Source organism: Suncus etruscus, chromosome 1 (assembly GCF_024139225.1).
Source record: "Suncus etruscus isolate mSunEtr1 chromosome 1, mSunEtr1.pri.cur, whole genome shotgun sequence".
NCBI classification, from domain to species: Eukaryota; Metazoa; Chordata; class Mammalia; order Eulipotyphla; family Soricidae; genus Suncus; species Suncus etruscus.
Window position 1 is genome coordinate 22,613,116 of NC_064848.1, and position 1,058,537 is coordinate 23,671,652.

At 44.7% G+C, this 1,058,537-nt stretch overlaps 11 protein-coding genes, 7 non-coding genes and 4 pseudogenes across 18 annotated transcripts; 13 read left to right on the top strand and 9 right to left on the bottom strand.

Annotated features, from left to right (window-relative positions):
• Positions 1 to 1,297: 1,297 nt before the first annotated feature.
• On the top strand, positions 1,298 to 55,561 carry ANKS6 (ankyrin repeat and sterile alpha motif domain containing 6). The gene is made up of 15 exons (XM_049784139.1): positions 1,298 to 1,626; positions 12,377 to 12,879; positions 15,842 to 15,886; positions 16,895 to 17,099; positions 17,804 to 17,910; positions 21,015 to 21,163; positions 23,073 to 23,271; positions 23,903 to 23,952; positions 30,655 to 30,858; positions 32,213 to 32,357; positions 33,855 to 34,030; positions 42,185 to 42,365; positions 45,447 to 45,514; positions 49,368 to 49,484; positions 55,364 to 55,561. The coding sequence occupies exons 1-15, from the start codon at positions 1,298 to 1,300 to the stop codon at positions 55,466 to 55,468; spliced, it is 2,583 nt and encodes an 860-aa protein (XP_049640096.1). The 3' UTR covers positions 55,469 to 55,561.
• Positions 55,562 to 73,365: 17,804 nt separating this feature from the next.
• On the top strand, positions 73,366 to 73,512 carry LOC126030457 (uncharacterized; annotated as a pseudogene).
• A 7,925-nt stretch (positions 73,513 to 81,437) lies between these two features.
• Positions 81,438 to 452,596, top strand: GABBR2 (gamma-aminobutyric acid type B receptor subunit 2). The gene is made up of 19 exons (XM_049784138.1): positions 81,438 to 81,803; positions 193,508 to 193,645; positions 226,263 to 226,433; positions 262,100 to 262,201; positions 274,636 to 274,701; positions 286,517 to 286,717; positions 304,685 to 304,921; positions 345,982 to 346,042; positions 352,622 to 352,702; positions 356,749 to 356,899; positions 358,934 to 359,066; positions 374,477 to 374,584; positions 379,532 to 379,654; positions 428,462 to 428,572; positions 432,168 to 432,392; positions 435,088 to 435,270; positions 438,310 to 438,439; positions 446,413 to 446,530; positions 449,935 to 452,596. Exons 1-19 carry the CDS (start codon positions 81,477 to 81,479, stop codon positions 450,098 to 450,100), a joined length of 2,832 nt encoding a protein of 943 aa, XP_049640095.1. The 5' UTR covers positions 81,438 to 81,476; the 3' UTR covers positions 450,101 to 452,596.
• Positions 89,446 to 124,561, top strand: LOC126012396 (60S ribosomal protein L32-like; annotated as a pseudogene).
• LOC126026036 (U6 spliceosomal RNA) lies at positions 129,916 to 130,022 on the top strand. The gene has a single exon (XR_007501559.1). It is a non-coding gene; the product is annotated as a U6 spliceosomal RNA (small nuclear RNA).
• A 13,133-nt stretch (positions 452,597 to 465,729) lies between the features above and the next one.
• On the top strand, positions 465,730 to 529,533 carry TBC1D2 (TBC1 domain family member 2). The gene is made up of 13 exons (XM_049784356.1): positions 465,730 to 466,239; positions 469,292 to 469,409; positions 479,464 to 479,611; positions 488,096 to 488,229; positions 489,842 to 490,038; positions 497,185 to 497,553; positions 508,323 to 508,433; positions 521,731 to 521,918; positions 523,065 to 523,541; positions 526,714 to 526,834; positions 527,559 to 527,744; positions 528,365 to 528,486; positions 529,015 to 529,533. Exons 1-13 carry the CDS (start codon positions 465,865 to 465,867, stop codon positions 529,220 to 529,222), a joined length of 2,754 nt encoding a protein of 917 aa, XP_049640313.1. The 5' UTR covers positions 465,730 to 465,864; the 3' UTR covers positions 529,223 to 529,533.
• A 3,495-nt stretch (positions 529,534 to 533,028) lies between these two features.
• On the top strand, positions 533,029 to 602,825 carry CORO2A (coronin 2A). The gene is made up of 14 exons (XM_049784369.1): positions 533,029 to 533,083; positions 533,785 to 533,852; positions 567,053 to 567,253; positions 588,989 to 589,105; positions 591,666 to 591,815; positions 593,605 to 593,784; positions 594,795 to 594,911; positions 596,067 to 596,171; positions 596,821 to 596,917; positions 598,930 to 599,042; positions 599,289 to 599,379; positions 600,251 to 600,528; positions 600,718 to 600,726; positions 602,355 to 602,825. The coding sequence occupies exons 3-14, from the start codon at positions 567,053 to 567,055 to the stop codon at positions 602,478 to 602,480; spliced, it is 1,584 nt and encodes a 527-aa protein (XP_049640326.1). The 5' UTR covers positions 533,029 to 533,083; positions 533,785 to 533,852; the 3' UTR covers positions 602,481 to 602,825.
• On the top strand, positions 575,855 to 575,988 carry LOC126031112 (small nucleolar RNA SNORA51). Its single transcript, XR_007503236.1, has one exon. It is a non-coding gene; the product is annotated as a small nucleolar RNA SNORA51 (small nucleolar RNA).
• A 7,913-nt stretch (positions 602,826 to 610,738) lies between the features above and the next one.
• LOC126028098 (U6 spliceosomal RNA) lies at positions 610,739 to 610,847 on the top strand. The gene has a single exon (XR_007502384.1). It is a non-coding gene; the product is annotated as a U6 spliceosomal RNA (small nuclear RNA).
• A 5,906-nt stretch (positions 610,848 to 616,753) lies between these two features.
• Positions 616,754 to 642,700, top strand: TRIM14 (tripartite motif containing 14). Its single transcript, XM_049784379.1, has 6 exons — positions 616,754 to 616,974; positions 621,067 to 621,165; positions 624,834 to 625,067; positions 626,368 to 626,530; positions 638,067 to 638,159; positions 642,124 to 642,700. Exons 1-6 carry the CDS (start codon positions 616,765 to 616,767, stop codon positions 642,657 to 642,659), a joined length of 1,335 nt encoding a protein of 444 aa, XP_049640336.1. The 5' UTR covers positions 616,754 to 616,764; the 3' UTR covers positions 642,660 to 642,700.
• On the bottom strand, positions 631,921 to 632,067 carry LOC126030908 (uncharacterized; annotated as a pseudogene).
• A 6,284-nt stretch (positions 642,701 to 648,984) lies between the features above and the next one.
• On the bottom strand, positions 648,985 to 679,325 carry NANS (N-acetylneuraminate synthase). The gene is made up of 6 exons (XM_049784165.1): positions 679,142 to 679,325; positions 670,032 to 670,247; positions 656,571 to 656,670; positions 653,691 to 653,845; positions 651,190 to 651,456; positions 648,985 to 649,422 (listed from the first exon to the last, which is right to left on the bottom strand). The coding sequence occupies exons 1-6, from the start codon at positions 679,271 to 679,273 to the stop codon at positions 649,213 to 649,215; spliced, it is 1,080 nt and encodes a 359-aa protein (XP_049640122.1). The 5' UTR covers positions 679,274 to 679,325; the 3' UTR covers positions 648,985 to 649,212.
• A 12,000-nt stretch (positions 679,326 to 691,325) lies between these two features.
• On the bottom strand, positions 691,326 to 725,565 carry ANP32B (acidic nuclear phosphoprotein 32 family member B). Its single transcript, XM_049764628.1, is given in 9 exon segments — positions 691,326 to 691,393; positions 693,543 to 693,624; positions 695,244 to 695,278; positions 698,501 to 698,690; positions 706,015 to 706,116; positions 706,118 to 706,138; positions 711,502 to 711,536; positions 711,539 to 711,650; positions 725,464 to 725,565. Coding segments are annotated over 9 exon segments (699 nt in total). The 5' UTR covers positions 725,518 to 725,565.
• Positions 713,372 to 713,504, bottom strand: LOC126030657 (small nucleolar RNA SNORA13). Its single transcript, XR_007503152.1, has one exon. It is a non-coding gene; the product is annotated as a small nucleolar RNA SNORA13 (small nucleolar RNA).
• Positions 725,566 to 774,406: 48,841 nt separating the features above from the next.
• On the top strand, positions 774,407 to 789,509 carry HEMGN (hemogen). Its single transcript, XM_049784157.1, has 4 exons — positions 774,407 to 774,551; positions 777,498 to 777,591; positions 783,099 to 784,069; positions 789,196 to 789,509. Exons 1-4 carry the CDS (start codon positions 774,473 to 774,475, stop codon positions 789,291 to 789,293), a joined length of 1,242 nt encoding a protein of 413 aa, XP_049640114.1. The 5' UTR covers positions 774,407 to 774,472; the 3' UTR covers positions 789,294 to 789,509.
• Positions 789,510 to 799,708: 10,199 nt separating this feature from the next.
• Positions 799,709 to 818,787, top strand: TRMO (tRNA methyltransferase O). Its single transcript, XM_049765275.1, is given in 11 exon segments — positions 799,709 to 799,787; positions 802,673 to 802,847; positions 805,183 to 805,340; positions 809,612 to 809,712; positions 809,715 to 809,830; positions 809,950 to 810,215; positions 814,163 to 814,182; positions 814,185 to 814,277; positions 814,280 to 814,447; positions 817,624 to 817,705; positions 818,738 to 818,787. Coding segments are annotated over 11 exon segments (1,308 nt in total).
• Positions 818,788 to 867,600: 48,813 nt separating this feature from the next.
• On the bottom strand, positions 867,601 to 868,788 carry FOXE1 (forkhead box E1). Its single transcript, XM_049765965.1, has one exon. It carries the CDS (start codon positions 868,786 to 868,788, stop codon positions 867,601 to 867,603), a length of 1,188 nt encoding a protein of 395 aa, XP_049621922.1.
• Positions 868,789 to 975,812: 107,024 nt separating this feature from the next.
• On the bottom strand, positions 975,813 to 975,922 carry LOC126027499 (U6 spliceosomal RNA). The gene has a single exon (XR_007502277.1). It is a non-coding gene; the product is annotated as a U6 spliceosomal RNA (small nuclear RNA).
• Positions 975,923 to 993,966: 18,044 nt separating this feature from the next.
• Positions 993,967 to 994,073, bottom strand: LOC125997016 (U6 spliceosomal RNA). The gene has a single exon (XR_007491620.1). It is a non-coding gene; the product is annotated as a U6 spliceosomal RNA (small nuclear RNA).
• A 27,454-nt stretch (positions 994,074 to 1,021,527) lies between these two features.
• On the bottom strand, positions 1,021,528 to 1,026,987 carry LOC125998249 (transmembrane protein 106C-like; annotated as a pseudogene).
• An 8,073-nt stretch (positions 1,026,988 to 1,035,060) lies between these two features.
• LOC126027664 (U6 spliceosomal RNA) lies at positions 1,035,061 to 1,035,167 on the bottom strand. Its single transcript, XR_007502301.1, has one exon. It is a non-coding gene; the product is annotated as a U6 spliceosomal RNA (small nuclear RNA).
• A 3,839-nt stretch (positions 1,035,168 to 1,039,006) lies between these two features.
• On the top strand, positions 1,039,007 to 1,057,651 carry XPA (XPA, DNA damage recognition and repair factor). Its single transcript, XM_049784168.1, has 6 exons — positions 1,039,007 to 1,039,190; positions 1,041,116 to 1,041,226; positions 1,043,690 to 1,043,795; positions 1,050,634 to 1,050,799; positions 1,052,359 to 1,052,476; positions 1,057,458 to 1,057,651. Exons 1-6 carry the CDS (start codon positions 1,039,019 to 1,039,021, stop codon positions 1,057,604 to 1,057,606), a joined length of 822 nt encoding a protein of 273 aa, XP_049640125.1. The 5' UTR covers positions 1,039,007 to 1,039,018; the 3' UTR covers positions 1,057,607 to 1,057,651.
• The last annotated feature ends 886 nt before the right edge of the window (positions 1,057,652 to 1,058,537 follow it).

Consider the following 1,058,537-nt stretch of genomic DNA (forward strand, 5'->3'; position numbering starts at 1 on the left):
ACATGGGTGGAGACTAGGCAGAGGTTTGGACTAGGAATCGCAAGACTTCGACCCCAGTTGGAACCAGCCTGAGGGATAGTTATGATGCGTGGCCTTAGGAAGAGGTAACTTCCATTAAGCCTCAGCTGCTTCCTCTGTAAATAAGGAGTGTTCATCTGGATTCTGGACTGTCTTGTGGACTAGCAGACAGGACAGTTTGTAACTCAGATTTGACTGATCCTGCCTAAAAAAACCTCTTGGAAGCCTTGTTATAACAATGGGACGATTCTCCACTCAGGTTTCTGCTTTAGTAGGTTTGGTGTGTATTTAGGGGCCGGAGCGGTGGTGCAAGCAGTAGAGTGTTTGCCCTGCTATGCGCTAACCTAGAACGGACCTGGGTTCGATCCCCCGGCGTCCCATATGGTCCCCCAAGTCAGGAGCAATTTCTCAGCTCATAGCCAGGAGTAACCCCTGAGCATCACAGGGTGTGGCCCCAAAACAAACAGAACCAAAAAAAATGTGTATTTGTAATTAAGACCCAGACTGTGCAGATTCAAGATGCTGCTGAAGGCATCCTTTGCAGCCTAGACACTTAGAGCAGATTTGGGGGGCCTACTAACTAAGGGTTCCCCAAGTGTGGCTCCAAACAAACAAAACCAAAAAAATGTGTATTTGTAACTAAGCCCCAGACTGTGCAGATTTCAAGATGCTGCTGGAGGCGCCTTTTGCAGCCCAGACACCTAGAACAGATTTGGGGGGGGGGGGGACCTGTGTGGAATGAACTGGGCAGCCATTCTTTTTTTTTTTTTTGTTTTGTTTTGTTTTTGTTTTTTGGGTCACACCCGGCAGTGCTCAGGGGTTATTCCTGGCTCCAGGCTCAGAAATTGCTCCTGACAGGCACGGGGGACCATATGGGGCACCGGGATTCGAACCAATGACCTCCTGCATGAAAGGCAAACGCCTTACCTCCATGCTATCTCTCCGGCCCCTGGGCAGCCATTCTTAACCTCAGCACAGGAAACTTCCAGGACTAAGTGGGGCAAGGGCACATCCCCAAAAGCCTGGGAAAGTCTCTGCGTAGCCGTGGCGGGGTTTCCCAAGCTCAGGTCCCCCGTGTTGGCTCTAGTCCCCGAACCGGCCAACTAGAGCAGTGGCGCGCGGCCCCGACTAGGCCGTGGCGCACGGCCGGACACCCTGCAAACGCTCGGGCCGGCGATAGGGGACGCCGGCGCGCGAGCTCCGGGGAGGTGGGGACGGGGACGGAGCCGGCCCGGCCGGCGGGCCCGACCCGGCTTGGGGCTGCGGCCCGGGCACCGCGATGGGCGAGGGCGGGCTGGCCCCGGCCTTGCAGCTGCTGCTGCGCGCCTGCGACCAGGGCGACACGGAGACGGCTCGGCGGCTGCTGGACCCGGGGGCGCCGGCCCCGGCGGAGCGCGGCGCGGAGCCCGAGACGGGTGCGGAGCCCGGCGGGGCCGAGGCGGCCGGGGCGCCGGTGCCCGTGGATAGCTCGGACGAGGCGGGCAACACGGGCCTGCAGTTCGCCGCGGCCGGGGGCCACGAGCCGCTGGTGCGCTTCTTGCTGCGCCGGGGCGCCTCGGTCAACAGCCGCAACCACTACGGCTGGAGCGCGCTCATGCAGGCGGCCAGGTGAGGGTCCAGGGTCCAGGGTCCAGGGCAGGGGCTTGGCTGCTGCATCCCGGGAGGTAAAGAGTCAAGGACTCCTTGCAAAGCGTTGGACTGGAACCTTTGGGGCCTCCTGGGAAGCGGGATCAAACTGCAGAAAAGGAGACTTTTAGAAACTTTCGAAACAGGGTTTAGCACCGTGGGATAGAAGAATCAGCCATGGGGACATCTCGGTGGGGTTGGTTGCCCTTGCCTCTTGCAACAAGGATTTTCCTAAGACCTTTGCACCCTAGCTGGCAGTTTGGAAAAGTCTTCTTAGGGAGCAGCCGACATGCTAGTAGTAGTGGACAGGCCAGTCACTGCCGCAGGCCTGTGAGGAAAGTGAGTTTGAGAGCTCTCTCTCTCTCTCTCTCTCTCTCTCTCTCTCTCTCTCTCTCTCTCTCTCTCTCTCTCTCTCTCTCTCTCTCTCTCTCTCTCTTCCCCCCCATTTGTCTCTCTTGCTCTCTCTCGCCCTCTAAGAAAGATCATTTGAATCAAATCGAGACATACACACACACACACACACACACACACACACACACACACACACACACACACGGAGTGTCAGTAATTGGAGGCGGGAAGTTTCTGATAAGAAAGATCATTTGAATCAAATACACACACACACACACACACACACGCGGCGGGAAGTTTCTGATTAGAAAGATCATTTGAATCAAATACACACACACACACACACACACACACACACACACACACACACACACGATGTCAGTAATAGGAGGTGGGAACCAGGTCCCTGAGAGAGGCCCCAGCAAAGTAACCCAAAACAGGATGGTGGTTCTTTCTAGATGCCAAGATAGACCTGGGAGAGGACTGGGAGGAGCAGCAGGAGGAGGAGGAGAGGCAAGCCGCAAGCCGCAGGGTCAGAACTAAAAAGTAAGGTGCTAGGGCAAAGATGGTTTTTCCTGCAGTGCTTGTGAGACTGGGTGGAAGGAGTGAGGAGTGACAGAAACCTGGCCCAGAGCAGAGGTGGGACAATCACTGCCGGTGAAACGGCAAAGATGAGATGGGGATGCATGTACTTAGATGTACGGGGGACTAGAATGAGCAGAGCCCTGATGTAAAGGAACTCTGGAATGTGGCCTCTCTCCCTTCTCTGCCCTCTGCTTAAGGTCCTCGCACCCCTCCACTTCAGGCAGTGATTCTCCAACGAGGGAATAAAAATCCACTTGTGATTTTTTGTTTGTTTGTTTTTGGGCCACACAGGGCTGTGCTCAGGGGTTACTCCTGGCTATCTGCTCAGAAATAGCTCCTGGCAGGTATGGGGGACCACATGGGACGCCAGGATTCGAACCAACTACCTTAGGTCCTGGATCGGCTGTTTGCAAGGCAACACCGCTGTGCTATCTCTCCGGCCCCCCACTTGTGATGTTGAAGGATGTTGTAAGATGTTCTTTATCCTGGTATCTTAGTTTTCTGTAGCGACCAAAGAAACTTAGCCCTGTGTCAGCAGTGATGCTGTCCCTTCACCCTTGCTTGTCTCCTGCCATCCATTATTCCAACTTTTTTCCCATTTAAAGAGTTCTGTAGTTACACAGGCCACCTGGAGAGTTTAGCATCCTGCTCCCATCTGAGTCAGCATACGTGGCAATCTTTTTTTTTTTTTTTTTTTTTTATACGTGACAATCTTAATTCTTTCTTTGCGGTAGATCCTGATCTTATGCTTCATTTCTGCCAAAGTTCTAGTTTCCAAGAACCTCTGGGAGAGAGGGTAAGTGAGAAGAACTGTGACTCTGGCAGTTTTTGTATGTTGCTGTTTTTCCCACTGCCTTGCTGAAGGAGGATGTCATCAGGCTTTGGGACTCTAGTGTCTGTTGGGTGGGAAATTATACCTCAGGATGGCTGTGATTTGTTATTTCTGGAGTTTGAGTGTGTAATGCAGTAATGCAGTGTTTTTTTGTTTGTTTATTTGTTTTTGTTTTTTTTTTCACCATAGAGTGAGCTAGTTGTTTGTTTTTTCTAAAACCTGGCTTCTTAAACTGTGGGATGTATAACAGGAGTGAGAACAAGTTGGCAACAATCAAAGGTTTCTGGACCTGCAATAACTAGAAATCAATTCAAAACCAGCCTCATGTTGAAGCAGAAGTGTTTCCGGCAGCATATGCCTGGATTGCATTACTCTGGCAAAAAGGGTTGGTGAATGGAAAAAGTTTAAGTGGTCCTCTTATAAACAGGCATTGAAACCCCATGTTCTTACACATAAACTCTTTGTTTGGGAGCCACACCTTATGGTACTCAGGGGTTACTCTTGGCTCTGAGCTCAGGAGTCACTTCAGGGGACCATATGGGATGCTGGGGATTGAACCCACAAGGCAAGAACCCTGTGCTATTGCTCTGGCCCCTACACATAAACTTTTAATTGTGACCTGATTTTTTTTATATCCCAGTTCCTTCCAGAGCAGTATACAGAAATTCTCATCTAATTAGCAAAACTTAATCTGCATTATTTTTAAATACACTGTCTTCAACGGATGTGTGATATTCTGGCATGCAGAAACTAGTGTGATATTCATAAATATTCCCCAGCCTGGAGCTGGAGTGATAATATAACAGGTAGGATGAATTACTTGCATGTAGCCAAACCAGGTTCAATTACTGGCATCCCATATGGTCCCATGAGCCTGCCAGGAGTGATTCCTGAGTACAGAGCCAGGATTAGCCTTGATCATCACTGATGTACCCCACCCCACCTCAAATTGTTCACCCTTTGGGCTTAAAGAAAAAAAAACAAAACAGGGAGCCGGAGCGATAGCACAGCAACAGGGCATTTGCCTTGCATGCACCCAACATGGGATAGACATCAGTTCGAATGCCAGCATTCCATATGGTCCCCCGAGCCTGCCAGGAGCAATTTCTGAGCACAGAGCCAGAAGTAACCCCTGAGTGCCTCCAGGTGTGGCCCCAAGACAAAAAAAAAACAAATGTGTATATATATACATATATGTATATGTATATATATGGGCCAGAGAAATAGTATAAAGGGTAAGGTGCTTGTAATGGATCTAGATTGGATCCCTTGTTCTTCATATGTTCTGCCGGGCCCAGTTCAGGAGTTTTCTGTGAGCACATACAGGTGTGATTCCCCCACCAAATATGTAGACCATATACCAGTGGTGTCCACTGACTCAGTGCTTGGGAGATCATGTGCTGCTGGGGACCAAACGTAGGGCTGCTGTATGTGATGCTTACAATTGTATTCTTTGAGACATCTCCCCAGTGTTGGGGATTTACAAGTCTACAAATCCATGTTGCCATCCCCAGCCTGTAGGAACTCTGTGTCTTGGTTTTTGGACTGTACCAACAATGGGGCATTCCTCCAAATTCTACCCAGCCCTTAGTAGGTCTGTCCTTTCTGCCTGATTATGAATTTGTAGACAAGGCCTCAGCCCTGGCATGTGCACTGTGCTTGGCCTCTGTCTGCCTGTGTGTTCATGTGTCTCTGCCAGGGTGCACGCCAGTGTACCTTTCCTCCATTTTCTGGGACTTTCCAGTGTGTCCAGGAGTTAACTATGAGATTGTACCTCTCCTGTGATGGCTCCTCTCATGGGAGCTTCTGTGGGGTCCCTGGTGAGTATTTGTTTGTCAGGGCTCTTCTGGAAGCAACTCTTCTTGCTGCTGTCCAGCTCTCACCTCAGGCCTTTGTAAATCCTGCACATTTAAGAAAGGGGACATTTAGGGCTGGAGAGATAGTACAAGGAGTAAGGCACTAGCCTTGCATGTTTGTCCCCCCTATATACTTGGTATATATTCCTGCCAAGGGTCACTCCTAAGTACAATGCCAGAGAATTCCATGAGCACTAAAGGGTGTAGCTCTCAAAGAAAAAAAAAATATGGGCCAGAGCTATAGTCAGGGGTCTCAAACTCAATTTACCTGGGGGCTGCAGGAGGCAAAGTTGGGGTGATCCTTGAGTGTAAAGTCAGCCTTGAACATTGGGGGTGTGTGACCCAAACAACTAAAACAAAACAAAACAAAACAAAAAAAAAAGATTCCTCTAGGGCAGGGCCACAAAATGTTGTACGAAGGGCTGCAAACGTCCTGCGGGTCGCGAGTTTGAGACCCCTGGTTTAGCAGGTAGGGTGCTTGCTTTGCATGCGACCAAGCTGGTTGGATCCTCAGCATCCCAAATTGTTCCTGAGCCCACTAGGAATGATTCCTTTTTTTGTTTTGTATTTGTTTTTGGTCCATACCTGTTGATATTCAGGGGTTACTCATGGCTAAGTGCTCAGAAATCGCTCCTGGCTTGGGGGGACCATATGGGACGCCAGGGAATCGAACCGCAGTCGGTCCTAGGCTAGCGCTTGCAAGACGCCTTACCTCTAGCACCACCGCTCCGGCCCCTGATTCCTTTTTTTTTTTTTTAAGGAATAATTCCTGAGTGTAGAGCGAGGAATAACTAACTAATGAGCATCACCAGATGTGGCCCAAAAGAAACAAATAAATGGGACCAGAGCAGTGGTGTAGTGCCCACATGTGCTAATCTAGAACAGACTGCTGTTGGATCCTCCAGCGTCCCATATGGTCCCTCAAGCCAGGAATGATTTCTGAGTGCATAGCCAGGAGTAACCCCTGAGCATCACTGGATGTGGCCCCCAAAAAAAGAGAAAAACAAAAAGAAACAAACAAAATATTGAATAGATAAGGATATTTGTCACATATTTGCTCTTTGACACTTTACAAAGAGACTTCGAGGTAAAGAATGTTCTCATGAGTGTACAGTCAGAGCAGGTTTGGGGACTGAATCCCTACTGTCATCACACAGGGGAAGCCCCTCTTCCTCTGCTTCTGGTGCCCCGTCTTTTCCCCCATCTGCTCTGCTGCATCTGGAAACCTGCCACACTCTCCCTCCTATCCATGTCTTTTGGCACTGGGAAGGCCTACAGCAGGGGTCTCAAACTCAATTTACCTGGGGGCCGCAGGAGGCAAAGTCGGGGTGAGGCAGGGCCACATAAGGGATTTCACTTACCAAATATTCACAATAAAAAATCGCATTAGTAAGAAAAAAATTGCAAAAAAACGCATTAAACATTTGCATACCCCGAACGGAACTGCTCAGGGTATGCGAATGTTTAATGCAATTTTTTTCTTACTAATGCGATTTTTATTGCGATTGTTCGGTAAGCGAATAATCGCGAATACTGAGATATTTGAAGGCTGGCCACGGGCCACAAAATGTTGTACTGAGGGCCGCAAACGGCCCGCGGGCCTAGAGTTTGAGACCCCTGGCCTACAGCATCCCACAGTAGAGCTGATGCTAACCTCAGTGGTACCCAAGCCTGGCATTCAGCATCCCTGAATACTTTTCGAGAGCAGTTTCCCAAATCTCTTCTCCAGGATGGTGATTCTGGAGCCCAGCTAGGGCCAGCAAAGACACCTAGAGATTTTCCACAGGGAAAGTTCAGGAGCGGCATGACCTCTGAGTTCCTGCCTGGCACAGAGAGTCCAGTGAGTCCTCTGGGGAAGTTGTGGCTGCTTAGCTTCCTCCTGTTGGTTTATTGATTTCTGTTTTGATAGCACAGGAGACTGAGGTGCAAGGTAAACTGCATTCATACCTCATTTAGTGATTGATTCCCCTTTCTCTACAGTCTGGCTTGTGTGGTTCAGGTTGTCTGTCATTTTCTAATGGAGAGGCTCTGGGTTTATCACGTTCTTCTTTACTCCTCTGCCTTTAGGGGTGTCAGCCATGCTCTCTTTTATTCCTTTGAAAATGTGGTTAGCGATAATGGTTCCCATAAAAAGATGAGAATTGAGTCTTGCCTTCTAGTTAAGCCAGACAGGACCTGGCCATATAGTTGCTGCTTTCTGCCTGACAGCCCCTGACTATGTGCATGTGGGCAGCAGTTTTGTTCCTATTGGGTCACATTCAGCTGCTCTGATTCTTGCCTGTTCTTGCTATGGGTTGAATTGTAATGAACTGTGGGTGGTTTGGTCTGTCTGTTTCTCAGATAAGGACAGCCAAACATGGCTGCAGGTGACAGGTCCCACTGCAGAGTATGCCCTGCCTGAGCCCACACAAGTCCCCATCTAGCAGTGCCCTCCTACAGCACAGGACCTATGGAAATACACATCGACCCAACTTCTGGGCTCCATGCCTGAGTGCTGGCCCTGTACTGCTTGTCTATTGCAGGCCTTTTAGTACCCACACAGGCTTTCTTTTTGTTTGTTTGTTTGGTTTTGGTTTTGGGTCACACCTGGCCATGCTCAGAATTACTCTTGGTTCTGTGCTCAGGAATCACCCCTGGCAGGCTTAGGAGACCATAATGGGATGCCAGGATTCGAACCACCATCTGTCCTGGATCGGCTGCATGCAAGGCAAATGCCCTACCTCTGTGCTATTTCTCCGGCCCCAAGCTTCCTTTATTCTTAAGAGAATTACCTTATTAATCACACTGTACTCTGTACTTTTTTTTTTTGGTTTGGGTTTTGTAGTATATGAAAAATAGGTTGTTTTGGGTTTTTTTTTGGATTTTTGGGCCACACCCAGTGATGCTCGGGGTTATTCCTGGCTAGGCACTTAGAAATCGCTCCTGCTGGGAGAACCATAAGTGACACTGGAGGATTGAACCGCTGTTCGTCCTAGACTAGCGTGGGCAAGGCAGACTCCTTACTGCTTACACCACCGCTCTAGCCCCTGTACTCTGTATTTTCTTTCTTTCTTTTTTTTTTTTTTTGGTTTTTGGGTCACAACTGGCAACACTCAGGGGTTACTCCTGGCTCTATGCTCAGAAATCGCTCCTGGCAGACTCGGGGGACGATATGGGATGCTGGGATTCGAATCACTGCCTTCTGCATAAAAGGCAAATGCCATACCTCCATGCTATCTCTCTGGCCCTGTACTCTGTATTTTCTTTCTTTTTTTTTTTTTGTGGTTTTTGGGTCACACCCGGCATTGCTCAGGGGTTACTCCTGGTTCCATGCTCAGAAATTGCTCCTGGCAGGCACAGGGGACCATATGGGACGCCGGGATTTGAACCGATGACCTCCTGCATGAAAGGCAAACGCCTTACCTCCATGCTATCTCTCCGGCCCCTGTACTCTGTATTTTCAATGAATGAACCTTCAGTTCACCTAAAGCCTTAGGAAGTTGGAGCTGCAGCAGTAGTACAGCGGGGAGGATATTTGCACTTGATCAACTCGGGCTCGATCTCCAGTATCCCATATGGTCCTAGAGTCCTACCAGGAATAATTTCTGAGTTTAAAGCCAGGAATAACCCCTCAGCATTGTCAGTGTGGCCTCCAAGTCTCAAATACCCAGAAAATAGCCTTAGGAAGCTGGTACTCTTGCAAGCCCCATTTGACCAGTTGAAGTGAGGTTCAGAGAAGTTAAGTAACTTGTCCCAGGACTCACAGCTAGTAAGTGGCAGAATTAGGTCCACACACTGTCTCCCCATCCTCCAGCAGATGGAACGGGGCAGCACATCCTTGCAGGTGGAACCTTTCCCCACCCACCCCCACCTGGAAGTTCCTTTTCAACTTTGCCAAGGGCCCATGGGGAAGGTTGGTGACCTTTTCTTTGAATCTAAGTTTACCCTTGGCCTCTTTTCCTTCACTTCCTCTTCTGCCCCATAGCATTGCTGCTTGGCTGGGCGTGTCTTCAAGCACAGGTGTGAACTACGGAATTAATTGGTGATCCTGGGAGCTGTATAGGAAGCTCCACCATCCCACTCCAGTAATTACCTATTAGAAACTCAGCCTCTTGGGGCCGGAGAGATAGCATGGAGGTAAGGCATTTGCCTTGCATGCAGAAGGACGGTGGTTCAAATCCCTGGATCCCATATGGTCCCCTGAGCTTATCAGGAGCGATTTCTGAGCATAGAGCTAGTAGTAACCCCTGAGCACTGCCAGGTGTGACCCTCTCCTCCCTTCAAAAAAAAAAAAAAAAAAAAAAGAAACTCAGCCTCTGCAGAGTCATTTCAGTCTCCCTCAACATTTTTGTTTGTTTTGGGATCACATGTGATGGTACATAGAGCTTTCTCCTGGCCCCACTCAGGAATCACTCCTGGTACTTCTTTTATTTTTTTAATTTATTTTATTTTATTTTATTTATTTATTTATTTATTTATTTATTTATTTATTTTGGCTTTTGGGCCACACCCAGCGGTGCTCAGGGGTTACTCCTGGCTGTCTGCTCAGAAATAGCTCCTGGCAGGGCACGGGGGACCATATGGGTCACCGGGATTTGAACCAACCACCTTTGGTCCTGGATCGGCTGCTTGCAAGGCAAACACCGCTGTGCTATCTCTCCGGGCCCACTCCTGGTACTTCTTTGAGGACCACATAGGATGCTGGGAATTGATGCTATATATATAAGGCAAATACCCTACTCACTATACTATTGTTTCATCCCTCAACACTTTTTTTCTTATACTTTCAGCCTCAATAAATGACCTCTTACACTTCCCACGAATCTGGAGGCAGTTTCTTTTTTCCCCCGTGGTGGATGTCTGTGACACAGGCTGTTCTGGGCCTTGGTTTAGGTTTCCTTACAACTGTGATGCTGACAGCATCGTGTTAGCATGGTGGGATACAGGACCATTATACCTGCTCTTCAGTTACTGCTGGATGTTCACTCCGCTTGACTGGGCTTTATGCTCCCTTTGATAGCTCATAGCCAGTGCTTCTCTAGGTCAGCCAGTGCTGTCCTGGCTCAAGAGGGGAAACGGTGACAAGCTCAGGCCTCATGGTGAGATGTGAGGATAGGGCTGTGGGTGTCAAGGGAGGGGACTGGAAGTGACTCCAAGGCCAGGTCCAAACTGTGAGGTGGGACAACAGGAAGGATGGGCTGAGTGCCGGAGGAGATGTGATGCGTCCTGTGGCAGAGTCGAGTGAAAAGGGCAGGGGTGCAGCAGCTAGCGAATATAGGTAAACTTGAGGGAACTGTGGGAAAGTGCAATATGTTAAAAGGGAGGGTGGGGAGAGAGGCTGTGGGCTAAGGAGAGTGTGACCTGACATTCATATTGAGGAGAGTGGGCAAGAGGAAGCCAGGGCCGTGATGGGGAGACAGGTCATCACCTTCTTGTGAGTTGTCATCAGCTTTACTCTCCAGTCCTGGAGACCAGTAAGGTCTGTCCCCTCCTGGGAGGGGAGGGCAGGTAGTATTCATAGCATCTCCTCCTACCACTAGTTCCCACTTCCCAGAACTTTTTGTGAGTTCAGCAGCTTGGAGTTGCGCCACAGCTTAGAGGACAGTCAGATTCAGAGACTCAGAAAGTCATCCTAGGGACCGGAGAGATAGCATGGAGGTAGCGCATTTGCCTTGCATGCAGAAGGAAGGTGGTTCGAATCCCAGAATCCCATATGGTCCTCTGAGCCTGCCAGGAGCGATTTCTTTCTTTTTTTTTTTGTTTTTGTTTGTTTGTTTGTTTGTTTTTTGTTTTTTTGTTTTTGGGCCACACCCGACGGTGCTCAGGGGTTACTCCTGGCTGTCTGCTCAGAAATAGCTCCTGGCAGGCACAGGGGACCATATGGGACACTGGGATTCGAACCAACCACCTTTGGTCCTGGATCGGCTGTTTGCAAGGCAAACACCGCTGTGCTATCTCTCTGGGCCCCAGGAGTGATTTCTGAGCGGAGAGCCAGGAGAAACCCCTAAGCACCAAAAACCAAAAAAAAAAAGAAAGTCATCCTGGTCCTGCAGCTAGCTGTCCTGCTGTGGTAGAGCCTGACACCACCCAGCCCCCTAGACATTCTTTTCTGAGTCCAGCTCCTTTCAGCTGGGACTCACTGCCCAGAGTGCCTGTACACAGGACCTGAGTGCCAGCTGTGTAAGAACACACAGCTCTTGCTGGAAAGAGGCATCTGTTCTCTCCAGATGTTAGAGAGCTGGGGAGCTGGCAAAAGTGGGTGCATGCTTTCTCCCCCAGTCTCAGCTTTCTCCCAGCTGGTCTGTTTTAGGTCAGGCCTCAGCCATCAGCTGAGGAGACATTCCTGCCAGCAGATGGCGACAAGCACTGGCTGTGTCTGGCAAAGGAAGAAGGGCTGTGTGTTTTCCAGAAAGACCTTGTGTATGTTTCTTTGGGGACAGGGAGGGTAGACATGAGTCACAGAGGAGTCCTGCCCATGAGGAAATTGGGAGACTAGGCAGTAAGACAGCTCAACCCGCTAAAGAGCAGGAAGGAGGGACTCAGACAGGGGAGAGTTGCAGGAGAGAGCGGGGTGCTGGGGTGGAGTTCTGGGCCTGGCTTTCCACCCTGAGATCTTTCTCTGAGCAGCATTTGCATGCTGAAAAGTGGTGCAGAACTTATAACTGACATTCCTGCAGCTAGCTACTTTTAAATGTTATATATTATGTGCCGAACTCTGTTTTAGTTGTTGTTTTGGTGTTGGTGATGGTAGTCCACACCTGATTCTGGTCAACACCTGGCTCAGTGTTCATGGAGGTCATTCCATGGTGCTGAGGGGACTGTGTGGTGCTGAGAATTAGACCCGTGGCTTCCACACACAGCATCCTTTGAACCATCTCCCCAGTACCCATGAAAGCTCACTTCAATCCTTAGCAGCCTCGGTAAAAACAGTCCACTCCCTATTTCTCTGGTGAGAAAATGGAAGAAGCAGTGAGACCTAAAGTCTCAAGGCCAAAGAGAGCCGTGGTGCTGGGCACAGGAGGAGAAATAGGGAAGAGAAAGTGCTCAGAACTATAATCAGCAAGCCAGATCTCACACACTGCTTCCTCGGCTGGCCCAAACGGTTGCTACTTCTCTGTCTCCCCTGTAGGTATGGACATGTGAGTGTGGCCCACCTGCTTTTAGATCATGGAGCTGATGTCAATGCCCAAAACCGGCTTGGGGCCAGCGTGCTCACTGTGGCCTCGCGTGGTGGTCACCTGGGCGTGGTGAAGCTGCTACTGGAAACTGGAGCCTCTGTGGATCACCACCACTTCTCCAGCGAGCAGCCAGGGGCAGGAGATGGCAGGGAGGAACTGCTGGGCATCACGGCCCTGATGGCCGCTACCCAGCACGGGCACGAGGCTGTGGTACGTTTGCTGACAGAGTGGTGTGCAGACCCCAACCGGGCAGCTCGGACGGTGGGCTGGAGTCCGCTGATGCTGGCGGCACTTACAGGGAGGCTGGGCGTGGCCCAGCAACTGGTGGAGAGGGGGGCCAACCCTGACCACCTGAGTGTGCTGGAGAAGACGGCTTTTGAGGTGGCCCTCGACCGGAAGCACAGGGACCTGGCAGACTACCTGGACCCCCTCACCACTGTCAGGCCCAAGACAGGTGAGACTAACCTCACCATCCCTCTGCCTCTGCCACATTTCACAAAGGTCCTTGCAGAAATCCATGGGCAGCCCATGCTTGAGGTCTGTGGATGTTTGGATCAGGCAGGAGTGTGACCACTTCAGAGAGAGGGGTGGTGGGATTGCTGGGAGAAGTCCAGAAACATGTATGTCCGAACCCCATCTCCTTGACCACCTGATTCTGATGCACGTGCTCTGGAATCCTTCTAGAATAGGAGTCTGCAAACATCTCTTTGAAGAACCAGATGGTTATTCTAGGCTCTGTGGGATATATAACTGTTCAGTTTCATCAGCTCCAGGTACCTACCTGACCCCCTCTGTCCACTACTTCTTTCTCCCATGCCCTCTGAACTCCCCACAATGGCCATTAGGGATGCCATCTTAGAAGGAACAGGTAGGAGGGTCTCATCTCCAGGAGTGGAGGACCCGCACACATGTGTTCCTTAGGCCACAATACGAGACTCAGTGAGCCCATCAGAATCAGATCCAGCCATCCCTGCAGGGCAGCAGGTTGGTCACTGGGAAAGAACTCCTGATACCCAAGAAGTTAGTTATCTGACACGACAGGTGGGGAAATCCTGAAGGGGACTTAGGAGTGACATTAGGAGGTAGAGGATAAGCTCTTAGCTGCTAAGGGAGGTTCATATGGATACCCTATGGCCGTGATGGCGAACCTATGGCATGCATGCCAGCTTTGGCACATGAAGGCTTTGCAGCTGGCACACAGGATGGTCCGTAATTAATACATTTAGAAAATTTATAAAGAGTTTTTAGATACTAAAATTTGTTATTAAAGTTTAATTGACATGCTGGTACTTTGAGGAAATTCTTTGTTTGTTTGTTTGTTGTTTTTTTTTGCGGCAGTTTGGGCACTCAGGCTCAAAAAGGTTAGCCATCACTGCCCTATGGTCTATAATTGAATCAGCTGGCCATAGGATTGTCAACATGGCAACTCAGCTTTTTGAGTGAAATGTCAGTAATTCTAACTTGGGGGGGGGGGGGTTTGCGGCACACCCAGTGGCGTTCAGAAGTTACTCCTGGCTCTTCGCTCAGAAATCGCTCCTGGCAGATGCGGGTGACCATATGGGATGTTGGGGATCGAACTCAAGTCCATCCTGGGTCAGCAGCATGTAAAGCAAATGCCTTGCCACTGTGCTATTGCTCTAATGCCAGCAATACTAACTTGTCCCTCCCTTTTTTTTTATTTATTTATTTTTTTTTGTTTCACACCTGGCGATGCTCAAGGGTTACTCCTGGCTGTCTGCTCAGAAATAGCTCCTGGCAGGCACGGGGGACCATATGGGACACCGGGATTCGAACCAACTACCTTTGGTCCTGGATCAGCTGCTTGCAAGGCAAACGCCACTGTGCTATCTCTCCGGGCCCTACTTGTCCCTCCCTTTAAGCATTGCCACAGCTCCAGTGCAACAAGGTTCTTGTGACTGTCATTTTGCTGCTGTTCCCCGCCCCACCAGGCATTGGCATAATGGACAACCAGAGTTTGGTGCTCGGTGACAGTCTTCATTTGTCAAAGAATCTTGGAAAGCCCCACCCATGACACATGAGACGCTTTCAGGAACTTAACATTTCAGCAACTGATATGCAAAGAGACTCTGCAGTTGGTGTAGTTGATGGTGCCCTTTTCTAGGGTGGACATTCCAAGCTGTCCTTCCAAAAGGCCAGGCCAGCTCTGTTCTGATCCCTTCATCCATCCCCACTTGGACCCAAGATTGACATCTCCCAACATTAAGCCTTAAGGAGATTGTCACTGGTAGCACTTTCTTCGAATCTGGTCCAGCCCACTGCAGACCAGTGTCTGTGTGCCTGTGGTCCCTATCAGCTGCCCCAGGTCCCTGGCCATACCAGAGAGCCAGCCCAGGGTGACAGAGCTGTGCTCATAGGCTGGTCACCAGAAAACCAAGTTAGGGGGATGCTGGCAATGGGAAGGGGAGATCAATGGAGTGGTGGCTGTAGGCCCTGCTTTGGAGAAAGATCTGGGATCTTACATGTGGCAAGTCACTACCCTGTAGGGCTCAGCAGGAAGACCTTGAGTTCATGTGCAACTCTGCAAACCAGAGGACCCCTTTGGGGTCATGCTCTGAGGGCTTCTCACTGGAAAGGGAACGAACAAGGGTGCAGGCCCTAGGAGGTTGCCTGTAGCAAGTCAGCCCCTGAAGAGGTTGACTGATGGAGGGATGGAGGATGAGGTCTTTCCCTTCCAGCTCGGAGCACGCGTCTGCCACCCTGTCTAGCCGACGGTTCTGAGGTGAAACGGTGGGTAAACAGCTCGCAGACAGTCAGCTCGTTGAAATATTTGCTTTATTCGGTGGACAAGATTGAAGTCCAAAGACTCAGCTTTAATTCCAGCCAAAAAGCCCTGGCCTTCCACAGACTCTTGTTTTTATCCACCAGAATCAGGTACCACCCAATGGTGGGATCAGATACCAACCAATGGTGGAAGCAGAATCAGGTACTACCCTAGGGTGGGGGCAGAATGCCAGGTCACACCCTAGGGTAGGGCACAATCATCAATCAGTTTAGGGTGAGTAACATAGTAATCCCCTAAAATATTTATATACACAACAGTTGCCCAGTCTCAGCTTTGTTCTCATCTCTTGATGGCTCTTTCAGTTATCAGGAGGAAAGAATCATTGCCATTCTCTAAAGTTTCTCCAGAGACTCAGCATCTCCCAACACTCATTTTTTCATTACTCTGAGACGGGACTTTGGAGCTTGGATGCCCAAATGCTATTTGATCTTTTGTGAGATTTTCTGACATTTAGCTGCAGTCTACCAGGGTGCACTCATCACCGAGGCCCTGATGAGATGGCTTTCTGAAAAATACATCTTTTAAAAGCTCGGCTGTGTGGTTGTGGATTTGTGACTTTCCAGTCCCATGGAACCTTGCCCCATTTAACTTATAAAAATCTTTATTTACCCAGATGAAGAGAAGCATCGACCCGATATTTTCCATGCATTGAAAATGGGTAAGTGAACACTTTAGAAAATCTCCTTAGATGCCTGAGCATGGGGCCACCTTCTTCCAGGCCCCCCCCCCATGGTCCTTTCCAAGGTCAGCCAGAGTCTTCTGAATAAGGCCTTCTGGTTTTCCCAGATTCATCCCCCCCCCCACCCCCAGAAAAGGGACTTTCTGACTGGAAGCTGGGGGTTATTTTTATTTTTATTTATTTTTAATTGTGTGTCTTTGGGGCTACACTGCTGTGCTTAGAGCTTACTCCTGGCTTTGCTGTCAGGGATCACTCCTGGTTGGGCTCAGGAGACCCTTTGTAGTGCCAAGAATAAAATTCAGGTCAGCTGCATGCAAGTCAAGTGCTATACTATGCTATACTACATTCTATACTATCTTTCTGGCCCAGTACTGGGCATTATAATGGTACTGAACACAGAAATATTCTCCCATTCCTCCTCTACTTCTGCAGTCACACGCTGTCCCGGCTCTGCTTGGCCTAAAATTTTTTTTTCTGACCTAGACCCTACCTCTCAGAATCCATCCTGGATCTTTTTGTTTTGCTTTGTTTTTGTTTGGGGGAACACACCTAGCAGTGCTCAGAGGTTAACTCCTGGTTATGCATTAAGGAATTACTCCTGTCAGTGCATGAGGGACCATGTGGGTCAGGGGGATCAAATGTGGGTTCGCTACCTGAAAGACAAATGCCCTATCTGTTATACTTTTCTAGTCCTCTTCCAGGATCTCTAATTAAAACTGAGATTTGGGCTTTCATCCTCCCTCCAACACTTTTCTCCTTGTTGTTCAGAACCAGCTGTAGTCACTGTCACTAACAGACTGAAAGTTTTGAAATGGGTGTGGGAGAGTGCTTGTCTCTGTAGCCCATCCCTCTGTGCCCCACCTCCCTAGATAGGAACTGATTCACAGCTGTTGGTGTGAGTGAGCCCCGAAAGCAGGTGGTGGCCTGGAGGACTGTCCGTGAGCTCAAGGCCAAAGGCCACCAGGATGGCTGTGTCTATGCTTGCAGGGAACTTCCAGATGGTCAAAGAGATCGCCGATGAAGACCCCAACCATGTGAACCTGGTCAATGGAGACGGGGCCACCCCACTGATGCTGGCAGCTGTCACTGGGCAGCTGCCACTGGTGCAGTTACTGGTGGAGCGACACGCTGATGTGGACAAGCAGGACAGCGTGCATGGCTGGACGGCCCTTATGCAGGCCACCTACCATGGGTAAGTGCAGCATCCCCTTCCTACCCACCCAATCCTAGGGATAGGCTGCAGTGAACAGCCTCTGAGGTCTGCATAGCCTGCATTGTCCATTGCATTGCCACACCTTGGGCACAGATTTCTAGGTTATGTCTTATCCCAGAACCTCAGCTGCATGCATGTGGCCAATAAGTATCACGCAGGCATCCTGCAGGCAGAGAAGTATGCTTCAAGGATCAGCATCCATGCCTGCCTGGTGCCTCTGCTCAGTGACACTCATTTGACTGGGTCCTGCTGACACATGCTAGCCTCCCTAGGAATCTTCAGGTCATCTTACCTGTGGATGGGCTCCTCCTGAGGAGGGTTGGCCATGTGGCAGGGATGGGGTTGGGATCATAGATTTAGGACACTCTCCTGGGCTCCACTGCAGGTGACCATGAACTTTTCGATCTTCTTCTCTCAGCAACCTCAGGCTTCCTTCTAGGCTGGGCCTTCAAGAGCTGCCAGGTTGCTTTGGGGGTAGAGGTGGGGGCTTGGCATGAGGCCTATGTGGGCTTTCTTTGCCTGTGTTAAGTACCCAGTTGTCAGAGTGCCCATGGGAAGGAGCATGTAGGGTCCGAGGTGACTGGAGATCTTCATTATAGAAAGCCTTCCTTCTTGCTGTCTGGGAGAAGAGCCGTGCTTGCTTTTGTTTTTAGCAGGTCTGATACTTTTTCCTTCCTCCCCAGGAATAAGGAAATAGTTAAGTATCTGCTGAACCAAGGGGCCGACGTGACTCTGCGTGCAAAGAACGGGTACACAGCTTTTGACCTGGTGATGCTGCTCAGTGATCCTGGTGGGTTGCTGCAGTGGAAGCTGCCGATTCACAGTGCCTCTCTAGGGTGGGGAAGCACAGTCCCCACACTTCCTCTCTAGAGGCCACTCTCAGGCTCCAGAGCTGACCATGTGGCCTTCCACCAGTTATTCTCCCTGGAACCAGTTATTCTCTGCTGGAACCAGCAGTACCCAAAGTCTGAGCTGGGTGTTAGCTGGCAGGTCCTGTGTCCACTCTCATTTGCTGCACAGAGTCCAGGAACAGAGTGGCTAAGTACACAGTGAGCCTGGCAGCAGAACCAAGTTTGGGTACTGCCCCCCCCCACTCAGTTCATTGTTTATGGGGTCCATGTGTACCGCACTGAGGGCAACCCATCATCAGCCCTACCTCCGCTGCCCCCAGCTGGCATCTGCTGATCCCCTCCAGCCCCTCCTATGCCAGGCCAGTTTTTGGGATAAGGCACAGAGTCTCTCATTTGTCATCTCCTATTGGGTGTAAGTCGGCTCTGAAAGGATTAGTTGAAACTCTTCTGATCTGTGGACTTATTGCTACAGCCAGGCCTCTGCCTCCAGACTCCCTTAGAAAATTAGCTCACTGCCTCTCCTAGTCCCTTCCTAACTACCAGCAGCATTTCTTCCCCAGCTCCCACCTCAGGCCCCATGTTTCCTAGGATGGCCCAGGGTTTTGGTTCATCTCAGAAAGTGTGAGTGTGTGGAGCTGTATATGGGACTGGAAGGTCACCCAGACCCCAAGATTCACTTCAAATATAGGGGATTGCTGCACTCTCTGCTCAGGTCTCACAGTTGGCATCTGTCTCTTTGCCACCCTGTGCCAGATCCCATACATGTGCCATGCTTAATAGCTTGGGCTGCCCTCTCCAGATCTGAGGGAGACAGGAGAGGCTAACTTAGGCCATCCCTGTTGTTATGCATGTAGAAACATTCCAGGACCGGCATCTACTCACAGAACACACTTTAACACACTAATAATATACAAACTCATACACATTTATTCATACACATGGGCACACATATGCATATACTCGCACATTAATATACTCACACACTCACCCCTATACATACATGCCCACATGTAGGGGCACACACACTCTTACACACTTAACACTCACATGCACTGTCATGTACTCATACGCAAATGTCCCACAGTCAGCAGTACACACACACACACACACACAAAGATATATGCATGTGCCCTCACACATGTACTCTACCGCTCTCACACACACAGTTTCACATCTGTCCCCATAGGCAAGCGTGCCCACACACTCCCCTGCCCACTCCTATCCTCCGTGTTGCCCACTCTCCATTTTTTTCTTTTTCTTTTTCTTTTTTTTTTGGTTTTTGGGCCATACCCGGCGGTGCTCAGGGGTTACTCCTGGCTGTCTGCTCAGAAATAGCTCCTGACAGGCACGGGGGACCATATGGGACACCGGGATTCGAACCAACCACCTTTGGTCCTGGATCGGCTGCTTGCAAGGCAAATGCAGCTGTGCTATCTCTCCGGGCCCTCCATTTCTTTTTCTTTCTTTCTTTCTTTCTTTCTTTCTTTCTTTCTTTCTTTCTTTCTTTCTTTCTTTCTTTCTTTCTTTCTTTCTTTCTTTCTTTCTTTCTTTCTTTCTTTCTTTCTTTCTTTCTTTCTTTCTTTCTTTCTTTCTTTCTTTCTTTCTTTCTTTCTTTCTTTCTTTCTTCCTTCCTTCCTTCCTTCCTTCCTTCCTTCCTTCCTTCCTTCCTTCCTTCCTTCCTTCCTTCCTTCCTTCCTTCCTTCCTTCCTTCCTTCCTTCCTTCCTTCCTTCCTTCCTTCCTTCCTTCCTTCCTTCCTTCCTTCCTTCCTTCCTTCCTTCCTTCCTTCCTTCCTTCCTTTCTTTTTTTTGGTTTTTGGGTCACACCCAGCAGCGCTCAGGGGTTACTCCTGGCTCTACGCTCAGAAATCGCTCCTGGCAGATTTGGGAGACCATCTGGGATGCCAGGATTTGAACCACCGTCCTTCTGCATGCAAGGCAAATGCTTTTACCTCTATGCTATCTCTCCGGCCCCAAACTATGTAATCTTATATCTGCTTTCATAGTCATGGTCTTGCTCACTCTTTTTTTTGGGCCACACCCATTTGACGCTCAGGGGTTACTCCTGGCTATATGCTCAGAAATTGCCCCTGGCTTGGGGGGACCATATGGGACGCCGGGGGATTGAACCGCTGTCCGTCCTATGGTAGCGCTTGCAAGGCAGACACCTTACCTCTAGCGCCACCTTCCCGGCCCCATCTCACTCTTAATCTCTGACACAATAATGCACACACACAGCTATTCTTGCTCACAGTCACTCTCGCAGACACTCATGTACACCTATAACGCTTGCTCAGTGGACACTCCCTGCCACACACATACTTTCCTCAGATAATTTGGTGTCAGAGCCAGTCTTCTAGTGTCCCTCTTCCACTCCCCTCTCCTGCCTGCTCCCAAGACTCCAACTGCCAGGGGTGGAATCCATTTGTTCTCAATGGGGGGGAGGTGTTAATGACATTTTTTAAAATGAAAAAAGAATGAATGAAAACGGTTTCAGTGACATTTCTGAAGAAACGTGCTAATTATTGAACACCTGCAGAGAGCAAAAAGAAACAATCATCAAGAGAAGGATTCTGTTTGCAGTTCATAGAGTTTTCTTCTCAATATTGGCGGTTGCCTTTCTCAGTCACCTGAATACTAATAACTAATATATCCTTGCTTTGCTGCCACATTTGCCATAGTTCAGGAGTTATCCCCAATCCCACAGACTATCTCTGCGGTGGGCATGAGGAGGGTCCCCCTTTGATGATGGTGCTGAGAGGCTGTGTGATTGACCCAGTTACCCAGCTTCTGGCCTCTGAGCCTTAGCTGCAAGGTCTGCACTACCCCCCACCCCAACCAACCTTCAGTTTGAGGGTTGGTGAAACAGGCTCTGTCCCCAGCCTCAGGGTTGCCTTTTGGAGATGAGGCAGAGACAAGTGTATTGATCCCCAGTAACAGACTTTGAGAGTGAGTTCTCAGGCTTGTAGGAGTGTTCTGGGATCCTTTCCTCACAGACAGCTAGCTGACTTGCTTGTAAGTCATTCCCTTCTTTGTATGCCCCTAGACACGGAGCTTGTTCGGCTGTTGGCATCTGTGTGCATGCAGGTGAATAAGGACAAAGGCCGGCCCAGCTGCCCACCACCACCACCCCACGCCAAGGCCCACCAGCTCTGGAACGCCCCCACATTGCCTGATGACAAGGGTGGCCTGAAGGTTGGCCTTTCCTGCATCCCGTGGCCACAGGGAGGGTGGCCGGGCATCTGCTGGTATAAGCTGATGGTGGAGTGGAGGATAAGGAAAGGGGGAGTAAGAGCGATCACATGAGGGGAACAGAGGAAGATAGGCAGTCCTGACCTGAAGCAGAGGCTGCTGTGCCAGAATGTGGGTGTGTGTTGGCAGGTCTCCTCTTTTTTCCTTCCAGGAGAAATGGATTTTGTACAGATTTTGTGGCCTCACACTGCAGATGTACCCATATTGTATGGACTCACACTGCAGATGTGGAACATCTGAACAGGCCTTGGAAATATAATTTCCTGGACCACTGCCTCAGCAGGGGATACATTTGCCTACTACACCTTTCTGGGTCTCCCTGGGTCCACAGTTTCCTATCTGCTTATTCCTGGAAGTCCCCAGACCAGACACCAGCTGCTTTTCTCTGTCTGTTTCTCCTTGAATTTCTCACCGTCCTTACCTGCTCTTCTTGCTAGAAGTCACACTTGTTTTCCCACATTATGGGTGCCCAGCCCTTTCCAGAGCTACAGCCATACCCCATGGGGCTCTTGTCTAGCTCTGGATTCTTCCTCAGTGCTCTGTGCAGGGTTCCCTTCATTATCCCCAATCTCAGGGCCAGTGTGATATAGCACAGTGGTGGGACATTTGTCTTGCACGCAGCCAACCTAGGCTAGACCAGGATTCGATCTCTGGCATCCCATATGGTCCCCTGAGCCTGCCAGGACAATTTCTGAGTGTAGAGCCAGGATTAGCCCCTGAGTGCCACTGGGTGTAGCCCAAAAACAAAACAAAACAAAACCAACATTATCCTCAGTCTTCCTATCCCCCGTCTCCCCCTGAGCTGTCATTGGAGATAGGACTCTCCAGTATTGCAGAGTGCCTGTTGTGTTCTCTAGGGGGGACACCATTTAATACCTCCTGCTGTCCCAGGGAGGAAGTCATAAAGTGATACATGTTAAGTTGTTTGGTGTGGTCTCTTCCCGTATGTCTCTGACTCAATGTTCATCTATCCCTGACTCTTTTTGACTTTTTGTCCCTGGCTGTTTGTCTATCTTTTTTGGGGGGGTTGGGGGAAGGCGGGGGGGGATTTGGCTCGGTAGAGCTCAGGGTTTACTCCTGGCTCTGTGCTCAGAAATCACACCTGGCAAGCGCCGCCAAGTATGACCCAGAAACAAAACAAAAACAAAACAAAAAAAAAAAAAAAAGAAAAAGAAAAAGAAAAAAAAGAAATTACTTCTGGCAGGCTTGGGGATCATATGGGATGTCGGGAATTGAACCACCATCTCCTGGGTTGGCTGCATGGAGGGAAATGCCCTACCACTGTGCTATTTCTCTGGCCCAATGTTTCTCTATCTCTGACTTGCTGTGTCTATTCTGTCTGTCCTTGATTCACTGCGTTTGTCTGTGTCTCTCTGTCCCTGACTCATTGTGTCTATCTGTCCCTGACCTCTTGTGTCTGTTTGTTCCTGACTCGTTGTGTCAGTCTTCCATCTATCTATCCCCAACTAGTATCTGTTCCTGACTCATTGTGTCTGTTTGTTCCTGACTAATTATGTCTATCCCTGATTAGTATCTGTCCCTGATTTGTGTCTATATGTCTGTCCCTGACTAGGGTCCATCTGTCTGTCTCTGATGAGTGTCTGTTCCAGTCTATTTAATTATGTCTGTCTGTCCTTTATATATACTGTCAGAGATAGTATCTATCCTGACTTCTTGTGTCCATCTGTCTGTTGCTGGCTTGTCTGTCTCTGACTCGATGTAGAGCTTAAGCAGTCAGGAAGCCTAACTGGATAAGGGCAATAGGGATACTCCACTGGGCTAGTAATGCCAGCCAAGGAGCAGTCACTTCCCCCAGGGCTCTGACCTGACTGGCACTATCCTCCCCACACAGTCCTGGTGGAGCCGGATGTCCAACCGCTTCCGAAAGCTCAAACTGATGCAGACACTACCCCGTGGGCTGTCCAACAACCAACCACTTCCCTTCTGTGATGACCCTGAGCCTGCCCTGGACTCCACCATGCGGGCACCTCCCCAGGACAAGACAAGCCACTCAGTGCTCCCTGATGTGGCCACCACTGCCAAAGATAAGGGTAAGAGGGTAGCTGTCTGCATGGTAGCAAGTCCATCATGGCCAAACCTGTGTCTTCTGCTAATTGCTGTATCCCCACCCCCAGAAGATTAGCAGGGAAATGGTCTTGGCATGGGGCAGGCACCAAGTGACTGACAGAGAAGAGACTTAGGCTGGCCCAGCACTGCTTCAGGGTGACTGCCAGGTGAGCTGCAGGCAACCCAGGCCAAGGGCTAGAAGATTGGCCATGGCATGCTTCCCTTTCAGCAAAGAGCTTCCTGGTGATCGGACTGGGTGGACTCATGCTCTGAAAGTGCTGGAAAGTGGGTGATTTAGTGGGAGATAGATGTCAGAGCCCCAAAGATGCAGAGATGGATGTCTTCCCAGGTGTAGGAGAGACTCCTATGTGGATGGCTCCATCCATTCTCCGGCTGCTGTCCCACATCTGGCCTGACCCATTTGGCACCACATTGGAGACAGACTCTAATCTGTCTAAAGCCAGTCACGTGCCAAAATCCCTCTGAAATACTTCCCCACTCTCTGGGTAACAAGTTCATATTTCATCACTCGGAACAGGTAGTTTTCCTGATGGATGAATTTCCTGATGATGAGCTAGAGGAGGCCATTTCAGGAAAGTTCTTTCTGTTTCTCAGGTCTTGGGATCATAAGGGGAGAAAAGGAAGACGTGTTACTGACCACCATGGTGAGTGGGGGTTTCTCAGGGTGCAGTTCTGAGTTGACTGATGTGTTTGGGGACTGTGGGCTTTTTATAGATGAAATAGAATGTGAGTGGGTGCCCAGTGGGGTCCATCTATCTCAGACTATGATGAAGGTCCAGCACTGGCTCAGAATGAGACAGGTCAACCCTGCACTATAGGATGAGGTGTACTGGGGCACAGTCAGCAGATGTCAAGCCTGGGCCACATTCCTAGGAGTGTGCTACTGAGGCTGGGGCAGAGAACTGTGGCAGGGAAGAATTGATGAACAACAATAAACTGATTTAGTTACAGGAAGCCTGGGGGAGGGAGTCAACTGTCCCTACCTGAGAGAGCCCCAATCTCTACAGCCTCATGGTGCATCAGCATCAGCCCAGCTCTAAATAACAGGGACCCCTGGATCACTGCGACTGAGGATGCAGCTGCATTTATGTTGCAAGTCCATGCAAGACTGACACTTGGTTCTGTGGAGCTGGGGGCCTAGCTTCCTTCTCGCAACAGGCCGCCCAGCTTAGCAGCTTCTTAAGGCCAAGATGGCTGCCACAGCTCTGTCCCTTCCTATCCACAATTCACTTCCCCTGAAAGATGAGGGCAGTCTGGGTACATGCCACCCTGTTAAGACATTTTCCTGGTGGTGTTCAGGACTTACTCCTGGTGACTCAGGGATCACTCCTGGTGGGCTTAGAGGATCATATGAGGTTTGAACCTAGGTCAGCCCAGCCATGTGCAAGGCAAGTACCCTACCCACTGTATTCCGGCCCTATCTTGGCTTCGTCTTTCATTATGTTCACTAGAATTCAGTCTCATGGCCACACTTTTAAGGGTCTGGAGAATGAAGATTCTGTTCCAGGGAGCCAGGTGTCCTCAATATTCAGGAGTGTGGAAAATAGGGGAGGCATTTAGCAGGCCATCTACAGATTATCCTTTGTAAGAATAGGTTTTTTGTTTTCGTTTTTGGTTTTGGTTTTGGTTTTTGGGCCACACCCAGTGACGCTCAGGGGTTACTCCTGGCTATGTGCTCAGAAATCACTCCTAGCTTGGGGGACCACATGGGATGCTGAGGGTTTGAACTACGGTCTGTCCTAGGTCAGCTGTGTGCAAGACAAATGCCCTACCGATTCTGCCACTCCTACGACCCCAGCACAGAATTTTTTTTAGCACAGAATTTTTTACTTTAGTCTCACACCTGCTTTTATAAATAAATATTTCTTTTTGTTTTTGTTTTGTTTTCTTTTTGTTTTGTTACTGGGGGCACACACCTGGCGGCACTTGGGTTACTCCTGGATCTACATTCAGAAATCGCTCCTGGCAGGCTTGGGGAACCATCTGGGATGTCAGAAATCAAACCCAGGTCATTCCCAGGTTGGCCGCATGCATGCAAGGCAAACACCCTACTGCTGTGTTATTTTTCTGGCCCTAAAATAAATATTTTTGTATTTTATTTTAGCCACCATAGTTTACAGTTCTGTGACTGACAGGGTTTCATGCATAACATGCACCAGCACCACACCCTCCACCAGGGTCCCCTTCCCTGCACCCTTTTCCCAGTGTCTTCTTCCTCCCCTCTCTCCTATCCCTTCTCATCCCTCCCCTGTGTTAAACTTCCTATTGGAGCCCAGTTCGAAGTGTCTGTTGCCTCTGAGCATTTGTTATTCCTCTACAATGATTCTTTAAACTCTATGTATGAGAGATAATTCTATGCCTGTCCCTCTCCTTCTGACTATACTCAGCATAATTCTCTCCAGATCCAGCCACATAAACACATTGCATGATTCATAATTTTGTTTAGTTTTGTTTGGAGGCCATGGAAGGCAATACTCCTGGCTCTTCATTCAGGAATCACCCCTGATGGTGCTCAGGAGATCATTTGGGATCCCAGGGATAGAACCCACTTGACCATATTGCAAGTCAAATGCCTTATCTACTGTATTATCTCTAAAGCCCACCCCCATTTTTTTTTTGTTTTGCTTTTTGGGCCACACCTGGTGACACTCTGGGGTTACTCTTGGCTATGCACTCAGAAATCATTCCTGGCTTGGGGAATCATATGGGATGCTAGGGGATCGAACCGTGGTCTGTCCTAGGTTAGACGCGTGCAAGTCAAATGCCCTACCTGCTGTACTATCTCTAAAGCCCATATTTTGTTTTGCCTTTTTTGTGTGTGGTTTTTGGGTCACACTCAACAGTGCTCAGGGGATACTCCTGGCTCCATGCTCAGAAATTGCTCCTGGCAGTCACTGGGGATCATATGGGATGCTGGGATTCAAACTGATGACTTTCTGCATGAAAGGCAAATGCCTTACCTCCATGCTATCTCTCCGGCCCCTAAAGCTCATATTTTAAAGTTTCTTACATTCTAGAATCCCCAGAAATGTCCTTATCAGAGCCATGCCTACAGCAGCAGCTCTTGCTGACCTGCAGACTGGTTGAGGGCCTGTCACTTCCCATCTCTGGACATCTTGCTCCTCAGAAGCTTCCTGGCTGGATTCTGGTTTCTGGGCTGATCGCTATATCTCAGGATGGTCAGGAGAGGGCGACATTGCAGAGGATAAATGAGCCGAGGCTAGCACAGATACCCACAGCCTCCCTCAGTACCCACAGACCAACTTGTGTCTTGCATAGATCTATCGGTGTATACCTGCCTGTTTCCTGACATGGATCCTCCCTCCTCTCCCAGGTAGCCACACCAGAGGTGTCACTCAGGGTATTTACATACCAACTAGGGGAGCTCTTACTGCCTAGAGTCTGATAGTCACGTTCAATAGCAGTGATTGCTCTCCTATGAGCATAGAAATGCTGTTTGTTCCTCAAGCACTGGGGGAGACAGTCTCGGTGTGAAGAACACAGAATCACTCCATCACCCACCTAGTTGTCACTGTAGCTCAGGTTTGGGGCCGTATATTTACTGAGCATTTCCCTGACTGTCTTTTAACACTGATGACAATGGCAGTCACTGTCACATCACAGATAATGAACACCCAAGGTAGCTGCTGCTGTGTGCCTGGAAGCTCAGTTCTTCTCCGTCCTCCTGCCAGCTGGTTGCAGACTCACAAAAGCCAATGCCCTTTTGTCCTTGTCCACATCTGACCTGCTACATTTTTTGCTGTGTGAACAGCAGAGGAGGGGCAGAGGGTGTGTGTGTGTGTGTGTGTGTGTGTGTGTGTGTGTGTGTGTGTGTGAAATACCTTCATGACACAGTCTCCCCCTCTTGTCTGATTTCCTTGTGATAACTATCTAGAAATTCCTGGGCTGGGAATGGAATGGTAGTGCAGTGGGTAGGGTAGCCAACCTAGGTTCAATCTCCAGTACCCTCTATGGTCCCTTGAGCCCCACCTGGAGTGATTGTTGAGCACAGAGCCAGGAGTAAGCCCTAAGCACAACCAGGTATGGTCCAAAAAAGTCCTAGGTACAAGGTGGTGAATGTCAATGCTTTCCAGAAAGTTCAGGCCAGTGGTTTACAGATGGCAGTCCACAGAGAGGTGTGAAAAAAGATTGAAAGTTACTGCTTTAGTCTCACACACACAAAGAGTATTGCCTGTCTGTTCTGTTCTCTTCCTGTCCTGCATCCCTGCTACACTCCCTATATTCTGGAGGTGTTGCTGAGGTCTGCAAGAGAAAGAACATCAGCAAAGTTCCTGGGAGCCAGAGTGGGGTAACAGGATACCCAGCTCCCCCCTCCAGGCTCCTGTGCCCTCTCCTCAGACCCTGTAGAGGTGCTCGTGCCCTCCTGCCTGCCATGGGCAGATGGTCAATGGCCGGCATCCTGCCCAGTGGCCCTTGCAACCCTCCTTGCTGAGCTGCACCCCACCCGGCTCCTGAGGCAGGTTTCGCTGTGGGATGCCCATCCCTGCAAAGCACCATCTGCCGCCCACTTCAGTGTCTTGCCTTAATTAAAGTTTGCCAGCACTGGGAATGCTTTTCCTCGGCGATCCTCCATCTTCACTGTGTGGGTTTTAGATTAACCTCAAACCCTATTTTCAGGGGTTGGGGCTAGAGCATAGTAGCATTTGCCTTATGACATGGGTTTGATCTCTGGCATCCTATAGTGTCCCCCAAACTCTACCAGGAGTGACTCCTAAACACAGAGCCAGGAGTAAGCCCTGCGTACCACCAATGTGGCCCAAACATAAAACTAAAAAGAAGCCTATTTTTAAAACTAAAAAGACAGTCAATTGAGTCAACAGTTGGGCTGAAGAGGGTGGGGAGGGTGCTTCCTACTTCACCTCATGCTGGCATGGGTCTCCCACTGAGCACTTCACCTGCTGCTATTCTCCTTCTCTCCCTAGGGTAAGGGGCCTTGTTTTTCTTCTGCTCTCTGCCAGCCTGCATTGGCCTGTGGGCCCAGCTGAAGGGCTTCTTTCTTAAGACAGACCCTCTCAACTCACCCAGCATCCCCAAGTTTTGTCTTGACTCTCAGTCTGCTCAGCCTAGTTTCCATCTTTTTTTCTTTTAATCTTTTTTTAAAAATATTTTTAGTTTTTTGGGTCATCCCATAAGTGCTCAGAGATAACTCCTAGTGGGATTCAGGGGCCATGTAAGGAGATTAAACCAGAGTTGGGCCCAGAGCGGTGGCGCAAGTGGTAGATCATTTGCCTTGCACGTGCTAACCTAGGATGGACCACGGTTCCCCCCAGCATCCCATATGGTTCCCCAAGCCAGGTGTTTTCTTTCTTTCTTTCTTTCTTTCTTTCTTTCTTTCTTTCTTTATTTCTTTCTTTCTTTCTTTCTTTCTTTCTTTCTTTCTTTCTTTCTTTCTTTCTTTCTTTCTTTCTTTCTTTCTTTCTTTCTTTCTTTCTTTCTTTCTTTCTCTCTCTCTTTCTTTCTTTCTTTTTTTTTTTTTTTGGTTTTTGGGCCACACCCGGCGTTGCTCAGGGGTTACTTCTGGCTATCTGCTCAGAAATAGCTCCTGGCAGGCGCGGGGGACCATATGGGACACCGGGATTCGAACCAACCACCTTTGGTCCTGGATTGGCTGCTTGCAAGGCAAACGCCGCTGTGCTATCTCTCCGGGCCCCTTTCTTTCTTTCTTTCTTTCTTTCTTTCTTTCTTTCTTTCTTTCTTTCTTTCTTTCTTTCTTTCTTTCTTTCTTTCTTTCTTTCTTTCTTTCTTTCTTTCTTTCTTTCTTTCTGTCTTTCTTTCTTTCTTTCTTTCTTTCTTTATTTCTTTCGTTCTTTCTTTCTTTCACTCGATCTCTCTCTCTCTCTCTTTCTTTCGTTCATTTTTTTTTTTTTTGGTTTTTGGGCCACACCCGTTTGACGCTCAGGGGTTACTCCTGGCTATGTGCTCAGAAATCGCCCCTGGCTTGGGTGGACCATATGGGACGCCGGGGATCGAACCGAGGTCCTTCCTTGGCTAGCGCTTGCAAGGCAGACACCTTACCTCCAGCGCCACCTACCCGGCCCCTTATAAAATTCTTTTTTTTTTTTTTATTTTTGGTCCACACCCGGTAACGCTCAGGGGTTACTCCTGGCTATGTGCTCAGAAGTTGCTCCTGGCTTGGGGGACCATATGGGACACCGGGGGATCGAACCTCGGTCCGTCCAAGGCTAGCGCAGGCAAGACAGGCACCTTACCTTTAGCGCCACCGCCCGGCCCCCTTCCTTTCTTTCTTTCTTTCTTTCTTTCTTTCTTTCTTTCTTTCTTTCTTTCTTTCTTTCTTTCTTTCTTTCTTTCTTTCTTTCTTTCTTTCTTTCTTTCTTTCTTTCTTTCTTTCTTCCTTCCTTCCTTCCTTCCTTCCTTCCTTCCTTCCTTCCTTCCTTCCTTCCTTCCTTCCTTCCTTCCTTCCTTCCTTCTTCCTTCCTTCCTTCCTTCCTTCCTTCCTTCCTTCCTTCCTTTCTTTCTTTCTTTCTTTCTTTCTTTCTTTCTTTCTTTCTTTCTTTCTTTCTTTCTTTCTTCCTTCCTTCCTTCCTTCCTTCCTTCCTTCCTTTCTTTCTTTCTTTCTTTCTTTCTTCCTTCCTTCCTTCCTTCCTTCCCTCCCTCCCTCCCTCCTTCCTTTCTTCCTTCCCTCCCTCACCTCCCCCTCCCTCCCTCCCTCCCTCCCCCTCCCTCCCTTCCTCCCCCCTCCCTTCCTCCCTCTCTCCTTCCTTCCTTCCTTCCTTCCTTCCTTCCTTCCTTCCTTCCTTCCTTCCTTCCTTCCTTCCTTCCTTCCTTCCTTTCTGTTTTTGTTTTTGGGTCACACCAGGCAGCACTCAGGGGTTACTCCTGGCTCTATGCTCAGAAATCACTCCTGACAGGCTCAGGGGACCATATGGGATGCCTGGATTCAAACCACCGACCTTCTGCATGAAAGGCAAACGCCTTACCTCCATGCTATCTCTCCGGCCCCACCAGGTGCAATTTCTGAGCGCATAACCAGGAGTAACCCCTGAGCGTCAACGGGTGTGGCCCAAAAGCCAAAAAAAAAAAAAATTAGAATGAGCCACCTGCAAAACAAGTGCCTTTACCCCTATGCTACCTCTTAGCCCCTGCCTGCTCCCCTCTTCACTCTAATATTGCTGCTTCAGTTCTATTACAGAGTAGCCTGGAGCTGACACAGTGGCCATGGGATCAGCTCAGGGGCCAGAGATGGGATGGGGACAGCACTTGTGTCTGGCTTGGACACAGGCAGAGACTGGGATTGTTTTCAGCAGTGCCAGACATTGCAGGAGTGTTCCTCCTGGTTGCTCTCACCTCTGCCCCATGTTTTCCAGCTTCGGAATGGAGCCCCCTTCACCCGACTTCCAAGTGACAAACTGAAGGCCGTCATCCCCCCTTTCTTACCTCCTTCCAGCTTTGAGCTGTGGAGCTCTAATGGGTCCCGAACTGGCCATAGTGGGAAGGTTGAGCCCACAAAGACGGTGCCACCACAGAGAGCCAGCAGAGGCCATCCTACAGGGGGAAGGGACACAGACACTGTAAGTAAGCCTCACAGCAGGTGGGTATCAATCTTTTCTCTCAATGAGGAGCTCAGGTTGGGCTAATCTAAGGTGAGGAAAGGAGTGTACCAAAAGGACATGTATTATGTAAAGGACATGAAGGACATTATGTGATTGCCATAGATGAGAGCCGAGAAGGTAGTACATAGGGCACATAGTACATAGGGCACATAGTACATTAGGGCACATGCCTTGCATATGGCTGATCCCAGTTTATATGGGGTACCACATGTCCCACCAAGCACCATGATGTGGGGTTCTGGAGGCCCCCATGATACTCTGGGGTGGCCCTGGTGATCCCTAGTTCTACAAGGTCCCAAGCGACACCACATTCTCAGGCCCTAGTGTGAGTCATCAGCCCATCAACTGACAATATCACGTCAAATAAGCGATTGGAGTGAACGGTATGAAAGTTGGTGTCCCAGTCCCCTGAACCTATTGTTCTGAGGAACACAGCTGCAACGCAGTCCCTCCTTCTCCCATGCACTGTGAACAGAGGGGAAGCCCTTGGCAGAATATCCAGTTTGGATTTGGGTTTGGTGAGGACATGTGGGACCAGACAGTTGGTGGGTTTGGTGGGGACAGTTGGAACCAGAAAGCAGGTGCTGGGCTCCCATCCTGACCCCCATGTAGGGTGACTCAGTCTGTGCTGGGAATGAGCACTAGGAGGCAGCTAGGTTCTGCTGGCATTTCCCTGTACTCACATGAATGAGTTCTCATGCCTACTGACTGCATGTGATATACCGTGTATATCACATGTATGTATGTATATATATGAAGGGTATGTATGTCGTGGTGGGTATCTGTCAGCATGTGCAAAGAGTGTGTGTAGTAGGTGTGGTGTGCATGTGGGTGTTTGTGTGCAGGTAGTATGTGTGGGGGGTTTGTGTGGGTGGTGTGTGATTGGGGGGGGTCTACAAGGTCTGTGCTCAATGTATGTGTGGGGTGTGTGTGGAGTCTGTGCCTATGCTGTGTATACGTGTGCAGGGTGTGTGGAGGCTCTTTGGGCTGTGTGCATGGTATGTATGCATACAGGATATATATATATGTGTGTCTGGGAATGGGTCTGCACTCGCTCTCAGGGGGTGCTTGTGACAGGCCATCTCCTGAGCTGGGGTGACCATGAAGTCTGTCCAGTCAAGGCTGGGCAGGATGGGTTTTGCCTCATTTGGAGGTGAATACTTGCTGGAACTCAGACCCCTTCGAGGCTCCTGAGGGTCTGAGCTGGGGTGAGCCAACTGTACTCCGTGCACACACCCACACTCTAACGTTGTGACTCTGATCTGAGGAGAAAACAAGGACCCCTCACCCTGATGTTCCCTTACTCTTGCAGACCCCCGTCAGGCCGGTAAAATTTCCGTCTCTCTCCAGAAGCCCCACCTCTCCCACCAACTCTGGAAACTTCAACCATTCACCTCATTCTTCCAGCGGCTCCAGTGGAGTGGGGGGCATCAGCAGGGAGCTGCATAACCGCTCAGGTGGGGACCTGGGGAGGCCCAGAGTCTGGAGACTACCCCCTGGCATCCCACTGCCCACTCCTGCTTTTCTCCTGTGTGGCTCTGGGATCTTTTCTTGTGCCCTCAAATCTAATATCACTTGCTTTCTGGGTAAAGCACAGGGAGTAAAGAGATGGAGATTTTTTTTTTTACTTTATTTAAACAGTGTAGTTACAAAGTTGCTCATATTACAGGTTTTTTTTTCTCACAGTAATAAAGTTGTTCATCTTGAGTTGCAATCATTATAGATACAACAACCTTCACCAGTGTGCATTTCCTTCCACCAATGTCCCCAGTTTCCTCTCACCCTCCTTTATTCCGTCTTTTCTCTCACCCAGTGGAGAGTTTTTATGAGAAATGCTGGAAGCTTTAAACCTTGAAAGTGGACCTCAGCCAGTTTTGTATTCCACCCCTTTCAATAGTAGAGGAGGAAGAGGTGCTCAGAGTGGCTATAAGGGCACTTGTCTTACACACAGCCAACTTAAGTTAGATCCCTGGCATCCAATATGGTCCCCTGAGCCCTACCAGGAATAACCCCAGAACACAAAGCCAGGTCTAAACCCTGAGCACTGCTGGGTGTATCCCAAAAACCATTTAAAAAATTGAATCCCCTTTTTGCCTCATACCTGGACTTTTGGGAATTTATTAAATGTTGACTCCTCGGGACTGGAGCGATTGCACAGCAATAGGGCTTTTGCCTTGCAAGTGGCTGACCCAGGACAGATCTCGGTTTGATTCCTGGTGTCCCATATGGTGCCCCAAGCCAGGAGTGATCTCTGAGTGCATAGCCAGGAGTAACCCCTGAGCGTCACCAGGTGTGGCCCAAAAAACAAAAACAAAAATGTTGACTCCCTACTGCTTCCCCTCATACTCCACTCATGTGGCCATGAAGCATATCTGCCTGGCCAGTGGGTCTAGCAGTGTTGGCCTTTAGAGACCCTTTTTGGCTGGTAGATGTAAGAATCTGGCCCCTGTGTCTGACTTTCAGTGTCAGCTCTGTGACCCACATTAATTCTGACTGCTCCCAGCACCTCAGTGCCCTCCCTGGCCTTCTTCTCCCTGCAGAAAAGAGTAGATTTCTAGTAGATGAGGAGAAGTAGAGCAGAAGCCAGGAAACGTGGCATGCTCAAAGCTGCCTGCACAGAATGAGGCCATTGTTGATGATTTAGTGGAGGTGTCAGGCTTTCCAACAGGTTTGGAAGGTTCAGAGTGAGCCCCAAAGGGACCAGAAAGATTTTCTTTAACTGCCAGCATAAGGCATTATGAGGGGGTCATGGGTGGTGGCTGCTGAGGCCCCTTAAGCTTTTGTGGCTCTGGGAACAAGATACCCAGCTTCCTTATCCCAAGCTGCATCTTTCTGCTCCTGTCCCACCTCCTGGAACACCTTCCGGGGTCAGGCTGAGCCCTCTCATGGTTGGTCCAGCCCCAAAGGTACATGGGGAGCCCACCAAATTGCCCTTCCTGGTTTTCTTCCCCCAGGTGGCAGCATTGACAGTGTCCTGTCACAGATCGCCGCTCAACGAAAGAAGGCTGCGGGGCTCTCAGAGCAGAAACCTGGCCACCGGTCAAGTCCAGTGGGCCCAGCTCCGGGCTCTGTTCCGCCTGAGCTCCCGGTCTCCCCTGCAGCAGGGAGCAGGCCCGGAGGCAAGGTACATGTTCTGCCCTCTCTCTCCTCCCTCTGCACACATACCTTTGACTATGGCCTGAGCTAGTGAGCATAAGTGGGCATGAGCAGTGTGGGCTGAGTCGAGACTCCCACAGCCAGTGCTGCCCCTGGGCTCTCCTAGGAATCCTAGGGAGGGGAATGGGCAGCTCCATGCACTGGGCCCCTGCATCTTTGTATTACTTTCTGCTTGCTCTGCATGACTCCTCCATGGGCATATGTTTGATTCCCACTCCACACAAGAGCAGAAAGGTGAAGAAGTAGACACACAAGCAGACTTCGGGAGGGGGTACCAAGATTCTTCTGGTGGGTGATGGTGTGCCTGACAGCACTGATAGTGCGCCCCTTCCCCCCCCCCCACACACACACGGGGACTGTCCATTATACCCTGGTGCTTGCCTTCTTGAGGTCCATACATGAAGGGGGGGGGCTCAGTACCACTCTCAAGAGCTCAGTGGGCTTGCGACCACCATCCCCTGGGTAGTTGGGGATGCCGCAGGGCTTTGTAGGGGACCTTCCTGAAAACCAGCAAGAAGAGATGAATGGACAGGGGGAGAGACATGGGCGTTACCCACGTATGGAGGGGAGCTGGAGGAAGGTTGTGGCTCAGGACTCAGCCTGAACCTCACCTGCCTTCCTAGGCACTGTCCCAGCCCCTGCAGAGCACTAGCTCCAGAGCCATCCCCAGGCTACTGCATCCAGGGGCTGTGATGGGAGAAGGGAAGCAGGAAGCTATGTGGATGGGTGTGGACCCCTCTACATGGGTGATGAAGGGCATGAACCCCCCATCCTTGTTCTCCCCCTTGCCCCCGAGGGTGAGTGGGACCCAGCATCTCCTCAAGGTGGCCCTCCAGATGATCCCCTGTGTGATCAGAGTCCATTGCCACCTCCAAGGGAGATCCCCCACCTTTCCAAATCCAGGTATAGCCTCCCTCAGAGAGAAAGCTAAAGAAAGCTAAAAAGCCTCATCCTGGCCTATGCGCAGAGGCTGTGCTGCAGGATGATGCTGAATGGCTGTGACTAAGTGTTTCTGGCCCAGCACCTGGGTTATACAACGTCTGTTACTCAAATTCCCTTAAGCCCTCGGACCTACATAACCGGGTTCCTTCTAGGCCACAGCTCTAGATAAAAGTATTTTTCTCCTATACATTAGCACATTTTCCACTGGGCTCAAATCACAGGTGTAATAGGACCCACGCAAGTAAGTTTCTTTTAACATCCTCTTCTAGAAAGGGCCTCCAGTGAGTGATACTTTTTTTTTTTTTTGCAGATTCAGATACTTATTGTATTTGATTAATTATTATTATTAATTTGCTTCTGTTGCAGGGTACTCAGAGCTACTCCTTGAAGTCAGTCTCTAGTCTGATGTTGATGCTTTTCCTCTTCTTAGTTGTCTAAAATTTTGCTTCAATTTTGATGAGCCCCTTAGCAGTGCTAGTATGTGGGCCAGAGTGATAGCACAGTGGTAGGGCATTTGTCTTGCACAAGGCATACCCAGGACGGACCTGGGTTTGATTCCCAGCATCCATATGGTCCCTTGAGCCTGCCAGGGGTGATTTCTGAGTGCAGAACCAGGAGTAATCCTTGAGCACCGCCGGCTGTGGCCCAAAAAACAAAACAAACAAACAAACAAAAAAAAAGTACTGGTATGAGTCGTCTCCTTGAGTGGGTGTTGAACATACTGTTGTGCCTTTAGGATGCATCTGGACCAATGTCTTCCAAGGGCAGGACTGTCAGAAGTCAGAATCTGGGCAACTGTCCCTTGTGCCATGCTCTTTTTTCTTAGCACAATTATGTGCTGGGGCCCTGTGGAGTTGTTTGAAACCTCAGGGTTCTGGGGTCCAAGCAGCATTCAGGAGGGAGATTCTCAGGGTAAAGACTGGGAAATTTGTTCTTCTCCTTTGTCTGCCAGCCCCCAAATCAGAGAACCAGGGACCAGGCTTCCTGTCAGAAGTTCCACTAGCAAGCTGGGGGCTCCATGAGAGTTCACAGAGACCCTAGGGAAGAATTAAAGAGGATTTGGTCTGAATCTGCAGCCCTGAATGTTGTGCTTTGCTACAGGCAGGTGTCTCTGTAAAGGAAGTATAAGCAGCAGCAGGGGGTCATAGGCAGTTGCAGGTGAGCATAGTCACAGGCAAGGGCAGGCATAGATGTTTGCAAATCAGCTGGAAGCCAGGTCAGGATGCACAAGATGAAGGGAGTCAGATCAAGTATGAAGTCTTCCCAGCTCTCTGAATGCCCATAGGCCCATCCATCGCCAGATCGGCTTCCTCTTCTCCACCCCCAAATTGCAGTGGATCAAAGCAGAAAGTGTGTGTTGTTTGGCTTAAGCATTGTGGCTGACAATTTGGCCTGGACAGAGACAGTTTCTTCAGGCCCAGGGGGATCAGGATACATCATTCCATTAGCCAGAGTGGCCAAGAAAACTGGACAATGTGTGTCCACCGCAATCTCAGTCACATTCTTATGTCAGCAACTGAAGGCAGGAGATGAAAACCATTCAAGTTGTTGAGGCAAGTCTGGGCTTCCACTGTGAAACCTTCCCCAGCTCCACAGCCCCCTTGGTGTGCAGATCCAGTAAGGAGTCAGGAATGACATCGGCCCCACATTCAGGCTCTTCTGCAGACACAGGGGTTCTAATATTTGGGAGCAAACCAAATAATTAAACAGTGACATTTCTTTCCCCAAGTCATGCTGCTCATGAGGTCTAAAGGACCATGGACTTTTCATTTGTCCCACTCAATCTGTTTTACAGGTATCTACCAATACTTTCGGGCTTAATCAGTGCTCTCTGGCTTAATTGAAAGCCTTATTATAGACTGTCTTTCTAGAAAAAGCAGGGGGAAGAATTCAGTAGTATAAATAGCTTATTGACAAAGTCTTTCAAAAAATGAGAGGGGCTTTTTTTCTATTTGAGGCTGTAGTTATCTCAGTGGAGTATGGAAGTCTTAGCACAGGGCATAGAGTGTATACAGGCCAACGAGCTATTATCTTTGTGTTTTTTTTCTATCCTACACATGGTATTCATTTTATAACCAAAAATCAGGATATCCAGAAAGACAAGAAACACCGTAATCACAAGAAACAGAGTAAAATCAGGTTCTGATTTTGGGTTCACATGGTTACTTGGATGATGTGACAAAGAATTTAAAAGAACTCGTTTCTCTAGTGAAAATAAGTCAGCATTGAAGACTCTAATGGGAAATTTGAACCTATAAGGGTTATATAAATAACTTTTTCAGTAGAGAGATTAAGGTAAGAATCTAAGGGACAAGCTAGAAGTAAACAAAGTAGCAGGGAGAAGAAACCCTCTCAGTCATTATGAAATGTTCCTTTCTACCCTGTGATAAGAAATAAGGATGCATTCTCATGGCACTGCAAGAAAAGAAAATGACAAACCATTAGCTCTTGTGAACATAAATATGAAAGCCCTCCACAAAGCAGCACTCAGTGATAAATGAAAGGGTAATGCATTCTAACCAAGTGGGTTCATCCCAGCAATGCTGGTGTGTGTGTGTGTGTGTGTGTGTGTGTGTGTTTCATCCCAGCAATGCTGGTGTGTGTGTGTGTGTGTGTGTGTGTGTGTGTGTGTGTGTGTGTGATATACTTGGCGGCGCTCAGGGGTTACTCTGACTCTGCACTCAGAAATCGCTACTGGCAGGCTCGGGGGACCGTATGGGATGCTGGGAATTGAACATGTGTTTGTCCCGGGTCAGCCACAAGTAAGGCAAATGCCCTACCACTGAGCTATTGCTTCAGCCCCAGCAATGCTGATCTTATCTATCAGTAGCAAAAATGATGCAATCCACCATATTAACAGATTAAAGAATGAAATGCAGAAAAAAAGGAAGTCAAACGCTTGTGATCAGAGCCTTCAGCTCACAGGGAACTGAAGAAAGGTTCCTGAAACTGATGGAAAATAGGCCGAACTTCTGTCTAGGGGGAGAGACAGAGCTCTGGGCCTGGAGGTCCAAGGCAAGGATGCTGCTGTCACATTGGTGCCTCTCAGCTTTGCACAGATACTGTAGCTGTGTAAGCTAAGAAAGAGAAATAAGAGGGACATAGAGGGGAAAGGAAGATTTGAAACTCTGTGCCCTTAAATAACATCCCTCTCCGCTTACAGAACTCCAGAAAATCTACACAAAAGCTCCTTGTACTCATTAGTTAATTCCCAGCAGGATATGTCAGTATACAAATGCCAATTTGAAATGATAACAGTTGCCATTTTTAAATCTAAAATAAAAAAAAAAAGACTTGTAATGGAAATGTCTTGTCTGAAAATAGGCTATTAAAGCAAGGTACTTTGATTTAGAAATAGAATATGAGCGGAATATGTAAACTAAAAGCAATGAAACATGAATAAAATCAAAGGAGCTCAAATTATTAGAAAGTTCAGTATTAAGATAACGATTTCCTAAGATATAATCTACAAATTCTGTGTCATCCCAGTCAAAATCCTAGAAGCTCACTCTTGAATTTATAGTAAGCTATGAAGGAAAAAAATATACCCCCAAAGAATTATGTAAAAGAATGAAATTAGAAAATTCAGACTACCTAGCTTCCAGATTGCCTGTAAAGCTTCAGTCATATTTTAGTGAAAGAACACACGTAGATCAATGGTATAGACTTGATAGGCCAAAAATAAACCCATACAGCAAAGGGCAACTGCCATTTTTAAACAATGGTGCAAAGACAGTTTCACAAAGAAAGGGTAGTCTTTTCAGCAAATAGTGCTGGAACAGTTGGTTGTCGCTATGTGAGAAAGTGAATCAGCATATATATCTCATGCTCAATTTTTTCCCTTGGGAGATGGATGAGCACTTGTGGAACCGTGTTACAGTGGATCCTTCTTTGCATACCTACACAGTTGATTTGTTTACTACGGTTGAACTAATTTGTATATTCCATGTGGTGAGCCCAGGTTGGTTTGTGCAATTGCAAATTTTTTATTATAACACCACGATTTAACAAGTTGTTCATAATGTAGTCTTGTGTTTAGGCATTAAATGTTCAAATACCAATCTCACCCTGAGAGTGGCCTTCCTTCTATCACTGTCCCCAGTTTCTCACTTACCATCTTAGTTTGCCCCCTTGCAAGCACAAACAAATTTACTTCATATTGTTGTAGTAATACTAAGGCAAATGGATTTTAAAATAGGGTCAACTCGAAATGCTTGTTGTATCTCTTAATGGTGTTAAAGTTGTTGTCTAAGGATTGACTGGGTTGTAAATTGTGCTAGATGAGCTTTCTGTGCTGCTGTTTAGACTCACTGAGCTTGGTGGTCTTCTGGGTAACTTTCCTATCAGATAGCTGTGCAATCCTATTTGGCTGATAGTACTACAAAATGTTGAGATGTCATGTGGTCCAGGGTCTATAGATCTGGAACAAATTTGGTGACTTGATATTTTAATAAGGTTAAGTTTAGAGCTATGCTGTTTTTGTTGTTGAGTGGAGGGTATAGTTGTGGGCTGCTATGGTTTCGTGCAAAAGGGGGAATCTGCCCCCACTCATTCTGAGAAGGCCCAGATCATATCATTCTGAGATATCAGCCCAGATCAGACTACTCAGAAGAATTGACAGTCATCATTTTCTTTTTAAGTTCAGTAGAGGCGCTGGGCCCTTTTTTGGTGAGTCCAAGTTTTAACTGTGAGAGACTGAAGGGGAAAGGATGGAATGAACCCTATGCGTGGCTATTGAATTGAAGTCAAGCTAGAGCATAAGTGATGCTTATAAGTACAAACATATATGGACACACACATATGCTCTCTGTGTGTGGAGATATCCTTCATACACGCCCTTGTTCTGTGCCCCAAGAAAATCTGAATGGGATATGCAATGAGAACATTGCACCCACGTAATGCATTTTTTTTTCTTTTTTCTTTTTGGGTCACATCCTCCTGTGCTCAGGGGTTATTCCTGGCTCTGCACTTGGGACCATATGGGATGCTGGGATTCAAACCACAGTCCATCCTGGATTGGCTGTGTGCAAGGCAAACGCCCTACCTCTGTGCTATCTCTCCAGCCCCTATTGTATTTTTTTAACTTTATTTATTTTATTGATTGGCTTTGGGACCACACCCAGTGGTGTTTAGGGGTCACTCCTGGCTCTGCATTCAGAAATTGCCCCAGGCAGGCTGGAGGACAATATGGGATGCCTGGAGTTGAACTAGGTCCTTCCTGGGTCAGCTGAATACAAGGCAAACACCATACCGCTGTGCTTCCCAGGTATTGATTTTTTTTTTTTTTTTGGTTTTGGGACCACACCCTGTGATGCTCAGGGGTTACTCCGGGCTCTTTGCTCAGAAATCACTCCTGACAGACACAGGGACCATATGGGATGCCAGGATTCGAACCACCATTGGTCCTGGGTCAGCACTTGCAAGGCAAACGCGCTACTGTTGTGCTATCTCTCCGGCCCCTGGTATTGATTTTTAAAACATAGTTTTCTAATAAAAAAAGGAGTGAGAGCTTGGAGAAGTGGTTTATTCCAGTACTGGACCAGCAATGATACAGGCTGAGCCTAGAGCATACCTTGGCATATGAAACAAAGGAAATGCTTTTCAAGAGGGCTTTCATTTTCAAAATGCTTTTCAAAAGAGATCCAACCCTCTGAGGAAGGAAGGGATGGAGGGAGGAAGTGCATGTGAAAAGGAACATAGGAGCCCATATGAAGGGTCTTAGTAACCAAGTTACAGCAATGTGAGCAACTCTATAAACTTATGATAATACAGTACAACAAGAAACAATGCATTATAAATATAGAATTAGATGAATGTATTAATACATATTATATATATTTTGTCAGAACTGGGATTGCATAACTATAGCACAAATAAAAATGAACAAGTGTTGGGTTATTTTACAAAGACTAAAATAAGTCCCTGTGAACCCATCCTACTATGAGTAACTCTCTGAATAAGACAGCAGGGGGGAAAGGAGTGACACTTCCTCCCAGGAGTGCCGCATTCAGTCAATGTGGTGGGAGTGGAGAGCCACACATTCCCCACTCTCACAGCAACCTCCATGTCCAGAGAGAATCCAACTAAGAGGGCAGTAACTGGCAAAAGTTTCAAGATAAACAAGATGCTTCACTTCCAGCATCTCCTCCTCCTCCGTCTACTTCTGTCTTAAGGGAAGAGTCGTGATTACACATTGAGGGGTTGTGAGCGCCCCCTCACCCCAACCATGGCACAAAGGGGGGGGGGGCAATAGTGAACACTGAGCTCATAACTCTCTAGGTGTGTGATGCCCAGAGAACAGCAAGACACCTCTGTCACTGCTGTTCCAGATAATCACATGCAGCCCTGATTTGGGGGACCGAAACTTTGAGACCCAGAGGGAGGGGCACTTTGTAGGACCCTTTAAGGGCATCTAGGTCATGAAATGCCAAGCAAGAGGGAGCATTTGGTATGTGTTCTTGCGTATGGGTCCTGGAGACAAAGGTGAAGTTGGCATCTATGGCATGGCCCAGAAACACCTTCCTTTTGAGAATCATTCCACAGCTGGGTACAGATGACCCTGTAGAGTCTTGTCAATGTGTCTCTTGTGCTAGTCTAAGATGATTTCAAAATAAAATGGCTTGAAGAAGGAACGAATGCGCTAGTTCACATGCATGTAGGAGGGTATTCTTTGGTCCAGAGATGGAGTGTAGTCTGTTTTGATGAGGCAAAAGGAACCCTTGCAGATAATAAGCTACACTCTCTTTTTGGGGCAAGGTAAACTGAGAGGAGCATAGGGTACAGGCTGCTAGGGGGTCCCTTGCTCTCCTGGGCAGCCCTCTTCCCCACCCACCCCTGCTTCCCTGGAACTGCACTCAGAATACCCATTTCTCTCTCTCTCTCTCTCTCTTGGTTTTTGGATTACACGTGGCACTGTTCTCAAGGATTACTCCTCATGGGCTTGGGGACCAATTGGGAATGCCAGGGATTGAACCCAGGTTGGCTGCATGCAAGGCAAGGCAAGCACCCTATCTGCTGGCCCCCAGAATGCACTTTCTGCTCAACCTATTTTCTGGTGGCTTGGGCCAGGCTGGGATCTCACTGAGTTCCACCCCACCCACATCTTTGGGGGTGAGGCTGGAATGTATGTTGGTGTCATCTCTGCACTCCAGCTGATGTGTCTCTGGTCTGGTCTGGCCAACAGAAGCTGGAGATGAATAAACAGCCTTCGTCTGGAGCTTCCACTGCCTCCAAGAGTACCTCTCCCACGCTTACCCCATCACCATCACCCAAGGGCCATGCAGCTGAGTCCTCTGTGTCTTCCTCCTCATCCCACCGGCAGTCCAGGAGCAGCGGGGGCTCCAGCAGCGGCACAATCACTGATGAGGGTGAGTCCCCTCCCCACCCCATTCTCCACTCCGTGACTCAAGTGGCCCTCAGCACTCTGGACTAGCCTTTTTGTTTGTTTGAGGGCCACACCCATCAATGCTCAAGGGTTACTCCTAGCTCTGCACTTAGAATTCACTCCTGGCAAGCACAGAGGACTATATGGGATGCCGGGATTTGAATCGCCATCCATCCTGGATTGGCCACGTATTAAGTCAAACATCCTACTGCTGTGCTATTTCTTCGGCCCCACTGGGTTTAGCTGTTAAAGCTTTAAACTGACAGCTTGGTTACCCCACTTCTATCCCCAAGTCTGCTTTGGGGCTCAATGAGCTAAGGCTATTATAGGCTCCTGCAAATCAGTTTAGAATATGGGAGAATTTTGTTCGCACTTGTACAGGGAGAATTACTTCCCTGACCTCAGGTGAATGTGTCTAAGATTGTTCAGATCTGCATGATGTTGGTTCTAATGGACTTTCACACCAGGCTAAGCTAGAGTGAACACAGGAAGTGGGTCTATGGGGTGTGTTTGGGGTATCTTGTCAGGCTTTAGGGGGTCTTTATTCATTGCTCTAGGGGTCTTCCTCTCCCGCTGGTAGGGGGGCCAGGCTTTCCCCTAAACTCCAGGAAGGCTCATTTTTTCTTATTAATAAATAACTTAGCAGTTAGTTTAGTGCTATTTCCTTAGCACATCTGGCAAAATCTCAGGGTGATGGTTACTAGTTTGCCTTGGCTCCAAGAAAAGGCATGTGACCTCCATTGCTGTCATGTTCTTGGAGGTTGAACTGGGCTTGCCTTCCTCTACATTTTGTTCATTGTTCTTGGGATGATTTGGAGGGCCATGTTGGGGAGCATGCATATGGCTGCAATGCACTGGAGATGACACACCTTTTGTGGTGGTGCCGGGAATTCCAGAAAGTGGTGCAGCAGCCAGCACAGCACTTGGAGGGGCGGGGGGGAGGGGAGTAGAGCCTCATTCCGGCATGACCAGTGCTTTTCCAGTACCCTGGCTATGTGGCAGGCATCAGTGTTAGGATCTACCCTGCTGAGTCTGTGGGTTGACTGAGAAAGAAGAGCACCTCGAAGGAAAGTTGGCATCCTATGGCCACAGGCAGAGTGGTGATTCTTCGGGGAACCAAGGTGATAAGTGTCTACCCCACTGGGAGAACTTGGAAAGCCACAGACATGAATTGCAAGCCCCGTCCACGGGGTGATAAGGACAGGAGACAGGAGACACCCCCACCCCATAAAAATAAGAAAATATCAAAGAACAGGTTGAAGTGATAGCACAGCAGGTAGGACATTTACCTTGCATATGGCCAGCCTGAGTTTGACCCTCGGCATCCCATATGGTTCCCCAAGCCTGCCAGGAGTGATTCCTGAGTACAAAGCCAGGAGTAACCCCTGAGCACCACTGGGTATGGCCCCCAAACCAAGACAAACAAATAAAAAAGCAAAACAAAATATAAAAGATAAAGACAAAAGGAGAACCCTCTCCCTTAAAGCTGCCCTTTGGTGGTTCCAGGGAGGTTGGGTGAGAAATGAGACTGAGAAAGGATAAATGGGGTGGGAGTGGAGGATGTTACCTGTCTCCCATGTCCAGGGTGTCTTCTGCTTATCCCTCTGACTGAGCTCTTCTCTGATCATCCCCACATTGCAGAGTCTTGGGACCAATCAGGTCAGGGATGGAGGTGCATTGAGGGGCATTCACTGTAGGAGACTTCAGTGACCGTGACACCAGCTGAGTTCAGGTCAGCTGTCCTTTTTGTACCTCCTCAGATACCCCGTTCATGCTCTTTTGTCTCTGTGAGAGAAGTGGCACAGCAGATGGGTGGTACAGCCCAACTCAGAGACCCCCAGCCTTGAGTCTCTGTGGTGGATCGGCTGTATGGCCACCCAGCCCGATGGGCCTCATTTTCTCCTCTGTGTCCCAGGAACTCTGTTAGGGTGCCTGATGACAAAGAGTATGTGCTGCTTGTTGCCCTCACCACTTTGTGGTCTCTGCCTCACAGTGTTCCTTCACGGTAGGGACCTTCCCTTTCCTGCATTTTTTTTGTTTGTTTTTTTGGGGGGTTTTTTTTTGGGTCACACCTGGCGGTACTCAGGGGTTACTCCTGGCTGTCTGCTCAGAAATAGCTCCTGGAAGGCACAGGGGACCATATGGGACAGTGGGATTCGAACCAACCACCTTAGGTCCTGGATCGGCTGCTTGCAAGGCAAACACCGCTGTGCTATCTCTCCGGGCCCTTTCCTGCATTTTCTCATTGTGTCAGAAATGCTAGCAGCTGGTGAAGGATTTAGAGGAAATCCAGCACCCCTTTCTTCCCCAGTCAGTGCATAACATTGACACTTGTCATCACTTGCCCTTTCATTAACCTCTGTGCTGTTTCCTGCGAAGAGAGGCCTTTCATTGAGAGCCTCTGTGAGACACTGTTCTGTATCCCTCAGTTCCTTCTCCATAGCTTTGATCAGTCTGGTAATGCCCATTTATCCCTACTGGGCGTGTCTTTCCCTCTATGAGTTCCGGGTAGGCCCACATTGACTCCCCCAACCCTCTCCTCTAGTTCTGCCTCCTCAGGAGACCCACGGTCTCTGAGCTCTGTAGTTCACTCCTAGGACTGATCTTAATCCCCCTCCCCCAAAATCTCTCTTCTCTGAGGAGCCAGAGAGGCCTTGCTGGCAGGAGCAGCTCCTCGGATGCAGCCACCAGTAGCTAGAATGAAGTTTGGAGTTGTTCTGGGACAGAAGGCAAACAGAGCTTCCAAAATGGGATGGCCATGGCTGTGGCAGCAGTGAGGGCAGCTGACTCAAATCTTCCCATCCTGACTCCACAGCCTGACTCAGTTCAGGGCCTGGAACAGGGGCCCATAGCTGCCTGTGGGCTGGGGGTGGGATACTCAGGACCAGCCTCCAGCCACCACCCCCATAAGCTTCACAGCTTTAACCCCATGATCCACGATCCCTGCTGAATTCTCAGAGAACTTTCATCTGAAATAAGACGCCCCATCTATGGGAATTGGATCACTTCACTCAGGCATTTTCTCAAGTTCTGAAACATGTTTGTATGTTTTCCTTATTCACAGATGAACTGACTAGAATCCTTAAGAAATTATCCCTTGAGAAGTACCAGCCCATTTTTGAGGAGCAGGAGGTAAGGACATCCTTCTTGACCTATGTTGATGCTAAATTCTGTCATTTGACAGATGAGGTCGTCAGAAACGGAGAGTTTTGTTCCATGTGCGAGCACTGAGCCTGTCATGACAGTTAGCAGAGGAGATGGAATGTTCTGGGCACATTTTATTCAGTTTATTACATGTTGGGGACTGACTTGTTTGAGGACATTTTGCTGTTCTCTCTGCCATAGCCCAGCTTTTCACCTAAAAGCAATATGCAGTCTTGCTGTAAATCTCTGAGCTAAGAGAAAAGAATGTAGCTGCAGGACTTAATTTAGCTATAAGCCCGGAGGAGAGAAAAAACTGCCTGGTCCAGTTATCAGAAACTAGGCCCCATTCCTTAAGACCACATTCCGGAGTAATTTAGGCTGTTATCAATAAGTATATGCTATATTGTCTGTTCAAGATCACTTAGGCAAGCACATATTGCACCATTTCCTGATAGTCAAGCAATTAGGAATGCAGCTAGAAGGACACTAGAAGTTTCCATTGAAACAGCACGTTCAGTATAGCTTAAAGGTCATCCAGCCCCTAGCCCACTGCCCACTTCCTTATGAGCCTTCGCGCCAAAAGTATGATTGACATCACCTTTGTACTGCCCCTTTTTCTCCTTCACTATTTAAGAAGGAACTGTAGCCAATAAAGACACCCTTGAACAGTGAGACGCTGCCTTGGGTCTTTATTATTAACCTCTCTCAGATTTTTTACAGTGTGGTTGTTCTTCTACTCAGCAAAATAGGAGTGCAGTCGTCTGAGAAGCCTTCCCAGCTAATTCCTGCTGGCCGGGTCCCCCCTGGGGGGTTTCTGGTCACTGCAATTACAGTGGATCTCAGGGACCTTATGGTTTGTTCTGTGAGAATGGAACTCTTTCATTTTGAGCCCAGATCTCACTCCTGCAAAGTTTGTATCTGTCCTAAAAGCACCCTGTGGAAAGGAATGACCAGGCAGGCTTTTGGGTAGTGAGGAGGTCACAAGCACATGGCATGCATATCTGATATTATCTCTCTCAACTAATCTGAGAGAGTTCCCATCCACTCAGCGGCACTTGCTGTCACATTGAATCTGTTTTCTGTTGTTTGGCAGTTCCACAAGACCAGGTGTATTTGTGTGTCATTGTATGTCTCCTGCCTGCCCAGGTCTGTCTCTTAGAGAATCAAGATCTTTGTCTGCACAGAAATTCCCGGGCAAGGTTCAGAGCAGGGTTTTCCATTGTAGTCAGAGGCAGAGACCACCTGACCCATCCTCAGCAGGCAACCTCTCTGCTGAGCTTGGCTCTCAAGGGGACAAAGAATGAATGCGATGAGACTTGAAACAATGAGTTGTCCTGTGGAGAACCAGGAAGCATTATGCTGGCCCAGAGGCCCTGTCACAGAAGGCCCAGCCCTGTTTCTATGTAGTGTCTCAAAGAAGCAGTTCTGCGGTATTTAAATAAAAATTAAAACAAAAGGGACCGGAGAGATAGCACAGCTCGTTTGTCTTGCAAGCAGCCGATCCAGGACCTAAAAGTGGTTGGTTCGAATCCCAGTGTCCCATATGGTCCCCCGTGCCTGCCAGGAGCTATTTCTGAGCAGAGAGCCAGGAGTAAACCCTGAGCACTGCCGGGTGTGGCCCCAAAACAAACAAAACAAAAAAACAAACAAAAAATTACAACAAAATAAGCAGTTCTATGGGACAGCCAGCAGAGTCCTGGTTCCAGGGACAAAGAGGGGAAGAGAAGGAAGGGACTGAATGGGGTGGTGGTGGTGGTGGTGGTGGTGAAAAGGTACTGAAATGAAGTCTGTCCTCCGAATCACTGACTATCACATAGTTTAGTGTATAATAAATGCATTGTATCCCACTAAACTCTAAAAGAAAATTGCCATTTTGGCTAAATAAAGCTCTTTTCTCAGCCATTAGTCCCTTGGGGGGAGGAAGTTTAATCATTGCTTTGGAATATTGTGAAGCCCAGTGGAGGCCTTGGCAACTATTATGCTTGTGATGACTGTCAGGAACATCCCTGAGCTAGTCTTGATGCTTTGGTTCAAGAAGCAGATGTTTGTACCAGGCTCTCTTCCTGGCCTTGCTTCTCAGCCCTCATCATCTTGGCCAACCTGCTGATGCCTGAAACTTTAGCCAGGTACTTACATGAGTCCTAGAAGACCATCCTACATGAGGGCACTGCCTGCTTTGGGTTTGTGTAACTGTGGACCTTGCCCTACACAGAGAATGGTATAGGGCAGGGGTCTCAAACTCAATTTACCTGGGGGCTGCAGGAGGCAAAGTCGGGTTGAATCTTGAGTGCAAAGTCAGTAGTAAGCCTTGAACATTGGGGGATGTGACCCAAACAACTAAAACAAAACAAAACAAAACAAAAAAAGATTCCTCTAGGGCAGGGCCACAAAATGTACGGAGGGCCGCAAACGGCCTGTGAGCTGGGAGTTTGAGACCCCTGGTATAGGGAATCCCTCTCAGGAAATGCTACTTCTTGCTTTGGAAGTGCCTCTGTTTCTCACAGCAATGACATGCTGTGGTTCTTCAACTTTTTCCTCCTTCCTTAAGCCAGCCTATTGGTGTATTCAGTGGCTAGAGGTGAACAGGGAACCGGAGCAGCTGGCACATCTCTCTGGGCCCAATGAGATGAGGCATTTTCAGTTTTGAGAGGAAGGCAGGAGGTGTGCCAGGTGAATTTGCTGTGGTCTTAACTCCCTCACAGCCAGACTCTGTGGGCTCTGGGGCACAGATAGCACCCAGGGGAGGGCCTGAAGCTCCTGGACAGAGGGAGTCTGTCAGGGTACTGTGATACTGAAATGATACCTTCTTTCCTTCGTTCGTTCCTTCTTGCTTCCTCCCTTCCTCCCTCCTTCCTCTTCCTCTTCCCTCTCTCCTTTCCTTTCTTCTTCAATTTCCACTTCCTCCTTTCTCCCTCCCTTGATTCCTTCCTTTCTCCATCCCTTCCTTACTTTCTCCCTCCCTCTCCCTCTTCTTTCCTTCCTTCCACCCTTATTATTTCCTTTTTCCTTTCTCTCTTCCTTCCTTTTTTCCTCTCCCTTCCTTCATACATTTTCTTTCTTCTTCCCTCTTTTCCTCCTTTCCTCTTTCCTCTCTTCCTCCTTCCATCCTTTTCTTTGTTCTTTCCTTTCTCCCCTTCTTCCTCTTTTTGTTCCTTCCTCCCTTTCTTCCTCTGCTTCCTTCCTTTCTTTTTCCCTCCCTCCATCATTCTCTCCTTCCCTTTCTATCTTCCCTCCTTCTGCCCCTTCCATCCCTTCTTTCTTCTCCCCCCATTTATCTCTCTAATACCTGCCTGTGTCCTAGGACTATATACTTCCAGAGATTGAACGCCATTCTCCTATAATACAATGCACACTCAGCCTATGAAACTTTCTCTTGGGTCCAGCTTGTTGATTTTCTCTGTCTCTCCACAGTCTGCCTCTCTCTTGTCCTGGGAGGGGGACACATGGTGAGTACCTTCCCAGGTCTTCATTTTCTGTGCTCTATCCCATAGTACTCTAGGTGCAACCACCCTGAACCACCCTTCTAAAGGACTCAGTTCCCTCCTTGGCTATTCTGACTGAGTCACTACTGCCTAGTTTTGCTTCATTTCTAGGCTATTTTCAAAGCACACATTTCAACCCAAAGAGGAGCACCTCAGGCTGGTGCTGGCAACTGCTCATTTATTGGCCAGGATTCCAGTTGAACTTCTGGGGTAAAGTCAAGAGTGGAAAGTGGTTCCATTGTAATAGACTCACCAGTGATGAGCACTGAAGTGACTCCTAATGCCTAACTAGGGCTCAGTAATATGGGGAAAGAGTAGTGTGGCTTTAACCACTAGATGTGGCTCTGCCCTACCGACAGGTGGACATGGAAGCCTTCCTCACCCTCACTGATGGTGACCTGAAGGAGCTCGGCATTATGACAGATGGATCCAGACAGCAGATTCTGGCCGCGATTTCGGAGCTGAATGCAGGCAAGGTATTATCTTGGAACTTTGCTCTCTCCCAGGTCTTGTGGCCCAGGTTCTGATGGATGGGACCCCCATGGGTGTGTCACCTGAGGACACACTTCTCAGCCTTTCAGTCACCACCCCCTGTTGTTGCTTCTTCTGCTCAGCTGCAGTTGTACATTGCTGCACTTCAGCTCCACCTACTGAAGCAGTTTCCCTGAGCCCCACTACCCCAGGGCTGTACTCCAAGTACTCCCTGAACCCCACTATATGGTGGGGTGATGGATGAACTGGGAAGCACAGGCAGTCCTCAGACACAGCTGTCCGTTAGTCTGTCTATAAGTTCCCAGCATTGACAGCCAGTATTGAGTTTCTGTTCCATGGGTTTTAGAAGGTTGGGGATATGCTACTGTATCATGCTGCAGACACATACATGCAGAAGTGCACAAGCCCCAGGAAGTTAGGAAGGGCCTCCCCACTCAACACATGCCTCCTCTTGTCCACTTAGCTGCCTTGGGTGGATCTGATTTCCATGTCGCCCTTCAGCCACCACATATAATCCTCATGGACACCTGCTCTCTCCTGCTGCATCCTTGGGCTCCTTACTCCAGGGATATAGCCCAGGGATTTTGCTCACAGAGCAGACATTGCTGTGGACATCTCTGTCTTCTTCTACTGCTTCCTGTGGCTTATGTCCCTGGGTCCAGGTATTGAACCCAGGTCGGCCATGTGGAAGGCAAACACCATACATGCTCTATCTCAGTGGTCCTCAAACTATGGCCCGCGGGCCACATATTGTATTTGTATCTGTTTTCTTTCTTCATTGCAAAATAAGATATATGCAGTGTGCATAAGAATTTGTTCATAAGTTTTGTTTTTACTATCGTCAGACCCTCCAATGGTCTGAGGGACAGTGAACTGGACCCCTGTTTAAAAAGTTTATCTCTTCAGTCCCCCATGCCTGAACTATTTCTATAAGAAGTACTAAAAAATCTTGACTGAATCATACAAACATTAGCAAAATGCCTGCCTTGCTGCTCTGCACAGGTCCTCTTGCTGCATAGCCCAGGGCTTGCTCTTCACCCTGTCTATGTGTTTGCTTTTTCCTAGTGCAGAAGTATGTGAGAATTTTAAGCAGAAATGATGACCCAGTTTCACTTGTAACTGGGCTTAAGCCATTGCTTCTTTCTAGTCACTTTTTCTTTTCCTTTGTGTAGTTATCAAAGAGGTATATAATCTATGCTAAATTATATATATATTCTATGCTAAAATATAAGCATCTAAACTAAATTTGCATAGTATCAATAAGGGACAAGAATTCTTTGAGGGATCACAGTCAAGTACTTAGAATCTTATAGTGCATTGGGAAGACTGATCTGTGGTGTTTTGTGCCAAAGGATTTTTTTTGTTTTTGTTTTTGTTTTGTTTTGTTTTGTTTTGTTTTTTGGTTTTTGGGCCACACCCGGTAACGCTCAGGGGTTACTCCTGGCTATGCGCTCAGAAGTCGCTCCTGGCTTGGGGGACCATATGGGACGCCGGGGGATCGAACCGCGGTCCGTCTCCTAGGCTAGCGCAGGTAAGGCAGGCACCTTACCTCCAGCGCCACCGCCCGGCCCCTTTGGTTTTTTTTTTTTGTTTTGTTTTTAAGCCATACCCCTCAGCACCCGGAAATTGCTCCTAGCAGGCTTGGGGGACCAAATGGGATGCCGATTCTGGGTCTACCCCAGGTCAGCCACGTGCAAAGCAAATGCCCTACCACTTTGTTATCACTCTGGCCTATGTGCCAAAGGTTTTTCTTTCTGTGGTTGCGATAAATTTGGATCTATAATTCTACAATCCCACTTTCTTTGCTTAACATTAAATATATGCTACTACCCACATCACTACAGTTATTGAATCATTAAGAACTTTTTTCATATAATAAATGTGCACACATGTACAAAATGACTTTCTTGGGGGGGGGTAAACTCCTACTTGTTGGATCTGTAAGGCTTTCTATAATTTTTTGCTACAGTGAGAAACTTTGCATGTAAGGCTTCCAGTTATGTCCTCTGAGTAGGTGTCTGAAATGGAAATAGAGTCAGAGTGTGTAAATCAAGGTAAATGGACCTGGGACCTGAAGCACTCTAGGAGCCAGAGATATCTGCTATCTGGGAGGGTATAAATACTAGATGTAGTACCCTGCCAGTATTGAATACTATTTTTAAATTTTATTAACTTAATAATGAAAAAAGGTATTGTTCATATTTACTTATTTTTGTTTTGGGGCCATACCTGGAAGTGCTCAGGTTACTTCTGGTTCTGGGCTCAGGAATCATTCCTTGTGGGACTCATGGACCATATGGGATGCCAAGGATCCAACATAAGCCAAGGATCTAACACTGTATACAGAGGAATTACCTTGTTTGCTGTACTATTCCTCCCTCCCAAGACTTTTTTGTATTCCCCCTATTTTTGGGGGGGCCATACCAGGTGGCACTCAGGGGTTACTCCTGAATCTGCACTCCTAGCACGCTCATGGATTCAGGGATTCTGGGTTGACTACATGCTAGACAGAGTCCTACTGCTTCGCTATTGCTTCAGCCCCAAAGGTCCTTTTGTTTGTTGTTCATTGTGTGTGTGTGTGTGTGTGTGTGTGTGTGTGTTTTATTTTGGGGTTTGGGCCACACCCATTGGTCATAGTTACTCCTGGTGTTGCGCTCAGAAATTACTCTTGGCAGCCTTGGGGGACCTTATGGGATGCCTAGGATCAAACCCATATTGCCTGCATGCAAAGCAAATGCCCTACCTGCTTTGCTATAGCTCTAGCTCCTTTGACTATTTAATAGTGCAACTTTTCCAGTGTTTCATGACTATTTATCTTTTACCTTTTAAAAATGATCAGATAAATTTTGTTTTGGTTTTGGGGGCCACACCTCATAGTGCTCAGGGCTTACTTCTGATGTTGAGCTCAAGGATCACTCCTGGTGGGTCTTGGGGGTCCCTATGTGGTGCTGGGGATCAAATTCAGGTCTACTACATGCAAGGTAATCACTTTACTCTCTGTAAAATCCCTTTGGCCCTCAATGTTTTATAAATTTTTTCTTGAGGCACCATGATTGACAATACTATTCATGATAGTGTTTCATATCTACACGATTCCAATACCACCTTCTCCCTGAAGTGCCCACTTCCCTCCACCAGTGTCCCATTTTCCTCTCCCATCCACCCCCACGTCTCCCACATAAGCTCAGTTGAGTAGACTCGCAGGCTCTGTTCCTTGGGTCATTTGTTATTACTTTACTGTGTTCCTTTATGTGCCACATGTGAGAGATGAAGGGCTTTTATGGTCTGTTTGATTTCTTTTTGTTTGTTAATCTGTTTGTTTTTGGGCCACATATGGCAGCAATCAGGTTACTCCTGGCTCTGCGCTCAAAATCACTCCTGGCAGGCTCAGGGGACCATAGGGGATGCCGAGGATGGATCCTCGGGGGTCCACATGCAAGGCAAATGCCCTACCCACTGTGCTATTGCTCCGGTCCTATTAGGTTTCCTTTTTGGGTTTTGGACTACATTTGTCTGTGTTCAGGCCTTATTCCCGATTATGAACTCAAGGATCACTCCTCGGGGGGCCAGAGAGATAGCATGGAGGTAGGGCATTTGCCCTGCATGCAGAAGGACTGTGGTTTGAATCTCAGCATCCCATATGATACCCTGAGCCTGCCAGAAGCGATTTATTTATTTTTATTTTTTTTTAGTTTTTGGGTCACACTCAGTGCTCAGGGGTTACTTCTGGTTCTGTGCTCAGAAGTTGCTGCCAAGCGCGATTTCTGAGCATAGAAGCATAGAACCAGTAGTAACCCCTGAGCGCTGCCTTGGTGTGACCCAAAAAAAAAAAAAAAAAAAAAGGATCACTCCTCATGGTTTGGGGTGGGGGGGTCATATGAAATGCTGGAGACCAAATCCAGATCAGCTGCATACAAAGCAAGCGTTTCTGTACTGCCTCTCTGGCCCTGAAATCAGGAGTTTTAAAGGGCAATTAACATGGTCCTCATCTGAGCACTGTGGATGTGGAAAAAGGTCATACGCTCATCCTCCAGGCCTACCTCCTGAGGACAGGTGGTATAGTGCTAGGACCCACCTGGCCTGGCCTGGCTCGAAGGCTGAGGAGTGTTCACTCATAACACTATTGTTGCCCACCACCACTCTCTACAGTTTGCACCGTGTCAGTCCCTCTATTTCCTTGCATGGAGCCTCGCAGAGCCCAGCTTATGGGATCATCCCCATTTCATAGACAATGAAAGTCAACAGAAGGTCATGCCCAGGGAGCACCAGGCAGGGACTCAGGTCCTCTGACCCCATTCCTGGGCAGCCTCTGAGTGTATGTGCAGGAGACCTGGTCATAAGCAGGCTCTGCTGGGGGCACCTAAGAAGGGGAGTGGGCTGTAGAGAATAAAAGAAAGGGCAAGTGTGAGTGGGAGACTCATTCAGAGGCTTTTTCTTTTCTTTCTTTCTTTTTTTTTTTTGGTTTTTGGGTCAAACCGGCAGTGCTCAGGGGTTCCTCCTGGCTCTATGCTCAGAAATTGCTCCCAGCAGGCTCGGGGGACCATATGGGATGCCTGGATTCGAACCACCATCCTTCTGCATGCAAGGCAAATGCCTTACCTCCATTCTATCTCTCCAGCCCCAGGCGTTTTCATTCTTGGCTGTAAATAATCTGCTGGAGGTTTTTGAAATCTGCCTCCCACAATGATCTGGCTTATAAAATGCATGTATAATCCACGCTGTCATCCTCTGAGAGCCTCTGTCCTCTCCACATGGTCTGAGGTCAGCAGTGAGTAGGTGAGGAGCAAGACTCAGGAAGAGCCAGCAAGTATCCAGCTCAGGTCCATCACCGGGAATGGAAGAGATCAGTTATGGGAGAGATTACATCCACCAGTACTGAGAGATCTCATCATGAATGGGAGAGCTCCCCTCCAGTTATGGAAGAGATCCCCACCAGTACTGGGAGACATCTCCACTGAAAGTGAAAGAGATCTCCACTGGTACTGGGAGAGAAGTATCCAGATCCAGGCTGCTGGATTATAGCTTAAGCTCTGACCTTCTGTCGGTACTGCTACTGCCTCTTATTTATTTATTTTTTTTATGTATATATGGAGGGTGAGTTCTGGGCCCCAAGAAATAGTCATGTCTTCCTCTTCCAAAGGGGCCTGTCTGGAGATAAAAAGGTGGGTATCTTTCAGGGATGGAGTAAGGAGTGAATTCTGTGAGAAGGATTCTGACATCTGTAGGGCAAGAGTGGGTGAAAGTAATTTATTCTCTGCCACTCTCTGTGGCAGCAGGAAGTTGAGGTCCCACTGGATACTCTGGAAGTTTGTGGGCAGGAAGGAGGCCCAAAGGGTGCCATGGGAAAGCACATCCTCTCACGTTCTATGACCAGGTTGAGATGGTCCTGCTGCCTGGATCTGCGCATCTTAGAGGATGCTACCCATCTCTCAACACCTCTCTATTCCTTCTGGCAGCCACTCTATTGGAAGGAGTACAAGGAGGTTGCTGTACTGTGGTACTACTGAGGGGGTCTGCTAGCCTGGTGTGTTTTGTTTGTTCGTTTGGGTTACACCCGGAGGCGCTCAGGGGTTACTACTGGCTCTATGCTCAGGCATCGCTCCTGGCAGGTTTGGGGGACCATATGGGAAGCCGGGATTAGAACCACTGTCCTTCTGCATACAAGGCAAACACTCTACCTCCATGCTATCTCTCCGGCCCCCTAGCCTGGTGTGTTTTTATTAAACTTAGAATTCTTTCAGCCAGCTACGTTATTTTTACCTGACACACTGGGATTTTCAGGTGTGAGTTGAGCATACATGATGCTGTGATGAAGGAACTAAATGCTGCAAGACTTACAAGATTCTCTCTGTTTGTTCTGCAGGGACGTGAGAGACAGATCTTGCAGGAAACCATCCACAACTTTTACTCCTCCTTTGAGAGCAGCGCCAGCAACACCAGAGCCCCTGGGAACAATCCCTGTAGCTGATCCTGTATCCTAGGGCCCCAGCGCCACCCTCAGAGGCCCTGCACAGTGGAAGCTCTGTGTCTGTCTGCGCCCTGGAACATGCCGTGCTCAGTCTATATTGCAGTGCCTTTGTCTTTCCTTGCTCTATCCCCCTTCCCTGTCTGGTGGTGCTGGTCATTGCACTACACCCAGCACAGCAGAGACTTGGTACCTAGTGCAGTATGGCTGCTTTTGCTGCAGGTGATGTCTGTAGATCCAAGGCGCCAGGTCCTTTTCCCTCAGAGCTCTGCCATTTCTGGAGTCCCCACTGGACCTTTGCTTCTGCCTGGCAGAAGGAGAAAGAGATGGTTGGAGAAGGTACAATCAGTTCCTAAATGCTTGCTTGGAGAACCTCTCAGGCATTGGCCACTGTAGTAGTCACAGCCCACCTGATGCAAAGGTAGCTGGGAAATGTAGTTTTTTTTTCAGATGGTGGATTTCTGGCCACAACTTTCAGCATCAAAGTGCCTGTGCTCTGGGTTCAGACTTAGAGATCAGGTCCAACTCTTGGTCTGGCCCACCACGTGGCTGGGGAGGGATTCCGTGGGGCTTTGAACTAGTTTCCAGAAAGTGGTTGGCCTGCAGTTCATACCATCAAAGCCATCACAGAATTACCTGTTTAGAAAGTGGGTCTTTCACCGATGCCTCTCCTTGGCTTGCAAGGCACTTTTTTTCCATAGGCTCATACACTTCCGTGATCTTCATGTGCTCCTGCACAGATAGTCTTTTGTTTGTTTGTTTGTTTGTTTGTTTGTTTGTTTTTGGGTCACACCCGGCGGTGCTCAGGGATTACTCCTGGCTGTCTGCTCAGAAATGGCTCCTGGCAGGCACGGGGGACCATATGGGACACCGGGATCGAACCAACCACCTTTGGTCCTGGATCGGCTGCTTGCAAGGCAAATGCCACTGTGCTATCTCTCCGGGCCCACACAGATAGTCTTTCCATGGGATAGAAGGGAAGATTTTTATCTCCACATCTCTGGTGTATATCTACAAGCCTTTGTATTTTGGCCTTTCCTTTATTTTTTGATTTTGGGGCTTAGTCTTAGCTCTGTGCTCAGGGATCACTTACAGTGGGACTCAGGGAACCACATATGATGCTGGGAATCAAACCTGGCCTAACAGTGTGCAAGGTAAATGCCCTACGTCTTATCCACTGTACTATATCTCCGGCCCTTCTTTAAGAAGACTATGTTATGCAGCACCTGCTACATGTTTTGAAAACACCAAGGACTCTCCCCACAGATACCTATGGGGGTGTCAATAGGCCTCATGCTGCTACCCTTGAGTTGTGTTCCATGATATTTTGCACCCACCTTTTTGTCTTTGCCCTGCATTTGCAGCTTCCTCTTGGGAACGTTTGAGTGAGTGAGCACTGTCTGGAGGAGCTGTGTTAAGCTCAGGTGGTCCTAAAACTCTACTCACATGTGGTTGGGCTATGATCATCCCCTTCCTGGTGTCTTCACCCAAGATGTGTCCCCAATCCAGTTCCCTTCCTTAGATCAGTGTAGGGACGACTGACCTTGCTGGCTAACTTTCACCAGTGTTTCCCAAAGGGCAATCCTTGGAACTCTGCAGGTGCATCTAGGTTTACATCAGGCATGAAGATGGGGTGCATGTGTGCTTGAGGTGCAGTGAGGGATCCTGCCAAGGTGCCCTGCTCAGTCACATCTGCAGCCACTCAGAAGCTCCAGCTCCCTAGTAGCTTGTGGTGTTGCCCACACGTTTAATTGGAGCATTTCTTCAGGGGACTCTTGCAAGACAGGGCTTCTGCAGACACCAAGAAAGCTGAGGTCCTCAGAAATCTCAACCCAGCAGCTCTGCAAAAACAGCCTGCTGGACACTGGGACCTCAGGGTCAGAAAACCAGAGAGAGAGAGATTGGACCCCGCTTAAAGTATCACCCATAGGGTCAGAAAACCAGAGAGAGAGAGAGATTGGACCCCGCTTAAAGTATCACCCATACCATGATCTCTTACAGGGGACATTGTGTGTCTGTCATTGCAATGTGTCCATGTATGCTCTTGGAGAGTCCTACTTCCTCACCCCTATGCTCACCACATACCCACATACATTCACAGACTCATAACATGTATTTATACACTCATTCATACCACTCACATACTTCACACACAGACTGATATTCATACACATATATTTGTATTCACAGATTCATATTCACATACAGACTTATTCACACACTAACACGCTCATTCATACACTTGTTCACACTTACACTCATACATTCACATTCACATATATACCATATGCACCAGGAGGAGTTCCGCTATCCTGTGCCAACCACACAACACAAATTCACACACAGCACTCAGACTTACATTCACAGACATTCTCTACACACATGCCAGTGTCTAGAGGAATTCTGTCTGCCTACAGCCAACTACACACTCACACACAGACTCTATCTCTCTTTCTCTCTGTCTTTCACTCACACACCCTCATATACCTGCAGGAGTTCTGTCCCCTGGAGCCAGCCACACTCACACACTAGAGGAGTCACTTCCTGCCACTGCAGGAAGTCACCTGTTCCCATGGGTTGGCACCTTCATGTGCTTTGTGTCTGGAGTCTTTGAAACACCGAGGCAGGATGCTAAGTCTGGGCTTGGCCCTGACTTGGGGCTGGGATAGAGGTAAAGGGTAGGGGGCTGAGTTTCTTGTCTTGAGTCTGCTTCCCTTATTTTATTTTATTTTATTTTATTTTATTTTATTTTTTTGGTTTTTGGGTCACACCTGGCGGCACTCAGGGGTTACTCCTGGCTCTATGCTCAGAAATTGCTCCTGGCAGGCTTGGGGGACCATATGGGATGCCGAGATTCAAACCGCTGTCCTTCTGCATGCAAGGCAAACACTCTACCTCCATGCTATCTCTCTGACCCCCATTTTGTTTTTTTGTTTTGTTTTGGTTTTGGTTTTTTGGGGCTACACCCGGTGACAATCAGGGGTTACTCCTGGCTATGCAACTCAGAAATCACTCCTGGCTTGGGGGACCATATGGGACACCGGGGGATCGAACCCAGGTTCGTCCTGGGTCAGCCATGTGCAAGGCAAACGCCCTACTGCTGCACTATCGCTCCAGCCCATTCTTCTTGTTTTGTTTTAAGGGAAAGTGTCTCCCTGAGAAGATGAGGGTCAGAAGGATGAGAGCAAGCCCCTCCTTTCATTTTATAAGGGGTCACACGTGCCCAACACTGTGTCTGCCCACCCATTTGCCATTGTGGCTAGAATGTATGACTGAGGGGCAGTAAGGGTAGGAGAATAAGCAGCTTCCAGTCCCAGGAGCAGCTTCTATGGTGCTGATGAACACAGAAGGAAATGATGGCTACTGGTGGATCCTGCCTGCCACTACTCCTGACTCAGTGTCTACAGAGCTGCTCAAAACATATGCTGTAGGCCAGCCTACAGCATCTTCAGCCTGGGTTGCCACCTCCTACCTACTGAGCCCTAAACCCTCCAGGAAGATGCTCTGTAACCCAGATGGGAAGGGTTTGTATGGTATTTCTCTGCCCCCTGTCTGTGTCTGCCCAAGCAAGATAATACTGGTTCTGACCATCGAGGAAGGAGGGAGTCCCAATGTCTCTGAAAAAATCCGTATCAAACTGTGGGACAAGCCAGGAGAGCATGTGAATAGGACCCTGTCTTAAACTTTCTCTAGCTTTCTATGGAAAAGCTAGAATGATTCCAGAGCTTAGAATCATAGAAGGGAAGTAAGTGCAAGAACTCACTAGGAGGTGATAGACAGATTAGAAAGCCCATACACTGCCCGCTGCTTCCTTCATGCAGATCTCACTCAACCTATCATTGACCAATGCGGGAGCCAGCACTCCTGGGATCTTGGAAAGCAGGGCTGAAAGCTAGGCATCTGTGTCAGGGAGATCTTGTTCCTCCCACTGATGGCTGGTTCAGAGCTCCACCTTCCCCTGACACCAAGCAGGGCCATGAGTCTGCTAAGAGGCAAGACTTTTTGTCTGCCACAGGTGACCTCTTTTATACCATACCATCAAACACTTCTTTATTCTTTGTTTGTTTGTTTGTTTTTTTGGGGGGTGTCACACCTGGTGGTGCTCAGGGATTATTCCTGGCTCTGCATTCAAAAATCGCTTCTGGCAGGTATAGGAGACCATATGGGATGCTGGGATTTGAACCACCTTCCATCCTGGATCAGCTGCTTAGAAGGCAAACACCCTACTGCTGTGCTTATCTCTCCGGCCCCACCATCAAACACTTTTTATTGTTATTTCCATACAAGAACTTGATTCTTGGAATGACTCGTGCTTGCCAAATGTGTATTAAAGTACAAAGAATCTGCCTCCTCACTTGGGCTTTGCTCCATGAAGACACTGGGTATGGCTCAGGTTTCGCTCTGCGCCTTGGAACTCAGACCCCTACACACCACTTGTTTCTCTGTTTAGCAAGATAATGTCTGTGGCCCAGTGGGTTCACTAGTTACGGAAAGGTCATTCATCTGAGCAGGGACCATAGTTTGGACTCATCTCTCAGAGTTCAGTCTGCTGCTCTGCAGCCGTTTCCCACAGCCCCCAGCTTTGTGAAAGCCCATTTGCCAGCAGGATACATTATTTTTTTTTTGTTTGGTTTTCGGTTTTTGGTTTTTGGTTTTTGGGTCACACCCAGCAGTGCTCAGGGGTTACTCCTGGATGTCTGCTCAGAAATAGCTCCTGGCAGGCATGGGGAACCATATGGGACACCGGGATTTGAACCAACCACCTTTGGTCCTGGATCGGCTGCTTGCAAGGCAAAGGCCGCTGTGCTATCTCTCCGGGCCCAGGATACATTATTTTGACTCAGGGCTTATTTGCAGTTCCTCTGAAGAGTGGAATGGGAGGTGCTTAGGAAATGCGATTTATGTTTCAAAGATGCTCCATTTCTTCTAAAAACTCTCAGTGATCAGAGACCTCCCTGTTACAATCTCTCCCCAGTAACAGCAACTTATATAGGGGTGCTCAGTCATATAGATAATTGTGCATTCTATTCATTCCTACAGCCCATAGAGTAGGGAATGGGCTGAGCAAATGTTGTAGAATCTGTAGACATAGAAAGCTATACCTGCAGAAGAACATTCTGTGAGCTAACCAGGGCCCCTACAGGCTGCAGACTGAAACCAGGTGTGCCCCATGATAAAGTTGCTTCTTACCTGGAGGTGCAGATGGGTACCCTATGTGTAAAACAACCCTCTCCAGCCACATGTTGGTTAGAATACAAGTGGGACAGAGTGCTCGCCAGGTCCCTCCAAACCCAATGAGCACTCATTTTAGCTTCTCAGCACACATCCAAGCAAGTTACGATGTCTTCAGAGGTTGCTGTCCATGTTACAGAGGAGGAAAGCAAGGTATGGCCAAGTTAAGGAACTTAACTGAAGATTACACACTGCCACCTGGACCAGAAATGCTGCTGCAACCTTGCACTTGTTTTTTGTTTGTTTGTTTGTTTTTTGGGCCACACTCGGCAATGCTCAGGGGTCACTCCTGGCTGTCTGCTCAGAAATAGCTCCTGGCAGGCACGGAGGACCATATGAGACACCGGGATTCAAACCAACCACCTTTGGTCCTGGATCGGCTGCTTGCAAGGCAAATGCCGCTGTGCTATCTCTCCAGGCCCCAAACTTCCACTTGTTTGCAGCTCAAACAGACAATGAAGATGCGGCTTGAGGTCTGGAACTCTGAACTTCAGTCCCATGAACAGCACTGAGATTAGGACAGGTCACCTTGTTTCTGAGCCTTGGTCTCCGCATCTGTAAAATGGGGCTATAAGCAGTGATGCCTGGCAAGGCAGAGGTGAGGAGCAAACACCCTCAATGCAGTCCTGTGCTGCTATGCGTGCAGGGCACGTGCTGCTCTCCGGGGAAGCCTGGCACAGTGATGGAGCAGAAAGGAACTTAGAGACGGGGGAAAGTTGCAGTAGGTGGGACTTTGGGGTTGTCATGGGAACAGAAGCTCTGCGTCTCGATCAAGGCAGGAAATACCATCTGGCTTCAGACACCAAAAAGCCTCAATTCACACTGGACCTATTTCTGTAAACAGCAGAATTACCATCCTCCTGTGGCAGCCTCATCAGCCAGGACAAACTGGAGATGCTCCTTCCCCTGATTTCCCTGGACAGTTAGAAACTCAGCACCTCAGAAACTCCCTGACTGTCAGCCATCCCTTCCGGGGAGATAGAAGTCACTCAGTGATCTGAACTTAAATAGGAAACAACACAGCAGGGAGACCTGGCCCCTCCCATGTTCTCACAGGTTTGCAAGCATGGAGGGAAGGCCAGTGGTGATGTCCAGTGGCAGGTTGTGATCTTGAACTCCAGCTGAAACTGATTATGGAAGAGGACTCCAAGGGCATCTTGTCTGCCATGAAAACTATGGATCATGGGGCCGGGCGGTGGCGCTGGAGGTAAGATGCCTGCCTTACCTGCGCTAGCCTAGGAGACGGACCGCGGTTCGATCCCCCAGCGTCCCATATGGTCCCCCAAGCCAGGAGCGACTTCTGAGCGCATAGCCAGGAGTAACCCCTGAGCGTTACCGGGTGTGGCCCAAAAACCAAAAAAAAAAAAAAACAAAAAAAAAACTATGGATCATAAAGGCCAAAGAGATAGTCCAGTGGATAGTGCACTTGCCTTACATGCAACCAAACCTGGCTGTTTCCATCCTCAACAGCACATAGGGTCCCCTAAATAGCACCAGGAGTGATCACTGAGCTATATTAGGTATGGCCAAAACAAAATTTCTTAAGTTTCAAACTATGGATCATAGAACTGATCTCTATGATTGGAGGTACCACACTTGGCCACATGGCAGGTGATGAAACAAAGGGGGCATGTACGCCCCTCTTCACTAATGTGTGATGCTTTCCAGCTCTTCCAGGCTGTCCATTTATTCCTCATCCTTTAATACTTGTTCCAGCACTGCAAAATTGCTTCCCCCAGAAAGCAGGAGGTTGGGGATTTTGCTGCATCCTCATGGGCTCCGTGAGACCAGCCGGGATCCTGCCTCTCTCGGGGACTCCTGGCAGGAAGCGTTGTTTATTTATTGTCTTCTTGGGAGACATCAAATCTCTGTACGCCATGAACCAGGTTGGTTCTCGCAGCCAGAGGGCTCTGCAGGGGATTTGTCAAAGCTCTAGCAACAGCCTGATTTTATGGCAGCTCCAAAAGCAGCAGGCATCTCGTGGGGGAGGGGTCTTTAGTCCCAGCAGCTGTTGGGAAGTCCTGCTGTGCAGCCTGGCTTGCCCTCTCTGAGCCCATTTTCTGATGGCAGGTGCAGGCCTCCTGGGGCTGTCCCTGAGGGTCCTTTGGTCTCTGACTCTCTGACTTGAGAACATTTTTGGAAGGAGGAAAGGAGAGTCACAGCTGCTTGGAATTCACCCCACCCCACTCCCTTAGCTGGCCTGGGTCAGAGTTGAAATACACCAGCCTTTGCCCAGGCTTCTTGCTGGCTGAGTCTTTAGAGGAAAGTCTGTTCTGTGCATTCTCTGGTGGAAGAATGTTTGACATGATTGTCCTGATCATGGTCCCCGCACCCTGGCCATACCCAAGGAGAGAGATGACACATGGCCCAGGCCAGTTGTGCCCCAGTGTCCCTCCCTGGGCCTTCAGACATTTGTGTTTAGCCTCAAACACCTCTTTCCTGTGCCAAAGCACTGGTCTATGGCTGCTTCATCTCCCAGGAGTATAGTGGGGCTAGAGAGGGTACTGGGGAGCTGAAAGGCTTTTGGCCCAGAGCTCACTTGTGAGGTGTAGGGGGTCCCTGGGTCTTCTAATGCCTGAACACAGAGACATGGGGATGTAGCTGGATCTGCTGGGTCTTTCTCCCTTCTCTTTTTTTCTCTCTCCTCTCTCATGCATCTCTGCCCCTCCCTTCCCCTAGTCTACTTGCTGGAGTCATAGGAACCACTTCATAACTATCTCCAGGAAGCCTCCAGCTTCAGCTGCTAGGTTTGTGGGTCTCTGGGGCTACTTAGGGTTGCAAGAGCACTAAAGCACCTCAACAGGGGAGGTAAGAACTGGGTAGTGACACCTGCCCTCAGCAGGATTATGCCTTCTTCATGTTTCTGAGAGGTTCATGCTTCCATGTGGAAGACCTTGAAGGTAACTATTAAAGCTTCACACTAAAGCCACCAAATCCCAGCCCCCAATTCAATCTTCATGAGCCTGACTCTGTCCTTCATCTACAAATGAACTAAGATTTCTTTTCAGGCCAGAGAATTAATGAGAAAAGTGAAGCACTTGCCTTGTATGCAGTTGACCTGGGTTTGATCCCAAGCACCTCATATGTACCCCCAAAACCCTCCAGGAGTGACTCCAAAATACAGAACTAGGAGTAAACCCTGAGCTTAGAGTGTGGCCCTAAAACAAGTCTCTTCTTAGGGTTGGAGAAATAGAACAGTGGGTAGGATACTTGCTTTGCATGCAGCCAACCTGGGTTTAGTCTCGATATCTGGGAGATCCCCAGAGCACTACCAGGAGTGATTCCTAAGAGAAGAGCCAGGAGGAACCTCTGAGCACCCCAGATGTGGCCCCCAAATAACAACAACAACAACAACAACAACAATTTAAAAAAAGGCAAGAGATCCATGTTGGTGGGAATCAGGAAGGGCAAAGTCACTGCAGCAATTCTCAGTTCCCAGGTCTTGGGGTCTTGTGCAAGATCACTGGTGGGTCCTCATAATCTATCTCCTTTTTAAACCTTCTAAGAAGTGGCATGCAACAACCTTACCCACAACTTCTTTTTATTTATTTATTTTTGGTTTTTTTGGGCCACACCCGACGATGCTCAGGGGTTACTCCTGGCTATCTGCTCAGAAATAGCTCCTGGCAGGCATGGGGGACCATATGGGATGCCGGGATTCGAACCAACCACTTTAGGTCCTGGATCTGCTGCTTGCAAGGCAAACACCGCTGTGCTATCTCTCCAGCCCCTCTTCTTCTTCTTCCTCTTCCTCTTCCTCTTCCTCTTCTTCTTCTTCTTCTTCTTCTTCTTCTTCTTCTTCTTCTTCTTCTTCTTCTTCTTCTTCTTTCTTTTCTTTTTTCTTTTTTCCTTTTTTTTTTTTTTGAAACCTGACTGCTAAGGATGGGAAGAGCAGAAATGCTGGTGTCCACTACTGATTTCCATCTTTTGTCTGCCATTTCCTGGGGTGGATGAAAAGCAGCTTTGCGACAGGGAAATCTTCCCTGTATGTTGTACCTTGCTATTTCTAACTGGGGTGTTGTTTGTGAAGACAATGTCTGGTATGTTCTCTGAGAATTTAGCACCCCAGAAAACAAAGCTTTTGCAAACTCTCAGTCAGGGGAAGAGAAAGCATTTCCCAGAGATGATAGTTTGAAATTGGGCCATGTAGGAACCTGCATTCCACTCCACTTTTGCTACCCCTATCCATTGCCTCTAGTTATAGGCTTATAGCTTTGCAATATACAGTGGAGAGAGGCTGTGACCTGCCTGAAGTGACAGAACCAGTCAATGGGGACAGACTTGTTTATCAATGTCCCCAAGTGCCCTAAGGCTGATCTTGATGATGGGTGGATAATAACAATAGACTTGGCTACATGAAAATAAAGAATTTCTCTTTAAACCACAACACTAGTAGAGACAAGACACTTGCAGCCTCAACATCTAACAGAATAGCAAGTTTCCAAAAAATAGTTGCAAGCCACAAGGCAGCCTCAGAGAGGCAGAGAGACTTAAGTGGCTGACAAGCCCCTGAAGAGATACTCAACCTTACCCGTAATTGAGAGAAACACAAACGACAACAGCGAGAGGCCTATTTCTACTCATCAATTAAAAACATTAGAAAGTTGGCCAATGCTAAGTGCTGGCAAGGCCATGGGCCATGCTAGACTGGCACCGCCATCTGGAGAGCAGTCTGGCAGACTTTCAAGTCACAGGAATGTGCTTGCCAAGGGGCCAGCCCAGGCATCTGTGTCCTGATATGCTTCTTGTCCTTTTCCTGCTCTCTCTGTATCCTGCAGACTCCCAGGCCTGAGCAGAGATACAGGAAAGGCCACTGAAGTAGGTGCCTTTCTTTCTTCTTTTGGACTCAGGTGATATCTCCAGGCAGCAACAGATCTGACATCTTTCAGGGGCCAGTTCTGACTGGACAGTCACTTCAGGTTCAGGCTTGACAGGTACCCTTGCATTTTCTCACCCCTGCAGGAAGGGATCATTGCTCTCTGTGGCCAATTTCTGATGGCCACACCATTTCCATCTAACTTCTGAGTGCCTCATTCCCTTTGTTCTGGTCCTTCTGTCTGTTAAGCTGACTCTTGAACAGACTCACATTCCAAGGACCTGAAGATCCCAATCCCATGATAATCCCTCACAGCAGTGTTTTTCAACTGCTGCATCATAAAATCATGCAGGCTCATAGAAATTCCCACTACCCTATTACCACATTACACAGGTAATGTGTGACGAGATACATATTTGTATTGTCAAGAATGGTTTCTATGTTCATTTTAGTGTTCTGTGAAATATCACTGCCAGGTTCACTGGTCCCCAGATATAAGGTTGAGAAATGATGCCTTAGGGTAAATCTGCAAATGCTGAAGGAGAGAAAAGGCACATTGATGGGGTTCTGTTTGTAAAAATGACGCCTATTGCCGAAGTCTGGGAGCATCGATTATGTATAATTTGTATCCAGCACATTGGAGGAGTGATAGTGTTGGAAGCTGAGCAGTGATGTACCTTAGGGATGAAGTAAACTTGGAAGAGGGGCACTGTGTGTAATGAATGGTAATTGTCTCCTGCTGAGGAGGGGCTTACACAGCTCCACAAGCAGGTTTTTAAAAAGTTTACATTATGCTAAGTGAAATGAGTCAGAGCGAGAGGGATAGACATAGAGAATAATCTCATTCATTTATGGGATATAAGGAAGATAAAAGATAGTATGGTAATAGCATTCAGAGACAATAGAGATGTGGGTCAGAAGTACCAGTTCATGATAGGAAGCTTGCCACAAATAGTTGAGCAGTGCAGTTAGGGAAGAGAAGGGACCACAGTGGCAAGGAAAATTGTAACTGATTACTCTGAACAACTATGGAGAAATAAAGGAAATAAAGTGACATGAAAGATACATGCCCCTTTATTAACAGTGGTGCAAAAAAAAAAAAAAAAACCAGTAGTGCAAACCATAGTGTCAAAAAGGAGGGAGTAAAAGGAAGAGTAGTAAAATGTCTGTCAGGAAGCAGGCACTGGGAGAGTATGAAGGAAACTGGGGACACTGGTGATGGGAAACGTGCACTGGTGAAGAGTGGTGCGCATTATGTTACTCAAACTCAGTCATGAAAAAATTTGTAAACATGGTGCTTAAAGTAGTTATTATCTTTAAAATAAATAAATAAATATCAGCTCATAAAGAAGCTGGAATTCAATAAAGAAGTAACGAACTCTTAAGAATGGGAAAGGAGAGCCCGGAGAGATAGCACAGTGGTGTTTGCCTTGCAAGCAGCCGATCCAGGACCAAAGGTGGTTGGTTCGAATCCCGGTGTCCCATATGGTCCCCCGTGCCTGCCAGGAGCTATTTCTGAGCAGACAGCCAGGAGTAACCCCTGAGCACTGCCGGGTGTGACCCAAAAACCAAAAAAAAAAAAGAATGGGAAAGGAAACATGTTAGACTGTATAAATGAATATTTATATGGTTAAATAAATATTTAGAGTAGTGGCTGTAGAGATAGCACAGGGGTTAAGGTCTATCTCTGGCACCTATGATCTTCTGAACATCACCAGGAGCAACCCCAAAGCACAGAGTCAGGAGTTGTTCCGAGTAGTGCTGGATATGGTCTAAGCCCTCCCCACCCAATAAAATAAAAACAAGTAATGTTCTTGCTTTGGTTATGGGGTTAGGGAAACCATAACTCGCAAATGGGTGAAACTTCTCCCAAAGTAATGCACGTTTTCATCATGAACTGGAAGACAAACAAATGCCTCAGAATAGATTCAGAGCATTAATTTTTCATTGATCATAATATCATTTCACTGACCATTAAAACTGTAGACTTTAGCCAAGAACTACTTTTTACAGAGAATAGAGAACTACATCAGGTGTGGCCTTTTTTTTCTCACATCCCCTCATTGGTGTTTGTTTGGCCAAACACTCTGGGAGGATGAGCCTGTGAGAGCATCTCAGGATACTGAGGTCAAGGGTCACAGGATTTCAGACCCAGGTCAGAATAACCAGTCCACCTTTCTCTGATTCTAAAGTATCAGGCACTATGGCTAGACACCTGGAAAATGCTCAATGCATTTTGTGCATAAAATAGCTCACGTTCCCCTTGAAGGGAGGTGGGCACATTGGTGATGGGAATGGTACTGAAATTATGTGCTTGCGAAACCATCATTATCAGTATATTGTAAGTCACAGAATCTCAATCAATTAAAAAAAAAAAAGAAAGAAAGCTCACATTCTGGCTGCAATGATGGCTGAGGTATCATGGGTATGTGCCTTGCATATTCAAGTCTGATCCCTAGCATTTCCTCCAAGCATTTCCACATATATATATAACGTTATAATTTCCATGGGAATGGCTTTGGTGGCTCAAAACCCCTTGTGGGGTGAGCAATGATGAATCATCAGGTCCAAGCTCTGAACCCCACTGGGCCTGAGTACTGGTGGATCATCAGGTCCCAGCTCTGAGTTATACCACCCAATGCCTACATATTGCTGAAAGTAGCCCTGGGCATTCCGTACTACCTGGGAGTTCTCCACCCTGTTTTATTATTTTTCTAATTATTTTATTTTATTTGTGGTTTGGGGCAACACTCAGCTGTGCTCAGGACTTAGTCCTGACTCTGTGCTTAGAGATCACTTCTGATAAGGTTAAAGGGACCATATGGGATGTCTGGGATCAACTATGCTTACCCTGTGCTATTTCTCTGTCCCCACCCAATTATTTTAGAAAGTTCATGACTATCGTTCTTTGTTATAAGATGTTATAAGATGAGGAAGCTGGGCTTCATGGTCCAGCATGTGGAGCAAGTTGGGAGCAATGGGTCCTCCCTCCCTTTTCCTCCTATGACTCCCTCTGCCCCTCATTTCTCATTCCCTTCTCCTCATCTCTTTGCCCCTCTTCCCCCCTAGATGTTGTGCTGTTATATGTAGGTTGCTGAGGAAAAGAAGGTTGAACTTGAGATTCCACAACAACTCCCTTCTGGGGATTTCCATAGGGACCTCACAGTTCTCACCCCCACCCCCATCTATGATCACCTCTAGAGAGAAATAAGAAACAGGGCTCCACTTTTAATCTAGATGCTTTGGAGAAGAGAAAAGATGGGAATTCACTTGAATGCAAATTAGAGCCCCAAGTTGTCACTTTTTACTGTCTTGGGCAAACCTTCCAACTTCTCTAAGATTCAATTTCCTCTTCTGTAAAAAGTGATGAGAAAGCCTTGTGGAATCACTAACTAATGAAATGAGATTATATGTTTGTGTATGCACACACATATATGTTTATTCATGGCATTACACACTATGTTACTTATTAAACTGGCTCTTAAGTAGCACTGCCTGAGGTTGAATGTCTGTGCCTTCCTCTGTAAAAGGTTTGTATCTTCCCCAGATTCTCTGAAGGGTTCCCCCCTCCAATTTTATTTCTTAGAAATACAAGTGTTTTATTTTGTTTCTATGATAAGATCTAACATTGAAAAATACCAGAGCCTAGATAAGAAGACAATTGAAGCAAGGAAAGTACTCAAAACACATTGAAGCCAAATGTCATGGTTTTTGGTTTCTTTTTTTTTTTTTAATAATCTTTTTGTTGTTGAAGTGTTTTTTTCTTTTAAATAAACTGAGTCATCCTATGGCCAGTCTTTGCAAAATGAAAATATAGAAGGGAGAGAAATAGAACCCAAAGCAATAACAAAACCAAGACCAAAGAGTTAGCAGAAACTTCTCTTCCCTTAATAAAAGGGTTTCATGTTCATGGTAAAATGATGGAAACAATAAAGGTGTGCAAGAAACAATAAAGGAAGCAAAGAAAATCTGCTCTGGCCCCTCCCCTCCCCTTTTTCTCTGGGCCCTCAGCCAGAGGTCACCACTCTTTGAAGCAGGAAACTTTTCATTTGCTGTTTTCACATCAGCAATCGAGTGTGGGTCCAGTCCTCTGCAGAAGAAGATGGAATTGAGAAAATTCCCAGAGGCATCTCATTTGCTAAAAGATAATGAAGATTATATAAAAGAATTAAGTGCTTTCCTAGATCCTGACAAAATAAAGATATCAATCAAACACACTCCCCAAAGGAAGTCCAGATGGCCATTCAATTGAATTCCATCACACTCACCGCCTGCTACACTCCCTGCCCTTGAAGCTCTGGAGTAACTGGCCCATGGACACCACACCTGATCTGCACAAGGAATTGATATCAGATCACCTGAGTCTATGACAAGCCCAGTATCACTACTCCTGTGCTCAGGATCCCTCATGAGCAAAGGGCCCGACTTCCTTCCCAGTCACCCTTCTTAGCATAGGCACATGTAGGTTGGTCCCTGGTCAGAGTCTTATGTCCCCTTGTGTAGGGGGACAGGGGTGACAAAGTATCAGACTACAGTAATATGAGCCTGGAGAGATTGTACAATGGATAAGACATTTGCCTTGCATGCAGCCAACACAAATCAATCCCCCTAATCCCTTAAGCACCACCTGGTGTGGCCCAACTCTTTTCCCCCAACTTCCCATCCCTGCCTTTCCAAAAGAAAACAACATTGTTAATCACATAAACAGAAAAGCCAAAGCTTCTGACAATGTTGGCCATATTGCCAAATTTCAAAAGCAAGTACAAAGCCATAAAAGGTGCCAGATTTTGAGGCCAGAGCAATAGCACAGCAGGTATAGTGTTTACCTTGCATGCAGCTGACCTGGGTTCAATCTCCCGCATCCTGTATGGTCCCCCAAGCTTGACACGAGCGATTCTGAGCAGAGTCAGGAGTAACCCCTGAGTGCTACTGTGTGTGGCCCAAAAACAAACAGACAAAAAAAGTGCCAGATTTTGCTCTATCACCTATGAAATGTGAGTGGCTAGCATGTTAATAAATAGGCCAAGAGTAACTAAAATATCACCAAGGTCAGAGGCCCAGCCTGTCTATATCCTTTGTTCTTTAATATAATATAGAGCCAGGTGGGGGCCAAGGAAGAGGGAATGACTGATTTTATTAGGAAAAAGCAAATGAAAAGACTCACTGGGGTTATTCAACGAGAGGCCTGGAAGGAGTCTGGCAGGTTAGAATGTACTGCTTCCGATCACAGTGTGCTCCTGAAAGTCAGGCCATAAATCAGCTGCTTGGAAAACAAATCATATTTACTCGACAGAAAAGATGTTATAATTGAAGCTTGCTTGCTGATAAAGGATAGGCATCAACTTAATCTTATTTAACATCACCCCCTTAGCTCCAGGGAACAGAATTCCTGGGGCCAATCCCATCCCTCTTCAACTGTTTCCTGCCCCCCCCCCCCCCCCCCGCATCCTGCCCCAAGTCCCCATCCCAACTCTAGAAAACATAATTCTCTTCCTCTTACAAGGAATTTCATGAAGAGCTGCATTACTCTTTTTTGTTTTTGTTTTTGTTTTTGTTTTTGTTTTGGGGTCATACCTGCTAGTGCTCAGGGGTTACTCCTGGCTTTTTGCTCAGAAATCACTCCTGGCAGGCTCTGGGGACCATATGGGATGCTGGGATTCAAACCACCATCCTTCTGCATGCAAGGCAAATGTCTTACCACTGTGCTATCTCTCCGGACTCATGCATTACTCTTCATATAATGAGAGAACTTATTTATATCATCTCTTCTCCCCATAGAGGAAGCATATGCAGAAAATGTCCAGGTAAGAATGCTTGATGCTTACTTTGTCATTCAACTACAATTAACTGCCAGTCTATGGTCTACAGAAATGTAGACTACTAACTAGACAATGCAGTGTATCAATTCAACTTTTTAGAATATGCTGAAGTTTAAAAAAAATACCGTGTGTTACTGAATCTAAAACACCATTATTTTTTTTTACATAGCCAAAAAAAATATTGCCAATTATAAGATGTCATCTATGGCAAGATGCATCCTGATTCCAAAGATGCATCGAAATGTGTGTCTTAGAATAGGTGAAATGTGGTAATTAACTTTAAAAGAAGTGATAAGTGATATCGCTCAGCAGGAGCCAGGCCTGACTAGGGGAGCTGAGAGAAGATAGCAATTATTTCTGCTGGAGTGACTGTAGGAGGCTTCACAGGGGAGGGGACATTTGACATTTGATGGATTTTTCCAGTGGGAGAAGAGTGGGAAAACATTTCAGGTTGAAGGAATGGCAGTGAGCAAAGGGATAGAAGCAAAACTGGGCAGGCATGTGATGGACAAATATATTTTCAGTAGTTAGAAGATAGAAGGAGTAGGAGGGAGAGCTGGTGACTGAAACAGTGAAGCCAGATGGCAGATAACCCATAATCCCAGTCTTGGGAGTTTGTACCCCATGGATAGCAGGAAGCCACAGAATGTTTTGATCTGGAGAGACATGATCAGAACCAAGCTTTGGAAAGTTTAGTCTGGCGGGTATATGAAGGCCAGGTTGGAGAAGGCTTAGAATAGACACAGTATATTGCAACTAGCCAGGTGGATGTGGGTGGGTTGCAAACCAAGGGATTACATGTGGACCCATGGAGGAAAGTGGGTTGTAAAAGGCTCAGACAGCCCAACAACTATGAGAGTAACTGTTCTAGAAGCACATACAATGACGATGACACTCTCAGAAAGCAACAAAGACAATAAGCACAAAAAATGACAATGATTTTGTTTCTACCAAGACCCTCCCCAACAGAAAAGGGCAGGATCCACTCTAGTTTGTAGTTGGGGTGATTTTGCTAGAGAGGGAAGAAACTACCAGAGCTCAGGAATACTGACACAGTGACATTATTGAGTCATGCAGTTAGTGTCTGAACTGTTCAAGATGCACATTCTAATTCAGTAGAATTTGTTACTTGTGTCCTTCAAAGTAGGGTGATGGAGAAATGGTGGAAGCCAAGGTCTACAATGGGCAAGTCTGCTGGAACACACAAGTACTCAATTTCCAAATATGCTAAGATTTGGAAACTTCTGTGAACCATTCTAGGGATCTCTCAGGTGCTCTAGCAACCATCCGAGTTCATGAGAAAGAGAGCATAGCCCCTTCTCACCTCTCTGCCTATAACCAAGACATGATTCAGCTCTTGATGGGGAATGACTAGCAGACAGAATTAATAAGGTGACAGCACTATCCACAGTAGTCAAAATCTGAAAACAACTATTGTTTCCAAGAATAGATGACTGTATAAAGCAGGGGTCCTCAAACTTTTTAAACAGGGGGCCAGTTCACTGTCCCTCAGACTATTGGAGGGTCTGACTATAGTAAAAACAAAACTTATGAACGAATTCTTATGCACACTGCATATATCTTATTTTGCAATGAAGAAACAAAACAGATACAAATACAATATGTGGCCCGAGGGCCATAGTTTGAGGATCACTGAAAGAGACTATGATACATAGATGTGATGGTATTTTATTCTGACATAAAAAGGGATAAAAGTATGCAATTTGTTGCTAAATGGATGGATATTGAGAGTATCATGCTGAATGAAGGGAGATAGAGGAAGAGAGACAGACACAAAATGACTGCACCCATATGCAAAATATAAAGAAACATAGTAGGGGAATAACTAATGACCGAAGACAATAAAAATGAAGATCAGGAAAACTGGCCCTTAGTAGGAAACTTGCGACTGTGGACGGGATGAGGGTATGATAGGTCAGGGTAGGGACCACCATGACAATAATAGAGGGTTAGTGGTCACTCTGGAAATGGACTGGATGCTGAAAGAAGGTAAGGTGATATGGGTGACATTCTTTCAGTAACTATATTAGAACTCAAAATTGCCTAAAAGGAAAAAAAAATGAATGGTGTAAAATGGCGACAGATAGCAAGCAGCTTCCTCAGTAATGTACACAGTCTGTGACTTATATGGGCTATACTAAGGGACCTTGGAGATGGGCCTTTGCCATGGATGTTCCTATCTGCTCTCATACTGGTCCCAATCTCAGACTCCAAATAGGTGCATGGGGTAGGGGGGGAACTTTGGAAAGCCACAGGGTACTGTGGCCAGAATTCACATCATGTTCCTCTGCACCAAACCACAGAACAAGGAACATGTGATTGAGGCTCTGCTCTGGGCAAGTTAAAGTTTCCATGTTGTCAGAAGGTCCATATCTCCAAGAAGTGGGACTTTACTAAGTTTTAATGCAGATAAGGGCTGGTACAACTTGTACCAGATAATTGTGGTGTCAAATATATCCTGAATATTGGGCCTCTGGAAAAATGGCAGACATTGCACTCCGGAGAGCCTTGGGGCTGATCCTGCTCTCACCTCAGACTCACCATCCCATCCCATCCCATCTGCCACAATAAATCTTGCTTCTCAACCAAAAAATGAGGGGAGTGCTTGTTATAAAAGTAGTTTTGAGGAAGGGTGGGAAATTGGTGATATTGGTGAAAGAAGATGGGCACTGGTGATGGTGTTTGAACAATGTATGCCTGAAACCTAATCATGAATAACTTCGTAATTCATGTGATTCAATTAAAATATTTAAAATAAAAGATCTAGTGTGATTAAGAGCATGATTAAGAGAGGCAGGGAACAATACCAAGATCTGGAAACAACCTGTGTTCAAGAACAGATGCCTAGATAAGTGGCAACAATCCACAATGGAATATTACTTGACTATACAAAAGAATGAAGTCATCCAGTGACATGGAGTAGAGTATGATTCTGAGTGAAGTGAAAAAGAAGGGATAATAGACACAAAATGGCCTCTCTCGGGCCCGGAGAGATAGCACAGTGGCATTTGCCTTGCAAGCAGCCGATCCAGGACCAAAGGTGGTTGGTTCGAATCCCAGTGTCCCATATGGTCCCCCGTGCCTGCCAGGAGCTATTTCTGAGCAGACAGCCAGGAGTAACCCCTGAGCACTGCCGGGTGTGGCCCAAAAACCAAAAAAAAAAAAAAAAAAAAAAAAAGGCCTCTCTCATATGTGTGATCATAAAAGCAGAGTAAGGAGAAAAATGTTTTTAAAAGTATAGTAAGAAAATAACAAGTGTCCAAAGGCAACAGAACCTGAGAACTGGTGTACAGAGTTGAGTTTACCAAGGGGAGGATAGTTAGGAGAGAAACCTGAGACAATGTTCTGGAGGAATGGACATTCAGGTGGGAATTGGTGTTGTATTGGAACATTGTACACTTGAAATCTTATCGTGGACCAGTATTATAGGTCACAGTAAAAAATATTTCTATAAAAAGTAGGACATAAGCAATGAGAAGCCCCTTGGAGAACATAGAGGAAAGACCTTCCAGGGCAGGGCAGAGAAGTGTGAATGGGGTTCTGAGAAAGCTCTGAAGGGTTTGGGGGAGTGGATTGAAAGGAAGGACTGGGTGGTGGGGATTGTTGCAGCAGAGCTTGAGGGATTTTAGAAGACTGAAATGATTGACTTACTTCGGCTTTTGGGGACTGAAGTGTTAACACATTCCCAAGCAGCATTTGAGGAGTATGTATGATCCAAATGAGATGTAATCTCAGAAAGGAGGAGTGCTTCTTGGGAGTATATAGAGTCTCACCACAGCATTTGGATTTGGGAAGTACCTATTTGGGAGGTGGGTGAAAGGCATGAAGGAGAACATGGGGTTCTTGCGATTCTAGAACGTGAAGTGGAGAAACTCCACTGTGAGATGGAGAAGGCTACACAACTGGGGGAGCATCAGTGGGTTTGGTCAAAGGATGAGGGCACAGAAGTTCTTGTATGTGCAGTCCCAGAGAAGTCGCTAGCACTCTCCTATTTAGCATTTGTCCAGGACTTCCAGAGGAGGGAAGCTTTGGGATCTTCTTCACAAAGGCACTCCAGAGAGAGCAGGCAGATGCGAGGGAAGACCCATCTTGGAGAGTTCATTTACAGCAGACAAGAACCCGGCAAAGTCCTGGAGAAATCAAACATTCCACTCTGTTCCCAGGCCTTCCAGATCAACCACTGCTAACCAGGACAGGGAGCTGCACCATCCACTCCACAGAAAACAACACTAAGACTTTTTGATGAGCACATCTTCCTGTGAGACCAAGGAGCAATGTGGCTGCTATCAACTGCAGGGACAGCAGGGACAGCAGTGTCAAGGCCTGAGCACAGGCATGTGGCCTGACAGGCTGCATGCACCTGTCTCCTGTGTGTTCGGGATCACCTTGGAAGAGACCCAAGGTTGGAATTCTGTGGGTGGCAGGAGAGTGTAGGAATCTAGGGATATTTCCTCTAAGAGAGGAAGAGCTCATTGAAAGTGGAGGAAGAGGAAGGAAACCTATGAGCTGCCTTTGGCAGAAGGGCCCCTAGGGATGGTGAGAGGGGTACAGATGCTCCAGGAGTAGATTCAGAGCAAATGTTATAGGACTGTTGACTTTGGTGGAGTTTAAGATGCAATGGACAGGGGCCAGAGAGATAGCATGGAGGTAAGGCATTTGCCTTTCATGCAGAAGGTCATTGGTTCGAATCCCGGCATCCCATAAGGTCCCCTGTGCCTGCCAGGAGCAATTTCTGAGCATGGAGCCAGGTGTAACCCTTGAACACTGCTGGGTGTGACCTAGAAACAAACAAACAAACAAAAAAGATGCAATGTACAAGGGGCCAGGGATGTGACTCAAGGGAAAAGTGCAGATCTCCTACACACGAGGTCTGGTTTGATAGGGGAGGGTAAAGCAGGGAAGGGAAGAGAAGAGAGGGAAGGGGAAAAGGAGAGGTGAGGGGAAGGAAGGCATGTAAGCGGTGTGAGGAAAGGCAAGCAAAAGGTGAGGGGAGGAGAGATGAGGGGAGGGGAAGTGGATGGCAGTGGAAGGAAAGAGGGGAGGGAAGGAAGAGAACAGAATGACAGGAGGGGGAAGGGAAGGAAGAGAAAAGGGGAGGATTGTTGATCTATTGTAGATGAGGAGATAGAGGACCAGTGTATTATATGTAAATGCCCACTAATCATATGCAATGACTAGTTATATGCGATAAGGCCACTAAAGCCACATTTGGACACAGGAACTCCCTATAGATTTGAAGTTTTAGTGGAGACTGGGCCAGAGAAGTCCCTGTCTAGAATTCCTTGGTTCCTGAAGGCCAACCCTTGTCCATCACCATGGCCTTGGTGAAATCTTTGAGGGAGGAAAGAGGCTTGTGATCTTTGCTTATCTTTTCCTTCCTTTATTACTCAGATCAAGCTAAACATCCCTGCAGCATTAAGCCGCAGGTTCTGCTCTCCAGGATTCAACTCTAGTCTTTACTTATTTGGCTTCTGTCTGTTACCGCCCCCCCCCCCCTTTTCTGCTTAGGCTACCAGTGGAGTAAGGGCATGTTCAAGGGCAGGTCTGGAGAAATGTTGGTCAGGCAGAGTGGATGTGGTATTGTGCTGCCCTGTCCAGCAGCAGGCACCTATTTAGTCCGTCTGGACCTCTGTCTCAAAGTTGCAAAGCCTTAGCTCTTTAAAGCTGTCTTCCAGGCTGCCGTGAGATTAAGATGATGCATGCCAAGGTGTCTGGCACAGAGTAGGTAGGTGTTTAATAAATGGTAGCTATTATTATTACTCGAACTGTGTCACCAGACCATATTTGATGCCTGAAACCCAATTTTATGGTTTTAAAAACATGCCATGTGAAAGAGGAAAAACAACTTAGATTCTTACAGCTAATCTTTTTTGAGTAATCACTCATAGCTTATCTATTTTTTTTTAAGAACTAAAAACAGTGTACTAAAAAAAATCCCTACAACCCCAACTGAGTTACTTGGTTGAAGGAAACATTTGAGTGTAAACATAAATAAGAAACACAGGGAATATGTTTGCCAGAATGGTCTAGAGATCTTTGGTTTATTATGAAATCAAATTTTTGGTGGGGGAGAGAGCCCCACAGCAGCACTAAAGGCCACTAGGGTCATACCTGGCAGTGGTGTTGGAGGTCAAACCTAGGCCGAGTACATGCCAGGCATGTCCCCTGGTCCTTTTCTTTCTTTTTTTTTTTTTTTTTTTTGGTTTTTGGTTTTTGGGCCACACCCAGCGATGCTCAGGGGTTACTCCTGGCTGTCTGCTCAGAAATAGCTCCTGGCAGGCACGGGGGACCATATGGGACACCGGGATTCGAAACAACCACCTTAGGTCCTGGATCGGCTTCTTGCAAGGCAAACATCGCTGTGCTATCTCTCCAGGCCACCCCCTGGTCCTTTTCACCATTTCCCTGGCACTATCATTTACTCAAGGAAAAAGTCAAAACTGCTTTTCTGTGGCTAAGTATTTCATCAGAATGAGGCATGACTGACAGTCAGGGTTTTGAAACTGGGCGTCATTACCAGGAGGACATAGGTCTGGGTGAGCAATTGGCAGAGGGGGTGTGGTGAGAGGCATCTGGGCCCCTGTGGAATGAGAGAGACAAAGTAGAAAGAAGTAAAGAGAGACTTCTATCTCTGGGTATAGGGAACCTGCTATAGGAATTAGGTGTCTTACTGATAGGCAGCCAGATAGGCCTAGGTAGACCCCAAATTCCTTGCAGGAGATTAGATATCCTCTTTCTCCAGCCCTGGTGGTCAGGGTTTGGCTTTTGGCTCCTCTGTGTTGGGGAAGAAGTGCATTTGGAGTCAGGCTATAGGGAAGATGAGGATTTGAGCCTGACCTATCCAGGCTGGCATACATCAGTTTCTAGGGATCCGCCTCTGAGAGAGCTGCTTTCTAAAGTCTCTTAAGGCAGGCAAGCTCATAAAAATCAGTGTTTACCACCGCCCGGGGACTCTGCAGCTGCCAATGCATTTTATCCCCATTAAAAATAAGAATAATGATGAACTTAGCCACTGCCTACCACCTCTCTGCCTGCACCTTGGTTCCAGCCACCGCACGTGACTGATGGTAATAACCTTCTTCCTAACCGATTGCTCTGCTTCCACCCTTTTTCCCTTCCAATGATTTTTCACTTGGCAGCCAGAGTGATCCTGCTGAAATAGATTAGATCATGTCACTGCTCCACTCAAAACTCTCAGCCCCCAAGAGCTTCCCATTCCCATTCCTATGTGCAAAGCCAAGTCCTCCCAATGGTTCTGGACACCTCTAGCCCTTGACCTTGGGTTGACTGCCTCTTCCCTTGCTCATCTTCCTCAGCATCTCTGACTCTATGGCTATTCCCTGGATGTGCCAGGCCTACATCTGACTCAAAGCCTCTGCTCTTGCTGTTCTTCCACCTGCAACAGTAATTACATATCTTGCTTACTTACCTCCTGAGGTCTCTGCTGAAACATCATCTTAGTCTGTCTTTTTGTGACCTTGCCTTTTTCAAGTCATGACCTCCACCTGTCCATTTTAGTGCCCTCTTGGACTCTATTTTTCTCCACGGCACTTTCCATATGCTGACACACTAATATAGGCTCCTCTGATTTCTATTTATTGTCTGTCTTTCTCCACTAGTATGTCAGTTTGACAAGAGAAGGGATTTTAGTCTGGTCAATTTATTCCTGTCTCTTCAGCTCCAAGGACATCAGTTAGCCCTTGTAAAGCATGAATTAAAGGAAAGGGATGATTCTTATAAAGCAAGCAGCTGGCTATGAGATTGAGGTGTTCACTACTAGGCAAGGACTCAAACGTAGGAAGCAAGTCATGACTTATCAAAACTAGAACACAAGGCCAGAGGGGGATCTGAGAGCCAGAAGGAAGCCCTAGGTCTCAGAAGTAGGTCATGAGGACAGCACTTGGCCTGTGGCCAAGCTGATACTGAGTCAGGCTGGTACTTCTCAGGTTAGGACTGGCCCCAGGTCTTCATTCTTGGGGGTCAGGTTCCTCCATAAGTGGAAACAGGGGTGGAAATTCAGGTCAATGGCCAGGGCCTTGAGCCACTTAGTAAATGCTTAACAAAATAACCCCAGCTTTCAAGAGATTCCAAAATGTTGGTGTCCGCGGAAACTCCATATTGGCACAGCTCACATGGAAAACACAAATGACTAAGGAAAAACAAGAGAAAGATGTGAACATGCTCATTCAGAATCCTGAGCTGAGAAGTGTGGAGGAATGACAAGCATCAGGATTTAGGTCTGGGACCTCTTAGGGGCCTTGAGTAAGAGATCCACTGAATCATACCAGTTTTCCAGGTTTAATTATTGTTTATTCTTTGGAGTCAATGCTCAGGTAAGTTCTGCCCATGCATAATGGAGAGAAGAAAATGCCAAGTGGAGCTTGGAACAGAATATTTGGGGAAACCTAGAAAGAGGCGTCAAGTCAAGGAGAAGTTGGCCAGCTGCTCTTGGCGCTGTCCAAGATGCTGGCCAGGCATCCAGGCCTCGTCAAGCTCTGAAAATTCTGACCTGCCCTTCTAACCTGATCCTCAGATGAGCTCCTCTGTGGACAACATATGACTTCTCACCCTCTGCAAATGTGGGAAGTGGACACAAGTCCAGAGCTATGGATGGAGAGTGAGTGGTGGCAAGAGGGTGGAGGATTCCCTATCTTGGCCCTGCAATGCTGCTCCAGAACTCATGCTGGCTCTGGGGTTCAGCCCTCCCTTGGACCACAGTGAGACCTCTCTCAACTTTTGCCTCTCCTGCTGAAAGGATGCTAAGAAGGATCAGAGTCCAGCTGGCTGTGAGGAGCCATGCTCAGGGAAGCTGAAACTTCCAGTTGTGCTATGCAGCAAGCAAGGTAGCTAGCTCATTTACCCCACAGGGTGGGATCAAACTCACTGATTCCTTACAGCATATGCTGTCTACTGTTCTCCCTCATGGAGCACTCCTTGGGATTTTATCTTTTCACCAACACAGTCCCGGGTCTTCAAGTACAGAGAGGAACCAGGGGGGTCCTGGCTTCTGGGTTAGCTCTCAGAACTGTTTTTTGCTGGACGGGGCACCAGAAGAGAAAGGCTCGTCGACCTCATTAATGTCTGGGAAATAGACTCAGAAGAGGAAGGGAATTTAGGGAGGACCCGTGGGGGCTTGGAGACCCGGGGATGTCAAATGCCCTGAGAGAAGAGGACCCTAGTGGAGGGAGAATCCATGAGCCACCCCACCCCCTAATATTTTTTCTGGAGCTGGCAAAGGGCGGCTGCTCAGGTTGGTGGCAGGGAAGCAAGGCCACGAGGGCTAGGACCCCTAGCACGATTTGGGAGCGATAAGGATCCCCCCTACTTGGCATCCAGCGGTGCGGGAATGAGTGCCAAGGCTAACGGGCATCTAGTACGCGCTCAAGGGCTCGACGGGACCTTCTCAGCTAGACCCCGGAGAGTCAGTGCCCGTCGGGAGTGCAGGTGCTCCAGGGAGACAGTCCCCGCTGCCCTGGCTCCGAGCACCCCACCCCAACCCCTGTCTCTGTTTCTTGCGATCGGGTCCCGGCGCGGCGGAGGGCAGGGGGCGCGGGTGCGGGTGCCGGTGCGGGGAAGGCTGTCCTCCTCCTCCTTCTCCTCCTCCCCGAAACCCCTGCAGCGCCGGCGCCTCCTCCCTCCCTCCTTCCCCGGGCGCGCACGGCCCGTCCCCATCCCCGTCCCCGTCCCCGTCCCCGGAGGCGGCCTCGCCCGCGCCTCCCGCGTTTCCTGCCGCCCGCATCCCCTCCCGCCTCCCCGGCCGGGCTCCAGGGGCTGCGGGCCGCGCGGCTCCCGGCGGGAGAGAGAGCGGCTCGGAGCGCGCACGGGGGCGGGCGGGCGGAGGCGGCCAGCCCCTCTCTCGCCTCCTGTCCTCTCCTCTCCTCTCCTGTCCTCTCCGCCTCGCTCGCGCGCTCGCTCCCCGCCCGCCTCCCGCTCCCACCCCTTCCCGGCGTGATTGATCCGTCACGGGCGCCGCCGCGGCCGTTCGGAGCCGAGCCGGAGCCGGGGCCGGGCCGGCGCCATTGCGCGCGCGCCGCGGCGGGGAGTGCAGGGCGCGGGGCGGCGGGCCGGGCCGGGCCAGGCCATGCGGGCCCAGTGAGCCGGCGCCCGCAGCCCGCGGCGCGGCATGGCTTCCCCGCAGAGCCCCGGGCAGCCCCGGCCGCGGCCGCCGCCGCCGCTGCCGCCCGCGCGCCTGCTGCTGCTCCCGCTGCTGTCGCTGCTGCTGCTGCCGCCGCGGGCGCCCGGGGCCTGGGGCTGGACGCGGGGAGCCCCCCGGCCGCCGCCCAGCAGCCCGCCGCTCTCCATCATGGGCCTCATGCCGCTCACCAAGGAGGTGGCCAAGGGCAGCATCGGGCGCGGCGTGCTGCCCGCCGTGGAGCTGGCCATCGAGCAGATCCGCAACGAGTCGCTCCTGCGCCCCTATTTCTTGGACCTGCGCCTCTACGACACCGAGGTGAGTGAGTGAGTGAGTGAGTGAGTGTCCGGCCGGCCGGCCGCGCCGTCGGGGCAGTGCAAGGGGGTCAAGGGGTCCCCAGGGGAGGCAGCCCTGAACCGGAGCCCTCCTTGGAATCATCCCTGGCTGACCCTTGTCGGAGTCCAGGAGGGTTGGGACTCAGATTCAAACCCCCGCTGCAGGGTCCCGCTGGGCACGGCTGGCACTGTTGGAATGAAAACTGATCGTCCCCATCTTCTGGGATTGCGTGTGTGTGTGTGTGTGTGTGTGTGTGTGTGTGTGTGTGTGTGTGTGTGTGTGTGTGTGCTTTGACACAGAAGACCACCAGGGTTTTGCTTTGGCCAGAAGGAGCATGGGTGGAGGGAAAAGACTGGACCCCTCAAAGGCCTGGAGAGATGGCCTCAGCCCAGCTCCCATGCAGGTGGGCTCCGGAGTGCAAGGTGGTTGGTTGGTGCTTGGGTTGTACATCAGGCCACCTGGGGCTGGCAGACGCCACGGGCCTCCTCCTGACCCCGAAGGGAAAGCCGAACCGCTTTTGGAGGTCCCTAGGGCTCGGGGAGGGACCCCAGGCGCTAGCGAGCGCAGCCTGGATGGATGCGCATGGTGTGCGCTCCAGCTGCTGGCAGCCCGTGTCAGGCGGGCAGTTTCGGGGCCACTGGCTCTGGAAGCGCTGCTTGCTCCCAGCCCGTGGCGGGAACCCGACAGTTCCGAGAGGCGACCCGCTCGCTTCTCTCCCGCAGTAGTTGCTCCAAGAGCGCCCTTCGGCACGTCTGGCGCAGGACCGGGAGGGTCTGGCCGTGTCGTCGCTTCGGCGGCTGCAGGCGCAGTTTCTGCGAGCGCAGACTTGGAGCGCAATAGCTCCTCCCGGCCTCCTTTGAACGCAGCCTGAACCCAAGAGTCCAGAACCTGCCCCCCTCCTGCAGCCTCAGCCAAGACTGGCTGGGTGAAAGGGGGGAGGCTGGGGTGCGCCAAATCGGGGCGCAAGGGAATGTTGGAGCAGCTATGCCCGGTGATGGAGGTCGGGCTTGTGAGTTTTCTGGACTGAAGGAGCCCCTCAAGCTCGGGCCGCATCGCCTGAGTCGCGGCCTGAAGGGGGCAGTGATTTCCTATGCTGTAGGCACAGTTGGCATCTCTAGCACCCCGCCAAACCCCGCCAAGGAGCTGGGCTTGACCCCGACTTCCAAGGGGGCTCTCTGCTTGAGCGCTTTTGCATGACTCCGGGTGCAATCCCTTAGCAGAAGAAGGCTGCGTCTCCCTCTTGGTCGTGTTGCCTGGGCTCCCAGTCTTTCTCGGTCTGTCTAACCCCTCCTTTTTTTTTTTTTGGTCCCCAGAGAAAGAGCTGAAATCTCGATTGCATCTTATTCCCCTCCTCCCCCTCCACTGCTGAACCAGCTAGCTCTGCGCTGTAAATAAAAGGTGAAGAAACGGTTGGCATAGGCTGCTGGAGGCAGACTTGCCTCTGCCCTGGGGAAGAGGCTAACTGGGTGGCTGCGCACAGCTCAGCCGGGTGTAGAATTTTTTCTGAACGACATCCCCTCTCCCTCTCATCTTGGCTGAGCATTGCAAGTTCTCTGGGGTTTTGTCCCGCCACCTAAGCAGAGAGGACAAGGCGATGATGTCTTTTCTGAGGGCACCTAGGATATCTCATTCCCTGGGAACAAAAATGTTTATAGGTAGGGTGGCTCTGCTTGCATCATCTCATTTCTAAGTTTTGTAGGTGAGATCGTTTTCATCAATGTATTCCCTTTAGAACGCATGAGGAGAGAGAGAAAGACAGAGGAGGGAGAGAAGAGCAGAAGAAGAAGGAGGGAGGGAGAGGGAGAGGGAGAGAGAGAGAAAGGGAGAGAGAGAGCAAGAGAGAGAGAGAGAAAGAGAGAGAGAGATTGTGGCAGCTAAGAATGGGCCTTGGTTTTCATTGGTGGGTGGGAACTGGGAACCAACAGTTTTGTTTTTTTTTTTTCCAAATGGGGTGTGATGACTTTTAGAGTGAGAGGCCCTCAGGCTGGGGGTGAGGGTGGTGGTGGAGGGATGTTAGAGACTCTTCCACCTGCTGAGGCCTCTCTCCTGGTGACTGCAGGCAGATCAGTTTGAAATGGACTTGGGAGGGGTGCAATAGGTGGACTTAATGGGTTCTGGGCCTAAACCGGTCTTCTCCTGGGGTGACCTTGAGCTGGTGGTTTAACTGCTCTCGGTTTTATTCTTGCACTTCTGAAAGCATAGGAACTATTCTAGGTGCTGCACAGAGAATGCCTTGAGCTGGCGCTCAGTGGCTTGGGCTCCATTCAGTGCTGGGAACGCTGGAGAAATACGCCTGACTTCTCTGCCTTTGTTTTTCCTGGCTTGGATTCAGAAGCTAGACAGAGCTTCTAGATGTGAGGAAATGGTCCCGAGGCCAAGAGGAAGATGATTGTTTCACAGGTTTGGAAATCTCACAAGGAACCAGTGAGCACCAGGGAGGAAATTTTTGGACTGACAAGCAAATAAACATCTTTGTTGCTTGCTGTCATGTGACAAGGTGTCATGTTCAGGACACTGCCCAGGTGCAACCAGATTTGATTTTTGTCAGCAGGCCCGTCCTTAGAGTCGATGCATTTTCTTGCCATGCCAATGGGAGGGAAATATTGGTATGGGTAATTGCAGCAAGAGGCACATGAGCCTGAGATGTTTGCGACTGTGTGAGAGGTTTTTATTCTGAGGGATTGGCTCTGTGGACTGGACATCTTTTCTGATCATTTTCTGGCCAGTCACTTGTGGCCTATGGACTTGAATATGAGACAGATCTGTGTTTGGAGTTAGATGCTCTGCTGGCATTTGCTTTCCGTCATTGGCCAAAGGTTATGGGCAGCCAAGAGGGATTTTTGTTCCCAAAGTCTTCAGGGAGATGACGATAAAGCAAGAAATGAGTTAATTTGAGCTTGGGTTTAGCTAGTTAAGTGAGAAAGGCTCGTGTTTGCATTTGGTGGACCCTGAGTATAATTAGAATCGCAGTACAGAACCAGGTTCTACTCAATGCCATGTGCTTGTAAGAATGAAATACCCCAGCATAATATCTACTAGTCAGGGCCTCTTTAAACAAGTGTTCATTTTGTTGGGGGTATTCCTGGCAGTGCTCAGGAATTACTCCTGATGGTGTCCACTCCGTATGTGGTGCTGGGGACTGAATCTAGCAAGTACATTGTTGGGTACTTCCAGGAAAATTTGGGGTATGAAAACATAAGCAAGGCAACTGAAGATATAAATAAAAGAAAGCCTCAGAAACCAATTAAAATCAGAGTACAATACTGAGAATCTAGGCCAAAATGTTTATTGCATTTTTTTTTGAGGGGCTTTAATTGGCAGGGCTCAGGGCTCACTCCTGTAGCAGCATGGAGGATCTTTGGGGCTGGGATTAAACCCAGGTTGGCTGAAATCAAGGTAAGTGCCTTGCCCATTGTCCTACCACTCTGGTCCCAAGTTATTGCAATTTTGAGTATTAAAATTTATCCCTGAGCTTCCTGGCAGTCAAGGTAAACATGATAGATTGGTAGGATAGATTGTGTACACATTTTACTAAAAGATACTAAGAAATGATGTTGTTTTTAAAAAAGAAAAAGCTTTCTTGGGGCTGGAGAGGGTATGAGGGTAAGGCACTGGCCTTGCAAGCTGTTAAATCTAGTTTGATCCCCAGTACCACATGTGGTCCCCTAAACACTGCCAGTACAGAGCCAGAAGTAATCTCTAAGCACCTCTAAGCAAAACAAAACAAACAGACAAAACTAACAGAGCCGGAGAGATAGCATGGAGGTAGGGCATTTGCTTTGTATGCAGAAGGATGTGGTTCAAATCCTGACATCCCATATGGTCCCCCGAGCCTGCCAGGAGCAATTTCTTTTTTTTTTTCTTCAAGAGCAATTTCTGAGCATAGAGCCAGGAGTAACCCCTGAGAGCCACAGGGTGTGACCCAAAACAAACAAACAAACAAACAAACAACAACAACAACAAACTAACAAACAAAACCCAAGAACAAGAAACTTTGCAGGATTGCAAAGATAAATCAGTGAGTTGAGCAATGCTTTGAAGAAGGGCTTTTGTTTGTTTGTTTGTTTATTTGTTTGTTTGTTTTGTTGTCATACCCAGCAGTGTTTAGGGGGTTCTCCTGGATCTGTGTTCAGGGATCATTCCTGGCGATGCTCGGGAAACCATATGAAATGGCAAGATCGAACTTGGGTGGGCCACATGCAAAGCATGTGCTATTATTATAGCCCCTTAAGAAGGCTGAGGGTATTTTGGGGGGGGGCACACCTAGTGGTGCTCAGGGATTACTCCTGACTATGCGCTCAGAAATTGCTCCTAGCTTGTAGGACCATATGGGACGCTGGGTATCAAACTGTGGTCCGTCTTGGGTCAGTGCGTGCGAGGCAAGTGCCCCACCACTGTGCTATCACTCCAGCCCCAAGAAGGTTGAGTTTTTTTTTTTTTTTTTTTTTTTTGGTTTTTGGGCCACACCCAGTAACGCTCAGGGGTTACTCCTGGCTATGTGCTCAGAAGTTGCTCCTGGCTTGGGGGACCATATGGGACACCGGGGGATCGAACCGCGGTCCGTCCAAGGCTAGCACAGGCAAGGCAGGCACCTTACCTTTAGCGCCACCGCCCGGCCCCCAGAAGGTTGAGTTTTAATCCTAAACACTATATGGTCCCCTAAGCACCACTGGAAGTGACCCCAAGCACAGAGTTAGGAGTAGGTCTTAAGCACTGCAGAAGCTAGTAACAGAGAACATGTATAGACTGTTTAAGGCCCTCATTTGATTCCAACTTTCATATACTCTCATGAATACTGTTAGATATTGCCTTGGTGGCCTCTGTAATCAATGGGTGTGATTCTAGTGGCCCCTGAACACTCAGAATGATACTAATGGTCTCGAAGAACCATCAGTCATAGCATTGCCTCTCCACTATGGTCTTATTTCTGATAGAAGTAACTACTATTAAAAAAGTTTTGCAAAATATTCTGAAATATTCTTTGTGTTATTTATTTTTTGTGTGTTTGGGTTTTTTGTTTTTGTTTTTGGGTCACATCCAAAGGCGCTCAGGAGTTATTCCTGGCTCTACACTCAGAAGTCACTCCTGGCAGACTCGTGGGACCACATGGGATGTCAGGATTTGAATCTGGGTCCATCCTGTGTTGGCTGCATGCAAGGCAAATGCCTTACTACTGTGCTGTCCCTCGGGCCCCCTTTTTGTTTGTTTTGAGGCCACACCTGGTAATAATCAGAGACTACTCCTGGTTTTGTACTTGGGATTTCTTCATGTAGTGGCAAGGATCAAACCTGTTTCTTCTGCATGCAAAGCTTACATTCAGTCTATTGAGCTATATTTCCAACTTATTATTATTATTGTTTATTTTTTGGTAGCTACATTATTACAATTAAATAATAACCAAGGATTGAATTAAAAAATAAGGTTAGCTTTTTTTGATTTAGTTAATGTTCATTTTAGAAACACAAACTTATAGATAAACATTAAGAAAAATAATAATTGCCCATAATCCACCTACACAAAGATAATTATGCCTAATAATTAGAATTATTTCCTTCCAGTTGCCAATGTTTACTATTTCAATCCTTGAGAACCTATTCTGTCTTGTGTTCTTTTACATTTTCTTCCATTCAGTTAAGATTATATGATGGCAATTCCCCCCATTCCCAACACTCAGTCATGCTCCATGTTTGTAAAGGTCATCTTTTGCCTTTTTTGGAGGGCACGCCCAGCTTATTTGCTCTGTGCTCAGCGATCAAGCCTGACAACTTTGGGGGACTATCTGAGTGCCAGGGATCAAACCCAGGTTAACTACAGGTAAACACCCTACCTGCTGTACCCCTGTAAAGATCATCTTTAGCATCTGCATGAATTTTAGTGGATTTGATCTTTTCTTTATTGTTGGATCTAGATGCTTCTCCACTTATTAATAGTCTAGGCCATTCTGTACTGAATTTAGGAAAAGCTCAAGGAACCCATGGAAGTCTACCCTAGTGCAGGTTTTCCAGCTTCAAGACCTCAGGAAAGCTGGTGATGGTTGAAGCATCCTTCCATAAATGTTATGCTGCATCTCTTTCCTCCAATTCACTGGGTATTTGAAAGGATCCAAATTGGATTGAGATCGAGTTTCCTAAAGAGAACTGAATATAACCTGGTGTGTATTTTCTGAGCACCTACTGTGGCTGCTGATGCAGCAGACGGGAGTAAAACAACCCTTGGGTTCCAGAAGGGGAGTCGGTGCCCAGGGTAACACCAGGAGCCCTGGATTTGTTGCTTTCAACAGAAGATAGCAAGTGCTCACAATGGAGAAACCCACTCCTGTAACTCTATAGAACACCACAGAATGGTGCACGTAAAACAGTGGGTGGTATGGTAAGAAAATTGTCTCTCAGTACAGTTTGTTTAGACATGAAAGCTAGAAAATGAGCTTTTAGGATGGGCCGTACTTTTTTGTGATTACAGCTCCACTGCCCAGCAAATATCTGGTCCTTAGAAGATCTGTTGCTTAGGACTCATTGAAAGGTACAGAAATCCAACCATAACCAGTTTATATGACTGAAATATCCTGGGCCGGAGCATATTCAGACACGGTTGAATCGAGGGATATTGAGGGTCCTTTGAAATGATTTCCCTTGCTTGCCTCTTGGCTCAGATTTCTTCCATGTTTGGCTTTGCTCTCTGTCAGTCTTTCCCAATGTGGGCACAGATGGCCCCGTCAGCTGCAGGTTTATATACATACTCTCAGTTTAGGAACTCCAGTAAGAAGAGTGTTTGGATGCTTCCCCCCGTCCCAAAATTGCAAAATGCGCAGTTCAACTCTTATTGTCTAGAATTAGGTCACAGTCACATGTCCACTTCTGAGTAAATCCCATGACATTGCTGTGAGGACTGGGCCAGTGGTCTTTCTTTTCATGGAGGGAGAAGAATTCTGTCCCACCAACCCCAGGAATAGTGAGTAAAGAAGAGGTGGTCTCCAGAGGATCCAGAGGCTCTGAGAAGGTTGTCATGCCTGGTGGGTCAGAACAAGAAAACCCATAGACAGTCATGATGGGAATGTTCAGTTCCAGGAAGAAACTGTGGGTGCCGAGCGATGGTAAGAGAAAAAGACCAGGTTTTCCGTCAGAGGAGCCTGCTGTGGTGCTAGCAAGATAAGAAACTCGTTTTGAATGTGGCTACCCTGGTTCAATCTCTGGCACCCCATATAGTCCCTTGTCACTATCAGACATCATCTGAGTGAAAAGCCAGGAATAAACCTTGAACTCATAAATGCCAGGTGTGACCCATAAATCCTCCCTCCACAAAAAATGAAGTGAGAGAGACAGAGAGAGAAAGAGAGAGAAGCCTGTTAGAGGAAGTCAAGAGGGGTGGGTCTGGGCTTGGCAGGATGTATAGAATATTCCTGCTGAGAAGTGGGTGACCCAGAGAATGAAGTTTTCACCCTAGGGCCTAGGAAGTGTTCGCAAGATCAGAGTGTGGAGGCAGCTAAGCACCAGGTTAAGTCCAGGGAGTCCTCTCATTCCCAGGTATCTCCCAGTGCATACAGAGTTGATCAAGGGAGTTGCTTTCATGCTGGGCCTGAAAGCCTTCTGGGAGCTTGCAAGAGACAGGTCTTTGCGCATGATGAGACATGTTCAGTGCTAGTAGGAGATTAGAGAGCCATGAGCCACAGGATTTAGGAGACAGGAAGCTTCCAGAAGTGCTGAAGGAAGAAAGGCTGATGCTAGAGCAGAGCAGTAAAGGCAGGGATGGGAGAGAGGTGGAGGAGGGTAGGTGGGACCTGGCAGGACATTGGGTAGCTAGGGATGAACCATGGATGCAAGCAGCCTTGTAACCAGGGTGTCACATGCTTTGGACAGGTGGTTTGGGAATTAAGAGAATCTCGGGTGCATGGGGCAGAGTGTTGGACCCCTCTCAGCACTATTGCTGAGATCCTCAGGAGGCCAGGATACCCTGTTTTGGGCCCCTGCTGAGCGCAACTTACCTGTTTGGTGGCCTCAGGTGAGATCCTCAACTTGGTTTTGGAGAAAGATGGAGAAACAGGTTGTTTTTATGGATTTTTATTTTATTTTTTTTTGGTCACACCCGGCAATGCTCAGGGGTTACTCCTAGCTCTATGCTCAGAAATTGCTCCTGGCAGGCTCAGAGAACCATATGGGATGCCGGGATTTGAACCATCAACCTTCTGCATGCAAGGCAAACACCTTACCTCCATGCTATCTCTCTGGCCCCATGTTTTTATGTGGATCTGGCCTCCCTTGCCTCTCCTGCAACAAGGGTTTGAGCTGTTGGATTTGCTATCTGCCTCGAGGGCACTCCCCTGAGGGAAGGGCCAGTCTGCTTGACCAGTATCTCCCTGGGTCCTGAATGTCTACTGGCATGAGTTGTAAGTGAATCCATTTAAATCTGATTTTAGGGCAGAGTGGCCTGACTGGCTCCTGCCCCCAGGTCTTGGCACCCAACCCCCAGTCCCTGCAGGACTATAGAGGTGACATCATAAACCAGGTTTAAGCTGACCGCCAAGTTGCCACTTTCCACCTCCTGTTCCCTCCAGTTCCAACCCTGCACTTTTCTACACAGAGGTCCATGTCATTTGCTATGCCTGCTCTCCACCCACTGGCTCCTTTCCTCGCCAGACACCAGCTGAAGCTGGTGGGTAGAATGAACAGAGTAGGGCTTGGAATTCTCAAGTCCTAGTGTGCTTAGTACTTGGAATTTGTCTAGGAGTGGTGGAGCTGTTGACACTATTAGAATTCTCCTGTCTTTGGGTCTTCTTTTCTTGTGGGCATAGAGTAACAGCTTGTTCACATGGAGTGCTGAGCTCCAGCAGGAAACAGGGAGACTGGGTTTGTACGTATAGTGCACATAAGCAAATGCATGGATGGGACTGACGCTTTTGTTGTTTGTTTGTTTTAGGCCACATCCAGAGGTGTTTAGTGGTCACTCCTAGTTCTGTACTCAGGGGTCATTCCTGGCAGTGCTCAGATCCATATGGGATGCTGGGAATTGAACCTAAGTCGGCCTCATGCCAGGAAAGTGCCCACTATCTCTCTGGCCCCTGGACTGATGCTTTTTATTATCAGGGAAAAACACCTGGTGCTGCATGAACAAGTAAGTCCTGACATTTCTGTGACTTCACCCAATAAAAATTATGCATTGCTCACACAAGCCCAGAGTGAGTCCAGGTATGGCTGGGTGACCCCTTTTTCCCATGTGTTCACTCAGGGATCCAAGCTGCTTCTGTTACAGCTTCCCATCCTGTGGTCGGTGAAAGCCACTGGTTGTTTAGCCCTCTTGGCTTGGAAGGGACCCACACTCTATGTATTTTGATTTCAGGGCCTGGGAAGAGTTTTTGGTTATTGCAGAGGAGGCTGAAACACCAAATGACTCTCAGGGAAACGGGTTGCAGTGGATCCTTCAGGAAGCTAATGCAAAGATATGTTTGCTAGGACAGGAGCCTTGGGGAGAGACACTTGAAACAGAAAGGAGAGAAGGTCGGGATCCCTCTGACCTTGAGCCTGCTTTTACATTGTGGAAGGAGAGGGGGAGTGTCAGCTTTCAGGAAGCTTGCCCATTTCAGACAATCTGGTGAGGTGTTTCCAAGCCAAGAGTGTCCATTAGGACAAAGAGCCAAACTGGAGATTCCCCTGTTCAGTAGCTGCAGGTTCCCTGGGGGAGAAGGACAGCGGAAGTGCTGCGGCAGAGCTGGAAGGAGGAAGAGCAGTTGGAGGCTGCTGGTGGGTTCTTCTCCCCTGGGAGAGTTGAACCATGCTTGCTGTGTGGCTGCCCCCCAATTTCCTGCTCCCTTGTCTCAGCACTCCAGGACCTTCTAGGCCCTGTTCTGGGCTCTGGGATTCAGTGATGGGTTGCCACTGATACCCCCTCCTCTGTGCACTCCCAACTTGCCCTTTGTAAACAGGTGGCCAAGCCAGAGATCCTGCTCCTGAAGGTAATCCTGGTGGAACTGGGGTGTGTTTGGGGAGTTACAGGGGGTTGGTGGTGGTGGAAGGTGGGCCTTTCTGTTCTTTCTGTTTGGTCCTTCCTCATGTTGTTTGGGAATCAAATGGGAATGGCTGATGAAGTGACACCGTGTTGGAACGATTTATTTTGGTTCTGGGCAGATGAGGACACTAAATGACAGAGTTGAGCCAAGTCCGTGCAACTTCACTTGCTCCTTTATTTCTCTCTTATTCCATGAGTGTTGAGGGCTGCAAGGAGGCTGCTGAGCAGCCCATCTCTGGACCCCTTCTTGGAAGGGCGTGATGGATAGGCTTAGTCTCAGAGAGGCTTTGCTTCTCATTAGGCGTCTTGGTAGAAGCCTCAGCTTCTTAGACAACCAGCTCTGTGAGGGTCAGGAACTGGGTGAGCCTGACTGTCCACGGTTGCTTTGCGCCCCTTGTCAGGGCAGGCACAGAGCAGGAAATATTTATGGAACAAATACTTCTAAAAGCCTGCCACCCTGATCTTCGGTTCTAAGAGGATTAATGGGTGAGGTTGTAACAAATTGAGGAAGTGCTCAGTGTGCCAAACCACGGAGTGAGCCGGCACTTCATCGACCCTGCTGTGCTTGTGTGGTGCAGAAGGGAAAGAGGATGGGTTGGTTGTTCTAGCCGGAGAGCTTGTGCAAAGAGGATGCCAGTCTTTGCTCCATCAACAGAAATGCAGAGCTTCCTTTGAGGAACAACAACCATAACTTACTTTCCATGGAGCCAGGGAGAAGTTTTGATGAGCACTGGCTTTGCAGACAGGAACCCCAGATTCTGTCCCCGGCACCACATGATTTTTCAATCCCTGTTAGGAGACCCCCTGAGCTTTGCTAAGTATGGCACCAAAACAAACCAGCAAAAACTCCTGAGAAGTCATGGCTTTAGAGAGAGGCTTGGGAGCAGTTCTTGAATTCACTTTCAGTGGATGATGGAAGAAACAGGCTTCCCCCACTTCCACTTCCCAGTAGTGTCTTAGTAGAGACTGGGCTAGGCTCTGCTTCAGGTGGAGGTGGCTGAAAGATGGCTAGGGTGTAACCCTGGAGCCAGGTGGTAGGTCTGGGCCAAAAGAGAGTTAATAACTTAGGAACCAGAGTAAAATTCAGGCTTGAATAAAGGGCATGAATATTGTGACTACTTTGAAGGGGAAATGGAGGAGAAGATGGAAGGAGGCATTCTTTGATTAGTTTTATTTCCCAGTCCTTTTTTGGGGGGGTTGGTGTATGTCTGCCATTACTCAGGACATTACAGTCAGGGTTTACTCCTGTTAGGGTTCAGGGACCATATTAACAGCTGAGGTTTGAATCTGGTTGGCTGCGTGATAGTGCACTGAACTATCTCTCCAGCTTTCCCCAAGCTTTTTTGAAGGATCTTCAGCACTGGAAGGGTGAACTGTCATTGTCATCTAGAAAATTAGTGGCAAGTCCAAAGTATTGATTAAATGCATTCATCGGTCTCTCTCAGTGTCTGTGTCCCTCAACAGCTTGCTGAAGTCACCGCACTTTCTTGCCATTTGGCAAGAGTGCCATTAGTCAACTCTGATCAGATAAAATCTAACCAACAAAGGGCTTTGTAGAGTAATGCGTTATTGCTGCTTTTGTGGCACGGGGTTGGAAGGGGACAGGGAGAAAATGATATTTTCACACTCTACTCAAGACCCACTTGACTTTGTTCAGAAGGAACCGATTTCAAAACAGCCACCCTTATCATAAGCACTATATTATCCAAATCACTTTGTTTCTAGAGCTGCCTGTTCACAGAAGCATTTCTGAGAATACCCAGATTTGGAAATTGCACTGACAGGCGGGTACCCAGAAGCTGTCTCTGGGGCAAATGAGCTGAGCTGACTCCTGTTTCTCCCAGCTGGGCACAGGCTCTGAGAGTAGGAGAACTCCCAACATCCCACCTAGTGTTCTGGAGTGGGAGCATCCAACCCACTCATCTGAGGGGTCTCCTCTATGCTTTGCTAGACCTAGGTAGGCTGAAAAGCCTTTGGAAAACTTCTGATCTTCATAGCTGATGAAGTGCAATTTGTGCAAGTGTTTATTTAGGTGAAGGAAATACAAAGGCAACATTGCTTCCTCCTTAACAGTGGCAGAAACCACAAACCCAAGAACCAGATCTCCCCTTTATTGCTGGATATGTTCAGCCCCATGATCCAATGCAGGTTGGGAGAGATAGGATAGTATAATGAGTAGTATCCTTATATCAGTGCTTTTCAATTATTTTCTCATGCCCCCCCAGGAAGAAGAAAACATTTTTCTCGCCCCCCCCCCCACTACTGTAAATAGTATCTTTATTTTTTTAATTATTATTATTTCTTTTTGTGGTTTTTGGATCACACCCGGCAGTGCTCAGGGGTTATTCCTGGCTCCAGGCTCAGAAATTGCTCCTGGCAGGCACAGGGGATCATATGGGATGCCGGGATTTGAACCGATGACCTCCTGCATGAAAGGCAAACACCTTACCTCCATGCTATCTCTCCGGCCCCAAATAGTATCTTTATTAAAAAAAACTTTAACCTGGGCCCTGAGAGATAGCACAGCGGTGTTTGCCTTGCAAGCAGCCGATCCAGGACCAAAGGTGGTTGGTTCGAATCCCGGTGTCCTGTATGGTGCCCCGTGCCTGCCAGGAGCTATTTCTGAGCAGACAGCCAGGAGTAACCCCTGAGCACTGCCGGGTGTGGTCCAAAAACCAAAACAACAACAACAACAAACAAACAAAACCCTTTAACCTACAAAACAAAAATATATAAAATAATTTGAGCTGATTTTTTAACCAGAGGTGATGTCTAGATTAATGGCTGTAATGAGCACGTTTTGCAATGCACAGCTTTTCGAAGTGGAGTTTGAAGCAGCACACAGCAACTCTCAGCTCCAGAGACATACAGAGACATAAACATGGGGCTTAGCTTGTTGTGACAGTGTTTGCCGAGGTCAAACGTGCGCCCCTTTACGGAGCCTTGCATGCCCCCCCCCGGGGGCGCGCCCCATTATTTGAAAAGCACGGCCTTACATGCAGTACACCTGGGTTTGATTCTCCATACCATACAAGGTTCCTTGAGCTCCACCAGAAGTGATCCCTGAGGATAGGCCCATGAGTAAGCTCTGAGCAAAGCTGAGTGTGGCCCCCTCCAAAACAAAAATTGCTTTGCTCACTTACTTGTTCCTCACAGAAGTCTGTAGAGGGTCATCTTGTTACTTTCCTGACAAGCCTTGGTGAGGTTAAGGGACTTAATATCAAGCCCAGCCTGGAGGCGAGTCGGTATTTTCATCAGGGTAGTTAACATTTTACTCTCTACCCTAGAATACCCTACGCACCTTCATGTCCTCCTCTACCCCCTTACCCGACCCCAAAAGCAGGTGGCAAGTTTCGTGGTCATTGGTCATTGATGCTTGCTTATTTTGTTTTGGTGGATTTCATCCCACTGCTTGCATTACTCTCAAACTCATTTCATGTCCACTTTGTCAGTGCCCTGCAGCCTGTAGCATGGACCACTCACTTAGCACTCAACTCAGGTGGCCTTCCTCCTTGTCAATCTGTGCGGCCAAACTCTTATTCTGGGTATGAGAACAGCACTTTACTTTCAGGTCCCACAGAGCTTGCCTGCTTGCCCTGCTTCTTTGCAGGTAGGCTCCCCTTTGCATCTGAGCTCAGCCCCATGGCTCCTTCATTTATTTACTTGGCTATGCTCCTACCCTTTCCTATCCAAGACCTTTGCACAAGGTGTCCTTACTGCCTACCAAGCTTTTTGTCACCTCATGGTGTCCCCATTGCCTAAAAAGCTGTTTGTTACCTCTGTTTATGTCAGTTTCAGTGTGCTTTTTATTTTTCCTCTTCCCCTTCATTCATTGTGCTTTTTAGTGTCAGCCTCACAGGAACCATGAACTCTGCCCCTTTTTGCACTTCTTCACAGTTGTAGTTGTTTGTTTGTTTGTTGGACTGTTTACTCAATCTTTATTTTCTCTGGTTCCTTTAGAAGATTGTGGGCTCTATAAGGGCAATAATTGGTCTGCATGGGTCCACCTTTATTTTCTGGCACTTGCCTGATGCTTTGTAACTCTCTTGGTGGCCTCTTTAGATTCAATGTTGAGGGATTTGTGAAGTGGAACTGGATGTCTGTCAGGCTTGCTCTATGTTTTCAATGCCTGTAAGGTTTGGCAGAGAGACAGTGGGGTCTCTGTGGCAAAGCCATCACAATCAGGCTGAGGCAACCAGTGAGTGTATACTGGCCCTGCCAACCCCAGAGTTCTCATCTGTAAATGGGAATGTGCTTTCACAGAGGAGTCTTTTAAAGGTTCACAGAGAACATCTGTGGAGAATAGCAAGCTCAGGGAACCAAGTAGTGTGGGGAGCCCCTCGATTTTAATGTTACCACTTTATTGGGAGGCTTGTGAGAACGTATGATACTGAGTGGTCAGATTAAAAACTAGTCTCAGCAGACAATTGTCTCAGGCCAGAGAAGAAGTGTGTGAGCATTGACTGGGTCTCTAAAAAGTGGTTGTGTTTAAGCTCAGGACAATTTCAGGAGATGAGAGGGGCACTGAGGACCCCAGGGTGACCACTTAAAGTCCAGAGTCATTCTGTGGTCCCTGTGGGCAATTCTTTGGCGCCTGTCTTGGCTGTGAGCTAGGCCAGCCACCAGGGCAGACACAGCCTCTGTTATGTGCCTACTGTGTCCCAGCCCCTAGAACACAGCCTACAGCTCCTGGGTGACAGCCACATGCGCTATTGAACATCTTGTGTTGCCATCTCCACGTGGGACCCCTCTGTAGGTGATGCTCCCAACCAGATGCTTTTCACAAGTGCTGCTCAGAAATATCAAAGGGGAACATTTGGGGTAAGATCACAACTAAACTCTAAGTGGAGCAGATGCTCTCAAACAGCTGAAGTGAGGGGTAGAACCCAGGCCCTCACCCATGCAAGGTAGGTGCTATGCTGTGGATGAAAGCAAAAGGCAAGCAGCATTCTGGCATCCTATGTGATGAGTTTTTGTCTCCCTTTATGTTCCAGAGACACACCTTGTAGCTTGTAGGCAGAGTGGAGAGAGCTTTGCAGTCGCATCTCTGATATTCATTAGTGAATATCTTCAGCTTCCTTGAACATCTTCAGCTTCATTCTGGCCTATAAAGTGAGAGTGATAAGGTTTGCTCATCTTGTCCATAGAGCTATGGAATGATGGAGCCTGGTGGGGCAGAGAAAAAAGGGAGAGAAGAGAAAGCTAAGGTAGAGACGGGGCTTTAGAAAGTTGTAAAGTGATTCAGAAAGAAGGTAATCTAGAAACAAAACTCAGAGAGTAATTAATTCTGGGTTGTTCTCACAGGGCATTGGCTGTTTCCAATAATGCCTCTATAAAGGAGAGGTTGTTCACGTGGGTGCTTTCATTCACCTCCTAAGAAAGGGCTTCTGGCGGCAGATTATAGCCTTGTGGTTTACAAAGAGGCAGAGGTTTTGTGACCAAGGAGTCCATTACAGAAGCAGCTAGACTGCAGAATTTTCTTTCCAGGCTCACATGTCTTCAGAGGCCAGCTTTATCTTTGGCACATGAGGCAAAGATCATTCACAGCCAAACTTCACAGTTGAATGAGGGTCTCAGGGCAAAAACTAGGGAAGATGGAAGTTATTATCTGTTGTGGGCAAGGCTTTCTAATTTAGGTCTGTACTAAGGCCTGGTCCTAAATCATGGGATGTTGCTAGGTTTGGGGGCCAGAGCAAAGCCTAGTATATTGGCTTGAATTTTGACACTTGCAACTGATACAGTTCTAGCATCCCAGTGTGCCACGTGCAGAGTTAATAATATTTTTTTTTCCAGAAAGAGCTTCGTTATAAAGTAAAAATTCCCAAGTTGTGAGATCACCCTGCATGCTATGTTTCTAATCGCTTAAGCCAGGAGTGGCGAACAAGTTTGACACAAAGAGCCAAAATTTTAAACTGTGAGAGTCAGAGAGCCACACCAGGCAGTGACCTGCCAAAACGACAAACACTCACACAAAAGCATATAATTTTAACAATAATATATTAAACACATATTGCATTTTGCCATTTTGAGTGAGGGTAAAAATCCTGTTCGCCACCCCTGTCTTAGGCGAATGGGTCTGAAGAAGCAGGTTAGCAGTGAAGAAATAATATATCAAGTCAGTCAGGAAAGTCAAGAAGTCAGTGGCTTTTTGGAGTGGCTTCTTCCTCATGGTGTTTCCCAATGCCAAGCCAAAACTAACTTCTTTTTTATTATACCAATACCCACCAAGAGGTGGAAGATTGAGAGTGAGACAAAAGTACCTGTCCAGTGGGTTTTCACATATCAAAGGAAGAGGTTTAAGGAAGGAGGAAATTGGGGGGACACTTTTGTTTTGGGTTGATAGCTGGGAGTGTACATTTTGTTTCACCTTTTCACAGATCTTAAAGTATTGAGTTGGAATTTTAGGATTATTGGAAATTCTTGGAAAATCTATATAGAAATGATGAGCTTGGCCTAGAAACACTGGGCAGATGGGGGGGGCAGTTCCCTCCTACTATAACCCCAGGAAAGTGCTAGCCAGTCTTCTGTGAGTTCTGGGCTTTACACCAGAACTCTGGACTGTGGGCCCTGGGAGTCTATGATGGTGGGCTGAGCTCATGGAAACTGAGGCTGAATCTGGATCTGCCTCAGAGAATAGACTTGGGGGAATCTTTCAGGTGCAGTCTAGAATCTGGGTTCCTGGGAATCTCCTGGGAACTGGGAGCTCAGGACCACTGCTGTCAGGGAGAAAGCCTGAACCATCTGCCCAGTGTTTATAGGAGAATTTGAGATGTGGCCTCTTTTGTCCCCAGTCCGATGTCCTGTGCTATGGAGCAGGCCTCTCAATTTGTCTCCTTCCTAACTTTCTGTAGATGATATTAGCTCAGCAATTAAAACACAAAATGTTACCATTTCTCTTACCTGTTTCATCTGGCTATAAATTGGGGAGAAAGAAATTCTTCCCTGACCTCTTCTTTGGATGGAGAGACAGAGGTTTGGAGCTCTGAGTCCAGGGGGGAAGCAGTGAGTAATGATGGATGCTATGCCCAGTGCCCTTGGCACCTCCTATAGCTGTGGTCTCTCCTCTCTAGTCACATCATAGGGCCTGGAGCTATGCAGGTTTGTCTGTGCCCACAGGGCTTGAGCAGGAAATGGAGAATCATCCATCATGGCTATTTCTGAAGCCTTTGTAGCAGCCCTGCCAAGAGAGGGCGGGATGGGTATCAATGCTAAAGTGTGTGTCTAGAGGCGATCTGCTCCCTAGATGATCAAGTGCTTCCTAATTCAGCCTCTTCAGCATCTCCAGACACAGCAGGTGCTCAAAGTGGCCGGAAGCTTGAACTGGTCTCTGTCCCGCAGACTGTAGTAGGTGGCCTTCCAGGGAGATGACCTTGTGCTGGGACACTGGACTCTACTTAGGAGCCAGCACACAGTTCCTGACTTACACCAGGTTATGGGGCCATAAATAGTGCTTGGGCATGGTAACTCCTGGTGGGCAACAGAACCAGTCAGTGGTTGCAGCAGAATGTTGGTAAAGTAGCTTTGACATGGAGCAGGATAGCATGCCCCCACCCTCCAGTTTTGAATTCAAGGCTGGTCATTTTCCTGACTGGGTCCTAGAGTTTCCCTCTATATAATGGGGTGGTTACAGTAGGACCCAGTTCTAAAAATGCACAGGCTCAATATGAAAATTAAATCAGTTCAGTCTTGCTTGGGGCCTGAGTGATAGCGCAGTGGTAGGGCATTTGCCTTGCACATGGCTGACCCAGGATGGACCTGGGTTCGATCCTTGGCATCTCATATGGTCCCCCAAGCCAGGAGCGATTTCCGAGCACATAGCCAGGAGTAACCTCTAAGCATCCACCAGGTGTGGCCCAAAACGCAAGCAAACAAAAACAATTTTGCTGAAGGTTTCACCCCTGCCTGATTCCTGGTATATATTCAGACCAAAAGACTGCTCAAGAAAGGCTGGCTACAAGGCTGTTTCGCACTGCTCACAGGGTAGGTCCTAGCAAAGGTAGAAAGGGCACAGAGGGGAGTCAGGGACCCAGGAAGGCAGCAGAGACTATGAGTGATCTTGGAGCTGGCAAGAAAGGATGGAAGGTGGAATGAATATGTGGGAGGAGGGAACTGGTGTGGAGGTGGGGTCCAAAAGTGTGCAGATGGGGAGTGATATAGGCATGTGACACAGACTTGGCTTGTGGGTAGGAGAGCTGGGCCCTCAGGGTGCACAGGCAACGGCCCTCATACAGCACCATTGTCCAGGGTTTTCCTCCATTATTTTCTTCCTCTTACAGCAGTCAGGCCAGCTGCCTCCTGTTGACTGAAGAGGAAACCTAGTATGGGAGCTCCACAAGGTTGTCTTTGGACCAGGTACAGCAAAGGGAAGTGTATTCAGCTTTGGATGCAGGGACTGACTTTAGGTGTAGTTGACCTGACATTAATTTTGTTTGTTTTGGAGCCACACCTGGCTGTGGTCAGGAATCACTCCTGGAGGGTTTGGGGCACCATATGGGGTGCCAGGGATTAAAGCTGGGTCAGCCACATGCAAGGCAAATGCCCTACCTGTTGTGCTATCTCGCTGGCTCTCCTGACTTAGAATTTAGTCTTGCTTTATTACCTGCTGGGACATGGCCCTAGGCAAATACCTAGACCACTGGGTCTTGTTTTTCCAATTTTCTTCATTTTGGGGTTGACACCTGGCTCTGTGCTCACTGGTGGCAGTGCTTAGTAGACTGAATCAGGGAATTGAATCTGGGTTTGCTCTATACAAAGCGAGTACCTTAACCCCTGTATTCTCTCTTCAAGCCCGTTTTTTCAACTACATACATGCAAAGTAAGTTTGCCTGCTTGGGCCCCCAGATGAGCATTCAGAAACCTCTCCACCGAAGTCCATGATGGGGGAGTGCCCGCCACAATTGTTTGAGTTTTTGAATGAACAGAGGGCTGGTCTCCTTTGAAGCACCTGATTGGATTCTGTGGGAGTCTGCTGGGAGACTAGTCTAATTTTAACAAGGGGAAATGACTCAGGGGCCTGAGAGGACCCAGGAGCCATCTCAGAGCTTCATCTAAGTTTGGTTTGTAGGTGGGAATTAATAGATACAATCAGCCTAATGCTTCCCTTAATGGTTTTCTTGATGAAGAAGCAGAGATGAGTAGGGATGAAGCTGGAAATGAAGTCACTGGCCTGACCATAGGGTCTATGGGCAGAAGGGTCATGGGGAACCAAGTCTGAGTATAAGTGGGTGGGGAAGGTGGTGGTTTGGGTGCATTTTTGGGCATGGGGTGAGCCACTAGCTGGTCTAGTATGTGGTGGACTATTTCTGTTTTGTGTGTGTGTGTGTGTGTGTGTGTGTGTGTGTGTGAGGCTGTCTGACAGGTGTCTTCTGTTTCCCCTATGGGTGTGAAGAACAGAGAAGCCCCTGGGACCACTTTTTGGGTGGATTGAGGGGACTCCTGAGAGATAGGGAGTTGTGGGTGCCCACCTGAGATGCAGAATGACTTTTCTACCAGACTCTAATTCTTTTTTTTGTTGTTTTGTTTTTTTTTTTTGTTTTTGGGCCACACTCGGTAACGCTCAGGGGTTACTCCTGGCTATGCGCTCAGAAGTTGCTCCTGGCTTGGGGGACCATATGGGATGCCGGGGGATCGAACTGTGGTCTGTCCAAGGCTAGCACAGGCAAGGCAGGCACCTTACCTCTTGCGCCACCGCCCGGCCCCCAGACTCTAATTCTTTCTCCTCTTGCCACTGACCTCATCCTCCAAGCAATGTGTGGACCAAGTCTGAACCACATCTTGATGGAGGAGTTTCAGAGAACAATGAAGCAGTTTTCTTTCATTCATTATAAAGAATTCCATGCATAAAGACAACACTAAATTAAAAAAAAGTCTACTCTGGAATGAGGCAGAAAGGTTCCCATCCTACACCTAACATCCTCAGGCATATAAACGGCCCAGATGCACAAATGAATCTTATCAAGTTGTCAAGGTACCAAATTACCCTAACTCTACAGCTCCTGAAATGCACATCTGCAAACTTGGCCACACACCACCTCCAAACTTCACAGTACTGACAACCCAGTAGGAACATAGAAAATTTGATGGGAAATTTGCATAGAAACCCGCTAAGCTCAATGAATGAAAACAATAATGCAAAAAAGCTCAACTAGTACCATTTGAGGTGTAACCATCATAATTTTTCTTTTATTGATCTATTTTTTGATATATTTACCATTTTGTTGTAACAAGCAACATGAAGTAAATTTGTGCTTGCAAAGGAGACAGATTTGGGGTATGGGAGTAAATTGGAGACAATGGACAAGGAAGGTCACACTAGTGATAGGATTCATAGAAATGCCCGAAACAACTGTATTATGAACAGTTTTTTAAATCATGGTGTTTAAATACATTTTTAATATGATTTTTATTTTGATCATTGTGGCTTACATATTGTTGACAATATTATTTTAGGTACATATTTACATAAAAGCAAGGGGGATTCCCATCACCAGATTGTCTTTACCTATACCTCCATTTTTGTCCTCCCTCCCATTTCCTCTTCCCTCACCCTCAGGGCGGCTAGAATATGTGGTCCCCTCTGTATCTGACCTACTACTTAGTAGTCTTGCACCTGTTTGGTCTTGATGTCTCCCTTATTTCCCCCTCTAACTGGAGGTAGGACTAGTTAGTTCAAGATGCATGGTTTTGTTTGAAAAAGAGAAAAGAAATAAGCTGGGGTAAGAGACTAATATGCCGAAAATGTGCGGAATCCTTCTAGGGGCTCTCATCAACGCTTTGAGAGATGAAGGAGATAAAGAAGGTGAAACACTCCCCCCGTACCAAAAGAAGTGTCAAATATCCAGTGAGGATTCCGGCTATATCGATTAGCACCACAAAAAAACAAGCAAACGAAAAAAAAAAAAAAAAAAAGAAAAACAGACAAACAAAAACAAAAACAAAAAAGAAACAAACAAAAACAAATCAAAACGAAAACCGCTATGGTGTAATACATTTAAAAAACTTTGCTCGATGCGTTGAGAGAGCACATGGTAATAATGACTTAGGAAGAGTCTCGGGTTGCAGGGCAGGGAAGTGGTATTGGATACCATCCTAGATCTTGAAGGGCTGGAGCCTCCCACCCATGTTTCTATGGGACTTGGGTTTCTTGTTCTGTATAATAGGCTGGTCTCTGCTCTGCCTTCCCTCATGGGTGGATGTGAACTTTATTTTGATGATGGATCTTGGGGCAGGTAATGGAGAGAAAGGTCTATAACTGTTCAATGTTTCGTGGGAGAGCCTTCCCATGAGACCACGGTCATGGCAGGAACCAGGAAAGCAATGATAGAAGATATTGCAGACCCAAGTGTGTATCACTTCCGCTTTGAGGAGACATTAGGAGGTACCCTTGTGGGGTACTGTGGTTTTGTGGAGAGGGATTGATCCATACCTAGTGGTTCTCAGACTTTGCACTTAAGGATCATATTTGGCCCAGCATCCTCATCTTTAAGTTGAAATTGAATTTTGGGGAGCAGAAAGAGGTTCATTGGAATTTTTCATCAGTGTAAGCTAGAAGATCTCAGACCCACCTGCACAGCGAGGGTCTCCTGAAAGACTTTCCAAAGTTGCTTGGATGGTCTGAAGCTGCCATGTAAAGACTGAGCTGTGTGGTGTGACTCATGCTGATCCACTAGTGTTAGGAGGAACCACTCCCCACCCCCACAAATGTCCCCTGCTATGGCCGCTTTCTCTGGACTTTTCATCTTCTGGCTTTGAGTGGCAGTATTAGAGAAATCTGGGATATAAGGGTTTGTCTTGGTGACCTGGAGCACTTAGGATCTTGTCTAAGTTACACCTTAGTGCAACCACTGATGACAGCTGGCACCAAGTCTTTAATCCTATAAGTCATCTGCAGATCACTCATCTGAAAGGAGAACATATGATCAGCTCTTTCAAGAGGCATCAGGTACATGACTTTCATGATGGCCCATTTTTTAGATCAGTATTAGTTATTGTTGTCAGTTCTTACAGTACCTGATTCATAAGCTAATCAGTATCATGGATGTGTGTATGTACTTTCAAGCATCCACTAGGGTCCTTGTAATATATCCCCAGGGTGTGTGTGTGTGTGTGTGTGTGTGTGTGTGTGTGTGTGTGTTGGGGGTGGGTGACATTACTGTTACCTTTCCAAGTCCCATAGGATGGAAGAATTCTTACTATTTTCTCATCCTTTCAGATGAGAACTCAAGCACCAGGAGAGTCAATGAACTGTTGAATGGACCAACCAGCCAGGGAGATTGATTCTAGGACTTTGTCCCTAACTATCACATTTCACTGTCTTTAGGTCTGGCTTTCTGGGGGACCATAACAATCCTGTGGCCTAGTAACTGGACTTCCTGCAGCGTGTCTTATATGACCATGTACAAATGAGAAAATGGGAACCCACAGCTATAGATTGAGCGTTGTACAACCCTTCTCTCAATTCCTAGGTTCAATACCATCCTCTGATGTGATAGCATTGGAAGGTAGGACCTTTGGGAGGTGATTAGGCTTTGTGTTCTGGGAAAGGGATGCCAAGGGGTTCCATCTCCTTTGGTCTGCCAGGTGAGAATATGGTGGAAATGGCCAGCTATGAGCTAGGAAGCTGATTATTATTTGGCACAGCTTCTGATAGAACCTTGATTTATTTTGGGACCAGGGAAAGGTAAGTTTGGGGCTACACCTGATAGCACTATTAGACATCATAGGTGATGTCAGTGAGGGGATCAGCCATTGTGATTGTAATTGCATTGTAAGTGTAATTACATTGAAGATGATGTTAGTTAGGGGATCAGACAGTAGAAGGAAACACCTCTGCTTACATGTGTTTGCTGCTCCAGGGCATCAAGTTGCTTTCTCAGAACCCCTAAGTGCTTGGCTCTGGGATTTAGAAAACCAGCTACTGAAGGATGGAACAAAGTTGATGAAGCTCTAGGTGAGGAGGTGTGAAGAGTATGAGACAGACATCACTTAGAAAGATCCCTGGTGGAAGAATGCCCCAGGTTCCACTCTTCAGGGCTCACCAACATCCCCTTTTTGAGCAGGGACTCTGGTTGGCTGCAGTTTCTAAAATGGCCTAGGGGCGCTGCTTCAATACACACGTGGGAAAGACTGAAAGATCCACTGCCCACTATCAAGTTCCTGTTGGTGCCCTTAGTTGAGATTCAGGGTCGCTTTTCTGCTCCGTTTCTCCCATCTGCAGATGTCTGTTTATTTCAAATTTTTAGTGTTCAGGAGTGACTCCTGGTGGTGCTAAGGCAACAGAGGTGGTGCCTGGAATCAAACCCCAGTGGTTCACAAGGAAGCAAATGCTTTGCCTTCACCTATACTATCTCTCTAGCCAGATACTTAGCAAATCTGCTGTACTTCAAGCACTGAAATGAATGGGAGCAGGGGATGAAGGGGAAGAGGGACAGTGCTAAGCATGGTCCAGGTCCTCATGGACCTTATGAACCAGAGTCTGTCTGCAACCTGGGTAGCTTTGGGAGAGTACCATCAAACCTGCCATCCTGGGAGAGGTGCATTTAGCCAGGGCAAACAGGCAAGGCCAAGTTCCACACCACAATTCCCTGGAGCTGGGCGGCAGCAGCTGGCCAGAAAGGAAGCATAGAATTTCCTCTTCAGGGAAAAGAATTCAGGCAGAGCCATGCCTGGCCCCGAAACGGAGTCAGGAGAACTTTGGTCTGGGGTAAGATTTTTCTAACACAGGCCTGGTGCTCTCTGTGGGTTCTTGACCAAGAGAAAACAAGGACCATGGGTACAATTGCCTGTGTACATGTACAAATGGTTAGAAACCAGAGCTGGGAAGATGCCTCACTGGACAATATGCAGGCTTTGCATGCAAGATCCCTGGGTCCCATCAACTGTGGTGGTTATCCATATGTCCGACAGACAGGGATCGATCTTCAGGTGTGAAATGGCTGAGAAATGCTGCAGCAGAGGATTGGAAAACCTATGTGGCTTTAATCTCTGGGTCTACGTATGTCATCTCTCCACAAAGCCCGCATTTTTGGGTGTAGGCCAGTGTGTTGAGGAATCCGTGGGTCCCTCTATGCTCCATGAGCAATTATGCTTTGGGGAGTTACTGGAGAGTAAGCCCAGGACAGACTGGCCAGCTGGGGTGGGAAAGGACCTTCAGGAGCCCCTGTATCTTTTGATAATCCATCCAAAGGATAAATGTCTGTATTTAGAGTGTTTGCATTTAAAAAGAAGAAATTACTGTAGTGTTTTTTTTTTATCTTCTTATGAAGTAATTTGTGTTTATTGTAGAACATTTGGAACAGGCGAATCAAAAGGAGAAGATTAAAATCACTCTAAACCCCACTATCTAACATAATCACTGTTGATATTGTGGTGTATTTTTTAAAAAAAAAAACTAAATTCTGATTATTTGCTGCTTGTTACCTGCTCTTTTATTTTTTTTCCTTTAACTCTCTATCATGTGGTACTTCCCAGGTTATTTCAGAATCACTATTTTTTATATAATATTTTTATTTAAACATCTTGATTACAAATATGATTGTGATTAAGTTTCAGTCATGTAAAGAACACCCCCCTTCACCAGTGCAACATTCCTACCACCAATGTCCCAAATCTCCCTCCATCCCACCCCACCCCCACCTGTACTCTAGACAGGCTTTCCAGTTCCCTCGTTCATTCACATGGTTATGGTAGTTCTCAGTGTAGTTATTTCTATAACTGCACTCACCACTCCTTGTGTTGAGCTTCATGTAGTGAGCTGGAAGTTCCAGCCCTCCTCTTTTTGTCTCTGAGGATTGTTGCAAAATTGACTTTTATTTTTCTTAAAACCTATAGATGAGTGAGACTATTCTGCGTCTATCTCTCTCCCTCTGACTTATTTCATTCAGCATGATAGATTCATGTACATTCATGTATAGGGAAATATCATGACTTCACCTCTCCTGATGGCTGCATAATATTCCATTGTGTATATGTACCACAGTTTCTTTAGCAGGAATCACTATTTTTGTTTATTTGTTATTATACCTGGAAGTGCTCAGGGATACTCCTTGATCAGTGCTCTAGGATTGCTCTCAGTGGTGCTCAGGTGATCATGCAGAGGATTACTCTCAGCTCTGCACTCAGGGATCACTTCAGGTAGTGCTTGGAGGACCACATGGGGTGCCAGGGAATGAACCTGAGTCATTTATATGTGAGGCAAGTACCCTATCCACTATACTATCTCTCTGGTTCCTTTATTCTCTAGTTTTATATGAATTCTTGATAATTGTGCTTGGATTTATTTGGATGAACTTCTGTAACTGATGTGGTTATTCCTACTATAGTTTTTTTAAGTCCTAAACATAGAATCTCGAGGCAAAGCTTGCATGCTTCTCCACTGTTGGTTCCATGTACCCCAGTCATCGCTGAGTCAAGGGCACAGAAAAGGTGGATTCAGGGGCTAGTAATTATTCCTTTTGTTTTCCTTTTTTTTTCCTTGGGTCTTTTTGGGTCTTTATGAGATGCTGGGATTTGAACCAATGACCATCTGCATGAAAGGCAAATGCCTTACCTTCATGCTATCTCTCCGGCCTTTCACTGCCATTTCTTTTTCTTTTTCTTTTTTTCTTTTTTTTTTTTTTTGGTTTTTGGGCCACACCCAGCGGTGCTCAGGGGTTACTCCTGGCTGTCTGCTCTGGCAGGCACGGGGGACCATATGGGACACCGGGATTCGAACCAACCACCTTTGGTCCTGGATCGGCTGCTTGCAAGGCAAATGCCGCTGTGCTATCTCTCCGGGCCCTCACTGCCATTTCTTAAGTGCTTAGTTGTAAGTAAATGAGAACCACACTTTCATATGCATCACCTTGCTTCTCTAACAGTTTTCAGAGCAGGGATAGGAACTCATAGAATTCCTCTTTCAAGATAAAAGTCTAAGATTTGGGCAGCATTGGTAATTTACCCAAGATCTCAGAGCTGGAACATAGGGTATTTGGGCAGCCTGCAGACAGCAGTGGGTGGAAGAAGCTGAGTTATTACTACACAGAAAACAAAGACAAAAGCTCTGCTATTTAGGAGCTGAGCAGCTTTTATTTTGCACTCCTTGTTCAGAGGTCGAATGCATTTCAATGTCTAATGAGCCCTCTGTGTTTGTAAGTTGACCTGTCATATTTGGGAGCCTGTTTTTTATGAGTCTGTATAGCTTTTTTTTTTACTAGTTTTTTCTTACTAATTAATTACTTTATATATATTAAAAGCCCTCCCCTGTACCCTTTGTGTGTGTGACACACACTTTTTTTCTCTTGCCTTTTATTACTGTGATGCTATTATTCAATATCAACAGTGTTTAAAATTCCACATGCCTGCTTTATATATTCATGGTTTCTGTTTGGGGTGCTTAGATCCTGAAAATACTCCGTGGTTTTATGAATAACCCATGTAGATTTTTTTTTTGTTACACTAGTGGTTCATTTTTTACACATTTAACTCTTTAGTACACTTGGAGTTTACTTTCATATATATGCCAAACCTCTAATGGCATATGATTTTCCAAATGAGTAACTCAATGTTTTAAATTTTTGGTGAATAACTTTTTTCTTTTCTTTGAAGTGACATCTTATGGCTAATTGGTCTCCTGCAGAGTCTTATGTTCTCTTGAGTGATGTCTGATACTTTCCAGGCCAGTGACCCACTTTTAAAGTCACCTCCACTTTATATGTACTGTGCATTATTTACAAAAATCTTTTGGGGTGATGGTGTTTACCCAGTGTTCAGGAGGCCTGAGCACTATTTGTGATATCCCTTGACCCAGCTATGTGAGTCTAATGGTTCGGTGCTTGAGCCAGGTGTGCTGAATGGGCCTAAAGGTGTTGGCAGTCTCCATAGCCCTCTGCCCAGTGGTGCTCAGCAGGCCATGAAATACAGGGGATCAAACTCAAAGTCTAGACCTTGGTGCTGTCTCAGGTCTGTGTGTTGCAGTTTAATATCTGATGAGGCTAGAGAGTGCAAGGAGTGAAGGTGAGTGGTCTTGGGCACTTGGGTGATGATGAGGTAAGGTAACTATACATCAAAATCTTAAAAACATGATTGTGAACATATGACCTAAAATATAATAATTAAAATTTTAAAAGATACAGTGGTAGAGGGCTGTGGGCTCTTAGGCACTTGGATGGTGATGCAGTAACTCTACCTCAGAACAAAAATATTTGTCAATCTTATAATCATGTTATTTAAGCTAGAACAGAAAATTCTGTTCAAAGTCCCTGCTTGAGCAAGGATTTTCTCTTTCTTTCCTTTACTTCTTTGGTTTGGGGGCTGTAGCTAGTGGTGCTGGAGGATTATTTCCAGTGGTGATCGAGGACTAAGCAGAGAACATGAGGAGGTAAAGAGGAATAAAACTTCTGTGCAAAACATGCATACTAGCCATTTCCCCTGCCTTCAGGAGGTTTTGACTATACTTAATCATTTGTCCTTCTATATTAGAAGTTTAGAATCATTTTGCCAAGTTTTAATAATAATAATAATAATAATAACAGTAGTAGTAGTAGTAGTAAAGTTGGTATTTTGCTTTGAACTTGGTGAACTTGAGTCTTATTTGGGGTGAACCTAGCGGTTCACCTGACTATGCTCAGAGATTCAGAGATCATTCCTGGTGGTGCTAGGGGGAACACATGAAGTGCTAAGACTCAAACTAGGGCTTGCTGCATGCAAGACAAAATATCCCAACCTTTGTATTATCTCTCCAGCCCCAGAGAATAAAATTTTTCAAGTATTCAGTTGTTATATTTTTCTTTCCTGTAACCTCTTTTATATTCCTCCCATATTTTTTTTAAAAAAGGAATTGTTAATTCATTCAGCAACTATTTCTTGAGCAGATTCTGATAGTGTATCTCTCTCTTTTTTTTAAATATAAATCTTACTCCTTTCGCTGTTAATTACTTTAGTGCTTTATATCTTTGTCATGACTGTGAGTGACATCCTTTTACTGTATTGTGGCTCCCTTTGTCACTATATTTTCAAACTAATTATTGCTGTCATGTAGGGAACTTGATGTGTGAATATTGCTTTTGCCACCACCCAACTGTACTCTCCCATTGGTCCTAACCCTATCCTGGAGTTCTGTAGGATTTCCAAGTAGATAATCATATTTGTAATAACAAATGTTCTGTCTCTTGCTCTCCTGTTTAGATTTAGTTATGTATATTTTGACCTTGCTTCATTATGCACCAGCCACATTGCCTCAGCTGTCCTTCACATGGCATTCTGTGTGCAGAGTAGAGGAGGTTGTATGATGACGGGCCATACTGCTGTGGTGAATGACAGATTTTCTGTGCTCTATATCATTACCTTGCATCTTTGAGCTCATTTTCTTTATTTCTAATCTTTTTTTTAGGGGGAGGGCCACACCCAGCGGCATTCAGTGGTTACTCCTGGCTCTGCTCTCAGAAATTGCTCCTTGCAGGCTTGAGGGACCATTTGGGATGATGGGATTCCAACTACTGTCCGTCCTGGGTCTACTGCGTGCAAGACAAACACCCTACCTCTGTGCTATCTCTCTGGCCCCTCAAGCTCCTTTTTCTTTTCTTTTTTTTTTTTTTAGGCCATACCCAGTGACACTCAGGGGTTACACCTGGCTTATGTGCTCAGAAATTGCTCCTCGATTTGAGGACCATATGGGATGCTGGGGGATTGAACCGTGTTCCGTCCTAGGTCAACCATGTGCAAGGCAAACACCCTACTCCTGCGCCACTGCTCTGGCCCCTCAAGCTCATATTTTATGAAGATTTTTTCTGGTTATTGTAAAGCAGAAATCAGGGTAGAATTTCCATTAGTGTTTTTCAGCACTTCCTGTATGAGTTTTAATTTGTGTCCGAGTTTGAGATGGTGAAGGGCTTCACACCTGCAGCTAGACTTGAGGGTAGGGACTGTCCTCAGGATCTTCTGGGAGTGGAGCTGGAGCGATAGATGATAGTACAGTCAGTAGGGTACTTGCTATGTGTGTGGCCAACCTGAGTTTGATCCCTGGCATCCAATATGGTACACTGAGCCCTACCAACAGTGATCCCTGAGCATAGTGCTAAAAGTTTGCCTTAAGTACTGCTGGGTATGGGCCCAAACAAACAATCTCTACAGTCTTCATCCCTACTGTATTGAGTCCTTGGGAGAAACAAGCTAAAGACATTTCCCCCAGTAGATTTCCCCCAGTAAATACTCAGGTCATCTACCTCTAACCTTTTTGTTTGTTTTTGGGTCACACCTGGCAGCGCTCAGGGGTTACTCCTGGCTGTACACTCAAAAAATCTCTCCTGGCAGGCTTGGGGGACCATATGGGATGCCGGGATTTGAACCAATGACCTTTTGCATGAAAGGCAAACGCCTTACCTCCATGCTATCTCTTCGGCCCCATCTACCTCTAACCTTAACCCTAATCATAATTTGTAGCCCCAATACTCACCATCACTTTGACCCCAACCCTAATCACAGCTTTAACCGCTAATTCTTACAGCGATTTTAAGTGTAACCCTAAGCATAAGCATACTTGGAACCATAAGCATAAACATATTTCTAACATGAGAATCCAGAGAGATAGCACAGGGATTAAGGCACATACCTTGCATGTGGTCAACCCTGGATAGATTTCTGGCATCACATGGTTCCCTGAGTACTGCTGAGATTGATTCTGGAGAACCTTTGAGCACTACCAAAGTGTTGTGGGTGATGGTAATGTCAGTATTCAAGGACTGAATAGTGCCGCATCCTTGAGTTTCTCATCTACAGACCCTCTCTTGGAACTGCTGGCCCAGTTTGGCTGAGAATCTAGGAGTCTTCAGTCTAATCCTAAACTTAACCCTTGCCCTACCCTTGGCCTAATCCTATCACTTGCCTTAAATTTAACATTCACCCTCAGCTTAACTTTTCCTTTTTAACCTCTATACATAGCTAAAGTTGTTTCCTATGTTTCCTATTCCTAACCATACTTCTAACTTTGAGTCTTAGTCCTAATCCTAAGTATTACAGTAGATGCAGGAGCCACTGGCATGTATTTAGTACTGATGTGGATTTTAGGAGCATTTTGGCTTTTGGGTCACACCCAGCAGCGCTCAGGGGTTCCTCCTGGCTCTTTGCTCAGAAATCACTCAGGGTAGGCTCCGGGGACCATATGGGATGCCGGGATTCGAACCATCATCCTTCTGCATGCTAGGCAAATGCCTTACCTCCATACTATCTCTCCGGTCCTGGATTTTAGGAGCATTTCAAAGAGGAAACCCTTCCTGGTTGGGGAAATTACTGGGCTTGTGCTTTGCAGGCAGGATGTCTGGGTCTGTCCCATTATAGTATAAGATAGTCCTCAAATTCAATCCTAAACCAGGAATAGCCCCTAAACGCCACGGGCATGACCTCCAAACAAACAAAAACCCAAAGTGAAAGTACTCTCAAACTTTGAAGGGGGGATGGCTCACTCACCTCCACACATAGGCTGATTAGGGACCCTAGATTCAAGGAGGATGCATTTCATTCAGTTTTCTAGAAGAGGTTAGTATCATGTTTGCCTCATCAAATTGAATTACAATGCCACCGACATTTAAATTGCGGGCCATAAAATACTTGTCAAGTACTAATTGCAGCCTTTGCAAGCACTGGTGTTACCAACCTTCTGATTCAGTCAGCAGCTGGGATGGCAATAGGCTGGCTTTCCAGAAGAAGAGCACCTCACAGCAAAGGTGCAATGGGGCCAGAGCCTAGGGATTCCATCTGCTTCTAAACCGAGCTGCAGTTAGGTTCCCGGTGAGGTGACCTGGAGACTGGTTGGATACCTCTGGGAAGGGACTCATTGGTTGTCTGGAAACGAATCAGCCCTGAACAGCTTGGTTGCATGCAGTACTATTTGGTAGAAAACTAGCTACAAAATGAATTGGCAAAAAAACAGAGTCCCCATGTCTAGGTTTTTTACTCATCAGTAATTGAAGTGCACCATTCATTTGCTTAACAGATACTAACCAGTAGAGAGGGCTGCTGAGTGAATGAGCCCTCAGGGAGTGTGCTTGCTGAGGAAGGAGACCTATGGCATGTGAATGCCTCCCCACAACTTGAATCTGCTGAGGGGTGGAAGAAAAACCAAACAGGCAAATGCAAGGAATGAAGGACAATGATGAGAGGCTGTAGGGTGCTCTGTGAAACTGGGGTACAGATGGAATACAGGGAGAAAGAGCATCTTGGGGGACCAAAGCACTTGTCTCATTGGAGCAGATCAATGGAGAAGTGCAGGTAGTGGTGGAGAGTGTATCCTATGGCGAGAGAACTGCTGTGACTTTTGAGCAGAGAGAAAAAGTGATTTGATCAGTGTTTTTGGACTATTTCCTCAATAAATAAATAAATGCTGTCTTTAAACATTTCGTTGGTTCCATTTCTCAGATTAGTGGCAGGCAGAGGACACATAAATGGTCAAGGACAAATAGGATGAAAAGATAGAAAATATGGCCAGTAGTTGCTGCCCAAGCCAAGAAAGTCTAAAAGCTTAGTGCAGTACTTGGAGGTCTGTCAGATGTTCCAGACTGTCCCTGCCAGTCTGTGAGAATAGGGGAGGACAGTGTGGAGGATCTTACCTGCTGACCTGTCACCTCACGCCTCTGGCCATCATGGGGCAGAGCAGGGTGAGACCTGCCATGACCTCCCTTTAGTCAGAAGTCTTAACCAAGAGGCTGACCACAGCCTCCACAGCAGCATGACAGGGTGAGGTCTGGCCAGTTGGGTTTTGAGTGATGCAGGTGTCCTCTTGGCCACTACCTTGAGAGGTGTCTTTATTGCTTTATCACCTGCAGAGCAAGAGATGGGGCCTGGATGCCTGCTAAGTGTGTCACCCTCTGGGATGCAGAGTTTTCATCTGTTGTCCTCTCCATTATCCCATAGTGGTCACCTTCCTAGAATGCCATATGCACCTCTGTGCCCTGGGACCATGCTATCATCATCCGAAGGCTTTTCTGTGTGTGTGCAGACACATCAGTCAGTCTCAGAGACTCTGGGCATGGGTTATAATTGGGGGGGGGGGGATGTTCCAGAGAGCCCCAAGTAAGCTGGGGCCTAGGTTTCATTGTCTGCTTCTTTCTGACCCTCTGCCATTACTCACAGCCACCTGCACATTTCTGGGTTCCATGATGCTCACTCCAGGCCTTTTTTGGTGGAACTAGACTTTTTTTTTTTGTTTTTGGGTCACACCCAGCAGTGCTCAGGGGTTACTCCTGGCTGTCTGCTCAGAAATAGCTCCTGGCAGGCATGGGGGACCATATGGGACACCGGGATTCGAACCAACCACCTTTGGTCCTGGATCGGCTGCCTGCAAGGCAAACGCCGCTGTGCTATCTCTCCAGGCCCGGAACTAGACTTTTTTGTGACATCACCGCTGGCACCCTTGGCTTCCACAAGGGGCTGGGAAGAGGGTGTTACAGGCAATGGCCCTGCTCACAGAGTCAAAGCCTTGGGGTCTCCAGATGGCATTGTTACTGCAGGCTCATCTCTCCTGTGAACCTGCTTCCTTCCCTGTGGGATGGATAGGCTAGTCTTGCTGAGGTCTAATTTGGAGAAGTGCCACCTGCCACCTGAGTGTGGCCCAGGACTGTCATCCATGTTGAAGGAATGCCCCAGAGGGAAGGACTGTCACCAGTGCTGCTCCTTTGTGACACCCTCAGGGTGTCCATGGCCCATGGGTGCCCTGCCTGGGAGCCCCACTTGGGGTAGGAGTGATCTGTCCTGCATCTTTGTCTTCTTCCCCTCAGCATCACCTCTTTTGGTCTCTACTGGACTTTCCTTGTAAGACATTTTGTATCTTCCTTGGCGTGAGAGGAGCCCTCTGAGCCTGGGCACAGAATGAGTGCCACCTCTGGGTGGGCCTCCTCATATTCTTTTCCTTTCTGCTACTTGCTTCAGTAAGTAGTACTTTGCTCATCAAAGCCCCTTGATGAGTTACAAGCATCTGTATCAGGCCCAGAGGGTTTAGATAGTGCCCTACTGGCCTGTATGGGCTCAAGAAGATCCGTTTCTGTGTCATGTTGATGGGATCCACCAGTTTGTAAGAGCAGTGGGAACTCCTGGATACCGGGCCTCCCAGGTGGATGCCTCCACATGCCATTCACAAGCAAATTCCTTGGCTTCCTTGGTGATACTGCTCCATCCAGCCCCCCCCCCCCCCCCACACACACACAAGGACAGAATGACAGAGCCTCGCTAGGACAGTCTGCCTGTTGCTTTCTTCACAGGAGATGACAGAGACCCAAATGTCCCAGCCATGCTGGCATCAATGGCTTTCTACCTGCCAGCCTGAGTTTCTAAAACTTTGCTCCTCTCTATGAGAATTGGCATGGGTTTGGGGACAGTCTGTCTGTGAGCCACAAATAATGAGGTTCAAAACCTATGCTCATTTGTCTTCTCTGTGGTAGGCTACATGTGACCTTCAGTATGATGAGGGGCCTGGGAGGGAAAGGGAAACCTAGGTTCTCACATTTAAACACAGGAAGCTACTTTCTTTGTTGTTGTTGTTTTATTTTTTTAAATAATATATTTAAACACTGTGATTACAAATATGATTGTAGTTGGTTTTCAGTCATAAAAAGAACACCCCCCCCTTTCATCATGCAACATTCCCACCACCAATGCCCCTCCCCCCATCTCCCTCCTCTTCAACCCCCTGCCTGTATTCAAGACGGGCATTCTACTTTTCTCATTAAAAGTATCATAGTAGGGGCCGGAGAGATAGCATGGAGGTAAGGCGTTTGCCTTTCATGCAGGAGGTCATCGGTTCGAATCCCGGCGCCCCATATGGTCCCCCGTGCCTGCCAGGAGCAACTTCTGAGCCTGGAGCCAAGAATAACCCCTGAGCACTGCTGGCTGTGACCCAAAAACCACACACAAAAAAAAAGGTATCATAGTAGTTGCTAGTGTAGTTATCTTTCTTTCTTTCTTTCTTTCTTTCTTTCTTTCTTTCTTTCTTTCTTTCTTTCTTTCTTTCTTTCTTTCTTTCTTTCTTTCTTTCTTTCTTTCTTTCTTTCTTTCTTTCTTTCTTTCTTCCTTCCTTCCTTCCTTCCTTCCTTCCTTCCTTCCTTCCTTCCTTCCTTCCTTCCTTCCTTCCTTCCTTCCTTCCTTCCTTCCTTCCTTCCTTCCTTCCTTCCTTCTTTCTTTCTTTCTTTCTTTCTTTCTTTTTCTTTCTCTCTCTCTCTCTTTTTTTTTTTTTTTTTTGGTTTTTGGGTCATACCTGGCAGCACTCAGGGGTTACTCCTGACTCCATGCTCAGAAATCACTCCTGGCAGGCTCAGGGGACCGTATGGGATGCCGGTATTCGAACCACCATCCTTCTGCATGCAAGGCAAACGCCCTACTGCTATGCCATCTCTCCAGCCCCAAAGCTACTTTCTTTTTAAATTAAATTGTGGTCACTTCGCATTTCTTTCTGTAATATTTTTATTCCGTGGGTATTTTAAAACCTCACACTATTTTTATATAATATGTTTATTGAAGCAAAATCTGAGGAAATATCTTTAAGCAGTATAATTTCATCCCCTTCACCTGCTCTTCTCAGAGGCAAGCACTGTTATCCCAACTTCTAAGAATTGGTACTTTCCATTTAATTTTTTCTTGATGATTAATCTCAAGTCACAGAAGTTGCCACCTGCCACACACACTTGGAGTTCCATGAGGCATTGTGTTGTTTCTGCACAGATTCTCAAGTGTAAAAAGTGTACGTGAAGGTTTTTTAATTTATTTTATTTGTATTTACTTTTTATTCTCTTGACACTTGCAGTTACGTTCTGAAGCAATATAGGAACCTTTTATATATTCCTGTTGATTCTCTTCATTCACCAGGTTTCATGATTCTTTCTTGTCCTTATGGGTCATGTCTGGCAGTGCAGGGATACATTTGGTGCCAGGGGTGAATCCAGGGCTCCTGCATACAAGCTGGTGCTCAAGCTTACTTAGTTTTATCTTCGGCTTTGTCTTTCTGCCTTGAAGAATTGCATCATTCCTTCATTTGGAATGTTTCTGAGGCTGGGCCTATACCTTCATGGCCAGCAGATGATTCTGGTGGGATGATCATGATCTGAAAGAGATTCCTCCTTGTTTCCACCTCAGTTGCTATGCTCACATATTTCTTTGGAGACCTAATCTTCGCTTGAATTTAACTTGCATTTGGATTTTTAAATCTTTGCTTATTATCAGTTCTCAAAGAGCGGTCCATAATGAAGCAATAGAATTATTGTAAATGTTGAAGATTGCCTAGTATGCATGCAAAATGATTAAAGGCAGCTAAAATAGACAAATCATGCAGGAAAGATAATAGAGTTTTCAGTGAAGGTGGGTAGATATGTCCAGCTTTTGTGAAATAGACGAGTAGTGAGCACCACAATTTATTAATAACTAGGCACTTCAGGATTTCAAGCCATATTGTTTAGTTTCCACCAATAGATCATTTTATTGAGGAAATATGAAAGGACACTAACCAAATAGGGCATGCAGATAGAAACCTCTTATACTTTCAGTTGCCTGAGTATTACTCTGTCAGCTTGAAATGAATGAGAGCAGAGGGTCAAAGCCATGAAGGTCATGGGCAGCAGGCTGCTTCCATAAAGCAGTCCTCTACTGATTGTGATGAACTTGACCAAGAGGGGCTCCAAGAACCTTAGAAGACCTTGAGTCAATGAGAACTAACTTAGAGGATGCATAGAAGGAAACAGACTGGACACTCCTGAGCTTTATTTTTCATTTTTGGGTCAAATGTGTTTTTGTGTTGCCACAGGTGAGAGTTGCCACTTGTCACAATATAGCTATCCTTGAGGACATGATGTTCAGTGAAATTAGCTGGTCACTTGTGACAAATACCCTTTGATTCCACTTCTTTGAGATATTCTAGAACAGTTCAGTCCATAGAACCAGTAGTGGAATAGTGATTGTCAGGGCCTGGGTTACTGGGATGGGATGTATCATTTGAAGGATATAGAATTTCTGTTTTAAAGGAGAAACAATTTCTGGACATGGTTGACCAGCATTGTGTGCATTGAACGCAACTGAGTGGTGCACTTCAAAATGACTAAGGAGGTTAGATTTTATGAGATGTCTACTTTATCATGATTAGCAAAGCTATCCCTGTATTCTCTGATGAGGGGACACAACCATTAACTAAGTTCTCTAACCAAGAGGTTCTTTACCATTTTCTGCCTCCCCCTGTCCTCTCTAATGACCTCCAAATCGGGCAGATTCACTGTATGTCCAATTTCTTCGATTCTTTCCATTTTTTTTGGGGGGGGGGTCACACCCGGCAGTGCTCAGGGGTTACTCCTGGCTGTCTGCTCAGAAATAGCTCCTGGCAGGCATGGGGGACCATATGGGACACCGAGATTCAAACCAACCACCTTAGGTCCTGAATCGGCTGCTTGCAAGGCAAACGCCTACTGTGCTATCTCTCCGGGCCCCGATTCTTCCCATTTTCTATTCCTACAGTTTAAGATTCCCACCATACCATTGTAACTCTTTGTTTTGTTTTGTTTTTGTTTTGGGGACATAACCAGTGATGCTTAGGGATTACTCCTGGCTATGTGCTCAGAAATCGCTCCTGGCTTGGGGCATCATACGGGATGCCAGGGATCAAACCCAGGTTTGTCCTGGGTGAGCCGTACCGCTGTGCTATCGCTCTGATCCCAATTGTAACTCTCTTAATAGTCATATCTTGGCCATCATTTTTCTGTTCTCAGTTCCTTTGCCCAGAGCAAATTATTTCAAAGTCTGATTGCATCAGAACCCCAGTGATTAGGGACATGCAACTCAAAACCACCATAAAATGCCATCTCACACAAACTGGAATGACTGGAAAAAATCTGATAACAATATGTGTGTTAGAAAGGATGTGGAAAGATTGGAAATGGGAATGTAAAATGATGCAGCCACTTTGGGAAGCAGTTCAATACAGTAGAATGACCATATTCTCCAGCAACTTCACTTCTACATATAGACCTGAGAGGAATGTGAACATTTCTCCAAAAGAACTGTCCCTGAATGCTTTGTGCAGAATTTATCATAGAAATCAGTCTGATAGGAAGAACCCAATTGTAATCACTAATATGATAAAGAAAAAATGGAACATTATTTGACTAGCAAAAGGAATGATTTTCTGATGTCTGCTATAACATGATGGATGAACCTTAAAAATACTCATAATTGGTGGGGCTGGAGCGACAGCTCAGCGGTGGGGCATTTGCCTTGCACACGGCTGACCCAGGATGAATCTCGGTTCGATCCCTGGCATCCCATATGGTTGGTTCCTCAAGCCAGGAGCGATTTTTGAGCACATAACCAGGAGTAACCCCTGAGCATCACCAGTTATGCCCCCAAAACAAAACAAAACAAAATACTCAAAACTGAGGGGCTGGAGCGATAGTGCAGTGGTAGGGCATTTGCCTTGTATGCGGCTGACCCAGGACGGATCTAGGTTCAATTTCCAGCATCCCATATGGTCCCCTAAAGCCAGGAGCAATTTCTGAGTTCATAGCCAGGAGTAACCCCTGAGCATCACCAGGTGTGCCCCTCTCAAAATACTCATAATTAAAAGAAACAAAATTCACAATGCCACAGATCACATGGTTCCATTCCTCGAAATGTCTTCGCAGGATCTTTTATAAACTAAAAGTAGATTGGTGGTTGTTCAGAGCTGTGAAGTAGGGGATCATTTCTAAAAGGTATAGGATTTTTGTTTAGTGGTGAGAATGTTCTAAAATGGACTGTGGGAGGAGGATTGATAGACAGTATAGTAGGTAGGGCTTGCCTTGCTTGTGGCTAACCCTTGCATGTGGTTAGAATCCCGATGTTCTGAATGATAGGTACCTCAAGTACCACTAGGAGTGATTTCTTGAGTAAAAGCCAGGAGTAACCCCTGAGCAACGCAAAGATATGCTCTCACAAATAAAATTTTAAAGAAAGATACCATAGTGGAGTGACATAGTGGAGTGAGTGTGAATGTCAAAAAATTCATGGACATGGTTTGTATATTTTGAATGAATTAAGTATAAGGCAGGTGAATTGTAGCTGAACAAATCTACTTTAAAATAGACTTCAGAGGGGGCTAGAGAGTTAGCACAGCAGTAGGGTATTTGCTTTGCACACGGTTGACCTGGGATGGACCTGGGTTCAATTCCTGGCATCCCATATGGTCCCCTGAGCCTGCCAGGAGTGACTTCTCAGCTTAGAGTCAGGAGTAACCTCTGAGCACTGTTGGGTGTGGCCTAAAAACAAAACAAAACAAACAAAAAAAAGACTTCAGAGACCTCCAATTGCTCTTAGGAAATATCCTGCTCTGGTGGGCCCTTGGGGCCTTGCCTGCGTAGTTTGGCATGGTCTTCCTTAGCTGGAGATTGCACAGACCTTTGGTGCTCTGCCCTGAGAGGAATATCTCCCCCGATTCCTTCTCTTACTATGTTCTCCAGAGTAAGCTCCCAACAGAGTTGAAATTCCAGCTGACCCTCACCTCCTCTAGGAAGTTTCCTGGCTCCTTGGGTAGAAATATTGTTGTTGTGTATTTGTGCTCTTGGCCATGTGTGCCAGGCCTATGCCTGACACTGCCCCAGAAACTTTTGTAGAATGAGTCTGGAACATGTTAGGTATTACATGTATGCTATTAATGCCTGCCTTATGCCTAAGATGATTCAAACCAGTTTCAAACCAAACCAAACTGCAGCTGGTAAGTGGCTTATAAAGCTCCATTAATGAAGACCTTGTGTTTTATAAACACAAAAGACTGGTCAGTGGAACAGAAGAAGGATAAAATAAAACCAGCCTAGAAGCATGACCTAAAGAAAGACTAATTTTATATAAAGTAAATGTTGTCAAGAGCAGCTGTTATCCAACAGAGGGTGCTGGGGATGAACCACTTAAAAAGGTTCAGTTGTTAAGACATCCCACTTATATCAAAAGCCTGAACACAAAATTGATATGTGAAAATCTAAAACTGGAGACAAAGATATAGTACAGTGGGTTAGGTGTTTACCTTGTATGTGGTCAACCTGAGTTCAGTCTCCAGCATCCCATATGATAATTCCTGCATTCAGACCAGTGTGCCCACCTCCTCCAAAAGTCTAAACTGATCATCTCAGTCAGGAAAGACTTAGATGCTAAGGTGCCTGCAGGAGTCTAATCCCATATGGTCCCCACGGCCTGCCAGGAGTGACTTCTGAGCACAGAGCCAGGAACAACCCCTTAGTGCTGCTGGGTTTGACCCAAAAACCAAAACCAAACCAAAACAAAACAAAAACCAAAAAAACCAAAACCCAAACCCAAAAAACCTTTGAGAAGGACAGATGGAGATTTTTTTTAAGAAAGTGTGAAAGAAGGATTTGAGGGCGATCTGGCTGTGGCATCTGTCACCCCATTGATCGCCAGGGTTGATTCGGCTGATCTGGCTGGCTAGACGGGTGTCCCCTTCCTCCCTCACCGCTCCATGTGCATCCCTCCCAAGGCTGCACGCTCAGTCGAAGAGGACGGCCTTCCCCAATAGAGACGGACCGGACCGTTCTTCTGTCGAGGGTATACGAGTAGCTGTGCTCCCCTGCTAGAACCTCCAAACAAGCTCTCAAGAAAGTGTGAAAGAAAACACCTGCCACAGAGAGTGGAGAGGAGAGGGAATTGCAGAGCACTGGGGCCTCCCTTCATTCCAGGAAGCTGGGGGAGCTGTTGGCTTCCAGGCTAGAGATCCTGCCATGAATCTGTGCTGCTAGCCAGGAAGGGGCAGAGCTAGAGAGGGTAGAGGTAGAGAGAGACCAAGCTGGGAATCTAAGTTCTGAAGGAGACCCTCAGGCATCAAGTGGTTCCTACTATAACAGAGTTCTTTCACTAGCAAGAAAGAGGTGAAGGAGAGGGACACCCAAGGAACAAGAGCCTGGAGATCTATTGTGCGTATCAATCATTGGCTCCTGAGAAACCCACATCTAAGTCTCTAAAGTCTTTAAATGTCACTGTTGTAGCAAAAGGAGCTTCCAAGATGTAATTAGTTATGGTATTTGGGGGTGGGATTTGGGGCTACACCCAGCTGTGCTTAAAGATCACTTCTGACTTCGTGTTTAAGGATCATTCCTGGCAAAGCTGGGAATCAAATGGAGGGTCTGCCACATTTAAGGTAAGTTTTCTGCCTTATGTACTAAATCACCAAACCCTGGTTAAGGATTTTGAGATGGACATATTATCCTGAATATTCAAGTGGTCTTTATATAAAAATTTATAGAAATCCTGAAACTTTTTTTTTTTTTTTTAGTTTTTGGCTCACACCCCATGATGCTCAGGGGTTACTCCTGGCTATGTGCTCAGAAATTGCTCCTGGCTTGGGGGATCATATGCGACACGGGGGATTGAACCGAGGTCCATCCTGGGTCAGCTGCATGCAAGGCAAATGCCCTACCGCTTGCACCATCACTCTAGCCCTCCTGAAACAAATTTTTGAAGGAGGAAAGCAGGAGATCAGAATGTCAGGGATGGAAGACATGACCAGTATAAAGAAGGCTTCCGGAGTAAAGGCATGCAGGTGGCCTGGAAAAGCTGAAGTCAGCTGGGGAAATAGCACAGGGATCAGAAACATGTGCTTTGTTTTTATTGAATTCTCTCTCTCTTTCTCTTTTTCTCTCTCTCTTTTTTTCTTTAGTTTGGGAATCATACCTGCTGTGCTCAGGGCTTACTCCTTTCTCTGTGCTTAGGGATCACTCATGGATATGCTCAAGGAACCAATAGAGTATTGGGGATTGAACCTGGGCTGGCTGTATGGAAGGCAAGAGCCTTACCGGCTGTACTATCTTTATAGCCTCAAGGGATGCATGCTTTTTATCTGCAGGGCTCCATTCGAAGGCTGGGACTCCAGGATCCTGAACATTGACTGTATCCCTGGAGGCCCCCAAGCACAATGGGATGGCCCTGGTGGTTCCTGACTATGTGAGGCCTAAGCAGTTTCACATTCTTAGGCTGCAGAATTGAACTCAGCCTTGTTGGTTGAGTAGTGCCAGAAGTAGTCCCCGGTTCCTCTGAGCATCACTTGGGCTCTGCCTCTTCTTCCAAAGAAGTTGAATGAAGCACAGCATAGCATTTCCTTTTAGAGCTGCAGTAGGAATCAACCCTGTCCACACCTGGGTTTAAGCCCCTTCAAATTGGATTCCCATCTCCAGAATTATACAAGAAATGTGTATTGTTTCTAAGCAGTAAATTTTTGGTGATTCATTAGATCAGCAATAAGAAATGAATTCTGACATGAAGAAAAAAAAACAAAAAGGGATGAATACAATTGACTGATATATGCAGTTAAAATATATAATCCAGGGGCCGGAGAGATAGCATGGAGGTAGGGCATTTGCCTTGCATGCAGAAGGGCAGTGGTTGGAATCTCAGCGTCCTATATGGTCCCCTGTGCCTGCCAGGGGCGATTTCTGAGTGCAGAGCCAGGAGTAACCCCTGAGCACTGCTGGGTGTGATACGAAAATCAATATATATATTGCAGATTGGGTTTTTTTTTTTTGTAAGAAGTTTGGATTTGTGTTTTCTGAAGCCAGTAGTTAATACACCCATCCTTTCCAGCCCTAGGTTCTAGCTTCTTGAGTGTTCTAGCTTCCCCGTAACTGACTGTGGTATTCAGGAGAGCCATTGCCCTAGACTGAGCCTGCTGGGGTAGCAAGCATGGTTCTGTGTGGCACTTTTATATGTGTATACTTTGTGTAAGTATAATTACATGTGTATGTATATATGCACATAATAACTTCAAACTAACACACATGCAAATATATGATAGTCACACTGTATATCATATCCACCTATCTATATCGTGGTGCTGGGGGTCAAACCCAGGGCCTATATATAGCAGACATGTATTCTACTGAACTATAATGCCTAGCTCCAAGAAGATACCACTTTTACCTTTCATATTTGTAAAGATAAAGAATGGTAAATCCCATTGTTGGTGTGGATTAAGGAAAAGAAAATTCTCATATATCTGATAGGAGTGCTGTGTAAATTGGTATAACTTTTTCTGGAGGATTACCTGGGGATATTTATCAAATGACTTTAAAACGTCTTTCTTGATCCAGAAATTCCATTTTTAGGACTTTATCCTAAGGTAATGATGAGAATATAATCTGTAACAGTGAAAAATAGGAAATACCTACCTGTTCCCAGTAGAGAGGATTGGTTGAATAAATATTTCTAAGTCTATGCAATATCTTTTATTACTTTCTGTATTCAGTTTTGACTTCGAATAATGCTAATAACATATTGTTAAAATAAAAGGAGTTCACAAAGTAGGCTGTATAGTGGAAACTGTATTTTATTAAACTGATTTATTTAGTAGCTGCCATCTCCTGCTAGAAGTCATCACGGCTGCCCTCAGACCCCTTGTGAAGCCCAAAATCCTCAAGAAGAGGATCAAGAAGTTCATTAGGTGCCCATCCAACCACTGATCTAGTGAAACTGGTGGAAGTCCAAAAGTATTGACAACAGGGTGTGCCAAAGATTCAAGGACCAGATCTTGATGTCTCACATGGTTACAGGAGTAAGAAGAAGACAAAGCACATACTTCCTAGTGACTTCTAGAAGTTCCTTGTTCACAACATTAAGGAGCTCAATATGCTACTTATGTGCAATCTTACTATGCTGAGATCGCTCACAAAGTCTCTTCTGAAAATGCTAAAGCAATTGTGGAAAGAGCAGTGCAGCTGGCCATCAAAGTCGCCAATCCCAATGCCTGGCTGTGTGGTGAAGAGAATGAGTAGACCATCTTTGGGCACATGCTATTGTGTTAATAAAACTGTAAACTGCCCTCAAAATGATGTATTTAAGGGGCCGGGTGGTGGCGCTAGAGGTAAGGTGCCTGCCTTGCCTGCGCTAGCTTTGGACGGACCACGGTTCGATCCCCCGGTGTCCCATATGGTCCCCCAAGCCAGGAGCAACTTCTGAGCGCATAGCCAGGAGTAACCCCTGAGCGTTATCGGGTGTGGCCCCCCCCCCAAAAAAAAAGATGTATTTAAAATGCATTAAAAGATATACATCCTACTTTTAATAGTGGCTATTTTTGGTTCAGTTACAGTTGAAGATAGCTTCAAATACATTGCAGAAATTAGTGGAATACAGCATCTATTTTTTAAGACTGCAAACTAAGAGTGGGCTTTATACATTTTCAAGGGTTATTAAGAAAAGACTATCTGGCAAAGTCCAGATGGTCTGCAACGCCTGACATAATAACTATCTGAACTTTTTATAGGAAAAGTTTGTTGACCTTGATTTATAGCATCTAGTTTTCTGCAGTGAATAAAACTCTGGAAGAATGTAAAATACACAAAAAGGCATAGCAATTTCCATAGTTTGGTGGTTTAAAGCAAATACATTAGAGAATTATAAAAGACATTAAAGGAAGATTTGGAAGAAAAAGAGAGAGATGAAGTAAGAATAAAGAAACATGTGCGGGCCTGGAGAGATAGCACAGTGGCATTTGCCTTGCAAGCAGCCGATCCAGGACCAAAGGTGGTTGGTTCGAGTCCCGGTGTCCCATATTGTCCCCCGTGCCTGCCAGGAGCTATTTCTGAGCAGACAGCCAGGAGTAACCCCTGAGCATCGCTGGGTGTGGCCCCCCAAAAACAAAACAAAACAAAAAAAAAAAAAAACATGTGCATAGATTCTGGCACAATGACTCCAGGTGCATCAGGAACCCGGAGCTTCCTGGTGGCCAAAGCTAATGTCTACACATTACTCATGAGATCTAAAATCCCAGCTGCTCAAAAGGAGTGATGATAATTTTTCTTGGCTCAAATGACAGCACCTGTGGCTCTTTATAAAGGTTTTCTTCTTCTTTTTTTCTTTTCCCTGTAATCAGATTTGGAGTGTTTTGTTCAGAGGAAGAATCATGGAGCTATTCTGAATTTTCTGAAGAAAATTTCAGGGCATAGTATTCCTTATGTTGCCTAATGGTGTTCATCTCCTTTTCTCTTTTGCTTAATTTCAGATCAGGTCTTTTAGGTGTATGTATTTTGGGAGGTGTCTCCATAGTTTTTCCATATATGAATTTCCATCACTATGAGCCTCAACTGTCATTCCATAGTCTCTTAAGGTGACATCTTACCTCCTCAGCTTCAGCACTGAACTTTCTTCCTTCTCCATCACACTTAGTCATCTCTGTGCTCATCACCTTGAAGATTACTGTGATTGGCTCCTTGACAGCCATTTTCAGGATTCTGCGTTGAAATAGAAAAAGGTTCTCTGCAACATAGATGAACTTATTCTACCTCTGGAGGGCTGACAGTCTGCTGAACTAAATGGTCACTACCTGCATGGTAAGGGGCTGGTGGGAGGTGACAGGCCTGGTGACAGCATCTGATTCCTTTGACCTGTGTTAGCTGGTTCCTTCCTGCATGTATTCATCAACCATGAGGCTCACCACAACTGCTCTGCCCTGAGTCCCAGCCTATAGAGTATTCAGGAACTTGGGAATAAATGAAGGAGGCCTGCATTCTGCTAGACTTATCTAGTCAGAAACTTTTGTAAGGAGGGCACCAGGCCTATGCATTTCTAAGTCGCTACCTTGGTGAATCTTACAAGGAATTCATATTTTGGGACTCATGAGAGAGCACAGTGGGTTAGGTACTTGCCTTGCATGCAGCCCACCAGTGTTCAATATCCCATATTCTACATGGCCTCCCAAGCTCCACTGGAGTTAATTCCTGAGTGCAAAGTCAAGAATAAGTCCTGAGCACAAACAATCAGTATTTCAGTTGATATAATGTTGGGAATAGACATTGGGCTTGAGGTTGAAATAATGATTTCCTTGATGATGTATCACATGGCCAGGGGAGACTGCAGAGACCTCTTGGTGCCTCTGATTTCTCATTTGTGAATGGGTTAAGGAAGCGATGTAAAGTATCCTGCCTGCACTGACCACACATTAGTACTTATAATAACTGTGTGGCAGTTGTGATCAGAATCATCATTGTCATTGAGTTGACCCCATCTTAGATCCTGGTTTCAGTAAATAATCGCTATTGCTTTTTAGCTCTGTTTTCTTTATGTTTTTCATCATCCTTCCCCCTAAAACTAGCTTATTTTATTACTCATGAATTTCTGGCCTGGGATCTTAGTATCTTGAGAGGTTGAACAATAAAAAATATATAAGGGGGCAAGAGAGATAGTACAGGATTAAGGTGCTTGCCTTGTACACACTGGCTCCATTTTAATCCCCAGCACCATATATGTTTTCCTCTCCATGGGCTATTCTTGAGCACAGAGTCAGGAATAGCATTGGTAGGAGTGGCTCCAAAACCAAACCAAACCAAACCAAAACAAGCATACATATACAGGGATCAGCAGAGGCTGGGGAAGTAATAAAAATAAATGAAGAGAATAGGGGAAAGGAAAGTTGATATGGACACACTTAGTGTAGTATACTAGTCTGAAGTTCACTTCACAAAATATATTATCAACTCTGTTTGGAAACCTATATCACTCTTAGTTTATATTTTGTGCTCCCACTTTTTTTTTTTTTTTTTTTTGGTTTTTGGGCCACACCTGGCAGTGTTCAGGGGTTACTCCTGGCTTTCTGCTCAGAAATAGCTCCTGACAGGCATGGGGGACCATATGGGATGCCGGGGATTCGAACCAACCACCGTAGGTCCTGGGTTGGCTGCTTGCAAGGCAAACGCCGCTGTGCTATCTCTCCGGCCTCATGTGCTCCCACTTTTAAGAGAGACCTGGATACAGAAAAATCTTTCTTTATCCAAAAAGAACAATAGCACAAGTGCAGCTCAGTACTGCCTCTTCCTGTTGAGTAAAGATGGAGGTTAGAATTTGGGGAAGATAGAACAGCCCTACCTGTTTGAAGGGGTGGTAGACTGGATTAATTGATTTTTCCAAAAACAGTAGAAATTAAAAAAATATTTAATGTTGAGCACTACCAGTGCTTTTTATATCTTAGATATTAACCCCTTATCAAATGAATATTGGGTGAATAGTTTCTCTTGTGGGCAGTCTTTGTATCCTAGTCTATTGCTTTTGAGGCACAGAAGCTTCTCAGTTTAATGTAGCCCCATTTGTTTATCTTTGTTTCCACTTGCTTGATCAGTAGTGTTTCATCCTTGAAGATGCTGTTAGCTGCAGTGTCATGGAGAGTTCTGCCTACAGTTTCCTCTATCTGTCTTATGGTTTCAGGTCTGACATAAAGGCCTTTAATCCGTTTCTATTTGACTTGTGCACAAAAAAGTAAAAAGGGGTTTGAGTTGCTTTTTTTTTTTTTGGTTTTTGGGCCACACCCTGTGACGCTCAGGGGTTACTCCTGGCTATGCGCTCAGAAGTTGCTCCTGGCTTCTTGGGGGACCATATGGGACGCCGGGGGATCGAACCTCGGTCCGTCCTAGGCTAGCGCAGGCAAGGCAGGCACCTTACCTCCAGCGCCACCGCCTGGCCCTGCTTTTTTTTTTTTTGCAAGGAGCTGACCAATTTTCCCAACATGACTTGTTGAAGAGGCTTTCCTTGATCCATTTTGTATTTCTTGCTTTGCCAAAAATCATATACCTGAGGGTCTGTCTAAGGATATTCAAGTCTGTTCCATTGATCTAAGGGTCTGTCTTTATTCCTTAAAGGAAAAAAGGAAGAGGGAGAGAGAGAGAAATGTCTGCCATAAAGGCAGAAAGGCATTTAGGGGGTGGGGGAATGCAGGAGGAAAAACTGGGTGGGAAATGTATGCTGGTGAAGGAATGGGTGTTGGATGTTGTGTGAGTGAAACTCAATCATGAACAACTTTGTAACTATCTTATGGTTACTCAAACATTTATTAATTAAAAAATATAAGTCAACTGTACATCCAAAAAATGTTGGCTTAATGTTGGAAAACAAAATGCTCAAAACAAAACCTAGTTTTTTGTTTTGTTTTGCTTTGTTTTCTGCTTTTTGGGTCATACCCAGTGACGCTCAGGGGTTACTCCTGGCTATGCACTCAGAAATCGCTCCTGGCTTACGGGACCATATGGGAACGCTGGGGGATCGAACCGAGGTCCGTCCTAGGTTAGCACATGCAAGGCAAATGCCCTACTGCTTGCGCCACTGCTCCAGCCCCCAAATGTAGTTTTTTAAAAGTTAAAGAAGGAACTACTGGTTCCTGATTTTTATTTTATTTATTTTTTGGCTGGAAATGCTTAGTGTTTACCCCTGGTTCTGAACTCAGAAATTACTCCCAGTGAGCTCAGGGGACTATATGGGATGCCAGGGATAGAACCAGATAACTGTGTGCAAGACAAGTACCCACCTATCACTCCAACCCCCAAACCACTGGGATTATAACCACTAGTTTGTAACTTGACACTGAATCAAAAACACTTTCTTCTTGCCAATACCCTGCCCATTCACAGACTTCCTGATTTTTGCAGGTTGGTCTCTGTCTCCCTGGATTTTCTGTTTCCCTCATCTATTCCAACACCCCACCTCCGGCTGCAACACCTTCCTTCATCCTTGTCTCAGGAACTTGCTCTGCTTTGACAGGTTTTCTTAAGAAAGGATGGAATGAGTTAAATCATAACTGGTAATTGGCTCACTGCAGTTTGGCAATGGAAAAACTTATATATATATTTGTTGCCAATAATTTATCTCAACATTTTTCAGGCAAAGCAACACACAGAGTAATTATTTTTGGATCATAAATAATTTTGAGTGCATTTGCCTTACCTGGGTTTCATCTCTGGAACCCCATGTGGTCCTTCAAGCATCACCAGGAGTGATTTTTTTTTTTTTTTTTTTTTTTTTTTTTTTTTTGGTTTTTGGTTTTTGGGCCACACCCGGTGACGCTCAGGGGTTACTCCTGGCTATGCGCTCAGAAGTCGCTCCTGGCTTGGGGGACCATATGGGACGCCGGGGGATCGAACCGCGGTCCGTCTCCTAGGCTAGCGCAGGTAAGGCAGGCACCTTACCTCGAGCGCCACCGCCCGGCCCCTCCAGGAGTGATTTTTAAGTGTAGAGCCAGGAGTAAATCCTGAGCATCACCGAGTGTGGCCCCAAAACAAAAACAAAGAAATAATTTAGGAAAAGAAATAATTATGTCAGTGTATGTAAACCCAGTAAGTGATAGAAAGATTTTAAAATGAATTTTGGAGTGCTGGCTTTGGCAGCACATATACTAAAATTGGAACGAAACAGAGAAGATTAGGACGGCCCCTGTGCAAGGATGACACGCAAAACCGTGAAGCGTTCTATTTTTTTTTTTAAAAGAGTTTTGGAACTAGTGAATGAATTAACCAGTGAGTTAATAAATTAAATGTTGAAGCACTTGTTCACTTATTACTCAAAATACCATCCCCCTGTTTTGTTTCTTTTTTATCTTAAGACAACAACATGGGCCTGGGCTTGCTACTGGTGTGATTGTCAACATTCTCACAGCTCACTTTGGCCCTGCTTCCTTGCATTCCCTTCAGGATCCCCCCTTCTTGTGCACAGTTCCCATTTATCTCTTCTTCCTTGATATCAGATACATCCTGAATATTGCCCGGATCAACTGGCTTCTCTCCTCTCTGCCTCTGCTCTGCTCTTGGCTACCCTCATGTTCTTTTTGACTCTTGCTGGCATGCTCAGTTTCTTTCACTTTCATGTTGTAAACCCCCAATTCCTTTACCTTTACTTCTCAGGCCAGGGTGGACTGGCCTCTGTCACGAGACACATCATATGCTGCCATGAATCACAATTTTTTTTAGGAGAGAGGATCTAAGTTGTACTGAGCCCAAGGGCCTCTCACAGTAATTCTCAGCCAACCCATGGTAGTCCAGTAAAAGGCTGTGAAGATGTGGTGCTTCTTTGGCCTTGGTACTGGGTATTACCCAGGCCACGAGGAACCAAGTAGTGCTATGGATAGAACTAGAGTTGGCACATGCAAGACAAGAACCTTTACCCTGTACTATCTCTCCAGCTCCCCTGTTCTATCTCACTTTTGGGCCCCTGCTTTCTAGCTCCAGCCCCCTATTTCCTCTTCTTTTTTTTTTTTTTTTTTTTTTGTTCTCAGGGGTTACTCCTGGCTCTACGCTCAGAAATCGCTCCTGGCAGGCTTGGGGAACCATATAGGATGCCGGGATTCGAACCACCGACTTTCTGCATGCAAGGCAAACACCTTACCTCTATGCTATCTCTCTGGACTCCCTATTTCCTCTTCTGACTTCTCAATTGCCTGAGAGCTTCCTTGTCATGGATTGCTCCCCATGCCTCATGGCTTCTTCCTTAGTGAACCCCAACATCCTTCCCAGAGGCGCCTTGACCTCTCTTTTCCAAGGATCTTCCTTGCCCCTCTCACTTTTTCTAACCCTGTACTTTTCCATTGCTCTTTTCAGCTTAGATTTGGATGCCTATGCAAACCTCACAAACACCTGATTTTTTTTTTTTTTCAGGTAGAGGTGGTGTCTTCTAAAGGATGCTCTAGGGTCCTAGAGGCCTCTCCTGGAGTTACTTGGTGAACCGGTCTGGGTGTTTCCATGCTTGGTGCTGCTTAAGGACACAATATGAGGGAGAGACAGACTAACTGGAGATTTAACTAGGGGCCTCATGAATGCAGGCAGGTGCTTCAGCCTGTTGAGCCATATTCCTGGCCCAAAACCTGTTCCTACTAGCTACGAGGTTCCTTGAGTGCTAGCACACAGAAGCATCATCACTGGTGAAGGGGGTGTTCTTTTTTATAACTGAACCCAACTACAAACATGTTTGTAATCATGGTGCTTAAATAAAGATATTATTTAAAAAGAAAAAAAGAAAGAAACAGAGAAAAGTGGTGCACTGGGCACCAAGTGCCCAGTGAATGCCAGAAGGGCGAGAGCTCTTCAAGGTGTTCCCCTATGAGGCGGTACCACCACAGTTCAAGGTGCTGAGTCCTGCATTGCATATTTACTTCCTCTTGGACATGGAGACATGTATCTTCACATGCATATGTGAGATGGGGAGAGAGTGGGATGGTGACCAGATGGGCAGACCCCAAGTTCAAGACATTTTTATATTTTTGTTTGTTTGGGGGCCACGCCCAGAAGTGCTCAGGGCTTATTTCTGGCTCTGCTCCTAGGGTATTGGGGTCCATATGGTGTGTCAGGGATCGATCTTGAGTCAGCCAAATTCAAGACAAGCACTTTGCCTGCTATACTACCTCTTTGTTCTTTTTTTTAAGAGACCCCCTCCCCCTTCTTTTTTTTTTTTTTTTTTTGGTTTTTGGGTCACACCCAGTGGCACTCAGAAATCGCTCCTGGCAGGCACAGGGGACCATATGGGAAGCTGGGATTCAAACCATCATTGTCGGTCCTGAATCGGCTGCATATAAGGCAAACGCCCTACCACTGTGCTATCTCTCTGGCCCCCTAAGAGACACTTTTAAATGTAAAGAAAATCTACTGAAAAGAGAGCTGACAGTGTTGGATAACATTGGCTGCTTTTTAGAAGAGCTGCAGAGGTTGAAGAAATATATAGATGTGGGCCCACTCCAGACTGGTGAGGTCAGGGCCTTTGAAGCGGGTGCCCATATATAAGTGCTTTTGGTTTCCCCGGGGGATTTAAATATCTCATCAGCTCTGGTGGCCTCAAGCCACCTGCTAGCCACTGAGGAAGGCTGCCTACTGGCAACAGTTCTGACCTGCAGTTGTAAGAGTGAGTCCAGGATGTGGGGGAGAATGAGCCTCCCAAAAGGATATTTGTAGAAGAGGACTCTGGGCTCTTTGAAGGAGAGGATGAAAGAGGAAAAGTATGAAGATTTCAAAATTTGGGGGATGGTTAGGGACAAGGTGGTTGCTTGGGAAGGTGGGGCTTGGCAAGGTGGAGTGTGCTCAGCAGCGCTGTAAACGCAGACACACATTTAAGTCTGGATTCTGCCGCCTGTTTGCGTTAGCAAGCCACACAGCTCTTAGGACCTTGTTGCTCATTAGAAATTGAGATATTATCTGCTGAGAAATGCACCACAACAGAGCTTGATCTGCCTACACTTCATTGAAGAACGCTATTGGCAAGGTTGGGATGGAGCAGAGGTGGATGGAAAGATCTCGGTGTTCTTGGTCTTGGGACTGGTGTGAACTGGAATTAACCCGGCTAATCTTACAGGGGGTTACTGAGTGGCAGTGACATGGCTGACATAATTTCAGAGTATCGAGAACAGAGAGGACACTTTTAAGGCGACAGGTCTGCTTCAGTGAGAATGAAGTTCCTTTGTGTTCTCAAACCTACAGTTACAGAAGAGTGTCAGATTCCCCCATATAACATCACCTTGCAGTTGGTTCCTGCCTTTCTTTGGTTTGGGGCCATATCTGGCAGTGCTCAGAGACTATTGGCTCAGTGCTCACCTTTCTTGTTTTATTATTATTTCTATGCACATCCCCACTCATTCTAAATTTTGGGGGTCTCCCAAGCATTGCTCCAGGGACCTTAGGACCCTGCTATGATATTCAGCCTGGCTTTCTGGGCCTGACTGCTAAATTCTTGGGTCCAAGAGTGCTGAGCGCCACCTGGTCTCACTCCTGACAGTGCTGGGGGGACCATACTAAGGATGAAATTCGGGGCCTCACATATAAAGGCATGTTCCAATTCCTTGAGCTATAACCATATCTCCCCTTATTATTTGAAGTTAAGCTTTCCTTGTAAATGTATTATTTCATGGTTATATTTTTTCCATTTGTCTCACTAACAGAGAAGCACTCTTAAAAATCCTGCTCACATCTTTTAGAAAGTCAACATTAATTCTTCAGTCAGGGTTCAAATTTTCAGTTATCTCATAAATGTCATAACATTTCAGTTTATTTTGAATCAGGTCCATACTTCATGATTTGTTGATAAATCTCTTAAGCATCTTAAAAAAAAAACTGTGGGGAAATAAACATCGCATTAAATTTGTCATCGTAGATATTTTTTAGTGTACAGTTAGAAGCCCTATTAATTAGTTCACATTTGGCTGTTGTCATCAACTTTATCCATATCGACATCTTTTTTATCATCTCAAACCAAAGCTCAAAACACATTTATCACTCCCAGTCCCCCTTTTCCCCATGGTCCCTTGCAAACACTGTTGTTTATGAGTTGGACTGTTCTAGGCCTCACTCACAAAGGCAATCATACAACATGTGGCCTTTTGGGACTTGCATCAAGTCTTCAGGGGTCACCTATGAACATATGTCAGGATTTAATATATATATATTTCATTGTACATATAAACTACCCCTTGTTTATCCACTTATTCACTGAAGGGCACTTTAATGACTTGGCTTTGGGTCATTGTGAATAGTGTGCACAGATATTTCTCTTAAACATTTTTTTTTGTTTGTTTGTAGTGCTCAGAGGTAATTTCTGGCTGTGCTCTTAGAATTCTCTCCTGGCAGGCTCAAGGGACCATATGGGATGCTGGGGATTGAACCTGGGTTGGCTGTGTGCAAGGCAAATGCCCTACCTGCTGTGCTATTGCTCCAGTCCACTTAAATGTCTTTTTATCTATACCTTCTCCTTTCATCACCTTTCTTCATCTCTCTCTTACTCTCTCTCTCTCTCTCTCTCTCTCTCTCTCTCTCTCACACACACACACACACACACACATACACACAACTCTTGCAATTTACTTGTTGATGAAACTGGGTCATTTGTCCACATTTGCTCTCTCTGGGATTTTGCTGATGGCCTCATTAACTTTTGGACTATGGAAGGTCTTTTTTTTTCCTCTTTTCTTTTTTCTTTTTCTTCTTTTTGGTTTTTGGGCCACACCCGGTGACGCTCAGGGGCTACTCCTCACTATACGCTCAGAAATCATCCCTGGCTTGGGGGACCATATGGGATGCCAGGGGATCGAACCGCGGTCTATCCTAGCCTAGAGCTTGCAAGGCAGATGCCTTACCGCTAGTGCCACTGCTCCAGCCCCTATGGAAAGTCTTTTAAAGTTTGTGCATGGCATGGCAGTTTGACTGTTGTTGCAGTCTGAAGTACTTAAAACATATCAATGGAGTTAACCCTCAGTGATAAATATTCTTCATGCAACCTTACTTTGTAAGATAGGAAATAAGTTCAGATTTTCCACCTAGGTTGTCATCTAATTAGCACACACAGGATCCTACTCCAGGTAGGTGGTCCTGTGGGCAGTGCTAACCTGTTAATCAAGTGGAGGATTTATCAGTGAAAAGGAGATTATGATTTTGATCTTGGAGAGATACAATCAGTCAGGACAGATTGAAACATATAATAAATAGAGATCACAGAGATAGCAACTCAAGTCTGTAGAGAAAATGTGACAAGATCACACTGTTTATCTTCCTAAGGAACAAGATATGAACGATGAATATCAGGGGAGGCCCTAGGAGAAGGAACCTCGTACTACTCTTCACAAATTCTGGTCAATCTTAGGCCTGTGAAACACTCCCAGTGTTGTGTTAGCATAGCCACTGTTAACAAAGTGCATACCATGGGGGGAATACTCACACTAGAAAGATGAGTGGGGTGCTGGAGTGATAGTGTAGTGGGAAGGGCTTACCTCGCACATGGCTGACCTGGGTTCGATCCCTGGCACCCTGTAGAGTTAGTTCCCTGAGCACTGCATAGAGCCAGTTTGCATAGAGCACAAGTATGGCTCAAACAACAACAGTAACAAGAACGAAAACAATAGATTAGATGGCTGGGTGGTATTTAACAGAAATAAAACAAGGTAAATGACAACCTCTGTCTTCCTGATAGTCCTCCAATGTCCTCTTTCCAAGAGCTTCATATGTTTTAGTGGTTATAAAATTTATACTGATTGTTGAAACTACACAGCATGATTTTGAAATATGGAGAAGAAAGACCATCACCATCCTCTCTCTGTGTTCGTCCCCCTCAGTCTCCTGCAGGCATGAATACATCTACTTTAAAAAAAAAATGTTACAATGCTTTTCAAACGGAGAATTTGTTTTCTTTCTGAGTGGCTGCAAACTTGGTCCTGGGCTTATGAACTGCGAGAAAAGCAGTTTTTTTTTCTTTCTTTTCCTCTGCTTTCAGCCCCAGTGCTTCAGTTAGCTTTTGGTGAAGGAAAACTAAGGCAGTATGCAGGATTCTTTTGTTGCCCTGGGAATTTGGGGGAAGGTGCCTGAATGAAGTTGGAGGCAGTGGTGCATGATGGAAAAGGCTCTTTGCAGCCACCCTGTCCTTCCAGCGTCTCTCCTTCTGCCCTGCCAATGATTCTCAAATTGTCACCACCACTACCCCCTTTGGGGCCTTCCAGGTCAAATCAGGTGACCTTTCCAGCTTTGATAGTCCAGAATGCTTGAATGCTAATAAAATCACGTTAAAAACTATTTTAACAGAGAAAAAAGCTACACTTGTCTCTGTGAAGGAGGCTTTATAGTTATATTTTGGGAAAAAAAGAACACATCTTTTGTAGAAAAAAAAATTGGTCAAATTGAATCCTTTTGACTGAAGAGTTTAATCAATTCAATTGAAATCAAATCCACCCAGCCTGGTTCCTTCGTCACTGAGAGATGAATCAGGTGACATCTACCTTTGAAATTGACCTGGATTCAGAGACATCCATCACTTTTTAATGGACCTTTAGGATGTGGCCTTTCCTTTGGACTCTGCTTTCTGCTGATGCTCACGAATGGGAAAAATGAGAGCCAGCACGACCCATTTTAAAAAGTGTCATTTATAAGACAAGAGAAAATAGTTCAGGTACCTAGAAACTGGGAAAGGATTTAGATTATTAACAAGTATAGGTTCTGAGGGACCTTCCAAAAGATGGGCTAAAAGAAAATTTCTGAAAAATGTAGTATTGTGCTTCAGTCCAGTTTACCTGCTGCTAGGTACTGGGCTGTCTGCATCTGAAGTGACACACAATGTAGAAGAGGTTAAACCTTCAGCGTCTTAGGCCAACTCTGAAGATGATCAGCGAGTAATGGTGGTGGGTGGATCCTAGGAAAATAGATAGTTAAAAGGTCCTTCCTGGATCAGAAGGCTATTGGTACCTAAACTTATCACTTTGCAGAAGAGGAGACTGATTCCCTGGGGGTGAGGGGAGCTGGATGTGTGACAGGGGTTCTCAGATACTTGCCTGAGGGTGCTCTGGTTTTGTTTATTTTTGTTTTGGGGCCATACCTGGTGATGTTTAGGGATTACTCCTAGATGGGCTCATGCTGGATGATCCTAGCAGTACTGGAGATTTAACCCAGGTTGTCTGTATGCAAGGCAAGTGCCCTGTTTGCCCCAAGAGTACTTTGTTAAAACGACAGACATGAAGGTGATGATGAAATAGGGAGATGTGTTTCTAAGGCAGTAAAATACTCTAGAATAGATGAAATGTCTCCTGCATGGAGATCAATATGTCAAAAAGAATAGGTAGGTGTTGGGAAGACTCAGGGAGAAGAGTTTCCTCTTGATATTCCATGACCTGCAGCTTTTTCCTCTCCTTGTGAGCTTTCTGGGAGAAGAAAGGAAATGTTTCACAAATCATTGCCATATCAGCGGACAGTGCTCGAGTCATTCTGTGAGAGGGGAAGTGCTGAATTCTTGGGTTCTCCACAGCCACTGACCCTTGTACCATGGCTAGCACCGAGGTGATAGGGGCAGATGTTTCAACATCTTTTGGGTAAGAATTTTTACATAGGGGGCCAGAGAGATAGCACAGCGGTAAAGCCTTTGCCTTAGATGCAGAAGGATGGTGGTTTGAATTCTGGCATCCCATATGGTCCCCCAAGCCTACCAAGAGCGATTTCTGAGCATGGAGCCAGCAGTAACCCCGAGTGCCACCAGGTGTGATCCAAAACCCAAAAAAAAAAAAAAAGAATTTTTACATTTCTTTAATTTCTGAAAAAAGGTGAGATTGGACACCTTGTTAATACCTGTATTTCTTCTCAATGTAATTAACCTAATTCTCTTCCCCCCACCCCCACCCCTCTCTCTGAGGAGAGAATGAGGGAAAGTAGGTGCCCTATTCATAAAACTGGCACATGGGGCACTCTGGGCTTTGATGCAGAGTAGGGCACAACTTCTATTTCACTCTCACTGGGGAACAGGCTTGGGGCCAGGTACGGATTCAGTGCAATTGCCCAGGCAGTGCAATTGCCCAGGCTCCATTATTCACAGAGAAGGAAGGGTGCGGGGAGAGAGAGAGAGAGAGAGAGAGAGAGAGAGAGAGAGAGAGAGAGAGAGAGAGAGAGAGAGAGAGAGAGAGAGAGAGAGAGAGAGAGAGAGAGAGAGAGAGAGAGAGAGAGAGAGAGAGAGAGAGAGAGAGAGAGAGAGAGAGAGAGAGAGAGAGAGAGCTTAGTCAGAACCTAAGAGCTCAAGAAGCAGGACGAATTGAGATCAAACTTGGGGTCATCTGTTGCCAAAGCCCACAGCATCTTTTCTGTCTGCTTTGTGTTCATGTTCTGGGCCAGCCTTTCTCTGGAGGAGAAAATCTACAATGCAAGTGAGAGGAAGAGCTGGATAAGAATAGAGTGGGCCTGAAATAATGCTTTTTTTTTGGGGGGGGGGAACCACACCCGGTGACACTCAGGGGTTACCCCTGGCTATGCACTCAGATATAGCTCCTGGGGGCCAGAGCGGTGGCATAGCAGAAAGGGCATTTGCCTTACACGCAGCTGACCTTAGGACAGACCACAGTTCGATTCCTCAGCATCCCCGAGCCTGCCAGGAGTGTTCACCCCTTCCATAGAACCTTCTAGAATTGAAGGTTCAGGGCTCTGTTGCTGCTTCTATCATCTCCACCTTCTATCTTCTCACTTCTTTTTTTTTTTTGGTTTTTGGGTCACACCTGGCAGTGCTCAGGGGTTATTCCTGGCTCCAGGCTCAGAAATTGCTCCTGGCAGGCACAGGGGACCATATGGGGCGCCGGGATTCGAACCGATGACCTCCTGCATGAAAGGCAAATGCCTTACCTCCATGCTATCTCTCCGGCCCCCTATCTTCTCACTTCTATCTGCTGCTTCTATCAAGTTTGGGAAATATATTCAGGAACAAGCCCTTTACTGGGAGGCTTAGCTGCTCTCGCATTAGGACAAAGTGCCTGTACTCTTCTTTTTGCCTGGGATGGGTTGTCCCAATGTTAATCAGAAAACCTGGTGTAGTTAGATACCATTCACATTAAGCACCATTGTGAACCTCAGTTTCCCTGTGAGTATTCCTGTTGTTATTACCCAAGGCTGAGGGCCTCTCTGATGCTCTAGGAGACCAGGAAGAGTGTGGGAGAAGGCCCATCTTGGAGATGGACCCCTGAGAACTCTGTAAGCCGTAGAGCTCTGCACCAGGCTAGTGAAGAACAACCTCTTTCAGAGCATTTTGTTATAAGAGAGTTTTATGTAACATCCAAGTGGATGCTGAGAAAAATGGCACCCGGGACCAGCTAAGCTAAGACTGTTTGAGACTTTGCTATCAGATCATTAACTTCAGGGCTTTTGAGGGTGTGTGGGCCCCCAAGACCACCTGTAGGTTTGGTGATTTGTTAGAGAAACTTGTCTGACTTCCCCTGTAGCTCTGATTGATTATGGAGGATGAATTTCAAATAGAATCAGCTACAGGAAAAGGGAGGCAGGGAGAAGACTGGGGAAACTAGAGCCGGCTAAGCCAATGCACCTTAACAAAGCAGCGCCAGCTAAGCTAGTGCCAGCTAAAGAAACCAGTGCAAACTGAACAAACCTGCACTGTTCTCCTATGAGTGATATACAGTATTAGTACACAGATGTATATCATGGCTTTTTTTTTTGTTTGTTTGGTTTGGGTTTTGTCTCCCCATTGGCTCTGGGGGCCACTAGGACAACATCTAGTCCTGCTTTGAAGGCCATGCAGTGCTGGGGCTTGAACTATAGGCTCTGTGCATACTAGAGAGGTGCTCTGGCCTTTTGCACTATTTCTGCAACTCCTAGTTCATTAAAAAAACCAAAAAAAAAAAACCCTCTTTCTTTTTAAACAAAGGCTATCCTCAGCAGTGTTCAGGAGTTCTGGGGGCACTCTTAGTTATGCTCGATCTAGCTGTGTGGACCTGATGGTTTTGTGCTTGGGGGCCACCAGGGCCTTATGTGGGGGAAGGGGGACTGTGGGTGAGAGGAAGGGGACCATGCAGTGGTAGGGGGTCTTATACATGCCAGGCATGCACTCTGCCACTTGAACCATCTCTTTAGTCCCCTCAACCTTGTTATGTGTGAAGACTTAGAATTGGTTTACAGTCCAGTGGTTGCAAACTTTTATAACCTGCTCCATGCTTAGACCATGTGGAACTGTCCTTTATGTGGTCTATTCAACAATAGGCCAGAAGGTTGCTAGGCAGCTCTGGATCGCATGAGCTATATCACGTGCAGTTGAGGCAGTGAGCACATATTTTCAGGGGATGTCAGAGATGTTCCAGAAATCCAGGTTCCCAGATGCCAGCTAAGGGCCAACCACATGAAAAGTCCTTTCTCAGACTAACAGTCACAGGTGGCTCCTGAATACATTCAGTGGGGTCTTTGGAGCAGACTGAGGGGTCACATCCTGCCACATGGATATGAGTTTTCTCCCATCAGCACTTTCTCATCTCTGGTGGCAGGGATGGGATAATAGTGCCCACCAAGTAGAGTAGGGGTGCGGACTAAATGAGTTACGAAGCAAAATGTGTTCACCTAGTGTAGCTAATTACCTTATGCACACCTGTTTTAACATCTGGAGCATGAACCCTGCTTTCACTAATCCCATTACCCTGTCTTCCCTAAACACAAAAGCACACACCCTATTTTAATTCCCTCTCACATCCTGCCCAATTGGCTGACAGAGTCCACATTTGACTCTCCCCTAGTATCAATATCTATTTCCCACCTACAATAAATGGAGTAACTCTCCTGAAGTGGCTGGTGGATGCTTCTTTGTGAGTGCTTTACTTGCTTGAGATCCAACCTAACCAGTGACTTCTACTTCCAGTAACTCTGACCTCATCAGCAACTCTGACCTCACTAGTGACTTGTACATCTTGGGATCTGAACGTACCAGCTTCATTTACAACCCAGGACAAAGGCAACCTTGAGTATAGGCTTAGCTACTGTTGTCATTGCTGTTGTTGTAACTTAAGGTTCTAGAGTGTGAAATATATGTGCTTGGTGACAGTAGAGAAGCTCCCCAAAGGCACAGTACTTGTGTTAACTGGAAATGTCCTCCACGTGTGGTTCCTGATATATGATCGGGCTGGGGTGTGGTTTATACCTGTGCAGGGAAATCGAGAGTCTTAGGGTAAGATCAGAACTCATGACTGCAGATCTGAAAACTGGAATCTCAGTATGGAGAGAATCTTCAGGAGCATGGTTTAAGGAGCACTCCCTCACCTCTAACACGCATGATATCAAGACCTGACAAGACCCATCTCAGTGGCTGCTTCCCATGAGGCCTCCAGCTGCTGAGTGACCTCAGACTAGCCCTGTTGGCTTCTCATCAAGGCTGGACAGCATGCTCTAATGTCCTCAACTCTAACAGACTATGTTTCTAGGGACCTCACTGAAGTCAAATCTAGCTGGTTCAGCAGCCAGAAATGGGATTCTCGTATCCAAACCCAGGGTTCCTTTCAGACACTCTAGGGTGGATAGACATGCTGCTTTTCCTGGCTTCTCTGTTCTGCCTGTTCTCGTGGCTCACATTCTGCAGGTTACCATCTCTTGTCTTAGCCTAGGAGGTCACAGCAAGATCCTGACCAAGACCTATGTCTCCACATATGCCAGAAACTGGGTAGGTCTGTGAACTAGGTTATGTGTTTTGGTGGCATCCCACCCTCATCCTCTTCAGACTCACATTTCCCTAGCACATGCCACAGGATAGAAGTGTAGATAAGTGCTGGATGCCCAAATGGCCTTCACTGATGACACTTAATGGTGGGATTGGCAAACACCATGGGAGTTCTTAGTGTTTTGAGTTGCAAGGAAAAGCTCAATTCCTGCTTATCAGAGGAATGAAATGTATGGGATTGGAGGGAATTGATCAAGCAGAGACTGCGAGGGTGGTGTCAGCTCTGGAAACTCCAAGAACCTTGCAGGACAAGGTAGCCCTGGCTACTCCCTTTTATTTTATCCTGGCTCCCTTCTCTCAACAGGATGGCAGCTCACAGGACTTTTTGCTAACTCAGTGAACAGTTCCCCTATATTGAACCCTAGTGTACCTTTTGGACTCTGGGTCAGTTACTATGGCTTCAGGGATAAATTTAGCTGACCTTGTCTTAGGAAAGAAGGATGGATTCTCATCCCATTGAAAATCTGGGCTCCAGGGGCCGGCGAGGTGGCACTAGAGGTAAGGTGTCTGCCTTGCAAGCGCTAGCCAAGGAAGGACCGAGGTTCGATCCCCCGGCGTCCCATATGGTCCCTCCAAGCCAGGGGCAATTTCTGAGTGCTTAGCCAGGAGTAACCCCTGAGCATCAAATGGGTGTGGCCCAAAAAACCAAAAAAGAAAAAAAGAAAAATAAAAAGAAAATCTGGGCTCCAGGGCTGAAAAGATATTGTAGGGGTTAAGGCACATGCATGCGGCTAACCTCATTTCGGTCCCTTCACTACATGGCCCTCGATACAGAGATGAGTGCAGCCCTGCCGGGGTGGCCAGGGTAATTCCTGCTCTGCATTCTTCAGACCTCACACTGAAACGATGAGTGATTAGCCAGGAATTTCTGGGAGAGGCCTATGGGTCTCCTGAGTACAATTTGGTAGGCCCTCAAATAAGGCCCCAAAGAGTAAGTGAATAAAAGAGAAGAAAATCTGGGCTCTGTTATATGCAAGAGGTATTGGTGGATGGAACACATTTGGTCCCTTTCCATAAAGAGCTCATTCCAGGTTTTGTTGGGGGACAAAGACACAGATGTAGGAGGGATTCCAAGAGAAAGAAAGGCCAAGTGAAGATGTCAGCGTTAGTGTTTCTGTCCATGATTGGGGGCAGTTCAGGTAGCAGCTCTCATGTAGTAAATGCCCATCAGTCCCATGGCTGCCCCTTCTGACCTTTGCATGTTCATTCTGGCCCTGGGTCTGCCCTGACCAGCCTTATCTGCCAGGATTTGGTGGCAGGTCTCGATTTCATGAACTGTAATATATGCAGTTTAGTCAGTGAGTGTTTCTTCTTAGGGGATGTTGGGGGTGCTCTGGAAATCCAGGTTCCTAGATGCCAGCTAAGGGCCAGCCTCATGAACAGTCCTTTCTCAGGCTAACAGCCACAGTGGTTCATGAATGTGCTCTGTGCCATGATTCTCAATGGGCACTTTGGAGCCAGACTCCATGCTCATTCGCATTTGGTGGCAGTGACAGGCAGGAGCCAGTGCTAGGATGTAGGTGGAGGAATAGCACAGCAGGAAGGGCTTAGTCAACCATCTTGGAAGATCCCCTCCACTTCAGTGGCAGTTCTCTGTTTCCTCAGTTACTTTCTTTGGAAATACCCCCAAATCAACAACTAAGATCATCTGGAAGAAGGAGTAAGATTCAGGGAGGATGGAGGTACTAGAGTAGAAAGGACTCAGGGAAGTTTATGGAGAAGAGATGGTTTGGGAAACTATGTGGAGCAGCAAGCATAGGACAGCTGTGGAAGAGCCTTATGGGGCTTAGGCTCACCAGAAATCTTTGGAGCTTTTGGCCAGGGATCCTCAGGGAGATGCGTGTTTGCAGTGTGATAAGTACATTCTCACCTACAGGCATACACCTAAAACAGAGTTCTCATGGAACTCATTGCTTCTGGTAAGCAATTCATGCTCCGCTTTATTTTAAAAGCTGGAGTGATAGCACAGTGTTAGGGTGTTTTCCTTGTATGCAGCCAACCCAGGACAGACTCTGGTTTGATCCCCAGCATCTCATATGGACCCCTAAGCCTGCTAGGAGCAATTTTTGAGCACAGAGCCAGCCAGGAGTAACCCCTGAGCGCTGCTGGGTATGGCGCCAAAACCAAAAAAATATATTTTTCATTCCTTTATTTTTTTTTAGAGGGGTCATATTCAGCAGCATTCAGTCCAGAATGAGCCAGCAGTGGTCAGGGGTCACTTTGGCCACTCCCAGGAGAGCATTATGTGAACATGGAAATTGGAAGCTCTTCTTTCGGAGCATTCTCTCCAGTTGCTATGCTGCTGTATTTCAGGTTCTATTTTCTTTTTTTCTTTTTTGGTTTTTGGGCCACACCCGGCGGTGCTCAGGGGTTACTCCTGGCTGTCTGTTCAGAAATAGCTCCTGGCAGGCACAGGGGACCATATGGGACACCGGGATTCGAACCAACCACCTTTGGTCCTGGATCGGCTGCTTGCTAGGCAAACGCCACTGTGCTATCTCTCCGGGCCCAGGTTCTATTTTCTTGTATTAAAAAATTCTTTCTTGGGACCTACCAATTTCACTTGATGTCTCACAAATAGGGTAAATGTGTGCTTCATAAACATCAGGGCCAGTGGTTTGTGTGGGGGTGAATGTAAATTAACCTTTTAGTGGGAATCATTATGTAGTAACTACAGATGCCAAGTTCTAACACTGAGCCCCTCTATAATGTGTTAATACGATGTGACCCTCTTAAAATGACAACAAGCAAAGCCATAAGCTCTTGAGCTAGAAGGGAAGAGCATGAATGAGAATAAATACATGGATGAGGAAAGAGAAAGTTGAGTCAGGCCAGATCTCAGACATACTTGAATGTCAGGCTGGAATATTTGTGCTTAATTCTGCAGGCCTGGACAACTTGGGAAGGCCTGTTTTTAGGGCGATACATTGAAAACTGAATTTTCTTAAGGAAAAGCTTTGAAGTCTTCAGGAGGCCTGAGGTGAGGACGAGTGAGGGCAAGGAGAGGATTTTGGTGTCTCCTTGACCACAAGGGTGAGGAAGTTGAGAATATAGGAAGGGGGGAGGGGAGAAAGAGGCAGAGGAGAGAGAAGGAGAAGATAGAGGAGAAAGAGGACAGAGAGAGAGGATAAAGGAGAAAGAAAAGGAGAGAGAGAAGAGAGAGAGAAATGTCAGTTTCCTTAGTTCTTTGGTTCCTGGTACATGATTTATCGTGGCATGAAACTTGCATTAATGTTATTCTGGGCTGAGAGCCTGGACTGTTCTAAAGGCCTTGCCGAATGGCCAGTAGCTTCTTCAAAATGTATTCAGGAAGCAGGGCTATCCCAGAACTAATTGAGTAGTTTGTCCATGCTAGAGGGGTGACCTTTTGATGGAGTTCATTGTTTTGGGGGAATGTCACAACTGGTGATGCTCATGGGTTACTTTTGGCTCTGCACTCAGGAATCACTGCTGATAGTGCTTGGGGAACCATATGGGATGCCAGGGATTGAACCTGAGTCAGTCGCCTACAAGGCAAATGCCCTATCTACTGTACTATCACTTTAGCCACATTGATTTCATTCTTAAACACACCCTAAAATGGCCTCTCCTCCCCCTAGGAAGATCAGAGGGTTCATCTGGGCCATCAACTTCCTCATGTATGACTGCTCTTCACACAGACCAGGCACACAGGACGTATATGTACTCAGTTTCATTCATAAGGGAGTAAAATTGGCTTCTCTGGCTACTCCCTACTGCTCATGTGCTTGTCTCTTCCTTGGGGAATACTTGAGTTTATTGAGGGGATAAGTGAAAGAAACACACCTAAGAACATGTAGAGGTGATTCTGACTGTAAAGACATGGGAAGGAATCTTTTTCAGGCACCATCTTTACGAATGAGGGGTAGGGGGAGGGAGCAAGTTGTTTTGATCTCCAGTGATGGGTCAAGTCTGCAAGTTGCTTTCAAGTCAAAGTAGGTCATTTAGCCAAATCAGTGTTTTAGAATGATCCGAGCTTGTGTATATCTGGTGTACATGTACATATGGTGTGTATGTGTAGTGTGTGCTTCAGTGCATGTTACAACACAAATCCTGACTCCTATCTACTTTATGTATGCTCAGGTATCATAATCACCACACAGGTAGATCTTACCATTCTCATATTACAGTGATGAGGGTAGACGGCCTCTGTGCCTCCCATATGATGAACAGCTGAGCAGTCAGGGAAATAAGGGCTTTCAGAGACAGACAGCTGCACCTGGATGAAGGACACTCTCAGGACATCCTTGAAATAATCTTCTTTGCTCTGTGACTGCAGAATGTGCTCAGAATGCCCTTGAATGGTCCTGACCCTGCTTTCCAAACAACATGCTTTGGAATTTGTGTTTCTGTTCGCTCCCACCAACTGATTACAGAAGCCCTTTTACCCATCAGCTACTCTATAAATTGAAACTCCTGGTCTTGGTTTGGGGCCCAGACTTTCCAGCAAGAGCATTGCTGGGTCCACTAGCATAACCAACCTGAGATCGCCCAATGTTTGGGGGTGTGTGGCTTTTTTTTTTTTATTACATTTTTATTATTTTCTGACTATTGATGAGAATTTCTGGACAACAGAGGCGAAAACCAGATTTCCAATTGATCTGGGAACTTTTTCCCTTTCTGTTAAGACCTCCCTCAAGATCCCATGAATCAGATCTGCTAACCTGTATGTGCTTCCCACAGCACCTGTGCGCTATTGTTTCCTCCTAGCACAGTTTCTAGTTTAGAGCCTGATATGGTCAGAATCTCATCCAGGGGCCTCCCTAGTCTCCCTCTTTTCTGCTGAGTTAGATTTCTTCTTCTGGGCCTCCAGAGCACAACCCAAAAGCCTGACATGGTCATCATCTTTTTGGGGGCCATTCTCTCCCCAAATAGCCTCTTATACACAACCTGATGTAATCCAGATCTTGTTCCTTGTAGAATGCTTGATTCGACACTTTAACATGGCATGGGAGTGATGGATGTGTAACTGGTAACAAAGGGCACCTACTAGGGGCACTTTTGTAGGAGATGGGGGTGTCTGAGCTGAATCTTATAGGATGTACATGCAGAAAAGGGGGGTCAGGCTTTCTCCATAGCTGGAGCAGGTCTGACTTTCTTGGTGTCTTGTGGATCGTAGGCGATTGTAGCCTGCAGAACCAGATGCATGTGTCTATGACTCAGAGTGTCTGCAATTGAAACCCTCAGGTGAAGTGGGGATGAAATTCAGACCCATTTTCTCCAGCCTTCACCTACTTGGTGTTGCATCAGATCCTGAATGGAGTAAATCCCAGCTCAGTCTTAGCTAGGGGACTTCTTGTCTTGCTGTGTTGAGGAAATGACACTAAAATGGTATAAATGTTTTTTTCTTATTGACATGATTGTATTTTTAAAGGTTTGAAACGTTAACACATCTCCAAGTAAAAACCAGAGATTTCTGTGTTGAGATGAGTGAAATGGAGCCAAGAATCTCTTCCATCTCTAAAAGGAAATGAGGTGAAGAGGGGTAGAAGAGAGAGAGCCTAGGTCCAGGTGAGGGTGAGGAGGAAGTAGCCAGTTCAGCCACTGTCTGTAAAGAGGATGTGCAAGGCTGGAGTCCCTTGACTCACCTCTGTTCCCTGGACTCAGCCAGGCATGTTCAGAAATATCAGAGCACCTCTGTTGCCTATTTTTTTTAATGGGACCTCTGGGGAGCTCTTGGGAGTGACAGGTAGTGGAGATGCACACACACACTTGCTGCTTGCTCCTCCATCTTTGGGAGGGGGCTCTGTGTAGGATAGGGCCAGGGGAACCTGGAGTGGGGAGTGGGGAACAGCAGGAGTCTGCAGCCATCCGCAAAGGATGTGTTGCTTTTGAGATAGTTCCACTGTGTCTGTGTGCCTGAGTGAAATGGTTGATAACTAGATAGGAAGCTGCGCATACACCCTGGTAATTAAGTTGTGTTTGTAGGACGAGTGCATCATTACTTGGCCCACTGCTTCGCCTCTCCTGGGGAAGGGGCAGGGATGCCGGGCCTTACAGTCAATCCCAGGGGCCATGGTTTTCTGGAAGCTGTTCCCTTCATGCACATGGTGATGGTCAACCTTTGGAACAAGGCCATAAGGCATCCTCGTGCAGTGGATTCTTGGGCTGGAAGCAGCCTGTTTCCACCCTGTGGGAAAACAACATAGGAACCTGGTTTTGGGTGTTCTGGGTTGAACCAGCCACCAGTCTCAGCTTCCCATGGGCTGTGAGGGATTCTTCTGGAAGGAGGGGAGAGGAGAGGATCAAGAGTGGATGGGAAGGAGGCCTGACTTCTCACCTGGTGGATTTGGATGCTCTTTTCTCCATGTGCACTCACAGTTGAGTCTGTCAGTGGCAGGGGTAGCAGACATGTCTCTTTCATTTGGGCTTCTTTAATGTTTTCTACTCACAATCCCTTCTTGCCGAGAAAGTTTTACTTGCCCCTTGGCCACACCTGGCTACGATGTGGGGGCTTTGCAGTGTCAGGGATTGCACCTTCTAGGCATGCTCCCCTCTCCCCTTAGTTTTCTCCTCAAGCTGGGTGTTTGTAGGACACATTTTCATACCAGGTGTCAGATGGGTTTCTTCTGGGATGCTTTGCACTCAAATTCTTTTTTTTTTTTTTCTGTCTCTTTCAAAAAACTGTAATGAAGTGACCGATTAGATCCGGGTCCCTCCTTCTTTCTCTTGTCTCCCACAAAGGTCTGCTTCAGTTTCCTGGGAGATCTTAGGGGAACAGATGCTCGGAGGAGTTTCAGGAGAGGGGTGGGTAGCCCCTATAGAATGGTCATTGTTGTGTAATGTTAGTAATTTCTGATAAATTCTTGGCCTTTCATCTTCGCCAAGTACCTTGATGGAGAGCTGAAATTGGTTTTCTCTCCCCAGCACAGCTTTTCATACGCACCTGAATTGCCATCTTCTTGGCATAACCTAATATGCTACCTCGCTGTCCGCCACCACTAGCATAATCAAGAGGGGCAACTCTCCTTCTGCCTTGGGATTATCACTGGAATCTGTGCATCACACAGAACCCCAGGCGGTGCTCTGACCTGCAGAATCAGAGGTGCGGGTAGGAGAGTTGAGGTCTTGGAGGCCCTGTGGGGTGAGACCAGGTTTTGCATATTAGATACATTGCAATGGTGATCTCTCACATGTACTCAAGTTTGAGAGCCATTGTAAATGCTCAGTAGACCAGCAAAGGAAACCTTTATCTAGTGTTGAAAGACCATCTTTGGCTTAATCTCTTCTTGCCAATACAGGCATGCATACCTCTACTCCTTTGATGCTAGACTTGTCTTCATGCCCCCAATGTGATCTGACAGTTCACCCTGCCTTGCCTTTGCCTAGGCACTTCCTTTTGTCTGATCTATTTTAGATCGATGGTTACATCCGATCATGGTTCAAGCTACAGAATCTTCCTTCTAAAAGCCTACTCTGATTGCACTTGAGGTAGCCATTTTTAGATGGTCACTGTGTTTACTTTTTTTTAAGGGGGGCTAATGTCCAGGAATGCTCAGGTGTTACTCCCATCAGTGCTCAGGGGACCATGTGGTGCCAGGAATCGCAAGCATGTGCTCCAGTTGTTAAACTATGTTGTGTGCCTTTTCCATGGTTTAAGCTAGGGATTTTGAGAGTTGTAGATAGTGTTTCTGACTTCAAAACTGCTATTCTGAGTAAAAGGGCTGAAAAATCATTTGCTTTCTCTTCCTTTGCAACCTTCCTTGTCCTCACCTCCACTTCCTAACCCCCTACCCCCACCCCCTCCACGAGTCCAAGCTTTGGCACCTAGGGGATCACTTGTGAGGTTGGCAGCATCTTTCAGTTTTCACTACTGCACTCAGACTGGGTGGGCCCGCTCAGCCTCAGACTGTCCCAACTTAGCCCTTGGTTGCTGGAAGCCGGGGCGTGCCACTTCTGTGAGTCCTGATGAAAATAGCGACAGCAGTATGCTAATCAGGGAAAGATTGTCTTTATAGAGTACAGATGATAAGATCATTTGCATATTCTGTTTCATTGTTGTATCTTGAGTAAGTTACATGATTTCTTAAAGGAACCAGAGCCAAGTAGCCTGCAGGAAAGATCTAGGACCCTGCTAGAGCTGGGCCCCAGAAAACAAAGTAGTTTAGGAGGAGGCAGTGAGTATGGAAGGGCTCTAAGCATCTCCCAGAAATGAAAACGTGTCCTCTTATTTTGGGGTGTTGGGGGGCATACCCATGGTGCTCAGGGCTTATTTCTGGCTCTGTAGCTCAGGATTCACTCCTGGAGGTTGCTTGGAGGTCTATATGTGTGTTTGGGTTTGAACCCAGGTTGTTTAGGTGCAAGATAAGTGTTGGGTTACTGATCCTACCCTAATCAATAATTGTGCCCCACCCTAGGGTGTGACCTGGTAATAGTATATTGGATTATTTCTTAGGTGGTATTATGCTCCCACCCTAGAGTGGTACCTAATTCTTGTGTATAAAAGCAAGGGTCTGAGGAAGGCAGGGGTCATTCTGGGACTGATTCTTCGGCCTTCTTCCACTAAATAAAGCTGATATCTCCTGAAGCCTGACTGCCAATGAATTTTCTACCCGCAGCTATCCTGAACCCTTTGACATCCGTCCCACCTTCAACTAGCCCCATCCAGGGCTGACCTGTAACAATAAGCACCTTCACTCTTAAGCACCATCACTCTGGCCCCTAACCTATGTGAGTTCTGGGCCTAAGGTCTGATGGGCATAAGATTTGAGCCCTGGGGTGAATGGAATTGCTCCTCAGGTTTTTCGTCCGTCTATTCTGTGATGCTGACACATCTGGTGGGCACAGAGTTATTTCTTTATTTTTTTTTTTTTTTTTTTTTTTTTTTTTTTTTTTGGTTTTTGGGCCACACCCAGTGATGCTCAGGGGTTACTCCTGGCTGTCTGTTCAGAAATAGCTCCTGGCAGGCACGGGGGACCATATGGGACACGGGGATTCGAACCAACCACCTTTGGTCCTGGATCGGCTGCTTGCAAGGCAAACGCCACTGTGCTATCTCTCCAGACCACAGAGTTATTTCTTATTTTGTTTCTGACTCATACCTAGTGATGCTCAGGACTAAATTCCTGGCTCTGTGCTCAGTGATCACTCCTGATGGACTCAGGAGAACATATGGAACGCCAGGGGTTGAACCTGGGTCAGCAGCATGCTCTCCCCACTATACTATTGCTCCCCTGTCCCTTTTATTGGGGGGAAACACACTTGGTGGCACTCAGGGGCTACTCCTGGCTCTGCATTCAGAAATTGTTCCTGGCTTGGGGACCATATGGGATGCTGGGGATCCAACCCCGGTCAGTCTTGGGTTGGCCACATGCAAGGCAAATGCCCCACCACTGTGCTACCATTTCGGCCCCAACTCCCTCACCCTTTTTGAAAAAAAAAAATTCCTATACCCAAAGTTCCTTATTAGTTTGCTCAGGCTGCCATCACAAATGACTCACAAAGAGTGGTTGGGAATAACAGGTGAGTTGTGGGGTTCTGGAGGTGCTCATTTGGCTGGAGAAGCCCAGGCTTTGCATATGGGAGCCCTGGGTTAGATATCTGGCACCACATGGTCCCATGAGCACCACACAGAGAGATCCCTGAACACCCAGCTGGAAATAGCCCTCAAGTGGCTTTCAGGTGCCTAAACGCAAACAAATAAGTTAAAGAATTGTAAACAAACAAACAGACTTGAAATGGCTGATGTCAGGTCAGTGAGCTGTTGGTTATCAGTGGGCTGTATCTTCTCCAGTCCCCACAGTGGGCTTTTTCATGGACTCTGGCAGTTGCTGATGGTGCCTGATGTTCTTGAGGCCATGTGGTCCCCTTCGGTGGTAGCAATGACACTGGGCCTTCGTCCCCTGTTGCCAGTGGGTATGTGATGGACACAGGTCAATGTGGCCTCCCTGAGGCTGGTTTCAGCCAGTGCAGAGCTGAGAGGGTCACAGAGGCAAGCCCCGACTAGAGGGTACCCCAGTGACTCACTGAGCATCTCCAGAACTGCTTTGCAGCCTGATCTCTGTCCTATCTCCAGCATCTGGTTAGACTCAGTCATTCTCCTTGACCTTCAAGCTTCTTTCCAGGCATGACTCTGTTGACCCTCTGGCCATTCTCATGGCATTGCTGCTGCTGCTTGAAGGATTTGACTATGAGCCTCTGGGGCTCCAGAGTTACCACTGCTCACTAGCTCCCCATTTTCTGTTGCCCCACTCACTGTCCCTAAAGCCATACTGCTGCTTCCTGTCCTCTGCACCACCAACACTTTTTTTTTTTTTTGGCTTTTTGGGCCGCACCCCATAATGCTCAGGGATCACTTCTGGCACTGTGCTAAGGAATCATTCCTGGTGAGCTCAGGGGACCATATGGAATGTCGGGATCGAATCCTGTTTGGCAGCATGCAAGGCAAATGCCTTTCCAGCTGTGCTATAGCTCCAGCTCCATCACCGACACTTTTACTTGCTGCAAACTCTGCTCTAAACCTGCACCAGCCATTCACTTTCCTGTGTGTCATCTTGCATTTAGCACTTGAATTTGCAAGCCCAGGTCAGGCCCAGTGTGGGACATCACTGGCCCTAATTAGGAGTCACCAGCACTGTCCACATAATTTTTTCCTTTCAGGAGGAAGGGGAGGAAAGCAACAGTGCTAGACTTTGGATGCATCGACTTTGTTTCATGGTAGATGTTTCTAGAATCCCCTCTGCTGTTATATCAAGGCCTTTCATGTCCATGAGTCCCCATCCCCAAGTCTCACCAGTGAAGACAAACATTCCTTTACATCACTTATGCTGGATGATTTCCCGCCGCCCCAACTAGGGTTGGTTCCAAAATTTTCTCACTTGGACCCGAGGCCCTCTTCTCACTCTGGCCCAGGATTCTCTTCACCATTTCTCTGGCTCTACCTGTTCCCAACACATGTTCTCACTGGTGCTTGATGGCCCTGCCCTGCTTCCATCTATACTGGGGTGATTTTCCCCTTTTAGTGCTATCTGAGGGGCCCAGTTATATGTCTTTGATGTGTATACTCTTTTGGAGGCTACATTGTGAGTTTACAATGAATGTGGCCACTATCCTCTTGATCCACAAATCTACTAGAATCCCAGTTGCCCCTGACATTTCTGTTCCTTGCTCGTTCAGTGGTTTTTTTTTTAGTCTATTGAGAGACCAAAAGTCCATTGAGAGACACACACCAGGCTCTGTGCTTGGGGGGGGGGGGGGGGGCGTGTTTCCACACCTGGAAGTGCTGGGAATCAAACTCATATTGTAGCAACTGTGAGCCTGATCCTCTCTGTACTATCTCTCTGGCCTCATTACACTTTATAAAAGCAGAGCCCACCCTAGACGGAAGTCCTCTGACATGTCCAGTTCTCAGAGAAGTTTTTCACACTGGCTCACTTCCCACTGGTAACTAGAAATTAGCAATGAGGGGAATTTGGATACCAAGGAAATCAGTCTGAGTGGCAACCCCCACTCTAGGGGTGACCGCATTCCTCATCACACCCACCCTGGAGTTTACAAGGGTTCCTCCACCCTCTCACTACATTGCTTTGCACAGAGCAGGCCCTTTGAATGTAGAGTGAATGATTGATTGACACCTACAGAATGTTCCGGTAACTTCTTGCTTTACAGCAAACCCTTCTCATCCCCCACACAGTAGGCTCAGGGCTCCTGTGGACCAGAAATCAGATAGGCTAACACTAAATGGTTTGTCCTACTCCATGATTGGTTGGTGGTAGCCTCAAAGGCTAAGTGTAGCTGAGAGTCCAAAGGAAGGGGCTGCATGAGGCCCTGATCCCCTTCCACCTGGGTTTTGAGGGGGAGCATTCTGCCTTTCCCAAAGAATCCAGAGAATCATGGTCTCTATGACTGAATCTGAGTGGCCCTAGGACACCACTTTCTGCTGATGCCAAATTTTATTTTTTTTAATAGGGGCCACTCCGGTGATGCTGGGGTTTGCAGGGTGTATTTCCAGAGTACCTAGTAATACTTGGCCTGGAGAGGTAAGCCTAAAGGTTTGGAGGCCTATGGTACTCAGACTATGTCCAGTGGTACTTGGAGGACCTTACGAAGTCTGGGCCTTGCACAGTTTACTTGAATGCACTTTCTGTGGCACTGTCCACAGATGAGACTTACCATGAGTCTACTCAGATCTAGGAGGGGACATGGGCACCACTTGGAAGAGTTTGGGTTGCCACACTAAGTCCACGAACTAACTTTGTTAGTACTTCTGTTATACTATGTATGCACTTTACATACACAATGTCTACTTCACAGCAACTTTCCTTGAAGGTTTGACTATTATTATTTTCAATTTGCTGTTGAGGAATTCTGCTCAAGAATTTATTTTTCTTTTTGAGCCATACCCAGTGGCGCTCAAAGGTTACTCTAAGCTCTGTGCTTAGAAATTATCCCTGATTGGCTCTGGGGACCATATGGGATGCCGGGAATTGAACCGGGGTCCGTCTCGAGCCAATCAATTGCAAGAAGGCCCTACTTATGTGCTATCACTCTGGCCCTCTCAAGATCTTATTTTAAGTCTCACAGTTGCCAGGCATTCATGACCTTTTCTGGGGACTTTTTTCTGGCCTTGGCACTCGAAGTAGGCCTGGGCTCCAGCTGAGCAAGACAAGAGCACAGACCAAACGCAGCCTGGCCTCCCTATATCCAGTGGCATCAGAGCATCCAGCCAACTGCATCTGGGCATGAATACTAGCTTTGCTATGTCTCAAGTCAATCCCTGCTGCTTTTGCCCAAAGTGCTGAGTCATTGCTCTTCTCCAGGCGAATTCAGCTTCAGAACTGCAAGTCTGAAGTCACTAGCATGGAGTGCTTTAAATTAGCTGTAAAATTTCAACCCAATTGCTAAACTGCCTAAATTATCAAGTTTGCTCATTGCTAGTTGAATGCATGCATAATTATTTTTTTTCTAAAGTCTGGACTAGAATCTGCTGAAATCAGATCTTTTTCTTGAATTGGATTCAAATGTCACAGGGAATTGTTTAGCTGGTGGGGTTTTGTGGGCCATATGGGGTGCTCAGGATTGAATTCAGGTCAGCTGCTTGCAAGTCAAGCACTATACCCACTGTACCATTGTTCTAGTTCCCTATTTAGCTTTATGGTGCAACCCAAAGTGCTGTATAAGTTTAAAAAATTTAGAGGCCAGAGGGGCCAGAGTGATAGCACAGTGGTAAGGCATTAGCCTTGCACATGGATGATCCAGGATGGACCTTGGTTCGATCCCCACCGTCCCATATGGTCCCCCAAGCCAAGGGCGATTTCTGAGCTGGGAGTCCCTCCTGAGGATCACCGGGTGTGGCCCAAAAATCAAACAACAAACAAACAAAAAAAGAATTTAGAGGCCATAGAGATTATAGAGGAGTTAAGGCATTTACCTTGAACTTGGCCAACCCAGGTTCAACCCCCAGCCCGTATCTGATCCCTGAGCACAGAGCTAGGAATAAGTCCTGAGAACCACTAGATGTGGTCTCCAAAACAAACTAACAAATAAAACAAAAGAACTTCAGTGTGGTTGCTATTTGGGAGGGAGATAAGTTAGAGGTTCTTATTTTATCACCTTTTTTGTAACCAACAAAGTTGAGAATTTCCTAACATCCCGGTAATATAAACTGTGTTTCTTAATTCAAGATAATACTTAATTTATAATGCTTTTTAGCAATTTTTCTTTTGGGGCTACAGCCCATGGTATTGGGGACCTAGACCATGCTGCCATCTTTGGATCAGCTCGTCTTTGGGCAATGGTTTTCATTGCAGAAGTAGCATGAGACAAGCTCTATACTCCTAAGATTTGAGATACCAAGTTGGCATTTGAGTAAAAGAATTAGTTTCACACGCCATTATTCTTTTTTTTACGCCATTATTCTTAAGGTCCTGTATTTATAAAATATTATTTTTTCCCATTTCAAACCCTAAAAACATGGTTATCATAGTTTCAATCTCCTTGCTATTTTTGCTTTTCTGTGGACTTCTGTTTCTGCTATTGATGTTTTCACATTTAAACAAAAGTTTAAACTCTTTTCAGTGAGAGTCCAGAATTTACAGATGTGAGGTGATCAATTGTTCCAGGTTCCTGCCTGGGATTTTCTCTTCCCCTGCAGATAGGCACTATCCTTTTTCTTACTTCCTGTGAATAGCCAAAATGGACTGTAGAAGTCTTGAGAGCCTTATGCATTCTTAATAGTTCAGAGTCTTGTTTCACTCTTAATAGTTCGGAGCCTAGTGGGTTTTTTTTTTTTCCTCCTAGGGATATAGCTTCTTTATGTAGACATGTCTTCACTGGTGACCAACGGGAATCATAGCACTGCCCCAGACATGTTCTCAGGATGAGAAGGGAACATTTGCTGAAATCTGCTGAATGTTAGTCTGCAGTTTCTCTTCTCTCTGTCTTGCCCCAGTTTGTAGAATAGTCAGACATGGGCCTGCGGTGGACACATGCCAAGTAGAAGCTATGTGTACTCCAGTGTGTATTCGTCTAGTTTGTGCTCAAGTATAAGTTAAACGCATCTCTTCACTGGAGTGAACTGTCTATGCTTCTGGAGGGCAGCAACTTTGCTCCTTTTTGTTTTGTTTTGGGGCCATACCCAGCAATGTGCAGGTGTAACTCCTGGCTCTGAGCCCAGGGATCACTTTTCCAGCGGGACTTAGGGGACCAAATGTGGTTCTTGGGATTCATTGGGTAGGTCGCTTACGAGGCAAATACCCTATCTACTATATATAGTATTGTTGTGCCTTTCTGCCTCCCTCCCTCCCTCCATCCATCCATCCATCCCTCCCTCCCTCCTTCCCTCTCTCCTTCCTTCCCTTCCTCCCTCCCTCCTTTCCTCCCTCCTTTCTTCCCTCCCTTCCTCCCTCCCTCCCTTCCCTCCTTCTTTCCTTCTTTCCTTCCTTCCTTCCTCCCTCCCTCCCTCCCTCCCTCCCTCCCTCCCTCCCTCCCTCCCTTCCTTCCTTTCTTCCTTCTTTTCTTCCTTCCTTCATTCCTTCCTTCCTTCCTTCCTCCTTTTCTTCCTTCCTTCCTTCTTTCCTCCTTTCCTTCCTTCCTTCTTTCCTTCTTTCCTTCCTCCTTTCCTTCCTTCCTTCCTTCCTTCCTTCCTTCCTTCCTTCCTTCCTTCCTTCCTTCCTTCCTTCCTTCCTTCCTTCCTTCCTTCCTTCCTTCCTTCCTTCCTTCCTCCCTCCCTCCTCCTTTCCTCCCTTCCTTCCTCCCTCCCTTCTCCTTTCCTCCCTTCCTTCCTTTCTTCTTCCCTTCCTCCCTCTCTCCCTCTCTCCCTCTCTCCCTCTCTCCCTCCATCCCTCCCTCCCTCCCTCCCTCCCTCACTTAAACTGAGATGTAAGGGTCAGGTGTCTGTCTCCAACTGGGGAGGGGCTGCTGCAGCTGCTGGGAGTGGGAGAATGAAGAATACTCTTTGTAAGCTCAGAGTAGTCTCAAGGAAGAGAAGATTGTAATAAGGTGTTTGTTCCCTGCAGGCAGCGTGTGCTTGCTCAGCTTGCTTATCAGATTCAGCTTCAGTATCAATAAAAGAAACAAAATGTTAGGCCCATTGTCTGATCACTCCTCGTTTTGCCAGTGAAAATGATGGTTCTCTGTTCATATAATAGCATAAACCTAGAAAACTATTGTTTTCTCTTTGCAAAAGTGCACTGAAGTTTACAGTGGAAGTCTATACACATTAAGAGTAGGGCTAGGAGAGGGGTTAGGGCATTTGCCTTACATGCAGTTGATCCTAGTTTTATTCTTACCACTGTATATGGTCCCCTGGGGTATGGCCAGGAAGTGACCCCGGAACCCAGAGACAGGAGTAAGCCTGAGCACAGCCTTGAGGACTCACATTGTCAAGGACAGAATTGTTTTTACTCATTAAGCCCCAATTCATCAGCCCTGGCTGCAGTGAACGCTGGTGTTTAGAACAAGGAGGATTGACAAATCAGCCTCATGGGCCCAGAATGTTTTCTTTGCCTGCCTGGGAAGTATTAGGGAGCTTAGCCTTGGTGCTGACTCAGAAACAGTTTCAGATTTGGAACAAGAGCTTTCAGGATGCAGATGGAGAGAAGAACCAAACAGTAAGAAGCTGTAGCAGCTTTAGGTCATGTGTTTGTTGGTGTGCTTGTTTGTGTGCATGCACATATGTATGCATGTATGCATATACGGGCATATGTACCTGTGCTGTGTTAAGCTGCAAGGAGGGATCTGGGGCACCCTCAGGGATGAGCCATCGTCTAGTGTCTAGTGGATGCCCACAGCACATCTTTGCCCTTTGCTTCTTTGTGGGAAAATCTCTGGAGCAGCACTTGACAGAAGGTTGTGGAGGCAAGGTAGTGTGGAAGGCACAAGTTCCATTTTCAGGCACAATTTGGATCACACATAGAGCAGAGAACAAGGTGTGATTGCTTAGAGAAGTCAAGTACAGTGGCAAGGCTAATAGAAATGCTTTGAAATAGCAATACATGTACTTTTATATAAAAGAAAAAGAAAGAAAGGTGTGACCACCTGTAGCGGCAATTTCACAGTCATCTCCAGTGTCTCTGAGCTTCTTGTGCCCCAGGGGCTGCTCTCAGCTCAGCCCTAGCCCAAAGAAAGCCCCATTTCTGCTCTGAAGCCTGCAGTGGAGTGGGGGGTTAAGTGATAATTAGCTATAATTAGCTATCCTTCCTTGAAAAATGGGATTGTGTTTCTCTTATCACACATCCTTGAATGATACTGGGGTATTCTGGCAAGTTCTAAGCTGGAAGTGAGTCTAATTGGGGTTCTTCTTTCCAGCCTTTTTGTCCCCCAGTCTCATCCAGCTAAACTGGAATGTTAATTCTTAGATCCAAGTGGGGTTATTTTCAGCATTAGTCCTCATAGTACTCATATCTTGTCACTTTTAAAGTATTTCCTGATTGCTGCTTGTTTTAGTACATGGGGAAAGCGACATCTTTCTGAAACTGTGTGAGAAGCATTCTTATCTGATTAAAAAAAAAACACAAAACCATTCGTTGACAGTACACAGAAAGAACAAGTCTGGAAGAAGTTTGTGTTGCTGTTTTGTTCTGTCCAAGCACTTGCTATCAGTTTAACTTCAGGCCTACTTGAGCTTGTCTATCTCAGAGCTCTGGCTGGGCCTGGACAACACATGACCTGAGGCACAGGCTCTGCTCTTCTGTCAAATCTGTTTTTTGTTTTTTTTTTTTTCTGAAGGAAGTGGAAGTGCTGAGCCTCATGGTCTCAGAGATCAATCCCTTTCAGCTCATTCAATCTGTGATTTTCAGCTTTGATTGACCTTTGGATTGAAGCTACCACTGAGGATCTCATACCTGAAAGAGAGCTGCAAGACTCACAGGCTTTGGCCTGTGCCAGCTTCTCTGCCAAGAAGCCCAGTCTTTCTGGCCATTCTCCTGTACCTTTCCCACATAGACACTCTCTAGGGATTGGATAGTCACCCCTGATAAATTGTGAAGGAGCTGGATGGGGAATGCATAGCTAGCCCCCAGCCCTCATCCCCAGTTTCTGTGCTTCTCTAAGAAAAATTCACTTATGACCTGTGTAAACCTTTATTTCTGAAGGTGAAGGTAGAGCTAGAGCCCAAGTATGGACTTCAGGCTTATTCTATAACAAGTGAGAGATCTTGCAGGGATGATAACACCTCTGGGAGGTATTTTATGACCCTAACTTGGGGCTGGTACCTGACTGGACACCTAACCCAGCTCTGTCCTCCCCCTTTTCTTGACTATCTCACTCCAGGGAACAGTTTTGCCTTCTTCAGCTGCTCAAATGGCCCATCAGGCATTTATCATAATAATGTTATGGAGGAGAGGAGATAGGAGGGGGAGGGCAAGTGTGTCAGGTACCTGGATGGTTCCTCCTACCTTCCTAACTGGGTCTCTCATGACCCCAGTAGGGAGGTATCTGGAGGGGTCAGGACTCTCCAAAGACTCTGGAGCTCCTTCACCATGAGGCCACTGAAGTCCTGATATGTCCCCTTATGTGCCCCTTTACCCAGCTTTCCCAGGCCTGTTGTCTATTCTCATGTAATAGACTGTCAGGAGAATTATAGGAAGTAAAGGCATTACATATAGGAAATGTGAGACAAGAGAGAAAGAGGAGCATGTTTACAGTGATCATTGGCTCCTCCAAAGAGGCAGAGCGTCTGAGAAAGGAATTAAACATCCAAAAATGGGGTACAAGTGCCACCCCATAAATGGGTTGTGCCCCTCAAAGTGAATGGGAAATATTTGCACATTCAGAGTATCTAGGTGTGTGTCCCAGGCTGGATGGAGAAACTGTCTTCAGAGACTGTCATCAAACTTGCTCTAGAATTTTGATGCTTAAATCTATTTTATTTTTAAGCAAAAAATTCTCTTTTTAAAAAATAAATTCATTATTTGAATCATTGTGAGATACAATTACAAAGTTTTTTATGATTGAATTTTAATCACTCAATGTTCAACACCCTTCACCAGTGCATATTTCTGCCATCAATATCCCTAATTTCCTTTCTACCCTTCCACCTTCCCTCTTCCCTGACAGCCTTTGTGGTAGACATTTTTGTTCTCTTTCTCTTTCATTTTCTTCCTTTTTGACACAGTAATTGGCAGTATTTTTACATATTAGTTTACCTCTTTTCAATATCCATCCATTTCTTGTCCAGAGTGATCATTTCCAACTATCTTTGTTATAATGGTCCCTTCACTTTCTTCCATGGACTGATCCTCCTGGTTTTTGTCTCTATTGTCTTTGGATATTATTTCCATACTATATATATATATATTTAAAAAATATTTAGGTGGGGCCATTTTAAACTCAAGTAGTTCTGTGGAGCTCCCATCACATCAGGATTTCCCCAGCTGCCCCTCCTTCTCAGACCCTTGCTAGGGCTTTGCCAAGGAAGTCCTTAGATGCATCCTTGATTGATTTGAGCTGGATCTGACATTTAAAACTTCACTTGACATTTATTGTCCAGGGGCCCTACAACCCTGTGGCCTTCAGCAGAAAAGCCCTAGGGCACGAAAGATAGTGGTGAGGACAAGCACAGAGCATATTCCTGACTTGCCCCACATCCTGGCTTCACATCTCCAGGAATAGTCCCTGTCAGGTAGCTCTTTGTCATCAGACCTAGCATTGGACCCCTTTCTTAGTTGGCTGAGAATGATGGGGAGCTGACCTTGGCCTCATAGAGACCCTCTTGGGAAGAGAACCCTTGAAAAAGAGTAGCAGCCCTACTGTTGGGAATAGTTGGAAAATCTTTGTATGGTGCATACCAGCTACTACCAGATTATAGATAATTCCTGATCATTCTGCATAACTGGCAAACCAACAAGAAATATGAACTACCCTACTCCATCTCATTCACAGCACCTACACACCTGATGCTTTCTCTGCCTTTCTATTTGTATCTCCACCCCCACCCCAATCCTTCCACCAACTCCAGGATAGATGAGGTTGCAGAGCTGATCCATTGCATCACCCCAATCTCAGGAGCTTTATTTGAAAGTTAGGATTTATGTGCAGCTTGTGGACATCTGAGATGGGGTGACCCCTCTAAACTGACCTCTGTGGCATTGAGACTAACCTACTTGAACTCAGATCCTGCAGCCTTTCTGCTCAGCTACCTCTTCTATAACGAAGCAGAGGAGGCAAGGAGACAAAAGGAGCTCCAAGGAGACCTGGGTTCTTATTAGTCTTCACTCATAAAAAGGGATTAACTTCATGGATGTGCTCTATGTCCACCTGCCCTCCTTATTTCCATGGCTAGATCACCTCAAAATCATCTTATAGCTTCTGTGCTGGCTCAGCAGTCCAGGGGAATCCAGAGTGATTTTGGCCAGAGGCAAAACTGAATGCTTGTCCACTCATATATGACTCTGCCTCCCAAGAGAAAGCTTTTGAGGCCAGTTCCTGGAAGGGTGGGAGGCTCAGTTACACAACACAAGATTGGGCTACTGGTCCCCAAGGCAGGTCTTTGGTGCATTATATTCATCTAAACTTAGACTGGGCCAGTCTTTTTCAGGTCCGCTATTTACGTCAGTGCTTTTCAACCTCCAGTCTATGGCAGAAACGGGTCGAAAACCACTTGTCTCCCACTGAGATGATGACCTGCTGGCCTGTGGAAGCACAGGTGCTGGTTCTGAAGTTGCAGAAGGTTGAAATCTCTGATGTCTGTGCTTTCACCAAATCCTCATCATCCATAGAGGAATGTATTCCTACCTCATTGTCCAGGTAGGGAACCGGAACTATAGAGAGGATGTAGTAATGCCATCTACTGGATTTGAACCTAGGCTGCCAATGCCTTAACTGCTGTTTCACCTTGAGCTAACCCAGAGGTCACTTTGACTTCCGTAGCCTATTTTAAAAATCGAGAGCTTTATTGAAATTTCACACACACTTAACAAAGCCCCCCTATTGTATATAATTGTGTAGGATTCAGTGGCTTTGGGTTAAATCACAGTCGTGCAACTCTTACCATAATCTATTTAAGAATGTTTTAATCACCCTCCTCCCCCATTCAACACTAATCTGCCTTTTGTCTCTTGGCCACTGCTATGAAAGGAGGGACACACTATGTGGTCCTTGGTGACTGGTCTTCATGTGGCACATGGCCCAGTTTCCTTTATAGGTCTCTGCCCAGGCCCTTCCTGGGCCCTGTAGGGTCTGTCGTGGCTTGGCAGGGAGGGCCATGTGCTCTGTGCCCCCGGGGCAGGCTCTTCCTGGACTCTAGAGGCAGGTGGATGTGGCTTCTGGCAGCTGTGTAACTCTCAGAGCCTTTGTGTCTTTCCTCTTTTGAATGGGCCTGAGCTGCCTCTGCCTCTTGAGGTTGCTCTGAGGTTGGAGAAATAGTGTTTCCTGGTGACCTTGGCAGTTGTGGGGCCAAGTGTGCTGTGGAGTTGTGGAGCTAGTCCTTCTGAGACCAGTCTCGTCTCACATGTCTGGCAGGAAGGATCCTTACCAGTCCTGCCTTCTACTGGGGCTGGGGCGCTTTGCTACTTTGCTGGACTCTTAGAAAGGGAGGGTAACCTCAGGGTTACTCCTGGCTCTGCACTCAGGAATCACTTTTGGCTTTGCTCAGGGGACCATATGGAATGCTGGGATTGAGTCAACTGCATGCAAGACAAGCACCCTATTTGCTGTAGTATCACTTTAGCTTCCAGCTCAATTTTTTTCTGCTCTGTAGTCTTTGGGCTCATCTCCTCAGGTCATGGACCCTAGGCATGAATGCCCCTCTTTAGCCTGTACCTATGTGGGTGGGGTCTTTGAATCTGTAGCAGATGGTAGGAGATGGAAGAAAACCCTCAGCTGGGCAGTGGGATTTTATACAGGCATTTGGGCCAAAGGGGCTGGAAGGAGTGCTATAGGCTTGCTGGGTTTTTTTTTTTTTTTTTTTTTTTTTTTGTCTGTGGTCCCACATCTCCCTCCTAGCCTGGGGATCAGTAGTGTAGAAGTCAGGGCTTCCTGGGATAGAAAGCCCACAAATCCTCAAGGGGTTAGGGAAGGGCCTTCTGGGAGGTGAGTAGGGCAGTGACTAGCAGGTGGAGCCTAACAGGAAACTGCCCAATGTTTCAGCCCCCACAATAATACACTTGGGGAATCCAGAATCCAGAGGGAGGAAGGTTCTTGCAGGTCTCCTGTGTATAGTATAGATCAGAAGCAGCTGCCTTCCTGTTGACTCTGAGTATGGAAGTTGTACTGGCCCTTGGTTCGTTCTGGCAGTGCCAGTGTCTGGGCTCCACTCGGGCCACATACTTGGTGCCTCCCATCTTGGTCGTCGCTGCTTCACAGTGGGACTCCACTGATTCTCTTCATCCTCCTCCCAGTGATTTGGCTTCTGCTTGCTTCCCGCCCCACTCTCTGTCTTTCCTGCAACCACCCACCTTTTGTTTAACTTCCCCTTTCTCTTCTACAGACAGCATGGAACAAATAAGATAATCAAGATTTTTCTGTGCCCTGTTTTGGTCCAAATCCATCAACCATTCATGGAATTGTGGTGGGATGTTATGTTAGAGTCCCAAATGGTGTGTGTGTGTGTGTGTGTGTGTGTGTGTGTGTGTGTGTGTGTGTTTCATATTTCCTCCAGAGCACTGCAGAGAGAGGGTAAAGGTGCCTTTGAAGTCTCCTGTTATCCCTGCACCATGGATGTAAGCTCACATTTTCTTGAACTTTGTATGCACCTGTCAATCTATCCTCTTATGCACAATATTTGGGGCGAGGCTAGGCCCTGGACTACTCTCAGCACCTGATGAGTGTGTTCAACCTTTCTGATACTATTCATATATTACCTCCTCTAGGAAGCTTCTTATGATTTCTCCTCCTGAGGCAGCCAGACCATGAAGTCTGCTGTAACCTCTCAGCAGCTAGAGCTGTACTATCACTGTCCCCCACCTCCAGAATCGCATACCGTATTATCCCATTCTTGTGTCCTCTTAATCCACACTAGTTCATTCATTTGTTTAATAGTGTTTAGTACATGTGCTCAGGGCTTATTTCTGGCTCTGCATTCAGGATTCTGGTGGGGCTCAGGAACCATATAAAGTGCCAGAGATTGAACCCTGGTCTGTTACATGCCCAGCAAGCACCTCACTTCTTGTTCTATTTCTCCAACCCATGGATTTATAGTTTTATTCAGGGTCCTTAGGAAGGTCTCCTAAGAATGTGACTCTTGAGGGGAAGAGTGGGACATGAGGGATGAATCTGTGGAATGCTGGGAGAAGAACCCTACATTCAGACCCAGGGCCAGAGCACCGACTGGAGGCATGCTGTGTGCTGGCACTTGTCTAGGGACAGTCAGGAGGCACACTGTGTGGACTTTGACAGAAGTGAAGTGGGGAGGTGCCAAGGGAAATTGCTAGCCTGGGAAGTGGAGGTGTCCTGGCAAATGATCTGCCCTTGTCATCCATGTTTTGCAGTTTTGTCAAAATTTGTTGCTGGTCATTTTAAATTGTTTATTCAGAATACTTGGCTGATGAAATCGCAATATACAGAGAGGTGAAATAAATAGCTTATTTATAATGTAACTGGTTTTAAAATATTCCTTTATCATTGGTATACTATCATTGGTGTCTTATGAGTGAAGAAGAAGCCTTAAGTGCATTTATCAGAACCTACAGCAATGCAAGGTCCACATGATTGGGCGAAGCATCTTTCATCAGAAGTTGGGGTGTATGCCTTCTCTGCACCTGTCTTAGGGACAGCTTGCAGTGGACAGTAAATAAATGACTGCAAAAAAGAGAGATTTTTGTTGGAATGAAAGAAAGGGCAAGAAGAGGAGGTATGTTTGGGGTGGATAAAAAGAGTGCCACTGTTTTCTTATTTCTTTTTTTTTATTGATTTATTTAAAAAAATTTTTTTTTGCTTTTGCTTTTAGAACCATTGGGGTATCCTCCACCCCCCACCTCAGACTGTGGTACCCAGCAAACATTAGATTCTTTCCTTCTACCCTTCCTCCTGGCTCTGGTTTGGCAGGAATAAAATATGTGTTGTAGGAGGAATGAGGAGCAATGATGGGGGCTCTTGGAAAGTTGAGGATAAGCTGATAATGGTGACAGTTGAGTTGATTTAAAAAATATATATTCAGGGGAAAACAAGAAAGATCAGTAGACTGAGAATGGACTTTGCATGCAGGAGACCCAGGTTCAAACTCCTTGTACTGCATGGAATTTGAGAAATCCTCAAAATACAGAGCTGGGAGGAGCCCCATATGAAATGCTACATATGGTTCCCTTTGACTCCCCCCACCAATTACATGCTTTTCTTGAAATGTTTGAGGGATTTTCTTTGGTGGCATGGGTTTGCTTTAAAACCTTATGGTCAGTTATTTTGTGTTTTGATAAGAAAAACCGTGCATTTTTAATGCAAGCCATAACATATTGATTTTCAGATACTCAACATGGACGAGGTAGCATATAGATAAGCCTCCCCCCCCCCTCCTCCAGGAGGCTTTCAGCCCCAGATATCAGGAGGCACATTATTATGGGGAAGCATTGATTTTTGCCGAGTACAATCTGCCTTCTTTTTGAGGAAATGAAAATCATGACAAATGAAAAGCCATTTTTCAAAGTGACTTTGATGCCTTCTCGTAGTTTCTGATTCAAAGAATGAGGCCTGGGAGAAGGGACCTTCATTTCTGTGTTAATTATTGGGTTCTATAGAGGGAGGGGCTGGCCGAGCCCTCAGCAGGCCAGAGTAACTGATGAGAACTGTTGCCACATTCTAGTTACTAGATGTTGCTCTGCCTAGAGGTCTCTGGGTCTGTCTGTCTTGGGGGCTGAGGGTTTGTGCTGCTCTCTCCAGGGACAGAATGGGGAACAGAGGCTCAGAGAGACATGCGTTCACACACGTTTTTTGTTTGTTTTAATTTTGGATCACATCTAGTGATTACTCCTGACTGAGCTCAGATATTACTCCTGGAGGGCTTGGGGGACCCTGGGATACCTGTGATCAAACCCAGGTCATCTCTATGCAAGGCAAGCACCTACCTGGTGTACTATGGCTTCACTTAGGTCATGCAGATTTGATGGGACACTGGCAGAATGAAATGGGCTGAGGTTTTGGATCAGAACCAGAGCTCAGAACCAAAGGAACAGAGCTGGTGCTTCTCTGAGTCCTGGTTCCCTGTGTACCAGCAGCATGACCTCACCATCAGCTCAGCTTCTCTGAGCCCCTTTAACCCCATTAGAGCTGGGGAGATCATGCCCAACCCCACCTTACATTCTATAGGAGGCTGTGGAAGAAGTGCTTTACTGTTTGATGGACTCTTCATGAAGGGAGGTAATAATTGTGCTGATAACAGCATTATTGGAAGGCTGTCATTTCCGGAACATGAATCTCATAACTATCATTTTGGGGTTTTGCTTTGGTGCTTAGGGATAACTCCTGCTCTATGCTCAGGGATCATTTCGGGTGGGACCAGGAGAGGATTTGTGGTGCCAGTGATGAACCCCATCAGCTGCATGCAAAGCAAGAACACTACCCACCCAATGTTCCATCTTTCTGCTCCTATATTGGTCATTTTTATGGTAATTGTTCTGAGCTCTGCCATGTCCCTAGCTGTATGCCTCCTGAATAATGGCCTTTATTAAGTTTAATGACAGCTTTGTGAGGTGTGGACTGATGTTAACACGCCCATTTTGTAAATGAAGAGACTGTGACCCTGAGACCTGTGATAGCTGGAGGGTATTGTTGAGGGGCCTGCAGCTAGTAGGGTAGAATTCCCACTCTGCAGGCTCTGTGGCACCTCAGAAATTTGAATGCTCTGTATTCTGGGATAGTAATAATGGGATCCCGGGAGGACGAAGTCCAAGTGAGAGAAGGGGAAACTTCAGTCTGGGCTTCCCAGGACCAGTGAATCAGAGGTATATCCATTTTTGAGCATTCCTGCCAGGCTCTTCTGCTACAAGCTGTCATATGTTCTTTTGCTCATGTGTCCCACAGATGTCTCTGTTCTGATGTCACTTAAAAATCCAGGGGCGGGCCCGGAGAGATAGCACAGCGGTGTTTGCCTTGCAAGCAGCCAATCCAGGACCAAAGGTGGTTGGTTCGAATTCCGGTGTCCCATATGGTCCCCCGTGCCTGCCAGGAGCTATTTCTGAGCAGACAGCCAGGAGTAACCCCTGAGCACCACCGGGTGTGACCCAAAAACCAAAACCAAAAACCAAAAACCAAAAAAAAAAAAAAAAAAAAATCCAGGGGCAACATTGACATGAGGAAACAGAACTAGTGCTTGCATTTATTCAATTTATTACTCTTCTGTCTATGTGTGTGAGTCTCTGTGTGTATATATGTGAGAGTGTATATATGTGTGTATGTGAGGTGTGAGTCTGTGTGTATGTGTGTGTCTATGAGTGTATGTGTATATGTGTGTGTGTGATGTCAGGGACAGACCCCAGAGCACACACATGTGAGAAATGCTTACTACCACTGAATCACATTCCTAGTTCCCTGAATTTTTAAAACTTGATTGATTGATTCATTGATTTTTGGACCACATCCAGCAGCACTCAGGGGCTACTCCTGGCTCTGAACTCAGAAATCGCCCCTGGCAGGCTAGGGGACCATATGGGATTCCAGGAATCCTATTGGCTTCCTCTTGGGAACATGCCACATGCAACATAAATGCCGTACTGCTGTGCTATCTCTCTGGCCCTGGTTCCCTGAATTTTTAAAATAGAAATACATTCTTTAATTGAATCACCATGAGATAGACAATTACAAAGTTGTTCATAATTGAGTTTTAGTCATACAATATACAAGTGCACCATAATATGAAGATGTTATTAAAAAAAATATACAAGTGCACCAATGTACAAGAGTACAAGGATACTTTCACCAGTGCACATTTCCAGCAACCAATCATCTTAGTTTCCCTTGCACCCTTCCCCTGCCTGCCTTTGTGACAGAACTTTTTTAAAATCTCTTTTTATTTCTTTTTTTTTTTTTCCTTTTAGACATTGGCTTGCTATATTGTTCCTGAAGGGTTATCATGCATATCACTTTACCTTCTTTCAGCACCCAGTTCATATCCAGAGTGACCATTTCCAACTATTATTGTCATAGTGATCCCTTCTCTGCCCTAACTGCATTCCCTCTATTTGTGGTAAACTTCTTTCTATAAACTGGTCCTCTTGGCCTTCATCTCTGTTGTCTCTGCATATTATTATCATACTACCTTTATTTTCATATTCTACAAATGAGATTCTATGTCTACTCCTCTCCCCATGACTCATATCACTCAGTATAATACTCTCCATATCCATCTGTGAATAAGAAAATTGTATGACTTTGTTTTTCCTAACAGCTGTGTAGTATTCCAGTATGTAGATATACCAGAGTTTCTTTATCCCCTCATCTGTTCTTGGGCACTGGGACTGTTTCCAGCTTCGTAAACAATGCTGCAATAAACACAGGGATGCAGAGGGCTTTTCTGCATTGTGTTTTTGGGCCTCTGGAGTATATTCCTAGGAACAGTGTTTCTAGGTCATATGGAAGCTCAGAGTTTAGTTTTTTTTTTTTTTTTTTTTTTTAGGAATATCCATATTGTCTTCCACAAAGACTGGAACTGGTCCCCTGAACTTTTAAATTTGGAGCTCACTTTCAAATTAATCTTTCTGAATGTGTTTGAACATTTTTTTCATTGACTTAGCAGTAGTTTGCAATAGTAGGGAGTATCAGGGCTTAGCTGTGCCTGACTGTAGAGTAATTCTCATAGGGAATTCTCAACCTTCCACCACCAGAGTTCCAGTGCCATTTCACTGCCAGAGACCCCTTTGCTCATCCCTCCTCTGCACTTTAACCACCCACAAGCATGACTTTCCTGCAGAAAGAGAGGACCAGGAATAGAACCCAGAATTTTTACCTGGGTAGAGAGACAGGTAGCTTGCCACAGAACTATATCCCTGGCCTTCTATGGACATATTAAACATGAATTTTATTTTAAATAGTGTTTTCCAAGTCTTACTTATTCTGTGTGTACAGTAAGAATGCTATTATGTGGGAGAGTGTCTTTATCTTGAGGGAGAAACATCTCAAATTGTTAGGAGTAAAATGATCTGGTGTTTGTCACTGACTCACAGATAATTCAGGGGGGGAACCAGAGAGAAGAGTGAGAGGCAAGTGTGGGAAAATATTAATCACTGGTAAGTTGATGAAAAGTGTACAGGTGCTTACTGTCCTATTCTTCCAGTCATTTTTGCAAATTAGAAAAGGAAACATTAGAATGGAGAGAGACTATGTCCAGGAGTGAAGGCAAGGATCACCATTGACCTGATTGACTGTAAGGCCTTTTGGGCCTAGGATCTGGAGTGGGGCTGAATACTCTCATGTATCTCTCACAGCCTCTCTATAATGTACTGTTGATTGTCTGTATTATCAATGACCCAGCAAAGTTCACAGAGGGGGGAATTGCCTGGACAAGGTCATACAGCAGGGCAGGAAGAATTGCATTAAAAGCTTTCAACTAGGGGCCGGAAAGGTGGCACAAGCAATAGGGCACTGGCTTGCATGTGCTAACCTAGGACGGACCGAGGTTTGATCCCCCAGCGTCCCATATTGTCCCCAAGCCAGGAGTGATTTCTGAGCGCATAGGCAGGAGTAACCCCTGAGTGTCACAGGGTGTGGCCCCAAAACCAAAAAACAAAAACAAACAAACAAACAAACAAAAGCTTTCAACTAGACTCAAATGAGCCCTCCTTCTTCCTCCCCAACCCTTCAATTTCTATCCTGCCTCTGTGTGTGTGAGAGACAGAGACAGAGAGAGACATAGAGAGAGATTAATCTGGAAATTGTTAGGGTCTGGTCTTCGCTTTTTCCCAAAAGAGAGCACACAGTAATGCAAGTCACACAGGGAGGTTTATTAACCAGCATGCTGGGGTTCCAGATCAAGTCTGTACCCTGTTAGGTAGGGGTTCAAGCTTTTTATACATTTCAACCGATTACTCACTCAGGAATTTGTGCAGCTATACAGTTACTTTAATCTGTTCTTTCCCCATCCTGCGCCCATCCTGGTGGTGTGATAGGATAAATTCCAGGACCAGTTTCAAGATAAGCACCTGGAGGCTTTTAGGGCACTCACCCCCATCTTGGTGACTGAGATAATTTTCTCAATCTCCCTTCCTGGGGAATTAAGTTGCTGTACCTTGAGTCTTCTGCCTATCCTGACTGTGCTTACTTAGCTTCTGGGTAGTTGATTCTTAAAATTAATTTTCCTTAGTACAAGGTTGTACTTAGTATTTAGTACCTAGTATTTAGAACTAAAACTAGGAGTGGTTGTAATTCCTGGCATTTACCTTAAGGGAACTGGCTGTTTTCTGGGCCTAGTCTTTATTTTACCTCAAAACTGCAGCCTGGGCCGGAGAGATAGCATGGAGGTAAGGCTTTTGCCTTTTATGAAGAAGGATGGTGGTTCAAATCCCAGCATTCCATATGGTCCCCTGTGCCTGCCAGGGGTGATTTCTGAGCATAAAGCCAGGAGTAACCCCTGAGTGCTGCTGGGTGTGACCCAAAAACCAAAATGAAAGCAAAACAAAACTGCAGCCTACACTTAGACCTGGTCTAAGTTTACAGTAAGTTAACAGTAAGTTTACAGTAGTTAACTTCCTTAAGCAAACAGAATATAGAAAGCCAAAACAATGTTATTTCTAATATGATTTCTAAGCAAAGACACACCATTCTAGCATCAGCATAGTTAATTCTAAATCTAGGATTTCAAGATGGCACCCAATAGAAATTACTTATTCCTGGAAGGATCAGGAGACCATGTGGGATGCTGGGGATAGAACCTGGGCCAAGCCATGTACAAGGCTGTCCTATCCCTCCTACCCCAAAACTGACTTCTAATATCCCTAAGCCTTAAAAATTAGCCCTAAAACACATTCACTATTCATCATCAGCGCCCTCAATCAGAAGCCAGAAAAACAGGATCTCCAAGAATCAAAAGCTTCATTCACTGACCAGAGTCCCCACAGGAAAGAGAGTTCTGGAAAAATAAATGTTGACATCTGACACTACAGGAGCTCCGATTTAAAAAGGCACTTTAAACCAAAATTGACTTCCTGAAAATCAATATTGAAAAATCAGCCTTGGATGCCGATGAAATATCAGTCTCTTGATGTTTATTGACTTGGGTAAATGTTGGCATTTTACAGCCTAGCATTAAAATAATGGAATTTTAGATCGAGAAAACACTACCCAGGGCTTCCTGTTACCTGCTAATATCTCTTTCACCACCCAGCTGCTTCTTCACTGGACATTGTTTTTATTATGTTTAATTATCCCCTCTTAAACTGTGCATAATTTGATAACTTCCCCCTCAAATCTTGGTCCCACAGGCAGCCATCCTAATAAATACTCTATTTTCATGAAGGGCAAGGTTGGGCTTACACTGCAGTTGTCCTTTCAAATAAAGGAGGAACCTGCTCTGATCATGAGTGGGGGGGGGGGGAACTGGCTGAAAGCTAGGATTCTCATTCCCGTATCCCCTTCCCCTTCCAGCACTCTGGCTTCCATGGGTTTGTGGTATAAAGGGGTGCTAGGAACATACTGGTGAGGTGGGAATCCTGATAGCTGGGAAGGTCTAACAGGGGGATTAAGAGAGGGAGGGGGAGAGGAGAAGTGACTGGGAGAGAGTGAAGAAAGGGGGGGGGGGTGAGACTCAGAGATTCTTTTCTTTTGAATAGAAGCTTTTTGTCATGGGTTTTAGGATAAGATGCAGAACAGGCCATTAAATTAGAGATACTATTGTTTCATCCTAATGCGCTTTCATCTGCCTAATTAAGTACTGAATACAAACCCCCAACTATTGTGATCCAACAATCCCCAGCAAAGTCAAGATTACAAAGAGGGCAGGAGACTAATAATTAAGCAGAGCCTGGTTCCCCTTGCAGGGCCCCTATGATTAAGCCCTTTAGAAACATCTGTGGGAAGCAAGGTGGCTGCCCTGTGCAAGGCCTGAGGCCTGGAGATGGGGCTGAAGAGCTGTTGGCCCTGAACTTCTTATTGCAATGGGGGAATTCTCTGTTTCTGGAGCCTTTTATGTGCCCCAGGCCTGGGCTGACTATTTCCTGTGGTGTTGGGATGGGATGCTGCGATGGGTGTCACCCAACTGTGGGTGGATTTGAGGAAGCTGAAATTCAGACAGCAAGGGATTTTCTCTGGCTCTTGAAGTCTCCAGGGACCCAGCTGCAAGTCTGGGCCCAGAGTGGGTCTGAGGGACTTTATCACAGGGGTGGGGTGGGGGGCATGGGGTGGTTTGTCTGTTGACGTACTCACTTTGTACTGACTGTGGCTCTTTTCTACACCAAAACCAGTCTTCAGTCTGCAGCAAAGCATCTCAGAGGTGGGGCTGACAGAGGCAAGCTTTTCCCTGACTCAGTGATGGGGAGGGGGGGGGGGGCAGGGATGTGGCTCAGTGGAAAGAGCTCATGTCTCACATGTGTGAGGCCCTAAGTTCTTCAGCCCTATTCAACCAAGAAACAGTCAGACATTTTCCTTCCTGCCTGCCTGATTTTAGGGTGATGAGATTTGTTTAAATCAGATAAAACATACAACATGGAAATGCCTGCCATGAAGGAAGGATTCAAATTCACAGTGTCCTAGAATTGGAGTGCAACTCAGCATGCTGTGTAGGGCCTCTGGGAAGTGCGCAGGTGAGCAGGAGGCAAGGGAACCCTGGAGAAGCAAACTTTTATTTTATTTTCATTTTTTTTGCAGCAACAGCTGACTATTTAGTAGAAATAAACCATACCTTTACACAGCTTCTGGAACAAACTAGAAAACACTTTTTCCTGCTCCCTGATCTCGAGCCTGATCCTCAGCATGCAGGTCACTGTCCTACCTTTCATGTCACTTCACTCATCCAGGGGACTCTGACTGGGATACAAAGAAATCCTACAGAGAGGTCTTAAGCCCCAGTCAGCAGCCCTAGAACAGTGCAGGTAGTGTGTCCTAAAGAGCTGTTCAGTAGACCCTAATTCCCTGGGAATCCACATCTGTGGATCTGTTCTGAAGCCAGGAGGAAGCAGCAGTGCTGGGACTGCTTAGTGCTTCTGTGAATCCGTCTGCAGGACACATGGCAGGAGGTCATGGCCATGTAGTCCTCTGAGGGCTTTGTTGTAGAGAGTGTTGGTGCTGGTGCAGAGCAGCTGCCACTGCAGGGCAGTCACTCAGCACGCCACCAGCTCAATCGCCAAGTACTGCAGCAGCAGCTTCAACATGGTCCACAACTCTCTGCTTCCGGCAGTGGCTTCGGGACTGAGAGCCAGACTTCGATTTTGGGGCCTGATTGGTCCCTTCTTGGGCCAAATTTACGTGGCCTATCCTGCTTTTTTCAGGAAATGAATCATTGAGTGCCTCCTACCCTAAGATTTCCCTTTAAGTAAATAGACAGTAGCCCCCTCTCAGTTGCACCTGGGCTACTATTGCTCACCTAGATGGGTCCTGTGTGCCTTATGGCGACTTGGGGAAATGCTGCACGAGTTCTTTCACTGTATCTTCTATGTGTGTGGGGTGAGGATGGTGACCAGAATGGGATTGGCTATTTGGAATAAGTGCAGTGTCTGTGTCTGCTGGACTGTCCCTAAGTATCTGCTATTGTACATGGAGGATGGGGAAGGTGACCCTGTAGCAAGCACTTAGGGGTAGACCGGGAGGCTCAGACTGTTGTGTCCAGTAATCGAACCTGACCTCTGGATTGGTTGTTGGGCAGATGAAAGGCTCAAGAAGTGGGCTCACCCCTTCCAGAAAGTGTGTGATCCTAAGTGAGAAGCCCTTGAGCAAAGTCCCGTGACAAATCATTCAAACACGTTGAAAGCAAAAGTCATATTCCCAAAAAGAAAAAAAAAAACATCATATTTCCTTGTCTTAAAATTTTATTTTATTTTCTAATTTTTAAACCATTTTTATTGAAATCCTGGGATTTACAATCCATTAATTATAATTTTCATGGTTATTACATTTCAACACCACACCCACCAACAGAGTGTCTGCTTTCCTCCACCTGTGTTCCAAGGACCCTTCCCACCCACATTCCCTTCCATGTAAGCTCAGTCCTTTTTTGTTTTGCTTTTGTCTTGGGGTCATACCCAGCAATGTTCAGGGTTTACTCCTGGGTATTTAGTGAGGAATTACTACACCTGGTGGTGCTCCAGGGACCATATGGGATGCAAGGGGTCAAACTCAGGTTGGCCACATGCAAGGCAATTGCCTTACCAACTGTACTATCAATCCAACCCCATGTCAGTTTAGTTTTATAGACACAATCTTTCGTTCTGATGTCCTTGACCATTTGTTGTTTCTTTACTAAAAAATTATATTTCATCTTAAACTTTTTATTTCTGTCATTCTTCCTTTGACTTTAAACCATCACCACATATTCTTCAATTCAAAAAGTAGGATCTGCTGCTGCAATATAGCATAGGTCACTCAGGTTGGACAATGATGCTATCCCTGTAGGTTTCCGTTCACTCTTCAAAGTGCTAGAGGGCTGGGAAGGCTGCCAGTACTTTCTCCTCAGCACTTCCTCTCCCCCAGTTCTGGTCCCTGGTCCCCGATCTCTCCCTTCCTTCCCCTCCCTTCCTCCTCCTTCCTTCCACCGCTGTCTGGCAACCTGTTGCGTCCCCTCATCTCTGTTTTTATGATTTACTACAGATGTACTTGTTCGCAAACAATATACAGTATGTTAAGAGTTTATGTAAATATTACACTGTACATACATTTCACGTCACATTTTGTTCTACTCATTTTAGTTCATCTTTTAATAGGCAGTTTTAATTGGTTTATATTTATTGTGACTACAGACATATTTATATCATCTTTTTTTTGGGTATTTCTTCTGCCACCCTCTTTTTCCTTCTCTGCTGATGTCTTCACTTCCTTTATAAGTACTCAAAAATATATTTCATTTTTCCTAAAATCTACAGCTCTGTAATATCTTTCTCTACTATTGAATCTGCTAAAATATTTTTGTTCTATTTTTAAATTAATTAATTAATAATTTTTTAAAATTAATCACCATGAGATACACAATTACAAAGTTGTTCATGTTTGAGTTTCAGTCATGCAACGTTTTAATACCCATCCCTTAAAATTTGCTCTTTTGTTTCTTAGAATTTTGATTCTACTAGTTTTGGTGGAAAAAAAAAGATGTTATAATTACTTTTTAGTCAGTAGTGAAATTTGCTTTGTACTCTTTGGAATAGCCCTTATCTATTTCTTCTAGCTGCAAGTTTGTCTTTAATTGTATCATTCTGTTAGTGGATGTGATAGGGATTGTGTGGCCGACTTATTTACTATTTAGTGCCTCTAAAATGTATTTGCCTCTCTTGAGTAAGTTTAGCAGGGTATAGAATTCAAGGTTTGTTGTTCTTTTTGACATTCAGGAGATTGTCTTTTGGCTTTCCTATTGGTGATGAGAAGAAGCCTATGGTCCATCTAATTATTGATTTATTGGAAACTATTTGTTTCTGGTTTTGTTTTTTTTTTCTGAATATTCTTGAAGCTCAGGCCTGGAATCAGCTGACAATTATGTCTATTGAATTTCCTGACTAATTTCAAGAGAAGGGAAAGAAGATTCCATGTTCTGAGGGAAGAACTACAACGAACTACTTGCACGCTGCAGGTACAAGGAAGGGGTGAAGATTTAGGTGTATTTCTACATCCAATCAAGATCATTCTCTTTTTCTTCCTTGTCTTGCCATCTGGAGTGTGTGCAGATTTATAGGTACAGTGGTTGGCAAAACTCAGTACCAGCCTTCCTCTTGCAGAGGAGGCTGCTCCCTGCCCATTCTGTTTCAGATAGTCACTGTGACTCTCTGGGGCACGTAGCTCTTCATGGCATGTGGCTGACTACACTTTGCAGGGGTGCACTGTGTTCTGGGACACAGTGCCATTGACTGTTTTTTTGCCATTGGCTGTCGTGTGCCATTGTGCATCCAACCCAATCAAACTGGCAGCTTTGTCTCCATGTGCCATGTTGTGCGATGTTTTTCTCTCCTCTTGAAAAATTTTATTTTTGAGGTATGTTTCTATTTTTCAGTTTCCATTTTTACATTTCAGCTAGCTCTGCTGTGTGTTTGGCGCAGTGGAGAGGAGGGGAACTCAGAATGCGAATTTAATTTCTGCTACCACGTTGGCTGGAATGCTTTTGATTATTTTCATAAAGTCAAGCTTACCACCTTCTCCAGGAAACAGAGGGTGAGGCCACCGCATTGCAGGCTGCATAACAGAGTGATAGAGGGGCTCAGGCCCTTTAAAGAGGGGGAGGGGGACTTATTCTATCATTTGCCAGTGACTGCCCCTCAGTGGGGCATCTATGCCTGTACCCCTCCAGGGATTGATGCCTCCTCTTCATTCTCTTAGTCTCGCCTACCCCTAGTTTGAAAAACACTGGCCATCTCAGGAGGTCCCTCATATCCTATACACTCTGTCTTCTTCTACTGTACTCATTAGGCCACATCTGTGCCTTTTGTTCTTGAGAGCCCACTAGCCTCTGGAGGCCATGACTGAGCTCTTATCTGGGCTGAGCTGCTCAGAGGTTTGCAGGCTGCTCAGGGACTGTGATAGCCCATCCTCCCGTTTCGTGCCACCTCCCCACAGATTATCCCTTGCACTCTTCCTCTTCCATCAAACTACCTCCACCATCAGATTGCTTCTTCTCTGGCACCTCCTTCAGTAAGTTTACCTGGAGAATCTTTACCACTGAAAATCTTCCATCTCGTTCTGTTTCTTGGCCTGGCTTATGTCAGTTAATGACCTGACTAATGTCAGAATTTCGTCAGCTAATGCTTGTAGGTTCAGCACTCTGACACTGGTTATGTGCCCATCCTGTGCCCAGAGTATCACCTCTGAACAGGCTGCAGGTGACCAAGCTCTGATTGCTTTGACTGTGCAGGTTCATTTATCTCTCAAGGCAGGCCTCTGAGGCAGCAGGAGCTTCTTGTGATACGAAACAATGTCCATGGCTCTGTGCCTGGATTAGAACTCAGGTGGTTTGTCTCTATGGTCCTTGCTCCTGTCCAGCAGCATATGCTACTCTTTGTTGGATGGATGGAAGATTGGGCTGCTCCCTGTGATGATAAACAACCCCCCACCCACCCACTTAAATATAGAGATCAGGTTGGAGGAGAGACCACAGGTTGGTTTTGAACTAGGAAGACACAGCCCCTGATGGTCACACCTTGTCTCTCCCACTGGTGGCTGGTTAAGCCTCCGGTATGGGTGTCTGAGGGTTGTCCTACGTGTCTGCTGCATCCTTTTGTTCAGCACACCGAAGAAGTCCTCTCTGTCTTGGGATGACTAGGCTATGTGTACCCCTGAAAATTAGAAATACACGAATTTTGGATCACCCTAGGCACTGTATTTCTTTTCTTTTTTGTTTTGTTTTGTTTTTCTTTTTAGTTTTGGGGCCATACCAGGCAGTGCTCAGGGATTACTCCTGGCTCTGTGCTCAGAATTCTTTCCTGGCAGGCTCAGGTACCATATGGGATGCCAAGGATTGAACCAAGGCTCATCCTGGGTCAGCTGTGTGCAAGGCAGATGGCCTACCTCTATGCTAGCATTTCAGCCCAGGCATTGTATTTCTAAACCCCATGCAGCCAGGTCTGAAGAAGCAGGGTAGCAATGATCAGTTTCCAGTCCATGTGTATCTCAGGAACGACAGGACCTGCAGTGAGAGGCTCTAATCTGTGACAGCTTTGCCACTTGTTGTTTATTGGGCGGTTACTCTTTCTAGTCTTCCGCTCGTCATGGATGGGGGAGAAAACTCTGGGAAACAGTCTTCTAGAACAAGAGGCAGCTTTGGCTGGGAGCCTAGAGCCTGGTGGAGCCATTGAAGCAAATGAGAGGAAAAGTTTGGCTCCAGAACAACACCCCAAAACGCCAGAGCGCATTGAGCCCCACCCATATGCTATCATGCAAAAATTATTGCTTGAAAAGGCCAAGGAATAAATGTGTGTGCCATGAGGATGAGTGGAAGGGTTAGAAAAGCTCCTTGGCAGTAAAGTAAGCAGCCTTCTCTATCTCTGGTGTTCAGTTTTGTTCTCAGGGAGGTTTGTGAAGAAACAGATCAGGATGGGTGTAAGGGACCAAAATGTAGAGCACATGCTTAGCTTATATGACTCCATCCCCAGCACCATGGCCCATGAATCCCACCAGAGATGGCCTCCTGATGGCTCCTAAGACCCACCGGGGTAACCCTTATGAAAAATAGAATTAAAATAAAAAAAAAATAGATCAGCCCTAGAGACCAGCCTTATTGATGGTTTGAATAGAGCTCAGGAAGGGGCTTTATCTTGTTCGTTTACTATTTTTTGTTTTTATTTTTTTACTACATCCAGCAGTGCTCAGGGTTTACTCCTGGCTCTATGTTCAGAGTTTACTCCTGGTGGAGATCTGGTGACTACATATGGTGCAAAAGGATCAAGATTGGGGTGACCGATGTGCCTTAAACTCTTTACCATCTCTGTAGCCCCAAAGAGGGGACATTTTGATACCCATTCTCCCCAGGTGGTTCTGAAAGATTTTGCACCAACATCTTTGAAGACCACCTTTTGAAGCTCCACCCAACAGAGCTCCAGGGGATATTTTCACACAGAATGGTACTGGATGCTATTTTTATTCATATTGGTAGGATGGTTCTTGGGGTTTAGTGAACCGGAGTTCAGTCTTTTGCTGCATGCTGCTCTAATTACAGTCCCAGAAGCTCTCAGTGTGAAGCAAAACCAAGAATATTCTTTCTGAAGATCTCGTGTGCTGCCCCGGAAGGTCTGTTTTGCAAAATTAATTAGCTCTGGGCCAGTTTTGTATCCTGAACTGGCTGGGGGGTTCTGAACTGCAGTTGGAGGAAGCTTGGGCAGGGGAGAATCATTGTTTTGGTCTTTATTCCTGGTGCCTTTGTTTAGCTTCATCAGTGTGCCAGGTACAGAGGTAGGTGTTGAAATCATAAGCATGATCTTTGTCTCAGGGGGAGGTCAGGCTAAGCCACCAGAACCTGAAACATCTTTTTTTGTTTGTTTGTTTGTTTGTTTGTTTTTGGGTCACACCCGGCAGCGTTCAGGGGTTACTCCTGGCTCTCTGCTCAGAAATCGTTCCTGGCAGGCTTGAGGGACTATATGGGATGCCAGGATTCGAACCACCGTCCTTCTACATGTAAGGCAAACGCCCTACCTCCATGCTATCTCTCCGGCTAACCTGAAATTTCTTGAGGAAGAGCCAAGGGCATGTTGTTCAGGATTTTCTGTAAGGATATGGAGAGAAAGATAGGAACCAAGGGGAAATGGGATGAAAAATCAATTACAAAATTTCCAGGAGCAAACGAGTCCCTAAGAAGTAATTAGAAATATTAAATTCCTCCTCTCTCTAGCATGCATAAAGGCGGCCTATGAAGGGAATGTGGTGGAATGGTGGCTTCTGACCAGAGTCTGCTGGAGAGGAACCATTCTTGTCTCTGATCTTTGCGTACAGGAAGTGCCAGAAGTATTACCTACTACCTCTGGGGATCTTGTTTATTTCCCGAAACAGGGAAGGTCCTGGCAAATGAAATGAGGTGCTCTGTAGGAGACCAGAGGCTTCCTCATTTGCCTACAATTCATTTCTTTCTGTCCATACTCACTGGCAGAAATTGCAATCACTGCAGGCAGCAATGAGTTTTCTGTATTTACCTAAGACTTGGGAGAGCTTCTGTGTTCCCACCCCAAGCTTTCCTTCACACCATTTGAGGTGATGGTGGTGGGGAACGTTCTGGATCTCAGTCACATTTGCCTTCTTTCTGGGATTGGGACCAGGTTAGAGGGGACTGACTGTATTGAAGCTGGATTTGAATTTAGGAAACAGACAGCCAGGTGTGGTCTGGGAGGGCAGGAAGCAGAGATGGAACTGAACCAGACACAGGAGCTGAGAATTACCTAGAAATGCTGGTCTTGGCCTGGCTGGAAGGAGACTGTGTTGTCCTTACTGCCTCTGACCCCTCCCAAACCTTGTTTTGGCTTTTGGATCTTCTCTCACCTAATCTAGTAGGAATCCCCTGATGTCCACGATCATATGTGACCATTCTTCCTCTTGTCCTCAATGTCTCCTCTAGGATCCAGCTCCTCCTATTCTAGAGCTCCTGATCCACCCCACACTACAGCTGTTACATCCATACTTCCTCTCCCTTAAGGCAGGCCTGTGAGGGCAGAGACCAGATGTGTCTTATCTCTCTCATGCCCTGGCCACTAGCCTCAGCCAGTGCAGAGCCAGGGTACCTCCAGATGGCCATGTTTTGGGGTTGCTTTTGTGAAAAGAAATGAGGTGGCTTCTAGCAGGAGTGGCCTGCCTCTCTGGTAGGTGAATGCAACCTTTCCCAAGGATGTACTGACAACTTATGATATCTGCACAAAGCTACGGCAAGGAACCCCCGACTCCTGACAGGCAGCTGGCAGCACACTTTGCTTGTGTGCGACCCTGACTTTTAAAAATGTCACACCTGCATCTGTGGGGAAACAGGGGATGACTTATTGACAGCTAATTAGGAGACGAAGTTTGTATCTCCCTGGCTTTGAAAAACATTTTGTAAATTGGGTAATTGGCTTTCCGAGTGCTCCACAGTGGCTCCATCATCCTCAAATCACAGCGCCTGCAGCCAGCCTGGAGTTGCGAGTGACAGCTTCAGGGAGAGCACAGAAATGCCAGCGCTCATCTGCGGGTGCCTAGGGTGGACAGCTGGTTCCCAGGAGATATGGGGGAGCAGATGGCTGTCCATCAGCCCAGAGGGAGTGTGGAGTGCTTAGGGGAGTAGAGCATTTGCTGGGATGGAGCAGGGGGGTGCTGCTTTCATTTCCTGCCATTTTGGGCTCCAGGGCTGGCTCTCATCCTACATGGCTTTCTCTCATCATCTGTATGAGGTCAGACCCTTTGCTGGGCACTAAGGACTGAGGGATGAGATGGCCTGCTCCTTGCCCATCATGTGAGTGACAGCTTGTTCCATGAACCCCTGTTAGGTGTCAGTACTCTAAAGGACCAGGAGTTTTTGTTTGGGGACCATATGGAATGCTGGGGATCGAATTCAGGTCAGCCTCATGTAAGACAATTTACTCAGCAGCCATATTGTCTCGCTGGCCCCTAGGGAACCTTCCATTCTTTTTTTTTTTTTTTTTTGAAATTTTTTTGGCTATACTGGTGACAGCACTCAGGTTATTCCTGACTCTGTGCTCAGAAATCACTCCTGGCAGACTCGGGGACCATATGGGATTCTGGGGATCGAACCCAGGTCTGTCCCGGGTTGGCTGCATGCAAGGCAAATGCTCTACCATTGTTATATCTCTTTGGCCCCTCTAGGGAACCTTTTAAACAGTGTTCAGCATACTGTCTCTGCCTCTTCCCATCCTCACTTTGGTTCTCTAACTCCTTTGCCTTCATGCTTTGCCGTGTTCCAGCTCAGCAGAGCCTATGTCACCTGCAGCAGAAACAACTTCTCTTTGTGCAGGGGACCCACCATTTCAGCTTTTTTTCTTGTTCATATTAGTGCTGGGGCAGGTCATGGGCTTTTGGTGGGCACCTGGGGAGTCAGATGGGAAGACAATGTTAACAGGGAATGGGAGGAAAAAGGGGCAAGGACCCGAGTTTCTAGGATAGGGAGAAGGGAAGTGGATGTGTGCAGGAAGAGAGCCCAGTGTACCTCACACCCCTCACATCCCAGACCCAAGGACTTGAAGATAATTTTGGACTTGCTTCGAGCAAAGGCGCCAACTGCCCCACTGTGATGGGTGCTTAATCAGTGGTTGGGGATGCCAGGGAAGAGGGGAACTCCTTCAGGCAGGGATTGTGCTCTTGAAGCAGTGGTGCCCCCACCCTGACAGCCAGAGTGTTTGGAGTGGGAGGTAGTCTTGGGGTCTCTCCTCTTACATTGTGGGTGGGTAGGAGGGCACAGGGTGTCTAATCCTGCCTGCAATGCTTTGCCTACATCACCTTGCCCCAGAGGCAGTTGTCACAGTGTGTAGCTAAAGAGACTGAGCGTGGCTGTGTGCAGGAAGAGCAAAACCTGTATCACAACCAGGGATGTTACCCGTTGTCCTGAGTCCTGATTCTGCCCCCTTGCTCTCTGTGTCCAACTTTGAGCTCACTGTGACTCGCTTCTCTGGCACACTGGTTCTTCAATACAGATAAGAACCCGTTATTTTGGGGTGCTCCTGGGAATTGGGTGAGTGAATTGCTGGAGATGTTAGAATGGTGCCTGGCACAAATGCGTGCTCTGGAGGGCATTCTGTGTGGTCACTATTGCTGTTTTCCCTTCTAAATGTAGGATGTCAGTGAAGATGACTTGAGAATCTGCTCTGTTAGAAAAATGTTAACTGCCATAGAGATTAACTTGTTTCTCCTGTTACTTCGTGAATATTCAGAAAATGTTGGAAGGGATTCATTTTGATGGCAAGATAATGTAGTGTTTATTTAATTTAATTGGCTGTGGTGCTGGAAAAACAATATAACTTACTAATTATATATGTAGAGTACTGTTCTTGGGCTCAGAAAAGCCACCCCAGAAGAAAAAGTGGCTGGCGGGCCTGGAGAGATAGCACAGCGGTGTTTGCCTTGCAAGCAGCCGATCCAGGACCAAAGGTGGTTGGTTTGAATCCCGGTGTCCCATACGGTCCCCCGTGCCTGCCAGGAGCTATTTCTGAGCAGACAGCCAGGAGTAACCCCTGAGCATCGCTGGGTGTGGCCCAAAAACAAAACAAAAAAAAGAAAAAAAAAAAAAAAGAAAAAGTGGCTGGCAAAGAATCCTGGGTGAAAAAAAGACAATAGAGACAAGGGCCAGGAGGACCAGTCCATAGTAGGAAGCTTGCCACAAGGAACAGTGGAGTGCAGTTAGGGCAGAGAAGAGACCACTATGGCAATGATAGTTGGAAATGATTACTCTGGACAATCTCTGGATACTGAAAGAAGGTAAAGTGATATGGATGGTACTCCTTCATCAACAATATTGCAAACCACAGTGCCTAAAAGGAAAAAAGGAAGAGAAAGAGAGAGAAAGAAAAAAAGGAAGAGAGAGAGACAGAGAGATAGAGTGGGAAAGCCAGAGAGAGAGAGAGAAAGTCCGCTATAGAGGCAGGAGGGTATAAGGACAGAAAGGTAATGGGGAGATTGATGGCATGAATGTGCTCTTGTAAAGGAATGGGTGCTGGACATCGTATTACTGAAACTCATCATAAATAACTTTATAAATGTGTATCTCATAGTAATTTAATTAAATATTATATACATATAAAAAGAATCCTGGGTGAGGGGCTGGAGAGATAGTATAGCCCTTAAGGCCCTTGAAAAAAAAAATTTTTTTAAGGCCCTTGAATTGTATGTGGCTGACCCAGGTAAAGTATCTGACTTCAGATAAGATTGCCTGAGGGGCTGGAGAGATAGCATGGAGGTAGAGCATTTGCCTTGCAGGCAGAAGGACCGTGGTTCTAATCCCGGCAACCCATATGGTCCCTCGAGCCTGTAGAGCCAGGAGTAACCAACTGAGTGATGCCGGTGTGACCCAAAAAACAAACAAACAAAAAAGATTACCTGTGCCCTGCCAGGAGTGAATCCAAAAGAAGAGATAAGCCCTGAGTACCTGAGTTTGATCTCAAAAGAATAATAAAAATTCTGGATAAAAAGAGCTACCTGTTATAAAATGACTTTGTTTTTACAAAATGTTTATTTTATTGGGGCTACTTCCAGGTATACTCAGGGATCTCTCCTGGAGGTATTGGTGACTGTAAGAATACTAGGGATAAAATGTTGGCTATACCTTTTCCATTGTGCTATCTCTCTGGCCCCTAAAATTATGTGCTATTAAAAGAAGTTTAGGGGGCAACAGATGTGGCTCCAGTGATGGAGCACAGACCTCTAATGAATGAGGCTCTGGGGTTAGTCACTGGCTTTTCCTAGTCCCCCAAGTACTACTGACTGTGGCCCACACAACAATAAAAGAATTTTAAGCAAAGCAAAATAGGTACCAAAGAAAGAAATCTTTACAATTTACTGACACATTGAAGGTATTTTCTTTCTAGGCATGTATATAAGTAAAAACAGAAAAAAATAATACAAGAAAGAAAGCATTATTACATGCCACTTAAAATTGATGTTAAATTATATTTATTTGACTGCAACAGAAGAAAATAGGGACAAATAGAAGCAGAAGAAATTGCTCAATATTAACCAATCTTGCCTTCACACCAGGAAATATTTGTTTCTGACATAGCTAAGGGTCATGAAAGATTATGAAAAGCAATAAGTGTTGGAGTCCTGGCTTTTAAACTCAAGATTTCAGCTTTAGATGCCATTAATTAAAGCCTTTTGGTGGAAGCAGAAGAAATCAGGAATCTTTAACTTCCTTACTCCCCTTCACCCTCTGAATCTGCACAAGCCTGGTTGTTTCCTGTAAAATGTGTCCAGTTCTCACCATTGCTCCTTTCACTTTTCTGCTTAGGATAATTTTTTTTTGAATAGAAGAACAGAACTCTTATTCCTAGAACTTTTATTTCTCTGGAGCATGAGCATTTTCAGAGACAGCATAACAAAGAGAAACATCCAACACTGTATTTAATGAGACTTTAGAAGTTAAGGTTCACCTGGGGAGTGGATATTCCATGAAGTTCTAGACTGTTACTGCCATGGCCCAAGTCTCACTTGTTGCCTATTTTCATCAATAATATGTCATTGAAGTGTGGCTATGCTCGTCCATTTAAAGGTTATGTTCCTGGGGCCCAATGGGTCGTGCCAAGAGGCCATATGGAGGGCAAAGCCTGACATGTTTACCGATTCTTGACGGGAAATGTTTGCTGGCCTCTGTTTTCAGATGAAAACTTGAACCGGAAATGCCAGGGGAGGAGTGGTTTAGGGCCAACACAGGAACTTTCTCAGTGGCAGAGTTGGCCACTGACAAAAGGGAGGGTGAGAGTGCCCACTTCTGGAGTGATGCAAGCTGGTCGGGATGCTCCTTGGGCAGGGAGTACCGAGGCAGCAGGATGGATGGACACATTAGCTTTCAAGCTCTCCTTCAGTTCCCTGTGAATCACTCCTAGCTTCAAATTGGTCCTTATTAACTCTGACATTTTCTTGGCATTTTTACATGTTAGCACTCGGCAACATTTCCTTTGAACATTTTAAGTCACAAAAAAGTGTTCTAATGCTTTAAAAATGAGATTTAAATGAAAATGGATTTTATTCCAGAGTCCTGCATTTTCATTTTTTTTTTTAAAATAAAGTATTTTTTTTTATGGCTCTGGGATCTATTCCCGGATGTCAGTGCTGAATTTTCAGAACCTCTGGGTGCCAATGATGGTTTCCTTGTAGCAAGCCCATCTTTGGGCGGACAGATTTGCTATAGGATTGAAATAAAGGGGAATCCTAGAGAGAAGCGGAGAGGGCAGGGAGGCAGTAGGGTTGGAGGCCTGTTGTGTGCGAAAGTCTGTTGTGCAGGGGCAAAGTTGTAGAGCAAAGGCCGGGCAATAACTTTCGAACTGGGGCATGAAAAGGAGAACCTGCCTGCCAGCTTGGTGTGACCATGCCAACTTTTAGAATATATTGTGGAAGTTTTTGGGGGGAGATCTAGTTGGGAAGTTTGGAGGAATAGGATCATAAATAAATCCAAAACTCTCTTCCAAATACATGATTTCTCTTTATTTATTATTTTGGGACCAGTGGCTCTCAAGGGCTACTCCTGGCAGTGCTGGAGGTCCCTGTAGTACTGGGGATCAAACCCGGACCTCCTGCATGCAGAGCCATTGCATTTTCTCGCTGGCCTTTAAGAGTCCCTGCAGTAGGCCCGGAGAGATAGCACAGTGGCATTTGCCTTGCAAGCAGCCGATCCAGGACCAAAGGTGGTTGGTTCGAATCCCGGTGTCCCATATGGTCCCCCGTGCCTGCCAGGAGCTATTTCTGAGCAGACAGCCAGGAGTCACTCCTGAGCACCGCTGGGTGTGGCCCAAAAACAAACAAACAAAAAGAGTCCCTGCAGTAGAACTCTGAGACTAATTAATGCAAAGTCAAAAGACTTAAACACAGTTTGCCACAAAGAATGTCTCTGAATGTTCATTCTGTCCAGAGACCAGCTCTCTGACCTTTAGTCAGGGACAGAAAAATTTCCAGTGTTTCCCTGGCTCAAGCTGGTGCAGAGCTGAAGTCTACATATGGGGACAATAGCAAACAGCCAGCTGGGAATGGACAAAGAGCAGAAAAGGAAATGTAGACAGAATTGACTTTTGGCGGAGATGCTAAGGCACATCCTTGTGAAATAGTCAGCTGAAGAGTCTGCAAGGAATCCCTTGGGAAATGCAAACCAAGAGAAACCCCCTTGTGAGTGAGTTCCCAAGGCCATTGTGGTGCAGTGGATTGAGAGAGAGTCTGTTGATGTGTGTGTCCATTTCAGCTTTCTAGCTAAGCCTGTGTGACAGTCACCCATGTTCCCGATGACAGAGGCAGTATCCAGACCTTGGTAAGAATCTCCGTGGTACTTTTAAAATCTTTTCTTTACTGTTAGCACTGCAGTCCTCTTTCCAGCAAAGTATGGTAAGACTATGGTATTGTCTTCAGACTAGATACAAGATAAGGCTTGGAAGGAAGGGACCTCTGGCTGGTCCTTCCCCCCCACCCCCCATCCCCAGCTCTGTGCATTCCAGCACTGGAGAAAACCTCTCACTGGCCCTGCCACAGACTTTATCTTCGGCCAACTAAGTAATCTAAGAAATAGGATGCTGATCTGTCTGGTACGAAGACAGAGCTTCAGAAATGAGAATGAAGGTTACAGGCATTGAAACAGGGCCACAAAGGCCCCTGTGATCTGTTCTTTGTTGCTCACTTCAGAAGTGTTCTCTCTCTCTGGGCTTGATGCTATTTTGAGTACTGATCAAGGAGTGATCTGGACCCCTGCCCATACACTAGGGGACTGGGTTTCTAGAATGCTGCTAGTTCTACCCTTCTCTTCATTCACTGAGTTGAGTTCTTTAGGTTTTCAACTTCTGGCCCACATACTAACCCAAGTTCAATGGTTGTAGAAAGTGTGAAAACTACTGGTCTATCACAGTGGTTATAATTGCAGGGCTGTGGAAGGGTCTACAGGTAAGAAGGTAAAGAAAGCTGTTTTAGAACACTGAGATGGCTGTGAACTGTGAATCTGACACTCACTTCTGGAGAGACAGGGGGAAAGCACCCCTGTTTCTAAGCTCCCAGTCCTGGGAAAAGAGTAAACTCCATCAGGGGAGCCTCTGCTTCAATGGCAAGTCACGTGCCAGTAATGGCCAGAGAAATGAGGGCAGAGGACAGAAGCTAACCTTAGGGAAAGCTTTTCTTTTGGTCATAGGACATAGAAAACAAAATCCTCCCAGAATTGATCATTTTATGATAGAGAAACATTTTAACACCCAGTAGAACACAACAAATCTTATCTAAAACATCACTCATCTGTGATTAGAGGGGAAACAAATCAAGGGTATGGAGAATATCCATAATAAGCCTTGGATACAGATCCAAAATCTGAGAGTAGTGGGGGTGTGGGGCAGAGAAGAATAAATAGACTGCTGGATAGTAATACGAGAGCTTAAATAGATTGTCTTGAGTACAGGGTGGTGCTATAAGAGGGACAGTCTGATGAAAAACATTAACTGTCAGTCACCAAATAGTGGGGACAGAGGGAGGGGTAAGGGACAGTGAACCCGAGAGGACATTGTGATGGAGAGGGTTATTTGAGGGTTGTTTGTATCACCTACACTATTAAAAAATACCTTAAAAAGTAAATAGAAGAAAAGCTACAAGTCAGTAGCTTAAAATTGAGCATACTTAAGTTGAAGGACTCTCAATGCCTTCTTATAATTTTTCCCAATTTGCTTTACTGTGTTAATGCTTCTATTGCTGCTGGAAGAGATGATCAAAGATTTGGGGGAACCAAACCTCAATCACATATATTATCTGATGGTCCATGGCTAATAGTCTAGGCCTTGTACAGCTCCTCCAGGGACCTTGCTTAAGGTTTCATCCAAATCCAAGTGACAGCTGGGCTGGAATTTCATTGGAAACTCATGCCATTTAGGTGGCCAGTATTGTTTGGTTCAGGACTGAGGGTTCCTTTTTGGGGGGAAGAGTATGGTGCCCTTCATCTTCAAAACAACCACAGCACATCCAATTCATCTCTTATTTGGATTCATAGACTCCCCTCTGTTACCAGAGAGAAAGGATCTGCATTTCCAGGCACATATGCTTCTTGGGATTGCCATGATAAAACTTTAAGGGTTAACTGGTTAGTCATCTTCATTCGACTTATAGAGTCCCCTTTGCCTCATGTAACATCACATATTCAACATCAGACAGAGGTGCCACGGTCATGGGGGCTGGAGTTCTGACTCTATATCCAGCCTGGTAAAAGCCAAGTGATGTATATATTCATGCATCTGGAAGGTTCTTCCAGCTCCAGCACTGGTCATCAAATATTCCCTCCTTGAGCTGCCACAGTTTGAAGTTATGTATTGGTGAGAAACCAGAACAGCATTATTAAATAGAATCTTGTATGGACAAGGCACTGAGAAAATGTTTGCAGAACAAAAGAGTATTAATAAGTTCACTGTTGGTAATATGATTTGAATGCAGCTTTGATTGTAAATCTTGATGTACTATATTATCATTGTCATTAGCTACAGATTAGGAAACAAGCTAATGTCATTACAGGAATATATTAAAACAGGAAGTGATTCGGTAAATCATGATAGGAACAATGAAAACATGAACTGCTCTGTTTTATATCCTTGTACTCTGCTGAAAGTGAAAGGTCTAGCTTTCAATCAAGGAAGAGAGAATACAAGATCTCAAGGAGCCATGAAAACTTAATCTTTCTTCCTCTTCCCTTTTTTCTTCCTTCTTCCTTCTCTATTTTTCCTCCTTTTTTCATCCAAAAATCAACTAGTCTCATTTTAAAATTAAATAATTTATTTTATTTATTTGTGTTTCAGTGTTCAGTGTTACAGTGTTCAGGAGTTACTCCTAGCTCTGTGCTCAGGGATTACTCTTAGTGGTACTCAGGGGAGGGACTGTATGTGGTTCCAGAGATTGCTTGATCTTGGGTTGACTGCATGTAAGGCAAGTGCCCTGCCTGCAATACTATCATTCTAGCCCTTGAATAAAATTTTTAAGTGAAAATTTTAAATTAAAATTATTTAAAATTAATTAAAATTATTTAAAATTAGGAAATTTAAGTTAAATTTATAGTTGATATAGTTGACCATAATACCATATTTGTTTCCAGATAAGTGAAAAAGTTATTTAAAAAGAATAGAAAGAAAACATAAAAAAAGAAAAAGGAAGAGAAGAAAGAAAATTAAAAAAAGAAATAGTAGTTCAAGCTAATTTGTGAAAATTATTGTATCTCCAACATAGTCATTAATATAATGCAAAAGGTTTAGGAAGCTCTTGTTAGCTGTCCATTCTCTTAAATAGGTATTTTTCAATAGGGATAATAGCATCAAACAAATGAAGTTCTCCAGGAATTCAAAGCACTTAGTACTGATTCTGCAGCTATTGTGAGATGTGTACTCAGCTGCCAGGCCTACCTGAAGGAGGATGTGATGGGGAGGATGCCCACACTTGTGCCAAAAAAACCCTGACGATATCACCCCTAAATACTGACTGGCATGTCTGAAGTTTGGTCAGATTGATGTCCCAGAAGAGAATTGTAGAGGAGTGGTGAGGCAGGGCCATCGGCAAAGTGATGATTGTAGGTGATGGATACAGCAGGCATGGCTTCAGCACGGTAGAGGCTTAGCCCACCCTTTTCTCCCGAGATTGCCAGCTTTCTGCTGTCTGGCCAGTGTACCCATGATTTTTCATGGCTTACTTTACAACTCTTTTAAGAAAAGAGTGAGTTCTAGGGAGCTGGCCTGGCATGAATATAGTAACTGCCTTAAATCAATTTCTTGAGGGTTAGGGAAATGTCTTAAGTGGTAGGGCACCTATAAGTGTGATGTCTTTTTGATCCTCAGCACTTCATAGCCATGTGCATCAGTGAGTGAAAGCTCTAACCCTTGAGCTGCAACAAACAAACAACAGTAACCTTATAACAAATGTAGTTCTTTCCTGAAGTACTGCAGCAACTTTCAACATTTTCTCCCTAGCCTGGCCCTCAGTACTGCACCTCAGGCTTATTCGGCCCATTTGCCACTTTGTCCTTCTCACTCAGCCTCCATCATCTGCCCCCCTACACACCACCATGATCTCCCTAACTCTCTCCCCTGTGCTATACTGTCCACCAATGTGATGTGACAGTTGTGGCCCTATGTCTCTGCTGGACATGAGCTTGAGGCCAGAACCTGTATGAGGCTAATTTTTGTGTCCTGGTCAGCAGTGTCATGTGTGCAAGTTCAGAATCTTTGAGATCAAAAAGGAGGAAGCAACCCCTTCTGAGCCACTTGACTACCATGTTAGAGTCCCCTATAGCGAAGGGGATGGGGAGCAGAAAGGATATGGAGGACAGAAGACAGAAAGGAAGACAAGGCTAAGGAGAGAGGTGTAGGGGTGTGGGATGAGAAAGTGGGTACAAGCAGAGAACCCTACTGACTTTTGAATTCTTAGGGGTTCTTGGGGACAGTAATAAAAATTCTTGCTGATAGGGGTGTGTGTAGAAGGTAGGTGTGAAAGAGATCAGTCAACAGGCAGGAAAAATAGATAAGATGATCTCTGATCCTCTTAGGAAGTGCATAAAGACCATAAATAAGGGGGCCCGTGAGAGTCAAGGTAAGATGTATGATTCTGAAGAGTAGCAACTCTGCTGAATGAGGAGCCTTATTTCTGCAAAACAAGTGCAAAGGCCTGGAGGTGGCGGGGATTAGTTTTTGATTCCAAAAGACAACACACGGGCTGATAGGTTGGACTGGAGGGTAAGGGGGAATGTGACAGGTTGAAGTTAAAGTGGAGGCAAGACCCTCTCCCAGGATTTCTCCAACAGCTGATAAAGGAGGTCTGGGAGTTTGTTATCTCACTCATCAACACATAATAGTTATTGGATGTATCTTGTAGCATTTACTTAAACACCTCTCCTCAGTCTAGGAGCTGGCTGGCTACAGATTTAAGACCCAGAAAACAGGTTACCAAAGTAGGTCAGGTGGACTGATAGTCCATAATTGTTTCTATCTCTCAGAGTAATCTGTTGTTTTATTGCCTATAGGACATTAATCCATTTTGTATCTAATTTAGCAATCTTCTTACTTTTGCATTCATTACAAAAATCCTTTTGTCAAATTCTCCTGTGAATCTACTGCATCTCTTATTTTATTTTATTTTTTTCAACGACGGACGCAGAGCAACTCCTACTGCATCTCTTATTAATGGACAAAATGAAAGTTGGAGGGCAGAGGTAGGGGTGGGCAGGAGAGATAGCTCAACCGGCTGTGTGCAGGCTTGGCACGCAGGAGGCCTCGAGTTCAGCATTACATGCAGGTCTGGATACAACTGTGAGCTCAGAGCTAGATACAGTCCCTGAGCACCCTGTAGTGCCCTCCCTAAAACAAAAACCCTGAAAGGCCAGGGATTTAGTTAGGGTGTATGCCTTGCATCCTAGGTTTGATCCCTGGCATTTCAAGGTCCCCTGAGCATAACCTTGGAAACCTCCAAAGCACTGCAAAGTGCCTCTACTGGTCCCTTAAGGCTACAGGTCTCAAGTAAATAAATACCACATCTTTGGGCCCTGGCTTAGCTAACAGATTGGCTGAGAGTTGAGGGAATGACCAAGGCTCCACCTTCTTCCAGGAGAGGCTTAAACAGGGGCCACTAACTGTTTTTGACCTTTTGAGAATGAAGTTTTGATGGGAGTTGGTTATCTCAGTAGCAGAGAAGAGAAACTTGCTGTTTCCCCTCATCCTGCCAGGGATTAAGGGGGGCAGCATCTCTGTGCCAGAACTGGTTGAGAGGCAGAACTGGGTGGGGAAAGGACCCTAAACTGCCTCCTACTGTCCTTCACCATTTCTGTGGGGAATGCCAGGGCTGTGGAAGGGGCTGGCTTTCTAGTGTTACAGTTTCTGGCCAGTAGCTGGCTCTTCTTTTTTTTTTTTTACTAAGCATCCAGCCCAGATTGAACACAGAAGGCCCCTTTGGCAAGTCTATGAATGGATGCTTCTTGAGACATGCTTCTCCTCCTCCTCTTTTCACTTCCATCTCTCCTTTCCCTCTCCATTCTCCTCCAGCTTCTTCCTCCCCACTTCCTCCCACTTCCTCCCCTCTTCCTTCCTTTTCTTCCTCGTCCCTTCCTTCCATTTTCTCCCCTTCTCCTTCTGCAACCCTGTCTTCTCCTCCCCCCCTCTTGCCCACTTTTTCCATTCCTTTCATTATGATAATAATGACACATAACTTAAAACAGCCTGTTTTAAGCCATTTAGTCTCTAGTGCCACTGTCACTCATTCTCATCTTGAGATATCCATCACCCAAAACTGACATTCTATCTTTAAAATAATAGCTCCCCTTTCCCATGGTGCCCAGAGGCACTGTTTTGCTTCTGTCTGGAAGAGTTTGAGACCATGAGAATGGTTTCTTGCAGAATCCCCTTTGTATGTCTGGCTTCAGCCACTGAATATCATGTTCTCTGTGCTTCTCCATGCCAAGCTTGAGTCAATACTTTTTTCCTCTTTAAGTTGAAGGAACATCCATGTTTCTTACAAGTCATATCCAAGCCACATTGATTCATTCATCCAGCAGTTGATGGCTATCTGGGCTGTTTCACCTATGGCTCTGGGTGAATGATGCTATTGGGAACATGGTGTGTGCAAGTACCACGTAGGGGCTCTGCTTTCTGCTCTTTGGGGTTTGGATCCTATTCCAATTCTCTTTAACTTTTTGAAGGTGCTCAGGATACTTAGGGGTCCCTCCTGGTGATTCTCAGCTAGTAGGGCCAGATGCATGGGTTTGAGGATGCAGTTCTGCTTGAATTCTCTAGTGCCTGGGGTTACCTGGTTCACCCTGGTAGTGCTGGGGGCTTCCAGGGCCACACATAGTGTTGTTGGCACTGGTAATGTAAAGTCAGAGATTCAACTAGATTTGGCTACATGCAAGACCTGTATGAACTTTATGGCCTCTCTTTAAGGACTCTCTACCGGGCTTACATATCATCACATACTCCCCAGATGCCAAGAGCTCAGAGTTATGTCTGCACTTAGTACTTTCTGCTTATTGTGTTTCTTAGCCATGTTGTCTGTCTGGATTCACCTTATGTTAGTACAAAATGGCTATGCAAGGGATGTACTCATGCTGAGATGTTTTGAAACCTTTTCCCTAGTGTTCTCTGTGGAGACTTGAGTCAGGGAGCCATAGCCCTATATGTGAGGAGCCAGATGAGGGGAAACGAGGCAGGAGGGAAGGTGCCAAGATCACACCTGTGGGATAGTAGCATGGGCTCGGGGATGACTCACAGAGGCCCCGGGAATAACAGCAACCTAGACAGTTTTCCAAGAGGAAGATTTGTTAGATTTGTGAATTTATGAATTTTGTGCCTGAGAAAATCTATTTCTAAACTGTACTTTCTTTTTTCTGTGCTCCCTAGTGTGACAATGCAAAAGGGTTGAAGGCCTTCTACGATGCAATAAAATATGGACCAAACCACTTGATGGTGTTTGGAGGCGTCTGTCCATCCGTTACGTCCATCATTGCAGAGTCACTTCAAGGCTGGAATCTGGTGCAGGTAAGGCCCAGGTTAGCTTTGGCCAGGCACTGCCTATGACTGAGTGCTGTGTCCCATCTTTTCCTGGAAGGCTTCTGGCCCATAAGCTTCCTCTTCCCTATTGCTCAGACCTCCCCACTCTTTCCCAGATCTGTTGAGCTTGACTTCCTGCTGTCCTACTGGTTTAGCTCATGTTTATCCTGGCACTGTCTTCTCAGTGGCTGGCTCCTTCCTTCCTTCCTCCCTTCCTTTCTTCTTTCCTTCCTTTCTTCTTTCCTTCCTTCCTTCCTTCCTTCCTTCCTTCCTTCCTTCCTTCCTTCCTTCCTTCCTTCCTTCCTTCCTTCCTTCCTTCCTTCCTTCCTCCCTCCGTCCCTCCCTCCCTTCTTCCCTCCCTCCCTCCCTTCTTCCCTCCCTCCCTCCCTTCCCTTCTTCCTCCCTCCCTTTTCCCTCCCTTCCCTCCTTCGTTCCTTCCTTCGTTCCTTCCTTCCTTCCTTCCTTCCTTCCTTCCTTCCTTCCTTCCTTCCTTCCTTCCTTCCTTCCTTCCTTCTTTCCTTCCTTTCTTCCTCCTTCCCTCCCTTCCTCCCTCCCTTCCTTCCTCCCTCCCTTCCTTCCTCCCTCCCTTCCCTCCTTCGTTCCTCCTTCCTTCCTTCCTCCCTCCCTTCCTTCCTCCCTCCCTTCCCTCCTTCGTTCCTCCTTCCTTCCTTCCTTCCTTTCTTTCTTCCTTCCTTCCTTCCTTCCTTCCTTCCTTCCTTCCTTCCTTCCTTCCACCCTCCTTCCTCCCTCCCTCCCTCCCTCCTCCCTCCTCCCTTCTTCCCTTCTTCCTCCCTCCCTCCCTCCCTTCCCTCCTTCGTTCCTCCTTCCTTCCTTTCTCCTTCCCTTCTTTCCTTGAATTATTCACCCATCATCTATCCATAACTCACCCATCATCCACCCATTAATCTATACATCTATCCCCATTCAATCATCAGTCAGTCATCCATCACATCACTTATTATCTATCTATTCATTTTTACAAACATCATCCATCTGTCCATCCATTCATTTGTATGATAACCATTCATTTATTACCTATTCATTGATTACCCATCTATTACCAACCTATCTGACCATCCATTCATCATCTACTCATTACCCATCCATCATTCATCCATCCATCCACCCAACTACCCATCCATATAGAAAATATAAAGACACAATCATGTACACATGAGCACACACATACATGTATATACATACAATAAAGCACCCCTCTAGAATTTTATTTTTGCCCACTTAATCTAGCAAAGCATGGGGATAGCCTCCTGTTTCCCTCTCATGAGCTGTGCAGATGTGGCATTTTGTTATAGTAGGGCTGTGAGCGCTTCAGGATTTTATCTGCTTCTCCATGCACCGCCATTTTCACCATCACTCAGCTGGGTGATGAAGGATGAAGGGACACAGGGATGGAGGCATCTGCAGTTGGCATTTTGAGATGGATGTCCTTAGTAAGGGGTAGGAGGCTCCCTATAGAGCTCTGGCCAAGGGGGACAGTCTTAGCAACCCTCAGCCCACCAGGCCTATGCTTTGGTGCAAGAACCAGAGGCTGCAAATCTAGGATTGCTGAGTCCTCCATAGGGAGTGCTCAGGTATCTCCAGGGTCACTGCCAGCAATGCTGGGGCATCGTTCGGTGCTGGATCTCAAACCCAGGTTCAACACTCCAAGGTTTGCACCCTAACTGCTGGTCTATCTTTCCAGCCTCAGGGAGATAATTTACCCACATCACTGGAACCTCCTAACCCTCTTGAAGTTTGCCTAGACTTACCTGTAATATTCTGTTGAAATTCTCTGAGTAGCTACAGGCACAAGTATGAGGTTGGAGACCCCAAGCTTGCCAACTAGAACTAGCTGGTCTTACTATGAGCAAGACCACCTCTAGCCTAGAGAATTCATTAAGCTAGGGAGTTGAACTCAGAGTAGAGGGTTATATTAGTTATTGCTGCATGATAGATAATCACAGAGTACAGGAGTTTATGGGAATACTATTCACTTATGTTTTCTTTGTTTCTATGGGCTTGGGTTTCAGTCTCAAAGATTGACTTATGTATGCTTTATGATGCTTGGGGTTCAGCTGAGAGATCTGACATCTGGGTTCTTGTAGCATCTGAAGGCATGCCAGGTGTGGTTCTACCTGACATCTGCCACTAAGAGACCTCCTCGTCTGACAGACAAGTTGGTGACTTTTTATCTTTGTTGCAGCAGAAATGTCTTGGCATGGGAGCTGTCTTTCCACAAAGTGAGTCACCTCAGAAACCACAGTTGGGGCAATCATGCCTTTTAGGTCCTTGCTTCAGAAGCTGTACACCATCACATCTACTGTATTCTCCCGATGAGACAAATAAGTGCTTATTTTGGTGGGAGTGGACCATGAAAGCTAGTGGGAGATGACAATCTCTGGGATCTATCTTAGAGGTTAGCTACCACAAATACTTAACATCAAAGAGGAAATCAGGAGTTTGGCTTGTCCAGCCAGAGAAACTTGATGTTGAGTCCATGTTCTGTTCTACAGAATTCCTATGCATCTTTCAAAAAAAACCTTGGGTAGGTACCACTTCCTCTGGGATGCCTTCTCTGTTCCCTTTCCTTCTGTGCCTGACAGCCTTAGCTCTAAAAGCAAATTGTTTCTTTCCAAACAATCTCTTCTCTTGGGGGTGGGGTTAGGGACATATCCCTCATGCAGGGCATTGTAGACCCTCAGTGAATGCAGAATTCAGTGATGGGAAGAGGTGGGGAGCCTGAAAGCCTTCACAGCAGTTTTATGGACTTGGCCAGCAGACTTGGCTCTTGTTCTCCACCTCATGTGAATTCCTGTTCTCTGTTGGAAGTCTCTTGGGGTGACCCCATGCACCTCCATATTTGCCTGAGGCCTCTGCCACCATATCTTGGGTTTGATTTAGGCTCCAGCTAGGCCCAGAGGGGAAACACCGGGGACTGGGAAGGGGCTTGTTTGTGCCTGGCATTGGGGACACAGAAACTGGGATGAGCCCAGCAGACTTCTTCCAACCTGGAAAAGAAAGCAATGGGGTTGAGAGTAGAGGGGCAGTGGAGATTTGTAACCAAATCTGGATCCCGCAGAGGAGACAGCTCAGTAGCTCCATTTATCTCCCCATTCCTCCTCCCCTCCACCCCATGACAGGGGGTTGGGGAAGGCACTGCTGTTCTATTTGTTATGAACCCTGGGGCTCCCAGCCCCTCCCCATTGGGGCGTGCTGGGCTGGCATGAAGAGATAGAACTGGGTGGCTGTGCAGACGCCCAAGGGATGTGATGACTCCCTTAACTTATTCAAAACTGGACTCCGCAGTGGAGTTCTGCAAATGGGAAAATGCATGTAATTTGTATAATTGAAAAGGAGCTCTGACTGCCCTTTGGGGGAACAATGCTTGCTGGACAGAGCTGGCCTGGAATGTGTAATCAGTTGTTTCTGTTTCCTGGTGCTACAAAAATAGGGCTTCATGCAACAGAGGGGTGACAATTCACCCTGGGCTGAAGTCGGTTAATTTTAACTTTTGCCTTTTACCGGGGTTCTTGCTTTGTGGTTGCTGCACGAAGAGACTAATATGGTCCAAGTCCTGTGTCCCTGAGTCAGCAGGGCCTGTGCACCCCCAGCTGGACTTTGAGAGGCTGAGGGGGTCCCTCAGTGGCATTGGACTGGCCCCTCTTCCATCTTCCTGCCTCTGGCCACAGTGGGGAACGCAGCTCTGGCTGTCTCCTGCTAGGAGACCTCCTGGGTGAAGCTTGGGAGACACTAGGAACATATTGAGGCCTAAGCAGCAGGGAGTAAGCTTGTGTAGACCCGAAAACACACTGGGCGCTGCAGGGAATGAGAGACTAGGCCCTGAGAGTATTCAGAAAACTGGACACAGGAGGTAGCTGGTTCTCTGGCATTTGTGTGAGGGAGAAGGTTCTGGATTCCCATAACCTGTATTCAGAGATTGTTTGGTGGTCCAGCCCCCTGCAAATCTGCTGATGGGAAGGTATCAGCCTAGGTCAGCCTACCTGGAGAGCCTACGCAAGGTGCAGAATCTAGTAAGTGGTACAGGCAAATAGCCCAGTGCCTGGCGTGGCAAGAGGGTGTCCTTTAATTTTGCTAGGTTTGGCTTGTGCTCCCTTTCTCTATGTAGCCCTCATTTTCCCCTTGTGTTCCCTTGTCCTCAAAACCCTTCCTTGGAGCTGCCCTGGGCCAGGGTTTGGAGTTGGCTGGACTCTGATGCTGAATTTCCCCAGCCCCTGCTATATCTCTTGGGTTGACTGTCTGCACCTTCAGGACCTTCCCAGGAATATAGGAAGTGTATGTGCTGGCTTGTCTCTTGACACGTCCTGCCAGCACTTAGGGGGTGAGCAGGACTGTGCATCAGGAACTTGTCACTATGCTAAACTTCTGGCAGCTGCATTCTGACACAGTTAGGACTGGATTTCTGAAAAGTTGAAGTTATGCTTGCTTTTGACATAAAGTATCACCTAACCAATCAGGGTCCAGGGAGATTGCTCAGGAGCCAGGGGTGACTTGCCTGGCATGTTCAAGGCAGTTGAGTTCAATCTCTGCTGTCTCATACCCCCCTGATTCCCCATTACTACCTGATAGGGTCCTGGTGGTGCCCAATACTACAAGACCAGAACATTAAACCATCTGGTCCAGTAGGCTGAGGATCTCTAGGAGTGAACCCCCAAATTTTGTGTAAGAGGCCCGTAGTAAGTTAAAAAGAAACCTATCGCTATCCTGAGCAAGTCCTTTCCTCTTTTTGGTTTGGTGTCCTTGAGGCTGGACTGTGGCCAACATCACCCCCTAGAGGGCACTGGAACAATCCAAGAGACTGAGGTAACCTTAGTTGCAAAGGGGGACTAATTGCTGGGGGTCAGGTGGGGGCTCTGAGTGATTTATTTTCTAAACAGAGGGTATTAGGCCAGGTAAGTCTGGGGTCCTCTGTTCTAGCCTGTCCCTAGATGTCTTCATGGGACCTGCTTCATGGGAACTGAACTTGTATTTTCTAACTTGAATTTCTCAAAGTATTATCTTGTCGCAACTGTGAGAAATCTGAGACATCAGGAAGGGCAGTGCTTCTTACTGAACTGTGGGTGGTGAGACTTGAGGCTGATTCTGAGGAAAGCAGGAGAGGGTAGGTCTGGACCCTCCAAAATCCCATCTCCTCAATACACTGAATTGGGAAGGAAACAGGCCTGAAGTGGGTCTCATAATAGGGTGCTCTGGGACATATTCAGCATGCTTGATTTCACTCAGCCTCATCCTGTCCCAATTTTTCTTAAACAAAGTGGGACCTCAGCTCTATCTTCCACGCTCTTGCAGTTCTGAAACTCAAAGCTGGCACTTCCGTTTTTAAGCGAGAGCACTTTTGCAGATGACGAGGCAGCAGCAGCTGCTATTTCGATAACATGGAGTCCTCAGCGAGGAGCAGACCGATGAAAGCTGCCATGAGAGCTGGAAAACCAGCCCTGGTGTGGCCTTGACAACAAAGGTTGTTTACTGGGGCTCTACAGGCAAAGAGATGAGTTGTTAGGGTTGCATGGAGCTCCATGGGGCTCCCTAGCCAGACTAGCCAAGGACACCCAACATCTGTCTCTTGGTCCCCACAGACTTCTGTGCATGTGGCCAGAATGTGCCAGCGCTGAGCACACTGGGTGTGGAGATGGAGACTGTGGACCAAAGCACTAGCAGGGTAGGGGCAAGGGTGGGCACGGCCTAAAGTGCAACCTTACTGTTGCTCTCGAAGAAAGAGAATTGAGGCCAGTATTCCGGGGCGGGTCAGAGCCATTTCTTGGCACTGGTCTCTAGGGGAGCTATTTAGCACATTAATAATCTATGAGATGCTTCCACCTTCTGGATTCATTAAAAAAAAAAAGTAGGGGAAGGAGGAGGAGAGGTATTAAGGCAGGCTCTGTGGGCCAAATGGAGGGGGCGGGAGATGGCCCAAGGACAGCAGAGTATGGATGGGCTTTCCTGGTGTCTCCAAGGAGCCGGAGAGCTAGCCCTGAGAGTAGACTGGCCTGGGTACAGAAGGCTGGTTGAGGGGTTACTCTTGGTTCTGATATAAATGATAGAGGACATAGGTGCCCCAAAATGGAACCAATGGTTCCTCTGGGGAAGGGCTTCTCACTGAAGGTTTTCACATCTTCATCTGTTCCCTAGTTCATGCCCACATTTTTTTATTTGTTCCTTTCCTTGACAAGGGCAGGGTCTTGCAAGTTCCACTGCCCAGCACTACCACTCCAGGGAAAGATGACAAGGCAGAAAGGCAGGTGGATGCAGAGTCCTGGAGTACAGAGACACCCTTCCTAGGTGACAGTGACTCACCTGATCTCTTGCTGACACACGGGGCTCTGACTGCAGGCAGTTCCTTGGATCTTCACTGTCCCCATCTGTGAAATGGGTTGATTCACTTTGCCCTCCCTCTGGGGCCATGGAGCACATCAGGCAAGACAAGGAAGACTGAGCCCACCAGGAGCCTCTGACGTACTAAGGTCAATAATACCATTACTGATGATCTTGCTAGCTGACACACTGCTGAAAGATTTATGTCTCTATATTTTAAGTTCTGTTGATGAAGTGAACTAGCACAGACCATGAAGGTGAGTCAGAACAGTGAAACTGAAACAAGAGTGCTGCAGGAAAAACCAAATCACCCTGGTTCCTGTCTGATGGATACATGCATTTCCCTGGTTGTATGTTTACAGATGCTGAGACTGAGAAGGGTGTAGGGAGACCAGAACATGGCACATCTGTCTTTTCCTACCCAGGACTCAACCTCTTATATTTTTTATCTATCTGGCAAAAGATTTGATTTAAGGTTCTGATCTCCATTTTTAATTTATGACCCCCTTATGAAACATGGTGTCTGTTCCCAGCCTGCATCTCCTGCAACCTCCTTGTTTATGTGCCTCACGCCTCTGGCCACCTCGACCCCTTTCTAGAAGTAGGCAGGCTGTAAATAATTCATCCTAAATAAATGAACCACTCATGCTACTTACAGCACAGCAGAGGCTGTGAATAAGTATGCCCAACACTGAGGTTGAATTGGAAGGGACTGGTAAGGTATCTGGAAGTCACTTGCTTCTAGAGGATAGGGACAGTGGAAGGACTATCCAGAAATGTATGGTGCGAGAACTGTGGGCAGGAGAGCTTCATGGCCAGGTGTTGTGCAGACCAGACTCTGGGGTAGAGGTACTTGGATCTTGGGGTGAAGTTTCCACCCTGTAGAAGATGCCTATTCACCCTGGGGTTGGTGGATGGGTGGCTGTAGGTGCCAGTGACCCCATATCAGATGCACTGGGCAGTGCATGAACCTGAGAGGGGACCTGGAGTATTCCCTTTGAGAACTGATGGACTCATCTGGCAGCGTGGGCAGAGGGCAGATTAGTAAAATTTCAAGTTCCTGCCCACGCCCATCAGCATCTCTAAAGCAGAATTCTGGGAAGCTGATTCTCTCTCTCTCTCTCTTTTTTTTTATGTGTGGTGATTTTATAATTGCTTATGTTGTGGGGGTTTGTTTTAATACAGAAGACAATTAAAATAGATTATTTTCTTGATATTTTTTGGGGGACCATCACACCTTGAGGTGCTCAGGGCTTACTTCTGGTTCTGTGCTCAGGGATCTTTCCTATCATTCAGACCCTTGGGTTTTCTTTTTTCTTGAGGCCAGAGAGATAATACAGGATTAGATCACAATGGCTTTCATGGGGCCAATGGTGGCTCCATCTCTGGCACTCCACAGTTTCCTAGCTATCTCCATGTACAGTCCTGAAGGCCCTGAGCACATTTGAGGTGCCATTTTTTGTGGTACTTCAGGATCCAACAGCATTGCATCCCCAGACTGGGCATTGAATTGCCAGTCCAGTTGGCCAAGAATCACCAACGGAACTCCCAGATTTCCTGAGCATCATCACTCAGGAGATACTCCCCCTACCCAATTTTTTTTTCTTTCATTACTTCCTATGTTCCACAGAATATGGTAGGATGAAAATTAACACTGATATGGGGGGCCAGCATGGCATAACACAACCAGGCCGAGTCTGAGTGAAGCATTACGTCGACTGCCATAGCTGTTGGTTGTGGGATTGTTTAGTGAAGGTACAAACCACCACTCTAGCCAGAGCCCTAAGAAAGGTATCCATGTGCATGGAATTTCCTTCTCAGTGAGGAAAGCCAGAGGCACAGTCCCGTGTTCTGCTAGGGAAAGGCCTCAGGAGCACAGGCTCTGGGTCTCTCTTGCTGGATTCTGAAGCTGGAGAGCACTCGCAGAGTTGGCTGGTTCTGGACTCATTTGGGGATTGAGAGCAGGCTGAGCTCTTACTCTAGTTTTAGTACATGCTCAATCTGGACAGTTCTCCTTAGGAAACCCAGGGAAATTTCAGCTGTGCTGCCACAGAGCCAACCTTTTTCCAGGAGCATGGCAGGAAGTACCAGAGTTGAAATTGAGTTGAATTGAACTGAGTTGCCCTGAGTATGAATTTAATTTAATTTTGGTTTTGGACCCACAGGTGGCTATGCTCAGAGATCCTCTATATTGGGGCTAACAAGATCTTAGTGGGAGCTGGGATGGAACCGGGGTTGGCTACATGTAAGTGAGTGTCTTACCTAGCTATTCAGCCCCACATATGAATTTAATGGTGGTCCTCGCTGCTTGAAAAATGCCTCTGCTCCAAGATGCCTTTGGTTTGGAAGCTGGTTCAATCCACAGAGAGAGGGGACAGGCTTTACAGTAAATGTCCAAACTCTGTTTTCCCTATTGGGAAACACTTCTGTGTCCACTCAAGAGTATATATTGGGGGTGTCTGAGATCAAGTGCAGGTGCTAGGCGTGCTCTTGTCAACTCTGGACATCCCTCCCCTCTGCAATGGGGACCCCAGGTTTGGTGTTCAAGAGTGAGAACAGAGAAAATACGCCTTGTTTGAGCCTCAGCCTGCTACATTGACCTGGAGATCTCTTTCCGAAAGACCCCAACCCCAGAGGAGCTAGGAGCTCACAGAGGGAGCCTATCAGGAGCAGAGGGGACTGGGTCAACAGTCCAGTGCTGCCAACTTCTACCATTGACCCTGCTGCCTGTGCCTATGCACATTACCAGCTACTTTCTCTGCTCTTTTCCATCAGACTGGCAATGCCCAGCAAGCAGATGGGCCCTTGGTGTTGGGTGAACTGTTTGTTCCAGGAGCTCAGAGACAAAGGTGGGGGCTTTTGTCAGACAGCATGGACACACCATGCTCATTCCATTAAGGAGAGTCCATTTGTACATGTGGGGAAACAGAGGCTGGGGGAGGCTAATACCTCTGTTCAGGTAGTAACACCATGATAGCTGCTACATTCTGGGCAGCAGCTACTCCTGACTTGGTACTCAGGCTCACTCCCAGTAGTGCTAGAAGATCATAGCATACTGGGGATGGGACCCAGGTTGAGCTCTCCCCAATTCTGCTCTGATCTGTCTTTCTTCTCTGAACTGCCCTTATGGTGCTTCCTCACATCTGTTCTCCTGGTGCTAAGGGACAGACCCTGCTCACCATGGCTCTGGGGTACCCTTAAATGCCCTGTCCATTCTCTTTGCCCAGTCGGTCCAGTATTCCCTCCTCAGGAAGCCTATCTGATATTCCCTCCACTTCCAACTTCTCTCAGTTTGGTTCTGCCACATCTCAAGACATGAAATCCTTGAAGGAGCTTTCGACATTAACTTGTTATGCTGGGAGCAACTTTGGGACCCATCCTTGCTCCCCTGAGCCATCACTGAACCCAAGGACCCTGCACAGGGCCCAGAATGGACAAATTCCTGGAAAACCAGGATGTCTCACTGGGATATGGATTCTGTTTCCCCGCACCCATGGTGACCAGCCTGCAATTTACACAGGCTGGTACCCAGCCTCCTCCACACACTTACCAGGGAGCTAGATACTTAATCTCCTCAACTCACAGAAGAGGAAACTGAGGCACAGAGTGCCTGTCATAGGATCTCCACCACAGTCTCTCACATGGGGGATGGCAGACATCTCCTGCCAGTCTCGAAAGTGAGACTACTGCTTAACACACAAGCACAGGATTACATTTCCATTTTAGAATATTAGGTTTTTAAATGAAGAAACAAAGTGCTATCTTCAGTAATGATTTTTAAATTTCTAATGGTTCATGAACTACTAGAGATTCATAAAGTTGAGTTTCTCAGTCAGCTTTGGCAAAAAATGTCCTAAAGTCATCCTGCCCTCTTGGCATTCCTGGAGGAGGTGAGAGCTGACAGGAGTATGGAGTATGGATGAAGAAAATAAGTAGCAAAGAGGACAGATTTGCTTTGCTTCCCTTACAAGCAGATCTCTGTATAGAGGTTCCTGAATGCCTGTTGGAAGGGTTCTCAGGATATGTGGAGGCTCCAGTTTCTTATCAACAGGGTCTTCTGCAGACATCAGAGAGGAGCTTCTGGTACCCCAGGCTCCATGAGTGTCTTAGTCTTAGTCTGGCCTATCTTCTATAACCACCCCCCCAGTATCTCAATCTCTTTTATACACCCATACTACCACTTTTGAACTTATTGCTCATCTCATTCTCTGTCTCTGTCTGTCTGTCTGTCTGTCTGTCTGTCTGTCTGTCTGTCTGTCTCTCTCTCTCTCTCTCTCTCTCTCTCTCTCACACACACACACACACACTACCACCTTTGAACTTATTACTCATCCTGTAACTTGTTGGGTATAAAAAATAAATGATCCCTTTGAACTCAGGAAAGAGATGGCGTGGAGCTGGTGAAAATCAATAAGGAGGCTGAATATTTTGAGCCTGTAGTACTTAGAGTTCTACTCTGGGTGGTTTGATAATGAATGGGTGGATTTTTTTTAATAGAGCATAGCCTACTTTAGGTTTGAATTATACAGAAGGCTCTTGCTTCCCATCGGTTTACTAAGAAGATTCAATACTTTATTATTTCAAAGAGGTAGGAATGGAGACTTCAACAGGGCTGGCCAACTTGATGAAAGCAATTGTATGTTAAAGCAGCATTTCTCATCCCTCTAGTGGATTCCCAGGATATCCAGGGGAAACTTTATAAATGGAGAGGAGGGACTTTGGGCATAGGACTAGATAGCCAACCAATAATATAGTGGAGTAGAAGAAGTAAACAACATTGAAAGGAGCACAGAGGGGAACAGTTGAGACGCACTGGCTTAGTGCCTCTTAAAATATTATGGTCAGGTGTCAATGGAGCAGTTTTTTCTCAGATTCTTGCAAGATGGTGTATTGCTTTAGTGTGGACCAGGGAACCTCTGAAAGTCAGGCCTACTGGAGAAATGAGAGTTGCACAGACCCTTGGTGTGGAAAAACACAACAGGCTCAGCCCAGCAGCAGACACGGGCACCAAGGGACCTTTCCACATTCCAAACACTTCTTCAAGAAGTCTTGCCCACCTGTCTGAACCTCCACTGGCTTCCCTGGTCCATTTCTGTTTCACCACAGTGTTTCACATTCAGAATCAGCTGGCATCTAGCTGGTCTGTGGTGGTTGCTGACAGGATAGTCTCTACTCTCTTAGAATTCAGAGTAGAGTCTCTTAGAGTCCAGCACAGAACCTGAGACCAGAAGAACTTGCAGGAACCTGACCTGAGCTTAGTTTTGGAGGGGGATTTCTCTCTCAGTCTCTCCTTAAATGTCCACAGTAGTAGTCATTCATGGATTTTTAAAAATAGGTTCCATGGGTCACCTTACCTCTAGCGCCACCTCACCGGCCCCCACGTCTAAGAAATGAAGTGGTAGATTTCTCCACTTGTCTCCAGAATGTTCCTTTTCTCAGATATTTGAAGTGCGAGGGTGGGGACAGGGACTGTGATGCCAATTAGATATCATGCAGTGTATTTGTTGCCATGTGCTTTGATCTAGAAAGTTCCTCCTACTCTTTGGGGATAGGTGGGAGGTGCTTTCAGGGCACTAATTATTGTTTTTTTTTTTTTTTAAGTACAAAGAAATTTTTTTTTTTTTTATAAAATGTGGCATATATCCCAAAGCTAGCTTTCTGATTGATCGGGTGTGATTTCAGTTAAGTGAGTTTGTAAGAATATCACACTGTGCATATCCTTGCTTCTTAAACTGTGGCTGAAACCCTAACGTGGTAGGGGGAGGGCCACAAAAATTTTGGCAATTCTAAAAGGTTTTTGAATGCACAAGAGGACCAAAAGTTAATCAAAAAACATCTACATCATGAATCAGAGTTGCATCTGGCAGCATCACTTCATAGACATTTCTTGGGCAAGAGGAAGTTGCCAGTGGAAAAAATTTACAAAGTTCTAGTTTATACCTTGTTTCTGCCAGTGTGTTGAGGTAGAGACCCACCTTGGGAAAATTAATGATGCTAGTATATTATTTCCTTTGGTTCACGTGGTATCTTGGATGTTTTTTGTTTTTTTTTTTTTTTGGTTTTTGGGCCACACCCTGTGCCGCTCAGGGGTTAGTCCTGGCTATGCGCTCAGAAGTTGCTCCTGGCTTCTTGGGGGACCATATGGGACACCGGGGGATCGAACCGCGGTCCGTCCTAGGCTAGCGCAGGCAAAGCAGGCACCTTACCTCCAGCGCCACCGCCCGGCCCGGATGTTTATTTTTAAGATACTTCATTAGTAATTATTGTGTCACTTGTGGGTAGGTTGTTGAGACTGTGTGAAGATCTTGTTTCACTGTCATCTTTCACCCAATAGTAACAAAATTCTCTAGAAAACAGATCCTTGTCTGAGTTGCTCTTTGAATGGACTCACAAAATATCCATTTTAAATTCTGTTCTTAAGTTGGTATTCTTTTTCATAGATGACTCCATTTTTTTGTTTTTTTTTTTTTTTTGGGGGGGGGGGGCCCACACCCGGCGGTGCATGGGGGACCATATGTGACACCGAGATTCGAACCAACCACCTTTTGTCCTGGACTGGCTGCTTGTAAGGCAAACGCCGCTGTGCTATCTCTCGGGTCCATGACTCCATTTTTTGATCCTTAATTTCCCTTCTGCCACCCCCTACTTTTTCTTGCTCCTCTCTCTGCCATTAATGAGTTTATATACTTACTCTTTAGCCTGTTCTTGACTTGAAATCAGCTGTGTCTCCAAGAATGCCTGATGCCTGGTCAGGAATCATACTTAGAAAGCAGAATTGGCTAGGCCTGCTCATTGGTACTGGAATTCAGAAGTCTATATTATTTTTTAATATGGGCTGAGCTAGAAAATACAATATTTAATGTTTTAAATAAAAATATTTAAAATGGAATTTGATTTCAAGGAAATAATAAAAAATAGAAATATTCTCAAGTCAAATTTTTCAAAAAATGTTATGCCAAGAAAAGCATCAGAAATGTAAGAGATCATGTGGATGAAAGGGACATATAAAATAAAACAGCCAAATATAGGGCATGGATATTGATTGGATTCTCAATTGTAAAAATAAAGCATTTTTGAATTGTGTAAATCTGTGGGCTATCTCCATGAGGTGATATCAAATTACTATTCTTTTTCCTGTGTGATAATGACATGGCAGTGACTATCAGGGAATGTCATTCTTAGAAAATGCAGTAGGAATTTTATAGGAATAAAATATCTCAAATATTCAAAACAACATATATTTGCATGACATAGATGTATGTTTAAGTACATCTATATGTAATGAGAGGGAGAGAAGGAGGGGAGAGAGAAAGAGAGGGCTGTAGATGTAGAAAATGGTGAATGGTAAAAGCTATATGTATCCCTTGCATTGACCTTTTTTTTTTTTTTGGTAACTTTGATTACTTTTCCAAGAAAGTGGTACATGTGCCAGGGAGTGTAAGCCTCATTAGTTAGATAGTATAAAAGTACCCAGAAATCAATCTTCAGACTTTTTTTTTTTGTTGTTTTTGGGCCACATCTGGTGATGCTCAGGGGTTACTCCTGGCTATGCACTCAGAAATCGCTCCTGGCTTGGGGGACCATATGGGACACCAGGGGATCAAACCATGGTCCATCCTGGATTAGCTACATGCAAGGCAAATGCCCTATCACTCCGCCATTGCTCTGGCCCCTGTTCATACTTTTTCAGGCTTTTCCTGATTCCATTTTACAGCTTGTGGTTTTATTGTCTCTTTTCAGTTTTTAGGGATTGAGATATTTTTCTTTATCTTCATTAACTTAAATTTTTAACATACACAGCTTTAAAACAGTATTTTATTGTAGCTTAGGAAACAAATGCCAATTGTAATGTAACATTTATGGTATTGATGTACAAGGTTACCACATCTTCACCATCACTAAAGTGCCTGCTCTGCAAGACAAATCAAGAATTCTTTGGATCTGATCCAATTTTCTTCTGTCCTCTTCTCTAGCACGTCTATGGATAACCTTTGTTTGTTTCTGAGCAATATCTGATGGTGCTCAGAGGTTTCTTCTGTTTCTGCTCTCAGGAATTTCTCCTGGTGGGCTCAGCGGACTGTATGGGGTGCCAGGGATTGAGCCCAAGTTGGCCATGTGCAAAGCAAGTGCCCTACTACCTCTCTGACACCTAGATAATCATTTTTATTATTCTTTTGTTTAGACTTCTAGTGCTTCTTCTTGAAAATAAGCAAAAAGAGGATTGTGTATGTGCTTTTTCTTATTTATTTATATATTTATTTATTTTTGCTTTTTGGGTCACACCTGGTGACACTCCTGGCTAAGCGCTCAGAAATTACTCTTGGCTTAGGGGACCATATGTGGTGCTGGGGGATTGAACTGTGGTCCATCCTAGGTCAGCCGCATGCAAGGCAAAAGCCCTACCACTTGTGCCATCCTTTCGGCCCCATGCTTCTTATTTTATCAGAAAAAAAAAATGAAACAGAGGGCCCGGAGAGATAGCACAGCGGCGTTTGCCTTGCAAGCAGCCGATCCAGGACCAAAGGTGGTTGGTTCGAATCCCGGTGTCCCATATGGACCCCCGTGCCTGCCAGGAGCTATTTCTGAGCAGACAGCCAGGAATAGCCCCTGAGCTGCCGGGTGTGATCCAAAAACCAAAAAAAAAAAAAAAAAATGAAACAGAACAGTTGATATAGCACAGTGGTTAAGTGATATATGCCCAACATGCAGATGGTTCCATGCATTTCGTGGTACATCATATAGCTCCCTGACCTCTGTCAGGGATCGCTCCTGAGCACAGAGCCAGAAATAGCCTCTGAGGATCAATAGATGTGAACCGGACATTCTCGCCACCAAAAAGAAAGCTGACTCCCAATGTTGCTCTCTATCTTGCCTAAGTCAATTTTATGTCCTGAGAGCACATTTATCACCACCAAGACATTCCTTCTCTTACATCTGTACAGTGCTTCATTGAGGGGACATACTAAGTATTGTCCAACCAGTTCCCTACTGCCAGACATTTGAATTGTTTTGTTTGTTGGTATATCTTTGGCCACTGGTCATATTAATGCCAGTATGAATTGAAGGTGAATTGCTAGATGTGGGGTTTCTGACCCAAAGGGAAAATGCATCTAGAATTTTTCTAGAAAATAAATTTTTGTTAAATGAATGAGAAAAGGAATGAAGTAACTTGATTAGAAAGAGCAGAAAGTAAAAGTCTAATCTCTAAATGGAGACATAAAGCAATCAGTCTAAATAATTCCCGTTATGAAAGAGGTTGGCTTACAAACCCTTTGGGCAATGCTGTCTCTCTCCAGTCCCACTGTTTTCATCTTCTCATTGAACAAGAAGATCATCTCCCTTAATTTAAAATAGAATTTCAAAATCATGACTTTTTAGAGTTGAACTGAAGAAGCCATCTCCTGAGGCCAGAAAAATAGTGCAGTAGTCAGGACATTTAGCCAACATGTGCTCAACCTAGTTCATTCTGGCACCACATGGTTCCTGAGCATTGCCAGATACCAGCATTGCCAGGGTGTCCTGGATATCTCCGATACCACAAACTCCAGCAGTACCATATCCCTCAGGCCTTTGCATTGAACCTGTATCCAGGTTGGCTGAGAATCACTGGTGAAGTTCCTGGACTTCTTGAGCCCCAGTGGTCTTTGTGCACATTCTGTGGGCAATTCTGACTATCCAAAGTTAATTGTGATGTTAATAGCACAGGTGGAGAGTTAGGCTGACTGTGCACTCTGGTGGGCGCCACAGGGAACCATGTGCAGGGCACAATCTGAAAGTAGTTGAACTCATCACTTTCTGCTTTTATTCTGTCAGACGACTTGGGGCAGTGAGTGAATATAATCCAGCTCTGCTTGGAGCCTGGACAAATCCCTTGCTGGCCCTGATTCTTAGGGTATAAAACAGAGGAGCTGGACAAGCCCAGGATAGCAGTAAAATTATTGACATTGGTGACACACCTTCGCCCACCTGTGCTTATTGATGATCTAACTAATTGATCAGCATACGCTCTTTGCTGATTTAATCCATCTCTCTGGGCCTTCAGTGTTATAGAGTGTCACTTCCCTGCCCTGTCCCTATCTTCAGTGCTGTCCACAAAGAGACTTAGGATGAAATCCTCCAGTTACATTGGAGGAATACTTTCAAGATCAGGTAAGTTGCCAATATTGTAAAATATTCTGCACCTCTTGGGTCTTTGCTGCATCTATAGGTGTTTCTGGGTTCTTAGCAAATGAGTTTCTTTCACTTGAGAAATTTATTCTCTCTGTGTGTGTATATGTATGTTTGTGTGTGTGTGTGTATTCATTTTGTTGTTATTGTTGTTTGTTTTTTTTTGGTGGGGTGCTCAAAGCTTACTCCTGGCTCTGGCTCTATTCACAGAAATCACTCCTGGCAGGCTCAGGGGACCATACCGGATGATGGGATGGAACCTGGGTTAGTTGCATGCAAGGCTAATGCCCTACCCTGCTGTTCTTTTACTTCGGCTCCACTCACATTCTTTTATTTTTAATTTTATAATATTATTTAAGTGCCATGATTACAAACAAGCTTATAGTTGGGTTTCAGTCATAAAAAGTACACCCCCTTTGAGGTCAGAGCAATTGTGTAGTAGTAGGGCATTTGCCTTGCACGCAGCTGACCCAGGATGGACTGTGGTTGGCTCCCCTGGCATCCCATATGGTCCCCCAAGTCAGGAGCGATTTCTGAGCGCAGAGCCAGGAGTAACCCTTGAGTGTCACTGGGTGTGGCCCAAAAACCAAACAACAACAACAACAACAACAAAAGGTACATTCCCTTCACCATCCACTCATATTCTTTTTTGGTCTTTTCTCTAGTGGGCCATTAGAGTCTAGCTGACCGGGTAGTGCTTCAATTTATATTATGAGTTGGTTTAATGGACAGTGATTGAGATTTGAGCCAGAGAGCCTTGTTTCTGAGGGCCATATATTCTTACAGATTATGACTAAATGAACCTCTGACTGAATAATTCCCATTGTGAGTAGGTTGGCTTAAAAACCCTCTAGACACGGCTGTCTCCAGTTCCACCATCTCCATTTTCTCATCATCAAATGAGAAGTTTATCTCTTGGGTTTGTAGATTTAAAATAGAATTACATGTTCCTTGCAGTGCTACTCACAATAGCCAAAATCTGGAAACAGCCCAAGTGTCTCAGAACAGATGACTGGATAAAGAAACTGTGGTACATATATATAATGGAATAGCACTCAGCTACAAGAAAAAAACGAAACATGCAATTTACTGCTACATGAATGGAACTGGAAAGGATCATGCTGCGTGAAGTCATTCAGAAAGAGACAGATAGAGAATGAATTATTTCATAGGCAGAATAATGAAACATTAACTAATGCCCAAAGGCAACAGAAACTGAGCTTCTGTAGGAAGCTTAACAAGGTGGAAATGGGCAGGAATGGGGACATGGGGGGTGGTGGGCAATGGTGAGGCAATGGTGGAGGGAAGTAGACTTGTAAAGTGTATGCACAAAACCCTACCACGAACTGTATTGTTAGTCATGATTTCTAAGATAAAACAAAATCAAAATTACAAAATAGAATTACAAAAATCATGACATTTTAGAGGCATCGGGTGCTAGAAGATAGTGCAGTGGTTACTGTGCTTCCTAGCACCCAACCCAGGTTCATTTCCTGACACCACATCGTCCCAGACCTTATCATTTGCATGTCACTATCTTGATTCAGGCAAACCACTTGTATTGTGACTTAATATTTTCCTTTAAAGTGATTCATCCTTTCATCTAAATACCACTAAGAAGACAATGTAAATAAAGAGAAATAAAACCTATTAAGACATAAAATAATAATCTGATAGTCACCTAAAACTGTTCTGTGTGCCTCCCGCAGTGCACTTGAAATACAGAAGTCGCTCCCCTGTGGTTTGGAAGTCCCCTGATTAGCACTAGTAGATGATCATTGAATACCTTCAGTAATGGGATCTCAATATTCTATGAGGTTTTGATTCACTCTGAAGACGGAATTGTTAGGGCTTATTGTGATTTTGTTGGTGCACATGCCTCACTGGTGTGAAGGCTCCCTTGGGTTCAAACTCTGGCACTCCAAAAAAAAAAAGTGAAAGAAATAAACCCTTTTATTATTAAATATTATTTTGTCTTATGAATCTCTGCGAATCTTCCTTAACAGTCACTCTGGTCCTAGTTTTATCAGGGGAACTCTCCCCACTCAACAAGTTTGCTCTGTTCGCATTCATTCATTTCATGTATTCATTTTTTTTCATTGATGCTTTAGTATTGCTTGCTCTACGCTCAGAAATCGCTCCTGGCAGGCTTGGGGGACCATATGGGATGCCGGGATTTGAACCACTGTCCTTCTGCATGCAAGGCAAATGCTTTACCTCCATGCTATCTCTCCAGCCCCTGCTTCTTCTTTTGATATAACATCATATACAGTTATGTTCAGGGGTTGCTCCTGGCTCTGTACTTAGAAATTACTCCTGGCAGTGCTTGGGGGACCATATGGAATGTAGGGGAGTCAAACCTGGGTCTGGCATGACAAGCACACTACTATCTTTCTAGCCTTCATTTTATTATTGATTCTGTGATAGCTGATGCATTAATCTTCCAATATTTTTGAGAGAAAACTGTACAGTGGGGCCCTGTCTGATGGTGGTGGGCAGGGATTGGGGACAGAAACCACCTGCTCAGAAAAATGGACAGAATTTGTGAGCTTTGGGAGATAGAAGGCTGGCAGGAGAGAGGGGGGAATGGAAGTCAGCTGGAAACAGAGGGATGCTGGGAGGGAGTGCTCATGACTTGAGGAATGTCCCTCCTGGATTTTCCTTCCACAAATCAGTTTTCTAACCAAGTTCTTTTTCTGAAGGCCCTGGAGCGTTAGGACAGGTTGAATTATCCCACTGCACAGATTGAAGATACTGAGGCATCAGCTGAGACAGAAGGAGCTAAGGCTGGATGTTCCTTAGTTACTGTTCATACTTATTTCCTTGTGCTCTGCAGGCTAAGATGAAGAAGTTTCATGTTCTTGAAAACTTGGTGCGTGTGTGTGTGTGTGTGTGTGTGTGTGTGTGTGTGTGTGTGTGTTCAATGTTTTGTTTTTGTTTTTGATTTTGGTTTTTGGGTCACACCCGGTGGCGCACAGGGGTTCTTCTTGGCTCTGCACTCAGAAATCACTCCTGATAGGCACAGGGAACCATATGGGATGCTGGGATTCAAAACACCATCAGTTCGGGATCAGCTGCTTGCAAGGCAAATGCCTTACCGCTATGCTATCTCTCCAGCCCCAATGTTCTTAATTTCGTTTTGTTTGGGTCACATCTGATAGTGCTCAGAATTTACTTTTGTCTGGATTCAGGGGACCGTATATAATGTCAAGGATCAGACCCATGAGAGCTGCATACAAGGCAAGATTCTCTATCCACTGATCTCTTTCTCACCCTATCACACTTAATGTTCCCATGAATGTCTGGATTCTTCTACTATCCTGAATTATAGGCAGCATTGGTTCACAGGGTAAACTGAACCCAAGATGACTGCTTTCTGTGTAGCCTTACTATCCTTGAGATCTAGATTTCCCCAAGTGGAACACAAAGCGCTGGGAGAAGTAAGAGATGGCAGGGAAAAGCTTCTTGGAGGAAGTGGCTCTACCCAGGCCTGATGGATGTATAGAAGCTGATCTGAAAGAACTGGGAGGACTCAACTGATAGAAATGCTGTGTCCTGTTCCCCTTCCCCCAAGCTTCAAGCACACCTACGCCCCTCCCCCATGGATATGATTTCAACCTCTCCACTAATTAGAAGTGCTAAATTGACATGAGGAGGCATGATTTTTGCAGTGTGGTAATTAAAAGGCAGTTGGCTTCACAGCTGTGATCACAGGAGAATGCTTCTTACCCCTAAAGACATCAGCTGAAGGAAAGTGCAAAGGAGCTGAGGAAACCAAAGAGGCTTCTAATGCAATTTGTTAATTTCCTGCATTTGTCACTTGCCCAGCTGTGATGGGGAAAATGGAACATTTTGCCAGAAGTTTAGGCGAAAATTAAAGACATACATTCAGATTGTACACAAGTAGATGAGTAATATAATCATTATTTTTTTTAATTAACAAGCCATTTAAAAAATCACTGGATTAGGATGGAGAGGGCCTCATCGAGAATTATGTCTTTGCCTGGAAGTATCCTTGTCACGATGAGCAAACCTTTTCATTCACTGGGCTTCCTCATCTGTAAAATGGGTAAATACTACTCCACTCTGGCTTTCTCAGGATTGAGGGGCAAAGACTTTCTAAATTAGGGAGATAGCATCCAGTTCTCTTACATCTGGAACTAGACATCTAACCATTGTCATGAATGGCTGCCTATGCTATTCCGATCCTCACATAAATCCTGAGATGTGGGAAGTCACACCAATTTGTAGAGGAGCCAGCTCTTCAAAGAGAAAACAATGTTTTTCTAGTGACAGTCAGTTCAGCTTTTAGAACCCTACCAGTTCAGTTCAAGCTGCAACTCCAAATTCCATTTTTTGATGGGGGCGATGTAGGGGTACATCTCAGGGGTTACACCTGGCTCTGCACTGAGAGCTCAGGGGAACCATTTGGGATGTGGGGGATTGAGCCTGGTTTGGCCAGGCACAAGGCAGTGGCTTACCCAATGTACTACCTTTCTGGTCTCCACACATTCTTTTTTTTTTTTTTTTTTTTTTTTTTTTTTGGTTTTTGGCCACACCCGGTGATGCTCAGGGGTTACTCCTGGCTATGCGCTCAGAAGTCGCTCCTGGCTTGGGGGACCATATGGGAAGCCGGGGGATCGAACCGCAGTCCGTCCAAGGCTAGCGCAGGCAAGGTAGGCACCTTACCTCTAGCGCCACCGCCCGGCCCCCTCCACACATTCTTACCCAGAGGAATCTTTATTCCTTTCCCAGAACTGCCCTGGTTCTGTCAGTTCTCTAATTCTTTTTTTTTTTTTCTTTTCTTGATTTTATGGGGCACATCCATCTGTGTTCAGGGCTTACTCTGGCTATGTGCTCAGGGATTACTCCTAGGAGTGTTCAGGATACCATATGGAATTCCAGGGATCCAAGCCAGGTAGAAATCATGTAAGGCAAGCAAGCGCCTTACCTGCTGTGCTATATACTTCTTTTTTTTTTTTTTTTGGGAGGGGGGTCATACCCAGCAGCATTCAGGAATTGTTCCTGGCTCTACACTCAGAAATTGCTCCTGGCAGGCTCGGGGGGACCATATGGGATGGTGGGATTCAAACCATCGTCCTTCTGCATGCAAGGCAAATAAATACTCTACCTCCATGCTATCTCTCCAGCCCTGCTATATACTTCTTTTTTTTGTTTTTTTGGGGGGGTTTTTTTTTTTGGGGGGGGGTTCACACCCGGCAGCACTCAGGGGTTACTCCTGGCTCTATGCTCAGAAATCGCCCCTGGCAGGCACAGGGGACCATATGGGATACCGGGATTCGAATCACCGTCCTTCTGCATGAAAGGCAAACGCCTTACCTCCATGCTATCTCTCCAGCCCCGCTATATACTTCTTAATGCTGCTGCGACCCCTCAGCCTCTATTTCACTCCCAATTTTTTTTTTAGTAGAAAGAGAAAGGAAAAAAAAAAGGGATTTGAAGGAGTAATTTTTCCCAATCTTCTTTACATAAAATAATCATGGAAATGCTGAAGAGGGGAGGAAAAAAGGAAATGAAACTCAGAGAATGCCATATCACAAAAACATTGTATCTTAAGAAGCAGAAAATTGAATTACTTTAAAAGTTACTATTTGCAAATAAATAAAAGCAATTTCTGAAACTAGGTGATGGGCAGTTAGATATTGGCTGTGTTATTACTTCTTAAACTGAACATACATATTTCATGCACTTGTATATGTATTTTAGATTCCATAATACATGTTCAAAAAGAAAAATGTGACGATATTATCTTAAGTAAAAAGTCAATTGCACATGAGTTTTGTCCTCTATAATTAAGTCCAACTATCTCATGGAATCAAGTGCATGATAAGCCACAAAGGCAATATTATTGCTTTTCTTTTTTAGGCAAATCTTTTTTGCTTCACTTTTTTTTGTTGTCAATTGCTTCAGTTACTTTTTTATCTTATACTTAGGCACCTTCCTAAAAAGCAGCTTTGGCTATTGAAGAGACGATTCCAGAAACAAAAAAACCCAACTTGCTTCCTAACATGAGACGTCCATCTAGTTTTATAATCTGCCTGACCTTTCGTTTTCTCATTTATAAATTGAAGATGATTAAGTCTCCCTCCTTCCGGAATTTTCCAGAAGACTAGGGGGCGATCCTAGAGGTCAACGTGTTCTGGAAACTGCCCCTCACCAAAAAGCATAGCAGTGTAAGGAATGAGCAAGCACTTGTGAAAGTAACTTCCTTCTCTCCTAGTTGTTGACTTTGTTTCCTTCCTGTACTTCCCTGTCTCCATCGTACTGGTTGATCCCCCAGACTCATGAGGTAGCTCCTCGTTTATACGATTGTCATCTATCCCCTTTTGTAATATCCCAGGGCCCCACAGGGGTCTTTAATTATTGGCTAAGATGTGCTGCTTTATGCAATAATTTCAACCCCCACTTTGCTCTTAGGCATCATGCACATGTTTCCTCCCACACCCCAACCTGTTTTCTAGGTGGAACTAGAGACAATAATTCCTTCCTACTTCCCCACAGAAGTTGTTATGAGTTCCCTAGAAGAAGATGGCCATGGAAGTAGGTGGTTGAGCTGGACTGTCATCCTCTTGAGTAGTGGAAACTTAAATCTCATCCATGGGAAGGAAAAAGGATGGCCCCCATGAGTTTCAAGCCATGACTAGAGCAATTTCCAGCCTCAGAACTGGGCCAAGTGGACCTTTTGTACACGAGGGGCTTCAAAAACTGCCCCAAGTGGCTGGCATTCATTTTCCCTCATCAGCTTGAGAAAAGCTTTGCAGCCGCTCCTGTCACATTAATCTCACAGGAATCTATGTTGAAGCACTTTGTGTCCAAACAGTTTTGGGGGGCACAACAGCACCCTGGCACAGACCTGAAGTGGATCCGAGTTCCCAACTCACACAGCCCAGTGCCTTTGTATATGGCTTGGCACTCGCCACAAACAGGGTTTTGTCAGCCTCTTCCTGAGAAAGTTGTGTTCCATTCATCGCAGCTGAAAAGAACTCTAGATAACAAATACCTCCCTCATTTAATTACAGAAACAGTCAGCAAATCCATGGCAAAAAAAGAAAAAGAAAAGAAAAGAAAAGAAAGATTAAATCAAACAGAGAAAAGAGCAAGCTTCATATATTCATATATTCCCTTCTCTCTCTCTCTCTCTCTCTCTCTCTCTCTCTCTCTCTCTCTCTCTCTCTCTCTCTCTCAATAACTGGGGCTGCTCTTGGCTATACTGGCTGGCCACTTTCAGAAAAGTTAAACTCTGATGTCCAAACCAGGATTGCATTGCACGTAGGCACAGAATACATCAGTAGCTGAGAATTTCATAAAGATCCTGAAGTGGAGAAAGAGATTTACATTTTCCATCTGGGCTTATTTCTGCAAAGAGGAGCCAGACTCGATGGCAATTATGGAATAAATCAGATCAAATGAAGCACAGGCCCACACAAAAACCCACTAACTCTTTCATCACCTTTTCTTCCCTTCCTGGAGGAAAGAAGCTTAGAATTTGGTGCGTACAAGGAAACTTTTTAAATCTTAGGTTTTAGCCATCATTTTCTAAGATGAGCAAATCAGACATATGCAAAGGGGATATGACTTGCTCTGTTCTCACGGTTGATGGAGGGGTGAACCCTGTTTTTCAACTCCCTAAACAACCCTAATAGTTGCCTTCATGTACCTTTTCTTTTCCCATGCAGGTGGGCCTGGTGTTAAAGAGACTCCTGGTTTATGGGCAGATCCTGAGCTCCCCCAAACCTCTCTAAAGAAGCCTGAGCTTTCCCCTCCCAGTCCACTCTCCTAAAAGGGGAACCTCTGGAATCTCACAGGCCCCTGCATCTACCTTGAAACTTTGCCAAGTTGGAGACCTGGGCTAAACCACTTCCTGTGTACTGTTGTAATGGGTTGTCAGGAAGAAGACCATGGCTTCCTTTTACCAGAAATCACTGTCTGGTGATGGTTGAAAAAAAAAAAAAAAAAAACACCCAAATACCAACCCTGAGATCCAGGGCCACGTTTCTCAGACTGTCCTTGCGTAGCTGTCCTCCTTCCTAGGCACCAGTTCTTAGCTTTAAAAGGGATGTTAAGGGGCCGAAGAGATAGCACAGCGGTAAGGCGTTTGCCTTAGACGCAGAAGGATGGTGGTTTGAATCCCAGCATCCCATATGGTCCCCCGAGCCTTCCAGGAGCGATTACTGAGCATAGAGCCAGGAGTAACCCCTGAGAGCTGCCGTGTGTGACCCAAAAACCAAAATAAATAAATAAATAAATAAATAAATAAATAAATAAATAAATAAATAAATAAAAGGGATGCTAATCTCTGCCTCAAAAGAGCCAAGGGACTCAAGACTCCTTGATGTTCTAGATATTTGAAATCTCACTGATTGTAAAGTAGGCGACACTGGGTTGAGAAGAGCCTACTAAACTTGCCTCTGGCACTCCTGACTTCGCCTCATAAAATAACAATTTTCCTGAAAAATAAGGGGCAGACTTTCTCTCTTCTCCTCTACATTCCGAGTTAAGAGACTGGCCTTCTGCCGATCAGAAAGCGGACAGCTATGCTTCTTTTCACAGTTACCCATCTTCTTAGCAGCCAAGATGTTTTTTTTTTTTTCTCCTTTTTCTTCGCATCTGGCCTGTCTAAATTCAACCAGAGCTATAAATTCTCAGAAAAAGCTGGCTAAGGAGTGAACGGAAGGGCACTAGGAGTGTATTGCATCCTGGGAAGCAGAAACTTTCCAGAAAAGTTTTATGGGCAAGAGAGGAAAATGCTGAAAGTCAGGTTACAAGAGGAATTTCATGTGGTGTATTGATCTCAAATATCAAAAAATAGCAGTGAGGTGCCAGAGCAATAGTACAGTGGGTAAAATGCTTGCCTTGCACACAGTTGACCCAGGTGTGATCCCCAGCATTCCATATGGTTTCTAAGCCTGCCAGGAACCATCCCTGGATGAAGAGCCTGGAATAAACCCTGCGCACTGCTGGTGCTGCCTCAAAACAAAGATTAAAAACAAAACAGCAGGAGCTGGAAAGATAGCATGGAGGTAGTGCGTTTGCCTTTCATGCAGAAAGATGGTGATTCATACCCCAGCATCCCATATGGTCCCTTGAGCCTGCCAGGAGCAATTTCTGAGCATAGAGCCAGGAGTAACCCCTGAGCGCTGCTGGGTGTGACCCAAAAACAAAACAAAACAAAAACAGAGAAAAAAACAGCAGTGAGGGCAAAAGATATCACCTTATTTACATATACCAGTATTAGGTGAGAACCTGCCAGAACATCCCCTTTCCCTACCCAAAATGCCACGACTCATTCTCTCAGTTATCATTAAATAGATGGAAAACAAGAGTAATGCATATATTGTTTATTTTGATAAATTATGTCTTAAAAGACCCATCTTTTAAGGATAGGTCCACTGAAAATACCTATCATTTAATCTTTGAAAAAGCACTGTGAGAATAGAGGCACAAAATACCCAGCAGTGGCTAAGGAAAGTCCACCTCAGATGATGATTGATTGTAGGATAAAGAGAAAAACTTTAGAAAGGTGCATTCTCTCTCATAAGCAGAATATAGCACAGTCTTTATGGAATAGCCTGATATTTGAGGATAGAGTGAAAAGGTATATATGTGAGAAATTCCCAGGAAACTAAACATGTCAGTAACACAATAAGAGTTAGGAACCATAAAGCATGAAACATAGGTTGTTGGAAAGCAAATCTTCAAATTCACAGAGAGTGTGAATAGCAACTTGATTGTATATAGCCACTTAAGCCAACTTGCAGTCACAGCACTGCAAACAGAATAATAAAATAAATGTTGCTTTATTCCTCAAAAGATTAGATAAAGTTAAGATGTTTGCTCAGATCTAGAATTAGTTAGAATGGGAAGAAGTAAGAATACTTGTACCCAGCAGCTGTGACTGTACTAGATACATCTATTTTATTAGAAATGAATAGGACTGAATATATACATACTTTGCAATAGCAGATATAGACTCAAATCCAATGCTTTTCCAAAATGCTGAGGACAAGGATTAAAAGCTAACATAACCAATATGGACTTGAAGACTGAAAAAACAAAACAAACAAAAAAAAAAAACCCCAATGATCAGGTACTCCAGGGGAGATAACAAATAGAAGATTAAACAGAAACATATTATATTGTTGCATATCAGAACCACATATATAGTATATATGTCCAGGTATGTAGTATTTCTTTTATGTTTCTGTTCATCCAATCACCCATCTGCCTCTCTGTAGAGATTTACTGAGTTGAAAGACTAGAATGTGAAGGATAAATTAGTACCTATGTCCCATATAAAATCAAGAGTTCCACATCCACATATCTCTTGGGAAATGTTTTGAGTTCTAAGATTACAGAAATAAAGTTCTTCAGGCACTCAGGAAGCAGAAACCAGAATCCTACAAATGACCAAATTTGACCTAGATTTCTCTTCTGCCTCACTTTGTTATTATTTCATGAGGGAATGGAGCACACCTAACTGTACTCAGGACTTATACCTTGCAGACTCTGGGACCATACGGGATACTGAGGATCAAGTCTATGTTGACATGCAAGTCAAGTGCTCTACCTGCTGTACTATCACCCAGAACAACATCTGCCACACTAAGAGCCCCAGAAAGTTATATCTAGTTGATTTCTACTATGTGGCTAGGTAAAGGAAAATCATCCGTAGCTTGCAAGTGGCTGATTCCTTACCTTTTTAAAAAGAATATTAAAATATTTGTGGTCCCATCAGACTGGAACTACAAAACCAGATTAATGTATCCAGAATGGAAAGGTGTGAATATATAGTTTGAGTACCATAAAGAACAGATGGAAACTAAAGAAAGCATTAGAAAACAAATAAGATAACAAGATGCTAGGTACAATACTTGTGTTAAGTATTTGGTACAGCAATCAACATTTTTTTTAAATCCATGTGTTCTTTAAGAAATAAATTTGAGGGGCCGGAGAGATAGCACGGAGATAGGGCATTTGTCTTTCATGCAGAAGGTCATTGGTTCGAATCCTGGCGTCCCATAACAAAAAAAAAAAAAAAAGAAACTTGAAAACAATTTTAATGTAAGGAGGGTCAGGGCCATGGTAGATAAAGGTAACTAAAAATAAAGGATTTCAATATTAATATCAACTGAGATACTAACTCTCATTAATATCAAATGATATACTATAAAACAGAAGTCAGTAAAATGACAAAGATGTTTATTTTACCTTGATAAATATTTAATGCTTAATTCACTCAATGGTTATTAAGTTCCCACCACATACAATTATTTTTCTTTTCTGAAAAATAAAGATAAAATTGTAATGAATATTTATACTCAGAATAACAAAATATAAGCATTTGAAAGCAAAACTACAGAAATCCTAAGGAAATTGTCAGTGATCATAGAGAAAAATTTGACAGATTCATCCCTAGTCTTTGACATCAACGACAAAACTACAAAGCCTGTGATAACAATGAACTCATTTGCTTATCTCTTATGCATAAGAGATTGATAAAGAATTTCATGGTTTGGAATTAGAGACTGCATGGACTTTCTGGCAATTATGGAGCTTTGACAAAAACTGTACGAGTGGTCCAAATGAAAACAAGCTCCATAAGCAACATCTCCCAGACGCATTCTCAAAACAATGCAATAAAACCAGACAATATAGAACAAGTCCATAAAATGAATACAGTTATGCCTTCTGAAATAAATCACTGCTTAGGGATAGGCCTCAAGCCTCAAGCCTGAAGTCTCAATCACTGCCTACTTAGACATTGAACTTGTGAAAGAAGGCAGAAAGCTCAGGAAGGCTGGGTCTGTGAATTGAGTGCCAACTCAACACTATTTCCAGTGCTGGGAGCTGTGATCAGGGCAGGAAGTCTGGGAAGACTTAAGCAGCTGAGAGGTCATCAGGGAGACATAGCATGGCATCATGCTTCTTGAGACAAAAGTCCAGTCTTGTCTTTGACTTCTTAGCTACAGTGGTTTCTTCTTTATCTCCCCATTACTGGCCTCCATCTACTTACTCAAAACTTGGGATGAGAAAGGCAGTGCTGCTTCTCAGATCTTGCTGGGTATCCAGATAACCTGGGAAGTTTTAAATCATATGCATGATTGGGTACTGTGCCTAACAATCTGACTCAGGAACAAGTCATCAAAAATCTCCCAAAGTGATTTGATGATTTGTCCAGGACAAAGGACCCCAGAGCCAGATACTTTCTCAGGGCCCTTCAGTTCTGAAGTTCGCCCAGAGAAGGAAGTTTTAGGAAGCTAGAGTCTAAAGAACAGCGAAGCAAAGCAATCTAATCAAAGTGTGCATTATCTCAAATGGTGCAGAAAATGTCAGTGCCGGTTAATATTTTGCACCCAACATGATTTAGACCTGGGGCATATATTGTACTCCAAGCCCATTGTAAACACAATGGGCCATTTATTCACTGAACAGTAACCACTGTAATTACCTACAGGGCAAACATATGAAGTTGTTCAAGCAACAATTAATTGTGGACTTGGAACTAATGGGACTATAACAGTAAAGTATCAACCAGAGTGTGATTCAGAAATCACATCAGAAAACCAATATTTTCTAAATTGTATTAGATAAGCATTTGAGGGGACAAGACCATCATAGTTCCTGAAATAGGTACTCCCTGATTTTTCAAATCACTCCTTAGACTGGTAGCCGGGGGATGTTTGAATTGTTGTTTTCATCTTGAAAGAGGAATCATGGATACCAGATTTGAGGATCTGTGGACAGCTTCTATTTCTTGCTCCTGCTGTCGGCCCCTATGTACTCTGTCAGGTATCAATGGTGACCGTGTAGATTGGTAGGTGTCTATGAACCAGATGGAGACTTTTAGAAAAACATCTTGTGTTCGTGCAAGTCTACACCTCCACCCAAGCTTTGTCTTGGGATGACTTTCACCAGGATCAGCCAGGAACTGCTTCTTTGTAGAGTCTTCTCAGAAATGGGAAGTAAATATTTTTAATATTCCTCCTTTTTGACTGATCATTTATTTACAGTATAAAATTTCAGGGGTCCAGCTGAACACTTCTGTAAGAATTGAGTATAGAATATGCCACTCAGGGGCCAGTGAGGTGGCGCTAGAGGTAAGGTGTCTGCCTTGCAAGTGCTAGCCAAGGAAGGACCGCGGTTCGATACCCCGGCGTCCCATATGGTCCCCCTAAGCCAGGGGCAATTTCTGATCACTTAGCCAGGAGTAATTCCTGAGCATCAAACTGGTGTGGCCAAAACAAACAAACAAAAAAAAATATGCCACTCAATCCCCAAGTTCTAGTGATACCCACCTATCAAAGACCCCTCTACCCATTCCTATCAATGCCCCCAATGTTTTTGCCATTTTCACTTTCTTTCTCTATTAAAAAAGCATTTATTTATTTACTTATTTATGGTTTTTGGGTCACAACTGCCAGTGTTCAGGGGTTACTCCTGGCTCTACTCAGAAATTGCTCCTGGCAGGGGACCATATGGGATGCCGGGATTTGAACCACCGTTTGTGCTGGGTTGGCTGTGTGCAAGGCAAACACCCTACTGCTATGTTATCTATCTGGCCCCTAAAAAAAAAAAAACTTTTATTAGGCAAGAAAAGGAATAAGATATCACTGCCTGCTCTCCTAATCTTGGAGAAGAGGTTCTACTTTCTCAGGTGTCAAAGGGAAATAGTAGAGAATCCCTAGCTGGGACCTGAGGGTGCCTGATGTTGTTCTATGTAGGCTGAATTGGACTCAGGGACAAATTTATTCAGGAGCCAGATGCTGGCACAGACTAGGGTGCATCAGAGGGACATGGTATTTGTCTCGTCTGGATCACAGAGCAAAATGAAGACAAGAAAGGAAGGAAAGGGAGGAGTGAAGGAAGGGAGATGTGAAGGATGACCTGGAAAAAAACATGGAGAAATTATTTTGTAATCTCAGAAAGGGAGGGGTGACCTTTCTCAGCATGATAAAAAAAATTTTTGAAGACAGAAATAAAAGCACATTTTACAAAAGAATTGCTTTTAGGGCCAGAGAGATAGCTGAGTGGACTGAGCCCATGATTTGTCTGTAGGTGGGGACTGGAGTTCAGTTCCCAGCTCCAAATGGTTTCCTGAGCATCTCTGAGAGCATACATACTACCATTCTATCCCAGCACTACTGGATGTGGACCCCTAAGACAAAAAAAAAATAATGTTTAGGGGCCAAAGAAATAGTACAGCAGGGATAGTGTTTGCTTTGCATGCAGCCGATCCAACTTCTATCATTAGCACTCTATTTGATCCCCCATGCCCTGCCAGGAGTGATCCCTGAATACAGAACTGGGAATAATCCCTGAACAACATCGAGTGTAGCTGCCAAACCAATAAAATTCACTTTTATATGGTAGAAGACACCATAAGAAACAAATAAAAAGTACAAACGGGGGCGGGGTGGAGAGTGAGTCATGTATATCACTCAGGGCTAGTTTCCTTCAAAGCCAAGACTTCTTTCTACCAGGGAATCAGGTAAAGACTAAGACTTACTTTGGAGACCAGCCAAGGAAAAGAACGGAACTGCAAATCTCCCAGAAGAGCTACCAAACCCCTCAGATAAATGTAAACCAGAGCTCTAGGAACCCATTTCCCCAGCACTTGCAAATACAAGGAAGTTTGATAGCCACCCGCTGAGGCTGAGGTGGAAGGGAAGGGTATCCTTATGGAGGCAGCATTTAGCCCGGGCCTTATTATACAGATCATCAGAGTCCAATCTGGCAACTTACTAGCACTTAAAAGAAAAAAAGAACTAATGGCGGGACAGATGGACATATTTAACTATTGGGTGTAACTGAAAACACTCAAATGCAAACATGAACAAACTGGGACATCTTGCAGCCACTATGGCAGTCTGAGTTAGAATGTTCAGACATTTTTTAAGTCTTTGCCAGACTCTATAGGAGACATATTAAACAAACAGACAAAAAATAATAAAGGGCATGGAAAACAATTTTCTAAAATAGGATGAACCACATGGGGGAAGGGACACATCCTTTACAGCATATGAACATAGGGCGATTCTGATTTTGATCATCAACCATTATGCAATGACAGAAAATGAACAGAAAATGTTCATGTCCCTAGGTTGACAAGAATGTAATGAGATTGACCCAGTAATGCTATCAGGTGTAGAAATGGACAGAATTTTTTTTTTTGAAATAAGTATCAAGTGTTTAAATCAAGTCCTATCCTTTTTGGAGGTGGGGAATTTCCCAGGACTACTGAGTTTCCCTTCTGGTCATTCCAAGCTAACCAGGCTGTCAGTTTAATGTGACAGCTCAAAGATGTGGTGCTGCTCAGCCTTGAGGCACTGGGAGTTCCCAGACAACCCCAGTGGTGCTCTGTCGGCCTCCAGGGCTATACTGAACCTGGCTTAGGGACCATGGAGTGCTGGGGAAATCAAAACTGGGCTTGGTCACATGCCTTAACCTTTCTACTCTCTCAGCCTTCAAACCATATTTTCCATCTGGAAATGTAAATATCACAAATTATCCTATAGACATAGCCTGAAATGTGTGGGATGTGTATGTGTGTTGGAGGGTACAATGCATGGATGCTCATATGATAATGTGAATATAAAGACAAATTAAAGGCACGCCAAATGGAATATTGTGCTGCTATTAAAAGGCTTACAAGGAATTTTTTAAATAGGATTGTTAAATGCTTGGAGGATAGAATTTAGGGTTGGGGAAACACTTCAGTTGAATATATAGAATGATTTCAAAGTCTGTCGTAGGGGAAAAAGTTCATTCATTGAAAAAGGTCTGGAGGGATATCCAAAGGATCCCAGGATACTATAAGATTAATGGTGTTTTTGTTTTTGTTTTTTTCCTGACTGGGGGGAAATTACTGGTCTATTTTTTTCTTCTTTTTCTTTATCATGCATTTCAAAACAACTCCCCTGTGATAATAGATCACTTTTACCATCAAGAAAAGGCTTCCCAAACATCTTTCCCCATGTAATTGTGCCCGAGTCAGCACTAAAGGTCTCTAGAGTTCTGTTTGGGAAGATCCCAAGCTCACACTGGGAGGCCCCCTGGTAAAAAAGTCTTTTTTTCTTTTCTGTCTCAGCTTTCTTTTGCTGCCACCACACCTGTTCTAGCCGATAAGAAAAAATACCCGTACTTCTTTCGGACTGTCCCCTCGGATAACGCAGTGAACCCAGCCATCCTGAAGCTGCTGAAGCACTTCCAGTGGAAGCGAGTGGGTACACTGACGCAAGACGTGCAGCGCTTCTCTGAGGTAGGTTTGCAGGAGGCAGAGGCACTGTGCCCAGCCCCTGCAGGGCTTGTGGGGCATTTGGGGAGGGCTAGGGAGCTTGAAGGCGTGCTTTTATGAACAGAACCTGACACATTAGAACCTCTATCCTAGCCCACTCAGAAGTTAAAGCTGACCTTTGCTTGTAGTCCTGGGCTAAACCATGGACTGGTCCCTCACTCCTGGACATTGGGGGTTCCCTTTCCTAAAGCTTTGGAACTGTTAAGAGTGTTGCCCAAATAATTTTTCTTCTGAGGAGAGATCTGGGACAGGGGCTTGGCTTGAAGATTTCAGGGTCATTGTAGATTGGGGAGGGTTCTATTTTAGTTTGTCTTAGTATATATCATATACATATGTGTCTTTGTTTTTGAAGGTACACTTCCACCTATATCTATTTTTATACTGCAACTGAGTAAAAATTCATAGATTATTTACTCTGATGATTGAATGAAGCTGGTTTTCTTTGTTTTCTTTGTTTGCATCCTCACATTTTGTACACTGCTTCCCAGTTTCATGTGAGACCCTCAAAGGGAGCCAGATGCACAGTGGGACACTAGGACATCAACACTGACCCACACTCTATCCAATCTTCCCCTAACTGTGTGATACCATGGAGGGCAGTAATCTTTTCAGGAACAATAGAGGGCACTTTCTGTTCTGTGGCTTACAGAAGGCCAATTTATTGGCCATTGAGTGATTATTTTCTAGAAAGGAATGTTCAGCCAAATTTGCTTTACAATGAATGAGAAACCGGAGGTGGAGTGGACCAGGCCATGGCCCATGATGATCTGTCATCTGAGGCAGGGTGACTGACTGTATGCTTGCAATTCTTTGGTTATTAGTGCTGTAGCAAAGGTGCTTAGGGACATGTCACCCACCTTGCTGGTTGTATTGCTGGAAAACAGGTCCGGTGAAGAGGGAAAGGCAACTTGTTGTGTGTGGGGTTCCTGTTACTACTGAAGTTAAGAGTCTATTCCCAAAGAAGTCATGGAACACTCTGTGCTGCTTCCAACCCTTACTTTCATCCCAGCATGGAAGCAGCAACCCCACTCCCACCCTTTGGGTCAAGGTCTGAAACCTCTGGAGGTTTGGTGATGGCACACCAGGCTCAGGCACCCTGGATAGGGTCATGAATTTTACTTCCCAGTGAGGATCTTGAGGCTTGTCGAGGCCTATGGCAGCTGCAGAAAGGCAGACGGTGAGTTCTATCTTCTCTGCACTGCTGTGCTCATAAGCCAGGCAGTTTGGCTATATTCCCCACTCCCACCGTTGTGGGCAGGTTGGGGGCCATGGAAGCAGGCAATCTCTTTCCTGGGGAAAGGCTGTGTTTGGGTGGTAATGCTATCAAGGCCCCTTCACTGCCATCTCTTCAGCTGGCTGATTCTTCTGTGCCCAGGAGTTCTGGCCCCCTCTTCCTGTGTCTGGGCAACTGCATTGCTGGAGTACAGGTACTGGATTCTGGCCAGGTTGCAGAGGAAACTGAATTCCTTTCCAGAAGCAAGTCGATCAGCAGCAGCCAGTGCTTCTGTTCCGGAAGAGCATGCTGGAGAGATGTTAGAGAGAATTATGCCCAGAGGAGCTTCTGCTTGTGGCTGCCCACCACATCAAGCAGCAGCTCTCTCTTGCGTCCTGGGGCACCACAGAGGGATCATCAAGTCTGCTTGATATGACTCAGAAGTTGCTTGCATGTCCTGATCGCCCAGCAATGACTCTGTCCCCAGTCAATTCCTTACATTTGTTTGAGATTCTTTTATCTCACCCCTCAAAAGCCCTGGGTCTGGTGCAATCTTAGGTGTAGTGGGTGTTAGGGGGACCTTTCTGATTGTTCCCTTAAAGAACGTAGATGTCCAAGAACCACTATTTCTGTTTTAAATTTTTATTGAGTTACTGTGAGATACATTTGCAGTTGTTCATGATTTAGTTTCAATGTCCAACACCCATTCCTTCACCAGTGCCATTATCATCTGCCACTTTCCCTTCCTATTCCTCCTCCTCCTCCTTCTCTTCTTCTTCTTCTTCTTCTTCTTCTTCTTCTTCTTCTTCTTCTTCTTCTTCTTCTTCTTCTTCTTCTTCTTCTTCTTCTTCTTCTTCTCTTCATCCTCTTCTTCTCCGCCTCTTCCTCCTTCTCCCCATTCTTATTCTCCTCCTCCTCTTCATTCTCTGCCTTCTTTTCCTCTTCTTCATTGTCCTCCTCCTTCTCTTCTCCCCCTTTCTTTTTCTTTTTTTTTTTTCCTTTTAAGCTTTGTGGTTTGCAATTGTTATGAAGGTATATTATGCTTATCTCTATACTTCTTTTCACACCCATTTCTTATCCAGAGTGATCATTTCCAACTATTATTGTCATAGTGGTCCCTTCTCTGTCCTAATTGCGTTCCCCTCTCTTTGTGGCAAGCTTCCTACCATGGACTAGTCTTCCTATCTCTCCTCTCTATTGTCTTTGGGTATTATTACTATACTATCTTTTCACAAATGAGGATATGAGTGTGAATATTCTATATCTATCTATTATTTTATTATCTATTCTATTATCTTCATATATTCTATTATCTACTATCTAATATATCTATATATTACATATCTATCTATCTATTATTACCATACTGTCTTTCCACAAATAAGGAAATGAGTGTGATTATTCTATATCTATCTCTCTCGATGACTCATTTCACTCAGCATGATACTCTCTGTATCCATCCATGTATAAGGAAACTTTATGACTTTATTTTTCCTAACAGTTGTGTAATATCACATTGTGTAAATGTATCAAAGTTTCTTTATCCACTCTTTTTACAGTCAGTGTGAAATAGGTAGGTTAAATAAGTATTGGAGCCTCTGGACTAAAGGAAAGGTCCCTGCATGTAAGGGCTCATTAAATTGACGTATTCCCAACAGAGTCCTCAGTGTTGAAGTTCCTCTCTTTCCCTTCAGCCCATACTCATGGAAGCCCTAGCAGCCACATCCATGACTCACAGCATCTACCATGTCGATGGTATGGGCCCAGCTCCACAGATCCTGGAACTCCTGAAGCACACAGCCACACAAAAAAATCTCCATATTTTTCAATACTAATAATACTGGTAGGAATGCACTAAATTTAATCCTCAGACCCTAGGCTTGAACTGTTGTCTAGCTGACCAAGAATAACCCAGAGGGGTTCTTTTGAGTACTGCTTAGAAGCCCCTCCCTAAATATATAGCTTGTCTCCTCTGGGGCCCAGGGCTGTGGAGAAGGATAGGTGGGGTTTGTACTTGGCCTCCTGTGTTTTGTGCCATGTCTCTACATGTCTCTACATCTACTTAGAAGTATGGAGAACTGTTTTTTCTTCCTTTTTACTTTTCTGAATTTTATGCTACCCACAGCAGTACAGGAAGGGAAAGATAAACATTTTTATCATCTCAGTGTTCAGTGCTTCTGGAAGTGCTCAGAGACCATGAAGTGCGAGGGATCAAACCTGGGGCCCCAACATGCAATGCATGTACTTATTTATCTTATTTATTTATTTATTTATTTATTTTTTATCTGATGGGGTCATACCCATTGATGCTCAGTGCTTACTCCTGGCTCTGTGTTCAGGGAACTCTCCTGGAGGGGCTTGGGAGACTATATAAAGGGCTGAGTTCAAACCCAGGTCAGCTGCATACAAGGCAGCGCCATACTCACTGTGCTATTGCTTTAGCCAATACATGACTTTAGACCTTTGAAAGAAATGTTCTCTATATAGAGTAAATGTTTATCCAAGCCAAAGTCAACAATAATAGAACCAAGAGACCTAAACTTTAACAGTCTAAACTTAAATAGGCCTGTTGTACTGGCAGGCTAGGGGGCAATGGGTGATGGTATACGATGCACTCTGGGATCATTGGTGGAGAGAGGTTGACATTAGTGGTGGGAATGGCCCTGAAATTCAACTATGGAGGACTTTGCAGATTACAATTATTTTAATAAAATAAAATTAAAAAAAAGGGGAAATGTTAACTTCCTTAGGTTGGAGGTATCCAACTTTTTTTTTAAATTGGGCTGTTCTTCATCAACACCATCCCCAGACTTCTTCCTTTGATGGTGCAGTTATGTTTGTGTTCTTGTGCACCCAGTTTTAAAGACCCACATAGTCCCAAAACTCCCTGGTGGCCCTGTTTTCCCAGACCCACCCTGGCCCCACCTTCATCTGCTCTCGCTGTAGTTTTTCCTTTCTAGAAATGTCCTCGAAATAGAATTTTTTTTTTTTGGCTTTTTGGGCCACACCAGTGATGCTCAGGGGTTACTCCTGCGCTCAGAAATTGCTCCTGGCTTGGGGGACCATATGGGACACTGGGGGATCGAACCCTGGTCTGTCCTAGGTTAGCTCGTACAAGAGTATGCAAGGCAAATGCCCTACAGCTTGCGCCACTGCTCCGGCCCCTCGAAATAGAATTTTATACTAGGTTGTTTGTGCTATGTCTGCCTTCTTTCACTTGGACTGGCTTCTGAGGTTTTTGCCTGGAACAGATCTGTAGTTTGTTTCTTTATACAGCTGTCCTCTTGCTAGGGTACAATTTACAATCAGATGGAGAGCATGACAACTGTCAGCTAGTGGCTAGGCTGCAGCCCTCTCTCCCACCTACAACGGTGACATTGAAACACCCCATACTTTGAAATTTTGCAGGAGTTTCAGGTTTCTATGGACCTTTCCTTGAGCCCCATCCCTTTCCCTTGGCTCTGGGCAACATTTGGGGGTGGAGATGGCGCCCCTGGTGGTGTGATTCCCTTACTGTGAGTATGCAGTCTGCATGGCAATTTGGCCTCCTTGCCTGGTGCAGTGGAACAGGCTGGAGGAGGAAGTGGGGAGTGACTTTGGGCTTCCTCTGGGTGAAAGATAAAGGTGGGGTTATGATAAAAAGCTATGGTGCTGTCAGGAAAGTGGTCCATGGGGTCTGGGGATGGAAATGCATGAGCTGGCAGAAGGCCAGTAGGCTTAGAAAAAGTCCCTGAGGAGCAAGAAGGTGTTGTGGAGTGAGGAAGTGGAGTTGGAAGTGGGATCACAACTGGAGGAGGGAGGTGAAGCCAACCCAGAGCAGGAATGGCAGGCACTGGAATTCAGGGAAAGGACATGCATGGCCAGTGAGCTGAGTGATGCCCTCATGTGTCCCTGAAGGCACAAGACAAGGCAGACTCTGTGAGATGAAGGCAGCAAGGATGGGTTTCTTGGGGAATCCGCCAGCCAGCAGTAGGGATACATGGGCCTTCTCACCCAAGTCTATGTGTCTGCTTCTGTTCTAGCTTTGCCAAGTTGCTCTTTTGGGGTCCCAGTGCCACAATGCATCTCAGCCCCCTTGGATGAACTTTACCTGTCTCTAGGCCTGAATTTTCACAGTAAAACAAGGGGGGGGGGCAGCATCTCTAAGGTCTCAGAGCTCAGATCATCAGTTGAGAGAGACTGGTCTATCTGTTTGCTGATCCTAATGCTACTTCTCTCAGGGAATCTTTAGCTCTCCTGTGACTCTTTGTACTAAGGGTGGGCAAGCATAGTAACTAAATCTTGGGCAGGCTATGAGGAGCAGAAGTACCAAGAAAATTTCTCTGAGGAGGAAGTGCCAGACAAAGGGGTACTGTTGTTTGAACTATCCCTGGGCCCCCCCCATTCTAGCGCCCTCTGTGGTGCATTTCCTGCTCCCCCTTTCCTTCATGTCCTGCCCCCCTTCCCTCAAGGAGGCCCCTCAACAGACCACACTCTGGTCCTTGGTGCACTGGGCCTTGACCTTTCCCTACCAGACACCCCCTCCATGGTGAACCCTGTAGAGTTGCTTGCTCTCCCAAAGATCACCATCTGTGTGCTCCTTCAAAGTGCCTGCCCTTTTCACCCTCCAGCCCTTTGACGCTTTTTCTGCCTGCTGAGCCCCCATCTGCCCCCACCAATGGAGTCCCTCATCTGTAGTCACAGCTTAGCATTGTTATGGTTAGAGCGGGGTTGGGGGCCCTCTTTGGTGGAGGACTCCAATCTTCACCCCAGATGACAGCTTGTTCCTCTCCTAGTCCTGGCCCCCAGGGTTGTTTGTGTCTCAGCCTTGCCTCTACTTTGCTCTTCAGGTAGATCCACGGCTGTGTGCCCCAAACTTTAAGGCCCCTCAAGTGCCCACTGCTTACATAGTACCAGGGTTATGCATTGCAGACATCATGCATTGCAGTTGGGTACTCTATGGGAGGTCCTCTGTTCCAGAGAACATGGCTGCCAACTGTCTGGGGTCTAGCCGAGATTAGCAAATGCCTCTCCATCTGAGAGATGGGAACTGGAAGGGGAAGCTATGAGATTGCAGCTCTGAGAAGAAGTGTGTGTGCAGGAAAGAAGCAGGGAAGGTAGAGCCCCTTCAGTCATACAACAAGGGACCTTGAAGAAGGCCCCTGGGCATTGTCAACCCCAGATTTGTGGGAAATTGTGATGTGGATGGGGATTCTTCCAGAAAAGTCTACTGGTGGGAAGTCAAAGGCTGGTCCCTGGATACATTAAGGACCTGGACCAGTATGTCCTATTGTGATGCCCTCAGTGTTGCCTGGCAGTCTGTGTTAACCTTGAGTTCCCTTGAGTTCATGCTCTCTTAGCTTCATGGGCCTGTTCAGGTTCTTCCTAAGTTGTACACTAGAGAATCTTTCTCTTTAGGATTGGGAGAGTCCCATCCTCTACGGCAGCACTGCCAGGTACTCACAGCATCATGCACGTTTGGATGTGAGCTGAACTTTGGTCCTTGAGTATTCAGAGACCTCATCTAAAAATTTTATTATGTAATTGAGGAACCAGAATTTACAAAGTTATTGATAGTTAAGTTTTTAGGCATATATTACTTCAACACCAATCCCACCACCAGTGTCCACTCCTATCACCAGTGCTCTCATAGTCCATCATCCTCCATCTCTCCCCTACCACCTTGACAAGCACATTACAGAGTTTTATGGTTGCAGCTTAATCACCGGTTTTCAGTGTTGTTGTGTCTGTACTTTTGATTATAGCTATACCACTTTCCCACATCACCAACATAACCAAATCACCAACCCCCCGTTTCTGCATTACTTCCCTTCCTTATCTTCTTCCTTTTCTTCTTTGTCCTCCCTCCTTAAGCTTCCAGCGGTCAAGGGTGATGTAGGCCATCCCCTCTTTGCTACATGACATTCTTCATATGGTTCTCATTCAGAAACCCTTACTGCTGACAGAAATTTTATGACCCCAAAAGTCAGTGACTGAATTCCACTTGGGGCTTGTGGCCCCCAATTTTAAGAAGCTAAACTCACCTACCAGAAGGGCCCCCAAAACTCTATTCCAGAACAACATCTGCTCTCCATGTACATTGCAACACTCTTCACAATAGCCAAAAATCCAGGAAACAGTCCCAAGTGTCTAAGAACAGATGAGTGGATAAAGAAGTTACAGTACATAGGGGCTGAGAGATGACATGGAGGGGGCATCTTGCCTTGCATGCAGAGGGATGGTGGTTCAATCCTGGCATCCCACGTGGTCCCCTGAGCCTGGCAGCAGTGATTTCTGAGCTTGGAACCAGGAGTGACCCCTGAGTGCTGCCAGGTGTGAACCCTCAAAAACAAACAAACAAAAGAAGTTACGGTACATATACACCATGGAATACTGGAAGAAAAGATGAAATCTTGCAGTGTGGGTGAGTTTGGAGAGTATTAATGCTGAGTGAAGTCAGCTAAAAGAGGAAATAGTCACAGAATAATCTTTCTCATATGTGGAATATAAACTGTTTGGGAATAGCAAATGGCCCAGGACAACATCTGTGACCTCATCTACAGAATAGAGCTCATGCCTGGTGGAAGAAAAGATGGGGGTGGCCCTCAGACTCTGTGTGTGTGGTGTGTGTGTGTGTGTGGTGTGTGTGTGTGTGTGTGTGTGTGTGTGTGTGTGTGTGTGTAACAGACACTCTGGCAGTGGGTGTGGTGTTTGGAGCTTTAATATGCAGGCTACCAGCAGTCCCTTGAAAGTATTGAAGTAACCATGAATAAATAAAATGAAAAAACAAACCAACAAACCAACAGTAGAATTTGGAATCTGAATAACAAGCAGGGCTTCTCTTGTATGTCCTGAAGCCAGCATCTCTGCACCCTGGGGACCTTGTTTAGAGGGTGAATCCAAAAACCAAGAATCCCACAACCTTCACATGCATGCGCCTGACCGCGCGCGCGCGCGCGCGCACACACACACACACACACACACACACACACACACACACACACACACACACACACACACACACGAGATACTTGTGGGCAAGCCCCAGTGTGCTGGAGTTTGAAAGCCCCTATATTGGGACAGGGACAACTTCGAGCTGAGGCAGTGAGTATCTGAATTCACATTGTGAGAGGGATGGATGAGCCAGAGCCAAGGGGCGAGCCACTCTTGTCTATCCTTGACAGTCTATCCCTTTCATCTGCACCACTTTATTCTCAGGAGACTGTAAGGAACCCCCAATGGAAATCCATGCCTGAGGCTTCCTCACTTTCCCTACAGGCTCCTTCTTTTAGGGGTTTGGCTGGCTGCCTCTGGACAGGCAAATACCCTCCTCTCTATACTCTCCCCTTTGATTGTTTCTAGTTTGGAGGCCTGGACATGTAAGCCCACAGTAGCAGTTCAATCTCCATGCTGCCAGTGCCGGAGAGGCTGTGTGAGACATCTTCCTTGGTTTTGAGGGAGTGGGGGGGATACATTCTTTCTTAGAGTGGTTCCTAAAAGTGATATGGTTTTGGTACCATTGCAATAGTTGGGTACTGACATCATTCTACACCAGGAAAGATTTTTAGCTCCACATTTAGCTCTCCTATTGAGGAGAGACACACTACATTCAAAAAGTGAGACCACTGAAAGGCAAATGCTAAGCTAGCAAGCAAAGGATGGGGGCATTCAGTATCTCAAATTACTTCTCAAGGGACTGAAGTTGAGGGAACTTCTTGAGTAAATGCAGCCCCCATGGCTGCCTGTTAATCTTATAGATGGGGTGACTGAGAAGTGGGGGCCTGTTTTGCTTTAGTCCTGGAGCCAGGACAATGCATATTCTTAAGGACAGACTTGTTCAGGATACCAATTTGCTCTCCTTGAGGTTAGAGACAGAGTATGGAAGTTAAGGCTCATTGTCTTGCATACATTTGAACCTGGTTTGATCCCCAGCTCCCTATATTTCTGTCATTGCAGTCATGATCCCTAAGCGCAGAATCAGGAGTAAATACCAAGCACCACTGAGTATGGTACCCACAAAACAAAGATCACAACAAAAGCAAAAAGTAAAATTAAAAACTGGTCACCACTGCTCACTGCTAGGCCATGATTTACATGTTTGGCACAGATTTGACCTGTTTTCACTACCCCTTGGTGAACATATATAGATTAAAATATGCTTCTACCCTCAGACACATTCTATCTCTGGGATTAATCATGATCTATTGGCCTCATAACTATCCCCCAGCATGTTTTAAGTTGTGTTTTTCTCTAGTCTTCCTCATCTTAACACTGTAGTTTCTTTCTTTTCAGTCTTAATGCTTCTGCAAATATTGTGCCCATGTCTGGTCTTGGGTGTTCTCCAGAATGATCAGTGATTTTTTTCCTTAAAATAATCTTTGTCATCTTAAGAAATATGAATGGGAAAGGAGACTTGATAGATATCCTCTACTGTTTTTCTTTCCCCCTCCAATAGTTATTGAAAAATTTCTACCCTATAGATATGCAGTAATCATGCAAGAAGGCTGCCATGTTAAATTTGGAGACAACTGCCAGTTCTTCCGTTCACAAACAATGCAATAGACTCACACTTATATTTTTGTGTGAACATCTCTGATTATTTTGAAGGATATATTCCTAGAAATAGTGTATGCACATTTTCGATCCTATTGTGCTTGCTGCCAAATTGTCCTCCAGAAAGATCGCACTCATTCAGAGCTTCATAGCAGTCTATGACAGCTCTCGCTGCCAACTTGGTATATCATTCTTTTTGGAGCCTTGGCAATTGCTATATTAATTTGCATTTCTTTGATTACTACTAAGATTCAATTTCTTTTTAACCAAGAATCTTTCTCATTTCTGATTCTCTTTTTATAAATTGGCCATTGATGTTACTGGCACATTTTCCTATGGAGTGTTCTTTTCCTAACTGATTATAAGTGAGGCAAAAGTAGAGTCCTTTACAAAGTGAGTACATTTGTCCTTGGTGATATGGTTGCAGATTCCTTTTCCCATCTCATGTGATACCCATTTTTGTGTTTTATGTTATTTGGTGATATTGAAAATGTTAATATTTTATTTAGCCAAATTTATGAAAGCATTTTTTAACTTTCAGCTTTACACTTGGTAAACTTTTCTCATGCTGAGAATTTTTAAATATTCACTTACATTTTTCTCAAGCATTTTTATTTATTTACTTTTGGGGTTTGTGTCATGCCCAATGATCCTCAGGGTCTTTCCTGGCTTTGTACTCAGGAATTACTTTTGGCGGTATTCAGAGGACCATATGGAATGCCAGAGATGGAACTGGGGTTGGCTGTGTGCAAGGCAAGCATCCTACACACATTATACAACCTCTTCAGTACTCCCCTCTAATACTTGTATTACTTGTTCAGTTTGCTGGAATCTTATCACATGACTTAAAATGTCAAAACTGGGGCTAGACTGATAGTATAGTGGGGAAGGGCACTTGTCTTGCATATGACTGACCCAAGTTTGATCCCTAAAACCAAATATAATCTCCTAAGGCGTGAACCCTGCCATAGTGATCCTGAGTGCAGAAATGTCAAATCTTTCTTTCTCCTAGCACCACCGTCATTCAATAATTGTTTTAGCATTTAATTAATATTTATTTCTCAACTCATTTTAAACTTTGTCAATTTTAGATTTAGAAAATTATATATAGAAGAAAGGAAATAGCATATCATCTGTTATATGTACTTTAAACTCTGTATAACAAAAATAAAATCTAAACTACGTGTGACTTTTAAATTGTTATGGTAGCCACATTTTAAATGGCAAACAAAATCAGAATTTTATCATTTCAACAGTGGCACTAGTCATTTCAAAGCCTCAGTAGCTATAAATAATACATAGCCAGCACATTAGACAATTTAGCTATAAATTATTTGTAAGTTAAAATAATTTGTTTTATTAATTTGCCTATTCTAAAATTGGCACTTCACTGTTCTGTTTTTCCTTTATCAAATAATTTTGTGTTTCTCCCTTCTATTTTCACCATTATTATTTTCAACAATCTACTTTTTACAAGATCCTAAAAAGTTATTGCTGTTTTATTTAAATTTCAGTGACTTCAAACTTAATCTGGGGACATATTATCTCTTTTTCCTAAGTCTCTCCTTTCTTGAATACAGTTCATCTCTTCATTCAGTATTTCTTTTGGTGGGCCCATGGTCAATTCTGGTTATTTTTCTGATATAGATATTTCCATGTCATGCTGCTTATTTTCTAGGAGTCTACATGCATTATTGCTTGGGGGAGATGGGATCTGTTTTCTTTGATGCTGTTAAAGTGCTTGCTGCTGTATGTGATAGAACACTGTGGATGAGTGGTAACAGCCTTTGAGTAGCCATCTTGACTTCTTAGAACTTCCAATTGTCTTTCCTCTCTTGGTTCCTTTGGGTTATTTGGGAAGTAAAGCCTGAGAACATGCTTTTGGTTTTCCAGTGTTGCAGCATCTTATTGGTTTGATTTTTCATTGAGACAATACGACAAAGTGATTATAAAAGAATGACTGCCCAGGTCTTCATTCTCAATGCTTACCAGCTGGGAGACCTCAGGCAAGTTATTTAACTTATTGTGTGCATGATAATGGAGGTATACTAATATTACTGGCCTTTGTGAGTATTCAAGTAACAAATACATGTGTAACACCTAGGGCTTAGAACAGTGCTCAAAAGTTATTACTATTACCATTAGTTTTATTATCACCTTATTCCCTGCACATTTTATGGTTGCACTTGAACATAAAGACAATAGGCATTCATGTCTCATTCTTGACTTTAATAAGAATTCCATTTGTAAAGTATGATGTCTTTTGGAAAGACAGTATTTCTCATCAGCATAAGGGATAATCTATTTTTATGTATTTAGTGTTAAAACCAGATATGCATGCCGAAAAAATCAGATGCCTCTTTAGAGTTGATATTGATGACTATGTGTTTTTATTTACTCTATATGTATAGCAAATGGATCAATTTTGGGTGCATTTTATTAATGTATTCATTCATTTAATTTGTATTCACTCATTGCCTAGCAAATTTTGACTAAAGTCACAGAACTGAATAAAATAACTCCCTGACCTCAAGGATCTGACATTCTCTTGACTGTGACAGATGATAAAAAACTGTAAACAAATAAACTTATAATCTGACCATTGGTGATAAGTGGTAAGGAAAAAGTAAAGAAGGTAAGGGGAATAGACTATGCCATATAGACTGAAATAAAGTCAAGAAGAGCTTCAGAGTCAAGGTGATGGTTGAGCAAAATCTGGGAGGTAGTGAGAAGTCAGGTTATAGTTATGGGGAAGCTGAGAGAAAGGTTAGTGGTGGAAGGAGAGAGAGCTCTGTAGGACATTTGTGAGAACTTTGACTTATACCTTGAGTTAGTTGAGAAAATTCTCAAATATTTTATTCTTTGTTTTGATTGAGGAAAAATTATAGTACCTAAAGTCTGTTTTAACCATTTTAAAGTTTAATTAACTTGACTGTGTTTTGATTAGCAATCAAAACCATGATCTAATTGCAGAACATTTCCATCACATCAGAGAGAAATTCTTAGCCCCTCACATCCCACCAGCCCTGCCATGCTTGGCCATTACTAATCTACTCTTGGTCTATAGTTACCTATCACAAATACTTCATATAAATTTATAAGTATAAATGGAGAGGGAATTAGGGAGCATGGGTAAAAGTGTTCAAAGGTGTAAACTTTTAATTATACAATAAATGTATCCTGGGGGTGTAATGTACAGTTGGTGAATATAATTAACTATAAATTTATTGTCATATGTTCTTGAAAATTGCTAAAGAGACTAAACCTTAAAAATTATCATCTTAGGACCAGAATGATAGTGCAGGTATTTGCATTACTTGCAGCCCAGATCAATTTTTAGCACTGCATATAGGTTAGGTACCTCAGGAGAGAGCTCTGTACTCAGGAGAGAGCCCTGAGTACAATTGTGTTTGGCCCAATATCTACCACCCGACTCATCTGAAGAAAAATGTTCTAACCATATGAGGTGGTAGATATTAATTAAAGTTATTGTAGCCATTACTATGTATGTGTGCATTTATATGCATATATATAATACTTTTATATTTATAATCATTAGACCCTGTACCTTAAACATATGCAATGTTAAGGGATAATTATATCTTAGTAAAATGGTAATAAAATTATAAATTGACTCTTTTGCTTCTGATTTACATGTCTGTCTTCTTTGGAAAGTTGCCTCATCAGATTTATTTGCCCGTGTTTACTTGATTGCATTCCCTTTTTGCTGGAAGGTTATGATTTCTTTTTATATCTAAATACATATATCTCATATATGATCTACAAATATTTGCTCCTATTTTGCCACATGTAAAGGATATTATAGTATGCTTTGCCTCCAAGGTTTTTTTGTTTTAAGGATGTCTGCTGTGTTCATTATTTATCTTTCGTTTCTTGTATTTTTGTTACCATATTTAAGAAATTATCATTTAATCCACAATCATGAAGGCCTTGACCTAAGTTTTCTTACAAGAATTCTGTAGAGTGGGGCTTACATTTAGGTTCTTGGCCCTTTTTGAGTCAGTTTTATAAATGATATGTCAAAGTCCTACTTAATTTTCTTTGAGTAATTCAGTAATCTTAGTATTTGTTTGAAATGATTGATCTTAACATCCTTGTGGAAAATCAAATGTTCATAGGAATATGGATTTCTTTCTAGACAATCAAGGACTTTTAGGAGGATTTAATTTCTCCTACTTTCAGAGCTTCCTAGGTACTAAGTGGGATGTTGTGATTTGGACTAGACATTAAAACCTGATTAGATTATAAATAATTTTTTGACAGTAGATCTGAAAAAGTTTAGTTATTTTTTGTCACATCCACCCATGCTCAGGCATTACCCCTGGCTCTTCACACAGAAATTATTCTTGGCATGCTCAGGGAACCATATGGGCTGCTGGGGATCGAACCCAGGTCAGCCACATGCCAAGCAAATGCTGTTCTATCAATCTAGCCCCCAAAATTGATTTCTTGATGAAATACATGTGTGTTGTGAAAAAGAATGAGGAATTAAGAAGAGTGCCTGAGGGGCCGGAGAGTTAGCATGGAGATAGGGCATTTGCCTTGCATGCAAAAGGATGGTGGTTCTAACCCCGGCCTCCCATATGGTCCCCCGAGACTGCCAGGAGAGATTTCTGAGTGTAGAGCCAGGAGTAACTCCTGAGCGCTGCCAGGTGTGACCCCCCCCCGAAAAAAAGAGCCTGAAGGGCCAAAGAGATAGCTTGGAGGTAGGGCATTTGCCTTGCATGCAGAAGAATGGTGGTTTGAATCTCGGCATCCCATATGGTTCCCCGAGCCTGCCAGGAGCGATTTCTGACTGTAGAGCCAGGAGTAACCCCTGAGAGTTGCTGGGTGTGACCCAAAAACCAAAAAAGAAAAAAAAAAGTAAAAGAATAGTGCCTGAACAACTAGAAAAAAGAAACTATTGTTTATTTACTCAAGAAAGAATGCAAGTGTTAGTGAGGGAAATCAGCAATCAGTTTAGATATTCTTATTGAATACCCAGATGGAGAGGCTGACCTGACAGTTGGATTAGAGAATCTAGAATTTGCATTTACATTAAACCATATTAGCATTCCTAAAATAAACCTTTCTTTATTGTGCTGCATTCTTCTTTGTCAATTTAATCATCTCGGGTTTCTTTTTTTTCCTGTCAGTACACGAGATCAGAGTTTATATTTTACTCTGATTGTGCCATCTTTAATCAGCCTTAGCAGTCAGACTCATTCTGGTTTTACAACATAAATTAGAAAGTATTTCATCCTTTTCAGGTGTCCTGGAAGAGCTTATAGGACATACAGATTAGTTGCTCTTTGAAAATCAGAAGATGAATATATGAAACCACCTACGACTGTATGGCCTCCGCCCCAGCAAGCTATTTGTGTAGTTTCTTCCATGCGCCTGTCTCCATCATTTGAAGTTTATATTTCTTGTGTTACTGATGTTTCCTAAAAAAGAACCCATTTCTTTTAGACCTCCCAATTTATTCACATATACTTGAGTATGATTTTAAAAATAATTTTACTTATTTATTTTGGCTCTTTGGAACATACCTGGAAGTGCTCATGTCTCTTGGCTCCAGTCCTTTAAGCCATTTCCTCAGCCTAGCCTCACCTTTAAAAATGATTCTCAGGGTCAGAGTGATAGAACTACGGCACACTACAGTAGCATACTACACTATGCTCAAGAACTACTCTTGGTGGTGGTGCTCAGGAGACCATATGTATAGAATGTTGGAATCGAACCCATGTTGGTCATGTGCAAGACAAATGCCCTACTGACTTTACTATTGCTCTGGCTCCAGTTTATTTTATGGTGCCTAGGGTCACTGGGTCTAATTTTTCAAATATCTGTTTTATAGACTTTTTCTCGTTATGCATGAGTTTTCCCACACTTTTCCTTGGCTAAACGAGGTTTCTTTTATTGATATACCATATATTAACATCTTTAATTCAGCATGCAAAGAGAACTTGCAATAATAAAGGATTCTTATTTTTATTATATGAATCAGATAGGGTCAGATACGGTCGGGGCCCCCACCTGCCAATCTGACTAGGGCGAGTGCCTTCCTCTTGAAGTTCACTTTCACCTGAATATACCATCTGGATGACCTCGCCAACCTCCTGTTGGGTACTGCGCGCTGTCTGTCTACCGCCACATGGTGGCGCTGTTGATGATGGTCAAAGAGCTCCCCTTGTGACCTGGGCTCTGTCTGCACTTCCAGTACTCTTCAGTTTCCCCTAGCACGCCAGGTTTCCCCATGTACCAGATAGCTTTTCTCCTTCCATATGGAGCCACGTTCAGGACTCAGAAATGTTTGTAAGGAGTGATTTGGTCATTTTCTTTCTGTAAATCAAGAGCCTCTGATAGCTTTTTCTTCTCTGATATTCACTCCCCAGAGTCAAAGAAGATTGTTTTATTTTATTTTTTTTAATAATATCTTTAAACACCATGGTTGCAAACATGTCTGTGTAGTTGGGTTTCAGTCATAAAAAAACACTTCCCTTCACCAGTGCAACATTCCCACCACCTGTGCCCCCATCTTTGTCCTCACCCACCCTCTGCCTGTCTTGGAGACAGGCATTTTACTTCTCTCACTAATTAACATTGTCATGATAATTGTTAGTGTAGTTATTTCTCTCTCTTTTTAAATACATATCTTTATTTAAGAACCATGATGACAAACACGTTTGCAGTTGGGTTTCAGTTATATATAAAAAAAGAACATCCTCCTTCACCAGTGCAATGTTCCCACCACCACCAATGCCCCCATCTCCTTCCTCCCCCACCCCGTGCCTACATTCAGGATAGGCATTCTATTTCTCTCACTCACTACCATTGTCATGGTAGTTATTAATGTAGTCATTTCTCCAACTAAACTCACCACTCTGTAGCAAGCTTCATATGGTGGGCCAGCCTTCCAGCCCTCATCTCTATGTCTCTGTGTATTATTACAGTAATGTTGTTTACTTTTCTTAAAAAAGTGTAGTTATTTCTCTAACTGCACTCACTACTGTGGGTTGGTCCTTCCAGTTCTCATCAGAGAGGATTGTTTTAAATGTGCCTGCCAAAATGCCTCTAGTGCTTTTTATCATGAAGTAGAATTTTTTTTCCTTAAGGCAGGCAGATTGGTTGCTTCCACCAGACGGTAGAGTCTGCTTACCTCTCCTTTATTTTTGACTTGGGAGCCACAGCCAGTGAAGCTCAGTACCTACTCATAGCTTGGTGCTCAGACTTTACTCCTGATGGTGCTGAGGGGAATGTATGATGGATGCCAGGGATAGAATCAGGGGCTCCTGCATGCAGAGCTTGTGCTCCAGTCCTTTAAGCCATCTCCCCAGCCCCAGCCTCACCTTTAAAAATGACACCCAAAGCCAGAGTGATAGTACTACAGCAGGTAGTGCATTTGCTTTGCACAAGATGAACTAGATTTGATCCCTAGCAACCTAGAAGATCCCCCAAGTCTGAGTAGTGAAGAACCAGAGGCTTACTTGCCAAGTTGCCCTCCCCAAGTGCCAAAAGTAAGATAAAAGTGACTCTTCCCAGATATGAATAGGTTCTCAGACATTTCTTTTGCTAAAGAATATACTGCAAAAAATGCAAACTAATAGTGAAACAGCCCCTTACCCAAAGAACTAGTCTTGAATTTTTATTGACTTTTCTTCTTCTGACCACTTTATATGTTTCTGTTTTTAGCTCTCTTGCTATTTAGGTTGCTTTGCTATTCTTTTTCTAACTTCTTGGTGTGAACACTTAGGATTTACTCCTTTTTTGGTTGATGTTGAATATATTTAAGTCAATACACTCCTCTTTGATTATTATAGATTTGATTTGGTCAAATCCTATAGTTTTAGCTAAATAATCTTTATAATATGAACATATTTTATGACACTATTCTAGAATTGCATCTAATATTTAAAACCTTAACTTTTGCTTCTCTAAGTACCAGTGTAAAATTGTAGTATATGTTGTAAGATAGAAAAATGACAACAATTTATTTCTTTTCTCTCCATTATGTCGAATTCTGTATTGTTAGAACTTGGTTCCATTTAATTTTGTTTCTTTTTACAACATGGGTACTCTTCAATTGCTTGAGATTATTTTATTTTGAAATTACATTATAATAGCTTAAATTTAAGATTCAGATATATATTTACTGGGCTTCATTTCTCTTGGCATATCTTTTTTGATCTGCCTTTTGACTTATATCTCTGTAGCATGAATACATCTTGATAATGTTTTTCAGAATGTATATATATATATAGGTTTAATATCTGCTGTGCTATTTGCAAAGACCACATTTTCTTTGTTTTCATGAAGTATAGATTTCAATAGTTGTAATATTCTTTCTCAACTCTTTAGATACGGTATCAATGTGGAAATGAAATCTGATGCATTCTGATTTGATTTCTTTGTAGATCTTGCTCTCTTTCTGTCTTGCTCTCTACATATAGGGTTATTGCTTTTTTGTTTTGCATTGTTTTCCTTTGCGCTTTTGTTGTCCTCAGAGATTACTCTTGGCTCTGTATTTAGGAATAATTACTCCTGAGGTTCACAGAGGACCATCTAAGGTACCAGGGATTAAACTCTGGTCAGCTATATGCAAGGCAAACACCATTCCTGCTATGCTATCTCTGGCCATGAAGTGATTGATTGTTTTATCCTTAGGATTAAAGAATTCTGAAAAAATAACATACACCTGCATGCCAGATATCAGATGCTTGTCTGTTTGTTTAAAATTAAATAGACATGATTAACAGTTTTAAATTATTAATTATGGGAGCCACACCCAGTGGTACTCAGGGAGCCTGGAGCCTCTCAGCCCAACACTTTGGTGCTGCGTCATGCCTGGCAGTACTTGGTAGCCACTAAGACTATTCCTGAAAGTGTTTGAAAATTGCTTATTCAAATTCAAAACTATTGAGGCCTACATCCAATGCCTTGAGCTCTCTCCCCTGTCCCTGATTATCATTTTTTCTTTGAAGTCTGGACAACAGACTGCATACTTCTTCTCTTATGGCTTTCATTATTACCCTTTTATGGTGATTGCTTCTTCAGAAATACCCATCATTGGAGAGTGAATCTCTTTGATTTGTCTATGTCCCCCCCATACTGCTATTTGGTTGTGTGGGTCATTTCCAACTTAGCCCCTGTTCTCTGCATTCTGAAAGTGTATGTTGATGCTGTTCTCCTCAGTACCCTTCACTTTTCTGTACTTAATTTCTGCTCTTCACTTCTTATATTGCTTTGGAGAAGTTTCACGACGTTATTCATTTCCTGTCATTTATTTTCTGTTCACCTTTGCTATGCATTCCATTTCTTCTCTCTCACAGGCATTGTTCTCTTCCAGTTCTTGTGGGGAATCTGTTTGAGAGCAAGAATCTTCCTCTGCTTGTACTCTATTTCTTTCTTTTCTATGTCAGAAGGTTTGTATAGTTTCTTCTACCCTTCTGGTCTTTCCTGGCCTTCTATTGCTTATTGGTTGGGTCAGTTCTCTTGGTGTCCTTTTGCTGTGTTATCTAGACCTAACATCTTAAACTGTGGACCCCAAATTCATATGGGGCTGCTTAACTGAGTGGGGAGTGGGGATGTCATGAAAAATTTGGCAACCATGAAATATTTGATGACCAAAAGTTAATTCAAACTCAAATGTGTCCTTAATCTGAAGTGCTCTGGCAGTGCTTGCCTGGGTGGCATTTCTCAGGCGAAGCAGGGCCATGAGTAGAAAAACTGCAGAGATAGTATAGCAGGGAAGACACTTGCCCTGGGGCTGGAAAGATAGCATGGAGGTAAGGCGTTTGCCTTTCATGCAAAAGGTCGGTGGTTCAAATCTAAACATCCCATATGGTCCTCGAGCCTGCCAGGAACAATTTCTGAGCGTAGAGCCAGGAGTAACCCTGAGCACTGCCAGCTGTGCCCCCCCCAAAAAAAAAGACACTTGCCCTTCATGGAGCCAACTCTGGTTTCCCTGAGGCCCATCATGAATGATTCTTGAGAAGCTGGAGTGATAGTACCCCCTACAGGAGGTAGGCCATTTGCCTTGCATGCAGCTGACTTCAGATCCCATTGATCTGAGCACTGCCAGAAGTCATTCCTAAGTGCAGAGCCAGGAGTAAGCCCAGAGCACCCTGGGGCATGCCTGCACCTGCAAAAATAACCTCCAAAATACAAAGCACTGATTTAGATGCTTTTAGTCTTCCACTTGGATTTTAACTTGAGAGAATAGCCAATAACTTCACTGGATCAGGGCCTGGCAGCCAGGGCTGGGGAGCTGTTCCCTGCTGTGTGAGCATCTTCTCTAATTCGGGTCTCCCTGATCCTCTGGACTATCTTGTTGTCAGGCCCACTGTGCCTGGAATATGCCTGGACCTGTCTTGAAAAACCGACTTTGAGGGGCTTTGCTAGTTCTTTCAGATGGTCCAGCCTAAAGATTTTTGGACCTCTCCCTGAAAGGCAGCTCCTCATGATAGGCTCTGCACCTCTCCTGGGGTCCCATTTCCTCACCAGCATGCACTCACTCCCCTCTGAAGCATGAGCTCGGGCTTGTTGCAACAACGTCCCACGATTCTCTCAGGAAGAAGAGCTGTGACTCAGATTTCAGCTGGTGCCACTGGCACTGGCCCTAGCAGAAATTCCTCAAAGTTGGTGGCAGATTGATGGCATGCTTTCCTAGTTCCTGAGGTTGGAGCAGATTTCCCCCTATTTTTATATACCCCTGGTCCTCTTTGTCACTTGCAGAAGAAGGGAGTTGGGGTGGGGGTGGGACTGTTGTACTCAGTGCTATGGTCCCCGCAAAGTGTCAAAGTTAGCTCTGCTCCACCTCCACCTGTTCACATCCGAGACCCATATATGGGACCCCTCTTTGGTGCATCCCCCTTGAAATATTTATTTCACAGCTTGACCTTCATACTATCCAGTGTGACACCTCTTTTTGGGCTCCTGCCTACCTATCAGATTCTAGGTTCTCATTTCTTTTGGATTGAATGGCTAATTCCCTTGCCAAATAGCATTACCAGTCTTAGGACAGTGAGTTTGGTGCCTGGCCAGGAGGCATCATCTGGCATTGTAACCCACATCCTGGTCTTGAGCATTGTGGATGCAGCTTCCCCACATCCTCCCAACTCTGCCAAAGCTTTGCCCTTCAAGGAGAAAGAGACAGAGCCATTTTCCCATTCCCTGTCTCTTTCCTCTTATGCCCAGTCTGCATCCTCCCATGCCCTTTCTCTATCCCTGTGCCATCTCCTTCCTTGAGCTCACAGTAGAGAGTCTTTAGATTCCTCCTGGCACTCTGGGGAAGTGGTGGGGCTCCTACATGAATCAGCAGACAAGGGCAGCAGGCAGTGGGGGAGAAGAGTCCCATTCAATGCTTGGCTGCTCGCCCCAAGAAGACAGCACATCACACCACTGCCACATCAAGTCTGTGAGCAGCTGCCACTGCCCTCCATGGGGAGTCACTGAGCAAGGCACATCTGCTCCTTTCGGGTGATGAGCAGATTCCTCCTTGCTAGGGGGCCTGTGCATTCTCTGGGGGCTTGATGGAGATCAGGATCACCCCTGCAGAAAGCTTCACCACCACCTTCCTGGAAGACTCCCCTAGAGCTCTAACTCCCCTTCACCTGACCTTATGCGCACACACCATGTTTCCATGTTTGCACCCCTTGTTTCTGTGCATGCACACCATGTCCTTGTTTCTACACACACCATGATTCACACATGCACACCATGTTTGTTTTCACATATGCAGACCATGTTTGTACACTCCCCACGTTCCCACATGGGAACATGTGTTCCCACACATGTATACGGTATTTCCTCAGCATTCCCCCTTGATGTTGGCAGTGAATTTGATGCTCCGTGTTTAACTGCAGGCAGGTTTGACTCTTAGCACACACGAGTTATTTTCACTTCTGAGGAGCTTTGTGGAGAGAAACTGTGGGAGTGGTCCTTTTATGAAAGGGCTTAGTAGGTTCCCTGCCACCCTCTAGCCAACTCTTCAGGGGCCCAGACTGTATGGGGCATGTCTGCATCCCAGTCTGAGCCCCTGACTCCAGCTTCTCTGGCCTCTCCTGCACCACCCTCTGGAAGGGGGAAACAGATGCCCAGAGTGAGTTTAGAACAGAGAGGTGTAGTCAGCAATGATGAGGAAGGGGCATGAACCAAGCCCAACACCAGTTTTTATATTTGCTTGTTTTGGTAGGGCTTCCTGAACAATCCCCGAGAGTTTCTGGAGCCCCATCAGTGATTATCAACCAATGGGACCGATGTTCAATGCAAGAGTTTGAGAAGATGGTGTTGCCCAGATATAATGGTGCGGGGTTACCCAGACACTCTAGCTATGCTGGGAACCTCCAAGGCCACACCAGGTGGTGCTCGAGAGACCATCTGCTGGGAAAGGGATCCAGTTGAACACCGGTTGGATGTGCCTAACTGCTCTACTATCTCCTAGCCTCCAGCTCCTTGGTTCTTGCGGCTAAAATTTCACTGGGTCCAGTGAAAGTCTCATATTGTACATTGTCTGTAATTATTTTTGCTTGTAAAGGCAGGGTGGGATTATGACAGAGCTTTGTGGCCTGCAGAGTCTAAAACATGCCCTCTCTGGTCATTTACAGAAGAGCTTTAAAAGCTTTACTGACCCTGGGCTTGCAATACTGACCTGACAAGCATCCCTGGCTCAGCTGTGTGACCTGGGGCTGCTGCTCACCATCTCTCAAACCCATTTTCCTTACCTATAAACTGGTCCTAATCCCTTCAGGGTTGATCCCAGCTGTCAGGGGCAGGGAGCCGTGCAAAGGCTCTGCCACAGAAGGGCTCTAGGGTCCTGGAGTTGCAGTTATTTTTCGACAAGCACAGATATATAACCTGCTTCACTTCTGTGCTGTGACTTCCTCTCTGGAACATTCTGCCTAGAGGTTTTCTCTTCTCTGGTGCACACAAGAGCACAGATGCTGTTTGCGCCTCCCCCTCAGGGAGTGGAATGTGGCTCAGTGATGCTCAGCTTAGGCCAGTGCTTCTCAATTATTTTCTGTCATGCCCCCTAGGAAGAAGAAAACATTTTTGCGCCTCCCCCTGTCCCCGCGCGACTGTAAATTGTATATTAAAAAAAACTTTAACCTGCAAAACAAAAATATATAAATAATTTGAGCTGATTTTTTTAATCAAAGGTGATGTCTGGATGAATGGCTACAATGAGCACGTTTTGCAGTGCACAGCTTTCGAAGCGGGGTCTGAAGCAGGGCACAGCAACTCTCAGCTCCAGAGACATACAGAGACATAAACATGGGGCTTAGCTTGTTATGACAGTGTTTGCGGAGGTCAAACGTGCCCCCTTTAAGGAGCCTCACACCCTGCTGGAAGGCAAGCCCCACTATTTGAGAACCACTGGCTTAGGCCTAGGAGTGGGTTATCCTGAGGCATTCATTCATGCAGTGCTATTGCCTGGGGGCTCAGGCATGGCCTCTGGGTCCTTGCAGATCACAGTACAGCCTCAGATGGTTAGCTCCACCACCACCTTTGTATCCTGGTCCCTTTGGAAAATTTCTACATCATGAATCCCTGTTCCTAGGGGACCAGGGCACTGCTCTGGGGAAGAGATGTTATAAAACTGCTTAGCTTAGCACAGTTTCCAGCCGAGTCTGGAACTTCTGGCCTGCTCAGCACTTTAATGCTGTGTTTGCTCCCAACCCAGCAGCTCTCATGGCCCGCCAACACTTGCATCAGCACTCTTCAGGCTGAGACTGGCTCTGTCCCCGACAGTGTTTTCTGACCTTTCTTTTCTGACCTTGCTGTGCCCTGCTGATCTTCTCCACCATCCCCTAGCCACTCTGCTTTTCTCCAGTGACCAGCATGAGATTAAGTCGGGGCTCATGCTGTGTGTAAGAGATACTCTGGGGGTGTGGATAACTGAGTAGCCTCCTATTTCATCCAGAACAGGGCCAGAAAACTTCCTGGGAAGGAAAGACCAATGCCCAGTAGTATTTGGGTCACTAGGGTTGCTCCAGAGACTATGTGGTGCTGGGAATTGAACTGGGGTTGGCCACATGCAAGATAAGACCTCATTCCCCTGTACTATAATATATAGCCTTTAAGTAAGTTTCTTTGGGGAGTCAGTGCTGCATCTCTCTGTCCCTACCCTTGTTTCTCCTTTCTCCATCTTTCCCTCTTGGGCTGAGGCACAGAAAGTTGGCTTTGAATCTTGACTCTTACTAATTACCAGGCCAGAATTGAGAGGTAGCAGGAAGGCACTTGCCTCGCACACTGCCAACACAGCATTCTTTATGGTCTCCCAAGGACTGCTAGGACTGATTCCTGAGCACAGAACCAGAATAAGCCTGAGCTAACCATAAAACTTTGTACAGCTGGGGCCGGAGAGATAGCATAGCAGTAAGGTGTTTGCCTTGCATGCGGAAGATCGATGGTTCGAATCCCAGCATCCCATATGGTCCCCCCAAGCCTGCCGGGGGCGATTTCTGAGCGTAGAGCCAGGAATAACCTGAGCATTGCTGGGTGTGACCCAAAAACCAAAAAAAAAAAAAAAAATTGTACAGCTGTGACCTAAATAACCCCTAATCTCAAAACTTGACCCAAATTCTTCCAGGCCCAGAATTCTCCATCCCTCTCCTTGGAATCAGCATTTTCCCTGCACATGGCCCTTCACCTTCAATGAAGGTGTTTGCATGTCTTTTTGTGTATGTATGGTCAACTCTTCATGGGGAAAATCCAACAAAGCCCCTTCCATGAACAGCGCTCCTTTAGTGGAAGAGGCCTCATCTACGCCTGCAGGCACCTCTTGGCTAGCAGCCAGGCCGGAGAGATAGCACAGCAATAGGGCGTTTGCCTCACATGTAGGATGTTGGTTCGAATTCCAGCATCCCATATGGTCCCCTGGGGGGGGGGCAATTTCTAAGCATAGAGCCAAGAGTAACCTCTGAGCGCTGCTGGGTGTGACCCAAAAACCAAAAAAAAAATAATAAATAAATAAAAGAAAAAGCTAGCAGCCTTCTGCACAGCTGTCTACATCCTGTGATGCTCCAGGACCCCTCAACTCCCCATTGTGAGTGACTAGAGAGGGGGGAAATGCTATTGAGGAGCGCCATTGCCTAGATAGAAAACCAGCTTCCACTTGACCCAGTGCTGGGAGCCTGGGGTAAGAGCACTGAGCGCCATCCCTCAGGAAGTGGGGAACCCAGGCATGTGGGTTTGCTAAAGTTGCTGTCACCGTCACCAGAATGGGCATTTGGGGGGTCTGAAGACTTAACAGGGGTCCTCAACTTTTTAAACAGGGGGCCAGTTCACTGTCCCTCAGACCATTGGCAAGTCTGACTATAGTAAAAACAAAACGTATGAACGAATTCTTATGCACACTGCATATATCTTATTTTGCAATGAAGAAAACAAAACAGATACAAATACAATATGTGGCCCGAGGGCCATAGTTTGAGGACCACTGCCAGAACCTAATTCGTGTATGCTTCTAGAGCCAGACAGATTCAGGTAGGGTTGTCTTCTTAGAAACTTACTACTGCAGCTTCCAGGGGCTCCATATGCCTGTTAGCTTATGTTTACCTCACCCTAATACCTGCCTGTGCCTTCAGAGTATTCTCATGTGCCTTCAGTGTTCTCATGTGTCCCTGCACCCTGCCTCTGTTCTTAGGACACTGGAAGGATCTTCCTACACCCACCATTACCCAGGTATCTCAGAAGTTTTTGCAGAGAATTTTAAACTACCTGTGCAAACTCCCTCTGCAGCCATCTCAGGCACCCAGGCTGAGATTCCTCCAGTAACCGTAGGGGTGGGGTAGGTCATAGTTCACCCCATGGCTCTTTGGTGTGGGCAGGTAAGACCCATGGATGCAGGCTCAGAGCTTCAGGGTCTGCACAGTTGTGGCTCCTCTAGGCCGAGTTCCTGAATTCACATCTCTGTTGCCGTTCCAGTGTGCTCACCTGGACTCAATTTAGTTATTGGTATGTGAACCTAAATCTATGGTTGGGTAGGGGGGCTCCAAGTGGTGCTCAATGAGTCTGGGGGCACTCCTGGTCATATTTAGCCAGCTGAGCTGGTGGTTCAGTGTTCAGACCTGAAGTGCCAGGAGTGCCCAGTTGATGCTCAGGAGGCCCTGCAGTGTGGGGTTGGTGCCCAACTCAGCATGGGCCAGCTGTATCCTATTCCCTGTATCATCTTCCTGGTCCAGAGCTGGCTTCCTTAGTTTAAAAATAAATTTAAATCTGGAGCCCAGATGGCTCCATCTTTCAGAAAGAATCTTTGCTTTTTCTTTTTACTTTTTTGTTTGGGGACCACAAAGTCCTGGCAGTGCTCAGGACTTACTCTTGACTCTGTGTTCAGGGAATCACTCCTGGTAGTACTCAGGGAACCATATGGGTACCAGGGATTGAACCAGGATTGACTATGTGCAAGGTCAGTGCCTTAATTCCTGTACACACACACACACACACACACACACACACACACACACACACACACACACACACACTTTCTCTCCCTCCTTCCCTTAATAACAGCTCATCAAATATGGGAAGGTGGGAGGAGGTACAGCCATAGGAATATGTTTGTAACATGGATTACATGCTCTGTGCAAACCTTTGAAAGACTTTAAGAATGAAAGGCAGCTATGAATCTGAAAAGGCAAAGCGTGGTTGAGGGTGGGATTTTGAACTGTGTATTCTCCAGGAATCACTCATGCTGATGGAAGGAAGAGCCCTTCTCTGGCTGCCTGGCCAGCTCTGACTTGCTCCATTCTGCAAACAGTCAGCTAACCATTTACCAAAGAGGCCCATTCCCTCATCAGAAACTTTTTTTGACTTTGGGCCAGTCTGCTTTCCTGTCATCTGCCTGCCTTAGACCTTCCAGCTCCAGCCCGGGGTCCAGTGCCAGAGGGGCCTCTCTGTTCCGTATTTGCTGTCTTCTTATCACTTCCTGTCTTGCTTTCTTTCTCTAGGCTAATTTTTTAATTATCTTAAATTAATGATGGTTCCTGGGGAGCTCCAGCCCCAGTCAAAGTGACCTGAATTATTCAAGATGTGAGTGTTTCAAATGCTGTTTATCCTCATTAGCATCTTAATGGCAGCGATGCCCTCTGCCTCTAACGAGCAGCTTTTGAACATTCTCCCTATTTTAATGGATTTTACTTGAATGAACTGTTTTAATCAAGTAAAGACATATTTCATGAATGAATAGAAGTAAATCTATAATTACACACTTTAGTCAGGTAAGAGGAGTGACGTTTTTTGCACAATCCAGGATATATATAGCCCTTGCATTTGAATGACAAAGTAAGTTTCCTCAACTCCGTTTCCATAGGAGAGCTGGTTGCTGGCTCTACTCTTCAGCTGCTTTTGTCACTTCATTAGAATTTTCAAAGTTGTAACCTGCGGGTGGCATAGAAGGGCCCCTCCCATCAAACCTAGCTCTGCCCTTCTCCATGGTGCTGAAAACGTATGCAGGAGCTATTGGGATTGCATCAGAGGCCACATTACTGGGGTCTGATTCTCCCCTCCACTTCCCCTGCGCATTTCCTGGGCTCCCTACACATGCTTATTGGGGGGTGGTAACTGGTAACTATAAAACTTTCCTGCTTTTCTCTCGCTCCTCTTCTCCTTGCCTTCCTCTCCCCATCACACCCTCCCACTGCTCCTCTTATTTTTCTCTCCTTCCTTCCCTTCCCTCCTACCTTCTCTTTTCTTCTCTATTTCTCTCCCTTCTCTCTTCTTTCTTTCTTTTCCCTCCTTTTTTTCTCCTCTGCTCTTTCCTTTCCTCTCCCCCTTTCTTCTTTCCTTCCCTCCCTGGACTCCCTCAACTTTTCTCTTCTCTCCTTTCACTCTTTCCTACTGTTTTTGCTCCCTTCTTCCTCTCTCTTGTCTCTCCCCCCACTTCTCCTTTCCTTTCCCCTCTCTCTTCTCTCTCTCATTTTCTCTCCCTCCCTTTTGCTCTCCTCTCTCATTCACTCTCCTCTTGTCTCTCACTCCATTCTACCTTCTCTTTTCTCACTGTGTCAGGATCTGCTTGTTGTTCTAGAAGTAGGAATAGAGTATTGGGGCAGCAGGTGAAGGACAGGACTGGACAGGAGAAAGTAGGGGGGACTTCTCTATTAAAGATGGAGGGTGCGGGCCCAGAGAGATAGCACAGCGGTGTTTGCCTTGCAAGCAGCCGATCCAGGACCAAAGGTAGTTGGTTCGAATCCCGGTGTCCCATATGGTCCCCCATGCTTGCCAGGAGCTATTTCTGAGCAGACAGCCAGGAGTAACCCCTGAGCAACGCCGGGTGTGGCCCAAAAACAAAAACAAAAACAAAGATGGAGGGTGCTCTGGAGCTAAACTAGGTAGGGGTAGGAGAATTGGTGGAGTGATTCAGACAGACTGGCACCCCACCTGAGAGCCTGCTAGTTCAGTTGCCTTGACTCCTAAAATGAATGGTTTGCAACTTTAGCTGCCCTTGGGAATCACCTAGAGAGTTCGATTGTGCTGGTACCTTGCTCTTGCTTTTGGTTTTCTCAGTTTCAAATGCAGCCAGGATGTCCCGTGTGATTCTAAGAACTCCAGCATGCAGCCTAGACCAGCAGCTTGGCTACAACTTCCTGAAGGTCCAGGCTGGAACCTTCAGCTTGGTCCATCCTCTGAACACATGTCCCAGGCCACAGAAATAGAGTGAGATAATACTGAGTGCTTCTTGTTCTCAGTCATTGCATCAGGGAGGGAAGGGGTTCTGGCTTTGCAACAGCAGATGATGGTAAAAGCCATTAGTACCACAAGTAGGCTGTTTCTTGCACATAGCCACCATCTTCTCCCCCAGATTCTCTGTATCTCTTCCCTGAAAATGCTGTCTGCACCCCAGTCCCTGACCCCCATAGCTTTTTTATTGTATCACATAGCCCTGTTGGTGCCATAGAAGCCTGTATTATCATTTCAAACTACAGTTTTAAGAAGGTAGCCACTTTGAATTGCAGTATTTTTTATTATTGAGTTTTAGGCATATAGTGTCCCAATACCAATCCCTTCACCAGGGCCCATTTCTCTCCACCAGTGTCCTTAGTCCTACTTCGCATTCCTTCCTGCCTCTATGCACATGTGTGTGTCTATAAAGCTTAGGTACTATGATGTACAATATTGTTACTGATGGGGTTTCATGCTAGCACTTGACCACCCCCAGCATCTCCTCCTCTCACTGACCACTTCATCCACCATGGTAATGTTATTCTCTTCCGTCCATTCCTGCCTTCCTCTCCATTGGCAAACTTTCTACTAAAGACCAGTTCTCATGGCTCTTTTGTTTCTATTGCCTTTGGGCATTTGCTATTCTACTACTATGTTTCTTTATATCCCACCTGTGAAAAGGTCATTTGAATCTTGGTCCTGCTCTCTGAAATCTGGCCTTGGCTCCTCACTCTGCTGAGACCCAAGACCTCATATGGCTCTTATGGTCTGCATTGTCACCTCTTCCTTCTCCACTCATGTGACAATCTTCTCTCCAGTCCAGGCTTTGCATTAACCAAGCTGAGGTCTTCTCCCTCCCACAACTCCTCTCAACTCACATATCCACCACTCCTTGGCCTGACTTCTCCCTTTTCTATGAGTTGTACCTGCTTTCATCTTAAACCTCTTTCAAACACATGTCCTGATCCTGAGTACCTTAGATTGGGAAGCTTCTGGGATCCTAATCCAATCAATGTCACCCTTACTAGATGGAGACATGAAGCAGTGAACGGTTTTGTCTATCATTGAACCCCAAAATGACTTCACCTGGAATAGAAGAGATGCTACTATAGTGAATGAATGAATAAATGAACAAATGAATGAATATGGGATGCTAAAATAAGGGCTTCAGTCTGGAATGATTGATTAGTGACTTGGTCATTAAATATATATATATATATATAATATGTTAGAATATATATATCAATCATAGGGATAGACAGAGGTTTAAAGAGAGTTTAGTGACTAAGCATGAGATGGAACTTTGGTTTTGCCAATAAAGCAGTCATCCTAACTGAGAATCTAAGAAGTGAAGAGACTCCTTGGGAGGCCCATTGGCTCTTTATATTGACCTTTTCACATTGCTTTAGATGGGGGCTGTTCAGGGATCAAGACAATGTGGGCAGGGAGGTCACTGAGCCGTCCTATGTGCAGTAGGAAGTTTCAAGGAAAAGGAGCCTGGAGTGGTATGGGGACCCCAGAGCAGGCATCCTGAACCATAAGGCAGTTATTATGGCTGTAGGAAAATAATGCAGTGATTGTACATAGCCTCTCCAGAAAGATCTCTAGAGCACAGAGCAGTATCTCTGGACAGCTAGTGTTCTGTGTCCAGGGGAAAAGGACAACCTTCCAAGCAGGATGGGACCTGGCAGTGGGATAGCATTGTGGACTGTCAGGGCTGGTTACAGGTCTCCCTGGTGACTCAGGGTCTTAATGGGTCACATGGACTCAGTTATACTAAGTCAAAGACTTTTCCCTAGCAATCTCATCATGAACCTGCCTCTCCAATTCCATTTGCTTGTCACTTTCCTTCTAATTTCCTTTCCCTTCTCCAATCTGTCCATTTCCCCTCTACAACTCAGAAGAAAGAGAACTAGGGCCAGGTATGTACCCTGATACCACAGATTCATCCTTCAAACATATCCCCACTCCAGGTCCTCATCCAGCCTGAGAAGGACTGTATTTCCACAGTCCAAGCTCTCCTCCAGAGTCCAAAGCTTTCTGGCTATTGACTTTTTCAAGATGCTAAATTTCCCCTAGAACTTGAAGAAGAAGCATGTTCAAAGCTCAGATACTTAGGCTTGCTCTTTATAAGGGTGTGAGGTCATTTGTTAGAAGAACTGGGTCCTGGCCTACTTAGTATATGTTCTCCACCCCAGGGTGTGATTTGATGTTGGATTACTAGGTTCTATCCTACTCAGTATATGTTCTTCACCCTGGGGTATGGTCTGATTCTTGCTAATAAAAAGCCCGGGTCTCAGGAAAACTCTCGCTTGCATTCTCGGTCTTCCTCCACTAAGCTACCTGCCTCTTAGGAACAGAAGTCTTGTGTGTTGAAATTCCTGAACCACTTTTTACCCCCTTTCACCGTGTGGATTATTTCCTGAATTGGTGTTTGCTTCCAGACCTGTGCCTCTCCACAGTTCTGATTTTTGATCCTGAAGCTTCCATCTCAGTCATATCTCAGTCATATCCTCTGATCTTTTTTTTCCTTTTTGGACAGTGCTAGGGTTTGAACTTAAGACTCATGCATGTAAGGCTCATGCTTACACCCAGTAGTCTTTAAACTCCTTAACCCTAAGCTCATGGATTCTTATTCTAACTTCCCTTGTTTGTGTCTGAACCCCTTTGTTATGATTCCATTTAAAGTTACCTAGCATCCCAATGGTGGTATTCATGGTCCATCCAGGGAGTGACTGACTATCCCCTCTTCTCTCTTTCATTTTACATGTCTTGTGGTCTTTTGTTTTAGAGAATTTTGTTCCTAATAAAGGTAGAGAATATCCTAGTCATTATGATTATTTTTAACACCACTGTCAATGATTTACTTAAAATGTGTCTTGCTTCCTTTTAGAACATTGATTAATGATGATTCCTCCCCATCCCATGCTTTGGTTATTTTAAAATACCATTTATTGCTGATTTCTTTCATTTGCTTTCCTTTTTAAAAAAACATCCATTAGAATAAATACTTGAGCTGAGCACAGATTTCTTGGTGCTGACATTATGGGCAGTGAGTGGCTAATCACATCGACCATCTGTTCTGACCTGTTCTGGCTCATTGGATCTTGGGAATCATTCACATCTGTTCAGACCAGTAAAATGGGGTGTTCTTCCAGCCAGGGTATTCTTCTGCCCAGGGAGTGGTCAGCATGCCCCACCTCACCCTTTCATCTGTGAACTTAGGAGCTGACCAAAATGAGGGTGTTTGGTTATGTTTGTTTTGAGCTCTGGTCACTTCTAAATATTTTATCTGCCATCATATATACTACTTTCATATACATGCTTATGCACAGATAGTTACCCCATGCCACTCACTACCTTGGGCCTTGTCTGGAAATGCTCATTTTAGATTTTAAGCAGTGTAGAGAAATCTATTCTTTATCATGCTATGCCACATTCTCAGTTTTTTACCAAGCATTGAAGCAACATTGTGAATTGCATATGCACTATTCTTATTTGACAGGGGAAGAGGCTGAGAACTTGGAGATGGGTGCCTACCTTTGGGCAGTACAAAGGGATCTGGCAGCCTTTTGGTAATTCCCCAGAAGAGTGGTTCTACGTTGCCTCCCAGCTGGCACACACTGTCTCATTTCTGTGTTTAATGAATGTCTTGGTTCCATCACACCCTTGGGCCACATAAAACTGACCATGGAACCCCAATTGCACCTGGAAAGGATTGGGACCTTGGAAATCAAGAAGAATGCAATCAACAAGTTCCCTAGCATCCTTCAAAATAGAGGCCAAATTGTAGGGTGGATGAGATTCAGTCCAATGAAGGCACTCTCTTTCTGCAAAGCATTTATCACAGAGGACTTCAAGCATTAAGAAAAACACAGAATAACAAATGCCATGGCCTCACTATCCAGAATTAATAATGTTCACATTTGCTCTGTTGCTTTTAAATAAATGAAATACAGCCATTCCTATTCATGCTCTTTGTTTTCCTCTCAAGGAGGCTTCCCAGGGACTGTCCTGTGACATTTAAGGCCGAATTATTCCAAACACTTTGATATATTCATTGCAAGGACCTATAAATGGTTGAAACAAGTGTTTTCTTTAACCATGGTAAAATATACATCACATGAAATTTTCAATTTTAAGCATTTTGAGATACTACTGCCTAAATTCTGTGTTTATATTGTTTTGCATCCACACCATCCTTCCCAAGAATTTTTCCATCATTCCACATAGAAAGTCTTTTACCACTGATCTCTAAATCCCTGTCTCCTGCTCTCTAACCCAGGAGCCTCAGTTCTCTTTATCCCCCTGAAAATTTGACTGTTCTAGTTACCTCATTAAGTGGAAACATACAATATTATCTATTTATAATTGTCTTATTTTACTTGGCATAGTGTCTTCAGGATTCATCCATTTTGGTACCTGAATTCCATTTCTTTCTCAGGTTGAATAATATTATTTCATTGTCAGGATATAGTACTATCTATTAGTTCATCCATGGATGGGTTGGGCTGCTTCGAAGATATTGGGCTATTCTGTTCATTCTGACAAGTGAATAAGGCTGTTCTCCTGTCTCGAGTACAGGTGTGGGTGGGGTAGGGAGGAGGGAGATCTGGGAAATTGGTGGTGGGACTCTTGCACTGGTGAAGGGGGGGTGTTCTTTACATGGCTGTAATCATACAACTACAATCATATTTGTAATCACGGTGTTTAAATAAAGATAATTTTTATAATATATATAAATCTTTATTTAACACCATATTTACAAGCATGATTGTAGTTGGATTTCTGTCATAAACAGAATACACCCCCTCACCAGTGCAATATTCCTACCACCAATGCCCTTGTAGTTTGTGTTTTTCTTTTTTTTCTTTTTTTTTTTATTTAAACACCTTGATTATATATAAATAAAGATAATTTAAAAAAAAGAATAAGGCTGTTCTGAAATTATATAACAGACATCTCTCAGATATCCTCCTTTCAAAATGTTGAGGGTCTAAGCCCAGAAGTGGAATTGTTGGAGCATATAATAATTCTGTGTTCAATTGTAATGGGCACAAAAGTACCAGTTCCTCCATATCCTCACACACATGCCTTTTGTTTGTTTTATAGCACTTGCATCATTCTGGGGAGTATGAATAAGAAGTTCTCAAGTCACGAAGTTTGCTTATATATGGATGGATATGGAGAGTATTACGCTGGGCAAAATTAGTCAGGAGAAGGATAGATATAGAATGATTGCACTCATTTTTGGGATATAAAAAAAGATAGCATGGTAATAATATTAGAGACAAGAAAGACAAGGGCCAGTAGGACAAATCCTTGGTAGGAAGCTTGCCACAAATAGTGGGAGAGTGCAGTTAAGGCTGAAAAGAGACCACTCTGACAATGATGGTTGGAAATGATCACTCTGGACAAGAACTGGGTACAAAAGAAGGTAGAGTGGTATGCATGATACCCCTTTAGTAACCATATTGCACATCATGTGTCTAACAGGAGAGAGGAATATGGGCAGACAGATAGAAGAAAATGTATGGTATAGAGGCAGGCAGGAGAGAAGGCAGCGGGCAGGGCAGGAGGAACATTGGTGGCAGAAAATGTCACTGGTGAAAGGTGTTGTGTTTTGTATGACAAAACTCAATTATGAACAACTTTGTAACTCATGGCTATTCAATTAAAGAATTTATTTATAAAAAATAAAATAAAACGGGGCCGGAGAGATAGCATGGAGGTAAGGCGTTTGCCTCTCATGCAGAAGGTCATCGGTTCGAATCCCGGCGTCCCATATGGTCCCCCATGCTTGCCAGGAGCGACTTCTGAGCCTGGAGCCAGGAGTAACCCCTGAGCACTGCCGGGTTAGACCACAAAAACAAAAAAAAAAAAAAACAAAAAAAAATAAAATAAAATAAAATAAAACATAAAAGAAGTGCATCTCAGGATCATCTCCTACAGAGAGAGAGAAAGAGAGAGACTCATGCCCAAGAGAAGGAGGATCACACTCCAGCCTGTGCCATCGGGATCTAGAACTTGACTCCCTCACCCCTCCTTGACCCATTTGCTCATAAAGCACACAGTTGAGTTTCTAGACTGATGCTATCAAAGTGATCACCATGGTTGTAGGACCAGATAGAGGCTTTCTATGTATTTTTTTTAAACAACAGCAAAAAGCAAAGTTGTATCTGCATTTTAAAATTTGGAGAAGTGGGCCAGACTGATAGTACAGTGGGCAAGGTGCTTGCCTTGGGTTTGATTCCTAGCATCCCATATGTTCCCCAGCACCAGGACTTTTTTTTTAACCAGGAGTGATTCCTGAGTGCAGAGCCAGGAGTGACCCTGAGCACTTCTGGGTGTGGCCCCAAAACAAAACAAAATTTGAAGATGCTCCTACTTTAAAATATAGATTTCTCCCCTCCCCCAACCTCTCCAAGGCCTGGTGATATTCTTGCATGGTCTTAGGAGCAGCTGCCTCCTTAGTGAGGCACGTAGGTGGCAATTGCCAGCCTTCACAGTCCCCACCACTCCCTAATGCCCTTCCTCATAGCTGTATCACTGCTGGCTGACCCTGGTGAATGCCAGTGCAAACCACCCTCAGGCACAGCAGTGGGTCAGTCATTCTGAATGCAAGCAGAGTTATAGTTGTGTTAGACAGACTATCCCTTCTCTTTCCTCTGGCCTTGACCAGCTGAATGTCTTAACCTACTTGCCACCTTGACTGTCCAGTGTCCATGGAGACATGTCAGCATAGTCATAGTGGGAGATAGTAGAGCAGCCTGTCCAGAGACTTGGAGCTTCATCTGGATTCTCCCAGGAAATGCCAGTGCAGATCCAACCAGTTCTTCCTTATTGGGCTTCCTGATGAGCATGTGGTGATTTGTGACTGAGGCAGTGTGGATGAGGGGAGAATTTCAGGTTAGAATGCAGATTACTCCTAGAGTGGTAGATAGTGGATGAGGTACTTGCCTAACATAGAACTGACCCAGGTTCAATTCTTGGAATTGTTTATAGTCCCCAAACTGCCAAAACTGATCCCTGAGCACAGAGCCCGGAGTAAATTCTGAACACCACTGAATGTACCTTCCAAAAAAGAATGCAGACAACTTCCATGCCTTTCATGTGTTGAGAAAGTCACCCCCTTTAAAGCACTTTCCCAGAAAGATCTCTTTGAAGCAGCACTTTGTGGTACTGCCCATCCAACTTCTGCTTTCTTTCTCTCTGCCCTCAGGTGAGGAATGACCTGACTGGAGTTCTGTATGGCGAGGACATCGAGATTTCTGACACAGAGAGTTTCTCTAATGACCCCTGCACCAGCGTCAAAAAGCTAAAGGTAGGTGGCCAGCAGTTCTCCCTGATCCCCCAGCTGGGAAAGAGCCTGGAGTTTCAGGCTGCCTGTTTCTTCTTGGAGTTGGAAAGGTGGGGAGTGGCTCCATGCTGGCTTCCATTTGCTTTGCCCTTGGCCATTGGCAGCTGCTGCCCAGGATCTAGTTGTCAGGTTTACAGCCATGGGCAGCTTTCTCAGTGGATTTTACCTGCCAGCTCAGTAGCAGAAGCCAATAGGACACAAGCTAATACCTTCTCTGTTTAGTCAAGACAGAAGATACCATACCACAAAGCACAAGAAAGCACTCATTAGTCTCTCCCAGATAAATGTTTCTGTCCTCCACTAAGGACATCACATCTGGGATGGGAAATGCCAACTAGATACTGGCCCAATTGTGGTTAGTCTCTGCCCTTTGTGCATACTGCAAACTCTCCAATATCTTACATGTACCTGAACCTCTCAATGACTCCCAGACACTCTCTGGCCTGCCCTTGTCCTAAAGTGACTCAGCATTTGCCAAGCAGATAGGAAGGAAGATCCCTCCAAGGAATCAAGAAGAAAGGGAGGAAATGACTCATGTCTGGGCATGAGCTCCACTGAGCTCCAAAGAATCTTCAAACCTGGCCATAGAGGAAGCACAGATTGGGGACCTCTTGGAGCCCAGGAGGAAGGAGAGTGGAGTCAGAAGCAGTACAGCCAGGCTCATCAGGAGTTCACTGAGACTGGTAATTGTGCCAGGGGGTAGGAATCAGTTATGCCTGAAGGTAGAATTTGAAGTTTGTGAGCCTTGAAACTGAGCTAAGAGGTATTTCATCAGACATGGAGAAACACCGGCCCCCCCACAGGGCAACTGCTGAGATGACCTCTCTTGGGGAAGTCCCACTTTTTCTGATTAGAGCAGGTGACTATTGAGCCCTGAGTTTATAAAAGAGGACACTGAGACCCAGAGAAAGAGCCTAAGGAAGCCAGAGCCCTCATTAAGTGCCACCACACAGGAGCAGATAGCAAAGTGGTGTGGAACATTTTAGTGCCCTCCGAGGGCCTGCTGGCATCTTAGGGAGCCAGGCCTAGATCTGCCCAAGAGGTCCTGGCAAGGCCAGAAGTTTACAGAGAAGCGGAGAGGTATGTGTGTGAAGGGGTGACCATATTGCACAGAAAACCAGGGATGGGAGTGGAATTGGGGTTGCACTGACATTCTCCTGCCACATGCAGTGTCTCCCTGGGGTAGATTCTGCAAATAGCTTCCTGAACCTCTGAGCCCAGCAGAGTTCTGTAGGCTTCAAAGTTGAAAGAGCCTTTGTGTGTGGAGTGGAACCTGAGTTAAAAATCTGAGAATTTAAGGATGAAAATGGGTGCTCTGCTCATCAGCCCACCAGCTCCTGCAGTGCAGGCAGTGACATTATCCATGATGAAAAGAGCAGCCAGCTGGATTTGCCAAGGCCTCGACCAAGGGTCAAGGCTTCATGCCAAGACCTTGACCTTCACTTGCTCATTCAGTCTTCCTTAAAACTCTCATAGAGAATTCCAATTGCCCTGTTTCACAGATGGGGAGTTTAGGCTCAAGGAGGTTAAATAACTCATCCCAGTACCCTGAGCAGGAGGGCAATGGGCTGGGATTCTAGTCTGGATCTGGCTGTCATGTCAGCCATAGTTTTCACTGTCATTTTCATTTTCACTGTGCCCTACACAGCTGTGGTCCTGAGAAAAGATTCCAACTCACATATCTAGGAGAGAGCAGGGCGAGGACCTTTTGGTGGCAGAGATCCCCACTGTGAAAATCTTGCTTCACCCAGTATCTTTCATGGCTCCTTCTAGACTTTGCCCAGCTGTCCCCTTCTCCCAGTATTGTCAACCAACAGCAAATCAATTTCATTTACTCTTTTAAATGAACATTAATTTCCTACCCCTCAAACTTCTCACTTCTTGGCTCTGTATCCCCTAAAAGACTTTTAAATGACTTTCCTGGATCTAAGAACAAAGGAACACATTCAGGTGGCTGAAACATTCTGGAGACTGGAGGTGCCAGATCAAGTTGTTCTCAAGGCCATGCTTTCTAGAAGATTCTTTATTTTTTCTTTTTTTGGGTGGGGGCATATCCATTTGACGCTCAAGGGTTACTCCTGGCTATGTGCTCAGAAATCACTCCTGGCTTGGGGAGACCATATAAGACCCCGGGGTATGGAACCGCAATCCATCCTAGGCTAGCGCTTGCAAAGCAGATGCCTTACCTCTAGCACCACTGTTCTGGCCCCTTTCTAGAAGATTCTGGGCTCTTTATTTTTAAATTGAATTTAATTTTGGGGAAGATATGGACATAATTTCCTCACCACACCCATACATATCATTCCCCCAAGGACCCTAACTCTCCTTCAAGTTCAACATGTGGATCAATTCTCCCTTTATTTTTTCTTTGACCCTTTGTTTCTACCTTGCTGTGTATCTTTAAATCCTGCATATGAGCGTGATCATTCTGTATCTGTCCCTTTTCTTTAGACTGACTTAACTCAGAATGATATCCTCTAGTTCATCTATGTTGCTTCACATTGCATGATTTTGTTCTTAGAACTGTTCAATATTACATGGCAAATATATATATTTATAATATATATATATATATATATATATATATATATATACATACACCATAAAAGAAATGACTGGACTCTTCCTTTAGCCTCAGGTGTCCCTGACAATCTTTGGCATTTTTCAACTATAGTTCTAATATCTGCTTTCAGTGGCATTTCCACCCTTCTTCTTTACCTACTGTTCTTAGCTGGACACTAATTGTATTGGCCACAACTCAACCCCATTTTCAAATGAAGTCACATTATAAGTTACTGGGGCTGAGCTCACAACATATCTTTGGGGGAGCATACTCAACCCATAGCAATACCTGGCCACCACTTACGCTGGCTGATGATGTTATCACTGGTCTCTTCTCCCTCGGAAGGAAGCCTGAGGAAACAGCCTTTGGTCTCTGTCTCAGTCACTGCTTTGTGCCTTTTCACCTGGAACCAAATCTAATTTGCTCAACAATTGTGTGGAGTATATATAAATGAAATGCCAACTCTGAGCAGACAAAACCAACAAAGGACACATGATAAAACACTCAGGAACAAAAATAATTTTTGGAGAACTGAAAGGAAAACTAAATCTTTGATTTACTGTGGGAGAAGAGAAGGAGGCACATAGAACTCAGAAGAAAATGAAGTACAGAATAGAAGAATGAAAATCTGTGTTGGAGATAGTAAAATGAGTTAATGCCAAGGAAAACAGAAGTCTACAACATAGGAGGCAAATATAAGGTGCTTTCCTAAAATTCAGAGGACAAATTAAAAAAAAAGATTCACCTAATGAAAGAAGAGATAACAAGTATGGTTATCTCTGGTAATCTCTAGGTATTCAGAGAAAACCAAGACAAAGGACACAGTGGCAAAATATCAAAACAGAAGCCCAATGCAGCAATAATCATGCCTAGTATCCAGATCTTGGCTTCTAAAACCTTCCTCTATTAAAAGAGAAATGAGCTCGTTCCATTATGAAAACAGGAAATGGGCAAGATAATTTGGGAATATCTTATAGTGTCAGGAAGTAAGGAAATACTCAAAATAGCAACACTTTTTGATGGAGAGTGTTGTCAGAGAAGCAAGGTGATCAATTGAATGAACTCCTAAAGGCCAAATATGAGAGGAGTTAGTAATAATCTAATACTATAGGTTATAGTATTTATTAACCTAAAGTATTTGATTATAGCCTAAAATATGTGTGAGTACATGCTGATATGAATGAGTGACTGGAAGAATCAATATTGTAGGCAAAACAATTGTATGTTAGCATTTCATGCTCAAAGAGGTGAGATGTAACTATCCACTTATTGGGGTAATCCCTTCAAAATTGTAGAATATAAAAGGAGGTGGGGAAGAGAAATGCCACAGTGGAAAATTCTGACCAGCATGACCTCATCAGATTACAGAGGTCAATACCAACAGTGCCAAGTCATGTGGCTGGGATGTATGTTGGTAAGTTATGACAAGATGCTGGTTCCTTGTCTTATTTGATTTTTCACCCCATAACCCTTAGTACCAGTCTCAATCATGAGAAAAACATCACAAAATACCTCATCATTTCTACTTCGTACTATCCAGGACTTCAAAAATAAGGAGCATCCGAGACAGAGGATACCTCACAGCTCAAAATAATGCACTATTGGGGCCGGGAAGGTGGCGCTAGAGGTAAGGTGTCTGCCTTGCAAGCGCTAGCGTAGGATGGACCGCGGTTCGATCCCCCGGCGTCCCATATGGTCCCCCCAAGCCAGGGGCGATTTCTGAGCGCATAGCCAGGAGTAACCCCTGAGCGTCAAACGGGTGTGGCCCAAAAACAAAAACAAAAAAAAATAATAATGCACTATTCTAGATGATATCTAAGAATAGGAAAAAGGCACAAGATGAAAATTAAGAAACCTAAAATTAAGTATGAACTTTAAATGATAACATAATTAATATTGGTTTATTAATTACAGGTATACTAAGCTAGCACAGATAAACTAGTAAGGGGAATATGGGAATTATTTATATCATCTTTGTAACTCTTTTTTTTTTTTTTTTTTTGGTCTTGGGACCACACTTGGCAGTGCTCAGGGCTTATTTCTGGCTCTTTTTCCTGTATTCAGGGATCATTCCTGGTGGTGCCCAGGGTACCATATGAGGTGCCAAGGATCAAATCCAGGTCAGCCATGTGCAAAAAAAATTGCCTTACTCACTGGACTAATGCTCCGGTTCCACATTTTTATCATCTTTATGTAAATTAAAATCATTCTCAAATAAGTTTACTTTTTTAAAAAAGGAACCCAATTTAAGTGGATTCAGAGGAGACCTCTTAAATTAGACCAAACAAAATTGCCAATATTCAAATATTTTAATTGTGGGGTGTTCCCAAGTAGGGCTTTGAGGGCCACTTCCACTGATATTCAGTCAGACCAATTGAACAATTCAATGCTTATGCTCAATAGAGCAGGCAGCCACTATGTCTGCGCTCTGTGATGCTCTGAGCCCCTGGAGATATATACTCCGCCAAGCCAGCAAAGGAGAATTTGGTGTTAGGGATCAAACCTGGTGCCTTGTGCATGCAATTCATACATGCCAGCCCTTTGAACTATCTCTTCCTGGTCCTATTCAACCATCTTTGAACTATGAAAATCACCTATTTCTTAACACTAGACTATGTATGAATGTGTTGGCCTTCCTACATTCTAGAAGAGCTGGTGAAAGAAAGTTAGAGCTAGTCACATTTGGCCAAATGTTTAGAAAGAGAATCATAACAGGAGAGGGAATTTGCAAGTATCTTGGTCAGGGTAAAGAAAAAATTTCCTATGAAGGTGCCAAACTTGGCATCTTCACAACTTGAACATCTTCAGTGCCAACCAAGGGGAGACACTATGTGATGAATATGCCAACCTGGCACCTTTCTGGAAGTTGATCCCTGTAGTTAGTCCTGCATTAGCCCACTGAGCACCTTTTAACAGAGACCCCAGAAAAACAACTGAGTATGGAACGTTAGAGCTGATGAAAGAAAGTTCCAGCTAAATAGTTGTTATTAAAGTGTACACAGATGCAAAAACTCATTTTGAAAGCAAACACTCATATAATACAACATAGATGTCAAAAGAAAAATTGTGAAATGAAAATTCCAATAGCAGTGTCATAGCAGTGAATAAAACAAATAAAGAAGAAGGGCACTCAACTCCAGGTCTTCAGTAGGAGGAGGACTTAACAGACCATCTCTTGTGCATTCCCTAATTAGAAAAATGCAAGCTAGAAAGGCCTTTAGTACATTAATGATAGATATAGTTCAGATACGTGGAACTGATGCTTCTGAAACATGAGGAATAAAAAGGGTGAATCTCAGGGTGGAAACCAGAAAACAAAAATGAAAACCGGAATGAAAAATGTCAGTGCTGATGGACATGATCATTCTTTCAATTTAGACTGTCCAAAAGTCAGAAGTGTGGGTGGTGGATGTTTCATTCATCCATGATTTCATTCTAGCCTTGGAGCCACTGGTCCCCTGGTCTCAAGACCCTACCACCTTTGAAGGTGCTCCCAAGGACACTTCTGATTGGAATCCCCAACACCATTGACCCAAGTGATGGATCTGTGACCTGACAAGCAAGCATGTGTGGAACTGTCCACCCAGCAGTCACAGCTAGAAGGGGAAATCACTAAGCAAAAAGCAAAGAATTTCTTATTATGTTTGGAAGCATCACCAATAAGAGAAAAGGTAAAAGGTTATACTAAGGTCTCTCGAGCAGGCTTGCTGATTGAATGAGCATCCCAGTGTTTCCCACAGAGCAGAAGGAATTCAGGTGCAGTTGTTAAACGGGGTTAAGAGAATCATTTTCTGTAGATCAAGGTACAATTCACCATGAGAATAACCCACTCATGGGCCATTATTGCTCTAAATTACCACTCAGTGAAATGTATCGGGAAGCACCGGTTAAACACACAGAGAACTGACAGTCACGTCGGAGTATGAGGAGATGGAGCCTTCTATGCTCTTAGTTTGTCTCTGTCTAAGACATCATTCAGGCGAGCATAAAGCAGAGCACAGAGGAGAATTATGAAATGAAGACGCTGAGTTTGCAAATCCATATCCAGATTTCCTGCAATCAGGAAATAAAAACACTCTGTTATGAAAAATACATGCATATATATGTACTTTGGGACCTTTCAAGCAGTGCTTAAGTAGACCTAGGGCCACAAGACAAACCAGGTTGGGTGGCTCACTGCTAGAACTGAGGATGCTGCTCAGACCTTGTGCTGCCAGAGACTACCATGGTCACCCAGATAAATGGTGCATAACGACCAGCAGGGCTAACCCCAGCAATTCATGGGAAGGATGGGAAGGAATCCTGCAGTGTAAGAGACCAAACTAGTGTCAGGCTCACATGATAGCCCTTTGCTCTCTCCCTTGCCCCCTACTCCAGGCCTGTGAAGCCCACTGCACCCCTGACCTGGTACTGGCACAGTCATAGGCTCTGAGGCTTAGGCCATGAACATCACCAAGGGGGCTTTATTTTGCCTGGTGGTAGGAAGTCCTCAGAGAAAGGTCAAGAAATGCCCCATTCTCCTGTTTCATAGGAGGATCCTCCTGGGACTTTCCTTAGACCAGAAGCCCTACCTAACTGCCTTCAGCTAAGGCCCCTCGGGGTATGTAAAGCTGTGAAAGGAACACGGGGCCTCTTCCCCAGGGCCACTGTGCTCGGAGACATGGAAGAAAAAGCCTTATTTCATCTTCAGGGAGATGTAGGTCTGTTACCAGACTGAAATATACATGAGTTTCTGGGTAAAACAATAAACTAGGAAGAAAGACTGAGCCTGCTCCCCACCCCATGGGGACTTATCTCTTGCTTCTCAGCCTTTAGGGACATTTCCAAGGATTGGGGAGAGGCAGTCTCAGAAACTAATTTTAGCTCAATCAAAGCTAGTGCTCACAGGAGGGTGTAGAATGTGGGAACCAGGAGGGAAACATTTAGACTGTCCCTCTGGGGCTTTTTTCCCAGGTTCACTTTAGGAGCTGGAACCAGCAGGGATTCTGAACCCCTCTTCTCTGCCACTGCTGCTCTTCATCAGTGTTGGACAGACTCCAACAGGCCAACCCCCTTGTTACCTTGTACAGAAGTCATATCCCAGTGGGGATGTGGCCTGTGGGGAGGATCCCAGTAGCCTAGGAATGCTCTTTCATAGGCTGAGACAGACATACCTAGAGTATGGGGTAGCCCAAGCCAGGATGGACCTTGATCTTAGAATAGGATCCCAATCCCTGCCCCCAAGGAAAGCAGGATGTAGTGCCCTGAGACTCTCTAGCATGTTTCCAAGATGGAGCAATTGCTTGGATGTATGAAAACCCCATTTTCACTGTTGAGCTCTCCACTCATTTTTCCCCATGAGGGGTCACTGCAGATTCAAGTATGGTGAGGGACATTTCTCTCAGCTACTTCTAGAGGCAAATGGTCAAGTACTAGGAACTTCTGGGCCAGATCTAGGACCTGTGTCCAGGACTGACTATGGGACACCAGAATTGACTGTGTGAGTAAAGAAGTCAGTTCTGGGGTACCATGCAATCAATTCTGGGTCTTATGAAGTCAGTTCTGGGGTTCAATGCCATCAGTTCTGGGATATCATTTTGTCATTGGATTCCCATGCAGTCAGTTCTGGGGTCCCATGTAGTTTGCTCTGTGGTCACAGGCTGTTAGTTACATGGGGATTCCATGTAGTCATTTTTGAGTTCCCATGTAGTCAGTTCTGGATACTGTGCAATCAATTCTCGGGTCTCATGCAGAACAAAGTCTTTGCACTCTACCTGGTTCTTGGGTCCTCAGCCCAAGCTCTGAGTCCTCTGGTCCTCACTCCCAGATCTGCTCCATTCCTCATTGCAGGATCTTCTGGCTCTGTACCCCTCATCCAGATATTCAAGGCTTTTTATACCGATGGAGAGAAGACTCAGACCCTGGAAGGGAGATGATGATGATGTGTGTATATGCGTGTGTGTGAGAGGAGGGGGGTTGGGTGTTGGAGGGGGTTGTCAAGACAAAATTGCCTTCTATTCTCTAGACAGCCAAGTTGTGCCACATTGAAAAGTATGATTATGGGCTTTTAGTGAGAATTTGCACCTTTGAAAAACATTTACACTTCCACATCCAACCCCCGCCCCTCATCTCCTTTCCTGAATCTCAGCAACACCAGAAAGAACCAGAACTCACCTTGCTTTTCACGCAGCCTGGATGCCTCACACCCTGTGAGTGTGAGTCTAGTTTTGAGAAGCACTTGGAGCTTTTAGCATTGGTCTGACAGTCCCTCTGCAAAGCCCACAGTGCATCAGCACCTCTGTGAGTCCTCCCATACCTGCATTCCAGGCTCTACTGACTCATCGCATCCTCTCAGACTTTGCCCCTTCTTACACTTAGAAGAACAGCAGGATAAATAGTTCTTTGCCTCAAGCACAGCCTAGCTGTGGATATAGGTGCTCTTTCCCCAGGGCCCTCAGATGATCTGGGGGCACCAAGGTAAGAATTCAGGTTCCAGGGTACTGGATGGTCTTGGGGGAAAGCATTTGCCTCTCTGGGAGGGGTCAGCTCCATCTATAACCTCTTTCGTCCCTTTCTAAAACTGCATGCATAGATCCAAATGGGCCTGGTAAGTTGGTTGTCGTGGCAACCTAGAGAAGTCTGCAAATGGCAAAGCTGGTTATTTATGTCAGCTGTTGGTCCCATGGTCAACCACAAAGATGGAGGTCCTGAATGCATTCACAAAATGGACATGGTGAACCTCTTTATTTAGGTGGCTCTAAACCTAAACATGAGTACAGGAAGGATAGTGGAGGCAGTGAGAGTCAAGCTTGGTGCTGGTGCTTCACGATGCCTCAGTTATTGCTGCCATACACGTAATGTCTGTTCATGGCTGTATGTGCCAAGCCCTGTGTGGGAGCCAGGGAGCAATAGGTGAAACAAGCTTCCCTCAGACTAATGGAGAAGTTAGACAAGTTTATGGAATTGTGCCACATTTGAGGGAAGCCTGGAATGATCCAGGCCACAGAGTAGCAAATGGCCTCAAGTCTTAAAGAAGGCTTCTAGACTAGGACTACCTGTGCTTAGACACTAATGGTGAGGAGTTACTCTCCAAGCAGAGCAAGCATGGTGTGGAAAATAGAGTGAGAGAGGAATGAATGAGAGGAAGGGAGGCGGTAAGGAAGAGGGAGGGAGGGAAGATGGAAAGGAGGGAGGGAAAATTGGATAGAAGGATGGATGGTTGGATGGATGGATGGATGGATGGATGGATGGATGGATGGATGGAAGTTTGATGCATGCTTGGATGGATGGATGGATGTTTGGATGATGGATGGAAAGGTGAGAGAATAAATGGATGGATGGTTAGATGAATGAATGAATGAATAAAATGGCAGCCCTGTTTTAAAGAATTGTAGGTAGTTCATTCTCATGGAGTAAGATTGAGAAATGTGATTAGCGCTGTGATCCCGAGTCCATTGAGCTGATCTGAAGCTTGAAGAGGAATGTCTATGAGCAAGAAGAGAACCTGATGGAAGCCAGTGGTGGTTTTCATTGTCACAATTTTTTTGTTTTGTTTTTGGGCCACACCTGGTGGTGCTCAGGGGTTACCCCTGGCTGTCTGCTCAGAAATAGCTCCTGGTAGGCACCGGGGACCATATGGGACACCAGGATTCGAACCAACCACCTTAGGTCCTGGATCGGCTGCTTGCAAGGCAAACTCCGCTGTGCTATCTCTCCGGGCCCTCACTGTCACAATTTTAACAATCATAGTGAGGAAAAAGACTACAGCCACAGTTCAGAGATAAGGAAACTGAGGCCCCAAGAGTATAAGACCTAGGGTCATGGCAGCTGGTCAGTGATAGAACTAGATTTTGAACTTAGATCTCCCTGACTCCAAAATCTACTAAGATGTTTCTCATTGAGTAACCTAGGGCTTGACACTGAGTTAATGTAATGTTCCTTCCATAAATGTTTTCCTGGATGGACAGATGTGCATATGACTGTGGCCATAGCTGAAACTAGCTGGTTGCTCTTAGCAGCAACAAATGTCAGGTGATTTGAGCCAACAGGCAGAAAGACCACAGAGTATGGCTGAGAGATTGTCCCAGGGTGGAAGCAGCTTAGAACTTTTTATAGCTATATAGACATGCAGAGCACAAAGACTCCAAAGACTCATGCCCTGCCACTGCTCCACTAATGATCTTTTAAAGTTCTTTCAGAGAAAGTGTTTTTCCCCTTCTTTCTATTCTTGCTTGCGAACGAAGGATGATTTTAGAATCCAAGCTTTTTTATCTTGCTTAAGTTCACAATGAGTAAAATTGTCTCTCAGTCAGCACTTTCCTATTTGGAAAGATGCTAAAAACTGGTCTTTAGAGGCTTTTTTTTTTTTTTTTCCTTTATGCATCAAAGGGCCCTGAAGTCTGCTCAAGAGGACAGGATGAAACACTGGAAAGTGGCCCCACCTGCTGGCTGAGTTTCAGTGCAAAGGGGCAGAAGTTACCGGGGTGGGGAGTCAGCATATGATGAGCCAACTGGTCCTCAGAGTTCTGCCCGGACACATCTGCCTGTGACCTACTTTCAATGGGGGAAGAACCCAGCAAGACTTTGACTCCCTAGAAAGTGACCAAGGACCCTTACCTTAAGCTGGGAGAATGCCTCCCAGGGGTCCTCAAACTTTTTAAACAGGGGGCCAGTTCACTGTCCCTCAGACCATTGGAGGGTCTGACTATAGTAAAAATAAAACTTATGAACGAATTCTTTTTTTGGGGGGGCCACACCCAGCGGTGCTCAGGGGTTACTCCTGGCTGTCTGCTCAGAAATAGCTCCTGGCAGGCACGGGGGACCATATGGGACACCGGGATTCGAACCAACCACCTTTGGTCCTGGATCGGCTGTTTGCAAGGCAAACACCGCTGTGCTATCTCTCCGGGCCCTATGAACGAATTCTTATGCACACTGCATATATCTTATTTTGCAATGAAGAAACAAAACAGATACAAATACAATATGTGGCCCGCGGGCCATAGTTTGAGGACCAGTGCCTCAGGCAGACACTTTGTATGCATTTGTTGAGTAAATAAATAAGTCACAGGAGGTGTAGAAGACATGCCTTGAAATAATTTGTGCCATTCCATTGATGATACTTTTCATACATAGATTTGCTTAGTGATGAAGATGGGTGGGGAGCAGGCTATGAATAATGTCATTAGAAAACACTTTGAGGCTCTGCTGTGCCAGGAATTACAGAAAACCCTTGAGGAGGACCATCTCTTTCATTCCCTCCGACAGCCCTGGAAGATCATTGGTGATGCAGAAGTGAGAACAGGAACTGCTCAATGATCTACAGGTGGAACCGAGATTTGCACAAAACTCAGAACTCAAGGAGAATCTGAAATTTCTTTGTTGGGAAGTGTTATAGGGTCTGAGAAGGTGGGAAAATTTTAGAAGACTGGCAGTGAGAGCTGCCTGGTATCTTGTTTCAGCGGCCAACTCCCATGGGAAACTGGAAGCTGCTTTTTTTTTTACAAAAGCCAGGCCTCAGTTTCCCTCTAATTAAAGTGAGGAAGATCAGATTGTATGCTCACACCCTGCAGGGTTAGCCTGGCAGTGGGAGGCAACCATGCACCATGGAGCTGTTCAAATTAGCCTTTAACCTAGACAGACTTGTGTTGTGGTTTGCCCACAAAACTGAAGAGTGCCCTTCACATACAGCACAGTCAAGCTGGCTCCCCAAGGAACACAGAGCCTAGCTGTGCTGAGATGAGATCCTGCCCCCAGGGGAAGCCTAGCATAGGCATGTATTCTCTGCTCATGGCCTTGGGTCCCCCGGGGATGCCATCCCCCAACTCACCTTCACACTGTGTCCTTCTATTCACAGGGTAATGACGTCCGCATCATCCTGGGCCAATTTGACCAGCACATGGCTGCCAAGGTGTTCTGTTGTGTAAGTAAAATTCAGGTCTTGTCCATTGTTTCTTTGAGGACATTTGCAAAGCTGTTTCTGGGGTGAATTCTTACTGCCTCGTGGGTGAGCGGAATCATAGGACTGAATCTTCTGAGGGGAGCAGACGTGTTTAATTCCTGCTGTGCTTTCTGCTTTTCAAGTAGCCAAAATCCGGAAATAGGAACCTCAGTTTCCAAGCCCTGGTGGTAATGAAGCGCCTCAGCTCTGAGAGCTAGAATGCTGGTGTCCTCTATTCTGAGGGAGGTCCCAGTTGGGGTGAACCCAGGTTGAGAACACACTGGCAGCTCTCCAGTGAGAGCCCTAAGTCTTAGTGATGTCTGATTGTGATGGGAGGCCAAGTACCTATTTATACAACATATCACTTTTTTTCAACAGCCACAGGTAATGACTATCATTATCCCATCTTATATATGAGGAAATTGAGGCTGGGAGAGATGAAGAGACTCATTCAAAGGGAAGTTCATGCAGAATCAATTCTTGCACAGCTGAGCCCCAATCTGACCTCCTTTCAACACAAGCCATTCTGATCAGACCATGTATGGAAGTTCTGAATGGGGGAAATTTCCCTTTTTTCAACACCCTCAGGGTCAGGAGAAAAGGGGAGAGATAAGAGACTATTAAGGGGAATTACCATGTCTATACTGATGACTGACAGCACACAGGTATGGTTTGGAGCAGCATTTTTGGTCTCTTGGATCTTGTGTCAAAAATGTGGGAGAGACTTGGGGAATTCTTGAAATTCTAAAATTTGTTGGATCAAAGGTGGGGTGTGCAAACAACCTTCACAGTATTGACATGTTGATACCATGAAAGAAGATGGAATGGAATGGTCCTAATAGAAGGTTATATTAGAACCTAAGAATCTTCTGTTGTCTTCTGGGGGAGTAGGTGGAGATGTGGCTGAATCCCATGTATGTAGAGCTAAGGACTCTGGGGTCTTGGTTGAACTGGGGGTTATGCTGAGGCCCAGAATGATCACAGCTGCCAGGAAACCAGCTATCTTCCAACTTCACTCTTAGATCTGGGCCAGAGAACACCATGGTTGTTGTGATCTAGGGTGTGTGATCTGCTCCTGGTGGTCCAACTCATGAGTGATGCAGACACTAAAAAGAAAATGGGTGCTTTGTTTTATTGTTTGTTTGTTTTTAAAATAATATCTTTATTTAAGCACCATCATTACAAACATGATTCTAGTTGTGCTTCGGTCATAGAAATAACACCCTCTTTCACCAGTGCAACATTCCCACCACCAGTGCTCCCATCTTCCTCTCCCCTACTCCTGCCTGTATTCGAGACAGGCATTCTACTTCTCTCACTCATTAACATTATCATGATATTTGTTAGTGAAGTTATTTCTCTAACTGCATTTACCACTCTTTGTGGTGAACTTCATATCATGAGCCGGTTCTTCCGGCCCTCATCTCTATTGTCTCTGAGCATTATTACCACAATGTCTTTTGTTGTGAATGTAAACATTTTAATGGGATTATTATGTTACTGACCCTAACCTGATCAGTGATTGTGCCTACCCTAGGGTGTGACCTGGCATTCTGCCCCCACCATTGGGTGGTACCTGATCCCACCATTGGGTGGTACCTGATTCTGGGGCATAAAAGCAAGGGTCTGTGGAAGGTGAGAGGTTTTTTCCTGTGGCCTATTCTTAGGCCTTTTGGCTTCGGCCTCTTCACAGAATAAAGAGCTGTTTTCTTCGGAAGCCTGACTGCCTGTTGGCTTTCTTCCCACCTCAGAACTGCCAACTGAACAGGGTAACAGACACGTGGTCCGAGCTGGAGGAGAAAGGCCTCATCCTCCATCCCTCCATCAGTCAACCTCTTCAGGGGCTGACTTGCAACAGTCTTTTATTTTTTCTTAAAACTCATAGATGACTAAGACAATTTTGTGTCTATTTCTCTCCTCTGATTTATTTCACTCAGTATAATAATTTCCATGTCCATCCATGTATAGGAAAATTTCATGACTTCATCTCTCCTGACGGCTGCATCATATTTCATTGTGTAGATGTACCACAGTTTCTTTAACCATTCATTTGTTGAAGGGCATCTTGGTTTCCAGATTCTGGCACTGCAATGAATATAGGTGTGAGGAACACATTTTTGTATTGCGTTTTTGTGTTTCTGGGGGTATATCCATAGGAGTGGTATAGCTAAATCATATGGGAGCACAATTTCCAGTTGTTTGAGGAATCTCTATATTGTTTTTCATAAAGGCTGAACTAGACCACATGCCCACCAGCAGTGAATGAGAGTTCCTTTCTCCTCTCGTCCCCACCAGCCCTAATTATTCTTGTTCTTTGTGATGTGTGCAGTCTATGTGGTGTGAGATGGTTCCTGATTGTTGTTTTGATTTGCATCTCCCTGATGATTAGTGATGTGGAGCATTTTTTCATGTGCCTTTTGGCCATTTGTATTTCTTCTTTGAGGAAGTATCTGTTCATTTCTTCTCAGTTATGTGTTTTTCTCTTGTTAAGTTCTGTCAGTACCTTGTATATCTTAGATATTAGCCCCTTATCTGATAGGTATTGGGTGAATAGTTTTTCAGAATGGGAATTTTATAATTCATGCTAATTTATACACAAAAATTAATGAAAGGAAGGAAAGAAGAGAGGGAGGGGAGGGGAGGAAGGAAGGAAGGAAGGAAGGAAGGAAGGAAGGAAGGAAGGAAGGAAGGAAGGAAGGAAGGAAGGAGCATTGGTAGGGCATTTGCCTTTCACACGGCTGATCCAGGACATACCTCAGTTCGATCCCCAGAGTTCTATATGGTATCCCAAGCCAGGAGCGATATGTGAGCACATGACTAGGAGTAACTCCTGAGCGTCACTGGGTGTGGCAAAGAAAGAAAGAGAGAGAGAGAGAGAGAGAGAGAGAGAGAGGAGGAAAGAAAGAAAAGAAAGAAAGAAAGAAAGAAAGAAAGAAAGAAAGAAAAAAGAAAGAAAGAAAGAAAGAAAGAAAGAAAGAAAGAAAGAAAGAAGAAAGAAAGAAAGAAAGAAAGAGAGTGAAAGAAAGAAAGAAAGAGAGTGAAAGAAAGAAAGAGAGTGAAAGAAAGAAAGAAAGAGAGTGAAAGAAAGAAGAAAGAAAGAAAGAGAGTGAAAGAAGAAGAAAGAAAGAGAAACCATGCCCATAGGACTCTATCCCCTGAGGCTCAGGAGAGTGTGGGCACTGCCAGTCCTTCACTGCTGCTCAGGAGGAGCAGAAGCTTCCAGATGAAGTATTTCAGGAGACACAGGAGGAAGCCTCGAGCTTGGTGTGTCCCACTCTTTTTGTTTGTTTGTTTTGTTTTGTTTTTGGCTCACACCCGGCAGTGCTCAGGAGTTACTCCTGGCTCTATACTCAGAAATTGCCCCTGGCAGGCACAGGGGACTATATGGGATGCTGAGATTTGAACCACCATCCTTCTGCATGAAAGGCAAACGCCTTACCTCCATGCTATCTCTCCAGCCCCAAGTCTCACTCTGAATCCCCAGCATGCTACTCGGTGATAGAATGTGAGCTCTTTGTTGACAATCGATTTTTGCATCTGGAAAGTGAGAACAGCAAACACACCTTCTTTCTTTCTTTCCTTCTTTCCTTCTTTCCTTCCTTCCTCCCTCCCTCCCCCCTCTCTTTCTTTCTTTCTTTCTTTCTTTCTTTCTTTCTTTCTTTCTTTCTTTCTTTCTTTCTTTCTTTCTTTCTTTCTTTCTTTCTTTCTTTCTTTCTTTCTTTCTTTCTTTCTTTTCTTTTTTTAATTTGACCAAAGTACATTACAAATCTTTCACTGCATCATTTATGGTACATAGTGACAATGAATGAGGGGCATTCCCACCACCAGTGCTGTCCTCCCTCCGCCCTGTTCCCAGTATGCATCCCATATCTCCTCTACCCCCAGTATGCTAGTGCAACTGGTCTCCACTTTACAGCTTGTTGTAGATTGAGCATCTATTCCACCGTCATTGAAGATAAAAAGGATAAGAAAAAGGGAGAAAAAATTTGGTGACAACTACCAAAAAGAGAGAGAGAGAGAGAGAGAGAGAGAGAGAGAGAGAGAGAGAAGAAAGAAAAATGGAAGAAAAAAGAAAAAATGGACCCGGCAAATAAAAATAAAAATAAATCTGTAAATCATAACCACAAGCGTGAAAAAGAAAAAGTGGAAGAAAAAAAGAGAAGGAAAATAAAGTCAAACACTAACAAATCAAAACAAAAGAAAAAGTATGGGTGCTGGAGTGGTAGGGTTTGGCGTTCCCCCCACTTTTTTTTTTCCCATAGGCACAGTAAGCATTGGGGAAGAAAGGGAATTCCCGTGGCCTAAGAGATTCAGGGTTTCTCCAAAACACACCCATTTTCTAGGTTGCAATGAAGATGACCTAAATGAGCAAATCCCCTTTGTACAGTACCGAGTGTAAGCTGAGCTTTCCTTGCACTCGGCACCCCACATTCGTTCACTGTGGACACAAGTGTCTATGGCCTGATGGATCTCACATGTGTCCTTTATTTATTCAGGGCAAGGGTATTTCTATATAAAAGTTCTAGGACTGGGGCTGGAGAGATAGCATGGAGGTAAGGCGTTTGCCTTTCATGCAGAAGGACAGTGGTTCGAATCCCAGCATCCCATATGGTCCCCAAGCCTGCCAGAGGCGAATTCTGAGCTCAGAGCCAGGAGTAATCCCTGAGCGCTGCGGGTGTGACCAAAAACCAAAAAACAAAACAAAACAAAAAGTTCTAGGAGGAGGGCCAGAGCGGTGGCTCAAGCGGTAGGGTGTCTGTCTTGCACATGCACTAACCTAGGACAGACCACAGTTCGACCCCCCAGGTGTCCCATATGGTCCCCCAAACCAGGAGCAATTTCTGAGTGCCTAGCCAGAAGTAGCCCCTGGGCATTACCGGTGTGGCCAAAAAACAAAAACAAAAACAAACAACAATAAAAAAAAAAGTTCAAAGAGAAGCAAGGAGAAAATGAAGGCAAGTGATTTAACAGGTGGACGCCACTACTGCAATTTGTGTTTTCTACCTTTGGTGGCTTCACTAAACAAATCCCACTTTCTCTCAATAAATATAAATTAAAAATTTGAAATTATTATAAGAGACAGTACAGTGGGGAAAGAGCTTGCCTTACTTGCTGCACAGCCCAGATTTTTTGTTTGGTTAGTTCATTTTTGTTTTGTTTTAGTCACACACGACAGTGCTCACAGGTTACTCTGAGCTCAGGAATCAGCAGGGGACCATTTAAGATGTTGGAGATTAAACCCAGGTTTGCCACATGAAAGGCAAGCACCAACCCACTGTACTATTACTCCAGTTCCCTGCACAACCCAGGTTGATCTGTGTTACCAGTATGGATCCTAGAATCTGGCCAGGAGCACAGAGCCAGAACTAAGTCCTGAATACTGTTAGGTGTGGCTCTCAAAACAAATGAAAAATGAGAAATTATCAATATGTAAGTTAGTTTTCAACTAATTGGCAGGGTTTTTTTCTATTTTGAATCAATTTAACAAAGTATTATACACATTTAGCAGCCCCTTCTGCCAGATATGACATCAATGTGTGAGTTACTAGTGCTACAAACCAGCATTAACAGATTCATACATTGGACTTCCAAACTCATAAAACCTTGCTCCTTCCCTCTCAGGCCCAGAAACATTCAAATAATGGAGGAAAATCATGCTACAAACTGGGGGAGCAGGGGTCTCTTTCAGGGAAGAAGGCTGAGTTTTACACCTGAGTCCCAAGCAGGTGGCTCATGGTGAGTAATAAGCCCCAAACTTATTATTAAGTTTTATTCATTATTAAGAAGCCCACAAACTAGTAACTTTTAAAGGGATCTAAGAAGAGGCCACACTGGTAACTGGTCATCTTGTCTTCTCAAGAGTAATGAAACCCACCTCATGTTCTGCCCCGCCAGCACCCAAGCGAGGCGCAGCTGGGATTATAGCAGACTATGCGCTGGGATCACTTTCCAATGTGCCAGCCTTATGCTTGGGAACAGAAAGTTCTGCTTCTGGGAGCCCAGAATCCTGAGCTCCCTGCCTTACCCAGGCCACCGGAACTTGTCCTGTCTCACTTCCTCTCCATCCCACTTGTCAGATGTGGGCATCTGGAGTTTCTCACTTCCCCATAGCATTTTAATAGATGTCTCCCTCCTTCCAAGAGGGGATTTTGGGGAGAGTGTGGCAGCTTATTTGTTCCCCGAGTCAGACCCTCAAGGTCACACCCCACTAGAGCCTTCTGAGTATGCCTACAGGACTGGCCAAGTTTCTGGGCCGGAAACTAGCTCTGCTGCCCAGCCTGCATGCTGGAGCAGGGCTTGTCTGGACAGTGAGCCTCTACTTCTAGCCCAGAGCCTCCCTAACCATGTGGGGTCTGCAAGCACTCTAGTGAATCCATTGATGGGAAAGCAACCTCAGCACATGAAGAGCCCATTTATAAGCTAAAGGCGAGATATTCCTTTTGGCTTGTGCTTGCAAGGCTCATGCATAAATTTTTTTTGGTTTTTGGTCTTTGGGCCTCATCCAGATTTGCTCAAGGGGTACTCCTGGCTCTGTACTTGGGAATCATTCCTTGGGGTCTGAGAGACCATATGGGGTGCTGGTAATAGCATCTGAGTTGGATACAGGAAGGCAAACACCTAACTGGCTATACTCTCTTTTGTTTATTTGATTGGGGGGGCCACACCGGTGGTCTCAAGGATTACTCTTGGCTCTGAGCTCATAAATTGCTCCTGGCAGGCTCAGGGGACCATATGGGATGCCAGGGATTAAATCCAGGTCTGTTCTAGGTTGGCCGCGTGTAAGGCAAATGCCATACCGCTGGGCTATGGATTGTGGCTTTGATATTCTCTCCCCTCAGCAATTGTCTATCCTAAATCATCAAGCTCTGACCAGGTTCTGGCCACAGAACACATCCTACTGTGTGACCCCAGGCAGGGTGCTGCCCCTCTTTGCTCACTGTTGCTGGCCTGCTCTGGAGATGGCCCAGAAAGAGATTTTCCTAACCCACCTGAGGGACACCTTCCTCCCATCTGTCACCTGCTCCCCCGACAACACGCATGTCTCTTTGATAGGAACTCCAATGTGAGGTGTCCTCTATGCCTTGGGAGGAGAGAAGGTGCAAAGAAACGTAATAAAAAGAAAAACTGAATTTTTTTCTTCAAAACAAAATCTGCAGCAATTAAACCAACATGTTTCTCTGAGTCAGAGAAAGTGAGCTCAAGGAAACACTCTCTCTCTCTCTCTCTCTCTCTCTCTCTCTCTCTCTCTCTCTCTCTCTCTCTCTCTCTCTCTCTCAACTGTATGGTGGCAGGGCCCAGACATAGCCATGGATCCTGAGCCCACATTCGTAGTAGAGGCTGAGAAATGAGAAATGACAGGCAGAGGGAGAAGGACAGTAGAGCTGCATCAGTTGCTCACACCACCACTGTTTCTTTGGCAGCATCTCTGGTACCTTGCTGAGTGCTGGGGAATCTATGGGCAGACCAGGACTGCCCAAGAGGCCAAAGAGGCAAAGAGGCATACCAGTAGCTACATAAAGCTTTGAGCCCTGTGTATTTGGCTCCCCTAGAATAAAGAATCTTTGAGTAGAGGTAGGGATGCTCCTGGCAGCTGAATGGACAAGGGGTCAAGACTTGTGGTTCCTGGGTTCAAACCTGCTGACTTTTGCTTTCCACATATTAGCACCCTGCTATTGGCAGTTGAAAAGCCCCTGATGCCTAATAAGGAAGTGGACCTGACTGTGAGAAGTGATGGCTTGGCCTGAACCACCAGAGATAAGAGGAGAGGTAGAAATAATGGACTTCAAATGGTCCATTATTGGTATATAGTGGACCTTGAATAGTCCACTTGGTAGAGGCTAGTCTTCTCAAAGCCCAGAGTATCCCTGGACATGGTGTTTTTTAGGGGCGGATATGTCCACTGGCACTCTCAATGATCTAAGGGAGATAGTAAGAATGTGCAGCTTGACTGTTCCTGGCAGAGCTCTGCCAGGCCTGAGACATTTTGTACCTCATTGAATTCTTCCACCTACTCAGGAGGATCGACTTTGCTTTTTGGCCATGGAGGAGAAAAGTGGGTTCCTTGCCTGCTAGTGGTAGAAAGTGTGGTGCTGCAGGAGTGTAATCCTTCCTTTTTTTTTTTTTTGTAGTTTTCAAAAAGGTCAATAGAAAAAATATATCTCCTGGGATAGCCAGATATGCAGCTACATTGTAAAGAACATGTCTTGTATCTAGGAGAACTGGATTCCATCTAGCACTGCAAAGGAAGGAAGGAAGGAAGGAAGGAAGGAAGGGGAAGGAAGGAAGGAAGGAAGGAAGGAAGGAAGGAAGGAAGGAAGGAAGGGGAAGGAGGGAGGAGGCGGGGGGGGAGGGAGGGAGGGAGGGAGGGAGGGAGGGAGGGAGAGGTGGGAGGAAGGAAGGAGAGGTGGAGGGAAGGAAGAAAGTAGGGAGGAAGAAAAGGAGGGAGGGAGGAAGAAAGAATGTCCTGATGGGACATGACATGACATCCTTATAATGTGGGGGGGTTTCCAGGTACATCTGAGCTATTTTTATTTTTCTGATAGAAAATGATAATATTAAGAACTTAATTTGGGACATATGTACTGCCTGAGTACATGCTACCCAAGCATATGTGGCCTGCATCTCCCCTCTTGATATATGGATTTTCGTACTTCGATACTGGTCTGTGTATGAGAGCTCTCTCCATCTTTGGAGAAGCTCTCATTCTCTCTTGAACATGTTACTTGTTACTCTCTTTCTTATCCTCTCTCTCACATTCCTCAATAGCTCCAAATAAAACCTTTTCTTTTATTTCAAAAAAAAAGGGGGGGGAGGGAATGCAATCTGGTTCACAGTAGAAAGTTTGCTACAAAGAGCATGGAGTGCAGTTAGAACAAAGAAGAGACTACTATGACAATAGTTAGAAACGATCATTCTGGACAAGACCAACTTGCTGAAAGGCCATAGAGTCATATGCAAGAGACCCGAGACCCCTTAGAAAAAATATTGCTAAACACAGTGTCTAAAAGAAGAAGAAAGAGAAGAAAAAGAATGGTTGTCTTAATGGTAGGCTGGGGGTGGAGTGGGAGGGAAACTGGGGACATTAGTGGTGGGAAATATGCACTGATGAGGGGAGCTGTACATTTCCCACCACCACTGAAACTCAATCATGACCAACTTTGTAACTGTATCTCATAGTGAATCAGTTAAAAATCTATCAAAAGGCAAAAATAGTAATATAGAGGTAGCTATACATTCTGTTATATATAGAATATATGTTTTGCATGCAAGAGACCTAGGCTTGACACTTGACACCTGGAGCTTGGAAATAGTCTCTGAGCATGACCAGGTGTAGCTCCCAAGTAAAGTAACAAAAGAATGAAAACCTAGAGGAACATTAGAAAGGAATGATGACCTCTTCTTCAGCTGTGAAGCAGGCACAGCCCCTTTGCACAAGCTCGAGTTTCTGGACTGAATTGTTTTATAAAATAAAATTTTAAATGACATTGCCCCCCTTCCTCCCCCACCCTCTCTTTCTTTTTTTTTCTTTTAGACACTGTGGCTTACAATATTGTTACTAAAGTGCTATTATGCATATCACTTTATCTCCTTTCAGCACCCAATTTGTGTTTAGAGTGTTTATTTCCAACTATCATAGTTCTGGTGATCGCTTCTCGATTTTTTGTCACAAGCTTTCTACCATGGATTGATTGGTCCTCCTGGCCCTCATTTCTATTATCCAGGCTGACTTTTCTCCCTGGCTGTGTGACCTTGGAAAACTGACTTTTCCTCTCTGATATTTAGTTTCTTCCTCTCTAGTATGAGAAAACTCAAACTTGTAATGAGGACCTCACAGAGCAATATGAGTGAGATTCACATCAGTGTAAGTCATACAAATGTCAGGGAATTTTTTTAAGGCTTAGATTTATCTACATCATGTTTTGGGTAGAGATCCAGAGAAATTGCTCAGCTTGCCAAATAACATCTTGTCTAAACTGCTTACTTAGATTAAATTGTGTTAGCTACTTGCAAAATTGCTCCCATTGGGTTATGTTTTCAAGTATTGTCTCATATTTTAGTATATACACAAAACTGCCTTATGAAATCTGTTTGCTGCATGGATGCTGTTATCCTGATACCAGACTGGCTAATCTGACAATGTCCTCCCCAAGAGACTTTGTTGTCGCTTTGTTTTGTTTTGGGGTCACATCTAGCTGTGCTCAGGGATTACTTCTGGCTCCTGTGTTCAACAGTCATTCCTGGCAGGGCTCAGGAAAACATATGGGATTCTGTGGATCACACCCAAGTCAGGCTGTCTGCAAGTCAAGAGTCCTACTTGCTGTACTATCTCTCTCTCTTTTTTTTTCTTTTAATTTATTTAAACACCTTAATTACATACATGATTGTGTTTGGGTTTCAGTCATGTAAAGAACATCACCCATCACCAGTGCAACATTCCCATCACCAATGTCCCAAGTCTCCCTCCTCCCCACCCGACCCCCGCCTGTACTCTAGACAGGCTCTCCATTTTCCTCATACATTCTCATTATTAGGACAGTTCAAGATGTAGTTATTTCCCTAACTAAACTCATCACTCTTTGTGGTGAGCTTCCTGAGGTGAGCTGGAACTTCCAGCTCTTTTATCTTTTGTGTCTGAAAATTATTATTACAAGGGTGTCTTTCATTTTTCTTAAAACCCATAGATGAGTGAGACCATTCTGCGTTTTTCTCTCTCTGACTTATTTCACTCAGCATAATAGATTCCATGTACATCCATGTATAGGAAAATTTTATGACTTCATCTCTCCTGACAGCTGCATAATATTCCATTGTGTATATGTACCACAGTTTCTTTAGCCATTCATCTGTTGAAGGGCATCTTTTAACCTCCTTTTCTTTTTCTTTTCTTTGTTTTTTTTGGCTTCCAACCAGCATATTATAATTTATATTTTCCCTAATTTATATTTATATTAGATTAATATGTAGTTATATTGTTTATGTTTATAATTAATTATAATAATACTTAATTGTAAATAATGATATTTATAAATATTTGTAAGATTTATTATTTATAAAATTTTTTTGCTTTTTTGGGGCCACACCCTTTGACTCTCAGGGATTACTCCTGGCTATGCACTCAGAAATTGTTCCTGGCTCAGGGAACCATATGGGATGCTGGAGATCGAACCAAGGTTCATCCTGGATCGGCCTCGTGCAAGGAAAACACCCTGGCCCCTATTATTTACAATATTATTATATTAATAGTTATATTATTATAATTTACATTTAGACTCTTCCTTTTTCTTACATTTGATGTTATTTTGTTAAATGTGTCTTCCATAAATGATTTTACATCCGTCGGGAGATTACAAGGAGGAGGAAAGAGTCACAGAAAGAGGAAATCCTCTGGGAAGAAGATGCTGAGGCAGGGGTCTCAAACTCGCAGCCTGCGGGCCGTTTGCGGCCCTCTGTACTACATTTTGTGGCTCTGCCCTAGAGGAATATTTTTGTTTTGTTTTGTTTTAGTTGTTTGGGTCACACCCCCCAATGTTCCAGGCTTACTATTGACTTTGCACTCAAGGATTACCCCGACTTTGCCTCCTGCGGCCCCCAGGTAAATTGAGTTTGAGACCCCTGTATAAGCTGAGGCATCCTCAGATGCCTTTTTTGAGCACAGAGTCCTTTTTTTTGTTTGTTTATTTTATTTTGTTTGTTGGCCACACCAGCGGTACTCGATTATTTCTGGCTCTACACTCAGAGCACCTAGTCTCAAGCAGAATTTGCATCCACTCCTTCATGCTCACTCCTTCTGTTGCAGGCTTACGAGGAGGACGTGTATGGAAGCAAGTACCAGTGGATCATCCCCGGCTGGTACGAGCCTTTCTGGTGGGAGCAAGTGCACATGGAAGCCAACTCCTCCCGGTGTCTCCGCAAGAACCTTCTAGTGGCCATGGAGGGCTACATCGGTGTGGACTTCGAGCCCCTGAGCTCCAAGCAGATCAAGACCATCTCAGGAAAGGTCAGTGCCTTGGTCTGCCCTTCCAGCTGACATGCCTGTCTGCTTTGGTCATCTGACAGGATGATGAGAGCCAAGAGTTCTAATACTGGTTTTTGCTGTGTGACTTCAGCTAGTCTCTTGACCTCCCTTGAGCCATAACTTCCAGAATTCTGCATCACCTCTGATTGCTGTGCTGTTATCCAAGGACCTTCTCCGACCTTTTCTCTGAGAAAACCTCTGCTTAGGCTCAGTGAGAGGCCTGTCTGCCTGAATAGAAAAAAGTCTGCTCCAAGTGACTTGAGGAACTATGAGCTGTCAACCAGCCAAACTGGCACACACCCATTTTTGTGATCCCATATCTGTATATTCTGTTTCTCTTATGGGATTCAAAGGAGTACTGGAGGCAGAGCCTGCCATGTGGCACAACCAGTCACTGGTGAAGGACCCAGGAGAGGTCCTAGCCCTTGGCTGTAACACTGTGGTGCTTCCCCCAGTGCCTTAGTTCTCACTTCCTGCCCGAGGTACAGCAAAACACACCCTTCCTTTCTGTCTTCTCAGTTCAGATGGTTCATTCTCCACCCTGTCACTGTTTCATTTAAAGAATAAGCTTCATAAGGATGTGACAAAGTATATTATTTTTATCTGTTATTTAATCTCAATCAGAGCCAACTCTACAGGAATGGTATATTGATTTGTTCTTCTAAATGGCAAACCATTAGAAACACATTTTGTAAACAATACTTTAGATCCTGCTGGCACCTCAGAGATTATGGAAAACCTTTCTGGTTTAGAAAGGTGGGGAAGAGGGCCTAGACATAGTACACTGCCTTGCATGTGGCTGACCCAGGTTCTATCCCAGGCATCCCATATGGCAAGAGTGATTCCTGAGAACAAAGCAGAAGTTAGCCCTGAGAATCATCAAGTGTAGTTCATAAACAACAATAACAACAGTGAAAAGGAAAATGTGGGGAAGGGAGGAATATTTTCATATAAAACAAAATTAATGACTATAAAACAAGTTTTGGGGATGTTGAATGATGAGTAACTACAAGTCTTTTTATTTCAGGAGGTGTGATTTTTAAAAGATGTTGAAGTTCGCACTTGGTCCAGGGATACTCTATATTTTAATCTAAAAATAATATAAATTTTGTGGAAAATACAGAACTCAAGTAAAAGCCCCATGTGGGAAGATAGGGAATTATCTAAGTAGACAGATTTAGAAAAACCAGTGACTAATATGATTACATATGAGAGCTGTGGACAGTTATGTGACAGAGCATCACCAACGAGAAGAATCTAGAACATTCCAAAGAGCAGGGCTAGTACCCAGATGGACAACCAAGCCCCTTTTATGAACCATTTTCTGGAAAGTATTGAAGGGGGGATAATATTTTGTGGATTTTATTTTTGATGGAAGTTTTTTTTTTAGTTGATAACACGATTCTCCACATTTCTGGGTTTCCTTTTTAATACTTTTTTTTTAAAGTGGGTGCTAATGCAAGACTGACAGCACACATATGGCTGTACCATGAATGAGACACTTGGTATTTTTTGGAGCCTGTTCATTTCACTCCAAAACCCCTACATCATGCGCCTTCCTACTGTAGAAGAATCTGTCTCTCTGCTTGGAGCAACTTCTAGCACAACAGGAGGACCTGTTCCTGTCTTTGAAGACTTGGAGTTGAGAGCTTTCTTTAGAGGTTCTAGCAGGGGAGCACAACTCCTTACATACTCTCAACTTAAGAAAGGTCCATTTCTATTTGGGGAGTGTGCAGTTTTGGGAGGGGCACATATGGCCAGCCAGATCAGCAGAGTCTACCCTGGTGATGAAGGGGGTGGTCAATCTAGTATCTGTATAGCCTTCACATCCAACAAGAATCAGGGGAAGAGAGAAGTTGAGAGAAAGAATTCATTTATTATTCTGGGTTTTAGGTAGTTAGAGCATTGAGGCCAGACCCCTTGCTCCGGTAGCTGCTGAGGTCACTCTGCACCTAATTTCCTCCAGCTCCTTGAGGCCCACATGGGTCTCCTTGTATGATTAATCCTGGGGATATCACTTTTCCAAACTAAATACCACTCACACACCTCTTTCAAATGTTATTCACATATTCCCCCATAGCCAGCACCTGGACCAAAACACAGTAATGACAGCTTTTTTTTTAATGTGCTAATGCCCCATTTATTTTTAAAACTCAAATGCAAAACTTTATATAATGGACTAGATATTTGTGAAGACAAGAACCATAGAACCAAGATGAAAGAAATTAACCACCAAGAGAGCTCGAATCTTGTCTTCTTGAAAGATACTACACATCACTTGATCTTAGCCAAAAGGCTGAGAAGCGATTGAATCTTGTCTTCTTGAAATGTTTCGATATTTGGTGAAATTTTTTACATTCTTTTTGGAACATTAGATTTAAAGTATGACATATTGGTTGCTCAATTTTGATAAAATATGAGTCTCACAACCCTTGAGATTTGATGGCCCCATCTTTGGTTTTGGCCTGAGGGATCCTCTTCCAGCCTCTCCTAGGGTGTGGCCCTACACCAGGTGGACATTGGCCAAGCTCTTTGCTGTGCTTGGCTTCTCTGGGGGCACTTACTTCTATTGAACATTCTGTTCTCAAGATAAGAGGACCCAGCATTGATAGTGTTTTCATTCTCTTCTGTCTTAAGCACAACCAAACTTTTCCAGGTACCCTGTAAGAGTCTCTGGTCAAAGCTCTAGAGAGGCCAGAAAGTTTTTTACATTTTGGATCTTGAGCACTGAGTCAGCATGGTGGGGGCTGCTGGCTTGATGCTGGAATCAGGGTGTGTAAGAAAAGCAAAACTCTTGTCAATCAAATTGCTAATGGGCTCTAACTATGGGAAAAACTAAGGTGCAGAAAGGGTAAAGATTGCTATCATGATCAAAAGAATGGCCCCTAAAAGAATTATATTGACCTAAAAGTTCTCACCCATAGAACCTATAAATGTCACAAATTTAAGATTCTTGGCTGGCCACTATCATGCTAAGCAGCAGGCAAAGAGGAATTTGCCCAGCAAATTGTGGTGGAAGTGATATGTCTGTTACACAAGGAATATCCAGCCTTTCTAGCAACTGTTAGAAGCTTGGAGTTGAAGGATGGATTCTTGGAATTGCCAGAGGCAATCCTCCTTTCCCATACCTTTGTTTCACAGTGTGAGATGAAAGACCACTGGTTTTTGGAGTTTTGTTTTGGCTTCAAAGTGTGTTCAGGGATGCCTCCTGGCAGGTTCCAGGTACCATATGAGGTGATGGGGAACCAGTTTGGGTTTGGGCTGTATGCAAAGCAAGAGCCCTACATGCTATGCTATCTCTCCAGTCCTTGATAGGCCACTGCTTGAAGCCACTTCACCTGTAGAATTGTGTGGCAATAGGCACGTAGTCAGCAGGTAGGGTGAGATCTACAGACCTATCTGTGACATTCTCAGGGACTCCCTGATAATCAGGACATCATGTAGCGCTCTCTCTCTCTCTCTCTCTCTCTCTCTCTCATCTCTCTCTCTCTCTCTCTCTCTCTCTCTCTCTCTCTCTCTCTCTCTCTCCTCTCTCTCTCCCTCTCTCTCTCCCTCCCCCCCCGCCCTTATTTAGTTTCCTCAGTTGAAAATGAGGCATTGGGCCAGAGATCTCCTGGGGTCATGTCACAGTGAAGGTCCCTGAGTAAATAAGAGATTGAAGTCATGGCAGCAAACTGAGGGATGGGACTTTAATGCCAAACCTGAGAGCATATCAGCTTGGGGTGAGTCCTGAGTTCTGGTAGGAGTGACATAAGTATTCTACCTTTCCATACACCTGTCTTTAGCACCACCATATGCACAGATGATTCCTGTTAAGGGAAAGCATGGTCCCTCCAGCAGCCCCTTGCTATGGGAGTTCCCTGTGGTAGGGTTCATGCAGACTTTTATGTGTTCCCAAGAGCACTACTTCCAGAATATCCAGGCACTTGTTCCAGCGCTACACTCCAGCTCTTCTTTCTTTTGCAGTTCCCCATCCTCATTTCATTCAGGACTCTTGATGTGAGCCATCTTCTCCCTGCTCAGCTTCCACACTCAAGAGCATGAGGCATGGTTCCTTTGTAGGCATTGATCATGGCTGCCATGTCAGCTTCTCTGAGGAGAATACACTTCTCTCGAGGCTGAGAGACAGCACTGGTTTAGGACACCTGCTAGAGATATTCACAGAGACCAAGAATAACAGCACTCACAGGAAACCTCAGAGGTATACCCAACCTACTGCCAACAGCACTTGGAAGAGATTTGTTGTGTTTGCAGGCAAAAAGCTTCTGGGCTCACCCTTCACTGTTGAATCAACACAGAAGAACTAGAGCAAACACAGACTGAATGAGGTAGCCTAGTAAAAGTCTTGGCCATTTCATTGGATCTCTGTTACAAAGAATGTAAGGAGCTCTGGACTCTCAAGAGAAATAAGGGAAGGGTCATGGACAAGTAGAAACTCTTTGGAAGTTAGATTTTCCAGTGAAACTGCCTCTGTCACTGCTGTATGCATCCCTCCCCCCAAAAAAAGCTCCTGTTCCTTTTCTCTTCACCATTCACATCAGTGGGAGAGAGACAGCTTGACAAAAGTTCATGGGAGGATTCTGGGTTCATGGGAAGTTGTTGAGAATCGTAACAATTGTACACTGGCCTAATGTAATCTTGGTCCCATCGAGTCTCAGCTGGGTGCCTCTGGAAAATGGTTTATTGACCATCACAACTTCCTGAGTAGTCTTCTTCCTCCATGACCTTACTCTAGGTTTTAATGAATTATGTTGTCACCTAGGAGGAAATCTTCATTTCCTGATCTCCCATATATCTAGATTCAGCCAAGAGTCTTGCTAATAAAAGATGTCGCTGTTTTTTCAAGGGCTTCAGAAAGACTCCTTTAAGAGAAGAACTTGCCCATCTCTTTCTTTCTTTGTGTTGACTGAAATTAGATTGGATGGCTAGAGTTGTGCCAACCATCTTGGATCAAAAAGGCAGCCACGAGAAAAGGAAATTTTGTGTTAGAATAATAAAGTAGAACATAAAATGAATCCATGGCCCTAATTACACTGAAAAGATAGAAAGAAAGAAAGAAAGAAAGAAAGAAAGAAAGAAAGAAAGAAAGAAAGAAAGAAAGAAAGAAAGAAAGAAAAAGAAAGGAAGGAAGGAAGGAAGAAGAGAGAGAAAGAAAGAAGAAAGAACGAAAAGAAAAGGAAGCAAGAAAGAAAGAGATAAAGGAGAGAGAAAGAGAAAGAAGAAAGAAGGAAGAAAGGTGAAGCCTTATCCCCCACCCTTTCTCCCTAGGTAACTTGACCTTACCTGCAAGACCCCGCCCATTCCTGGGAGGGGTCTTGGAAAAGGTAGATAAGGTATGGACCAGAGGGGATTAGGGCTTTTGGCTGGCTCTCTCGCGCTTCTGGTCTTTGGCCAGCATGGAGCCCAAAGGGAAGATGGCTGAAAGGAGTTAAGATGCAGGGCTAAGAATAGCAAATGCTTGAAAGGTTATGCTATAGGCCACACACATGTGGTGAATAGGGCATGAATAAAGCTAATGCTTCCTTCATCATCCTGCTCATTCGTTAATTATTTAATGCAACAGGAAAAAAGAGAAGAGGGACAGATAGACAAAATGAAGGAAAGAAGAAGCTCTCTGATGTCACTTATAAGCAGCTAAAAAGAGTAGTGATAGAATGGCATTGGGTAAGTCCCTTTACCTGCCTGAAATGATTTCTCTTCAATGATACTGAAGCAATCAAATGTCTTTTATTGCGTTTTAAGTTGATTAAGAAAGTCAGTAAAGGAGATTCTTCAAAGAGTGTCATACGCGCAGTAGATGCTCATCGAGTTTCAATCTCTACCTTCTTCAGCACAGAAGTCTTGAGGAAGGAGGAAAGAGGAATCAAAGGCTCAAACATAAGTCATGTGACCTGAGGAGTACCCATAGAAATTTTGATTACTTTTGATTAAAAAAAAGAAACACAACATTGTTATTTCCATTAAGTGGGACCACCAGACAAGAAAAAGAATAGTAGTGACTGGGGGTATAGCTCTTGCCTTGTTTGTGTGAGGCCCTGGTTTATTATCTCTAGAACTACCATGAAAAGAAAAAAAAAATGGTGGGGGAAGGGAAGAGAGCAAAGAGGGGAGGCAAAGAGGGGAGAATAGGACAGAGCAGGAAAGGGGCAGGGGAGGGAAAGGAAGGGAAGGGAGTAGTAAGGAAGGGTAGGAGGTATCAGTCCTAAAGCTTGCTGCACTTTAATACTCACTGCTGAAAAGTAGTTTCTTTTTTTAACTTCTGTTATTTTTTTGTTGTTGTTATGAACCATGTTTGTGGTGCACTTTATTATCTGTCTCCTGGGATATACCTTGAAATTCCTTTCCAGTACTAAGGAATATTACTGATCTCTCTGATATGCCCAATTGGGTTTTTTTTTTGTTTTTTGTTTGTTTGTTTGTTTGTTTTTAGAATCTTCAGATTTAGGGTAGATTAGTCTTTCTGGAAGCTATTCTAACTTAACCTTAAATTACTTCTACCTTCTGACTTTACCACAGTTTCATTGTTCTGTCTCATTTCTTACAAATCTTTCCAGGTCATGAATATGTGTGTGGTGGAGAGAGTGTATACATGATTGTAAAGTAGAGGGTCATTCATTCATCTCCTTTTGCTCAGTTATTTTGTATTCTGTCTTCAGTGATTGGTGAGATTATGGTTTTGCATAGAGTTTCTGTAGCTACGAAGCTGTTTGGTATAATTTTGGACAGTGAATATTCAGCTTCCACTGTCTTCAGCTGCCTAGAAGTTTTAGAAATAGTGTTGGTATTTAATTAAGTGAATTATTTATTATAATGATGCCTCCTCCAAGGTCATGAAGATACTTTCTTCTCATTTCTTAGAAATGTTATTGTTTTGTTTTTTTTAGTGAAACAAGATAGTTTTTATTGAATACTTACTTAGATGTGAGGGGAGAGAAAGAGAGGGAGTGCGTGTTTAAGAACATGTGGCTGAGCAGAATGCCAGAAGTGTTACTGTTTTACCTTTCCATTGAAATCAACTATGGATTTTGTGTATCATGTGAGGTAAGGATCAGGATGTCTTTTCTTCTTTTCTTTTTCTAACTGATCATCTCTCTCCTGTATGACACCTCCGTCATAAATCAAGTGACTTCATATATTTGTCTGTTTGCAATGTTTCTTTTCTTTAGTTTGTCACCAAAAGCACCTTTGCAATAATTACTCCAGCTTTATAATAAGTCATGATAACTAGGAATATAGAGACTCTCTCTTTACCATAGTTGTTCAACTAGCCTGTTTTGACTGTCTTGTTTGTGTCTTTGCATTTTTTACACACATTTTTGGAACAGATCATTAATTTACACATACACACAAAACTTACTCTAGTTTTTATTGGAATTTTAAGAAATCTATAAAACAATTTAGAGAAGCAGACATTTTTCATTTCACTTGGGAACCATTACAAGAAGTGCTCAGAGCTTACTCCTGTTCAGGAATCACTCTTGGTCGTGCTTAGGGGACTCCAGGTGATGCTGAGGATTGAATCAAGGCAAGTGCCCTACTTATTATACTATCTCTACAGCTTGAAAAACTTACATGTTAATAATAAGGTCTTTTGGTTGAAAAGATAACATCAATAGGCTGGGCATATACTTTGCATTCAGGAAGTCTAGGTTCAACCCTTGGCATGGCATAGTTCCTATAACAGTTAGGAGTAAACCTGACCATAGAACCAGGAGTAGGCCCCAAACCAAAAACATATAATAATATAGTTTTCCAGTCCATTAGTTTTAATATGCCTGAATTTACATAGTTCTTTATTTCTTCTTAAAATGTTTCATAATTTTTCATTGAACTTCTTACACAATATTTTTACATTTATTTTTAGGTATCCTGTGCTTATATCCACTTTGGTGGATGTATGTGCAAATTGCTATTGAGTGCATACTTAGGAGTGGAATTTCTGAGTCATGGGATTTGCATCTGCTCAGTTTAGTAGACGCTGCCAAACAGTATTTTAAGGTGGTTGTACCAATTCACATGCCCACTAGCAGCTAACTGAGGATTCTTGTTGAATTATATGCTCACCAACATTTGGTATTATCAACTTTTTAATTTTAACCAATCTAAGTGGGTGTGTGATGGTATCTCATTTTAGTTTTCATTTGCATTTCCCCGATGACTAATGATGTTGGACATCTTGTCATATTGTTAATGGCATTTTTTAAAATAATCAATGGTCTTCATAGCCTAGAAAGTGTTTGATCAAGTCTTTCATTCCTTTTTTCCAGTTGAATTTTCTTTAGGTTCTTATTGGTTTATTGAAGTACTTTTTCTTTTAGAATATACATCTTTGAAAATTTATATGCCTTACACTTGTGACTTACTTTTTCTTTTTCTTTTCTTTTTTTTTTTTTTTTTTTTTGGTTTTTGGGTCACACCCGGCAGTGCTCAGGGGTTATTTCTGGATCTATGTTCAGAAATCGCTCCTGGAAGGAAGAGGGGACCATATGGGATGCTGGGATTCAAACCACCGTTTTTCTGCATGAAAGGCAAATGCCTTACCTTCATGCTATCTCTCCGGCCCCACTTTTTCATTCTTAAATGACTGAATTTTGTTAGGTATAAATTCCTAATCTAGTTTTAGTTTTTAGGTATAAATTTCTCGGTATAAATTCCTAATATAGTTTTTTTTTTAGTTTGTGAATCTTTTTATGACCAGCATATTTGTGCCCTAAAAGTGTTTGTGCTCACTCACATTCATAAAAGTATTATAATATTCTCACTCATGTCTTTTAGAGTTTTGTTTTTTTTTTACTAACTATACAACTCAGGTGAAATTGATTTTACATGCGGTCTGAGGTAAGATAAAGATTAATTTTACTTCCTTAAGCATAATTATTTGATTCAGGGCTATCACTATCTCTTACTCCCACTCTCCCAGGCTACAGTTTCATTCTTATCACAAGTTAAATGACTATATATGTGTTGTGGATAGGTCTCTGGACTTTATGGTGCCTTCTACTGACTAATTTCCTTTAACTAATCTTTTTTTATTTTATATTTTGGGTCACACCCGGCAGTGCTCAGGGGTTACTCCTGGCTCTGTGTTCAGAAGTCGCTTCTGGCAGGCTCAGGGGACCATATGGGATGCTGGGATTTGAACCAGGATTCGTCCTGTGTTGACCGCTTGCAAGGCAAATGCCTTACCACTGTGCTATTGCTTCGACCCCTAATCTTTATTTTTGAAGCTTTGTGATAAGATCTGATACCTGTAAGTTCTTCATCTTTTTTTAACTGTCATTGAAATTTAAATATGATGGTTATGTTGTTGTTAAATTACTTGGTATCATTATACAGTCACTGCATCCTACTGCCACTAGTGTCCATGACCTTCCAAGATTGACCCTAGGTCACCTCTCATTCAGTCTTCATTTCTTCCTCTGTCCCACTCTGCTTAGTCAGTTTTGTAATCCAAGACCAATGGTTGCACTCATAGTATTGATTCATTTCTTTTTTTATATCTTTATTTAAACATCTTGATTATAAATATGATTGTGATTAGGTTTCGGTCATGTAAAGAACCCCCCCCCCCTTCACCAGGGCAACATTCCCACCACCAATGTCCCAAATCTTCCTCCATCTCATCCCACCCCCACCTGTACTCTAGACAGGCTTTCCAGTTCCCTCATTCATTCACATGGTTATGGTAGTTCTCAGTGTAGTTATTTCTATAACTGCACTCACCACTCTTTGTGGTGAGCTTCATGAAGTGAGCTGGAAGTTCCAGCCCTCCTCTCTTTGTCTCTGAGGATTGTTGCAAAAATGACATTTATTTTTCTTGAAACCCATAGATGAGTGAGGATTCATTGTATTTCTATACCACAGCTTCTTTAGCCATTCGCCTGCCATTGGACATTTGGGATGTTTCTGTATCTTGATTATTGCATTTAGCTCTGCAATGAACATAGGTGTGTATATATCTTTTTTAATGAATGTTTTGTGTTTGAGAGGTAGATGCCAAGAAGTATGAGTCATATGGAAGTTTTATTCTGATTGTCTTAAGATGTTTTGCTTTGTTCTGATTTGCTTGTTCTTGGCCCTGATTTCATTTTTTTTTTTACATATTTATACTTCTGGTTAGTTTCCACTTCTTCCTGCATTTCTATTCTGTTTGATTATCTTCTTTGTGCAAGAAGCTCCTCTTGGCCTTTCACTTTGTGTTTTCTGGAAATAAAAACTCTGCATTTCTGGTTGGCTGAAATGTTCATTCTATCTTCTTGAATTGAGGGGTATATAACTAAAAGCAGGATTCTAGATGACCTCTGGTTTATTTTTATTTTAACACTGAAATATGTCATTTATCTCTCTTCTGGCTTTTTATTCTCATATGTCACACCTATTATTGCTCTTTGGAGGTAATGATTTTTTTTTCTCAAGTTGCTTTAGTATTTTTGTTTTTATGGACCAGTAAGATAATATGAGGGTAAGGTGCTTGCCTTATATGTGGCTGATCCCCAACACCAGACATGGTCCCTGGAGCACTGCAAATAGAAATCCCTGAACAGAGAACCAATGAAATCCTTAAACAAAGCCTGTTGTGACCAATAGCAAAAACAGCAACAGAAATTTGTCTTTAGTCATTAGTTATTTTTCTGTGCTTTGCTGATATGAAGTTACTCTTGATTGGAGTTCATAGGGCTCACTGACATTATGATTTTATTGACTGATATGTTATCTGTGGGAAGTATAAAATAATATTACTTTTAAGTATTTCTTCTGATAGTTGTCTCTTCCAACTCACTCCAAGAAATCAATTATACATATGCTATGCATTTTGAACATATATTGCATATCTCCTTATGTTTATTTCTCTTTTTTATCCTTTTTTTACTTTCTATGTTTCTGACTAGTCACCACTAACCTTTTGCCAATTTACATACCTACTTTCTTCTGTGACTAATCTGCTGTTTCACCAATAGCCAAGCTCTTTAATATCAGCTGTATTTATATTTTAATAATTTCTCTTTTATTATTCTAGTTCATTCATAACTTCTAATTCTCTGGTAATATTCTTTATATTTTAATTCTTTTATATAAACACACAAATCTTCCTATTTATATTGACTTGATTCACCAATAAGTCTATTTCAATTGCTTCTATTTCTTCTTTCTTTCCCTTCTTCCTTTCTTTCTTTTTAAAAAATCGTGTGGTTCTATTTCATGGCATGCCAGGGAAAGTTGGCTAATGATTTAGATATGAAAAAATGGTAAAAGCCACAGATGGTGCTATCTTTTGCCAAAGAAAACGTTTTTCCTCTTTAAAAAAGCAGTTAGAATAGGAACAGATCAGCCCAATTCAGTCAAGGTAGTTCCAGCTCGATTTTAGTGTCTGTAACACATAACTGATCTGTTTCAGTTTGTATTCAATTTTGGTCTTTGTCTTTCAACATTCTTCACTGAAATCATGAATGCTTACTGGCCTTGGATTCAAATTTTTCTTTTTCCATTACTAGGCACACTGAATACTTATATATACTTTTCTTAATACCTCGGTCATCCTTTTCTCATCTATCTCCTACTAACTTACCAGCAAATATTTCAAGTAGAAATGCCAATGGAGGGGCCGGGCGGTGGCGCTAAAGGTAAGGTGCCTGCCTTGCCTGCGCTAACCTTGGACGGACCGCGGTTCGATCCCCCGGTGTCCCATATGGTCCCCCAAGCCAGGAGCAACTTCTGAGCACATAGCCAGGAGTAACCCCTGAGCGTTACTGGGTGTGGCCCAAAAACCAAAAAAAAAAAAGAAATGCCAATGGAAAGACTAGGCTAATTGTTTTTACTTTCCTTCACAATTGAGCTCTACAATTCTGTTACCTTGATAGTCCCGAACTATCAAGATGTTAACACCATGTCCTAAAGACTCATCCTGTCATCACAGATATTCCTGGTGTCAGAGCTTTGCCCCAAGTGATGGTCAACTCCCAAACACAGGACAAGTCTTGGGCTAGAGGTTGCTGTTGAAAAGATTCAATCATCAGTTTGTAAGATCAGCAGCAAATGGTTGATAGATTCTTAGAATCTTTAAAGATTTATTAAGCTAGAGATGCCTGGGTTCTATCAAAGATACAGCAAAGCAAATTACAGGACCCTGGCATCTACATTTTTTTAGCTTGAAGAATTTTTTAAATTTTAATTTAATTTAATTTAATTTTTATAATTTCTTTAAACATCGTGATTACAAATATAATTGTAGTTGGATTTTAGTCATAACAACATCCCCTTCACCGTGATATTTACATTTCTAACAGACTTCTGCATATAGGAAACAATCTTCCAAACAAGCCTGTAAATCCAGGTGAGCTTCAGGCATATGTCTTGCATATAGCTGACCTCAGTTTCATCTTTGCTACTACCTGATGACATGAGCACCCCTGTTGGAGTCTTTATGCACTGTCAGGGTGTCCCTCATAATCCTTAGCTCCACAGGACCTGAGCAGCTCTGTATCCTCAGTACTCTCATTGAACCATGGTCAAAGTTGCTGAGAATCACTCACAAGGAATCCCCCATTTTCCCCCTGGAAGATGTAAAAAGTGGGATGTTTCCCTCCCTCTCTCGGTTCTGCTAGAATGATGGGCCCAGACTGTTGAGGCACATGCTGGGTTAACAAGTTTGTGTGGGCTAGCCTTAGAGCCTAACCTCTATTTATAACTGCATTTCTGTGGGGAAATATGTTTTTATTCCAGCAGCTGCTTTTCAGAAATATGCTGGAGCACAACCTGTCAGTCACTGGGACAAACTATAAGTTAGTTTCTCAGAAACTAACTCATGATAAACTTGACCTCATTAATCAGCGTTCTATACCAGCCTTACCTTGGGAAAAGGCTTTCTGCTCTCAGGGCTGAGGAGATAGTACAGTGGATAAAACGTTTGCCTTGCAAGCAGCTGAAATAGGTTTAATCCTCATATCTGATATGGTTCCCGAAGCATATCAGAAATGATCTCTGACTGAATGCAGAGCCAGGAATTAAGTGTTGAGTATCTCTGGGTGTGGCCAAAAAACAAAAGAATAAATGCAAGAAAAAGAAAAAAGAAAAACTCCAACAATTACTTATCAGTCAGTTGTGAATTTCTTGTGGCTGTTTCTATTTTGCCCGGGGAAGACTGAGCTGGCAGTTTCACCTGGCAAGAGTGATGGATAGTCTGGATTAGAATGTGGGAACAATCATTCCTCATACAGTGATAACGGGGTCACCTCTCAGGGCTCACTTACACCTGGTCTTATACCAACTGCTTTCCACATAAAAATGAGTCACCTCTGATACTCCTAATGTTCTCTATCTTTTCTCTGCACCTCACACCAAATAAATGACAGTTTTACAAGAGAGAAAAAAATAAGTATTTATAAGTGGCACCTGTTTAAAATGTGTGTTTGCATGTACATATACATGTCAGTTTGTATGTACATATACATGTCAATGTATTTATGTATATGTACATATATATGAATACTTATATTGACCCTAAGGCCACTGAATAACAAATATGATCTCTGATGCCCCACTTCTCTCATACACAGAAAATTCCCAGTTAGAGCCAGAGATATTGCAAGGGTGAAGAAGTCTTGAAAGTGGCTGACCTGGCACCATATCTGATCCCCAGTGCCTTTCCATGAGTGACCAATGAACTCAGAACCAGCTACCAAGTGAGGGCCGGTATCTCCTTCCTCTACCAAACACAACAAATTCCCAGCTCACTTTATCAAAGACATTTTAGACTATTACACTAATTCGTCCTGTGAGTATATACTGGTAATATCAGCTCTGCACTGGGTTTGATGACGGTCCTAGAGAATGTGTACAATGGCCCAGAGACAGCATATTCTAGTGTTGGGGGAAGGACTGGAAACATCAACTGAGTCTAATCCTGAGGTTGAACAAAAGACAGACCTAAGGGGCAGGAGCAGTGGCACAAGTGGTACAAGGCATCTGCCTTGCCCACGCTAGCCTATAATGGACCACGGTTTGATCCCTGGCATCCCACATGGTCCCCTAAGCCAGGAGCAATTTCTGAGCGCATAGCCAGGGGTAACCCCTGAGCATCACCGGGAGTAATCAAAAAAAAAAAAAAAAAAGACAAAGACAGACCTAAGCAGCCCTCCTCCATACCTGAGCTAGAATCAAGAAAGCACATCGAGAACAGAAATCAAATGGGCCTCATTCCTTTTATGCTTCCAGCAATTACTTTGAGAAATGTGCACTCAGGTAATTTTTAAAGTAGACTATTGTTGAATGAACAAATAGAAATAGACTCGAATTACATTTGAAAAATCAAAGAAAACATAACCAAATTAAAAACAATAGAAAAATAATCAGGAGGCTTTAAAAACAGAACATTGAATGGGTAGACTGTCTCTGTGACATACTGTAGAAAAGTAAATATGCCCATAAAAAATAAAATGGCACCATCAACGTTTAAAAGGCTCAATTTCACTATTTTTTTTGTGGGAGGGGGGCCACACTCAGTGACGCTCAGGGATTACTTCGGGCTATGCACTCAGAAATCACTCCTGGCTTGGGGGACCATATGGAACTCCAGTGTCTGTTTTGGGTCAGCCACATGCAAGGCAAACGCCCTACCACTGTGCTATCACTGGCTCAACTTCACTATTTTTTAATAAGAAAAAGGCAAGTTAAATTTAAAAGAACTTAAATATGCATCCTTTGCTTTCTCCTTAACCTAACAAACTGACCATGATCTCAAAACTTAAGATGCCTGTTATTATCAAGGATACAGAGAAGTAAGTCGGAATTTTAGTGTTTTTTTTTTTTTTGGAATTTTAGTTTTTCATAGGAAAAAATTACTTATCCCTTTCTATGCATGAAAAGTGTTTACATTTTTTTTATACTCTTGGCCCCAGCAATTATGCTTCTGAAAAATTTATTCTGAAAAGTAATTATCAGCATTTGTTCAGAAAATGTAATTGTGAGTCTAATTTTTTCCCCTCAGTCCTATTATGGGGGAAATTAGCAGCAACCTAAATGTCAAAACTTTGTATGGGGCACCCTAGCTAGTAGGCATGTTATGTGGCCAAGCTGATAAGCCCACACTCACACACCACAGACCTGTCCCTATAACAGCAACAACTAGAGAGCTCTCTCTCTCTCTTTCTTTCTCTCCCCCCTTCTATCTTTCTCTCTCTCTCCCTCACACCAAGTGTTCTTAGGGTTTTGCTTCTGGCTTTCTACTCAAAATCAGTCCTAGTAGAGCTTGAGGTACCATATGGGGTGCTGGTGAGAGAGACTGCTTGGCTGTGTTTAAGTACCCTGCCTGCTGTACTCTTTATCCCTTGCTTTGTCTCATTTACCCTCAAGGCCACCCTGCAAAAGACTCAGAAACTTGGGAGATGGGGCCAGAGTGATGGTGCAGGGGTAGGGCATTTGCCTTGTATACAGCTGACCTAGGACAGACTGTGGTTTGTCCTCCCCTCCCCCCCCCCCCCGGCGTCCCATGTGGTGCCCCAAGTCAGAAGCAATTTCTGAGTACATAGCCAGGAGTAACCCCTGAATGTCACCACCGGGTGTGGTCCCAAAAACAAAAACTTAAAAAAAAATAAAAGAAACTTGGTGGAAGTGCAACTCCCACTGTAGGTCACAGGAAGCCAAAGAACATGGACTAGAACACACAGCAAGCTGCATTCAAACTCAAGTCCTTAAAATTCTGTTTTTATTTATGAAAAAAAAAAAAACTTCTAGATCACAGAGTTCTGGCTGCTTGTTTTTTCAGATAAAGGGCAGCTGAGAAAGGGCCTCTGAATGCCTTGTTTGAAATTCTGGCCATATGTCAGTGATCAATGCAGATGTGTCTTGCTGGCCTGTAGTTGTAAGAGGAGACAAAGGTGGAGTAAGAGACACAGAACACAGAAACAAGTAAGCAGACAGGAACATTCCAGGGCATGAACAGTGTGATAGAAACAACAAAAGTGGTGAATAAAGAGATGGTCCCTGAGAAGTGTCGAATGTGGATATTTCCAAGGTGTGAATACCACACAGAGAGCTACAGAATCTGTTCTCTGACCAAGGCAAAGCTAATATGACCATCCTAGGTCTAAGCAAACTTAGTGCGGTTTAAGGACCAGAAAGTTCAAAGGAGAATGAGCCTGGGACTGAACAGACATCTGTGATCCATGTGCATCCTGGGAGGCGCTGAGGAGGCTGACTGCATCACCCTCTGCCAGAAGTGATGCTAGATGGGGTAAAGGAGAGGCTGGGAAAGGGCAACGAAGACACTGATGGTCTCCCCCAAAGAACCTGGGATCTGAAGAGTTACCTGGATGCTTTTCTGAGAGAAATTGTAAACAGGGATGAAACCTGAGCCACTTGACAGGAACAAGAAAGAAATAAAGGGGGAAGAAGGGAGGGAGTTAATTTATTAATCATGTTGGATTGGCAGAATTTACGACCTGCAGGGGCCATGGTTTGAGGGCCCAGGCTAGAGTAACCCTGGCTGCTAACACTAAGAGCCAAGGGCCAGAGACGGACTCTGATCCCAGAAAGAGGATGACCCATCCCTCCTGGCGCGCTAGAGCAGATCAAACACCTCAGGGTGATTTTCGAAATGTAGTTATGCCCTCAGAAATCAAGATGATGAGAGAGGCGGCAAAGATAGAGTGGAACCAGTTCAATCACACATTCGCATGCTGTTTGCCCTTAACCGGGAGGTCCTTGCTATATCTCTGTGGGCCCGAGGCTGATCTGTGTGGCCAGCAGTCACTAAGGGCTTCCTGGTATAACCAGTGAGTTCATAGTTTGAATGTATGATGATCCCTGGGAGAGCTTTTCAAAGACTAACTGTAGATTCCATTGGCATTTTTGTTCCAATCAGAAGCTATTTGAGAAAAGACCCTTGGAGGGGTTGAGGGTAATGGATTCCTCTGGGGGGAATAGGAGGGTGCAGTCATTTGGACATGGAAGCCCCAGGGACTGGAGTAAAAAGGCAGTTTCATTACTTTTGTGGCTACAATCAGAATGCTAATATGGCCAATGAAATTCTTCTTCTATGAAACTCAGCTCAATGAAAGAAAAAATACATTTTCAAAAAATGCCAAGTTCTTCCCAGACCTTGCTATATTAAAGAAGATGAAAGAGGAGGGGTTCAGTACTGCTCAGTCAGAATAACCCTCACCTGGGCAGATGAGACCTGCCTATGGGACCCTGTATAAGAGCCTCCCTCAGGCTCCCCATGGGGATCTGCACACACCCTAATTCCCTGTTCCAAATGACTGGAACTGTGTTCAGCACCAGAGGAGCCTCTGGCCTACATTAGCCCTCTTGAGCATGCCCCATCTTGGGCAGCTGAGGGATTTCTGAGACTGGGAGAGTAGAGAGTTGTGGATTGAGGGACTGAGAATGACTGAACTGTAGAATGGAACTGGAGGAGGGAAGAAAGGGCCACAGAGTAAGACCAATATCCTCTATGCTGCTGTACCCAGCTTGCAACTCTGAACAGTCCAGAATTCTTAGCCTTCCAGATAATTCAGGAGTTATATTTGGGATGTTAGGGAAATAGAAAATACACATGTGAAACAGTTCATTGTTTTGTATATAAATCAAGTAGTTAGATTGGTAAGTGAGTCTCCACTGCCCAAGAACCTACAGATATTAGGGGTCCCTAGATAGAGTACAGTATTCCTGTATTCCTGCTTTGCCTGACAGTAGTCATATTTCTGCCCTGCCACACACTAACTCGAGTGTGACTAGCATAGAACTGGGCAAATCCAGTTCCCTGGATAAGTCTTCTTATATGTATAATGGGCCAATCATGGTTCCCACTAATTGAGGGTGCTCTGAGGATTAAATGAGATAAACAGCATAAAAGAGACTAGCACTATGCTGGGTTCCCAGCAGCCATTGGTAAGTGATTCCCAACATCTCTTCCCTGTGATGACCTAGTGTCGCTACTCCCCTGTTTTCCAGACTCCACAGCAGTATGAAAGAGAGTACAACAACAAGCGGTCAGGTGTGGGGCCCAGCAAATTTCATGGCTATGCCTATGATGGCATCTGGGTCATCGCCAAGACACTGCAGAGGGCCATGGAGACATTGCATGCCAGCAGCCGGCACCAACGGATCCAGGACTTCAACTACACAGATCACACACTGGGCAAGATCATCCTCAACGCCATGAATGAGACCAACTTCTTTGGGGTCACGGTCAGTGCCTGCCTCCAGGCTGTGGAGTGCTCTTTGTGTGGTGTTCTTTGTGATGTGCTCTCTGTGGTGCTCTTTGGATATGTTTGGAAAAGAGGGACCATGTCACACACCCTCTTATTCTTAACTTGTTTTCTCATTGAAAGCACTTCTCGTAGGCTGCAGGGCTACTGAAATGAGTGCCAGGGGAAGGAGACTGTCTTTGGTACATTGAAGAAAATGTTTCTCCTACTTTATAGATAAGCAAGAGTTTATCTATACATAGAGTAGGCAGAATTCACTGGCTGGTGGAGTTAGTAGGCCCGCTGGAGATCTGAACCCAAAGTCAGGTTCTGATCCTTGGCTTTCACTTTTCAGTTCCTTTCTCTACACTAGAGTTTTTTTTATTCCCTAGTGGAAATCTTATCTGCTTTGTCAGATAGTTAGAAAGATTAACCCTCGCTAATTGCTAAGTAAAAAATTGCTAATTCTATTGAGCAAATTACTTGTTCCTGTGCCTCAAATTTCTCTCTTCTGAGAAATGGGACAATATATGTGTCTTATATAAAAGCTTGGAAAAGTAACAGTGCTATGATGGTCAACAATTGGGTGTTGATTGTGTATTAGACTGAATCTACGTAAACTATCAAGTGTCTGTAGTTCACTCAATTGCAAGCACATAATAAACAACAAACATCAGCAATTGCACTTGCCAAGAATGGGCTTCTTGCATCTACATGCCATTTCTAGAAAGAGTAAATTTTATTATCCTGGTAAAAGTTGAAGGACCTGATCCTTGTAGCAAACAAATGCTAAGGTCATTATAAGGAAGAACTGGGATTTGAACCTGAGTGTAGCTCTTATCTGCTCCATCACACAATCTCTAGAAATGGACATAAGTGATGGTTATTTATGGCTTGTGAAGCATTTTTTTTGTTGACTCTGTTTCCAGGAAATATAGAAAACTTGTCTAGAAATAAGTTGGGGCTGGAGAGGTGGCACTAGAGGTAAGGTGTCTGCCTTGCAAGTGCTAGCCAAGGAAGGACCTCGGTTCAATCCCCTGATGTCCCATATGGCCCCCCCCAAGCCAGGGGCAATTTCTGAGCACTTAGCCAGGAGTAACCCCTGAGCATCAAACGGGTGTGGCCCGAAAAACAAAAAACAAACAAACAAACAAACAATGTAGAAATAAGTTGAATCGGTAAGATGGTCCACTTTTTTAAAGAGTCATACACAGAAATGATTTGTCTTGAAACATAAAGAAAAGTATATTTGATTCATTGGTGGGTCCCTTTCTTAAAAGTTTGATTTCTCTGTGTGTGTGCTCTCATACACATACTTGGTATGATGGGTCAGGCCTGTGCAGATGCTATAAATGGAAAAGATTTATTTATGGATCGAATAGTGTGTTTATATTTTGTACATACCACAATATTGATAGCCCTCTGTCAGTGAACTCAGGCTCTTATTAATAAGTTAGCTCTTATTGCTGTAATTAACATCAAGAAATGCTTATCTCATTTGTTTTTGTTTGGGGGCTATACTCAGTGGATACAGTTATTATCCCTGGCTCTGCACTCAGGATTCATTCCTGGTGGTGCTCGGGGGACCATGTGGGATACCTGGGAACAAACCTGGCATGCAAGGCAAACACTATACCTGCTATACTGTCACTCCAGCTTCCTTTATTTCTTTGAGTTAATGGTTTCATATTCTTTGGATAGATGCTCAGATGTGGAATTGCTATATCACATACTTTTACTGCTAATTTTTTGAGGAGCTTCTATACTTTCTAAAACAGTCACATTAATTTACATTTACATTTCTACTTATCTATATAATTCTTTTCCCTCCACACCCTCATCAGTACTTGTAGTTACTAATCCTCCTGTTATACACTGTTCTCACTGACATGATATGACTTCTCCTTTGAGTTTTCATGTACATATCCCTAACAATAAATGATCAGCATGTTTTTCATTTGCCAATTAGCCATCTGTCTATATTTTTGGAGAAATATATTCAGATATTCTCGATTTTCTGGTTGGATTGTTTGAACCTTGTATTATATGAATTCTTATCTACCATGACTATTTTTTGTTTGTTTTTGGACTATACTTGGCTATGCAGGGGGTAACTCCTGACTCTGTATTCAGGAATCACCTTCCAGGCTCAGAAAACTATACGGGAAGCCAGGGATTAAACCTGAGTTAACAGTATGAAAATCAAATGCCCTAACCTCTGTGCTATTGCTTTGGCCCCTCTACCTTAACTATTAAACTCATTGTTTGATATATGATGAATAAATATCTACTCTCATTCATTTTTTTTGTGCTACTGAAATTTCCTTTCATGGTGCAAGAAAATTTGTTGTAATCTGATGTAGTCCCAGTTACTTATCTTCATTTTTATGCCCCTTGATAACTGGAGTCAAATCTCTAAGGATGGTGTCATAGAAAGATTCATCATCACCTATGTATTTTATGACTTGAGGTTTGCTTATTTTTGTGTATGATAGAAAGTGAAGACAGTTTGTTCTCTTGTGTCTATCTGGTTTTTCTTGCATCATTTATTGAATGCCAAGAGGGGCCAAGGGAGAAATGCATGCAGGTGTACAGGGACCATTAACTATGTCAGGAATTTTGAAAAGTAGGATGATGCGGTAGAAAAAGTACATTGGGTCCCAGTGGGCTTGTACCTGCAGCTCCCATTATCTCTGTGAGATGTTCAGAAATGCAAATTCTTGACACCTCTGCCCCCAAACAGACCTGTAGGATTCAAGTTCCTCTGTGTCAGGTGATTCTGACACACCAGAGCTTGAGACCCACTGCTCTGGGCCTTGGGGAGCTCCTATGAGTTTCTTAGAGAAAGTTCATTTCTAACTCTCTCCATTAGAAAAGCTATGGACCTGAAGGTCCAGTGTGGGCTGCAACTATTGGGAGGGTCAACACTGCACTGTAAGTCTCTAACAATGGCAGAGAGTGCTTAGCTCAGCTAAAATTCAGACTAGACATTTTAGCAGTCTTCCTCTGGGGATTTTGTAATACAATTATTGTTTTATCTTCAGAACCTCCATTATAAAGTCTCATGTGGTGCTCTGTGTAAATACAGAATAAACAGAAGCTTCTCTGATGAGTTGGGAGGCGCCCAGAGCTCTGCCTATTCAGCTCCCTCTTTCCCCACTTGAAGACTCTCCCTCAGAAGGGCTCCCCAGAACACCAGGTACTGCCCCAAAGGAAGAGAAAGGACTTTGGCCAGTACAGACTTAGAGAGGCTTGAGAGGGCTCTCCTTGTCAGAAGAAGGGTGTTGAGCTCTTCTGGTCAGCCTTTCCAACTGGGCTCATTTCATCAAAGGCCTTCACATCTCCTGCACTGACAGGCAGCATCGAGAGACTCAAAGTCTGGAAGCTCCTGCTACCCTGAAAATTTAGAACTCGGTTCTGCCTGGCTGCCTGCTGTCTATGAGTTGGAGGTCATTTGTAACTACCTCTAAGTGCTCCCTTTCATTGCAGTCCAATAATACATAATCTCTACTTGATGGGCAATTAGCTAAGACTGTCTGAGCAGCTCCAAGATGACTTTCTTCTTAATGGGAAGTCCCTTAACATGTATTTATGCCTGCTCCAGTTTGTGACTCAAGATTCTGCGACTGTCAGCGGTGGAAGTGACCCTAAGGATCTTCAGCTTTAACTCCCTTGTAAATGAGCATCTGAGGTCCAGGGAAGAAGTTTTCAGGTCACAGACAGCAGGGACAGAATGGCAGCTCACACAGGTGGCACCCCCATGCATCCTATTCCATGAGGCCTCCTTTCTCTTGGGGCAAAGTTGTTCCCATTGGTTGAGAAACAAATTAGCAGTAGGAAACAATTCTTCATTTCCCCCCTTCTCCCTTTATATCTCTGCCTCATGCTTGTTGACAGGTTTCATGAAATCTGTCTTCTGATCAGAGGAGGAAAAAGACAGGTTCTGACAAAATTAAAAGTAATCATGGAGACCATGATCAGGGAGACTACAAGGCCAAGTTCAGCCATCACCAAGACATTAGAAAGGAGAGGCACAGAGGAGGTGGAGACAAATGGTTCCATTTTCTCGTTGCTGAAGGGTTTTCATTAGACTGCACACACGGTATCTATTTTTCCACTCTCAGGCAGACACTTTATTCTAGGTCACTCTCATTCAGCATGTTTACTATACAGAAAATCGTTTAAACACATTAAATTAATTATATCCGGGACTCAATTTCCATTGATTCAGGATGCACGCTCTAGGCTGGGAGCTGGCCTGCAACTCCTGGCTGGTGTTCGAAAAAAGATTTCTCTCTGCAACCTGCCCAGGCACCTGCATGAGCGTGGCACCTGCTATGTTCTAGCTTTTTAGGTGCTCTCCCACCTGCGATGTGTCTCAGGAGATACCCACAAATGGAATTCCGTGTCCCTGTCTGCACTCTGACTGCCTCGGCATCCTGCCCATCTCTGATTTTCTCAGTATCTGTGTCTTCTCAGCCCCACTCTTTTCTGAAGCCTGCCAGTGTCAGTGTGCTTTTCCACCTGCATCCCCTTTTCTGCTCAGAGTGCAACCAGAAACTAGCACTGACTATTTAGGTCTCAAAAGCTTAGAGTTTTCTGAGAGTCTCAACACACACCTGTTCTTCCAAAGCAGTGATTTATTTATTTTTATTATTAGTTTTGGTGTGAAGGCCTTACCCAGTCATACTTAGAACTTAATCCTGGGGCCCGGAGAGATAGCACAGCGATGTTTGCCTTGCAAGCAGCCGATCCAGGACCAAAGGTGGTTGGTTCGAATCCCGGTGTCCCATATGGTCCCCCGTGCCTGCCAGGACCTATTTCTGAGCAGACAGCCAGGAGTAACCCCTGAGCACTGCCGGGTGTGGCCCAAAAACCAAAAAAAAAAAAAAAAAAAAGAACTTAATCCTGGATCTGTGCTCAGATATCACTCCTAATGGAGAAGTGGGGGACCACTTTGAGTGCTGGAGATCAAACTGTGGTTGGCTACATGCAAGGCAAGATCCCTAGTTGCTGTACTATTTTTCCAGCCCTGAAAACAGTGATTCCTTAACTTTGCTGTGCATAAGAATCTCATTGGGAACTATATTAAACATTTAGGTTTCCCAGTCTGGCCCCTAACCTTCTGATTCATTGGCTCTGAGATAGGATTGGGAGATCACATCAGTAATAGCAACCTTTGAGTGTTCTTGGGGTTCTAGTGGAAAGAGTGCATGCATGTGCACACACGCTCAATCATTCATTCACCTCTGACTTAAAATCTGCTGGGGAAATACTTATTCCTACATTCACCCACTTCTTTGTTTTGTTTTTGTTGGTTTGTTTTTTGCTTTTGTTTTTGGACCACATCTGCTGATACAAAAGTGTTAAATTTGACTCTTTACTCAAGAATTAGACCATATGGGACCACATGGGATGCCTAAGATTGAACCCAGGTAGTGACATTCCCTACCCACTATACTATCCCTCCAGCCAACCTTCACCTGTTTCTTTAGTAACCCACATGCTGGAGTTTGGGCCCTTGAGGGACAAAGCACCTGGTTCTCCTTCAGTGGGGTGGATGGACAGGTAGAGGAACATGTGAGAGCACCTCCAACATCTACAAGGCCTGCATAGCTGGGACCTCATCTCCTTCTGGGAGTAGAAATCATAGAGATTTCCTTGAATTTCCTGAAGTTCCATGAGCAAAACTCCATGTGAAGTAAGTGCAGGACCATACAGGTTCCTGTTCTGGGCAGGATCTGCCATGGGGGTGCTATGCAAGGCTCCCCTTCCTCCAGCACTCATCACCATGTACTATGGCTTCAACATTCTTCCAGTTAGGCTTTATGCCAAAAATACACTCACTTTAGTGTCTGGAGGAATTCTCTCCATTACTTTCCTATGTCCCTGAAGGCATGTGTCCTATACCCTGATGAACAATCAAAGTCTTTGTTGTCTAAGAGGGTCATTCTAAAACCTCTCATCTCCTGACTCTTAAAAACATGACGACATTCCAAATCACAAAGGACAGCAACTCCTTTGGGTATATCTTAGGCTGAAGCCATGGGATTTATCTTTTATTTTGTTTGTTTTCATTTTGTTTGAGGGCCATACCAGTGGTGCTCAGGGAACTATTCTTGGCTTTGTGCTTAGGAGACTCTATGTGGTGCTGGGGATGAAATCAGGATCTAGACCACTGAAGCAGCATGCAAAGCAAGTGCCTCACCTCCTGTACCAACTTTGCAGCTCTGTACCAACTTTCCAGCTCTGGCTTGCCTTTTAAACGACAATGTGTTTAGTTTGAGGTGCCTCTGACAGAGGTCAATAAAGCCCCATGATGGCCTGTTATGGAAGCATGACATGCATGCTAGTGTCCTGGGAAGTTACAAAGTTACATACCAGCTTGGGTATGGGAGATGCAGTCTCCTAAATGCAACTGAAATTGAGAGAAGATCGAAATAACCACCTAGGAAATAGCTTTGATGAGTATGGGAGGACTCCTTGCTAAACCATTTCCTGTGGCTGCTTCTTATTGCCTGTGGGAATACCACATGTGACCACAGCAGCATGGTGGAGATTCATCAGTGCCCTCACCCAGTACCAGACCAATCCTTTATTCTCTTCTCAGATCTTCTCAAGTCAAAAGGGGATGGGACTTCTCAGTTTAGCGGCCGCAGGGTCCATATCTATCACCTCCCCTGAGGATGGTCTCTTCCAAGGAATCCTGCCAGGGGAAGAAACACTACTGAGGGCTGCCTGTGGCCTATTGATCTACTTGTATGTGTTACTGGGAAATGGGTCCTCTGCCTGTGTGCCCCTTTGCTGAAGGTTTTGTTTCAAGTTTTACCTTTATTAAGACTCAAGAGGCATAGGTGTGTTTCCAGGCCATCCACCTGGTACCTATGTGCACATTACCTGCCTCTCCTCTCTTGAGATGTGGACTTTCATACTTCCATGTTTTAACACTGGGATTTGTTTTTTTTTTGTTTGTTTTTTGTTTTTTTGGTTTTTGGGCCACACCCGTTTTGACGCTCAGGGGTTACTCCTGGCTATGCGCTCAGAAATTGCCCCTGGCTTGGGGGGACCATATGGGACACTGGGGGATCGAACCGCGGTCCGTCCTACACTAGCACTTGCAAGGCAGACACCTTACCTATAGCGCCACCTTCCCGGCCCCAACACTGGGATTTGTACAGGGGCTCTCTCCATCTTTAGAAAAACCTTAGCTATCACTCTTACTCTCTTCCTTCCTCTCTTCTCTCCTTCTCTTCCACCCCTTACTCAGAATTTCTAAATAAAACCAGTTTGTACTTAAAGATAAACAAAAAAAGAAGATTCGAGCAGTGCCATTCCCCTTCTACTGCCCCTGTTTGACCTGACACATCTATAACACAGTATAAATTCCATTGGATGGGAAGGTAGAGGAACTCTGGGTACTCCAGATATTTGGTATCAACAGTAGGGGAAAACATTTAGTCTTTTGCCCCAGGGACAAGACCAATTTGTCCAAAGCCCCATTTATGACTCTTCTCTTATCTGGCCATGAGTTGTTAGTGTTTGGTTTTTTTGGGGGGAGGGGGGCATACCCAGTGGTATTTAGTAGGACTTACTCCTAACTCTGTACTCAGGGATCACATGTGATGCCAGGGTTCAAACCCAAGTAGATTGTGTGCAAGGCAAGCACTTACCCACTGTATCATTGCTCTAGCTCCATTGAATTGTGCAGTTGTGTCTTATCTGAACAGAAAGCCTATATACTGGTAGGCCAGGGGGCAAAGGGTGGGTTTGGAATACAATCTGGGAACATGGTAGAGAGAGGTCGACACTAATGGTGGGATTGACCCTGATTCACTGTATGTCTGAAACCCAACTATGAAGGACTTTGTATATCACAATGGTTTTAATATGGAGATTCCTCAAAAAACTGAAAATTGAACTCTCATATGATCCAGCTATTTCACTCCTAGGTATATACCCTAGGAACACAAAAATACAATTTAAAAATCCCTTCCTCACACCTATATTAATTGTAGCGCTATTTATAATAGCCAGACTCTGGAAACAACCAAGATGCTCTTCAACAGATGAATGGCTAAATAAACTGTGGTGCATAAACACAATGGAATATTATGCAGCCATCAGTAGAGACGAAGTCATGAAATTTTCCTATACATGGATGTACATAGAATCTATTATGTTGAATGAAATAAGTCAGAGGAAGAGAGATAGACACAGAATAGTTTCACTCATCTATAGGTTTTAAGAAAAATTAAAGACATTACTGTTATAAGGCCCAGAGATAATAGAGTTAAGGGCTAGAAGGGCCGAAGGACTGGCTCACAATTTGAAGCTCACCACAAAGAGTGGTGCATGCTATTAGGGAAATAACTACACTAACAACTAGCATGACAATGTTAAAGAATGAGAGAAGTAGAATGCCTGTTGCAAATATAGGTAGGGGTGGGGGGGCATTGGTGGTGAGAATGTTGCACTGGCGAAGGGGGGTGTTCTGTTTATGACTGAAACCCAACTACAAACATGCTTGTGATCATAGTGCTTAAATAAAGATTTATAAAGATAAAAACAAACAAAAAAAAAAACAAAAAAATCACAATGGTTTTAATAAAAATTTAAAAAATTTTAAAAAGAATAAGAATTCAGTTCTAGTGAAATGGAAAGTGACAGAGAGAGGATTAATTGCTGTGATGATGTAGCAACACTCAACATACTCAAACACACATGCTCACAAACCCACCAAGTAGAGCCCTGAAACCTCAGACAAATTGTCTGTGCCTCAGTTTTCTCACTCACTGCAGGTGCCCCTGCTCATGTACTTCTTGGGCCATTTAAAGCTCCTACCCTGGAGGCCCCTGGTCTTGCACCTCATGTCAGAGTCCTGTGGCAGCTTGATTCTCCTTCCAAAGCCACCCCAGGTCAGAATGAAGCTAGTTTCATTGAAAATTATGATTAGGAATTCATAGTCCACTCACTTTGTTCCCCTCTGCTGCTCACTTCTCCTAGGAACACAGCTTCCACAAATCATGTACCAAGACCTGGTGCTAGTCTGTATTTCTAGGACATCCATGCCCAAGCCTGTCTCTTTATGAGACATGTGAACATTTTCAGAAGGAACTCTGTAGCCTAATGCTATCTGAGCATTAAATTGCACACCCCGCCCTCTGTAGCATCTACCAGCCCAGTTCTTCTTGCTCTTGCTTTCTGCACTCTTGCTGGCGATAAGTAGCTTGCACAAGAGCCACACATACCCTCCAGTGACTCCATAGCACTCAGATTTTCAGGGGCCCCTGATTCCCATCCTGTAGTCCTTCACCTTGAGCTTTACACCTGCTGGAAACTTAGTGAATACCTGCATCCTTGAGTGAACTTCTTGGGTTGAATCCACATTTGCTTTCTTTTGCTTCTAACCTCTAAAAGAACTTTCCTACCTAGTACCTATTTGGAACTGACAAAAGAAACATTTGCAGGATCTATAGTTCTTAAATCTAACAGTAATTCCCAAATTCTTGCTGTGAGAGCAGGCGCTGCAATTTTACCCAAGTTATGAGACTTTCCATGGTATGTGTGTGTATATGTGTGTGTGTGAGAGAGAGACAGAGAGACAGAGACAGAGAGACAAAGGGAGTGTGTGTTGATGTTCAGGTTGGGATGTGTGTATATGAGTACAGGCAAGGGCATTTTGTATGGGTATTGGGATGTGAAAGGGTCTGTGAGTGTGTTGTTATATGGAATGGTATTTTGATATGTTTGGGACGTGAAAACTTGTGTCATTTTAGAGTGCATGTTATGTAAAAGGGTATGTATGTGTGTTGAGACATGTCTGTAAGTATTGGGGTGTAAGTATTGGAAAGTGTTGTGTGTGTTGGGATTGAGGGTAAGTGTTGGTGTGTTTGTGTGAGTGTTTTATGTGGGAGTGTATGTTGGGACATGTTTTCATGTGCTAGAGGGGAGTAAGTGTTGTATGTGTTTGAGATGTGGAGAGGATTGGTGCCTTGCTGCCTCCTTCCAGAGCAAAAGAGAAGTTCCCCTAAGCCATTCTCTATTACTCCATCAGCATCTTTCCAGGGTTCTGGTCCCAGGGCCTAAAGAAGAGAAGGAGCTGCTGATGGGCTTTCTGTGATGTGAGAGTGTTAGAACCACTTCTTAGAAATAATTGCTAGTAATAAATAACACCTTTAATAATACTAATCCTTGATGTGTGGCTGCCCTGTGTATGGAACACATTTATAGTCTCTACCTCCTTCGTTCTGTGAAGCAATTACATTTATTAACGTAATGCTAATAATAGTCCTCAAATGATGAGCTCCGGTTATATCGCAGGCAGCTCCCAAGGCTCCGTGCACACATTGTTGAATATGATGTTCAAAAGAGAATCTGTAGGGAGAGTCTAACTCCAAGAACCTAAAGTGCTGTCATAGCTTTCCCTGTGTCACCTCCCTACTCACCTGTTGAAATTCACAACTCATACCCCTTTTTCCCCCCCAGCATTCACTGACTTTCATCAGAGGTTCTAACTACTTCCTCATGGTCAGTTTTGCCTACTGTCACCTGAAGACTTGGAACCAGGTGCCTAGTATAGTAACTGCCTGATGAATATCAAGAACGAATAACATATCAGTCATGAATGAACCCATTAGATATCAAATAGATTGGAATGAGTAGAGAAATATGATTGGCCCAGCAACCTACATGTAGCAGGTCATCCCAGTCTGGCTAACCCCAGACCCTTATTCCTAACCCATGTGGTGTGGGTTCAGCCAGTCCCTACTAGAAACCAGACAGGTCGAGGAAGGTAGAAGGTTTGGTCCCCAGGATAGTCAAGTTTGAACAACTGCATAAGATGTGTGGAAGGGAGAACAGAAAACTCTCCTATGATAATAATGGAGGCATTGGCTTCCCCAACTCTGCACTGAGTTGTTGCTGTATCCATCTGCCTTCTTCACTGAACTGTGAGCCTGTTGAGTCTCTTGACAGGCCCGTTATTCTATCTGAGCCCCTATTGATTTTTTTTAATTTTTTTGTGAGCCCCTATTGATTTTTAAGAGGCTCGTTTTGAGTTCAGGTTAGCCAAGTCTTGTTGATAGAAGTAACTAGGAGATCAAGAGCCCAGTAACACAGAGAGAGTGGCCATGAAGCAGGTCTTAGTGTATTCCTGGTGTGACATATTCCGAGCTAGTCCTTAGTCTTGTAAGTCTGCATAAAGACTTAGATGTCTCCCACAAAAGGGTTTTGGGGTGCTGCCTGTCTGCCCTTTCCCTTGGCACACAGTCTATTTACTGAAACCCAATCACCAGTGACTATGGACAATGTACAGCACAGATGAATCAAGATTAAAATATGTGGTTGAGCAATTGTTTGAATTGATGTCAAGCATTCGAACACTTGCATGTTTGACTTTCTCAAGTCAGGCAGAAAAATAGCTATTTCCTTCTGCAAAGTAGTGGGGGGAGTGTTTCATAATGAGCATGTCAGCAGACTTCAGGGTACACACTTTGCCTGAGGTCCCAAGAGAAACAAAAAAAAGAGCTGGTGGCCACTGGGTTGGGACAATAAGGACAAGTGTCCTGAGTGTTGGCATGTCTCTCAGTTTTGAGCTCTCTCACTGGGTTGAGAGCTGTGCCAAATTTTAAACCCATGACATGATGTACTTGGCATAATAAACCCAGTAGTGGATTGAACTCCATTTGCCCCTTTCAAATCTATATTTGAGCTTCAGACAATCAAGGCCCTCCCTCAGGTGTGACCCGATCAAGGAACAAGGCTAGAGCTTGTGTAGTTAGTTGAGGTTAGGGTCTACTAACTAGAGTGATCCTGTCTACCCAGTTTTATTCCAAGGGAGATGTATGGAGACAGGCTGCACCCATGGAAAACTCTGTGAGGATAGAGATTGTACAGAGACTAAGAAGAGAGCATGAACCCACTCTCACTTAGGCCTCTCCAAGGAGCCAACCCTGCCACACCTTGAGCAGGAAGGGAACTGGGATGAGAGTGGCCAGCCCTGGGTGGTAAGGAGGGAGGCATCTGCACATTAGCCACACACAGTCATCTAGGTCACCTTTCTCAATGGGGACCCCCACATATTTCAAGGGAACCATAGAAAGGTGAAGATCATGTAAATTAGAATCACTACTAGAGACCAGGGAACCGTTAAGGGCCAGGAAACAAGATAAGAAAGAGGCCATGGTTGAAAAAAGATTGAGAAACACTGGCCGAGATACCCCAACTCCTGTACTGTGGAGACTTGGGGAGGCGGGGGTTCATGTGATTGCCTCAGTTACATTGTTTTTTAGGTCACACCCAATGGCGCTTAGGGGTTACTCCTGGCTCTGCACTCAGAAATCACTCCTGGCAGGGACCATATGGAATGCCGGGATTCAAACTACTATCTGCCCTTGGTCGGCTGCGTGCAAGGCAAATCCAACTACCGCTGTGCTATCTCTCCAGCCCACTTTTTTTTTCTTTTTAATTGAGGTATCTGGGGGGGGGGACTCAAATGCCACCAAGATCACACCCAGCAGTGCTCCCTTGCAGCTCTTGCCTCTTATAGATTCCCATTCTCATGTTCAAGTGCATACCCGCACATCACACTCCTACACAGAAAGCCCATCAGCACCCATGCTCATCTAGCTGTACACATCTATCAACCTAGTACAGGAACTTACACACTTGTTTTTCAACAAAATTTAGCCCATATGCCCAATAGCATAGACCCTCATTTTGATTTACATCAAAAATACTAAAATGATACCTACTTTTACCATTTTTGAAATGGTTCCTTGGAAGACAATGTGAATCCTCTATTTTTATTTAAAAATTAACTTGCTTTTGCAGGAGCAGACAAAACTTACAGAGGAGGATTGAAGGCAGCCATGGGAGTGGTGCTGCCCTGTGAGAGTAGGGCAAGGGATCTGAGCTGGTCCCCAGACCCACACATTCTCTCCTAAATACTTGTGTTTGGTGGTAAATGAATATCACAAAAATATCAGTCACATTTAAGGTAACAAGACAGGTTCCTTTTTCAGTTTTTTTGTTTTTTTTTGAAGCAGGCCGTGATTTAGTAGAGAAGCACAGATGGTGCATGGCTGCTGCTGAAATCCTGGAGGAGGAGTGTGTCGGATGGGGGTTGGAAATGGTGACCTCCTTCTGGCTTTGTCTTGACTTTATCGAGAGATGCCTGTGGATGAGTTTCAAAAGGGCAAGAAATGAATCATAAAAGAGTGGGAAAGAGAGAGAAGAGAGGGAGAAGAGAAAGAGAAAGAGGAGAGAGGGAAAGAGGGAGGGAGCAGGGAAAGGAAAAGAGAGAGAAAAAGGAGGAAGAAGAGAGGGATTATGAGAAAGACAGAAAAGAAGAGGGAGGGAGAAAAAGGGCAAGAAAAGGAGGTAGGAAAATATGGAGGGAGGCTAGAGAGAAATTTGCCAACAGCAATGCATAAGTTTTCCTAGTCCCCAAAGCAGCCAACAGTAGTTCCTGTAATCTGAGAGATTTGTGCTAGGGATAATAGCCTTTTTGTTTAATGCCCTTTTGGTTTTAATGTAGTCTGTGAATTTCTAATAATCAACAGTGGTGTTCAGCCAGGGGGTGGATGTCCATTAAACAGACAGGCACCAAGCAGTTCTGGTTGGCTGCCGCACCCTTCACACCCTGCCCTGGGCAATTCTTCTGACTCACAGTTACTGGTCTAGATTAATAATGACCATGGCCAACTCCTTTAGGGCTAGATCTACCTGAGATTCACCTCCCATTCTTAGCTGCTTCCTCACTTACCCATGACCTGGCCTATTCCTTCAGATGGTAAATGACCAATGATGGCACAGATACATCTATATCTGTTTCCCACAGGCCCTTCTCTGGCAGATCCATCCACCCATGCAGCCAGGCTGTCTTTACTGTGTAAAGCCCAGAGTTCCAGTCACCTCACTGGTCCCGACCTCTTCAACTGGATATAGATATAGATGCTAGGGTGATGGAAAAAGAAAAGAGAAAAGGAATAAGGGAGAGAGATGGCTAGAAAGATGTATGAATGAATGAGTGAGGGTTGGCTGGATGAAGAGAGATGTGGGTAGATGATAGATGGAGAGATGGGTAGATGGTAGATGAGAGGGTAGATGGTAGATGAGAGGGGAGCCAGTGTATGAACAGACCAAGATGAATGAATGGATAAAATGGTAGTTGGGGGGAAAGAAGGAAATGAAGCAGACCTAGGCATGCCATGACAATTTGTATGCATCAGCTCCATTCTTGTCAGAACACACTTCCTCAGGGAGCATCCTGGCATGTTCTGATTCCTTTTCTGTAGGTTTTTGATCTCTAGATGCATTGATTGCATTTTCGGATGTGAGGACCCATCTTGTCACATGACTTATGGAAATGGAGGGTTTCTCTCCTGCCTTTATCTTCACTCACTGTCTCCCTTGCAGAGGATGAGCCTCATTAAAATCTGTGTTCTCCCCTCCTGGTCTTTGAGGAAGTTCCTTGTGAGGGCCTTTTTGCTGTAGAACACATCACTCCAACCCAAATGAGCAGCCTCCTGAATGCTAAGGACTGCTATGAGCAGATTTAGCCTAGAGATGTCTCTGAGCTGTCAGTCCTGATATTCATAAGATTACATTTTCAAACATCATCATACGTCCTCAGCGACAGACTTGATTATGATGATGAACTCGTTTTCTTCCTCTGAGAGATGTACCAGTTGCAGAAGGAATTCTGAAAGCATTTGTGAGAAATGCTGGGCCAAACTAAAGTGGCATTATTTCAGCACGGTGACTCACTCCCATGGCCTACAGAGGGAGCTCTGTGAGGCATAAAGCACCTGGTCACTGGAGTGTTGACATCTCTGTGTGACATTCTTTCATTCTCAGTGGTGGTAGACATAGCCAAAGCCCAAAATTCAGCTCCTTTCACCAGATGTGACCCTGACCAAAGCCCTCACAAGGGTATGAGCTAAGGAAGGGGACTTGCAAACCAGAAAGAGCTGGACTGCATTACTGAGGGAATCATAATGGGAGAAGAGAAAAAGCTATCTACTCCACCACCTTCTTTCATTTTGCTTGCATCCAATGAGAATTCAAGTCTTTACATTAAGGGATAGAACGATATGTCCAAAAACCAATAAAACATCAGGCTACAGAATTTTGATTTCTAGTGATGGACCTATAGCTGACTCAGAAACAGAGCAGGGGCTGATTGTCTGCTCACTCATTTCTTCCACAATGATTTTGTATCGCCTACATGATGAGAGGCACAGGTTAGGCTATGGCTCCAGCATTGAGGAAAGCCAGGGGTTTCTGTTGCCAGGAGAAAACAGATAATAAGCAATCACCTGAAATATGACTGAAGCATGATAGCAGGAGCTCTGCAAGAAAGGAGATTGAGAGTAGATGAACAGAGGACTAGCCCAATCAGCACCAGGAAAGATTTCTATGAGGAGATGAATGTAGGTAGAGATTGAGACATGTCTAGGAAGTCACTGAACCGAATGGCAGCAAGAGAAAAGCAAGTGCAGAGGGCCTGGTGAGGGCATGCAGAACTGTTGAGAAAATCTAGTGCCCAGAGCTGAGGTGGAGAAGCAGGGGAAATGGCTCTTGAGAAAGGCAAGGAATAGGTGGTGAAGGCCAGATCACACTGCACCTGGTACTCCAAGCTTGATGAGATAGAAAGATAATTAACAAACTTATGTCTGGTAGGAAGTTTCCCCAATGCCGAGGAGAGTTCACATCAGCAGAAACTTAAAGACCTTAGAGATGCTGATCCTGACCATGGCAGCAAGGGATAGAAAGAGTCATGATTCCCCAGAAATCAGCAGGACTAGGTTTTGGGATCCAGTATGCTAGGAAAAAAAAAAAAGGAGTGATCTTGTCTGATTACTTTCTGGACTGAGAAATTCTCAAGGTATGGGCCATAAAAATAATAACTGTGTAATGAAAGTGCTCTATGACCACTTTCTGCCCAGTAGAATGTAGGAGCAGTCTAAAAATGTGCATGGGAGCCCAGAAACAGGGAGATGTGGTCATCTTCCTAATTGTGTCACAGGTCAAGCTTTTCAGATAGAAGTTCTGCCAATGCTTGCTGAGAGCAGGAGGTGAGGGAACCAGGGAAATAGCTCAAAGGGCTGAAGTGCTTGTCCTCCTTGTTTAAGGCTCTGTGTTCAATTTCTAGTACCTCAAGGCCAAATAGCATCAAATCCCCCAGCCCTTGTATTGATTCATTTGTCAGGGTTAGCCAAGTATATTTCTAGGAGTGGCCTCCAGGTTCCCTCGAGCATTACTTAGGAGTCCTCAGCTTCCCCTTCAACAAAAGCATAAGATGATGGTGCCAGATAAATCTAATCTGAGTTTTTACAGCCTATGAGTTTACAGCCTATGGAGAGGCAGACCTATGTCAATGGCCAGAACCCATGGCAGCCTGTCTATCAACAGGGCTACATCAACATGGTAGGACCCTCCCTGGGGTGATAACCTACCTGCAGGGCAGTGTGACCTCGATTGCCACCCCACATATACATCTCCTCCCTGCCCCTGGAGCCTTCTTATATATGGTCTCTGCTTGGCCCTGTGCCTAACTGCCTAGGTGATAGCACTGCCCAACAGCCACTGCTAGAGAACTGTTACTCCCCTACTGCTAGATCTGTGTTCCCAATGCCCAAAATTGCACAGTGTCCTCCATGGTCTACACCAGCCCTGCTCCTCAGTGGAAGGAGAGCCACTGTGTGAGCCATGGGGTCATGCTACAAAGTAGGCTCAACACCATGGAAGATTCCACTGTGGCCACTACTAGAGCTTTAAGAGGCACCCCCTCCTTCTGTTCTGATGGGCCACATAGAGTGATGTTGGTCATGATGGAAGTTTTTACTTCCTAGTCACCAGCACACACTACAGGCCAATGCTTCCTCCTTGATTTCCTCCAGGGCCTGCTTGCTCAGCCTTTACTAGCACACCCCTGACTGGGCTCAGACTTTGCTCTCCCACAAGAAGCCCAGTCCTTTTTGCCAGCTCAGACCTACTCTCTAGGTTTAGACTTAATGGATAGTCACCTGTCCTCTCAAATCTCAACTCTTAATTAAATATCCAAATTCCAGCTCATGAAAGTGCAGAAGAAAAGCTAGAAGCAAGTTAAATGCCTACCTTGAGCATGGTACCATGGAGTTGCTGGCGCCATTATAATCATGAGAAAATGGGACAATGGGATAAAATATTGAGTGTCATCTATTGAGTAAAAAGCCAAGGCAATTTACAAAGAGATTTATTTGGCAAATCCCAGTTCTTTTTGATAAAAAAAATTTTCAAAAATAATATAGATGAGAAGAATCTACTCCAAAATGTCAACAGCTATTTTCTGTGAACAGAATTCTTTCTCATGGCTTATCTCTCCTTTCCAGATGTTCAACCTCATATATACATATATACATATATGTATATATAATTGTATGTATTCATTTGAAAAACAAGAACAAGGTGAAATTCTTTAAAAAAAATAGCTTCTAAAGGCTTAAATTCAATCTAGACACTTACTAACCAAGTGACTTTAGCTGATAACTCTCATCTTCAGATTTTTATCCACAAAACAGAATCTTTAACATTCTTCAAAGACTTGTCAAGAGAATGACAGAACCCATAGAACTCTGGCATAGTTTCTGGCACATGTGAGCTGTTGACCAATATTGATACCCTTTCCTTTACTATCTATCTCTTAGACCCTGATTTTCTTTTAAAATTGAAAGGGGGAGGAGATAGCATAGCAGTAGGGCATTTGCCTTGCATGAGGCTGATCTGGGATGGACCTGGGTTTGATTCATTTCCCATCATCCCATATGGTCCCCCAAGCCTGCCAGGAGCAATTTCTGAGAGCAGAGCCAGGAGTATGCCCTGAGCACTGCCAGATGTGGCCCCAAAACCAAAATAATAATAATAATAATAATAATAAATAATAATAAATAAAATTGAAAGGGGGCAGGAGAAAGAAGATAACTTAAAGGTTTGAAGTTTATGCCTTGAATTGCCTGGTCCAGGTTTCATCCCTGACTCTGCATGGCCCCCAAGTATTACCACAGGACCCCAGTACCACTAATATCCTATAAAGTATTGCTAGAAGTAGCTCCTAACTTCACATGCACTACTGAAGAGAACTAAAACATTTTCAAGTAAAAGTGTCAGGAAAGGGACACAAGTGAAAGTTGATGTCAAAGAGATCTGAGCCGGCTTTGTCCTTGCTGGACTTCAGTTTTCTGAGCCTGTAGGACTAGATGCTTCAGTGTTCTTGCTCCTCCATGTCCAGGCCCTATTAATCATTATTCCCAATGGCTGAAATCCAGCTAACTGAGATCAGATTGTGCCACTAAACCTGGAGTATCTTGGAAACAAATATGGGCCTGTCATAGGATCTAAGTTCACCTTGAAAAACTCTAGAGGGTTGAGGCCTTGCGGTATAGATGATTACTCTTTTGACTGATAGTGTGACTCCAGTAGACTCATTTAAATGCATTAATAATAAATGCCAGAATTCTAAATTATGTGGGAGGTGGGCAAGGGTATCCACCCATCATCCGTCCATTTATCCATATGCATTTGCAGGCCCACAATTGCTGAGAGACCCTGGACTAGATTCTCCATCAGAATCTTCAGTAATGCCATATGTTTGCTTTTATTTTAAACATTTATTTATTTATTTATTTATTTATTTAAGTTTTGGGGCCATTCCCAGAGGTGCTCAGGGGTTACTTCTGGCTCTGTGCTCAGTAATCGCCTCCTGGCAGGCTCGGGAGCCATATGGGATGCCAGGAATCAAACCCAGGTCTGTCCTGGGTTGGCCATGTGCAAGGCAAACGCCCTATTGCTGTGCTATCTCTCTGGCCCCCAAGTAATGCCATTTGTAGTACAATTAATACACATAACTACTATCAGTTCTCTTTCTGTCATTTGGCAAGTACCCGCAGTGTGTATGGGCTCTAGACTACTTTCTGCAATGTGTCCCTCTCCCACCAAAGAAACCCTGTTCATGCCAAAACCTAGTCTTTCTAGCAACTACCCTACATACAAAGCACTGCTTCAGGCATCTGGTTTTAATGCCCTCGGCCACTGGATGGCTGTCTCAGAAATGAACATCTCCATGAGCACAGTGCCCAGGTACTCACCTCTGCAGTGGGGGAAGACTCGGATCCCCAGACCCTCAAAGTACTAGGATAGGAGCAAATGTCCATCGTGGAAGTTTCCCCTCAACTCCTCCTCTAAACCCCAGCAAAAGCTGTGAATGTTGGCTAGCACAGCTGGCAGTGGAACATTTCAGAAGTCCCCTTTAAACTTAGGCAGTTGGTGAGCCTCAGCTCATCCCTGCGAGTACCCAAAAGGAACTTTAACATCACTCAGGCCTGTGTCAGGCAAAAGTAGTGAAAGAAGAAAATTTTTTTTATCATAGAGGCCCCACATTTATGAAGCCCAGAATACTGGACATCAAGGAGCTGGGCATCATCGCACATCTTTCTACAGAGAAATCCACCCTATCCTCCTCTCTACTCCCCCCTGCCATGTCAGGCTGACTCCATAGAACCCCACAATTTACCTCCCTGCTCTCTCTCTCTCTCTCTCTCTCTCTCTCTCTCAGCCACTTCTTACCAGGCCTCTCATCATCACATTCACAAACACCATACACCATTTTTATTCTGCAAAGTTCCAGGCTCTTCTCTCTTATCTCGTTTTTCCTTCTCAAAAGTTTCCCCTATCACAAGATGCAGCCTGACAGCACAGGCTAACCCCCATGTTTCCAAGCTCTTTCTCCTTCTCAAGTTGCTCTTCACACAAAAGAGAGACTTACCATTCTCCCATGCCTGCATCAGGATTTCCCACCTTCAATGCTATTCTCAGGATATTTCCCCATCATTTATTTTTTCAGTGAATAACTTTTGAGACTCTGTCATGGGCCAGCTATCCTGTCAGGAGCTAGGGAGACAGCAAGGAGCAGGTGCCCAAAATTGCTTCTTTTATAAAACCTGTGTCCTCCCATGTAGGCAAACCACAGTCAGCAACACAAATAGGCAAGGCTGATAAATCAGAAGAAAGTAGTGGTTTTTCAGAAAGGGAAAAAAGGAGGAAAGGGAATGTTAGGAGGGGACAGAGGGTTGGACCTCCAACAAGAGTGGGTTGGGTGGGCAGGAAGATACTTTAACTGAGAAGAATCAGGCCAAAGGAGCCCACACTGGGAAGGTCACCCATTTGGGAAGGGGTTAGAAGAAGGCATAAGTTTTTGAAAAGGGCTAGAAGAAGGTGAAAACATTTGAGAAGAGGCTAGAAGGAGTTGAGAACATGACACAGTTGGTGAGCAAGGACTGAGCATGAGCTAGCTGAGGAGCATCTGCCTCAGGCACCTGGAGAAAGGTCTGGAGAACTTAGAGTGGTGGCACCTCTTCTTGGGCCAAGATGGTAGAAGAACAAAGCCAATTTGCCCTCCTGCTTCAAACAACTAAAAGTACTCAACTGTGAGGGCTGGAAAGATAGTACAGCAGGAAGGGCACTTGCCTTGCACATGGTTGACCCAGGTTCTATCCCTGGCACTGTTCCAGGTATCCTGGGCCCCACTAAGAGTGATCTCCGAGCACAGAGACAAGAGTTAACATTAAGCACTGTTATGTGTGACCCAAAAACAAACAAAAAGTATTAATTTAATGTCACCTGCATCTAAAGAGAAAGTGAAGCAACTTTCAAGAACTTTCATGTATTAGTGACATCACAGTCACTGAAGAGAAGTAGAAAAGTAAAATCCTAGACACATCATTTGTGAGGACAGCGTATAGCTCATTTCTCCTCAGCTCACAAACCTCAGCTGGGAAGATGAACACCATAGAGTCCAGTGAACTGCTGGCCAAGTGATTATAAAAAGACATATCATCTCACTTTCTTCCTCTGTAAAATAAAATTTTTCCTCTCTGCCCAGCGTGCCTCTGGCAACTGTTTCAAGGCTATGCAGGAGAAAGCTCATTCTGGACTATTCTGGTGCCAGTAACAAAAAATAGCACTTCATCAGAAAGGTGACCCCCAGGATGAATCTTTCCCCATCTCCATCTTTGGGTCTGTTCCCCCTGTCTCGGCACCATTCTCAGCCTCTGCACAGTTGCATCTGATTCCTGATAGCATTCAGTAGAGCAAATGAGGGAGCTCATTTCCCCCAGTATTACCAACAAAATCCCTGGCAGTGAGTCCTCTTCATCATGATTAACTTGGTTGATGTGCCCATCCACTGTTGCTAGAAAATAGACTGTACTGATTTGCATAGTCTCTGTTATATGACGTAATAATTTGTTAAAGATCTATGGATATCAACTCTAAAAAGGTATTTGATATTTTTTAGATATTTTTCAGCATACGTATTTGTGTAAAAGCTAATAGAAGCAGAATATCCTGGGGCCAGTGTGATAATACAGTAGTAAGGCATTTGCCTTGAAGTCAACTGACCCGAGTTTGATCTTTGCCATTCCATATGGTCTTCCGAGCCTCCTAGAAGTGATTCCTTAGTGCAGAGCCAGTAGTAACCCCTGAGCACTGCCAGGTGTGCCCCCTCATAAAATGAATGTGCCTTAACATGATAAGAAAGTCTAGTTCTTCCAAAAGACAACATAACTTACAAATAGCATTCTCATTAAAGTTAAGAACAAGTCACGAATACTTGCTATTGTCACTGTGCTAAAGAACAACTCTAGAATATGCAGTGAACAAGGCTATAGTATTCTTGTCCCCTCCTGAATAGTCCCTCTCTCTTTCTTTCTCTCTCACCCTTTCTATCTTTCTGCCTTGGAAAGTACTGTATTTGATTTTTGTTTTGTTTTGTGTGTATTCATGCATTTTGAGCTACACCTGGCAGAACTCAGAAATCACTCCTGGTAGTGTTTGGGGGACCTGGCTTGGTGCCAGGGATCAAACTGACAAGGTAAGCATTTTAACCTCTGGACTATATTTCCAAGGCCAGTCTCAACTTGGGCTACATCACCCAGGATCCTTTGTCTCTCGGGTTTTAATTATATTTGGTCAGGGAAAAGTATGGTGAGAGAGGAGAGCCAAGAAGAGGGAGTGGAAGGGGTCAGAATATGGGCTTCCAGTTCTGCTTTCGGCTTCATCTCCTGAAATACCTGTGTTGCCTTCCTCCAGAACTCTGACTCTCTGTGTCTCCCACTTAAAATGCTCACAGGGTCAGTGAATCATTTAGAGTGAATTCTCTCTTCTCGTGTGACATTGTTTTATTACCTGTGGCTTCATGATGAATTATCCCAAGGCGATATAGCATGAAGCAGTAAAACATTTATTAATCAAAGACAGTTTCATTGAGTCAGGAATTGCGTGACTTAGTTAGAAGGCTCTGTGGTTTGGAGTTTGGGGCTCATGGAAGGTAATAATAGTCAAGAGGTCTGTAGGTTTGTCATCTTCCTAAGGCTTATTGAGGCTAGAAATTTTGTTTCCAAGGTGTCACACATCCATGGTGGCAAATTGGGTCTGATGATTGGCAGGAGAGCCAATCTTCTTCACCACATGGAGCTCTCCAAAAGCTGCCTGGGTTCCCTCATGGCCAACTTCACTAGCTCAAAGTGATCCAAAAAGGAAGTGAAGCTGAAGCTGCAGTCTCTGTCTTGAAAATTATATTGCCAGTGCTGAAATATCTTGGTGGTGACCAGGCAGCCTTATTCAGTATGGAATGAACTATATAGGGCCTAATTACTAGGAGGAGAGACCCACTGGAGTGTGGCTATCACAGCAGCTGGCTGACATCATCTCTAAATTAAAACCAGGATACAATTATCATCCAGCCAGGGATCTATTGCCAAGCAAGAAAAATAAGTGTCTGCTACAAAGCAGGTGACTTTATATCAGGTATAAATTCAATAAGCACAAGGCATGGTTACTCGACCTCATCAGTGGGACTTGGTTATTGAGCGCAGGTATTCCAAGATCTGCTCTGGATGGACATCCCGCCCTAGCCAGGGCAGAGAGGAGGAGGGCTGGAAGAATCTGACCCAAAGAGTTTCCTAGATCTCTCCCACTCTCACTCTGGTAGGCCCTACACCATCCTGAAAAGTTTCAGATTCCCTACTTGTTTGTTCACCATCTATTCCTGGCATCTTGAAGCCTTTGTTCTGGTTTCTGCCTTTCAAGGAGCCTGCTTGCTTCTTCCTTCAGCCAAGACCACCAGGTGGGCACCACAACAACACCCCCTTGCCTTTCTGTGCTTCTCTCTGCTGACTTCTGTCTCCTTTCTTCCCAAGAGAATTCTTGGAAGATTTTCTTTTTCTTTTTCTTTTTTAAGTGGATGGAAGATTTTTCATCTCAGCCCATGAAGCCAAATGAATAGACTCCATCTCCCATGTGGAGCCATCTGGTTTTCAATGGGGAAGCTGAGGCAGGAAGGAGAATGGGTTATCCAGCGGGCCTGCCAAGGACACCTGCCCTCCAGCCCAGCCTGCTATTTCCAAGGAGTCTTTGGGCCCTAGGGAAGGGAGGACCAGTGAAGCTGGCATAATCTTCCTTGCCTGCATTTCACTTCCCAGTGCATTCACACACAAACACCCTGGCAGAGGCATTCACCATGCCACCATTCTACAGATGGTAAACCAAGACACAGTTGGCTTTGGAGTGCTTCCATCATATCCCTAGCTCCTTGTGTGTGGGGAAAGTGGTTAAGAGTTCTTTTTCCTCAGCTCCGGGATACTCCTGATCATTCCCATTCCCTGGACTCACATACTCACAGCCTCCCAACTCGGGTTAGACAGACCTCCCTGTTCTGCAGTTTCCCTCTTCTCTAGGTCAGATAAAGTCAGATGAAAGCCCTGCCTGGATGGTGGATAACAAAAACAAATGGAAATTCCTCCCCCTTTACCAGTGAAGAGTTCTCAGCGCCGGTTGGGTTATCTCCTCGGACACTAACAAGAGGAAGGGGACAGGGGCAGAAGGCTGGCAGCACACAATGTCATTCAAACATGGCTTCAAGTTGGGCTCTTGAGTTAGTATGGCCATGGTCAGGCCCATTACTGTAGAGCCCACTTCTCACTGGGCATGGGTGGGTGTCCCTCCTCTTCTCTGCAGGAAATGGAGCCCCTCCATCTAAATGACCTCCCCTCACTGTCCCAGCCTCTTTCTGATTTCCCCCCTCCCAGTCCATGCTGAACTTCCTTCCTTTCCTCATAGGAGGTTAACCGGGTTCTGTCTTATGTCTGGATGGTTCCCTCTTTTTTGGGGGGTCACACCCAGCAGTGCTCAGGGGTTACTCCTGGCTCTATGCTCAGAAATCGCCCCTGGCAGGCACAGGGGACCATATGGGATGCCGGGATTTGAACCACTATCCTTCTCATGCAAGACAAACGCTTTATCTCTATGCTATCTCTCTGACCCCGGATAGTTCCCTCTTTAAGGGAAATTGTTTTGGGAGGTGTGTGGCAGTGCTGACACACCTGGAAATGCTCAGGGCTTATTCCTGGCTCTGCACTCAAGAATTACTCTGGGTACCATATGGAATGCCATGGATTGTAACCAGATTGGACGCATACTAAGTAAATGCCCTGCCCACTCTTGTTTTTTTAAGAGAAATCCAGATAACACTAACTTCATCTCCTTCCCCACTATAACCTGAATGAATTAGGCTTCCGAGCTAGAAGCTCAGAGTTCTCAAGATAACTGAAAGGGCTAAGTACAGGTTTTGCATGCAGGAGCCTGATTCCTTTGTCAGCTGCACATTCATCAAAGCACCAGTAGGGGTGACCCCTTAGAACTGAGCTGGGAGTCACCTCTGCGTACTTCTCAGTGTGACCCCCTTCACCGCCCAAAAAAGACAAACCAAACAGGCTACCGTCATAGCAGCCTTCCTCTCAGCCCAACACCTTTCCTTATTCATTATTAGAAGTGAGGGATGTCATGCTAGGTTATGCTCTGAGGACCATATACAGTGCCAGGGATCAAATAAAAGTTGTCTGCCTGTAAGGCAAGTGTCTTAACTCCGTACTGTATCTCCAGCCCTCAGCATCCTTTTTTTTTTAAAAAATAAATCTTTAAACACTATGATTACAAGCATATTTGTAGTTGGGTTTCAGGCATAAACAGAATACCCCCTTCATCAATGCAACATTCCCACCACCAATGCCTCCCTCCTCTCCTACCCCTTTTTGTTTTCATGACAGGCATTCTACTTCTCTCATTCTTTAACATTGTCGTGCTAATTGTTAGTGTATTAATTTCCCTAACAGTGTTCACCACTCTGTGGTGAGCTTCAAATTGTGAGTCGGTCCTTCCAGTCCTTCCAGCCCTTAACTCTATTGTCTCTGGGACTTATTACAGTAATGTCTTTAATTTTTCTTAAAACCACTGAGTGAGACTTCTGTGTCTATCTCTCTTCCTCTGACATTTTTTTTGTTTGTTTTTTGGGTCACACCTGGCAGCGCTCAGGGGTTACTCCTGGCTCAACACTCAGAAATCACTCCTGGCAGGCTCAGGGGACCATATAGGATGCCGGGATTCGAACCCCCATCCTTCTGCATGCAAAGCAAATGCCTTACCTCCATGCTATCTCTCCAGCCTCAGCTCTGACTTTTTTTTATATCTTTATTTAAACACCTTGATTAGAAACATGATTATAGTTGGGTTTCAGTCATATAAAGAACACCCACCTTCACCAGTGCAACATTCCCATCACCAGTGCCTTAACACTCTCTCCACCCCCCTTCCTCACCTGTATTTGAGACAGGCTTTCTACTTCCCTCATTCATTCACATTGTTATGATAGCTGTCAGTGTAGTTATTTCTCTAACTGCACTCACCACTCTTTGTGGTGAGCTTCATATCGTGAGCCCAGCACCCTTTTTAATCACCTGCCCCCAAGTGGCCTAGGCCTGCTGCTACTTCCTCTTACCTCTCCAGTCTGCATCTTTCTCTGCATCTGCTCTACCAACTGCAGCTGGATGCCTCGGGCCATATGTCAGAATCACTGCTGTACCTGCTGCCCACGCCCAGCCTTGCATTCCCACCCCACCACTTCAACCTTCCATGTTTAAAGGGGAGGTTCCAACAGATTGCAAATGGCCTGTTTCTCAGGCTTGCAGGTTGGCTGGTCAGCAATTTGGTTTTCCTGGTGGAGACTAATGTATTTAAACAGAAATGGAATTCCTTAAAGCAAATTTAAATGTTTTTAATTGCAGGGATGCTTGCAAATGCAGCTGACTAGGGAAAAAGGAAGGTTGAGATGGGGCCACAGTTCAGGCAGGGCCATGTGACTCATGGCTTTAGAGCCACAGGGTCTCTTGGCCGAGCCACCCCTCTGAAACTTGGGTGAGGAGCCATTTCCCCCTTCAGTCAAGCAGGTGAGGAATGGCCCCAACAGGAAAGTTGTACCTGACTTCTCCACTCTCTCAGACCCAGAACCCAAGTCCATTCCTCCTCCTTCCAGTCTTTGCATCATGGTCCTTCTCCATGCAGAACACCTATATCTCTCTTAGATTCCTCAACACTGTTCAGCTGTCTGTGTGCCTTGCCCACATGCCCAATTTATTTTCCACTCACCTGCTATAGTAAGTTTTCTTCTTTTCATTCCTTCTTCCCTCCTTCCTTCCCTCCCTCTTTCCTCTTTTCTTTGTGCTGAGTAACATTATAATCTACCTTCTTTTTTTTTTTTTTTTTTTTTTTTTGGTTTTTGGGTCACACCCGGCGGTGCTCAGGGGTTACTCCTGACTGTCTGCTCAGAAATAGCTCCTGGCAGGCACGGGGGACCATATGGGACACCGGGATTCGAACCAACCACCTTTGGTCCTGGATTGGCTGCTTGCAAGGCAAACGCCGCTGTGCTATCTCTCCGGGCCCATAATCTACCTTCTTAACAATCTTCAAGTTGGGCCCGAAGAGATAGCACAGCGGCGTTTGCCTTGCAATCAGCTGATCCAGGACCTAAGGTGGTTGGTTCAAATCCCAGTGTCCTATATGGTCCCCCATGCCTGCCAGGAGCTATTTCTGAGCAGACAGCCAGGAGTAACCCCTGAGCACCGCCGGATGTGGCCCAAAAAACAAAACAAAACAAAAAAATCTTCAAGTTTACAGTGTAGTCACCATCTATCTTCAAGTTTACCTGTAGTCACCATCTATCTACCAGATCCCTATATCTTACTTGCTCTGCATAACTAGAAACCCTTATCTAGCTGCTTTTTGTTTTCTGGCTTTGTTTATGTGGGAATTGAATCCAAAACCTTATATATGTGAAGCATATGCTCTACCACTTACCCACAACTCCAACCTCAGAACTCTCCTCATTTCTCCCTCTTCCTTGTCCTTAGCAATCACCACTTTACTCTCTGCTTTTCTGACTTTGCTTCTGTTAATTCCACATATTGATAGTATACAATAATTGTCTTATTTGCCTTTTGTGGTACTGAGCATAATATCCGCAGATCCATCCACATTGTTGCAAATTGCTGAATTTCCTTTTTGTTAGTGTCCTTGTGACTTCTGATTTTCAGTCTTCCTGTGGCCCCCATCTGAACTTTGAGGTACAAAACCCTGCCATTGCTGGTCTCACTGACCCTTTCTACTTTTTGCAAAACCCCCCCAACCCACCCAACCATACTTCCTTTCATTTTGGTCTCCAGAGAACCAAGCATTCTCTTGCCTCCCATCTTTTCTCCTTTATTATTTTTTTCCTTTTATTTAAATGCCATGATTACAAAGTTGCTCGTGCTTTGGTTTCAGTCTTACAATGTACACCACCCTTCATTTAAACACCAAAGTCCCCATTTTCCCTCCCTTCCTCCCCCTACCTGCTCCTGGGGCATCATTTAACTACTCTCTTTCATCCTTTTTTTTCCCTTTTAAACACTGTGGCTTGCACTATTGTTAATTAAGGGGTACTGTGAATATTACTTTATCTCCATTCAACACCCAGTAATTGTCCAAAGTGATCACTTCCAACTCTCATTGTCATTGTGGTTCCTTCTCTACTCTAACTACACTGGCCCATGATTTGTGGCGAGCTTCTTACCATGGACTGGACCTCCTGACCCTCATCTCTATGGTCTCTGGATATTATTATACTATCTTTGATTTTGCTTATATCCCATAAATGAAATTATGTCTATCCCTCTACCTCTGATTCATTTTATTTTGCATAATACTCTCCACATCCATCCATGTATAAATAAGTTTCATGACTAGTTTTCCTAACAGCTGCATAGTATTCCATTGTGTAGATTTGCCACAGTTTCTTTAACCACTCATCTGTTCTCAGTAGCTGGGTTGTTTCCAGATTCTAGCTATTGTAAATAGTGCTGTGATGAACATAGGAATGCAGTGTGCTTTTCTGCATGGTGTTTTGGGGCCTCTTGGGTATATCCCTAGGAGTGGTGTTGCTAGAACATATGGAGCTCAATTTCTTTTTTTTTGTTTTTTTTTTTTTGGTTTTGGGGCCACACCTGGTGATGCTCAGGGGTTACTCCTGGCTATGCACTCAGAAATCGCTCCTGGCTTGGGGTACCATGTGGGATGCCAGGGGATTGAACCATGGTCCTAGGCTAGTGCGGGCAAGGCAGATGCCTTACCATTTGCGCCACCACTCCAGCTCCCAATTTCTAGGGTTTTTTTTTTTTTTTTTTGCAAAATCTCCATATTGTTTTCCATAAAGCTGGACTAGTCAGCATTCCCACCAGCAGCGAATGAGAGTCCCTTTCTCCATACATCAGATATAGCACTGGATGGTCTTGTTTTCTGTGTTCCAGTCTCTGTGAAGTGAGGTGATAGCTCATTGTTGTTTTGATTTGTATCTCCCTGATGATTAGTGATATCTTTACCTTCCATCTTTTCATACATTGCTCCCTCTGCCTAGAGCATCCTTTGTCCGATCCTCTCTGCCCAGCTAGTTTACACTTATCTTCTCTGGTCCTCAGGCTGGAGAGAGGAGTCCTTCCTTGACACCAGAGCTTTTAGCAACTAGTGTGAAAGCTGAAAGCCACTGCTCCAGTCACTATACCCTCTAGGCCCACCATCTCCTCACAATTACCACTGCCTTGTGGTTGTCTAATTTCTTTAACTTTTACTTGTGTTACATATATGGAGCTTCAGGAAGACAAGGACTTTGCTTAGTCATCACAGTTCCTTTGGGCCTGGTACAGTGTTTCTCTGGTACAGCATCCCAAAGAGGGTACTGCACTAGGCCAATTGGCGTGAGGAGTGCTTTGAAGGTGCTTTTGACTTGTTTAATTAAAGAAGATAGATTTCCATCTCTCATTTCGAGAGATGGTATAGGAGGAAAGGCACTTGCCTTGCTTGCAGCTGAGTGATCCCTGTGTAGAGAGCCACAAGTAAGCCCTGAGCATAGCCAGGTATGGCCCAAACGAAAGAGAGAATCTCAGGGTTGCACTGAGTGACTTTATTTCTGCTAAATGCATGGTAGACCAGTTAAGTGTTATTCCCTCTGGTTGAGCATAACCATGCCCAATCTAGCAGCATACACAGTATATGGCATCTAGCCCTGAGAGTATCTGTGTGGAAACTGAGGCCCTGAGAAAAGAAAGAACATAATCACGGGCACCCAAGGTGAGTATGAAACTGCAGCCCACTGTGAAGTTCTCACCTTAGCCCATAGTTCTTTCCCGTTTAATTGTGAAGGAACATTCTCAGCCAGCATACTTTAGCATCAGGAATGCAGATTCCCAGTACCACCAGCCCTTATAGTCTTATAAGTACACTGACGCCTGTACTCTAGGTCAACATCCTTGTCCCTCTTCTTATCCTTCGGAGTTTTTTCTGTGGGACCCTTTTCTGAGTGGTGCCTTCCACTCACAATCAAACAGCTTCACCAAGGCCTTGCCCTCCTTTTCTTTCCCAGGACTTGCAGAGCTCTAAATCCTGGGGTCACTCTGACAGGAGATAATCATGACAGGGGTGCAGGGTGTGGAGGGTGATGTGTACAGAAGCTGAGTAGACCCTTAATATAAGGCTTGTGCCTGCATGACTGAGTTCCCAAGGGGGACTATGTGGTGAAACAAGAGAGGCAGAGTTGCAGGAAGAAAAACCATTCCAACTAGGCTTTTCATATGGAAGACTTGATACTGGAAATTGTTGAACAAGCTTTGAGAATAAAAGAATATTGAAGCAATGTAGAGTTGCCAGCTGCTGGGAGGAAGCAGTTGTCACTCCGAAGGCTAGGAAAAATGTAAGGAAGAGGCTTCCAGACCAAGGCAGGACAGATCCCTCACTGGACAGGAAAAAGATGCCTGTAACTCCCTGTCTCCTGCCTTCAGTTCTCCCTCAGTCTCCTGCTGGCCCACAGCTAATGGGTGGCTAAGCTCTGAGCCCAAAGACACAGGCTCCAGGTAGAGTGAAGAAGGCATTTGGGAAGCCAAGATGCAAGCATAGACATTTGGCACAAACTCTGCCTCTCAGTTCTTGTAGAGTGCCTCCAAAATCTCTCTGGCTTGGCACTAGCTTGCCAGTTCTGAGTGCCTCCTACCAACCCCTGTAAACTGGGCTCCTGCATGCCTCCTCAAATTCTCCTTTGTAGCTCTCTCCTCATCCCACCTTCTTGGGAGGATGGTGTCACCTCCTTCGAGCTGGTGCCCAAGAAAACTGAGAGTCAGTTATTACGTTGGCAAGCCAGTTGTATGGTGAGGCCTGAAATCAGCCTTATTGGGAGTATTTACACCATGACATTGGCTATAGACATTGCATATGCCAATAGCATGCTAAATCCCAACTCAAGAGCCCCCTTGCGCATTTGCCTATATATCCATAACTAAGACTACCTTTCCTCCAGTCTCCCTGCTTCCCCCTTTGTGCCCTTCCACTTCCTCCCCTCACTTCACGCTGCTTAGTACTCTGTCAGTCCTGCAAAGAGTTGGTATTGTTTAGTTTAGTTTTATTTATGGGCCATACCTAGCGATGCTCAGGAACTACTCCGGGCTCTGCAACAAAGGTGGTGCTTGAGGGACATATATGGGATGCTGGAGAGTGAACCTGGTTTGGACATGTGCAAAGCAAGGGCTTTATCCACTCTCTCGCTGATTCCCATAAGCTGGTTTTCATTACTAACTGGCCCTTGCTAGGAAGCTGAGTGATGTGTCATTAGAATCACAGACTTGAAGGTAGACCCTCCTGGGATGGTTGCACCGCCTACTGAAGTATGTGACACCAGGTAATTTTTTTAACCCATTGCTGTCATGATAACTGAAGGAGTCAAACACTTGTGGTGCACTGGAGTCTGGACATTTTTTATGTCGTGCTACCAGAACACACTTGCCATGTGGAGTGAGCAGTGCTGGGGATCGAACCCATGGTCTCTCCTGTACCAAGCAGGTGCTTTACCATTAAGCCACATCTCAAAGCCCCCATACAGATTCCTTAACTCATTTCTGTATCTCATTTGCCAAAAAAAAAAAAAGGAGCTAAGACATAATTCATATCTTTGATGTGGATATTGAGAGTATATCTGTAAAGCAGAACCTCAGCGAAAACACACATCTTGGATCATGTACACAAGTGTTTCTGCCATGCTGTAAATTACTCCAAGGCTGGGAATGTGGCTAAGAGGTAGAATACTTGCCTTGTATGTGAGAAAACCTGGGTTCCATCCCAACCACCTTGAAACTTAGAGTATTTCTGTTGATCCTCCCCAGGGACCCCTGAGAACAGAGAGCAGTAGGGGTTGGTTCAGCTTCTAGAAAATGTCAGTGCAATGCCTCAGTTCATGCCTGCACCCCTCTCCTTTGTTGCTCTTTTCCTTCGTCTAAGTGGAAGAGAAATGTGCTTATGCTTGCACAGATTGCTGGCTCTTGTTCAGGAAAACTCTAGGCTGTCAGTAAAGCTCTATCTATTCCAAGAGGGAGTGTTTTTTGTTGGTAATGATGTTGCTATTTTTGCCTATTTAAAAAAAAGTGTGCCTCCTTGTACCATCCTTTCAAAAAAAGTTTTTGAGGTAGTTTTTATGTTAATAAATTAATGCATGTTTGTGGGGAGAGGAGGGAAGAACCTTGGAAAACATTGAAAAGTGGAGAAAAATAAGATATATTTAAAGCCCCCAGGAGCCACTATATAGAATGGGGATAGAAAGATAAAGTCAGTTTTCTTTTACTTTAGGGCATACCAAATACACAAGTTTTTTTTTGGGGGGGGTGTTGTTTTTTGTTTGTTTTTTGGGGGGGTCTCACCCGGCAGCGCTCAGGGGTTACTCCTGGCTTTACGCTCAGAAACCACTCCTGGCAGGCTCGGGGCACCAAATGGGATGCCAGAATTCGAACCACCATCCCTCTACATGCAAGGCAAATGCCCTACCTCCATGCTATCTCTCTGGCTCCCTGAATACACAAGTTTTGTCCTATATTTTCTTACTTATATTGTTGTATTGGTTAGAAGAAATGGTAGTAGCTGCTGTAACAAAGATGGCCCATAATCTTAATGGGTGAACCAATCAAATTTGACATTGCTCTTAAGCAAAGGCCAAAGCTTGTGATTAGTGGGGTAACTAAACTAAAGCCCCTCACCCCAATGACAAAGAATCAGACAAAAGGTTTACCAAAGTAAGGGTTTGAGTCTGGGAACACTGACAGATTTTCTTCTATGAATACCTCAATTATCAGTCTGAATGAATTCTGTGAACCTTTGGTAAGAAATGGAATGAGCTATCACTTACATCAGACAGGACAATCATCAAACATAGGACAGTAAGTTCTAACAGGGTCTCTGGGTTGAGTTTGCAGGTTCAAGGAGCAATGTTTCCCCCATTGTTCTGACTACTGTACTAGCTAATTTATCCATCAGGGGACACATAACATTTGGGTAGTTCCTCTTCATCTGACACTTGCTGGGAGATTCTAGTTATGCTTTGTTCCTTTGATCTCCCTGTGATTGACTTCCACTCAGCAATAACCATGAGATGTTGTTGACTTTCTTCTCTACCACATGTATTTTTCTGACTTGGTTCTTCAGTCCTGACTCTAGTCATAGTTTCCTCAGAATAGTTGGTCCTGCCTCGAGTGTGTGTGTTTGAAGAAGATCATGACCTTCCTTTCAATCTGTCAGTCCAGGGGGAGAAGACCAAAAGTGAAATCTTCATCCTCAGTGGGAAGTCAATACTTCTGGTCACTCATGGAACCTCCTCCCTTCCCTTTCCCTGCCCCCCTCATTCCTTAACTCTGACTTCTCTGATAGATTCTTTAAATTTCATTGGCAGTTAGAAGTGATGGAATAAATAATGTGGGGATTTCTTGGACCAGAACTGTAATACCCTCTACTACTTCTACCCATGTTCCTTTGGCTACAGCTATCCTATAGTCACCCCTAACAGCCTATTCATGTGCCCACAGGAGGAAGACATGGACATTATGAACAACTCACTAGTGTCTGTCACAACTGAACTATTATTTTTTTCACATCTTAAACATCTTTCAAATGGTTCTGTCCTTTGTAAACTCTATGGCATTATGTTCAGATCTATTGAATTTAGATCAGGTCACCCTTTGATGGAAACCCTGTAATAGTTTCTCCTTGTACCCAAAGTTTAGCCCAGCATCTTTCAGACATTCGGTGGGTTCTGTATCCTTGAGATGGCCTGCTGGTTCTTCATACCCTGGTCCTCTCCACTTGTCCATCACAGGCCATGTTCAGACTCTCCTTAGTATCAACTTTCAGTCCTAGAAGCCCTGTTCCAGTACCTGCCAATTCCCAGTTTTTTCTCTGCTACTTGCTTGCTTCCTAGCTGATTCCTTCAATCCCCATGATGAAGCCTCCTCTCCAGAAAGACATTTTTAATCCCCAGACTCAGCTATCTGTGTGATTCTCGTTGGCAACCTTATATTATACTTTTATATCACTTCTCATTGTTTATAAGGCTACAGTTATCTGTTATTGCTTCCTCTATGTGTCTCCCACCAGACTGCAAGCACCATTTAACTTGGCTTGCTCTTGCCTGGCAAGTGCCCATCATGCTGGCTGGTTGAATGCTTGAACCTAAAGTTTCATTCTAGATGTGTTTCACAGTTCATACCATTTGTACCCTGTGCCTTAGACATTTGATTCCTTTCTGAAAATTTGACCAACTCTATTACAACTAGGAGGGGAGGAGAGGGAAGTGGTTTTACCTTACTTGGCCTTTCTATTGAGGCTTCTCCTTTGTTCCCCACTGCTCTCCCATGCATCCAACCCTGACTTAGGCCATCATTTGCTTTGTGACTGGTCTCCTCTTGAGCATTTGGGACCATCTGATCAGGATCCCTGGAAAGGATGTACCTCCATTGGTTGCTTAGCAGCAACAGATGATGCAGTAGGTTTTCTTTCTATTCACACCTTCTCTTTATTCCTACACACCCACTGTTCAAGATCTAATGGACCCATCCAATTTGCCTCAGGACTTGAGCCTATTCAAAGAATTTCTGTGTCAAATGCCATGTTGTTTTATTTTATTTAACTTATTTTATTTTGAAACTTGGGTGTTACAACTGGTGGTGCTTATGGAATGAACCAAAGATTTGGAGGGCCATCTCCAGTGCCAGGGATCAAACCGGGGTCAGCCACATGCAAAGAAAGCTAAATATACCCATTTATTTGGCATTCTTCTTCTAAGTTCTTCAAACATGCCTGACTCAACTCTGACTTTTGAGAAAATCTAACCAGCTATTTAATGTGTCTTCTCTGAGACAAACACTGACCTGAGTGGCAGGCTGGGCTCAATGTGGAAGGTAACTTGGATTATCCACACAACCAACCATTCAGAGACCCCCCCCCCAGATCCTTTGATTTTCCAACTAATGCCTACCTCTGTGACTCTGTGACTCATCAGGACATATCTTGTCTCCCCACAACTCCAGTCCTTCAGAGGAACATGCCTGTGCACTCTACCCCACCTCCAAGACAAACTACAGCCCAAACAAGACTGTTGCTTGTGTCCCAAATATTTGGGTATATGCAGGGATGCATGACTGGGATGAGGGGATTAAGCTCACACTCTTCCATCCATTACCTACAAGCTCACCAGACCCTTTTTGGGGGCAGGGCATCCCCACCCCTCACAGAGAGATGGGAAGAGATAGCAAAAGAAACATTCCAACTTCAAAAATGGTTCTAGCATGGCTCTTGACCTGATTAATTCCTAAGCTTTCATTATAGGGAGTTTCTGCTAGTGCTTAGAGAGAGAGAGATGTTTAAAGGTAAATAAAGGAAACAGGATTGATGTTTCTATGAGGAGGCAACTAGAACTGTCCGCAGACATTTTACTATCCACTGGCTTTTCTGAGGTTTCTGAATGAATGTTGGGAGGATCTTGCTGGTCCAGATTACCCAGAGGATTCTCAGAGCTGCCCATTTTGTATGCACCAACCCTGAATCAGGTCCTCTTAATTCTCACAGAGAATTCTGAGAGGTAGGCAGACATCAGTCTTACTGTGTTCCAGACAGGAGCTCAGAAGCATTCTGTGACATTCCAGGTTCATACACATCTTACTGTGTCTGAAGAATGCAGAAACTTGTGGGGGGGAGGGGATGTTATCCCTTATGTTTTCTTTTGCATTCGGGAGATTTCTCTGATAAGGGAAAAGCAGTCTTCCTGCTTCCATTGCAGCCAAAGTTCTAGTTTGAATTGACTTGCATGTGTTCTTGGAGAAGAGCAACATGTATTTCTAGAAGAAGAAAAAATAACAATAATAAAACTAGGAACTGGAGGCAGTCACCTTGCACATGGCCAACCTCAGTTCAGTATACAGCGCCCCATATGATCCCCCAACACCTCCAGGAGTGAGACCTGAGTGAAGAGTCAGGAGTATGCTCTGAGAACTGCTGGGTATAGCCTAAAACACACACACACACACACACACACACACACACACACAAATTTTTCCACTAGGGGTTTATACCTTCATTATTTTCTTTGCATTCCAAATCAGCTCTAAGATCATTCTGAGCTCCTCAGAAGTTGCAATCTATTGTCAGTCCCTGTACTGTCAGGAAGACAGAAGGCATGTCCTCAGGAGACTCCCAACAGGGGACTAGCTCCAGGTTGAAAGGGAAGACGTAGCAAAATAGGTGGATGTTGTCACCAGAGAGGTATTAACAGAAAACAGCCAAGCCCGCACCTGGAAGAACAAAAGGGAAGAACAAAAGGCCATTGCCTCTGAAATGCCCAGAGTGAATTTCTATGTTCTTGACTAGAGACAGTTGGATAATGCACTCCAACTTCCAAGGTGTTTATGTGAAAGGACTCAGAGCCTACAGCAAATACTAAGGACATCCTGGAGGTGAAACCCAAGCACAGTGATTGACCTTGGATGCTCCTGCTTCTGCTGTTTCTGCTGTTGGGACCCTGAACAAACAACCAGGAACACCCCTGCCTCCAGCACAGAGTGTAAGACACTTGACATCTTCCAAGCTCTGTTACTGCAACCAACACAGGGGGACAAAATAAACAAATAAAACCCAGCTTTTCCCTCTGCCTGCTTCCTAATCTCCCCATGTGCTTCTCTTAGTGGAACCTAAGGGGAAAGCAGGGGATCCTGGAGAACATGTTTGCCAAGCTCAGGGCTCCCACCACATGAGAGACAAAAGATTTTGTGCAGACTGTCAGCGAAGAGAACAAACCCACAACCCCAGCCTGAGTCACCAAACTTCTTTGGTATGGAATTTAATGCATCCTTCATCTGGGCCTCAAGCAAACATGTTGATCTTTATTCTAGCCCTGGGATCACCTCAGCCAGGGCTCAGGGCAAGGTTCAGCATTTATCTGTGCATAAAGAAGATAGAGGCAAAAAAAAAGGAGAAGATACAGGCAGAGGAAGGGCAAATTAAAAACAAACAAGCAAGCAGGGGCCGGGCGGTGGCACTAAAGGTAAGGTGCCTGCCTTGTCTGCGCTAGCCTTGGACGGACCGCGGTTCGATTCCCCCAAGCCAGGAGCAACTTCTGAGCGCATAGCCAGGAGTAACCCCTGAGCGTTACCGGGTGTGGCCCAAAAACAAAAACAAAAACAAACAAAAAAACAAACAAACAAGCAAACAAAACCACTTGAATGGGGATTTAAAAACTAAAATCACCCTCCTCCTCATCTGCTTGGCCTGGCCTGGAAAATGAAAGACTGAGTCCAGGTGGGGGGCAGAGGGAGTGGAATGGAAGGGTCATTCCACCCACCTTGTCACTAGAGCTCCTTTGGGTGGCAGGAAAGAGTCCCAGTGTCTTGGGATATCCTGGAAATGGACTCAAAGACAGATTTACATACAGGAGGTTGATTTGGGCCATATCCTAACAACAAAGTAGGTTCAGGCAGAGGGACCATGGCACTGTGACTTGGCCACAGAGGCCTCCATCCTAGGGTCCTTATGGTGGTCCTGCATTAAGTGAGGATCGGGAAGGAGGCCATCCCCATTCAGAGGTGTAAACTTCATTGGCAACAGCTCCCTCTGGGGGTGGGCAAGTCACAAATACAGCCAGATGCAGGCCATTGGAGGAAATGAGCCTGGGGAGGGGGGTACCAAGATCCCACTGCTGTCTGCCCATGATGGCAGGAGGAGCATAACAACCCATGCACTACTCATCAGGTCATGGAGCTCAGCCACTTTCATTCAGAGCTCGAGAGAGAGGGAGAATAGGAGCGAGCATGAAATGAGAGGCAGATATGAATGAAAGAAGAGTGGGGAGAGAGGAGAGATGAAAGAGATGAGAGAGAGGGAGAAAGAAGTGGGGAGAGAGGAGAGATGAAAGAGATGAGAGAGAGGGAGAGAGAAAGGAAAGAAAGATGAGAGTAGAGAAAGTGAGAATGAGTGTGAGTTGAGAGATAAGAATGAGAGAGAGAGAGAGAGAGAAAGAGAGAGAGAGAGAGAGAGAGAGAGAGAGAGAGAGAGAGAGAGAGAGAGAGAGAGAGAGAGAATAAAAGCTGGAGTTGACTCAGCGTTGCGTCTCGCACTTGACTACTTGATTGAACTGCGAGGGATCGCTGTGGCAGGGTTTCAGATTCCTGCTGCTGCTCTATCAGCTAAAATTCTACCACAGCTGGTGTTGCTTTCCCCACTCTGGTGCTTGCCCTTTGACCCCCTGATGGGCCCTTGTCTTTGCTTCTGAGGTCGAACTTTCTTGCCTACCCTCTCTGGTCCTTCTGTCCCATCCTACCTTGGGCCTAACTCACACCCTCTCCTCCCTCCACTCTTCTGTCACCACTTCAAAGGGTCTTCAAGACTTTTTGCTTTTCACCCAGCCACTCCCATCTCCATCCCTTCAGGATCATCATCACTTACTGAAATATCCTTATTGCCTTACCAATGGTTGTGCTTTGCCTGGCACCACAAACTTTGAGGGAATTAGGAATGACCCCCAATATGGGACAAGGGTTAGTGGAAGGAAATGGGGGCTGACAAACCTGCTAAAGGGGAAGTACCTGGTGAACAGAATTGTGTGAGAATCAATTACCTGATAGATATGAGGTCCTGTCTTATATGGATTGGTATGACCAAGACCCAACAACCAAGGTCAATCAGGGGGCAGAATTGGCTTCCTCCTCCATCAGGCTGGGATATGGAACAACTCCTCCAAGAGGCACCACAGTGGCACAGGACTTCTCTACTATGAACTGTGAGTTCCCAGCCTTCATTCTGCCCCAGTCACCAAGTCATAGGTCATTCACTTCCCCAGGGCTGATCAGCCAGGGCCGCAGTGTTTAGGAACTTAGACATTGGGTGGGGACTGAGGTTTCTAAGCTGTGAAGATTCCTGGAATCAAGGCCTAACCATTTGCCTCTCTGCCAGCTGAATCCTGATCAGTAGCATGAAACAGTGCAGAAAATCTCTCCCAAGGGTCATCAAGTCCTGGTAGACTGAGCATCGTGCTTATTTTAGCAGCTGCTGCTAACTGCTGCCAAACACCAAGCACCTGTCTCAAGACAGGCTAGGTGTGTAATTCAGGTAAAGGAATACCTCCCCACTGAACTCTGCCATGCCCACCCATAGGCTTCTGTGCTAACCAGAAATGAAAACCCCAGGGGCTGGTTCAGGGGTAGTTTAGAGGGCTAAAGCACATTTCTGGCCTATACATGGCCCCAGATTTGGTCCCAGGGTCCAGTAGAGAATGCCCTACAGAGAATGACCCTTACCCAAGATCCTGTAAAGTAAAAATGACTAGGAGGAACAATGTTAAGTGAGAATAGTTCCTGTGAATAAAATTAAGCATGGCATGTCTTATTTCAAACTAGCAAGTTGTTTTTGCTTAAAAGTATAGGGGGGAAAATCAACCAGAAATGTAAAGGGAGCTTTCTTCTCAGCCCCATCCCGCACCTGCACCCCACACCTCTGTCATTCCAGCCAAAGGGACAATACTGTTTCATCTATTTTTTTTTTTTTTTAGGGTGGGGAGGAGGCAGCAATTGGCAGTGCTCAGGAGTTACTCCTAGCTCTGAGCTCAGAAACCGCTCCTGGCAGGCTCGGGGGACCATATAGGATGCCAGGAATTGAATCAGGTCTGTCCCAGGTCAGCCATGTGCAAGGCAAATACCCTACCACTGTCCTAACACTCCGGCCCCTGTTCCAACTTTTTTTAAAAACATGACTATAAGGATTTTGCAGATGTCTTTGGGCTGCTCCAAACAACATCTGCAGAATTGGAGGAGATGGATGAATCAATTTTATGCCCACCTTTGTCTGAGATCTCTCTGGGGACCGTGCCTGCCTCCTTTCTGCTCCTGCAAAGTGATGCCTTTGCACGAAAGCATTCTTGAGGAAGAGATTTTGTGTATTTCAAACATCCTGGAAATGAAATCACAGCTCCTGTATCACCTTACTTTGAAGTGTTTTCACACTCCAGGGAATTGCTTGCTAGTGCCTGAACTTGGCGGGCGTTGGTTTCAGGCTGATAATACTTTTGTGCCCTATCACCTGCATGGAAAAAAAAAGTGTCACAATGGCATGAGAGGGTATTCTGGGTACTTAGAAAAGGCTGCATCATTCTCTTGGTCCTGAAAGCCTCTCAGACTTCTAGTAGTGGGTTTCTACCTGGATAAGAAGAGTAAGAACCAAAACATGGTCTCTGCTGTTGTTGGATGATGCAAGAAGCATAGTGCTGTGAGCATCAGGTGGGATACCTTTAAGGCCATTCCTTCTTCTCATTCCTAATTCATGGCAACAGAGGAAGGAATCTCTTTCCGGATCAGAAGCAGCATGCCATCATGAAAAGTGCGCTAGCATTAAAATCAAACTTGGATCTGAATCTGGCAGCCTTGTTCAGAATGGCCTTATCTCAAGCGCACACCCTCTTTTACTCTCAGCTTCCTGACCTGGAAAATCAGAAGCACCCCCTTTCTTCTCTCTTGTTCTAAAGATCCCTTGATGAAATGCATGATGATTTTCCCTGCAAGGTGGCAGAATTGTGGGCAGACTGACAAATTGTCATGGGGAGACCATACCCCCTCACCCCAGGCTTCCTGTTCATTCCATCCAGCCAGACAGATGTGACAGATGGCTTGTCTTTCACCCCCAGGGTCCTTAATGAGGAGTGCTCAGCTGCCTGTAGCCTGAGTCAGGTCTTGCTAGGTCAAAACACTTAATTTGGTGCTGCCCCAGAGTCCAATTATAATTGGGGCTGAAATTACCACTCAGGAAGAACTTGAGGACACATCCTAGATCCCTAATAAGAGGCACTGACTGAGCTCCAGCCCCTCTGTAGCCCATAAGCTTTGGACCTCTGCAAGCAGAACCACAGGGTTTTATAGAAGGCAGGTGCAAGGCATAGTCAACCAAGATCCAGCGATTTCATTGCTGCTGTCCTCTCCATCTAGCTCCATGGAAGCCCCGGATAATGCAGACCACGTGGATGTTTAATAAATAGACACGATGATAATGATGATGTGCATCTTGGCTTTATTTCACATGTGTTTGTTCCCTTATTGATTTTGTGTTCCTCAAATGAACCAGATAATGTCACAACCAGTTTAGGAACAATTACTTTCATTTTGCTCATGTGGTCCAGCATGAGCCTGACAACCTTTTCTCTCCAGTATGAATGATCATGTTATACAGCTAATGAATTGAGTGTCTGAGGAACTGTGGCATTTCTCTGTTGTTCTTATCTGTTTGTGATTTTCTTGTGTTTTGTTTTGTTTTTTTTAGGGCCAAGTTGTGTTCCGGAATGGAGAGCGAATGGGGACCATTAAATTTACTCAATTTCAAGGTAAGTTTTTTGATGCCTTTTCTTTCTAGTTGATGAATTCTGTATTCAGGGGATATTGTGTTTATGCAATAAGATACATCAAAAGAAATGAAAGTTTGATGTTCTTGATAAGAGGAAGCAAAGTCAATAGAAAACATTTGTCTTTGAAAACATTCTTTTCAACTTACTTAGTTCATTTTTCTCAACGGCATCACTCTGCTGTCTGAGTTGATCTTCCCACATCAGTAAGAGCTTCCTGAAAGGAGAGGACGGAGGATTAAATCCCTGTCAGTATTCTGAGAAAACCTTGCTTTTGATTCCAGAAATTTCCAAGCAGACTGGAAACTTGGTAAACTAGAAGAATGAACTTCAAGCACCCATCACTTGGCTTCAACCAGTATCAACATATTGCTAATTTTGCTTTACTCAATTCATTCCTTCCTTTTGTATATTTTCTTATTTATTGCTGTCATGTTTAAAGCAGCTCCCAGGCATGCTTTACTCTCAATCTATAAATATCACAGTATACATTTCTAATAGTAAGGGAATTTGAAAACCTTGATTATAATCCTGTCATTGTGCTGAAAATATTTTAGCAATTCTTCATGCCCCATTAACATGAAATCTCCAGTTATCTCCTAGTATCTCTAAGTTGGTTTATTGGTAAATCCACACAAGGTTCATTGACGGTGTGGTTGAAGTATCTCTCAATTTATTTAATCTACAATATACACATGTGCACTCACATGCACACATACACACACAAACACACAAAACACTGTTTTTTAAGAAGTCAAGTTCTTGGTTGAACTTTTCTGCTGTTGGGATTGGAAGAGATCTCACACACCTTCCATGTCAAATGCTTCATGAACTGAGGAAGAAATGGAGGCCCAGGAAGTGAGGAACAGAAGATAAGGGTTGTTGGGAGCACATCTGAGGAGAGCAAGGTACACTGTCATATCAGCAGGCACCTCAGCTCAGCCCAGAACTCTGGTGAACAGGGTTAATAAAGCCAGACATGTGGACAGACCATTCAGCACTGCTGTGATTTCCAGCACCTGGATGTTTCTGAAAATTGGGGAATTTTCCACTCAACCCGAAATGTCTCCTCACTCCGAGCAGATCCCAGAATCATACATGAGAAAGCAAGAAATGAAATCACATTATTCAGATTCATTCAGACAAATCCCAGCCGAATTCAGATCAATCAGGAGGGGTGTTCTTCGGGGTTATTGCTCCATAATGCAATCTTGTACATTGACCCATCCATCTTTCCATGGCAGGTAATTGAAACGCATGTCAGCTCTCTGGCGTGCACAAAAGATGTAATTTTAGGCAAACGTAATTATTTTCCCATTTGTTAAGTCTTACTTCTTCATTGGTTGAACAAAGTAAGCATCTTGGCAGAGACGCTTTTTTTTTTTTGAGTGATTTCAACTAAATTCTCTTGTCACATTTCCAGTTCTCAAATTATATCATTCTAGGAGAATATTTTGTAAAATATTGATTGACCAATCATGGCTACAGATGTATGCCAATTTTATTTCTTCTCTCTCTTTCTGAGGAAGAGACACTGACTTCTGGGTGTGTAACAAAGCAGTGAAGCAAACAGTTCAGAGGTGGATATGGCCTAGTTGTACCCAGGTCTAGATACCAGGCTAGTGACTTAGCCTCTAGGAGCGCCAATACTTTTATCAATAAAATGGGATTCTAATCCTACTCATTGCTCCTCACTGGAAAGTGAGGAGGACTTGATGAGATAACGGACATATATATATATGTGTACACATACTTTTTACTTAGTGTACTATAGCAATATGACTAGTACCCAATTCTGGGGAAATCCAACCATGACATGAGCTCAGACCCATATTGGCATACTGTTAGCCATGCACCTTGGATTTGGTGTGAAACCACTGCAGAAAAGTGTTAGCACTAGGAGGAACTGGCCTTTTTCCATGAGAAAAGGAGTCCTCATTACTGCCAAGTCTCATCAGGGGTCTCTGAAGAGAGAAAGAGACTGAGTGCATTCACCATCCCCCCTCACACTTCCTACCCCTAATGGGCTCCCTCTTGGGAGTGTACTATTTTAGCACTTGATTTGAAGAGATAAAATCTCCACATCCTCCCAAGCACATAACTGTTCACAGCAAGTTGGCAGCAAGATAGGAGTTTGCCCTTCTCATGTACAGACATTTGCTCTGCATATGGTTAACCCCAGTTCAATTCCTGGCACCACATGGTCCCCCTGCACACTGGAAATAATCCCAGAGTTAAGAATAGCCCCAAGCACTGCTAGAGTAGAGCCAAAAATGAAAAAATATATAATAAAATTAATTAAAATAGTAAAATAATGACCACTATTTTTGCTTTGAAAGTAATGGTAAGAATTCAGTGGCATGAGACCAGTTGTGAGTGTTCTTGCAATAGTAATTGTTTGCTACCTTCTCCTTGCTTAGACTCTACACAGGTTTGCCCTCCCAAAATTTCTTGAAAATATATGCATATTTTGGTATATATTTTGCACTACCATTCATGGAACATAGGTCTGCAAAAGCATTGAGCTCAGGCACACACACACACACACACACACACACACACACACACACACACATGGCAAGGGCTTTCCAACTGAGCCATACCCATGACCAATAAGGACATTTTGAAAACCCTGGTACAGAGTGGCCAGAGAAAGAAATCAATAGACTGAGCACATGCTTTTAATACAGAAGATTAGATTCAATACCCAGCATCACTTAATATCCTCAAGCACCTCCAGAGTGACCTCTAAGCATGGAGTTGGGGAAGTAACCCTCAAGCACTGCCTATAGTGACCCCCAAACAAACAAAACAACCCTGTCAATCCAGACTCCACCCTCATCCCTCTACCACTCCTACTCAATGATTCTAATGTAATGGGCCCATGCCAGCATCTATATTTTCCAGCAGTCCCCCAAGGGACTTTGACCTCAGCATGGCTGAGTCCTTTGAACTCCAAGCATGTAATTTGCAGATGGAGGAACTGAGTCCCAAAGACAGAAAAGAGGCTCTCCTGGGTCTCACACTGAGTCTGTGATAACTGGTAACAGGTCTCATGGGAGCAGCCAGGGATATAACTCATGTAACTATGCAGGGAGCCCACCAGTCTGCCTCTTAACCCCCTGGTCTCAAGCTACATATAGATATAGATATATGGTTTAAGTATTCAGTTCCCCAAGGAATGGGCAACTGTTGTCTCACCATCTTACTGGACCATCAGTGACTGGAAGAACATAAACACATCCATTTACCATAAGCCTGGGTGGCCCTGGGCACAGGTGGGAGAGAGTCCCACTTTTTGCCATCCCAGTCCATGGACAGAAAGACTTTATGTTACACTCAGAAATAGTGAGGCCTTGGGACCAGAGAGATAGCATGGAGGTAAGGCATTTGCCTTTCATGCAGGAGGTCATCGGTTCGAATCCCGGCGCCCCATATGGTCCCCTGTGCCTGCCAGGAGCAATTTCTGAGCCTGGAGCCAGGAATAACCCCTGAGCACTGCCAGGTGTGACCCAAAAACCAAAAAAAAAAAAAGAAATAGTGAGGCCTGTCCATACACCAAGCAGAACATCCACCTGAGATAGTCTCGGCAATACTCAGGAAAGTCTTCCTGGAAAGAAGGGCAGGATTTGGACATGTCGATTTGATAGATGGAGGAGAGAAACTCCTTGCCAGCAAAGGAAACTCTGCACTGAATGTAGTCCTAAAGAGAATGTAGAGTATATATGAGGACCTGGTAAATAACTTACAATAACTTTGGGGGAGACTCCCAAACAGTGCTTAGGGAAGTTCACAGGTTTCTACCAGTAATACTCAGTCAACCTAGCCCGAAGATTAAATGCTAGGAGCCAAGATGGGGTGCTGCCCGTGTCCTGTGGTCCTGGAGACCACTAGGGGGCACCCCATAGGTATGGGGGCACTGCCAGGGCTACACCAGGTGGTCTCAAGGGGTCATACATGCACTACAGGGCTTCAGACTTAGGTCCAACACAAATAGACATGTCCCTGACTTCTGAATTATATCCCTGTTCCAACTCACAGTAACTTTTTATTGTAGGAGTGGGGGTGTTTGGACCACACCCTGCTATGATCAGGAGTCACTCCTGCTTTGTTCTCAGGTATTCCTGCTGGCAATGCTCAGGAAACCCTGGGTACTTGAGATGGACCCTGGACATTCATGTGCAAGGCAGATGCCCTCCCCTCTGTACTATCGCTTCAGCCCTCATAGTAACTCTTATCTGTGCTCTGGTGACTATAATTTACCTAGCACTAATTCCATTGTTAGACCACAAATTAAACACTGTACTCCTCTGCCATCCTCACACAGTTTCTCTCAGTGGCATTCAGTAAGTGTGGGCTAAATGGCAAACCATGCTGCCAGGGTGGGGATGGATGAGCTCTGAACCAGAACTAGGAGCCCAAGTTCAGGTGCTGCATCCCCCTCACCTCTGCCCAGCACCCCACTCTATGTGTTCCCTTAACCATTGCAAGGTTATGCTGCCTCACATAAGAACTGGAGTTGGTCCACCCAATTTATGACTTGCATGGGAAGTATCTGGAGGTAGCCAACACACCCTGGGAGCAATTAAGTAATTAGGGTGATTATGATTGAAGGGGGGAGCTGAGGATTTGGAGCTCCAAGACAGTGCAGCAGAGTGTGGGAGCCTGAGGAGCAGGATAGGAAGAAGTATAACAGGGGGGTTATGTGGCAGGAATGGGAGGTAATACCTGGCCATCCCTTCTAGGCTCCAGGTAATTAAGTTCAATCCTGCATATTTTATACGCTGCCTCCCCATGACCATTGAATAAATCAGAAGTTCCTTCTTGGAGCGGCAAAAGCAGGTTGGTGTTCAAAAGACTGGGGCTCCTGGCAGAATCTGCTCCTGTGACATTTAGGAGCTGAGTGAGCCAGATATATGACATCTGCCTGCACAGTGTGAGATGGGGAAACCTTTGTAGAAGAAGGAAGTGCCCTTTTTCCAGCCCAGAGTCAAAAGAACACAACCCCTGGCCCCAGGTGGGCTTCTTCAATGTTTATGGGGCCATGACATCTGTATTCATGCCCAGAAATTCACTTACAGTCACAGCCTTTGGGGAAGAAGAGGACACAATGGGACTCTCAGTTCTCTTGATAACTTTGAGGTGGATCTGGATATCCTCAATGCAGGGCAGGAGAGTTATGGCCAGGCCATGGAGATTCACCCTGGAATACTACTCCCAGCACCCCTTGACATAGCTCCTTGTCAGGGGGAGCAGGGTTGTGAGAGAAGCCCCGGGTTTGAGCCTGAACTCTCTCATGTGTTGGTGGGACCCTGGACAGAGCCTCAGGGGCTGAGCTTGTTTCCTCCTCTGCATCCACACCAGATAGGACTGGCAGTCTGCAGCACACAAGCTAGAGAAACTGCATAGAGGACCCAGAGAGAGAGGATGGGTGTAAGGCTCTTGCCTTGCTTGCAGCCAACCCCACTTCACATTTTAGCACTTTCAGGTTATTTCCTGAGCACAAAGCCAGGAACTGTCCCTGAGTACCAACAGGGGTGGCCCAAAATACCCCCAACTCCCAAGAGAAACAGTCTACTCAGCACAGGTTCCAGCCCATCAGATGGCCTCAGTGAGAGACAGGGCTGGGCCCCTGCCTGCCCTTTTCCTCAACCTGGGCACGCCTGTGCTATCCTAACAGCTCACTCTATACCCAGACTCCTTGCCTTCGTCTGTCCATGTCTCCCAACATCCCACCAAACAACCCATCTGTGACCCCCCTCAACACTAGAGGCTAGTTGTCCCATATTCCTGGCAGCCTGTAGCTTTACTGGCTAGTGCCACTGCCAATGTGCTCTGTCCCTGGCTTCTGTGTGCCTTCCCTCTTTAGCACCCTGGATCCTCATTCTTTCCTCCCAGTCTCCCTGACTTTTGGGAGTTCCACTCCCCTCACCACACCCAAGCACTTTGCCCCTCCTCAACTTCTACCCCACACCATTTGACAGAGATGAAACAGTGTCCCCCTGGAGCCTGATTGCTCGCTTACCTGAGCTGTGCAGTCAGAGGGCCCCTTCCTTGCAGGCCACTTTGATAGTTTGATACCCAAAACAAAGAAGGCAATCTCCCCTCTAATTGTCAAAGCCCTTCCCAAGCTGCATTGGCAAATTCTGAGATCTGAGCTCTGGAGGACAAACATGACATTGTGGGTGTAGAGCAGGATGAACAGATTGGGGCTGGGGAGTAGAAATCATGCCTTATAGGGACAGGTGGGGCCTGTTGGCCTGGACTCTCTTTGAGTCCCTAAACTTGGCTTGGGGGCAGAGGGTCCAAAGATGAGTGATCCTAGAAGGTTCTAGGTTAAGCTCAACAACCAGGAAGGAATTGACAATGAGCATTTCCAATTAGTTTTGACTCACTAGCAGCACAGTAAATGCTGAGATGGTAACAGAGGCTTTTGGGCCAAGTTGGGTGAGAGGCTTTGCAATTCTACCTGGAGAGGGAGCTGGAGAGGGAAAGGCCTACGGGAGCACCCAGACATCCTCTAATGGATAAAATTATACTCTTGTCTCTTGCTCTACACAGACAGCAGGGAAGTGAAGGTGGGAGAGTACAATGCTGTGGCTGATACCCTGGAGATCATCAATGACACCATCAGGTTCCAAGGTAAGGCAGGAGGGCTCCTCAAAGGCAGTCCTGCACAGTCCTTCCCAACCCTGGATACTGTGTGAGGCTTGTGGATAAGTTCAGCATCCTTGACTTTATAGAGAAGATGGAGTATGCACCAAGTATGTATCAAGATCACTCGGTGTGTACAGGGCCCCATCCTTTACCTCAGAGTTGGTCTCTAACTCCCGGAGGAGCCTTTGGAGTTTGCATGGGATGCCGGCTATCCTCAAGGCGTCTTTGTTTAGGGCCAGGAAGAATTCTTGTCAGTCTGACCCAGCTGAAGGTATCAGCCTTCTAGTCTAGAAAAGGAACTTGATTGACTTGGTAATAATAGGTCTCTGCCTGCTCTTCCTCCTGCAGAGCCGCTCTTCTTCTCTTGGAGAATTCTCTTCAGCTTTTAAAATAGGAAAAAATGGTACTTTCAATTGTCCAAACTGAACTAGTGACTCACTTCTCTTAACTCCCATGGTCCTTTGTGTCTACGTTTCCGATGATCACTGTCACTCTGCATCAACATCTCTAAGTTTTTGGACATGAGCTTCCTCATTGGATTCTCTTTGACATCATATTCCTAGACATGATCATAATAGACATGATCAGGCAAGAAAATGAATGCATGATTGACCAAATGAGTGAGTGAGTAGGTGGATGAATTAAGAGGTAAGCATTGAGTCAATGAACTAGTAGGTGGGTGGATACCTACTAGTAGTAGGTTATATGATTTGGTAATAAGTGAATGTATGGGTGAATGTATAGAAGATAGTGGAGAGGTAGATGGATGAATGTGTAGTGGTTAGGTGAGTTAATGAATAAGTGGGAATAAGTGGGTTAGTAGATAGGTGGGTTGGTATATGATGGAACAATGAATGGGTAGTTTTTGGAGGGAGGACTATATGTCTGTATATGTGGATGGATGGATAGTAGATGGACTTAACCATAAGTCCTATCCTGTGTTGACAGGATTTTGCCCTAGACATCCAGAGTGACAGATTGGTCTGAGCCCTACATGCTCCCCATGGCTCAATACAAAGACCCTCATCTTTCTGCAGAGTAGTCCTGAGGCCTCTGAGAAGGGTTCCCTCCCCACTTCTCTGTCTCATATATCCAACCAGCTACTGCTACTAAAATGTGCCCTCTGCTTAAAAGGCCCTTTCCTTCCTGGCTTTCTGGTGAACAGCCAATTTTAAATCTTCTGAACCTCAACTCTCCTTCCCAGGCCTGTCCAACCCCCTCAGGCAGGACTACACTCTAGTTCATGATGCATGCTCAAGCCTCCCTGAGCCCCATAGTATCACCATGCCACTGGAGTCATCTCACAAAGGTGTTAAAGCAAAGGTGTCAGAGTCAGGTAGACCTGGATTCAAAGCCTATCAGCTCAGCTACTTACTATCTTTGACTTACCTTTGACTTTTCTTTGACTTACACATCTTTGACTACCTTTTGCTTCTTGCCAAGTTCATGTGTAAGTTCCTAGAGAACAAAGACTATCTTGCTTATCTTTGTTGTTGTTTACTAAATAATATTTTATTTATTTATTGACGTTTTGGGAAGCTACAGTGGCTGTACTTGGGGGCTACTCCTGGCTCTGTCCTCAGAGGTCACTCTTGGAGGTATTAGTGGAATCATATGTTATGCTGGAGATCAAACCAGGGCTGACTTACCTATGTAAGGCAAGCATCTTAACCCCTGTGCTACCTCTCTGGCCCCTCTCTTATCTTTGAATCACTGGTGCCCAGCCTAACAGGTGGAAGATAATGATTATTGATTGGCATTAAAGATGATTAATAGGGTGCCAGGAATGTGGCCATGGATGTATTTTAGGGGTAGAGCAGGAGTAGTATGTGTGATGCCTGATTTTATTCCCAGAACTACCAAAAAAGTCTTAAAGATTAAGAATGAAGGACTTGTGATGCATTGAATGGATGAGTATTGAATTAATGATTGCAATGAGCAAGATTGAAAAGTCCAGTCACTATTATTACTGACATTTGAGCATCTGACTTCCTTATCCTCTCAGCTGAGAGGCAAGATGCAAAGATACCTTTAGTAAGAGGAAAGGCAGAGGAAGGAGAAGTGGTCAATATTTTGAGGTTATATGCAAAGCAAGAATGGTCTTAGTCATTAAAGGAATCTTGATCCAAACCTGGGCCCTTTGGTAACAGGAGAGGGCCTTGTTCTAGCCAAGAACTCACGGATATCCTTGGGCCTGCCCTTGTGATAGGAACTGAAAAGCACCTGAGCCAACTAAGGGGAGATAAAAAATGAGGAGAGAGGGGCCGGGCGGTGGCGCTGGAGGTAAGGTGCCTGCGCTAGCCTAGGACGGACCACGGTTCGATCCCCCGGCATCCCATATGGTCCCCCAAGAAGCCAGGAGCAACTTCTGAGCGCATAGCCAGGAGTAACCCCTGAGCATCACAGGGTGTGGCCCAAAAAAGAAAATAAAAAAAAAAATGAGGAGAGCAGATTCTAAATGCTGAGCTTTTGCTGCTTGAAGTAGAAATAGCACTTCCTCTGTCACCATGTTTGCTCTTGCCCTGACTTGGGATCTTTGAAGCCTTTCCCTACAAATGCTGGTTTCCATGGATTTGCTTGAATCACTCCATGCTACAGCTCCCTGGCTGCTTTCATACCTGGCAACTTCCTGAGACTGCTTCAAAGGTTCTTTTTCTCTGCTGACTGTTTCCAAACACATCTGAACTTACTAGCAGAGTTTGTGAATACAGATGTTCGGAGAAGTGCTCCATCTCATCTGCTGTCACATCTGCCACCCTCTGCCTGCTTCCTGGCACATCTGCTTGTGTGCCCAAGGCTGGCAGCCGGGATCCAGAGTCCTCAGGACCTCCAATAGGGATCCAGAGATCCCAGGTTCAGTCACTTTCAGGTGTCTGGTTGATTTTGTTGATCTAACAACAGAGAGGTGGGAAGGGAGGGGAGACAGGCAGGGGAGAGCCCCAAGGCATCACAGCCCCGCAGCAGAAGCTTGGCCTAAACTAGCAGCTGAAAACAAAGGGGTTGGTCAAAAAGGGTGGAAAAATGGAATTTAGGGAAGCTCGTAATCTCTCCTCCAAAACCAACCTGAATCTGTTGGAAAACAGGACAGTTTTATCACCATCCATAAAGACAGGTGGGATCTGGGGCCATAGAGGTACCCCTGGTAGATTTTTGTGCCCTTGAAGAATGAATAGAGACAATGCAATGCCACAGTCACACTAAGAAATGAGATCCCACAGTGTCTGTCCATTTTTGGCTGCAGAGAGTGGAAGGCATGCTGGGGACCTCTAACCCCACTCCATCTCCACAAATACAGTTAGCAAATCTTGGAAAATGGAAAGCCCATATGGAAAGCAGCATATTTTATAATACAGCAACCTTGAGACGGAAATTCATGGCCAGATCTCCTTCACGTTTCCATAACCTTGACAGGCAAGAGGTCTGTCCCCAAGAGAGGCAGTCACGATCCTGTGTTGGAGCTTAAGTGCTTGTGAGCTGAAACCATGTTCTCCCCCCCCCCCCATCTCAAGAGACACTCACTTACAGAACCTAGCACTGTTCTCCTTCCCAGAACCCAGCCCTGCTGCCTGCCTTCCCAGCCATGTTACCTCTGGGATAAATGGTGGTGATTTTTTTCAAGAGCACAATTAGACAAAATCAAATTCCAGTCTTCTAATGACTATTAAATGCATCACAAATCTCTTATTGATTCTATTTAGAGAAAGAAATAAGTCCTGGCTAAGGCTCCCTGCCAAGCAGACTGACCAACCAGTCCCCATGCCTGCACCCTCCCAGCTCTACTCCTCCCAGTGCTGCTCTAAATTCATGTGCAGAGTCCAGATTAAGATGGTCTCAGCAGGTAGGCATTTGCTTTGCACACAACCCAACCAGGTTTGATCCAGGCCATTCTATATGGTCCCCGAAACTCTGTCAGGAATGATTCCTGAGCTCAGAGTCAGGGATAAGCCCTGAGCTCTGCTGGGTGTGACCCCAAAACAAATAAAAACTTTTCTTAGTGTAGTGTAGCCAACACCTTTTCCTTGGCCTTCCAGGATCCGAACCACCCAAGGACAAGACCATCATCCTGGAGCAGCTCCGTAAGATCTCGCTACCTCTCTACAGCATCCTCTCTGCCCTCACCATCCTGGGAATGATCATGGCCAGTGCGTTCCTCTTCTTCAACATCAAGAACCGCAATCAAAAGTAAGGCCCTCACTCCTCCCCTTGGTTCCTGCATCTTGGGCTAAAGTGGCAGAGGAGGGAAGGGAGGTGGTGCTAGCCCCAGACACTAAAGGAGTTTTTCAGGGAGGGGTGAAGCAGGTTCTCTAAAAGTCTTCAGCTCAGCATGGGAAAGGGGAGATGTTTGGAGACATTTCCGAGCACAGAGTCACATGAAGTGGGAAATCAGGGATTGTGTGGGGAAATTAGATTAAATAAAATCAAAGAGCCCATGTTCTGAAGCCTTGGGGCTTTGCATGTGCTCATGGAGGTTCAGGAAAAGGAACAGAAGATGGAACTTCCAGATGTGTGGGCTGCCCACAGCCCTGGATAAGGTTTACTGAGTTTAGTGGACACTTGCACTGAAGCCTTTTTCACCCTTCTGTGAACTTCCAAGGTGAGAGCACAGCAGCTCAAGTCTCAGGGACACACTAAGATGATCAAGAGTTCCTGGATTTCTTCCTCCCTAGCTCTCCACTCTGCAAGAGGGACAGCTCAGTTTCTGAGTTACTTTCCTCCGGCAAAGGTGGTTGCCCCAAGAGGAAGTGATTACCAAACACCACTAAATTTCTTTCACAGAAAGCTCCTGCACCCTGCCTCTCCTTTCATGGGAGTGGCTGAGTCAGGCCAGTGGGGTCCAGTCTAAGGCCAACCAAGACTTCACTGTGGCTCTGTCCTTGTGCTCTGAAGCTACAGTGCAGGATCTCCCAACCTAGGAGAATGGGGTTTTGGTTTTCTGTCTTTGATTATGGAGCAAGAACTTGAGAGGCTTCAGATGTTTTCACTTGGGTTATGTTTTTGTTTTTTTTATTTGGGGGTGGGAGTGTGAGGAAATAACTGATGGCATTGAAGCTATTTTCTTAAAGACAAAAATAATTTTATTTACATGTTGTTTTATTTTATTTATCATCAACAATCATAAAGAGAAAAATGCGTGTGTGCCAAGGATCGAGCCTGGGGTTTCATATAATGCCAGACAAGTACTAATACTATCCCCAGTCTCGATTTGAACACCCATCTGCATCTACTGCCTCATAAAAATGAAGTCCTACTCCATGCAAACTTAGAGTGATGAACTGACTTCTGAGCATTTGGCACAAGGCCTGGGCACTCTTGTCAGCTCTCAATGTCCAATTCCCTTCCTGCCAGCTTCAGGAACTTATGCCATCCAGTGAGTGCCCCATCATAAGCCTAAAATTCTTTCCTTCTTTAGCCAGCTCTCCTGCCTTCCCCCGAGGGAAGTTACTAGTACTCTTTTCATGGACTGTAAACTTTATATTTTACATATTAAGAATCTGCAAAGGCCAGAGCAGATGGGATGCTTGCCTTGTATGTAATGTGGTCAACCCAGGTTTGACCCTTGGCACCCTATATGGCCCCTAAACCTGTAATGAGTGATCCCTAAGTAGTAAACTAAAGTAAGTTTCAATGTGGCTCAAAATAAAAAAAAAATTAATTAAAAATATGCAAAGAAATTGGAAATGCTAGAGTGCTTCTGAATCCCTCTCACTTCTAACTTCCTACATTCTACCCATTCATTAAGTATAACTTCTTCCAGGAAGCCCACCCAGCTCCTGGTCTCTCCCTTCCCCCAGTCTATGGTGGAATGAATGTAGAATGAATGGAATGAATATGTTCAGGCAGTTTAATCTTGCCAAAAGAACCTCAGGGACCCCATCTTAGTACAACTTCATGTGTCCTGAGCATGTGATTTGAGCTCCTGTTTCTCATGTGATGAAACTCAACCACATTAAGTGACTTCAGGCTGTGTCTAGAAAAGTGAGAGTGAATTCTACTAGGAGGCATAAAAATCAACTAGAAACTTCCTCTCCTGTGTCTTTTGGTGGAAGGAAGCAGCTCCTAGGAAGTGGCCCTATCTTTGGGACAAGGCCTTATCTTTGGGACAAGGCCTTATCTTCCTTTTCCATTCCCTCTTTGGCTTTGACAGCAGTGTTTCCCTTGAAAAACTTTTGTTGAAAGAATAATATGTTAACTATTGACCATTGTCTCCTCCTTCAGGCTGATAAAGATGTCAAGTCCATATATGAACAACCTCATCATCCTGGGAGGAATGCTCTCTTATGCTTCCATATTTCTCTTTGGCCTTGATGGTTCCTTTGTCTCCGAAAAGACTTTTGAGACACTTTGCACTGTAAGTTATTTCACCCATTCTCCTGGGAAACAGGAGATGGGATTTTCTTGGTGACTTTGACCATCCTAAAACAAATACACGCTCAGAGTTGCATGAACATTTGTGGATGGACCCTCAATAGCACCGTCAGCAGTTCACAAACCCACTCGGGTATGAGAATTTGGCTTTCAGACCACAATAGCTTGAATATTGCCTTTAAATAAAGATTGTGGATTAACAGGCCACACAAGAAATATATCCCACTGAGAATGCTTGAATTTCTTAGAAAATAGGGTAGGGAATAATTATCCCATAGGAAAAAATTAGGATCTGGGATCAAAGGCAGAGCCATTTAAGAAGAAATCAATCTTCCCTTCTCCCCAAAATCCTTATAGAGTATGTTGATAGCTGGATGAGTGAATAGGTAGGTGGACATATAAGTAGATTGATAGCTGGGTGGTGAATGGACCGATGGATAGATGGGCAGATGGATGGTAAATGTGTTAAATAATGAAAGGGTGAATAGGTGGGAAAGATAGATGAATGAGCAATGAGTGGATAGATGGATAGTTGGATGAATAAGTGCATAGGTGGGGGTGGATGGATGAATAGAAAAGATGGATACAAGGATGGATGGATAACTGAATCATAAAGAAAATATCAAAAGCATTGTTTTCTACTTAGGCAAGTCTTTTCATCTTTTTCCTTATTGTTGCCCTAAGGAGCTTTAAAAACCCTTTTCCCTAATTATTCCCTCATGAAATTTTAATGCCAAAGACATACTATATGTCTACTTAAGTACTTTATATGTACCCATAGTTTATAATTTAAAAAATAATTTTTTTCACATTCAAGAACCACTGTTTACCCCTCAGGGCATGAACTTCCCATATTGAGTATGTATATCTAGAAGGAAAGCCCAAATGGTATAATGTATTCATGATACTTAAGAAAAATTATCTTGAAGATTAATTAGCATGGTTTACAATTTTGATGCCTGTCATTGTTATTATTTTTAAGGATTTTCTTGTTAACAATGAGCAATAATGTGGAACTGATTTTCAGTTAAAAGTATCATAAGCTTGGGGCCAGAGCAATAATACATCATAAGGCTCGTCTTTTATTTTATTATTGATTACTTTATTTAAAAACCATGGTTACAAAATTGTTCATAATAGAGTTTTTTTCACAGATACAAATTTATTTATGATTGAGCTTCAGTCATAAAATGTACAACACCCTTCACCAGAATACATTTCCTGCCACCAGTGTCCCAGTTTCCCTCTGCCTGCCTACGGGGCAGATCTCTCTCTCTCTCTCTCTCTCTCTCTCTCTCTCTCTCTCTCTCTCTCTCACTTGCAATATGGTTTCTGAGGAGTATTATGCCTATTACTTTATCTCCTTTCAGCACCCAGTTAGTGTCCAGCATCATCATTTCCAACTATCATTGTCATAGTCATCCCTTCTCTGCCCTAACTGCACCTCCCCACTATTTATGGGAAGCTTCAGTAGGTTCTTCTTGCTTTGCATGACCAGAAGTGGGTTTGATCCCTATATTCTATATGGTACTCCAAAAAGCACTGCCAGGAGTAATCTATGAGTGCAGAGCTAGGAGTAAACTCTGAGCAACATTGGCTGTTCCCTTCCCTCAAATATCAAAGGCTTACATTTGTTTTTAATTTTTAATACCTTTATTTAAGCACCATGATTAAAAACATGTCTGTAATTTGGTTTCGGTCATAAAAAGTACACCCCCCTTCACCAATGCAATCGTCCTCCCCTGTCTATCTTTGAGACAAGCATTCTATTTCTATCACTCACTACTGTTGTCATGATAGTTGTTTGTGTAGTTATTTCTCTAACTGCACTCACCAGTCTTTGTGGTAAGCTTCATATTATGGGCTGGTCCTTCTAGCCCTCATCTTTATTGTCTTTAGGTATTATTACCATACTGTCTTTTATTTTTCTTAAATCCCACAGATGAGAGAGGCTATTCTGTGTGTGTGTCTTTCCCTCTGACTTACTTCACTCAGCATAATAGCTTTCATGTTTATCCATGTATAGGAGTATTTCATTACTTCATTTTTTTCTGACAGCTGCATTATATTCCATTGTATATATGTACCACAGTTTCTCTAGCCACTCATTTGTTGTTGGGCATCTGGGTTGTTTCCATATTCTGGCTATTGTAAATCATGCTGCAATGAATCTAGGTGTGCAGAAGGCATTTTTGTATTGTAGATTTGTGTTCCTAAGGTATATCCCTAGGAGTGGTAAGAAACTTGCCACAGGGGCTGGAGAGATAGCATGGAGGTTAGGCGTTTGCCTCTCATGCAGGTCATTGGTTCAAATCCTGGCATCCCATATGGTTCCCTGAGCCTGACAGGAGCAATTTCTGAGGGTAGAGCCAGGAGTAACCCCTGAGTGCTGCTGGGTGTGACCCCCCAAAAAAATTGCCACAAATAATGTGGGAATGCAGTTAGGTCAGAGAAGGGACCATTATTAGAATAGTTGGAAATGATTACTCTGGAGAAGAACTCAGTGCCAAAAGGAGATAAAGTGATATACATGATACCTCTTCAGTAGCAGTATTACAAACCATAGTGTCTAAAAGAAGAGAAGGAAAGAGAAAGAAGAAAAATATCTGTCACTGAAGCAGGAGGGGGCTGACAGGGGTACAGGGGAAGGAAACTGGGGGCATTGGTGATGGAAAATGTGCACTGGTGAAGAATGTTGTACATTGAAACTTAATCATTAACAACTTTAAAACTGTATCTCATGGTGATTCAATTAAATCATTTGTTTATTTTAAAAAAAGAAAAGATAAGAAAAGGAAGCACTCCCCTCATCTCCTATGCACTTGCCACCTGGAGCCCCTGCCCCTGTCTAAATTTTGAGTAGAGAGCCATGAGCCCTGAGGTTCATCATTCTACCCTCTCCTGCCCAGGAAGCTCCTCTGATCAGCATCCTGCCTGGCTCACAGGGCTAGAAGCTACAAAAGCTCAGGAGCTTGACCTGGATCCTACAAATGCTGGGAAAAGTGGGGGGCATTCAGGCAAAGGACCAAGAAAAGGGACTTCCCCCACACCAGCGTGGTAGTGTTGGGTTCTTTTATTTTTTAATGAAGTCTGGCATTCTATTCTGGGAGCCGAGCTCATTTGTGTGAGGAAAGGTTGTCCTGGGAAGCCCAGCACGGTGGTATGAATAAATCATAAAATGCTTTACAAACCCGCATGGGCTTGGAGCACGCGCTAGGGCTCCGGAAGGATGTGAGGGCCCCCTTGCAACACCCCTGAGAATTCCTGTGTTAGCAGCCAGGCTGTTGGGGAGGTTTTGCAAAGGAAGCCTGCCTTCCACTTGACTGGGGTGGAGGGAGGCAGAGACTAACCACTTGGTACTGAACTAGGTTAGCACCTAGGTGAGCTGGGGTTAAGATTGGGGTTACGAGGGGTCGGAGAGATAGCATGGAAATAAGGTGTTTGCCTTGCATGCAGAAGATCAGTGGTTCGAATCCTGGCATCCCGTATGGTCCCCTGAGCTTGCCAGGAATGATTTCTGAGCGTAGAGCCAGGAGTAATCCCTGAGCACTGCTGGATGTGACCCAAAAACAGAAAAAACAAAAACAAAAGATTAGGGTTATGGAATTTCCAGTGATCTAGAGAAGGGCACTAAAGCTTTTCACTTAGAGTCCAAATGCCCTTGTCCCCCTCCCACCCTATGCGAGCCCCTTGGGTTGTGTTCTGGGGACTGCAACATTAAGACTAAGACAACATGATTTTCTTGGTAATCTTAGGAGCCAGAGGTACCTCTACCTTTCCCCCTCCCCCCTCCCCCCCCCCTCGTCCACTGTGCTAGAGCTGAACAGGGAGGAAAGAGCAAAACCTTCTGCTGATCCTTCACCACGGCCTGTCCCATACCCCATTGGGGAGCCCTCATGATTGATCCTCAGCCCCATGATGCATGTGGGAGTGACAAAAAGGATCGGCATGGCTTAGTGTCATCTCTCTCCCAATCACAGTATTGTTGCCTGTGTCCCACTCTGTGTTTTGGGGAAATGTCACAGCATGAGGGACCAAGTGGGCCTCAGAGCTAGCTCCTGGATCTTAAGTTACCATTTAGTCCCTTCTGCTCCTGAATAAATCTTGCCCTTTCATTTAAGTCTGGACACTTAGCAAAGGGCTTTGATGGTGGAGTGTATGTGCATGCACTCACGCCATACACACACACACACACACACACACACACACACACACACACACACACACACACACACACACAGACTGATTGCTAGGAAAGCTGCACCTTTATCCATCCCCCACTTCCCCTGATCCTTTTGGAGTCTTTCACCCAGTTTCCTTCTCCTCTGCACCCTCCCCTCCCAGCTTTCTGCAAGTCTTACAAACAGCTCCAGCTACCACTTCCACAACCATCTCTCTGGACACTGTGTGGGTAGTGGAATCTCCATAGCAACATAGGCCCCTGTGGGCATGGAGCTGCCATTCTGGTCAGTGCTGGGCAGACCCACTCTACCTTTACCTGACCCAGGATTACCAGCCTTAGAAAGTGGGTGGGGAGGAGAAGAGGCACTTGTTTCCCAGGAGCAAAGTAGACAGAACCCCCTGCAGGAACTGTATTAAGACAAAACTCTTTAGTGAGGGTAAAAGCCCAGGTGGGCTCTTAGGAGCATTCTTGGGGTAGAGTTGGTGTACAACTCCATGGGAACCAACGCTATCTGCGCTAGTGGTCTAGTCTTAGAACCCGACAGAACCCCCACACACACACACACACAGCCCGCACTTCTAGGGAGGGAATGGAAACTGATCTCCATGGTAGGTTTTCAATCAGCTTCCTGGAACAATAAAAAACTCTTAGATCTCATTTTCCTTCTCTCTCTCTCTCTCTCTCTCTCTCTCTCTCTCTCTCTCTCTCTCTCTCTCTCTCTCTCTCTCTCTCTCTCTCTCTCTCTCTCTCTCTCTCCCCCCCCCCTCTCCCTCTCCCTCTCCCTCTCCCTCTCCCTCTCCCTCTCCCTCTCCACTGCTGGTGGGGATTTGGGGACCATATAGGGTGGCTGCGCTACTGTGTCTCCAACCCCATCATTTTCTTTCTTTTTTGTTTTTGTTTTGTTTTATTTTTTTGGTTTTGCTTTTTGAGCCACACCCTGCGATGCTCAGGGGTTACTCCTGGCTATGCGCTCAGAAATCACGTCTGGCTTGGGGGACCATATGAGACACCAGGGGATGTAACCAAGGTCCATCCTAGGACCTTGTGCAAGGCAAACGCCCTACAGCTGTGCTATCACTCCGGCTCCAATTTTCTTTCTTTTTTTTTTTTTAAAGTGCTGATTATTTTTATATGAAGAGATATGGACCAACAAAATATTTAGGGCTTTGCTAGACATTTATCCCAAACAGAATTTTTATTTATTCTTATTTTTGGGGGGTTTTGTTGGCTTTATGTTTGTTTACTTGTTTTTATTTGTGGTTTTTGGGCCGCACCTCATGACACTCAGAGGTTACTCCTGACTATGTGCTCAGAAATTGCTCCTGGCTTGGGGGACCATATGGAACGCTGGGGAATCGAACCATAGTACATCCTAGGCTAGCTTGTGCAAGGCAGACACCTTACCCCTTGCGCCACTGCTCCGGCCCCTATTCTTGTTTATAATTGAGATATAATTCATAAAAGTTACCCTGTTAAGGAAGGAGATTTGAGGAATTTTAGTGCATGCATCCATTCACTCTTTTTTTTTTTTTTTTTTAGTAGTACTGGGAGTTGAACCCATGACCTCACAAATGCAAGGCAAAAGCTCTACATCCTGGGTCTCATTTACTTTGATGCAAATCCCAAAGCTATCAGAGTGCCTGACACATACAAGAGTTGCCATTAGGTGGTTTTTGTCAAATTTCCAACTGTACTGCTTGCCAGCTATGTGACTTTAGGCCACTTATCAGGGCCAAACCTTTATTTAGTCCCCCTGTGAAATGGGGGATAGAAAAGATATATGTGTAATTTAAGTGATATAGTGTTTATGAAGCACTTAGCACCTGCTAAAGAGTAAGATTCCTGGTATTGGGAGGGAGGGGAAAATGGATGGAAGGAAGGAAGGAAGGAAGGAAGGAAGGAAGGAAGGAAGGAAGGAAGGAAGGAAGGAAGGAAGGAAGGAAGGAAGGAAGGAAGGAAGGAGGGAGGGAGGGAGGGAGGGAGGGAGGGGAGGGGAGGGAGGGAAGGAAGGAAGGAAGGAAGGGAGGGAGGGAGGGAGGGAGGGAGGAAAGGAGGGAGGGAGGGAGGGAGGGAGGGAGGGAGGAAGGGAGGAAGGAGAGAGGGAAGTGTGTTGGTGCAGTTTGTTTACCACTAAACAGCAAAATAGACTCTGCTATAGCAGAATAAATATGGCTGTAGAAGAGGCTAGAAAGCAGGTGGATGCTGGTCATTTGGGCATCTCCATGGCAACTTCCAGCCTCCATGGTCTTGCTTTGCTGTTACTGGGTTGGCACAGGATAGGCTGTCTGAGTTAAGTCAAGTGGATGGATCTTTGCCACCTTGAGCGTTTAAAAGACCTGGGCAGGTTGTGAGGGGGCGGAAACAGGAGGCAAATGAGGTGTCAGAGGCAGTGGGGACACAAGTCCCCAATCATCACACGCAGATAAAAGAAGCCAGGTCAGCCCAGGAAGGGGAGCTCCAGGAGTGAGGCTCAGATTGAGATATTCCAGCTGCGTGTGTGTGTGTGTGTGTGTGTGTGTGTGTGTGTGTGTGTGTGTGTGTGTGTGTGTGTAAATTTTCACAAGCTAAAATCAACTGTGAATCCCAGTTGAGATCAAGAAATAGACCTTTCCTGGGCCAGAGAAATGGTACAGGGGTTAAAGCACTTACCTTGCATGCATCATGGTCCCCCAGGTTTTTTAGGAGGGGACACACACCAAATCTCTTCAACCCTCGATTCTGAAAGGCAAATGTCAACAACCCCCACTTGACTTTCTGGTGGAACAGAGGGACCAATCATCCTATTCTGGGGGTGGGGGGGATTTTGTGTTTGAGATCAACAGACACATTACTGGAGTGAGGACCCAGAGTCAACACATGTGTTCAGTATCAGCAAAGCTAATTCCTATTTCTCCTCCTTTCAAATAAAGAATCCCCTGCTCCTATAAAGCTGATAGTCACATCATCCACACACACTCAAGACAGGACTTGGCAGCACCCTTTCAGGATTCCATGGGCTCCTTTCTTGTACCAGGATGTGGGTGTGTGTGGGGGGGGAGCTATTCTTGGTGGTGTCCTAGGCCCACTCTCTTCAATACACAGCATCATGCTCTCTGACCAAAGAGAATGGAAAGAAAACTCAGGCCAGGAGAAGGCACATGGCGGTGTGATGAGTGGAAGCGAATCGGGCACAAGCCCCAAAGGGTGTCTCTGAGGAACTCCAAGCAGTGAGGAGGCCAAGCTTCTGGGTGTTCCCAACTCCAGATCTTGAAAGGAAGCCTGTAGCATAAGCCTAATTGGTTTCACCCATATTCTGTGTCCACACCACACAGACCTGTCTTCCTTGACCCTTCCTGTAGTCTTCTCTGAGGGGGTACCATCAGCCTACTCTCTGGTTTTTAGGTAACAGAAAATTTACTTGGTGTTATAGTACTTTTTAACATTTTTTAAATTTGAGACTTCCTCATTTACACTAATTAAGGTGGGAATGAGATGGGTAGTGTGCCACACCCACCTGTGCTCAGGTCGGATCACTTCTGAACTCAGGGGGCCATATAAAATGCTAGGGGTTGACCATATGACTATATGCAAGGTAAGCTGTACTATGGCTTTGGCCCCTCCATTTGTATTGACATTGTGATCAGATAGTTGCATAATTATTTGCCACTCTATCCACCAATGTTTCTGTTTTGTTTTTTTTATTAATGTCTTGATTTAAACACCATGGTTACAAACATGTTTGTAGTTCGATTTCAGCCATATAAAGTACACCCCCTTCACCAGTGTAATATTTTCCCCGCACCAATGTTCCCCATCCACACCCACACCCACCGCCTGTCTTCGAGACAGTCTTTCTGTTTTTATCACTCACTATCATTGGTGTAGTTATTTCTCTAACTGCAATCACCAATCTTTGTGGTAAGCTTCATATCATGGGCTTTTTCAAACTTCATCTCTGTTGTCTCTAGGTATTATTACCATTCTGTCTTTTATTTTTCTTAAATCCCACAGATGAGAGAGACTATTCTCTGTGTCTCTACCTCTGACTCATTTCACTCAGCATAATAGCTTCCATGTTCATCTATGCATAGGAGAATTTTATTACTTCATTTTTCCTGACAGCTGCATAATACTCCATTGTGTGTATGCACCACAGTTTCTTTTTTTTTGTTTTGTTTTTTTTTTTGTTTTTGTTTTTGTTTTTGGGCCACACCCGGTGACGCTCAGGGGTTACTCCTGGCTATGTGCTCAGAAGTCTCTCCTGGCTTGGGGGACCATATGGGACCCGGGGGATTGAACCACGGTCTGTCCAAGGCTAGCGTAGGCAAGGCAGGCACCTTACCTCTAGCGCCACTGCCCGGCCCCGTTTCTTTAGCCACTTATCTGTTTTGGGGAATCTGGGTTGTTTTCTGATTCTGGCAATTGTAAATAGTGCTGCAATATATATAGATATGCAGAAGGCATTTTTGTATTGTGTTTTTGTGTTCCTAGGGTATATTCCAAAGAAAGGTATAGCTGGATCATATGGGAGCTCAATTTCCAGTTTTTTGGTTTTGTTTTTTTTTTTGGTTTTTTGGGCCACACCCGGTAACACTCAGGGGTTACTCCTGGCTATGCGCTCAGAAGTTGCTCCTGGCTTAGGGGACCATATGGGACACCGGGGGATCAAACCGCGGTCCGTCCAAGGCTAGCACTGGTAAGGCAAGCACCTTACCTTTAGCACCACCGCCCGGCCCCAATTTCCAGTTTTTTAAAGGACTATCCATGTTATTTACCAAAAAAAAAGCTGGATAAGATGATATTCCCACCAGCAATGGATGAGAGTTCCTTTCTCCCCACATCCAAGCCAGCAGTGGTTGTTCTTGTTCTTTGTGATGTGTGCCAGTCTCTGTGATGTGAGATGTTTTGATTTGTATCTCCCAGATGTTTAGTGATGTAGAACATTTTTTCATGTGCCTTATGGTCATTTGTGTTTCTTCTTTGAGGAAGTGTCTGTTCATTTCTTCTACTCATTTTTGATGGGGTTAGATATCTTTTTCTTGGTAAGTTCTGTCAGTATCTTGTATATCTTAGATGTTAGCCCTTATCTGGTGAATATTGGATGAATAGTTTCTCTCATTCTGTGGTGGCCTTTGTATCCTAGTCATTATTTCCTTTGAGTTGCAGAAGCTTTTCAGTTTAATGTAGTCCCATTTTATTTTATCTATGCATCTACTTGTTTGGGCAATGGTGATTCCTTATTCAAAATGCCTTTAGTGGCAATGTAATGGAGTGTTTACCTATGTGTTCTCCTATATACCTTATGGTTTTGGGTCTGATATCAAGGTCTTTAATCCATTTGTATTTGAACTTTGTGCATTGTGTTAGTTGGAGGTCCGAATTTGCTTTTTAGCATGTGACTGATCAGTTGTCCCCTCACCACTTGTTGAAGAAGTTTTTCTTGCTCCATTTTGCATTTCTTTTACCTTTATCAAAGATTAATTGATTGTATGTCTGGGGAACATTCTCTGAATACTCAAGTCTATTCCATTGATCTGAGGGTCTGTCTTTATTCCAATACCATGCTGCTCTAATGATTATTGCTTTGTAGTATAATTTAAAGTTGGGGAAAGTGATGCTTCCCATCTTCTTTATCCTGGGTGTTGCTTTAGCTATTCTTGGATATTTATTGTTCCAAATGAATTTCAGGAATTTTTGATCCACTTATTTGAATATTGTCATGGGTATCCTTAAAGAAATTGCATTAAATCTGTACAAATCTTTGGGGAGTATTGCCATGTTAATTATGTTGATCATCCCAATTCATGAACAGGGTATGTGTCTCTATTTCCTTGTGTCCTTTTTTATTTCTTGAAGTAGTGTCCAAGAAATAACACTGCTAAGTGTTAGGTGACTTTAGGTGACTCCAAGGTATTTGAGTTTCTGTGGCATTATTGTGAATGGGATTATTTTTTTAAGGTCCACTTCTTTTCTATCATTATTTGGTTATATGAAGGCCATTGATTTTTGAATGTTAATTTTGTAGCCTGCCACTTTAATATCAAAACTATTGTTTCTAGAAGCTTTTTGATAGTCTTTAGGGTTTTCTTTTTTTTGTTTGTTTTTGTTTTTGTTTTTTGGGCCACACCCTGTGACGCTCAGGGGTTACTCCTGGCTATGAGCTCAGAAGTTGCTCCTGGCTTCTTGGGGGACCATATGGGACGCCGGGGGAGCCGGGGGATCGAACCGCGGTCCGTCCTAGGCTAGCGCAGGCAAGGCAGGCACCTTACCCCTAGTGCCACCGCCCGGCCCCATCTTTAGGGTTTTCTAAGTATAGTAGCAAGTCATCTGCAAACAGTGAGAGCTTGACTTCCTCCTTTTTTACCTGGATTCCCTTGATATCTTTTTCTTGCCTAATTGCAATAGCAAGTACTTTCAGTACTATGTTAAATAGGAGTGGTGCGAGGGGGCAACCTTGCCTTGTACCATATTTTAGAGAAAAGACTTTTAGTTTGTCTTCATTAAGTATAATATTTGCCATGGGCTGTAGTAAATGGCCTTGAATATATTGAGAAAATTTCCTTCTATTCCCATCTAGTTGAGAGTTTTTATCATGCCTGTGTGTTGGACCACCAGTGTTTCTAAATCCCTGCACCACCATCTTATGGGCCCTTCCCCTTAGTTCTCACTTCTATGGATCATATCTCAAGGTTTGTTTCTAATTTCTGTCTTTATTTCTTCATATTACACTTATGAATGAGATGATATGGTATTTCTCTTTTACTTTCTGATATCCTTCATGTAGCATGACATCCTCCTGTTCCATCCAAGTTGTAGCCAGCTGTACCATCTCCTCTTTTCTCATAGCTGAATACTATTCCATTGGGTAGATATGCAATTCACTAGTGGCTGGACCCTTGGTTTCTTTCTATATCCTGACTATTGTAAACAGTGCTCCAGTGAAGAGGTGTGCATAGATGCCTTTTTAGAAGTCATGTTTTTATGTTCTAAGGGTCAATTCCCAGCAGTAGAAACACAGGTTGTATGAATGTTCTGTTCATAATGTTTTGAGATATCTCCAAACTGTTTTTGCAAGAGACTACAAGCAACCAGTGCAAGTTCCACCAGCAATGAATAAGAGTTCTTTTCCTCTTTCCCTACATCAATGCCAGTGCTTGCTATTTATGATCTTTGTCACATAGCCCATTCTCTCCAGTACAAGGTCAAATCGTATTGTTGTTTTGATTTGCATTTCTATTATAGTCAGTGATAATAATGCAATTTTATCAGCCTTTTGGCTCTTGTTTTCTTTTTTTTTTCTTTTTTTCTTTTTTTTGGCTCTTGTTTTCTTTGTTTCCTTTGAAGAAGTGTCTGAAGAGTTTATTTAGGACAAAATCTAAGAAGTAAAACAAGGAGGGGCCTCGTCAACAAATGGTCCTGAGGAAATAGGCTAGCTGCATGCAAAAATAACAAAGATAATAATAATAATTTAGAGCTCTGTGTCATACATATAAAGGCCAATTTAAAATAAGTTAAAGACCTTGATAGAAAACCTGCCACTATGAAAGACATCAAGAAAAACATAGGCAGGAATTCTAAGATCTGAGCTTCAGGGAAGCTGCACTGACAGAAAAATCAGAAAGAAAAAAAGATACTAACAAAGAGCTAAAAAGCTCTTTCACTGTAAAAGAAACAAGAAAAGGCACCCTGTTGATTGGAAGAAAATATTTGCAAACCACCCAAGTACATAAAGCACTCTCAAAGCTCAACAACCAGAAAATGAACAACCTCATCCAGAAATGGGAGAGGGGATGGAAAGACACTTGAGGATGTCCTTTTAGCATCTTCCTGCCCAGCATCCTTTCCTAGGCTTCTTCCCCCTTCTCTTGTGGGTCCACTTACTGCTGCTTCCATCTGCCAGAGCAGATTTATCTGATTGAATTTGAACTAACCAATCTCATATATGTTATCAAGATTTGACACATTGAACTCTACAAAACAGACAAGTGATCATCAAATGATCACTTCAAAGAAAACATGCATCAGAGCATATATTATAATAAGGCTAACAGCACTTAAGACTAATACTTCTATCTGAAGTAAGAGACCTTTATTAGAAGGTCAACATAATGATATTTCCCCTCACTTATCATCTTTTTAAAATATTCTTTTTGTGTTGATGGAAAAATAACTCAAAGACTTGGAGTTTATGCCTTGCATGTGTTCAGTCCCAAGTTCAGTCCCTAATACCTTGGCTCTAAACAGCAGTGCCTGAGCACTTAACCTATAGGTGGGGGTTATCAGCCCAGTAACACAAGAGGCCTCAGGGTCCTAAGCACTACAAAGGGAAGAGCAAACAGTTCATATTTAAAATTATGTTCTTAGAATTGCCCTCTCAAGCCCATGTTCTCCTTTGAATCTCGCTTACTTGTCTCTATGTCTCTTTGTTTGCTGATAATCATTTCTTTCTCCCCTCACATCTTACTAAGTAAGTTGCATTAAATAAAAACTGTCTTGCTTCACTAAAAAATATAAATAATAAAATAAAGTTGTGTTCCTGCTATGAGAATGTGGTAAATAAAAATGTCTGGATGCCGTTGACCATAACAGTTGTGTTGTGCATTAATTTTAAAAAGTGTCCTACTGGGGCTGAAGATGTATCTCAATGAACAGCACATGCCTTCCTCCCATGTGTGAGATTCTGGATTCAATCTCTCAGCAGTGAAAAAATAAGAAAAAGGAAAGTTGCAGTCACTAGAAAATGTCTGATATCTGTCAGGTACTCTCTTTTTTCTTTTTCCTGCTGACCCTGGCTTCTGGGCTGAATGAATCTGATCTGGAATCTTTTTAAGATGGTGACAGGTACATGCAGAGGGAGGGAAGGGGAGAGAGAGAGAGAGAGAGAGAGAGAGAGAGAGAGAGAGAGAGAGAGAGAGAGAGAGAGAGAGAGAGAAGAGAGAGAGAGAGCTTAACCCCTATGGGCACAGCATTGCATACACTATTGCATAGAACACCGTGTCCCAGCTCAAGTTAAGGAAATATTTAACCACTTTGAGCATCAGATTCAATATCTAGAGAATTTTTCTCTCATTCAACTTGTAATACACACACAAAAATAATCTCCTAGTTTTTTTATTGTTGATTTGTTTGTTTTTATTTTTGTTGCTGCTATTGTTTGGTCAAATACAGGCCCAGTGCATACAAGACATTCTACACTTGAGCTACATCTCTGGACCAAATTTTTGGTTTTTGTCATTTTATGCTTAGTCTCTGACCTCTAATAGTGAGCAAATATGAATACTGAGCAAGACGATCAGTGAGGTTCCGTGTGACTCTGCCATCAGAGGGCGGGATGGTCTTTTTGCTCCTTGAATGAGCTCTACTCTCTATTCCCACCCTCTCGGTTCTATTGGCTCGCTGGCACCTAGTATTGTAATGTGGAGAATAATGTAGTCATCCTACGCCTCGCTGAGGACTGTGATTCATTCTTGCCTCTCTGATTTCTCCTGATGTCTAAAATGAAATTTTACAAAGAAGGAAGTGCAGTTTCTGTGAGCATGCGTGCGCCTTGCACATCTGTATTTCCATGACACCATTATCCCTCAGGAGGAGGGCATCGACTTGCTGTCTACTGAGCCAGTGGCAAGCTTGGGAAATAAAATGCAAAGAGGAAAGTGTTCTGTTTCTGAAAATCTAGAGCCAGTCTTCTAAAAGAAAGAGGGAACCGTGGGAAGGGGCTCACCTAGAACTCTCTGCAGATGCCCACTGCAACCTCAGGAGACCCTGCTGTGTTGTTGGCTTTCCCTGGTCCCCAGAGTCCCACCTATGCACTGAAACCTGCAGCCACACCCACCTTCCCACTGGACTATGATGAGGCAGGGGGAGCTGTTGGAGAGTAGAACTGAGGACAAAGGAAGACCAAGCCTAGACAGAGTCCTGGAGGCAGAACCTAGTATGCTGGACTAGGACTGGTATGGGAGGTGGGACACAGCTTGGGTCCTGCATCAGCTGAGGCAGAGGTGTAACACAGTACTGTGCATTGAGGGAGGGAGGCAATAACATCCAAGAGAGTTCAAAAAGCAGGGTCAGGAGGCAGCCTCCAGATTCTTAACCCTCAGCAGGTTTAGTCCTTCCCATTGGCTTCCAGTCTTGACCAGGGAACAGGTGGAAGTCAGACAGGCAATTCCAAGCCTTGGGTTGTAGAATAAAATTATAAAATAAAGTCCATGAGTTGGGTGAGGCCACTCCAGGTACTGTGTTTCTAACCTTTCAGGCTCTGATAAAGCAGGGTAGTAGTGGAGGAGAAATAATACAGAGCAGTCAGAAAAGATATTCACTGGAGTCAGCTCACTTTATTTTCTCATGGCCTTTCTCTGCCATATGCAGCCTCTAAGCTATGTCTTTTCTCTCCTGAGCTCTCTCTTTGCCCTGTGCTCCTAAGCCATGTCTTTCTTCCTTGTACTGCCTATCTCATGTATCCTCTTTCTCTCCCCCAAAACCAGCACTTTTTCTTTTTTATTATCCAGAATCCCACCCACCAGGGTAGGGGGAAGGCCCTGTAATCCAGGTGTAGTTTTACATACCAAAAGAAGTGGTTAGGGAAATAAGAAGTTGGGGGAACCTAGGCTTTTTACCTAGGTCCACTTTACATTAGGTCCCCATGTAGCTGCAATAGCCAGGCTAGCAGCCCCATAGAACCCCTCTTCCCCACACCAGAGCAGTGGGTGGACACCCTCTTTGCTTTCCCCCCTGACTCAGCTGACCCTCCAATGGCTGGATGCAGCTGCCAGTCAAGGCCCCCTCAGTCCTGTCCTGCTTACCTCAAAAAGTTGGTCTGTTTAGCACTGGCTAGGGTTCCTTAGACTCTGTTCCCCCATCCACCACCCAGACCTGGTCCTATAGATGAGTTTCCCCAGAGCACATGGTCCTCAGAGGAGGGTTCTGTTCAGGAAGGACGAAAAGGAGCAGAAGTCAGTGAGACTGTCATCTGTCAGGGTCCTTCAGTGGCCCTGGTGGACCCTCAGGACCTCCCTAAAGGGGGCTGGCCAGGGGCAGGATTTGAGGCAGTCATCTCCTGCAGGACCCTGACTTCATCAGGCAGGTATAAGAATTACCTGTTGAAATAGCTAAGATGGAAGGGCATGAGGAGAATGATGTGGGGGTGCCTGCCTCCCAGTCCATGTGGGGACCTGGTCTTAAAGAACCTGTTTAACTACCAGAAGACATTGATGCCTATTTTCTCACACCTCCAGGTCAGGACCTGGATCCTCACTGTGGGCTACACAACTGCCTTTGGGGCCATGTTCGCCAAGACCTGGAGGGTTCATGCCATCTTCAAGAATGTGAAGATGAAGAAGAAGGTATGCACACCTCTCTCGGGGACCACCAGTGTTTGCTCAGCATCGCGGTAGAAAAAGCTTTACACTGGGCACTTGTTGTATAGCAGGCACTGGGGCTATTTGTGGGGTATTTAAACTAAACTCACCTCCTGGCCTCTCAGCCTACTGGGGAAACTAGACAGGTAACTGAGTGATCATGATAGTCCATGAGAAGGGCTGTTGAGGGCAGATGGGGATATCAGTCTATGAGGCACTCTGGGGGACTTCACATAGGAGGTGGTGCCTACACTAGGCTCCGGAGGTGAATGAGGGTTGGGCAGGCAGAATCTGGGCAGTGCAGAGCCCTGTGGAGGTGAGGTAGCTGCATGATCAGAGCACAGGAAGGAAAAGCTGTGTGCACACTTCTGAAAGCTGTTCAGTCTGGCACACACTTGGTATTTAGACAAGAGGGTGAATGGGTAAAAGAGGAGGCTGCATAGGAAGACAGAAGCTCCTTTAAGAAACCTGGACTTTATTATATGGGCAGTGGGAAGTCCTCCAAGAACCTGGACAAGTCTAATCAGGTGCTTTAGCCCAACTATATAGGTGTTTAATATAGCAGCACCAGAGAGTACAGAGGGTAGGACATTCACCATGCATAGCCGAGCTGGGTTCAATCCCCAGCTCTGGGTCTCCAAATCCCACCAGAAATGATCCCTCAGCACAGAGCCTGGAGTAAACCCTAAGCAAACCTCAGTGTGGCCAAAAGTAAAACACAATTAAAAAAAAAAAAAGCCCTGTAACTTAAATATCTGCTGACGGTAAATGATAAATAAGTGCATCTTAAAGCAAGGTTTTAAGGTTTTTCCAAGACCTCCATCTGAAAGATAACCTCTGGGTAGGTGCAGGTCTTGAATATATGGAAGCCGGTGGGATCCCCAACACATTGTGGTCTCCAGAATCATCATCACTTGAGTGGCACCACATCGTTGGGCCCTAGCATTGAATTGTCAGCCCAGTTGGCCAAGGATCACCAAAAGAAATCCTTTACCCCTTGGGTACTGCTTAGGATGCCCGAACCTTTCCTGTCTTCCCCTCCCAAATCCAACAGCTAACAACAACTACTTAGCCAGCTCTTACATGGTCCATGTTCATGGTCTCTATGGGTTCATCAGTCAAGTCCCTGAATACAAAGCAAATGTATGGGGCTAGATCTATCCTGCTGATACTCTGGGAGTATCAGGAAACTCCTGGACATGGCCCCTAAGCTTTTCCAACTACTCTCTCTGTCTCCCAGCACCTCCTCTTCTATGGAGCCATGTTTCCACTGCATGCCTTTGCTATTATTCATGCCCATCTTGTCTATCTCTGCCATCTCTCTGCCATCTCTACCTCCATGGTCTTTGGAAGCCACCCCAGGAAGTATCAATGTGTGGCCTTCAGTGCCCAGCAACAGGTACTGGAGGACTCAGAGCAAGATCCACACCCAGGAACACAGGCTTATCCAGTACTTGTCTTTATCAGACATTTGAGGGGCACTAAGATTAGAGTATAAACACTATGTATAAGAGACTTCTGTACTCTTGAGGCCAATCCAGTAGTACAGTGGGTAGGACACTTGCCTTGCATGTGACTTAACCAGGTTCAATTCCAGGCATCACATTTATCCCCCTAAACTCCACCGAGAGTGATTCTTTTTTTTTTTTTTTTTTTTTTTTTTGGTTTTTGGGCCACACCCGTTTGACGCTCAGGGGTTACTCCTGGCTATGTGCTCAGAAATCGCCCCTGGCTTGGGGGAACCATATGGGACGCCGGGGGATCGAACCGCTGTCCGTTCCTTGGCTAGCGCTTGTAAGGCAGGCACCTTACCTCCAGCGCCACCGCCCGGCCCCGAGAGTGATTCTTTAGTGCAGAGACAGGAGAAATTCCTGAGCCCTGCCAGGTCTGGCCCAAAAGCAAATAAATAAAAAAAAAAAAAAGACATCTGCAGTCCTGGGTGCCTTGCAGCATTATTCACAATAACCAAAATCTAGAATCATCCCAACTGGCCAAGAACTGATGACAGGGTAAAGAAACCATGGTACATCTACACAATGAAATACTTTTCAACTGTAAATATATATATATAATATTTATAAAATCATAAAATTCACTGCTATGTGAATAGATCTAGAGAGTATCATGTTGAGTGAAGTTAGAGAGACAGACACAGCATGATCTCTCACATGCAGACTATAATGAAACATAAGAGGGGAATAATAAAATGGCCAAAGGTTGCAAAAACCAAGAAATGGGCTTCAGAAGGAAGCTTACCAGAGGGGAGGAAAGGGGTTGGGGGACAGGACAAGGAACAGACACTGCGACAATGGTGCAGAGAAATGGCCACCCTGATGGATGAATGGAGCTGAAATGTTTTAAATGAAACCTATCATTTAACAGTAGTGACACCACACTGCTTAAAATTAAAAAATAAAAATAAATTTTGGAGGAGTTTGGGGCCACATTTAGTGATGCTGGCTCTTCACTCAGGAATTATTCTTGGTGGTGTTTGGGATACCATATGGATGCTGGGTTTTGAGACTGGGTCAACTGAATGCAGGGCAAGTTTTTTACCCACTATATTATCTCCTCAACCCTAAAATACTATTTTAATGCACCTATCATAGAGGTAGGTTTGGAATGGAAAGAAAACTGGGGGCACTGGTAAAAGGAATTTGACACTGGTGGAAGGATGCTGTTCGAATATTGTATGCCTTGAACTCAGTCATGAATTATTTCGTTAATCACAGTACCTTACTAAAAAAATTGTTTAAGTAAGTTCCACTAAAGGCAGACCACAAGAAGTTCACAGATTTGTCTGGGAGGCAGGTTCAGCTAAATCATCCCAGATGCACAGAGCGAAGTGACTTATGTCATAGCAGCAATTCACCCTGGCCTTGGGACAGGAACAAGGACAGGGAGAGGTAGGTGTGTCCAGGAATGAACAGAGAAGGAAGCCTGCAGCCAGATGGAGTCCCGTGGGAGTCAGAGCCTGCTTTCTTGAGCTGCAGTCAGTGATCTTGACTTTGTTCAGTCTCAATGCTACTTCCTCATGGACACTTGCTGGAAGCTCCTCCATTCAGTTACTCCCTACACCTTCCATAGAGTCTTAGAATGGCTGGGCTTGAGGCCCCATGAAGAGACTAGCTGGTCTTCATACCATATGCCAGCAGGAATGTAGATACTACATGTAACTTAACAGAGCACACCCAAGGGTCTTTGAGGAGAGATTGCTCAAGCTCTGTCTAAGTACCAGGGAGGAGGATGCCTATAGAAGGGTGAGGCAGTGAGGCTGGAGAGATACTACAATGGGGAAGGTACCTGCCTTGCAAGCAACCAACCTAGGTTTGATCCCCAGAACCTTATATGCTAGTAGTGATCCCTGAGTACAGAACCAGAATAAGCTCTGAGAACTGCAGGATATGAACTAAAATGGGAAAAAAATATAACTCTGAAGCAAGAATCTTTGGGTGGAAGCAATAGTACAACAAGTAGGGCACTTGTCTTCAACCGACCAAGTTCAATCCCTGGTATCCCAGATGGTTCCAAATCTGCCATGAGTGATTTCTGGGTTTAAAGCAAGGAGTAGCAGGCCAAACAAATTTACCCCCAAAGAGGAAAAAGAAATGTGTGAGAGAACTTTCTAGGATATTTGTTCCAGGAAGGACTTCACAGCCCTGATGATCGGAAAGGTGAGAGCCCCTTCTGTTCCTCCTGTTTCTAAGCTTTCCTTCACCTTCTTTCTTGTGCTCCAACTTCTCCAGGCTGTCCAAGAGATGCCTACAATGCCTCAGTTTCTTTTTCTATCTATTTTTTTCCAAACTATTCTTTCCTTTAGTCTTTATGTCCATTCGTCTTGCTCTGTCCCATTGGTTTTCATTTGGCGACAAGGGACAGAAAGCACACAGTGGGCAAAATGCTGGTTAGTTTGGGTACTGATGGCATTTGTCCCTAGCTGGTACCCATAAAAAGGGCAGAAAATGGAATGAGAATTCAATGATAATAAAAATATCTTGGCCTGCTAAGAGAGACGGACGTACTAGCTCTTCTTTTTATATTCTCTCATCTTAGTTCAGCCTATCTGACTTTTTTTATTTGGGGGCGGGGGGGGTGGCAGTAATTTTGGAACACATCCAAGCTATGTTCAAGATTTACTCCTGGCTATGTTCTCAGGAACCACTCATGATAGTCTTTAGGGGACCATTTTTGTTGCCAAGGATCAAATGGGGGGCAGCCAGGTGCAAGACAAGTGCTTTATACACACCTTAACTCCTAGTCAGTCAGACTTAACTGTGTCCTGCATGCCAGAACCCCTGGAGGTACTGTGGATACACAAATAAATTAAACATACCCCCTACTCTCACTACTCCCTAGTTGATTGTGGAAAGTACAGTGACTAATAATGCCATGAGTGCATGAGGATGAAAGGGAGAGAGTTTGGTTCTGCAGTATCACATGGCCAAAGTCTTCAGTCCTCACAAGCCCCTGCTTCTTCATCCATAAAATGGGAATGGTAAGCGTATCTGTCTTGCTGTGAGAGGATGCAGGTAGAACAGGGAACACAGACTCAGCATTCAGTAAATTTTACCTATTCTTCTCCTTGTTATGACAATGATTCCCTCTGATAGCAGGTGCTCTGGAATCGGAGAATCTGCTGCAGAGGTGAGCAAAGGCTTCATGGAGGAGGTAAGAATGGATCAAGCTCTTTAAGAATCATTAGGAGTTGGCCAGATGAGGAAAAAAACAAGGTGTTCAGATGGACATGCCATTACTGAAAAAGGGCAGAAAGTTCAGTGGCAATAAGATCACTGTTGTGCCAGAGAGAGACAATACATTATCAATATCAGGGTACATGTGTGTTTGGAGTGTGGTTGGATCAAGTTCATGAATGGCACCAAAGGCCAAGCAAAAGAACCTGGCTGGAATTGCCTTTGACTCTTTGCTCTACAGATCATCAAGGACCAGAAGCTGCTCGTTATCGTTGGGGGCATGTTGCTGATCGACTTGTGCATCCTCATCTGCTGGCAGGCAGTGGACCCCCTGAGAAGGACAGTGGAGAGGTACAGCATGGAGGTAAGAGGGCTGTGTTCCAAACATTCGGCCGCGCCAGGCAAGCTTCTTTTTCTTTTTTAAGAAAATGTTATTATAACATTGTGATTTACCAAGTTGTTCAAAATTCTACCATTAAATGTCCAAACACTAATCCACCACCAGTGTTACCTTTCCTTCATCAGTGTCCCCAATTTCCCACCCCCACCTTAGCATGCCCCTTCTAGACACAATTTTTTGTTGTTGTTTTTTGTGCCACACTCAATGATACACAGGTGTTCTTCCTGGCTCTGCACTCAGGAATTACTCCTGGCAGTGCTTGAGTGTACCAAATGGGATATCAGAGATCAAGCCCAGGTCTACCCTCTATTCTATCACTCTAGCCAAAGGCATAAACAAATTTACTTCATATTGTTTGTTACAACACAAAGGTAAGTGGAATTATCAAAACTTAGATCAATAAGAGTCAATTTGTAGTAAGTGTTATATCCCTCCATGATATATTTTTTTTGGTTTTTGGGTCACACCTGGCATCGCTCAGGGGTTACTTCTGGCTCTATGCTCAGAAGTCGCTCCTGGCAGGCACGGGGGACCATATGAGATGTCAGGATTCGAACTACCGTCCTCTGCATGCAAGGCAAACGCACTATCTCCATGCTATCTCTCCGGCCCCTCCATGATGTTCTTAAAGTCAGTGTCTAAGGATTTAATGGGCTGTGGTTGGTGCTAGTTAAGCCTCTGTGTTTATTGGTTAGGCTCACTGAGCTTGGTGGTCTGGTGGTCTTGTGGTCTTGGTGGTCTTCTATGCATTCTTATCATTAGATTTGCTATAATTCTACTGGGCTGATACTGCTATGAAATTTAGAGGTATATTGCATGATCTTGGAGCTATAAATCTGGAACAATTTGGTGAATTGGCAGTTTGATAAGGTCCCATTGTGTAATAGGACCACTTCTGTGTTGTTTGTGGTTGAGGGTGATGTGATTTCAGGCTGAGAAGGGTATCTGCCCACCCCATTCTAAGTAGGCTTCAGAGTTGTCACCCCAGACCAGATTACTGGGAAGAATTGGCAGCATCATGTTCTTTTGGAATTTAAGTGTGTAGCTGGGCTTTTTTTCTGCTGGGAAGATGGTGGGTGTAATGGGGACTGCTTGTACATGTTTCTTGACACAGCAAGTAGTTTCTAGGACCCATCTCAGCCCTGCACCTCCCACCTCCCCTGTCCAAAATCTTGTTCACTTGCTTCCTTCTGATTGTGATGTGATTCAGAAAGGCCCAGTGTAAGATCTTTATTCCCACTACCAGGGCGGGGATGGTGGAAAAAAAATTGTCTAGGTATGTGAATATGTGAGATGTGAGACTTCTCTGTGTGTTCTACAGATCCTCCCCTTCCATGCCCAATTTAGCCAGAAATGATACTGTGGTTTCTGTTTTGTTTTGTTTTCTCCGAAGGTTTTTCTTTTTTTTTTGGGGGGGGGCGGTTATCAAACCACACTGAGATATGCTCAGGGCTTATTACTCCTGGCTCTGCATTCAAGAATAACTCCTGATAAGCTCAGGGGACCACATGTAGTGCTGGGAATGGAATAAGGGTCAGCTTCATATAAGACAAGCACCACACCTACTGTGCTATTGCTCCATCCTGACACTGTGTTTTTCGTCTCTCCTAGAAAATAAATCCCGAAGTTTTGCTATCAGGGAGAGAGACGTTTTGACAGCTCCTTTCTGAGTTGCTATAGTATTTTCACAGTGATAAACCATGTTTCTTCTCACACATTGAATCCAGCTGTAGAATAGGCAGATAAAAAGTGCAGTGGAGGGACCGGAGCAATAGCGCAGTGGTAGGGTGTTTGCCTTGCACGTGGCTGACCCAAGACGGATCTCAGTTTGATCCCCGGCATTCCATATGGTCCCCCAAGCCAGGAGCAATTTCTTAGCCCATAGCCAAGAGTAACCCCTGAGTGTCACAATGTGTGGCCCAAAAAAAACAAAACTAAAATAAAATAAAATAAAATAAAAGTGCAATGGAATACATTTCTTACCCTCTACTCTCACTCTTGTCTTGGGCACACAACCTACTCCCAGGTGCTGTGGGCATAAAAAAAACTCAGGACACTTCACAAGACCCAGTGGTGAGCCCTTCTGAGCTGGCCACACCTTTGCTAGAAGAGCAGGGCTAAGAAAGGCTGTAGTGAGTGGGTCATTTTCACACTGCATGGCCATTCTAGTGAGGTAGAAATGGTTGGATCATGGGTTAAAGGCTCAAGGTTTCTGTCCTTTTGGCCAGGGAGGTGAATGAAATGTGTCAGAGAGGCAGAGACCTCACAAGACCCAGGAGATGGAGGAGCAATAAGCAGGCAGCCATGAATAACATTTTCTGATGGCTCAGAAGAGAGATTTAAGGCCATGGACCTTTAGAAGTACCTGACAGGCCTCCTGATAGGTATGACTGGAACTGGCATAGACCAAAAAAACTTCCTTGCCTGATGCAGGAAGCATCTGCAGACCCCACCCAGGCCAGGAGCTCAGCAGAGATTACAGAGCAGAAAGGCTATCTCCCTGGTCCCCTGAAGTCATGTACTGTCCCCATACTTAGTAAAGGAGCTATCCTGCTTCTCATTCAATCCTGAGGTATGGCCACACACACACACACACACACACACACACACACACACACACACACACACACACACACCCCTGCCATACACCCAGATAGAAGGATCACCTGAAAGGGAGCTGTGGAGCCTAGGGCAGGGAGATTCATTCATCATTGGAGCAGTAAGGATGCCAGAGCAGATATGATGGTAGCTGAGGATGCTTCCTTGACACCAGCTATACCATTGAGTGTGGGCTGGGCACTGTGGTTCCTCACTGGGGATCAGGAAGCAGAAGCCACTTCTTCCACAGATCCACACTTGCCTCATAGACCAGGACTCGAAGATAGCAAGTCACAGATCATAGTGACTTTTCTGCTTTTCTGATCATCAGTCCTGCATCTGTGAAGTGTGTGAGGCTGAACTTCTTATACAGTTGAGGACTGAACTTAGACTTACACAGGGCTAGAGGGACAGTGCAGGAGTTAAGGCACTTGTTTTGCATGTGGACTGACCCAGTTTAAATACCCAACAATGAGGATAAGAGCAAAAGAACAGCAAGTAGCCAATCCATATTTGATCCCCAGCATCCCATATGGTTCCCTGAGCTCAGGAGTATGATTTCTGAGGGCAGAGACAGAACAGGAGTAACCCCTGAGCACTGCCAGGTGTGGCCTCCCCACAAAAAATACAAAAAACAAAAAAGACGGAAAGGACAGATGCCTGGTGCAATCCTGTCACTCTAAAGTCAATCTCTCAACCTTTTCCCCACCAAGGCTCTCTCCAACCTTGTTTCCTTCCCCCCAAGTCTCCCTGTTACATAGATTGGCCTCCTAGCCTCAGGCCATGGTAACCCCCTTCTGTGATTTTTTATGTGTGGACCCTTGGCCTCTCCTGGCTACCACACAACAACTCTGTGATTTAGCACCCGGGGTTAAGAAACACTGGGCCACAGCACATTTGTTCCTTACCCCTTCCCTGTTGTGGTCCTCTCCACTACCTGCACTGACTCTGAGAAAGAATCGAGCCCATTCCAGACCTTCTAGCTCCATGGTTCTATACATGCTTTGTCAGGCATCCCAAAGTCCTCTCTGTGGCAGTGAGGGTAGGGTAAGGGGTCTGCCTATACCACCCCCAACCCTCCCATGTTCCTGCAGAGTGTTCAATCCTCCACCAAGATCCTCTCTGTGGCAGTGAGGGTAGGGTGAGGGGTTTGCCTATACCACCCCCAACCCTCCATGTTCCTGAAGAGAGTTCAGTCCTCCACCAGGGCCCAAGGCCTCTGCCCCGTGTACCCTTTCAGGTACCTGCAGAGCTTTCTCTTCATCGCCTTTATCAACCTGATCTCTTTCTTCTCTTACTTCAGAATTGCTTGTCACACTGTTGCCTTGATGGCAACAGTGCCTTTGATTTGTCAGCCCACAACCCCGCCACTTTATTGTCCTTTTTGCACTGGGCAGCACTGAGATTCCCTCAGACCCTCCTGTCAGCCTCCTAGGAGCCAGGTTCTGGAGTATCTCTGCCCTCCCTCAAAGGCTGTTTAGAGCAGGCTTTGCAATGAGAAAAACCAAAGACCTTTCATTCTCCCTAACCTTCCTCAGTGCCTGTGTCTTCTCCAGACACCCTAAAAATCTTAGGATTCCAAACCCAGGACTTGCTTGAGGTCACATGCCCCAACTTTCCCATGCTATGATTCCTTCCCTTTTTAGAACCTTCTGTGCCATTGTTCAATGACTTGGACTTGAGCACCAGACCTCTCTGTTCCCTTTGAGGAACACAGATCCACACTTGAATGTGGCTCATCATCTGTCTTTGTATTCCCTGGTTCCCCCACCTTAGGATCTCCCCTATCAGGACAGTTAGCTCCTTGTTCATCTGTGCTGAGGGCATCCTGCCCCTTTTACCCCCACATCAGAGCATCAGCTCCTCCTGGGCAAGGCCACATCTGGACCATCTACTACACAGTGTCCAATCTAACAGCCCCACACATCTTCCACCAGGTAAGCACAGCAGCCATGGCACTAACCACCAAGACAATTTGTTTTTAGCTTTCATTTCCCCTTTGTTGTTTTTGGGGTCACCAGGGTCACCACACTCAGTGGCAATGCTCAGACACACTGGGTTGCCTTATTCCAGAGGTCTCATACTTTGATTGTGGCACCTGGGATCCCAAACATCCACGTGCAGGGTGGTATCAGAGATTAAACCCGGAGCTGCAGCAGGAGCTCTGCCAGTAAGCTCTATGGGCCCTCAAGCATGCTTACTTCCAATCCCATTACTTCTGCAAAAGTTGGCAATAAGTAAATAGGATCCATGCTGAGAATGACAAGGAAGAGGGTCTCCCAGAAAGATCGCATACAAGTGTTCAGGAATAAAAACCCAACTCCAGTGTCCTACTAGAGACATCTTAGTGCCACATCCTTGTTCGTTTTCGTGTACTAGGTCCAAATATTCTTCTCATGTATTTGTTGCTATTCTAAAAGTTTAATGAACATAATTTCTTAGAAAACTTTTATTGGGGCCGGAGAGGTAGCGCTAGAGGTAAGGTGTCTGCCTTGTAAGCACTAGCCAAGGAAGGACCGAGGTTCGATCCCCCAGCATCCCATATGGTCCCCCAAGCCAGGGGCAATTTCTGAGTGCTTAGCCAGGAGTAACCCCTGAGCATCAAACGGGTGTGCCCCCCTCCAAAAAAAAGAAAACTTTTATTGTTTTTGTTTTTGACCCACACTTGGTGGTAGCCTTTTCAAACTGTTTTATATCCCTTAGTGATGTGCATTCAACTGTCTTCTCAAGGCTAGAGTCTCATTTCTTCTCATCAGTGAACAATTTTTTATTATCTGTTTGTCTCACAGTTTTTCAATGAGAATATTGTATTAACTATAAATTGTTAAGGCAACTCGGTTACTTTCAAGTTCAAGAATTATAAAATAAAGCTTTATTTAACTGGAATTTTGGTGCAGTTTTTGGTGGACCTGGTTTACTACTCTTTGGGAGTTGTAGACACATCTTCTTGAATAATGTGCTAAAACTTTTTCTATTTGTGATAAATGCAAAATTGTCTGCTGTTTGCATTCCTTTCAGCACCAAATGACAATTCCTATTGCTCCACATCTCCACCAGCATTTAAAGTAGTCAGTGTTGGGAGTTTTAGCCATTCTGAATGCGTGCAGTCATGCCATGTTGTTTTAATTTGCAAATTCCCCAATGACATACGTGTGATATGGAGCACTTTTTTTATTTGCTTATTTGCCATCTGTAATTCTATAGTGAGTTATCTGTCCTGATCATTTGCCTACTTTTGAATTAGATTGTCTTCTTTCTAAAAGCTCATGGTATGTGTCATATACATGCTTTATCATCTACATGTTTTGCAAATATTCTCTCTCAGTCTTTCTCTTGCCTTTTCATTCTCTTAGTATTGTCTTTTTTGGTGGGGGGGTCACACCCGGCAGTGCTCAGGGGTTATTCCTGGCTCCAGGCTCAGAAATTGCTCCTGGCAGGCACGGGGAACCATATGGGGCGCTGGGATTCGAACCGATGACCTCCTGTATGAAAGGCAAACGCCTTACCTCCATGCTATCTCTCCGGCCCCAGTATTGTCTTTTTAAGAGTGGAAATGTTCATGTAAATGAAATGCAATTTATTGATTGTTTCTTTCAGGGTTCATGCTTTGGGTATTGTAGTGAAAACCTCATGGCCAAACCTAGGTCATCTAAATTTATCTCCCTTTATCTTCTGCAGTTTATGACTTTGCTTTTCATATTTAGCTCTCTTGTGCCCATTTTGAGTTCTTTTGTGTGTGTGTGTGTGTGTGTGTGTGTGTGTGTGTGTGTGTGTGTGTGTGTGTGTGTGTGTGAAAAAAATACAAACAGGTCAGTATCTAGTCTCATTTGTTTTATTTTAATTGTGATATTACAATAGTCTATCTGGTTTTAGAAATAAAGTTTTGCAAGTCTTCAAAATGTATGGCTACCACTTCTTGGCATCTATCCCCAAACACAAAAAATATTAATTTGAAAGGGTATTTTCACACATATGTTCATTGCCACACTTATAAAAATGGCCAAGATATGGAAACAAATCAAATGCCCAACTAAGTATAAATCAATCAAGAAGTTATGATATATACACAATACATCTCTGAGATATTATTATACATCTCTGACAGGAAAATAAAACAAAAAAATGAGTAGAACTAGAGGATATCATGCTGACTGAAGTAAGTCAGCAGAAAAGGGATAGATAAAAGTGATTTATCTCATAGATGGGATTTAAAGATATACAACATGGTAATAACAAATGTCCAAAGGCAATATAATGGGAGAACTGGTACACAGAATTGAGTTTAGATAGGAATAAGGAAAAGGGGGAGTGTGCTGGTGATGGATGTGATATTGGAATTTGTGCATGAGAAACCATTATTTATAGCATTGTAAACCACAGACTATCAATTTTAATGAATTTCTAATAAAACTTTTTTGTTTATTTGTGGCTACATCCAGAGGCACTCAGGTATTACTCTTAGATCTCTGCTTAGAAATTATCCCTGGTAGGCTCAAGGGATATATAGGATGCCAAGTTGGCCATGTGCAAGGCAAACTCTCTACCCACTGTGCTATTGCATCAGACCCTCTAATAATTTTTTAGATTCTATTTTATTGAAACCATTGTGCTCTACATAGTCCTTCATAGTTGAATTTTAGATATACATTGAACCAGGGCTATTCCCACCTCCAATATCAACCTTCCTCCACCAATGATCCCAAAATCCTAGAGTGCATTCTATACCACACTTTGCCCCTCAGCCTGCCAGCATAACAGGCCCATTTAAGTTTAAATTGTTAAAGTTTAGATCTCTTGACTCTATTGTTGTTCACTTTGGCTTGGATATTTAGTTCTATCTCTTTTATTCTTCGCCAATGAACCTGAGACCACTTGGCCCCTGACCCCCGTCCTTTCATTTTTTCCTTTCTTCTTAATCTTATCGAAAAATGCAGAAATATGAGGTAAAACATCCCCAAAAAATGAGGTGAAACAAAGTAATTCATGTTCCAAGGTTCTATGTAAAAGGCAGGAGCCCCTACTTAAAAGATAAAAAAGAAGAAAACAGGGGCCGGAGAGATAGCACAATGACGTTTGCCTTGCAAGCAGCCAACCCAGGACATAAGGTGGTTGGTTCAAATCCCGGCGTCTCATGTGGTCCCCTGTGCCTGCCAGGAGCTATTTCTGAGCAGACAGCCAGGAGTAACCCCTGAGCACTGCCAGGTGTGGCCCAAAAACCAGAAGAAGAAGGGGGAGGAGGAGGAAAAAAAAAGGAGGATGTGACAGGATTTTTGTTTTTGTTTTTTTGCATAAGCACAGCAAAATTTGAGGGAAAATATCTTTTGCCTAAAAACAGGGAAACCCCACCCATGAAGCATCCTGCCATAAGACCAATTACAGGCTCTAGGCATACTAAGTTACCTGACCCCAAAGTCATTCTTTTTTTTTTTTTAATTTTTTATTTTTAATTATGAGAACAAAGATGCAGAGAAAGAGGACAAGGTAAAGTTACAGTGGAAGGACAATCACCCATAACATAATTCTCAGAAGAAGTCTCCTTGCTGATATCTTAACTTTGAACTTTCAGCCAAAGACCAAAGTCATTCTTCATGGTCCCAGTAAAAATTCTTCTCACCGTTATGACAGTCAGGTTTCTGTATTTAGAGATCTTGGTTTTTGCACAGATCTTATGTCAAAGTCAGGGTGTCATGGAGCATCTTCTAGTTTCATCTCACAGTTAGATGGTGATGCAGGGACCCCTTCCCTGAAAGCAATTGTTACTGCTACCAAGTCATCAAGGCATCATATGAACCCACACTCGAACAAGTCAGTGCCTGAGCAATATTAGGGCTTTCCCCAGTAGAGGTTTGATTCCTGATGCTGGTGCAAAAAAAAAATGCCAATTCTAAAGATGGGATCCAAAGTTCAGAGGTGAATGGCCAATGTTTAATCGACTGAAACCTAAGTCAAGTCACTATGACAAATGTTGAGAGTGAAAGGCAACCACTGCAATATAAAATTTATGAGTTCCTATCTGTATTAGACAAGAACTTTCTATACATAAGAATTCTCCCATTTTAATGTGCCTATGCAAAAAGAAACAGTGCCATATGATACCACTGGTGCATATGGGGGTAAAAATAACAAGCTAAACAATCCCTATAACCTGATTTTAATATGAACTCAGAATCCAAGAGGCACTTATCTACTAGAATTTCTTACTAAACAAATCCAGAAAAGGGATGGGGAAACTACATCTACTTAAGAAAATACACAGTAAGAATTATACCTATTAAGGAAATATATCTAGAGAAATATACAAAGAAAATATACATATCCCCTTTAAGTCTTTTTAAATAGTCTGACGGGGGGAGGGGGGTGGGGGTGGGATAAAATACAGAACACAGCTTCAGCCTGCAACATGGTCTTGTGGCATCTGAAAAACAGCTCCCAGCAGTCATGGATCAGGAAATGTCCTCGAGCTGGGTGTTTCTCAAAAACTAAATCTTGTAGTGAGCAACAGTCCACAGAGAAGAAGGGAGAAAAGGGCCCACCAAGAGCAAATCAGTAGTAGTGATTTGTAGTAGTAGTAGCTTATTCCCCGGCTGAGGCAAGGTGGGCAGGGAAGCTGTCTTTTCACTTTGGGAGCTGTTTGGCAGATGGTTGGGGTGTTGGGAACGTTCCAGTTCCTGAGGAATTCAGAACTGAGAGTAAAAGGGTAAGTAGGGAGAAATAACAGATCAAAGGGTGAGAGAGTGAAAGATTGGAAAAGAATTTGTAGAGTAGTAAGAAGATGGGGGAGGAGTGCTATATATAATAGGGGGAAGGACAAAATACAACACAGGTAGACATTATGTATATTACAGACAGACATTAGACAAGCATAGAGGTGGCTAACAAATACTCTCACACACATATAGACAGACTATGGAGATTGATCCATAGGTTGCTGTTGAAAAACTGACCCAGGTGAAATGGGTCAGAATGCTTAAAAAATATAGTCTGCAAGCCAGATGGAAAGGTCTTCCATTTTCTTTCTTACCAAAGAAAGGCTTCCTGGGTTAGATTGTGCATAGGGAATTCTTAAAACAATCATAATTTCAAGTCTATAATACTAAGCAGTATGGTAATCAGCACTGTAAAAGGAGTCTACACCATGAAGTAACATCTAACAGGTTTTGAACATCCAGGTTCCTTTCCTGGAAGCAAACTGAAATCGTAAGCATTATGATATAATAGTAAACTATCTTGAATTGAAAATAAATTGCCTTCTTGTAATCAGGCCAAGGATTTTTTTTCCCGTTTTCCCCATATTTTTCTGGGCCTATGCAAACAACGGCAATTGCCATGGTCACACCTTTACTATTGTATTTTTTTTAACACTTATCCTTTAAGAAAAAAAAACAGTTTACTGAACTTAAAAACAAATAACTGTAGTAGAATGCCTGCCTTGAATACAGGCAGGGGATAGGAAGGGAGGAAGGGGGAATGTTACACTGGTGAAGGGGGGTGTTCTGTTTGTGACTGTAACCCAACTATAATCATGTTTGTAATCATGGTGCTTAAATAAAAATTAATTAATTAATTAATTAAAAAAGAAAGAAAGAAATTTGCACTCCCCACTTGATAAAAAAAGTGCTCTTACTGTTAAAGCTCAATATAATTTTCACATTCAAATTATATTTATGAGTAAAATTCTTTTCAAGAGGTTTTTTTTGGGGGGTTCATACCCAGCAGTGCTCAGGGATAACTCTGAGATCAAACTGGGTTCTGTCTTAATCCTTATACTGTTTCTCTAGCCCCAGGTCTTTTTCAAATTGAAAGCTAGGTATTTGGTCTTTGACACTCTGCATTTCCTCAGAGTTCTTGGTATCATTGTTCATATTTAGAAAACCAGAATGAATCATAAACTTGGAAAAAGGAGATGCCTTCCACCTAACATTTATAATCTGAATATTCACATCTGAGATGTTATTTTGCAATTGGAAAAGTTCTTTAAAATATTGTGTATGAACTTGTGTTTTTAGTGTTGCAGGTTTGTGGTAGGAAGTAATAGTTGCATAAACCCAGCTGGCACTGACTCAGGATAGTTTGTATCTTCTCCATAATAAACATATTTGACTTTTTTTAAAAAAGAAAAGAAAATAGCCTGCAATAACATAATCAATGAATGAGCACTGTAACAAGAGTCTATGGCATACAGTTGCCTATTTCAATATTATCTGTGGACATAAACATTAAATCATATTAGCAGGCATGATCAAATGGAAAATAAATAGCTTAGAATATTTGTCAAGGAGCCAGAGTTATAGCCCAGCTGTAGAGCATTTGCCTTGCACACCAATACAAGACGGACCCCGACTTGATTCCTGGCATCCCATATGGTCCCCCGAGCCTGCCAGGCGCTATTTCTGAGCACAGAGCCAGGAGTAATGCCTGAGCACTGTTGGGTTACTGATCATACCCTAATCAATAATTGTACTTCACCCTAGGGTGTGATCTGGTGATGGTGTATATTGGATTATTCCCTACTTGGTATTTTTCTCCCACCCTAGGGTGAGATCTGATTCTTGTCAATAAAAGCAGGGGTCTGAGGAAGGCAGAGGCTCATTCTTTGGTCTTCTTCCACTGAGCTACATTCCATCATAGGAGCAGAAAGCTTGGGTGATTTGAATTCCTTGCTTGAGTTCTGGATTTCCTGAACCCACTTTTCACTGTGTGAATTATTTCCTGCATCAACATTTGCTTCCAGGCCTGCATCTCACCAGACCCTCATTTTGGAGCCATAGCCTCCACTAACAGATGCCCCTTTAGCAGAGTATGCCTCTGGGTATGACCCCAAAAACTAAAAGAAAATATATTTGTCAAGACATTATCTTAATGAGCACTGTATTTTGAATATAATATAATATAGCACTGCAATGTGAAACTTGGGTGACCAACCTATATTTCCAAGAGCCATTGTGGACAAAAAGATTAAAGAGTTATTATAGATATATTAAAATAAGACAGAAATTCTTATAGTGATCACTGTAGTGGGAGTCTATGGCTTCTAAACACATTCTGCACCTGTTTCTGTGGATAAAAGCATTAGAACATTATTGTAGACATCTATAAAGAGCAGTTGATTAGACATCATCTCAATCTAAACATCTATACCTATTGCCGAAGGTCTCTTAGAAGTATAGAAGAGAATATAAGCTTTTGTGTTTCTCCTTTTCCACTCAGTTTCTCCTCTTCTCCTTGCTATGCTGTGGGGCCAATAGTGTTTGAGACAACTACCATTTAGGCCATTGTGTTTCTTCATGCAGTTATTCTAAATACCACATATAAATGAGATCATTCTGTATTTGTTCTTCTCCTTCTGGCTTACTTTATTTAACATATTATCTTCTAATTCCATCCATATTGCTGCAAATTGCATGATTGCATCATTCCTTATAACTATGTGTATATGTATGACATCTTCATGATCCTCTCGTCTGTTGTTGGACATCTAGGTTGATTCTAAGTATTAACTATTGTACTGGTAATGTAATGAATTAGTGGCATGCATATGTTGTTTTGGATGAATGTTGTTCTGTTCAGTGTATAGATACCCAAAAAGGAGATTTCTGGGTCACATGGCAGTTTAATTTTGAGTTTAGTGCAGATCACACACACACAAACACACACACACACACACACACATGCATGCTTTTTTTGGGGGGGAGTCACACCTGGCAGTACTCAGGGGTTACTCCTGGCTCTATGCTCAGAAATTGTTCCTGGCAGGCTCAGGAGACCATATGGAATGCCGGGATTTGAACCAATGACCTTCTGCATGCAAGGCAAATGCTTTACCTCCATGCTATCTCTCTAGCCCCATCCCCCCACATGCTTTCAATGCAGCTGCCACACAAGACCTGCAGCTGCTGATAATGAAACCAGCATCTGCCCAGAAGAGCCTGCCGAAGTTAATGAACCCAAGCACAACACATAGAAAACACAACACTACAAGCATGATGATGGGGAAACAGCGCAGGCCAATACCAAGCATAAAGCTGAAGATGGCAGCCCTGATGACCCAAAAAGTGCCAACCACATATTTAGTCTCTCAAATAATAAGCTTAGAAAAGAAATATGGAGCATCCTCATAGCACTCAAAGAAAGCATAGATTGAACTGAACAAACCACAAATAAAAATCAAGAGGATATGAAAATATAAATCAGAAAACTCCAAAATGAAATAACAGGACTGAAAAACTTGGAAGGTGAAATGAAAACCTCACTGGAAAGTCTCTCCAACAGAGTAACAGTGGCTAAGGTGAGGACAGAACCAGTGAGCTGGAAGCTGAGATGCCTAACAACTCCATATAACAGAAGAGATTGGAAAAGAGCCTTACAGCAAATTATCAGGCTATGGGAAAAAAATCCTTGAAGAATGTGAACAGATGAAAATGGAAGTCTTTGATAAACACAACAGAAACAACATCAGAATCATTGGAGTCCCAGAAATCCAGGAAGAAAATCCCCACGAAGAATCAGTAGTCAAGGACATCATTACAGAGAAATTCTCAGAGCTAAAGACTGCATGCAATCAAATCCTGCATGCCCAAAGAGTACCAGCTAAAAGAGATCCAAAGAAAAGCACCCCAAAACACATCTTAGTCACAATGACAAATCCCACGAATAGGAATAGAATACTGGAAGCAGCAAGACCAAAAAGAGAAATTACATTCAAAGGAGCATCCTTAAGATTTACACAGACCTGTCATAAGAATCCTTCAAGGTCAGAAGGCAGTGGTGGGATATAGTGACAAAACTCAATGAAATGAATGCTTCTCCAGGAATACTGCACCTAGTCAGACTCACGTTCAAGTTTGAGGGAAGTATATACACCTTCATGAATAAACAACAGCTCAGAAACTTTACAGACTGAAAACCAGCTTTAAAAGACAAACTGAAAAGTCTTCTTTAAGACAAGACAGATCAACAGACACACCAAACTTCTTCACAAAGATGATACTAAATCCCATGACATTATCTCTCTTAATGTCAATGGTCTAAATGCACCAGTTAAGAGGTACAGAGTGGCAAATAGATCAAAAAGCTGAATCCAACATTCTGCTGCCTACAAGAAACACATCTGAATAGTCAGGACAAACAGAGTCAAAATCAAAGGTTGGAGGACAATCATCCACACAAACAACTCCCTTTAAAAAGCTGGAGTAGGGGGCCAGAGAGATAGCGTGAAGGTAAGGTGTTTGCCTTGCATGCAGAAGGACGGTGGTTCGAATCCCAGCATCCCATATGGTCCCTCGAGCCTGCCAGGAGCGATTTCTGAGCATAAAGCCAAGAGTAATCCCTGAGCGCTGCTGGGTGTGACTTAAAAACCAAACCAAACAAAACAAAACAAAAAAGCTGGAGTAGGGGCCGGGCGGTGGCGCTGGAGGTAAGGTGCCTGCCTTGCCTGCGCTAGCCTAGGACGGACCGCGGTTCGATCCCCCGGCGTCCCATATGGTCCCCCAAGAAGCCAGGAGCAACTTCTGAGCGCATAGCCAGGAGTAACCCCTGAGCGTCACAGGGTGTGGCCCAAAAACCAAAAAAAAAAAAAAAAAAAAGCTGGAGTGGCCAAATATCAGATGACACAAACTTTAGACTTAACAAGGTTATAAGGGACAAAGATGGAATTTTATAATAATCAAGGGATATGTACAATAGGAAGAAATCTCGCTCCTAAACATATAAACACCCAATGAGGGACCATCAAAATATTTAATACAATTGTTGGCAAATCAATAGCAACACAATAATAGTGGGAGATTTCAACACTACCCTGTCACCACTTGATAGTATAACCAGGCTGAAAACCAACAAGAATATCCTAGCTCTGAAAGGTGAAATGGAAGAAAGTGGACTCATAGATATATAAAGCACTCCACACCCATAAAAGTGGATACACATTCTTCTTCCCATTTTTCATTGGGGTTTTTAGGTTTTGTGGAGTTAACCTTTGTGAGTACTTTGAATATCCTATATATCAAGCCTTTATCTGATTTATTGAGTGCAAACATTTTCTCCCATTCAGTTAGCTTCTTTCTAATTTTAGTTCCATGTTTCTTTTGCCATACAGAAACTTTTTAGTTTGATGTATTTTTGAATAGAATTATTTGCTTTGTTGTTGTTGAATTGTGTATTTTTTACCCTTTTGAACTATCTCCTCAACACCTGATGTTGTGTTTTTAATGTCAAATCCCAATTATTTAGGTTTTTGCTGTATTCTTACCATTGGCATCTTATCATTAAAGATTTTTGTGAGGACCAAATCTTGTTATGTCTATGTTTTCCTATATGAATCCTATGGATTCAGGTCTAATCTCAAAGTCTTTAATCCACTTTGAGTGATTTTTGTGTAAGGTGTGCGATATGGATTTATCTTTAATTTCTTATACCTGGTTACCCAATTGTTTCAATACCATTTGTTGAAGAGACTGTCTTTATTTCATTTCAAATTATTGGCTCCTGGGGTTGGAACAGTGGCACAAGAAGTAGGACTTCTGCCTTGCACACACTAACCTGGGATGGGCTGCGGTTCAGTTTCCCTGGCATTCCATATGGTCCCCCAAGCCAGGAGCAATTTCTGAGCGCATAGCCAGAAGTAACCCCTGAGCATCACCGGTGTGGCCAAAAAACAAAAACAAAAAAATCCTTGACTTCTTTGTCAAAGATTAGTTGACCATATGCTTGGGGCTTTATCACTGGATATTCTATTCTGACCCATTGGTCTGAAAGTCTATCTTTGTTACTATACCATGCTATTTTGGTCACTATAGCTTTGTTGGAGAGCTTCAAATTAGATAATTAGATGCCTCTCAGTTTCTTGTTTTTCAATATTTATTCGGCTATCCTAGGTCTTTCATGGTTCCACACAAACTTTATAATTGATTAATCTAAGTCCTTGAAGAATGATATCTGAATTAGAATAAGTATTGCATTGAATCTATATAGTAGTTTAGGTAAGATAGACATTTTGATATTTATTCTTCCAATCCATGAGCATGAAATATTCTTCCATTTCCATAGGTCTTCTTCAATTTCTTTCTTCAAACAATGTCAAGTGTTTTGAAATCTAAGAATTTTTTAATTTCTATCAAGAAGAAATATATGGCTACTAAACCACACCCACCTCTATGATACCAATAATTCTCCCAACAAGTTCCCTAAGCCCTCTCAACCCTCACATATCCTCAGTTCTGCAGTCAGAATTTGAGAATTTGTTTTGAGTTGGTTTGCTTCTTGTTATCCCAGAGGAGAGAAATCATTCATATTTTCTTACTTCTTCTCACTCATTTCACTAAGCATAACGCCTTCCAGTTTTATCCTTGTTGTTGCAAATGGCAACATTTTATCTTTCCTGATAGCTAAGTAGAATTCAGTGGTGTATATAAACACATATTCTTGGCTCACTCATCAGTCATTGAGTACTTGAGTTGTTTTCAGATCTTGGCTATTGTAAATAGTACTGCAATAAATATAGGTATGTGGACATCTATTCAGATTTATGTTTTTGTGTTCTATGGAGAGATACCTAAGAGTAGGACTGCTGGATCATATGCTAGATCTATATTTAATATTTTTAGAGATCCCTACACTATTTTCCATAGAGGCTGGGCCAATTTATATTCCCACCAACAGCAAATACCAATTCCATTTTCTCCATAGCCTCCCAGCCTTCCCTTTATTTCCACTCTTTTTAATACATGCCATTCTCTGGGTATAAGGTTATATTTCATTCTAGTTTTAATTTACATCTCCCTGATAGTAAGTAATAAGGAAATTTTTTCCATGTATCCATTAGCCATCTGTATGTCTTCTTTGAAGAAGAATCTAGTCATCTCCTCTGCCCATTTTTAAATAGAGTTATTTGCTTTGTTGTTGTTGTTGAGTTACGTATTTTTTACCCTTTTGAGCTATCTCCCCAGCACCTGATGTTGTGTTTTTAATGTCAATCCCAATTGCTCATTTTTGATCTCTGAGAAAGCAAGTGGAGCTGGAGCGATAGCACAGCAGGTAGAGCATTTGTGTTGCATGTGGCCAACCCAGGTTTGATCCCTGGCTTCCCATATTGTCCCCCAAGCCTGCCAGAAGCAATTTTTGAGTGCAGAACCAGGAGTAACCCCAGAGTGCCACCAGGTGTGACCCTCCACATAAAGAAATAAAGAAAGAAAAGGAAAAAAAGGAAGGAAGGAAGGAAGGAAGGAAGGAAGGAAGGAAGGAAGGAAGGAAGGAAGGAAGGAAGGAAGGAAGGAAGGAAGGAAGGAAGGAAGGAAGACAGGGAGGGAGGGAGGGAGGGAGGGAGGGAGGAGGGAGGGGGGAGGGAGGGAGGAAGGGGGGAGGAAGGGGGGAAGGAGGGGGGAGGGAGGGAGGAAGGGGGGAGGGAGGGAGGGACTTTTGTACATTAATCTGGTATCCTATTATGTTGCTATAATTGCTTACTAGTACCGGAAGGGTTTTGTTGTTTTTTATTGTTGCCATTGAGTCTTTAGAGTTTTCTATTTAGATAATCACATTGCTTGCAGAGTCCATTTTATTACTCCCTTTCCAATCTTTTCTTGTCTTATTTATACAAGCTAAACTTAGGATGTCCAGCAGGATGTTGAATGTGTGGGGAAGGGGGATACATCTTTTTGTAAATTTCATTGTCTCATCATTAATTTACAATAGTATGGCATTTCAGGAATTTAGTTTTATACTTCTGTTTTTGTGTTATTGTCAGCACTCCTGCCACAAAATTTCAGTGCCATCCCATCCCCACAAAAAAAACTCTACTCACTCCTTTACCCTCTCCTCTTGCCCCAATAACCACCACAATTTTCAGTGACTCTGAAAGCATATTTCACATAATTAAGACCATCCAGTAAATGTCTTTCTCTCTCTTGCCTAGTTCACTTAGCATAATTACCTCAATCATATTCAATCTATTTTAACTCAAAAGGCATGATTTTATCTTTTTAATTACCAGGTATTATTTCATTTATTTTATACCTATAAAAGGGCTTGGTATGTACACATATAATTTATAGGCACATATATATATATGTATTTATAACCCTCTTTATCTAATTATCTATTAATGAGCATTTTGGTTGGGTCTATATTGTTATCTATTGTGGATAATGCTACAGCAATCATAGGGGTACAGATATCCTTTTGAATTAATATGTTTATGTCCTTTAGATAATTGCTTAGAAGTAGTATTCTATAGAACTTCCATTTTAATTTTCTAAGAACTATCCATGCTATTTTCCATAGAAACTATACCAATTCGCATTACCAGCAGTGCCAGAGTTCCTTTTTCTCTGCATTCTTATCAACATTTGTTGTCTTCAATGTTTTGAATATAGGGTATCCTCATGGGTGTAAAGGAAAAACCTCATTGCAGCGTCCCTAATAATGAGTGCCATAAAACATTTTTTAATATGTCTGTCGTCAATATGTACATCTGCTTTGGAGAGCTGTTTATTCTTGACTTTTGCTCTTTTTTTATAATTGAGTTACTTTACTACTGGTAGTGATATAAAATTTCTATGTATGTTAGATATCAACCTCTTATCAGATGTGCAAATATCTTCTCCCTCTTCCCTCATTGTCTTTTGTTTTTATAGTGGCTCCTTTTCTCAATAGAACTATAATTTACTGTAGTATTATTTGTTTATTCTGTTTCACTTGCCATTAAAATTGAATATCTGCAGACATCTCTGCTAATATGAGATCCTGTAATATACCACCTTCTATTCATTTTATGATTCAGCTCTAATATCTAAGCCCCTTATCCATTTAGAGTTGACTTTTATTGTTGTTGTTTTTGTAATTTAGACATCAGGATTTACAATGTTGTCTACAATAGGGTTTAAGGCATACAGTGTTCTCACCTCCAGTCCCACCACCCCATTACCCATCCTTTCACTAATGATGCCAACTCCCTCCAATCCCTCAAACTGACTCTTTGACAGAAACATTTTAAATATTAGTTACCATAGCTTGAATCACATCTTTCAGTTGTGTAGGGTCTAGTGGTTTAGATACATGCAGATATCTCACTTTTGTATCACCTTTGCCTTGGGATTAACTTTTATATCTAATGTTAAACAGTGATAAAGTATCGTGTTTTGTAATGTGGTAATTCAATTTTCAAAACTCGATTTGCTAAGAATGCTTTCTTTCCTTCATTTTGTGAACTTGCCTCCATTGCCAAAAATTAACTATCCAGATACATGTGTATTTAGTTTTGATTTTCCTATTCTATTGGTGTGCATGCTTATTTTAACTCCAGTACAATACTGTTTTAATTCTATTGTGTTATAATATAGTTTGAAGTCAGGAAGGTAACGTCTTCATTTTTCTTTTTTTTCAAATTACTTTGGCTTTTCAAGACTTTGGTGATTCCATATGAAATTTAGAATTTTCTGTTTTCTTGAAAAGTGCCAGTAGCAAAAAATAAAAAAATAAAAAGTGCCAGTAGCATTTTGTTAGTGATTACGTTGAATCTGTAAATTGATCTAGATAAGAAAACCATGTGAATAATGTATCTTCTTCCAATCCTTGAGCACAGGCTGTCTCTCCATATCTTATATATTTCTTTTAGTAATATCATAGGTATTGTTATTTCTACAAGGTATTGTTGTTTCTCTGATACAGTTGTAAATAAGACTGTTTTCACTGTTTGTATATAGAAATGCAACAGATTTATGCATGTTGGCTTGGGATTTTTGTTATTGTTGTTTGGAGGACACATGTGACCTTGTTCAGAATTTATTCCTGGCTCTTTGCTTAGGGATCACCTCTGGTGAGGCTCAAGAATTCATACACGGTGCCAGGGATTTAAACTCTGGGATGGATGCTTGCACTGAATAAGGCAAGCACTTATCCAGTATACTCTCTCTCTCTCTAGTTTCATGCATACTGTTTTGTACCTTGCTGCTATACTAAGCTCATTAGCTCTAGTACCATTGAGGATTGGGGGGTGTATAGGTTTTCCTATGTACATTATTATGTCTTCTGCAAATAGTGATAGTTAATTCTTATTTCCCATTTGGATGTAAAAAAAGAAATTTTTGCCTTTTGACCAAACTTGGAGAGGAAATCATCTCATTTTTTCATTATCAAGCGTGAGATCAATGCATTTTTTTCCCTGAAAGAATTTGTATATCTTTACTAATTCTGTTGGCCAAAACCAAGGGTGCCTTTGGGAAGGTGATAGGAAAGGTGGCCACAGGTCTAAGAGAAAAATGTAAAGTTTGGAATTGGTAATGATTAATCATTGGAGATGTGGGACCAGATTTGCTCTGGCTGTGGGGTAAGAACAGATAGAGCAGGGAGGCCAGACCCTGAGGAAGCCCCAAGATGTTTCTTGCAGCATCCTGGGCAGGTGGGGTGCGGGGAGCAGAGGAGGAGGAGGAGGAGTAGATGGCTTGAGCACTGTTAAGGAGATACTGGTGATGAGACTTGGTGACTGCCTGACTCTTTAGGGTGGAGCCATGAGGATAAGGCCCAAGCCAATGTGGTAGGGGGTGGGTGGTTTCACTACAAGGGGCTGTAGAATGTGGAGAACATGAGGGAAGAACTGCTCAGAGAAACTGGGAAGGTGGCTGCTGGCTTCCAGATTTACCCAGGTTTACCCAGGAGACTTAGAGGGAGGGGTGAAATGGCACAAGGAATTCTTCTCTGGGAGGCTGGAATCTTTGGGGGTGAGTGCATGAAAAATGAGATGTCCTAAAGGCAGCCCAGGAACTGGGGGAACAGAGGACACGTAGGGCCAGAAGTTTGGGAATGATCAGAGAGCAGGAAGTGGCTGGGGAAGCTGTCTGCATGCACAGGGAGTTTGAAAAGGGAAGGGAAAGTCTCCAGAAACAGATGCCCAACTCCCCGGCTGAGTGCTTCGGCTCCTCCTTCCTCTGCTTCACAAAATCTAATGGTAAGATAGTATGCATCTGCATTTCAGATATAGCATATGTGAAGATGCCTGCCAAGAGGTTAAAGGCTTAAAAAATCTGCTTGGGATTCTTGCCCAAAAAAAAAAAAAGGGACGGGGAACACTTTATTTTTTTTTTTTTTCAATTCCTGTGGTGCTCACAACGATACCGAGTAGTTGTTGGATTTAGAGGTTTTGAGGCCCAGGACAAGTCGAGGGCTAGATACAGGAGCTGGGTGGCAGAAAGCTTTGAATGAGAGCAGCAGGGAGGGCATACAGATGGAGAGGAAGAAGGGACCAAGGACAGATTATTCCTATGTGGTGGGTTCAGGGAGGGAGGAGACAGCAAAAAAGGACCTAAGGGAAGCCACAGAAATAAGAAGAAAAAGAGAGGAGTATTGTGTCTAGGAAAAGGGTATACAAGGGGGAAAAAGTGTTTTTCCTGTGGCTACAAAGCAGGCTATAATTTCACACCATCCCCACCTCCAAGCATGGAGTCCCATTCACTCACTCTCCATGAGATGTTCTTTCTCCCTTTGATCCCCATGCACAACCCTTCTGGTAACCCCAGTTCTGTGGTCTGACTCTAAGGATTTGTCTGTGTCTGACTCCCCTGTTTTGTTTCCCTGTATCCCACGAGATCCCTGATACTCCTCGCTCACAAGGAGGAGGTTGTGATGAAGCAGTCAAGTGCTGTGTTTAGATCCAGGGAGAAGAAGCCCAGGAATTGACGCAGTGTGTGTTTGCATACACACATCCACCCATGTGGGATTTCTTTCTTCTTTGAAGGGAAGTCACTTGAGATCACTCCCCTCTCCCATCCTATCCCCAAGGTAATAGCTGTGTGTCTTAAGAAAAGAGTTGGGGAACCTGTGTGGAAACCCGGGTGGTTTCTTTATTTACAAAGCCTTGCTTCTCTCTCAGGCCATCAACCCTGCTTCATCATTCTGAAATGTCTTGAGAACCAGAGGAAATAGAAAGCAGAGGAATCCTGAACACCCCCAAGGAGAGCCTTTGAGGAGGCATCCTGCACTCCTTAGACTCTTTGCCCCTCTCCCAGGACTGGGTGCAGTCTGAACAAGGTTACAAGCAACCCTATCACCCCCCAAAATCCCTAGGCCTTCTCTGACAGAAATAGCAGGTCTGTCCCTATGCTATTTACATCAGGATCCCCCTGACTGCCATCCATAGGAAGAGGGCATAGTTTTCATGCCATTCTGGCCACATTCACATCAGAGCTATTTCCAAGTCTCCTCTACATTCTACACTTGCACATCCTTTTTTTGTTTTTAATAGAAGCACACAGAGGGATTGGAAGTCAGGAACTACACTTGGCTTTGAAAATGATGGCTCGTTCCAGTTATGTTGCTATGGAAACAAATATTGCTAGAGACAAATACAGTAAGTTTTAAGTAAGTTCCACTGTTACCGTCTATCTGCCTTTATAGCTGCTAAAAAAAATTAAAACTAAAAAGTCACTTCCCCAGAAACAACTAGTATTTCTTTTATTTAAACCATTGTGATTTACAAAGTCCTTTATAGTTGGGTTTGACATGTAATAACATATAATGAATCAGGGCCAATCCCACCACTAGAGTAGACTTCCCTCCACCATGTTCCCAGAATATATCCCACCTACCACCCTTTGCCCCCCTGCCTGCCAGTATAACAGGCCCATTTTAAGTTTAAGTTGTTAGAGTTTGGGAGTCTTGGTTCTATTGTTATTGACTTTAGTTTGAATATTTAATTCTGTCCTTTTATTTTTCATTTCTCCACCAGTACACCTGAGACTGCTTAGCCCCTAGCTCCCATTCTTTTGTATTTGTGTTTCTCCTCTTCCATTCAGTTTCTTTCCTTCTCCTTACTATTCTCTGGGGCCAATGGTGTTCAAGACAACTCTCATTTAGACCATTCCATTTCTTCATGAAGTTATCCTAAATATCACATATAAGTGATATCACTCTGTATGTATTCTTCTGGCTTACTTCTTTTATATAATATCTTCCATTTCCATCTATGTTGCTGCAAATTTCATGATTACACCATTCCTTACAACGATGTAAAATTCCATTGTACATAAGTGCCACATCTTCATGATACACTGGTCTGCTTTTGAACGTCTAGGTTGATTCAAGCCTTAGCTATTGAATTGAATGGCATACATACATCCTTTTGGATGAATTTTTGGATGAATTAAACAACTAGCATTTTGATTGATTGAGATTCTGTGGCTTACAGCACCATTAAAATTCGTTTTCCATGCATGTAATTTCACCACACACATCACTCTTATTCAGCAACTAGGATCTTCTTGAAGTCAATCTGTGGCCCATCTCACCCAGCTCATTCTAAAATAAAAAGATGCCAGAATAGTTGGGGAGAACGGAGGCTTGGGCCACTTCCTCAGCCCTGCTGCTGATTGATGTGTGAATAATGGTGTGTCTACTGCAGCTCACTGAACCCTGGAGAGCAGATAGGTCTTTGTCATTCTTTTTTGTTTTGGGGCCACACCCGGGGATGCTCAAGGGTTACTCCTGGCTGTGTCTCAGAAATTTCTCCTGGCTCCAGAGACCAAATGGGACTCCAGGGATAGAACAAGGTCTATCCTGGATCAGCCGTGTGCAAGGTAAATGCCCTACTACTGTGCTATCACTCTGGCCCCAGGTCTTTGTCATTCTGTCCTTCCATGAGTTCTCCATGCCCCCATTGGCATCTCTACCAGATGCAAACCATGGCCCTGAAAGATGGTAGGCTGTGGCAGACCTGCCTGACGTTCTGTGTCAGAACTAAAGATGAATTTAGCACAGTCAAGGACTTACTTAGGTGAACTCATTTGCCCCACCCTCTTGTCCACCCCCACCCTCCACACTACTTGTGTTCTGCTACCAGAACTCTCAGCACATCTCCATACCACCTACTCCCCAACTCTTCCTTTCTGTACACCTTTGTTGCCCCTTGACCCAGAGCTTCACCCCACTTCACTCTCTGCACAACAAAACTTCCTATTGACCTTCAAGACAACTCAGATGGTTCTTCTCCAGGAGCTATGGACTGGAGCCCATGCCTGGGACCCCATCTGCTCCTCATCCTTCCTCATGATCGACTCTGTACATCCCCAAGACTTCCTTGGCTCTCTGCATAACCTTCCCCAAGGCAAAAGCCATCTCTGTGTCCCCAGCACCCAAAGGCAGGGCCCAGCTCTGACCAAGTGCCTAGTAACTATTTGTTGAATAAATTGTTCCCTTCACCTGGAACATTCTCCCCAAGTCACCATATGTCCAAATTCTACCATCTGCCTGGGCTCATTAAGCTGCTGCTCCTAGAAATATTTTTACGATTTAATTTGCTGTCTCATCCCTCACCTTTCATCAAGAGCCACCTTTGGGAGCAAGAACTGTCTGTGTTGGCAGCCAAGCATCTCAGCACCTTCTCTCCAGGACTGCCATGTGGTTTTCCACCTTTAATGGCCATAAAAAGGGATGCTTTGGGTGAATGCAGTGGAATTTGGCATTAGGAAACTGTCTGTGCTCTCCTGTGAACCCACACTCACTGCCTGCCTTCCATCAGGCATTGGTGCTAGATCAGCCACTCTATTTCTCCTGTCCTGTAGCTGCCAGTGAACAAGGAAGGACCTGATCCAAATGACAGGGATGACAGTAGCTATTTTATCTCCAGATCTTATGAGAACATCTCACCTTCTATGTCTCTCTGATTAAACAGTCCTGTTGGGTTAGGCTGCCTTGAACCCTTTAGGAAAGGAGGCAAGGTGTAAATTCCAGATTAAGTCTTTAAAATAAGAAGGCAAGAGGAGGGGGCCGGGCGGTGGCGCAAGAGGTAAGGTGCCTGCCTTGCCTGCGCTAGCCTTGGACGGACCACAGTTCGATCCCCCGGCGTCCCATATGGTCCCCCAAGCCAGGAGCAACTTCTGAGCACATAGCCAGGAGTAACCCCTGAGCGTTACCGGGTGTGGCCCAAAAACCAAAAAAAAAAAAAGAAGGCAAGAGGAGATTTCACTGGAGGCACATGCCAAAGACAGACATGTTTCCACCTCAGACAGGTGTCTCCTTGAAGGGGTCTGGCTCCTGCAGAGCCACCATCAGCACTGTGATTTGCATGTGGAGTCAGGTCCTGCTGGCCATAGCCCATATTTTTGGAACAACTTGGGTCATAAAGCATCATACAGGTGCCAGAGCAATAGCACAGCAGTAGGGCGTTTGCCTTGCACGTGGCACGGCTGACCCAAGACAGACCTGGGTTCAATCCCTGGAGGCCCAAGCCAGGAGCGATTTCTGAGCACATAGCCAGGAGTAACCCCGAGCGTCACCAGGTGTGACCCAGAAAACAAAAAACAAACAAACAAAAAAAAGCATCGTACATAACACCAGGAGCACCGGCTATTCATTTAGTTCTTTTTTATTTTCCTTGTTCTTGGATGGGGGTGGAGGGTACTTGAGCTCCGGAGACCCCTCAGAACATAGTCCCTAGGCTGAAAGGCTATGTCCTATGTCCTTCAGAGAGCAGCAGTTGACCAGAAACCTCTCCTAAGTGCCTTGGAATGGGGCTGGAGGGTTGGCAGGGCTGCTGGTAGCTCCAGGCCCTTGGGCAACTTGATCAAGACCTGCTGGTTCTTGTGCCAGGAGTCTTTATGTTGTAACATTTCTTCACCACCTTGATGGCATTAGAAACATGGGTAGTGGTGCCCACCCAGAGCTTCCGTCTCTGGGGCAGGGAGATTCCAGCCTATCAATACATGTCTTTAAGAATGGCTTGTCATCAGAATGTTCCTTAGGAGTTTGTGGGGACTCAGACACACCCCATGGTGTGCTGTCTCCGGCTCACTTCAGAACTATTTTTATCTGTTTACATTCCTTGAGCATTTTTTTTCATTGTCTGATCATTTGTTTTAAGGTTCTTTTCCAATTTCTTCTGTTGTATGGAGTTGTTAGGCATCTCATCTTCTAGCTCACAGATTCTGTCCTCATTTCAGCCACTATTACTCTATTGGAGAGACTTTCCAGTGAGGTTTTCATTTCACCTAGCAAGTTTTTTAGTCCTGTTATTTCAGTTTGGAGTTTTCTGATTTCTAGTTTTTTGTTTGTTTGATTGTTTGTTTGTTTTGATTTCTGGTTTTATATCCTCTTGATTTTTATTTGTGGTTTGCTCAGCTCTATCCATGCTTTCTTTGAGTTCTATGAAGATCCTCCATATTTCTTCTCTAACCTCCTTATCTGAGACTCTAAATAGGTGGTTGGCATTTTTTGAGTCATCAGAGCTGCCATCTTCATTCTCTATGCATGGTGTTGGCCTACATTGTTTACTCATTGTCACACCTATAGTGTGGGTTTTCTACACCTTGTGCTAGGGTTCATTGACTAGATTGTACATGACTTTAAAGCAGAGTGGCTGCACTCCTCTGCCTCCACCCTTTGTGGACAGAGATAACCTACTTCTGCTGACATCCCATCAAGAGATGTTATGTTTGGGGTAGTTCACAGCAACCTCACGAAGCAGAGCAGGGAGTCTACAGAGGCAGTTTAAAATGTCTCCTGTGGGCCGGAGCAATAGCATAGTGATAGGGCATTTGCCTTGCATGCAGCTAACCCCAGACAGACTATGGTTTTATTCCCAGCATCCCATATGATCCCCCAAGCCTCCCAGGGGTGGTTTCTGAGCACAGAACCAGGAGTAACTCCTGAGCAGGAATCAACTTTTCCCTTCCCTTTATTTTTGCAGTCTCATGTCACTTGGTGCTCACACACACTTGGTAGCATTGTGCCATGGAGCCTAGCAGTCGTCTCAGAGGTGCCACTGTGCAGGGGTAGTGGGAGAGGGGCAGTTCTAGAGTTCAAACTTGAAGTTTCAAGTTTGCTAATCAAGTGTTCTTCCACTAAGCCACATCCCTGACCTCAAAGAGCCTCCATATCATGGTCTGTAGAACTCCAGCATACCCTTGTATTAATGGTCACATTTTGTCTGTTGATCGGATAAACGTGCTGTTTTTATGTTGTGATGGTTAAGAGTGATGTTGTTTTGCATGTTTATGTGCAAGCATTTAGGTATTCATTTTTTTTCTTTTTTCTGGGCAGAGAAAGAGATAAAAATAACATTGCACGGTCCCATGGTTACTCTGTGTTTAATATAGTTAGGAAGTGCTAAGGTGTTTCTACCCATTTTATATACCTCCCCAGAAGTGGATGGTACTTCCAAACACATTGCTGCTGACACGCCTTGTGTACCTGCTTTTGACTCCAGCTGTCTGATGTGACGCTGAAGCTTGTGGTGGTTTTTGATAAAAGACCAGCATCTCTTTGTGAGCCCTGGGCCATGTGTATCTTTTCTTCAGAGAAATACCTGTTCCAGTCCTTTTCCCATATTTTAAATGGAATGGTTTGTCTCCCTGCTATTGATCTGTAAGAATTCTTTATAGACTTGGGTACTAGACTGTTGTCCCTTTTATAATCCAAATACTTTCTCTCATTTTCTGAATGGCTCTTTCACTTGTTCTCACTTGCTCAACATTCTGACGTTTTATTGGTGGTTATTGTTGCAGGGGCCATACCCACGGGTGTTCATGAAATACCAGGATTAGTCCTGCTATTTCTGGACAGAACTGGAGGAGGGGCATTTATGATGCCAGGGAGAGAACAAAAGGTCCTGCAAACATGCAGTGCAGTGCTCTACCACTTTGAGCCCCATCCCTGGCCCCAATGTATGTATTTTTTTCTTTGTTATTGAGCTTTAGCTATCACAGCTAATTGGCTACAGGGCAACAACATCCACACATCCACCACCATTTCAACCCCAGATAGACTAAAAGAAATGATCCACCAAGGGTTAATGGGGATGTGAGCCTATGATTCAGGGACAATGTGTGACTAACAGTGACCATTCCTTACTCTAACATGAACCTCCTTGTGGCTTTGTCTCCCATTGAGGTAGTTTGGGGGCCCATTTGGGGAAAGACTTATCAACAACTCGTCATCAGGATGTACTACCTTTCTAATGGCTTACTAGTCTTGAGTCTTGGGGCGTGGGGGTTCTACACCCAGCAGTGCTCAGAGGGCATTCCTGACTCTGCATTCAGGAATTTTTCCTGGAAGGGTTTACGGGGCCATATGGGATGCCAAGATAAACTCAGGTCAGTGGCTTGCAAGGCAAGCACAATACTATGTCTCTGGCCCAATAGTATTGAGTTTTATATTTAGTTGTTTGTCTCATTATAAATGAATACTTGTCTGTGATGTGAGGTACACAGGCAAATGAATTTTGTCATATGCATACATCTAGTTCCTGCACCATTTTCTGGAAAAAAAATTCTATCCTCCAAAGTCTTTCATTAGAAGATACTTATTTTGATGAAACTACGCCTGCCCAGGAATTCAAGTCTGGTTTAACATCCGTAAATCTATCAACATAATACACATCAACAATAAGAAAAATAAAAACCACATGATCATATCAATAGATGAAGAGAAAGCATTTGATAAGGTCCAACACCCATTCTTGATCAAAACTCTCAGCAAGATGGGAATGGAAGGAACCTTTCTCAATATAGTTAAGGCCATTTACCACAAGCCAGTGGCAAACATTATCCTCAATGGAGAAAAACTAAAAGTCTTCCCTCTAAATTCTGGCACAAGACAAGGCTGTGTCTCTCACCACTCTTATTCAACATAGCACTGGAAGTACTCGCTATAGTGATTAGGCAAGAAAAAGATATCAAGGGAATCCAGATAGGAAAGGAAGAAGTCAAGCTCTCACTGTTTGCAGATGACATGATACCCTACTTAGAAAACCCTAAAGAGTTGACCAAAAAGCTTCTAGAAACAATAGACTCATATAGCAAGGTGGCAGGCTACAAAATTAACACACAAAAATCAATGGCCTTTCTATACACCAATAGTAATAAGGAAGAAGTGGACATTAAGAAAACAACCCCATTCACAATAGTGCCACGCAAATTCAAATATCTTGGAATCAACTTGACTAAAAATGTGAAGGACCTATACAAAGAAAACTATAAATCTCTGCTCCAAGAAATAAGAGAGGACACGCGAAAATGGAAACACATCCCCTGTTCATGGATTGGCAGGATTAACATCTTCAAAATGGCAATACTCCCCATGGCATTATACAGATTTAATGCAATTCCTCTAAAGATACCCATGACATTCTTCAAATAAGTGGATCAGGCACTTTTGAAATTCATTTGGAACAATAAACACCCTAGGATAGCTAAAGCAACCATTGGGAAAAAGAATATGGGAGGAATTACTTTCCCCAACTTTAAACTTTACTACAAAGCAATAGTTATCAAAACAGCATGGTATTAGAATAAGGACAGGACTTCAGATCAGTGGAATAGGCTTGAATACTCAGAGAATGTTCCCCAGACATACAATCACCTAATGTTTGATAAAGGAGCAAGAAATCCTAAATGGAGCAAAGAACGCCTCTTCAACAAGTGATGTTGGCACAACTGGATAGCCACTTGCAAAAAATTGAACTTAGACCCCCAGCTAACATCATGTATGAAGGTAAAATCCAAATGGATTAAAGACCTCAATATCAGACCCAAAACCATAAGATATATAGAACAACACATAGGCAAAACACTCCAGGACATTGAGACTACAGGCAAGGAAGAAACTGCACTCTCCAAGCAAGTGAAAGCAGAGATTAACAGATGGGAATATATTAAGCTGAGAAGCTTCTGCACCTCAAAGGAAATAGCACCCAGAATACAAGAGCCACCCACTGAGTGGGAGAAACTATTCACCCAATACCCATCAGATAAGGGCTAATCTCCAAAATATACAAGGAACTGACAGAACTTTACAAGAAAAAAACATCTAATCCCATCAAAAAATGGGGAGAAGAAATGGACAGACACTTTAACAAAGAAGAAATACAAATGGCCAAAAGACACATGAAAAAATGCTCCACATCACTAATTGTCAGGGAGATGCAAATCAAAACAACTATGAGGTACCACCTCACACCACAGAGAATGGCACACATGACAAAGAATGAGAATAAACAGTGTTGTTGGGGATGTGGAGAGAAAGGAACTCTTATCCACTGCTGGTGGGAATGCTGTCTAGTTCAACCTTTATGGAAAGTGATATGGAGATTCCTCCAAAAACTGGAAATCGAGCTCCCATACGATCCAGCTATACCACTCCTAGGAATATACCCTAGGAACACAAAAATACAATACAAAAATCCCTTCCTTACACCTATATTCATTGCAGCACTATTTACCATAGCAAGACTCTGGAAACAACCAAGATGCCCTTCAACAGACGAATGGCTAAAGAAACTGTTATACATATACACAATGGAATATTATGCAGCTGTCAGGAAAGATGACGTCATGAAATTTTCCTATACATGGATGTACACGGAATCTATTATGCTAAGTGAAATAAGTCAGGGAGAGAGAGAGAAACGCAGAATGGTCTCACTCATCTATGGGTTTTAAGAAAAATGAAAGACATTCTTGCAATAATAATTTTCAGAACCAAAAGAGAAAAGAGCTGGAAGTTACAGCTCACCTCAGGAAACTTACCACAAAGAGTGATGAGTTTAGTTAGAGAAATAACTACATTTTGAACTGTCCTAATAATGAGAATGTATGAGGGCAATGGAAAGCCTGTCTAGAGTACAGGCGGGGGTCGGGCGGGGTGGAGGGAGATTTGGGACATTGGTGATGGGAACGTTGCACTGGTGACGGGTGGTGTTCTTTACATGACTGAAACCCAAACACAATCATGTATGTAATCAAGGTATTTAAATAAAATATATTTTAAAAAAGAAGATACTTATTTCATTAGGGGAGAGAGTATTAGGCCCATATCCAGTAATGCTCGGATTTACTCCTGACTGTACTTATGGCAAGGCTTGAGGAATCATATATGGTGGAAGGGATCTAATTGGGTTGACCACATGGAAGACAAGCCCCTTATCGCCCATACTGTCTCTCCAGCTCTCACCTATTTTGTATGTAAGATTTTGATACTCTGTTCAACATGGAGTATTGCAACTAATTATTTAGCTAGACTTAAATTTTCACTTGCTTTTTTCTGATTTACAGTGAGGCTAAATATTTTAATTTTGGCTTATTAATTTGAGCTGACTGCTACTAAGTTTAGCATATATATATATATGTATGTATATTTGGGGGGGCACAGCTGGTGACACTCAAAGGTTACTCTTGGCTATGTGCTCAGAATTTGCTCCTGGCTTAAGAGACCATATGGGATACCGGGGATCAAACCAGGTTCATTCTGGGTCAGCTGCATGCAAGGCAAACACCCTACCACTGTGCTATTGCTCAGGCCTTTAAGTTTAGTATATTATGACATTTTTAAATAAGGAGAAAGGGAGGTAAGGGCAAGGGGGGCAAGGAAGCTGGTGAAGTGATATAACCCTTAGCACAGGCAGCCTGGAGCCACTAGAAGCTGAAAAAGGCCCCAGATTCTTTTTTTAGAGTTTTCAGGGACATACTCCCACCCATACCTTGGTTTGGGACTTCTGACTTCCAAAACTATGTAAGAGTAAATCCTGGTTGTTTTCAGCTACCCACTGTGTGGGCCTGCGTTATGGTGCCCCAGAAAATGACAGAGTGAGCACCTTAAACACTTGAGAGCCTTTATTCATGAGCTGGGCGTAGGCATAAATAAACCTCCTTGGATGGGGGGAACTTGGGAGGACAGGCTTTGGGGATGAGAGCACAAATGAAGGAGCACTTTTCCATGGTTCTCTTTTCCACGGAGCACTTTTCCATACAGCATTATTAAGGGCCTCGGCTAACCCACCTTGATTCTTCTGACAGGACTCTTTTCCTGTACCCACCCTCTGAACCTGCGCTGGCAGCTCCTGGCTCAGAAATTTCCAAGAAAGCTGATCCCATACCCAAGCTGCATCCTCCATTCCCCCAGTTATTTCTCCCCTGAGCAGCTGGAACAAACCTCTGCACCGCCACACTTGGCATCTTAATATAAAGAAGGCACATTCTTACAGAAGCCAGGCTTGGAGGATGAAATTGAAAATGGTAACTCCAGGCAGGACTCATTTCTACCAATGGATGTGGTGAATTTTCCTGGGTCTGCTCAGCTCTGTCTTTCTTATCTGCATCTTACAGCAGACAGGAAGCCCGGCCGACGAGAGATTGCATGTCCATAGCAATTACTAAAACTATATGGCAGGCTTCTGCAGATGCACTCACATTGCCAGGGAAATGGGATTCGTTCCTTAGTGTTGGAGGAATGAGGGGGTTACCAGAAACACTAGGAACCAAGGTTGGTCCCTCTGGCTGTGTGACCTTGACTGGCACACTCTGTCTGAGCCTCAGTGTCCTAAAGAAGAAGCCCATTTCTATGATCAGTAACTAGGATACCATGCTCAAACATGCACATGCCATGCATGCGGTCTGACATACAGTCATACTTGTGACTCAGTTTCCCCCTCTGTGCCTCAAAATGTCCTGAATCCCTAAAGAAAACCCCTTGGGGTAAAAAAAAGAAAACAGCTTAGGGATAGTTAGGCTATCTGTAGGGTGGATATTCTCCTCCCCTGTCCTCCATCAAAGCCCTGGCCTCACCCAATACCCTGTTCCCATTTTTCAGGTCAGCCCCTAGAGATGTGAGACTCCAGGAGCCAATGAGGCTTAAGCCACACGGCCAAGCCTGCTATTCCCTAAGTGGTGCTCCCCTCGACTCTATGTGCTCTGCTGATTCCCAAAAGGGATCCTGTACAAAGCATTCTCAGAATATTAAAGTTACTTTATGACCTAGCAATTCTGCCCCCTCAGTGCACAGTCAAAAGAAATGAGACACAATGTGTGCATGCAAGTTCATTAGAACATTATTATAGCAGCCAGAAAAGGTAGAATCCACCCCAATGCCATAAAGAGGTGACTGGATAAACAAGATGCATTAAATCCAGACAACTAACTATCCATCAGTCATAAAGAGGATTAAAGTGCTAATCCACATGACTATGTGGCAGAGCCTTGAAAACACTTTGCTGGGTGAAAGAAACGGATCCAAGAGGCTCTGTAGTGTAGGGTCCCATTGGTAGATGACCAGGTAAATCGACAGACAGGAAATGGAACGGGATCTAGGCAGCTGGGGGCAGGGGGCCCCCAATAAGTATCAGGTTTCTTCTTGTAGTGGTGAAAAGAAAGTGTAATTCGATGGTACTATCAATTGAACAACATTGCCGATATGCTAACAGCCACAGGTTATACACTTTCTGGTTTTTTTTTTTGTTTTTTTTTTTTTGGTTTTTTTTTTTTTTTGGTTTTTGGGCCACACCCATTTGACGCTCAGGGGTTACTCCTGGCTATGTGCTCAGAAATCGCCCCTGGCTTGGGGGGACCATATGGGACGCCGGGGGATCGAACCGCGGTCCTTCCTTGGCTAGCGCTTGCAAGGCAGACACCTTACCTCCAGCGCCACCTACCCGGCCCCAGGTTATACACTTTCTATAAAAGCTTAAATGGTGGGTTTTGTTGGGTGGATTTTATCTTATTCTTTTTTTAAGGGCAGGGGAGATGATGTCAGGAGCAAGGCATTAAAAAGCCGCAATAGCGGGGCTGGAGAGATAGCATGGAGGTAAGATGTTTGCCTTTCATGCAGGAGGTCATCGGTTCAAATCCCAGCATCCCATATGGTCCCCCGTGCCTGCCAGGAGCAATTTCTGAGCCTGGAGCCAGGAATAACCCCTGAGCACTGCGGGTGTGACCCAAAAACCACAAAAAAAAAAAAAAAAAAAAAAGCCGCAATAGCAAGATAAAGTAATGCTCTTGAGGAGGACTAGCAAGTCCAGTTTAATGGGAGCATCATACATTATATTTTAATACCGTTCTCTGCTTCCAAAGGCTAAGTGATTGTAAGTCCTGATCTCCCAATAGCCATTAGGATATTTTTCTGTTTTAAGTAACTAAATTTAAAGTACACAGCAGGGTAATGCTAGAATCTTGGAAAGATCTAGAGGCAGTGTCAACTCCAGGCAGTTTGATCATTATCTGTTCCATTCCTCTAAACTCTACCTTCATCCATGTGTATGTAAAATATTTCATTTCATCAGCTTCGTGCATGGTGTAGGATATGAAAAGAAAGAATGTTTGACTCTATGTTCAGGGATCACTCCTGGTGACTCAGAGGACCATTGGAGTGCAAGGGATTGAATCTGGGTCAGTCACATGCTTAGGAAATGTCCTAAACACTGTACTATCACTCTGGTTTCAAGATAGATGTTGTCAACTAAAAAAAATACTGACGTTTCCTAGACAACAAAGAATTTTAGCCAACCTTTAAACGATGAACAAAACCCGCAGGAATAAACATTGGCAGCAGTGGCATTCCAGTGACATTCAAAGATGGATGAACTGAAAATACTTGAGCAGAAAAGCACAGGGTATGCCTGGGGAGGGATTCAAGCAGCAGTTAGATCTGACTGCTGACTGTTGGCCGACAAAAAGCAGGTGCAGGCCTTTGCATGGGTTTCACCTGGAAGCAGTGGGGAGCCAGAAAATTCAAGTCGGCAGCAGAAAAAAGTGATCAATTCTTTGCCCAAGTTCATTCTGGTGAGCAGAAATTATGGAGTAACTGATTCTTTTTCCTCTTGGTATCCTAACACTGTGATCATGGCTCAAGATAATGTACCCGGTCCTGCTGACTCTCAAAAAGACAGTCTCAAATTTCTTATGAGGGCTTGGAATGGGGGCTGCCTGTGAAACTGTGCATAAGTGTACATAAGTCTTGTGTAACACGGTATACGTCTGGATGAATCTGCATTAATTGTATATATGTGTGCGTGTCTGTGTAACTTTATGTGCTTGCATCTGTATGCATAGAACTCTAGGTGTGCATGCCTTACATAACTGTATTTTTGTACATGTGTCTTATATTTTATATTGCATGTGTCTGTATAAAATTGTGTGTATGTGCCCATATGTAATTGTGCATATGTAAATGTATATGTGTAACCTGTATATGTGTGTATGTATATGTAGCTATAAATGTATGCATATGTCTGTATTTATAGACATGTATCTATGCATAACTATATGTGAATACATGTGTGTAATATGTATGTATGCCTTGCATAACTATGTGTGTTGCATATGTCATGTGTAACTATATCTTATATCAGTATTAACTGTGTGCATGTGTCTACATGTGTGTGTATGTAACTATATATGTATGCATGTGTCTGTTTATATATATATACTGTATATGTATGCATGTGTCTGTTAAGTTGTTCGTGTGTATTGTGTCTGGTGTCATTTGTGTGTGACATCAAATGTGTGTTGAGAGAGAGCAGATATAGCAGTTACTAAGTATTACCTCATGGTGGAGTGTACATCTTTCTGTATATTTCATAAAAGATTTCACAAAAAAAAAATCGAATAAAGGAGAGGTGCAGCAGGTGAAGACAGACCTATCTGTGGGACAGAGTGTAGGGAGAGTGGGAGGGCGGATCCTACTGGTAAGCAGGGCAGAGGCCTGGCCAGCTGCAGGCCCCTGGTTACCTGTCCCCAGACTCTGCTTAGAAGCAGTGGTGAAGCTGGGAAGAGTAGGAGAAAAAGGAGGAGAAAGAAGAGGAAGGCTCTCAGAAGGGTAGTTATAGTTAAGACAGCTATAGTTAGCACAGTCTTCCAGTCACTGTGTCCCTGTAACCATGTCAGAGTTTCTGAGCTGATGACCAAAGAAATCTGTCAAGGTCTGGTTCACCAGAAGTGCCAGCCCAGATCAGTGGCTAAGGAATAAGCTACAAGTCTCTGCAGTACCTCACAGTTATTCCCTCTGAACTCTCCAGTCCCATGCAGGGGTAAATGTCCTTTGCAGACTGTCCTGCCTTGCTTATTCAAAGTCCATGCCACCCAGGAGTATAGGGCACACTGTCCTGGAGGTTAATAACAGGACCTGCAAATCTCAGGTCCCAGTCTAGGACCTTTATACATTTCAATCCATTGAATCCTCAGACCTTGGAGGCTGGAAACCTGGAGGCAGGGTGAAAACAAGGTTAAGTCATTGCAAGCCTCAGGGCTCCTAAGTGGGACAGGAGTCCAGATAGATTGTTTCCAGGGCCGAGGGCCTTAGTCTCAGGTCTGAGTTGCCCACACACGTGTGTTAATTCTGAGCCAAGCCTCACTGGTGTTTTTGCAGGGAGTAAGTCAAGGCCTATTTCTTACTCACAAAGTATTGGGGTAGCAGTAGGGGAGAGGGATTCTCTGAGATAAAACAAACTTAATTTCACTTCCCTGCGACACCACTCACCCCTTTTTAATAACCCTCTCTTATCAGCCTTCTGGCAGCTTTGGGGCCTCCTGCGCATGCTAATGACCTCATTAATTACGTGGATCTCTTCGGTTCTGCCCAGCCAAACTCCAAGCCTTTTTGTTTCCAATGTGCCCCCATTTTGCCTTGTTTGCTGGCATCGGCAGGCTTAGCTCCCATTTCTGAAAGAAATTCTTTGAGCCCTGATAAACAGAGGCTTGTGATTGCTGGCACCATTCTCATCATGGGTTTATCTTGGCCACATCACTGGGCATTTTTATGATCCTCCCTGACAGAGACTGCTTGAAATGACGTCTCTGACATTGTCCCTCACCCATTTTCTCTCCAGGTTACAGACAGCTAAGCACTGTTGGTGTTGTCAGCTCAGATACCACCCAACACTGAGTGATAAACAGGAAGCTAGATACAGATGGAGGGGGATGACAGGTAAGGGAGAGAGGGCTTGAACCCAGCAAGAAGTTCAGGGTTAACCATAGTGTCCTCCCAGAGTATTGGTCTTGAGTATGGCTTGTTCCCAGAATAAAAGAGAGTGGGGGGATTTTTAAATAATCATTTTAATTAAAGAATTGTAATTTAAAAGTTATTAATAGTTTATGTTTTAGGCATATCATATTCCAACACTAATCCCACCACCAGAATCAACCCCCACCACCAGTGCTTCCATACTCCATCATCCCCACCATCTCCCCACTCCCCTGCCTGCCATCTTGATAGGCACATTATAAAGTTCAGTGGTTGCAGCTTAGATCTCATGTTTTCAGTGTTGTGGAATCTAAGCTTTGGATTTATAACTATAAAGCTGTCCCACATCACCAATATAACCGAAGCCCCATCCTCTGAATTTCCATTACTTCCCTTTTCATCTTCCTTCCTGTCTTGATTTCTTTCTTTCTCTGTTCTTCTTCTCCCTAAGCTCTAGGGTCAAGGATAATCTAGGTATCATCCTCCCTTTTGTTATATTACATTTTCTCATCCAGGTATTCTGTATGCCACAGAAAATCAAGTCATCCTGTGTTTTTGTTTCTTCTGGCATTTTAAGAGAGAACTTAACATATCCTCTTCCATTTCCAACCAGGTTGCAACAAATTGCATTATTTAATCATTTCTTGCTGCTGCCAGTATTCTATGGTGTGTGTGTGTGTGTATATGTGTGTGTATGTGTGTGTGTATGTGTGTGTGTGTGTACCACATCTTCATAATGCATTCATCTGTGGTTGGGCACCTACGTAGGTTGACTTCATAGCTTAGCTAATGTACAAAGTGCTTCAATGAATAATAGTGTGCATGCATACTTTTGAATGAATGTTTTTAAGTCCTGAGGGTAATTACTCAAAAGTGGAATTACTGAGTCACATAGGAACTCAATTATAAGTTTACAAAAGACTTTTCATACTATTTTTATTACAATAGTATTTCCATACTATTTTCCACAGGACTTAAACTAGACAGCATTTCCATTAGTAGTGCATCTCTTCCAGCACTGATTGTTCATACTATTTTTGATACGTGCCATTCTCACTGGTGTGAGATGATATCTCATTGTTGTCTTGATTTGGATTTCCCTAATTATAAGTGATGTTGAGCACTTGTCATGTGCCTATTGACAATCTGCGAGCTTTCCTCTGAGAAGTGTCTGTTCATTTTCTTTCCCAACTTTTTCATAAGGTTTTTGAAATTTTCTTGTTGTTGATTTTTGTGAGTAGTATATATATATATCCACCTTTTATTGGATGCATTGAATGTGAAGTTTATTGCCATTCAGTGAGCTGTCTGTTAGTTTTACTCCATGTTTCTTTTGCCATGCAGAAACTTTTTAATTTGATGTAGTCTTATTTGTTTATATATATATATATATATATATTGGTTTTTGGGCCACACCTGGCGGTGCTCAGGGGTTACTTCTGGCTGTCTGCTCAGAAATAGCTTCTGGCAGGCACGGGGGGACCATATGGGACACCGGGATTCGAACCAACCACCTTTGGTCCTGGATCGGCTGCTTGCAAGGCAAACACCGCTGTGCTATCTCTCCGGGCCCTAGTTTTTATATTTTTGCCTTTGCCAAGGATATCAGATAATTTGAGATGCCTTTGAGGTCCAAATCTTGTAGCATTCAGCCTATATTTTCCTCAATGTATTTTATAGTTTCTGATCAGATCTCAAGGTCTTTGATCTACTTTGAATTGATTTTTGTGTAAGATGTGAGATAGGGATCAAGCGTTAACTTCTTAAAGTTTTCCCAATGCCATTTGTTAAAGAGACTATAATTACTCCATTTTATGTTCTCAGCTCCTTTATTAAAAATTAATTGTTTGTATATATAGGTTTTTGACCCTGGGTATTCTATGCCAGAATAAACAGAGAAACTACCTTTATTTTAGCACCAGGCAGTTTTGATTACAATAGCCTTATAATATAATTCCAAGTTGGGTAGTGAGATACCTCGACATTTCTTTTTTTTTTTTAATGGTTTTTGGGCCACACCTGGTGACACTCAGGGATTACTCCTGGCTATGCACTCAGAAGTACTCCTGGTTTGGGGGACCATATGAGACGCCGGGGGATCGAACCTTGGTCCGTCCTAGGCTAGCTCTGGCAGGCAGACACACCTTACCTCTAGCCCCACCACGCCGGCCCCGATACCTCGACATTTCTTAATTTTTCACCATGGTTTGACTATTCATGGTCTCTTTTTATTCCCTAAGAACTTTATTATTGACCTTTCTGGTCCTTGAAGAATATCATCTGAATTTGGATGGGGATTTCACTAAATCTACATAATAGCTTAGGAAAGTCATTTTAACAATATTGATTCTCCTATTTTGTTTAGGGTTTTTATTATGAACGAATGTTGGATCTTGTCAAAAGCTTTCTCTGGATATGGCTGCTTGCTATGGTGTCTGTGACATTGTTCCTCATCCATATTCTCTCACCACCCAGCACTGAGAGATATACAGGAAGCTAGATGCCTCCGATGGACAGGAAAGAGAGAGAGAGGACTTGAACCCAGAGAGATCCTGCATCTTAAGCAGAGAAGTTCAGGCTCAACCCTCAAGGCCAGTGTCCTCTCAGAGCTTAGGTATAGCTGGTTCGACATTGGGTGCCTCAAAATAAAAGGGGGCAGAATTGTGTAGTCCAAAAGTTCAAGAAATCCTAGAAACCCCATATTTCTTCCTCTTAAAATATACACTGGACTTCAGCATGCTAGTGGCCCTAAAAAGACCTACAGTTTAATTTGTTATTTGGTTTGGAAACCATCCCAACAGTGCTCAGGAGTTGCTCCCAGTGTTACTCAGAGTACCATGCAGTACCAAGAATCGAACTCAGGGATATGTTTAGGGAGATGGGACTGGAAAGATAGTACAGCAGGTAGGGTTTGATCTCCGACACACATACAGTCCCAGACTACTGGCCTGAGGGCAGATCCAGGAGTAAGCTCTGAAAACTGTGGGTTCCTAGGCCCCAAAACAAACAAACAAAAATGTTCATGGGAACCTTTCAAGCATTGCTTGGGGGACCAGGGACTGACTATAATATCCAGCCTAGTGTAGGCCTGACTATTGGGTCCTCTGGCCTGCAATACCACTTAGTTCCAATCATCTCCAGGACCTTGTCCAGGATGAGTGAGGATGTTCTAGTGAGCATGTGGTGCTGGGATTTGAACCCAGAGCCTGGTTTATAACTGATTTATTCTCCAGTCCTTTAAACCATCTTCTTGTGCTCCCCTTGACTAAAATTTTGTATTTTAATTTTATTTATTTATTTTTGGTTTTTGGGCCACACCCAGCGGTGCTCAGGGGTTACTCCTAGCTATCTGCTCAGAAATAGCTCCTGGCAGGCACGGGGGACCATATGGGACGCCGGGATTCGAACCAACCACCTTAGGTCCTGGATCGGCTGCTTGCAAGGCAAATGCCACTATGCTATTTTTTCGACCCCTGTATTTTAATTTTTGTTTGTTTGTTTGTTTTTTGGTTTTTGGGCCACACCCGGAGGTGCTCAGGGGTTACTCCTGGCTGTCTGCTCAGAAATAGCTCCTGGCAGGCACAGGGGACCACATGGGACACAGGGATTCGAACCAACCACCTTTGGTCCTGGATCGGCTACTTGCAAGGCAAACGCTGCTGTGCTATCTCTCCGGGCCCTGTATTTTAATTTTTAATAATGATAAATGTTCAACAGTATTTCCACCTCTTCCCCGGCATGAAACCCCTCATGGAACAGAGTATCTATATATTCTTCAGGAGAACATTGAGGCAGAAACACATCTAGAAGTACCTGGAGCTTCTGTAAATTCTGCAGGAGGAAGATTATTCAGAGCCTATTAGAGAGAGGGGAGACGCTGGTGTTGGAGAGGAAGCAGGGAGATGGGCAGGAAGGAAAATTGAGGCCTCAACTTTTCAAGCAGGACGATGAAAGGATCTCAAGCAAGGGTTTCAGATGTTTCCATGTTTTCTTTCCATTTCATTCCCAGCTGCATTGTTGTCTTAAAATTGGAAAATCACTGTTGCTGTAATAAATCATAGCACAAGGACTTTACTCGGGCATAAAATCTGAATGAGAAAGGCAATCTGTGCAATCTTGCATCTTCAAAAGAAACATTCAGACTGACAGGGTGTTGGGACACAATGGCCATCTGTCTCACAGCCAGCACGTGTGGAGGCCGCAGGGCCAGAACAGTAGGCCAGGGCCTGCACGGCACAGTGAAGCCCAGCAGCTGTTTTCCTGCACCCTGAAGACTAGGTTGGGATACCTAATGTGTGTGACCCCTCAGAGCCCAGTGCCTGGCACAGGAAGGCAAATGCAGTTGCCTTTTTCTCTTCCTCAAACTATGGGCATAGTGAGCCCCCAAAATTCAACAGTGAACTGCAACTAAGGTCTGTTCCCACTCATACTGGGTCCACCTGTGAAGCCAGGTGGTTGCCTGGAGTCATTATTGTTATGAGGGTCCCAATAAAAGGTAACTCACAGAATTCACTCAGTCTACCAGGTCAAAGGTCACTTTCTCTCACAACCCGCTAACCAGAGTTAGATCTATGACCTCTCTCCCACCCCAGCCCACCTTTCAATAAAGGGGCTAAGAAGTGAGCCAGTTGATGGGATGTTGGGGCTGGAGTGATAGTAAAGCAGGTAGGACACTTGCTTTGCAGGTGGTCAACACCAGGTTTGATGCCTGGCACCACATCCAGTTCCCTGACCCCACCAGGAGTGATCCCTGAGCACCTCCAGATGTGGCCCAAAATCAACATTTTATAAGAGAATACGGGAGTTGAGGAGCATTAAGTTCTCCTTGTCCTTCATTCATGAAAACCAGAGCACTTCCTCTCTGTGCCTCAGTGTCCTTACCTGTCCCTGGGCCCTAGTGTCCCTGTCCTGACTTGCCTGTCATGGGTTGGTGGGGGAGACAGCGGGTGCTTTTCTAGATCAGACTGATTCTTTGCTTTTATCTGGGCCATAGCTACATTACATTCTTTGGATCACAGGGAAAAAGTGCATCTTCAACCCTCACTAGGACGAGCTGCCAACAGTGTTTAGGGGGACTGAGGACCAGAGCCCACTTCTGGGGATATTTGACCAATCAGCAGGTGGTTCAGTGCCCCCAGGGTGAGAGGATAGCTCTGTTCAGGTCTCCTGTAAGGTCGGGGATTACCAGGGTCACCTTAGTGATGGTTGGAGTCTCCAGGGCTGTACCAGGAACAATTCAGAGGCCCCTCTAATGCAGGCTTTGAAGCCTTGCCCTGACCACAGGGCTCTCTCAACCTCTTTCTAATCTCTTTTCTGTTATTTTCCAGTTCTTTGTGATTCTCATCATCATGGAAGCCAGTAGCCTTGGGGGTCACTTTAGACTCACACAGTAGGCAGCAGGTTCCCTGCCAAGGGGACCCTGAGTGTCACAATAAGTGACAGGCCGCTGGCCACTGATGCATTCCTGCTGGATATCTGTAGAGCTGTGAGGTCTGCACTATAGTGTCTGTTTCCACCAGGAGAAGTGTGTGTGCATGTGTCTCTGTATGTGTCTATGCATATATGTATCTGAGTCTGTTCATGTACATGTCTTTGACTGCTTGTGTCTGTTTGTCTGTTCATGTGCTATATGTATGTCTGCATCTGTGTGTGTGTCTGTGTCTCTATATGTCTATATGGATCTCTGTGTGTCTGTGCCATTGTGTATTTGTGTCTGTGCATGCTTGTATGTCTCTATGTATGTGGCATGTATATGTGCTTATATGTGTGTATCTCTGTACATGTACCTATATTGGTCTATCTGTATGTGAGTCTCTGTTGATGTGCATGTCTGTGCATGCATCTATGTATTTGTGTGTTTGTATGTCTGTGTGTCTATACATGTATCCCAGCATCACATTTCCTGATCACAGATACTGACAGTGGACCCTGCTGAGCCCTACAGTGTGGTAGCCAGCAGCTCTTATCTGGTGAGAGGTGCTGAGCCTTCCTCCCCACAGCTCAGGGAGACTATCCTCAACCACGGTGGACAGGACAGGTGAAACTAGAGCACTCTGGTTCCAGGAAGGGCTGTGTAGACTGAGTCAAATCAAAGAGTCACAGAAGTTGGTGTAAGGTGGGTCTCTCTGCAGGGACCAGGGAGCTTGAGGACACAGCTTGTTGTTCTCCCAACCTGACCCCCACATGGCTAGGTACCCTCTGGAGAGGATGAGTACAGAAGGTGGGGTAAGCCCTGGGCAGGGACAGCACAGTGGGATGTCAGAGACCACAGTCCACAGCAGTGGGGGCCCCAAGAATTTGTGCAGGAGCTGGCCCAGGTAAGGGGGGAAAGGCCAATCTCTGCATCTGGATTCCTGCATGCATGCAGGGGCCAATATCATGGCCCATTCAAGAACCATCTTTGCCCTTGGAGTCTCTCAGGACATATGGAATGGATCAAGGGGGGGTGTATATCATGCAAGGACCAACCAGATTTTTTGCTACCCCTGCTCAGGAGTGTGTCCCTACTCTGCGGCCTCCTGTTTCATCCGTCAGAGGCAAGTGTCCACAGGTGTCCACCTGTGAGGTAGGGGGATAGTGGCTCCAGATCCACCGGTCAACCCTGGCACTCATGGGGCAAGCTCTGTCCCTCTCTGTGCCCCAGTTTCCCAATCTGCAAAGTGAGTGCTATATTTGTCTCAACTCTCCCAAGGCCCCAATGAGAATGTGTCCACTTAGCAACTGCCACCTGATTGTCTCTCAGAAAAGAACAGCACAAGGGGCCTTGGAACCTACAGTGACAGGGGGAGACTAACCCACTGTCCCATAGGGAACCCATTAGCTTCACTGGGCCTGGGAAATAGCAGCAGGATTAGGGTGCAGGCCTCACATGCTTGAGCCTGAGATTGGATTGCTGACACCATATGGTTCTGGAACACCAATGGGTGTTACCCTTGTGGTCCCTGGGCACCAATGGGGAGATTCAGGAAAATAGAATGGAGACCTCTGAGGAAGGACTCTGGTTCATTCTGTTTATTGCTGTATTCCCCTCCATTCCCAGAACAACACTGGTAATAGTGTTTAATAGTGATGGAAGGAAGGAAGGAAGGAAGGAAGGAAGGAAGGAAGGAAGGAAGGAAGGAAGGAAGGAAGGAAGGAAGGAAGGAGGGACAGAGTAGGGGAGGGAGAAAGGAGGAGAGACGAGAGGGGAGGAAGGGAGAGGATGAATGATGGATGGGTGGAAGGAGGGGGACAGAGGAAGGATTAGGTAGAAAGATAGTTTGAGTGAATGAGCATGGATGGATGGAAGGATGGATGGATAGATGGATGGAAGGAAGGATGGATGGATGAATGGGTTGGTTGGTGGATAAGTAAATAAATGGGTGGATAGATGGGTGGATGGATGCATGAAAGATAATTGCTTAACTTACTGCCCCGGTAAGCAAAGTAAAGAGCATGATGAAAGTGCTTAGTCAGCTGCACCCATAGCAAAACAGATCTCAGAAGAGATGCTAGAATTCACAAGAGTAGAGAGAGAAGTTGGCCTGAGTTGCGATATGAGAGCCCAGTAAGAGGACTTCCGTGGTTAGGGCCCTGTGATACCAGTCCTGGACCATGTGGTTAGGCCATCTCGGAAGCAGAATGAGGGCAGTGTCTAAATATAGCCAGAGCCCTCCACATTCCCTTCTCCAACAGCCCCACTACCCCAAAAGTGTATGGGGTCCCTGGTGCCTGGAAATCCAGTCATATTTAAAACTCGGGTTGCTTTCCCAAGGAGGATAGGATGCTGTAAGGGCTTCACCAAGCAGCGCCCCACAGAGCCCCATAGGCTGTCCCTGGGAGAGGGTGAGCCAAGGCCTTTGGGCAGAGACCTCTGCGCTGGTCTTTGGTGCCCTCTAGTGGCTTTTAAATGTACACACCAAATAAGCGGGGAGTTAGGGGAGTATGGGTACTGTCTCCATCAAATGTGACTACTCAAACCACCCTCTGTTCTAAGCATACTTAGAAGAGATCAGATAAAAAGAAGCCAGGTTCATGCAGTTAGCTTTAAAATTCAGTGCAGGGGTATGGAGAGATGTAGGTAGCTCAAAAGACTGGAGCCCCAGGTTTGATCCCAGCGCCTCCTAGTCCCCTGAGCAGTGAATTGAGAGTAAACCACCCCTAGCACCTGCAGGTGTGGTTCCAAAATAAAAATTAACCATCAAAATAAAATAGTTTGGCCAGGATGGCAGGAGAATTCTTGCCCTTCCCTCAGCCTGTCACCCCTGAAAGCACCCCCCTACCCTGTCCCTCAGAGCTGTGTGCAGCAGCGTCAGTGAGCTGGGTCATTGGTGCAAGTTTCTGGTTGACTGACGTGTGCTGCTCAGGTATGTCCTGCACTCTCCCAGCTGCAGTTCCTTGCTGGCTTTTTGCCTCTAACGCCAAGGTTTGCAGAAATTTCTTCATATAGTTGGAAACCACAAACCTAAATGGGAGGATTGGGATTTGAGAGTTCAGAGAGGTGAGAGTACACCAGGATGACAGACATGGATTGTGAGGGGGAGTGAGGGAATTGCTTAGCTAGTACTGACAAGGAATAAAGGAACCAGACTGGAGAGTCAGTGGCACAAAGGGGAAGGCAGAGCACTCCAGAGTGTTCAATACAAACTACCAGACAGGTCCTGTTATCCCAGGCACAGTGGCTCAGTGACTCACTGGAAGAATGGAGTGTGGTAAAGTGTCCAGGAGGAGACAAGGAGAAGGAGGTTAGCCTGCAGAGGATGGTAGTTGCAGGTACAATCCCAGGCCTGCAGATCAAAGGTGGTTGCACTGCCCTACCATGGATGCTGGATGAACAAGTGCTTTATATGGAAGGTCAGTGCAGCAGTTCTGCAAGATTGGGGAGCAGAGGGGTGAGGGCACAGGAACCGACATCCTAGCTTCATGACCCTTATGGAGGGTATAATGAAATCTGAAATCGTCAGTAGAGAACTTTACATTTCTTTTTCATGGGGGTGTAGGATGCATAGCCATCAGTGCTCAAGGCTTACTCCTGTCTCTTGCTCAGGGGTTACTCCTGGTGGTCTTTGGGGTACCACATGCAGTATTGGAGATTGCCTGTGTGTCCTGTGTTCTGTCACTCGGCCCCATGATTATCTGTCTTAATAGAACCCTAGGCACAGACACCATGCAGAGGTTTGCTGTTCCCACATGGCCTTGTAATGGGCTTAGTGCACCTGCTTATCAGACATTGGATAACCCAGTCTTTGCCTCTGAGTCCTTGCTAACTTGGTGGGCTAGGTCCTCTCTCCATCTTCCCAATCAAGCAATGAGAGAACACAAGAAAGCACCATTCCCATTTAATAGAACAGTGGAGGGGATGGAGCAATAGTACAGCAAGTACTTGTTTCCCTTGTATATAACCTACCTGGGTTTGATACCCAGCATCCCATCCCTGAGCATCACCAGGAGGAATTTTTTGAGCAGATTCAAGATTAACTCTTGAGTACAGTCAGGTATAGCCAAAAAAAAATAGCAGTAAAAAGGAAGGCTTGAATCCTGGCTACATACACAGGTTACTGGAGCTCCACATCTCTTGACTCATACCTATTTCCGTCATGACGGAGATGCAGGACCTGCCACTCACCTCTCAGCACACCAGCCTGCATGGCTGTCAGTAACGCTAGGACCAAGCAAAGGTTTAGGACACCAGACCTGGGAAGGTTTGCAGCTGGATGCTCAGGTTATCAGACAGACTCGGCCCACCCACAGTGCCCAGCTTCTCCTATTTCCAGATGGAGCTATAGCACCTAGTAGCCAACAGGAGCCCAGCATGAAGAGACCTGGAGACCTACCTGGAGACCTGGAGAGGGTCAAAAGAATCAAGGTTTCCATGCCCCAGCCTAGAGCTGCATGCACATCTCAACAGTCCTCTGTGAAGGCTCTGGAAGTACCACCTCTTTCTCTATGGCAGGGGTCCTGACCCTGAGCATGGCAGGATCACTCCATCAGAACACAGGCTCCACGAAGAGAACTGCTCTGGAGAATCTGTGCTAAGGCAAAAACAGATTCACAAAAGAATCTTCAACTTACTTAGCAACTGTCAGTAAAGGAATCTCTGGGTGTGTCGATTTATAGCACTGGGAAAATAAATGTGTGTTCTAATGCTGAGATTAATGGGGGGAAATTTTTAATATGAATAGTGGAAGTAAGAACCCTCTGGTATCAGAGTTTTTATCTATTGACAAATGATAGGTAAAATAGTGGGTATATATTAAAAATGGATGGAGGGATAGATATATGGATGGGTCAATTGTCAATAGATCAATAGATATATGGATGGAATGATGGATGATAGATAAGTACAATGGATAATAGATTGGTAAATTGAATTAATAAGTAATGAAATCCTAGAACAGTTAGCATATCTAGCACCCAGACTCTGATTTCTAAACTAAGAGAATATACTTGGTTCTTTTGACCTCTAAGAGAAATGGCGGATACCAAGGTTGTATGAAAGTAGGAAGAGCCTGGAACATCTTGTGCCAAGAAATATTTAAAAAGTGGTTTCCAGAAATGACAACAACACAGCGTAAAGGAGCTTCCCATTGGCCATCTTAAAAAAACAAAAACAAAAACAAAAAAACTAAATGCCAATAATGAACAGTGGTAGTGATAGATTATAAAACACCAAGTTAGAAAAGCATCCATGAGTTCATACTGATAGACAAAATAAGGGGGAAAAACTATCTTGTTTATTTTAGAATGCAGAGTATTTAAACAGTTTGGCATTCACCAGTCACCAAAGTAATGAGTCTCAGGTAGAACATGAAAGCCTCAATCACTGTGTTCATATTTGCAGGGGACAGCTTACTCACAAAGCCCTAAAGTGTCTCCCACAGAGGCCTTACTCATTGCAGGGTCCCTGTGAAGTGAACATCTCTGGCAAACTCACCTCAAATGATTAGTCAGCATTCCCAAAAATGGGAAAAAGGATCAGCAGGTGCCCCAGTGTGAAGCCCTGGGGAAGCTGAACATCACCGAGAAAGATTCTTACCTGCACCTGTTGAAAACTTTTAGATAAAACCAAATGAAGACAGATTCTAAAGAATAACTGACTTTCTTAGCAATCACAATGAAGCAAAAGGCCAGAGTAGGCTGAGGTCTTATTTGAGATTAGAGATTGGAGACAGGAAAAGACAGTATATGGCCCTGACTTGGATCCTGCCTGGAACAATCACAATTGCCTGGGCTCATGGGCAAAATTTGGACATGGACCATTTGTTAGATTTGCTGTATCCATGTTACATTTCCTGAGTCTGGTGAATAAATGAGGTTATAAAAGAGTCTCCTTGTACTTAGGAAACATATACAATAGATATAACTAGGGATAAATAATCAAAATACTGACCACTTATTTTTGTGTTCAATATATGTACATGCATACATAAACATATATTTATAAGTATAGTATATTTTCCTCTCTCGGTGATTTTTTTTCTCCTCTTGCCACTATTTGGCTGATTTTGTCTGAGTTTTCCTATTCAAATTCTTGAGAGGAAACGTATAGAATTCAAAGCCTCTCCACCACCCCTCTTTGGGAAAGGCACCTTGCACTTCAAAACCACCCAGATCTCTTGATTAGCCTTTGGATTGGCCACCATGGGAAAGGTGTCCATCCTTGTTCAACCATCTTGAGTCCAGGATGATGGATCATGTGATCTGCAACATGGCTGCCACCACTATATATTCTCTCTCTCTCTCTCTCTCTCTCTCTCTCTCTCTCTCTCTCTCTCTCTCTCTCTCTCTCTCTCTTTCTCTCTCTCCCTCTCTTTCTCTCTCTCTCTCTCCTGAAACCTAACTAAAACCAATGCTCTCTCAATGAAGATGTGAGGTCTCCTTAGGAGGGCATAGTTGGCCTCATGGTTGGCACAGCAGTGTACACAATATATCTTGAAGACCTCCCAGAAATCTTACTGTTCTAACAAACATGACAATGCCTGATCCAATTCAAGTCAAATACTTGGGATACAGAAGTGAGCTGGTCTTTACTCTCTGGTGCTCTGACTCCAATTAGAAATGTGTGAAGAAGGGCCCAAAGAGATAGCACAGCGGCATTTGCCTTGCAAGCAGCAGATCCAGGACCAAAGGTGGTTGGTTCGAATCCCGGTGTCCCATATGGTCCCCCGTGCCTGCCAGGAGCTATTTCTGAGCAGATAACCAGGAGTAACCCCTGAGCACTGCCGGGTGTGGCCCAAAAACCAAAAAAAAAAAAAAAAAGAGAAAAAAAGAAAGAAATGTGTGAAAAAAACAGATAGCTGTAGTGTGGGGCTGAACCCCAACCCACAAACAGAAGACTGCCAATTCTAGCTGCAGTTTGTCCCCAGAGAGAGCTGGTCTGCTGGCACTGAAAGGAGCTTGTGCATAGGACTGAGAGCCCTCTGAGGAGGCCCCCAATGCTGAAATGGTCACTTAATGTCTTTCCCGGGTTTCTGTTTTCTCTTTGCACAGCCGGACCCAGCAGGACGGGACATCTCCATCCGCCCCCTCCTGGAGCACTGTGAAAACACCCACATGACCATCTGGCTTGGCATAGTCTATGCCTACAAAGGTCTTCTAATGGTAGGTGTGGAACAGAGGCTGGGAGGGGGAGGCTTGTCTCTGTCAGAGCTCTCTTTCCAGGGACTACCATCGACATAAAAGCATACAGCTATCCTGAGTACATAGGCATGCATATACTCATATGCACACACAAAAACATGCAAGCTTGAACATGCACACATCTGTATACACATTCACACCTGCTCACAGATACACACATGTAGATGAACTCACATGAAGACGCTGGCATACATACACGAGTATCCACTCACACATATGCATACTCTCACAGGTAAACTCACACACATGTACATGCACCATATACATTTACGCACATATGCATACCCTCTCACATATATGTACTCATACATGCTCATGTGTTTGTGTGTACATAAACATGCATATATACCTATATCTCACACACTCAGCACAAATTTAGGCACATGTATGCACTAATTATTTTATCCTATGTCTGATGTCACTTCCTGTCTTTAAATCCCAGGCTAAATCCAGGTAAAGAACTATAATGTTTTTTTATTTATGAGGACACTGAGACCCCATTGCCCAAAGTCCTCAGTTATAAGCTAGTGACAAAGTTCTTTTTATCTTTTTATTTATTTATTTATTTATTTATTTATTTATTTATTTATTTATTTTGGTTTTTGGGTCACACCCAGCAGCGCTCAGGTGTTGCTCCTGGCTCTATGCTTAGAAATCGCTCCTGGCAGGCTCAGGGGACCATATGGGATGCGGGATTTGAACCACCATCCTTCTGCATCCAAGGCAAACACCCTACCTCTATGCTACCTCCCGGCCCTTTTAGTTATTTATTTAACTGTAAATGAGTTATAAGGTTACAATAATATTCAAGCTTATGGTATTGATGTCTAAAGTCACTGCACATCCTGCCATCTCAGTGCCCATCACCATCTCTCATCTCCATGTCACCTCTGGTCCTACATCTGAATCTACAATCTTATAGCATACACAAAAATCAAGCCAAAATGGCTCAAAGACCCAGAGATGAAACCAGAAACTGCACTGAGGAAACAGAGGCAGAACTCACCAGAATCTGGGTATCAAAGGGGTTTCCAGTCACGTAATTCCACTGACCAAGGAAACAAACAAACAAACAATAAGTACATAGACTATAAGCAGCTGAAATTTTTCTACATGCAAAAGAAACTGGCTAAAATTAAAGGACCCAATTTAATAAGAGATTTGCACTTAATATCTCAAAGAAAGGACTAAGATCCCCTGCAATCCATATGGTCCCCTAAGCCAAGAGCGATTTCTGAGTGCATAGCCAGGGTGTGGCCCAAAAACAAAACAAAACAAAAAACCACAAATCAGAAAATACCAAGAACCCCATCAAAAATTGAAATGAGGGAGCCGGTGAGAGATCATGGAGATAAGGCATTTGCCTTCCATGCAGAAGGACGATGGTTCGAATCCTGGCATCCCATATGGTCCCCTGTACATGCCGGGGCAATTTCTGAGCATAGAGCCAGAAGTAACCCCTGAACACTGCCGAGTGTGACCCAAAAAAAAATTGGAATGAAGAAATGAATGGAAGCGAGAATGTCTTCCTCTGGAGTCTTCATCCAAGAGTACTCCTACCACAGCATCTTCTGTCTTTCTGTGTGTGTGTGTGTGTGTGTGTGTGTGTGTGTGTGTGTGTGTCTTACTCTCCACCACCCCAGTACCTATCCCTGCCTCTCAGGGACTCTTCTCTAAATCTGGGGTGTGGAGGGTAAATGGGCGCATCCCCATCTTATAGGCGGTCCCCCCCAATCCCTGCAGCTCCAGCTCTTTCTCCTGAAATGGAGGAAGCAGGGTCAGAGTAGGGTGATTCCTCACCACTTGCTACTATATATGTCTACAATGTTTGGATCTATGGTCCTGCCTCCCTTATGGAAGTCAAGAGGACTATTTCTTTCCACAAACAAAAACCTCCCTCCAGAGCCAAAAAAAAAAAAAAAATTGTATGGTGACACAATTATTTTTCTAGTTTCCTGTGTGGTCAAGGACATATCTGCCACCCTCCCAACCCACAACATTCATAGTGAAAGAGCCCAACGCCCTCTCACTCAAAACCAGATTCTTGGCCCTTGGGAGCACTCATGGCTCATCCTGTGCCTTCCCAAAAAATTTTCATTTACTCATTTCATCCACTCCACCCATCCAGGAATGAGAAGCTCAGCCCTAAAAAGGAGTTTGGACCTTCCCATGGTGGCATGTTTATTTCCTAATGCTGAACCTTCCCACACTTTTGTGGCTTAAGAAACCTCAGGGTGGGGCCGGGCGGTGGCGCTGGAGGTAAGGTGCCTGCCTTGCCTGCGCTAGCCTAGGACGGACCGCGGTTCGATCCCCCGGCGTCCCATATGGTCCCCCAAGAAGCCAGGAGCAACTTCTGAGCGCATAGCCAGGAGTAACCCCTGAGCGTCACAGGGTGTGGCCCAAAAACCAAAAAAAAAAAAAAAAAAAAAAAAAAAAAAAAAGAAACCTCAGGGCTGGAGCAATAATACTGTGGGTAGGGTGCTTGCCTTGCACAGAGTCAACCCAAGTTCAATCCCTAAGACTGCCAGAGTAATTCTGAGTGAAGAGCCAGGAGTAACCTCTAACCAGGTGTGGCCCAAAAAATGGGAAAGAAAAGAAAACAGAATTATGTTCCCTGGAGGCAAACATCTACAATTAAGTCCTGGTTGTACTCCTGCAGAGAGGCTCTCGGCAAAGCCTCTCAACCTCTCCCAGCACTAGATAGCTCCAAGCATGCTTGACTAATGGCTGTATCACCCTAGTCATCATCACCCTCTTCCCATGGCCATCTCTTCTTTCCAAGTCTCTGCTCTGAGTGTCTCTCCTAAATTCTTGTCAGTGAATTTATCAGTCAAATTCAATCATCAGGGAATTTAGGGCACATCTGGACCTTCTAGCATGATCTCATCTCAAGAACCTTAGTCACACCTGCAGAGATCCTTTTTCCCAAAAAAGGCATGTTCACAGTTTCCAAGGAGTCAAATATTAGTATTTTGAAGGGAAACATTTAAGGATGAGTTGCTTTCAGGAAAGTTTCTAGAAGGTTCTTTATCCTTAGCGAACATCTGTCTCAGCCATGGCTCATGAACATTCATTTCATTCCTGGAATACCAAGGAACAAATTAGTCTTTGTTTCTTGCTGCATTTTCAAAGATGTGTGAACCAGGTCTCAGACTAGGCTGTATGAGCAGTGTCAACTCTGTCCTGAGCAGCCCTGTGCTTGGTGAGAGAAGACATCCAGACACAGAGGCTGTCGAACTTCATGGCAAACAGTCTGACGTGGAATCCCCAGTTGTGTTACCATGTTGCTGTATGGCCTTGGGCAAGACCCGCCACCCTCTCTGGGCCTCAGGTTTCCCTAGCCAAGAAGAGATCCAGGTACTGTGTGGTCTGCAGACCCATGAATTCCTTTGGTGTGAACCATTTTTGAGAGCAGGAGGAGAACCAGACAGATGAAATACCCCCAGTCCATGTCCCCTGCAGAGACAGTCCTCCACCCCCCAGTAACCCTTGGTTCTATAGCTCCTCCAAGCACCACCCACTCCTGACCATTCCTCTCTTGTGTTGGCCTTTGCAGCTGTTTGGTTGCTTCTTAGCTTGGGAGACCCGCAACGTCAGCATCCCGGCACTCAACGACAGCAAGTACATCGGGATGAGCGTCTACAACGTGGGCATCATGTGCATTATCGGTGCCGCTGTCTCCTTCCTCACCCGGGACCAGCCTAACGTGCAGTTCTGTATTGTGGCCCTGGTTATCATCTTCTGCAGCACCATCACCCTCTGCCTGGTGTTTGTGCCCAAGGTACCCCATCCCCTCTCCATCCCCACCCAGCTCCAGCCTCCCACTCAGCCACAGGACCCTGCTTCTTTCCTCCACTTTCTTTTGGGTTGGGTTTCTGGGCCACACCCAGTGGTGCTTGGTAAGAAAGGGTTGTCACTTCTGGATGTGTTTAGGGGACCATCAGATGCCAGATATCAAATTTAGGAATCCTACATACAGGTTACTCAGCCCATTGAGCTCTTCTCTCTCTCTCTCTCTTTCTCTCTCTCTCTCTCTCGCTCTCTCTCGCTCACTCAATCCATTGAGCTCTTCTCTCTCGCTCTCGCTCTTTCTCTCTCCCTCTCTTCCCCTTCTCTCCCCCCTCTCTCTTTTTGGGCCACACCCAGCCAGCCCGGGTTAACCGTGAACTAGTCAAATGCCCTGTCCACTATACTATCACTACAGCTCTCTTTCTGCAGTTTTCAAAGTTGTCCATGGTAAAATTGATTCACAGAACAGTAAGAAAGTGCACTACCCTCAGTAGCAGGTGATCCCGCCACCCAAACAAAGGTAATGACCAAGAATGTTAGAATTTTTACTAAAATTTGAATGTTCCTCACTCAATTCCCTTTTTTTTGTTTTCGTCAAGGTTATTGACAAGGCACATTTGGTGGCAGTGGTCACTAGTAGTCTCACATTCAATGGTGTCAGTTTCTCCTTGACTATGCGGACAGTGCCTGGGTTCAAATTCTAGGCCTCAGGCCCAACAGGCAGGCCATGTGCCCAGGAGTCATCCCCAGGCCCCTGACAGCTCTTTTCCATTGGCATTGTCTCTCCATATCTTTGTCTAACTGAGGCTGCAGACTCATACAGACTGAGCTGGTATTCCAGCACCCACAGCACTCTGGCCTGTTCTATCCTTCACCTTTCTCCTCACTGATAAGTACCACAGTCCTTTCCAGATTTGCTTATGTTCCAAATGAACCTTTTTTTTCTTTTCTTTTTTTTTTTTTTTGAACCTTTTTTTTCTTCGTGACTCATTTTACCTGTTTCTATTCATTCCCTTAAGATAGAGTTACTATGCTGGAGAGATAACACAGGGATTGTGGTGCTTGCCTTGTATTGGATTAACCAGATGCCATCCCACTCAGTATACTCCTTGTTACTCATTGGTTGGAAACATCTTTGAATGTAGCGTCTTGGATTGGCCTTTAGACCACTTGTTCTCCACCCCAGGGTGTAGTCTGATTCTTCCTAATAGATATCCCAGGTCTCAAAAAAAGGCTTTCTTGCATTTCCATCTTTCTCTGATGAGCTACCTGCTTCTTAAGAGTGGAAGGCTTGCATGTTGGAATTCCTGAACCTGTTTCACCCCTTCAGTGTGTGTTGATTATTTCCTACATCAGTGTTTGCTTCCAGACCTGTGTCTCTCCAGGTTTGGGAGCTTGAGGATTAATTTATCACCTTGCATGTAACAAAACCAAGTTCAATCTCTGGTACCTCAAATGGTCCACTGAGCACCTCTAGGAGTGATCCCTGAGTGGAGGGCCAGGGGAGTAAGCCCTGAGTACTACCAGATATAACCCCAAACCAAAAAAAGACAGCTGTGGAAGTAGCATTAGTGGGTCAAAGGAATAAGTTTTGGGGGCATCCACCAACATCTCCCATTCAGGTACACCTGAAGATCTGTTTTGCCATCAGTGGGTTGGTGAGGCAGTGACCTGACCTCCTGGTACCCAACAGCAGGCCAATCCTAGGGTTCAAGAGAGGGAAAGAAGAGGCTGGGAACAGAGTGCACATGAGCTGTGGCCCAAGCAGGAGGGAGAGGAGAATACCTGGGGGGCTGCCATCTCCCACCCAGGCTGCCCCTGAGAAATGCCATCAGGAATAGCCCTGGCCCACATATCCTCCTTGTCTTCTACTTCTGACACCTGCCCAGCACCATGCTGAGTCCAACCTGTTTGCCTCAACCCCAGGCTAAATGCCCAACTCTCTTCCAGGCCTCACATCTTTGCTCTGTCTCTCACCATGACTGTTCAGGGCCCTCCTCACTCAAGGATGCAGTCCCTGGCACTGGACAGGCTCTTGGAGCCCTTGGCTGGTCTCGGTGATCCCCAGAGAAATCCAGTGCACTTTCAAGCTATCTCCAGAAGTACCCCAGCCCCAGGCCAATCTGTGCCTTTCTCTTCCCTGAACCCCTGGCCTCCCCGGAAAGACCCCACCTGAGTTCACCCCAACAAGGTGGGTAGCCTACAGACCCACCACACAGCCTCAGAAAAACTTGCTTGAATAAGAGTGAGGTATGGAGTGGAAACTGTGTTGTTACTTACACAAAATCCCCTCATTAGTGAGGGTCAAGTGACCCTAGGTTCTTTGTGATTCTAGCAACAGCAAGGCCTTCAAAACTGTTCTTCCCAATGGTCCCCTAGAAATTTCTTTTCCACAGAGGGGGCCAGTGGGGGTCATGGTGACACAAGTAGTATGGGGAAGATCTCAGAGTGAGGAAGGCATAGCTGGGGCGTCTGGACGCTGGTGAGGAGATCCCTGGATGGCTGAGAAGGAAGGAAATGGGGAGTGTCCCCAAATCCCAGCTGAGTAAGTGGCAGAGACAGTCCTAACTCCAGGATGCCCCCTCTGAGCTGAGTCTCCCATGACAGGTGACACCAGTGGGGTGCAGCTGAGTGGAGGGCAGGGAGGGATCATCTCCAGCTTCCCACCTGCCCCTGTGTCCCTCCAGCTCATCACGCTCAGAACAAACCCTGATGCCGCCACTCAGAACAGACGGTTCCAGTTCACACAGAATCAGAAGAAGGAAGATTCCAAAACGTCCACCTCAGTCACCAGCGTGAACCAGGCAAGCACATCGCGTCTAGAGGGCCTGCAAACAGAGAACCACCGCCTGAGGATGAAGATCACTGAGGTAGGGCACCCCAAAGGAAACTCCCAGAATAGATCTGGCTCAGCCTCACTTAACAACTGCCAGGAGTAAGGGTAAACGTATTCCTGAAAGAGTAGCCCCTCAGAGCAGTGAGACTCCAAGTTATCACCCTGCACCCAGTTTCTTCCTAGCTCTGACAGGTCCAATGTACCCTGATATAAAACATCTTCAGAAACCAAAGTCATGGGGGCGGAGCAGTGGTGCAAGCGATAGGGTATTTGCCTTGTACATGCTAACCTAGGATGGACCTTGGTTTGATGCCCCAACATCCCACCATAAGGTCCCCCAAGCCAGAAGTGATTTCTGAGTGCATAGCCAGGAGTAACCCCTGAGTGTCACTGGGTATGGCCCAAAAAACCAAAAGTAAGAAGAAAGAAAGAAAGAAAGAAAGAAAGAAAGAAAGAAAGAAAGAAAGAAAGAAAGAAAGAAAGAAAGAAAGAAAGAGAGAGAGAGAGAGAGAGAGAGAGAGAGAGAGGGAGGGAGGGAGGGAGGGAGGGAGGGAGGGAGGGAGGGAGGGAGGGAGGGAGGGAGGAAGGAAGGAAGGAAGGAAGGAAGGAAGGAAGGAAGGAAGGAAGGAAGGAAGGAAGGAAGGAAGGAAGGAAGGAAGGAAAAGAAACCAAAGTCCTGAAGGCAGTCCAGGACTGCAGACACTTATGACCATATTTCATTACAGAATTATTACAGAGTTGATGCCAAGTACTCCCCCCCCCAAAAAAAAAGTGAAGTGCAACCATTATAAAACTTCCTAAAACAGCTGGCATTGCTTAGACACAGGGCATGACAATTGGCAGGAACACACCGCAAGTGTGTGTTCCACCTTTTTTTACTCATCTAACACAGCCCAGTGGGCACACACTCATATCTGTCTGGGGCCTTGGGGTAGCCAGGAAATATGGTCTGTGCCCAACAGTAGCAGGCAAACTGTGAGACAGAAGTGCCTGGTTAAAAGCAGAACTTTCAGAGCTGGATTGATAGCATGGAGGCCAGGTGTTTGCCTTGCATGCAGAAGGACGGTAGTTTGAATCCTGGCATCCCATATGGTTCCCTGAGCCTGCCAGGGGCAATTTCTGAGTGTGGAGCCAGGAGTAACCTTTAAGCACTGCCAGGTGTGACCAAAAAAAATAAATAAATAAAAGAAGCAGAACTTCCAGTTTAATTTGAACTTCAGATAAGTACTCCAGCATGTTTAGTCTATGGAAGTCCCATACAGTATAGAGCTGGGGACAGCTCCCAAGCAACAGGATTTCCTCCAACCAGGCCCAACTGCTCTGCTCAGTATTTAGCTCAACCACATGGTGCTCCGAAGTTCCATGCCAGAGGCCACCAGGGCTACACCCAGTGGATGGAAAGACATGCAGTTCTGGGGATCAAACCACTGTCCCACAGTGTAAAGCAAGTGTCCTGATTCCCCCCACCCCAGTATTTGGGGTGTTGATTTTTATATTTTACTATAACACCATGATTTAACAAGTTGTTTATGATAACAAGTTATTTATAATACACTTGTTTCAGGCATTAAATTGTCAAACACCAGTTCCACTACCAGTGGAACCTTCCCTTCACTAATATCCATAATTCCCCACCCTCCACCCAAGCCTGCCCCCTTGTGGGAATAAATTTACTTCATATTGTTATTTTCAACACAAAGGTAAATGGAATTATCAAAACTTAGATCAACACAAGTCAACTTGAAATAATAGTTATATTTCTCGATCGTGTTACTAAAGTCTGTATCTAAGGATTTACTGAGTGTGGTTTGGCTTGTTGAACCTTTTGTGTTACTGTGTAGGCTCACTGAGCTTGGTAGATTTCTATATCACTTTCCTATCAGATTTCCTATAATACCACTGCAGCCCCAATTTTTTTTTTTTTTTTTTTTTTTGGTTTTTGGGCCACACCGGCAGTGCTCAGGGGTTACTCCTGGCTGTCTGCTCAGAAATAGCTCCTAGCAGGCACGGAGGACCGTATGGGACACCGGGATTCGAACCAGCCACCTTTGGTCCTGGATTGGCTGCTTGCAAGGCAAATGCTGGTGTGCTATCTCTCCGGGCCCCCCAATATTTTATATACTCTTTTATTTTTCTTGTTGTTTTTGGGCCACACCCAGCAATGCTCAGGGAGTTACTCCTAACCCTGCCACTTAGAGATCACTCCTGGCAGTGTTCAGGGGACCATATGGGATGCCAGGTATCAAACCCAGGTTGGCCATGTGAAAGGCAAGTGCTTTATCCACTCTGCTATATATTGCAGCCCAACTTACGAATATTCTTAACCTGAAAAATGATTTCTTTTTTTTTTTGGGGGGGGGGTCACACCCGGCAGCGCTCAGGGGTTACTTCTGACTCTATGCTCAGAAATCGCCCCTGGCAGGCACGGGGGACCATATGGGATGCCGGGATTTGAACCACCGTCCTTCAAAATGAAAGGCAAATGGTTTACCTCCATGCTCTCCAGCCCAAGAAAAATGACTTCTTGATATCTTAAAGCTCACCATGATTGGATGCTCTGCTGACTTGCCAGATTTAGCCATCTTTGGGGACTCTTGTTAGACAGTCACCCAGATCCATTAGATGGCATGTGTACAGTGAAAACTGATGACTTTGGGGTACAGCCACCCTAATTTCTCACAGGAACAATCGAGGAAATTTTCTGTCTGTCTAAGCCTTTTGCAAATCTCATTTGACTCTCAGCCCTCTGGTAAATTATTCTACCAGCCATGGTCTAGAACTCTTGACACAAATCACCAACCAAAATTTCTGAAATGTGTTGCTTTTCCTGGGAGCAGGTGTCAATGTGGCCTGCTGTGGTTTTCTTTTTGATTCAATCCCTAACCCCTCTCATCATAGCTGGTCCTGGGATAAGAACTGACAGAGCTTCTATCTTCCTTCCTCTTGATTCTAAGTGCCAAGGTTGGGCTTAAGTGGTTGAGTCCTGGTGTACTACTCCTGGCATCCCCAGGGCTATGGAAGGGGGCTGGGCTGGGGCTCAGGTTCTGACTTGGCAGGAACCTTTGTCTTCCAGCTGGACAAAGACTTAGAAGAGGTCACTATGCAGCTGCAGGACACGCCAGAGAAGACCACCTACATCAAACAGAACCACTACCAAGAGCTCAACGACATCCTCAGCTTGGGCAACTTCACTGAGGGCACAGGTAAGAGGCAGGGACCCGGAGTGTGAGAACCCTGTCTCATCTGCCGGCTCCCCTCACAGACCACTTAGCAAATCTACCGTCTTCCAGGAAGAGAAGCAGGGAGTAAGGAAGCAGGCCTGGTCTGAGGGCAAGCAGGGATGGCAGGGGCTTCTGTAACTCACCTTAAGAACAACCATAGAGGGCCCAGAGAGATAGCACAGCGGTGTTTGCCTTGCAAGCAGCCGATCCAGGACCTAAGGTGGTTGGTTCAAATCCCGGTGTCCCATATGGTCCCCCGTGCCTGCCAGGAGCTATTTCTGAGCAGACAGCCAGGAGTAACCCCTGAGCACCGCTCAACCATAGAAGCCAACCTGGCGCTTCTACTTCACCTGATATGGTAGTTCCCATGGCACAAGTGCAGGGCATGGCCAATTCCCAGGGAGCTGTGGTCCTTAGCAAGTAGGTGGCCTGCACCCCTCTCAACAGTACCTCATAATTTCCAATGCGCCCCAGCAATAGACAGCCAAGGAGTTGTCCTCAAGTTACAGCCTGACACCCATCTCATCAACCACTTGAGAAATGCCAGCATTTCTGGGAAGTGACTCAAGCCATATATTTTGCCAATGTTATGACAAAATTGCAGATCACCAGGGTTGCTACGAGCAGGTAGGAGTGGACTCATGCCTATGATATTTTAGACAGAAATCCAGAGCCCAGTGTTAATCCCCTGACCTTGTTATCCTGCACCTGCCTGCTCCCTGGAAAGGCTCCCTAGTGGGCAAAATCAGAGATACCCAGATACTCATCACAGTATTTACAGGCAGGAAAGGAAAGGCTGGGGCTACTTTCCATGTTTATTATTTTGGGTGGTTTTATTCATCCAATTTGACCATACTAGCACATTCTACAGGTTCCTAAAAGTGAGAAAAGTCTATCTGTACAAATACATAAGAAATTCCACATTAAAAAAGACAAGAGAAAGGCCAGAATTATTACACACATATATATGCTCATGTGCATTTGTTTAATATTTGGAAAAATAAATATTATCTTATGCTTATTATTCACCTATGTGAGAGATAGTCAGGTGTATAGAGGACAGGAGAAGAAGATGGTATTTAGATCCCATTTGGAGAGGAGCACACCCAGCAGTGCTCAGAACTTACTCCTGGCTCTGTGCTCAGGAGGACCATATAGAACTCCTGGGATCAAACCACTGTCCAGGGTAAGGAAATGCCCTACCACTATATTGTCACTCTGGTTCCTCATGTTGCATTTTAAAGATTTCCTATGTTAATCTTCCTCATTAGCAGCTATTTATTAATGAACTTTTGTGATTTTGAGGGGGATGTTCAAAGGTTTACTTCAAGATGAGAGCCCAGGGTCATTCTCGGGCATGTTCAGGAAACCGTGTCTTGCCAATGATCAAACTTGGGCCCTCTACATGTATAGCATGCATGCTACCCATTGAGCTATCTCTCTGACCCTGTGAAATCAAGTCAATAGAAAAATCTTGTTCATTTATTTGTATCATATAATAATTCATATCATAGGGGCCGGAGAGATAGCATGGAAGTAAGGCATTTGCCTCACATGCAGAAGGACAGTGGTCGAATCCCGGCATCCCATATGGTCCCCCGAGCCTCCCAGGAGCAATTTCTGAGCATAGAGCTGGGAGTAACCCCTGAGTGCTGCCGAGTGTGATCCAAAAACAAAACAAAAAAATTTATATCATATAATTTTACCATAAAATCAATAGTGTGAAACTCTTGTATGCATAGAAAATCTTTAGATTGAGTTAAGTAACAAGGACATCAGAGGAATAAAAAGTATTTCTAGTAATTTTAGTATCTAGTGGGCATTTTATTTAGTGGGGGGAATAAGAATTATTCAATAATTTTCTTTGGAATAAATGGGTATCAGTCTGGAAAAAGAAGTGGATTTTTGAACTCTTCATACCTTTCACAAGAGCTGATTTCAGGTAGATGAAGATTAGAATATGGGAGCAGAAATGTGGCTGGACTTAGGTATAGATTTGATCTGAGGCAACACCAACACTGCAAGGTATGATCCCTGAGTGAGGGGTTCTTGGGGATAATCCAAGCACTTCCCATTGCTGGACCTTGGCATTATATTCAAAAAGAAAATACTTGAAGGACCAGAGGGATAGTACAGCTATTAGGGCATTTGCCTTGCATGAGGCAGACCCAGAAATCCTCAGCATCCCATATAGTCTCTGAACATCGCCAGGAGTAACTCCTGAGTGTATAGCATGGAGTAACCCCTGAGTATTGCCAGTTGTGGCAAAAGAGATGACTTTTTTGTTTGTTTTTGGTCCATACTTGGTGGTGGTCAGGGGTTACTCCTGGCTCTGCGCTCAGAAATCACTTCTGGCAGGCTCAGGGGACCATAGGGGATGCTGGGGATCAAACCCGGGTCTGTCGTGGGTCAGCCACATGCAAGGCAAATGCATTATTACTATGCTATTACTCCAGCCCCAATAAATGATATTTTTAAAGAAAAATGGTACTTGAATATAAAAGGTTAAACTATTCAAGCTCTTGGTACCTGAAATATAGTGCGGGAATTAAGACACTTGCTTTGCACATATCCAGCCCAGGTTTAGTCCCCAAGACCATATAGGATTCCACCCCCAAGCCATCCAGGCAGGACTGAATCCCTGAGCACAGAGCAAGACATAAGCCCAGAGCACACCCAGATATGACCTAGCTTCTTCCCTCCCAATAAAAATAATATTCACTCTCCAAAAATTGTAACTAGTAAAGTTCTACTAAATAGGAAAATTTCTTTTAAAGTTTTAGAGAAGAGAAAACTCTCTCAGGTTGATGTACAGCACAGAAATCACATGTGTGTGTATGTGTTGGGGGCCGGAGAAATAGCATGGAGGTAGGGTATTTGCCTTGCATGGAGAAGGACAGTGGTTTGAATCCCGAAATTTCATATAGTCCCCCGAATCTGCCAGAGGCGATTTCTGAGCATAGAGCCAGGAGTGACTCCTGAGTGCTGCTGGATGTGACCAAAACAAAACAAAAGAAATCACATGTGTGTGTGAAGCCCAGGCCCAATCTCCCTTGCAGTGCAAGAGAAAATAAAAGGTGGATACATTGAACTACTCAAGAACTTTTTTTTGGGGGGTCACACCTGGCAGTGATCAGGGATTACTCCTGACTCTATGTTCAGAAATCACTCCTGGCAGGCTCGAGGGACCATATGGGATGCCGGGATTCGAACCACCATTCTTCTGCATGCAAAGCAGAAAAAAGCCTTACCTCCATGCTATCTCTCCGGCCCCTCAAGAACATTTTTTAACAATGTAAAACTTAAAAACAAAAAAATCAAAGCAAGGCCCAAAATATAACTCAGTTACTCTGCTAATTGGCATACTTATAAACAAGAAGAAACCTTATTATATGCAAAGTAGCTATGATTTTACACAAATTAATTATGGAAAAACAAAAGCCACCCAAAAGAAAAATGGCCCACAGGTGTCCTGTCATTCCAAGGAAGATTTATTAGCCTGTTTAAGAGAAAAATTCTCGGGCCGGAGAGATAGCATGGAGGTAAGGCGTTTGCCTTTCAAGCAGAATGTCATCGGTTTGAATCCCGGCGTCCCATATGGTCCCCCGTGCCTGCCAGGAGCAATTTCTGAGCATGGAGCCAGGAGTAACCCCTGAGCACTGCCAGGTGTGACCCAAAAATCACAAAAAAAAAAAAAAAGAGAGAGAAAAATTCTCATTGACTCCAGAGTGAAATACCCTAACATTTTATTGAGAATCTAAACCTTTTTAATTCAAGTTCATTGGATGATCATTTTAAACCCATAATTAAAATGTAACTGCTTTACACAAATATATAAGGTGCCTTTCTTTCATATGGATTTAGTTATTTATGAATTAACTGACTTCACAGTTGGCTCAAGTGTGGAAAGTCTTTTGAATGACAACTTGGTAGGTTTTTTCCTTGAGATGACAGAAATATTTAGTTCTAAGGCAAGAACTTTGGTGGGAAGGGCAGTTGGAAGGGTGGGCCAAGGTTTTTGGGTGCTTTTTGATGACATGAATATTTTGGAAAGTAGGTACCTTGGCATACACAGGAAAGGTTATATGCAACTGAACTAAACCAGGGAGACCTCTGAAGCCCTGTAACAAGACAGAGAATAAGTTTTTTATTTGAAAAGCAGCAGAAAGTACTTATACAAAATTCAGAGATGGGAAGCCTTCAGGCTGAAGACAGCCCTGTGTCATGAAGCCATGGGATTATGGGTTTTTGTAACTTTGTTTTCTTGCCAGCAACCCTTTCTGATGACTTCCCTATCTTGTTTCACTCATTCTTATTTAAAAAAAGAACTCTTTTTTTGGGGGGGGAGGTCACACCCGGCAGCGCTCAGGAGTTACTCCTGACTCTATATTCAGAAATCATTCCTGGCAAGCTCAGAGGACCATATGGGATGCCGGGATTCAAACCACCATCCTTCTGCATGCAAGGCAAACGCCTTATCTCCATGCTATCTCTCCAGCCCCAAGAGAGAACTCTTAAGAAATGTTTGTAGGGCCCGGAGAAATAGCACAGCGGTGTTTGCCATGCAAGCAGCCAATCCAGGACCAAAGGTGATTGGTTCGAATCCTGGTGTCCCATATGATCCCCTCCCCACCCACCCACCCACCCCCGCCCCCCCCCCCCCCCCCCCCCCCCCCCCCCCCCCCCGTGCCTGCCAGGAGCTATTTCTGAGCAGGCAGCCAGAAGTAACCCCTAAGCATCGCCGGGTGTGGCCCAAAAACCAAAAAAAAAAAAAAAAAAAAAAAAGAAATGTTTGGAAACCCAGGAAAATCTTTAGTCTTTTACCTCAACCACCTTTTCATGTTAACTTGTGAACTTTTTCCAGTTATCGTCAAGCCTAACTGGAAGAAACTGTCTTTTCTGATATGGATCTATTGTTCTCAGAACAGTCTTTTAATTTGGTTTGGGGGGCCACACCTAGTGATTAGTGGTTAATCCTAGCTCTCAGAGATTACTCCTGGCAGGTTCAGGGGACCATGTGGATGCTAAGGATCAAAACAGATTGACTGCATCCAAGGCAAGTGCTGTACTCAGTGTACTATTGCTCTAACCCCTCTGAGAGTAGTTTTTCCCTGTGATGCCTCTTTGAGAATGCCAAGTAGAAGCACATATGGGCTGCAGGTAAGGAAAGAAAAGCAGCAAAAGAGGCTTATGGAACTAGCAAGATTGTTCTTCAGAAGTCAGGAAAATTGCCTGTTGATAAGGAGACATCCAAAAACAGTTTTGATGTTGCCTTCCTAAATGATTTAGATAACACACTGCAAAGGGTTTTCTTTTTTCTCAGCACTATCTTTGACTCTTCCTACAGTGTTAAAGCATTGCCAGATAAAGTCCTTAACTGAAATAGTCTGGGAATTTGGGGAGCTATTTTAAACTAAATCAACATGAAAATTAAGATCTGTTGTCAAGTGGGTGGTCGTGACAAAGCCTCTTTGAGATCAGGCTTACATTCCCTTACATGACCACTGAGTGTTCCTAAGGAGACATCTCTCTAGTGGAGGCCCCACTGGCAAGACAACTGCTTTTGTACCTTTGTCTATCTGATTAGTTTGCAAGGATTTTTTTTTTCACTTTGTTTTGAATATGTATTTTTTATGTATCAGTAAATTAGTTGAAGTTATACTTCCACTTGGGGCATCTTTTAACAACTTTATGAAGTACTGTCTTCTAAATCTGACTCAGGATTTTAAGTAAAAATTATGAAGTAATTTGTTGAGACCAGAGTATTTGCCTTGCACCTAGCTAACCCGAGTCCAATATCTAGCATACTATATGGTCCCCTGAGTCCTGCCATGAGTGATATCTGACCAAAAAGCCAGGGGTAAGCCTGAACACAGCTAGGTATGGCTCAAACCCCCCACCCAAAAAAAAGAAATTATGAAGTTATTTGCAATGAGCTTAAAGCAGGTTACACAGCTGTCCTGGGATAGGGTTTGTGCATGGATTAAAATGTCCAAAAGGTTAACAATATATTTTCTTTTTTTAATTGTATTTATTTATTTATTTTATTTCTTATTTGAAAAATATTTTCTTTATTTTTTTGCCAAATAAAACGTCTAGTCTTTGTGTGTGTGTGTGTGTGTGTGTGTGTGTGTGTGTGTGTGTGTGTGTGTGTGTGTGTGTGTGTGTGTGTGGTTTTTGGGTCACACCCAGCAGCGCTCAGAGGTTACTCCTGGCTCTAAGCTCAGAAATTGCTCCTGGCAGGCTCGGGGGATCATATGGGATGCCAGGATTTGAACCACCGTCCTCCTGCATGCAAGGCAAATGCCTTAACTCCATGCGATCTCTCTTGCCCCAAAATGTCTAGTCTTAGTCCTAAAAATTCTCAATGTATTCTATGCCAGATTGTAAAATACTTTTAAAGTTGAACTGATTCGGGCCCGGAGAGATAGCACAGCGGTGTTTGCCTTGCAAGCAGCCGATCCAGGACTAAAGGTGGTTGGTTCAAATCCCGGTGTCCCATATGGTCCCCCGTGCCTGCCAGGAGCCATTTCTGAGCAGACAGCCAGGAGTAACCCCTGAGCACTGCCGGGTGTGGCCCAAAAACCAAAAAAAAAAAAAAAGTTGAACTGATTCATTAACTTTCTTATCAACCATTGTATCTTGCTATCTAAATTGAAGCTTTTTTTAGTTTTTTTTTAGTTTAATTTTATTGAAACCATTATGATTTACAAAAGTCCTTTACAGTTGGGTTCAGACATACAATGAATCAGGGCCAATAATACCACCAGTGTTGGCCTTTCTCCACTATGTTCCCAGAAAGCATCCTATACCACCACTCTTTGCCCCCTGGCCCACCAGTATAATATGCCCATATAAAGCTTAGATTGTTAGAGTTTGGGTCTCTTGGTTCCATTGTTGTTGACTTTGGCTTGGATATTTATTCTATTCTTTTTTTTTTTCTCTGCCCATGCACCTAAGACCACTTGGCCCCTAGCCCCCATCCTTTCATATTTGTGTTTCTCTTCTTCCATTTAATTTCTTTCCTTATTGCTATACTCTGGGACACTCCCATTTAGACCATTGCATTTCTTCATGCAGTTATTCTAAATACCACATATAAGTGATATCATTCTGTATTTATCCTTCTTCTTCTGGCTTATTTCATTTAACATAACATATATACAATAGAATACTATGTAAGGAATGGTGCAATCATGTAATTTGCAGCAACATGGATGGAACTGGAGGAACTAAATTGAAGCTTTTTACTTGAAAACAACATGGAGAGTCTCCAGATAACATTAAAAAATGCATTTAGCTTATGGGTACTATTTTCACACAAATAAGTAGAGGTGGGTTTTATATTGTCTTTTATATTGTTTGACCCTATTTGAATAGACCCTATTTGAATGCTCTTTGTATGGCAGTGTGTGTATAGTGAGTTAACTTCTTCAAAACTCCCCTTTAGGGGCTGGCGAGGTGGCGCTAGAGGTAAGGTGTCTGCCTTGCAAGCGCTAGCCAAGGAAGGACCACGGTGGTGTCCCACATGGTCCCCCCAAGCCAGGGGCAATTTCTGAGTGCTTAGCCAGGAGTAACCCCTGAGCATCAAATGGGTGTGGCCCAAAAACAAACAAACAAACAAAACTCCCCTTTAAAAACTTTGGAGTTAATACTTTTTGTTCATCTGCATTTTTGTTTGGTTGGTTTTGGGGGTTCTTTTGGAGAGGGTTGTGTCAGGCCACACCCAGCAGTGCTCAGGGCTTATTCCTGACTGGATCACTCCTGGTGGCAAGATGGAGCAGTGGAGAGGGAAGGGGAATGAGGGTTAAGGAGGAAGGGACTAGGGATCAAATCTAGATCAGACATGAGCAAGGCAAGCACCTTATCAGCTGTACTATCTCTCCAGCCCTGCACTATTACATTTTGAAAACTGAGTTAACAAGATGAGTGTGACATTGTTGTTTTGCCTTCAGATGGTGGAAAGTCCATTTTAAAAAATCACCTCGATCAAAATCCCCAGCTACAGTGGAACACAACAGAGCCCACCCGAACTTGCAAAGATCCGATAGAAGACATCAATTCCCCGGAACAGTAAGTACTTCTGCATAAGAATTGCTGCCCAGGTTTATATGGCTCCGTCCTGAGAGTCCACCCCAGGGCCTCTTTTGCTGGGCTTGGGCACCAGAGCAGTCTGATATGCAGAGGAAATACCAGGCCTGTGTCATGTAGGAGAGCACAAGACCCAGGCCCAGAGTAACAATACAGTGGGTAAGGCATTTACTTTGCACGCTGCTGACTCGGGTTCAATCCCCAACATCCCACATGGTTCCATGTGCCCATTAGGAGTGATCACTGAGAGCAGAATCTGGAGTAAGCCCTGAGCACCACCAGCTGTGGCAAATATACAAACAAACAAACAAACAAACAAACTCTGCCCATTGCTATGTGCTGGAACTCCTCACTGTTCTACCTTCCTTGGGGACAGAAAAAAAAAATTTAGACCTTGCCAGATGCATTTATCAAACAGTTCAGTGAGACAGACAGTATCATAGGCCTACATCTGGTGAAAAAAAAAAACAGATCCAGATCCTCCCTTTGACTTTTTGGGTTTTTTGTTTGTTTGTTTGTTTTGGTTTTGGTTTGTTGGTTTTATTTTATTTTTGGTTTTTGGGTCACACCCAACAATGCTCAGGGGTTACTCCTGGCTCTAAACTCACACCTGGCATGCTCAAGGGTTACCCCTGGCTCTAAGCTCAGAAATAGCTCTTGGCAGGCTCAGGGGACCATATGGGATGCCAGGATTCAAACCACTGTCCTTCTGCATGCAAGGCAAATGCCTTACCTCCATGCTATCTTTCCAGCCCCAGTTGGTTTTAGTTGGTTTTGGTTTTCAGTTTTGTTTTTGTGTGTGTGGTTTTGGGGCCACACCGGTCGTGCTCAGGGTGACTCCTGACTATTCAGGAATCACTCCCTGGTGGTGCTCAGGATGCTGGAGATCAAAAGCAGGTTCGCCTCATGCAAAGCAAGCACCAGACCTGCTATACCAGTGGTCGGCAACCTTTTTTTTCAATGGAGCCAAATCTCGCCAAAACCACGATTGAAATTTATTTTGAGAGCCACACAGGGCAGGCACTGACAGAGGCTAGGAGCAGAGTCCTGACTCCTGGAGCGGCCGCCCGGCACACAGAAGAGCCAAATTAAAAGTGTAACGAGCCAAATGTGGCTCGAGAGCCGCAGGTTATACTATCCCTGACCTCAGCAGATCCCTCCCTTTGTGACACTAACATTCCACATGGGAAGATGCCATCTTAAGTTTTTTTTTTTTTTTTTTTTTTTTTTTTTGGTTTTTGGGTCACACCCGGCAGTGCTCAGGGGTTATTCCTGGCTCCAGGCTCAGAAATTGCTCCTGGCAGGCACGGGGGACCATATGGGGTGCCGGGATTTGAACCGATGACCTCCTGCATGAAAGGCAAACACCTTACCTCCATGCTATCTCTCCGGCCCCTCCATCTTAAGTTTTAATAGAAGCTTTGGGGGAAATGCAAGGAAGAAAATCATCAAGGAGTGGCCTTTTAAGTAGGGTGCTAAGGGGCCGGAGAGATAGCATGGAGGTAAGGCATTTGCCTTTCATCCAGGAGGTCATCGGTTTGAATCCTGGCGTCCCATATGGTCCCCCGTGCCTGCCAGGAGCAATTTCTGAGCCTGGAGCCAGGAATAACCCCTGAGCACTGCTGGGTGTGACCCAAAAGCCACACAAAAAAAAAAAAAAAAAAAAAGTAGGGTGCTAAGAGAAGGGTCAATGAGAAGGTGATATAGAAACTGAGCCCTGGAGTTCTTTCCAGTTTGAAGCATATGGGAAGCAGAGACTAGAAAGGTGCACCCCGAAAAGCAACAAGAAGAGATGAGAAATGGGCAAACAGAGTTGAAGTTGCCATTTACTGAGTTATCTGTTGTTCAAACCAATAACACCAACACCAATAACCAAAAACCAATACTAGCTGGTGTTCAAACCAATAACCATCACCCAGGTTAGCTGCCAGGAAAGGTAGGAACAAGGGGCCCAGGGCGACACAGTGAGTGATATGATTTGTATTTCCTTTTAAATTTTTTAAATAATCTTTGTCTTTACTTATTTTTTGTTTATTTTGTTTTTAATTTTGACCCACACCCAGTGGTGCTCCAACCTTACTCCTGGTTCTGTGCTCAGAGAACCATAGGTAAGACTAGGATGAAACCTAGGTCAGCCATATATAAGACAAGTGCCCTACCACTATACTATCTCTCTGACCCTTACAGTTAATTTTATTTTTATTTAGGGACCATGATTTACAAAGTTATTCATAGTTGAGTTTCAGGCACCAATTTTATCACCAGTGTCAAATTCATGCCACCATTGTCCCCACTTCCCTTCTCACCTATCTAACTGTCTCCTTGACAGGCATGATTTTATAAAAAAAATTTTTTTTACTAAAGCACCATGACTTACGAAGTTATTCATAGCTGAGTTTTAGTTATATAGTGTTCTAGCACCTATCCCACCAACAGTGTCAACCACCCTTCGCCGATGTTCCCAATTTTCTTTCCATATCTCCCCCTCCCTGCGTGTCATCTTGACAGATGCCTTTTAAAGTTTGGTTGTTAAAGTCTGGGTCTCATGATTTTAGGATTTCAATGTTGTTGACTCTGTAGTTTAGATATTTAGCTCTGTCCTTCCTTAACATCACCAATGTACCTGAATTCCCTTGACCCTACCCTGCATTATTTCTTACCTTAGACAAGGACATTTTTTTTTTTTTTGGTTTGGGTTTTTTGTGTGACGGTGGGGTTTTTTGTTTTTGTTTGTTTGTTTTTTGGGGTCACGTTCAGTGGCACTCGGGGTTACTCCTGGCTCTGCGCTCAGAAATTGTACCTGGCTAGCTCCGGGTGATCATATGGGATGCCGGGATTCAAACCACCATCTGTCCTAGGTCAGCTCCGTGTAAGGCAGCTGTGCCTTACCACTGTGCTATTTCTTTGGCCCTAGACAGGAACATGTTTAATTTTTTTATTGCCATTTGACTACCATGCTTTCAGTGTTGTTGGTTCTATGGTTCAGCTATATAGTTAACTAAAAAATATTGTTCCCCTGGCCCTGGCTTTGGCCCTACCTTCAGTTTTTTTTCTGTCTGTGGGTCTGGAATTCATCCAGGGGTCTGGGGTCTGAGAGAAGGAAGGGCCTTACCCAGGGAGGGAGGAACCACTCCCAGATCTTGGACCAGAAATACAAAATGACAGCCTCCTCCTTGCTGTCTCCTTGGTTATTCCTGGTGGGAGCTGGTGTACGTTGGGCTGCATGTATGCTGAACATTAAGATGTCCGAAGGCCCAAGCACTCTGAGACAGCTATGCTCCTGCCATGTACTTCTTAGCCAACACAAGCACCAGGAACATGTATGGGAGCCAGCGAGCAACAACTCCCCCTAACATGTGCCCCTCTTTCTTCTCTTCCCACCACAGCATCCAGCGCCGGCTGTCCCTGCAGCTCCCCATCCTCCACCACGCCTACCTCCCATCCATTGGCGGCGTGGATGCCAGCTGTGTCAGCCCCTGTGTCAGCCCCACCGCCAGCCCCCGCCACAGACATGTGCCACCCTCTTTCCGGGTCATGGTCTCAGGCCTGTGAGGGCTGGGGGGCACCCAGGGCCAGGGCCTCCCCATGGCATGCACTGCGGGAACACTGCGGGCTCTGGCTGCGGAGAAGCTGGTGCCAGGCCAGCCTGGCCGGACTGCTCAGTGGGCACTCAGGTGGACAGTAGGGTGGGGGTGGGGGGCACTTGGCACTTGACCTTGAGCCTTATTTGTGAAGTTTTTATTCTTTCCCCAAGAAGAGGAATGGAGATGACTTCATCCTTGATGTCGGCAAAGCAGGACCTGAGCTGGGCTATTTGAAAACTTTGCAAAAAAAAATAAAAGAAGAAGAAAGGAAGGAAGACACACACAAAATCTAGGCAAGGAGAGAGTGGCTGGAAGTCCAGTCGAAGTCTTGGAGGGGCCCGACCAACTTGGGCAGAGGCGAGGGGCTTCTAGAGAAATGGTCTCGGCCCCTGCATACACACATCCCTGGCTATAGCCGCTCCTCTCCCCAACCAGGCCAGTCCCTGTCCCCTCCGGGGAAGGAGGCAGGCAGGACCACATGGCCTCCAGCGGCCTGTGCAGCCCACCCCGCTTTCTGCAGTCAGGAGGATGTGGAGGGGGCTGTCCAGGGTTGGGGTCTGCGCCCCTAACCCTCTGAGCAATGCCACACACGAACACAATAATACCCGTTCTGGGACTGTGGGGATTTAGGGCGCGTTGCTGCAGATACGCTCTGCAGCATCCACTCCCGTCGGGCACGTCCTTGTGTTTGCTTCAGGGGTTCCCGGTAATAAGGGGGCCTGCCTGAGCTCCTCACGGAATGTCTATTCCTACCACACCCCCGACAGGTAGACTGTGCACTTTAACCTCTCTCGCAAAGGCCCGAGGGCTGGCTGGCGGGTAGTGGGGATTTTATTTCCCGATGACTTTGTTTCTGACCAAAGTGAATTGGGGAGGGCATGATGCTTAGAAGACACCCCAGGGCCACAGGGAGAGAGCTGGCCAAGGGCTCCTCTGGGCTCCCAAGAGGCACCTTCCTTCCCTTCCTTCTGGAGATCGGTGGTGAGCTCCCTCCGAGGCCAGGATGATTGGGGTGATGGGGAGACACAAAGGCTCTTCCCTGTCCACAAAACCCCAATGAGTCAGATAGACTCAAGTCCCTTCTACCAAATTTCTTCCCACCCCCTACCATGGTGACCTTGGGCAAGTCACTTATGTTTCTCTGAGCCTCAGTTTCCCCTCTCTCACAAATTGGGGTTGAAATAATACCCGTCCTGCCTACCTCACAGGGTCACTCTGAGGGTCATAACTCAGTCTCGTCCGGGAAAGCTTCTTACCAAACCATGAAGCGACCCTGACCCGTGAGGTATCACTGTCACCACGACCGACCGACAAACCGATCGATGTCCTTGATCTGTTGGGCTGTAGCCCAGAGGAGGTCCCAGCAAAGCCAGCCTGTCTGGGGAGAGGCGCCCGAGGATTTCTGTGACATTCCTAGACAGGTTCATTCTTGCAAAAAAATAAAATAATAAAATAAAAGCCTGAATGGCAAGGTCCGGGACGTACGCAGCACAACTCAACGGTCTTGCTCACTCCCTAGTACGCCCTAAGGGCAGCTTCCTCTGGCAGGCAATAATCTCCCAGCCCCACCCCGGGCAGGGCCAGGATGCTCTCACCACCAGGCTTCCACGAAAGGGCCCGGGAACCTCACCCTCGCCAACATTTCACAACATCCCATGTTCACATAGCACAGCTTCCCCTACCCCCAAGAGAGGTTATGGAGGTTCTATAGCTTTTAGGGACACACACACACACACAACAAAAAATGTTAACACTTCACAGGTCAAGTTGAAGTCATTCTCTGTTTAAGCACTAAAACTGGGTGTCATCACTCACTGTGTATTACCAGTATTTACCTGCTCTCTTGAGTTCACCCAGACCAGATTTAAAAGAACACATTTTTTTTCCAAAGGGAAAGAGACAATTCATTGTACATAATGTATACGCACACAAATACACACACACACACACACACACACACACACACACACACAAAATACCTGTAGAACTATTCTTCCAGCACTGCAGAAACAAAAAAACAAACAAACAAAAATAGAAGCAAACGTACTGGGCAGTTGGAAGTGATTGTGTGTGTGTCCGTAACCCCTTGTGATTTCTGAACATGCAGTCTTCTAGGTTAACACACACACACACACTCACACACACACAAATACATCCTCTGTCTTGATGATACTGTAGGTTCACCCATTTTTTTAAATTTCCCCCACAAATAACAAGACCCACAGACAGAAGTGACTAGCGTTTAACGGCTCTGTTCTTTTATATGCAGCAAACACACCGTACATTTCCGAAGAGGCTTTAGCCAGAAGGTGTTTTTCCAATGATGTTAGCACACAAACGCTTTAAATTAGACTGGAACTGCCAGACTCAGATGTAAATGAGGAATTTCTCAGACCCCTATTGCATGGTATCAATTTTTAATAAATTGTTGCAGATTTGTTTTTATGAATAAAAGGTTAAAAATGGTTTATCTTTCATTCTTACTCTTCCCAAAAAATGCAAGTCAGATCAGAAAAGATGCCTTATAAACTCACTTGAGTGAAAGTACTGGTGTTTCCTGCTCCATGGGGCACCCCACTTCTGGCCCAGGATCATGGATCCAGAGGTGACCACTGAACTGACTAGAAGTTCCTTCTCCAGCCACACCTTAGAAAATGTCACCAACGGGGCTGAAGAGATAGCATGGAGGTAAGGCAAAGTTTGCCTTTCATGCAGAAGGACGGTGGTTCAAATCCTGTCATCCCAAATCCCTGTGCCTGCCAAGGGTGATTTCTGAGCATAGAGCCAGGAGTAACCCCAGAGCACTGCCGGGTATGACCCCCCCCCAAAAAAATAAACCAAAACCAAAACAAACAAAAAGAAAATGGGGGTCGGGCAGTGGTGCTAGAGGTAAGGTGCCTGCCTTGCCTGTGCTAGCCTTGGACGGACCGCGGTTCGATCCCCCGGCGTCCCATATGGTCCCCCAAGCCAGGAGCAACTTTTGAGCGCATAGCCAGGAGTAACCCCTGAGCATCACCGGGTGTGGCCCAAAAAAACAAAAAAAAAAGAAAATGTCACCAACATAAAAAGGAACAGAATCTTGAAATTGGTGGTTGGAAAGTATGTGCCCAGTGGGCATTCTGTGAATTTTCAACTGACCAAAAAAGTGGTCAGTTTTGCCTCAGTTCCTTCCTGGTTCCTGACAGATCTAGATATCTCAACCACCCACTGTGGCCTGGTGATGTTGCACTTCCCACCTGTGCCTGTCACTCCACCTCCAGCCACTACTCCTTGGGATCCCACACACAACTTGCTCCTAGACCCCATGACTGTATGCCCCCCTCCTATGTTCTGTGCAGGATACATTGTCCATGCCATCCATGTGTCCCTGCCCCTGGATATGTGCTCACCCTGGCCCCTCTGGCCCCCAAACCCATGCACATGACAGTCATAGCTTCTCCCTTGGACCCCCGCCCAGCAGCAGGGGGCTTCACCAGGTCTTTGAAGATCAGAATATTTCTGCTGAGACATGTCCATGTTGGTTGCTGGGTCTAGAAAATAGACAAAGACTTTTGTTGGGAGAATCTGAGAGCATGAGACTAGGAATATAACCCCTGAAATGGGGGAAGACTAGCTCCCCATACCCAGGTTTCTCTGGAAGACTAGTCTCAAACTTGAGTTCTCAAGCAATCCTCAGCTCATGGTGGCCTTGCCAAGAGTTCCAAAACCTAGCATAGACCAAGGGAGGAGTATGGATAGACCTAGGACTTTCAAAAGGCCAGAAAGACAGAGAGAGGGTCAGAATTCTTTTGTTTTGTTTTGTTTTTGTTTGGTTGGTTTTTGGTTTTTGGGTCACATCCGGCAGTGCTCAGGGGTTACTCCTGGCTCCAGGCTCAGAAATCGCTCCTGACATGCTCAGGGGACCATATGGGACGCTGGGATTCGAACCAATGACCCGCATGAAAGACAAACGACTTACCTCCATGCTATCTCTCCGGCCCCTGAAAGGGTCAGAATTCTGATGGACCCATCCTCTCCTGATCTAGACTCAGAAACAAATGAAGAATGAAGAAGCACTCTAGAAGCCTTCTTGTCCAAAACCATTCACTTTCATTGGCACATGACAGACAGCTGGTGTGGGGTCCAAGCATCCTGACTCTGAGCCCTGCTATCCTTGCACATGGTCAACCTGAAGCCCCACGAAGAATATCCCTGGGTACAGAACCACCTACGAAAGCTACCTAAGATGTTCAAACTAGAGCTAAACACATTTTTCTATCCTTTATATAATAGTTAAACACATTTACAAGTTAAATAAAACCAAGTGAGAAAACGTGTAAAGACCTGATTCTCCACCTGGTTTGCATGGGACAGATGAGGTTTTACTGGAAACTCAGTGACAGCTCATGACACAAGCTGCAAAAATTGACTCCTGGATATGCCTTGGAATTTGGCTGCCAGGCATGGTGACTCAATGATCACGCTGCCTTTCTTTATTTAAACATCTATGAAAAGTTCATGGATTCAGCATGCCACACCATCCTCTGGCTTAGTCAGCTCAAACCCATCACTTCCTCATAAAAATCCACATTGGCTCTGTTCTCTCCTTTTTCTGTAGAGCCATTGAAATCGTAGCTCCCTTCTCTCCAACCCTTCACATCCTGAACAGTGCTGGAGTACTAATACTTGTTTAAGTAATAAGCCAAGTGCCTGGCCGGTATAATTGCATTTCGATCTTGGGAGCTGTGCATAGGCAGGTAGAACAGCAGCAATCACTACCAACTTTCTGCAGCTAAAATCAATCAGATCTGGTGAGCTTTACAGAGCCACAATGCTGGTGAGTGGAGTGGGAGACTGAACATTGATCCCTAGAATTCATGCTAATTTGAATATTTAACATTTAGTAAATGCAGGACCGGAGAGATGGCATGGAGGTAAGGGCATTTGTCTTGCATGCAGAAGGACGGTGGTTCGAATCCCGGCATCCCATTTGGTCCCCCGAGCCTGCCAGGAGCTATTTCTGAGCATAGAGCCAGGAGTAATCCCTGAGTGCTGCCGGGTGTGACAAACATTTAGTAAATGCTTTTTATGGACTTTCTATGTGACTACTATACATACACAGCCCTTACATGCTTTATCTCCCATAAATTATGCAACAACACTACAGAATAACTAGTATAATTAGTCTCATTTCTACAGCTGGCAAAACACAGGCTCCTAGAGGTTAATGGATGTGTGTAAGGTCATACAGTGAGTGATAGTGGCACAAGAATTAAATCCTAGACCATCTAACTCCCAAGACAATGGAAAAAAAGTAATAAGGGACCATCAAGAATTAACAGTTAATTTCCCAGGAGTTTCCTCCTGGGTGGTGACCCAATAAAATGGTGTTGCTAAATTTCTTGCCAAGCAAAACAAAACACAAAACACATTTCTCTGGTTCATAAATTTGTGACCTTACGCTAAAAATATTTTACAAGGCTATTTGATTCTTCAAAATATAAATAATTCAACAAGCACTTTTGGGGACTGAGGGGTGGTAGAGTACAAGCCTCAACTGTGTGAGACCCTGGGTTAGATCTTTGATGCTACAAGAAAAAAAAAAAGGAAATTTTTCCTGGAATAAAAGTGACATTTGCAGAACCTGGCTCACATTCAGAAATGCAAATGGAATGTTAGATAGAACAGTGTTCAGTGTCTGCAGTGTCAAGTCATTTCTTTCAAGAATTTATCACTAAATCCTGGGAAATATGTTCTAGAATGGTGGAACTGAATTTTCATTATGTTTAGTCATGCAAAATATGCCTGATGGAGGGGATACTTATTACAGTGATCCTGCCAAGCAGAAGGGACACCTGTAAGATTATATTCTGAGATACACATATAAAACCACATATTGTTTATCTCTCCTCCAGTTTCCAATAAACACTTTTTGCCCAGAGTAATATTTTATAGGAAAATTTTCAGTGTGAATTCTATTCACAATGACTTGTGGGTTTAAATTAACCTAATTTCCATTTCTAACGAGGCCACTGAAAATCATAGGTCTCAAGTGCACATGCTTTTTAGGACATTTTATCAATTGAAATTAAATAACTCTAAAAATAGGTATTCTTGGCTTGCTCTTCAAACCCATGTTCTTCTTTGAACATGGATAGCTCTTGTTTGTCTTTATGTCTCTTTACTTGCCTATTTTCACTCTGAAAAAGTTTAACTTCTTTATTTTTGTTGTTTTTGGTTTTGGTTTTTGGATCACACCAGAAATCGCTCCTGATAGGCTCAAGGGACCATATTTGAAGCCGGGATTCAAACCACCGTCCTCCTGCATGCAAGGCAAATGCCATATCTCCATGCTATCTCTCCAGTCCCTTGTTTTTTTTTTTTGTTTTTTTTTTGTTTTTTTTTTGTTTTTGGATTTGGGGGCACACCCATTTGACTCTCAGGGGTTACTCCTGGCTATGTGCTCAGAAATCGTCCCTGGCTTGTGGGGACCATATGGGACACCGGAGGATTGAACCGAGGTCCATCCTATGCTAGCACTTGCAAGGCAGACACCTTACCTCTAGCGCCACCTCTCCGGCCCCTTTTTGCTTTTTTTTTTGTTTGTTTGTTTTTGTTTTTTGGGCCACACCCATTTGATGCTCAGGGGTTACTGCTGGCTAAGTGCTCAGAAATCGCCCTGGCTTGGGGGGACCCTATGGGATGCCAGGGGTTCGAACCATGATCCTTCCTTGGCTAGCGCTTGTTAGCTCTAGCTCCACCTCTCCGGCCCCTCTTTTATTTTTTCTTTTTTTTTTTTTTTTTGGTTTTTGGGCCACACCCGGTAACGCTCAGGGGTTACTCCTGGCTATGCGCTCAGAAGTTGCTCCTGGCTTGGGGGACCATATGGGACACCGGGGGATTGAACCGCGGTCCGGTCCGTCCAAGGCTAGCGCAGGCAAGGCAGGCGCACCTTACCTTTAGCGCCACCGCCTGGCCCCTCTTTTATTTTTTCTTAACCACACACTTTTTATTTTCTTTCCCCTCACATCTTTCTAAATAATTTTCAGCAAAAACTCTCTTCCTCCAACAACAAAAATATATATAAATACAAGAATTTGTATGTATACAATATATTTATATATAAATATACCTATATAAGCACACATGCTTATATAATATGTCTCTATGTTATATAAGTATTATATTGTATATTGATATGGTTCCCGAGCACTACCAGGAGTAATTCCTAAGTGCAGAATCAAAATTAAACCCTGAGCATTGTTGGATATGCCCCCAATTTTTTAAGTATTCATAATAAATATACTTGACTTAGAGGATAACTTCAAATATAAAGTTCATCTGTGCATATAAAGGGAATCTATAGAACAAAAATCTCGGTTTTCTTGATAAAAAAAAATCTTGTCTCTTGCCTTCAATAAATAAATAAATGGGTTAAAGGAATGCTTAAAATTTATTGATTTTCCAATGTAATACACCACATCAACAAAAGGAAAATTAAAAACCATAGATAATATCAATAGTTGCAGAGAAAACATTTGATAAGGTCCAATATCCATTTATGATAAAACCTGTCAACAAGATGAGAATGAAAGGAACTTTTTCTCAGTATAGTCAAGGCCAGTTATCATAAGCCCAGCAAATAATATACTCAATGGGGAAAATCTGAAAGCCTTTACCTAAGATCTGGCACAAGTCAAGGCTTCCCCCTCACCCCACTCCTATTTAACATAGTACTGGAAGTACTTGCAAAAGCAATTAGGCAAGAAAAATATATCAAGGGCATCCAGATAGTAAAGGAAGAAGTTAAGCTCTCATTGTTTGCAGATGACATGATACTATACTTAGAAAATCCTAAAAACTCTATCAAAAAGCTCCTAGAAACAATAGATTCATATAGCAAAGTGGCAGGTTATAAAATTTATGCACAAAAATCAATGAACTTCTTATACACAAATAATAATAGAGAAGAAATAGACATTTAAAAAACAATCCCATTCACAATAACATCACAGAAATTCAAATACCTTGGAGTCAACTTAACTAAAGAAGTGAAGGACCTATACAAAAAAAACAAAAAAACAACTATAAAACATTGCTTCAAGAAATAAAAGAGGGGGCCGGGCGGTGGCGCTAAAGGTAAGGTGCCTGCCTTGCCTGCGCTAGCCTTGGACGGACTGCGGTTCGATCCCCCGGTGTCCCATATGGTCCCCCAAGCCAGGAGCAACTTCTGAGCACATAGCCAGGAGTAACCCCTGAGCGTTACCGGGTGTGGCCCAAAAACAAAAAAAAAAAAAAAAGAGGGGGCCGGAAAGGTAGCGCTAGAGGTAAGGTGTCTGCCTTGCAAGCGCTAGCCAAGGAAGGACCACGGTTTGATCCCCGGTGTCCCATATGGTCCCCCCAAGCCATGGGCAATTTCTGAGAGCTTAGCCAGGAGTAACCCCTGAGCATCAAATGGGTGTGGCCCAAAAAACCAAAAAAAAAAAAAAAAAGAAATAAAAGAGAACATAAGGAAATTGAGAGGATTAACATTAAAATGGCAATACTTGGGGCCAAAGCAGTGGCACAAGTGGTAGGGCCTCTGCCTTGCATGCACTAACCTAGGACAAACTGCAGTTTGATCCTCCGGTGTCCCATATGGTTCCCCAAACCAGGAGCAATTTCTGAGCACATAGCCAGGAGTAATCCCTGAGCATCACTGGGTGTGTCCCAAAAACCAAAATAAATAAATAGATAAATAAATAAATAAATAAAAATAAAATGGCAATACTTCCCAAAGCATTGTACAGATATTATGCAATTCCTTTAAGGCAGGGGTCTCAAACTCAATTTACCTGGGGGCCGCAGGAGGCAAAGTCGGGGTGATCCTTGAGTGCAAAGTCAGTAGTAAGCCTTGAACATTAGGGTGTGTGACCCAAACAACTAAAACAAAACAAAACAAAAAAAGATTCCTCTAAGGCAGGGCCACAAAATGGTATGGAGGGCCGCAAACGGCCAGCAGGCCACAAGTTTGAGACCCCTGCTCTAAGGAAACCCATGCATTCTTCAAAGAAATGGATGAAACTCTTCTGAAATTCATCTGGAACAATAAATGGCCAAGAATAGCTGAAGTACAAAGTAATAATCATTAAAACAGCATGGTACTGGAAAATAGAATAGATTTTAATATTCAGAGAATGACCCTCAAATTTACAATTAATTAATATTTGATCAAGGTTCAAGAAATGCAAAATGGAGCAAGGAAAGCCTCTTCAACAAGTGGTGTTGGGACAACTGGTCAGCCACATGTAAGAAAGCAAACTTGAACCTCTATCTAACACCATGCACAGGTCAAAATGGATTAAAGATCTTGATATAAGACCTGAAACTATAGGGTATATAGAAGAAAACATAGGCAAAACACTTCATACATTAAAACTAAAGGCACCACTGTCCAAACAAATGGAATTGCATTAAACTGAGAAGCTTCTGCAATTCAAAGGAAACAGTGACTAGAGTAAAAAGCTCACTCACAGAATGGGAGAAAGTATTCACACAACACCCATCAGATAAGGGGCTAATATCTAAGATATACAAGGTACTGACAGAACTTAACAAGAAAAAATAATCTAACCCTATCAAAAAATGGGGAGAAGAAATGAATAGACACTTCCTTTTTTTTATAATTATCTTTATTTAAACACCGTGATTACAAATATGATTATAGTTGTATGACTACAGTCATGTAAAGAACACCCCCTTCACCAGTGCAACATTCCCACCACCAATTTCCCAGATCTCCCTCCTCCCCACCCCCCCACACCTGTACTTGAGACAGGCTTTCTACTTCCCTCATTCATTCACATTGTTATGATAGTTTTCAGTGTAGTCATCTCTCCTACTGCACTCATCACGAACAGACACTTCCTTAAAGAAGAAATACAGATAGCTGGGGCCGGAGAGATAGCATGGAGGTAAGGCGTTTGCCTTTCATGCAGGAGGTCATCGGTTTGAATCCCGGCGTCCCATATGGTCCCCTGTGCCTGCCAGGAGCAATTTCTGAGCGTGGAGCCAGGAATAGCCCCTGAGCACTGCCAGGTGTGACCCAAAAAAAAAACACAAAAAAAAAAAAAAAAAAAAAAAAAGAAATACAGATAGCCAAAAGGCATATGTAAAATGCTCCACATCATCCTGGGAAATGCAAGTCAAAACAACAATGAGGTATCATCTCACACCAGAGACTGGCACACATCACAAAGAACAAGAGGAGGGAGATTTGGGACATTGATGATGGGAATGTCGCACTGGTGAAGGGGGGTGTTCTTTACATGACTGAAACCCAACTACAATCATGTTTGTAATCAAGGTGTTAAATAAAGATACTAATAAAAAAAAGAAAAAACATGCATTTTAATGAATATTACTAGAAAGAAAGAAAAAGAAAGGAAGGAAGGAAGGAAGGAAGGAAGGAAGGAAGGAAGGAAGGAAGGAAGGAAGGAAGGAAGGAAGGAAGGAAGGAAGGAAGGAAGGAAGGAAGGAAGGAAGGAAGGAAGGAAGGAAGGAAGGAAGAAAAAGAAAGAAAGAAGAGAGAGAGAGAAAGAAGAAGAAAGAAAGAAAAGAAGAAAGAAAGAAAGAAAGAAAGAAAGAAAGAAAGAAAGAAAGAAGAAAGAAAGAAAGAAAGAAAGAAAGAAAGAAAGAAAGAAAGAAAGAAAGAAAGAAAGAAAGAAAAGAAAGAAGAAAGAAAGAAAGAAAGAAAGAAAAAGAAGAAAGAAAGAAAAAAGAAGAAAGAAAGAAAGAAAGAAAGAAAGAGAAGTACTGTTATCCATTGTTCCATTGTTGGTGGGACTGGTGCATGGTGTAGCCTATCTAGAAACCATAGAGACTCTGAAAACATGCATTGAGAACTTCCATACAATTCCTGCAGTCCCCCTTCTGGAAATTTATCTGAAGAAGACAGACATTTTAATCCAAAAAGACATATTTGCTATACTTATGTTTATCACAGTGCTATTTACAATGGCCAAGATCCAGAAAGAACCCAAATTCTCAACAACTGATGAGTGATATCTGCATAGTCAGATACTAGTCAGGTTTGTGAAAAGATAAAATTTTGCAGTTCTCAAAAATTTGTGAAGGAAACTGGAGTGTATCATCCTGTGTTAAGTGAATCAGAAAAATATATAAATATCAGATTATCTCACTTAAATGTGGAGTACAGATCATAAAGAGGAACCATCTGATGATGGGGGAGGGACCTGAAATCAATAGAAGAGAAATTGATGCACAGCACTGAAATATTAACATAATACAGCTGGAGGAATAGTGTAGCAGGTAAGGCACTTTTCTTTCACACAGTTGATCTAGGTTTGGTTCCCAGTACCACAGATGGTCCTCTGAGTCTCTGCAGAAGTGATCCCTGAGTACAGAGCCAGGATTAAGCGTTCAGCATCAAAGGTGTGCTCCCTCAAAGAACCAAAACAAAGATCAGAGAAATTGTACAGTGGGTAAAGTCGTGCACATGGTCAAACTGGGTTTAATCCTCAGCACCTTGTACATTCTCTAGGAGTGATCTCTGAGTGTGGAGACAGACAGAAGTCAGCCCTGAGGTTGGCCCCAAAACAAAACAAAACAAAAATTAAATAAAAATAATAATGACCCTAATGCTGCATCAACTATGATACCACTATGGAAATAATTTTTATTGATTGATTTAAATTTTTTAAGGGATTATTTTCTCTATTGGGATCTGCTAGAAAGGAAGAAGTTTTAAGCCCTGGACAAAGAGACTGAGGATTTAATGTACTGGTGGGCAGTACACTATGGAGACCACTTGGTGTCGCATTCTTACTACACTCTTCTGGTGGACGGTGTCTGTAGATGGTATGGGCCCCAAATACAGCTGCTGAAAATACAGACAGGTGCTATAGTTCCAGGTGCTATTGGAAGAAGTTCTTCTGTTTGTCCACCTAAAAATGGTAGGTTTGGGGAGGTAAGTGAGGGAGGGAGCAGGGGCAATAAGTGATTTCTTTTTCTGAAAGGAGAGCCAGATCAATTCTATTTCAACAATTGTTTATTGTTTCCTTCTCTCTCTCTCTTTTTGGAGGGGGATTTGGGGGGTCACATCCAGCAGTGCTCAGGAGTTACTCCTGGCTCTGCACTCAGAAATTGCTCCTGGCAGGCACGGGGACCATATGGGATGCCGGGATTCGAACCACTGTCCTTCTGCATGCAAGACAAACACCCTACCTCCATGCCATCTCTCCGGGCCCTGTTTTCTTCTCTTGTCCCTAAATTTATAGCTTAGGGGCCCGGAGAGATAGCACATCGGTGTTTGCCTTGCAAGCAGCCGATCCAGGACCAAAGGTGGTTGGTTCGAATCCCGGTGTCCCATATGGTCCCCCTGCCTGCCAGGAGCTATTTCTGAGCAGATAGCCAGGAGTAACCCCTGAGCAATGCCGGGTGTGGCCCAAAAACAAAAAAAAAAAAAAAAAATTTAAAGCTTAAAAACTTGAGAACCAGGAAAATATTACAGGGATTTGGGGCACATGTGCTGCTTGCATCTGACACTCCATATACACACTGTTTAGATCCTTGGCCATATGTTCTCTGAGCATTTCTGCTATTTTGATATTGAAACCCCAGTCCAATTGGCTGAGAATTGTAGCAAGTGTCCCTGAACCTAAGCATGTCTTGGAAGGCCCACAAATCAAAACAAACCCTATTTTTCTTTAGTACTCTCAGAAGCACTCCTGAACATGTTGTGAGACTGCTTGATATTATTGCAGATTCAGAAAACAACCTGAGTATGCCCCATCACTACCTTTTGGCTTTTACATTTAGGGATGCCTTGAATAGAAGTTATAGTGTTTTGCAGATGAGGAAACCACTGCCCACAGGTTGTAAATGATGAGTGAAAAGTTCAGGGTTTGGACTGGGTTTCCTAACATCCCTGAGCTAGAGGGGGCCTTCCTCTGTTGTCAGGAATGCTTGCCACAACTCTAGAGTCACAGAGAAGTACAGACAAGGCCTGGCAACAGCTCTGCATGGGAGAGCATATTCCCACATAGCAGGCAGCCCTTGACTCTCTCTGGGGCACCAAGAAACAAAATGCCAACCACAAGGTCTGCTAATTACTCAAACTGCAAATAAACTTTATCATAATTCCAGAGATGAAAGTGTTTGGCCTAGCTGGTTTCTCCTGAAGTTTTGACCCCAGAGAAAGTTTTTGTGCTCTCAGGCTTTGTTTTGTTCTGTTTAGGACTACACCAAGTTGTTATCAGGGGCTGCTTCCAAATTGCTATTTGTAGAGTTTCTGTGCTTGGGGAACCCTGTGGTGCGTGTTCCAGCTCTATGAACTATTTCCCCAGACTTAATTTCCTCTTCTTAAAATATATCTGTTGGTTAAGACAGGGGAATGAAGATAAAGTGTAGTAGGTAGGGTGCTTGTCTTGCATGTAGCTGATCTGATTTTTATTCCTGGCAACCCATATGGTCTCCTGAGCACTGCTAGGTATAACTCAAGAACCAAAAAGAAGAAAGAAAAAAAAGCAAAAACAAAAAACAAGACATCCTGTCAGGTGGATTAGGGCCGTGCTAATGACCTCATTTCACTTTTAATTGCCTCTTAAGAGTCTCTGTCTCTAATATTCTGAAGCTCTGGCCATTAGGATTCTAACATATGGGGACAGGGGACATAATTGAACCTGCAGAATAGAAAATTTGAGAAAACTGTATTACCCCTGCTCTCACCTGTGAGTGTGTATATGGGGTGTCAGATGCAAGCAGCACATGTGCCCCAAATTCCTGTAATGTTTTTAATATACAATACCTGGAAGTTATATGCTATGTATTTCTTCCTGAGACTGCTCCTTGGTCTGCTTTTTGTGAATGACTGTGTGTGTGTGTGTGTGTGTGTGTGTGTGTGTGTGTGTGATTCCTATTAGTTGGAGTAACTTAAATGCAGGAAGAGATGTGTATTTGCAAGTATTTGTGTGTATAGTGTATATAAGGGGTTGTTTTTTTTTTGGAGCCACACATGGGAGCTACCCCTGGAGATGCCTGGAAGGTCACACTCAGCAGTTCTCTAGAGAATTTGGCAGTGAAGACCCAGAGGCCCCTGCAAGGGAAGCCCGTAAGTGCCCATAGATAGTGTTGGCATGAATCCTCAGCCTTGTGCTTTTAGATGACGAGATTTAAGCTTTAATGTGGTCATTTATTCGAAACGATGACTTGGCGTCTGAAGACCATGCAAAAATGACCTCAGAGCCTTGGGCCATTCACTGCTTCTTAATCGAGTGAGCTTGCAGAAAGTTTGAGAATTGAAGGAGAGCAGTTGGAGGGAGGAAACGAGCCAAATACCAGAGAAGCCCTTATGAAGTAGCCAGGCTCCACCTGACACAGGACAGGACAGCAGGGTAGAAACTTAATGACAAAAAAAAACTTCAGGGGTAAAGTCTCCTTGTATTTAGGCCAAGGCTTTTCCTTCCATGTCCCCTATATTTTGCTGGGCCTACACAAACAACAATTACCACTCTCACACCATCTTTGTGCTCTTTTGACTCATCCTTATAGTCTTTCTATTTTTTTAAATAACTTTGCCTTTGAAGTTAAATTAATATGCATGTGCATGGAACTGTAAAAAAATTGTTCTTCCTGAAATAATGTATTATGATCAGTTGTGTCAACAATACTATGCCTTCAATGTTAAAGGAGTTACATAAATTTTGTAGCTTTAGATTGCTTTGTGTACTGCTAAAAAATATTATAATGTACTACAATCTGGGGCTTTGAGGGACAAAGTAATTATGCATGTGTTTTGTCTTATTTTTCTTAATGTTTTTTGGCTGAAAGTTCAATATTAAGATGTTAGCAAGGGAATTTCTTTTGAGAATTCTGTTTATGGGTGATTGTCTTCCCACTGTAACTCCACCTTGTCCTCTTTCTTTGCATCTTTGTCTTCATAAAATAAAATTAAAAAATTAAAAAAAAAATAACTAATGAGATAGGAAGCTAAATTCAGGGTGGCACTGGGTTGGAGGACAGCAACCAGGTCCTGGCACCTTGTAAAATGTTATTTGGAGTAAGGGGACTACTCCCCTGGAGGGGATGCGGCCTAGATCAATAGAAGGTCACACAAGGGCGCTCAGTGTGTGGCCACAGAGTTAATGAAAAGGCCAGAAGACCTGCGAGCCCCAGCTTGTCCGGAAGTGACGTCACGCCGCCGGTCATCTCTCTCGGCCAATGGCCGCGCAATGCGCCATCTGTGAAGGCACCTGCGGGTGGGGTGGGGTGGGTTGGGGACGGAGCAAGACGACGGACGGTGGGTCAGGAGAAATTCTTTTGAGACATGATGCTCTTTAGCATGGAAGTGTAGTTAGATCAGTCAGGGCAGACGTTTTCTACCCGCAGGTAAAACTAAGCCGGTGAACAGCAACCTCCCGGAAGTCGGAGTTTTGAACTGCGGCTGCCCGCAATAAAGATGGCGGACCGATGCGGGGTTGAAACCGGAAGTGGGCGTGGTTTTGTGGTGGGTGTGTCGGGGCGTGGCCTGGGAGCCTTCAAGCACGCGGGCGGCAGGGGCGTAGCCAGACGCTCCTACCTGGGTTGAAATTTACATCTGGGGGTCTGTGCGGTTGTCAAACCCTCTGCGGCCTCCTGGGGGTGGATCTCCAGGGACCCCCCCCACTCCTGCCTTGTAGCTTCATTTTCGAGGTGTCAGGTTTAGGCTCGCTTAGGACTTGAGGACCACCTGTCTCTGGGGTCGGAGTGGTGGTGATGGAGGGTACCCGAGAGAGCACCCCAGAATCCGGGTCCTTGGCTCGCGTTTCCGAAGAGCTTACAGGCTCGGCCAGGAGTCCAAATGGGTCGCCACCCCAAGAATTGGAAGATTGCTCCCGGTCCCCAGATTCAGCCCCTAAGAAACTCTGTGGCTATTTAAGTAAGTTTGGAGGCAAAGGACCCATCCGGGGCTGGAAATCCCGCTGGTTCTTCTACGATGAGAGAAAATGTCACTTGTACTATTCGCGGACCGCGCAGGATGTCAACCCCCTGGACAGCATCGACCTCTCCAGTGCGGTCTTTAATTGCAAAGCTGATGCGGAGGAGGGGACGTTCGAAATCAAGACCCCAAACCGGATCATCACATTGAAGGTAAATGGAGAGAGTTTTCTCCTTTCCTTGCCCGGGTGCGGTGAACTCACCGGGTGGGCGCAGATGGTGACTCGGAGTTTTGTTATTCCACCTCGTATTCCTGCAACGTGTAGAGAGGAAGCCCTTGAGGGGATGGGGAAACTGAGTCACAGACTGGTGAAGTTACTGCCAGAGGCAGTGACCAAGAACATATTTAAGATCCTGCAAATCTGTCTGCCACTGGATGCTGTATCCAATCATTTACTTCATTAGTTACTTTATTTCTCTTATTGCCCTGCCCATAAAGAAAAACTAAAAATATAAATGTCTTTATTGCTGTTGAAGAATAGTCAAGATAAAGGCAGATTCTGATTCACTCTCCTAGATGATTTGGTCAATTGGAATAAAGGTCCAGGAAACTGTTGTCAGAGATTAAAGAGCTAGATACTTAGGCTCCAGGAGCAGGATTTCACCATCGACCTAGATTGTTTATTGAAACATGTGTAAACCTGTTGGTATCTTCATCAGCAGAAAAAAGGATGGATTTTGTTTTCGTGTTTTGGGCAAGAAAACTCTCACAGAGGGGCCAGAGCGATAACACAGTGGTAGGGTGTTTGCCTTACAGGCAGACCTGGGACGGACACAGGTTTGCTCTCCGGATCCAGGTTCGATCCCCAGCATCCCATATGGTCTCCCAAGACTGCCAAGAACAATTTCTGAATTCAGAGCCAGGAGTAACTCCTGAGCACTGCTGGGTGTGGCCCAAAAAGCAAAAATTAAATTAAATTAAAAACCCACAATGGAAAAGCTTGGTGCTTTAAAAATGGGACAGACTTGGATTCAAATTCTCAGCTATTTATTAGCTGTGTGCTCTGGCAAGCTACTTCATGTGGATGCAGGAGGTTTTAAAACAAGGTATATATGTGTCATGCATATTTCTGCACCTACATATTATTGTATTGATTCCAGTCCCTAAAACCTAGCCTGGCTTCCAGTGGTTGTTCGCTGGGCCCTGCACCATGGATCCTTAGGGTGGCACAATGCAGAGCCCAGTGAGACCTGAGCCCTGGTGCTCCAACAATGCAAGATTCTGTGAAAGTGACCCGGACACAACCCATAGTAGAACATTCTGTGGAGATGTCCCCAGTTTATGTTAAAGGGTTGCAGTGATGATAGGTTTAGTAGGCTGCAAGGAGGCTTCCAAAGAGGGCCCAGTAGAGGAGGCAACCAATCCCTGAGTACAGATAGAGGAAGGTGGATTCTTTGAGCAGACTGGGGGAGAAGGGGATTCTGGGAAGCAAATGAAAGAATGATCCAGTTCAGGGAAGTGGCAAAGGGCCCCCACTAAAGATTTGGGAAAGAGGAAGCAGGGGACATGGGGAGTAAGACCAGGGAACTTTGACTTTGACTACTGTGGGAAATCACAGAAGTTTAGAAAACTTGTCTGACCTGGTCTAGTGGAAGGCAGAGAATCAAAAAGAAGGCAGAAGGTGGTAGAGGTGTCAAGGAGGGGCTGTGGGTCCAGTCAGGGGACCCCCGGAGGCAGGAGCACAGAGCTATGTAAAGGGGAACTGTGAGGAGAGGACATGGAATGATTGGGGAGAGGGTCAGTGTTTATGGAAGGAAACTCAGAATGGGGAGCCCATGGGATGCCCTCGCAGTGGTCGGCAACTGTTTTTTTCAACTGAGCCAAATCTCGCCAAAACCACGATTGAAATTTATTTTGAGAGCCACACAGGGCGCGCACTGACAGAGGCTAGGAGTGGAGTCCTGACTCCTGGAACGGCAGCCTGGCACACAGAGGAGCCAAATTAAAAGTATAAAGAGCCACATGTGGCTCATGAGCCACAGGTTGCCGACCACTGCCCTAGTGTATGACACACACACCCTTTTTTTAGGCCATACTCTATGGTACTCAGGGATTACTTCTTGGCCCTGCACTAAAGAATTACTCCTGTTGTAGCTTGCAGAACTATATGAAATGCCAGAGTTCAGACCTAGGTCTGCTACATGCAAGGCAAAGTCTCTACTTGTGTGCTTTTGTTCCAGCTCCCAACCCCCATTAGGCCCATAAGTTTCAAGGGGGGCAGCTTCTGGGAGGCTCCAGAGCTTGAGTCATTCATCTGTGTTGGAGCAGCTTGCTCCTGCCCTGCCTCATGGAGAATTTTCCAGTGGCTGAAAGGGTGGATTTTTTGGTTATATCCAGCTACACTTAATCCTGGCGCTATGTTCAGGGATCATTACTGACAGACTCAGGGACTCAGACTCACAGGTACAGACTCACATGAGGTGCTAGGGCTCGAACCTTAGTCAACCATGTGCAAGGCCTTTGTACTATCACATTGGCCCTAAGAGGGTTTTGAACGGGAGTATCCCCACCTCCCTGGCCCTGTGATGGGTGACAGGTGTGCCAGGACAATGGGGGCCAACATCAAGCAGGACCCGGTTTGGGATGCTAGAAGGAGGCCACCCTGTTGTCCTAGTGCCACGATGGCAAACCTATGCGAAGGCCTTGCAGCTGGCATGCAAGAAGGTCCGCAATTGATAAATTTATAAAATTTATAGTTTTTAGATACTAAAATCTTGTTATTAAGGTTTAATTGACATACTGTCACTTTAAGGAAATTCTTTGGTTTTGTGCAGCAGTTTGGGCACTTGGGCTCAAAAAGGTTAGCCATCACTGCTAGTGTGTCTGTGGCTTTCTAGGGCCCTTCCCCAGATCCATGGATTCAGTGCATTCCCCCCCCAAAAAGGGCTTACCTCATCCACCAAGCAGATGGTAGTGGCATCAGGGTCCTAGAGTTTCCCAAAACCACGCCCCTTGCACCTCCAGATCTCTCTGCAGGAAGCAAACCAGAGCTGTGTATTTCCTCTTTCCCTCTTGCCAGTTACTCTGTAGAATGAGCATTTTCGTCTTAAAGGGCTACTGAGGAAACTGAGGCCCGGTGCCTTAGAGAGGTGGAAAGAGCTTGTTTACACAGAGTGGAAGCACAGAAGACATCTCTCCCTCCCCCCTTACCTGGTGCCACCCCATGCTCTCAGGGCTTTGCCAACTAACCCTTGTGCTTCCCAGGCCGCCACCAAGCAAGTGATGCTGTATTGGCTGCAGCAGCTGCAGATGAAGCGCTGGGAGTTCCACCACAGCCCGCCTGCACCTCCCACCCGAGATGCTGCCCTACGCCTCCAGCTAGGTACCCAGGCACTTGCCTCTCATACCCAGGGCCACAGTCGCCTGTATCCACCCTCTTGCTGTTACTAAGGGGGAGTGTGGAGTCTACTTAAGGAGCCGAGCTCCAGGGGCATCACTGAGGATGTCACTCAGTACAGCGGGCAGAAGAAGGAGTTCTGAGACCATGCCATTGGGGCCCAACCCTTAATCCCCTGTGGCCTTTGGGCAGCTTTCTTGACCCTGAATTTTTGGGGGGTTTTTGCTTCCCCTCCTATAAGGTGGGCTCAGTAGATTGTGATCGTTCTAAATCCACATGCTTTCTATGGTCCATAAATTTTGCTTCTGCTATACTGACCCTCGGGAGATTTCAGGAGTTTCACTTGCAGGGCTGCTGAGAAGAAGCCAGAGGAGAAGATACAGTGGTTGTGATGGACTTTGTACACAAATGTTTTGCTTTCCTTTTTCTTTTCCTTTTTTTTTTTTTTTTTTTTTTTTTTGCTTTGTTTTGTTTTGGTGCCATACCCGGTAGTGCTCAGAACTCATTCCTGTCAATGCTCAGGGAACCATATGGGGATCAAACCTGGGTAGGCTTTGTGCAAGGCAAATACCCTGCCTGCTGTCCTATCTGTCTCTGGCCCACAAATGCTTTTCTGAGACTGTAATTGGGTCTCTGAAGTGACATTTATCCTTGGCAGCCCCCTATGAACAAAATTTTCAACTCTGGGGGGCCGGAGCGAGGGATAGCATGGAGGTAAGGTGTTTGTCCTTTTATGCAGAAGGATGGTGGTGAATCCCGACATCCCATATGTTCCCCTGTGCCTGCCTGCCAGGGGTGATTTCTGAGCCTAGAGCCAGGAGTAACACACACCACCACCCCCCAGCCCTGCAGGGTGTGACCCCCCACCCAAATTTTTTTTTTTACCTCTGTCCTCACCCCTGAGAGAAGTGTCTGATTACAGCTTTCAGATTCTCCTAGGGTGAGGGGTCCCTGGCCCTGAGTACTCTCAGAAGTTGGCTTAAATTAGGCTCAGAGGGAGGTCAGAGGGAGGTCAGCTGCCCAGCAGGAGCTGGGAGAGAAACAGGTCCCAATGCATGGAGCAGCATAACCTGGGGCCCAAGTATCTCTTCTGCCTTTGTGCTCAGCTTTCTTTGCTTGTCCTCAGCCCAGTTACCTACCCTTCACCCTTTCCCCCTTGTTCCCTGGCCCTCTTATGTGGCCACTCTGGGGAGCACAATCTTACCCTCTTTCCTCTGGTTGGTTAGATGGCAGCTGCTAGTACAGTATTGGCCCTGGTATCTTTTTAAACCTGAGACAGGCCTCCAGTCTTAGCTGGAAAACCCCCACAGCCTTGTCCCTCAAAAACAGGTCCCAGCCTGGACCCCACTCTGGAGAGAGTGAACTTTCTAAGGAAGACCTAGCCTTTCAGCACAGTGTTCAAGTGCATTCTCCCTCCTCTATTTCACTCCCTTCTGTCTGCCCCCCCCCCCAGAGCCTCAGTCCTACTCCCTGCCTTAGCAGCCCCCTGAAGATTTCTGCCTATTCTGTCTGGTCAAGCCCTAGGGCCCACCCCCTTCTGGAAGTCTTGTAGGACATGTTCTCTGTTCAAATTATTGACAGGGATTTTGTCCAGTGGGATTCTGTCAAGTCTTGGTTTGTTCACCCTCAAGGGCAAGGTTTGTGTCTATTACCTGTGTTCTCAGTGCTGGTGTCCTGCCTGACCTGGCACATTGGCTATTTGTGAATATGTGTTGTGAGTTGAAACATTTAATTTTATGAGTGAGTAAAGAAAGGAATGTAAACGTTAACGGACCTTGGCAGTAGTGTCGGGCCCAGGCCCCTTCATCAGATACTGAGTATATGCTTCTTGCATGGTGTCTGTCCTGGGAATATTGTCATTCTAAGTACACGTGTGGACTGTGGGTTTTATAGACCTTCTTCTCCCATAATTTTTTCTCCTTGTTAGGTTAGTAGCATCAGGCATTCCTCTGGAGAGTTTTCTGCTGGTTAGTTCTTTCTTTGCACGAAAGGGGTTTGATTTTGCCTCAGTACATCCATTCTATGTCCATCTTATCCAACCCCTGCCTCCCTGTCTGCAGAAGCACATCCCTGGCCATTTAGGAACACTATTCTGAGTTTGCTCATTGCTAGAAGCCAGACTCATGAGATAACAGCAGAAAGTTATCTTCCAACAGTCAGAAATTGTCATGGTGTCCTGCTAATGAAACAAAGCATGGCCTTACCCAACGACTGATGGGTACTTGGGGTGTCCAGAAATGTCTTAGCTAGATAGGACTGAGCACTGTTCTGACATTCTCAAATTCTGTGGCTTTGGACATGGGGTTCTTGGCTGGGCTTCTTTTGGCATCAGAACCAGCCTTAGGACCCTCTCCTGAAAGCCCAATCTCCACTGCAGCATGCCTGTGCTACCTCTATGGGACCTTTCTCATGGAGCACACTAACTGGAGAGGCAGTCCCTCCTCAGCTTCTCCACCCCTTCTGGGAGGGAAGCAGGGCCCCCTTACCAGGCAGCCAAAAACTGCCTGCTGACTCACGTCTGACTTTGAGAGCATAGACAATTGGTCTTGTAAAAGTGCTGTCATTACTACCCCTGAGTGATCTGCCAGCCACCTTCTCGACAGCTTTCAGGTTGTGCTTGCCCCCTTTATTCTTGGCTTTACCTACACATTAGTCTCACGGGAGCCAAGAAAGATTATGGGGAAGCCAGCAGCTTTATAGTAATAGTATGTTGTCAGACTAGGCCAGCTCTTGGAGTACTTTAATAAATGTAATCATCCTGGAGTAGGCACACCACTTTCTGGCATGTTCCAGTGCTTTCCACACACTTGGTTCTCGCATCCAGTGTTCTTCATCTAGAAGCCAAAAGTCTCTCCCCAGAATATTTCAAAGGGTCATACTTGGGAGCCACCTAGTAGGACTGGGGAGAAGAGAGGAAGAAGGGCCACAGTTGGAAAGAGGTTTTGAAAAACTCCTGTCAGAATCCTCATAGCATTCTTTTTTGAGAAAGTAGGGGAGGGTGGTGGAAGGGATTGGTATATATCTGGTGGTGCTCAGAAGTTACTCCTGGCTGTACACATAGGAATCACTCCTGGTGGGCTCACTCAGACAAGGCAAGCACCTTATCATTGTACTATCTCTCTGGCCCTCCTCACAGCATTCTTAGATAATCAGATTGGCAGTAGCTCAGAGAGGCCTCTCTGTCCAAGATTTGACAGGGAGAGACTGTCAGCTGTGAAACTAGAAACCAGCTGTGCCATTCACACTCCACCCAGCTGAGATGACAGCTGACCTTGTGTTCAGGGCACCCAGAGCTCAGAGTAAATGCAAAGCCATGATAAAGGACTGGAGAGATAGGACAGTGGGTAGGGCACTTGCCTTGCACACAGCCAACCCAGGTGAGCTCCCCAGCATCCTTATGATTCTCCTGAAGTGCCTCTCTCTCTCTCTCTCTCTCTCTCTCTCTCTCTCTCTCTCTCTCTCTCTCTCTCTCTCTCTCTCTCTCTCTCTCTCTCTCTCTCTCTCTCTTTTCTCTCTCTCCCCTTCTCCCCCTTTCTTTCTCCCTCCTCCCCACAAGGTTTTTTCCTTCTGTGTGGTCTCAGAATAAATCTGGGGTTCCTGGTGAAAGTTACTAAAAAATAGGCAATTAAGGAAATTAGGGCAGTTTGAAGCTTCAAACATGAGACAACATGTTCGTCTTTTGTATATTCTGAACTAAGGATGTATGAATTAAAAGGATTGGTGAAGAGGGCCAGACAGATAGACAGTGGATAGGGCACTTGCCTTCCATTAACTGATCCAGGTTTGAATCTGGTACCTTACATGGTCCCCCAAACACTGCCTGGAGTAACTTGTGAGTGCAGAACAAGAATAATCCCTAAGAATTATGGGTGTGCATCCCTCCTAAGTGTTGATAAAGAGGGCTGGAGGGAGAGAGCAATAGACTGAGCACAGGCTTTGTATGAGAGGGGCTAGATTTCACCCCTAGCACCTCATAGTCCTTAGCACAATCAGGAGCAGCTCTATAGAGCCCAGAGTAACCCCTGAGCAAGGCAGGTGTGGACCTAAAACAATTTATCATGAAGGAGCTGGAGAAGTAATACTGGAATTAGCAAGCACCTTCTATGTAGCCAACCCAAGGTCAATCCTGAGCAACTTGTGGCTCCCCAGGTACCTACTGGGTGTGATCCTAAAGGGCCCGCCCCGAGCAGTGCCAGCCATGGGGAATCTGGCACTACAGGACTGGAACAGCACTGATGCAGGATTGCCTCTGGCCCTCATATTGATCTGTGACACTGGACAGAGAATGACTGAGAAGAACTTCTATGCCCCTTGAAGTGTTGTGCACGCACGCGTGCGCACACACACACACACACATGCACACACACACACACACACATACACACACCCCAAATTGATAAAAAGAAAACAGTCATTTGTTCATTTATTTTGTTTTTTGGGCCCAACCAGTAGTACTTTTTTTGTTTGTTTGTTTGTTTTTGATTTTTCGGGCCACACCCGTTTGATGCTCAGGGGTTACTCCTGACTAAGCACTCAGAAATTGCCCCTGGCTTGGGGGGACCATATGGGACGCCGGGAATCGAACCGAGGTCCTTCCTTGGCTAGCGCTTGCAAGGCAGACACCTTACCTCTAGCGCCACCTCGCCGCCCCCCAGTAGTACTTTTGGCTCTGTGCTTAGGAATCACTTGTGGTGGGGCCTGGCTTGGGGGGACCATATGGGGTGCTAGGGATTGAACCTGGTTGGCTGCATCCAAGCTAAGTGTCTTCTCCATTGTGGTTGGTCTCCTGCCCTGATTATATTTTTAATGCAGTTCAGATGATTAGACAACAAAAACTTGTTCAAACTACTGAGTGGTTTGGGCAAACAAAGATCTCCACTGTTTCTTGTTTGTTTGTTTGTTGGGTTATACCAGTGGTGCTTAGGGGTTACTCCTGGCTCTGCGCTCAGAAATCACTCCTGGCAGGCACAGGGAACCATATGGGATGTCAGGATTCGAACCACCGTCTGTCCTGGGTCAGCTGCATGCAAGGCAAATGCCCTACCACTGTGCTATCTCTCTGGCCCCATTCACTGTTTTTTATTCATTTATTTATTTATTTAATTTTATTTTGGTTCAGGGGCCATACCTAGCAATGTTCAGGGCTTACACCTAGTTCTGCGCTCAAGGATCACTCTTGGTGGCACCTGGGGCACCTTATCGGGTGCTGGGGATCAAACCAGCAAAGCAAGCATCTGCGTGTAAAAGTGCTTAGGACACCTATCCACTGTACTATTGCTCTGGCCCTGAAAAACTTTCATTTTTATTATTTATTTATATATTTATTTATTTTGGTTTTGGGGCCTTCATTTTTAAATCAGCTCAGTTTGTGTAGAAGACTCTTAACAGATGTGAGTCTGCAGCCTGAGATTGATTTTGTAAGCATTATCAAGTACATGGTAGAGTGTGCAGCCTTCCTGTTGAAAATACAGAACCCGGGCCCGGAGAGATAGCACAGTGGTGTTTGCCTTGCAAGCAGCTGATCCAGGACCAAAGGTGGTTGGTTCGAATCCCGGTGTCCCATATGGTCCCCCATGCCTGCCAGGAGCTATTTCTGAGCAGAGAGCCAGGAGTAACCACTGAGCACCTCTGGGTGTGGCCCAAAAACCAAAAAAAAAAAAAAAAAAGAAGAAGAAGAAGAAAATACAGAACCCGGGGCTGGAGTGATAGTATGGAGGTAGGGTGTTTGCCTTGCATGAGGAAGGGCCAGTGGTTTGAATCCTGGCATCCCATATGGTCCCTTGAGCCTGCCAGTAGCCCCTGAGTGCTGCCAGGTGTGACCCCCCCAAAAAAAAAACAAAAAAACAAACAAAAAAAAAAAAACAGAACCTGAGGTGAGAAGAGAGAAACAGTGATTTTCATTAGCCACTGCTGCTCCAGCCGAAGTAGGACTTGGCTTTAGGACTTTCTAGCCCACAGCAAGAGTTAGTTAATCATCAGGCTTAGCAGTCGGAGCCCCTGCTGACCTTCAGGCCCTGTGATTCTAGCCAGATAATGTCCCTCTGAGCCAGGCCCTGCTAGAGCAGGCTTTCCCCAGGAAGTCCTCCCTGACTGAGTAGGAAGAAGCTCTGCCTTCGACTCCCAGAACAACCAACCCCACATTCCATCTGGCCTGTCTTCTACCTGCCAGTCACTTGGTCTTCTTAAAAATGAATTTTTAGAAGCCGGAGAGATAACACACTGGTAGGGCATTTGCTTTGCACACAGATGACCTGGGGCAGACCTGGGTTCAATTCCCAGCATCCCATATGGTCCCCCGAGTCTGCCAGGAACAATTTCTGAATGCAGAGCCAGGAGTAACTCCTGAGCACGGCCGGGTGTGGCCCAAAAACCAGGCCAAAAAAAAAAAAAAAGATTTTTAATTGCATCATAGTGAATTACTGTTATTTCATGATTGCATTTCAGGCATTCAGTGTTCCAACAACAATCCCTTCACCTCCACTTGTCTACCTCCCTCCACTTGTGCCTATTTCTCCCACCTAAGTCTCTTCTTCTATGGCAGGCCCTTTTTTCTATAATGCACTGTGGTGTATGGCATTGTTACCGCTAGAGTATCTTGTATAACACTTATCTGCCTCCCAGCACCCCTTCTTCCTCCACACTACAGTGACTGCTCCTCTCTATTATTGTCTTAGTGTTCCAGTCAGTGTCCTATCCTCAGTGGCAAGCTTTTGTACTATTCCTTTTTTTTCCTTTTTGTTTTTTGGGCTACACCCGAAGCCAGATGTTTAGGGCTTACAACTGACTCTGTACTCAGTCAGGGGTCACTCCTCCTCGGGAATTAGACCTGAGTCGGCCATGTGAAGGCAAGTGCCCTACCCACTATGTTATTTCTCTGAGTCTTAAGTCCAGTTCTTAGTTCATTTCTTTTCTTTCTTTTCTTTTTTCTATTCTTTTCTCCCTCCCTCCCTCCCCCTCCTTCCCTCCTTCCCTCCTTTCTTTAACCTCCCTCTCCCTCCCTCCTTCCCTCCCTTCTTTAACCTCCCTCCCTCCCCCTCCCTCCCCCTCCCTCCCTCCCTCCCTTTCCTCCCCTTCCTTCCTTCCTTCCTTCCTTCCTTCCTTCCTTCCTTCCTTCCTTCCTTCCTTCCTTCCTTCCTTCCTTCCTTCCTCCCTCCCTTTCCTCCCCTTCCTTCCTCCCTTCCTTCCTCCTTCCTTCCTCCCTCCCTCCCTCCCTCCCTCCCTCCCTCCCTCCCTCCCTCCCTCCCTCCCTCCCTCCCTTCCTTCCTTCCTTCCTTCCTTCCTTCCTTCCTTCCTTCCTTCCTTCCTTCCTTCCTTCCTTCCTTCCTTCCTTCCTTCCTTCCTTCCTTCCTTCCTTCCGAGGCCAGCCTGACAACACTCAGAGATTATTCCTGGCAGGCTCAGGGGACCCATATGGGATGCAGGGGATTAAACCCAGTCCTGCCCCTGGTTGGCAGCATGCAAAACAAATTCCCTACCACTGTGCTATTACTCAGGTCCCATATCTTCATTTCTGTTGCCTTTAAACATCAGTTATTCCCTTACTATGTTTCTTTATATTACTGCAGAGGAGAAAGATCATTCTGTGTCTGTTCCTCTCTCTCTGACTAACTTCAGTCAGCATGATACCTCCAGACCCATCCACATAGCAAATTTCATGACTTTATCTTTTCTTACAGCAGAATGGTGTTCCATTATGTATCTGAAGCACAATTTCTTTATCTAGTCATCTATTCTTGGGCACTTGGGTTGTTTCCAGATTTTGGCTGTTGTGAATATTGCTTCAGTGAAATAGGAATGCATTTGATGTCTATCCGGATTGTCATTTGGACCTTTGGAATATATTGCAATAAGTAAACTTTCTGGATCATATGAAAGCTCAATTCCTAGTTTTTTGAGGAATGTCCCCATCGTTTTCCCAAAAGGCTGGGCCAGTGGACATTCCCCGCCAGCAGTGAATGAGGGTACTCTTTTTCCTACATTCATCACAACACTAATTGTTTTACTCTTTTAATGAGTTCTAGTCTCTCTGGTGTGAGGTGGTACCTTATGGTTGTTTTGATTTGCATTGCCCTGATGATTAGTAATGCAGAGCATTTTTTATATGCTGTTTAGTCATTTGTTTATTCTTTGAAAAAATATCTGTTCATTTCTTCTCCCCATTTTTTTATGCGGTTGAATTTTTTTCTCATAAAGTTTTATCAGTGCTTTTATATTATGGATATTAACCTTTTATTAGGTGAGTGGCAGGCATATAATTTCTTCCAGTCTGTAGGGTATCTTTGTATTCTATTAATCATTTCCTTTGACGTGCTAAAGCTTCTAAATTTAATGTTGTCCCACTTGTTTATTGTTGCTCTCACTTACTTGGCCAATATGTTAAAAACTTAAAGATGCCTCTAGCTTCAATGTTATAGAGAATTCTGCCTCTGTTTTCCTTTTTTTTTTTTTTTTTTGGTTTTTGGGCCACACCCGGTGACGCTCAGGGGTTACTCCTGGCTATGCGCTCAGAAGTCGCTCCTGGCTTGGGGGACCATATGGGACGCCGGGGGATCGAATCGCGGTCCGTCCTAGGCTAGCGAAGGTAAGGCAGGCACCTTACCTTTAGCGCCACCGCCCGGCCCCCTCTGTTTTCCTTTATGTACCTATGGAATCCCATATGATCTTGAGGTCTTTAATCTATTTTTATATGTCTTTTGTGCAGAAAGGGGTGTGATTTTATTATTTTTTTTTTTTGGTATGCAGTCAACCAGTTTTTCCATCATAGTGTGCAGTTCTTCCTTGCTCCTTTAAGCTGAAATTTCCCATACCTTTGATTATATCACTTTCTCAGGCTCCACCTGGAAACCTTCAGCTGTGTTTGGTGAAAGTAAATTGAAGGGAGGTGCTCAGAAAATGATGGTGTACTGCCAAGTATTGGCCTGCTCACTGCTGGATATAAAAGCACCTATAAGGAATTAGCAAACAGATTGTTTGCAAAGTATTTTCTTTCTTTCTTTTTTTTCCCTTGAGGTGATCACACCCACCAGTATTTATTATTTACCCCTGACTCTGCTTTTAGGAATCTCTTAGAAGTGCTCAGAGGACCATAAGGGGTTCCAGGGATCAAATTGGGTCAGGCATTTGGAAGGCAAGGACCCCTTATTCACTCTATTACCTTTTAAGCATAAAAGTATATTCTTTCTTTTTCTTTTCTTTATTTGGGGGACAGGAGGTGATGGATTTTCAAGTAGTGCTCAGATGGTTCAGGGGCCTCTCCCAGGAATTCTCATAAGGGCGCAATGTTGCTCCAGCCCTAGAAATGTTTAAGGGCCACTCCTTGTAGTTCTAGGGAAACACTCAGGAGACCTTGAGATTGCGGGGATTGGACCTAGGCACACATACTGTCTTCTCAGTGCTCAGCATTTTGTTTGTTTTGGTTTTTGGACCACACCTGGAGACACTCAGGAGTTATTCCTGGCTTTGTTCTTAGAAATCACTCCTGGCAGGCTGAGGGAACCATATGGGATGCCAGGGATTGAACACAGGTTGGTCACGTGCAAGGCAAGCACCCTACCCACTATGCTATTGTTCCAGCCAGTGTCCAGAATATTTTAAAGTGCCCAGCATATTTCCAAGAAAGCTGTACTGGCAAAATGCATCATTTTATAGACAGCAGAAGGTTCAGGAGAAAAAAAAAATCTTGTCTCTTTTGCTAGTAAAAATATGAGAGAAGGGGCCAGAGTGGTGGTGCTAGAGGTAATGTGTCTGCCTTGCAAGCGCTAGCCAAAGAAGAACCGTGGTTCTATCCCCTGGCATCCCATATGGTCCCCCCAAGCCAGGGGCAATTTCTAAGCACTTAGCCAGGAGTAACCCCTGAGCATCAAATGAGTGTGGCCCAAAAATACCAAAAGAGAGAGAGAGAGAGAGAGAGAGAGAGAGAGAGAGAGAGAGAGAGAGAGAGAGAGAGAGAGAGAGAAAGAGAGAGGTCTGCTCAGTAGTTCCCCAAGCACCTACTTCCCAGATTTTTCCCTCCACAGTAACTACCCATCTTCTGTTCTAGAAAAAGAGGAGGCTGAGCTGGAGGAGTTCCTGTGCCCTGTGAAGACACCAACTGGGATGGTGGGCATGGATGCTGCCTTCCAGCCTGTGCCCGCCCTTCCCTCCACCCTGCAGAACATTTCCCTTAAGCACCTGGGAACTGAGATACAGTAAGTGCAAGTTCAGGGAGAAGAGACCCTTCCTTGGAGCTGACCTAGTCTGCTGTGGATCTCCTGCAGGGAGGTGGGCCTAGCGAGGGAATTAATTTATTGTGTCTTTTTTTTGGTTTTTGGGCCACACCTGGTGGTGCTCAGGGGTTACTCCTGGCTGTCTGCTCAGAAATAGCTCCTGGCAGGCACAGGGGACCATATGGGACACCGGGAGTCGAACCAACCACCTTTGGTCCTGGATCGGCTGCTTGCAAGGCAACTGCTGCTGTGCTATCTCTCCGGGCCCAATTCATTGTGTCTTTATATTCAGTTCGTGTGTCTTTCTTTTTACATCTTATATGAGCCATTCTCATTTTTAAAAGTATAAGTGCCTTCTGTAGAAAATTAGAAACATTAGATAGATATGTATTTTGTTGACTTTTGTGAGGCCATGCCCAATGGTATTTAGGGCTTTCTTCTGGCTCTGTGCTCAGGAATCATTCCTGGCAATACTTGGGGGACCATATATGGTCAACTGTGTGCCAGGCAAGCACCTGACCTGCTGTGCTATATCTTCAGCTAATTTTAAATGACCTATAATATTAGAATCCAGATAAGCCTTTTTAGCCTTTGATGCATCTTTCTTCCACGTTTTCTATAGATCTGAGGTATGGTGAAGCACTTCCTAAGCATATTGTGGCATGATGCATCTTCATACTTGTTGCTATGTGTGTCAAGTACATCAGACTCTCATCTGAGGAATGTGCCTCATTGCCCAGTTACTTTTAATTTAATAACATACTGTGGACAACCACCCACTTGCAGACTTGGTCAGAAGTGGCTTATAAGAAGGTTGTTAAGGAGGATGCCCAGGTCACCCTTGGCCCCAGAGTATAATGAGAAGAAGGACAGAAATAAAGTGAAGGGGTAGAAAGATAGATGTATTGTATCAGGGATCAAGAGGATTCAGGTACATTGGTGGTGTTTTGTTTTGTTTTGTTTTTCTGGGGTCATACCCGGCAGCACTCAGGGGTTACTCCTGGCTATCTGCTCAAAAATAGCTCCTGGCAGGCACGGGGCGGTGGGGGGGGGGGGGGCATATGGGACACCAGGATTTGAACCAACCACCTTAGGTTCTGGGTCGGCTGCTTGCAAGGCAAACACCGCTGTGCTATATCTCCAGCCCCATATTGGTGGCATTAAAAAACAACAGAGCTAAATATCCAAACTATGGAGTCTACAACATAGTAATTAGGAGACACAAAATCTTAACAATCACACTTAAAAAGGTGCCTATCAATATGGCGGACTGGATGGGGGAGGTATGGGAAGGAATCTGGAAGAAGACATTATTGAGGGAATCTGTGGTGGAATATTTTATGTTTAAAACTCAACTATGAATAACTTTGAAAATCATGGTGCTTTAATAAAAATTTTAAAAAATTTTAAAAAGAAGCTAAGAAGGTAGTTTTGGAGACACACTGCCTGGATTTATAGCCTTTTGTCTTGTAAGATCAGATGGGGTTTCTATGGGTTCTTGCACATAAATTGCCTTAGAGCTGTGTATCTCATCAACATGCCAGCTGCTGTGGGTGCTCTAACGCTGTCCCTCAGCTGGGGCTCCACCCACCCAGGACACCACTTTCTGTTTGTTCACATAATATATCCCTGTCACTGCCACCACCTGAGCAATTTGTTTTTCTTGCCATCTGATATCTTCATTCAATAAAATTTTACTTTACTTTCAATGTGCATCAAGTTTCAAAATGATCAGCAATTAAATTCATTTTCAACTTGATGGCATTTTTTTGTTTACCAAAGCAGTTGAACAAATGATTGTCCATAATTGATGATCCAGTCTGATGTGGTACCTAAATGTGAGTCACCAGTAGTACACGTGGGGTCAGTATGTTAAACAAGGTAGATTTTAGGCCAGAACAATAGTACAGTGGGTAGGACACTTCCTTTGCATACAACTTCAATTTCTAGCTTATGCCATATGTTCCCCCAAGCCCTACCAGGAATAATCCCTGAATGGAGAACCAGGAGTAAGCCCTAAACCCAGTTTCACATGCCCCCCACCCAGGGAAACCTTTCAGGGGCATGCTGGTGAATTTTTTTTCTGAAAAGGGCAATGAACCCAAGAAATGTAGGGCCCTTCAAATTTTCCGTAGGTGCTGCTTTTTCCAAGGGAACTTCAGATAGAAGGGTACCTCTTAGGAAGCAGAATAGACTGTTGGAGACTATAACTGTGTGTGACTTGGATTTAGCATTTTCTTGTTTGATGTCAGGGTTTGAATTTGCCTGGGCAATTTGGTTTCTGGAGGTATCATTCCCAGAATAGTTACAGGCTTTTGGGAGACTTTGTATGTCCATCAGTGCCTACCTACAGGACAGAGGGGCTTGGTGCCCAGGACAGAGACCTGAGATGGACAGACTTGAGGGATATGAGCCCCCACACACCACCACCACCATGCTAAACTCCCATAATGGACAGTTGATGCCAACATATTGCAAGGGACCTTCTCTTGGGTGGAGTTGGGCACATCAGGAGTGCCAGAGCCTTCGGGGAGCCGGAGCTTGAGAAGCTCAGCCACTGCCAGTGAGTTTGGGGAGTTGCACTAAAGCTGAGTGACCCCTGCCAGTGCCTGATGAAGGTTTCCCACTGTAGAAGTAGAACTGAGAACCTGCAGAAACCAAGAAAGGAAGGAAGTTTCAGCAGATCAGTCAGTGACTTCCCCCTGACACTTGTAATCAGCCACAGGAAATTAGAGGAAATGGGGGAAAAAAAGTGTCCTGGGCAGCTGAGAGGCTGGCAAATGGTCTCAGAGCTGCCCTGTCTCCTGGATGCCTACTTACTCAGCTGGGCTTGGAGCTTGCTGTTGAATCTGCCATAAGTCTTGGCCACACCAGGGGAAGGGACTCTGTGAGCTTGTGGAATACCAGGCTAAGGATTCACACTGTCATTGAGTTTCTTGGGTAAGTTCTTGGACCTCTCAGTTGATGCTAGGTTTTGGTGACATCTCAGAATCACTATTCCTGCTATGCAGAGTCTAGACACAGGCTTACTTTCACTAGGCTGTGTGAGAGGTCAGTGAGTTGCCTATCCGGTGTTTGACACCGAGCTGGGCCTAGGGTTATTGCCGACCTGGTCATTTTCATAATCCAACTCATCAACCCCAATGCAGAGCAAGAAATGTAGCTCAGAGGCAGATGGATGGGCCAGACAGATAAGACAGCAGAACAGCATTTGTGTAGGCATCAGTCAACCCCAGTTTAGTCCCCCATACCACACATGAAGGTCCCTCCAAAATTGCCAGGAATATCCCCCAAACTCTGTGTCCCAAACCTTCCCTCTTACTGGCCCACCAAAATGCAGATGATAAAAGTCTTGCCCTTGGTTATCCTTCCAGATATAGACCTTTCCCCTGATGTTGGTTATAGCCTCCATGCTGTCAGGCTAGAGTTGACTTTAGTAACTAACCTCCCCAGAAAGTGACCTATGCTCTGCTCCAAACACAGTCAATAAATGTATGACCCAGAGAGGCCTCTCTGTGTTTGGGCTCTGTCATTAGTGAAAACTCTATCTCCAGATGGAGTTTAGAAGGCCCTTTGACACCCTGAAGGCGGGGTTTCCTCAGCTCCTGGCAAGAGGAAGTTGGGTGGAAGAGATTGTCACCCCACCCAACCAGTGCCTCTGGCTATAGGGCTGTGCCCTGCCTGACTCATGGGAGCTGAGGTTTGAGAACCATGAAATGGGGCTCCGCACAGGGTGTTCTTCAGCACGCAGTGCTACATGGTCCTAGTTTTTATTTATGACCTGCAGACTTTATCTTTCAACAGGGAAAGTAAGTACCAGGACCAGGAAATGCCTAGCCTAGAGCATCAGCAATTGTAATAGAACTTGAGAAGTGAAAATCTGGGGTTTGGGCCAGATGCCCAAGAATGTAGAGTTCTTTTTTTTTTTTTTCTGGACTCTTAATTTTTTCTCCACCACTAGTCAGCTATACTCTATCAAAGTAAGTCTTTTTTTCTCCCATCTGGATCCAAGTAGACTGATTTTATGTTAAAAATAAGTTCACAGCAAAAAAAGAAAAGAAAGGGGCTGGAACAATAGCACATCAATAAGGCGTTTGCCTTGCATGCGGCCAATACGGATGAACCCCAGTTTGAATCCTGGCATCCCATATGGTCCCCCAAGCCTGCCAGGAGCAGCTTCTGAGTGCAGAGCCAGGAGTACCCCTTAGCATCGCCGAGTGACCCAAAAACCAAAACCAAAACCAAACAAACAAACAAAATGGTTCACAGGCCAGATAGCACAACATGGTAGGGTACTTGCCTTGCACACAGCAGACCTGAGTTCAATCCCTGGCACTGTTGCAAAACTGCCACTAAAGCCAGTGACACACCAAGCTACGTGCTATAAGAAATGGGAGAATACTTGATTTTGCTGGCAGACCTAGTTGAATCTGTGCTCCAAAGACTAGGCTTGAGGGGGCCAAAGAGATAGCACAGCGGTAAGACCTTGCACATAGCCGATTCAGGACGGACGGTGGTTCAAATTCCAGCATCCCATATGGTCCCCATGTGCCTGCCAGAAGTGATTTCTGAGCACAGAACCAGAAGTAAACCCTGAGCGCCGCCAGGTGTGAGCCAAAAATAAAAATTAAAAAAAAAAAATCAAAGACTGGGCTTGAACAAAGGGAATGGGACATTCTCAGGCAGCTGTGGGAAAGGATAGAAGCAAAAATTCTTTAAGATTAATTATAAGGCCTATTGCTTATTAGAAAGAAAAGGGGAAGTTGGGTAGGTTCATAAGGAAGAATGCAATATTCAGTGAAAAAAGAAAAAGTCTACAGGCAAGAAAACAATTATAGTTATGATAATAATAAAAATATTTCATCCTTGATCACACAACCAAAAAATATTGTGATTTGGCCATGTAGATAATACATTGGTTAAGGTGCCTGCCTTGCACTCCATCTACCTCTTTTTAATCTCCAGCACCCCATCTGATCCCCGCAAACCTTACCAAGAGTGATTCCTTGAGCAGAGCCAGGAATAAACCCTGAACACTTAACACTACCAGATGTGACCCCAAAACAGTTAAGAGTGTGTGATCATAAATACCACCTAGATTTACTATGGTACTCATCTCTAAAACATTTATACATATGTATATACATACATATAAATGTAGAGAGATACATATTGTATATCTGAAACTAATATGTTATACATCAGTTATGCTTAAACTTAAGAAAACAAGGTAGTTTGTCCCTGGACATACTTGTATCCTAATCAACTTTGACTGCGGTTATTCTGTAAACAAATACTTGAGAATTCAGTGTGTACTGATAATAAGCATTTATTTTTCACACATCTGGGCTCTAGAGATAGTGAAAGACCTGCTAGAGGTCTGGCTCACCAAACCTTGGCTCCAAACTTTTTTTTTTTGTGGTTTTTGGTTCACACCCGGCAGTAGGTGTGTTATTCCTGGGGTTATTCCTGGCTCCAGGCTCAGAAATTGCTCCTGGCAGGCATGGGGGACCATATGGGACCCCGGGATTCGAACTGATGACCTCTTGCATGAAAGTCAAATGCCTTACCTCCATGCCATCTTTCCAGCCCCGGCTCCAAACTTTTGCTTAGACTGACGCGTTGCTCCTTATTTACTCTTCTTGCCCACAGAGGCAGATACGTAGGGTGCCCCAGCTCCCAGAAGCCCAAGTTTGCATCACACACCATTACTGTCCCTTTGTCCAAAGTCACAGCAGGATCTGGGGCATTCAGGAGGAGGTAGGGAGTGCCCAGCTGAGGGAAGAGGAAATCTCACTTCCTATGGGGCTGTCATCCTTTTCTTGTACAGTCCCTTCTTTTCTTTTTTTTTTTTTTTTTTTTTTGGTTTTTGGGCCACACCCGGTAACGCTCAGGGGTTACTCCTGGCTATGTGCTCAGAAGTTGCTCCTGGCTTGGGGGACCATATGGGACACCGGGGGATCGAACAGCGGTCCGTCCAAGGCTAGCGCAGGCAAGTCAGGCACCTTACCTTTAGCGCCACCACCCGGCCCCCAGTCCCTTCTTTTCAAGTTGTGCCATGAAGTGACCCACCACCGCTTTGCAGGAACAGGTCTTCCAAGCTGGTGTATCCCACGGAAGGACAGTGCATGCCAAGCTACGCCTGTGTTAGCCCTTTCCCTTTTCCCCTCACTTCCTTTTGGAGCTCACTCCTGGTGCCCTTGAAGAAGATTACCTCCTAGTATAGTATCCTTCAAAACTCATGGTCATGAGCTCAGTCAGGAATACACTTTTGTGGTTCAGAAAACACTCAGGAGACACACGCACACACCGATACCGTATTTGCCGGTGTATAAGACGACCCCCTAATTTTGCAGTTAAAACAGGTTTAGGCCTATATTCACTGTATCAGATAGAATGTTCCTGTGCTGCAACTGTATGTACCACAGTGAGCCAATCACAACAAGCAAAAGTTCAAAGGTTGTACTGTCATAGACTTCCTCTCTGACTCTGGCCAATCTGAGCAGGCTTTTTACAGTGTGGATTCGGGTCCAGAATATTGTCTAATTTGCATGCATCAAAAGCCTGCTTGGATTGGCTGAGTTAGAGAGGCGGTCCGAGCAGCCTTGCAGTGATTGGTGCAGGATCGAGTTGGAAAATTTGTTTTGTGGCAATATTCAGACAATTTTCGTTTATTGAAACATTGAAACATTTTTTGGGATATACTCAGCGTATAAGACGACCCCCGATTTTTGGTTGACTTTATTTTGTTTCAAAAGTCATCTTATATGCTGGAAAATACGGTATATGTACAGAATTCACAGACAATAAAACCTTTCTAATGAGAGTGCACAGTGATATTTTTTATCCTTGGCTGCCTTTACTATCTAGTAACAGATCTCAACTTCAGTTTGAAAGGCTGGGTGAGCTCCTATAATCATTTTCTCTTTGCTGTAATTTTAGAATAAATCTGTAGGGGGTGGGGGCGGAAATGGGAGAGGGACAAAATGGCAGTGACTATAAGGACCTTGGACATCCTGATGGTTCAGAGATGCAATGACCTTGTACTTTACAACTGTAAGAGCCAAAACTATCATAAACTTGGGACCCAAACTATAAAGTAATTTTTTCCTTTTGGAATTTAGGCCATACTCAGTGACATCAAGGTGCTATCCTAGCTCTGTACTCAGGGATCACTCCTGGCAGTTTAGGGAACCAACCATATGGGATGACAGAACTCAAACCTGGGTCAGCCTTCATGCAAGGCAAGCATTCTACCTGCTTTGCTCACTCTGTGACGCCAATAAACTTTTTTTTAAATACAAATATTTTGGGAGCTGGAGAGATAGCATGGAGGTAGAGTATTTGCCTTGCATGCAGAAGGACAGTGGTATGAATCCCAGCATCCTACATAGTTTGCATCCTATATGGTTCCCCAAGCCTGTCAGGAGCAATTTCTGAGCGTAGAACCAAGAGTAACCCCTTGAGCACTGCCAGGTGTGACCCAAAAACCAAAAACCAAAATTTGTTTTTTGGGGGGGTTAAACATGGCAGTACTCAAGGGTCACTCCGAGTGGTGTTTGGGGGACCATACCCTACCCAGTATTCTTACAAATAGAGCATGTGCTCTGCCCCTATTGAGCTCTTTTCCATAGAATAGGTCAGTGTAGTAGTTTCTTTCAGCCTGCATTTCATGCATTTGTCTGGGGTATGTGGGTCTCTGCCAACTGTTGGAGGTAGTTCCTGCTTGCACAGCAAACACGAATGGAATTTATACTCTGGGTGAGAGGCAGCAGCTTTACCTGTCTCAAACAAGTCTTGTCAAAGGATGACCTGGATCTGCAGTGTCACAGCTCTTGGGGACTGACAGTAATCTGCCCAAGACTCTGGGATGGACAATTTAAGCAGGGGCAGAAAACCAAGGGAGAGAGAGCTGCAAGAGATGTGCTTTCAGAGGAAGCGGTGAGCTGCTGCAGTTGCACACCAGACGAAGGTTCCAGGTTTTGTCAGATTTGGAAAGTCCATTCATTGCTTGCATAAGAAGTGCCCTCTGGGTTCTAAGAACCCTCAGGGGCATTGCAGGTTCATCAGTTAGAAAAATAGCCAGACAACACTGCCTGTGTGAGTGCCCTCCTGCAGCTATCCTGAGGCAGAGGAGTCCCATGCCAAAGCATCATCTGAGGGGTGAAGGAACACAACATGAGAAGGGGTCCAGAGCAACAATTAGGCAGGTAAGGTACTTGCCAGGAGTGACTCCGAAGTGTAGAGCCAGGAGTAAGCCCCAAACATCACTAGGTGAGGCTCAGAAAACAAAACCAAAAAAAAAAAAAAAAAAAAGACAATTAGGACACAACACATCTGGATTGTCTCCTATCGGTGCCAGAATATAATTTGATGGGGTGGGAGTGCAGCCTGAACATCCTCTCCTTCCCACATGCTGGCAGATTAGAGGAGTGTCTTTCTTATACTCTTCTGTTTTTCTTTCAGAAACACTGTGTATAATTTCCGGGGCAACAGACAGGCCCAAGGAACCAGCTACGAACTTCCAGGAGAAGAGACTCCCCCAAATGTAGAACCTCAGAAGGAGCAGCAGCCTTTGCCCCCTGACCCTGGCGCCCCAGGTGAGCTTATTTCTGAGCCCAAGCTATTTTCAGAGATCAAGAGATCCCCTGGCCTCTCCACAAAGTAGCACAGCAGGTTTGTGGGCCCAAGATGGAACTCTCCAGATCACAAGTCCCAGGGGCTCAGTGTTGGCCAAGCAGATCTGGCCAACATCAGGCCTGGTGTCAGCTCCCTACTAATTCATTCTCTGCTGCATTGTCCATCCTCACTAGGACTCCTCATCTCCCACTCAGAAACTGACACTCAGTTTAGGTTTAACTTGTGGGGGCCAGGTGTGAGCATACCCAGCAGTGCTCAGATGGCCAGGGGTTACTCCTGGCTCTGCACTCAGGAATCACTCCTGGCAGGCTCAGGCAATCATATGGGATACTGTAGGTCGAACCCAGATTGGCCACATGTAAGGCAAATGTCCTAAGCACTGTGCTATTGCTCAGGCCCATGTTGGGTTTGCTTTTTGATTTTAGTTAATTTTTTTTTGGTGGAGACCTTCCAAGCTGTGCTCAGGAAAATTTCTAATGTTTATTGGTCAACTGGATCCCAAATGGCCTCCCAGATCAGCAGTGATCACAGTCAGAGAGAGGGGGAAATCTGGTGGTGACCATGCCACAGCTTCTCTGAGCTCCTTTTGTCCTGGTCATGGCTTTATGAAGATCTAAGTCACATTCCAGATAGTTCCCCAATCTGGATTCCTGGCCAGTGGTTTCTGCATGTAATGCCACCATCATCACATCAAATTTGGAATTTGTTTGTTTGTTTTTGGATCACACCCAGTGGCTCTCAGGGTTACTCATGGCTCTGTGCTCCTGGCAGGTTCGGGGGATCATAAGGGATGCCTGGATTTAAACCATCATCCATCCTGGATCGACTGCATGCAAGGCAAATGCCATACCACTGTGCTATCCATATGGCTCCTAAATTTAGATAATTTTTATAGCTCTTTTCCTCACCCCACCTCCCACAAAAGTACTGCTGTGTCCCTGTTCCCAGTCTCCACTTTTCACTATAGGCAGGTCAAGCCTGATGTCTTTCTAGGGTAAGGGCCTAATCCACATACTTGGTGTGGGTAGAACCCTAAAATGTGCAGCTCACAGGGTCAAGTGATAGTAGGGAGGGCATTTGCCTTGTACATGGCCAACCCAGGTTCAGTCCCTTGCACCCCATATAGTCCCCAGTATCCTGCCAGATGTAATTTGGAATTTACGAACATGTGGAATCAACATCTTGATGTCAGAAACCTGCCAAGCGTGATGCCTGAGGTCACCAGTTGGCATGTGCCCATGGTGGTTGCATATGAGAAGGGCCATGCCGGCTAGGGTTGGGAGGAGGAGATGGCCACAGCATGAAGCACAGGGGATGGCCATGGTGTCAGTGTCACTGATGGCTTGTCAAGTTCAGTAATTTTCAAAGTGTCCCTGAGCAATGTACTTTCAGAAATTCCCCAATGTTCCCTCACACCGTGTTGTGCAAAGGGCTCTAGAAATAGAGACCTCTTCTCTCCTTCTCACTTACCCTCCACTCCAGTCTGTATTTCACTGAGTTGTCCAGTGCTTTGGGAGCTTGAAAAGGATACCTGTCCTCCATCATAATTTCCACGTTTCTCTCCTTGAGCAGGAAAAGAACCAACAGATTCTCCAAAGTCTTCCCCCAAGTCCTCACTGACTGCCAACCTCAAACTGAAAGCCAAACGCCAGAACAACACCTTCCCCTTCTTTCCGGAAGGCCTCCCACGAAGCCGGACTGCCCCGGAGAAAGTCTTGGCACTGGAGCAGCAGGTGATGGTGCTGACCAAGGAGTTAGAAGCCCAGAAGGTGAGCACAGACTCTGGGGCAACTCACCGGGGCCTGCAGCCTAGATGTGAGTTGACAGCTAGTCTCAGCCTACCCTGGGCTTTCCTGAAAAGCTAAAGCATAGGTGGGTCTGGAAATACAGAGCAGATAGTGATGATGTGAGGACATGTCTGTGACTCAGATGAGGTGACAAAAGGCCACCATGGGCAGGCAGGGTCTCTGGAAATCTCCTTTGGTCCTTATCTCCTGGACCCCTCCTGCAGGGCCCAGGCCTGGTGTGACCCCACAGTTATAAAAGGACAGGATTTGGGGTGGGGTATGGGAACTTTCTGGGGCAGCAGATGGGTTGGTCACTTTGATGTGGCAACTGGTAACTGGGTGCAGATTTCTGGGGAACCAGCATCAAGCTGTACACTGGGGGTCTGTGCACTCCTGGAGCCGAGGCAGGGCCAGAGACAGACAGGCCCAGAGGCAGATCTGGGTGTAGCCCCTTTGGGATCTTGGGTTTTCCTCTGCTCCCAAAAAAAGGAGGCCAAATCTTTCCCAGCCAGGCTTTCTGCTTGACTTCCTGTCTCTAGCTTCTGGAATTGCAGGGAGGGGAAGATTTGGTGAGGGTGTGTGTGTGTATGCAGTGCTGTATTTCTGAGTTTTACTCCTGCCCCCATATTTCTTCTTTTTTCTTTTTGCTGTTTTTGGCAATGCCAGTTCAGAAAGATGTTCTCTCTGCCGTGGTTTCTCTGTCTTTCTTGATCTTATGCAGGCATCAAAGGAAGGAACCACTGAAATGTACCTGCTGCCAGGTTCTCAGAGCCTTGTGAATTATCCCTGTAGATGAATACCCCTCATGCCACATAACACCCTGCCCAGTGCCCTCTCTGTTCCTGTCCTCCTGAGTCCAGATATTCATCTCCACTTGAGGATGGCTTTGGCTCCATGCCCAGCACTGCAAGGGAAAGAAACCACCTTTCCTTTCACTGCCTCTTCCCCTGCTTTCTAGGAAATGCATAGCCTCCCTCCTAAGCCAGGCCTTTCTCTCTTAATCCGCGTGAATTAGTTGCAGCAGCAGGGCCCTGGAGACCCCAATTCTGTTTAGACTCAGCTCTGAGGGCCTCACAGACAGGAATGCTCACCCTTCAACAGGAATGGAGGGCAAGCATGGACTTGACTGCACCATGCTCAGAACCCTCCCTACAGTCAGACTGAGAATGCCAGCAGGAAGTGGCATGGGCTTCGGGAATTCCACTGGTCTTCTGTTTTGATCTGGTTTAGATTTGGGGCCACATCTGACAGTGCTCAGGGATCACTCCTAACTCTATATTCAGGAAACTCTCCTGACAGGGTTCAGGGGCAATATGGAGTGCTAGGGATTGAACCCAGGTTCACCAAGGCAAGAGTCTTACCAGCTATGACTCTGGCCCCAGAGATTCCACTGCTTCACACAGCTCTATCCTGAGGCAGAGAGGTGGAATGGGAGCTGGTTTTCTTTTTTGTCTTCCACATACCCCCATCACACATCACCTCCAGGCCCTCTGCTCTGGTTCACACCCACCGCAGTATATGGGCGATCCCCAGCAAAGGTTCTAAGACTAATGGTGCAGTCAACTTACAGCCACCAGCACAACTCTTTTTTGTTTTTATTTTTATTTTATTTTATCTTGGGGTCACACCCAGAAGTTCTTTGGGTTCCTCCTCATGGCACCATGCTCAGGGGTTGTTCCAGGGGACAACCTAGGGAGCAAGTGATGCCAGGGGCTGAACTGGGGCTCCCACATCCTAAGCATGGGCTCCAGATCTCACAACTGGCATCTCATTCAGTACCTTGGAACTTCATAAGCCTCAGTTTTTGCTCTCTGTTGGGTCGAACCCGTGTGCACTGCAGATCCTGGGTCTGGGATCCCAGTACCCAGCAGCTCTCCCCATGCCACTACTGCCTTCCTGTTGAGCTGTGCCCATCCCCCATCCCTCTGGGAATTGTGCTGTGGGCAGCACAGTGATGGGCAGAGGGCAGGTTGCCCTTTCCCACTAGCAAGGGGAACCCCAAATCTGGTGATCTCTAGCCCAGACGCCAAAAAGGGAAGTGTCTCTTGACCCAGAAGGGAGAAGCAGCCACAGGGCCTAGATGTGCTGATTGGAGAGTCAGCACTCTGAGACTGACCCACACAATCTAGTTTCTTGGCTGAGGAGACAGCCTGAGCCACACCCATAGATGCTCTCCAGCCTCTTCAACAGGAAAGCACCATCTTTCCATTTCAGGCTATAGGGACATGTGGTCTGTTAGTACTTGTTTTCTCCCAAACAATAGGTGGGAGAAAAAAAAATCAGCGATTTTTTAAAATTGTATTTTTTTTTTTTTTTTTGGTTTTTGGGTCACACCCGGCAGTGCTCAGGGGTTACTCCTGGCTGTCTGCTCAGAAATAGGTCCTGGCAGGCATGGGGGACCATATGGGACACCGGGATTCGAACCAACCAGGAACTTTGGTCCTGGATCGGCTGCTTGCAAGGCAAACGCCGCTGTGCTATCTCTCCGGGCCCAAAATTGTATTTCTAATTATTTTGTTGTTTTGGGTCATGCCCAGTGGTACTTAGGGCTTAGTCTTGGCTCTATGCTCAGGACCACTCCTGGCAGGACTCAGGGAACTATACAGAGTACAGGAGATTAGAGCTAGGTTTGTGGCTGCAGGCAAGAACTTTAGCCTTTGAAGTCTCTCTCTGGCCCATCTCTCAAATCCTGTTGTCTGCAGTGCAGGACAATGAGGATAGTACAGTACATGAGGCATCCAGGGATTGTGGCATAAGTGTCGACCTAAGAGATATGTGGCCCTAGGGCTGGAGAGACTTTCTGCACATCTTTCCTGCTCCTTCCAGTTACTATCCCTTACTTTCCTGGAGAGAAAATGGGGACTCTGAAAAATTCAGTATCTGAGCAGAGGCCAGCCTCTGCCTCTCAAGTGTTTGCCCTTTTCCCCACATCACACTGTAAGAGCTGTAAGTGAGAACATAGGTGATTTGCTGAAGTCACATATTAGAAGAACCAGAACCCAGGTCCCTGGTCTCCCCTCCAGGTGCAATATATCAGGCCTGGTCATTGCCTCCAGTCACAGATCAGCCCAGTCTCAGACACCAGCACATAAACAGCCTCAGAGAAAATAGGTGCAGTGCTGACACCCTCTCTGGTGTCACAATAACCCCTTGGTGGCTCAGACCCCTCAAACTCTAACCCCTTCCACTTCACCCCACCTCCACTCCCCCAGGCACTGACTACATAATGAGGTTGTGCTGGGCAGTGGCACCAGATGGCTTTCTGACTCCCAGCCTGAGGGCCTTCTGCTCTGGCAGATGGAGTCTGCTAGTGGGGTGGTGTTTGCCATCTGCTGGCTGTCAGGAACCTAGGACCCCTGCAGAGAAAGGGTGGGACACTGAAACCAATGTAGCTCTTCCAGGGTTACTCCGGGAGGCATCTTATTGGCTTAGTGGGGGAGGGACAACTCTTCCCTCCCCTGAGCCAGAGACCTTCTGGTCTGGGTTCTGAGCCCTTGTAGAGGGTTGTTCCCATCCCTCTATCCACCTGCCCCCCCTCTCTTGGAGGAGCAGAGATCAGAGATCGGTATCTCCTCATCACAAGCAACAGTGCTGAGTTCTGATCCCCTTGGAGGCTCAGCACAGCTCCTGCTCCCCACCCCTTGAGGCCCACATGCCTGATCTGAGGTCGAAGCCAAGCACTGACTCTGGGAGAAAGGCCATTTATCAGCTTTGAGAAAGCTAGATAAAGTGGCATCTTGTGACCAGTTATCTAAGTCTGAGATGGATCACATAGGGATCTGCCTTGCACAAGGCAGACCCAGTTTAAGTCACAGTTATCCCATATGGCTCTGAGCGCCTCCAGGGGTGTCAGGAGATGGGTTACAAGAGTTTGCCAAATGGACCAGAGCAGGGCCCACCCTTTACTAGAAGCAGATAATGGATAGTTTCGCTGCCTGGAAATCTCCAGTCCTCAAATATCCCTCTCCCTTTGTCCCTGGCAACTATGGATCTTCTTTTTTTTTTTTTTTTTTTTGGTTTTTGGGCCACACTCGGCATTGCTCAGGGGTTACTCCTGGCTGTCTGCTCAGAAATAGCTCCTGGCAGGCACGGGGGACCATATGGGACACCGGGATTCGAACCAACCACCTTTGGTCCTGGATCGGCTGCTTGCAAGGCAAACGCCGCTGTGCTATCTCTCCGGGCCCAACTATGGATCTTCTTAAACTTTTTGTTCTTTTTTTGTGGGTGTGGAATTTATTCCTGGCTCTGTGCTCAGGGATCACTTCTGGCAGGGCTTGGGGGGCTATATGGAATGTGGGAGATTCAACCAGGGTCAGCTGCATGCAAGGCAAATGCCCTTCTGCAAATCTCTAGCCTGTCCTCTTTTATTTTTATATTTAATTTAATATTTAATATATTTAATTTTTTGTTTGTTTTTGGTCTTTTTTTGGGGGGCACACCTGGTGACGACTCCTGGCTATGCACTCAGAAATTGCTCCTAGCTTGGGGGACCATATGGGATGCCAGGGGATCGAACCACGGTTCATCATAGGTTAGCGTGTGCATGACAAACACCCTACCGCTTGCGCCACTGCTCCGGCTCCTATATTCAATATTTAATCCATGGCTATTATGGTTTTATAGCTAGGTATTTTTGTAAGAATGAAAACCACAGTATGGCCTTATTAAACTGCCTATATAATCACCCTTTGACAGACATAAGATGCTTTTAATTCAGTGAATATCAGTAAAGCATTTGTAACATCCTAACATGGGAGGGGAGAAATAGACTTCAGACCTGACCATCCCAAGGTTGTGGAGAGACGCCCACCTGGATGGGAGCTTCAGGTGGTCTCATCAATGTATCTTGGTTGTTTCCCCAGGTAGCAAATGCTCAGGTCTTCTCTGAGCCAGAAAAGGTTGGAGGTTTCTTAGTTACCTTGAGTCACAGGAATGTTTAATCCCTTTCAGTTTATCCCTGGGACTTGTCTTCATTCCAAGCATTCCTTTTTGCTTTGCAAGCACCCCCATCACCCTCCCCCAACCTTCCCAACACACCCCAGGTCCTTCACAACACCCACAGGTTTGCATTCCTCTTGCCCTTTGCTGGCTGTTACTCTCCTTTCTCTTGAATGTGCTTGCCTTCCCCACCTCTACCCAGTCCACTTGGCTGTCTATGCCAAGTGCCCATGTCTGCCCTTGCCTCCCTCTGTTGAAGTGAGTTGTTCCCATAACAGTAGTTCATCTTCACTCCCACCAGCCTTGAAGGAAGGAACTATGATTGGTCCTTTTCTGCACTCTGTAGCTGGCATGGGGCATGGTATTGAGTGGGTGATGGATGGATGGATGGATGGATGGATGGATGGATGGATGGACAGACGGATGGACAGATGGATGGATGGATGGACGGACAGATGAATGCATGGATGGGTGGGTGGGTAGATAGTTAGATGAGAAGGTGTATTGATGGATGGATGGGTAAATAGACAATGGATAGATGTGTGGATGGTAACATGGGTAGATGAGTAGATAGGTGGATTGATGGATGAATAGAAGGAAGGAAAGAAAGAAGAGAGAGCCAGAGAATAGGTACTTTCTGTTAGCTACTCAAGGTCATGATTTAGATGAGTTCTCTTCAAAATTGGAATTTTATATAAGTACCCTATCAGGCTAATCAGTGTATTTGCATGTTTGCATTTTTGATTAGAAGTAATATGTCTCCAGGAAACCAAGTTTTTCCCAATGACATTCCAATACCACCGTAGCTCAAAAACCTAACTAGGTCTGAGGTTCATGGGGTGGGAGAGGGAACAGGAGGCTGGCTATCTGGCTTCTGAACATCTGGCCCTGAAAGATTCCGATCCTCTATATTGAGCTAAGACAGACTGGGTAGTTTGGAGGTTGAGAGGAAAGCAGCAGACCTTGAGTCATCATGTGAAACCTACAATTTCCTAGCCAAGGACTAAGGCAAAGTAAGTTTCAGTGCTTCCTCACACTTCCTCACAGGCTTCTTCAACACAAATTACTAGAATGAGGCTGTGTAGATGGCTAAGTATGAGGCTTGCTCCAGTCTTTCCCTAATGGTCCCAGCACAAAAGGTCATGTCTTCTCAGAAGCTCTATTCAGAACAATTCTTGGGCCACATCTACTCTGGGAGCAAGATTGGAGGTTGGAGCCCAGAGCTACAAAGATGCCAGCTCTGTCTCTGTCTCTACCACCAACTATCAACCTGCGTGGGCTGTGGATCCTGGAGGGTTTCTAAGTAAACTTCACTTGCATTGCAGGGGCTTCACATGGTTTATTTCTGAAATGGAGGTGTTTTATTCAGTCTGAGGTGTTTTATCACAAGTCTGAACTGCTATAACAAAGCAGCCTCCAAATGCCATGGCTTATTAGAAGCTTCTCCCACATACATGTTGAATGCAGAGGTTTGCAGTTATGATGGGTCTCAACATGCATCTCCTCTTGGCAAGCCCCACTTTCTTGCTCTGGTTCTTGCCATTTCCTGAACAGAGGAAGAGGTACTGGACAAGGAAAGCATGTGAGTGTGTACACATGTGCGTGTGTACACATGTGCACGGTGACAGGTTGAATATCTCTCCAGCAAGCAGCCCACTTCATTCTCATATGGAATTATAGCACTTACAAACTTGGTCTATGGCCATGCCACCTGAATGTGCCTTAGTTCATCCAGTCTCAGCATGTAATTGTGAGGTTGTCTGGGAAGAATAGTCTTTCACTAGAAACCAGGTGGACAGCTGAAACACTTTTTTTCAGGGCAGTCTTCTGAGGCAGTTCTCTGGAGGTTGGGGAACCATTTCCAGAATTGTATAGCCAACCAGACCAGGCAGCTCAATTCCAGGGCCCAAGGATGCAATTCTGTTCTGTTTGGGCCCTGTAATACAGGGACTATTAGGGCATTCCTAATGTGTTTAGGGATTTCAGGAAGTCTGGTGTTACTGGTGATCAAATCGGGGTCCAGTGCTACTTCCTCCCCTAACCTTGCTTAAAACTCTTGAATAGGAAAGGGGCCACTGGGAAGATGTCAGGAATAAAGCCATTTGATTCTCAGGACCCTGGTAGGCAATTGCATCATTGCCGGGGCACTTTCCTGAGCTCACCAGGTACCCACTTTCCCTTGCTCAGGAGCTGGTGAGGATCCTACACAAAGCACTGGAGGCAGCCCAGCAGGAGAAGAGGGTGGTCAGTGCCTACCTGGCTGCGCCTGAGGACCAGGACCGACTGGAACTGGTGCGACACAAAGTGCGGCAGATCATGGAGCTGGGCCAAAGGGTGGAAACACTGGAGCAGGAACGGGCAGACCTGGTGCATGCCACAAGCCTGCGTGAGCGAGAGCTGCAGGAGCTACAGCAACATGTGCAGATGCTCATGGAAAAGAACCAGGCCAAGCAGCAGGTCATCTGCAAGTTGTCTGAGAAGGTCACTCAGGACTTCATGCAGCATCCCGAGCCTCCAGAGTCTCTGAGCCAGCAGGAGCTGATAGAGCACCTGAAGGTAGGAGACTGCCCCTCTATTTCTCTACGTCCCTTTGCTTGGCTATTTCCCCTGTGAAGCAAGGAGACCTGGATGTTGTTAGTACCAGAGCATGAGGCAGCTGCCATACGTTTGTGTTCGTCTTCTTCTTTTTTTTTTTTTTTGTGAGAGAGAAGGTGCTTTGGAGTCACACCCGGCAATGGTCAGGTGTTATTCATCTCTGTGCTCAGAAATCACTCCCTCCAGTCCTTGGGGATATGGAATAGCAGCGATCAAACTCAGCTCAGTGTGTGCAAGACAAGAGCCTTACCCTCTTATGCTGTCCCTCTGACCCTGTGCTTTCTCAACCACTAGGTCCTAGGGTAATTTGAGCTCCTTGTGCTCTCCTCAGGCTATTCGGACACTCCCCAGATTATTAAATTAGAGATGAAAGAGTCAAAGAGGAGAGCATAAAAACCGGCTAACCTTTGCAAAAGCTGGCTCCCTGTGTGTGACACCAGGCGGGGAAAATCCGCGAAAGTACACCGGCCCAGTGGGGCTTAGCTGTGAAAGACTGTGAGTGTGACCTGTCTATGTCTGTCTACTGTCCTCTTGCGTGAAACTCTTGCGAGTGGGGCAAAAAGAGCCTCCAGAAACCTCGCTCGCCCAGACGCCATTTTCAGGGAGGGACTTCAGAGCATAAAAACCGGCTAACCTTTGCAAAAGCTGGCTCCCTGTGTGTGACACCAGGCGGGGAAAATCCGCGAAAGTACACCGGCCCAGTGGGGCTCAGCTGTGAAAGACTGTGAGTGTGACCTGTCTATGTCTGTCTACTGTCCTCTTGCGTGAAACTCTTGCGAGTGGGGCAAAAAGAGGCTCAGAGGAGCACGACCGCTCCGCTTCGCTACGCGGCCGTGCACTCTTTCTAAGGAAAGAACTCCATTGCAACAAGAAGGAAAAATCACACTAAGAACGGCGCTATATCACAGAAGCAAACATTTCTCTCTGGACTGTCTTCTCTGTTGCATGCTCGGGCCTAAGATTTGACCCAGTGTGAGGCTTCATCCACGGAGGACTCCCCTCCCTTAGAGGCAAGTCAGCCCATCCAGAAAGGGAGGAGCCAGAGGAGTGTGCTGCCTACATCATATAGACAATGAATACCACCACAACACGTAGAAAAACCCACAATACAAGTGTGACAATGGGGAAACAATGCAGGCCAGCATCAGACATAGAGAATGAAGATGACAATTCTGAGGACCAGATAATGACTGAACAGCTAATCCACCTCTCAGATAAGGACTTTAGACTAGCAATATGGAAGGTGCTCAACAGACTCCAAGAAACCATGGATCGAGTTGAACAGAACACTAATAAGAACCAAGAAAATATGAAGGCAGAAATGACAAAACTCCAAACTGAAATAACATGTCAACTAACAGGACTGAAAAAGTCAGTAAACGAAGTGAATGACAAAATGGATAAGCTCTGGGACAGGGTATCAGAAGCTGAGAATAGACTTGGTGCTGTGGAAGATGAGATACATAACAATTCCATACAGCAGGAGAGATTGGACAAAAAACTTAAAGCAAATGAGCAGACAATGGAAAAATTAGTCAAAGAATGGGAACAGACGAAAATAGAAGTCTATGATAAGATCAACAGAAACAACTTAAGAATCATTGGAGTCCCAGAGACCCAGGAAGAAAATTTCCAGGAAGAATCAATGGTCAAGAACATCATTAAAGAGAAACTTCCAGAGCTAAAGAATATATGTGATCAAATCCTGCATGCCCGAAGAGTACCAACCAAAAGAGACCCCAGAAAAACCACCCCAAGACACATCCTAGTCACAATGACAAATCCCACAGATAGAGACAGAATTCTGAAAACAGCAAGATCAAAAGGGGAAATCATGTTCAAGCAAGCTTCCCTGAGATTTACAGCAGACCTGTCACCAGAAACGCTCAATGCCAGAAAGCAGTGGTGGGATATTGTGACAAGACTGAATGAAATGAATGCTTCACCCAGAATACTATACCCAGCAAAACTCACTTTCCGGTTTGATGGAAGAATACATGGTTTCACAGACAAAAAACAGCTCAGAAACTTCACAGACACAAAACCAGTCTTAAGAGAAAAACTGAAAGACCTAATCTAAGACAAGACTACCCAAAAGACACACCAAATTTTGAAATAAAGATGGCGTTAAATCCCAGGACAATTCTTTCTCTCAACGTCAATGGACTAAATGCACCAGTTAAGAGACACAGAGTGGCTAAATGGATCAAAAAACTCAATCCAACCTTCTGCTGCCTACAAGAAACGCACCTGAATAGTCAGAACAAACATAGACTCAAAATAAAAGGCTGGAGAAAAGTTATCCAAGCAAACAACACCCATAAAAAAGCTGGAGTGGCCATACTAATATCAGATAATGCAAACTTTATACTCAGGAAGGTTGTAAGGGACAAAGACAGACATTTTATATTAATCAAGGGGAAGTAGAGCAGGAGGAATTCACTCTCCTAAACATATATGCACCGAATGAGGGGCCAGCAAAATATTTAATACAACTGTTGACAAATCTGAAAAATAATATCAACAACAACACAATAATTGTGGGGGACCTTAACACGGCTTTGTCAACACTGGACAGGTCAACCAGACTGAAACCCAACAAGAATATACTAGACCTGAGGAGAGAAATGGAAGAAAGAGGCCTAGTGGATATATATAGGACACTCCATCCCCAGAAACCTGGATACACATTCTTCTCCAATGTACATGGGACATTCTCCAGGATAGACTACATGCTGGCACATAAAACATACCTCCATAAGATCAAGAGGATAGAAATTTTGCAGACTACCTTCGCTGACCACAAGGCTCTGAAATTATTTGTGAACTCCAAAGGGACTCAGAAGAAACACTTTAACACCTGGAAGTTAAACAGCCTCATGCTCAATAACCAGTGGGTCCGAGATGAAATCAAGGAGGAAATAAAAAGGTTCCTGGAAACAAATGACAATAAAGACACAAACTCTCAGAACTTATGGGACACAGCAAAAGCAGTACTGAGAGGAAAATTTATAGCTTTGCAAGCACACATCAGGAAGGAAGAAGGAGCTTACCTGAGTAGCTTAATGACACAGCTAATAGAACTAGAAAATGCTCAACAAAAGGACCCAAGAATAGGAAGACAGAAGGAAATAACAAAGTTGAGAGCAGAAATCAACGAAGTGGAAACTCAAAAAACAATCCGAAAGATCAACGAAAGCAGAAGTTGGTTCTTTGAAAAAATAAACAAGATTGATAGACCACTGGCAAACCTAACAAAGAAAGAGAGAGAGAGAAACTTGATAACTCGTATCAGGAATGAAAAAGGAGAGATCACTACTGATATGACAGAGATTCAAAGGGTAATCAGAAACTACTTTGAAAAACTCTACGCCACTAAAAATGAGAACCTGGAAGAAATGGATAAATTCTTGGACTCTTATAATCTTCCACGGTTGAAGGAAGAGGATGTAGCATATCTAAACACCCCCATCACCATTGATGAAATTAAAACAGTAATCAAATGTCTGCCGAAAAACAAAAGCCCAGGTCCAGATGGATTCACTAATGAATTCTATCAAACTTTCCAAGAGGAACTACTGCCAATCTTGGCAAGACTCTTTCATGAAATTGAACAAACAGAAACACTTCCAAATAGCTTTTATGAAGCCAACATCACCTTGATACCTAAAACAGACAGAGACGCTACCAAAAAAGAAAATTACAGACCAATATCACTGATGAATGCAGATGCAAAGATCCTCAACAAAATCCTGGCAAATAGGATTCAATGCCTCGTTAAGAAGATCATCCACTACGATCAAGTAGGTTTCATCCCAGGAATGCAAGGCTGGTTTAACATCCGTAAATCTATCAACATAATACACAACATCAATAACAAGAAAAATAAAAACCACATGATCATATCAATAGATGCAGAGAAAGCATTTGATAAGGTCCAACACCCATTCTTGATCAAAACTCTCAGCAAGATGGGAATGGAGGGAACCTTTCTCAATATAGTGAAGGCCATCTACCACAAGCCAGTGGCAAATATTATCCTCAATGGAGAAAAACTGAAAGCCTTCCCTCTAAATTCTGGCACAAGACAAGGCTGTCCTCTCTCACCACTCCTATTCAACATAGCACTGGAAGTACTTGCTATAGCGATTAGGCAAGAAAAGGATATCAAGGGAATCCAGATAGGAAAGGAAGAAGTCAAGCTCTCACTGTTTGCAGATGACATGATACTCTACTTAGAAAACCCTAAAGACTCTATCAAAAAGCTTCTAGAAACAATAGACTCATATAGCAAGGTGGCAGGCTACAAAATTAACACACAAAAGTCAATGGCCTTTCTATATACCAATAGTAATAAGGATGAAATGGACATTAAGAAAACAACCCCATTCACAATAGTACCACACAAACTCAAATATCTTGGAATCAACTTGACTAAATATGTGAAGGACCTATACAAAGAAAACTATAAAACTCTGCTCCAAGAACTAAGAGAGGACACACGGAAATGGAAACACATACCCTGCTCATGGATTGGCAGGATTAACATCATCAAAATGTCAATACTCCCCAAGGCATTATACGGATTTAATGCCATCCCTCTAAAGATACCCATGACATTCTTCAAAGAAGTGGATCAGACACTCTTGAAATTCATTTGGAACAATAAACACCCTCGAATAGCTAAAGCAATCATTGGGAAAAAGAATATGGGAGGAATTACTTTTCCCAACTTTAAACTGTACTACAAAGCAACAGTTATCAAAACAGCATGGTATTGGAATAAGGATAGGTCCTCAGATCAGTGGAATAGGCTTGAATACTCAGAAAATGTTCCCCAGACATACAACCATCTAATTTTTGATAAAGGAGCAGGAAATCCTAAATGGAGCAGGGAAAGCCTCTTCAACAAGTGGTGTTGGCACAATTGGATAGCCCCTTGCAAAAAATTAAACTTAGACCCCCAGCTAACATCATGTACAAAGGTAAAATCCAAATGGATTAAAGACCTCGATATCAGCCCCAAAACCATAAGATATATAGAACAGCACATAGGCAAAACACTCCAGGACATTACAGGCATCTTCAAGGAGGAAACTGCACTCTCCAAGCAAGTGAAAGCAGAGATTAACAGATGGGAATATATTAAGCTGAGAAGCTTCTGCACCTCAAAGGAAATAGTGCCCAGGATACAAGAGCCACCCACTGAGTGGGAGAAACTATTCACCCAATACCCATCAGATAAGGGGCTAATCTCCAAAATATACAAGGCACTGACAGAACTTTACAAGAAAAAAACATCTAACCCCATCAAAAAATGGGGAGAAGAAATGAACAGACACTTTGACAAAGAAGAAATACGCATGGCCAAAAGACACATGAAAAAATGTTCCACATCACTAATCATCAGGGAGATGCAAATCAAAACAACGATGAGATACCACCTCACACCCCAGAGAATGGCACACATCACAAAGAATGAGAATAAACAGTGTTGGCGGGGATGTGGAGAGAAAGGAACTCTTATCCACTGCTGGTGGGAATGCTGTCTAGTTCAACCTTTATGGAAAGCGATATGGAGATTCCTCCAAAAACTGGAAATCGAGCTCCCATACGATCCAGCTATACCACTCCTAGGAATATACCCTAGGAACACAAAAATACAATACAAAAACCCCTTCCTTACACCTATATTCATTGCAGCTCTATTTACCATAGCAAGACTCTGGAAACAACCAAGATGCCCTTCAACAGACGAATGGCTAAAGAAACTGTGGTACATATACACAATGGAATATTATGCAGCTGTCAGGAGAGATGAAGTTATGAAATTTTCCTATACATGGATGTACATGGAATCTATTATGCTGAGTGAAATAAGTCAGAGAGAGAGAGAAAAACGCAGAATGGTCTCACTCATCTATGGGTTTTAAGAAAAATGAAAGACACCCTTGTAATAATAATTTTCAGACACAAAAGAGAAAAGAGCTGGAAGTTCCAGCTCACCTCAGGAAGCTCATCACAAAGAGTGATGAGTTTAGTTAGAGAAATAACTACATTTTGAACTGTCCTAATATTGAGAATGTATGAGGGAAATGTAGAGCCTGTTTAGGGTACAGGCGGGGGTTGGGTGGGGAGGAGGGAGATTTGGGACTTGGGTGATGGGAATGTTGCACTGGTGATGGGTGGTGTTCCTTTTATGACTGAAACCCAAACACAATCATGTATGTAATCAAGGTGTTTAAATAAAAAAAAAATTATGCATTAAAAAAAAAAAAAAAAAAAAAAAAGAAAGAGTCAAAGAGGAAGGCAGAGCTCCTCAGTGCCAGAATTGCAGGACCCAAGCGGCAAGCATGGTCAGTGGCACTTGTCACTGCTCCAACTTACAGCCAAGCATTGTCTGGCAGGTGCTGTCCAAGTGCTCTCCCAAACTGACTCCTCACAGTTCTGAGAACCTCCAGCCTTCCTATCTCCCCCTCCAGCCTTCCTATCTCCCCGGGATGCTCCTCATTGCACCAGTGGGTGTACCCCAAGGCCCAGGAGTTAGAGTGACTGCCCCAGGGCTGTGTGCCTTGGGGACTCTGCACTCTGGCTTCTTAGCCTCCCTGACCTCTGCCACCACTACCCTCCCTGCCTCCTCCAGCTGCCCAGTCTGCAGCTCTCACTGCAAAGCTCTCCTGAAGTCCTCAATCACAGCTCAAGGGCTAAGGACCTGCTGTAGGATTGATGCCTGTTGTGGGAAGCTGCCTCCTCCCAGGACCCTCCTGGAGGCCAGCAGGTAGGAACTGGCACTCATCATCCCTAGTGCTCCCACAGGCAACCACATAAGCCAAGCCAGTTCTCCCCCAAACCTAGCCACTAGTAGCTACCCTCTTAGCTACAGGACTTTTGGGCTGTGGTCTCAGAGGGAGAAAAGAGGAGGGAAAGAAAAGTTTAGAGGCTTTAGAAAAACATTGGGCAGCATGGCCCTGCAGTCAGTGCCCCAGCCACAGCTGGGTATAGACCCTGGCACAACCACCTGATCTCTAGCAGGTATCCTGATGCTCCCATAAAATTTCTGGGGGCGGGGCTGGAGAGATAGCATGAAGGTAAGGCATTTGCCTTGCATGCAGAAGGTCAGTGGTTCGAATCCCAGCATCCCATATGTTCCCCTGAGCCTGCCAGGAGCAATTTCTGAGTGTAGAGCCAGGAGTAACCCCTAAGCGCTGCTGGGTGTGACCCAAAAACAAACAAACAAAAAATTTCTGGGGGCCAGAGATATAGTTGAGTAGGCTGACTGCTTTCTGCATGCTGCTGACCTGGTTTGATTCCCAGCCAAACCTGCTTCACTCCAGAACATTTTTAATGGCCCTGTTCTCACTCACACAGAGATATCCAAAGGGCTGAAGAAGACTCTCATTTCTAGCTTTCTCCTTTCTGCTGAGAAACCACAGGGACATGTTAGACAGAAGTCTTTCCAAGTCTTTCCCCATGTTCTACCTAAAACAAATAACTGCCAAATTCCAGTGCCCCTGGGTTTTCCTTCCTGCAACCTTGAAACCTGCTTCCCAGTTTCCTCTGCTGCCCTCCCTGAGCCACCTGGAGCTAGACTTGAACTCTGGGGCACCCCCTTGGGGCAATGGTGCCTGGTAGCACCAACTCACCTAGGAGCCAAGTGCTCCCCCTGCCTCCCCTACATCTCCCTCCTGCAGTTTGTGGGCTCAGTTCTTTAATTTGCAGAAAGCCCTGCTCTGGGATAATGCTCTCATTCACAGCCAGCAAGCACACCTTGGTGGCAGCCAATCTCAGAGACCCAGGGATCCTTGAGCGTGGTCTTGAGTTTCCAATTTATTCAACTTTGGAAGAAACTAAGCCCCAGCAAAAGCCAGGGTTTGCTCAGAGGTAGACCATCTGGAGTGATCCCAAGTGCCACCACCCACCACCAAAAACAACAGAAATCCACTATCTTTGCATTTCCACCCAGAGATTTTCCCTGTGGGGCCTTTGCTGCTTACCCTATTATTGAGGGCACCTAAATGTGAGGAAATTTCCCTTTGCAATTGAAAGTATCCATTGGAGAAAAAGGATCATTGACTCCTTGAATAATCAGAGCTCAGAAGATGGAGGGATTCAGTCTGCCCCCTCTTTTTTAGATATGAGGGAGCTCACATAGCAATGCTCAGGGCTTACTCCTGGCTCTGTGTTCAGGAAATACCTTAGCAGGGCTCCAGGTCTATATGGGGTGCCAGGGGATTGAATTCAGTGCCATGTGCAAAGCAAGTGCCCTACTCTCTGTACTGTTTCTCTACCCAGCTAGGATAGCTAAACCCTAGAGAAGGAAAGAGGTCTTGGGTCACACAGTCAGACCCCTCCCAGTATCCATAGGCATGAGGCCATGCCAAGGGAAATGCCTGGCTTTTTGGTTCCTGGGCAGGCATGACACAACTCCTCTTACCCATGTCTCCTCGCCCCAGTACTTTGTTGATCTGCCTTTCTGACTCTCAGATTGCTTTTCCCCTCCCTAGATCTTTCTTCCCTCCAGTTATGAGCCACATAGAGAAGGGTCATTAGCTGACCAGGAGGGTACAGCCTAGGCTCCTTCCCACCTCATGGCCACTGTTGCTCACCCCCTCCACCCTGGCTGCTTTGAAGTTGGGCCATAAACAGGAATCCCCTGAATCATTTGTCCAGAAACCTTGGAACCAGACCCTAGAGTACCTTCTAGGCCTAAAATTGGGGAGGAATGGGAATAGGATGTAATACAGCGGAGGTGCAGATAGTCTTCCTTCTTCCCTCCCCAGTGAGAGGAAAGTAGGATCAGCACCTGGCAGGACCTGGACAGTGTCAGAGCTCCCCTTGGCCCCCAGAGTGAGGCCATTCAGGCTTATCCGAGCATCTGCACCTTGTACTCTCCACTAGGCCCCTTCGGAGGGGAAATTAGAGGGTCATGGATATGATTAGAGCCGCAGCCACAGGACAAGGCTAAGTTGTGGTCACTGATCTCATAGCAAATTTATTCTACCTTAAAGCTGGGCTCTAGGGGCCGGGAAGGTGGCGCTGGAGATAAGGTGTCTGCCTTGTAAGCGCTACCAAGGAACGGACCGCGGTTCGATCCCCCGGCGTCCCATATGGTCCCCCCAAGCCAGGGGCGATTTCTGAGCACATAGCCAGGAGTAACCCCTGAGCGTCAAACGGGTGTGGCCCAAAAACCAAAAAAAAAAAAAAAGCTGGGCTCTAGGTCACTGACCAAACAGCTGCAATATTAATATTGCCACACCTAGCTTTGCTCAGGGATTACTTCTGGCTCTGCACTCAGGGATCATATTAGCCAGCTCATGGCATGCCAGGGGTCAAACCCAGTTTAGTTACATGAAAGGCAAGTTCCCTACTTCCTATAATATCTCTCATATTCTGAAGCTAACCATATTGAGAGAGGCACTACAGAAAAGTTCCCCATGAAGCTGGAATGATAGTACAGCAGTTAGGGCATTAACCTTTTACATGGCAAACCCAGGTTCAATCCCTGGCATCCTATATGGTTCCCTGAGCCTGCTGAGGGGAACTGAAGAAAAAGGAAATCAGACCCCCTAATTGTTCATTCTGGTTGAAACTATATGGTAGAGGATATTGATTTTATTTTTCTTTTCTTTTATTACTTTGTTTTGAGTCACACTCAGCAATACTCAGTGCTTACTCCTGGTTCTATGCTCAGGAGTGACTCCTGGTGGGGCCCGGGGGACCATGTGGGATCAAAACCATGTGGGTTACATGCAAGACAAGTGCCCTATTTATTATAGTATCTCTCTATCCTGAAGATGTTGATTAAAAAAATCCAGGGGCCGGAGAAATAGCATGGAAGTAGGGTGTTTGCCTTACATCCAGAAGAACGATGTTTTGAATCCCAGGTTCCCATATGGTCCCCCGTGCCTGCCAGAGGCAATTTCTGTGTGCAGAGCCAGGAATAACCCCTGAGCGCTGCCGGGTATGACCCAAAAACCAAAAAAAAGAAAAAGAAAAATGAAAAAATTTCCAAGGGGCTGGAGAGATACCATGGAGGTAGGGCATTTGCCTTACATCCAGAAGGATGGTGGTTTGAATCCTGGTATTCCATATGGTCCCCCGAGCCTGCCAGGAGCGATTTCTGAGCATAGAGCCAGGAGTAATCCCTGAGTGTCACCAGGTGTGACCCTCCCAAAAACAAAGACAAAAAAAAATCCAGGGACAGAGTGATAGTTGGTGGATAAGGTTCTTGCTTTGCACATAGCCAATCCGGGTACCATCCGTGACATCCCAGATGGTTCCTGAGCCGTGCTAGGAATGAATCCTAAGTGTGGAGCTAGAAGTAACTCCTGAACATTACCTGGTACTCGATATTTGTCCTCATGTTTATGTCATATGATACATGTTACCTCACTATTTACCCAGTTAGCATTTTTCACTTTTCAAGTGAGGAGTCAGAGGGTCAGAGAGTTTGAGTAAATCCCCTTAAAAAAAAAAAACAACAACAGGAAGTGGAAGCCAAGACTGGAACTCCAGACCCAGGGCTCTGTCCTACATCATGCTAACATCCAGATGAGAAAAGTGGGTTCTTAGTGGTGGGTTCCCAGCACCTCCTATTTATATTTATATTTCTGTTGCCATTATTGGAAGTTTCTAAAGGAAGGAAGTGTTGGTAGCTTACGGGAGGGTAGGTCTGAGGAAGACAAGACGGTCTTTGGTGCTGCTCACTAAACCTTGGCTTTCTTCTTCAGGATGACATGGACGCGTACCGAACCCAGAACCGCTTTCTCAACTCAGAGATACACCAAGTCACAAAGATCTGGAGAACAGTGGCTGAAAAGGAGCGAGCCCTCCTGATGAAGGTGAGAGACACAGCCCTGTGCTGGCTGCCCTCTCTGCTCTGGGCCTCCCTGTCCCTCTGTCCAGCTTGCTGGTCTTAGCTGTCTACCTTTCCCTTTGGTTGCTGAGCCTGCCTTAGAGTCTCCTCAGGTTCCTTGTATTGGCTGATGGAGTTTTCCACTTTCATTAGCTCTAGGAATCTATGGTGTAAGGTTAAGACCAGTCAGACCCAATTCCTGTCACCAAGGAGGTCATGACCCACAGAGATTCTAGGAAGATGGTAGAATAGGGGGGATCAAGAACCCCTGTCCTTATCTAGACAGCAGCATGTGCATAAGGGCTCTGATCAGCATGAAAGTCGGGTCTTGGAAGGCCATGAATGAAAAAGTTAACTTCAGTTCCTAGAACATCACTACTGTCCCTGGATCAGCTTGCATGAGCTTGTCATGCTCTGCCATGAGCAGGATACTGCTGACTTCTGGATACTAGAAAGCTGGATTTTCATGACTGATTGCTACTTCTAGTTATAGGGGTATAAAAAAGAAGGGGACAGACACAGTCATTGTACTTCCCCACCATTTCAGGTACCTTTCTTACATTCTGGTGACTTAGAAGGCCAGCACATTCCCCACACTTCAATTTTCTCTTTTTCCTTATTGAGAGCCAGTGACTTAAAGATGAGACATGAGAGCACAACTGCTAAGATGGAGTGAATTAGACATCAAGCACACTTGCCCAGAGAATGACCAGAGAAAATTGCAGAACTAACATATACTCCTTAGGCTGGTTCTGGGCACAGAGACCCCTTACAACAATCTAAAGAATAAGAAGAATTTGGAGAGTTTAGGCCACTCCAACTGATACTCAGTGGACCATGAGGTACCTGGGAACCAAATCCAGTCCTCCCACATGCAAGGTCTATGCTTAGTTCTATGAGTTATCTCTGGTTCTAAGAGTAAAAAAAATTAAAGGAAGAATATAATTTGTTTGTTTGGGGCCACATCTAGCTGTGCTCAGGGCTTACTCCTGATTCTGCACTCAGAGATCATACCTAGCAGTTTTAAAGAACTATATGGGGTACCATGGATTAAACCCAGGTCATATGCGTGCAAGACAGGAACATGTACTGTCCTATATCTCTGACCTAGTAGCTTCTGCATGAGATTAAAATTTCTGGTTAAAATATAAATTGCAGGGGGCCGGAGAGATAGCATGGAGGTAAGAAGAACAGAGGTTTTAATCCTGGCATCCCATATGGTCTCCCGAGCCTGCCAGGAGTGATTTCTGAGCATAGAGCCAGGAGTAACCCCCTGAGCACTGCTGGGTGTGACCCAAAAACCAAAAACCAAAAAAATATATATGTATACATATTATATATATGTATATGTATACATATTATATATATGTATATGTATATACATATATATGTATATATATATGTATATATAAATTACAGGGGCTGGAGCAGTGGCGCAATTGGTAGGGCATCTGTCTTACACACGCTAACCTAGGACAAACTTTGGTTCGATCCCCCAGCATCCCATATGGTCCCCCAAGCCAGGAGTGATTTTTGAGTGCATAGCCAGGAGTAACCCCTGAGCATCACCAGGTATGGCCCCCCCCAAGATATATATATAAGAAGGGATATAATAAATGGCAGGGGAAGTTTATTTAAATGAAAAAAAATCAATAAAAAGGCCTGGTGGCAGATATATTAAGAAAAATTTCAAACAATTATCTGGGAATACATTAAAAAGCTAAAGAAATAGTAGAGAGTTAACAAAATAATATATGACTAAACTAGACATAGCAAAAAGAGAAAAAAGGAAACCAAAACATTCTGAAGCTGCTACATGTGACTGACATGAAAAATTCATTAGAGGGATTTGTAAGATGACACCCAGCTGTTAATCCAAAACAAAGACATTTCTCCATCTTCTCCTTCTGTCATAAGCTATTGATGTCATCTGGGATGGAAAGGCCTTCAGTTTCTGGGCCAGAATCTGGGTTGGAGGATCCATTCATCTCCTGCTGTTGGTTCCTCCCAAATGGGACTTTCTCTGTGGCTTCTACTCCATCAGTGATCTCTTTTTTGTTTTTTTGTTTTTTTGTGTTTTGTTTTTGTTTTTGTTTTTTGGGCCACACTCGGCAATGCTCAGGGGTACTCCTGGCTGTCTGCTCAGAAATAGCTCCTGGCAGGCACGGGGGACCATATGGGACACCGGGATTCAAACCAACTACCTTTGGTCCTGGATGGGCTGCTTTCGAGGCAACCACCACTGTGCTATCTCTCCAGGCCCGCCCCCATCAGTGATCTCATTAGATGTTGCAGGTTGGGGGACCAAGATCCTCACACAAAGCACATTTGGTAGAAGAAAGGGGATGGGCCTCAGCCTCTGGAACACTGCTCAGAGTTTTCATCTCTCTCCCCTTCACTGCCTGCTTCTGTCCTGCCTGAGGAAACCTCTGCCACAGTCAGAACAGGGGCTAGGTACACTAATGTTCTGGTGATGGACACTGCATACTCAGTCCAGTTTAAGGAGGCCATGATGGTGATTAGCCACCAAAGGGTCGAGGCACTAACCATTTTCCGGGGTCTTCTCAAGTCCCTGGGTCCTGGGTCGCTGCTCAAATGCCAGTTGTAAAATAAAATTTACAAATTGTGAGACCCAAGCCAGTGAAGAGAGTGATAGAGTCAGTAATTTCTTGTGGTTTCTCCCTCGTGGTGTCTCCCAGCAACAAAAGCCAGAACTCTTCTTTCTTTATTCAAACAATTCCCAATACCAGGAAGGGGAAGGTTAAGAGTAATCTAGGTAGGCTTGTATGTATCAAAAGAGATTTATAGGAATATGGGGGGGGGGACACCTTTGTTTTGGGTTAATAGCTGGGTATCATTTTACAGGGATTCACAGGCAGATTTGAGGAGATGGAAAAAAAAAAGCAGTCAACTCAAAATTATCAGGAATTTAGGTGACTTCTTCCTTCAGAAGAGAAATAAAAACATCAAGCAAATATGACTAGTGCCTGAGTTGTAAGACACCATCAGTTATGGGCCCGGAGAGATAGCACAGCGGCGTTTGCCTTGCAAGCAGCCGATCCAGGACCAAAGGTGGTTGGTTCGAATCCCGGTGTCCCATATGGTCCCCTGTGCCTGCCAGGAACTATTCTGAGCAGACAGCCAGGAGTAACCCCTGAGCACCGCCGGGTGTGGCCCAAAAAACAAAAAAAAAAAAGACACCATCAATTAGAGAAACATACATCATAGTTAACTGGAAGAACAAGTGAAAGAGAAAAGGGCAGAGAGAATCTTGGAAGAAATCTTCCCCCAGTCTGATGATAAATGTGACTATAAACACCCAAGAAGGCTAGCAAACTCCAAGGGAGATGAATGCAGATGCAAACCAACACACATGGCAATGAAACTTAAAAGAGATGAAGGGAATGAAGGGATGGGGGAAGGGGTAGGGGAAAAGGGGAAGGGAAAGAGAAGGGAAGGGAGGGGAGGAGAAAAGAAGGGAAGGGAGGGGAGGGGAGGAAAAGGGAAGGGAAGGGAAGGAAGGGGAGGAGAAGGGAAAGGGGGAAAGGAGGGGAGTAAATAGGAGGGAGCGGGAGGGAGGGAAGGAGAGGAGGGGAAAAGAGGGAGAATAGAAAGGAGAGAGAAGGGAGGGAGGGGAGGGAAGGGAAGAGGAAAGAAAGGGAGTGGGGAGGGAAGGGAAGGGTAAGGGAGGGGAGGGGGAAGGAAAAAGGAGGGAAGGGAAGGGAAGTTCTTCACATATATGGGCTCCTCAATAACTAAGTTCAGTAGGTTTGCATTAAAACTGTGGACACCAGGGGCCAAAGAGATAGCATGGAGGTAGGGCATTTGCCTTGCATGCAGAAGGATGGTGGTTCAAATCCCAGCATCCCATATGGTCCCCCAAGCCTGCCAGGTGCGATTTCTCAGTGTAGAGCCAAGAGTAACTCCTGGGCTCTGCCAGGGGTGACCCAAAAACCAAACAAACAAACAACTGTGGACACCAGAGGCAGTAGCTTGATATACAGCCAAATGCAGTGTAATCACGTTTTGGTCAACATTGGATAAATAATTATATCCCTATAGTAAGCCAATGAATAGTGAGTTATACTGGATTGTGGAAGAAGCATTCAATACCATTTTCAGAAGGTATCCTCACCATCAGACAGCACATGACTGTTTTCAAAGAGCTAAAAGACTAAAACACTGAACCAAGAATTCGCGGCTGGCAAAACTTCAGAAGGGGGTGGTGGTGAAATTAAGACATTCCCAGATAAGACTGAGAGAATCCATTACTACAAGTGTTTTCAAGGGAGCCCTGCAGAATGGATGAAAGGACACTGGGTAATGAGTTGAGGCCAAATAATAAAATAAAGAGCTCAAGGAAGGAAAATGCCATAGCAGTGATTAAAAAAAAATCAGTTCATAATTCATGCTTTGTTTTTTTTAATGTGATTTCAGAGACATGGAAAAAAGAGAAATCTTTTTAAATTTATTTTGATCACTGTGAGGTACAGTTACAATGTTGTTTATGACTGAGTTTCAATAATACAGTAATACAGTGTCCAACACCCTTTTACCAGTGCACATTTCTCAAAACCAATATCCCCAGTTAGTTTTCCATCTTCAGTGGACTCACCACTGCCTGCCTCTATGGCAGACATTATTCCATTATTCCTTCCTTCCTTCCTTCCTTCCTTTCTTCCTTCCTCCCTCCCTCCCTCCCTCCCTCCCTCCCTCCCTCCCTCCCTCCCTCCCTCCCTCCTCTCTTTCTTTCTTTCTTTCTTTCTTTCTTTCTTTCTTTCTTTCTTTCTTTCTTTCTTTCTTTCTTTCTTTCTTTCTTTCTTTCTTTCTTTCTTTCTTTCTTTCTTTCTTTCTTTCTTTCTTTCTTTCTTTCTCTTTCTTTCTTTCTCTTCCTTCCTTCCTCCCTCCCTCCCCTCCCTCCCTCCCTCCCTCCTTCCTTCCTTCCTTCCTTCCTTCCTTCCTTCCTTCCTTCCTTCCTTCCTTCCTTCCTTCCTTCCTTCCTTCCTTCCTTCCTCCCTCCCTCCCTCCCTCCCTCCCTCCCTCCCTCCCTCCCTCCCTCCCTTCTTTCTTTCTTTCTTTCTTTCTTTCTTTCTTTCTTTCTTTCTTTCTTTCTTTCTTTCTTTCTTTCTTTCTTTCTTTCTTTCTTTCTTTCTTTCTTTCTCTCTCTCTCTCTCTCTTTCTTTCTTTCTTTCTTTCTTTCTTTCTTTCTTTCTTTCTTTCTTTCTTTCTTTCTTTCTTTCTTTCTTTCTTTCTTTCTTTCTTTCTTTCTTTCTTTCTTTCTCTCTCTCTCTCTCTCTCTCTCTCTCTCTCTCTCTTTCTTTCTTTCTTTCTTTCTTTCTTTCTTTCTTTCTTTCTTTCTTTCTTTCTTTCTTTCTTTCTTTCTTTCTTTCTTTCTTTCTTTCTTTCTTTCTTTCTTTCTTTCTGCCACACCCGGTAACGCTCAGGGGTTACTCCTGGCTATGCACTCAGAAGTTGCTCCTGGCTTGGGGGACTATATGGGACATGGGGGGATTGAACCACGGTCTGTCCAAGGCTAGCGCAGGCAAGGCAGGCACCTTACCTCTAGCGCCACCGCCCGGCCCCTCTTTCTCTTTCTTTTTCTTTCTTTCTCTCTCTCTCTCCCGCCCCTCTCTCCCCTCTCTCACTCCTAAATACTGGTTTATAATATTACTACTAAAGAGGTATCATGCATATTATTTTACCACTTTTCAGCATCCTGTCTTGTCTATAGTGATCATTCCCTACTATCACTGTCATAGTAGTCCCTTCTCTGTTCTAACAGAACTCCCCCACTCTGTGGCAAGCTTCTTACCATGGGCCAGTCCTCCTGGTCCTCATCTCTATTGTCTTTGAATATTATTACCAGACTATTTTTTTTATATTCCAGTGAGATTATTCTGTATTTATCGCTTTCTCTCTCTCTCGCTCTCTCTCTGATTCATTTTGCTCAGCATAATACTCTCCATGTATAAGCAAATTTTGTGACTTCATTTTTTCCTAATAGCTTTGTAGTATTTCATTGTATAGATATGCCACACTTTTTTTATCCACTCATCTATTCTTGGACACTTGGGTTGTTTTCATATTATGTCTATTGTGAATAGTGCTGCAAGGAAAAGGAGTGCAGATGCCTTTACTGCAATGTGTTTTTGGTCTCTAAGTTATATTCCCAGGATATATGTCATATGGAAGTTTAATTTCTTGTATTTTGAGTAACGTCCATATTGTTTCACAAAAAGGCTGGACCAGTCTACATTCCCACCAGCAGTAAATGAGTACCTCCCCCCTCACATGCCCGCACTGGTTGTTCTTGTTCTTTGTGATATGTGCCAGTCTCTGTGGTGTGAGCAATATCTCGTTGTTTTGCTTTGCATCTCCTCAATGCTTAATAATTAACGATTTGTTTATGTGCCTTTTGGTCATTTGTATTTCTTCTTTGAAGAAACATCTGTTCGTTTCTTCCTTTTTTGAATGTGGTTAGATTTGGGGGGGGGGGTTGGGTCATATCCAACAGCAGTCAGGGGTTACTCCTGGCTCTGTGCTCAGAAATCGCTCCTGGCAGGCTCGGGACCTCATGGGATGCTGGGATTTGAACCACCATCCATCCTGGGTCAGCTGCATGCAAGGCAAACTCCCTACCTGTGCTATCTCTCTGGTCCCCAGGTTTTTTATTTTTGGGGGGGCCACACCTAGCACCGTTCAGGGGTTACTCCGGGATCTATGCTCAGAAATTGCTCCTGGCAGGCTTGGGGAACCATATGGGATGCCGGGATTCAAACCATCGTCCTTCTGCATCTAAGGCAAATGGCTTACCACTATGCTATCTCTCTGGCCCCAGATTATTTTTTCTTATTAAGCTTTACTAGCCTTATATATCTTAGATATTAATCCTTTATCAGGTGGATAATGAATGAATAGTTTCTCCAGTTCCATGAGAAGTCTTTCTATTCTGGTCCTTATTTTCTTGGAGGTGCAGAAGCTTCTTTTTTTTTTTTTTTGTTTTGTTTTTTTTGGTTTTTTTTTTTTGGTTTTTGGGCCACACCCGGCAGTGCTCAGGGGTTACTCCTGGCTCTCTGCTCAGAAATAGCTCCTGGCAGGCACAGGGGACCATATGGGACACCGGGATTCGAGCCAACCACCTTTGGTCCTGGATCGGCTGCTTGCAAGGCAAATGCCGCTGTGCTATCTTTCTGGGCCCCAGAAGCTTCTTAATTTAATGTAGTTCCATTTGTTTATTTTTTCTTCTACTTATTTGGTCAGTGGTGTTTCATCCTTTAAGGTACCTTTAGCTTCAATGTCATGAAGAGTTCTGCCTATGTTTTACTCTATGTACCTATGGTTTCAGATCTGATATCAAGGTCTTTAATCCATTTGGATTTGACCTTTGTGCATGATGTCAAGAAGAGGTCTGAGTTCAGTTTCTTCCACGTAGCTGACCATGACCCCATTTGTTGAAGAGGCTTTCTGAAGTACCTGCTCCACTTCACTTTTTTTGCTCCTTTATAAAAAATTAGCTTATTTTATACTTGGGTAACTGTCTTAAGATAATTAATTTTTTTTCTGCTGATCTGAGAGTCTTTCTTTATTTCAGTGCCATCATGTTTTAATTACTGCTGCTTTGTAGTACAGTTTAAAGTTGGAAAAGGTGATGCCTCTCCATCTTTTTCCCAAGGATTGCTTGTGCAGGTTTATTGTTCCATATGAATTTCAAAAATGTTTCATCTATTTGTTTGAAAATGTTGTGAAAGGACCTTACAAAGGGTAAGGCATTTGCCTTGCACACGCCTGACCTAGATTTGATCCCAACATTCCATATAGTCCCCTGAGCTTGCCAGGAATAATTTCTGAGTGCAGAACCAAGAGTAACCCCTAAGCACTACCGGGTGAACGAAGGAAGGAAGGAAGGAAGGAAGGAAGGAAGGAAGGAAGGAAGGAAGGAAGGAAGGAAGGAAGGAAGGAAGGAAGGAAGGAAGGAAGGAAGGGAGGGAGGGAGGGAGGGAGGGAGGGAGGGAGGGAGGGAGGGAGGGAGGGAGGGAGGGAGGGAGGGAAGGAGGGAGGGAGGAAAGGAGGGAGGGAGGAAGGGAAGGAGGGAGGGAGGGAGGTATATCTTTAAGGAACAGAATTAAATCAATACAAAGCTTTAAGAATGTTTCCATTTAATGATATTAATCCTCTCAATCCATGAGAGAGGATGTGTTTCCATTTTCTGTGTTCTCTCTTATTTCTTGAAGTAGAGTTTTGTTATTTTCTTCTCTCTCTCTCTCTTTTTTTTTTTTTTAGGTTTTTGGGTCACACCCGGCAGCGCTCAGGGGTTACTCCTGGCTCTATGCTCAGAAATCACCCCTGGCAGGCACAGGGGACCATATGGGATGTTGGGATTCGAACCATGCATGAAAGGCAAACGTCTCACCTCCATGCTATCTCTCTGGCCCCTTGTTATTTTCTTTAGATAACATTCATCTCTTTCGTTAGGTTGATTCCAAAATACTTGATTTTCTAAGGTATAATTGTGAATGGGATATTTTTTAATGTCTCTTTTTTCTTTTTTATTATTTGTATCTAGGAAAGCCACAGACTTTTGCATGTTAATTTATTAGATTGCCACTTTACTGTAGATGTCTATTGTTTATAGAAATTTCTTGTGGAGTCATTAGGGTTTTCTAAGTATAGTATCTTGTCATCCACAAATGCTTGAGTTCTTCCCTTCTTATGTGGAGGCCCTTGATGTATTTTTCTTGCCTAATTGCTAGAAAAGAGAAATCTAAATGGAATTGTTCTTGTAATTTTGACAGATAACTCCACATTTTGTTTTTACATGATTTCAGAGACTAATACATTTGGTTTTTTGGGCCACACCCAGCGGTGCTCAGGGGTTACTCCTGGCTGTCTGCTCAGAAATAGCTCCTGGCAGGCATGGGGGACCATATGGGACGCCGGGATTTGAACCAACCACCTTAGATCCTGGGTTGGCTGCTTGCAAGGCAAAGGCTGCTGTGCTATTTCTCCGGCTTCCCAAGAGACTAATACATTTGAAAGAGTGATTAGTGTATGTTTTAGGATACATGTAATATAAAGATGTAATTGTGTGACATTGGCAACTGAAAGGTGGGAACAGAATTATGAAGGAGTTAGGTTTGGATTTTTGTTTTGTTTTGCATGTTTGCTAGTATAAATCCACAGTTGATTGTAATAATTACAAATGTTTTTTTGAAATTGCAGTAATTTTGAAGTATTTGAAGTTTCAATAATTTAAATGTTCCCATAGCAACCACAAAGAAAATAGAACATCTATGAAAAGATAGGAGAAATGAATTTAAACATTTCATCATTTTATTTATTTGTTTGTTTTTTGTTTGGGGGCATTCTCTAGCTGTGCTCAGGGCTTATTCCTGACTTTGTGCTTTGGGATCACTTCAGATGATGCTCAGGATATCTTATGAGGTGCTAGAGATCAAACCCAGGTCAGCTTTATGCAAGGCAAGGGCCTTACCCATTGTTCTATTGTAATACTACCATGTTAATACTTTTTGCATTACAGTCTTCTTTTATGTTCAGTTGACATTTAATAATGAAATGCCTGAGGCTGGACAGAAGTTTGGAATCAATAGCAAAAATAAAAATGGGAAATTCATAGAACTGTAGAAATTAAAATACCACATTCTTTTATGGGGAGAGGGCCATACCTAGTGGTGCTCAAAGTTTATTCTTGGTTCTCTGTTCAGCAATTACTCCTGGCAGATGTGGAGAATCATATGGGATATCAGAGATTGAACCTTGATTGGTTGTATTCAAGCAACCTTTACTACCTGTTCTACCTGCTGTACTGTCACTCTGGCCCACCACATTCTTTTGTAGGGATTGAGGAGGTTACACTCAGCAGTGCATAGGAATCACTGATGGTGGTTTTAGAGGACCATATGTGATGCCAGGGATTCAACCAGGGCTGGCCACATGCAACATATGTACCTGAAACCTTCTGTTAGTTCTCTAGCCCCCCTATTGGGCTTTTTAGGGGTGGGGATGTTTGGGCTACACCCAATTGTGCTTAGGACTTATGCCTACCTCTGCATTCAGGGATTACTCCTTGGAGGAACATATGGGATTCTGAGGATTGAACTCAGGTCAGCTATATGCTGGCTGGACAAATACCCTCCTGGCTATCCTATTGCTCTAGTCCTAAAATACCACATTCTTGTTTTTATTTTATTTTGAGTTTACTCAGTGGCACCCAATGTACTCCTGGCAGGCTCAGAAGACCATATAGGATGCTTGGGATAGAACCCCAGTGGCCATGTGCAAGACAAATACTCTAGTCCAGGGGTCTCAAACTTGCGGCCAGCCCTCTGTACAACATTTTGTGGCCCGGCCCTAGAGGAATCTTTTTTTTGTTTTGTTTTGTTTTAGTTGTTTGGGTCACACCCCCCAATGTTCAAGGCTTACTACTGACTTTGCACTCAAGGATCACCCTGACTTTGCCTCCTGCAGCCTACAGGTAAATTGAGTTTGAGACCCCTGTGTCTAGTCTCTGTGCTATCACTCTAGCTTACCCAAATACCACATTCTTAATGAGAGGGTCAAGAATGAAAGCATAAAGTAGAGTAAGAGAATACATAGAGATGAATGAAAACAAAAACATAACATTATATGGGACCCAACAAAAAACAAAAGAGAGAAATTTGTAGCTATAAACATATCAGAAGAAGGAAGATCGGATTAAATCACAAACTTCACCTTACAACTTAAGAAACTGGGGATGGGAATATGGATAGGTAATATGAATATGAATAGGTAATATGAATAAGTAATACAGTGGATATTGCCTTGCACACGTTGCCTCGTGTAGCCCAAAAACCAAAAAAAAAAAAAAAAAAGGAACTAATAAAGAACCAACTAAAGCCATAACTAACAGAAGATAGAAAATTATAAAGATTAGAGATAAATGAAGTAGAGAAGTGAAAATCAGTGCAAACTAAAGTTGATGGAATGAGTAACAGAAGTAACCAAACTTTAGCTAGATGGACTGAGTAAAAGGAAAGAAGGCTCAAAATCAGAAATGGAAGTGGGGATATCATTACCGATTCTATAGCAATAAGAAAATAATCATGATAAGCACTATGATCAGACATATACAAATTGGATAACTGAGATGAAGTGGTCAGATTCCTAGAAACAGAATCTGCCAAGACTAAATCATGAATAAATTAAAAATCTGAATATAAACAGGGAAGAAATGAAAGAAATCATTAGAAATCTCCAAAGAGAAGGCCTGGAGCTAGAGTGATAGCACAGGGGTTAAGGCGCTTGCCTTGCACATGACTAGCCCCCATTCAATTCCCCAGCACTCTCTATGGTTCCCTGAATGATCTTGAGCAGAGCCAAGAGTAAGTCCTGAGCACTGCCAGGTATGGCCCAAACCCTTCCTCCAACCCCACCCCTGACCAAATGAAAATCTTAGAAAAGGGGCTGGAGCGATAGCACAGCAGTAGGACATTTGCCTTGCATGCTGCCAACCCTGGAGGGACCTGGGTTCGATCCCCAGCATCCCACATGGTCCCCCGAGCCTGCCAGGAGTAATTTCCAAGCACAGAACTAGGAGTTTCCAAGCACAGAACCCATGAGCCCCACTGGGTGTGGCCAAAAAAAACTAAATAAATGTTTAAAAAGAAAAGAAGGTCGGTGGTTCAAATCCCGGCATCCCATTTGGTCCCCTGAGCCTGCCAGGGGTGATTTCTGAGCGTAGAGCCAGGAGTAATCCCTGAGTGCTGCTGGGTGTGACCCAAAAACCAAAAGTAAATAAGTAAATAAATAAAATAAAATATCTTAGAAAAGCCCTGGATGCCCTTACTTCTGTGGTGAATTTCCCCAGATATTTTAAGAACTAACTCATGTGTGTCTATGTCATGGAGGAGGCTGTGTTGCCTCAGTCAAGGTGCTTTGCATGCAAAGTGCTTTTTGGAGGCCAGATAGGAAGGAAGTCAGGGAATGCTTCTGGGGGAGGTACCTGCTCATTCAAGTGCTAAGGATGTGTTAGTGTGATCCAGGCAGGTGGTGGAGAAAGTTCTTTCCTAAGGAGAGACCTGTAAGGCAGGGAGGGAGAGGAGAGGGGGAAGCAGGGAGAGGGATGAGCGGTGGCCCTTGCTGTCACTGCTGAGGTAGCACAGGCAGAGCAGACACAAAGCCTGGTGTGGCCATTGTAGCCCAGCAAAGAGGTTTCCACTCCACCACCCCTCAAGGCTCCCTTTTCTTGTCTCCATTTATTATGTTAATTATGTTAATTATGTTAATTATGTTAATGACTGAGTTTTAATTATACAGTTCAAGTACCCATCCCTTCACCAACGTCCACTTCCCTCCACCGATGTCCCCAGTTTCCTGCCTGCTTCTGTGGCAGACTCTTCTTTTTCCTTTTAGGCACAAACTGGTTTGCAGTACTGTTACTGAAAGCGCCTTGTGCTTATCTTTTGATCTCCTTTCAATGCTCAGTTCTTGTCTGGTGTGATCACTTCCACCATCACTGTCTTGTTTTTATTCATTTATTTATTTATTCATTTATTTATTGGTTTTTGGGTCACACCCGGCAGCGCCCAGGGGTTATTCCTGGCTTTATGCTCAGAAATCGCTCCTGGCAGGCTCGGGGGACTATATGGGATGCCGGGATTCGAACCACCGTCCTTCTGCATGCAAAGCAAAGCAAACGCCTTACCTCCATGCTATCTCTCCGGGCCCCCCACCGTCACTATCTTACAGAGAAGGAAAACAGAGCCCGGGGGAGGGGGGATCTATTTTCCACAGCCCCACTCCACTGGATAGAGCAAACTAGGAAGTTCAGGTATATGTGATGGTGGTGGGGGGGAGGCAATGAAGCTCATGTGGTAAGGACAGGGAGAATGGCACAAGAGTACACAGTAAGAGTGACAGTAAGTGCCACCAACCAGAGAGATTGTCCTTACCTTTTCAGCAGGCCCTACCTAAGTCCTAGGATCAACACTTCTTCCCTTGCACAGAGACAGGAAGGGACTGGTGAGCAGCCACCTTGCCAGAAGCAGCCACTCTGCCCGCCCACCCACCATTAACCTTCCTTTGAACCCCTGGGCCATGTCTGGCCTTTCTCACATGCAGCCCTTCCTGTTTCCTGGAAACCCTGGGGACAGGGGTGAGGGGAGAGGGGACTGTTTTTGTGACTCAGGTGAGAGCTGGGAGAGCTGCCTAAAGCTGAATAGGCCCTGGCCTCTGGGGTCTATAGGTGCCTGACCCCCACCCCACCCCACCTGTCCCTCCTGCAGTGTGCCTACCTCCAAGCCAGAAACTGCCAGGTGGAGAGCAAATATCTGGCAGGACTGCGCCAGCTGCAGGCAGCACTGGGAAATGAGCCACAGGAGCATTCGGAGCTGCTAAGGCAGCTCATCCAGGAAGCATTGCAGTGGGAGGCTGGCGAAGCGCCAGTGGACAGCGTGGAACTGAGTCCCATCAGGTGAGTTCCTGGTGACATGGAGGTTGTAGCCCAACAAAGAGGCTACCACTCCACCACCTCTCATGAAGGGTGCATGCCACATGCTGCAGCAGCTGCTTGAGCTTGGTGGGGGTGCCAACTCGCCCAAGGTGACCCAGCGTTCCTCCAGTGACTGTAAAGGTGTGGCCAGTAAGAGACGTGTGGCTGGAAGGATCCTGTCCTCTGGCAGAATCAGCAGCCCCTGCCCTCAGCCACACCCACACATGTGCAGCCCACTCTTTCCAGAGCTCCTTGGGAGACAGGCCCATGTGAGCACAGTGGATGCAATGGACATGATGGACATGGTAGATGAATGTCAGGGAAGAGATATGGCTGGTGGGTTGGGTGGCACGCAGGCCTTCCTGGAGCTAGTTGCCCAAGCTAGGTGCCTAGGCTTTGGAGCCCAGTGTGGCTTTGTGCTCTCTTTCCGTGGCACCTGCCATTCTATCTTCCTGAACCTCCTGTTTAGCCTCTGCCACATGCAGGGCAAGACCCCCTGCTTCCCAGTGTGGGCACATTTGATGAGCAGGTACCTTGGGGAGCACAGAAAGCTAAATACCTATCAGATCGTAGGAGAGCTATTAGGAACAGTTCCTGTTCCCCAGCTTCACTGTCATTAATCCTGTCCATTTCTTTGTTGTCTCTGAGCAGCTGTCTCTGGAGGTGGGGTTCTATAAGGGTAGTTCAGAACTCCTACATTTGGGTTAGGGGGGGTTTGGGGCTGTTTTTTGTTTGTTTTTGTTTTTAGGATTCCCATCAATGCTCAGGGGTTAATCCTGGCTCTGCACTTAGGAATCACTCCTGGAAATGCCCAGGGACCATATGGGATGCCAGGGCTTGAATCTAGTGGTTACATACAAGACAACTACTATACCCGCTGTACTATCACTTAAATCCCTTAATAGTCTATTTTTAACAACCATCTATGTGAATGCTTGGCAGCCCCCCCCCCCCAATTACAGCACAGCCTGTCAGTAGGTGTTGGGGAGAAAAAATGGGAGTACCCAGACTCCTTGCACAGATGTGCAGGCATCTGAGATGTCTGGAGAGCTTGAATGAGCCACCCAGGTGCACACAGACCCAAGACTGCCCTGTATGGGGCCATTGAAACCCAGGTCTTGCCCACAGTGAGTACGATGAATACGGATTCCCCACAGTGCCTAACTATGAGGTGGAGGACCTGAAGCTGCTGGCCAAGATCCAGGCCCTGGAGGTACGCTCTCACCACCTGCTGGCCCACCAGGCCACGGAACAGCCACTGGAGGAACGCTGGGCTGCCCTGGGTGAGCTGGCCGCCTCCTCCGAGCTCAAGCAGCTGCTTCGGGAGGGTGTGCCCCGGGAGCAGCGACCACGAGTCTGGAGGTGGCTGGTCCACCGCCGAGTCCAGCACCTGCAAGGTCCTGGACGTTACCAGGAGCTGCTGGGTCGGGGCCAGGCCTGTGAGCACCCTGCAGCCCGACAGATTGAGCTGGACCTGAATCGGACCTTCCCCAGCAACAGACACTTCGCCTGTCCCACCTCTGGCTTCCCTGACAAGCTTCGACGTGTGCTGCTGGCCTTCTCCTGGCAAAATCCCACCATTGGCTACTGTCAGGGCCTAAACAGGTAGGTGAGCTGCTCTTCGGGTCCACCCCAGCTCAGTGTTCCCCTCTCAGAGGTCCTCTCCTCCCAAGGATGTAACAGGCAAGGTAGGAGAGATGCATGCAGCCAGAGCCTAGGACAGGAGAGGCTGCCAGACCCTGATCTGTCCTGCTAACCTGGTTCTTCCTGCTTGTTCTCTACTCTCATTCGAGATAGGGACTGGAGGCGCAGTGTGTGAGATGAGATGGATGGAGTGGGCTCAGCCTCATCTGAGCTAAAATCAGGGGTAACCCTGCAGGGGAGGGCCACAGAGACAGGACCTGAGCAGAAGGAGGCCACATAAAACTTCTGAAGGGTTTTGGGGGTCAGGAGTATCTACCACCAGAGACAGAGAGCCACAACAGGAACATCACTTTTACTTCATTCTTTTTCTTTTTTTCAGGGGTGTGGTATGGGAACACACCTGGAGATGCTTAGGGCTTTTTCCTGGCATTTTGCTCGGGGATCACTCCTGGCAGGCTCAGGAGACCATGTGTAGTATCAGGAATTAAACCCAGGTCATCTTCATATAAGGCAAGCAACCTACTGTGCTATCGCTTCGTTCCCACTTTTTTTTTTGTTTCTTTTGTTTTGGGGCCACACCCGGTGTGCTCAGGGATTATTCCTGGCTATGCACTCAGAAATCAATCCTGGCTTGGGGGGACCATATGGAATACTGAGGGATAGAACCATGGTCTGTCCTAGGTTAGCGCATACAAGGCAAACACCCTACTGCTTGTGCCTCCACTCCAGCCCCTTCATTCCCACTTTTACTCCTTTCACCAAAAGCTGCCTTCCCCATAAAAAAAAACACATCTAGGCATGTGGTTTAGATAGAAAATTTCTGGGGCTGGGAGACTGTTCAAAGGTGAAGCACAAGCCCATCTTACCCTTTCAAGGCCTCCCCTTCATTTGTCAGAGGTCAGCCACCTAGTGGCAATCTTTAGAATTGCATTGCAGTGTCTCAAGGGACAAACCTCAACCAACCTGTCTACAGATCAAAGAACTGTTTTAGTTGGGATCTGGAGCAAAAAGGTATCAGGCCTCTTTCCTCTAAGATAAAAGCGGAATGCTTTTATTTTTCTGGCGATGCTGGGAGGACAAGTATTCTTTGAGTAGTCTTTTCTTTCCTTCTTCGTCCCTCTTTTGCAGATCTACCCACACCCAAACTTATGCCTGCAGCAGCGGGTCAATTGCAGGCCTGCGCAGTTGATACCAACAGCCACTCATCACAGACCTTTTAACCTGTGTGGAAACCTAGAACAAAGGGCTGACAAATGTCACCCCTAGAAAAGCACTTCTCTACCTGTGTCTTTGTCTTTACAGACAAGTTTACCTAAGCCAAAAGGTTTATCTAGAAGAGGTTTATCGGGGCCGGAGAGATGGCATGGAGGTAGAGCATTTGCCTTGCATGCAGAAGGATGGTGGTTCAAATCCTGGCATCCCATATGATTCCTTGAGCCTGCCAGGAGCGATTTCTGAGCGTGTAGTCAAGAGTAACCCCTGAGCACTGCCAGGTGTGCCCCCCCCAAAAAAAAGAAGAGATTTATCAAGATTTATCTCAACCTTTGAGAGTTTCTGAGACAGCATCCAAACTCTGTAGAAAAGTGTGGCCATGATCAGTTAGTGACACATATCCCATGCAGAGACCAAGGGAATGTTGCTACGGTTCAGTAGTTTTGTCCACCCAGGACTCAGACAAAGATAGTGGTGGCCAGTGTGGCACATGTTTGTCTTGAGCAAGATGACACTCCCAAGTCCTGGTCTTAGCTAGGCTGAGCCTTCTGTTGTCCGGAAACTGCCAACTCTGCCTCTCCTGGGTGTTCCTCTTGGGCTTGGGATGATTTGTATAGGTCTGCCTCTAGGGGAGAAACTTCATCCTGCTGTTCTAGAAAGGGAGAAAGGATTTCCTTCCTTCCTCCTTCCTTCCTTCCTTCCTTCTTCCCTTCCTTCCTCCTTCCTTCTTCCTGCCTTCCTTTCCCTTCTTCCCTTTCTGCTTCTTTCCTCCTTCCTTCCCCCCTCCCTTCTTCCATCCTCCCCTCCTTCCCTCCCTCTTTTCTGTCCTTCCTTTCTTAGACTTTCCCCCTTTCCTTTTTTTCTTATTCTTTTCTCTCTCCTCTCCATGTCCCAGAGGTCAGTGGCTGCAAATTCCATGTAACACAAGCTGGAAAAAGCATCTTACTGTGCACAGTAAGCACATGAGCCCATGGAGCCTGGACTCCCAGCTTCTCCCTGAGGGACCAGTGGCGTGGGTGGTGGTATCTGTATGTGGATGGTGCCATGTCAGGGATGTGTGGTGCTGGTACCATGTCAGAGAGGTTGATCGCTGTAGGTTCTCCATAGCTTGGCCAGGACAGTATCTATAATAAGCCTGCCAATACAGCTGCCTCTGCAGTGCCCCCAGACCTCAGTGAAAGGGCTAAGACCCCTGCATCTTGGCAGCTGTTCTGGCCCTGCCCTGGCTGGGACATGCTAAGGAAGTTGGGAAAAGTAGAGCAGACTATCCCTGCAGCGTGTTTCTCAATGCTTCTGAGGCTGGAGAGGAGCTGCACCCTCTTTCATTCCATGATATCATGAAATCACAGCCAGAGAGGGGAGGCCAAGGAGGAAAAGGAAATTGTTCTGGGCTTCTGGAATCCCCAATATCCCCAGTGAGCCTCATAGTATGCAGTCCATTTTCTTCTAATCATCTGAGGGTTGGGGAGGACTGTGAATCCCACCTGGTGACCACTGAGAGGTGACCACATGCACCAGCCCTCTCAGTCCATGACTGCCTTGAGGAGAATACGGCGAGTCCGGACATGTTGGCCCTGTGTCTGCTGCTTGCCCTCCTAGCAGATCTGTATGTGACCACGAGTATTAGGTGGAAAGTCAAAAGTAATTTGAGTGACTTGCCCAAAGTTACCCAGAAAGAGACCATGGACTGGGATTTACACCTGGGAAGGGAACTCCTGAGCCCCTGCTGTGAGACCACCCCTTATTGTGCTAAAAATTCCCTGGGGCACCTCTACACATACATACTCTCCCTCCTGGGGTCTTGGAGCAGCTGGTTAGGGTGGGGTTGGATTGACTTGCCCAGCACCTGGGAGCCTCTTGGACTACAGGCTGCTTGGCTGGAAGGGCTGCAGGTCACTCCCACTTCCCCCTGCCCCTCCAGACTGGCCGCAATCGCCCTGCTGGTCCTGGAAGAGGAGGAAAGTGCCTTCTGGTGCCTGGTGGCCATCGTGGAGACCATCCTGCCCGCTGACTACTATAGCAAGACCCTGACGGCATCACAGGTGAGTGGGACCTGCAGGAAGTGTTCCTGATTCAGTCCTACAGGTCTGTGCATCTGAGACCAGTGGGAGCATCTGGGCAGGATGGAAAGTTCCAGTGAGCTGATAGCAAAGAGAATTGTTGGGACTCAGACTGCTGTTAATCCTAGTGTCTCCACACAACACATGGCTTCCCTGAGGAGGAGAAATGGGTCATACTTTACTATTTGCATAGGTTTAGGAGAAAGTGGAGGATGAAGGGATGAAGAGTCCTGGTCAGTTGGCCCAGCTGCCCTCATGGCTGCTGCCTTTACCCTCACCTTCAACCCTACCACAGCCTGGGACTCAGAACCTGGTAAGACTGTGTGCAGAGCAAAGGGTACCCCCTCAGATGGAACTGGGGTTTCCTCTCTGAGCTTGACCAGGCAGCGAAATGTCAAAGATGAAAGGCAGGGACTAGGCTTCTCAAATAGTTGTTCCCATATCTGCCCCAGAAAGATGCTTCAGTGTCCAGCTTGGAAAACTGTGTGGCCACATGGGGAGGGGGAACAGAAAGACTAGCATCATCCCAAATGGACCTGAGCTGCTGGCCGAGGGTGGTCCCAGGGCCTGACAAAAGGACCTGATTATTACTGGCCAAGACTAAGCAGCTCAAGGAATTCAGCCCTTACATGCAGGACCCCAGCCTCTAGGTTTGAGGGTAGGGGTAGTAGCAGGGATGAGCTGACCAACTTCTCTGGATCTGCAGGTGGACCAGCGCGTGCTGCAGGACCTGCTCTCTGAGAAGCTGCCCAAACTGACAGCCCACCTGGTACAGCACCGCGTGGACCTGTCTGTCATCACCTTTAATTGGTTCTTGGTAGTCTTTGCTGACAGCCTCATCAGTGACATCCTCCTGAGGGTCTGGGATGCCTTCCTGTATGAGGGCACAAAGGTGGGCACTGTGGGGCTTGTGGGCAGGGCAGCAGGGAGTTGTTGGGCAGCTCTCCCCCGGGCCACTACTCTGCTGGCTCCTTTACCTCTATACACCAGCTCCAATCTCATCTCTCTACTTACCCAGTAGAGGGGCATAAGTGGACCTGGCATGCTCCTTCATCTAGAGGGGGTGCTCCCTCCTCCTCTCCTTTTTGTTTATTTTTAGTGCTTAAAGGAGGCTGCTACTGCGGCCAGAGAGATAGCATGGAGATAAGGCATTTGCCTTGCATGCAGAAGAACGGCGTTTCGAATCCCGGCATCCCAAATGGTCCCCCAAGCCTGCTAGGAGCAATTTCTGAGTGTAGAGCCAGGAATAACTCCTGCGTGCTGCTGGGTGTGACCCAAAAACCAAAAAATAAAATAGAATAAAATAAAAAGGAGGTTGCTACTTAGTTTTCTTCACTCTCCTGTCCCACACCCTGTCTCCACCCTCCAGTGGCTGAGAAAAGTTCACAAACCCTGTGATCTCCAGCTACACCCCTTGACTTCCCCACATCATCCCCAAGTCTGCACCAGCACCACTCCGGCAGCACCAGCAACTAGGCGGAGCTTCACCTCACCCCCTGACTCACCCCGCAGGTGGTGTTCCGCTATGCTCTGGCCATCTTCAAATACAACGAGCAGGAGATCCTGCGGCTACAGGACAGCCTAGAGATCTACCAGTACCTGCGCCTCTTCACCAAGACCATCTGTGACAGCCGGTGAGAGCCCCAGAAACGTCCGCCCAGCTCCCATATACACTCCAAACTGCTGAGCTGAGCACCTCCACTCCTACTTCAAAAGCATGATCAGTCTGCCCTCCTCCATGGAAATTTAAGGCTCTTGGAAGTGTCATTTCCTGCCACCTTTTGTCTCCACCTCTTCCTCCACTCCCATACCCATGGCCTGTGACCCAACCAAACAGAACTGTTGGACTTCTAAGCCGTTACCTATCTATGCCTAGGCTTGAGATCTTGCAGCTTGTTAGTGCCTAGAATGCCTCCTTGCCACCACTACCATGTCTCTGCTTGGTCAACTTCTACCTACTCCATAAGATTCTTTTCTGTTCATATGCTACCGCCTTCCAAAACCCTTCTCAGACCAATCTATCCTTACCAGCCCTCCATAGCCCTCAGCTTCCTTCCACTTTAGGACATGGACATTGCTCAGAGGGTAGGTAGGGTGCCACCCAGGAATACAGGCCATGGTAGGGGGAGAGGGGACTCTGCTCAGGCACTTCTCCTTTCCAGGAGGCTGATGGGTATCGCTTTCAACGACATGAACCCCTTCCCTATGAGGCAGCTGCGGCAGATGCGGGCAGCCCACCGGGAACGGCTGGAGGCTGAGCTACGGGAGCTGGAGCGCTTCAAGGCCGAGTACTTGGAGGCACACTCATGCCGGGGTCCGGCACTGCCTGAAGGATGTGCCAGCGAGGATGAAGGGGAGGGAGAGGCTTGATACTGAAGGGGGCCTCACCATCCCACACCTGTCTTCTGAGGCTGCCCAGGTGCAGCCAAGTCCTGTGACCTGGTGCCCCTGAGAAGTGCCTTCCCCATCCTGGGCTGGTGGTACCTGGTCTGCCATACAGCCAGTGATGGGCTTTTGCCTCTCCTGTCACCAGCACACCCCCAGGGATGCCACCTCACTTTAGCACTTTAGCCCCTCAGACAGGTGCCCTCGAGAGGGCAGGCTGTGGAGCATGATCTTGGTAGCCAGGGGTGCCCTGCTGGGACATCTCCAGCTGCTGCTTCTCTGGGCACCATGCAGGGCTGTCTCTGCCTGTACCCTGTTCCCATGGGGTGGGGGAAGGGAGACTGTGCCTTTAGGGCTTCTGTCTCTAGGCTGGAGGGGACTGGGAGTGTCTGCACAGAAACAGCTCTATCTCTCAGGCCTGTTTCCTTCCTGTCTTCTTGGCCTCTTGGGGATTCCCAGAGTGAATCCCCTTTCACCACCAAGCAGAACTTGCTGTGAGTTGGGTGAGGCCCTAAGGCAGGCACCCCTACTCCTTACACCCTCATCCACACACTGGCATGTCCTGGTCACGTCCTTATGACATATGGATGCTTGGGGGTGTGGAAGGTAACCACTAGACACCCCCCACCTCGTAGCTTGCCACATACTTCAGTACTCACTGTGAGCAGGCACCAGGGCTCAGTTCCATGCAGACCCTTCCTTGCATCCACTCTGGACCCACTGCTTGGTACCCTGGTAGCACGGGTAGCAGCAAAGCCTGCACCCATGCCTAGCAGCCCTGAGCTGGGAGCCCCTGCTCTCAATGGGGTCATAGGCTGAAATCCAGCTCTGGGGTACTGTGGTTGTCCAGGGATAGGGAGGAGACTACACCTATCACCCTTTGTCTGTCTGTCTCTGTCTCTGTCTATATCTGTCTATCTCTCTTTGTCTCTGTCTCTGTCTCTGTCTCTGTCTCTCTGTCTCTCTCTCTCTCTCTCTCTCTCTCTTTCTCTCTCTCTCTCTCTCTCTCTCTCTCTCTCTCTCTCTCTCTCTCTCTCTCTCTCTCTCTCTCTCTGTCTCTCTCAAACACACACACACCAGCTCTCATTGTCCTCACCTCTTGTCTCTGCACAGCCCTAGGTCAGGGACAACCAGGAAGTCACTCAAGCATGGGCACCCGGAAGTTCCTCAAGTTTTTTTCACTCCTTCCTCCAGCAAAGTCCAGTTAAAATTCTTCCTCCAGAACAGCCTCAGGGAAGTGCTCATCTGGGAGCAGGAGAGTCCTGCAAGGCTGACATTGTTGTCCAGGGGGCAGCACCAGAGAGACTAGAGGCCCAGCATCCAAGGGTTCCCTGCAGGGTCACAAGAATCACACACACCCTGTGGAGTAAGTCACAGGCAGCCTGTGTGCCTCCCGCTAAGCATCATCACCACAGGGGCCTGGAGCACCAGGAGAGGCTGGCTGGGGTACACTCTTGATGGGGGGGTCCCACATGGGTACATAACATCTCAGGCTTCCCCAGAACATGGCCATGATGACCCTGGAAACCCCCCAAACATAATCAGGTATAGCCCTAGAGGCCCCCAGCTGACTCCCCAGAGTCAAAGCTATGGAGAGAGCCAGGGTTCAGACCCTGGAGGCACTGCCTACAGCCCAACCCCACCCTCCAGCTCACTGCTACTCTGGAACTGGAACTTCTCCCCCTGCAGCTGGGGAAAGACAGGCCTGGCCCTGAGAATGGGAGCAGGAAACACCGGCTGGCAGGGGGCTATAGCTGGAACTGTGGGCTGGGGGCTACTGCTCACCAGGAGCCTGCCCTGCCCTGCTGGGCCTTTGGGGCCTATCCCTGGTATCAGGTTCCTGGCCCGCACCACAGCTGTCACCCCCCATCCTGCCTCACACCCCCCCCTACCCCAGGGGATATGCTTCAGGAGGAGAGGGAGGAGTTAGGGGACCCCATCCCATACCTAGTCACTAGAAGTAGCACATACACAATCCCACAGTGCCTCCTTTCACATGGAAATGGACAAATGGCCACCGACCCTCCCAACGCAGTCTAGCACTGCACCAGGCACTGACCATATGTAGTTGGGGAGGCTCTACTGGATTGGGGTGGCTTCCCAGGGAGGAAGGGGTGTAGCAATTGCCTGTCCCGCCCCCATCAGCAATAAGGCCCGAGAGAAAGGAACTGACAAGAGGGTCCAAGACCACAGGGCTATGCCTTTTGTATGGTTTTCTAGCTAATGCACTCCTGAGCACGTTAACTGTTCTGGCTCAGTTTGTGAAGGGGCTAAAGATGGTGTACAGGCACATCCCATCCCCAGGAAGTATCCCCGTGCCTCCCCCACAGAATTCCCATTCTGTGGGGACAGGGACTGACTGACAAGGTGGCCTGGAGGGGTCTCCCACAGAACAGAGCGGCTACTGCCCTGAAGGGAGGGATAAGGTTGTGTGGGTTGTAAGATGATGCAGAAGCAGGAAAAGACCTCCTGGAGGGAGAAAGGTTGTGCAGCCTCCAGCTGGCCCCAATCCCAGGCCAATCAAGACCTGACAGCTTGACCATGTCCTAGGAGGAATTACAAATAAAGGCCACTTTGACTCTGAAGTATCAAGGACCCCCACATGCTGTTTTCCCAAGCGCTTTTTAAGAAATATCAAACACTCCTTTCATGCTATTACTGACTGAGCAGGGGAACAGAGGAGAGCAAGGCCTGAGCCCAGAAGGCAGGTGCAGGCTGTGGGGGCTGAGGGCTGGGCTTTGGGCTCGCATCAGGCTGTTCTAAGGAGGTGATTGGAGCCCCGAAGGCTCTCTCCCTTCTAAGCCTTAATTTGCTTTGCTATAAAATGAAATAGTAAGGGCCAGAGCGATAGCACAGCGATAGGGCATTTGCCTTGCACGCGGCTGCCCAGGACAGACCTCAGTTCGATCCCCAGCGTTCCATATGGTCCCTCAAAGCCAGGAGCGATTTTTGAGCGCATAGCCAGGAGTAACCCTCGAGCGTCACTGGCTGTGGCCCAAAAAAAATAAAATGGGTAGTTACGGAGTAGGTAAAAGGATTGTAAGGAGTTAGGAATATTGGTAAATAAGAGCACAGCACTCTATGTAATATTTATTCTCTCAATAAAGTATCCTGAGTGCCAACTACTGCTGTAAATGCTCCAGAAGAGCCACCCGATGTGGTGCTTTTTCCCAGGAGTAGGGCTGAGGCTGGACATGAAACATGCTCAAGGAGTCTCAGTGCCTGCGATTGAAGGACTGATGGACTGAAGGACTGGCAGACTGTGTGGTCTGACCAACATACTTAACCTCTCTGCGTCTCGGCTCATTTACCATCCAGTGTAGTTCAGAGGCCTGGGTGACAGGGTAGATGGGGTCGTGCCCACTGGGGTGGATGAAGGTGGCTCAGAAGCCCAGAATCAGGCGAGGACGGTGTAGGCCGGGCCGGGCAGCTGCGTCCCCTGCAGACCGCCGTGCAAAGTGCGGGTCCACCTGCCAAGCGGCTGGGACGGGACGTGTCGTGTCGGACCCGGGCGGAGGAGACGTAGGAGCCGCCCAGAGGTGCCGTGTGCCCGCGAGCCTCGGAAATGCAGCCGCGGGGAGACCCGGCGCGCTCCGGAGTCCCCACCCAGCGCGTCCCCGAGCGCAGCCCGCCAGGCGCGCGCCGGGGCGGGGGTGCCCAGGGCCCGGGGTGGCCCGCGGGGAGCCGTGGACGCCCGGGCGGGGCCTGCCCGGCTCCCGCCCCCCGCCCCGCCCGTGCGCCTGCGGGGAGGCGGCGGCCAGGCCGGGCGCGGGGACTCGGCGGGCGGCGAGGGGACGCGGAGCGGGAGCCCGGGACGTCGTCGCCACCTGCGCGGCCGTCGCCAAGGTAGGGCGGCCGCGCGCCCTGGGCAGCGCCCTGCACGGGTCTGCCGCTTGGGGATGGCGCGCCTGGCGCCTCCCGGGAGGGAGGGAGGGATGCTGGGGCTCGTCGGCGAGCGGGGGACCCGGCTGCCAGGCCTCAGTTTCCCCAGCAGGTGATGGGCCCTGCCCCAAGTCCCGAACCCCATTGGGGATCAGGACTTCTCCCCAATGTGGCAGGGAGGCCGCTGTCCCTGGGCGCGGAGACGCGGTCTCCACGGACCCACCTCCACTCTCTCGTATCTTGGGTTCCTCCCCACCATGGGACCGGCTGGGGGACCTACTGGGTTTCGGCTTCCCCCTGGGAAAAATGGGGGTCGGTGGAGAAAATGGGGAGATGGGGAGACCCCCGCCCCAGTTCTGCCTACGCCTTGCCAGCTGGGGCAGCGGGGATTAGGCGCGGTCAGAGTCTGTCCACCAAGAGGTCCTGGAGATTGGGGTTGGGGGGGCCTGGAGCAAAACCATGCATGCATCCAATCATACATACACCTGGGTCTAGGGAACCGCTCTGGAGCCTTCTGCACCTCTGCAGAGCAGGCGACAGCGCCTAGAGAGCTGTGTAGGGCTGAGGTTGGGCTGGGCCAAGCACATTCATGGGTGGCAGACAGTGGCCCCAGGCACTGGCGGGAATGGTGTAGCCTGTTGTGGGACCTCACCCTCTGTAAACAGATGGAACCTGCTGCTCTGGCCCTGGGCAGACAGACGGACAACTCCTGAACTGCCCCTGCTGCCCCAAGGTAAGCGCGGCTCCTTTAAGTTAGCTCACACCTCCCCACTCCACAGCCCTGGGTGCTACTGTTTTGCCCAGGGACTCTGAGGGGGTCAAGTCGAGGGGCGGGGGCTGGCGCACCGCCCACTGCAAGGGTCCCTGGGCCTAGTGTCTGCACTGGCTCTGAACTGAGGGGTCTGGAAGGAGATCTGGAGCCAGAGAGGGTTCTCTGAGAGCCCTTCCCGCCCAGGGGTCCTCTGCAGTCCTACTGTGGCAGAGCCAGGAATCCTTTCTGAGTGTCATCTGGGCCTTCTTAGTCTCCCTGGTCCCTGTCCAGACCTGCCCCTCATTCGGAGCTTGCTCACAACCAAAGAAAAGAGGGATCCTTCATACACTCGTGTGCACACACACGTTAATTCACACGTGGTGAGCTCCGTGTCACACATGAATGCACATACTTTCATTCACAGGTGGTGAGCACCGTATTTCACACACACACACACACACACACACACACACACACACACACACACACGCATGCACTTTCAGTCGCGGGTGGTGAGCCCCATTCACACACATTTACTCACATGTAGTGAGCTCCTTACCTCATACACACACTTTCACTTACAGTAGTGAGCTTCATGTCTTACACACGCATGCACTCGCATGCACTTTCACTCACAGGTGGTGGGTTCCGTGCCACACTCACACATATACACACAACCTTTTACAGGTGGTAAGCTCTATGTCGCACACACGGACACACACTTTTACTCATAGGTGGTAAGCTCCATATCATCAGAGCCATACACATAGAGGCTGCGTGAAACTCTTGTTTGGGTGAGCTGACTACAAAGCCTGCATTTTAGGGGTAAAGTACAGTAACCTTGACCTTGCCTTTTGTCCCCCTAAGGGAAGGGAGTGTAGCTACATAGACCTTGGAGTTAAACCACAAATGAGTGTTATTATCCCCTCGTAAAAGCAGGCTAAGTATAAACTCAGCTCCTGTGCACAGGCTTAAGTGTTACCTGAGTGTCCAACTTCGCTATGTATGTCTCACCTGGGACCCGCTTTCCTGAAAGCACAGCCTTCTTTTAGGTTCCATTTACTAGGTATTAATAAGTTATACTGTCTAATCACTTAAAAATGCACCAGGGGACTGTGGAATGTCCATGTTCAAAGGGATCTTAACAAACCCTCTCAACCCCCTCATTGGACCGATAGGCATCACCTATCACCGAGGGGAAGTGACTTGCCAGAGATTGCACTGCCAGCCAGCCAGCCAGCCTTCCCGCCCCAGGCATCTAACTCCAGAAGCAGTTTTGTTTGTTTAAAAACACATACTATGTGTCAATGGAAGCAGTATATCTGTGTTTAACCTATAAAAAAAAATTACAGAAAATAAATGTAAAAGCAGAGGCCTGCGTGGATGGGACTGTTGAGACCCATCGGTTAGATGTGATTTTGCAAACTGATCTGACTGCTGGTTGCAAGAAAATGATCATAGTAACCCTTTGCCCCTCAATAGACTTCTACTTTGAGGACTTTACTCCAAGGAAGTAACAAAGAGAGAAGATAGTGCTGTTAACTTGTTCAAGAAGCTCTTGGTTGATTACACAAAGGCTTACTAAACATTTCCCTTGAGAAGTGTAGCTTCAAACTCAGCAGTGAAGCCAGAGATGCTTTCTTTGGTCAGCCAAGAAGCAGTGTGGGGCAAAATGGCAAGGACACTTAAAACAGACAGATTCCAGATGGGCTCTTCCTTTCCTCTCCCCTCTGGCCTTAGCACAGTCCCCTTCCCTGTCTACACCTTGCTTTTCCCATCTGTGACATGGGGGAGAAGTACATGCAGTTGCCAATGAATTGCTTTCAGCTCTGACACCCCATATTTAGCTTTAGCAAATCTGTAACTAAACTCTGTAAGAAGAAGCAGCAAAGGCCAGAGCAATAGTGCAGTGGTAGGGCTCTTGCCTTGCACGTGGCTGGCCCAGGATAGACCTCAGTTCTATCCCCAGCATTCCATATGGTTCCCAAGCCAGGATCAATTTCTGAGCATATAGCCAAGAGTAACCCCTGAGCGTCACCAGGTATGGCCCCTCCCCCGCAAAAAAAGAAGCAGGAAGGGCTGGAGTGATAGTACAGTGGTTAAGGCACTTTCTTTGAATGTGGCTGATCCCCGATTGGTCCCTAGCACCACAAAGTCCCTTGAGTACCACTAGCTAATGACCTGAACATTTTTTTTAAAGATTCTTTTTTAAAGAAAAGGAATCAGTGAACAGGCACACAGTGGTAACTAAGCAATCATCCAGCTTCCACCCCATCTTTAGAGGCAAGTTCTCTGGGAAGGGACTGGAGACTATAGTCATAGACATTTCCTATTTCTAAATGGCCTCAATTGCTTTAGAACATAGTGAATTTTAATTTTAAATTTTTGAGGGTTGGGCTGGAGAGATAGCATGGACGTAGAGCATTTGCCTTGCATGCAGAAGGATGGTGGTTTGAATCCCGGCATAACATATGGTCCACCAAGCCTGCCAGGAGCGATTTCTGAGCATAGAGCCAGGAGTAACCCCCTGAGCGCTGCCAGGTGTGACCCAAAAATAAAAAGAAATTTTTGAGGGATTTGGGAATGGGGTAACTGTGCTCTGGAGCATATAGGGGTTATTTCTGGAAATACTTGACTTCTTGGTCCTGTGCTATACCTGAGGATGAGTGTTTCTATTCAGGACAATTTGGTGCTGAAGACCACCTAAGCTTCACCAGCAGAGTTAGGGGCAAAGTGGGGAGGGCATGTGATACTGGGGATCGAACTCTAGGCCTTGCTCATACCATAAGTTCTCTCCCTAGCCCCTGTTTTTATTACCAATGACCAGGGGACAGGTTTCTTTCAAAACAATAAAATAATTTAGTGAGCTCTTCTGTTTATTATTTAAAGCCTCTAGGCAGTGCCTTCATGGCATTTTAGAAGTTCTGTGTGATCAAACTTAGTCAAAAAGGCCAGATGTGGGGCCGGGTGGTGGCGCTGGAGGTAAGGTGCCTGCCTTGCCTGCGCTAGCCTAGGACGGACCGCGGTTCGATCCCCCGGCGTCCCATATGGTCCCCCAAGAAGCCAGGAGCAACTTCTGAGCGCATAGCCAGGAGTAACCCCTGAGCGTCACAGGGTGTGGCCCAAAAACCAAAAAAAAAAAAAAAAAAAAAAAGGCCAGATGTAGATGTTGACTGGACAGCAACTGGGTCTAGAACTGAAGGCTGTGTGGGAAACACATTCGTGAAATCATGTGACTTGACCAATAGCTGACCATTCCTGACTATGCAAATATCAGCCTTGTCATTTGATTCAACCTGAGTAGAAAAAGTACAGTTAAATAAGTGATTGGTGGGGTGCAGTTGGGGCCAGGAAAGTGTTGAAACTGGGAGATTTCAAAGAGGGGGGATATGGGAGCTTGGCCTTAAAGGATTAAAAACAGCACAAATGGGCCTGGAGAGATAGCACAGCGGTGTTTGCCTTGCAAGCAGCCAATCCAGGACCAAAGGTGGTTGGTTTGAATTCCGGTGTCCCATATGGTCCCCCGTGCCTGCCAGGAGCTATTTCTAAGCAGATAACCAGGAGTAACCCCTGAGCACCGCCGGTGTGACCCAGAAACCATTAAAGAAAAAAACAGCCAAATAATAGTAACACAACAGTCATAGTAGTAACATGATAGCAATAGCAGTAACAATAACTGGCATATATTGAGTACTTCCTGTCTGGTTCTGTCCTAACTTGCTCTCTCTTCATTCAGTCATCAGCTTTCCATTCATTTATGAAGCCTCTGCCCTGCCCTGGGTCCTCTTTCTGATGAAAGGGAGTCGGGTCTTGGCAATAAATATTATAGATCCAAAATATCCCCCTAAAGGCAAAGTCAGCGTGATAGTACAACTAGTAAGGGGTTTACCTGGCACACAGCCATCGGGTTCAAAACCTGGCATCCCATATAGTCCCACCAAGCACAGATAAAAGTAATTCCCGGGACTGGAGTGAAAGCACAGTGGTAGGGCTTTTGCCTTGGATGCGGCTCATCCAGGACAGACCCCAGCTCGAATTCTGGCATCCCATATAGTCCCCTGAGCCTGCCAGGAGCAACTTCTGAGCATAGAGCCAGGAGTAACCCCTGAGCGTCATTGGATGTGGCCCAAAAAAACAAGCAAACAAACAAAAAAGTAATTCTTGAGTGTAGAGCTAGGAATAAGCCCTGAACACTGCTGGGTGTGGCCACAAAACAAAACAAAAGGCAGTGAAGAACAAGTGGAATAATTCGTGGCCTAGAAGGTGGCATCCGTCTAAGGTGAGACTGTTAGGTATGTGGAAGAGGGGTTAAGGGACGGCATTTCTAGAATGCTGGGTGTTGTCATTGGAAGGTGACTTGGGGCCTGAAGGAGGTGAGGAATGACAACAGGAGTTGTGCTGAGTTCTGGAGGAAGCACTGCCTTCTGCTGAGGAGGACAGCAGTTTCCTGCACTAGATCTGGGAGGGGAGATAGTGCAGGCAGAGAGCCAGCATGAGATGCCAGAGCAGCCTGACCCTGGTCCCACTGTTACCATGTGGTCCTTAGCCCTACCACAGAGCTGGAGTAGCCCCCAAGAACAATCAGGTGTGGCCCAATGTCCAAAACAAGGAAAAAATGTGTCCCCCACCCCATTGATCATATAGGGACAAAGCCTTCTGTGGAGATGGAGGGGCCTCCATCTTTGGGTACTTTTTTTCTTAGTTGCTTTGTGTACATATACAGACTACTTTATCATGAGATTTGCTTTTTTCCATAGTCCATTGCCAAATACTAACTTATTTTTCTCCTTCCCATTCTTGTCATCATTATCATCATCATCTTTGTAATGCCCGGGGCACACATCTGTTGTGGTTCTGGGATCCCAGAGGTGGGTGGTGTCTGGCATCCCCAACTCAATGATACTCATGGCTTCTTGTGTGGTGTGTAGGTCCCCTGTCACAGTGGCAGGTGTCACAGTGGTCCCCTGCATTCTGGCAGGTTCTGGTTATCTGCCTCTATTTCAGGGAAGGAAAAGATTCTGAGAGGTTAAGTCACTTGCAAAAAGGTCACAGGTGGTGTGTGCCACCGGCGGCTCACACTAGGAAGTCACACTGGACAGACTGTGCCAAAAGATTAATATTGTTGCTAGAATGTCATATTACACCTTAGTCCAGCACCATTAGACACAGTGGAACACTTTTGTTTTGTCTTGTTTTGTTTGGGGACTATACTCAGTGGGTGCTCAGGGTTAACACCTGCCTCTCTGCTCAGGAATCACTCTCCTGATCAGGCTCAGGGAACCATATGAGATGCTGGGAATCGAACCCAGGTCAGCTGGATGCAAAGTAAATGACCTACCTGGAGCGATAGCCCCTCACAATGGAACACTATTAATGAAGCTCCCTTAGTTAGAAAAACACAAATTGCAGCACCAATGCCATTTATGCCATTCAACATGGGGTGCTTGTGAACAGGACAGGGGCATGGTCAGATTTGAATGTTGGTATCATTCCTCAGGGTCCAGAAGGATGACTTTGAAATAGCCCAGCCTTGGGGCAAAGAGGCTGGTTATAGTGTGGTATTAAACCAGGACTGGCAGGGCTTGGTGCTGGCATGTATTGGGAGTCCAGGTGAACCGAAAGAAGAGGAGGAAGGCCTGGCACATTATGATTAAACAAATACTCAGGAGGTTGGAGCAATAGTACAGTAGGTAGGGTGTTTGCTTTGCATGCTGCTGACCCAAGATGGACCCAGGTTCGATCCTCAGCATCCCATATGGTCCCCTGAGCCTGCCAAGAGTGATTTCTGAGTGCAGAGCCAGGAGTAACCCCTGAGCACTGCTGGACATAGCCCCCAAACCAAACCAACCAAAAAAACATGAATCACTCCTGGCAGTGCTCAGGATATTATATGAGATGCTGAGGATTGAACCCCAGAAATCTTCATGCAAGGAAAACACCTTACTCACTGTATTATTTTTCCAACCCTGAGAGATGCTTCTTATGCTGAAAGATTTGACAGATATTGACACATCTGCTCCCCAATAAAGTCATAGGATGGGGGCCGGAGAGATAGCATGGAGGTAAGACGTTTGCCTTTCATGCAGAATGACGGTGGTTCAAATCCTGGCATCCCATCTGGTCCCCCGTGCTGTGCCTGCCAGGGGCGATTTCTGAGCAAAGAGCCAGGAGTAACCCCTGAGCACTGCCGGGTGTGACCCAAAAACAAAAACAAAAGTTATAGGATGAACACCACTACTTATTACCCCCACTTTTTAAAATGGCTGTATTTTATGTAAATTATCGCTCAATAAAATTAGCTTGCAAAGGAAGCATATTTATATTTTTCTATTATTATTGATTACTTGGTGACAATGACTCAAATGTACATGTTCAGATGTACAATGGGTTGATCCCATTTGGTGCCAGAGATAGGACCCAAGTGCCTCACTTGGGAAACATGTGTTCAAGCATGTTGAGCCATCTCTCAGGCTTTTACCTACATAGGTAATTTAAAATTACTTAAATTGGGGCCGGAGAGATAGCATGGAGGTAAGGCATTAGCCTTGCATAAAGAAGAACAGTGGTTTGAATCCTGGCATCCCATATGGTCCCCGGAGCCTGCCAGGAGCAATTTCTGAGCATAGAGCCAGGAGTAACCCCTGAGCACTGTTGGGTGTGACCCAAAACCCAAAAATAAAATAGAATAAAATAAAATTACTTAAATTGGCTGGAGTGGGAGCACAGCGGTAGGGTGTCGCCTTGCATGCAGCCAACCTGGAATGGACCCAGGTTCGATTCTCGGCATCCCTTGAGCCTGCCAGGAGTGATTTCTGAGTGTAGAGCCAGGAATGACCCCTAAGCGCCATTTAGTGTGCCCCACACAAGTTATCTAAGTTTTCGTTGTCTTCCTTTATTCATCTACAAACACAATGTAATTGTTTTGTTGGTTTTGTTTTGTTGTTTGATTTTGACTTCGGTTTATTTTTTGTTTTGTTTTATTTTGGTGGACTACACCCAGCAATGCTCAGGGGTAACTCCTGGTGGTGCTTAGGGAATTTGAGATGCAAAAGGTTCAAATTCAATTCATTGGCGTGCAAGGCAAGGGCTTTACCTTATGTACTATCTCTCTAGCCCCTAACCAGTATAATTGTTTTGAGTTTTTTTTTCTTTTTGTATTCTCTCCATGTTGCCGATGAGGAAACTAAGGCCTTTAAAAGAAGCTGGATGGGGGCTGGAGCAATAGCGCAGTGGTAGGGTGTTTGCCTTGCATATGGCTGACCCAGGATGGACTTGGGTTTGATCCCCAGCATTCCATATGGTCCCCCAAGCCAGGAGTGATTTCTGAGTGCATAGCCAGGAGTAAACCCTGAGCTTCACCGGGTGTGGCCCAAAAACAAAAAATAAATAAAAGAAGCTGGACAGCTTGCACAGTGTTGCACATTTGAACCTTGTATTATTAATTCAGAGCCAGAGTTATTCCATATTTCACTATATAATTCATGCATACCATTTTTAATTAATACAGGTCACACCCAGCAGTAATCAAATATTACTCCTGGCCTTGGGATCAGGACTCACTTCTGGCGGAACTTGGGGGAGGGGGGACCATTATGGTACTAGGGATTGAACTATGGGGCTGGCCACATGCACAGCAAACCCTTAACCTCTGTACTATCCTTCTAACCTGGCACAAATATTTTGATTTGCTTTTGGCTTGTGGAGCACACTTGGCAGTGATCAGTGCATATCTCTAGCTCTGTATTCAGGAATCACTCCTGGTGGAGCTCAGGGGACCTCTGGGGTGCCGGGGATTGAACCCAAGTTGGGTATAGGTAAGACAAGCGTCTTATTCATTGGACTACTCTGCCCTGTGGCACCAAAAAAAAATGTTTTAAAGCTTCACATAATGGTCACACTCCCAGTTTTTTTGCTCATACACTAAAGATTGTTTAAGATCTGCAGTGAGATGTGGTCAGTAGCTGAGCTATGATGTGGGCAGGCAAGCACTGGCATGTCAGATTAGTGGGATCCATTGAGAACCATGCTCACCCGTGGCAGCACCCACTGCTCAGTTCTACCTTCCACCTGATTTCCTGGGCTAGGAAACTGGAAAGGAAAGTAGAAGATAGGGCAGAAGGCAGGGTGTGGCTCACTGGGTAGCAACTATGTGAGTTTCTTTCAGAACAGAAATAGGGAATCTCCCAGGTAGTCCATCCTAGCTGATATCTCTGTTGCTTTCTCAGAAGAGGGTGGACACAGACTGCTCTTTCTTTATGAACTACAGCAGCCAAACACCACTCTGTGAAGTAACCTTAGCAAACTTCCAAGCCGCCAAACTTGGTTTAGATCTATACATCTATAAATCCTGGACCTCAATATCTTATTGTATTATCGGCCCAGTAATGTCAAAAAAAAAAAAAAAATAAGAGAAATCTACCTACAGAAAGCTCAGCTAGTATTAACCACAACCTAGTAAATCCTTAGAAACTGACTTTAGTAATACCACCCAGAGATAACAATCATTTCAAAAATATCTGTGTTGATCATTCTATTTGCCTTTGTGTTGTAACAAGCAATTTGTAGTCAATTTGGTTGTGTCAGCAAGAGGGTAGGCTGGGGTGGTGGGTGAGAGATTAGGGATACTGGTGAAGGTCACACTGGTGGGATTGGTTAATGTTTGAAATGACTAGATTATTAACAACTTGGTAAATCAGTGTTATAATAAAAATTAGAAAAGGAAAAAAAAAAAAGAAAAGAAAGAAACAGAGTGAGAGCTTGTGCATGTTCGCTGACAGCCACTGACTGACAGCCCAGCCTGAACCACTGAGCTTGAGTAAGGCTGATGATCTGTATGACTCTGCCCATAGCTAGTGTTGGGGACTGCCAGGATGAGCCTGTGCTCCCCAAGCCCAAGAGTTTCATCCAGTCAGCTGGCCTTGGATGGGAGGTAGCTAGGGATGGAGAAAGAACTTGGGGTTTTGCCAAGGCTGCAAGCTCCCTTGGGAGCTGTCTCTTGTCCTCTGACTGGGCCTTTATTTCCAAGTCGGGTGCCAGCCAACACCAGGGGGCTGCCTGCTGCCAGCTTCCTTCCAGTTCTTGCTCAGCCAGTGGGTGATCCTGGGGCTGGGCTCTCTCTCCCCACCTGCAAGATGGCTTCATAATGGAACTGGCTGTTAGAATGAGGGAGTGTGGATGGGAAGTGCTGGCACAGGGTGTGGTCCATGCAGATGGCTAGTTGCACTGGCCATTTTCCTAGCATTCCCCCACCGTGTTGGCTGGGCCTGAAGGGGTTGTACTCAGTACTGCCAAAGCATGCCCCTGATCTTCATCTTTCCACCTGTCTGGACCATCGAGGCAGGTAAGAGGACACCTAGATGAATCTTGAGCAGTGCCCAGGAGACCGAGATGTTATGTTATGTTATGTTATGTTATGTTATGTTATGTTATGTTATGTTATGTTATGTTATGTTATGTTGTGTTGTGTTGTGTTGTGTTGTGTTGTGTTGTGTTGTGTTGTGTTGTGATGTTATGTTATGTTATGTCATGTTTGTTATGTTATGTTATGTTGTTATGTTTGTTATGTTATGTTGTTATGTTTGTTGTGATGTTATGTTATGTTATGTCATGTCATGTTTGTTATGTTATGTTATGTTATGTTATGTTATGTTATGTTATGTTATGTTATGTTATGTTATGTTAGGGGACCCCATCTTTGCAAGCAAAGTATCAGCTGGCCAGCACCAGAGACAAACCTTGTTCAGCTGCCTCTTCCATCGAGGGGGGGCCAATAATCTGGCCTACACATCTGAGTCTTCATTCCAACAAGTTTTCCAGTGTTTAAGGAGCTTGGCCTGAAGGAGTGGTCTAGGCATAAAGTGTAGGCATTAGGTTTAGGCATCCTGCCCTAAAGGGGATGGAAGATGTCAGTGGCCCAGTCTGATCAGAAGATCTGGGAGGGAGAGTGAAGTGAAGGAAGATCTTCCTGGAGATGAGGCTTGACCCATGCTAGTAGCAGGATGTGATGAGGAAAGCAAGGGAGGACAGTGGTTGATGGCTATCTTGGTCCCTCTACCTGTGAAGAGGAGATTGACTCACCCTGCTTTGGCTCACACTATGCAACTGATTGTGAGTCTGGTATCTGAGTAGAGTAAGTAAGTCTTGTGTGAATCATACACCACTATGTTTTCTTGGGATATATAGCCACAGGGGTCAGGAAATGGCAGCAGTGTGTGTGTGTGGAGGGGGAATACCAGTGGGGGGAGGGAAGGCCAGCAGTCATCTCCAACAGAAACAGACAATGTCATTCACCTCCCACCTCTGGGTTTATGAGCACTGCAGTGATTCTGAATCTGGGTGGGCAGGTCCCTGAGGACATCTGTAAACCCATCCTATCCATCCTGGGCCCCATCATAGAGAGGGACCTGAGGGGGCTTAGGACCATAGGAAGGGGAAAGAGTGAGGTCCCTGAGGATAAACTAGCTCTGCAGTGTCATTACCTGAAAAGCAGGGAGAGGAGCAACATTTGAGGAACTAACTTGTGAATATTTGAAGAGGACAAAAAGGACAATATATACAATATATACAATATACATGTCATTATACAAAGTTATCCAGGTACGCACAATCAGGCTATTTAGCACTTTCTTTTCTTTCCTTTTTTTTTTTTTATGAATTTTGAACCTTTTATATGTGATTGGTGATTTGGTTTGGTTTGGTTTAGGGCCCACACTTGACAGTTCTCAGGCTGCCACACATCTGGCTCTGCACTTAGGACTCATTCCTAGCAGGGCTAGGGGGAACCACACGGGTGCCAGGTTTGGAACCTGGGTCAGCCACATGTAAAACAAACTCCTTTTGGAGTTATGAAGTATTATCACTCCATAACTACTATAACTCTATGGCTACATTACAGGCATTTTATTTCTGTAATGCTTTGACTCTACATCTCAGGAACCAGCTCCAAGGCTGGATCATGTGCTTTGCATGCACAAGGCACCAAGTTTAATCTCCAGCACCACTGAGCTGGGATTCACATCTGAGCAGCCCCAGATGTGGTCCCCCTCCAAAAAGATTCGGACTGTAGTGAATATCTGATATACACAGGGGCACAAGGTTGATCTCCCAGCACACCTGCCTCTCCCCACCCCAGCACTCGAGGGTCTGAACAGCTTGGCCTCATTGGGCCTAAGCATTGAATTCTCTGGCCTAATTGGCCAAGTATCACCAGGAAAGTTCTCTGGGATACCTGAGCATTGCTTGAGAGTTTACCCCCCAAAAAAATATAGCTCTTTATATTATATATAGTATGTACTAATGATATACTGTGTACAGTATATTAATAAGTAGACAGTATACTAATAGATACTAATAGCATCATGCATATGATTAGTATGCATATTAAACATACTCACTATTAGTAATACATACTAATAGAACATACTAATAATATATACATACATACTAATATACTGTATACTAATAATAGCATAGTAATCCAACCAATCTGAGGTTTTTTTTGGGGGGGGTGCAATGAAACAGGTACACCCAGTGGTGCTCAGGAGACTCTGATGACCATATGGAATGCTAGAGATTAAACTAGGGTCAGCTGCATTCCAGGCAAGTGCTCTCCTGGTATACTATCCCTCTGGTCCAATCCAGCCCATCTGAAGCCATCAGGCTCAGTAGTCAGAAGTAACCCCATGTGGCCTGTGGCTATGTCCAGGGCTGTCCTCAATCACAGATGGACATATAACCTAGGGTCTGTGAGGCAAAAAAGACACCTAGAGGAAGATGGGTGAGGATCCATATGCCGTTTGGGATCATGATCACAGTTTGGGATGGATGCCACCTCAGCCTGCACTGACTGATCTTTTCTCAACACTGGCTTCTGCCTCAACCCCCTGCATATATATGTTGGTCAACCCTATGCACCTGTGTGTGGTCCCTGGGTCCCAGCCCTATTCCACTTCATTTTCATATTTCCCTAAATGCTGGCCACCTGCTGTTGTAAGGGCTACCCTTGTCTTATCATGGTATCTTATAATCCAAAATAAGGAGAGGGACCCTGATTTTATGGTCCACAAATCCAAGACAGTTAAACTATAACTGGTTCCATTGCAGTTGTAGAGGCAGTATAATGTTCCCAATGGTACAACTTGTAGTTGGCGCCCAGCTTGTCTCCCAATCACCCGCATAACCCTTATGACCATCTGTGGATAAACAGCTTTGTCCTACTTTTACATGAGGAAATAGGGTACCCCAAGAGGCCCACTTACTTTGGGTTAGGTCCCCTCATCTGCTGGGACTTAACTCTATTCTAGCTGGATTCCACCTTACTCCTCTCTTAGATCTGACAGAGAGCAGGTCTTAAGCCACAGCTCTTGGAAGGAGAGAGCCCAAATGCTACAGAGCAGGGCTGCTCATTAAAACCTAGTAGATTCATTAGGGAGAGGCCTGGCTGGATGTGGAGGAGATAATGGACCAGAAGGAGAGCTTGTTGGGACATTAGCCTCATCCCTGTTATAATAACATGAGCAGAACTGGGTGGGAACCAGCCACCAGTGACCCAGAGACTCAGACCCCAGTGTCACCTTAGCCAAAAACATCCAGTGCCTCCCTAGATCAGATTTTCATTTAATTTTTGGACTGAGACCTCTGTTCACATATGGATCGCTTTGTGCATATCTCAGCTTTTTTTTTCTTGTTGTTTTTTTTTGGGGGGGGGTCACACCTAGCAGCACTCAGGGGTTACTTCTAGCTCTACACTCAGAAATCGCTCCTGGCAGGTTTGGGGGACCATATGGGATGCCGGGATTTGAACCACCATCCTTCTGCATGCAAGGCAAATGCCCTACCTCCATGCTATCTCTCCGACCCCAACTCAACTTTGTTTTATGCACAGCATGAGTGACTCCCTCAGACCACCCTGGGGAACCTCACAGACTGAGGGGAAGACTGGAGATAATTTCAGAGTCCTCAGACCCTGGACACAAGGACCAGAGAGATGGCTCAAAGGGCAGAGTTCATGTTTCATGTTTGCCATGTAGAAGTCCCCAGTTTAGTCCCTAGCCCCCAAGCACCTCCCACACATAGAGCAGAAATAGTTTCTGAGTACGACTGGGTGAGACACACTCCCACCCCCCCTCCACCTCCCCTTAAGAAAGAAAGGGCCTTAAAGGAATGAAAGGCTCTGGGCATCTCCAGCTCTAATGGTTGGGCTGGAAGTGGGGAACGATGGCCGTAGAACTGTGTGCACAGATTTGCACCTTTGGGAAGGCAGTGGCTACATGGAGAGGTGTTTGGGAGGAGGAGCCAGCATTGGGCTTCGTGGTGAATAGTGCAGACAAAGAGGGGAGCTCTAGGGTAAAGTGTGGGGAGAATGACTCAAAGGCCAATAAGAGGAGGAGCAAGCAGTGGAAATACACTCACATACTTATGCACACAAATGCACGCGCACAGGCACACGCCTACCCCAACCCTGTTTAGATCCCCTGGTGCATCAGGTGAAGCTTCTCTAGGAAGAGGTCGGTGTAGGGTGTTGATGAAAGTGAAGTAAAAGGTTTTAGAGGTTAAGAAGGCAACAGAGGGGGCCAGCGAGATAGCATGGAGGTATGGTGTTTGCCTACCATGCAGAAGGAAGGTGGTTCGAATCCCGGCATCCCATATGGTCCCCCGAGCCTGCCAGGAGCGATTTCTGAGCATAAAGCCAGGAGTAACCCCTGAACACTGCCGGGTGTGACTCCCCCCCCAACAAAAATAAAAAGAAGGCAACAGGATTCAAGTCCTCCCAGAAGACCCAGTGAACTATTACTTTGACAATGCTGCAGAGAGAGAATGAGGATGAACCTTTGCCTTCCTACAACCATGACTCTGTCAGGCACAGAAGAGGAAATAAAAGCAGTGACAGCCCGAGTGTGATAAGCCAGCCCAAGGTTGTTGGGATTTTTTTTTTTAGTTTGGGAAACAATTTGAATTACAGCTTTATGGTATCTCCGGTTAATGACGAATTTGTCCTCATCTAAGCAACCAACGTGCCTTGCAGTGGCTGCTGATAAGAACAAATTCTGTATCTGTAGAGCATGGGGAGGGGCAGCTCAATTATCTTTCACTTTGGAGGGAATAATGACTGGAACAAGTTAGTTCTCCCCTGCAATGACTTCCTGGCCCAGCTTAGTTAGAATGGGACTTGATTTCTTTCTAGAAACCTCCATGCTGGAGGACAGGGCAATAGAATAGCAGGTAGAGTACTTGCCTTGTACGCAGCCAAGCCAGGTTCAATCCCCAACATCCCAGGAGTGATTTCTTTTTGTTTTATGTTTGTTTGTTTTTGGGTCACACCTGGCAGTGCTCAGGGGTTACTCCTGGCTCTGCACTCAGAAATCACTTCTGGTAGGTTCTGGGGACCATATGGGTCATCTGCATGCAAGGCAAATGCTCTACCACTCTGCTATCGCTCCAGCCTACCAGGAGTGATTTCTGAGCACAGAGCCATGAGTAACCTCTGAGTGCTGCTGGGTGTGGCCCCAAAGCAAAACACTATAGAGGGCTGTCTCCAACTGGGGCTGACTTGATAAAACCCCAATTTACCTTTCCCATTTTGAGGGTTGCTTAAACTCTGCTAGTCTTTCCAGCAGTTAAGTTGGGAGGAGAACATCTGTCTTCTCTTCTGACCCTTGGGAGCCCTGTGCCTCCCAGTCTAGAGAATCAAGGTTCACCTTCCAAAGATCTGAACCCCAAATGGGCCCAACTAGAACAAAGGACCCCAACCTCCCAATTCAAAGATCTTTCTTCCCCCAACCATCCTTGGAATTTGTCCCTTGGAGAGCAGCAACAGATAAGGAAGGAAGTGTTTAATATCAGTTCCAGGCACGGGCTCAAAGGAAACTTTTCTCAAGTCCGAGAAGGTTCACCAGGGTAGGCACCCATCCCAGACAAAACTTGGATCTCGACTGGGATCTCATCTTGGTTCTGCTCAAGGTGGGTATCCAGGAGAATGCTGAATTGGTTTCCCCCTTTTCACCCCATGATCTCTCAGTGTTAAAAGGGACCAAGAGGGGCCCGGAGAGATAGCACAGCGGCGTTTGCCTTGCAAGCAGCTGATCCAGGACCAAAGGTGGTTGGTTCGAATCCTGGTGTCCCATATGGTCCCCCGTGCCTGCCAGGAGCTATTTCTGAGCAGACAGCCAGGAGTAACCCCTGAGCAACGCGGGATGTGGCCCAAAAACAAAAAAACAAACAAAAAAAAGGGACCAAGAGAGTCTAGGGCTCTTTTCTCCCTAGTGGGCCTTAGCCCCTGTGCCCCTGTCTGTACTTAAGCTGCTTGAGAGGTGGCAATTACTGTGGAAGGCAACTCTAATGAGGAAGAAAAGGGGAAGTGAGTCTGAAGGAAGCTTCCTGGCCTGGAATGGAGCTATCCCAGGGGCCCATGGCCAGAACCTTAGACCTGTCAGTAGTTATTGACTGGCAGATGTGGTTAGGGGCCTGCAGGGAGAGGTTGATGAGAGGACATGTAGCATCAGATCTGGAGGAGGAAGAAGTCTGGAGTCTGACCTCTCTGGCCCCAAGAGTGAGTTTCCCAGCAGTAGGGTGATCTGTGGCGAGACCCTCAGATTTTGCAGATGGAAGCACCGAAGGTGGCTCTGGTTCTCACATTAGGGATGAATGACATTAGCCCGAGATACTGTGTCTGTTTCTTGCCCCCAGGCATAATAAGATCACTAGAGAGAGGGAGTAAGTGGGTCTGGCTCAGAATTTGATTAGATATGAATTAGAGCTTTAGGTTGTACGTCAGCACAGATGGATGGGGGAGAGACACAGGATTTCTCTGTTTCCAAGCAGACAAAGAGGGTGTGGGTGTTGGGCACTCCCTCCAACTCCATATGCATCGTTAAAATTTTAGGTGTTACCCTGTAGTGGGGAGGAGGTACTTCCTGGTGTGGCTGCTTTTGGATGTAGCCCTTTCTGGATATTACTAGATATTCATTTCCATCCATTGGTACCAGTTGCCATGTGGACATTGCCATTGTTCCTAGGTTTGAATTTGTCTCATGTTGACTCAGTGTTCCTAACACTTGGCAGATAGAATCACTACCTCCAGCCCAGTTCCCAGATGAGAAAAACTGAGGTCTCTTGAGGTCGAGTCAGATGCTGACTCTTGAGACTGCTTGCTCCATGGTGGAGCTGAAGTCTTCACAGATGTGTGGTTGCTCCTGTGCTGACTCTCTCTGGGATACCATTGCCTCCCTGTTCCTTTCAGAGGCCCTGCCACAAGCTTTTATAGGTGGTAGGCAAGGGTGCAGAGCTCTATATGTGAGAGATGGGGTTCTGAGGTCCAGAATGAAACAGTTACTTCGCAGAGTCACACAGAAAAGGAGACAGGCCAGGCCAGAGGTAGATTCCTCATATCTATGCATGTGTCTCCCCTGTACAGATCAAGGTGGGATGTGGGTACCTTGTGAGGGTCTCAGTCCTCTAGGAGAGACCAAGCCAGGTCCACAGAGGCACAGCAAACCCAAGGAGAGTGGTCAGAAAGTTCACCCAAGGGCCAGAGAGATAGCACATCGGTTGGTAAGTAGGTAGTTAGCAAGCGGCCAACCCAGGAGAAGGTGGTTCGAATCCCGGCATATGGTCTCCCAAGTCTTCCAGGAGCGATTTCTAAGTGCAGAGCCAGGAGTTACCCCTGAGCACCACTGGCTGTGACCCAAAAACAAAAACAAACAAACAAACAAAAAAGCAAGTCCACACACACCCAGAAAAAGGTCCCTGAAGTCCATCCTGGGGGCAGGATGAGCTGCTGGCAGGGCCTAGACTAGCTTGAAGTGAAAGGGTGAGCAAGGGGTTGGCCTCCCATCCCACAAATCTTGTCAGAGACAGCTCTAAGGCCAAGGGGGCAGGAAGGATTAAAAGGGGGCAGGAGGGCCAGGGGGATAGTGCAAGGGCTAAAGCATGTGCAAGGCCCTGAGCTCCCCCAGCACTGCCAGGAATGACCCATATAAAAATAACTTTAGAAGACTGGAGAGATAGTAAAGGCGTAAAGGCATTTGCATAGCAAACAGAAGACCAGGTTTGATACCTGGTATCATATATGGTCCCCCAAGACTGCCAGGGATGATCCCTGGGCCCAGAGCCAGCAGCAAGCCCCTGACACCTTATATGGTCCCTTGAACCCAGCTGAATGATCCTTGAGAACATAGCCAGAGCAAGCCCTGATCACCGCTGAATGTGGCCCCCAAACCAAACACAAAATCATGCCTGGCCCTGCAGATAGAAACAAATGCATTTTTTAAAAAAATTAATTCCTTAATTGAATCACTGGGAGATACACAGTTACAAAGTTATTCTTGATTGAGTTTCAGTCTTATAATGTACAACACCCTCATCAGTGCACATTTCCTGCCACCAATGTCCCAAGTTGAACTCCAGCCCTCTCTCCTCCCTCCTCCCTCTTCCCTCCCTCTCCCTGCCTTCTGCTGTGACAGACATTTTCTTTCTCTCTCTCTCTCTCTCTCTCTCTCTCTCTCTCTCTCTCTCTCTCTCTCTCTCTCTCTCTCTCTCTCTCTCTCTCTCTCTCTGCCTGTCTCTCTCTGACTCTCTCTGTCTCTCTTTTCTCTCTCTCCCCCTCCTTCTCTCTTTTATTCCCTTTTAGACACTGGTTTGCAATACTGTTTTTGAAGGGTTATCATGCATATCACTTTATCTCCTTTCAGCATCCAATTCTTGTCCAGAGTAATCATTTCCAACTATCATTGCCATAGTGGTCTTTTCTCTGCCCTAACTGCATTCCACTGTTCCTTGTGGCAAGCTTCCTATCATGGGATGGTCCTCCTAACCCTCATTTCTATTGTCTTTGGATATTACTACCACACTTTTTTTTTTTATATCCCACAAAAAGTGTGATTATTCTATGTCTGTCCCTCTCCCTCTGACTCATTTTGCTCAGCACAATATTCTATCTTCTTCCATGTTTGGGCAAACTTCATGACTTCATTTTTTCTAATAGTTGCATAATATTTCATTTTTGTAGATGTACCACTGTTCCTATAGCCACTCATCTGTTCACAGACAATAGGGTTGTTTCCAGATTTGTCTATGGTGAATAGTGCTGCAGTGAACATAGGATTGCAGAGGGCTTTACTGCATTGTTTTGCGGACCCTACGGGACTCTTCCTAGGTGTAGTGTTGCTGTGCCTATGGAAGCTCAATTTCTAGTTGTTTTTTTGTTGTTTTTGGGTTTTGGGGTCACACCTGGCAGTGCTGGGGGGTATATGGGATGCCAGGAATCCAACCAGTGTCCATCCTGTGTTGGCCATGTGCAAGGCAAATGCCCTGCGGCTGTGCTATATAGTTCTGGCCTCATAGTTGGTTTTATTTTTTTAAGAATTTCCATATTGTTTTCCAAAAAGTTGACACTCCCACCATCAGTGAATGAGATTGCCTTTCTCCCCATATCCACACTAGCACTGGTTGTTCTTGGGTTGTTTGTTTGTTTGTTTTTGCTTGTTTTTTTGCTGTATACCTATATCTGTAGTATGAGATGCTATTTCATTGTTTTGATTTACATCCTCTTGATTAATGTTGTGGAGCATTTTAATGTGTTTTTTGGCTCTGTGTATTCCTTTGAGGAAGTTGCTGTTTATCTCTTACCATTTTTGTATGGTATTAGATGTTTTTTCTTCTTATATCTTTTTTTTTTTTTTTTGTGGTTTTTGGGTCACACCCGGCAGTGCTCAGGGGCCACTCCTGGCTCCATGCTCAGAAATTGCTCCTGGCAGGCACGGGGGACCATATGGGACGCCGGGATTCGAACCGATGACCTTCTGCATGAAAGGCAAACGCCTTACCTCCATGCTATCTCTCCGGCCCTTTTCTTCTTATATCTTAGATGAAGCAAGTGCATGTTTTTTAGCTGTGCAGATTTCCTGGGACAAGCATTGTGCTGACATTGATAGAGATCTTTAGAGAGGTGGGTGCAGGGAGCTGGGCTGTTAGCAGGAGGCTGTTATTTCTTGTCTTTTTTTTTTTTTTTTTTTTTGGGCCACACCCAGTAACGCTCAGGGGTTACTCCTGGCTATGTGCTCAGAAGTTGCTCCTGGCTTGGGGGACCATATGGGACACCGGGGGATCGAACCACAGTCCGTCCAAGGCTAGCGCAGGCAAGGCAGGCACCTTACCTTTAGCGCCACCGCCCGGCCCCGTCTTTTTTTTTTTTTAATGAATTCTTTTATTTATTTTATTTTATTTTATTTTATTTTATTGGTTTTTGAGTCACACCCGGCAGCATTCAGGGGTTACTCCTGGCTCTACGCTCAGAAATCGCTCCTGGCAGGGGACCATATGGGATGCCGGGATTTGAACCATCGTCCTTCTGCATGCAAGGCAAATGCCCTACCTCTACGCTATCTCTCTGGCCCTTTTATTTTATTTCTTGTCTTGATTTCTCTTTTAAAATCTAAGTCAGGGGCCGGAGAGATAGCATGGAGGTAAGTCATTTGCCTTTCATGCAGGAGGTCATCGGTTCGAATCCCAGCGCCCCATATGGTCTCCTATGCCTGTCAGGAGCAATTTCTGAGCCTGGAGCCAGGAATAACCCCTGAGCACTGCCGGGTGTGACCCAAAAACCAAAAAAAAAAAAAAAAAATCTAAGTCAATATCCATCACAATAAATGAAACCCTTATCTTTTCTTCCTTCCTCTCTTCCCTTTTCTCTTCCCTCTCTCTATGTCTCTCTCTCTCACTCGCTCTCTCTCTTTCTCTCCCTCCCCCCCTTTCTTTTCCTATATAGAGAATGGAACCTCACATGTTCCATATTTGAAAGGGCTCAGGGGACCATGCAGTGCTGGGGACCAATCCTAAGTCTCCCACCTTCCCCTCAGACCCTTGGGATATTTCTCTGGGCTCTTATCATGGTTCCACACACCCCACATATATACCCTGACACTGCCAAGAGGATTGAATAAAATCCTCAGGTTCAAACACCAGAACACTGGAGAGACACAGATCTGGAAGCGAATGGCAGTCTGGAGAATAATTCACGCACAAACATACACACGCACACTCACGCATGCATGGAGAAAGAAAAAAGATTTTCAGGAGTTTCCCCATGTTTGTCTTTTGCTCCTAGGAAGCAGCTCACTTAGTGGAAGTCCAGAAACACCAGAGGCTGACTTCCTCTCAATCGGAGTATTTAATCTGAGGGAAATGACCATACCTATAGGTGGGACCAGGTGGTCTCAACACCCATCCAAGGTGCTACATTCAAAGATGTTTCCAACCAATGAGTAACAAGGCGTATACTGAGTGAGGTAGACAGATCAATTCCAGTAATTCCACATCTCCCCCTATTTGGCTTTATAGAAAAATATGCAGAAATAAGAGGTAACATAAGGTAATACACTCCAAGGGAAAGAGAGCTACCAAGGGAAGGATGGATGATGCTAAAAATAAAAAGGAAAACATAATTTTTCGCATAGGCACAACAAAAAGCTGTAAAATTAGGGAGCAAAAATTTTTGGCCTAAAATCACAGGGTGGGGGCCAGAGCGATAGCATAGTGGTAGGACCCTTGCCTTGCATGCAGCTGATCCAGGATGGACCTCGGTTTGATCCCCAGCATCCCATATGGTCCCCTAAGCCAGGAGCAATTTCTGAGCACATAGCCAGGAATAACAACCCCTGAGCATCACCGGCTGTGGCCCCCCAAAAAACAAAACAAAAATAAATAAATAATAAAAAATAAAAACACAAGGTGTCCCTCTCCACAAAGCTCCTGCCATAAGTCCAACTACAAGCTTCAGGCACATTAATTTGTCTAACTTCAAGGTCTTTCTTCAAGGTACCAGGAAGAGTTCCCCTCTGGGTGCCCCCTCCAACAAGGTTTTCGCTATCAGATCACAGTACCTAAAGATATTGGTGACACACTTAACAAAGTCATGACATTCTGAGGCATCTCTTTGTTACAGCTCACCACATCAGTGAGGCAGCTCATTCTGGACCAAATTTCTAGGCCAGTTCACCTTTATGGTTTCCTTATCACATCAGGAATGCCTAGGCTAGGCTGAAGTAATGATGCGAAGGTTGAGTCTGATGAGCCAGAAAATGGCTCATTTGTAGTAGTAAAAGGTAGTCTCTCCCAAAAGGCTCCATAACTTTTCTCAAAACTGAGAATGATTAAAGCCTAATCAAATCATTATGACAACTGTTCAGGGTAGAGGACCCCTGTAACTAGAAATTAGAGTTCTCCATTCCTAATTTTTTATTATTATTATTAATAAAATTGATATTATTATCCATTACTATTGATATTATTAATTATCTATCCCTAATGGCTGATAACTCCTTAAAATTTAATATTTTCCAATTTTAATGTGCCCATGCAAAAAGAATTGTGCCACAAAATACTATTGAAGCCTTAGGGGAAAAATAATAACACTCCAAATATGTAATCCCAATACCCTAATTATACAAGTAACACAAAACTCTAAGAGTTTTCTATACTAATTTCTTTTTTTTGGGGGGGGGGTTCACATCCGGCAGTGCTCAGAAGTGATTCCTGGCTCTACACTCAGAAATCACTCTGGGGACCATATGGGATGCCGGGATTCGAACCACCGTCTTTCTGCATGCAAGGCAAATGCCCTACCTCTATACTATCTCTTCGGCCCCTATCTATACTAATTTCTAAGAAATTCTTACTAGCAAATCAAAATCAAAAAGGAAAAGCTATAATTACTAGTAAAATATACAATAAAGGAGATATATGTTTTTGTTTTGTTTTGTATTTTGGGCCACATCCAGTTATATTCAGGGGCTTCTCCTGGCTATGCACTCAGAAATTGCCCCTGGCTTGGGGGATGGGACACTGGGGGATCGAACTGCAGTCTGTCCTAGGTTAGCTCGTGCAAGGCAAGTGTCCTACCACTGTGCCTCTGCTCTGACCCCAAAGGATATACATGTTAAAGAATCACACTTAAACAATATACAAAGAAAACATACATATCCCTAATAAGTGTTAAGAAAATGACTGATGAGTATATAAATTCAGGTCACAATTTCAGTCAGTAATGTAATCTTGTGGAGCCTGAGAAAATGGTTTGCAGTAATCATCGGTCCAGAGATGTTCTTTTGTTTTTTGTTTTGTTTTTTTTTGGGGGGGGGTTATACCCGGCAGCGCTCAGGGATTACTCCTGGCTCTATGCTCAGAAATTGCCCCTGGCAGGCTTGGGGGACCATATGGGATGCCAGGATTCGAACCACCGTTCTTGTGCATGCAAGGCAAAAACGCTACCTCCATGCTATCTCTCCAGCCCCTCCAGAGATGTTTTTAAGCTAAGGTCTCTCTCAAGCTGACCCCAGTCATGAACAATAGTCTTCAGGTGAAGTGTAGTGGTAAAGAGGCAATTGCTAAGAACCTATCAGCAATATCAATATGACTTTAGAGAATGACTCACAGCCCAATGGCTCGAGCAACTCAGAGTGATGATATCCTGAAGAGGACCATGAGCATGTCATATGCCAGTGGTGTTGTCCAATCCCCACTCTTCAATCAGTGGGCAGTTTGCAGTGGTGACGTCATCTTCCAATGCTGGAAACGGGAGTCAAGTTGGAGGTGGGAATTCCACCAGCAGCCTATTTGAAAAGAGTTAAGGAGAAGTCAAATAATTGAAGGTGAAAAGTTAATGAGGGAGATTTAAATAGAATGAAAGGCTGAGATACTACATAAACAGACTTTACAAACAAAACCAAGCAGCTCTGATAGAGTCCCCTCAGCAGCACTGGAATTAAACAAACATCGAGGTGGCCTCCATACTCACACCCAATGTACACATATATGGATAAAAGGATCGATCTAAAGGTTACACCTGAGAAAAATTGGCCCAGGTGAAAACAGGTCAAAGTGCTTTTGGTGCTTGAGCTAGGACTCTCTCTGGCCTTAGGGTCCCTGGCTGTCCCAATGCAGAAGTTGAAAGTATGGCCAGGGCCTGTATGGTACATGAGCAGGAAGTGGAGTCTCTCTGTGGCTCTATAGAAAAAAGTCCCTGGTGACCCTTGCCTCTCGAAACTGTCTGATAAGGAGATTGCAGGACCATAAATCTGCCTGCAGCCTTCATCAAGGCCTGATTTGAGGAAGCACCCCGGTAGGAACTGTGTTCTGTGTCTCTAGAGCACCAGACGGATCACAACCAGCCTCCACGTGTGGGGACAGCTGTCAAGTGGACGCAGTTTCAGGGATCTGTGCCTGGGGGCTGTGGAGCCCTCACGGCGGTGGATTCTCCTAACAGGTGGGCAGGGCATGGCTATGTTATGGGTGAAAAAGCTAAATCTAAGCTGGAGTGAGGGATCAGGAGCTGAAACAGCAGTTAGGTGCAAGACTGGCACAACTGGCTTGGGTTGATCCCAGCCTCATGCAGTCTCCTCCCCAAAGCACTGCCTGGTGCAGCACTATGGTCCTCCAGGCACCACCAGATGTGATCCTGGAGACCCCAGCACTGCTGGTGTGACCCAGAGGACCCAGGCACAACAGGGCCTAAGCAGGGTCTTAGCACCTGGGCCTAAGCACATCTTCAAGTGCTTGTACTGAATTGCTGGTCTGGTTGCCCAAAATTGCTAGTAGGGCCCTTGGGTCTCCTAGGCATTGCTTGGGAAGCCTTGCACCCTAGAAAATAAAATGAATGGAACAAGCTGAGTGGGAACAAGGTCTGTTCCTCGGGTGTAGCCTTCCTTCACCTGGGCCTTGTGTGTTCATTGACTAGGACAGGATGTGAGGCTATGCCTTGCCTTAAAGGGGTCTCAAACTCAATTTACCTGGGGGCCGCAGGAGGCAAAGTCGGGGTGATCCTTGAGTGCAAAGTCAGTAAGCCTTGAACATTGGGGGTGTGACCCAAACAACTAAAACAAAACAAAACCAAAAAAGCTTCCTCTCGGGCAGGGCCACAAAATGTTGTACGGAGGGCCGCAAACGGCCTGTGGGCCGCGAGTTTGAGACCCCTGCGGGAAGGTCTGCCTTCTCCCTGGTCACCTGCCTATATGATCTGTCCTGTGCAGCAATAAGGGGAGAGCTGTGGAAGGGGTATAGTGATGGATTGAGGGGATGGATGGACAAGGAGAGGAGGAGGAGGAGGAGGAAGAGGAGAAAAATGGAGTAGGGGCAGAGAATCCTATGTGATACCAGAATTGTGCATTGTCTCACTGAATCCTGGACTAGCCCATGAGGTTAGAACTCAGGGTGCCCTTGTGCTGAGGCCCAGGGCCAACTGTGGGGTACAGGATGTAGAGCCAGTGACTCTTTCCTCTTTCCCTAGTATTGGGGTGTGGGACCTCAGAGGTTGTGAGGCTGCTCAGGCCATCTGGGGTCTGTTCCTCAGGGTGTGACTTCCCTTCCCCTGGCCCTTTTGTGTTCATTGTGTGTTCATTTGGGTGAGAGGTCTACTCTCCCAGACCTAGATCCAAAAGGATATAGGGAGAGTAGAGGGCAGCCAGCAAGACCCCCAGAGTGCCCATTATGGCATGGAGGGATGTGAGCAAAGACAGGATGGTGGGGTGTTGGGGAGAGTGATGAAACAGCTGGGCTCCGGGGCAGTGGCTATGTGGAGAGAAGAAGTGGAATGCTGGTCTATAGTAGTGTCTCAAGGGAGATACCAAGCTCTAGGTAGGGATAGGATGGAGGTCTGGGCTGGGTCCATGGGGGGAGAAGGGATAGGTGGGAGCAGCTAGGAGGAGTGGGTTGTTAGAGATTGCATCTGGGTAGCTGGTTGGTTCTGCCTAGGGAATCAGGGACAGTCTCTGAGTGGTGTCAGGTATTGGGAGGAAGTTTGACCCATGGTGGGTGGGGATGTCTTTCCTGGTTCCTATGGGCCTCCAGGGCAGCTGGAGCTAGAGACAGAAGCAGCCAGCTTGCCTGCCTCATTCTCACTGCTTCCAGCCCTCTAGGAAGTGTCCCCAGGGGTTCCCATGGTTCAAAGAGTGCCTCTTCAAGCCAGGGATCCAGTATGCTGTGGCACCTCCAAACAGCTGTGCACTCCCAGTTTGAGGACTTTGACTTAGATCCCCACCCCACCCCCATGTCAAGATCACCAGTCTTTTTTGTGGAGGATAAGGGGTATGTTACTCCTGGCTCTACTCAGAGATCACTCCCAGTGATATTCAAGGGAACCATATGGGATGCTGGGAATTGAAGGCAGGTCATCCACTAAAATCACATGATGCTCAGAATTTACTCCTGGCTTTGTCCTCAGGGATCACTCCCAGTGAGGTTTGTGGGACAATATCGGTGTTGAGGATCCAGCCCGGGTCAATTGTGTTTGAAGCAAATACCTCTCCTGCTGTACTATTGTCCCAGCCCTAAGTTCCATACTCTTACAGTAAGTTTTCCCTGATTTTTTTAAATGTAAGGTATTATGGTTTTATTCTCCAAGAGGTTGACTCTGTATGGTGGGTGGTTGAGACCCTCCCTCATGTTAGAACCCAGGCACTTGGTCTGAAATGAAACAGAAACTTCAGATGCGTGTAGTGAAACCCAGGCTTAAAAAGAAAAAAGAACTGTAGCTGGACACCTACCTACCTGTCCTCTGAGCTCAAGTCCTCATATTCTTCCCCAAGGCCAGGAACATGCAATTAATGAGTGATCTATTAGGCTGGTTGCAGCCACACCCAGTGGGGCTTGGTCCAGCTACCCTGCAGCTAAACCTTGTCTTGCAATGATTCAGGGCCTTTGAGAGCAGGCAGGAAACTCTTCCTTGTCTCTCAGAATAGGACTTCTCCCTTCCTCCACTGCTCGACCCTTCTGCTCTGGGTTCAGGTGCTGCCCCATCCCCGTTGCAATGCCCAGGAGAGTGAAGGGATGGGAAGGTAATTAATTAGCCATGGGACTGTCTGACATTAAGAAAAATAAAAATAACCATGATATGTTGGGACTGGGGATATAGCTCAAGAGAGTTGAGAACAGATGGGAAGTTCAAGTTCAATCCCCCAATACTTCATGAGAATTCTCTCCAGTCTTGCCAGGAGCAGTAAAGCCCCAAGCACAGAGCTGGGAGTAAGCCTTGAGTACCTGAGTTTTGGTTTTTGGCCTATACCCAGATGTGTCCAGGGATTAGATCTAGTTATGTGCACAGAGATCACTCATGATAAAGCTCGGGAACCATATGGGATGTTGGGGATTGAACCTTGCTTGGCCGTGTGAAGGCAAGTGGCCCTACATGCTGTACTATCTCTCCACTACCACCAAAATGTTGTCTGTGTAAGTGTGTTTTTAATTAAAGAAAAAAAAAAGGAGTGGCACGTTAAACTCAGAGAAGATGAAATCCTTTAGGGTTGGGAGGCGGGCTGGTGTTTGCAACCCATGGAATCTAATCCCATGCTTCAGGCCCACTAAGTGAGTCTGGGAAAAAAAGCAGCGTCAGGAAAATGCCACCCCCTGCTTTGTGCCCCAGTGCCACACCTGGGAAGGCCTCCTGTGGCTTTGATGTGGGCTTGGCAGCTGGGACTGGGCAGGACAGGGCGAGTGGCCTGGGATACACCCGGCCCAGATCAGCCCGTGGGCGAACAAATCCTTGCAGGCTGAGGGCCCGCTCACTGGGTCCACATTTTCAGGCAAGTGCCTGCTTGTGGGGAAGAGAAACTCCTCTTCTCTAAATTGCCATGTCCCTGGCTGTGTGCCCATAGGACACCCCTGCATGCATATGTGTCAGGTACAGGTGCAGCTGCATGTCTAAGTGGGATGCTCCCCAGTTCTAGAGCACCCCGAGGCTCCAGCACCCACCTTGCTTCCTCCCTCTACTCTCCAGCTCAGGGCCTGTCCGGCTGCTAGGCCTGGGCCGCCCCATCCCCCACCTCTGTTTCCTGCCATGGCAACAGGTCAGGAAGAACCTTGGCGCTGGAGATAAGGTGCTGGGGTGGGGCGGGGCTGGCTGGGTGGGGTGGGGTGAGAAACTGGGGGCTGGGGTGAAAGGTCATGAATGTTCATCCTATGTCAAGGCCAGCTTCTCCGGGAAAATTGGCTTGCTTCCTTCCTGCCAGAGTGAGCTCACCTGGTCTCCTTTTCCATAAAGGGGCAATGATGGTGGTGACAGGCCTCCCCTGTGGGGCGCTGTGGTGTGGGCCAGGGTCTACCAGGCTACAAAGCTTTGGTCATCATGGTGATGATTTGCTGGAACCTGGAGACAGAGTTCCCCATCTCCAGTGGCTTCTATTAGGTGACCCCACGTTCTCCCTGCCTGGAATGGAGTAGAAAGCACCTGCCTGCTGAGGGAGCCCACAGACAGGTAGCTGGCATGTACCCACACTGTGAGTATTGCCATGGTTGAGACTGTGAGCTCAAGGGAAGTATCCCCCAAAGAGCCCCCAAACTCAGCCCCTCAATTGTGAGGTCAAGTCTAGGCCGTTCCCGGTACACTGGCAGGAAGGAGAGTTGGATCACGTCCCCAGTTGTGTGTGATCTGGCAGCCAGTGGCATTGGGCCACAGGGGCTAGCTCTCATGGCTCCTCACTATCGCCACATCGCTGTCCTCTGCTCTGTCTCTACCTTGTCTCTTCTGCTCCTCACTACCACCACATCCCTGTCTCCACCCTGCTTCTGCCCAGGAGCTTCCAATTCACACTGTGCTGCCCTCAATGATCAGATGCATCTACACTGCCTCCTCTTCCTCCCTACCTCCATCCTGGTACCCTCCACCCTCACTCCCACCTGTCATCCTGAGTTCCTTTTCCTTACCATGTAGCTTCCAAGGTTATCAGGATGCTGCTCCCTGCAGCTCCCTGTGTACTCAAATGGGCAATTGGGCCCACTCTCCTTGGCTGGCCCTGTGGTACCCTGAGCCCTGACAGCCTATAGCTCCCAACCAAATGCCCATCTCTGTCCCACAGAGGAAATTTGGCCTGGAAGGAACAGGCTGCAGAAGGGCCAAGAGATGGGGTGAGCAAACACAGGCCATGACAGTATTCTCACCCCACCCCACCTGCACCCCACCCCCACACATCCAATCTCTCCAAATGAGGCCAGTGAACAGACCTGGAGCTGAGTTTACTGTCTTGCTTCTCAATTGTCTGACCCCCACCTCAGCCCAAGGCCCAAGGCAATTCCTCATGGACCTCCTAATTCCAAGGAGTGTTTAAGAAAGGAATCAGGTTTCTGATGGTCTTTTTTGTTAGTTTGTTTTGTTTTTAATAATATATTTATTTAAAAACCGTAATTACAAACATGACTGTAGTTGGGTTTCAGTCACAAAAAGAACACCCTCCTTCACTGGTGCCAGTTCCTGATGTTCTTTGTTTTGGTTTTTGGGTCACACCCTGCAGTGCTCAGGGGTTACTCTTGGCTCAATGCTGAGAAATCACTGCTGGCAGGCTTGGGGGACCATATGGGATGCCTGGATTCAAACCTCCATCCTTCTGCATACAAAGCAAATGCATTACCTCCATGCTATCTCTCCGGCCCCAAGTTCCTGATGTTATTAAGAGACCCCAGCACCTACAACTCTTGGGACCCATCAAAGATAAGCAAGAATGTGCCATATGTGTGTGCATATATATGTATATACATTGGGGACTAGATACGTATATCTGGCAGTGTTTGGGATGTTCCCACCTGTACTGGGGGGACCATTTGCCTAGCAGTGCAGAGGATGAAGATTGCACTCTAGCCCCTTTATCTGTCCTCTTGATATGCTCACCATAGATACTATTTTTTTTTCTGATTCTTTGTCCCTTTTGAATTGACCACTAGAAGTTTTGATCCCAATCTGAGGGCCTGTGTTGAATACCAGGAGCACTCACCTAATAGCTCAGCTTCTCCCACATTCTTTACTTTCTTACTCCTACTCCCTCCCTAAGGCTTTTGCACCCTTTCTATATTTGTGGGGGTGGGCACACCCAGCAGTGCTCAGGAGTTACTCCTGGCTCTGCACTCAGGAATCACTCCTGGTGGTATTCAGGGAACCCTATGGGATGCCAGAGATCAAATGCTATTAAGCTGTGCAAGGCAAACTCCCTACCTTCTCTACTGTCTTTCAAACCCCACCCATTTCTAGACTGTGCTTTCTTCATGAAAGGCTTCTCACATCTTTTTTGGGGTCCAGTGGGCACTTGGGAGTTGGTCCAAGCCAAGATCTGTCTGTTTTCTGGGTCTCTGGTAAATGTAGCCAGTGTTTGGGGCCAAGTTCCCTCAGGGATCAGTGAAAAATTTAAATTTCATAGTCTTCACTTGTCTGATCGTCTCTGTTGAGACCAAAGGGCCACCTAGTCCCCACATAATAGCCAGTCGACTAATTACCTGCACTTCCCATGGGAAGTGTCTAATCCTGTAACTCATAGACTGAACTACTTGGCCAGGCAAGCTCTCTCTCAGTCCTGTTGACCCTCCTTTTCCCCAAATAGTACCTGTGGGTTTCTCAGCTAGAGCAGAGTTCCTGCGTTGACTTGGAAGAGGTTTGACATTCCACTCTAATCTGAGCAGCGAGTTGGGGGCCTACATGCAGGAAGTGGAGAGGGATATGAGAACTAGAGGATAGTGACTTCTCTGCCTCTGGGTATCCATAAAGATTCGAGGGAAAGCTGGGATTGGAGCTGCTTAAGCTAGTTCATTCATTTAGGCGGCAATGAATGGTAGCATCCAAGGGTGAGCTAAGGCCACATGCACAGAGACTGCATGAGAGAACTGCGCAGAGACTGGAGAGAGGCCACACCTGCCATACAGTAGTCCTGGGTGAGATCTAGGCTCTTCTACAGACACTCAGTAGCTGGCCCTGCCCACCCTTCGGCTTGCCAGTCTTGTTACTCACCTCACCTAACATGTAGTAATATTAGTGGTTGTTGCTGATATATGTGTGTGTGCGTGCACGCACACGCACATACACGCTTTCGGGCATTTATTTTTCATACCTTGCTAATCTTACTAAACAAGTGGTGTTCCTGCAAACATTCCAAACAACTCCTACCCACAATTTCCTTTGGGAGACCCTCCCTGACAGCTTTATCATTACCTAAAATCCAGTGGTCTTCAGGAGTCCAGGCTTCTTTCACTACCCTATTCACAGTCTGCTCCTTCAAGGCCAAGCTCAGGCTTACTCTCTCCAAAATCCCAGAGCCTGTCAGTAATGCCTGAGCATCAAACGATAAAGTTCAGTAAACAACAAATTAACAAAGACAAGGCTGGATGGGGAGCAAGGGAAGTTCAAGATGCCGGGATAATGGGACCGGCAAGATAGTACAGTGGGTAGGGCTTTTTCCATGCATTCAGCTGACCCAGCTTTGATCCTTAGGATCCTGTATGATCCCAAGTTCACCAGGAGGAATTCCTGAGTGCAGAGCCAGGAGTAACCACTGAACATCACTGGCTGAGGCCCAAAAACAAACAAACAAACAAAAAATGATGCTAGGATTGTGCCTGCCAGGAGCTATTTCTGAGCAGACAGCCAGGAGTAACCCCTAAGCACTGCCGGGTGTGGCCCAAAAACCAAAAACCAAAAAATAAAAAAAATGATGCTAGGATGATGATAGTGGAAGTCAGTGTTGTGAATGGAGGGATCTTGGTGGATTCTTTTTTTTTTTTTTTTTTTTTTTTTTTGGTTTTTTGGGCCACACCCTGTGACGCTCAGGGGTTACTCCTGGCTATGCGCTCAGAAGTTGCTCCTGGCTTCTTAGGGGACCATATGGGACACCGGGGGATCGAACCGCGGTCCGTCCTAGGCTAGCGCAGGCAAGGCAGGCACCTTACCTCCAGCGCCACCGCCCGGCCCCGATCTTGGTGGATTCTAATCATTGTTAGGAGAAAGGTACTTTGTTCCCACCATTTTTGTTTGTTTGTTTGTTTTTTGTTTTTTGGGCCACACCCGGTAATGCTCAGGGGTTACTCCTGGCTATGTGCTCGGAAGTCGCTCCTGGCTTTGGGGACAATATGGGACGCCAGGGGATCAAACCGACGTCAGTCCTAGGCTAGCGCTGGCAAGGCAGACACCTTACCTCTAGCGCCATTGCGCCGGCCCCTGTTCCCACCATTTTACAGGTGACAAAAACAGGCTTCTAACTTAGGTTATTGTAATGAGACATTCTTTGGTTATCCTACAGTTCCCAAAAGGGAAAGGGAGGGGCTGGAGAGATAGCATGGAGGTAAGGTGTTTGCCTTTCATGCAGAAAGTCATCCATTCAAATCCCAGCATCCCATATGGTTCCCTGAGCTTGCCAGGAGCGATTTCTGAGCATAGAGCCAGGAGTAACCCCTGAGCGATGCTGTGTGTGGCCCAAAAACCAAAAAAAAAAAAAAAAAAAAAAAAAGCTGGTTTATTAACAATTATCTGCAATAAGTAATTCACACAGATATGGAGGAAATAGCAGGCAAGAAACTCACACTGCAAGTTGTTCTCCCACAAGCCAGTCGCTCTAACACACGAAACCACAAGCCTAGATGACAGCCCCAGCTAAGCTCTTCTACCTTCCATTTATTTTTTTTATAAATTATCTTTATTTAAACACCGTGATTACAAATATAATTGTAGTTGTATGATTACAGCCATGTAAAGAACACCCCCCTTCACCAGTGCAGGATTCCCACCACCAATTTCCCGGATCTACCCACTCCCCACCCCACCCACACCTGTACTCGAGACAGGCTTTCTTTTTCCCTCATTCATTCACATTGTTATGATAGTTTTCAGTGTAGTTATTTCTCTAACTGCACTTATCACTCTATGTGGTGAGCTTCATGCCATGAGCTGCACCTACATGGGAAGATAGGGGAAAATAAGGGTTGGGACTGAGGCAGTAAAATATTAGAAATAGATTTGTAGGGCAGTATCAAGGTTACAATACAAAATGGATGTTATGGATATATAAAATATATGCATACAATACTATCAATAGGAAAACAAGGAGAAAAAATTCCAGTGACTGTCCCAACATAAACCAGTGCTAGAACGGCTCGCCCTCCTCCCAAAGCGCATTCCCATTAGTGTAGGGAGAGGTAGGGGGAAAGCCTGTTGACCCTATAGAGTCTACCTAGACCAGCACCCAGGGACTGCCTTCCATTTATTGAAATGCAATTCAAGCCCCACCACAAGGGGAGGGGGAAAAAAAACAGATGAAAGGCAATGGGAAAACAAAACCAACAGAAAATAATTGAGATACAAATGAGAAATATTTGATACAAATGGGAACTTTTTTTTTTCCCTTTTCAATTTTCCCTTTTTTTTTTTTTGCTTTTGTTTTTTTGTTTTTGGCTCACACGCAGCAGCACTCAGGGGTTACTCCTGGCTCTATGCTCAGAAATAGCTCCTGGCAGGTTCGGGGGACCATATGGGATGCCGGGATTCAAACCGGCATGCAAGTCAAATGCCTTACCTCCATGCCATCTCTCCAGCCTCAATATTTTCCCATTTTTAATTCTCTAAAATTTAAAACAAAATAGGGGCCAGAGAGATAGCACAGTAGTAGGGCTTTTGTCTTGCATACGGTCGATCCAAGACAAATGGTAGTTTGAATCCTGGCATCTAATATGGTTCCGAGCCTGCCAGGGACGATTTCTGAGTGCAGAGTCAGAGTAACCCCTGAGCACCGCAGGGCTTGACCCAAAACAAAACAAAACAAAAACAAAAATTAAAACAAAATAGAAAATAAGTAATAGGCCCAGAAAAGAAAAGGGAAAAACTAAACTAAATGAATAGCAATAATTTGCATAAGCGCATCAATAAAGAAAAATGTAAAGAAAAAAAAACTTTAGGCTTAATAACAGGGAACTGGAGGCTCTTGATGGATCTCAGAGCTGTAAAGATATCCATGCAGACTGTTTTACCATCACCTGCAGTCCCCAAAAGACTGTCCATTAGTAATAGATTTGAAAAGACTGCCTTTACCATATCCCAATACATCCGGATGATAGAAAACGTTTCGCATTTTCTGTCCCTTCCTACAATAATCACTCATCAAGCAGACTTCTCTTCCTGCCCATTCCAAGTGTGGGTGGTTCTAATCATTCAGGTGGGATAAATTCGAAGTTGGGGAAAGGATACCCACAGGTATCCTCTCGTAGAAGGTCTAGTAGCAGATCTGTTTCCCCTCTCACCCATTGAAAACGGGTGTAAAAAGGCAAACAGGTCAGAAATAATTTAAGTCCTGCTTACTTGGCTGCCCTTCCTTGTCACTGACCTGGTCACCCCACTCCCAGTCACCTCTGATCACAGTGCGCCTGATACCCTATATGTTGTCTTGTCCCTGCAGATGTCATGGCACCCCCAGTACCGCACCTCCAAGTTCCGTCATGTCTTTGGCAAAGTAGCCTCCAAGGAGAACTGCTACGACTCTGTGCCCATCACCCGGAGCGTCCACGACAATCACTTCTGCGCTGTGAACCCCCACTTCATCGCTGTTGTGACTGAGTGTGCTGGTGGTGGGGCCTTCCTTGTCATCCCCCTGCAACAGGTGAGAAGGTGTGATGCACAGAGGGTCCAGGCCTCTCTCTAGAGGCTGTGAAGCTAGGGTGGCAGCTGAGATCTTAGAGGTTTGGAACCCTTGTCTGGGTTCAAGTCTGCCAGTGACTGCATGTGACCCTGGTGAGTTACATATAGGACCAGGTATTCTCACTGAAGAGACCTCGCTCTTTTGATGTCAGCTCCACCAATGGTTTCCCTACTCTGAGGATCTCTCCTTTGATACTGCAGAATAATTTACTCCCAGAGTAAAATATAATTTTAAGGGGCCCTTCCTAGGAGTGCGCAGGAGACCCGAAGGCCATTGCTAGTGATGAGGCCATTGCCAAACTAAACTAGAGAGCTTCAGTGCTAGGTAGGACCTAAGAATGTGATATTCCTTGGGCTCTCCAGTGCTAGGGATTATCCAGACCACCTCAGCCAAATTTGGGGGCTTTCAGAGCTATGATGATGATCAAGCCCAGTTTGATGACGCTGGGCTAAGGAATGGTTGCAGTGCTAGGGATAGCAAGGCATGCACTTTAACCCCTGTACTGTCTCCTCAATTTTGAGGCCACACCTGGCAGTGTTCAGGGTTTACACCTGATTCTGCACTCAGAGGTCACTCCTGGTGGTGCTCAGGGGATTATATGGGGTTCTGGGAATTGAACCCAGATCAGCTGTGTTCAAGGCTAGCACCCTACCCTGTGGTCCTCAAACTTTTTAAACAGGGGCCAGTTCACTGTCCCTCAGATCATTAGAGGGCCAGACTATTGTAAAAACAAAAACTATGAATAAATTCCTATGCACACTGCACATATCTTTTTTTGTTTTGTTTTGTTTTGTTTTGTTTTTGGGTCACACCCGGCAGCACTCAGGGGTTACTCCTGACTCTACGCTCAGAAATAGCTCCTGGCAGGCTTGGGGGATCATATGGGATGCTGGGATTCGAACCACCGTCCTTCTGCATGCAAGGCAAACACCTTATCTTCATGCTATCTCTCCGGCCCCACACTGCATATATCTTATTTTGAAGTAAAGAAACAAAACGGGAACAAATACAATAGGTGGCCCACAGGTCAGTTTGATGACCATTGCATACTGTATCTCCAGTCCCACATTTTTTTTTGGGGGGGGGCAAACCCGGTGATGTTCAGGGGTTACTCCTGGCTATGAGCTCAGAAATAGCTCCTGGTTTGGGGGACCATATGGGATGCTGGGGGATCGAACCTAGGTTCATCCTGGGTTAGCCACATGCAAGGCAAACTTCCTACCACTACATCATCACCAGTCCCACTTTTTTAAAAAATTATTTTTTTTTTTTTTTTTTTTTGGTTTTTGGGCCACACCCGGTAACGCTCAGGGGTTACTCCTGGCTATGTGCTCAGAAGTTGCTCCTGGCTTGGGGGACCATATGGGACACCGGGGGATCGAACCGTGGTCCGTCCAAGGCTAGCGCAGGCAAGGCAGGCACCTTACCTTTAGCGCCACCGCCCGGCCCCTTTAAAAAATTATTTTAATGTATTACTGTGCTCCCAAGAATTGGGAAATCACTCACGCTTTCTCCCCTCCCCCTAGCAAAGAAAACAAACTATTAAGGACCGAACCTACCTAAGAGAGTCGAGCAGCGCAAACAGGAAGAACAGCCTTATGCTATGAGTGATGTTTACTGTGTAGGGTGGACCATAGGAATTTGCTTATACTTAGCAGTTTTGATCCTCAAGATGGCAGCTCCTTATCGATTAACTTATAATAAGCCTCTCCAGGAACACGATTCTCTGCTTTAAAGCGGAACCTCCCACCAAGAGAACTCAGGCGGCTGCTGGTGATCAGGAACTGATTTACTGTAGAGGTAGTTGAGTCCTTTCTCCAGAGGTACTGGGTCCCAGAGTGCACAGCCCAGCCACAGATTAGGATCAGGGAAAATCATAATCAATGATTAACAGGCACATGCGCTATCCTGAGCTAGTCAGCTGAGACAGCAAACAATACACATGGACCCCCTCAAAGAACTGGAGAAGTTCAAATCATAAATACAGATTATAATTATGTGGGGCTGGAGAGGTAGCATGGAGGTAGGGCATTTGCCTTGCATGCAGAAGGATGGTGGTTCGAATCCAACATCCCATATGGTCCCCCGAGCCTGCCAGGAGCTATTTCTGAGCGTAGAGCCAGGAGTAACCCCTGAGCGCTGCTGGGTGTGACCAAAAAAAAAATTATGTATATGAGATTGCATTTTGATCCTAATGCAACCAAGCAAGAAATCAATAAAGACAGAGAGATTTTAGGGGCTGGAGAGTTAGTACCCTAGATAGGATGCTTGCTTTGCACATTGCTGACACAGGTTTAATCCCCAACATCCTATATGGTCTCTTGAATCTGGAGTGATTCCTGAGTACAGAGTGAGGTGTAATCCCTTAGCATTGTCAGGTACAATTCCCCCTTACCCCCCCCCCAAAAAAAAAGAAAGAAAGAAAGAGAGAGAGAGAGAGAGAGAGAGAGAGAGAGAGAGAGAGAGAGAGAGAGAAAGAAAGAAAGAAAGAAAGAAAGAAAGAAAGAAAGAAAAAGAAAGAAAGAAGAAAGAAAGAAAGAAAGAAAGAGAAAGAAAGAGAGAGAGAAGAAAAAGAAAGAGAAAGAAAGAAGAAAGAAAGAAAGAGAGAAAGAAGAAAGAAAGAAAGAGAGAGAAAGAAGAAAGAAAGAAAGAAAGAAAAAAGAAAGAAGAAAGAAAGAGAGAAAGAAGAAAGCAAAAGAAAGAAAGAAAGAAAGAAGAAAAAGGAGGAAGGAAGGAAGGAAGGAAGGAAGGAAGGAAGGAAGGAAGGAAGGAAGGAAGGAAGGAAGGAAGGAAGGAAGGAAGGAAGGAAATTTTTTAATTCCCCTCTATTTTGGTAGTTTTAAAAGCATGAGGGGGTGGTCATCCCACCCCAGGACATAAATAGAAAAATAAAAATAAATAAATAAAAGCATGTTCCTAAATAACTTCTAAGTCAAAGAAGATACCAAAATGAGCAGTTAAAATGACCATTTTAACTGTTCTGGGAGCTAGAGAGGTGATACAGTGAGTAGAGTATTTGCCTTGAACATAGCCAATTTTTTTCTTTTTTTATAATTTGTATTCTGAACAATGTGATTTACAAGTCTTTCACAGTTACATTTAAGGTACATAGTGATAGTGAATTAGGACCATTCTCACCACCAGTGTTTTCTTCCCTCCACCCCTGTTCCCAGCATGCATCCCATACCTCCCTCTTTTGCTCCTTTGACTGCTACTCTAACAGGTCCCCTTTGTGTATAGCTGAACATAGCCAATTTGAAATAAATCTGCAGCACTTTATAGTACCATCAGGAATGATCCCTAAGCACAGAGTCAGGAGTAAGCTCTGAACAGCACTGGGTGTGGCTTCCAAACAAACAAGAATAATTTAAAATACTGAGTGTAAATGAAATATAGTTCCAAATGTAGGAGAGGCAGGAAAAAGTGGCCTTTCAGGGACACCATGTTGCTGGGGTCAGGGGGAGAAACAATGTATAGAGTACTAGTGCTGCCAGGTGTGGCCCAAAAACCCACCCACCCCTCAAAAAAAGAAAATTAATGATTACCTTGAAGAGCTTAGATAAAGAACAACAGAACAGACCCAAAAGAAGTTTGAGGAGGGGGATGATAAAGAAATCAACGAAGGATTACAGGTCCATTAGAGAAAATTAAAATGAAAAATTAAGCATTTGTACCTAAAATAGACTGTTTAACAAATCTCTAAAGAAATGGTCAAGAATAGGGACCGGAGCAGTGGCACAAGCAGTAGGGCATTTGTCTTGTACACACTAACCTAGGATGGACTGCAGTTCAATTCCCCTGGTGTCCCATATAGTCTTGCAAGCCAGGAGCAATATCTGAGCGCATAGCCAGGAGTAACCCCTGACTGTCAACAGGTGTGGCCCAAACCCCTCCCCCCCAAAAAAAAGAAATGGTCAAGAGTAAAGAAGAGAGCTGGAGAATAGCTCAATAGGCTGATCTCATGATTTGCTTTTGGGGTACCTGTGTTCGATCCAGAGCATCACGTGATCCCCCAGCATTACCAGCATCAACTCCCGAGCTCAGAGCTGGGAGTAGCCACCCAGCACTGCTGGTTGTGGCCCACAAAACAAACGAAACAGAAAAAAGAGAAAATGTACAAATAACCTCAGTTAATGTGCAAGAAACAAGTTTCTATGATAGCAGAATTCAATATGTCACATACCCATCCAAGCCATATTATGAAAATCTTTGAACATGTCAGAAAACTAGACCAATTTCTAAAATATACATATACATATATATAATTTATTAGTATCAGTTCAAGCAGAAACAGAAATCCTGAATAGTCCTACAGTTTTCGCTTTTGATTTTTGGGGCCACACCCAGTGATGCTCAGGCCTTCTCCTGGCTCTGTTCTCAATGATGGCTTCTGATGGGGTCCAGAGGGACCATAGTTGGTGGTGAGTATAATCTCAGGTTGACCAAATGCAAGACCAGTGTTCTATATTACCCATTGTATTATCACTCTGGCCCTCTGTAGCTATTTCTAAATGGCCAATACAAATATCTCTTTAAGAAGACACTAGATGGGGCCCGGAGAATGGAGGTAAGGTGTTTGCCTTTCATGCAGGAGGTCATCAGTTCGAATCCCGGTGTCCCATATGGTCCCCTGTGCCTGCCAGGAGCAATTTCTGAGCATGGAGCCAGGAATAACCCCTGAGTGCTGCCGGGTGTGACCCAAAAACCACAAAAAAATAAATAAATAAATAAAAGAAGACACTAGATGGGGCCGGAGAGATAGCACAGCAGTAAGGCATTTGCCTTGCATGTAGAAGGACGGTGGTTCTAATCCTGGCATCCCATATGGTCTCCCGAGCCTGCCAGGAGCGATTTCTGAGCTTAGAGCCAGGAGTAACCCCTGAGCGCTGCTGGGTGTGACCCAAAAAACAAACAAACAAACAAACAAAAAAACACTAGAAGGAGCCAATATCACAGGGGTGGCGAACAAGTTTGACACAAAGAGCCAAAATTTTAAACTGTGAGAGAGAGCCACACCACACAGTGACCTGCCAAAACAGACAAACACTCACACAAAAGCATCTAATTTTAACAATAGTATATTAAACACATAAGAAGCAAAGAGCTGCATTCATTTTGGCTGGGAGCCACATGCGGCTCAAGAGACATGTGTTTGTCACCCTTGCAATATCAGATTCCTATCATTTTGGGGTGGTTTTGTTTTTGTCTTGGTTTTAATTTTTTTTGTTTGTTTTTTGGGTCACACCCAGCAGCACTCAGGGGTTACTCCTGACTCTGCACTCAGAAATCACTCCTGGCAGGCATGGGGGACCATATGGGATGCTGGGATTCGAACCACTGTCTATCCTGGATAGGCTGCATGCGAGGCAAACGCCCTACAGCTGTGCTATCTCTGGCCCGGTTTTTTTGTTTGTTTGTTTGATTTGTTTGTTTGTTTGTTTGTTTGGGGTCCACACCCAGAAGTATTCAGGGATTACTCCTGGCCTGCACTCAGGAATTACTCCTGGCCAGTTCCAGGAGATCATATGGGATGCTAAATATCAAACCTGGGTTGGCCACATGCAAGGCAATCACCATACTCATTGTATCATCTCACCAGCATAGGTTCATATAGTTTTATAGACAATTTTTGTGTAACTACCAAGAAATTAATTTTTTATTAATGAATATTTATGATAATTAAAACACTTACAGAGAATAGGGGCTGCTTCTCTTTTATTCTGTGAGGTAAAAAAAAAATCTGCATTCCAAGATGAGACAAGAACAGGACAAGAAAGAATCATAATTGGCCAGTTTTGCTTAGGATGGTGAAAGGAAATTGCTAGTTAAGTGAATCTGGCAGTGAATTTTGTTTTTATTTATTTATTTTTTTTTTTTTTATTTTTTTATTTCTGTTTTTGTTTTTTGGGTCACACCCAGCAGCTCTTCAGAAATTGTTCCTGGCAGGCTCAGGTTACCATATGGGATGTCAGGATTCGAACCACTGACCTTCTGCAATGCAAGGCAAATGCACTACCTTCATGCTATCTCTCTGACCCCGAATTTTGTTTTTTTTTTTTTTTTTTGGGCCACAACTGGTGACGCTCAGGGGTTACTCCTGGCTATGCGCTCAGAAGTCGCTCCTGGCTTGGGGGACCATATGGGACACCAGGGGATCGAACCTCGGTCCGTCCAAGGCTAGCGCAGGCAAGGCAGGCACCTTACCTTTAGCGCCACCGCCCGGCCCCCCGAATTTTGTTTTTAAAAGACATCTTCAGGGGCCCAGAGAGATAGCACAGCGGTGTTTGCCTTGCAAGCAGCCGATCTAGGACCAAAGGTGGTTGGTTCGAATCCCGGTGTCCCATATGGTCCCCTGTGCCTGCCAGGAGCTATTTCTGAGCAGACAGCCAGGAGTAACCCCTGAGCAACGCCGGGTGTGGCCCAAAAAAACAAACAAACAAACAAAAGACATCTTCAGATTGATTTGTTGCAGAAACTATACATGACTTAAAATTAGTAAAACTATGAAGGTCAGTTATCTAATAACCAAGTAAATGGTTAAAAATGATGCCCTGGGCCTGGAGAGATAGCACAGCGGCATTTGCCTTGCAAGCAGCTGATCCAGGACCAAAGGTGGTTGGTTCGAATTCCCGTGTCCCATATAGTCCCCCGTGCCTGCCAGGAGCTATTTCTGAGCAGACAGCCAGGCGTAACCCCTGAGCAATGCCGGGTGTGGCCCAAAAACCAAAAAAAAAAAAAAAAAAAAAAAAAAAAATGATGCCCTATGGCCATCTCCAAAATTGCAAAAAATTCATCTGGATCCTGCATTGTGTTTTATTACTATATCTCTTAGTAAGCCTTATTTCCCCATTTTCATTATTTTACAAAGTAAGGGTTAATTTTAAGGAATTTTTAAATTTAGATATGTCAAGCTGGCTTCATGGTTAGGGTACTGTTGGGCTTTGGAACAAGAACATCAAAAAGAGTGTTGTTCTTTAGTTTTTGTTTGTTTGTTTTGGGGGGTCACTCCCATCGGTGGTGCTCAAGGGTTACTCCTGGCTCTGCGCTCAGAAATTACTCCTGGCAGGCTCAGCGGACCATATTGGATCCCAGGAATCAACCGGGGTCCATCCTTGGCACGCACAAGACAAACGCCGTACTGCTGTGCAATCGCTCCGGCCCCCTGTCCTTTAGTTTAGTACCTCATGGATATATTTCAGCCTGTTCCACTGGTGGAGAGACGAATATTTAATCCCTTTGTTAATACGCTATTAATGATTTATAGTCCATATTTCACTGAATAATTATCACAGACTTTATGATTATTTTTTTGCAAAAAATAATGTGGAATGTTGGGGCCAGAGAGATAACATGGAGGTAAAGCAAATGCCTACCCACTGTGCTACCGCTCCAGCAGGCATTTTCTTTTTTTTTTTTTTTTTTGGTTTTTGGGCCACACCCGGTAACGCTCAGGGGTTACTCCTGGCTATGTGCTCAGAAGTTGCTCCTGGCTTGGGGGACCATATGGGACACCGGGGGATCGAACCGCGGTCCGTCCAAGGCTAGCGCAGGCAAGGCAGGCACCTTACCTTTAGCGCTACCGCCCGGCCCCAGGCATTTTCTTTTGGTGGGGATTGGAGGGTTGCTTTGGCCACACCTCGTGGTGCTTAGGTGCTGTTCCAGGCTCTGTGCTCAGTGACAACTCCTAGTGGTGCTCAGTAAAATGCATGCAATTCTGGGGATGGAATCCGAGTTGTCTATGTGCAAGACAAGAACCTTCCCCGCTTATATACTCTTAACCATTATACTTTGTCTCTGGCCCTGCTGGTACCTTTTTGTTTGTTTGTTTGTTTGTTTTGTTTTGTTTTTTGGGTCATACCAGCAGTGTTCAGGGGTTACTTCTGGCTCCACGCTCAGAAATTGCTTCTGGCAGGCTCGGGCAAGCTTCTGGCAGGCTCTGGCAGGCTATGGGATGCCGAGATTCAAACCAATGACCTTCTGCATGAAAGGCAAACACCTTACCACCATGCTATCTCTCCGGCCCCTGGTACCTTTTGTTTTGTTTTGGGTTTTTGGGTCATACCCGGCAGTGCTCAGGGGTTCCTCCTGGCTCTACACTCAGAAATCTCTCCTGGCAGTCTCAGAGGGCCATATAGGATGCCGGGCTTCAAACCACCATCCTTCTGCATACAAAGCAAATGTTTTACCTCCATGCTATCTCTCCAGTCCCTGCTGGTACCTTTGATAAATTTGGTATGAGAAAGAAAACCCTGAACTTGGTTCATCAACAAGCACATTGTACAGCCACCAGTGATATTTGTGAATCTTCACCAAGTGAACATATTCCCAGTGACAATGCTTATAAACAGGGAAGGCTCAATTGGCAAAGGCAAAGCCACAATATAGCCTCAGAAGCGGGACCGTGTGTGGCATGTTCAGGGAGCAAGACCGAAAGTAGTCTGGACCCAGGGTGGTCTGTGAAGGCAGAACATTTCCTGGAGATATGAACTAGGACCAGGAAGGAAGGGTATTGACTGCCAGGGTGGCACAGATGAACTGAACTCCATAGAAATATTTCAGGTTGACCTCCCAATGCTTACTACAGACTGTGTTCTTTACACTGACTGTATAGAAAGAGGAGGCACAGTAAATGAACCCCATATACACCTCAGTCCAGACCCTTTGCCTGGTCTGTATTGTGAATAGGGAGGACATGGAAAAACAAAAAAAAAGAAATGTTTCAGGCTGGAGAGGGCAGAGTGTAATGGAAGATTAGCTGGAAGGACCTCTAGAAGTGACTCATTTGGCTATTTGTTTCTCCTAAGAACTGCATTTGTGCGCCTTGTACCATAGGGGGATCCCAGGTCCTCATATCCATGAGGCTTGTGCTTCAGTGCTGAGCCACATCCCACTCAGCAGTGCCTAGGTAGGCACTGGTACCAGAAAGCAAGAGTACTAAGTGGGTCACAGAGGGCAACAGGCTGGGACTGTGACTCACCCTGGGGACAAGACAGGAGTCTGACCCTATTCACTATCCAGTGAAATTCCTGGAGTGCTGAAACTCAGCTGTCATGTACTCTCAACAGCCAAGTGTGATTCCCTTTCTGCTTTTGAATCCAGATCACGTGAATTGTGGCCATTGTCACAGATATCTCAGGAGCCAGAAGCCTTTAGAACTTACCCATCAGCATCTAAACACAAATTCTGCTTTGGAGGTGTCTGGTAGAACCAGGTGCATCTGCCTATGACCAAGCCCCTGGGTAGCTAATAAATAAAAATACAATATGCCCAGTTAAAATGGAACTTCAGATGAATGGGGGATAGGAGGGAAACCTTCTTTTGGCTAATTTTTTTTCTTTTTAACAGCATTTTTGACTTGGGATCTTTGTGGATTGAAATGTGATTGTGAGCAATGATGATGAGTGCTGCTTTGTACCTTCCTCCGAGTTCCCATAAATGAGACCAACTTACCTGGCCAAACAGTGCAGGGTCAAGCCAGGACATGGATGTGAACACAGTGAAGAGACACATGGCCATTATCATGGCTATTCTTTGAATGTTTAGTGGGGAGAAAGTCTCAATTAGGAGTTTCTGGCAATATTTGGCACTATTTGGCCAAATAAGCTGTTGAATTTTCAAGTCCTGGGGACTAGGAATTCTTGAACTCTCAAGTACTGGGACTACCAGATCCACCCTAGCAGTGCCCAGGGGCCTTGAGAGCTACACCCAATAATACTCAGAGGGCTAGTGGTGCCAAGATCAAGCCAGGTTTCAATACATGCAAAGCATATGCAACTGCTGGGCTATAACCCTGCCCGCCCCATAGGCTGTCCTTGACAGCCACGGCACTTCTCTACAAGCCTGTCCTCTCCTTCATCCGACCAATACCGATCAGCTCTCCACTCTCAGTCTTACAATGTAGGGAGTGTCCTCTACGAGAGCTCTGCTGTGTGGAATCCTCTGGGCTGCCCACGTCCATCTAGCATCAGTCTGTAGGAATCCACCCCCGTGGTTTCATGTGTCTGTCACTCATTCTTATTGGTGAGGAGTATGTGGAAGCACCTGACCAGAGCCATCATAATTGCTTCCAGTTTGAACCCATAAAAACTGAAAGAAATATTCGTGCATGAGATTGTTTGAACATAATCAGTTTCCATTTCTCTAGGGTAAGTGCCCTGGAGTTCAAATGCTGGGTCATAAAGTAGGATCAGATGGGCCAGAGAGATAGTACAGCAGGTAAGGCACTTGCCTTGTGTGCAGCTGACCTTGGTTTCCTCCCCTGCATCTAGTATGGTCCTCTCTATACTGCCATGAGTGACCCTTGAGCAGAGCCAGAAGTAGGCCTTGAGCATAGCTGGGTGTGGTTCACACACTCCCTCTACCCCCTGGAAATGCCAAGAACACCTTTATTCTATAAATACTGAAATATGGGCCCGGAGAGATAGCATAGCGGCGTTTGCCTTGCAAGCAGTCGATCCAGGACCAAAGGTGGTTGGTTCGAATCCCGGTGTCCCATATGGTCCCCCGTGCCTGCCAGGAGCTATTTCTGAGCAGACAGCCAGGAGTAACCCCTGAGCACCGCCAGGTGTGGCCCAAAAACCAAAAACCAAACAAACAAAAAAAAAAACAGTAGGACTCCGAGCCTGAGAGATAGCACAGCGGCATTTGCCTTGCAAGCAGCCGATCCAGGACCTAAGGTGGTTGGTTCAAATCCCAGGATATGGTCCCCTGTGCCTGCCAGGAGCTATTTCTGAGCAGACAGCCAGGAGTAACCCCTGAGCACCGCCGGGTGTGGCCCAAAACCAAATAAATAAATAAATACTGAAATATATCAGGGTTGGCCATTCTTGCTTTATGCATCTTTTATTTACCTCTCAAATATTTCAAAACAAAGCCTGGGTATTTTGTCATTTTGCCACTGCAAACTTCAGCATGTTCTTGCTACACTGGTCTCACGATAGCTAGATCTTGGTGTTGACACCAACTCCTGAGTCACCTGGTACCCATCTCATGTGTAGATAGCCCAGATTGCCTTTGAATCTGCCTCTAGAAAGGTCCAAGCAATATGCCAGATTAGTGTTTTCCTAAGTGCCCCGTGCCAGATGATAGTGGGAGAGAGATTTGGAGAGACAATACCCCATGTGGATCTCCTAAGCAGGGCAATGTCTCACAGGCCTGTCAGACAGTTTTTTGTGTATCTCCCAGGGTCAGTGCTTATGCTGATGCCTTTTCATCCCCTTCTTGACCCATTGTGGGTGTGGGTTTGTGAATGATGGTCCCCACTATAAAGAAGAAGCTGAAGCTCAGTCCCTTCCCAAGGGACCTGAGTTGTAAGGGCAAAGACCCCAATGCCAGCAGGCCTTGAAGTGTGGCTTTAGGCCTGGAGGGCAGAGCTTGGCTCCTGGTCAGTTCCCTCCCCTCTGTGTAGAGAGGCATGAGCCTTGGCTAACAAAAACAAGGAACCAGCCTGCTTATTACTGTTACTTACTGAGGACACAGGAGAACTGGGGTGTGCCTTATCCACTTCAATGGTGTCAGATGTCTCCAAGGGAGTGGCTGTGTGCTCAAGGTCATTCGTCCTTTCCCTAGTGACCCAGACTGTGCCCAAGGAGGACCATGCCTGCATTTTTGGCAACCCAGGGCCTTGCTGTGGAACAGAAGCAGTGAAGGAGGAGGTGGGCTGGGGGCAGGGAATTAGCCCTCTGGCATCCTGGGAGCCAGCAGACAGCACCCCTGGCATGGAGAATTTGGGGAGACAAGATAGTGGATGTGCTGTGAGGTGTAGAGTCTGCAGAGAAAGTAAGGCAGAACACTCACAGGCTCTGGAACATTGCACCCCTGGAAAGCCCCCACCCACACATTCAGCATAGAGCTGGGAGCATTCCTGAGTGTGCCCCCCCAAAAGATAACAGAACAAATAAAGAGAAAACAAGAATTTTTTTTTAGTTTAGGGGCCACACCTAACAATGCTCAAGGCTTACTCCTGGCACTGCTCAGGAGACCATACGTAGTGATAGTAATCTAGCCTGATGGACTTGGTACAAAGCATTATCCCTTGTACTATGTCTCCGGCCCTAAAAAAGTTTTTCTTTAAAGAGTTCTTTTGTACAGGGGGCTTTGCTTTATTACTCAGAGGACCTCCTGATCACTGCAAGTTGACCATGAGCACCATTTCCTATGCAAAAACTGGGTTCATGGGTTGGGGGAGCAAGTACCTGAGGTATGAATGCCTGAAATGTAAATGGTCCTGAGGCCTGCAGGTACTAGGGATGGTTGGCATTTCAGACCTTTGGAACCTTTGGTGACCCTCCTCCTGCACTGCCCAGGACACCCCATCATCTGCCAGCCCTCTGGCCATCCCAGCCCATGTTTTGTACCTTACAGGCTTTGCAACCCCAGCCTGCTCCCTCTACACTCAGGTTTCACTTCTAAAGATACTCGACTTGGTCCACACTGTGATCCACTTCTGGTCTTGGTGATTGAACATCTCTTGCAGCCATGGGGCATAGGGTGTTCAGTCTAGAGAAGAACCTAGGAATAAGGAATGGGTCCTCAGTCTTCAGCGATCTGGGAATAACCTGTAGGGATCTAGCAGTATCTGTAAGGTCCCAAAGGGGGTGAAGCTAGGATTAGTAGCAGAGAAGGGGGAGAAGAGAGTCACGCAGAGCTGAAAAAAACACTTTTTCTCACACTCAGACAAGGTCTGAAGGTGGAATGTATCATATTGGGGTGTAGAATTCTGTAGAATCCTTCCCTGCAGTTTTCCATAGGAGGGTTACCATTTTGTAGAATTTCCTGAGGTTATCTGCAAGGTAGTCGGACTTCTGCAGATTACTGCAGTAAGCTGCAAGTCCATCTGCTGCTCGGCTGCTGCAAGGCTGCAAGGGCTCAAGGCTGCCAGGACTGCAGGGCTGCATGCTACAGCCCAAGGTGCTAGGGTTTAGTGCTGCAAGGCCCATCCAGGGATGCTAATTTGTAGTGACTGCCCACCCAGGACTAAGAGAGAGAGGGAGAGAAACGAAATATCATTTTTATCTCCTTGCAGTGAGAGAGAGAGAAAGAAAGAAGAGAGGAGAGATGAAAGAGAAGAGAAGGAGGGGTGGGGGAATGGAAGGAGAGAGAGAGAGAGAGAGAGAGAGAGAGAGAGAGAGAGAGAGAGAGGAATACACCAGCCCGAGATGGCCAGCATCTTGCAATGCTTTATCACTGGCCCCCGCTGGCCCCCTCCAGAGATCCAAGTTTTCCATTTTATACCCAGTATGATTGGGGGGGGTGTGTGTGTCAGGGGCATGCCCAAGGGACGTATCCTAATCCAACTGCCATACATCAACAGATTGGGGGACAATATATCCTTGTTATTGGTTTTTGGGCCTCCACCTTTGATAGTGCTTCGAGGCTACCCTCATCTGGATACTCAGGAATTGCTTCTGGGGATCCCCAGAAATCCAGCCAGGGACCTCCAGGCCCACAGAGCATATACCCCCAGCCCTTTGAGCCATGTGTCTGGCCTAGATCATCCCTAAAAGTAGATAGAAGGTTCACTCATGGTGTGGGTGGAGATGCTGCAAGTATAGATTTAGTCATTAGGACGCACCACCACCTATTGCCCATGGGGTGGTTAGGAAGTAGGGTAGTCTTCGCACCCAGCAGCTGGCATCACAAGAAGTCCCTCTGGGGAGTTTCTGAAACATTTGCAGCAACAATAAAACAGGGTCCTTGAGCTTAGTTCTGACAAGTTGACCCAGACCTGGCCAGACACTAAACTCTTTCTTTGGGACCCTCCACATCTGAACTCAACTCACCCTCATGCTCACCTGAGAGCATACAACTGTGGCCATTCTCAGAGGAGTGACAGTCCCTCAGAGCAGAAGTGGCCCCTCTGCAGGTGCTGGCCTGGGATCCCTATCCAGTGCAGTGTCTGCCTGTCTGGACCATATCCACATTCCTGACTCCCATGTCCAGTCCAGGCTGACTGGATATGCTGTGGGATTGGCCCAATCCCTGTGAGCATCAGCTCTCATGACAGTGGCCTTACAGTAGCTGTGGGGTGTCTGTACTCCATCTACCTCCACTCACCCTTGGGGCAGCCACAGTCTAACAGATATCACTTGGGAAAAGGTCTGGGCATCAAGCCAGGACTCTATGAGGGTCCACAAGACCAGTAGATTTTTTCCTGTCTCAATTTAGAGCTTGTATCCTGTCAGACAGGGCCTGTCCCCTACAACCAGCTTCATGGGTGGAGAGGCAGAACCTGAGTGTTAGCAGAGTTAGACAGGCTAGTACATGTGGGCCCAGACCTCTCTCGACTAGAGAGTCAGAGTTTATCCTTAGCTTGAACTTTGTGGGCCCTGAATAGCCTGGAAATCTTGTGGGGAGAGTCAGCACCCCTTTGCACTGAGAAGAGAGGCTGTTGCTGGAACTCTCTGACTCAGGCTCAGCTTCTAGTTGCTGCCTTTTTGAGATCTGGTCTGTCCCTGAAACTCCTCCATGAATCTGTGACCCCTCTGAACTAGGTTTGAGTCTGAGCTGCTCTCCTGGGCTCTTTGCCTCCAGTCAACCTGATCAGCCACACTTCTCAGAAAATTTCAAAGCAGAAATTAGGGCATGGCTCAGGGCCTGCCTATAAAGATAAAGGCCCTGAGAGCCAATAGTAAAAATCCTATCATGGTTTATGTTCTTTGACCCAGGAAATGATCTGAGAGAAGGGAGAGGCTGTGTGCTAGGACAAGAAGTCAGAGAGGGCCACATTCCCTCAGCAAGTAAGTGTACCACAGATGGCCCCCCACATCCCTGACCACTCTCTAGTCTTGGGTGGATTAGAATGCTGGACTCTACTAGTGCTGCCTGTCATTGGTGCAGCCTTAGACAGCTCAGTACTTTCCTTCACCCTTCATTTTTGGTGGTTCTATAGCAAACTTTTGGAAGAACCTATCTCTTAGAAAGTCTGGCGTTAATATCATTTTTGTTGCAAAATTCTGGAGTTAATATCTTTTTGTTGCAAAATTTGTGGTTTTAATAGCAACTTTGGGGAATTCTGAAGTCCAAGACTTAAAATAAAAAAATAACACATTTGAATGATCAGGGAGACCATACAAGCAAAAAAGTGGAGGCACAATGTTTGCATTAAGTCATTCTAGGTTCAATCTCCAGCACCATATGGTCTCCTGAGCACCACCAGAAATAACCCCAAACTCTGTAGTCTCCATCATCAACCGGGAGTGACCCCAAACCAAGACAACAAAAAACACACAGTTCTTTTTATCCCACCATGTAAGAATAGTGCAGAATAATTGGGGAGGAATATTTCCTTCCAGTCTTCTGTTTCCTCTGTACGATGGACACATATTCATGTTATAGTGCACATATTCAGGTACATAAAACAGTGGCTCTGATCTGAACTGTTTCCTTTTTCATGCACAATATTTCATTTTACACTCAGTAATCCTACAAGGAAGAGATGTTTTACTTTTTGTTTGTTTTGTTTTGAGGCCACACCTGGCAGCATTCAGGACTTACTTCTGGCTCTGTACTCGGGTCACTCGGGATCATATGTGGTGTCAAATCAGGATTGGCCACTTGTATGGGAAGTACCTTAACCTCTGTGCTATCTCTCTGGTTTATATTATTATTTTGGAGATTATTTACATTTTCTACATGAAAATAAAGGCTTGTAAGTGTACAGCCTTGTTAGTGTTTTAAGAATTAGAAGTTTGGGGGCCTGGAGAGATAGCACAGTGGTGTTTGCCTTGCAAGCAGCCGATCCAGGACCAAAGGTGGTTGGTTCGAATCCCGGTGTCCCATATGGTCCCCCGTGCCTGCCAGGAGCTATTTCTGAGCAGATAGCCAGGAGCAACCCCTTCCCGGCATCCCATATGGTCCCCTGAGCCTACCAGGAGCGATTTCTGAGCATGGAGCCAGGAGTAATCCCTGAGCGCTGCCGGGTATGACCCAAAAACCAAAAAAAAAAAAGAAAGAAAGAAAGAAAGAAAGAAAGAAAGAAAGAAAGAAAGAAAGAAAGAAAGAAAGAAAAAGAAAGAAAGAAAGAAAGAAAGAAAGAAAGAAAGAAAGAAAGAAAGAAAGAAAGAAAGAAAGAAAGAAAGAAAGAAAGAAAGAAAGAAAGAAAGAAAGAAAGAAAGAAAGAAAGAAAGAAAGAAAAGAAAAGAAAAGAAAAGAAAAGAAAACAAAAGAAAAGAAAAGAAAAGAAAAGAAAAGAAAAGAAAAGAATTGGAAGCTTGCCCTGTGATATGTGCTGAATGCCTGGAGGTTGGGTGTGGACTTTGATGGGTTATTTGGTCTCATGGAGAGCTGAGCTATGTATGACCCATAGGTGAGTGATCTCCCTACAGGGTCCTGGCTGTGGGTGCTTCCCTACTGCAGGTGTCCGGGAATATTTTCTTGTCTTTCCTGCCTAGAGGCCTGATATTTTTCATCCCTGGAGGAGGCAGAGCCATTGGCTAACCACAAAATTGTCTGCTGGAGACCATGTGCTACAGCCCACAAATCACGAATACAGCAGCAAATCCGGATTCCTGTTTCTCTCTGAATATGAATATTGTGTGTAAAAAAAATTTTTTTCTGAACCATTCGAGGGTAAATCACATTTCTTTGCCTTTACCCCTCCCTATTTGAGTGTCTCCTAGAAACAGGAATCTCTTTACAGAACTGTGTTAAGTAATGGACATCTAAGTGTCACATCCTCATATTCTGACAGCACTTTAATCTACCTTCCCACTTCAGTGTAGGGCAAGGAAATGGAGATTCTTGATGATGGAGAGATGAGGGGAGCTGGGTATTTCTAAAATGGGGGAGCAGCCTGTCTCCTGTATTTGCAGATATGTATGCAGAAACTCCTCTATACCTGTCTCTGAATTTCCCCAACAGACCTGGGGAAGCCCAATTGTCTGTTCTTCTTGCAGACTATCCAGCAGTCAGGGACCACCATTGTGTCTTTGCTCATGTTTCTCTCAGCATAGACTCAAGACATTCTATGAAAGTGCAGTGGTGTCTGCAAAGGCAGGGCAAGGAATAGTGAAGGGGAAGAGGGAGATGGAATACCGTCCTGGTAGCTTGATCCCCGGCACTTTCAGCTCTCTTCTGGCTGCATCCAGGTGTGTGTGTGGCTTCAGTCTCTACCTCTAGCACCTTCACAGCACCAAGAAGCAGGACTAGAGAACAGCCCAAGGTTTCCCCATGATTTAGCCACAAGCCACAGCTGTGATTGAGTCAAGTGGCTCACTACTGTTTTCAGATGTCAGGAACCTGGACTGAAAAGTGTTACAAGGAGCCCCTTCACAAGACTGTGATTCCTCGAAGGCCAGAAGTACAGCGGGTCAGGTGTTGTTTGCCTTGCATGTGGCCAACCCAGGTTCGATCCCCTTCATCTCATATGGTTCCCCAAGTACTGCCAGGAGTGATTCCTGGATATAGTGACATAGTTGGGTGTGACCCCCAAACAAAACCAAAAAACACTGAGCTTCTGGAGTCCAGCTCTCTCTGGCAACATTGCAGAGATACATCTGGCTGGTGCTTAGCTACACCCTGCAGAGTGTGGTCCCTTGAGTGTCTCAGAAAGAGGCACCTCATGAATGGCTATAGGCCAGTGGTCTTCTCTGCTATCTACATCACTTAGATATTCAGATGAGCAGGGAGCATGCTGGTAGTGGGACCCCTGAACCAGAAACAGATGTGAACGAAGTCTGCTTTGGCAGGTAGAGGGCCCTGGGCCTGTTCCGCCTGGTTGCAGTGGTATGATGGGTAATATGAACATTTAACCCTTGATAGCTCCAATTTTCTGCCACTGAGCTGGTGTGGTGATCCTGAACAGCAGGAAATCCAAGTCTCTCCGTACTGTTGGAAAGCCACACTTTGGACAGTCTGGCCTAGACTGTGAACCTGGAATTTCTGCAGAAATTCTCAGGAGGGGCCGAAGAGATAGATAGCACAGCATTAGGGTGTTTGCCTCAGCCGATCCAGGATGGATAGTGGTTCGAACCCCAGCATCTCATATTATCCCTGAGCCTGCCAGAAGCAATTTCTGGAGCAGAACCCAGAGTAACTACTGAGTGCCGCTGGGTGTGACCCAAAAACAAACACACAAACAAAAAGAAATTCTCAGAAGAAAACATGAAAAAGCAGAAAGTTAACCCACCTTTTTTTCTCCTTTTTTTTTGTTTTTGCTTTTGTTTTTGGGTCACACTCGGCAGCGCTCAGGGGATACTCCTGGCTTTACACTCAGAAATCGCTCCTGGCAGGCTCGGAGGACCATATGGGATGCTGGGATTTGAGCCACTGTCCTTCTGCATGCAAGGAAAATGTCTTACCTCCATGCTATTTCTCCGGTCCCCTCTTTTCTTCTTTTTTTGAAGTTTGGGTCACATTTGATGATACTCAAGTCTTACTTATGACTCTGTCCTCCAAGATCATTCCTGATAGGGCACAGGAACTATGCCCTACCTCCAAATGAAATCATCTTTGGGCTAAGTGACAATACAGTGGATCGAGCATTTACCTTGCATGCAGCCAACCTAGATTTGATCCCGGGTCAGAGCAATAGCACAGTGGCATGCATTGCCTTGCATGTGGCTGCCCCAGGACGGACCCAGTTTGGTTTGGTTCCAGGCATCCCAGGTGGTCCTCCGAGCCTGCCAGGAGCGATTTCTGAGCACAGCCAGGAATAACCCAGGAGTGCCACCAAACATGTTCCATAAACAAAAAATAAAACAAGAAGAAATCACATTCCCATTGACTATTTCTTCCCTGGCCCCTCTCTAGGTCACAGAAGCCACAAATTGGCTTCAGTTTCTGTGGACTCACTTGTTCTAGATTTTTTGGTTTTTGGGTCACACCTGGCAGTGCTCAGGGGTTACTCCTGGCTCTGCGCTCAGAAATCGCTCCTGAAAAGCTCAGGGGAACATATGAGATGCCGGGATTCGAATCACCGGCCCTCTGCATAAAAGACAAACGCCCCACCTCCATGCTATCTCTCCGGCCCCTGTTCTAGATTTTTCTAAACATTTTTCTGAACACATCAAGGGAAAGTGTTTGTTTGCTTAATGGAGACAGCCATTCCATCATTGAAGAGGACTCATGTGGTCCTCATGTGACTTTTTTTTCTTTATTTTTTTTTCTGGATGTGGTTGTTTTTTAGTCTTCACCTAGCAGTGTTTCCATTTTTTTTAAACTAGTGAATCACTGTAATTCAAAGTCACTCATGACTGAGTTTCAATCTTAGAATATTTGCGCACCCATCCCTTCATCCCTTTACCAGTGCCCATCAATGTCCCCGGTTTCCCTCCCACACCCCAGATTGCTTCCGTGGCAGATACTTTCTTTTTTTCCGTGTGTGTGTGTGTGTGTGTGTGTGTGTGTGTGTGTGTGTGTGAGTGTGTGTGTGTGTGTGTTGGGTCACACCCGGCAGCACTCAGGGGTTACTCAGGAGAAGTCTCTCCTGGCAGGCTCAGGGGACCATATGGGATGCCAGGATTCAAACTGGGGTCTGTCCTGTGTTAGCCACATGCAAGGCAAATGCCTTACCACTGTGCTATCACTCCATCCCTCTTATTTATATTTTTTATGTATTCTTTTAGTTTTTTTAAGTATTATTTATGTATTTATTTTTGTTTTTTTGGACCACACCCAGCAGTGCTCAGTGGTTACTCCTGGCTCTGTGCTCAGAAATCGCTTCTGGCAGGCATGGAGGACCACATGGGATGCCAGGGGTTGAACCTGGATTGACTGCCTGCAAAACAAGTGTCCTACTCACTGGCTATTGCTCTGGCCCCTCCTCATTTCCTTTTAGACACTGTGGTTTACAATACTGTTACTGAAAGGATCCATGCATATCACTTTACCTCCTTTCAGCAGTTTTCTTGTTTTGTTTTGGGGCCACACCCAGCAGCATTTAGGTGTTACTCCTGGCTCTGTGCTCAGAAATCAGTCCTAGCAGGCTCGGGGACCATATGGAATGTCGGAATTCGAACCAATGCCCGTCTTAGTTTGGCTGCATGCGAGGCAAATGCCCTTCCACTGTGCATCCTACCACTGCATCTCTCCAGTCCCCTTCCAGCAATTTTTGAGAGTAACCACTTCCCTGGTGGTTGTACATAGGGATCATGTTGGACTGGGGATCGAACCTGGGGCTCCTGCTTACAACACTTATACACCAGCCTTGTTTTGTTTGGGGTCCACACTTGGTGGTGCTCAGAGATTACTCTTAGCTCTGCACTCAGGAGTCATTCCTGACATTTCAAAGGACTATATGGGATGCTAGGGATCAAACCCAGGTCTTCCACATGTAAGGCAAATGCTCTACCCTCTGTGCTATCTCTCAGGCCCCTTTAGATGCTCCAGCCTTTAGAGCCATTTTCCTTGCAAACTGTGGATTTTTTTTTTTTTTTTTTTGGTTTTTGGGTCACACCCGGCAGTGCTCAGGGGTTACTCCTGGCTGTCTGCTCAGAAATAGCTCCTGGCAGGCACGGGGGACCATATGGGACACCGGGATTCGAACCAACCACCTTTGGTCCTGGATTGGCTGCTTGCAAGGCAAACGCCGCTGTGCTATTTCTCCGGGCCCGCAAACTGTGGATTTTTAGGACCGATGTCTTTCACTTAGCCTAATACTGTCAAGGTTCCCTTAGATAGTGCCCCAATGGTCATCTCTGTTGACATATCATTCCCCTTTTTAGTTTTTTTTTGTTGTTTTTTGTGTTTTTCATTCCCTTTTTTAGTTTTTGGGCCAAACCCAGATACACTCAGGCATTACTCCTGCTCTTCGCTCAGGGATCATTCTTGTGTGGTACTCAGGGAATCATATGAGCTATCAGAGAATGAATCAGTCTGCTGCATGCAAGGCAAATGCCCTACCCACTGTGCTAACACTCCTGGCCCCTTCATTCCCTTTTTTTCTGAATAATATTCCTTTGTAGGAATACATTATTTGTTTTTTTTTCTGTTTTTGTTTTTGTTTTTGGGGCTTCACCCAGTTGTGGTCAGGAGCTACTCCTGCCTCTGCACTCAGGAATCACTCTTGGTGGGTTCAGGGACTGTATAGGATGCCAGGGACCCAGTAAAACCTACCACAGTTCTATCATGCTGACAGAAGCTTGAGGAGTTAGGGAAATAATGTGTGCTCTGGTCATGTGGAATAGGGTTGGGGGTAGGAGGAGAAGGCCTAGATTAACCTCATTATCTACCCCTCAACCAGGGGCCATACTCCAAGGGGGCCACAAGTGAAAATCACATCAATTGGGAACCATGGCATGAAACTAGGGAACCCACCATTACTTCTGGGGGCTTCAGTATGGAAAATGAGGCACTAGGGTTGGAGACAGGTAGAAAAGCATAGCCAATGGGTATGGAGTAGATTAACCCCATCTCAGCCTGACCCTTCTATCTCTGTATGTTTGTTTTCGTTATTTTTGTTTTGGATTGGGGCCAAACCTGTGAAGTTCAGAGGTTGCTCCTAACTATGCTCTCAGAAATTGCTCTTGGCTCAGGGGACCATATGTTATGCTGGGGATCGATCCCAGTTCTGTCCTAGGTCAGCTGCATGCATGGCAAATGCCCTACCGCTGTGCTATTGCTCCAGCCCCATTGTTGTTATTGTAGTTTTAATAAACTCTTTAAATCACTGTGAGATATGCAGTTACAAAGTTGTTCATGATTAAGTTTCAGTCATACCATGTAGATCCTTCACCATTTCATGGCTTTGTTTTGCAGACTGGAAAGCTAGACCCCCACTACCCAAAGGTGTGTGGACACCAAAAGAACGTATTAGACATCAAATGGAACCCCTTCAATGATTTTGAGATTGCCTCGTGTTCTGAGGATGCCACGGTGAGTATCAGGTGATGAGAGGCTGTGTCGTAGAGATGTGGGGGAGGAGGGGCCAGCTAGCCCACTCGGTGAAATCTCACAGTGTCTCAGGAGTGGGACAGCTTAGATTGAGGGTAGAAGCTCTAGGCTCTGTGTTGCTCTGTGCACTTTCTTCAAAATTAGGCAGCATTGCTCCTTATTGGCGGGTGGGAATCCAGCAAGATATGTATCCAGTAAGAATGGCCACTTTCGTGGAAGGTGGACCACTTCATCCTCAAGCAGAGGGAAGGAGAGTTTGACCAGAGATGGGGGGTGTGGAGGCAGCTTTTAGGACAAGAATGCCCAAACAGTCTCCCAAAGTTCCCATCCTTCCAACTGCTGGGCCTTAAACCACAGTCTCTGCTGTCATGTATGCATATTTATTATTATTTATTCTGCACTCACTTCTCAGTCCAAGGGAAGCCAATGTAATCCAAGTTTATCTCCCATCCTGGTGCCTTTCTATGCAGCATCCTTACCAGGGATCTTCACTCTAGAACCTGGCACAACCATCATGAGTTTGACAACAGGCTTTTATTTATTGTGTGTGTGTGTGTGTGTGTGTGTGTGTGTGTGTGGTTTTTGGGTCCCACCCGGCAGTGCTCAGGGATTATTCCTGGCTCCAGGCTCATAAATTGCTCCTGGCAGGCACGGGGACCATATGGGATGCTGGGATTTGAACCGATGACCTCCTGCATGAAAGGCAAACGCCTTACCTCCATGCTATCTCTCCGGCCCCAGGCTTTTATTTTTTTAATTAAAATAATTTCATATCGGGGCCAGAGAGATAGCATGGAGATAAGGTGTTTGCCTTGTATGCAGAAGGTCAGTGGTTAAATTCCGGCATCCCATATGGTCTCCCCGAGCCTGCCAGGAGCCATTTCTGAGTGTAAAGCCAGGAGTAATGCCTGAGCACTGCTGGGTGTGACCCAAAAACAAAACAAAACAAAAAATTTCATATCTGTGGGTGGTGGGATTGGAGTTTGAGCCACACTCAGCAGTGTCAAGTGCTGCTCCTGGCTATATTCAGGAATGACTCCTGGTGGTGCTCAAGAGATCATATTTGGTAGCCAGGGTTCCACAAACATGCAAGGCAAGTGCCTTCTCCTGTGCTTTCTCTCTGCGCCCCCTGGCTGCTTTTATGAGAAAGGAATAAAGATTTGCCAATCTTAAAGTCAAATCTACTAAAAACCGCATCTAGGTACCTCAAAGGGAAAGGGGATATTTACTCAGGAGCTTGTGTCCACATGCCCCAGCTTTCTGGAACTCCAATGTGCCCCCCCTCCCATTTTTATGCCTCCATTCTTTTTGTTGATATTGTTTGGGCCACACCTGCTGGTGCTCAGGGGACCATATGGGATGCTGGGATCAAATTTGGTCAGCTGTGTACAAAGCATGTACCCTACCTGTTGTGCTACTGCTCCAGCCCCAATGCCTCCATTCTTTTTTTTTTTAAGTTTATAACAGACTTTATTAAAATGGCTTTATTGTCTTCATCAACATAAGTTTAAAATTTTCTTCGAAAAATTAAAATGTAAAAGCATTTTATTGGTTTTTATTTTCCAGGAAAATTCTGGAATGAAAATAAAATTGTTGAATAGACATAAAATAATTCAACTGTTTGACAGAATTAACATTATTTCTCTAAATTATTTGAAGCCCCTGCTTCAAAATTCTCATCTTAATTTGCTATCTAGTGCCAAATTGTAATTACTTTCACTAATTCAATCAAGTCCTAAATTGAAAATGTATTTTTTGGTTTGTTTGTTGGTTGGTTGATTGGTTTTTGGGTCCCACCCGGCAGCACTCAGGGATTACTCCTGGCTCTGCACTTAGAAATTGCTCCTGGCAGGCTCAGGGGATCATATGGGATGCTGGGATTCGAACCACCATTGCAAGGCAAATGCCCTACCTCCATGCTATTTCTCTCTTCTGGGGTACTATTAAAATATTTTAATTATTTATTTATTTTTATTTTTTCAATAATATCTTTATTAAGCATCATGATTACAAACATGTTTGTAGATATGCCTCCATTCTTACATCTCCATGTCAGCAGCTTCCTCCCTGCTGCAGTAGCCCTTTCACCCTGGACCAGGACAACATCTGTCATACACCCCTGCCCCTGTGTGTCTACCTTCACCAACTTCTGACCTTCAGCCTTTCTCTTCCAGGTCACCAAGGGGCCCTTTTAAAGCAGAGACTGTGATCCTACTCTCTCCTGCTTCAGGAAATGTAGTGGCTCCCTGATGCCCTTCTGGGCATGTCAGACCATTTCTCCCCTGGGTCTTTGGCACAGGGAGCTGGCTGTTGGTGGAGGGATGTCCTAGGCTGGGAGACACAGTTCTCTACTCTCTACTACTCTTCAGCTGATGGTTCCAGCCCACTAACTGCACTCTCAGAGACCTGTTCCTAGCTCTGCTGAAGCCACTGTCCTCCCTTCTGTGGTACCTCAGAGCACAGACTCACCAGGGAAACCACCATGCGCCCCTCATGGAACCAGAGTAACTGTAACCATGCCCCGCTTTGTCTCTCCTGACAGGTGAAAATCTGGGACATCCCCAAGCAAATTCTGGCAAGGAACATCACCACCTGCCGAAAGGAGCTGCTGGGCCACGCCCGTAGGGTGGGCCTGGTGGAGTGGCATCCCACTGCTGCCAACATCCTCCTCAGTGCTGGCTACGACTACAAGGTGAGCCTCTGGATTGTTTTCCTGGGGTACTGAAATGAGGTCTAACACATTTTGGAATTTGGGGAACTCCAGACTTTAAGAGTAGATTCTCATGGTGTTCTTGGACTGTGCTTCCTTCTAAGACCCTAGCATCTAAGACCCTTTCATTAGCTGGTGGCCACATCCCTACAACCTGCCCCCCACTTCTCATTAGCCTCTTCTCAGTGTGTCTCCTGGGTTCTCACCCATGGCTGGAAGGATGCTCATCACTGAATATCTTTAACCCTGGCTCATAGTGACCACATCTAACTGCTGTATGCATAAACTCTTTCCAAATAAGGTAATATTTTGAGAATCTGCATGGAAATTATTTTTAGGGAAACATCTTCATCTCCAAGCACCTACTCAATAAAGTTTATTCCTGAGTGACCCGAGAGATAGCACAACAGTTAAGGCCTTGCACATGACTAACCTGGGTTCAATCCATGACACCCCATATCATCTCTCCCAGGACTAATCCCTGAGTGCAGAGTCAGGAATAAACCTTAATCACATCAAGTGATCAAAATAAAAATAAAAATAACAAAAATAAAACAAGAGGGGTTATAGTGGTGGTGCAAGTGGTAAGGCATCTGCCTTACCCAAGCTAGCTTGGGACGAACCACTGTTTGATCCAGGGCATCCCATATGGTCCCCCAAGCCAAGGAGCGATTTCTGAGCTCATAGCCAGGAGTAACCCCTGAGTATCGCCATATGTGGCCCAAAAACTAAACTAAACTAAAATAAAACAAGAATAGCTTTTTCCTGCCCAATGGACAGCCAGGCTAACAGGCTGTGGGCCCTGAAGACTGGGCCATCTGGTGCTGTAGGAAAGGCTGTCTGACTCAATGTCCTGTGACCCAGTTCAGCTTCTGTCTTCTCTGCTTCTTCACCATGTGGTGGGGTCTGCTTTAGGGCTCAGGGCTTGCTAACTCTGCCTGGAAACCCATGGACCTTGGCAGGCAACTTGGGAGCTTCAGTGGTGATCAGGACAGTGTGTGGGATTGATTGGGAGGCTCCAGTCCTCCTGAGCAGAAATGCTCTGGGTTTTATAAGGGTAACCCAGCAGTGTCCAGGAGTGGTGGTAGTAGAACCTGGATCAGTGCGGACCTGACAGCTCTTTGCTCAGGTTCACAGTATTCGGAGCTTATGCTAGGCACGTGCTCCATCTCCAATGATCTCCTAGCTGTAGTAATGCTCTTATTTACTTACTTTGATTGAGGAAGCACACTTGGCAGTGCTTGGCAGCTACTTCCTGCAGGGCTCAGGGGAAATACACTATGCCAGGATGGTCCCTTGGCCTCCAGTGTGCAGAGTACAAACCTCTTCCAGAAGTGAACATGAGTGGTGCAATCTGCAATACAAAACTGCAGAGGGCACTCTTGGCATCAGAGGCAGTGATGGGAAGGGATAGCTCCGAAAGGTAGTTTCTCTCTATGGGATGGAAACTGCAACTGAGAACTGAGAAACCCCCAGGATTTGACCTGGGAAACCCAGGGGGTTAACTGGTTGCTGGTCCTTTCACTAGGCATGTTTTGTTGCTCTGAAGCAGATGGTGTTTTCCATTCATTTCCTCCCTTCAGGGACACAGGCCACTTCAATCACTAGATCCATCCTTCCAACCTGAGGCCCCTTGACCAGACTTGCCATCTGCAACTTCCCCTGGGGGGATACTGTATTTCACAGCAGCCGGGCAGGCGAGGTGGGGTAAATAAGTCCCATGGGAGGGGTGTGAGGCCACTGCTCTCAGAGCCAGCTCCCTGTCCTGCAGGTAATGGTCTGGAACCTGGACACAAAAGAGTCTGTAATCATGAGCCCCGTGAGGACAATTCACTGTCACCAGGACGTGATCCTATCTATGTCCTTCAACGCGGATGGCAGCCTGATAGCCACCTCCTGTAAGGACCGAAAGATCCGGGTGATTGACCCCCGTGTGGAGACCTGCCTCCAGGTACGGGTACAGTGTGTGAATGGAGGGGAGTTGAGGGTAGGAGCTACAGTGTTTGGGCTGCAGCCTCACCCCAGTGTGTCCTCTCAGAAGCCCTGGGAAGTTGACTGTTCTATCCCTATTTCATAATACTATATGAATTTGTGGGGGACACATCCAGATCTGTCATTTCTCAGCCTTATAAAAAGGATCATGCCTGTTTTTCTAAAGGAGAAAACAAGCCCAGAGTTTCTTTGACTTGTCTATGTCTAAAGCTGGAGGTTGACCCTGGTCTGATTCAAAACCTGTGAGTGTGCCTCAGCTCAACCTGTAGGCTTGGCAGGTGGTGTGGAGGGACCCTAGGTACCACCGTTTATCCCCTGGAAGTTCCTGGATCAGTACTCTGTCCTTGGAGCCTATCAAGAGCACAGAACTGGTTGAGAGTGTGCCTTTATTCCCCACTCCAAAAAAATAGGACTCTGGGTAAATAGTGGGTAGAAGGAACCCAGAGGGTCAGAGCGATAGCAAAGCAGTAGTGTGTTTGCCCTTGTACATAGCCAACCTGAGACAGACTTAGGTTCGATTCCCACCATCCATATGGTCCACTGAGCCTGCCAGGAGCAATTTCTGAGCGCAGAGCCAGGAGTAACCCCTGGGCACCGCCGGGTGGTACCCAGAAACAAACAAACAAATAAACAAATAAATAAATAAATAAAAAGAAGGAACCAGGACCTGGAGAGATAGCACAGTGGCGTTTGCCTTGCAAGCAGCCAATCCAGGACCAAAGGTGGTTGGTTCGAATCCCAGTGTCCCATATGGTCTCCCGTGCCTGCCAGGAGCTATTTCTGAGCAGACAGCCAGGAGTAACCCCTAAGCACCGCCGGGTGTGGCCCAAAAACAAAAACAAAAACAAAAAAAAAAAGAAGGAACCCAGAAAGGCCAGAGCTGGGGTCCCTGAAAGGACTACAGACTGGAAGAGGAGGAAGGACAGTGTTCTAAGAGGTGAGCCACCATCCCTAGCCTTATCCCTGCAGGAATCAAGCTACAAGGAGCACCGAGCCAACAAAGTCTTATTTCTGGGAACCCTGAAGAAGCTCCTGTCCACAGGCACATCCAGATGGAACAACCGGCAGATGGCCCTGTGGGACCAGGTGAGTCTACCTTGCCACACACTTCTGCCCCTAACCAGCACCTTCAGCTGAATGCGGGCTTGCTTTGCTCATGCATTTACTCACTCATTCACTCACTGACACATTCACTCACTCATTCACTCAAGAATACACTTATTCACCACTCATTCATTTACTACTCATTCATTCACTCCTCACGCACTAATGCATTTACTTAATCATTTGTTCAGTCATTTGTTAATTCACTCATGCATTCATTCATTCATTACTTGCTCATTTATTCATTGACTTATTCACTCACTCTGTCACTCAGTCTTTCATTTACTTGCTCATTCACACATTCATTTACTTGTTCACTCACTTAACTCATCCATTCCTCAAGTACATCAGCCCAGTGTTAAGGATTCTTGACAAGGAAGCTCTAATGGCCTGATGGGACAAACCCAGACATTGTCTCATTTTTTAAGGAGGAAGAGGAAGCAGGTTCCAGAGAAGACCACATCCCCTCATTATAGGGAGGGCACCAGGATTGGGGGTGGGGAGCAAAGTTCCTTTTGTGTAGAGTGAGCAGCTGGAGCAAAGGCTGGGAATATAATCCTGTAGACAGGAGTTGGCCCCACAGGGCAGCTGAAGATGGGGGTCAAGGCAAGGGCCAGTCCAAACAGTATTGATTTGAGGAGCACTTGGCAGCAGTTGCAAAGACTAAACCAATGGTTTCTATCCCCTGAATTTTTCTATGCATGCATATAAATAATAAAACAGGTAGGGAAAGAGTGGAGTGAAGTCAGAGGTCAGCAGAACTGGTTCAAAATAAGATGCTGGCAAAATACATGGTGAATAAAGAATAAAAAAAAACCAAATGCTGGCAAAATAGAGGGTGTCTCTCTTCTCTGTTTTTGTCTCATGCCTATAAAGTCTTTCTTCTGCCTCTGTCTATCTTTTTATCTCTCTGTCTGCCTGTCAGTTTTCTCTGTCTGTCTCTCCCAGAATCCCATGCAGGAATCCTTTTTCTTTTGCAGGAGCTAGGGTGAGGATGGGATTCTCTCTCAGTTAGAAGCACCAGAGCTCAGGTCCAGAATGCTAGAGAAGGGTATTCAGGGATCGGCCAAGTGATAGCAGGGTCCCATGGCAGGAATGCTGACCCAGGTCACTGCAGCCTGGCCCCTTCCCTTACAGGACCACCTCAACATGCCCATTGTGGAGGAGGACCTGGACGGCTCCTCAGGTGTGCTGTTTCCCTTCTTTGATGAAGACACCAACATGCTCTACATGGTGGGGAAGGTCAGCTTGGCATGGGAGGGAGGTGGCAGCCCAGACCACAGGCTGACTGGGGAATCCCGAGCCTTATCCCATAGTGCAGGACCCCGGGAAACTGGACAGGGAATGAAGAAGCAAAAATATCTGTCAAGTTCAGATGTGATGAGACCAGTACCTCTCTCCTATCTTCTGGGCTCCCCAAAAAGCCTTGGGGATGGGGCTTTGACTCAGGCTAGATACCCCAAGTGATTCCTCCCTACAGTGAGTTCAAGTGAGGAGGGGTCTACCAGTATTTATCTAAAGGGAACCCCTTCAAGCAGGGGGACCAGCCAGTATGTAGCCTCCTGAACACTCTCCATACGTTTTCCTCTACCTGTCATTTTGGCCTCACAGCACAGAGACCTCTGTGGTATCCCCATTGGGTGACCTCAGACCAAATGGCCCTCAGGGTAGCTCTAAGAAAGGAGGGCTCCTACCTCTTCTGCTTTGGGTAGGTCTGGGGTCCTGTTGTGGAAACCAATTGTTGAAATGAGAGAACCCCTCACCCCATGCAACCTAGTATCCCCTGATGTGAGGTGGTTTGGCCACCTCCTCCCTCACGGTGGAGGTTTGTAGCCTTTGGGGTGGGGCGACTGGTGGGAGCCAGCTCTGAATGGACCCCCACATTCTCCAGGGAGATGGGAACATTCGCTACTATGAGGTGAATGCCAACAAACCTCATCTCAGCTACCTGACCGAGTACCGTTCCTCTAACCCACAGAAGGGTATCGGTGAGTAGGGACCCCCGGGGTTGTAGGGTGAGAGGGATGGGTCAGAGGCGAGCTGGCAGCTCAGCATTGCCTTCATGGGGGCTCAGGCCATTGTGTGTAGTAGGGCCTCTAGGAACACCAAAGAAGTCAAGGAAGGCTTCTCAGAGAAGCTGACATTTAAACAGCCGAGAGACAAGCATTGCACAGCTTAGGGAGAGAAGTGTGGGACCAGGATAAAAATGTAGGTAGGGCTCAGCATTTTTACCAAGAGCTAGGAAATGGGACAGACTAGTCCAAGAGGGCCCTAGGGTGCAGTTCCACTTTCTGTTCCTTAAAGATGGATATGGGGAGGCTCCTAAGCACTACTTAGGGGACCCGGCAGCCACTCTCAGCAACACTGGCCAACCTGGCTGATAATTTAATTCGAGACCCAAGGGTAGCTCAAGCGCATCTGGCCAGTTTTGGTGCCTTGGGGACCTAGAGGGCTGTACTTGGTGATGCTCAGAGGACCATGTCGTGCCACAGATCAGTATACCCAGGTCAGTATATACAAGGCATGTCAGTATATGCAAGGCATACACCCTAACCCTGAACTCCCTCCCAAGTTTTTTCTTCATTGCCTTTTTTTTTTTTGCCACTTCTGGTGTCACTCAGGGATTACTCCTGGCTCTTAGCTCAGAAATCACTCCTGGCAGGCTCAAGGGACCATAGCGGATGCTGAGGATCCAACCCAAGTCATCTGTGTGTAAATGGCCTTACCTGCTGTGCTATTGCTCTGGCCCCCACTGCCCACTAATTTTTTTTGGGGGGGTTGGGTCACACCCGGCAGTGCTCAGGGGTTACTTCTGGCTCTAGGCTCAGAAATCACTTCTGGCAGGCTTGGGGGACCATATGGGATGCTGGGATTTGAACCACTGTCCTTCTGCACTCAAAGCAAATGCCCTACCTCCATGCTCTTCATGCTCTTTGGCCCCGTCCACTGATTTTTTTAAGTTTAAGGATTAAAAAATAAAACTATGGGGCCGGAGAGATAGCATGGAGGTAAGGTGTTTGCCTTTCATGCAGGAGGTCATCGGTTCAAATCCCGGCGTCCCATATGGTCCCCCGTGCCTGCCAGGAGCAATTTCTGAGCCTGGAGCCAGGAATAACCCCTGAGCACTGCCGGGTGTGACCCCCCCCCCAAAAAAAAACCACCAAAAATAAATAAATAAATAAATAAATAAATAAATAAATAAAACTAATGGGCCAGAGCAGGTAGAGCATTTGCCTTGCATGCGGCTGAACTGGGTTCAATCCCTGGCATCCCATATGGTCCCCCAAGCCTGCCAGGAGTGATTTCTGAGCACAGAGCCAAGAGTAACCCCTGAGCATCACTAGGTGTGCCCCCCCCCACCAAATATATTAAAACTAAGAGCCAGCTAAATAGTACAGAGGGTAATGTATTTGCCTTATATGCAGTGATTCTCTTGCTGACACTACATTGGGCCCCCAGCCCCACCTGAAAACAGAGCCAGGAACATCACCTGAGCATCAGCAAATCTCCCAAAGATGCTAACAAGATAGTACAGGGAATAAGACACCTGCCTGGCATATGGCCAACCATGATTCAATTCCCAACAACACATATTGTACACTTAACAACACCAGGAGTGATTCTTGAGCACAGAACTGAGTGACCTCTGAACAACACCAAGTGTGACCCAATCCCCACCCCCCCCAACAAATTAAAAAATAAAAAAGACCCAACAATGTGACATCTTCAAGAAACCACTCAAAGATACAGGTAAATGGTAAAGGGTGGGGAAAGATGTTTCACCACAAGAAAGCCTGAGCCCCTCTGTTTAGCACAGCTGGGGTTGGAAGTGGGGACCCTGGAAAGTCCCTGAGAATCTGGGAAGTCTTAAAAGATGGGGCCAGACCAGTTGCCCATAAGCTCTGAGTAGTTTTCGAGCAAAAGAAACATTGTGAGTCAGGCATGCAGCACCCTCTCTGTCCCCTCTCTCTCTTGGCCTTCTGTGGCCATATGCCCGCAGGTGTTATGCCAAAGAGAGGTTTGGACGTATCTTCCTGTGAGATCTTCAGATTCTACAAGTTGATCACAACCAAAAGCCTCATCGAACCCGTGTCCATGATTGTACCCCGGAGGGTAAGGGTAGGGAGCCTTCTAGGAGGGAGAGGGGAACCCTAGCTGGAGAGACTACCCTGGCCTGGAACCCAGACCTACGGGCAGCAACAGGCCTCTTATTGTCACTGGTGTCCCAAGTCCCTCTGCTCCTGAGTTGCCATGTGGCCTGGGGAGCCACCCGGAGTCTCTCTGGGTCTGGGATTCATCAGCTCTCAGAACTGTGAGAACTTGGCCCTCCAGTTCTCACTGCCCTGACTCTCTCTGTAGTCGGAGTCCTACCAAGAAGACATCTACCCCCCAACAGCAGGGGCCCAGCCATCCATGACGGCCCAGGAGTGGCTTAACGGGATGAATAAAGGTGATGCAAGCAAAGGGGTGAATTGGGGTGGCGGTGGATGATGGGGGTCAGGACAATAGAATGTCAGAGTGACCCCAAGTAACAGAGAGGGGTCTAGCCTTTTTCTATATCTTCCTTAACTGCAAAGCAGGCACTTAGTGGCCAATGCTAGCCAATTCCTAGTGACCAACACTGTCCCTTGGTCTAGGGAGAGACTTGTCCCTGCCATTCAGAGTTCTTTCCATACCAAGGGTGTGTGTGCTAGGGAAACTTCGGCCCATGGTCCAGGCTAGAGCTAGTGCAGCAGAGAAGGCACTTATCTTGCATGTGGCAGACCTGCACGCCACAAAATAATACAAGATGAAAGTGTTTTATATTAATTGAGTGCATGAATATCTGTGAAGCTCCATGGATGAATAGGAGTGACTGGATAGTTTCAGAATTGCCCCACCTATACCATCCCCTCTGTCTGATGTTTGTCCAAGGAGCACCCACTCCACTTCCTTGATTCACTCTCCTTGTCAGTCAAGCTCAGAATGACGAGGCAATAGCAGCTGCCGCCTCTGTGCCTGAGATTGCTTTCCCCTCAGACCCCCATTTAACACACACACACACACACATACACACACACACACACACACACACACACACACACTCACCTACCTCAATGGTATAGAGCCAAGAGCAGTGTGGCTGGGGCTGGACTGTCCCTTCAAAGCCTTGCCCATGAAACCTATAAGTTTCCTGCAAAGTTTCTAGGCCTCCTGGTACAGCTTCCAGCAAGTCCAGTTTTGCTGTGTCAATCAGAGGTGTCTGACCCCACACCCTCTGAGTTTGTGTGCCACTGCCCCCAGACAATCAGTTCTCAAACTACCCTTTGCTTTCCTTCCAGGGCCAGTCCTGGTGTCCCTAAGGCCAGGAGGCGAACTGCTGAACTCCCAACCACAGCCCAGCCTCCAAACTATGACCTCACAGAAGCCCAACCCTGGGCCTCTGCCCCCAGCCTCTCCCCGGCTCCTGAGCCAGACAGAAAAGCTGGCCATGGAAGATGGTTGGCGGCCCAGCTCTGGGCCCAGACGGGAAGCAGAGTGGCAAGTGGAGGAAAAGAAGGCCTGGCTGACTAATGGCATTGATATATTTGACTACCCTCCACCAAAGACAGAGAATGAGGTGGGAGGAGATGGGTGGACAGGGGGAATAGAAGGGAGGGGAACCTGTGGGAGGTGGGTATCCTGCTGAAGGGGAGATAATGAGAGGGGAGGACAATCATCAGCTCGGGTGGCCTAAGTCCATAACATCTCCCCTGTGCCCAGAGACAAGCTTGGACACCAGTAGCAGGGAACCTTCTGTAAGTCCGAGCTGGTATCTGTCACTTCGTGTGTATGTGCTATGTGGTTTCAGTCTCTAGCATCACAGAGTCCCAAATCCAAAACAACTTAAAAATAAAAATTCGTGGAGCTGGAGAGTTAATATAGTGGGAAGGACACTTGTCTTACACGCAGCCAAACCAAGTTCAATCTCTGGCAGCCTGTATGGTCCCCCAAGTACCTCCAGGAGTGATTCCTGGGTGCAGAGCCATGAGTAACTAACTTGAGCACCACCAGGTGTCACCCCCACCCCCAAATTAATTAATCTATAAAACTCTCCCTGTTCTGATATTCTTCATCTAAGATTATATCTTATTTTCCTGTCTTGAGGATTTTTTTGGTTTTGGGGCCACACCTAGTGACGCTCAGGACTTACTCCTGGCTATGTGCTCAGAAATCGCTCCTGGCTGGAGGACCATATGGGACGCCAGGGATCAAACTCAGGTCCATCTGGGTCAGCCATGTGCAAGGCAAACACCTTACCACTATGCTATTGCTCCAGCCCCATGGTTTGTTTTTTGTAGGCCAATCCAGTAGTGATCATGGGGGCCTTCCAGACTATCCCAGTGATGCTATAGAAAATATGCAATGCCAGGGATTGGACTCAGGACTTCACACTTCTGCCCAACTGTCTCCCCAGACCATGTCAGTGTTTGGATGTGGCTTTTGGAGGCAGTTCCTGTGGGACACAACTTGATCTTGAGTGGTGGGATACTTTTTTTGGTTTTTGGATTACACTGGCAGCCCTCAGGGGTTACTCCTGGCTCCACACTTAGAAATCACTCCTGGCAGACTCAGAGAACCATATGGGATGCCGGAGGACACCACTTGATTCCATACCACTTGAGGAATTCTCCCAGCAGAGCCCTTGCTCTGCTGAGGACTCACTGAAGGACCAAGTTCCCCTTAACCTCAGTCCTTGCAGTGATGAAATGATGGTACAAACACTCCTACCCCCATAAGTATCTAATAGATAACAAAGCTACAGGAGCCCCCAACAGCTTGTGCTGTTCTCTGCAACTACACAGTCTTAATCATGCTGGGCTTTATTTTCTGACTTCCAATTTCCAGAGAAAGAAAATAGAGGGTAAATACGTAGTTTAGTGGTGGTTAAAAGCAAAATCCAGTCATACTCAGGGTCAAGTCTTTTTTCCTCTATTCCCTGGGAGAGGACGTAAGGAAAACCAAAATTCAATGTCAGATGTAAGGCCAGGCTGAGAGTTGAGCATCCTGGAGCACATCCTTTGTAAGCCAGAGGCTCAAGTTTATTCTCTTACACAAGGCTACCCTGCTATAGACTAAAGATAGAGGAGTGGGAGTAGGGGAATAAAAAACATTTGCCTTCACAAAGAAAACATGGTTTGGGGCTGAAGCCATAGTCATAGCACAATGGGTAAGGTTCTTGCCCTATATGCAGCTGACCTGGTACCCCTGAGCCCTATCTGGAGCATCTCTGAGCACAGAGCCAGGAGTAAGCCCTGAGCACCACCAGATCCAAAGGAAGACTGTTCCCCAATGTCTCCAACCACATAATATGAAACCTCCACTTTTCTGGGTCAAAAGGGAGCTTGTTATCTTAGCTACACCTTTGTGACCATCGCCTGTGCTTTGCTTCCAGCTTGCGGCAAGATGTTCTATCGGCAACAGGATGAGATCCGGAGGCTCCGTGAAACTATTAAGTCAGCGCGAGGTGCTAGGCCAAACAGTTGGAACTTGGAGATCAAAAACCTGCAGATGGGCCCAAAGAGATTCTGAGCAGAGCTCTCTGCCCCTCCTGCCTCAGGGACACTACTGGGCTCTTGGGGAAGATCAAGGATCCAGCCCCGAGCCCCCCAGGAAAAACCACCTTTGTTTCTATATTTTTGTTGGAGTGAAACCCTCAGTTGCTGAAAGATTCCCATGAAACACGGTGCCGGGTTTTTCTCTTTGCCTTCTTGAACAGCAGTTTCTGAATCAAATTGACCCTTTAGATGAGGAATCTTGCCTTCTGTTTAATTCTGTCTTGGGAAGTTAGAAGGGGCTCAAGATGAGCTTGACTTCCAGAGGTGGAGAAGAAAACTATAGCAACTTAGAGCTGGTCAGGAAGTGGGGGAGAGGTATTGGAAAACTGTGGCCCTAAAATGGAAGGAGGGAAACCCAGCAGGAAGACTGATCCCCCTTCCAGTCAGCACTCCTTCTTTCAGTTTTATAGAGATATGGAATATATTATGCTAACCCTCCTGAGTAACGACAGTGATCTCACCCAACCCCATCAGTCTACAGATGGGGAAATGAGGCACAGGGAGCAGCCAAGAAAGACCCTAGAGAATCTGGGCTCATAGTCTCCAGAGTTAGTACAAGCCCTGTTCTGGGGCTGCCTTATCTGACAGATATGCCCCTGGCTTGCTCAGTGCTTTCTGATGAACCATTCCCACTTTTGGGCTCCCTCTCTCCATCTAAACAATGGTGAGGCTCCTGAAGGTGCTTCTCTCTATAGGCCTAACTTCTGCCCTAAGAATCCTGGACCCTTGACCTGAAGGAATCTACCCTGGAGCTGAGAAGCTAAGCTCAGGGCAGGAAACTCAACAAACCTCAGCAAAGGTGCACAGGGAGAGTTTATTATGTTGGGGAAATGAGTTGGGGTCTAGCTCAATTCTAGAACACAAGATAGGACACACACACAAAAACCATCCTTAGCTGCAATTCGGTAGACTCCATCCCTCCTATGAAGATTCCCACAATGGTATCACTTGCTCTCAGATGTACACCTCTTGAAAACCTGAGGAGAGGGGAGATATGGAGTTATAGTATAGGCAGAGAGGGTGCCTTGCCTTGTACAGGCTGATGCAGGTTCAATTCCTGGCACCCTATATGATCTCCCAAGCACCACAGGAGTAATTTCTGAGCACAGAGATAGGAATAAGCCCTCATCATTGCCAGATGTGTGGCCAAAAAATAAAGCCTGAGGAAGATCCTTGGATCACTGCCCAAGGGCAAGGCCACCAGCCTTGAGGACTGCTGGAGAGAGCAACAGAATGACCCCAAACACCCACCCAGCCTGTAGTTTTCCTATGTCTCTCCTTTATGAATCTCTGTGACTTTTTTTTTTTTGGGGGGGGGGGTGTTTAGTAGTACATGATCCAGCTAGAGATGAGAGGAATGGCTGGATTTTAAATGAACCTCCCTCCCTCCAACCCAGGGGGTTAGAGGGAGATTCTGGAGCTCCATGGGGATTGCAGGAGACTTCCAAGCCTCGTAGGTTCTAACACAGGCTAGAGAGGAGAATCTTCATGGGGGCATTCAGGCCCCTATCCAGCCATACATCAATACCCATACTGGCGTGAACTCACCTCGTCTATCCATGGTACATGCTTCCCGAAGTGATTGTGCAATGCTGTGAAATGGAGAATTCTGACTCCTCTGTCTAAAATTTGCAGTAAAGATGGAGGGCAGTGGGAGCCACACTGGAACTGGGAACTCAACCCAGTTTCTAAAAGCTGGCAAGAGACCCCTGGACAAAAAAGTCAAGAAGCTTTGTCTGTCCTTAGCTCTCCCCCAGATCTCCAGGCACTCCAGTAATGTGATTGGGTTTTCTATGCCCTTAGCTGCCCTTTCTCCCAACCACAGGTGAGTTCCCTCCTGCCAACATGCACCAGACACCCTACTCTTTCTTTTAGTCTCCATTGACCTCTACAGGACTGGCCATGCTTGCCAAAGGGTCAAAATTCCAAGAAGTTTTCAGGGAAGCAGGTCTCCAGAACATGGGGCTACTTTTCCAGTTCATCTGAGGCCAGTGCTTTCCCAGTTTACACAATCCTCCCACCTCTGCACACAGCTCATGCAAGCATGGTGGCTAAGGTTTAGAAGGGAAGACCTGGCCTCATAATGAAGATGCACCTGACCAAAGGCACAGACTGCCAAGGGGTACCCAAGGTGAGGTTGAAGGCTGGGGACATCTCATGCACCACTGCACAGCCGCCCAGCCCCCCTCAAACTCCCCACCCCCAGTGGGACCCAGACCTCATGCTTCTTAAAACAATTACCAAGACATCTTTGAACAAACTTTTTTTTTTACATCTAGAATAAATTATTTTAAATTATTTTACAGCAGGGGATAGGGATAGGTAATTTTTTTATCCGCTATTTTTTAAAGCCATTTGTAAACATTTGCTTTTTGTTTGTGTTCCTGAGCGAGGATGTGGAAATTGCCCAGTGTTTGGTGGGCTGAGGCTTCTAATGCAAAATGAGCAGAGGGTATCCCCCACCTTTTGCTTCATACCCTGGGAGCGTGCCCCTTCCCCTCAGACTGCTGACTCAGGAATTTTCTGAGGATGAAGACTACCTTGGGAGATGAGCTTTGGATGGGTCCACCTTAGCTCTGTACAAATAATTGCTCTTCCTGGAATAAAACTTGAGATTGTATCATAGAGGGAAGCCGGAAGTTAGAACTCAATCAATCTATGCTTTTCATATGAAACTGTGCCTGAAACTGAATAACTGATTTAATGTTTCTGTAATTCCTTGTATCTTTGTAAAAGAAAAAAATAAAAGTGAGACTAAATAGATATGGAATGGTGCGATGGAAAGAATGTATTAAGATAATAAACACCTACCTAGACATTTTAACACAAGCCCTTTTTTTGGTTTGTTTCACAAACAAAAGAAGTATTTCCTGTTTGAGGCAGACACCAGGATAGGAAACAAACTTGGTGAGACTTAGTGTCTAGGGTTTGTATTTCTGGTTGGGAAAAGGAGTCCGGCAAAGGGAAGTTCAATGTTCTAAAAGGGGAAGTGAGGAAGACTTTCTGGAGGAAATGGTATTTAGGTACTAAGAGATAAAAAGCAGGGCAAAGAGGCATAGAAGGAAGAGCATGGGACCAGAGCGATGGTGCAGTGTTGGGTGTTTGCCTTGCATGCAGCTGACCTAGGACAGACCTCCATTCCATCCCCCAGCATCCCATATGGTCCCCCAAGCCAGGAGCGATCTCTGAGAACATAGCCAGGGAGTAACCTCTGAGCTTCACCGTGTTGTGGCCCCAAAACTCAAAAAAAAAGAAAAAAAAGAAGGAAGAGTTCTCAAGCAAGGAAAACTTCCTGATCTAAAAGCAGCCAAGGGTGAAGCACAGAGAGCATATGAGCCTTGGAAGTGGGAGCTGAGACTTTCATCCAACTTTATTTTGGTAGCTATACAGGGGTTCAGGGTCACTGTCAGCAAAAATTTAGCCAACAAGTTGGCTTCTCTCCAATATAAGCAGGACAGTTAACTGGTAGGACCTTGGGTGTTGATGGGGATTCTCAGAAGTATTTAGAAGCCACTAGCCTAGTGCTCATGATACCACCAAGTACCGGGAATTGAACCAGGTTCCCACATATGTAAGGATATAATCTAGCCCTTGTACCATCTCCCCTGCTCTTTCGGTTTTTTCCCCCTTTGGGTTTTTGGGGCCCACACCCCGGGTAAGTGCTTCAGGGATTTTCTCCTGGCTCATGCACCAGAAATTACTCCTGGCAGGTCAGAGACCATTTGGGAGGCCGGGAATGATAGGTCTCCATCCCCAGGTAGCAGCAGTGCAAGGCAATGCTCTACTGATGTACTGTCTCTCTGGCCCTCTTCAGTTTTGTTGAGGTCTGAGTCACAGAAATTGTTATGCTTCTAAAGGAGTACAGTACAGATTTGGTATTTTACAGTACAGTTTGAAATTATCACAATCAAATTAATGGACATTCATTGCTTCTGGTTAGTTATCATTTGTAGGGGTTTGTGGAGGAGTGTTAAGAACTATTTTAGAGGCTTAGAGCAATAGTACAACCAGGTAGGACATTTGTCTTTTTTTTTTTAGGACCATTTGTCTTATACACAGCAGACTTAAATTCAATCCCTGGCATCCCATATGGTCCCCCAAATATTTTTTTTTTTAAGAAAAGGAAGGAGAGGGGGCCGGGCGGTGGTGGCGCTGGAGGTAAGGTGCCTGCCTTGCCTGCGCTAGCCTTTGGACGGACCGCGGTTCGATCCCCCGGCGTCCCATATGGTCCCCCAAGCCAGGAGCAACTTCTGAGCACATAGCCAGGAGTAACCCCTGAGTGTCACGGTTGTGGCCCAAAAACCAAAAAAAAAAAAAAAAAAAGAAAAGGAAGGAGAGGGGCCGGGCTGGTGGCGCTAAAGGTAAGGTGCCTGCCTTGCCTGCGCTAACCTTGGATGGACCGCGGTTCGATCCCCCGGTGTCCATATGGTCCCCCAAGCCAGGAGCAACTTCTGAGCACATAGCCAGGAGTAACCCCTGAGCGTTACTGGGTGTGGCCCAAAAACCAAAAAAAAAAAAAAAAAAGAAAAGGAAGGAGAGGGGTTTGGGGAGAACTAGGGAGATGGAAGGAGGGAGGGAGAGCTAGAGGAAGAGAGGAAGGAAAGAAAAGGGAGAGGGGGCTAGAGAGGGAGAGAGGCAGGGAGTGGAAAAGAATGGGGCCACGGGGAGAGAGGTAGAGGGAAGATAGGGAGAAGACATGGTGGGAGAGAGGAAAGAGGATTGAGAAAGGGTGGTGAAGAGAGGAAGAGGTTGGGAAAGTCAAAAAGGAAAGGAGAGAAAGAAAGGGGAGAATGAGAAATGGGGAGAGTGTGAGAAAGGGAGAAGAGGATGAGTAGAGAGGGAAAGAAAGGGAGAAAATAAAGGAAGAGCTGGTAGAGAGGGAACCCCTAAGTAATTTCTAAGTGCCAGAAATAAGCCCTGAGTGCTGCCAGAGATGGCAAACAAACAAAAAAAAAAAACCAGTAAATAAATAAAAGAACTATTTCAACCAACTCAACACGTTCTAAATTGTATTGACTCTAGCCACCAATCTGTGTTAGATTTTCACTATGTATACATCTTACTTCTGAAGATTGTCCCTTCCTGTCCCTCTACTTCTCAGGCCCTTGCAACCATATTTTTCCTTAGTTGTTTTGGGTTGTTTTGTTTTTATTTGTTGTTTTGGTCACTACTACTAAACTCCAGCTATGCTGGTATTTGGGCTAACATTAACAGGAAACTATTTTGGTGAATGCAGGCACCTTCCCCCCTGCCTTCTCATACTTCTGGAAGTTCTGGCAGCTGAAAACACACCCCAAAAAAGCTGCAATCTAAGCAACAGTGCTTAGAATTCCTGGACCACCTAGCTACTGTCATTCCTGTAGAGACCAATGTGTATCTGAAGCTATCTACTGTTCAGAAACAAAGAAGTGACAATGGGGCCCGAGAGATAGCACAGTGGTAGGGTGTTTGCCTTGCATGCAGTGACCCAGGACGGGCGAAGGTTCAAATCCCCGCATCCAGTATGGTCCCCCAAGTCTGCCAGGAGCAATTTCTGAGTGCAGAGCCAGGAGTAACCTCTGAGCACCACCCGGTATAAACCCCCCCCCCCAAAAAAGAAAGAAAAAAAGAAGTAATAAAATGAGCAACTAGCCACAAGAGCTTACTAAATTATCTGACAATGATTTAATTAATTACACTGTAAGATACAATAATTTTCACAAATGTTCTTGCTGCTGGACTTTTTCATCTTTTCTTCTTTTCTTTTTTTTTAATAATTTTGCTCCTACAAAACAAATGTATTGAAATCAACTAAGTCAATTATGTGATATATGATCTTTGAATAAAGTAATTCATATTAAAGAAAAAAAACAGGGCCCAGAGAGATAGCACAGCGGTGTTTGCCTTGCAAGCAGCCGATCCAGGACCAAAGGTGGTTGGTTCGAATCCCGGTGTCCCAGATGGTCCCCCGTGCCTGCCAGGAGCTATTTCTGAGCAGACAGCCAGGAGTAACCCCTGAGCACCGCTGGGTGTGGCCCAAAAACCAAAAAAAAAAAAAAAAAAAAAGAAAAAGAAAAAAACAAAGTTATTTGATAGTTGATGGTTGAGTTTTAGGTATATCACAATCACATGACCAGTATTAACTCCTACCACCAGTGCTTCTATACTCCATCATTCCCTACCTCCACCTGTCACCTTAATAGGTACATTAAGTTTGGTGGTTTCAGCGTATAACTCATGTTTTAAGTGTTATTGAGTCAGTACTTTGAATATATACCTATACCCCTCTCCCACATCACCAACAATTGAAGCCCTGACCCCTATTCTTCCATTACTCCCCTTCCTCATCTTCTTCCCCACCTTGATATTTTTCCTTCTCTGTCCTTCCCTTCCCTAAGCTTAGGGGTCAAGGGTTAACTAGGCATTCCCCTTAACTATATTTCCTCATCCATTTAGTCTGTATACCATAGATAAGTGAGATAATCTTATATTTACCTTTCACCTTCTGGCTTTCTTCACTCGATACATATCTTCCGGTTCCAATGAAGTTGCAGCAAATTGGATGATTTCATCATTTCTTACAGCTTCATAGTATTCCATTGTGCATGTATTTACACACATTATATATTACATAGCACAGATTGAGTATTCACAATCTATTCATCTGTCATGGGGCACCTAGGTTGATTCCATTATCAGCTGTTTTAAATTTTTTTGTTTGTTTTTTTGGGCTACACCTGGGGATGTGCAGGAATTAGTCCTGGCATTGTGCTCAGAAATCACTCCTGGCTTGGGGAACCATATGGGAACCGCGGTTTTTCAGAATTGTGAGAATTACATGTCCTGGGTAAAAGGCAGGTGTTTTGTTTGAAGGGAGAAATGGTGCCTAAAGTCTGATTGCCTTTGCCAATAATCTATGTAGCACATGTTCAGTGCAGAAATTATAAAATTAATAGGCTGATTACATACAGAATAACTTTTCCAGGATAATGTATCTACCCACCAGAGAAAAGCTTGATATGTTGAGTTGCATGTTTTGTGTACAGTAGGCAGGTCTGGCTTTGGTGTGCCACCTCCCAGCACCCCTAGGTGTGACTCCAAAAAAGAAAAATGTATATAACAAACCAAGAAATAAAGTACATCTTCTAAAACAATGGTGGTGGCTTATGTTATTCTTCCTGGCAAATGCAAGATAAAAGAGAGAAAATGTTCAAATTTCATTGAGGTGCCCATGTCGAATCTGGGAGAGTCTTCAAGATCTGATCAAATGAAAAAAATGTGTGGACTGGAGCGATAGCTCAGTGGTAGGGTGTTTGCCTTGCATGCGGCTGACCCAGGACAGACTTCAGTTCAATCCCCAGCGTCCCCATATGGTCCCCCAAGCCAGGAGAGATTTCTGAGCGCATAACCAGGAATAACCCATGAGTTTATCGGGTGTGGACCAAAAAGCAAAAAAAGGAAGGAAGGAAGGAAGGAAGGAAGGAAGGAAGGAAGGAAGGAAGGAAGGAAGGAAGGAAGGAAGGAAGGGAGGGAGAGAGAGAGAGGAGGGAGTGAGGGAGGGGAAGGGAAGGGAAGAAAGAAAGAGGAAAGAAAGAAGGGAAAGAAGGATGGAAGGAAGGAAGGAAGGAAGGAAGGAAGAAAGAAAGAAAGAAGAAGAAAGAAAGAAAGAAGAAAGAAGAGAAAGAAAGAAAGAAAGAAAGAAAGAAAGAAAGAAAGAAAAGAAGAAAGATAAGAAAGAAAGAAAGAAAGAAGAAGAAAGAAAGAAAGAAGAAAGAAGAAAGAAAAGAATGAATGAAAGGAAGGAAAGAAAGAAAGAAAGAGAGAGAGAGAAGAAAGAAAGAAAGAAAGAAAAGAAAAGAAAGAAAAGAAAGAAGAAAGAAAGAAAGAAAGAAAGAAGAATAGAAGAAAGATAGAAATAAGAAAGAAGAAAGAAAGAAAGAAAAAAGAGGGAAAATGCCTCTTGTCTTCTAACGTATTTGTTTTATTTATTTATTTTTGGGTTTTTCAGGTCACACCCGGTAGCGCTCAGGGTTACTCCTGTCCTCTAGCTCAGAAAATCACCCCGGCAGGTGCTGGGGACCATATGGGATGCTGGGATTCGAACCACCGTCCTTCTGCATGGAAGTAACGCCATACCTTCATGCTATCTCTCCGGGCCCCTAACGTATGTATTTTTGAATTACTTTAAACACCATAGTTATATAGGTTGTTCATAATACAGTTGTGTGTTTTTTTTCCCCTCCACAGTTAAAAGTCATTCGCTTCGCAGCACATATACTAAAATTGGAGCGATACAGAGAAGATTAGCATGGCCCTCTGCGCAAAGGATGACAGACAAATTCGTGAACCGTTCCATATTTTAAAAAGAAAAAAAAAGTCATTCACGGGGAGCTGGAGAGATAGCACAACAGTAAGGCGTTTTGCCTTGCATGAGGCAGACCCAGGATGGACCTGTGTTCTATTCCTGGCATCCCATATATGGTCCCCTGAGCTTGGCAGGAGAGATTTCTGAACGCAGAGCCAGGAGTAATCCGTGAGTACTGCTGGATGTGTCCCACCCTCCCCAAAAAAGTCCCTCATGATTGAGTTTCAGTCATGCAATGTACAACACCCTTCCCCAGTGCACACGCCCTGCACCAATGTCTCCAATTTCCCTCCTGCCTTCCCCTGGCCTGCCTCTGGGACAGACATAAAATACCTCTTTCTAGAGCAGGGGTGGCGAATAAGTTCGACACAAAGAGCCAAAAATTTAAACTGTGAGAGTCAGAGAGCCACACCACACAGTGACCTGCCAAAACAGACACATAAAAGCAGCTAATTTTAACAATAATCTATTAAACACATATTGCATTTTGCCATTTTGAGTGAGGGTCAAGATCCTGCAGTGATGGTGAGGGTGTGCTGCGTCCTCCACACTAAGAACTAACGGCAAGATGCGACCCTACATGTGAAACACGGTCAGTGCAATTGTTTCCGAGGGATGGGAGACGGGATGCCGCAGCCTGGGGGCGGGACTCTGGGCTCCTCAGAAGCAGCAGAACAAAATCCAAAACTTGGCAAAGAGCCACAGTAGGACAAAATAATGAGAAGAGGCAAAGTGCCGCATTCATTTTGGCCGGGAGCCGCATGCGGCTTGAGAGCCCCATGTTCGCCACCCCTGTTCTAGAGTCAAAGCTGCCTGAAGGCACCAGTACAGGCAGGAAAATCTTCATCAACAGCGGTAAGATTGTTCCTGAAGTAAGGAAAGATGAAGCTTGCTCCAGAAATCTCAGAGAGCTCTTGAGGCAGAAATTCATTTAGCTTACCCAGACTAGACACTCAACAAATCTAAACTTCAGGCTTTATACTAAAACAAGAGTGTTTTGGTTTCATTTGGTTTTGGATTTGGAGCCGCACTTGGCATTCCTCAGACCTTACTCTGGCTCTGTGCCCAGGAATACTTCCTGGTAGTGGTCAGGGGACTATCTGGAGAGCCAGAGATTGAACCCGGATCAGCTGCATATGAAGCAAGCACCTTACACATATTGCTCTGGCAATAAAATAGTTTTTATTGAACAAAATATACTTAGGGAGATATCTTTGTTTGTTTTGGATTACACCCAGTAGTGCTCAGGGCTTATTCCTGACTCTAACTAGGGGGAACTATATGGAGTGCTGGGGATCAAGCCCAGGCTGGTATGTGCAAGCACCCTACCCTCCAGCCCCCTACTTAGAGAGATAAGAGAGAAGAGAATGGGAGGAAATAAGTGTTAAGAGAAAACACAGACTTCTCCAAAATGGAAAAAAGTTTCAAGCAAAGAAGCAGGTCAGTGTTCAAGAGAAAACATGGGCTTGAAGAGCAAGTCCAAACATAGAGCATTTAAACTTCAGATGTCCAGGAGCCAGAGAGATAGTATGGAGGTAATGCATGCAGAAGGTTGGTGGTTCAAATCCTGGCATCCCATATGGTCTCCTGAGCCTGCCAGGAGCGATTTCTATAGAGCCAGGAGTAACCCCTGAGCATTGCCGGGTGTGATCCAAAAACAAAAACAAAAACAAACTTCAGATGTCCAGAGCCAGAGATATAAGGACCATGCCTTTCATGCAATAATCTGGGGTTCAATCCCTGGGATCCTATATGGCCCCAAAACCTGCCAGGAGTGATCCCTGAGCACAAAGTCAGGTGTAACCCCTGAGCATCGCCAGGTATGGCCCCCAAACTCAAAACTAAACTAAACTAAACTAAATTCCAGATGTCCCTTACATGCTGGATATCACTGAGCAGAGTTGGGTGTCAGTCAAGAGGGAGGACCTGCTGGATATTCATCCTCACGTGCAGTTTTGCTGACATTATCCTGCTCACAGGCAGCTGCCCTAGCATCCAGCTTTAGAGCATTCTTGTCAGTGAACAACTTATACAAGACCTGAGAGAATTCTAAGGGCAGGAGAGCCTGCTTTGCATGCAAGAAGCCTATGTTTGTTTGTTTTTTTTAGTTTAGTTTTTTTTTTTTTTTTTATCCTCAGCCTGTACTACATACAGGCTTCCTGGAGAGCCCGTCCCTCATACCCCTAGCACTGCTAGGTGAGACCAACAAATATACATATTTTGGGAATCAATAAACATATACTCCAAAGCAAGCTTTCAATGTATAGATTAATTAGTACACAAGAGCAGGGAAAGTGAAAGATTTCTCAGTTCGCACCTACTCCCATGCCACCAGTAAACCAGGAAGCTTGGTCCTTCCTGTTAGTCCACTGAGCACAACCCCTCCTTTTTTGATTTCTTATTGTGGCTACCTTGAAGCTCCTCCTAGCCCGCTATCCTAGGGGTAAGCCCCAAGCCCCCTAAAACCACTGGAGCATGGGGCCTGAGTGGATAGCACAGCGGTTAGAACGTTTGCCTTTGAACACGGCGACCCAGGATAGATATCTGGTTCAAATTTGTGCATCCCCATATGGTCCCCTGAGCCTGCCTGGGTAGATAGCTGAGCGCAGAGCCAGAAGTAACCCCTGAGCGGGACCGGATGTGACCAAAAACAAACAAACAAGCGAACAAAGAAGAACAGAGGACAAAAGAGAGAAGGGCTGGAAGGTCCAAGTCACTACATGAAGCTCACCACAAAAAGTGGTGAGTTTGGGGCCGGGTGGTGGCGCTAGAGGTAAGGTGCCTGCCTTGCCTGCGCTAGCCTTGGACGGTCCGCGGTTTGGATCACCCGGCATCCCATATGGTCCCCCAAGCCAGGAGCAACTTCTAGAGCGCATAAGCCAGGAGTAACCCCTGAGCGTCACCGGGTGTGGCCCAAAAACAAACAAACAAAAAAAAAGTGGTGAGTTCAGTTAGAGAAATAACTACATTGAGAACTATCCTAACAATGTGAATGAATGAGGGAAGTAGAAAGCCTGTCTAGAGCACAGGCGGGGGTGGGGTGGGAGGAGGGAGATTTGGGACATTGGTGATGGGAATGTTGCATTGGTGAAGGGTGGTATTCTTTGCATGTCTGAAACCCAACTACAATCATATTTGTAATCAAGCTGTTTAAAGATTTGCTTTCTTTTTTTGGGGGGGGGGTGTCACACCTGGCAGTGCTCAGGGGTTACTCCTGGCTCTATGCTCAGAAATCACTCCTGGCAGGCTCAGGGGACCATATGGGATGCTGGAATTTGAACCAATGACCTTCTGCCTGAAGGCAAACACCTTACCTCCATGCTATCTCTCCGGCCCCTAAATAAAGATTAATATAAAAAAAATAACACTGCTTTCAGAGATCCTTTTCATGAAGGTGAGAGAGGTCAGGTGGTGTTTGCATGAGCTTCACCAAGTCATCTACTCTTTCTCTGCTTCCTGTTTTCCAGTCTAGAGATAGCTGCATGTCTTTTTCTGCCATTAAGAATTTGCTCTTCTTCCATACGATCCAGCTATACCACTCCTAGGAATATACCTGAGGAACACAAAAATACAATACAAAAATCCCTTCCTTACACCTATATTCATTGCAGCACTATTTACAATAGCCAGACTCTGGAAACAACCAAGATGCCCTTCAACAGATGAGTGGCTAAAGAAACTGTGGTACATATACACAATGGAATACTATGCAGCCGTCAGGAGAGATGAAGTCATAAAATTTTCCTATACATGGATGTACATGGAATCTATTATGCTGAGTGAAGTAAGTCAGAGAGAGAAAAACGCAGAATGGTCTCACTCATCTATGGGTTTTAAGAAAAATAAAAGACATTTTTTTAACAGTATCTCAGAGACAAGAGAGATGAGGGCTGGTAGGTGCAGCTCATGACATGAAGCTCATCACATAGAGTGATGAGTGCAGTTGGAGAGATGACTACACTGAAAACTATCATAACAATGTGAATGAATGAGGGAAGTAGAAAGCCTGTCTCGAGTACAAGTGTGGGTGGGGTGAGGAGGAGGAAGATCTGAGAAATTGGTGATGGGAATGTTGCACTGATGAAGGGGGGTGTTCTTTACATGACTGTAATCATACAACTATAATCATATTTGTAATCACGGTGTTTAAATAAAGATAATTATAAAAAAAAAGAAAGTCAAGAAGAATCGAAATAAACAAAAATTTTCATGAAAAAAAAAAAAAAAAGAATTTGCTCTTGGGACCAGAGAGATAGCACAGCGGTAAAGCGTTTGCCTTGCGTGCAGAAGGATAGTGGTTCAAATCCCGGCATCCCGTATGGTCCCCTGAGCCTGCCAGGGGTGATTTCTTTTTTTTTTTTTTTTTTTTTTGGTTTTTGGGCCACACCCGGTGACGCTCAGGGGTTACTCCTGGCTATGCGCTCAGAAGTTGCTCCTGGCTTCTTGGGGGACCATATGGGACGCCGGGGGATCGAACCACGGTCCATCCTAGGCTAGCGCAGGCAAGGCAGGCACCTTACCTCCAGCGCCACCGCCCGGCCCCGCCAGGGGTGATTTCTGAGCATAGAGGCAAGAGTAACCCCTGAGCGCTGCTGGGTGTGACCCAAAAACCAAAAAGAAAAGAAGAAGAAGAAGAAGAAGAAGAAGAAGAAGAAGAAGAAGAAGAAGAAGAAGACGAAGAAGAAGGTGGAGGAGGAGGAGGAGGAGGAGGAGGAGGAGGAGGAGGAAGAGGAGGAGGAGGAGGTGGAGGAGGAGGAGGAGGTGGAGGAGGAGGTGGAAGAAGAAGAAGAAGAAGAAGAAGAAGAAGAAAAGAAGAAATAGAAGAAAAATGACGAGGAGGAGGAGGAAGAGCAAGAGGAGGATGAGGAGGAGGATGAGGTGGAGGAGGAGGTGGAGGAGGAGGAGGAAGAAGAAGAAGAAGAAGAAGAAGAAGAAGAAGAAGAAGAAGAAGAAGAAGAAGAAGAAGAAGAAGAGAAGAAGAAGAAGAAGAAGAAGAAGAAGAAGAAACTGGGAGGTATGTCATTACCTCAAAAGACAAGAAATAACCAAAACCATTTTGCAAGAAGAAGAAGAAGAAGAAGAAGAAGAAGAAGAAGAAGAAGAAGAAGAAGAAGAAGAAGAAGAAGAAGAAGAAGAAGAAGAAGAAGAAGAAGAAGAAACTGGGAGGTATGTCATTACCTCAAAAGACAAGAAATAACCAAAACCATTTTGCAAGAAGAAGAAGAAGAAGAAGAAGAAGAAGAAGAAGAAGAAGAAGAAGAAGAAGAAGAAGAAGAAGAAGAAGAAGAAGAAGAAGAAGAAGAAGAAGAAGAAGAAGAAGAAACTGGGAGGTATGTCATTACCTCAAAAGACAAGAAATAACCAAAACCATTTTGCAAGAAGAAGAAGAAGAAGAAGAAGAAGAAGAAGAAGAAGAAGAAGAGAAGAAGAAGAAGAAGAAGAAGAAGAAGAAGAAGAAGAAGAAGAAGAAGAAGAAGAAGAAGAGAAGAAGAAGAAGAAGAAGAAGAATTTGCTCTTAAATAACTACATTGAGAACTATCATAACAATGTGAATGAATGAGGGAAGTAGAAAGCCTGTCTAGAGTACAGGTGTGGGTGGGGTGGGGTGGGGTGGAGGGAGATCTGGGACATTGGTGATGAAAATGTTGCACTGGCGTTCTTTGCATGTCTGAAACCCAACTACAATCATATTTGTAAGCAAGCTGTTTAAATATATAAAGAAAAAAGAAAAAAGAAAAACACCACCAAAAAAAAAAAAAAAAAAAAAAAAAACCACTGGAGCAGAAGAGCACCAGCCGTGCCGGCCACGCCCAGCGGTCGCCCAGCCTGGAGTGGCTCCGCCCGTCGCCCCACCACCACCCCGGGGAACGGTTTCGATTCTCCCACTCATCGCGCAGCTCTTCCGTGCCCGGAGATGAATGGCGGTGCCCCGGGCGCCCAGCGGGACCCCACGGGGCTGGAGGACGCGTGCGGCTGGCGCTGCCCGGAGCACGGCGACCGCGTGGCCGAGCTCTTCTGTCGCCGCTGCTGCCTCTGCGTGTGCACGCTCTGCCCGGTGCTGGGGGCACACCGAGGCCACCCCGTGCGCTTGGCGGCTCGAAGAGGCGGCGCGGCGTGCAGGTGGGCCCGCCGGGACGCGATAAGTGGGGGTTCCCTTAGGAGGAGGTGGGCTGCGCAGCCACCTGGGCGGGCTTAGGGCAGGTTGTGAGAGTGGTATTTGCAAGCGTGCATTTGGGTCCTGCGTTCCCGGACCCTGACCTCACCTCTCAAAGCTAGGCCCAGTACTCTGCCCTCGGGCTGGACAAATGCCACCTTTTTTTCTTTTTTTTTTTTTTTTTTTTTTTTTTTTGGTTTTTGGGCCAACCCGGTAACGCTCAGGGGTTACTCCTGGCTATGTGCTCAGAAGTTGCTCCTGGCTTGGGGGACCATATGGGACACCCGGGGCATCGAACCTCGGTCCGTCCAAGGCTAGCGCAGGCAAGGCAGGCACCTTACCTTTAGCGCCACCGCCGGCCCTTTTCTTTTTTTTTTTTTTTTCAGGGCTGGAGCGGTGTTGCAAGCGGTAGGGCGCTTGCCTTGCATTTGCTAACCTAGGATGAACCGAGGTTTGATCCCCCAGATTCGCATATGGTCCAAGTCAGGAGCGATTTATGAGCACATAGCTAGGAATAACCCCTGAGCGACACCTAGGGTGTCCCAAAAGCAAAAATTAAAAAAAAAAAAAAACAAAAACCAACAAACCTCCACCTTTTTTTTGTTGTTGGTTTGTTTTGGGGTTTGGGGTGTTGGGGTTTTGGGGTTTGGGTTGTTGCTCAAAGCTTACTCCTTGGAACCCTATTAGAGGGAGAGGATCAAACCTGGGTTGGCGAAAGTGCCTTATCTCTTATACTATCATTCAAGCCCCCAAATTCTACCCTCTGACCTGTGCAAAGGCCTTTCTGTTAGGATATCTGCAAGGTGAGGCTGGAGAGATAGGATAGTGGATAGGGAGCTTGCCTTGCTCGCAGCCATCCCTGATTATATCCCTAGTACCCCATATGGTCTCTGAATTCCATCGGGAGTGATCTGAGCACAAAGTCAGGAGTAAATCCTAGTATGGCCCCCAAACCCAAAACTAAACTAAATTAAAATTAAAATAAAATAAACTCCAGATGCCCTTACACTCTGGATACCACTGAGTGCCAATCACGAGGATGGGCCTGCTGTCTGTGGCCCAAAGCTAACAAAATCGGGCAGTGACTTGCTCCCAGACCCCCACCCACCCCTCTTACTATCTCCTGGAGGTGGGCTGCCTGTTGGCAAGGAACAGGGACGGAGCCTCAGCTTCATGAGCTCCTGTTCCTCTCTCCACACAGTGCTTGAGTCCAAAGAGGAGGAAGTGTGTGGCAGCCATGTTTTTTACCCAGAAAAGACTGTTGGAAACTTGAGGCCAACTGGGCTGCCCTTCACAGGTACCTTGGCACAGATACCTGGCTCCCTGGGTTTAATCCTGAGAGTGGTCTAAGGCTTCAGGAAGTTGGCTATTCCCCCCTCCCCCTGTAATGAGTAACGAAGTCTGAGGGTCTGACAGAATTCTGTCCCCTCTTGCCACCTGTCTTTCATTCTGACAGCCATTGCCCTATCAAATCATACATTGTTCATGTACCTGCACAGTGACCTTTACCCCTTTGTGGCATGCCTCATTGCGGTGGCAATATTAGAATGCAAAGGTGAATATGAATATGTGGTTAAATGCTGCATTGAAGACTTGGCTCAGTAGGGGGCTGGAAAGATCGGACAGCAGTAGGGTATTTGCCCTGCTCATGACAGATCTGGGTTCGACCTCCATATCTGAGTACAGCCAGAAGTTATTTTTGAGTGAAGAGCCAGTTGTAAGCCCTGAGCGCTGGTGGGTATGACCCAAAACAAACCAAACAAAACCAAACCAAACAAAAATTGGCACTGTAGGATGTTATTCAGATTAATCATAGCAAGGTTGCTATACAGAGATCCAGCTAGTGAGTCTCACCCATGGGGACTGGTCCACCCAGTGATGCACCTCTGTGAGCCCATTTCATACCCACATAGCCTGTAGCTAATTGATACTTAGCATAAGCAGTCTGAGAGAAGAGAGAGAAGAGAGAGAGAGAGAGAGAGAGAGAGAGAGAGAGAGAGAGAGAGAGAGAGAGAGAGAGGAGAGAGAGAGAGAGAGAGAGAGAGAGAGAGAGCCTGGAGGAGAAGGCATGTAGCTCTGGGGTTTGAGAGAGGAAAAGAAAGATTAAAAAGGTGGAGCAACCACACCCTGACTTCAATGTAGGATATGCAGATTCCAGGATCTTTAATACAGAAACATGATACCAACAACAGAGACTGTGTGAAAAATAAAAGTGTGTTGGCACTACAAACAATGTCTTGGATTGGACGATCTAGCTTGCCTGGAGCCTAGAGTTGGTCTTATGCCAGGAAACTTCAGGGGTAGGATCTCTTTGTATTTAGGCCAAGGTTATTCCTTTCCATGCCCCTCATATTTTGGTGGGCCTATGCAAACAACAATTGCCACTCTAACACCGTTTTTACTGTGCTCCTTTGACTCTAATCCTTAAAAAAAACACTTAAAATTTGAGGTTAACTTAAGCTAATATGCATGTACATGGAAATGTAAAAAATACTATGCCTCTAATGTTTAAGGAGTTATGTAAGTTTTATGGCTTTAGATTGACTTGTGTGCTGTTAAGAAATATAATGTGTTATAATCTGGGGATTTGAGGGACAAAGTAATTGTACATGAATTGTTTTATTTATCTTAATGTTCTTTGGCTGAAAGTTCAAAGTTAAGATATTAGCAAGGGGACTTCTTCTGAGAATTATGTTATGGGTGATTGTCCTTCCACTGTAACTTTACCTTGTCCTCTTTCTTTGCATCTTTGTTCTCATAATTAAAAATAAAAAATTAAAAAAAGAAAAAAGGTGGAGCAAGTTGCCTCTTGCTGGTATCAGGGCCTGCCCTGTCAGGGGGGTGCCTGGACCTCAAGCTCCCAGCAGGCAGTCTCTGTTCTGGTATCTTCCTGCTCCTGTCACCCCCATCCTTACTGTCAAGCTTTATCTTTTTATCCTAGGACAGTTGACAGTTCTGTGTGGGTGTTATGAGGGGGGTGTCATCAACCCTTAAAGATATGTTGACAGTAATCCCCTTAAATACTTTAACAGTAGCCATCCACTCAAACTGACCTCTATGTATTAATTTTCATCCCTCCATCTCTGCAGAATCCATACCACACAAAGCCCAGAGTGCTAGTCCTAAAGAGATGACTCCTCCTCTGACCTGGAGGAATTCCCAGGATAGGGTTGGGTGGAAACAGATAATTATAATAGTATGGTGAGCACTGTAATCAGGGAGGGAGTCCTAAGAAGTGCTCAATGGGAACTAGTGACAAAAAAATCTAGAAAGAATTCCTGAAGGAGATGCCTTAACAGGTATCAAGACAAGCATTCTGTGACTACATGTCACCAGGAAGTTGGGTATCCTTTTTGTTTATTTTTGTTTGGGGGGGGTTATACCCAGTGGTGCTCAAGACTTAGCCCTGTCTCTGTGCTCATTGATTACTCAAGGTAGGGGGTGGCTTGAGGGGCCAAATGTAGTGCTAGAGATTGAATTTGGGTAGACCTGTGCAAGACAAGAGCCGCTGTGTTGGGGCCAGAGCAATAGCACAGCACATAGGGGGTTTTGCCTTGCATGCAGCCAATCCTGGTTTGCGATCCTTGGCATCCCATATTGTCCCTGAGCCTGCTGGGAGGGATTTCTTAGTGCAGAGCCAGGAATAAGTTCTGAGTGTTGCTGTCTGTTGCTCAAAAATATGAGAAAGAATAAGAGAGAGAGAATGAGAGAGAGAGAGAGAGAGAGAGAGAGAGAGAGAGAGAGAGAGAGAGAGAGAGAATTGCTGTATTATATCTCCAGTCCCAATGTGCTGGGTGTCCTTGGGTGATGGGAAGGAAGGATCTGGGCTTGAAAGTTTAGAATCCATAATGGATTAACAATGTGCTCCTGGAAAGTTGAGGCTATGACCAATACTTGGGGTAACACATCATCTCCTCACCCCACCCTTACCTTAGTGCTTGTTGGATTTAATTATCAGTGTGATGCATGGAAGCTAGTTCATGAGAGGGAGAGAGGAAGCAACTCAGTGACAGGTATCTCGAAAGTGAAAATATTAAGACTTTCTCTCAACTCCTTTGCAAGCAGAAACTCACCCAAGAAGGTTTAAAACAGTTGGCAACCAAGAAGCAGCAGCAAGTTGGCAACATAACCCAGATAGAAGATGCTTCGGAAAAGCTCAAGGCAAGTGGATGTTACTTTCTGATTCTCTTGAGATGCCCACATTTTCCATCAGATACAAGACGGCTCCCAAGATGGAGACACAGAAAATGAAGACTGGTCTTTGATGGGACAAATCAGTTCTGAAGGGGCAAGCTGGGGCAACTAGACTCACAGGGACCCTTTGGGCATAAGTGTGTTGCTGTGTGCATTAGGGCAGAGGAAAATGGAAAAATGAATCCATCAAATAGTTATGTAAATAGCTATGTAAATAAACTGAGCCCATTAAGTGTGCAAAGTCCGCTGCTTAGAAGCCTGTGGTCAGACCTCCCCTAACCATGGTCCTTTCCAAAGCACATCCACAGACTTATCTATGAGTTTCTCCTGATGCCTCCTGAAATGTTTTTTTCTGAATTTCTGGCTGAGAGGCTTACCCAAATGAACCTCTGAGGTTCCATATGTGCAGCTGTGAGGAAAAGCACCCTCTCTTTTTACTCAGGCTGGGAAGAGATGGCAATATTACTGAGTAAGTTTTTTCCAACTCTGCCAATTTATGGCAGTAAACTTTCTGAAGCCTTTGCAAGTGAAAGAGGTGTATAAATATAATTTATAGAAAATGTATCCAAGGGACAAGAGTGATAACACAGCATGTGGGACTTTTGCCCTGCATGTGGCCAACCTGGATTTGATCACCAGCAACCCATATGGTCCCCTGAGCCTGCCAGGAATGACCCCTGAGCTCAGTAACCCCCTTGAGCACTGTTGGATATAGCCCCAAAACAAAAACAAAAAAAGAAAATGTACCTGAAGTTGAGCTCTATTTCCTGAATTCAGATAGAGATGGGAACTTATTAAACATATGCATTCGTGCATATATTGCTTTTTAATGTGGGGAGGTATTTAGACTGTGTACCCAGGAAGAGGAAATAACATCTTTGACCACAATATAGGGAAGGTAGGACCTGAGGCTAAGACTGGGGCTTCTGCTCTAAAAGAGTCCACTCAAAGAACAGAAACCAGGAGAGTGAATTAAGGAGGCCACATGGAAGAATTGAAGCCTGCCAGGGATTCCCACCTCCTGACTGCATGGGCAATGTAGGGGTGAGATGGTGCAAGCAGAGAGCCAGCACCTGATGGCACTGCAGTGGGGAGCTAGGGAGGTGTCTTGGGTGTGCTTTTGTATGGATGTGTGTACATACATAGACACACATTGAGACACACAGGTACACATGGGAATACACATGGAGACACATGTATATGTATGGAGATACACAGGTACACATACAGAGACACACAAACACACAGACAAACATGGATACATACAGACACAAATGGATACACACAGGGACACAGACACAAAAAGATACATATAGGCACACACAGGTACATACACAGAGATACAGACAAACATACAGAGATACACAGATACACATGGGCACACACAGACATATAGACAGATACACACAGGTACACATGGAAACATACACAGGTGCACATACAGAGGCATACAAATAAATACACATGGATACACACAGGCACAGAGAGATGTAGAGACACACAGATACATGTGGATACACATAGTGGGCTGTTCTGTGAAACCATCTCTCTGCCTGGTCCCCAAGACCTTTCTAATTTCCATGGAGGGTGCAAAACTGGTGAGAAAAGGGAGGGAATAGTATTGCTGAATACTGGGCATGCCAGGACATTCCTGCTGTGTACACTGCTGGAGAAGGCTGTGTACACCCCTTGAGGCCATTTTAGCTTTGGCTCCCACAGCACTCTGAGGTGTGGGATAGGACAGACCAAAGGCAAGATCACGATCAGGAGTGAGATTTGACTGGGCCTCCTCCCCCATTTCCACCCTGGCAATGGCTGGGCCATGTTACTTCTCTCATCCCTACCCTATAGCTCTGGAGGGTCACAAGCAAAGGCTTAGTGGGTTGCTTGTGCCTTTCACTAATTAGGGGTTATATTCAGTCTGAATATACACAATTCAGGTCCACTGTCCATGCAGGGCCAACTTACACACTTTCCCCCATCCAAGCTGGGTTTGGTTTCAGGGAAAAGGACCCAAAGAGCATGAGGCTGGAGAGAGAAGGGAGAAATTGTGCATGTTCTTGCCACTCTTCTCCACTCTGTTCATGTTTCTTTTGTACATTTTTCCTTAGGTAGACACTGGAGCAGAGCTTTCAGTATCTATAGAAAGGTTCCATGATTAGGTACAATGGCCTCCAACATGTATTTCTGTTTGTTTTGTTTTGTTTTGTTTTTGTTTTTGGGGCACACCTGGTGGTACTCAGGGGTTACTCCTGGCTGTCTGTTCAGAAATAGCCCCTGGCAGGCACAGGGGACCATATGGGACACCGGGATTCGAACCAACCACCTTAGGTACTGGATCGGCTGCTTGCAAGGCAAACGCCGCTGTGCTATCTCTCCAGCCCCACCAACATGTATTTCTAAACCTGGATTCTGGACATATTTTATATATATTTTTTGACATATTTTATCTGTTATGCTCAGGAGGCCTGGAGGAGGCCAGGATTCAGTGTCAGGGTCTTAGGAGACAGTGCTGCTCAGACCACTACAGGGATGTGGGGCCTCCAGACCACACCCAGTGGATCTTAAAGCCCTCCAGAGCTGTGACCACTGGTGCTAGTGTACCAGGAGGTGCTTGGGATCAAACTAAAGTTTCTTTTATATGCAGGACATGCACATTAACCCCTGTACTATCTCTCTGGTCCTTCGAATACATTTCCTCCCCCTTCATTTGCTCATTCAGAAAAGATAGAAAATATTTTTGTGTCCAGACTCAGTGATTCATAGGAAGTTGTAAGGCGAACAAATTCCCAGGCTAACCCAGTTAGTTTAGTGTCAGTGGTACAGGAAGAACTCTCAGGACTGACACAGACCTCAGAAGCCCATCCCAGCCTCACATCTTCCCACTACATTGTAGTGGAGATATTGTAGATCTTTGAGGCATCTGTCCTTTACACCTCCACACCTGCCTGGGTAAAGTTCTTCATTGTGTGAACTGAGCAAACATTTGAGTTGAAGGAAAACACTGGCTATCCTCTTGGTTAAATGATTTTCTAAAAAAGTTATACTATTAGAACACAGAACATGCTTATTTAAAATTTCAAAATAGGGAATCTACATTCTGTACTATTATTTCTCTAGCTCTAAGTAGTATCATTTTTCTAGTGTGACTCTTCCCAACCAGGGATATTTGTAAATCTTCCACGAATCCATATTTTTGTTTTCCAAATGTCTTTCAGTAAAATGTTATGCCTGCTTTACATTTTTTCAGTTTTGTTAGGTACTTTATTAGAAATTTAGCTATTTTTCCCAGTATTTCACAAAGGGATCCTTATTTCTTCCTTCATTTTCCAATTGTCTTTAGCTTATACTTAGGAAAGCTTGAATTTTGGTGTTTGGTTTATTTTGTTTTAGTGTCCACAAACAGCAGTGCTGGAGGGCAGGGCATGTGGTGCCAAGGACCTAACTTAAGGCTTTATACATGCCAGGGACAGGTTTTTACCATTTACAATCTCCCTGACACCAGAAAACTTGAGTTTTCTTCTAAGTTGATCTTGTACCAAGACTGGCCACCTTGCTGTCCCACTTCCTAAGAGCATCACTGTCATAGGGATTACTCTGGCAATCATATCATCTGCAGCTGGTTCTCTCCCTAGGCACATGCAGAATCAAGTAAACACTGGCTGACCGGGAAATTCGCTGAACTCAGACAGCTTCTTGATGAAGAGGAAATGACAGCCAAGAAATTCATTGACAGAAACACGCAGCTCACCCTCCAGGTCTTCAAGGAGCAGATCGTGTCTTGCGGAGAGCAAATTGACTTTATTCATGATCTCTCCAGCAGGGTCCAGAGCATCAGCCAGGAGTCCAACCCAGTACAGCTGTTGCAGGTATTAAGGCAGAGGTATTAAGGGGATGGTGAACCTTTCTGCCACCCCTTTCATACTGGCAGTCCCTAGGGTGCCAAGGACTATCTATGCATGTTAAGGACAGGCCCAGGGACTTCTATGTCCACAGGAGGATTTTTCTGCTTGCACACATGAGTAGATGTGCGTGGTTGGGAAAATAACACATTCCTTGGACTATTTAAGTTACAGCTACAGTCACCATTTTGGGAGGCCTCTGGGTTCCAGCAGGTCATATAATCTCACTCCAGTACATATAAGAACTCGGGACAGTCAAGATGCTCATTGTGTGTGGTTCCAGTGAAAAACTGAAGCTCAAAGAAGGTCACACAACTGCTGCACCTGGTAGAGAACCTAAGTCCCTCTTATCCACAGGCTCACCCGGCCTGTGGCCCCAGCCACTACCTGTGCAGCTGATGCAGCACACCTATGCAGCTGTTTCCAGGACCTGCAGACAGGACAGGGACCCTCACCACTAGCACTCTGTGGCCTTCCCATTTATACTAGTCTCCCTCTGTCCTTCTTTGCTGTGACTTCTGGGAAGTTTGGAACCAATCGTGCTCCAATGGGTTGGCCAACTCATGGCATCCTTTTACTGCCCTGTTCCAACTGATTGAGGGGGCAGAAAGAGAAGAGGGAGGCTGGACTGTCCCAGAACAGAATGTCACAGCTGCACTGGCTTAGCACAAGCCCACCCATACTTCCACATTGACAGAGAAAATGATCCTTCTGAGCAAAGTCACATGGAGTATAGAGTATAGGAAGTATATTTAACAAGGGAGCAGCTAGCTGGAGCAATAGTACAAAGGGCACAGCACTTGCCTTGCACTCAGCAGACCATGTTTCCATCCAGCTGCCCCATATGGTCCCCTGAGCCCACCAAGAGTGATCCCTGAGTACCAGTGATTGTGGTCCAAAAGGAAAAAAAAAAGGAGGGAGGGAGGGAAGAGGGAGGCCCTTTGGATATACCCTGGAGACTCTGTCCTCTATATCCCATTGGCCTAGTCACAGTGTCAGAAGCCTTATTGCCCCTGTAAAGTAGTTAAGAGGATAGGAACCCAACACTGGCCTCTTTCCTCACCTTCTGAGCACCTGGCACCAAGAAGCAGAGGTGAGGAGTGGGGATGGGAGCAGGAGGGAGGCAGTACCTGAGCTAACTGGACCTTCAGTACCTTGTTCCCCAGGGCCTGAGTTGTGTGTTTGTGGGCCATCATATATGCCTGGCTGTAGCAGTGGAGGGCGGACTGCAGCCAGCAGCTCCAAGAGCCCCTTCATGCCCTTGCAGGGGTACAAAGCTGCTGAACGGGAACTACAGCGCCACTTGAGCCTGAATGAGTTGTACCACCCTGTGCCTTACTCCTTTGAGCCCATCAAGATCCTCTACAAGGGCCTGGCCGAAGCCTTACAGAGCACAATGAAGGTCTCCTTAGATGTGCGTCTTAAAGAGAGTGAGTCCAGTGACCCACTCTGGGTCCTAATAATCCCTGATACAGGGGGCCTGCAGTGGAGGGGCCACTCTACCCTCTGACTACACCCCCCCCACTCCTCTCTTCCAGCCACTCTGCTCTGCTTCTGTGCTTTGCTTGTTCCCAAGGCCCAGGGACACTCCCTTCTCTTGCTCAGGACCTATAACCGGGTCCTCTTCCTCCTCCTCTTCCTGTCTGGCCAATGCCCCATCATCATACTTCCTCAGTTCACTGTTCTGGGGTTTCCCCCCTTGTTTTCCTTAGTGCCTGCAGGGTTTCATGAGTGGGACATATGGACCACACCCCCATCTCTGACTTTCTGGGCAGACTAAACTACCTTGGGTCCAGCTCCGAGGTCTCTTTAGGGCTTGGCACACAGCTCAGAAATATTTGTTGGTTTCATTCACTTATTCCTCTCTGCTCCTCTGGAGCAGGCAGGCTGTTTGCCTTGCATGTGGCTGACTCAGATTCTATCCCTGGCATCCCACCTCACCCCACCTCCGAGGCTGTCCAGTGTGATTTCTGAGTGCATAGCCAGGAGTAGTAACCCCTGAGCACTGCTGGGTATGCCCCAAAACGAACTAAATTGCAACTCTCACAATCAATGGACTCACACTTTTCAGCACCAACAAATCTGCCAGATTTGGGAAACACAGTGGTCCTAGATGTACAGAACATTCACTGAGCCCACCCTCCTGTTCCAACCCAGCCAGAATAGAGAAGACAATGCTTTGCTTTGGTGGGGGCAGAGGAACTGATGAAAAGTCAGGCTGGGGCCTGGAGGCAATGGCAGGAGGAACTGACACACATGGAATGGGGATGTGGCCTCTGAGGGACAGTAAGTGTTGACCTGAAGGGAAGGCCTGTGATCTGGGGCAGTGCAAAAGGGCCGGAGCATAGGAGATACCTTGCACAGAGGCTCCTGTGTGGGTTCCCAGAGGACCTCTGGCTGCAGCACACCTGTGCTTGCACTTTCATAGGATGAAGGCAATAGTTCCTCACTGAGAGGCTGAAAGGTTCCATCAGCTCTCCTATGTGGCATGCTTGAATTGTGTCTTAGGCTTTAGACTCTAAAGGTGCGGGGTCCTGAAGCCCCCCCCAGGGGGGACCCGGCCAGCAGGAATTAGCTGGAAAGGCTTCTCAGACAACCGCACTCCTATTTTGCTGAGTAGAAGAGCAACCACACCTGTAAAAAATCTGAAAGAGGTTAATAATAAAGACCCAAGGCAGCGTCTCACTGTTCAAGGGTACCTTTATTGGCTACAGTTCCTTCTTATATAGTGAAGGAGAAGGGGGCAGTACAAAGGTGATGTCAGTCATACTTTTGGCGCGAAGGCCCATACAAGGCAAGGATATATTTCAGGTTTCAAGGAACAAAGAAACTTAGGCATTCTCTAAATAAGGAAGTGGGCAGTGGGTCTAGGTGACCTTCAAGTTATGCTGAACGTGCTGTTTCTATGGAAACCTCTAGTGTCCTTCAAGCTGCATTTTTAATTGCTTGATTATCAGGTGGTGCAAGATGTGCCTGCCTCAGTGATCTTGAACAGACAATGTAGCATACACTTATTGATAATAGCCTAGTTCACTCCGAAATGTGGTCTTAAGGAGTGAGGCCTAGTTTCTGATAACGGTACCGGACAGTGTTGCTCTCCTCCGGGCTAGAGTTAATTATATCTACAGTTGCACATTCCTTTCTCTATAGCTCAAAAACTTACAGCAAGACTGCAAAATAGCTTTAAGGTGAAAGGCTGGAATATGGCAGAAAGAACAGCAAAATGGCCTCAAACAAGTCAGTCCCCAACATCTCCCCCTTTCTCTTCTAATAAAAGAAGGAAAGTCGTGAGCGGGTGGAAGAACCGTGTCTTAGGCATACAAGGTTTGACCAGGTCGGACACGGCCAAAGCCGCAATTAAAAGGTGGCTACAAACGCCGTGGGTGTGCACAGGGATCCGAATTATGCGCTGTAGCCTTTTTGGGCCGTGCCCTAACTGGGACCTTGCTAATCCCGTCGTAGGTGTCTCCACAGCCAAGAGCACAAGTGCCGGAGCGAGCTCCGCTTGTTAGCTATGCGCTCTATCTCCTGGAAACTTAGTGGCTGGAAAGGCGGCTTGGTGTCTAAAGCCAAGTTTTCACAGGAGTCACGCGGGGTTAGATGCTGGTAGTTAACCTGAATAGAGGTTTTTGCCTGTTCATCTACCTGGTTCTTAATAAAGGCAGTGATTTTGCGGAAAATCCATGGGCTAAGAGAAAGGAGCAGCATGAGGCTAATGAGTGGGCCCAAAATAGTGGACAAGATAGTGTGAAGCCAAGGAGAAGAGAAAAACCAGCCCTGGTACCAGCCTTGTTCTTCATCGAAATGTTTTTCAAAATCTTTTATACCGTCACCAATGTGTTGAACGCTATTCCTAACTAATCCAGGTTTATCTTTGAAAATACAACATTGTTCCTTAAGGGCTACACAGACTCCCCCCTCTTACATAAGGGCAAAATATAGAGCACGACGATTTTGGAGAACAACATCAGCAAGGGAACTAATAGTATCTGTGAGAAATTGCAGACTAGTTTTGATTTCATTAATGTCTTGTTCCACTGCTTGAGTAAGAGTGCGGAAATTGGATTGAGAGGATACAAGAGAGTAGATACCAGTGCCAGCGCCAGTAGCGCCAACAGCAAGGAGCACTGCAAGTGTAATGGAGGTGAAGGGCTCACGGCATTGTCGAGAAAGGGATTGAGAAGAATAGGAATAGGGTGAGGCGGCAGGAGAGGGAAATGGTGATTTTTGGAATGAGAATAACGAGAATACAGTAATCATGTGAAAGGAGAAAAGAGGAACAAATGATGAAAGGAGTAAGGCCAGAAGCACAGGCAAAATAAGTACCATTGGGGGCTAACAGATAGGGTTGTGAGGAGGAAGAATTGTAGATGTCAATAGTTTCGTTGCACACGTCAAGTAATTGGCTAGGAAGCAGGGAGTCGTTAGGCTTAATGCAGAGGCCAGAGCCTACGACTTGACCGACTGTAATGCCATGTTGAGGTTGTGTGTTCCAACGGAGGTCAGAGGGGTTGGAGGTAGAGGAAAGGTTGCCAAACACTGCAACACCTTCATAGAAAGGAGGTTGAGGAGAAAAACAAAGCCAACATCTTTCATAGGCAGGATCTGTAAGGGCAAGAGCAGAAGCATTTATGAGATTGAGAATAACCTGAGAGGACGGAGAAGGACCTGAAGGCATAGTGAGTTGTCTGAGAGAAGAAGATGCAGATGGAAGAGGAGGAGGAGGAGAAGGCATGTGTGATGGACCTGAATGAGGATGAAAAAAAGTGTTAGGACCAACGGCGAGGGGGTGAGAATTCGGCAACTGTTTAAGTAAACGGAGGGAAAAAAGAAGTCCAGGGTCGGTACACCTAACGTAAAGTCTGAGTCCCCATTGTACGGGTTGAGTCCAGTGATGCTGACGTCCAGCAGCAGTAAATTCGATGATGAGGGGGTTACACCAACCACGGGTAGCAGAGGATGCATCACAGTTCAGAAAAGGAGGAGTTGGGGGGCGTGAAACGGTGATGAAGTCCCAGGAGGAAGAGGGTTTCCAATAAGCAGTTCCGGTGGTTTCACAGCCCCAGGAGGCGCAAAAGTGTTGGTTATGAGCGCCACACTTATAGTCGCTGGAACGGGGCCGGTGGTGACCAGGGCAGACGTAGAAGGTGGTGAAGGGGTGGCGTAGTACATCACGGCGAATAACAGAGTTGCAGCCACCGCTAGCAGGGGAGTAATAGTCATCGGGGTCAACAGCACGAGGTTGAGGCAGGCGGAAATTGGAGGTGCCCCAGTATAGGCTTGCACCCATGGCTAGGGCACAAAGGTCGACTTGCAAGACCGGCCAAGGGATGGAGGTAGAGAGGATGGAGGTTGTTGGTGGCATCGGTGGGCATCCAAGGCAGCTAGGCAGAGTGTCTAATTCAGCATTGTCAAAGGTGGAGTCAGTTAGAAACAGGTTTGCAGGAATGGCGTCTAGCAGGAGGTTTATAAGAAAACAGCTTGGCAGAAGGCAAAATGGTTACTTCATATAAAAATTAAGAATTTGCAGAAAACATTAGCAATTTACATTACACTAGTTATTTTTGAATACCACGGGAATGCTATTTGACCTCTGTTAGACTTTGGCATAAAAGAAAATTTATAATTAACAATTGCTAATTAAAAAAAAATTTTTTTAAACTGAATATAAAGGATTTTTCTTAAACTTCTAGTTATTATGTTAAAGCTGGATGCTATTTTTTAGCCATAAATACATATTCTATAGGCTTGAACTTACACATAGCAGGAAAGCCAGGTGACTGCAAAGTCCAGAAATTCTCCAGGGAAAAGTTATCCCCGATGGCCATTGAGAAATCTGGGGTTTGCCATTCTCCACACCCTCCGCCATGTTCTTAGAAGGACAAAGCTAGCTTAATACATAATTTTTAACACATGATTTTTAGTTGTAAGATGCCAGTCTGTGAACTGACCAGACTGAACCAGGTTGAAAAAATTAATTGAAATTTAAAAAATGGATAAGGCTTTAAAAATTGTATTATTATAAAATGTAGAGATAACAAATAAACAGACAAAACAAAACAACACTAAACACAACATTTTACACTTGTGGCCACTTTCATTCATCACAACAGACACATAAACAGACAAAAGGATTGATTTAAGACTTATTTATAAAAAAATTGACAAGCGCTTTTAAATATTTAGCTAGCATGTTTGTGAGAAGAAAAAAAATTTTGTAGAAAAACTTTTTTAGTTTTGAGAAGTACTTAATGTAGATGGAGTGGAACTTTGCTGAAAATAAATTTTAAGGTTTAGATTTAACACAAAACATTTTTAAAACAATTTTAATTTGAAGTTTAAAACATTAAGTAAAATGGTTAATGAGCACTGTAGAAGGAGTCTCTACTTGGAAGTATGAAATGATTTGCTGTAAATGAATAGGTTTTCTTTAAATTGGTTTTGCAGTAGAACAGTAAGACAGCTGCAATAAAGTGTTAAAATTTTTATGATTAAACACAATAGCATGAACTATGATTATTAAAGGTATAAAAAACTGATTTTAAAAATACAAACAACTGTTTTTACTATGAAGACTTTATGTGAATAATTTGTAAAAAATATTATATACTAAATTAACTAAATGCTTAGATTATTATAAAATATAGTTAAAGACATCTGATGCATTTACACACCTAGAACTTAAGACTAAAATTATATTTAATACTAGTTAATTTGCTTATAAAGTTTAGTTACTTTTATATATTACTTATAAAATTATATATAATATATTTTTCATCAATATTATTTTTTTACTGCGACACAAATATACAGATTTGTATAATGTGCTGATATTTTGAATGCACTTAAAATAATAGTTTTTTTTTTTTTTTTTTTTTTTTAATGCAGAAATAAAGAACAACCATTGCTGTAGCACAAAGTTAAAACTAAGGGTACTATAAAGCATACTTAGGTGTTTACTGTGCATTAAATTAACTATATTGTTTAAAAAGGCTAACCACATTATTTTTCACATAATTTTGTAAATACTTTAAAAATTAAAATAAAACTTTTAATAGAAATATAAGATTTAAATTTAACACTTTTGTGTTCGTTTGGATTTTAAAACACAAAGAAGTTTTTCTTTTACCAATATTTTGTTATCTGTAAAGTGACAGAATTATGACCTTGCTTTAAAATTTTCTGAGAGGCATGAAAAAAAAATTTATTGCCTTTATCTTTCTGTTGCTTTTTAATGTTTTAATAATTACTTTACACTACTTAATGCACTAAACCTAATAACACATATTTGACGAAGTGTAGGGCTGACAAGGTGAAGCAGAGTTTTTCACTGATAACTTGGGGAGGGGCTAGCACAGTTAACAGCAGGAAGGTTAGAGGCAAATTATTTACAGTCAGCAGGGTGTAATGATATAGAGAAAAAAAAAGCAATCTTTTAAGATTAATTACTAATTTATTGGAATTAGAGGGAGTGGCAACCGAAGAGGGGAGTCTGGGTTGCAAAAGCACCATGAGAATCATGGTTTTATTAATTGATTTGAGAATATGCAAGAGATGCTACTTTTCAGATTTTTTTTTTTTTTTTTTTTTGAATAACAAAGATTGGGTATTTCAAGGTGAATTGGAAGGCTTAAAGTGGGAGTGGCAGGGCTTGAGCTGGCTGTTCTCCAAGGCTGGCAGGAAAGAGGCTGAAGGAGGCTGAGGATTGGTTTGAGCAAAGTAAAGGGTACATTAGGCTCAGAAGTTTTAACAGCAAAGTGTAGATATCGCAAGGTTTTATGGCTTAGCAGATGATACTTTGTAATTATCCTGCTTACTGTGCCCTTAGAATTTTTTGTAGGCACTGCAGCAGTTTCTGTTTTATGGCACTTAGCCTCACTTTCATTAGTTTGTCTCTTTGAGTTCTCAAGAGGGGGGGCCTGGCCGTGGAATTCAGTGGGCAGAGGACAGACAACTATAGATTTAGGAGGGGGGGGGGAACGCCTGAAGGGCAGAAATCTGTGAATTAAGAGAAGCAGCCTGTTTTTGAAGGCTTAAGATTTGTTTAAGATTTTTAATTTGGCCAAGTAGTTTCATATCTATAGCTTTAAGAGGGGGAGCGGTGAGAGGAGGGAATCTGCCATGGTTAGGGACTGAGCGTTCTCCTCGGTGGAGGCTGCTGAGCAGGCGGGGGAAGACTTTCTCCATTAGGGAGAAAGACAGGAAAGGTAGCGCTGGTTTTTGAGCCAAGAGCATTATCAAGTTTGTTAGAGAGGTGAGAGACCATGGATGTAATTGTGGTGAGTTGGGAACTCAAGTCAGAAAAATGGGGGGGGGGGGGGAGAAAGCAGCAACAGTTTGTTGCCGGTGTGGGGGAGCTGCTGGAATGCCGGCTCTGGGGAGCGACTTCCAGGCGCAGAGGGCAGCAAGAGCCATGTTGGCAAGCTGGGACCTGGAAAGTGTGTGCTGTACCTTTAAGGTATGAAAAGAGGCGAGGCCAGCTATAAGAGCTTAGAGATCAGGATTCCTGCCTATCTGAAAGGGCTTTGCAGCGGAAAAAAAAGTTAACTTCCCAAGAGACAAAGAGTTCAGCTTTTAGATTCTAAGCAGGAGAGCGTGTAAGGGGCTTGGGGGCCATAGGAGGTTACGGCTTGAAATGGCTCTTTGAGGCTTTTCCAATTAAAGGCTTTGTATTGTTGCAATTGCTGGCTAAGGAGGGGAGGGTGGTGAAACAGGGACGGAGCTGAAGCTAGGGAAGTGAAGGGCTGTTTAGGATTTTGCACAGAGGGTGCAGCGGCCTCTTCTGTAGGGGTCTGGGTGCATAGAGCAGAAGTATGGACAGAAGTAAGGGAGGGATATAAATGAGAAGCATTAGAGAGATCTTTAAGAGCATTAGTTACTTTGGAGACAAAGGTAGAAGAATCAGTGGTGGAGGGAGGACAAGGGGAAGTATTCTCAGAGGGAGAAGGGAGATGAGAGACAGAATTAGAACGAGAGGGAGTCCTGGAACACTCACGGGAGACTTGTTGTACATGAGATTCAACGGCATGGATGATGTCTTTGGCGGTTCCGGCATTTTTAGTTACAATGATATCTCTTAACAGGCTCCAATATTGGAACATAATTTTTTCCTTCTGTGAATCATCATTATTTACAAAATAATCACTCATTTCATGTCCTACTTTGTCCCAAGTGGACGCAACAATTTCTGGACAGGTAATAATAAACCAATGACATACATTATGAATAAACATAAGAAAATTACAAATATTCTTTTTTGGTAACCTCTACATGTCTGGCTTTCAACTCAGACTGAATATCAATAATGAATTTAAGTTCAGTACTCAATGAAAACACCCATGGAAGTGAAGCCAACGGGCGAAGCCCCAAGAGCCAATCAGGGGCGGTGATCAGAACGACTGAAAAAACTGCAGTTTAAATATTTGATTAAGGCTAACTCGTTTCAACGCCTACCCGGATGGGGTATATCCTGCGATTTACGAAACAGCTCCGGACTCGCCGACCCGTAGTCGTTCGGAGTGTGGCGGTGGTCTTCGAGCCCAGCGTTGGGCGCCAAAATGCGGTGTCCTGAAGCCCCCCCAGGGGGGACCCGGCCAGCAGGAATTAGCTGGAAAGGCTTCTCAGACAACCGCACTCCTATTTTGCTGAGTAGAAGAGCAACCACACCTGTAAAAAATCTGAAAGAGGTTAATAATAAAGACCCAAGGCAGCGTCTCACTGTTCAAGGGTACCTTTATTGGCTACAGTTCCTTCTTATATAGTGAAGGAGAAGGGGGCAGTACAAAGGTGATGTCAGTCATACTTTTGGCGCGAAGGCCCATACAAGGCAAGGATATATTTCAGGTTTCAAGGAACAAAGAAACTTAGGCATTCTCTAAATAAGGAAGTGGGCAGTGGGTCTAGGTGACCTTCAAGTTATGCTGAACGTGCTGTTTCTATGGAAACCTCTAGTGTCCTTCAAGCTGCATTTTTAATTGCTTGATTATCAGGTGGTGCAAGATGTGCCTGCCTCAGTGATCTTGAACAGACAATGTAGCATACACTTATTGATAATAGCCTAGTTCACTCCGAAATGTGGTCTTAAGGAGTGAGGCCTAGTTTCTGATAACGGTACCGGACAGTGTTGCTCTCCTCCGGGCTAGAGTTAATTATATCTACAGTTGCACATTCCTTTCTCTATAGCTCAAAAACTTACAGCAAGACTGCAAAATAGCTTTAAGGTGAAAGGCTGGAATATGGCAGAAAGAACAGCAAAATGGCCTCAAACAAGTCAGTCCCCAACATAAAGGTCTGCTGGTCAGAGGTGCAAAGGGCCCAAAGAACCCAAGAAAGAAAGTCTGGCATGTTGAAGCATGACAGGCAAGCACCATACCTACAACACTATTATTGCTCTAGGCCTGGCCATTTGCTGAGAGGTTCATCTGGCTAGAGGGCCCTAGCTCTGTTTAGGATGAGAATTTGTGCAAATAGACCTGTCCAGAGAATGCAGTTTATTAAGTTTCTCTCTCCCTTTCTTTGTGACTTTAGCTAATGGTTTATCAATCTTGTTTATTTTTTCAAAGAACCAACTTTTGCTTTTTTTGATTTTTCGGATTGTTTTTTGAATTTCCATTCCATTGATTTCTGTTTTAAGCTTTGTTATTTTCCTCTGCCTATTTTTGGTTCATTTTGTTGATGATTGTCTAATTTTATAAGCTATGTCATTTAGCTATTAATGTAGGTCCCTTCTTCCTTCCTGGTGTGTTTGCAAAACTATATACTTTTTGTTAGTACAGCTTTTGCTATGCTCCAAAAATTCTGATAATTGTGTACTAGATTTCAGAGGAAATGCTTTTAGTTTATCCCTACTGAGAATAATACTTCCCATTGGCTTGTGGTAGATGGCCTTGACTATATTGAGAAAAGTTCCTTCTATTCCCATCTTGTTGAGAGTTTTTATCATGAATGGGTGTTGGATCCTTCTCTGCATTTATTGATATGATCATATGGTTTTTATTTTTCATTTTGTTGATATGGTGTGTCATGTTGATTAATTTACATATGTTAAACCATCCTTGCATTCCTGGAATGAAACCTACTTGGTCATAGTGTATGACCTTCTTGATGAGGCATTGGATCCTATTTGCCAGGATTTTGTTGAGGATCTTTGCATCTGTGTTCATCAAAGATATTGGCCTATAATTTTCTTTTTTTGCAGCATTTCTGTCTGGCTTTAGTATCAGGGTGATGTTAGCTTCATAAAAACTATTTGAGAGTGTTTCTGTTTCTTCAATTTCATGAAAGAGCCTGAAAAGGATTGGTAGTAGTTCCTCTTGAAAGGTTTGAAAGAGAGCCCAGAGAGATAGCAGAGCGGCGTTTGCCTTCCAAACAGCCGATCCAGGACCAAAGGTGGTTGGTTCAAATCCCGGTGTCCCACATGGTCCCCCATGCCTGCCAGGAGCTATTTCTGAGCAGACAGCCAGGAGTAACCCCTGAGCACAGTCGGGTGTGACCCAAAAACCAAAAAAAAAAAAAAAAAAGAAAGGTTTGAAAGAATTCATTAGTGAATCCATCTGGGCCTGGGCTTCTTCTGTGTTTGTGAAGACTTTTGATTACCATTTTAATTTCCTCAATATTGATGAGTTCATCTAAATATGATAGATCATCCTGGTTCAACCATGGAAGATTATAAGATCCATACATGTATCCATTTCTTCCAGGTTCTCATGTTTGTGGCATAGAGTTTCTCAACGTAGTCTCTGATTATTCTTTGAATCTTCATATTATCTGAAGATCCTCCATATTTCTTCTCTGAATTCCTTATCTGAGAGGCTAAATAGGTGGTTGACTCTTTTCAGATCATCAGAGCTGCCATCTTCACTTTCTATGCATGATGTTGACCTGTGTTGTTTCTCTATTTTTTGTTGTTTTTGGGTCACTCCCAGCAGCGCTCAGGGGTCACTCCTGGCAGGCTCAGCGGACCATATGGGAAGAACCACTGTCCTTCCGCATGCAAGGAAAACACCTTACCTCCATGCTATCTCTTCAGAAGTGACTTCTGAGCACAGGAGTAACTCCTGACCGCTGCCGAGTGTGACTCCCCAAAAAAGTCAATACCTAACTCAGTGCTCAGGATGCTAGCAATGCTGTCTCCTTCCCCTTCCTTGATGAGGGCTTTCTAGGTTTGGCCAGGGCCACCTTTGCTTCCCATTTGGAGCAGTGATGCAAGCGGTAGGGTATCTGCCTTGCCAGCGCTAGCCTAGGATGGACCACAGTTCAATCCCCTGGCGTTCCATATGGTCCCCCAAGCTAGGAGTGATTTCTGAGCACATAGCCAGGAGTAACCCCTGATTGTCAATGGGTGTGGGCCAAAAACCAAAAACCAAAAAAAAAAAAAAAAAGTGCCAGATATGTACACACACCTGTATCTGGGTTTCTCCTCTTGCTGTGGTTAGCATGTTCCCACTTGGTGATAGAGGGGAGCCTTTAGAGAAATATCCCCCATTTGGTCACCATTTCAGTGTGTTTTTGTTGTTGTTGTTGTTGTTGTTTTTTGGCTTTTGGGTCACACCCGGGAGCACTCAGGGGTTACTCCTAGCTCCATGCTCAGAAATAACTCCTGGCAGGCTTGGGGGACCATATGGGATGCTGGGATTCGAACCAATGACCTGCATGAAAGGCAAATGCCTTACCTCCATGCTATCTCTCTGGCCCTTCAGTGTGTTTTTTGTTTGTTTGCCTGCTTGGTTGGTTTTTGAGACACACCTGGTGATGCTCAGGAGTTACTCCTCCTAGCTCTGCACTTAGGAATTTATTCCTGGCGGGACTCAAGGGAGCAAATGGAATGTTAGGGATTGAACCCTGGTTGGCATGTGCAAAAACAAATGTCTACCCACTGTGCTATCACTCTGGCCCCTTCATTGTGTTTTATCATGTTTGAGGCCTGCATGAGAGCACTGACCATTCAGATATCACGATGTGTTCCAGATCTGAACTGCTCACTCTTGGACTCCTCCAGTGCCAAGCCAGGCTCTTTGTTGAAGACTGGGCCCTCACCAGAGCGATCACTCTTCTTGAAATGTAAGAACTTAGAGATGGGCAGAGAGGAGGGGAGAGGTGGGCTGTGAAGGATGGGAAGGGAAAGCAAGGGAATACAGGGGCATGGAACCCCTCACTCCAATTTTTCTCTAAAAGATCCAACTAGGTCTTTAAAACTTTCACTCTAAACACCTTAACATCAGAAAAAATGCATGCTCATTGTAAACAGATTAGCCAAAACCATTTTTTTTCCTTTGGTTTTTGAGCCACACCCAGTGGTGCTCAGGGTTTACCCCTGGCTGTCTACTCAGAAATAGCTCCTGGCTGGCACAGGGGACCATATGGGACACCGGGATTCGAACCAACCACCTTTGGTCCTGGATCGGCTGCTTGCAAGGCAAACGCCACTGTGCTATCTCTCCGGGCCCAAGCCAAAACCATTTTTAAAATGTTTTAGAGGGGACTCTTGGGCCGTATGTGCTGGGCTTTGACTGGATCCCGGGCTTCACATATACAAAGTACATGCCATTTTCTGGGTCACAGAAAACAAAAGCAAACTTTTTTAAAGACCACAAACAGTTCTCAAACTGTTTATTATTACTATTATTAACCTATTATTACTTTCAGTTTTCTGTGATCTATTTCTCTTCTCTCATACACACACATCTATTTCACATATATATGAAGTTTGCAAACATGAAGTTCTACTATATATACTGTTTTGTTATATGTTTTCTTTTTCTTTTTTTTCTTTTTCTTTTTTTCTTTTTTTGGTTTTTGGTTTTTGGGTCACACCTGACAGTGCACAGGGGCTACTCCTGGCTGTCTGCTCAGAAATCGCCCCTGGCAGGCACGGGGGACCATATGGGATGCCAGGATTCGAACCACTGTTCTTCTGCATGAAAGGCAAATGCCTTATCTCCATGCTATATCTCCTTCCCCTTGTTATATGTTTTCATTGTGGACATTGTTTTCCTTTTTATTTTTGTTATGTTTTTTTTATTTTGGGGCCACACCCAGTAGTACTCAGGGGTTTCTCCTGGGTCTGCGCTCAGAAATCACTCCTCAGGGGACCATATCAGATGCCAGGAATCGAACCTGGGTCTGTCCCGGATTGGCTGCATGCAAGGCAAACACCCAACTGCTGTCCAGGCCCTTTTCCCCTTAATTATACAGTGCCCTAGAGCATTTTCCCTGTGAGATCTCGAGTTTTCTCTGGTTTCAGTTGAAAAAAAAAAAGCATAAAAGATGTGATAATAGGGGCCGGAGCGGTGACGCAAGTGGTAAGGCGTCTGCCTTCCTCATGCTAGCCCAGGACAGACAGCAGTTTGTTCCCTTAGCATCCAATATGGTCCCCCAAGCAAGGAGCAATTTCTGAGTGCATAGCCAGGAGTAACCCTTGAGCATCATCGACTGTGGCCCAAAAACCAAAAACCAAAAAAAAAAAAAAAAAAAAAGATGTGATAATAGGGGCCAGAGAAATCATAAGGTAGGGTGCTTGCCTTGCATGTAGCTGACGTGGATTCAATCCTATATGATACCTCGGCACCTACAGAGTAATTTCTGAGTACAGAGTCAGGAGTTACCCCCTGAACACGGCTGAGCATGGCTTTAAAAACAAAACAAAAACCGAAAAAAAGGAAGATGTGATAATATTAGTGATTTCAAAAACTTTTTTATTTCCTTCTTAGGGGGAGGTCACACCAAACTATGTTCAGGGGTTACTCCTGGCTCTGTGCTTTTGGAACACAGAGGTCAGAGGGGAGTTGAACTGGAGTTGACTACATGCAAAGCAAATACCTTAACCACTGTTATATCTCTTTGGCCCTCAAAGGAGTTTTAAGAAGTCTTTTAAAAGGTTAATTTTTAGGGAGTTATTAGTACAGAGGGTAAGGCACTTGCCTTGCACACAGGAAACCTGGGTTCAATCTCCAGCATCCCAAGGCCCCCTGAGCTCTCGAGTAGTAGTTCTTTTGTACAGGACCATGAGTAACACCTGAACACCACCAGCTGTCTTCCTACCCCCCCCCAAATTAAAGGAGGATGTTGAAAGGGGATAGGTCAAATCATAATGCATGGGGCCCGCGAGGTGGCGCTAGCCTTGCAAGCGCTAGACAAGGAAGGACCGAGGTTCGATCCCCGGTGTCCCATATGGTCCCCCCAAGCCAGGGGCGATTTCTGAGCGCTTAGCCAGGAGTGATTTCTGAGCGCTTAGCCAGGAGTAACCCCTGAGCATCAAACGGGTGTGGCCCAAAAAAACAAAAAAAAATCATAATACATATACATGCAACAAAGTTTATAGACATCAAAATGCATCAATTTGTGCTTTGAAGGCAGATTATCCAAAAGCATGTGTCATATGATACCAGTGTTTTAAAAAACAATTAAGCGACAGCTAAACTACAGAAGGACACGTGGATACAATGACAAAAGTTTTCTATGACACTTTTTTAGTCGATAGATCTTACGCCACAACATTTAAACAATCCAGAGAGCATTTAAACAATCCAGCAGCATTTCCTCTTGGTCCTTCGGCTACCTCCCCAGAGGTCATCAGAGTTCCAAAGTGTGGTGGTAGCGAGTTCCCCAACCTTTTTCTTTGTGTTTTTCTTTTGTTTGTTTGTTTGCTTTTTGCTTTTTGGGCCACACCTGGTGACGCTCAGGGATCGCTCCTGGCTTGGGGGGGGCAGATGGGGGATCGAATGGCAGTCCGTCCTAGATTAGCGCGTGCAAGGCAAATGCCCTACCGCATACGCCACTGCTTGGGCCCTGTTCCCCAACCTTTCTGCCATGAACAATGCGGGCTTGGTTCTGGCGAAGCCTGTGTGTGTGTGTATGGGGTGGCCAGTCATCCCTCCCACCCATCAGGCCTTGTCCTGTAGTCTTAATATAAATTAGAGTCCTAGAGTTGGTGAGGCCTTTTTGGGCTCAACCTGGCTCCCACAGTCCCTGTGGTCTGGGGGGGTCTGAAGGTTGCAGGGTGAAGGTGGAGAGATTCACAAAGCAGTCAGATCAAGTTTCAGGAGTCAGCCAGCTTTATTTCACAGTCCCTACTGACATGTACCCCTCCTCACATGGTCTCTATACTAAGCCTTTTTCTAGCAGCTACTTCTCTACTCCCTCTGGCTATCTCGGTCGGTCTCTGTCTCCCTTTCAGCTGTTTTTTTTTCCCCAAGCTTCCTAACTGGCTTCCAGGATGACTAACTCCCTTTGGTGATGCTACTGCTGCTGCTTCTTGGATGATGCTCAATTGCTAATGCTGAATCCGATGCTGAATCTCTGATAGTGATGCTCTCATACCCTTCTCTCTTTTACTCTCCTTCTTACTCCCATCTCTCTCCCCCATGCAAACTCCTCTACCCATCTCTTCCAGGTGTGGGCAGTTCTGATTATTCAGGTGGGATAAATAAGAAGTTAGGGGAGATGGGGCCGGAGAGATAGCATGGAGGTAAGGCATTTGTCTTGCATGCAGAAGAGTAGTGATTCGGATCTTGCATCCCATTTGATCCCCCAAGCTTGCCAGGGGCGATTTCTGGGTGTATAGCCAAGAGAAACCCCTGAGCGCTGCCGGGTGTGACCCAAAAAACAAAACAAAACAAAAAAGAAAATGAAGAATTATACTAGATACTTAAGATCAAAATAACTAATGCACAGCTTTGCCTTGAAGGTACTTAATAGCCTAAAGAAAATTAAATGCTATATATCTTCCTTTACCAATGTATATAATATACAAGTATCAAGGTATACAAATAGTTTTAGATAACGGTGATCAACCATCAAAAAAGCTTAACCGGGCCGGAGAGATAGCATGGAGGTAAGGCGTTTGCCTTTCTTGCAGAAGGACAGTGGTTCGAATCCCGGCATCCCATATGGTCCCCTGTGCCTGCCAGGGGCGATTTCTGAGCATAGAGCCAGGAGTAACCCCTGAGCGATGCCGGGTGTGACCCCCCCCCCAAAAAAAAAAGAAGTTAGGGGAGGGGATACCCACATTGTCCTCAACCCACAGACGCGCGCACGCCCACCCTGGACCGGGACACGATGCACTCGCGCCTTCGCCTCTCCGAGGACTGGCTGACGGTGCACTGCGGCCTGCTGGGCAGCCTGGGCCGGGCGCCCGCGCTCCGCTTCGACTCGCTGTGGCAGGTGCTGAGCCGCGACTGCTTCTCGGCCGGCCGCCACTACTGGGAGGTGGACTTGCAGGAGGCCGGGGCCGGCTGGTGGGTGGGCGCGGCCTACGGCTCCCTGCGGCGCCACGGCCGCTCGGCCTCGGCCCGCTTGGGCTGCAACCGCCAGTCGTGGTGCCTCAAGCGCTACGACCTGGAGTACTGGGCCTTCCACGACGGCCAGCGCTGCCGCTTGCGGCCCCGCTACGACCCCGACCGGCTGGGCGTCTTTCTGGATTACGAGGCGGGCGTGCTGGCCTTCTACGACGTGATGGGCGGCATGAGCCACCTGCACACCTTCCGCGCCTCCTTCCAGGAGCCCCTGTACCCGGCCCTGCGCCTCTGGGAAGGGGCCATCAGCATCGCCAGGCTTCCCTAGGAGCTGTCCAGCTAGAGGCACACTCATGCTGCTCTCTAAAGTCTCAGCAACCCCTTCCCACCCGGGCCCACCTCCCCCAACGGCTTCACCCCCAGATGTTCACATTGCACCCACCGCTGCCACAGACCCCCAAGCAGCCCTTGCTGCATGCATTCCTTGCATTGTGTCCTCAGCACTGAATCTGCAGACAGGGTGAGGGCCATGCAAAGCTCAGGCTCAGGCTTCAGGCGCACAAAAAATATCAAAATAGATGAGTGATCAAGCCCCCCCAACCTGATGTCTCCTAGATCTGACTTTCCTCCCTTTCACCTTGTCCATGTCCCTTCCCCTCGGGGTAAGGCTACTAGCCTTTGAAGAGGCCGCCCCAATTTCTGTCTGGTCCTCTCTCTAAAGGGCTGCCTGCTGGGAAAGGAAGGTGCCCTGTTTTCGCATTTATGTCTTTGCTGGTTCTCTCCCATTGTTATCCTCATCTTATACCTCTATCTCTTCCAGAGATCAGATCTGTGGCTCCTGACTCCAGAGCCCAACCTTTTGTTTTTTTGTTTGTTTTTGTTTTTTTTGGGGGGGTTGGGCCACACCTAGTGATACTCAGGGTTTCTCCTGGCTATGCACTCAGAAATTGCTCCTGGCATGAGGGACCATATGGGACATCAGGGAGGGGATCGAACCACGGTTCGTCCTGGGTCAGCACTTGCAAGGTAAACTCCCTACAGCTTGCACCACTGCTTCAACCTTTGCTTTTGATAATCTCTGATGCTGCAAGCAGGAAAGTCCTTTATTCTCTTTGCCTGTCTCAGTCTCCTTCAAGCCACCCTCCCACCCACCCACAGGAATCCAGCAGTCCCAGCAGGTCTTGCCCAAGAAACTGGAAGCACTGTCCAGTTGCTCTCCCCACCCTTCCTGAGAAGTTCAGAAAGCACCCTGCACTGAGAAGTCTAACCTGATTCCTTGTGGACTGGGGAAAAAAGCCTTGAAAATTCCTTTGGGGGAGGCGGTCGGAGACATAGCTCAATGGTAGGGCGTTTGCCTTGCACGCAGCAGATTCAGGACAGATGGTGGTTCGAATCCCAGTATCCCATATGATCCCTTGAGCCTGCCAGGAGCGATTTCTGAGTGCAGAGCCAAAAGTAACCCCTGAGCACCACTGCTGGGTGTGACCTTTGGGCTTAGCCCATATTCTGTTTAGCCCAAGATCTGTGCCTTATTCATCTTCTCAGTCCCAGGCAAGTATCTAGCCAGACCTCTGGTTGTACATTTGAATGTAGAACATTTTACTACTTAATTATCACGGGATGCCAGGAAGAAATCATGTGACCAGTCGCTAAGCAACCACCAGCCAGTGTTCCCGAACACCCCCATGCTCTTCCAATCCCTTGGGAACAGAGGCTGCCCCAGAGGATCCTTTGGGGGAAACAAGTGAGGGAAACAGGAAAGCCAGCTCCTCTAGAAGGGGAGGTGGTGGTCTCTTTCCAGTTTGTATTTGGAAGGTTCCATATTTTACGGTTTAGAAGACGTATTAATTGTATTAAGTGTTCTCAGCACTGATCTGCAGATAGGGTAAGGGCAATGCAAAGCTCAGTCCCTCTTACGGTTTACTCAGGTTCCCAGAGCACTGAGAAGTCTGGACTATATAAAAGCACCCATTTCCCATTTAATGTGGCAATACAAATAGAAAGGTTTATAAAGGGACCCCAAAAGTGCCTTTGAGTTTTAACCAAATCATTTCAGACACGTTATTGTGTAACCTCCACTCCAGGGAACTGAGAATGGGGAAGATTCATTGTGGGGCAGGAGGTAGGGAGCACCAAACTGTCCAGTAGAGAAAATGGGAGCCACTGAGCCTACATCTCTCCATCCCTGAAACCCAAGCCTAGTTCCCCCAATGGGAACCAAATACAAGTATGTAGAGAGTCCTTGCAGCCTTTCAGGCACTGTTGTGACACACTTTTCAGCCCTGAACTCATTTGATCTTCACAATACTCCAGACCTTCTGAAGAATCTGCAAAACCTCTCTGAAGGTTATTTATTATTCTGAGACCCAGAATAAGCAAAACCTGCCTGCCTGCCTGCAGTCCCAAGGCCTGGGTGACACGGGGGTGCGGCCCTGTAACATTGATACTTCCTTCTCAAGATTCTGCTACTTGGCTTTTGCCCAGTCACTCTGGGGAACTTGGATTTCCCGTGGTAACAATACAATGTGGAGTCTGAGGTGACTCACTGAAGGGACTTGTTCTGAGTTAATTTCAGAGCTGGAACCCAAAGGATACAGGCTTTTCTCAATGCCTTCTTGGTGACAAGGCTGACACTACCTCCCCCAACCAAAAACTACTTTGGCCCACAATCCGGGGTGTTATTTCCAAAGGTGGGGTGCTCTCTGATCTCTGTGTTGTGAGGCTCATGTGAGCCAAAGATTACCTATGTATGCACTGGCCTTAAAATCACAGTGTGGTCCCCTACCAGAATGTGTTAAAATCCTAACAGACCTGCTGCAGTGTCTCTTAGGCTATGGTTTCCTGGAATAAAAAAATAAGAAACTTGCCGTCATGCGTGTTCTTTGCTGAGAGTTGGGTCTGCTTCAAGTACCCAGCACTAGCCTGGCATCTCGCCATTCCCTCAACATCCTTGTGGTGGGACCAGTCACAGGGCTACTAAGTGTATGAGCACTATATGGCCTATGTGTGTGAGCATGTTTGTGTGCTGTGTAATCTCCATATTCCAGGGAACTGAGAATGGGGAGAGGGAGATTCATTCTGGGGCAAGGGGTGGGGAGCACCAAACTGTCCAGCAGAGGAAATGGGAGCCACCGAGCCCAAATCTATCCCTGAAACTCAAGCCTTGCTCCCTGACCCACAGCGTGTGTGGGGGTGGGCGGGGAGGGAGGAGTACCCAGCTGCTGAGGGTGGCTAAGCCCTGCCTGTCACAGTTACCACTCAGGAGTTTCAGGCCACCTTTGGTATTGCAATGATTATAACAACACCCAGGTCTGCTCGGGGCTATGCATTCCAAGTGAGCTCATAGACCCCTCCTTTGTCTCTGGCACCACATAGTCCATGCCTACAGGGCCCTCACACCCTGGTTGAGAGCAATGGCCTTGTGGAGGCAGCATCTAGCAGAGGGCACCTGGGGTGACCTTCCTCAGCTGGTGCCTGCATGAAAGATGAAGCATGCTGAGGACTCAGGTCTGAGTCCACCATGTCCTGCTTTAAAGCCTATGGGATTCCAATCTCCTGGCTGCCTACACAGTCAAATCCACATTGGACACTCAGCCCTTCCCTTCCCAGGCTTCCTGGCCACACTGCCTGTGTCTCTTGGTAAACCTCAGCAGGTCAGATATGCTGCTTGGAACCTCTACCAGGGAAGACCCTGCCGATGCCCTGGCATTGACTTACTCCAAAGAGGATTCTCAGATGACTTAGCAACAGCCACAACCCGCTTGCAGGGCAGGGCTCTCCGCATCTAATGGTGAGGTGAAAGGAGAAGACGCTCCATATCATCCTGACTTCAATGAAGAAAATGCACAGAACCAGAATCTTTAACTACAGAAACCTGACACCGACAACAGCTAATGTGAAAAAAATTTCACCGGGACCACAGAGAATGTCTCAGGGGTTGGATAACCTAGTATGCCTGGAGCCCAGAGTTAGTCTTATGCCAGAAAACTTCAGGGGTAAGGTCTCCTTGTATTTAAGCCAAGGCATTTTTTTTCCATTTCCCCATATTTTGCTAGGCCTATGCAAACAATTGCCACTCTCACACCATTATTATTATTACTGTATTTTTTTTTAACTCTTATCCTTAAAAAAAAAAAGAGCTTACTAAACTTTCTACTAGTGCTTTAATGAGTTCATTGGTGATTCAATAATTTTCAAAATATACTTGCTACTGAACCTTTTCTTTTTCTTTCATCTCTTTAGTTTTTCTTTCAGTTTCTTTTTTTTTTTTAAATTGTGTTGCTTTTGATCTTCCTAAAACAAATGTATTATGATCAGTTATGTCAACTATGTGATGTATTTTCTTTAAATAAATAAACAAAAAAGATATGCTGCTTGGGAAGGTGCCTGGCATGATCACACCACTGAGGGGGCCCAAACCGTGTCAACTCGCCTGGTACATTGTTCAGCAGGGTGGTGGCAGCTGGTGGAAGAGCATCTTCTGAATTGAGCTGCCTAGTCCACAAGAGCCCAAGGGATGCTCAGCCCTTAGGTGACAGCTGCCACCAGTACGCATGGCCCCTGTATGACCCACACACATAGGTCAGGCTGGCCTTTGCCCTGCATGCCCCCAGAGGCAGTGTGCCCCAGACATGCCCCCCTCTCCCATTTCCCAAACTCACATAGTCCTCTAGCCAAAGACTTCTACCAACTCTGAGCCTCCCAGGTCCTCTGAGGACAAGGAGAAGCTTGGTCCTTCCAGCATTTCAACCAGCTAGCACTGGAGGCTGCTGATGGGAGTTTGTGGGAAACTGCCTACTGTTGGCTCTCTGTAGTTCCCAGGCCTGGGCACATAGTGCCATGTCTCTGCTTGCCAGTCCAATACTGGCTTAAATGGCACCTCAGCTGCATTAGGAAAACAAGTGATGGAATGCAACATTCAGGTTTTTTTCAGCCAAGATCAGCTTCTTGGAAGAAATAAAGAGTGAACAGCAGCCAGCAATGGCTTACATAGTCATTCTCTCGGCAGGAGGAGTTTATGAACTCTTTGTACATATGAAACTGGGGAGCCAGGAGACCTACTAGTGAATCTACTCTTTACTCACAGCAGATTAAGTATTTGAAATCATGGTTGAATAGAATTAATAATAATCTCAGCATTATTTATTTTTATTGGGGGGGGGGTCACATCCGATAGTGCTCAGGGGTTACTCCTGGCTCTGCGCTCAGAAATATCTCCTTGCGGGGCCTGGAGAGATAGCACAGCGGCGTTTGCCTTGCAAGCAGCTGATCCAGGACCAAAGGTGGTTGGTTCGAATCCCGGTGTCCCATATAGTCCCCCATGCCTGCCAGGAGTAACCCCTGAGCAACACCGGGTGCCCCCCCCAAAAAAAAGAAAGAAATATCTCCTTGCAGGCATGAGGGACCATATGGGACACCGGGATTCAAACCAAAATTCGTCCTGGATTGTCTGTGTGCAGGCATACACCCTACCTCTGTGCTATCTCTCCATCCCCTTAGCATTATTTCAAAATGGACAAAGGACTGGGCCAAAGAGCTTAGTGGGCTGAGCACACTTTGCATGCGGGAGGCTCAGGTTCAATCCCTGCTACCACATGATCCCTTCTCAAGCTCTGCTGGCAGCTACTCCTTGACCCCTGGAGTGGCTCCTGAATACTCCCGAAACTAAAAAAGAGCAAAGATAGGGTTCAATTCATATAAAAAATAAAAGTGGAAAGTATGACCCTTTGTAAAAAACTGCTGCTGGGGGCTGAAGTGATAGTACAGCAGATAAGACACTTGCCTTGCACATGGCTGACCCAGGGTCAATTCCTGACACACCATGCGGTTCCCTGAGCACCTCCAGGAGAGACTGTAGACCCAGGAGTAAACCCTAATTACCATTGGGTGTGTTCCCAAAACAACAAAACCTAAAAAACCTGGTGCTGACCCAGTACAAGTTATTTACTTGTTAACAGAGTTTGTAGTTTCATTATAAAATCAGCAAAGGCTGATATCAGATTACCATCAAAGTCACAAGCTATGAATACATAAAAATAAAAACTCACACTTCCTGATCCCCTGCAGAGACCACAATCCCAGGCCTAGCAACATGGCCTGGTGTGAGCCATTTGCTGAGCTCAACTCAGGGTCACTCTGCTGCTCAAGGCTCTGGGGAGGGAGGGAGTTAGGTTCTTCATCAAACAGTGCTTGGTAAACCTCACTCTATATCCAACAATTTTGTTCCTAATGGAAGTCCCTCTCTGTGCTCACAGGAGGATAAGTTTGTCTGCATTGCTCATCAACCCCCTGACCCTTTGCCCAGTGATCACTGCCCACAGATGGAACACAGAGCTCAAGGATATATGGGGGGTCTGAAAGGAGCAGCTGGAAAGGAAAGAGGTTCTGACTTGGCTTAGGGATTTGCTTTGTAGGCAGTCAAAACTGAGGCTGAGTGAAGAGGACCCAGGGTCTCTGGGTTCCTGAAAGGCAGTGGCTGTGGGTAGCCCTTCTTTCAGCCCCATACCCACTCTGCCACAGAGCTTGTTCCCAAATATCTAGTATCTATTGAAGACACTGGGGGGGGGGTAAAATCTGACTCTTTGAGGACACCCTCCCCTGCATTCCATCATCACCCAGTTAACATCAGACAGTAGCATTAAGGCAACTCCATGTTCAGAAAAAGGCCTTTTATTTGAAGACTTAATTTGGTGTGGGGGTTTGGTTGGAAGAAAGCTAGGCCACTGGGCCCAGCAAAGTTCAGGGGTTACTCTTTCCTGGCTCTGCACTCAGGAATCACTCTTGACAGTGTTCAGAGGACCATATAGGATGCTGGAGATGATCAAACCTGGGTCAGAAGCATACAAGGAAAGCATCTTTACACTGCGCCATCACTCTGGCCTCTAAGACTTGATTTTTTTGCCATGATTTTCTACCCAGTCTTCCATGATGGTGTCATCTTCCTCCACAGTGGTCAGGACCTTCTTGCCCACCAGGCTGAAGATATCTTCGGGGGGGTAGCCTTTAGGCTCACCCACCTTCACAGTGAGCATGTCCAGCGTTAGAATGGTGCCTTCTGGAATTTTCACTTTGGCCACCACAGACTTGCCCAGCTGTAGACAAAAACAAGACTCAGTGGCAACCTCACAATGGTGCTTGGGGCTTGCTGCTCTTTCCCAAAGGCCCCTGACTGGCTTTCTGGGGGCACTGTGGGGTTAGGAGGAGGTTGGAAGACTCCTTGTTGCCTGGAGCGAGAATATGCAAAGGGAAGGGATTCTCCCACAGTTCTGGGGGGACTACATGAGGATGTGTGAAGGAAGAAGGCTCAGTATATATATACAGCTAAGTCTGAATTCCAGCCTGTCAGGGGTGGGACATCTTTAGATAAATGGGAAACAAGGGCATATCTTGTTAGCCAACTGTCAGGGACCTGAAATAGATGCTCTTGCTACTTGAAGACAACTTTTGTCATAATTACAGTGAGCTAGATAGTATTATGGGCCAAGGAGGCTGTGGTCTACAGAGCAGGCCTGAGAAATTACTATGACTGGGCTTGAGATTGGAAGGGCATAGACCTTGCCACCTCCTAGCTTTAAGCTGGGGAGATATAGGGATCATGGGCTGCTGAATGGGGCAGCTCTTTGGAGGGGAGCTGGGGACCCCAGGAATGGTAAGAAGATGGTAAGGGAGGGGAATGACGAGACATGAAACTCCTACCCAACATTTCTGTCTTCTCTAATTTCTGCTAAACCATCTCCCCAATCACTACCTGACTCCATGTTGGGGGCTGAGGAACTATTTCTGCTTAGAACTCAGAGCCAGGACCAAATATTTGTCCTGAGACCATTGGGTTGGGCACTTGCTGCAGAGTTTACCATTTGCTCATAGAACCCCAGGGCGCAGTACTAAAATAAGAGCTTTCTGAAGCAAGAATAGATTCCCATTTCTGGCCCAAGCTGCTCCTCTTTCCTCTATCAGATCAGGTAATTTGTTTCTCAGGTTTTTCTTTGGCTTGGGGCCACACCAGGCAGTGCTCAGGGCTTATTGCTAACTGGCTCTGTGCTCAGTAAGACAGTGTTCTTCTTACTCCTGGCGGGGTTCAGGTACTGGGGATCAGATCAGGGTTGGCTTTGTGCAAGGCAAGAGCCCTTGACCCTTCCTGGTACTATCTCTGGTCTCACTGAACCAGTGTATATATTTCACTGGAGAGCAGCAGAGTTCAAAATGGGGATGCAGAAGAATAAAAAACAACACAGCCTCACATGCCAGGCACCTAATCCTTGCCTCTACCTAGCAGCAGGCAGCTGATGAGGGGGGCCCATCTATACCCTGCCCACCCAAGATGCCTGGCTTTCTGCTGTCAGTGTGTGGCAGTGATCCTTGGACACACCATCACCTCCCTTGAAGTCAGCACTGCCAGTATTGGTTCTGGCATCATCCTCCACCAAACATGGGCAGCTGCTGCCAACATCCTTCCAGAATCTTCTAGAACCTTCCAGAACCTTTACTGCTGCCAGAAAGCTGCTGTACCACAGCTCCTTCTCCAACTGCCCAAATATCTCACAAGACTCACTTACACCAGGGCCCCCCAGATTTGAGCTACCCAGATTCTTTAGGAGGCCCTCACCTCCCTGCTACTTCTCCCAGCAAGAAGACCCCTGGCACCCTGGGCTTTAAGGATATTGTAGGAAACCATGACCTGCTCCTCAGTGGTCTACTAAATAATTAAAGTCCCCCCCCCCCAATTAAGCAGATTGGCTTGATATTCATCATTCATGCTACAGACCAGGTTAGGCTTGGCATTGGCTCTGCCTGCCTGCCTGCCAGGTGAGCTGATCAGAAGACCCATTGGGGGCCCAGCAGTACAGAGCAGAACCCACCTTCTCATTGCAGGCCATCTCACAGGGCAGCAGCTGCTTGGTTGGAGAGCCCAGGGCCCTCTCCACCAGACGCACAGATCGCACCAGCTCTGCCAGCTCCCCAGGCTCCAATGAGGCCGAGTGGTCACTGCCCTTCCAGGTCTTGTCCAGAGTCACATGACGCTCCAACACTTTGGCCCCCAGAGCTACGGCAGCCACAGAGATGGCTATGCCAGTTTCGTGCCCGGAGTATCCTATGGGGATGTCAGGGAAATTTTTCTGATATTCCTTTAGAATTAAAAAAAAAGTGGGGGGAGAAGAAGGAAAAGAAATTAGATATTGTGTTTTGTATGCATAAACCAGAGTCAGGGAGAACTTAGCTCCTGACTCCCTGTATCATGGCAGGTAAGATAACAAAGCTCTAGGAGCAACTCTTTTTTTTTTTTTTTTTTTTTTTTTTTTTTTTTTTTTGGTTTTTGGGCCACACCCGTTTGACGCTCAGGGGTTACTCCTGGCTATGCGCTCAGAAATCGCCCCTGGCTTGGGGGGACCATATGGGACGCCGGGGGATCGAACCGAGGTCCTTCCTTGGCTAGCGCTTGCAAGGCAGACACCTTACCTCCAGCGCCACCTACCCGGCCCCTAGGAGCAACTCTTAACCTTTCGATAATAGGCTGCTGAACACAGCTGGAGATGCACAGAAAGCACTCAGCACACAGTCAGTGCTCCTAATGGCTGCTCTTATCAAGAACATGTTTGAGGAATGTTCCACACTTCCAGGAATTATAACAGAACCAAAACTGAAGGCATAAACACATTCAGAAAGTATCTGTTACATTTAATTAGTCTGAGCTGTTGAAAAATGTGCTCTGCGCAAATATTATCATCGATAAAAATAAACAGCCCAATCTCAGCACAATCCGGTGGAAATGCTAAATGCTAAATCATTTATCTGTTATCTATAATGAATGAAACAGGTGGCCTTCTATTATCTACTGAGTCTTGCTAGACAACATGGACAGAATGTTTAAGTGCAGTGGAAAGACCTACATGGGGCTTAGGAAGAGATCAGGACAATGGAGAATGATGATGGAGGATATGCTGGCTGCAGGACAGAGAACTCGGTTGTAGAACCTGCGAGGATATGGCTGCATTGACTGTCATTCTCGGTTGGGAGATGTGGCAGTGCTTGGGGGAATAGAGAGGGGAAGGAGGACAAGACACTGGAAAAAGAAAGGGAAGGATCTGGGGTCCTCACACAGCTGTTACTGGTGGCAGTCTCGGGGCAAGGGGAGGAGTATAGAGAAGTTCACTTTCTATGTTCCATATTTCAGAGCTGTTTTGAGTTTCTAAAAATCATGTTTAATCAAAAGTATGCAGGGTGATTTTAAATAACATGATTTAGTGATGAGCAGAAAATCGTGTAGAAGCTGCCAGAACTCAGGGGAGGTTCAAAGAAAAGGCAGAAAAATTAGTCTAAAAAATGAGCAACTTTAAAATTTCGTATTTGGGGGCTGGAGAGATGGTACAGTTGGTAAGGTGCTTACCTTGCACAGGATAGATCTGGATTCAAACCCAGGCACCACATACTATCTCCTGAGCCCATTAGGAGTGATCCCTGAGCACCATAGGGTGTGGCCCCCAAAAACAAAACTAAATTAAAATGTGGTCGCCATTGTTGTTTGTAGCCCTCAAGGCTTATTTGTAGGCTCTATGCTTAGGAATTATGGACCATGTGTGGTGCCAGATAAAACTGGAGTTGGCTATCTGCAAAGCAAATACCTTAACCCCTATACTATTTCTCTGGCCCTATAGTTTCACCCCTCCCAATCTCCCACATATCTCTCCCTCTCTCTTGCTAGCATACATATGTATACATACATACATATGCATATGCATAAATATATATACATATATACACATACATACATACATATATACCAACATACATAAAAAAAGGGGGTTGGAGTGATAATACAGCAATAGGGTATTTGTCTTGCATATGGCCAACCTGAGATTGACCCCAGTTCAATTCCCGGCATCCCATAAGATCTCCTGAGCCTGTCAGGGGTGATTTCTGAGTGCAGAGCCAGAAACCCCTGAGCACTGCCGGGTGTGGCCCCAAAACAAAACAAACAAAAATATAAAGATAATAACTGAGACCCCTTATATTTTGTACAAGAAGAAATAAGATGAGTTGCAGGATATGTTTATGATCACCTTCTGCAGAAGGTTTTGTTAGCTACATATAGGTGCTGATTTGATACTGGAATAGCAAGACTGTTGAGCAAATTCATATGCAAAACAGGTGAGACTAACTACAATTTTGGTCATGACAGAGTGTAGCAGGGCTGGTGTCAGAGGGCCAAAGATGAATGTTCTTGTGAGATCTCCAGGACCCCAGAAGCAACCCTCCAACACAGTATAGCCAGTGAGCACTGCTGATTGTGGCCCCCAATTAAGCCAAAAATCAAACCCCAAAAGAGAGTGTCCCAGGTGACATTGGCCCTCCCTCTACTCACTGAGATGACTCTCAGGTTGACAGCCTCAGGTGGGAGCGGATAGGCACTGGTGCACTGGAGGAAGCAGAAGTTGGGGTTCAGGGGCTTCACAATCTGGTAGACTTGCTTCATGGTGTCCATGGATTGCATGCCACTGGAGATGACCATCGGGCGGCCTGAGGAGCCCAACCCCACATATCAGGCTTGACCCTTACAGGCACAGTCCGACAGCTGGGCAGCTGAGGGAATGTCTCTCAAAAACAGTTTCAGGGCCAAAGCAATAGTACAGCGGGGAAGGCTTTTGTTTTGCTTGCAGTCAATCACCAATGTTCAATTCCCAGCATCCCATATGGTTCCCCGAGCACAGAGTGAGTAACTCTCACACAGGTTATTCTTGAGCAAAGGGAGGAAAGTAGGCATTTCAGGGTTGCCCCCACCCCCAAGCAAGCATGCAGCATGGGGAAGGCAAGCACAGAACACAGATTCATTCTAGTGTATGCAGGAACATGCAGACCAGAGCTGCTATCTGCTGCACAAAGGCAGGAGGCACCACTGTGAAGAAGCTGGCTGAGTTTGCTTTAGAGCCAGGGTCGCTGTGTGCATATGATATTACCTTATAGAGGCCATTTGCCTTGTATGCGTATGCGTATGATCCATATGGTCATATGGTCATATGATCCATATGATCCATATGGTCCCCAAGCACTGCCAGGAGTAATTCCTAAGCAGGGCACAGCACCAGGAGTAACCCCTGAGCATCACCAGGTATGGGCTAAAAATAAATAAATAAAACAAATCATCGAGCTGGAGCAAAGTACAGCAGGTAAGGTATTTGTCTTACATGTGGTTGACCCAGGTTTGATTCCCGGTATTTTATATGGCCCCTAAGCATTGTCAGAAGTAATTCCTGCTGAGCACAGGGCCAGGAGTAGCCTCTGAACACCACCAGGTGCGGCCCCCGAATAAACAACAAAGAAAAAAACCTTATAAACTGGTGTGTATGGATCCCAGATATGCTATGATTCTTTTTTTTTTTTTTTTTTTTTTGGTTTTTGGCAATGCTCAGGGGTTATTCCTGGCTCTACGCTCAGAAATTGCCCCCAGCAGGCTTGGAGGACCATAGGGGATGCCAGGATTTGAACTAGCGACCTTCCGCATGCAAGGCAAACGCCTTACCACTGTGCTATCTCTCCGTCCCCTATTCTATGATTTTTGATTCTCTAATATACCTGACAAAGCTAATAAGATCATGATTATAATGTCCTACAGAATGTTTCTCAGAGTCACAGCTTCCACAAAGTTCAATACATATTATATTATTTGTCAATCTAATTATTTTTCAATTAAAAAAATTTTTTTTGGTTTTTGGGTCACACCCAGCTGCGCTCAGGGGTTACTCCTGGCTCTACGCTCAGAAATCGCTTCTGGCAGGCTCGGGAACCATATGGGATGCCGAGATTCGAACCACCGTCCTTCTGCATGCAAGGCAAATGCCCTACCTCCATGCTATCTCTTTGGCCCCTCAATTAAATTTTTTCTATAGATTAAGAAAGATGGTTCACTGCGCAAGGATGACATGCAAATTCGTGAAGCGTTCCATATTTTTAAATTAACAGTAAAACAAAAAATATACCCAAAAAAAAAAAAAAAAGAAAGAAAGATGGTTCAAAGGGCCAGAGAACATAATTCTGCTGGTGGGAGGTCTACATCCCATCCCAGCTGAGTGGTCCCCTGAGCACCAGGAGCAGTGACCCCTGAACACATGCCAGAGTAGCTCCCAGCCCTCACCCCAGCACTGCTAGGAATAACTCAAAGCCACAACAAAAATTCTTACAGTGGAACAATTGTAATTCACTTTGATAACAATAAAAATTAAAAAAAATATTCTTACAAAGGGGCCAAAGCAAAAGTCCAGCAGGTAGGGTGTTTGCCTTGCATGTGGCCAACCTAGATTTGATCCCTGGCATCCCATATGGTCCCTTGAGCACCACCAGGAGTAATTCCTAAGTGCAGAATCAGGAGTAACCCCTGAGATTCACTGGGTGTGTCCCAAAATATATCAATAAAAATTCTTACAAGGTGGGGGGGAGGAGTAGGTACCTGCATGCCTAGCATGGACAAGGCCATAGATTAGATCTCTGATTTTCCCCCACAATTTTTTTCTTCAGTTTTTGGGCACCAGGCTGTGCTCAGGAATCACTCCTGAAGGTATTCAAAGGACCATACACAATGCTGAGGATAGAACCCTGCTCAATTGCATGCCAAGTGTTTTACCCGCCGCTGTTCTATCTCTCCAGCCTACCAAAAATCCTTATAAAAACTGTCTGATTCTTCATATCTCTCTCTCTCTCTCTCTCTCTCTCTCTCTCTCTCTCCCTCCCTCCCTCCCTCCCTCCCTCTCTCTCTCCCTCTCTCCTCAGGGGTTCCTCCTGGCTCTAGTCTCAGAAATCCCTCCTGGCAGGCTCAGGGGACCATATGGGATGCTGTGATTCGAACCACCGTCCTTCTGCATGCAAGGCAAACACCTTACCTCCTAGCTATCACTCCAGCCTCTTCATCTCTTTCTTTTTCAAGTGACAACATAAAGTATGTGCTTGGATCCAGAGAGACAGTACAAATGGCTGGGGCATTTACCTTGCATGCAGCTGATCTGGGTTTGATCCTCAACACCACATATATGGTCACCTGAACACTGCTAGGAGTGAACCCTGAGTGCAGAGTGGGCCCTGAGCATTGTCAGGTATGGCCCAAAAACAAACATTAAAATAAAAAAAAAGTATGTGGTCACTCAGTGAGTGCTGAGTGAGGAGAGCACCCTAAAGTCTGTCTTTATGAGATTCCTTTAGGAGTAAAAATAGTGAAGAGTAGAACCCTCACCTGATGGCAGAAATGTGCACTCACCTTTCTTGGCTGTCTTTTCCAGGTAAGGAAAATTGTTCGTATCCCCAGATCCAACTTTAAAAAACGGGACATTCAGTTCATGCAGAAACTCAACCGCCATCTACAAAAATCAAATGAGGAACTGTCTCAAAATCCAGTGAAAGATTTGTCAATATCTGTGAGCAGACAGTCATCTCACCCAGATTTAGGCATTCTGTCACTCAGACCCACCATCACACACCATCACATACGTGCATAGCACTAGCTCTGCAACACAGGCAGGCATCACAGCCCTGGATTAAAGCAAAGGGTACAGCTGATGGGGTTTGCTTTGCTCTCATCCAACCTAGATTTGATCCTCAGCACTCCATATAGTCCCCCAGACTTGCCAGGACAAAAGTGAAATCTGTTTGCTGTCTAATTATAAAAACTCGATCTACCACAAGGAATGGGCATTGAAAGAAGGTAAAGTGATATGCATGATATACTTTCACTAATAGTATTACAGACCATGCTACCTATAAGGAAAAAAGAGAAAAGAGAGGTGAAAGAGGGGTGGGAGTGGGTGGGAAGGGAAAACAGAGAGAACTGTCTACCATAGAGGCAGGCTGTGTGTGTGTGTGTGTGTGTGTGTGTGTGTGTGTGTGTGTGTGTGTGTGTGTGTAGGACAGGTGGAAAAAAACTGGAGAAATTAGTGGCGAGAAATGTGCACTGGTTAAAGGATGAGTGTTGGAAGATTATATGACTGAAACTCAACCATCAACAACTTTTTAAGTCTGCAACTCATGGTAATTCAATTAAAAATTTAAATAAATAGGGCCCGGAGAGATAGCACAGCGGCGTTTGCCTTGCAAGCAGCCGATCCAGGACCAAAGGTGTTTGGTTCAAATCCCGGTGTCCCATATGGTCCCCCGTGCCTGCCAGGAGCTATTTCTGAGCAGACAGCCAGGAGTAACCCCTGAGCACTGCCGGGTGTGATCCAAAAACCAAAAACCAAAAAAAAAAAAAAAAAAAAAAAAAAAATTTAAATAAATAGGGCCAGAGTGAGAGCACAGTGGGTAAGATATTTGCCTTGCCGCATGCCTACGTTTGATCCCTGGCATCCCATATGGTTCCCCCAAACTGCCAGGAGTAATTTCTAAGCACAGAGCCAGGAGTAATCCCTGAGCAATACGGGGTGTGGTCAAAAAAACAAAAAAAAATTTTTTAACAAATAAGGAAATAAATACTCCCCAAACCAAAACCATTTATTTTATTTATTCATTCATTCATTTTGAGGTGCCAGGAGTCCTTACATATGCAAGTCAAGTGAACGCTGCAAAATGAGAAGTGGGGCGCCCCCTAGGGACAGATCAGTGGCTGTGTGAGAGTCAGGCACTCTTGCAGTGCATACCTGACAGTTGTGGTTTTTTGTTTGTTTTTTTGTTTGTTTTGTTTTGCTTTTTGATTTTAGGGCCACACCCGGTAACACTCAAGGGTTACTCCTGGCTATGCGCTTAGAAGTTGCTCCTGGCTTGGGGGACCATATGGGACGCCGGGGGATCGAACCGCGGTCCATCCAAGGCTAACGCAGGCAAGGCAGGCACCTTACCTGCAAAAACCCCAGTGGTATAGACTGAGAGCTGCTGGAGTCACCACCGGCCCATGAATAAGCAATTCACAACCTGCTGCTGAGAAGGCAAGGCACAGGCTTCACAAGTTGTCCCAGGAAAATAGCCCCACCTTGTGGCCACTTAGAAAATTGCTGGGCAGGACCAGCGAGATGGCACAGTGGTAGGGTTTACCTTGCACGCAGACAACCTGGAACGGACCGGGGTTCAATTCCCGGCATCCCATTGGTCCCCCAAGCCTGCCAGGAGCCATTTCTGAACGCAGAGCCAGGAATAATTCCTGAGCGCCGCCGCCAGGTGTGGCCCCACCTCCCCCTCCACCCCCCAAATAACTGAATAAAGCTGCAAAGGGATCCAGATCTTTCCATTCTGGGCCAGAGTACAGTGGTTAAAATCACTTGCCTTTCACCTGGCTGACCCCAGACACAACATATGGGCGCCAAAGGTCCCCTGCAAGTAGTGATCCCTGAGCACAGAGCCCGAAGTAAACCCTGAACACCCTTGGATGTGGCAAAAAGAAAACAAAAACAAACTAGATCATCCTGATAGGGAAGGGTCTGCCCAGGTCTCTTCGGAAACCCCTACTCTCTCTGGATTCTTAGCTCCAATGCCCTACCCCCTTCCTGCAAAGACTGCTGCAGTCAGGAGTGGCTCCCTCCCAACCAGAGTTTGGGATCTGTGTGAAAGGAACTGGGTCCACCAAGTCACTCAGCAAATGGCTTAAAACAGAAAATGGGGCTGGAGCAATGGGATATATAGCAGGTAGGGCGTTTGTCTTGCACACTGCTGTGACCTGGGTTCAATCTCCAGCATTCCATATGGTTCCTTGAGCCACTAGGAGTGATTACTGAGTGCAGAGCCAGGAGTAACCCCTGGGGTTTGTCTCAGGCAGGGGCCGAGGGAAGGAAGAAGAAATGATCAATCACATACAGGCGCTTCGTGGTTTTCTCAAGCCCTGCTTAGGCCAAAGGTGCTCTGCTGGATCCAGTCCCATGGGCCTCCGTGTGGCTTTGACTGTGGCCCCAACTTCCCTTCCTCAGAACCCACAGATGCCCTGGATAACCCTCAGCACAGAGATGGGCATGCCTGAGCCCCAGGAGGAAGTTGAGTAGGTCATATGCAGATACACCTGCCAGGTAAACACGGAACCAGGAACGTGTTCTGCCAAAGGATGGGCCTGCCCAACAAACAACACTTGTAACATTTGCCCTCCCAGCTCTTCTAAGGACGCAGAGGAAGAAGTAGAAACCCACAAGGTTAGGCCACCCCCTATCCCCTACCCCATGCACCTCTCCCCTGCAGAACTGACTCCAGGGAGAATCCCCTCTCTGGGTATGGGGAAAGGGGGCTGGAAGCACCCACTGGAGAGGAAATTTCTCTTTCCAAAGCTCTGTCGGCTGAGCCCTGCTTCTCTGGCCTTATTTCTGAGAGACAGGAGATGGGAACTGGCAGAGGCTTGTTCACACACAAAAGGCAGAGGAGGCCTCAACACTCTCACAGAGTCCAGGCTAGGCCGGCCCAGGTGCATCCCCTCCCCACGGGAACCATCTCTTCCATCAGTCCAACTACCTTAGGAGATGCGTCCAGACACAAACCTAACCTACAGAAAAAGAAATGAAAGTCCAAAGAAGTCAAAGAACCTCCATAGGGACCCCAACCTGGGGTCTAGGGTCTAGGCTCTAGGGGTAGCAGTATATGCTCAGACTGGGGGTGCCCTGATTGCCATCCATGATACCACATGCTCTCCCAAGCACTGCCATGTGCTCTACCCATCTTGCCTCTACAACCACCATGAAGGAAAATGTACCCCACAGGACCAGAGTATTAGCACAGTGATTGGGCATTTTCCTTGCACATGGCCAATCCAAGTTTGATTCCCAGCATCCCAAATGGCCCCTGGAGTCTGCCAAGAGTAATTTCTGAGTGAAGAGCCAGGAGTAACCCCTGAGCACCTCTGGGTGTAGCCCAAGAAACAAACAAAAGAATTCCTGACTTAAGCTTTGCTGAGTGCTTCCATGCTTCCATCTTGCCAACCTAGGATATAGCAGTCATAGTCATGAAATTCCCAACTGACAATCTCTACCTCCTTGCTTTGAACTCAATCCTAGGTATGACTGATTTAAGAAAACCGTATCAATGGAAAATTCCCAGTGATCAGAAAAGATGAAATCACACCACGTGCTGCAACTTGAATGAAACTGGAGGAGTTCATAGGTTCAATGCAGAGGGAGAAGGACAAACACTGCATGGTTGTACTCAGCTCTGATCTACAAAGAAGCCAGACAAGGGAATGGAAGATACCAAAAGATAATAAACCCTCGGCCCTGGATTACAGGACTGAGAATGCCAAGGAAATAGGTGGGGGGAACAATGACTGGAAGTAACAAAAAGATACTGAGGAGGAATACCAAGAAATATACTGAGGAGGAACAGAAGGATATGGAGAAGCACTTTGGGGTGGTTAGGTGAGATGTCTGGGCAGTGCACATCTTAACCATAAACATTAACCTTATGGCAAACATGTGACCCAAGCCATAACTTTTTAAGTTTGCCAAGTGGGTGGGGAAGAGGGATGGGAAGGGACGTGGTGATGAGTGTGGAGTTAAATTCTGTGTCTGAAACTATTGACAGTGTCGCCGGCAGCTTTGTAGCTAGGTGAGGCCCTGGCAGCTGTGTAGATAGGTGAGGCTCTGGCCATGTGGATTAGAAAAAGTCAGTGTTTCCAAGCAAAAAGCAGCCTAAAGTCACACATGGAGGACTCTGAAATACAGAAATCCACTGGGAAAGCCAGAGGCCTTTGGAGAAGCAGAAGTGTTAGCCTGGAGCATCATCCACTGGACCCTGAGGAGAGGCTCTGACAGAACAAACAGGTTAAGGTGCTTGCCTTGGGGTCGGAGAGATAGCACAGCGGTAAGGAGTTTGCCTTGCATGCAGAAGGTTGGTGGTTCAAATCCCAGCATCCCATATGGTCCCCTGAGTCTGCTAGCAGTGATTTCTGAGCATAGAGCCAGGAGTAACCCTTGAGCGCTGCCGGGTGTGACCCAAAAATCAAAAAAAGAAAAAGTGCTTTCCTTACATATGGCCCACCCAAGCTCAATTCCTGGCACCACCAGGAAGGACCTCTGAGCACAGAACCAGGAGTAAGTCCTGAACACTGCCAAGACTTGGACAGAACCAGAGGACTTCACATTCAATGCAGTGAATGAGTCAGAAGGGGAAAGATGAAGGCTGAATGATTTCTACGAGAAATAGGACAACCCCTCATGAAAGGCCACCCTAGAAATACAACAGACCTTCAACAGTTCCAAGCTCTCACCCTTCACAACACCCCAGCAATAGAACTCTTCTATAGAGAGAAAACCCCAAGAAGGGAGGAAAGGCTACAGAAAATGCTACAAAACCAATCTGCAGAAGCAAATGCACACTGCCAACATTGCAACTTGTGCACTATCCATCTTGGGAAAATGCAGTAGTATCTCTAATGAACTAGAGAATTGCACTCTTTTTTTTTTTTTTTTTGGTTTTGGGTTTTGGGTCACACCCGGCAGTGCTCAGGGGTTACTCCTGGATCTACGCTCAGAAATCGCTCCTGGCAAGCTTGGGGAACCATATAGGAATGCCGGGATTTGAACCACCGTCCTTCTGCATGCAAGGCAAACTCGCCACCTCCATGCTATCTCTCCAGCCCCAAGAATTGCACTCTTACATATGCCCTTGAGCATGTCTCTTCCCCGCTTCCTCTCCATTGCACACTACCAAGTGTGCTCTTCAAAACAAAACAAAACATGCCAAGCCAAGTCTTAAAAAGTAGATGATGGGGCCAGAGCGATAACATAGCAGTAAGGGTTTGCCTTGCATGTGGCCAACACAGGACAAACCCTGGTTCGAATCCTGGCATCCCCTGAGCCTGTCAGGAGCAACTTCTGAGCACAGAGCCAGGAATAACCCCTGAGCACCACCGGGTGTGACCCATCCTCCAAAAATAAAGTACATGAAAGTTAGTGAGGTAAAAGGATTACTAAGAATCAATCACCGGGGGCCGGGCGGTGGCGCTAAAGGTAAGGTGCCTGCCTTGCCTGCGCTAGCCCTGGACGGACCGCGGTTCGATCCCCCGGTGTCCCATATGGTCCCCCAAGCCAGGAGCAACTTCTGAGCACATAGCCAGGAGTAACCCCTGAGCGTTACCGGGTGTGGCCCAAAAACAAAAACAAAACAAAAAAAAGAATCAATCACCGAAGTAACTCTCCAGTCCCTCAATATTCATTCCCAGAGAGGAATTTAAAGGGGCCTGTGAAGATAGTGCTTCCTTCTGAACGCTTGCTTTGTGTTAAGGAGTTTCTGGTTGAACAGATTCCTTCTTGATGTCTTTGCCACCATTTAAAATCCACTGGCTTGGGGCCGGAGAGATAGCATGGAGGTAAGGCGTTTGCCTTTCATGCAGAAGGTCGGTGGTTCGAATCCCGGCATCCTATATAGTCCCCTGAGTGTAGAGCCAGGAGTAGCCCCTGAGCATTGCTGGGTGTGACCCAAAAACAAAAACAAAAAACAAACAAAATCTGCTGGCTCTCAAAAAGAATTGATTAGGATGACTCAAAGAAAAGCCACAATCATCAATGTTATGTATCATCTCAAAGTACTTCTGACAAGCTACCTGGAAATGGGTTCCTTTTACTAAATCCAAAATCTGGCTTATCCCTCCAGGAGAGATCTTGTATGACAAAATCTGCTGCAGCAGCTGTGGATCACTATGACAGAACGGGCATCCATGATAATCCCCATGGCTTGGTGGAATGGTTAGAATAATCTTCAGACAACTGAAAGGTGCATAGTCTGTCCTCTTGCCTTCTTTTCTAAAGCTACAGTGAATATTATAAGAGCTTTTTTTTTTTTTTTTAAAGAATAGCTTTTATCAAACTTTTTTTTTTTTTTTTTGGTTTTTGGGTCACACCCGGCAGTGCTCAGGGGTTACTCCTGACTGTCTGCTCAGAAATAGCTCCTGGCAGGCACGGGGGACCATATGGGACACCGGGATTCGAACCAACCACCTTTGGTCCTGGATCGGCTGCTTGCAAGGCAAACGCCGCTGTGCTATCTCTCCGGGCCCATCAAACTTATTTTTTAGTTGTTTTTGGTTTTGCCTTTTTGTTGAGGGTGGGGGTACATCCAGCAGTGTTCAGGGCTTAATAGTGACTCTGTGCTTAGGGATCATTCCTAGCAAGCTCAGGGGACCGTATGGGCTGCTGAGACAGCTGAATGCAAGGCAAGTGTCCTATCTGCTATTCTAGTGTTCTGACCCATCCCTCTTATTTCCTGAATACCTGTGACTTCACAATTTACCTCCTTCCTGAAAATTATTGTGAGGCAGGTGCTGAGCCCTAGTCATTGGGCAGAAGCAGAGGCTGACTTGCCTGGCCTGCAGAGAACAAGCCCTCATTTCAACCGGAATTCCACAGAACATGGGTGGTAGTAATTCACTCCCATGCTACCTGCACAGGTGCTCATAGCAGACTTGTCAGTGCTAACCTCCCTGGGTACCTTCCCCAGATGACCAAGGTGAGTTTAAGTTACCTGCAGCAATCCAGGAGACAGCCAGGAATCAGCTGATCTGTATCCACGAAACCTATTGCCTTCAGATACCTCTTCTCCCACCCACAATAGCCCCGTCCATCACCCTGCCTAAACAAAATGTGTTTAGAGGAAGGGGAGTACTGAAAATGTTCTGAAAAGAAAAGAAGAAAACTGTGTCCTGTGACCATATGTCGAGGAGAGAAAAAGGTGGAAAGTACAGATTGAGTCTAATTACTTTGAATCAACAAGGAAGATCTACGTCCTCCAAGTAAGAGGTGGAGCGAATGTAAAGTGGGTAGGGCATTTGCCCTCGGCTTGGTCTCTGGCTTCCCATATGGTCCCCTGAGCCTGCCAGGAGTAATTCCTAAGTGCAGAGCCCAGAGTAATTCTGAGCATTGCTGGATGTGCTCCAAAATGTAAGGTAAAGCGACAGTACAGCAAGTAGGGTGCTTACCTTGCACAAAATTGACCCAGGTTCAAACCCTAGAACCTAGATGGTTCCCCTGAGCACCAAAAGTGATCTCTTAATACAAACGGGGATGGCCCAAACCCCCAATTGTTTTTCAATTTGTTTTGTTTTATTTTATTTTGGGACCCCGAGTAATGCTCTGGCTCTGCATTAGGAATTAACTCCTGGCAGAGTATTTCTTTGACTACTCAAGGACCATACAGGCAAACATGGGTCAGCCACATGCAAGGTAACAACTGCCCTACCTGCTGTACTACTGTCCCAACCTCTAATAAAAAATATTTTAAGGTGCTGAAGAGATAGCATGGAGGTAGGGAGTTTGCCTTGCATGCAGAAGAATCCGGCATCCTCTAGGGTTCCCGAGCCTGCAAGAAGCGATTAGAGCTAGAGCCAGGAGTAATCCTTGAGCACTGCCAGGTGTGACCAAAAACAAAAAAACAAAAAACCACTTTTTTTAAATGTACCTAGTACTTCATAATGGTACATCAAAAAAAAAAAACAGGGGTAATAAATATTCTGGGACCAACTTGTATGTAAGTCCATGTTTTGCAAGGACACTTTGGATAAAGGCGTTGTGTTGTGTGAGGTCTTTCATGACAGTGTTTGAAAGGTGAGATAGTTTTTTTTCTCATCCCATGCTTGTTCCCAGAATTGGATGCATCCCTACTCACGGACACCACAGTGACAGCATCAGGATCCTTTGTGTGATGAAATCTGGAACTGCAAAATCAAGCAGCGGGGGCGCCCCAGAGCCAGGTTTAAGAAATGCTAGGGAGGTGGCTCAGTGGTGAAAAAAGCACAGGCCTTGAGTGCAGGAGACCTGGGTTCAATCATCAACGTGTGTGTGTGTGTGTGTGTGTGTGTGTGTGTGTGTGTATAAAAACCAAGAATTTTGACCAAAGGCACAGCTGCTCCTGCTCAGCAAAAGCAGAGAAATCTCTGCAGATCTCCAAGTTATGTCTGTGGGCAGTGAGGTGAAAGCCTGCAGCTCTCTTCCCTGCCCCAAAGGGAGCAGAGGAGCCACATCATGACACTGGGAACTATCACCTGAGGAACAGCTGAGGCCAACCCAGTCTCCAGAACTTTTGGGTTTGTTTTTGGGCCACACCCAGTGGTGCTCAGGGATTACTCCTGGCTGTCTGCTCAGAAATAGCTCCTGGCAGGCACAGGGGACCATATGGGACACCGGGATTCGAACCAACCACCTTTGGTCCTGGATTGGCTGCTTGCAAGGCAAACGCCGCTGTGCTATCTCTTCAGGCCCGAAACTAGAGCTTTTAATCAGAGGGACTCGCTCTATTGAGAGCCAGCTCCTGGAAAGGTGCACTACCACTAAATGTGGACTTGGTGTATTCCTTCTCCCCTTGGCTGGAACAAGAGTACCATTGAGTTGCCACCACTGAAGTATTTATTTATTTTTTGGTTTTTGGTCCGCATCTGGCGATGCTCAGGGGTTACTCCTGGCTATGTGCACAGAAATCGCTCCTGGCTTGGGGGACCATATGGGACACAGGGGGATCGAACTGTGGTCCGTCCTAGGTTAGTACGTGCAAGGCAGATGCCCTACCGCTTGCACCACTGCTCCTGCCCCTGCCCCTAAACTTCTGTTACTGTCATGCATGATGACTCCCCACGGAGAACCCAGGTGAAATTACTGACCTCATCCTTTCAGGATAATAAGTAAAGAATAAAACCCTTCTGATGGCAGAACCAGAAAGTTCTTTCCTTCTTAACCTTTGACTTAGAGATTCCCTGAAACATCTGCAAAAAAGCCTATTCTTTGGTTTGAACCATTGATTCTTTCAGCAGTATTCTCTCAGGCACTTACTGCATGCCTGGCCCTGGGAATGGGACAGGGCTAACTTTGGGGTGGGAGGTCTAACAAGAGGATGGTTCCATAGAGGAGTAAAGCACACAGGGTAGAAAATACCATTCCGTTTGGGGCCGAGAAATACCCAGTTCCAGGTGGCTGGCTCTCAGGCCAAGCCTAACTCCCAGCTTGAAGCTCTCCAACCCAGAACTTTAAAAGAACATTTCACCAAGCTCAGCAAGCCCTGAGCACTCCAAACCAACAAAAAAATAAATAACCCGAAGCAGAACATTATGAGCTGCCTATTTAGAACTAAACCTATTTCTTTGGAGAACAAAGCAAAAGTTACTTTGGGTTTCAGTTTGATTTTGTTTTGTTTATTTTCTTCGGGGAGAAGAGTGCACACCATATGATGCTTGAGTTCTCTCTCTCTCTTTCTTACTCTCTCTCACTCTCTCTCTCTCAATCTCTTTCTCTCTCTTGCTCTCTTTCTCCATGAAAAGCCTGTGCTCCAGCCCTCTGAGCTCTCTCTCTCTATATATATATATATATAAAATTTCCTCCTAACATAACTCATATTCCTCATAACTTATAATATAAATGACTTCTACCTAACTTCTGGAGCAGCTCTTGAGTCCAAAGGTCCTCCAGTCACCAGTACTGAGTGAGGCAAATTGCAGAGGGAAAGCTCAATGGCTCTGCTGAGCTCTGAATCACCATATACACGGTGACCACAAAGGGATGTGAAAAGGGAGCAGAGTGATAGCATAGAGGGAAGGGCACTTGCCTTGCAAATAGCTGATCCGGGTTCAATCCTATATAGTCCCCCGAGCACTGAGTGCTGAGCCAGGAGTAACCCCCGAGCACCACTAGATGTGGCACAAAAACTAAAGCAAAAACATAAAAGTAAAAAAAAAAAAAAGAAAAGAAAAAAATACAAATTATCATATCTGTTCTGTAACAACTTCCTAGTACTTCTGAGTTTCCATTTATTCACTGAAAAAAGGTACTGTAGGTGAAAATGCTTTGTAAGTTGTAATAAATAAGTGTAAAAAACAAGATGGAACTGAAAAATAGCACACATGGCCTAGGGAGCCTGTCTCACAAGTTTCCATGTGTATGATCGTAAGTTCAAATCCCCAGTGTTGGGGCCAGAGCGATAGCACAGTGGTAGGGCATTTGCCTTGCATGTGTCTGACCTGGGACAGACCCGGGTTTGATTCCTGGCACCCCACATGGTCCCCTGAGCCTGCCAGGAGAGTTTTCTGAACAAAGAGCCAGGAGTAACCCCTGTGCACTGCTGGGTATAGCCCCCCAAAAACCAAAAATAATCAAATCTCCAGTGTTAGGGCCAGAGAGAAAGTACCTTGGGGAAGGCACTCCTTGCATGTAGACAACCCAAGTTCAATCCCCTGTACCACATCCATCCCAAATTGCACCAGGAATGAGTTCTGAGTGCAGAGCCAGGAGTAAGTCTGTATATTACCAGGTGTGGCTCCAAACAAGAATAATGACACCAATAACCTCAACAATAACAAATCTCCAGTGACCCACATGGGCTGAGTACATCTGCCATCTCTACACAAAAGAGGAAAAGAAACGGAAGGAGAAAAAGAGGAGGGAAGAGGACTTCAGATAATTCAGCAGTAGAGAAATATATTTAATATTTAGGGACTGGAGAGAGAGTACAGCAAGCAGGGTGTTTGCCTCACATGCTGTTGACCTGGGTTCAAACGCCAGCACCTGATATGGTCCCCTGAGCACTGCTGGCTGTGGACCAAAAATCAAAAACAAAAACTATCGCCACCACAACAATAAAAAAAAAAGGGGGGTGCAGAGCAATAGTACAGTGAGTAGGGCATTTGCCTTGCACACAGACAACCTGGGTTTGACCCCCAGCATCCCATATTGTGCCCTGAGTCTATCAGGAGTGATCCTTGAGCACTGAGGTGTGCTTCTGGGTGCGACCAGAAGACAAAATTATTCACTACAGAAAAAGGAATATATGTAAGACAGTCCACCTCATGACAGAGAGGTAACTCAGTAGGCTAGAGCACATGCTCTTGCTTGCAAAGGGCCCACATCTGATCCTCAGCACTACATGATGACCTGAGAACTGCCAAAAGTGACCCCAAAGTATAGCGTGGGAGTAGCTTGGACTTGGGGTTTGGAACAATGGTACAACAGGTCAGAAAGACTTAGCTTATGAACTAGGGTTGCTTCGAACACCTGGGTTAACTGAAATAATCTGTAGGCCAGGAAGATAGTTAAAAGGGTTGGAGGGATGGGAGGGATTCCCAAGCACTAAGCAGGACTACTACCCCCTGAGCACTGCTGGTTTGGTCTCTAAAGCAAAGAAAAGATCTTGGGCTTCTTCTAATGTTTCATTTAGAAGTAGGTTTGGCTTTGTTTTTTTTGTTTTGTTTTGCTTTGTTTTTTTGGTTTTTGGTTCACACCCGGTAGCGCTCAGGGGTTACTCCTGGCACTACGCTCAGAAGTCACTCTTGGCAGGCTGGGGGGGACCATATGGGATGCCGAGATTTGAACCACCGTCTGTCTGCATGCAAGGCAAACGCTCTACCTCCATGCTATCTCTCTGGCCCCATGGTTTCGTTTTTGTTTTTGGGCAATGCTTAGGGTTTATTCCTGTCATCCTGGGAGGTTCAGGGACCATATAGGATGCCCAGGATATAATCCAGGTTGGTCGCATGCAAAGAAGGATGGAAAGAAGGAAAAAGGAAAAGAGGGAGAAAGGAAAGGAAGGAGAGCAGATGGAGGGAGGGATAAGAAAGAGAAGAAGGGGGCCGGGAAGGTGGCGCTAGAGGTAAGGTGTCTGCCTTGCAAGTGCTAGCGTAGGATGGACTGGACCGCGGTTCGATCCCCCGGCGTCCCATATGGTCCCCCCAAGCCAGGAGCGATTTCTGAATGCATAGCCAGGAGTAACCTCTGAGCGTCAAACAGGTGTGGCCCAAAAACCAAAAAATAGAAAGAAAGAAAGAAAGAAAGAAAGAAAGAAAGAAAGAAAGAAAGAAAGAAAGAAAGAAAGAAAGAAAGAAAGAAAGAAAGAAAGAAAGAAAGAAAGAAAGAAAGAAAGAAAGAAAGAAAGAAAGAAAGAAAGAAAGAAAGAAAGAAAGAAAGAAAGAAAGAAAGAAAGAAAGAAAGAAAGAGAGAAAGAAAGAGAGAAAGAAAGAGAAGAAGGTAGAAAGGGAAGGAGCAAGGAGAGAGAAAAAAGACAGCTCTTGGGGTCACCGGGGTCATACTCAGCAGCTGGGGTGGGGGTGGTATTCATTCATGGGGATCAAACCTGGGACCTGTGCCTGCAAAGCTCTGCCCCAGCCAATCTGAGCCATCCTCTCATTCGGTAAACAGGTACTGCCAGGGGGCAGAGCACTGAATAGATGCTGAAGCAGACATCCTGATTGCCATCCTACCCCCTTGCCATACCCACTCAGCCAAGGGAAGGCTCCTGTGAACCTCTAGAAACCTCTCAGAATCCTCCTGGGCATCATCCCACACCCTGACACCCACTTATCTGGTCAATGCTCTAGAAAGGGGCTACAGAGTTAGAACTGGGTGGAGGTCCTTTCTTTATGCCAGTTAGAGGTCCCCAGCACCTCATGGTCTCTCAAGCACTGCCAAAAACAGCTCGAAAACAGAGTCAGGCATACCTGGAGCCCCGAGCACTTCCAAGGTGACCAAACTCTTCTTCTCGCTCCCCAAAAAGTAAATTAAGGACCAGAGCGGTAGCACAGAGTGTAAGGTGTCTGCCTTGCATGTGCTAGCCTAGAGTGGACTGCAATTCCATCCCCAGGCATCCCATATGGTTCCCCAAGCCAGGAGAGATTTCTGAGCACAGAGCCAGGAGTAACCCCTGAGCATCACCAGGTGTGCCCCCCCCCCCAAAAAAAAAAGATGTTTCAAGTCAGTAAGGTTGAGAGGAACTGGGTCTTGAAAGCCATCATGGGCCACTGGCTGTCCCTGAGGTCAGCTGAAGTGGTTACAGGGGGATTTGCGGAAGGGCTCACCTCATCCATGCCTGAGGCTGTGAAGAAGATGCCCACCTCCTGGGCATAGCTCTGCAGCTCCCGGTACTGGGCATGGCTGAACTCCAGGTGCCTCTTGTGCTCACCATATGTCTTGCCCCAGGAATGCTGAGACTTATAGGGCCGCTCCAGAGCCTTCCGGTTGAATTTATGCTCCAATTCACTCTTTTGGAACTTGGCACAGTCAGCACCACACTCCTGCAACACACAATGGCAGAGAAATGGTGGAAACCACAGCAATAAAACAACCTGTTAGGGCTGGAGAGATAGCATGGAGGTAAGGTGTTTGCCTTGCATGCAGAAGGACGGTGGTTCGAATCCCAGCATCCCATATGGTCCCCTGAGCATTCCCGGGGCAATTTTTGAGTGAAGAGCCAGGAGTAGCCCCTGAGCACTGCTGGGTGTGACCCAAAAACCAATAAATAAATAAACAAATAAATAAAAGAAAATGGCAATGGGCTGGAGCTGAGAGATAGTACAGTGGATAAGGCACTTGTCTTGCATGTGCCCAACTAGGGTTTGGTCCCTGGCATCTCATAAGGTCCTTTGAGCACTGCCAGGAGTGACTCCTGAGTCCAAAGCCAGAAGTAAGCCCTGAGCATTACTGGGTGTGTTGGAAAATCAAAGAATCAAACAAACAAAAATAAAATGCTAATGAAGAGATGTGAAGTACCTCTCCAAGATGAACCATAGGAAAGGGGAGCAAGGATGTCTTAAAGAAAAAGGAAAGGGGGCCCGGAGAGATAGCACAGCGGTGTTTGCCTTGCAAGCAGCCGATCCAGGACCAAAGGTGGTTGGTTCGAATCCCCAGGACCAAAGGTGGTTGGTTCGAATCCCGGTGTCCCATATGGTCCCCCGTGCCTGCCAGGAGCTATTTCTGAGCAGACAGCCAGGAGTAACTCCTGAGCACCGCTGGGTGTGGCCCAAAAACAAACAAAAAAAAGAAAAAGGAAAGGATGAGATAGGACTTCTCTATTCTATCTTTTCAAAAGGAAAAAAATAAAAGGCCAGGCCAGGGAGTAGCTCAACAGTCATGCATGTGTAGGCCTGGTTTTGAATGCCTTTGAGCAAAATTAATAAATTAGAAAACCTTTTAAATATTCTTTAAAATGCAGGTGGGTCAGAGGAGATAGCTCAGTGCTCAAAAAGCTAATATGCATGTTTTGCATGCAGAAGACCACTGCATGTCACAACAACAACAAAAAATAAGGGGGGATGGACCTGAGCAATAATATAGCAGGTAGAGCGCTTGCTTTACATGCAGCTGGATTGAATTTGACCAGAATTAAATTCTCCCTTACAGTTTCCCAAACCCCACCAGGAGTAATTCCTGAATGCAGGGCCAGGAGTAAGCCCTGAGCACCGAAGGTTTTGGCCCCAAAACCAACAAGTAAAAACAAATAAAAGTGAAAGGGGGGGGGAACTGGAGTGGGTAGAGTGTTGGCTAACCCAGGTTCAATCCCCGAAATCCAATATGATCCCCTGAGCCTGCCAGGAGTGATTTCTGAGCTCAGAGCCAGAAATAACCCTTGAGCATCACTGGGTGTGGGCCCAAACCCAGAAAAAAAAAGTGGGGGGAAAAAAACGGGAATGTGGCTCAAGAGGTATATACCACCCATGCCTTAACTGAAATGTATAAGACTCCAGGTTCATTTCTAGGCCCCACGCACTAGTGAGAATAATCAAAAACTATACAGGAAAAAAAAAGTGTTGGAGTGATAATACAGAGGGTATTACACTTGCCTTGCATTGGGCTGACCCATACAAAAGAAATTGAGTGGACAACATCACTAATCATCAGGGATGCAAATCAAAACAACTATCAGGTACCACCTCACGCCACTGAGATTGGCACACATCACAAAGAAGGAAAACAAGCAGTGCTGGTGGGGATGTGGGGAGAAAGGAACTCTTTTTCACTGCTAGTGGGAATGCTGTCTAGTACAACCTTTATGGAAAGCGATATGGAGATTCCTTCACAAACTGGAAATTGACCTCCCATACGATCCAGCTATACCACTCCTAGGAATATACCCGAGGAACACAAAAATACAATACAAAAATCCCTTCCTCACACCAATATTCATTGCAGTACTATTTACAATAGCCAGACTCTGGAAACAACCAAGATGCCCTTCAACAGATGAGTGGCTAAAGAAACTGTGGTACATATACACAATGGAATACTATGCAGCCATCAGGAGAGATGAAGTCATGAAATTTTCCTATACGTGGATGTACATGGAATCTATTATGCTGAGTGAAGTAAGTCAGAGGGAGAGAGAAAGATGCAGAATGGTTTCACTCATCTATGGGTTTTAAGAAAAATGAAAGACATTTTTAACAGTATCTCATAGACAAGAGAGATGAGGGCTGGTAGGTACAGCTCATGACATGAAGCTCACCACACAGAGTGACGAGTGCAGTTAGAGAAATAACTACACTGAAAACTATCATAACAATATGAATAAATGAGGGAAGTAGAAAGTCTGTCTCCAGTACAGATGTGGGTGGGGTGGGGAGGAGGGAGATCTGGGAAATTGGTGGTGGGAATGTTGCACTGGTGAAGGGGGGTGTTCTTGACATGACTGTACTCATACAACTATAATCAATTTGTAATCACAGTGTTTAAATAAAGATAATTAAAAAATAAAACGAAAAAAAAGAAATTGAGTGAAGGAGAAACATAAATATGAAATAATGGGGGCCAGCTGCCAAGGGGTCTCAGGTGCATTGGTGGTGTTAAAAAATAGGACGGGGGGTTGGAGCAATAGCACAGCAGTTGGACATTTGCCTTGCACGAGGCCAACCTGGGATGGAGCCAAGTTTGAATCCCGGCATCCCATATGGTCCCTGAGCCTTCCAGGAGCTGATTTCTGAGCACAGAGCCTGGAGTAACCCCTGAGCACTCCGGGTATGGCCCAATGCTGGAGGCCTTCCCCCTAGCCTGGGGAGTCCTGGGAGGCTTGGCAAACCCCCCTGCCACTCCCCCCTCGTTCTCCCCTGAAGTCCAGGCCTTCCCTGAGTGCCAGCTCATACAGCCAGAAGTGGGTTCAGGTGGACTCTTAGGGGTCCTCAGGCTTCCCCCCCTGTACTCTAGGGGGAAGGTGCATGGGGAGGAGGGCAGGCAGATATTTGGCTTCTGGTTTTCCCTTTGATTCTGGAGGCCAGCTCTTGCCAGGTATGGGGTTTGGGAAGGCCCCATGCCAGAGGCCTTCTCCCTAGCCTGGAGAGTGCTGGGAGGCTTGGCAGGCCCCCAGCCATACCCCTCTTTCTCCCCTGGACTCCAGACCTTCCCTGGGTGGTGGCTCAGATGGCCAGAAGTGGGTTCAGATGGACTCTTAGGGGTCCTCAGGCTTCCCCCCTCCCTCCATACTCCATGGGGGGGGAGGTGCATGGGGAGAAGGGCAGGCAGATATCTGGCTTCCAGTTTCCCCTTTGATTCTGGAGGCCAGCTCTTGCCAGGTATGGGGTTTGGGAAGGCCCCATACCGGAGGCCTTCTCCCTAGCCTGGGGAGTACTGGGAGGCTTGGCAGGCCCCCAGCCGTCCCCCTCTTTCTCTCCTGGACTCCAGACCTTCCCTGGGTGATGGCTCAGATGGCCAGAAGTGGTTTCAGGTGGACTCTTAGGGGTCCTCAGGTTCCCCTTTCCCTCCATACTCCAGGGGGGAGGTGCATGGGGAGGAGAGCAGGCAGATATCTGGCTTCCAGTTTCCCCTTTGATTCTGGAGACCAGCTCTTGCCAGATATGGGGTTTGGGGAGGCCCCATGCCAGAGGCCTTCTCCCTAGCCTGGGGAGTGCTTGGAGGCTTGGTAGGCCCCCAGCCATCCCCTTCTTTCTCCCCTAGACTCCAGGCCTTCCCTGGGCGCCGGTCCAGGTGGACTCTAAAGGGGTCATCAGACTTTCCCCCTACCTCTCCCTACACTAATGGGTATGCACTTTGGGAGGAGGGCGGGCCGTTCTAGTACTGGTTTATGTTGGGACAGTCACTTGAAATTTTTTGGTCTCCATTTCAAAACCCATGTGGGGGCTAGTGCCCTCACACATACAATATATATTGATAGTATTAAATGCATATAGTTTATATATGCATAATATCCATCTTGTATTGTGACCTTGATACTACCCTACAAAGCTCATTTCTAATCTTTTACTGCCTCAGTCCCAACCATTATTTCCCCCCATTTACCCATGTAGGTACAGCTCATGACATGAAGCTCACCACATAGAATGATGAGTGCAGTTAGAGAAATAACTACACTGAAAACTATCATAACAATGTGAATGAATGAGGGAGTCTCGAGTACAGGTGTGGGTAGGTTGGGGAGGAGGGAGATCTGGGAAATTGGTGGTGGGACTCTTGCACTGGTGAAGGGGGGTGTTCTTTACATGACTGTAATCATACAACTACAATCGTATTTGTAATCACGATGTTTAAATAAAGATAATTAAAAAATATATCACAAGGATAAAAAAAATTCATAGCACCTACCCCACATTGCTGTTGCAGGCATTAGATAACATGCTATATTTAAAGCACTCAGCTTATCATCTGAAAGGAAAGGCAAGCACTAAAAAATGGTTAACAATTGACACCCCTTTTATTTTCAACATAGGCCATGACATGAAGATTGTACATGGCAGTGCTGAGGAAATGAGGGGAGGTATGTGAGGTCAAGGAGCAAACTCAGAATCTTGTGATACAAGGCCTGTGCTCTTCCACTTAAATTTTCCCTTTGTTGGTTGGTTTTATTTGGGGATCAAAGGTCCTATATGGGGGCTGGAGAGGTGGCGCTAGAGGTAAGGTGTCTGCCTTGCAAGCGTTAGCCAAGGAAGGACTGTGGTTTGACCCCTCGGAGTCCATATAGTCCCCTAAGCCAGGGGCAATTTCTGAACACTTAGCCACGAGTAACCCCTGAGCATCAAATGGGTGTGCCCCACCCAAAAAAAAAAAGGTCCTATATGGTGCTCAGGAAGCGTAAGGATTTCCTTTGGGTATTATCAGCCAATTGGCAATTCAATGCAAGGGTCTGAGGATACAGTGCTTCTCTGGTCCTGTGCTGCTGGAAATTATCTGGGCTATTCTAGAGGTCCTGAAGGTTCTCCAACACAACACCTGGCAGAGTTATAGGGCCTCCAGATCTGTACTCAGTTATATGCTGGAGATCATGTTGAGCCAAGGATCCAATGGAGTCGACCACATGTAAGACATGCAACTTAACCTCTTTACTGTGTCTCTGGCCCAGGAACATTTTTGTTTGTTTGTTTTGTTTATTGGCCACACCCAGTGACCCTCCTGGCTTGGGGGACCAAATCGAGGTTCATCTTGGGTTAGCCAAATGTGCCCTACCACTGCACCACTGCTCCGGCCCCACCAGTAACTCTTTTTATGTTGTTTTGTTTAGGGACACACCTGCTTGTCTGTGCTCATTTACTCCTGGCTCTACAATCATAAATCACTCCTGGTAGATTAGAGCATATGACCCCAGGTCAGTTGCATGCAAGGCAAGTGCTTTATCTTCTGTACTCTCTCTCAATAACTATTTTTTTTTTTTTTTTGGTTTTTGGGCCACACTCGGCGGTGCTCAGGGGTTAGCCTGGCTATCTGCTCAGAAATAGCTCCTGGCGGGGCCGGGCGGTGGCGCTGGAGGTAAGGTGCCTGCCTTGCCTGCGCTAGCCTAGGACGGACCGTGGTTTGATCCCCCGGCCTCCCATATGGTCCCCCAAGCCAGGAGCGACTTCTGAGCGCATAGCCAGGAGTAACCCCTGAGCGTCACCGGGTGTGGCCCAAAAAACCAAAAAAAAAAAAAAAAAATTGCTCCTGGCAGGCACAGGGGACCATATGGGATGCTGGGATTCGAACCAACCCGTGAATCGGCTGCTTGCAAGGCAAACACCCTTGTGCTATCTCTCCAGCCCCTCTCAATAACTTTTAAAAGTAATTTTAGAGGGGCCAGTGAGGTGGCACTAGAGGTAAGGTGTCTGCCTTGCAAGCACTAGCCAAGGAAGGACTGCGGTTCAATCCCCGGGCATCCCATCTGGTTCCCCCAAGCCTGGGGCAATTTCTGAGTGCTTAGCCAGGAGTAACCCCTGAGCATCAAACGGGTATGGCCCGAAGAAAAAAAAAAAGTAATCTTAGAAAAAAATAAAAGTAATTTTAGGAGACAGAGATAGCACTCTATGCAGAGCACATGCTTTGCTTGAAGGAGACTTGAGTTTGGTCCCTGGCACCAAGTACTGTTAGAAGTGACCTTCATCCAGTACTGAGCCAGTACTGTCCCCAGAACACCACTGGATATGGTCCAAAAATAAAACCAAAAATAAGTAAATAATGCGGGGCCGGAGAGATAGTATGGAGGTAAGGTGTTTGTCTTTCATTCTGAAGGACGGTGGTTCAAATCCCAGCATCCCATATGGTCCCCGTGCCTGCCAGGGGCGATTTTCTGAGCATAGAGCCAGGAGTAACTCGTGAGCTGAGCACTGCAGGGTGTGACCCAAAAAACACAAACAAACAAAAAAAAGTAAAAAAAAAATAAAAACAAAAAGTAGGGCCTGGGACTGGAGAGATAGCACAGTGGTAGGGCACCCCATACAGTCCCCTGAGCCTGCCAGGAGTGATTTTTGAGGGCAGAGCCAGGAGTAACCCCTAAGCACCTCAGGGTGTGACCAAAAAAAAAAAAAGTAAGGCTAGAGAAACACTCCAAGAGGTGGGCCCTTGCCTTGCATGCAGCCAACTCAGGTTCGATCCCCAGTACATATGAAGTCCAAAAGCATTGTCAGGAGAGATCGCAGAGTACAGAACAGAATTCAGTTCTTGGTCACTCCCAGATGTGTGCCCCTCAAAAATAAACACAAAACCAAGCAAACAAAAAAATGTATTTGGGAACAGACTGAACATGCAAAAGGTGCTTGCCTTGCATGTGGCCACTCTGGTTTGATCAGTGTCATTGCATATGTTCTCCCAAGTACTGAGCACCATTAAGAGCCAGGAATGGTCACTGAGTACTGCTGGGTATGGACTCAAAATTCAACCTCTCTGACCCACAAAAAAACATTATTTTCATGATTCAATATGCTTCTACTAGTCTAGTTTGTCAAATTAAACTCCAAACACCCAGGGGCTGGAGCCCTACCAGGTATAGGGTAGGCTACCTGAGCTAACTGAGCAGGATGTGACCAAAAACAAATAAACAAACAAACAAACAAGGAGGCTGGAAGTGATAGCACAGGAGGCAAGGCATTTGCTTTGCATATAACAGACCTGGGTTCCGAATCTTTCCCTGGCATCCATATGGTCTCCTGAGCCTGCCAAGAGTGATTCCTGAGTACAGAGCCAGCAGTAACCCTTAAGCACCTCTAGATGTTGCCCCAAGAAAAACAAAAACAAAATCTGGGCTGGAGTGGTGGTTCAATGGTAGGGCATTTACCTTGCACACAGCTGAGCTACGATGAACCATAGTTTGGTCCCCCGGCGTCCCATATGATCCCCGAACCAGGAGTGATTTCTGAGTGCATAGCCAGGAGTAACCCCTGAGTGTCACTGGGTGTGGCCCAAAAACCAATAAGAAAACAATCTAATTCCTAGTAATGTTAGAAAATGAGAAAAGGAAATATTGGACCATATGGGATGCTGGGGATCGAACCAGGTCTGTCCCGGATCAGCTGTGTGCAAGGCAAATGCCCTACTGCTGTGCTATTGCTCTGGCCTCTGGAAAGAGCTGGCCCCTGAATGAGCTCTTTATACAAGGAAATTCCAACAGACTTTGTACTGGGGCCCAGGTAACAATGAAGAGCATAATTACCCCCATTTCAGGGGTTCATAGTCTAATAGAGAAAAAAATTTAGACAATGGGAAGAGATAAAAAGCAGGTAGGGCATTTGTCTTTCATGTGGCCCACCCAGGTATGATGATGTCTGGTTATCCATTATGGTCCTTTAACCACCCCAGGAGTGGTTCCTGAGTGTAGAGCCAGGAGTAAACCCTGAACATCACTGGTTGTAGCCCCCCAAAATCAAAACAGAGAAAAGAAAAACAACAACAACAACAACAACAATGTGATTCAATGGGAACAATCATAGAGGCCCAAAACTTATGAGGAGGGGTTGACCCCAAGTAGACCAAAACAGGAGTAATTTATCCAAAGCAAACACATGAATATTAATTAATCTCATTACTAATCATTAACCCAGCATCCCATATGATCCCTTGAGCACTCCCAGTAATTCCTGAGTTCAGAGCTAGGAGTAACCCCTGAGCAAAGCTGGCAGTAAGCCCTTCCTCAAATTAAAGAGTGAATTCATTTGATCCTCACATTTTACAAAATAAGAACTATTATCAAGCTTAGTGTTCAAATGAGAAGACGAGGAACACAGAGATTCAGTAACTGGGCCATAATCACACAGCTGGTAAGTAGGGGAGTCAGAATTTGCATTCCTAGAGTCAGAAATTTTAGTCATTATATATTTCAAACACAAGGAATGGAGGATGAGAGATACCATATAAGTTCCATGTTCTTTGGAAAGTTCTGAAAATAAGTTCAGGTTGTCTACTACAGGAAGAAGTCAGGGAAGTTGGGGCAGGCCGTGAGGTTAATGAAAGCTTCCATTCTATTGAGGGCAGTGAGAAACCTCCAAAGGTATCAGGCTGAAGTAGATCAAATCAACCCATTTAGAATAATTCATTCAATCACCAGAAGGGGAAGAAGGAAGTTGGATTAGGAGGCAGCTGCGGGAATGCCAAAAGTCAGGAAAGAGAATGGCATGGTGAAGATGAAGAGCCTAAAGATTTAGAAGAGAATCAGGAGAGCCGGTGTACCATAGGACAGTGGGTAGAGTGTTTGCCTTGCACTCAGCTGACCCGGGTTCGATTTTCAGGGTCCCATTTGGTGCCCCAATGAATTTTTTTGAGAGCAGAGCCAGGAGTAAGCCCTAAGCACAATCGGGTGTGGGACTACCCCTTCTTTCCCCCCAGAAAAAAAAAAAAAGGAAAAAGAAAAACGAAATTGAGAGTAGGATCCAGAGTAGAATCCACTCCAGGCACCAGGGGGTAACCCCACCATTCTCCTCCCCACCTACCAGAAATTCCCTCTCACCTTGGCCATGCGGATCATGCGCTTGGCCACCTCCAGGTCTCCCTGGTGATTCTGACCGATCTCGGCAATGATGAAGCATGGGTGCTGCCCGCCCACCCATCGTCCGGGACACAGCTCTATTTCCAACGGCATTGCAACTGACAGTGCTCCCCGGGCCCCACTGCTACTACCTTGGGCCTGTCGGACAGTGAAATATACACGCCAGCCCGCCACGTCACCCGCGGCCGCCGCGCAGCCAATCCCCCGGCCCCGCTGCGTTCCTGCCAGCCAATAGGATCAGGGGGTAGAGTCTCCTGCTGGGAGACCCAGAGGCGGGACCAGGAAGCCCTTCTAGAGATCTGAAGCGGGCTCCAGAGCTCTCCCTGTCTCCATGTCTTGCTTGGGCGTACCCCTGGGCAAGTATCCAGGAGACAGGTGGCTGGCTGGCTGTCTTTGCGGGACAAGGTGCAAATTCCGTTCCCGTGGGCGTGAGGAAGAATCCTCTATCCTCCCTTGGCATGCAGCAATCCTTGATCACAACTACATTCGTGTTATTTTTCTTTATCTCTGCAATGGTTGGAATTATTATAAGAGCCATGAGGTGATATGTAGAAATGCTTGTGGTAGCTTTCAATAAGCAGTTACTCATTACAATTGTTAAAAAAAATGTTTTACTTGGGCTGAGAGATAGTGCAGAGGGTTAAGGCATTTATTTGCCTTGCCACGGCTAACTAGTTCAGTCTCCAGCACTGTCAGTAGTGATCACAGATGGAGGAGTGTGGCCCCAAAATAAGCATAAAATGTTCCACTAACTTGGGGCCAGAGAGATAGCATGAAGGTAAGGCGTTTGCCTTTCATGCAAAAGGACGGTGGTTCGAATCCCAGCATCCCATATGGTTCCCTGTGCCTGCCAGGGGCGATTTCTGAGCATAGAGCCAGGAGTAACCCCTGAGAGCTGCTGGGTGTGATCCAAAAACCAAAATAAATAAATAAATAAATAAATTCCAGTAACTTGTTCAAAGCCTTCCAGAAAGCACTGGGAATAGGAGTCACTCCTGCCTCTAGCTTCAGTCTCGGGTTCTAGCTCACAGAATTGAGATATAACTATCAGCTTGAAGGGAGAAAACAAAACAAAAAACATTCTCAGCAGCGAATCCCGGTGTCCCATATGGTCCCCCGTGCCTGCCAGGAGCTATTTCTGAGCAGACAGCCAGGAGTAACCCCTGAGCACCACTGGGTGTGACCCAAAAACTAAAAAAAAAAAAAAAAAAAAAAAAAAAAAAAAAAAAAAAAAAGAAACAGCACAGAGTGCTCCACTAGGGAAGATGACAGTCACATGTTAGAAATTGCTCACAGGATGGGGAAGGCAGTTCTGCAGCCTGAAGGGAATTGGGGTGGGGAGAGAGCAAGGAGGGATCTGGGATGAGGAGAGAGCTGGAGGTATCTGCATGTAGAAAGATGGAGGACTGGTAGCTGGATGCTGGAAGCATTTTATCTCCTTGTCCTGAAGGAATGAAGGAAAAGGGCCAGAAGCAAGTGTCAAAAACGAGAATGAGGGCTGGAGAGATAGCATGGAGATAGGGTGTTTGCCTTGCATGCAGAAGGACAGTGGTTCGAATCCCAGCATCCCAAATGGTCTCCCGAGCCTGCCAGGAGTGATTTCTGAACGGAGAACCAGGAGTATCCCCTGAACGCTGCCAGGTGTGACCCAAAAACAAACAAAACCCAGATGAGTCCTGAGGAAAGAAGGCCTTTACAACATACCCACAGGGAAAGGCCCAGAGCCATCTTAGAGAATGAGGGCCAGAGAAACATGTGGAATTCAGGGCCCCAGGACCACTGAGGATAAATTCAGTGTCAGTGGGAGGTAGATTTCTTTTTTAAATAATAAATATGTGGGGCTGGAGAGATAGCATGGAGGTGGAGTGTTTGCCTTGCATGCCAAAGAACAGTGGTTTAAATCCCAGCATCCCATATGATCCCCTGAGTCTGCCAGGAGCAATTTCTGAGCGTAGAGCCAGGAGTAAACCCTGAGTGCTGCTGGGTGTGACCCAAAAACAAAAAACAAAAAACAACAACAACAAAAAAAATGTATTCAAGTTCTGTGGTTAAAATAAATAGTCCCCTTGGTCCCAATATTGGTTCTGAAAGGTCATGCCTGAAATCAAGGAGAAAGTAAGCAAAGGAGAGGAGATTGCCTCACCCCTGAGTGTACAGGGCTAAATGCTTCCTGTTTGTCAGATCACACCCGGACGAGGATGAGGCTGAGCAACAGACTGAATTCCAGGAAAAAATGAAATCCAGCACAATTAGTTCAGCCATTTAGGCAAAAGGAAACCATAGGCTGCTCTCTCTCTCTTTCTCTCTCTCTCTCTCTCTCTCTCTCTCTCTCTCTCTCTCTCTCTCTCTCTCTCTCTCTCTCTCTCTCTCTCTCTCTCTCTCTCTCTCTCTCTCTCCAATTAGCTCAGCCATTTGGACAAAAGGAAACCATAGGCTGCTCTCTCTCCGCTCTTTCTCTCTCTCTCCTTTTCTTCTCTCTCAAATGTCTTCATGCTGACTCCTAGAGTGTGTGCTGTCATATTTTTTGTTTGTTTGTTTGTTTGTTTGTTTGGGGGAGTACAATTGGCAGTGCTCAGGGCTTACTCCTGACTCTGAGCCCAGGGATTACTCCTGACAGTGCTGAGAAAATCATATGTGTTGTCACGGACTGAACCAAGGTCAGTCTTATGCAAAGTAAATACCTAGCCCCCCTCCCCACTCCCACCCTGGCTCCATGCTCGAAATCCTCTGCCCCATTGGGCTGATCTCTGCCTGGCCACTGTCTGTAATTTCTTCAGTGTAAAAGTCACTTCCTCTCAGAATGGACTCTAATTTCCCTAACAGCCTTGTCAGGATTCCCATAATACCCTCATCCTTACCTTTCTCACACTGTACGGAAACTACCATTCCTTGTGATTTACTGTCCTCACTAAACTAAGCTCCTCTGGGTCAGGAACCAGATGGGGCACATACCAGGTCTTAGGCAGTAATGATAACCAAGACAATTGTGCATCTGTCCAAGGTTCTCTGAGCCTTATGCTATCACTCTGACCTGAACAGAGTTTCCCCTGCCCCAAGCAACAAGCCCAGGACTTCACAGTGAAGGGAGCCAGCCTCCAGTTCCAGAATGACCCATGCAGCAAAGGACAAACACTGTAAAGATAGAGGCATAACTGACTATAAGTGTTTATTCCTTGGGCCACATTCAGCCTCTTAGATAAACATGACTCCTCCCGAATTTGCTTTGGAAACCAGCTTTCTGGAAAGTTCCTCTGAAGAAGTGACGTATTAATTCACCCTACTTTCTGGCCCAGTCACCAGGGAACTTCCTCTGGTCAAACAGCCAAGAAGTCTGAGACAGTCTCTCAAGATTCTCAGTTGTTTATTTATAGGCATACTTACTCCTGCTGTCTCAACTGTCCTCATCAGTGTAACATATGCATCATTGTCACATGCTCCCTGAGAGAAAAAAGCTCATCAAATGGGGCAGGAGTTGTAGAGGGTAGAGAAGGAGCTATTTCTTTTAACCTCAGAACTTGAATACATTTTTATTATTAAAAAAAAAACCCACTTTTACTTTCTCAGTGGAACAGTCTGAACTGGCACAGTTTTGTTTTTGTTTTTTTTCAAATTGCTGTTCGACAAATTCAATAAGTCATTCCCGAGAGCCTGTTGTGGGTCAATGACTGGGTTGGTTTCGGGACAGCAAACAGTGTAGTCTTTTGACTAACTTTGTAGTGTATAGTGAAATACAGCTTAAAATTAAAACAAAACAGGGGCCAGAATGATAGTGCAGCAATAGGGCACTTGCCTTGCACACTGTTGATCCAGAATGGACCTGGGTTCAATCCCCGGTGTCCCATATGGTCCCCCGAGCAAGGAGATTTCTGAGCGCATGGCCAGGAGTGCCCCTGAGTATCACTGGGTGTGACCCCAAAACAAACAAAAAAATATAGTCATACATGTCATTTCATGGAGAAGAAAACAAAGTGACAATGGAGAAAACAAGAGGGAAAACAAAGGAACCTTACTTCTTTGTTATTGTTTCAGGTTATACCCATTCAGGGCTCACTCTTTGGCTCTGCACTCAAATCATTCCTGGAAGCACTCATATCAGGAATGATACGTTGCACTAGGGAACAAGCCCAGGTCTACTGCATACAAAGCAGTGTCTTAAACCCTGTACAATCTCTCCAGCATTAGCACCTACTTTAGATGGGTGATCAGATGAATCTCAAGGGGACTAAATGTTTAAGCTGAAATCCCCACCCCAAAGGATGATTTCCTGGGTACGAGAAATAGAGGACAGTAGTTAGGGCACTTGTTGGCATGCAGCCAACCTGGATTTGATCTCATAACCACACATAACCCTGTGTCCAGCCAGCAGCAATCCAAGAGCATAGAACCAGGAGTAAGCCTGAGCACTGCTGGATGTTTGACTTTTGTTTTGTTTTTTGTTTGTTTTTGTTTTGTTTTTGAGTCACACCCAGCAGTGCTCAGGGGTTACTTCTGGCTCTGTGCTAAGAAATCTTGCTCTTGGCAGGCTCGGTGGACCATATGGGATGCTGGGATTCAAACCACAGTCCATCTGCATGCAAGGCAAACACCCTACCTCCATGCTATCTCTCTGCCCCCCCCCCTTTTTTAACTGCTGGATGTTATACCAAAACAAAAACCAAAAACAATGGCAAAAAATCATTGATTTCCTGTGCTGGGTTCCCACCCAGCTCAAATACCATTTAGTGTTCTGAAAGGAATACTAGGTTTGGAGTAATTCAACCTAATCCCCCCACCCCCACGCCCCCTTCTATCTCTGCTGAGAAATTTTGCGACTTCCTGAGTCTCCACCAGGGGGCAATAGGAGACTTGCATAAGAAGAAATAGGAAGCTCCTCAAAATGACTGGGAGGAGAATCATTTCCTACTCCCTGGTAGCTATTCGGCACTGCATGAGACCTTTCAGACCTTCCCTTCTCTCAGACCTGTACTGACAATATCTGCCTGTCTTGGGCCTTGTCTCATCCCTACAGTAAAATTAGGCCAGTGTGCATGTCTCCACTTCCTCCTCACCCAGAACTGGGAGCCAGAGGCAGTGGATAGGGCTTTTGTCTAGCACGCAGCTGGCCTGGGCTGGATTCCTTGTACCATATACGATATTCTTATTTTAAAATATCTTTATTTATACAATTTGATTACAAACATGATTGTAGTTGGGTTTCATCACCAGTGCGAATTCCCATCACCAATGCCCCAAATCTCCCACCTCCCTACCCCCCCATAAATGATATTTCTTTTTTCTTTGGTATATATGATATATATATATTTTTTTTTTTTGGTTTTTGGGCCACACCCTGTGACGCTCAGGGGTTACTCCTGGCTATGCGCTCAGAAGTTGCTCCTGGCTTCTTGGGGGACCATATGGGACGCCGGGGGATCGAACTGCGGTCCGTCCTAGGCTAGCGCAGGCAAGGCAGGCACCTTACCTCCAGCGCCACCGCCCGGCCCTATATATGATATTCTAAGCCCACCAGAAATGATCCCTGAGGAACAGAGTGTAGCCCCTAAAATTAAAAAAGTTAAAACAGGGGTTGGAGTGGTGGCACAAGCGGTAGGGCATTTGTCTTGCACGCACTAACTGTGGTTTGATCCCCTGGTGTCCCATATGGTCCTCAAAGCCAGGAGCAATTTCTGAGTGCATAGCCAGGAGTAGCCCCTGAGCATCACTTGGTGTGGCCCAAAAAGCAAAAAAAAAAAGTTAAAACAGAAAAATTTTAAGGAGCCAGGGTGATAGTATAGTGGGTAGGGTGTTTACCTTACACACGGCTAACCTAGGTTTGATCCCTGGCATCCCCTATAGTTCACCAAGTACTTGCCAGGAATAACCCCTAAGCACCACCTGGAGTGACCCCAGAACAAAACAAACAAACAAAAACAGAAAAACAAAATAATTATAAAGAGTTCTCAAATTGCAACACCTTTGACTCCTTTCCCTTTGACTTGGGAATTTTGTCCCAAATCTTGAACAAGACTTCAACGGATCCAAAGACAGTTTAACACTCAGCATGCAAACTCTGAATGCAGGAAGCCTGGATTTACTCCTCAGTACCACATGGTCCTCTGAACAACACTGGGAAAGACACCCGAGCATCTCTGAATATGACCCTCTTCAAGAAAACCCCAACCAGGGGCCAGAGAGATAGTATGGAGGTAAGAGCATTTGCCTTACATGCAGAAGGACGGCGGTTCAAATCCTGGCATCCCACATGGTCCCCTGAACCTGCCAGGAGCGATTTCTGAGTGTAGAACCAGGAGTAACACCTTGAGCATTGCCTGGTGTGACCCAAAAACCAATGTGTGACTGAAAAAAAACAAAACAAAACAAAAAAAGAAAGAAACAAACAAACAAACAAAAAAAGATATTCTGGGGCCAGAGCAATAGCACAGCAAATAGGGCATTTGCCTTGCACATGGCTAACCTGTGTTCAATCTCCAGCATCCTATATGGTCTCCCTGAGCCTTCCTCCAAGCCTGCTAAGGAGAAATTTCTGAGTGCAACCCCTGAGTGCCACCGGGTGTGGCCCAAACACCAAAATAAATAAATAAAAGATTCTATGGGGCCAGAGTGGTGGTATAGCGGGTAGGGCTCTTGCCTTGCACAGTTGACCCAAGTTTAATCCCCTGCACCAAATGATCCCCTGTTAGGTTACACACTTATTATTATTTGTTTTTTTTTGGGGGGGGGCCACACCCAGTAGCACTATGGAGTTACTCCTGGCTACATGCTCAGAAATTGCTCCTGGCAGGCTCAGGGGACCATATGGGATGCTGGGGGTAGAGCATGCTCTGGCCCATGGTTACATATTATTTACCCAAAACAAAGATCATCCCTGGTTCCTTTGTATCTATTTTTTTTTTTTATCCCAAAACAGAGATTGTCTTAGATGTAAACCTGTCCCCGGACTGAGCTATTTATGCTTTGTCCTTACTTCTCCACCTGGGGGTGGTCTCTGTATTTAATAAAAACAGTTCTGTCATGCTACTGGCTGTCAATACAAGGCAGAAGATTGCAAGGCTAAATGTGTTTTATCTGTAACCTGGTCTGGATTATTTCATGTTGACCCTGCTTTAGACTCATTCACCTGGGGTGATTTTACAGTCCCCCAAGTCCATCAAAGAATTGTTGAATGCAGAGCCAGGAGTAATCCTTCAGCATCCTTCAGTAATCCAGGGATGTCCCCAAACAAACAAACAAGATAGGATTCTATCAGATACACAAGAGGTTATCTAAGAGTTGTTTGTTGTTTTGTTTTGTTTTTTTTTTTTGTTGTTGTTGTTGGTGACAGGTATGTGTGGTCGGCTGCTAAACCACATGCCCAGCCCAAACTCTAGAACTGGAAAGAGAGACACTCACAACCTACAGATACTGAGGCCCCGTATATTGTTGGTGTTGGCCAGTACAGACAGGCACTTTTGGGAAGTAGTGCAGTTCTCCAGTTATAATCTGATCCCATAATTCCATTCTTAGATATTTAAAAGAAATGACAGTCTCTTGCACAAAACTTGAACACAAATGATCTTAGTGACAATGTTTATAATAGCCCCCAAAGGGAAGCAACCGGGATTTTCCCTGGCTAAAATAAAGTACATAGTATAGGGGCTGGAGAGATAGCACAGTGGTAGGGCATTTGCCTTGTACGCAGGACGGTGGTTCAAATCCAGGCATCCCATATATTCCTCTGAGCCTGCCAGGGGTGATTTCTGAGCCCAGAGCCAGGAGTAATCCCTGAGCGCTGCTGGGTGTGACCCCCCCAAAAAAAAAAAAAAAAAAGAAATCATTCCTGGCAGGCTCAGGCACCATATGGGATGCTGGGGATTGAACCCGGGTTGGCTCTGTGCAAGACAAATGCCCTACCTGCTGTGCTATCACTCCGACCCAGGAGGCAAGCTTTTGCACGAAGCTGACAGCTGACTCTGGAATGATCCCCAACATATAGCATTCAGGTACCACCTTGCAAAGGAGGGAGAGAACGGAAATGAACAACTTTCTAAACTAGAATTACCATAAGAATCCTTCACCAGGGGCCGGAGAGATAGCATGGAGGTAAGGCAGAAAGTCATTGGTTCGAATCCCAGCACCCCATATGGTCTCCCGAGCCTGCCAGGAGCGATTTCTGAGCATGGAGCCAGGAGTGGCCCCTGAGCGCTGCCGGGTGTGACCCAAAAAAAAAAAAAAAAATCCTTCACCAGGGCTCAGGGAGATAGCACAGTGGCAGGGTGTTTGGTTTGTCTTGCATGCAGACGGACAGTTGTTCGAATCCTCGCATCCCATATGGTCTCCTGAGCCTGCAGGGGCTGATTTCTGAGCCTAGAGCCAGGAGTAGCCCAAGTGCTGCCGGGGATGACCCCAAAACAAAACAAAAACAAAATCCTTCACCAGTAAGACAAATCAGGTCAGCACCTTGCTAAGGTTTCCTGGCAAAGGCAGGGGACACTAGAATTGATGAGATCTGATTTCTTCCAGTCTATGCAGCCTCTTCCTTTTCCTCTGCCTCCTTCTCCCTTTCCTCACTCTGTGCCCAGGGCTTACTCCTGGCTCTAGGCTCAGGGACTACTTGTGGTAGTGTTCTGGGAATTATATATGGTGCTAGGGTCAAACCTGTGTCAACCACATCCAAGACAAGTGTCCTATCTATTGTGCTATCCCTCTAAATGGCCTCATTCTTTTTTTCTACCTTTCTTCTATTGAAGGCCAGTGCGGGGCAGGCAGTTGAGAGAAGGCACTCTGAGTATAAATACAATGAACCCTACGACATGAGTTTTTCTCAACTCTAGTAGACTAGCTCTCAACCACTGACAGCACAAATTAGGGCCCTTGAAAGTGTGCCCCGGAGACGCACCCCTACACTAAACCATCCTCACTTCATCTGCTCAAAACAAGATCAAGATATGACAGGGCCGGGGCCAGAGAGATAGTACAGCAATAGGGTGTTTGCCTTGCACACTGCCGACTCAGGACAGCCGGCAGATTGAATCCTGGCATCCCATATGGTCCCCTGAGCCTGCCAGGAACAATTTCTGAGAGCAGGAGTAACCCCTGAAGGGGACTGGGTATGATCCCCCCAAAAAGGAGAAAAAATATAGGGCAGGACCATGAAAGCTGTAGTGTACGCCTGTTTGGGGAATATCACTTGTTTTCAGAAATGGGGCCTGGGTGGGCCAGACTGGGGGTGATCAGGGACCTCAAGGTAGAGCCTGGCCTAGAGATAGAGCCTAAAGCCAAGTGTTCATAGAGACAGAATGATAGCACAGTCTGTAGGGCATTTGCCTTGCATCCCATATTGTAGCCTGCCAGGAGTGATTTCTGAACATACAGCCAGAAGTAACCCAATGCACCTAGGTGAGCCCCCTCAAAACAAAACAGGGGCCAAAGTAATAGCACAGCAGTAAGGTGTTTGCCTTGCACACGGCCTACATGGGAGGAGCCTGAGCTCAATCTCCAGCATCCTATATGGTCCCCCGAGCCTACCAGGAGCGATTTCTGAGCCCCAAAACAAAAAATAAGCAAATAAAAAAAAGCCAAGGGTTGAGTTCCAGGATTCAAAAAGCTAAAAAAAAAAAAAAAAAGTTTTAAATGCATTTCCAAATGAAGAAACTGCTTAAAAAAGCAAATCTCCAGAAACAAAAATTTATATGTAAGTAGGACTTCTGCTGGACCCGAACACATCTATTTGGGGGGGGTGGGAGGGAGGCGCACATTCAGCAGTGCTCAGGGATTGCTCCTGGCAGGTTAGGGAGACCATATGGGATGTCGGGGATCAAACCTGGGTCATCTGTATACCACTGTGCTATCACTCTGGCCCCTACATATTCACTTTTTTTTTTTTTTTTTTTGTTTTTGTTTTTTTGGGTCACACCCAGCAGAACTCAGGGGTTACTCCTGGCTGTCTGCTCAGAAATAACTCCTGGCAGGCACGAGGGACCCTATGGGACACCGGGATTCGAACCAACCACCTTAGGTCCTGGATCGGCTGCTTGCAAGGCAAACACCGCTGTGCTATCTCTCCGGGCCCTACATATTCACTTTTAACATGACTGAAGCACTGGCTAGTGTTTTCCCCCTCCTTCAAATCCTTCTAGGTCCAGTAATGACTCCTGGAAAGGCTGAGCTGACCCCCAAGCAAGGCCTGCCTTCTCAGCAAGGCCTTTCATCTGTCTTTCCTCCTTAGCATGCTTGTCTTGGTAAAATGCCATTTTCCATTTACTTGTCAGTCAAGCTCTGTTGTCTCAGTGCACAGCCTTTTCATCCTGAGACCTAACCCAGACAGGATCATAGAACTGGTCACACCCCCTCAATTTTAGACTGGGAGGAGATCCAGGACCAATACAAGGTCACAGAGGAAATTTTTAACAGTAGAACTAGAATTCAGAAATGAGAATTTTTGGGCACCCACCCCGAGGTATTTGGGGTTGTACTCAGTGAGCAGTTCAGAACTTCCAGTGTTTCTCAATCTTTTGATGCTCCCCCCTCCACCCCACCATCCTATATTTTGCCATCTGATCTCATACTATTCATACCTAATCTCCTTGGGGCCCAGATGGGTTTACTGCTCCCAGATTCAATAGACTATTTTTTCTTTCTAATATTTTACTGTTTTTCAGAGGTTCCAGAGCATTGTTATGCTAAAATTAGTCCTGGGATAGAGGAATAAAATTGCAGACATGGCCTTGTCTTCTAAATTGCTGACCTTGGTTCAAGCCCCATATAATCCTCTCTATACCCCACCAGTAGATTCCTCAGTGCAGAGCTAAAAATAACCCCTGAGCAGTGCCAGATACGGCCCCCCAAACAAACACGCACACACAAAAAGAAAACCTACCTTGGGGCTGGAGAGATAGCATGAAGGTAAAGCATTTACCTTTCATGCAGAAGGTCAGTGGTTCGAATCCCGGCATCCCATATGGTCCCCTGAACCTGCCAGGAGCGACTTTGGAGCATAGAGCCAGGAGTAACCGCTGAGCGCGGCTGGGTGTGACCCAAAAACCAAAAAAAAAAAAAAAAAAAAAAAAAAAAAAAAGAAAACCAACCTTGGGCCGGAATGGTGACGCAAGTGGTAGGGTGTTTGCCTTGCACATGGCTAATCTAGGATGGATTGCGGTTTGATCTCTGGTATCCCATATGGTCCCCCAAGCCAGGAGCTATTTCTGAGTGCACAGCCAGGAGTAAATACCCAGAGCGTCACTGGTTGTGGCCCAACCCACCCCCTCAAAAAAGATCAACCTTTAGTCAATTACTCAAAGATCCTATATACTATGTACCTCCCCCATAATAACTAACTCTTCCCTGGGGTGGCAAAAAATGTGCTTCTAGGAGATTCAGGGGCCCAATGGTGACTCGTCACCAACCAGGCAATTGGTTCTGCACAAGGGCCCAGGGCAGCAGTGCTGCTCAGGCCCCTTAACTGCTGGGGATGTCCAAGACCTCTGGATGAATAGAAGAATCATGTCATGTGGTGATGGGAACTGAACCTGGGTCAATGCAAGTCTAGCATGTGCCCTAAACTCTGTACTGCCTTGCAACCTTCAATTTGCTTTTAAAGTAAGCTCAAACCAAAATCTAATTTAAAAATGCATACAACTAGGCTTTACCAAAGAGTAACGTGTTTATTTCACTTAAATTCTTAAAAAATACTTTCTTGGAAGTTGTCACATAAAATTGTCCTTTTTTAAAATTGTTAAAAAGAAAAACCATGAAAAAAACAGACCCAAATGTTAAGATTTTATTTACAAAGCTTTTTTTGTTGTACAGAAGTAAAAATGCCGTTCCTATCTCCATGTAACTGGCAGCCATGGGTGGATGCTCCATACACACAGCTAGCCATGTTACAGAAAGAATATTACACAAAACCTAACAACGCTTATGACAATTTTGTTGGGATGAAATCCCCAAACCTGGCTGTGGATTTCCAAGAGGGTCTAAGTGAAGGAAGGCGGAATGTCACAGGAACTATTCTTTGGCTCTTTGGGTGGGTGGGTATCTGGGTGTTTAAATTTTTTTTTTATTATTTTTTGATCACAGCTACTTTTTTTTTTTAAACAGCTACCAAAAATCCAATGAGAGCAGTCCAACCAATACTGAACAGTTCTGTTTTTGCAGTTTAGATAGGGTCTTAATCATCTTCTCCTTCATCATCTGTTTCTCTCTTCCTCTTTTCACCTTTCACGCTTTCTTCCTCCTCTGCACAGAAATACATAAAAATTAAAATCTCATTGAGACAAGTGGAACAGCCGAAGTTCTTGCTAACATCGGTATCAAACATAAATTTCTTAGTGGTGGAGGCAAAACTTTTCTATTTATAGCACACTGTTATTTAAAGGCATTAATAGTGTCATAAAACCAGAACCAAATACAAAGCAGTGTCTCAAATCACAGAAAAATCACCCACTTCCTCAATCTGGAGTTGCTGTCTTCCTGGTGTATTTTGTGTTTCTTACTCTTACTGGTTCCAAGGAGATGTTACTTAGTCACTGTGACATGTAACAAGCACTCTGGAGTGAGCTGGTCCGTGTTTTTAGTCAGGACTACTAACTGGCCTTTGTTTCCTCGTTTTTAAAAAAGGACAAGGGCAGGGCCTTGGACAATGAGTAAGGCCCTTGCCTTGCATACAGCTGACCTGGGTTTGATCTCTGGCACCTCATATGATATCCTGAGCATCATTTGGAGTAATTCCAGAGCACCAGAGTCAGGAATAAGCACTGAGCACAGCTAGATAATGCCCCCCAAACAAAAACAAATAAATCAAATGATGAAATGTTTAAATTCTTTTCTCCTATCCTTTTTTTGTTTGTTTTTTTTGTTTTTGGGCCACACATGGCGATGCTCAGGGGTTACTCCTGGCTGTCTGCTCAAAAATAGCTCCTGGCAGGCACGGGGGACCATATGGGACACCGGGATTCGAACCAACCACCTTTGGTCCTGGATCGGCTGCTTGCAAGGCAAACGCCGCTGTGTTATCTCTCCGGGCCCCTTTTCTCCTATCCTTTTGTAGATTTCTGTTTTCTTTGTGGTTGCTATGGGAACATTTAAAATTATTACAACTTCAAATACTTAAAAATTATTGCAATTTCATGGGGGCTGGAGAGATAGCATGGAGATAAGGCATTTGCCTTGCATGCAGAAGGTCAGTGGTTTGAATTCCGATATCCCATATGGTCCCGAGCCTGCCAGGGGTGATTTCTGAGATGAGCATAGAGCCAGGGCATGGCCACTGGGCGTGGCACAAAAACCAACCAACCAATCAATAAAGCTTAAAAAAAAAAAAAAGACAGGGGCCAAAGAGATAGCATGCAGATAAGGCATTTGCCTTGCATGCAGAAGGTTGGTAGTTCAAATCCCCAGCATCCCATATGGTGCCCCAAGCCTGCAGGAGCGATTTCTGAGCGTAGAGCCACAAGTAACCACAAGTAACCCCTGATCGCTGTGGGTGTGACTCAAAAACCAAAAAGACAAACTGTAGCAAGTCAATACCAGTTTTCTTAGCCCTCCTTAGGTATTTGAAACTATACACTCACTTATTTTTTCCAAGTAGGAAAAATTAACAATTATTTCATAAAATAACTAATCTGTGAGGCCGGAGAGATAGTACAGCGGGTAAGGTGTTGCCTTGCAAGCAACAGAATCCAGGATGGACAGTGGTTCAAACCCCAGCATCCCCACGTGGTTCCCCGTGCCTGCTAGGAACGATTTCTGAGCACAGAGTCAGGAGTAACCCGGAGTGCCGCCAGGTGTGACCCCCCACCCCTCAAAGAAAAAACCCACTAATCTGTGTTCAATATGTTCCTAAATCCTTGAAAGTAGGAACAAGTCTCAAATCCATTACAGTTGTAGCCAGTGTAAATCTAGTCCAGTGCCAGACTTGCAAGCAGAGGCTGAAAAACAGTCACTGTGCTCATGTGAAGGCCCTGCAGGTGCACCCAAGTGCTCTAAACCTTTGGATAAACAGCAAACATGGACTCTCACAACTTTTGGCAGCAACAAGGAAAAGAATACCAGACTATTGAAAATGATATATATCCTCCAAAGACTACTACCCCAATTATTAACATTGCTTTGCCTGGCAGTAACCTATAGAATAGTGCCTGAAAACCATAGGTAAAGCATGGGGATGAGGGTGGGACCCCATGCCATGTCCTAGTCACTGTGAATCCACATTAGAAGAATCAGGCCGCAAAAGAATGAGGGTAATACAAGACCAGAGACTATGGTATAAAGACCACCCAGGACACTGAATTTTCTTCTCCGTGGTTTCAAAATTCAAGATAGACATCATCCCTCCCCATCCTACTACACTAAACAAAGAGTACCAAAACACAAGCATTTGACCCACCTTCCTCTTCATCCTCATCCTCATCCTCATCTTCATCCTCATCATCTTCATCAACTTCTCCTATCCTGGCAAAATCTTCTTCCTGAAGAAGGGTAAAAAAGAAAGAGCATACAGTGTTACTCTGCAAAAGGCATGAAGTAAGAATTCAATCCCCAGTAGCAACAACAAAGAAATTCCTACTTTTGGAATTAAAATTTTTATTTAAACATTTTAATAGCATGTTAAGTTATAATGAATGCTCAAGAAATCATTCTTACTAGATTTGGGGGCCAGCGCTCCCCAAAACAGAGGTTAAGGAGCTTGCCTTGTACACAAGCCAATTTACACTGTAATAATCTGAGTGTAGAGCTAGGAATAGGCCCCCAAACAACAACAAAAAACCCACTTTAAGTTCAAAGCAAGAATGGATATTATTTTTTATCAAGATTGAATATATATATGTTTTTGGGCCACATCCAGAAAGCACTCAGGGGTTATCCTGGCTATGCGCTCAGAAATCGCTCCTGGGGACCCGGAGAGATAGCACAGTGGTGCTTGCCTTGCAAGCAGCCGATCCAGGACCAAAGGTGGTTGGTTCGAATTCCCGGTGTCCCATGTGGTCCCCCGTGCCTGCCAGGAGCTATTTCTGAGCAGACAGCCAGGAATAACCCCTGAGTATCGCCGGGTGTGGCCCAAACAAACAAAAAAAAAATCGCTCCTGGCAGGCTTGGGGGACCATTTGGGATGCCAGGAATTTGAACCTGGGTCTGTCTGGGGTCGCCTGCATGCAAGGCAAATGCCCTACCACTATGCTATCTCTCGGACCCTGAATAGGATATATTCTTATCAGATGTTGGCAAGCAAATTTTCATAGCTAAATACCATCCTTAGTATGGAGAAGGCCCAGGTTCAAACCCTGGCACGTGGAGTATTATGCATCATGGAGTGTTCCTCCATCAATAAAGAACCAAACCCCATTTATTCCACGTGTTTCATTTTGTTGAATACCTATAAAATTATAAAAATACTCAACTTCTCTAAAAGTAAAAATAAAACTAAACAGGCTAGAAAGATAGCTCAATTGGAGTGCATCATAAGTTCCACCTCCAGCACGACCACAGGAACAATCCCAAACAAGCTGGAAATGTCCCCGAACAGGTATAGTTCAAATGCCGAAACCAGGCAGAGTCAAACAAAAATAAAGTCACTCCCTTTCTCTCCTGTCTTGATATGCTTTCAGCTCCTCAGACTGTGAATGAACGGATTTTCAAAAAACTAGGCCACTTGTTCTTTTGGTTGAGGGGCCACACTCTTGCATGTGGATGTCCCGGGTTCCATCCCCGGCATCCCCATATCGTCGAGCATGCCAGGAGCGATTTCTGAGCACAGAGCAGGTGTAACCCGAACATCACCGGGTGTGGTCCAAAAACAAAGCCCCACCCCAACACACCACTAATATACAATTCATCCAATAAACTGAACAAGTACTGTGGCTGACTAATTTGCATTTAGTATTTATTACGTGGAGATAAAAAAGCTAAATTCACCAGATTGAAAATGGTCTGCTCAAGTTTATCACTCTCTTCAGGTATTACACACTTTTAGTAACAAATAAGTGGAGAAGCAAATAAATACTGACCTCTCCACTGACTTCATCTTCATCTTCTTCCCCTTCTACATCTTCATCTTCATCATCTTCATCATCAAACTCTTCTTCCTCACCATCCTCATCCTCTTCATCCTCTCATCTTCTCCTTCTGAAAAATTAAGGTTTACTTAATATCCTAGATGTCCTAGTGGGCACACTCACTAAAGTGATGAGCGCCTTAGATTGGTCCACAAGCAGACGCTGAGTCCGTCAACATCAAAATAAACCATGACCCTACAGCTTTCTGGCATCCCATATGGTCCCTGAGCCTGCCAGGAGCGATTTCTAAGTTCAGAGCCAGGAGTAAGCCCTGAGCGCCACTGGGTATGTCCCCCCCCCCCAAAAAAAAAAGCATGTGGGGAAGAGAGTTTGGGCCAAATCTGGCAGTGCTCAGGGCTTACTCCAGGCTCTACACACAAGGACCCACTTCTTTTTCTTTGGCGGGGGATCACACCGGCAGTGCTCAGAGGTTACTCCTGGCTTCACGGCCATATGGGATGCTGGGTTTCGAACCAATAACCTTCTGCATGAAAGGCAAACGCCTTACCTCCATGCTATCTCTCCGGGCCCCCTGGGACCCACTTCTGATGGGGCTCGGGGACCCCTAAGTGCTGCCAGGTATCAAATCCAGATTCTATGAGTACAGGGCAAGGACCAACACTGTATAATATTCTGTTTAAAGTTCTTTTCTTTCAAAGCACAGCGGTGTTTGCCTTGCAAGCAGCCGATCCAGGACCTAAGGTGGTTGGTTCGAATCCTGGTGCCCAGATGGTCCCCCATGCCTGCCAGGATCTATTTCTGAGCAGATAGCCAGGAGTAACCCCTGAGCACCGCTGGGTGTGCCCCCCCCCCCAAAAAAAAAGTTCCTTATCTTGGGGCCGAAGAGATAGCATGGTATGGTAAGGTGTTTGCCTTTCATGCAGAAGGTCGGTGATTCGAATCCTGGACCCCATATGGTCCCCTGAGCCTGCCAGGAGCGATTTCTGAGCATAGAGCCAGAAGTAACCCTGAGCACTGCCGGGTGTGACACAAAAACCAAAAAAAAAAAAAAGTTCTTATCTTGGATAGGGACACTAAGACAGTTAATGCCAAATCAGGAAGCTACAACAGTCTCTTAAACTTCTGAGCACAAATCAGTAACTTCCTAAGAGGAAGAGAGAAAGCATTGTCCAGGAAGTGGGCTCCAGAGTGGCTGAGAGGACCTATGTTGTTGCCTGCCCCAGGTGTCACATGCCTCTTGCCTAGTAGCCCCCTACTTCTCCAGTTCTGGATTCCTCCCAGGATATATACAGATTCCCTTCTGTCTCTGTGGTCCCTCAAACTGACTCCATTTCAGACTTCCACTAAGAGGAAGGCTTCTGAAGTATATTCCGCTTGCAACCTCTTTTTTAAGGTAATTTTAGTTGAGTCAACCTGAAATTACAGTCTACAAATTGTTCACCAGCAGTGCAGTACACATTTCCTACTACCCAAGTCCTAGTTTCCCTCCTGCCCACATCTATGGCAGGCACCTGTGCTTCTTACTGCTCAAAAAAATGCAACATGAAGGCTGCCAGCAACCAACATTGCATACTCATTACATGCTTAATTTTTTTGATTTTTTGGGCACACCTGGTGACGCTCAGGGGTCACTCCTGCAGGCTCAGGGGGACCATACGAGATGCAGGAATTAAAATTTTTATTCATTTTTGTTTAAAAAAATCCTTTCAATCCTATCAAATTTTCATGTGCCCTTCACAATTATACAACCCATGTTGTGGTAAACCCAGTTTAAGAAATGCCTAAATTTAGACAATCTTCCAAGAATTATCCTAAGCTCTTGCTTTGTGATTTAATTATTTATCATCACGTAATATAATAAGCCCTTCTAATCCCCCCCCCAACCCTTATTTTTACAATGTTTGACACACACATAAGGCCCCCATTTTTGTTTTGTGGCTATACCTTAAGTGGTGCTCAGTGCCATGCTGGGATTAAGAACCCAGGTCTCTTGTATGCCAAAGCATGAATTCAATGCATCTTGCCACCTCACTAGTCCTTTGAATATTTATTCCCTGACTATTTCTTCACCTCAAAGGAATCTAACTTGCCCATCTAATCAGCTAACTAGTCAGCAAGACGGCACAATGATCTTAAGAAAGTAAGGCATCCAGAGCCATAGCACAGAGGGTAGAATGTTTGCCTTGCACACAACCGACCCAGGTTCAATCCAAGGCATCCCATATGAGCCTGTCATCCTTGAGCCAAGGCATCCCTGAGCCTATCAGGAGTAATCCCTGAACGAAGGATGTGGCCCCCAAACGAAAAAGTAACTGTTAAACTACAAAAGAGAAATGGCAGACATTTGTATCAAGGTGAGCCATGCAAATTATGTCTACCACTTTATTAACTTTTTGTTTGTCTCTGCCCATAAAGTAGAGACTAAAAAACGTGTCAGATGGGGTCTGAGAGAATAGGGTGTTTGCTTTGCATATGACCAAAACCAGATTGAATCCTCTGCGCCCATATATCACCCCACAAGCATGGCAGTGATGATCCCTGAGAGAAAAGCCAGAAGAAAAGTCCCTAGCCCAGTGTCGCCCTGCAGAAAAAAATATACCCAAGTCCTACAGAGGAGGGCATGCACTGACTGTGGGAACCTGGGGCTCAATCCTCAACTAGCTATGCTTCAAAACAGAAACATTAACGAGACGTTTAATCTGCACTCTGACTAATGTAGAAACTAATCACTTTTACTCCATTAAACTAAAGGCCAGAGCTCTTCATGTTGGACATTATTCAGATAAACAAGTGCATTCAGGAAAGAGATTCTAAATACAAAGATTCCACATGTAGTGAGTACCTATTACCAAGTGCTAGGCCCTGTGAATAAAGAGGTAAAAGATAGTTTCCACCGGAGGTAATCACAGCCTAGACGAAAGGGGCAAGAACATAAAGACAATTGATGGCATCTTCTAAGAACCTAACCTAGCCTGCAGGTATTGGGAAATGCTTTCTAAACAAGTGCATGAACTAAGTTGGAAAGGTAGAAAGACATGACACAAAGATCCTTTAAGGAAGTGAGAACTTCAATCATTTGAAGTTCATGATCCCTAGAGGCTGCAAATTCAAGACAAATTAGCAACCATCTTAATTTTATATCACTTGAAAGCTATAATGTCCCCCAAACCCTGAAGAAGTTCCAAGACTCCAAATTTAATAGCATTAAATTCAGATCCTAGATACACAAATATAAATTTTTTTCTAAAAAAAAAAAACCAACAACAATAGTTTTATTAGAGTGGCAGAATAGGCATAAGTTAGTTCAATTAATGAATGTCACACTACTTACCTTCATCCTCCTCCTCTTCATCTGCACCGTCTACCTCAGTGTCTGAATCAGGAGCTTCTCTATCATCTCGGTCATAGCCATCCAGGTAGGTCAGCTGGGGCAAGAGCTTGAAGACACTCTCTCGGTAGTCATTCAGGTAAGTAACTTCACAGTTAAACAGATCCAGGCTTCTCAGATATCCCAACTTTTTCTGAATATAAGGTAAAACAAAGGAACATGAGCAACAAGTCCATCACCTAAAAAGGTAAAGATACTAGGTTCTGTTTTTAATTAGCCTTATACAAATCAAACAGCATTCTTCATATATTAGGCCACCATATAAATATATATATTGGTTTTGAGGCTACACCCGGCGGTGCTCAGGGGCTACTCCTGGCTCTGCTTAGAAATTAGTTCTGGCAGGCTTGAGCGACCATGAGAATAAACCTGGGTTGGTGACATGCAAGGCAAACACCATATAACAAATGGCCAATAAGAACGTGCTGAGTATGAAGAAACAGTCTATAAGTTAGTGTGGGGAAGAAATCCAATTAGTGCCCTTTTGTGGTACTTGAGATTTCTACTTGGGGACAAAGAAGTGCAAGGTGTGTGGTGTGGATATTTTCAAATTAGGAGAACAAAGGTAAACCAAGAGATGAAGCTTCATAAATACAAAACATTGTAATTTTTTCTCCTTTTTAATGTCTGGACATTGGCACATAACCAGATTTTCTTCTGAAATAAAATTGGTATTGGAGCTGAAGCAGTGGATAGAATATTTGCCATACACCTAGTCAGATTGGGTTCGAATCTCAGAATAGCAGAATCCTGAGCCTGTCAGGAGTAATTCCTATTTTTATTTTTATAACTGTTTAATTTTAATAAGGAGTGAGTTCTTATTCATGAACACAAAGTAAGCAGTAAGCACTGAGCACAACTGGGTGAGGCCAGAAAAATAAAAACCAAAAACCTAAATAAACTTCTGGTTTTACCATACTTGAACATTATGTTGCAAGTATCTCATTTATTTGGCACCTCAATTTCACCTATTTTAAAATTAAGACCTAGGGCCAGAGTGGTAGCACAGCAGGTAGGATGAATGATTTGTATGTGGTCAACCCAATTGGATCGCCAACATCCCATGTGGTCCCTGAGCACGCCAGGAGTGATTCCTGAGTGTAGAGCCCTAAGTACACCCCGAGCACTACCAGGTCTGGCCCCAAAACAAAAAAGGTTAGATTTGAAAACTTGGATAGTTTTCTGAGTAGTCAAAGTGTTACAAAAACGTCAATGTACTTTACTCAAATCTTCATGTGGGGCCGGTGAGATAGACAGCACAGTGGCAGGATGTTTGTCTTACACGTGGGCAACCCAGGACAGATGGTGGTTTGATTCACAGCATCCCTGTGCCTTGCCAGGAGGGATTTCTGAGCAAAGAGCCAGGAGTAATCCCTGAGCACCGCTGGGTGTGACCCCCCACCAAAAAAAACTTCTTGTGTCTATAACACACAAGTGTACCAGCTCTTAACTGTTTTGAAAGCAGGTAAAATGAGGGATTTTAAAGGCAGAGGGGACTGCAACACAAATTAAAACCACACCCTCAGAGAGGAAGAGGTGGCAGGCATGTAAAATGCATATACACAGTAAAGCATTCTGTTACCTTTTGTGGTATTATGTCTAGAGGTCATGACTATATAGAATGTGTTGTCTTTCCTTTTATTTATTATTTATTTATTTATTTATTTATTTTTATTTTGGGGCCACACCTGGCGGTGCTCAAAAATCGCTCTTGGCAGCACGGGGGACCATATGGGATGCTGGGATTCGAATCACCATCCGTCCTGGGTTGGTGGCATGTAAGGCAAACATCCTACCACTGTGCAATAGTTCCACCACCAGCCCCCCAAAAAAACCCTTAAAGGTTTTGATGCTTTTACTAGGAAAGCTGTTTCAACATTCCCAAAGACCGGCGAAATTATGGCCTAGGTCTGTTTTTGTAAAATGAGCTCTGTTAGAACACAATCACCTCCATTTGTGTATGTATTATATACAGCTTGTTTAGACTACAATAGCAAAACTGAGGAGTGGTTGTAGTGGAGACAGACCATAAGGCCTAGAAAGCCAAAGGAATTGGCTTTCTTTCATTTTCAGTCCCTTCAGAGGAAAGAGTCGCTGATCTCTGCACTTACGGAATTTTCATTTTCCTGAATAAAGAAAAGGTTCTCATCCTAGTTTTATTCTGAACAGCCCCAGAAACCAAGCCAGGCAGGGAATATAGAGCAATGTTATGGCAACAGGCAAATGTACATTCAAAACACAAAAAATGATCCAAGACTCTGCTTGTGTAACTCAATCCCGGGTTCTTTTCTTTTTTCCAACTTTTTTTTTTTTGGGGGGGGGCACACCTGGCTGCGCTCAGGGGTTACTCTTGGTAGGCTCAGAGAACCAATATGGGATTCTAGGGACCGAACCTGGGTCCAACCCAGGTCAGCCCTGAGCAAAACAAATGCCCTACTGCTAAGCTATCATATCACTCTGGCTCTTCTAATTATAGGGAGAGCAGCTTTTATGTCAAGGTTTCCTATTGGGCATGCTTTAAGTCCAGGATGACTTTTAGTCAAAGGGGAAATAAAGAGGAAAGGGGCTAAAGAAACAATTTAGTGGTTTGGAGGCCACTCTGTAAGGACCATAGCTAGAACCCCAAACCCAGTACCACAGGGCCCCTTAAGCACCACAGGTGAGAACCCTAAAGCTGGAAGCATTGCACTAAAACCACCTTACTATCAGACCTGGTTGGTCAATAAATAATCAAAATCCTAAGAGACAACTAACTTGCATGCCTAAACTTTATTTTTATTTATTGATTGATTCATTGATTAGTGTTGGGCCACACCCAGCAGTGCTCAGAGGTTACTCCTGGCAGGCTCAGGGGACCATATGGGATGCAGGGAATTGAACCGGGTCCTTCCCGGGTTGGATGCATGCAAGGCAAATGCCCTACCGCTGTGCTCTCTCCAGACCTAACCTGCATGCCTAAAACTCTTTCCACAAAAAGGTTAACATGGGGCCGGTGAGGTGGTGCTAGAGGTAAGGTGTCTGCCTTGCAAGCGCTAGCCAAGGAAGGACCTTGGTTCGATCCCCCAGCGTCCCATATGGTCCCCCCAAGCCAGGGGCAATTTCTGAGCGCTTAGCCAGGAGTAACCCCTGAGCATCAAACGGGTGTGGCCCGAAAAACCAAACAAACAAAAAAAAAGGTTAACATTATCAATTTAGGTCACTTTCATAAAAAGGGGGCCTAAAAATTTGCTTAAAGGAATAATCTTCATTTTAAGTTTTCCTTACAAAAGAATGCACAAACTCAGAGAGGCCAACCTGTTCTTTATGTACTGCTTAACAGCACCCCAGGCCCTTTCTCCAGTTCTGACTCTGCTGGCACACTGGGTCCCCGACTCCCATATCTGAAACCACATCTGGTGGGTATTCAGCAACGTCTTGAGAAAGGGTCCATTAACGAATATGCCAAAACATTTTACGCTAGGAAACAAGGAGCAAATGAACAAAATTCCAACTAACTGCAATACTTGTAAATGGCTTATTTATAGTAGTAAAACTGTGCTTTGAGACCCAAAATACAGACAGATTATTCAGAATCTTGATGTACTGGGTAAATACTACATTTTTAAAAAATCCACAACTCTGCCACATTAGAACTTTGATCTAAACTAATATTCTAGCCATAATAAACAGTAAACATTTTATTAACAATAATTTTGCTTGCCTTCTTAGAATTTAGAAGGGCTTTGGGGGATGGTTTGGATGGCCCAGGTCGCTTAAAAAAGGTGTCCAAGGAAGTTTGAATTGATGCCTTCTTTGTCTCTCGTTAATGTCCCTGTAGCAAGTAAAGGCATTCACAATCATTGCAATGACTGTTAAGAATTGGGCTCAAAGTAGATGGTGTTCAAAATATATGTGATTAATGAGAATGAGGATGGTTGGTGTTCTTTCCCACTAAAGTATACTCTCAAAAGTCAAAATGAACCCAAGCTTCCCCCCACTTAATCTTTACCTTCACCTACAATTTTATAGTTGAATCAGGACTATTATTCTAGAAGCCCATCTAGCACCCAGAAATCTGAACAGCTAATGAGATATAAAGATATCCAGGCTTTCTCAGACAGACTGTGAATGTAGTACATGGCGGCACTAGGTAGCCAAGTGTGTTTGTGTGTGACTCTGGACAAGGGACCCAGTCTCTCCCAAGCCTCAGCCTCCAAAACTGCTTCCTACTGTGTAAAAATGTTTCTCCAGGATCATGTATATAAAACATCCACTACTGCACCACATAACGAACAGACCCTCCAAAAACAATAAGCCCAAGAGTACTATTTCTTTTTCTTCAGCATCCTGGGGGACTCTTACTTTCACAGCCTCCGAATGGCCCTCACACATTAATAACCAGATCAGAACGATTCAAGCAAACAAAGCCCACACAATATTTGCTTTCTGTTTCTGGGGTAGTCTGTAGAAGACTCATATTACTATGAGAATAGCAAAATCCTGTGATCTAAGCAGAGAAAGATGCTGTCGGCCCCCGTGTACTACTACTTATGTGCTTATGTGCGATGAATCTGAACCCTGAGTTGTCCTTAGAACAAAAAAACAATGTAAGTCAAATGCAGTTGTCTGACTAAGACTATGAGAAGTTATCTGATTTAGATGGGGGGATGGCATACCCAGCGGCACTCCAGGTTACACCTAGCTCTGCCCTCAGCAATTATTCTTTGTAGGCTTGGAGACCATATGGAATGTCGGCAATGAAACCCCAAGTCAGCCACATACAAGGTAAATGCCCTATCCTCTGTGCTGTTGCTCCAGAACCTGGTTTAGTATTCTTGCTAGAGTTTTCAGTTTAGATCAATTTGGGTATGGACTTGTATGAACTAAATCTATCAATAAACAGAACAGATCCGCAAAGGGTGAGGATGGGTGGAAATAGTGGAGTTTGGCTGGAGAGATTAGTACAGTAGGTGGGCCACTTGCCTTTGATGCAGATGACCTAGTTTCAGTCCCCTCACCCTCCTCCATGGTGCTCTAAACCTAGCAGGAATAATACCCAAGTCCGGAATAAAAATAAGAGCCTGAACACTTCCAGGTATGGCCAAAAAAAAAAAAAAACCCACAAAACAGTGGAGTTAGAAGTTAATCCCTTCTCTATTTACTGTACAGCAGTTTAGAAATGAAAAAAAGAAAGTTTTCATTTTTGGGTCACACCCAGCAATGCTCTCTTTATCACTAAAGGACAGAATTCTTGGACTGGAAAGGACAGGGACTTGGTGTGACCTACCACACCCACTATTACTGTCTCTTCACTAGGTTCAGTGAGGATACAGGAGGCAAAATGTTGATGTCCTTGAATATGGCAAAATTCAGCAAATATCTGCCTAAGTATTGAAATTGGGGCTTAGAGACAGACTAGAATTAGTAAAAAAAAAAAAATGAGGATGTTTAAATTAGTTGGATATACCACTAAGAAGGGCAAAAATCATGGGGCAAAAGCAAAAAACAGGTTCCAATTTTATTAGAAATATGAGCTGGGGGCCCGGAGCAGTGGCGCTAGAGGTAAGGTGTCTGCCTTGCAAGAGGTAGCCTAGGTTTGATCCCCCAGCGTCCCAAAATGGTCCCCCCCAAGCCAGGAGCAACCCCTGAGTGCCAAATGGGTGTGTCCAAAAAACAAAAAAAAATATGAGCCTGAGCATGGTTCACTTCAATGAAATGTAAAAATGAAGGGATTTGGCTAAATTACTTATAAAGACATTTGGGGTAGCTTCAATTAGAGGAAAGCAAACCTGTTAATTTTGTCCAAAAATTAAAAACACCCTTCACATTCATTAAAATAGATTACAAATCTTTATCTTCCCAAACTGCAATCAGTAATATATAAATGCTAATATTTGGGGGAGGAGTCACACCCGGCAGCACTCAGGGAACTCCTGGCTCAATGCTTAGAAATCACTACTGGAGGCCGGGTAGGTGGCGCTGGAGGTAAGGTGTCTGCCTTGCAAGCGCTAGCCAAGGAAGGACCGCGGTTCGATCCCCCGGCGTCCCATATGGTCCCCCCAAGCCAGGGGCGATTTCTGAGCGCTTAGCCAGGAGTAACCCCTGAGCGTCAAACGGGTGTGGCCCAAAAACCAAAAAAAAAAAAAAAAAAAAAGAAATCACTACTGGCAGGTACAGGGATCCATATGGGATGTCGGGAATCAAATCACCATCCCTCCTGGGTTGTCTGCATGCAAGGCAAATGCCCTATGCTGTGCTAGCTATCTCTCCCCGCCCCCTAAAATAATAATATTTAATTCCTCATATCACAAAATACAAGACAGCAAAAACTTTAGGGTGCTGAGAATCTTAAATGACCCCCCTCAATCTATGTTTGCCCCAAACAGAAATGATGCATACATTGATATATTAAACAGGTTTTGAATTCAGTTAGGCTTATTAAAATAGATCCTAGCTGAGGCCATAGATAGTAAAGCAGGTAAGTACTTGCATTGCATAGGCATACTGGGATTTGACCCTTGGTATCTCTGGTACCCTGAACCTGCCATCAGTGATTCCTGAATGCAGAGACAGAATAACCTGAGTATCACCAGGTCTGGCCCCCAAAACAAAAATATAATGGATTCTACTACTCTTTATCACATAGAAAAATCTATCATCCAACAATCTTAAACTTATAGATCTCTTCCAAATGGCAACCAAACAGATTAGACTAGGAGTCTTCCCACACCACATTGTAACCTCAGTCCAGAGCACTTTTCTGGCTACTTAAACTTCTACATGGCCCGGGCCTCACTGACAGTTTCCCTTCAAAACAAATTAAGTGGTGTCCCTTATTTTATTTTTACAACTTCTAAGTGAGATGGTGTAGCAGGAATACTGTATTCCTGCTTCATGAGAGAAAACTGAGGCCCAGAGAGAAGAACTAATTTGCCCAAAGTCACACAGCCCAAGTCTATATAAATTGGCACTTAAGGACAACATTCCAAAGCTAACCAAGAAGTTTGAGAATTTGGTGCTTCTAGTATGCGAAGCAGTGGTCCAGCGAGAAAAAGAACCCAAACATGCTGATACTACCTTTTGATCATTCTGTTTCCGTGCAGAAGGTTACCCACCCCAAAAACAAAAAGCCTCTTTCTATTAAGTACATGATAGAGAAGAGACTACTCAACTGGGAAATAGATTCAAGGTAAAGTACTTATAGTTATTTATATCAATTCTTAAAAGGGCCAAAAAGAAAAAAATCCCTCTCAAAGAAGCTCTGTCACAACATCACATGGGGAGAGCAAAGCCAAAGGGGACACAACTGGACTTCTGCTAAAATACAAATAGTGGCTCATGGAATGTGTGGTTCATTTCCAGCACCACAAAAAAAGAACACACAAAAGTACTATTATCATCATTGTCAATCACTGTCCTCACAATTATGAAAATGAACATGACCAAAATCTTCTGGTTTCAAATTGTCAATTACTTACCAAAGGTTCTAAGGTGCTGATATCTTTCAGCTTATTTCCACTTAAATTTAGATGCGTAAGATTTGAAGTTTTTCTGCTAACATGTCCAACACCTCCAAACACTTATATTTTCACTGAGCTCAAGCTGTAAGAATAAATACACACAAACAGAGACACAAGTATCATCAAGGTGTTATAAGTGGCAAATATACAGTTCTCAAATACTTACCAAGATCAAATTATATCTATCTGGGTATATATATTCATATTGTTTAACCCATTTATAAATGCCAAAAGAGATGGGATGAGAACTCTCCCCCTTTCAGTTTTGGGGCCACACCTGGGGGTGCTCAGAGCTTACTCCTAGCGAGGCTCAGGTTGTATGTGGTATGTGGATAGAACTGGGATTAGCCAGGTGCAAAACAAGTGCCTTAATCCACTCTCTACCCCTAGAGAGTTGTGTTTTCTTCATCAGCTAATTAGAACACTTTGCTAGAGAACTGGCCCCTACCATCAAATGAAATCAGTGAACACATTTCCTAACATTAAAAGTGGGTCAGAGAGCAAGTTACTCCAAAGAAGTGTGTGTGTGCTGTGTGTGGGTGTAGGAGGGTGAAGGAAGTGAGGAAGACCAGAGGACACATGCAACTGCCACTGATATGTGGCCTTTGGAAAAGAAGTGGGGCATTAACTTCAGAGTTGATGAAACCTAGTCCCCTGAGGCCACTTCATGTATAAACCTGGCACTGGCCTTTACAAGAACCTGCTCTAATTTCTTAGCTGCAGGTCAAATAGCAGCGCAAGTATGTGCCAGTGAAGGAAAAAAAAAACCTTCACTGAAGAATATTCGAAGCACAAGAGCAAAGAAATTGGAGACTGGATAGTTCAAAGTATCTAATTCAAACTCTTCATCTTGCCCTTAAGAAAAAAAAACCTTGGGCAATACTGGCTGGTTTCAATTCTCTATTTTAAAAGGCAACAGTAGTAACCTCCTCTAGATAACCCTTACAGTACTTCTAGGCACTATTTGAAGAACTAAAAATATGTGAACCCAGTGGCACTCACAATAATACTATGGAGCAGATAGAATTTTTAACTCCATTTAGGAGAGAAAAATAAACTAAAAGTGGCTACACATCTTGCTCAAGATCACACAGCTAGGGCCCGGAGAGATAGCACAGCGGCATCTGCCTTGTAAGCAGCTGATCCAGGACCAAAGGTGGTTGGTTCAAATCCCGGTGTCCCATATGGTCCCCCGTGCCTGCCAGGACCTATTTCTGAGCAGACAGCCAGGAGTAGCCCCTGAGCACCGCCGGTGTGACCCAAAAACAAAACAAAAAAACAAAACAAAATAAAAAAAAGATCACACAGCTATTACTGATCTGAAGCCAGAACTGCTAGGTGCTGCAATCCAGGCCCACCCAATATGTACCTAGATTAACATGAAAATAACCACATGCTGCAGAAACGTAAGAAAACATTTTCTTTTTTTTTTTTTTTTTTTTTTTTTTTTTTTTTTTTTTGGTTTTTGGGCCACACCCAGTAACGCTCAGGGGTTACTCCTGGCTATGTGCTCAGAAGTTGCTCCTGGCTTGGGGGACCATATGGGACACCGGGGGATCGAACCGCGGTCCGTCCAAGGTTAGCGCAGGCAAGGCAGGCACCTTACCTTTAGCGCCACCGCCCGGCCCCAAGAAAACATTTTCAAGGAAAAAAATTCGAGCCTGAGTGACACTACAGAGGATTGAGTATCAACTTTTTTTTTTTTTGGTTTTTGGGCCACATCTTACATGGTGCCTGGAGCATTGTCAGAAGCATCACAAGGTGTGTCTGGCCCATCTCCATTCCCCTCTGCCAAACCAACCCAAGGTACTAGGTGTCTATTTCATTTCAGCTGTAGCATGTAACGCACATTGCAAAACTGCACGTACAGCCCTCCAACATACAAAACAAAGAGCAGCAAACCAAGTCCACTGCTTAGATACTATAAGAATACTTCCAGAAAAGCCCAGAGATAGCTCAAGAGCTAATGATGAATGCTTAGATTCAACTCCACTGACATACAGTCCCCTAAGTATCCCTGGAAGTAAGCTGTATCTGTGGAGCACTAACATGGATCAAAATCCCAACCTCCTCCAACCCCCAAATTTCATGGAGAAAAAGGTCAATAGGATAGAACGGTGCTTTGCACAGAGGAACCCAGAATTGGATCCCTGACACTGTAAGGTCCTCTGAGCAGAATCCCCAACATCACTGAGTGTAACTCAGATATTGGTGAAAATTTTGGGGTGGGTTGTGGTTCACCCAGCAGTGCTCAGGTTTATTCCTAGTAGAGCTCAGGAAATCATATGGGGTGCTGGGCATGTAACTTGGCTACATGCAAAGCAAATACCCTACCATCTATATGATCGCTTCCACGCCCCCAAATATTTTTTGCTTTTGGTTTTTGGTTCACAACCGGGTGGTGCTCAGTGGTTACTCCTGGCTGTCTGTCAGAAATAGCTCCTGGCAGGCACAGGGGACGATATGGGACAAGGGAATCGAACCAACCACCTTTGGTCCTGGATCGGCTGCTTGCAAGGCAAACGCGCTGTGCTATCTCTCCAGGTCTGCCCCAAATATTTTTAACCCAGAAAAAAGAAGTATAGATTCATATACTTTTGTTTTGTTTCTGGGTTACATACAGTGGTGCTCCTGGCTCTGCAATCAGAAATCGCTCCTGGCAGTCACAAGGGACCATATGGAATTCAAGATTTGAACCACATCTGTCTTGGTTCGCTGCATGAGGGCAAATGCCCCTACCACTGTGCCATCTCTTTGGCCCCCTCAAGTATTCCCCCCCCCCACCCCAAGAATCTAACCCTGGACATTCCTCGAACATTGCCAGGTATAACCAAAAAATGAAAACAGACAGGAAAAAGAGAATTTTCCTTCCAATGGGCATATTCCAATAAAATAGTCACTATCAATTTATAAACAAGTTTATAACTGAAGTATTAAATAAAATTTTGGCCATTTTTGCTTAGATTTTCTCACACGCAATATATTCATTCTGTCACTGTCTTTCAACAGCTTTGCAATCTTTCTGGTATCTTAGTGAAATGTTTTCCACTGTGGAAAGACACCATGGTCCCTTGCCAATCCTGGCGACTCTAGAGGTGAGGTTGGGGAAAGGCAAGTAGTAGCACTCTGGGACATTGTGGAGGATACTTTCTATTATTTTTTCATGAAAGGGGATATAATAGATCAATTTAATCTGGGAACCTGTCTTCAAGATAAGGCAATTCGCCAAAATATTTAGTTGTATAGTTAAATTCCAAAAGAAATCAGTATATGAATTCCAAAAATCTGTGGCATTAATAATTTAAAACTTTTCCAGAACCACTTTTTACTTTAGGGGTAGAGGGATGCTGCAGGGTTTGAGGCCACACCTGGCACTGCTCAGGGCAGAAAACTGAACCAGGTCTGGCCACATGTAAGGCAGCATCTTTATCTCCTGTTCTCTCAGACCCAAAACTTCTTTCTTCCTAAAAACTGCTCCTGGGTCAAAGAGATCGCTCAAAGACCTGGGTTCTGATTTTGACCTTGGAACCTTAAGGTCCCTTAACACTGCTGGGAGAACTTCCCTGTCCCATACCCCCCGCCCCCAGAAAACAACTACTGTTCTTGGATAGACAAAGTTAAATGTCACATTAGTTATAGCATGCAACCTGCCTTTAAATTTTACTTTAAAATGTATTCTCACTCTTTTGTTTGTTTCTTTGTCTTTTTTATTTTCTTGCTTGTTGTTTTGGGTTTTTTGGGTCATACCCAGCAGGCTCAGGGGACTATATGGGATACTGGGATTTGAACCGCGGGTCCGTCCTGTGTTGGCCATGTGCAAGGCAAAACACCTTACTGCTGTGCTATAGCTACAAAACCCGTTTCCACTCTTTTATTTTTATTTTTTTTGGTTTTTTGGGTCACACTCAGCAGTGCTCAGGGGTTACTCCTGGCTCTATGCTCAGAAATCGCCCCTGGCAGGCACAGGCACAGGGGACCATATGAAATGCCGGGATTCGAACCACTGTCCTTCTGCATGAAAGGCAAACGCCTTACTTCCATGCCTCTCTCTCCGGCCCCGTTTCCACCCTTTTAATATAAAATAAGTAACAAGGGTGGAAGAGAATTTGATTAAAACTTTTATATTAAGGGTCATTAGTATACCAACTCAATGGTACACCAGACCAGCTAATTCAAGAAAATAGTATCAGGGTACTAGGAAAACATACACTACGGATGGATTTGTTAGCAAGCAGCATAAAAAGCCAGTCTATGTTAATTAGGTCAACTGGTGCTTCCGATGTGACTTCTAAAGTCACTATTCCAATCTTTCCTAATTCAAAGTTCTTACCTGATAACCCAGATGGATACATCAGCTTTTTTTTTTATCCTATGTAAATCCAAGTAAAAAGCACTTCAGGAGTCGGAGATACAGGTAAGCCACTTGCATTGTACACAGATCTGGTACCCCCATAATTCTGAGTCCTGCCAGGAAAACTTAGGCTCTGCCTAAGTGCAGAGCCAAGAGTAAACTCTGAACACCACTTTAAATGTACTTTTTTTTTTTTTTTTTTTTGGTTTTTGGGCCACACCCAGCGGTGCTCAGGGGTTACTCCTGGCTGTCTGCTCAGAAATAGCTCCTGGCAGGCACGGGGGACACCAGGATTCGAACCAACCACCCTTTGGTCCTGTATTGGCTGCTTGCAAGGCAAACACTGCTGTGCTATCTCTCTGGGCCCTAAATGTACTTTTAATGTTAAAGAATAAACAAAACTTTTTAACAACAACAAAGCCTCTTTCATACACCCCCCCCCATACTCAACAACATGACTATGTATCTATGTAACAGCCTGCCCATCCTTTGCTTAAATAAGATTACAGGGTTGGAGAGACCATACAGGCATTAAGATTCTACTAGCCCTGCATGTAGCCAACCCTAATTCAATTCCCAGCAACACAGGGTTCCCTAGACACTATCAGGAGTGTCCATACCCAGTGAAAATTCAAGTTCCCAAATAAAGGTAACATGAAAGTGGATTTTTTTTTTTTTACACACCCCTTTCCTATGTAGTAAAAAGAAGTACCAAGAGGGACATACAAGGTATAGATTCTAGAGGCTGGGGTCTCCGTCAGGCATAAGGATGAGCACTTCTAAGGTGTGTACAAACTCCATAATCATTTATATCCATGAACATGCTGTATGGATAATTAACGATCATCGCTAGTAATTCTGCAGGGTCAGTCAGTACTCAACCAGTTTATAGGAGAAAATTGTACATTAGGGAGATTAACTAGCCTGTAGACATCCCATACTAGGGAATGACAGAACCAGAATTCAATCACACAGATCTGCCCAGTATTGAAAGCCATGTGGTTTGTTATCTTAAAATGCTTCATTACTGGTAAAACTATACATATCTTCCTCTTCCCATCTCAGAATAATTCTATCACTGTTAAAGCACTTACCTTTTTCAATTTAGGTAGCTTGGGGAGATTTGAACTGAAATCAAGCATACATTTATTAAACTAAGTAATTCTAAATTCACAAATTCATCCGTTAAGCCCTCAATTTTTCCATCATTTGATTTGCAATTGTCCAGGACAAGTTCTCGAACCTGTGGGCAACAAAACAAAAACCAAATTTTAAAAAACAGGCAACAAAACTTAGCTCCAATCACCAAAACTTAAAAGGCAAATCTCTAGATAAATTTCAGTTTGAAATGACTAAAAGTGGGAATATTAGGTCACGCTCTAAAGAAAGACTGCATTCCAAAGACACAAATTACAGCTAAATATAAGTGATCAAACTATATATCCTCCCAGTTCATTTTCTCATCTGTTCCATAAGAAGTAGTTTTATCTACTTTCAATTGTTAAGTAAATGGGCTGAAGAACTAGAGCTCAATAAGCTAAGACAAATTATCCGAGTGCATGACATTGTGGTTCATTGGGCCGAGAGAAATAGTAAGCCACCTGCCTTGCAGCATAAGGCAAAGCCAGATTCAATCTCTGACATCCCCATCTGGTCCCCAAAGCCAGCCAAAAGTGATCCCAGCCAGAAGTGGTCCCAGAACCAGGAGTAAGTCCTGAGCAATACCAAATACCAAGTGTTAAGCTCTTCCATGCTAACCCCTCCCCCCAAAATACAAAAACACCTTATCACTGAGTATCACTCTGGCTCACTCCCTGGCATCACATGTTTCCTTTGAGTCCTTTTAAAGGGACCTTATGCAATGCCAGGTAGGTTCAAAAACAAAACAAATGAATCAAGAAGAATCCTTCCTTAAACTGCCAGAGTAATAGAGGGTAAAGAGCTTGTCTTTCACACAGTCAAATTGGGTTTGATCCCGGGAATTCCTTTTTTTTTTTTTTTGGTTTTTGGGTCACACCCGGCAGTGCTCAGGGATTATTCCTGGCTCCAGGCTCAGAAATTGCTCCTGGCAGGCACAGGGGACCATATGGGGCGCTGGGATTTGAAACCAATGACCTCCTGCATGAAAGGCAAACGCCTTACCTCCATGCTATCTCTCCAGCCCCTGATCCCGGGAATTCTATATGATCCTTTGAACCTACCAGTCGGCAGCACTCAGGCATTACTCATTATTCCTAGTTCTTCACTCTCCTGGAAGGTTCCAGGAACCAAATGGGATGCCAGGGATCGAACCAGAGACAGTTGCATGCAAGGCAAACACCTTACCTACGGTGCTATCACTCCAGCACCCAGGAGTGATTTTTTACTGCAGACAGAAGTAACCTGAGTATTCCCCTATATGTGGCCCAAAAACCAAACCAAGGCAACCTTCAAAGAAAGCCCAGAAGACAGGCCCAAGGAAAAGCCTTTTTTTCTATTAAGATCACTAAGATTGAGACTTTCCTAAACTCTCCATCCTTTCTGTTTTTCTGGTTTCTTTGGCTATGTTTGTTTCTCTACTCCACCTTCTATTTTATTTTACTTATTTTGGGGCCACACCCAGTGATGCTCAGGGGTTATTCCTGGCTATGCGCTCAGAAATCACTCCTGGCTTGGGGACCAAACCCCAATCATCTTAGGTGAGCTGTGTGCAAGTCAAAGGCCCTACCCACTGTCACTGCTCCAGCCCCATTTTATTTATTTATTTATTTATTTATTTATTTATTTATTTATTTATTTATTTATTTATTTATTGGGTTTTGGGCCACACCCAGAGGTGCTCAGGGGTTACTCCTGGCAGGCACAGGGGACCATATGGGACACCGGGATTCGAAACCAACCACCTTTGGTCCTGGATCGGCTGCTTGCAAGGCAAACACCGGTTGTGCTATCTCTCCCGGGCCCTTTTTTATTATTTTTTCCTACGCCTGTTCCCGGGCAGTTCCGGCCCCGTGACCTCGGGCAGGTCTTGGGCAGGTGGACCTACCGGGGCTTTTCTTTCTGCCTCGTTTGACACCGAAGTCCACCACTTGCAAGGTGGACTGGCAACACAGAGGCGGGCAGCGAGGGTCACGACTCGACTCGCACCGAAGCAGCAACTTACCCGCGGGGCAGGGGGCGGGCCCAGGCCTCGGCAAGGCCAGCGCCATCACCGTGGGGCCCCAAGGACTCACGACCCTATTTTATTTTATTTTATTTTTTGAAGCTACACCCGGCCGTGCTCAGGGGTTACTCCTGACTGTCTGCTCAGAAATAGCTCCTGGCAGGCACGGGGGACCATATGGGACACCGGGATTCGAACCAACCACCTTTGGTCCTGGGTCGGCTGCTTGCAAGGCAAACGCCGCTGTGCTAATCTGTCCAGCCCCCCCTATTTTATTTTTTAATGGTTTTTGTTTCTGCGGTGTTCAGGGCTTGCTCAGGGCACACGACTGGCGAATTCAAGAGACTCTGTGGGATGCTGGGATCGAACCCTGGTCAACCCCATGAAGGGCAAGTGCCCTCCCCACTGTGCTATTGCTGACCCCTCTGCTCCTTCTTTCTTGTCAGGGGGCTAATTCCTGGCTCAGGTAAAGGAGCGACTCCCAGTGGTGCTCCGTAAACCATGCAGGTGCTCAAATGAATCCACATCTTCTCCAGGCAGAGTCTGCGCTGTCTTGGATATCTCCTATCCTGGCCCCGAGTCCCCCATCAGTGTGTTGGGGTCATAACAGGCAGGTAGATTTATGGCCATTTCTTGGAAATGGGGGCAAAAAAAAAATCACTAAGATTAACAATAGATTTCTGCACCACACATTTCTGGTTTCAGTAAACTTTATTAGGGGTTAGAAAAGTAGCACAGGGGGGTTTGGAGTATTGGTCTTTCATAAAAGACCACCCAGGTTGTGCTCTGGCACAGTATTTGAACACCTGCAAACACAATATAGCCTCCAAAGGTCCCACCGAAAACAAAGATTTGGATTATGTGAAAAAAATATTTTTTTAAAGGATCTAAGGAAGAGAACTATTAAATATTTTGAGGACAGACTCTCCTTTGGAAGTTCCAAAATTCAGAATTCATTGGAAATTGGGGAGGGAGGGTGAGTCATACTTGACAGTGCTTGTGTTTAGGTAGATTAGGTAGTGCAGGAGTAAATCTGGGGCAGGCCACATGCAAAGTTAGTGCATTACTCCGTTTCTCTCTCTACCTGAGTACTGATTTAGGGGGGGGGGGGGTTTGGGCCACACCCGGTCGGTGTCAAGGGTTACTCCTGGCTGTCTGCTCAGAAATAGCTCCTGGCAGGCACGTGGGACCATATGGGACACCAGGATTCGAACCAACCACCTTTGGTCCTGGATCAGCTGCTTGCAAGGCAAACGCCTTGCTATCTCTCTGGGCCCGCAAGTACTGATTTTTTAAGTTAACCGAGTTGACTTTTGTTGTTTTTAGTCCATACCTGGCGGCACTCAGCGTATACTCCTGTCAGGCGCCAGAGACTATATGGGATGTCAGGGATCTAACCAGGGTTGGCCTTGTGCAAGGCAAACAAACGCCCTACCACTGTGCTATCCTTTCAGCTCCGAAAATTGACTTAATAACAATTTGATCAACTTATAGTGACGTAAGTTAGTTTTAACTATCCCATGTGTTCATACAAAGCAGCCGCCATTATTCAACAGCATGTATAAAGTATGTTCATGGAAAGATACTGATCATTCTAAAATGAAAAGAGGACGTGAGAGTATAGCAGGTAGGGAGATTGGCTTGTAGTGCCCAAGCCCATACACACTCTGGCATCCTGTTCCCTGAAGCTGCCAGGAATGATTCCCAAGTGCAGAGCACTGCTGGTGGTGACCCCAAAATTAAACAAATGAACATTAAATGAGATCAGGAGCAAGCACTGTCTTTAATCTCCCATACAAAATTTAACATCACCAGAGTAATTGCTATCGTTTGTGGAGAACTTATTTGCTCTTTGTACTAAATACACTACTTCTATTCACTGAAGTCAAATGCAGAATCAGTGGTTCCCACAACACCACTTCACATATCCTTCTTTTTCTTTGCGGGGTTTTCTGAGCCACGCCCAGCTGTGCACAGGGGTAACTCCTGGCTCAGAAATTACTTCTGGCGGGTTCAGGAGACCATATGGAAAGCTGGGAAAGTTTGCAAAGCAAACACCCTTCCTGCTACAATATCCCTCCAGTCTTCATCTATCTCCATACACAGCTTTCTCACATCCTTTACTTCATTCATATTTTCCTTTCACAATTATTTCCCAGAGCCTGAGCAGAGAGACTCTGGAAACACAGACCTAGGATCAAATCTTGGTTTTACCTCTTAAACCTGCAAGAACTTCATCAAGTCACTTGACCTCTTTGTGCCTCAGTTTCCTCATCTGCAGAGTTGAGGTATAGTCCATAAAATATCTAAACCAGGGGTATCAAACTTGTGGCCCTCTGTACAACATTTTGTGGACCTGCCCTAGAGAAATCTTTTTTTGTTTTGTTTTGTTTTAGTTGTTTGGGTCACACCCCCCAATGTTCAAGGTTTACTACTGACTTTGTACTCAAGGATCACCCCGACTTTGCCTCCTGCGGCCCCCAGGTAAATTGAGTTTGAGACCCCTGATCATCCATGGTGCTGTTTAGAGCAGCACATGAACACAGTAAATGCTGAAGGGTTGATCTTAGGTAGAAAAGAGTAGTGGTGTAATATTGAGCATTTTTTCGTTGTATTCATGTTTTTACCATCTAAGTCCTGCAAGCATATATTTATATTTAAAGGACTGGAGAGAACATGTTCCACAAGCTGAAGGCCCTCTCACACATGATTTCCCCACCACCACCACCACCACCACCACCACCACCGAGAACAACCCCATGCACAGGGCCAGATGTAGTTCTTGAGTTCCCAAAACTACTCACCAATACTAATAAAAAGGCCAACCATCATTGCCTGGCCACTGAGTTGTTCTACAATACAGAGAATATCCAAGCAGGATATTTCCCATGACTATAGACATCAAATCTAAAACTATTATACAAGGTAATACTGACACTTGTATAACAAATGAGGAGGAATTAGGAGTACTAGCTTATTTCCTATGTTAAGATATTGTGTCTTTGCTGCAGACCTGGGACAGGCCTGGGCTGTCAGGGGGAGTGACTTCTGAGAGCAGAGCCAGGAGTTACCTGAGAGCTGCTGGGTGTGGCTCAAGACTAAAAAAAAAAAAAAAGACACTGTATTTAATATAGCTTGGTCAAAACACCTCTTGAACTGTTATAATTATGGTTTGTTGCAGGAGTGAAATGATAGCACCAGCTGTTAGGGCATTTGCCTTGCATGCAGCTGACCCAGGTTCGATCCATGGCATCCCATATGGTCCTGAGTCCACAAGGACTGATTTCTGAGTGCAGAGCCAGTAGCCCTAAAACCAACCCAAAATTATGGCTTATTCTTCGAGCCAGGGTTCTTATTTATCTCCACATGTTTGTGCCTTTTGTTTTGTTTTTGGGTCATACCTGGTGACACTCGGGTTACTCCTGGCTATCTGCTCAGAAATCACTCCTGGCAGGCATGGGGGACCATATGGGATGCTGGGATTCAAACCACCTTTGGTCCTGAGTCAGCTCTTGCAAGGCAAATGCCCTATCGCTGTGCTATCTCTCAGACCTCTCTTTGTGCTTTTTTCATTTTGGAGAAGCCTATGATACCTCCTGAACACATATTCAATGTCTTTAACCTCACATCTTCCTAAATAAAAAAAAACTACTTTGCTTCACTAATACACACACACTCACACACATTACTTAGTTTTGTTATCTATTGTGTCATATAAAAATTCTAGGCATCTTTTTTTTGGAAAATAGTTTACCCTGGGTAAGTGGGGGGGGGGAAATCCCAAGAAACACTGAAAACAACCAAACCACACTCATCTCTACTCTTCATCCTCCGACAGAAATAAAAATCAAGCCAATAAACTTATTAGGTAAACTATATATACACAGTTTGTCCTGCACAGGGCCAATCTTGTTTTGATCCCCTTCATCCCCTGAACAACTGATTCCTGAGCTCAGAACAAGTAGAAAACCCCTTAGCATCCCCAGGTATCCTCCCCAAATAAAATAAAATAGAAAAATTGTTGTGCAACTACAGTGACTAAATTGAGCGGCTCTTGTTGGAGGTGAGGCAGTTCTTCCCATGCAAAGGGGTAGGTGAGTTTATAAGTGGGAGAACAGGAAGGTCAGGGACAGCTCACCAGAGACCTTTAATTTTCTCCGTGAGTGGGAGGCCAACAGAATTTACTGGTGTGAGAAGAGCAGAGTTGGCTGGCTCTATAGAGAGAGAAGGCATGCCTTTCTCCAGGAGGGCTGGAATAAAGAAATGTACTGCCCTCAGAAGAACACCCCCCCTAACCCCATCACTCAAAAGAAAGCAGAAAGCAAATTAAGAGTTGTGGCAAGTAAGCCAGGGAAAGCCTGCCATCTAGCTTCCTACCCTATTTGATAGGCTCAAATGAACCCTGGTAGAAATGTTTAGAGTCAGATGTCTGGTGGCAACCATCAGCACTGCCACGCTTCCATTCTCCTATGTCCCCTGAGTGTGAAGGAATCCAGACTGCCATACAAAGCACAGAACTGTGGATGAGAGTGTACATGCCAGTGAGAAAGAAGTTGAGCAGGCATTCACTTAAGTAAGGGTGCGTAGAACTCTCTTGGGGAGCCATCTGTCTGGTCCAAGTGAGTGAGATGGCCTTCTGCCTGAAGACAGCTTTTAGCTTTAGAAAACAAATCCATACTTCACTCCTCATTTCTCAATAAGGCAGCTTCTTTTTAAGTATGACTTTAAAACAAACATTAAAAACTTAAATCAGGGGGCCGGGCGGTGGCGCTCGAGGTAAGGTGCCTGCCTTACCTGCGCTAGCCTAGGAGACGGACCGCGGTTCGATCCCCCGGCATCCCATATGGTCCCCCAAGCCAGGAACGACTTCTGAGCGCATAGCCAGGAGTAACCCCTGAGCGTCACCGGGTGTGGCCCAAAAACCAAAAAAAAAAAAAAAAAAAAAAAAAAAAAAACTTAAATCAGAGGCCGGAGAGATAGCATGGAGAGGTAAGGCGTTTGCCTTTCATGCAGAAAGTCATTGGTTCGAATCCCGGTGTCCCTTATGGTCCCCCCAAGCCAGGGGCAATTTCTGAGTGCTTAGCCAGGAGTAACCAGTAACCCCTGAGCATCAAACGGGTGTGGCCCCAAAATAGAAAAAAATACCTTAAATAGGTTGCTGTCACTATTTATCTTAAACATAATGTGAAATACTTGTGAGGGTGTGGGGGGGGGGGTGTGTGGAGAGAAGACTTGTAATTCACATTGGTCACAATAAAAACTATATAAAAAACAAAACAAACAAAAAAAAAAAACAACCTTAGGGGCCGGGTAGGTGGCGCTGGAGGTAAGGTGTCTGCCTTGCAAGCGCTAGCCAAGGAAGGACCGTGGTTCAATCCCCCGGCATCCCATATGGTCCCCCCAAGCCAGGGGCGATTTCTGAGCGCATAGCCAGGAGTAACCCCTGAGCATCAAACGGGTGTGGCCCAAAACAAAAAAACAAACAAAAACAAAAAAACAACCTTAAATCAGGGCAGGAGCATTAATGGTAAGCGCTTGCCTTGCATGTTGCTGACCCAGAGGGTTCTATCCCTGACATTCCCTATGGTTCCCAGGCCCTGCCAGGAGTAATTCGTAAGTGCAGAGTTAGGAGTAATCCCTGAGCATTGCCTGGTGTAGCTCCAAAAAACTAAACACCAAACTTTTTTTCTTTTTCCTTATTTTTAATAGCCCACACTCGACAGACAATACTGAGGCCTCAGTCCTGGCTTTGTGTTTAGAGTTCATTCCTGGTGGGGTTCCGGGTACCAACCATATGGAATGCTAGGGATCGAACAAGGGCAAAGCAATTGTCCTACACACTAAGATCGTGCTGCTGACTCCTTAACTGAACTGTTTATTTTTTTGGGGGGTGGGGTGGGGTGGGTCACACCCAGCAGTGCTCAGGGACCATATGGGATGCTGGGGATCGAACCAGGGTTCGTCCTGGGCCGGCTGCAATTGAAAATTTTAACTATACTATACAAAGCCAAGTTATGGGAACTAGAGATAGGAATGAGCTCTTGCTTTTCAACTTGCTTCCACTTCCCATTCTCCTTATTACAAAGGGAAGATCAATTACCCACAACATAGCTCAGAGGGGAGAGAGCATGTGTGGAGGGTGTTGGTTCCATGGGCTGAGAGGCCCAACCCCACTCCCCTGAAGAAGCCTCTGCCATCTTTGATCAATTCCTTTGAATCAACCAATGTTCAAGCCTTATGCCCTACTATTATTTAGAGGTTCTCAGAAGTCTTCAGGTGGTAGAACTTGTTGGCATGAAAAGAAACACCCACACCTTACCGAGCAGGTAAAGAAAATCATTTCGAAAAGCAATTTGGCACAAGTTTTCATTTAAACCCCAAAGCCTCTCCAATGGTGCTGGGGGCCACTGTGGGCACACCCAGAGGCGATGCATAGGATGAACCCCATACTTGCAAGCCAAGTGCTCTACAGCTATGTTATGTGATCCTTGCCCCCTTCTGTGTTTTTAAAACAGAAAAATTACTTTCATAGGGGTGGTAAAATAATTTTCTGTGCAGATATTATCAATGAGGGTATAAAAAATCAATTGATCAAATGATAAAGATATTTGCTATTTGCATGAATGTCTTTATAACAAGATAGCAAGATAGTATACGATTTGAGTGTGGAAAAAAATTAAACATCTTGCCTAAAATATGTCAGAACGTGTAAGTGGTATGCTAGGTATGTATTGTGAGACTTCTTAAAACTTTTCATTTCTAATATTTTTTGCTTATCAATCATTTCAGTGATTTATACAAGGGGAAAACACCCTACTTGCTACACAATTAGACTATCATAAGATAGGGACTGGATAGTATAGCAGATAAGGTGCTTGCCTTATACAAGCACAATTTGAGTTCTATACCCACCATAGAACCCTTCTGGTCACCCTGAGAACTACAGGCAATTCCTTAATGTAAAGCCAGAGTGGCGCCTGAGCATCATCAGGTGTAGTTAAGAAAAAAAAAAAAAGTTAGATAATTGTTAATTATATCACAGGTCAGAGATAGTACAGTGAGTAGGGTGCTTGCCTTGCACAAGGGTCAATCTGGGTTCAATTCTGGCATCCATAAGGTTGGTCCCCCAAGCACCACCCTTGAGCACAGAGCCAGGAGTAACTCCTGAGCTCCAGGGCATGTAGACTAAAACAAATGCAAACAAAAAATTAAGATGGGGGAGGGCATCTGCGTTATACCAGGTTCTTTCCTGGGCTGGTGGGGTCCAGAGACCATATAGCTCTTGTATATGGCAAATGGCCTACCTACCTGAACTATAGCCAGCCCCTAAAAAAAAATATGATTAAATTGGAACTAAGATTACAGTCCAGGAATGTTTAAAAGAGAATGGGTCACCACATGAACTAAACTGCCTAACTTTCTAATAAGGCTTTATGGTTCAGGGCCAGAGCATAGCGAGCTGTAGGGAGTTTGCCTTGCACGCAGCTGACCCAGGATGAACCTGGATTTGATCCCTGGAGTCCCACATGGCCCCAAGTCAGGAGTTATTTCTGAGCATAGCCAGGAGTAACCCCTGAGCGTCACAGATGTGAACCAAAAACCAAAAAAATAAAAAATAAAAAATACAATTAAATTTAAAAAATTAAAAAAGGGGTGGGCTGGAGCAATAGCACAGCTGGTAGGGCATTTGCCTTACACACAGCCGACCTAGGTTTGATCCCCAGCATATATGGTCCCCTGAATCTGACAGGAGTGATTTCTTTCTACAGAGCCAGAAGTAATCCCTGAGCATCACCAGGTGTGGCCCAAAAACAAAACCAAAATTGGATCTAATATCCAGGCCAGTTGCTCCCAGATGGATGAAAAGCTAATGAGATGCTCAAACATCAGTGCAATGAAAAAACCAGGAGTCCAGCATAGGAGTCATAGGTCATTTCCCCAAATCTGGAAAGTAACAAAGTTACATCAGTAGGAAAATTAGCTACTGGTATCAGCAACCCCTCACACACAGTGCAAATTTCTTTGGTGTAAAAATGTTATTTTCTAGCACTATTTTATTCCCGGTGAAGTAGCTAACTGTACAAATACATTATACACTTTTTTTTAATAGGTTATTGGTGGTACTCAGGAGATCAGAGATTGAACCTGTCTACCACATATTATTTTTGGGGCCCAGAGTCACTGTTCGTAAGATTACTTTAAAATGACATTAAAGGACGAGGGCCGGAGAGATAGTACGGAGGTAGGGCGTTTGTTTGCCTTGCATGCAGAAGGATGATGGTTCAAATCCTGGCATCCCATATGGTCCCCCAACCAGCCAGGAGCGATTGATTTCTGAGCATAGTGCCAGGAGTAACCCCTGACTGCTACCAGGTGTGATCTCAAAACAAAACAAAGCAGAAAGACGTTAAAAAAAAAAAAAAAAAGCAGAAAGACATTAGGGGCCCAGAGTGATAGCACAGCAGGTAAGGCGTTTGCCTTGCACATAGCCAACACAGTATAGGACATTGGTTCAAATCCCAGCATCCCATTGGTTCCCACAAGCCTGCCAGGAGCAACTTCTGAGCGCAGTCAGGGGTAACTGGAGTGCTACCAGGTGTGTGCCCCTTCCAAAAATAAATTAAAATGACATTAAGGCCATTTTTACCCATTATAACATCACTCTTATAAAAGGGAATCGAATTAAAAACCTTTTCCCCCAACTTCCCCTTAGGAAAATGAGGGTACCTATGTTTATACCTCTGAAAGGCTCATGTGTCTTTTTTCTTTTGGGAGTTCTGAGACCACACCCAGCAGCCTGGTGCTAGGGGACCATGTGACTCCAGGGATCCACCTGGGCCTCCCCCTTGCAAAGCACATGTTCCCAGCCTGTGGAGCTCTCCCTCGTGCCTGTTCTCATGCTCCTGAATCAAAGAACTCATAACATGTCTCCAAGGTCCATCTAAAACCCCAACTAAAAACAGAGATCACATACATACAGCAAATAACCCAGAGACAAATCACGGTGGACCACACAGACACCAGTACTTTCAGCAAGTACTGCAAGGATCTGTTTCTGACCCCAAAGCAGCTTCCAACAGACACGTGCAACTAGCTAGCAAGACTGGTTTTCAAAGAGTAATCTTGGGGGTCCTTCTTTGCCTTGCACGTGGTTGGCCTGGGTTCGAACCTTAGCATCCTAACATCCTAGCATCCCACCCTGTACAGCCCACCAGGAGCGATTCCTGAGTGCAGAAGCAGAATAACCCCAAAGCGATGATCATCCAGAGTGGCCCCAACACAAGAATACAGAAAAATAAAATGCACTTGGTCCCCCTTTTAATGTCCTTCAAAATTTACAACCCCACTCCTGAGAATTCCTCAATTTTTTGGTAGAATCCTTCCTGTCTCCATCAAGTTTCAGGAAGAGAAGGGGGTGGGGGAGAGAGGCCTTTCCTCTTTTTCATACCCAACATGGCTGGTTGCTGACCCTGTCCAAGAACACCTCTCAGGGTTGCGGCTTAGGGTCAGGTACCAGCTAACCAAACCAGTGAACCCCGTAGAACAATGCCACCCAAAACACGGGCCTCATGGGGTCCCCTTTGTGCCTCTGGAGGGCTGCAAAAAACAAAAACAAACAAAAAAACCACACATACAAAAAAAGAGCAGCAAAGCAGAGAAGCGACCCGCCATACCCTTTTCACAGAGCCGAGTCCTCACTCACGGCGGAGAGGCAGAACGCTTAGAAAAGAAAAGCTAACCCAGGGGGGCCGGAGAGATAGCATGGAGGTAAGGTGTTTGTCTTCCATGCAGAAGGTCAGTTGTTCGAATCCCAGCATCCCATTTGGTCCCCCGAGTGTGCCAGGAGCGATTTCTGAGCGTAGAGCCAGGAGGAACCCCTGAGCGCTGCCGGGTGGGACCCAAAAACAAACAAAAAGAGGCAACCCAGACACCCACCCAAATGCTGCGTCGTGCTATTCCCGACGTGCACACACAAAAGCTCCGGAGAGCTTGGGGACGCACCCAAGCGCCCCCCCCACGCTGTCCTGCAAGGGAAGCCGTGCCCACCCACACCACCCTCCGCATGGTGACTCGAGCAGCCTCTCCTAAGGAGGAGCTCAAAATTCTGGGCCCGCAAACAAACACCTTTTTCCAGACCTGCAACTGAGTTCCCTTCCTGAAGGGAAAACAGGGCGGCCGCGCGCCCTGCCTGGCTCGCCGTCCAGGTGGCGCCAGCCCGCAGCCCGCAGGGGCCCGACCTCAGGGAGGTCCTAGCACGTGGCCGCCACAAAATGTCTGACTGCCGGGGTTGGGGGGCTGGGAGAGCGCACCCCGGGATCCACTTGGAAAGGCCGACGACTGCGGTGGCGCTTTTCATCTGTACCAAAACTTGGGAGGGGGCACGGGGCCAGAGAGAATACAAACGCACGGAGGTCGGGCGTTTGCTTTGCATGCAGAAGGTCAGTGGTTCGAATCCCGGCATCCCATATGCCCTCCCCAAATAAGCCTGCCTGGAGCGATTTCTGAGCGTGGAACTAAGAGGAACCCCTAATTGCGCGCTGCTGGGTGTGACCCAAAAAAACCCCAAAAAATAAATGAATGAAAAATAAAACTTGGGGGGCACGCAGGGAGGTTCTGCTGCGCCCCTCTGAGGGCCAGCGAGTCAGGAGGGCATGGTGGTGGCCGTGGCCACTCACCGGGGGGCCGGAAACATGGTTCCCGTCGGGCCGCACCGATGGGTGCGGAGCCAAAAACAAGCCGGGAATTACGGGCCGGCCCGGAGCACGTGCGGCGCGGCCCCCCCAAGCCGCCCACCCGCCGGACGCGGCCCCTTGGGAACGGACACCCGGCATGGAGGCCACGACACGGCAGCGCGGCCGGTCCCGGTCCTGCCTGCGGCGGCGGAGAGAGACGGGAGATGGGCGGCCGCCCGCCCGCCCGCCAACATGGCGCTGCGTCGTCGGGCTGTGGCGCGCCCAGGCGCGGGGAGGAGAGGAGAGGAGAGGGGAGGTGAGCCGGGCTCCGTCTCGGGGGGCGCCTGAAGCGCAAGGGCCGAGCTTTCGGGGGAGCCCGCGTTCCCAGCGGAGGTGGCGAGGCGATCGACGGTGTGGGGTGGGGGGGGGGCTGCAAGAAAGCTCCCCCAAACGGGAAAGCCAAGCAAGCGCCAAAGCGGAGCCGCGAGGAGGCGCAGGGGCAAGAGGGGGAGCGAGCGGTATTTTTAGGCTTGAAAAAGGGCGGGAAGCGCGTCCTTGTTTCAAACTTGGCCCAGGAGGGGCGGCGCGGGGAGGCGCCGAGAGGCGGTGGCGCCACCTCCGCCGCCCGGCCGCGCCTCGCTCGCCCCTCGGCGTCCATAGTGGGGGGCTTTTCCCCTGCAATCCCCCCCCATGCAGTTTTGGGTGCGGGAGAAAGCCAAGTCCCTCCGGGAGGGCGTCTCCTCCTCGTCCTCCTCGTCCTCCTCCTCTCCAAAGCCTCGGGCCCAGCGCGCAGCCGGGGGTCGCCTCTTCTCTCCAACCCTGCGGCGTGCTGGTGCCCGGAGAGGGGGGATCGCCGCGCAGGAAGCGCGCGCGGGGCTGTCCTCCAGAGGCCTGGGGGGACGCCCCGCGCATCCCGGGCTTAGCTGCCGTGCAAACATGGCTCCCGGCGTTATACAACCGAGCCCACACACACACACACACACACGCACACACACACATACACACGCGCGCGCGCGCACACGGCGGGGGAGCCCCGCGCAAACTTTGCTCCGCGGGGGCCAAAGAGTTAAACGAAGCCGCGCGCCCGCCCGCCCGCTCCCCGCGCGAGCCCCGCCGCGAGCCGCCTTCCTCCGCTCCCTGGCACCCTGGCACCGCTCGTGACGCGCGAGCCTCCAAGGGGGGACCCCAAGGCGGCTGCAGCGGGGGCGGCTGCGGCTCCATCTCCGTCCGCGCGCGCTCACCGCGGCCGGGGTCCGGTTGCGCAGCTCCAGGTGGATCCTCTTCTTCATGTCCATGCTGCCCGCGTCCCCCCGTCTCCGAAGTAACTTTCCGCGGCGGGGCGGAGGCGCCGAGACGGAGCCGGCGGCCTGCGAGAGCCGAGCCCGGGGAAGGGGAAGCGGGGCCGCGGGGGGATTCGGGCCGCGCGCGGCGCGCAAAGCGGGCGAGCGAGCAGGCGGCGGTGCCGGGCGGGAGGGCGAGCGAGAGCCCCGGAGCCAAGTTACTCGCGGGAGCGGAGAGAAACCATGGAGGGAAAAGAGGGGGCTGGAGCGCGGCGCCCGGCTCTCTACCGCCGCCTCCGGCCGCTCGCAGGCAACCTGCGACGACACAGGCGCGGCTCCGCTCGGCTCCTTTCGGCTGCGCTCGGCTCTCCCGAGGCTGCACCCCGGACGGGGCGGGGCGAGGCGGGGCGCAGGCAGGCTCAAGCGGGGCCCTGGCGCCGCAGCCTCGGGGGCCCGGGCCCCGCTTGGCTCCCCTCCCCGCGCCCGCACATGGGGCGGCTGATGTAAGAGGCCTTCCTCGACCCGATCAGTCCCCACCCAGAGCTCTTGGGGGCTTGGGGAGCTGGGGGTCGGCTGAGCCAGTAGGTTCCTCGTGGTTGCACCCCACCCGCCTTCCAAGGCGCCCTCCAAAGCAGGACATGGGGCTCCCAGACTGGGATCGCATTCTGGGGGTTCCCCTGCGCTCCCTCCCACTCCCCCACATAGCCTGGGGCCCACAACTAGGAACCCCACTTTCTCCAGTGTCCCCCTCCACTCCACCCCGTCAGGGAATTGTAAAAGGTCTATGAGGATATGGACATCCCCACCCACCCCAACTCCTACCCATCAGGGGCTGCATCCCAAAGGACCGGGATTGGACTGCATGCGTGGCGCCATGTGGGCGACTCGGGGAGCCCAGCCACGTGCAGAGAGCCATTGGGGAGTTTTAAGTGTTCTCTGGTGGAGCAACCTCTTGAGTCGCAGCAATGAGCGTTTCTGTTGCAGCCGTGCATCGTCTCAATCTCCTCTCCTTCCCTCCCTCCATCCCATGTCAGGTGTAAATTTAAGGTGCTTTAGTTCCCCCCCACACACACACTGAGCTCAGCAGGTAGTCTTGGCCATGACTAAGCTCTAAGGTTTCTGAGTCACTCCCACGAGGCCGAGTTAGAGCAGTAGCTGGGGGGTCCGGGGGTTCTGTATCGATATTATTTAGTCAGCCAGGGTGGAGGTGGGAAGGTCTGTCTATATGTTTTTCAGCCTGGAATAAGCGGTCCTGGGTCAAATGAGATGCCTAAAGTAGACTTCCAGCACTGATAGCCGCTCTAAAGATGAAGAGGATACTTGTGAGTGGAGAAACGCTTAGACTCTTAAGGCCTTGTTGAAGTTCAGAAACATGTGCCTCCTATGTTTACCCAAGTAAAATTGGATAGCAAGAAAAAAATAAGGAAAAACCCTCATCAGTTTTTAGGATATCAAATGAATTGAGATTTCAGGTTTTTGGACAGCGGGTGAGGAGGGCTTGAAAGCTTTCTGATACAGTGTTTTGGGGTTGTCATTTCAGTTTTGGCTTTAGCACATTTATCTGGGAGGAGAGAGAAGCAAGTGATCTTCAAGGCCTTCATGATGAGGTTTACAGAGCTACAGGAATCCTGAGACTAAGGTTTTTACCCCAAACCAGTAAACTCAGCCAGGAGCTGAAAAAGCAGTGACGGGGATGAAAGAAATAGCACAGCAGGCGTGGCCCTTGTTTTGTACCTGATTGATCTGGATTCAATTCCTAACATCCCAAAGAGGCCACCGGCTCTGGCAGGAGTGATCCCTGAATACCAAGGTTGTGGCATAAACAACAAAGGGAGCCGTGATTGAGCACTTGATAATAATTTAGGACTTGATAATGTTCTTTCTCCTGTAGTTCTTGGAGAATTCTATCATGCAGAATGTCTTTTCATCATTTTACAGATGAGGGGCTGAAGCTCAAGATTCTAAGCTGTGTGCCAAACAGGGATTTAAGCCAAACTGGCAAGCTCCAACCCTGTACCATCAGACCTGAATAAAGCCATGGCATGCCACCTGCTTTAGAAACTTGGGGTCAGGGGCCAGCAAGATAGTACAGCAGTAGAGTGTTGTCATTGCAGGCAGCCAACCCAGAATGAACCCAGATTTAATTCCCAGCATCCCATATGGTCCCACAAGCCCGCCATAGTGATTTCTGAGCGCAGAGCCAGGAGTCACCCCTGAGCCCAAAAACAAAAAAAAAAAAAAAAAGAAAGAAAGAAAGAAAGAAAGAAAAGAGAAAAGGAAAGGACAGGAAAGAAAAGAAAAGAAAAAAGAAAAGAAACGAAACTTGGGTCCGGTAGATGGCAGAGTGACTCTCACCCTATGTTAAATAGCAAGCCGGCCCCATCAAGCAGTTACAAAGGAGCTGCTGAAGGAGGTAAGAGTTAGGTAGCTCAGAACTAGTGATTGGTATCATCTGGCAGCTTAGAGAAATCTGACCACTCTTGGGACCCTGTGCTCTCCTTATAACCAACTTGAGGACTTTTGTCCCATGAAAGGTAGCTTGGGGTCCGTGTGTCTTATAAAACTAAGCTTGAAGTCATTAAACACACATCCACACTAGTAGCAAAAAAAAAGAAAAGGCAAGAGCCAATGGAATGTCAACTACTACAGACAGGGGACTGTCCCTTCACACACAGCCGGTGCTGGCATGCACCTCTATGAACAAAGAGCATGTGTTCCAGTGACATGCTGCTTTGTTGGGCTTCATGGCCAGAGGCATGAATAACATAGGCAGAGCAGGGTGTGTCTTGCTGCCCTGCCAACCTCTTCTCCTGGACTTGGGTCCCCAAGCCTGAAGGGGCTGTTGTCCCAGCCCCCTGGTTCTGAATGTTGCTATCCTTAGCATTTTTATGGGTATGAACTTATGTGGAAGAAAAATAAATGTATTGCACCTATTTCATTGCAAGTATTTTCATATATGTGGATTTAGAGATTTGAACAAGGGCTAGAAAAGAATAAGGAAAAGGGAAAATGTTAGCAAGCCTGAACTGTGGGTGAAACTCTTTACTTCCACTGATGTGAATGCTTATCCAATGAGTAATAAAAATATCAAGTCTGAGGCTGGAGAGATACTACAGCAGGTAGTGTACTTGCCTTACTGTAGGTGTACCTATCCCAGCCCCATCGTTAATTATTTAATGCAACAACTTACCATCATTAAACCTGGTAGCCAACCAGGTTCAATCCCTAACATCCTATATGGTCCTTTGAACCCATCAGGAGTTAATTCTTCAGAGTAGAGTTTAGGAATAACCCCTGAGCATTGCTGAGTGTGACCCAAACCCCTCAAATATACACACATATATGTACATCAAGAATTCAGTTGTGGCATCCTTCAAATCAAAATTGCCTATAAATCAGAATGAGTGTAATCCTATAAACTCCAGAGATCTCTCTGAGCTGCTTTGTAATGACTGGAATCTGCTTCCCACCTCCACTGCCTTAGCAGGTCATTTGCTGAATCATCAGAGAACCCCAGGCCCCCACAAAATTTGTGGCTATGAACAGACTCGTAAATGTGAAGATGACAAGGAAACACCCTGATTAGGGTTTAAACTGGCTTTGGAACCAGGTTAGAAGAACAGGTGCCTTTTCTCTTTAGCACAGTCCCTGCTTGAGGTTAATGCTTCACACAGGGTGAAGAAAGCAATATTCTTTACTTCGAGGGCCGAGTTGTTGGGGATTAGACCCAGGGCAGCATACACCATCCAATATCCAGGACGTGGGCCACTACTTCTCCATCCTGATCTTGCTTTCTGTTCTTAGTGCTACTCTTTTTCACTCTCCCAAACATGTGCCTCTTCTACCCATTTGCTTTCTCAGTATCCACAGTATAATGTGTGTGTGTGTGTGTGTGTGTGTGTGTGTGTGTGTGTGTGCGCGCGCGCGTGCGCAGGTGCGTCTGCATGTGCACAGTTGTTTTATGCAGTCAGGCAATATATAGGAGCTGAAGTCTCAACTCCATGAGACTTGCCCAGTCCTGAAATTGTTCAGTGATCACTTCCATCAGCATTGAGCAGGATTGAAGTTGAATTCACAGATGCTTCAATTAATCTTATTTTATTTTTCCATAGGAGGTGCTCCCAAACAGTATTGAGGGAATTTGAGAGCCGCTCTGGGGAGTACTTGGTCAACCAAATAGTACCCATGATGTAGCAATTCTGGCAGGGAAGCACAAAAACCACTACAGTGTTGCCAGGGCCTCACCTGTAGTGCAGAAGGAAGGATATGTCCTGTCAGGGACTGACAAATATGCACAGCATTCACTCCCAAACTATTTCCCCTGATCCTCAAATCAACTTTTTTTTTTTTTTTTAGTTTTTGGGCCACACCCCGTGGTGCTCAGGGGTTACTCCTGGCTGTCTGCTCAGAAATAGCTCCTGGCAGGCACGGGGGACCATATGGGACACCGGGATTCGAACCAACCACCTTTGGTCCTGGATTAGCTGCTTGCAAGGCAAACACCGCTGTGCTATCTCTCCGGGCCCAACTTTTTTTTTTTTTTTTTTTTAGAGAATAAGTGCTTTTACTAAACAAATTATATCCACTCATCAAATACAGAAATTTTTTTTTTATTTAAACACCTTGATTACATACATGATTGTGTTTGGGTTTCAGTCCCAACTTTTTTTTTTTTTTGGTCACACTTGGTGGTGCTCAGGGATTATTCCTGGCTTTGCGCTCAGAAATCGCTTTTGGCAGGCATGGAGGGATCATACGGGATACCTGGATTTGAATCACTGTCCTGGATCGTGTTTGCAAGGCAAACACCCTACCGCTGTGCTATCTCTCTGGCCTCCTCAAATCAACTTTTATTTTTTTAATAAACCTTATTGTTTGATTAATTCATTGATTGATTGGTTTCTGGGTCACACCCAGTGAAGCTTAGGGGTCTTTGTGGCTCTGCACTCAGAAATAGCTCCTGACAGGCTGGGGGACCATATGGGATGCTGGGAATCAAACTGGGTCTCCTGGGTCGGCCACATGCAAGGCAAACGCCCTACTGCTGTGCCATCTCTTCGGCCCAAATCAACTTTTAAAATAAAGTGACTAATGCTTGTTACAAAGAACAAAAGTTTCTTTTTAAAAGCAAATTATTTTATTTATTTATTTATTTGGTTTTGGAGCCACACCGGTAGTGCTCAAGGGTTATTCCTGGCTCTACACTCAGAAATCACTCTTGGCAGGCTCAGAAGACCATATGGAATACCAGAGATTGAATCAGGGATGGCCCTGTGCTATATGCTATAGGCCTGACCCCTAAAAAGCAATTTTCTTTTTTTGTTTTTGGGAGGAGGCACATTCTCAGCAGGGCTCAGAGACTCTGTGCTCAGAAATTTCTCTTGACCGATTCCAGGGACTATATGGGATATCAGGGAATCAAACCTCAGTCCATCTTGGGTTGGCCCCATGCAAGGCAAACACTCCACCACTTGCTATATCGCTAGCCCTAAAAACGAATTTTCAACAGAACTGTTAACTGTTATGAAGGGAGGGTAAGAACCTGGGCCCTCTTTTAAACACAGAAGTTTCCATAAGTGTGTGTGCTTAATGTCACGAGAGGGCCAGGAAGATAGGTCCATGGTAGGAAGCTTGCCTCAAGAACCAGGTAGTGAGTTAAAGCAGAGAAGAAACCACTTTGATAATGATAGTTGGAGATTATCCCTCTGAACAAGAACTGGGCACTGAAAGGAGGTAAAGTGATATGTATGCATGATATCCCTTTAGTTACAATATTACAAATTACAGTGTCTAAAAGAAAAAAAGAATGAAAAGAAAAGAAGAAAAATGTTTGCCATAGAAGCAGGGTGAACAGGGATACAAAGACATTGGTGGTGGGAAATGTGCAGCGGTTAAGGGATGGGTGTTGCACTTAGTATGACTGGAAATCATGAACAGCTTTGTAACTATCTCGCAGTGATTTAAATAAAAATGTATGAAAAAAGAAAACATCACAGGTCTTCACAACTACTCTCGGGCAGCAGTGATTGTGGAGACAAAGGGAGAGAGGATGCAGATAGTGGAATGAAAATGGCAGAGGAATGAGGCCCACATAGTTTCCAGATGGTAGGACAGGGGGGGCAGCATTGCCCATATATAGCAGTGCAGGTCCAACAAGAGACCCCTGCTGCTGCATCAGGAGTCCATGAGTCCTTCCTGCATTCTGGGATTGCTGCCTGCTCCAGCAGCGGGACTTGACCTCACTCTTCAGGCCTCATTCCAAGCACTCTGCAGGGCCTTTCTTGTACGTTGTATCTCAGTTAATCCTAGCAACAGCTCCCTGGGACAAGACTCTAATCTCTTCATTGGTTAGGAAACAAGCTCAGTGAAGCCAAGGGGAACTTGCAGAACTAATAAGAACCTGGATTTCTCTGTCATTAAGGCCTCACTATAATCCAGTCATTACTTTGATCCACTGGTCCTCATAGCTGCTTCTGAACATAACTCTTTCTCTGCTTTCATGAGATTGACATGCTCAGTGTGTGTGTGTGTGTGTGTGTGTGTGTGAGACAGAGAGAGAGCATGCACACACTTGCATATTTTATGGGAGTAGAAGACAAAATAAAATATAAAAATAAACCCTCCCAGGGGACGGAGAAATAGCACAGCGGTAGGGAATTTGCCTTGCAAGCAGTCAGCCCAAGACGAACAGTGGTTTGAATCCCGGCATCTCATATGGTCCCCCGAGGCTGCCAGAAGTGATTTCTGAGTGCAGAGCCAGGAGTAGCCCCTGAGCACGACCAGGTGTGACCCAATAATAATAATAAAAAGTAAATAAACCTCCCAGCTTCAATGCCTGATACCAGACAGTCCCCTGAGTGGGCTCCCTTTTCTCTCCTCCCCCCAAATTAAACTACTCAAGCCAGGAATATAGTTCAAGAGTCAGGCCATAGGTTGGAATGATAATACAGAAGATACAGCACTTGCTTTGCATATGGGTGACCTTGGTTTGTTCTCCAGCAACCTATATGGTTCCTCAAGTCCCACCAGGAGTGATCCCTGACCACAGAGCCAGGAGTAAGCCACTCAGCCTGGGAATGAGTGTGGCTTCCACCCACTCCACCCCCCAAATCAAGGTAGAACACATGTCATGCATCCTTGGAGACCCCCTGAGCATTCCTTGGTTTGGGCTCTGTAATTACAATAAGAACAACAAATTAAGTCTGCAACTGCTGAGTCCTATCCCCTTCCATGCAGATGTACATCCTTGCAGTGTTTTTTCCCTACAGTACACTTTTTTGTTATTTTGTTTTTATTTCTGGGCCACACCCTGTGGTGCTCAGGAATTACTCCTGGCTTTGTGCTTTGGGCTCAGGAATGATTCCTGGCTCAGTAAACAATATAGGCAAAGTAGACCATATGGGGTGCCTGGGATAGAACTCAAGCCAGCAATGTGGAAGGCGAGCATCCTACCTTTTACAACACTTATTTTTTATTTTATTATTATCATTATTATTATTATTATTATTATTATTATTGCTTTTGGGGACACACCTGGTGACACTCAGGGATTACCTATGGCTCTGTGCTCAGAAACCACTTCTGGCTTGGGAAACCGTATGGGATGCCAGGGGATTGAACCAAGGTCTGTCCTAGGTTAGCGCGTGAAGGCAAATGCCCTACTGCTTGTGCCACTGCTCCGGCCCCTAAAATACAATTTTTTTAATGTTGGAATGAGGTCTATATGTTTAAGCTTTCTTCCCTCCCTCACTCCTAACTGTCCATTATGATCATGATGATTGTGTTTCTTACAGAAGGAGCTCAGGAAAGTCCTGTCCTATCATTTAAGTGCCTCTGATTGTGGTCATACCATGTCACCTCTCTGGGTCCAGCCAGTATCTGGGGACTATTGTGAGGCTCAGACATGGTTATGGGGCATTACTTCTTGGGCACTTATACTTGGACTCCAAGTCCAGGACACACACACACACACACACACACACACACACACACACACACACACACACACACACACACCTGCCTTCATCAGGAGCTGGAGCTCCCTCAATTGAGGTCTGTGTCTGTGTGTCTGTGTCTATATGTATGGGATAGTCACTGTGGAAACCTGGTGTGGCCATCATTCCATCTCCTCACTGTCCATGTCCAGTTATCCTGACCTCTTTGACTGAAGGGGAAGAGTTTGCCCCAAACTAATAGGACTCTCAAGAGGAGTGCACCCATTTTCTGTCACACTGTCCTAGTGTTCCACCAGTCCTGAACCCCATGCACTTGAGCAGTGTTGTATTCCACTCTCCCCATTTGTCAGCAGCCCTACCATCAGGACTTCTGCTTCCTTGCAGGAATTTCCCTGTCCACTCAGAATGAAGCACTACCCCAGAGTCCCTCACCTGCTCACAGCACTGCCACCACCTGTCACCAACTCGCCTCACCAGTCCTTGCCCAGCCAGAAGCGCCTGGTGGGCACATAAGATAGTACCCTGTCTATAAGCACCACATGCCCAAGTTGGCAGTGGGGAATGTATTCCCAAATTGGCCAGTCTCTTATATGAGTGAAAAGCAAAAACCCCAGTTCCCTAATTCAACTTCCCGGAAGAGCAGTGTGGCCAGCAGCCTGGTTTTTGTTTTCCTCTATGTAAACAGAAAATCTGTTCTCTGCACTTAGCTCAGGGGAGACACAATTCTCAGGTAGAAACTGTGCTCTGCTTAAGGGCTAGTGTCTGTTTCTCCAGTCTCTTCTCCACATACATATGCCACTTTCTCAGATCTCAGATCGCCAGGAGCATCATCTCATTAATAATAGCTTTTCAGGGGTCTGGCTGGCAAGGATGAGTGGTAATTTCACTTCATTAAATACTCACATCAAGGGCCAGAGCAATAGTACAGTGTGTAAGTTGTACTATTTGTACTATTGCCTTGCAAGCGGCCAACCTAGGTTTGATCCCTGAGCAATGCCAGGAATGACCCCTGAGTGCATAACTAAGAGCATCACTGGGTGTGACCCAAAATAAAACAAAGCAAAACAAAATTTCACATCAATTATAAGAAATTATCAGAAACAGCAGGTAATGAAAAAATCCATTGTACCTAAGAAAAGTGGTATGTAATTTTTTTTATTTTGGGTTCACACCCAGCTGTACTCAGGGGTTACTCCTGGCTCTGCACTCAGAAATCGGTCATGGCTGACTCAGGGGACCATCCTGGATCGGCTGCATACAAGGCAAACTTCCTACCGCTATGCTATCTCTTTGACCCCAGTGGTATATGATTTTTTTTTTTTTTTTAGTTTTTGGGCCATACCCATTGACGCTCAGGGGTAACTCCTGGCTATGCACTCAGAAATCACTCCTATTGGGGGACTATATGGGATGCTGGGGATCGAACCGACTGTCCTAGGTTAGTGCGGGCAAAGCAGGCATCTTACACCTTGCGCCACTGCACAGGCCAGTATATAATTTTTAAAAAGTTGGATGGTACTATAGTTACCTGCTTTTACTCAGTAGTATATTATGAACTTATTTCCATGTCATTGAATGGTGCTCCACAGCATATATTTCTTTCTCTTTAACTATTTATACTGATTGATTGATTGATTTTTGGGCCACACCCAGCAGTGCTCAGGGGTCATTCCTAGATCTATACTTAGAAATTGCCCCTGGCAGGCTGGGGGATCATATAGGATGCTAGGAAATGAACTGTATTCATCCCGTGTTGTCTGCAAGGCATTTGTAAGGCAAACGCCATACCACTGTGCTGTCTCTTCAGCACACCCACAGCATATATTTCTTGAGGACAATCTTGTACATAAAAATTAAAATAGATTTTTTGAATATAAATACAATACATATTCATGTAACAAGTTCATACAATGAGAAAGAATGTAAAAAAATAATAAAACAACCAAACTATCACTACCCAAGCCACTGTAAACATTTGGGTGACTATTTTCTTTTTTTGTTTGTTTTGTTTTTGTTTTGGGGCCACACGTGGCAGCACTCAGGAGTTACTTCTGGCTCTGTGCTCAGAAATAGCTCCTAGTGGGGACGGAGAGATAGCATGGAGGTAGGGCATTTCCCTTGCATGCCCTACCTTTTTGTTTGTTTTAAGTGGTTTGAATCCCACCATCCCATATGGTCCCCTGAGCCTGCCAGGAGCAATTTCTGAGCATAGAGCCAGGAGGAACCCCTGAGTGCTTCCAGGTGTGACCCAAAAAACAAAAACAAAAACAAAAAAGGAAGGAAGGAAGGAAGGAAGAAGAAAGAAAGAGAAAGAAAGAAAGGAAGGAAGGAAGGAAGGAAGGAAGGAAGGAAGGAAGGAAGGAAGGAAGGAAGGAAGGAAGGAAGGAAGGAAGGAAGGAAAGAAGAGCTCCTAGCGGACCATATAGGATGCCAGAGATTGAACCAAGGTCTATCCCTTGTCGGCCTTGTACATAGGTGATTATTTTCTGAGCTAACTGTATGAATATAGAGGTGTCTGTAAAAATAAATAGAATGTTATTACAAATGATGCTTTAAATGTTTTTATTTTTCACTAAGCAGTGGGTCACAGAGATTGCTCCACACCAAAACAGGCCTAATTTATTTATTTTTGTTGTTGTTTTTTTGTTTTTGGCCACACTGGTGATGCTCCTGGCTATGTGCTCAGAAATTGCTCCTGGCTTGGGGGACCATATAGGATGCCGAGGATCAAACCGAGGTCTATCCTGGGTCATCCGTGTGCAATGCAAGCGCCCTACCGCTGCACTATCGCTCTGGCTCCTAATTTATTATTTTAATTTTTTTGTTTAGGGGCCATAAACAGCAATACTTAGGGCTCACTTCTGGCTCCGCAACTCATGAAACACTCCTGGCAGTGCTTGGGGACCATATTGAGATGCCAGGAATCCAATCCAGATTGGCCACATGAAAAAAAAGTGCCTTACCCACTGTACCATTGCTTCAGCCCCTTCATTTTAATTTTAGTTTATCTGGGGGGGAGATTTTGGAATATACCTGACAATGTGTGGGGACTACCCCCAGCTCAGGAGACCATGTGCTCAGGAGACCATGTGGTTCTGAGAATCAAACTTGGGTTTCCAACATGCAAAGGGTACTTAGCCCTTTAAAGCTATTTCTCTGACACCTACTTCATTGGGTTTATTTTTGCGGGGGGGGGGTGTTGCTGAACTATAGCCAGTGATAATCAGGGACGTCTGTCTTTATTCTAGGGTATGATTTACTTTCTATGGTGTTCAGGGACTGTCTGGTATACTTGGATCTAACTGGTGTCAACTAGATGCAAAGCAAGTGCCTTAATGTCTATAACTATATCTCTGGTCCTTTTTTTTTTTTTTTTTTTTTTTTTGGGCCACACCTGGTGACACTCAGGGGTTACTCCTGGCTATGTGTTCAGAAATCGCTCCTGGCTTGGGGGACCATATGGGATGCCGAGGGATCAAATAGCAGTCCATCCTAGGTTAGCATGTGCAAGGCAAACGCCCTACTGCTTGTGTCACTGCTCTGGTCCCCTCTGGTTCTTTTTGGGTTTTGTTTTTGTTTTGGGGTCACACCTGGAAATGCTCAGGGTTACTCCTGTCTCTACACTCAGGAATTACTCCTGGTGGTACTCAGAGGATCATATGGGATGCTGAAAATAGGCAGCATGCAAGGCAAGTGCCTGAGCTGCTACACTATTGCTCCAGTCCCCTCTCTGGCCCTTTGAAATTATCATCACTTATCATATCATCATTTTAAAGGATACATGATTTTTCACTGTTTATCATTGGTTTACCAGGTCACCTACAGAGACTTTTAGCTTACTTTCTGTTGTCTACCACAATTGTTGTCCACCACAATATAGAACATCTTTATGCAATTAATTCTTTGAAAGGAATTCCTAGAAGTACAAATTCTGAATCAAAATTTAGTTTATTTACTTGGTATACTGATATATCTAGAAAATTTTCCATTAGAGGGTGTTCTTATACTCCTACTAGCACAATGCTAACCTCTTCTCAATCCTGCCAAAGCTACTTACTATCATTTAAAAAGCATTAGGAAGAGTTTTGAAGAAAACTAGCTGAGTTCTTGGTGCCTGAGAAATAAATAAAAATATCTTTATTAGGGCCCGGAGAGATAGCACAGTGGCGTTTGCCTTGCAAGCAGCCAATCCAAGACCAAAGGTGGTTGGTTCGAATCCCAGTGTCCCATATGGTTCCCTGTGCCTACCAGGAGCTATTTCTGAGCAGACAGCCAGGAGTCTCCCCTGAGCACCGCTGGGTGTGGCCCAAAAACCAAAAAAAAAAACCAAAAAAACAAAAAAACTTTATTAGTTTGTTTACAAATAATGACAAGGTGGAAAACCTTGTTTGAAAACCTAAGGGTGGGCCCAGAGAGATAGCACAGCGGTGTTTGCCTAGCAAGCAGCCGAGCCAGGACCAAAGGTGGTTGGTTCGAGTCCCGGTGTCCCATATGGTTCCCCGTGCCTGCCAGGAGCTATTTCTGAGCAGCCAGCCAGGAGTAACCCCTGATCACTGCCGGGTGTAGCCCAAAAACCAAAAAAAAAAAAAAAAAAAAAAAAAGAAAACCTAAGGGTGGCAATTTCATTGTGGAAATAAAATGCTTCTTAAAAAGCTGTCTTGTGGGCCCGGAGAGATGGCACAGCGGCGTTTGCCTTGCAAGCAGCCAATCCAGGACCAAAGGTGGTTGGTTCGAATCCCGGTGTCCCATATGTTCCCCCGTGCCTGCCAGGAGCTATTTCTGAGCAGACAGTCAGGAGTAACCCCTGAGCACCGCCGGGTGTGACCCAAAAAACTAAAAAAAAAAAAAAAGCTGTCTTGTGGGGCTAGAGAGATAGCATGGAGGTAGGGCATTTACCTTGCATGCTGAAGGATGGTGGTTCAAATCCTGGCATACCATATGGTCCCCCGAGCCTGCCAGGAGCGATTTCTGAGCATAGAGCCAGGAGTAACCACTCAGCGCTGCCAGGTGTGACTCAAAAACCAAAAAAAAAAAAAAGACACCTTCAAGAAAGTGAAAAAATCAATCTATGGTGAAGGACTGTCAGAGAATCAAGAGCTTCAGGTGCCTGTCTGATATGCAGAAAACTTCACTTCAATCCTTGTACCACGTGGTACCCCAGCACTGCAAGATATGATCTTGGAGGTCCCCAAACGCAGCAGAATTTGAGGAACATTGCATCCTCAGGTCCTACCATTTAACAGTTAATCTGGAAGGCCAAGAATCTCCAGGATGGGCTCCAGGGCACCAAACATATACATAAAAGAACACATGGAATGGGAGAAAATATTTGCAAATCATAAATCTTTTATGTGACATGCATTTACAGTATATGAATAACTTTTAGAAGTCAATAAAAAGATTTAAAATGGGCAAAGAATATGAATCAGTAGTTTCCCAAGGAAAATCTGAAAAGGATCAATAATTACAGGAAAGATGTTCAATAGTCAGTAGAGAAATGAAAATTGATAATAGATGCTTCTTCATACTTCTAGGGTGTGTGTGCTCATAAAAATGATAAGCAAGAGTTAGAGCAATAGTACAGTGAGTAGGACACTTGCCTTGCATGCTGCTGACTCAGGTTCAATCCCCAGCGTTCCACATGACCCCCTAAGCACCACTAGGAGTGATTCCTGAGTGCAGAGCTGGAAGTGACCCTGAGCATCACCAGATCCCCCACCCCCAAAAAGCAAGCAAACAAAAATAAATGATAAACAGCAGATTGTGAAGTGTTGTTGGCATGTAAAAGAGTCTAAGTTCTTTTGGAAACAGTGTGTCAGTTCTTCAGATAGTTAACTAAGAGTGGCTGGAGAGATAGTATAGGTGTAAAGCATTTGGCTAGTACAAGGCCAACCCTAGTTCAATCCCTGACTATGGTTCCCTGGAAACTGCCAGGAATGATTCTTGAGTAAGGTCAGAGCACTGGAGGGTGCCCCACATTCCCCAAACCAAACAAAAACAAATCAAACAAACAAAACAAAACAAAAACAGAGGGGCCGGCGAGGTGGCACTAGAGGTAAGGTGTCTGCCTTGCAAGTGCTAGCCAAGGAAGGACCATGGTTCGATCCACCACCACCACCCCCCCCCCCCCCCGCAGGCCTTAGGGCACTCGCCTATTTGCTCCCTCTCTGGATTTTATTCCCATTGCCTCATGGTCCCCAGGAATTATTGTTGGGGACAGCCCTGGAACAGCCCTGGAGGCCTTCAGCACCAGGAGGTGACCTGGATATTCAGGGCATTGCAGGTCATGTACAGCATCATATCCCTGGGCTTCACATGGAATTTTAGAGCTGGTTGACTGAGAATCACCAACAGGGTCCCCAGGCCTTCTTCCTGAGAGAGCCCATCTTTACCTTAAAAAAAAAGTGGGCCAGGGCCCGGAGAGATAGCACAGCGGCATTTGCCTTGCAAACAGCTGATCCAGGACCAAAGGTGGTTGGTTCGAATCCCGGTGTCCCATATGGTCCCCCGTACCTGCCAGGAGCTATTTCTGAGCAGACAGCCAGGAGTAACCCCTGAGCAATGCCGGGTGTGACCCAAAAACCAAAAAAAAAAAAAGTGGGCCAGAGAGATAGCATGGAGGTAAGGCGTTTGTTTGCCTTGCATGCAGAAGGACGATGGTTCGAATCCCGGCATCCCATATGGTCCCCCGAGCCTGCTAGGAGCAATTTCTGAGTGTAAAGCCAGGAGTAACCCCTGAGCACTGCTGGGTGTGACCCAAAAAATCAAAACAAAACACACACACACACACACACACACAAAGTGAAAACTTTCTGGAATTTGTGAGTGTTTAGTTTCAAGGCAAAGAGCAGTGTAAGGAAGGATCCCAAGAATAGGTGATGACCCTCCAGCAGTTCCACTTCCCTCCACCATCTTTCCAATGTCCCCTCTCTGTTCTTTTCTCCCCCTTCTCTGTCCTGTGGTAAGCTTCTTACAAAAGACCAGTTTTCAGTTTTTGTTAGGGGGTGGTGGTGAGCAGGGGGTCTGCACTCTGGGATCACTTCTGGGTGACTCAGAGGACAATGTGGAGTTCCAGGCATTGAGCCTGGTCAGTTGCATGCAAGTAAGCACCCTACCACCTATATTATCTCTCCAGCCCCAGCCTCAAGTTTCTGTTGCTTTGGAGACATTTGTTGTTCCTCTGTGTCTGTATTTCTCCTAACTTCACTCAACATGACATTATACTCTCCAGCTCCACCTACATAGCAGAAAATTGCTTGATTTCATCTTCCAACCTGTGCTAGACTATACCAGCTTGTGTTACGAAGTACTATCCAGTGCCAACTTATGCTAGGCAATGCCAATGGCAACCAACAGCAGCGGGTGACAGTATGTGTCAGGCACTGCCATCCTATGCTACTCTGTGCCAACATGTGCAAATTGGTATCAACCTGTACTCATCAGTGCCAGCTGATGCCAGACAGTGCCATCTTCTGCTAGACTCACCAGTCTATGCCAGAATTCCCAAATTACCACCAATTATCAAATTATCACCAGTCAGCTCCAACTCATGACAATATATGCCAGACAATTTCAGTGTGTGTCAACCTGTGAATGTCCATGCCAGTTTGTGCCAGTCAGTACTATCCTGTGCCAGGTGGTTCTTGTGTATGCCACTTTTGCCAGCATATGCCAGTAAGTGCCTACAGGTGTCAGAATATGCCAGCTTATGCCAGTGCCTGATCAGCCTGTGCCAGGTTGTGCCACATAGCCTATTATGGGCATCAAAGTGAGGGTAGGAAGTCCACCCCTTCTTATCTTTACAGAAAATGACAATTTAGCTTTAAGTGTTGAGTGAAGAGTATGTAGCTATGGCCCACAGCTCACCACTGAATAAGAATAGTTAAGTATCTGTCTGTGAACCAAAAGGTTGGCCAATGGAAAACAGGAGAAGCTTCTAGGAGATCTGTTTACCCTGAAAAGAAGCTACCCACCCCAACTCTGACTGACACAGTGACACTGTTGATGGTATCCATGACCTATGTCATGCTGTGGTCCAGGGTGACCTTGCCCACATGCACCCAGACATCCCCATACAAGCAAAACTGAGAAACTCTTTTGAATTTTGTGTCTCAGCTGCCTTTCATGAGTCTCACAATTGCTAATAAAAAGAACATTGGGCTTACTGAGAAGATACCAGAAAAAGGCCAGGGTCAAGAGGAAATTTTAGATAGTTACATGTCTGAGAAATCAGGTGAATCAAATGAGTCAGAAAGGAAACAAGGGGGTCGGGGGATGGGTCAGAATGGTTATTAAGAAATGGGATGGGCAGGGACCTGAGCGATAGCACAGCACAGCGGTACCTTGCAGGTGGCTGACCCAGGACAGACCTGGGTTCGATCCCCGGCATCCCACATGGTCTCCCCAGCCAGGAGCGATTTCTGAGTGCATAGCTAGGAGTAACCCCTGAGTGTTGCTGGGTGTGCCTATCCTCCCCCCAAAAAATAAAAAATAAAAAAATAAATGGGATGGGCAAAAAATGGAGAGAAGAAATGAACAGATATTTTCTTTTTTTTTTAATAAATTATCTTTATTTAAACACTGTGATTACAAATATAATTTAGTTGTATGATTACAGTCATGTAAAGAACACCCCTCCCCTTCACCAGTGCAGGATTCCCACCACCAATTTCCCAGATCTATCTAATCCCCACCCCACCCACACCTGTACTCGAGACAGGCTTTCTTTTTCCCTCATTCATTCACATTGTTATGATAGTTTTCAGTGTAGTTATTTCTCTAACTGCACTTTTCACTCTATGTAGTGAGCTTCATGTCATGAGCTGCACCTACATGGGAAAATGGGGGAAAATAAGGGTTAGGACTGAGGCAGTATAATATTAGAAATGAGATTTGTAGGGCAGTATCACGGTCACAATACAAGAGGGATGTTATGGATATATAAAATATATGCATACAATATTATCAATAGGAAAACAAGGAGAAAAAAATTCCAGTGACTGTCCCAACATAAACCAGTACTAAAATGGCCCGCCCTCCTCCAAAAGCGCATTTCCATTAATGTAGGGAGAGGTAGGGGGGAAGCCTGAGGACCACTAAGAGTCCACCTGAACCCATTTCTGGCCATGAGCTGGCACCCAGGGAAGGCCTGGAGTCAGGGGAAAAAGACAAGGACAGATGGGGGCCTGCCAAGCCTCCCAGCACTCCCCAGGCCAGGGAAAAGGGCTCTGGTATGGGGCCTATGAAGAGATATTTTCTTAAAGAAGAAATACAGATGGCCTAAAGGCACATGAAAAAAAAATGCTCCTCATCATTAATCATCAGGAAGATGCAAATCAAAACTACAATAAGATATCATCTTACTTCACAGAGACTGGCACATCTAACAAAGAATAGGGCCAGGAGAGATAGCGCAGCGACTTTTGCCTTGCAAGCAGCCGATCCAGGACCAAAGGTGGTTGGTTCGAATCCCGGTGTCCCATATGGTCCCCCGTGCCTGCCAGGAGCTATTTCTGAGCAGACAGTCAGGAGTAGCCCCTGAGCACCGCCGGGTGTGACCCAAAAACCAAAACCAAAACCAAAACAAAAACCCCACAAAGAAACAAACAAACAAAAAACAACAAAGAATAAATGCTGGCATGGATGCAGGGAGAAAGGATTTACATCCGCTGGTGTGAATGTAGACTGGTCCAAATATTTTAGAAAACAATATGGATATTCCTCAAAAAACTAGAAATTGAACTTTCTTTTTTTTTTAAGTAATAACAGTTTATTGACATATATGTATATCTCTTAGGAAAACAATGTGACCAAAACATGTTCATCATCAAATGCAATTATTTATCTAACAAATAGAAATTGAACTTTCATGTAACCCAGCAATACAACTCCAAGGAATATACCCTAGGAGCCCCAAAACACAGTGCAGAAACACCCTCTGCATTTCTTTTCTTTTCTTTTCTTTTCTTTTTTTTTTTTGTTTTTTGGGTCACACCTGGCGTTGCTAAGATCTAGTTCTGGGCCTAAGCTCGTTGTTCTCGATTACTCGGGTGGCACGTGATGGGGGGGGGGACTGGGGTCAGCAAGGGAGAGATTCTCCAAGAACATGTCACAAGTCTGACACGTGCCCCTTGATGTCTGCAAACCAGAGTCAACCCGAATCCCCTGTTGCAGACATAGGCTGTAAAAACCCTGGTCTAGGAGGTCTGAGCATCTTTCCAGATGGTTCTCCTGGCTGTCTGCTCAGAAATAGCTCCTGGCAGGCACGGGGGACCATATGGGACACTGGGATTCGAACCAACCACCTTTGGTCCTGGATCGGCTGCTTGCAAGGCAAACACCGCTGTGCTATCTCTCTGGGCTCACCCTCTGCATTTCTATGTTTATTGCAGCACTATTCACAATAGCCAGAATCTGGAAGTCATCCAAGTGCCTGAGAATAGGTGAGTGGATAAAGAAACATCTACACAATAGAATATTACACAGCTGATAGGAAAAAATGAAGTCATGAAATTTGCTTGTACATAGATGGATATGGAGAGTATCTCTGAGCAAAATGAGTCAGAGTGAGAGGGATAGATAAAGAATGATTGCACTCATTTGTGGGATATAAAAATATTACTATGGTAATAATATTCAGAGACAGTAGAGACAAGGGCCAGGAGGACCAGTTCATGATAGGAAGCTTGCCACAAATAGTGGAGGAATGTAGCTAGGGCATAGAAGGGAACACTGTGACAATTATAAATAGAAATGATCACTCTGGACAAGAACTAGATGCTGAAAAAAGATCAAGAGATATGCATGGTTCTCCTTCAGTAACAATATTGCAAACCACAGTGTCAGAAAAATGTCTGCCTTATCCACTGTACTTTCTCTCTGGACCAACTTTTATTTTTTTGTATTGTCTACTTGTCACTACATTTTGCTTGTAATTTGTTATATTATACCTTGTTTTATCCCAAACAAAGATTCCTCCTGGTTTCTTTGTATCTGTTTGTTTACAACTTGGCTTTACTCAAAAACAGATTATCTTAAATGCAAACCTGGATGGGACTGGCTCAGGATAGCCTGAGCTGTCTTTACTCTCCCAGCTGGGTTTGGTCTCTGTACTCAATTAAAAAAAAAAAAAAAAAAAAAAAACCCGGGGGAATGGGTGGGCGGAGAGATAACACAGTGGGCGTTTGCCTGGCGAACAGCCAATCCAGGACCTAAGGTGGTTGGTTCGAATCCCGGCGTCCCATATGGTCCCCCATGCCTGGCAGGAGCTATTTCTGAGCAGATAACCGGTTGTGGCCAAAACAAAAAAACAAAAAAAAAAAACAAAAACAAAAACAAAAAATAGAACAGTTCTGGCAGGCAACTCTCTATATATACAAGGTAGAAGATTGCCAGATTACATGTGTTTCACTCTCAGCCTGGTTTGGATTATTTTGTGCTGGAACCCTGCTTCAGACGTGCTCACCTAGGTTGGAAATACCACGTGGGGGCATATGTACCGTAAGCCATTGATATCACATCCTTTTTATGTTTGAGATGCTGTTGTGGATTTCTGAATCATCTCCATTTTCTCCAAGATTCTTTCTCCTAATGCAGATTTCTGTTTTTATTTTTGTTTTGGGATCACACCTGGTGTTGTATGGGGGTTATTTCTCCAGTAAGAGGGTGGGAGGAAAACTGGGGAGATTGATGGTCGGAAATGTGCACTAGTGTTTGTATGTTTGTCTGTTTGTATGTCTGAGATTCATTGTATGACTGAGACTCAATCATGAACAACTTTATAACTGTGAAAAACAAATACCCAACTGTATTATAAACAACATTGTAACTATGGTTTTTAAATAAAATAATTAAAACATTAAAATTGGATGTGAGTGAGGGAGGTAATACAGTGGGTAAAGCAAGTATTTGCTTGCATGTTGCTGACCTGCATTCGAGCCCCAGTATCCCTTATGGTTTCCCAAGCACTGCCAGGAGTGATTATTGAGAATCAGGACCAGGAGTAACCCCTGAGCACTACTGGGGTTTTGTTTTGTTGTTGTTAGTTTTACCTAAACAAAGGCATTCCTTCAATTTCCTCTTTCCTTTTCACCTAGCCCTTTGATATGTAAAAGTCTACCTAGATCTCACTCCACCCTTCCCCACCTGGTTAAATTTGTACTGAGAATAAAGAAAAGTCAGTTTGGCTTGCCACTTGGAGAGACCAAGAAGGAGAAGTGAAGTGACTGACTCCCTCCTGACTGGCTTGGTTTATTAAATCTTCTCAGCTACCTGTATTAGACCTGCCTTTCTGGGAGTGGAAATATGCATGTGGGGTGATTTCACAATCACCTATTTTACAGTAGTCAACACAGGTTTGGTCCTTGCTATCTCATATGACCTCTTGAACACTGCCAGGAGTGATTCCTGAGTACAGAGCCAGGAGTCACACCTTAATACAACCAGGTGTTACTCAAAAACAAAACAATAAAAGAATAAAAGTCATGGGGCTCAGGGGGAGAAAGTGGGCCTCGAATATATGAGACTTTGGGTTCCAGGGCCAGTACACCCTACCGCCCCCAAAAATAAGGCCCTTGGAATTTATAAAATGCTATTTGCTTATAAAATAAAACAAATTTGTTTACTTTTAATACATCTTTTTTGTGTGTTTTTTTTTGTTTGTTTGTTTGTTTTGCTTGTTTTGGGCCTACACCAAGCACTGCTCAGGGTTTACGCCTATCTCTGTTCTCTTTCTGCTGTTTTTGATAACAAGGCCTATATTAATTGATCTAGCTTTTGTAAATTTTTGCTTATTTGTTTTGGGGCCACACCTGCCTCTTACTCCTGACTCTGCATTCAGGTATTATTCCTGGTGAATTCTGGGAACCATATGGGATTCTGGGGATCTTTAACCCAGGTCAGCCACGTGCAAGGCAAACAAACACCTTACCTGCTGTACTATCATCAGGCCCCTGACAGAAAGAATAGTTCAAGTAAAGAACCTAACATTAGCAAATCAAAAGAAGTGATCTTATTATTAAGATTCAGGTATGGGGAATTGAACCTAGAATTTCACACATGCTAGGTAAATACATTCTCAGCCCCCGTAAGTGAGTTTTTGTTTACTTTGTTTTAGGTTTTGGGGGTCACATCTCAAAGTGCTTGGGGACAATTGTGGGGAACCATGTGGATAAAGAATCCAGAGCCTTATGCATGTAAGGTAAATGCTCTGTCACCTTCCTAACCCAACGGAAGCTTGTTTGTTTGTTTGTTTGTTTGGTTGGTTTGGTTTCTGGGTCACACCTGTCAGTGCTCACAAGTGATGGCTTTGGTGCTTTCAGGAGGGGTAAAACTGAGGTGCCTACATGTTTTTGGGTCACACCCAGCAGTGCTCAGGGGTTACTCCTGGCTCTACGCTCTGAAATCGCTCCTGGCAGGCATGGGGGACCATATGGGATGCTGGGATTCGAACCACTGTCCTTCTGCATGCAAGGCAAATGCCCTACCTCCATGCTATCTCTCCAGCCCCAGTCACACCCCTTTTTGAGGAGCTCAAACACCTCTGGCTGCAGTGTGGCTGCTGTGTTGGGCATCAGCAGACTGAAGAGCCTGTAGGACACCATGGATTTGAACCCCTCTTGTTTGCTTGTAGGTTAGATGCTTTCAGTCCCTGCATTATTCTTCCAGCTTAATTTTTTCTGTTTCTGTAGATTTGTTTGTTTGGTTTTTGTTTGTTTAGTTGTTTGTTTTTGGGCCCCACCTGGTGATACTCATAGATGACTCCTGACTCCTGGCTCTATACTCAGGACTCACTCTTTGTGGGGCTCAGGGAACCAATTGGGATGCTGGAGCTCGAACTCAGATTGGCCACATGCAAGGTAAGTACCCTACCTGCTGTACTATCACTCTAGCCCCAGAGTTGCTTACTTGGGCCTTCTGGTGCACATTGAATTAATTCAATACATGGTTCTTCAGTACTGTGAAAAAGTCAAATCACATATAAAAGTAATTTTGATCTCATTCAGAAGCTCCTCAAAGAATATCAGCATCCCATGATGGTGTTAGACCAGACTTTGAGAACTGCTATTCTGACCATCCTGAGGAGGAATAGTTCCAGGGGCTCTAAGCCCCCATGAAAGCTTCCATTTCGGCCTAAAATGGTTCTCATGTCTCAGTGCCCTCTCCCCATCTTCCAGTTCAGCAGCTTCTCACATCCCTTGAGCCCTCTACCTGCATACAAAATTGTAATTAGTTCTCTAGCGGTGGGTTCACACAGCAACTGTGAGAGGACCCAGACATCTAAACCAGGACAGAGACTTATTAGTGATAAGTCTGGAGATGGTTAAAAATTTTAAACAGCCATCGAACTTACCTTCAATAAAATTCTGATCATTTCCTGCCACTTGTATCACATTTTCTAATCACTGTAATGACATTTTACCTGTGACGAGAGCTGCTATGTACTTTTGAATACCAAGCAGCAGCCATGCCATAAATTGCTAGCCCCTTTCTCCTCTAATGATTCCCTCATTTTATTCTTCAAGTATTCTTTTCAGAGTAATTAGCATGCTTATTATACGACATATTCAAATGTTAATGTGAGCCCTGCACACGCGCTATTGTGAGACCCATTTCGATTGAGCTAAAATGTATTGCCATTCTGCTGTGCTAGAGGTTCTACACTAGAAACTTGTTTCCCACTTGCGAGGAGCCACGGTTATGGCATTAGAATGCTGGGCTAGAATGAGAAGTGTCAGACACTTAATACAGAACCTGTAAATTGAACAGGGTCAACAGTGGATGGCCCTGCAACACTTTTTGGAATCAGCTGCCCATCACTGTAAAGACGATCAATATTTATCTTTGGGAGCATGTTTCATGGTTCTTTCTTGCTCTCTACCCATCTCTGCCATTGCAGGTTTGACAGCCCTGAATCCCACTCTGATCATGGGAAATGTTCCCCTTAGACAGGACGGAAAGCTGCTTGAATTTTCCCTGGCTTTGGGAACTTTCAAGCATGTCTGTTTTCTGTCCTGGGACTTACTGGCCCTCAGATTGAAGAGAGTCCTGATATGAACTATATTCCTAAGACTCAAAAGTTCCAAGTCTCTTTATGACAGGACACAGGTTCCTTATATCCCTGGACATTCATTCAATTTGACAGTGTTACCTTTGTTCAGAGCCACACTTAACTGTGCTCAGGGCTTACTCCTTGCTCTCTCTCTCTCTCTCTCTCTCTCTCTCTCTCTCTCTCTCTCTCTCTCTATCTCTCTCTCTCTCTCTCTCTCTGCTCAGGGATCACCTCGTGGTGCTCAAAGAACCATATGTTGTGCCAGTGATGAACCAGGGTTATCACATGCAAGACAAATGCTTGACCCCTGTACTTTTTCTATGGCCCTTATTTGTTGTTTATTTATTTATTTTTCCATATCTAGTACAGTGCTCAGAGGTTGCTCCTAGTGGTCCTCAAGGGACTACATAGAGTTGGCGATGAAACCGAGGCGTCTTGCTTGCAAAGCATGTGCTCAGAATATTAAATAAACTTTCTGGGACATTTTTAAAAATCTTGCCTTTTTTGGAGTGGTTGGGGTATTTAAGCTGAGGATCTAACCCCAGACCTGATATAGGTGAGTCATGTATTCTAGCACTGAATTATCGTCCTACCTTTTATTCATTCATTTATTAATTTTTATTTTTTTTATATTTTGCAGGGTGTGGGAAGAAAAATCTTGTGGTGTTCAAGGACTATTCCTGAATCTGTGCAGTGTTGTGATGCTTGCTTATACTAGGGTGGATTGGAAATAGTGCCTCATGCCTGTGTTCTCTCTCTGATATAGAACTAGCTTTTCATTTATTTACTTTTGGTTTTTGGCCCATGCCTTGTGGTACATAGGGCTTCTCCTGACTCTACTCAGAGATCATTCCTGGCGGGCTGAGGGGATCATAAGTAGTGCCATGGGTGATAGCCAGATTGTTTGCTTGCAAAGCAAGGACCCTGTCCACTGTACTATCACTCTAGCCCCTGTCCTATCTTTTTTTTTTTCTTTTACTTTTTGGGCCAGACCTAGCAATGCTCATTCAGGGGTTATTCCTTGTACTGTACTCAGGAATCACTCCTGATGGTGCTCAGGAGAGACCATATGGGATGCCAGGAATCAAACCCAGGTTGACCACGTGCAAGACAAGTGACTTACTATTGCTCCTCTCTTCAGTCCTAGCTTTTTCTTCTTCTTTTTTCTTTTCTTTTTTGGTTTTTGGGCCATACCCAGCAGTGCTCAGGGGTCACTCCTGGCTGTCTGCTCAGAAATAGCTCCTGGCAGGCACCATACAGGACACCGGGATTCGAACCAACCACCTTTGGTCCTAGATCGGCTGCTTGCAAGGCAAACGCCGCTGTGCTATCTCTCTGGGCCCTTTTCTTAAAAGACTGTAAAAGGGGGCCAGGTCAGTAGTACAGTGGGTAGAGTGCTTGCATGTGGCCAACCTGGATTTGACCCTCAGCATCTCATATAGTCCTGCCAGGAGGAAGCCCTGAGTACAAAGTCAGGAATAAGCCATGTTGGATATGGCAAAGAAAAAAAAAAAAAAACTGCTTAAAAAGATCTTGCTTCCTTTGTGTATGTGAGTGTGCCTATTTGAGTGTGTAAGAATATATGTGTTGGTTTTTTGTTTTGCTTTTATTTTTTGTTAGCCGCATCCAGTGATACTCATGGCTTACTCCTGACTCTGCACTTGGGGATCACTCACTCATTGTGGGCTCACAACTTAGGCTCACATGGGGTCCTGGGGAATCTAACCTGGGGTGGCCCTATAAAAGACAAGAGCCCTCTGCACTGTACTATTGCTCTGGCTCCTGTTTGTGTTGTTTATGAAATAAGGTGCTCAGAAGTGGAAATAATAACCCAGGAGTGTTCTGGTCTCAGTGCTATCCAAGAGTGTATTAGCTTCTTGTTACCCATATTCATTCATTATCAGACAAAGCCACCTGGACTTTTAAGTCATATATTGCTACTTAGGCAATTAGGCATGAAGCCCCAAATGGAAAATGGATTATTGATTTGTTATCCTTATATTTCACCAAGTTAAATTTGGTCCACCCACTGTGTCAACCTGTCAAGAACTTCAATGTCATGAACCTATCCTTGTTGCTATCTATATAAACCAAAGTTAAAAATATCTATCAAGGGCCAGAGATATAGCACAGTGGTAGGGTGTTTGCCTTGCACGCAGCCAACCCAGGAGGAATGGTGATTCAGTTCCTGGTATCCTATATGGTCCTCTGAGCCTGCCAGGGGCAAATTTCCGAGTGCAGAGCCAGGATTAACTCCTGAGTGCCTCCAGGTGTCACCCCACACACACACCAGGAAAGTCCTCGAGAAGGATTTTTCTGGGGCTAGAGTGATAGTACAGTGGATAGGGTGCTTGCCTTGTACACCGACAACCTGGATTCAATCCCAAGTATCCCATATGGTTCCTCAAGCCCACCAAGTGCAGAGCCAGAAGTAAAACCTGAGCACTGCTAGGTGTGGACTCAAAACAAACAGGGGCGCTGGAGGGATAGCCCAGCAGTAGGGCGTTTGCCTTGCACGCGGCTGACCCAGGACGGACTGTGTTTTGATCTCCCTGTGTCCCATATGGTTCCCCAAGCAGGAGCAATTTCTTTTTTCTTTTCTTTTTAGGAGCAATTTCTGAGCACATAGCCAGGAGTAACCCCTGAGCACCACCGGGTGTGGCCCACAAATCAAAAACCCACCAAACAAACAAAAACAGAAATAGGATGGAGTCATTCAGCTCACTCTCACCTCAAAGCAATGTATTCATGGAGGATCAGAGGTGCTCACTAGGCTGATGAGTGATGAGGCACTACTATATGGTTCCCCAGCACTATCTAGAGTGGCTGGCTTCCAGTGCAGAGCTGAGAATAGCCCACAAACTCAATAATGATTGCATCCTCAAAATATAAAAGCCCAAAATATTCATCGAACCAGTTATAGCCACCCTTAGTAATTCCAAGCACACACATTTTTTCAAGTTCAAATGTTAATTATAAGATCATGATTACCAATCTGTTTATAAATACAGTTGTTTCAGGCATTAAGTGTTCAGTCACCAATCCCACCACCAGTGTGATCTTCATTTTACCAGTGTCCTTAAGCTACCAGCAAACCAGCCTAGCCTGCCTCCATACAGGCACAAACAATTTTACTTCCTTTTTTTTTTTTTTTTTTGTTACAACACAAAGGCACTGTCCTAAATCAGCTGCATGCAAGGTAAACGCCCTACTGCTGTGCTATCTCTCTGGCCCTCTTTTCTTTTTTGACACTGTGGTTTGCACTATTGCTAATGAAGGAATATCATGTATATCACTTTATCCCTTTTCAGCACAGTAAGGAATCATTTTTAACAGAAGGCTTTGACCTCATGTTCAGAAGTATTTTTCTAGGCCACCTTGCCCAGAGGCAGTAAAGAAGTTGAAGTCTAGGTCTGACAAACCTGGCATAATGTATCTTGTCATCTTACCTGTAGGCCCTCATTCAATTCACAGCCTGCTAGCTCTCTCTTTTAATTTCCTGTGAGAGCAGCTCTTGGAATTGCTCATAAAATCTAGTAATTCCACCTACCAAATCTCTGTAGAATCTGTCTTTTCTTTCTTAATTGATCTTTTCTCCCCTTTCCGGTAACGACCTTTCTTCCTGTGATACTCTCCTTCTTGAAGCTCCCCAGTATCTCCCCCATGATAAAGGCCTCCCCCACAGCCTCCAATAACCTTTTTAGACCTTACCACGTACCCATACCTGTTTTCCTCTGATCAGACCCACAGCCAAGGAAGCCTTTCATTATGGGCTTTTGTACCTTCTCTTTGACCTTTGTGGCATTTCTAGGTCTTGTTAAAGACCTATTCTAAATTTCCTCTCTGAGGAGCCCTTTCGGACTTACAAGATCCCTGGGCTTCATCGAAATACTGTGGGGACTCTGGTCATCACATATCCTGCCAGTGACCCTCCTGGGAATCTATCTCCTCCTGTGAGGTGTCAAGGGCAGGCAGTCCCTGTGACTCATCCCCCCACCCCTCCCCAGCTGGCAGCCAACACTGAGCCTGACTCATAACGCTCACTGAAAGCCTATCAGAACCAACCACACTCAAGTCCTATGCAAGGCTCTGCTGTGATGGGGAGCTAAAATGAAGAGGAGGAGAAGGAAGAGGAGTCTACATGTGGTCAGCTGCAGCTGTCACTCCATGGGCTTCACCATGGCCCAGTGGCACTGGCCATTGAAAATGAAAGGGGAAAAAGTAAGAAGCCCACAGCTGTTGCCGCTGAAAGCCTCACTCTCTTTCGGCTGTTTGCCTGGAGGGGCACAAACCCATTCCTTGTGTAAGAAGAAACATAAAACCATGTTCAACCCCCTTGAAAAATACTCCTGTAGAAATTACTGGGATTGATCTGTTTCTACCTCACTCAGTATACACCTTGTTACTCATCGGTTGGAATCATCTCTGAATGTAGCACCTTGGATGGGTATTGAGACCAGCTGGTCCCACCCTCCAGGTGGCCATTTTCTCTCAGATTTAATACTCGATGGAGAGGAAGTCGCCCTCTGTGATTTCCGGATCTCCTTGGAGCTGACTGCTTTCTAGGGGCTCAGAGCAAACGTCAAACGTGGGGGAATTCCTGAAAATCCTTTTGTGTGTTATTGTGTGTGTGTGTGTGTGTGTGTGTGTGTTAGTTTCCAGACCGCCATTCGATTCCAGACCTGCATCTCTCGTGTGTGTGACTTTTTTTCCAGACTGCTATTCCATTCCAGACCTGCATCTCTCCTATGTTATGTGTGTGTGAATTTTTTTTCAGACCGTCTCTCCAGAGTGTATGCATGTGAATTTTCCAGCCCGCCATCCAATTCCAGACCCATGTCTCGCCAGTGTTCTAGTGTTTGAACCTGAGAACTTTATTCAATAGGGATTCATTATGGGGGACTATTATGAGGAAGACTTACAGGCAAGGGGGAGAAATCTCTTTAGGACAGGGGAAAGAAATGAAACCATGGGAGCATTGCTAGGGAACTAGTATTCTAGTTTAGATAACCGGGTTACAATATACAAGCATTGCCTTTTTTTTTGTTTTTGTTTTTGGGCCACACCTGGTGGTGCTCAGGGGTGACCCCTGGCTGTCTGCTCAGAAATAGCTCCTGGCAGGCACAGGGGACCATATGGGACACCGGGATTTGAACCAACCACCTTTAGTCCTGGATCGGCTGCTTGCAAGGCAAACGCCGTTGTGCTATCTCTCCGGGTCCAAGTATTGATATGTTTTTGTTTGTTTTTGGGCCACACCTGGCAGTGCTCAGGAGTTACTCCTGGCTCTGTCTTCAGAAATTGCTCCTGGGTAGGCTTGGGGACATATGAAATGCTGGGGTATGAACCCAGGTCTGCAGTGAGCCAGCCGTGTGCAAGACAAACGCCCTATAGTTGTGCAATCATTTCAGCCCCAACAGTGTTGATTTTTTTTTTTTGTATTTGGGTCACACCTGGCAGCGCTCAGGGGTTACTCCTGGCTCTATGCTCAGAAATCATTCCTGGCAGGCTCTGGGGACCATATAGGATGCCAGGATTTGAACCACGGTCCTCCTGCATGCAAGGCAAATGCCCTACCTCCATGATATCTCTCCGACCCCAACAGTGTTGATTTTTTTGTTTGTTTGTTTTTTTGGGCCACACCCAGCGATGTTCAGGGGTTACTCCTGGCTGTCTGCTCAGAAATAGCTCCTGGCAGGCACAGGGGACCATATGGGACACCGGGATTCGAACCAACCACCTTTGGTCCTGGATTGGCTGCTTGCAAGGCAAATGCCGCTGTGCTATCTCTCCGGGCCCAGTGTTGATTTTTTTTACTTTTATTTTATGAAGGCAAAGATGCAAAGAAAGAGAACAAGGTGAAGTTACAGTGGGAAGATGATCACCCATAAACAGAATTCTCAGAAGAAATCCCCTTGCTGACACCTTAATTTTGAACTTTCAGCCAAAAAACATTAATAAAACAAAACACATGCACAATTACTTTGTCCCTCAAGCCCCCAGATTGTAGTACATTATAACATTTCTTTTTTTTTTTTTTGTTTTGTTTTTGATTTTTTTGGGCCACACCCGGCAATGCTCAGGGGTTACTCCTGGCTGTCTGCTCAGAAATAGCTCCTGGCAGGCACGGGGGACCATATGGGACACTGGGATTCGAACCAACCACCTTTGGTCCTGGATCGGCTGCTTGCAAGGCAAACGCCGCTGTGCTATCTCTCCGGGCCCCATTATAACATTTCTTAGCAGTACACAAAGAAATCTACAGCCACAAAATTTATGCAACTCCTTTAACATTGAAAGCATAGTATTTTTTTTTACAGTTCCATGCACATGCATATTAATTTAAGTTAACCTCAAAAGTTTAAGTGATAGACCTTGAGACTTCCTGATCTGAAGTTTGATACTATTATATTAGTCTGCTTTTGACTTTTCTTTTTTAAATTTATTTAAAGAAAGTATATCACATTGTTGACACAATTGATCATAATACATTTGTTTCAACGCTGAAACAGTGTTGATTTTTATGGTAGGTTCTAAAGTACAAAGTTACTGCATCCTACCACAATTACTTTTTTGTGTGTGCTAAGTACACCATACCTGTTAATACAGCATTTTTGTTTCTCTTGGCATCTTTTACTTATGTATTCGGAGGCACAGACAAGATAGGAGTTGCAGATTTTTCTTTTTTTGTTTTGGTTTTTGGGCCATATCCAGTAGTGCTGAGGGCTTACTCCTGGGCTCTGCCTCAGAGATCACTCCTGTTGGGGTTTGGGGGGACTATGGACTGTCCAAGATTAAACCCAGGTCAGTCACACACATGGCAAGCACCTTTCCTGATGTCCTATCTTTCTAGTTCCTATTTTTTATTTTTAGTTCCTCATCTTTTAAGGAGAGATGTACTTCTGCCAGTGCTCAGGGCTTATTCCTGATTCTGTGCTCAGGAATCATTTCTTGAGGGAGTCCATACAGGGTGCTGGGGATCAAACCCGAGTCATCCGCATTCAAGGCAAGCACCCTACCTTTTATACGATCACTCTAGCCCCCATATTTTTTGTAGAAATGTAGAAAGAAACTACTATTTAGAGAGTGTTTTGCTTAAGGTCACATTTTAAACAAAGGCCCATAAAAACAATGACTTTCGTAAGGTTGTGAAGAAACCATCAGAATTATGACAGATGGAGTTATTTAAAATTTTATTTTTGGCTTTTATAGCAAACTTTGTTTTTGTTTTTGGGCCACAACTGTTGGTGCACAAGGGTTACTCCTGGCTCTACATAATATTGATCCTCCAAGCATATAGGATATTGGGTCAGCTGTGGGCAAGACAGCTTTATCTACTTATCTACTGGACTAACTCTCGAACACTCTCTAGAATTTCATGTATGTATGTTTTTATGAATATATATATATATATTGGTTTTTGGGTCACATCCAGCAGTGCTCAGGGGTTACTTTTGGCTCTATGCTCAGAAATCGCTCCTGACAGGCTCAGGGGACCATATAGGATGCCGGGATTTGAACCACTAACCTTTTGCATGCAGGCAAATGCCTTACCTCCATGCTATCTCTCCGGCCCCATAAATGTATATTTTTAGGCTATGCTCAGGGATTACTTCTGGCTCTGTGTTCAAGAATTACTCCTGGTGGTGCTTGGGGAACCATGTTGGGTACTAGGTAATGAACAAACTTGGGTTAGTCACATGCAAGGCAAACACTCTACCTACTATACTGTTTCTCTGGTTCTTAATAGCAAATTTATTTTTTTCTTTTTTAATATTCTTCAATTAAACTAAATTAAATACCATGTCATTTTTCACTGTAGCAAATTTGTAGGTACTACATGAATGATGGTACATAATTTATAGTTTATGGTTTGCTAATATATATTTACACATGCAGTCAGTACTGATATCATGCTGCATTTTCATAGGAGATGTCCATTCCAAGCAAGTGCTGAGCAAAACATGAACAGCTAATCTACCATAGGAAAATACTTCTGGAAGGTGAATGTATACCAACCTGCATTTGCAAGTTCAGTTTTTTGTTGTTGTGGTTTTTGGGTCACACCTGGCAGTGCTCAGGGGTTACTCCTGGCTTCATGCTCAGAAATTGCTCCTGGCAGGCACGGGGGACCATATGGGACGCCGGGATTCGAACCGATGACCTTCTGCATGAAAGGCAAACGCCTTACCTCCACGCTATCTCTCCGGCCTCTGCAAGTTCAGTTTTAACCATATTTAGATTTGATTTATCCTCCTGGGTCATGTTCCCTTTAATTAAAAAAATAACACACATAATTTAAATAATGCGTTTATATCAGGAAACTTTTCTCTTTTTTCTCCTCCATTTCTTCCTTTTTTTGTACTTTATAAAGAAAACAGGGCCGGGCGGTGGCGCTGGAGGTAAGGTGCCTGCCTTGCCTGCGCTAGCCTAGGACGGACAGCGGTTCGATCCCCCGGCGTCCCATATGGTCCCCCAAGAAGCCAGGAGCAACTTCTGAGCGCATAGCCAGGAGTAACCCCTGAGCGTCACAGGGTGTGGCCCAAAACCCCCCCCCCAAAAAAAAAAAGAAAACAGATGCACCAGTTTCCAACAGCCAATAATAGGGCTATAGTCTCAGAATAGAGAAGGCATTTAATAGTGATACCACATTTATAAAGAAAAACCCTGGGCCGGAGAGATAGCATGGTGGTAGAGCATTTGTCTTGCATGCAGCCGACCAGGGAGGGACCAGTTTGATTCCCAGCATCCCATGTGGTCCGCTGGTCTGCCAGGGGTGATTTCTGAGTGTAGAGCCAGGAGTAATCCCTGAGCACAGCTGGGTGTGGCCTAACAACCAACCAACCAATCTATCAATAAAGTTTAAAAAAAAAATAAAGCAGAGGCTGGAGAAATAGCGCGTTTGCCATACATGCGGCTGATCCAGGACAGACCACGGATCATCGATCATCTCCGGCATCCCATATGGCCAGGAGCGATTTCTGTGCGCATAGCCTGGAGTAACCCTTGGACATCATCAGGTGTGGTCCCAAAACAAAACAAAACAAAACAAAGAAAGAACAAAAAAGAAAAACCTTAGAAAATTATCTGGAAGTGAAACATAAATCTGTGCAGTGATTTTTTTCCTGGTCATTAAATATGTCATGGCACCACCTTAAAACCAAGAAATGAGACAATGCTTTGGGAAGAAAAAGTTACCACTAAAATTATATCAGTTGTAATCTGAAGTGCTACAGAAGACATCTTATAAATAATCCAGACACATCCTTTCTCGTAACAGATTTGCAATTTTTGTTATATCTTTACAGATGCTTAAATAAAAAGTTTCATTTGTGGGGCCGGAGAGATAGCATGGAGGTAAGGCGTTTGCCTTTCATGCAGGAGGTCATCGGTTCGAATCCCGGCGCCCCATATGGTCCCCCGTGCCTGCCAGGAGCAATTTCTGAGCCTGGAGCCAGGAATAACCTCTGAGCACTGCTGGGTGTGACCCAAAAACCACAAAAAAACAAAACAAAACAAAACAAAAAAAATTTCATTTGTAAAAAAATTTCATTTGCAAAAAATTATTGTCATAAAGATGCAGTGTTGCACAATAAATAAGATTATTTGTCCAATTAATTTTGGTTCAGAGTGAATTGTGAAATTAGTTAGACATAATTTTCTAGGAGGAGAAAGAAATATAATAAGGTCCACCCTCTTCCCAAATAATGTGGCAGCTTAAGAGTGTGAAGAAATAACCTAACTGAAAAACAGCCCAAATCTAAACTTAAAGTTATAAATTATTTAAATTCAGTGTCTTCTAAAATAAAGTTTGTGAAAGAGCATGCATGCTGGGCTAACATGAAGCCTGAGAGAGTTATCCTTATGTTCATGCTAAGGTGGGGACTGCTGATGGCAAATGGACTGCTTGTCTCCTTAGGATTATTGGCTGAGCCAGAAGAACAATGCACTTCATGGACACGTGACTTGCTAGTTCAAGGAGACATTGGAGAGACTAGGGTCAACCCCATCTACCTGTATTGCTGTGAGAGTTTCACTGGGTAGAGAATTTCTGGAAGGAGCCAGCATTAGATGGTAGATGTTGGTAGGGTGCTGGAGAAAAAAAACCTGGGTTGCAAAATCTTCTAATGTCATTGGTTCTAAATGATGCTGCACAATTGTTTGCAAGTATTGTGCTCTTTCCTCATAGAAGTTTTGATATAATGGAATCAGTGATTTCAGTGCTTGCATTTATAGCAGTTGCTCAAACCATAATGGGTAGAACCTTTCCATTCACAATAGCACCATCAAAAAGTGGACCAAAGAAGGCTTTTTCATGATCTGGATACTGAACATACAGTTTTTCATTGGATAGATTACAATAAGAATATCACCAAATTCTGTAAGAACAATTCCTCTTCTGTAGTCTCTAGTGTGCTCTGACCAGACAATGTGTACTTCATCATTTCCTAAATGTCTCATTTTTTTGGTCAAAGAGTCATCAGAATCAGAAGGCATTCTTGTTGTTAATAGCAATTTTAAAAATCAGAAACAAATGGGACTGGAGAGATAGTGTAGCAGTAGGGTGTTTGCCTTGCAAGCAGCCAACCCAGGACCTGGGTTCAACTCCTGGCCTCCCATATGGTCCCCCGAGCCTGTCAGTAGTGATTTCTGAGTGCAGAGCCAGGATTAACCCCTGAGTGCTACTGGGTGTGATTCAAAAACAAAAACAAACAAAAATCAGGAACAGGGGCCATGGCCATACCACAGAGTTAGGTGTTTGCTTTGAATACAACCAACCCAGGTTCAGGATCCTATATGGTTTCCTCAGGTCTGCCAGGAGTGATTTCTGAGTTCAGAGCCAGGAGTAGTGCCTAAGCACCATCAGACATGACCCCAAAACAACTAAAATGTGTATATATTTTTGTATTTTGCACTTTAATGTGTATTTTTATGTGTACACAAAAAGCCCAAAAACATCAGGGTCATTTTCTAATCAATGAACCCTAGTGAGGGTTTCCCAGACTCCCTTCGGAAATCTGACTACTTGATTGTAAAAGTCTTCTCTCAACTCTGAAATTCTGTGAAATTCAGTGTTTGCAATGTTTTGGGTACAGTGCACCTCATAGGTATGAATCCCTTACCAGAAAGTCAGAAACTTATTCATTTTATTTTCATTACCTGCTCACCAACCTGATCCACTTCTGCTTCCTACAACACGCTATTACCTGAGCATTTCTTTCCTTTCTCTGCGAAAGATGTGGACAAAAGACAGCCCAATGTACACAATTTCTGTATCAGACTAGAAAGCACAACTGCCATCCTGTAGTACTGAGACCTTCATTTCATTCCCATTAAGGAGAAACTAAGTTGACTGGGTTGCTGAATATTCAATCATTTTTCTGTGGAGGGCACAGAGAGAGCCTGTTTGGTGCCATATGATAGTGGCTTATAGAGGAGACTTTTCAGGGATGTGAGGGGGTGGGTCATGAGGTTTTCTAGAAAGTCAAGTAAGCCTTGGTAGAATGGACCAGGCTGTTGCTGTCTTCAGTCTCTGTGCCTCTGAACTGTGCACTGACAATGCTGATAGCCACTCTGTGCAAACAGATACCCTAACTATCTTCTGGTTCAAGAGCCAGGATCTCTCTAAGGTCTCACATGCTTTTCAGGGTGATAACTGACCTCTGTTAATTCTTATTTCCTGAGCTATGAAACAGTGCCCAACTTTAATGATAAAGGGTATCTATCAATAGTAAAGAATAACATCCCGATAGATAAAGAATAAGATTCTGGGAGCCGGAGAGATAGCATGGAGGTAAGGCATTTGTCTTGCATGCAGAAGGATGGTGGTTTGAATCCCGGCATCCCATATGGTCCCTCAAGCCTGCCAGGGGCGATTTCTGAGCATAGAGCCAGGAGTGGCCCCTGAAGTGCTGCTGGGTGTGACCCAAAAAACAAACAAACAAACAAACAAAAAAAGAATAACATTCTGATAGATAAAGGGTATCTATCAATAGTAAAGAATAACATCCTGAACTTTATGCAAATTCTGAGGCTATTTAGAGAGGACAGTCATGGGTAATTTTGGAGGCTGCGGCAGTCTTGGACAATAACTCTTTCATCTGGGTTTGCTTTAATCTCTTGATTGCTGAGAATGCCTGGCACTCAGAGTAAGAATAAGACATGTCTTATTGCTGATGGAGCTGTGTGGCTCCTCACACAGGGCAGAGCCAGGCCTGCCACCTTCTTTTCTATAGTGGAGCATCAGTCTATTCTAATAGAACTCCCACACAGGTGTCTTTCATAGGTTGGCTTCCTTGAACAGAGCTGAGGACATGCCCAAGGAGGGGTAACAAGCCAGAAGCGAAGGAAGGGCCAGGGAAGTCTTGGTCCTCAGGAAGAGCTTGGTCAGGGTATGTATATGCTAATAGAATCAGAGCTGGTTCCCTTCTGAGCTCCATCCGTGAACGGTGCGCATAGCAGCTTCTGAGAGTGCCAGGCAAGAAGTACCTGGCAATTCATTTCCTGCCTGCTAAAGTCACTCCTTTCCCCTTCCCAACCTGGCTAAAAATATAACCAAAGTGTCCTGAGGAAAAAAAAAAAAACCCAAATACAAAAAACCTAACATGTGTTGAGCAGATTGCAACGGAATAGCAACTAGCTAAGTGTTTGGTATGCAAAACATCCCTAGCGCTAGCTCACCTAGAAAGGGGTGGGGTGGGGAGAACAATGTCAGAGAATCAGGGAGCAAGTCAGGCTGCCTACTAGGACTAGGCTGGAGCCCAATGTCTGACCTGAGGACTGGTAAGCTCCGCGCAGTTGCCATATATGTCCACCGAGGGGCAATAGTTCTAGCAACCCTCTTCTAGGTGCAGACGTGGACCATTTGGTAGGCGGGAAAAAGGTTGAGCTAGGTTATTTTAAGGCTCAAATACCAATTCCATTGAGTGGTCGTTATGTAAAGTAGAAAGTTGCAGCTTCTAAACAAATGAAACTAAAGCACCATTTTAGGGGCTAGTACATATTCTATTCCAGAGTGAAGAATTAGATGAAATGCAGAGAGTAGGAGGTTCTGGCTGATTTCTGTCAGGTACTTAGGTGAGTGAATAGTAGGACAGGTAGTGGTTTGGGTTGTTTATATTGTCCCTTCTGGATGATTAACTAGCCAGTGCAAAGGGAAATTTAGTTTAGGTTTAGTTTATGTTTTGTGCTGTTCCAATTCATGCTGACCTGTGCCAGTTGGTGTTAAACCATGCCAACCGATACAAATGCCAGTTTTTCCAGGTGATGTCAGTCTGTAGCATTCAATGCCAATCATGTCATAACATATCAACCTGTGCCAATCAGTGCCAAATGTGCTAATCTATGCAATTCTGTGTCATACATGTCAGTCTGTGTTGATCGGTGTGCTGCTACTTTGCCAGTTGGTGCCAGCTTTGCCAGGTGATGCCAGTTCATAAAGAGCTCTCCAAATGTTAGATTGATAACTGACTTGCATAATCGAAAGTCTATATTGATTCATGAAAGTCTATATTGATTCATGAAGTCCTTATAACCTCATGTATATATAATTTTTAGATGATTAAATCAAGGAAATCAAATATTTAGTGTGTAAAAAGCTGTTTAACAGCAAAAAATATAGGATAATCAACCACAGGTGATAGTATCTAATATCAGCACTGACTCTTGCTTGTGTCAGAAGGGAAATGATTAGGTATAAGAAGTAAATAAATTCTTCTGCACCACCTAACATCAGTTTGTCCAGAGAGGCTTATGAGCCCATACACTGAGTGACAGAAGTAATCTTGGTGGCAGAAAATGCAGGAGGGACTTGGAACGAACTAGATGGAAAGGTGATAGTGATGCCAGAGTTCTAGTACATGCTATCGAGACATGTGCCGGGGCATCTGTGTGCTCAGAGACAGAGCTAGTTTATCACTTATCAACAGACTGAGCATGAGAGAAACCAGAAACCCTCATCCCCGCAGGAGGATACTATGCTTGAAGTTGGGGCAAGTAGCAAGAATAAACGGGACACTGATATTTAACAAGGATGGGTGTTATAAGGAAAGGAGCAAGAATAATGTTAAGGTTAAAATAATTATTACCAGGTATGAGATTTCCTTGTTTCTTCTGATCCAGTGCAGGAAAGGCAACCAGAGTTTAGGTCTCTATGTTATTCTTTCCACCCAACACCTGTTTATGTGGCAGGATTGACGAGGAAGCAGGAACCTCCTTTTTCATTGTGCCAGAGTCAAAGCTTAAATAAGAAGGAACCCCTGCAGATCCAGCTGACTCAGCTCACAACAGAAGGCAGATAGTCCTGGGACCCCTGCTAACTGCGGCAGTGACTGCAACGACTGCAGACGACTAGCAAAAATGACACCCTCTTACCCAGACTGTGAATGGGGTAACTCGTTTGCTAGTTTGTGGGTCAGACTGTCACTCTGGGGATTCCTCCCCTAAACTTTAACTTAACTTTAAACTTTAAAGAAACTTTAATTTATTTTGGGGGTTTCTGGCTATGTTCTACAAAACCTACTCCTACAGAGGTGTAAGTGTTAAAAGAAGTGGATACCAACACATGAGTTCAGGTTCTGAGATGGGAAAGTTGTCCCAAGAGCATTCTCATTTTATGCTTCTAAAGAAGGGAGTCCCCAAAATATGGGGAAAGGGATTTTCTCTGCAGGATATAAGCATGTGTCAGAAGTCATCTGGCAGCACAGAGGGAGCTGAATCCTGAGGCTAATGTTGGAGTCTCAGGCAGAGTTTTGAGAGTGCTGTTAACCTGAGTGGCCTAGCCCAAATATCAGTATTGCCTTTAAGAGAATGTACCCAGACTAACTCTAATGGGGAGCATCAGTTAAGGCAAATAAGGACCAAATAAGGGAGTCAGCAGCTTAACTGCTTTAAGGTGCCACTGTAAATCCCATAACCCTATACCTCTTCTTGGCCCATTAACTGAAGGGGAAAAGGCACTCAGGACCATACTAATGAGGGGAGTTGTCCAAACAACAGACTCTGGCTGCCCTTGGACTGAGGGGAGAACCACCATGCAGGGAATACAAAACTTGGGCATATATCTCTTACCCACCCCTTGAGGGGCCACCAAGGTCCACTCCCCTTACCTGGAGTATTGCAATGGGACTGTAGAGGCTAGTATAGTTGCATGGGGAAATAATTCCCATCAAGGCTAAATGGGACATGGCTTTGTGTATATCAAGGGACTGACCCCTGTGTATTTGCCACTGTTTTTTTTTTTTTTTTTGCAAACCCAGGTGAGTTTTGTATTAGTCATTCTCCCACCCTGGGTGTAATACCTGGCAAGAGAGGGTTAGTGAAAACAAGTTGAACTCTCCCATCAAGTGGATGCTGATCAGGATGTTAGCTGAGATTGCTTTCTAGAGCAGGTGGGGTCTAGACTTAGGCTCTGGGGGAACAATGTTTCTATGCTAACAAGTTAGAAGTCACCCATGACACACTGCAGCAGGTGAAAGCAGGTTAAGGCTAATTTGCAGGAGCAGAAAAGGCAGATTCTGCCTCCTGGTATGAATAGTGGTTCAGTATCATCCTGGGTTAAACCTCCCTGATTAAGATGCATGTGCAAGGGGCCAGAGAGATAGCGTGGAGACAGGGTGTTTGCCTTGCATGCTGAAGGATGGTGGTTCGAATCCTGGCATCCCATATGGTCCCCTGAGCCTGCCAGGAGTGGTTTCTGAGCATAGAGCCAGAAGGAACCCCTGAGTGCTGCCGGGCGTGACCCAAAACCAAACCAAAACAAACAAAACAAAAAAGATGCATGTACTAAAGTTCCAGTATGTGCCCCCAAATAGGGACAAGGATGAGGAACCTCAGGAGAGTCAAAGATTTGACTCAGGTCCATAAGAAGAAGAGGGAATGTTGAGACCTGAATTCTGAACTAGAAGGGACATGTAAAGGCCACATGACAGGCTTCTTCTCAGGTTCTGAGCAGGGAGAGACAATATTTTGTAAGGACCACATGGTGTAAGCCACATGTTAGGTCTTCACAAACTTATTTCCATAGACCCTTCCCCAAGCTACCTGACCATACCAGGTAGCCTATCTGGAAAGGACAAAGGAGCAGTAAGAAGGTACCCCTAGCCTAGACAATAGCCAATCATTTTAGGGATCATCAGAAAGCCTGATTCTCCCTATATACTTTCCCTGCATAATCTTCCTCATGACCTTGGGTGGGCCTCATCTCCTTCAGGGGATGGCCCTTGGCTGGTGAGGTGGGGGTGTCTTGTTGGCAACAGATTAAAGTATTAAACTGAAAAAGAAAGAAAAAACCCAAAATCCTCCCCTAGGCAATATCTCTCCCCCATGTTACATACAGGAGAAAGAGAGTATTTGAAAGGATTTAGTGATGAAGTTGGAGATAATAGTGTGGGTAAGGGACTTGCCTTGCATGTAGCAGACCTGGGGTCAATCCCCTAAACCAGGGGTGGCGAACAAGTTCGACACAAAGAGCCAAAATTTTAAACTGTGAGAGTCAGAGAGCCACACCACGCAGTGACCTGCCAAAACAGACAAATACTCACACAAAAGCATCTAATTGTAACAATCATCTATTAAACACATATTGCATTTTGCCATTTACAGTGAGGGTAAAAGTCCTGCAGTGATGGCGAGGGTGTGCTGCATCCTCCGCACTAAGAACTAACGGCAAGATGGGACCCAACAGGTGACACACGGGTCCCTGCTCGCTGGCCTGTGCAGTTGTTTCTGAGGGACGGGAGACGGGATGCCGCAGCCTGGGGGCGGGACTAGTGCTCGGAGATCTCTCCTCAGAGGTCCCTCCTCAGAAGCAGCAGAACAAAATCCAAACCTGGCAAAGAGCCACAGTAGACAAACTCATGATAAGAGGCAAAGAGCCGCATTCATTTTGGCCGGGAGCCGCGTGTTTGCCACCCCTGCCCTAAACCATGGTCCTCATCCCATCCTCCTAAATGTCAAACATCACTAGGAATGATCCCTGAGGGTAGAACGAGAATAAGGCCCCACCAGGAGTAGCTCTGAAACAAAATAAATACAAAACAAAAAACTTCAGTGATTCCCCTCAAATTCCATCGACATACCCTTTACTCTTTAAAGCATGTGATTAAACCTCAGGTCTTATATAAGAAAGGCATGTGCACTACAACTGAGACACATCCCTAGAATTCCCTTACTCCTTAAAACCTTTTCCTTATTAGTCATTGTGCATTACAAAGTTATTCATGATTGAATTTTATACATATAATGTTCCAACACCAACCACTTCACCAGTGTTTGCTTCCCTCTACCAATGCCTTTGTTTTCTTCCCATCCAACAGTCTGCCTTTCTGATGGCACTTTTTAAAATATGTAACTTTTTTTTAATTTTTGGGACACAGGGGTTACTCCTGGCTCTGCACTAATTCCTGGCTCAGCACTAATGAATCACTCCTGCAAGTACTCAGAGTGACCATATGGGATGCCAGGGATTATGCCTGGGTCAATCACATGTAAGGAAATCGCCCTACCACTGTACTATTGTTCTGGCTCTAATATATAACTTTGGCACCATGGTTTTCAGTGTGTTACTGATAGAGTTTCATACATATCACTTTACCATCTTTCAGCACCCCATCCTTGTTTGCTACTTTATTTCACCATGTGTTATTCTATTCCCTGTCCTACTCATTAATCTATTTTTTTGTTTAGTTTTTCCTTTATATATATGAGTATATATATATGTTTTTATTTAAATTAAATTTTAAATTTATTTTTATTTATGTTTTCATATAAATATATATGTTTTATTTGTATTTTTATTTATGTTTTATTATATATATGTTTTTGTCTTGTTTTTCTTTTCTTTTTTTTTATTTAAACACCTTGATTACATACATGATTGTATTTGGGTTTCAGTCATGTAAAGAACACCACCCATCACCAGTGCAACATTCCCATCACCAATGTCCCAAGTCTCCCTCCTCCCCTCCTCATTAATCTTGATCTTTTTTGTTTGTTTGTTTGTTTTTTTTTGTTTTTGGGTCATACCCGGCAGCGCTCAGAGATTACTCCTGGCTCTATGCTCAGAAATTGCTCCTGGCAAGCTCGGGGAAACATATGGGATGCCGGGATTTGAACCACAGTCCTTCTGCATGTAAGGCAAACACCTTACCTCCATACTATCTCTCCGGTCCCTTGATCATTTTTTGTACACGTTCAAACAACATTCCTGTATCCTTCATACTCTAGGTATGAGTATGATATCTAGACATCATTTGTCATTTGGGTATGATAAACTGAGTATTATGGGACTCAGGTGACCTTGGAAGGGGGTGCCTTATTTGTGAAGGCCTGCCTGTGTATATATCTTAAGGCTCATATGGTCTACCAGCAATTTACTCTGTAGTCTAAGTCATGGTAATCTCTCTGCTGGATGTTTGCATGATCTTCCTAGCTGGTTTCCCAGTTTTCTTTTCTTTCTTTCCTGTCTCTTCTCCAGACAAAAGACAAAATTATCCATTTAAAATACAGGCCTGGAGAGACAGCACAGCGGTGTTTGCCGTGCAAGCAGTCGATCCAGGACCTAAGGTGGTTGGTTCGAATCCCGGTGTCCCATATGGTCCCCTGTGCCTGCCAGGAGCTATTTCTGAGCAGACAGCCAGGAGTAACCCCTGAGCAATGCCGGGTGTGGCCCAAAAACAAAAACAACAACAACAACAACAAAAAACCAAAAAAAAAAATTCAGGGAGGTAGAAAGCACAAGGGTTAAGATGTTTGCCTTGCAGGCAGCCAATCTTTTGACTTAATCCCAGCACTACATAGTCTCTTGAGTACCTCTAGGAGTGATTCCTGAGCACAGAACCAAGAGTAAGTCCTAGACACTGCCAGGTATGGTCCCAAAATCAAGAATAAAAATAAAATATAGGTTGGACATCTCATCTTTGCTGTCCAGAACCATCCCATGACAATCCAACTTCAAATAGAAATCTTGACAAGGGGAAATAAGCTTTTTCGCTTGACTCATCCTCACTTACTCCCCCTCTCTAGGCCCCTGCTACTCCTCTGCTTTGAATACCCCACCCCAGAGCACATGGCTGACCTCTCCCTTCCTTCACTTCTGCTCAACCATCTCCTATCAGCCAAACCTCCCCTGATAACCCTATTTAAATAGGGCCCACCAGGAACTTGCTCCCACAGTCCCCATCCTATCATTTCCTGCCATTTTCTTCAAAGCACTCATCAGACTGGAATCTGGTAAAGAAGTATAAAAAAAAGGAAAACTGAAAAAATTATGAACAATTGAAAAGTGAATAATTGCTGTATTATACACATAGGCTTTTCTCCAGCTTGATGTTTTTGTTGTTGTTGTTGTTGTAATTTTTTTTTAGTTTTGGCTTGGGGGGCCACACCTCGTAGTGCTTTGGATCACTCTTGACAAGGCTTGGGGGATCATATGAGCTGCTGAAGATCAAAGCTGGGTGGCTGCTTGCAAGGCAAGTGTCTTACCTCTTGTACTAGTTCTTTGGCCAAATAGCTCTGTCCTTCAGTACTGTAGTTAGCCCAAGGCAGTCATGATAGGAGATCCAGAGTTATAGGACACAATAGCTTTCCTATTTTACTTGTTTGGAAGCAGAATTAAACTTTCACCTCCACTTAGAATAATTGGAGATATTTTATATTAAAATGATCTCTCTACCTAGGACGGACTTCGGTTTGATTCCCCGGTGTCCCATATGTTCCCACAAGCCAGGAGCAATTTCCTAGCCTGGAGTAACCCCTGAGCATCACAGGGTGTGGCCAAAAAACCAAAAAGAAATGAAATAAAAAAATAAAATGATCTCTCTGTGTATCTGAAGTTCAAATGTGTTGTCTCTGCTAGGCTCTGAACACTTTGGGAAAAGTACTCCTGTTCAATTCCTGAATCTCAGTTTCATAGTAAAGAGGTGAGACTGATATAGTCAATAAATGTTGAATGAATGCTGCAAAAACACATGATTGTGTGAACAAGAAAACAACAACAAAAATCACATGAGCTTTAGCCACAAGAGAGACTCAAACAAGAGTGTAGTCAAGAGAGGAGAGATTGCTTTTGATAGAAAATGATAATTGAACAATGTGCTTGAACCAATTATTTTTATTTTCAGGGGTCACACCTGATGACACTCCATGCTTAGTCCTGGTTCTGAGCATTGGAGTCAGTCTTGGAGGTGCTTGGGTATATGTGGTACCAGGAACCAAACTGGCTTTGGCTACCTGCAAGGCAAGTGCCTTAACTGCTGCATACAATCTCTCTAGCACAAATCTTCAAAATTTAGATCTAGACAGGGGCAAATTGGTAGCTTGGTTTAAAGCATAAATTTGGTCACAGATTGGGCAGCTGATCAACACCCAGCAATGCTCAGAACTTAATCCTGATTTTGTGCAAACAAAGGGGTTTTGGGGATCAAATACACATCAGCCACAATTAAGACAAGTGCTCTATTCTCTGTACAACTTCTGTGGTCCAGCCTAACCCTCTTAAACCTGTTTCCTTATCAGTAAAATGGGGAAAGAACTTTAAACCACTTATTGGTAGAAAGAACTGAAGATAGTAATATATGAAAAATGTCAGGCACCTTTTATGTGTTTGTAGCATGTCATCTTTAGCAATGTTATTGTCATCATTATCATAGGAGGCTTTGTGATGGAGTGGGACTCCAGACAATAGTGCTGAGCAGGGGCTCTAGTGATAGTACAGCTGATATGTACTTGCCCTGTATATGGCCAACTAGAGTTTGATCTCCCCAGCATCCCATATAGTCCTCCAAATACCAACAGGAGGACAGAGCCAGGAGTAAGACCTGGGCATTACTGGGTGTGACTCCAGCCCCCCAACCAACCAACCAACCAACAAACAAACAAACAAACAAACAGAAAGATTTAGGTACACAGGGATCAAAGACATAATAATAAAGGATATAGAACACTTGCCTTGCATGAAGCTGACCCAGGTTCTATCCCCAGCATCCCATATGGTCTCCTAAGCACCATCAGGAATATTTCCTCAGTGCAGAGCCAAGAGCAACCTCTGTGCACTGCTGGGTGTTCTCCCCCAAAAGAAAGAGATCCAAGAGATATTCAGATAATACAAGACAAGGCATATTGAACATGTGATCTAGAACTTGGCATTTAAGGCAAGAGCTACAGGTATCGGATCAAATTAGATCAAGTGGAAGAAGGGAGAAGTTATAAAGAGAAAAGGGTCAGAAGTATTGGGTGAGAATTTCACCGTACACATGAGGTGTGAAAAATAAACCCAAAAGGAGAATAAGGAATGGTAAAACAGGTAGCAAATCCTGTTATGGAAACCAAAAGTGGAGTGCTGACAGTCTGTTGGAAAAGAGCTACTAAAGGCATCATGAATTAGCAAGAGACTGAGAAACTACTAGACTTGACCCTTAAGAAACAGTTACTTGGGGCCGGGAAGGTGGCGCTAGAGGTAAGGTGTCTGCCTTGTAAACGCTAGCGTAGGACGGACCACGGTTCGATCCCCCTGGCGTCCCATATGGTCCCCCCAAGCCAGGGGCGATTTCTGAGCGCATAGCCAGGAGTAACCCCTGAGTGTCAAACGGGTGTGGCCCAAAAACCAAAAAAAAAAAAAGAAGAAGAAACAGTGACTTAGAGGGCCGGAGCGGTGGCACAAGTGATAGGGTGATGGCCTTACATGCATGCGGCTAACCTAGAATGGACCACAGTTTGATCCCCTTGCATCCCATATGATTCCCCCAAGCCAGAAGCTATTTCTGAGTGCAAAGCCAGGAGTAATCTCTGAGCATCACGGGGTGTGGACAAAAACAAACAAAAAAACCAGTGACTTAGAGTAATATATGGGAGAAAAAACTAGACTTCTGATGCAAAGGGAAGAGGAAGCAGTGTGGAAAATAGTGACAGAATAGGTGTATTATTAGTTCTGGTAGTTCAGGTCAGAAAGGGGATGAATGGTAGGAGAGGGAGAGGAAGAAAGATGAAATTAAGAGAGAAGGGGTGAAGGGGGGAGAAGGGAGGGTAAGAGTGAGAAAGGAAGAAAAAAAAAAAACAAGTGAGGTCTAAGATCATATGGTCTAAGACCATATGTCTTCAAACTGTTATCTCCAGCATACAGGACAGTGCCAACAAATGACAGTGGAAAAGGCTCTGAGGCTGATGATGGGGTTGTTATTATTAAGTCATAGAAGCATCATCCCCCCAAGTATAATAAGTCCACTCCCAGTTTGCACACCCAAGAAGCTGGCTCTGCATTCAGAAGTGAGGACCTTCATGGGGACTGCTGTGGGCCTAGCCTCCCACCAGGTTTCCCAGTGGAAGTAGAAAGGTGAATTGGGAGTGGGTAACTATCTGCTAAGAGTTTGTGGCTTGGGGGCTGATAGTTTTGTGCATATTTTTGTAAATGACTCTCTAAGGAGGCAGCAGTTGTTAAAAATATATGGCTTTGGAATTCATCTGGTAATGACTATTGAGTCTACAGAGAGAAGGAACAATCAACGATGGCTTGTGGATTTACGGTGTTGCTATTTCTGTCCCAGACAAGTCCCTGCTCTGGTCTGCTTATCACAGCAGACACCTTGCCTGCCTTCCAATCTAGTTTGTTCCCAACTCCCTCTCGGGCTCCCTCCACCCAATCTTGGGCCCTAATTGACTGTTAACTTGAGACGCTGTCCTTTGATAGTGCTTCCACATTCTCCTGGGTACAAGACGTGATGAGAGTATAAAGCCCCTAACTCATCCTTCCTTACAGAGAATGTGGCTTATCTCTGTGTACTGACAGTACCCAGAACTCAGGGGTGACATCTTCCTTCATAGCCTGATTCCTCATCAGTGTGTGGCCAAAAGGGTCTTTCACTAAGATTTGCTGAGTAGCTGTACTAGTGTTCAAAGGTCCAAGTAAATTCTAATCTATATAATCCTATGCTTGGAGAATTCCAAATTCTACGAATATTAGTCCTGTTATCTTCTTTGTCTTTTGTAAGGTGCCCTAGAGTTATTTGGAAAGTTTCATCATTGGCCTAAGAAACAACCTAACCAATAAGAACTAAAATACCTCAAATTAAGGGGTCAGTAGTTTAAAATGCTAGTTTAAATCCTCAAATACTTCTCTCTCTCTCTCTTTCTCTTTCTCTTTTTGTTTTGTTTTTGGGCCACACCAGTCAGCACTCAGGGGTTACTCCTGACTCTGCACTCAGAAATTGCTCCTGGCAGGTTCTGGGGACCATATGGGATGCTGGGAAGTTGAGCCCATGTCTGTCCCAGGTCAGCTGCGTGCAAGGCAAATGCCCTACTGCTGTGCTATTTCTCGGGCCCCAGTGGCACTCAAGGGCTACTCCTGGATCTGCATCTACTCTGGGATGCAGGGGATTGAACTCGAATCCAACCCAGGTTGGCCAAGTATAAGGCAAAATGTTCTATTGCTGTGCTATCTTTCTGGCAGTTATCAGGATTTTTTAACTTGAGTTGACTTACAAGAAACATGAGGGAAATAGAAAACTTTAAAAGTTAAAGCATTAGGATCTGACAATTTAAAAAATTTTAAATTGGGGAGCGGAGCAATAACACAGGAAGTAGGGTATTTTCCTTGCATGATGCTGACCTAGGTTTGATCCCTGGAAACCCCAACAGTCTCCTGAGCCTGCCAGGAATAATTTTCTGAGAGCAGAGCCAGGAGTAACCCCTGGTGCCACGGGGTGTGGCCCAAAAAAAACAAACAAAAATAAAAAGAACAGGGCCGGGCGGTGGCGCTGGAGGTAAGGTGCCTGCCTTACCTGCGCTAGCCTTGGACGGACCGTGGTTCGATCCCCCGGTGTCCCATATGGTCCCCCAAGCCAGGAGCGACTTCTGACTGCATAGCCAGGAGTAACCTCTGAGCGTCACCGGGTATGGCCCAAAAACCAAAAAAAAAAAAAATAAATAAAAAAAAAAAAAAAAAAGAACAAACAAAAAAAAGAAATGAAAGAAAAGAAGGCTTGAGGGATAGGACAGTGGTAGGCCATTTGCCTTGCATGTGGCCAACCCCAAATGAACTCCGGTTTGATCCCTGGTATCCTATATGGTCCCCAGAGCCTGCCAGGAGCAACTTCTGAGAGCAGAGCCAGGAGTAACCCCATGTGCACTGCTGGGTGTGACCTAAAAAACAACCCCCCAAAAAAGCATGAAAAGAAAAGAAATTATCCCTGGCATGTTCTGGGGACCATATGGATAATTGTTGGCTTATTTTCTTAAAAATAGTGACCAAGGTGTTGGAATGATAACCAAAGCTTACTCATTAAAATGTATCAGGCATATATATATATATATATATATATATATATATATGATGCTTATTTCTCCAGATTATTTTTTGTTTTTGTTTATGGGGTCATACCTGGTGACACTCCTGGCTCTGTGTTCAGAAATCACTCCTGGCAGGCTTTGGGGACCATATGAGATGCCAGGGATTGAACCCTGGTTGGCTGCATGCAAGGCAAATGCCCTACCTACTGTGCTATCCCTCCAGACCCCCAAAATGATTTTATTTTTTAAATTAAAAAATTTAACTTAGCTTAATTTAAATTTAGCTCCTTAACATATTATACTCTAAAACTGTCTACATCCCAACTTGTGGTGGATAGCACTTCTCTCTCTTTTTTTTTTTTTTTTCTTTCTGGGCCATCCCTCCATGGTTCAGGGGTTACTTCTGCTTCTATGTCTAGGAATCACTCCTTGGGGGCTCGGAGGACAATATGGAATGCCAGGGATCAAACCTTAGTTGCCACTTGCAAGGCAAAAGTCCTGTGAGATAACCCACTGTGTTATCTCTCTGACCTGGATAAAACTTTTCTTTTACTTTGTAAAATTAATTCCCTCTTCTCGCTCTCAGTCATCTCTCCTCTGTACTTACTAAATAGAACTATTTTACTTAAAAACAAAACAAAACAAAACAACCCGAAACAATCAAAAGGGAATGAGAAAAAGAAATGCTCTTTGGTCTTCCTGGATGGAAAACAGTGGATTTCACTAGTTCTCTTGAGTCAGTTGTTAGTAAACAAGTGAGCAAAGTAATGTTCCAGGTTCCTTGAATTGTTCACTCTCTTTATTGTTGATTGAATTGTTCACTGTCTTTGTTGTTGTTTGAATTACTGTTTTTGTTCTTGTTGTTTGGTCATTTTTTGGGACCCACACCTAGTGGTGTTCAGGAGTTACTCCTGGCTTTGCTCAGGGGTCATTCCTGGTAGTGCTGGGGGATGCCTGAGATAGAACGGGAATTAGCTGCATGCAAAGATTAGCTGCAAAAGCCCTTCCCGACCTACCCGCTCTACCTGTTGTGCTATATCCCTCCAGCTCCCTGCTCACTGGTTCTTAAACTCTTGACAGCATGTAGAAGACTATATTGTCTTGCAGAAGATTCAGGTGGGAAATTTCTGCATGTAGGGAAAAAAAAACCAGATTAATTTTACATATTCCAAATTTTTGTATTTATTATTTTTCACTTTGACAAGAACTGGAGTGAAGTGAGCAGATCAGGAATTATTTGCCCACTCTGCAAATGAGGAGGGGAAGTCACAGAAAGGGAGGTGACTTTTCTAGGGACTGGAAGCTAGCTAGGTCTTCAACCTTTTGTTCTCTCTCTACTATGCTTCTGAATGCGAAAAGAATCTTCAGACTCTGGCATTTGCTGGCAGGTAGAACCAAATGACAACTGTCTTGAATTCTGGGGCATGCCAAGCTAGGACACCTGTGCTGGAGGAGAGGACCCAGCCCCAACCCTGGCCATCCCTCCTTCTCACACCTGTACTGGGAGATAAAGAAAGCAGAAGTAGCCTGCAGCTGTGGTCTTAGCAGATAAAACTTTTTGGCGGAAAGTTGAATGACAAGTGAATTTGTATGTGCATCTGTGTGCTTTTAACTGTCAGTTGCTTTTGATATTTTTAAAAAGGCTGCAGAAGTCAGACCCCAAATAGCAGGAAGGTAGAGAAGCAAGATGGATTTGGGAAAGGACCAGTCACGCCCGGCGCTGCAGAACACAGCTGCTCCCCAGCAAGGAAAGAACCATGTTCCAGGTAATGAAGACCTTGAAAGGCAGTGGCTCTTGGGAATAAATTGCTCAGTGAATATTTCCACTTTTTAAAAAATTTGTCTGAAAAAAAAAGAGACATAGTTATGTTTATGTAGCCTAAATGGGTGAATTAAATACAAGTGATAAATATTAATGTTTAAAATAAGAAAGAATAAAAATATCTAGTGCTGGATGATAGTGGTAGATATATACCCATTTACTTCTGTAGAAGAGCTTTGGGAAGGAGATTTGGAAAAAGGTCATCACTATAGTAATTATTCTCTTAAACTCCTCTGAGTCTTTGTGTCTATGCTCAAGCAGCTTTTCTTAAAATATTTTTGCAGAAACTTAGATCTCAAGAGGGTGTCTGAAAAGTTTTTATGTTGTGAGTACCTTTGGTAGCCTGGTGAGCATGATTACAAAGGAATCCATTATGTTAAGACAGTTCTCAAGATGAAAAAGTCTGAACTACTGATCTTTACATATGGATAGATGCATGGAAGAACAAGATACAATGATGATTAGTAACTGTTGTATTGAATCAGTTATATCAGCTCCAATGAATGACATTTTGTGGTGTCTGCAACAATATTACTGTGGAAAAAACTATAATTTCTTTCTTTTTATTTTTTTTCTGTTTTTTTTTTGGGGGGGAGATGAGAGAGATGAGAGGGAGGGTAGTGAAAGGGAGAGTGGGGAGAGGTAAGGAGAGAAAGAGGGAGAGAAAAAGGAGTGAGAGGAAGGAGAGGCAGAAAAAAGGAGAGGGAGGGAAAGAGAGAGGGAAAGCAGGGAAATGAGAGAGAAAGGAGTAAGGGAGAGGGTGGGAGAGAGGAGAAGGGGAGGGAGAGGGAAAGGAGAAAGGAGTGAGAGGAAGAAGGGAAGAGAGAGGGAGAGGGGGAAAGAAAGGGAAAGGGATAAAGGGGGAGAGAGAGAGAGAGGGAAAAAAGAAAGGAGAGAGAGGGAGAGAAAGGAAAGGAGAGGGAGCGTAATTTCTTTTTCTTTTTTTTTTTTTTGGATCCCACACAGTGACACTCAGGCATTACTCCTGGCTCTGCACTTAGGAATTTCTCTTGGCTGGCTTGGGGGACCATATGGGATGCCAGGGATCAAAGCTGGGTTGACTGCATGCAAGGCAAACATCCTAGTCACTGTGCTATCGTTCTGGCCCTCTTTTTTCCTTTTTTTTTTTAAATTTTTTTAATTTTTGGGTTTTTAGGGTGGGTGGGGTCACACCCAGCAGCTCTCAGGGATTACTCTTGGTTCTACGCTCAGAAATCACTCCTGGCAGGCTCAGGGGACCATATGGGATGCCAGGATTCGAAGCTCGGGGGACCATATGGGATGCTGGGATTTGAACCACCTTCCTTCTGCATGAAAGGGGTTACTCCTGACTCTGTGCTCAAGAATGACTCCTGGCGGTGCTTGGAGGGCCTTAGGGGACTCTAGAGATCGAATCCAGGTTGGCTGAGTGCAAAGCAAAATGCCCTATCTGCTGTACTATTGTTCCAGCCCCGATGATATCTTTTACTTGTCAATAAAATTTCAAAAAAACACCATCCAATGAGAAAAAATTCAAAAGGAATGTTACTTGCATAATACAGACAACAACCCAAATATTCAAACCAGTGGACTGAATAAATGATAACATGTTTACTCATCATGCCATCAAAGTTACAATTTAAAAAACTGAAAAATATTTCTGATATGTTATGTAAATAGGTAAAATGATGGTATGCTATAATCACAACTTTGTGTGATAGGGTTTAGATGATTTTGAAGAATAAAATGAAAGTCACGAGAAATAGTACACGAGTTAAGGTGCTTGCCTGAAAAGTGGCCAATCCTGGCACCCCATCTACTCCCTGAGTACTCCACGAGTGACTACTAAGCATGCAGTGGTCCTCAAACTATGGCCCGCAGGCCACATATTGTATTTGTATCTGTTTTGTTTCTTCATTGCAAAATAAGATATATGCACTGTGCATAAGAATTCGTTCATAAGTTTTGTTTTTACTATAGTCAGACCCTCCAATGGTCTGAGGGACAGTGAACTGGCTCCCTGTTTAAAAAGTTTGAGGACCCCTGCGAGAGGCTATAGAATGTCTTAGCAGTTTATGTCCTGAGCACACCCAGGAATGGCCAAAAATAGAACAAACAAACAAAAAATTTTTTTTGGTTTTTGTTTTTTGGTTCACACTTGGCAGCGCTCAGGGTTTCCTCCTGGCTCTATGCTCAGAAATCGCTCCTGGCAGGCTGGGGGACCATATGGGATGCTGGGATTTGAACCACTGACTTTCTGCATGCAAGGCAAATGCCTTATCTCCATGCTATGTCTCCGGCCCCAACATACAAAAACTTTTTTTTAAAAAGGAATAGATTATAATGTTAAGGATGGCTGGTTGGTTTCATTATATAACAAAAATATTCTGAAGAAATTCATAATAGGTTGATAACAGATTTAAATACAAATGCTGACTTTATATTTCATTTTTAGCCACAGCTGGCAATTTTCAGAGACTACTGAAATATTGAGGAGGGGGCTGTTCCTGGTGGTACTCAAGGAATCTTACTCTGGGAATCAAACCTGGGACTCCTGCTCCTGCATGTATAAACTACACTCTAGTCCTTTGAGCCATCTCCCTGGTCCTAAATACTGACCATGAAGCCAGAAAGATAGTACAGTGGGTAAGGTTGCCTTGCAAGCAGCCTACCTGAGTGTGATCCCTAGCATCCCATATGGTTCCCTGAGCCTGCCAGGAGCAATTTCTGAGCAAATTTTGAGCCAGGAGTAACCTCTGAGCACTGCTGGGTGTGGTCCAACCCCCCCTCTGAAATTTTTTTGAGGATAAAACTGATAACCAGCATTGGGACTCTCCCCCGAGAAGGATTTTATTTTGCTGATAATTGTTATAATTCACCACTCTCTATTATGTTCATTTTGACCCAACAGAGCTTATTGGACGTTGGAATTTGCGAAACAGAGAACAGCTCAGGAAAAGAAAAGCAGAAGCCGAAGAGCACCAGTCTTCACAATGGCAATTTCGGTATGAAATTCTTTGGGGGAGGGTGGCAGAAAGGAAATTGATAACTTCCAGAGTTTGTTCTCAGTACCCAGACGCCTGAGAATTTTCACTTGCTCTTACTGTATCTTCCAACATGCCCATAATAAAAGCCAGTTGGCTCACTTGGTCAAAGAAAGGGAATGGAGAGATAGCACAGCGGTAGCGCGTTTGCCTTGCAATCACTGACTCCGGACCAGTGGTGGTTCGAATCCCGGCATCCCATATGGTCCCCGGTGCCTGCCAAGAGTGATTTCTGAGCAGAGAGCCAGGAGTAACCCCTGAGCATCGCTGAGTGTGGCCCAAAAACAAACAAACAAACAAACAAAAAAACAAAACAAAACAAAAAAGAGTTAAATCTCTGTCTAAAGCCACGCAGCCAATAAGTAGGAACAGAGTTTTATTGCTGGTCTTATATAGTGAAAGCACCAAGCTATGGGATTATATTGTTGTGGGCTGGTGTTCACTTGAGTAATCTGCTCTTGCAGGCATCTTGTTGGCAGTGGAAGGCTCCGCTGAAGAAATCTCTGGGCTTGTTTTCCCAGCTTGATAAGGAAAAGTTTCTTAGGAAATTCCTTATCCAATAAGGAACTCTTGGTGGAGTAAACTCAAGTATGCCTGTAAATGAATGACAGGGGACTTTGGAAATGCCTCAATCTTCAGTCCAGGTCATGTGGATGTTTGTTTTGTCATTTCAGAGCCAGAGCTCAGGTATGCTGATCAGCTAGGCAGGATGGAGATGCATAGACAAAGAGCCTATGACAGTAGAGGGGGTGCTAGAGATGGAAGTGGTCTGTCGGGTAGGGACAAAGAGACAACAGAACAGCAGTAGGCTCTCTGGTTTCCCCAAACCAAGAGCACTTCCTTTCTTCTCTACTAGGATGAGAGCCAGAAATACCTACATTGTCAGATGTTCATCATCTCACTGCTGTCTGAATCACTAAACACTCTTATCAATTTGTTTTTTGGTCATGCTCATTGGTTCAGGTCTTACTCTTAGCTCCCTGCTCAGGGATTACTCCTGGTGGATGTTGGGGGCCCATATGAAGTGCTGGCATTGAACCCAGGTCAGCTGTGTGTATGGCTCTCTGATCACTAAAAATCCTTAATTATATAGATCCCTCCCAACTATTTTCCTAGGAACAGAATATCTCTTTAGCTGCAACAGATAGTTTTCCAGTGAGCTCACAATATGGTTGAAAATAGGAAAGTGATGTCTGTTAAATGAGTAAGTTGTGTTGGTACATGATTTCTCTTTGTTCAAAGGAGCCAAAAATAATGGACAAATAAAATAAAATAAAATAAAATAAAAACCTTCAGCAGGAAAGAAAAAAACCTTTAGCTTGGTTACCATGTATATCACCTCATAGCCCATATCTGGGACTCACTCCCTAGAGGCAAACACACACATCTTGTGTAGCCCCTCATAGCAGATACAGCAGGCTCCCAGCAGCATGGGAAGCAGGACTGGAATAAGGCTGCTGTAGAAATGGGGAATATAAATGTCACCTTTATAGCAAAAATTTCTGTACTCAGGTCATGTGGCAGGTTATGCTATGAAATACTATGGAAATTGTTCCCATAGTTTTTTTTTGTTGTTGTTGTTGTTATTTTTTGGGTCACACCTGTTCCCCTAGTTTCATTCAATACTCCACCATTGCTTGGCTTCCCTGGTGCTAGCATGGATGAGGAAGAGCCGCTCACTTGTCACCATGGGCATCCTCTACTGCAGGGGTCTCAAACTCCCGCAAACAGCCCTCTGTACAACATTTTGTGGCCCTGCCCTAGAGAAATATTTTTTTGTTTTGTTTTGTTTTAGTTGTCTGGGTCACACCCCCCAATGTTCAAGGCCTACTACTAACTTTGCACTCAAGGCTCACCCCGACTTTGCCTCCTGAGGCACGCAGGTAAATTGAGTTTGAGACTGCTGCTCTACTGTGTCTCTGCAATTCTGACTCTTTACTCAGGAACTAGCCTTATGGCTTACAGATCAGTCTTTTTGAGGTGGTGGATGGGCCCTGCTTCAGGGATGTGGGATGAGTCTAATTGTGCCAATAGGACTGTTTCTGAGCTTGCTGAGGACAGCATGGCTATATCTACGTTCTATAGATGTAGATGACATGCTATTCTGCTTTGGCCATGGACTGGCCTTGCTATAGCAACACATGACACCAAGACATATGACAACACATGACACATGTTTGTACCAAGGAGGGCCATCCTTACTGTGCCATCCCATTCACTACAAACTTGGTCTTTTCCCACAGAAGCATTAGAGTGTACTGTGGAAGCCAGAACAACACGGGAAACCTAGATTTTTATTCTATGCCATTAAGGCCTGAGATAACTCACTTGACCTTTCCACCCTCCACTTTTGTCATCTACACATTGGAGACAAGGATGTTTAAGTTGTTCAGGATTTTATTAAGCTTTTTATGAGACAGCAGAATAAATGGCTTAGAACAGTGATACAGAGGAAATAAGTTTTTTTGATAAACATTTTGATAGTTGTATTAGTTGTTACTTCTGCATATTTAAGCATTTTAATAGTTAAATTATGTTACAAAATTGTATTGTAAATCAGAAATTAACATACTCTGCAATTGCACAATTTCAACAAATAAAATTCCCTTTTTTTCTAGATTTCTAGAAAAATTTCTAGATTTTATTTTAATCTTACTCTAACTCAGGCCTTCAGTAAACATGTCCACTGCATTCATCTTTCTACAGTTTCTCTCCCCCCATCCTATTGAGGTACCATGATTTAAAATACTGTTAATCAAAAAAAAATACCGTTAATCATTCTTTATGTGCATATATCATTCCAACACCACATCCATCACCAGAGAGCCTGCTTCCCTCTACCTTCCTTGTATCTAAAGGGTCCCTTCTAGGCACCCCTCACATGCAAACTTGATTCTATGGATAAAATATCCAATTCTAGTGGTTAACCAGTTTTGTTCCTTTACTGTAGTTTTTTTTTGTTTGTTTGTTTTTTTGTTTTTTTGTTTTTGGTTTTGGGGTCACACTCGGCAGTGCTCAGGGGTTACTCCTGGCTCTGCTCAGAAATTGCTCCTGACAGGCTCAGGCAACCATATGAGATGCCGGGATTCAAACTGCCATCCTTCTGCATGCAAGGCAAATGCCCTACCTCCATGCTATCTCTCTAGCCTCTACTGTATTTCTTTTCTTTTCTTTTTTTTTTTTTTTTTGGTTTTTGGGCCACACCCGGCAGTGCTCAGGGGTGACTCCTGGCTGTCTGCTCAGAAATAGCTCCTGGCAGGCACGGGGGACCATATGGGACACCGGGATTCGAACCAACCACCTTTGGTCCTGGATCGGCTGCTTGCAAGGCAAACACCGCTGAGCTATCTCTCCGGGCCCTACTGTATTTCTTTTTAACCCAAGATATGAGATACCTTTTTTGTGTGCCATACCCAGAAATGCTCAGGGGTTACTTCTGATGGTATTTGGGGACTATATGGGATGCTGGGGATTGAATCTGAGTCAACCATGTACAAGGCAAAGGCCATACCCGCTATATTTTCGCTCTGGCTCCAGTATAATATACAATTATTATTATTTTGATTTGAGGGCCACACCCCACAGTACTTAAGGCTTACCCCTGGCTCTGCTCTCAGGAATCACTCCTAGTGGAGATGGGAGACTATATGGGGTTCTGAGGATCAAACCCTGGTTAGCCTCGTGCAAGGCAAATGTCCTACCAGATGAGTTATCACTCTGGCCCATCATATACAATTTCTCATAATAACCATATGAGGCTGGGAAAATGCTATTTTATTTAGCAACAAAGGAACCAAGGCATAGAGAGTTGAAAGAATTGCTCATGATCACATAGCTTTTAAGTGACACAGTACAGATTAAGTATTAGGTCACCTATATATATTTCTATCTCTTGAAAAGCTAACAGGTAGGGACCAGGGTGCTTGCCTTGCATGTGGCTAATCCAGGTTCCATCTTTGGCATCCATGTGGTCTCCGGGCAAAACCAAACATGCTTCCTGAGCACAGAGCCAGAAGTAGCCCTGCACCAAGAGGTGTGGCAAAAATAAAATTGTGGGGGCCGGGCGGTGGCGCTAGAAGTAAGGTGCCTGCCTTGCCTGCGCTAGCCTAGGACGGACCGCGGTTCGATTCCCCGGCGTCCCATATGGTCCCCCAAGCCAGGAGCGACTTCTGAGCGCATAGCCAGGAGTAACCCCTGAGTGTCACCAGGTGTGGCCCAAAAACCAAAAATAAATAAATAAATAAATAAATAAAAAAAAATAAATAAAATTGTGGAAAAATTCAAACAAATAAAGGGTTGAATAAGAAATATAGCCTTCTGTTTATAGGATCACACCTGCGGGGCTCAGGATCTCCCCCTGGCTCAGTGCTTGAGGCCTGAAGCTAGGCTCCTACATGCAAAACAATACTCAGCAAGTTGAGCTAATCTCCAGCCAAGGGCATATACACTTTAATTTTCAAGGAACTATGAGTACAGCAAAGTGATATAGAGCTGTTTTTATTATAATCTCCAGATAGCTTACTGAGAAAATAACTCAGTGCAGGCAGTTTGTGTGCCTTGCCTTAAGCCTGATCATAATAAATCCTTGAGGAGTGTTGAGTAGGACTGCATTTCCACCCTTAGGGTGTGTGAGAATATGCACCCTAGTGCAGTGAGTGGTTCAGAATTTCACTGGGTTTAGAAAAATGATGCAATGCTTATTTATAGCACCTTTTCTCCCTCCCAGCCCATCTGTATTAGCCATCTGTATTTAGTTATATTTGTAGTACCTAACAATTTGTCAATGGTTGCCATTTCTATGAAAATCCTTTAGATCTTCAATTTAGCCATTCATTTCAAGGAGGTAGAACATAGCCACTTGGCCTTTCCACCAGTATCTTACTCTAGCAGTGTTTTGCAGCTTTACCTCAGTTCCCAGTACATCTCATTTGACATGTATTGCAGCTACTTAACATGCGCTCTACCAGATCTTGTGTGAGCTAAGCAAGCTGTCTGTATCACCCACCTGCAGTCTGCACAAAACAAAAGCCATGCCTAGATCGCAGATCTAGAAACACAAATGTGTCCCTTTGTGAGGACTAACAAGGACTAACACACACTAGACAAATCCCCCAAAACCAGTATCTAAACCAGAATTCCAATCTATCAATTTATGACATCAGCAATGTTTTTCATAGACAACCTTGAAGTATGTGTGTGCACACTCTCACCCATATGAACTACAAAGAAGGTTCCTGTGAGCAAGACATTGGAGACAAAAAGTGCCTAAGAACACTTGCTCTCTCTGGACAATTAAAAGCCTCTCGTACTGCTTCACTGCACAAACAAGGAGAGGCAGGCTTAGAGAGATGAAGTGATTTATTCCAGGTTGCACAAATAAGGCAATGAAGACCTGGGACTGTTACTATTATTTAGCATTATTTGAATTCCGTAACTTATCACAGACATTAATTCTGATCTCTCCACAGAGGACAGAAAAAATGCAAGCGGCAGAGAACTGGAAAAGAAAATGAAAGAAGAGGCAGAAAGAAACAGAATACGGAATCAAGGGCAGTGCCCGAGTCACCATTAGAAAAGGAGGTGGAGAAAGTAACTCCTACAGAGAGAGAAATGGCGTCTCCAATGGATGTCATGGTAGCCCCCATTCCAGTAGCATCTCCCCCAAAAGCTGTACCTGAGAAACATTTGTCTGAAATAGGCCAAGAAAGCACTACACATCAGGAAGATATTTCTGAGTACCAAGAGACAATGGTACAAAACCAGCCTTCTGAGATATGCGAAGATACGCTTGCACCTGAAGACCTGACTCCTAAAATGTGCCATGACACAGCTAAATCTGAAGATCTCTCTCCTGAAATATCTCCTCTTCCTAAAACACCAGAAGATGTCCAAGATGTAGAGGGATGTGTTGCTGAAACATGCCCTGACCTAGATGTTCCTGAAGGCTGCAGTTCTGATGCACAACAAAAAGGAATGAAACCTGAGGAGTGTAATGCTGAGTTCAATCAGCAACTAGCAAAGAAAAGAAGCTTCTTCCCAAATGCACAACCTGAAGAAATAGCTGTGTCTACCGACCTCACTGCAAAAGCATACTCAGACCCTGATGTACCTGAACTCTCTTCTCACAAAACATACCAAGGAATTGCTGTGCCTCAATTCTTCTCTGATGAATCAATCCAAGAAACATCTGAACTCAAAGAATATACACTTGAAACAGACCAAGAAGCCCCTGGGCCTGAAGACTGTGCCCCCGAAATGTACCAAGAAACAGCTGGGCATGAAGACTCTGCCCCTGAAATGTATCAGGAAACACTTGGGTCTGGATATGGCTCCCCTGAACTATATCAAGAAACACCTGGACCCGAAGATCTTTCAACTAAAACAAATATACAAGAGGATGTGCCTACTGAATGCTTTCCAGAACCAAACCAAGAAACAGGTAGGTCAGAAGCCAAGATCCTAAACACATAGGAAGGGAAAAAATCTCATAATGTTTTTTTTTTTTTGGGGGGGGGTTTGGGTCACACCTGGCAGCACTCAGGGGTTACTCCTGGCTTTATGCTCAGAAATCGCCCCTGGTAGGTACAGGGGACCATATTGGATGCTGGGATTCGAACCACTGTCCTTCTGCATGAAAGGCAAACACCTTACCTCCATGCTATCTCTCTGGCCAATTTCAGAATCTATACTTTTCTTGAGGTAGGTGCAGTTTGTTTTGTTCTTGACTTGTTTTGTGGTGTGAAGGTTTGTGTCTGGGACCGCACAAATGTAAGCCATGCACTATACCACTGAGCTTCAATCCCCACCCTTTATTATTATTAATCAGTGGTATCTGATGATGTTTCCTCATTTCAGCATTGGAGGGCTGGAGTGATAGCACAGCGGGTAGAGCATTTGCTTTGCATGTGGCTGACTCGGGTTTGATCCTCAGCATTCCATATGGTCCCCTGAGCCAGGAGTAATTTCTGAGCACAAAGCCAGGAGTCTTCCCTGAGTGCCACCAGGTGTGGCCCAAAACAAGACAAACAAAAACGTTTGAGGACTTGAGTGATAGCACAGCGGGGAGGACATTTGCCTTGCACACGACAGACTCCAGTTTGATCCCCACCATCTCATATAGTACCCCGAAGCCTGCCATGAGTAATTTCTGAGTGTAGAGCCAGGAGTAACCCCTGTGTGCTGCTAGGTGTGGCCCAAAACAACAATAACAACAACAACAAACAAATGTAAAGCACAGACATGGGCTCAGGCCCTCAAAGGAAAAGCTGTAGTTTCCTTTGACAATCCTTGGTCATACCCACTACTTCCATGGATTTAATGCCACTGAAATCACTGATTAGATTCAGCTAAAAAGTGTCTTTCATTCTATTAATGGCTTTCTTGACACATTTCCAAAAATAAACAGTAGGAACTTGTACATACAAGTTCATTGGAAATCTCTATGGCTGGAATAAAAGTACAGTGGGTAGGGTACTTGTCTTGCAAGTGGACATCCCTGGTTGGATCTCTAGCATCCCATATTATTCCCTGAGCACTACCCAGAGGGGTCCCTGAGTTCAGAGCCAGGAGTAAGCCTTGAGAACTGCCTGCTGAGCCCTCCCCCAGAAAACAACAACAAAGAAAAGAAACCAAAAATCAACATAGGGCCTCCAAGTACTGAGGTGAGAGAAGTCCCTATGCACTGGTAATTGGGTATCATTCCAGAATAAAATGATGATAACAATAACAGTTGTTATAACAACAACAACAACAACAACAGTAAAGGGTGAAGAATGAAGTTCAGTGGTATAATGCATGGCTTACATTTGTGAGGCCCTAGGCACAAACCATTATACCATAAACAAAACAAAAACAAAACACCAAAAACAATAATGATCATACTAACTCCTTATTGTTCGTTTTCTCTAGCCCTATAATAAAAAACATTATAGGGAGTCACTGACCTTTGGGGATAGGGAAGCAATGCAGTAGAAGTGCACTGATTCATATGTGTCAGTCTCTAGACCACACACACACACACACACACACACATACACACACACACATATACACACCACAATCATAGGGTACTAAAGAATGCCCTGCTGGAGAAGCAGCTGTAATCATCACAAAGTTCTAAGAGTTTCCATATAAATCCGTCCACCAAGGTTGGATGAAATAGTACTTTATTCTCAGTTTTGTCTTGCTGAACAAATACTTCTTGGGGCCAGAACAATAGCACAGCAATAGGGTGTTTACCTTGCACGCAGCCGACCGGGGACAGACGCAGGTTCGATTCCCGGCATCCCATATCGTCCCCTGAGCCTGCCACGGGTGATTTCTGAACATGGAGCCAGGAGTAACCTCTCAGCACCACCTGGTGTGCCCCCAAACCAACCAAAACAAGCAAACAAACAAACAAAAACAAAACAAAACAAATACCTACTTATTGCTGCTTATAAAGTATAATATAAAATATTGTCATGAAAATAGTATAAAATAAAATAATATAAAATAAAACATAAAAAAAACATAAAAAATTCCTCTATATTGGGGCCAGAGTGATAGCACAGTGGTAGGGCACATGAACCTGGGTTTGATTCCTGGCATCCCATATGATCCCCTGAGCCTGCCAGGTGCGATTTCTGAGTGCAGAGCCAGGAATAACCCCTGAACACTGCTGGGTGTGGTCCAAAAACCAAAAAACCAAAAAACCCTCAAAAAACCCTCTCTATAATGACTCTCCTATCCAGCTAAGGTTTGATACCCTAAAGTCCCATATGGCACCCCCAAGCCAGGAGCGATTTCTGAGCATATAGCCAGGAATAACCCCTGAGCGTCACTGGGTGTGGCCCCAAAACTAAACCAAACCAAACTAAACCAAACAAAAAACCCTGCTTGATTGTAGTCCCTAGACCCCTGAGGGCTTCATGTTTGCAAATCTCTACCACTAAGTCCCAGTCTCCACTCAATTGCTTTAGTTTGTGTGTGTGTGTGTGTGTGTGTGTGTGTGTGTGTGTGAGAGAGAGAGAGAGACAAAGCTATTAGGCATTATTATTATTATTGTTTATTTTTTGGGGGTCACACCCGGCAGTGCTCAGGGGTTACTCCTGGCAGGCTCAGGGGACCATATGGGATGCTGGGATTCAAACCACTGACCTTCTGTATGAAAGGCAAACGCCTTACCTCCATGCTATCTCTCCAGCCCCAGGCATCTTTATTATTATCTTGAATCAAAAATTTTATTTTTGGCCTTCCTTCCCTAGTCATTGTGTCTGAGGATGGCTTCAGAATGTTCAGGGGCCCCTGTACTGCTGGGCTGTTGAACCCAGGGGACCTACAAGCAAAGATGCCAGTCCTTTAAGCCATCTCCTTGGTCCCCTTGGGTTTTTCTTCAGAAAATAACCTAGTGTTCCTCTTTTTCCCCAGGGCTTTGATTGAACCTAGGGAAAGTACTCTACCATTGGGCTCCATCCCCAGTTTTTTTTTTAACATTCATTGTAAATAGCTATGGAATTAAGTGCATCTTTATCTATCTATCTATCTATCTATCTATCTATCTATCTATCTATCTATCTATCTATCTATCTATCTATCATCTATCTATCTTATCTATCATCTATCTATCTATCTCTATAACTATCTATTGGTTTTGGAGCCACACCTGGCAGTGCTCAGGGGTTACTCCTGGCTCTGCACTCAGAAGTCACTCCTAGCAGGCTCTGGGAACTATATGGTATGCCTGAGATTGAACCCAGGTTGGCCACATGCGAGGTAAATGCCCTACCACTGTGCTATCACTCCAGCCCCATAAATTAAATGCATCTTTAGGGCCAGAGTGATAGAACACGGTAGGGAGTTTTCCTTGGATGCGGCCAACCCTGCACAGACCCAGGTTCGATTTCTGGCATTCAATATGCTCCTCCGAGCCTGCAAGGAGAGAGTTCTGAGTGCAGAGCCAGGAGTAACCCCTGAGAGCTGCTGGTTTAGCCCCCAAAACCAAAAAAAAAAAAAAAAAAAAGTACATCTTTAATTATATGTAAATTACAGTTTTCCAGTTGTTTGTCATTTAACTTTTCTCAGTGTTTTTTCATATAGAATTAAAATAAAAAAAAATTTGGTCACTACTGGCTCTGTGCTCAGGAGTCAATCCTGGTTGGCTTTGGACCAGATGTAGTGCTAGAGATAGAAACCAGATCAATTGCACACAAGGCAAGCACTCTACATCCTTGTACTATCACTTTAGCACTCTACAATTTGAATTTTTAGGTATTTAAGCTTGGCAGTTCATTTTCTTTATGGCTTTTGGTCTGTGTTCTGCTTAAAAAAGCCTTTATGGGGGGCCGGAGAGATAGCATGGAGGAAATGTGTTTGGTTTGCATGCAGAAGGACGGTGGTTCGAATCCCAGCATCCCATATGATTCCGAAAGCCTGTCAGGAGTGATTTCTGAGCCTAGAGTCAGGAGTAACCCCTGAGCACTACCGGGTGTAGACCCCTCCCCCCCAAAAAAAAGCCTTTATAAATCTTAATATTTTGTTTGTTTGTTTTTGGACCACACCCAGCAGTGCTCAGAGGCTGCTCCTGGCTCTGTGCTTAGAAATAACTTCTGGGGCCCGGAGAGATAACACAGCGGCGTTTGCCTTACAAGCAGCCGATCCAGAACCAAAGGTGGTTGGTTCGAATCCCGGTGTCCCATATGGTCCCCCGTGCCTGCCAGGAGCTATTTCTGAGCAGACAGCCAGGAGTAACCCCTGAGCACCGCCGGGTGTGGCCCAAAAACCAAAAAAAAAAAAAAAAAAAAAAAAAAAAATAACTTCTGGCAGATCTGGGGACCATATGGGATGCTGGGGATTGAATCTGGGTCTGCTGAAAATCTGGGTCTAAAGCAGCGGTTCTCAAATAGTGGGGCGCGCTATAAAGGGGGGCGCATTTGACCTCAGCAAACACTGTCATAACAAGCTAAGCCCCGTGTTTATGTCTCTGAATGTCTCTGGAGCTGAGAGTTGCTGTGTCCTGCTTCAAGCCCCGCTTCGAAAAGCTATGCATTGCAAAATGTGCTCATTGTAGCCATTAATCCGGACATCACCTCTGATTAAAAAATCAGCTTAAATTATTTTTATATATTTTTGTTTTGCAGGTTAAAGTTCTTTTTTTAATAAGGATACTATTTACAGTCGTGCAGGGGGGGCCTCAAAAATACTCTCTTCTTCTTAGGGGGGCATGACAGAAAATAATTGAGAAGTACTGGTCTAAGGCAAACACCCTACCCACTGTGCTATTGCTCTAGCCCCCAACTCTAAGATTTTTAAAACGTTCTAATATTTCTACAATATTTATGGATGTTACTGTTTAACTCTTCAGTTCGTTGTGAGTTAATGGTTTTGTTGTTTTGTTTTTGGACCACACAGCAGTGTGGCTGAGAGCTACTTTCTATTCAGTGCTTGAATCGAGTATCATAAAGATTCTGTTATCAAACCCAGGGCCTCACACATGCAATATCTCCCAGTCCAAATTAGGGTTTTCTTTTCCTGTAAATAGTCAGCTGTTCCAGTGATATTTATTGAAGTTATTACTTTATTTTTCAGAAATTGAAGAAAAACCCAAAGCAGAAGAACCAGCAAGTCCAAATATTTCTGAAGAAACTCATCCAGAACATGACATCTATAGTTATGTTTTGTTTTAACAATGTTCATCCATCATAACTTAAAAAAACACCTAAATAATAATATGTGTGATCTTCTCAAAACATTAAACTAGAGCAAGCAGATAGCTCAAAGAATTGTATACACATGCTTTGCACAGTGTGGGAGTTCAGGGTTCAGTGCCTATCACCTCATAGTCTATGAGCTCTTTCATGACTCTCAAGTAATGCACTTGGTGTAGCCTTTGGGCATGGCTGACTGTAGCCCAAAGAGAAAGCAAGCTATCTATTAGAAGTACCTACACTGTTCATTGACATTTTATGTTAGTCTTTTTTTTTTTCTTCATTTAATAGACCAAATCTCATGGAAGACCAACAAGTTTCTGACTTTCCACAAAGTCTTGTTTGTGGAAAAGTCTAGTTTGTGTGTGAGTGTATTTTTGTGTAGGTGTGTAATATTAGAGTAAGAATAGTAGTGAACGAGGATAAAGAGAAGGTGGGGCTGGGGGGTGTAGCTTGGCAGCAGATTCCCTGTTTGACTGGGATCCCAGGTGCCACAACATGTATGGTTGCTAGTATAGCACTGCCAAGATGTGCTGAGGGTTGGAGATGGAGCTCAGCAGACAGCATTTGCCTTGCACTTGTGAGACCCTGGGTTGAATTCCCAGCATCACATGCACACATACACTCACACACACCCAAAGGCCAGAGAGACAGTACAGTGGTAGTGCTTATCTTGCATATAACCAATCTGGATTCAAATCCCTGTATCATATATGGAATTCCTGCCAGTAGTGAACCTCTAAGAACAGAGCCAGGAGAAAGCCTTGTGCACTACTAGGTGTGGCTTAAAAGCAAAATAAAATAAAACATTCCTTTAACAGTAGATAAGTTGCCTTTCATGTATGAGGTCATGGATTTGATCTTTGATCTCTGACCTGCCATATCAAAACCAAACCAAAGATTTCCTTAATCCATTTATTTAAAAGTGATATCTTTTGTATATTTTATACACATATGGTTTGCCTCAGGAATAGGCACAGGGTTTTGGGGATGGAACTGAGCTGGGCCTTGTACAAGTTAGGCATGTGTTCTACCACATGAACCACCTCCCTCATTTTTTTTATTAATCCTTAAGCATAGAAAAGTGAAGAGTAACTATTTGAGACTTGGGAGGGGGAATATAGAATGTCCTTGTAAACTGTGTTCATTTATTCATTTAATAATAGCACTAATATTTTATTCAGGTTTGAGTTAACTATGTTTTTAAACTAAATTTAATAATTCTTAATCTGGGTATTTTTTAAAGAGATATTTGGGACTAATGGATGCAGTTTATTTGTATGCTTAAATTTTGATTTTCTATTTTCTATTTTCATGTTTTAACTATTTGTGCAGAATGTACATTAAATTGTCATTACTTCTTTGACATTGCATTGTGAATTGATCATAGAAAGCACTGGACGTTAAAACGCCTCTAATACATTTAATACCTTGCCTTTGCCTCCCAGCTGTTTAATGACCCTGAGGCTATGAAACAAAACAAAAAATACAAATATCAAATGCAAATGCCATTTGCTTGGGAAAGATGGAGAGACTGTGTAGAGATGAGGATCATCACATTATTGAAAAGTCACAGAAAAGGGGAATTCCAGACACATTCTGTATGCAAAGTGCATGCAAAGTACAAATAATGTAGATAAGAGTCCATGAGACACAGCAGGCTAATAAGCTGGGAAAGTTATTATTAGACTAGTTTGCATACCCATGATGCATCAGGTTACTTGTTATGGGGAACTAAGACTCAGGTCATAGAATGGTGATTTTGGCACATTTGTATATAATAGTATGAGTTAACTTCAAATGACATGAGATGGAGGCAGTAGTAACAATTATTGTAAGAGGAAGCTGTTTTCAGTTTTCCTTCAATTATTATAGGGGGACCAAAGGGTGCATTCTTGAAAAACAAAGGTTTAGTCCAGCCAGGATACAGCTGAGCAAACTCCAGAGGTCATACACCTCTCTGAGGCTATGGTAAAGAGTGAGAAAGAGCGAGATGACATCCCAGTCTGTCAACTATTCTGGTATGAAACGGTGGTTCTCATCCTCACAGGAAAGATCTCTTAAAATTGCAACTGATCAGAGGTTTCAAATTCTTTTATGGAGAGCAATATTTTGGCATAGGTAAAAAAAATTTTTTTTTTTGGTTTTTGGGCCACACCCGGCGGTGCTCAGGGGTTACTCCTGGCTGTCTGCTCAGAAATAGCTCCTGGCAGGCACGGGGGACCATATGGGACACCGGGATTCGAACCAACCACCTTTGGTCCTGGATTGGCTGCTTGCAAGGCAAACACCGCTGTGCTATCTCTCCGGGCCCCACATAGGTAAAAAATTTTTATTGGTACAAAGGGCCCACTTACATTTCCTGTGGTTGAGTGGTTGAACCTGGGACTCAATGAGTCTGAGTCTTCTTTTTTTGTTAGTTCGTTTGTTATTAATGATTTATGTTAATGAAACCATCTGGTAATTATCTGTCACTTCCTTATTTATTTCACTTGGCTCAATTACCTCAACTTCCAATTGCATCATTGTAGATCTGAATGTTTGATGCTAAGGCTCCATAGCCTTCAGAGGCCACCAGGGCTACATCTAATGCTGCTGCTGGTTGGGGGTGGGTGTGCATGTGCCAGAGACAGAACGGCCTTACACATATTAGGCATGTGTTCTATCACTTGAATCACATTTGCCAACCCCCTAAGTCAGTTTTCTTCTTGATTTAGAACCATGAGACACAGTTTAAGTTCTACAAGATTCCTTGAATTCTTTGTGTTTTCCTTTCATGGTAAATATAACCATGGTTCTTTGGGAAAAACATGAATCTTTGATAGTGCACATAAGATCATATGAGAAGGCCCAAAGCCATGATTTTTGAAGAGAATACTCAAAAGATATACTTAACTTTTTAGAATATGGTTACTTATATGTTAAAATAGAAGAGAGATGTTCTTCATTTCTATCAGATCCTGCATGAGTGTCAATGACCAGTAAAATTTGCCTTCTTTATGTGACTGAGAATCATGCAGTCTTTTCTAGATTGTATTGTCTTCATTGGATAACTGAATAAAATAAATTTACATATAAAATTAAGACTGAGAAATGGGGGCCGGAATGATAGTACAGTGGAGAGGCATTTGTCTTGCACATGACCGACCTGGGCTGGATTCCCGACATACCATATGGTCCCTCAGCACTGCCAGAAGTAATTCCTGAGCACAGAGCCAGGAGTAACCCCTGAACACCACTGGATGTGGCCCCAAAACAAAATACAATAATCACAAAAGTGTTTCTCAGGGTCAGAATTATAGTATAGTAGGTAGGGTGACATGTGTTTGATCCCTGTCATCCCATATGGTCCCCAAGCCCATCATGAGTGGTTCCTGAGTGCAGAATTAGGAGTAACCCTGGAGCAACAACAGGTGTGGCCCTAAAGCCAAAAAAAAAAAAAGTCTCATAATGTAGGCCACCTGCATTAGACTAATTTAGTTTTTAATTGTTTTTTTTTTTTTTTTTTACTAAACAAGTTTTATTGGGAAGTATTGAGGAAGGAGGAGGGTGAAGATAAGAAAAGGTAATGTATTCAAGGGAGAACACAGACTTTTTCAAAGATAGAGCGAGCCCTTGTATACAAGCCCGAATGGAAACAAGTAAATATAAAAGTTTACATCTCAAGAAAGGACCTGCAGGCAGCACATGCATGCAAACAGTAAGTACATGGGCTAAAACATGTGTGCCTTAGGTTTTCTGTTTTTCTTTTTTTTGGTTTTTGGGTCACACCCGGCAGCGCTCAGGGGTTCCTCCTGGCTCTATGCTCAGAAATTGCTCCTGGCAGGCTCAGGGGATGGGGGAGTGTAACCATATGAGATGCTGGGATTCGAACCACCGACTTTCTGCATGCAAGGCAAATGCCTTACATCCATGCTATCTCTCCAGCCCCCAGGTTTTTTTTTTTAAAGCAAGTTCCTACCTCCACAAAAAGGGTATCCTATAAATTACAAGTCATTAGGTGTGATTCTAAATAAGATAATAAAAACCTCAAATCATGTAATTTGAAAAGTGCTACATAATTAGTTTTCCTTTCTATAAAATTAAGAATTTTCTATACATTTTTTTTTGCTTTTTGGGGCCATACCTGGTGACACTCAGGGGTTACTCCTGGCTATGCACTTAGAAATTGCTCCTGGCTCGGGGTGCTGGGGGATCAAACTGCTGTCCATCCTAGGTTAGAGTGTGCAAGGCAAATGCCCTATTGCTTGTGCCACTGCTCCGGCCCCAATTTTCTGTAAGTTTTATGAATAAATTTTATAAATAAACTCATAAATATAATAACTTTCTTTTTAACTTTTTAACTTTTTTTAATTTTTTAACTTTATTTACATGTTTATTTATTGATTGGTTTTTGGGCCACAACCCAGCAGTGCTCAGGGGTTACTCTTGGCTCTGTGCTCAGAAATTGCCCCCGGCAGGCTGGGGGATCATATGGGATGCTAGGAATCGAACCGGATCTCTCTCAGGTTGGCCGCATGCAGGGCAAATGCCCTACCACTGTGCTATCTCTCCGGTCCCTAAATATAAGAATTTTCTATACATTTTTTCTATAAGAATCTTACCTTTAAAAGAGGTAGCTTGGACTTTAGCATAGCACAGCAGAAGGGTTCAAACCCCTACAACACATATGTTCCTCTGATGTCTGCCAGGAGTGATCCTTGAATCTGAGCTGCAGATTCAGTAAAGCCCAGAGCACAGCTGGTTGTGACCCCAAAACAAAAACAAAAAATTATAAGCAAATAGAAGAGTTAACAACTTGATAATTTGTATCCAGGCCTGCTCACATTCATCATACAGTGAATATATTTCAAATAATAGAAAGTGGGAAAATGTCATGTTTGAGGGGGAAGATATGATGTGGAAAAAAATTCTTTTTACTCATTTTACTTATACACTAGATATACCATATACATATACATTTATGTATATTTATAGAGAGAGAGTGAGAAGAGAGAGTGTGTTTGTGTGTGTGTATCTGGGGCTAAAGCTCAAATACAAGTTTTCTATTGTTGAATTACGGCACCAACACCACTATCTTTTTTCAAAATAATGACTTTAATTTTACCACTTGTGCATATTATTTTAAAAGACTGAAATATTTTATTTTATTTATTATTTATTTTGGTTTTTGGGCCACACCTGGTGCTTCTCAGCACTCAGAAATCGCTCCTGGCAGGCTCAGAGAACCATATGGGTTGCTGGAAATCGAACTCAAGTCCGTCCTGGGTCGGTTTAACCACTGGTCTTACCGCTGTGCTATCTTTCCAGCCCCAATACTGAAATATTTTAGACATCAATTTTCCTTTAATCATACTAGGTAACTGAATCCTGAATTCCTGGCAAAAATAAATTTTTATATTACAGAAGGAATAGGAGGTAGAACTCTAAAATGTTAGATTTCCAATTCTACTTGGAACTGGCAAGGCAGACAGTATAAGATTCATTTTGTTGTGCAAATGTAGGGTTAGCATAGCATAATCTGGATTAATTTTAGGTTAACAATAACAAAATATAGACCATGGGTAAAGCTGGGAATGGCTCAAAGGACTAGAGTTTATGCTTTGTATGCAGGAGACCTGGATTGATTTTGGCACCACATAGTTCCCTCTACATGGACAGGAGTGAGTGACCCTAAACAATCAATGAGTCAATAGTCTCTGAATATTGCCAGGTGTAAACTCCTAAAAGGAAAAAAAAAGTAGAAAAATGTTTCATATTATAGAAATTTAAAAGAGGACATTTACAGAATAGATGATAAAACAATTAATAAATCAGGCCTGTGTCAGCCAATATACAATTTATTACAAGGCACAATGTTCCACACACAGCCAAATGTATGTTCCACATATCAACTTCCATGTGATGTCTTGCACTTTTGGAGAGGAACATAGAGGCAGATTGATTCAAAGTAGTCCTATTAAGTGTATCTATTAGTTCACACTTCCTCTGGAATAAATGAAGTAGAACAAGTATTGCGTTAGTTTTCTTTTCTTTTTTTTGTTTTTGTTTTTGGGCCACACCCGGTAATGCTCAGGGGTTACTCCTGGCTATGTGTTCAGAAGTTGCTCCTGGCTTGGGGGACCATAAGGGACACCGGGGGATCGAACCGCGGTCCGTCCAAGGCTAGCGCAGGCAAGGCAGGCACCTTACCTTTAGCGCCACCACCCGGCCCCTGCATTAGTTTTCTGTTGAGGTTTAAGAACCCACAGGTGCTGCTCATTTTAGACAAATGACAGAAATAATTACACTAAACACTATATACTCAGCATATTAGAAAGTGCACAGTAATGATGAATGAAAAAAAGTATAAACAGATAAAATCTCAAGATAAAACAAAAAACATTACAATTTATATTACAATAATTTATAATTTAAAAGTAGCAAATACAAATAGGTAAAAGCCATGAGTTTCCATTTAGATACAATTTGTTGTTTGGGAGTCACAACCAGCAGCACTCAGAGCTGACTCCTGGCTCTGTGCTCAGGTAGCACCCCTGTCAGTACTTTAGAGGGCCATATGTGGAATCAAACCTGGGTCAGTCACATGCAGGGTAAGTGCATTATTCCCTGTACTATATTTCCAGCTGCTTTATGTATACATTGGACAAAATAAGAAAAAACTCAACTTTTAGCAAAGTCACTGTTAAGTTCTAGGTTTATAGTTTATAGTTAGTTTATATAAGTATAAAGTATAAATTATAGTCAGTTAATAGGCTGAATGCATGCTTTGCATGTATATGTCCGTGTTAGAGTACTGACACCACATGATTCCCTGAGCATCAAAATGGAGAAGCCCCTGAGTAACATACTGTGCTGCCCCTCCCACCTTAAAAAATACAACAAAAGTCTTGGATTTATCACAAAAAGAATAAGATTTCATATAGATTATTTTGGTTTGTTTTGGGGTCATACCCAGAAGTGCTCAGGGATTTCTCTTGGCTCTATGTTCAGAAATTATTGCTGGTGTGCTTGGGGAACAGATGGGATAACAGGGATCAAACCTGGATTGGCAGGTAGGGTACCTACTTGTTGTACTATTCCAGCCCCTAGATGGGTCATTTTGATGCCTAACTTAAAAATCCATTCATGGTACTATCTTCTTTTAGGTCTACCTAAAGAGTCTTCAAGAGTCTTACATACTGACTACATGTTGGGGAAAAGAATTTACTAGATATTGCTCTCACCTGCACACAGCTCACCAACAGTCAGTCCAGATCCTGCTTTATTCCTGATTGAAGCTGGAAGTTTTTTTCTCCTGAATCATCATCTCTCTCCCTTCTTGTTCCCTTTTCCTCTCTCTGGGGACATTGCAAACAGTGTTCAAGAGGCTCTGTGATCTCCCCCAGCAATAATTTGATGATCTCTACAGGAAATGTGATATTTTTCAGGCCTAGGAGCAGTGTGGTGACTGCCTAGGACCACACTGTTGATATTTATGGGTTCATGAAGTGCCAGGGACCAAACTTGGGGTCTCTTAAGGCCCTGTGAGTTATGCCCTAGCCCTTCTCACACACATATACATGTATATATATATATATACACATATAGCTGAATATATATTTTTTTTCCAGAGTAGGGGTGTTGGCAGGGTTCCCAATAAGTTCTCAGGAGGTCTGAAGGCCTCACTTGCTATTGGCTAATTGGGCCATTGGTTCAGCATTCAGATGTGGTAGCAGGGATACTGAGGCTACCCAACAGTACTTCCAGCCAGCCTCCAGGGTGATATATGGCAATGCTCATTTGATGCTAGGACTAGAACCTAGGTCAGGCTCTTTCTATGGTACCCTAACCTTTGTACTGTCTCTCTAGCTCTATCTTTTTTTGTTTGTTTGTTTTTTGGGCCACCCAGTGGAACTCAGGAGTTACTCCTGGCTCTGTGCTCAGAAATCAGCCATTGCAGGCTCAGGGGACCATATGGGATGCCAGGGATCAAATCCGGGTCCATCTCAGGTTGGCCACATGCAAGGCAAACTTCCTACTGCTGTGCTATTGCTCTGGTTCTCTTTTCTTTTTCTAATTTTTTAAAAACTTTATTATTAATTGATTGTTGACTAATTGTTGGGCCACACCCAGAGGTTCTCATGGGTCACTCCTGACTCTGTACTCAGAAATCGCCCCAGTAGGCTGGGAGACCATATGGGTGCTAGGAATTGAACCGGTTCCCTCCCGGGTTGACCGCATGCAAAGCAAATGCCCTACCATTGTGCTCTCTCTCCAGCCCCCCTTTTTTCTCTTTGGTGTGTGTGTGTGTGTGTGTGTGTCACACTCAGTAATGCCCAGGGATTACTCCTCAATCTGTATTCAGGTATCACTCCTGGTGCTGCTGAGGTGATCATATGGGATGCTGGAAATCTGGGTCAGCCTTATGCAAGGCAAACATACTACCTTCTGTATTGTAGCTCCAGTCCCTCTCCTGTATCTTTTACTTCATTGTATTCCACCTGAACCACTTACCACAAAATGAGACTGTTTTCTATGTGGTGCCACCTGGTTAATATTCACAATAACACAGACTTGAGTAAAAATAAAGACAAATTAAATAAAGACAAAATTAAAGACAAAAATACTTAAAAACTGCTTAGTTTACACAGGATTAACTTACTTTGGTAACTAGTATGTTTTGAATTGGCTCTCATAAGTGGTATGTGAAATTGTTGGCATTTGGTATAGAAACCAGCACAGGCTAAATCAAACTTTACCTTGACGGCACAAACTGCTTCTATGAAACTTTTGTATTGTTTTTGAAATAGTGGTGCTTTGAGGGCCCAGAGAGATGTACTAAGCTTTAGGTGCTGGCCAGCTGAGTTCAATCCCCAGTATTGGATAAGGTCCCCAGCCCTGGTAGGAGTGATCCCCTAAAGATATCTCTGTATGACGCCCCAGACAAAACCCAAATATACGTATAAAAAACAATGCCTTTCTTCAGTACTTGTCACATTTGGTGACGAATTTTGTGCAATTCTTGTGGATAATGAGGCTGGAAGGGCAACAGCTGTTTCAATTGTTTTCCTAAGCACCGCCATCTGGTGGCTCGTGGTGGCTATGACCGGTCTGGCGGCGAGCTACGCACAGTTAACGTTGCAGAGCAGTTCTGCAAATGACATTGGCCCCTTTCCAACTGATCAAAGGATATTTTCTCTAAAAACCTCAACATTGTCCTCTTCCATCTTTGCCTCCTTTCAGGAAATGTTACATTTAAAATTTGTGGGACGTTTATAGTCCTGAATAATTCATGGTTCTAGGCATTTGTGTCTCTCCCCGCATCCCCCTTGTGGCAGGATAAATGTCGCAGCGCTTGCTTTGCAACGCTGGGGTCACAGGCTGACGACCGGGCACTGCAGGGATTCCTCTGAGCGCCACCAAAAAAAACAAAACAAAACAAAAAAACAAAACCCTGAACACGGAGCCAGATAGAGCCAAGCCAAAACCAAAATGCCCAGAAACACAATCATGTCTGCGGAGAAACTTGACATTTGGGTCGGTGTATGTGTGCAAATGGGAATGGGGACTGGAAGATCCGAGGCAAGAAGGCTTTGACCATGCAGGGCTCTTCGGCCATTGCAGTGGAATCAACGCTGTTTTTCCTGCCATACAGACGAGGTTCAGAGTTCACTCCTGATTCTGCCATTACTCCTGGAGTGCTCGTGGGACCTATGGGAGGAGGGAAATCAAATCCGGGCAAGGCAAGCGCCCTATCCGCTGGACAATCGGCTCCAAGCACATTTTTTTCTTTTTTTTATTGATTTTGGGTCACACCTGGTGATACTACTCCTGGCTCTACGCTCAGAAATCGCTCCTGGCAGTCTCAGGGGGCCATACAGGATGCCGGGATTCGAACCATCATCCTCTGCAAGCAAAGCAAACACCTGACCACTACTGTGCCATCTCTCCGGCCCCTCCCAACCCATTTTTTGATGGTTGGCTGCCACTTCCCAGAGACGCCTCAAAGCAAGTCTTCCTCCCCATTTCCCACTCCCTGGCGGGATTTTATTCCTTAGGTAATAAGAAAGTGGGTCTGCGACTCTGCTGGAGAACCCTGGACCAATATTGGCTGATCCCGAGGGCAGCACATTCTTTGTGAAGTCTCGCGGCTCGGGGGTAACTAGCAAGGGCTCAAATGCTCGGAGCCCCTTTCCATAGCATCCCGCAATAGATGGGACCCCAAGGCATGTCTGGTGCGCGCCCAGTCACAGACGTCTCCGAGAGGCCCACAAGGCCGCCAACCACATGGACATCCGTGCCCGTATCTTCCTTACGTCTCTTTGCGAGCGCAGCGTCTGCGCATGCGCCGGAGGCGGTGACCGGAAGCGGAAGGGGCGGTGACGAGGGCGGGCCCTTGGTGAGTCGCAGCCATGCGCGGTCGGGAGGAGGCGGGCGCTCCTCGGCCCACAGCGACCCCATGTGGGTGCGTGAAGCCGGCGCTAGAGACAGGTAACTTACCGTAGGCGCAGGTCGCTGGTCGGCACTGCTTGTAGGGAACGTGAGTGAGTGCGAGACCGTGAACCGAAGGGGGGCGAGGCTCCATCTCGGCGCAGTCCGCGGTCACGTGCGCCGCCCACCACGTGACGTAGTGACGGCGCCTCTTGATGACGTCACAGCGCGGTCCCCCTGGCTGGTGCCACGTGCGCTGACTGCAGTGGGGCCTTGAGCTGCTGCTCTTCGGCGCTTTGGGAATGGAATGGAAAATGAAAAGCCTCGAGAGGAGTGAAGTGTGGGAGAAGGAAGTGGGGAGATTTTGTTTTTAATTAAAGTAATGTTGAGTGATCTGATCATAGGTTTTAGGTGTGCATCATTCTCAGCCAACTCCTGCATGTACAACCACTGAACGTCACTTATTTCTTTTTACCCAAGGGTGAACCCTTTATCTTGTTTTCTAAAGTTTTGAGTCAACACCCTGTGTTTCACAGGGGCTATTCATGGTTCTGTGGTCAGTAGTAACCCATCTGACAGTGCTTGGTGTTTTATGTGCTGTTGGCCTCAGTCAAGGCAAGTGCCTTATCCTGCTGTAAGGATTTCTTTGTCCTGGAAAAGCAAACCCTTTAAACAGTAATTTCCTGAGACGTTTTATTAGTTTTAGAAGAAAAAGTGTTACCACCAGAGAAAACCACTAAAGACCTGCTGTCTACTTCTGTGGACAGTCTAACTTGAAATTGTTGGGACCTGAATTCTGAATAAGGAGGGACGCCATTTTGTAAAAGCCACATGGCAGGCTTCTTTAGGTTCTGAGCAGGGAGAAACCCCATTTTGTAAGGACCACATGGTGTGAGCCTATTTCCATAGAACCCATCTCAGTCTACCTGGCCATATAGATAGCCTACAAGGAAGGACAAGGGAACAATAGGAGGGTACCACTAGACAAGAGCCAATTGTTTTGTTTTGTTTTTTTGTTTTTTGTTTTTGGGCCACACCCGGCAGTGCTCAGGGGTTACTCCTGGCTGTCTGCTCAGAAATAGCTCCTGGCAGGCACGGGGGACCATATGGGACACCGGGATTCCAACCAACCACCTTTGGTCCTGGATCGGCTGCTTGCAAGGCAAACGCCGCTATCTCTCCAGCCCAAGAGCCAATTATTTTAAAGATCATCAGAAAACTAGAACCTCCCTATATCCCTATCCTATATAATCCCATTCACGACCTTGGGCTGAGTTCTTTCACCCCTCGTGGGAGAAAACCCTGACCAGTTGGTCAGTTAGGAGCAGTTAGGCGGAATAAAGAAACTTTACTCCAATTTGTGTGGTCTTGTCCTTCAATTTCTGGACCCTAACAAAATCTATTTGTCTTTATATTTAGTAAGCACCTCATGTAGTATCCTTTATTTCATTTTCTGTTGCTTTCAAAAAAAAGATCTGTAATTCCATGCAGTTATTTTCTCCATCCTTCATTTTCTGCCTTGAACACAATGAAACTGTCTATCAGGGGTCTCAAACTCGGTCCTCAGTACAACATTTTGTGGCCCTAGAGGAATCTTTTTTTTTTGTTTTGTTTTGTTTTAGTTGTTTAGGTTACACCCCCCCCCCCAATGTTCAAGGCTTACTACTGACTTTACACTCATGGATCACCCCGACTTTGCCTCATGTGGCCCCCAGGTAAATTGAGTTTGTTTGTTCCTTCCTTACATGCTTCTCATTTAAATTGTCCACTTATTTAAATTTTTTCTTTTTTTTTTTTTTTTGGTTTTTGGGCCATACCCGGTGTTGCTCAGGGGTTACTCCTGGCTGTCTGCTCAGAAATAGCTCCTGGCAGGCACGGCTGGATCAGCTGCTTGCAAGGCAAACACCGCTGTGCTATTTTTCTGGGCCCTAAATTTTTTTCTTAACCCCGATTGAAGTCCCAGAATAGTCATGGTAGCATGGAATTTGAATTATAGGCATAGTAGGGCTACTAAAAATGACACTGTCATACACGGCTGTGTATATAAATGCTCTGACTCTGACTGCAGGTACCCAAAATTTCCTCCCACTCCAACTCCTCTGCCCTGCTCTCACATTTCTTTTTTATTTTTAAAGGCTTTTTGTGTTTTTGTTTTTGTGCCATACCCGGCAGCACTCGGGTTACTCCTGGCTCTGCGCTCAAAAATCACTCCTGGCAGACTCAGGGGACCATATGGGATGCCGGAAATCGAACCCAGGTCCATCTTGGGTCAACCGCATGCAAGGCAAATGCCCTACCACTGTGCTGTGTCTCTGGCCCACACTCATATTTCACATCTAGTCCCCTACTCTTTCCAGTATATCATTTAAAGGGTTATAACAGTGTTTGTAGTGGACAAGTATATTCATGCCTGTTGTGAAGATTTACTTTAAAATTGCACTGTAGCGGGCCTGGAGAGATAGCACAGCGGCGTTTGCCTTGCAAGCAGCCAATCCAGCACCAAAGGTGGTTGGTTCGAATCCCGGTGTCCCATATGGTCCCCCGTGCCTGCCAGGAGCTATTTCTGAGCAGATAGCCAGGAGTAACCCCTGAGCACACCGGGTGTGACCCAAAAACCAAAAAAAAAAAAAATTGCACTGTAGCTAGGAGATTTAAAAGCTAAAAGCAATACTTTAAAAGAAGATATGCTTTTCTATATCTTTGGCTGTTGAATAATGATTTCTTTTGTTAGTTTTATTTTTGTTTTTGTCTTGTGGGGGCACACCCTGCGACGCTCAGGGGTTACTCCTGGCTATGCGCTCAGAAATCCCTCCTGGCTCGGGGGACCATATGGGATGCCGATTGAACCCAGGTCTATCCTGGGCAGCCGTGTGCAAGGCAGATGCCCTACCGCTGTGCTATCGCTTTGGCTGAGTAATGATTTCTTATCTACTTTTCTTTTGTAGGGAATATATTAACTGAGCCAATTGGCTACTTGGAATCTTGTTTCTCAGCCAAGAATGGTACTCCAAGGCAGCCATCCATTTGCAGCTACTCAAGGGCTTGCTTGAGAATTAGAAAGAGCGTCTTTAATAATCCTGAACATTCCTTGATGGGCTTAGAACAGTTTTCTCATGTTTGGTAAGTTGTTTTATTGTTGGAAAGGGTGCTTTGGGCATAACTTTCCCTTGTTAGTACCTGTGAGATTGTATACTGGGTAGGGTGTTTGCCTTGCATGCAGTCAACTGTTTCACCTCCAGCACCATATATGGTCCCCTGAACCCATCAGGAGTGACTCTTGAGTGCAGTCAGGAGTAAACTTGAGCACCACTGGGTGTGGCTCCAAAACAAAAACACAACAAAAACAGAACTTTTTCTTGTAAAGTAGTCCAATTAAAAGTGGTCTTGGAGCTTGCCATGCAGACCACCATGCAGTTGCTGGGAAATTCTTCTATTGCCTTCCTACAGGGGATCATTTACATGACACAAAAACCTTCAGGGATGTTCAAGAGCTGAGGAACCACTGGTGGGCCATTTGCTATCATTCTAATGGTGATGAAAGTTTTCTGATCTGTGATCATAGATAGTGTTCATTCTGCTGATGAGTCATTAGTCCTTTCTGTAGAGTCATGGGAGAGCAATCAACTGCTGGTACACAAATTACTTACTGCCAAAAAAAAATTACTGCCTGTTTTTATAAATAAGTTTGTGGGAAGACAGCCACAGATCATTAAAAAAAAAATCCCTGCCTTAGAAAATGGCCTACTTTCTCTAACAAGCTCCAAACAAGCTACCTGTTCACAGGTAGTCTGGTTTGGGTATTTTCAGAATAGATGGGGACAGTGATTCGGGGTTACTTCTGGCTCTATGCTCAGGAATTACTTCCTGGTGGTCTAGTGGGATCATATGGGATGTTGAGGATAGAACCAGGGTTGACCATGTATAAGGCAAGTACTCTACTCACTTTGCTATTGTTCTGGCCCCTATTTAACCTTTTATTTTTGGTTTTTGGATCACACCCGGCAGTGCTCAGGGGTTACTCCTGGCTCTATGCTCAGAAATCGCCCCTGGCAGGCACAGGGGACCATATGGGATGCCGGGATTCGAACCACTGTCCTTCTTCAAGAAAGGCAAACGCCTTACCTCCATGCTACCTCTCCGGCCCCTTTATTTAACATTTTTGAGGCTTAATTTCCATCTTTAAAAAGGAGTACATCCTTGTGACACCTGAGGGGAAACCCTCCTACCCCTACAAAGGGACAAATTCTGCTTTGCAAAGTTGTGATGCAAATGAAATGCAGCAAATCTATGTGAGTCGGTGATAGAACATGGACCTGCCTTAAATGTCCAGCATGCTCACTGGCAGAGAGAAGGTCTTTATTCAGGTCACAATTGCCTGTTAATTTTCTATTTCTTACTGCCTGTCTTCTTTAAAAAATTGCAATGGGGGGAATCAGCAATAGCACAGCAGGTACATGTGACCAACCCAGATTTGATCCCTGGTATTCCATATAGTCCCTCAAGCACTACCAGGAATAACTGCTGAGTACAGAGCCACCTGAGCACCCCTGAGCACCACAAGGTGTGGTCCAAAAAACAAACAAAAAAATTGGAAAGGGGCCTGGAGAGATAGTATTGGTGTAAGATGGTTACCCTACATGCAGCTAAGCTAGGTTCAATACCTGGCATCTTTTTGATAAAAGGAGTGATCCCTTAGCAAAGCCAGGAGTGACCCCGAAGCAAGACATTGTAATGTTTTACTTTTTTCTTTTCTTTTTTTTCTTTTTTTTTTTGGTTTTTGGGTCACACCTGGCAGTGCTCAGGGGTTACTTCTGGCTCTGTGCTCAGAAATTGCTCCTGGCAGGCTCAGGGGACCATATGGGATGCTGGGATTCAAACCAATGACCTTCTGCATGAATGGCAAATTCCTTACCTCCATGCTATCTCTCTGGCCCCAGTTTTACTTTTTTCTTACATATCACTTTGTTTTGGGGCCATACCGAGTAGCACTCAGGGGTTACTTCTGGTTCTACACTCAAGAATCACTCTTGGCAGACATGGGACCATATGGGATACTGGAGATCAAACTTAGCTCTACCATGTACAAGGCAAATGCCCTTCCTGCTATGCTATCACTTCAACTACTCAGATCACATTTTAATACCATAAGGTTTTTTTATTTCCTATTTAATATTTTAATTCTTATTTTTTTTTAATATCTAAAGAATTAAAATGGGGGCTGGAGTGATAGTGCAAGGGTTAAGGCGTCTGCCTTGCCTGTGCTAGCCTAGGACAGACCATGATTTGATCCCCTGCATTCTATATAGTCCCCTAAGCCAGGATTGATTTCTGAGTGCATAGCCAGGAGTATAAACCAAATAAACAAACAAATAAAGAATTAAAAATGCCCTCACTCAAATCATTCTGATAATCTGATATCTTTATTCATTCATTTTGTTGTTATTTTTTTAAATAGGATTTTGTTTGTTTTTCACAAGAATGGTCATCTGAGTTGCAAGGCCAAAGTGCAGCCTCCTCGACTAAATGGTGCAAAGACTGGAGTTTTTTCCACAAGGAGCCCTCATCGTCCCAATGCAATTGGACTGACCTTGGCAAGGCTGGAAAGGGTAGAAGGTAACACATTATGTTTTTACTCAAAAGTAGCCTTATAAAATCAATGTAATATTTACCACTGGTTCTTATTCAGATAAGTACCAGTGCTATAACTCATTTATAGAAAAAAATGAAGTAAACAAATGAATTTTATAAGGATATTTGCATTCAAGCACATTGAAATAAGCTTTCTTGGGTACATAGTTAATATCATTGCATGCATCCAAAGTTATAAATTCCTGGGCCAGAGCCGTAGTGCAAGTGGTAAGGCATTTGCCTTGTACTCACTAACCTAGGACGGACTGCAGTTCAATACCCAGCATCCCATATGGTCCCCAAGCCAGGTGCAATTTCTGAGCGCATAGCCAGGAGAAACCCCTGAGTGTCACCGGGTGTGGCCCAAAAACAAAACAAACAAACAAACAAAATATATATATATATAAATTCCTTTAAAAAAGGAGGCTGTAGGATGTGGCTATAGACTGCTGTAGCTTCAGGCAGAAAGGAATCTTAAAAAAAACGAGGAATCTGCTCCCATTCATTCTGAGAATACCCAAACCAGATTACCTGGGAACAGTCTGCAGCCATTATTTTCTTTAGGAGCTTGATAGAAGAGCTAAGACATTTTCTAAGGGAAATTTTTTTTTTTTTTTGGTTTTGGGGCCACATCTTGTGGCCTTCAGGGGTTACTCCTGGCTCTGTGCTCAGAAATCGCTCCTGGCAGGCATGAGGGCCATATGGGATGCTAGGATTCGAACCACCATTGGTCCTAGGTCCGTTGTTTGCTATTGCTCTGGCCTCAGGGATATTTTTTTTTTTTTTTTTTTTTTTTTGGTTTTTGGGCTACACCCGTTTGACACTCAGGGGTTACTCCTGGCTATGTGCTCAGAAATCGCCCCTGGCTTGGGGGTACCATATGGGACGCCGGGGGATTGAACCGCGGTCCTTCCTTGGCTAGCGCTTGCAAGGCAGACACCTTACCTCCAGTGCCACCTACCCGGCCCAGGGATATTTTTTTAATGTTAAATTATTTTTGATTTTTTTATTTAAAGCATTGTATTTATATATATTATATATCATTTATAAATCATATGTATATATATATCATATGTATTATACACACCAAATCTTTATGATCTGCTCATCTGTTGTTGCACATCTAGGTTGATTCCAACTCTTAGGTATAGTGTACTGAGTGTTGTGAAGAATAATGGTGTGCACATATCTTTTGGGATAGAAGTTTTAGTGTCCTGGGGATAGATATCCAAAAATGGGACTGCTAGGTCAAAAGGTAGCTTGATTCTAAGTTTACTGAGAACCCTTCAAAATTTTTGCATAGGGTTTGGACCAGACAACATTCCCACCAGCAGTGGATGAGCGTTCCTTTCTCATCATATCCCACCAACACAAAACATTCCTAATATTTTTTGTTTGTTTTGGGGAAAAACCTGGTGACGCTTAGGGGTTACACCTGGCTATCTACTAAGGAATCACTCCAGGCTCCAGGGACCATATGGGACGCCAGAGATTGAACCCATTTTTGTCCTGGGCAGTCATGTGCAAGGCAAACACTCTACTGCTGTGCTATCGCTCCGGCTCACTGGAGCTATTCTCACTGGTGTAGGGTGATATCTCATTGTTGTCTTGATTTGAATTTTCCTAATGATCAGAGGTGACAATAAGCAATGCTTCATGTTGGCTATCCGTTGTTCTTTCTCAGAGAAGTGTCTGTTCATTTCCTCTCCCATTTTTTAGATTTTAGAATTAGGTTTTTAGATTTTTTCGGGTTAATCTTTTTGAATACTTTGTATACCTTAGGTATCAACTCTTTATCTGATGTGTTGATAAAGTGAAACATGAAAATATTTTCTTCCACTCTATTGGATATCTTTTAGTTTTAGCCCATGTTTCTTTTGTAAGGCAGGGATTTTTTTAATGGTTTTATTTTTTTTAAATGGTTTATTTACTGTATAGCCCGACACATAGTCAGTGATTTGCAAGTATGTGCAGGTGACACAAATGAGTGTAAAATATTCCAGAGCTGTTGATTAGCCATCACAAATGGATGAAACTCAAATTGGATCAGTTACAGGTATTTTTCTGGAAAACTCAGTTGATTATAATGCAGTTGAGTTTAAACTCAGTTTAAAACTTAGTTGATTATAAAAGAGTTCAAGGAAAGAACAAGTGAAATAACTACTCAAAGCTATTTATCACCCAATAGATCCCAAAAAGAGTGTTTCTTTTATAAGACCCTCAAAAGGAAGGAAGGAAGGAAGGAAGGAAGGAAGGAAGGAAGGAAGGAAGGAAGGAAGGAAGGAAGGAAGGAAGGAAGGAGGAGGAGAGAGGAAGGAAGGAAGGAAGGAAGGAAGGAAGGGAGGGAGGAAGAAAGGAAGGAAGAAAGGAAGGGGGAGGGAGGAAGGAAGGAAGGAAGGGAGGAAGGAAGGAAAGAAGGAAGGAAGGAAGGAAGCAAGGAAGCTCCTGTAGTTTTTAAGATAGGATAGGCCCTTCTCCTCCACACACTCTGCCAAAAGTAGGCCTGACCCTAGAATGAGCCCCTGACTCTGGTCTACCTGATATTTCACTTTCTGCTGCTCTAAAACATGCTAATCTAGTTCAGATGGATTCAAGCATGAGATTCTTCCAAAGCTGTAAGGTTCAGGAGCCAGCTCAAACATGAGCCTACGGTTAAAGCCTCCATGGGTCTTACACAGGGACTTTCACTGTCTGATTTATGTTTGGCCCTTATTGGGACTTCAACCCTTGACCACTGGTCATAGCTGACAGTGACACATGCTCAAAGTTTCTGGGGAAATGCCATAGAACATCCATGCTTCATGTTCCACATGTGAAATAAAGCCAGAAAATAGGAAGTGGAGCTTATCAAGGAGTCACATTTCTGGCATTGCTACTGCTTGCTCCCTCGAAACCACACGGGCAGAAGGGAGTGCCCAGATGCCAACAGAGTGCTGTCAGTTTAAAGGATGGCTTCTACCACCTCAGGTGGAGGGCTTCATGGGCTCTTCCTGCACCTACTAGTCGACGTGGACATCCTCAGTGGTGCCACAGAGATCAGCCTAGAACTTGGGTGTTTCTGGAACAGAGTTGGAAGGATTTGGCTGCTCTACCAAATGCTCACACACCATCTATGGAGAGACCAGGCAGGGCTGGCTCTGGGAGAGTTTTATTCTTTGTCGAAGAGCAAGTTGGGCAAGGATGGAAGGTTCAGCAAGTAATTAGGCAAACAGGTAAGGAATAGGAGGATTTTTGAATGTCAACACTTGTGGAGAAGCCCTGTGTGTATGTGTGTGTGTGTGTGGGGGGGGGGTAGTCAGTAAGCCAGGGAGGCAACAAGAACAAAATTTTTTGTTTGTCCTTTTTTTTTTTGGTTTTTGGGCCACACCTGTTTGATGCTCAGGGGTTACTCCTGACTAAGCGCTCAGAAATTGCCCCTGGCTTGGGGGGACCATATGGGACGCCAGGGGATAGAACCATGGTCCTTCCTTGGCTAGCGCTTGCAAGGCAGGCACTTTGCCTCTAGCGCCACCTCGCTGGCCCCTTGTTTGTCTTTTGGGCCATACCTGGTGATGCTCAGGGGTTACTACAAACTCAGTACTCAGGAATCACTCCTGGCAATGCACAGGGGACCATATGGGGTACCAGTGTGAACCCAAGTTGGCACTGTGCAAGACAAACACCATATCTGCTTCAGCACCAACAAACTGAATAATTGTTGTTCATTTTTCCTTTTATTTATTTATTTATTTTTGTTTTGGGGCCACACCCAGCAACCCTCAGGGGTTACTTCTGGCTCTGCACTCAGAACCCCTGGTGGGCTCAGGGGACCATATGGAATGCCAGGGATTGAACCCTGGTCAGCTACATTCAAGGCAACATCCTATATGCTGTGCTATCACTCTGGCTCCTGTCTTTTTGTTTTTGGATGAGTGGGGGGCTTTGGGTCACACCTGGTGATGCTCAGAGGTTATTCCTGGCATGCGCTCAGAAATCACTCCTGGCTTGGGAGACCATATGGGACACCAGGGGATTGAACCAGGTCCATCCTGTATCAGCTGTGTGCCAGGCAAATGCCCTACTGCTATGCTTTCCTTCGCCTCATGGTTCCTGTTCTTTTATTTGGGTAGGTTGGGTTGGGGTGGGGATGTTTGGCCACACATAGTGGTGCTTTGGGGTCTATGTGTCATTGGAGGATGAACCTGGGCATCCGCCCCTACAGCCTTCTCCTGGGCCTCCTTGGACACATTTCCGAAAGGCTGTTTTTCCCATTGCAGGTGGAACTGTGTACCTGTCTGGAATTGACATGATTCATGGCACACCGGTCCTAGACATAAAGCCCTACATAGCAGATTATGACTCACCCCCAAAACTGCTGGACGGCAACCTCTCCAGAACTTGTGCCCACCTCAACTGGAAGCTGTACCCCACTCTGAGGGCAGCCTCTCAGTGCCGGCTGGAACATGGTCCCATGGTGACCCTGAGGAGAGTCCACAGTGCCCAGAGGACAGGGTTTCTGGAGAGACCTTGCAGGAAGTGGGATGAGACTGTCCTGTACCCCACAAGGACTCACCTCCGACTGAGGAGTTGGCTGCAGGTTGGGGTTCTGAATCAGGATGCAATGGGAGTCCAGAGCTGCAGAGCCAGCTGTGGAGCAGAGTGTACTACAGGAAGGCACCAAGGGCGGGGGGAGAGATCCCACAGCACCACTGAGAAGCAACACAGAGATGGACCCTGGACCTCCTCCCTGCTCTTCTCACCCAGCCAAGGCAGCCCTGCACAGTGCCGTGCCCGCCTGGGTGAGGGACGCCCCCATAATTACCTTGCAAGTCCGTTTCACGCCACATGCAGAGGCGCAGCTCAGGGACCTTGGCTCCAAAGGTGAGTGGACAGGGTGGTGGCCACAGTCCCTGAAGGTGGGGTGGACTCTTACCATCTTGGTCTTTCATGAATAGTCAGCAACACATCTGGCTGGAAAGGATGGAATACGAATGATTTTGGGGCCCAGCCATCAGCTGGCAACATTCTCTTGGGAACCTGATGACACTGCAATAGGTGCTCTGGAGAGTGTTTTCTGATGCTGCTACAGAGGTTTGATTTTGTTTCTGCCTGTCACATGGTTCCAGGAGTTTTTTGATCACTTCCAGATGCTATAGGGCACTTGCTCTATGCATCAATAGATATGTTTTTTTCTATTGGTTTTATTAATTTTTTTTTTTTTTTGATATTTGGGTTATACCTGGTGGTACTCAGGGGTTACTCCTGGCAGGCTCGGGGGATCATATGGGATGCCGGAATTTGAACCATCATTGCTCCTGGATCAGCTGCGTGGAAGGCAAACGCCCTACCACTGTGCTATCTCTCCAACTCCATCCATTGGTTTTGTTCTTGGGTAGAGAGAGAAGGCTCATTTGGGGTAGGAGTGGGTTGGGGTCATGCCTGTTGGTCCTCAGGAGTCACTCTTGGAAAGACATTTGAGGGGACTAAATAAGGCCAGGGATCATACCAGGATAGGCTGCATGCAAGACCAGTTCTTTAATCCATGTCTATCTCCAGCCCCTAAGGCCCATTGTAGTCTATGTATCAGGAAGCTCATAGCACAAGAGTGGCTACAGAGAGCTCCAAGAGCCTATGTGTAAGAGGGAAAAGGAATAATTGTTCCCAGGATGCTAGGTTGGTAGAACAGTGGGTAAGGCACTTTCCTTGCATATAGTCAATGTGGGTTTAGTCCCATCACCACATAGGATTACCAGAACAACAGGGGTGATTCCTGAGCACTGCAGTATCTGGTCTAAAAGAAATACACATGTTGTTCCCAGAAATTCCAGCACTAGAGACATGTATTTCTCTGTAGATGTCAGGCCATCCCAGGGCTTATTCTTACTCAGCTTTTTGGCTGCATGGCTCTCAGCACAGGAGAAGAGTCCAACTGTTGCTGGTTTCTTTGACTCCCAGCTGACTCAATGCAACATTCCAGAATGGAGGAAGGAAAGATTGTACTTAAGTGGCAATCAAGTTGTTTTGGAGGGGTGGGTATTTCTAAGCCATATACATGAACTCAGGGTTCTGAACTCAGGCATAACTCACTCCCCCTGCCTTATCCCCTGCTGGCCTCTCTGCAAACATTTTTTTCTTCCCTCTCTTGCCCTGTCATTCTCCCTCCCTCTATCTCTTCACTCCCTATCTTTTCCTCTCCTCTCTGCCTCTCTCCCTCTCTTCCTCCTCTTGTTCCCTCTCTCTCTCCCTTCCTTCCCCCCACCTCTCTTCTCTGTCTCCCTCTTTCTTCCCTCACTTGTTCCCTCCCCAGAAAAATTTGGAAACTTCTCCCAGACATGCTGTTGTGAACAGGGATGGTTATGGAGCAACTTTCATTCTTTTTTTTTGGTTTTTAGGCCACACCCGGCATTGCTCAGGGGTTACTCCTGGCTGTTTGCTCAGAAATAGTTCATGGCAGGCACGAGGGACCATATGGGACACCGGGATTCGAACCAACCACCTTTGGTCCTGGATCGGCTGCTTGCAAGACAAACGCTACTGTGCTATCTCTCCGGGCCCCGCAACTTTCATTCTTTGAGTCATAAAGTAATGCCTCAGAATCATGATAACTATGTAGAAAAGGCATTTTATTATATTGCCTGTTTTTGATGGGTAGTTGTAATTTATAGCTTTGTTTTTGTGATTTAGGGCTATTGTTTATTTATTTATTTATTTATTTTTGGTTTTTGGGTCACACCCGGCAGCACTCAGGGGCTACTCCTGGCTCTATGCTCAAAAAATCACCCCCAGCCCCGCAGACTTGGGGGACCATATGGGATGCCAGGATTCAAACCACCGTCTTTCTGCTTGCAAGGCAAACACCTTAACTCCATGCTATGTCTCTGGTCCCTATTTATTTATGTTTTATTTTATTTTATTATTTTGGTTTTTAAGTCACACCCAGCAGTGCTCAGGGGTTACTCCTGGCTCTGTGCTCAGAAATCGCACCTGCCAGGCTTGGGGGACCATATGGGATGCTGGGATTCGAACCACTGCCCTGCATGAAAGGCAAACGCCCTACCTCCATGCTTTCTCTCTGGCCCCTAGGGCTGTTTTTTAAATCTCTGTCCTCTCTTGGAAGGGGGCTAAAGTTCTGCTCCTTGGCTGCTGATGTGCTTTGAGCAGGGACAGTATTCAGTACTCACGGCTCCTGCCCTGGATAGGCCCTGGCTATCTCACCAGGATGTTTTAGGCTGTTACTGTTAAAAGCTAGCTATTCTGGGGCTGGAATGATAGCACAGCAGTAAGGCATTTGCCTTGCATGTGGCCAACTGAGATGGACCCAGGTTTGGTTCCTGGCATCCCATATGGTTCCCCAACCCTTACAGGAGCAATTTCTGAGCACAGAACCCCTGAACGCCACCAGGTGTGGCCCCAAAACAAACAAATAGCTAGCTATTCTGTGGGGGCCAAAGAGATAGTATAGTGGATTAAAAAGCACTTGCCTTGTACATGGCAAACCCAGATTTGATCCACGAAATCCCATATGATCTCCCAAATACCATCAGGAGTAATTCATTAGTGCAGAGCCATGAGTAACCCTTGAGCATTGCTAGGTATGGACCAAGACCTCTCCCTCTAAAAATCCAAATGAGTTACATTTAATTTTAATTTTTTTATTTTTTGGTTTTTGGGTCACATCCGGCAGTGCTCAGGGGTTACTCTTGGCTCTATGCTCAGAAATCATCCCTGGCAGGCACAGGGGACCATATCGAATGCCGGGATTCGAACCACCGTCCTGCATGAAAGGCAAACGCCTTACCTCCATGCTATCTCTCTGGCCCCACATTTAATTTTTTGTTTTTTAATTAATTAATTTTGGGGTCACTTCTTCCTGCTCAGGGTTTTCTCCTGGCTCTGTGCTAAGGGATCAGTCCTGGTAGTGTTTGGGGGGCCCTATGGGTTCAGGGGATCAAACTGGGGTCTGCCACATGCAAGGCAAGAATCTTAACCCCACTATTATACAGTTTTTAAGTACTCCATTTATTTATTTGTGTTTTTTTGGTTTGGGGGGCCATATCTAGCGATGCTCATGGCTTATTTCTGATTCTGTGCTCAGAGAACATTTCTAACTGGCTCAGGGGACCGTATGAGATTCCAATGTATTGAACTTGGTTGGCTGTGTGCAAGTGAAGCATTCTACACTGTACTAATCACTGCAGCCCCTAAATACTGCCTTTAAAAGTAGTATTTTTTTTAAGGTTAGAATATATATATGATGATATAAATACAGGATGTTTGCCAGTAAGGATGAGCCTCTGTTCATCCTGACCCCTGCACCTGTTCCATGGTGATTCGGATGCATTTTTCAGGTGTGTTTCCTGATTTTCCTGACTATATGAAATTGCCCCTGTTCCCAAGTGAGTGGTTCGCTGTTGCTCGGGAGTGGAAGCTTGGGTGGGTGTAGTAGGTTGGTACAATTCTCTCTGATGACTTACGGGGGGATGCTCTACTGCCACACATTTTCCAGATTAACTTCCACTCCCAGAAGGTGATAAGGAGGAAGCGACAGCCCCCCAGAGCATAGGAAAATGGCATTTATTTGATGAGGGAAGCAATGTCAGGAGACAGAGTAGACTAAAACAGACCATTCTGTAATCTTCAATTTAGCAAGTGACATTTCTGATAGGGCCCAGATTAGTCCTGGCAGCTGTCCATGCCACACGAGGGTGATGTTCTCTGAGAGGACTGAGTCGATTTCCTGGCCTGCTTATTTCAGGGAATTGGCCAGACCCCATCTCTGTCTCCCAGTGGCTGACACTTTAGGAGCTGTGTGTGCTTGTACATTGCAGATGGTGGGCTTGACTCCTTTCAAAATACCTCCAATCTGCAGAGGAGGCACAAATGGCCATCGAGGCTGTGCTGGCGGCCGACCCCAGGTCTGTTTATCGCAGGAAGTTCTGCCAGGGACCGCCTCTTACTACTTCACTGTTGACAACCGTGCACGTTGACCTGCTGGGTTTGGTGACGACTTTGCTGAGGTGCTCAGGGTCCAGCCCACTTCTGAGCCTCCTGGAGTGACTACTACTGGGGAGGGCCTTGGGGACCTTGGGGTCCTAAATTCTAAGGAGCTGTTGGCATGTCCAAAGAACTAGTTTTGCTTTGAAGGGCTGTTGGATCCTGTCCTCATGCATGAGTGCCTTCTTTGACGAAGAAAATAACACTTGTGATTTCATGACTTTGCTTGATTGGGATGGTTTCACACACTATATTTAAAAGACATGTATTTTAATATAAGCTTCTGAGCTCTTAAAAGCAAAGAAATCAATGTAGGGGCCAGAGAGATAGCACAGTGGTAAGGGTGTTTGCCTTAGACGGCAGAACAACGGTGGTTCAAATCCCAGCATTCCATATGGTCCCCCCCAAGCCTGCCCAGAGCAATTCTCTGAGCATAGAGAGCCAGGAGTAACCCCTGAGTGCTGCTGGGTATGACCCAAAAACAAAAACAAAAACAAAAAAAAGAAATCAATGTATGCCTTTGAACTAGTCATAGCGAAGGATTCAGAGGTGCTGCTATTTTAAAATTTTAAAAATATGTATTACAGGCCCCCCCAAAAACCCAAAATATGAATTACATCATGATGGGCTTTATTTAAATATCACAAATTATTTAATCTTAGTATTGCGTTTGAAATGAAAGTCTCATTTTTTTTCCTTTTGTTTCAGGGACACATTGACATGTTCAAATTTACCGTCCTTAGCATTAATTAAACTAGTCTTAATCAAGTGAGAGTGTAATAGGCACAAACTCTTGACTTTGAGGAATAACACTTAGATGTGGGTGAGGAGTGAATGCTTATATGGATGGACTCTGTTCTGATCCCTTATTAGGTAATTTTTTGTTTATTTACCTGTTTACCTGTTACCTTTATTGTATGTACTGATGTTCAAAAAGTAAGAATACGGGGCCGGAGAGATAGCATGAAGGTCAGACTTTGCCTTTCATGCAGGAGGTCATCGGTTTGAATCCCGGCGTCCTACATGGTCCCCCATGCCTACCAGGGAGCAATTTCTGAGCCTGGAGCCAGGAATAACCCCTGAGCTACTGCCGGGTGTGACCCAAAAACCACACACACACACACATCACACACACACACATGCACAACAAAAGAATTACAAATACATTTTATTAAAAAACATATAGATATTTCTAAAGTGGAAGGCTGGGGAGATATAAGGGTTTGTATAATGTGTGCATACATCCAATCCCAGTTTTGCTCCTTGGCAAACTCTGCTTCAGCATTGCTAGGTGTAGCCCTAGAGATTTCTGAACAGCACTGGGTATGTTCCTGGTGGTCCCCAGCCCCATGGGAAGTAAGCAGCACCACGACCTTGGGCCTTGACATTCAAAATTACAGCATGGTCTGAATCACTGGGAGGGACTCCCTGAGTATCCCTAGAGAGGTCCCCTTGAACCCCTAGTTTTTCCCTGTTAGAAGTCAGGGAAGAGCTTACAGATCTGGAGCACATATTCAGTAATCAGGAGACTCAAACTTCGATCCCTGTCTTTACATGGATCCCTGAGCACTGTCAGATAGAACATTGGATGGCCCTGGCAGTCCCCAGATCAGCTGAGCTGCACCATCATGGGACCAGGCATTGAACAGCTCTGCACAGCTGAACCAAGTATCTTCAGGGATGACTCCCAAGCCCTGGAACATTGTTTGGGGCCCCTCTGCATATCTCCTTGTTCCTTCAGAGTGTTGTCATGATAAAAGAGGACAATGTATGCCTGGTTGTATTTCTTGCTGGGGCTGTACCCCTCAGTTGTGTTCAAACACATGCTATCAGAGCTGCGTATCTTGTATTGTGCTCACATATACTGGTTGACAGCAAACCTGTTGGGGCCTCACTGAGTCCATGTGAGTAGCCCAGATTCCGAATGACCAGCCTCAGGCTGGCAAGCAAGTGTTTTCACATACCAAGCCACCCCTTGGGCTCCTGACTCTGATTTCAGAAAGAAATGTAAAGTTAGTAGACTGTTCTAGCAGATTTTTAAGCAAAGGCGATCTGTTGAATAATGCATTTGGCTTTCCTGTATAGAAAAGCCTGCCTCTTCACTTTTATCCTAAATCAAATGGAGCTGCAGTATCTTCAGAAAAATAAGTGGCTGTGAAGATTTCTAATTGATTCTGTTGTCTCAGACAACACAGCACATAAACATATGTATACACATATCAATCCTAATTCCAAAGTACCGTATTTTCCGGCATATAAGACTACTTTTTAACCCATGAAAAACTTCAAAGTTGGAGATGTCTATACAACTGTATATGGCATGCTGAAACTTACTCCATCTAACTTCAGGGACAAGTGATTCCACCCCCCTCTTCCCCTCCGCTTCCCCATCCAGCTAGCAGGCACCATTACTCAGTCCTCTGCTTGTCCTGATTAATCTTTAAGGGCACACAGAGGAGCTAACTTTCCAAGTGCCACATCTCATCCAGCCGCTGGGTATGCGGTTTTCCGGTGCTCAGTCCTCTGTTCAGCTTTTATAGGACACAGTGGAGGCACTCTTTCTCCCTCTAGCTGTCCTATTAATCACTGCACCCCAGCTGCTTTTGGAGGCGCCCCCTCTCCCTGCTCTCAATGTAGATCACAATTAAAAAATTACAGTCACTACAAATGACAAATGTAAAATGATTGTTGTCACTCCAAAGTCTAGCTTTATTAAACATATACTGTTAACCTTTGAGGGTTCTACTCTTTTTCTCTTACTTTAATTTCCATTTGGTGTGCATTAAAAGAGAGATAGTCTTATATGACAAATAGAGCTCAAATCCTATATTTTAACAGGAAAAGTAGTATAAAATGCCCAGTCATTTTATACACCGGAAAATACGGTAAAAGCTCTGAGATTTCTTTGGATATCTTTGTTTCAAAATAAAAAAATCGACCCCTAAGGTTGGAGCAATAGTACAGAGGATAGTGTGCTTGCCTTGCATGCAGCCAATCTGGGTTCAATTCCCAGCATCCCATATTGTTCCCTGAGAACTGTCAGGAATAATTATTGAGTGCAGAATCAGAAGTAGCCCCTAAGCACCTTGGGTATGGCCCAAACAAGAACAAAACAAAAAAAAATGAAGATTCAACCTCCAGGCCCAGATTAGTTACAATTGTTGCATTCCATACCTGCCCCCTATGGTCTCTTAACTGTTACTGACTTCCTGCTGTGGGCTGGGGTTTAATGATAAAAATGAATCGGCTGGAGGGAAAAATCTCAGTAGTAAGACAACATACTCTTTGAATGTAGGCAGCCCGCCTGGGTTCTGTAAGATTTGAGTTGACTACTGAATCGGCGCTGAGAGTTAAAGACCACTTCCGGGGCCGGAGAGGTGGCGCTAGAGATAAGGTGCCTGCCTTGCAAGCGCTAGCCAAGGAAGGACCTCGGTTCGATCCCCCGGCATCCCATATGGTTCCCCCAACCCAGGGGCAATTTCTGAGCACTTAGCCAGGAGTGACCCCTGAGCATCAAATGGGTGTGACCCTAAAAAAAAAAAAACCAAAACCAAAACAAAGACCACTTCCAATAATGCAAGGTACAAATGGGAGTTTATTCGGTAGCCAAGGTCCAAGTGTCATCCAACTTAGTGGAGTCTTGACAAGGACCCCAATTGAAACTTCCAAGCTGTTTATATAAGGCTTTACAAACTTCAACAATACAAGCATCTAATTGGTTAATCCAGTGCTTCTCAATTATTTTGTCATGCCCCCCCCAGGAAGAAGAAAACATTTTTCGTGCCCCCCTAGCGACTGTAAATGGTATCTTTATTAATAAAAAAACTTTAACCTGTAAAACAAAAATATATAAAATAATTTGAGCTGATTTTTTAATCAGGGGTGATGTCTCGATTAATGGCTACAATGAGCACGTTTTGCAATGCATAGCTTTTTGAAGCGGGGTTTGAACTCAGCTCCAGAGACATACAGAGACAAACACGGCGCTTAGCTTGTTATGACAGTGTGCTGAGGTCAAACATGCCCTCCTTTATGGAGCCGCGTGCTTGAGAAGCACTGGGTTAATACAAGCAGTTCATCCTTCACTACTTACATGACTGGCCCATTTTCATTTGCACACAAATAGCATCATGTCTTAGTATTAATGTCCCAACTCATTGCTGACTCAACTATGTGTCAAAGGGTCCTTATCTGGTGGAACATTCAGACCCACCTAATTCCTTTATTTCAGCAGAACAGGAGGGAGGGCCTTGCCTCTAGTCTAGAGGATGCATTTTGTGGTTTTATCTTTGGGCTAATATCCTCAGCCTATGGGAAAAGTACTTTATGGTAGCTTTACTGAGGGACATGGGACCACCTTGGCTCTAGGCCCAGGGGGCTTTGGTTCTTACATTTGCCCCTTGTCTTAGACTCACAGGAGGAATCATCCTCCTTCATTCAGGTTGTAGTTCAAGTGTAACATCAGTCAGCAGCAGTTGACTTAACTTCCTTAAGCAAGCAGAGTACAGAAGCCAAAGAACTGTTATTTCTAAGCAGAGACACAATTCACAAATCACGTAAATCAAAGGTTAGGGGTGGGATCTCCAAGGTGACAGTTTGACTCATAAATCTTCACACAGTCTGGGTAAGAGTCCAGGTACAGTCCACAGATAAATCAGGTTTTCATTTTTGCTGGCCATCCTGCAGCCACCTCTGTCGTCTGATACATCAGGATGATCTTCATTCTGCCCTAGTTCTGGAAGTTGCGTCAGTTGAATGTGCAGGGAGTCCTTATAATTCTGCACCTCATGGAGAGAGAAGGTTCCTTTGGAGAGGAGGTTCCTGTAACTTAAGAGTTGTTAGTCAGGGAACTTTCCTGTTCTGGATCCAAGAGAATTGCCTCCTACATCTGGTATTATTTTACCCTTAATATTTCTAGGAGAAGCTACAATCTTTGCTCCTTTCCTTACTTATATCACCCATCCTCTTTATATGTCAATGTCCAGTTAATTCTTCTACTTGCCCCAACCTCTGGGATAAATAGGCTAATATAATTTCCAATTGATGTCAATGGCCTTAGCTATTGAATTCCCATGACCCTTCTTTGCCCTTATTCCCCTGGAAACCTTCTTGATGACCTTCCTGTACCATATTTTCCCTAGAAATTTTACTAACTTAGGAGTCATTAGAAAGGAGAGTGGGTGATGATCCATCTTCTGTAACTTCTTCAAGCTGACAAGGAACTGTAGGCTCTACCTATAATTAGGAGGAGTGGAATCTCATGTAAGAGAGAATCTCATGGGGGCCGGAGAGATAGCATGGAGGTAAGGCATTTGCCTTTCATGCAGAAGGTCATCGGTTCGAATCCCGGCGTCCCATATGGTCCCCCGTGCCTGCCAGGAGCAATTTCTGAGCATGGAGCCAGGAGTAACCCCTGAGCACTGTCGGTGTGACCCAAAAACCACACACACACACACAAAAAAGAGAATCTCATGTCAGGGTTGGGTTCTGCAGTTTCAAAACTTGAAAAGCTTTTTTTCTTTCTGAAAAGAATCACTGACTGACTTCTCCTACTATTACTTCTTACCTCTCCTATTCAGGTATGTTTTCTCTGGTAAATACTAGTGGTTGCATTTGTTGCTTTCAGTTCCTTTTACATAGGTTACCCAAGAGGAGTGAGATATTTTCCTACTAGAATGCATTTTAATTCTGTCAGTTACAGGAAAAAAAAGTTTCTCTACCTTCACCTTAAACCTTTCCAGATAGCTGAATAATCTTGGCTTGTTCTTTTGCATAAACGCAGAAATACTGGAGAATTCTCTATTTGGGGCACCCCATTACTTACAGAGAATTTCTGGGTATTGGTTAAAGACAGCAGGTGATTTATCGCTAAAGCTTTAATACTTGTTATGTCAGGGTTCCCCAGGCTTGGCCGATGCAAAGATGAGTTCTAGGAGGCAGAGGTCAGATCAACACAAAGAGCCAGGGATGACCTTGGTCCTCTCATTCTCTGTAGGAGTGTCTTGAGCCTGTTTCACCCCCTCACCAGAGATTCTGTTCTCTGGACTTTTTTAGGAGTAGGACCCAGACTGTGGTCAGCCAGCACAGATCTAAATACTCCTAGCCAATCACTGATTTCCTAGGCCAGTCTCCCTGAGGTACCTTAAGCAGAATACTTTTAACAATACCAGATATTACTTATTACTGGACCTACTTCTGTCATTCAACCTTAATTCCTTTAACTCTATTTGTCTTCTTCTTTCTTTCTTTCTTTCTCTTTCTTTCTTTCTTTTCTTTTCTTTCTTTCTTTCTTTCTTTCTTTCTTTCTTTCTTTCTTTCTTTCTTTCTTTCTTTCTTTCTTTCTTTCTTTCTTTCTTTCTTCTTTCTTTTCTTTCTTTCTTTCTTTTCTTTCTTTCTTCTTCTTTCTTTCCTTTCTTTCTTTCTTCTTCTTCTTTCTTTCTTTCTTTCTTTCTTTCTTTCTTTTCTTTCTTTCTTTCTTTCTTTTCTCTTTCTTTCTTTCTTTCTTTCTTTCTTTCTTTCTTTCTTCTTTCTTTCTTCTCTCTCCTCTCTTCCTTCCTTCCTTCCTTCCTTTCTTCCTTCCTTCCTTCCTTCCTTCCTTCCTTCCTTCCTTCCTTCCTTCCTTCCTTCCTTCCTTCCTTCCTTCCTTCCTTCCTTCCTTCCTTCCTCTTTTTTTTTTTTTTTTGGTTTTTGGGTCACAAGTACTCAGGGGTTACTCCTGGCTCTGCGCTCAGAAATTGCTCCTGGTAGGCAGGGGGGACCATATAGGATGTTGGGATTCAAACCACTGTCCATCCTGGATCAGCTGCGGGCAAGGCAAATACCCTATCATAGATAGCTATGCTATCTCTCTGGCCCTAACTCTGTTTTTTCTAAAGAGTATTCTGGGGTCCAAGATTTTCTGTCTTCATGAGAAATAGTCCTCACTACAGAGAGGAAGAATACCTGCCTGCTTTTATGCAGACTAACAGAGTGCCATAAAACATCAAAAATATGAAGGTGCTAAGGAGAGAGAAAAAGCAAATCCTTCTCAAATTTACAGAAAACACAAAATCTTGAAACATTTGACATGTCTGACTAATATCTGACAGGGACCTTCCCACAGTAAGATTTCCTATAATTTTATAGATCCAATTTTCTAAACCTTGACCATGTTCGCAAAGCTCTTTGTGATATACCTATTAATATCCTTGGCAAAAATTAATGAAAAATTTGATAAAGTAGGAATTTATTCTCACGGCCTAATATGGGTTTATAGGCATAAGTAAATCATGGTAGACATCAACAGTCCACTCACATAGATTATACCACTAATATGTAAAATTTATTATACATGTGCTTTGAACAGAAGTTAATTTTGCGGTAAGGCATTTGCCTTGCACGGGGCCAACAGGATGGTCCATGGTTCAAATCCCGGCATCCCATATAGTCCTGCAAGCTTGCCAGGAGTAACTTCTGAGCACAGAGCTAGGAGTAACCCCTGAGCGTAGCTGGGTGTGACCCAAAAAAAACAAAACAAAAATTAATTTTGAATACCAGGGAGAATGTTTACTATTTTTGGTAGATTTTAAAATTCCAATTTTTTCACTATCAGAGCTGTGTTTCTTTTTAGCTAAAGACCTACTGTAGCCAAACATGTTTTCTTGTCCTGTTCAGCCAAAAGTTGACTCACTCATTTTTCAAAAACTTTTACACTGATGTCGAATGCATTTTCTTAAACTCATGATTTTTAAAAACCTTTATCTTTTAGCTCATAACACCTTATTACCCCCTTCCTACCAGTAGCACTATAACATGAATTTAGAGCATCTAAACTTCTTGTTCATAAAATTATTTATACAAAACATTAGGTCATTTTTAATTTAGAGACATACTAGTAATAATCATTCAGTTTGATTATACAGTTTCTTTGCTCAAACCTTCTGCAAATTCTTTTACATTAATTTTATAACCTTTCTCCATCCCAATTTGCAGCCAACTGGTTACACTTTCATAGAATTTCCTTCCTTTTCCCAGCATTCATAAATGCATATATTATCTTTCTTGCATAAATCACACACCTGCACTCCTTTTTCTAACCTCTTTTTCATCCTGTGAGGGCATTTTGTCAAAGGATATAGCTTATGGTTCAACCCCTCAAGCACTGTCAATAGTGACTTTTAAGCTCAAGAGGCAGCAGTAGTCTCAGAGCACCACTAGATGTGAAAAAGAGAGATGACCAAGACACAGTTCTCAATTGAAAATCACAGTGGAGGAAGAAAGACCTAAACAGCTTCTGTACAGTATACCGTGTTTAAACAGTCATTAAGTCTGCATGATTCCTGGATCTGCAACTTCAAGGAAGCAGTTGTAAGAATGTGTTGCCTATAGGTGATTTTAATGATGAGATCCTAGATAATTAAAGATTTATGGTCAGCCTAACCAAATTAGACACCTGTCAACATGACACAGGCTTCCTAATCATGAGTGCAAATCTTCTGAGCTGATTGATCATGGTTTCGAAATGAACCCTGCTGCCTGTTGATACTTGCACTGAACCGTGTGTGGCTGATGGTGATGTACTGTTGGTTTTATGTTTTGTTGTGTTTTTTGGCCACAACCAGGAGTGCTCAGGGCTTCCTCCTGGATCTGTGCTCAAAGATTACTCCGGACTTCTGGGACCATAATGGGTGCTGGAGATCAAACCTAGGTCGACCTCATGCAGTGCAAACACCCTACTTGCTGAACTAATATTCTGGCCCCAGTGATGCACTCTGGAAATGAATATGGTTGCCTTCGAACCTCTGGGGGAAGTATGTCTTGCTGGATTTTTTGGTGGGGGGGAGTGGCGGGCATACCCAGCTATTAACAGGTTTCTCCTGGCTGTGTGCTCAGAAATTGCTCCTAGCAGGCTTGGGGGAACATATGGGATGCCGGGAATTTCTAATGCTCTACCTCTGTGTTATTGCTCTGGCCCATCTTGCTGGATTTTAAGAAAGTGTTATCTCCATCAGTTCAGAGTCACAGGAAGTTAGGAAATCTACAGTGGCTCCATGTACTACTGACCCCTTGCTTCCTGCTGTGGTAACATTGTATATGACTAGAGCACAAGATGATGACTGGCACAACCTAGCCTTTCATTTGGTTATTTATGTCACTTGTCCTAAAAAATTAGTAGTAGTATTTTGGGAGCCTCCCAGGCAATGTTCAGGTGATATCCCTGGTGATACTTAACCAAGCTGGCAGGAAAGTTCAGTGGTTGGATCTACAGTGCAGTACTGCTCAGGCCACATGGTACTGGGGATATTTAGGGGCTCACCCAGTGGAGCTCTGGGGACCATAAAGTTCCATGGGTCCAACTCAGTTCACTGCAACACACAGATCCACCATCCAGACCTCTCATGAAGATTATTTTGACTCAGGCTCTGAAGCATAAAGTATTGATTTTTTTTGTTTGTTTTTGTTTTTTGGGTCACACCCCAGCAGCGCTCAGGGGTTACTCCTAGCTCTATGCTCAGAAATCACTCCTGGCAGGCTCAGGGGACCATATAGGATGCCGGATTCAAACCACCGACCTTCTGCATGAAAGGCAAACGCCTTACCTCCATGCTATCTCTCCGGTCCCAAAGTATTGATATTTAATATGAAAAATAAAATTCAGGGGCCGGAAAGATAGCACGGAAGTAAGGCGTTTGCCTTTCATGCAGAAGGATGGTGGTTTGAATCCCGGCATCCCATATGATCACCCATGCCTGCCAGGGGCGATTTCTGAGCATAGAGCCAGGAATAACCCCTGAGCACTATCGGGTGTGACCCAAAAACCAAAAATATAATAAAATAAAATTTGATATGATACAATCCATCTTTTATTCAAGGGGGAGTTTCAGTTTCTTGGGGTTTTCATATACCTCAAGATTTTAAAGCTAAAATGCTAAATATCAATCACATTAGTTCCAAAATAACACCCAGGATAGTTTCTTACCAGTTCACTAATCTCTCACTTCTCCCAGGCCTGGTACTGCAATGTATGAATCATCACTTACTTGTACGTGCTGTTACTGCAGAACCACCACAAGACCCCTGATATTAGCGAACTTTTTTGTTGTTGTTGTTGTTATTTCTCATACAATTTCAAGCCTCTTCCAACCTCACCCCCCACCCAATTCTTGAATCCCCTCTGAACTTTTGTCTCTAAGCTAATGTGGACTTATGGTCCTAATAAATTTTGGTCCATCAGAAAGAGACATCATTTCATGATTTAAAGCAAGACTTATTTGCATTCCTTTTCATCCTGGAAATTCCTGGACATGCTTGGGGGACAATATGAGTTGCTGGGGATTGAACTCAGATTGACTGCATGTGAGGCAAGTGCCCTATCTATTGTACACTCTCCATCCTGGAAACTCTTGAAAGAGGCAGGAGTCCTTTCTCTGCAGGAAGTAGTGACTTCCCTTTGGATGTCAAGCACTTGGTACCTGTAGGGGAACCCTTGATAGCTGATTCTTTTCACTTGCTGGGCTATCAGTTCTAGGATTTATTTTTGGCATTTGACCCACCTGTCCCATCTTTCCACAAGACACTGCCAATGCTTGTCAGTCACATCTAGAGCGAGTTTAGAAGGAAAAGTGCTGTTTATTGACAGGCAAATGGTACGGGCAGAAAAGATACACATAAACCACTTGGATGTAGTTCTCTTTTTGTGAAGTTACATCAAAAGGCAATAGGAACTAAAAATTAAGGAAACTCACTTTTTGAGCTTTGATCATATCCTTGGCACTGGGCTACATGCTTTGCGTATATGACCAGAGGTTAGAGAAGGTGTTCAGATTTACACAATTGTTTACACCCTGAGGCTTTCTAGCCCCTATCCTTGGTCACAGAGTCAACTCCTTTCTCAGCCTGATATAACCACACCCTCCCACAGTGCAGAGGCAGATGCCAGAAAATGCTACTACTTTACTAGAGGTTCTGTGGTTATAAATGCTTGAACATAAGGTGCTTTACTTGGCAGAGCAAAGTCCATGGGAATGCAGCCTCTGAGTGGAGAATGAGAGAGTGAGGTGAAAAAACAAGTGCCCATTCCATACCTACCTGGAGAGCAGGCTGGTCAGCATTGAACCTAAGGTCTCATGTATGCAAAGCTCTGCCACTTAGGTTCTATTTTATTGCTACCTTTAATATCCTTTATATCTGCCACTCTGATCCCACTTATCTGTATAGGTAAAACATATGCTTTTGTTTTTGGGTCACACCTGTTGATACTCTGGGCTTATTTTTTGGTTCTTTGTTCAGGGTATCAGGGTCCAGAGTCGAAGTATGAGATCATACAACTAAAATAAAGCAAAGCAAAGCTTTATTCGTCAACCAACAAGCTACAAACTGACCGACCTAGGAGTGCCACTGCCCCTGGGTGTCATATAGGACTATAAGCAAAACATCTTGACCTTTAAGTTAATTGGCTGTTGTCTAGGGCCAGTGGCTCTCAGGGATTACTCCTGACTCTGCTCAGAAATCACTCCTGGCAGGCTTGGGGACCATATGGGATGCTGGGAATCGAACCCGGGTCTGTCCCATGTCAGCTGCGTGCAAGGCAAATGCCCTGCCCCTGCGCTATTGCTCTGGCCCTCCAGCCCCATTTTCTTATATATGTTGTATGTACATATGTATGTATGTATGTAATTATGTATGTATTTTCAGTGCAAGGGATCAAATTAAGGGTATCACATATATAAAGCAAGAAAATGCTCTTCTGCTAAACCACATCCTGCTCCTTTATCTTCCCCCATCCCTTTCTCTTTGTTCTATTTGGCATGCGTTGCACACTTGGTTATGCAGGATCACACTGTCAGAGTCAGAATTGGGACCACACTTTGCTGTATGGGGCTTGTGTCAGGGTTCAAACTCACAATCTCACATATGCGAATTAGCCACATCCCAGCACCCAACAACTTCAATTTTGGAAAAAAAAGTAACTCAAACATTTAACTCTGAAACACTAATAATTTTTCACACATGTCTAGACATCATGAATTTCAAAGCAGCTTTATTTTGTTTTAAATATATTTTTTCTTGTGGTAACTGTGAGGTCTGGGGGCACACACACTTGGCTGTGGTGCTCACTAGGCTTCACATATTTAAGGTTTGGCTGTGGTGTTAGGAGATGGCACACTCCGATGTGGAAACTGCAAGCAGTGTGTGCAAGGATTGCACAGCATGTGGAGCAGTGCTGGGGCCTAATGTCTGCAAGTCAGGCTTTCCACCATGAAGTCATTCCTGGCCCAGCAGTTTTAGATATATAATCTCATTTGGTATCTTACTAATAGTAGGGACTAAATCTTATTTCTGGGAACTAAGCTGGGGCTTAGCTATTTGCAAACTACAGTTTGCAAGGCTGGATCCAACCACAGCCTGCTTGTTTATAGCCTAGGAGCTCAGTCTTTAAGTTGTTAAAGGTCTGTAATAAAAAAAAACAAAGACCCAACCACAGACACTGGCACACATCACAAAGAACAAGAATAATCAGTTGCTGGTGGGGATGTGGAGAGAAAGGAACTCTTATTCAATGCTGGTGGGAATGTCATCTAGTCCAGCCTTTATGAAAAACAATATGGAGATTCTTCAAAAAAACTAGAAATTGAACTCCCATATCATCCAGCTATTGCACTCTAGGAATATACCCTAGAAACACAAAAATACAATTAAAAAATCCTCTTCTTACACCTATATTTAATGCTTCTCTATTTACAATATCCAGACTCTGGAAACAACCAAGATGCCCTTCAACAGATGAATGGCTAAAGAAACTGTGGTACATATACACAATGGAATATTATGCAGCTGTCAGGAGAGATGAAGTCATGAAATTTTCCCATACATGGACGTACATGGAATCTACTTTGCTGAGTGAAATAAGTCAGAGGGAGAGAGACACAGAATAGTCTCATCTATGGGTTTTAAGAAAAATTAGGGGCCGGTGTGGTGGCGCTAGAGGTAAGGTGCCTGCCTTGCCTGCGCTAGCCTAGGACGGAACACGGTTCGATCCCCCAGTGTTTCATATGGTCCCCTAAGCCAGGAGCGACTTCTGAGCGCATAGCCATGAGTAACCCCTGAGCATTACCGGGTTTGGCCCATAAACAAAAACAAAAAAAAAAAAGAAAAAGAAAGAAAGAAAAATTAAAGAGACATTACTGTAATAAGTCCCAGAGACAATAGAGTTAAGGGCTGGAAGGACTGGCTCAGAATATGAAACTCACCACAACGAGTGGTGAACACTGTTAGGGAAATAATTACACTAACAACTAGCATGACAATGTTAAAGAATGAGACTTCTACAAGTCCTGTTGCGAATACAGGCATGGGCGGGGGATGTGTGGGGGGTATTGATCGTGGGAATGTTGCACTGGTGAAGGGGGGGGTATTCTGTTTATAACTGAAACCCAACTACAAACATGCTTGTAATCATGGTGCTTAAATAAAGATTTATATATTAAAAAATAAAAATAAAATAAAAACAAAGACCCAGAGAATAACACACACCAGAGGTCAGCCCACAATGCTAAATGTGGCTTTCCCTGGACATGGTCATCTGGATCAAAGAGAGATGGGCTGAGTGACACTATACATTGTACATGAGAAACCCAGACCCATCTGTTTAAACTGTATATTTTAACTTCCTTTTTGGCAAGATAGGGGAGTCACCTGGTGGTGCTCTGGGGTTACTCCTGACTCTGAACTCAGACATTATTCCTGCCAGTTGAGGGACCATATGAGACACCAGAGATGTGTGAACCTGTCATGTGCAAATCAAGTGCAAGTCATGTGCAAGTCATCCTACCTACTATAGGACTGGGCTCTTCCTGAGCATCATACTTGGCCTTGGGTTTACAAATTTCACAGCCCACTCAGGTCACACATCACACATGTGGAGCTGGGCCCACATGGGGCTGGTCAATGGCTAAGCCTATGCAGCTTTTCTGGAGGGCACCCTGCCATTGTGCCTTCTGGAAGAAAGACGCGATGCCTTGAGGCAGAGGACAAGTATAGGTCTGGGCCCAGGACTCACCAAACCTGTGCAAGGTGTCCAGCCTGGCCTCAGGATGTGTCTCCGCTTGCAGGCACCACTCACTCAGCAGCTCCACCCACTGCTTCTTTGTCTCCTGGCTTTCACTGAACTCCTGGGATTCTTCCCCCTGTGGCTTCAAGATGGCCTGAGCCCATTGCCAAAAGTGAGTGCTGAGCTCAGGATTACACACAGCTTCAAAGTTGGAGAGGGCCCACACTGAGTGGGAGGTGGGACTTAGTGTGAGGGTGGTTGAAGGTAGGCTGACCTGTTGGCAGGTGGCAGAGTAGGGCCCATATTGGGGCACAGTGGGGCTGCACATATTCAGTGACTCTGATTCTGGGTTGAGGTTGAGAGCAAAGGAGGGCTGAGTCAGGGCAAGGCACAGGGCAGGTCACCCAGGATCCTGGGGATACTCAGTAGGGACACCTCTCCTCCATTTTTTTTGGTGGAGGAACGGGTTTGTGCTTCTGGGCAGATCCTAGTTGTCTTTAGTGCTTATTCCTGGCTCTGAGCCCAGAGACTATTGGCAGGACTCAGAAAACCATATGCAGTACTGAAGATTGAACCCTGGGTTCAATCACTTGTGAAGCAAGTGCCCTACTCACTGTACTATTATTTCTGCCTTCTGGACTAGGCTTTCCCCCCATAAAGTTCATTGTCACATATTCAACTTTGGCTATGCTAAAAGATCACATCACAAGATACCATCAGTCAGACCATATGACATGGGTGAAAATTCTTGCTAGTGATGGAGCCCAGTGGAAACAGATAACTTCACATGGTCAGAACCACTGTATATGCAAAGTCTGGTGAGAAGCTTGGTTCAAGAGCTAGCTCTCCTTTCCTCCTGGGAATCCTGTTATGCCCAAAAGTCAACTGTCTCCTGTGGCATGTATAGTGAGACACGGTACACTTAGCTCACCTCTGAACCATCCACCATACATAGGAGCCAGGCAGCTCCTTTACCATCCAGCTCTTTCTCTTGGCCTGGATCATAAAAACTGCCCAAGCAATACCAGGGTTCTTGAGGAAGTTATCTTAAGTAGCTAATTTAGAAGTAGTTTATTATAAAGACCAAAGAAAGCTAGCTGTATGTATTTAGCTAGCGCACTCTTGAGAGGAGCAGGGAAAGTTGGGATTTACCTAACAGAAGCCATTAGCAAAAGGGAAAAAATGTCCCTAGGGCCTGGAGGTATAGCTCAAGGTTTAGAGCATCTGCCTGCAAGTGTATGGTCACGAGTTCAAATACTTGGTGCCCCACATACCCCAAGCAGCTCAGTTATTGGGACCTGACCATTCTGCTCTCTACAATCTCTGCTGCTACATCAATTTTCACTGCCAGGTGTGAGGCATGTGTGAGCACCATAAAAAAAGGTGTGACCCCTATGAGCACCACCCTATAAAACGTGCCTGTGTCACAGCCACAGCCAGGAAGTGTGATCCTGGTAGGCAAGTGTGAATCCCACAGCCAGTGTTGGGTGCCTCTATTGAGGGTGAGCATGTTTGCTAGCACTACACTTAAAGGAAAGTGAATTACAACATGCCCCGAGGTGTTTGCTGAGTGTGTGAGACCCAACAACTGTGACAACCATGAAGGGAAGGTGTGGGAAGATATCAGTAAATCAGTAAATAATCTTATGAGAAAATTTCCTAAGTAATGGCCTTACATAAATATTATAGAAGTTGGCAAGGCTTATGCCCAACTTGGGTTTCATCCTTAGCACCACATGGTCTCCTGAACATTGCTGAATCCAAGCAGCACCACTTCTTCATAACTAAGCACCGAGAATCACTAGCAGTGGCCGCTGAGCCCCCCAAATACTGTTTTAGCAGGCTCTCATTTCCACCAAAATCCCTAAATCATGAAAAAAAATTACTGAAGCAACATGCATGACTGTAATGAAAGCCATAAGAAAACAATAATAGGGGCTGGAGAGATAGCATGGAGATAAGGCATTTGCCTTGCATGCAGAAGGTCGGTAGTTCAAATCCCGGCATCCCATATGGTCCCCAGTGCCTGCCAGGAGCGATTTCTGAGCGTGGAGCCAGGAGTAACCCCTGAGCACTGCTGGGTGTGACTCAAAAACCAAAAAAAAAAAAAAAGAAAAAAGAAAAAAGAAAAAGAAAGAAAACAATAATAAATAATAGCTAACACTTACCAAGCCCAGTAGAGGGAGCTAAGAGCATTATGGGAATAACCTCATTATGATGAAAGATGTTATTACTACAGATGAACAATCTGAGGCTCAGGGGCATGAAGTTTCTTTACAGGATTCATGTAGCCAAGAAGGAAAAAGACTTAGGATCTCCATCCCGATTCTGTCAGACTGTACAGTCAGTATCTGAAACACCAATTCTAAGCCAGGAAGTTCAGTTCACCACCTCCTGCCCCTAAAACTACTATTGGTGGTACTCAGAGGACCATGATGTTCTGAAAATTGAATTGGCCATAAGCACCTTAACCTTCTCTCCAGTATATTCAAACCTCTTCTAAACAAATTTAGGGCTAGGAGTCTCTGTGATGGTCACTCATGTTCTTGCTGAGTGCTGGGCACCCTGGTTTTGGTGCACACACCCCCACCTTTTTTCAGTGTTATTTGAGGATTACATCCCTTCATTGTGGTTCTCACACACCTGGCTTTGATGTGGTTGATATCACTGGAAGTGCTGGGAATTCCCAACTCCGAGCTGCCAGGATCCTACCTGGCATATGTGATGACACCAGGGATTGAGCTCACAACCTTATAGTCATGGCAGGTGTTCTATGATGCTTGCTGTTTCTTTAAGCCCCAGATCAGTTTGGGAACTCAAATTTCTGAGCTTCTGACTCAAGCAGCTGGCAGCCTCAGAAACCTGGGATTGTCTCATGGACAGAATTGATCAAGGATCATACCTGAGAGCTCTGAATGGAACAACAACAAGCTGGAGTTCCTCTTCTGCCTGCAAGAGCAGGTGTCAGTAGGGCTGAGACAAAACTTCTCCCTCTGTCCTGTCTGTACAGGTCAGCGTTCACAGCTAACCCTTCCACATTGCATTAGTGGAGCTCTATGTGATTCTTCTTTTCATTTGCAAGCAGGTAGAGCACTTACCTTGCATGCTGCCAACTTGGGTTTGATCCCTGGAATCCCATATGGTCCCCAAGCCTTGCCAGGAGTAATTCCTGACTGCAGAGCCAGGAATAGCCCCTGAACATCTCTGATTGTAACCCCAAAACCAAAACTAACCAAACAAAAACGCTTAATAAAGTTTAGGTGATATGGTAACAATAGTGTTTAAGTTGACGGTATTGACATACAAAGTCAGACTACAGGGTAAAGAGAAATAGCATAGAGGTAGGGCACTTGTTTTACACACAGCTGGCCTAGCTTACACACAACTGAGTTTGGATGCCCAATACCTGATATGACCCCCCAAGCCCTACCAGGAGTGATCTCTCAGTGCAGAGCAGGAGTAAATATAGTTCCCTACCCAGTGTAAAAATCCAGACCCAGGTCTTGCATTTTTCTAGTTAATTTCCCCTTTGATCTATTAACGTTTTTTCAGTAAATTTTCTTTCTTGATTTATTTCTGAGCCACATTTAGTAGTACTCAGAGTCTATTCCCAGTATTCCCAGCCCAGTGCTTTGGTGTCACTCCTGGTGGCACATAGGGGTTTGAAACTACATGCAAAGCATACATTCAGTCTGTTGATTAGTCTTGCCCCTGCTTGAGTAAGATTTGTTCATTTTGGGGCCGGCAAGGTGGCGCTAGAGGTAAGGTGTCTGCCTTGCTAGCACTAGCCAAGGATGGACCGCAGTTTGATCCCCCGGCGTCCCACATGGTCCCCCCAAGCCAGGGGCAACTTCTGAGCGCTTAGCCAGGAGTAACCCCTGAGCATCAAACAGGTATGGCCCGAAAAACCAAAAAAAAAAAAAAAAAGATTTGTTCATTTTTTTTGGGGGGGGGTGCCCACACCTAGCAGTGCTCAGTAGTTATGCCTGGCTCTGCACTCAGAAATTGCTCCTGGAAGGGGGAGACCATATTGGATACTAGGGATCAAGCCTGAGTCAGCCATATGCCAGGCAAGTGCCCTACCTACTGTATTGTTGTTTCAATCCTGAGATAAAATTATTTATTATTTATTTAAAAAATTCAATTTGATGAGTTTTGACATATCTATATAACCAGTGAAAGGATAACCATGATAAAGAAGAGTAATTCTCAGTCAATTGGGTGACAAAAGGCAGAAAATCTGTTGCTACTCAGGCCCTGCAGCATGGGGAATTACCTGGGCCACCTGGGTGGTTCTCAAAGTCTCCAGAGCTGCACCTTATCTTGCTGGAGGGGACCATGTAGTGCCAGGGATTGAGCCAGGGATGGCTGTATGCAAGGCAAGTTTCTTTTTTTGTTGTTTGTTTTGTTTTTGGGTTACACCCGGCAGCACTCAGGGGTTACGCCTGGCTCTATGCTCAGAAATTGCTCCTGGCAGGCATGGGGAACCATATGGGATGCCGGGATTCAAACTACCATCCATCCTGAATTGGCTGCATGCAAGGCAAACATCCTACCACTGTGCTATCTCTCCGACTCTGCATGACAAGTTCCTTAACCTCTGTATTATCTTTCTGCCACCTTAATCTCCATAGTTAAACTTTCCTCCACCACCTACCCACAATGCTTCCAGAAGTCTTGGATTTTTTGTTTTTGTGTTTTTGGACCACACCCGGTGCCGCTCAGGGGTTACTTCTTGTTCTGTACTCAAAATTGCTCCTGGCAGGCTCGGGGATCCATATGAGATGTCAGGAATCAAACTCAGGTTTGTCCTGGGTCGTCCGTGAGCAAGGCAAATGCCCTACCACTGTGCTTTTGCTCTGGGCCCTGGATTTTTTTGTTTGTTTGTTTTGGGGCCACACTCAGTGGTGTTCAGGGGTTACTCCTGGCTCTGCACTCAGAAATCACTCCTAGCAGGCTTGGGGACCATACAGGGATCGAACCCAGGTTGGCCATGTGCAAGGCTCAGTGCTGAATTTTTTTTTAAAAAGTCAAGACTTCTCCTTCCCACCAAAGATCTCTCTTCATCCTGTCCTTTATTCTGCTTTTTTAGAAACTTAGGCAGGTAAATATCAAGGTAAAGAGAAACGACAGTGCAGAATGGCTTATACTACCCTGTTTGCAGTGGGCTCGCCCTCAGCTCTCAGCCATCGTGCTCCCACCTGTCTGATCTGGAGGATCTGCTGTGGCATGCACTACTTCAGCCATGGAGGCTGGCTGGGTGCCAGGGCAGTGCTCAGCTCTGGGTGAAGCCACAGGAATGCCTACAGCAATGGGCACATTCCCATCCAGTGTGTGAAACTACTGCAACTTCCTGTATATGGTTTCCCATGTGTATGTGTGTGTGGGGGGGTGGTAGTGGGGGGGGGGAGAGTCCTCATGCCCTGGCCTATACCCTAACAGAAAGATGCTATTGGTACATTCATGGAAGCATGTTTCCCAGAACTCAAAATTCCTACATCTTCCATGTCCAGGAATATGTTACTTTAGCTTTTCCTTTCATCTCCAGCCTCAGGAGCTGGCATTTGTTCATTCAGATTTTCCTAGGTTCATTGTAGATGGAACTGCAGTTTGAAGAAGTTGCCCCTGCTCTGGGCGCTGCGTCACTGACTGGCAGAAAGGTTGTGGGGGTGGGAAGGGGGAGAACGATGCTTAGTCCTGCAAGGCTGGAAGACTGTGGTGCCCGTTGTCTCCAAGACGCAGTCAGAGGTGTGCAATTTAGTGCAGGTTTCGCAAGGCAGCTTAGGAGGTGAGTGATGCAAGTTTATCCGAGAGAAAACTGTGGCTGATGAGACAGACCCTAGGCTGCCGCTGGGGCTTGCGGGGCCTGCGGGGCCTGACTCACGCTTCTCTGTCCCTGCCAGCATTGCAGAGGTTAGTGATATTGTCTCACTTTTCCTCTGCTCGCCCCTAAAGGCAGGCAACTGATCTTCAGCCCTCCTCACTCTCATTCCACTCACAACCCCTGGGAAATGTCTGCCACACCCCTGGCCCCCACCTCTACTGCTACGATCACAGCTAATACTGATCTTTAGCCTTGAGTATATCCCTTAAACACAGACCAGACAGCGGATGGTTGATTGGCCCCCTTTGCGGATCCAAGGTACATCCTAGACATGCTCCAAAGGGGCAGTCCTCTCCTGCCTTCCAGCCCAACAGACCCCTCACCATCAACCCAGAAATCTTTCCCTGGCTCCCTTTTATCATCATCATTATTATTAAACGTTTGAAACAGTTCCTTATTTATTTTAGGCGGTCAGCTAAAGGCTGACTTCTGGCTTTGAACTCTGGTTTTTGTTCAGCCAGACCATAGATGGTGCCAGAAATCAAACTGGGATTGACCATGTGCAAAAAAAAGCACCTTACCCACTGCACTATCTCCCTGGCTTCTCCCAAACCGCCTTGGTCTGAACTTCCCTGAAATGGACTTATATTCTCCATATTAACCCTTCCTACATTAAATTTCAGGGACACAAATATTTAAGAGTGCTATATCCCAAGATACAACAATAAGAACTTTTTTTGTTACACTTCAACTATGTTCTATTGTTTTTATTTTACTATTGTTGCAGTTAAAAATGGTTAACATGCAGTTACATGATTTACATTACAATCATGCAAAAGTTTGTTTTTAGTAAACAATGTAAACAATGCTATTGCAGGCCCATTCAACTCCCTTTCAATTTTTTTTTTTTTTTTTAGTGACACAAGTTGTGGTGCTCAGGGCTTACTCTTGGTTCTGTGCTCAGGGACTAGTTCTTGATTTTTGTTTGTTTGTTTGAATTTTGAGTGTGCCCAGCGGCACGCAGGATTTACTTCTGGCTCTCCACACAGAAATTGCTGCTGGCAGGCATGGGGAATCATATGGGATGCTGGGATTCTAACCATCATCAGTCCTGTGTTGGCTGCTTGCAAAGCAAACTCCCTACCACCAGGCCATCTTGCCAGCCCTGCACAGAAACCAGTCCTAAGGGTGCTCAGGGGGCCATAAACGGTGTGAGGATGACCATGGTTGATCAAGGCAAGCATCTTGACTCCTTACTATCTGTTCTACCCTCAAGTTCCTTTTAAATCTACTTCTAGTTTGTGTATATTATACTTCTTTGGTGCTTATTTATTTAATTTGGGAGGTTAGTGAATGGGTTTACTTCTAGTAAAGCTCAGAGGACTATATGGTGCTGGGGATCCATCATGGTTTCTTAAATGTGAAACATGTGCTCAGTTCATGTAGATCTTTTTCCCGTCCACAGTGCCTAATTTAAACAGCCTTTGCTGTTGTTGTGATGTTATTTAGAAGGATGCACATAGTGGTTCTCATGGCGTCTGCAATGCAGAGTATTAAACTCAGGGCCACAAACATGCACAACCCCTGATCTACCACTGGAGTGATAGCTTCAATTCCTAGCTGCCTTTTTCTATTTCAATGCTATTGCCGATGATTTTATTAGCCACTTCCAGGGTTGCAGGAGCCAAGTTTTATGTCTGTTGCTCTGTTCTAGCACACTCTTCTAAGCAACACACTCCCCAGTGCTGTCAGAATAACTGTCCCTCAAGCTCAGTGAAGCACTCTCTCTCCCACCAAAAACTGAACAAAGTGTTGGTGAGGATACAGAACAGCTAGAACTCTCATGCATGCGGGTGTATAAATGGAAAAAAAATTGCTTTGGAGAATGAATAGTGTCTATTCAAGTACATATGTACATACTCAATGACAAAGCAGTTCCACTCCTAGATATGTACCCTCTAGCTGTCCATCCAGATAGTCACCAAGTGGTACCTACATATTTCCCATCAATAATTGTCAATAGATCAGCTCAGGTAGCATGTGCAAGGCCCTGAATTCCATATCCTGCATTGAGTGACCACTTGAGTACTGCTGTGGTTGCCCTTGAAAGTGCCTGACCTAAGTATAAAGCCCTAAAATTCCCAAACCTGGGCTGATAGTTGTGAGGTGAAGTCCTCAGCATCACTGGGAGTGGCCTCTATAAAAATAATTATGATATACTTGCACATTGTGACACTGTTAATGAGAAAGAACAAATTAACATATAACAATGTGGATAAATCTTTAAAAGATTACATAGATTGAAGGAACATAAATAAATGCAAGAAAATTTGAAAAATTAATCAATTTGAAGTTAGCATAATGGAGAGAGACAGTACAGGGTGAAGTATTGGCCTTTCATGAAGCCAGTCTTGGTTCCAACCTCATATATTGCTTAGAGTCTACCAAGCACTGCCAGAAGAGATTCCTGAGCTCAGAGCCAGAAGCAACTCCTGAGCACTGTTGGGTGTGGCCCCCAAACAAAAATACTAAATTAGTGTCATGGCTTCTCTTGTGACTGTTTCCTGGGAAAGGGTCATCAGAGGTCTCTGGGGTATTCATAATTGTTGTTTCTTTATTTTGGAATCATTTACACAGGCATGATTAGTTTGAGACAGTTCTTGTACTTTTCTCTATGTTTGTTGTACTTCACTAAAAAGTTGATCACAACATGCTCATGTCACAAAACATTCAGGTAAAACTCTTTCCAAGTTCCTAGTATTCAGAAGGAAACCATTCAAATCCTTGCAAAACATCCAGTGTTCTCCATGAGGGGAGCCAGCCTATCTAGCTTCTGCAGTTCCCTCTATTCTATAACTACCTCCCATCTACTCTCTCTCTCTCTCTCTCTCTCTCTCTCTCTCTCTCTCTCTCTCTCTCTCTCTCTCTCTCTCTCTCTCTCTCTCTCTCAAGACATGTTTGCATTCCTGGAGCAAATTTTTTTCTTCTCACAGAACTTCTCTTTCTCTGCTTGCATGTGTTCTGGGCTGCAGGTAAACTTGAGATGGCAGAAACAGTGTCTCATTCATCTTCTGAAAATCTCCTGGGGCCAGTGTCGTGCCTGGTACAGTACTGGAGCTAACGAATGTTTGACAGATGATTGAATGCGTGCTTGGAGTTAAGCCTTCATCTGTCCTGCCAAAAAGCCAAGATTCAGCATCTGCAAAGAAAAAGAGAAAAGGTCTTGCCAAGAGCCAAGGCCGTTTGGAAGTAAACACATCCACACATCCTGCATGCCTTTATTGGCTGCTGACAGCCGAGACCATGTAGATGGGTTCTGCAGCATGGTGGGCGTGTCCAATTAGCCCTGGTGAGACAGAGCAGCCCCACTAACATGAATAAGCCGTGCAAATATGTGGTTAATGACCATGTCCCTCCGTGTCAATTCTTAATCCCAGATAATTAGCAGATAGATAATTGGTGGAAGAATGGGAGGTGCTGATGGATGTTCCACCACTTGGGTGAAGCTAATGATCCTTTATGGATTAAGACCCACCCTCTGTAAGTGTTGATGGCTCCCATTTGAAATGCTCCTTTTGAAAGGAACTGGATCCAAGAAGAGGTGTCAGGAGCTCCGGGGTGGGGCGTGGGCACAAGTACTAATTCCCTGGGCTGCTTCCATGGAAGGTGGGTAGTGGCCCCTACACACACACACACACACACACACACACACACACACACACACACACACACACACACACACACACACACACCGTCTCTGGCTAGTGGGGATCTTGAGGATTTCCTTCTGCCTTTCTTTTTCTCCCTATCTGATGGCAAAGGGTGGAGCACCAACAGGGGTCTGGGTGGTTTGCTGAAGGGTTCTGCTACAGAATGCTCTGGCCTCCTTGTGACAAGGAGGATGGTATTAGTCGGATGATAGGGAGGGTTTTGGCAGGCACTCAGTTGAAGGCCAACCTTGAATAAAGGAGCTGTCACCATGAGTGACCCAAGCACTGAGACTGACACATCTACTCTAATAATCAGATGGCTGGGACATGGCTGGGAGGTCACTGCGGCCTTGGGAACAGTTCTTAGTCACTGAGTGTACCTGGGATTATTATTTCGTGTGTCATTTTTTAGCTGTCAGTGAAGAAAAAGGCTGCCTTCTTTATGCCTACTTTCCTTATTTTTGTTCGAGGAGAAAGAGTCCAGAACATGGTAGAACCCTGCAGTGGCAGGAGTGCTCAGAGCTACCATGCAGAGGATTTCCTGGTGGCCAGGGATGCCCAAGGTGGACTGTGTATGGATGGAAACTAGAATCCTAGGCTTTCAAATTCTCAAATTCAGGGGTTTACTTGGAAAGCTAAGCATTGCTGAAGGGAGTCCAGAGAGAATACAGCGGTACTATTTGCAGTGGGTAGAGCATTTGCCTTTTACAGGACAACCCAGGTTTAATTCCCAGCACAACACAGGATTTTCTGAGCCCTGCTAGGAGTGATACCTGAGTACAGAGCCTGGAGTAAGGCCTGAGCACCACCAGATGTAGTTCAAAAAATAAAATAATAAACTAAAATAAAACTAAAACTAAAATAAAAAAAGCTACCTAAATATTAGATAGTTAGGGAATGTTTTTCCCCCTTACATGGACCTGATTTTGAAAGCTAGTAAGGGAAACACATAATATGAGATGTTTCTCTAACATACACAGGTTTCTTCATTAGGTGCTGTTGGAATGCTGCTGGCTGACAGGGATAGTGAATAGATGTGCTTGGTATCAGTTGCATGCAGACATGGCAAACACCAAGAAGTTGGTTTGTGAATTACTGCAGAGTGGTCAACACTGACCTTTATCAGACTGTATCTGGCATATGGAATGTGCTTAACAAGTTGATTGGCTTACACTGGCAAGTTCCTATGTGTCAGAGTTTGCACTGCAGCGATTCAATAATGAAGGTATTTCCCTATCCTCAAGCACTCGTAGCCTAGGACAGTGGTTTTCAACGAGAGGCTCTTTGAACCCTCAGTAGAAATTGTAGACTTTCTTTGCCTTAGTGGCAAGATTTGGAGATATTTTTGCTGTTATCACAGTGAATGAGGCGAGTTACTGCAGTTAGTTGGTAAAGCAGACATCCTACAATGCACAGGATAATTCCCTTCAACAAAGAATGATCTGACCCAAATGTGAGTAGTTCTGACATTAAAACGCTCTTTAGGGCCGGAGAGATAGCACAGCTGTAGGGCGTTTGCCTTGCAATTGGCTGACCCAGGACTGACAGTGGTTCAAATCCTGGCACCCCATATGGTGCCCCATGCCTGCCAGGAGCGATTTCTGAGCAGAAAGCCAGGTGCCGCTGAGTGTGGTCAAAAAAGAAAACAAAAGAGGGGTCTGAGAGATAGCATGGAGGTAGGGTATTTGCCTTGCATACAGAAGGATGGTGGTTCCTATCCCGGTGTCCCATATGGTCCCCTGAGCTTGCCAGGAGCAATTTCTTTTTTCTTTTTTTCTTTTCGGGACACACCGGCAGCGCTCAGGGGTTCGCTCCTGGCAGGCTCGGGGACCAGGTGGGATGCCGGGAAGGCCTGGGATAATTAGTGTGAGCTATTTTATAAGGGGGAAATGCAGTGTGCCTGTAATTAGTCCCGGTATATAGAGAGATGGGAGATGTCTTGTTAGAGTTTTAATTTTTTAAACTTTCTGTATAATTGTTTTGTTGGCAAAGGCAGCCTTCAGAAGCTCAGTAGTTCTTTTAAAATTCATGCTGCCCCACAGGTACCTGGGTAACCTACCTTTACCTGTAATACGAACAGTTTCTGTTCAAGAATCAAGAGATCAGAACTTGCAGGAAGATCTACCACGGAATCAGGTGAAGAAGGAAGAATCCTCAACTGGGAGCCAGAAGGCTGATTTAAGGCCCAGATTTATTTATTAGAGATTGATATACACCTGGAACCTCTGAATCAAAGCCCATTAAAAAAAAAAAGAGTTTCATCATCTGAATGGAAGAGGGCGCTTACATCACTGTTGAATCTTCGCTTCATCTTATCAAATTGACATACTTCATTACTCAGATTAAAAGATCAAAGCATCTGGGCCCGGAGAGATAGCACAGTGGCGTTTGCCTTACAAGCAGCCGATCCAGGACCAAAGGTGGTTGGTTCGAATCCCGGTGTCCCATATGGTCCCCCATGCCTGCCAGGAGCTATTTCTGAGCAGACAGCCAGGAGTAACCCCTGAGCACCGCCAGGTGTGACCCAAAAACCAAAAAAAAAAAAAAAAAAAAAAAAAAAAAAGATCAAAGCATCATTATAAGCTCTTTGGGATTTCTCTCCTTATTGCTTCCTAATTTCTTCCTGCCTGAAATAATCTTTAAGAAAAATTTTCTAGAAATCATTTTCTGGTGCTTTTGTTTGTTTTTGTTTTGTTTGGGGGCCATACCAAACAGTGCTCAGGGCTCTGTGTTCAGGAATCACTCTCCTGGTGATGCTCAGGGAACTATATATGGTGATGGTGATGGTGATTAAACCTGGGTTCACCATGTAAAAGGCAAGTGCATTATGTTATCTTTCCAGGCCTCTCCTGTAGTTCTCTACAATTTCACCAGATTGGCCTGAGAACTAATACTGAAACACTCAGACACTGAGTTCTGTCTGTTGTACATGGTGGGGTGTTAATGCTGCTGATGCCTATACTGAAATAGTGATTGTTTTTCATATTGTTTCTTTGTGAATTGCTAAACAAGAAAAGTATTTCGTTCCAAGCATTTAACCCTTTTGACACGTGGAATCATAAGGCATGTGTCCATGTATAACTTCTGTTTTTATGTTCAACATTTTGGGTTTAAGAGTCACTCATACTGGAACCAAGTATGTAGCTTAGCAGTAAAGTACTTGTCTTGTGTGTTTGGAGTCTTAGGGTGAATTCCCAACATTGCAAAAAAGTAAGAGAAAAGAAAAAAAAGGTTCATCCATATTGACTTATGCCTGTAGCATGTTGTATTTCATTTCTAAGTAGTATTGCATTGTGTAAATATACCACACTTTGTATGTCATCTGTTAATGCTGACAGACATTACTTTTTTTTATTTATTTGCTATTATGACTGAGTATCTGTGTGAACATATGATGTGGCTATTCTTGCTCATCTCTCCTAATGTACTTGTAAAAAATGTACTGCATCTGAATTTATCTTTTTCATCATTAACACGTATTTAAACCTTTTTTCCTTTATTTTGTAACAAGTTTTTAAAAATGAATCTTTTATAAATACAGTTTAACCTTGCTGATAGTTCTATATTGTATTTTAATACTTTATTCTTTTTTTATCTTTATCTTCCACTTTCTTTTGGATAATTATAGTATTGCTCTGATATTACAAGTTTACCTAATTAATCTTGAACTTAATTGTTGTGCTTTGTTTTGGGGACACACCTGGTGGTGCTCAGGGATTACCCCTGACTGCACCTACAGAACACTCTTGGTGGGTTCATCATATGGGATGATGGGGATTGAATTTGGGTCAGCCGAGTGCAAGGCAAGCACCTATCTACCCCTTGACTATTACCCCTTGGTTTATTATTATTGAGAGAGGTGTTTATTGTGAAATTGTATTTGTTAAAATTCTTTTATTCCTGTCAATTCTTTTTTTTTTTTTTTTTTTTTTTTTGATTTTGGGCCACACCCGGCGGTGCTCAGGGGTTACTCCTGGCTATCTGCTCAGAAATATCCTGGCAGGCACGGGGGACCATATGGGACACCGGGATTCAAACCAACCACCTTAGGTCCTGGATCGGCTGATTGCAAGGCAAACACCGCTGTGCTGTCTCTCCAGGCCCATGTCAATTCTTTCTATAAACAAGTTTAGAATTACTATCTTCTCAGTGACTTGAATGAATTACGAGGAAGGGGCTTACCTTCTTTCTAGTTCATTTTTTATCTCCTTACTTTACATTATATTTTGTCTGATACTTTTTATATGTAACTTTTACTCAATTTCTGCCCCCAAAGTAATGTATTTTAAAAATAATAGATGGGGGCCGGAGCGGTAAGGTGTCTGCCTTGCCAGCACTAGCCTAGGACAGATCGTGATTTGATCCCCTGGTGTCACAAGGTCCCCCAAGCAGGAGCGGTTCTGAGCACATAGCCAGAAGTAACTCCTGAGTGTCATTGGGTGTGGCCCAAAACACCTAAATAAATAAATAAATAGAACAACACAACTAGGATAGTAGCAATTATAACAAGATCAGAATCTTTCCATGACCATAGAATTTCTCAAGTTGCTGAGGGGTTACTCCTGGCAGGTTCGGGGGACCATATGGGATGCCGGGATTTGAACCACTGTCCTTCTGCATGCAGTGCAAATGCCCTATCTTCATGCTATCTCTCCGGCCCCTCCTTATAGATTCTTAGTCTCTTCATTCCATCTGCAGATTCCCCTTAACTTGACAACTACTAAGCTGCTTTCTGTTACTAATTTTTTTCATTTCAGGAATATGTAAATAAAATCATGCAACATGTTAACTTACTTAGATTTGCTCTTCTCATTCAGTATAATTCTCAGGAATTTCCTCCAAGCTGTTTTGTGCATTGGTAATTCATCCCTTGTGATTGTCAAGTAGTCTTCCACAGAATGAAAGGACCAGATTTCAATTTCAATTTGCTCATTGAAAGACATCTGGGATTTTCCTAGTTTTCCTTTCCTTTTTCCGTTCCTTGCTATTATGAATAGGCTGGTATAAACATTTGTGTGCAGGTTTTAGCGTGAAGATATGTGTCTATTTCTCTGGGATAAATGCCCAGAGGGAAATTTGCTGAGTTGTATGGTTGTTATGTGCTTAGCTTTATTAAAAAAAAAAAAAGACCTGCCAAATTGTTTTCTAGAGTAGCTTACCATTTTACATTCTCACCAGCAATGTATGAGTGACTCTGCTTCCTTGACTCTTTGCCAGCATTTGATGTAGTCACTATTATTTTAAATTTTAGTCATTGTGATAGGTATGCAGTGATAACTCATTGTGGTTTTAATTTGCATTTCCCTAATGGAGAATGATGCTGAACATCTTTTGTGTGCTTTTTTGTCATCTGTATACCTCTTCAGCATGACAACTTTTTGTGTCTACTTTCTTGAACTTTTGAATCATTGGTTTCTTATTGACTGAGTTTTGAGAGTTGAATCTATATTCTAGATAAATTTTTTTGTCAAGCATGTGATTTGAAAGTACTTTCTCCTATTCTAAAACTCCTTTTTTTTTACTGTTAACAGGAATCCACAAAAGAAAAATATTTTAATTTTAATAAAAGCCTATGTAGGAGATCTTTCTTTTGTAGATTGTGCTTTACAAGTGTCATGTCTAAATAATTTTTAGCTCATTTTCCCCTATGGTATTTTCTAATATATATATATATATATATATATATATATATAGCTTTGCATTTACATTTAAGTCCATGATTTATTTTAAGCTCATTTTTAAGACATAAAAGAAAACCTCAGTTGAAGTTCATTACTATTACTATTTTGCCTATGGCAGTTTTGTTGACCCAGATTATTTGTTGATAAAACTATCTTTCCCCTACAAAATTGTTAGTATATCTTCAACAAAAATCAATTGGTTATATTCATGTGAGTCTTTTTGGGTTTTTCTGTTCTTTTCATGGATATTTATTTTTCTCTTATTCTCTCTCACAGTTTTGGTTTTTGCATCATTTGAGAAGTCTTTTTTTTTTGTTTTGTTTTGTTTTTGTTTTTTGTTTTTGGGCCACACCCGGCGGTGCTCAGGGGTTACTCCTGGCTGTCTGCTCAGAAATAGCTCCTGGCAGGCATGGGGGATCATATGGGACACCGGGATTCAAACCAACCACCTTTGGTCCTGGATCGGCTGCTTGCAAGGCAAACACCATTGTGCTATCTCTCTGGGCCCACTTGAGAAGTCTTGAAATTGAGTAAATGAGTCCTCTTACGTGGCAATGGACTGAATGTTTTGTTTCCTCAAAATTCATCAGAGAGATTGTTCAAAGGGCTGAGCATATGCTTTTGGTTCCTGGTATTGCATGGTCTACTGAGGGCCACTACGAGCAAACCCCAGTACAATGTTAGGAGTAGCCACTGAGCACTATTGGGAGTAGCCAATTCTGAAAACAGCAAGATCAAAAAGGGAAATTACGTTCAAGGGAGCATCCTTGAGATTTACAGCAGACCTGTCACCAGAAACACTCAAGGCCAGAAAGCAGTGGTGGGATATTGTGACAAGACTGAAGGAAATGAATGCTTCACCTAGAATACGTACCCAGCAAAACTTACTTTCCAGTTTGACGGAAGAATACATGGTTTTACAGACAAAAAACAGCTCAGAAACCAGTCTTAAGAGAAAAACTGAAAGACCTAATTTAAGACAAGACTAACCAAAAGACACACCAAATTTTGATATAAAGATGACATTAAATCCCAGGACAATTCTTTCTCTCAATGTCAATGGACTAAATGCACCAGTTAAGAGACACAGAGTGGCTAAATGGGTCAAAAAACTCAATCCAACCTTCTGCTGCCTACAAGAAATGCACCTGAATAGTCAGAACAAACATAGACTCAAAATAAAAGGCTGGAGAAAAATTATCCAAGCAAACAACACCCATAAAAAAGCTGGAATGGCCATACTAATATCAGATAATGCAAACTTTATACTCAGGAAGGTTGTGAGGGACTAAGATGGACATTTTATATTAATCAAGGGGTATGTAGAGCAGGAAGAAATCACTCTCCTAAACATATATGCACCGAATGAGGGGCCAGCAAAATATTTAATACTATTGTTGACAAATCTGAAAAATAATATCAATAACAACACAATAATTGTGGGGGACCTCAACACGACTTTGTCAACACTGGAAAAGTCAACCAGACTGAAACCCAACAAGAATATACTAGACCTGAAAAGAGAAATAGAAGAAAGAGGCCTAGTAGATATATATAGGACACTCCATCCCCAGAAACCTGGATACACATTCTTCTTCAATGTACATGGGACATTCTCCAGGATAGACTACATGCTGGCACATAAAACATACCTCCATAATATCAAGAGGATAGAAATATTGCAGGCTACCTTCGCTGACCACAAGGCTCTGAAATTATTTGTGAATTCCAAAGGGACAGAGAAGAAAAACTTTAACACCTGGAAGTTAAACAGCCTCATACTGAATAAACAGTGGGTCTGAGATGAAATCAAGGAGAAAATTAAAAGGTTCCTGGAAACAAATGATAATAAAGACACAAACTATCAGAACTTATGGTACACAGCAAAAGCAGTGAGAGGAAAATTTATAGCTTTGCAAGCACACATCAGGAAGGAAGAGGGGGCTTACCTGAGTAGCTTAATGACACAGCTAATAGAACTAGAAAGTGCTCAACAAAAGGACCCAAAATAGGGAGACAGAAGGAAATAACAAAGTTGAGAGCAGAAATCAATGAAATGGAAACCCAAAAAACAATCTGAAATATCAATGAAAGCAGAAGTTGGTTCTTTGAAAAAATAAACAAGATTGATAGACCACTGGCAAAACTAACAAAGAGAGAGAGAGAGAGAGAGAGAGAGAGAGAGAAAGAGAGAGAGAGAGAGAAACTTGATAACTTGTATTAGGAATGAAAAAGGAGAGATCACTACTGATATGGCAGAGATTCAAAGGGTAATCAGAAACTACTTTGAGAAACTCTACGCCACTAAAAATGAGAACCTGGAAGAAATGGATAAATTCTTGGACTCTTATAATCTTCCATGGTTGAAGAAAGAGGATGTAGCATATCTAAACACCCCCATCACTATTGATGAAATTAAAACGGTAATTAAATGTCTGCCCAAAAACAAAAGCCCAGGCCCAGATGGATTTGCTAATGAATTCTTTCAAACTTTTCAAGAGGAAATACTACTAATCCTGGCAAAACTCTTTCATAAAATTGAACAAACGGAAACACTTCCAAATAGCTTTTATGAAGCCAACATCACCTTGATACCTAAACCAGACAGAGATGCTACGAAAAAAGAAAATTACAGACCAATATCCCTGATGAATGCAGATGCAAAGATCCTCAACAAAATCCTGGCAAATAGGATTCAGTGCCTCATTAAGAAGATCATCCACTATGATCAAGTAGGTTTCATCCCAGGAATGCAAGGATGGTTTAACATCTGTAAATCTATCAACATAACACACAACATCAACAACAAGAAAAATAAAAAAATCACATGATCATATCAATAGACGCAGAGAAAGCATTTGATAAGGTCCAACACCCATTCTTTTTTTTTTTTTTTTGATTTTTGGGCCACACCCTATGGTGCTCAGGGGTTACTCCTGGCTATCTGCTCAGAAATAGCTCCTGGCAGGCACGGGGGACCATATGGGACACCGGGATTCGAACCAACCACCTTTGGTCCTGGATTGGCTGCTTGCAAGGCAAACGCCGCTGTGCTATCTCTCCAGGCCCCCAACACCCATTCTTGATCAAAACTCTTAGCAAGATGGGAATGGAAGGAACCTTTCTCAATATAGTTAAGGCCATTTACCACAAGCCAGAGACAAATATTGTCCTCAATGGAGAAAAACTGAAAACCTTCCCTCTAAATTCTGGCACAAGACAAGGCTGTCCTCTCTCACCACTCCTATTCAACATAGCACTGGAAGTACTTGCTATAGCGATTAGGCAAGAAAAAGATATCAAGGGAATCCAGATAGGAAAGGAAGAAGTCAAGCTCTCACTGTTTGCAGATGTCATGATACTCTACTTAGGAAACCCTAAAGACTCTACCAAAAAGCTTCTAGAAACAATAGACTCATATAGCAAGGTGGCAAGCTACAAAATTAACACACAAAAACCAATGGCCTTTCTATACACCAATAGTAATAAGGAAGAAATGGACATTAAGAAAACAACCCCAGGGGCCGGAGAGATAGCATGGAGGTAAGGCGTTTGCCTTTCATGCAGGAGGTCATCGGTTCGAATCCCGGCGCCCCATATGGTCCCCTGTGCCTGCCAGGAGCAATTTCTGAGCCTGGAGCCAGGAATAACCCCTGAGCACTGCCAGGTGTGACCCAAAAACCAAAAAAAAAAAAAAAAAAAAAAGAAAACAACCCCATTCACAATAGTGCCACACAAACTCAAATATCTTGGAATCAACTTGACTAAAAATGTGAAGGACCTATACAAAGAAAACTATAAAACTCTGCTCCATGAAATAAGAGAGGACACACGGAAATGGAAGCACATACCCTGCTCATGGATTGGCAGGATTAACATCATCAAAATGGCAATACTCCCCAAAGCATTGTACAGATTTAATGTGATCCCTCTAAAGATACCCATGACATTCTTCAAAGAAGTGGATCAGGAACTTTTTTTTTTTTTTTTTTTTTTTTGGTTTTTGGGCCACACCCGGTAACGCTCAGGGGTTACTCCTGGCTATGCGCTCAGAAGTTGCTCCTGACTTGGGGGACCATATAGGACACCGGGGGATCAAACCGCGGTCCGTCCAAGGCTAGCGCAGGCAAGGCAGGCACCTTACCTTTAGCGCCACCGCCCGGCCCCGGATCAGGAACTTTTGAAATTCATTTAGAACAATAAACACCCTAGAATAGCTAAAGCAGTCATTGGGAAAAAGAATATGGGAGGAATTACTTTCCCCAACTTTAAGCTTTACTACAAAGCAATAGTTATCAAAACAGCATGGTATTGGAATAAAGACAGGCCCTCAAATCAGTGGAATAGGCTTGAATACTCAGAAAATGTTCCCCAGACATACAATCACCTAATTTTTGATAAAGTAGCAAGAAATTCTAAATGGAGCAAATAAAGCCTCTTCAACAAGTGGTGTTGGCACAACTGGCTAGCCACTTGCAAAAAATTGAACTTAGACCCCCAGCTAACATCATGTATGAAGGTAAAATCCAAATGGAGTAAAGACCTCGATATCAGACCCGAAACCATAAGATATATAGAACAACACGTAGGTAAAACACTCCAGGACATTGAGACTTCAAAGAGGAAATTGCACTCTCCAAGCAAGTGAAAGCAGAGATTAACAGATGGGAATATATTAAACTGAGAAGCTTCTGCACCTCAAAAGAAATAGCGCCCAGGAAACAAGAGCCCCCCACTGAGTGGGAGAAACTATTCACCCAATACCCATCAGACAAGGGGCTAATCTCCAAAATATACAAGGCACTGACAGAAATTTACAAGAAAAAAAATCTAATCCCATCAAAAAATGGGGAGATGAAATGGACAGACACTTTGACAAAGAAGAAATACAAATGGCCAAAAGACACATGAAAAAATGCTCCACATCACTAATCATCAGGGCGATGCAAATCAAAACAACTATGAGGAACCACCTCACACCCCAGAGATTGGCACACATCACAAAGAATGAGAACAAGCAGTGTTGGCGGGGAAGTGGAGAGAAAGAATCTCTTATTCACTGCTGGTGGGAATGCCGTCTAATTCAACCTTTATGAAAAGCAATATGGAGATTCCTCCAAAAACTGGAAATCAAGCTCCCATATGACCCAGCTATACCACTCCTAGGAATATACCCTAGGAACACAAAAATACAATACAAAAATTCCTTTCTTACACCTATATTCATTGCAGCACTATTTACCATAGCAAGACTCTGGAAACAGCCAAGATACCCTTCAACAGATGAATGGCTAAAGAAACTGTGGTACATATACACAATGGAATATTATGCAGCAATCAGGAGAGATGAAGTCATGAAATTTTCCTATACATGGATGTACATGGAATCTATTATGCTGAGTGAAATAAGTCAGAGAGAAAGACACAGAATGGTCTCCCTCATCTATAAGTTTTAAGAAAAATGAAAGACATTCTTGCAATAATAACTTTCAGACACAAAAGAGAAAAGAGCTAGAAGTTACAGTTCACCTCATGAAGCTCACCACAAACAGGGATGAGTTTAGTTAGAGAAATAACTACGTTTTTAACTATCCTCATAAAGAGAATGTACGAGGGAAATAAAAAGCCTGTCTAGAGTACAGGCAGGGATTGGGTGAGGAGGAGGGAGAATTGGGACATTGATGATGGGAATGTTGCACTGGTGATGAGTGGTGTTCTTTACATGACTGAAACCCAAACAACACAATCATGTATGTAATAAAGTTGTTTAAATAAAAAAAATCACATTAAACATTCGCATACCCCGAGCAGTTTTGTTCGGGGTATGCAAATGTTTAATGCGATTTTTTTTCTTACTAATGCGATTTTTTATTGTGAATATTCGGTAAGCGAAATTTCTTATGCTGCCCTGCCTCACCCCGACTTTGCATCCTGCGGCCCCCAGGTAAATTGAGTTTGAGACCCCTGCCATAAGGGGTTATTGTACCCAGGACTTTGAATTTGATACATTATGTGCTTTTTCTAGGACTAGGGAAATTATCACTTTTATTAGTGTGGAAAAGATTAGAAGCACAGATTTTTGTTTTTGTTTGTTTTTTTTGTTTTTGGGTCACACCTGGCAGTGCTCAGGGGTTACTCCTGGCTCTAGGCTCAGAAATTTTCCCTGGAAGGCTTGGGGGACCATATGGAATGATGGAATTTGAACACCGTCCTTCTGCATTCAAGGCAGATGCCTTACCTCCATGCTATCTCTCTGGACCAGAAGCACTGATTTTAATTTAATTTCTCACTCCATTATTGAAGACCAGCTGGCATATAACTAGAGCAAAGGTTCCAAACTTATTCGGCCATAGTCCACTTTCCAGGCAAGAAATGACTCTTTGGAAATGTACCTTCTTTTTATTTTATTTTACTTCATTTTTCGTTTTTTGGCTCATACCCAGCTGTGCTCAAGGATTACTCCTGGCTCTGTGCTACAAATCACTCCTGGTAGGCTTGGGGACCATATGGGATGCCAGGGATTGAACCCGGGTCAGCCATATGCAAGGCAAATACCCTACCCTCTGTACTATCACTCCAGCCTCTTATTTTTATTTCTTACTTTATTTAAAGAAAATGCATCATGTAGTTGACATAGTTGATTATAATATATGTGTTTCCAGATAAGCGAGAGCAAATTAAAAAAAAGAAGTAAAAATGAAAAATAAAAATAAAATTAAATAAAAAAGAAGTAAGGAACAAGCATATTTGTGAGAATTATTTTATCTCCAATGAAGTCATTAATACAATGACAGAAGGTTTAGTAATCTCTTGTTGTTAGCTGTTCATTCTGTTAAATCAGTGTGTTCCTATAGGGATGACAGCATCAAAAAATGACATTTTCCAGATACTCAAAGCACTATTACTGATACTGCAGCTTTTAGGGGCATATTATCAGCTGCTAGGCCTCCTGGAAGAAGGAGGTTGCACAAGAGGGTTTCACTTACTCAAAAAGTCCTGGTGAGATCAGCCCAAATACTGGTGTACCTGAAGTTTGGTCAGATTGGTGGCCCTGAAGAGAGGTGGTGAGGTAGGACCATAGCCAGAATGGTGATTCTGGGTGAAGGATACAGCAGGTATGACTGTGAGATTACTAGCTTTCTGTTGTGTGGCCATGTACTCATAATTTTTTAATGATTTGACTTACATCCCTTTTGAGATAAGATCAACTCTGTAAAGCTGGCCCAGTGTAAACATGGCAACTTTTTTTTTCTTCTCCCTGTGTGACACTCTCCCTGTGTGGCACTCTTGGTGACAGAGGGTATATGCTCTCAGTAGAGTGCTTTGGGCTCACTTTCATCAGTGTTGGGGAATCTTGAGGTGCTTGAAATCAAACCAAGAATGCCAGCCCTTACAGCCATATCACTGGCCCAGATTCAGGTACTTTCATTTCTTTTTTGGAGGGTGGGGCAGAGCACTTGGCAAGGCTCAGAGATTACTACAGGTCCTCTACTCAGGAATCACTCCTGGCGTTACTTGAGGGACAACATAAGATGCTGGAGATCGAATCCAGGTGGACTGCGTGCAAGGCAGACACCTTACTCGCTGTACTATTGCTCTGGCTCCTGAAATTTTCCTTCTTTAAGTTAACAAAATGCCCCTCAGTTGTACCAGCTGCAACTACCACCCTCCTAGATCCTATCAACGCCCCCTAGGGGGCGATATAGTCCACTTTGGAAAACACTAGTTGTCCCTCTGAAGAGTCCTGCTGACTTACTCTGGCTTACTCTGTCAAAGATAAGACACAACCTCCTTCACTGTGTCAGTGCTGCCTCCCTCTCTCCTAACCACACTGTCCTCCTGTTGCTTTGAGCATATCAACTCTCCTTCGGTGGAAATGCTAAGAATTGGACTGACTGATGGCCTGTGCCCCCTGTGCTCTGCTAGCCAAGAAGAGTATTTGATGGTGAGATCAGTCAGTCTCCTTGGACACCCTCAATTGATGCTAAAGAATTGGCATTCAGAAGAGTTCATTCGTACACTTGGTCACTGACCTCAGTTTTGTGAATTCTCTCACCACCTTTCAATATATTCCTTTATTCACTCTTACACTGTGTGTGTGGTATGCGATTCAAGAAGCCTGATTGATTGATAGAGCCACATTAAGGGCTGTACTCGTTTGACCCCTTGGGGTTACCTCCTAATAAGGGTATGTGAGGTTCCATGGAGTCCCATGTAGTCTTAGGAACCTGCTGTCTGGGGAACCTATTATCCCAGGTACTTCTGAATAGATGAGTCTTTAAAAACTTTTAGGAGCCAATGCCCTAGTGGGTTACTTTACCATATGCCCACCAACTGCCTTTTTAATTCTGTGTTCAGAGTTTCTCCTCTTACTAAAGATAGTCCATTTCACCATGGTCCAATGTCACTATTAGAAATGCCTTCCTCTCCTTAACAGAATTCTGCTGCTACACAATATTGACCCTAACTATGTGCTTCTCTTGCATTCATTCTCTCACTCCCACCTCCACCCTAAAACTCCTCAGAGACAGAAGAGGGAAATGTATTCTAGGTCCTTCATGCCACACACGTTTAAATCTCCCAATAGTTTTTTTTTGAGATACAAGTTTCATCCCATTTCCGGTCCCTACAATCTTCCCAAGATGTATTTCAGTTAATCAATGTGTGTTAAGGGCCAGAGAGGGTACAATAGGTGGGGGGCTTGCCTTGCATGTAGTCCATCTGATTGCAATCGCCGGAATGTTATATGGATGCACTATCATGAGAGATTCCTGATTGAAGAGCTAGGTGTAACCCCTGAGCACCACCAGGTGTCATGCCCTCCCCCCCCCAAAAAAAAGGAAATAAAAAAAATCAACGTGCATCTGAGAGAGAGAAACAAAGAGACAGATATATAGGAAACTAGACACTCTGAATCTGGCAATGTTAAGATGTCGATGTTCTATTTCTTTGAATTTATCCTCAGATACAATTCATAATAATGGCAGCTTGATGACATGCCTGACTCATATTGAACATGGCATTAGTTAAGCCTTCACACATGCTGCTACCCATCCTGGCTTCCCTACCTAGCCCCTGTACCGACTTCACAGCATTGTTGAGAAAGATGGTAGATCTTGCTGAATTTCCTATGGTGCAGTCAGAGGGATTGGCCATCAGGCTGGCTGGTGTCTGATGCCCTGAGAAATACTGACTCTCATTATGCTGGAGGGGAAGTTTTAGAAAACAGCACTGCTGTCTTAGTCAAGGGTAGAATCTTTGCCTGTAACTCTGAACAAACCTTAGCCCTATTTAAGGTTGGCTGAGGAATTCAAAAGTAAGCCTCTCATTTAAGTTGCTAATACTTGTTACTCATTCCTTTTGGAAGCAGTTAATTCTAATCTGTTTGTTATTGTTGTTGTTTTGAGGGCCATACTCTGTAGCACTCAGGGGTTACTCCTGGCAGGTTTGGTAGACCATATGGAATGCCACACCCAGGTTGCCCACATATACAGCAAATGCTCTACTTGCTGTGCTATTGCTCCGGCCCATAATTCTAATCTTAGGTCAGACTGGAAGGCCAGGGGCCAGAGCGATAGCACATTTGTCTTGCACGTGGCTGACCCAGGATGGACCTCGGTTTGATCCCTGGCATCCCATTTGGTCCCCTAAGCCAGGAGTGATATCTGAGTGCATAGCCAGTAGTAAGCCCTGAGCAACACCGGGTGTGCCCCCCCCCCCCAAGTAAAGACTACAAAGTGGATTTTAGATATAGAAAAATTTGAATCCTTTCTAAGGAAGCAGTGAGATTGTGTATCAGCTGGTAGAGTCAACAGGGGTTCTGAGCATAGATCCAGGCTCCTGGGGGATCACTACTCTTTCCCCTGTTGTCTCAGGGTTTTATTTTCTCATTCTTTTGCACCTACTTTGTTTCTGGAGTGCACAAGCTAGATACCAGCATTAAAAACCTTTTGGGCTAGAGAGATAGTACACAGGGAAGGACACTTACTTTGCATCAGGCCAACCTGAATTCAATCCCCATATCTATATTCTGAGCCTGCCAGAAGTAATGTTTGAATGCAGAGCCAGTAATAAGCCCTGAGCATCACCATGTGCCTCCTCTCCAACAAGAAAAGAGTCCTTCAACACGTGTCTGTTGGCCTGACTCAAAGGCTCCAATCTTCTAACCCAAGAGGAAGTTACAAGTGTTCATGTGGGTGCATGTACGCATATGTGTCTGCATGAATGCATTCATCTCTGGCTTCCCCAGGCAGGCTGTGTTGTGGGGAGTGGAAGGAAAGTCCTGTGTATCAAGTATCCACTGCTGCATAATAAATCCTATGAAGTCAATCTCATAGCTCTTTTGGTCTTTTAGTATCTGGCTTTCAGAGTTGTCAGAATGGGGAGCCTGCTTGTTGTTGGTGTGATTTATAGGCTGTTTCAGTGAGGTTTGGTTTGATTCCTTGTATTTTGATTCCTTGTCAGATTCCTTGCTACAGGCCAGATGGGCTTCTCAATACAATACTGCTGAGCATGACAACCTGAACCATTAGAACAAGCAAGAGAAGGAATCTTTGCAAGATTCCTTGCAAGATTCCAGCCTTGCAGCCCTAATCATGAGAGGGACATCCTTTTAGTTGTGTATATGAATATCATAGAGAAAGGAGGCTTGAGGTTTAGAGGAATGGGTTACACAGGAATGAATACCAGAAAGGGGATCAGTGGGAGCCCTGTAGAAGCTGCCACTGCACCATGTAACTATATAAAGTAGAAGGAATGAATGGGGCTGGAACCCTGGACACATTTGCTGATGTTCCCTTGGAAAGGAGAACACAGAAGGGCAGTGATCTGGTGGACCTTGGAAGACCTAGCTTATGCCCAAGCACCCTGGATCTAAGCATCCTATGATTTTAGACCTACATAGGGGTGGATATTCAGCCCAAGCCACCCTGGACCCAAGGCCAGATAAATGATTGGGGAACTCTCATGATGTGTGTGTGTGTGTGTGTGTGTGTGTGTGTGTTGCTCAGGACTTATTCCTTGCTTCTGGCTACTCTTTGGGATTCCTCCTGGTAGTCTTAGGGACCATATGTGCAAAATAATGCCTTAGTACCTGTACTATGTGTCTGACTCCAAGATTCTCATGATTCTTCCCATAACCATGTGTCTTTATGTCTGTGAGTGCCCATTGCAGATGAGGTCCCAGCATTTTCTGAATTGAGCCACAGTTACAAATTTAATGCTAAATGTGGACCCCAAATCAAAACAAAAATGAACTAAACACAATCCCAAGGGCTGAGAGAGATGAAGTTCTGAGTTTTGAGATCACCAGCTGAAGTTTTGAGTTTGATCCCTGGCACCACACAGCAACACTGCTGGAGGCTATGGTGCCACCACCAGGCCACAGCCTTCTAGAGACTTTGCTTTTTTTTTTTTTTTAGTTTTTGGGTCATACCAGCAGTACTCAGTGGTTACTCCTGGCTCTATGCTCAGAAATCGCTCCTGGCAGGCTTGGGGGACCACATGGGCTGCCATATGGGATTTGAGACACCCTCCTTCTGCATGCAAGGCAAACACCCTACCTTCATGCTATCTCTCCAGCCCCAGAACGGTGCTTTTCTGATCAGGAAAAAGGGTCTTTTCAATGAACAGAAAAGTCCCACATGAAGGTAAGAGGTGATTGTTATTCATGATATATCACAGACACTGGGTTTCTGTCACAAATGTGTGTAGCGGTCAAGGGCAGTCCAATCTCAAGTTTCCAGAAGATGAATTCAGGAGGAAATCATCAAAATGAGGCCAGTCCTTTTGCACTCAGCATGATATTTTCTAGATCCATCCATGTAGTAGCAAATTGTATGATTTTGTCTTTTCTTATACTGTGTATATATGTACCATAATTTCTTTAGCCCCTCATCTCTTCTTGAACATGAGTTGATTCCAGATTTTGGCTACTGTGAGTAGTGCTGCAATGAATACAGGAAAGCAGATGCATTTTCATTCACTGAGTAGTGCTGTGGATGCTGGATATCAGACTCAGAATTGTAACATGTGTTCTATCGTGTCAGCTCTCTCTCTCCAGCCCTGTGTTTGTTTTTTGTTTATTTGCTTTTGTTTTTATTTTGGGTCCATAGCCAGCTGTCCTCAGGGGCTACTTCCTGCTCTGTATTTCTATTTATTTTTATAGTTTGAAGAACTGAAACCCAAAGAAGGGACTCTAGTATAGTAAATCTTTACTACAGATGTATCACATTGGGAGATGTAGAGGTTAGAAGCTGCAGAGACAATACAAAGGGTAAGGTGCTTGCCCTGTATGTGACCAACCTGAGTTTAACCCCTGGTATCACTTAAGCTCCCTTAAGGCCCATCAGGAGTAATCTCTTCATGCAGAGTCAGGAGTAATCCCAGAATATCACCAGGTATGGCCTCAAAACAAACACAAAAAATAGGTGCATCTGACCTGCTGACAGATATAGAATGTTCTCATATGTGGAATATAAGGAAACATAGTAAGGGAATAGCAAATACCCAAAGGTATTTGGAGAACTTGTCTCTAGAACTGAACCTTACCACCATGAGGAACTGGGGGCAAGGACTAGGGACTGACACTGGACAATGGCAGTGGAGGGAAGAGAACATTGGTGGAGGAGATAGTGTTGCAGTGTTATATGCATGAAACCTACAATGAGTAGTATTGTCGGTCTTGGTGCCTGGAATACATTTTTTCAAAAATGGTAAATGCAACTTTTTACTCCCCCTCCCATCTTTCTCCTTCCCTAATCTCTTCATTTCTAGGGGAAAAGCTTGTTCAGTTTTGATACCTTGCAATTTCTTGCCATACCATTTTATATGCCATACTATTTTGGGGGGGGGCATACCCAGCTGCACTCAGGGGTTACTTCCGGCTATCTGCTCAGAAATCGCTTCTCCTGGCAGACACGGGGGACCATATGACATGCCGGGATTCGAACCACCTTTGGTCCTTGGTCGGCCACTTGCAAGGCAAACGTCCTACAGCTGTGCTATCTCTCCGGCCCCTATGCCATACTATTTTATATTCCACAGATGAGTGAGACCACCCAGCATTGGTGGTAAGAGGTGTGTTTTATGTATACATCTAAGCCAGAGAGCCATCAAAACTGTAAGCTTGGAAACCAAATTATGGTAACTAACTTAAGAATGTGTCTGTATAGGAGACAGGCTGGGGACATTGGTGGAGGGAAGTTGGCATTCGTGATGGAACTGGTGTTGGAAATTTGTATGCCTGAAACCCAATTATGGACACATCAGTAAATCAGAGTGCAGAAGTAAAAAGTTTTAGTGGGGGGACAAAAAATGTGGTTTCAATAGTCCCTGCCTCTCTAAGAAGTGTGGTACCTGCTAGTTAGTGTCGCTCACGGGCCTATCTTTTTTTTTTTTTTTTTCTCTTTTTGGTTTTTGGGTCACATCTGGCAGCGCTCAGGGGTTACTCCTGGCTCTATGCTCAGAAACCCCTGGCTATGGGATGCTGGGATTCGAACCACCGTCCCTCTGCATGCAAGGCAAATGCTTTACCTCCATGCTATCTCTCCGGCCCTATGGACCTATCTTGCAGCTGCTTTTGCTCACGGGAGCTTAGGATTTGGGTGCAAAAGCAGTTTTAGTGCTGGGCTTCTGCTCTCTTTGGTCTGCTGCAGGCCCAGACGGGCCCCTGCTGGAAGGCAGTCAGCCCTCCTCTCTCAGGAGGAAGGGCCCTCTTGTCTGTGGTCTGCGCATTGTGCTCTGGATTCCAGCCTGTCAGTCTCACGGCAGCGCTCCCGGGTACGCTTTGCCTGCACATTGTTTTGTTCGGTTTCTCCTACCATTCGTTTTGGAAATCACCCAGCTCCCTGAAGCCTCTCCCAGGTGCTCTGTAAATTGTGGGCCTGTTCCTGTAGCTTTGGCCATGGAGGAAGAGGACTCACTCAGGCTGAAGCTGGGAGGGAGGCTGGGGTAACAGGATCTCCCACTGCCCTCCAATGGTGATGGAGTCCTTGTACACATCCAACAGGTCCCATCCACTTTGGTGCTAAACAACCTGCTGGGTCAAATCTGAAGCAAGCAGGCCTCCGGTATCCCACGACATTCTCATGAAGCCTCTGAATCCGAGGGAAGTCTGTGTGAAGAACCCACAGGCTTAGAGGCTCAGAAGATTTACTTCAAGCTCCTGGGAACCCCACAAATAGTCCCCAAGTGCCCAGGCCACACACAGGAGGCCTCCTGACCTGGCTTATTTTGTTGCCTACTAACTTACACCTGAGTTGAGAGTTGAATGCTTCCTATGCCAAGGTCAGGTGACCTTGAGTATATCACCCTGTTGTGTAGCACCTCTGAATCCTGCAGTTCCTCAGGCAAGGCCATTTGAGGGAGCAAAGGATAACATGTGGAAGGAGTGGTGGTCACCCTAACCCTAACTGTGGTCCATTACTTCAGGGTGGTGATGCATCAGCTCAGCCACTAGAGAAAGAGCTGCAGCCCAAGCCTCAGGGACCAGAGGCCCTTCATTTGCAAGTTTATGTTTATTTATTTATTTATTAGCATTATTTTGGCTTTGGGGGCTCCGCCAGGGGGAGCTCAGAGGCTATTTCCAGTTCTGTGTGTAGTAATTGTTTCCCACAGTGATCTGGGGACTGTGCAGTGCTGGGGATCAAGCCTGGGCCTCCTGTATGCAGAGCTTGTGCTTAGCCTGTCTCATTTTCCCTCTGGCCCGAAGCTGTGTTTTGCTGAAGAGTAAAAGAAATCTCAGAGGGAACAAACCCAGAAACCACAGCTTCCTATGTGGGAGCAGGTAGGTTGTCTTCTGTATCCTTGAGGGCTCCTTTGGCTGTAAAGAATAGGAAATCTGAGGGAAAGAAGCTTAAACTTGGAAGACATTTGTTCTCACAACAGTGTCCACAGGAGCCCTGGATAGTTCTTCCTTCTGTCCAGTGAAGGCAGGGATGCTGAGCTCTGCACATCTTGCTGCTCTGCCCTAGTCAGCATGCTGGTGTGTGCTCTAGAGCAGTTCCTTCTGGCTCCAAAATGATATCACACTTCCGGAAGTCACACTTGCACCATATGCACAAGAGAGAAAATTGTTTCTTGTCTGCCCAGGGTGTGGAACTTTCTCTTCCTTTATTAATGGGACTCTCTGTCTCTCTGTTTCTCTCTCTTCTAAGTATAATTATATGCACTTTTTGTTTTGTTTTTGGGTCACATCTGGTGACGCTCAGGGATTACTCCTGGCTCTGTGCTTAGAAATCACCCATGGCAGGCTCAGAGGACCATATGGGATGCCGAGAATTGAACCATCATCTGTCCTGAGTCAGTCGCAAGGTAAATGCCCTATCACTGTGCTATCTCTCCGGCCCCAATTATATACTCTTTTGAAAGGAAATAAATAAAAGGCTATTTCCCTTTGGTTTTGTTTTAGGGATGGGACACCTAGCTTGAAGCTTAGGGCTCACTACCAGCGTTGCTTGTGGGGCCATATTGTGCTGGGCTTCACACATGCAAGGTTCAAGCTCTACCACTGAGTGACATTCCAGTCTTTCCCTGTCTCCTTTTCAGAACAAAGAAATGTTCCCCCAAGGAAAGCCTCAGCCTTATTTCCTGGCCATTTCCTGGGAGGGAGGCAAGGAAAGTATCCTTAGCTGCTGTTAGTCAGTCCAGGGAAGGGGGAGGGAACTAGTGCTGCATTTACTGCGTGGACTTGTCTAAGTCTTTTTTTTCCCCCCACCCCTAGGCTCCAGCCCCCAAAAGGTGAATTACTGGCTTCTGTCCAGATGCCTATTCAATAGTTGTCTTCCACATGTCTCACTGCCTCCCTATATGCCCTTCCTACAAGCCCTCAATCCCAAGTACCCTGAGAGAGATTGTTATTTGTGAATATGGGGGAAAAAAACACCAACTCCATTGCTTACAATACTTTGTTTTTTATTACTTTATTTAAACACCATGGTTTACAAAATTATTCATAATACAGTTGTTTTGGGCATTCCTACCAGTTCTACCACCAGTGTGAGCTTCCCTTCATCATGTTCCCCAGTTTTCTACGAACCTCCTAAACCTGTACCCTTAGCAGGCACAACATAACTTATTTTATATTGCTTGTTAAACCTACATAGCTAATGGCATTATCAAAAAATAGTTCTGTAAAGGAAAAATTTTGAAATGATTGTATCTCATAATGTCATTAGCGTATTTGAGGATTTACTAAGCTATTTGTTGCTAGTTGAGCTTTCTGTGTTGTTGATTTTGTTTATTGAGCTTAGTTGCTTCTATAACACTTCTATTGTTTGAGGCTTGGATAGGAATGAAGAAGAAAGGAAACTATTCTATTCTATGTAAGGGGCAGAGTTTGAAATATTCACCTTTAACTCTCCTCTCCTAATAAACCCATTTGTGAGGACATGCATGATTCTCCTTCCTGCTCCCTTGTCCTCGGGTCTGCTCCTCAGGCAGGGAGAGCAGGGGATGGGAGATGTCTTGGATGTTTGAGCTGGGGCCCACATTGCTACTACAGTGCATGAGGGGAACAGGGATGACTAAGGGGTATGGTGAAAAGGGGCAAGCAGGGAATATGCTTAGGAGCAGAGAGTTGTGATCTGAAGTAGGGATGATGGAGGTGCAGATGGAATTAAGGAGCTCCTGAGAGGGACAGGGCAGAGCTAACTTTTGGTGGTGAGTGGAGTGTGTGTGTGTGTGTGAGTGAGTGAGTGAGTGAGTGAGTGAGTGAGTGTGTGTGTGTGTGTGTGTGTGTGTGTGTGTGTGTGTGTGTGTGTGTGTATGTGGTTGGGAGGGTTTACTGCTGTTGGTGTGTTGGTTGGAACCCAGGGGAGAAGGAAGGACAGCTGTGATAGGTGGGAAAAGAGCAGAATTGGCACAGATATGGAGGTACCTACGGCCAGATGAGAAGAATGGTATTTCTGTTGCACAAGGCCTGCTCCCCTGCAATGAGTGGGCTGCCATGAGGAGGCCTGGAATTCTGGGACTGAGAGTGGAGGTGGGACCTGTGAGACCTGCCGGTGCCTTCTCTCCTAGTTGGTTGCGGAAGTCTCTGAGTTGCCAGGCCTAAACTGAGGTTCTGTTACCATATCTGGGGCTTCCGGACTAGCAAGATAAGCCCGTGCTAGACAACAGGGTTCACACCCACTAGGATTCCAGCTTCCTGGACCCCTCCTTACCCTAGGAGGGGCCTCTGACTCCTCTTTCTGGGCTCAGCTGGAAAGCAGAGGCTCAGAGTTCAGAAGAGGGATGTAGGGGTGTCAGTGGAACCCCTGGAGCTGCATTGCCTTGGGCCAAGAGGGCCACTCCAGGAGCTATGCAGATCTCAGTTGGGAAGAGACCAGAGAGAAGCAGTCACTATGCTCTGTACAAGCCTACTGCCCTCCAGCTCCTTCTGTCATCTCAGCTTGCCCTTTGGCTCTTTGTTCACTGCTCAGTTCAAACTGAGAAGCTCTAGCCACATTACTTTCTCTCTAGGTTGTTCTAAACTTATCGATGTAACCAATTAAAGTTTGTCCACCTATCAATGGGTGATCCTAACAGGGTGTTTCCTTAATTTGCATTCTACTTCAGTCTCCAATTTTTTTATTATTATTTTTAATCTCCAATCTTTAATACACACCCACTCCACTGATTCCTCCCAGTCCCACCTTTTTAGTATGATGATTAGGGGCTGAAGTGATAGTAGAGTGGGGAAGGCATTTGCTTGCACATCTCTAATTCATGTTCGATTCTTGGCATCCTATATGGTCACTTGATCATCATTGCCTGGGTTAAAGCAGACCAAGAATAAGTGCTAAAGACAGCCAGCCTTGGCACCAAACAAAAAATAACTAAATATATATTTAAAACAAGATAATTAAGTGTGCTTTCCCTAGAGGAGGACTAAATCTTAGTCTATTTTGGAACCTTGCAGCTAATAGATCTGGAATAGACCCCAGGGTCCTTCCTTAGGTAGCAGAAACTCTACTTGTACTCTCAAATTCTTTCAGTACTTATCTGAGCACAAGTCCTGTCTCCCCAGAGTGTTTCAGAGTGAGGGGATCACACTTTGCCAAGCTGGTCTCCTATACTCCTAACTGTTCATCCTAATTGTTTACCTATATCTGAATTGTTCTTCATTAAGGCGAGGCTTCTAATCATAGGTGTCAGAGCATCTTCATCAGAGGTGTCTGCGCATCTCAAAAGCAGAATAACTTTTGAGACCAAGTCCTCCAGGAAGGCATCAGTGTGGGGCTGAAGCCATAATGCATTGGTAGGGTGTTTGCCTTGCATACAGCTGACCCAGGACGGACCTCGGTTCGATCCTCAGAGTCCCATATGGTCCCTCAAGCCAGGAGTGATTTCTGAGTGCATAGCCAAGAATAACCCCTGAGCGTTATCCAGTGTGGCCCAAAATACAAACAAAAACAAAAACAAAGGAAGGCATTTATGTGTTTGGGGTTGGTGAGGATTCCACCCCATCCTGCCAGTGCAAGTCTTAGGATGTCTGGGGAACTGGGTTGAAAGGGGTTCTTCCTGCTGGCTATTGTGTTCTGAGTGAAGTTTCCTCTTTCCCCTACACCCCAGCTATCCCAAACTTAGAGATGGGTGATCAGAACCTATATTTATCCCATACTTGGGCAAATGGCTCCTGATTATTGAGGGGACAGAGACCAGAAGCCATGACTCTTCAAATGCCTTAACCAGGAGTATAGAGCCTACCTGTCTGTCCTGGTTCTAAGCAGAACCCTCACCTGTCAGGATGTTTTCATATACTCTCACTGAAGCTCTGATCATTGTTACCCAGGCAGACAAAGAAAAATACAAGGGGAGATGAAGTTTAGGGAAGGCACTCAAGACTCAGAAAGGAAAGGATATCGTGGAGGAGGTGAAGGGGCCAACCCTCCCCAGGTGAAGGGCTCCACCTTCCCCACCCATACCTCCTTTCTCTTAGCCTCTCCTCTTTCCTCTTTGCACTCAGAACACCTCTGCAAGGGTGGGGTTCCTGAAAGCCAGAGGTTCCTGAAAGTTGCTCTGAGGGCTATGATCTCAACCACCCTAACACATTTTGGTCATTTCTCCACATTCTGCATTTTTACCTAGGTCATCCCAATCAGCAGCAGGTCTTATTGAAAAACGTATCTCATGGGGCCAGAGCCATTGTACAATGGGTAGGGCATTTGCCTTACACACAGCTGACCTGGATTCGATCCCAGGCATCCAGTATGATTTCCAGAGCCTGCCAAAAGTAATTTCTGAGTACAGAACCAGGAGCAACCCGAACACTGCTGGATGTAGCCCCAAAACAATAAACAAAAAAGAAAAAAGAAAAATGTAGGTTCAGTAATGTACACTATTGAATGAATTACATAACATTTAGTAATTACATATTAATGTACATTACTGAATGTAAAGTAGGTTTGAGACTGAGCATTTCTTGCTGGCTGGGGTGGGTAGGGGAAGAAAGGGAGGGATTGGGGGAAATGGGAAATGCTATACAGTGGGTTTATGTCTCATCTGCACATGCACCATGGGCTTGGCCTTAGTCTCACTAAGTCTCTGTCCCTTGGAAAAGTGCATCCTAGATTTAAAGCAAGGAAGAAAAGAGGAAAGGAGGAAAGGAAATGAGAGAAACAGGAGAAAGAAAAATGAGTAAGAGAAAGAAAGAAATTAAAGAAAGACATAAGGAATAGAAAACAAGAAAGGGGAGAAAAGAAAAATAGAAAGAGCAAAACAAAAAGAGAGGAAGAGGGGCCCGGAGAGATAGCACAACGGCGTTTGCCTTGCAAGCAGCTGATCCAGGACCAAAGGTGGTTGGTTCGAATCCCGGTGTCCCATATGGTCCCCCATGCCTGCCAGGAGCTATTTCTGAGCAGACAGCCAGGAGTAACCCCTGAGCAATGCCGGGTGTGGCCCAAAAACTAAAAAAAAAAAAAAAAAAAAAAAAAAAGAGAGGAAGAGGGCCCGGAGAGATAGCACAGCGGTGTTTGCCTTGCAAGCAGCCGATCCAGGACCTAAGGTGGTTGGTTCAAATCCCGGTGTCCCATATGGTCCCCCGTGCCTGCCAGGAGCTATTTCTGAGCAAATAGCCAGGAGTAACCCCTGAGTGCCACCGGGTGTGGCCCAAAAACCAAACCAAACCAAACCAAAACAAAACAAAAACAAAAAGAAAGGAAGAAAAGGAAAAGGTGGAAGGATGGAAGGAAGAAGCTAGTGAACGTGAGGGAGAGAGGAACCTGCCACTTAGTTTTGTAGATGGTGAAATTGAGTCTGACTCAGTACAGGAAAGAACTTGTTCAAGATGTCACAGCAATTCAGTGACAAAGTGGAGACAAAGGCCCTTGCAAAAACAGAAACTAGAAGAGATACTGTAATCTTGCTGCCACTGGGCCAAGTATAAAATTTTTTTTGGCTTTCCCTTTTTGATCACAGACTGATTTTATAAATGAAATTAATTTTAATTAAAATTTGTGTGAAGATTTTACTAAAAACAATTCTGTTTGTGATTATGAATTGAGAAACTGAAACTGCAAATTGCAGTTTCTTGTCCTAGGGTGTACTTTTCAGTTCACACTGCCCAGAATTCCTTCAGAGACGATGTTCTTGCTATTCTGGGCAATATTTTTGGGGCCACACGAGGAGGCACTCCTGGCTCTGTGCTCAAAAATTACTCCTGGAAGGCTTGAGGAAAAATATAAATTTCAGGGATTGAATCCCGGATCTGCTGAGTTCAAGGCAAACTCACTGTTTGTGCTCTGGCCACCCCATATTCTGGGCAATTTTGAATCTCAAAGGACTGGAGAAGCCAGCACTACTTAAGCAGCTCACCATCCTCCAGAGCCTTTGGCTTCCAGGGCACTTCCCCCAAAGTTCTGGCTCTGAGTCCTTTTCCCTTAAATTGGGGAAAATGATTCCCTAATCCGTTTTCATAGTGAATGACCTTGGGCCAAGTCTGCTTTTGTTGCTGGTTTCCTAAGCTTAATTGCAAGCAAAGTTAATTTGAAAGAAAATAAATGTTACAGCTCTGGGGCGAATTCTAACGAGCCTAGGGCAATTAGGGAAGAACGCATCTAATTATCTAGACCCCGGGGGTGGCCCTGCACACGAAGCTGGGGGTGTAGGGCCCAGAGAGAAGGGAACTGTGGTTTTAATGTTTTCACCTTAGAAAGCGCACCTAAGGTATGAGTCCTTAAGTGCAGACAGTGGGATGTCCTGTTCCAGTCTCTGGGAATTCTTAGAGTTGGAATGTGCCAAGACAAAGTGCTCAAGATGTTAGAACTACTTGGATATCTGCACGAGACCCTGATACCAGTGGATGCCCCCAACTTGCCTGAGCAGAGTGAACTGGACTGGGAAGCCAAAAAAGGCTTCAGCTTCTTGATACTATCCTTTATGAATTTCAGTGCTTTGGCTCCAGACCTACCCAAGAGCTCCATGTCCCCCATCCCACCCCCAGTCTCATGACCCTCAACAACAACATGGAAGATGGGAAGTGGGGAGATTTCTGAGCTCTCCCACCCTGCCAGATTACAGACCCAGGAATTGTTGTTGTTTTTTGTTTTTTAAAGTCCGTCTTCCCTCCTGTAAGCAGCATATAAAGCAGATTCTTTACTATGTCTCACTTTGCTTTGGGAGGAATCGGTTAAGTAGTATTTCCAGGTTCCAAGTCACAAAATAGATTATAGAGAAGTCCTGGCTAAAGGCTCATAGGGCTCTCAAGGTGCTCAATTTAGGCATTTAAAAAAAAAAAAAGTCAACTCCTGCACTAACCAGGTTCTTGGAACCCAAAGACAGAATCTCCAGGTGCAAGGCTTTCCACTGCCTGCCATTGCCAACCAAGCGTGGAATCCTGCTCTCGCCTAGGAGGGCCGGACTGGTCTGTTGCAAAGAGGAGCTACACATTTCATGCCTGCAAAGAGTGCAACAAAGATCAGCGGGATGCTTCCAAGCTCATGGATCTGGGAATCTGAATCCAGAGAGAGCAGTATCAGTATTCTAGCCCTTCTCCTTTTCTCCAGGGGATCATCAATATCATCCAAATCAGCAAGGTCCATTTCAGTAGCTTTTGGTCAGACATTGCTAAAGTGTACCCAGCAGGAATCCAAATTTGATGTGCTGTCTGTGCAAATTGTACTCATTCCGGGTTGTAAAAACTAGGCATGGGAAGAAAAGAGCAGGGTTATCTCAATAATTTTTGTTTTAATACTTGAAATGAAATTTTGGATGTTAGGTAAAATACAATATACTATGACCTCATTTCACTGTTTTTTTTTTTTATTAAGGTGGCTACTAGAAAAATGTATAATACACACGTAACTTGCATTGTACTTCTATCAGACAGCACTGGTTTAGACAAATACCCGTCTGGATTAAATCACATTCACATGTCTTTAAGAATAGCAGTTCTCCAAATGAAACATCATCAATAGTTCTCATTCTTATCTTTTGCACACCTCTACCCTTCCCTCCCAAATAAACTACACAAAAAGAGGTTGAGTTTCTCTAGCTAAGAAACATTTGCTCCAAGATTTAAAGAACAAAAACCGTTTCATTCGAAAATCCAGCTGTAGTGGAAAGCTGTGCTGTGAGTCTTTGAAACATCGAAGGCCAGAAATGGTCACTCCAGAATCCAATTTACAAGGTTTCATGGGAGAATGCCGGAAAAACAAGTGGATACAAAACGAAGTTCGAATTCCAGTCGCCTTACTTCACTACCTGTACATTTTTCTCCACATTTTGCTCGAGGAAGCTGCTGAAGTATGGCAGGGAGGGTGAAAGATGTTAGAGCCCGTTCCAGTTCCTGGTAAAGGGTGGTCAAGTTCCAGGGCTCCCCTGAGTCCTAGCATCCCTTAAGCATCCCTTGATGGGGGGAGTCCTCACTTCCTCCTTTGCATCCAGGGCTGTTTGATGAAAACAGAGCAGATGCACTTTGACCTGCCTCTTCAAAAAGCTCTGCAGAAAGAGCTGCAGAATGATTCGCACCTCAAGCTCCAAAGATTCAAGAAAGTATGATGTAATGACTGCCTGAAGCAAACCTTAAATTTTGGAATGATACTGGCCATGAATTCCGTCAGTTCCCTGAAACAGGATTAGTTAGACTCTGGATGCCTACTGAGGCGTAGGCAGGGGGTGTAAGCATCAAAGGGGCCTAGCATGCAGAACAACAACCTTGAAGGTCACAGGTTTGAAGTCTAGTCCTGAAGCTGGTCAAACAAATGCGGGCTGAATGACGGTACTGGTTCCCCACTTGCTGGCCAGCTCTGTGTTCCTAGACCTAGCTAAAAATTAGTCCAGGGAGGATTTAAAGAACTAGGAGGGGGATTTCTCCTCATAAAGAATACAAAAACAGGGGGCCGGGCGGTGGCGTAAGAGGTAAGGTGCCTGCCTTGCCTGCGCTAGCCTTGGACGGACCGCGGTTCGATCCCCCGGTGTCCCATATGGTCCCCCAAGCCAGGAGCGACTTCTGAGCGCATAGCCAGGAGTAACCCCTGAGCGTTACCGGGTGTGGCCCAAAAACCAAAAAAAAAAAAAAAAAAAAGAATACAAAAACAACAACCTCACAACTACTTCTTCCACACTTCCTGTTCTCTCTCACCTTCTAGGAAAGAAGGCATGGTCGAAGAAGCCTTTTATTGTTGCAATGTAGACGAGAGGTCTTTTCCCTTAAGAAAGAATGAGGCCTGAATTTTGTGCCAGTGGAGGAAAAGAGTGAAGAAACGTCACTCTTCACACTTGGGACTCTCTGACTCGGGTGTGGACACTATTGCAGCTGCGCCCCCTCTATCAGCAAGCCCCTTCTCCTGCCCTTGGGCACTTGGCCTTCCCATGGGGTTCTTTATTCCAATCCGTGAGCAGTGCCCACTCACCTTCCAATTTACAAATCTGAGAGGCAGGGCGCGAGGGTGTTTTGGGGCGGCATCTGTACCGCTCAGGGGGGGCTGTCAAGTTCATCTTCTCTCCAGTCCTGCCCTCAGGTCGCGGTAGGGAGCTACAGTACTTAACTTAGTTCGAGTGGACCACCGAGGAGGTATCTAAATGTAATTCTGAACAAGTCTGCTTGGGCTCACATGGCGGGCACGAACCGATCCACGGCACCCGCATAGGCGGCCGCGTGTCGGGCATGGTAGGCGCTCCCGGTGCCGGCTCCCAGCTGCCCGGCGGGATTGTAGCAAGGCCCCAGCGCCCCAAACTGGCCGGGAGACGTGCGCCCGTAGAAATCCACCGCAGTCTCCACACTGGCAGCGCCGCCGGCACCCGTGGAGGGCGAGGCGGGCCCGGCCAAGCGCCCGGCCGCGGCGGCCGCGGCGAAGAGGGCGCTGCCGGCTCCCTGCGGGTACGCGCCGTCGGGCCCCGCGTAGGCTGCTGCGAAGGCCGCGGGGTTCGCGGGGCGCGCCCCGGTGCAGCCCGAGGGCTGGTGGTAGCCGCTGGCGGTGGAAGCGGCGGCTGCAGCCACGGAGGCGCCGGCGGAGGCGAAAGCGCAGGAGCCCGACGGGCCCGACGGCGCGGGGCCCAGATCCGGGCTGAGCGGCCGCTCGGGCACCAGGCCGAAGACGCGGCACGGGCCGGGCGACGCGGCCGGGTAGTAGACGGGGGGCGGCGCGGCGTAGCCTGCATAGACAGCGGCGGCGCTCGAGTAGGGCGGCCGAGCCCCGGGCACGGCGCCCGGGAAGATGGCAGCGGCGGCGGCTGCAGCGGCTGCAGCGGCTGCGGCTGCGGCCGCCGCGTCGTGCATGTAGGCCGGGTAGGTGGACAGGTCGGAGCGCTTGAAGCGCTTGCGGCGGCGCAGGAAGCTGCCGCTCTCGAACATGTCCTCGGCGTTGGGGTCGAGCGCCCAGTAGTTGCCCTTGCCGGGCCGCCCGGCCTCGCGCGGGATCTTGAGGAAGCAGTCGTTGAGCGTGAGGTTGTGGCGGATGCTGTTCTGCCACTTCTTGGGGTTGTCGCGGTAGAAGGGGAAGCGCTCCGTGATGAACTTGTAGATGCCGCCCAGCGTGAGGCGCCGCTCCGGGGCGTGCGCGATGGCCATGGCGATGAGCGCGATGTAGCTGTAAGGCGGCTTCCCGCGCTGCAGGGGACGCTTGCGGCGGCGGCCCCCCGACGCGCGCCCCGCAGCCTCAGCCGCCGCCGGCTCCCCGCGCTCCTCCTCCTCCTTCACCGACGCCAGCGCCTCGGCTTGTTGCTGCTGCTGCTGCTGCAACTGCTGTTGTTGCAACTGCTGCTGCTGCTGAGGCGGCGGCCCGCTCTCGGCCGTCATGCTGCAGCCGGCCCGCCACTCCGGGTGCTGGAGAATCGTGGGATCGTGGCACCTGGCTGGCTTGGTCCCTCTGGGGAACGTTTAGGGAGGTCACTCGGGCCCTCCCGGGCACGGTGGGCCGCGCTGAGGCCCGCTGCTTTAGGCTGCCTCCCCTACTCGGTGCAACAGGAGATGCGGGAGGATTCCCGCCCACTCTCTCCCCCCGACAGCCCGGCTCGTGTGTTCTGCAACTCGAAGCCGGGAAAGCAGGAAACGGATAGGTCCCCGTCCTTTGGTGTGATGGAGAAAGTCCTTCCCGCGCTGCTGTCAGGCCGTCAGGGAAAAAGTCCAGAAGTGGTTCTGCTGGCAGCTGCGGTGACTGCGGCGAATCTGTGACCCGTGTTGATGCAGGTTCCTTCAGGTGCGCAGAATAGGCTGCAGGCCCCGCTGGGTTGTTAGTGCCGGAGGCCGCTCTGCTGAAAGGACTCCCCCTCCAAAGAAGTACCTCAGGGTTCCTTCCTTCCTTCCTTCCTTCCTTCCTTCCTTCCTTCCTTCCTTCCTTCCTTCCTTCCTTCCTTCCTTCCTTCCTTCCTTCCTTCCTTCCTTCCTTCCTTCCTTCCTTCCTTCCTTCCTTCCTTCCTTCCTTCCTTCCTTCCTTCCTTCCTTCCTTCCTTCCAGGCTGCCAGGAGGCGATGCTGGTGGAAAGCGCTGGTGTCCGGGCTACGGTGCTAGCCAGACTGAGCGGCAGGCAACTGACTGTCCCTCGCGGGAACCTTAGTGTCCAGCCCGGCTCCTGATCGCTGGTGGTGACGCGCTCGCTTCCCCGTGTCCACCTGAACCGGCGCTTCCTCGCGTACACCTGGGCCGGCTTCTCCTTAAAGCCGCCGGGGAAACTTGGGGCGGCGCCCGTTCCCCGCCTCCTCTCCCCCCCTACTGCCCGCCCCTTAGGCCAGGGCGCACCTCTCCAGGTAGGTGCAACTTGCACTGCCCGGACGGCCTTGCGGGAGCCCCACCACGTCAGAGCGGGGAGGGCCCTTGGAGGTCCCCTCACTCCCCCCCACCCACTCCTCGGCCGGCCGACAGGGTGAATCGAGGCCGGTAGAGGCCAGGGACAGGTTTGGAGGTAATTTCTGTGCTTTTAAATTTTCTGGCTTTCCTCAAGGGGCAGGTGGGGGGAAAGAAAAGGGGGGCACGGGAGTTTCTGGGAAGAAAAGACTCGTGCCCGCATTTATTCCATTTTTTTTTTGTATATTTGTTTTGGTTCTTGTGGGAGGGGACAGAAGAGGGAGACGATATTTTCAGATTCTCCAACATCTTTCAGCATGCTTTCCATGCTGTCCTGCACTGTCCTGCTTGCTGCCCAGGCTTCCTGCAGGCGAGGATGGCCGAGCCCCGTTGGGTAGGCGACTTGCAGAGGTGACACCAAGACCACTCGGCGCTTAGCGGACATTCACCGGAGTGTCACCTGCGTCCCCGCTAAGAAAGAGGACCTGGGCTGCCACTTTGCCTCCTTGGGTCTCTAGCTCGACTGTGAAGTGGGTTCGGATCACCAGATCACCAGTGTTTCCCATCTCACTCTTCCAGTCATTTGTCTTTAGGAAACTCGGGGCTCCTACCTTTAACGCAGAGAGGGTTTAACCAGGTTAAGGTGGTAACAGCGCTTCCCTGTTCTTCCATGCCGATGGCGTCTCTCGAGACCCTCCACTCCACCGCCAGACGGTCCCTTCCTGCAGCGGGGACTAAAAGGGATGTCTTGGCGAGTGGGCACGTTCCTGGGGATGGGGCGACATATATGCACCCCAATGGCATGGCTGAGTCTAATTGCCGAGTTCGTTCCCTACCGCCTTCCCCCAGGCGGGACTGCGGCCTGGAGGGAGAATCCGGGCGCAGTCCTAGCTGGTCTTCGTGGGCTCCGTCAACTCGGAGAGACCTGTCGCGCCCCCTCGTTGGACTTGGATCTCTTTAAGGAATTGCAGGAGGGAGCGCTTATGCGTAGCTCCTTGCGAAATTTATGGTTTCTGACCTCGATTATTGATTTGGACATTCCAGTACAAAGACGACTTGGTACTGTGCCTGAGCGCAGGAAACGCGCGCGGCGCGGCATTGAGAGGTATTAATTGTGTTTTCAGTTGTTGTTGTTGTTGTTGTTGTTGGGAGCAGAGAGCAGGATCATCCCTGTGCAACGATCCCTAACTGCGGTCACAACACACACAGCAGAGATTGTCGCAGAGTCGGGCGCCCGTGGTATGGGGCGCATCCTCCCTTCCCAGGGGCGCGCCGACGACTGAAGAGGAGCTTTCCATTAGCTCCCCAACACTTCCCCCTACCCCCATCTTTCTTCTTCCGAGGAGACGCATAACTCCAGAGTTCTGCCTGTTAGAATTTCCCGAAGAGAAACGAAGTCTTAGAAAAAGGATTTACCAGGAACGTCAGAGAAGTCTTGGAATACGGCGTTCCTTGTATTTGCAAGATTTTGAGATTCGAATGAACAGATTTTAAACTTTTAAAATTATTAATAAATTAAAGTTTTATATTTTGATCCCATAAATCAAGGAATATGATTTTGTAACACTGACTCCAGTAATCTTAGTTTTCCTTCCTTCCTTCCTTCCTTCCTTCCTTCCTTCCTTCCTTCCTTCCTTCCTTCCTTCCTTCCTTCCTTCCTTCCTTCCTTCCTTCCTTTCTTTTATTTCTTTTCTATGACTAAGTTCTGGGCAAAGACCGAACACGTATTTCTTATATATTAAGATGCTGGGACTAAGTTTTGTGTTTAAAAATATACTGCTACTACTGGGAGCTGTAGCATTTCTAATATATACGTTATATAAACTTATGTCAATAATACAGCTTGAAAGACTATGCTAGTTCATTTGAATTCCTGTTTATGAGTGTCTGGGGGAAGATTTGAGTCCTCTAAACCCACAATTCTTTTTTTCTTAATTCAGAATTTTTCTGTAACTCAAAAAATTCTATTGCGAGTATTTCTTCCCTTCTTTCTTCCTTCCCCCTTCTCCCTTTCTTTCTTCCCTCCTTCCTCCCTCCCTCCCTCCTTTCTTTGCTTTCTTTCTTGTTTTCATAACCCAGGGTCTCATACAAGCAAGATGAGCCTTTCACTGAATTTTACTGATGAACCTAGGGCTTTTTATAATTCTCCATTTTTAGCTTCAGTGACTATGCTTAGAAGCCTTTATGCATCAGATTTTCTTGATCCTCATCGTTTTGGTATATGAGGATCCGTTCCTCTAGGATTCTTCTCTTTCTCGATTTCTACTATCAGACCAAGAATTCATTGGTGTTTTGAGATGAGAATACTGAGATGAGGATTGTAGGATGATCCAGAAGAAAGCAGCACTTGTCATAGGGCTTTATTCTAATGACACGTTTAAAAATTCTATGCTTTTGAATCCATGATATGAAACTTAAGTTATTATAGTCTGATAAGTGAACCGGAACCATTTACCCGTTTGGATCAAAATAATTAAGATATCAGTGCCAGGCTTTTCTGCATTTTTGCCCAGAGTGGTTCTAACTTTTGTAGAGCAGCAGGCCACCAGGGAGACGTGTTTTTAAAGCCACCCCCAGTGGATTTCATCCCCTTCGGAACCAGTTCAGTTGTCCAGCCAGAGGTGGGGATGTGTGGAAGTGGGTGGTTGCTGATGATTGAATCCACTTCAAGCTTTCCTTTACCCTTGCCCAGTACCCTTTGGAGAGACAGACCCCACCTCCTGTTGCCTGTTAATTGGGGAAATGGGGAGGGCGGTGAGGAGGAGACCAGGGAGCTTCCTGCAGGAGTTTTGAAGTGTCTGCGGAAACTTTGTCAATAAAGGGGAACCCAGGACTGGAGAAAATTTCCTACTACCCTGGATTCAGATGTGCTTTTCCTGCAGATGCATAGCCTTTCTTTCTTTTTCTTTTTCTTTCTTTCTTTCTTTCTTTCTTTCTTTCTTTCTTTCTTTCTTTCTTTCTTTCTTTCTTTCTTTCTTTCTTTCTTTCTTTCTTTCTTTCTTTCTTTCTTTCTTTCTTTCTTTCTTTCTTTCTTTCTTTCTTTCTTTCTTTCTTTCTTTCTTTCTTTCTTTCTTTTGCATAGCCTTTCTTTTTTTTTTTTTTTTTTTTTTTTTTTTTGGTTTTTGGGCCACACCCGGTGACGCTCAGGGGTTACTCCTGGCTATGCGCTCAGAAGTCGCTCCTGGCTTGGGGGACCATATGGGACGCCGGGGGATCGAACCGCGGTCCGTCCTAGGCTAGCGCAGGTAAGGCAGGCACCTTACCTCCAGCGCCACCGCCCGGCCCCTGCATAGCCTTTCTTAAGGAAACTTTGAAAATTGGAGTTGCACAAGGTATTTGCTTAATTTGGGAGAAGAGGTTCTGCGCCCAGCAAGAAATATGGACTTGTATTTCCTACCACTTGCCTCCAGGATCTTTGGATATTTCTTCAAGTTTTCAGAATATTTTTTGAGGGGGTTTAGCATACTCGAGGATGCTCGGGGTTGCTCTGGCTTTGCACTCTGGAATCACTCCTGGAGGAGGCTCTCAGGGGACCACAAGCAATGGGATGCTGGAGATCAAATTCAGGTTGGCTGAGTGCAAGGCAAACTCTCTATCCACTGTGCTATCTCTCTAGGCTCCCTCCCCCAATCCAAGTTTTCAGAATCTTGTGTTTAATGGCGTGATCTGCTCTATCCCCACTTCCTTTGGAAACTCCAAATCCCAGTGCCTGCAAATCAGACTTAGGAAACTGAGTTCCAGGGAAAGTTTCTTTGGGTGAGCCAATGAGGGTAAACTGGTCACTGTCCAGCCTCAGGAAACATAAGAGTAAGTTCCTGCTGACCTTAGGTTCCATCGGAACTGAATCATCACCTGCACTTATTTATTTATTTATTTTGGGCCACACCCATTTGATGCTCAGGGGTACTCCTGGCTAAGTGCTCAGAAATTGCCCCTGGCTAGGGGGACCATATGGGATGTCGAACCACGGTCCTTCCTTGGCTAGCGCTTGTAAGGCAGACACTTTGCCTCTAGCACCACCTCTCCGGCCCCTTATTATTATTATTATTATTATTATTATTATTTTGGTTTTTGGGCCACACCCGGTGATGCTCATAAATCACTCCTGGCTTGGGGGACCATATGGGACACCGGGGATTGAACTGCAGTCCATCCTAGGCTAGTGTGGGCAAGGCAGAGGCCTTACCGCTTGTGCTACCACTTCAGCCCCAACCTGCACTTTTAGACCTGTTTATCCTCCTGCATACAGGGGCCTTCCCTGTCATCCATCCCTCTTCAAGAAAGTTGAGAATGTGGCCTGGGAGGTAACTTCATGGAAAAGCACTTGTCTTCATGCCCTGAAAACAACCCTGAAAACAACAAGCAATCAAAGACAGTCAAAAACAGCAGTCAAATATCCATGTAAATGGAGATTTTGACATGTTGCTTTTAGGGAGAAATGGTGTGTGTGTGTGTGTGTGTGTGTGTGTGTGTGTGTGTGTGTGTGTGACTAGTTTCTGAGAAAAATTCAGGTCATTGGCACTCGGGTGGAGATGAGAAGGAGCAGGTTGATTAACAAGTACAGAGATTTCTGGTCTCCATGGTCCCAAGTGTGTATGTGGCTTCCAATACTGCTCTGGAGGTGCTCAGAGCTGCAAGGTGTAACCAGATTTTCAGCCCTGGGTTTACTTAAACACCCTGAATGGAGAATCATCTTCAGCCCCGATCTTCAGCAGGGAGCTCAGGAACTCTTTCAAATGTCAAGAGAAGTCCCACTGTCCCACTTTGGAGCCAGACCTGAGTGGCTAAGCTTTCCCAAGTTCCCACTTTTGTCACTCACTTCCCACAGCTCCTTTACCTGCAGATAGCCTTTGGTGAGGTGAGAGAGAGGTAAGCCTCCAGGAGCCTGAAGTTCTGCATGGTGGCTCTGGGGAAAACCTGGTCAGGAGAGGCAGTTAAACTGCAGATTGGGCAGCTGTAAGGACATCTAAATTTTCACTTAGATTGGGGCCAAGGGCAAGAAGCCTAGGATGGTTGGGCCCCTGGTTTCTTGAGCTGGGTGTTCCACACGCAACTTTAGGGCTTAAAGCAGACTGGAATTTGCACAAAAGATTGTCAATAGGTGTGTTTTTCTTGGGATATGGTTCATGATTTGGATGATTTCTTTCTGTGAGCTCCTCAAAAGTGAAATGCACTACTAGACTGACTGGATTCTAGTTCAGCCATCAGAGGTCTAGGAAAAGACTGTTTCTTCCTCCTAGCCTGGGTCCATTTAGATTCATCCAGGTCTTTGCTATGAACCCATGATGTCTCTTTAGGCCAGGTGAGGCTTCTCTACCCTCAACCCCACTGTTCAGTTTGGGTGTTCAGGACAGATTGGGTGAGAGTGAGGGTTAGAATACAGGAAGTTGCCTCAGGGGACTGGGACCCTCCTAACCTCCCAACTCTATAGTAGTTGATTGTTTAATCAGCCTGCAAAGGCAGGCAGTAGAGCCCGGAGCTGGAAGCTGCTTGTATCCCAAATGCTCTTGGGTGACCTACCTCCCCTGTTTTCTTCTGATTCTTCATTTCTTTGTCTGGAGGCCTAGGAGTTTGTGGGCCTCACGTGCTTTTTTGTCTCTGTGTTCTAACAGGTATGCACGTGCTCTTCCTTTGGCATGTCTTTCCAGAGTCCCTGCTACTGAGCATCCATTCAGCTGCCCTTATAGCATCTCCCTGTGGATGAGGAGGGCAGTGATCAGACCAGACCCTCCACCTAAAGTTGGTGGGAGGAGTGACTCTTGGCCTTTCTGCTCAGGGCATCTTAAGGTCATCTGCTCCTTAAGCACTGCAGGAGGCTGATAAGGGGAGAAACATTGCTTCTACCAGCCATCTCTGTAGACTCTAAGGGCCTCTTTCCAGCCTGCTTGCTCTGTCTCTGCACAGAAGAAACCACAAGAGGCTTAGGCCCTCCAAGGCTTCCCCACCTTTATTATAGGCAAAATGTGTAGTACTTTTGGGGGTGGCTAGAGGTTAAGGACTTCCCTCTGCCCTAGCTCCTTCAGGGTCACTCTTGCTTCTGTGCTCAGAGGACCATGGGGGTCCTGAAAATCAAACCCAGACCTCTTGTATGCAAAGCCTCCTCCATTTAGTGCTTTGAGACATCTCTCCAGCTGCTGTTCATACTTGGGAAATTTGGGTTGCTCCCATTCGAGGAGATTACAAGCTAACTGCGATGATGTATGTGCAAATATCTGAAGGGAAAGCTGTTTTTATTTCTCCTGGATAAGGATCAGATGGCAGATGTAAGTCTTAATTATTTTCCAAACTGGTTTCATAAATTGGTTGTTTTTCCTCTCATTTTTCAGTAGTTGCATTATAAGTCAGTTGCTCCATCATGCCACTTATACATAGTACATATATATATTTAAATGGAGGCCACTTCAGTATTGGTTGGGCCCAGTAGGCTGGTGCTGCTTAGGGCTACCCAGGCTACATCTGGCTATACTTGGGGGTCCAGCCAGTACTGGAGAGCAAACCCAGGACCTCCCACATACCAGATATGTGCTCCTCCACTTGAACCACGTTTCCAATCCCTTTGTTCTGTCTTTTACATTTTTCCTGTTCAGTAGTATCTCTTTGGAGCTTTAATTTGCGTTCATGACTAAGAATATATTTGTTATCTATTGCTGTGTAACAAATTACTCCAAAATTAGTGGCTTAAAACAGCAAACATTTATTATCTTAGTTTCAATAGATCAGGAATCTGGGTGTAGCTTAATGGGTGTGTCTCACAGAATTAATGGACCCATCTGAGCCTCAAATTGCTTTGTAGTAGCACTAGAGGAAAAGGGAAATTGGAAAGAGGGAAAAATAAAAGCAAAGTGTAGAAAAGTTGAATAAAAACAAAAATGAAAGAAGGGGCTGGAAAATAATTGGTACTGGTAATGATTCATTTTTGGGGGGGCACACCCGGTGACGCTCAGGGGTTACTACTGGCTATGCACTCAGAAATTGCTCCTGGCTTGGGGGACCGTATGGGATGCTGGGGGATTGACCCACGGTCCGTCCTAGGCTAGTGCACACAAAACAGATGAATGCCCTACGCCATTGCTCTGGCCCCTGGTAATGATTCTTAAGCCAGTGATCATCTTATAATTTTTCTGGTTGTAGAGACTTTTTTTGTTTTGGGGCCACTCCCAGCAGTTCTCAGGGGTAACTTCTGGCTCTGAGCTCAGGAAGCAATCCAGGTAGACTTGGGAGACCATATGGAATGCCAGGGATCAAACCCCAGATGCATGCAAGGCAAGAGCCAGATCCACTGTGCTATCACTCTGACCCTGTAGGATCTTTTGTTTTCTTGACGATCTGGGAAACCAAACATTTGTTAATCAATGTGGCTGTATTATATGCATAGAAATTCTCCCCTCCCTCCATAAATAAGACCAATTTTAGATAGAACTTATTGTTTGAAAAGTGAAGCAAAACTTGAGCAAAGCCATATGCCTGAGCTGAGCCTAACCTGCCTCTTTCCTGCCAATGACCCTCCCTGGCAGCACCTGGAGATTCATTTGCTATCTTCCTCACAGACAAAGAAAAAAAATATTAGTGGAATGTATTTTATAAAATACAACAGAGCCAGACATATCGCTGGCATGCTTGTATGCCATCAGCACCACATCTCCATCCCCACATAATATAAGTTAAAGGAACTTATCAGAAGTTGCAAGGAAGACTTTCTGGTAGTCTCAAACCAGCTCTGCTTCATCATGACTTCTGGCTTCAGGGTCCATAAGAGCTTTGGAATAATTTCTAGTAGTCAGTATGAAGTGAGGATTGTATGAGCTACAAGGAATGAATGAGTTTGGAAGGCCCATAGACTCAAGGAGGGAGATTTGGTTGGCTAGATTAGTACTTGTTCTCACTCCATGGGAGAGAAGAGTCATTTATTTTCTAGTTTGGATGGCATTGTCTATTGATTATTTAAGTTATGAAACTTGCATATAATGACTTTTCAAATGTATGTAAAGTTGTTTAATAAACTGCAAAATCACCTAAAGAGCTCACTTAGGTATTCATCATTGTCTGGTCATAACAGTTCTCAACGTTTACTTAAAAATATATCAGTCTGAAGACTCAACATGCCAGGACTTCTGGGTGTCTTTGACAGGTATGTTGGGGGCTCTGAGCAGGACAGCTAGCCATAGGCCCCCTGGGCTGAACACTTAGTCCAGGGGACTGAGATCCCCCCACGCCAGACTGGTCTTCATGGCCACGCCTGGTAAATCGGGCCCTGAGGGGAGGGTGGGGAGAGAGGGGAGGGTGCATACTGGACCCCATTTAGGATTTTTTTTTCTTACTTTTTAACAACACCCAAAAATATTCTTAATTCTTGACTGTTTCTAGGAAAAAAATGGAATTCCCTAGATTTGGAGGATAATATTCAAATAGGTCTCTAAAATCAGTGTATATGTAGACGTGACTTCCCATACAGTGGTCCTCTTTGACTGCCAAGCCTAATCCATAAACAATTCATCTATACAATGTATATAGTCCCTCTGATAGATTTCACCTCCCCCACACCAGAGCCCCTTCTACTCCCTCATCTCCCAATCTGGATTCGTTATCTTCCCCTCAATTAACCCTCAGTTCTTTAATTTGTTAGGCACCAAGACTGCCATCCTGCCCCAACAGATTCTGCCCTTTCACACACCCCTACAAAGCCCATTATTACTCCTTAACTCTCTCACCCCCAACCATTAGTACCCCACATTTACCATTTTTAACTTCAGTACTACACAGTCCTAATCACAGACCAAAGTCGTGCATTGGAATTAACAACCCCTAACTATTTCAAAAGACATAAAATGGGCTATATGTGTTTTGAATATTGTAAGTGTGTTTTCTTTGACAGCGATAACTCTTACTAAGTATTCTTTTACAGTGACGATTCTACCCACATTTTATCTTTTCTTCTCTTTGTGAGCTGTTCAATAAGGAATATTGGTGAAAGAGTCCCTCAATTTAATGCTTATGATTGAACCATGTCATGGGGATTGTTGGACTTGTTCTTACAGCCCCCATATGTGCCGATAACGCCACGTGGCATTGTTCCTTGTTTGCATAGGCACATTAAAATGGGAAAATACTATACATACAAATTAGTTCTTATCTAATAGAGATTGGAACACACAAATCTTGTAATGCATTGGGACCTTACACCTTGAACATTGATATAATGACCTGGCACAGGCCTCAGAAGAATGGGAATCCTCCATTTACCCCTGAACCAGGGAAGCTATCTACGAAATATCCAAGGTTTTTTATAACAACACCTGGAAGTAATCCTCTACCAGGGAAGACCCTACCACTGCTCTGACATCGACCTGCTCAAAAGAGACTTCCCTTAACACTAAGAAGACTTGACAACAACAACGACCTGCTTACAGGACAGGGTTCTCTGCATTGCCCTTTAATTGTGAGGTGAAACAAAAGGATGCTCTGCACCATCCTGACTGCAATGTAGGATATGCAGATTCCAGGATCTTTAATACAGAAACATGATACCAACAACAGAGACTGTGTGAAAAATAAAAGTGTATTGACACTACAGACAATGACCTGGATTGGACAAAGTAGTTTGCCTGGAGCCTAGAGTTGGTCTTATGCCAGGAAACTTCAGGGGTAGGGTCTCCTTGTATTTAGGCCAAGTCTTTTCCTTTCATGTCCCTCATATTTTGCAAACAATATTTGCCACTCTAACACCATTTTTACTGTGCTCCTTTGACTCTAATCCTTAAGAAAAGCAACCCACTTGGGCCCTGAGAGATAGCACAGTGGCGTTTGCCTTGCAAGCAGCCGATCCAGGACTAAAGGTGGTTGGTTCGAATCCCGGTGTCCCATATGGTCCCCTGTGCCTGCCAGGAGCTATTTCTGAGCAGACAGCCAGGAGTAGCCCCTGAGCACTGCCAGGTGTGACCCAAAAACCAAAAAAAAAAAAAAAAAGAAACCCACTTAACTTAAACTTTTGAGGTTAACTTAAACTAATATGCATGTGTATGGAAATGTAAAAAAGTGCTTTGCCTTCAATGTTTAAGGAGTTACATAAGTTTTATGGCTTTAGATTGCTTTGTGTGCTGCTAAGAAATATTATGTACTATAATCTGGAGACTTGAGGAACAAAGTAATTGTACATGGGTTCTGTTTTATTTTTCTTAGTATTCTTTGGCTGAAAGTTCAAAGTTAAGATATCTGCAATGGGACTATGAGAATTCTGTTTATGGGTGATTGTCCTTCCACTGTAACTTTACCTTGTCCTCTTTATTTGCATTTTTGTTCTCATAATTAAAAATAAAAAATTAATAAAAATATATCAATCTGAAATGTATTGTATGTCATGTTGCCAGAATTGTGAACTATAGCTGTTAAAAAAGTATCTTTACACTCAACATGGTTGAAAAGCGCTAAAATATTCCCCTGACTAATACTGAATAATATTGAAAGTGCTGAGGGATTATAGAGATGTTACAGGTCTAAAGGCACATGTCTGACCTATAGCTAATCTCAGCTTGAACCTTAGCCACACCTGGCACCCTGAGCATCATCCTGGTACAGTCCTGGAGATCACCAAGTACCACCAGGGTGGCCTGAATAATCCCTTGCACTGAAGGATGCAAGTAACAATGCATCCTCCAACCCTTACATTGAACTACATAATCTGTTTATTGAGAATAGCTGAGAGGGGCCCTCAGAGTTCAGAAAACTGCTTAGAACCCCCTCCCAAATATGCAAACAGTCAGAACTGTTTAACAACCAGCATGTTGTTCAGTGAATATAAATTTACAGCGATGCAAGATGAATGAGTTGTAGCCATCCATCTACAGAGTAGTGCCTGTAATTCATACTTTGGCATTGTATAATAAACATTTGTTAAGAACTAGTTCTCCTGTGAAATGTTCTGTCCACATAGGAAGAATGCTGACACTGCTGGAGGCTGGAGTTGGAACATTGAATGCCTGATACTCTGTTACCCACAATTTGTCACATTGAGTAAATAAATAAAACATTTTAAATGTTCTTAACACACACACACACACACACACATGGGACACAATGGAAGTAAAAGGCATGTATGTTACTTTGGTAATAATATCATATTGTGTGAATTTTTTCCAACTCTTAGTTTTGGGGCCACCCCTGGCAGTGCTCAGAGATTATTCCCGGGCTCTGCACTCAGGGATTAACTCTTGGAAGGATCACTTTCACATATGAGATCTCTCCCACATATAAGATCACTCTCTTACATAAAGGATTACTCTGTCTTATATGTGGAACTTAAAGATACACAACAAGGTAACAACAAAGGGCCAAAGGCAACATAATGGGGGAACTGAGCCACACAATGAGTTGAGGAGGGATTGTTGAGAGGAAGGGATGTTGGATCTTTAGGAGAAGGTGGATAAAGTGATTATTATAGCATTATAAAAAATCATTACAATACACGAGAAACCATTATTTATAGTAGTGTAAACCACAGAATCTCAATCAATAACAAAACACACAAACAAAATACATAACACAAAACCCCATTGGCCTCTGGCATGCAAAACAGGTGCCCAACCTGGCTCCCACAACCTTGGCTTTTGCAGCCTGCACAGCTGACTCTCCATGGCCACAGGCCCATCTGCCTTCATTGCATGGCATCCTTCTGCCTACATTTGACTTTTAAATGCTCCATCCTGTTAGTCAGTATTTCATCCCAGGGGTACACTTGTGACCCTCCAAATCTGATTTGGTTTGGATGTGATTCTAGGGTCTGGTGAGGTTTATGAACTGCCTCCATTATTGATAAACAACAACAACAACAACAACAACATGGGTTTGGGGTTTGAGAAGAATTGGGTTCAAATACCAACTCTGACATTGCCCAACAGTATGACCTTGGGCAAGTGACTCTTGTGAGATTCGAGTTTTTCTTGAGCCAGAGAGAGAAGAGGCCCTTTGCTCTCCAGGCTACTGTGAAGAAACAACAGTCCTTGAGGGTGAAATCTCTACGGCATAGGGACAATGAACACTTGGTGGTGTTCCTTTGCAGCTCCTATCTGTGCCTAGGTGGGCCACCTTGGTCAGAACAGAGGGACCCTGGAGCCTGCCAGGAGCAATTTCTGAGCGTAGAGCCAGGAGTAACCCCATGAAAGGCACAGGGTGTGACCCCCAAAACAAAAGCAAACTAACAAAACAAAACAAAACAAAACAGAAAACAGAGGGACCACACTCACTGAACCCTTTGCACTCCAGTCCTGTGCTGTTGCAAGAAAGGCATGAATATTTTCCCCTTAGTTGAAGAACAAGGCCTGACGAAGGTGAGGTTGGCTGAAGGCTCAAGGGTCCCAACCCCCCTGGGGTAGGCTCTCTCCTGCCTTTTTTAAGAGTGAGGTTAAATCAAAGCTCCTGCAGGCCCAGTTTGGATGCTGGAGTTGCTGGCCATGCCTGACTGCACGAGGTGTCAGCTCTGCCTCGTTCCTGTCACATTCCGTCCCTGTATGTCAGCACCTCATGAAAATCTTCTAGGCCCTGGCTTTGAATAGCCCCTTGGCTGCCTGGGAGTGAAGAGGCTGGCTCTGTTTTGCCTGTCAAATCGTCAGCTTTGTCTGCAGGCTGGTAAGCCGAGTGTCCTCACAATACCAACTGGCTGTCACTGTCGGGGCCCATTCTGCCTAGTTCAGGCTGAACAAACAACCAAGAAGGTCAGCTGGGCAGGAGCAACTATTCTTCAGGAGCTGTCTGATGACAGGCTCCAGGCACATGCCACACACTCTGGGGGGGGGAAGAAGCTGAGCTCCAGCTTGCCTCTTCTAGTCACAGCAAATTCTTTTCTTCATGGAGTCAAACCTCTACAAGCATAGGCTTCCCTTGTTCCTGTAATACAGGAAGGAGAGAAGAGGAAGATTCTAACAGACTGGTCTAGAATTTATAAAGACAGAACCCACACTTTTTCTTCATTTATCTTCACTTCTCAGAAACCTGGAACAAATTTAGTTCCGGAGGCAACAACTAACTTAGCCCAATTGCCTCGTGACAGGTTTTACGTTAGTTCTTACCTTAGTCTTTAATCACTCTTTCTTGAAAATATTTTAAAAAATTGCTGTAAAATGCACAGAGCATTTGCCAACATTGATATTTACTATTGCAAATTTTGTAAGATCCTGTGCAGCCATTACTACTAACTCTTTCTGGAACTTTCCCAGCACTCTATTTTTACCCATTCAGCATTTGGACTCTTTTTAAATAAATGGCCATTTATTACATGTAAACTGCCTTTGGTGATGTGTACAACAACTTTTTAGGTACTTGAAAGTTTTCAGGAGCATAATTCTATTAATATGCTATTAGCATATTAATTTTATATATTTTATATATTTATATTTATATATTTATATTTTATAGCATTCTTTGAGGATTTTGATTAGAATTGTATTGTTTATAAATGAGTTAGGAAGATTTATGTGTGGTTGAATATATATATGTATATGTGTGTGTGTTTTATTTCTAATAGTTGAGAGCTAGTGATATAGCTCAGCTGTCTGAGGACTTGCTTCACATCAGGAGACTTTGAGTTTATCTCCAGAACCACATATGGTCCTGAGTACAAAGCTGTGAATAGCTTCTGAGCACTTTCAGGTGTGGCCCTAAAATTAATAACAACAAAATAATAAATATATTGACATAAAATACCACACAGGCCTAGGAACTCACTTTAGAATTCAAAGACCATCACTGCTTTTCATTTCTTTCTTTTTTTTTTTTTTTCCGGCCACACCTGTTTGATGCTCAGGGGTTACTCCTGGCTAAGCACTCAGAAATTGCCCCTGGCTTGGGGGGACCATATGGGACACCGAGGGATTGAACCACAGTCCTTTCTTGGCTAGTGCTTGCAAGGCAAATGCCTTACCTCTAGCACCACCTTACCAGCCCCTCATTTCTTTTTTTGAGGGGGCATATCTCGCAGGCTCAAGGGACCATAGGGAGTGCTTGGAATCAAAACTGGGTTGGCTATGTGCAAGGCATATCTTTTTCAAACAAATCTAATCTCAGATATCATCTATAAAATGGCAACACCCTAATGCCATTCTTATACCCCCCAAATAAATAATTCCTCAATAATATTAAGGGTAACTCAAACTTAGTCATTGGTTAGAAGTGATGTTTTGGTCCCGGAGAGATAGCACAGCAGCGTTTGCCTTGCAAGCAGCCGATCCAGGACCAAAGGTGGTTGGTTCGAATCCCGGTGTCCCATATGGTCCCCCGTGCCTGCCAGGAGCTATTTCTGAGCAGACAGCCAGGAGTAACCCCTGAGCATTGCTGGGTGTGGCCCAAAAACCAAAAAAAAAAAAAAAAAAAAAGAAGTGATGTTTTATTTTTCTAATAATATCATAAATATACTTTTACACTTTGTTTGGGATTTACTTTTATTGTTTGTTTGCTTGTTTGGGGGCCAGATCTGGTAATGCTCAGGGGTTACTCCTGACTATGCATTCAGGAATCACTCCTGGTGGTGCTTGGGAAGCAACGTGGGGTGCCAGGAATCAAACCTGGATTGGCTGCATGCAAGACAAACACCCTACCCACTGTACTATTGCTCCAGGTCCAAAGGGACTGCTTTTGTTGTGATTATGACTTGAGATTGATTTTTATTTTAATTAAGGATAATTAATATATACATTCTTGCTACACCCCCATTAGAATTTATTTGTTGAAGAAGTTAGGTTGGTGGTTTTTGCAGAGATTTTAATAGGTTGGCTTGTCTTTTGCTTGTTTGTTTATTATTTTACTAAGGTGATTACAATGCTGTTAACTAACAATGTCATACTTTTCCTGCATACATCATTCCCTCACCAGAGTACCCACTTCCTTTCACAATGCTTCAATGACTTTCCCAACCACATATCCTTCTATGAAAGCTTAGTTTTCAACAGAATCTCCAGTTCTGGAGACTTTTGGTCATTTGTTGTTTCCACACTATATTTCTTTATATCCCACATATGAGAGAGATCTTCACCCCCCCAAAATGTTATTATGAAGATGGTGACACCTACATATATGTAGATGAATAAAGCTAAGTCCTAAAATTTCACAAAATTATAAACCAGTAAGTTAATCATTTGTTTTCAAAGCAATATCTTTATTTTTAATACATTTTTACAAGTATATGAATTACAAATTAATAGTATGAACAACTACATACTAATACAATTTTATGATTTACATGAAATAGATAAATCCTACAATTATACAATTAAGTAAGAGTGAAGAAGGGAAAAGGGAATTTTAAAGGGAAAATATGAATAGGTCTTTAAAAGCATAAAAACTATATTTTATCCTAAACAAGGGGTATTGGCTTTATGTTAGAAAATATTATATGAGGGGACAGAGCAACATACAGTGTGTAGGGAGCTTGCCTTGCATATGGCTGACCTAGATTGTATCTCTAGCATCCCATATACTTCTCTGAGCACTGCCAGAAGTAATTCCTGAGGATAGAGTTAGAAGTAAATGCTGGCTGTGAGTCCAATAAATTACATGATAGATAATGCTTTAATATTTGTATAAAAAAAGCTAAACATTGTTGGGCCAGAGTGATAGCACAGCAGTAGGGCATTTGCCTTGCATACAACAGACCCAGGATGGACCCAGGTTCGATTCCTGACATCCTATATAGTCCCCAAGCCTGCCAGGGGTGATTTCTGAATGCAGAGCCAGGAGCAGCCTCTGAACACTACCAGGTGTGGCCCAAAAACAAAACAAAACATTGTAATAAAAATTTCTCTCCATGTAAAAAAATCTCTTGAGTAGACATAGAAACTCAATAGAAATGAATTGATAATTCATTACTAAAAAGTATAAAATCCCTCAGCAAACTAGAAGTAAATAGATTCCCCCCTTTTTTTTAAATTTAATTTTTGGCCACTCCCAGCACTCTCGGGTTATTCTTGACTCTGGACTCAGATATTACTCCTGGCAGGCTAGAGGTACATATGGAATGCTGGGAGTTAAACCCAGGTCTGCTGCAGCTCACAAGGCAAATAACAAATAAATGCCCTACCTGCTCTGCTATTGCTCTGGCCCCTAAACATATCTTTCTTAATCTAGCAGATGACAACTATAAGCACCATAAATGAATGCCATACTCAAAGTGCTGAGAGTTTGTCTTGTCTTTTAAAGAAGCTCCTTTAAAATGCTTCTTATTTCAAGGCTATACATTTTTTTCTTTTCTTTCTTTCTTTCTTTCTTTCTTTCTTTCTTTCTTTCTTTCTTTCTTTCTTTCTTTCTTTCTTTCTTTCTTTCTTTCTTTCTTTCTTTCTTTCTTTCTTTCTTTCTTTCTTTCTTTCTTTCTTTCTTTCTTTCTTTCTTTCTTTCTTTCTTTCTTTCTTTCTTTCTTTCTTTCTTTCTTTCTTTCTTTCTTTCTTTCTTTCTTTCTTTTTTTTTTTTTTTATAAAATCTTTATTTAAGTACCATGATTACAAGCATGATTGTAGTTGGGTTTCAGTCATAAACAGTATACCCCCTTCACCAGTGCAACATTCCCACCACCAATGCCCCTTCCTCCTCTGCCCCTGCCTGTATTCAAGACAGGCCTTCTACTGCTCTCACTCATTAAGATTGTCATGATAGTTGTTAGTGTAGTTATTTCCCTAACTGCACTCACCACTCTTTGTGACATTCTGTGTCTATCTCTCTTTCTCTGATGTATTTCAGCATAATAGATTCCATGTACATCCATGCATAGGAAAATTTCATGACTTCGTCTCTCCTAATGGCTGCATAATATTCCACTGTGTATATGCACCACAGTTTCTTTAGCCATTCATCTGTTGAAGGGCATCTTGGTGTTTCCAGAGTCTGGGTATTGTAAATATCACTGCAATGAACATAGGTGTGAGGAGAGGATTTTTGAATTGTATTTTTGTGTTCCTAGGCATATCCCTAGGAGTGGTATAGCTGGATCATATGGGAGCTCAATTTTCAGGTTTATTAAAGAATCTCCATATAGTTTTCCATAAATGCTGGACTAAACAACATTCCCACCAGCAGTGAATTAGAGTTTCTTTCTCTCCACATCCCCACAAACACTGATTATTGTACTTGTTCTTTGTGATGTGTGTCAGTCTCTGTGGTGTGTGATGGTACCTCATCATTGTTTTGATTTGCATCTCCCTGATGATTAGTGATATAGAGCATTTTTTCATGTGTGTTTTGGCCATTTGTATTTCTTCTTTGAGGAAGTATCTGTTCATTTCTTCTCCCCATATTTTTGTTTTTGGGTCACACCCATACCCGGTGCCACTCAGGGGTTACTCCTGGCTCTGTGCTCAGAAGTTGCTCTTGGCAGGTTTAGGGGACCATATGGGATGCAGGGATTTGAAACAGGGACCATACTGTGTTGGTCACATACAAGGCAAATGTCTTACTGCTGTGCTATTGCTCTGGCCCCTTCTTCCCATTTTTTGATGGGGTTAGATTTTTTTCTTGTTAAGTTCTGTCAGAACCTTGTATATTTTTGATATTAGTCCCTTGTCTGATGGGTATTGGGTGAATAGTTTCTCCCATTCTGTGGGTGGCTTTTGTATCCTAGACACTATTTCCTTTGAGGTGCAGAAGCTTCTCAGTTTAATATAATCCCATCTATTGATCTCTGCTTCCTCTTGTTTGGAGAGTGCTGTTTCCTCCTTGAAGATGCCTTTAGTCTCAATGTCATGGAGTTTTTTACCTACGTGTTGTTCTATATACCTTATGGCTTTGGGTCTGATATCAAGATTTTTTTTTTTTTTTTGGTTTTTGGGTTGCTCAGGGGTTACTCCTGGCTGTCTGCTCAGAAATAGCTCCTGGCAGGCACGGGGGACCTATGGGACACTGGGATTCGAACCAACCATCTTTGGTCCTGGATCGGCTGCTTGCAAGGCAAACGCCACTGTGCTATCTCTCTGGGCTCTGATATCAAGATCTTTAAACCATTTGGATTTGACCATTTGGATTTGGTGTTAGATGGGTTCTGAGTTTTCTTTTTTGCAAGTGGCTAACCAGTTGTTCCAACACCACTTGTTGAAGAGGCTTTCCTTGCTCCATTTTGGATTTCTTGTCCCTTTATCAAAGATTAGTTGATCGTATGTCTTGGGGAACATTCTCTGAATACGCAACTCTATTCCACTGATCTGAGGATCTGTCTTTATTCCAATACCATGCTGTTTTTAATAACTATTGCTTTGTAGTACAATTTAAAATTGGGGAAAGCAATGCCTCCCATATTCTTTTTCCAAGGATTGCTTTAGCATTCGTGGGTGTTTATTGTTCCAAATGAATTTCAGAATTGTTTGATCCACTTATTTGAAGAATGTCATAGGTATTATTAAAGGGGTTGCATTAAATTTGTACAATGCTTTGAGGAGTATTGCCATTTTAATGATATCAATCCTGCCAATCCATGAGTAGGTCTGTGTCTCTATTTCCTTGTGTCCTCTATTGTTTCTTGAAGCAGGCTTTTGTAGTTTTCTTTGTATAGGTCCTTCACCTCTTTAGTTAAGTTGACTCCAAGATATTTAATTTTGTGTGGCACTAATGTGAATGGGATTATTTTTTAATGTCCATTTCTTTATCATTATTGGTGTATAAGAAGGCCATTGATATTTGCATATTAATTCTGTAGCCTGCCACTTTCCTATATAAATCTATTGTTTCTAGAAGCATTTTGGCAGAGTCTTTAGGGTTTCTGAATATAGTGTCATGTCATCTGCAAACACTGAGAGCTTGACTTCTTCCTTTCCTGTCTGGATGCCCTTGATATCTTTTTCTTGCCTAATATCTAGGGCAAGTACTTCCAGTATTGTGTTGACTAGAAGTGGTGACAGAGGCAAGGACTATAAATTTTTAAAACTTCTGCCTGTCCGTGATGTTCTGTATAGTTTCTTCAAATCTGAATGATGACCTAGCTAGATAGAATATTCTTGGTGAGGTGTTCATTTCATGGATTGTATTTTTATCATGCTTTTTGGGGAGGTTTTGGGCCACACCTGGAGATGCTTAGAAGTTACTCCTGGCTCTGTGAATCATTCCTGGCAGTGTTCAGGAGACCGTATAGGATGCTGGGAATCAAAACCAGTTGGCTGCCTGTCAAGGCAAATGCCCTACCCATTGTATTATATCTCATATTCCTGATAGTGTATTTTGACATTTTTCTTTCTGTATTTTTTATATTTGGTATCTAGAGACTAAAACATCTAATGACATCAGTCTTCCAATTCCTTCCTTCCTTCCTTCCTTCCTTCCTTCCTTCCTTCCTTCCTTCCTTCCTTCCTTCCTTCCTTCCTTCCTTCCTTCCTTCCTTCCTTCCTTCCTTCTTCCTTCCTTCCTTCCTTCCTTCTTTTTCTTCTTTCTTTCTTTCTTTCTTTCTTTCTTTCTTTCTTTCTTTCTTTCTTTCTTTCTTTCTTTCTTTCTTTCTTTCTTCTTTCTTTCTTTCTTTCTTTCTTTCTTTCTTTCTTTCTTTCTTTCTTTCTTTCTTTCTTTCTTTCTTTCTTTCTTTCTTTCTTTCTTTCTTTCTTTCTTTCTTTCTTTCTTTCTTTCTTTCTTTCTTTCTTTCTTTCTTTCTTTCTTTCTTTCTTTCTTTCTTTCTTTCTTTCTTTCTTTCTTCTCTCCTTTCTTTTCTTTTCTCCCTCCTTTTGTTTTTGTGCCACATTTGTCAATACTTAGGGGTTACTTCTGGCTCTACACTCAGAAATCACTCCTGGTGGTACTCAGGAGACCATATGGGATTCTAGAGAATGAACCATAGTTGCCTATATGCAAGGCAAGTACCTTACATCTAGACTATCCTCCGGGCCTTACTTTGTTTCTTGATATTGCAAACAAAGGTGAAATATCCAGTACTGGTCTTTCTCCATTAAAAATTTTTCTTTGCTTCATATAATTTCTTGGATTTCCATTTCGCTGTGAATTAGCAAATTTCAATCTTTTAATGGTTGAATAGTGTTCCATTACATAGATCGATCTAATCATCTTCTTTATCAAATCATCTATCAGTGGGTGCTTTAATTGATTTCATATTTAGCTATTGTAAATAATGCAGGAAACACCAGGGTTGATAAACATTTTTCAAGTGAATGGTTTCATTTTTTTTAGGTAGACAGCACAGAAATGGAATTGCTGGATTATATGGTAGTTCTATTTTAAATTTTCAGAGGAAGTGTCATACTGTTTGCCAAAATGGCCGCACAAATTTACATCCCTCAAAATAATTTATATTGTCCAAAGTTTCTGTTTTCATCACATCTTGTAAGCTCTTCTTACAAGTATATGATGGTTTTTCATTGTGATTTTGATTTTCTTAATAATTTATGGTGAAGAGATTTTCATGTCCTTGTGGCCATCTATAGGTACTCTTTGGATGTACCTAATTAGATCTTCTGTCCAACTTACAATTGGGTTGTTTCTTTTATGTTACTAACCTGTATGAGTCTCTTATATAGCTTTAATATGAAGCCTTTGCCCAATGTTTGACATGCAGATATTGCCTTCCATTCTGTAGAATAACATTTTGTCCCGCTGATATTTTCTTTTGCTGTACAGAAGTTTAATTTATATTAAGTTAAAAATTAAATTAACATATAAAATTTAGAATTAAAAGTATAATTTCCCATGCCATTGGGGAAATATCTATAAAGACAACTTTAACATTACTCTTGTGTAATGTTTTATCTGTATTAACATATATGTATTTTGTGGGTTCATATTTTTAATTCAGTTCATATCTATGTTTGTATATGGAGTATTTGTGTAGGAGTGATCCCTTATTATTCTTTTCCATGTAAGGATTCCCATTTATATAACAAGATACTCAGAAGAGATTTTCCTTTCTCCATTTTATAGTCATGGGCTCTTTGTTATAGAGTAAGTGCACGGGGTCTATTTTGTAGGATCTTAATTTTATCCCATTGATCCATATGTCTATTTCTTTTCTGTAGCAGCTTTAATTACTGTTTGCTTGTAATTTAGGTTTAAGTTGGCTAACACGCCTTTCTCTTTTTCTTTTCAAAAGTGTTTCAGAACTGCAACCAGGATTCCTCCCAGTTCACTTGATGTTACCAGGGCTTGATCTCTGGCCTTTGGAGTTTGATTTATAATGCTGGTTCTTTAGGCCACTGAATGATCCTTGAACAGAAATTCATCAATATTTAGATATTCAATATTTAGTATCATAGATATTTAAAATTGGTAATAGAGATAATCAAATAACAATATTATAGATTTTAGGCAGGAATTGGTGATCAATCAATTCCTAGCTAAATTCTCTAAATTCTGAGTATTGATATGCCTCCTGTTTGTCTATATCCATATAATCTGAAAGGACATGAACAAGGTAGCTCTGTGGAGTGAGAGAATGAGTGAGTGAGTGCTGGCTACATTTGTTTACCTTAGGCTTGCCTCCTATGCCTGTCTTATTCAAAGCATCTGTCCTTATTTTGAATTTATAAACCCTTACACTCTATGCCAGGGGTTCTAACATTTTTAAACAGGGGGCCAGATTATAGTTAAAAAAATCTATGAACTGGGGCCAGAGTGATAGCACCGTGGTAGAACGTTCGAACATGGGTTTGGTTCCGGGCATCTTATATGGTCCCATGAGCATGCCAGGAGTGATTTCTGAGTACAGGGCCTGGAGTAATCCCTGAGCACCATCGGGTGTAGCCTAAAAATAAAAACAGAATAAACAAACAAAAAAAAAAACTATGAACAAATTTCTATGCACACTTCACGAATCTTATTTTGAAGTAAAAAACAAAATGGGGTCTGAAAAGATAGCACAGCGGTAGGGCATTTGCCTGGCATGAGGCCACCCCAGGTCTGACGGAGGTTCAATTCTAGGCATCCCATATGGTCCCCAAGCCTGCCAAGAGCAATTTCTTAGTGCAGAGCCAGAAGTAACCCTTGAGTGCTGCCGGGTGTGACCCCCCTCCCCCCAAAAAAAAACCCCAATGGGAACAAATACAATATTTAAAATGAAGAACAGGTAAAGTTAAATGAACAAACTTACCAGTATTTCAATGAGAACTATGGCTTTTGGTGGGCTATAGTTTGAGGATTCCTGCCTGAGATAGAAAGAGGGGACTCAAAAAGTGTGATGAACTTCTTACTATGTGCACTGGGGCCAGGATGAGTTGGCTGCTATACAGGGCAGGCAAGAGTGGTAAAAAAAAAACACCTATTGGTGGGGCTGGAGAGATAGAATGGAGGTAAGGCATTTGCCTTTCATGCAGAAGGTCGTTGGTTTGAATCCTGGCATCCCATATGGTTCCCCGAGCCTGCCAGTAGCAATTTCTGAGCGTAGAGCCAGGAGGAACCCCTGAGTGCTGCCGGGTGTGACCCAAAAAGAAAAAACAACAAAAAACAACAACAAACAAAAACACTTATTGGGCTGGACAAAAGTCCTTGGGGGTGATAGCCCAATCACTTTTATTAATGCAGAGTATGCAAAGAGCCTTTGAACAATACTCAGTTGGATTAACACTGTTTTTCCCTGGTGTCAGATGATACACTGAAAAACATGTTGAACCAGGAGTTGGGTTTAATTTGATATCTTGAATATAGTTCCATTCCTCTTAGTCCTTCAGAGTTGCGTGCGACAAAGACACTATCTTTCCAAAATGAAACAAGAGGTTAATCTGAAGCTGGATTTAGAATCCAGTCTGAGACCCTAAGCCTGAAACCAACACAAGACAAGCAAATGGGGAAAACAAAAAACTTCTGGGTGGCCATCATGAGTCATCCCCACTCCCTTACCTTGCCCTTTTTTTTTTTTTTTTTTTAGTTCAAGGAGATATTTAATCTGTTGTAGATTTTCAGTACCATCTCCTCAGATAAGTGCTCTACTTGTCTCTTTCAGTTCCTCCTCCAAGATACCTCTTTACTTGTTCTTTTTTTTTCCTTCTAAGTTTCTCACTTGTTTTTCTCTTATTGGATCCTGTTCTGCCATCCCCTGACCTCCCCCCCCCCTTTTTTTTTTACTAGTGAAGCCTCATATTCCAACTCTTCAGGCAAACTGTGCCCATCCATGACTAGTGGTTGATTTGAAGAAGTTCCCATGTGCCAAGAATAGGTCTGGGCAGCCACAGTATTGTCAGCCATTTCTGCCAGGGCCTGAGCCAAAACAGACAAGGAGGAAATGTCTTCTGCATGTACCTGGTGGAAAGGAAACGAATAGAGGGCTTTATGGATTGCCTTTAGAGAGGATTTGTTTAAAGAGCAGCAGCTGAATTATTAAAAAAAAAAAAAAAAACTCATCCCCACAGAGAACTAGGAAAATGAATGGAGAATGACAGGCAAAATGACTTCTTAAAATACCCTCGGGCTCTTGTTTTTCACACCTGGCTTGGTCAGTTTTGTTTATTCTGAATTTCCTTATTTCCATAAGAAATCACGCATCTCCTGATACCAATTTATGGAGTCCAGATCCCATGGTCTTTTTTTGGTTTTTGGGCCACACTCAGTGACGCTCAGGGGTTACTCCTGGCTATGTGCTCAGAAATCACCCCTGGCTTGGGGGAGCATATGGGACACCTGGGAATTGAATAGAGGTCTTATCCTGGGTCAATGCCCTACCACTGCGCCATCACTCCAGCCCCTCCCATGGTCTTTTGGTTTAAAAATAAATACTACTTGGCCTTAAGAAAAGATGAAGTTAGGGGCCAGAGCAATAACACAGTGGTAGGGCATTTTCCTTGCACTAGCAGCACATCCAGGATGGGCTTGGGTTTGATTCCCGACATCTCATATGGTCCCCTGAACCTGCCAGGAGCGATTTCAGAGCACAGAGCCAGGAGTAACCCTTGAGCACTGCCAGGTGTGACCCCAAAAATCAAATCAATTAAAATATATATAAAAAAGAAAAGATAGTCATGTTGCTGTATGGTGAGTGTCATGCTGAATAAAAAGCCAGAGTGAAAGGGACCAACACAGAATGATCTCGCTTACATGAAAGATATAGAGGAGTAACTAATGCTGAAAGGCAATATAAATAAAGAGCAGGGGAACTGTTTCTTAGTAGAAAGCTTGACACATTGGAGATGGGGAGGCCAAGTTAGGGAAGAGACCACAATGACAATGATAAAGAGAAGTGATCACTTTGGATGAGGACTGTTCTCAAAGGAGGTAAAAAGATATGCATGACACTCCATCAGTAACATTACTGTAAAACACAGTGACTAAAAGGGGTGGGGCTCGGTATAAAGAGAAAGAATTGATGGAGGGAAGTAGAATTGATGGAGATGTTGATGAAAGGAAGTAGATACTGATGAAGGGATTGGTGTTGGAATATTGCATGCCTGAAAATTTATTCATGAATAATTTTATAACTTTGTAATTAATGGTAACTCAATAAAAATAAAAAATAAATAAAAATATGGGGCCGGGAAGGTGGCGCTAGAGGTAAGGTGTCTGCCTTACAAGCCCTAGCATAGGACGGATAGCGGTTCGATCCCCCGGCGTCCCATATGGTCCCCCCAAGCCAGGGGCGATTTCTGAGCACATAGCCAGGAGTAACCCCTTAGCGTCAAACGGGTGTGGCCCCAAAACAAAACAAAACAAAAAATAAAAATATAAAACTAAAATATATATTCCATGGTTAGTAAACACCTGGATTTAACATTTTGCTATGGGGGATAGGGGCATTGTGGTGGGGGAATTGGAACATATTTGATAGTGCCCAGTGGTCAGAAGTGAACCTTAGTGGTTCTTGGGGAACTATAAGTGGTTCTAATCTCTGTAAAACCAGGGTCAACCACATGCAAAGCAAATGCCTTACTTCCTGTACCCCTATTTTGCTACATCCCCATGTCTTCCTCTAGCCCCCATTTTGCTACTATCATGAGCCACAGTTTTCTAGAGCTTTCTGATTCAGGGCATGTGAGGACACATGGCATCCAGTATTAATTTATTCCTCTTAGTTTCCTTCTGTAAGTCCAGAGAGTTTAACCTATTCACAGTCACCCAGGAAATAAACAATAGTGAAATGAGGATATGAGTCCACATAGAATCCCTCATATGCCAACTTTTGTCTCTCCTATTTTATTTTATTTTGGTTTTTTTTTTGGGGGGGGGGCTGTAGTTAGTGATGCTCAGAGCCTACTCCTGGCTCTGCATTCAGGAATCACCCCTGCAGGCTTGGGAGACCATCTGGGGTTCAGGAGATTGAGCCCAGTTTGGCTTCATGCAAGGCAAATGAACTATGTATTATTGCTCTGGCCCTTGTTGTATACTGTAGCTTTATCTCTATCATCTTAGTGGCTTCTTACTGAGGGGAGAGAGGAGGGAGCCTAGATCCTCCTTCATACAGTGTGGAGAGGAGAGTTAAAGGTCCCCCATCCTTGACACTCAGATCTTGCCAGTAGTGTGAGGGTGGATCATTTACCTTTTCTATCTCAGGGTCTTCATTCTAACATGGAAATGATAGACTTTTTTCCCTCTCTTAAAAACACATATAGAGCATTTTGTTCCCTGTCCCCCCCATGCCCCAATGTTAGTTCTGCTATGCTCTAATGTAAAATTGGTGTCATTCAGTTCTGTTCTTCAGTTCACATAACTCCTGGAGTTTGAGTCAGACACTGAGGGCTGGGAAACCCATCTCACAAGACTGTCCCCAATGTAGCTACCAGTAGGAGTAGTGAGACCTAGGTTACCTCTATATTGTCTGCAAAGCCATATCCCTCTCCCCTGCTTCAACATTTTCTTGAAAACCTTTTCAAAAAAATCCCAAAACTGGGGCCAGAGCGGTGGCGCTAGAGGTAAAGTGTCTGCCTTGCCAGCGCTAGCCTAGGACGGACCTCGGTTCGATCCCCCGGTGTCCCATATGGTCCCCCAAGCCAGGAGCGACTTCTGAGCGCATAGCCAGGAGTAACCCCTAAGCGTTACTGGGTGTGGCCCAAAAACAAACAAAAAAAATCCCAAAACTGATTACTTTATTTTACCATATATTCCCACATTTTCTATAAAACTAAGAAGAAAGGATCAAAGAAAGGGTGAGGGCCAGGGGCCAAGTGGTCTTAGGTGTATTGGTGGGGAAATAAAAAAGGACAGAACTAAATATCCAAGCCAAAGTCAATGATAATAGAATCAAGGGACCTAAACTTTAACAATATAACTTAAAGGGGCCTGCTTTACCTTAGGCCAGGGGGCAAAGGGTGGTGGGTGGTATAAGATGCATCTGGAACCATTGGTGGAGGGAGGTTGACACTGGTGCTTGAAGAGCTCTGACTAATTGTATAACTCAAATTCAACTATGAAGGATTCTGTTGATCACAACTGATTTAATAAAATAAAATTTCAAAAAAAAAATCTCCAAACTGAAACCCCAAATTTGTTGCCCTGTCTGGGTTTGGCCAGCTTCATAGACTCAAACTATTTTTGAAAGAGATGTAAACTGAATCATGAAAAATCATGGGTACACAGACCACACAACTGAAAATGGCGATCTTAGCAGAAGAGGGTGGGTCAAGTTCCTGCCTTGTCAAAGCCACACCGGCTGCTCTATCAACCCCAATTGCTACATCACCAATGACCCTGCTTCACCACTCATCAACAGCTCTCTGCAGAGAAATCAATCTGACTAAAACTCCAGATATGACAGTTTTGGGGCTGAAATTACCAGGACTTGTTTAGAGTGAGTGCAAACACCTTCCCTACTTTCTCTTACTTCTGGAAGCCCTGGCAGCTGAAACCATGCCCCATAAAATCCACAATAGTGCTTGAAATTATTGAACAAAGTGGCCACAATAGTGCTTGAAATTACTGAACAAAGTGGCCACGTGACAGCTCTATTTTTTTTTTAATACTGTCATCCCCGTAGGAGTACACCAATTTAGACACCAATGTCTATCTGAAGCCACCTGATGTTCAGAAACAAAAAAGTAACAGAATGATAAACTAATGACAAGAGCAAAACCTTCTGACAATGAATTAATGACCTCATTGTGAGATGTATTTTCACAATTTTTCTCATTATTGCACTCTTTTTTCTTTCATTTTTAATAATTTCGCTCCCACTGCCTTGAAACAAATGCATTAGATCAACTGGTAGGGTTCAAGTTAACACCCATGTCAGTACTGAGAGTCAAAGACCACGTCCAATTAATAATACAAGGTGCCGGGGCCGGAGAGATAGCATGGAGGTAAGGCGTTTACCTTTCATGCAGAAGGTCATTGGTTCAAATCCCGGCGTCCCATATGGTCCCCTGTGCCTACCAGGAACAATTTCTGAGCACGAAGCCAGGAAAAACCCCTGAGCACTGCCGGGTGTGACCAAAACACACACACACACACACACACACACACACACACACACACACACACACACACACAAAAATAATACAAGGTGCCAAAGGGAGTTTATTCGGTTAACCAAGGTTCCAGCCTCATCCGACTAAGGGAGACTTGGCAAGGACTTTGAGTCAAATCTTGGAGCAGTTTATATAGAAATCACCAACAGTAGCAGTACAATAATTTCATTGTATAGATGTTTTAATTAATAACTTAATCAATCACTTAATTTTTTTTTTTTTTGGTTTTTGGGCCACACCCGGTGACGCTCAGGGGTTACTCCTGGCTATGCGCTCAGAAGTCGCTCCTGGCTTGGGGGACCATATGGGACGCCGGGGGATCGAACCGCGGTCCGTCTCCTAGGCTAGCGCAGGTAAGGCAGGCACCTTACCTCGAGCGCCACCGCCCGGCCCCACAATCACTTAATTTTATTAATTGATTGATGAATCACTTAATTAATTTTTCTGGCTCAATTTTGGTTGTGTAGGGATACCTGATTCAAATTTTCATTGCTAAGGGAGTCTTTTCAGATAGAACATTTCAAACTCACTCAAACCCTAGTTCCTTATTCCTGAAGGGCACCAACTTTGATTTTATTTCTGAGTTAACCCTTTCTGTGTCAGGAAGAACTATTTCACTGGGGTAAGTGATTGAACCTAGCAGGGCCTTGGTTCTTACACAACTATGTCAACTCTGTGATACATTATCTTTAAATAAAGTAATTTATTATTTAAAAAACAAACCCCAAACTCCAGAAAATGATATATATTCTATTGCATCGGATACAAATGAACTGCCAGACAAAAAAGAGGCAAATAATCTGAGTACTGAGTGGAGAGGTTCATCCCCATTACCCTGAGTGTTTGCCAGCTTAATTCTCCAAATTAATTTTTCAGGTAGTTATTTTTTTTTTGTTTTAATGTAGTTTCATGATAGCTAACCAAATAAATCATTGGTGATGGAGCCCTGTCTCCACCCTGTCTTCTCCACCCAAGATCAGAAGTGGAAAAGTAAGGTTGAAAGTTTCAACATTCTAATCCCATCTAGGTCTTTCTATTAACCACTACTAGAACCAGTCTCCACCCTGAATTCATCTGGGGGCCTAAAAGCGTGACCTCATTAACATAAACTTACCTTGGTTGAGAGACTTGTTATGAGTAGCAATACATTCTTATCACCTCTATCATTCAGGAAATTCCAGAGGTTTAGGAGCTACTGTTCTGTGCCAGGAACTGGAGAGGAAAACGAAACTTTCATTTACAGCATCGCCACAAGGAAAACCTCAGAGCCTATCTGCATGAGATGGTGCTGGTAGGCCAGCTAGGAGGCTTGGTTTGCAGGAATGCCAGACTTCTCAGGCAAATTAAAAGACAAAACAATGAGACTGGCATAGGGGAATGCAGTGGAGTATGGGGCAGCCCAGATGATTGACTGAACTCTGGGCAGACAGGCTGGTGGCCCCAGATCCATAATTGAGCAATAACTGAAAAGGGTCAGACCTGAGTAAATAGCCACATGTAATTGTAGCCATAATTCCAGTGTCAGGGCCAGGGCCAGGGCCAGTTCCCTCTTCTCATGCTTCTTTCTCTAGCTCTTATCTTTATACTTCTTCATCAGCCTCTTAGATGCTTCCATCTAATACTACCACATTCCTCTCTGATGCGTGGATATGTGCACATATTTTATTTTATTTTTTCAGCACAGATACTTCCTTTAGGCTCATACATTTTGTCCCAAGAGCCAGTCCAGGGCCAACGTAATAGTATAGAGGGTAGGGTGTTTGCCTTGCATGCAGCCAACTGGATTAAAACCTTGGCATCTCATAAGGTCCCCCAACTCTGCCAGAAATGACTCCTGAGCACTGCTGGGTGTGGAGAAAAAAAATGAGGCAGCCCATTATTTCTTCCAACTGAACAGGCTCTTAAGTAGCTTTCCAGGAATGTTCACTCATTTATTTATTCATTAATGTATCAGTCCATTGCACCTATAGGCTCATCCACCTATCCAGTGGATCCACCAACCATATGTCTATTCACTCATCTACTCACCCACCCATATACCAATCATCCATCCATCCACTCACCCATTCACCCACCCACCCACCAATCTATCCATTCATCCATCATCCATCATCCATCCATCCATCCATCCATCCATCCATCCATCCATCCATCCACAGAGCATTTCACAGGAATTTGCTGCCCTGTGTTGGACTCATTAGACTGAACAAATCATTTCCCCCTACCCAGTCATGGTGCTTCCCTTTGGATCCAGTGAGTTCTCAGTGATTCTTTTTGAGCTATTTACATTGCCCCAAGGAAATGTTATAGAATTTTGCTTGTTGCCTGTAAAAATATTTTAAAATCACCTTACAAGTATTGTTGAATAATACTGTAGTCGTCACCCCATTGCCCAAACTTTCAGCTTTTGTTTTTCCACTAATACTATTGCGTTTATAGAGTTGATTTTTCTGGAAGGCAGCATAAAGGAATGGTAAAGAGCTTGGGCTTGTTGGTTATGACCTCAAAAGCAATTAGTCATTTTTTAACAACAAACTCAGAAACAAACAACAGAGAAAGAGTAGTATGGATAAAGCATTCATGGTGAGGCCCTGTCTGCCAGCAGTCTTTATGACTTGTGAAAGGCCAGTTCATCTGGTGAATTGGAGGGGCAAACAGTGGGAAATGCAAGAGAATATTTGGTCCAATAGCTCTCTGATTTGCACATGCCTGGGCACTCTCTGACTTCTTGACCTCTTTTCAAGAGGATTCCAGATTTTAATAGTCACAGTATCTGCAAGGACCATAGGAGTTTGAGTTAATGCCTGTAGACCTGTGGCACTAAGACCAGTGTGCTTTCACAAACCACTGTAACAGAGAGTTGGAATGAATTAGATGAGATGATGTTTATGAACTGTTAAGCAGTCAATGCGTGTCAATGATTGCATCTGTAGTCAAAGTGGGTACATGTTTTTATGCCCCCACTTTCTTGGCTTAAGATATTTTACAAAAGTTTCCTGTCTTCTATTTCTTCCTGGTTTCTCTTTATTTTAAATGGTAACAGAACATTCTAACATGCTTTGTTATAATTAGCTCAGTCGAATCTTTACTTTTAGGTATTTAGGTTACTTCTGTTTTCTTTTTCTTTTTTTTGGGGGGGGGCACACCCATTTGATGCTCAGGAGTTACTCCTGGCTATGTGCTCAGAAACTGCTCCTGGCTTGGGGGGACCATATGGGACACCGGGGGATCAAACGGCAGTCTGTCCTAGGCTAGCACTAGCAAGGCAGACGCCTTACCTCTAGCACCACCTCTACGGCCCCTGGTTTCTTTTCTTTTCTTTCTTTTTTTTTTTAATTCTTTAGAGGCTAGATCTGGTAACCTGGGTCTTGGGGGATGGGATGGGGTGGAGGAAAACTCCTCCCCTATCCATTCATTCACAAGCTGCAGAGGTGAGAGCTGGGCTTGGAGACCCCACATGCCAGAAGTTTGTCCCCTGCACTGGTATGTGGTGGGCACTGGGCTGGACAGCTAGCCAAAGAACCTCCGGACTGCCGGTTAGTCCGGGGGGCCAGATTCCCCCACGCCAGAATGGTCTTCATGGCCAGATCTGGTAACCTGGGCCTTGGGGGATGGGATGGGGTGGAGGAAAACTCCTCCCCTATCCATTCATTCACAAGCTGCAGAGGCCAGAGCTGGGCTTGGAGACCCCACATGCCAGGACAGCTAACCAAAGCAGATTTATTTCAACCATAGCAGACCCTCTGCAGGGGTGTCTTTTTTTTTTTTTTTAACTGATAATCATTTTCAAACGTGTGCGCCCGTGCGACATATATCCTTTTTAACATCGTCCAAAAATATTCTAATTCTTGACTATAGGAAAGAAAATGGAATATCCTATATATGGAGGATAGCACTCAAATAGATCTCTGAAGTCAGTGTCTAAGGGAACGTTACTTTCTATACAGTTGTCCTCTCTGACTGCCGAACCTTATCTTTAAACATTTTATCTATACAATGTATATAGCCCCTCTTCTATATTGCCTTTCCACACCCAGAGACCTTTCTACTCCCCCATATCCCAACCTGGATTTGTTATCTCCCCCTTATTTAACCCTTTTTACCCTCAGTTTTTAACTCGTTAGGCCCCAAGACCAACCTCCTTCCCAACAGACCACCATCCAGATCCTCAATGAAAGACACCCTCTCGATCCCTCATCTTGTGTCTCAGCAAGAAACCACAACCAATAAGCCTCCTGACTCAAGCTTGTGACCCCTCTCACCCCTATCAAATTGTGGATGGTTTCATGATACCGGATTCAGCTGCAGCAAAACCCCCAGCTCAAGGACACTACAGGACTCTGAAATGCCGCAAATCATATCTTAAACTCTAGACCAAAGTCTGTGATACGAAAAAGTACCTTGGCTTTCACTCCCCACAAGAATATCTCAGAAGACCTAATTGGGAGGCCTATGTTGCCTACATAAGCTTGATACCTTTATAATAATGTATCTTAAGATATGTATTCTTAAACATACAGATAGCCTCCCCCATCATTTTTTTCAAATATCTTTTTTCCCTTTTTTTCTCAATTTCCTTTTTTTATATCTCTATTTTATCTATATATTCTATTTTTTATATATACATATTTTCTCTACCCTCACCAGTTTTGGTGCTGCTTGGTACAAAAACTAAGAAAACGTCTTGGATAAAAGCTCAGACCACACCACAGATACTGTATGTGTAGCCTGTCATCCTTATCCGAAATAGCACCAGCAATACAAAAGGACACCATACATTTTTGTATAGGCACAGTAAATAAGGGGAAATCATGGACTCAGACACAAGATCTTATCTTCTAAGGATAAGAACTCACACTTTTTACAAGGGTGCTTCCCATCCTGGACATATGTCATGTGGATACAACTCAGTCTCCACGAGATTGGACAGTATTAGTTCATTCTTAAATCCCAAATTCCAGACGTAGAACTGAAACAACCCCCTGCAACAACACCAGCAACTAAGCTCCGTTGGGAGATATACTTGTGCCAGTGTTAATATGACAACGAAGACAGTGAGGAAATGACAACTTGACCTAAGACCAGGAGGTTCTATCACATCACCTAACACTAAGTGGAAATCAGATGTATCGTCCTTTGAACTATAAAAATAAGAGCGCTAACTACAGAAAACTGACTTTGACAACCGTGACTGGGCAGAACGTACCTTGAGACCATTAATGAAAACCCTACCCTAGGCTAGAGCCCAGGTCTCTTACAAAAATCAAGATTTCTTAGTACAGAGGCCCAATTCTGACAACAGAGACTGAGCAGAACCTTTGGAACCATAATTTCCTAGACTTCGGCTTAGGGAACAAGCAAAAACATGGAGCACATGATACAGAAAACTGAACACACCAACAATGTTGGAACAGTACCTCTAGAACCTTAAAGACTCTATCCTAAGCCTTGTCCTAGGACCTGCGCAAATACCAAGATTGCTTGCTACAGTGGCCTTATTTTCTCATCCACAACCGAGAGAAAAGGTTCCTGACACCACAAAACAAAACAAAAAAACCTGTGATATGGCAATGAGAAGGTATGGAGCCAGTGGTTGTTCCCATGACAATATGTTTCAAGAGTGGAGGAACCTTGAATCTCTTAGGCCATGGGAATTTTCTTCCTTCCCCAATACTTACTGTGCCTATACAAAAAAATAAAAACAAAAGGTGGGGTAACACCAAACCCTGCCACTGAAGCACATTTTCTGGTTTTGTTTTGTTCTATTTTTTGTTTTTTTTTTTTTATATTATTTTTCTTCTCTTTTTTTTCTTCCACTTTTTTCCGTTCTTTTTCACTTTTGTGGATATTATTCTGTGATTTTTTTTTTTTAGTAGTTGATACCAAATTTTTTTCTTTTCTTTTCCTTAACCTTTTTATCTCCAACGGAATAGCATAACTTGAATCATTCAGCCTCATAAATTGAGGGGGGAAAAGAATGATACCAGGACCAGTCATATGAACATGTAGTATAAATAAAAAAATGACCAGACTGGAATACCAAACAGAATAGGTACCCAACCTATAACAAGCTGTAAGGTGGAGACCAGTTGTACTAGGATTCTGGGGGGTAAAGGAGGGAGATGTGGGAGACATGCTGGGAATAGGAGTGGAGGGAGGACAACATTGGTGGTGGGAATGCCCTTCATTCATTGTCACTATGTACCGTAAATAATTCTGCGTAATGAACTTCAGTCACAATAAAAAAAAAAAAAGTAAAAAAAAAAAAAAAAAGAAAAAAAATTCTTTAGAATAAATACTGTAATTCTATTGTTTTGTATTATAAGGCTCAATGGTAAAACACATGCCTGTATGCATGAGATATTAATTCAATTTCAAGATTCTAAACAACAAAATAAATAAGTAAAATCAGGATGCTTGACTAAAATAAATAAAAGAACAAAATAGATGTAGTCTAACATAATTCAGTCTCAGCTTTTTGTGTAGCCTTTGATAAATATTCTGGATATTAAAAACACTCCAGGGGCTGGAGAGATAGCATGGAGGTAAGGTGTTTGCCTTTCATGCAAGAGGTCATCGGTTCGAATCCCAGCGTCCCATATGGTCCCCCGTGCCTGCCAGGAGCAATTTCTGAGCATGGAGCCAGGAGTAACCCCTGAGCACTGCCGGGTGTGACCCAAAAACCACAAAAAAAAAAAAACACTCCAGTCTGGCCCCTTCTTTTAAGAAACTTGGGGGTCTTGAGTAGAGAGAAGCTGGAATTTTTGGTTAGTCTATATGAGTCCTGGGGCCAGAGAGGTAGTATAGTGAGTCAAGCGCTTATATGCATAGGTCCCAGATTTGATCCCAGGCACCTCATATAGTTTCTTAAACCTATATGGGGTAAGCCCTGAGCACTAACAATCTTCTCCTAAGGGGAGAGGATGATTCTTGTAAATGAAGTGTCTGTGGACCTGGAAGCTCAGTTGAGGTTCAGCTCATACATTCAGATACTTGTCCAGCACATCCTGCCCCCAGGAATTAGACTCTGTCCAAAATTAAGACTCAGCCTTTGAAGAAAGGCCATGAGAGATTGCCAACTACTCACAAAAGCAAAACTGTCTTAACAGCCTGCAGGGGAGGTGAAGGAAGGGTGCTGAAATTGGGCTTTGGTCTTTCAAGGATGGGGGGATTGAGAGTTGGTGAAGTTCCAGATAGGAGGAGGTTGTGGCAGGAGCCCTCTGGATGGAACACGGCAAAAGTGAAAACTATTTGCTTCCCTGTTGTACCTGTTATGAGGTTATGAAATCCTAATAGAAGAGGAGAAATTTCTTTTTTTCTCTTTATATTTGTGTGTGGGGGGCACACCTACTGGTACTCAGGGGTACTCCTGACTGTGCTTTTAGTTGGTGCTGAGAGAGCCATGCAATACTGGGGGTGGAACTTGGGTCTCCTAGATGCAAAACATATGCTCCAGACATTGACTCAGGAATCATGACTAGTGAACTCGGGACCATATGTGGTGCTGGGTATCAAACTCTGATCAGAACTATGTAAAGCAAGCACCCTACCCTCTGTACTATTGTTCCAGCCACTGAAAGGGATAAATTTCTATATACATTAATTTTCAAGAAATAGAAAATAAGAATCAGTATCTGCTGATTCCCAGACCTCCCTCACTTAGCAAACCATGGGTCAAACAGGATAGTAGATGATTGAAGGTAGCAGGAGTGCATTCAAAAGATGTCATTTACTGTTTTAGGAGGTGGCTGACAGGGTTGTGAAACAGGCCAGCAGGTAGATAGGGAAGGGGACCCCCCCACGACAATTAATTCTTGAAATGTTATAAAACCAGGTGACAGGATTTGGAGGCATTACTTCATCATTGATAAAAGTCTCACTTGGCACCACTACAGGCCCAGAAAAAAATGGACTCCCTATGAAGAGAAGCTTTATCAGAAACAAAGGCCAGGAAAGGAATATTAACTTTCTGAGGTAGTTCAAAGTAATCTCTTGCAAGTGAAGGTGGCCAAACTGGTGCCTCTGTAACTGCCTCTGGCACTCCCAGGGGTGGAACTTGACCCTAGTGTCTGCATAAAATGGCTCTGCTTGCCTATGTCTTGGTCCTAGAAAACAGGGGTCACATGAATGACTTAGGAGGAGTCCAATTCAGGATGTGATATGCAGTAAGTACTCAAGGATTGTCAAATTAGTAAAAAAAAAAAAAATTGATAGGCCTCCACAGCATCTAAGATGTACCATATGCATCTGTTTTTGTTTTTGTTTCTGAGCCACACCTAATGGTTCTTGGATTACTCCTAACTCTGTGCTCAGAAATTACTTCTGGCAGGCTCAGGGGACCGACCATATGAGATGCTGTAGATCAAACCCAAAGAAGGCCAAATGCAAACAAGTGATCTATCCATTGTGCGATCACTCTGGCCTCAAGATGTAACTTTATGTGATGGATTTTCTCCTAGAGATTTATGGTTGTTTTAAGCTCTCATAAGTTATCTACTACTTCCACCTCTTCAGGAAATAAGGTAAGAATTTTGGGGGACAAGAGATGACTGAGAGGGACCTTGCAATCACCTGATCTTGAGTCCAAGCCCCAGCATGTGCTTGAGTGTCATCGGCCTGATGTCTAAGCAGTTCTGTGCTGCAAGGGATTTCCAGCCACACTGAAAGAAAGAGTGTGAGAAGACTGCAGCAACTCCTGCAAGCACTACGACCAGAATGTGCTCTAAAGCTTTGTAGCCAGATTGAGAATCCCTGTGAACACCACACCTTCATTTGTAAGCACTGAAATCAGCCTGTTCATTCCAACAACACCAAGAGGAAAGGGCAGGGTGAATAAAGAGGATGAAAGAAGTGAGGCAAGGCTTTTTTAATGAATGACTATAAGAATTAATAGGAAAGGGAAACAGAAGACTTAATAACCCCAGAATTTAATTCCCAAAGACAATAGAGATGAGTGTAAGGAGGACCAGTCCATGATAGGAAGCTTTCTATAAAAGAGTGGAGAAGTGCAGTTAGGGCATAGAAGGGTCCAATATCATATTATTTTCACTATCATCAGATAGTTAGAAACACTTTGGATAAGAACTGGCTGCTGAAAGCAAAGTGATGTACTCCTTCGATAACAATATCGAAAACAACAGTGCCTAAAAGGAAGAAAGTGTGAGAGAGAGACAGAGAGAAAAAGGAAAAATATTTGCCATGGGGGTAGGGGTAGGGGGACCAGAGAGAAACTGGGGACATTGGTGGCAGGAAATGTGCACTGGCAGAGGAATAGGTGTTGGATATTGTATGACTGAAAATCAATCTAGAACAACTTTGTAATTGTGTATCTCAAGATGATTCAATTAAATAATTTTATTAACATTTTTTTTTTTTTTTGGTTTTTGGGCCACACCCGGTGATGCTCAGGGGTTACTCCTGGCTATGTGCTCAGAAGTCGCTCCTGGCTTGGGGGACCATATGGGACGCCGGGGGATTGAACCGCGGTCCGTCTCCTAGGCTAGCGCAGGTAAGGCTTACCTTACCTCCAGCGCCACCGCCCGGCCCCGATTATTAACATTTTTTAATGCAAAATGAATCCAAACAACCCCAAAACCCAGTTTCAGAACAGACTTAAAAACCTGGAGTAGGGGCCGGGCGGTGGCGCTAGAGATAAGGTGCCTACCTTGCCTGCGCTAGCCTAGGACGGACCGCGTTCGATCCCCCGGCGTCCCATATGGTCCCCCAAGCCAGGAGCGACTTCTGAGCGCATAGCCAGGAGTAACCCCTGAGCGTCACCGGGTGTGGCCCAAAAAACAAAACAAAAAAAAAAAACCCTGGAGTATCCTGATAACTACACCCACAAATGCAGTAGCTATGTTGAAACTGGATCATATCCATACAAATAAACCAAGCGGTGAAAGATTATGGGTATACCGGCCCAAGCAGCAGAAAGCTGGCCATTTAGGAAAGAGAGGGTGAGCCAAGCCCAGCCCCACTACCTCCATCATCCAGAATCACCATTTCCTGATTGCCCTGCTTCATTTGTGACTTTTTACGATTCCCTTCTGAGATACCTAACTGAGCACACTTAAGGAACACCATTATGGGGTTTTTTGTTTGTTTGTTTGTTTTGGTTTTGGTTTCTGTGCCACACTTAGCAGCGCTCAGAGGTTACTCCTGTTTCTGTGCTTAGAAGTCACTTCTGGTTTTGGTATCAAGGTGATGTTAGCTTCATAAAAACTCTTTGGGAATGATTCTTCAATTTCATGAAAGCCTGAAAAGGGTTGGTAGTAGTTTCTCTTTAAAGGTTTGAAAGAATTTATTAGTGAATTTTTCTGGGCCTGGGCTTTTGTTTTTTGCAAGATTTTTGATTACCATTTGAATTTTCTCAGTAGTGATGGGTCTGTTTAGATATACTAGATCATCCTGGTTTAACCATGGAAGATTATAAGAGTCCAAGAATTTAACCATTTCTTCCAGGTCCTCATGTTTCATGGCTTAGAGTTATAGTAGGTTTTATGTTTCTAGAAAAGGTTCCATATTATCTGGGTTATCTGATTTGTTGGCATAGTTGTCTGTAACATTCTTTTATAATTTTTTTTATTTCTGTACCAGTAGTATTTCAGACAGTAGTGGTTGTTTTCTTATTGATCTATACAGTCTGTCAAAAGCTTTGCTGAAAGCCCTAGATATAACTCAAAGAGCTAGAGTACACATTTGCATACAGAAGGCTCTTATGTAGCCTATAAACATTACAAGAGCAAACCTTGATACAGGGTTAGGAGTAGCCCCATTGTACTACTGAATGTGGTCCCAAAGCAAATCAAAACAATAAAGGCTTTGTTACTATTGTCAGCAAACTAACTTTGGGTTTCACTGATTTTTCTCTGCTTTTTTCTATTTTGTTGATTTCTAATTTTTATTATTTCCTTGCTTTTATTAGATTTGTGTTTGCTTGTTTGTTTATGTAAATTCTTTTACCTAAAACAAAGATCATCCTTTGTATGCTTGTTTACAACTTGGATTTACCCCAAAACAGAGTCTTACTTGTCAATTTGGGAGGGACTGGCTCAAGATATTCTGAGCTCTCTTTCCTTACACTGTCCTTCCTGCTCCACCAAAGGGTGGTCTTTGTACTTAATAAAAACTGCAGTTCTGGCAGGCAACTTGGTTGAGATATAAGGTAGAAGACTACCAGACTATATGTGTTTCACCCTCAGCCTGGTTTGGATTATTTCATGCGTGATCCCGATTCGGACTCATTAACCATGCGTTGGAGATATGGCACATGAGGTGATTTTACAAATGGTGCCAAAATAGTGACCTAGAACTTAGGGACCAGAGAAAACCGCAATGAGGGTGAGAGATTTTACCCTTTGGTGGATTATCACCATGACAGACTCCTTCAGCTGGACTGAATGTGCTGTGCTGAAATATTGGTACAGATGGCCCCTGTTCTGAATGTTGGTCTGGTTCATCTACCTGCATTTCTCAGTCTGGACTCTGGGCATCATACAAGTACTGATGTGTACCTTTTTTCTTCTACCAAAGTGCTTTGTGTGAGGATCTCGGCCTCCCAATCTGCAGAAGCTTATCGAAATCACTAATGGGATGGAAGCCAAAGAGAAATTGGAAGAGAACTAGTAGCCTGCAAATGAGTGAGTCGCCCCAACTCAGATTCCTGCTCAGGAACAAAGGCCTTTCCATCCCAGATGACCTCCGCAGTCTAATACAGAAGGAGAAGAAGGTGGAAATGGAGAATCCAACCCCAGCCGAAGTGAAACTGAGGAGCTGTTTTCAGAACCTCCTACACTTGGGTTATCTAAAAAAATTAACTTTGTTTCAGGTTAATCTCCTGACACTATTTGCATTGTTCACTATATTGCTGGTTAAAAGGTGTTTTATCTGCATGGATTTTTTTAATGCCCTACTACAAACAGAAAATTTTGTATCTATCTTTAGTGGTTTAATATTAGTTTGCACAATCTGGGGAAATGCATACATTTTAAAAGTTCTCAGCTATCCTAGTGAATGTTTACCAATTGCTGTGCTGTTTGATTGTTTGTATTATTTAGCAATTTAATCTCAAATTATGTCAGAAATAATGTTCTGATGTCTTTGTACACAGAAGTCAGTGGAAAAGGAACTTGGATGTGATAGACTCTTATTACAGTGCTCATTATAAGAATGTTTTAGCGGGGCCGAAGAGATAGCATGGAGATAAGGCATTTCTCTTGCATGCAGAAGGATGGTGGTTTGAATCCCAGCATCCCATATGGTTCCCCTGAACCTGCCAGGAGCGATTTCTGAGCGCAGAGCTAGGAGTAACCCCCCCCCCCCAAAAAAAAAGAATGTTTTAGCAAACTTATTTTCAAACTGTATATATAAATATATATACTTGCAGAAATGTTCTGGTGATTTTGTTTAGAGAAGTTTATGGAAAGAAACTCAGACATTCTAGACTCATATCACAGTGCTTGGTATAAGAATGTTTAAGAATTTTTGAATTAAGTGTATTTGTATAAAGGTTCTAATGTTGGGGCCGGCGAGGTGGCACTAGAGGTAAGGTGTCTGCCTTGCAAGCGCTAGCCAAGGAAGGACCGCAGTTCGATCCCCCTGCGTCCCATATGGTCCCCCCCAAGCCAGGGGCGATTTCTGAGCGCTTAGCCAGGAGTAACCCCTGAGCATCAAGCGGGTGTGGCCCAAAGAAACAAAACAAAACAAAAGGTTCTAATGTTTATGTTAAGAGAAATCTATATGGGCCCGGAGAGATAGCACAGCGGTGTTTGCCTAGCAAGCAGCTGATCCAGGACCAAAGGTGGTTGGTTCGAATCCCGGTGTCCCATATGGTCCCCCGTGCCTGCCAGGAGCTATTTCTGAGCAGACAGCCAGGAGGAACCCCTGAGCATCGCTGGGTGTGGCCCAAAAACCAAAAAAAAAAAAAAAGAAGAAGAGAAATCTATGAAAAAGTGTTGTGAAATGTATAAGACAAAGATATGGAAAAAGCTGATTGTTTTGAGAATGATGTATACAGTTTAAACTCTGATGCTATTACAGCCAACTTTTATAGTGCCTATGCAAAATAACCACTTTTGTAAGTTCTGATCTGGGGCTCCCACTTCTTGCAGAGAACAATAGAACATGACTTATGTATCCCTCTCAATTTTTTGAACATAAAAGGGACAGTTGTTTGGTTACACCTTATTTTTATCTAAAACAAAGATCATCCCTAGTTCCTTTGTATATTTGTTTACAACTTGAATTTACTCCAAAACAAAGTTGTCTTACTTGGAAACTTGGATGGGACTGGCTCAGGATAGCCTTACATTGTCCTTACTGCCCCACCCAGGAGGTAGTCTCTGTATTCAGTAATAAAAATGGCAGTCTGGCAGGCAGCTTGCGAGGTAAAAGAAACTATACATGTTTCACTCTCATTCTGGTTTGGATTATTTCATGTATGATCCTGATTCCAGCCATGGTTTGGAGATACGGCATGTGGGATGATTTTTACACCAATAGTGATAAGAGCATCAAACAAATGAAGTTGTCCAGAAATTCAAAGCACTATTATTAATACCATTACTTTTAGGGATGTGTACTCAGCTAACAGGACTCTCAGAGGAAGGAATATACAGGGGGAGGGTGCCCATACTCCAAAAAGTCCTGGTGAGATCAGTCCAGATACAAGTGTACCTGAAGTTTGGTCAGATTGGTATCCCCAAAGAGTGATGAGGTAGGCTATTGGGAAAAATGGTGATTCTGGGTAATAGAGACAGCAAATGTGGTTTGAGCATGGTGGGGACTTGGCCTACCCTCTCCTCCTGAGATGGCCAGCTTTGTACTGTATGGACCAGTGTACCCACAATCTTTCATCTCGGTTTACATCTTGTTTGAGAAAAGAGTGAGTCTGTAGGATTAGCCTGGTTCCAAATTGGTTTAATTTTGCTGTTGGGTTGTTTGAGTTGCTTATACATTTTGGACTTTAAAAATGTTTTTAATCCATTTTTTATTAGCTCACAAAACAATGACATTTAATAAAGTGCAAATTAAGCACATTACTTTTTTACACACTCATCCCCCCCATTGTATCACACCCCTATTCTTTTCCACCGAAGTTGGTTCTGTTGTTAATGTCCACTGGTTTATATGTTCTTTAATTTATTTTTGTCTCTTCATCTGTTTTATATCATCTTATTGCACACATGAATGAGTAAAATCATTTGGTTCTTTCCTTTTTTTCTTCTGACATTTCATTTCACCCAATCCCTCTAAATGTCTTCCATTTTATTACAGGGGGAAAAGTTGAATTTTATTTTTAATAACTGAATAGTTTTCCATTGTATAAATATACCACATTTTCTTGACCCAATCATCCATCAAAGGACATAAGTTGCTTCCATATTTTTGTTTCTATAAATGGCACTGCAGTGAGCACTGTGGTGAGTAGACATATTTTGCAATGTTTTCTGTATTCTTCACACAATTGCACAGAGGTAGGATTGCTACTTTGAACTTTCTTAGGAATTACTGTATGTTTTTCAAAGTAGTTGCATCAGTTTATGTTCCCACCAGCAATGCATGAGAACTCCTTTCCCTTTACTTCCTCTCCTGCACTTCCTCCCTTCCCTTTGTTGTAATGATGACCAGAAATTTGAGTACACTTGTTGCTTGCTTATTTTTACTTGCTTATTTTTGTTTCTGTTGCCTGTATTTTTTGAGACAAAGTAAAAAATAATTTTTTTATATTTGGGCTATATTTGGTGGTGTTCAGGGGTTACTTCTGGCTCTTTGCTGAGTAATTATGCCTGACAGGCTCAGGGGACCATTGGGATGTTGGGGATCAAACCAGGGTCAGCAGAGTCCAAGACAAATGCCTTACCCACTATTCTATTTCTTTGGCCCCCACAAAGTAAATATTTTTTGTTTTGTTTTGTTTTGGTCACACCTGGAGTTACTCAGGGTTACTCCTGCCTCTGGGCTCTGAAATTGATATGGGATGCCAGGAATTGAACCTAGGTCTGTCCTGGGTCAATGGCATGTAAGGCAACTGCCCTATTGCTATGCTATCTCTCTGGCTCACCACAAAGTAAATTTTAAGTAAAAAACTATTAAGAGGGACCAGAAAGATAATACAAGGATTTAGACACTTGCCTTCATGTGACTGACCACTATTCTTTTTTTTTTTTTTTTTTTTTTTTTGGTTTTTGGGCCACACCTGGCGGTGCTCAGGGGTTACTCCTGGCTGTCTGCTCAGAAATAGCTCCTGGCAGGCACGGGGGACCATATGGGACACCGGGATTCAAACCAACCACCTTTGGTCCTGGATCGGCTGCTTGCAAGGCAAACACCGCTATGCTATCTCACCGGGCCCGACTGACCACTATTCTATCCCCAGCACCTTACGCCCTGCTGGTACCCTGAGCCCAGAGTAAGCCCTGAGCACTGCTAGGTGTGATCTCAAATAATACACACACACACACACACACACACACACACACACACACACACAAGCAAACAAGCAAACACAAATCTAATAAAAGCAAGAACATAATAAAACTTAGAAATCAACAAAATAGGGCCCGGAGAGATAGCGCAGTGGCATTTGCCTTGCAAGCAGCTGATCCAGGACCAAAGGTGGTTGGTTCAAATCCCGGTGTCCCATATGGTCCCCCGTGCCTGCCAGGAGCTATTTCTGAGCAGACAGCCTGGAGTAACCCCTGAGCACAGCTGGGTGTGGCCCCAAAATAAACAAAAACAAACAAACAAACAAACAAAAAAAAGAAATCAACAAAATAAAATGGAAAAAAACAGAGAAAATTAGTATTGATAATAGTAACAAAGCCTTTATTGTTTCAATTTGCTTTGGGTACTAAGCGGCTACTCCTAACTCTGTATGCAAGGTTTGCTTCTTGTAATGTTGATGGGCTCCATGAGAGCCTTCTGCATGCAAACATGCACTCTAGGTCTTTGAGTTATCTCCCAGGCTTTCAGCAAAGCTTTCAACAGACTATATAGATCAATAAGAAAAACAACCACTACTGTCTGAAATACTAATTGTACAGAAATAAAAAAAATTATAAAAGAATGTTACGGACAACTATGCCAACAAATCAGATAACCCAGATAATATGGAAACTTGTCTAGAAATATAAAACATACCATAATGACTCAAAAATTACCAAGATAGAATCACGAAGAAATAAAAGGTTTGAATTGCTCTATAGCACATAGGAAGATTCAATCAGTAAATTAAAAACAAAAACACAAAACAACAACTTTCTAATAAAGAGAAGTTCAGATGTAGATCACTTTACTGGTAACTCTTCTTTGTCTTCTCCTCCTCTTCCTCCTCTTCCTCCTCTTCCTCCTCCTCCTCCTCCTCTTCTTCTTTCTTCTTCTTCTTTCTTTCTTCTTCTTCTTCTTCTTCTTCTTCTTCTTCTTCTTCTTCTTCTTCTTCTTCTTCTTCTTCTTCTTCTTCTTCTTCTTCTTCTTCTTCTTCTTCTTCTTCTTCTTCTTCTTCTTCTTCTTCTTCTTCTTCTTCTTCTTCTTCTTCTTCTTTTTACTGGTAACTTCTAAGCAACGTAGAAAAGAACCAGCACCATTCTTCTTAACATATTCAACGAACAGAAGAGTTGGAATCACTTTCTAATTGTTCTTCTAAGGCCAGTCACAAGATCAAAGATACTATAAGAAAATTACAAGTCAGTGTCTCTCTCTTTTTCTTTTCTTTTCTTTTCTTTTTTTTACGGGCCACACCCGTTTGATGCTTAGGGGTTACTCCTGGCTAAGCGCTCAGAAATTGCCCCTGGCTTGAAGGGACCATATGGGACGCCGGGGGATGGAACCACGGTCCTTCCTTGGCTAGTGCTTGCAAGGCAGACACATTACCTCTAGTGCCACCTCGTCGGCCCCATATCAGTGTCTCTTATACATGAAAATCTCCTAACTTATTACTAGCATACTGAATCCAGAATCATATTACAAAAATAACAAATTTTTTTTTTTTTTTTGGTTTTTGGGCCATACCTGGTGACGCTCAAGGGTTACTCCTGATTATGTACTCAGAAATTGCTTCTGGCTTGGGGGACCATATGGGATACCGGGGGATCGAACTGTGATTCGTCCTTGGTCAGTGCATGCAAGGCAAAAAATCCTACCACTTGTGCCACTGCTTCAGCCCCAAAATATTTTATTTTTTAATAAAACTAAGATTTTTTTGTTTTGTTTTTGGGTCGCACCTGTCAGCATCTGGGGCTATTCCTGGCTTATGGGATGCTGAGGGTCAAATCCATGTCAACTGTGTGCAAGGCAAGTGCCCTGCTCACTGTGCTATCACTCTGGTCCCTTAAGATTTATTTTTAAGAAATATAACGGTGGAGCTGGAGAGATAGCACAGCAGTAGGGTATTTATCTTGCACATGGCCAACCCAGGAGACCGTGGTTTGATTCCAGGCATCCCATATGGTCCCCCGAGCTTGCCAAGGGCAAATTTCTGAGCACAGAGCCAGGAGTAACCCCTGAGTGCCATTAGGTGTGACTCATCCCTAAAATGTAAAGGTGCTTCAAGATATAAAAATGAGCCCGATAGGGCCCGGAGAGATAGCACAGCGGCGTTTGCCTTGCAAGCAGCTGATCCAGGACCAAAAGGTGGTTGGTTCCAATCCCGGTGTCCCATATGGTCCCCGTGCCTGCCAGGAGCTATTTCTGAGCAGACAGCCAGGAGTAACCCCTGAGCACTGCCGGGTGTGGCCCAAAAACCAAAAACCAAAAAAAAAAAAAAAAAAAAAAAAGAGCCCAATAGGGCCGAAGAGATAGCATGGAGGTAGGGTGTATGTCTTGCATGCAGAAGGACGGTGATTCGAATCCTCCTGGTATTCTATATGGTCCCTGGGCCTGCTAGGAGCGATTTCTGAGCAGAGAGCCAGGAGTAACCCCTGAGCGGTGCTGAGTGTGACCCAAAACCACCCTCCAAAAAAGAACCCAATATAATAAAATGTATTAAGAAAAATAGAGAGAGAGAGAAGAGAGAGAAGACAAATGTCTGCCAGAAAGGTTGATGGTGGTGCAGGGGAAGGGCTGGAAAAAAACTGGGAAATAATTGGAAATTGGAAATGAACACTGGAAATGAATGCTGGTAAAGGGAATGGATGTATGGATTAAATTCAACCATCAATAATTTTTAAACTGTGTCTCATGGTGATTCAATAAAAAAATTAAAAAAAGAAAGACATACTTTTCTTGATAAATGCAGAAGTCACTTAAAAAGAAGCTAAAATCTTTTCATAATAAAAGCACTAACTAGACTAATATTAGAGAAAATTTTTTTCAACATGATAGAAACATTTAATATAACACAAAGTGGTAAAAGAATGTAAATTTCCTCATAAATCAGGAATATGACAAATATACCTTCACTACTTCTATTCAACATTGTATTGCAAGTTATAGCCAGGGAAAGTAGGCAAGAAAAGAATTCAAATTGTAAAAAAAAGAGCTTATATATTTTTGTTTGTTTTTGTTTTTTGTTTTTGTTCACACCTGGCAGCCCTCAGGGGTTACTCCTGGCTCTGCACTCTGAAATTGCCCTCGGCAGGCTCAGGGGGCCATATGAGATGCCGGGATTCGAACTGCTGTCCTTCTGCATGCAAGGCAAACGCCTTACCGCTGTGCTATCTCTCCGGCTCTGAGTTTATATTTATATAAATTTACACATTATCTATAAAGTAATGGTACTCTTAGATTACTATCTATAAATTTATTTATGTATTATATTACTGATACTTATCTATAAAGCATATTTATAGATAATAAGATGTTATGTGTAGAAAGCCCTAAGGAATGCTTACACACAGTTAATGAATTCAGAAATGTTGCCAGATAGATCACCGTACAAAAATCACCTTTACTTACTTAATACTTTAAACTCCTTTATTCCCACTTTATCCTCATTTTGACTAAGCATTGTTTATTGAACACCTGTCCTTCTATTCCCCTGTCCTTTTCTTATTCATTGTTCAGTTATCCAAGCTGAATCTCCTCCTTCATCGCCCCTTTACCACTTGTTAACAAGATAGTACCTAGCTCTCTCCAGAAATGTTATCTTTCCATTAGAACCCATTTGGCAAGCTGTTTCTTCTTAAGTCTGATGTACAAGGTTTTAAAGGCTCTGTTGTAATTTTCTCATCATCAGTCAATGGTGACGGCTTGCCTGCTGTGTCAGGATGATTAATCTTTTTTGGGCCACACTTGACTATGCTCAAGGCTTACTCTTGGCTCCGAGAGCAGAAATAACTCCTGACAGTTTCAGAGTACTGGGCATTGAACCCAGATCAACTGGGTGCAAGACAAGTGCCTGACCTGTTGTATTATCCTTTAAACTTCAGGATGATTAATCTTATTTTAAATTCCAGCTCTACTGAATTTACCCAGATCAGTGTCAGCTTCTGGGAACATCAGTTCCAGCTTCTTACCTTCCACCTTCATATTAAATAATTGTCTGAAACAGATTTACTTTTGTGTACTATCAATGATTAATGTAAAAGTGAAGTTAAGGAAGTAATATCATTTACAGTACTTTCTGAAAGAAAAAAATGCTTTGGGAAAAATTATGTAGGCTGAAAAGTTAAGCAGAATGAGAAAACTATAGCTTAAAAACAATAAAATATTGCTAGAAGTCTAAAATAAATGGAAATATACCTCATGTTTATATGTTGGAAGATTTAATATTGTAAATATTACAAGAATATTTAAAATAGTCTACAACAGTGGTTTTCAATATACATCTACAAACTAATTGGAAATTTTCTTCAGTAATGACAGCAATGAATTATAAACTTTCTCAAAATGAAAAAAAATAACACTTCTATGCACTAGAATGATTAAAAGACAATGTATGTAGAATAGGAGAAAATATTTGCTAATGGCGCCAGAGAGATAGCACTGCAGTAGGGCATTTGCCTTGCAAGCACCCGACCCAGGATCAAAGGTGGTTCGAATCCTGGCATCCCATATGGTTTCCCGTGCCTGCCAGGAGTGATTTCTGAGAAGATAGCCAGGAGTAACCCCTGAGCGCAGCAGGGTGTGGCCCAAAAACCAAAAACCAAAATAAAAAAAAATTGCTAATCACAGATCTGATAAGGGTTTACTATCTTGAATATATAGGAAATTCTTAAAAGTTCATCACAATAACAGAAAACCAAATACCCAATTAAGTCACAATCAAATGAATTAAATACACACTTTTTTAAGGAAATATACAAATGGTCAGTAAGTATATGAAAAGAAACTCAGCATCATAAGTCATTTGGGAAATGTAAATTAAACCACAATGTGATACCACTTCACAGCTACTAGAATAAAAAAATTAAATAATGTTATGGATATTGGGAGGGGATATGATGAGATTGGAATACACATGTGCTATGTTGGAAAAGTGAAATGGTACAGTTTGAAAATCACTTGGCAGACTTCCAAAATGTAAGCACAGGGGCTGAAGAGATAGCACAGCGGTAAGACATTTGCCTTGCACACAGCCAACACAGGACAGATGGTGGATAAAATCCCGACATCCCATGTGGTCACCCTGAGCCAGCCAGGAGCAATTTCTAAGCGCAGAGCCAGGAGTAACCCCTGAGCACCACCAGGTATGACCCCCCTCCAAAATTGTAAGCACAGTGAGCATATGACCTATCAGTTTCATTCCAAGTTATACCCCAAAGGTATACCCCAAATTTCAAGAGACATTCAACAAATATTGTAAAAGAACAGCAGCAATAGGCCAGAAATATAGCTCATCAGGTTGAGAACATGTAATACATGTAGGAGGCCTGAATTCCATCCCCAGCACTTCATGGTTTCCTGAGTACCACCAAGAACAGTCATGAGCACTGCTGAATATAACCCACAAACAAAAAAAAACCTATAAATAAAATACAAACCACAGAATTATGCAAGATAACAAAAAGATAGACATGACCCATGTCTAGCAACAGATGAATAAACAAACACAATCTATGTGTCTATAATAAAGTAGACACAAATATATGTACATGCATAAAATGTATGACTAATATTTATACATAAAATGTTTAAAATTCTAATACAGGTTACAGCATGAATGAACCCAGAAAACATCATATATTCTAAGTGAAAGAAGTCAGAACAGTGGGTAGTGCCATGCACGTGGCTGTTCTTTGTTCAATCCCTGACATATAGTCCCCTTGGTCACTACCAGGAGTGATTCCTGTGTGTAGAGCCAGTACCAACAGATGAGATCCCCAAAACACACACACACAAAATCCCAAAACAAAAAAATTGTTCATCATTGTGAGATATCTAGAATGGGCAAATTCATATGATAGAGAGTGGGTTCACATTTACCAGGGCTGGAGATAAAGGAATGAAGACAGTTTTTATTTGGCATGATAAAAATTTGGGGGATTAGATAGCAATAGTGGTTATACAATGTGGTATATGCAACCAACTCTACCAAATTATATTCCTAAGCATGAGTGAAAATGGCAGTTTTTAATATATGTATTTTTTTTACCAAAATAAAAAAAATCAAACGTGTGCTTCTTTGTCTCTTTCACTACTCCCAGTTAGCACACTGACTGGCACAATAGTAGAAAATCATATGTTTGAGCAGAGACCAGAGGCTGGGATTCCAGGATTCTGTGTTGAAAATATCAAATGCTTATGTTTTCATTGAAATATTGTTTGTCTGCACAAAAGAGATAGTGGTACCAAGGACTCTGGTACCATTGGGCTAAAGGAGCGTGAATCAATTCCTTATCTCTTTGAGACAGGACCAGCCCCTGCTAATCTGAGGCCAATATCACTTCTAAGGAGTTGCTCCCTTCTTGAAATTCAGTCTGTCTTTGGAGCAGCCTTCCTGTCTGACCAGTTCAGGCAATTCAGGGTTGAAGGAGTGTTAATCGCTGAGCTATTAGTCACCAGAACTTTCCAAGCCAGGATGAGGGGGGAATCTGGGCAGACTTGAGATTAGTGGGTGGGATACTGAAGCATACCTTGAAAACTGAGGGCATGGAAGTTCACCATTGTCCAATCTGGGGTTTGAAAACTAATTGCTGTTTTCACATCAGTGGCCCTGGTAACACTGGTTCACAGCAGCCTGCTTATGGACTGGAATTTTTGCATTAGGAGGCTGCCTTTTGTTTGTTAGGGTCTTTGATCCCCACATGAGCAACTTCAGTCCTTTCTATGCACCTACTATGTGCAGGATCCTGGACGGTATTAAGGATACAAAATAAAGATTGAAGTATTGGACCAGGCTACAATTGATGCATCTCCAAAAAAAGGTTAACTGAAAGAAGCTAGATCAAATTTTGTATATTCCTATTAACAGGAAGTATAGAAAATTTCCTATGCCTGCAGAAACTCTGGAAACAGAACTCCATAGGAAAAAAAGGCTGAGAACTGGAGAGACAATATAGCTGGAAAGGCAATTGCTTTGCATATAACTGATGTGGGTTTGATCATTAGCATCCTGTATCATCCTTTGAGCACTCCTGAGTGGAGAGCCAGGAGTAACCCCTGAGCATTGCCAGGCGTACCCTCCCCCAAAAGGAGACAAAAGTAAGATTATGGAGGCTGGGGTGGGACTGGAGAGTGGGCATGAAGGAGACGCCTAGTGGGAATTTCAAAACTGGGTTACACAAAATGGGTGCAGCACTGTAAATTTACCTAAAACCACTTAAAAATCAGAATTTTATGATCTACAAATCATCTCTCAGAGTTGTTTTGTTTTGTTTTTGTTGTTGTTGTTGTTGTAAGCCACTTCTGAATGTTCTTCATCTTCCTGAGGAAGAGAAACTTGCCCAACTTACACCTGACCTTGAGGTGGAGCCTGCTTGAATCATACCTAGTAGTGCTCACACTGGAGATGAGGTAAAAGATGGGTTGGCAGACATGCCACGGAACCATTTTTCATGCTGGGAAACAATATTGCACCTCCTTGTGCCTTTCCCACTAGCAGGGAGCTCCAGTCTATTTCAGGATTCTGAAGCCCCTCTAAGATTATCTTCTGTGATTGGTCCATGCTCTGATTGATGGGTTTTGGTGCTTGTTGATAGTCTTGGGGAGGAGTATCAGCAAACAATCTTAGCACCTTGAACTATGAAGCTAAATTCAGGGGTCTCAAACTCAATTTACCTGCGGGCCACAGGAGGCAAATTCGGGGTGATCCTTGAGTGCAAAGTCAGTAGTAAGCCTTGAACATTGGGGGTTGTGACCCAAACAACTAAAACAAAACAAAACAAAACAAAAAAAAGATTCCTCTAGGGCAGGGCCACAAAATGTTGTACGGATGGCCGTTTGCGGCCCGTGGGCTGCGCGTTTGAAACCGAGGTATCCAGCATCCTGTCTCTGTATCTTCTGTAGACTCTTTTTTTTTTTTTTTGGTTTTTTGGGCCACACCCGGCGATGCTCAGGGGTTACTCCTGGCTGTCTGCTCAGAAATAGCTCCTGGCAGGCACGGGGGACCATATGGGACACCGGGATTCGAACCAACCACCTTTGGTCCTGGATCGGCTGCTTGCAAGGCAAATGCCGCTGTGCTATCTCTCCGGGCCCCTCTGTAGACTCTTAAGGATGGGGTTGGGAGGACCTGGAGAGGACTCAGAGAATGTTTCAGTTCTTCTTAGATAGCAGAATCTGTGTCAGACCGGGTTCTGACACTGGGAGGAAAGAAATCATCTTTCCTCTCTTAGGGATCATGAGTTCTGTGTGTGCAAAAATGACTGGGTGGGATGAGGTGAGCCCTCCCAAGCATTGAACTCTTCTGAATAAAGGAATTCTCTAGGTAGGGTCATAGTTATAACCTGCCTAAGAGCCTGGGACATCTCCACCCCTGGGCCAGCCCCTTGTGTGAGTCACAAGTTAGAAGATCATTTCATTATGGAAGGGGGCCACCCACTTGGGCTTTATTATCCAGCATAATGGTAAAGTAATTGCCTCCATTTATCCCATGCCTAATGTGAAGCTGGCACTGTGGTAGGTGCTTCCCAGGCCTTATCTGCCTTAATCCTCACAGTAACACAGCAAAAGGTAGGTGGTAATATTTGTGTTTTATAAAAGAGGAAACTGAGGAAGTGAGGCAACGGAATGCATTCTTTGTCTACATCTGCTTGCTGCAGTTGTACTTGTGAACTGGACCCATCTGTGGCTGGTCTTTCCTTGGAACCGTCTCTGCATCTCTCTGCCATCATATCAATATCCCACATTACTCTGATTGTGGAAGTAAGTCTTTGAGTCTGTGTTTATTGCCCCACAAGACTAGGAGCTTCTGGAGGGCAGAAAGCTGGTCCAACTGGGTTCTGTCATCCTAGAGCCTGACCAGGCCTATTGGGAAAGTCAGTTGAATTAGTCTCCAATTTATATAATGGGTCAAGACCCATGGGTTACAATAAAGAGGCTGGAAGTAGAAGAGTGAAAGTAAGTCATAATCTTAAATGCACCCTATGAAACAGGGATTAGTATCCCATCAAAAACCAACATAGAATCAGAGAACTTGAGTAACTCAATCATGGGCACACTGCCAGCAGGTGGAGGAACTGGATTCAACCCTGACCTGTCTGATTCCAGAGTTTAAGTTCTTGTCATGTTTTCAGGAATATTGATCTGCTTTTAGTTTTTCCATTCCTCCCTTATAATTTGTTGCCATATACATAAACCACCTTTAAAATATCAACTCACAAGCCAAAAAAGATAGTACAGCAGAAAAGGCCTTGTACATTGCTGACCCAGGTTCAATTCTTAATATTAAAGCAAGAAATGATCTCTGATCATAGACTCTGGAATAAGCACTGAGCACTGCCAGGTGTGGCTCCAAAACAAAACAAAACATAATTTTTATTCCCTCTCTCTAGTTCCTTTTTGCTGCCCATAATGTTCCAATGACTTGGGTCAGGGGGGGGGGAGGCACAGGTTGCTTACACCTGGCTGTGTTGCTTGTGTGGAACTGCATGTCAGGATGTGGTGCACACTGATATTTACATTCTTTTACTTGTATTTGCAGACATGCTCACCTGGACTCACACTCGTAGTGAGGCACACAGGTTATGGCTGTGGTGTTTGCAGGCGTTGCACACCACAGCTCATACCACTGTGATGTCACGGATATCACTTAGAGACAAATTGAAGACTGCTAGCAGAGCTGACAAGATCACACTCAGTGCTTGTGGGACACCAGGGATTTAAACTTGAGACCAGGCACTCACAAAGCAGGAAATCTTAAATATCTGCACTGTTCTCCAAGCCATTAATCATTTTTTTAAATACAAATTAATTAAAAAAAAACCAGCTTCATACGGGAAACTGGTTTGTTTTTGTTGTTGTTTTGGTTTTTGGTTTACACCCGGCAGCACTCAGGGGTTCCTCCTGGCTCTACGCTCAGAAATCTCTCCTGGCAGGCTCGGGGGACCATATGGGATGCCGGGATTTGAACCACTGGCCTTCTGCATGCAAGGCAAACAACCTACCTTCATGCTATCTCTTCGGCCCCAAGAGAAACTGGTTTTATTTCCATAATTAGTTATATGATAGTGAAGTTCAGCCAAGTGCCATCTTTGGTGATATGCAGACTATAATGAGGAATCCACATCATACAGATCCCATGTATTTCACACAGTTCCCACATTATCTATTTTCTTCTTTTCCTTCTCCCCTTTTCCCTTCTTTTTCTCTCTATTTATGAAATTGAAATTGAACCCATAATTTGGTTTTGAATTTAAATTGAAATTAAAAATTGAAAAAAATTGAATTGAAAATTCAAACCCAGAATTTGAATTTGAACCCAGAGTCTCATATGTGAGGCATGCACTAGACCATTGACCCAATCCCTAGCCCTCCAGGGTCTCTTTTAAATCTCTTCTTTCTGGGGTTAGAGTGATAGTACAACTGGTAGGGAAGGTTCTTGCTGTGCATGCAGTCAACCCTGGTTTGGTCCCTGGTATCCCATATAACAAGGACTGATTCCTGAGTACAGAGCCAGGAGTAACCCAGGATCATAGCCAGGTAACCTGTGAGCATTGCCCCCCCCCAAAAAAAATCTCTTCTTTCTTCTTCTCTTATTTCTATTGATTTTTACCAAATGATGCTCAGGATTATAGAAGGTGAATGTTCAAAGGGACATAGAGGATTTATTATATCAGAGTCTGATAGCTAGTGGTTGGCCCCAAAACATATGGTTTTATGGTCATGTAGCTTGGATCCCACAAGATCTTTTGGTTACTCACATTTCATCAGGCAGAGCCTCAGTGTAAGGGGTAGGAGGTGCAGAATCCCCAAGGATGTAGCAGAACCAGGACTTATATTCTAGTCTTTTACCCACAGCAGTTTGAACCACTCTGTATAATATGGCTCATTTGAGGACTGGAACAAAGTTTGAGGTGAAAACTTCCCAGGTTTCTTCAGCTCTGACTTCCTGTGAGCCTTTTGGCAGACAATGCCAGGGAATCTGCCCTGGCATGGCAGTATTGGAGGGAGAAGTTAAATATTTATTCTTTTCTAAAGATGGAAGAACTGAAGCCCAGAGAGGTAAAGGACCAACCCACAGAGGATGGTGGCATGAAGTACTGTACCTGGGAAATATGACTCATTGGTTCATGTGTAAAACTCAATTAGTATCTGACCTGTGCTCAGCTACTATCTGCATTTGTATTTGAAAGCACCTGAAACAAATCACCTCAAATGTGGTGGCTTAAAACACACAGATTTATTCTCTTCAAGTTCTAGAGTAGGGGTCCTCAAACTACGGCCTGCTTTGAACAGTTATGTGGCTCATGGGTATTTTTGCTACCGCTGCCTCTCCTGCTTAGCAGCCGACTCATCCCAGGCCCACAGTACACATGTATAGAATATGCATCTCTCCTTCCCTCCCTCCCTCCCTCCCTCCCTCCCTCCCTCCCTCCCTCCCTCCCTCTCTCTCTCTCTCTCTCTCTCTCTCTCTCTCTCTCTCTCTCTCTCTCTCTCTCTCTCTCTGTTTTTGGGTCACATCCGGCAGCACTCAGGGGTTACTCCTGGCTCTATGCTCAGAAATCGCTCCTGGCAGGCTCAGGGGACCATATGGGATGCCGGATTCGAGCCACTGTCCTTCTGTGTCGAATGCAAATGCCCTACAGTTGTGCTATCTCTCTGGCATTTTTTATAAATAAAATATTTATTTAAGCACCATGATTACAAACATGTTTGTAGTTTGGTTTCAGCCATAAAAAGAATACCCACCTTCACCCTTGCAGCCAAAACCCACCACCAAAGCCCTTCTCAGTCACACTCTCTGACTCCCCTCCTTCTTTCTGTTTCTCGACTCCTCAGTCTTGTGCAGGGGTTCTCAAACTATGGTCTGTATGGACCACTATTGTTCATAGTTTTTTTTTTTTTTTGGGCCACACCCGATGACACACAGGGGTTACTGATGGATATACGCTCAGAAATCACTGCTGGCTTGGGGGACCATACAGGACGCTTGGAGATAGAACTGCAGTCTGTCCTAGGTTAATGCATGCAAGGCAGATGCCCCACTACTTGCGCCACCGCTCTAGTCCTCATAGTTATTTTTAACTATAGTTTGGCTCTCCAATGGTCAGTCAGGGACAGTGAGCTGGCTCCCTGTTTAACAAGTTTGAGGATCCTTGTCCTAGAGATTAAGTCTGTAATTAATTTTACTAGGCTAAGTTTAGGTTCTGGAAAGCTGGTCTCTCAGGAGTCTCCAGGGAAGATTTTATTTCCTTTTCTAGCTCCTAGAGGTTGCCTGCATTCCTTGACTCTGGAATCATTCTAACCACTTGGTTCCATCATCAAATTTCCTACAGCTTCCAATATTAGGGTCTTAGACATTACATTATTTATTTATTTATTTTGGTGTTTAGGTCACACTTGGCAATGCTCAGGAATTACTTCTGAGAACTCTGTACACAAGAACCACTCCTGGTGGTGCTCAGAGGACCAGATGGGATACTGGAGGTGGAGCCTGGTGAGTCCTGTGCAAGGCAAGCAGGTACTAACACTCAAGTCCCATTTATAATTACGTTTTGGACTTAGGTGGATACTTCGGAGTCATCTCTCCATCTCCATACTCTTCACTTAATAGCAAAGACCTTTTACCTTAAAAATAATATTCTTGGGGCCGGGCGGTGGCGCTAAAGGTAAGGTGCCTGCCTTGACTGCGCTAGCCTCGGACGGACCCCGGTTCGATCCCCCGGCGTCCCATATGGTCCCCCAAGCCAGGAGCGACTTCTGAGCGCATAGCCAGGAGTAACCCCTGAGCGTCACCGGGTGTGGCCCAAAAACCAAAAAAAAAAATAATAATAATAATATTCTTAGGGATTAGGGCATGGTCATCTTTGGGTCTTTATTCAGCCCACCACTCTTAAAAGTGCACATACAAATCTGTCATTACACTTATTGTATCATTAAATTTCAACTATGGTTTTAGCACTCTCCTTTTATACCATCGAGTGCACAGAATGTCACATTTGTTAAGAGTTAATGGGGGCTGAAAGGTCCAGCTCACTACATGAAGCTCACTACAAAGAGTGATGAGTGTTGTTAGAGAAATAACTACATTGAGAACTATCATAGCAATGTGAATGAACGAGGGAAGTAGAAGCCTGTCTAGAGTACATGCAGGGGTGGGGTGGGGAGGAGGGAGATCTGGGACATTGGTGATGGGAATGTTGCACTGGTGAAGAGGTGTGTTCTTTGCATGACTGAAACCCAACTACAATCATATCTATAATCAAGCTGTTTAAATAAAGATATATACATAATAAAAAAGACTGAATGGAAGGGGCCGGAGAGATAGCATGGAGGCAGGGCATTTGCCTTGCATGCAGAAGGACCGTGGTTGGAATCCTGGCATCCCATATGGTCTCCTGAGCCTGCCAGGAGTGATTTCTGAGCGTAGAGACAGGAGTATAACCCCTGAGTACTGCTGGATATGATCCAACCCCCCCCCCAAAAAAAAAAGACAATGGAAATAACATCACAAACTCATGGTAATGACAAGTGTAATTATGATGATGGAAGTTCTCCCTTACGTATAGCTTCCCATCTCCTAAGCAGTTTTTATGTACCTTGATATTTTAATTCATTTAATCCCTATAACAATTATATGAACTTAATAAATTGTATTATTAGCCACATTCTTTAGATGAGTTCCATGTACAGAGATTAAGTAAATTGTCAAAAGTCACATGTACTGGCAGAACGAGGTCCTTTGCCCACAGTGGTATGAACTATTCTATACAATATAGCTTATTTGAAGACTGGAACAAAATGTGAGACAGGGCCCGGAGAGATAGCACAGCAGTGTTTGCCTTGCAAGCAGCCGATCCAGGACCAAAGGTGGTTGGTTCGAATCCTGGTGTCCCATATGGTCCCCGGGGCCTGCCAGGAGCTATTTCTGAGCAGACAGCCAGGAGTAACCCCTGAGCACTGCCGGGTGTGGCCCAAAAACCAAAAACAAAAACAAAAAAATGTGAGATAAAAATTTCCAAGAGGGGTCAGAGAGCTTGTCTTACATGCAGTGTATGCCTAGGTTTAATCCCTTTCACTTCCTATTTAGGCCAGGAGTGATTCTTGAATGCAGAGTGAGGAGTAATTACTTTGAACATCACCTGATGTGACCCAAAAACTAAAAAGGAAAAAAAAAAAGAAAAATTTCAAGCCTTTTTCAGTTCTGTTTTCCTTTTGGCAGACAATGGAAAGGCCATGTATTCTGGCATAGCAGTGCAGTCCGGGGAAACAGGTCCACACACGCTCAGGGTGGGTCTACTCATAGTGAGAATTTGAATTCCAGCACCTATGGGGACAACTTTTATTTATTTATTCAACTTCCTTGATTCCTCACAGGGCAAAGGACAGTAATACCATCATTATAGGGCTATGGGGGGGGGGGGGCTATAAAAAGAAAAGAGAGCATCCCAACAAGAAAGTGATTGGCAGAGGAAGTGCTCTACAGAAAACTGTTAAGACTGAATTGCAACCTCCACAGAACTTGGTGTTCTTTAGAACTGAGGTTGGAGGGCAGAGTTAGGCCGGTCAACTTCTCAAGGATTAGTATAAAAGATCCTTGTGATAAAAATCTTGTGAATCTAGAGGTGCTTCACAGATGTGTTTTCTGAAGGAAAGCTAGTGGGATACATTAAATGTATGTGTGTATAGGAAGTTTTGGGTTCACTTGCCAGGAATGGTGTAGGACCATGTGTTGAAATGAATGGACAGGGAATGTAGTAAGGAAACAACACAATTCTAAGATGAGGGGGGTGGAATTTCATAGTTTCCAAGACTTGGATGAATATTGCCAATCTAGAAATCTCCAAGTTCTTCAAAGGATTAAATTCCTCAGGTATCTTCTGCTCAAAGAGCAAGAGTTTCCTCCACCTCACTGCCTCTGGCATTACTATGTATCAATCTCTGGTACAGGTGGGGAGGGAGGGCTTTCTCATTTCAAGTTGGCAAGATCTCCAAGAGACCCAAAACTCCTAGCATTTAAAAGCAGTAAACCAGCATTTATTTTATTTTATTTTTGGGTCACACCCGGCAAGCGCTCAGGGGTTACTCCTGGCTCTATGCTCAGAATCGCTCCTGGCAGGCTCGGGGGACCATATGGGATGCCAGGATTTGAACCACTGTCCTTCTGCATGCAACGCAAATACCTTACCACTGTGCTATCTCTCCGGCCCCCAGCATTTATTTTATTTTAAAAAATTAGAGCAAAATATAGGATACTTGGGGGGGAACAACAGATAAAATAGAATTAAAACCTCCCAGGGTTCCATTAATTCAGATGATCACTTGTTAACATTTTGGCATATAGCCTTCAGATACACTTGTGTGAATTAAAATTATAGCCACACAATAGATAGCATTTTACAATCTGTTTTTCCTCCATCATATTAGTCATATTCCCTTATTGTAGTCTTTTACATTTTTAATAACTGTAAGATATTCCACTGTATGGGTGCGATATTCATTTAACCAAGTCCTTACTTATTGATTGTTCCCTTATGCTTGATTACTCACATTTTTCACTCTGGTAAGTAGTAGTGTCTTCAAAATTAGAACTCTTTAAGGTTTTCTTTTTGGTTTTTGGGCCACACCCGGCAGTGCTCAGGGGTTACTCCTGGCTGTCTGCTCAGAAATAGCTCCTGGCAGGCACGGGGGACCATATGGGACACCGGGATTCGAACCAACCACCTTTGGTCCTGGATCAGTTGATTCAAGGCAAACACCGCTGTGCTATCTCTCCAGGCCCTCTTTAAGGTTTTCTTAAACTTCTCAAAGAATTGCTGAGGTGAAAGATAAAAGGCACATTAAGAGACTGCCTTTTGTTTTTTTAAAAAAGCTGTACTGGAGGGCTGGAGTGATAGCACAGCGGGTAGAGCATTTGCTTTGCATGTGGCTGACTCGGGTTTGATCCTCAGCATCCCATATGGTCCCCTGAGCCAGGAGTGATTTCTGAGCACAAAGCCATGAGTCTTCCCTGAGTGCCACCAGGTGTGGCCCAAAACAAGACAAACAAAAATGTTTGAGGACTTGAGAGTGATAGCACAGCGGGGAGGACATTTGCCTTGCACCTGACAGACTCCAGTTTGATCCCCACACACTGGGTGTGCCCCCCCCAAAAAAAAGCTGTATTGGAACAAATTCACTCTGAGGAACAGGATTTATTAATTTATTTTTAAAAGTTTTGGGGTTTTTGAGCCACACCTGGATATGCTCAGGGGTTGACTATGCACTCAGGAATTCCTCCTGGCAGTGCCCAGGGGGTCACATGGGGTGCCAGGGATCAAACCTGCGTTGGCTGAGTGCAATGCAAGCACCATATCAGCTGTAATGTTGTTCTGGCCCCTTAGAATTTTGTTTTGTTTTTGTTTTTTTGGGTCATATCCGGTGACGTTCAGGGGTTACTCCTGGCTATGCGCTCAGATACCACACTTGATGTTAGTCAAAAGGCTGAGAATCGACAGGCTATGTGCTCAGAAATCGCCGCTGACTTGGGGGATCATATGAGATGCTGGGGTATCGAACCGTGGTCTGTCTAGGTTAGTGCATGCAAAGCAGATGCCCTAACTCTTGCGCCACCACTCCAGCCCCTAGATTTTTTTTTTTTAATAGCAAATAGGTGTCCAGAGAGATAGTTCAGCCTTCCAAGTTTCAACTCAGCACTGCTGGGTGTAGCTTTGGAGGCCTGTAAGCACCACTTAGTAGCCATTGTAGGTCTGAACAACTCTGCACTCCTAGGCACTAGCACTGAATTCCTAAACCCAGTTGGCTGAGAATAGCTGGGAATGGCCCCAGGTCGCCCTGAGCACTACTTGGGAGGCCTCCACTCCCGCCCCCACCCCAAAATGAGCAAATAGGACTGCATTAGTTAGGATTTAGGAAGGTTAGAGAATATTACGCAAGAAAGTGTTGAGATGTAGGACAAGTGATTATGAGTCAAACATGCCTCATGTGTGGGAGGCCTTGGGTTTGATACCTGACACCGTAAATAAAAATAAGAATAAATGGGGGCAAAGAGGGAATCTAAGTGTTCCAAATAGAAATAAGAGCATGTGAGAAGTATCAGGAGAATATACACTCAGAACAGAAACAAGGTTAGATGGTTAGTTTACAAGGCAGGCAAGTAACATGGGACCTGACATTCATGCAGAGAAAGGGCAATACTAGACACAGGATGACAAGTTAGTGAGGGGCTGGAGCAATAGTACAGCAGCTAGGGCACTTACCTTGCAAATAGCTGGCCTGGGTTTGATCCCCAGTGTCCTAGGTGGTTCCCCTAAGAACCATCAGGAATGATTCCTGATTGCAGAGATAGGAGTAAGCCCTGAGCACTGCCAGGTATGAGCCATCAAAACAGAAAGACAAATCAGACCCAGGCTCCGTGTGAACAAATTTGCAGCGGCCAGCTCTGGGATGAGAGTGAAAATACAGGCATGGACAGTGGACACATGAAAGGGGTAGAGGCCAGGGTTTTGTTGGCTGTAGAATGGGTGCTATGGAAGTGGTGAGGATGGCTGTCTCCAGATGCTGACCTGGGAGATTCAAGCAGGGGCCCTGTGGTAAGAAATTGTGAAGATGGTGTGTTCCATGTGTGATATGTTCCATGAGAGTTTCCTGCGGGAGCCGTGAGAGGGGCGATGTCCTGTAAATGTCTGGATGGAAGAGGTCTGAGTCCTTGCATCCTTGGGCAGGATCAGAGGTATTTTACTAAGAACAAAGGAGCCTTAAGCAAGAGGCCCCAGCACAGCTCCTAAAGGAAGCTCCAGGCAGTCTTCCAAAAGCCTGGGAATGAGAGGCTGGAAGACAGCCTGGACAACATGGTGTAGCGGGAGGGTGTTATGTGAAAGCTCTTTCTTAAAGTGGGTGTTTCCTTGTCTGACCCTGGCGTTCCTCTCAGACTTCCTTGAGGTCCTTGAGGTCCCGTTCCATCCTCCCAGCAGGTAAGGAGGACATTTTTGGAACTTCAACCTCTCATTTCAAAAAAGTGTTACAACTGGAGACCAGAAAGAAAGGCAACTTTCCTTCCAAGGCCATCCAGCAGATGGGTGGCAGACGGGTCATACAAAACTGGCCTCCTGGAGAGCGGATTGGACTGGGGTTATCCCTGCTGTGTGGTGAGAGCTGCTGGGCTCTCTGGTAAAGCAGCGTTTTCCAAGTGTGCCGTGAGATATTGTCTGGTGTGCTGTGGAAAAAATTCCAATTTCATCTGTAACATGTGGCTTCGGCTTACAAATTGACCAATCATTAGATTATTTCAAATAGGGCCTTATTTCATAAGGGCCGGAGAGATAATATGGAGGTAGAGCATTTACCTTGCATGCAGAAGGATGTTGGTTCAAATCCTGACATACCATATGGTCCCCTGAGCCTTCCAGAAGTGTAGAGCCAGAAGTAACCCCTGAGTGCTGCTGGTGTGACTCCAAAACAAAAACAAAAACAAAAAAGTAATCATAAAATAATGTCTTTGTGTTTATTTGGTTCCTATTCAAGAAAAGTACTATATGGTCAATATAGGCACAGAGTAAAAAATTTTTTTTAACATTTTCTAATGGTGGTGTGCCTAGTGATTTTTTTTTTTTTAATTTTTTCATGAAAAAAGTGTGCCTTTGCATATCTAAGAGTCAGCTGTGATCTGACTCTGGGAAAATCAGCAAACATGTAGCTGGCTTTCTACTCCATTTAGCTCCATGTAGAACTAGGGGAGAAAATTTCACATATTAACTTCCAAGTTTTGCAATACAGCACATAGATTGGTTCCCAGGTTTTCTGACTCTAGATAGAAAACTGGGTTTCTCCTTAGAAATCCCACAGGAAACTACTTTATCCCTAGAATCCCTTAGTTGTGGCCCCAACTGAGATGACCATCTTCCAGTATCTCCATGGGATGAACTTTAAATATTGTGTTTTTACTAGTTAAAAAAAAAAAAAAGTGTGCCTTTGCACAAAAAGGTTGAAAAACACTGTAGTAAAGTGAATTCATGGCCTATGGGAGCCCTCGGCTCGCCTGCAGACTGAGTGCATCACCAAGACGAAAAAAAACGATCCCGTGCACCGAGGAGCCTGAGGACAAGGAGAAAGGGACCAGGCCAGCAGGGCACACCTGGGCACAGCTGGCAGCGCCCCCAGTCCTGGGTCCCCACAGCATCTCCGCGGGAAGCCCCAGGCGCCTCCGGGACCCCCGCCCGGCCCTCGGCCCTCGCCCCCGCGCGCATGCCGGGCCGCTGAGGCGTGAGAGCCGCCGCCCGGGGCCTGCTCTCTCCCGCGCGCCTTGCACAACCCGCGCAGTTAAGTGCAGCGTCTCCGGGCAATTACCGCCCTCCCGGGCGGACCGGGCAGCGGGCCAGAGGCCGAGCGACTCGCAGCCACCCAGGGAGAGAGCCAGGCCCGCCGCCCGGACAGCCACCGGCAGGCAGGCGCGCGCTTGCGCAACGCGGGGACGCGGCCACCGGAAGGCGGGGGGAGGACGCGCGGCTTGACGTCACGGCAGTGGGCCCGCCCCCGCCCCGTGGGCGGGTCAGAGGCTGCGGGACGCTGGTCTCGGTCTCAGCCTCAGCCTCAGCCTCAGCCTCGGGCTCCCTTGGCCTTCCACGCTGGTCTCTTGCTTCCTACCCCCTCTCTCTTCTTTCCTCTGCATTCCTCCCATCTTTCCCCCTTCCTGACATTTCTGTCATTCTCTCTCTCCCTTCCCATCTTCCCTTCATTCATTCATTCATTCATTCCCTCCCTCCCTCCCTCCCTCCCTCCCTCCCTTCCTTCCTCCTTTCCTTTCTCCTTCCCCTTTCCTCTCTTCCTTCCTCTTTCCTTCCTTCCTCCCTCCCTTCTTTCCTCTTTATTCTTCTTTCCTCCCTTCCTCCTTTCTCTTTCCTCCTTCCTTCCTCCTTCTTTCCTCTTTTCTCCCCTTCCTCCTTCCTTTTCTCTTTGCTTCCTTCCTTCTTTCCTCCTTCCCTTCCTTCCTCCTTCCACTTTCCTCCTTCCTTCTTTCCTCCCTTCCTCCTTCCTTCCTCCTTTCTTCCTTCTTTTCTTCCTCCCATCTTTCCTTCCATCCTTCTTTTCTCCCTTCCTTCTTTCCTCCTTCCTTCCTTCTTTCCTCCTTCCTTCCTTCTTTCCTCCTTCCTTCCTTCCTCCTTTCTTCCTTCTTTTCTTCCTTCCTCCCTTCCTCCCATCTTTCCTTCCTTCTATCCTTCTTTCTCCCTCCCTCCCTTCCTTCTTTCCTTTCTTCCTTCTTCCTTCTTCCTTCCTTCCTTCCTTCCTTCCTTATTTGTCCTTCATTCCTTCTTTTTCCCATCCTTTTCCTATTTCCTCTCCCTCCTTTTCCTTCCCAATTCCTCTCTTCTTCCCTTCTGCTTCCTTCATCCTCCATTCCTCTTTCCCTTCTCTTTGTTTCCCTTTTTATTTATTTTTGGGTTTGGGGCCAAACACAGCAAGAGCTACTCCTTGCTTTGTGCTTAAGGGACCATGAAAATGCTGGGGATCAAACTCCAGCTTTCTCTACTCAGAGTTTGTTTCAGTCCATTGAACTCTCTCCCAGATCCTCATCTCTTACATATAAACTCACTTTTTTATTTGTTTGTTTTGGGGCCACATCTAGTGATGATCAGGTGCTATTCCTGGATCTGCACTCAGAAATTATTCCTGGTATGGTTTGGAGGACCGTATGTGGTGCCAGGGTTGGTCGTGTGTGCAAGTGCCCTATCTGCTGTACTATTGCTCTTAAGTTGGGGTGGGGGATAGATGTGATTCCTGAATTCAGAGCCAGGAGTAAGTACTGTGTACTGTCCAAACCAATCCTCACAAAATATTAGATATAATTGTGTTTTTAACAGACAATATAAAAATATAATTATATATATTTAATAGGAAATATATAAAATATAATTACTTTAACTCAATATAAGTGTTACCACCTCTTTTACTATTGGGGGCTACACTCTCTGGTGCTTCATGGAAAGGGGACTGCTTGTGGAGTAACTACCAGAGATTCTAGGACCAGAGGTGTAGGCATTTTACTATCTGTACCACTTCTTTGTGGCACAGAAGATCCAATGGTGTTAGGTATGTTTATATTGTGCAACCAACATCCATCACCTTTTTAGCTGCCAAACTGCTGCGGCACCCACTGAATAACAGCTCCCCCTTTTCCACTCCCCTCAGCCCCTGGTAACCATGCTACCTTGTTCCCTTTGACTTGTACCTCTCTTTCCCTTTCCCTGTTCTTTTCTTTCCCCTCCTTCTTTCTTGCCTCTTCTTCAAGACCTAATGGCCTCACTTCACCCTTGACAGTTCTTTCCGGCCTCTGCCAGGGGTTGGGCCTAGAGGCCTGTCAGTGAGGCTCTTACTGGGCTGGTGAATCATGAATCCTCCCCTGTGTGGCAAGGCCAGTGGGCGGCCCCTGGAAACCTCACCTGGCTTTTGGCTGGTAGGCAAACATGTCCAATAAGGAACTGCTGCCAGGAAGAATTAATTAGAGAGAGGCCCTGACTCTAGCAGAGATCCTGGGTCAGGTTGGGAGCCCTTATCTCACCTGGGCCATCCTCACCTCTTAGGCTTCCCTGCTAGACAGTGCAAGACACCACGATGGTGGTTTTGATAATGTGGACTGACACAGACTGACAGAAACCTTGACGACTTACAAAGCATTTCCATAGACATGAACTCATGCTTGTTCTCACAATAATCCTGGGAGATAGGTCTTGAGTCCCACTTTATAGATGAGGAAACTGAGCCTCAGAAAGGTGAAGGGACTTGCCTCTGGCCACAGACCTTGTAATGCCAAAGAGGAGGCCCAATTTTATATATTTAAAAAAAGAGAAATGAGAGACTGGAGTGATAATAGAGTGGATAGGGTGTTTGCCTTTCATGCAGCTCACCAGGATTTGATCACCTGCATGCCATCTGTTCTATAGCCCTGCTTAGAGTGACCCTGAGTGTAGATCCAGGAGTAAACCCTGAACACTGCTGGATGTGGCCTCCACACCCTTCCCCCAAAAGTAGAAATGAAATGTCTGAGTTAGTTTGGAATAGCTTTTATAAAAATCCATTGCTTCCTCTTCTGTGTTCACATAATTCCTTCCTTAGTCTGCTGAGATGAGCCTCCTAATGCATCTTATGCTGGGTTCTTCAAACAGTGGTGGAAGGTGGCATAGTACGTATGTATAAGCTGACTTCTAGGAAACTAAGAAACTTTAAAAAAAGCAAAATGGGCTGGAGCAATAACACAATGAGTAGGGCATTGGCCTTGCACATGGCAAACCTTGTTTCAATTTCCGACATCCTATATAGTCCCCCGAGCACTGCTAGGAATGACCCCTGAGGCAAAGCCAGGAGTAACCCCTGAGCACCAGTGGATGTGGCCCATAAACCAAAGAAAGGGAGTGGGAAATAGAGGGGACCAGAAAAATTGTATAGTGGGGAAGGTGTTCTCCTTGCATGTGGCTGACTTAGATTCTATCCCTTGCACCCCATATGGTTCCCTGAGCCAGCCAGAAATGATCCCTTAGTGTACACACACACAATACAACTGTTCCAGCCACCCCTGGGTAATATGAAATTTTAGATCTCCACACCGAGCATATATTGAGAGAATATGTGATTTTTTTTCCTAGTTCTATATTGGGAGGTGGGTGACTCCTAGCAATTCTATTTTTTAAGTTACTTTAAACACTGTGGTTTACAAGGTTGTTATAATACAGTTTTTTTTTAAGTTACAAAATTGCTCATGATTGAATTTCAGTCATGCAGTACACAACACAACACCCTTCACTAGCACACATTTCCTGCCACCACCAATACCCCAGTTTCTCCCCTGTCCTCCCCACTGCCCTCTCTCCTCCCTGCAATAGTGACAGACTATTCTTCTCTCTCTCTCTCTCTCTCTCTCTCTCTCTCTCTCTCTCTCTCTCTCCTTTTAGACACGGTGATTTGTAATATTGATACTGAAGGGGGTATTATGCATATCACTTTATCTCCTTTCAGCAGCAGTTCTTGTCCAGAGCGATCATTTCCAATTTTCATTGTCATAGTCATTCCTTCTCTGCCCTAACTACGCTGTGTAGTCATATTGGTGTCCCCTAAGGAAATTGTAGTGGGTCAATGATGAGGCAGGGCCATTGGGGAAACGGTGATTCTGCATGATGGAGGCAACGGGTGTGGATTTGTCAGGGTGGGGGCTTGTCCTACCTTCTCCCACCAAGATGTAGCTTTCAGCTACATGGACTTGTGTAGCCATAATCTTTCATGGCTTGGTTTACATCTCATTCTAACTGGAGCTGGCCCAGTTTGAACATGGCAACTGTATTTGTGAGTGTGGTTACAGCTGCTCTAAGTTTTGTTTTCCCCACTTTCCTGATTTTGGTTCATTTTGTTGTTTATTTACAATTTTTGTTTGTTTGTTTGTTTGTTTTTTGGGTCACACCGGCTGCACTCAGAGGTTACTCCTGGCTCTGTGCTCAGAAATCATTCCTGGCAGTCTCAGAGGACCATATGGGATGACGGGATTTGAACTGCCACTCGTCCTGGGTCAGCTGCTTGCAAGGCAAACACCCTACCGCTGTGCTATCTCTCCAGCCCCTATTTACAATTTATTAATCTGTGCTATCTTTCCGGCCCCTATTTACAATTTATTAATCTGTGCCATTAAACTATCTGTGCGATTAAATTCTTGCTTCCTAATGAATACTTGCAAAGCTATAAATTTTCATATTAATATTGCTGTTGCTGTGTCCCACAAATTCTGATAATTTGTGTCTTCATTCCATTTATTTCCATGAATGTTTTTATTTCCTCTTTGACCCACTGATTGTTCAGTAGTGAGCTGTTTAATTTCCAAATGTTAAAGTTAATTCTCCTTTTCTGTTTGTAATTTACTTCTACTTTTAGTGCAAAAGTCTGAAAAGGCAGTTGATACAATTTCTATCGTCTTGATTTTATGTATGCATGTTTGTGGTCCAGCATGTGGATTTTCTTAGAGAATATTGCATGAAAAGCCATATATATGTGTACACATTTATGTATATATATTTACATAGTCCCTCTCTTCCATTTCTTCATTAAAAGCCATTCCTTTTTTTTTTTTTTTTGCTGGCCCCTCATTGGGTGCATATGTGTTTAGTAGTGTGATTTATTCCTGAAGAACATATGCCTTGATTATTAAGAAATGACCCTCTTTGTCACTTATAACCTTTTAAACCCTGAAGTCTATGCCATCTGATATTAGTATGGCCACCCAAACCTTTCTTAAGGGAGTTGTTTGCTTGAAGGATTGTCTTCCAACCTTTGACTTTGAGTCTGTGTTTACTATGACTATTCAAATGTGTTTCTTACAGGTTTCAATCCAATATTGGATTCAATTTTCTGATCCATTTTTCTACTCCATGTCTCTTAATTGATGCATTTAGTCCAAAGTTTTCAGTTTGGTCATTTATGTTTGAAATTCTCTTATTTATACTTTCCTATCCTCTTGAGACTTATTGGCTGTTTAATAGTTTCTTGAATATCCTTAACACTCCCTCTTATCAGTCCTTATCAGAGAGTCTATATATGTGACTAATATTAGTTTAGTTTTCAGAACTACCATCTTCATACACTAAGCATGGTGAGTTTCTGTGTTGCTTCCCCATTGTGACCTTTACAGTCTGGTGGTGTTTTTGTGTGTTGCAATGGGGTTCATTGACTGGAAGACTATGGAGCAACTTTGTTCTTCTTGGGGAGCATTGACTTGGGGTGAAAATGTCCCTTTTGAGTTGTAGAGGACCCTGATTCTGGTTTATCTATTTTCCTTAGTTTCTTGGGACTGTGTGGCTGGAAGATACTTCCCCTTGTTCTGGTTTCTCTTTCCCTCAGAGTGCACTGACTTGAGGTAAAAGTGACTCTTTTGAGTCAAAGAGGACCTCACTATCAGTCTGTCTGTCTGTCTGCCTCAGTTTCTTGGGTCTGTGTCCAACAGCAATTCTTAACCAACCAATTGATCCTGACTGACAGATCTCATGAAAGTTCTTGAGGAAGCACTTTTCTTCATACCCTACAATGCTGAGGGTACCCAGGTCATCCTGGAGGTCCTGGAGGCCTCCAGGATCAAACCTAGTAATGTTCAGGACTACCAGGTATGTACCCAGTGAGGTTTGGAGAAACTTGTAGTGCTGAAAACCAAGTTCAGTTAGAATCATGCTCGGCATGTATTCTAATGACTATCTCTGGTCCTGTGAAAAAAGGAATTTTAAGTGTGGATGGAGCATAGTCCTCCACCATTCTGGGCTAACTGGCACATGCACAGTTCACACTAAATAATTTCTATTCTTTTGTCATATGTTGGCATGGAAATAAGTTCTTAGTGTCACACATAATTGTTTCAGTACATTCATGTTCACCAACATACAATTTTCTTCTCTTTTAGGGTGCATGGAGGTCTATACTGCCATGTCCATTAAAATAAAGCATGTCAAGTGACTTTTAGTGCCAATAACTGATTAGAAGTGATGTTACTAGAAGGTTTGTGTGTTGAATTGTAAGTGCTTACTCTTTAGTTCAGTCATCTCTAGCTGCCATCAGCCAAGAAGGCCTATGTACAAGACATGGAAGGTTACTGGCCTGGATCTAGAAAATGGCATTAACAGAATCTTCTCTGTCAGCTGTTTTTGTATAGAATTAGTGGTGCTATTAAGCTATTCATATTTGGACTGTTTGCTACTATAGAGTCAGTGCTTAATTATGACCATACAGTACTCACTACAGTACAGTACATGGAGTGCTCAATTTTTACCTTTTGGGAAAAAAGATCAAAGTTAACTTTTTTAGGGGCTGGAATGATAACACAATAAGTAGGACATTTGCCTTACACATGACCAACCCAGATTCAATTCCCACCATTTCATATGGTCCCCAGAGCCTGCCAGAAGTAATTTCTGATTGCAGAAGTAGGAGTAACCCCTGAGCAATACTAAGTATGCCCCCCAAGACAAACCCAAAATTTTATTTTTTCTATGATGGGGATTAAACTCAGAGCCTCTTACATGTCAAGCACATGTTCTGCCATTGTGGTGCAGCTTGGTCCCAATATTAGCTTATTTTAATAGAGGGGTTTTCTGGTACTCAGGTATCAGAGGTAATTTGTGGCAATACTTGGTGGAGGATTTGGGTCTGAAGTTTTGGTGGAAGACCTGAGCAGTGCTGAGGAAATAGGGCACCATTTTGTGCTAAAGATTAAACTTGGGGTCTTGTACATGTAAGGTATGCATGTGCTCCACTCTTTTGAGCTAGCTCCCTGGCTTCTGATTGCATTCTAAAGATTGCCCAATCTAGTGGAAATGAGCTCAATTTTCTTTTTTTTTTTTTTGCTTAAAAAATTCTTACTACATATACCTTAAACTACTTTAAGAACTCCATTGAGATAGTTTATTTACAATAGACAACACATTTAAAAGCACATAACTTGACAAGTTTTGGCATATATATAAACATATACATATATATATACATATACATACACATCTCTGAAGTCCTTACTAGGATCAAATAGTTAATATGCCCATTACACACAAAAAATTCTTTTGTGATCTTTTGCAATTCCTCCTCCTAACCTTTCTCACCCTGCTCCCCAACTTCATTTCCATTAATTACTGATAAACTTTTAGACATATAGCTTGATTTGTATTTCCCAAAATTTTTGTAAGAATAGGATAATTCACCATTTACATTTTTGATAGCTTCTCAGGATAAGCATGTAAATTGCTCATTTCTCTTACATTTTTGAGTAGTGTTTTATTGTGTGGATATATCATCATTTACCCCATATGGACTTTACTGTTTGCAATATTTAAGAATTACAGAAAATGTATTATGAACATTTCTGCACATGTTTTTGTAAGGATATATGCTTTACTTTCTTTTGGGATATCTAAGAAAAACAAGACTAAATCATGATTAGTAAGCAGTGTTGAAATTTTAAAGAAACACTCACACTTGGGGCTGGAGAGACATGATAGTAGGTAGGGCACTTGCCTTGCATTTAGCCAATCTGGGTTTGATTCTCAACACCAGATATGGTTTCTGAGCCTCACTAGTAGGAGTCATCCCTGAAAGAAGAACCAAGAGTGAGTCCTGAGCATCACTGTATGTGACCCAAATCCTCCCCTACTCAAAAAAGTAACCAATCTGTTTTTCAAATTTCACAGTGGTGGAGTATATATTCCCATACATTCTCAGTGACGCGTGGTAGAGCATTCTAGTTTCTCCACATCCCTGCCAGAGTGAAGTTTTAACCTGTACTTTCATGATTTTAATTTTAATCCTTCACTAGGTGAACTATATTGTAATATTTCACTAAGGTTTTAAAAGTTGAGATAAGGGAGGCAGGGTGCTTGCCTTGTACATGGCTCACTTGGGTTTGATCTTGTCATCCCATATGGTTTCCTGAGCACTGCCAGGAGTAATTCCTGAGTGCAGAGACAGGATTAACTCCCAAGAATCATTAGGAATAACGCAAAAATTAAAAAAAAATTTTTTAAAGTTGTAATAAAATACTTAACCATATAAAATTTTCCTTTGTAGCTATTTTTGGGGCCTCACCTGGCGGTATCAGAATTTACTCTAGCTCCAAATTCAGGGATGACTCATGGCAGGGCTCAAGGGACAATATGAGGTGTCAGGGATTGAATCAGGGTCAGTTTCTTGCAAGGCAAATACCCTACCTACTATACTAGTGCTCTGGCCTCTGTAACTTTTCAACTATTTTGGCCTCTCAACACTATTGTGGCCCATCAGCACCACAATTGTAGTGTTTTCATTCCTCTGAATAGAAATCCTATACCTGTTCAGAAGTCACTTCTTAGTTCCCCTCACCCAGACCTTAGAAACCCCACATTTGTTTTAATAGATTTGTTTACTTAGTATGCTTTATAGTGGAATCTAGAACTCTTGAATCATACAAAATAGTTATGACTGGCTTATTTTACTTAAGATATTTACTTTAGAGATTAATTATGCTATTTTGTATATCAATACTTCCTTTTTGTGTCTGAGCAATGCTTTATTGCATAAATATAACACATTTTATTTGTTCACTCATCATTTGAGTTGTTTCTGCTTTCTGGGTTGTGACTAAAGCTGCTATTTGAATATTCATTCCTGTATAAGGATTGTTTTCCTCCCTTGCATATAATATAAACTTCATCTATTGTGGGTTAAACATTTTCTTGGACTTGACTAAATAAATACTCAATTACCAAATACTTCTGACTGTGACTGAACTTGATTCCTAAAAGATCTTACAATTTGAATGAAACAAGATACAACATATTAGGGATAAATGTAAAGCCTATCATTTAAATTTTCCTTTTTTGTTTTTTGTTTTTTTGTTTTGTTTTGGGGCTACACTTGGTGATGCTCAGGGTTTACTCCTGGCTATGCACTCAGAAATCGCTCCCTGGCTTAGAAGACTACATGGGCGCTGGGATTTGAACCACCATTTGTCCTGGGTTGGCTGTGTGCAAGACAAATGCCCTACTGCTGTGATATCGCTCCAGCCCCTATCATTTAGATTTTATTTTTAGGTTTTGGGTCACAAATGGTGATGCTGATGGCTTACTTTGGCTCTGTGCTTGGGGATCTCTCCTGTTTGCACTAGAGAGATCATATGTGATGCCAAGATAGAACCTGGCTGGGCTGTCTGTGTGCAAGGCAAATGCTTTACTAGCTGTACCTCCACTCCACCCCAAAGTTTATTCTCTTAACACATTTTTTTTTTTTGGTTTTTGGGCCACACCCGTTTGACACTCAGGGGTTACTCCTGGCTATGTGCTCAGAAATCGCCCCTGGCTTGGGGGGACCATATGGGACGCCGGGGGATCGAACCTCGGTCCGTTCCTTGGCTAGCGCTTGTAAGGCAGACACCTTACCTCTAGCGCCACCTTCCCGGCCCCACTCTTAACACATTTTAAGTACCATCTATGATTGATGGCTATACTTGCCATGAATAGATTTTTGTTTGAACAACAGTTTTGAGTAATTGGGTATCTAGTTAGGAGTAGGGTGATTGGGTCATGTGGCAATTTCATATAATTGAGTAATCACACTTTTCTCACAGGGGCTTCATTATATAACACCCACTCCAGGATGGGGTTTCTCCCCCACCCCACACTCCTTGCCAATTCTTCATGTACTGATCAGTGAGGCCACTCTCCATGCACTAATTCAGCATTGGGACTGAGGACTCAGAGACAGTGAGGAAGCTTTCTTCGGAAAGAGGGAAGTTCAGACTTTCCTCTTCAGAGTTCTGGCAGAAGGTGAGAGGCTGTGCCCTGTAAGATTCCCTCAGCTATCATCACTGAATGGCCCAGACCACAGACCTTTCTCCTGCTATCCCTATCCTTTTTGAGAACTCCTGATCTCAGGGCTTACACCTATGTGCTGAAAATATTACTGTGAAAGATATGTAATCCACTTTGTTCAAAATAAAAATTATTATTATAAAAATAATAATAAGTGAAAAAACAACCAATACTTGGGGGACCACGTGGAATGCAGAAATTGAACCCAGGTCAGTTGCATGCAAGGCAAGAGCCTTACCTGCTGTAATATTGCTCTGGCCCCTTACTTCCCTTTTCCAGCAGTACATATGAATGTGTGACAGGGGTGATAAGGGAATTTTCGATAGTAGTTTTGTGTGTTTTGGGTCACACCTGACTGTATTCAAGGGACCATATGGAATACTAGGGATCGAACCCAAGTCTACCACGTGCAAAGCAAGTACTCTACTTGTTATATTATCACTTTGACCCTCTAAAGAGTAATTTTGTATTTGAAAACTCAAGAGAATTTTTGTATTATTTATTTACTAACTTTTATGTTGGGAATGTCTCTTTATGTTGGCACCAGCATCTGGCATAGGATTCACCTTCTAACTAAACAAGAAATAAACCTTTTTTGGGGTGGGGGGGAATCCATACCCAGTGACACTCAGGGGTTACTCCTGGCTATGTGCTCAGAAATTGCTCCTGGCTTGGGGGACCATATGGGACACTGGGGATCAAACCAAGGTCCATCCTGGATCGGCTGGATGCAAGACAAATGCGCTACCATTGTGCTATTGCCCCGGCCCCAAGAAATGAATCTTACATGATTGGCTAAATTATCAAGCATGAAGTTAGAGCCTCTGTAACACTTATTGGTTTCTAGCTTTTTTTTTAAACGAAGAAATAAGGAATACAACTAATAATTATGTAGTGAGGCTCCACTGTGGTAGAACTCAATGAGAACTTTACAAAAAAAACTTAAAACCAAATAGTTCTAGTGATTTTAAAAGCACAATCTAATTTATCTTTGGAAATTATTCATCCCTGTATATAGGGGCCAAGGACATAGTACAGTGTAGGATGGCTGACATGGGTTTGATCCCAGCACTGTTTATGGTCCCCTAACACCGCCAGGAGTCAACCCTGAGCACAGCTGGATGTGACTGAGGAACCAAAACCAAAACAAGCCAAAATTGATTAAAACATTTATGTGGACCAAGATAGCTTTATATTTCAGACAGGTAAATGACTTGTATAATCCAGGCCAGAAAAATCATGTAGTCCAACCTTGATATAACCTCTTTTCTTCAGGTATCAGTGTGACCAGATGTGACTAGAATGAGAATTTTAATTTTGGGAGGTGATCCTAATAGCAAAAAGCAAAAGATTCCCCATCTTTATTTTTTTCACTTTATTGGACTATATTTTATATTTTATTTTTAATAAAATAAATTATTTAATCTAATCACCATGAGATACAGTTACAGTTGTTCATGCTGAGTTTCAGTTAATGTCCAATACCCATCCCTTCACCAGTATACCACCATTACAACCACTACCACCACCACTACTACTACCACTAGTACTACTACTACTGCTGCTGCTATCGCTACAACAACAACTACTACTACTGCTGCTGCTGCTGCTATACTACTACCAGTGCACCATCCTACTACCAGTATGCCCATTTTTCTCCCACCCTCTTCTATCTACTCTGCCCTCTTCCTCTTCCTTGCCTGCCTCTGTGGCAGACTTCGCCACCCCCCCTCTTTCCCTTTTATTTTTTTGTCTTTTTAGAACTAGTATGCAATATTGTTACTGAAGGTGTATCATGCATGTCACTTTATCTCCTTTTAGCACCCAGTTCTTGCCCACCCCTGTTTATAAATGCCCAGAATTGTGTGTGATTGAAGCTGCACAGCTGTTGAGTTGCAGAACCAGCCGTGTCCAGCGCCCCCTGGCTGGCCCTATGTTCTGTTGCTTCTCATGGCATTTGATGGAAATAGACTCAAACAGAAACTCAACTTGCTTCCTCAACTTCTCAGAGGCAAGACAGCCACTTACCCGAGGCGCCTTTGTTCTGGGCCCTACCTACACACCTGGCTGTTAGGCTACCTTGAAGAGGAAAAAGTGCATTGAAAGGAGTTTCAAGTGTATTCTAAGAACTACCTCCATTCTCCTGCTGTGCAGGAAAAGGAGCATGCAGTCAGAGGCCCAGCCAGGAAGAAAGATTTGATCTCCTGGGCAGGATCTACTTCCCATGGCTACGCCTCTTGAGTAGAAGCTGTGGTATGAAGTAAGACTTGTTTAAAGTAGTTAAAACCAGCAAGCCCCATTGTGTCGAGTGGTGACAGTATAATCCTCCTTAATAATTTTGTTCTCTCTTCAAACTCCCCTCCATTATGCGTCTCTAAAATGTGACTTTAGATACCTCTTTGGGCTTCCAATCCTGTAAATGCATGGGGATTTGGTTGGAGGGAGAGCGGGAGAGGTTAAAGACTGTCTTGTAACTATAGTCACTTAGAGGTGCATTTCTGGAAACAATGTCCCTCTTTACTAAAACTATTTGGTTTTAAGGCTTTTTTTTTTATAATGGAAAGTTAAATTATATACAAAAGTAGAGATATTAGTATATTTCTCTGTACCTCCACACCCCCATCATCTGCTTTTAATAATATTAATATATTAATGTTAATAATATTAATATATAATCTTGCTTTATTTATATACCAGCTACTCCTACTTTCATTAGCTTAGCTTATTGTTTGTTTGTTTGGTTTGTTTGGTTTTTGGGTCATACCAGGCAGTGCTCAAGGGTTACTCCTGGCTCTATGCTCAGAAATCGCTCCTGGCAGGCTCAGGGGACCAAATGGGATGCCAGGATTTGAACCACCGACCTGCTGCATGCAAGGCAAACACCTTACCTCCATACTATCTCTCCAGCTCATCTTATTTGTTTTTAGACCATACATGGGCCTTCTATAGTAATTGGGGGCACTCTTAGCAATACTTGGAGAACCAGGAATTGAACCCAGACTGCTTTGCATGTACTCAGTGCTTTGAGATCTCTGGTTCAACCACAGAGGCATCTAGGATACTTGTAACTTTTATCTCTAAAAGAGAAGGGCTCTTTAAAATATTACCTACTCTATTCTATCACACCTAAAAATGAAAAAAATTTTTTTTTGTTTTTTGGGTCACACCCAATGACATTCAGGGGTTATTCCTGGCTATGCGCTCAGAAATTGCTCCTGGCTTGGGGGAACATATGGGATGCTGGGGGATCAAACCACGGTTCATCCTAGGCTAGCATGAGCAAGGCTTACAGCTTGAGCTACTGCTCCAGCCCCATAAATAAAAAATATTTTCCTGGTGCTGGGGGGATAGTATAGCAGATAGGATGCTTGCCTTGCACATGCTGACTCAGGTTTGAGATCCAGAATTCCATATGGTTTCCCAAAGGTCACTAGAGTAATTCCTAAATGCAGAGCCAGGAATTATTAAGCACTGAGCACTACCTGGTGTGCCTCAAAACCCATAAACAAACAAATAAAATTAAAATGTTTTCCAGTGCCAGAGCGATAACAGGTGTTATCAGGCTTAACAGGGGTTCAGGCTTTATAAGGTTGACCCAAGTTTTATCCTTAACATCATAGGGATCACTTTGGAGCATCTCTTGGTGCAGACCTGATGCCCTCTGAGCACTGCTGGGCTGGACTGGGCTGGGTCATCCTGACACCATAGTGCCTGGAAAGTACCAAACTTTTAGGACCTTGAATCATTTCTTGGTTGGTTTAAGAGTTATTTGGAAGCATCTGGGCCTCACTTGCAAGATCACCACCCATATATTTTCTTACTATCATTAAATATTTATCTACACCTTGCACTTTTAAAATATATCCTCTAGTCTCTTTTTAAGAGACTTGATTACTTGTCATATACACTCTTTTAGGGTGTGAATACTACTTGTATCCTCTGGGAGTCATTTATTGCTCTGGTTTATGGGGTTGAAATCTATCTAATGTTACCAGGTTTAGGTTTGATTTCAGAGCAAAAAAGTCTCATATTGTTCTGTGCTATATGCTGCTTTTTTCCACTTCAGGGAACATACATTGCCTGGTTATCTCTTGTCTTAGTTTATTGAGACTGTATTGATAATAGGTATTTTCAGTCTCATCAGTTATTATAATGTTTCTTACTGGGTTGCCTTGTGATTATAATATACCTTGATAATCATTATCTGGTACTATTATTTCATTAGGGACTTCAAAATTGTGACATTCTAATTCTGATATTCTATTTATTTATTTTTCGGCTGTTCTCAGGGTTTATTCCTGGTTCTCTGCACAGGGATTACTCCTAGTGGGGCTCAGAGAACAATATGTGGTGCCAGAGATTGACCCTGGATTGGGAATTGAATTTGTGCTAGGCAAGAACTTTCCTGCTGTGCTCTCTTTCCAGCTCATATATCTCTACTTATTAATGAGAATTCTTCTTTAAAAAAGAACTTGATCTCATTAAGTATAGTTTAAAAAAAACAGATTTAGGATTAAAACTTGATTAGGGGCCTTACCTGCTGTATTATCTCTTTGGCTCTAACCTTTTAAATTTGGCTGGGCTACATCCCTGACTTGAGCCCCTAAAATGAACTTCATAAAGAAAATACAGGGGCTGGAGAGAATAACACAGGTGTTAAAGTGCATACTTTGGACACGGTTGACCTTGGTTCAGTTTCAGATATGGCATGTAGTTGGTCCCCTGAGCATTGCCAGGAGTGATTGTTGTGCATAAAATTAGGAGTAAATGCTGAGCATAGCTGGGTGTGGTCCAAAACATATGTATGCTGAGCAAAAAAGAATCGATGACTAAGTGTTTTTGTGGGTCTATAAATTTGCCCCACAAAAGAAATGTAAACAAGTACAGAGATCATTTTGAAAATACTACAATAGTAGATGCAGAATCATCTTTATTGATCATGTTTTTATTATTAAAAATTTTAGGAAGATAACTAGACATTTTTTAAATATACTTATTTTTAAACTGTATTTTATCCTGAAACTAGCAATTTAGAAGGTTGGTTGTTATAACAAGTGTTATCAGATATTGTTAGAGTAATGAATAATCTTTTACACCAACCTTAAATTATCCAGTATTTAAGATGAGATTTCTTTTTGACTCTGGTCTATTCTTTCAAATAACACTTGAGCCCAGAGAGGAAAATTTTGTTAGAAAGCCATACTATACAATAACATACCGATGCTTCTTTGATTCTTACTCTAAAACCCTCACTACTAATGCTTATAATTTTTGTCTGTCTAGAACCTTTCCTTAACTTCAGGAAATAGTTTTCATCACTGTTGCCATATAGGTAATAACACGGGCTAGACCAGTCGTTGTATGCTTTTTGACTTTATTTTTTATTTAAGCGATGAGCACGTGACCTATTCTTGGCCAACACAGAATCCTTCTTACCCCTGGTTGAAAATCACTGGTCTAATATAAGATCTAGGAGGAGGTGTGGGGTACATCTAATTTAATGATATGGTACTTTAATTTTGAAAAGGCATAGATAGTATGATCAAATCAAGCAGAAAAAAAATCCAGTAAATGATATTACAGAGATTTTGGTGCATGTGTGCAGATTTGTGGTTCTAGGAAATAAAGGACTTTTCCTTCATTTGGGAAGCTTTGAAAATATGTGCTCAGAACTAGGGTAGCTAGTCTTGTGTCATGCTGAAAGAATGAGAATTGAAGGAGAACTGAAGAAAGAAAAAAGTCATCTAGATGGGTTTAGATTACCTATTCTAGTTACTAAGGTATATATCTATTCTGAGTTAAAGAAAACATTTTTGGGCTAGAGTGATAGCACAGCGGTAGAGTATTTGCCTTGCATGTGGCCAAACTGGGATGGACCTGGGTTCAATTCCTGGCACCCCATATAGTCTCACGAGCCTGCCAGGGGCAATTTCTGATCATCATGGGGGATGACCCAAAAACCCCAAAAACAAACAAAAAAGTTTTCACCATAACTACCCTGTTCTTTTTGCTTCGTTTGCTTAATGGACTAGAATTGGTTTGTGTCTCTTGTGGTCAGTCTAATCCAAAATTTCACGACATAAGTACTGGTGACATTTTGACCAGATAGTACTGTGTTGGGAGGTGCTGCTCTGTATGTTATGGGATATCTAAGAACATCTGGTCTGAGCCTCATTAACTGTCAATAGCATCTCACTCCAATTGTGATAACCTAGCACATATATAGACATTGCCAAATAGTTCCAGGATTGGTAGGCAGGTACAATTACCCCTGGTTGAAAATCACTGGTCTAATATAAGATCTAGGAGAAGGTATGGGTACACTAATTAAATGATATGGTACTTTAATTTTGAAAAGGCATAAATAGTATGATCAAATCAAGCAGAAAAAATCCAGTAAATGATATTACAGAGATTTTGGTGCATGTGTGCAGATGCTGGCTTTCTTATATCTTTTGGAACTATAAGCTCCACAAAATGCTGTGAAATTTTTATCCAGAGCACAGATGGTAACTCTCTGCCTAAGAATTTGCATGCATCTCATGAGGGATGGCATGAGAACATAATGCCAATATGTTTTATTTCTATTGTTTTAAATCTTTCTGGTAAATGACTTGGAAGTTTGGGTTCACTGAACTTTGGTTAGCTTCAGAAAGCTTAACTTCTGAAGTGGATATCCAGGAAGCCAAACTCAGTATAATTAAAATAATAATATTAATTGCACAATAAGTCTGCTTGAGATAATTAAAATATCAATGTCACTTTTGTTACAATTATTTTTGGGGAATAGTTTTTCAGAGAAAGCATTGTGAGAAGATGGCTAACACAGGAATTCAAGCGATCTAGATGTGAGCTTGACTGAATGAATGCTGTATGACATTTGAGACGTTTTATAGGCTTCTTTTTTCTTCTTTGAATAATGAGTTGAATTGGACAAATGCCGAGGAATTTCCAGCACTTCCCTTCAGTTATTCTTGTAGACATACACTAGGTCATATTCCTCTTAACTCCCCTAATCATATCCTAGACTTGATATGACATCAGAAACAAAAAGCAACAAAAAAACAAAAAACTCTAAGCAAATGCTTGCCAGATGCACCGATTACTTTAAGAGGCAACTTTTCAGCATCCCCTTATGCACAGAATTGAAGAAATATATAGTTGAAAGTTATCAGAAAATGTATTTAGTTAAAGACAGATCAATAGCACAGCAGTAGGGTGTTTGCCTTGCACGCAGCTGCCCAAGATGGACCTGGCTTCAATCCCCAGCATCCCATAAGGTCCTCCAAGCCAGGAGTGATTTCTGAGCCCATAGCCAGAAAATCAAAAAGAAAAAGAAAAAAAAAGAAAGAAAATGTATTTAGTTAGAATTTTTAATCAGAGCTAAAACTCTCTGCCTTTTCTGGGAGATGGATTCATAGTTTCTATTTCCAAACCTCTGATGACCAGAAATAGGATAAGAGGTAGGGCTTTTGTCTTGCATTCTGATAAGCCCATTGAAGTCCCACACTGCATGTGATCCCTAAAGCATGGCCAGGGTCACTCCAGAGCATAGCTCCATGTGACCCAATCACACTCCCCCCAGTTATTACATGCTTCTAATAGCTGAAAATTTACTATGTCCAGGGGCCCTGAGTTCCACTTTTAGATTCATGTAGATATTTCTTACCTGAAGCCTAAATAAGAATCCTTGTTGCTGTCATCTGCCTCTAGTTTAATTTTTTAATGTTTCATTTTAATATAATAATAAGTATATACACAAAACTTGAAAAGTCTAATAATACAAAAGATTTTCTTATCCTTTTTGTTTTGGGGCCACAACTAGGACGTTCTAGGGGTTACTCCTAGATCTTTACTCAGAAACTACTCCTGGCAGGCTTGAGGAATGCCCAGGATTGAATCCAGGTCAGCTGCTTGCAAGGCAAATGCCCCACCCACTGTGCTATCGCTCCAGCCCCTGACATAGTGTTTTATGTGAAGTCAAGTAACATTTTCAACTTTTCTCCTCTGTTCTTCCTGGTCTTATAGTTTATTTTCTCTGTACTTTCCTCAAATCATTCCTAACAGCTTCAAGTAAACCATAAAGGACCCATTAAAGAAGTTCTTAAATTTTTCATCCAAGTATGCATAAACATAGCTTAAGTAACATCTGCTATGAAGGCAGGAAGACAGTAGAGTAGCAGGTCTTGTTCTGTCCATGCACTCAAGCAGGGTTTGATTCCTGACATGACATGGAGCCCTGAGATCTGGCATCACAAGGTGTATCTCACTGGGCCAGAACCACTTCTCATCCATGGACACTATCAGTCTGGGTAGCCAAGAATCACCACTGGTTCCCCAAGTCATTATAAATAGACCCCCAAAGTTTGACACACAATAAAGAGCAGACTTGGGGCCAGAGCAATAGTATAGGCAGTAACACACTTGCCTTGCACTGGGCTATTCCAAGTTTGATCTCTGACATTTCATATGGCCCCCTGAGCACTGCCAGGAGCAATTCCTGAGAGCATGAGCCAGGAGTAACCCCCTGAGCACAGCCAGGTTTGCCTTTACCCCACAAAAAAGTAGACCTTTTGCTTCCACTTCTATTTCCTCCTTCCTCCAAAGCAAATTTTCCAACTCTTTAATTTAGTCTTCTTTCATATCTTTTGTTTTGTTTTGTTTTTGTTTTTTGGGCCACATCCGGGTGATGCTCAGGGGTTTACTCCTGGCTATGCACTCAGCAAATTGCTCCTGGCTTGGGGGACCATATGGGACGCCTGAGGATCAAACCGTGATTCGTTCTAGGTCAGCATATGCAAGGCAAATGCCCTATAGCTTACACCACCGCTCCGCCCCCCCCCCTCTTTTTTTTTGAATTTTCTTTTTTGACCTTATTTATTTATTTAGGGCCACACCCAGAAATGCTCTGGGGTTACTCCTGGCTATGTGCTCAGAAATTGCTCCTGGCTTGGGGGATCATATGGGACACTGGGGATTAAACCAAGATTCATCCTGGGTCAACCACTTACAAGGCAAACGCCCTACCATGGTGCTACAGATCAGGCCATTATGTCTCTTTTTCACATGATTAATTTTGCTACTATTTGAGATTTTAAATGTAGAACTTACCTTACAGAAGATGAATATTTGACCTCTTTTTATCCCAGCTTCATAATTACACATGCTTCCATTATGATAATCAATTAGGTCAATAGTTGGTGTTTATATAATGATGGCTATGTGAATGCTTTACATGGTCAAAATAGAATACTATTTTCCCCAAGTTGTTTTTTTTATTGTTTTGATTCTTATGGAATCAGTAATCATAGTGTACTATCATTTGTTTAGTATACAAAGCATCTGCTTAGTTAATTAAATTAGTTAACCACTAATTAGATACTTAAGTACTATCTCTCTCAATGTGATCATATTAAATGACTGATTTCTGCTTAATTTTTTGGGGGGTGGCACAGTTTGGACTATACCCACCTGTGCTCCAGGATAATTCCTGGCACTTTGCTCAGAAGTGATCCTCGCAGTGATTACAGGCCCATAGATGGTGCTGGAAATAGAACCAGGGTCAGCCTTCATACCAGGAAAGAGCCTTAAATACCCTGTACTACTCTCCCAGTCTATCCTAAATTTCCACTTCTTAAAAAAAGGTCTCTCTGGATGTCTTTGGTCTCTGACTTTTGCAGTCATCATTGAGAAGAGCATTATTATAAATACCTATGAAAGCTTCTCTTATCTTTCTCTCTGTGTTACATGCCTGTGCTTCTTATATACATGTCTTCCACATTCTTAGTTTTCCCTTTGTGTTTGTGAGGATGCACTTGAAGAGTTCTAGAGAATGGTCATAAGGAATTAATCAAGAAATAGAGTGAGGCATGAGAATGCCTCGTCTTAGACACACATAAGAAAAACATTAGATGAATGATCTTTTCGTATATATAAAATGAATATGAAATAATTCATTAAGAACAGTTACCAAGGGTCCGGAGAGATAGCACAGCGGCCATTTGCCTTGCAAGCAGCCGATCCAGTACCAAAGGTGGTTGTTTCGAATCCCGGTGTCCCATATGGTTCCCCGTGCCTGCCAGGAACTATTTCTGAGCAGACAGCCAGGAGTAACCCCTGAGCACCCGCCGGGTTGTGGTCCAAAAACAAAAAATAAACAAAAAAAAAAGAACAGTTACCAAGATTTTAAAGACAGAATCCTGATTCCTCTCAACCTCTACTTGACAATGTCTTTGCACAGCGCTGATAGAAGGCACCTATTTGACATTTTTTCTTGTATGAAACAGGTCTTTTATTCAATCTCACAGATGGGAACTGATTCTAAGGGTAAGAGAATAATTTTCCTTCAAAATTCCTGAGGGACAATATTCCACTATTGCATTAGTGTTCCTTTACAAAATTGTTTGTATGCAACTCTTTGTTACCAGTATCCTGAAACTTTGCAATGATTTCTCACTAGGAAATTTTTATTATTTTTTCTCTATTCATCAATCCAGTTTTTGGGTGTTTCTTTGTGAGATTTATAGCTTTTGATTCTAAAAAAAAAGTTCTTTCTTTTTCTCTTTCTGATTATATTTTCTTAGTTCTGGAGGCCTCATTGTTTTTTTTTTGTTTGTTTTGTTTGGTTTTTGGGTCACAACCCAGCAGTGCTCAGGGGGTTATTCCTTGATCTATTGCTCAAAAAAATAGCCCCTGGCAGTCACTAGGGGACCATATTAGATGCCGGGATTCGAACCACCGTCCTTCTGCATGAAAGGCAAATACCTTACCATCCATGCTATCCTCTCCTGCCCCTGGAGGCCTCATTGTTCATAAGAGGATCAAACTATCTTTAAAGACCCAACTTCTTTATGATTTGAAAATTAAAACCTTTTAAAACCACCTAGCTTTCGGCTATTTCTCCTTTGTTCTCTGTGAGTTTCTCAAAGATTAAATGAAAGATTTTTGGAAGCAAGGAAGGACTACATATTAATTTCTGGGCAGGCAGAGGAGAGAGAGAGCGCAACAGATTGAGCACATGCTTTACATACAAGAATATATGAGTTCAATCCTCAACACTACCTAGTTCCTCGAACTCCACTGGGGTGTGACCCCAGTCACAGAGTCGGGACCAGAAACACTGCCATATATGGAGGACCTTTGAGGTTTCAGTTTCAACTTTCTCGAACACTTTGACATTATTTAGACTCAGAGATAAGCTTTCTGTCTTGCAAAAACTCAGACACCTTAGAAAAGTAGAAGGTGATATATCTTGCTTATTATGTCTCAACCCTAAAAATGTCATGTGGCATAACATTTAATACTCAGATACTATTCCTTTTGTTTGTTTGTTTGGGGGTCACACTAGCGACACTCAGGGATTAATCCTGTCTCTGCTCTCACAAATCGCCCCTGGCCGGCGGGGGGGGATGGGGTGGGCATATGGGATGCCGGGAATCGAACCGTGGTTCTCCTCTGTTGGCTGTGTGAAAGGCAAACACCCTACCACTGTGCTATTGCTCCAGCCTCTAGACAGATACTATTCTTATCTCTGTTACATAGAGAAAAAAATTAAGGCCCAATAGTTAGGAAATGACAGACCAGGTTTGAACTCAGCTGGCCAAAACCCAGAATTATAAACCATTGATAAGGTTTCCCTCTTAGGAAGCAAAGTAACCTTTTAAAAATTTGCCTGTAGAAAGAACTTTCTGGGGCGGAAGGTGGCGCTAGAGGTAAGGTGTCTGCCTTGCAAGCGCTAGCGTAGGATGGACCACAGTTCGATCCCCCGGTGTCCCATATGGTCCCCCCAAGCCAGGGGCGATTTCTGAGCGCATAGCCAGGAGTAACCCCTGAGCATCAAACGGGTGTGGCCCAAAAACAAAAAATCAAAAAAAAAAGAAAAAAAAAAAAAAAGAACTTCCTGATTAGGGTCTTCGAAGATAGAATCATTGATCCCTCATGATTGGAGCAACATTGCTATTCTACTACTTTACCATTCCATTGTCAATATTATTAGTTTCATGGGCACTTCTCAATCCCTAAAGCCTGTGACCCTCAAACATTTGTATTACTCAATATTTCGAGTAAGGTGTCTGTGGGGTGGAAATGTATATGGAATCTCATATTTTGCTTTTCAAGTCAGGACTATCTAAATGTAAGATTCATATCTATTAATAAAGGGACATTTTAATAACAAAAATAAAATAAATAGGCTAGATATGAACTCAGAGTAAAGGCCAGTTATTCCCTCCAGTCACAACTGCCTATTTTTTTACATTTTTAAACTTTATTTAAAGAGCACATATCACATAATTAACATAGTTGGTCATAATACATTTGTTTCCAGATAAGTGGGAACAAAATTATTAAGAAAGAAAAAAAGAAGAGGAGGAGGAAAAAAAAGAGAACTGTAGCAATAAGCAAATTTGTGAAAAATATTGTATCTCCAATGAGGGTCACAAGTCTTTGTCAGTAAGGTTTAGTAAACTCTTGTTGCTGGTTGACCATTTGTTACTTATTTGTTTCTGAGAATTAGGTGGCTTCAGATATACATTGGCACCTAAATTGGTATGTTCCTACAAGGATGACAGTATAAACAAAAACAATGGGGTGGTTGCTCAGGAATTCCAAAGCACTATTGCTAATACTGTGGCTTTTGTGGTGTTTTGGCTACTAGGTCTTTTGGAAGTACAAGAAGGCTGGGGTGTGGTGGGGTGGTGCTGGTGCTTACACTCACTCCAAAAAAACGTCTTGTGATGTCAGTCCAAAATACAGTACTACCAGTATCAGATTGATCCTTCTGCTGAGAGCCGAAGATGAGTGGTGAAGTTGGACCATTGGTAGAGTGGTGATTTTGGGTGATGGTGCAGCAAGCATGGCTTTGTCAAGGCTTAGACTTGGCTCACTCTCTTCTCCTAAAGTTGCCCACTTTCAGCTGTGTGGCCAGTGGATCATCCATCATAATTTTTTCATGGCTTGGTTTCCATCCTTTTTTTGAGAACAAAGTGAGTCTGTAGAGCTGGTTATGGTGACCCTATTTCCTTACATTTTAAGGAATTTCTTTCCAGAGGATGATGAATGTGTGCCTCAATGTTTATTTTTCAAAATTCCTTTCACAACAGTATGGCTGGATGTTTTGGTAATATGTAGCTTTTGAGAGACCCTTGGCTCTGGAACATTTCCTGATCCATGACTGCTGTGAGCCATTTTTTTCAGACTCCACAGGACCACATTACAGCTGAAGATGTGATACAGAATTCATTCTCCCCTCAGGCTATTTCAAAAGCCTTAAAGGGGATATGTATACCTCCTTTGTATATTTCTTAGGTGTATTTCCTCAATATGTATAATTCTTTATTGTATATTTCATTATATAGATTTACTCCCCCACTTTGGATTTGCTAGTAGGAATTCACAGTAGTAGTATCCTTTGAGTTTTGTGTTTTTGATAGAACTATGTTATAGGGATTGTTTGGTTTGTTATTATTTTTCCTTAAGCTCCAATAGTACCCTGTGGCACTGTGCTTTTTTGCATGGACACATTAAAATGGGGATATTTTGTTTTACTTTTAAAATAATTTCGGGAGCCTGAGAGATAGCATGGAAGTAGGGTGTTTGCTTTGCGTGCAGAAGGACAGTCATTTGAATCCCAGCATCCCATATGGTCTCCCGAGCCTGCCGGGGGCAATTTCTGAGCATAGAGCCAGGAGTAGTCCCTGAGCACTGCTGAGTGTGACCTAAAAACCAAATAAAATAAAATAAAATAAAATAAAATAATTTCTTTATTTAAGCACCATGGTTACAAACATGTTTGTAATTAGGTTTCAGCCATAAAATGCACACCACCAATGTTCCTCATTTTCCTCTTCCCTCATCCCCTGCCTGTCTTTGAGATAGGCATTGTTTTTCTCTATCATTGTCATGAAAGTTGTTAGTGTAGTTATTTCCTAACTGCACTTACCACTCTTTGTGATAAGCTTCATATCATGGGGTTGTCCTTCCAGTCCTTATATCTTTTATTTTTCTTAAATACTACAAAAGATGTGTGTGACTATTTTATGTTTATCTCTCTCTCCCTCTGACTTATTTCACTCAGCATAAAAGTCTACATATCCCTCCATGTATAGACAAATTACGTGACTTCATTTTTTCCCCTAATACCTGCGTAGTATTTCATTGTGTAGATATACCATAGTTTCTTTAGCCACTCATCTGTTGTTGGGCATCTGGGTTGTTTTCAGATTCTATCTATTGTAAATAATGCTGCTATGAACATGGGAGTGCAGAGGGCTTTATTCTATTGTGTTTTTGTCGTCATAGGGTATATCCCTAGGAGTGGTATTGCTGGATCATATGAGAGCTCAATGTCCAGTTTTGTTTTTTTTAAGAAATATCCAAATTGTTTTCCAGAAAGACTGGGCTAGATGGCATTCCCACTAGCAGTGAATGAGAGTTTCTATCTCCCTACATCCACACCAGCAGTAGTTGTTCTTGTTCTTTGTGATGTGTGTCAGTCCAGTCTCTGTGGCATGAGATGATATATCATTGTTGTTTGATTTGAATTTCCTTGATGATTAGTAATGTGGAACATTTTTTCATGTGCCTTTTGGCCATCTGTAAAATGGGAAAATTTTATTTTTTGCTTTTTGGGCCTCACCCAGAGACGCTCAGAGGTTACTCCTCTCTATGTGCTCAGAAATTGCTGCTGGCTTGGGGGGACTGTATGGAATGCCAGGAAATCGAACCTTGGTCTGTCCTAGGTTAGCACGTGCAAGGCAAACACCTTATTGCTTGTGCCATCACTCAGGCCCCAAATGAGGAAATTTTATATAGAGCAGTTACTATTCATTAGGGATGTGAACTCCAAAATTTTTGTTATGGGGGTCTTCCTCCCTGAACATTTGCCACAGTGACTTGACTTAGGCTTCAATCACTTGGATATCAGCCAATCACCCCTAAACCTTGGATCCCATATTTGGTTTCTGGCATGGTTTTCTGCACCTACACCAGGAATTTACCTTCTATCTGATAGGTTCCTAGAACTGTCTTGGCACTTATTTGCCCCAGAATAGGTTCATACACATCCTAACAACACCTTGGAAATCAGCGATGCCTTGCTTTCAAGGTAGATGATCTCCCTGCCTCACCAGCTAATTGATATAATATCAGGAGATGCTTTAAGACACCCTGACTTAGATGGTAAATTCTGTACAAACACCAAGATCTCTAAATTACTGAAGCTGATTTTACAACCATGAAGAGGGAGAATCTTTCTTGGGACCATGAAGAAAGACTTTGGGGTTATACAAATTAGTATTGCCTGTAAGCCTGTAGTTGGTCTTATGGCAGGATGCTTTGTGGGTAAAAACAAACTTGTTTTTAGGCCAAATGTTTTTTTTCTATTCTTCCCAATTTTTGCTTGTAACTATGCAAAACAAACAAAAGCAAAAACAAAAACAACAATAAAACAAATTTCTACCCCTTTTTATCTTTTAAATAGAAGCATCTGCCTTTTTTCTTAGATACCTTGGGGACATGAACTACTTTGTTTTGGCCTCAATATTTCTGCATTTTTCCGTAAAGTTAAGAAGGGTGAGATGTAGCTAATCACTTAATACACACCCTGTTTTAGCATCCAGAGCGCACACCTGCTCTCACTAATCCCCTTACCTTGTCTTCCCTAACACAGAATCACACTTCCTGTGGTAATCCCTCTTCACACCCTACACCGATTGGCTGACACAGATTCTACACCTTACTCTCCACTTTACTCTCCTCTAATATAAGATATTCCTTCTCCACCTACAATAAACTGAGTTGCTCTCCCAAAGTGGCTTGGTGGATGCTCCTTTGTGTGAGCTCTGCTTACCTGAGGTCCAACCTCACCAGGGACTTCTACATCCAGTGACTCTGACCTTACTAGCAACTCTGACCTCACCAGTGACTTCTACATCTTGGAATCTGAGCTTACCAGCTTCATTTACAGTAAGAGAGGAAGAAATGGAAGCCCATAGAGAGAAGATGTCCTGCTGTGTTGCAAGGCAAAACAGCAAGTAGTTAGTAAAACAGAACCTTTCGTTCCTCTGGAACATATTCCAATTCCCAGACTGGTCCATGACAGAATTTGCTTTCAAGATAAGGTGCTTTTAGGGTGCACTCACTTTAAATAGAGTGGGGGGAAAAGATGCCTGTGCAGAGGAGAGCTTAGCTGTTGGCATGACTGAGCAGGGCTGGGCAGGTCTCTGAAACCTCAGTGAAGAAGAGGCTAGCACATCTCCCCAACCTGTGATACCCTAGGCAAGGTCTCTAGTTCTCCAGATTCCTAAATAGGATTGCATAAAGTCCTCCAGGGCCTTAAACCTGAAACAAAAGAACAGGAAAGCAGGGACAGGTAGATAATCTCCCCTTGAGTTCTGGTGCCACCTTCTAGCTGGGTACAGTAACACTTTAATCCCCACCAGGCAGATCTCATCTTGCTCCTGTCAGGAACCAGGAGCCAGGGAGCTAGAGATGGCACTGGCCTGAAGTCAGCCCATCCTCATTTTCAAGGACTGCACTAAGAAGCAGAAACTAGTATAGGACCTACCTGATAGGACCTGACCTGAGAGAGGCTCTTTAGGACACATGGATTAAGGATAGAATTGATTGATTGACAGAATGCCTCAGTCCCTGGAGAGAGAAAGGGAATATATAACTATGGCTTTGGCCTGAGACAGGCAAGATGTACCTTTCTCCCCTCCATAGCCTAGGCCCAATGTCTCAGCATCTACAATCTTATGGAGGCCTTTGGACATGCATCAAAGTGATTCAGCTGTGTCCCTGGGAATGGAGAGACTGTCTATGAGACTCATGACCAAGAACAATCCTGGAGCAGGTGTGTGTAGAGGTCTGGGAAGGGGGCAAGGCAGCTGGGCCTAGGAAATGAAACATGAAGAATCTGAGGCCCCTGTATCCCCACTCATTTCTTTTGTTTCTCCTGGGCAGGTAAGGACTGGCTGGTGGCAGGGGCCCATGAAAGCCCTGTAATTAGAAGTCATTCCTGTGACATCTCAGCTGAGGGAGAAACATGTTTAAGTGGTCTCCTGGAGGACCAGGGCATTTGTCTTGCACTCACAAATCTAAGTTAAATCTCTAACATCCCTGTATCTTTTAGTAAAGAAAAGAAGAGGAAGAGGAGGAGGAGGAGAGGAGGAGGAGGAAGTGGAGGAGGAGAAGGAGAAGAAGAAGAGGAGGAGGAGAGGAGGAGGAAGTAGAGGAGGAGAAGGAGAAGAAGAAGAGGAGGAGGAGGAGAGGAGGAGGAGGTGGAGGAGGAGAAGGAGAAGAAGAGGAGGAGGAGGAGGAGAGGAGGAGGAGGAGGAGAGGAGGAGGAGGAAGTGGAGGAGGAGAAGGAGAAGAAGAAGGAAGAAGAAAAGAAGGAAGAAGAAGAAGAAGAAAGAAGGAGGAGGAGAAGAAGAAGAAAGGAGGAGGAGGAGGAGGAGGAGGAGAAGAAGAAGAAGAAGAAGAAGAAGAAGAAGAAGAAGAAAGAAGAAGAAGAAGAAGAAGAAGAAGAAGAAGAAGAAGAAGAAGAAGAAGAAGAAGAAGAAGAAGAAGAAGAAGAAGAAGAAACCTGCATTCCTGCTCTGTAGGCAGGACCACTTTTTTCCCCCCTTTTTGGAGATTAAGCAGTAGAGGCTCAGGGTGGCAAGTCTGCCAAAATGACAGGACTAGAAAGTTAGGTCTTGAATACAGACCTGTAGGCCTGACACTGATGCCAAGTCAGGAGGCCTGTGGATTTTGGTATAGGAGGCAGAGAGTGTCCCTCACCCTCAACCCCTTCCTACCATTTATCAGCCAACCAAGGCCAAAGCAGAATTTGGTAGGTATGGTGAGATGAGGTGTCAGGAACCTCTGCCTGACTAGATGCTCCCTGCCCCCTCTGTCCCTCAGTTCTGTCATTTGGGGGCTATGCAGTGGAGATCTGGCAGATGCCATTCACTGTGAAGCCACCTTGATGCCATTAGCTTTGGCCTCAGTGGCAAAGGAGAGAAGGCCACCAGGAGAGAATCTGGGTGGTGGCCCAAGGCCTGGCCTCCCAAGAGGCAGATGTCCCCCAACACCAAACACCAAACAGACTGCTTTTGTTTGACTAGGCTTCTCACACCTTGTTTAGTCTGCAGAGCAGGGAGTTTATCCTCTGCCTTTGTCACAGGCCATTAGTACACACATAATCCCTGGGGGTTTACTGCTGCCTGCTTTTTCCAGGAATTTAGAGAGGGCTGCAAAGGTAACCCTGCTTTGAGGAGCCGGGCTTGCCTGAGCCTCCCAGAACAGCCTGAGCAGAGAATGGGAGATCACGGCACTGTGAGCTGCAGGTCTGTGGTTTAGGCAGGGGACATTGGACCAGTGTCTCCCCATCCCCATCTTGGTCCTCCATCTGCTCATCTGTGCTGAGAAAAGAGATCAGTTCAGATGCACATCAACGGGAGGAGCACACTGCATTCCTAAGTTTCTTCTCCTCTTGAGGCCCTACACACACACACACACACACACACACACACACACACACACACACACACACACACACACACAACTGTGTGCGCACACGGTGGGGGCTCCCCCAATTCTGAAGCAATTTGTAACTTCAGTTGTGGGGTTTTCACTGATCCCCCTCCCTGCCCTGAGCCCCAGGCCAATCCTCTCTACTTCAATCTCCTGCTTGTAAATTGGGGATAATAATCCCTGATAAATCATCCTGGCTGCTACGGGGGATTAACTAATTAGTGGTTATTAAGGGATGGAGAAATGATGTTCCACTGTTCTGAGTCAAGACAGTTTTCCTCTTCCGGGTCCCTGCTACAATGGGGACTGTTTCCAGGCATTCAGTGCACCAGTCCTGGAAAAGGCGAGGCCCAGTAGAGTAGGGCATTCTGGAGGAGCTATTGGTCATTTTGTAGCAGAGAGGTGGGCAGAACTCTGCCCTCCTGGTGCCCTTCTTATGCTCTTCCTGTGTGTAGACATGATGGCCCAGTAGCAGAGAAGCCTGTCTTTAGGTGAAGATGCCCAGGAGACCTAGCTCACAGGGGCTTCCGGGCTTGCTGTTAAGGAACAGAACTCAACTTCCCTTGGATCTGGGTGCCATTCTAATTTCTCGGCTTCTTACTGGCATAACTCTTGGACGTGTCATTCTGCTGGCTGCATAAGTGTCACCATCATCACCAGCAAAAAGTGTATGAGGCTTAAGCCTGAGCAGGAGCTCAGAACTGAAGGTGTCTTATCAGCTACAGATTCTTCCCCAGGCCCTAGATGAGGCTTCTAGCACCAGCCCCATGCTTCATTCCCAGTCCTGTCACAGTCCTTCTCACCTAGTACTTACCCATAGCTCAGGCCTCAACTTTGCAGTGCCAGCTGTATGCTGCCTCTGAGCTCTGGGGTACAGACAACTGGCCTTCCTTAGCTGGCATTCCTGCCTCCAGGCCCTGCCTTATTCCAGCCTAACCTTTTTCAAGATGCCTCAAAGAGCAGGACTCCCTGGGAAAGGTGTGAGTGGATCTCTATTTAGCACCACCCTCCCACAGAGACTAAAGGGAGTCAACTTCCTTCCCCATTTAAAAAATGCTTCAGGCCAGGCCCAGATTATTGTGTTCTAAGGATTGTCTCTGTGGAGTGTCTGTCTGACCTTTCTCCTTCTGCTTCCTCTTAACAATCAGGCTGTTTGCTTTGTTCACCATACAGAGCCACCAAGTCAGGGGACTCTGCTCCTATTCCCAGCTTTAAAGGCAAGGCTCATTGATCTCAGGAAACTTGTCATTGTCCTTGCCCCAGTTTATTGTTGAAGTAAACATCATATCAAACCATTGGCCTCAATCTGTCTTGAGTCTTTGAGACAAATGCAGTGAAAGCTGGTGGCTGTGGTTCTGATTGGGAGGGGCTGGGATGATTTCATGGGGGAAATCTGAGTGTCTGAAAGTGTGTGTGTGTGTGTGTGTGTGTGTGTGTGTGTGTGTTCGCGCAAGCACGTGCACACGCGTGCCATTCTAGACAATGGGGAGTTAAAGAAACTTTGAAGGCATCATTGGAATTCCTGGATTTCTTAAACCTAGGCCCATCCCACCTCTAGGTTTTTGTTTTTGTTGTTTTATTTTTTTTTGTCCTCTTATTTGAAGCAAAGCACTAATGCTGCCTAATATTCCTCCCTTTCTCCTTCTCCTCCTCCTCCTCCTTCTTCTTCTTCTCTTCCTCCTCCTCCTCTTCCTCCTCCTCCTCCCTTTCCTCCTCCATTTTATTTTTGCTCAGGAGTTAATCCTGACTATGTGCTCAAGAATCACTCCTAGAAGGCCTGGGGGACCACATGGGGGTGTCAGGAATCAAACGTAGGTTGGTTGCATGCAAGGCAAGCACCCTACCTGTTGCCCTAAAAGCTTCTTAATGGGTAGAGATGTGATGCGTGTTAGTCAAGAATGTCTATTAGGTTTTAAGGGATGGAATCTCAATTCCAAGTGGTTTAAACAAAAAGGATCCAGGATAGATATGGCTTTGTAGAATAAGGCAGCTCAGTTCCACATGAATAGATTGTGGATTTAGAAAAAATGGTTTTCTTCCAGTAGTCTAGAACCTATATATTTGTTTTTCTGCCTTTTATTTTTTGATGGTGTGCTGTAAAATAAATCCTCACATTGTGAAATCACCCCACATGCCATATTCCCAGCCCCAGGCAGATAGGTCTGAAGCAGGTAGCTATGAAGAATTAATAAAGCAAGCCAATCAGGAGAGAGTCATGGAGTCAGCGGCTTCTAGTCTCATGGTCTCTCTGTGTGCCAGACTGACTTTTCTTTATTCTCCCAGTACCAATTCAATTGGTTGGGGGAGAGTCAAGTGAGATCCAGGTAGACGTTTACATATCAAGGGATTAGGTGAAAAGGAAAAAGGATATTGGGGGAACACCTTTGTTTTGGGTAAATAGCTGTATGTCAACTAACAGTGTGCCACATCGATAGTGCTCAGGGATCAATTTTTTTTTTTTTTTGTGGTTTTTGGGTCACACCCGGCAGTGCTCAGGGGTTACTCCTGGCTCCATGCTCAGAAATTGCTCCTGGCAGGCACGGGGGACCATATGGGACACCGGGATTTGAACCGATGACCTTCTGCATGAAAGGCAAACGCCTTACCTCCATGCTATCTCTCCGGGCCCTCAGGGATCAATTTTTGTTTGCTTTTGGACCACATTCAGCAATGCTTAGGGGTTACTCCTGACTCTATATTCAGGAATTACTATTGATGGTGCTCAAGGGACCATATGAGATGCTGAGGATTGAACATGGGTTGGCTATACGCAAGGCAAATGTTCTATTTGCTATATTATCAACCCAGTTCTTCAGGAATCACTCTTGCTCAGAAAATAAGTGATGGAATTTACTATTGGGCTGCATGCCTTAACCTTGTAATTTATCTCTAATCCCTAGTTTTTGTTTGCTTATTGTTTGTTTTGATAGCACTTGGGATTGAACCTCAGCCCTCACTCTGCCACTAAGTCTCTGCTGGTGATTATTGTTTAGTTTTGGAAACATGTGGAGTTGGGTGGGGGTGAGAGAGATAGAGAGAAGAGGTGGCTATAGATAATTATAGGATATCCGAGCAGGCATTTTTTTTTTTTTGCTGTATCAGCAGAGGAACATTGGAAAGGACTGTCCATTATGTGTCCCAGGCTGCTGCCTGTTTTGCTTGTACCTGGCCTTAGTGTTCTACTCAAACTTGAGGAGAGAAGCTGTGAGCAAGTTCCTGTCTCCTATGGATCATCCTGATTTCAATCCAGCAATGAGGATTGAGTAGTAGGCTTTATTGACTAACAGATTCCTCTTATAGATAGGAAAGAGAAGAACATATGACTGAAAGCCTCAGAAGGCCTTTTGTCCATGTTTGCTATCTTGGTTTTGAGCCTAAACCAGGATTCTTTTTGGAGTCCAGCTTCGCAGCTATGATTCTATTTTCTCTAATTCTCAGCAGCTGTCAATGAACATGAGTAAGTTTGAGGGTGGTTTTGGGTCTGGATAGGAGTAGGGGCAGAGGAAAGAGAATTTCTATGACTTCTGCATTATGAGGCCCTGCAGTGGTCACGGTACCATCTGGCAGAAGTCTAGAGCAAAGCAAATGGAAATCCAATAAGTTTTTGACAGAAATGAATAATTGAAACCCCCCAAATTGTGAGCAAACTGTTCCCTTTCAGACCCCCAGAGTCAGGATTAGAGCAGAACCTGAGGGTGGACTCAATTCTAAGAGAACCTATTTAAGAGCTCTGCATCTCTACTTAGCTCCTTGTACCCCCACTCACAGGCCACCTTTCCCTGAAGGTTCTGAGCTGGGCCTAAGACATGGCAGTCTGGGGTATCCATCCTCCTTAGGAGCTCTGACATCTGTTACCGCCTTCCCTGTGCACAAGGCTTAGGGACTTAGTGTAGCTGTTAAGAAATAAAGCTATTTAAGTGGTAAGCATTATATTTTGATCCACGAACCTGTTTGTTTCCAAAACTCTCTTATAGACACCTTCAAGCAAAGCCCAGAAGCTTTTGTTGCCCTCCCAAAGTGTGATAGTCATACCTGTTTTTCTTTTTTGGCCTGGACTCCTGCCCATTCTGAAGACCATCAGTCTCTTTCTACATGCAAGAGGAGAAGCTACACCTTGGCCTTCTGCTTTTCAAGTCTCTTTTTTTTTTTTGATATAATCTCAACACACCTTAGACTCGCTCAACCTACTACCCAGTACATGTTTAAAATTTTTTTTTCTCAAGCAAAGCTGTATCTGTAGCAGCCCCCAGACTGCTCTCCACCTTATATTCTCTCCGCTCTCTTTGAACTTCCTTTTATTTTTTTTTTCCCTAGCACATATTGTCCTGTACATGATCAAAGTCTACATCATGTGACAAAAAGCAAAGCAGGCACTGACTGACAGGATCTCTCTATGCCTTTCAAGAAAAGTTTGTTCTCGGGGTTTGCTTAGCCTCTCTGCCATTGGGGCTTCTTCCAAATATTGCTCAGATGGTTCCTGAATAAATTGCACTTCAGGTCAGCCTAGAAATGTTTTGTTTTGTTTTGTTTTTGTCTTGGGGCCACACCCAGCAGCACCCAGGAGTTATTTCTGGCTCTGTGCTTGCTCCTGACAGGCTCAGGGGACCATATGGGATGCCGGGGATTGAACCCATGCATGTCCCAGGTCAGTTGCATGCAAGGCAAATGCCCTACTGCTGTGCTATTGCTTTGGCCCCCAGCCTGGAAATCTTGGTTCTGTACTTTTTTGGATCTCATCTACTGGCTACTCTGGTCCCCCACCCCCATGCTAACTGTTACCTTATATTTGGGCCCTTTACAGAAATTGTGTGCTGGTTCAGTAGCTATGCAGGTTCCTAGGAAGGAGCAATCTCTCTTCCTGCTTGGGTATGTATTGAAGGTCTGGGAAGGCTTTTCATTTTACACATTTAGATGTTAAGATTACCAATGGAAGTGAACATTGTTGGAAAAAAAAAGTTGAGACAAATCTGGGAAGAGTGGAATGTGGCTGGAAGAGTCAGTAAGGGAGTAGGGTAGTGCGTGGTTATAGGATCTGGAATGGTGAGTTCACCCTAGGACAGAGGGAATCACTCCACAGACATGTACTTAGCAGAATCTTAATATCCAGGATGCATTTCAGAAATGTCCCAGGGGCAGCAGAAAGGATGGGTAGGAGGAAATAAGAGTCTGTGCTAAAGATCCAGATTCTAATAAGATGAGAAGATGGATTGGAAAATGCAGGCTTTAGAAGGATTGTGGAGTAAGCCACACCTCTTCCCAACTGCAAGTTTCTGTGTGACTGTATTTACCTTTGGGCTTTGCAATTTCTCAGATTCTCATGTGGCAACTGGAGAAATAAAATCTCTCCTTTCCCCCCCTCACCTAGGCCTCCAGACATAACCTTAATTTTCTGTCCCCCTTCCCTATTGAAATTCCCTCTTTTTTTCCTTCATCTTTAGTGTTACACCTAAATGTGTTTAGAGGTTACTCTTTGGTCAGTGCCCAGGGGTCATTCATGAAAGGGCATCAGGAACCATATGTAGAGCCAGGAATTAAACCCAGGATAGCCATATGCAAGGTAAATGTCTTACCCACTGTTTTATTTTCCCAGCACCTTCTTCTCCTTTGTATCTTCATGATCTAATATCCACACACAAACTATAGATATACTATGAAAATGGAAGCCAAAGGATAACATTTCTTTGCTCCAAGTTTCCCAATAGCTCTTCGTCCAACTCCTCTTCAAAGAAAGTCTTTGCATTGGCCTCAATGTCTTATATCTTTCCTGCCATCATTCCAAAATTGTGTCCTTCTACTCTCCCAACCCATCCTCTCCTCAAAGCCTCCAGCATGTCCGCCATTTTCATGCCTCTACAACTTTGCAGCTACTGTTTCTCTACTTCAGTGGTCCTCAAGCTACGGCCTGCGGGCCACATGTTGTATTTGTTCCCATTTTGTTTATTCACTTCAAAATAAGATATATGCAGTGTGCATAGGAATTTGTTCATGGTTTTTGTTTTTACTATAATCTGGCCCTCCAACGGTCTGAAGGACAGTGAACTGGACCACTGCTACTTGAAATCTCTTCTCTGCAATGCCCTTGATTCTTCCTTTGTATCTTTCATGTTTGCCATCATGTGGCTTACAACATTACTGTTGACTTCATTTAAAGTTATAAGCTACCCCCTTCTCACTTGTACTTCTGCCCCCCCCTTACTCATTTCTTTTTTTCCCATATCCATGACATCTAATAGAATGCATGTTTGTCTTATTTTTTCTGCTAATTTTTCTATTTCTCTACTAGAATGGATCTCCAAGGATTCTGGGAATTTTTCCATTAAGTTTTCTGGTGCTCAGCACCATACCCCCAAGCATATTAGGTGCTAGGTAGGACAAAGGAATGAATGAGTGAATGATCTCTGGTTGCCTCAGGAGCCACTGAGAGCTGTCCCTGGTGCTGCCTGACCCTCCCTCTTCTTGTCCTCTCTGCAACTCTACACAGACCTTAGCTGTTCTGGTCCCTTTCCCCACCTATTGCCCTTTCCCTGTCCACTCCAGTGCTGCATCAGTCAAATGGATGGAAGGTGAGGATGCCACAGTGTATTAAAGAAAGGAATCCTGAAGCCCCACAAACTCATTCAAGCACCTGCGGGATCCAGTCCAATTATCTTGACATCTGCTACCAAGCTCTTCCTTCTCTTTTGAATTAATCTTTATACCACTTTCTCCTGCCACGGCTACTCCTGCCTTTTTATGTTCCTTGACCACTTGTGTCTCAAGATTCCATGTTGTTCCTTATTCTGACCCAATTCTCAACCAGCCTTATGATCAGATCTCTAGTTATGCTTGGTGAAGGCCCTGCTAAATCTCAAATAAGGTTTGCCTTCAAGGGCTCAGGTTCTGATCTCTTCTTTGCTGTTATTTTGCTTGTCATTCCTCTTCATTGCTTTCCTCCTGCTATATTGTGGGGCTTTGAGAGAAGACTCTAGGCTTGTTTTGCTCACCTCTGAAATTTCTGAGCCTAGCACAATGTCAGGCACATGGGAAGGTTCAACAGACCATTACTGTAAAAGAAGACAGAAGCAGGGCAGGTAGTCTTTAAAGAACATAAACCCTGGAGTATGAACAATCTATGCTTCAATCCCCACTCTATCATTCATAGTCTGTAGGGCCATGGGTAAGTAGCCATCCTTTCCTGAGCCTCCATTTCTCATCCATAAAATATAGAGTCTAAAATAACTGCACTGGGATTGTTGGAAGTAATTCCCTGTGATGTTGAGCACATACTTGGGTATTTGAAAGATGCTAAATTAAAGAATCTACTAAGTGATGAAATGATACAATACTAGCAACCTTCTCCCACTGCTCAGTCTGCATATGTGAAATACTTCTGAGTCTCTATTTCAGGTGAAATCTTTGAGCGAGGAATATAAAATCAGAGAGATTAGAAACTTGATTAAGGTCCTCTAGCAAAATGGGGTCAGGCTGACACTAGGTCTGGAAGCATGACTCTGCAGTCCCTTTCCTTAGGCTCAGCTACTTGGTTTTAAATTTTGGTTTCTTGGGAATGAATCTTTTCTGACTCATAAAGGGTGAGCCTGGTGCCTAGTTTACTGCAGAATTCTGGGTTCTGAAAGAGAGCAGGTATATGCACATATTTATTGAGCAATTAAGTACATATATCTGAGTACGTGTTCTGAGAAGTGCATCACTGGCCAGTGTTGCTGTATGAATGTCATAGAACATAATTATACCAAGCCCAATGATGTCATTCACTGCATTGTCAGACCATGGGGGACTCTATCCAGTACAGATTCCTTAGTGATCCTGGATTGTTGGTTTATTCATGGCTTCTGGCTAGTTAATGCTGAGCAGGAGCCCTGACTCCTGGCGCCTTTTAGCAGGACTGAAAGCAGCCTCAGAGCAGAGGGAGGAAGTAACTGCCTATCAGTGGAGCATGTCACTAACTCCATCTGAGATGGATGAAGCGTTCCTGCAGGCCAAGTTCCCTCTCTTTCTCTCACACCTGCTTGGCTGTCCATTCACCTATGACATGGGTCAGAATTCATGCTGGAGAGGGAAGCTAGTCATGCTGGGGTTTCCTTTGTGCTTGCTCCATCTTAGGTCTCTGGGGCTTCAGCATCAATTCTGAGCCTCTCAGGCTGCTGCTGGGCGATGAAAGTGCAGTTGGGTCCTTTGAGCAGAAAGAACTTAGTGCTTATATAGAGGGGTGGGCAAAAGAACAATGTTGAGATTGTCAGATCTAAGCCGCAATGCTCCTGCAAGATCAAGGATTAAACTGGTGAAGGGAGTGTGCATTTTATGGCTGAAACCCAACTACGAACATGTTTGTAACCATTGTGCTTAAATAAAAAAAATATTAAAATAAAATAAAATAAAATAAAAGGATCCCTGGAGACTTATTGGCAGTAGCTTCTGTGATTCCAGTCATCCATTCATATTCTGTAGGCTCTTTAAGAACCAATAGACATCATATAACCCCACGGCCAAAAAATGATAACACTAATCCATGTTTATTGAGCATCTATGCCAAGTGCTGGCATATGAGACATCATCCAGCCATTTTTCTACTTTTTTTTTTGGTCATCTCATCACTGTAACATGGGTTTTAATCAGATATAATTTTTCAGAAGCTCAAGCCCAGAGAAAAATAGGAACTTGGCATCTCAGTCTCATAGGAACCCATCAAGTGGGATGGTTCAAATAAAGAGATTTTTGTTTGTTTATGTTTTGGGGCCACACATGGTGATGCTCAAGATTTACTCCTGGCTATGTGCTCAGAAATTGCTCCTGGCTTGGGGGACTATATGGAATGCTGTGGATAGAACCCAGGTCCGTCCTGGGCAGCCGCTTGCAAGGCAAACACCCTACCACTGTGCTATTGCTCTAGCCCCCAAATAAAGAGTTTTTTTTTTTTAATTTTGGACCACACCCTGTGATGCTCAGGGGTTACTCCTGGCTATGTGCTCTGATATTGCTCCTGGCTCAGGGGATCATATGGGGATCAAACCACGGTCCATCCTAGGTCTGCAGCGTGCCAGGCAAACACCCTACCACTATGCCGCCACTCCGGCCCAATAAAGAGATTTTTAATGACAGAATCACTATCCAGGGAACATTCAAGTGAGAAATTCATAGATTATATAAAGTGGGAGTGACAGAGGGCATGGGGTACCATGCCTATTGGGATTGGGGTTGGAAGAGAGGGTCACCAAGAGAAGCTATTGTCTGGTGGATCTGTATTGAAGGGCTATATGTTGGTGCCCCAAGCAGTGGGGAGCACAGTAGACACTAACATCTGTCACTATTGTCACTCTCCTTCAAAATTCTCTGGGATCAAGGAACCCTGGGAGATGCAGCCCCAGGGATGAGGACTCTCAGCACCACTTTCTGGCAAGTATGAAGAAAGGACTGGGTCCCTGTGGAAAATATGTAGCATATGTGCCTGAAGTTATTCTAGGAAGATGCAAAATTCAGACTGTGTGATTACCAGGATGAGCAGGTCAGTAAGAAGGTTAACAGATGAATGGCTAAAGAAACTGTGGTGTATATATACACAATGAAATATTATGCAGCTGTCAGAAGAGATGAAGTCATGAAATTTTCCTATACATGGATGTACATGGAATCTATTATGCTGAGTGAAATAAGTCAGAGAGAGAGAAAGAAAGAGAGAGAGAGAGAAACACAGAATGGTCTCACTCATCTGTGGGTTTTAAGAAAAATGGAAGACATTCTTGCAATAATAATTTTTAGACACAAAAGAGAGAAGGGCTGGAAGTTACAGCTCACCTCATGAAGCTCACCACAAACGGGGATGAGTTTAGTTAGAGAAATAACTACATTTTGAACTATCCTAATAATGAGAATGTATGAAGGAAATAGAAAGCCTGTCTAGAGTACAGGCGGGGGTTGGGGGGGGGAGGAGGGAGATTTGGGACATTGGTGATGGGAATGTTGCACTGGTGATGGGTGGTGTTCTTTACGTGAATGAAACCCAAACAACACAATCATGTATGTAATCAAGGTGTTAAAAATATATATTAAAAAAAAAAAAAGAAGGGAGCTGTGAGGAGCAGAACCCTTGCCTTCTCTAAAGGGATTACTCCAGTTTGTTGCTGCCACCTGGGAAGATGAGCTTAGGGCTCTAACACTTTTCAGGTATTTAAGAGAAGCTGAAAACATGTATTTTTACTAGAATGCATCTATTAAATATTATAAAAGTTCTAGCTCAAACCATACCACTAAATGGGAAAAGAAACATGCTTAGACTGGGGCTAGAGAGATAGCATGTAGGTAGTGCATTTGCCTTGCATGCAGAAGGACGGTGGTTCAAATCCCGGCATCCCATATGGTCCCCCGTGCCTGCCAGGAGCGATTTCTGAGCGTAGATCCAGGAGTAACCCCTGAACACTGCCAGGTGTGACCTAAAATCCAAAAAAAAGAAAGAAAGAAAGAAAGAAAGAAAAGAAAAGAAAGAAAAGAGAAGAAAGAAAAAGAAAGAAAGAAGAAAGAAGAAAGAAAAAGAAAAAGAAAGAAGAAAGAAAGAAAGAAAGAAAGAAAGAAAGAAAGAAACATGCTTAGAGAGATGAGGTTCTATACATCAATAAAAATATGTAAACTCACTTGCCACCAAAAGATATAAAAGAGCCTTAAAAGCATATTTGTGGGTGAGAGAAGCCCATCTCATACCAAGTATATGATTTAGAAAAGGTGGTGAGAAAGTTGGTAATTCCAGAGTTCAGGAGGAAAGAATATCCATAAAAGCCCAATGAATTTCCAGGGCAGAGAAACTGTTCTTATGTAACTATGCTGGTGAATATATGAAATGATGCACCTGCCACAATGTACAGAGCTCAAAAGCACAGAGTAAATCTGAAAAGCCCAGGGCACGACTGACTGGTAGGGCACTTTCCTGGTATGTGTAAGAGCCTAGGCTTAATGCCTGGGGAAAAAGGAATGAACCCTTATATTTATTATGGGCTTTTATTTAATTATTTGTATTTATTAGTATTTCTTATGACTAATATGCATACTAGTACAAGATGTTATTAATAAAGAAAATTCTTGGGGCCCGGAGAGTTAGCACAGCGGCGTTTGCTGATCCAGGACCAAAGGTGGTTGGTTCGAATCCATATGGTGTCCCATATGGTCCCCGGTGCCTGCCAGGAGCTATTTCAGAGCAGACAGCCAGGAGTGACCCCAGAGCACTGCCGAGTGTGGCTCAAAAACCGAAGGAAAAAAAAAAAAGAAAATTCTTGGAGTGGAAGTAGAGAATGAAAGCATAAGGGAACTTTGTACTTTCAATTTTCAGCAAACCTACAACTTTTATAAAAGGAAGGACTATAAAGTTTTATGCATGAAACTTGCTGTTAACAGTATTGTACATCATGGTAGCTAAAACAAAACATTTAAAAATTATAGTGAAATCTGCACATGTGAATTTAAGGATTCTGACTTTTTACAATACAGAGACTAGAAGAGAATACTTCTAGAGATTGGGTTAATGAGCTTGCATAAAGAGAGTCTTGTTTCCTTTCTGAAGTCATATTTGCAAGAGCCAAGGGACTTTCTAGAGCTGTGAGAGTTCAGAAACAGCCAAACTCGGCAGTCAGGCTCACTGATATCTCCTGGGTACCCACACTTAGCCAATCTTGTGCTATTGTTGTCAAAACCCCAATATCATTTTACCAAGACTCTTCCTCTTCCTTCTTTTCTTTCTCCTCCTTCCTTACTCCTACTCTTCCTTCTCTTCCTCCTCTCCTTCTCTCTCCCTTCCTCCTTTCTCACCTTTCTTCTCCTCCTCCTCTTCTTCCTGTTTTCCTCCCCTCCTCTCTTCCCCTTCTCCTCTTCTTCTTTCCCTGTTCTCCCTTTATCCTCTCCTTTTCTTCCCCTTATCCTCCTCCATCTTTTCCTCCTCCTCTTCCCCCTTTTCCACTTTTTCCTCTCCCTCTTCCTCCTCGCTGTCCTCTTCCTTTTCTCCCTCTTTCTCCCCTTTCTCTTCCTCCTCTAAAACCACCCCTCCTCCATTTCTTATTTTCTCTACTAAGCTTTCTAAACTACTTTACTTTCTTTAGGTTAAATTTTTTATTTTACAATATATATTAAAAATATAAAAGGAATGTTAATTTTTTTTAAAACCTACTGAGGAGGCTGGAAGAAGACCCATAGGGCTATGAGTCCAATCCTCAGTCTACCCGGCATGATCCTCAACAGTTTTGTGGCTTGAAATCCCCAGAACCACTTGTAATTTCTGACTCTGCCATGGTCAAGTGTGTGCGTGTGAGCACAACAAAGGGAGCAATCCCATGTGAGCATGTGCCAGCGCACACAGATAGGAAGTGCTACCTCTGCTGAGAATACATGTGAACACCTCAGTGACCTTTACCAAGTACTGACAAGTAATCCAAGTAGCGTGTAAAAACCCCACATCTAAAAGACACACAACTTCTGTGAAACTGTGGTCATGGCTGTGAACCCAGATGAGAACTACAGCTAACTGTGAGGACCATAGTCTGGCATATGTGCAAGACCTGGCCATCAGAGCAGCACAGCAACAGAGGGAAGCACAAAAGAAATAAAATTGCTACTGGAGAGATAGCATAGTGGGTAAGGGACTTGCCATGCATTTGGCCAACCTGGGTTCCATTCCCAGCATCCAGTAGAATCCCTTGATCTCTGCTAAGAGTTATCCCTGAGTATTGCCAGCAGTAAACCTGGAGCATTTCCAGGAGAAGCGTCCAAACAAAACAAAAACAAACAAAAGGAAAATGTATTAAAGTTGCCCTGTGGCCCAGTGCAACATCTCCTTCTTGGATCCAGCTCTCCGGGTTGCAACTTCTGAATGAATCCTACTCCCTCTTTTTACAAAGAAGAAAACCAAAGAACATAGAATGGACCTTGTCTGCCAGTGTACAAAGAGCTTCCCAACAGATGGAGAGGTTGTCAGGGTAGTCCTGTGCTTGTGGGTGAGGAGACAGCTGAAGACAAAGGCCAATAGTGACCTGTGGCTCTGGGCAAGCTGTTGGAGCTGAAACGGATCAGCAAGCAGTGAGAACCCCTAGGAGCCCAAAGGCAGAGTGGCTGTTTATTTAGTCGGAGAGTAGGCTCCTTTCCAGTCTGTCCCAGATCAGCATCACTGAGTTGGATGCAGAAAAGAGTGGCCACTTGTGACCCTTGTTTGTGTCCTCATGCAGGACCCCAGACTCCCAGGACAGAAGCCGCCACTGCAGGCTCCAAGATCCAAAGCTCTCTGTCTCTCTTACTGGGATAGTTTGACCTTCGGGAATGTGAGGTGATTTCCTCGAGTCTCTTTCTATCATTGATCTCTCTCTGAGTCTTCCCCCTCAGCAGGACTATGAAAACAGTAGGATTGAGGTTATGAAGGTGATTTTGCACATAAACAAGAAAGGTATAAAGAAGAGCTGAGGTGTGTGCCTTAGTGCTTCACAGCTAAGAAGCAACAAAACTGAGGATTGAAACCTGGCCACCTATTCAATAATAAAATGTTATTTATTAAAAAAAATGTGATTTATCTAAAGACAAAAATTACCATAGACAAATTCTGGACTCTGCTAAGTGTGTTTCACACAGAAGTAGAGGAGTATTCTGCAAACTACACCTTTAGGAGGATTCCACAGATAAACTGTAGCTAATAGGAGCAAGGATTCTTGTGGTCAGAGTCAGAAACTGCAATGAGCAAGAGAGAAAGATTATGAACTCTATGGAGGATAAATTAGAGTTGAAGAGATTGGTTTGAATTCATGCCCGTTAGGTATAAAGCTAGAACCAGAAACAAATAAAGGCATGTGTGCATGCAGGTTTTAGCATATACCTGTTTTTCCTGGCTTTGGCGACTATGAGGTCTAGAGCAATGTCATCCCAATAGTGATGACCACATGCAGAGCCCAGATGGTGGTTCCTAAATGTGATATATCATCCAATAAAGAAGCTGGGGCTCCTTGCAGAAATGGTTTGAGTCAGAGAAAATACAAGATGATCATAAAGATAAAAAAATATTACTATGCCTTCAATGTTTAAGGAGTCACATAAATTTCATGGCCTTATATTGCTTTGTGTACTGCTAAGAAAAGTTATAATGTACTACAATCTGGGGACTTGTAGGCAAAGTAATTGTACATGGGTTATGTTTTATTTTTCTTAATGTTCTTTGACTGTAAGTTGAAAATTTAGGCGTCAGCAAGGGAATTTCTTCTGAGAACTCTGTTTATGGGTGATTGTCCTTCCACTGTAACTTTACCTTATCCTCTTTCTTTGCATTATTGTTCTCATAATTAAAAATAAAAAATTTTAAAAAATATATAGTGCAAGAAGATAAGGGAGATATTCCCCCTTCCCTTTCTGCCCCTCTGAGAGGCAGCAGGGGTGCCTCAGCATCTTGGTGTTGGTGCTCTTACTGTTAGTGCATGCAGCAGGTCATTCTGGCAGAATTGGGACCCAAACCTGGTGAAGTGGGACACTACTCAGGATTGAACTCATGGCCTCATGCGTGGCTTCATTGCTGGCAAAGTAAACAATTTACTGAGTCACATCTTCAGTCCTGGGAAACATTACATAATTAAAAAAAATTATGACATGTCAAAAGGGCAAGGATTAGTGGGAAAGTACCTCCATTGACTAATATTGGATCATAACCCAAAGAACAAAATCAAATATCCGAAATCCATACATAAATAAATGTTAGTGATAGATATAAATAATATTTATACTGATATAAAGAAGTGAATACATAAAGTATGAAATTTACAAATGAATATGGAAAAAGTGTCAAGACTTCCTCACAGGAGAATTCAAAATTATGACCAAAGAGGGAATGAAGGAGATAAAAAATCAGCACTGGAACACTCTGGCAGGAGTTGTTTGATCTCTTTATTATTATATTATTATCATATACTAATATTTTATTTTAATATATGATATAAATATTTTATGTAACAACAATTATGTAATATTTGTTATATAATTGCTGCAGCTAGCTTTGGTCTGTTTATGTTAGAGAACTTCTTTGAGTCCCCTCGAGGAGAGTGGATGTACAAACGGTGTATGGCAAAAATATGAAGAGATGAGAGACCACACAAGTTTACGTGGGAGAACAGTGTTCTAAATTTTAATGTGAAGAATCAGGGATATAAATGGGGTATTTTGTCAGTTTTTTTCTATGGTATGAAAAGAATGCTCACACTTGCAAAGCACAAATATTTTCTAGTAAACAGAAACACTATCAGTATACAATGTTTGAATTACAAAACAATTCATCTGACTAGGGTGGGATGCAAACCTAATGATTAGATCTATATTAAGTAAGAGTCCTGAGTTAAAAAAGAGGTTTATTTATTTTTTTTTAAATATGGAACGCTTCACGAATTTGTGTGTCATCCTTGCACAGGAGCCATGCTGATCTTCTCTGTATCGTTCCAATTTTAGTATGGTATTGCCAAAGCGAGCACAAGAAGGTTTATTTAACATCTCAAAGCAGTTCCTTTCTGGCTAGCTTCAGATATCAATTAGGGGTTATTGCAAGAGGTTGAGTCTACCATACTTACTATTTCTAAGGGGAGAGGTTTTATTGTTTAAGGGGCAAATGAAGGAGACAAATTATATCTAAGAAGGATGCAATTTTTTCCTGGTAAAAGATCAACAGCCCAAAGCTACATCCTGGCCAAACCTTTTCAATGTTAATTCTGAAGTAAAAATTAGTTAACAAATACTCAAGGTCCTTTAGAGATGTCCCAAAAAGCAGAAACTACCAGGGCATTTTAAAGACAAAGAGGAAAAAAGTTGTATTTAAATGTCTTTTTTGGTGCTGAGTTTTCCAGGTAAAGAGAAATTTAATCAAGGCTATATTTGCCTGTAAAAATCCTTATGTTAGGGATCAGAGCAGTGGCACAAATGGTAGGATATTTGCCTTGCATGCGATAACCTAGGACGGACCATGGTTGGATCCCCTGACATCCCATATGGTCCCCCACGCCAGGAGAAATTTCTGAGTGCATAGCCAGGAGTAACCCCTGAGTGTCACCGGGTGTGACCCAACCCCCAACCCCCTCAAATCCTTATGTTAGGAAGTAAAAGGTTCAACTAAATACAGCAGAAGGGAGAATCATCTATAGGCCAATTAAATGTTTGTGATAAAACATGCAGAATGTCAGTTCCATTAACAAATCTCATTAGTCATCCACACTGAGGGAAAAACTCAGCGGGCCTTTTGATGAGATATATTTCTCAAGAATTTTGATCAACCATCCAAACTGATGGAAAAACTCAGTGGGCCTTCTGATGAGATAGTCCTTAGAAAATCTTGAGATTCTTCTTAGGTTATGGTGTGACATATAATAATATAATAATTATTATATAATCCATATATTTATTATGATAAAATTGGTAAAAAATATTTTAAGAAGATAGTTGTGCAGACTCAAAATACATTACTCCAAATGATTTTAACATAACATAGACTCACAGACTTGTCAACATTTCTCCTTCAGCAGTAGAGCTTAATTCCTTATCACCTGAACTTGGTGTGCAATGTTAACTTAAGTCCCTCTCAGAGTATTACAAGGACAAATAGTAATTGTGAGAGATCCATGGAAAACTCCACCAAGTGATCCTGTATGTGTAAAGCAAGATAATTTTTTTTTTTTTGGTTTTTGGGCCACACCCGGCGATGCTCAGGGGTTACTCCTGGCTGTCTGCTCAGAAATAGCTCCTGGCAGGCACGGGGAACCATATGGGACACCGGGATTCGAACCAACCACCTTTGGTCCTGGATCGGCTGCTTGCAAGGCAAACGCCACTGTGCTATCTCTCCAGGCCCAAAGCAAGATAATTTTTAATGAAAATTAGAAAGATGTGAGAAAGAAAAAGAAAGTATGCATTCAAGAGAGAATGCTGATTTCTCCAAAGTGGAAAAAGCAGAGACATAGAGACCAGCAAGTGAGATATGTATTTAAGGAAAAACACAAGATTGAGGAAAAAAAATCTAAAGTGATCACCTTTAAATCATCAGTAGGAATATTTATATCAGACTGTTGATATGATGCAATAAGAAGAGACTTTCATTTCTGTGCTGTTTCTTCCTCAGGTCAGGAGAAAACACCAAATAAGGTCAGAGGCATAGTGTAGGGGCAAGGTACTTTCTTGCATGCAACCAACCCTAGTTCCATCCCTGGCACCATATTTAATCTCCCCAAGTACCACCAGGAGTGATCCCTGAAAGCCAGGAGTAAGCCAAGTAAGCACAGCCAAGTGGGACCCCAAACAAAACAAAACAAAAATACTAGATAAGTCCCAAATGGGAATATTTTGTGAAATAACTAAAAAGCATTCTTTTAAAAAGTCAAGATCATGATAAAAGAGTAAGTCTGAGAATCTTAGACTGGAGATGAATGTTCCTTCCTGTCTTGGATTTTGAAATTCCCCAAAAGGATATGAGTGGAGAAACAGATGATAAATGGATGAGCTTATTGATTAATAGTTTTATACCAATGTAAAATAGATTAGATAATCATGCAATAGTTATGTAAGATCAGGACAAGCAGAAACTCTCTCTCTTCAATCTTTTGCAATTCTTCTATCAAAATATTTTTCCAAAATAAAAAGTTGAAGTTACGTTTGGGTTGGAGGGGTAATATAGAGGTCAAGATGCTTGTCTTGTATGTGGCTGACCTTGGTCTAGTCTGGACCACAAACGGTTCCTTGAGCTCTGCCTGAGTAGAGCCAGGAGTAAATCTTGAGCATTACTGGGTATTGCTTGGCTCCTCCCCACTGTCCCTGCCAAAGTCATATTTGTTACACAAAGAGGTTGATACTACCACCAAAGAACGCTTGAAGATACTGTTAACTTGACTCTACATTATGGTCTACTGTCAAAAATCAGACTTTAAATTCTCAGATATAACTTACTTTACACTACTCCATTACATTGATCTTGCTGACAACTGGGAGGGTGAAGTGAGGTGTGTCTTGCAATGTTTGTAGCTCAAAGGAGGAAGCACGGATAATAGTTTTCACATCTTCACTGAAAAGATAGAGGCTCTCTGAGAAATCTCTGGTCCAGAGAAAGGAAATAACTTGCCTCTGGTCACACCCAGAACTTCAATGTAGGGTGTCTTTATTCTTAAAACTCCCATTTACCATCGCAGGGCAACTGCAGACAAAGCTTAAATCTCAAATATTTGGGAAGGTAAAGGCAGGCAAGGGAGAGTAATTCTCATCTGGCCCCCACCCCCTTCTCACCTTTGAGTTAAGCAATAAAGCTGAAAAGATCCTTCAACAAACAAATCCCTCTTCATTATAGACTCTATGGGCACATCAGTTCTTAGGAAACCTGAAAGGCAAGCTCCTTGGGAGGGAGGCTGTTCATACATGCCTGTCCAGGTGCCCTCTTCCCTGTTCACTTTCAGGAAGGCAGAATGTCTGCACTGGGAGTAGTAGTTTAGTGGATACTCAGGCTCCCAGATTCTCAAAAGGATGCAGGCTTTTGGTGGCAGAAGGTTCAGACTTCCAGAAAGTGGCTGGATCTATGTTTCTCAGCTTCCATCTTAGACTTATTCTTAGTATTGGAAAATATTCCCTAAAACTAGGAAAGGACTTTTTTGGTTTTAGGCTCAGAATCCAATGAAGGCCCATTCTCAAATGAGAGGATAAATCCTGAAAAGATGAACCTGTTCTCCTCAAACAACAAGAGAAGTCCCATAGTTCCTTTGAAACTCAGAAAATACTGGATTCATTGGTAATGGTTTTGCTCCTGAAATTGGGTTCAGAAATTCTCGGCCAGCAAGATTTGGCTGTACCAAAAAGTAGAATTGCCTTAGAGAATGAAGGTGCTTACTGAAATTCTTCAGAGAAAATACCCAATTTGGCATCTTATTTAAGAGCTGAAGAATGGGGTCTCCATTTGCATAAGCAAAATATTAAAGCTTTTTGTTCAAGAAACCTACATCTCAGGGGAAAGGAATGCAATCATTCCAGTCATTAACACTTCTCCCCAGAAGTGTGGTTTGCATCATCTATGATCTTCTCATGTTGAGTCTCTTGTTTCTCAGAACACACAGTGTTTTTTCCTTTCCAGGGCTCCATAAAGGGGAGAGGGCATTGACAAGATTTTACATACCTATGATGTCAGGGTCCAAGGTTTCAAATCTTGGCTGATGAGCGATGAAGATTAGAAAATATAGAGCAATTTGAAGAAAGATGCTAAGTGTTGATGTCAAAACAATCTGGGTCTAAATCCTGGTCCTACTCAGTAGCTGGAGTGATGGCTTTCAAAGAACTGAGTAACCTCCCTTGAGGCTTCTTCTTCAGATTCAGTCCCAGTTAATGGCATTGCTGAGAAAGCTCCACCAGGTAGTAGATGCTCATAAATCTTAAGGAGAACACCTTTTTTATTGGGGGGAGGGCACACCTGGTGGCACTCAGGGGTTACACTTGGCTCTGCACTCAGAAATTACTCCTGGCAGTGCTCGGGGGACCATATGGGATGTCGCATGCAAGGCAAACACCCTACCTTCTGTGCTTTCGCTCTGGCTCCAGGAGAATATTTTTATTAAGTATCTCTTAGGAGGCTGGAGTGATAGCATAGCGGTAAGGCATTTGCCTTGCATGTGGAAGACCCAGGACAGACTCAGGTTTGATCTCCTGCAACTGATATGGTCTCCCGAGCCTGCCAGAAACAATTTCTGAGTGCATAGTTAGGAGTAACTCCTGAGCACCACCAGGTGTGACCCAAAAACCAAAACCAACCAAACAAAAAAAGTATCTCGAAGCTTTTCTATAAGTTGCCTCCTTTTCCAGGAATATGGGTTGAGAGATGATTTCTTTTTATTTCATTTAGATAAACCAGATCTTCTCTCTTCTTCCTCTCTTTCTTATAATTGCTACCTGGAGATATGGAAATATTATTATTTATAACCCAAAGGAGGGGGTCACACCTGGCTGTGGGCAGAGATTACCCCTGGTTTTGATCTCAGGAATCACTTCTAGTGTTCTATGGAAACTATATAAAATGCTAAGAATCTAAGCTGGGTCAGCCATATGCAAGGCAAATACCTACCCATTGTGCTATTGTTCTGTTCCCGAAAAATTCTTTTTTTGTTTTTTGTTTTTTGGCACACCCAGTGATACACAGGGGTTACTCCTGGCTATGCCCTCAGAAATCACTCCTGGCTTGGGGGACCATATGGGATACCAGGGGATCAAACCGTGGTCCATCCTAGGTTAGCTGCATGCAAGGCAAACACCCTACCACTTGTGCCACCACTCTGGCCCTGAAAAATTCATTTTTAATGATAGCTTTAAAAACATGCATTGGATTAATTGGAACTTTCTATTCTGAACAAGTTAATCACAGTGTAGCTCTCCTAGTCATGGTGTCTAGCAATTACCACCAATTTAATTAGCTAATTGTGAAGTGAATTGTCTAATGATGACCTGTACTACCAGAATCTAAGCTTTATGAAGCTTATACAGTAGGAACAGTATCTATCATGTATGCTGCCATATCTCTCACCCCAGTATAGGCTGCTTTATGTATTTGTATGCACTCTCAATCCAATTAGTATTCACATGAACAGATAAGTGAATAATTAAATTTTGAAACAAATCAAGAGAGAGGCATCAAAAGAAATCAAGAGAGAGGCATCAAAAGAAAGATATTTTTACATTGTAAAAAATATTTTACATGGTATTGTGAATGATGATATTATGTGAGTTGGCATTTACATAACTTCTGGCTGAATTGCATATGTTATTTTACTTCTAACCTATGAGGGGATTCTGGGCACAACTCTAGAATTGATGGCTTCAGATTTCCTTTTGCCACTTTCTAGCTTTGTGATATTTTTATACAAAGTCCTTTATACTTTTGAGATTTCATTTTTGACACTTCATTTTTTTTGACACATGGAATGGATGCTAGTACTTCACTCAGAGCATTGCTCTGAACCTTACAGGTCATGGAAGAATTGTTTTAACAAAGTACCTGGCAAAGGTACATGTTTGGCCAAAAAAATTCTTTGAGAGGTATTATATTATATTATAGAGCTCAAGGAAGAAACAAGTCTGGTGTTAGAGAGCCTGATTACAAATTCTGCTTTTACTGTCTATTAGTAACTTAACCTTTTTGGCCACATTTATTTTCAGTTCACCTACAAACTGGAGATGATGATTAAAAATGCATCTACATTCTTTCTGTCTCTGGTGAGAGGGGAACTCTCAAGTGGTGCTCAGGAGGCCCTGGATTCCTGCCAACCATACTTAGCCAACCAGGCAAGCAGCTCAATTCAGGGACCTAATCATGTGGTGCTTCTTGGGCTCTGCAGTGCCAGGGATTACCTGGGCCACCCTGGCAGTGCTTGGGGGCCTCCAGGGCTGCACCCAGTGATACTCAGTGGATCAATTGGTGCCAAGAATCTACCCAGGTTGGGTGCATGTTAAGCATATGCCCTAGCCACTATATTTTCTCCTGGCCCCGGTACTTTCCCTTCCCTTCCCGTTCTCTTCCCCTTTCCTCCCTACCACTATCATCCTCTTCTCTCTCTCCTCCCCTCCCCTTCCTTCCCTAATCTGGGTCAACCTTGGGCATTTTATGGTAGCAGTGAAACTAATTAGCATGGGCTACATACTTGGCACAGTGTTGGAGTGTGTGTAGATATGCATGCCCATATACTTTAATCATTATGCAGGGTCTGCTGTTATTAGGAACAAATGTTTATCCTTTGAGAGTACAGGCATTTTCAGAAGCAGCCAAAAGTGTAGATGATTAACTGAATTCTGGGGGAAATCAGTGTTTGAATTATTCATTCAGTCGATATTTCTGTAACTCAACATGTCAGGAGCTGAAAGTTGTGCCTGGATTGAATACCCGCTTGTTTTCCAGAAGGCTCAGATCAGGCTGAGGAGTCATAGGTCTATTTCTGCAATTAATAAAGACCAGCCGGAAGTCTGCACCAGGAGGGAGGGGCAGAAGGCTTGGATGAAACTGTATTTCACATTTGCTATGTGCCCTTTGACAAGTTCAGTTCTCTAGCCTTTGTAGGGCAAGCCACATTTGATGTATCTGTGAACTGGCCTGCTTTGTAATCTTCAGATGGGAGTATTTTTCCCCAACCCCACTCTCCCAGTAAGATGTTGTTCCTACCAGCATTTTCCATTTCCTGAAGCCTGTGCGGCCCCTACAGGAAGGAGCGTGAATTTCCCCTACTTGGAGACATCCAATGGCCAAAACCAATGGCTGTCCAAGGAAAGCCTTTTCTGATCCCCAGCAGAGTAGACTTGTTACCTCCCCTTATTTGCCTTGGGGTGAGCTCTTTCCCTCTCTGCCTCTCAGAAACCAGAATCTAGAGAGAGAGAGGTGCTGAAGGAGGCTTCCATGGCTCTTTCAGTACCACCATCATAAGAGCTCAGGACACTGGAGCAGTAAGAGCTGCTATTCCCCAGTGCACCAGCTGACAAATTCCTTCCAGTTGGTTCAGTGGGATATGAATAAGATTCAGTAAAACAAAGCTGGTTAATGGGAGGACTTGTTCCAAAAATTGTTGGAAGTGTTCGTTTAAATTTAAACAGGAATTCTCAGAGCCTGCTCAGCCTGCTCATGGCAGTTAAATTCCTCCAGCCTCCATGCAGAAGATAGATGAAAGCAGAACCAGAGCAATAGGCCAGCGGTAGAGCATTATTAGCCTTGCACTCGGCCAACCCAGGACAGATGGCAGTTCGACTCCCAGCATCCCATATGGTTCCACAAGCCTTCCAGGAGTGATTTCTAAGCATAGAGCCAAAGTAACCCCAGAGTGTAGCTGGGTGTAAAAGATAGATGGAAGCAGGCTCACAAAGTCCAGAGGGAAAGAGTTGGAATCTTAAGTTTTCTGCTTTTTGACTCTGTATCAAGGTGGTGGTGGGTTCACCCACCAATGGGGGTTTTTACCCTGTGGGGGACAGAGGAATGTTGTAGGAATGTTGGGCACCTCAGCCAGCCCCGGAATGTGTAGAAGTACCACTTTCCACTCACTGGGTCTAAATCCTCTGCCCTGGACATCAGGGTCTGTCTGCTGAAGATTCCATTAGGAACTTTGATCCCATTTGGCTTTGAGCTAGAACTGGCCTCCAGGCGTCTCCTCCATGTCTCCAGAAAAGGAGCAATCACAAAGAGGGAAGACCATGTCACTTCAGTGCCATTTCATTGTGTTGTCATTTAATGCCTGCAGAGCCCCAGTGAAAAAAACAGGTGAGATGGGGCCGGGCGGTGGCGCTAAAGGTAAGGTGCCTGCCTTGCCTGTGCTAGCCTTGGACGGACTGCGGTTCGATCCCCCGGTGTCCCATATGGTCCCCCAAGCCAGGAGCAACTTCTGAGCGCATAGCCAGGAGTAACCCCTGAGCGTTACCGGGTGTGGCCCAAAAACCAAAAAAAAAGAAAAGAAAAGAAAAGAAAAAAACAGGTGAGGCTCTGCTCTGTGCTGGACTCTGTGCTGAGGGTAAGACTGTGCTGAGCCACCACAATCCATAACATGGAGAGGTAAGTGCTGGTGACCAAGTTAAACCCAGGAGAGAGTCCTTTCATGGGTCTGGGTGTGTGTGATCTAGGGGTAAGAGGATTCTAAGGAGGCTGACTCAGGAGGTGAAGAGTCCCCATATTGAGAAAGAGAAAAAATGAGGGTCCAAGAAGAAGAGCTGGTGAGAGCCAAATCACAGAAAAGTGGAATCATCTCTCTGAGCAAAGAAATGGCAGCTATGGGGGCCAGAGAGATAGCATAGAGAAAAGGTGTTTGCCTTACATGCAGGATGGTGGTTCGAATCCCGGCATCCCATACGGTCCCCCGAGCGTGCCAGGAGCGATTTCCAAGCACAGAGCCAGGAGTAACCCCTGAGCGCTGCCGGGTGTGACTCACAATTAAAAAAAAAAAAAAAAGAAAGAAATGGCAGATGTCATCAGGGACCAGGCCAGTCAAGCTGCTGCAGCAAACCTCATGGGCACAACAGGCAGGAGACAGAAGCAGACAGCACAGTCTCTAGCAAAGCCCTGATGAGATACTCCAGAATTAGCTCTGGGAATGGTGCTTTGTCATGGCCTCTGAAATTGTATGTGATCACCATCACTAAGTTCCTCCATGGTTCTGGGCAGACTGTCAGCCTTGAATGCCAGGCTCAGGAGGGTGGCTCTGTGGCCTACAGACTAATGGAAGAACAAGCCCCCAAAGCCAGGGGATTTAGAATGGAATCCTTGGCATTCTTTGACTGTGCAGGGCTGGTGAGGCAAGGAGGTTCCCAGGAACAAAATAGAGACCTTTGCCCTCCTGCTGCACTTAGGCGAAAAGCAGCATTAGGAAGAGGTTTGGCTGAGTGATCCGGCTATTGTACCTGCCTTCTGGGCTCCAGTGTCCAATCTGCCATAGTGCAGGGGGCTTAAGATGTGCTGCTAGGAAGGATCGCTGGTAAGCACCAGCCCCAGTCCAGGCTTTAGGGAAATCTTGGACACAAATAAGTAGGAGCAGAAAATTAATCCTGTTATTATCCAAAGATGGGAGTTTAACTCTGCCTTGCTGCTGGGGCTGCTTAGCTGCTGAGAGGCTGAAGAGAATATGGGGTTGCAGGTGTCATCTCTGTCCATTTTCCTTCCCATCTGGAAACAGGAGAATCTGGAAGGGATCATGTTTGTTTGGGTTAAGTTCCTCCTCCATGCTGACCACTTGGGTTTCCTACCCAGGGTGGAAACCCACACCTGTGCAAGCTATACAGTTTTGGAATGAATAGAAAAGGGGAAGTGAAGAAACAGGAGAGGAAAGAAGAGGCGAAGAGAGAGGAGAGGAAAGGGGAGGTGAAGAGAGATGAGAGAGACCAAGGGAGTTTGAGTCTATAGGACCAAATAGTGCTAAGAGGGGTGGGAGGAAAGGAAGAGATGAGTTTCTGCAGGTAAGCAGATGCATTTAGCCCTCACAGCAGCTGGACTAGAGGGGTTGGGGGTGGACAGGAAGGTCACATGGACTGTCTCCCTGGGGTCTTCCTGGGAGGGGGGGTCTTCTCAAAGCATAGTGGATGGTCAGCACTGAGGGGTGGACAGAGCCCTGGCCACACCACTGGTCCCTGACTTCCCCTCATTGAATCTCAGTGCCTACCCCACCCTCAGCTCATTCGGATAATTGGTCTTAACTGGCTGGGGCCTAAAGGACCCAGAAGTGTGGAGTGGGTGGCAGAGGGAAGATGGCTCTTCCCTCTGAGCAAAGGTAAATGTGACTGCTAAAAAAATAGTGAAGATGGAACCAGAGAGATAGTATAGTGAGTAAAGTTTTTGCCTTCTATGTAGCTATAATTCTGTATTTGTCTTCCTAGTTTTATCAGCAAGGACTCAAAGGTTCTTTCCTTTCAGGTCCAATGGAAATATTCTAGAGAAGAAATCTCATTGGACTTAGCATTGGATCAGATGGCCCAGACAATGAAGTGCTATGATATATAAGTTTACTCAGCCCTAATCATGGGGCAAGAATTTTGTTGAACCTGAAGAGGGACTCTAAGTAAGGAATTCAAGAGAAATGTTAAGAGATGATGTTACCAGAATCAGCGGAAGTATTCTAGAGAAGAAATCTCATTGGACTTAGCATTGGATCAGCATGGCCCAGACAATGAAGTGCTATGATATATAAGTTTACTCAGCCCTAATCATGGGGCAAGAATTTTGTTGAACCTGAAGAGGGACTTTAAGTAAGGAATTCAAGAGAAATGTTAAGAGATGATGTTACCAGAATCAGCGGAAGTATATATCAGAATGAATTTTTCTCCAAAGAAATCCAGAAAATGTGGGAGTTTGTGAAAGTGTCACAATGATCTCCCATCTTAATTGCACTTCCTTTGCAATATGGCATTGCTATTCTTCTAATCTCTAGTCCTGGGACCCAGACTTGGTCATATAATTTCTCTGGCCAGTGGACATTTGCAAATGTGATGCAAGCAGAGGTTTCATAAGCACTTGCAGATTGTCTCAGCTTGCCCTCACCCTTGCTGCTGAGAATTTGAGTCCACCTTGCAAACAAGTTCAAGCTAGCCATCTAGAGGATAAGATCTTGCCAGGAGCTAAAAAGCCTTGCACATGCAAATGAATTCAGCCAGCTTTGACCATTTGGCCCTGGTTGAGCTAATCCACACACTTATGAGGAAATAATAACAATTTTTGTTTTAGGTCACTTTTCTAGGGTAGTATGTTACACAGTAAAAGCTAACTGATACAGAGATGGCTCCACATCTGAGGAAGAGGTGGTGATCAGGGAGGGAGAACATTCTGGCAGAAAAGACTGAACCAGAGAAAGGCAGAGACATGAAATGTCATGGCATATTTGAACAGTGCTTTGGACAATTTCAGGAACCAAGTCAAGAAGTGAAAGAGGGTGATACATCCAAAGGGGTGTGGATAAATTATATCAAAGTCTTTAGTGCCACATTAAGGAATTTCCATTTATACTAAGGTCTGTGAGAGATACCCTGGAAAGCTTTCAGGAAGGAATAAAGAAACATATGTAGGGCCTAGGGGATGGTTCAGTGGCTAAAGCACCTGCCTTTTGTTTTGTTTTGTGGATACACCCAGCAGTGTTCAGCGGTGCTCCTGGTTCTGAACTCAAGGATCATTCCTGGAGGAGCTCAGGAGACCATATGGAGTGCCAGGGATCAAACCCAGGTTAAGTTTGTGCAAGTCAAGTGCCCTATCTGCTGTACTATCTCTCCAACTCCGAAAGCACCTGCCTCACAAGCATGAGGCCATTAGTTTGATCCCTAATGCTGTCCTTGTATTGAGCAAATTGGCTCTTCTCTCTGCCCCAGCACTGCATCTAAGAACGCAATCTTCAGTGCAGGCTAACATGTGACCACTGGTGAGCATTTCTTTTTTTGTTTGTTTGTTTTGTTTTGTTTTTGATTTTTGGGCCACACCCAGAGGTGCTCAAGGGTTACTCCTTGCTATCTGCTCAGAAATAGCTCCTGGCATGCATGGGGGACCATATGGGACACCGGGATTCGAACCAACCACCTTTGGTCCTGGATCGGCTGCTTGCAAGGCAAACGCAGCTGTGCTATCTCTCCGGCCCCGAGCATTTCAACTAATGCTTTGTCTAATGTCTTTTGTCTAATGCTTTTGTCTAATGTCTAATGTTTTGTCTCTAACACCATACACAAAGGTTAAATCAAAATGAATTAAAGACATGAAATCATAAAGTATATGCGTAGAAAGAACTCTCCATGACACCGACATGAAAAGCATCTTCAGGATGAACACCACTGACCAAGCAAGTAGAAAAAAAATTTAAAAAATGAGATTACATTAAATTAAAAAGCTTCTGCAGCTCAAAGGAAATAACTACCAAGATACAAAGACTGCACATATAATGGGAGATATTATTCACCCACTACACATATGACAAGGAATATTATATTTTTGTTTTTGTTTTTGGGCTACATCAGGTGACACTCAGAGATTACTCCTGGATATACACTCAGAAATCACTCCTGGCATGGGGGACCATATGGGACATTGGGGGATTGAACTGAGATCTGTCCTAGGTCAGATGCATACAAGGCAAATGCCTTACCACTGTGCCATGGCTCCAGCCCCTAGGGGATAATATCTAAAATATACAAGGCATTGGTAGAGCTTAACAAGAAAAAAAATGCATTTAACCCCATCAAAATATGGGGAGAAGAGATGAACAGAAATTTCCTCAAAGAAGAAATATAGATGACTGAAAGGCACATGAGAAAATGATCTACAGGAGTTGGAACAATAGTACAATGAATAAGGTTCTTGCCTTGCATGTGGCCAACCCATGTTGATTCCTTGGCATCCAATATGGTTCCCTGAGCACCACCATGAGTGATTCCTAAGTGTAAAGCCAGGAGTAACCCTTGAGCACTGTTGGAGGTGACCCATCAAAATAAAAACAACAACAACAACAACAACAACAAAACCACAGTGGGTAGGGCATTTGCCTTGCATGTGGCTAACCTAGGTTTGATCCCCAGTATCCCATATGATCCCCTGAGCCCACCAGAAGTGATTCCTGAACCCCTGAGCACCTCCATGTGTGCCCCCCCCCCAAATAAAGTGATCCACATCATTAATATTCAGGGAGACATACATCAAAACAACAATATGATATCACCTCACACCACAGAGAATGGTACACATCAAAAAAAAAAAAAAGCAAGAATAACCAATGCTGGTGCAGATGAGGGGATTTTCCACTGCTGGTGGAAATATTAACTGGTCCAATCTTTTTGGAAAACAATAAGGACTTTACTCAAAAAAACAAAACAAAACAAAACAAAAAACTAGAAATTGAGCTTTTATTCAACCCAGCAATACCTCTCCTGAAATATACTGTAGGAACCCAAAATACAATGTAGAAAAGGCATCTGTAATCTATACTCCTAAACTCATTTTAGTACTATTCATAATACTCAGACTCTGGAAGCAAGCCAAGTGCCCAAGAACAGATGAGTGAATAAAGAAACTGTGGTACATCTACACAATGGAATACTACACAGCTGTTAGGTTAGGAAAATGAAATAATGAAATGGAGTGTATCATGCTGAGTGAGATGAGTCAGAGGGAGACAGACGAATGTACAATGAATGCACCCATATTCAGGATATTAAAAAAAAAGTCATTGTATGGGCCCGGAGAGATAGCACTGCGGCGTTTGCCTTGCAAGCAGCCGATCCAGGACCAAAGGTGGTTGGTTCGAATCCCGGTGTCCCACATGGTCCCCCGTGCCTGCCAGGAGTTATTTCTGAGCAGACAGCCAGGAGTAACCCCTGAGCAACGCCGGGTGTGGCCCAAAACAGACAATAGAATGATGGGTGGGATGCAGGTAAGCCAGAGGAGGAGGAACTACTATGATAATAATAGCTGGAAATAACAACTCTGGACAAAAACTGAGAACTGAAAGGAAGTAAACTGATATGCATGATACCTCATTCAGTTATAGTATTCCAAATCGTGCTGACTAAAAGGAAAAAGGAAAAATGGGGGAGTGTCTGCCATAGGGGTGGACTGGGCTGTAGGTGGAAAGGACAAGAGGGTAACTGGGAAAACTGGTGACAGGAAATGAACACTGGTGAAGGGATGGGTGATGGAACATTGTTTGACTGAAACTCAACCATTAACAACTTTTTTTTTTTTGTCTTGTTTTGTTTTTGGGCCACACTCGTTTGATGCTCAGGGGTTATTCCTGGCTAAGCGCTCAGAAATTGCCCCTTGCTTGGGGGGACCATATGGGACTCCGGGGGATTGAACCGATGTTGCGATCTTTCCTTGGCTAGCGCTTGCAAGGCAGACACCTTACCTCTAGCGCCACCTTCCCGGCCCCATTAACAACTTTTTAACTTTGTATCTCAAGGTGATTTAAAAGAAAGAAAGAAAAAGAAAGAAAGAAAGAAAGAGAGAAAGAGAGAGAGAGAAAGAGAGAAAGAGAGAGAGAGAGGGAGGGAGGGAGGAAGGGAAAGAGGAAGGAAGGAGGGAAGGAGGGAAGGAAGAAAAAGAAAAACCCACTGTTTTGTTTTGGGGCCACATCCAGCTGTGCTCAGGGTTTACTTCTGGCTCTGTCCTCAGGGATAACTTCTGATGACGGGGCTTAGAGGCCCATCTGGGTTTTTTTGGAGTGAGGACACACCAGATAGTGCTCAAGGGTTACTTCTGGCTCTGTACTAAGGAATTACTCCTGGTGGTGCTGTGGAGTCCATATGAGGTGCCTGGGAACAAACCAGGATAGGCTGCATGCAAGATAAATGCCCTACCTGCTTTATAATTGCTCAGGTTTTTCAGGGGATGGTATGGTGTGTCAGGGATTGAATAACTTGGTCGCCTGCAAAGCAAGCACCCTACCTAGTATACTATCTCTCCAGCCTATAATTGGGGCAGCCTGAAGACCTTTAAAAAAAAAATATATATATATATATATATATATGTGTGTGTGTGTGTGTGTGTGTGTGTGTGTATTTTAGTGATTGGAATATTGTTATTATTGGTTTGGGGGCACAGTACTCTGGGAGTAATTTTTCAGCAGTGCTGGGATTAGAAACAACCAAGTGGAGTTGGAGATTGAATCCTGGATTTCTCATGTAAAGCTTGATGGTCTTTTTAAATTTTCTCCCTGGTCTTGAGAAAATTCTTTTTCTTTCTTTCTTTTTTTTTTTTTTTATTTTATTAATTATTATTTATTTAACAAGTTCTTTCTTTTTTTTTGTTTTTGGGCCACACCCGGCAGTGCTCAGGGGTTACTCCTGGCTGTCTGCTCAGAAATAGCTCCTGGCAGGCACGGGGGACCATATGGGACACCGGGATTCGAACCAACCACCTTTGGTCCTGGATCGGCTGCTTGCAAGGCAAACGCCGCTGTGCTATCTCTCCGGGCCCTCTTTCTTTCTTTTTATTTAGTTTTTTGTTTTGTTTTCGGGTCACACCCGGCAGCCCTCAGGGGTTACTCCTGGCTCTACGCTCAGCTCCTGGCAGACTCAGGGGACCATATGGGATGCTGGAATTCGAACCACGGTCCTTCTGCATGCAAGGCAAATGCCCTACCTCCATGCTATCTCTCCGGCCCTCTTTTTTTTTTTTTTTACTTTATTGATTGATTGATTGGTTGGTTGGTTGGTTTTTGGCCACACTCAGCGGCTTTCAGGGGTCACTTCTGGTTTCTGCATTCAGAAATCACCCCTGGCAGGCTGGGGGACCATAAGGAATGCCAGGAATTTAAGCAGATCCCTCCCAGGTTGGCTGCATGCAAGGCAAATGCCCTACCGCTGTGCTATCTCTCTGGCCCCGGAAATTATTTTTTATTGTATCAAGAACAAGGGGCCTTGGGGCCGGCGAGGTGGCGCTAGAGGTAAGGTGTCTGCCTTACAAGACCACGGTTCGATCCCCTGCGTCCCATATGGTCCCCCCAAGCCAGGGGCAATTTCTGAGGCTTAGCCAGGAGTAACCCCTGAACATCAAACGGGTGTGGCCCGAAAAACCAAAAAAAAAAAAAAAAAAAAAAAAGAACAAGGGGCCAGAGCGGTGGAGCAAGCTGCACAAGAAGTAAGGTGTTTGCCTTGCATGCATTAACCTAGGACAGCCGTCGTTTAATCCCCCGACGACCCATATTGTCCCCCAAGCCAGGAGCGATTTCTGAGCGCATAGCTAGTAGTAACCCTTGAGCGTCACCGAGTGTGGCCCCCAAAAAAAGAATTAATCATGTACACACTCTTTATTTATGAACATTACAATGACCCTCATTAACTTCACAAATATCAAGGCTTAATAAAGGGCTAAAGGAGTTATTTCTATTTAAAAGTTAAGCTGTTTGGGGCTAAAGAAATACTATACAATCTGGAAGGCGCTTTCCTTACATGCAGCTGACCTGGGTTTGATCCCCAGTACTGCATAGGTGCTCTGAGACTCGCCAGGAGTAATCCCTGAACACAGAGACAGAGGTAAGCCCTGAACCCAGCCAGGTGCAGCCCCAAACAAGAAATAAAAATAAATTAAAAAAAAATAAATGTAAGGCAAGTTGAGCAATGTTTAGTAGAAATTAGGGAGAAATTCACGGAGCAAGGTGAGGGCCAAGAGGATGTTCCACCCAGCAGATGTGCAGAACAAGGCCACTGCTCCCGTGAAGGTGAAGGACTGGGCAGTGGCTGTAAAGATGAGGACAGCTTTGGCTCCCTGGAGACCTTGGGAGCCTGGGCGTACGAGCCCAACTTGTCCTTACCCGCCCGCCCGAGGTTCCTGCACATCCCGCTTTGTCCCACTGGAACTCGGCTCGCAGAAGGCAAGGACCTCCAGACCCCATCAAAGCCCAGGGCACTCAGATTGCCGATGAGCCACGGACCCCGGGAGGGCGCCAACTCTGGCTCTACGCAGCCCTTAGCCTCCCAGGCCGAAACCTGGGGCAGATTTACCGGCCTTTCCCCTCGAGCAGGGCCTTTTGTACAAAACCTGGGCACAATGCGCTGCGTAATCCCAGACCCACCCTGCAGAGGCAGGCGGTGGCTGCCTGTCTTGCTGAATGGCTTGAATAGGCTCTGGGCCCATTCCTAATCCCTCAGCGGTAGAATGTCTCGGTAGGGGGGCAGAGGAGGAGAAAGGGGACAGCAGCCGTCGAGGCTCCTCTGCTGGCTGGAGGCTGTGCTGTAGACTAAGAGCCACTGATCTCCAGCTGCTAACCTTGGTTAGAGAGCCTAGGAGGAGGGAGTGGGAGTGGGGGTGGGAAGGAAAGGGTCTAAGCACAGAACCAGAAATAAACCCTGAGCACCTTCCAGGTGTGATCCAATCCCCTCTCTTTCCCCCCCCCCCCAAAGTCCAGGAAATCAGAACAGGGAGTATCTACCCACCTCAAGCATTCTGTTCCATCCTCCCATTTCACAGAGGCCATTACTGGAGATGTCTGGGATCACAGGGCTAAGTGACAGGATATCCTGCAGAATATCCTTCCAACAGGCCTACAGCTGATTTCTGGAGCACCCCAACTATTTCAGAGTCCAGTGGATGCTGAGATGTTCTACTCACAGAGAGCAGGTGCAGAAGCAGGTGCCAGAGGTGAACACTGAGCCTGCCTGTGTCCATGATGATGAGCCTTTCCTGAGTGTAGTTTGGCAGTGCCCATCTGGTGAACCTCCTTTCTCACGTGGGACTGAGGCTCTAGACAGAACACACTCCTAGAAGTTCCAGGAGATGCAGAATTTCCAGAAGATGGAGCCAGAATGATATAGCACAGCAGTAGGGCGTTTTACTTGCACGTGGCCAATACAGGATGAACCCCAGTTCAATTCCTGGCATCCCACATGGTCTCCCGAGCCTGCCTGCCAGGAACAATTTCTGAGTGCCTTCCTTTTTATTTATTTATTTATTTATTTATTTATTTATTTATTTATTTATTTATTTATTTATTTTTTGCTTTTTTGCTTTTTGGGGCCACACCAGGTGATGCTCAGGGGTTCCTCCTGGCTCTGCGCTCAGAAATCACTCCTGGCTTGGGGGGACCCTATGGGATGCTGAGGGATGGAACCTTGGTCCGTTCTAGGCTAGCACCAGCAAGGCAAATGCCTTACTGCTCCGTGCCACTGTTTCAACCCCCTTTCTTTTTTGTTTCCTTCCTTTATTGTTTCCTTCCTTCCTCCCTCCCTTCTTCCTCTTTCTTCCTTCCCACCTTTTTGGGGTACCTAGGTATAACAGGGGTCCCCCATGTCCAAGGCAAGCTCCTTATCCCCTATACTATACCTCCAGTTCCATGTTAGCCTTCTATGCATTTTTTTTTTAATTTTTTATTCTTTTTTTTTTTTTTTTTTTTTTTTTTTAGTTTTTGGGCCACACCCGGCGGTGCTCAGGGGTTATACTCCTGCTCAGAAATAGCTCCTGGCAGGCACAGGGGACCATATGGGACACCGGGATTCGAACCAACCACCTTTGGTCCTGGATCGGCTGCTTGCAAGGCAAACGCCGCTGTGCCATCTCTCCGGGCCCTAATTTTTTATTCTTTATTTAAAAAAATACGGAATGCTTCACGAATTTGCCTGTCATCCTTGCGCAGGGGTCATGCTAATCTTCTCTGTATTGTTCCAATTTTAGTATATGTGCTGCTGAAGTGAGCACTTCTTTGCATTTCTAAGGTCCTTTTGTCAGGCAGTCATTTTTGCCTTGTGGTTAGAACCCGCTATCTTTCAGATCTGCAGTTTGCGGTCAGTAGAGGATCTGGAGGCTGATTGGAACTTGGGTTGGAGACACCAGGGCGTCAGGTGAGACCTCCCCAGTGCCTAAGCTCCATCTGCCGTGAGCACCACGTGAGCTCTGCAAACAGTCGCTAAAGATGGTGGATTTGGCCAGCATTAAAACTGCATTAAGTCAAGCTCTTTCTACAAAGAGTACATTTTAGGATAAACATGCACCAAAAGCACATGAAGAGGTGTAACACTTGGGAGAAGTGGCTTCCTGCCATCCCCTGAGCCTTTGCGGAGCCATCTTCCCTTGCTCACTCATTCATTGGACTGAAGACAAACCCAAACAGTACTCACCCAGTTTCTTCCAGAGCACAGTCCACTGGGCCATAAGCATGTGACCCAGGAGAGCCAGAGGAGTCTCCTCCCATCAATAGCTGGAGGGAAGTCATGTGACCCAAGCTCGAAGCTTCAGAGTCTTTTCTGGGGATGTTTCTTTTTCAAGCTGTTGAAAAAGTCCAGTTCCGATAGGTGACCAGAAATGTCCCCAAAGGATAATCAGGAGACACGTCCTCATCCCTAGAGACCTTTCCATGGTGGCAAGGACACAAATCCAGAAGAAGAGAAGCCAGAAGAAATTATTTTGTGGGTCTGAGTGCCTGGCCCACTCCTCTTCTTAGTTGCTCTAAACAGTGCTGTTTTTGTTCCTTGAGCAAGTGGTGCTTTTCTTTCACCCTCAGCCCAGAGTCCTAAATGAAACCATTTCCCAGGTCCCAGGTATCAAGTTTGCTATTCAGGTAGCTCATTACCCAGTTCTCCTCACTGCTAGTTGGACCATGATCTCTGTGTCCATTTTACAGAGGAGGATGCTGGGACTCAGGACTGAGTGCACTCAGGTGTTACAGAGTAGTGACTTGGAGCTCAAATCCAAGCCTTCTAACTTTAGAAGCCACATAGCCTATTCCCCACTTTTCCCATTCGCACTCTCTGAGTGGCTACCTTTAGAATAGCGCCCATTAGGAATTAATCATCATCTTAGGAAGCCTTTGCACTGCAAATAATATTGCTCCCATAGTTAGTTAATGTTTCCATAGTGTGGTCTGATGAAGGTTCTTTGTAGCTTAGTAGGCTCAAGTTTCCATGTTTGAGCTCATCTCCTTTCTTCAGCATACTGAGAGAATGCTTTTTTCTTGGTTCAGAAAGGTGAAATAACTTTAATGAGCATTCAGCATATGTGGGGCCAAGCAGAAATTGGAGCATATTAAGTCTGATTCCTTTTCCTGGTAAGTTTCTGAGTCCTTACAGCCTTAGGGTTTCTACCCTCACTGACATAAAACCTGTATGTCAGATGACTGTGTTGTTGAAATACAACAGGCAGAGAGATGCGTGGTGACCCCAACTTCCTTATTTTCAATCAGTAAGAGTTTGAGGTTCCTTCGGTAAAATCTCCTATGGGTGTTGCAAACAAGGCTATGGGCTGGGAGTGAGGTACAGCCGTTACCTTTCCCTAACAACAGAGGATTCCTCAGATGCAGCGTACACTTAAAGGGGGGTTAAAAGGGCTATGGGGTCACCTTGGTACTGATAATGAATCACTGGTCACCTTAAATATTAAATAGCCCAATATTATTGCTTTCCACTCTTCTCCCAAGAAAAAGTAGTAATGACTACTCACCACGTAGTTCTGCAAGCAAGTATAGACATTCAGAACTACCTCAAGGACTATGGTACTATAGTCATTTTATGGGTTTGATGGGAAAAACAAAACATCATGTTACTAATATCACTTCCAAGTGGCTGAACTGTGATTTGAAACCACACGCTCCAATTTCATCCTCTTAATCACTTTACAGTATTGTCTTCTTTTGCCATCAGGAGTCTGAATGTGTTCTGCAATCAAACCCCTCTAGATTGGGTGAGACCAAACAAAGAAAGCAGATCTTAAGAGATAATTCAGGAATTAAGGCACTTGCCTCACAAGTATCTGACCCCACGTGATAACCTGCATAGCATAGGGACCGCCAGAAATTCCAGAGTAGTCCCTGAGTATAGAGCCAAAAATAAGCCTGAGTATAACTCCTTCCCTAAAAGAGGCTTAGGGGACCAGCACCACATGGTCCCCTGCACACCCAACAAAGCTCCAAAATAAAATAAACAAGAAAAAGTTTAGGGCCCGGAGAGATAGCACAGCGGTGTTTGCCTTGCAAGCAGCCGATCCAGGACCAAAGGTGGTTGGTTCGAATCCCGGTGTCCCATATGGTCCCCCGTGCCTGCCAGGAGCTATTTCTGAGCAGACAGCCAGGAGTAACCCTTGAGCAACGCCGGGTGTGGCCCAAAAACCAAAAAGAAAGAAAAAAAGAAAGAAAGAAAGAAAGAAAGAAAGAAAGAAAGAAAGAAAGAAAGAAAGAGAAAAGAAAGAAAGAAAGAAAGAAAGAAAGAAAGAAAGAAGAAAAGAAGAAGAAAGAAAGAAAGAAAGAAAGAAAGAAAGAAAGAAAGAAAGAAAGAAAGAAAGAAAGAAAGAAAAAAAGAAAAAGAAAGAAAGAAAGAAAGAAAGAAAGAAAGAAAGAAAGAAAGAAAGAAAGAAAGAAAAGAAAGTTTAGATTGGGAGAGGGAGAGAGCTTCTAAGGTTGAAACCACCAATTTAAGGGGCCAGAGACATAGTACAGCAGGTAGGGCTCTTGCCTAGCATGTGACCAACTTGGTTTGATCCCAACATCCCATACGGTCCCCTGTGCACTACCAGGCATGATTCCTGAACACAAATCCAGGAGTAACCCCTGAGCACCACTATTGTGTACCAAACCAAAAACCAAAACCAAAAATATAAAACATGGGGCCGGAGAGATAGCACAGTAGTAGGGCATTTACTGTGCATGCAGCCAATCCAGGACAGATGGTGGTTCTAATTCCAGCATCCCCTATGATCCCCCGTGCCTGCCAGGAGCGATTTCTGAACACAGAGCCAGGAGTAACCCCTGAGTGCCACCAGGTGTAACCCCCCCAAAGATATTCTAAAAAAAAGAAAGAAAGAAAGAAAAGAAATAAAACATAAGAGTAAATTGATCTGGGCCGGCCAGGTGGCCCTAGAGGTAAGGTGTGTGCCTTGCAAACGCTAGCCAAGAAAGGACCGAGGTTCGACCCCCCAGTGTCCCATATGGTCCCCCCAAGCCAGGGGCAATTTTCGGAGTGTGGCCCGAAAAAACAAACAAACAAACAAACAAACAAACAAACAAAAAGAGTAAATTGATCTAATCTTATTTGTTTATTTTATCTTTGTTTGGGGGTCACACCTAGGGCCTATCCCTAGCTCTGGGCTCAGGGACTTTTATGGCAAGGCTCAGAGAACCATATGGGATACCAGGGATCAAACTCAGGTCTACCGTGGGCATGGCAACTGCCCAACCTGTATTTCAGCCATGATCAAATCTTGTTTAAAGGAAGCTCCCACAGATTATTTTGCTATTGAAAGAAGAATTTTGCTATTTTCTGTCATTTGTGGGGAAAGATATGAGGAGCCTTATATCAATAGGCCCTTGCCAGCATGTTACAGTTTGAAAATCAAACTTTAGGTCTAAGAACTCAAAAGTACCTATGACAAGGCCTATGCCTTGTGTGTGCCTCCATTTCACAGATGAGAAACTAGAGGATGAGAGGTAACATACATGTGAGCACATGTGTGTGCAGATGTGTGTGTTCATTAGCAGATTGTGCACACATGTGGTAGCTCCAAGGTTGCTCCCTGGGACATGGAACCCAGCTGTGAGAGGATCCTACCTGTCCAGGGCACTGCGCTGTGTGTGTGTGGGAAGGGGCGTTCCGGCCCATTGCCAGTGTATAGAGTAACTCAGACTTAACTAAGTACACAGCAGCCCAGCCAGGAGCCTGCCTGGCAGCCACTGAGATCAACGGGAAGCACAAAAAAAGAAAAAAAAAAATGTAGGTGCAGCTCCCCTTGCCTCCCCCTTCTCTTCTCTCTCTCTCCTATCCTCCCCCTTCCTCTTCTTTTTGCTTCTCTCCACTCCCACGGGGTGGAACTGCTGGGAAAATGCGCGACCCAGCCAACGAGTCCATACATGCAGTATCCAGGGAACAATCCCAAAACAGCTCTGAGCACCTGTGGAAACACGTACCTTTCTCCACATGCGTGTGTGTGCACGCACGGACCTCAGTACCTCAGTGCCAGGGCCTTCCAGGTCCTTGTCCAGTGAACTCTGGATTCTGGTCAGTCTCTGCCTTAGATTCTGATAACTTCTGATTCTCCTTGCTCAGATTCTGTCAAAGATGTCTGCCTCCCTAGCTGTGCTAAGTGTCCAAAACAGGCTGCAGGAAATGAGAGCTCTAGATGCGTCCATTGCTTTCATAGATCAGAAAGGGAGCACTGGGTACTCAGACTGCAGAGCAAATAGGGAGAGAAAGAGAGCACAGACCTCTGCTTCCCAGGATCCATGTGCTAATCTCCAAAAAAAAGTTCTCCTAGGTATGCTCTCACTCTTGCACCTGAACTTTGCTTCCACTTGTTGTCAGAAGCTCTCATCCATCAATTCTAAGGGTTGTCCTTCAAGTTCAAAGACCAGGACAAAAGACTATGAATCAGTTTGCTTAATATATTTGATTTGTGCTGTTCCTACAAGTTTCCATCAAGTTCTGATATTCTCTGCTGGCCTCTTTATTGAGACTCTATCCATCCCTTAAAAGACAAACTCTAGGGCCCGGAGAGATAGCACAGCGGCGTTTGCCTTGCAAGCAGTCGATCCAGGACCAAAGGTGGTTGGTTCGAATCCAGGTGTCCCATATGGTCCACCGTGCCTGCCAGGAGCTATTTCTGAGCAGACAGCCAGGAGTAACCCCTGAGCACCGCCGAGTGTGGTCCAAAATCCAAAAAAAAAAAAAAGACAAACTCTAAAACAGATGGACTGAGCAGGAGTAGATTTTAGGGTCACCTGAGTGCCCACAACCCTCTCCTGGCCCACCTGTAATATGTGCTAGACTTTTTAAAATGCACTAGACATTTGTAATGCATTTTAAAATGTGCTAGACATTTTAAAAATAGTCATCTAGACTATTTTTTTCTTTCTAGCCCTATGCCAGGGTCTAGCTCAAGCCCCACTTTCTTACTCAGACTCTGCTCTGCACATTACTGGTCACCTGTCAGGTGGGGTATCTAGTACTCAGGGAACTCAACTCTAATGCCTCTCATTTGACTCCATGGATCAGGGAACATGCATAGCCAAGTGAATTTGGAGTTTAGGTGTACAGTTGTATGAGGAAGAAAAAGCCTAAAGATAGAAGGGAAAGCATTGGGAAATTCAATCCTCTTCTCCCCAGACATGGTGATGGATCTCCTCAATGACTCATCTACAAATAACTACATCTATTTATTCATCACATACTACCTGCCCTGTGTTTCACATAAACTAGCTCTGAACCTAAGAGTATTCACTAGATTCAGAAATGTGCATTTATTTGCCTCAAGGTACAAGAGTCACAATTTGATCTTAGGTGTCTCTGACTCTAAACCATCATTATCATTCTTCAATGGCAAGGCCACTTTCCAGACATGGATAACTCTCATTAGATTTGAGAGGAAGGAATTTTGCAAGGAAGTATTTTTCCCCTTATTGTATAAGTGGAAGGGCAGGGCTCTTCCCTGACCTTACCTCCTCAGCACTCTCTGGATCCGCCCAATATCAGTTTTTTAGTAGGTGGAGATAAGAGACCCATCTATTCAAACTCACAGAAAGTACAAATGAATGATCTGACTTTTTTATTTGAACTTTCAGAAGCAAAACCAAAAATAATATGGGGATTGGGAAAGGGCAGTTCACCTCACTGGCCTACAGTCACTGGAAACATGAAACCCTAGATTTAACCTCTGGCTGTTCAATAGAATCAACTGGAGATATTTGCTAAAATTCAGATACCTGGATGATAGGTTTAGTGAGGGACAGGATTTGTGGCTTTGAGGGAAACATTGAGAATTGTTTTCAAATATGGGGTCTAGGAGTCCCCATTTTGAAGAAGAGGGGCCAGTAAAGTTAATGTGTCAGTGACACTGGAAATTAAAGCTCCTGATTGATTTGACATAACCACATATGACATGGTATTCTGTATCCTGCCTATCTAAAACCCAAGTAATATTTTGTTTTGTTTTTTTTGGGGTACAGCTAGATATGCTCCTGGCTCTGTGCTCAGGGAGCACTCCGGGAAGACTTGGGGGACCACATGCGATGCTGGGGGTTGAAATCAGGTCAGCCAACTGCAAAGCATATGCCCTATGTGTTGTACTGTTTCTTCAGCTCCCCACTCAAAAAAAAAAAAAAAGCATTTAAAACAATATAGTAAAAATATATTCCGAGGTGCTAAAGAGATAGTAGAAGAGTTAAAGTACTTGACATGCTTGTTGCTGACCCCAGTTTGATGACTGGCATTGCATATGGACCCCTGAACACTGCTAGGAGTGATCCCTAAGCACAGAGCTAGGTATAAGTTCTGAGCTTCACTGGAATTGACTGCAAGAACAAAAACGGAACAAAACAAATGTGTGTGTGCGCGTACACATACACACATACACACACGTGGGCATTTAGAATCCTAAAATGAAAACCTAATTAGCACTTTACAATATAGGCCTAACTAAACTGCATCTGTTCATGTTAAAGAACATTTACAAGAATGCTCATGTTCATAGAACACTGTTTACAATAGCCCCACACTGGCAACCACCTCAGTGTCTTTCAACAGTAGAATGAATAAATACATCCAAATATGATTTGTACAATAGGCTATTATGCCTCAGTGACAATGAAATAAACCACCACTACATCCCAAAACACGGATCACTCTTATAGACATAGTGTATGAAAGAAGTAGACACAAAAGAATACATATGATTCCAAGTATAGGAATTTGTAAAACTCATGAATGAAAAAATGAATCCCAATGATACTTTGAGGGCACACACAAGAAGCCTTCTGTGGCCTGGCAATACTCTAATATGCTGACTGGCACGGTACATACAGAGATGAACATGTTTATGATACTCTAACAAGCTTTTCACCTAATATGGGTGCAATTTGTTTCATATTCTTTCAAATTTAGAAAAGAATAGTAAGTAGTGGAAATGTGAACCTCCAAATGCTGCTATCAAGTGAACCCCATTCACTGATGACGATGCAAAGCAATTAGAATTCAGTTATTGAAGGATAGCTCTGGGCACCTGAAAACAAATGTACACTTGGAAGCCTCTGTTGGCAAAGAGAACTCCAAATGATAATCTTTATAACTGAATGACAATGAAAGCATAATTTATTGTTCCTGCTATATTAATAAATATTTGTCGATGGAACTGGAGAGATAGCACAGTGGTAGGGTGTTTGCCTTCCATGCAAAAATTCGGGTGTCGATTCAGGATGGACGGTGTTTCGAATCTCAGAGTCCGTCCCCTGTGCCTACCAGGAGTGATTTTTGAGCTTAGAGCCAGGAGTAGCCCCTGAGCGCTGCCAGGTGTGATCTTCCCCCCATATAAAACAAAAAAAATTTTTGTATGATGAGTGTCTATAGATTTGTATGATGTTGACAAAGGAGCATTCAGAGTCCTCACATTTAAAAGAGAGAAAGAGAACTTTTCAAAGAAGGCAAGGCAGGTAAGTGGAGTCAGTGGCAGAGTGCTTGCCTGGAATGTGGGGAAAACCCTGAGTTCCATTCCCTGTATACAATAACAGACAAACCAACAGATAAAAAGAATAGGGATCATTGTCAGAACAGAATAACATAATAAAACTAGCTTATATGATATGGCAAGAAGAGACTGAGGAAGTTAAAAATGAGAAGTTATTAAAACAGAAAAATATTTAACTGATGTGAAGAGACTGATGAAGTTAAAAGTGAGAATTATTAAAACAAAAAATTTTAACTTGACACAGGAAAAATAAAAAATTCATATCAGTCTATAAATGTTTTTTGTTTGTTTTTGTTTTTTAGTTTTGGGGCCACATGTGGCAGCTCTCAGGTCCTACTCCTGGCTCTGTGCTCAGGGGATCACATGGAATGCCAGGGATCCAATCTGGCTGGCTATGTGCAAGGTAAAATGTCCCTCTTTTTTTAACCCACTATGCTATAGCTCTGGTCCCAAATTGTATTTTAAACAATGATCTATGAAAATATGAGAAAAATAAGATTATTCTTCTTAGTCAACTGTGATAAAAATTGAAAGTCGGGCCAGAGAGATAGCACAGTGGCATTTGCCTTGCAAGCAGCCGATCCAGGACCAAAGGTGGTTGGTTCGAATCCCGGTGTCCCATATGGTCCCCCGTGCCTGCCAGGAGCTATTTCTGAGCAGAAAGTCAGGAGTAATCCCTGAGCACAGCCGGGTGTGGCCAAAAAATAAATAAATAAATAATATAAAGTCAGTGAAATGTTGATCAATGTACAAGATCTATCAAGAGCAGGAAAAACCATTGTTAATGGTATTATAAATCACAGAAACTCCATACAATAACAAAATTTTAAAATAAATAGAATAATAATGCTATTAAATAAAGAAAAGCTGCTGGAAAAAGTAATGAAATAAAATAGAAAACAATGGAATAGAAATGAACAAAATCAGGAGTCAGAAGATAGCATGAAGGTAAGGCATTTGCCTTTCTATGCAGGTTCGAATCCTGGCATCACACTATGGTCCCCTGAGCCTGCCAGGGGTTAAATTTCTGAGCTTGGAGCCAGGAGTAACCCCCTGAGTGCTGACGGGTGTGACCCAAAAACAAAAAAAAACAAAACAACAAAAAATTTAACAAAATCAGTGCAAAAATCAATAAAAGGCCAGTTCTTCCTCCAAACAGACTGGCCTTTAAAATTAAGATTTAGAAAAGAGGGGCTGGAGAGATAAGCACAGCAGCATTTGCCTTGCAAGCAGCCCGATCCAGGGACCTAAGGTGGTTGATTTGAATCCCAGCGTCCCATATGGTCCCAGTGCCTGCCAGGAGCTATTTTGAGCAGACAGCCAGGAGTTAACCCCTGAGTGCCACCAGGTGTGGCCCAAAAACCAAAAAAAAAAAAAAAAAAAAAAGGATTTTAGAAAAGAAAAAACAAATTACATCAAGAACAAAAATGTCAAAACAAGAGTTGAAAAATAGATCTGAGCATCAATACAAAATTCATTCTATGTGTTTACTTGCTCTGGGGAACTATATGCTTGGAAGCAAGGTTGATCATATGTAAGACACATTTTTAACCTCCTATACTATCTCTTCAGCCCCCAAAGTGATTTTTAAAAAATTTTTTAATTAGGGGCCGGGCGGGTGGCGCTAAAGGTAAGGTGCCTGCCTTACCTGCGCTAGCCTAGGACGGACCGCGGTTCGATCCCCCGGCGTCCCATATGGTCCCCCAAGCCAGGAGCAACTTCTGAGCGCATAGCCAGGAGTAACCCCTGAGCGTCACCGGGTGTGGCCCAAAAACCAAAAAAAAAAAATTTTTTTTTTAATTAAATCACCAATTAAGAAGTTATTCATTGGTTAAGTTTCAGTCATACAATGGTCAACACCCATCCCTTCACTAGGAATGGTCCCTGAACAGAGAGAGCCAAGAATAAACCCTAAACATAAGCAAGTGTGGCCCCAAAGTAAAACAAAGTAACAAGTTGAAAGGTTAGGTTAGGGGTGGAGAGATGGTAAAAGGGTTAAAGTGGTTGCCTTGTGCCCTACAGATTCATGCTAGAATTCTCAGCACCACATGGGATCCCCTGAGCAATGCCAGGAGTTACTCCTGAACATCAAGTTAAAAACAGACCCAGAGCACTGGTGGGTGTGACACAAACCCCACCCCTGGTAACAGGATGAATGTTGAAAAATTGTATACACGAAACTATAAATAACTTTGTAAATCATGGTGCATATAAAATTTTTTGAATAATGTTTTCAAAAAGATAACTTGTCCAACCTGAGAGATGATATAGCATGTACCTGTTTGCCTTGCATGAGGCTGACCTGGGTTCGATTTCCAGCATCCCATATGTTCTTCTAGAACATCCCATATTCTCTGCCAAGAGTAATTCCTGATGACCCCTAAGCAAACAAACCAAATGCATGCCAATTTAAACATCACAGGCATTTTTTAATTATTGTTAGTATACTTTTGTATTCCATTCCTAACACTATTGACTGTCCATCTTCCCACTAGCTGGCCCTGACCAGAGAGCACAGATCACAAAGCTGGCTCTTAGTGTCCAGAGCAGCAGGGGGAGGGAGGGTCTCTTGGAATGTTCAGACTTGCAACTCCAGACTGATTTTGGATGAATACAGCTGTCATTTCTACTTTTTTTTTTTTTTTTTTTTTTTTTTTACTTTTCTCCTGTCAGGCTGTTAAATATTGCTTTTTGCTGAGGTCAGTGGGCCAATTACTTGAAGCTTTGTTTGCTTTTACCCTGAGAAATCAGACACAATAGCAAAGCTTGTCAGAATGGCCAGGGTGAAAGCACACCGTGGTTCCTGAGAGCCTGGCTGCTTTGTTGCAAGGAGGCTCTTAAACAGTCGCCTAGAGGTCTAACAAGTTTACATTCTCTTTTAATTTTTATTTTGTTGCACTGGGGACCAAACCCATGTGCTCCACCACTGAAATATTTCCCAGCCCTGTTTTCCAAATCTTGACTTATGCCTGGATAGAAGAAGAGTGATTATGATTGACTTTAGAACCATCATGCTAGTAGGAGCTTGGGAGATAGTACAGCAGACAAGGTGTTTACTTTTTTTTTTTTCTTTTTTCTTTTTTTGGTGTTTACTTTTTCAACTAAATCCAGATCAATCCCTGCACTACAGTGGGACCTCTGAGCACCATCATGAGTGACTACCATATATATATATATATATATATATATGGTATATATATATACATATATATATACTCATAATGCTCATATATATGATATATGTACTGCTTCTCTGGGTTCATAGTATGGGTTACATTGGACTTCACTTATTTTCTTTTGAACTACCACATAGGCGCTAGGCTTTGAGCTCATATAGTCAGGGCCACAACTCCCAGATCCACTCAGAGCCTTCTTCTATACTATATTTCCAGTCAACAGGTGTTCTCCTGAGATAGGACATATCTCAGGTACCAGGATCTGGTGGACTGCACATACACAGGCATGGAAAGTTCTGGAGAGATCATCTCTTACCCCAGTCAATAATAACAAATGAGCTTACACCTCTATGCTCCTGACCAGGTCCCTTCTGCATGCAGCTTCCACCATAGCTTCTTTACAGGACCAGCCACTAAGTTAGCTTCACAGTCTGATATGATACTCTTTGTATAAATCATTCTTAATTGAAGCACTGTGTGTTTCAGGCATACAACGTTGCTACACCATATTCACCATCAGAGTGTCAGGGTCTTTCCAGGTCAAGTTCCTGGTTTCTAGATCCTGGTTTCAATGATTCTAGGTCAAGTCTCTTCCTCCTCCTCTCTCTTCCTCACACTTAGCAAATTCAGTTCTCCAGGTTGACTCTCAGGGTCTGCTATCACTGGTCACTGTTGATTCCCTTGCTGTGTTTCTTTATACCCCACATATGAGGGAGATCATTCAGTGTTTGTCCTTCTCCCTCCGACTCACAGTGTTCACAGTTTTTTCACTGTGATCCCACCAGTTTCATCCAAGTTGCAACAACTTTGCAGCTTTTCTTGGGCTAAGCAGTAATCCACCATGTATCTATTCTGCAAGGCATACAGTATAACCACGTTACTATTGCTCCAGCCCCAAGAATTCCTGGTGATTATTTATGATTGTTGGTACACATTCATCTTTACCTGTAAGATGTTTATCTTTCCTTTTAAATTTTTTCTCTTTTTCTTGTTGGTATTACTCATGTTCTCAAGAGATCAAATATGTGTTCTGTCCTTTGAGAGGTATCTTTTTTTTTTTTTTTTTTTTTTTTTTTTTGGTTTTTTGGGCACACCCGGTAACGCTCAGGGGTTACTCCTGGCTATGTGCTCAGAAGTTGCTCCTGGCGTGGGGGACCATATGGGACACCGGGGGATCGAACTGCGGTCCGTCCAAGGCTAGCACAGGCAAGGCAGGCACCTTACCTTTAGCGCCACCGCCCTGCCCCGAGAGGTATCTCTTTTACAAAATGAACTTGGAGCATCTTTAGGAGGGATTTGGGACACACCCAGTGATACTCAGGAGTATTCCTGGCTCTGCAATCACGAATCATTCCCAGCGGTGCTCGGGGGACCATATGGGATGCCAGGATCAAACTGGGTCCATTATGCACAAGGTAAGCAACTTCTTTTGCTGCACTACTTCTTTGCTTTTATGTTCTTTCATTGTAAAGGAACATAATAGAAAGCTAAGCAATAAATTCCCACACAAAAAACCATCTAATATTTGACTAGAGCGCTGAGATAACAAATGAAAGATACTTTCATCTATAAATGAAATAAATATTAGATATCTATATGCAAAAATTGAAATAGACACTGATATTATATAAATATTAATTTTTTTTTGGTTTTTGGTTTTTGGGCCACACCCCGCATTGCTCAGGGGTTACTCCTGGCTATCTGCTCAGAAATAGCTCCTGGCAGGCACGGGGGACCATATGGGACACCAGGATTCGAACCAACCACCTTTGGTCCTGGATCGGCTGCTTGCAAGGCAAACACTGCTGTGCTATCTCTCCGGGCCCATAAATATTAATTTTAAATGAACAAAAATCTTAAATATAAGAAACCATAGAACTCTTAGAAGAAAAATTAGGAGTAAAGCTCATAGGGGGAAATGATTGGTTTTAACGATACTTTTCTGTTTTGACATGAAATGCAAAGAAAATAAAAGCAAAAATAAGCACTGGGGCTACTTAAACAAAATGTTAATTTTATTTTCATAATAGCAGAAACAGCCAGTATGGTGAAAAGTTTTCTATAGGATGAGAGATGATATTTGCAATTATATCTGAGAGAGGTCAACATTTCATATGTATAGGAAATTCATACAATTACATTTTAAAAAATCAAACAATGGGGGCTGTAGTGATTTGCCTTGCATGTAGCCAACCCAGGCTCAATCCCTGGCATTGGTATGGTCCCCAAATCCACCAGGAATGATTTCTGAGTGCAGAGCCAGGAGTAAACCCTGAGCACTGGCGTAGATGGTCTAAAAACAAACAAACAAACAAACAAAAACCCAAACACTTCAATTTGAAAAAGAAATACAACAACAGCAATACCTAATGTCAGAGAGCTGGTACAGGTGTCTGGACACTGGTCTTGCATGTGGCAGGCCCCAGTTCAACCCCCATGCTGCATAGGGTCCCATGATCCACTCTAGAAAAGATCCCTGAGAACAGGACCAGGAATAAGTCCCAAGTACCACCAAGCATGGCCCTCCAACTAAAAAGTAAACATATATAAATAAAGACCAAAAATTAAATAAATAAGGGCACTGAAATGGTTCTGAAGAGACATTTTTGAAAGTAGATCTACAAAGGACCAAAAAGTGCACAAGCAATGCTCACTACTTTTCAAGGAAATGTCAATTAAAACCATAATAAGATGTCAATTCTCACCTGTCATGGTGGTTTTCATCTAAAAGACACAAGATAACAAATTTCATCCAGGCTGTAGAGAACCATTGTGAGAAAGAAGGAAGGAAATTCTGCCACTTGCAGTAATATAACAACTCTGCAAAATACTATCCTGAGTGAAGTGTGACCAAAAGAGAAAAATTGTATGATCTGACTTAATAGGTAGAATCTTTTTTGAAAACTTTATATTGATTGATTGGTTTTGGGGGCCACACTCTGTGGTGCTCAGAGGTTACTCCTGGATCTATGCTCAAAAATCGCCCCTGGCATTCTGGGAGACCATATGGGATGGTGGAAATCAAATTGGGTCACTTTCAGGTCAGCTGCATGCAAGACAAATAAATGCCCTACTGCTATGTTGTCTCTCTGGCCCCAATATGTGGAATCTTAAGGAAGAGGCAGAAGTTCAGATTCAGGGGCCAGAGTGACAGCACAGTGTTGGGCATGTGCCTTGCACACAGCCGGCCTTGGACAAACCCAGTTCGATCCCCAGCATCCCATATGCTCCCTCGAGCCTGCCAGGATCGATTTTTCAGAGCAGAGCCAGGAATAACCTCTGAGCACTGCCAGGTGTGGCCCCAAAACAAACAAATATATAAAAATGAAAGATTCATAGACACAGAGGCTAGATTGATGTCAAGGGAAGATGTTGATCAAAGAGCTCCAACTTTCACTAATGTCCAGTATAGTGATATGAGTAAATAATGCACATATTGTATACTTGACATTTGCCAAGGGAGTAGAGTCTAAACATTTTTAGACCAGGCACACTCGTGCACACAGCAAGTACATGTACTTACACACATCCACAAAGGGAAACATGTGAGGGGATATATTAATGAGTCACTACAGCATTACTTACATTCTAATTTAGTCTGAATCTAATTTGAGGCATTATCTGATGAGCAATCCACAAACAGTGAATAAAAAAAACTTAAGAAAAAAGTTTGGATTGTCCAAAAAATGTCAATATTGATGAAAGACAAAGGTTGACTGAGCTGTTCTAAATCAGAGGAGACAACTAAAAAGATGAGCCACAGAATACAGAGGGGAAATAGTAAGAAAGGACATTGTAATGTAAACCCCCACATAAAGAGGAATGAAAAGGGTAGATTGGTTCAAATCTTGTATTAATAGCATTCATTTTGTTTTGGTTTTTGAGCCACACCCTGAATTCTGAGGGATTATTCTTGACTCTGCAGCTGACCCAGGTTCAATCCCCAACAGCCCATGTGATCTCCCAAGTACTGCCAGGAGTGATTCCTGAATGCAGAGCCAGTAGTAAGCCCCTGAGCTCTGCCAGGGGTGGCCCCAAACTCAAATCCTCTACCTTGCTTGTGTTCATCTTCCACATGGTCTTCAAAATTAATTTTTTTTATTGTGTCTCTTCCCATTTCAGGTTGGCAACCCTTTCAGAGGATCTCACTTCTCTATGTTGTCGCTTTTTCCTGATTATATCACCCCTCTCTGTTATTCCTTCTTACTTAATTGACTTGAGGCAATATAACCACTACAGAGTATAACCACATGTCAAAACTTGACATCCCACACCTCCAGAACTCTTTAAGACAGAGACAAATGATCTCACTTTTTTGGAAAGAAGTAGGGTCAGTGTTCAGGAATTACTCTTGGTTCTATGAGCATCAATCACTCTGGTAGTGCTCAGAAAGCCGTATGTGGTGCCAGGAATTAAACCTAGTAGGTTGTGTGCAGGCAAGTGTGTTACCCTTGTACAATATCTCTGCCTCCCCCATGCTTTCTTCTCATACATTTCTCCAGTGCTCAACAGTCTCAAATTAAAATGTTCTTCCCAGCTCTCATTCTCTACTCATTAGAGTCTTTCTTGACCCATATCTCTCATCCATAAAATTTTCTGGAATGAATTTTTTCCCAATAAGAATAATTCTAGGGACCAGAGAGATAGCATGGAGGTAAGGCATTTGCCTTGCATGCAGAAGGACAGTGGTTCAAATTCTAGCATTCTATATGGTCTCCCGAGCCTGCCAGGAGCTATTTCTGAGCATAGAGCCAGGAGTATCCCCCTGAGTGCTGCTGGGTGTGACCAAAAACAAAAATTAAAAAAGAAGAATTCTAATGTCAAATTGCTGGACTATAGAGATTATCAATGGATTGAACCCATACTTTGCATGTGGGACCCCAGGTTTGATCCCTGGAGACTATATGCAGTGCCAGGAATAGAATCAGTGATGGTCATGTGCAAATTTAAACTGGGTCAGCCTTGTGCAAGGCAAATGACTTAACACTGACACTATCTCTCGGTCTGCAACTTTATGTGCTTAAGAAAATATTCTGGAGTCATAATTTCCTCCTAGATAATTTAACTTATTTTAAGTGAAAAGTGATTAATTTATTTGATGTCAGCTAAGTATTTATCAGTATTTCTAGAGAGGCGGGAAGGGAAATAAAATGACGAGCATGTTTAGTGGTTGTCGGGAGAGACAACCAATCTTTTTTCTGCCCATTTGTATTCATTCTCATGTCACTTTCCCCACACACAGCGTCAACAACCTTGTTCTTCCAGATGTTGTATTTTGTGGTTTGTTTTTAATGATGAGGGAAAAAAGAAGCAGAAAAAGACATTTCATTTCTGGATTATGGTAAACATTTATTACAGAAACCTCCCAAGTTGTCTTCCAATTTCACACAATTGCAGAGAATAAAGCCCAAGACAGGGAGACAAATATTTGAGAGTTATGTGTGGTTTAAAGAATGTTTACCCAATCCAGGTAAGAATCATTTGCACTAAAAGGTTTCCCGTGCCCCGTCCTCCTCACCATGTCCCCCTGCAGAGGTCAAGTGGCCTTATGCACAAAGCTAATTCCCTGCATTCCTGATGGAGAGACACAGAAGGGTGAGGAAAGCCAGTGCTGCTGTGAGCAGCTGGTGGCGGGGGTGGGGGATTAAGAACAGATAATAAATTTTAAAAAATAGTCTAGACCAGGGGTCTTCAAACTTTTTAAAGTGGGGGCCGGATTACAGTCCCTTAGAGAGCTGGAGGGCCGGACTATATGAGCTACTAATTCCTACTCACACTGCACATATCTTATATAAATAAAATGAAAACCATTTATAAATAAACAGGTCACGCACCAGTATTTCAATGGGAACTGTGGGCCTGCTTTTAGCTAATGAGATGGTCAATGTCCGGTTCCATATTTGTCACTGCCAGCCATAACAAGTGATGCAAGTGGGCATCAGTTAATCTTGATCTGGTTGGAGATTTCAGATGTTTCATTCTTGAAAAAGTCTGTTCACAGGCATAAGTGCTACCAAAGATGGTTACCATTTTGAGTGCATGGTTCCTGATATTTGGATATACACTGAGTGTATATGCTGGCAGGTATCTTGGCAACCAAACAGCGCTCACTGCTGGCGGGCCGGATCAGACTCCTCTGCGGGCCACATGTGGCCCGAGGGCCGTAGTTTGAAGACCCCTGGTCTAGACCATTCCTTTTAAGCAGGGGTCTCAAACTCGCGGCCTGCGGGCCATTTGAGGCCCTCCGTACAACATTTTGTGGCCCACGGCCGGCCTTCAAATAGCGCAGTATTCGCAGTATTCGCGATACCCAATAATCGCAATAAAAATCGCATTAGTAAGAAAAAAAAATCGCATTAAACATTCACATACCCCGAGCAGTTCTGCTCAAGGTATGCAAATGTTCAATGCGATTTTTTGCGATTTTTTTCTTACTAATGCGATTTTTTATTGCGAATATTAGGTAAACGAAATCCCTTATGCGGCCCTGCCTCACCCCGATTTTGCCTCCTGCGGCCCCCAGGTAAATTGAGTTTGAGACCCCTGCTTTTAAGGCTGGGAAATACAGGACTGAGATTTGCTCCTATGTTGGACAGAACTTTAGAAAAGGTGTTAAATGGAGAAAGAGGTTCACTTAACCATGGTCAAGACAAGAGGGTGCCCGCAAGTGATACTTACATGGTATGTTATGACTTATCATATTTATTTCATCAGCCTACAGACTTTTCATCTAGACTGAGTTCTAAGCCCCAGTTTAGCAGGTAGTTTGGCACAGGTAACTGATCTTTTTGGGGCCCTAAGACTACCTTTGCAAGATGAGAGATGGAATAAGTAATATGAGAATTGAATTTCTGGGAATTCACATAACAGTTCTGAGATAGTTAGGGACCAGAGTGAGCTTGATTGTCTATTTCTAGGTTTAAAAAAATAAAAACTGAAAAGAAGATTCACCAAGCAGAAGAATCCTGACCAGAACTCAGGTGTCAATAACTCCCATTTTTTTTCTCTTGCATTGAAGATCCTGCTGCAGCTTAGTCATGAGAATTTTGTACTTGGGACAAAAAGCATTTGGGGTGAAGAGCCATTTGAGCAAAAGCTTCAGAGTCCTATCTTGGTAGCTCATGCACCAAGATGAGCTCATACTTTTTCTTTAGGAGATAAAACAAAACAACAAAAACAATGAACACAACAAACCAACCAACCAACAAACAAAAAGAACAATATATATGGCTGTGTATTATCTCTTTGGTTTTCCTGCACACATATGAAAGATTAGCAGAAACAGTCAGAAGTAACTTTGGAATGTCAAGTATGCAGACATCCTTCTTAGGTATGTCAACAGAAGATGTGCTGATCTGGTCCAACATGAGAGCTACTGAGCTGAGAAGTGTCACCAGCCAGCGCCATTGAGTTATGAGAAAGGATCTTCTTATGTAGCCACAGTCCCTAAGAGATTGGCCCACATTATCTTTATAGTCTGGAGAACAAATGTGGAGGACATAATTAGTCCTATGTCACAGATGAGAAAGCCAAACTCCTCCAAGGCTGAAGAGTTTGTCCAGAGAATCTCTGTGAGAATTGAAGGAAGCTTGTATCCAGTCTGTCTATCTGTAAGAACAAGGTATTTGGAAAGCCAGAGATATGGTACAGTGGGTGGAGTACCTGCCTTACACTCAGCCAACCAGGCTTATATCCCTGGCATGCCCTATGGTTTGCCAAGCCCTGCTAAAAGTAATCCCTGAGAGCAGAGCCAAAAGTAAGCCTAAAGCACTGTTTGGGTATGACCTTCACCTCCTACCTCCAAAAAAGAACAAGGTAGAAACCAGATTTACTACTTCAAGACCCCAAATTATTTTATGTTGATCTGCAAAATTCTGTAGTCACACACATACACATAACTAAACCGTATTGTTTCTCAATAAGGGATACATGAACTTAGCAATTACCATTGCTCCCAAGTCCTCCTAGGTAAGGGAATCTTGTTTCTGTTTGACATTCGATTTGGCAAGTTATGCCAGAAGGAGCAGATGCAAATCTGTCCAGAAAGCAGGAGATTTGCTCCATACAACAGTTCCTGGAAAAATTACTACATTCTCAAGGGGCTCTGGGCCAAATCATCTCCCTTTACTCCCCCACCCTACCCCATTCCTTTTGCTTCAGCTGTACTTGGTTTCAGCACATGAAGGTAGGTATTTGGTCATAGGTTCAAATCTCAGTCCTGTGCCATGGTTCAGCTCTCATGAGGTTGGAAGAAAAGGAAAAGCTAGACTCAGTGTCACAGGATGACTATTTATCTCAAGTCTCTCCATTCACTCCTTCCTAGCTCTGGTTCTGAACTCGATTTGAGAAGTGGGCACTCCTGGGGGCCAGGCTACTCTGTCTGATTCTGGGGCTCTCCTCTGCTCAAAGTCTGAGTGTGCTTCTGTACCTGGAGAAACAGCTCCACCATTTCTGGGCTCCAAGTAACTTAACCTACTACACCTCTTGGAAAGCAGGTCTTCTTTGTTTCTAAATCCATCAAATTTAAAATAAATACAAAGACTGTTCAACATATTAAGTCAATAAAGTACAGGATAAAATTAATGTGAGATCTCAACTAAGAAGGAACAATGTATATACAGGAGCCGACTTGATAAAAATGTGGATTTGTGAAACTAGAAATGGACTGTATTTCTGCCTTTCTATATTTTCTGAAAATGCAATAGAGCTTATCAATTATTTTTAAAGTAAAGACATAGTTTTATTTATAAATACTTGATTAGGGCTCAGGAGGAGCAAGCACAATACATAGAGGAGCTTTAGGTTTGAGCCTGTGGGACCATATGGAATCCCCAAACATCACCAGGAACAAACAGCTCCAAACATTTCTGGTTGTGAATCAAACCCCCAAGCCAAATTTAATAAACCCAGAAATATCTGAATGCCCCGAAGTTAAAGTTTATTGGTATATTTCCATGAAAAATTTATACATAATTTTTATTTCTATTTTATTTTATTTATTTGTTTTGCTTTTGGGGCCACAATCAGTGATACTTAGTGGTTTCTCCTGACTAGGAAATATTTTCTTAGTAGGCTCAGGAACCATAGGGGATGCTGGGGATTGAACCCAATTCAGCCATGTTCAGGGCAAGTACCTACCTCTGTATTATTGCTCTGACTCAATATACAACTTTTTTTGTTTGTTTATTTGGTTGGTTGGTTTTGGTTTTGGGGCCACAACCTGTGATGCTCAGGAGTTATTCCTGGCTATGTGCTCAGAAATCACTCCTGGCTTGGTAGACCATATGGGACGCCAGAGGATCGAATCACAGTCTGTCCTAGGCCAGTTGCATGCAAGACAGATGCCTTACGCCCTGCCTGGCCCCTCAATATACAACTTTTATTAAAAGTAATGATGTAACAGGATACTGAACATTTTAAAAATATACCTTACAAACCTAAATATATATATTTCTATCTGGAGTTTCTCAACATATTTAGTGCAGATAAAAGCACATTATAAGGGTTGGAGTGATTGCACAGAGGATAGGGCATTTGCCTTGCACTCGACCAACCTCAGTTTATCCCGGCATCCCATAGGGTCCTCTGAGCCTGCTAGAAGTGCTTTGTGAGTATAGAGCCAGAAGTGACACATAAGCTCTGCTGGTGTGGCCCCAAAACAAACACACACAAAAAGCACATTATAATTAATCTCTGAATTAAAATATCTGTGTTAAGGGGCTGGAGAGGTAGTACAGTGGGTAAGGTACTCTCTTCCCTCTCCCTCAGTCTCCCCCTCCCTCAGCTCTCTTATACACATTTGGTGTTGTTTACATATTTTTGCTTTTGTTGCTTGCTGAGGGTGACACATTTGAATTGTGGTGTTTTCACACAACTGGCTGAGGTGTTCCAGAGATCGCATGCTCTTTGCTGTGTTGGAGCCCCAATCCAGGGCAAAAACCCTACTCAGCACTGTGAAAAGCAACACGCATCGAACTCAAGTCTCTGATGTGAAGAGAAGGAACTTTGCCACCGAGCCATCTCCTTGGCACCTTGAATATTTTCTGAGAAAAAGGTCCAGAGATTAGAGATAATCAGTAAACTGTGTTATTCAACAGACCTCATCACTGCCCAAATCCTCAGAATCTCGAATATGTTCATGTTCTCTGTGAATCTCCCAGGGTGGGGGCACTAGTAGTATTTATCCAAAACATTGAACTAGAATCTCTTCTTTCATCTTCCAGAAAGGATCCTACATACACACAATGTCTGAACTTCTGCTTAGTTTGTCTTTTCAGTTTTGAGGGATTTTGTTGTTGTTTTTATTTATTTGTTTATACTAGAAATTACTCCTGGCAAGCGCTGGGGTCAGCAGATGCCAGGTAAGTGCCCTGCCCACTGTATCATGACAACAATCCATCTTTTTCATGTTTTATTTTTGAGTCCACAGAGCTGAGATTAAGTCAACTGTCCCCAAAGGAAGGGGTGTTTTCTGCCTTGGAAGCACAGGCACAGAATTGCTTAATGAGTCCCGTCAACTGAATTGAGGTCTACTTCCCATGATGGTCAAGTAGGGTGTCCTTCCACAGCAGCCTGGGCAGAAGCTAAGCACTGGACTGAGACTAGAGAGGCCTTTGCTTCCTGCTCCATGGCCTCCAGTATAAAATGGCTTAGGAATGACACTCAGCCTAGTGCCTCCCCCTAACTCCTCCACACAGATGCACACCCTTTGCTGGCATCCAAAGCGAAGCGTGCTTAAAAAGAGGAAGAAAAACCCAGACCTCAAAACCCAACATTCCTTTTGAGGGCTGTCTGTGTGCACGCCCTGGACCTCTGACCCTCTTTTCTCACTCACTTGGAGTTTGAGTCAGCACCCTCGGTTTTTGCATCTTCTAGCTGGATCAGATCAGTTTCTTCATCGGGACAATAGAACTTGCCAGCCCCAGATCCCACCAAATCTCCCAGGATTGCTTTTCAGAAAGAATAATTATAATAAATGCTTTGGAAAATGCTGGGAAAAGGCTAGAGTCTACAAGGGTAGATGGAAAACAGTTCATTTTCTATGTGTGAGCTGATGGGAGAATGGGGATGAAGGCAAGGGTGGGCCACGACCAAGCAAAGAGCTCCCAAGACTCATTGACTCCCCCAGGCTTTGTCTCCTGACCAAGTTCACCAAATAAAATTTTTCTAACCAAAGGAGGGAACTGGGAGTGGTCATGGGGTGAAAGTGAGCCAGAAACCTCACCTCTTTTTTTCCAAGCATTTAAAATTCTCTATCTGAGCACAACACACCTGAATAGGTGCTTCAGTTATATACCAGAGACTCAAAACAAAAAGGGGGTGTTTTGTTTTGCAAACCACACTACCTAAAAGGAAAAAAAGCAGGGAGAAAAAGAGAGAAAACGAAAAGTGCTAGAGGCAGACTGGAGTTGGGGTTGGGATAGGAGGCAAATGGGAGAAATTGGTGGTGGGAAATGAACACTGGTGAAGGATAGATGTTAGAACATTGTATGACTGAAACTCAGCTATCAACTTTTTTGTTTTGTTTTGTTTTTGGGTCACACCGGCAGCGCTCAGGGGTTACTCCTAGCTCCACATTCAGAAGTTGCTCCTGGCAGGCACGGGGGACCATATGGGACACCGGGATTCGAACCAACCACCTTTGGTTCTGGATCGGCTGCTTGCAAGGCAAACACCGCTGTGCTATCTCTCCGGGCCCAAGGAACTGGATTTTTAAAGTCTACCAAAGCAGTAGAAAGAAATGGGAAGCCTCCTCGTATTGCCTAATGTAAATTGCAAGTGGCTGCTTAAATTTTTGTTGTTGTTGTTGTTGTTGTTGTTGTTATTTTGGGGCCATACTCAGTGGTGCTCTGGGGTTACTTCTGGGTCTGCACTCAGAAATCACTTCTGGGAGTGCTGGAGCCACCATATGGTATGTTGGGGATTGAACCTAGGTCAGTTGTGTGCAAGGCAAATGCCCTCCCTGATGTGCTATCACTCTGGCCCCTACTTAAAATTTTTAATTGCAGGCTGGAGAGATTATACAAAGGTTAAGGCAGCAGTGACCCTGGTTCAAATCATTGGCAGCACATATGATTCCTTGTGCACTGCCACAACCACTCTACCACCGAAAAATCCCACCTCCCTTCCCCACTGCTGTCATCTTTCCCACAGAAAAAAGGTCTGATTCCTCTACCAAACTCCAAAAGAAAATAATTGCAACCAATACTTCCTAGGTAGCCTGACCCTGTAGCACTATCAGAAAGGGATAGGGGTAGATTCTCCTTTCTGTATAGACTATAACAGCCCAATGCCACACTATACACTCTCTAACAGAAAGTTCCAGTTCTGTGACTTAATCTTATCAAACTTCCAAGCCACCAAATTTGTTTTTTTAGATCTTTTTTTTAAATGTATTTTTAAAAATAATATCTTTATTTAAGCACCATGATTACAAACATATCTGTAGTTGAGTTTCAGTTATAAAAAAACAAAACAAAACAAAAAACACCCCCCTTCACCAGTGCAACCTTCCCACCACCAATGCTCCTCATTTTCCTCCTCCCACATTCCTACCTGTATTCAAGACAGGCATTCCATTTCTCTCACTCACTTCCATTGTCCATTGTCATGATAGTTGTTAGTGTAATTATTTCTCTAACTGTACTCACCACTCTTTGTGGTAAGCTTTATATCATGGCCGGTCCTTCCAGCCCTCATTTCTATTGTCTCTAGGTGTTTTTTTAGATCTATAAATCCTGGATTGTGCAACCACACATCACGTCAATATTTTATAGTACTATCAGCCCAATATTTTATAGTAATATTACAGGAAATCTGATGGGAAAGTTATATAGTAACCTACTTACCTCAGTGAATCTAAACAGTAGCACAGAAGGCTCAACCAGTCTAGCCAATCCTTAGACACTGATGTTAGCAATTCCATGGAGTGATAAGAAAATCATTTAAAATTGACCTTTGTTGCTCTAATTTTTTATAACTGCATGTGCCTTTGTCTTATAATAAATAACACAAAGCAAATTTGTTTGTGCCTGCATGGAGATAGCCTATGTGATAGGTGGGAGATTGGAGATACTGGCGAAAGGCAGATCACACAGCTGGTGGGATTAGTGTTTGAATATTTAATACCTGAAGTGACTATGTTATGAACAACTTGGTAAATCACAGTGTTAAAATAAAAATTAAAAATAAATGAATGAGTCAGTGGTAGAAATCATAACTAAAACATTGTATTATTTTGATATATAAAAGTTGAAAATTTTACGTGTTAAAAATATTGGGGGGGGGCTGAAGAGATAGCATGAAGGTAGGGCATTTGCCTTGCATGCAGAAGGATGCATCCCATATGATCCTCCGAGCCTGCCAGGAGCGATTTCTGAGCATAGAGCCAGGAGTAAACCCTGAGTCCCTGAGCCCTGCCGGGTGTGACCAAACAAACAAACAAAAATAACATTTTGGGCAATGTGGAATGTATGACCAAATGGTTCCTGAGAAAGGCTACCCTGCTCTTGTCTAGGCTAATGTTTTATTCTTTTCTTTTTTTAAATTTCCCCAGCATTTATTGTGCTTATGCAAAATAACAGCCACTTTTATAGCTCTTATCTGAGGGTTCCCATCTCTTGCAGAGAACATTAGAACATCATCTATTCTGGTTTATCTCATATTTCTGTATTTTAGTAAACAGATAAGGGAGAGTTTGTTTGGTTACAACCTGTATTCATCTTTTGGTGGGCATCATTCTCTCATTTCATGAGGTGGAAAATTCCCAACTACAAATGTTTCACTCTCTCAAGGTTGGCCTGGATTATTTCCTGCAGTGACCACTGTTCCAGACCCATTTTCCTGGAGTCGGATTATGGCATGTGGAGCCTTATAGCAGTAAAATAGTAAAATGGGGAAGGCACTTGCCTTGAAAATAATCAATCTGGATTCTATTGCACCAAATCTGGCTCCCCAACCAGCACCAGAAGTGATCCCTGAGCACAGAACCAGGAGTAAGCCCTGAGCAGTGTTGGGTATGCCCCAGCTCCAACCAACCAGCAAACAAAAATCCTCAAACTTCATTTTGATCCCTGGAACTGCCCAAAAAAACAAAAAACAAAACAAAACAAAACAAAAAAAAACCCACCAAGAAAAGCATCTCATACATTGCCGGTGAAATGTTAAAGGTGTGGAACTTTAAGGAACAGTTTGGTAGTGCCCCAAATATAGTTAATATATAATCAGAAATTCCACTCAGGTATGTACTCAAAAGAGAAGAAAATGCATGTAAATGAAAACAGGCCGCATGTTTAGCAGTTGATAAATGGGTTAAAAAGCTGTGTTCTTAGAGCAGGAGTGATAGCATAGAGGGTAGTACATTTGTCTTGCACACAATGGACCTAGGTTTGATGCTTGGCTTTCCATATGTTCCCCTGAGCCTGCCAGGAGTAATTTCTGAGCACAGAACCAGAAGTAACCACTGAGAGCTGCCGAGTATGGCCCTAATCCCAAAATAAATAATTAAATAAATGTATTGAAACCATTGTGATTGACAAAGTCCTTCATAGTTGAGTTTTAGACATACAAAGAATTAAGACCAATCCCACCACCAGTGATCATCTCCCTCCACCAATGTTCCCCAATTGCATCCCATATCAACACTCCCCTGCCACTCAACCTGCCAGAATAACTGGCCCTTGTTAAGTTTATATATTAATAATTTTTATTTTGGCCAAAGTGGATTACAAATATTCACAGTATTATTTCAGGTATATAGTGACATTGAATCAGGGGCATTCCCACCACCAATGTTGTCCTCTCTCCACCCCAGTTCCCAGCATGCATCCCATATTGCCCCTCCTTTGCCATCCAGGCTGCTAGTATAAGTGGTCCCTTCTGCGTCTAGCCTGTTGTAGATTGGGTATCGATTCTGTTGTAGTTGGCTTTAGATTTGGTGTTCAAGTCTGATCATTTTTTATTTCTAATCAATGTTCATACGACTGTTTGGTCTTGATGCCCTCTATTATTTCCCCCTCAATTTGTGAGGCAGAACAAGATGGTTCAAGTTATGTGGTTCTGTTTGAAGGTAAGAAAAAAAAGCAAAAGCAAAAAGGGGGAGGCAAAAATCAAACAAGTATAAAATGGGAGGAGTCTATAAATATCAGTTTAAGAAAAGAAAGGAAAAAAGGAAGAAAAACATAAAAGTAATATAAGAAAAATCAAAGCCAAAACAAAACAAAAACATACAAACAAAAAACCTGAAAAGCACCACAGCAATAAAGACAACTTAAATTTATATTGTTTAAGTTTGGGTCTCTTGATTTCATTGTTGTTGCCTTTGGCTTGGATATTTAGCTTTGTTTTGTCTTTGTTTAATCAAAAGCAGGGTTTATTTTTCTACTAAATTCCCCAGTCTATGTTTCAGCCAATGGATGAAGGACAAATCCAGCCTTGGATAGACTTAATAAAAATAACTAGTAACTTTCTACAGAAAACGCAACAACAACCAATACCCTGTTTTCTTTCTTTTTATTATTTTTTAAAATAATATCTTTATTTAAGGCCATGATTCAAACATGTTTGTAGTTAGGTTTTAATTATTTAAAAAAAAACACCCCCTTCACTAGTAGTGCAACCTTCCCACCTCCAATGCCCCAGTTTTCTTTTTTTTTTTTTTTGGTTTTTGGGCCACACCCAGCGGTGCTCAGGGGTTACTCCTGGCTGTCTGCTCAGAAGTAGCTCCTGGCAGGCACGGGGAACCATATGGGACACCAGGATTCGAACCAACCACCTTTGGTCCTGCTTGCAAGGCAAACCCCGCTGTGCTATCTCTCCGGGCCCGCCCCCGTTTTCTTTTAAAGCAACTTGAATCACTTGAAGCAGATGAAAAAATTAATGTATTAAGTGTACTGTGCTTTCTCTCTTTTTTTTGTTTTTTTTTTTTTTTTTGTTTGTTTTGTTTTTGTTTTTGTCTTTAAATCACACCTGGTGACACATAGGGTTTACTCCTGGCTCTGTGCTCAGAAATTGCTCCTGGCAGGCTCAGGGGACCACATGAGATGCCAGGATTCAAACCACTGTTCGTCCTGGATCCGCTGCTTGCAAGGCAAATGCCCTACCACTGTGCTAGCTCTCTGGCCCCTGCTTTCTTCTTCTGAATGTTCTTTTCCTGCTGCCCTTCTATGCATAAGTAATTCTGCAACTGGATGGGTGAGAGGATAACATAGAATTATGGTACAATTTCAATCAGAATGCCCTAAGAACAGTTGAAAGACCTGCATTAAATTCATTCAAGTTCAAATACTCAAATTCTCCAAGGCCTACTATTTGCTGGAAGAGGCGAGGTACTGGGCAGTGTAGCTGCTGAGGGGCAGTTAATGGGGCTGCAAGAAGGAGCTGTCCTCCCAAGAGGCAGGAGAATGTGAGCTGGGGAATAAGGGATCCAGTTTCTCTGCACTGATACCACCTTGATAGGTTACAGAAACTCAGGCCTGGTGAACAGATGTTCTGTTAGTCTCATCTGACAGGCACTGCCATGGAAGAGCCAAGAGCAGCTTTTAGATAATTGTGGAATTTGTTCCACAATCCACATAGTTATGTGTTTCAAAGGAACTCTGGGTCATGTGGCCAATGTAGAAAATCTTCACTGATGTTTGCATGAAGGTTACTATGTTATGCACAAGGATATTAAGGAGTGTGCATAGAGGTATGCATGGGAGTATTGTCTTCCCATCTCAGCTTTCACAGTAAAATTCACCATATGTTCACTCAGAGGAGAAATGAGGAAGACATTGATGGTTGTGTATGTGCCAACCACTGTGTTCATATATTGGACTTGGCTAGACAGGCTGGTCACTGTCACAGGGTAGAAGTTGGAGTTTCTGATTTTCAGTGTGGCCATGATGATGAGGATTACAAGGGAGTCCTTTCTATTAAACATGACTTTCGGGCCGGAGAGATAGCATGGAGATAAGGCATTTGCCTTGCATGCAGACGGACAGTGGTTCGAATCTTGGCATCCCAAATGGTCCCCTGAGCCTGCCAGGAGTGATTAAAGAGCCAGGAGTAACCCCTGAGCACTGCCGGGTGTGACCCAAAAACAAAAACAAAAACAAAAACAAAACCCATGACTTTCACCACTTAGATGACATCATTATCCACTAGAACTGAATGTGGAAACAGGGAGAAAAAAAAAACCTACTAAGTCAGAGGCCAGGTGACAGACCAGAAGGACAGAACTACTGCTTAGTTCTCTGAGGGCACAATCTCTGATCACTGTGTGGAATCAAATCTATCAATTCATTCACTTGCTCTGTGGGAATGAAGCATGTCCTTTGGCAGGTGAGGCAGATGATACAACTCCACATATGGAAACTGGGCAATAGCTTCTGCCTGCTCTCATTCAGTCAAAGCATTCTCCCCAGTATCTTCTTTCTTTCATTTAAAAGTGGGGAAACCAGTTGAGGTAGAATAGTGAGACCCTATGGCCAAGTTGTGCTACTTGTCTCATATTCTAGGATGCAAAGGCCAGTGAGTACATGTTGGTGGTGCCATGTTGCCATGAGAGAAGAAACTTCATCTTTCTGCCTCGGTCCTCTGAGCAGCAGCTATTCTATACTTTCTTAACTTATACTTTTTTGTTTGTTTGTTTGTTTTTGGGCCACACCCGGCGGTGCTCAGGGGTTACTCCTGGCTATCTGCTCAGAAATAGCTCCTGGCAGGCACGGGGGACCATATGAAATGCCGGGATTCGAACCAACCACCTTACTCCTGGGTCGGCTGCTTGCAAGGCAAACACCGCTGTGCTATCCAGTCCGGCCCCTCTGTGTGTGTGTGTGTGTGTGTGTGTGTGTGTGTGGTTTTGGGTCACATCCAGCAGTAAGGTTACTCCTGGCTTTACCCTCAGAAATTGCTCCTGGCAGGCTCGGGGACTAGAAGGGATGCCGAGATTCGAACCACTGTCCTTCTGCATGCAAGGCAAATGCTTTACCTCCATGCTATCTCTCCGCCCCCCTATTCTATACTTTCTTAACACTACCAATGCACCTGAGACCACTTGGCTCCTGGCCCTATCCTTTCATATTTGTGTTTCTCCTCTTCCACTTAGTTTCTTTTCCTTCATAGTCACTATTCTCTGGGGTCAACAGTGTTTGAGACAAATCCCATTTAGACCATTGCATTTCTTCAAAAATAATAAATAAATAAATAAATAAATAAATAAATAAATAATTTTTAAATGAAGTCTTGGAACAGTAGAATATAAGTGACCATAAAAAAGAATAAAGTACTAACACATGCTAATAACATGAATACACACCAAAATCATTATGTGAATGAAAGAAACCAATCACAAAAGAACATATATGGTAGGTGTAGTTCAAGTATGTTCATGCATCTGTATAAAATTTCCAGAATAGAAATTCATAATATTCTATCCAGAATAAAAACAGAAATAGATTAGTGGTACATAGGGAGGGAGGGTCCATGGTACCATGGTAGCTAATAGCTAATAATAACTGCTAATGGGTCCAAGGTTTCTAAAATTAGATGATAGTTAATTAATAGTTAATATTCTAAATTAAATGATAGTTAATATTAATACCTGAATTTTTAAATATCAAATTCAATACTATAAAAGGGCATTTTGTGGTATCTAAATTATTTATTCACTGAAGCTATTACAAAAAATAAAACCACAAGTAGCTATTATTATAAAAAGTGGCAAAGCGAGGGCCAGAGTGATAGTTCAGCAGATAGGGAGATTACCTGGCACATGGTCTACCTGGGTTCAATCCCTGGCATTCTATATGTGTCTCCTAGCACAGTCAGGAGAGATTCCTGAGTACAGAGTAAGGAGTAACCCCTGAGCTTCACTGGGTGCAGCCCTCAAACAAATAAAAACCAAAAGCAAGCAATAAAAAGTGGCAAAAAAAAAAGAGAAAGAGAGAGAGAGAGAGAGAGAGAGAGAGAGAGAGAGAGAGAGAGAGAGAGAGAGAGAGAGAGAGAGAGAGATGGTTAATGTTCAAATTATAGAATTCTTGAATACATTTTTTTTTTTTGGGTTTTTGGGCCACACCCGGTGACGCTCAAGGGTTACTCCTGGCTATGCGCTCAGAAGTCACTCCTGGCTTGGGGGACCATATGGGACGCCGGGGGATCGAACCGCGGTCCGTCCTAGGCTAGCGCAGGCAAGGCAGGCACCTTACCTCTAGCGCCACCGCCCGGCCCCCACATTTTTAACAAATAGAGAGAGCATTTAAAATTAGCAAAAGCCAAGAAAATTCATTTTATGTGAAAATCAAAAACAATGAACAGTAAACATTTTATGGGTAATTTTTAAAATTTCCTTTATTATTTATTTATTGGAAGGCATACCTGAAAGTGCTTAGGGGTTACTCCTGGTAGTGCTCAGGGGACCAGAAGTGATGCTGGGGATTTAAACTGGTTAGCCATGTACCTTGACCCTGTATTATTTCTCAAGCTGAGCATATCTAGGTTTACATTCATCTTTAAATTCTGAAGTTACTGTCCTTAGATCTGATGCTAGATGTCATTAGTATATTAATAATGAAACAATTTTTTCTATCATATTCTCAGAAGAGATTCTTTAGCTTTATCTAGAAAGCACTATGGAATAAAAAATTAATAATCCTAGGGGCCGGGCGGTGGCGCTGGAGGTAAGGTGCCTGCCTTGCCTGCGCTAGCCTAGGACGGACCGCGGTTCGATCCCCCGGCGTCCCATATGGTCCCCCAAGAAGCCAGGAGCAACTTCTGAGCGCATAGCCAGGAGTAACCCCTGAGCGTCACAGGGTGTGGTCCAAAAACCAAAAAAAAAAAAATTAATAATCCCGAAGTTTATGAAACAGGTTAGAGTGATAGCACAGTGGTAGGGCATTTGCCTTGCATGCTGCTAACCTGGGACAGACCCGGGTTCAATTCCTGGCATCCCACATGGTCCCCCACATGGTTTCCTGCCGGGAACAATTTCTCAGAGCAGAGCCAGGAATAACCCCTCAGCACTCCCAGGTGTGGCCCCAAAACAAGCAAGCAAACAAAAAATAGACCTAGGCAAAGAAATAAAGTTTTTGGAATTCATACACTACAGGTGAATGTGCAAATTTTTGTAAACATTTTGGAGATTAGTATTTTCTACTAATACTGGACTTATGCATAACCTGTGATCTATCAATTGCTCCCAGAATTAAAAAAAAATGCATCAGATGCATACAAGAATATTCACCAAGAGAACATTTATAACAGTTGTGATTGTCCAAAGCTGGAAACTATCACCAATAGGAAAACAAATTAGGAAACATTTACACGAAGGAATATTGTATGAAATTTATGTAAAAGCATTGGTATTCTTTTTTTTTGTTTTGTTTTTTTGTTTTGTTTTGGGGCCACACCTGGTGATGCTCAGGATTTACTACTGGCTATGTGCTCAGAAATTTCTCCTGGCTTGGGGGACCATATGGGATACCAGGGGATTGAACCATGGTCTGTCCTAGGCTAGTGCGTGCAAGGTGGATGCCTTTTTGCTTGTGCCACCACTCCAGCTCCAAAGCATTGGTATTCTATGCAACAACATGAATGGCATCCTTCTGTTGTTTAATAAAATAATATGGCCATAGAATAAGAATGAATAGTGCCCAAGAGAAGTGACTCAGCAATAGTGCATACGCCTTGAATTGTAAAGCTCTAGGTTTCATTATTAGAACAAAACACACATGAGTAGGTACTGTACTATTCCATTATACAAAATTCAAAAACTAGACTAAACTTCTTTGAAATTAGAAGTTAAAAACAAGAATGCTAGTTAATTTGGTGACAATGGAGAAGTAACTAGGAGAGGATCCAAAACAGTGTTTTTTGGTTGCTTATAATGAGCTAATAATATAAAAGCTTATTCAAAATATGAAAACAATTGACCACCACATTTAAAGTGTTTCCATATTTCCAGTTTTCTCCCATATTTTTGTTTTTATGTCTACTTGAACTAAAAACCTTAAGGATGAGGTGAACATTTTATGACATGCAGAGATTTACATTGTCATATCCTATTAAACTACAGATTGACTTTGGTGTGAATTGTATGTAATTGCTTCTACTTACCAGTCTCCACACTTCATGCACATATACTGTAGAAGAAAAATAGTAGACTATACAATCACAAAGTGATTACTAAAGAGGATGGCCAACAGAAATTTTCCACATTTGTGCCTTTTTCAGGGTTATATTTTGTTTGCTTTTTCCCTTTTCTGTCCTGGCTTTTTAAGCTTTTTCTGGCCATGTCTAGTGATGCTCAGAGTTTACTCCTGACTCTGGGCTCTGGAATCATTCCTGGCAGGGCTCAGAGGACCATATTGCTGCCATGAATCTAACCTGAGTTTACTGCTTGCAAAGTAAACTCTGTACCCATTCTGTTTTTGTTCCAGCCCTGTCTGTTGAAGCTTTTTATTTATTTATTTATTTTTAATTACTTTATTTTTTGGTTTTTGAGCCACACCGAGCAGTGTTCAGGTATTACTCTTGGGTCTGTGCTCTAAAATAGATCCTGGCAAGCTCTAGGGACCAAATGGGATGCAGAGGATAGAACCTCACAGAGTTAGTTGTGTGCAAGGCAAACTCCCAACCCACTGTGCAATAGCTTTGGCCCCTGCCTTTTGCAGTTTTAACTATGAAGCTACATTGCCAGGTCAATGCATAGAAACATAATGCAGATTACAAACCACATGGTATCATGCCTGTGGAAATTAAAATCTGGCAATATCAATATGAAGATAACTCATTTCCTCAAGGTAATGGGATCACGGGTGATTTTTAAAAAATACATATTTGCATTATTTTTGTCTCCTAGTACATTACTTTGAAGAATAGGAAGTTGTTATAACCCCTCTTTTTTTTTTTTTTTTTTTTTGCAATTTAGCTGTTATCAGCGTTACTGAGTGTAACTTACAGTGCACTGACTGGAAGCCAGTTAGTTCAGTGTTTTCATAAAGGTACTTAGACTCAGCCATCACAGCTCCTTCAAGACGTAAACTGTTTCCATGCCCCAGAAAGATCTTTAATGCCCTTGGCTATCAACCTTCCCCTTTACTAACGAAGCAGCATTGATGGATTTAATTCTTGCATTGTAGCTTGTCTTTGTATAAACGTTCATTGTGATGGGACCATCCAAGTATATGTCTGGTTTCTTGCCCTCAAGATAATAACTTTTTTGAGACGGGCTTGTTTTGAATGTAGCATACATTATAATCTTCAAATTGATCATCGTCTTAAACCGATAAGTTATAAATTATATAAATGATAAATGATATAAGTTATACATTCTGCCCTGGCTGCTTTCTGCTCTGCATCAACAGCTAGGATGCAGGCCTTCTCGGGCCCCACCTCCTTTGGGCGAGTGACAGGGGGCCGGGTGTGGAGGCATCTCACCCTCCTGCACCCCGGGAAGAGAGACCCCCCCTCCGCACGTCTGCTGGCCTGGCCTGCCCGCCTACCCGGCTCAGGTGAGAGCCACCCTGCTCGCTGCCATTGTTCTGCGAGTGACAGCCCCCGGGGCAAATGCAGAGCCGTCCGCCCCGCGCCCGCAGAGGTAGACAAGCATTCCTTTCTTTGTCGGGCTGGGTGGTCTCCTGGCTCGGGCATCAGCGCTCACAAAAGATGATAAGCATCGTGTGCGCTGCAGGAAAACATCGCCACCACCCAGCGACTGAACCGCGCTCCTTTGTCCACCGGGATTAGCCCTGCGTGGCTTCCCGTGAATGTGTGTAAATCATCCGGGCCCGAGAGGGCATCCGGAGGTCGTGGGCTGCAACTGCACCCCCCAGCCCACCCGAGTCACCCCCCAGCGTCCCCTGAGCGTCTGAGGACATGCATTTGTCCCAGAGAACTTATGGATCTACTCAGTGCCTGACCGTCTCTCTCGGCCTGCAAAGAGAAATTCAGGTCCAGGGAAGGGACTTGTTCAAAGTCACGCAGCTCAAGGACAAGAACACCCAACCCAAAAGCCTTCTTTAGGAATCACTGTACAGTGCATAGTGTAATTTCTAACTCGTGTGTTTATCTGTCTTGTCTGGCTGGCTGCCTGTCTGTCATCGGTAGCCAATATATCAGGCCTTTTTCGGTTATGAAATAGCTTGGCGCCCTCTACTGATACTCAGTTACAGCCGCATTAGTAGCTTCTACCTACTCTACAAAAGGTCCACATGCCCCAATTATTTCTCTTTTTTTTTTTTCCCCTGCCACTCAGGACTCTGCTCTCATGGATCACTCCTGACCTTCTGCCCATAGAAGCAATCATTTCTCTCTGTGAACCTCTCAAGCTGAAAACAATCTTTCTTAAAAAAAAAATATATTACCAAAAAAAAAAGTACAAAGGTAATCTTAGTTAACAGGAGTGTAAATGTGTGTGTGTGTGTGTGTGTGTGTGTGTGTTTATGTTATGGGTATAATGTTACTGTATCATGTCCACCACCAATAGGGCTGTATGAGGTGCTGGAAATGGTAACTGGGAATGCTGCATGCAAAGCAAGCACCCTCACTGCTGCCCCATGGCTTTTGTCCCCATCTTTCTAATTTTGAGCACCAAGAACAGGCTGTGCATAGAAGGTAGTTTTATAGATGAGAAAATACGAGATCATGGGTATTAAAATAATCTTCCTAAAGTGGATGAAACTGGATTTGAGGTACCCTGAGACTCTAAACTTCTACTCTTCTACCTCAATCCCACTTACTATAATCCTCATGGTTGTAGGCTTTCCTCTTGAAAACAAATGGTAAGAATCTCAATGTTGGCATGAAGTAGGGTAATAATGCTTCCCCCTCATGGAATGCCTGAGGAGGCTTAGGCTGGAAGAACAATGGCTTGCCCAGGGTCCCAGGTTGGACTAAAACTATGAATTTACTCAACACCTAGGTTGGCCCTGGGGAGTGGTAGAGGAGAAACGCCAGGGAATTTTCTCCAGCACAGGTTTTATCAGACGGAGAGCTCTGCCCAGGGACCCACAGATGCTCTGGACCTCTCTATGTTCCATGGTCCAGAAAGGAAGGAGAAACCAAAGATAAGAAAAACACATTTTGGGGACGTGGTGGGGGAGCACATTTTGGGGCGACAGATAGTACAATGGGTAGGGTGCTTGACTTTCTCAATGCCCACCTGAGTGTAACCCTTGACATCTCCTATAGTACCCCCAAGCTTATCAGGAGTGATTCCTGAGTGTAGAGCCAGGAGTAATCCCTGAATATTCCTGCTTGATAAATATAAAAATGGCAAATATGCATATGAAAAGACGCTCAACACCATTAATCATTAGTAAAATGCCATCAGAGGGCTCAGAGATATAGCACAGTGGTAGGGTGCTGCCGACTGAAGACGAAGCTGGGTTTGATTCTCGGCATCCCATATGGTCCCCCGAGCCTGCCAGGAGTGATTCCTGAGTGTAGAGCCAGGAGTAACCCCTGAGTGCCACCAGATGTGGCCCAAAAAACAAACAAACAAAATGCCATCAGAATAACAAAGAGATATTATTTAACACCGATAAAGATTGCTCTAACGAAAAAAAGGTTAGTGTTGGTAAAAATCATGGGAAACTGAAAACCTCTTATTGGTGATCATATAAAATAGTAAAAAAAATGCCTGGAAATATCTCAGAACATTGGGCATAGAGTTATCATATGACCCAGATATCCCACTCTTAAACATATAGATGTCAAGAGAAATTATGACAGATGGGGCCGGAGTGATAGCACAGAGGTAGGGCATTTGCCTTGCATGCAGCCAACCCAGGACCAATGGTAGTTCAAATCCTGGCATCTCATAATGGTCCCCTGAGCCAGCCAGGGGCGACCCAAAATACAAAAAAAAAAAAAAAAAAAGAAAAGAAAAAAAAGAAGAAATTATGACAGATGTCTTTGTATATGGGTAATCCTAATATCTATTATTTATAATAACAAAAATGGAAACTGTCAGTTGATGAATGGAGAATAGATTGTAATTAAGTGTTGGCTGGCAATTAAAAGTATGAAATATACAGACATAGATTAATGTTGAAAGCATTTTGCTAAATGAAAGGTCATAGTTACATAAATTTATTTATATGAAATGTCCAGAATAAGCAAATATATGAATTCTTCAGCTTAGTGCTTCCCAGGGCAGGGAGCATTTGAGGGGAGTGGGAGTGACTGTGATTGGACAGGAGGTTTGAGAATATTCTAAAATTGGTCATGATGGCTGTAAAACTGAATAAACTGAAAATTATTGGCCTATATATTTTAAATGGGTGTATTTAAAGCATGACACAAGAATGAAATCTTAATAAGATTTTATTTGGAAATCTTTGGAGATTTGGAGAAAGCTGCTTGTTATGAACACTTAGCACATTCAAAAGATAAAATGAGGAAACCTAGGAACACAAGATTATCAGGGCAAGAAAAAGCCAAGCAAAACTCAAGAGCAAAGGAACGATAAAAGCATGTGTAACAAAAGCAAAATTTTCCAGTCTGGCTAAGTATAAAGTTTTTTGAAGCATAAAGTAGTGGTATTTTTTTTGCAGGGGGAAGAGAGGACAGGATGAAGGCACACGCCTGGCATGCTCAAGGGTTTTTCTTGGCTTTCAGGAATCACACCTGGCAATATTCAAGGAACCATTTGGAATGCTGGGAATTGGACCCAGGTTAGCTAAGTGCAAGACAAGCACTCTAACTACTTACGCTAAGCATAACATTTGATGAGAAATATGGATACACTTCCTAAAAAGGGCTGTTGGAATGAGGTAGGAAGGACTTAGAAATAGCTGTGGATTAAAAAAAAAATTAGCAGAGAGATTGCATAGTCAAAGCTCTGCTTTATAAAGATGAAGTTCTGAACCCAACAAGGACAAGAATTAGAAGGGGTGAGCATAGAGGCTGGAAGATATGGTTAAAGACTGTTCAGTTGGTGACAGCTAAACTAGGTCTGTAGATGAGAAGGGATAAGCAAAGGAAGTTCATTTAGTCAATTTCTAAGTATTGTAAACATTTAAGCTATGAGCTTCTGGCTATGGTTCACTCAATAGAACTATAGCTATTATAGAAAACACTTGCCAATAAAATATCAGTGTTTATAGTTTGGTGCCAGCCACATTTGTTATGAAGCTAATTGAAAAGGATACCAATAATTGGGGGTAATAAAAAAGAGAGGACCATAAGTTTAAACCATCATGTGAACTGGAGTCTGTCCATATAACAGAGGAACCCTGGAACACATTCATCTGCTCTTGAGTCACCCAGGACCAGGACAGATACCAGTAATTGTAGAGTAGCTTCAGGCAGGAACAGGATCTGTTCCAAGCCATTGCAGCCATGTGAGGTGCTGCAAATCGGGTTTCTTTAAAAAATATTTTAAGTTGAAGTATAATTGGTATATGATATATTAATTTCAGGTATACAACACAATTCAAGCTGCAAAATGATCAGATCACCACAGTAAATTTAGTTGGTATATGTTGGGAAGGGGGGTCATATCTGGCAGTGCTCAGTTGTTACTCCTTATTCTGCACTCAGGAATCACTCCTGGTGGATTTGGATATCATGTGGTGTATAGGAATCAAACCAGGGTTGGCTACATGAGAGGCAAGTGTCCTGCTCGCATTCCTATCACTGTAGCCCCCCCATCTCCCAGCAAGTTTAACTGGACACTACTGTGATTTTAACTAGTCATCATTCTGCACATTTAGGACATACTACGACTGGGACTTTGTATGTTTGACATACCTTCTACCCTTTTGACCTCCCCATCTTCCATTCCTGGCCTTGTCAGTCACCAACATATTATCTTTATCAATGAGCTTGATTTATTTTGCTTTGTTTAGATTTCACATATAAGTGAGATCCTAAGATATATATATATATATATATATATATATATATATATATATATATATATATACCTACACACACACACATACATACACACATATCTTGTCTTTATCTCTCACTTTCACTTTGTTTAATGTTCTCAAGGTCTAACCAAAAGGAAAAAAAAACAGACAAAAAACTGTTCTCAAGGTCTATCTATGTTATCACAATGGCAAGATATCATTCTTTAAATAGTTGAAAGTAGCTCATAGTGTGTTCTATACAGTATATATGCTATACACATATGATGCAGGAATCTATTTTCTGATACAAGATCTCTGATAATCCAAGTTAAGCACTGGTAGAGCCCAAAGAGATAATACAGCAATATGGCACTTTCCTTGCACAGGGCCTATCTGGATTCAGTCCTCAACATTCCATATGGTCCCCCTAGCTTGCCAAGAGTAATTCCTGTGTTCAGAGCCAGGAGTAACCCCTGGACATCACTTTGTATAACCCATAAATAAACAAACAAAGACAAGAGTTGGTAGAGGAATTAAGAGGAAGACTTGATCTAATTTAAATAATCACAGTTTAGTGGTTTAGAAAGCTGACTCTGGGGCTGGGCTGGGCCTAGTTGAAACAGTTCTGTCACTTATTAGCTTGAACAAATCTGTGACTTAGTTGTCTCTTCTATAAATTGGAATTAGTGAATATGTTAATTGACTTATGAAAATTAGATTAATTAATTTTAAATGATTAAAAAGCCACCTAGGAGCCAGTACAGTGGGTAGAGCACTGGTCTTACATGATGGGGACCTGCATTCAATTTTAGTATATGTGCTGCCGAAGTGAGCACAGGTGGGGTCTGGGGGGAGAGGGTACCTGCATTCAAACCTTGGCACTACGTATGGTCTCCTGAAAGCCACCTAAAGTGACCTGAGCACAGAACCAGCAATAAGCCCAGAGCACTGCCAGGTGTGGCCCCAACCCCCACCAAAATAAATAAAAGGAAGGCCTGTTGGTAATACCAAGTGCCATGTATTTACTATTGTTGTTGCTCTTTGGTCTGAAATAGAGTATTTTCTGTTATCACAGATATGTAATAGGGTTTATTTCTGGGCTCTGGATTTTCAAAGCTGGTGAAACATACAACTTGGTTTTTTAGTACTATTCATTCAATTTATTTAATAAATAAACATTTATTGAGCATCAGTTCCATGCAAGGCCCATGCTATGTCCTGGAGATGGAATGAATCAGGCAGTCCCAGCTCTCAAGTCCCTGAGTACCTATGAAAAATGGTAGGAATGTATCACCTCTGCTCATAAATAGTTCAAGGAGGAAATCAGTGTGGGCTTCCTTAAGGAGACAAGAACTATAATCAGTGTTTGAACCACATTCAGGATAGGGGGAATGCAGAGTAAGAAAAGAATTGGGTTTCACAGGTAATTTTCTCTTTTTGTCTAGTGAATCATTTTGAACCTTTCCATGGGTTAGTATCTTTGGATAGATTTTTTATTTGTTTGTTTGTTTTGGGTCACACCTGGCAGCGTTCAGGGATTACTCTTGGCTCTATGCTCAGAAATCGCTTCTGGCAGGCTCGGGGTACCATATGGAATGCCAGGATTCAAACCACCATCCTTCTGCATGCAAGGCAAATGCTCTACCTCCATGCTATCTCTCCGGCCCCTGGGAAGAAATATTTAAGATGCTTTCCAAGTTTATTTAAATATCCTTTTAACTGATCAACACATCTCTAGGATAAGAATTTATTTTTTCTTTGCCTCACCATATCTTTTTACATTTTGGTCTTGGAGCCACACTTGGCTGTTCTCAGGGTTTACTTTTGAGATCTGTACTCAGGGATCACTCCTGGGGTTGCTCAGGAGACCATATGAGGTGCTAGGAATCAAATCTGAGTTGAGAGACAGCAAGTTAACCACCTTATTTGCTATTGTATCTCTCCAGCCCATCAATTCCTTTATCTTTTGGTTCAGAAAGTTTGAAATCTAAGTTTCCATATAGAAAAATATAGAGTCCCATTTCCTGGATTATTGCATCACTATAGTGCAAGAGCCCAAGATGAGATGACTGTCAGTGCAGCTGTGTCCTTGTCGTCCCCCCCCCCCCCCCAGCCCCAGAATGCCCATGTGGTGTGCTCTCTCCTCAGATGTTCTCTGGTTGTGATTGGTGCCAAAAGATGTTCAAAGTGACCACATGAAGGGATAGAGCTTTGAGGAATCAGGGTGAGTGATGAAAATTAAACACACACACGCACATACACGTTCTTTTTACTAGATTTTGAAGACACACATGTTCTCTTTATGTCATTTCAGGCATGAATACTCTGGCATGCCGCAGAGAGGAGAGGAGGCTCTCAGGAAAGCTGCCAAATGTCTCAGGCCCCTTCCTGGTTGCCATTCTCACCTGTCTGCTCTTTTTCTAAGCTTCAGTTGGGGCTGTCAATGCTTCTGTACTTAGTTAATTATCCCCTTTCAGCCTGGATCAGAGTCTCTCTGGGAGATGAGAGAGGTTTAAAGCAGGAAGATAAATGCCCTCACAATGTTTTCCCCTGAGCCTGTGAATGGGGAGAGGCAGCATTCAGCCCCAGTTCTCCTTGCCTGTCTTCCTTTTGTCGTCCTTTCCCCTCCCCCCCCCCCCACTGAGATGACTCAGGCCGCACCCCTGGGCCAACCCTCCAAGTCCCTGTCACCCTGTGGATGTGCAGATCTGGACATGCAGCCCTTTCTCAAAAGGAAGTATCTCCTTTTAGATTGGTTGAAGACATAGCTAACAATTGAGACCAACCGCAGGAAATTTGCTTACAAAGGTCAGGAAGCCAAAGGAGAGGGTGTTACCCGTAAAAGAGGCCAGGCAAGTTGTCAAGAGGTACAAAACATTGGCACAGTATCTTAGCTCTGGCCTACATGCCTCTGGATTCAATGCTTTGATGAGGAGGAGGTTCCGGGCTAGTTATTCTCTCTAGTTATTCTCTATTTTTCCTAGGAGAAAACTGATACCTTGCCCTCCCATATAAATGCTCCACCCACAGACACTAAGAAAATTTAGAATCTAGAAAATCTGTGTATGGAGCTGTCTCTCAAAACCTGCTGAACACTGGCATTATTCAGGGATAGGAGTGCTTCACACACACACACACACACACACACACACACACACACACACACACACACACACACACACACACACACCCCTCACTCAGACACACACACACACCACATCTTTTTTTTTTTTAATTATGGAACGCTTCACGAATTTGTGTGTGATCCTTGCACAGGGGCCATGTCAATCTTCTCTGTATAGTTCCAATTTTAGTATATGTGCTGCCGAAGCGAGCACAACCCACCACTTCTTTATATTCAGTCCTACCCCTGACCAATAATATTGTATCTCTGGGCTTGGGCTCCAAGTATTAGTAGTTTTTAAAATTCTCTGGGTGGGGCTGGAGCAATAGCAGAGCGGTAGGGCATTTGCCTTGCATGTAGCCAGCCCAGGATGGAGTGGGGTTCGATTCCCACATTCTATATGGTTCCTCGAGCCTGCCAGGAGCAATTTCTGAGCGCAGAGCCAGGAGTAGCCCCTGAGCACCCTGGGTGTGATCCAAAAACAATACAAACAAACAAACAATTTCTCCGGGTGCTTTCAATGTGCAGCTAAGTGTGAGAGTGCTGAGTCCTAACCACTACACAACCAGGGATGACTTGTTTGAGAAGCTCTGAACTGGGCTCTGGCTTTTCAGACAAGGCCAGGGAGCTTGTTTATAGTGCACATGCTCAGGTCCCCCATACACCCAAGGAACTGAATCAACAGTTTGATAAGATCACCAGGTGAGTTGTATATGCACTGAAGTTTGAGAAACTTTTCTTTTAAAATTTTTTAAATTTTAATTTATAATTTATTTATTTGGCTGGGTGGGGACATCTGACAGTACTCAGGGATTACTTCTTGTAGAGAATTATATGTGTTGCCAGAATTAAACCAGGGTTGGCCACATGTAAGGCAAGTACCTACTGTACTCTCTCTACAGCCCACGTTTATTTTCTGAAAACTGTAGGCAATCTGTTCACAATAGACTAAATTCTGTCTCAGTAATTCTCTCCTCAGCACTGTAGCATCATTTCCATCACCAAGTGAACTCTATAGTCAGTGAAGTTATTCACCTTTCTCCTCTTCTCTCAACTCTGGTTGGCCCAGACAACCAGTTCTGCTTACTGTCATTTTTGGATTGTTTCTTCTGAATATTTCATATAAAATCAATAGCTAGTGCTTCAAGTTTCATCATTGTGGTATCATCTAAGCAATGCACCTTGCCTTTTATTTGGTTAGATAACATTCCTTTGTATAACTATTTCACATTGTGCTTGTTTGCTTGTCATTTAGTGGATATCAAGGTGGTTGCAATATTTTGGGTATTGAGAATGGTGTTGTTATGAATATCTATGTGTAAGTGTATTTAAACACCAGTTTCCAGTGCTTTTGTGTCTTTCTATCGTATGGTAAATCTGTGCTTAAGATTTTGAAAAACAGCTAAACTAGTCTCCACAGGAGGTACAAATTTTTTTTTTTTTTTTGGGTTTTGGGCCACACCTGGCGGTGCTCAGGGGTTACTTCTGGCTGTCTGCTCAGAAATAGCTCCTGGCAGGCACAGGGGACCATATGGGACACCGGGATTCGAACCAACCGCCTTTGGTCCTGGATCAGCTGCTTGCAAGGCAAACACCGCTGTGCTATCTTTCCGGGCCCAGGAGGTACAATCTATATCTCCACCAACAATGTAGGAGGGTTCTAACTTCACCATAGTTTTATAGACATGTTATCTTCTACTAAATAGATTGTTCATCCTCATGTATACTAAATAGTATCTTATTATTGTACTTTTGATTTGTCTTTCTCTAATGACAAATATTTTTTCAAGCAATTATTGTTGGTGGTGGAAGAAGTGAGAAGCTTTCATAGAGAACTCCTTTTGCTTGAGCCATCTCAGTATCCTGGGAGGGGAGTGTTAGGATTGCTAAAGTTGGCCATAAACATTTACATGGGGTGGACACTAGAATTCCACTGGTCCACAGGCAGTTGTCAAACTGCTTTTAAGATCCACTTGATCTGCATGGCACAGGGCTTAATGGACCACTAACAGTGGACCACCAAAAGTTCAAATCTTCTTCCCTTGATTAACATCTGAACAACAGTTGTGTCTACTTAGAATGTCCCAGCAAGGACAATTTGGGAACAAACACCATATAAAATCAACTTTGCAAAAGCAGGAAGTGTGCGTTCTCATTCTACGGTTGCCAGAAATTCAAATTGAGATGTGTATTTTTTTCCTTTTACTTTAGGGGTGCTGTAGACTCTCTCCCATCTGAGTTGACTCTCTTGATATATTTCTCTGTCTCTGTACCCCATAATAACATGGTCATTAGGTTGTACTCTCCAAACTTTAGCCACTGAGTATTAGTAGGAAACTTCACTCAGAATGCCACATTGAATTTTCTAAAAACTGATCCTAAATGGTGTAATTATAACATTGTGTGTGACTTTTTTTTTTTAGGGGGGACACACCTGGTAACACTCAGGGGTTACTCCTGGCTGTGTGCTCAGAAATCGCTCCTTGCTTGGGGGACCATATGGAATGCCGGGGATCAAACTGCGATCCATCCTATTTTAGTGTGTGCAAGGCAAATGCCCTACCGCTTGCTCCACCGCTCCGGCCCTACATTGTGTGTTTTGGTTTCAATAAAATTTATTTATTTGTACTTTTGCCTGAAGAAAATCCAAGTTATTTATACATCATGTATGCAATATGATTGCTTTGCAAAAATAAAATTATAGATTTGGGGGGCAAAAATGCATGAAATATTTTTCTTGCAGTTTGCTATCTTTCTGGGAAGTGAGACTATTTGGCTCAAATCCAAGTCCCTTCTGCTTGGTTGAGTTCATTCACCCTGAAAAAGTGCTGTGTTGACAAAGATAGCTACCCTCAAGAAGACAAGCCTTGGTACAATGCACAGCGCAAATGAAAGCTAGAATCAAGGTCTTTTGTCACATTCAAGACACAGTCCCTTAGGCCATGCCTCCAAAATAAAGTTATCTGGATAATTATCTATTGGTTTCTTTTTAGAGACACTATTAATACCAGCTGCCATCACTGAAGGAAGCCTCTTTTACGTGCCAGACATTGAGCTTTAACATCATCATTGCATCTAATTTTCCTAAAACACGGGAAAGTGGTTCCCTAATTATCCTCATTTTATTACCAAAGAAACTGATCTCAGGTTAAATAACATTTTGATGTCATGGAGGTGGAGTTAGGGCTAGAATCTAATGATGATGATGGGATCTTTTTTTTTTTAATCTTTATTTAAGCATCATGATTACGAGCATGTTTGTAGTTGGGTTTCAGTCATAAACAGAATACCCCCCTTCACCAGTGCAACATTCCCACCATCAATAGCCCCCTCCTACACTACCCCTGCCTGTGTTCACTACAGGCATTCTACTTCTTTCATTCTTTTAACATTGTCATGCTAGTTGTCAGTGTAGTTATTTCCCTAACAGCGTTCACCACTCTGCAGTGAGCTTCAAATTGTGAGCCGGTCCTTCCAGCCCTTAACTCTATTGTCTCTGAGCTTTATTACAGTAATGTCTTTCATTTTTCTTAAAATCCATAGATGAGGGAGAGTATTCTGCGTCTCTCTCTCCCTCTGACTTATTTCACTCAGCAGAATAGTTTCCATGTATGGGAAAATTTCATGACTTCATCTCTCCTGACAGCTAGATAATATTCCATTGTGTATATGTCCAACAGTTTCTTTAGCCATTTATCTTTTGAGGGGCACCTTGGTTGAGCATCTCTGAAAACAACCATGATGATGGGATCTTAATTCAGTTCTGACTGAATATGAAAAAGTCCATATCCCGCACCACAATGCAACATCCCGGAAATACACACCAGAAAATGATCTCTGAACAAACGCTTCCGGGTTATGGAGGCACCCGCGTTTCCGGGCAACGCCTGCGCAGACCCCGCCCATCGCGCGGCCTTCCTCCCTGGTTTATCTCACTGCGCAGGCGCTCTTCCGCCCACCGGGCGGCTTGATGGAACTTGGTCGCGCAAGAGCTTATTTGACCGGCTCGGACGCTCGTATGCGAGTGCGCATGCGTGGTGGATCCGAGGTAGCCGAGCTGGGAAGATGGCCGAGGCCCTGGGAGTTTCGCCGGAGCCGGCGGCTTCAGCGCCGCCAGAGGAGCTCCCTGCGTCGGTGCGAGCGAGCATCGAGCGCAAGCGGCAGCGGGCGCTAATGCTGCGCCAGGCCCGGCTGACAGCTCGGCCCTACCCAGCGGCGGCGGCGGCTACCCCTGGAGGTTTGGTACCTCCTTTCCTTCTCCTGACCTGACAGGCCGGGGTCTTGCTTGTGCACCCCGCGCTCACCTGCACGCACCCTCGGGAGCTGTGTGTGCGATCCCCGGGGGCAGGCGGGTCTCAGCCCCGGCCCTTTTCAGGGTGCAACGCCCCTTGTGGCCAGAAGGTGTCAGTCAGGCCTCCAGCGCTGTTCTCTTCTTGCAGTGCTGCCCCGGCTCCTGGGTGGAACCAGAATAAAAATACAATTTTATAAAATAAGTATAAATGTACATATTTTATACATTTTATATAAATTATATTATAACATTTAATATAATTCAAATTAATATGCAATGCAAATTATACATTTATACATTTTTTTAAGATAAAAATTTTATTCTGGATGGAACCAGAATACAAATAACATTTAAGGTCCCATTTCTGGAGCCTGAAAAAAAAGGGCAGGAAGGATAGAGCGCTTGCTTTGCACGAGTTTTTGCTTTGCATGGGTTGAATCCCCAGGATCCATTCTGATCACCGCCAGAAAATGATCCCTGAGTGCAGAGCCAGGAACAAGCCTTGAGCAACGTCAGGTGTGGCTCAAGAGAAAAACAAAAACTATTGCGGGAGAGATAGCATCTTGGTGGTAGGGTGTTTGCCTTGCATGCAAGAGGACAGTGCTTCCCATCTCTGCACCCCATATGGTCCCTCGAGCCTGCCAGGAGCGATTTCTGAGTGTAGAGCCTGGAGGAACCTCTGAGCGCTGCTGGATGTGACCCCAAAACAACAACAACAACAACAAACAAACTATTGTACCACTAATAATGAATGATAATGTACCATTTCTGCAATTTTGCCGTCCCCCCCCCCACCCTTCGTGCATTTCTCATGCTGTACAGAGCTTGGCCTCAGCGGGAGAAGCACCCCGCCCCCAGCATTCTGGTCCCCAGGATCACACTGCTAGTCTGCATTGGGTTAGTGCTGGGTTTGGAGCCCGCGTTTTGATTGGTGGTAACTAAAGCCAGAAAAGGAAAGGGGGTCTGCTAAGGTTCATTCTCACAAGTCTAATAAATCAGGGTCATAGAGCACAACTTTCTGCCCTACTAGGCTTCTCACCCTTGGAAAAACGGTATATTAGACTGGTCTGCACATTGTCTCTCTCTCATGGTCCTTTTTTCCTTCTCTTTTCTTTATTTTTTTTAGGCCATTCCTGGCTCTGGGACTGGTTCCTGGGATATTTAGGGGAGCATGTGGTATCAGGGATGGAACCCAGGCCTTCTGCTTGCTTATCATGTTATCAGTCATTCGAATCTTTCCAGGCTCCTGGAATAGTTTGGTTGTCATGCAGTTCTTTCGGGCACAGACTCCTTAGAGTGGTCACCCGTTCTGTATAGCAGCAGATCATGGTTTAGAGCAATTATCTTCTATTCCTTTCATCTGCCAGAAGGAAGGGGCAACGATGGTAGTCTAGCTGGCTTCATGTCTTAATATCAATACAAGCTCTCCAGAGACTTTGGTTCTCATCTCATCTTTCCACTTTTTCAGAGCAGCTGTGTCCCCAAAGAAAATTAGAAACTGGAGACTGGACTGGTAGCTCCTCAAAGGGGCTGAGTGTTGTTTGGTGTGGTACAACCCCTATATTCCCCAATAAAGAAACCAATTCCAGAAGCTGAAGAACTCTGGAAGTTCCTTCCAGAAGCAAGACCCAGATTGAAAAATGGCCTTTTCAATTTGAAGGTGCTCGAGTTAGGGGGAAATATTGTTACTTATGTTGATGAACCTACTCATGCTACCACAAGGGTTTCTGAATGGTACTCAGGAGATTAAGTAATGCTAGGGATGGAGCCCGGTTTCCTGCTCGCAAAGTATGTGCTCAGCCAGTTGAGGTAGCTGTGTGGACCCCTGATTCAATGGTTGACTGCTTTTATATTCATTTCTTCTATTGTAGGCATGGCTAATGTCAAAGCAGCCCCGAAGATAATTGACACTAAAGGAGGCTTTATTCTAGAAGAGGAAGAAGAACAAACGCGTAAAATTGAAAATGTTGTTCATCAACCAGGTAAAGCTTTTTTTTTTCTTCTTCAGAAAATAGCTACTTGAGGGGCCGAAGAGACAGTACAGCGGTAGGGCGTTTGCTGAACAGAAAGAACGATAGTTTGAATCTCGGCATCCCATATGGTCCCCCGTTTCTGCCAGGAGCGATTTCTGAGCGCAGAGCCAGGAGTAACCTGAGTGGCCCCAGGTGTGACCCCAAAACAGACAAACAAACAAAGGGCTACTTGAGCACCACTAGTTGTGGCCCTAAAACCAAAAACGAAGGAGGGAAGGTAGGAAGGAAAGGAGGAGGAAAGGGAGGGAGGGAGGAAGGAGGAGCTATTTAAATTGGTCGTTTTGAGTGAGATGTATTCTTTGCAAACTCTTGTTAGATAAGACTATACTTTGGTGAGTAGTGTAGCTTTGTAAGACTGTTTAAGTTTGATGCAGGGTACTTGCCATGTATGCAGCCGATTCAGGACAGATGGTGGTTCGTATCCCAGCATCCCATATGGTCCCCCGTGTTTGCCACAAGTGATTTCTGAGTGCAGAGTCAGGAGTAACCCCTGAGCATTGCTGGGTGTGACCCCAAAACAAAGCAAAATTAATTTGGCAGGGGCCAGAGGGATAGCATAGTGATAGGGCATTTGCCTTGCACGCAGCTGACCGAGGACAGACCTAGGTTCGATCCCCAGCATCCCATATGGTCCCTCGAGCCAGGAATGATTTCTGAGTGCAGAGCCAGGAGTAATCCCTGAGTGCCACCAATGTGGCCCAAAAACCAAAAAAAAAAAAAAAAAAGTAATTTGGTGGTGATGATTAATTTATCTTTTTTTTTTTTTTTGGTTTTTGGGCCACACCCGGCGTTGTTCAGGGGTTACTCCTGGCTGTCTGCTCAGAAATAGCTCCTGGCAGGTACAGGGGACCATATAGGACACCAGGATTCGAACCAACCACCTTTGGTCCTGGATCGGCTGCTTGCAAGGCAAACGCCGTGTGCTAACTCTCCTGGCCCAATTAATTTATCTTGTGGTTGTGTATTAGGATTGGTTGATGCTCTCTGTGTTTGGATTTTGTTTTGAGGCCACTCCCAGCTATGCTTGAGGACTTCTCTCCTGGTGGTGCTCAGGGGACTATACAGAACAAGATACTGAACCCAAGGCCTTACACATGCAAAGCAAATGCTCTACCACTGAACCACTTCCTGGCCCCTGTTTTCTAACACGCACTTTCAGCCAATGTATTGACTTGTCAGCTAAGTGTAGTAGTGAAGAAATGGGTGTTGGACATTATATGACTGAAACTCAACCATGAACAACTTTGCATCTCACAGTGATTCTTTAAAAAAAAAAATAAGAACAAAACAAAACAAAAACAATGCTTTGTATAGCAAAGGGCTCTGTAAGTAATGGTTAAAGAGAAAGGCCTGTAGTGGGGTAGTAGTGTGGATATTCCAGGGGATCCAGTGTAATCTCAGGGGAAAGGGAGTCCAAGGATAGTCAAAGTGAGAGTGATGGGGAAGAAGATGTTGCCACTGACTCTGAAGGTAGGAGACTTGGTCAAGAGGGTTGGAGGCAAGGAGCCTCTGGGAACTGGAGAAGGTGCAATGTAATGGATTTTCCATTAAACCTTCAAAAGGAACAGTCTTGCCTTAGTTTGCTGGGACTGGGCTCACAGATCTTGTAGTGATTTTTGTTATCTTAGCTACTATAAATTCATAGTGATTTGCCACAGTAACAGTACAAAACTAATGCCATGTGGTTTTATACCTTGATATTTTTTTAAATATCTTTTGTTATGTCCTAAAGATATTTTTGCATGTATGATTGCTTAATCAAGGTTTTATTTTTTTAATGAATTTGTGTCAGACATAATACTAGGTAAGATAATAAGATAGATGGGGCCAGAGTAATAATTCTTTGCCTAAGGTGTTTGCCTTGCACATGGCTGACCTGGATTCAAACAACAACACCCACATGATTCTCTGACTTCTATAAGAAGTGATCCCTGAGCACCACCAGTATGGTCCCAAAACCAAAAAGAAAAAGCTAATAAGATGGTGGCATGTTTATTGCTTTAGTCACAAAAAGGAGGAAGTGGGTGATAATACAGTGACTAGGACTCTTGCCTTGCATGCAGCTGATCTTCCATCCCTGGCATCCTATATGATCCCTTGAGACCCACTAGGAGTGATCCTTGAGTACAGAGCCCCAGGTATAACTACTAAGCATTGCTGAATGTCACCCAAAACTAAAAAGTTTTAAAAAGAGGAAACACATGGGGCCGGAGAGGTAGCATGGAGGTAAGGCGTTTGCCTTTCATGCAGAAGGTCATTGGTTTGAATCCCAGTGTCTATGGTCCCCTAAGCATGCCAGGAGCAATTTCTGAGCGTGGAGCCAGGAGTAATCCCTGAACACTGCTGGGTGTGAACCAAAAAACAAACAAACAAAAAAGAAACATAAAATGGTTAACTCTCCCTCTCTTTTAGGACCTGTTATGGAATTTGATTATACCTTATGTGAAGAATGTGGTAAAGAATTTATGGATTCTTATCTTATGAGCCACTTTGACTTGGCAACTTGTGATAACTGCAGGTACTTATTTTATTTTAGATGAAGCCCTCAGTTGCTGAAGTCTGTGTGTGTGTGCACTCGATAGGGGAATTTTCCAAAATGTGATGCCCTCAATTGCTAAAGTGTGTGTGTGTGTGTGTGTGTGTGTTTCCAAAATGTGATGCCCTCAATTGCTAAAGTGTGTGTGTGTGTGTGTGTGTGTGTGTGTGTGTGTGTGTGTGTGTGTGTGTGTGTGTGAGTTTTCTAAAATATCACTGTTCTCCAGTTTGCCACAGAAGTTTAAGAAGTCTGTGCCAGTCATTTATTATAGGCTGCCTCAATACGAAAATGTCCCAGCTCTGCCTTTTCCTTTTGGCCAGCACTAACACTCTTAAACTTCTCTCAATAGTAAGTTCCTAATCTGTATCCCTTCCTAGTTTCCAAAAAACCCCTGTTTCTCACATATCAACACATTGGTCAGAGGACTGGAGGGAAAGGAAGTAAAGGAAATTTAATCTGGGTTTGCCACATGCAAGGCAGGCACCCTACCTGTTGTACTATCATTCTGATTCCAATACTCATCATTTATTTTGTTGCTCCACTGGCTTCAACTCAGAGACATTTATATTTAGCCCTCAATGGCTGCTCATTTGTTTAACACTGTCAGTTAGGTACTCTCCTATGGTAGGTGCTTAAAATGAAAGCTTTTGTTTGGGTGGGAGATGATTGCATTGAAATTTAAAATATATTTTAAAAATATGCTTTATTTTTATGTAAATAAGTCTTAAATCCTGTAACTCACAATTTTGTGATGCCTTTAATATGCTCTTTAGTGTACATTCTTGGTGTCTTTGGATGAATACTGCAGTACTCACTTGTTTGAAGTCTCCCACCTTTTCCTTTCCTTTTAGAATATACACTACATTTCCTCCTTCCACATTTTCTTATTTTATGAAGCTTTCCATTTAGTCTAGTTTCAGAAGAGGAGACACTCTCTTGTTCTTTCCATATGGAAATTTCCTATGAGGTGATCAAGTAAGCGTTTTCTATCCTTTAGCTACAACAGTGATCTTTTTTTATTTTTTGTGGTCTTTCTTTATTTTTTATTTTTGGACATTTCATAGTTTTATAGAGTATATAAATAACATAGTTCTGCTTAAGATGCCTTGTCATTTTTGACACTGACAATTTGCTTTCATACTTCAAATGAACCACTTTAGGATCAGAGATAGGAAAGTTCAGAGTATTAAGATTAAGCCTTTGTCTTTACCCGCTAACCCTGGTTGATCTCTGGCTCCAGATGTGTTCCGCTGAGCACCATCCAGAGTCATTCCTGAGCACAGAGCCAGGGGTAATCCCTGAGCACCACCAGATGTGGCCCAAATCACCCCCCCCCCCCCAAGCCAAAATCATGCATGTCTATAATTTTGAGGTTAAGTAATTTTTTTGATTTTTTTTTTTTTTTTTGGTTTTTGGGCCACACCCGGTAACGCTCAGGGGTTACTCCTGGCTATGTGCTCAGAAGTTGCTCCTGGCTTGGGGGACCATATGGGACACCGGGGGATCGAACCGTGGTCCGTCCAAGGCTAGTGCAGGCAAGGCAGGCACCTTACCTTTAGCGCCACCGCCCGGCCCCCTTTTTTTGATTTTTTTATTGCTAGAAACATGGAGAAAGAAAAATATTATGAGAATTTGAGTTGAGTGACAGTGAAGACATTTGATTTTGAAGTATTGAAAGATAATTTTAAATATTTTATCATCTAAAGATATTGTGACTCTGATTCTATTATTTCTAGTATGGTAGTGAATTACAGTATCAAAGGGATGAGGAATTGAAGGTAAAAATGAATATTCATCAGAAGTAATAGATTAATGGAGGGATACTATAGCAGTGTAGAGGGGCCAGAAAGAATAATTTTCAGTGTATCACCATGAGTTATTGGGCTACAAGTCCTATGAATATTATTGAACCAATACAGCATTTAAAATTCTTTTTATGGATCTCTTCTTAGAATTAAACAAATAACTGATCATTCTGTGTGGCCATTCTGGCATGATGTGAACAAGGATAAATTCTAGGCTTTCCTCAGAGTCATCCTGAATAGGGACAGCGTGTCTCTGCACGTAAACAAGAATACTGGTTAACGAAGCACAATAGTAGAATTATTTTTAGTTTATCCTTTCCCCTAATATAATTATAAGAAAAAGGTTTAATCATATGTTCTGGGTGCTGCATTTAAAATTACTCAATGCTTGGGGCCGGAGTAATAGCACAGTGGTAGGGTGTTTGCTTTGCATGCGGACGACTCAGGACAGACCTGGGTTCGATCCCTGGCATCCCATATAGTCCCCGTAGCCTACCAGGAGCAATTTCTGAGCGCAGGCTAGGAGTAACCCCTGAGCGCCTCTGGGTGTGGCCCAAACCCCCCATCCCAATTACTCAATGTCATACATATTCAATGAGAATAATATTTGGGAATAGATAAATACAAAATATTTCAGCTATTTTATTCCAGGAAAATAATATCTGCATTGGAAACAGAGAGAGAGAGAGAGAGAGAGAGAGAGAGAGAGAGAGGAGAGAGAGAGAGAGAGAGAGAGAGAGAGAGAGAGAGAGAGAGAGAGAGAGAAACTTAATAAACAGTATTGGAAATGAAAAGGAGGAGATCACTACAGAGATTCAGAGGGTAATCAGAGACTACTTTTTTTTTTTTTTTTGGTTTTTGGGTCACACCCGGCAGCATTCAGGGGTTACTCCTGGATCCATGCTCAGAAATCACTCCTGGCAGGCTCAGGGGACCATATGGGATGTCGGGATTCGAATCAATGACCTTCTGCATGAAAGGCAAATGCTTTACCTCCATGCTTTCTCTCCGGCCCCAATCAGAGACTACTTTGAGAAACTCTATGACACAAAACAGGAGAACCTGGAAGAAATGGTATAAATTCTTGGACTCTTATAATCTTCCAAGATTAAACCAGATGATCTAGCATATCTAAACAGACCCATCTACTACTGAGGAAATGAAAATAGTAATCAAGTTTTCCCCAAAAACAAAAGCCCAGGCCCAGATGGATTCACTAATGAATTCTTTCAAACTTTTCAAGAGGAACTACTACCAATCCTTTTCAGGCTCTTTAATAAAATTGAGAATTAGGAACACTCCCAAATAGTTTTTACGAAGATAACATCACCATAACACCAAAAGCAGACAGAGATGCTGCAAAAAAGAAAACTACAGACCCAATATCCCTGATGAACACAGATGCAAAGATCCTTAACAAATTCTAGCAAATAGGATCCAATGCCTCATCAAGAAGGTCATACATACACCATGACCAAGTAGTTTCATTCCAGGAATATAGGATGGTTTAACATAAGTAAATCAATTAATATAATACACCATATCAATAAAAAGAAAAATAAAAACCATATGAGCATATCAGTAGATGTAGAGAAAGCATTTGATAAGGTTCAACACCCAGTCTTGATAAAAAGCTTTCATTAAGATGGGAATGGAAGGAACTTTTCTCATAGTCAAGGCCATCTACCACAGCCAATGGCAAATATTATTCTCAATGAAGATAAACTAAAAGCCTTTCCTCTAAAATCTGGTACAAGACAAGGCTGCACTCTCACAACTCCTATTCAACATAGTGCTGGTAGTTCATAGTGATTAGTTAGGCAAGATAAAGATAACAAGGGCATCCAGATAGGAAAGGAAGAAATTAAGCTCTCTCTATTTTCAAATGACATGATACTATATTTAGAAAACTCTAAAATCTACCAAAAAGCTTCTAGAAACAATAGATTTGTACAGCAAAGTGGCAGGCTACAAAGTTAATATGCAAAAATCAATGGCCTTCTTGTATACCAATAATGATAGCAAAGAAATGGATATTAAAAATCAATCCCCCAGGGGCCAGAGAGATAGCATGGAGGAAGGGCATTTGCCTTGCATGCAGAAGGATGGTGGTTCGAATTCCGGCATCTCATATGGTCCCCCGTGCCTGCCAGGAGTGATTTCTGAGCACAGAGCAGGAGTAACCCCTGAGTGGTGCTGGGTGGGGCCCAAACCCCTCTCCCCAAAATGGCAATACTCCCCAAATCATTGTACAGATTTAATTCAATCCTTCTAAAGATACCCATTACATTCTTCAAAGAAGTGGATCAAACACTCCTGAAATTCATTTGGAGCAATAAACACCCTCAAATAACTAGAGCAACCCTTGAGAAAAGGAATATGGGAGGCATCACTTTCCCCAACTTTAATTGTATTACAATTTAATTGTATTAATTTAATTTAATTGTATTACAATACCATGGCATTGGAATAAAGACAGATTCTCAGATCAGTGGAATAGACTTGAGTATTCTGAGAATGTTCCCCAGACATACAATTAATTTTTTATAAAGGGGCAAGAAATGTAAAATGGAATAAGGAAAGCCTCTTCAACAAGTGGTGGCTGCACAACTGGTCAGCCACTTGTAAAAAAACAAACTCAGACCTCCATCTAATACCATGCACGAAGGTCAAATCCAAATGGATTAAAGACCTTGATATCAGATCCAAAGCCATAGGTATATAGAACAACACGTAGGTAAAGCACTCCAGGACATTGAGACTAAAGGCATCTTCAAGGAGTAAACATCCCTCTCCAAACAAGTGGAAGCAGAGATAAATAGATGGGGTTATATTAAACTGAGAAGCTTCTGTACCTTGAGGAAATAGTGCCTAGGATACAAAAGCCATCCACAGAATGAGAAAAACTATTCACCCAATATCCATTAGATAAGGAACTAATGTTGAAAATATACAAGGTACTAACAGAACTTAACAAGAAAAAAAATCTAACCTCATCAAAAATTGGGAAGAAGAAATGGACAGACACTTTGTCAAAGAGAAATACAAATGGCTAAAAGACACATGAAAAAAATCCTCCACATCAGTAATTATCAGGGAGATGCAAATAAAAATAACTATGAGGTACCATCTCACGCTACAGAGACTGGCACACATCACAAAGAACAATCAGTGCTGGCAGGGATGTGGAGAGAAAGGAACTCTCATTCACTGCTGGTGGGAATGCTGTCTATTGAGCTCCCATTTGACCCAGCTATACCATTCCTAGGATTATACCCTAGGTACACAAAAATACAATACAAAAATCCCTTCCTCACACCTATATTCATTGCAGTGCTATGGAAACAACTAAGATGCCCTTCAATAGATGAATGGCTAAAGAAACTGTGGTACATATACACAATGGAATATTATGCAGCCGTCAGAAGAGGTGAAGTCATGAAATTTTTCTATACATGGATGTACATGGAATCTATTATGCTGAGTGAAATAAGTCAGAGGGATAGAGATAGACACAGAATAGTCTCATTCACCTATGAGTTTAAAGAAAAAAGACATTATTGTAATAATGCCAGAGACAATAGAGGTGAGAGCTAGAAGGACCTGCTTATGATATAAAGCTCATTACAAAGAATAGTGAGTGCAGTTAGAGAAATAACTACACTGACAACTGTGGTGACAATAAGTGAGAGAATTAGAATGCCTATCTCAAATACTGGTGGGGGGAAGGGGTAGGAGGTAGATTGGGGACATTGGTGATAGGAATATTGTACTGGTGGGGGGGTGTTCTTTTTGTGACTAAAATCATGTTTGTAATCAAGTTTCTTAAATAAAGATAATATAAAAAATCAGCATTGATGAATCTATAGTAAAACGTAAAGGCAAAGTAAGTTTTTTAAAGTACAACTCCAATAAACCTATGAAGTAGGGTATCTGAATATAAACTTTAGCAAATTTGGAGATTATTTATGTTAGCTTTCTTCCGTATTATAAAAGTACCACTTTAGAAAGTTTTTTGTTTACTGGTTAGCACTTGAATTACCCAGTAGCTAGATAAATGAATTTCTATCCTATAAGGATATCATATGCATAGTGACTGGAATTATATTAGCATCACCATAGCTGAGGAAATCTAAGTGCTGAAGAAAAGATTCCAGACCTGCTGGGGCTAATATTGAACAAGTGCACACTGCATTAACTAAGTGTAGTCACCAAGTATCAAGTGCATTTTTATGTTGTAAAATAATTTTACTTGTTTTTAATTTTTTTTGTTTTTGTTTTTGGGCTTCACCCGATTCTCTGCTGGTGTCACTCATGGTGGGAGGGTGGTGAAGGGCGTGAGGTACAGTCCATGTAGTGCTGGGAATCAATGCTGGGTCTCCAACATGCAAATCCTTTGCTCTTCTCATTGTACCATCTCCCACCTTCTGTCCTGGTAAGCTTCTACACTCATGTCAGCATCATTGGCTATTCTTTCCCCCGACAGATCACAAGTCTGTTTTTTGTTTTGTTTTGTTTTTTCCCTCTGAGCTTGGCTTGATTTCTGTATGCCACATAAAAATGAGGTCATTATATATTTGTTTTTGTTTTTCTGACTTATTTCACTTAACATAATGCTTTCAAGGTCTTTCAATGTTGTTGCAGATGGCAATATTATTTTTCTGTGACTGAATAATATTTCACAATAGAACACATTTTATTTAGCTACCAGTGGGTATCAAAATTGCTTTAGAGATGTAGACTACATTTTACTTATATTCATCCGTGGACATCTGAATTATTTCCACATGTTAGCTATGCATGAAATATTCTTACATTAAATGTGTAAATTTTGCTATAAATACAGCTTTTCAGAATGAGTAAGAGAAAGGATTTTTTCTGCTGTTGTTGAGAATCACAGGAAAAGATATTCTACATTTTTCTTTTGGCATGTATGACAGTCCACAGGTTGTTGGACTATTTGAAGACTCAGTTTAAAATAACTGACTTACATAATGGATTTAATCTCTTTTCAGAGATGCGGAAGATAAACACAAGCTTATAACCAAAACAGAAGCAAAACAGGAATACCTTCTAAAAGACTGTGATTTAGAAAAAAGAGAACCGGCCCTTAAATTTATCGTGAAGAAGAATCCTCATCACTCACAATGGGGTGATATGAAACTCTACTTAAAATTACAGGTCTCCAATAAGTTTCATTTACTTTAAACACTGGGTAGGATTTTTAAAAAGTGAAATAAGTATAATTAATTTTTCCTTACAGAAAATATCCTTTGTTGTTTTGCTTATGAGTTACAATCATGTGTATGCTTTTTTTCAATATGGACACATTTGTCAGTGGAAATTTATTTACTTTTTTTGGCAAGGGGTCACATCCAGTAGTGTTCCTGGCTCTGCACTTAGAAAACAATCCTGGCAGGCTAGGGAGACCAGATGGGATACCTGTATCAAACCTGGGTTTGTCCTGGGTTGGCCATGTGCTCCAGCCCCATGTGTATGTTTAATAGCATGTTTTCTTGATTTGGTTTTTGGTGTGACACTTTGGTGGTTAGGTAATTTTTGGAATAACATTCTGAAATTAAGGTTTGGCTTAATTTCCCTTCCTTTAAATATATGTGCATTATGGGCCCATACTGATAGTACATGGGTGATAGTGGGTGGGGTGTTTGCTTGCATGCAGATCCCAGTTTAATCTCTAGCACCCCATTTGATCCCCCAAGACTTGCCAGGAGTGATCCTTAAGCACCGAGTCAATAGTAAGTAAGCCCTCAATCAGCACTACAAGGTCACACCGTAAAACAAACAAGTATAGGGATTTCACAAGAACCAGACAAACCCTCATTTGAGCACTATCAGATAGCCACAAATAACTAGTATTGTTTCCTAAAATGGGTGGAACCAGCCACAGAGTCTAGGGAGTTTGGCCCATCCAAGGAATTCCTGGCTTTAGAAACTCAATTTCAGATGTAGCTTGAGGAGGGGGAGAAGAGTGGTTTTTGTTTGCTCTCTTGAAGAGTGAAGATGAGTTAATTTTCTTTTTTTCTTAAAAGGGGGAGGTAGGACAAATAAGTTTGGGAATCTTGGCTTTAATATCATCTAAGTGAATTTTCTCAACTTGGGCTACAGATGATGAGTCCAGGGGTATGTGCCAACATAATTTATCCATTCAGTGCCTGGAACAGCTGGGGTGTGCAGGCCTGGTGTCTTGAGTCCAGGTGTCTTGGGTCCCAAGCAGTCTCTTATATACTATATATATATTATATATACACACCATTATTTACATATCACATAAATATACACATACCTCCTTCCCCAATATTTTAGAAACAAGCCCAATAATTTTCCGTAGGTGCTTTGTTTTATATACCTATTGAAATATCATTAGATTTATTCTAATTTTATATCATGCTGGCTTACATGAAATGGAAAATTTCAGTGCACTGATTTAATAAGATTTTTTCCTAATCTTTGCATTGCCTGAGCACTGCCAACAGTACATCATGAGCACAGAGTTAGGCATAACTTCTGAGCACCTCCAGGAGTGGTCTCCCCCCAAAAAAGATGAGTTTGGCTACATGGGCATTTTGTTTCCCTTAACATATTGTGAGAGATTTGCTGAGGGTAACTCTTATGGTGTAAATTATTTTTTCAAAAGTAAATATACTAAGAGTACTGAGACTTGATCTGAAATTTTAATTTTTTTTCCTCTTTGGTGTTTGGGCTACAATATCTATTTGTAGATTGTAAAAAGATCTCTTGAAGTTTGGGGAAGTCAGGAAGCATTAGAAGAAGCAAAGGAAGTTCGACAGGAAAACCGAGAAAAAATGAAACAGAAGAAATTTGATAAAAAAGTTAAAGGTAAGTGTATCATGAAATATTATTTAGTGGGTCCGGAGAGATAGCACAGCGGCGTTTGCCTTGCAAGCAGCCGATCCAGGACCAAAGGTGGTTGGTTCGAATCCCGGTGTCCCATATGGTCCCCCGTGTCTGCCAGGAGCTATTTCTGAGCAGACAGCCAGGAGTAACCACTGAGCAACGCCGGGTGTGGCCCCCCCCCCAAATATTATTTAGTGTTTTGCAAAAAAGGCCTGTAGGTAAGTTCTTCTTGTTTAAATATAAAAAGTTACAGGTAGATTGCAATGTATTTTCCATGGATTGAAGAAAGGAATTAATTTGTTCTCAGTAGGTTGGTTTTTGAGACTTTCAATCTAAACTTCACTGTACGTATTGTTCTAGAGCTGTCATCTCAGCATGATTCACATTTTTAAATAAGAAAATGGGAAATTGGGGGCCGGGCGGTGGCGCTGGAGGTAAGGTGCCTGCCTTGCCTGCGCTAGCCTAGGACGGACCGCGGTTCGATCCCCTGGCGTCCCATATGGTCCCCCGAGAAGCCAGGAGCAACTTCTGAGCGCATAGCCAGGAGTAACCCCTGAGCGTCACCGGGTGTGGCCCAAAAAACCAAAAAAAAAAAAAAAAAAAAAAAAAAGAAAATGGGAAATTAAAGATTGGTCATCAGTTCAATCTGTTTTTAAATCGGAGTAACTTGTATAACAATCTAAAGGTTTCAAGTGTAGGGGCCAGAGCGGTTGTGCAGGGCCTAAGGCGTTTGTACGCACTAGCCTAGGACAGCCTAGGACAGTCTGCCGCTTTTCAATTTTCTGGCGTCCCATATGGTCCCCAAGCCAGGAGTGACTTCTGAAGCGCATAGCCAGGAGTAACCCCTGAATGTCACTGGATGTGGCCCCAAAACCAAAAAAACAAAAACAAAAACAAAATCACCCCCCAAGACCCCCAAAGGTTTCAAGTATAAATCATCATAAATCTATCTGTGCATACTAGATTAAATTCATCAATAAAATAAGTCTGATTCCATTCTTCATTATTGCTCCTATCCCACTAAATCCTTTTCCCACTTTCTTCCCTCAAAGCGTGGCAAAGCCCTGCTGGTAACCACTAATTGGGTCTTATAAATAAAAAAAATTTTTTTTTCTTTTTGTTTTTTTTTTTTTGGGCCACACCCGGCGGTGCTCAGGGGTTACTCCTGGCTGTCTGCTCAGAAATAGCTCCTGGCAGGCACGGGGGACCATATGGGACACCGGGATTCAAACCAACCACCTTTGGTCCTGGATCAGCTGCTTGCAAGGCAAACACCGCTGTACAATCTTTCCGGGCCCATAAATCAAAAAAATTTAGTTGTGTTTTATCTGGTCCATTTGTTTTGTCTCTGTACCATGAAGGAGTAAAAGTCATGCTGTGTCTGTCTTTGACTTGCATTACTAAATCATTCATGTGTCACTTGCTATTGCTGTACTCTAGTCTTCAGTGATAACTAAGGACCAATTGAGAGGGGATTAGAAAGACTTTTGAGGGGCCAGAGAGATAGCATGGAGGTAAGGCGTTTGCCTCTCATGCAGAAGGTCATCGGTTCGAATCCCGGCGTCCCATATGGTCCCCCGTGCTTGCTAGGAGCAACTTCTGAGCATGGAGCCAGGAGTAACCCCTGAGCAACTGCCGGGTGAGACCCAAAAAACAAACAAAAAAAAAAAGTATAAAAAAAAAAAAAAAAAGAAAGACTTTTGAGGAACTGGAGGCAGAACAGCAGGTAGGGCAATTTGCCTTGCATGCAGCTGACCAGGGTTTAAACAAGGCAACCCATATGGTTCCCTGAGAAGGGAGCCAGTAATAGGCCTCAGCTAGGTGTGTCCCAAAGACAAAATGCAACAAAAAATATTATTTTTGAATTTGTTCCTTTAATCATTTCAGTATTTTTCTCTCAAGCACCTACTCTTTCAGCCCTCTGTGCCTTTAGGGATGAAGTAATAAAACACATCTTGGGGCCGGTGAGGTGGCGCTAGAGGTAAGGTGTCTGCCTTGCAAGCGCTAGAGCCAAGGAAGGACCATGGTTCCATCCGCTGCCGTCCCATATGGTCCCCCCAAGCCAGGGGCAATTTCTGAGCATCAAACGGGTGTGAACCCAAAAAACAAAAACAAAAAAACATCTTTTTTTTTTTTTGGTTTTTGGGCCACACCCGGCGATGCTCAGGGGTTACTCCTGGCTATCTGCTCAGAAATAGTTCCTGGCAGGCACGGGGGACCATATGGGACACTGGGATTCGAACCAACCGCCTTTGGTCCTGGATCGGCTGCTTGCAAGGCAAACACCGCTGTGCTATCTCTATGGGCCCACAAAAAAAAAATCTTAAAGAGAGGGCAATATTGGTAAAACGAATTCTGTATTGGTACAATTGTTAACCCTAGCTATTAACATTTTTGGGAGGGGTCATTCCCGGGTATGTTTAGGGATCACTCCTGGCAATACTCAGGATCCTATCATTTGCATGGAAAGCAAATGCCCTACCCTACTCACTGTTTTTATTTTTACTTATTATTATTTTTTTTTGCCACACCCAGTAAAGCTCAGGGGTTACTCCTGGCTATGCACTCAGAAATCGCTGCATTAAACCACTCTTTGATGGTGTTTGTTACAGGCTATTAACATACTGATAAAGGCAATGGAAACTGTTGGCTAAGTGGCAGAAGATTTGAAAGAAAGCAGCTATCTGCAATTCCTTTTGTTTTGTTTTTGGACCGCACCTGGCATCACTCTAGTTGCTCCTGGCTCTGTGCTCAGAAATTCCTCCTGGCTGGGGGAACCATATGGGATGTCAGGGATTGAACCTAGCTAGGTCTGTCCCAGGTCTATACATGCAAGGCAAATGCCTTACCGTTGTGCTATTGCTCCAACCCTCTCTGCATTTCCTTTCTTAGGTGCTATTTCTGTGACTTAGTCTAGGTCTTATGTAAAGGTGCCTGAAAGGGGGTCAAAGGGATGAGTGCATGTTTTGCATGCAAGAGCATCAGGTCCAAATCCCAGTATCCTGAGCATGGCAAGAGCTTCTCCTGAAAACCACCAGTTGTGGACCCCTCTTATCTCTTCCTCCAAAATAGTATAAGCTGCCCCTTTGGACAACAATAGTAATGCATGTTTATAGTGGTTCTGTGCTGTCCAGAGAAAGGGTCCTCAGCTCTTTTGTCCTGGTTGTAGGTCTCCTTTTCTCCCTCCCAGGCCTGCCAACTCTCCCCCTCATCTAATGTTCCTGCCTTCAGTCTTTCCCACCTCATTCTCACAGGAAAGCGCTTGGCCTTGACTTCTCAAAGAGTTACTAAGTTGCTTAATGAGATAATGTGAAAAACTTACTAATTATTACTTTTTTTGGGGGGGCACACTTGGCAGAGCTCAGGAGTTATGTCTGGTGCTTCTCTCAGAAATTACTCTTGGGAGACCTTAGGCACAGGGGTCTCAAACTCAATTTACCTGGGGGTCGCAGGAGGCAGTTGGGTGATCCTTGAGTGCAAAGTCAGTAGTAAGCCTTGAACATTGGGGGGTGTGACCCAAACAACTAAAATAAAACAAAACAAAAAAAGATTCCTCTAGGGCAGGGCCACAAAATGTTGTATGGAGGGCCGTTTGCAGCCCGAGGGTCGCGAGTTTGAGACCCCTGTGGGGATGCCAGGGATTGAATTCGGGTTGGCTGTGTGCAAGGCAAATGCCCTACCCACTGTGCTATTACTGTGGCCCTAATTATTAAGAGTTTTGATGATTTCACCAGCAATGTAGATTAAAAATATGTACTATATATAATATAAATATAATATATAATATATAATAAATATATATAAATATATTGCTGGTTGTTGAGTCATTTAAGAGTACCCTATAGAGCCGGAGTGGTGGTGCTAGAGGTAAGGCATTTGCCTTGCAAGCGCTAGCCTAGGATGGACCACAGTTTGAACTCCCGGGTCCCATATGGTCCCCCCAAGCCAGGAGTGATTTCTGAGCACTTAGCTAGGAATAACCCCTGAGTGTCAATGGGTGTGGCCCAAAAACAAAGATATTATTCCCTTGTCATATGTGTAGTGGGTGAATAATATCTCCCATTATATGTGTAGGCATCTGTCACAATCTTGTGAACAAAAATCACATTGACAATGAAGGCTGACAAACCTTGGTTAAATTTATTCCTATTTTTGTCTTTAGCTCTGATAGTGAAATGCTATTTATGGTTGAGATTAAAGAAAGTATAACTGCATGTCCTCCATTAGGTCGTGCCATTACCAACAAACTGGTTCTTTGTGTGTGAAGTAAGATAGTTTGTATTGAATTATTGAATTGTTAGTATCCTCAAGTAGCACTTTCAAATGATAAATGATAGATAAGGCCTTGGCAGCTGGTTTTCTAAGATGTGACTGTTTTCTAAGATCTGCCAGAGGTCCTGGATTTTTATTTTCCCTTCTCATCATCACTTCCTTCATGCAGCCAGCACTTACTTCAACTTTTTTATTCACAATCCCTATTCCTATAGAATATTTTTGTTCAACCCTGGATTTGTTAAATAGGAGTGCATATGAAACAATATAAATCATGTTTTCAAACACCTTTTTAAGAAATTGGTGACCCCATATGCTAAATCTGGGCTCCTAGCCCAGACTGTAGCAGCTAGGTTAGAGAGGTGGCTTGTAATTCAGACACAAGCCCCTGAAACTCTCCTGTCCTAGCTCATCTCAGTCGAGCCCTTTTCCTGCTGTGGCATCCTTTGTTGTATGCACTAATCCTACTCCTCCACTTCTGTCTCCTGAATTGGGTTCTCTTTTGCCATCTCTCAGACCACTTAGCCCATGAGTCTGATTCACCCTGCGCCAACAAGGACTGCAGTGGTTTCACAGGCCAGGCCAGGAAGTAAAAAAGTAAGCATTCTAGTTGGTGTTGTTACAAAATAATAATCCACTTTCTTCAGTGATTAAGTTTTAGGCAACTAAAAAAGTTAACTCTTTCTTTTAGAGTTAAGGAGAGCAGTAAGAAGTAGTGTGTGGAAACGGGAAACTGCTGCTCATCAGCACGAGTATGGAGCAGAAGAAAGCCTGGATGATGATATGTACCGGAAGACTTGTACCACGTGTGGCCATGAACTGACCTATGAGAAAATGTGATTGTGAACCAAATGGTTATTCTAAAAACTTTTCAAAAGATTTTTTTTTTTTTTTTTTTTTTGGTTTTTTTTTGGGCCACACCCAGCGTTGCTCAGGGGTTACTCCTGGCTGTCTGCTCAGAAATAGCTCCTGGCAGGCACGGGGGACCATATGGGACACCGGGATTTGAACCAACCACCTTTGGTCCTGGATCGGCTGCTTGCAAGGCAAACGCCGCTGTGCTATCTCTCCGGGCCCTCAAAAGATTTTTTAAATAAAGGAAATTGATATTAGTTTTGTCCAAAATATACCCAAGGGTAGTCATTAGAGACAAACAGAAACACTTGTGGGTTTCAGTGGTAGGCTTTGGGCCAAGTTTCAGTTAAGGTTCGAAGGCCTGATTGTGGGCAGGATGTTGAGTCTGATCATTTCCTCTCTGTAACAGGGATGGGAGCCAAGTGGCAGGGTTGTTTCAAAGATGACTTGTAAGTTAGAACTAAAACTGAGATGCAACAGAAGAAAGAGACATTTATCTTTTGAAGTAAAATAATGTTGATATATGAAGACGGGGAAGTGCTCTGAAACAGTTAAGGTCTCCAGTTTTCCATTTTGGTGGAAGGATCAAGTCTGTAGTGCTGGCGCTGGAGAGATAACATAGAGGTAGGGTGTTTGCCTTGCATGCAGGTTGTTGGCTTGAATCCCAGCATCCCATTGGTTCCCTGAGCCTGCCAGGAGCAATTCCTGAGCATAGAGCCAGGAGTAACCCCTGAGCACTGCCGGGTGTGACCCAAAAACAGAAACAAACAAAAAAAGTCTGTAGTGCTAGGGGACCAAATTCAGGTGTCCTGCAGGCAAAGCCTGTGCCCCAGTCCTTTGAGCATCTCTCCAGTCCTTGGGTCAGGTCTTTACACCAGTGGTTTTAAACTTGTTATATCTCCATAGACCAGCCCTG

Bases quoted from the DNA above. Each gene is read 5' to 3' on its own strand.
- ANKS6 (XM_049784139.1), top strand. From the start codon at position 1,298: ATGGGCGAGGGCGGGCTGGCCCCGGCCTTGCAGCTGCTGCTGCGCGCC. The intron at 15,887-16,894 runs GTAAGTGAACAC...CTATGCTTGCAG, and splicing joins TTTCCATGCATTGAAAATGG to GGAACTTCCAGATGGTCAAA. The intron at 21,164-23,072 runs GTTGGCCTTTCC...CTCCCCACACAG, and splicing joins ATGACAAGGGTGGCCTGAAG to TCCTGGTGGAGCCGGATGTC.
- GABBR2 (XM_049784138.1), top strand. From the start codon at position 81,477: ATGGCTTCCCCGCAGAGCCCCGGGCAGCCCCGGCCGCGGCCGCCGCCG. The intron at 304,922-345,981 runs GTCAGTGCCTGC...TGTTTTTTTTAG, and splicing joins CCAACTTCTTTGGGGTCACG to GGCCAAGTTGTGTTCCGGAA. The intron at 438,440-446,412 runs GTAAGAGGCAGG...TTTTGCCTTCAG, and splicing joins CAACTTCACTGAGGGCACAG to ATGGTGGAAAGTCCATTTTA.
- TBC1D2 (XM_049784356.1), top strand. From the start codon at position 465,865: ATGGAGGGTACCCGAGAGAGCACCCCAGAATCCGGGTCCTTGGCTCGC. The intron at 508,434-521,730 runs GTGAGAGACACA...TCCCTCCTGCAG, and splicing joins AGCGAGCCCTCCTGATGAAG to TGTGCCTACCTCCAAGCCAG. The intron at 528,487-529,014 runs GTGAGAGCCCCA...TCTCCTTTCCAG, and splicing joins AAGACCATCTGTGACAGCCG to GAGGCTGATGGGTATCGCTT.
- CORO2A (XM_049784369.1), top strand. From the start codon at position 567,053: ATGTCATGGCACCCCCAGTACCGCACCTCCAAGTTCCGTCATGTCTTT. The intron at 593,785-594,794 runs GTACGGGTACAG...TTATCCCTGCAG, and splicing joins GTGTGGAGACCTGCCTCCAG to GAATCAAGCTACAAGGAGCA. The intron at 599,380-600,250 runs GTGATGCAAGCA...CTTTCCTTCCAG, and splicing joins GCTTAACGGGATGAATAAAG to GGCCAGTCCTGGTGTCCCTA.
- TRIM14 (XM_049784379.1), top strand. From the start codon at position 616,765: ATGAATGGCGGTGCCCCGGGCGCCCAGCGGGACCCCACGGGGCTGGAG. The intron at 616,975-621,066 runs GCCCGCCGGGAC...CTCCTTTGCAAG, and splicing joins GCGGCGCGGCGTGCAGGTGG to CAGAAACTCACCCAAGAAGG. The intron at 638,160-642,123 runs GTAAGAACTTAG...CTCAACCCACAG, and splicing joins GCGATCACTCTTCTTGAAAT to ACGCGCGCACGCCCACCCTG.
- NANS (XM_049784165.1), bottom strand. From the start codon at position 679,273: ATGCCGTTGGAAATAGAGCTGTGTCCCGGACGATGGGTGGGCGGGCAG. The intron at 653,846-656,570 runs GTGAGTGCACAT...TGGGCTCCTCAG, and splicing joins GGAAAAGACAGCCAAGAAAG to GCCGCCCGATGGTCATCTCC. The intron at 651,457-653,690 runs GTGAGTAGAGGG...TTAATTCTAAAG, and splicing joins TCAACCTGAGAGTCATCTCA to GAATATCAGAAAAATTTCCC.
- HEMGN (XM_049784157.1), top strand. From the start codon at position 774,473: ATGGATTTGGGAAAGGACCAGTCACGCCCGGCGCTGCAGAACACAGCT. The intron at 774,552-777,497 runs GTAATGAAGACC...TTGACCCAACAG, and splicing joins AGGAAAGAACCATGTTCCAG to AGCTTATTGGACGTTGGAAT. The intron at 784,070-789,195 runs GTAGGTCAGAAG...TTTATTTTTCAG, and splicing joins AGAACCAAACCAAGAAACAG to AAATTGAAGAAAAACCCAAA.
- FOXE1 (XM_049765965.1), bottom strand. From the start codon at position 868,788: ATGACGGCCGAGAGCGGGCCGCCGCCTCAGCAGCAGCAGCAGTTGCAA.
- XPA (XM_049784168.1), top strand. From the start codon at position 1,039,019: ATGGCCGAGGCCCTGGGAGTTTCGCCGGAGCCGGCGGCTTCAGCGCCG. The intron at 1,041,227-1,043,689 runs GTAAAGCTTTTT...CCTCTCTTTTAG, and splicing joins AAATGTTGTTCATCAACCAG to GACCTGTTATGGAATTTGAT. The intron at 1,050,800-1,052,358 runs GTCTCCAATAAG...ATCTATTTGTAG, and splicing joins AACTCTACTTAAAATTACAG to ATTGTAAAAAGATCTCTTGA.